At 42.6% G+C, this 1140551-nt stretch overlaps 3 protein-coding genes across 13 annotated transcripts; 2 read left to right on the forward strand and 1 right to left on the reverse strand.

The window, feature by feature from the left end:
* The first annotated feature begins 2073 nt into the window (after nucleotides 1-2073).
* On the forward strand, nucleotides 2074-107910 carry larp4b (La ribonucleoprotein 4B). The gene is made up of 17 exons (XM_068007836.1): nucleotides 2074-2460; nucleotides 30949-31082; nucleotides 51320-51455; nucleotides 52975-53139; nucleotides 55141-55222; nucleotides 56401-56537; nucleotides 56617-56720; nucleotides 57899-58009; nucleotides 61671-61724; nucleotides 61822-62028; nucleotides 69574-69683; nucleotides 72879-73130; nucleotides 73560-73605; nucleotides 85945-86124; nucleotides 88385-88518; nucleotides 94231-94342; nucleotides 104374-107910. The coding sequence occupies exons 2-17, from the start codon at nucleotides 31002-31004 to the stop codon at nucleotides 104665-104667; spliced, it is 2205 nt and encodes a 734-aa protein (XP_067863937.1). The 5' UTR covers nucleotides 2074-2460; nucleotides 30949-31001; the 3' UTR covers nucleotides 104668-107910.
* A 100650-nt stretch (nucleotides 107911-208560) lies between these two features.
* LOC137344713 (disco-interacting protein 2 homolog C) lies at nucleotides 208561-723683 on the forward strand. 4 transcript variants are annotated; one of them, XM_068007846.1, is made up of 39 exons: nucleotides 208561-208788; nucleotides 509592-509663; nucleotides 519992-520102; nucleotides 531614-531739; nucleotides 549598-549810; nucleotides 557404-557535; nucleotides 565831-565950; nucleotides 567739-567936; nucleotides 574038-574129; nucleotides 576101-576211; nucleotides 584989-585063; nucleotides 601483-601606; nucleotides 603465-603574; nucleotides 605507-605609; nucleotides 608702-608766; nucleotides 611070-611163; nucleotides 611410-611529; nucleotides 614879-614993; nucleotides 615855-615994; nucleotides 625005-625141; nucleotides 631850-632058; nucleotides 633587-633701; nucleotides 634894-635095; nucleotides 635438-635547; nucleotides 637753-637833; nucleotides 641260-641383; nucleotides 641693-641814; nucleotides 656823-656934; nucleotides 659102-659211; nucleotides 665053-665151; nucleotides 666618-666748; nucleotides 670635-670803; nucleotides 672630-672800; nucleotides 696586-696647; nucleotides 705560-705617; nucleotides 711882-711956; nucleotides 714136-714310; nucleotides 714534-714657; nucleotides 718614-723683. In XM_068007846.1, exons 1-39 carry the CDS (start codon nucleotides 208704-208706, stop codon nucleotides 718864-718866), a joined length of 4845 nt encoding a protein of 1614 aa, XP_067863947.1. In that variant the 5' UTR covers nucleotides 208561-208703; the 3' UTR covers nucleotides 718867-723683. The 4 variants fall into 4 exon arrangements, with proteins under 4 accessions (XP_067863947.1, XP_067863961.1, XP_067863955.1 ...); XM_068007860.1 differs by lacking the exon at nucleotides 665053-665151; XM_068007854.1 differs by lacking the exon at nucleotides 584989-585063.
* Nucleotides 723684-736141: 12458 nt separating this feature from the next.
* On the reverse strand, nucleotides 736142-905893 carry zmynd11 (zinc finger, MYND-type containing 11). 8 transcript variants are annotated; one of them, XM_068007880.1, is made up of 16 exons: nucleotides 905680-905699; nucleotides 866099-866156; nucleotides 825741-825876; nucleotides 816769-816928; nucleotides 814166-814327; nucleotides 798127-798204; nucleotides 783768-783860; nucleotides 783275-783362; nucleotides 780767-780822; nucleotides 778874-778951; nucleotides 775924-776042; nucleotides 764240-764447; nucleotides 760010-760078; nucleotides 752935-753207; nucleotides 750053-750238; nucleotides 736142-737611 (listed from the first exon to the last, which is right to left on the reverse strand). In XM_068007880.1, the coding sequence occupies exons 3-16, from the start codon at nucleotides 825854-825856 to the stop codon at nucleotides 737489-737491; spliced, it is 1809 nt and encodes a 602-aa protein (XP_067863981.1). In that variant the 5' UTR covers nucleotides 825857-825876; nucleotides 866099-866156; nucleotides 905680-905699; the 3' UTR covers nucleotides 736142-737488. The 8 variants fall into 8 exon arrangements, with proteins under 8 accessions (XP_067863981.1, XP_067864000.1, XP_067863974.1 ...); XM_068007899.1 differs by lacking the exon at nucleotides 866099-866156 and having other exon boundaries at nucleotides 760010-760075; nucleotides 905680-905893; XM_068007873.1 differs by lacking the exon at nucleotides 866099-866156 and having other exon boundaries at nucleotides 905680-905893.
* Between the last annotated feature and the right edge of the window lie 234658 nt (nucleotides 905894-1140551).

The raw sequence follows: 1140551 nt of genomic DNA on the forward strand, positions 1-1140551 counted from the left end.
TCCTTAAAACCTAACTCTTTGACCAAGCTTTTGGTCACCTGTCCTAATATCCCCTTATTTGGCTCTGTGTCAAATTTTGTTTGATCCTGTGAAGCACCTTGGGACGTTTTACTACATTAAAGGCACTATATAAATGCAAGTTGTTGTTTCTATCTTGAAACCTCAGATAATTGAATTGTAAAGGCAAAACACATTGACACATATTGGTGGCAAACTAAGAATCATTTGTTGTAATTTTAAATGAATACGACATGTGTGTTTATGGATATATTCATATTGTCCCCATGTTGGCATTTAAAAAAATTAATTCTCAGGATGTGGGCGTCATTGGCAAAACCAGTATTTATTGTTCATCGCTAGTTGCCCTTGAGAAGGTGGTGGTGGGCCTTCTTCTTGAACCGCTGCAGTCCATGTGCTGAATGTACTCCCACAATGCTGTTGGGTAGGGAGTTCCAGGAGTTTGACCGAGCGACGATGAAGGAACAGCGATACATGTCCTAGTTTCGATGGTGTGAGACTTGGAGGTAAACCTGGACGTGATGGTGTTTCCATGCACCTGCTGTCCTTTTCAACAAACATGACATATATATAGCCATAGTGAGATCTGCCTTTGCAAGAGCACTTAGTTTCTCTTTCTCTCAATGCCTTTCTCTGCCCGTTTATAATTGAAGTCATGCATTCTCAGATCTTTGTTCAGTAGTGGTCCTTTTTTGCTGCCAGAAATGTGGTGTGTATTTATAGATTCAAATCACCAAAACAGATTCCTAGATTTTTGATCCCTATGAAATTGAGTCCACGGCATTACTCAAAGAGCAGGGGACTTCTCCCAGCGTCCCCGCCAATATTTATCCCTCCATCAACACCACCATAAAGAACACGTTAACCTCATTGCCGCAGATGGGAATTGCTATAAAGCACTTCGTAACATAAAACAGCACCATATAGATTCAACTTTATTTTTCTATTCTACTGATGGACTGTCAACAATCGTCTCCTCACATGTTTTAAAGCTCACTGTAGTCCAAATTTCAACTGTCTAGCATTTGGGTATAGCGTGGGAGACCACCACACGAGCATCAGTGTTTAGGATTTGTGCTGAGCTACCTATGTGGGGGACAAGGTTTGCAGTGCTCCTCCTGCCACCTGAAGGGATGCAATCTGATGTGTAGGGACAAGTGATGCGCGCGTGCACACACGCCATGTCCATGACGCGTTCCGCGTCGTCCCGCTTCTTGCATTCATTCGTACTTTGGTGGATTGGCAATGGGTCAAACACCCAGGAGGAATGCAGCCTCATGCAATGATGTCTGAGCCGAAGTGGCTTCATTTCCAGGTGCATTCAAGCGTCATTTACGCACTGCGGCACACGGGAAGAAGGCGGGAAACTGTGTGTGTGTGTAAAGAAAAGCAAAACCTGGAGCCATCTATTACGTCATTATGTCCAGAGAAACTCGGCACCCGTGGGTCTGACCAGAAAATGAAACCGAATTCATTGCTTCGGGTTTTCCTTTTTAAATTCCCCAATAAAAACGGCTGGTTTTTGCACTTGCATTATTTTATAATTTAACGCTCAGGTGTTTTGTTTCTCCGACGAGTTGGAAAAGAGGGGCAGAAAAAAAATGAAACACTTGCACGAGCGTGCCATATGGCCAGAGCATGCGTACAACCACAACACCCCCCCCCCACACACACACACACACAACAGTTCGCAAAACCAACCTTTATTTTATTGTCGTGTTTAATACAAAAATAAAATCAATGCAAACACAGCGTTCAAATGCAACAGGAAGAATACTTATAGCAATGATTATCTTTTTAAAAAAAAAACACAGGTCCAAAGCGCGTAATAAACAGCAGCGCGGCGACAATCAAACTCGCTAGTTCTCATTAATTAAAAGGGCGGGGGATCGGGATGATTGACAGCTGGGACGAACAATCGAAATCCGTGGTCTGTGGGCGGGTCAATGGCGCCGTCTAGAGGCAGCGAGGGGCGGGACTTCCGGCGCTAAGTTTGGTTGCTCCCTCCCCTCCCCAAGAAGCTGCCCACCCCCCCCCCCCCCCCCTTCCGAGAGAGAGAGAGCGGACGACGAGTGCTTTAACCGGAGCTGATTGGGATTAAACCGCAAACGAGGCGCCAAGGCCCCATCCACGTCGTCAAGGCCTTAATAAAAAAAAAAATAACAAACAAACAAACGCATCCCCTTAACTTAACAACCCTCCTCCTTCCCCCCCCCCCCCCCCCCCAAAAAAAAATCCCTTCGGGGCACAGAAGGAGGGAAGTAAGAGTTGGTTTGTGTGTGTGTGAGCTACCCCGGGGCCGTGTCCTCATCCTCCTCCTCTTGCTGCTGCTGCTGCTGCTGCTTCTTGTTGTTGTTTCCCCGCCGTCGGTAGGAGGGAAGAGCGAGAGCGGATCGGATCGGGTCGGCGGCCGGAGGAAGTGGAGGCGAGACCGGCGGGCAGGTGAGCGGCTCTTTAGGAATGGAGAAGAAAGAAGGAAGGGAAAGGGGGGCGGGGGGGGGGGGGAAGAGAGTGCGTTTATATTCAGGCCTGGGCCCGGGCCCGGCCCGGTGCGGGCAGCGGGAGACATGGTGGCCGCCATGTTTTTGCTGGCCCATGGAGATGGGGGGGTGGTGAGCTGGGCTGGGTGCCTTGGCCTGATTCTTCTCTTTTTATTTAGGCCGTATCGCGTTAGGGGGGGCCGCGTTGCAGCCTGAATCTGAAATCGAGGGGTGCTGGTTAGAAAAAAAACCCCAGAGGGGGGAGGTAAGGGGGTAATAAAAGGGCCGTCGGAGCACTGTCTTTGGAGGCCTCGAGCCTCGTTGTAGTTGTTCTATGTTTAATCTGGCGGGTTAATTAATGTCTGCGCGCCGCAGCCTGGTGGGTGGTTTGAAGGGGGGGGGGGGGGCGAAGAGAAGCAGGCGGATTGTTGTTTGTGGACTGAGACCGGTGAAGAGCATGTGCTTCCCTCCAATGAATGGCGAACGCTGAACCCCCTCCTCCTCCTCTTCCCCCCCCAACCCCGGAAAAAAAAGGAAACGAATCCGCGGGAATGTTTTCTGAATTTTATTTTTGAAGATTGCACTTTCCGGAGGAGCAGTATGTGTGAGTGACGCATGTATCTTCGCGTGTGTGTGTGTGTGTGTGTTTGGGATGAGGTTTCTACGGTCCTTCATTATAATGTATTTTATTCCGAGTTTATCAATCATGTGCAGGGTGTATTATTCTTTCGAATTCAATCTTTAGTGTCGATTGTAACCTCTCAGCCATTTGTTCCCAGATTAGGGTTTTTGGGCAGCAGTCATTTGCCACTTTTCTTCCTTCCTAATTGGAAATGGGGAAGAGGGAGAAACGCAGGCAGTGATGCCTTTTGATCGCAAACTCATGGAGGATTGCGAGTCTTGGGCAATATGATTTAACAATTGTTTAACGTGCATATAAAGGGCGGTTGTTAACTGAAGTTTATATAACTTGCCCCCTCCCCACACAAAAAAATGTCAGCGGGATTCGTGGCTGTGTCAGCTAACTACCAGACCGCACTGCGTCTGTTACTGCTAGAGATTTGCTGCAAAAAAGTTTCCAGGGATGCTTCCAGGCTTCTGGCCTACTAGAGCTTTTACACTTTTCCCCCTCCCTTTTAAAAAAAAATTGTTCAACTGTTTGTAACTTGTCGAAAAAAAACCTTCAGCTTTCTGACAAATATGTAATGTAGAAACTTAGGCCTTTTAAAACTTTTGATCGTCTTCAATCTGCATTTTAAATATAGTAGGCCTCGGAAATGGATTTATCACCACCAAGCAAACCCACGTAAAGAATGCTTTCTGAATTGTACTGATATTGCTCTGTAATAAATATGTATAATGCCAGAACAATTCAAATTGCAATTTTTTTCACTTTGCAATCTTGTGGGATTTGATTACACTATTCAGGAAGCTCTACTTTTTTGGCTTAAAAGGGCTGTTTAAATTTGGACTTAAATGAACTTTGCGCAATTGTGATTAATACTGAAGATTTATAATTAAAAGTAATTCAAACAATTCTTTATCAATGTACAGCAAACTCGGCAGTTACTCCCTTAACCACAACAGTTCCCTTGTGCAGAACTAGGTGGTATTTGGCAAGCAGTTTGCATACTGGCAGCTATTATTGGCACAAAATTGATCCAGTCCAGGATAAATCTCCTTATGAAACTGGTATTATGTATTGTTTTTTTTGAATAAAGAAAAAATGTCATGTTTACAAGATAGTAATCCAATCTCAATGTTCAAATGTATAAAGATACTACATATTTTGTGTATTCTACAGAAATATTGTAGTATCAGTCACATGATGGTTTGTACCTTCTCATCTGGTGTCACGTGCATTACCCAATCACTTGTGTTCATGAACTTTGTTCACAATGGCTGAGAACATAATGTGGAACTCCTGGTTTGATTGTGCTTTCCTAAGAATTACAAGCTCTATTAATGGCCTTTAAGTGGAATTAAAACATTGAAGGACCAAAGTTTATAGTGCAGGATACCACCAAGTCTGAAAAGGAAAAGACTTCCTGAGTGAATCCGGAAGTACTGGTTAGATAATTTTTGATATTAAAAACCTGAAGATTATAGGAGGAATGAATGACTGAGGGAGCTAAGGATGTTCAGTTATGTAGCCCTATGAATCTTTGAGCAAGAGGCTGTGGCAGAGCTTAATTTCAACATAGTGAAGATGTAGGGAGGATGGAAAAGGACACAGGTCAGTTCAGAGAAGCACAAACCATAATGACATGAATTTTTATCTTGTCTTTAACATAGAAAAACATCCCAAAGTGCTTTAGAGGTGTAAGGAAAACAGCTTGCATTTATATAGCACCTTTAACGTAGTAAAACGTCCCACTGTGCTTCTCAGGAGCGATTATCAAACAAAATTTGACACCGAGCCACATGAGTTGATATTAGGACAAATAACCAAAAGCTTGGTCAGAGGTAGGTTTTAAGGAGCATTTTAAAGGAGGAGTGTGAGGTAGAGGCCCGGAGGGAATTCCAGAGCTTAGGGCTAGGGCAGCTGAAGGCACGGCTGCCAAGGGAGATCTGGTGCAGAGATCTTGGAGGGTTGGAGGACTGAAGGAGGTTATGTAGATAGGGAGGGGCGATCTAGGCCAAAGGGGGGATTGGGAGGCACGTCCAAAAACTTGGTTAAAGAGATGGTTTTTTTTGGGGTGGAGCTTAAAGGAAATGAGAGGTTAGGCAGGGAATACCAGAGTGTGGGACCTAGGTGGCTGAAAACCCCGCTGCTAATGGTGGGATGATGCATAAGAGTCAGAGGAATGGACAGTTTTGTGAGGGGATGTACGGCTGAAGGAGGTTAGAGATAGGAGGAGTGAGACCATGGAGTGATTTAAACACAAGGATGAGAATTTTAATTGAGATATTGTGGGCTTAGGGGCCAATATAGATCAGCTAGGACAAGTGTGATGGGTGAGCCTGACTTGGTGTGGGATAGAGTGCAAGCAGCAGTGTTTTGAATGAGCTGAAGTGTATGGAGGGTGGGGGACAGGAAGCTGACAAGGAGGGCATTGGAGTAATCAAGTCTGGAAGTGACAAAGGCACAACTAAAATTGATAGGGAGAGATCAGAATAGATGGGTTTGACAAGCCAGACATTAAATATATGGAGAGGTTGGAGGTTACAGGTGGGAGAGCTTGCTTGTAAATTGAGGTATTCCTTGTATCCTGTCCAGCTGTGAGAGAAATGCTAAGTACTTCAAAGGTAAGAACTGGTATGTTAGATTTGAAGCATGTTGGTCATTCCTTACTTGCATATGAATGCCCTCTTCCATGGTCAGCATTTACATGGACATCCACTGCTGACACAAAAAACCTGACCCATAAACAATAAAGAAAAACTTATTTAAAAAAAAAAGTAACTATGTATTTAAAAACTGATCCATGATTTCAAGATAGTAATCTACTTGGAGGTTCAGATGTATGAAGATTTATGGGCTAGAGAGTTCAAGGCACCACTGTCATAGGGTCAAGGCCAGAAAGTTCCAGGCTCAGTTCCTGTTCCAAGATGAATTAATTCATCTCAGCCAAGGGGCAATATGGGACATTGCAATTGGTTTCAGTATCCTTGGACTAGCCAGGGGAGAAAAAAACAGCTCGCATTTCATTCCTGGTCCTACACGTGTGTGTATGGATATCAAAGGCGAAGGGATTAGGCTTGGTTGTGATGCTTGCTGACTGGCTCTTTGAAGAACACTGGTTCCTTGGATGAAGTATGAAAGGGCTGCTAGTCCTTATGGACTATGTACTAATAAGATTCTGCGTCTTCGAGAGGGTGGGATGGGGATCGGAGGAGAAGTAGTAATGCGAAAACTACAAGGTATATTGAGGTACTCTTATGTTGAGAGAATTTAGTCATATTCGGTGCATTGTACTTGTTAGTCTTTTAATATAAAGGATCTAACTGTCCAGTGGCTTTGAGGACCCACTTTTTTTGTGGGAGCTGTAATTAGATTCAAAGGCACCCTGCATGGAGCTAGTTTCATGCCTCTCACAACTGATTTTTCACCAGAATCTCAGATGCAATGTGCTGGTCTCAAAGATCTGCAATGATCGTTGCTATCAGACTGCAGCTAAAATCAGAAAAAGCGGCTGGATGGGCTTTGCTTTTTTTTGAATGCTGCTTTCCTGAGAGCTGAACAATAATGTTATGTAAAGTTTTTAATAAAAATAACCACAGATGCAAATAGTAATTGCGTTGATGGGGAGGGGTGGCTTCTGTTTTACTCCAGGGATCTCTAGGTTGGCTTCAGTAAGGGAATTGTGATTTGAACAGAATTTTGCCAGTGATACTTGGATTTATTTGACTGCGTGCTACAGGATTGAAAAAGCTTGCAGGTGTTTGTGTCTTGCTGCTGTTCCTATAATCCAAATATGTAATCACTACAAGGGGAGGGGTGGTTCTAATGAGGTAGAAGACTACTAAAACCTTGCATCTTGATGTCAGGACTTTTACATTTTGGAAGTTAGTTTCCAGTGTTGTGGGTGGTGCTTATCATGGGGTTGATGTCACAGTAATGGCTTATCATTAGTAACCCTGGGATGTTACTTCCTTAAAATGGATCTCATGGTGCTTCAATACATTAAAATGTAGAACAACTTTAATTTTCGGCTTCTGTTTTACTCCAGGGATCTCTAGGTTGGCTTCAGTAAGGGAATTGTGATTTGAACAGAATTTTGCCAGTGATACTAGGATTTATTTGACTGCGTGCTACAGGATTGAAAAAGCTTGCAGGTGTTTGTATCTTGCTGCTGTTCCTATAATCCAAATATGTAATCACTACAAGATGAGAACAGTAGATACTCCATTGCAGATGCCTTCTAATTTAACTGTCATGCTTGGTATATTGTACCAGACTTGGCCTTAATTCTAAGTGCTTAGCCATGTTAATATAATCCCATTGAAAGCGAGTGTGAACCCCTCGAGATGGGTGAGTGGCATAGACTTTCTATCCCATATGCTTTTAATTGAATTTTTATTTGGAAGATGGCTGTTAAATTCCCTTCTTAGAGATTAAATACTCCTCACTGGGAAAAATATTATACTTGGACCTATACTTGTGTATGAAATCGTGTTTTGTTTTGGGAGGGGGGGGGAGGAGGAGAGAATGTCTTGATTACATTTAGAATCAGAGTTTTACAGCACTCAAGGAGGCCATTCAGCCCACTGCACTTTTGCTGACTCAAAGATCTATCCATTTAGCATGACTCCCCTGCCCGTAACCAATGATTTATTGTTTTACTTTTTCAGCAGCTTTTATGTCTTCTGCTTTTACCACTTTCTGCCAGGATGTTCCAAGTCCCAAAGGCCCTCTGGTGTTTAAATTTATTTTTAAACCTTTCCTTTCAATCTTTTGGTGGTGATATATTTATCCCTTTTTAGTTACTGATTTAACAACCAGTGAAAATCAGATTTTGACATAACTTGTCAAAACCCATCCTCACACAAAATGATCAGTGCTTGGAATGGTGACTAGGGTGGTGGGGACGTAAATTCTGGAGTCATTCAAGGGGCAGTTAGATGCTGCGATGGGAAACTCATTTCCTATTGAAAGATGAGCTATATATGTCTACCATTTGGCCTCCAGCACCTGTAGTCGTATTTGTGAATTTATTTATCTGAACAAGCAGTTTTATATTGTGTTTGGGAAATTGGAGTGCATGTCCATTTTTAAAATATTTTAATTTTTTTGATTCCTTAGGCAGTTTTTCCTTGAATGGTATGCAACTCTCATTTTCCCATGCACATCTTGATGGTTGCAACTTGTTCATTGTACGATTACAGGGGAAATGGCTGCAGCCATTAATACACTGCTTAAATGGCCATTCTTCACTTAGCCTGGATAGAAAGCGCTGATGGGTGTTTCATCTGTGGGGGGCAATCGCAGTTGAAGCAACAAAAATCTTTTTTCTCACTACCTAACTTTTTTAGTACCCTGATTGCTTTATTAGGTGAATTTAGCAAGTACTAACTTGTTCTGTGCCACAATTTCAGGAAAAATAGTTGCAGGCCTGTTGTGGGGGAAGGCTGAAGGGATGTGCAAGAGGCCAGAGTTGGAGGAACACAGAATTCTGGGGGGGTTATAAGGCTGGAGGAAGTTTCACTGATAGGGAGGGGCAACACAATGAAGGAATTTAAACACAAGGATGATAATTTTAAATTGGTGGTCTGGGGTGATGGGTGTACAGGATGGTAGGATATGGGCAGAGTTTTGGATGAGCTCATGTTTAGGGAGGGTGGAGGATGGCAGGCAGACCAGGAGAGCTTTGGAATAGTAGTGTCTGGAGGTGATAATGGTATGGTTGAGGGTTTCAGCAACAAATGGGCTAAGGCAGGAGTGGAGGTGTGCAATGTTAGAGGTGGAAGTGGACACTCTGACAGAGGACATGGAGTTGGAAGTTCAGCTTGGGGACAAATAGGATGCCAAAGTTATGAATAGTCTGGTTCAACCTGAAGGAGGGTGATGAATTCAGTGGCTTGAGTATGGAATTTGTGGTGGGAGTTGAAAACAATGGCTTTCGTCTTCCCAGTGTTTAACTGGAGGAAATTGTTGCTCTCGCAAGACTGGGTGGCGGATTAGCAGTGTGACAACACTGGTAGTGTAGGAGTAGAGAAAAGTGGTCGAGAGGTAGAACTGGGTGTCATCAATCAAAATCATGAAGGGTCTAGACAGAGTAGATAGAGAGAAACTGTTCCCATTGGCGGAAGGGTCAAGAACCAGAGGACATAGATTTAAGGTGATTGGCAAAAGAACCAAAGGTGACATGAGGAAAATTTTTTTTTTTTAAACAGTGAATAGTTAGGATCTGGAATGCACTGCCCGAGGGGCTGGTGGAGGCAGATTCAATCATGGCCTTCAAACGGGAGCTGGATGAGTACTTGAAAGGAAACAATTTGCAGAGATAGGGCGAGGGAGTGGGACTAGCTGGATTGCTCTTGCATAGAGCCAGTGTGGACTCAATGGGCTGAATGGCCACCTTCGGTGCTGTAACCTTTCTATGATTCCATCAGTGTATATGTGGAAGTTGACCCCATCTCTTGCATAATGGTGCCCAGGAGCAGCATGTTCATGAAGAGGAGGAGAGGGCTAAGGATAGGTCCTTTGAAGCCTCCTGATGTAATGGTGTGGGGATGGGAAGCAAAGCTACTGCTGGAGTTGGGACTCCAGCTTCAACATGTGTCTGCACCTAGTTCAGAGCAGCAGCCATAATTGCACCATTGTTTTTTTTCCCCCACTGCCCAGACAACCATCATAGTGGTATGTTGAAGTCACTGATTACTTACAAACTGCTACATGTGTTAAAATTAATTTTTATTAAATACAACACAAGAAGCTGCAGGATTGGAGAGCTTATGGTGAAGTTTGTTTTTGAAATAGCTGTTGCTTGCTGTCTCAGCACTTCAAATTTGCTAGCATAGAGTGATGAGACAATATTCACAAAATACGAAAGGCAACTTACGGGTGAAACTGTAGCAAAGCTGGCCAAACCTGGAGTTGTAAATACTCAATGCAATGGCCTTAAGATCCATGGATTGCATCCATGGGATAGTTCCTTCTGGGGGGGGGGGGAAAGTGGTAGGAAAATGTCATTTCTAAAAAGTAGCTGTTTAATTGGTGTGCTACTGTAAAATAACATGATATTGCATTTTACTGTGAATTGCATTATATTGCTTCTGTTCATATTCTTGGCATCTTTTATCGTACACCTTTTCTTGAACTTTCTTACTTCATAGCTTCCAGCTATCGTTGTCAGGACAGCAAGGCAGCTAGATAATGAGCATTGCTGGCCTGCTGTAAAAACATGAAGATAGTCAATAAACCATATAGGTGTGATCTCGTCAGAATTATGCAAGTGAAACTGAGAACGGGGAAGATGTATGTTTTTAAAATATGTATAATTATGCCAAGTAAAATATATCTTGTATGAAAATGCATGTTGTATGCAAATATATTTTGTTTCCTTAATCTTTTACGTATGCATTAATGTGAACAACTTTAATGCTGGGGAACGTGCCAATTTTGACACCTTGTTGCATCAAGTACTTTCTGGACAAGTATAGCACAGTTAGCTGCAGAGCAATGTCCATTTTACTCTGCTTCAACATGTGTCTGCACCGAGTTCAGAGCAGCAGCCATAATTGCACCATTGTGTTTTTTTTTCCCCACTGCCCAGACAACCATCTTAGTGGTATGTTGAAGTCACTGATTACTTACAAACTGCTACATGTGTTAAAATTAATTTTTATTAAATACAACACAAGAAGCTGCAGGATTGGAGAGCTTATGGTGGAATGGGTTGAAGAGCTACAGTGTTAGCACAAAGGAGTAATATTTAATTCCAGAATTCTGAGCCTGTGGAGTTCTACAGTATTCACCAGGTTCAAGGAAAGCCCATCTTCCAGCTGACCATTTTTTGATAAGCAGTGATCCTGTGTGCAAACATTTCCTGCCAAACATTACATTATAAATTTCTATGTCCACATTTACAATGGAATCTGCTTACATAAACATGTCACTCTGTAATTACATTTTCTTGTTCTTAACCCTTGTTGCTTCCTCTTTCTCTCTCGTCCCCCAGCCCCAAAAGTAGCAGCACCGCCTTTCGTTTAAAGGTTTTTTTTTGTCTCCAGGCAGCAAAACACTTACTTTTCAGATGATTGATATGATGTGCTACTGACATGTAAACTTGTTGGCAGTCTGATGGTGCTTGGATGAGTAAACTTGTCTGAATGTTTGAAAGTTTAAAACTGACCAGTGAAGAAATAAATGAGCAATGGTATACCTGGAAGCCTAACTGAACTAGCTGTTGCATGTAGAAGCCAGTTGGCTGTTGGGAGACACACACAGACAAGACAGCCATGCCTGAAAGTCTGCATACTTTGTGTCAGTGGTAGCATGAGGCATGCTGGATTGTGAGTGTTTAGTGATTGAACAATTATACCTTCAATAATCTTGTGCAATTCATAAATAATTGCAGGAAAACCACAAATTGCATCTATCAGGAATTTAATCAATCCTCCACAAGACTCAGATTTCTACTGGATTCAGCCCTTCATTGATGGAGTTCCTTGGTTTTGGCACTGATGCGTGTGGCATAACATTGTGCAAGCAGAGCCCAGGAATGTGATTTGAATTATATTATTTTCTGTTGGAAGTACAGCTAACTGTTAAGGTAAAATATTAATGTTTTGTGCCCCAGAAAGTGCTGTCCATCGTGTATAATCTAAGGTAATATTTTAATAGTCCTTGTGTTATGATTGGTGAATTTACATGTCTGTTTTCTTCCACAGTGGTTGTTTATCTTTTTTAATTGGTTACCTTCTATTTTTGTTCACCACTTAAATTGTATAAGACCTTTTTTGCCCAAACGTGCTACAGCAAAATAATTGCCCTCCCACTTGCTCCCTCTTTTGATTCTCCGTGGTACTGCAGCTCTGGTCCTGGGATTGTCTGGAGAGTTATGTTTCTGATTTAAATATTTTTGAGTGACATTTTGACAACCTTCATTCCAGCTAGCACAGAATGGAGTGAAATAACTGGAAATACCAGATAGGTGGCTCAGAGTAGAGTGACATCTTTTACATTTATGTGCACTGATCAGAAGATAGACGAGTTGAGCGATCATTGGCGAATAAGACAGCAAATAGCAGAGATTGCTGGAGTAACAGAAAGGAGCAATGATTGTGTAATAAAGGGGAGGAGAAATGGACATGGAAAAAAATAAATATGGATAATGTGAAGGATACACTGGAAGAAAGTGAGGACTTCAGTCCATGGTAAAAGTAACAGAGGCTGTGAATAGTGTACCAGGCATTTGGGGGTGCAGGAAGATCGAGAGGGAGAAAAGCGATGACTACAGAACAGCCCTTCAGGGCCACCAGTTGTGATGTGACTTGCTTACTTGGCACCTTTTTAAATACACAGGCATAGAAGTGGTGAAGTCTTCATACCGTTTAAATGCTTGCTATCCAGAAAGTACAAAGTGCTTCATAAGCAGCATAAGTGGATCCTATTCTGATCTGAGGCTCTCACTACCCTGACAGAAATGAAGCCCTCGCAGAAACCTTTTATTTAAAAAAAAAATCAGCTCAGTACAGATAATTTTCCTCACCCAAGTATATATGCAGTACAGATAATTTATACAGAACATCAACATATATAGATGTTGATATATGCAAAAAAATCCTGTGTACTTAAATATTTAATTAGCCCTCGTAATAACCTTTGTAGTTGAGTGGGAAAAGAATGACTTTGTTCCCTTCAGTTTACAATTGCTTCAGTTTGTTACTGTTTAAAAAAATATGTATTTTCTGTTTGTAGTCAGCCTGTATCAAGCTGGCAATTAGATTTAGACAGCAGAGGTTTATGGTGTGCTGTATGACTTGGTTCTAAGCTACAAACTGCTGCGGTACAGAGGGATCTGCGTGTCCTCGTTCATGAAACACAAAAAGTTAACATACAGGTACAGCAGGTAATCCGGAAGGCAAATGGAATATTGGGCTTTATTTCTAGGGGGAGGGAGGGAGTATACAAGCAGGGAAGTCATGGTACAACTGAACAGGGTGCTGATGAGACCACACCTGGAGTACTGCTGTTCTGGTGCCCTTATTTAAGGAAGGACATACTTGCATTGGAGGCAGTTCAGAGAAGGTTCACTAGGTTGATTCTGGGCATGGAAGGGTTGTCTTATGAGGAAAGATTGAACAGGTTGGGTCTATACTCATTGGAGTTTAGAACAATGAGAGGGGATCTTATTGAAACGTTCAAGATTCTGAGGGGACTCGATGGGGTAGATGCTGAGAGGATGTTACCCCTCATGGGGGAATCTAAAACTCGGGGGCATAGTCTCAGAATAAGGGGTCGCCCGTTTACGACGGAAGTGAGGAGGAATTTCTTCTCCCAGAGGGTCATGAATCTTTGGAATTCTTTACCTCAAAAAGCTGTGGATGCTGAGTCATTGAATACATTCAAGGCTGAATTAGACAAATTTTTGATCAGCAAGGGAGTCAAAGGATATGGGGAAAAAGTGGGAAAGTGGAATTAAGGTAAAAATCAGATCAGCCATGATCTCATTAAATGGCAGAGCAGGCTCGAGGGGCCGAATGGCCTACTCCTGCTCCTATCTCTTATGGTCTTATTTCTACTGGAGCATTACTGATCTGATGTATCCAGGTTAACTGAAGATGACCCCACGGCTACCTCCAATCACACATCGGTGTCCCTTCCTGACCCAATTCCAATTTTCAGTGTCCAGTTTGCAGGAACTGTGTCTCCGAGATGGGCAACGTGACCAAAAAGGGTGCCTGGTGGTGGCAATTAATGGTAACTTGAATCGTCTCAAGTCCGGTTCTTGTTACATCTGTGTTGCGGATGACGTCAAACCGTCTAATTGCCACCAGTCTCTTGATGTCTTGCTTAAGCAGCATCTGTCTGATTTGTGCTTACATGGGTTTTTTCACCTATTAACTCCAGACTCTGTGCAGGTTTTTCATTGCTGTATGGCTGACTTGATACACCTATCTGACAACAGATTGCTACCTGGAAAGATAGTCGTCACTGCTTCCATGTTTTATCCATCAAATTGAATGTCTTGTATTGCAGCGTTGCGCAAAAATCCCATAGCCCAAAATTGGCTACTTCGTACTCTCAAATACATCGGCGATCACTCACATCCTGACCAAAGTGGGCGACATCATCCACTTTTTCAGATTGGAAAAGGAGGTCTGATTGATGGTATTTGCAGAGATATGGTCGAGGATCCAGCCCTTTCACATGACAAAACAGGTTTGGAGCCAGGGTGCATACCTGCCTTACTGGTGTGGAACCTCTCAGACTTGTGGTTCCCCAGTCGGACCTGTACTTTTGGGTCATTAGAGTAGATCTTGAATTAGCCCTCGGAGGATGTCAAAGATGCCAATGCCTTTTAGAGCCTTCTAAAGGGCATTTCTGTTGACAGTTAAATGCTGATTAATCATTTTTCATCGCTGGGCGATCAACAATGGATGCCATGTTTGCTCTGCCTATTGGCTGAGATTCATGGCAAATTCAACTGCTCTTTAGCAGTCGTATATGTAGATTTCAAGGCAACTTTTGAGTCTGAGATCTTAATTGAATTACTTCTAGTGGCCATCTGATTTACTCAAGCACTTCCACTGCAAATACTCCCAGAAAGTCTGCAGTGGCCATTCATATGCAGTATGCTGTTCTGTCATGGGTCAATATGAATTGTGTTTTGCACAGTTCTTTTTTCTTAATAGTTGAAATTAATGACTGTCTCTTCCTCCTGTTCTTTTGCGCCAGGCATATCTTTATGGCGGACCTCCTCTCATGCCTGTACCATTCTGAGGCAGCTACCGACATAATATTTTCCTCTTCTTTTCTCTTTGCCCTCCCCCCCCCCCCCCCCCCCCCCCCCCAAATAAGACGAAGATGACCCTGGTTTCCATTTAATACCTCTTTGCAGCTGATATTTGATATGGTGCTGCAAGGGACAAAGCTAATCATGTTGCATACTGCATGTTATGGTTCCAGTAGATACACTGCCTTCAGGTGTCATTCAATTATCAGCTTATTGGTTTTATTGAATAGTGAGACCTGCCAGTGGTGGTTATTATACCTGTGCTATTTTGAAATGGAGTGCTAACCTAGTGAATCAGTGTGTGGCCCCAATCTCATAGGCCAGTGTTCATTCCAAAGCCTTTGTTTCCTTTCCTCTCAGTACTCTCCAATTGATGCAGTTTGAACAATATATCCAAATGGTAAAAGTATATATCTGGATGTTTTTCTGTTGGCAGTTTGTATACTTCAACCAGGACAGTAGTGCGGAATCTTTTTGAACATGAAAATCAAATGTGGAGGTTTGTGGCAGTCTGTTTTAGGTTAGTAACTGAGGGCTAATGCACAAAAATCAGCACAAAAATCAATAGCAAGATAACATGCTATAGAGAGAATTGAAGGCTGCAATTCGGTCTTGGGGTACTTCTATTTTTTGTTACTTGGTCAAGATGAGCTTTTATTTGGAGACAGCGTAAGCTACCTTTTTAAGTTGCTATCTTTTAATTGAGTCTGTGATCCTGTATTAAACTTTGTACCAATTTTACTTAATAGTCAATACTTTAAAAAACACTTGGAACAATTTTTAATTCTGATTAAAAGCCGACTCAATGGGAGTGTGCATGCACATGTGAAAGAGTGGTCGTGTCAGGATGCACTGGGTAGGATGATTGATATCTTGCTTTTATTCCTTTGTCAACCAGATCATCTTTACTGTGTATACCTTTTTGTTAAAAAGATTTAAGTTCTGGAGTTTGACCAATTCAGTTGAATTCCTTGAGGAAATTACTGAGTGTATAGGGAATGGGAGTTGGATGGGATGTATTTGGACTTTCCAAAAGGTGTTGGAGATTACGGTGCATAATAAAGGTGAAGTGTGCCATGGGCAGAGAGATGGCTGAAGGATAGGAAATGGAGAGGACTAAACGGTGGATGTTTCTAGATTGGCAAGTGGCATCCCCAGGGACATGCTGAGATGGTTCTCCATGTACATATTGATTTCCACATAACGAGAGGAAATGATATCAAAATTTGGCAGTGTCAAATTGAGCATGCTAACTGAAGGCTGTAGTCGCTAAGGGAGGATATTAGTTAGAGGAGTGGGAAAGTATGTGGTAAACTTAATTCAATGTAGATGAGTGAACTGGTAAATTTTGAGAGAATGGAAATATATTGTTAACAATTCTCAATGGAGTGGAGGAACAGCAAGATTTAAGAGTGTAGCTACACATCTTTTAGAAGTAGGATTGAAAGTGGGAACGGCATAACAGTAAATGGATTCTGATTTTTAGGCATAGGGATATTGAATATAAAAACAAGGAAGTAATGAATCAAAGAAACTAGTTAGATCAGTTAGATGGAATACTTTGAAATTCTGGGCATCCAATTCAAAGAATATTGGAGCTATAAAAAGGTGCATCATGACTGCACGAGGCTAATACCAAGGATGAGAGGTTCAAGTTATGAGATTTAAGGAAATGGCTATGTTCAGTGGAGCATAGAAGGTTAAGGAAGGCACTAATAGTAAGTGAACAGTTTGACCGGATAGTGAGATTATTTCTGCTGATCATGGAGTTGTTTTTCTGTGTACAGAGTTTAGACTATGGAATTCATTACTATAAGCAGCTGTTGGAGCTGATCAATTACAATAAGAGGTAATTAGATAAATAAGAACTTAAACATAAGAAATAGGAACAGGCCATAGGGCCCCTCGAGCTTGCTCTGCCATTCAATAAGATCCTGGCTGATCGACCTCAACTCCACTTTCCCGCTCGATCCCCATATCCCTTGATTCCCTTAGAGTCCAAAAACAATCAATCTCAGTCTTGAATATTCTTAACAACCGAACATCCATAGCGCTCTCGGGTAGAGAATTCCAAAGATTCACAACCCTCAGTGAAGAAATTTCTCCTCATCTCAGTCTTAAATGGCTGACCCCAAGTTCTAGACTCTCCAGCCAGGGGAAACAGCCTCTCAATATCTACCGTGTCAAGCCCTAGAAGAATCTTATACGTTTCAATGAGATCACCTCGCCGCCTTCTAAACTCGAGAGAATATAGGCCCATTCTACTCTATCTTTCCTCAGAGGACAACCCTCTCATCCTAGGAATCAATCCAGTGAACGTTTGTTGCGCCCCCCGCCCCCCAGGCAAGAATATCCTTCTGTAGGTAAGGAGATCAAAACTATACACAGTATAGGTGTGGCCTCACCAGAGCCCTATATTGCAGCAAGACTTTTTTACTCTTAGCCTTTATTGCAAGGGGTTTGAAGTATAACGTACCATTTGCCTCTGAATACCAACATTTCATAGCCTCTCTCCTTTTTTAAAAAAAAATTCTGCTTTTCTATTCCTACCAAAGTGGATAATTTCACACTTCCCCACATTATACTCCATCTTGCCTAATCTGTATACTGTTGCAGACTCTTTGCATCCTCCTCACAGCTTACTTTCCCACCTAGCTTTGTATCGTCGGCAAACTTGGATACATTACGCTCAGTCCCCTCATCTAAGTCATTGATATATATGTATTGTAAACAGCTGAAGCCCGAGCACTGATCCTTGTGGCACCCCACTAGTTACAACCTGCCAACCCGAAAATGACCCATTTATTCCTACTGTTTTCTGTTCGTTAACCAATTCTCAATCCGTGCTAATATATTACCCCAAATCGCATGAGCCCTAATCTTGTGTATCAACCTCTTGTGTGGCACCTTATCGAATGCCTTTTGAAAATCCCAATATACTACATCCACTGGTTTCCCCCTTATCTACCCTGCTAGTTACACTCAAAATTCTAATAGATTTGTCAAACACTGTTTCCCTTTCATAAAACCATGTTGACTCTGCCTAATCATATGATTTTCTAAGTGTCCTGTTACAACGTCCTTAATAGATTACCACCTACTGTCCTCCCTCAGCTGATGAATCAGTCCTCCTCCATGTTGAGCACCACTTGGAGGAAGCACTGAGGGTAGCAAGGGCACAAAATGTACTCTGGGTGGGGGACTTCAATGTCCATCACCAAGAATGGCTCGGTAGCACCACTACTGACAGAGCTGGCCGAGTCCTGAAGGACATAGCTGCTATAGACAGAGCTAAGCGATTCCACAACCAACGGATCAGATCAAAGCTCTGCAGTCCTGCCACATCCAGTCGTGAATGGTGGTGGACAATTAAACAACTAACGGGAGGAGGAGGCTCTGCAAACATCCCCATCCTCAATGATGGCGGAGTCCAACACGTGAGTGCAAAAGACAAGGCTGAAGCGTTTGCAACCATCTTCAGCCAGAAGTGCCGAGTGGATGATCCATCTCGGCCTCCTCCCGATATCCCCACCATCACAGAAGCCAGTCTTCGGCCAATTCGATTCACTCCACGTGATATCAAGAAACGGCTGAGTGCACTGGATACAGCAAAGGCTATGGGCCCCGACAACATCCCAGCTGTAGTGCTGAAGACTTGTGCTCCAGAACTAGCTGCGCCTCTAGCCAAGCTGTCCCAGTACAGCTACAACACTGGCATCTACCCGACAATGTGGAAAATTGCCCAGATATGTCCTGTCCACAAAAAGCAGGACAAATCCAATCCGGCCAATTACCGCCCCATCAGTCTATTCTCAATCATCAGCAAAGTGATGGAAGGTGTCGTCGACAGTGCTATCAAGCGGCACTTACTCACCAATAACCTGCTCACCGATGCTCAGTTTGGGTTCCGCCAGGACCACTCGGCTCCAGACCTCATTACAGCGTTGGTCCAAACATGGATAAAAGAGCTGAATTCCAGAGGTGAGGTGGAGTGACTGCCCTTGACATCAAGGCAGCATTTGACCGAGTGTGGCACCAAGGAGCCCTAGTAAAATTGAAGTCAATGGGAATCGGGGAAAACTCTCCAGTGGCTGGAGTCATACCTAGCACAAAGGAAGATGGTAGTGGTTGTTGGAGGCCAATCATCTCAGCCCCAGGACATTGCTGCAGGAGTTCCTCAGGGCAGTGTCCTAGGACCAACCATCTTCAGCTGCTTCATCAATGACCTTCCCTCCATCATAAGGTCTGAAATGGGGATGTTCGCTGATGACTGCACAGTGTTCAGTTCCATTCGCAACCCCTCAAATAATGAAGCAGTCCGAGCCCGCATGCAGCAAGACCTGGACAACATCCAGGCTTGGGCTCATAAGTGGCAAGTAACATTTGCGCCAGATAAGTGCCAGGCAATGACCATCTCCAACAAGAGAGAGTCTAACCACCTCCCACTGACATTCAACGGCATTACCATCACCGAATCCCCCAACATCAACATCCTGGGGGTCACCATTGACCAGAAACTTAACTGGACCAGCCATATAAATACTGTGGCTGCAAGAGCAGGTCAGAGGCTGGGTATTCTGCGGCGAGTGACTCGCCTCCTGACTCCCCAAAGCCTTTCCACCATCTACAAGGCACAAGTCAGGAGTGTGATGGAGTACTCTCCACTTGCTTGGATGAGTGCAGCTCCAACAACACTCAAGAAGCTCAACACCATCCAAGATAAAGCAGCCCGCTTGATTGGCACCCCACCCACTACACTAAACTTTCACTCCCTTCACCGGCGCACTGTGGCTGCAGTGTGTACCATCCACAGGATGCACTGCAGCAACTCGCCAAGGCTTCTTCGACAGCACCTCCCAAACCCGCGACCTCTACCACCTAGAAGGACAAGAGCAGCAGGCACATGGGAACACCACCACCTGCACGTTCCCCTCCAAGTCACACACCATCCCGACTTGGAAATATATCGCCGTTCCTTCATTGTCGCTGGGTCAAAATCCTGGAACTCCCTTCCTAACAGCACTGTGGGAGAACCGTCACCACACGGACTGCAGCAGTTGAAGAAGGCGGCTCACCACCACCTTCTCGAGGGCAATTAGGGATGGGCAATAAATGCTGGCCTTGCCAGCGACGCCCACATCCTGTGAACGAATAAAAAAAAAATAGATTCTAGCATTTTCCCAATTACTGATGTCAGGCTAACTGGCCTATATTTCTCTGTTTTCTTTCCCTCCTTTCTGGAATAGTGGGGTTACATTTGCTATCTTCCAATCCACAGGGACCGTTCTAGAATCTGTGGAATTCTGGAAGATCAAAGCCAATGCACCCACTATCTCTGCCGCCATCTCTTTTTAAAAACCCTAGGATATTTGAAGAAAAGTATTGAAGGGTACAGGGAAATTATATCAGAGCTCTATATGGAACTCGCACTTGCACACTGTCCCCTTTCTTTGCCAAAATTCTTGGTTTATAAACAACTCTTCCTCTGAGAGCCATGTGGAACGCACTATCCCAGAATCTCTTCGATGCAAAATCAGTTGAGAGGTTTAAAAAGGCGAAGGGATATTTTCTTGGGAAGTAAGGGATATGGAGAAAAGGCAGGAATTGGGATTAAAGCAGATATAACTGCCGTGGTTAACAAAAATGGCAGAACAGGCTCAATGGGCTAAATTGCCTACTTCTGTTTCTATATATAGGAAAGATCTCATTTATCCACCCTCCATTAAGCATTGGAAGCTGTCGCTGTGTAGATCAAAATGAGATTGTGCCAGTGTACTCTGTTGTGGGCCCTAAGACTACAGTGTAAGCATTTTTAAATGCAGTAGCTGTTCCGCATAATCTGGGTGGTCAGCTAATACTCTGTTCCCATATTCATTTTTCAGAATTCAGCTTTCCCCAACTTCAGTGCTGTTTTAATGCACGTGTTTTTCTAAATGTATATTCTGAAATGCAATTATAGAGCAGCTGTGAAACATGGCAACTTTCTAAATGGATAATTTATGCAAAGTATCATCACTTTATTTAACAAGACTTGAATTTTTTTCTGAACTGATGTTGCAGTTGAACAGTACAGTAGTGTAGCCTCAACTTATGTAGCCTGTGCAATGGCCTAGGGTCGTTTACGATGTAATACTGAGTCCATTGTGTCTGATGTGCTATGGAAGATGGAGTTAAATACAATGGAGCTGGGAACATGCTGTTCTCAACTCCTTATATTCAATTTTGTAGGTGGTTGAGTTGCTGTGTGAGCAATTCTGGACTTAAATATTTTTGGCGTAGGAAATGGCTGCTTTTTCTCAGTGGTTGTTGGAGCTTTCACTACCCTGTCCTGAATCCCAGAGCCAGAATTTGAACAAACCTCGGGAACAAAACGGAATGACCAAATTCTAAACTGGTATTTTTGCTAACTAATAGAATCCTGAGACTTTGTAAATAGGTCGCTTAGGTATTGAAAGTCCTCTGTGTCTGTTGAGTGAGTCTGGACAGTAAATGCAGTTTGGCTATTTGACTGTTGAGGGCACTACAGCTAAACCTGATCATGTTGTCATCCATTTTCCACATATGCACAAAATAGCTGAAAGGTGTGTATACCAAAGTCCCACAAGCGTCATTGAGATGAAACCAGTTAATCTATTTGTTGTGGTTGAGGGAACAATGTTGACCAGGACCCTGAGAGAACTCCTGCTTCTCTTCAAAAAGTGCCATATGATCCTTACTATCAACCTGAGTAGAAAGACGCAACTTCTATTTTAATGTCTTGTTCAAAGGACCGCATTTCCAACAATACAGCGCTCCTTCTGTAGTACACTGGCTGCCTACCTTTTTATGTGCTGAAGTACAATTTGAACCTGAAAACTTCTGCTTTGTCCCTAAATTGTTGACTGTTTCTGGCATTATTTTCGGAGTGACTGTTAATTTTAAAGGTATGGGGGAAAACTGGTAATTGAAACTTCATAATGGTATCATGCATTTAATTGGAATAAACCTAGAGTTTGAAATTTGAAGTGAATTGACCTTCACTAGCGATGAAGGGGATAAACGTGACTGCATACTCTAAGAGTATCTCATTGAATGGTGGAGCAGGCTCGAAGGGCCAAATAGCCGACTCCTCCTATCTCGCGTTCTAAAGGATGCAGATACTTAGATTACCGTCCAAGCTTTGATCTTAATATATTGTTCAGACTTTGGTTTGAAGTCATAGGAGAAATAGCAATGATTTTGCACATTGCACTGTCCAGTTGCAATAGTAAAGTGTTAGTTTGGTTCACTTTTTAGCACTGATGTCTCGAGTTGGAAAATCACGGTCAAGTCCCGCTGAGAATTTGAGCATGTAATCTAGTTTGACATTGCAGTGTAATCCTGAGCAAATGCGTTTTTGGAGGTGCCGCCTGTGTGACGACATTAAACGGGCCAAATAAGATCCATGGCACTCAAGTGCAGGGAATTCTCTCTAGTATTCTGGCTGACATGCCTCTTTCAAGCAGCACGACAAAACTAAAGCAGATTATCTGGTTGGTCATTTATTTGTGTGTGTGGGACCTTGCTGTGCTCAGAGTGGCTGCCATGTTTGCTTACATAAGTGTGGCTACACTTCAAAAATAAATCACTGTTTTCAAAATGCTTTGGGACGTTCTGAGGACAAAGGCACCGTGCAAGTTCATTTGTTCTTGTATTCGGTTTTAAATGTGTGCAAATTATTCTACCCCTAAATCTCTAGTTTTGCTGCGGTTAATTAAATATAATTTCCAGACAGTTCAAACTGAGAATTTTTATACCCTAGGAGCAAATTGACAATTCCCACTGAAAATTACAGTAGTTCTTAAAGCTATTTGTATTTGATCTGGCTAGTATAGTGCAGAGTCTAAATGTATTTGGCTTGAAACCATCTTAAAATCTATGATTGTTTCATTTAGCCATAGAACACATTCTTTCAGGGCTGGTACTGCAGTTAAGGGAATAATGGGCAACCATTAAATGCAAATTTTAGTTCTTTTAATCATAGAATCATAGAAGTTTACAACATGGAAACAGGCCCTTCAGCCCAACATGTCCATGTCGCCCAGTTTATACCACTAAGCTAGTCCCAATTGCCTGCACTTGGCCCATATCCCTCTATACCCATCTTACCCATGTAACTGTCCAAATGCTTTTTAAAAGACAAAATTGTACCCGCCTCTACTACTGCCTCTGGCAGCTCGTTCCAGACACTCACCACCCTTTGAGTGAAAAAATTGCCCCTCTGGACCCTTTTGTATCTCTCCCCTCACCTTAAATCTATGCCCCCTCGTTATAGACTCCCCTACCTTTGGGAAAAGATTTTGACTATCGACCTTATCTATGCCCCTCATTATTTTATAGACTTCTATAAGATCACCCCTTAACCTCCTACTCTCCAGGGAAAAAAGTCTGTCTATCCAACCTCTCCCTATAAGTCAAACCATCAAGTCCCGGTAGCATCCTAGTAAATCTTTTCTGCACTCTTTCTAATGTTGATAATACAGTATTCATGTAGATTTCAGTACAGCAGGAATTTCTCAGATCCACGATAACTGAATTGATTACTTTTGGTAGAAAGAATAAGGAGGCCACATATTGCTTGGATAAGAGTCGAAATGGGATGGAGGAGCAAAGGGGTCTCGGGGTACAGATACACAAATCACTTAGTGATGCAGGTTAATAAGGCCATATAAAAGACAAACCAAGCACTGGGGTTCATAGAATTGAAAAGCAGAGAAGTTATAGTAAACTTATATAGAACCTTAGACTACTGGAGTACTGTGCAGAGTTCTGGTCTCCAGATTATTAAAAGATTTAGATTTTGTTACGCAAGTTTAAATTTTATCTGCCATGTGTCTGCCCATTTCACCAGTCTATGTCCTCCTAAAGTCTGGTTAGACTACACTTGGAGTACTGTACACAGTTCTGATCATCTTGTTATAAAAAGGCTATAGAGACGTTGAAAAAGGTGCAGAAAAGATTGACGAGGATGATGCCAGATTTGAGGATATACTTATCAGGAAAGGCTGAACAGGCTGGGGCTCATGTCTCTAGAAAATAGAAGGCTGAGGGGAGACCTGATAGAGGTCTTTAAGGTAATGAAAGGGTTTGATAGGGTGAGGAGTCCAACACTGGAGGTCGTCAATATAAGATAGTCCCTACTAAATCCAATAGGGAATTCAGGAGAAATTTCTTTGCCCAAAGCGTGGTAAGAATGTGGATTGCGCTACCACAGAGTGTTGAGGCAAATAGCATAAATGCATTTAAGAGGAAGCTAGATATGTACATGAGGGAGAAAGGAATAGAAGGATATGCTGATAGGGTAAGATGAAGTAGAGAGGGAGGAGGCTTGTGTGGAACATAAATGCTAGTATAGACTAGTTGGGCCGAATGACCTGTTTCTGTGCCGTAGACTCTATGTAATCTTTCAGCTGGGCCCATTACTTCCTGGCTCAAGTGAGAATGCTGACATGGCTCAAGAATGGCATGGAAGTGAAGCAACAGGTTACAGATAACTAAACCGGTTGAGAGAAATCTGGCGATATAATTGACTAATTTTTCCAAGTCACTTGGATTAGTTTCCATATACAAAGCTTATAAAGAATGTTATGGCTCATGGAATGAGTGGTAGATCGGTTGGTTGGATTTGAATGGTGCTTGTTCGAGAAAGCTGAAGAAGTAAATGGGGAAAACAGGAACCAGGATATTTAGATCTGCTCTGGTGACCCGTTGTTCATATGATTCAGTAATTTTATAATGCATGAAAACATCAAGCAGTACAGTGAAATTGGCAATTAAAAAAGACAACCTTTAGAAAAATCTGGATCAATTTGAGGGGGTGAATTAAGGATTGGCAGATGAATTTTAGTGGTAAATGTACTATTTTGCACATTGCTAATGGCCAGATTCCTGTTCCAAAGTGGAAAAGGATTCCAGGTTGTTTTTGCTATTCAAGAAGGGAGATGCCAGGTGCTGCTCTCCTTTTGAATATTGTGTACCTTCCTTCGAAAGAGCTATGATACATTGGGGTGGGAAGGGGGGAGTGAGGGAGAATGTGCGAGAAGAAATGAGGATAATACAAACTTTCACAACTTGAACCTATTTTAATTGGAGAAAAGACCAAGTAGGACATGATCCAGGTTTTTAAAATGCTGAGGGGAATGGATGTGTGAATGGATTGTTTTATGATCTCTCCATGAGAGGACAATTATTGACACTATTGGCAAACCTAAAGCCAAACTAGAAGGGATTTTTCTTGCCTGCTTATTAATGGATATAGACTTTGAGCTAAAGCAGTTAATGTGCTAATTTAACCCTTTTAAAATATAAACTGGAATGATTAGAAAGCATGATTCAAGGTCGCAACAAATTAACTGCTTGTGGAGCAGAATAGTTATTGAGCTCTGGGAACCATCAAATTGCTGCACTGAATGTGGCAGTTGATCAGGATATACAAGAGGGTGTAAGGTGGGTTTTCTAGTGAGTCCACCAATTGGGAGCAAAGTTGCTATCCCCCAAATTTTGATTTACAGTATTTAAAGGTAACAAAGTAATATACATAAGCCAGTCTTGCTACACTAACTTTGCTGAATCGAGCTGCTGAGAAACTGGGTCATGTATTTTTGTGTTCAAGGAGTGAGAAGGATGGAGAGTGAGTAATAAACCATAGTTTGGACTGTGCAAGATTATAAACAGTACATTTGAAGAGATTCAAGTGTTGGAATTAAATGGGGTGAGAGTGTAATAATCTGCTCCTAGATGCAGTTTTTAAACCATGTTAAAATAATGTGGTACAGGATTTCCCAAATGTGTTTGCAGTTAACTCTAGTGTATAAATACTTCGGGATGTTTGAGACATAAGGCAGTACTGTCTTTTTTTCTAAACAGGCTGGTGAATTTGGATAGATTTTATTCTTTCTGTTGTATCAATTAAATATCAACAGTCCACTGGTGAATTGTGAACATGGCTAGATTTGACATTTGCTAGAATCTAAAAAAGACTGACTGACTTGCATTTATATAGCGACTTTCATGACCTCAGGACGTCCCAAAATGCTTTACAGCCAATGAAGTACTTTTGAGTAGTCATTGATAGCACTTTCAACAATGCAGCACTCTCAATTTTGGACTGATGTGCCAGCCTCGTGCTCAACTCCTGGAGGAGGGCTCGAATCCGCTACATTCTGACTGAGTCCGCACTACCACTGAGCCAAGCTTTCTCTAGTCCTTTTCCAGAGCTGTATAGAAAAGGACTTTTATTATGTCTCATTTATTTTTTGCCTCTGAATTCACTTAAATATATTGGATTTCATCCACTCTGGTTCTACCCACTTGCAAATTTTGTTCTGTTGCTGCTTCATCTACCTAAACTCCTCCCCTATTTTAATATCACCTGTGAATTTAATCAATCTCCATTATTGCTTCAATCCGTTATTTGCGTAGTATAGAAACAATAAGGGTTCCAGGGGTGATTTCTGGGGCACTCCACTTAGTACATCTGTCCAGGCTGCCATAACACCCCCCCCCCCCCCCCACCCCCTACCCCGTAACTAGTGTTTCCTCTTCAAGCCAATTGTGTATTCATCTCTCTGATGGGCAGGGTGGTGTTTTCAAGAAAGTACTATACTTTCTCTTTGGGGATTTTCTGTTTACAAAAAAAATTTTCATGTCACCCATATGTGGAAAAAAAACCCTGTGCCCAAGATGGGTGCACTTCCAGCACTCCCCAAATCAGGATAACTGCATTCCAAGGTATACTAGGTGAAAGGTGTCCGCGAACAATGGTGCACATTCAGCCTGCTGTCAAACTGAAGAGGTTCCATATTCTTGGGAAAAACTGCAAATCTGAAACAAAAACTGAAAATGGTGAAAACACTCAGCAAGTCAGTCAGCATCTGTGGAGAGAGCAGACAAATTAATGTTTCAGGTGTAGACCCTTTGTCAGAATGAGAAGTTGTTAGAGATGGATGTACAGCATTTTAACAGAACAAAGGGGATGGGACAATGCACACAGAAATAGAATGACCCAAGTTCTTCTCCCTCCTGACTCCAAAATACTGAGATACTTATCGCATTTCCTGCCAAAGAGAAAGTGGAGGCAATTGTTAAGGTCTGAAAGCCAATATTAAGGCCAGAGTAAAGTGCCTAATTGGTGACTGCTTTGTAAAACGATTATATTCCCTGAGTGCCTCTTTGCTTGCCACTTCAATTTCCTAACCTTTCTGTCTCTGGCTTACTACACTGTTCCACTGAAGTTCCAAGATCATCACCGTCCTTATGTAGTAAGGCCCCTTTGTCAGAGCAGTGTGCTGGCAGGATGATCTGCACCCTCGGTGTCAACTATTTTCCTTCTCGGAACATGAAACACAGAACAGTTCTTCCTGCTTCTATTTCCGCTTGCCACCCCCTCCATTACTGCAGCTATTCAAGTATTCTCTGACTCCTATGTCTTCAATTTCTCTCATTATGTCTCCTATTGTCTCATGTTAGTATCAGTTCAGTCATTTAACTGTCTCCAGTTTTCCGTTTAAGCGCTTTAGCAGTCATTCTGTTTCTCTTTTTTTGTTTAATTTGTTTAATTTAATTTGTTTAATTTCCCCTTGTTTTCTTTTTAAATGCTGTTCTTTAATTCCTTGTTGATAAGGGGTCTAAAACATTAACTTATCTGTCTTCACAGATATTGACCACTGCATTTTCTGTATGTTGTACTTCATTGTTGTGCTTAATAAAATAATTTCAATTGACAACGAAGGGTCATTGACTTGAAACGTTAACTCCTTCTTTCTCCACAGATGCTGCCTGACTTGCTGAGTATTTCCAACATTTTCTGTTTTTATTTGTGATGATCTTAAGGTGGGAGTGCAGTTTGCTACCCTAATCGCTTTTATTTCATAGGCAGGGTTGAGCGTATTAGGTCTACATTTGCTCAAGACAAAGCTATTGAAGTATCCAAAGGATCATTTTGAGGTAATGTGAACAGATTTCCAGCAATACCATAAATCCTGAAAATACAAAAATGCTTCCCCCCTCATGAGGAAAAATTTTGCTATCCTAGCCTTGCCATTGCACCCAGTCTGTTCCTATCCTGTTTCTTGGTCATATTACTTGTCGTGGAACTGTCTAATGCATTTTGGAAACATGTGATCTGTTGGACATGAAGACCCTGATGGAAACTTATCCCAGTATAGTCAGAGAATTTCTTACTCTTGTTACCTTGGCTTCAGCTGAACTTCCTGGTGGCTCCTACATTAACATTCAAGGAAAATGAAGGGAGGGTATCAACCTACTTTGTTTTTTTCTTAGAAGAAATTATATCGTGTTTTTCATGACGTCAGGAGGTCCCAAAGCACTTTACAGCCAATGAAGTATTTTTGATGTATAGGCACGGCATGGTCCCACTAACAACAATGAGATAAATGACCAGATAATCTGTTTTATTGGGTGTTGGTTGAGAGAGAAATGTAGGCCAGGCCACTGGTCCTCAAACAATACCATGGGATCTTTTACGTCCACTTGAGAATGTAGACTGAGTGTTTGTTTAATGTCTCATCCAAAAGGCAGCACTTCTGACCATGCAGAACTCCCTCAGTACTGCACTGGCATGTCATCTTAGATTATGTACTCGAGCCTGGAGTGAGGCTTGAATCTGCAACCTTCCGATTCAAGTGGAAGTACCAAATGGCGGCCTCCTGTGCTGTAAGATTCTATGATACTGCCACTGAACCAAGGGAGTGCTTCGCTCCCCCTTATTCTGTGAATGCCAAAAATAAGAAAAAATGTTGGGTAAAATTTTTGTGTAGATTTTTAGTGATAGTTTGAAGTGGTAAAGGAGCAAAATCTCTTGGGCAAATTATTTTTTGCAGTAATAGCAGTTTTGTAGCGACTGTTGTTTGGGGAGGATCCATTCATATCATGTAGTTTTAAAGACTTCAGTTGTCCAAATGAACATGAAAGTCCTTAGTATTATATAGAAAGAGAAGAGGCTTAATGTCCTATACTGATGTATGTAATCTAATTTGAAAGAGGATTCAGCATGTCGCACTGAGTGCAGCATTGTAGACCCTATCAAGCACAGGATTTTTTTCCACCTTGAGGGGGACTTAATCCAGTCTGCTTTACTAAGTATGACATTGGAGTATTGCAACTTTAAGTACTCTTAGTAAGAAACAGTATTGTCAGTATCTAATAATTAGGACACTTTCATGCAGTGGGCATCAGAATTCCACAGGTTATGGCTTTCCTTGGAAAATATGGAATTTTCATGCCCCCAACTTTGAGGACTTCTTCCTCTTATCTGTACTTGCATTTGCAGTTGGCGATTTCATAATGGCATAATGAAGGGTACTAAATCTATCTTGCCTCAAACATGACTCTCCTCTGGGTTTAGGTGAAGCCCTCTACTTGCTGACTGCAGTTGCGGTACCGTGGTTAAGACTTTGTCGCAAAATTGGAGGTACTGTGTTCAACCTTGACCCAGAGCACATTTACTTGTGCACAATAATTTTCTAGTGCTTTTCACTGCAGCCAGATGAGGATAAAGTTTTTCTTGGCTGAATGGGATGGGGAAAAGTCAGTTGAATTTATTTCTGCATGGAGATAAATGAAGGAACATTTATCTGCTGCCTACACACCTCTAGCAATCTTTCATCTGGCCTATGCTTTCTTTACAACTTAAGTGGCATATTTTTGTTTTTCCACAGTAGGCAGTTCTTGAGGGGTGAAAGAATGTAACTGTAAATGGTTGTTAGTAATACAAACTGAAAAAAGCAAGCCCTGCTCATACATAGGCATGCCACTCTGCTATGTCTCATTTTCCTTATTGTCTGTACATTTATCTTGACCAGAAACAAATTTCCAACATCAGCTATTAGTGTTTGGTCTATCTACACTATTATTAACATATCTGAAGTATTGGGTGTGGTGGGAGAAATAACCACAGTAGTAGTTTAAAGTGCACTATTGTAACTGAAGAATTGTTTTCCTTGTAGAATTGCTAAATGAATATTAATATAAATGAATATATTTTTCTGCAGGGCAACTGGGATGGACAATAAATGCTGGCCTTGCTAGCAACACCCAAATCCCAAGAATGAATTTCAAAAAAATGTTGAGGGTACTAGGCAGGTCTCAATGTTGTATTTCAGATTATTTGGATCCTCTATGTAGAGGGAACTTTATTCTGCAAGTTTAAAAAAAATGGGATAATTTGTCACTTTTTATGACTGCTATGCATGATCCTACTAACCCTTTTAGTCCTAAAACTGAAGTAGTTGCTTCATCCCTCAATCTAAAACTGATCACAGTGAGAGGATTTAGTGGGTGTGCTCTGAGCAGATTATTTTGTCCTGTTAGCCCTGAATGTGTACTTTATAGATTAGTAGTTAAAATGGAGTTTTTATAGGGATTTATGGAGCAGAGGGGTTGTTAAGTATTGTCAGGCAGGAGTAAGTACAGCACCAGAAATGGTTTAAGTTCCCCTTTAACCATTTGTTTTGTAACAGTGCTGTTTGGAGAATCATAAATTGTTACAGCATAACATTTGGCCTATTAAGCCTGTCAGCACCTTTCTCCAAGATATAGCCACTCCGCTCACTTCCAACATCCTTATTTTTCAAGCAACTATTTGATTCCCTTAAGAAATAAATTATGGACTCTGCAACAGTTCGTGGCAGAGAAATCCACATTACAACATATTTTTCTGATGTCCCTTTTTAAATTTTGAATATTTTAAATTTGTGACAGTTACTCGCTGACCAGTGGAAACAACCCATCACTCTTTACCATAACCCCATATAATCTTGAAGATTTCAATCATGTCACCCCTTAGTGTTCTCTACTAGTGAAAAAAGCCCCAATTTCAGTCTTCATACCAGCAGTTCCTTATCACTGACAAGATCCTAGTGAATCTACACTGCCCCATCTCTCTTGGTTTTATGTAAAAGTGAGAATATGTAGGAAGAAATCTGACTACTAAAATTCAAGATTGCATCTTGTTTCAAATGTATTTGTCAATTTGACACATAATTGCTCATGTATATTTTGGTTCACAGATACTTTGCTGACTAGCAAAATTCTCTCTACGGAGCCAGAAAGCAGACGGCTCATGACTTCTGACCAGGACACTAAAGTTGTGGCTGAACCGCAGGTGCAGCAAGTGCAAGAAGTTGTAGACAGTTCACCTCTGGTAAGTTGCTAGAAGTATATGTCAATAATTATGCCATTGAAGAAGATAATGGCTGATCTTCAACCTCAACTCCACTTTCCTGCCCGATCCCGCATATCCCTTGATTCCCCTAGAGTCCAGAAATCTATATCTCAGCCTTGCATATACTCAAGGACTAAGCATCCACAGCCCTCTGGGGTAGAGAATTCCAAAGATTCACAACCCTCTGAGTGAAGAAATTCTTCATCTCTGTCCTAAATGGCCGACCCCTTACCCTGAGACTATACCCCCCCCCCTATTTTTAGATTCACCAGCCAAGGAAGAACAGCCTCTCAGCATCTACCCTGTCAAGCCCCCTCAATCTTATGTTTCAATGAGAGAGATCACCTCTCATTCTTCTAAACTCCAGAGAATATAGGCCCATTTTTAAAAAATTTGTTGATGGGATGTGGGCATCGCTGGCAAGGCCAGCATTTATTGCCCATCCCTAATTGCCCTTGAGAAGGTGGTGGTGAGCTGCCGCCTTGAACTGCTGCAGTCTGTGTGGTGAAGGTTCTCGGACAGTGCTGTTAGGTAGGGAGTTCCAGGATTTTGACCCAGCGATGATGAAGGAACGGCAATATATTTCCAAGTCGGGATGGTGTGTGACTTGAAGGGGAACATGCAGGTGGTCCCATGTGCTCGCTGCCCTTGTCCTTCTAGGTGGTAGAGGTCGTGGGTTTGGGAGATGGTGTCGAAATCTCTCCTCATAGGACAACCCTCTCACCCCAGGAATCAACCTAGTGAACCTTCGTTGCACAATTTCTAAAGCAAGTATCACCTCCCTTAGGTGAGGAGACCAAAACTGTACACAGTACTCCAGGTGTGGTCTCACCAAAGCCCTGTACAATTGCAGCAAGACTTCCTTATTCTTGTACTCCAACTCGCTTGCAATAAAGGCCAGTGTACCATTTGCATCACTAAGATCAGCATGATTCTTCGTTTATGGTAGAAACTGAAATAGCGCTAAATACCAGAAGTGCAGAGCAGGTCCATCTGGACAAAAGGTGGGTTAATGTTTCGGGGTTGCATTTCTTGGGTCATCAAAAATTTCCAGCCTCGCTCAAATAACTCCCTGATTTAAGTAAAAACAAAGTGGAAGCTTTTGTCCTATTGCTATGTGCTTTAATTCAATTAATCACTTGCTGAAAATCAATATGCTGGTGAAGATAACTATGCAGCTGACCTAGGAATATTTTTCTTTCCATTTTTGACCCAGTATTCTAATGCATTGAGCATTCAGGTATGGCATGCAATGAGTTAGATGGAAGGTGAAGCTTGTACGTTATGTGCCATAATCAGGAGTTCATTGCACTTTATAGTGCATTAAAACAAAAGATTTCCCAGACCAGTTATCCTTTATGGTTCTGCTTGGCCAATTAATGATGAATAGTTGTTGCACTTTTTGCTGTAGACTTGTCAATTAGAAATATAGCTTTTGTGAAGATGGCTATGTTGGAAAGTTGCTTGGAAAAAGCTGGGTGGTGCAATGAGTTAGAACACTGTACCTTCAGAACCTGGATATAAATCCAGCCCAAAAAAAAGACACAACTGGTTGAAACTAGGGTCCTTATCAGCTCTGAGGGGCCATTACGACAGGTGTTTCTCCTAGGTTTAAGTTCAGGTTTTGAAGGTGCGATGTCTGTGTTGTAACGCGCTGCAAATCGTGTCTTTTCTAGGAAACATTCCAACATGGTCATCTTCACAAAAGGTACATATTCTTTCAGATGAGACATTAAACCGAGGCCACGTCTGTCATCTCAGGTGGACGTAAATGATCCCAAGGCACTATTTTGAAGAGGAGCAGGGGTGTTATCCCTGGTGTCCTGGCCAACATTCATCCCTCAACTAACACCACTAAAACACATTATCTGGTCATTCACATTGCTGTTTGTGGGAGCTTGTGTGAAAATTGGCTGCTGCGTTTCCTAAATTACAACAGTGACTACATTTCAAAACATACTTTGCCTGTAATACACTTAGGGATGTCCTGAGCTTGTGATAAATGCTTTATAAATGCAAGTCTTTTTTTCTTTAGATACTTGTGCCCTGGATGCTAAATTCATCCTATTGCAATGTAGTTCATCCATAAGTACAGATAGACTGCCTACCTGCTTCAGAGTCTTGAAATAGCACTTAACATAGAAACTTGCATGTCCTTGTAATGCCTCAAAAGCTTCATGACCAAGGAATCATATTTGAAGTGTAGTCCCTGTTATGTCGGCAAATGTGGCAGCCAATTTATGTACACCAAGACCAAAAAACAGCAATGAGCTAAATGGCCATTGATTTGGTTTTGATTGTGGGACAAATGTTGGCCAAGGCACAGGGAGAATTCCCATGCTCTTTGAATAGTGCCATGGGTTCTTTTATGCCCACACAGAACAAACAGGTGGCTCTTCAATGTAATGTCTCATCCGAAAGATAGCAATACAGCACTCTGACAGTACAGCACCCCCTCAGTGCTGCCTTGAAATGTGAGCCTAGATTAGTGCCTAGAATGGGCTTGAACACATGACCCCCTCACTCAGGTGAGAGTGCTACCATTGCACTAACCTAATACTTGGTTCAAATAATATGTATCCTCAGTGCACACCATAGGTTTCCTCAGAACCTTTGAGCTGGATTAATAGGTTCTGGGGAAACCGCATACTGCGCATGGCTGGGGAAAATGTTATGACATACATGGGTTGTGCCACGCATGGCACCTACTCCTTGGTCTGAAAGCCCAGAACCTGTGCCATTGTGCCAGATTTTTTGACCTGAAGTTGAATGGAAATTATTTAACACGAACACTTCCCCTGCCCCTGCAATCACCCCAAAACTACACCTGCAGACATTGGTGGCCTGTACCTCATAGTATGTTACAGCATAGAAGGAGGCCATTTGGCCCATCATGCATGTGCCAGCTCTCTAACAGCTGTCCAATTAGTTACACTCCCCTGATCTTGGCTATGGCCCTGTAAATTTATTACCTTCAAGTATTTATCCAATTCCCTGTTGGAAGCAGATTCAACAGTAACTTTCATCATCCTTTCAGACAGTGCATTCCAGGTTTTAACAACTGATTTCTTTTTCAAAAATGTTTCCTCATGTAGCCTCTGGTTCTTTTGTCAGTCACCTTTAAATCTGTGTGTTCTGGTTACTGACCTTTCTGCCACTGGAAACAGTTTCTCCTTATTTAGACTATCAAAGCTGTTCACAATTTTGAACACCTCGATCAAATCTCCTCTTAACCTTCTCTGCTTTAAGGAGAACAAACCCAGCCTCTCCACGTATGTTAAATTTCATCTGCCATGTGTCCTCCTGAAGTCTGTTACTATCCTCCACATTGTTTACTACATTTGAGTTTTTCGTTATCTGCAAACTTTGAAATTATACCCTGTATACCCAAGTCCAGGTCATTAATATATATCAAAAAGAGCAATGGTCATAATAATGATCCCTGGGGAACACCACTGTATACTTCCCTTCAGTCTGAAAAACAACTGTCCACTGCTCTGCTTTCTATCCCTTAGCCAATTTTGTATCCACTCTGCCACTGCCCCTTTAATCCCATGGGCTTTAATTTTGCTTACAAGTCTGTTATGCAGTACTTCATCAAATGCCTTTTTGAAAGTCCATGTACATGTCAACCAGACTAGCCTCATCAACCCTCTCCGTTATTTCATCAAAGAACTCAATCAAGTTAGTCAAACACAATTTTCCTTTAACAAATCCGTGCTGACTTTCATTTATTAGCCCATACTTTTTGGAGTGCCAATTAATTTTGGCATGGATTATTGTTTCTAAAGGTTTCCCCACCATTGAGGTTAGGCTGACTGGCCTGTAATTACCGGGTATATCCCTCTCCCCTTTTTTGAACAGGAGTGTAACATTTGCAATTCTCCAGTCTTCCGGCACCACCCCCATATCTAAAGGAAGATTGGAAGTATGTGGCCAGAGCCTCTGCAAGTACTATCCTTCCTTCCCTCAGTAACCTAGGATGTATCCCATCTGGACAGGTAACTTTTCTACTTTGAATAGAATCATAGAAAATTTATGGCACAGAAGGAGGCTATTTGGCCCATCGTGACCACACTGGCCAAAAATGAGCCACCCAGCCTAACCCCACTTTCCAGCACTTGGTCTGTAGTCTTGTAGGTCACTGCACTTCAGGTGCACATCAAGGTGGTACTTAAATGAGTGCCTCTAAAGATTAATTTCTTGGACACTTCTGTGAGCAACCCAGAAGGAGAAAAGATGTTTCTGTGAACACTTTTATTTATTAGTTGTATGAACTTTCAGGCAGTGAGTTCCAGATCCCCACCACCCTCTGGGTGAAAAAAAATTTCCTCAGCTCCCCTCTAATCCTTCTACCAATCGCTTTAAATCTGTGACCCCTGGTTATTGACCCCTTTGCTAAGGGAAATAGGTCCTTCCTATCCACTCTATCTGGCCCCTCATGACACCCCAATTAAATAACCCCTCAGCCTCCTCTGTTCCAAAAAGAAAAACCCCAACCTATCCAATCTTTCCTCATAGCTAAAATTCTCCAGTCCTGCAACACCCTCGTAAATCTCCTATGTACCCTCCTAGTGCAATTACATCCTTCCTGTAATGTGATGACCAGAACTGTACACAGTACTCAAGCTGTGGCCGAACCAGTGTTTTATACAGTTCCAGCATAACCACCCTGCTCTTATATTCTGTGCCTTGACTAATAAAGGAAAGTATTCCATATGCCTTCTTAACCACCTTATCTACCTATCCTACCCTCAGGGATCTGTGGACATGCACTCCAAGGTCCCTCACTTCCTCTACGCCTCTCAGTATCCTCCCATTTATTGTGTACTTCCTTGCTGTGTTTGCCCTCCCACAATGCATTACCTCACACTTCTCTGCATTGAATTCCATTTGCCACTTTTCTGCCCACCTGACCAGTCCATTGATATCTTCCTGCAGTCTACAGCTTTCCTCCTCACTATCAACCAAACAGTCAATTTTTGTATCATCTGCTTCTTAAACTTCTTAATCAGTACTGCCAACCTTTTAAGTACCACCTCTTTATTTTTATCCTATCCAATAACACTGCTATCTCCTCTTTGGTTCGAGTCCCACTCCGGAGACTTGAGCACAAAATCTAGGCTGACACTCCAGTGAACTGTCGGAGATGCCGTCTTTCGGATGAGGCGATAAACTGAGGCCCTGTCTGCCCCCTCAGGTGGATATAGGCCGATCCCATGGCACATTTTGAAGAAGAGCAGGGGAGATCTCCCGGTATTTTGGCCGATATTTATTTGTCAAAGAACATCACTTAAAAAAACAGATTATCTGGTTATTATCACATGGCTGTTTGTGGGAGTTGGCTGTGCGCAAATTGGCTGTCACGTTTCCTACATTACAAGTACTTCATTGGCTGTAAAGCACTTTGGGACATCCTGAGGTAGTGAATGGCGCGATATAAATGCAAGAAGTCCTTTTACTGCTACATTGGCAGTATCTCTTCAGTGAATGAGCTAAATGACCGTTCTTCCAAAAGATATTTTTTGTTTGATCAGTAATATTGTGCAAATTATTTGTTTAAGTAAACTGCCTCAACTTCTTGCAGCCATAGTTTTAATCCTAGCATGTACCTGGAATATACATGTAGACATTGTAGGTTGTAGCACAGCAAATCCTTCACTTTGTTTATATTAAAAAGTTTAAAAGAAACTTTTTCAGAAGTTTTTGCTATGTAATCGGAGATATAGACTCCACTCACTTAAATCAGTTTCCTTTATTTAGATGACAAAACTTGCATGAATAGATTGTATATCAGATTTTAATTATGGTGCAATATTTTCATGGACAGTGAGAGTTGAAAACTTACCAGTTGGCCAAGGGCGATATGAATTTCCCTGAAAATAAGTCCAAGAATGTAGACTGATAACCATTACAGCTACTAGGGCAATAACAGTGGCAATTGCCACAAGAATTGACTTCATATTCGGTAAAGCAGTTTGCCTATATTAAAGGATATACACTTTGTGCTTGTGAAGTTCAAGTATTCATTATCCATACTATCTTTTAGGAGCAATAGATATTTTGAATTACACTAGAATACCATGATGTGATGCTGAGATTTGAGTGGTAGAGGTTTTAAGGTGCAATGACTGATCTCTCTAAGTTCCAGAAATTTATCCAAAAAGGGCAGAAATGTTAAAGGGTGACTACCCAGCAACTCGGTGAATAGTGTCGCTGGGCTGTTGACAGTGAGCAAGGTTATAGAAAATTGTATGTAATAACTGCTGCTTGGGACTTTTATATCTGAGTATTTTTCTCAGTTTTGGGGTGGTGAGGATGTATAAAATGCTTAGAGACTCTGAACTTGCTGCTTTTACTTTGTGATTTATGGAGTTAACCAGTCCTCTGCAATTTATTTCAATATTTTGCTATGGCAGGGTATTTGCCATTTGAGCTAGTGGTAGGTGGACTCATGAAAATGGAATCTGGAATGTCGGTTTAATTTATTTGGCACTAATGTTTGGGACCAAGTAAATGTCTCTGGTTTATGCTGCTAACAATCTGGAATGATCATTTGGATGGGGAGTGTGCAGCTCCCTGCCCAAGTATTGCCCTGGTTGAATGTGTCCCTTCTCCCTACAAGTATTCATTTTCCTTTTATTTTTAATCTTCCATGAGAATGAGGACCACTTAAGTGCCCTAAATGCTAGGTTGAGCTGATCCTTTACAGCCACGACTCATGCTTGGGACCTTTCCTATTGTAAACTCCAACCCTTGCTCCCTGAGCACTCTTAGCAACAACAGGCCCGAGTGTGCCTCTTGAGGATTAAGCGAAGGACAATTTTAAGACTGCTGCTACAATTCCCTGTCTTGGTAATGCTGCTGTTAATCATTTAAGATTTACTTTGGGTATTTGACTGTTACAAGCTTGTGCTTTTAAGTTTATTGCTGCCATATTGCTGTCCTAAGGTAATGACTTATTTTCCTTTATACATTTTTGCTTTAAGAAAAAATCATTGGTGTTTGCTTAGAGAAGAAAAGCAATATGAAATATTTTGATTCTGGTTTAAACTGAAATCACACAGGCTGAAAATTGAGGTTTTTGTCAAATACTAGAGTGAAAATAAACTTTTGACAACACATTACATACTAAGATATTTTCAATTTCCTCTATACTTTAGCAGTCATTGTGTTGGCCTTGCCACGTAGTCTCAGTAATGGATCTACAGCCTTTTTATATTTACATAGAATTACATTGAAGCGACATAGAAACAGGCCATTTGGCCTATGCCTCCGTTTATGCTCCACACGAACCTCCTCCCTTCCTTCTTCATCTAACCCTATCAGGATATCCTTCTAGAATTAAAAAAGTAAACTTAATTTTAACATTTTAGACAAACAGGTGTTAGGTTCAATTTTTTTCTACCAATTCTTGGTTCAGCTTTCAAAGTCAAAATTCAGGGTTGTGGGGGGGGTCAAGTTAAAATCTGGAATCTCAGTATTTTGCTTAAGATTGCAATTAGTTGCTGAATGCAGGCTTGATGAGGAATATAGGTTTATTGTAACACTTGAAAATCAAAACATCTCCATTGCAAATTCTGATAGCATAAGTGGAAATTTGGTGTAGCGATATCATTGATTTTGGAATGAGTTAACCCAGCTGTGGTGTAAAGATTTGAGTGGCAGTAGCATATGAATTTTTAACTGCCATAAAGGTGCTATTTTTAGTACGTGGGTGTTGGCTAGCCTGTACTCAGTTAGAAGTTTGTTTCATAGCACTCTTAAGCTTTAGTGTGCAGGGTTGTTGCAGTAACTGCTTAGCATGGGTTGCTGCTTCAGTAAAGAGAGAAGTCCTTTGCAGGCTAGCAATGTCAATGAAAAAACAAGTTTGTTAAGGAGCGCAAGAAGTGAAACAAATACTGAAAACTGGATCCAGAACCCAGGGTCAATACTTAAAGAAGTGACTGAAAATGGGAACTTAGATGACCAGGCTCAGGAATGTGGCAAGCTGAAGGCTGCACATAGTGCAAATGCAAGCATGGATACTAACCAAGGATGGCTGAAGAACAGCAGGCGCATAATCTGGTTCTTGCTAACAAAAAAACCCTTTTATCATGAAATGTGCCTGCAGCAAACTGAGAATCCTGCAAGTAATGTTAGTGAAGACTTCCTGACAAACGATCCTGCATTGTCAAATGTACAAACAGGCAGCCTGTGGGAGACGATTCGTCTATCAAAGAAAAAAGTCTTGGATGTTAAAGGAAAGGAAGATCTGAAAAGGAAACCTGGAAAGCCATGGAATCCTGTTAAAATGGATGAAAAATCTCTTAAGAGGCAGAGAACTGAAAATTTTGTTGATGCACCGTCTGTATTGAACACTAATCATCCTGAGGATAAGATTGTGCTCTCACACCCCGAGGAAGAAGCTTTCTTAAATAGCGAACGTTTGGCAAGTTGCCAGATGATCGAGAATTCACATTCGCAGCAGCAAGAACTTGAGTGTCACTCACGAATGGTGGAGCTTTATGTTGAAACTGATGGTAAAAATAGCAAGACTGATGGAGTTCAATGTACTCCAACATGGCATAATATACAAGAACATTTCTTGGATACCAGTAACTTGTCTTCTGAAATCGATATTAAATCTAGAACTAATGATTTTTATAGTATCTGTACAATAGATGTAGAGGACGTAGAAAATGATGAAGGGCCACCTGTTTTCCCTCATCAAATTGCTTCAGATCTATATTGTTCAGCTGTTGCAGCTGAGAGAAAGCAAAGCCTAACATGGTCTGTTAATACGGCTGTGGATTTTTCAAGACAATGTCCTTTAAGTAGAGCAGCTGTGTCTGAGCAACAGGAAGTATTTCAAGTAGCACAATCGATGGCAGTAGAAGTAGACATTGTGACGCAGCATGGTTTTTCCACTGAAGTATACCCTGATGCAGCACAAGCTGCTATATTACTGATGCCAGAATCAAATGTGGCACTTTTACCTGCAGAAATTACCAAAAATGACACAGAAAGTCTTGATACTCAACCTAAATGTGTAAAGAAACACAGCCTTATAAAGTCTTCTCTTTCTGAGAACTTGACTGTGGTAAATGACTTCATTAGTTCAGACACTTGTGCTTCAAAATATGTAAATGTTTACAGCCAAGCCAAATGCTACCAACTGTGTGAGGCAAAGCAAATAGAGACTGTGTCCCCTGCAAAATATAGCACTAATATTGAAGGCACAGGAATAAATGAAAATCAGCAATGCAAACTCAATATGTTGGAATCCAAAAGTATGATATATCCAAACACAACTGTAAAGCAGCATGATGGGCTAACAAATGGCAAAAATATTATCTGCCATGACCCTGTAACAAGGCAAGCAGTGCCACCAAAGTTGAATCAATTATGGCCTGTTAATTCCTTGTTAGAAAAAATACCTAATTCTAAATCAATGTCAGGCTGTTGTAATGGATGTCTTGAAGGTGAGCTAATTCTTAGCCATGTAGTCAGTGTGCCATCTAATTCGCTGGAAGCAGAGTTTGCCAATCAGATGAGTGAGACTGGTGTATTGCAACAAGATCAAGCTACTAGGATAAATAATGTAAATGTGTATGTAGAACCTCTGAAAGATACATACTTGGATGTAAATTTGTTAGAATCCTTATCGGTACCTTCCGTTGGAGAACCATTTGAGCATACGAAAGCTGAAAGGAAGAGTGCTGTAGCTTATATCAGTAATTCTATCATTGAGGAGCAGATACTTAATCAAAGAGGCAGAGGTGACCAAAGTGGCGGAAAACTTGCATCACTGTGCATTGATGACATTTTGCAAGCTGACCTCAGATTGACTATACCCTATGCATCTGAAGAAATTATATTGGAAAATTCAAGACTTCACCTTTCAGCTGAACAAGATGCAGTCGTCAAAGTGTATGATAATACATACATGTCTGAGCCGTTTGACATTGGCTGCAGTGTCAGCGTTGCTTTAACAGAGTTGGATGAAACCAGAAGCATTTTACCTACTAACGATGATATCTGGGATTCTGTTCAGAAAAGACAAGCTACAGAAACAAATATGGAAAACCAACAAGATAAAGATTTGAAGTATAGTGAACAAAACCAAAATTCTGCAGTTGTATTTCTAGCAGTCAATACAGAAGTAAGCAGTGAAGCTGCTTTTACCTCCCATAATCGCTCTGATACTGTAGAAAACAAAGCCGGCATCTGTTCAAAACAATATGCTGGCAGTCTGAAAGACAATGAAGAAAATTTATTGAATGGAATAACTGAACAGATCCTTAAGATTCAAAATAATCTTTCTACACCTGGCCAAGGTTCATCTGCTCCAAATGCAGCACTTGGTGGTTCAGAGACTCTGCAAAATATCCATCCCCAGATAGAGAACAGAACTAGCTTTGTAAATGGGCATCTCTCAGAATGTTGTAATGAAAAGACTGATGAAGACTTGAAACAAACATTTGATGCTGACTGGATTACAAATGAGTTCAACAATTCCGTTTTGTGCTTTGTGCAAAATGAAGTTCCGCAAGTCATGCTCGACACAAGCTATGAAACCATACAGTTATTGGATAAGTCTAAGAGTCCACCCACCTTTGAAATTGAGACAAAGGAGAAGTGTTCACAAGCTAATACCCTAGCACTGGAAAAGAGTGCTCCTTTTACTAGTGCTTCAAAAGATGCGGAGGCTGTTAAATTGTGTACATCAACAGAATCATGTGGAAGTGTTGTTAACAGTCTTGTAGATCCTAGTCAGATAGATCGATATGCATCAACTCCTTCATATGAAATACCTCATGTCTTAGCTGGAATCTTCAGCAATGGTGAAAAAGCAAATTGCTCATCTGATGTGCTGTGCAGAAGCAATGAGAGATGTGTGGATGTGATGGCAGTCATTTTGAGGGAGTCTGGAGATGAACCTAAAATAGATCACAATTTAGAAAGTGACATAGGGCCACCATGGACTATAAATCCAGAAATTGACGCAATGTTTGAAGATGCAGCTGAGCATTTATTTTCTGAACAGCTGAAGATAAATGCAGACAGCAATATGGGTTACTTATGGAACACCAGCTTCTCCGGAATTGTCAAAGAGGTCGGTTTACAACAAAATGATGTTGCCCAATCAGTTCTATCAAAGATTGTTGGTACCCCCAAAAGCCTTAAGGGGATGTATCCATACCACCTTTCTGTGTCCGAAGCCATTGATTCTTGGGGTTGGCTCAACAAGTATGATCAGACTGTGAGTATCTCTCAAATGATAGCTATTTAATCCCACCTTTTTGGCTTAATTAAAATTGTAACATTTGCACATGTCAGCAACTTTGCCTATGTTAATTTTTGAATTTTAATTTGTTCTTAGTTATGTAGGTGATACTGACATCATCGTATTTATTGCCCATCCCAAGTTGCCCAGAGAGCATTAAGAGTCAACCACATAGTGTGGGACTGGAGTCACATATAGACCAGATGAGGCAGCTTTCATGGGTATTTTTCTGGTGCCAGCCCCAGATTTATTGAATTCAGTGGTGGGATTTGAATTTATGACCTGAGTTGATAGTCCTATACCATAACCGCTTGGCTACCATACTGTACAAATTAAACATAGCTCGTTCAGTTTAAGTTCAGAAGCAATTAGAATGGTATTTTATTTTCCATCTTGAGTGCTATGTCTACAAAACTGTCATTTCCTTTCAATTAAATAACAATCCAACATTCTCAATTTTTCAACTTGTTATCCACTCCTAAAAATATTTAAATATTTTGGACTTTAATTCTTTAATTGAAATGATCTGCAGATACTTTATATACAGTAGCATTTAAACAGATTTAAGTATTGCCTGTGGATCTGGACTTAAAAGAATTATGATGTTTAATGAAGGGTGCGCACCCAAAAGTCAATCAGTGTTTCATGTTTATAGGTGCTGACTGACCTGTGTATTTTCCATATTTTCTGTTTTTTAATTTCAGAATTCCAGCCTTTATAGTTTTTTTGTGTATTAATTTTTTAAAATTTGGAGCTATGCTTTTCTATATTCCTTTTCAGTCTCAAAGCACAGCCAACCCTTTGAAAAACATTGTTTATTGGATTTTTGGCTCTGTATACTCCAAGTTTTGAGTTGAGATTTCATCACTGCAATTTTATTTGCTTTCTCAGACTTGGGACAGTCTTGGATTTCATCTCTGGTTTGTACTGAGTTATTAATATTGGTTCGTGAAGCAGTGAATTGCTGAACTTGGCCTTTATGCCCAGGAACTAGGAAAGGCAAAGAAAATCAACCAAGATGTCCACTTGCAACTATGGAGTTACAGCCCATATTTCATTTCTTAGCAACTTCAGCTCCAACCCATTAACTGGAATCCTCCAAAAATTGCTCTTATAATTTTATGTATTTCCAGCACAGTTGTATACATCAACACTCAATCTACATTTGTACCTGTTTTGGTCCTTGGCTTCATGCTATCCTTCATCCGCTCCTTTTAGAAACTTTGGTTTTCTTCATTTTCCTGCCCAATCATCATCTGACCTCGCTTCTTCTCGTTTGCCAACTTTTAACAGTTTCAGGTTCTTTGGCCCCAATAATTCTCTTCACCTTGATGCCTGTTTCAAGTTTTGGGTCTGTCTTGAAATTGTCTAATATATGGTGGTGCTGCTTACTCTGCTAAGTAATCTCTAACAGTAGCTACACTGTAGAGCAAAATATAAATCAGGAAATAAGGGGGGGGCTAGTTTAAAAAAAATGATGCCATAGTCATGGGCGATTTTAACTTTCACATAGATTGGACATATCAAATGGACAAAAGTAGCCCGGAGGAGGAGTTCATGAAGTGTATTCAGGACTGTTTCTTAGACCAATACGTCAGGGAACCAACCAGGGAACAGGCCATTTTGGATCTGGTAATGGGTAACTAAACAGGATTAATTAATCTGAGTAAAGGATTCCTTGGGAAGCAGTGAACATAACATGATAGAATTTAACATTCTGTTTGAGAGTGAGGATCTTGGGTCTGAAACTACTGTATTAAACTTAAATAAGGGCAATTACAAAGGAATGAGGGTGGAATTGGCTGAAGTGGACTGGGTAAACAGATTAGATGGTATGATGGTGGATAAGCAGTGGCAAACATTTAAAAAGATATTTTATGACTCGCAATGAAAATATATCCATGTGAGGAAGAAAGACTCCACAAAAAGGGTGAACCAACGATGGCTAACTAAGGAAGTAAAGGATGGTATCAGGTTAAAAGAAAAAGCATACAACATGGCAAAGATTACTGGTTACTGGTAAGCCCGAAGATTGGGAAAACGTTAAAAACCAGCAAAGGATGACTAAGAATAATCGAGGGAGAAAATAGATTGAGAGTAAACTAGCAAGAAATATTAAAAACTGACAGTAAAAGCTTCTACAAGTATATAAAAAGGAAAAGGCAGCTGAAGTAAACATTGGTCCCTTAGAGGATGAGACTGGGGAAATAATAATGGAAAACAAGGAAATGGCAGAGGAATTGAACAAATATTTTGTATCTGTCTTCACAGTAGAGGACACTAATAATATACCAATAATAGTAGGAAATCAAGGGGCAAAGGGGAGAGAGGAACAAAAACAATCACTCAAAGAAAAAGTACTAGGTAAACTAATGGGTCCAAAAGCTGACAAGTCCCCTGGACCTGATGGTTTGCATCTGAGGGCCTTGAAGGAAGTGGCTACAGAGATAGTGGATGCATTGGTTGTCATCTTCCAGAATTCACTAGATTCTGGAAAGGTCCCAGTGGATTGGAAAACACGAACGTAACACCCCTATTCAAGAAGGGAGTTAGACAGATGCTAGACTAACTGGTCTGTAGTTACCTGCTTTCTGTCATTGGGACAATGCTAGAATCCATTATTAAGGAAGTAGTAGCAGGATATTTGGAGACTCATAAAACTATGTTGACTCTCCTTGATTATAATGAAGGGGAAATCGTGTCTGACAAATTTATTAGAGTTCTTCGAGGAAGTAATGGGCGGGGTGGATAAAGGGGAACCAATGGATGCAGTATGTTTGGATTTCCAAAAGGCATTTGATAAGGTGCCACATAAAAGGTTACTACACAAGATAAGAGCTCATGGTTTTGGGGGTAATATACTGGCATGAATAGAGGATTGGCTAACAGAAAACAAAGAGTTGGGATAAAAGGGTCATTTTCAAAATGGCAATCTGTAACTAGTGGGGTGCTGCAGGGATCAGTGCTGGGGCCTCCAACTATTTACAATATATATCAATGACTTGGATGAAGGAACAGAATATTTTGGCCAAATTTGCTGATACCAAGATAGGTGGAAAAGCAAGTTGTGATGAGGACACAAAGTGTCTGCAAAGGGATATTGACAGGTTAAGCGAATGGGCAAAAATTTGGCAGATGGAATATAATGTGGGAAAATGTGAAGTCACCCACTTTGGGAGGAAAAATAATAAAGCAAAATATTACTTGAATGGAGAAATACTGCATAATGCTGCGGGACAGAGGGATCTGGGTGTCCTTGTACATGAAACACAAAAAGTTAGCTTACAGGTGCAGCAGGGGGATGGAGTATAAAAGCAGGGAAGTCATGCTGCAACTGTAGAAGATGCTGGTGAATCCACACCTGGAGTACTGTGTACTGTTCTGGTGCCCTTATTTAAGGAAGGATATACTTGCATTGGAGGCAGTTCAGAGAAGGTTCACTAGGTTGATTCCAGGTATGGAAGGGTTGTCTTATGAGAAAAGATTGAACAGGTTTGATATATACTCATTGGAGTTTAGAAGAATGAGAGGAGATCTTATTCAAACATATAAGATTCTGAAGGGACTCGATAGGGTATATGCTGAGTGGATGTTACCCCTCATGGGGGAATCTAAAACTAGGGGGCGTAGTCTCAGAATAAGGGGTCGCCCGTTTAAGACGGAAATGAGGAATTTCTTCTCCCGGGGGTCGTGAATCTTTGGAATTCTTCACCCCAAAAAGCTGTGGATGCTGAGTCATTGAATACATTCAAGGTTGAGTTCGACAAATTTTTGATTAGCAAGGGAGTCGAAGGATATGGGGGAAAAGGTGGGAAAGTGGAGCCATCTCTTACGGTCTTATGGAGTGTTTTGCAATGATCATATTATGTCATGTAACAATAGGATTCCCTTGTGATCTAACTGGATGTAGTGTATTTTGCATGTGCCCCCATGTGCACTTCTTCAATCTCTGAAGACGGACTGAGAAGCACTTGGTGAGCTGAGGCCAGATTCGAATCATTGAGCTACTTGATTTCGCAGACAGCAAGTGAACATAGAGTAACAGTCAAAGCACGTTTCACTTAACACAATCTCTCTCCTCTCCTAGAATCTTTGGCGGGGGCGGGAGGGGAAAGAGGATAGGGGAGATATTAAAGCACAACTTGTTTGTCTCTTGACATGGCCTTTCTTTGTAGACAACTTCTATCTGCAAAAACTGAACTCTTTTGCTTCCAGTGCTGGGCTTACACTTTGCAGTCTGTTTGAAACCTGTCTAACCATGCTTCCATTCCTCTGTTCCTAGCCAGTGGGAGGGCTGACACCGATGTCCTCATTAATGATTTGGCTATCCTCCACCCCCATTCCTCTTTGGGTGGTGTTTTAAGGCGAGCATCTTCTGTTCTCAAAATAAATGGGGGCCTTTCTGGCTAATGGGCCTGGGATATAAGAATTGATCCTCACTATCAGTTTGAAATAGATGGATAACATTCTATGATCTGGCCCATTCGAGTTCAATACGCATCTTGCCTGTGCCCTTTTTAAGCCTGTGCAAATTTACTTGGTTTTAAAACGCAACACTTAAACATAACAAATCCCAAACCATAATGGTGTGCATTTCATCTATACTTGCATTCCTCACTTGTTCTTTGATCTGTTTCTGCCTTGGGCAGTGCCTCAATCCATTTTCCATCTGTCATACCCTCCTCTGCCTGCCTCACTAACCTTTTTTTAACCCTATACATTTTCTCCAAATCAAGTGTGTTCTGGAATATATGCAGATTCTAGCTGTGTTTGCCTTTTCATAGCTGTCTTGCCTGTTGCATACAGTGGCATTTTATGGACACAATCTGTAACTAGAGCACTATCGGATACATAGAAAGCAGTTCAGAATAATTCCCTGAAAGTGCAGGCATAGAGTACAAGTGAAGAAGTAATGATAAACCTGTACAAAACGTTATCACAGTAGTATGTGCAAGTTTGGGCACTTAATTACAGAAAGGACATGCAAGTCATAATGTAGATTCACCAGAATGATGCCGGGGATGATGAGCTGTAGTTATGAGGAGAGACATGAGATCCTGAGACCGTTTCCACTGGAACAGAGAAAGCCAGGGGATTTGAGATTTTAAAATCACCAAGTGTTTTATAGGGTGAATCAGGAAAGATTATTTCTGTTTGGGATTCAGTTATGAGGGGTCATCAATTTAAAGTTGTCACTGAGTGCGGAGGGGTTAGGAGAAATTTCTTTACGCAGTGGGTTGCTGGAGCATGGAATACTTGACCAAAGGGAGTGGTTGAAGGCAAGACCATTTAAAGGAGCATTGGATAAATGAAGCAGAAAAATGAGCGTGGCAGAGATTAGTTTGAATGTTCCAGCAAAGAGTGTAAAGTATAGTGAGATGTATTTATAAATCAACTTCAAGTTAGATACCTCTTGAGTAGAAGAGCTGAGCAGTGAAGGGTGTGGGGATATGGTTAGAGATTTTGAAGACAGTGAGGTACACTTTCATGAGCTCTGAAAGAAGGGATACTAGGTGATAAGGTTTTATTAACATTTCCCCAGAAGTATAGTAATGTCGTGGTTGACAAGTTGGCCTCTAATGGAGAAGAAGTTGGCAACGTAGGAACAGGAGTGAACCATTCAATTCCTCAAGAAAGTTCAACCATTCAGTTAAACCATGGCTGGTCACCTCAAATCTGTACCATCATTGCAAATACCTCGATTAGATTAGCCCATAACCTTCTAAACATCAGAGGAATACAAGTCAAGTTTATACAACCTGTCCTCATAGTTCAACGCTTTAAGCCCTGTTATTCTGGTGACTGTGCAGTACCCCTTCCAAGGCCAGTATATATTTCTTGAGGTTTGGTGCCCAAAACAATACAGTACTCCAGGTGGGATCTGACCGATGCTCGGTACATCTGAAGCATCACTTCCTCACTGTTGAATTCCAATCCCCTTGAGATAAATGCCAACATTCCATTAGCCTTTTTGATTACTTTTTGTGCCTATGTACTAGCTTTGTGATTTGTGTGCATGGACATCTAAATCCTGTTACTCCTCTTAGCTCCTAGATGAGCAGTAATTCAGAGTCAGTGCAGTGGAGGATAAATTGAGCAAACTAGTACAGAATAATGGAGAAATGTCCAACTTTGTAAAATAGCCTTTGTAAATAAAGTGGATATGGTGCTGAACTGGCATCTTAGAATCTTACAGCGCATAAGGTGTCTGTGCTGGCTCTTTAAAAGAGCTGAACAATTTAGTTGCATAACCCAAGAAATTAGTCCTTTTCAACTACTTGGTACTGTAAGCATTATGCTGAACCACACAGTTTTTGCGAAAGTCTTCACAAATGTACTGTTGCTTCCTTTCAAATGCATGGCACAGCGGAATAGGATATGGAGGTTTAGGCCTCAGTATGACAGTGAAAACTATTGTGCATCAAAAGTTCTTGAAGGAGATCCCAGCCCTTGTGCTTCGGCTAGGTTTTTGGTTTTCTGCCCTGCTGCCATTGATCCTTATGGTTTCTGTGCTTAGTGAACTGGAAGTTTTGCGCATGTTTTGCACATATATTGTCTATCAGGCACTGGGCAGAAACAAGTTTGAAACTTTACATATCTCTGGCTGTGAACCATTTAGTTCAACTTTGTGAATGGAAAATTTATTATCCTTAAGTGTGTGGTTGGAATTTTTTTTGATGCTTCTGTTGCTGTAACAAAAACAAATGCTGGGACATTGCAACTTGAATTTGTCAGCACATCTAATGCCTAGAATTGCTAAAGGCTGTAGATTAATTGTGAAGTCAGAATTCAGTTACATGTTTTTAAATGTCTTGGCTTACAGTAACAGCAAATTGTTTGTATTGGCTAAAAAAGTTAGAATGACCAGGTATTGCTGCATACTTGCATTCCAAACTGGGGCAGGAGGTGCTCATCTGAAGCTTAGCTGAGCTTGAAATGAACATAACATCAAAGTGCAGGATAAAATGAGCAATCTTAAATGCACAAGATCTAATATTAGGAAGAAAGCTGACGAGTGCCCAGTCTTCAACCAATTTGGAATTGAACTATTGACAAGCCATAAAGGCTGAAATGTAAGAATATTTAAATTAATCTGAACAGTGTTGGCTGCTTTTGCCCTCTGCCTGGGGGGACGGGATTTTTTTCCCCCCTTCCCCTACCAATTTCCTTCACTGACTTCCTCTCAAACTACCAATTCTTCCTCCTCCTAGCCTTCCATCCATCACAACTGCCTTTGCCCTCACTCCACTTTTTTCCCACCCCGACTATTGCCACCTTTGCACCCTAAAGTCTGAGGGTTGTGCATCTGGTGTGCAACTAGTTTCCTTATCAACCACTGGACCTGGGTTGACCATGTTGAGCATTACTGTTTTGCTCCCTCCCTGCTCCACCATCACCCCCATTTGAAGGTAAAAGACTACAATTTTTTTCCCCTCTACATGAGAGACCACCACCACAAACCCCCTTGCTCCACCCGTCCATCTTCATTTGAAGTGCAAGGTGCAATGGATTTCTTTGCATCCAAGATTTGAGGCTCTGCTGCCACCTCCCTTCTTTATTCCCCTGGTCACACCTCTCAATGGGTATTTCTCGGATAAGAGAAGAGTTGCAAGTGGTGTACTCTGGGATTAGTGCTGAGCCTGAGAAACAAAGTATGGACGATTTGGGCATCGGGTGTGCTGCATAGAATTTTACAGCATAGCAACAGGCCCATGCCGGTGTTCATGCTCCACACGAGCCTCCTCCCACCTTATTTCATCTCACCCTATCAACATATTCCTTTCTCCCTCATGTACTTAACTAACTTTCCCTTAAATGCATCTAAGCTAATTGCCTCAACCATTCCATGTGGTAGCAAGTTCCACGTTCGCATCAATTTGAGTAAAGAAGTTTCTCCTGAATTCCTTATTGGATTTGTTAGTGACTATTAGTGCTATTTTAGATGCTCCATTGTAGAAAATAAATTTAAAGCCTTGGAAAAGCTTACAATGTGTTCTATCCATGATAATACTAGGGTGAAGAAACTAAAGTTAAGAAATGAGACTTGAGATATTGGGACTATTTCCACTGGAATGGAGAAAGCTTAGAGGTGATTTGAGGTTTTTAAAACTGAAGGGTTTTGATGGGAAAGCCTATTCCTTCTAGTTGGGGAGTGGGTGATGAGTATCCAGTGAGGAGAGAAGTTAGAAAATTTCATTACTTAAGTTTGAGTGTGGAGTACTTTGCCAAAGGAGGGGTTGAGGCATTACTGGTTGAGGTGAATTGACACCATACATGTTTTAAGGGAAGATTAGATAAAATTTGAAGTAGAGGGAAATACAAGCTAAGAGCAGTGCAGTAGGATTAGATTTGGATGACTCTAGCAAAAAGTAGGCAGACAAAGGGTGGACCAGTTGGCCGTATCTGCTGTGAAGCTCGGGTTCATTTGGCAGACCCTTAAAGCTATATCAGCCCTACCTTGTGGCGCTCCTTCCTTAGACTCCCCTTTCTTTCTCTCTCCTCCTCCTCCTCCTCCTCCTCCTCCTCCTCCTCCTCCTCCTCCTCCTCCTCCTCCTCCTCCTCCTCTCTTCTCCCTCCCCCCCCCCCCCCCCCCCCCAACCCTTGTCTTCTGAAAACCTATCTCTTCAACCAAGCTTTTGGTCACCTCTCACTAAGGCTTAGACAAGTCTGTTACTTTCTTCTCTGTGAAGTGCCTTGCAGCACTTTTTTCTGCTCTAAGGTACAAAATACAATTGCAAGTTGTGATGTTCTTAAGTTCTAATATTTTCATGTCAAATGAATAATTATTCAAAAGCTCATTCTCTTTTTGTGCATTGTTTTTTAGTCACACTTGCTCTGACATTTAAATCACTGTTTCTGGAACAAATTTTACTTCTGAAAATGCTTTTTTAAAAACAAATCTGCATATAATGAGTGTTTAAGTGGTAACTTTTCTTTGTTTCGGTAGGAGTCGGCCAAGGTTTCAGATCTGAATCCTAATGCTAAAGTATGGGCAAATCATGTGCTAAATCTGGATGCTGCTGCGAGCAATGCCTGTGAAACTTGGGAAGAGCCATTGGGGGCTCCTGAAACTTGCCCAGAAGGTATGGAATTCTCTAGTTTTTTTTCTTGATTCCTTTAGAATAAAAGATAAATTCTCATTCAGACCTATTGACTAACATGGCCAGCTGGTATCTTTAGAAGTGACCAAAACAATTAAGCTTGTCATGTAACAGTGACTTTGAGTAGGGCTGTTTCAGTGCTGTGGCTAAGGTGGAAATCTGATTGGAGAGGTTCAAACATGAAGCTGCAAGAAAGGTGTGCACGGATTTGGGAAGCGACAGTATATTCAAGGACTTGGGAGAGGTTGGAGATGGGGCAGTAGATTGCAAGGACAGGGGTGTTTTTTTTTGTGGGGGGGGTAATGACTGCAGATTTGAAAGGGAGGGGATTGTGTCTTTGAACGATTCCACCTCCAGTGTTGGCTAGCATGGGAGCCGGGAAGGGAAGTTGGGTTGTCAGCAGTTTAGTGGGAATGGGGTCAAGGGAGCAAGAGGTGGATATCATGGACATGATGAGCTTGGAGAGGGCATGAGGGGTGATGGAGAAACTTGAGAAAGTTGTGGGTTCAGGGCTAGTGCCGGGGAGGGTGGAAGGTTGGGCAACGGGGAGGGAGGGTTGTGGTGGATGCACCTGAATGGGTGGTCTCCATCTTAGTGACAAAGAAATCCATGAGCTCCTTGCATTTCTTAGAGGGGAGAATGTGGAGAGACTTTTGTAGGGACAGGGGGGAGATGTTTGGTAGTGGAGAACAAATACCGAGGGTTATCTTTTGCATTCCAGGATGATCCTGGAGTAGGGAGCAGTTTAGGCAGGAGAGCAGGACCCAATAGTGCTTGATATGGTCCAACCAGATCTGGCAATGAATGACTAAACCAAGTCTGCGTGCATTAGACATAATGTATGAACACTCAAGTTATCAAAGTTTACAACATAGAAAATAAAATGAGTCTGACAGAATTAGTGGGTCCAGTAGACTAACTCCCATATTATATTGGATCAAATGTGGAGACACTGGAGAAGCAGGAATTATTCTCTTCCGAGCAGAGAAGATTAAGAAGAGATTTAGGAGGTGTTGAAAATTATGAGGGGTTTTGGTAAGAGTAGATAGGGAGAACCTGTTTCCACTGGCAAGAGGGTCAGTAATCAGAGGACACAGATTTAAGATAATTGGCAAAAAATCCAGAGGGGAGATGAGAAATTTCTTCATGGCATGAGGTTTTATGATCTTGAATGCACTGCCTGAAAGAGTGGTGGAAGCAGATTCAATAGTAAATTTCAAAAGGGAATTGGATATATACTTGAAGAAATTTACAGGGCTATGGGGAAAGAGCAGGAGGGTGGGATTAATTGGATAGCTCTTCAGAGCTGGCACCAACATGATGGGCCCAATGGCCGCCTCCTGTGCTGTCTGATTATGAAATTTGAGGTATTTGGAAGATGGAGGGAAAGAGGAGTCAGAATTGTAAAAATTGAAATTCTTGCGCTTTCAATTTGAGATAGGTGATGCAAATAAGATTAGCTTACTGTAAATACAAAATTAATACTGCTATGTGTTTGCAGGATTTCAGACCAATGGTGATGCTGGCAAGTCATTTCAGAGTCCATCACAGGAGTCCTCTCTGACAGTTCCTTCCTCTGAACAACCAGAACTGGACACTGTAACACTCCAGTGTCCTGACTCTTTCTATTCAGAGTATGAGACGATGCACGGAACCAGACAGACAGGTTAAAAAAAAGCACTGCAGTTTAATTATCAAATTGATTCCCTTAAGTTCATTTCACAAAAGCATGCATCATACTACATTGTTTGTGTTTCTCATAATTCACATGACCAGTTGGAATAACTCTGCCATCTGTCTTCAATTGTGATTTTTGGCAATTTTAATGGGCAGTGGATTTCTATGATTTGCTAGCATGTCTGTTTGTTCACTTTGAACCAAAACGAACAGAATAAGGAATGCATGGAACACATTTGCTTCAATGGCTTCCTTGGTAACTTACTCCATATGTCAATTATTTGCACAAAGTAGTTATGCTTAAATTTCTTATTTATTCCTGCCAGGTTACAGTCTAAGTTGACCTTTGAAAAGAGAACTGTTTTGGTCCTGGAAATAGTGTATTATTGTGTCTGTGTGCATGGATGTGTTGGTGCATTTCAGATGTTGAACAATTTTTGGAATTATTTACACAAATTCTTCTTGAAGTCTTTGGTACTTCAGTTTAGGACCCAAAGTGATCGTATATTAACCCGGGATAAAAATTGTCAGTGGGCACTGTTCTAATGAATACCGCATATAGCTTAAATATAGAATGATATAGCATGGAAGGAGGCCATTTGGCCCATCGTGCTTGTACCGGCTCTTTGAAAGAATTATCCAATTAGTCCCACTCCTCTGCTCTTTCCCCATAGCCCTGCAAATTTTTGAGTATGTATCCGATTCCTTTTTGAAAATTAGTATTGAACCTGCTTTCACCACCCTTTCAAGCAGTAAAGTTCTCATGTCGCCTCTGGTTCTTCTGCCAATTACCTTAAATCTGTGTCCTCTGGTTACCGGCCCTTCTGCCACTGGAGACGCTTTCTCCTTATTTACCCTTTCATGATTTTGAACACCTATTAAATCTCCCCATAACCACCTCTGCTCTTCTAGTCTCCCCATGTAACTGAAGTCCAATATCCCTGGTACCACATTAGTAAATCTCCTCTGCACCCTCTAAGGCCTTGACATCCTGAAGTGTGGTGCCCAGAATTGTGCACAATACTCCAGCTGAGACTAACTGGTGATTTATAAAGGTGTAGCATAACTTCCTTACTGTTTATAAAGCCATGGATCATTTTTTTTAACACCCAAGAAGCTCGACACCATCTTGGACAAAGCAGCCTGCTTGATTGGAACCCCATCCATCACCTTAAACATTCACTCCATTCACCACCAGCGCACCGTGGCTGCAGTGTGCGCCATCTACAAGATGCACTGCAGCAACTCGCCAAGGCGGCTTCAACAGCACCTCCCAAACCCACGACCTCTACCACCTAGAAGGACAAGGGCAGCAGGCGCATGGGAACACCACCACCTGCACGTTCCCCTCCAAGTCACACACCATCCTGACTTGGAAATATATCGCCGTTCCTTCATCGTCACTGGGTCAAAATCCTGGAACTCCCTTCCTAACAGCACTGTGGGAGAACCTTCACCACACGGACTGCAGCGGTTCAAGTAGGCAGCTCACCACCACCTTCTCAAGGGCAATTAAGGATGGGCAATAAATGCTGGCCTCGCCAGTGACTCCCTCATCCCATGAAGGAATTTTAAAAAAAACTCTTAGGTTAGGTATGAGGCAAAATTTGCTCATTCTAACCCATCTTATAACTATGATTTTCACATCGTTCACCTGACGAAGGAGGAAGCCTCCGAAAGCTTGTGAATTTAAAATAAAATTGCTGGACTATAACTTGGTGTTGTAAAGTTGTTTACAATCATCTTATAACTGACAGACCTACACAAATTGCTGTATTGGGTTTCTTCTGGTAGGATTTAAATTTGCAAATTAACTTTGTAAAATTGGCTGCTACATTATAATTTACCTGTCAGCCAAACAATGAAAGATTCTGCTGTGAAATCTGGATGAAAGAAGTTAATAAATTGCAGTGTATTCGATCGATTTGAAGTCTGGTAATGTGCGAGTGCATTTTGCCTGGAGAAACTATAGTTTTCCTTTGGTTTGTAGGAGGAGGCGATCAGGCTTTATTGGAACAGCAAGAAGACCTTAGAGAGTTGCTGAAAAAGACACTGGAGTTCTGTTTGTCTCGGTGAGTACTCAACCGTTTTTCTAAATTTTTTGTTGATTTATACACAAAGATGAATTTTATTTCACCTCTGCTATTTTAGATTTAAGAGCTTTCCAATGTAATTTAACCATTTGGGCTTTGTGATGTTTAATGCCTGAGACAATACACATCGGTCAAAAAACTTCAAACTAACAGTTTTCTTAACAAATTGAGAATGAATATAAGAATCTCACTTTTTCCCTGAGCTTCCAAAAACAAAACATGCTTTCAGTATCTCAAAGCACTGTATAAATTCTGTATACAAAGCTTTAATGAAACATTCTGAACTGCGAAACATCAACTTACTGTTAGGTACCTGCATGTCTTGGGCATCCAGCATTGATTGTGGACAATCCAATGGTGATTGAGGACAAATACAGGAGTTGGTATACCTGTGCCAAATGAGTCATCTCTAAAAAGGAACCCTGCACCCTTAAGTTTTTTTTTCCTCCCAGAAGGTGCTGGAAGCTTGTAGATCTTGGAAAAACTATCAAAGAAATGGGACCCAGATGTTAATGCAAGAATGGTGGGGGGGGGAGAGTGGGTGGAGTGCAATGACTGGCTAGCAGATCTTGCAAAGTTCTTATAAGATCGATCTTCAGGACTGCAGAACATTGGCAAACATTTGCAACACAGCCAAGCATGGGAAGCATGATATGAATCAAGATCCAACTCCTTGGTACACAGGTCCATAATGCTGACCATGGGCATTGGTAAATTCTTTGTTGCAAAACATCACAGCCAAACCCAATCCACTTGAGACCTGAATTCCACATGCACATGTTCCATCATGGGCCACTGGACAGTGATTAGAAACATTTGCTTATGTTCTTCATCCTGCTTGAGACACTGAGGCTAATTGTGCTCCAATTTCTACCTTGGTTCAGATGAACTAACCAGGAATTGATTCTGCAACTTCTGTGTGGCTGAATACTATATCGAATGGGAACTTTATCCACTATCCAGTCAGTTGAACTATGGTTTTTTCTCTAATTTAAAAAGTCAATGTGTTGGCTCATTGGTACACATAATCAACATTTAGGCATACAAAACTTGAACACTTGCTCAAAATGTGCATACTTCATTAATATTGAACTTGGAAATGGGTGGCAATCTAATTGAAATTGTGTTTGTTCACATTGAATATAATTGTTTCGCAGAGAAAATCTGGCCAGTGATATGTACCTGGTCTCGCAAATGGATAGTGACCAGTACGTGCCAATACTGACTGTAGCGAACCTCGACCATGTGAAGAAACTGAGCACAGATGTGGACCTGATTATTGATGTTTTGAGATGTAAGTATGTGTTGCATAAAATGTGAAAAGCAGAATTTGGAGAAGAATTGTTGCTGAAGATATCCTTTAATTTATTTAGCACTGCCTTTGGTCCAAGTGGATGAGAAGGGAGAGAAAGTCAGGCCAAATCAAAACCGCTGCATTGTAATTCTACGAGAAGTACCAGAGTCTACACCCATTGAGGTAAGAATTGAGCCAAAACAGACACTAATTTAAAATAATAGTTGGATTTTAAAAAATTTCACCAAATGATACATGGAAGCTTATGAATGAATCTTCAAGAACTATCAGACTAATGGGATCTAGAAGTCAGTGCAAGGTAGGGGTACAATGACTGACAAGCAGGTCCAGCATTGTTCATGTAAGAAAGACCTTCAGGAATATCAGCACCATAGCACAGGAAACATAGCTGATGCACTGGATCAAGATCCACCTCAGTACACAGGCCCCATAGTGCTAACCTCTTGCTACGAGATCTGTGAGGAATCCAGGATCATTGTTAAATTTGGACAGTTACTGCAGTACAAATGTACATAAGGTTTATTTTTTTTTAAATCAATTGTATCTGGGCCAATTTTTCCTGCTGGAGAGAATAAATGGTGCCTTTTAGACTGGTGAATATTCCGAAACATTTTAGTCAAAGTGGAAAGGGGCATTTCTACTTAAGGGATGAATACATTGACCGATTTAGCTTGTTCCAGATGTTATAATAGTACTGCAGCCAACCCCAGTAGATAATATGTTGAAGCTTTAATTTGAACAAAACTCTTTGCTAATCTGCAGAGTAAAATTCTTGTGTGGGAGATTTAGAGGTTGCTCCCTTTTCAGGTTAAGATAGTTTTTCCCCTTAATTTGAAAGGCATATTTCCCTCTTGGATAAGTCACTACTATCTAAAACCACAGAAGAATCCCTTAGACCAGAGCTGAATTCTTTGTCTCAAACAATTTGGACTTTAGGGCCTATCAAGTTTTGGAACTAGTTGACCAAAAGGAAAAGTTAACAGTACAGTTGTTTTGCTTGTCATTAGAACTACTGCTGTGAAAACCTGTCAACTCCCCTATTCTTTGTAACCATGTAAAATGTTTACTACTGGGGCAACTTACATTATATGATAGAAAGACTCTGATCTCAGCAGTGATGTGCGGCGGTGCTAAGTGCTTCTCCACAGATTTGTGTGGTTGGGATTTAAGGGAGTTGCAAATTTCAAGAGTAATTTGCACAGAAATTGTCTTGTACTTGGATGCTAGAATTGACTTTTGGGAAGAAAAGATTTGAAGTCACCAGAAATGAGCACAAGTAAGTAGAACCTGCTCACATGGAATATGTATATAGTATATCAGCCAGCTAACTCTTTTTACAGGAGGTAGAAGCCCTCTTCAAAGGAGAAAATTTCCCGAAGTTCATGAGTTGTGAGTTTGCCTACAACGACAACTGGTTTATTACCTTTGAATCAGAGGCTGATGCACAACAGGTAAAGCCAATAATTCTTCGAAAGATTTTGGAAATTGTCACAATGTACACAGGATATCTTTTTAGCAGTTTAGATGCTTTGATACTCAGTTGTACTTCTGCGTATGCTTTCAGTACAGCACTAAGTTCTGGTAGTTATCTTACAAGATTCATTTAAACTGGGTGGTGCTGTGTGTTAGACACAGCCTTTCACTTCTGGGACCTGGGTTTAAGTTGAGCCCAGATTGATGGCATGAAAGTCATCTGTCGTTTGTAAGGATTGTATGTGGAAAACAAATTAGTAGCACAACTGCTAATTCAGAAGCCATGCAATGGCTTATGTGAAATTGGGATGTGGTAATATTACACTGGTGCAGTAGAGGGTGATCTTGGGGCTGAGGCACTGACAGAGTGAAGGACACGTTGCTCTGTGTCTAGCTGCACTGTCTGACCTAGGAGTGTTTGAAATGGAAAGTGTTCAATTTCCTGGGACTAACGCCTTTAACCTTGAATGCAGAAAATTACAAAATAAATACATGTCCTCCTTTGTCCTAAAAGCTGTAGCAATTTTAAAGCATTTTGCACTCCTTGTTTGAATCCCTCCAATCAGTTTCTGCCCCTGCCTCAGTACTGAAACAGCCCTTTTCAAAGTCACAAATGATATCCTATGTGACTGACCATAGTAAACTATCCCTACTCATCCTTCTTGACCTGTCTGCAGCCTTTGACACGGTTGACCACACCATCCTCCTCACCTCCGTTGTCCAGCAGGATGGGATGGCACTTGCCTGGTTCCATTCTTATCTACCCAATCGTAGCCAAAGAATCACCTGCAATGGCTTCTCTTCCCACTCACACACGGTTACCTCGAGTCCCGCAAGGATCTATCCTTGGCCCCCTCCTATTTCTCATTTACATGCTGCCCCATGGCAACATCATCCGAAAACACAAAGTCAGATTCCACATGTACGCTGATGACACCCAGCTCTACCTCGCATCTCTCGACCCCTCCACTGCCTCGAATTTGTCACACTGCTTGTAGTGGGTGAGCAAAAATTTCCTCCATCTAAATATTGGGAAGACCGAAGCCATTGTCTTTGATCCCCACCGCAAACTCCGTTCCCTCTGCCTGGCCACTGTCTGAAGCTGAAATGGACCCTTCGTAACTTGGGTGTCCTATTTGACCCTGAGATGAGCTTCCGACCACATCTGCTCCATCAAGATTGCCTACTTCCACCTCCACAACATTTCCCATCCCTGCCCCTGCCTCAGCTCATCTGCTGCTGAAACTGCATTCATGTCTTTGTTACCTCTAGACTCAAGTATTCCAACCCTCTCCTGGCCGGCTTCCCATCTTCCACCCTCCATAAACTTGAGCTCATACAAAACTCTGCTGCCTGTGTCCTAACTCTCCAAGTCCCGTTCACCCATCACCCCTGTGCTCTCTGGCCTACATTAGCTCCTGGTCCTGCAACGCCTCAATTTTAAAATTCTCATCCATTTTCAAATCCCTCCATGGCCTTGCCCCTCCCTGTCTTTGTAACCTCCTCCTGCCCTACAACCCATTGAGATCTCTAAGCTCCTCCATTTCTTGCCTCTTGCACATCCCTGAATTTAATTGCTCCACCATTGGTGGCTGTGCTTTCAGCTGCCTGGGCCCTAAGGTCTGGAATTCTCTCCACAAACCTCTCTACCCCTCCTTTTTAAGACGCTCCTTAAAACCTACCTTGTCGACCAAGCTTTTGGTCACCTGTCATATCTCTTTATGTGGCCCAGTGTCAAATTTTGTTTGATAATGCTCCTGTGAAGTGCCTTGGGATATTTTACTACGTTAAAGGTGATAATAAATGCAAGTTATTGTTCCTTAAATTAAAGCCTGTGGGATTAAAGGGACAGTGGTAGCGTGCATACAAAATTGGTTAAGGGACAGAAAGCAGAGAGTAGCGGTGAACGGTTGTTTTGCAGACTGGAGGGAAGTATACAGTGGCGTTCTGCACGGGTTGGTATTAGTACCGCTACTCTTTTGATATATTGATGACCTGGGTATACAGGGCATAATTTCAAAGTTTGCAGAAAACTCGGAAATGTGGTCAACAATGTGGAGGATAGTGACCGACTTCGAGAATATAGAAACAGATGAAATGGGCATAAAAAATGGCAGATAAAATTTAACGCAGTAGTGTGAAATGATACATTTTGGTACAAAGAATGGGGAAAGGGAATGTAAATTAAATGGTACAATTCTAAAGGGGATGCAGGAACAGAGACCTAGGAGTGTATGTATTCAAATCTTTTGAGTTGGCAGGCTGTTAAACCAAATGGAATCCTTAACTTTATAAATAGAGGCATACAATATAAGAGCAAGTAAGTTATGCTAAACCTTTATTTAACACTAGTTAGGCCTCAGCTGGAGTATTGTGTTCAATTCTGGGCACCACACTTGAGGAAGGCTGTCAAGGCCTTAGAGAGGGTACAGAAAAGATTTACTGGAATGGCACCATGGGTGAGGGACTTCAGTTATGTGGAGCGACTGGAGAAGCTGGGATTATTCTCAGAGCAGAGAAGGTTAAGGGGAGATTTGATAGAGGTGTTCAAAATCATGAAGGGTTTTGATAGAGTAAATAAAGAGAAACTGTTTCCAGTGGCAGAAGGGTGGGTAACCAGGGGACACAGATTTACAGTGATTGGCAAAAGAACCAGAGGTGAAGTGAGGTATCTTTTTTTATGCAGCAAGTTATGATTGGGAATGCACTGCCTGAAAAGGTGGTGGAAACGGGTTCAGTAACTTTCAAAATGGAGTTGGATAAATACTTGAAGGGAACAAATTTGCATGGCTCTGGGGAAAGAGCAGGGTGGTGTGACTAATTAGATTACTTTTGCAAAGAGTAATACACGATGGGCCGAATGGCGGCCTCCTGTGCTGTACCATACCATGATACGACGAAATGTGTGTTAAAAAAATTGTGGTTAATCTTTAGGAATAAGCTGCCTGAAAATGTAGTTTTTAAATCTGAGCATTTCCATCTGTACCCTTTTATAAGGGGTTTTCCAAGAATTAACTGGTCATACTTGGTTTTATTTTCTCCAGTTTCAATTTTGAATATTTATATGTAAATATTCAAGTTGGAGTATTCGGGTTCAATGACTTTTTTAGTAGCTTAGACTGAGCTTGGTTCTATTGTGAATCCATCTCGGTAACTTCGAGCCAACTTTGCCTTTAGTTATAAGTTTGATTTAATTTTTTCTTGGAAGTAATGAAACTTTCATGAAAAGTATAGCTGATGGCAAAACTTTTAAAAGAAATGGATTTTTTGTTATAGGATGTAATCTGGGCTGAATGTATTTGAAGGGCTGAGGTGCTGCGTATGGCCTTTTATCGACTGAACAGTTTTTTAAAAAAAAACACTTCATAGCAGAGGTGTTTTCCTATGCACAAAAAAGCTACTTCCATTAAGAGTGGCTTTGTGGCTGTATTGCCAACTTTTTGTAGTTCGAATCAACAATCTGCTGACTTTAAACTTCCGAATTCAAGTGGAGTAGCATTCCTACAACCACACCAGAGCTGGCATTTTAACTGAACACTAGTGTGCATTTCTGTAGCTTATCTTGACCGTGCACCACATATGTAGTGCTGTAACATGACTGGCCAGTTTGTGTTCTAACATGTCACTTATTTTGGTCAGGCATACAGATACCTTCGAGAAGAAGTAAAAACCTTCCAGGGGAAGCCTATAAAGGTAAAAGTTGCATAATATTTAACACTGATGTAGTTCCTGGATTCTTTTTGTTCAGTGCAGTGCCAAGTATTAACTTGAACCTGGGACTTCTTTGCAGGCAAGGATAAAAGCAAAGCCAATGGCGATCAACACTTTTCTACCAAAGAATGGTTACAGACCTCTCGATATGAACCTATACACTCAGCAGAGGTACACATCATTTTATGTGCCTCCAATATACAGCCCCCAACAGCAGTTTCCACTTTATAGCCTTCTTACTCCTCAGTCTTGGTCTACAACCCATAGCTACCTGGATCCTACATTGGTAAGTGTGGTGCACTTGGAATTTTTTTCAAACTATTGACCATTTCTTCATTTAAAGTTGATCACGGTGTATTCATGGTATGCAAATTGTATAATTACTGACCTTTTAGTATTCTCTAACTTATTGTGCCTTTTTAATTGGGCAACTAAAATTTTTAAAACCCTCTTACGGAATCACTTCTTGCAAAATATGACCTCCAATTTCTGCTTTTATAAACGTATCTCATTGCTTCATACTAAATATTGAGGAACTTTAGAGAGCACTACTTGGACTCTTGCCTCGTCTAAAAGTTCCATAGGAAGGTAGAACATCTGAGTAATTGTGTGTGTTTTGATTGACTTAGTACAGAACTGATCAGTCACTCAGAGGATATTGTATCACTTTTATGACTTCCAGCCTTTATATTTGGGAGAAAGTTGTTTCCTCCTCCTTTGATTTCACATTTTGCCCTATTTATTCATCAGCTGAAGGGGCAGGCAGGTAACTGGCTTGTGGGTCTCTGCCAGTGCTGGTCTGTAAACAAAGATTTTTAATGTCCTAAATTGTTTAACTCACCCATTCTATGCAGCATTTCCTGACTAACGGGGTGTTGGCCTCCATCCAAAAGTCTAGCAATTCATCCCTGAACCAGACACTAGCAAGTACCAGGGTGACTCATCCTGGGGGATGGGTGAAATCACATACTGAGTCTTTCCATTAGTAACCTTTGTAAACAATTTTACAACACCAAGTTATAGTCCAGCAATTTTATTTTAAATTCACAAGCTTTCGGAGGCTTCCTCCTTCCTCAGGTGAACGAAATGAAATCGTTCACCTGAGGAAGGAGGAAGCCTCCGAAAGCTTGTGAATTTAAAATAAAATTGCTGGACTATAACCTGGTGTTGTAAAATTGTTTACAATTGTCAACCCCAGTCCATCACCGGCATCTCCACATCATTAGTAACCTGACTGAGCTGAGGAACCAGTTATGTAGGGAAGTGAATAAACACTTGGATTGCACCACTCAATAGCAGTAAATTAGTACACAAAAACATTGGGCTATGCTTGGGATTTGGGGGTTTCTTGCTATTTACAGTGTAAATGTAACACATTCATCTTGCTAGTCATGACAGTAAGATTTTTGATGAGCCAAGAATGAACTATGGTGTAGGCATATGCACTTTTTTAAAGAAAAAAATCTCATGAGCTGCTGCCAGGTTTAATTTTTTCTCTTAAGTTTGTATTGTGTTCTTGCATCAAGTGTTGGATGCATTGGGTTTGGGGAGTGAAGGGCGGGAGGGGGGTGGTATGAGTTAGAAAGTAGCTGGGGTTTTAGCAGTTTTTGGCCAGGTATGTTATATTTGCTGTCTGGGTGGAAAAGATTCTCGTTCCAAATTTCACATCGTTGATACCAATGTTAACCAAGCAGCTTCCTGCACATAAGGGAGATCTAAAATAGTCTCTCTGCACAAGTTGAGAATGATTTAAAATTTGGATTGTCTTCAAGTTGACATCACTTATTAATTTGGGAAATGTATGCCTGAAATAGACCTCCTGCAATTCTTTATCTTCAGGACTTGACCGCCAAGAAACTTTGCTTGATATGCAATCTCTTTGCTCTGGCTATAAGGCCATAGAATTGGGTTTCCAAACCAAGTCTATCTATCCAATAGCGATCATAACATGATCGAGTTCAATGTAGTGTTTGAAAGGGAAAAAAGTGAATCACCTGCTAAGATTCTAGACTTGGGTACGGCTGACTTCAATGGGATGAGACCGAGACTGTCCACAGTAAACTGGGCAAATCTGTTAATGGGTAAAACGACTGATCAGTGGGAAATGTTTAAAGAAACATTTAACGAGATACAGAACTGGTTTATACCCCTGAGGGGCAAGAGCTCTACTTGCCAAAAAAAAACAGCCATGGACAACTAAAGAGGTAAGGGACAGTATAAGACGTAAGGAAAGGGCATACAAAACGGCAAAAAATGGCACAGATCCTGGCGAATGGGAAAGATACAAAGATCAACAAAGGGTCACAAAACAGATAGTAAGAGCTACAAAAAGAGAGTATGAAAAGAAACTTGCAAGGGGTATCAAAACCAATACGAAGAACTTTTATAGTTATATTAGGAAAAAGAGGGTGGTCAGGAGCAGTGTTGGCCCCTTAAAAACTGAAAGTGGGGATATTGTCATTGACAATGGGGAAATGGCGGACATGTTGAACAATTACTTTGCGTCAGTATTTACAGTAGAAAAAGAGGATATCATGCGGGAAATCCCAAGAAAACTAATATTGAAGTCGGCCTTACCCAAGTCTAGAATCTTAGCAGGTGATTCACTTTTTTCCCCTTTCAAACACTACATTGAACTCGATCATGTTATGATCGCCATTGGATAGATAGACTTGGTTTGGAAACCCAATTCTATGGCCTTATAGGCAGAGCAAAGAGATTGCATATCAAGCGAAGTTTCTTGGCGGTCAAGTCCTGAAGATAAAGAATTGCAGGAGGTCTATTTCAGGCATACATTTCCCAAATTCAATAAAATTAACACAAGTAAAGCAACAGTAATGAAGAAAATAATAGCACTAAAAAGTGACAAATCCCCAGGACCAGATGGTTTCCATCCCAGGGTTTTAAAGGAAGTAGGTGAGCACATTGCAGATGCCCTAACTATAATCTTTCAAAGTTCTCTTGATTCAGGAACTGCCCCTCTAGATTGGAAAATTGCACATGTCACTCTGCTTTTTAAGAAAGGAGAGAGGGAAACCAGGGAATTATAGACCAGTTAGCCTAACATCTGTTGTGGGGAAATTGCTGGAATCTATAATTAAGGATAGGGTGACTGAACACCTTGAGAATCAGAGAGCCAGCATGGATTTATGAAAGGTAGGTCGTGCCTGACAAACCTGATTGAATTTTTTGAAGAGGTGACTAAAGTAGTGGACAGGGGAATGTCAATGGATGTTATTTATATGGACTTCCAGAAGGCATTTGATACGGTCACACATAAGAGACTGTTTGCTAAGATCGAAGCCCATGGAATCGAGGGAAAAGTACGGACTTGGTTAGGAAATTGGCTGAGCGAAAGGCGACAGAGAGTAGGGATAATGGGTAAGTATTCACATTGGCAGGATGTGACTAGTGGAGTCCCGCAGGGATCTGTCTTGGGGCCTTAATTATTCACTATTAATGACTTAGATGAAGGCATAGAAAGTCTCATCTAAGTTTGCTAATGACACAAAAATTGGTGGCATTGTAAGCAGTGTAGATGAAAACATAAAATTACAAAGGGATATTGATTAGGTGAATGGGCAAAACTGTGGCAAATGGAATTCAATGTAGACAAATGTGAGGTCATCCACTTTGGATCAAAAAAGGATAGAACAGGGTACTTTCTAAATGGTAAAAAGTTAAAAACAGTGGATGTCCAAAGGGACTTGGGGTTCAGGTACATAGATCATTGAAGTGTCATGAACAGGTGCAGAAAATAATCAAGAAGGCTAATGGAATGCTGGCCTTTATATCTAGAGGACTGGAGTACAAGGGGGCAGAAGTTATGCTGCAGCTATACAAAACCCTGGTTAGACCGCACCTAGAGTACTGTGAGCAGTTCTGGGCACTGCACCTTCGGAAGGACATATTGGCCTTGGAGGAAGTGCAGCGTAGGTTTACTAGAATGATACCTGGACTTCAAGGGTTAAGTTACGAGGAGAGATTACACAAATTGGGGTTGTATTCTCTGGAGTTTCGAAGGTTAAGGGGTGACCTGATCGAAGTTTATAAGATGTTAAGGGGAACGGATAGGGTGGATAGAGATAAACTATTTCCGCTGGTTGGGGATTCTCGGAGCAGGGGACACCGTCTAAAAATTAGAGCCAGACCTTTCAGGAGCGAGATTAGAAAACATTTCTGCACACAAAGGGTGGTAGAAGTTTGGAACACTCTTCTGCAAACGGCAGTTGATACTAGCTCAATTGCTAAATTTAAATGTGAGATAGCTAGCTTTTTGGCAACCAAAGGTATTAAGGGATATGGGCCAAAGGCAGGTATATCGAGCTAGATCACAGATCAGCCATGATCTTATCAAATGGCGGAGCAGGCACAAGGGGCCGAATGGCCTACTCCTGTTCCTATGTTCCCAAGTCTCATTGTGCCAGAGTACAGGAATTTGTGTAGCACAAGGACATTGTTGTAAGTCTTTCGATAGTTAGTTGCACCCAATGGTCTGCACCGCAAGTGAAATTTACTGCTATCCACCCTTGATTAATCAGTGGTGTGTTGAGCCGTTTGGCAGAGTTGCAATAAATCATAGATGATCAGTCATGACTGCAGTTTATGCGGTTTACAGGAATTGGGTAAGGATACCGAACAGAAGCACGTTGTTATTGACGGTCAGTGTTAAATATTTGTGGTGCTGAGTGGAAGAGCTCCTGTAGTGTACACTCAGTATGTCAACCTTTCTCAACTTTAGATACTAAACCCAAGCTTAATCTCGTCTTACTCCGTGAATGCATCTTCTCACTCCGCTGATAATGCGCAAACAGAATCCTATATATCCATACACCGGTAAGGTATGCTATTGAGCCAACATCATGAAAAGTTGCAATCAGCACTGCTAGAATGAGGGGCAGATACTGACTTTGCTCAGTTGTTTATGTCCACAGCTGCAAAAGTTGGCAGATGCACATCATGCTGGATACTGAAAATATAAAAGCCCAACCAGAATGCATTAATTTCTATTGTATGGTTTGAAGGGAGACTCGATAGGTCACACTCCTGCTTTCCTGAGAAATATGACTGCTTATCTATATGCTTCAGAACCTTATTTAGTTTTTGTTATCAAATTCCTATTCAATGCATGACCACAGATAATTGACTGACTCACCAGCAGAAATCTCGGTTGGCAGCCCTGAGTGGCCATGTGGCAGCTGCTAGATGACCGCACAGATGAATATCCAGATAATAAGTAATTATTACTGCACTTCTATCTGCTTTATTTCAAGGTAGAACTGCTGTTGGTTTGCTGGTAGGCTGATGTTGAGTACTAAGCTAAGATGGATGTTGCACTATTAATGAAAACTACTTTAGATAGAAATACTGAGATGGGAAGAGTTTTCTTAGATAAAGATGCAAACATTGAAGCTCCTCTGGTACCACCTTCAAGCAATGGAACTCACCTTTGTGTAATACGAAGGCAGCTAACTCAACTATTTAGAGGTTCTTGACTTAAAGGATCAAGGAAATTTAGAATTTTATTTATTTTATCTCTGGTTATATTTCTTGGGGAACTTAAGTTGCATTGTCCACGATCCAGTGATTGTGCTGTATTGTAAGGGGTGGGCTCAGTGAGCCATTTATCCTTTTGTTTTGTCTTTGATCTTGGTCAAACCCAGTGTGTATTCTTTACTTCACTGATATCAAGATATTCTGAAGTCTCAAGAATAGTCGTCTGAGCTAAGCTTAAAGTTCTATTTTTTTTTTCCTGCATCAGTGTGCTGATTCTTAAGCATTCTGAATTTCACTTCTTAGGTGCTCTGTATTCCTAGGATAACCACTTCCATTTTTTTGGCCCTGCATCATTGTAGATAATCTTGAGTTTCAATGATCACCGAGGGAAAGAGGTTTGATTCCCACTCTTTGCCCAGGTGCAATCCAACCAGCACACTGAGTCGCAATATTACCTTGCATGCTAGCCACGGCAAGAGACATTAGTGTCCGATTAAATTGTCTCACCGTTCATCTTCCTGGGTGGAAGATCCAATTAGTTCAACCCATTTCTAGGGGTTGTGTATATCTGAAGATAAATCTGTTTACCCTTCTGAATGGCAGCTCCTGTCAGGTCATGTCAACCTTGAAGCAATGTGGTGTCTCCTTTTCTTGGGCACAAAGGTTTATATCTGCATTTCCTCCATTTATCCCTAATACCAGAAATAGTTCAAAAGATGCAAGCAGACAAAGCAAACATTATACTGCTAATTCCTTATTAGCCCTTCAACCATGTTTCTTGAGCATCACAACAGTAAGTAAATGGAGGATCCTGCTGCATCCATGAGTGATCCATTCTTAACTGTTGGAAAGTAAAATATCACACCCGTCTACCCAATTATTGAAGACAACTATTCAGCCAGGGTTTCCCATTTCAGGAGATACCTTGATTGGTTCCCACAGAGCATCTATTAAATGAAGCTTAACACAAAATGGAAAAGGCTTGTACAGTGGTCGTCTAGGTCAATCCTATTCATGTGATCTGCGTATTGTGGAGCATCGCCAGCATCTGTTCAACACTGGCTTAAAATCTATTTTTACTGGCAATTGCATCCAAGAAAACATTGACCGTTCTCTGACCCCCAATATAGTTGAGTGAAATTCCAGAATACAGATCGAATAGTACAGTCTACTTGAATCAGCCACTATACCAATGAAATGTCCATAATCCCCAACAGGAGCCGTTGTGATGTTTGGAAGATTTTGCCATTTTTAATTCCTTGGCCTTAAAATCTTCGACGTGATGTGGGACTTCTTTTAAGGAGTTCAGTATTGGTGGCATGAATGGCGTTTACTGGGACCCTATTCCACAGACATCTGTTCTGGAGCAGGGGTTCTAATTTCTCAAGGCTTGTGAACTTGTTACTTGTCTTGGAGTTCTGCAGTTAGTCTGAGTGCAGTATCTTTCCAAGAAATGTGCAAATTGTTTTCAAGACTTGGATCATATCCCCTTAATTTTATTGCAATGTAAGTGTGTGTTCTGAGAATCTTTCATCCTAACTTGGAGCCCTGGAGTTAGCTTAGTTGCTTTTTGAGCTATGTCCCAGAGCATGTCTGTAAAGTTGGATACCCAAAATGATACATTCCTTTTGTTAATGGGCACCTACCCATTGTATGCACCTGTTTCCTCTCCTATCTGACGTCAATATTACTTAATTCCTTGGCTTTTCCAGATCTTTTTGAATGCGCAGTGTCATTAGTTATCTGGTCGTGTAGTTTCGTTTGCAGGAAATTTTGTAATAGACATAATAGTGTAAACAGTATGCAGCAGATTCCTGTGGAATACTGCTAATCACTCTCAACATAACTTCACATTTATTACCATAAGCTCTGTTCACTGGATTGCTTATGTCTGCTGACTTATTTGCCCCTCAAGATTTGTGCAACATGCCCCATGTTATCAAAACCGCACCAATTTTTCTTTTGGCTTCTGTGTTTGATGAAAATAGGAAGTATTCCATTGAAAGTGCCACAGCTGTTTCCCTCCTGCAGATTCATAATTCCTGCCTTTTTTGAGCATCAAGAATAGAGTGCAATCTTTATTTCATGAATGGAATGACCAGGAACTTAAGTTGACCTAAATTAAGTAACTTGTTCAGGGTTCCACTCGTGATCATGCAGAGTTTTTGTTAAAATGGAAAAATGAACACAGTACTATGTAACTGAAACATTCCTTCTGGTCTTCATAAATGTGGAATAAACATTGCACCATTGAGTTTTCATATTTTTCTACACATAGGATGTCTGTTTTATGTGGAGAGAATTGAATTATTACTCTTATCCTATTTTGTTGTAGGTATCTCCATTCCCAAATGCTGGCTTCATAAATGGATTTACTGCAGCTCCAAACTTCAAATCTGCTACAGCCCCTTTGACCTCACTCAGACAATATAATCCTAGAAACAGGTAAGATCTCTTTGAATGTTTAAAAAAAAAATCTGGGTTGGCAGCAGGGTATGACCTTCCCAGTGTCTGGAAAGAAGAGCACAAAGGAAATGGGCTGTTCCATCGAAATGGAGGAAAGTTCTGAGCTATTTGTGTACCTTCAATTACCCAAATCATTGCTGTAGGCTTGGAGTATGTTTCCTTCCATTGGAGGGATGAGTTAAGATCAGTACAGCAATATGCATTAATTTAAATACATATTGTCGAGCAAATCTTGCCTTAAACTCAGCTCTTTATATTTGGGAACTTTCTTCCAATACATTTACATTTTTTGTGGTCTATTCAGAAATGAACACAATGCTCCAAGTGTGATTTGACCAGTGCATTGTGAAGCAACATTTCTGCAGATGGGATTTGCTGCTACTCTGGCTGTTTTGCCTAACATTTTATCAACTTTTTTAAATCTTGCCACACTGTCTAGGCATTGAAAATAAGTCTGCTATTACTCAGATACTTAAAGTCTAAATTCTATTTGTTTCACTCATTCCTTAACTATGATGCAAAGTTTTCTGACCAGAGTGCACTATTTCAAATGTCTGAAGTGTTAAATTTCATTTTCCCAAATGGCTAACCAGTGTAAACCATTCTGCAAAGCTTTTAGCTGCCATTTCTACTGCCCTCCCTATTTGTTGCCAGTGTATTTGATATCCAAGTCATTTATGTAGATAAACGAAAGGGTCAGAGTGCTGACCCCGTTTGGAGCTTTATTCAAAACCTTCCCTGTTATACCTCCTGAAAACAGTTTCCTATATTTTTAAAATCAACTTAACAGTTCCATGTTCTATTTTTTGAATTACTGCAGTTTTTAGATTAATTGGGAATCTTCTGTAGGAACTTTGTAAAAAGCTTTCCAGATTAAAGATCTTTGTGGCCCTTTTGTGTGGGGTATGTAAGCCTACGCAACAATAGTGACCATGGTGTGTTCATTTGGTTATTCAGTGAAGTAATAGGTATGTAAAATGTTCATACTACGGCTGTTTAATCTGGGGAAAACTCCCATGTAAAATTTTGTTTTGTTCTTCCACATTTGGATTGCATCTGGAGAAGAATTTTAAGTATGTAATGCAGTTTTGGTGGTAGAAGCAGCTTGAAGCAATAAATGCAAGTAGCAAATCGTACCTCAAACCTTGGGTTTTTAGGTTTAGGTTCATTTTTTTGTAGTATATTGGTACCAATATGGTAAATGAGCCTAACACGTTTTATTTGATGTCTAATTGTATCATTGCTTTGACTTGAAAAATGGCAGAACTGCCAGTATAGGTAGGAAAGAAAATGGCCATGGGATACATGACGAGGTGAAACATAATGCACATCTGTTGCAGCATTAATGAATAAATGAAGTTGCAGAATGTACCAGAGTAATTGCAAGAGGATGCAGTGTCCATTCTATGTCGGATTCATCTATAAACATAGAAGAAATCAAGCAATGGTAGCATACTTGTGTTTGCAAAATATTTCAACAGTTCACTTTTCAGATCTGAGCAGCTTTTTCCCACAAGTAGTAATTGACATTAACTGTAAAAATGTTTGTCTTGCAATTGTTTTAAGATCTAGCTCTGACTTCAGTTGCATTTTTAGCTTTGTGCAGTGTAATTTTTCCCTGCAAGGTGCACAAGCAAAAACTTGGAACATATCTTGACACTGCTGTGGTCAATATGGTGGCGTTGTACAGGTAGCTTCCAATTTACAGTGCCACAGAATTGTAGGCTGCAAATTTGTCCCTAGGATTCTTCATTTGAGTTTTTAGTTTTAGTAAGCAGCGGTGGGAGCTAGTCACTCACAGAGCAAACATCAGCAAAATGCTGCAGGAATGAGGAAGGGAATTCAGATGAGAAGAGGGAGAAAGACATTTGTAACCTTGAAAAACCATATCTGCTCAAAGTATTTAACCTTCCAACAAGTCAAACATTTGACCAGATGATCCAATGAAATCAATCTAATGGATCCTTTCTGACCCCTTTCCAGCACTCCTCCCCCTCCCAAAACTCATTGGTGCTACTGTATCCTGGGTGGCAGGACAGTCAGCTGGGAGGTACTGTAGTAGGAGGTATAACTTGAGCAGGAACTGATTTAGTCTGCAGATATCTTTCTGAAAGGGAATGAATGCATCTCCTTTCAGCATTTATCGCATGGGCTGGAACTGAGCTACCTCAGGGAAGCAAGTTGGAAAGACGGGCAGCCTTGCAACTCGCGGCCATCAGATCAGCAACTGGGTGGACCTGCCATTTGACCTACTGGGATGCCCCGAACTGACGTATTTAATGCATATATTGCTGTTTTTTTTAACCAAAGTGCACCTTATTGAGCATGCTAACTCTGAAGTGCCTAAAAACTAAAAACAGATTACAATCTGCTTGACTGTAGTATCTTCAGTATGAGGTGTCCAAAGGGTGGGATAATCTTGCACTTTTGCTGTATTTACAGGAATATACACGTACAATAAATCTGTGCATAATTATGCATACTGATCTGGGGACTCAGGATAGCTAGAGTGCCACAATAGCTACCCTACCTTGTTTGGTAAGGCGTTAGGTGCTGAGCGTGTGCCAACAGCAGATGGTGCACTCTGATTTCCCTTCTTGGACTGGGCTGTTCCTCTGCAGACATGTCTAGTACATCTGGTGAAGGGAGGTGTTTTTTATATAGCTCTGCAGGGAAGGGGTCAAATTGCTGGACCCTTACCCAGTTTTGGGTGGAGGCTTATACATCAATCTCAATTGGCTGTCATCCCACGGATGCTTAATTGAGATGTTTATTGCGGGGGACGAGACTTTGTTACAGCAGGGGGTTGTTTCATCCTGCTGCAAGTGAGTTAGTGTGGATCATCACTACGCTAGTTATGGCCTTGATAGCCAGACTCATCTCCGGGATGGTTTCTTGGGATCAGGACCGGAAGTTGTGCAGGACTCTGCTAGTATAGTTTTCTGTAGCAAATCCTCTTTGTTCTCCAATCTTGCACTGCCTATCACGCATTAATTTTTTGCAGTATTTCCAAAAACTCATTTATTTTAGCACAAAAATTCTATGCCCTAGGGATTTCAAAGTTGAATTTTATTTTACACATTTTTTTTACTTTCTTGTTACCGTTTGTTGTCTTAATCTGTTGTATTAAACGATTCATCTTGCTCAGTATAATTAATTTGCATTTTTGATTAGGACCCACAGCAAATCTCATCTACGCCCCATGTTGCCGAACACCGATCGTGGACCAGGACTTCTGGAGAGCCCAACGATATTTAATTTTTCCACGGATCGTCTGTTGAATGGTGTTCGAAGTCCTCAGATGCGACCGGCTGGGCCCAACAGGACAAGGATCCATAGCAATGCAGGTTATAATAAGAGAGATGCTGGGATTGGAAGGTCAGAGCAAATCAGTGCTGATTCATCACCCAGCATGGGTCGAGGAAGGTGAGTCTGAATAACCAAAATAAGGAAGTAATATCGATAATTGACTCCTTTCAGATGTGATCTGTCACCTAAAGGATGTTTAGTTAAATAAAATGTAATTGTTGCTAAACAAGGGAAAATCAGAATGTCTTGCCATCGAGCCTTTTTTCATTGGTTTTATTTTCTCCCCCTTCGTTACCCTTGCTGCTGGTATGTAGTTTATCACGTGATGTAGATTGCAATAATCTGTAATCATACCCATATAAAATGACCAGAAATATGAGTGATTTAAGTTGCTGAACTACAGGGACAGATCAAGGAATCTAGAAACAAAGCTAGTCTTACTGACCTTTCTATGATCTGGTGTGTAGAAAATGTGAGAAACCTGTAGCAGAAACTTTTTTCCCCTGAAATATTAAAGTCTTTATAGAATTTTTAATTTTTTTCCAGGAAGAATTCATATGGATACAGGAAGAAAAGGGAAGACAAGTTTACGGTATGAAGTTTTTAATATCGATACTAAGTTGTTGGGTGTGGTGACGCCCCAGTACATAGTGCCACTGAACAGAAAGATGCTGACTTGAGCTTGCAGCTCTCTGGAGTAGCTCGCCTATCCCATCAGTCACCAAAAATGTGTGGCTCAACCTGAGGGGAGAAAGTGGTTTATACACATCAATATATAATCATAGAAGCTTACAGCACGGAAGGAGACCATTCGGCCCATCGAGTCCGCGCCGGCTCTATACATGAGCAATCCAGCTAGTCCCACTGCCCTGCCCTATCCCCATAGCCCTGCACATTTTTTCGTTTCAAGTACTTATCCAGTTCCCTTTTTAAGGCCATGATTGAATCTGCCTCCACCACTCCATCGGGCAGTGCATTCCGAACCACTCACTGTATAAAAGAAGTTTTTCCTCGTATCATCTTTGGTCAATCACCTTAAATCTATGCCCTCTGGTTCTTGACCCTTCCGCCAACGGGAACAGTTTCTTTCTATCTATTCTGTCCAGACCCTCCTCTCAACCTTCCCTGTTCCAAGGAGAACAATCTCAGCTTCTCCAGTCTATCCACTTAATGCAAGTCGCTCATCCCTGGAATCATTCTAGTAAATCTCTTCTGCACCCTCTCTAAGGCCGTCACATCCTTCCTAAAGTGCCGTACCCAGAACGGGACACAGTACTCCAGCTGTGGCCGAACCAGTGTTTTATAAAGGTTCATCAAGACTTCCTTGCTTTTGTACCCTATGCTTCTATTTATAAAGCCCAGGACCCTGTGTGCTTTTTTTTTTAACCGCTTTCTCAACCTGCCTTGCCACCTTCAACGATTTGTGCACGTATACCCCAAGATCCCTCTGTTCCTCTACCCCTTTTAGAATTGTGCCCTCTAGTTTATATTTTTCCTACCGAAATGCATCACCTCACATTTTCCCACATTAAACTTCATCTACCACATAACCGGCCACGCCACCCGTGTGTCTATAATCCTCTTGAAGTCTATCACCATCCTCCTCACTGTTCACTACCCTTCCAAGTTTTATCATCTGCAAATTTTGAAATTGTGCCCTGTACGCCCAAGTCTAAGTCATTAATATCTATCAAGAAAAACAGTGGTCCCAGCATCGACCTCTGGGGACACCACTGCACGCCTCCCTCCAGTCTGAAAAACAACACTTCACCACTACTGTTTCCTGTCATTTAGCCAATTCTTTATCCATGTTGCTATTGCCCCCTTTAGTCCATGGGCCTCAATTTTAATAGCAAGCCTAACATGCTGCACTTTATCAAACGCTTTTTGAAAATCCATATACACCACATCAACTGCATTGCCCTCATCTACCCTCTGTTACCTCATCAAAAAACTCTATCAATTTAGTTAAACACGATTTGTCTTTAACAAATCCGTGCTGGCTTTCCCTAATCAATCCACACTTGTCCAAGTGACACTTTATTTATTTATTTATTTATTTATTTATTAATTCTGTCTCGGATTATCGTCTCAAAGTTTCCCCACTACAGAGGTTAAACTGACTGGCATGTAGTTGCTGGGTTTATCTTTACACCCTTTTTTGAACAAGGGTGTAACATTTGAAATTCTCCAGTCCTCTGGCACCACTCCTATATCTAAGGATGTCTGGAAGATTATGGACAGTACCTCTGCAATTTTTCCCCCTTCCCTCAGCATCCTAGGGTGCATCCCATCTGGATCAGGTGACTTATCTACTTTAAATACAGCTAGCCTTTCTAGTACTTCTTTCTCAATTTTTAGCCCATCCAGTATCTCAACTATACCTTCCTTTACTGAGACTGGCCGCACCTTCTTCCTTTGTAAAGATCTATGCAAAGTACTCATTTAGTACCTCAGCCATGCCCACTGCCTCCATGAGTAGATCTCCTTTATGGTCCCTAATCGGCCCCACCCCTCCTTACTACCCGTTTACTGTTTACATGTCTGTAGGAGACTTTTGGATTCGCTTTTATGTTGGCCGCTAGTCTATTCTCATACTCTCTTTGCCCCTCTTATTTCCTTTTTCACTTCCCCTCTGAACTTTGGAGATTCTGCCTGGTTCTCACTTATCATCCTGACCCCTGTCATATGCCGCTTTTTTCCGCCCATTCCTCCCATCCTTTGCCCCTTAACGTTATCCCAGTCTATATTAGGATAGTTGAAGTCCCCTGTTATCACTACTCTACGGCTTTTGCACCTCCTGTAATTTCCCTGCAAATTTGCTCATCTATATCCTTCCCACTATTTGATGGCCTATAGAATACACCCAGTAGTGTAATGGCACCTCTCTTGTTCCTTAACTCTAACCAAATAGATTCTGTCCTTGACCCCCTCCAGGACATCCTCTCTAGCACTGCAATATTCTCCTTAATCAATACTGCCACCTCTCTCCTCTTTCCCCCACCTCCTTTCTTTCCTTCCCTATCTTTCCTGAACACCTATGATTTAGGCTTCAATGCGGCATGCAAGATATTTGCACCGCAGTTCCCAACCTTCATTCCAAACTGAGCTTTACGATCACGCGGCATTGAGCGGAGTCAAATATGGAAGAATGTTAAACTACTTTCAGGCAAGTTGTACAGCAACATGGGTAGACTCCTTGGAGTTGAATACTTCTTAGTACTTTGACCTAACTTGTGGGTTTGGCCCAGAGAGAGAACAACTTTAATATTTGTTTATTGGTTTCTCTGTAACTGTGTATGATTTGAGATTATCAAGTTTGCATCTGAAACTTTTTATTTGATGTTGGGATGTGGCAAAACTGGCCACACTTATTGCCCATTCCTAGTTGCCCTGATAACTGGCTTGTCAGGCCACTTAAGAGGGCATTGAACCGACAATGTTGGACTGGAATCACATGGCCATACAGATAGGAGTGAAGGACCTTAATGAACTAGTTTGGTTTTACAAGTCTGGCTGCTTTTATGGATGTATTTTCTGGTACTGGCCCAGAAATTGCCAGATTAATTTAAACTTTTTCGTAAGTTGCCATGGTAGGATTTGAATAAATTGTTTCTGCCTTACAAGTCTCGTACCATAACACTATCATGGCCAGATGCTGCGTCCACTTCAGAGCAAAGTATGATGCTTGTTATTTTGACCATTTTACAATCTCTTGTGCATTCCTCTCCCGTTGTCCCACCATTAGCAGCCTTCAAATATCTAGGCCCTACACTATGGAATTCCTGCTCTAAGCCTCCCCCTCCCTATAATCTTTCAAGATCCACCTTAAAATCGAACTTTTTGCTTAAACTTTTGGTCACCCCTTTTAATGTATCCTTGCTGAAATCCATTTTTGTCTAATTACATTTGTGTGAAGTGCCTTGGGTACTTTTCTACATTAAAGTTGCTATATAAATGCCAATTGTTGATTAAATGAGCATCCTTCTACTCAATCTTTCTCTTATGTAAAGATATTATGGGGGAAAAAAATCTAAGAACAGTTAAGACATTTTATTCAACTCATGTATTCAGCTAATACATGAATCATACCCTCTTGGTGTACCTTGATCCTTTCCCTTTAAATGTTATTTTGACCACTTTCCAATCCTCTGGAATTCAATGTCGGCTAAAATGTCACAAATTTCAATATGCAACTCCTTTAAGGATCATGAATGCATATTTGAATGATGTTACATGCTCTTAAAAGAAAAAAATACCTTTTTATTTAGTCACTTGCATAAAGTCTATCACCTGTGCTATTAATAGCAGCCTGATTTCTAACTTGGTAGCTCTGTCTTGGGTTTCCTGTTTCCCACCATTTCAAACTGAACCAATACCCTTTATCTCCAATAAAATGTAAACATTCTCAGAAGTCCTTGTTCCTCTTGACTTCTAATTTTTGAACCTGTATTTGCTTGTCTGTAACTTAACCTCTGTTAAATCGTTTCTGCCTATTCCTAATATACATATTACATCCCCATGTAAACATATTACCCTTCATTGACTTGTAATTTGTTTTGACTTGGTGTAGACTACATTCCTTAAATACTTCACACTTTTCTACCATGAACCTTTTTTTAATATTAATTTCCTTCAGGGTCTGCTTGAAATTCTGTAGTATGCCTGTCTCCAATATTCTCAGAGCATTTCAATTTTAATGAAATTAATCACTGCTGCCAGATGTTTCACAATCCCTAACCTTATTTATTACCATACCTGTGTCATACAAATAAACAGATCCTCCGATTTTGTTGCCTGTTGCACACCTATGAGCAGTTTTCAGTGTTGAATTCAAGTACTGAGAGTAGCACACCAATCCACTGTTACAGATGTAGCAGTTTTTTTTCCAAGTAAAGTCTTACCTCATTTTAAAATTGGACCAGTTGAATTGTTTTTGTTTGAGATTGGGGATTTTTGTTGCTTGAGAATGGAGCACTACATCTGTTTTGGGCATCATGTCAACGTCAAACAATCCCAGATTAGATCTAGTGTAGGCCAGATCAGAGTGAAGTACTTGTACTGTACAGAAATTTAATCTCTGAATAGAGCCCATACTGACTCTTCCTCATTGAATACATTTTTTTAATTTTTGCATTTTATAGCCTCAAGTGGATTTGCCAGCTTATACACACTTCTATTTGGGTCCATACCATTTGAAAGTGGGTTGAGATCCTCAAACTTGTGTAACACCCTGCAACTGGCAGAAGAAATTTTCATTTCATCTCATTGACTGAATTCAAATCCATGTACTAGAGCAGCAAGCTTAGACCATCAAAGCTCTCCCATTTTTTACTTTTTGTCCATGTACCATGAAATTTTATGAATTTACAGAACTTCCTTCAGAATAGAATTGTGATGAGGTTCTGAGCATTTTTAAAATTTTGGAATGCACTTTTATTTGAACTCAATTGTTCCACAGAGCAATGAATGTTTACAGCATAGAAACATACAAAATTTATGGCACAGAAGGAGGCCATTCGGCCCATTGTGTCTGTGCTGATCGAAATAGAGCCCCCAGCCTAATCCCACTTTCCAGCACTTGGTCTGTAGCCCTGTAGGTTACGGCACTTCGAGTGCACATCCAAGTACCTTTTAAATGCAATGAGGGTTTCTGCCTCTACCACCCTTTCAGGTAGTGAGTTCCAGACGCCTGCTAACCACTGGGTGAAATTTTTTTTCCTGAGCTCTCTCCTAATCCTTCTACCAGTTACTTCAAATCTATACCCCCTGGTTATCGACCTCTCTAAGGGAAATAGGTCCTTTCTGTCCACTCTAACTGGGCCCCTCATAATTTTATACACCTCAAATAAATCACCCCTCAGCCTCCTCTGTTCCAAAGAAAACAACCCCAGCCTATCCAATCTTTCCTCATAGCTAAAATTCTCCAGTCCTGGCAACATCCTTGTAAATCTCCTCTGTACACTCTCTAGTGTTATCACATCTTTCCTGTAACGTGGTGACCAGAACTGTACGCAATACTCAAGCTGTGGCTTCACTAGTGTTTTATACAGTTCTCGCATAACCTCCCTGTTTGTATATTCTATGCCTCGGCTAATAAAGGAAAGTAACCCGTATGCCGCCTTTTAACCACCTTGTCGACCTGTCCTGCTACCTTCGGGATCTGTGGACATGTATTCCAAGGCCCCTCTCTTCCTCCACACCTCTCGGTATCCTCCCATTTACTGTTTGCCCTCCTCAAATGCATTACCTCACATTTCTCCAGATTTTTTTTTATTCATTTGTGGGATGTGGGCATCGCTGGCAAGGCCAGCATTTATTGCCCTTGAGAAGGTGGTGGTGAGCCCCCTTCTTGAACCGCAACTGAGTGGCTTGCTAGGCCATTTCAGAAGGCGATTAAGAATCAACCACATTGCTGTGGGTTTCGGGTCGCATATAGGCCAGACTGGGTAAGGACGGCAGATTTCTTTCTCTAAAGGGCATTAGTGAACCAGATGGGTTTTTATGACAATCCGGTAGGTTCATGGCCACCATTACTGATAGTAGTTTTTTTTATTCCAGATTTTATTTAATTCACTGAATTTAAATTCCCCAGTGGTGGGATTTGAACTCGTGACTCTGGATTATTTGTCCAGTAACATAACCACTATGCGACCGTACCCTTCTGGAATTCCATTTGCTACTTTTCTGACAACCTGACCAGCCCATTGATTGCTTCCTGCAGTCTACAGCTTTCCTCCTCACTGTCAACCACATAGCCAATTTTTGTATCATCTGCAAACTTCTTAATCATGCCCCCTACATTTAAGTCTAAATCATTAATATACACCACAAAAAGCAAGGGACCTCGTACTGAGCCCTACAGAACCCCACTGGAAACAGCCTTCTGATTGCAAAAACACCAGTCAACCATTGCAAAAACACCAGTCAACCATTACTCTTTGCTTCCTGCCACTGAGCCAATTTTGGATCCAATTTGTCACTTCCCCATGGATCCTATGGGTATTACTTTTTTGACCAGTCTGCCATGTGGGATCTTGCCAAAAGCCTTGCTAAAATCCATGTAGACTACATCAAACGCACTACCCTCATCAACTCTCCTTGTTAGCTCCTCAAAAAATTCAATCAAGTTAGTCAGACATGACCTTCCCTTAACAAATCTATGTTGACCGTCCTTGAGTAATCCGTGCCTTTCCAAATGACTAAATTATACTGTCCCTCAGAATTGATTCCAATTATTTGCCCACCACCAATGTTAGACTGACTGGCCTGTAATTACTCAGTCTATTCCTTGCTCCCTTTTTAAACAACAGTACAATGTTAGCAGTACTCCAATCCTCGAGCACCATCCTTGCAGCCAGGGATGATTGGAAAATGATGGTCAGAGCCTCCACTATTTTCTCCCTGCCTTCTCTTAACAGCCTGGGATACATTTCATCTGGGCCTAGCAATTTATCTACTTTCAAAGATGCTCAACCCCTTCATACTTCCTCTCTCAATGTTTATCCCAACAAATTTTTCACACTCCTCCTCCTTAATTACAATGTCTGCATTGTCCCCCTCTTTTGTGAAGACAGACGCAAAGTATTCATTAAGATCTATGCCCACGTCTTCCGCCTCCACACCTAGGTTACCTTTTTGGTCTCCAATAAGCCCTACTCTTTCCTTAGTTATCCTCTTGCTCTTTGTATTTATAAAACATTTTGGCTTTTCCTTACTTTTACTTGCCAGTATTTTTTCATGTCCTCTCTTTGCTTTCCTAATTTCCTTTTTAATTTTACTCCTGCACTTTCTATACTCCTCTAGTCTTTCTGCAGTATTGAGCTCTTGGTGTCTGACATAGGCTTCCCTTTTTTGCTTTATCTTACCCTGTATACTGTGTTATCCAGGGAGCTCTAGATTTGGCAACCCCACCCTTTTTCTTTGTGGGAACACGTTTACTCTGAACCTCTTGAATCTCCCCCTTGAATGCCTCCCACTGTTCTGACACTGATTTACCTTCAAGTAGCTGTTTCCAGTCCACTTTTGCTAAATCACTTCACTGCCTAGTAAAATTGGCCTTTCCCCAATTTAGAACTTTTACTCCTGTTCTATCTGTGTTCTTGTCCATAACTGTGCTAAATGTAACTGAATTATGATCACTACCACCAAAATATTCTCCCACTGATAGTCTCCTCCCCGCCCCCCCCCACCCCCCAAACATATTTGCTCTTCTATCACCCTCTGACTGGGGATCTATGGTACACTCCCAGCAGTGTGACTGCCCCTTTTTGTTCTTTAGCTCAACCCATATGGCTCCATTTGATGATCCTTCTAACATATCATCTCTCTCCTCACAGCTGTAATTGTTTCTTTAACCAATATTGCCACCCCCACTCCTTTTTTTTATCCCCTTCTCTATCTCGTCTGAAAACCCTGCAACCAGGAATGTTAGGTGCTATTCTTGCCCCTGTTTAAGCCATGCTTCAGTAACAGCTAAGATACCATACTTCCACGTGTCTATCTGTGCCCTTAGCTCATCTGCCTTATTCGCTATTCTCCTTGCATTGAGGTATATAACATTAAGCACTGCCAAACTACTTTGTTGTCTAGTTTCTAACCTTTGGTTCATCTGCCTTCCAAAATCACTTAATTTTCTGCCTTCCATTTCCAGCTCTGCTTCTTTCCCTTCTGAATCTATACTCAGGTTCCAACCCCCACCCTCCACACAGCACTAGCGAACCTCCCCGTGAAGACATTGGTCCTGGCTCTGTTGAGGTGCAACCAGTCTGATCTTTACAGGTCCCACCTCCCCCAGAACTGGTCCCAATGCCTCAGAAATCTAAAGCCCTCCCTCCTGCACCATCTCTTCAGCCACACATTCATCTTCTCTATCCTCCTATTTCTATACTTGCTAGCGCATGGCACCGGGAGTAATCCGGAGGTTACTACTTTTTGAGGCCTTGCTTATTAATCTTTTTCCTAATTCCTTAAATTCTGCCTGCAGGATCTCATCCCTCTTTCTGCCTATGTCATTGGTCCTGATATGGACTGCGACCTCTGGCTCTCTAACCTCCCCCTCCAGAATGCTCTGCAGCCACTCAGTGACATCCTTGACCCTGGCTCCAGAGAGGCAACGTACCATGCTGGAATCTAGTCTACGGCCGCAGAAACGCCTGTCTGTTCCCCTATCTATAGAATCTCCTATCACTATTGCTTTCCTGACCTTCGTCCTCCTTTCTCCCCCCCCCCCCCCCCTGTACAGCTGAGCCACCCATAGTGCTGTGGACTTGGCTCTGGCTGCACTCCTCAAAGGAACCCTCTTCCTCCATCAGTACTGGTTAGAGAGCAAGATGCCCTCAGGGAACTCCTGCCTGGTCCTCCTTGTCTGTCTGGCGGTCACCCAATCCAGAAAGAGGTCATTCAGCCCATCACTTTTGTGCTGGAGCGAAACAGAACAAATTCCATTGCCCTGCTCTCTCTAACGCTAAGTTTTCTTTGCTTAAGAATTTATCCACATTTCCGTTAAAGATACAATGGCCTCTGCCTTGCTTACTCCCTCTGGCAATGCATTCTGTGTTCTGGAAACTGCATAAACACACTTAAACCTGAATGGCTCTGATCTATGTTCATGAGTAATCACGATAGCATATTAAAAGCAGTTTTTTAAAAATGTCAATTTCTTGCTTTAACCTTTTTTCTCCAAGGAAAAAAGCTGGCGTTTTACATGCCGCTGCCAATAGAGCATCAGTAACCATTCCTTTTTGTCTCGAGGATGGATACTATTTTTAGACCCTTGGGGCAATGCCATTTTTTTTATTCATTCATGGGATGTGGGCGTCGCTGGCGAGGCCGGCATTTATTGCCCATCCCTAATTGCCCTTGAGAAGGTGGTGGTGAGCCACCGCTGCAGTCGGTGTGGTGAAGGTTCTCCCACAGTGCTGTTAGGAAGGGAGTTCCAGGATTTTGACCCAGCAACGATGAAGGAACGGCGATATATTTCCAAGTCAGGATGGTGTGTGACTTGGAGGGGAACATGCAGGTGGTGTTCCCATGTGCCTGCTGCTCTTGTCCTTCTAGGTGGTAGAGGTCGCGGGTTTTGGAGGTGCTGTCGAAGAAGCCTTGGCGAGTTGCTGCAGTGCATCCTGTGGATGGCACACACCGCAGCCACTGTGCGCTGGTGAAGGGAGTGAATGTTTAGGGTGGTGGATGGGGTGCCAATCAAGCTGGCTGCTTTATCTTGGGTGGTGTCGAGCTTCTTGAGTGTTGTTGGAGCTGCACTCATCCAAGCAAGTGGAGAGTATTCCATCACACTCCTGACTTGTGCCTTGTAGATGGTGGAAAGGCTTTGGGGAGTCAGGAGGTGAGTCACTCACCACAGAATACCCAGCCTCTGACCTGCTCTCGTAGCCACAGTATTTATGTGGCTGGTCCAGTTCTGTTTCTGGTCAATGGTGACCCCCAGGATGTTGGGAGATTCGGCGATGGTAATGCTGTTGAATGTCAAGGGGAGGTGGTTAGATTCTCTCTTGTTGGAGATGGTCATTGCCTGGCACTTATCTGGTGCGAATGTTACTTGCCACTTATCAGCCCAAGCCTGGATGTTGTCCAGGTTTTGCTGCATGCGGGCTTGGACTGCTTCATTATTTGAGGGGTTGCAAATGGAAATGAGTACTGTGCAATCATCAGCGACATCCCCATTTCTGACCTTATGATGGAGGGAAGGTCATTGATGAAGCAGCTGAAGATGGTTGGGCCAAGGACACCGCCCTGAGCAATGTCCTGGGGCTGAGATGATTGGCCTCCAACAACCACTACCATCTTCCTTTGTGCTGGGTATGACTCCAGCCACTGGAGAGTTTTCCCCCTGATTCCCATTGACTTCAACTTTACTCTGGCTCCTTGATGCCACACTCGGTCAAATGCTGCCTTGATGTCAAGGGCAGTCACTCTCACCTCACCTCTGGAATTCAACTCTTTTGTCCATGTTTGGACCAAGGCTGTAATGAGGTCTGGAGCCGAGTGGTCCTGGCGGAACCCAAATTGAGCATTGATGAATAAGTGCCGCTTGATAGCACTGTCGACGACACCTTCCATCACTTCAGGCTGAAGATTGTTGCAAAAGCTTCAGCCTTGTCTTTTGCACTCACGTGCTGGACTCCACCATCATTGAGGATGGGGATGTTTGCAGAGCCTCCTCCTCCTGTTAGTTGTTTAATTGTCCACCCCCATTCACGACTGGATGTGGCCGGACTGCAGCGCTTTGATCTGATCCGTTGGTTGTGGAATAGTTTAGCTCCATCTATAGCAATTAACATAATTAACCTCAAGATATGCCTTTTTCCAGTACTCTTTCTGCTCTCCTTCATCCACCTTCTCCAAATTACCCATTCACCAATATTGAGTAAGAAAAAGGTTCGATTTTTTTTTCCTCTGGTACAGTTTAGACGCTTGAGAGTTAAAAGAATAGGCTCGGTGAAATACAGCTCCATCTTGGGGCAACTTTGCTTAGGTCAGCCCTTTATGCCAATCAGGAATGACTATCAACACATTAACACTGATTTACATAATGCACATTGCATAGAACCCCCATCATATAACAGCATATCACCTGACATACCATCAAAGCTGTACAAAATCCACTTTTTTATTCAAAAACTAAGCAAACCATTGAGGATGTAAACTGTAAAATATTTTGACACAGTTAAGCCAAACTGGCTGAATAAATCATTATGAAAATATTTATGTAATGTGTACTGCCAAATGTCCTCATTGCGGAAGGGGAGGTAGAGCAGAGGCTAGGTATTTACCCACCAGGAGAAAGGAAATTGGAAGACGGGACCAGCAACTCAGCATTCAGCTCACCCACACCATTAATAGTGTCGTGTGCTATAATGTTCCCTTGCAAATTTTTGGAGCATCGATGATTACAATACGCAGAAAATTTGTGGCAGAACAAAACATTTAAAAGGATTCAAAAATTCTTTGCGCCTTCATTGTATTTAATTGGTCTGAGTCTCACTCGGGAGGTAGCTAAGTGTACCTATTGCAAAAAGTGCTTATTTATAGCTGGGAGGCCTCCTTTAGGGTTGCAAGCTGCCCGTCTTCACTCTGGATGGGCATGTTGCATCAGGACATCAAAATCCCCTGAGCCCTTTTAAAACATTTCTCGTGTCTTTGCCCCACCCCCTTTTGTATCTGGTTAATTCTGTTTTTTACTCTGAGCCTTGTACACCACCAAACATCCAACGTGCTTCAAAATGCTAGCTATTGAAACTTCCTTCTAAGATGAATGTAATTGATGCACGGCCACATTCCTTCTTTAAGCTAGAAGGAAGGGGGGAGGGGGAAAATTATGCAATAAAACAGATTTTGAGCTATTATCGAGTTGAAGTTTAAACTTGACTTTCTCAAGGATACATCACTAAAACTGATTATCTGGTCATTATCACATTGATGTTTGTGGGACCTTGCTGTGTGCAAATTGGCTGCCGCGTTTCCAACGTTACAACAGTGACTACTTTTCAATAGTAATTCATTGGCTGTAAAGTGCTCTGGGACATCCTGAGGTTGTAAAAGGCAAGCCTATCTTTCTTTTTCATGTTGTCCTAGGTGGCATTCCACCAAATTTGATTTCTTTGCTCTTAATTTTACAACATTAGCTACAAAACTTGTAGCTATTGCCAACATCAGGTTTGGCTGTAAGCAATCTTTTGTAAGTACGCTACTCTGAGGGAAGTCTCTAGAGACATAAGTGACCTACCTTATTTTTAAGGCTAATAATAGCCATTTGCAACATTCAATCTTTTTTTTGTCCCTGTCTGATAATATGGGTTGGTGCTTTCTTGGACAACAATTTAATTGGGATAAATTTTATTTTGAGTGCCTTTTGATAATTTTTGGGAGGAGGGAACTGTATCTTTTTAAACTATTTAAAACATTTTTTTGGCAGAGATCCCAAACACAGTCCCCTCCTCCACCAAAGCCACCATCACCCAACTTTGAACTAGGATTGTCCAACTTTCCTCCTTTGCCTGGAGCTGCAGGCAATTTGAAGACCGAAGAGGTTCTTGAGAACAGACTGTCTAATGTGGTCAAAGGGATTCCGAAAGAGAAGGCACAGATATTACAGGTATTGTGGTAATTGATTCTGCTTTTAAGAACACCGTATATAGATAGAATCATACAATAGTTGATTATAAGCTCAAGTATTGTTTTGAAAAAAAAAAGTAAAGCTCCCATAGAAACATGAAGTACAACACTTGCCTGTCTTAAATATGATCTGGATTCTAGCCAGATGATAAATCAGTCAGGCCTGAACAAGGATGGTTACATAATTCAGTTCAGATAAACAGTGATTTCAGCCCAAGAATTCTGAGCAAACCTGGATTGGGAGGTACACGTTGAAAGCTTTGCCCCATTACCGAAGAGCCTTTACACCGTGTAGAATGGAATAACAACAAGGCGAATAAAGGAATGATGTACATGTCTGCCAAGCAGGTTGTTGTGGAGTCCCAGAACTAATCATCATTGGAAGTATTTTTCTTCATTCAACTTTTTGCCTAATGTGTCAGTGTACTCTGTCTTGGACCATTTGACAACTTAAACTGATTGCGTGGCAAATTCTTCCAGTGAGGAGAGGTAGTATCTCTAAAAGTTATCTGAAAGGTGAAGGCTAGCTTTGGAGCCAAGACAACTGTTGAGCTTTCCAGGCAGAATGTATCTTTGTTTTTCTTTGAAAACCGCAAGCTATTTAATTCAGTTGCAGGGAACTTACCCTGAAACATCACTTAATTTATATTTCTGTATTCACATACAGGAGGACATCTTCAGTATTTACTTTACATTGAGAAATTATAGATACTGAACCGAAGGGCAGAAAATGCCACCAGTGCAGGGTCGTAGTGGAGATTGAAGGCAGTCAAAGAAAAGGGTTTTGAGGCTTTTGGAGGGAGGTGGCAAGGCAGAGGAAACCAAGCAGGGAGTTCCAAAAGGCGCAGTGACTAAATGGGTCTACCAATAATGGAGCCGTGCACAAGGCACAACCTGGTATTAAAGGAGAAACAGGTGCGTAACGTTAGAGGACATCGTTAAGATAGGTGGGAAGAAAGCCATGGGGGGATTGGAAAACAAGGATGGGACTTGTGAAATCAACTCATTGGGTATTGAGAGCTTGGTGAGGATTGGGTAATGGAAGTGCTGGACATTGTGTGGTGGGACCATGGCCTGCAGTATTTTGAAAGAGTTGTAACTTGTGCAAGGTTGAGTTGGGAAGGCCAACTGATATTAGATCAGTGAGTCTCAAGTTGAGAGCATTGCCGAAGTCTTCCAGTGGAGGTGGAAGAAATCATCTTAGTAATGGAGAGGGTATGGGTGAGGAAGCAGAGTTCAGGATCAGGTACTACACAGAAGTTCTGCACCTCTTGACTCCCAACAAATTCCATCTAGCACCGAAGGAGTGCTGTGCTGTCGGAGGTGGAGTCTTTAAATGAGATATTAAACCAAGGCCCCACCTGCCTTTTCAAGTGAACGAATAGTGCCGTTTTACGAAGAAAACAGGAGTTCTCCTGGTGTCCTGGTCAATATTTATCCCTCAACCAATATGATTAAAACAGTTTATTTGGTGATGCGTCTCATTGTTTGAGAGCTCTGGCTGTGTGCAAATTAGCTGCCACATTTCCCTACATCACAACAGTAACTGCACTTCTAAAGTACCTCATTGGCACTAGAGTATTTTGAGAGGTCCTGAGGTTGTGGAAGGTGCTATACTAATGCAAGCCTTTTTCTTTGCTGATGAAACATATTTATACTGTGAGGCTACTAATTTAACATGCTCTGTGCAGTTTGTGCTTAAATATTACTTTTTCTGGTTCCTAAGAACGTAGACGATGAACACCTGTTAGTACTTAAAACCATGTTTCTGGATGGAATGGAACAGATCATGTAATGACACTGTTGGTGTATATTAACAAATGTCAAAATGTATATAATTAGCCCAGCTATCCATTCTCTACATAGAAAATAGTTCACGTTTCATATTTTGTGGTCCAGGTCACTAGGCTGGGCGCTTCCATGTCTGAGCAAGCCATTTGGTGATTTGACATCAGTATTTTGCAATCTTAGCAGAAAGAAATTTGAGTACAGATTTATTCTCAAGTTCTCAGTGCTGTATTTTGTGCAAGAATCTGAAGTGCAGTTATGAGTTGAAAGAGAATTGTATTCGAGATGTGGTTAATTCTTGTAAGTAAATTGTAAGATGACTGCTAAGACTCTAGATCCAAATTGCACCTTTAAACATTGCTTGCCTATTAAGTCAGCTTGCTATATATTTCTGCTGTAAGATCTCTGGACTAGAGTAAATAGTTTTACAATACTGATCATTTTTATTTTAGAGTATAAATGTTGATGCAAGCACTAACACTATACCTTCGGGAATACCACGGGAGACATTGCCATCCATATCTCCAACTGCACTGCCAGTGAGTTTTGAGGGCTCCCCTTCACCACCTCGTTCTCCAGAAATCAAGTATGTTATTTAAATTCTGCCAGTTGGTACTGATCCTTTTGTAAGAGAGCTTTTTTTGTGTATCTATCTGTTGATGGACTTGTTTTAATTAAACATAATTTAGTAAACTTGCACCAACAGAAAATAATTGGGAACGTGCAAGGATCTCTTGTATGATATGCATGTATGCAACAATAACTGCTTGGACATTATACAATCAAATGAAGTATATTAGTAACCGCCACAGAAGCCATTTCTTTTTTACAAGGTCTCTAACCAATTGTCTTTGCTCACCTTGGTGAATTGCTAGTTTGACTACTTTCAACATAAACAATCTTGGTATTTTTCTGTGGCGAATGATTCTCAAACTCAATCAGGCTGCACCGACCACTGGGTATGCCTAGAGTGTCCAACTTGTGTGCATTTTCCAACAATTTTGGAGTAGAATAGACTTTCATATTTTGTATGTGTATGTATATTTGTGTGTATATATACTTCAAATGACTTAGCTCAGTATTGAAGGTTGTAATAGTGAATCATGTATGCATAATCTGTTTCTTATTGACTTGTTCCTTGCTGATCTCTTCCTCCATATTTTTCTCCCACTTGAACCTAATTTGCTTTATTTATCAATTAGTCTCCTCACTCCCTACCCCCTCCCCCCTTAAACAAAACTGAACAATGTTGTAATTACTTTACATGCAGAATTGCCCTTTTATTTACTCTAATTGTGTGGCAATCAGGATTAATATATGCAGAAGCTTTTTTAAAAATCCATATAGGAGGATACCAGACACTATTTGGGCTTTTAAATCCAGTTTCTTTTTCTTCTTCCCTCCCAACTCACCTTTCTCCATATCCTGCATTTAATTATCAAATTCAATAGTGCTTCAGTCTTCGAGCAGGTAGATACTCATGGGTTCCTTCATGATATCACCATGTATATGAAGCTTTGTAGATTGCTAATCAGACAGGCAGGAAGCAACGTGTGTCAGGTATGAGGAAGCAACCATCAAGAGAGTTAGCAGGAGTTGGGTTGGATGGAAGGGAGCAATCGATCAGGAATTGGCGAACTTTTTCATGCCGCTCACTGCACCTTGATATTTGTGGGCCAATGCTGTGAGTAATGCCCGTTTATCATATTAAAAATGAGCATTCCCTTCACTTAAAGCTCGCTTTAACCAGAATGAGACAACTTGCTGTGCTTTAGGCATTTCTAATCATTGACTCCACTTCATGATGATAAGGGATGAAAGCTTGGGTTCTGCTATTTTTCTCCCCAAGGTGGCATTCCTGTCAAGACTCTCCCAACCAGACATGAATGTTGACTTGGCCAGTAATCTGAGAACTGCATCTTTCAAGCTTATATTAGGACTTCTGATATCAGCTGGAACAGCTAGTACACATCTGCCAACCTTTTTGGAGGAACAACTTGGGATTTAGTAATAAAATATTTTTAGGTGTTTCCTGACTTGTTGGAAGAATTTAGATTTTTAACTGCATTCTCAGTGTTGAGTGTCTCAAATGTCCATCAGCCACTCAGCTGACATCAGCTATCGTCCAGCAAGCAGCCCAGTAGAGTCTGGATAAAAAGCAAAATACTGTAGTGGCTGGAATTCAAAACAAGAACTATGCTGGAAATACTTAGCAGCTCCGACAGCATTTGTGGAGAGAGCAGACAAATTGACATTTTGGGTTTGGACCTTTTACAAACGGAAAGATATTACAGATTAGCATTTAAAATGAAACAGAAGAAAAGGAAAGGGGGAGAACACACACATCTTGTCCCAACTCCCACAGGAAATGAAATAGAATGATCTGTAAATTGATTAATTGGAAAACAGGAGATGATTAAATGGCTGAAGTGATCTTGGCATGAGACAATAGGTGGCATAATAAGAGAAATTGAAGAATTAAATGACAAGTGAAACACGACGTGCGAATAGCTTAAAGAAGTGGGGGATAATCAGGGAGTAAGGTAAGTATGAAAAACTAGCAAGCAGAGTGGGCTCAAGCGACTTAGCAGCCTGCTAGTAGGAGAGGTTGATGCCCAAGTCACATCACCTTGCCAGCATTGAGTTCTGACAGAGGTTCCCAATCCCAAGCACCAAACTGCTCATCTTTCCTTCTCTCCTCTCTTCACCCCCCACCCACCGCCCCCCCCCGCAAAGCCAACAACCCTGCTAACAGTAGCAAACACGACACTAGCACTTCCTGCTGAAGAGGAAGTGGTGGGGGAGGCTATAATTCAGGTACGAAGGAATTAAAAGCCAGTAATATCTTCCAAATTTGACAGTTGCAAACCTGGAACTGTTCTGTCTGCAGATGCTGCCTGATCTGAGTGTTTCCAGTATTCTGTTTTTGTTCCTGTAAAGTCTAACTTAGTTTGACATGCCTTTCTGATCTTGGATATTGGAAAGGAAAACTCGTCCCTATCGGACCACCAGTGGGTCCATTAATGCGGAACGGTCACTTTTACTCCAGTATGGGCAGTGTGTTGATCACCACATAGTGATTTCAGCATCTTCACTGGAAAGCTATGAGGAGGTGAGGTGCAACGTCAAGGCACTTCTCCACAGGAAAGAAAAGCAAATTGTTCCATTTTGTTCCTGCACATCTTTTAAAGGTTGTTTACCACTGTAGCAATGTTACAGGCTGAGGGCATGTGCCTCAGCTGTAGAAGATGTTTGGCTTTGGGAGACTACAGGAGGGGAAAATAGGGGACATGTTATTCAAAAAGATGGTGTTGACTTTGAGTCTGTTTTCCAATTTTTGTTTTTTTTATAGCCGCTTTTGCATTGTTCTGTTGTCCTCTATCCCTATATAAATTAGTCAGTCCAGCTTGATGCTCTCTCCTTGTATTAAATTAAATTTCCAGCAGGTGGTGCCCACTACCTGTTTCTTTTGTTGGCTTCTTCCTTCCCAAAATCATTCACTGTGTTCAGTGCACCAGTTAAATTTAATTAAGGTTTCACTGGCTCTGTTATGGACAAATTAATTATTTGTGCACTATTTACAGTAAAAATAGTTTGCAAAATTAAATGCCATGAAGCTGTTACTCAAACTTATTCCTTGCAGCCATTCAGTGTAATAAGATGTTAACTACTGTTTGTCTTTATTAACTTTAAACCTCATCCATGTCAGTGTTGTGTATTAGCTTTTTAAACACAAAGGAATAATCTAACTGATTCTCTTCCTACAACTTTCAGCACATGTTGACGATTTGTCTTTTTCTTCAGTTATGAAGATGCTTGCAGTCCCGTCTAGTTCCCAGTTTTAAAACCTGTCCTCAGTGCTGTGCATACTTTTCACGAACAGATTCTCACGGGTATCTTCCATCCACGTACAATTTGCAGCATGAAATTTAGGACAAAGTTTAATGTGATGGATTCCTTTGCTGAAAGGTGACCTTCTGATCCCAGTTCAACATAGAACCACTCATTCGCTCCAGAGGTCGCACTAGGGAATGTTCTTGAACCTTCCCATTAGGATGCACCTGGTGAGCCAGAGTCAAAGTGTGTGCATATGACTGAGGTGGTTTGAATTCCAGGACATGAGTCACAACAAGCTCTCCCTTTGGGATCAGCCACCTGCCTGTCTATTCCAGTTTTGTGATCAGAGCTTCTAGGTAACCAATTGATAGTCAGCTTATTCATTGCTGCCCTCAGCAGTCAGAGCAGCCATCTTAGTTCTGGAATCAGCCTTTTATTAGAGACCCTGCAACAAGTGGCTCACCCTTGAGCGGAGATTTGATAGAGGTGTTCAAAATAATGAGTTTTGATAGAGTAAATAAGGATAAACTGTTTCCAGCGGCAGAAGGGTCCGTAACCAGAGGACACAGATTTAAGGTGATTGGCAAAAGAACCAAAGGTGACATGGGGAAATGTTTTTTTTTTAACGCAGTATGTTACTATCTGGAATGCATTGCCTGAAAGGGTGGTGGAAGCAAACACAATAACAACTTTCAAAAAGGAATTGGATAAATACTTGAAGGGAAATAAATTAGAGCTATGGGGAAAGTGCAGGGGAGTGGGTCTGATTGGATAGCTTTCCAAGAGCTAGCACAAGCACGATGGGCTGAATGGCCTACTTCTGTGCAGTAATATACTATCATAGCAGAATTGACCCATTGATAAATTTATCATGTGAAAGTAGAAAGCTGGTCAAGTAGCCACCCCAGGGACTCAGTAAAGGATAACTTCCAGTTTTTCCAGTTATGAAAGCTTATCACAGGCTGTGGCCAGGTTTGTCAAAATATCAGCTTTGATTAACCCAAGCAGGGCCATCCTATAGAGCCTCAAACCTGTTACAGCGATGGACCTCAGCGACTTTGGTGTTGCCAGAAGTGAGTGCTGTTTCAGCCAAGTGTCCAAAGTAACTAATTTTGCAAAAATACAGACTTGCATTTTCTGAGAGGTAGAATGATGATATAGGCAAGATCTGTTGTGCATCTGTGACACTAATGTTTGTAAGCAAAAGGACCATAAGACCTTTTGTTGAGGAAAGCTGTAGAATATACTCAAGATACTATCCATATCCCTGAAGGCCATGTTGCTTGTAGTACATCAGGTGGTTGAGCTCAATACTGAACAAAGCAAAGGTTAAAATAACAAGGAAGGAAGGAAGTACAGGATTTGGACTTTCAATTGGAGGAACCAATTATTGAGTTGGGATCTGTCCAGGATGTGATTTGGCAGCTACTTTAGTTTACTGGTGTTTGTTTCTGAGCACAGGGAGCAACCAAGCTATTTATTGGCATTTGCTCTGAGGAAGCAACAAGGGAGTTAGGCCAACCTAGCTGGTTTATATGATCCTTTGATAATTTGTTTAATCTTGCCTCAGGTGTTTGGCTCTTACAAACCAATGCTTCATAGGAACAAGAGTAGGCCATTCAGTTCATTAAGCCCGCCTTGCCATTCAATTAGACCACTGCTGATCTGTACCTCAACTCCATTTACCTGACTTTGTTCCATGTCCCTTGATGTCCTTACCTAAGGTCTATTAATCTCAGTCTTGAAACTTTCAATTGACCTAGCATCCATAGCCTTTTGGAGGGGGACAAGAAGCAGATTCTTTGTGTGAAGTGGTTCCTGATTTCTTTCCTAAATAGCCTAGCTCTAATTCTGATTATGCCCCCTTGTTCTGGATTCCCCCACCAGAGGAAATGGTTTGCTGTATCTACGCAATCAAATCCCTTTATCATTTTAAATACTTCAATTAGAACACCCTTCAACCTTCTAAACTCAAGGAATACAAGCCAAGTTTATGTAACACGCCCTCATAATTTAACCCTTTAAACCTTGTTGAATCTGCATTGTACCCCTTCCAAGGCCAAGGTTCTGAGGTTCTGTGCCCAAAACTGAACACAGTTTGTGATTCACTATTCTGTATATAATGTGATGTTGACCTATTTTCACTTCTGGGAGGAAAGAGGTTACTCACATTACTATGTAACGTATAAATTTGAAAAATAAAATTGGGGATTGGGGGCATAATATTAGGACCCCTTTGTAATCTGAATTTGATATCTTGTGTACTTCACCTTGCTGAGATCAAAAAATTTGTCCTCCTTCTGTAGTTTAAGGGAGGGTAGCTGTCTGCACTGGCGTCACCTAGTGGCCTGGAATTTAGCCTTTATGCACAGCAACAGGATTTTTTTTTAATAAGAATCTTCATAGTCATTGTTGGGCTGTGTACATAAAAATGAGTTACATTTGTGGTTTATTTTTATAGTGAAACAAAGAGCCAAGAAACCAAGCAAAGAGAAACACAGACTCCCTTGGAAAGACTGACCACACCTCTTTCTACTGCAAGTAAATCAGTACAAGTCAATGGCGCAGCCACAGTAAGTGTTTTCTGGGAGGGAGGAAATTGATTTCATTGGTATGTAATGATGTAACAAAATAACAACTTGTGATCCAATTGATTCTTGCCAAATTTTGCATCCAGGCATTCCCTACTTTCAACTTCATTTGACTACTTCCAAATCTTTTCTACGGTCCAAGTTAAAATTTGCCAACTTACTTTGACCTAGACGGTTTCTATCTGCTAGTGAGTTGGTGTTGCAGTTTTAAATCAGCAAAGTGAAACAAAGGAATTGACGTAGCATTGCCTGGCTGAAGCTTTGGTTTATCTGTTGGGACTGAAAACTAATCAATTCTTATTATTGAAGCACAAAAGCAGTAGTGTACTAATGAACAACATTGAGTGGTAGAACGGGGGGTGTCCCACATGTTCTTAATCTCTTCCTTAAAGTGAAGTATCTCAGCTTTTAGTACATTTTGGCTTAAAATGTCCTTGAAAACAGGTTATACTGTTAATTTTAATTTTAAAATTAAGTTTTAACTAATTCTTGAATGTTGGGTCTCCCTTAAATATTTTGGGTACTCCTTAACCCAGGGGCGTAACTGTAGGATCCCTTTGTGATCTGAACTGGATATCGTATTTACATACTCTTGTGCACTCCTGATTTTGTTTCCAAAGGCAGACCGAGAAACACTTCAGGGAGACTAGGCTTGATGCAAATTGTTAAGCTGCTTTATCTTATAGACAGAAAAGGAATGTACACAGTGACTGTTTTTAAATCACACTCAACTAACTACAGAAACCTCAGTGAGAACAAGAAAAATAATAAGTTGTACCGTCTCTGGTCGATCTTCTGACTCTGGGCTTGAATTGAACAAGTTTCCCTTGCTGGACCAGGCTTCTTCCCTAACCTAGCTGGTTGCCTGGCTCTCTGTGTCATAGGAACAGGAGACCCACGTGCCTGTTTTGCTATTCGGTTAGATCATAGCTGGTCTGTACCTCGACTCCATCATCTTCGTTCCATATCCCTTGATCCTTACCGAACAAAAATCGATCAGTCTTAATCTTAAAAAATTTTAATTGACCCAGCATCCATAGCCTTTTGGGGGAGTGAGTTCTTGATTTCTATTACCCTTTGTGTGAAGAAGTGCTTCCTAATTTCACTCCTAAATGGCCTAGCTCCACCATGCTAGCAACCTCTTTTTAAAAAAAAACTAAATAAATTCAACTAGATCAGTCAAACATGACCTACCTGTTACAAATCTATGTTGATTCTCTATGATCAGTTCATACATGTCCAAGTGCTCAGCCACTCTTAACTGATAGATTCCAGTAACTTCCCCACAATTGATAAACGGACAGATCTGTGGTTACCTGATATATCTTACTGCCTCCTATCCTAAATAATGAAGTGACATTTGCAATTTTCCAGTTCAAAGGTGCAATTCCTGAATCTAGAGAGCTTTAGAAAATTATGGCTAACACATCTGCAGTGTGCAGATGTACCTATTTCTTTTAATACCCTGGGGTGGAAATTAGCAGGACCTGGATATTTGTCGTCATAAGTCCCATTATTTTCTCCATTACCATTTTAAAAAAAAAACTTGTGTTGAATCCACCAAGTTCCTCTCCTTGACTTATTTTTAGGTTCCGTTGTACTGCTGGCATTTTGTTGTCTTTCACTGTGAAAAATGACTTTTGTACCAGTTAACAAGTCTGCCATTTTCTTATTCATTATAGTCTTACCTACATCTATCTGTAATAGGCCACATTCCCCTTTACCATTTTCTCAATATATTTCTAAAAGCTTTTGCTGTTAGCTTTGATATCCCTTGCAATTTTTTTTTCTATTTCCTTTATCCCCCAAAATTCCCAAGACTGCGGCCTGTGTCTTCTATATTAAAATACCACCCATAAATATAATGCGCTCCCAAATCCTTTGAGTTTGAACAAACCTAACTACCCCTTTGTGATCCCTTCTCATGATATTTCATATAAGTTCTGTTCAGTTTTGTGTTGGGACTATTTCCTCCTTTCATGACCTATTCACACTTGGTTTGATAGAATGTTTGATATTGAGATTGATGCTCAGTTTTGGAAATATGTCCAGTTAGGTCCCTATTGGGACCTTATTTTAGTACTTGACCTTAACGTACCATTGCTCAAACTTCATCCAATGCATCAGTTTCTTTATTGCGTGGAAAGCTGCACGGCAGTGTTAATGAACTGCCAGCCTTTTATGTAAATCAATTGTATTTGATTTGGCACTCAAGACAGTCCTTTGGACTTGTATGTAACCTTTTTAAATCTGCTTCCCAGTTTCATTTGGATAAAGATGTTGTCTCATTATTGTATCCACATTGTCAGAACTGTGACCTCATTTCCGCTGTGTAGATGCTCACAAAGTCCCAAGTTGCGTCTCATACAGAGCAATGTAGGAAGTCTGAAAGATTTGTTTTCTATAGTGCGAAGCCCCATGGCAAACCACTGATTAAGTAGTGGATGGCTGAATGCATTTTAACTACAATGTTGCAGAGAGAATGCTTGGGTGAGGGGTGGATGAAGGTTATTCCACCTGTTCTATGCTTGCTTTCTGGGCATTGCTGAAATCATGCTTCAGTTAATAGCATATATGAGGCTGGCACATGAAGCATTCCTTTCCTTTACTGGACATTACTATCTAGATTTAATTGCAGAGCACAATAATTCCTTTGGCAGATGAGTCCTGACAGCTGACATTATGACTCCTACATATGGTCTCCCTCTCCTAACTCTACTATGGTATGCTGTTGTTATGGGAGCTAGATTATCAACATGGTAGCTCAGTTTTTGAATAATACATCCATCATAAGCTACAGTTGCCCACAGACCCTCGGGCATGTTGTGTTTTTTGGGTGTCATTCTGTTGAGTGGTTTGCTTCTCATAAAAACAATATGGCATGGTGATGGGCCTGGTACTTTACACAAACACAGGAGCAGGAAACAATATGCAATGCTGCATGCTTGCAATATCAGTGACACTTTCATGTGCATACTCAGCACATGGTTTCCCGTGACTGAGCTAAGCTACAGTATGTGGAGGATGCATATCATTCAAAGAATGAAGATTGCCCTATCGGGTAGGTAATCTATCTACTGAGTGCTTTTCAGTTGAAGTTGTAGTTATGGTAGGGAAACTGTAGGTATGTTAAGCCCCAAAAACTGCTTTCTACCCCATATATTTACAACAATTCAAACTTTATCACTGGCGGCTGCCCACATTTTTAGTTTTTTTTTAAACCCGAGGAGACTTGAGCCAGCAGATTTGGGTAGAATGGTGTTCAGGTGACTTAAGGAAAAACGTTTGGTGAAGCCTCATGCATATTTTTGTATTAACTAATGCATTAGGTAAACCTTATGTTTTTTTTAATCTCTAAATGGTTGCTTAATGTGTCTAGATGCTTGTTACCATTATGTACTATTACCAGATGCAAAGAGGCTCCAATGTGATTTAGACAAGTTGGGTGAGTGGGCAAGAACATGGCAGATGCAGTATAGGAACAGGAGTAGGCCAATCAGCCCCTCGTGCCTGCTCCGCCATTTGATAAGATCATGGCTGATCTGTGATCTAACTCCATATTCCCGCCTTTGGCCCATATCCCTTAATACCTTTGGTTGCCAAAAAGCTATCTCAGATTTAAATTTTAGCAATTGAGCTAGTATCAATTGCCATTTGCAGAAGAGTGTTCCAAACTTCTACCACCCTTTGTAGAAATGTTTTCTAATTTCGCTCCTTAAGGCCTGGCTCTAACATGGTATAATGTGGATAAATGTGAGGTTATCCACTTTGGTTGTAAAACAGGCAGATTATTATCTGAATGGTGATGGGGAGAAGGGGAGGTACAACGAGACCTGGGTGTCCTTGTACACCAGTCGCTGAAAGCGAGCATTCAGGTGCAGCAAGCAGTTAGGAAGGCAAATGGTATGTTGGCCTTCCTTACAAGAGGATTTGATTACAGGAACAGGGATGTCTTACTGCAGTGATATAGAGCCTTGGTGAGACCACATCTGGAGTATTGTGTGCAGTTTTGGTCTCCTTATCTGAGGAAGGATGTCCTTGCCATGGAGGGAGTGCAACACAGGATTACCAGACTGATTCCTGGGATGGCAGGACTGACGTATGAGGAGAGATTGGGTCGACTAGGCCTATATTCACTGGAGTTTAGAAGAATGAGAGGTAATCTCATCGAAACATATATAAAATTCTAACCGGACTAGACAGACTAGATGCAGGGAGGATGTTCTTGATGGCTGGAGAGTCCAGAACCAGGGGCCACAGTCTCAGGATACGGGGTATGCCATTTAGAACCGAGATGAGGCAGTCGAGGCCATGTCATTAGATGTATTCAGGAAGGAGTTAGATATATTTCTTAACGCTAAACGGATCAAGGGATATGGGGAAAAAGCGGGAACAGGGTACTGAGTTAGACCATCAGCCATGATCACTTTGAATGGCGGAGCAGGCCCAAAGGGCCGATTGGCCTAGTCTTGCTCCTATTTTCTATGTTTCTATGAGCATTCTACACTAAATTTCAGAGTGTGATGGTGCATGAAGATGTCAGCAGTGCGTATTGAGCAGGTCTAGCGAATTGGATTACTTTGTCAATTAGTGACTTGGAATATGTGTTTTAAAGTGAGCATTGATATTTACTAACATTTTTTGAAGTTTTTAGGACGTAATTGCATTGTGGGAGACTACGTGGAATTGTCACTTTTTGAATTGAGCAGTGGCGGTGCCACTTAAGGCTGGCTAGAGTGGCTATAGTGAAGTGGTGGAAAATGGGTCGAAAGGGAGACCAGTTTTATTTTATCATGTAGGCAATTGTACTGAGGACTGGGACTTGGATGGAGCAAGTTCAGCAGACAGAGAGTATGAGAATAGATTAGCGGCTGTCAGCTGTGGCTCAGTTGGTACCACTGAGTCAGAAGATTGTGGGTTCAAGTCCCACTCCAGATACTTGAGCACAAAATCTAGGCTGACACTCCAGTGCAGTACTGAGGGAGTGCTGCATTGTTGGTGCCATCTTTCAGATGAGACATTACACCGAGGCCTAGTCTGCCCCCTCAGGTGGATGTAAAAGGTCCCACGGCACTATTTTGAAGTGCAGGGGAGTTATCCCTAGTGTCTTAGCCAATATTTATCCCTAAACCAGCATCACTAAAACAGATTATCTGGTCATTATCAATTTTTTTTTGTGGGAGCTTGCTGTGCACAAATTGGCTGCTGCATTTCCTGCATTACAACAGTGACTACACTTAAAGTACTCCATTGGCAGCAAAGCGCGTTGGGATGGCCTGAGGTCGTGAAAAGCGCTTTATAAATGCAAGTCTGTCTTTCTTCCTACTAACATAAAAGGAACCCTAAAGTCTTTTATAAACATATAAATAGTAAAAGGGTAATCAATGGAAGCGTGGGACCGATTAGGGTCAAAAAAGGAGACCTTGTGGAGTCAGAGGGCATGGCTGAGGCACTAAATGAATACTTCACATCTGTCTTCACTACAGAAGAGGATGCTGCCATTGTAGCAGTAAAGGAGGAGGTAGTAGTAATATTGGATAGATGAAGAGGTGTTACTTACAAGATCGGCAGTACTCAAAGTAGAGAAGTCACCTGGTCCAGATGACTCTTCTGGACCAGGTGACACTGTCCCTGGGTTATTGAGGGAAATAAAGATGGAAATTGCAGAGGCTCTGGCCACAATCTTCCTTTCCTCCTTAGATATGGTGCTGGAGGATTGCAAATTTTACACCTGTTCAAAAAAAGGGAGAGGGATAATCTGGCAATTACAGGCCAGTCAGCCTAGCGTCTGTGGTGGGGAAACTTGCAAGCAATAATCTGGGACAAAATTAATTGGCACTTGGAAAAGTATGGGCTAATAAATGAAAGTCAGCATGGATTTGTTTAAGGAAAATAATGTTTCACTAACTTGATTGTGTTCTTTGAAGTAATGGAGAGGGTTGATGAGGTTAGTGCGGTTGATGTCGTATATATGGACTTTCAAAAGACATTTGATGAAGTACCACCTAATAGACTTGTTAGCAAATTTAAAGCCCATGGGATTAAAGGGACAGTGGCAGCATGGATACAGAATTGGCTAGGACAGAAAGCAAAGTAGTGGTAAATGGCTTTTCAGACTGGAGGGAAGTATACAGTATACTAGGGGTCAGTATTAGGACCACTGCTGTTTTTGATATATATTAATGATTTGGACTTGGGTATAGAGGGTATAATTTCAAAGTTTGCAAATGACACAAAACTTAGAAATGTATGCAATGTGGAGAATAGTAACAGACTTCAGGAGGACATAGAGACTGGTGAAATGGGCAGACACATGGTAGATGAAATTTAACACGAGTGTGAAGTTCTGCCTCCTTATCCCACCAAAATGCAATATAAACTAAATGGTACAATTTTAAAGGGGTACAGGAACAGAGACCTGAGGGTGCACATACACAAATCTTTGAAGGTGGCAGGACAAGTTGAGAAGGCTTTATTAGTAGAGGCATATGAGTACAAAAGCAAAGAAGTTATGCTAAACCTTTATAAAACACTGGTTAGGCCTTAGCTGGAGTATTGTTCAATTCTGGGCACCACACTTTAGGAAGGATGTCAAGGCCGTAGAGAAGGTGCAGAAGAGATTTATTGGAATGATGCCAGGGATGAGAGCCTTCAGTTATGTAGAGAGACTGGAGAAGCTGGGGTTCTCCTTAGAGAGAAGGATAAAGGGAGATTTGATAGGTGTTCAAAATCATGAAGGGTTTTGATAGAGTAAATAAGGAGAAACTGTTTCCAGTGGCAGAAGGGTCAGTAACCAGAGGACACAGATTTAAGGTAATCGGCAAAAGAGCCAGAGGCGACATGAGGAAACGTTCTTTATGCAGCGAGTTGTAATGATCTGGAATGCACTGCCTGGGAGCACCGGTGGAAGCAGATTCAATAGTAACTTTCAAAAGGATAGATATTTGAAGGGAAAAAATTTACAGGGCTGCAGGGCAAGAGGGGAATGGGACGAAATGGATAGCTCTTTCAAAGAGGCCAAATGGCCGCCTCCTGTGCTGTTCCTACTATACTATGAATGTGTGAAGTAGAGACTATTTAAAGGCCTGTCGGCCATAATAAAAGACCCTTCATTATGTCACCATGTGCAATTCTCCTATCTTCTGGAAGACAGACTGATACTATAATGAGGCCAGCCAATTTGGTTTATTTTACATGGAAGTACATGAATGTTCATATTTTCATGAGCCTGAGCCATAGCCATTTCCTATCAGTCTTTGTAGCATCAAAAATGATAAATTATGCAAACTTTGTTCTTGATGTGGCCTACCTCACTTTACCAGTCCGTATTGCGGACTGACTGGCACTCAACTAGGAAGAGCTATATGACTCTCGCCAACTTCTCAAGTCAAAACTGGTGCATAGTATTTATTTTCTCCACACACACAGCTGAAAGCTTATCCATTGCACCTGCATTATCTGTATAGCTAAGGCCCTGTGCTGTGCTCAATGAATGGAAACCATTCAAAAATTACAGATGAGAACATCTGGTGGCAGTAGGCAGTTCCCATTATCTGAAACTAATATGCAGAAAATACAATTCTGTTAACTTCATTGGTGTTCTAGCTAAAAGTCAAAATCCACATCCTGAATAATATGTGTTGTTGGGAGTTAATGTCAAGTGATAGAGCAACAACATAAAATTAAACAAAAAGCCTCTTCCCCGGACAAAGTTTTAAAAAATCTCAGTGACCAAGTACAAAAAACCAAGTTACGGCTTATAGTAGTGTAGTGGTTGTTACTGGACTAGTAATCCAGAGCACTGGACTAATAATCCAGAGAACGTAAGCTCAAATCCACCATGGCAGTTTGAGAATTTGAAATCAGTTTTTAAAATCAAGATTTTTAAAAAGTCAGTCGAAGTGACCTTGAATTTGTCGGATTGTTGTAAAAACCCAACTAGTTCACTAATATCCTTTTGGGAAGAAAACCTGCCGTCCTTACCCTGGTCTGGGCCGTGTGACCCACACCAATATGGTTAACTTTTAACTGGCCTCTGAGGTGGCCTAACAAACCCCATTAGTTGTATCAGGGCAACTAATGGTAGGCAATAAATGTTGCATTTGCCAGTGATACCCACGTCCTGGAGAATTTTTAAAAAATTATCCATATTGGGCACGTGAGATGTGATTTCTACCTGACTGACACAATTTTTAATAGGTATAAAACTTAGTAAGCGACTGCTTTAGGTAGGAGAGCATGCCATTGGTGTTTACTGGGAGTGCAGAAAGTAAATTAATATAATAAAAGTACAACTCAGCCATATCTTTTGCTAATGAACGAGGAGATGCTGGGGTACGGCTCAAAAACAATTCTTAGCTTTCCCTAGAGTTTTTTTTTATTTAGACACCTGCTTCACTAGATTTTGAGCAGTAAATTCTAAACTAAGTAATTAGAAGTAGGCACAGTACCTTGCATGTAGCTGTTTTTGCTGAGTTTAAACTGTGATTTTAAAATAGCAGAAGCCAGCAGGAGTGGATTAGTGCCTGCAGTGTGTGTAGCACTCACTGGAAAGTGCAGTGCATTGAAAATCTGGTAATGACTTATTAAAAGACCTGGTTGCACTTGTGACCTTTTTAGTCATTGTTGGGAGTTCACACTGTGCCATATTGATTTGGGAATATTCTACCCACGCATCATTGAAATTAGAAAAATGGTGGGAGAATGGGATGGGAGAAAGGAATTAACTTCAGAGGCCCTAAAAAAAAAAGTTACCCAGGTGATGAATCATTCAAGACACAACTGGTGCTTTAAAATTCCTCCTTGAGACTGCAATGTTGCTTGCTGCAAGCTCTCATAATGTCTTGAACTGGTAGCCAATAGTTCCTTGCAGGATGGAGAGCAACTCCAGGAATGCTGATACCACAAGCTTGGTATATTAGTGTAGTGCATAAGAAATGCACACTTATTTCTGCAAGGAAGCAGTGCAGGTTGAGCACTCGTGTCCCCAAGAGATCACTGCTCTTTCTGTAGAATGTCTTGCAAAGTTACAGAATGTTATGTGTATACATTAGCTGGACAAACTGATCCTTTGTGCATAACTGTTCCATATAGATGAAATTTGTTGCAGATTTTAAGTCAGATTTGGGATCAGCTCTATCCAAGCCTCCATTTGATAGCTTGGCTGTTGAGATAGCGGCCAATTTAAATAGGTGTAGGTTCCTTTTGAAAGAATATGACTATTAATCCAGGAAGATACTATTTGCGATTTAACATTATATAGTTTCTGCAAATGTAGCCAAACTTCATTACAATTAACTTAATGTTGAAGTTTGACAAGCTAACCTTTTTCAATTTTGTAAAAAGAATTGTGACTACTCTGTGCGTCAGCCTTGGCTCAGAGGTAACACTCTCATCTGAGTTAAAAGGTCATAAGTTCAAGCCTTACTCCTGAACTTGAGCACATAATCTCAGCTGACACTCCAGTGCAGTACTGAGGGAGGACTGCAGTGTCTGAGGTGCCTTTTTCCAGATGAGGCATTAAACAGAGGTCACATCTGCTCTCAGGTGGATGTAAAAGATCCCTTGGCACTAGCCGAAGAGCAGCAGGGGCGTTCTCGGTGTCCTGACCAATATTGACCCCTAAACCAATTAGTCATTTATTTCATTGGTGATTGTGAGACCTTGCTGTACACGCATTAGCTGCCGTGTTTTCCTACATTACAGTAGTGACTGCAGTTCAAAAGTAATTAATTGGCTCCAAAGTGCCTTGGGATGTCTGGAGGTCATGAAAGGCGATATATGAATGCAAGTTCTTTCCTTACTTGAATTGTAGGGTGTTGAGAACGCTGTCCCACATCTTCCCAGTGGAAGGAAGAAGCTTGGGTCACTTTAATGGACTAAATTGGAGATGGGGAATACTTTAAAGAAAGCATGCTAATTACTAATGTGTTTAAACCCTACTAAAGGTCTTGCATGAATAATGCAAATGATTCTTCACGAGCCATTGATTCACTTTGCTTACAATTCCACAGGAACTTCGAAAACCTAGTTATGCAGAGATTTGCCAGAGAAGTGCTAAAGAATCTCTAACACTACAGCCACAGAAGGAGCAAAAACCCAACACTGCAGTCAGCAACAAAGATGACAAAAAAGCTCCAGAAAACCCAGTCGACAAAGAATCTAAAAATAAAGACCTACCTGTTGGAAAGGGAAACCCAGGGAAGCCTAGAGACCAGCGAAGACAATCGGGTCGCAGAACACCCCCTCAGGGCATCAACAAGCGTACAAATAAAGAGCAACACACCCCCCCAAAATCACCCAACTGAAGGTGCAGCAATTGTGGCATTGATTCAAGGGTCTGGTCTGTTCAAGTGTAATCCCCCCCAAGTCTCCAATCAGAGCACAGAGGTTGTTGAAATAATGGGTTGCTGGAAAAGGGCTTGAAGGCAACAAAAAGCACTTTTTGTATTGGGAGTGAGAGTGTAATACTACTTGCCTTAGGCTACCACTTTTCAGTATTTGGTGAAATGTTGTGTAATGTCTACTGTAACTTAATCTCTTGCTCAGTTATGGATTGGGAAAAGATTCTTTGCCCATTTGAAGGTGGGGGGAATAAATGGAACCATGATCAGCAAACTGGCATGAGCGTTATGCTGTGGGCCAGAATTTGGTCTTTTATGTTAACAGTGTGATTTGTTTGCTGTAATTACACAAGGATAAAATGGGGAGCAGTAGACATTGGATCTACTTTCATGGTGTTAAGCAGTGTTGCAGGTGGTTTTCTGTTCCACAGATCTATTTAGCACAGAATATGATCAGTGTGTGAATGCTGACATAGAAAAAATATTATTTTGTTCCTTTTATAGAGGCTAGTGGCTTGAAGTACAACAAATCTCAAACCCATTAGGTGTTAGTGGGACGTGATTGGAGTAATAACCTGAATGGTAGATTTAACAGAAAAAAGCTGTGTAGTTTCTTTCCTTTCTGTTATGGGTAGGTTTCCATTGGTCTTGATGCTTCAGAGTTTACTTTTGCACTGTTAATAGTAAGCGGCCAGTTGATCTTTGGATAAGGGTAGGGCTACTGTCTAATGTGTAACACATAGTGATTATGAATCACTGCAAAAGACTGGATTATGTACCTCTGTGCTCTAAAGTAGGTGGTGACAGTTGTTTATTTTTAATGCTCTGTTCCAAGTGCTTTTTTCTTTTTTTTTTAAAAGAGAAACTCCCAGTCAATACACTGGCACCTTTCTGTAATTTGGTACGTTGTAGAGTACTTGAAATGGGGTGAGAATTTAAGTTTGGAGTGGAATTCCCCCGAATTTTCATAATGGTTTTGTCTGCCAGTTTTTTTTCTATAGCGAGCGATTCATCACTGCTGTGTGTAAAATGTTAGATTAGTTGCTGAGTTTTTTTTTAAATATATAATTTTGAAGGACAAGAGTGCACTGAGTCTGCTACCATCATCTTAACATTGCAGGTGATATGTGGATGCTTCTTGTTTTGTTACACAGGAAGAAAGTATTGGCTTTTTAAAAATTCCTATGGCTAGTTGTCATAGTAACCCAGACTAAATTAGCTGCTTTAAAAAAAAGAAAGCAGTACAGCACTAGACACAAACGTGCTGGTCATAGGAGAAAATGGGTAAGTTATTCCATAAAGGGTATTATTATTTCAACAACTGTGTTCTTTTCATGCTATAAATTAATTTCCATCCAGTGTCAAAATGAGAAACTTGAATTTCATTTTAAACTTGAAAATGACTTTGCCTTAACTTTTGTACGAGACAGATTTAGATGTTGCTATAACTGACCCCAGAAGGTTGGGATGGGCAAGATAAGGTTACTCAGTTACATCTACTGTCACTAGTCTTACTGGGTAAATCAGACGTGTGCAAACTAGCAGTAAATAGCATTTTTTTGTAATATAATTTATGAAAGATCTTAAAAGTTGAATCCTTTTTTCAGATTGTTAAAAACCCTGTAAATGCAAAGATAGTCAATACTGTATTAAACTTGTGCACTTGGAAGTGTGTGCTTTGCTTGTACAGTTGTAAATAATCAGAACATATAAAAGGTACCTTTAAAAAAAAACTGATATAAAAATATTGATATTGTTGGCATATCCTCAATGTTGCTGTTGAGCTGGATGTAGCAAAAAAAATTAAGTGTTGTAGTCTGAATATTTTTTCTTCTGGTGTGCTGAACTGATCCTGCCCTCACTGCAAAAGGGGAAATTGGGGAAATCTCTTTAATTTTGAGTAGCAGTATGATAAATGGCCTTTTTCCATTAATTCTCCCTTTTCTCTCTTTTGCCTCCACCACACCCCCCACACCACCCCCCCCCCCCCCCAACTTCCAAAAAAAAACCTGGTTACTAATAAACAGGTTCTGAAACTTTGTGTAAGCCTGTTGATTTGCATCATTATTTTTAAATCTTAATTAACATCTCAGGTAACTGTTCAAAAATGCACAAGTCAAACAGGATGGAATTATGTATGAATTTAAAATATATAATTGAATGGTAGAGAATAACGAAAGCAGTTGTGCCATTGCATTCTTCTTTACTAAGCGCTCTCTTTTCCCCTGGTGCCAGTGTGTGCAGCAGTTTGACAACTTGTATTGGGTTAAAGTCAACTGTGGGTTAATTTGCTTGGCTGCTGAAAGTATGGTGATCAACAGCTGCATCCGGTGAGAATTGCTGATCACACAACCAATTCATTATCTTGTAGCCAACTGGTACATTTTTATTGTGATGTTCAGCATCCCGCTATAAGTGTGAGTGCACTGTTAATTATTTGCTGTTTTTTTTAGTGAAGGGCACACAATTACTTGATTTCTGTTATTGGAGCAGGGAACTTTGGTCATATCTGATCAGGGGGTTGAAGTGGGTACTGTTATTTCCATGACAGGAGCTGAATATGAAATTGCATTGTTTAACTGTCACGTCTGCGAAAGCTTGCTGTGTCAAAGCACGCTGTCATAAACCTGATCTAGGCAGGACAATTGAAACAGTGGACAAAGCACTAAAAATGAGTAAATCCGCCAACATAAAAGAACTACCTGTTTTTATGTTGCTCCTCAGTAAAGTTACGTAAGGATATGAAACTACACGATGTATTGTGAATGCCACAACAGCACTGTTCAATTGATATGCCACTGAGCTGTTAACATGAATCTGTTGCAGCCAATCATAATGACCCCTTTTGTCTGTCTGCGTGTAGTGCAGTTTATAAACGCAGGAGATGGCCATGACGACGCCTATTGCTGTATTTACTTCAGCTTGTTGCAATTTTATTTGTGTACTGTAACCAATTACACTAACAGTGGACAATTGAGGATTTTATGGGGAGGTAATGGCAGAACCTGCTTTGGAGTAGAAATCTATTGGAAGCATTGAGGGTTTTTTGTTTTGTTGTCTTAAAATGCTGCGATACAAACTGGAATCAAGCTTACATGTAAACTATTGGTAATTTAATTTTTTCTTTTTGTGTCATACAATGCAAAACTGTCTCATTTGAAAATGTAGCTTATGAAAAATAAATTGAGTTAGCAATTGTAAAGTCAATTTGCTGTGGTAGTTTTCTCTACAATATGAATAATACCCCTAAAGCACAATCCTTCTATTTCATCTTGTCACCTTACCACAATATAAATGAGTTGTGAAGCACATGCATTTTTAGATATTTCTGCTACTTATATTAGTATCTACTAGGTCCATAGTGGAACGGACTGTCTAAGAATTCAACACCCAAGGAGCACTGAGTTATGAGACAACTTCTTCAGCTTTGAAATGAAGTGATTGAATGGGACCTCTTCTATATTTGATTGCAAATGGTACAGAAAAGGTAAATCTGGAACATTACCTCATAATAAACAGTGACTAGGACAAAGACACTGATTCAAACTGGTAAAAGGCAAATTAACATTTCCCCATCTGCATCGACACAAAGGATGGTTATGTGTAACGTAGTGCCTCCATTCCAATGTCAAACTAAAACTAAATGTTTTCTTATGTGGTTTGCATTGAATATTTTTCTCTTGGAATTGGGTTGACACTTTTGGTCAGACTAAATTTGATGCACTTAGTGCAATATATGAGCCAGCCTCTGTGTAATTAAACATTTAATATATAACTGAAGTGCTTTTATTCACCCTCCTACTTACTGACTCTGAATGTTACCAGGGATCACTACCAGGACCTGCTTTTATGGTTAAGTCAAATTCAGCCTTGGATACTTTGCATCATATTTTTGAATCAGTGATTTTGGGAATCGTATTCTGTAACTCCATTTTCCCCATGAAAATGAAAACTGGCGAACTTGCCTATATATAATTTTGGGGCCACTGATTTTTCCATGAATTAATAAGTTTTGCTTTTTATTGCATGAGATTTTGGGATTTTAATGGTGGCTTGGCAATCATAAACTGAATCATCCTAGTTTTTTTTCATGAAGACCAGTCGCCTTTTAAGATGGTGATGCCTAACCTTTTGAGTTGGGGGCTCAACTGACTCAGCCACATGATCATGCAGCAATGCAAGATTGATGCACTGAAAATTCAAATACCCTCATACAGAAAAAGTGGGAGCCCACAGAAAGAAATAAGCACACGTGTGCAAACCTTTCAGGAACACAAAACCAGAATCCCGTTCTCTGGCACACAACCCACAACATCCACACACAAATTCAAAGCCCCTATCCTTCCCAGTACCCTCATCCTAGCATCTTCAATGCTCTCCCTCCCTCTCCTCCTCATGACACTCCTCCCTTTTCAACCCCAGCCCACACCCTGGAACAGTAAGAAGTTTCTGCCTCAATTATAAACTTTCCACACTGTAGGGCTATTTGCTTGACAAAAGCTGATTCCTTATTAAATGGGACCGCTAGTCAGGGAGCAAACCCTTTTAGTTTGCAAGGGACTGAGAATTAAATGGCTGCAGCAAAGCTGATCATTTCCCCAGGCCTCTTTGTGCAGAAAACTGATTCTCTGCTGCAAATACTTCAACTCCCAACATCCCCATCCTCAACGATGGCGGAGTCCAGCACGTGAGTGCAAAAGACCAGGCTGAAGCATCTGCAACTATCTTCAGCCAGAAGTGCCGAGTGGATGATCCATTTCGGCCGCCTCTCGATATCCCCACCATCACAGAAGCCAGTCTTCAGCCAATTTGATTCACTCCACGCGATATCAAGAAAGGGCCGAGTGCACTGGATACAGCAAAGGCTATGGGCCCCGACAACATCCCGGCTGTAGTGATGAAGACTTCTGCTCCAGAACTAGCTGCGCCTCCAGCCAAGCTGTTCCAGTACAGCTACAACACTGGCATCTACCCGACAATGTGGAAAATTGCTCAGGTGTGTCCTGTCCACAAAAAGCAGGACAAATCCAATCTGGCCAATTACCGGCCAATTACCACCCCATCAATCTACTCAATCATCAGCAAAGTGATGAAAGGTGTCGTCGACAGTGCTATCAAGCAGCACTAACCTGTTCACCGATGCTCAGTTTGGGTTCCGCCAGGACCACTCTGCTCCAGACCTCATTACAGCCTTGGTCCAAACATGGACAAAAGAGCTGAATTCCAGAGGCGAGGTGAGAGTGACTGCCCTTGACATCAAGGCAGCATTTGACCGAGTGTGGCACCAAGGAGCCCTAGTAAAATTGAAGTCAATGGGAATCTGGGGGCAAACTCTCCGGCAGCTGGAGCTGTACCTACCACAAAGGAAGATGATAATGGTTGTTGGAGGCCAATCATCTCAGCCCCAGGACATTGCTGCAGGAGTTCCTCAAGACAGTATCCTAGGCCCAACCATCTTCAGCTGCTTCATCAATGACCTTCCCTCCATCATAAGGTCTGAAATGGGGATGCTCGCTGATGATTGCTGTGTTCAGTTCCATTCGCAACCCCTCAGATAATGAAGCAGTCCGAGCCCGCATGCAGCAAGACCTGGACAACATCCAGGCTTGGGCTCATAAGTGACAAGTAACATTAGTGCCAGGCAATGACCATCTCCAACAAGAGAGTGTCTAACTACCTCCCCTTGACATTGAACGGCATTACCATCGCCGCATCCTGGGGCTCACCATTGACCAGAAACTTAACTGGACCAGCCATATAAATACTGTGGCTAAAAGAGCAGGTCAGAGGCTGGGTATTCTGCGACGAGTGACTCACCTCCTGACTCCCCAAAGCCTTTCCACCATCTACAAGGCACAAGTCAGGAGTGTGATGGAATACTCTCCACTTGCCTGGATGAGTGCAGCTCCAACAACACTCAAGAAGCTCGACATCATCCAGGACAAAGCAGCCCACTTGATTGGCATCCCATCCACCACCCTAAACATTCACTCCCTTCACCGGCGCAACCGGGGCTGCAGTGTGTACCATCCACAGGATGCACTGCAGCAACTTGCCCAGGCTTCTTCGACAGCACCTCCCAAACCCGTGACCTCTACCACCTAGAAGAACAAGAGCAGCAGGTACATGGGAACAACACAACCTGCACGTTCCCCTCCAAGTCACACACAATCCCGACTTGGAAATATATCACCGTTCCTTATCGTCGCTGGATCAAAATCCTGGAACTCCCTTCCTAACAGCACTATGGGAGAACCGTCACCACACGGACTGCAGCGGTTCAAGAAGGCGGCTCACCACCACCTTCTCGAGGGCAATTAGGGATGGACAATAAATGCCGGCCTCGCCCACGACACCCACATCCCATGAATGAATGAAAAAGAAAGAAAGCAACCAAAGTTGAAATGGTGTGAAGAAGCATGGGCCGATGAGAAGTGCTTTTGGCGGGGATGAGCTGCACTGTCAGGCTCCCCAGTCAATGCCACTTTTAACAGGCCCCACCTCTCTCCTTATCTCCTGGAACTCTGGATTGGACTCTGGCTCTGACTGAGGCTCCCAGTTCACAGTTGTCACCTCCACACAGAACCGATCTGTACTTGGACTTCAGATGTCAAAACTGGCTGGCGCAGGGCTGGAGGCTTCTCTGCGTTGGCATTGGGGGGGAGGGGGACGCTGATGTGACATGCAATTTAACTTCTCCCACATTGTTAACTGCAGTGCTCGGGAGATTTATGCCCCATTCTGGAAGACGTCCAGTTAATCCGGGAGGATTGGCAACCCTATCTGCACCCCTGGTGTCACTTGTCTTTTTCTTTCACCATACACCTGAAGCCTTCTCCACACTGCAAGATTTTCTGTGCTTCCCTCCCCTGCTGTTACTTTGCTCGAACCACTTGCACATGCTTCTGGTCTCTGATTCATCTTTTATTTCTCTCATTATTGCCTCCTTTTGTCATACCATCACTTTTGACATATCATTTCCTGTCCTACATCAAATCATAGCCCATTGTTCATGTTTTTCCCTCCTTGGCTCTGTTCCTGCTGACAAAGAGATCTGTAACATCTCCCGGGTCATCGACTCAAAACCTTAATCCTAGCTTCCTCTCTCCACGGGTGCTGCCTGACCGGCCGAGGCTTCCAGCATTTTCTGCCTTTATTTTCAGATTTGCTCATCTTGCTGTCACATCACTTCAAATTAGAATTTTTGCAGGATGCTTATTTTTAGCCACTAGGTTTTGTGCACACGTGAGCTCTTGGAAAGTCCTATTAAGGTGGGGGTTTTTTTTTGAAGCTTTGAAGTGGGCATTCTCATTACGTAGCCACTGTTTGCCTGTGCTGGTGCATTCAATGTATTTAACTTTTACTATTTTTTTGGTATTGTGATGGATTGCTGTGTGATATGTTTCATAATTGCTTTCAGGTTCTGCGCCATTTCAGATCATTCCCAAATGATGATTCTAGCTAAAACTGCACTCTAACTCTGTTCCCTCCTGGAATTTTGACTTCCTTGGTGAGCCAGCAGGGGGTGCTCAGAACTTACTTGACAGGAAAGTCCCTATGCTTGTATTTAAAGTTAACTAGAAGCACTCGGACAATAATCATTATTTTATTGCATCTTAGTTCGAAGGAATATTTTTACCCATATTTTCACAACATAAGGGCATAAATTGCATCTCACTGTTCAGCAAACTTCTCACCCCTTCCCACTTTCATGTTTGCCAAATAGTTTTTTTTCAATTCTACTCTGGATGCCTTTATATGTACTGAAATAAAAGTTCCACAGAACTAAGTCATCTATTATTTCTTCCTGGTGCCCATTCTTCATGTAGGACCCTCAACATTGAGTGTTGGCAGGTTTTTTTTGGAATGGAGGGGGTGGGGAGGAGCGGGGAGAAAAGACATTATAGCTGATGCCAAGTTTGGTCCTGCGCATATGACATCCGTATGTTTGGACTTGGCAGTAGAGGTCCTTGGATAGTGATCAGGAGTAGGTTTTTCCCCAACCCAAGGCCACTGAGGACAATTGTAGCACCCCCACTGTTGCCATAGCTGAGAGCAGCTTCTTCGGTGTCAATCAGAAACCTAACCTAGGACCATTCTGGCCTTTATGATTTCAGTGACTACAATTATCCACTGGGCCATTAGGTGTCATCTCAAACACATGTTTTCAAACTTCCCTTGGCTGCACAACAGGTGGACTGACTACTCGGCCAACGTTGTCTACCTCATACGTTGCAGGAAAGGATGCCCCAGAGCATGGTACATTGGCGAGACCATGCAGACACTGCGACAACGGATGAACGGACACCGCGCAACAATCGCCAGACAGGAGGATTCCCTTCGAGTTGGGGCACACTTTAGCAGTCAAGGACATTCAGCCACCGATCTTCGGGTCAGCGTTCTCCAAGGCGGCCTTCGAGACACACGACAACGCAAGATCGTCGAGCAGAAATTGATAGCCAAGTTCCGCACCCATGAGGACGGCCTCAACCGGGATCTTGGGTTCATGTCACGCTACACGTTACCCCACCAGCAAAAAGGGGAAAAAAAAGTTGTGTTTTAATATTCTCTCTCTCTCTCTGCCATTTGGGTCTCTTTCTGTCTGTGTAATTGACACAATGTATATCCAGTGTACTGGGACGTGCTGTTCTCCGTGACTGGCCTGTTTGAACAACAATGACACCTTTTGATTGGTGTGATGCTGTCCCAGCCTAATATAAGATATGCGATTTGAGAACCTTTCACTCATTCACCTGACGAAGGGGATAATCTCCGAAAGCTTGTGATTTTAAAATAAAATTGTTGGACTATAACCTGGTGTTGTAAGATTCCTTACATTTATCTGCTCTCAAGCCTGTGCATGTATTGAACCATGTGGATGTATAAGAAAGCAACATTGTGGCGACTATCTGCTACAGCCAAACAATTATCAGCAATAGTCGAGTGGCAGACTTGAAGTATAACTCTGCCACTGGCATTCTATGCGCTAGGATTCCAACTTGATGAACGCTAATGTTCACACCTTAAAGCTGGAGTTTTGTCTTGAAGTAGCTAATTCAGATTTTTTAATAATGTGTATAGATTAATGTTTTATTAGAGAACTTAGTGCACTCCCATCCCTGGGATGTAAACCTGAAAGTTAACATCCCCTCAGCTGTGCTACTGTATGGAGAAGCAGAGGTATGGCACTGTCCTGATAGGTAAGGAAAATCTGAAGTGTTGAGTTGGAAAATATTCCACTCCCATATCAGCTGGTTTTAGACTAGTCAGAATTTGAGGCATGGGAATGATCCATGGAATGCAAAGCCTACAGAGAGGAAAACTATACCTCCCCAACCCCACTCAACAAAAATTTTGTGACTAAACTCCTTTTCAGAATAAAAGGATTTAAAAAAAAACTAGGAACTGGATTGTCTGTGCTCATCTCACTTCCTTGTACTTTTATCCCGTTAGTCTGGGCTGGGTTAGAACCCAGGTGGTCCTCACTGACTTTCCCCATAAATTTAATCTCTCTCACCCTTGTCTCAGGGCAGTGTGCTTAACCCATTGCATCATCATCCTACCCTCCCCTGTGGTCTTCAACTACAGAACTGACCCACAAAAGCAGCTTGCATTTGCAAGTGTTAACCTTGGCTCAGTGGTAGTACTCTTGCCTGTGAGTCAGAAAGTTGGTTCAAGTCACACTCCAGAGACTTGAGCATATAATCTAGGATAGCATTTCATTGCAGTACTGAGGGAGTGCTGCACTTTTGGAGGTGCCGTCTTTAAGATAAGACATTAAACGGAGGCCCCCTCAGTTGGACTTAAAACATTCCGTGGCACTTATCGAAGAAGAGCGGGGAGTTCTCTTGGTGCTCTGGCCAATATTTATCTCTCATACAACACCTAAAACATTAATTTGGTCATTTATCTCAATGCTGTTTGTGGGACCTTGCTGTGTGCAAATTGGTTACCATGTTGCCCCACATTACAATAGTGACTACACTGTAAAACAGTTAATCGGCTGTAAAGTGCATTGGGATATCCTGAGGTCGTGAAAGGTGCTATGTAAAGGCAAGTCTTATTTGTTTATCACAATGTAGAATACATCCTATGATGCTTTGCTGTCTAAAATAAATACAATGGGTAGAGGAACAGATGCTGAGACGTAGTGGGAGATTTAGAAGAGGTGACAAGTTTTATTTAAAAAGATTGTTTTTGATCACTTTCCTCTCCACCTATAAAATATTGAGGGATTTAGGGAGGAAGTCATAGAGTTAAGGCAACAGAAGGCTTTGCCACTAATGATGAGGTGATGGGACACGAAGATGCAAAAAAGACCAGAGTCGGCTGACTGAAGGTAGTGAGAAGGGATATAAGGCCTGAGGATGTTGCAAAGATAAAATGGGATGAGGTTGCGAGAGTTGAGCGCATGGATTATAAATTTTAATGCCTTGGGAGATGGCCATTGTAGGTCAGTGAGGATGGCTGATGAGCTAAGGTGGATATTGGAGACGTTGAGCCTAGAGCTAACAAAATCAAGGATAAGGACTTAGTGGTGGGGCTGAAACAGGTAATGTTGGAGGTGTGAAAATAAGCAGTTTTGGTGATGGGTCGGGTGTGGGTTTGACAGGATGATAAGGTTTTGCCCAGTCTGGTTCAGCTTGATTAAGTGGTTGGAGTGGTAAAGTAGGGAGTTAAAACAATGGCTGTAGTCTCCTTTACATTCCAAGTGGAAGAAATTTTGATTCATTTCAGTACTTGATGTGGGCAGTCTGACAACAAAGGTGGTTGAGGGGTGTGATAGGGAGGTGAAGCTGGGTATTATCAGTGTACATATGGAAACTGATCCTGTGCTTGCCACAATGGGGCAGCATGAGAGGAGGTGATGATGACTGGGGGTAATTCAGAAGTCATTGCGAACAATGTGCTGTCTATGTTCAGACAGGTAGAGGTGACCGTGTGTGAAGGGATAATGGACTACAGATAGTGATGGAGGATATAATTCGTGACTTTAAACAGGGCAGTCGCAGTGCTGAGCCGGGCAAAAGCCAGACTAAAAGTTTGGAACAGGGAGAAGATCTGTGGGGAAGGGAGGTTACGGGTGGGGCAGTAGCTGAAGAGAATGGATGGGTTGAACGTGGGCTTTCAGAGGAAGGAGTGACGGCAGTTTTTGAAAGGAAAAAGGGCTGTACCTGAGCAAAAGGAGCCAATAACAATATCGGCAACTATGGGGCCAAGAGAGCTAGTCAGTGGTCAGCTAAGTGAAGAGGGATTTGAGAGTGCAGGAAGTGGGTCTCAAAGGTGTGCTTTGAGGGTTGGGGAGAGATTGGAGTTGAAGTGGATAAGAAATTGGGGGCAGGGCGGGGAAAAGGAGGGAATAGCAGGAGGTGCTGCATGGAAGACATCTTGGAGTCAAAGCAATTGCATGTATTGGGGTGTGGAAAAAAGTTTGGTTCTTCATGGAGAAAGGAGCATCAAGTTGTCCTGCCTTCCAGGATTAGTAGAAGGATTTAGCTGAGGGGAGAGTGTGAGGCACATGGAGACGAATCTGGCAATGATTAGTTGTGCATCGGGTGCACTTGAATTTATGGTCCTCTGATTTTAGGGAGCAAAACTGGAGATTGCAGCAGGGGTAGAAGACAGTGATTTGGTTGGAACAAGGCCATTGAAGGTAGAGATAGGAAAACAGCTGAGCAGGTCAGTAGTACAGGTGCTCTGATGGGTGGAGGGCTAGAGAGGGAGTTTGAGGGTGGATTAATGAAAGTTTACATAAATGGTGTAACTGAGGATAGTGGTCAGAGAAGTCTGAGGAGAAAGAGGCTGGGAACTTTTAAGTGTAAGTTGAAATGCCAGGTTGAGGAGTTGCTTGGTGCTGACGCTAAGGGATAGGGTGTGTGAGATTTCTGATATTGGTGCAGTGCTTAGGATGGCAGTGCAGGATGAGAATTCTAAGAGGTGCGAGAGATGGAAGAGGGTGAGGTGTTAGGAGAAAGTGTGAGGAGGGAGGGAGGCGGGGGTGGGGGTTGGTGGGGGAGAAGAGGGAGGGGGGGAGGGAGAGGGAGGGTAAGGTAGAATGATAAGTTACACCAACTGTGGGGCAAGTGATGGAATGTGTAGCCAGGCAGTGAAGCTTCAGTGAGAGGAAATGAAAGTCAAGTTGGGTTTCTGTCGGTGCCAGAATGTTGATAGATGGCGAGGTCCGTTAATGTACCTCTGGCCTCAGTAGTATTTTTATCGCAGTAAATCTGATGTAATTGTCTGCAAATACAAAATTGAAATACTTATCACCGCTTGACCCCCCCAGCTATAAATGAAACCAAACAACATTAGCAGTGGAACAATGTGTAAATTAGGTCAATAAAGATCCAGGGTACCTGAGTTTATTCATTAGTGAGTATCAAATTCACTGTAAAACCCTGCAGATGTTTTTATGACTTCTAAGTATAAAGAAATTTAATAAGTGTGACTTGAAAGGTTTAGATTTGAAGATTTTCTTAAGATTTTGTACTGAGGAACAATGAGTCTTTTTCCACTTTTGGTATCCAGTGTCAGCACTGAGCACTGTCATCACTTTTAGTTTGTGCAGGGTAAAGCTGCTTTTACTTTTTCAACTTTGTACTCTTAATGAGACCTGCAAGTTCTGGCATCTGAGTTCTAAGCGCAGTGGGACATTTTACTACATTAAAGGCACTATGTAAATGCAAGTTGCTGTTGCATTATTTAGAGTCTTGAAATTTGGTTGTGTGGTGCTTTCACCTGACTCTACAGATGGCATCCAGAGTGGTCTGCAGAGTTTTTCCTTTCTTAGTACGCCATCAGATGTCCCAATTTATTAATTATTTAGTGTCAGTGTGACGGCTTGCATTCAGGTCTGCTCTCTTCTCCCACCCTGATGGAATTCCTGGTCTGCCCACAGTCCTTTGTCTGCTGATACAGATGGCCTGGTGCTCCCTGATGAACCTGTTTTGAACCTTCTGGTAAGTTTTTTTTTTGAACTTTTGTAAGTCATTCAGATTAAAGTTTTTTTATTTCATAAATTAAAATTAGAAAACAATCTTTGCAGAACCATAAAAAGATACAAACTGAACCTTTTCTCACATTTTCTTTAGTTTTCACCAGAATTTAACTTTTTTAAGTGAACATTTCTTTAAAATAATTGAAAGAGCGCTTGCTGTATAATGTGTGAAGTAAAGGACTGTATGTGGCATTTTTTTATTTTAAAAAAACTAGTCTATTTAAGCTGAATGTCAGACAAACATAAGTGTTACCAGGATCTGATGTGCCTCATACACTCCATCTGTGACGCTGCCTTGTGTTAACTCCAAGCTTTTCCCACCACTTCTATCCTGTCTGTTTTCAAGTGCAAGTCATCAATTTACACACTTTTGAGGATAATCTGCAATGCCTGCCATAAATTTACAGAAGTATAGTTTCAGTAAATTTTGGCTTCAATGCTCCTTCACTCTGAAATTAAAAGGAACCTGCTTACTTCCATAAATAGGTACAGAGGCATTGCTCAATTGATGACTTTTCCTTAGTTGTAGCCTTTAGGCTTGATTTAAGTTGTGCTATGAATTAAATAATTTAGACGATGAAGTGCATGTCACAGCAGTTCTGTATCAGATTGGGTGAGCCAGAAAGAGGCAAACGCCAACCGAACAAATTGCATATCTCGTGGTCACAAGTGCCTTAGCAGTGAGATCAAGCTAGCACAATATGATATCTATGGTTATGTAGTTCATAGGAAGTGAGATCACTTGCTCATAATTGGGAAGATAAGTCTAAGATGTTTCCACAGTGTTTGTCCATGTTCTCTCAAACATGTCCTTGCACTTGTGTGGCACCTTGCAACAAGCTTCCCTATTTTGGAAATACTATTAATCTAAGTTATGCCTTACAGTATAGCCAATAGTCGTGGGCAAAGAGAGAGGCAATAAATGGATGCAAAGTTTTCAAGTGTGTACTTGATGCTCGAAAGAGCTCCTTCCTATTGCATGCCTCTCTGGAATAACAAACAAAGGTTTTTCTTTGTTCTCTGGATGTGGGTGACACTGGCAAGACTGCATTTATAGCCCATCCCTAGTTTCCGTGAGAATGTGATGGCGGGCTTCTTCTCGTACAACCATAGTCCAAGTGATGGTGTTCTCACAGTGGTGTTAGGTGATGAATTCCAGAATATTGACCCAGTGATGGTGGAAGAGCAGTGATATTTGTCCAAATCAGGATAGTGCGTGTCTTGAAGCTGATGGTGTTCCCATGACGTGTCTCTATAAAAAGATCTGTATTATGAATGAGAGCAGCAATAGTTCTTTTGATATCACATTAGTGGCACCAATGTCTATACATTTTGAGCTGAACCAAACCATATAGGTGGGTGGAGCTGGTTTCAGTCGGGACAACAGAAAGGGGGCTATTGTTATAGTCAGCATTACTGGCTAGAGTTTCCCCTCATTTGCTACCCAGTTATCCTTGCAGGGGAGTCTGTGCATGGCTGTTTAGTGAAGACAGGAAAGTTTGTGCATTAGTGTAGATTTGGATCTGTTGGGAAATACTTAATTTTAGGCTGGCAACTTTGTTATTTCAATGAAATAGTTCACAACTAGATTTATATTTTATTCATTAAAGAAAAAGATCTTTGTGGGACAATGCTACTGCAACCATCTTTATAAATGCACACAAATGCATATAAATTGCCACAATGCAGTTTGAACGCTGTGCAACTGTTTGGTCTAATACCTTAATGGAATTATGTTTGGATGGATGCAGTTCAGTCAAACCTCCCTTTCCTCAAGTCTTTGAACGTGTTATCACCTCCCAAATCTGTGCCCATCTTTCCTGCAACTGCTTGTTTAAATCCCTCGAATTAGATTTCCGCCCCTGCCACGGTACTGAAACGGCCCTTATCAAAGTCACAAATTACATCCTACATGACTGGTAAACGATCCCCCCTCATCCTTCTCGAACTGTCTGCAACCTTTGACACAGTTGACCCCACCATCCTCCTCCAATGCCTCTCCTCCGTCGTATGGCTGATTGAGACTGTACTCGCTTGGTTCCATTCTTATCTATCCAGTTGTAGCCAGAGAATCACCTGCAATGGCTTCTTTTCCCACTCCCCCACCGTTACCTCGAGTTCCCCCAAGGATCTCACCTATATGCTGCCCCTCGGTGACATCATCCGAAAACACGTCAGATTCCACATGTACGCTGACGCCACCCAGCTCTACCTCACCACCACCACCTCTCTCGACCCCTCCGCTGTCTCTCATTTGTCGCACTGCTTGTCTGACATCCAGTACTGGATGAGCAAAAATTTCCCCCAACTAAATATTGGGAAGACTCAAGCCATTAAACTTTAAAATGGAGATTGACACCCAGCCGTCTAAGTTGGAGGTTGGCTCTTTGAGCTTTCGGTTGGCTCGGATGCAGGCCTTGGTTCTAAATGAGTATGGGCAATGAGTATTATAATTGCAGATTCCAATTCAGGCTAATCGGACATTGAAATGTTTTCAATTGCTGGCAAGTATCAAAGTACGAGAGCTTGCCGGTGAATGCATTACATCTTAGTGTGCACCCTAAAGGGGCTTTCCTTTAGAAGTTCAAAATATATTTTTGTTTAAAGCATCAGCAAGTCTTGGACAATAGCTGATTTGCTTGTTGTGGAAATGAAAACAGCTTCAACTATTATATCTGAAGTTGATAATTATTCAGAGGCCTTTTTGGTGTATAATTTGAATATATACTACAGACTTAAATATTATTAGTTCTCTTCTTTTTCTTTTTGGAATGGATACTTGGACTCCATAGGTTGGCATGGCAAGCATGTTACCCACACATAGCATTCTGTCATGAAAGTCTACAGAAGACTGTTCCAACCCAAAAGCATGATTGTGTAACAAATTATGTAAGACTGATGGACTCGTGGACTGAGTACAAATACATAGACAATAATAGTCAGTATCTTACTGTTTTACTGCTATCTTTCTTCGAAATAAATCCGACTTTTAACCTGAACATAATGGTCTGACTGGTGTATACTCTGCCTTCTGGAATGAACAGGACATTTAAGGGGAAGCAAGATAAACACATGAGGGAGAAAGGAATAGAAGGATATGCTAATAAGGTTAGATGAAATAGGGAGGGAGGAGGAGGTTCATGTGGAACATAAACACCGGCATGGATCTGTTGGGCCAAATTATTTTTATAACTTCATAATTTTAAAGACCTCTATTAGGTCACCCCTCAGCCTTTTTGGAGAAAAAAGCCCCAGCCTGTTCCATCTTTCCTGATGGTGACAACTTCTCAGTTCTGGTATCATCCTTGTGAATCTTTTTTGCATCTTCTCCAGTGCCTCTATATCCTTTGTAATATGGAGGCCAAAACTGTGCACAGTACTCCAAGTGTGGTCTAACCAAGGTTCGATACAAGTTCAACATATCTTCCCTGCTTTTCAATTCTATCCCGCGAGAAATGAACCCCAGTGCTTTGTTTGCATTTTTTATGGCATTGTTAACTTGCATTGCTGCTTATTATGATTTGTGAATGTGTACCCCTAGGCCCCTTTGCTCCTCTAGCCCATTTTTGAAGGAGTATGTGGCCTCCTTATTCCTCTTACCAAAATACACTACCTCACACTGCACTATATTGAAATTCATTTGCCCTTTACACGCCCATTCTGCAAGTTTATTAACATCTTCCTGCATTTTGTTGCAATTTTCCTCAGTGTTAACGATGCCCTCTACCAATTTGGTGTCATCCGCAAATTTTGAAATTGTACTTCCAATTTCCGAGTCCAAATTGTTGATGTAAATAGTGAACAGTGGTTCCAGCACTGATCCCTGTGGAACACCACTTCCCACCTTCCGCCAGTCTGAATAAAAACCTTTAACTCCTCCTCTCTGTTTTGTAGGCAGCTTGCTATCTATTCTGTTACTTATCCCCTGACTTGACATGCTCTGACCTTAGTCATGAGTCTACTATGCAGTACCTTATCGAAGGCCTTTTAAAAATTCAAATATATTACATCTACTATATTAACCTTATCTACTGTTACTCCTTCAAATAATTCAATAAGGTTGGTCAAGCATGACATTCCCTTTTGAAATAGTGCTGACTACTCTATTTTTGGTTTCTAGATGTTTTTCTATTACATCCTTGAGTAAAGATTCCATTATCTTTCCTTCCACCAACATTAAGCTAACTAGTCTATAGTTCCCTGGACTTGTTCAATCACCCTTTTTAAATATAGGAATAACATTAGCTGCCTGTCAGTCCTCTGGCGCTAGTCTCTTTTCTAATGAATGTTTAATATACAGAATTCTTGGGAAATTCTGATCATCTCATAGACTCCAGATTGAAAACCTTTGTTATACAGTAATGTTACAATTCCTACATTACAACGGTGACTACACTTCAAAAGTATTTCATTGACTGTAAAGAGCTTTGGGACTTTGAGGTCACGAAAGGTGCTATATAAATGAAAGTCTTTACAACTGCTTTAGATTTATACTATATCCGTTTACTAATGCAACCAACTACTTAATTTACCTTTTTTACTACAACTAAGGACTTTGAGGGTTTCATAGATTAATTCTCAATAACTCTAGATCACACTTGCTGATTATACTTTCATGGTACGTCATGACTGTCACCAGCATTCCTAATGGCCCAGAATGTCTGACTCAAATTGGGGTTTGAGCTGATAATTTAGGCTGATACTTCACTGCAGTACTGAAGTAGTAATGCACAGTTTGAGGTGCGGTCCTTTGAATGGGACATTAAACTTGAGTTTCTTCAGCTTGTTTTAGTGGACATTAAAAATCCTAAGGATGGAATTCTCCTAGTGCTGTGTTCAACATTCTCCTTCAACTAATACCATCAAAACTAGATTAACCTGGTGAGTTATCTCATTGCTCTTCATGGGACATCGCAGAACTTCTAACATTTGCCTATGTTGGTCACTGCATTCCCAAAATAATTTGTCTGAAGCACTTTCAGATGTTTAAGTAGACACAGTGTCACCAAAAGTAATGCTCCAATACAATATCAAGTGGAAAGATGCACTTGTGATTTCCCATGTGAGGAGTTCCCTGTCTTATCTGTGTCCTCTTGAGAACAGTCAGGTACTTTTTGGCTCTTCTCAGATAAAATTGAAGGAAACATTCACTCTAGGCCACCCCAGGTGATCTCAAAAGAAGTATAGGTTTCGATGTAGGCCACTTTTGTTATCTTGGGTACCAAAGCTCTTTACAGTCAATGAAATACTTTTGAAGTGTACTCACTGTTATAATGGTGTACTTGGGACCTTGCTGTGCGCAAATTGGCTGCTGCGTTTCCTACATTACAACATTGACTATACTTCAAAAGTACTTAATTGGCTGTAAAGCGCTTTGGGACGTCCCGAGGTAATGAAAGGCACTATATAAATGCAAGTCTTTCTATGGTCCAGAGTGCGTGCAGGGAGGTTTCACGTCCTCTCTATTGGTCATGGATAAATAGAAAAAGCTGGAGAAACTCAGCAAGTCAGGCAGCATCTGTGGAGAAATGGATAAATAGGATGGGCAACAGAAGGAGGAGAAAATGGCACAGCAAAACCTTAAGAAAACATCTTTGCCTTAAAAAGAAAATTCACTGTTGTTTGTGAACAATTTATATTTGTATGTAGACTTCAACATGTGCATTATTTTTTTTTCAAAACTTCCTTCACCATTAAATACTTCATGAATGATTCCATGGTGAGAGAGGACAATCTGTCCTCGGCCTTTCGCAGTGTTGCTATGTCATGAGTTACAATGAGAGTTGCATGCTTGACTCGCTACTTTCCTTTCTCTCTCTTCCACCCACCACATTTACTATTTAGGAAACAACTCTGCTTGCTAGCAGCTAAAAAGAACGAACGATTTGCATTTATATAGCACCTTTAATGACCACGGGATGTTTTGAATAATGAACTTCTGAATATTACGTTTATTTTGTAGTGCTCTTTTGGCACAGTGCATTGGTGTATCAAAGTGCTCTTGGCAGTATGATCGGGTTGGAAACAAACCTGTGTCCAATTGAGAATACTCTTTGTGCCAACCTGTTAAAGAGGCACAACACCAAGCAGAGGAAGGGAGGCGTCTTATCACAGCTGAAGGAGAAATCAGAGAATGAGTCCATTTTGTTGCTCTTGACCGCCTCCTACAGGGTAACAACGGAAGAGGCTCATCTGATTCTGTTAAACTACTAAATCTGCTCTTTGAACCTGCCCTAGTTACCCTCCTTTGTATATTGTTCAAAAGGAATTACTTATTAACTTTCTGAAATCGCTTGTACTGTTAGAACTTCATTTTAGTTTCAGTGAGTCGGTTCATTTCACTTCTGGGTATTGGTCCACTCCCACCAACATTGCAATTGCTCCCAGAACACTGAGTTGCTTAAACAGTTTGTTCATGTTGGGCTGGCAGTCAATGGCACTTACCAATTATTCTTTTGTTGTCCTTACCATTACTATTTTCCACCCACATTGCTTCTGCCATCTCCTTTGTTATATCCACCCGATCAATGGCTATTAGATCATCTGCCATTGATATCTTTCTGCGTAGCTTAATAGGATTAACTTTGTGAAACATTCTATATTCTCAGTTCTCTCTAGTTATGTTCACAGATGTGTTTCTGTGATCCCAGTAATGTCCACTTTTTTTTTTCTTGCTTTGTGAGCATCTAATTTTAATAGTTTATTCCTTTCATCAAATATATAGACATTTTGTTTCTCCTTTGGCAAATTTTTATTGCTGGACCAGCACAGAAGAGGGTGAAAGTGTTGATTTTTGCATAGTGTGTTTGCATCATTTGCATAAGTCACTGAGTAAAAGATGAGCACAGGTCAGTGTAGTGTTCCTTCTGTGCTAAATCCTCAATTATCCATTACTAGTTTGTTTCTCCATTCATCTCTCCACCTACCAATAAAAATGAAGGGAAGGAAAGGCTAGTTGTCATTGGAAACTGTGACTCTTTAAATTAGAACCTTAATAACATAAGAGATGAAGTGTAAAATCATTCCTATGATCTGCATGTTGTATCTTTGAGAGCTGTGGAGGTCAGACAGGATTTTTAATGCAAGCACTGTCTGCTAATTAAGACATTTCCACATTAGACAGCACAGTTGATATGTGCAGACATATCAGTGACGTGAGTAGTTCATTGACGTTTGACTCAGTAGGTGAGATAGATGAGGATGTGAACCAGCTAAGCGAGAAGCATGAAATGTCTGTTAGGAAAACATTAGGAGAATGAGGTAGTCAGTGAGGCAGTGAGTGGTTAAAAGTAAGAAGTGGTAAGAGCAATGGGAAGATCGGTGAAAGAATATAGGGAATAGAAACAGGTTCCTGGTACTAGATAATATCGAAGAGTAAATTATTGGAGACAGTACAGATTAGGTAAATAAGGGAGAAAACTGTGGTACAGGAACGATTGTAAGGGAATTGATGTGATATGCGGACAGACCTTTCTGCCATTTAATACAAGATTAATACATCTGCCTATTTAAGACATTATATCTGTTTTACCAAGTTATGTGGAACATGTAATCTGTAATATGGCTGAGTTACTGCAGTCTTGTGGAACTTGAAGCAAAGAACTTGAGCTAAGAGCCTTTTGAATGATTTTTGTTTTTGAGCTGTTGAGAAGGAGAGAAGACCCAAACATGATTTGATGCTACTGGGGCTTGTGCTTGAGTATTTACTGTCAGTAGTACCTAATGGTAGATTCAACTATGCTTCTCAGGATGGGCTTGATTAAAATGTTCCTGATCTTTATATTAGTATGTTAAAATCATAAAATGTATTGCTTTCTGATACATTAAATGTGGTTTATTTTTGACTGTATAACCACTCGAGGGTGAGCCTCCAAGAAAAATGAAAAATTTTGCAATCAAAGAAGCCAAATGTATAGTGAGAGCCAGTAGATGAGTGCATACTCTGAGGTGTTCACAGGGATTTGAGTCAACATTTTTTTTTAAAAGAAAATAATGTTCGCTCTGCTTGTACTGTCAGCTTGGCCTCTGGGTCAGATGGTTATGGATTCAGGCCCCATGATAACTATTTGAGTGCATAGTCTAGGTGGATACTCCACTGCAATACTAACTGATTACTGCAAAACTTCAGCAGAAATGCTGCTACACCTTGGAAAGAAGAGCATTGTATGAGTGTCGATTTTTGTGCCTGTATTATCAGAGAGCAAGAGGCCTAAAATATGGTGGAAAGCTAGGGTGATAGCCAAACCAAAGCCAAGGAAGAACAACTCCCTCCCAGCGAGCAACCATCCTGTATCACTTCTGAACTGTGCTTACAAACTTCTAGAGTGGCTAATTCTGCAGAGTTGTGCCACAGGGTAAAGCAGGCTCTGAAGGGTGACCAGGTAGACTTTGGACCGAATAGGAGTACTTGTGACCAAGTTCTTGTCCTTGCCACCTATATAGAAAATGGTTTCCAACACATGGAGAAGACAGGGTGTGCATTTCTTGACCTGACAGCATTTGATACCGTCTAGTACACTGGCGTTCTGGTCAAGGTGTCAAAGACGTTACCCCGATGAGTTGTTAAGGCTACGGAGATGAAGTTTCAAGACAGACAATTCCAGATGATTCTAGGCTATAAGCTCAGCACATAGGAGATCCAGAAGAAAGGACTCCCCCAGGGATCTGTTCTTTCTCCAACTCTTTAACATATTTACAAATGATGTGCCTCCAACCCTCTCCAGGCAATTGAAGTATGCAGGTGACATCTGCCTGGCTTAAAGAGAGGGAGACTTCAGAAAGATGTAAGACAACTTGAATCAAGACATGGCAGCCATCAGTGATTATTGCATAAAATGGAGACTTAAGCCTCTGTGTGTTGCAGACCATGTCATCATGCATCCATCTCAATCGTGTCCTTTAAGTTTCAGCTTTGCGACCGTACTCCCCCCGGAACCCAATCTTGGATGGAGATTGGCTGGCACGTGACCTGAAGCCACGATATCTGGGAGTAACTCACCAAGCTATATCAGATCATGAGCAGAAATGGCCTGCTAAATAATCTTGCAGGTTCGATTTGGGGAGTTAATATGCAGCTAGGCGCTAGCTCTACTCAGTTGAGAATATTGTGCTTAATTAAATCAAACAATGAGAATAACAGGGACCATGAGACCAACAAACACAGCTATAAATTCTCAAATATATGGCTTCCTAACATCAGGTGTCGTATTGCAGCAAAGAATCTCCTTGAGAAAATCCAGGTGATGCCATAACTGCACATTTTCAAAAATATACGGGAGGCTCTTCATCAGAAAGTGAGTCCCAGACCCCCACCACCCTCTAGGTGAAAAAAAATTCTCCTCCATTCCCCTCCAATCCTTCTACCAATTACTTGAACTCTATGCCCCCTGGTTTTTGACCTCTCTGCTAATGGAAATGGGTCCTCCCTATCCACTTTTTCTAGGCCCTTGATAATTTTATACACCTCAATTAAATCTCCCCTCAGCCTCCTCTGTTCCAAAGAAAACAGCCCCAGCCTATCCAATCTTTCCTCACAGCTAAAATTCTCCAGTCCTGGAGAAGACCATTCTGAATAATGCTACCAGCCATCTTCACGGTGAATGTCACCTCACCATAGTGAACAGAATGGGGATGAGTTGCTCACTCTAAGAAACTCCTTCCTCATCACCCAGCCTGATGAAATACTACCAAGCTTCAAGCTGCCATTCATCTCTGGTGCAAGCTCAATCGTCTTTAGATGACAGGTGGTAAGGTGTGCGGCAAATGACCATGCCTGAGGACTCTGGAACAGCCCTCTGTGTAGCTGTAGTGCAGTTGAGAATGCAGCACATCTACAGCATGGCTGCTCATTTCGTGTTTGTCTACCATGAGGACTTTTCAGTCTCCAGAATGCTGATGCTGAGGCTATTGAATGGCTAAAGCATGTATGATGTCTACTTAAGCCCCTTGACGCTTGACTTACAGTTTATCACCCTCCTTTATAGTTTGTAATTTTAATATTTTTTTCTAATCTTTATTGTACCACTTGTGCATTTGCAAATACTTCTGACATGGCAGTAATAATAACATAATTTGGATGAGATGTTAAACTGAGGTCCTGTTGAGGTGGATGTTAAAAGTTGTAATGGAAAGAAAATGAGGTTGGCATTCTGGTGGAATGAGGACAAATGGGCTGAAGAGTCTTTATCTGAACCCATCTTGTGAAGACTGGGTAGTGACCATTCTCCAGCTTTCTGAGTGAATCCACTGGCATCATATAGAAAGCTGAGCCCTTTTAGTAGGCCTTAAAAACCAATCTTAAAATACTGCAACTGCGACAAGGGAAACACAATGCAACCAATTTTCCTTTTTGGAACTGACCTTTATACCTACTGCTCAGAGCTGATATCCAAGCTCTCAAACAGCCAGCTTTTGTCTTAGTATTTGCTTTATTTCTTTTGAGGTTTTTCCATTCCCACTGTGACGCAAAAATTGTTTTTTCAACTGTAAATCATGCTGTATGAATTTGCCACTTAGAGTTTTGAAATGTACAATTGAGATACTGATTAAGAACTATGTATTCATAATCCTACTTGATGTCTCCTTGCTGACAGCTTATGACCATGTTATGAAATTTACCTGTAACATACTGTATTAAAAAATAGAATTTGATCAAAGAAACTCGATGGAATTGTTACTAGTAAGCAATTTTCTTCAAATATTCTAATAAGAAATTTATGGAAGAATAGGTTCCTCGCAACACAAGCCAAGAGCAGTCAAAGAATTATGCATTTTATCTTCTGGAAAAACTGCAACCCATATTAAAGTAGAAAACAAAATAAGAAATTTCCTTACCTCAAGTAAGCTTCCATCTCTGAATCTGAAAACAAGTCACGAGCTGGCAAAGTCTTTCATGGACTCACCGATATCTTACCAAAATATTTTCTTTTGCTGATGGAAGAGAGTAAAACCTTTTAAACACCAGAAAACTTATCACCAGTAATAGAGGAGCCTGAAAAGAAGGAAACATTTGGTGATATATTTTAAAGGCATATGAAGTAACATATAAATCATTGCCAAGAGCTGAACATTTCTTAGTATTGTGTACAATGGGGTTGCATATTGGAGCACCCATGTAAACATCTGAGTGGAAGCACATGGGTTCGAGGGTAATGTCAAAAAGATAAATTTGTTAATATTGGACCTTTAATCAACTAAAATAGTATTATCAGTTCGATTGCCATGAAAGGGAAAGTGATAAACCAGGCAAGTGTAGGCCTGAGAAACTTTGGTTGTGGGCAAATTTCGAGAGTCCATTATATGTGATGAAATTAGTGAACATTTAGAAAACCCTGGGCTAATCTGGGGCAGTCAGCATTCACTTAGTTCAATGGATACAACTTGTCTTTACTCAACACAAAATAAAGAACATGCCATGCTGCTCTACATCAGTGGCTCGTCTTATTTCATACTATCATAGAATCATAAAAATTTATGGCATAGAAGGACGCCATTCGGCCCATGTCTGTATCGCCCAAAAAAGAACCAGCCAGCTAATTCCACTTTCCAGCTCTTGGTCCGTAGCCCTGTAGGTTACGGCACTTTAGGTGTACATCCAGGTACTTTTTAAATAAGTTGAGGGTTACTGCCTCTACCACCCTTTCAGGCAGTGAGTTCCAGACCCCCACCACCCTCTGGGTAAAAAAAATTCTCCTCGGCTCCCCTTTAATTCTTCTAACAATTACTTTAAATCTATGTCCCCCCAGTCACTGACCCCTCTGCTAAGGGAAATAGGCCCTTCATAATTTTATACACCTCAATTAAATCTCCCCTCAGACTCCTCTGTCCAAAGAAAACAGCCCCAGCCTGTCAATCTTTCCTCATAGCTAAAATTCTCCAGGCCTGGTAACATTGAGTCCTGGCAAGTTGAGTGAGTGGGTAAATACACGGCAGATGCAGAATAATGTGGATAAATGTGAAGTTATCCACTTTGGAAGGAAAAACAGAAAGGCAGAGTATTATTTAAATGGTGAGAGATTGGAGATGTACAAAGGGACCTGGGTGTCCTTGTACACCAGTCACTGAAAGCAAACATGCAGGTGCAGCAAGCAGTTAGGAAGGCAAATGGTATGTTGGCCTTCATTGCAAGAGGATTTGAGGATAGGGGCAAGGATGTCTTACTGCAGATATACAGGGCCTTGGTGAGACCACACCTGGAGTATTGTGTACAGTTTTGGTCTCCTTACCTAAGAGAGGATATACTTGCCATAGAGGGAGTGCAGCGAAGGTTCACCAGACTGATCCCTGGGATGGCAGGACTGTCGTGTGAGGAGAGATTGGGTCGACTCGGCCTGTATTCACTCGAGTTCAGAGGAATGAGAGGGGATCTCATTGAAATGTATAAAATTCTGACAGGGCTAGACAGACTGGATTCAGGGAGGATGTTTCCCCTGGCTCGGGGATCCAGAACGAGGGGTCACAGTCTCAGAATATGGGGTAGGACATTTACGACTGAGATGAGGAGACATTTCTTCACTCAAAGGATGGTGAACCTGTGGAATTCTCGACCACAGAAGGCTGTGGAGGCCAAGTCAGTGAATATATTTAAGAAGGAGCTAGATAGATTTCTAGACACAAAAGGCATCAAGGGGTATGTGGAGAGAGCGGGAATATGGTTTTGAGATAGAGGATCAGCCATGATCATATTGAATGGCGGAGCAGGCTCGAAGGGCCGAATGGCCTACATCTGCTTTTTTTTAATGTTTCTATGTTTAACATCCTTGTAAATCTCCTCTGTACCCTCTAGTGAAATCACATCTTTCCTGTAATGTGGTGACCAGAACTGGATGCAGGACTCTAGCTGTTGCCTAACCAATGTTTTATACAGTTCTAGCATAACCTCCCTGCTCTTATATTCTCTGCCTTGGCTAATAAAGGAACGTGTCCCATATGCCTTCTTAACCACCTTATCTACCTGTCCTGCTACCTTCAGGGATCTGTGGACAGGCACTCCAAGGTTCCTCTGGTCTTCTGCACCTCTCAGTATCTTACCATTTATTGTGTATTCCCTTCCCATATTTGTCTCATTATCTCATACTTCTCCAGCTTGAATTCCAATTGCCACTTTTCTGCCCACCTGACCAGTCCATTGATATCTTCCTGCAGTCTACAACTTTCCTCCTCACTATCAACCACATGGCCAACTTTTGTATCATCTGCAAACTTCTTAATCAAGCACCCCACATTCAAGTCCAAATCGTTGATATATACCACAAAAAGCAATGGACCTAGTACTGAGCTTTGCGGAACACCACTGGAAACAGCCTTCCAGTCACACAAACACCTGTTGACTATTACCCTTTGCTTGCCACTGAGCCAATTTTGGATCCAACTAGCCACTTTCCCTTGGATCCCATGTTGCTTTTACTTTTCTGATCAGTCTGCCATGTGGGACCTTGTCAAAAGCCTTGCTAAAATCCATGTAGACTACATCAAATGCACTGCCCTCATCGACCCTCCTTGTTACCACCTCAAAAAGTTCAATCATGTTAGTCAGACACGATCTTCTCTTAACAAATCCATGCTGACTGTCCTTGATTAATCCGTGCCTTTCTGAATGATTAATACTGTCTCTCAGAATTGGTTTCCAATAATTTGACCTCCACCGAGGTTAGGCTGACTGGCCTGTAATTACTCTGTCTATCCTTTTCTCCCTTTATAAACAACGGTATAATGTTATCAGTCCTCTAGTCCTCCGGCACCACGCCTGTAGCCAGGGAGGATTGGAAAATGATGGTCAGAGCCTCCACTATTTCCTCCCTTGCTTCTCTTAACAGCCTGGGATACATTTCATCTGGGCCTGGTGATTTATCTACTTTCAAAGATGCTAAACCCCTTAATACTTCCCCTCTCACTATATTTATCCCATCCAATATTTCACACTCCTCCTCCTTAACTACAATCTCTGCATCATCCCCCTCTTTTGTGAAGACAGACGTAAAGTATTCATTAAGAACCATACCCACATCTTCCGCCTCCACTCATAGGTTACCTTTTTGGTCTCTAATAAGCCCTACTCTTTCCTTAATTATCTTCTTGCTCTTTTTGTATTTATAAAACATCTTTGGGTTTTCCTTGATTTTACTTATCAATATTTTTTCATGCCCTCTCTTTGCTTTCCTAATTTCCTTTTTAATTTCCCCCCTGCACTTTCTATACCACGAGGGGGCATAGATTTAAGGTGAGGGGGGAGAGATACAAATGGGTCCAGAGGGGCAATTTTTTCACTCAAAGGGTGGTGAGTGTCTGGAACGAGCTGCCAGAGGCAGTAGTAGAGGCGGGTACAATTTTGTCTTTTAAAAAGCATTTGGACAGTTACATGGGTAAGATGGGTATAGAGGGATATGGGCCAAGTGCAGGCAATTGGGACTAGCTTAGTGGTATAAACTGGGCGACATGGACATGTTGGGCCGAAGGGCCTGTTTCCATGTTGTAACTTCTATGATTCTATACTCCTCTAGGCTTTCTGCAGTATTGAGCGATATCTGACATAAGCTTCCCTTTCTTGTCTTATCCTGCCCTGTATGCTCCTTGTCATCCAGGGGGCTTCTAGATTTGGGAGTACCACCCTTGTTCTGTGCAGGAACATATTTGCCCTGAACCTTCACTATCTCCTCCTTGAATGCTGATTTACCTTCATAGTAGGTAGAGCTCAGGAGAACATGACCATTCGGCCCAATATGTCTTTGCCGGCTCTTTGACAGAGCTGTCCAATTAGTCCCACTCCTCTGCTCTTTCCCCATAGCCCTGTAAATTTTTTCCTTTCAAGTATTTATCCACTTCCCTTTTGAAAGTTTCTTTTGAATCTGTTTGCACCACCCTTTCAGGCAGTGCATTCCAGATCACCATAACTCGCTGTGCTTAAAAAAAAATGTTTCCTCATGTTGCCTCTGGCTCCTTTGCTGATCACTTTAAATCTGTATCCTCTGGTTACCGACCCTTCGATCACTGGAGACGGTTTCTGTCAAAACTGTTCATGATTTTGAACACCTCTATCAAATCTCCCCTTTAACTTCTGTTCTAAGCAGAACAACCCCAGTCTCTCCACATAACTGAAGTCCCTCATACCTGCCACCATTCCAGTAAATCTCTTCTGCACCCTCTCTAAGGCCTTGACATCCTTCTAAAGTGTGGTGCCCAGAATTGAACACAATACTCCAGCTGAAGCCGAACCAATGTTTTATAAAGGTTTAGAAGAACTTCCTTGCTTTTATACTCTATGTCTACTCTATTAAAAAGCATATGGGATCCCAGGCTTTATTAACAGCTGCCTTAATTTGTCCTGCCACCTTCAAAGATTTGTGTATGTGCACCCCCAGATTTCTCTGTTCCTGCACTCCCTTTAAAGTTGTACTATTCAGTTTACAGTGCCTCTCATTCTTGTTGTGGCACTACCACCGTGCTAAATGCGATAGATTCAGAATAGATCTTGCAGCTCAAAACTGGGCATCCATGAGGCGCTGTGGGCCATCAGCAGCAGCAGACTTGTGTTCCAGCACAATCTGTAACCTCATGGCCTGGTATATTCCTCACTCGACCATTACCAACAAGCCAGGGGATCAACCCTGGTTCAATGAGGAGTGTAGAAGAGCATGCCAGGATCAGTGCCAGGCGTACCTAAAAATGAGGTGCCAACCTGGTGAAGCTACAACAGCGGAAGCAATGTGCGATACACAGAGCTAAGTGATTTCACTACCAACGGATCACATCAAAGCTCTGCCGTCCTGCCCCATCTGGTCATGAGTACTAAAGGAAGTGGCCCTGGAAAGAGTGGATGCATTGGTGATTATCTTCCAAAATTCTATAGACTCTGGAACAGTTCCTACAGATTAGAGGGTGGCAAATGTAACCCCACTATTTAAAAAAGGAGGGAGAGAATAAACAGGGAATTACAGACCAGTTAGCCTAACATCAGTAGTGGGGAAAATGCTAGAATCTATTATAAAAGATGTCATAACAGAACACTTGGAGGGCATTAACGGGATTGGACAAAGTCAGCGTGGGTTTATGAAAGGGAAATCATGCTTAACAAATCTACTGGAGTTTTTTGAGGATTTAACTGGGGGAGAACCAGTGGATGTGGTGTATTTGGATTTTCAGAAGGCTTTTGATAAGGTCCCACACAAGAGGTTAGTGTGCAAAATTAAAGCACATGGGATTGGGGGGAATATACTGGCATGGATTGAGAATTGGTTGACAGACAGCAAACAGAGTGTAGGAATAAATGGGTCTTTTTCCGGGTGGCAGGCAGTGACTAGCTGGGGTACTGCAGGGATCAGTGCTTGGGCCCCAGCTATTCACAATATATATCAATGATTTGGATGAGGGAACTAAATGTAAATTTCCAAGTTTGCAGATGACACAAAGCTGGGGTGGAATGTGAGCTGTGAGGAGGATGCAAAGAGGCTCCAATGTGATTTAGACAAGTTGGGTAAGTGAGAAAGAACATAGCAGATGCAGTATAATGTGGATAAATGTGAGGTTATCCACTTTGGTTGTAAAAACAGAAAGGCAGATTATTATCTGAATGGTGATAGATTGGGAAAAGGGGAGGTGCAACGAGACCTGGGTGTCCTTGTACACCAGTCGCTGAAAGCGAGCATTCAGGTGCAGCAAGCAATTAGGAGGCAAATGGTATGTTAGCCTTCATTCCAAGAGTATTTGAGTACAGGAGCAGGGATGTCTTACTGCAGTTGTACAGGGCCTTGGTGAGACCACATCTGGAGTATTGTGTGCAGTTTTGGTCTCCTTATCTGAGGAAGGATGTCCTTGCAACGAAGGTTTACCAGACTGATTCCTGGGATGGCAGGACTGATGTATGAGGAGAGATTAGGTCGACCAGGCCTATATTCACTAGAGTTTAGAAGAATGAGTGGTGATCTCATCGTAACATATAAAATTCTAACAGGACTAGACAGACGAGATGGAGGGGGATGTTCCTGACGGCTGGGGAGTCCAGAACCAGGGGTCACAGTCTCAGGATACGGGGTATGCCATTTAGAACCGAGATGAGGAGAAATTTCTTCACTCAGAGGGTGGTGAACCTGTGGAATTCTCTACCACATAAGGCTGTGGAGGCCAAGTCATTAGATGTATTCAAGAAGGAGATAGATATATTTCTTAATGCTAAAGGGATCAAGGGATATGGGGAAAAAGCAGGAACAGGGTACTGCGTTAGACGATCAGCCATGATCATTTTGAATGGCGGAGCAGGCCCAAAGGGCCGAATGGCCTACTCTTGCTCCTATTTTCTATGTTTCTATGAATGGTGGTGGACAATTAAACAACTAACAGGAGGAGGAGACTCTGTAAACATCCCCATCCTCAATGATGTCAGCGTCCAGCATGTGAGTGCAAAATACAAAGCTGAAGCATTTGCAACCATCTTCAGCCAGAAGTGCCAAGTAGATGATCCATCTTGGCCTCCTCCCGATATCCCTACCATCGCAGAAGCCAGTCTTCAGCCAATTCGATTCACTCCACATGATATCAAGAAACGGCTGAGTGCACTGGATACAGCAAAGGCTACGGGCCCCGACAACATCCCGGCTGTAGTGCTGAAGACTTGTGCTCCAGAACTAGCCGCGCCTCTAGCCAAACTCTTCCAGTACAGCTACGTCACTGGCATCTACCCGACAATGTGGAAAATTGCCCAGGTGTGCCTGTCCACAAAAAGCAGGACAAATCCAATCCGGCCAATTGCCGCCCCATCAGTCTACTCTCGATCATCAGCAAAGTGATGGAAGGTGTTGTCGACGGTGCTATCAAGCGGCACTTACTCACCAATAACCTGCTCACCGATGCTCAGTTTGGGTTCCGCCAGGACCACTCAGCTCCAGACCTCATTACAGCCTTGGTCCAAACATGGACAAAAGAGCTGAATTCCAGAGGTGAGGTGAGAGTGACTGCCCTTGACATCAAGGCAGCATTTGACCGAGTGTGGCACCAAGGAGCCCTAGTAAAATAGAAGTCAATGGGAATCAGGGGAAAACTCTCCAGTGGCTGGAGTCATACCTAGCACAAAGGAAGATGGCAGTGATTGTTGGAGGCCAATCATCTCAGCCGCAGGACATTGCTGCAAGAGTTCCCCAGGACAGTGTCCTAGGCCCAACCATCTTCAGCTGCTTCATCAATGACCTTCCCTCCATCATAAGATCAGAAATGGGGATGTTCACTGTGGATTACACAGTGTTCAGTTCCATTCGCAACCCCTCAGATAATGAAGCAGTCCATGCCCGCATGCAGCAAGACCTGGACAATATCCAGGCTTGGGCTGATAAGTGGCAAGTAACATTCGCACCAGACAAGTGCCAGGCAATGACCATCTCCAATAAGAGGGAATCCAACCACCTCCCCTTGACATTCCACGGCATTACCATTGCCGAATCCCCCACCATCAACATGCCTGGGTCAACACTGATCAAAAACTTAACTGGACCAGCCACATAAATACTGTGGCTACAAGAGCAGGACAGAGGCTGGGTATTCTGTGGTAAGTGACTCACCTCCTGACTCCCCAAAGCCTTTCCACCATCTACAAGGCACGAGTCAGGAGTGTGATGGAATACTCTCCACTTGCCTGGATGAGTGCAGCTCCAACAACACTGAAGAAGCTCGACACCATCCAGGACAAAACAGCCCGCTTGATTGGCACCCCATCCACCACCCTAAACATTCACTCCCTTCACCACCAGCAAACCGTGGCTGCAATGTGTACCATCCACAGGATGCACTGCAGCAACTCGCCAAGGCTTCTTTGACAGCACCTCCCAATCCCGCGACCTCTATGATCTAGAAGGACAAGAGCAGCAGGCACATGGGAATAACACCACCTGCACGTTCCCCTCTAAGTCACACACCACCCCGACTTGGAAATATATCGCCGTTCCTTCATCGTCGTTGAGTTAAAATCCTGGAACTCCCTACCTAACAGCACTTTGTGAGAACCGTCACCACACGGACTGCAGCAGTTCAAGAAGGCGGCTCACCACCACCTTCTCAAGGGTAATTAGGGATGGGCAATAAATGCTAGCCTTGCCATCAACGCTCACACCCATGAACGATTTAAGGAAAAAAATTCTTCTCACCAAAATGCATCACTTCAAACTTCTCTGCGTTAAATTTCATCTGCCATTTCTCTGCCTATTTCAACAGTCTGTCTTATGTCCACCTGAAGTCTGTTACTATCCTCCACATTGTTTACTACATTTCTGAGATTCGTGTCATCTCCAAACTTTGAAATTATACCCTCTATACCCAAGTCCAGGTCATTAATATATATATATCAAAAAGAGCAATGGCCCTAATACTGACCCCTGGAGAACACCACTGTAAACTTCCCTCCAGTCTGAAAAACAACTGTTCACCATTACTATCTGCTTTCTGTCCCTTAGCCAATTTTGTATCCACGCTGCCACTGTCCCTTCAATCCCATGGGCTGCAATTTTGCTAACAAGTCTATTATGTGGTACTTTATCAAATGCCTTTTGAAAGTCCATATACACAACATCAAACATGTTACCCTCATCAACCCTCTCCATTACTTCATCAAAGAACTCAATCAAGTTAGTCAAACATGATTTTCCTTTAACAAATCCATGCTGACTTATGAGCCCATACTTTTCCAAGTGCCAATTAATTTTGTCCTGGATTATTGCCCTTAAAAGTTTCCCCACCACCGATGTTAGGCTGACTGGCTTGTAATTGCCGGGTTTATCCATCTCTCCTTTTTTGAACAGGGGTCTAACATGTGCAGTCCTCCGGCACCATCCCCATATCTATGGATTGTAGCCAGAGCCTCCGCAATTTCCATCCTTACCTCCCTCAGTAACCTCGGATGCATTCTATCTGGACCGGGTGACTTTTTTACTTTGAGTAACTGCCAATCTTTAAAGCACCTTCTCTTTATCTATTTTTGTCCTATCCTATATCTCTACTATCTCATCCTTTACTGCTATAAGGGCTGCATCCTCTTTATTGAAGACAGATCGAAATATTCATTTAGTACCTCAGCCATGCCCTCTGCCTCCATAAGAAGATCTCCTTTTTTGTCCCTAATCGGTCCCACCCTTCCTTGGACGAGATGACTTTTAACTGTTTCTCCAGTTTTGGCAAAAGCCACTGTAGTTTTTTCTTTAGAAATCTGACTGCCTGCACAGCATTCTGTTTCAAAAAATTCTCCCTGCCAGCCTATGTCCCACTCTCTATCCTATAATTGCCCTGTTCACAGTCAACAAATGGGATCGAAGACTTACATATAGAATGGGTGCGAGGTGTTTTTCAATTTGAGAGCTGCTAATGAATTGCTTTTTTATAGTCTTTGGGAAAACAATATCAAAACTCATTGGCATCTTAATTACCTATTATCCCAGCCTCTTTTTTTAGGATGTCTAAAACACATTATGCTTTTAAAAACCCCAAATTAAAAGTAACACCCCCCCCCACCCCCCAATCCATTCTGTGGAAAATGGTCAAAACATGACAGTGCCAAACAAGAGACTTGTTGCAAAAATTAAAGCACACGGTATTAAAGGGGATGGAGCCAAATGGATAGAGAGCTGGGTGCTAGATAGAATGCAAAAAATTGGGGTAAATGGATTTTTTTTTTGGATTGGTTGGATATGAATAGATCTCTTCTGTTTTCCATTTGTGCAAATGGTTTGGATCTAGGTACAAGGTGTGTAGTAACATGTGCTGATAATTCTAAATTAGGGGGTATGGCCTCTGGATTATCACTGGAAGAACAAAAGTGGAAGTTATAAGTAATTAATTTAATGCAGTGTTATTGGAAAATGGCTATTTGGGCAGAAACTATAACATCAGTTAAAAGGTCATTAGATAAATATTTGAAAAGGACACTCCACTGATGAAGGGAACCTTTGTGGAATGGGAGTCATTCCTGGAGATGGACTCCACTGAAAAACTTTGAAGTGACAGATTTGAGATGGATTAAATTTATCAATAGAGTAACCAAGTTCAAATGACAGTCATGGTAGCCATATGATTCTGGGCTATCTGAATAGTAGATAGGTGTACAGTGTTCTGCAGCTCAAGTTACTGGACCACCTGCGTATATTTAATCTTTGAATATAGTCATGATCATCAGTTGCTATGGCAATATTCACAGCACCATGTCTCATAGCACTGAGCTATCAGACACTGTGACATTTACACTACAGCTTTAGCACTGATGCTAAGAAAATGTAACATAAATCCAAAATCAGGTCTGATTTGACCCTGGATTTACTCTACTTTAGCGTTGATGTGAAGTGAAACCACTTTGCACTGACCTTGCAGTTGAAATGCAAATGCTTGCCTTTGCTTGCTGACCCAGACCACGCCACTGTGGAAAAACATGAAGTATAAATGATTAAAGATGCATTTCTATTTGCATCTATTTGTAGTCCCTGCAGGAAGTGCTTCTCCCCATGACACAGTTAATTTACCATGCGGGAAGTCACAGGGGTCAAACTGGTGGACACTCATCTTTAATCATATACAATCCATGTTTGTCACGTTATAATTAAATAGAATTGAAAGGCAGCAGCTAAACATGTATATTAAACAATACTAGGGGTGTGCATCTATTTTAGGCAGATAGTTCTACTGCATCCTGGTATTTCAAATTCCCTGATCTCCAGTCTGTGCTGAATAAGCAAATTTACAGTCAGATACTATAATTAGCCTCAGCTCCCCTAAGCTACAAAGGGGAAAATCAGCTATAGGTCCCTACCTGCTTGCTATCCTGTGACCCCTGCTGGAAAGTGTAGGATTGGGCTTTGCCATGATGAGCAGTGTAACAACCATGGTATTAACAGCCTGCCAACATAGAATCATACAGCACAGAAGGAGGCCATTCGATCCAATGTGCCTGTGCTGGCTCTTTGAAAGAGCTATCCAATTAGTTTCACACCCCTGCTCTTTCCGCATAGTCCTGAAAATCTTTCTTTTTCAAGTATATATCCAATTCCCTTTAGAAAGTTACTGTTGAATCTGCATCCACCACCCCTTCAGGCAGTGCATTCCAGATCACAACAACTCATTTTTTTAAAAATTCTTCTCATCTCCCCTCTGGTTCTTTTGCCAATTACCTTAAATCTGTGTCCTCTGGTTACCGACCCTTCTGCCAATAGAAACAATGTCTCCTTATTTACTCTCTCAAAACCCTTCAGAATTTTGAACACTCACTACTGGAGTTCATACATGAAGAATGACAACTTGGCTGAGATAGCGAAGGGCAGCTGGTGTCTGTGGAATGGTGCCTCAGCACCTTCAGTACACAAAGTGAGAAAATTGGTAAAAAGAGCAGACTGGATGGAAGTGAGTTGAATTAACTTTATTAATCTTCTGCTTCACATATATGTCTCCGTAAAGTATATTTGTCTTAAATTTGTTCCTACTTTAGTAGCCTGCTGCTGTTATTTTTTCTTCATATTTACGTATGATAAATGTTTCACGAGTCCGTTACATTCACATCTATGGATGTTTCAGTCGTTAGTTACATGTACATTGATTTACTGGAAAAAAATCACAGTTAACATTTTTAATTAAAGGTGACCCGGAGGCATTAATACATTGTACTAATCTGTCATACGGCACAGCGGACAGTTCATAGCTACAACTTTGCCACACAGTGCATTTCCAATATCAGCCTTACCATTTAGGGTAAGCATCAATTGGAAACGCCCTAGGGAGAGATGGGAAATGAAGTCAGCTTATACTTATGGCACATGTCTAACTGGGCAGTGATAGAGTAGCTTTGGTGAAATTCTGGGAAAAGTTTATCTGTTTGTTCTTAGATGTGTAATATTGTAAGGCAAAGGGGCCCACCAGATTGGAGAAAATAACATACAAAATAAAGGGAAAAATACTTAACAAAAATGACATTGTAAAAGTTGCTGCACACATTAAACATAATTTGACAATTATATCAAGAACTTGCATTTATATTGCACCTTTCATGACCTCAGGATGTCTGTCCCAAAATGCTTCACAGCCAATTAAATATTTATGAAGTATATTCACTGTTGTAATGTGGAGAAATGCAACTGTCAATTTGTGTACTGCAAGGTCCCACAAGCAGAAATGAAATAAATTACCAGATAATCAGTTCTAGTGAAATAAAAAGCAAAATATTGCAGATGCTAGAAATCTGAAATAAAAACAGAAAATGCTGGAAACACTCAGCAGGTCAGGCAGCATCTGTGGCGAGAGGAAGGTAGGGTTAATGATTCAGGTTTTTACGACCCTTTGTCAGAACCCAAGGGCCATAGACCTGAAATGTTAACCCTATCTTCCTCTCCACAGATACTGCCTGATTTGCTGAGTTAGTCAGTTTTAGTGATGTTAGTAGAGGGATAAAAACAGAAAATGCTGAGAAAGCTCAGCAAGTGAGGCAGTATCTGTGGAGAAAGAAACAAAGAGTTAATGTTTCAGGCTGAAGACCTTTCGTCAGAACTTAGTTGAGGGATAAATGTTGGCAACTACTCTGGAAGAATTCCCTTGCTCTTGCTCAAATAGTGTCACGGGACCGTTTACGTCCACCTGAGACAAGGCTTTATCCGAAAGATTGCACTTTCAACAGTGCAGCACTCCCTTTGAAGTGTCTGTCTGGATTATGTGTTCAAGTTTCTGGAGTGGGCCTTGAACTTGCAACCGGCTTACTCAGAGGCTGGCATGCTCCCATTGAGCCAAGCCGGCACCTATAATACTTTATCAATAAAATCACTAATTGGACACTGTAATGCCTTACAGCACCTGCAGTGATGATGTAGGTTTTGACCCTTTAAGTTAAGGACATCTTGAAGTGGTGAACCTGCAACTTGTCACATTAGCCTTGAATTCTTCCCCCTTGCCCACGTACACATACACAATGTGACCAGGCTACAGACCGAGGCTCAGTTTCCTGGACCTCTCTGAGCAGCAGTGCACATGGAGGCTCAGAGTCACTCGACATGTAGTCGTGGACATCTGCAGCCTCCTTCATGCCGAGCTGCTCCCTGCTGGCCCGAGCACCATCTTCTTACCTGTCGCTCTCAAAGTCACCACTGCCCTCGACAACTTCTCCTCCGCATCCTTTCAGGGTGCCACCGGGGACATCGCCGGCGTCTCTCAGTCGTCTGCACAAAAGAGCCCTGCAAATACACAATGGGTGGCATTAGTTGTGGGTCTTCGTGGTGATCCTCAGGAAAGGGCATTATTGCACAAACCAGACAAGATTTGCAAAGATGTGGCAGTAGTGGTGACAATATAATCTGAGTTGATCAGAAATCAAATATAAGTAAAAACCATGACAAACCCTCAAACACCCTTGTACATTCCCTTCATGCTCACGACACGTTTGCCTTACACTTCCTACTACACATATGTGATGCATGCCCTGTGGCTGCAGCACAGGTAGTGGCAGGTTGGGTGAGGCTGACCGTGAAAGAGATGCATCAGATGGTTAGTATGAGATAGAGCTACGAGATTGTGTGAGGATTGGGTTGAGTGGTAGTGGTGGGATGAGTACTGGCAAGGTGAGTAAGTGCAGATCAGACGAGGATGAGCTTTGAGTGGGTGTGAGGAGTGATGTGATAGAGTAGTGTTGGCATTACAGAAGGAGATGTGGGGTGGGGGCAGTGATGTGGCAGATGGAGTGTAGTGGAATGAGTAAGTGTTCGCACTTCGGCTGAACTACTTAGGTCATTGAAGTGCCTCCTGCACTGTATGCAGGTGCGTGATATGTTGGTGGTGCTGGTGACCTCCTTTGCCACTTCGAGCCAGGCCTTCGTGGTGGCAGAGGCAGGCCACTTCCTCCCATAAGCCGGGGAGAAGATCTCTGTCCTCCCCCTCCTCCTCACCCCATCCAGTAGGACCTGGAGTGAGGCATCATTAAATCTGGGAGCAGCCTTCCCCTGGGCTGCTCCATGCTGTAATTTTGCCTATTTTCTGCAGCATCAGTCAGTGGAGGACTGCCCCTTTAAATAGGGCTCCTCCAGCTGACAGCCTATGATGTGGGTGCGCAGTCCGCCCACTGCGCAGCTTTCCAGTGCGAGACCCGGAAGCCAAGGTAGGTGCCTTTAATTAGGCTGCGATCGCATGCAGAGCACCCTGAATTCACTGGGCGCGTTGACCCGCCCCCCGCTGCCAACCTGCCTCCCTCCTAATATCGAGCCCAAAATGTGTATTGAGTACATAGACTAGGAAATTCCAGGTTATGTCCCTTATCTGTGCTGAGGTAGCTGCTTTTATCTGGAGCAATGAATAAGGCACTTGAATTAGTTTCAGCTCGGGAAGGAAAATGTAATGATAACTCTTGTTTTTGACCTTTATTCAGTGACCCTAGATTGGCCACCTGGAAGACTGTTGCTGCTGCACCCCAATATGAATCACCACTTATAGTAAGGGTCTGTTAGAAAGGCAGTGCAATAAACCATAAGGGTATACATAAACTTTAACATTTCTACTGTAGGGGTAGATTAAGTGAGATGCAATTTTGTGACTGAGAACATATCATGGTTGTAAAGGCATTGCACCTGAGCTGTACCCTGTTGTATAACTTGTCTCGCTGTTTTGGAAAGGTAATTGGTTTGTGATTATTTTTGTGTTCCTTCAGTGGGTTGTATTTTTTTGTATATTTGGCCAAGCACACTCTTCATTTCAGGTGTTTAATCACAGATATGTGGATATTTTCCACTATTGAAAATAATGGAACTGATAGATCACTGTGCTTGCAATAGCCATCCCCAGGAAAGGACAATAACTTTCCTGCCCTTACGTTCTGATTTTTGTTTACCACTCGGAGGGTGTGTCGAGATGTGTTATAAAGTAGTGGCTCAGTGGGTTTATCCAGGGAGTAGCAGGGCCATGCAAACCAGGAAGGTGCCAGTTTGAATCCTCAATCTGTGCTGTTATGTGATCTCAACTAGGATGATGGTAGGAGTACTAAATAGGTTCTTGGCACCCTCAGGTTCGGGAGGGGAAAATTCAGGCACTGTGTCCGATCCTATCTAGCAATGCCTACTGTAAGTGCACGTGTGGACACCCAGACAGGGCTTGGATGAAGCTTGACTGTGTTGCCAGTTGCGTAGCTTGCTATTACTCACTGCCAAGGCTTGCACATGAATAATGACCATTTGGGTGAGGTACCAGAGGGCATCCGGCAGCTGTGGAGCCAGCAAGGAGTCGAGTGGTTAGTTATTGATCTGACGCAGAACCTTGGCTCATTTTTTTTTTTCCCTCCCTATCTCATGGATGTTGAATCCAAATGCAATGCCTTTATGGCCACTCTGCTGAGATCAGCTAACTCAGCATAGAGCAGCGATTGACCAAGGAAACACTGTCGTTTTGTATGGCTCAGCTACTCACTGGCCTGGATTCTAACTGCCAAACCGTGCTGGCAAGTTAATTTCCTGCCTGCCCATGGCAGAATGAGGCCTGGCCAATTTAAATGGCCGGACTCGTTTAATTCCGCTCTGGCCGATTTCTCACCCGGAAGGAGAGCAGGTTAAAATCGGGGTGGGGTGGGGGTATCCTGGTGGCTCTAGGACAGGTAACTAACTCTGGGTATTTTAACTGCTAACCCGCTCGGTTTCCTCCGGCAGGTAGAGTTAAAAATCGTCCCCACTGACTTAACCAGCTGAGCCATTGGGAAGCCTACAGTTTTATTCTCATGTATATCAACATTGCAATCTTTCGCTGAACAGCATTTTTAAAGTATTGACTGGGGAATTCATAGGGAATATATTAAGCCACTATTTTACCTTGTTGTCTTTGCCCCAATAATGGGGTTTAACTCCAACTTCACGAGACTGCCATGTAATTTTGTATATGAGCCAGTCATATGGAGCCTTTGAGTGAGAGTGTCATTTCAGTGCCAATTAGTGTAAATTCTTATTTAGATATTCAAATAATGGCATAGAACACTACGGTTCATTGCGGAAAAAATGCAATTTTTGTGCCTTTCTGAGAAAATTACCATTAAAGCCACATTAGTCCTGACGTGAATAGTGATTATAAATTATGCCCATTTGAATCATGACCTCCTCAGGTCATTAGCTGAGTCAAGTTATTATAACTGGTACAGTCAATCAGAATCACTGTCATCAGCTCTCCCTGAACATATTTAGGGTCTAACAACAGCAAGTGATAGAATCAGAATGCTTCTCCTTTAATAGCTAATTATATAGATCAACGATTTCCCACAGAAGAATAGTGACAAAAGTATTCTTATCCAGCCCCTTCCCTCTGTATTGATAAATTAATTCTAAAAAAGGAAAAAAAACAGCGAATGCTGGAAAACTGAAATGAAAACAGAACATGCTGGAAATACACAGCAACAGTTAACATCTGAAAAGATGTGTTAACATTTTGGGTATCAGATCCTTTATCAGAACTTGGTTTCAGCCACGTACACTGAAATTTATAGATACAATCCCAGTGGTCACAAGCTCCAACAACAAATTATTCAAATGTATTTAGAAGAGTGGCTTTCATATCCTGATTGAGGATAAGTCTCAGGAGACAGTCTCTCTTTTTTGCTCATTAAATACTAATAAATCCAATTTAGTCTACCACGTGAATTTCACTATAGGACAGTAAACATGAGTAAAATGTTTACAGAATGTTTGTACAATTACATCAACTCCTATGAAATAAAAATAATTCCCATTTATAAATAAATGTTAGCTTAAGGGTAAAAATAGATCAAGAATTAAGGTTTTGTAAACTAAATAATTGTCATCAAATACATTTCACATGCTGGAGAGGTTAGAGAAGGGCGACAGAAATGATTTTAGCACATGGAGCTCTAAGTTATGAAGGGACTCACTGAACTGAACTGATTTCGTTTTTATTGGCAAAAGGATTCCTAAACCAAATTTTTGAAATCCTAAGAGGAATGAACAGTGTGCATGCAGGCAATGCAATCTGAGTTGGACGGTGAGTACAGAAGTAGAGTATGAGCCTAAGACTGACAGGCCCCAAGCAAGACTTGATAGCATAATAAAAGAAAGTCGGCCCATCAGGCCCTCTACATCCAGAATCAAATTATGATTGTTCTTTCACTGACTTTAAGGAACATGAAGTTCTTGCCCTGCCCTTCCTGAAAATGCAGCAGTGCTGTTATCTGTAACTTTCAATCTCCCTTCTCAACAGATATTGATCCAATTCCCTCTTAAAGGTCTCAATTGATGCTCAATCAATTGTCTACTCTGAGAGTCTTTTCCACATATCCTCTATCCTGTGGGGGAAAAAAAAGTTTTTTCTAGTCTCTAAGCTTGCTTGAGGCTTGTAAAAGTTTGTTCTCTAGACCTCTGGTCCTATGCGCAGTGTCCAAGTTACATAACTTGCTAAATGTAATATTTACACCTTTCATTATTTTAAAGCCCTGCATTAGGTCTCTGCTCAGTTTTCTTTTCTCCAGCAAAATTAAGTTCAGTCACTCAAGCCTTTCTTCATTGATTATTTTCAGGGTATGGTAGCCAAAAACAGCTCACCATACCACAGAACTGGTCTCACGTTGATCTGTACAATGGTCAGTATAACTTATTCCGACTTGTAACCCAATGCTCTCCAGATAAAGCCCAGTACCAAATCTCCCTATTATCAACTACTTCACACTGCCAGATGTTTTCAGGTTAGGATCAATGATCATTCCCAAAAATGTTTCCTTTTAAGCCACTTTCATGTTATATGTGTTTACTACTACCTGTTCCTAAATGCATTGTCCTATCAATTATGCATGATAAAATCCATCTGTATATTTTAATCCATCTGCATAATTCGTCTCGGTTTCTCAGAGATAATCATTCTCCTTTCTACTCATTACCTGCCCACAGATTTTGTGCCATATTACCATCGAGATCCTGTTCTGTATTATTAGCGGATCCTTTAGAACACCACTGCTTACTTCTTCCCAAAGAGAACATTTTTCATTCATTACCATTCATTGTTTTATGTTGTTAAGTCAGTTCTCAATCCATTCAGATGATTTGTCATCTGCCCCATGAGCCTTAACCTTCCCAACAAGCCTGACAAGAGAAATTATGTTAAATGCCTTCTGAAAATCCAAGTAAGCTATTATTTATTGGATTACCCTCATTTACCAGGTAATTTACTTCCTCAAAGAATTGCAGTAGATTTTTAAGGCATTATCTATTACTTCTAAAACCATGCTGACTGCTCCTTATGATAACTGTGCATTTTAGATGTTCATTTATAGCATCTTGTAGAATGCCCTCAAGCATTTGCTTCACGATGGATGTCAAGCTATGTGGTCTATGACTAGCAGATTCATGCCTTACTTCTTGTTTGAATATTGGAACTATATGTTGTCTTTCAGTCTTCAGACACTATAACACATTTATGGAGTTCTGAAAAATATCAATTTTTAATTTCCTTTTTTTGATTGTTTGGGATTTATAGGATACTCAGAGTGGTGAGAACATGGCACTCACTGCCACATGGAGTAGTTGAGGTGAATAGCATAGATACATTTAAGGGGAAGCTGGATAAGTACATGAGAGAGCAAGGAACAGAATATGTCGATAGGGTAAGATAAAGTAGATATAGTGGGAAGAGGCTTGTGTGGAGCATAAACTTCTGCATAGACCGGTTGGGCCGAATGGCCTGTTTCTGTGCTGTAAATTGTATGTAATTCTATGTAATATCGCATTTGACCCTGCAACCTTTTTGTGAATTTTTAATCCTTCAAGTTCCTGCATAAATATATTCCTTCCATTTCTTTTGTTTTATAGATCATAGTCCCATTTGCTATGACTGGAATTTGTTTTCAGTCCTCCTTTGTGAAAATGTGGAAAATCCATTCAATAATACCCTGCTTATCTGTGGATTTACTCAGTTTATCGTTGAATAGACCCACCTGTTTTTTTCTTTACTTTCCTTCTAGTAAGATTTGTTTGGGTTCCCCTTGGTGTCCTTTGCAATTTGTCTTTCTATTTCTCTTAACTTTTTGCAATACTTTATTTAGCTGTCAATAGTTATCTATTGTTTGGTTTCTTTATATCTTTCTGCTTGTTTCTTAGGTTCCTTTCAACTATCATATTAAACCGTTGTGGCCTAGATCTTGCTATGTTTCTCTTTTTTTAAAACAGTATTAGCCCCTTGGCTCAGTGGTAGTATTGTTGGCTCTGAGCCAGAAAGTTATGGATCCAAGCTCCACTCCAGGACTCGAACACATCATCTAGATTGACACTGGAGTGCAGTACTGAGGCAGTACTGCATTGTTGGAGGTGCCATCATTTGGATGAGGCCCTGCCTGCCTGCTCAGGTGGACATAAAAGACCCCACAGTACAATTCGAAAAACAGCAGCAGAATTCTCCCAGTGTCCTGGCCAATGTTTATCCCTCAACCAACACCAACAATAACAGATTAGCTGGTCATTCATCTCATTGCTGTTTGTGAGACCTCACTGTGTACAAATTGGCTGCTGTGTTTAACAAATGGTTACATGGATGAGTACAGACAAGTAATGTAGCTGCATGGATAGAGCTGTGGCGAGGGGATGGAAAAAGTACAGATAAATGGATGTATTTTCAGATTGATGGGATGTGGGTAGTGTTCTGCCGCAGGGATCTGTGCTGGGACCTCTTTTGCTTTCCATTTATATAAATGATTTAAGCATAGGCACAAAAGACATTTGCTGATCATACTGAATTAGAGGTCGCGGCAAACTGTGAAGAATGTAAGATATTACAGAAAAACAAAGACAGATTGGCAGAGTGGACAGATAGATGGTAGATGCAATATAGTGCAAAGATATGTTCAGTAGTGAGAAAAATAACAGTGAATGGAAATATAAAGAAAGGAAAGAAAAAGAAGAACTTGCATTTATATAGCACCTTTCAAGATCTCAGAACATCCCAAAGTGCTATACATTAGTGTATTCAAATTGCACACAGCAATGTCTCACAAGCAGCAATGAAATAATGACCAGATAATCTTTTTTATGTTGGTCAGGACACCGGGAAGAACTCCCCTGCTATTCTTCAAATAATGCCGTGGGATCTTTTACATCCATCTGTGAGGGTGGACGGGGCCTCGGTTTAATGTCTCATCTGAAAGACAACACCTCATACAGTGCAGCACTTACTTGTATTGAACTGAAGTGTCAGTCTGAATTATGTGCTCAAGTCTCTGGATTGGGGCTTGAACCCATGACCTATCTGACTCAGAGGCAAGAGTGCTACCAACTGAGCCCAGGCTGATACCTAAATTAAGATCCTTAACAGTATGATATGCCCTAAATTAAGATTCCTAACAGTGTGAAGAATGGATAGATTGAGAGATGCTGACACGTGGATCTTTAAAGGTGAGAGTATAGGCAGAAAAGTACAAAAAAGACAAATAAGATTATTGGTTTTATTTTATTCAATATAAAAGCAAGGAATTAATTTTGAATTTGTGTAAGACATTGGTTAGGTCTCAGATGGAGTATTGCATGCAGTGCTGGGCATCCAGTTATAGGAAGGATCGTAGAAATGGAAAGCAAAGAGGAAGGATTCATTAGAATGATATGAGGAATGGGGTTTTCCCAGTTCTGATGAAAGGTCATCCACCTGAAACGTTAACTCTGTTTCTCTCTCCACAGATGCTGCCTGATTTGCTGAGTGTTTCCAGCATTTTCTATTTTTATTTCAAAAGATTGGGGTTTTTCTCACTAGAACAGAGATGGTTAAAGGAGGACCTAATAGAGGTTTTCAAAATTATGAAAGATTGTTCCCATGGGCTGGTGAATCTGTTACAAGTGGAGATAGACTCAGGATTATCACTGGAGAAATTAAGAGGGAAGTTAGAAGAATTTTTTTTTGCACACAGAGGGTTGTTAGAACATAGAATGCTTTACCATAATTGCTGTTGAGGCAGAGATTATGCTAACATTTCAAAAGAAACAGCATAGGTATTTGAAAAGGAAGAATATAAAAGGTTATGAGGTGGGCAATGAGATTACAGTAGATAGTTCCAGTTGATGTGCTGGTACTAGCACAGATGTAATGGATTGAATGGCCACCTTCTGTGCTGTGATTTTTATGGTTCTATGAAGCTTAGCGAAGAATAGAGAATAAAGGCTTTAAAGGCCATTAATAATTTTGACACCTCAGTCAGTGGGAAGAGAAGAATATTTTTTTTGCATGAAAATAGTTTTTATATAACATTGGATGATATTTTGCTATATTCACTTAAACCACAGAAGATTCTTGTATATTATATACTGACTTGCTAAGTACACAGCTAGCTCTGAAATTTACACCTATGTATAAAATCGTACCACAAAGCATTAAAAATATAAAAAAGCCTTTCCACTAATAAATACTTTTAAATTACCTATTGCTAAATGGTGTAGGAAGCACAATAACCTATAAAACAATGGATGGGATGGGTGCATTTTGTAAGTTCATAGAGTTCTTAGTTGGTTTGATTGTTACTCATAAACACACAAGACCAAATGCCATGGGGTTAAATTATGAGGACGGGTTACATAAACTGGGCTTGTATTTCTCTCACTTTAGAGGACTGAGGGGTGATCTAATTGGGGTGTTTAAAATGATAACGGGAATCGATAGAGTAGAGACAGAAAAACTATTTCCTCTGGTGGGAGAATCCAGAACAAGAGGGCATAATCTTAAAATTAGGCCATTTAGGAATGAAATCAGGAAACACTTTTTCACAAAAAGAGTAGTGGAAAAGTGGAATTCTCTCCCCTAAAAGGCTGTGGATGCTGGGTCGACTGAGATTTTCAGGACTGAGATCAATAGATTTTTATTAGGTAAGGGCATCAAGGGATAAGGATCAAAAGGGGGGTGAATGGGGTTGAGAAACAGATCAGCTATGATCTGACTGAATGGTGGAACAGGTTCGAGGGACTGAATGGCCTACTGCTGTTCCTATGTTCCGCAGGTCCACATGTGAAACTCATACTCTGATCATCCAATATTTTGTGCACTATGCACAAGAAACTATTTTACTTTCACTAGCAGATATCCTCTGGCATTACTCATGGTAAGTCAGAGGTTTAATAAGAATAGGGGTATTAAAAGTAGTACTACCAGGATACTGACATCAGAATTGGGGATGGTCGTGGAACCCAGGAGCACTAGGAGGAAAGCCTGTGATCTAGCAAAATTGGGATAGGATCTGAAAGTCTAGCAGTATTTTGAGGGGATTTGCAGGATCTGGGAATACTGGAAGGGGTCTTCCATGCTACTGGGAATACTGGGGCAGGTCCTGAGATCATAGAGAAAGAAGTCCTGTGAGCTGGTAGCATTATAGAGGGAGGTCTCAGGATCTGGGAGCACTGGGAGGATTTGCCGGTATCAGGACATTAGGGTGAAGTCTGGGGATAGGATTTTGAGGTCCAGTCAGGCTCAGGAAAAGGCGTTGGAGTATTGGAGGGACAGAATCTTCTACTCCCCTCTTTCCCCTTGCCCACCAAGCCAAACCTAGCCCCAGGCTCTTCCCCTGACCTGGACCTGAATCTGCATCTCTCTCTAGTTTCTCTCCCAGATCTCCTCACTCCCTTATCAACTCATCTTATCCATAAGTGGGTAACTGGTCCCTTGACCCCATTCCCACTAAACTGCTGACCACCGAAATTCCTTTCTTTGCCCCAATGCTAACTGACATTTAAAATAATTCTTTCTCCTCAGGTTCCCCCTCCCTTTCAAAACTACTGTCATCACTCCCTCCTCAAAAAATCTATCTTCAACCCCTCTTTGCAAATATCAGCTCCAGCTCCAACCTCCCTTTCCTCCTCCAGGTCTTTGAACGTGTTGTCCCCTACAAATCTGTGCCCATCTTTCCCGCAGCTCCCTGTTTGAATCTCACCAACCAGATTTTCACTCCTGCCAAAGCACTGAAATGGCCCTAACCAAAATCACAAATGACATGGTCTGAGATGGTGACCATGATGGTCACCTATCCCTCCTAGTAATACTTGATCCTCCTGCAACCTTTCACTTGCTCAACCACACCATCCTTCTCCAATGCCTCTCCACCGTTGTTCAGCTCAGTTGGACTGCCCATTCTTGGTTCCACTCTTACGTAATAAATCGTACCCAGAATATCTCCCAGAATGGCTTCTCTTGCTATTACCTCTGGAGAGTCCCAAGTATCTATCCTGGTCTCCTCTTCCTCATCTAAATGATGCTCCTTGGCAACATCATGCATAGACATGGGTTCACCTTCCACATGTATGCTAATGACATCCATTTCTATCGCTCCACCACCACTCTTGACCCCTCCACTGCCTCCGTGTTGTCAGACTGCGCCTCCAATATCCAATCTTGGATGAGCCACACTTTCCTCCAGTTAAATATTGGGAAAACCAAAGCCCTCGTTTTCAGACCCCAGCAAAAACTCTGTACCCTTGCCACTGATTCCATCCTCCTTCCTGGCCACTGTCTCAGGTTGAACCAGACTATACACAACATTGGCTTTCTATTTGACCCTGAGCTGAGCTTCTAACCCAATATACTTCCTTTAAAACCTAAGTCCAAGGATGAGGATGAGAATTTTAAATTGGACCAGGATCCAATGTAGATCAGTGAGGATAGTGGTAGTAAGACTGTACAGGACAGGTTATAGGCAGCAGAGTTTTGGATGAGCTGATCTTTATGAAGCATGGAGGATTGGAGCCGGCCAGGAGAGCATTGGAATAGTTGAGTCTGGAGGGGACGAAGGAATGGTTGAGGGTTTCAGTAGATGGACTGAGGCGGGTGATGTTAGGAGATAAAAATAAGCAGGTATATGGGGCATCATTTTAGCACCCGCTATCGGGTGCGTTCCTGGCAGGGGGGGCTCCGAAAATCGGGGAATCCCGGAGCGGGTCCGTAGCCCGGTTCCAACCCGCCCACTTCCGGGTTCCCCACTGACGCGCCGGCGTGCGCGCGCAGCCCCCGCAGGTGGGAATCCCGCAGGCAATTAAAGCCAGCGGGATGCCACTTGAAAGTATTTATGTTGCTTGTTCAGGTCATTTACAGACCTGATTGAACTGTTTTATTAGGAGGGGTGGGATTTTACACTGAACTGAGACTGTTTCCCATACTGGGGGAAACACTCCCAGTTCAAACGGAGGTGTTGCAGCCAGCAGCCTGTGGCAGCTGCAAAGGTGCATTTGACAGGAGGCCACTCCGTCACATTGGACAAAGTTTGGCCTCCACCACCCTCCTCCTAACAAGAAAATTTACCGACCTGGAACCGCAACCCCGGTGTGAGGACACACTTACCTACTTTGCGGACCCCCTCAGATATACATCTTCCGGATGGGGGCTGCAGTCATGACCTCCTCGGAGGGCGAACAGCATCCCCAGCCTCGCCGGCCACACCCTCCACCTCTGACACGTGGAGCTCCATAAAACAGTGCTGTGACACATCCACCTGTACAGCAGGAGGGAGGGCAACTGCAGAGAGAGATGCGTCGCAGAGGACACTACCCTCGCCACAGGGTCCACAGACCGAGGCTCAGCTTCCTGGACCTCTCTGAGCAGCAGTGCACACGGAGGCTCAGAGTCACTCGACATGTAGTCGTGGACATCTGCAGCCTCCTTCATGCCGAGCTGCTCCCGGCTGGCCCGAGCACCATCTTCTTACCTGTCGCTCTCAAAGTCACCACTGCCCTCAACAACTTCTCCTCCGCATCCTTCCAGGGTGCCACCGGGGACATTGCCGACGTCTCTCAGTCGTTTGCACAAAAGAGCCCTGCAAATACACCTACACCCACTCTGCAGTAACACAATGGGTGGCATCAGTCGTGGGTCTCCATAGTGATCCTCTGGAAAGGTCATTATTGCACAAACCAGACAAGAGTCACAAAGACGTGGCAGTGGTGGTGCCAATATAATATGCAATGTGAGTTGGTCAGAAATTCAATATAAGTAAAAACCATGACAAACCCTCAAACACCCTTTGGCATCCCCTTCATGCTCACGACACGTCTGCCTTACGCTTCCTACTGCACATATGTAATGCATGCCCTGTGGCAGGTTGAGTGAGGCTGACTGTGAAAGAGATGCATGAGAGGTTGAGTATGAGATAGAGCCATGAGATTGTATGAGGATTGGGTTGAGTGGTAGTGGCGGGATGAGTACTGGCGAAGTGAGTAAGTGCAGGTAAGATGAGGATGAGCTTTGAGTGGGTATGAGGGGTGATGTGACAGAGTAGTGTAGGCAGTGCAGAAGGAGATGTGGGGTGGGGGCGGTGATGTGGCAGATGGAGTGTAGGGGAATGAGTAAGTGTACTCACTTTGGCTGACCTACTGAGGTCATTGGAGCACCTCCTGCACTGTATGCAGGTGGGCGATATGTTGGTGGTGCTGGTGACCTCCTCTGCCACCGCCGGGGGGAAGATCTCTGTCCTCCCCCTCCTCCTCCTCACCCCATCTAATGATACCTGGAGTGAGGCATCATTAAACTGGGAGCAGCCTTCCCCCTGGGCTGCTCCATGCTGTAATTTTTTCTGTTTGTTGCAGCATCTGTCAGTGGAGGACTGCCCCTTTAAATAGAGCTCCTCCAGCTGACAGAGCTTACTGCGCATGCGCAGCCCGCCCGACGCGCAGATCAGCAGTGGGGAACCTGGAAGACAAGGTAAGTCGATCCAATTGGGCTACGATCGCGCGGGGGGCAGACTAATTTCACGCGCCCAATAGCCCCCCCGCCATGAACCCGCAGCCCTGGTAACATCGAGCCCATGGAGTTAGATCACAGTTCAGCCATGATCCTATCAAATGGCGGAGCAGGCACAAGGGGCTGAATGGCCTACTCCTGTTCCTATGTTCATATTTAATTCTCTTCATGACCTCACCCCTCCCTATCTCTGTAACCTCCTCTAGCCCTACAACCCCAGAACTCTGCGTCCCTTCGAATCTGGCCTCCCGTGCATTCCCCCTCCCTTCACTCCACAATTGGTGGCTGTTCCTTCAGCCATTTAGGCCCTGCACTCTGGAATTCCGTCCCTAAATGTCTCTGCCTCTCCACCTCCTCTGCCTTAAACCCCATCTCTTTGACTCCTCCTAATCTTCCTTTCCTGTTTGGATGCTTTTTCGTTTTAATCTATGAAAAATAAACACAGTATCTTTTTTTTCTCTTAAACCATCATTTGTCAAATTAAAATGAAATTCTGTGGAATACAGCAAGGACAAAAGTATGCACACATGGAACAAGTCTGTATAATCTGAGGAAAATTAGCAACTCTACCCTTGTAGGGTAATTTTCACGTTGGATACAGGGCAGAGATCTATCAGTTGCGATCGACCACACGTTATGCAGCCCCCTGATCTTTTCCGTTGACTACAATAGAAAGGATAATTGGGTGGGGTGTAAAACGGGCAAATGATCAGCAACGGACAGTTTTCCGCCCCTGCTCAAAGTGAAAATTACCCCCCTTGAGTTTGGAATTGGGGCAAACCATGAATCCAGTTCCTAAAGTATTAAATCCTTACACTAATTAAAACCCAAGGGTTTTGCCAACATGTCGGACATACGTTGTATCCTATGAAAATCATTCTAAAACTATTCAGCCTTGGAAATTGTATTATTTTGGTGAGGCCTACAGACAAGTGTTTACTATAACAATCCTCTCAGTGTCCTTTGTCCTGTTTATGTCATTGTGTCAAAAGTGCCCAAACTATCGGCCGACAAGAAATTAATCCTCATGCCACATTACCTGACTAAAATCATGTTTCACCTTGTATATTGATTTTTTTTCTCCCCCCAGATGAATCATTTCATGCTGAAACGAGTTAAGAAAATATTTCTGTAGACAAATGCAAACAACTACCACGGTGGAAAAAAGTACAGGTGAGAAACAAAAGGACTAGAGGTTTGCATAATCACTTAAGGCAAGCCTTACTGATGTCTGGAGCACAAAAGCAGCAAAACATAAACACTGTCTTGATGTCCTCATGATGTGGAGATGCCGGTGATGGACTGGGGTTGACAATTGTAAACAATTTTACAACACCAAGTTATAGTCCAGCAATTTTATTTTAAATTCACAAGCTTTCGGAGGCTTCCTCCTTCGTCCTCAGCCTCTGCTTCTAATCCTGACCCTGCGGCTTTTCATTTTCTCCTTCCCATATCCATAACTTTTGATTCAATTTTTCTGTCTTCAGCCTCTGATTAGGTTCCTTTTCCTAGGGGGAATTTAAATGAAACTAATAGAGACAATAAAAAGTGTTATTGAAAGTAACTTGGTATCCGCTGCAGTGCTGTGGTGGATGTAGAGCACTTTCTGTAGCGTTTAGGTATTTGGGTAAAGTCTGCCACCTGGAGTGATTGTGGACTTCTCCTGTCCATGAGAGAAGGAAGCGAATCTGACACTTTGGACTGATGGAATAGGAGAGCAATGATCGAAGGCAGTGGGTTACGAAGACCTAAGCAGAAACCTGGACCTGAAATCCTAAACTCAATAGGCAATCTGCCAAGAAAAAAAATGGGGTTAGCAATCTGGATATAATCCATGGTCTGATTTTTGGGAGAGTTTTGCCATGTGTGTAATCCATGCCATATACTATAAACATAAACATATAGCAAGAAACTATATAGCACTTAATGCTAACATTATGTATAGAAGAAGCTTTGATCTCCCAGCAGTCACCTTGATGAACATAAAGCTGACGCCATTAAAAAAAATGATGAAATTATGAATAACTTGAATCCTTTTTTTCTGTCAGCATTGATTTATTTGGATTGCAAATGTTAGCATAATCATGAAATTTCCCTGGGCAAGTTATTGAACCAAATAAAATTCAAATGGTAGATTGCTGGCACCAAATTAGCTCTCATATAATTGGATTTGATATCTTCTCCAAGCCAATTCTCCCAAAAACTGTTTAAAACAATATGAAAACACAACAAAAACAAAATTAAACAACAAAAAAGTAACATTGTTAATTATAATTATTTTGAAATCTTCAACTTCTAAAATATGTACTGAAGCTTATAAACAAATTATCACTGAAACAATGTGTAGAAGAGAAAATATGTATTAATGCTGAATTTCTATTTATCCTGGTCTGTGACCGATAGCTGTGTGTGGCTTCACTTCTAATCATCAGTTTACAATTCTCTCAAGATTTAGGATTGTGAGAACTCAGCTGTCTGGTAACTGGAGCCAATCCCCTTCCATGAACGAACTCTCATTTATCTCCAGCTTACAAGATATTTTTCCACTCCCAATCATAAAGATCAGCTCCTCAAACCCAATGTTTTGAAACATTTCCATCAACTCAGTTTACTTGGACTGGGGCGTTTTGAAAATGCAAAGGATAAATAACAAGAGTAACACCACCTAAAAGGACAAGGGCACACCATCATCTCCAAGTTCTCCACCAAGTCACAGACCATCATCTCCAAGTTCTCCACCAAGTCACACACCATCATCTCCAAGTTCTCCACCAAGTCACACACCATCCTGACATGGACATATATCTCCATTCCTTCATTGTTGCTGGGCCAAAATCCTGGAAATCCCTACCTAACAGCATTGTGGGAGCGCCTTCACCACACGGACTGCAAGACCACATGGTTCAAGGAGACGGCTCACCACCACCTTCTCAAGGGCAAATAGTGATGGACAATAAATGCTAGCCTTGAATTGCAGCGTCCACATCCCAAGAATGAATTTTTTAAAAGTCAAAGCAAATTCCACTCAACTCAATCTCATTTCAGACCTTAAAAAAAATGGGAAAAAGTAGTCCCTTTTGTAGGCTGACTCACTTGTTTTTGCCATTGCTTTTCTCTCAGACTACTTTTAACTGCAAAAAACTGCATTTTAGCTTTGACTTCTGGGACCCAGGCTTATAACGTGCAGTCCCTTGTTTAAAACCCTGACTGCCCCTATGCCACTTTATCTTTTTCTCTTGTTTCCAGCCAGGTGGAGGGCTGTGACACTAATTTCTTCCCTGGTCAGTGATTTGCCAGTAGGCCTGTCAATAAAACTGTATTGATGGTGTTAGCTTTGGCACAGTTGATATCACTCTCACCGCTGTCAGAAGTTTGTGGGTTTAAGTCCCACTCCAGAGACTTGAGCACGTAATGTAGGCTGATGCCTCAGTGCAGTACTGAGGGAGTGCTCAACTGTTGGAGTCTTTTGGGCCTTTCATTAAATTGAGGCTCAGTCTGCCTTCTCAGGTGAATGTAAAAGATCCAATAAGACCATTCAAAGTAGACAAGGGAGTTCTCCTGACGAGCATTTATCCCTCAACTAAATCAGATTATTTAGTCATTTATCACATTGCTGTCTGAGGGACATTGATGCACTAATTGGCTGCATGTTTCCCTACATTACAACAGTGACTACATTTCAAAAGTAATTAATTAACTGTGAAGCACTTTAGGATGTCCTGTCATAAAATGTGCTCTATAAAGCAAATTCTTTCTTTCTTAATTCTTTTAACTCTCCCAACACCACCACCCCTTAGAGGTGGTTTTAAAGAGAATGGGAATGAATTTCCATGGGGTTTTCCCACTTGCCCACTGTTTTCCCAGTTTTCTCAGTTATTTTAGGGATTCCAGGGCTCTTCTGCCAGATGAGTTATGGCAGATGAGCAGGAGAACCCCTTTGGAATTTTATCCCCAATATCTCTTGTTCTTAAAATGAATGGGGCTATCCTGGTTAATGGGCCAGGTTTGAGACAATTGGCTGTCATTGTACCAGTTCAGAATTGACTGTGAGTTGTGACATTCCATAAACTGGCCTGTCTGGTTTTAATCCACATCTTCAATGCCTGAAGTCTGTGGCTTTTTTTAAAAAAACAGGGCGAATTCACTTTGTTTTAAAACTTAAACATAACTCAATCGCAAAATCCTGAAATTTGACAAGTACAAAGGAACACTTGATTTGAAAGAATGGGACAGTCGTTGCTGGGTTGAGATAAGGGTAGACTTTTTTTTTAGATGAACGCGACAGCTTATTTCTAGAATGGTATTCCCATTCTTTAAATCTGCTCGAGATCATAATAATTCTGTTGAGTTTAGTAATCTGGATCATCTGAGTCCTTCTACGTGATCAAACCCAACCATGTTTGAATCACAATATCATAGAATCAAAGCACGTTACAGCACAGAAGGAGGCCATTCAGCCCATCATGTCCGTGCTGGCCGAAAAAGAGCTATCCAGCTTAATCCCACTTTCCAGCACTTGGTCTGTAGCCCTGTAGGTTACGGCACTTCAAGTGCACATCCAAGTACTTTTTAAATGAGTTGAGTGTTTCTACCTCTACCACCCATTCAGGCAGTGAGTTCCAGACCCCCACCACCCTCTGGGTGAAAAAAATTATCCTCAATTCCCTTCTAATCCTTCTACCAATTACTTTAAATCTATGCCCCCTTTTCACTTACCCCTCTGCTAAGGGAAATAGATCCTCTCTATCCACTCTATCTAGTCCTGTCATAATTTTATATACCTCAATTAAATCTCCCCTCAGCCTCCTTTGTTCCAAAGAAAACAACCCCAACGAATCCAATCTTTTCTCATAGCTAAAATTCTCCAGCCCTGGCAACATCCTCGTAAATCTCCTTTGTACCCTCTCTAGTGCAATCACATCTTTCCTGTAATGTGGTGACCAGAACTGTACGCAGTACAGATAATGAAGCAGTCCGTGCCTGCATGCACCAAGACCTGGACAACATCCAGGCTTGGGCTGATAAGTGGCAGTAACATTCACGCCAGACAAGTGCCAGGCAATGACCATCTCCAACAAGACAGAATCTAACCACCTCCCTTTGACATTCAACGGCATTACCATCGCCGAATCCCCTACCATCAACATCCTGGGGGTCACCATTGACCAGAAACTTAACTGGACCAGCCACATAAATACTGTGGCTACAAGAGCAGGTCAGAGGCTGGGTATTCTGCGGCGAGTGACTCACCTCTTGACTCCCCAAAGCCTTTCCACCATCTACAAGGCACAAGTCAGGAGTGTGATGGAATACTCTCCACTTGCCTGGATGAGTGCCGCTCCACAACACTCAAGAAGCTCGACACCATCCAGGACAAAGCAACCCGCTTGATTGGCACCCCATCCACCACCTTAAACATTCACTCCCTCCAACACTGGCACACAGTGGCTGCAGTGTGTACCATCCACAGGATGCACTGCAGCAGCTCGCCAAGGCTTCTTCGACAGCACCTCCCAAACCCACGACCTCCACCACCTAGATGGACAAGGGCAGCAGGCACATGGGAACAACACCACCTGCACGTTCCCCTCCAAGTCACATACCATCCCAACTTGGAAATATATCGCCGTTCCTTCATCGTCGTTGGGTCAAAATCCTGGAACTCCCTGCCTAATAGCACTGTGGAAGAACCGTCACCACACAGACTGCAGCGGTTCAAGAAGGCGGCTCACCACCACCTTCTCAAGGGCAATTAGGGATGGGCAATAAATGCTGGCCTTGCCAGCGACGCCCACATCCCATGAACTAATCAAAAAAATATACTCAAGCTGTGGCCTAACCATTGTTTTATACAGTTCTAGCATGACCTCCCTGCTCTTATATTCTGTGTCTCAGCTAATAAAGGAAAGTATCCTCTTTGCCTTTTTAACCATCTAATCCACCTGTCCTGCTACCTTCAGGAATCTGTGGACATGCACTCCAAGTTCCCTTTATTCCTCGACATCTCTCAGTATCCTCCCATTTATTGTGTACTCCCTTGCCTTGTTTGCCCTCCCCAAATGCATTACCTCACACTTCTCTGGATTGATTTCCATTTGCCACTTTTCTGCCCACCTGACCATTGATATCTTCCTGCAGTCTACAGCTTTCCTCCTCACTATCAACCACACGGCCAATTTTTGTATCATCTGCAAACTTCTTGATCAAGCTGCCCACGTTCAAGTCCAAAACATTAATATATATGACAAAAAACATGTACAGGTACATAGATCATTGAAGTGTCATGAACAGGTGCAGAAAATAATCAAGAAGGCTAATGGAATGCTGGCCTTTATATCTAGAGGACTAGAGTACAAGGGGGCAGAAGTTATGCTGCAGCTATACAAAACCCTGGTTAGACCGCACCTGGAGTACTGTGAGCAGTTCTGGGCACCGCACCTTCGGAAGGACATATTGGCCTTGGAGGGAGTGCAGCGTAGGTTTACTAGAATGATACCCGGACTTCAAGGGTTAAGTTACGAGGAGAGATTACACAAATTGGGGTTGTATTCTCTGGAGTTTCAAAGGTTAAGGGGTGATCTGATCGAAGTTTATAAGATATTAAGGGGAACAGATAGGTGGATAGAGAGAAACTATTTCCGCTGGTTGGGGATTCTAGGAGTAGGGGGCACAGTCTAAAAATTAGAGCCAGACCTTTCAGGAGCGAGATTAGAAAACATTTCTACTCGCAAAGGGTTGCAGAAGTTTGGAACACTCTTCTACAAACGGCAATTGATACTAGCTCAATTGCTAAATTTAAATGTGAGATGGATAGCTTTTTGGCAACCAAAGGTATTAAGGGATATGGGCCAAAGGCGGGTATATGGAGTTAGATCACAGATCAGCCATGATCTTATCTAATGGCGGAGCAGGCACGAGGGGCTGAATGGCCTACTCCTGTTCCTATGTTCCTATAAAACAAGGGACCTAATACGAACTTTGCGGGACCCCACTGGAAACAGCCTTCCAGTCGCAATAACACCCATCAACCATTACCCTTTGCTTCCTGCCAGTGAGCCAATTTTGGATTCAAATAGCCACTTTCCCTTGGATCCCATGTTGCTTTTACTTTTTTGACTAGTTTGCCATGTGGGACCTTGTCAAAAGCCTTGCTAAAATCCATGTACACTACATCAAAAGCATTACCGTCATCGACCCTCCTTGTCACCTGCTCAAAAAATTCAATCAAGTTAGTCGGGTGCCCCCTTCCCTTAATAAATCCATGCTGACTGTCCTTGATTAACCCGTGCTTTTCTAAATGACGATTTATGCCGTCCCTCGGAATCAATTCCAATAATTTGCCCACCACTGAGGTTAGATTGATTGGCCTATAATTACTCGGTCTATCTCTTTTTCCCTTTTTAAACAACAGTACAACATTAGCAGTCCTCCAATCCTCCAGCACCACGCCTGTAGCCAGGGAGGATTGGAAAATGATGGTCAGAGCCTCCGCTATTTCTTCCCTTGCTTCTCTTAACAGCCTGGGATACATTTCATCCGGGCCTGGCGATTTATCTATTTTCAAAGATGCTAATCCCCTTAATACTTCCTCTCTCACTATGTTTATCCCATCCAATATTTCACACTCCTCCTTAACTACAATCTCTGCATCGTCCCCCTCTTTTGTGAAGACAGATGCAAAGTATTCATTAAGAACCATACCCACATCTTCCGCCTCCACACATAGATTACCTTTTTGGTCTCTAATAGGTCCTACTCTTTCCTCTTGCTCTTTATGTATTTATAAAACATTTTTGGGTTTTCCTTAATTTTACTTGCCAATATTTTTTCATGCCCTCTCTTTGCTTTCCTAATTTCCTTTTTAATTTCCCCCCTGCACTTTCTATACTCCTCTAGGCTTTCTGCAGTATTGAGTACCTGGTGTCTGACATAAGCTTCCCTTTTTTTGTTTTATCTTACCGTGTATGCTCCTTGAACCAGAATTCTAAGTAGTCCTGGCAGCCAAGTGGACTTTTGCCCATTGGTCCTTTTCCTGAGAATTCTGCCTCATGCTGGGGTACAAGTCTATCGGCCTCACACAAGCCAACATTTTTCACGTGTGAGTCATAGCATTGACGGTTGGCAGGCTATTCACAATGGAAGGTATCACAGCTGAGCCTAATCCTGTTCTCACCCAATCTGCACCTATCTCTATTCCAGCAGGGATTACTGGATAGTGACCCATCAGCAGTCCTTGCCAAGGCTGAAGGAAAGAACTTACATTTAGCATCTTTCACAACCTCAGGACGTCCCAATGCTTTGCAGCTAATGAAGTACTTCTGTAGTCCAATGAAATGTAGTCACTGTTGTAACGTAGCAGCCAATTTGAGCAGAGCAAGGTCCCATAAACAGCAATGAAATAAATGACCAGATCATCTGTTTTAGGTGTTGGTTGAGGGATAAATGTTGCCCAGGATGATGGGATAACTCTCCTGCTCTTCTTTGAATAGTGCCGTGGGATCTTTTATGTCCACCTGAGTGAGCAGAAAGGATCTCGGGTTTGACGTCTCAACTGAATTACGGCACCTCCAACTATGCAACACTCCCTCGGCACTATGCTAAAGTGTCAGTCTAGATAATCACAGTCGAACCAAAACTTATTCAGCTATTCGCACTTCCAGCAGGGAACAGTGGGAAGCAAAGAAGAGCAGGAATGCTGACCAATTTTCCGCTCAATAACCTAGGGCTGTTGGGCCAGTTGTAACACCCCTACTTATATTGAGAATACTTGGCTTTTGCATTTACAGTGACACATGAAAATCCCAAGAGATGATATTGATTTGTAGATGTATACATCGGTTCTAAAAGTTGATCTTTGGTTCTGAAAACAACTGGTGTTAAATTGAAAAACCAAGGTACCACCTTCTCAGGTTACGCTTACTGGCTTCTGAATGATTTGAAACTTTACTGGGTCCTCACTGATAGGGGTTGTGATAAATAAAGCACTGGGACTGTTGATTTGATCCTGGGATTGAAGGCTAACTACTCCAAGGGTCAACACCAATGTAAAAGCTAACCAAAGCAAAATGAAGCACTTACTATTTTCTTGGTTAAGACTCTTTCCTCCAACATGGTTCCATTTTCCATTATAGTGAAAAATGTAATGACGGATAGAAAGCGAACAGGGAGGAATTTGAAAGGTATTCAGATCTGTTTTGTATATATCGACTGACCAACATTTCTACAGCATCTTGGAAAAACTATACATCATGTCATTTTGGGTGAAATTCTATTCTTCTGGCCCATTGGGTGGGAACTGGGCCAGCAAAAGAAAGCAGAACATGATGATAAATAGAAAAAAAAAGCTCATGGACATCTGCAGGGATCTGTTCTAGATCCTTTGTTAGTCACACAATTCATAAATGATACAGAGAAGGTCATGTCTTGTAATGTGAGATTTATTGATAACACCAAACTTTATGGCAGTTAAGTATAAAAAGACTGACAGAATTCAAAAGAATCAGGGCCAATCAAGCATATAGATTTTAGTGTAACAATGAATCTAACTTCCGCCCATTGGAATAGGAAACATTAATCAGGTTAAAGCTAATTTGGTAGGGGGAGGGGCACCAGGATGAAGCATTAGAGAGGAGATACAAGGTGCACAGAAGTCTGGGAGAGACAAACAGCATTAGAGTAAAGAGTAGTTCAGAAATAGGAGGGATCAGACGGGGGAAATGCGAAACAGACTAAGATGGTTTTAGAGGGCATGTGCGTAAATGCACAGAGCATGATAAATAAGCTTGGTCAACTGCAGGCACAAGTAGCCACATGGGATTATGATATAGTGGCAATAAGGGATTGGCCACTTAATATTCCTGGCTACAATGTAGTCAGGAAAGGTAGGGGAGAAAAAAAAGTGGGGGGGAGGCGGTGGCAGTATTGATCAAAGATACTGTTACAGCACTAGAAAGGGATGATGTACTTGAGGGACTAAAGACAGAATCTATTCGTTTAGAATTAAGGAATGATGGAGCAGCTATTACGCTACTGGGTGTATACTATAGGCCACCAAATAGTGGGAAGGAAATAGAGGAGCAAATTTTTAGGCAAATTGCAGAAAGATGCAAGAACTATAGAGTAATAATAATGGGGGACTTCAATTATCCCAATATAGACTGGGACAGTAACAGTGTAAAGGGCAAAGAGGGGGAGGAATTCCTGAAATGCATACAAGAGAACTTTCTTGATCAGTATGTTTCCAGCCCAATGAGGAAGGAAGCAGTACTGGATCTAGTTCTGGGGAATGAAGTGGGGAAATGGAGCATGTTTCAGTGGGGGAGCATTTAGGAATCAGTGATCACAATATCATTAGGTTTAGAGCAGTTATGGAAAAGGACAAGGAAAAATCAAATGTGAAAATACCCAACTGGAGGAGGACTAATTTCAGTGAGTTGAAAAGAGATCTGGCCCTGGTGGATTGGAATCAAAGATTAACAGGTAAAACAGTAAATGAGCAATGGGAAGCCTTGATAGAGGAGATAGTTTGGGTACAGACTAGATACATTCCTACAAGGGGGAAAGGAAGGGCATCCAAAGCTAGAGCTCCATGAATGACTAAAGATATAGAGATTAAAATTAAACAGAGAAAGGAGGCTTATGCTGAATGTTCGGGTTCATAATTCAGGAGAGAACCAAGCCAAATACAAAAAGTACAGAGGAAAACTGAAATAGGAAATAAGAGGGGCAAAGACAATATGAGAAAAAATTAGCAGGTAACATAAAATGGAACCCAAAAGTCTTTTACAAACATACAAATAGTAAATGGTTAGTCAAAGAAAGGGTGGGGCCGATTAGGGACCATAAAGGAGATCTTCTTGTGGAGGTAGAGGGCATGACTGAGGTACTAAATGAATACTTTGCATCTGTCTTTACTAAACAAGAGGATGCTGCCAATGTCACAGTAAAGGAGAAGGTAGTAGAGAAATTGAATAGGATAAAAATAGAGAGGAGGTACTTAAAAGGTTGGCAGTTCTCAAAATAGAAAAGTTACCTGGTACAGATGGGATGCATCCGAGGTTGCTGAGGGAAGTAATGGTGGAAATTGTGGAGGCTCTGGCCACAATCTTCCAATCCTCCTTAGATATGGGGATGGTGCCAGAGGACTGGAAGGTTGTAAATGTTACATCCCTGTTCAAAAAAGGGGAGAGGGATAAATCCGGCAACTACAGACCAATCAGCTGAATGTCGATGGTGGGGAAACGTTTAGAGATGTTAATCCGGGACAAAATTAATTGGCACTTGGAAAAATATGGATTAATAAATGAAAGCCAAGAATGATTTGTTAAAGGCAAATCATGTTTGACGAACTTAATTGAGTTCTTTGATGAAGTACCGGAGAGGGTTGAAGAGAGTATTGTGGTTGATGTTGTGCATTTGGACTTTCAAAAGGCGTTTGATATATTACCACATAATAGACTTGTCAGCAAAATTGAAGCCCATAGGATTAAAGGGGCAGTGGCAACATGGATAAGAAATTGGCTAAGGGACAGAAAGCAGAGAGTAGTGGTGAACAGTTGTTTATCATACTGGAGAGAAGTGTGCAGTGGTGTCCCCCAGGAGTTGGTGTTGCGACCATTGCTCTTTATATGTATTAATGACCTGGACTTGGGTATACAGGGTATAATTTCAAAGTTTGCAGATGACACGAAACTCGGAGATGTAGTAAACAGTGAAGAAGATAGTAACAGACTTCAGGAGGACGTAGACAGACTGGAGAAATGGGCAGATACATGGCAGATGAAATTTAATGTGGAGAAGTGTGAAGTGATTCATTTTGGTAGGAAGAATGAGGAAAGGCAATATAAACTAAATGGTACAATTTTAAAGGGGATGCAGGAACAGAAAGACCTGAGAGTTTATGTACAGAAATCTTTGAAGGTGGCAGGACAAGTTGAGAAGGCTTTTAAAAAACCATACAACTTCCTTGGCTTTATAGATAGAGGTATAGAATACAAAAGCAAGGCAGTTAAGCTAAACCTTCATAAAACATTGATTAGGCCTCAGCTGGAGTATCGTGTCCAATTCTGGGCACCACACTTTAAGAAGGATGTCAAGGCCTTAGAGAGGGTGCAGAGGAGATTTACTAGAATGGTACCAGGGATGAAAGACTTCAGTTATGTGGAGAGACTGGAGAAGCTGGGGTTGTTCTCCTTAGAGCAGAGAAGGTTAAGGGGAGATTTGATAGAGGTGTTCAAAATCATGAAGGGTTTTGATAGAGTAAATAAGGAGAAACTGTTTCCAGTGGCAGAAGGGTCAGTAACCAGAGGACACAGATTTAAGATAATTGGCAAAAGAACCAGAGGCAACATGAGGAAAAAAAAATTATGCAGCAAGTTGTTGTGATCTGGAATGCACTGCCTGAAAGGGTGGTGGAAGCAGATTCAATAATAACTTTCAAAAGTATATTTCCACACCGCCTGAGGAAGGGGGAAGCCCCCGAAAGCTTGTGGGATTAAAAATAAAATTGTTGGACTATAACTTGGTGTTGTAAAATTGTTTACAACTTTCAAAAGGGAATTGGATAAATACTTGAAGTGGAAAAATTTACAGGGCTATGGGGAAAGAGAGGGGAGTAGGACTAATTGGGAGAGCCTTCTGTGCTGTATCATCCTATGATACTATGTGTACATAATGAAGAGATCTCCACAGGAAAAAGATTTGGGGAAATTATTCACCATTCATTGAAAGCAAAAATCAATGTATTGGGTTGGAACTCAAGTGTATTTAACAATAAATAGAAACAAGTAATTCTGATCTTACACAGATTGTCAGTGAGGATGCACTTGGAATGTTTTCTGCATTATTGGGCATCCTATCTTCAAAAGGATTTTGATAAATTGGTGAGGGTTTATAAAAGAGTGACAGATGAATCCAGGACTTGTGGCTGTAATCTCCAAAGAGAGGCTCATAGAAATTGACAATTCTTATTCAGGAAAAAAAAACTGAAAAGAGACATGATCCAGGTTTTTCAAATGGTCAGAGGGATGCAGTGTGTAAATGTGGAAGCAGTGGCCATGATTACAAAATTGACAAGCTTTTAAGACTTGAGATTAGAAAGAATGTCTGTGTAAACCACCAAGTCTGTAAAGACAACTCTGAAACACAATCAAACTATGCAGTAATCGTGAGGAGAAACTCAACCAGCAAGGAAATTGAGAATTTACGCGCCCAATTTAAAACGACAGGGCTTTTGACTCTGAGTGGGAAATGCAGTCAATTGGTACTTCCTGCCGAAATTAACATTTTTACAGCGAGCAAGTTTGGGAGTCTCCGGGTCGAAATGAAAGTTTTCCACAGGCCATCCATTTGACACCCCTGCCCCAGAAATTGTCCCCTGCTGTTTCTGAAACAAATGGGACCTTGCAGACATAACGGAGCAGAAATCCATTTAGACCCGAAATTTAGCCTCGGGCCTCATTTTAATAATAGAGTTGAGCCATTGGCACCTGTCGTGCCTCCAGAGGCAGCTCGCCTGATGTCGGGAGGGAGGGAGGAGGAAAACGCGGGGAGGTAGGGGCCAAGCATGGGCTAGCAGCAGCCCACAGTAATGTTGTGGAGCCAGGAGGAGCACATCTGTTCCTCCCGGCTACGCAGGAGTGGAAGTAAAAAAAACTTTCCCTACCATTTCTTCGGTGGCCTCCAGTGGTCCCTTTAAGGAACGCTGGTTAAACTGCGATAGAACTGGAAAAACTTACTGGAGCTCACACAGCACATGGTCCGCCGAGCTTTTCACAAATTTTGCAGCAAGGTGCTGAAACTGAGGCAGGGCCCTTCTTTGCATTTTTAAATTGATCCAATGCTGCTTCCAGGGAGCAACCAGGGCCATCTAAAAATAGCATGGACCAATATGGCAGTTCCGATGGCGTAGGACCTCAGGCCCAGAAACTGGTATACGTTCCAACTGTCTTATGCCCACAAAACAGGTGAAACACATGCCAATTTCTAACTCAATGAGTCTGGATGGCTCACAGATAAGAGGCCATTTCGGCATAACCGCCCAATCTCTTACTGGGATGAGATAATGACTCTTGGTGTCTCAGCTGCATAGTATGCAAGTAGCCCCACTCCACATTTGGTTCGTATAGCTTTAAATGCACATCTCCCAGCCCTTCTGTTCACAACATTTAATCCTTTGGGCGATCATTTTAACTTAAAAGTAATATATTAATGTAAATCATGACAAGATACTCCTGTAGCAAAATGGTCAGAAATTCTGAAATGCAACAGCCCTAATCAGAGTGGATAATGTTCTCTCTTTGGTTACTTCAGGTACTTCATACAGATTTGGGTTCCCATCTGCCTTATTGTGAACATCATCCAACTCCTAATCTTAACATGGCAGCGGGAAGTCAGCAGGTGGGTGAGTAGTCGCGAGGGAAACCCAGAAAACCTTTCTCGCGTGGGCTCGAGCGATCGTGACTAGATTGAAGGCCCTTAATGTTACTTCTGGGTTTCCCACCTCCAAGCTGCGCAGCAGGCGAACTGCGCACCCAAATGACTTGCTGGTAACTGGAGTATTTAAAGGGCCATTGCAACCATGAATTTTGAAGGAGAAAGGAGGAAACTTCAGAAACGTAGCATCACAGGTCGAAGGCAGCACCCAGTTTTAGCGACTCCTCTCTTGAGTTGTTACTGGCTGATGTCAGGAGCAGGAGGGAGATAATATACCCGGCTGACCAGAGGAAGCACCTTGGCTTCTGCTACCAAGAAGGTGTGGCTGGAGGTAGTAGAGGAGCTGAGCAGCAGGAACTCGGTGGCAAGGTTGTGGGAACAATGCAGGAAGTGCTTTAATGACCTAACCAGGTCAGGGAAAGTAAGTACAGTTACTGATTCACCTACATCCTATGATATACATTACCCCCTCTCACTCTGTCTCGCCCTATCACTCCTCACACCCACTTAAGGCTCAGTATCAACTTACCTTCAGTTTCTGTGCACTTTCTCACCTCCCCATTTCTGAACCCACCACTCCCACTCACCCCAATCCTGATGCAATGTGATGAATCAGTCTGATACCATCTGAGGCATCTGTTTCATCACCTCACCCAAAGCATTGCATCCATCGGATGAACACGTCTGTTCTTTCTCCCCTTGTAGGAGAAGAGAGCGCAAAATGCACGGGAGAGGAGTAGGACTGGAGAGGGGCCACTACAAATAATGGAGGAGGAGTGTTATAATTGGATAGCCAGGTGGTGAAGGATAGAATACTAGAGTTTGGTCTTTAGTTGTTTCCAAGCCTTTATTCACAGAGATTCACCTTAAACACACACCACACCCTAGATAAGCTCTCCTATAAAAAGGATACAAGAGAGTCCCCAATTGATACCCACCACCTGAATACAATTAACACTCATTGATATAAATCATACAATTAACACGGAGGACGAGGCGTTGGATTTGAGACACACGGTTGAATGCCTGGCTGTCGGAGATGCCGAGACTGACAACCCGCAAACGGCTGGTGACAGAACTTTAACATCCTTCACACACATCATGAATTGATGCTATCAATTGACCTGTTGCACACCTCAGTATTCTCATTGCAAACTAACTTCTGCAATGATTGTTAATATTGCTTTATGTTCTCTTTCAGGCCCTTCAAGGACTGATGATGAGGCACGCTCCATGGAAGAAGGCAGTTCCTCAGAGGAGCTCAATTCCTCTGTGGGCGCACCGTCACATCACATCCAGCCATACACCAGCGCAGATTCTGGCACTTCGGTGGATCCTGTTAGGCAGATAGTTGAGTTGTCACCTGGTGATTCATCACTCACAAGTCTGCATGAGCACACACTGGTGGCAGGGAGGGCGCGTCGGGGTGGGGGCGAACTCGTCTCCAAGCTCTGCTTAGCTGGACGCTGATGATGAACCCCGGGGACATCGTTGAGAGTGAGAATGATTGAGGTACAGCTCCATCTTTGTGAGGTAATGGAAAATGTATCATGCGCACTCTATATGATAGTGGATAGGATGGAGGAGTCCAACTCCATCGCTAGTGGATTAGTGGTGCAGGTAAGTGCGGGAATGTCTGCAATGGAGAGAGAGGCAGCCTCCATTGAGCTTCAGGCACGGCTCTCTAATGAGTTCACGTGGGCCATGACAACAGCCGTGCGGATTCTGGATGTCAACATGTCTTCTGCCTTAAACAGGCAGACAGAAACTTCATCCATGGCCTGAGAAAGTGCCACATCTCCTTAGCAGCCTGCTGTCCAGCAGAGTGGTGGGAGTTTTGCCAGCCCGGGAGAGGGCTGATGGCAAAAGGGGACATGGCATTGTGGACTCCATTCAAACTGCTCCCACATCTCACCTGTTGCCCCCACTCCCCCAACCAGTACCTGCAATGCTGCCTCTGCTCCCAATGTCTGAGTCAGCCCATGCACAGGCGCAGGTGGAACAGTCTTTGACGGGGCCTCACGGGCTCCAAAACCCAGAGGTCATAGGCCAAAAGCATAGAAGCAGTCAGGACATGAATCTGAGCAACCTGCCACTACCTCTGCTGAAGCCACAGGGGATGCTTCACATAGAAGTGCAGGGAAGAGGAAGGTTAAGGTTTTGTAATCACCAAGGGTTTGCACAAGGATGTCTGACGGAATTTCATGTTTTTCATTTATATTTGTTTTTTGTTAACTGCACGTTAAGTGTTATAATTGTCACCACCACTGCCACGTCTTGCCCATTCTTGAGTCCCTTTTGTGAAAGCGCTATTTCATGTGGTTCATCATGAACCGCCAAGACTTGATGCCAGCCATTGGGCGGGTTTACAATGGGTGTATGTGTGGTTGAAGGACTGTTTTGTGCAAATGGAGGGGCGGTGCTGGTGTTGGTGGAGGTGGTTGTTCCAGGCGGTCTGAATAGTTCACTATCTTCACTTTGCAGATTTCATTATGAGAACCTGTTAGATATGAATGAATCCCTGGCATCACGAGCAGCCATGCGCAACGCTGCTCTGCCGATGGATTGCCCATCTTCGCCCTCCTCCTCCTCAATGTTGCCGGCAGATGAGGATGCTTCATGAGCGCATTCGAGCTCCTCAACCTGTAACCCTCTCTGCCGAGCGATGTTGTGCAGGATGCAACGCACGACTATTATTCTGCTCACCCTCGCTGGTGAGTACTGAAGGGCTCCCCCAGATCCATCCAGGCACCTGAAGCGTATCTTCATGATTCCTATGGCTTGTTCAATGACAGACCTGGTGGTGATGTGACTGTTGTTGTACCGCTGCTGTGCTTCGTTGGTGGGGTTTCTCACAGGTGTCATGAACCACGTCTGCAGGGGGTATCCCTTGTCTCCAAGGAGCCAGCCCTTAAGTCTGTCTTGTGCGTGGAAGAGGGCCGGGATGTTGGACTAGCGCAAAATGAAGGAATCATGGCAGCTACCTGGGAATCTGACACACACCTGCAGAAACCTCCTCCTGTGGTCGCAAACCAGCTGTTCATTGTTGGAGTGATATCCCTTTCGGTTGAACAGTCCTCGCTCAGTCCTGGAGGTCCTCGGATTGCAATCAATTGCGCCCTACACCCATTGGAAGCCACCCAGAGAGTTGAAACCCACTGCCTTCTCAGTTGGGCTGATGTTGTTGCAGGGGAAGTTGACATTGTCGGATGCCCTGGCAACAAACCATCCATCACCTGTCGTATACACTTCTGTGCAGATGACCGAGAAACACTGGAGATGTCACCGGTGGCGCTTTGGGAGGATCTGGAGGTGAAGAAATTGAGGGTGGTGGTTACTTTGAGTGCGACAGGCAATGTGTGGCCACCAGGTCCAGCCAGGAGCAGCTCTGCATGCAGGAGCGTGCAGATGTCTCCACCCACTTGGTGACTCGATCTGAGCCTGTGTAGGCACTGCTCCTCAGAGAGGTCCGGGAAGCTCAGCATTTACCTGTATACCTTCTCACGTGGGTAGTCCCTCCCATGACTTTGGCCCTTCCGTTGGTCCCCTCTCTGCTCTTCTGCAGGTCATTGTAGCACATCTCTGCCTTGTGCACATGCAACTCCCAGACCAGCACGTCTAGCCTGCTGCGAATGGTGATGTGCCTCCTCCTCAGATGTACTGTTGAATAAATCCATTGCACCCACCATCCTGATGTTGTCAGTTTGAGGGGGTCCAAAATGTAGGTAAATATGTCTGAACACAAGAACTCTCAATGTGAACAGAAATCTCAGTCTAAACACAAAGAACTCCCAGCCAAAGGTTTGTCTGAGAGAACTGATTGCTCTGCTGCAAAAACTCACCTTTTATTCACGTGTCAATCATTGGTTTAAAGGTCCAAATGATGGTCGGCTGCAACTCCCCTCCATTTCCATGGCCTGTTTCAGAAGCCATGGGAGACACGTTCAGGAGAAGTTAAAATGGTTTGTGTAACTTAATACACAAAAAGTCAATCCTCTTAAGTGGTTAATTGGTCCTTTAAATATCGGACCGCCGGCACTTAAAGCCGGTGGGACGTCCCATTGTAAGAAGTATGCGTGCATCCAAACACGTCTGGGTCAAACCTGGAAGTGGGCACGTTGGAGCCGGGATGCAGTTCCGCTCCGAATTCTTAGAATTTTCACTGCCCACCTGCCCCCAACCCACCCATTCTTGGGGGTTAAAATTATCCCCATGGTGTCTCCATATTGTTAACTGGGGCTTTCTGGGTTGGACCAGAGTTCTGTATTTCTTCTCGTGGGCAAACCCTTTCCCAGTATGCTTGCTTTTGTGGGTTCCTTTTTCTTTTCTTGTGTCAGCCGTGGCTCAGTGGTAGCATAATCTAGGCTGACACTTCAGTGCAGTACTGAGAGAGTGCTGCACTGTCGGAGGTGCCGTCTTTTGGATGAGACCTTAAACTCTCAAGTGGATGTAAACGACCCCACGGCACTATTTCAAAGAAGAGCAGGGGAGTTCTCACCTGTGGCCTGGCCAATATTTATCCCCCAACTACCATAATTAAAAAATAGATGATCTGGTCATTTATCATATTGCTGTTTGTGGGACCTCGATGTGTGCAAATTGGCTGCCGAGCTTCCTACATTACAACGGTGACTGCACTTCAAAAGTTCTTCATTGGCTGTAAAGCATTTTGGGATGTCCAGAGGTCGTGAAAGGCGTTATATAAATCCAAATCTTCCTTTCTTTTTTACCTCTCCTGCACACTTCATTTTGCAGTAGAGTTTGGGATCTTGTTGTATTGGGGACGGGCTCCTTTCCAGCACCACCTCTGAGGCTCCAGGCTATATCTATTTGATATGTCTTTTCCGATGCCTGGAGTTGCAGGAATTATTAGCTCTTTTGGATTGCTATCCAAAACCTCTACTGGAAGTGCATGGATCTTAATTTCCCCATCATTGCTGCATGCTTTTGGTTGAGACAATTTTTTCTTTCACTGCAAAATTCAACAAAAACAATAGAAGTTATGTTTAATCCACCCTTCTGGTGTAACTTACATTTTTTCTTGCCTAAGTTCCAATTGAACTGCCTTCCAAAAAGTAGATAGAAACCTAAACTAAATGACTAAGCTTATGCTGAAGGTTATTAGATGTCTGCCATACAGTCTGTGAGATATATATTTCATCTGTATCAATCAGCACCATAGTTTGTTTTGTTCCCTTTTTATAATCGCTCCTGTAAGAAAATATGGAGACCCAGGCACATTAAATTCAACTCTTTAACTGAACACTAAGAGTTGTGTATTAGGTGGAGTCAGTGTTTGATTCTCACTCCTGGGGGAAAGCTGTCTTATCTTTTGTCATCAGCACAATGGCACATCAGGATTGGAAACTTCTTTTGTAGAGAACTGTTGGGCACAAGTATCAATATACCACTCCATGGTACAGAGGCAGTATTCTGCTCACTTACACTTTCTATCACGATATTAATGCTGAGACCTCTAAATTAAGTGACAGCTTTAAGAGACTGCACGACACATGCCTTTTGTTACCTTTGGAATCAGGCAAAATATATGGAATTTCTTTAGATTTTTTTTTCAGACAGGGAATGAGTATGTTAAAATAAAAACGCCCAATGTCTGCAAAATTGCCAGGAAGCCTGCTGTAATTGAAGCATTTCTAAGACTTCAACAGAACAGGAAGAGTTTTAAAATAGAGGAGAAATAAAAGGGGACTCTTACAATGCAAACTTTCACTAGAGCTCAGAGAGCAACAATGAATCTAAGTTCAAAGTATACAGTCCCGCAGCAGTTTCAAAGTCAAGTTAAAATGAATGATTGGGGGTTGCTTTTAAAGCACCCCCCCCCCCCCGATACTGGATTTCATGGTTGCAGTGGTACAAGATAAAAGAAGGCATGCCAGAGAGATAGGCAGGGACCAGAAAAGGACTGTCCACATCTGACATTATGCCACCAACTATATCTGCAACTCCTGGCTCACTTACCTGGCAATGATCTAAAACAACTGCCTTTGCAAGCTTGAGGTTCACAGGGAGCCAGTTGCAGAGCTGTGCCATCTGTTACAATGAGACCTGTAGCCAATCTGCACTATTGCCAGTGGCAGTCAAGCTCACCACTACTCTCAACTTTTCTGTCTCCACCTCCTTCCAGGTTAGCAAAGGGATCATCTGCAGCATCAGCCAATTCCTGTCCATACATAAAGAAAGAAAGAACTTGCATTTACATAACGGCTTTCATGACCTCAGGCTCTTCCACAGCGCTTTACAGTCAATGAAGTACTTTTGAAGTGTAGTCACTGTTGTAATGTAGGAAACGTGACAGCCAATTTGCACACAGCAAGGTCCCACAAACAGCAATATGATAATGACCAGATAATCTGTAATTTTTGGTAATGTTAGTTGAGGGATAAATATTGGACAGGCTACCGGGAAGAACTACCCCACTCTTCTTCGAAATAATGCCATGGGATCTTTTATATCCACCTGAGAGGGCAGATGGGACCTCAGTTTAACATCTTCCTAGCTCTGTAACTCCCTCCGGACCAACAACCCTCCGAGTTCTCCGTGGGCCTCCAATTCTCGCCTCTAGCGCATCCTCAATTTTAATCACCCTGCCATTGGCGGCAGTGCCTTCAGCTGCCTACGCCCTGAGCTCTGGAATTCCCTCCCTAAACCTCTCTGCCTCTTTAGTTCTCTTTCCTCCTTTAAGACGCTCCTTAAAACCTACCTCTTTGACCAAGCTTTTGGTCACCTGTCCTAATATCTCCTCATGTGGCTCGGTCTCAAATTTTGTTTGATAACGCTCCTGTGAAGCGCCTTGGGATGTTTTACTGTGTTAAAGGCGCTATATAAATGCAAGTTGTTGTTGCTGTCTCATCCAAAAGAGGGCACTTCCCACAGTGCAGCACTCCCTTAGTACTGCACTGGAGTGCCAGCCTAGATTTTATGCTCAAGTCTGTGGAGTTGTAAGATACCCTATTCTTATATGCATATATATGTAGGATTAGGATTTGGTTTAATCTCATATGATTGAGATTTTTGCTTTCTTTTCACTTTGAAACACTTTGTGGACTTGTATTGTAGCTGGAAATAATAAAATGGTCAAGTTGCTCATTCCCAGAATTCTTCAGGGTATTTAGGAAGAAAAAGCTTTGTCAACAAGGAGAGGACTTTTGTTAGCAAGGAAAGCTGAATAAGGGGTCAGTGGTCTCCCAGATAAGAGGGTGGCCTTTATCACAGAGAAACAAGACAAAGATCAACTGATCAGTTAGGAAACTGAAAAACAACTCCCTTTAAAGGATGGCTGTGCATGATTAGAGCCTTATAAAGATCTTAAGCTTTCTGTCACAATTCGTAGAGAGAGACAAGAATGAAAGAATCGATGCAGGTTACAGTCTCTATGCAGAGCGAAAGCGGGTAATATGGTTATTTCTCTGTATGACTATTGCTTGAGACATTGAAAGCGTCAAGACTCTGTTGAACTCAATAAAGATGATTTGCAACCAAATTGGTGTCAAGTCCAAGAACTTTACAAAGTGGCCACCATGAAGGGACTTGACAAGCAATAATCTGACTTGAGGGAGATTGAGTGCCTACGACGGACAAGGAGCTAAACCCAATCCATAAAGGCAGGAAACAGTTTTGGCGGGTGCGTGGGGTTATCTCTCCAGTAGTACAAGTAACCATGGCGACTGTCAAGGAAGCTCTTCAAAAGAAGCTAACTGATGTAGTGTAAGACAAATTCGGGCCTTACACGAATCGGTTACGGTGATTGTTCTTTTATTTTGAGCACAAGCAAGGATTAATACATACAAGTATATAAGCAGTAATTTTATAGAGAATAAGGAATTATATTACCCAGTTGTCCTCTGGGTAGGGATCGTAACTTGATTGTTGCTTTGAGCTCTTGGCTTGTTCCTCTACCAATTAATTTGGAGACACCTTCTCTAATTTCCTCTTGAATGCCTCGTTCATGTCCCGATGACTATCATATTACTGGCGGTCTTTGTTATAAGTCCCGCACTCCCAACAAGTCAGTTTCCTCCCTTAACAACAGGGTTGTACCAGCCCAGCCTGTTCTAGGGACCCGCTTATGTTTCAAACTACTGAACCGTTGTTTCGTCACTCCTATCTGGCTGGTCAATTGTAAGAATTCAGAAGTGACACTAAAATTGGCACAACGGTTCTTTACTTTAAATACACATGAGTTCTAATACATTTCAACATTTAAGCAGTAATTTATAGAGAAGCAAAACAATATTACCCCGTTCTTCCTCTGGGTAGAACGTGTAGTCCAGCTGACTCCTTTCGGTGCAGCATTTCAACCTCTTCACCTAGATTTTGCTTTATGCTGTGTTTATATACACTGTTTTGGTCTTAGTAAACAACCCCAATTGATTTATTATAGCGTGAGAGGAGTTGTTGTTCACAAGACCCCCAGAAATGAGGCAGTTCTTCACAGAGCTCCAGATGGACAGCCTGTTTAACGTTAATGATATAATTAATCATATCGCCGTCCCGCCATTGTTCTGCTCCTATCACTATCATAGGCCCATTGTTTCATCATTGATGAAAGGATATTATTAAACTAGAAAGAGTGCAGAAAAGATTTACTAGGATGCTACCGGGACTTGATGGTTTGACTTATAGGGAGAGGTTAGATAGACTGGGACTTTTTTCCCTGGAGAGTAGGAGGTTAAGGGGTGATCTTATAGAAGTCTATAAAATAATGAGGGGCATAGATAAGGTAGATAGTCAAAATCTTTTCCCAAAGGTAGGGGAGTCTATAACGAGGGGACATAGATTTAAGGTGAGAGGGGAGAGATACAAAAGGGTCCAGAGGGGCAATTTTTTCACTCAAAGGGTGGTGAGTGTCTGGAACGAGCTGCCAGAGGCAGTAGTAGAGGCGGGTACAATTTTATCTTTTAAAAAGCATTTGGACAGTTACATGGGTAAGATGGGTATAGAGGGATATGGGCCAAGTGCAGGCAATTGGGACTAGCTTAGTGGTATAAACTGGGCGACATGGACATGTTGGGCCGAAGGGCCTATTTCCATGTTGTAACTTCTATGATTCTATGATTCTATGAATATGGTAACAAGTTAGTACATTTTGCATTTCATCAGAATAAGCAGCACAGTCAGTTAGGTTGTGCACTTGGTATATTAACGCACAAGCTTTAACTTAGACATTAAGCACATCATATACCCTTATTACCCTATACCATCAATAAGACCCCTTTACAGTAGTGAGGTGTTGGTCACTGTAATGGCCAAAACAGACGAGTCGTATGCGACAGCAATGACCCCCATAGAGGGGTTGGTGAATGAGAAAAAGATGAAATTAAAAACAGCAAAGCATTTGTTAATATACGTGGCTCATTTTGTGTGCAGATAAGTGTAAATAGAGTAAGCGCAGAGTGAGGCGACACTTCAACAACGATTGGATGATGCTTCAGTCATGCTGGCTCAGTCACAACTGGCAGCTACCACCACTACAGCCCAAGGGTCAGGGAGTCAGCAGGCAATACAGGAACGGGATCTTTTACAGAGAACAGGAGATTGAAGCAGGAGTTAGAAAATGCTAGAGGAGCCTTGCGTGTCCTTATGTCCCAGCCAATGAAATTGCTGGATCACACGCAATGTAAGTTAAAAATTTATGAATTACAGGGAAAGTTAAATAGACAGGGAGCTCTGGTCTCTGCTGTCACTTGTGGCGCGGGTCTATGGACGGAAAAGATGGGTACAATGACAATGATGAAAATTGGGATGATTTGGAACGAAAGGCTGCATGCTGCCGTAATGCCGATTGTAATGAGGGGGGACCTGAGAAAGCGTTACCAGTGTCCTATATTGTTACCACCACTCGACGTAATGTGAACGGACAAGTCACTCGTACCTTCTCGGATGATAAACCCTTGGCGCAAGACATCGATGCGCTGGTACGCGAGATGAGGGTGACCCGGTTGATCTATTGCGGCGTGGTGTGGCCCCTTTCAGAGGGTGCATGGGGAATTGAGTGGTGAGGAATATAAGGTACTTAGGGCTGCTTGTGAGCCAGGGCTGCGTCCCACCCTCAATCCTAGCATCCACCTTCCAGCCACTACACCGGCAGAAGCCGTAACAGACATTGTGCAGTATGGATCAGTTAAATATAATGCATCAATGTGGACAGACTACTTAAGGTCCAGAAGAGCATCCCCGTGCATTTGCAAACTGACTGTTCGATTTGTATGAATTGGCTCAGCCTACCAAGGCTCCTCCCCAGGGCTCAAGGGACAATGCCCTGTTTAAATTGATGTTTTTGTCCAAACAGCACTTGCTCGTGAAGACAGCCATAGGGATCTCAATTAATAAACGTACCCCCTGGATTAATACTATTGAAACTGCCTCAGGCATGGGGCTCTGTGAAGGACCACATCGGTCACCCCAGCCCTAATAAAAAGCCTGTAATGGCTGTTGAGGGGCCTCCCCGTAATAATCCAGGGACCCAACCTAAATTTGGAAACAACTCTCGTAACGGTCGGTGCTACCGGTGCCAAAAATTTGGACAACCGCGATCAGGGGAGTAAAAATGTACCTACTCTAACGGAATCACCCAAAGTCAGCCCCATAGAGTAACAATTGGGACAGCCAATTGTTCCAATGACAGCTCAACAGCTAAGCAACAATGGTAAAACTGTGGCCAGTGTACAGTCATCCGCTCCTCCTGATTGCAAGGAAGGGACGGACGCCAGGCAATGACGAAGCCAATGGTGGGGTTCTGGCGTGATTGTAGTAACTGTCCCATAGTCTCTGTCATCATTAATACAGGCCAACGACAGAATATGTTAATAGATACTGGATCAGCTGCTACGATCATTCATACCCCATACCCTGAACGCCATGCTGCGACGAAAGGGAAGCTTATTTCTTTAACTGCTTTTGAGGGGTCTGTTAGCCAGGGGCATGAAATTAAGGAGGCACACTCTGACTTCGGCCAAATACAGGTCATCTTTGACTATCCTGTAGTGGTGAGAATGATGAACTGTGAAGGTATCTTAGAGCATGATTTTCTCGAGCCTTGTGGTATGATTGTCGAGTATATGAACAATGAATTATGGTTTCACCAAGGGGCCCCCTCCGACCAGGTTGTGTCAGACGTGCACGCAGTGTTTATGATTAGGAGACCCAAGTTATATCCCTTACCCTGACACCCAGATCCAGATACACAGGCACTATTAACATAGTATAGAGCAATGCTTGCCATGCACAAGCATAACTGTGGGCGTCTGAAGAGCGAGGAAGTAGTTAACGGGCTGACACATCTTAAAGTTAAGCAGTACCCTATTCCACCTAAGAGCTGTCCTGCATTGCAGACTACGTTTGAGGCACTGTTACAGCAAGGTGTTATACAGCAGGGCACTTTCATGACCAATTCATAGAATCATAGAATCATAGAAAGTTACGGAACAGAAGGAGGCCATTTGGCCCATTGTGGCTTGCCCGCCAAAAAAGAGCTTTCCAGCACTTGGTCCATAGCCATGTAGGTTACGGCACTTCAAGTGCTCATCCAAGTACTTTTTAAATGAGTTGAGAGTTTCTGCCTCTACCACCCTTTCAGGCAGTGAGTTCCAGACCTCCACCACCTTCTGAGTAAAAAGATTTCTCCTCAGCTCCCCTCTAATCCTTCTACCAATTACTTTAAATCTATGCCGCCTGGTCAGTGACCACTCTGCTAAGGGAAATAGGTCCTCCCTATCCACTCTATCTGTCCTGTCATAATTTTATACACCTCAATTAAATCACCACTCAGTCTCTTTTGTTCCAAGGAAAACAACCCCAGCCTATCCAATCTTTTCACATAGCTAAAATTCTCCAGCCCTGGCAACATCCACCTAAATCTCCTTTGTACCCCCTCTAGTCAATCACATCTTTCCTGTAATGTGGTGACCAGAACTATATTCAGTACTCAAGCTGTGGCCTAACCAATTTTTTATACAGTTCTAGCACAACCCCCCTGCTCTTATATTCTATGCCTTGGCTAATAAAGGAAAGTATCCCGTATGCCTTTTTAACCACTTTATCAACCTGTCCTGCTACCTTCAGGGATCTGTGGACATGCACTCCAAGGTCCCTTTGTTCCTCTACACCTCTCAGTATTCTCCCATTTATTGTGAACTCCCTTGCCTTGTTTGCCCTCCCCAAATGTATTATCTCACACTTCTCTGGATTGAATTCCATTTGCCACTTTTCTGCCCACCTGACCAGTCCATTGATATCTTCCTGCAGTCTACAGCTTTCCTCCTCACTGTCAACCACACGGCCAATTTTTGTATCATCTACAAACTTCTTGATCAAGCCCCCCACATTCAAGTCCAAATCATTAATATATACCACAAAAAGCAAAGTACCCAGTACTGAGCCTTGCAGGACCCCACTGGAAACAGCCTTCCAGTCGCAAAAACACCCCGTCAACCAATACCCTTTGCTTCCTGCCACTGAGCCAACTTTGGATCCAACTAGCCATTATCCCTTGGATCTCATGGGCTTTTACTTTTTTGACCAGTCTGCCATGTGGGACCTTGTCAAAAGCCTTGCTAAAATCCATGTAGACTACATCAAACGCGTTACTCTCATCGACCCTCCTTGTTACCTGCTCAAAAAATTCAATCAAGTTAGTCAGACATAACCTTCCTTTAACAAACCCATGCTGACTGTCCTTGATTAACCCGTGCTTTTCTAAATGACGATTTATGCTGTCCCTCAGAATCGATTCCAATAATTTGCCCACCACTGAGGTTAGACTGACTGGCCTATAATTATTCGGTCTATCTCTTTCTCCCTTTTTAAACAACGGTACAACGTTAGCAGTCCTCCAATCCTCCGGCACAACGCCTGTAGCCAGGGAGGATTGGAAAATGATGGTCAGAGCCTCCATTATTTCCTCTCTTGCTTCTCTTAACAGCCTGGGATACATTTTATCCGGGCCTGGCGATTTATCTACTTTCAAAGATGCTAATCCCCTTAATATTTCCTCTCTCTCTATGTTTATCCCATCCAATATTTCACACTCCTCCTCCTTAACTGCAATCTCTGCATCAACCCCCTCTTTTGTGAAGACAGACGCAAAGTATTCATTAAGAACCAGACCCACATCTTCTACCTGCACACTTGCGTTACCTTTTTGGTCTCTAATAGGCCCTACTCTTTCCTTAGTTATCCTCTTGCTCTTTATGTATTTATAAATCATTTTTGGGTTTTCCTTAATTTTACTTGCCAGTATTTTTTCATGCCCTCTCTTTGCTTTCCTAATTTCCTTTTTATTTGGCCTCTTAAGAAACCGGATGGGAGCTGGAATCTCACAATCGATTATTGGTGACCCAAGCCTGCTCCCTGTGGTGAGAGAGACCCCTACGTTATTATCCCAGATACCAAGGAAAGCCAAGTGGTTCTCGATGATCGATAGCTCCAACAGGCTCCGAAGTATTCCTGTAAGGAGGGAGGACCAATATAAATTTGCTTTTACTTTTGGGTATCAATAGTATACCTGGACTTGCCTGTTACAGGGATTTCATAATTCTCCCACTATTTTTCATAAGAGGATGGCTGCAGCGGTCTGCAACTTTTCATGTCCAGGTTGTTTGTTACAGTGTGTCGATGGTCTGCTTCTTGCCATCAAAACCCTTGACGAACATACACAACTGCTTCAGGGACTGCTGCAGCTGCTGACAGATGTTGGTCTTAAAATTAATCCTTGAAAGGCAAACTTCCTGTAACCTGAAGTTACTTTCCTCGGCATTAACATCTCGGATGAAGGATGCAGCCCCGATCAGCATAAAGTAGATGTGATCCAGAGAGAACCCCTGCCAGCTTCTATGGCAGGTTTGCGGTGTTTTTTTGGGGGGTTGGTGAGCTACCAGCGATCGTTTATTCCACAATTTGCCGAGCTTGCCAGACAACTGTATGACCTGCTGAAGCTCCAGGATAAAGAACTTGAAGCCAACTGGACAGAAACACACACTAAGGCAATCGAACAGTTTAAAGCTGCAGTGATGGAAGCTACTTGCCTTATCTCACTCGATCCAGGTAAAGCATTCTACCTCGAACTCACTACTACTGATCAAAGCTTGGCTGCAGTTTTATGCCAAGATGTTCAGAAAAAACTACTTTCCATTGCATTTACCTCACAGATTCTCACCGGGGTGCAGAAGACATATAATGTCTGTAAGAGACATTTACTAGCCACGTTTTGGGCAGTTCAACATTTTACCTTTACTACTGGTCTGCAGTTGCTGATTCTCCACTCCCCTCATACACCCTTGAATCTCCTGATGCGACAGGGCGACACTCTGGTTTCCTCTGGTAGGCTGAACCATTGGACTTTGTTACTAATGGAACGTGATTTGGACATCACCCCAAAGAAAACTACCTTGCAACCGCAACTTTTACTTTATCGAGGGGAACCTCACCAGTGTCCGCTGCCCCTGTTGGAGTTCGAAACACACCCTGTGCTGAAGGAACCACAGACAGATGGTGAAAATGTGTATATCGATGAGTCTTCCTTTCACCAAGATGGAACACCTATGACTGGATTGGCTGTTTGTACTCCGCACGACATCAGCCAGTACAAGTGTACTCCTCATTCAGCTCAGTGTGCCGAATGAGCTGCTCTGCTGATGGCTGTGAAGGACATCTCCCAACAGCCTGTCACTATCTGGTCAGAAAGTGCCTTACATGTTAACACCATGCTGTCCCTCCTGCTATACCGTAAAAATGATTTTAAAATGTCCGACGGGAAAACTTTAATACATGCATCATTAGTGATTTCCTTCTGGCATGCGCTCAAATCCAGACAGGCCCCGTGCCACATTGGTAAAGTAAAGGCACGTACTAAGACAGGTAGTAAACAGTCACAGGGAAACTCACTGGCTGATAGGGCAGCTAAAGAGACAGCTCGAATAGGCCAGCCTTGGGAACCTCCACAGGTCAGCATTCTCGCTTTTGCTAAGACAGCACCACAGGAGTTGGATTTAGTATCCTTGCAGGATACATTTGAACTTTATCAATCGGTCAACGGGTGGCACGCCTCTGGCAAACCGCTGCCTCAGCCTACTCAGTGGGTTAAGGATACTGAGATGCGAGGGACAGATCAGCCCCTATTAGTCCATACACTGCCTGATTGTCCAATGTTTACTGTATGTGTGCCCCCGCAGCTTGCCGAGGATTTCTGTCACATGTTTCATTCTCATCCTACAGGGGGCCATTATTCGGCCGAGGTAACTTATCAAGAAGTGAGTACGGTTGCCTGGTGGCCTGATATGAAACAGGATATACTGCGACACATCAGGGAGGGGGAAAAATACCTGGACATTCGGTTCCAGGAGGCAGTCACACCCCTTAGGATAAGGCTGTCTAAATTGTCGGGGACAGGAGGGTGTGAGTGCGAGTGAGGCAGATAAGGGGATCGAGAAGGTAGAAGTGGAGGAGGCTCAGCCTTTGCAATTGTCCAACAGGTTTGAGGTTCTTGCAGCCTATATTGACGAAAGCGGGGGCTGCAGGGTGGATGAACCAACTGACCGTGGCACCATGGTACAGGAAGCCATTCAAGCAGGGGGAGTTAGTAGGAATGTAGTGGTAGTAGGGGACAGTATAGTCAGGGGATAGACACAGTTCTCTGCAGCCGAGAATGAGAGTCCAGAAGATTGTGTTGCCTGCCTGGTGCCAGGGTTCACAACAGCTCTGGGCTGGAGAGGAACTTGCAGTGGTGTAGGGTGGGGATCCAGTTGTCGTGGTCCACGTAGGTACCAACGACATTGGTAGGACAAGGGAAGAGGTTCTACTTAGGGAGTATGAGCAGCTGGGGGCTAAATTAAAAAGCAGAACCTCAAAGGTAATAATCTCTGGATTATTACCTGAGCCACGAGCAAATTGGCATAGGGTAAATAAGATTAGAGAGTTAAATTTGTGGCTCAAAGATTGGTGTGAGAGAAATGAGTTTCGATTCATGGAGCACTGGCACCAGTACTGGGGAAAGTGGGAGCTGTACTGTTGGGACGGCCTTCATCTGAATCGTGCTGGGGCTGGTGTTCTGACGAATTGTATAACTGGGGCGGTAGAGAGGGTTTTAAACTAAATAGTGGGGGTGAGGGATCAAGTAAGGGAAGATGTGATAAATTAAAGAAAGAAGACAAGGCAAGAGAGCAAGGTAGCAATAAGGGAAATGATAATCAGAGAGTGGCAGGAAGGGACACAGCATGCAAACTTAAGATAAGGCTAGATGTTGCAAAAATAGTAAAAAGACTAAAGGCTTTGTATCTGAATGCGCGTAGCATTCGTAACAAAATGGATGAATTGACAGCTCAAATAGAAATAAATATGTACGATCTGATAGCCATTACAGAAACATGGGTGCAAGATGACAAAAGCTGGAACCTGAATATTCAAGGGTACTTGACATTTCGGAAGGTCAGGAAGCTAGGAATATACCTGAGTATAATAGAGAGAAATGACCTTAGTTCTAAAGACCAAGATGTCGAATCAGTTTGGGTAGAGATAAGAAATAATAAAGGCAAGAAATCATTTGTGGGAGTAGTTTATAGGCCTCCTAACAGTAACCACACTGTAGGACAGGTATACAGGAAGAAGTAATGGGGGCTTGTGAGAAAGGAACAGTGATAATCATAGGTGATTTTAATCTACATATAGTTTGGAAGAATCTGATTGGCAAAGGTAGCCTGGAAGATGAGTTCATAGAGTGCTTTTGGGGAATGGGAGGACCCTAGGCAAGACAGAGGGTCAGAGGGATCTTGGTGTGCAAGTTCACAGATCCCTGAAGGCGGCGGAACAGGTAGATAAGGTGGTAAAGAAGGCATATGGGATACTTGCCTTTATTAGCCGAGGCATAGAATATAAGAGCAAGGAGGTTATGATGGAGCTGTATAAAACACTGGTTAGGCCACAGCTGGAGTACTGTGTGCAGTTCTGGTCGCCACACTACAGGAAGGATGTGATCGCTTTGGAGAGGGTGCAGAGGAGATTCACCAGGATGTTACCAGGGCTGGAGCGCTTCAGCTATGAAGAGAGACTGGGAAGATTGGGTTTGTTTTCCTTGGAGCAGAGGAGGCTGAGGGGGGACATGATTGAGGTGTACAAAATTATGAGGGGCACAGATAGGATGGATACTAAGGAGCTTTTTCCCTTCGTTGAGGGTTCTATAACAAGGGGACATAGATTCAAGGTAAAAGGCGGGAGGTTTAGAGGGGATTTGAGAAAGAACTTTTTCACCCAGAGGGTGGTTGGAGTCTGGAACTCACTGCCTGAAAGGGTTGTGGAGGCAGGAACCCTCACAACATTCAAGAAGCATTTGGATGAGCACTTGAAATGCTATAGCATACAAGGCTACGGACCAAATGCTGGAATATGGGATTAGAGTAGACAGGGCTTGATGGCCGGCGCGGACACGATGGGCCGAAGGGCCTATATCCGTGCTGTATAACTCTCTCTATGACAGTTTCTTAGAGCAGCACGTTCTAGAGCCAACCAGAGAGCAGGGTATTCTAGATCTGTTAATGTGTAATGAGACAGGATTAATTAATGACCTCATTGTAAAGGAGCCTCGAGGTAGCAGAGATCACAATATGATTGAATTTCGCATTCAGTTTGAGGGAGAGAAGAGTAGGTCTCTAAGACTAGTGTTTTAAACTTAAATAAGGGCAATGATGAGGGCATGAAGACAGAGCTGGCTAAAGTGAACCTGGAACTTAGATTAAGGGATATGTCAGTGGAGATGCAGTGGCAGATATTTAATGAGATATATCATAACACTCAGCAAAGACAGATTCCAGTGAGAAAGAAAGAGTCTAGGGGAAGGATGTTCCATCTGTGACTAATTAAGGAAGTTAAAGATAGTATCAAATTGAAAGAAAAAGCATACAATTCCGCAAAGATTAGTGACAGGTCAGAAATAATAGTGAATCAAGAGGTGAAAGGGAGCGAGGAACATAAAACATTTACAATCACCAGGGAAAGGATTCTGAAAAAATGAGTAGAACTAAAAGCTGACAAGTCCCGACGTCCTGACAGACTTCATCCAAGGGTCTTAAAAGAAGTGGCTGCAAAGATAATAGATGCATTGGTATTAATTTTCCAAAATTCCCTAGATTCTGGAAGGGTCCCATCAGATTTGAAAATAGCAAATGTAACTCCTCTATTCAAGAAAGGAAGGAGAGAGAAAGCAGGAAACTACAGGCCAGTCAGCTTAACATCAGTCATAGGGAAAATGCTGGAATCTATTATTAAGGAAGTTATAGCAGGGTACTTAGAAAATCTCAATGCAGTCAGGCAGAGTCAACACGGCTTTGTGATAGGCTGTGTGGTTGATAGTGAAGAGGAAAGCTGTAGACTGCAGGAAGATATCAATGGACTGGTCGGATGGGCAGAAAAGTGACAAATGGAGTTCAATCCTGAGAATTGTGAGGTAATGCATTTGGGGAGAGCAAACATGGCAAGGGAATACACAATAAATGGGAGGATACTGAGAGGTGAGTTGCTGCAGTGCATCCTGTGGATGGTACACACTGCAGCCACTGTGCACTGGTTGTGAAGGGAGTGAATGTTTAGGGTGGTGGATGGGGTGCCAATCAAGCGGGCTGCTTTGTCCTGGATGGTGTCAAGCTTTTTGAGTGTTGTTGGAGCTGCACTCATCCAGGCAAGTGGAGAGTATTCCATCACACTCCTGACTTGTGCCTTGTAGATGGTGGAAAGGCTTTGGGGAGTCAGGAGGTGAGTCACTCGCCACAGAATACCCAGCCTCTGACCTTCTCTTGTAGCCACAGTATTTATATGGCTGGTCCAGTTAAATTTCTGGTCAATGATGACCTCCAGGATGTTGATGGTGGGGGATTCGGCGATGGTAATGCCGTTGAATGTCAAGGGGAGGTGGTTAGACTCTCTCTTGTTGGAGATGGTCATTGCCTGGTACTTGTCTGGCGCGAATGTTACTTGCCACTAATAGCCCAAGCCTGGATGTTGTCCAGATCTTGCTGCATGCGGGCTTGGACTGCTTCATTATTTGAGGGGTTGCGAATGGAACTGAGCACTGTGCAATCATCAGCGAACATCCCCATTTCTGACCTTATGATGGAGGGAAGGTCATTGATGAAGCAGCTGAAGATGGTTGGGCCTAGAACACTGGCCTGAGGAACTCATGCAGCAATGCCCTGGGGCTGAGATGATTGGCCTCCAACAACCAACTGCCATCTTCCTTTGTACTAGGCATGACTCCAGCCACTGGAGAGTTTTCCCCCTGATTCCCATTGACTTCAATTTTACGAGGGCTCCTTGGTGCCACACTCGGTCAAATGCTGCCTTGATGTCAAGGGCAGTCACTCTCACCTCACCTCTGGAATTCAGCTCTTTTGTCCATGTTTGGACCAAGGCTGTAATGAGGTCTGGAGCTGAATGGTCCTGGCAGAACCCAAACTGAGCATCGGTGAGCAGGTTATTGGTGAGTAAGTGCCGCTTGATAGCACTGTCGACAACACCTTCCATCTTCCATCACTTTGTTGAAGATTGAGAGTAGACTGATGAGGTGGTAATTGGCCGGATTGGATTTGTCCTGCTTTTTGTGGACAGGGCATACCTGGGCAATTTTCCACATTGTCCGGGTAGATGCCAGTGTTGTAGCTGTACTGGAACAGCTTGGCTAGAGGTGCAGCTAGTTCTGGAGCACAAGTCTTCAGCACTACAGCTGGGATGTTGTCGGGGCCCATAGCCTTTGCTGTATCCAGTGCACTCAGCCGTTTCTTGATATCACGTGGAGTGAATCGAATTGGCTGAAGACTGGCTTCTGTGATGGTGGGGATATCGGGAGGAGGCCGAGATGGATCATCCACTCGGCACTTCTGGCTGAAGATGGTTGCAAACGCTTCAGCCTTGTCTTTTGCACTCACATGCTGGACTCCGCCATCATTGAGGATGGGAATGTTTGCAGAGCCTCCTCCTCCCGTTAGTTGTTTAATTGTCCACCACCATTCACGACTGGTTGTGGCAGGACTGCAGAGCTTTGATCTGATCCGTTGGTTGTGGAATCGCTTCGCTCTGTCTATAGCATGTTGCTTCCACTGTTTAGCATGCATGTAGTCCTGAGTTGTAGCTTCACCAGGTTGGCACCTCATTTTTAGGTACGCATGGTGCTTCTCCTGGCATGCTCTTCTACACTCCTCATTGAACCAGGGTTGATCCCCTGGCTTGTTGGTAATGGTAGAGTGAGGAATATGCCGGGCCATGAGGTTACAGATTGTGCTGGAATACAATTCTGCTGCTGCTGATGGCCCACAGCACCTCATGGATGCCCAGTTTTGAGCTGCTAGATCTGTTCTGAATCTATCCCATTTAGCACAGTGGTAGTGCCACACAACACGTTGGATGGTGTCCTCAGTGCGAAGACGGGACTTCGTCTCCACGAGGACTGTGCGGTGGTCACTCCTACCAATACTGTCATGGACAGATGCATTTGCGACAGGTAGATTGGTGAGGACGAGGTCAAGTAGGTTTTTCCCTTGTGTTGGTTCGCTCACCACCTGCCGCAGGCCCAGTCTGGCAGCTATGTCCTTCAGGACTCGGCCAGCTCGGTCAGTAGTGGTGCTACCGAGCCACTCTTGGTGATGGACATTGAAGTCCCCCACCCAGAGTACATTCTGTTCCCTTGCTACCCTCAGTGCTTCCTCCAAGTGGTGTTCAACATGGAGGAGGACTGATTCATCAGCTGAGGGAGGGCGATAGGTGGTAATCAGCAGGAGGTTTCCTTGCCCATGTTTGACCTGATGCCATGAGATTTCATGGGGTCCAGAGTCAATGTTGAGGACTCCCAGGGCCACTCCCTCCTTACTGTATATAACTGTACCGCCACCTCTGGGGGGTCTGCCCTGCCGGTGGGACAGGACATACCCAGGGATGGTGATGGAAGAGTCTGGGACGTTGGCTGAAAGGTATGATTCTGTGAGTATGGCTATGTTAGGCTGTTGCTTGACTAGTCTGTGGGACAGCTCTCCCAATTTTGGCACAAATCCCCAGATGTTAGTGAGGAGGACTTTGCAGGGTCGTCTGGGCTTGGTTTGCCTTTCTCGTGTCCGGTGCCTAGTGGTCCGATGCCGGCTGGTCCATCCGGTTTTATTCTTATTATGTCTTTTTTTAGCGAGATTTTACAACTGAGTGGCTGGCTAGGCCATTTCTGAGGGCAATTAAGAATCAACCACATTGCTGTGGTTGCTACTAGCAGCAACACCATTTTTGCAGGGAACAATTGGAGACACATGGTTGGTAAATATGATTGACCATGTCCAGGCCATCAATCAACATATGGCCCAAACAATTGGGAAATCGAAAATTCAAATGAAGTGTTTCGATAAAAAGGTTAGACCGTTTGAATATGAAGTCGGTGACACTGTCATGGTGTTAGACTGTGGAAAAAACGATCATGTGTTTGCACCTAAATTGCGAGGACCTTTTCCAATTGTGAATAAGGCAAATCCAGCTGTGTACAATATACAATACACAGATAAAAAGAAATGTAAAAGTACTGGGTGGCATCACATTAACCAGTTGAAGACTATAACATAGGAACATCGAAACAGCAGTAAGCCATTAAGCCCCTCGTGCCTGCTCCGCCATTTGATAAGATCATGGCTGATCTGTGATCTAGCTCCATGGGCCTTTGGCCCATATCCCTTAATACCTTTGGTTGCCAAAAAGCTGTCTATCTCACATTTAAATTTAGCAATTGAGCTAGTATCAATTGCAGTTTGCGGAAGAGAGTTCCAAACTTCTACAACCCTTTGTGTGTAGAAATGTTTTCTAATCTCGCTCCTGAAAGGTCTGGCTCTAATTTTTAGACTGTGCCCCCTACTCCTAATATCCCCAACCAGCGGAAATAGTTTCTCTCTATCCACCCTATCCGTTCCCCTTAATATCTTATAAACTTCGATCAGATCACCCCTTAACCTTCGAAACTCTAGAGAATACAATCCCAATTTGTGTAACCTCTCCTCGTAACTTAACCCTTGAAGTCCGGGTATCATTCTAGTAAACCTATGCTGCACTCCCTCCAAGGCCAATATGTCCTTCCGAAGGTGCGGTGCCCAGAACTGCTCACAGTACTCCAGGTGGGGTCTAACAGTTGAGGGTGGTCAGAAATTGGTCTGATAAGTAATTTGATACAGCGTTTGATTTACAGATGTAAAGTAATTTGATACAGCGTTTGATTTACAGATGTAAAGACCATCATGATGATGATACTAACAATTACTGATTGCGTGTGTAACATTTGGACTTATAAGTGGAAATTATGAGGATGAGCGAGTTCGGGCATGATATCGCATCTCTGCTAATGGAGCAATAACCAAACTGTGATTGTACAAGTTGGCTCATCATTGATTCTAGAATGCAGAATACAACTGCCAGTCAACAGTACATGGTTGCCAACGGAGATGCCTAGTCCAAGTATGGGCTGGGGACATTTGGTAGGGCATGGTTGAAGATGACGGCTACTTTCCATCAGAAGCTTCAATAAATGCCATTGCATTGAGGGGGTTAAGAAGGTTGGACAAATCACGTACAGGGCATCCTCCCCAGGGATACCTTATGTTATTGTCATGCCAGTCGAGCCACTGTGGCAATTACATTTCCCTTACGTTTACAAAAGACTTGAGGGCAAGTACGAGTGCATGGCAGCAACCAAGTGCTGGAATCGGCTTACGTATACTCACAATGTTTGTCACCCAGGATGGGCACGTGAGTCAATATCTGTCCAGGTCCTACAAGGTCCACAAACCCAAGACCCTCAAGCCCAGGAAATGGTGTGTGATGGGGCCTAATTTACCAAGGGACCCAATAACAGACTGATGGCTCAGGTCACACATCAGGTGGTGTACCCGAATGTGCGGTATGAAACTGTACCGGTTGTAATTGATTTAACAAGTATGACATTACTTCAGGGGCTGTGTGATGATCATCATGTAGACTGGGCACAAGTAGTGCTTAAACAAGGGTGGGATTGGTTCCATAAACGTACTGCCGGGAGACATTAGGAGGCAAAAAGAGAGTATAATGCTTCAGCACAGTCCCACTAAAGAAGGCCCATTATGGATTGGGTGGCAGGAGGAGCTGCTACTGGGGCAGTGTGGAACTGGTTAGATCAAGAAAATCATTGGCCCAGAAATTGCTTTAAAAAGCTTGGTGAGCTCACCAGCACTCATCTTTGTTAGTGGCAAAATTGAGGAGCAAGTTCCTGATTTCGCATGTGCGCAGTCAAACATGAATATCCAGAACTTGCTCCTCCTGTTTCATCGGCGATATGACAGCTTCGCATTAAAGGGATATCATCGGCTGCAATCAACAAAATCAATGGACCAGCGCCAACTTGCTCTTCTGCCCAGCTGGAAAGTAACTAATATCGCCACAAAACAGGTACACTTAAAAATACCAGGTTTAAACTAAGTTTTAACTTAGGGCTAAGCTTTAATGACTGCCAAACAACTAAAAATTAACTTTTAAGAATGTGGAGTCTCATTACTCCTTATTTTAATAGATTTTGGTCATTAAAAAAAACTAGAACTTCACAGAATGATACTTGAACCCACAACCTTCTGATTCAGAGACAAGAGTGTGACCACTGAGCCACAGCTAACACAAATGTATCAAATCAGTGTGGCCCAGAATTTCATCTCATTGAGTTCTTTGATGAAGTATCAGAGAGGGTTGATGAGGGTAGTGTAGTAGATGTTGTATATATGGACTTTCAGAAAGCATTTGATAAAGTACCACATCACAGACTTATTTGGAAAATAGAAACACTTGGGATTAAAGGGACGGTGGTAACTTGGGTACGTAATTGGCTAAAGGATAGGAGACAGAGAGTAGTGGCAAATGGATGCTTTTCTGACTGGAAAGAAGTATGTGGTGGGGTTCCCCAGATTATTAGGGCCATTGCTTTTCTTGTTCTATATAAATGACCTGAACTTGGATATAGGGAGTATAATTTTAGAGGTTTGTGGATGATACAAAACTTGGCAATGTAGTAAATAGTGAGGAGCATAATAGCAGACTTCAGGATGACATAAACAGACTGGTGAGATGGGCAGATGCAATTTAATGGAGATAAGTGTGAAGTGATGCACTTTAGGAGGAACAACATGCAGAGGCAGTATAATCTAAATGGTACTATTTTGAGGGGAGCGCAAGAGCAACGGGAACAGGGTATTCATAGAACTTTGAAGGTGGCAGGGCAAGTTGATAAGATGGTTAAGAAAGCGTGTGGAATACTTGGCTTTGTAAATAGGGGCACTGAATACAAAAACAAGGAAGTCATGCGAAACCTTTACAAATCACTGGTTAGGCCTCAGCTTGAGTATTGTGTTCGAGGCACCACACTCTAGGAAGGATGTTAAGGCCTTGGACAGGGTACAGAGAAGGTTTTTCGGGATGATACCAGGGATGAGGGACTTCAGTTATAAGGAGAGACTGGAGAATCTGGGATTGTTCTCATTAGAATAGAGAAGGTTAACAGGAGGCCTAGTAGAAGTATTCAAAATAATGAGGGGTTTTGATAGAGCAAATAGGGAGAAACTGTTTCCACTGGCAAGTGGGTCGGTAACCAGAGGTCATAGATTTAAAATAATTGGCAAAAGAACTACAGGGGAAATGAGGAGAAATTTTTTCACACAGAAAATTGTTAAGATCTGGAACGTACTACCTGAAAGCAGCAGCTGAGGCAGCAGAGCAGACGAGAGGGAACGGCCCATAAAAAGGGGGGAGTCGGAGCGCTAGAGCAGCTGAGGTAGTGGAGCAGAGGAGAGGGAGTGGCCCATAAAAAGGCGGGAGTCATATAGGAACATAGGAACAGGAGTAGGCCATTCAGCCCCTCGTGCCTGCTCCGCCATTTGATAAGATCATGGCTGATCTGTGATCTAACTCCATATACCTGCCTTTGGCCCATATCCCTTAATACCTTTGGTTGCCAAAAAGCTAACTATCTTACATTTAAATTTAGCAATTGAGCTAGTATCAATTGCCGTTTGCGGAAGAGAGTTCCAAACTTCTACCACCCTTTGTGTGTAGAAATGTTTTCTAATCTCACTTCTGAAAGATCTGGCTCTAATTTTTAGACTACGCCCCCTCCTCCTAGAATCCCCAACCAGCGGAAATAGTTTCTCTCTATCCACCCTATCCGTTCCCCTTAATATCTTATAAACTTCGATCAGATCACCCCTTAACCTTCGAAACTCTAGAGAATACAACCCCAATTTGTGTAATCTCTCCTCGTAACTTAACCCTTGAAGTCCGGGTATCATTCTAGTAAACCTACGCTGCACTCCCTCCAAGGCCAATATGTCCTTCTGAAGGTGCGGTGCCCAGAGCTGCTCACAATACTCCAGGTGTGGTCTAACCAGGGTTTTGTATAGCTGCAGCATAACTTCTGCTCCCTTGTACTCCAGTCCTTCAGATATGAAGGCCAGCATTCCATTAGCCTTCTTGATTATTTTCTGCACCTGTTCTTGACACTTCAATGATCTATTTACCTGAACCCCAAGTCCCTTTGGACATCCACTGTTTTTAACTTTTTACCATTTAGAAAGTACCCTGTTCTATCCTTATTTGATCCAAAGTGGATGACCTCACATTTGCCTACATTGAATTCCATTTGCCACAATTTTGCCCATTCACCTAATCTATCAATATCCCTTTGTAATTTTATGTTTTCATCTACACTGCTTACAATGCCACCAATCTTTGTGTCATCGGCAAACTTAGATATGAGACTTTCTATGCCTTCATCTAAGTCGTTAATAAATATTGTGAATAATTGAGGCCCCAAGACAGATCCCTGCGGGACTCCACTAGTCACATCCTGCCAATGTGAGTACCTACCCATTATCCCGACTCTCTGTCGCCTTTCGCTCAGCCAACTTCCTAACCAAGTCCATACTTTTCCCTCGATTCCATGGGCTTCTATCTTAGCTAACAGTCTCTTATGTGGGACCTTATCAAATGCCTTCTGGAAGTCCATATAAATAACATCCATTGACATTCCCCTGTCCACTACTTTAGTCACCTCTTCAAAAAATTCAATCAGGTTTGTCAGGCATGACCTACCTTTCACAAATCCATGCTGGCTCTCCCTGATTAACTGAAAATTCTCGAGGTGTTCAGTCACCCTATCCTTAATTATAGACACCAGCATTTTCCCCGCAACAGATGTTAGGCTAACTGGTCTATAATTCCCCGGTTTCCCTCTCTCTCCTTTCTTAAAAAGCGGAGTGACATGTGCAATTTTCCAATCTAGAGGGACAGTTCCTGAATCTAGAGAACTTTGAAAGATTATAGTTAGGGCATCTGCAATCTGCTCACCTACTTCCTTTAAAACCCTGGGATGGAAACCATCTGGTCCTGGGGATTTGTCACTCTTTAGTGCTATTATTTTCTTCATTACTGTTGCTTTACTTATGTTAATTTTATCGAGTCCCTGTCCCCGATTCAATATTAATTTTCTTGGGATTTCCAGCATGCTATCCTCTTTTTCTACTGTAAATACTGAGGCAAAGTAATTATTCAACATGTCCGCCATTTCCCCATTGTCAATGACAATATTCCCACTTTCAGTTTTTAAGGGGCCAACACTGCTCCCGACCACTCTCTTTTTCCTAATATAACTATAAAAGTTCTTCGCATTGGTTTTGATATCCCTTGCAAGTTTCTTTTCATACTCTCTTTTTGTAGCTCTTACTATCTGCTTTGTGACCCTTTGTTGATCTTTGTATCTTTCCCATTCACCAGGATCTGTGCCATTTTTTGCCTTTTTGTATGCCCTTTCCTTATGTCTTATACTGTCCCTTACCTCTTTAGTTGTCCATGGCTGTTTTTTTTGGCAAGTAGAGCTCTTGCTCCTCAGGGGTACAAATCGGTTCTGTATCTCGTTAAATGTTTCCTTAAACATTTCCCACTGATCATCACTCGTTTTACCCATTAACAAATTTGCCCAGTTTACTGTGGACAGTCTCTGTCTCATCCCATTGAAGTCGGCCATACCCAAGTCTAGAATCTTAGCAGCTGATTCACTTTTTTCCCTTTCAAACACTACATTGAACTCGATCATGTTATGATCGCTATTGGACAGATGCTCACGCACAGTTAAGCTGTTAACTAAATCTGGTTCATTACTCATTACTAAATCTAGTATGGCTTGCCCCCTTGTTGCCTCTAGGACATACTGCTGTAGAAAACTATCCCGGACACACTCAAGAAATTCACTACCTTTCTGACAGTTGCTAGTCTGCTTTTCCCAATCTATGTGAAGGTTAAAGTCCCCCATTAAGACCACTTTGCCTTTGTTACACGCTTGTCTAATCTCTGCATTTATACAATCTAGCACTTCAGAGCTGCTGCCAGGGGTCCTAAACACAACTCCCACTATAGTCTTAGATCCTTTCCTATTTCTCAATTCAACCCATTAGGTCTCTGTTGGCTGCTTACCTCTCGTTATATCCTCCTTTATCATTGAAGTGATTTCATCTCTAATCACTAAGGCTACTCCTCCCCCTCTTCCATTTTCCCTATCTCTCCTGTAGACCTTATAACCCGGTATATTTAGTTCCCAATCCTGACCATCCCGCAGCCATGTCTCAGTAATAGCTATCATGTCATACCCTCCAATTTGAATTTGAACCAGTAGTTCATTTAATTTATTCCTTGTACTCCGTGTATTTGTATATAGAACTCTTAGTTGGGCCACACACCCTAGCCTGTCCTTCAGCTTTGATGTTGGGTTAATCGCCTTACGCCTTCTAGTTTTCACTTTATCTGTAGTGTCTAAAGTACACTTACTTTCTGCTGCTCTACGCTTTTCCCTTTCACTCATTCTTGAACAACTGTTTGTACTATTTGTATTGTAAATTTCCCCTGGGTCTTCCCCTCTCTTGCTGCTCTCAACTTTACTCCCTTTTGACTCCCCGCTAAGGTTCCCATCCCCCTGCCACTCTAGTTTAAACCTTCCCCAACAGCACTAGCAAACACCCCCGCGAGGACATTGGCCCTGGTCCTGCTCGGGTGTAACCCGTCTCGCTTGTACAGGTCCCACCTTCCCCAGAACCGGTCCCAATGTCCCAGGCATCTAAATCCCTCCCTCCTACACCATCCCTGCAGCCACGCATTCATCCTGTCTATTCTCCTGTTCCTATACTCACTAGCACGTGGCACTGGTAGTAATCCTGAGATCACTACCTTTGAGGTCCTGCTTTTTAATTTATCTCCTAACTCCTTGAATTCACCTTGCAGGACCTCATCCCTTTTTTTTACCTATGTCGTTGGTACCGATATGGACCACGACTACTGGCAGTTCACCCTCCCCCTCCAGAATGCCCTGCAGCCGTTCCGTGACATCCTTGACCCTAGCACCATGGAGGCAACATAGCATCCTGGAGTCACGTTTACGGCCACAGAAACGCCTATCTGTTCCCCTTACGATTGAATCCCCTATCTCTATAGCCCTGCCACTCTTCTTCCTCCCCTCCTGTGTAGCAGAGCCACCCATGGTGCCATGAACTTGGCTCTTGCTGCTTTCCCCTAATAAGCCATCTCCCGCAACAGTATCCAAAGCAGAATATCTGTTTGAGAGGGAGATGGCCCCAGGGGACTCCTGCTCTACCTGCCTAGTCCTTTTACTCTGCCTGGCGGTCACCAATTTCCTTTCTGCCTGCGTAATCTTTACCTGCGGTGTGACCACCTCACCGAACGTGCTATCTACGATAGTCTCAGCATCGTGGATGCTCCACAGTGAATCCACCCGCAGCTCCAGCTCCGAAATGCGGTTAGTCAGTAGCTGCAGCTGGACACACTTCCTGCACACATGGTCACCAGGGACACTGTCAGTGTCCATGACTTCCCACACAGTGCAGGAGGAGCATATCACAGGTTCGAGATCTGCTGCCATGACTTGCCTTAGAGTTACACTGCGTTCACCTCTCAGACCCTCCTCCCGCTCTCGGTCTCTCCTTTTATACTGTGCTCACCTCTCGGACTCTCCTGCCTCACCTGCGACTTCGCACAGTAGTTGTCTCTTGTTGCAGGTCTGCTGCTGCTTCTATCCCCACTCTCAGTCTTCTGCTGCTCAGGTCCGCCGCCGCTCTGTGGAAAAAGCTAGGAAAAGCAAGGCAAAGCAGCACCTCCTTCCCCCACTTCACCGAACTCCCACACTTACCAAACTCTGAGTTGTTCACTCTGTGCTCCGGGAGTCGGAGCGCGAGCGTCAGGGAGAGAGAGGATAAACCGAAAGTGATGTCAGTGCAAATAGCTGATTGGTGAGTAGCTGGTGAGTGTTTTTTTAAGTCTTTAGTTTATATTCAGTTAAGTTTAGTTAATAATATAATAAATTAAGGCATGGCAGGGCAGCTCACTCCCGTGGAAAGCATATCTTGTGCCATGTGGGAATTCCAGGATGCTTTCCGTGTCCTGGATGGCCACAGGTGCAGGAAGTGTCGTCAGCTGGAGGAAATTTCAAAAGGCAATTGGACATGTATTTGAAGAGTATTAATTCACAGGGTTATGGGGAAAAAGCTGGGGAGTGTGACTAAATTGGACGGCTCTTTCAAAGAGCCAGCACGATGGGCTGAAAGGCCTCCTTCTGTGCAGTAAAATTCAATGATTCTATGATTCTTTCCCACTGAATAGCATAGCTCCTGTATGCAAGGATGTCCACTGTGGCCTTTTCCAAAAGAGTCAAGCAGTTTGATAAGACAATTTTCAAACAGAATGCTTCAGTGTCAAAGAAGAAGACATCCTAATAATCCAGGGACCATCTCCAATCTTCTATTTGTCTCGCCTACATGCAGGGGCAAAGGGAGCTTTGTGGAAGATTAATCTAATGTATGCACCATCAAAGACCATATATTTCTAAGAACTTGTTGATAGAGCTGTAAAAATTATAGCCACTTTTTAAACAGTCAACTCAGTTTGTATTACGGTAAATGTGATTATTTTACTGTTAGTGTATTAATGTATTATTGTTATCCATAAATAAATCTGGACAAGTAATTTTAGGCTGTACACAGTGGTCTATTGGTTTATTAATTTTCTGTCTAAGGTGATGGGAAAATGTGGTGGGCACTCTTCATATTCACCAGGATTCATATTCAGGATTTATTGTTGGACTGGGCTACATCAACCTATGCAGAGTAGAGATTAAAGACAGTTTCTGGTTCATAAGAGAATCAGTCTATTTATGGGAATTGTAGTCTAGCCATGAACCTGAGAAAGATGATGGGAAAAGGGGCCACACTGTAACATACCCCATTCTGGTATGATCACTCCTTGCATGAAAAGGTGCTTCCTGGCATCAGCCCTGATCTTTGATTAATTTTCATCTATGTTCCTTTGTATAGCAGTAATGGTTCAACTAAAACTGTCGCTCCCATTTAGCTTTTCTGCTCCACATAGTATCATATAGCTCTGTAAGATATTCTCATTCACCTTTTTTCAAGGCTGAAGAGTCCAAATTTTTCTGGCCTTTCCTTATAACTCAGTCCTGTTGCATTAAGGATCAGACTTGTGCCCCTGTAATGCCTCCAGGGCTTCATTGTTTCCCTTGTGCTTTGGTGATCAGAACTGAATGGAGCACTCAAAATATAGGCTGACTAGGGCACTTCACAGTTGCAACATGACAGCCTCAGAATTGTATTTAATAGATTTGGAAACACAGTTCTGTGTTTTCTTAGCATTATCGATCACTGCTCTTCATTGGACGTGCAAATGTTCATTTTACTACCACTCCTAAATCTCCATTAGCCTTTCCTCCATTTATTTTTCTGTTCTCCTTTCTTTACTTATAGCAGATCCAATCCATCTTTTTTACATGCCATTTATTATTGCATACAGCACTTGAGCTCATAATCTAGGTTGATACTGAGGGAGCACTTGTATGGGACATTAAACTGAGACCCTGTTTGCCTATTCAGCTGGACACCAAAGATCCCATGGCATTATTCAAAAAAGAACTTGGAGTTCTTCTGGTGTCCTGGCCAACATTTTTCCCTCAATCACCGCCCATTGCTCTCTCTCCAACAAAAAAACCACACATTAATTGGCAATTTCCCTCATTGCTGTTTCTAGGACTTCATTGTGTGCAAAAGGCCCCTGTGTTTGATCTTCTATACTATATATCTTGCCTGAATGGTCAAAATAGAAGAAGCTTTGTTTCAACATCCCAGTGAAGTACTCTATAGTAATGCTAGTTGAGGCACGTGCAATTGCATTTAAAATAACGGTGAGCCTAACTAGCTCATTGTTATTAGTGGCAAAATCGAAAAGCAAGTTCCAGCGGCTGCACATGTGCAGTCAAACACGGAAATCCAGAACTTGCTCTTCCTGGTTCACCGGCGATCTGACAGCTTCACGTTAAAAGGATATCGCCGGCTGCAGTCAATGAAATCAATGGACCAGCGCCAACTTGCTCTCCTGCCCAGCTGGAAACTAACCGATCTCGCCACAAAACAGATACACTCAATTATATCAGGTCCAAACTAACTTCTAACGATGTGGTAAGTCTTAATGACTGCCAAACAACTAGAAATTAACTTTCAAAGATGTGGAGTCTCATTACTCCTGATTTTAATAGTTTTTGGACATTTAAAAAAACATTTTTTTAGATTTAAAAAATGTAATTTTTTTTAACTGTTTCTTTCCGTCTCTTTTGCTCAGTCTTTTAATCTTACCTTCTCTTTATTTCGCTTTCTCTATGTCATTTAAAAATACAATTACTAACCTTATCGGGCATTTCCTGGTTGTTAGATTACACTGTTCGTCAATGAGCTGCACTTCCTGGTTCTCACAGCGTGGTTTGCTTCAGGCTGATTGGTCGAGGGGCCTTAGCGATCCTTTCACCACTCACACGGCCCGGGAAAGAACGCTGAAGCTTTTTGAACTTGCAGTTGAAGGAAGTTGCTGCCAAAAAGAACGCGCTAACTTAGCGAGTGACTTTAAATCTAATGAGCGGTGAGCGCTGCTGGTTCACCACTTAGAGCAATTTCTGGCCCAATGTATTTATGTTCTGCTTCCGTTTAGGGGCTTCTCACAAGGGTCATCAACTACAGCTGCAGATGATAGCCCTGATCTCCCAACAGTCATCTGTTCAGACTCTGTGAACTTCCAAATAATGAGGAAAACATGGACTGTCACAGAGTAAAGGGATCATGGATACTTCCTGGATAACAGACATTATTACATTTCTGTTGGTCAGACACCACTTGAGCATTAATTGAATGGAAGCCCTTTCTGTTCATGTAGACAATGGGGTTGATGTGAGGAGCCCTGAAACCATGTGGATGTGTCATCTCCTGTGCCCTGCCCAGGGAAAATGATGAAGCTATTCTCCTTTGCAAATATAGTGTTTGTCATTTCCTTGATGCACCCGTGGACTGCTGATCTTGCAGGTGTCCTCTATGGTGGCTTGGAAGGATCTGGTAGCATAAAAGCTTAATGCTATAGTAACATTCATAGCTATGTGAAGAGCCATGCCTGTGGTAGAAATTCCTTCTCTAGTGAAGCAGAGGGAATGGAGACTGGTCTCCACTGACATACCCAGTTAGGGGTATTGGCATCTGTAAATACAGGCTGTTAGGAGACATGGAGAGAAAAAGGGCTAATATGTATTTTTAAAAAACAACAGAATCCCATGCATCTGCCTTCTCTATTGGAATGTTAAAGCTAGCCTCCCAGGACAGGTCGGCACCTGCATACTTATCATACACCAGACTATAAAAGAACCCATCCATGATACAGTGTGCTACTGTGTGAGGCTAAATGAAGTGGGTATGGTGACCTTGAATAAGGGAGATAAGCGGTATGGGAAAGTGAAGGGAAATAGCAAAATACGATGAAGTCATCTCACCCATGTCAATCAATAGTATAACTTTACCCATTGATCATATGTATACATTTTGTAGATTAGAGAGGTAGTTGCATGCCTTATAAGGACATTTACATTAGTAATTTGTAGTCAAGAAAGGTATATAAACCAATGAATTGTAACGGGAATTTTTAGATTCGACCCAGGAAGTTGGAGCTCGGCCACCATTGGTGGCCGAGCCTTCAGCTGCCTAGACCCTAAGCTCTGGAATTCCCTTCCTAAACCACTCTGCCTCTCTACCTCTCTCTCCTCTTTTAAGACGTTCCTTAAAACCTACCTTTTTGACCAAGCTTTTGGTCACCTGTCCTAGTATCTCCTTAAATAAAAACAGAAAGTGCTGGAAATACTCAGCAAGTCAGGCAGCATCTGTGGAGAAAGAAACAGAATTAACTTTTCAGGTCAATGACTTCTCATCAGAACTGGAAGAAGTTAGAGATTTAACAGTTTATAAGCAAGTACAGAGCCAGGCGGGGGTGGTGGGGGGGAGGGGAGGAAAGAACAAAAAGGAAGGTCTGTGATAGGATGGAGGGCAGGACTGATTAAATGACAAACGGAATGATGGTGCAAGGCAAAAGGGGGTGGTAATGGGACACGTAAAGAAACAAAAGATGGGTCTCGAGGAGCTGTAAATGGCAACATCAGAACCATTACCAACACCTGCTGATCGAAAAAATGGGACCAGTGGTTATGATCTAAAGTTATTGAAATCAGTGTTGAGTTCAGAAGGTTGTAAAGTGCCTAATCGAAAGATGAGGTGCTGTTCCTCGAGTTTCCATTGAGCTTCATTGGAACAGTTTAGGGGGCCGAAGACAGAGAGGTCAGAGTGGGAGTGGCAGCACACTTCACTTCACCTCCTTCTGCTCCTAATGCCACAATCTGCACCTCTTACTCTCCTCACTATTACACTTCAGCTTCTCACACTTCTGCCACCCTTCATACACCAGCACCACTATTCTACCATCAAATGCACATCCTTAAAGCATCTCACTAGGCTATCACTAACACTCTGCCTTCTTTCTTGCAGGGCGAGCTCGTGAGCAATAGTAGATAGGGTACCAAGACAGGAGGTGGGAGAGCTCTCATTTAGGTCCTCTCCCCTCTCAACGAGGAAGTCATGCAGATTGTGTGGCTGGGTCACGTCAGGGGCTTGGGCGAGTGGTGAGGCTAGAGGTTGCTTTCTGTAGGGTTCTTAGCCATCTTAAACTCTCTCCCTTCTCACTGAAATCTCACCCTCAAACACTCTGCTTTCAGCAGCCACTCATCTAAAACTGCTTACCCTTGACACTAAATGCTAATGCTTGGTCCTCCCTTCCCTTTCAGATGAAGAAAACGTAGAGCACCTAAAGGCTGAGGATCTGGAAGAGAGCAGCTCTCATGATGACACAGCGTCACTCGACCTTAGCAAGCACCAGCTCAGAGATTAGCACTACACGTACTTTACAAGATAGGCTAGAGGGGTCTGCACTGGGAGACTCACCGAGCACTAATGCACAGGCGGGGGATGGGAAGGCCCAGGAAGCAGCTTGTCGGAGGGAGAGCATATATTTTAGCCCTGCTAAGAGGTGGGTTTGTCGGTGTGCTGGGGGGGTGGGGGGATAAGGTTTGCTTAAGAGAATCTCTGCTAAATAATTTATTGCCTTACAGCTCTGGCATCGCTTAGCCTTGGTCTTTCCCATCATCCTCTTCTCCCTTGTCTCCTTCTTCATCTTCCTCCTTTTTTTTGTTCGTTCATGGGATGTGGGCATCACTGGCAAGGCTAGCATTTATTGCCCATCCCTAATTGCCCATCCTTCACTTCGTCCTCCTGTGGTGGCTGCTAGGTTTGGCCCCTCTGAATTGCATAATTGTGAAGCATGCAGCAAATCTCAATAAATCTAGAGACAAGCAGTTAAATATTGCAGGATATAATGTATTTAGAAAGGATAGGGAAGGAAGAATGGGGGTGGGGTAGCTGTACTAATTAGAGACAACATAATGGCAGTCGAAAAAAGGGACATAACTAATATTAAGATAGAAACAGAATCCATATGGATTGTGACAAAGGATTAGAGGGATTGATAATTCTACAGTGGTCTAATAGTGGAAGGGAAGTAGAGGAAGAAATATGTAGGCAAATTTATGAAATGAGCAAAAGACATTGAATAATAATCAGGGGAGATTTCAACTATCCTCAAATAACTGGCAAGAAGAGGTAGGGAAAGGGATTAGAGTTTTTGAGTGTGCTCTGGACTCCTTTCTTATGCAGAAGTCCGAGAGAGGAATCACTGCTGGATCTAGTAATGGAAAATGAACCAGAGCAGATAAGAGAAGTAAGCATAGGGGAACATCTAGGCAATAGCGATCATAACATAGTAAAGTTTAAAATAATAACTGAGAAAGACATAAGCAAGACAAAGTTACATCAAGTCTACAGCACATAAACAGGCTATTTGGCCCAACTGGTCCATGTCATTTATACGCCTCATGAGCCTTCTCCCTCCCTACTTCATCTAACCCTATCAGCATACCCTTCTATTCCTTTCTCCTTTGCTTGCTTATCTAGCTTCCCCTTAAATGCATCCATGCTATTTTCCTCAACTACTCCTTATGGTAGCGTGTTCCACATTCTTACCACTCTTTGGGTAAAGAAGTTTCTCCTGAATTCCCTATTTGATTTATTAGTGACTATCTTATTTCTCTGGCCTCTAGTTTTAGATTCCCCCACATTTTCTCTACGTCTACCCCATCAAACCTTTCATTATCTTAAAGACCCTTATCAGGTCACCCATCAGCCTTCTTTTTTCAAGAGAAAAGAGCCCCAGCCTGTAGCGGAATGGATAGCAAACTGACTACAGAGCAGAAAACAGAAACATAGAGTAGGGGTTAAGGGTAGCTGCTAACACTGGCAAAAGGTGGGAAAGTGGTGTTCCACAGTGATCAGTGCTGGGACCACAATTTACATCAACAATTTGGACTCAGGAATTGGAAGTACAATTTCAAAATTTGCGACCAACACCAAATTGGGGGGTGCAGTTAACACAAAGGAAGAATGCGACAAAATGCAATAAGTCATTAATAAACTTGCAGAATGGGCGCGTAATTGGCAAATGAATTTCAATATAGATAAGTGTGAGGTAGTGCATTTTGGTAGGAAGAGTAAGGAGGGCACATACTGCTTGGATAATAAGAGTCTAAATGAGGTAGAGGAGCAGAGGGATCTGGGGGTACAGATACACAAATCACTAAAAGTAGTGAATCAGGTTAATAAGGCCATAAAATATGCAAACCAAGCAATGGGGTTCATTTCTAGAGGATAGAATTGAAAAACAGAGAAGTTATGTTAAACTTGTATAGAACCTTGGTTCGGTCACACGGAGTTCTGTGCACGGTTCTGGTCTTCACCTTATAAAAAGGCAATAGAGGCATTGGAGGCGGTGCAAAAAAGATACACAAGTATGATACCAGAACTGAGAGAATATACTTATCAGGAAAGGTTGAACAGGTTGGGGCTCATTTCTTTAGAAAAGAGAAGGCTGAGGGGTGACCTGATAGAGGTTTTAAGATAATGAAAGGGTTTGATAGGGTAGATGTAGAGAAGATGTTTCCACTTGTGGGAGAGTCCAAAACTAGAGGTCATCAATTTAAGATAGTCATGAATAAATCCAATAGGGAATTCAGGAGAAAATACTTTACCCAAAGAGTAGTAAGAATGTGGAACTTGCTACCATAAGGAGTAGTTGAGGCAAATAGTACAGATGCATTTAAGGGGAAGCTAGAGAAGCATATGAGGGAGAAAGGAAGAGAAGGATATGCTGATAGGGTTAGATGAAGGGGGCGGGAGGAGGCTCATGTGGATCATAAATGGTGGCATAGACCAGTTGGGCGGAATGGCCTGTTTCTGCGCTGTAGACTTGATGTATCTTCATATCGGTGAGGTGAGAGTGACTGCCCTTGACATCAAGGCAGCACTTGATGGAGTGTGGCACCAAGGAGCCCGAGTAAAATTGAAGTCAATGGGAATCAGGGGGAAAACTCTCCAGTGGCTGGAGTCATACCTAGCACAAAGGAAGATGGTAGTGGTTGTTGGAGGCCAATCATCTCAACCCCAGGACATCACTACTGGTGTTCCTCAGGGCAGTGTCCTAGATCCAACCATCTTCAGCTGCTTCATCAATGACCTTCTCTCCATCATAAGATCAGAAGTGGGGATGTTTGCTGATGATTGCACAGTGTTCAGTGCCATTCGCAACCTATCAGATAATGAAGCAGTCTGTGCCCACATGCAGCAAGACCTGGACAACATTCAGGCTTGGGCTGATAAGTGGCAAGTAACATTCGCGCCAGACAAGTGCCAGGCAATGACCATCTCCAACAAGAGAGAGCCTAGCCACCTCCCCTTGACATTCAGCTGCATTACCATCACCAAATCCCCCACCATCAACATCCTGGGGGTCACCATTGACCAGAAACTTAACTGGACCAGCCACATAAATACTGTGGCTAAAAGAGCAGGTCAGAGGCTGGATATTCTGAAGCAAGTGACACACCTCCTGACTCCCCAAATCCTTTCCACTATCTACAACACTCAGGAAGCTCGACACCATCCAGGACAAAGCAGCCCGTTTGATTGGCATCCCATCCACCACCCTAAACATTCACTCCCTTCATCACCGGTGCACCGTGGCTGCAGTGTGTACCATCCACAGGATGCACTGCTGCAACTCGCCAAGGCTTCTTCGACAGCACTTCCCAAACCCGCGACCTCCACCACCTAGAAGGACAAGGACAGCAGGCACATGGGAACAACATCACCTGCACTTTCTCCTCCAAGTCATACACCATCCTGACTTGGAAATATATTGCCGTTCCTTCATTGTCGCTGGGTCAAAATCCTGGAACTCCCTACCTAACAGCACTGTGGGAGAACCTTCACCACATGGATTGCAGCAGTTCAAGAAGCTGCTCACCACCACCTTCTCAAGGGGCAATTAGGGGTGGGAAATAAATGCTGGCCTTGCCAGCGACGCCCACATCCCATGAATGAATAAAAAAAATAGCTACTTCAGCCTATTTCCTGAGTGTTTGCACCAAGTTTTTCTGGGTGGGCTTAAGAATGAGTGAATCAAATGCTTCCGTGCATCAATTTCCCAAAAGGGTCGTAATACAAGTGCAGGACACATATTTAAATATTTGAATGAGCCCAGTGTTCATTTCAGGCAGTCACCAGTGATGCCTAAGGAACACCTTAACCAATATGGCGGCTGCCTAATTTTGTGTGCACATATGGTGAAATTTGTTAATGAAATGCTGATTTTGTGCCCAAAAGCTTGATGAAATGCAATTGAATTTTTACCCAATTGTTCCCCTCTAACTTTCACACAGCTGTATTGTTTCTTTTTTCCTCCATCACATATTGTTTTCTCTCTCTTACATAGATTTCTCTGAGACATACTGTTTTTCTTTGTCTTCTTATGCACATCCTATTTTTACATTTTTTTTCCTCACAGACATACTGTATCTTTCTCCATACTATATATTGCTTAGTTCTATTTTACAGAAATTGTATCTTTCTCTGTCTCATATGTATTTCTTTCTGTCTCACACACATTCAAAGCTTTCTCAGATGTAATGTTTCACTTTGTCTCACATGAACATCTTGCATCTTTATCTCTGATTATTTCTGTCTCACAGAGAAATTATACCTACAACAGAGAAATTATTTTCTCTGTTGTAGGTATATTGCATTTTTCTCTTTCTAAGATGCATTGTTTCTCTCCCAAAGTTGTATCTTTCTTGCTTTCTCAGAATCATGATGTCTGTTTCTCATAAACTTGTCTCTTTCTCAGATATATTGCTTTTCTGTATTATGCAGAAACATTGTATATTTCTCTAATTGTTTCTGTCTCAGACATATTGTTTCTTTCTGGCTTGTCTGTTTCTCAAAACATTCTGTTGCACATATATATTTTATTCTGAAATGACCCTATGGGATATTAGTGCATAAACACTTAACACATTGGGTTGAAAGTCCTGCATCTGGACGTGGTGGCATTAACTTGTTTAAAATAATAGGTTAACACATAATGGAGAGATAATTTCAAACAAATGTATTAAGCCTTTGTATGCTTGTAATTTCTGGGCCACTGTACCTTTCTTTGTCTCAAATGAATTGTTTCTTTGTCGACATACACATTTGCCTCTTTTCTCTCACACAGTCACATTATCTCTTACTCTTAGACACATTTTTTCCCCTCAAACATCTATTTTCTCTGTTTCATACTGTGGTTCTTCCTCTTTCTCAGGTATATTGATTATTTTGCCCCTCTCTCACAAGCACACATAATTACATTTTGTTTCTCTCAAAGTATTTTCTCTGATACATTGTTTCTTTCTCTCACACAGATACATTCTGTCTTTCTCAGATAAATGTTATCTTTCCTCTCACACATAGATACATTGTATCATTCCCTAACATACATTGTAGCATTCTCTCAGACAGACACATGGTATCACTCTCTCACACAGATACATTGTATCATTCTCTCACACAGAATACATTGTATCTTTCTTCCACACATTTACAGTATCTCTTTTTTTCTCTCTCTCTCCCGGACATATTGTTTCTTTATGCTTCACAGATTGTATTTTTCACTCTCTCTCTCTTCTTTCTCACTCCTCGCTCGCTCCGCTCGCTCGCACCCTCTAGCGGCGACCCCAGCGGACTCGCTCCCTGCGCACCACGTGAGCGCGCCCCGCTCCGGTCCCGTGCTGTGTTGTGCTGCCTTGGAGAGCGCGCGCGCGCGCGCCCGTGCTGTTGTGAGCGCGCCCTCCCTTCTCTTTTCTCTCTTCCACACAGGCAGAGCAGACGGAGACATGGCGGTGGAGTGAAGCGGTGGAGATACCCCCCCCCCCTCCCCTCACACACTTTCTGTATAATATCATGCATCTCCTTTACCCCCGTGCAAAGTGGTGAAGTGTGGTCTCGTCACTCGGACACAAAGAGAGAGAATGGCGGACCGCAGCATTGATAGTCTGGCTCTTCCTCTCGAGGTGAGGGCGAAGCTGGCCGAGCTGGATTTGGAATTATCCGAAGGTAAAAGCGGATTTTTTTTTTTTGCCTCCCTCTGTCTCCTTTCATTCTGGGTTTCTTTCCTTTTCTATCTCTGTGTTTTCTGTCCAATTCCTTCCCTCTTATCTTTTTTTTTTGCAATGCTCAGTTTAAAAAAAAACCTTCACTGATTTTTTTTGTTGCTTTGCTATATATTAATGATACAGTGTTGCCTTTCAGCTGACACTTCATTTAACGATGAAGGCGAAGGAGGTGGAAAAATAATATTAGGGCTGGGCTTTGCTTTGCTCTTCCTCGGTTAACGGTTTTACAGGAAGGTTTCTTTCCTTTAATTTGTTGTTGAAGCTATTACTTCGTTATGATTTCTCCTTCCGATTTGAAACGGGAAGGGCAGGACAAAATTGACATTTATATTTATTCATGCAATCGTGGCGTCAATTCATAACGTTTTCCCTTGGTGTAATTTATTTGTAACGATTTATGAGCATCAATTTATTTGCCAAACTTAAGATTGCAGCGTAAAAAAAACCATTTGAGTAGAGAGGCGTGTTAATCAAGTGTGTGTACATGTGTAAACACATATACAACAAAGAGATGTTCGGTTTAGGAATAGATCTCACTAGTGCATTGATGGCAGACGGTATAATTTGAATGTATAGGCAGGAGACGGCATACTCTAGTACTTAATCTTGACATGACGGAAAGCTGAAAGTGGGGAGATACTAATTAGTGTCACTGTTCTTTAAGGTCGATGTGGCATTGTGTTGGATTTAATGCTGGCATTTGCAGTGCTACCTTTTAACACCGACATATACTGGAAATAACGAATAAGTTTTTGATTTTCAAATAAAAGGGGGGGGGGTTTACAAAAATCTCTCGTATTGCAGTCTGCTTTCTTACTAATACTTCTGTCTGGATGGGGATATACGTAACGTGACGCTTGTTTTATCCTGTACCTTGGGGGGGGGGAAGCCGTTTTCCCCCTTTTTAAAATAATTTTGATACGGTTCAGTGTCCTCAGTTTAAAATCGACGGATGCAGGAGTGTCAAGCTCATTAACTTGTAGATTGTGAGTTTTTTCCCTTTCCCCCTGTGGCGCTTTGAAAGTACTTGGTTCCAGATACGCAATTCACTGGATGCCAGTTCATCTTTTAGAAAGAGGCAGATATTTACCATGTTCCTCCCTCAATAGCTTTGTGTGTTATCCGAAAACTGGAATTAATAGAAGCCAGCAGCCTGACAGCAGAGGAGCTTTGGGTGAATTGCTAGAGATCAAGCCAACGGCTGCGGAGTGACCGATCAATTTAACCCTTTGTGCCGATTCTTTCCATTAATATAGATGTGTAGCGTTCATTAGGTACTGCCACATATTCAAATTTTATTAACCCTTCGCTGTTAATTTTCACTCATTTCGAGTGAATCTCTCGTTTTCGTTTAAAAATGTGCTTTGTTTGATATGACTTTTTTTTTTAAAAAGGCTCCATGTGTTTGTTAACGAGATTTGTGATCAAGAATGAGATTCTAAGCTGCCCAATGTTGACGCTTTTGCGGCACAAACACAGGGGATTTTTTTTGTTGAAATCCGATCCGTTTAATGGCATGTAGTTCATATCCAGGTGCAAAACTGTAATCGCTCCTTGAAACTTTTTGTTCACATACGTTTGTGTGCATCTACCATGTTACTTTTGGTAACTTTGGACAAGAAATGTTTCTGAGCAGCAATAGTTTGCTCCAACCCTTTTATGGGCTGCGTGGTTTTGACATCGTATTGGTTGGAATAGTCCCAACCCTTGCAAATGAAATACTTAACGGTTGGATTGGGCGCAAGTAGGAAGTGAAGGAATACCAAATGCAGTATTTTTTTTGTAAACACACAGAACGCAGTGATCTCATAACATATAGCCGTTATTAATGACGTTCATTCTGCAGTTTGATTAGCTGGCAGTTTGAAATTGTCCATATGTGACCTCCACACTTCGTCTCTCCTCTCCCCTCCCCTCCCCCACTGTTTGAGCATATTTAGAATTTTATAGCAGTTTGCGAGTTTGTTGCCGCGGTATTTCTGCACAGGAGGCTGATCACTTGAGTTTCCAGCACAATCTAGCTAATGGGTATTAATATTGATTTACCGCCTTTTCAGATTTTGCTTTCTAAAGTTATTTTCTTGCAAATATCCATTTGAAGAAAATTAGCTCGCCATAATTTGTGTATAAAAAAAGATGCTGCATGATGGCTTGCAACCAACAATGCACTTGTGCTAAAGATTAATTTTGTGGGTGTTCACATCTTAAACAGGGAAATTTTGAGTTTCTAAAGAAACAGATAAGGACAGGATGATCAAGTAAGCAGCTGTACCTGAAAATAAAATTAGGCATAATGTGTTTGAACCTTTCTGAAACCAGTAGAGTTGCTATTCACTATTTGGGAATGAAGAAATTATCAAAATGAATGCTTTGGGGTTCAAAGGTGGCAGGTGAATTTGCACCAATGCTAAACTGGTGGTGTAATTTTGAAGTCGGGAATACATCTGACTCCAGAATGAAGAGAAAAGAGTCTTCCTGGAGGGACCAGTTTCACACTGCTTTGGTTTGACACTGCATGGAGAGTAAATCCAGTGCAATATCAAGCCTGACTTGTAAAAAGCTCAGTGTCCATTGGGTCACCTGGATATTTTGTAAACCTACCTGGTCTTAATTTCTCCTCTTTCTGTAACAAAATTTTAAATTATAACTTTTAGGAGACACCTCTGCCTATGCATGTATGCAGAGAACTCTTAAATTGGGCAGTTAAAAAAGCAAGCCAGGCAGGAGCCAAGCAATGTAAAGATGGTTCTGCCTGGCTGAAACCTGAACTGCAGCTACCAGTTTCACACCCTTAGATGTGAAGTGCAACTCTTGTGTTGCTCAACAAAGACTGAAACACTGTGTAATTATATTCAAATACTGTACCTCATAACATTGCTGCTGTCTTTCCTGTGTTCTGGCTCATGTTCGGTCTCTCCCCCACATATTCCAGTCATGATTAATCAACACCAAAAACAATGCCATGAAGACTACAACAAAGACATTTTCCTTGAGTAGATAAATTAATGTTCTGTTCATAATGTCCTTTGGGAACCAATAATGCTTCTAATTTGCAGTGCAGCCTGATTTAAGAACATAAGAAATAGGAGCAGGAGTAGGCCATATGGCCCCTTGAGCCTGCACCGCCATTCAATAAGATCATGGCTGATCTTCAACCTCAACTCCACTTTCCTGCCCGATCCCCATATCCCTTGATTCCCCAAGAGTCCAAAAATCTATCCATCTCAGCCTTGAATATACTCAATGACTCAGCATCCACAGCCCTCTGGGGTAGAGAATTCCAAAGATTCACAACCCTCTGAGTGAAGAAATTCCTCCTTATCTCAGTCTTGAATGGCCGACCCCATATCCTGTGACTATGCCCCCTAGTTTTAGACACTCTAGCTAGGGGAAACAATCTCTCAGCATCTACCTTGTCAAACCCCCTCATAATCTTATATGTTTCAATGAGATCACTTCTCATTCTTCTAAACTCTGGAGAGAATAGGCCCATTCTACTCAACCTCTCCTCATAGGACAACCCTCTGATCCCAGGAATTAATCTAGTGAACCTTTGTTGTACCGCCTCCAAGGCAAGCATCCTTCCTTAAATAAGGAGACCAAAACTGTATGCAGTACTCCAGGTGAGGTCCCTCTAAAGCCCTGTACAACTGTAGTAATACTTCCTTACTCTTGTACTCCAGTCCCCTTGCAATAAAGACCAACATGCCATTTGCTTTTCTAATTGCTTGCTATATCTGCACACTAACTTTTTGTGTTACTTGTACGAGGACACCCAAGATTCTCTGAACACCAACATTTAATAGTTTCTCACCATTTAAAAAATATTCTGTTTTCTATTCTTGCTACCAAAGTGAATAACATCACATTTCCCTACATTTTACTCCCTCTGCCATCTTCTTGCCCACTCACTTAATCTGTCCATATCCCTTTGCAGACTCTTTGTGTCCTCCTCACAGCGTACTTTCCCACCTAGCTTTGTATTTGATACATTACGCTCGGTCCCTTCATCTAAGTCATTAATATAGATTGTAAATAGCTGAGGCCCAAGCACTGATCCTTGCGGCACCCCACTAGTTACAGCCTGCCAACTTGAGAATGACCCGTTTATCCCTACTCTCTGTTTTCTGTCCTTTAACCAATCCTCTATCCATGCTAATATATTACCCCCAACCCCATGAGCCCTTACCTTGTGTAACAACCTTTTATGTGGCACCTTATCGAATGCCTTTTGAAAATCCAAATATACTACATCCACTGGTTCCCCTTTATCTGCCCTGCTAGTTACAACCTCAAAAAACTCTTAGGGAAATCATGTTTGACAAATTTATTTTCATAAAACCATATTCACTCTGCCTCATCATATTATGATTTTCTAAGTGCCCTGTTACCACTTCCTTAACAATGGATTCCAGCATTTTCCCGATGACCGATGTCAGGCTAACTGGCCTGTAGTTCCCTGTTTTCTCTCTCCCTCCTTTCTTGAATAGCAGGGTAACATTTGCTACCTTCCAGTCCACTGGCACTGTTCCAGAATCTAAATAACCAGTAAAATGCTGTGAAACTTTACATTGACAGTGTTGCACCAGTCTCAGGAACTCTGACTGCCTCGGGCAGTACTGGGACCCAATTTTTCTTGGCTCCCAAGAGCAGAGTTCAGCGATTTTGAGGGGGGGGGAAACAAACAGCTGTTTTTATTGGCCCTTCAATGAGGACTGGTGAGAAACAGATGGAGTAAAAAGGGCAACAATATAAAAGTGCCTAATCGAAGTGGATCCTACAGACCTGTGATAGACGGAGAGCTGTAGAATATGCCTAAGTTGTAACCAATACAGAACAGGACACTTCCCAGGTTCACGTGCACTGAAAGGTGGTATAGACAGACATATGGTTTCTGAAACTTAGCAGAATGATTGATATAACACTTTCTCCTTTAATTAGAAGATCTTATCAAAATAGTATCAAATGAAAACCCTATTTTGTTTGAGACCAGTTGTAAATGTGCAGTACCTACTTCAGAATTTGGGAGGAGTCTAAGGAGAGGGGTTTACAGGCCTTACAATAGATTTTCTTATAAAATTATATTTTTGTCAACAGTTGGCTTTTACACCAGTGGAAAACCGATTTGATTTTCTGAATATAAAGCATCTTCATTGTAATGTGTTAAATGTTTAATGTATTCTATCAGTGAACTTCAATAAAAGGCATGGAAAATTGCACTGAAATGACTCCTTTTTCTGTGGGTTCATTTGCAGTGTAATTTTAAAGTGCCAGATTTGCTGATTTCTCATGTTTGTTGATCAGATAATGTGAACAATGTGCAGATCACTCACAGAAACTGCACATTTGACTGGACTTTTCATAAAACAATAGCTTATTTTGGAATTGTGCTTTAAGAATGAGTTACAGTTTAATTTACATGAATATATTCACTCAGTACACCATTTAATAATAGCAACCAATTCAACTGGTCTATCACTAACTTTATTTCAGCAGCCAATTAGTGTAAAAATAGAAATGTATAAACGTATATGAATGAAGCAGGCGTATTGTTTAAAAAGCTCACTGTCGTGAAATTCTGAATAACTTCTCAGTAAAAAGAAGCAATTGACACATAGGTTCTTTTCCAATCTACTTTTTCTTATCAAAGAAAGAATTTGCATTTATTTAGCGCCTTTCAGGATGTTCCAAAGTGCTTCACTGCCAATTAAATACTTTTTTGAAGCGTAATTGTTGTAATATAGGAAATGCGGAATCAATTTGTAAATGTGATAATCTGTTTTAGCGATGTTGGTTGAAGGATAAATGTTGGCCAGATCACCAGGAGAACTTCCTTGCTCTTTTTTGAAAAATGCCATGGGATTTTTTTTACATCCACCTGAGATGGCAGATGGGTCCTCGGTTTAATGTCTTATCCAAAAGACGGCACCTCCAACAGTGCAGCACTCCCTCAGTTATTGCACTGGAGTGTCAGCCTAGATTTTGTGCTCAAATCTCTGGAGTGGGGCTTGAACCCATGACCTTCTGATTCAGAGGTGAAATTACTACCACTGAGCCATGGCTGACACCTTTATTAGTTCTAAATGGATATGGAAATTGAGCCAGTTTTATAAAAGCTTTTTATTTATAACTTCAATTTTTTTTCATTGTCATTACTGCAATGTAGAAATGGAAAAATATAGGTAATTTAAAGATCTGTCTAGGTAACAGGTAATCTGTTGTCAGTGGCGGGGGTGGGGGGAGCCCTGCACATAAACTGTTGACTAAACATGGAGAAATTCAGCTCACAAAATAACCACCTTCTAAATAAAGGAGACATCATTGTAGGGAGCCTGAAAAGAATTAGCAATGTAAACTAAAAATGATTTGATGTATGCCAGGGTTAAGAAGCCAAGGTTTAAAAATGAACATTTAAAAGGATTGTTGAGTGATAGCCTATAAAAATCATATTTGGAAGCCTTAGCTGAGTAATTGGTCCTCCTGTGATTTTAGTATTAATACAGTAGCTATTATGTGTATTTGCCTTCCCATCTCTTTTCATAGAATTACAGTGATTTGAAAATGAACTGCAATAAGAGTGCTGGATACTGAATCCCTACTCCCTGTTTTTCAGTGCTGGGGAAAAAAAAATTACAATAATGTACAGTTTCTCAACCTGAGGGTCTGAAAACCATCTATTGTTTGAATAGTCCTGCTTCCAGAAGCTGGGAGGAGCATGGACGTCACTTGCTATGCAATTCTGCACAAATCCAAAGCCCATTTAGATACTAAAGTGGTATCAAACCAGCTGTGAATATAAAAATGATTGTTTTGATCTCTTGGCCTTTGTTCAGATGTTTGGGCCTTTGAAATGGAGGAAACACAAAATCCTTTTGGGGAAATTCTCCTTCGATTTTACATGTGTTTTTAAAATTACTTTTTGTAGATTGAATATCAAAATGTGTATTTACCTTCACTGTAATCTCTTTTCTAGGAGGTCACAGGAGCCCTTTTGTCCTTTGTATGAATTTATTGAAAATCTCCAGCAATCTTTGGGTGTTTTTTTAAAAAAAAGTGTATTGTTTTGATGTTTTGTTTTTGGTGTGCTCCTGCAAACAATTGGATAGTTTTTCATTGGTGGAAAGGATTAAAATAAGAAATAGGAGCAGGAGTAGGCCACACGGCCTCTCGAGCCTGCTCTGCCATTCAGTAAGATCATGGCTGATCTTTTACCTCAACTCCACTTTACCGCCCTATCCCCATATCCCTTAGTATCCAAAAATCTGTCGATCTCTGTTTTGAATGTACTCAATGACTGAGCATCCACAGCCCTCTAGGGTAGAGAATTACAAAGATTCACAACCCTCTGAGTGAAGAAATTTTCCTCATCTCAGTCCGAAATGACTGGCCCCTTTTCTTGAGACTATGACCCCTAGCCTAGACTCTCCAGCCAGGGGAAACAGCCTCTCAGCATTTATCCTATCAAGCCCTCTCAGAATTTTATTTTTCAATGAGATCACTTCTCATTCTTCTAAACTCCCGACAACATAGCCCCATTCTACTCAATCTCTCCTTATTGGATAACCCTCTCATCCCAGGAATCAATCTAGTGAATCTTCATTGCACCGCCTCGAAGGCAAGTATATCCTTCCTTAGGTAAGGTGACCAAAACTACACAGTCCTCCAGGTGTGGTCTCACCGGAGCCCTATATAATTGCAGCAAGACTTCCTTACTCTTATACTCCAACCCTCTTGGAATAAGGGCTAGATACATAGAAGGTTAATTACCTTCCTAACTGCATGCTGTACATGTATGTTAACTTTCTGTGATTCGTGTATAAGGACATCTAAGTCCCTCTGACTACCAACATTTTAGTCTTTCACCTTTAAAAAATATTCTGCTTTTCTATTCTTCCTACCAAAGTGAATAAGCTCATATTTCCCCACGTTATACTCCATTTGCCACCTTCTCGCCCACTCACTTAACCTGTCTATATTCCTTTGCTTCCTCCTCACAGCTTACTTTCCCTCTTAGCTTTGTACTATCAGCAAACCTGGATACATTACACTCAGTCCCTTCATCTAAGTCATTAATATATATTGTAAACAGCTATTGCCCAAGCAGTATCCCACTAGTCACAACCTGCCAACCCGAAAATGATCTGTTTATTCCTACTCTCTGTTTTCTGTCCAGTAACCAATCCTCAATCCATACTAATATATTACCCCCAATCCCATGAGTCCTAATCTCTTCTGTGGCACCTTATCGAATGCCTTTTGAAAATCCAAATATACTACATCCACTGGTTCCCCCTTCTCTACCCTGCTAGTTACACCCCCAAAAAAAATTCTAATAGGCTGGTCAAACACAATTTCCCTTTCATAATACTGTGTTGACTCTGCATAATCATATTATGATTTTCTAAGTGTCCTGTTACTACGTCCTTATTATATTCTAGCATTTTCCCTACTACTGATGTCAGGCTAACTGGCCTATAGTTCCCTGTTTTCTCTCTCCCTCCTTTCTTGAATAGCAGGGTTACATTCGCTGCCTTCCAATCCACGGGGACCGTTCTAGAATCTAGGGAATTCTGGAAGATCAAAACCAATGCACCCAGTATCTCTGCAGCCAGGATGTAGGCCTCCAGTGGATTTGTCAGCTTTTAGTCCCAGTAATTCCTCCAGTACTTTTTCTTTACTAATCTTAATTACTTTAAGTTACTCACTTAGACCCTTGGTTCCCCACTATTTTTGGTATGTTTTTAATCTTCAGATGTCTAAATGCATTCATAAGTGTTAACCATAAAATAATATATAATCTTGATCCTTCTTCCCCTTCACTTCCCTTTGACCCTATCCCTCCCTCCAATCTCACCCTTTGTTGTGTTTTCACTATCCCCTCTGACCTTTCCCCTCTCTGACCCTGAACGATCAGTCCTCAGCAAAGGCCTTTACTTCCTCCCCTTACAACTCCACCTCAATAAATTTTGAGCTTGACATGATGCTGAGCTCTTCTTCCATCGCCATTGCCTTTGCCTCCGCGTCCACTTCTTTGGCCAGGAGTCTTTTTTCCCCCCCACCCCCCCCCCCCCCCAACACACAGCGGACCCTTTCTCCCGTCTTCACAATTCCCGTTCCACCTGAAACCCTCCCTCTGACCTCTTACCCTCTCTTGATCTTTTCATTGCGAACTGCCGGTGTGACATCGGCCATCTCAATTTCTCTATTCCCCTCACTCATTGTAACCTACCTTCTTCTGAACTCGCAGCACTCCGTTCCCTCAGGTCCAACCCTGACATTGTCATTAAACCTGCTGACAAGGGCAGCGCTGTTGCTGTGTGGCGAACAGACCTCTACCTTGCGGAGGCTGACCGCCAACTCTCCGACACCTCCTTCTACCTCCCCCTGACCCCACCGCCGAACATCAAGCCATAGTTTCCCAGACAGTCACTGACCGCATCTTCTCTGGAGATCTTCCCTCCACGGCCTCCAACCTCATAGACCCCAACCTCGCACAGCCCGCTTCTATCTTCTTCCCAAGATCCATAAACAGGACTGTGCTGGGAGACCCATCGTTTCAGCCTGTTCTTGCCCCACGGAACTTATTTCCTCCTATCTTGACTTTTTTTCTCCGCTTGTCTAGTCTCTCCTACCTACATCCACGACTCTTCTGACGCCCTCTGCCACTTTAACAGTTTCCAGTTTCCTGACCCTAACCGTCTCCTTTTCACCATGGACGTCCAGTCCCTCTACACCTCCATCCCCCAGCAGGATGGCCTGCAAGCCCTCCGCTTCTTCCATGAACGGAGGCCCAACCAGTCCCCCATCCACCACTACCCTCCTCTGCCTGGCTGAACTTGTTCTTACATTGAATAATTTCTCCTTTGACTCCACTCAAATCCTCCAAATAAAAGGTGTCACTATGGGAACCCGTATGGGTCCCAGCTATGCCTGCCTTTTTGTGGGATTCATGAAACATTCCTTGTTCCAGTCCAACTCAGGTCCCCTCCCTCACCTCTTTTTCCAGTACATTGATGACTGTATCGGTGCCGTTTCCTGCTCTCGCCCCGAACTGGAAAATTTAATCAACTTTGCTTCCAATTTCCACCCGTCCCTCGCCTTCACATGGTCCACCTCCGACTCTTCACTTCCCTTCCTCGACTTCTCTATCTCCATTTCTGGGGATAGGCTGTCAACCAATATCTATTATAAGCCCACCGACTCCCACAGCTGCCTTGATTACTCTTCCTCCCACCCCACTTCCTGTAAGGACTCTATTCCCTTCTCCCAGTTTCTCCTTCTCCGTCTCTGTCGCATCTGTTCTGATGATACCACCTTCCGCACCAGTGCTTCTGATATGTCTTCCTTTTTCCTCAACCGAGGATTCCCCTCCACTGTAGTTGACAGGGCCCTCGACCGTGTCCGTCCTATTTCCCACACTTCTGCCCTCACCCCTTCCCTTCTCTCCCAGAACCATGGTAGGGTCCCTTTTGTCCTCACCTTCCACCTCATCAGCCTCCACATTCAACATATCATCCTGTGCCATTTCCGTCACCTCCAGTGTGATGCCACCACCAAACGCATCTTTCCCTCTCTTTCCCCCTTCCCCCCCCTTCAGCATTCCGAAGGGACCGCTCCCTCCGCGCAACCTAGTCCACTCTTCCGTTACCCCCAACACCCGCTCTCCTCCCCATGGCACTTTCCCGTGCGAGCGCAGGAGATGCAACACCTGCCATTTCACCTCCTCCCTTCCCACCGTCCAGGATCCCAAACACTCCTTCCAGGTGAAACAGCGATTTACTTGTACTTCTTTCACTTTAGTATACTGTATCCGCTGCTCACAATGCGGTCTCCTCTACATTGGGGAGACCAAACGCAGACTGGGTGATCGCTTTGCTGAACACCTCCACTCAGTCCGCAAGTGTGACCCTGACCTGCCGGTCGCTTGCCACTTTAATCCCCTGTCCCACTCCTACTCTGACCTCTCTGTCCTCGGCCTCCTACACTGTTCCAAGAAGCTCGACATAAGCTTGAGGAACCTCACCTCATCTTTCGATTAGGCACTTTACAACCTTCCAGACTCAAAATTGATTTCACTAATTTCAGATCATAACCAATGCTCCCATTTTTTTCGGTCCGCTAGTGCTGGTAATGGTTCTGCTGCTGACGTTTACGGCTACTCCCGATCAATCTTTTTTTTTAACTTGTCCCATTACCACCTTCTTTGCCTTGCACCATCATCCCTATTGTCATTTAATCATTCGTGCCCTCTACCCTATCACAGTCCTTCCCTTTTGTTCTTTCCTCCCCTCTCCTCCCTCCACACCCCCCCCCCCCAACTTTCCCTGGCTCTGTATTTGCTCAAAAACTTTAACTCTTTTAACATCCCCCAGTTCTGACGAAGGGCCGTCGATCTGAAATATTAACTCTGTTTCTTTCTCCACAGATGCTGCCTGACTTGCTGAGCTTCTCCAGCATTTTCTGTTTTTATTATTTATTATTTTTAATGTTTTTCTGGTAATTAGTTGTTGATTATCGCTTAATCCACTGCAGTGATTGCATTGGAGTTACTAATCCTTCAGTTCAGACCACTTCACATATTAACTGAATGGACTATCCTGGTTGTACACAACTGCCAAATGATAATCATTGACCCCTCACCCCCACTAATCTCCAAATTGCTCGTACGTGTGTTAAAAATTAGTTTCAGGCTTCCTTGATACCTCAGTGGATAGATGCAGCATCCTACTGAATCGTAATGATTAGGAAAGTCACGGATTCAATCACTAGTTTGTGCTGAACTGGTGATCTTTTGTCATAGTGATGGTGGGCAGGGGAGCTACAGCTTGTCTCGCAATCTTTGGGCAAGGGAAGAAAAAAAAATTAGTGAGGGTTTCTGCTCCTGGCAAATATATGTTCTTGGTAACATTGCCTGTCTCCACCCATGCCTCAGCCCATTTGCTGCCAGCGCTCATCCATGCCTTTGTCATTGCCATATTCAGCTGCACCAATGTTCTTCTGGTCAGCCTTCTAACCTGCATCATCCAAAACTTTGCCCATTTCCTAACCTGCGCGAAACTTCCACTCGCACAGTACCCCCTGTGGTCGCTGATCGACATTGGCTCCTATTCCCCACAATGTCTGCAATTTAAAATTCTCGTCCTTGTGTTCAAATCCATCCATGGCCTATCTCTGTAACTCCCTCCAGTCCTACTACCCTCTGAGAACTCTGCGTTCCTCCAACTCTGGCCTCGTGCATTCCAAAAAGCACTCGCCCCACAATTGGTGGCTGTGCCTTCAGCCATCTAGGCCCTAAGCTCTGGTGTTCTCTCTCTAAACCTCTCTGCCTCTCCACCTTTATTCTTTTAAGACCCTCCTTAAAAACTACCTCTGATCAAGATTTAGTCCCCTCCCCTGATGTCTGCTTCTTTGGCTTGGTGTCAATTTTTGTCTGATTTAAGCTTCTGTAGAGTCTTGGGAAACATTTCTATGTTAAAGCCACCATATAAATTCAAGTTGTTGTTCGTGGATATTATGATGTGGAGATGTCGGTGATGGACTGGGGTTGACAATTGTAAACAATTTTACAACACCAAGTTATAGTCCAGCAATTTTATTTGAAATTCACAAGCTTTCGGAGGCTTCCTCCTTCCTCAGGTGAATGCTGTTCACCTGAGCATTCACCTGAGTAAGGAGGAAGCCTCCGAAAGCTTGTGAATTTCAAATAAAATTGCTGGACTATAACTTGGTGTTGTAAAATTGTTTACAATTTGTGGATATTGAATATGGATAAAATCATGGTTTGCTCCCACTGTCAAATAACCTGTCTATACTCCCTATCCAGGCTCTCATGGGAGAATGGCCACTTGTGCAAGATGCCAAAGGGTTGACAACAATTGTTGAATCATACCCCTGCATTAGCCACTGCTTTCAGGAGAGGAGAGAAGAATATTGACAGAACAAAATATATTCAAGGGAATGATCTCCAAGCAGTGATTTCACGTTGGGGTTCAGACTATGGTTATAAACCGTGCAGTGATTGCTCTAGCCATTTATGTCGTCATATAAAGCCTTTACTAAAATTACTGCCTCATATTCATTATTCTTTATGTATTGATATTTATGTAATTTTTTTAAATATTGAATCTGTGAATAGATTTGCTTTTACTGTACATATCTTTATGGAGATTCATACCTTTATGATGTACCAATAACTAATTATTAGCTGGATAATTGTGACCATGCATCATGGATTCCACGCAATACTTTTGGTTTGGGGAATTGATATAAAATTGATTTTTAAAAAAACTATTAATTCAGCCAAGATGTGTGCTGGACAAAACAATTCAGATCAGTCATTTTGACAGTGATATAATTGCAATTTAAAGTTAATTAGTACAGCACAATCAATGCAAATCAGTTCATCTGGATAGGGATTTAAATTTAATTAAACAACATTCTTGAGTTATAGTGTGCACACTTGCACTTCAGGTCAGTCATTTTAACATTGCAAGAAGAATCCCTTTTGACCTTGTTGTACAGCTCAAGTTAAAAGAAGAAAATGGCAGCATTGACAAAGTGATTTTTACATATTAATAAATCAGTGTAATAATTCCATAAAACATCAGAAGCAAATGCAGTTGTGCAAATAATGTTGTGTGATAGATGAATTTTGCATTGGATTCATGTGAATTGTTCAAGCCACTAAAATTTGCAAACTGTTTTTCACAAGCAATATTAAAACCTGTAATAGCTCATTCGGCAAATGAATGTGTGGTGCTATGGAGTCATTTAGACTTGATCCCAATTTTGGTTATTTCAGCACAGTCCTGGAATTAATCTCAACTGAGGTGGTATAGTTTACCCAGGGTGGGGAGGAGTTAAAAAAAAATCAGGTTTGCTACTTCTGTTATCCATTGACCACCTTTCTGCAAAGTATACATGGGTGGATGTTCGGTGGGAACAGGGTAAGGCTGAGCTGCCTTCGCAAGTGAACGGTTTGCCAGCACTCACTGTCTCAGTTCACAAGAATAATGGCCGCTTGGGGTGAGGGACCATAGTACTATCGGCACTTTGGAACTGCACCCCAGCACGAGTTGCTACTTTCAGGAGAGGAGAGGGAAAAGGAATTGATTGGAGGAAAAATAAGTGTTTCATATATTTGTTGTTGATCTCTGCGCCTGCACCCTAAGGATTCCTATTGGCATGAAACTTGACCACCTTGGCTTTTATAAGCCCAAAGGGAACCCACTTGCTAATGCCTGACGAGCTGCAGGCATTAATAGTTGGCTGACCGAGTTTGCATTGTTGAGGTGTTCAGATAAAGTCAAACCGATGACGATCATTTTATTAGAACTAAAGGTTGTCAGTAAAATTCTGAAGTAGGGTCTGCACCTGAAACATAATCTTGTCTGTCCTCTTCACAGATGCTGACCAACTTGTGTGTTTCCAGCATTTTCTGTTCTTTGTTCTCTGCAAGTTGTCATTTTTAAGATTGGATGCGTTGTCTGTCATAGCAGTAAGATTTCATTAACATTTTTTTCAGTAGGTGTAGAATAGTTTGAATGAGAATTAAGCTCCCACTTCATTTGCTTTTTTAAATATAAATAAAATATGGAAGGGAAAATATTGTATTCTTAGTAAATGGTTTACAGTTCTGTGTACTCATGTAAAAGGAACTTTGGAGATGAAATTTTTACTTATTTGCATAATCCATATGTTCAGGTAGGATTTAGATTTCTTCTAAACCCAGGCCGACTGCAGATGGACAGAAAGTCAGATTCTTGGGTGGCAGCACAAGTGCTAAAATGATATCTAATCCCACACTAATGATTAGAAATGTAATATGCTAACCATATATTTAGATTAAAGAAGATCCTTTTGTCATGGGTTTGGCTTTCCTTTTTATTACACATTGACCTTTGTGCTTTGCATTTTTGGCGGAGTTTTGATTGATAGAGATTTATGACACTTTTATGTGAGTAGAATTAAATTTCCATACAGATTTAAAAAAAAATGCTGTCCTTTCTTTCCTTCCTTGCATTTCAGTGATGCTATTTCTGTTCATTCAGTTGTCTCTAAACAAAATATGTTGCAACAATAATGGACGTAAAATCTGAATCTTTACTTGAGTTGACATTCATCTGAACTGCCTCGATCTGTAATAAACTTTACCTGCTAAATAACTTAATTATTCCATCTAGCACTCTGAATATCCATTCACAAACATCCTAGATGTACTTTAGCCCTATATATAGTATCTCTTAAGTTACTCACAAATGTGTGTGTGTGTATACACGTACTTTTTGGTTCAGGATTTTGGTAGCATTATCAGAAATAACATACTCCTACCTTTTGTAAAAAAACTGCTTAAAATTTGCAAATAACTTACTACTTTTAACCAGAGAGTGCATAATTTCTTTCTTGCACCCCTGCTTTCCCCCCCCCCCCCCCCACCCCAACTACCCAATTTCAACCTTCTCCCTTATGTGAATCCATTGACCCATGCTGGGATATGGTGCCCTGGGTGCAGGTTGCCCACTGATACCTCACTTGAGGGTCATTCTTCGTACATCAGCCTAGGTAGTTAATTTACTTCTGGGCCTGTGAAGTAATAGTCATAGCCAGTGAAGGAAAATTAACACATGGAATTAGGGTTGACATTTTTCCTGGCTGGAAACAGGAGGTTACAGTACATTGGGACATTAGTTGATGGAGGGAGGTTCATTGAATGAAGCTTCAAAACCGAGAAAGGGACATTAGTCCCATGCGCTTGACAAAAGTTTTAGCATGACGCTCTGCGTGACTTGCTGCACTGATTTTTGTAGTTACTTTCGTTCCTGACTCAGCAGTTGGATATAAACATAGACTCATGTATAGGGTAGTACAACATCAAAATTGAATTTGTTGGAATAGTTTGGAGTAAAGCAGTAAAAGTACCTTGTTTCATTTGCTAGAGGATTACATGCTCTACTTCCAGGATTGGATGACACTCCCAGTTGAGCTGTGACAATTGGGATGAATTTAATCAGTTCTTAGTTGGATACTTGGTAGTAATGGAGGTGCATTTTCTTTTGAGGCAAACTGCCTTGAGTTGTACCTGTTACATAGCGCACATCCTGATTATGAACAGCGGTAGTTTGCAGGAATAGGGATGTCTTTGTCTCAAATCACGCCGCTTTCCTAGGTAACTGATGCTAGATAAAGTTTGCGTCGGTGACTAATCTTGTGAGATGAAAACATCATAGAAATTTCTGTATTCATACTGAAGATTTTGTATATCAGCTGTTCGGAGTCTCACGTTCTGAAGGTAACTCCTTATTAGTCCACTTATTGTAGTGAAAAGTGTTACTTTAGCACAACTCCTTATCAAGGCAGCATTTCAAACACTCTTTTAGAATCATAGAATGTTACGGCACAGAAGGAGGCCAATCAGCTCATCGTGTCTGTGCCGGCTGAAAAAGAGCTATCCAGCTTAATCCCACTTTCCAGCACTTGGTCCATAGCCCTGTAGATTAAGGCACTTCAAGTGCACATCCAAGTACTTTGAGGGTTTCTGCCTCTACCACCCTTTCAGGCAGTGAGTTCCAGACCCCCACCACCCTCTGCGTGAAAACATTCTCCTCCGCTCCCCTCTAACCCTTCTAGCAATTACTTTAAATCTATTTACCCAGTCACTGACCCCTCTGCTAAGAGAAATAGGTCCTCCCTATCTACTCTTTCTGGACCCGTCATAATTTTATATACCTCAATTAAACCTCCCCTCAGCCTCCTTTGTTCCAAAGAAAACAACCCCAGCCTATCCAATCTTTTCTCATAGCTAACATTTTCAAGCCCTGACAACATCCTTGTAAATCTCCTCTGTATCCTCTCTAGTGCAGTCACGTCTTTCCTGCAATGTGGTGACCACATCAAAATCCTGGAACTCCCTAACAGCACTGTGGGAGAACCTTCACCACACGGACTGCAGCGATTCAAGAAGGCGGCTCACCACCTTCTCGAGGGCAATTAGGGATGGGCAATAAATGCTGGCCTCGCCAGCGACGCCCACATCCCATGAACGAATAAAAAAAAACTGGTCTTATGTCTTGGCTAATAAAGGAAAGTATCCCGTATGCCTTTTTAACCATTTTATCTACCTGTCCTGCTACCTTCAGGGATCTGTAGCCATGCACTCCAAGGTCCTTTTTTTTCATTACATCTCTCAGTATTCTCCCATTTATTGTGTACTTGTTTGCCCTCCCCAAATACATTACCTCACACTTCTCTGGATTGAATTCCATTTTCTACTTTTCTGCCCACCTGACCAGTCCATTGATATCTTCCTGCAGTCTACAGCTTTCCTCCTCACTGTCAACCACACGGCCAATTTCTGTATCATCTGCAAACTCCTTGATCAAGCCCCCCACATTCAAGTCCAAATCATTAATATATACCACAAAAAACAAGGGACCTAATACTAAGCCTTGCGGACCCCCGCTGGAAACAGCCTTCCAGTCGCAAAAACACCCATCAACCATTGCCCTTTGCTTCCTGTCACTGAGCCAATTTTAGATCCAACTAGCCACTTTCCCTTGGGCTTTTACTTTTTTGATTTCAGATCTAGTATAGTGCACTGAGAAAGGGTTAATTAATAACCTTGTTGTAAAGGAGCCCTTAGGGAAGAGTGAACATAATATGATAGAATTCTTCATTAAGTTTGAAAGTGATGTAGTTCAAGCCGAAACTAGGGTCTTAAATCTAAACATAGGAAACTATGAAGGTATGAGGCGCAAATTGGCTGTGGTTGATTGGGGAACGACATTAAAAGGTATGACAGTAGACAGGCAATGGCTAGCATTTAAAGAATTAATACATAATTTGCAACAAATATATATTCCTTTAAGGCACAAAAACCCAAAAGGAAAAGTGGTCCAACCGTGGCTAACAAGAGAAATTAAAGATAGTATTAAATCAAAGAAAAAGGCATATAAAGTTACCAGAAAAAGGAATAAGCCTGAGGATTGGGAGCATTTTAGAATTCAGAAAGGAGGACCAAGAAATTGATAAAGAAAGAGAAAATAGAATATGAGAGTAAACTAGCGAGAAACATAAAAACGGACTGTAAAAGCTTCGATAGGTATGTAAAAAGGAAAAGACTGGCGAAGGCAGATGTGGGTCCCTTACAGACAGAGATGGGAGAATTTATAATGGGGAATAAGGAAATGGCAGAGAAATTAAAAAAAATACTTTGTGCCTGTCTTCACGGAAGAAGAAACAAAAAACCTCCCAGAAAAACTAGAGAGCCAAGGGTCTGGCAAGAATGAAGGACTGAAAGAAATTAGTATTAGTAAAAAAAAAAGTACTCGAGAAATTAATGGGCCTGAAAGTCGATAAATCCCAAGGACCTGATGATCTACATCCCAGGGTTTTGAAAGAGGTGGTTATAGAGATAATGGATGCATTGGTTGTCATCTTCCAGAATCTATAGAATTTTGGAACAGCTCCTGCAGATTGGAGGGTAGCAAATGTAACCCCACTATTTAAGAAAGGAGGAAGATAGAAAACAGGGAACTTACAGACCTGTTAGCCTGACATCAGTAGTAGGGAAAATGCTAGACTCTATTATAAAGGACGTCATAACAGGACACTTAGAAAATAATAATAGGATTTGGCAGAGTCACATGGGTTTATGAAAGAGAAATCATGTTTGACAAACCTATTGGAGATCTTTGAGGATGTAACTAGTAGAATAGATAAGGGGGAACCAGTGGATGTGGTGTGTTTGGATTTTCAGAAGGCTTTTGATAAGGTCCCACACAGGAGGTTGGTGAACAAAATTTTACAGCACATGGAATTGGGGATAATGTACTGGCATGGATTGAGAATTGGTTAACAGACAGAAAACAACTTTATATGCCTCTTTCTTTGATTTAATACTACCTTTAATTTCTCTTGTTAACCACGGTTGGACCACTTTTTCTATTGGGTTTTTATGACTTAAAGGAATATATATTTGTTGCAAATTATGTATTAATTCTTTAAACAGAGAGTAGGAATAAACGTGTCTTTTTCAGGTTGGCAGACTGTGACTAGTGGGGTACCGCAGGGATCGGTGCTTGGGCCCCAGCTATTCAATGATTGAGTGAGGGGACCAAATGTAATATTTCCAAGTTTGCCGATGACACAAAACTAGGTGGGAATGTGAGTTGTGAGGAGGATACAAAGAGGCTTCAAGAGGGTATAGACAGGCTAAGTGAATGGGCAAGAAGATGGCAGATGGAATATAAGGTGGAAAGATGTGAAGTTATCCACTTCAGTAAGAAAAACAGAAATGCAGAATATTTTTTAAATGGTGAGAGATTGGGAAATGTTGATGTTCAAAGGGACCTGGGTGTCCTTGTACATGAGTCACTGAAAGCTAACATGGAGGTGCAGCAAGCAATTAGGAAGGCAAATGGTATGTTGGCCCTTATTACAAGAGGATTTGAGTACAGGAGTAAAGATGTCTTACTGCAATTATATAGGGCCTTGGTGAGACTGCACCTGGAGTATTGTGTACAGTGTTGGCCTCCTTACCTAAGAAAGGATATACTTGCCATAGAGGGAGTGTAACAAAGGTTCACCAGACTGATTCCTGGGATGAGGAGAGATTGAGTAGACTAGGCCTGTATTCTCTAGAGTTTAGAAGAATGAGAGGTGATCTCATTGAAACATATTAACTTCTTACAGGGCTCGACAGGGTAGATGCAAGGAGGATGTTTCCCCTGGCTGGGGAGTCTAGAACCAGGGGTCACAGTCTCAGAATAAGGGGTAGGCCATTTAGGATTGAGATGAGGAGAAATTTCTTCACTCAGAGGGTGCTGAATCTTTGGAATTCTCTACCTCCAGAGGGCTGTGGAAGTCATTGAGTACATTCCAAACAGAGATCGATAGATTTCTAGATACTAAAGGTATCAAGGGATATGGGGATAGTGCAGGAAAATGGCGTTGAGGTAGAAGATCAGCCACGATCTTATTGAATGGCAGAGCAGGCTTGAGAGGCCAGATGGCCTACTCCTGCTCCTATTTCTTATGTTTTTATTGACCAGTCTGCCATGTGGGACCTTGTCAAAAGCCTTGCTAAAATCCATGTACACGACATCAAAAGGGTTACCCTCATCGACCCTCCTTGTTACCTGCTCAAAAAATTCAATCAAGTTAGTCAGACATGACCTTCCCTTAACAAATCCATGCTGACTGTCCTTGATTAACCCATTGTAAACAATTTTACAACACCAAGTTATAGTCCAACAATTTTTATTTGAAATCTACAAGCTTTCGGAGGCTTCCTCCTTCCTCAGGTAAATGTTCAGGAGCTCTTCGAAGCCTACGCATTTATACATCATAGAACAATACATGGTGTTTACAGACTGCCCCTGCAACTGCCCGTTGCCAAGGCAATCACCGTGTTCAGACAGAGAGGTGTCACCTACAGAACCCCCGAATATACATTCAACAAAAAAACAAACAGGAAAAAAAAAACAGAGAGAGGCAGAAACATCTGGAAGGCAGAGAAAGCCAGCAAATGACCCATTATATTAAAAACAGATAGCTTTTGTTCACTGGTGGGGTAACGTGTAGCGTGACATGAACCCAAGATCCCGGTTGAGACCGTCCTCATGGGTGCGGAACTTGGCTATCAATTTCTGCTCGACGATTTTGCGTTGTCGTGTGTCTCGAAGGCCACCTTGGAGAACGCTTACCCGAAGATCGGTGGCTGAATGTCCCTGACTGCTGAAGTGTTCCCCGACTGGGAGGGAACCCTCCTGTCTGGCGATTGTTGCGCGGTGTCCGTTCATCCATTGTCGCAGTGTCTGCATGGTCTCGCCAATGTACCATGCTCCGGGGCATCCTTTCCTGCAACTTATGAGGGAGACAACATTGGCCGAGTCACAGGAGTATGAACCATGCACCTGGTGGGTGGTGTCCTCTCGTGTGATGGTGGTATCTGTGTCGATGATCTGGCATGTCTTGCAGCGGTTACCGTGGCAGGGTTGTGTGGTGTCGTGGACGCTGTTCTCCTGAAAGCTGGGTAATTTGCTGCGAACGATAGTCTGTTTGAGGTTGGGTGGCTGTTTAAAGGCGAGTAGTGGAGGTGTGGGGAAGGCCATAGTGAGGTGTTCGTCGTCATTGATGACATGTTGAAGGCTGCGGAGAACATGGCGTAGTTTCTCCGCTCCGGGGAAGTACTGGACGACGAAGGGTACTTTGTTGGTTGCGTCCCGTGTTAGTCTTCTGAGGAGGTCTATGCGATATTTCGTTGTGGCCCGTCGGAACTGTCGATCGATGAGTCGAGCGTCATATCCCGTTCTTACCAGGGCGTCTTTCAGAGTCTGTAGGTGTCCATCCCGTTCCTCCTCGTCTGAGCAGACCCTGTGTATTCGCAGGGCCTGTCCACAGGGGATGGCCTCTTTGACGTGGTTCGGGTGGAAGCTGGAAAAGTGGAGCATTGTGAAATTGTCCGTGGGCTTGCGGTAGAGTGAGGTGCTGAGGTGCCCGTCTTTGATGGAGATTCGTGTGTCCAAGAAAGAAACTGATTCTGAGGAGTAGTCCATGGTGAGCTTGATGGTGGGATGGAACTTGTTGATGTTATCGTGTAGTCTCTTTAGTGATTCTTCGCCGTGGGTCCATAGAAAGAAAATGTCGTCGATGTATCTGGTGTATAGTGTTGGTTGGAGGTCCTGTGCAGTGAAGAAGTCCTGCTCGAAGTCGGGGAGCACTTCAGCAGTCAAGGACATTCAGCCACCGATCTTCGGGTAAGCGTTCTCCAAGGCGGCCTTCGAGACACACGACAACGCAAAATCGTCGAGCAGAAATTGATAGCCAAGTTCCGCACCCATGAGGACGGCCTCAACCGGGATCTTGGGTTCATGTCACGCTACACGTTACCCCACCAGTGAACAAAAGCTATCTGTTTTTAATATAATGGGTCATTTGCTGGCTTTCTCTGCCTTCCGGATGTTTCTGCCTCTTTTTTCCTGTTTGTTTTTTTGTTGAATGTATATTCGGGGGTTCTGTAGGTGACACCTCTCTGTCTGAACACGGTGTATTGTTCTATATGTATAAATGCGTAGGCTTCGAGGAGCTCCTGAACATTTACCTGAGGAAGGAGGAAGCCTCCGAAAGCTTGTAGATTTCAAATAAAAATTGTTGGACTATAACTTGGTGTTGTAAAATTGTTTACAATTGTCAACCCAAGTCCATCACCGGCATCTCCACATCTTGATTAACCCATGCCTTTCTAAATGTTATCGTGCTTCTTAAAAAAAAAATCTATTCATAATGAGCAGTACTGCTAGAAACTGTAGCCTTCTTCTGGGTAAAGGAATCACAAGAACATACTTTTTACATACAGATAAATTGCAGAAGTTAATTTTTTTTAAAAACTTCCTCTGGCAACTTGTGACAAAGGGTTAACTCCAATGTGAATTACTTTCTGATTAACTGACCTATGTGTCATAGGAGCTGCCTCTGTGCTTTTTGTTGTAAATCTTTGAGTACACAGCTAAATCTATACAAATCTGTCATGGTTAACTTTCAATGTTTCTATTTTACTTCAAATGGAGGTCTTCCTTAGTTTCAGCTGTTGCCAGGGTTCCCGGACTTTCAGTTCTAATGGCTAAGCAATTTGTTGTGATAGAATCTCTGAAAACAATGAGTATTGAATTTTCCTTGGAGTCTGCAGCTGTTGACTTGCCTTGCAAAATGGAATATTTTTAAATGATTTTCCTCTCAGTTCACAATACAGATGAATTTGGATAAAGTTCAGTACTGGAATTCTCTTAAGTAATCTGCAAACCAGTATATATTTTGCTGGTAGGAGATGGATGAAAAGGTCACATGTTGTTTGTGTTCCATATGGCTATCTTGCTTATCATGCATATTAGTCATTGTGTCTGAAAGGCCTGCTGTGTGTAAGTGGTTGACAACATCTGCTAAAATTGTGGGGCATCAGCCTACATGGTTCTCCCTATGAGGAAATAGACAGGGATTTGTGGATTTTTAAAAAAATTTAGCGGAGGAAGAAAATGCCATTCTGTGCTCTTTTTTTAATTTAGTTTTGATTTGAATGCTGCTCAGTGTAGTGCTGAGAAAAATGAATTGTGTAACAGTTAGATGTGCACAATTTCCTAGGTATTCGTGCTTCTCCGGAATGCCTGGTGGAATTGCGGTTTGAAATGTAAAGTCTCGACTGGGCAGCTCCTTGGGCTTAATTTGGACAGGGAGAACTCTGGAGTCACACCTTAATCTGCCAGTAGACATGTGAAGGTGGCTACTGAAGTCAAATGAAGTAAAGCTGAATATTTAGCTATCTAATGAAATGGTTCAAATCCAAACTGCAGGTTTCCTCCCTTAGTTTGGTTAACATTTTATGTGGCTGAAGTGATGCTGCTGGTTCAAGTGTCCATGATAGGGGCGTACTTTTTATGGACAAAGTATGTGATTAAATAGCTGCTCTCCTATACTGACTGACGCTGCTTTCCTTTGAGCCACTGGACGGAGCTAAATTGTTATGCACTTGCTGTCACCTGCACTGAATACTTAAAAGCTGTAGAATAGCAATTATCTCCTGTTGCCTACATAACAGCAGCCACTGCACTTCAGAAGTAATTCATCGTACATAAACAACATTGAAATGTTTGAGATGCGTTGTGCTGCTTCACAATTGTTTTTTCTCTCGTTTTCATTTTCTTTTTCTCATTGTCTCACTGTCTCTCATTCTCTCGTTCCTTCTCTTTCTCCCTCACACCCCCTTGTCCTCTCTTTCCTGCGCTCTTGCACTTTTTGTCGACAATTACTTCCAAGCATTCTAAGGCGTCCGTGAACAGAATTTTTAAAAAAAATGCCTATACTCTGGTTGGAAGAGGTAAGGTACGTCCCTTGTGCATGTCGTCTAAGTTATCTGGGGCGTGTTGCTAATGTGCCAGGCATCGGCACGTTGCCATTAATGGCCACCAAATTTTAGAAAATTTGGTTCAGCCACTGTTTTCTTGGACTTGGCTATTTTCCATAGAGTCTTAATCTATATTGACTGAGAGGATTCATCTCAGTGACATGCTCCAATGGGCAAAACAAATTCCTGGACATACTAATGCTTAAAGCTGTAGAGGCACAGTCAAAACTCATAGGACAAGGACTCAGCATACTCTGACACTACCATTTTCCCCAGAATCAGTCCCAGGGTCATTCTATCAAGTATACTGTACCTTGTATACTGTGAAGATGACCGTGTAATCAAGGAAAAACTGCACCACAAAAAAGAAGTCCGAATGCTTGCAAACCACCTAAATAAAATGGAATCAAAACAAACCTTCCACGAAGGCAATATCCTTGCAACCTGCGCACACTCCACTGCTTGCTCTTTTGAGCAAACAGCAGCTGATGACGATTGCCTTGAGCATTCTAACATTTTACTTCATATAATGCGCAAAAATGAAATGCAGCACCATACTGGACCGAAATGTTTAGCAAACAATTGCAGTTGCGTTCTAATTTTGAATTGCAGATCACCAAGGTCGAACAATTATCAATCAGGTTGTTGAACGAAACATGCTTTCCATGAGTGAAGGAGTTCGGTACAATTTTTGTGAGCTCTGTTGGTCTCTCTTACTCTGTGCCTCCATATGCCATGTCATGTGACTTTAAAAACAATTGACTAATGGTTAACTTTCACCTTTGCAGACTTTTTTTGGGCAGTAATATTGGCCCTGGTTAGCAGGCAGGTCATAGTAATTCCATACGTGTTGACTGTAAGTAATCATTAAATGTGTTTTTGGTGATCCAGGTGATGGGACTGATCATTTTGATTCTACACTATTGAGTGTGTTGCTAGTATCAATGTTATTTTTTCGTCATGCCCATGACATTTCTTTTAGAAATTGAAACTTAATTATGGAGAAAAGATGGAGCTTTTTTTAATCTGTTAATGAAAGCCTATTCTCAGAAATCTCACATTTCAAAGCTGCGTGTTCTCCATGATTTCATTCGTGAGTCATTAATTATGGAGTAAAACAGGCATTCTCCCATTTTTCATTAAAAAGAATTTCAACTCTCGTATCATTTGGTTGCGCACAATCTGTTACCCTTCCAAAGAGCTGAGAGACTATTTAAGTGCATTGCAGAGGTTAAATGTGAAAATGCCATGCTGTTGATTAGGTAGAAAGCATTGTTTTGTGTTTTTTTTCCCCCTCTTTACTCATTTCTGTGCTCTGAACTTCAAAAAAAAGATTGAATTAAAGATTTACTGATGGTGTTGTTAAATGAAGACTGTGTGTAATGTAAGGTAAAAATTTACTAAAAGTGGATTGGAAAACTACACATTCAGAAATGTATAATTAGAAATTGCTCCTTCAATTTCATTTTAATCATGTCACTATGCAAAGTAGAGGTATTGCACAAGTTGACTAATATGTTTGTTTTATGACTTTGCAAATCACATTGTAAAGCATTGCCAGCTCAAGAGTAAATAAACCATGCACAGAATTGAAGAAAAGCTAAATCACATAGAGAGAGAAATTGTCTATTTTGTTGAAGAATGCAATTTAAATGTAGATACCACCAGGAAGAGATTGTCCGAAAGTGGGGCATTTTACTTTTAGAAACTATTCCTGACTGTTAGAGTGCAGTTGGAGGGAACCTGCCCTTTTGGGAATTCACTCTGCAGATAGACTGGGCAGGCAACAACCAGTCTGTTATCCTTCAGTAATTTGAAAAAAAAACACATTGAAAAGCAACACCGTATGTATGTCAAGTATCATCCACATCTGCAGAATTTTAACAACACTACAAAACTGGAAGCTTGGTACAGAGAATTCACCACTGGTGTAGTTGATTGTACGTAAATTATATGTTGTTTCAACTAATATTGCTGAGGGGAGTGAGGATCCAGTAGAATCAACTTAATAAAAGCGATGATGTTGGGGTGGAAAGGTGAATTTTTTTTTGCTAAATGCATATTTGTGCCACTAGCGTGTAATGTTGTGACAGCAACAGTTTTCTCACCTTCCCTTGGCTGTTTTGGGCTAAATGCAAGTTCCTACATTTTTTTTAAAACTTCAAATATTTTCCACTAACCCACCAATGTGTTTAATATTTTGATTTATGCATCGTAGCAAGCATCACAATGTTTGTTTCTAGTGATTCATATTCCAAATGGCTGCTTTTGGAGCAGAACTTTTTGTGCTTATGTTTGAGGTATTTTCCGTTGCTAATTAAATGCTGTGGTTGTTTTCATTTTAAGGGATCTGAAAGCAGAGTTGGTGCTCCAAAGTTGTTGTACAGCTTTTAATATAGGCTGAATCAAAATAGCCTGCTGTTTCTAACCTGCTGTGATTGGGACATCCTTTGGCGTATAATTTTAAAACTAGTTCTACTATTTTGATGTGCTATTTTTACCTATGTTAAATTTTGACAATCCCTTTGGTGAAAAAAACTGATTGTTGCTACAGTATTGTGATTACAGTGACTCCTAATAAATATTCCCTCTGGGTCTGAAGCTTTTTAAAATAATTTGCAATTCTGACTTATTTCACCCCTAAAAACTCGACCACTTCATGTTTTTAAAAATCTTCATCTGAGAAATTAAATGGTAAAATTGTGAGAAAGCTGTAATTTTGTTCATCAAGTTGATGACCGTGAGTTGACACTGAGAAGGCAGGTATTTCGATCTGTTGAGGGAAAGACAGAAAACAAGTTGAGCTCAAGGCAAACTTTACAACTTAATTTACCAGAATTAAGAATGGAAGCTTTTTCTTTACGAACAGGGGATAAGGTTTCTTTACACCTATTAATACTGTTCTGTATACAGCCAACTGGTATGTGCTTCTGATAGGTGAAACTGGTCCCTAACTGAGCAGTCCCATATGACATGATGTTTGCGATCTTAGCCTTGCTTTGAATGTAAGTGGAGGTTGAGATTCAAACTCCATGAGCCTTTGAAAATAAAATCCTAGAGCCACCATGGTTTGTCTTGGGGTATGGAGACTAAATTTTGTTGGTGTTTGCCTACATAGTAGTGACTGCACCTCAAAAATAATTTGTTGACTGTGAAGTGCTCTTGGATGCCAGAGGATGTGAAAGGTGCTATATAAATGCAAGTTTCCTTTCATTCTTTGCACGTGCCATTTTAATCTAACTTTCATTTGTATTTAATTATGTTGCCACCTCCCCATAATTTTTTGTCCCATATCCCCAATCACTTATCAACCTGCTCCAGTAAAAATAAAACCTAATGGGCTGTTAGCAGTAGAAAGTCTTTTGTTTTGTATTCCCCTTTAAAAAGTGCACTGAGCCATATCACCCTGATTGGTAAGGGAGGTGGGGTGAGTTGTGATGAGATTTTTTGTTATACAATACAGAGAATTATTAAGTTGAAAAACATAATCCACCATATAACTTGATAAATTATCTTCACTTAAGCATTCTCAAACTTTCTGTTTACAAAGTAAATTATTCTCATTAAGATCCAAAAGTCTTGAAATCAAATTCTTTCTCCTTCTTATGCCACCATAAATTATGTGAATGAATAGAGGCTTCGTTGCTAAAAATCCAACCGTAAACACTTCTGATTGCTTAACATTAGGAAACAAAATATTGACTGTTTGGCTAATGGCTAGGTTAGTGAAGGTGATAAATATCTAGACATAAACATCTTAAGGTCCATTTCTATTACAGGCGACTTCTATTTCTCATCATATGTGCTGGCTCCATTGGTACCAAATTACCCCATTTATCCTAAAAGGTGAATATGACAATAACAGAACTGCAAGAAGAGACTCGATTTGTACATACAAGTTACTCAAAAGTCACATTTTATGACTTTTTCGTTGTGGCTATGTACCTTTCTCAATGTTGGGGTAAGGTTTATACAGGACAGCAATACTAAGTCTGAGAGCTTACACCTCCCAATGGTGGACCTGATGCAAATGCTTCAGTGGACACCCAATTTATTTTTATCACTGGTGACGCTTCGCTATTAGCAGGGCAAAGTGAAAAAAATCCCTTCAGTAAGGTCTGGTGCATTTAACCGTACTGGTGCTTTGTTGTCAACAGTGGGAATGCATTCTTTCTGTCAGAGGCAAACGAAAGGGGGAAATTGGGGCCGCAATGATTTTTCAAAATTTGTACAGTATTTTTGAATCCTATATATTGCAGAATAACTGCAATTTTCCAATAACATCTTTCATTCTTGTTGGTGTAGAAAACATGCTTTTTTGATTTGTACATGTTCAGTTGATTTGAAGTCCATTTTGTGATCTCTTCTTCCTTGATAATGGGGGAGAATGTATGCAGAAACATACAAACAGAAGAACAATGTAAAAATGACATTGTTACCTGACATTGGCCTCCCTGCAGTCAGAATAAAATGATGACGCTGCCATTTTCAGAAGGCAGCAACGTTATATAAATGGGGTACAGAGCAACATATGAATGTACAAGATAGGAAAAGACACCTGTTCCATCAAAAGGAAAAGACACCTGTTCCATCAAAAGGAAAAGACACCTGTTCCATCAAAAGGAAAAGACACCTGTTCCATCAAAAGGAAAAGACACCTGTTCCATCAAAAGGAAAAGACACCTGTTCCATCAAAAGGAAAAGACACCTGTTCCATCAAAAGGAAAAGACACCTGTTCCATCAAAAGGAAAAGACACCTGTTCCATCAAAAGGAAAAGACACCTGTTCCATCAAAAGGAAAAGACACCTGTTCCATCAAAAGGAAAAGACACCTGTTCCATCAAAAGGAAAAGACACCTGTTCCATCAAAAGGAAAAGACACCTGTTCCATCAAAAGGAAAAGACACCTGTTCCATCAAAAGGAAAAGACACCTGTTCCATCAAAAGGAAAAGACACCTGTTCCATCAAAAGGAAAAGACACCTGTTCCATCAAAAGGAAAAGACACCTGTTCCATCAAAAGGAAAAGACACCTGTTCCATCAAAAGGAAAAGACACCTGTTCCATCAAAAGGAAAAGACACCTGTTCCATCAAAAGGAAAAGACACCTGTTCCATCAAAAGGAAAAGACACCTGTTCCATCAAAAGGAAAAGACACCTGTTCCATCAAAAGGAAAAGACACCTGTTCCATCAAAAGGAAAAGACACCTGTTCCATCAAAAGGAAAAGACACCTGTTCCATCAAAAGGAAAAGACACCTGTTCCATCAAAAGGAAAAGACACCTGTTCCATCAAAAGGAAAAGACACCTGTTCCATCAAAAGGAAAAGACACCTGTTCCATCAAAAGGAAAAGACACCTGTTCCATCAAAAGGAAAAGACACCTGTTCCATCAAAAGGAAAAGACACCTGTTCCATCAAAAGGAAAAGACACCTGTTCCATCAAAAGGAAAAGACACCTGTTCCATCAAAAGGAAAAGACACCTGTTCCATCAAAAGGAAAAGACACCTGTTCCATCAAAAGGAAAAGACACCTGCTCCATCAAAAGGAAAAGACACCTGCTCCATCAAAAGGAAAAGACACCTGCTCCATCAAGCCTCCCTAATCCAGACATTGTACAATATCGCACTCTGTCCACTTCACAGGCCTGTCCCTTAGTCACGCAGTCTCCTGGGAGAGGTGTAAAAAAAAATGTGGTCAATTTAGGGGGGCAAAAAAACTCTGGGAAATTGTTCTGACTCCTTAAAACTAACAAGCAAGGTCCAGCAGACTACAGCAACTCTCTTCTTCCTAATTTCAGCAACCCATCAATCTACCTTTTGTAATGTAACATGTCTTTCCCTCTCGGAGAAATTGCCAATCTTGCTTTTGAAGGAATACGGGCAATTTATACTCAGCGCACGCATCATGAATCTGTTTGATGTCTCTCTGTGAAAAGAAATACTCCCTAGTCTCTAACGTAACTCTTTGCTTACATATTTTGTAATCATGCTCTTAATTCCACCATCTCTCTCCATCTCAAATAACCTATCCAAGTGAATAGAATCTAATACTTGCGTTATTTTAAAAACTTCAATAATAACTCCTCTAAGCCTGCATTCTCTAATGAAAATTGCCCGAACTCCTGCAGCTTATCTTGTTAGCCAAGAACCCCAAGACTGGGTATCGTTTTGGCCTTCTCTGTACTTTCTCCAGTTACTTGATATCCCTTTCCCGTATGTGGGGACCAAAACAGGCTAGAGTGTTCTAGTTACAGCTGTAATGGAGCCTTCTACAGTCTTGGGTATGATGTTAGTTTTATACTGTAGTGACCTGGCGATATAACCCAAAACCCGATTTGCCTTCCGAGTGGCCTCATTGTGGATCTTGTGTGATTTATCCGCCATGACTTGCAGATCCCTCTCTTGCTCAGTTAACTATACCATATCCTGTATTAAGAACATAAGAAGATAAGAAATAGGAGCAGGAGTAGGCCAATCGGCCCCTTGAGCCTGCTCTGCCATTCATTAAGATCATGGCTGATCTGATCCTAACCTCAAATCTAAATTCATGTCTAATTCCCTTTACTTCTAGGAAACTGTTGATTTCTGTTTTAAATTTATTTAATGATGTATACACGTGCCTTGAGTTTCCCAGTCTCGAATTATACCGTTGCATTTATCCACATTGAAAGATATCTGCTATATGCTGTACGTGTGGCCGTGTAAGCTTCTGCATGCATGGTTCTTTTAGAGGTACATATGGTGATTTATTGATGGACCAGCCTCAGTGGTTGGAGAAGATATATGCAGGGTAGGAACAGCAAAACCCTTTGCTGTCCTGACTGGGGGAACACGTGGACTTCGGTGCTCAGTCTGGCAGGACTGCAATGAGCAGCTTTATGCTATTGTTGGAGGCAGTGCCTTGTTTTCTTTGCAACTAGCGGTGTAATTGTGTTGTGAGTGAGCTAAGTACATCAACTAAGGAGTACAAACTTGAAACTTACTATTCACCCTAAGAGTGCCCTGTACTGTATCTCTGACTGGTACAATATCTTCATTTATTTGGAATGTATTTGTATATTTTTTGCTTCATTTATGAATAAAGTTTATTTTTGAAATTAAAAAAAATTTGTAAGCGTTGATCTTCATTTCCATAAAAGCAAGGAAACCTGATCAAATTCCACAACTACTTATTCAGCAATTAATCTTAAGGGCTGAAATAATTACATTCTATATATAATATTCACAAAGACACCACCTCCCAAACCCGTGAGCTTCACCATCTAGAAGGACAAGGCAGCAGGTACATGGGAACACCACCACTTCCCATCCAAGTCACACACCATCCCGACTTGGACATATATCGCCGTTCCTTTGTTGCTGGATCAAAATCCTGGAACTCCCCACCTAACAGCACTGTGGGAGTACCCTCACCACACGGACTGCAGCAGTTCAAGAAGTAGGCCCAGCACCACCTTCTCAAGGGCAATTCGGGATGGGCAATAAACACTGGCCTTGCTAGGGATGCGAATATCCCGAGAACGCATTTCTAAAAAAAAATACAAGCATGCTGGGTCATACAACCCAATTGTCCTGCTTTAATTCGGACATCCTGGCATTACTCAGCCCCACTGTGAAATGTAGCAATAGTAGTACTTGAGCCTCCCGGGACGGCAGAATCTTCTGATTTGTCTGTTCAACAGAAAACTGTGCTCCAACCTCGAGTGCCAAGCTAAATTCAACACATTGTCGGCTGACGATACGGGAACGTACTGGACAAGTAACCCAGATGACCTGCAAGTTATGAAATTGAATTCAACAAATTTAATAATTTGTGTCTGGAACCAAAAAATGTTTTACCATAGAAGCTGCCAGATTGTCAGGGAATCAGTCAGACCTACATGTGACTCCAGCCCCACATTTCATGGTTGATTCCTAGTAACATAGTAACAGTTTCAGGCAGAAGGCCACCGTCGGTTGGTCCCTTTAGCCCATCCTTGGTATTCCCATGGTGCATTTAGTGCCCTCTAAAGTGGCCTAGTAGGGATTGATATTGCTAGCATAGCCCACAATTTTTTTTTAAAGAAGTATGGCTGGGCAGGTTTTTTTTGTTGTCTTAACCAAGTAGATCCAGCCAATGCACGGGTGGGTAATTTATCTTTGCATGTGAACTGACTTGGCATAGTCCTGGCTGTAAACCCTGGAGCGAAGTAGTATTTGTTTCGGCTCATCTTGATCTAAATCGAGTGTGATGTCAATGGATGAACAAAGAATAAGCAGTTTTGTCAAACTGAGAAGGTTTATGAATGTAGTTGGTCTACTTGGCTTCAAATTATGATTTCCCTTCATGCAATTATGGAACCAGTTATCTTCTTATCGAATTGCTATTTTACAATAGTAACTGTTGGTGGTTTGTGTTTTTATACTTAAAATTTGGCTCCACCAACAAGTATTTAATATGAATTAAAGGAGCAGTCGCCATGCGTTTTTGGAAAAGCTTTTTAAAAATATTTTTAAATACCCTATTACAAAAAAGTCGGTGAACATTATATATGACATAGAATATTTTACTGCATGGCTTTTTGAATTGCTCTTCTTGCAGTGTCAGTTATAAGCTTTCAGGAACCTCTGCTGGTTTGCTTTTTTTGTCTCCAGAGTTATCTGTCTTTAAATTGCTCTTTCACTGCTTGCTTAAATTGATGAATCATGCTTGCATAAACTGCAAGATGTCTTGGTTCTTTGCAGAGAAATTGTGGATATATATTGATACTCTTTGTTGCTGAATCTGATTGTAAAGTTATTTGATTCAATTGTGAAATGTTTTAAAATTCCAGTTTCGGCTGGCACCCTTCTCTCTCCTCATGTCCAGTTAAGACAAATTTCTCTCCCCTCTCTCAGTTCATGCTAGCATTCCTCTTCAGCTCTCTTTCCACCCCCCCCCCCCCTGACCTGCCACTTCCCTGATTCATCCCTCACTCCCACATCTGGCTCCCACCTAATTTTGCTGTTATTCTGAAGGCTTGAACTGTATTGCTGCCTAATATGGATGAGGAAACTTTTGATCTTAAAATATTTTGATGAGATCAGGAATTGCTGACCACATTAGTGAGCAGCGCACATTGCCCAGAAGACCAGCACAGGTAGGAGCTAAGAAGGATGGCGAGGGGCAAGTCTGGGAGTCAAGCAGGATAATTTTCACGGGGCAGTGCAGTTTTTTCAGGAAATACAAAGTTTTAGGGATAGGAAAAGGCAATCAGGTCCAACATTTCCACACCCTTCTTATGAGTCTCAACTGCTCCACCACCCCCCCCCCCTGCCTCCCCACCCTTACCTTATGACCAAATGCACCAATCTTTCCTTTCCAGAAGTGGACCTGGATGCTTCTTGACTCATTTAATACTTTCCTCTTCAGTGGCTTTCCATGGTTATTCCACAGATCAGTGGTTTATTTCAATTGCCACTTATGTGTATGCAACCTGTCTATGTAGAGGTCTATGGAACAACGACACATAGGCAGCATGGACCTAAAGTCACCACTGCCAGTTACACTATGCAAGTATTCTTCCCTGAAGTCTGATTGTTAAAATTAGATGAAATTCATCCAAGGTAGAAAAACAAAGCTGGACTGCACCATGTTGTATTCCTATTTTAAAATAGAACTTTAGGTTCAGTAATGGTATGCTGTCATCGACTCCAACTGGAACATAGGTCTCCGCCATCCTGTGAATCTTGTTTCCCTGGAGATACCTAACTTGAAAACCACATACGTTTTGAATTGCATTCTATCCTTAAATTAGAAACTCTCCAAGACCAGCTGCAAAGTTGTTTGTAAAAAATAGTATGATCTCAGCCATGGCTGAGCCCTCACTGAGTAGCTTAAGAATGTATAAAGGGTTGAAGGACATTGCTCAAAGTTTTCACAAGGAATAGTGTTGGTGCCATTTGAGGCTTCGCCAGAGCAGGTGAAAATACTGAATGATGAATAAAGCAATTGTTTGACAATGCTGCAAATGTGAAGAACAAGAGATTATGCTATTGTTGGTATTACATAGTTCATTTATCGACAAACTCTGGATCCTGATGATGTATTTCCCATTAAATTGGTAATACTCATTCCACTTACAGCTGGGTTAGTGTATTCTGTAAATTCATAAAGATGCAAATTTTTGTGGCCGTGTCGAGTTTTTAAACATTGCTTGCGGAATTATTTCCAAGCAACTGACTGCACAATGACACAAAAGCCACAAGCATATGTGACTGGTCATTTCTAGTACCATAAGAGGAAGTAGAACTGCTTTACCAGTCATGAAAACTAATTCAATAAATACAGAACACTGAACAATCTTGTGATGTCAGTCACCTTAATTCAATTAATTAAAAAAGCAAAGTAACCAGGATTAGCAAATTTATCCTGTTAAATTGTCCTCTTTTATTTTGCATTTGTTACTCTTTATAAATGCATTTGTGTGTTAAAGTGGTAGTAATGCTAATGTTTAAACCAAAATAAACAATAACGTGAACTTCTCTTAGACCCATACTGGACAGTTTTGAATCTTGACTAGCAAACAAAACCGTACATATTGGGAATCGCATTCCGATGCTAGCTAATTTTAATTGGTAGGCGATTGTATTAGAGTGAAGTCAGTTTAAGGTCTGGTTCTACAAGTTTTGACTCCCTTAACTGGATGGATTAAGCAGAATGATCCTCTGTACTGAGAATGTTCAAAATAAACTCTTTCTAAGGCAGACCTTAAATCTAGTGTCTTGGCGGATATCCACTGTCAACAGCTGTTAACGCACATGGGCAGAAATCTGCTTAACCTGGAACTCTTGATGACTGAGTTTATCCAGTGAGTCACTGATCCATATCGTACAGGAAGGTCCCAAGTTACATCCTGTCTGTGCTGACTTTGTTTGATCTCAGAATGGTAATGATGCTATTATTGATTTCATTCTGTAGGTTAGGAGGGAAAAATCGGTAATGGTTCCCAAACTTGGTTAGTATCCAGCAACCTCTGCTGGAATGGATGTTGGATGTGGCCTGCTTGTTTGTGTCCCAAGTGGTCAAAAAAGCCTGCTGAAATTCCTTGTTGGTGCTTACATAAGACTATAATGGTTGTTGAGAGGGTGTGTGGCACATGTGGAACTGTATCGCAGCTAGGCCTTAATGTTTATAGGAGAGGAAGACGGGGAATAAAATGAGTGCTACAGGGTAGGAAAGAAACTTCCTTAATTCAAACACTTGGCAGGCTAATGCACCTCCACTGACACAACCCAAGGACATTTCTCCTGGAGGTTTCAACAGTCAGCAGGTTGGGAGAGGGCAGGGACGCCCTCGATTGGTTGGACAGGAAATTATCCAGGAATGTGAACTCCCCTTCACAACTGGAGTAGGTGTGTCTTCTGAGTACTTTGGAAGCAGCAGGCTATGTGGTCAGATTATATCAGATATCCTTATATCAGATAGCAGTAGGGAAGTGAGATGCTGGCTTTTGTGTCCTGATTTTGGGCTGGGAAGGGGTGGACGTTGTACAATTTGTTCTGGACTCAGCTTGTATGCATGCAGGGGGAAAAATATGCATTGGTTTTTAAGGCTATGTGGGAAGAAGTAAAGCGGGGAATCAGTGTTTTGTCTCTGAGCTCCTTTCTCAATCTTGATAGGATGTTACATCTCATTGCATAATACACTTACTGATTTCCTTGAATTGAATCTTGTTCCCTAAAACCACCCAAAAAATGACTGACTATTTTAACAGATGGAGCTGTTTGTTTTGATTCTGATAACGATGATGATTCCCTGAACTGGCGATTGCCTTAAATTGGTTTCATCGTTACTTTTTTGGATGCATTTAATTCACTTTTGTTTATAGGAGAGGAAGACGGGGAATAAAATGAGTGCTACAGGGTAGGAAAGAAACTTCCTTAATCCAAACACTTGGCAGGCTAATGCACTTCCACTGACACAACCCAAGGAATTATTAGGTTGAGTCACACGTTGTGTGAAGCATGAAACAAGATGGAGATATTCAGGCTATCAAGCCCATTCTTTTCAGAATGTGTGGAATTTGTTTAATCTCCTGACCAAAATCTTTGCAAAGTTTCTTCTTGCTCTCTAGTAAAACTTTAAATGTCTGTCTAATCGTACGCCTCATCCTTAATAAATTGCCTTCCTTGGCTTGGCATTTCTGTATTGCCAGCAGTTCAAAAACCATCATATTTTATGTAGCATTTACTTATCTGTGTCTGTACTTATCCTTGTAATCCTCAATCCAATTCCTAACCATGTATTAATCTAGCTCTTTTTAAGGAAACACTATTAACTGCTGTTGCTGTAAATCTGTTCCACAGCTTGGAAAAATCCTCCTTATATCAAAGTTTTCCTCATTTTATATTTGCCTTAACATTTGGTAGTGCTGTCTCTATAGCTCGTCACCCGATATCATAGAATGGTTACAGCACAGAAGCAGGCCATTTGGCCCATTGAGCCAATGTTGGCTCTCTGCAAGAGCAACCCAGCTAGTCCCACTCCTCTGCCCTTTCCTTGTAGCCCTGCAAATTTTTTCCCTTCAAGTACTTATCCAATTCCCTTTTGAAAGCCACGATTGAATCTGTCTCCACCGCCCTTTCAGACAATGCATTCCAGATCATAACCATTCGCCGTGTTTAAAAAAAAAAGTTTTTCCTCATGTTGCCTTTGGTTCTTTTGACAATCACCTTAAATCTATGTCCTCTGGTTCTTGACCCTTCCGCCAATGGGAACAGTTTCTCTCTATCTACTCTTTCTAGACCTCTCATGATGTTGAACACCTCTATCAAATCTCCTCGCAACCTTCTCTGTTCCAAGGAGAACAACCCCAGCTTCTCCAGTCTGTCCACGTAACTGAAATCCCTCACCTCGGGAACCATTCTAGTAAATCTTTTCTGCACCCTCTCTAAAGCCTTCACATTCTTCCTAAAGTGCGGTGTCCAGAATTGAACACAATATTCCAGTTGTGGCCGAACCAGTGTTTTATAAAGATTCATCATAACCTCCTTGCTTTTGCACTCTATGCCTCTATAAAGCCCAGGATCCCGTATGCTTTTTTAACCACTTTCTCAACCTGCCCTGCCACCTTCAACAACCTGTGCACATATATCCCCAGGTCTCTCTGTTCCTGCACCCCCTTTAGAATTGTACCCTTTATTTTATATTGCCTTTCCTTGTTCTTCCTACCAAAAGTATCACTTCGCAGCATTAAATTTCATCTGCCATGTGTCCGCCCATTCCACCAGCCTGTCTATGTCCTCTTGAAGTCTATCACTATCCTCCTCACTGTTCACGACACTTCCAAGTTTTGTGTCATCTGCAAATGTTGAAATTGTGCCCTGTACACCCAAGTCCAAGTCATTAATATATATCAAGAAAAGCAGTGGTCCTAGTACCGACCCCTGGGGAACACCACTGTATACCTTCCTCCAACCCGAAAAACAACTGTTCACCACTACTCTCTGTTTCCTGTCACTTAGCCAATTTTGTATCAATGCTGCCCCTGACCCTTTTATTCCATGGGCTTCAATTTTGCTGACAAGCCTATTATGTGGTACTTTATCAAACACCTTTCGAAAGTCCGTATACACCACATTAACTCCATTGTCCTCATCAACCCTCTCCGGTACCTCATCAAAAATCTCTATCAAGTTAGTTAAACATGATTTGCCTTTAACAAATCCATGCTGGCTTTCCTTAATTAATCCACACTTGTCCAAGTGACTATTAACTATGTTCCGGATATCGTTTCTAAAAGTTTCCCCACCACCGAGGTTAAACTGACTGGTCTATAGTTGGGTTTATCCTAACACCCTTTTTTGAACAAGGGTGTAACATTTGCGATTCTCCAGTCCTCTGGCACCACCCTCGTACCTAAGGATGATTGCAAGATTATGGCCAGTACCTCCACAATTTCCACGATTTACAAGATATGATTTACTTGAAGCAAAAGTCAATGAAATTAAGAATGCTTTACAGTATTTCATTTCAATCTTTACTAGTTTCAAAATGTACGACTTTAATTGAGTTGCATTTGTAAATAAATGGTGAGGTTAACAAATTCACAAGATAATTACACTCCATTTTAACGCATCTATCCATCCATTAAGTCCTTCCAATTCTCCCCTTTTCAGTATCTAATTGTTACTTAAATGGTCCCACACCCAAGTCAGCTCCTGCTCTCTCCGCTCCCTCTTTGTGTATGGGCCGCTTGCCTCTCACACCCAGGTCCGCTCCTGCTCTCTCTGCTCCTACCTTATGTGTGGGCCGCTCGCTTCACACACCCAAGTGCGAGGGAGCGAAAAGGAATGTGGTGGTGTTAGGGGATGTATTGTCGGGGGGATAGGTACTATTCTGTACAGCCGCGACTGGAAGTCCCGAAGACTGCATTACCTGCCCGGTGCAAAGGTTAAGGATATGTTCACGCCGCTGGAGAAGAACTTGAAGCAGGAGGAGGAGGATCCAGTTGTCGTGCTCCATGTAGGAATCAACAACCTAGGTAGAACTAGGAATGAAGTTCTGAGGGAGTTTGAGGAGCTAGGGTCCAAATTAAAAAGCAGAACCTCAAAGGTAATAATCTCTGGATTACTACCTGAGCCACGCGCAAATTGGCAAAGGGACAAACAGATTAGATGGTTAAATGCGTGGCTGAAAGAATGGTGTGGGAGACAGGGATTTCGATTCATGGGGCACTGGCACGAGTACTGGGGAAAGAACTGTACCGTTGGGACAGGCTCCACTTAAACTGGGCTGGGATCAGTGTCCTGGCGAATTGAGTAACTAGGGCAGCAGATAGGGCTTTAAATTAAAACGGGGGGAGGGTTCAGGTAAAGGTAAATTTATAAGTCTAAAGAGAAAAGCCAAGGCTGTAGAGCAGAATAGTGATTTTGGATAAAAACAAACAGTGTGTGACAGGAAGGGACAGAGCTAAAACAAAGGTAATGGGACTCGAGGCGGATAAATCCCCTGGACCTGATGGCTTCCATCCTAGGGTCTTGAGGGAAGTGGCAGTCGGGATTGTGGATGCTTTGGTAATAATTTTCCAAAATTCTCTGGACTCAGCAATGGTCCTGGCAGATTGGAAAACTGCTAATGTAACACCCTTATTTAAAAAGGATAGTAGGCAGAAGGCTGGAAATTATAGACCAGTTAGCCGAACATCTGTGGTGGGTAAAATTTTGGAGTCTATTATTAAGGAGACAGTTGCGGAACATTTGGATAAACATAATTTAATAGGACAAAGTCAGCATGGCTTTATGAAGGGGAAGTCATGTCTGACAAATTTGCATGAGTTCTTCGAGGATATAACGTACAGGGTGGATAAAGGGGAACCAGTGGACGTAGTGTATTTCGACTTCCAGAAGGCATTCAACAAGGTGCCACATAAAAGATATTGCTCAAGATGAAGAATCACTGGATTGGGGGTAATATTCTGGCATGGGTGGAGGATTGGTTATCTAACAGGAAGCAGAGAGTTGGGATAAATGGTTCATTCTCGGACTGGCAACCAGTAGCCAGTGGTGTTCCGCAGGGGTCGGTGTTGGGTCCCCAACTCTTTACAATCTATATTAACGATTTGGAGGAGGGGACCGAGTGTAACATATCAAAGTTTGCAGATACAAAGGTGGGAGGGAAAGTAGAGAGTGAGGAGGACATAAAAAACCTGCAAGGGGATATAGACAGGCTGGGTGAGTGGGCGGAGATTTGGCAGATGCAATACAATATTGGAAAATGTGAGGTTACGCACTTTGGCAGGAAAAATCGGAGAGCAAGTTATTATCTTAATGGCAAGAAACTGGAAAGTACTGCAGTACAAAGGGATCTGGGGGTCCTAATGCAAGAAAATCAAAAAGTTAGTATGCAGGTGCAGCAGGTGATCAAGAAGGCCAACAGAATGTTGGCTTTTATTGCTAGGGGGATAGAATATAAAAACAGGGAGGTATTGCTGCAGTTATATAAGGTATTGGTGAGACCGCACCTGGAATACTGCATACAGTTTTGGTGTCCATACTTAAGAAAAGACATACTTGCTCTCGAGGCAGTACAAAGAAGGTTCACTCGGTTAATCCTGGGGATGAGGGGGTGGACATATGAGGAGAGGTTGAGTAGATTGGGACTCTACTCATTGGAGTTCAGAAGAATGAGAGGCGATCTTATTGAAACATATAAGATTGTGAAGGGGCTTGATCGGGTGGATGCGGTAAGGATGTTCCCAAGGATGGGTGAAACTAGAACTAGGGGGCATAATCTTAGAATAAGGGACTGCTCTTTCAAAACTGAGATGAGGAGAAACTTCTTCACTCAGCGGGTAGTAAGTCTGTGGAATTTGCTGCCCCAGGAAGCTGTGGAAGCTACGTCATTAAATAAATTTAAAACAGAAATAGACAGTTTCCGAGAAGTAAAGGGAATTAGGGGTTATGGGGAGCGGGCAGGAAATTGGACATGAAGCTGAGCTCGGATCGGTCCTGTGAGTGGCGGAGCGGGCCCAGGGGCTGAGTGGCCGGGTCCTGCTCCTACTTGTGTTCTTTAGATTTGAGGTTAGGATCAGATCAGCCATGATCTTATTGAATGGCGGAGCAGGCTCGAGGGGCCGATTGGCCTACTCCTGTTCTTTTTTCTTATGTTCTCATGTAATAGGGCATTGTGACAAAGGGCACATCAGAGAAAAATAGTAAAAAGTGAAATTTAAAGCTGCTATATCTGAATGCACGAATCATTCGTAACAAGATAGATGAATTAATGGCACAAATAGAGATAAATGGGTTTGACCTCGTAGCCATTACTGAGACATGGATGCAAGATGACCAAGGTTGGGAACTAAATATTCCAGGGTACTTGACTTTTAGAAAAGATAGGCAAAATGAAAAGGAGGGGGAGGTAGCCCTGATAAAGGATGAGATAACGGCAGTAATGAGAAAGGATCTTAGCTCAGAAAATCAGGATGTAGAATCAGTATGGATGGAGCTAAGAAATAACAAGGGGCAGAAAACACTGGTGGGAGTAGTTTATAAGCCTCCTAACAGTAGTTATAGTGTTGGGCTGTGTATAAATCAGGAAATTAGAGGGGCATGTAACTAGGGTAATGCAATAATCGTGGGGTACTTAAATCTTCATATAGGCTGGGCAAACCAAATTGGCAAAAGTAGTTTGGAGGACGAGTTCATGGAATGCATTCGAGACAGTTTTCTAGAACAATATTTCGAGGAACCAACTAGGGAACAGGCTATTTTAGATCTAGTGTAACGAGATAGGATTAATTAGTAATCTTATAGTTAAGGATCCTCTGGGGAGGAGTGATCATAATGTGATAAAATTTCATATTGAGTTTGAGAGTGATGTAGTTAAGTCTGAAACTAGGATCTTAAGTTTAATTCCATTAAATTCTTACACATCATCTGCCTCTTCAACAGTCCATTTCACATATTCACAACTCTTAGTGTAAAGCAGTTAAATCTAAACTGCCTGTTTACCTTCCCTCCTGTAAACATGGGCCTATGTCCCCGCAACACCTTACTTCCTGAGTAAGTATTTATCTCCCCTTTAAACATCTCAGTTTAGTTCGTATCAATGGCCAATACCTTCCCCACATTCTTGCAATCCTCTGTGTGATAAAGTTCTCCTGAATTCACTTCAACTGACTAAACTTGAATTCAAAGATAATCTCTTGTTCTGGATGTACAGGATGGACTGTGAATACATTTGGTCATCCTTATTTAGTCTGCTGGTTTTGCAACTTTTGGGCTGTATTGAATCCAAGAGTAATGGTTAGAGATTCTTACCGCAACCTACAAAACAATTCCATTCCATGGAACCATTCTATTTTTGTAGCTTTAGACTTTGTAAAACTCTGAAATTGCCTTCAGTTGAAATATGTTGATACTTCTTGAGAGTCCTCTATTCTCCATAAAGTTCAGCTCGTCCAAAACTTTGCTGCCTATGCCCTGTCTTGCTCCAATTCTGCTCACCCATTACGTCTGTCCTTGTTGACTTACATTGGCTCCTGGTCCTCTCAAAACCTCCAATTTAAAATTCTCATCTTTATGTTCAAATCCCTTCATGGCATTTCCCCCCCCCCACCCCCCACCTAATTTCCACCCTAAACCTCCCCACCTCTGCACTTCTCTCTTGCTTTAAGACCCTTTTAAATATGTGCCTTTTTGACCAAGCTTTTGGTCACCCCACCTAATTCCTCCTTTTTTGGCTTGACATTCATTTTTATCTGATTATGCTTCTGTGATGTGCCTTGAGCCATTTTTCTATGATAAAGACACTATATAAATGCTAAATGTTCTGTCATTAGTGAATCCGGAATGCAAGCCAAGGAGTTGAATTTAATTGAAGACTATGGTGGGCTGGTAACATGTTAGTCAGGGATTTTGGTTGCTTACGGGCAATAAATGACTGGTTAATCTGTTTTTGATGGTTTTGATTGAGAGCTTAGGGCATTGGGAGTTGTCTCTGTTTTTTCTACTTCCAGGGATCTTTAATGTCCATCTGATTCACCGAAACATTGCAAACAGGACCTCGGTTTAATGTTTCATCTGAAGAATGATACCTCTAACAATGCAGCACTATTTTAATACTGTGCAGGACTGTCAACCTAGGTGATGTGTCCAAATTCTGGAGATGGGCTGGAACCTCCAACTTTCTGACTCGGGTGTAAGTATTAATCAACTGAGTCAAGCTGACACTAAACCATTTCTTGGCTCACTGTCCACTTCTTGTTAGTGATTGGTGATCATTAAGATGGGGAGTTAACTGTTCTCTAGAGGGTGATAGAATCAGCAAAATGAACCTCTCTTTTCATGCCAACAACTTGCATTTATATAGCGCCTTTAACATTGTAAAACTCCCCAAGGCGCTTCACAGGAGCATAATCAGATAAAAATTGACACCGAACCAAAGAAGGAGATATTAGGATAGGTGACCGAAAGGTTGGTCAAAGAATTACGTTTTAAGGAGGGTATTAAAGGCATGCAGCAGAGTCTGAATGAAGATAAGGAATCAAGTGGACCGAGCTTGATTCTCCATGTAGAAAGCCGCAAAAGTAATTTCATTTTATTGACCGAATTATGGAATAAAAAGCTGTACAAACAAATCATCAGGGAGCTCCAATTGCTTTTGAAATGCTAAGTGTACTCATCTTTGTTAGACAGTAGGTGGTTTTGGTTATCCTGTGCTTCTGGGAAACGCTGCCATTAATTCATTATATTTTAGTTTAACAAGGTAGTATTTGAATTTAGTAGATTAAATGCAAATGATCAGTCCGGCCAGTTGAGTGGCTATTTATTTGTGTCAAAAGTCCTTATTCTTAGAGCAAATCTAGATGATCAAAAGCAGTGTCAAGGGAGCTTGTTTTTTTTCCTACGTGACTGCTAATGAATGTTTCATTATGTTTTATGCTGGACTGGGGACCCCAAGCTATTTATAGCATGAGGTACACTGGCCTCCTATTTCAGCATAGGAAGCACTTTAGTGTTCATTATAACCACATTAAACTAATTTGTCATTTCATTTTTATAGCTAAAATTGCTGACACAAACGTTGCAATGAAAGCCACTTTATTAAGTAGAAGCAACATTTCTTCATTGATGTTCCCCAAACTGTGTTTATATTGCTAAGTTTACTCAATGGACATATTGTAGTTGCTGCAATGCAGTCTTTTCAGTATTCTATATAATAATTTCAGTATTATCTTTAATGTTTATTGAAAAATATTTAAAGTATAAAAAGTCATTTAAAAAAAATTCCTTTATATTATGAATAAAGGTCTTGGATAAGGATTCTTGTGGTGCATTATCAGGCTGAAGACTGTTTGAGGAACAGCTGGACTCATAATCTAATTCAGTTTACACAAACTAGCCAAATAGGATCTTCCACAAGTATTTATTTACATGTTGAGGTTTTAATTTAGTTGGAAAACAGATTACATCTTCGACTGAGGTATACTTTCAAAAGCATATTAACTAGGTCACCTCAGCATGTAATGACTTAATGATAAATAAATCACGTTCGGCAGTTTGATAGATGTAGATTGTAGTTGTTTTATCTTTTTTTCGTTCATGGGATGTGGGTATCGCTGGCAAGGCCTCTGGTTCATTGTTTATTTCTGTGTATTAATCCTGAACACTACTTTGAGTTAAATTGCAAGTGCAAGGCAAGGCGAGGCCATGTTTGTATAAACTGGTAAAAGGCAAGCTCTGGACTGATGTCAGAAAACCCCACGCAAAAGTGATTAATACCTGGAATGGTCTTCGTGGTGGAGTGGTGGTGGTTTTAAAAAAAACCACTCTGCTTATTCAGGAGACATTTGGATGCTGATGGGAGACCATGGATTTTTAAGGAAGGATGAGCTGGATAGGCTGATTGGCCTAACTTGTCTGTACTTCTGTGACGTTTTTGAATACTTACAAATATTCTAATCCATTTTAAATGATTTAATAATTTAAGTGGGATTAAGCTGGATAGTTCTTTTTCGTCCGGCACGGACACGATGGGCCGAATGGCCGCCTCCTGTGCTGTAACTTTCTACGATTCTATGGTTTTGTGTGTATTGACCTTGGTGACCAGTTTTCTCAGAGTAAAAAAGCAAAATGTAATTGGAAAAAATCAGTTTTCTACAAGCACAATAGAAATAATGGTTAGAACACACTCTAAGGTTTATTCAGTGTCTTACATTAAGGTACCTTGCCAGTTAATTGAAAAACCAAGTAGGCATTGCTAACACCAGGACATTCAATTAGTTGAGTCATAGCTATGTTTTTGAAATGGGTTTAAAGATTCACTGTCTTCACAAAAAAAGTATTTGGCAAAGCTTTCTTCCTTCCACAAACGCAGTATGATGTAAATCATGTCAAATGCATCATTGTCATTTGTGTGTTGCATTGTCATGATGAAAATGATGCATTGCTTCTCTGGTTCTTTTCCCTTTCCCTCTCTAAGCAAAGGGGACTTGGCAAATGGTTTGAAGACAGTGACCTTTTTAAACAATGCTAAACACTTTCCTTTTTGTTTGAATGTTTAACTTTTTTACTTCTCTCCTATAATTTTTCCTTTGATTTTTCTTCCTTTTTACTCCTCTCTGGGGAGGTGACCCATGGTTTCTTAGGTGTTGGCAGCTTTCTGGTGCCTCACCCAAATAAATCTTTCTTAATGTGTGAGCTTGGGCAGTGAGTGTTGAAAGGCTGTATAATCTTAGTGGGGGGGGGAGGTACAGGGACATTGCAGTTGAAGCTAATTTTGCCCTCGCCCAATGTCCACATGGATTTCAGCAGGATCACTAACAGGATCTTGAACTCTAGCTTGTTCTCTTGAGCACATGATCTAAGCTTTAGGAATTGCTCCCCTCCCCTTTCCCGCAGAGGGATGTAGAAACCAATTGTAGTCTGGGTGTTCATGGCACAGCATCATACCATGTGGTGTGTTTAGTCCACTGAGACATTAGGGGAGCATATGAATGTTTCAACTTAGTTATATCAGTATTTTCTAGGGTATCTTGTGTTACCTGCAGAATAAATTCTTTAATATTCAAAGTAAAATATTAAAACTTTCTCAAATTTAAAATGAAGCTATTGTCACTGAACTCAATATCCACCCCCGCCGCCACTGGCAATCTGTGCGTAGTGTGTCTGATCTACAGGATGCACTACAGCATCTCAGCACGGTTACCTCGATAGCAAGTCCTTCCGCCGCAACATTTATCGCCGAGAAGGACGAGCAGCAATGTCATGGGAATGCCATCACCTCTAAGTTCTCCTCCAACTCGTGCACCATCCTGACTTGGACATGTATCAGCATTCCTTCATTGTTGGGTCAGTATTTTGGAATTCCCTACCTAATACCAGTATAGTAACACTACCATCACAAGGACTGAAATGGTTCAAGGAGGAGGCTCACCACCACCTCAGGGCAGCTAGGAATGGGGAATGAATGTGGCCTCGCCAACTTAGTCCACACTCGGAGAACATATACTAAAAAACATTTTCTACCTAATTCTGCAAGTGTAACTGCATTGCTTTAACATGTAGAGTCCATATCTTGCGTTGGTCTGCAGACAACTCTAATGATGTGTATACACCTTTTGTAACAGCAGATATATATCCATTTTGTTATCTGGAGGCAAATGTACATTCTCAACACTAGAAATTCAGACAATTGCAGAACTGGGTGTAGAATAAATTGCAGTAACTCCAAGTTTGGCATAAATTCAGTTAACTCGCAATTTAATTGAACTGAAAACATCAGATCCCTTATTTTTTAGGGTCGGGTTGGAGGAAGAGAATTATGTTCTACATGATAATTCTGTGATTTTTTTTTCACGAACACACAATGAACAAAAATACCTTTTGTGATAGTTAATCCCTAGATGGAAGGGAGAATTGAAGTTGAGATTTCACTAACATTTTTGACTAGTTCAATTATGTCGTGTTGTTTCCAAAATTTGTAGATTTGGTTGATTCCTGGACATCTAAAAACCCCCATGTAGCCAATTTTGTGTTCAGTCAGTGGGAGTAAATAATTGTGTTTTCCATCTGTAGTCTTGGAAACACAAACACTAAATGTCACATTTTAGTGCTATGCTTGTGGATAATTACCACTTTTGTGTGCATCAAAGGTAGCACGTTGGTCAATTGTCAAGTTAAAAAGTACTGCTTAATTAATGTCGACTGTACAATGGAGTTTGATTAAAGAGACTACACCGTTCCCCTGAACAAGAAGTGTTTTAATTGTTTACAGGTGCTATCGAGGTAGAATCCAAGGTCTTTAACAATAAAATGTAACTATTACTGTCCCTTTTATTTAGATATAATATAAAATCTTTAAAAAAAAATTATAATAGTTACAGGAGCTGCATGTGTTAATTTGAAATAATTGTTGATGGAGCTGCTAATATTGTGATTAACAGCGCTAGCGATCTCTCAAATAAAACTGTATAACATAAAACACGCAATTAATGCCCCACCAGAACTGTCATTTTTCATGTGGCTGTGCTGGGAAAATTGCAGCTGCGAGTTCTTGTCCACCTACAACCTCACCTGCTTTTCCCAGAATAGTATATATTACTGCGAGAAATGCAGTATGCTCAGCTGTCTGAGCGGCTGAGTTGGGACGGTGGCACTGACGGCTTTATAGGATCAATTTTTACATGTAAAGGCTGAGGGTAATAGTAAAATTAATTTGGAACAAAAACTTAAATGAGTGAATATGTATATATAAGATTGCTTTCTTTGCCTATTAAAAAAAAAAATCTGAGCCTTTAATGCATCGTTCCTTGCTGTACAGATTTACAAATGGCTTCTGGTTAAAATATTGTCCGAACTGTTGTATTTGATATGTTTTGTCCTTTTCATTTTGTGTGGCAAACTGAAGGATGTGGACTTAGGGGAAAATTTGAAATTCTGGGGAGTAATTGGAGACCTACAACTTCTAGTTTCTATTATCGGATTTCTCTCAATATTTTTAATATAAGTAAAGCCGAGTGGGGTGCTGCAAGTGATGTACTTGACTTTTCTAAGCAACTCTAAAGTGGAACAAGTGTATCCTTTTAAGTTCTTTTGATAATTTTAACTTAACCCATCTGGTGCGAAACTGACTGGATCAGATCGGCCATCTGTTTTATTGGTCGCCCGATTTTACTTCAAGTCAATGGAAAGTAAGATCTGGCAGTGTATAAAACGGGCGGCCGATCTGATCGTCAGTTTCCCAATGGGTAAGTTAGGTTAAAATTACCCCAAATTTTTGTTTTGTTTTAGTTTGTAGGTGTACATGCAACTATTTTTTGCCATCTGTAATTATGTTGGTGAATTTATTGTGTGTAAAAGTAAATATTTGAATAATCCCACACATGTCCCTCTCACCCCAGAAGTGTTCAACGGGACAAGTGGGAAAACCCTTGATAGGACTGTCTTGCTGGAGTTCCACAGAGAAATAGGAAATAAATCAGGGAAAGAAAAGATCAGAATGGAGGCGAACAGGAAAGAGAATCTAAGATATATTATCACAACATCCAAAGATAACTCCATGATTGTTTAACTGCACTTAAAAAAAAAGAAATGATGTAGTACAAGGGAGAAGGGAATGGAGGGATACAGGGGCAGGGTGGGAAGAGGTAATTAAAGTGAAAAGAGGCTTGTGTGGAGTATAAATACTGGCATAGACCAGTTGGACCAAACGGCCTGTTTCTGTGCTGTAGATTCTATGTAATTTTATGTGAGAAGTTTACACATGCAGTTCATTGTTTGCTATGGAGTATGTATTAAAAATAATTGCAGTACATATGTTGAAAGGTATAAATAGTAATACAGTTCAGTATATTGGAGTGGGAGTACTAGGTGACGGAGCCTGGTATGTTCCTAGTTGGAAAACTGGGGCTCGTGGGAGGACAAGGTAGTGAGAAGTTGCATTGGGTTGAGCCAGCGGGCAGGTACCTGTAGGAATTTAGCAGGATACTGGGCCTGTCTCTCCAGCAGTTGTCCCTTGGGCCTCCCCAGCTGTGTGGACTTTGGATGGATGGTGATCCTCCTAGGAAGGGGGCACATATCTCGGTATTCTTCCAACTCTGTGTGCAGACCATACATTACTTGTTCTGATTGGCAAACACCCCAGTTATGCTTCTTCCACATCTGGTGGGGGATTGGGCTGAACCACAAAAAAAGGAATGCTGCATCTTCTTGATACCAAGAATTAAATCTGTACGAGCCCGTGATTAATGGACAGTTCCTCACCTTGCCAGCAGCAAGCTGTAAATGAATGTAATTGGATATGGGGTATAGTATTTCCAGTTATAGTTCCAGTGCCCTCCTGGACCCCTTTCCAAAGTGTTGAAGGCCACGGTGAAGCAGTTTGCTTATCCCGGTGATGCCTTTCTTATGCCATTCCTTGAAGCTGCTGTCATGGAGCTTCAAAGGTCATCTCGGCGGCATGTAGGGATTGATTTAAAAAAATATATATTTGTACTTCAGAATTATTCATAAAATTCAAATTATCAGAATTTTGTTTTGCAGCTGGTGCTTTATGACTTGAACACTGAAGAACAGAATTTAAAAAGAGATTCAAAGGCTGCTAAAACCAAGTACATAAAATGAGCAAGCTTCATGTTTTTGCTTTCTGTAGCAATAAATCTATGGTTTTATTGCTTAAATGTATCGTGCAAATGATCTGCAATAATTTTTCATTGGGAGGTGATGCTTGCCATAACTTACTTTTGAAAGAATAACTAACTCTCACTCCTTTTATTTTATGTAAGAGTTGATTGTTTACAAATATTTTTCTTTTGCAGCCTCGAACTATGATTCTGTATGGTTGGACAGCTAAATATTGTATGCATCTTGAGGCAAGCCAAGGGATACCAATCGTTGAATTTGAGTTTTATTTGAAATGTTCTACATGTCAGTCCTTGCTCAATACGTGCAGGACATGTGGGCAGGTCAAGCGGTGTAGCCACAGGGCAATGCACAATTCACAATAAAATCTGTGACAGGGTCTCATTAGTAGAGCACAGTTTGCGCTTTGTCTAAGCCTGGTGGCAAACGTGCCATCTGCTAGCGCAAAATTTCAGGATAAGCCCGGCAGCAATCCAGGCACGCTCTAAAATATGTAATTTCTTCTTAAAAAATAAATAAAACCTTTGGGCATAGATGCTTAGAAGGCTGGTGCTCTTAGTGTAAGTGACTAACTGAAACATTGAAAAACAAAGTAGATGATCACATGCTGGACATGAATATTAAGGGTGCCATGATTGCGGAGAATTTGATTTGTATACCTTAAGTCCACTATCCTAAGGGTAATATTTCATTGTAGAGAAGCAGATGAGTGCACATCTTTTGGTCTTTTGGACTTTGTGATTAGTAGAGTTCTTCATTTCACTTGCCAGGAAAGCTGTATAAACAAAAGGGGAGGATATTCACTTTAAGTAGATAAATATGCAACACTTAGAATTATGTGAAAATATTGGAAACAGCAAAAAATTATTTTTTCTTTGGCCATTTTTAATCATACCCCTGTGGTACGAATTACTATATTACCTTAACGGGAGAATTAAAACATTGCTCTTATCTAGAGTTAGGTTTGCTTTATTTCTATAAAACTATAGGTCCATAATTGATTGTCTCCTACTTAGTCACTAAATAGTTGTATGGCCATTTTCTTCTATTTTTTTTTAACACTTATGGTAAAATATATTATGTAGTGATTGTGGTGCCCATGGTATAATGGATGGATTATTTGAGCTGCACAAATTTTTGAACATGGAAGAAGCAATAATAAATGTTATAATGAAGACTTGAAGGCCATGTGTGGTGTACAATTTCTTGATCCTGGCTTGCTTGAAACCTCTTGCGATTCCTTTTCTCATTGGTTATATGTGTTTTTAAACAATGTATAATTTTTCCTCCCAGAGGGTATTAATGTATCCTACGTTCATGTTAATGAAATGAATGTTAGTAGTTGTCCCATGTATCATGAGTACCGGCAAGCCGATAAACTCCACAAGGGAATACTTGTTTGGATGTTTGCCACTTTATTAGCATATATGCTTGCTTTCCTGTTTTCATTTGCACTTGCATCTCACAAGGAAAGGATGGAAGAAGCAGAGGTGGTTGCAGCCGGCAAACTTTCCCCAAGTTATTTGTTTCCCTTTACTGCTTTCAGACATTATGACAGTTCTTCACCCGATCTAGTGCTCAGATCTTGTCTGGGTGGGGTAAGAGAGAAAAATGGATCCATCGCACTAATTTACCCTTATTGAAAGGGGGGGAGCATTTGTGTAACACCTCATCTGATCTCAGAAACCTCTCATCTGTTTCACGTATACTGAATTACTTTGAATTGCATTAACTGCTGTTTGTAGGCAAATGCGACAGCTAATTTGCGCACACAAGGTCCCCACCAACAGCAGTTAATCTGCTTTTAGTGCTGTTGGTTGAGGGAGGAATGTTGGCTACATTTTTCACATAGATAATACTTTGGGTTAGGGTATTACTCTCTCTGAGGCTTATGGATTAATGGGACGCTTCAACCAAGAAATTTATGGATGTTGCTCAAACTGGAGAAGGGTTTGAAGTGTTGTACCCCGGGGGTCAGTGCTGGGCCCACTATTGTTCTCTGTGTGTATATATAGATGGTTTGGACACGATCATGGGGAGTGCAATCTTGAAATTTGCTGATGACATAAAAGTAGGGGATTTGGCAAACAGCGAGGCAGACTGTAAAAGACCAGGAATAAGGCACTGGAATGAGCAGACAGGTAGCAGATGCAATTTAATGCAGAAAAATGTCAGGTAATACTTTTTAAGTTGAGAAAAAAAAAGGAATGGAAGTATACACTGAATGGAAAGATGCTGAAGGGTAAGGATGACAGACATGTAGAGGATCAGCTGCATAATTCCTTGAAAGTGTGAATGCAGATAGATAAACCCATAAAAGAAAGGCTAGTAGCTGTTTAGATTTTATAAATGGGGACAGAGAGTACAAAAGCAAAGAGCTAATGATAATTGTGTATAAGGAAATGGTTAGGCTGTGCACAGTTTTGGGTACCCACTATAGAAAGAATATTAAAGCCTTAGAGAGTGTGCAGTTTATCTATTAGGAATAAGAAATTATATTTATGAAGAGACACTTGAGATACTGGAGAGACTATTTCCACTGGAACTCTCACCCGAAACCCCACCACCTTTTCCCCTCCTTCCTTCACCAATGAATGCCTTCCCAAGCGCCATCTTTTCAACAAAGTTTTCAGATGCTTCTCGTCTCTCACTCATTGAATTGGCATCCATGCCTTTACCTTTCCTGTTTTATTTTTCTTCCCCTTTAGAGCACTTTGGGATGCTTTCTATAAGACCCTATATAAGTGCATGTATTCCGCTGCCATTAGGGCTGCTCATCATGGACGTGGAAGAGGTGGACTTTACATGGTTGTGATGAAACATGGTCGTTTTTTTTATTGAAAAGTACTTTTTCTACTGAAAAGTACTTCTGACTACTTCGTAGAGGACTAACACTTATATAACATTCCTATTTTGTCAGTAAGATGAAGATGTCATCAAAATCTGAAAATTGCAATTCAGCATTAATGCATAATCACTTCAAATTGTTCTTGTCTAGATTAACGTTTAACATTCTTTAAAATGCATTCTGTTGGCAAAAACACATGCTAAAATTTTGTTCAAAAGTGAGGGATTTTACTTTTTGCAAGGTATCTACTGGTGACCCTTAAAATACAATTGTGGGTAATCTAATCAAATAGGGACAATGACTCTGCCTTCTCCAGAGTTTTAGAATTGAGATAGGATGTAGAGCAATGAGTTTCAATGTTTTAACTCTCTGCTTTACTTGTCTTTTCATGGTTGATGGTGTTTTAGATTGCAGTGTAAAAGTTATTTCTATTTAAAATGATTTTGTGGGAATGTCGCAGTGGTTCATTTGAATTATTGTTAATACCCATAAAGTTTTAGTTTAGTGTATTAGGGAATCATTTTATATTAAGATTTTCCTAACTGATCATTTTTAACAGTAGCTCCACTAAGTGGTATTTTGCCATACAAGGTAAGACGTTACTGGGTTTGATCCCAGGTCTGTACTGAATTAGTTGATTTCAGCTGAAGCAGTAGTGGGAGTAATATAGTTGGTCTGCACATTGGGGCTGGAGAGGGGAAAGAATGCAGTGATCCTGTGTGGGTGGGATTGAGGACGTGATCAGGGTCAGCTGTGATGCTGCCCATATTCAACTGGCCTGCTGATGCTCTCTGGGGTTACACGAAGAGCCGCTTTGTTGAGCTGCCAGAGAGCCGACAGAACCTATGGAACTGTACCCTAGCATAAGTCATCACCTCCTTCGGGGTAGGGGATTGGGGGAGTAGTGGGTGGAGAGGAATGTAGTAGAAAATAGAATGAAATTATTCTTTTGTTGTCAAGCTCATGGACCTGGGTGTAGTGCAGTACTGTACACTCATTTGCTGTGATCATTCAGATCTGATAAAGTATAGAAGACTGCTGACATCACCACACATGCTCACATCTATTTTCAGCCTGGCATTTTTAGGCCTACAGCTAACATATATATTTACTAAAAAACATAAGCTCGATGAGCTAATATTCAGTGTGATGTGACTATTCAAAAAAAACCTGGAGGCACATTTAACAAGGGAACTGTGCCATTTTTCATAATGACAGCATATTCTAAGATTTGTTTTTAAATAAAAACATTTATTTTTTATTTGGTAATAAATTCAAACCTTGTATGTGGACAGATGGTAGGTTTCAGTTTTTTGCCTGGATACCCGCTTTGATTGCCACGCATCTCAAAGATAGTGATTTACATGGTGATTTTCAAACCGTCCTTTTAAAAACCAATAGAGTACATGATAGTAGCTTCATTTGGATAGCAATCATCTTTCCTGTCTGCATTACTTTTCAGCCATCAATTTTGATAACTGCCACTGTATTTTGTTTTGTATTTGATATACATCAGATTGATGTCTGTGCTACACATAATGGACTCGTGGACAATGATGTTCACATGTTTAAACATAAGCACAGCTTTGTACTGCATTGGTGGCCTATTCTCAGATGAGTGAATCACGCAGAGCAGAGATTGGAACTTTGAGTAATCCTTCCTCTTTATCAATGAAATGACCCCAACAACTCTCTCAAATTCAGCAATCATGTTCTTTGTCACTGATATTTTATGCAACAATTGGCCCTCTTTTCAAATACATTCTTAAGAACAATGTGCCCAGTTTGTGTTTGCGACTTGGCAAGCATGGTTGAGGGCTTTCTGAAAAGCCTTTTTATTCTTGAGTGATGGCATGTGCTCATTTAAAAAAAAAAAAGTTTTTAAACTGCTTGCAGTACGCATCATCTTCATGCACATTCACGAACTTGATAATCTAAAGAGAGTATAGATTCCGTGGTTTGTGCTGTGAGATGAAGCTCTCAAGTTCTGTGCATTCAGATTGAAATTCAGGTTGTATATAATTTTAAATTCTTCGTTTTTTTTGATGCCTCCATTGGTTCAAAAGTATCAGGGACTGATTTCCGCCACTGTTAAATGGAAACATTGATGGATATGCATGTGAAAACTAGTAGATAATTTGAAACTGGCAGTTTTGAAGGTTTTGGTACTATTTCTAGATTCTCCTCCTTTTTAAAAAGACTGAAATATTTACATTTTTTGAAGAAATGTATTTGTAAGTCAATTAAGGCTTCATCAATTACTTGGCAATGAAAACCTGTGCTGTTTTCTATTGGTGTTTAGGAAAACAACCATGGAGCATTGAGTTTGCCTGCTGAGCTGGAGTTATTTAAACCAATGAGTAACTAAAGTACCTGTTGAAAAATGGAGTGTGTTGGATTCCAATATTACTAGTTTTCTGATGGAGGGCTGCCGTTTGGCACTGTCTCCACTGCACAATAACGATTACCCTACCTCAGATAAGTTATTAGGGGCTGAAGGAGGACCAATGCAAAATCAGGCTTAGACTGCCCTAGGAGGCCGTCACTGACTTAGGTCACCTCATCAGGCTGACCTGGAGGGACCATCAAGAGTGAGCACTCTGCTTCCTATGGAATTGGAGGTGACTACCCTTCTGAAGTTTTGTGTCACAGGGAGCTTCCAGGTGACAACCATCGGTGTTATTGCAGTAAGTCAGTCTGCAGTGCACACCTGAATGCAGCAGATAAATGACGTACTATTTCTGAAGACTCATCGCTGTCATATTGTCTTCACCTGCAGCATCAGGATGAGAAGTGGTAGCAATTCTTCCGTATGGCATGATTCACTTAGGTGTAGGGAACAGTAGACGACACTTGTGGCACATAACAGCATACTCTATAAATGTAATTCAGTAGATAAACAGAGAGGGTGCAGATAGTCTGTGATTGTAAGCTCTGATTTATGCACTTAAATGCACAATTTCCCTCTTTATATTTATTCTCGGGATGTAGGCATTACTAGCAAGGCTGGAATTCATTGTCCATCCCTAGTTGCCCTTGAGACAATGGTGGGCTGCCGCCTTGAACTGCTGCAGTATGTCTGGTGAAGGCACTCCCACAAGCTATTAGGTCGGGAGTTCCAGGATTCTGATCCAGTGACAATGAAGAATAGAGTTGTATGTCCAAGTCAGGATGGTGTGTGATTTGAAGGGGAACTTGAAGATGATGGTGTTCCAATGCACCTGCTGCCATTGTCTTTCTAGATGGTGGAGGTCACAGGTTTGGGAGGTGCTACTGAAGAAGCCTTGGTAACTAGATGGGTGCTTCAGTGAATCATCACATTTTGAGGCAGTTCATCATCCGGCATCTATTTGAGTGTCAGTGGCGGACTGCTGCAGGACAAGGGGTATGCATTACAAACCTGGCTCATGACCCTCTCCACTGCCCCAGAACAAGGGCACAGTTACAAAATGGTGAGACACCTGGGAAAGCTGTGGTCCTCAATGAGCAACCCATTGACATGTTGAAGCAGTGCTTCCGGTGCCTGAATTGTTCAGGGGGATCTATGGGGCATGCCCCTGAAAAAATGAGTAAAGTAATCATTGTGCTGCACAGCATTGCCACAGAGGCAAAAATGTGGAGTGGATGGTTTACCAGGAACAAGTTGAAGATTCTGGGAGCAAGACTATCTTGTATCTGATGAATAACTGCTGTTGACTGGCAAGGAGGAAGAAGCAGTTAATAGGTTGCATCTTCACCCAGTTCTAATAATGTTGATATATTTTGTGTGAAGGGATATATGCCCTATAAATATAAACACAGTAATACTCATCCCACAGTCTCACACCACAGATCTTTATTTCCCAGGCACCTAAACTGTGCAACTCCCTACTGGTTATGTAAGCTTCGGTTTTCTTGAAAAGAACCTGTCCATCACTTGATCAAAACTTCTGGATATACCTCTATTTACATAGAATTACATAGAATTTACAGTACAGAAACAGGCCATTCGGCTCGACTGGTCTATGCCAGTGTTTATGCTCCAAATGAGCCGCCTCCCACTCTACTTTGTCCATCCGTATCAGCATATCTTTCGATTCCTTTCTCCCTCGTGTATTTATCTAGCTTCTGCTTAAATGCATCTATGATGCATCTTAGGTCAAATTCCTGGAACTCCCTACCCAACAGCATTGTGGGAGTACCTTCACCTCACAGACAGCAGAGGTTCAAGTAGGCGGCTCATCACCATCCTCTCGAGGGCAACTATAAATACATTTATAAGATGCACATTACAATTTTGCTATTGTCTTACGTGATCATCTTCACCCTTTCAGTGTACACAACAAATATTAAGCGAAATAGATGTGTGTTGTTGGAGACCTGCTATTTAGTGGTGGTTGTTGCAGTTCATCAGACATGAATGCCAAACAATGCATTTGCTCACTGAACATCATTCGCATGGAACTGCTTGTATGAATATTTGTTATTTACCCAAACTACCTCAGTCTCAATATCTGTATGTGGGACATTACATGAATCTGCTGTGTGCAAAAGGTAAATATGTGGTTACAAGTAATTGTGTGCCACCAAATGAATGTGCCCTAAATGTTTATAATGTTTACCTATCTTGCCTTGGTCTTCACATTCATGCACTTCGCCATCTTCCTTTTATGGTCCATCTCTTTGTGGTCCTCTTATCGAGGTTGTAGCTAAGTTCTTCTTTCTGTTACCAACTACAATTCAGCAGAATTGTTTCCAATACTCAGATGTTGTGGCAATGAAAATATTTTTTATTTGAGGAGTGATCCATTGTTACTTGTGTTGGATTTTGTGGTCCCTCTGAGCGGCCATTGATTTGCACCCCAGTGACATTTGGAGTGACAGCACACGTGCCCCTGCAAGAGGGTATATGCTTACATTGTGCAATGATTCAATGATCAGCGACTGATGCACTGTGATGAACTTCGTAAATCCCTCCCTCAGGTTTGCTTGTGTCCTACTGAGTCCAAGCCAGCCTTAGCTTCTGGGATTCAGATTCCCAAAACATCCACAGAAACATTGCACTGATCCATGAGTGGATCACCAATTGTGCTAGTAGTCTGCATAAATGAGACTACAACTGCAAATACCGCAGTTTCATGGTAGTCTGCAGGCAAGGTGACCTTTCCTGCAATTCAGTAGCTGTCTGGTGCAGTCCTGCAAACCAACATACTATTTGCTGTTGACTGACACTGAGCCAAGTGAGATGTTAATCCCCTCCACATATTGTGCACCCTGCTTTCAAAAATCGGCTGCGAGGAGGTCTGCATCACACGAGTGAGTTGCTAATAAGCATGTTTGGCTTCTGCTGCAACCCAATTGATCTCCAGTATCTTCCCCCACTGCCGATTCAGCACCAGTGTTAGAGGTTACACCTGGAGAATGCTGCTGTACTTTATTAACTCTGTGTGATGATGTGTACATATATGCAGAGAGCTGGATTGTGAAGGTGATTGTAATGATGGCTGCTCACGTGTAGCATGGTGCATCTCAGATGCTTGTTATGTTTGATGAAAATGTGAGCTTATTTGTTTATGTACTTAATAGATGCTAAGTTTCTCATTGTGCCATATTTCTTTATTTGAATATGGTTTCCCTTAATTTACGTCCTGTGATCATGGCAGCAGGATGCCTACAGTAAAAGATATGTAACATAAATGAGTTTTCCCTTATATTCTTGTAAGGTTAATCGCTGCAGTCTTATTGTTGTACTTCGGTTGCTTTCTTGAGGTCATGCAGCTTCTTTCTCTCCATTTTCCATATGTATGAGATAACGGAGACTGCAGTGATCTTGGTCTGCCACCTTTGGCAATGGGCCATGGTAGTAATGACCCCGACAGAGCCAAAAAGCTACGCTTTCATTTCCAGGAATGCATCCACCAGCTGCTCCTTAGTCCTGTCTGTAAAACAGGCTTTGCCAATATTTCTTGCAATCATCTTGAATGCTCCTAATTTCTGAAGTGCTCAGCTGCCTGCACAACCGGGAGTTAGGAGTTAACAGCTACGTGAGTGGTGTGAAATTTACATTGTTCCAGGTGCTTTAGGATTGGCCATTCTGGCTAAAATAGACAAAAATTCCTCTTTCACAAACTCCATGGAAATTCTCTTTCATTACTGCCCATTTAAAATCAAAAAATGAGGGAATTAGCTGTGATCGCCAACTTGCATACTTGCATGATGGATTATCTAAAGATGCTTTTTACATTTTCTAGTTGCTTCTCTCCTGTCTATGAGGCGCTCCATGAATTACTCTTCACCCTTTTACTTTTACAGTCTAGTGTTGGTTGCACTGACTTGGCCGTGGAATGCCGGGACCCAATTCCTGAATCAGTGGGAACACGGGGCTTTAGTTTACTGAAACCAGCTCCCTGAATCTGAAGGTATTTTCATGGGTCTATTATGGCGTCTGTTTCCAAACATTGGGGTGCTCAGCCAACGAAGGGAGATTTGCAGTCTCTCCTGTCGTGCTTTCAGTGTGAACCGAGTTCTATTTAAATCATGTTTGTCCCAAATATTGGCTGATTTACATGTTCACTTGAAGCAGGTCAATACTGGGAGGTGGATTTACTTAGAGTATGAACTCTGTTGAAGTACTTCAATTTGCAACTCCATCCAAAAGATCTGCGCAAGATTTATAAAATAAATTAAAACTCCTACCATGTAAGAGGAGATATTTTAGTTTGCTTTCCTCTTTCGTTTGACGACCAAGGTGTCCACACAGTCAGGAGCCACCGAATTGAAGTCAGCTATGAGACCTGTCATTTAAGGGTTGAGTAGGGGGAATATATAAGTTTAATTTTGACAGTAAACAGATTTGATATTGGAATTCAGTAACAAGTTGAAGATTACATTTCTGTTTAAAACAAACTTGAATGATGAAATTGCTTTTGAATTGTTCGAATCGTGGGAAAACAGTTGTGATGATTGTAAATATTTCGCTCTTCACGCTACACAGAATAATCTTACAATTGAAGAGGTACTGGGTTAGGCTGATGTTGGCCAGAAACCCGTTGATTGTGAATTGTTGCATAATAACATAAGAAATATGAGCAAGAGTAACCCATACGGCCCCTCGAGCTTGCTTCGCCATTCAATAAGATCATGGCTGATCTTGCACGTCAGTTCCACTTTGCCGCCCTATCCCCATATCACTTGATTCCCTTAGTGTCCAAAAATCTATTGATCTCAGTCTTTAATATACTCAATGACTGAGCATCTGCAGCCCTCTGGGGTAAAGAATTCCAAAGATTCACAACCCTCTGAATGAATAAATTTTTCCTCATCTCGGTCCTGAATGGCTAACCCCTTATCTTTGAGACTATGACCCCCAGTTCTAGACTCTCCAGCCAGGGGAAACAGCCTCTCACCATCTACCCTGTCAAGCCCTCTCAGAATTTTATACGTTTCAATGAGATCACCACTCATTCTTCTAAACTTCAGAGAATAAAGGCCGACTCTACTCAATCTCTCCTCATTGAACAACCCTCTCAACCTAGGAATCAATCTAGCGAACCTTCGTTGCACCCCCTCTAAGGCAAGTGTATTCTTCCTTGGGTAAGGAGACCAAACTGTACTCAGTACTCCAGGTGTGGCCTCACCAGAGCCCTATATAATTGCCGCAAGACCTCCTTACTCTTATGCTCCAACCCCCTTGCAATAAAGGCTATCATACCATTTGCCTTCCTAATTGCTTGCTGTACTTGCATGTTAACTTTTTGTGCTTCGTGTACAAGGACCCCCAAATCCCTCTGACTATCAACATTTCTTAGTCTCTCATCTTTAAAAAACTATTCTGCTTTTCTATTCTTCCTACCAAAGTTGATAATTTCACATTTCCCCACATTGTGCTCTGTCTGCCACCTTCTCGCCTAGTCACTTAACCTGCCTATATCCCTTTGCAGCCTCTTTGCATCCTCCTCATAACTTACTTTCCAACCTAGCTTTGTATCATCAGCAAACTTGGATACATTACACTCGGTCCCCTCACGTAAGTCATTGATATATATTGTAAACAGCTGAGGCCCAAGTATTGATCTCTGCGGCACCCCACTAGGTACAACCCGTGAACCCGAAAATGACCTGTTTATTCCTACTCTCTTTTCTGTCCGTGACCCAATCATTAATCCATGCTAATATATTACCCGCAATCTCATGAGCCCTAATCTTATGTAACAACCTCTTGTGTGCCATCTTATTGAATGCCTTTTGAAAATCCAGTATACCACATCTACTGGTTCCCCTTTATCTACCCCGCTAGTTATATCCTCAAAAAACTCTAATAAATTTGTCAAACATGATTTCCTTTTCATAAAACTGTGTTGACTTTGCCTAATCATGTTATGATTTTCTAAGTGCTCTGTTAGTACGTCATTGATAATAGATTCTAGCATTTTCCCTACTACTGATGTCAGGCTAACTGGCCTATAGTTCCCTGTTTTCTCTCTCCCTCCTTTCTTGGATAGCAGGGTTATATTTGCTACCTTCCAATCCATGGGGACCTTTCTAGAATCTAGGTAATTCTGAAAGATCAAAACCAATGCATCCACTATCTCTGCAGCCACCTCTTTTAAAATCCTAGGATGTAGGCCATCAGGTGCAGGGGATTTGTTAGCTTTTAGTCCCATTAATTTCTCCAGTACTTTTTCTTGACTAATCTTAATTACTTTAAGTTCCTCCCTTTCATTAGACCCTTGGTTCCACACTATTTCTGGTATAATTTGATCCTCCTGTTTAATTGAAAATTCTGGTTTATGTGTGTGTAATTTTTGCTTGGATAGCTCCTGACCAGCATTCGTAATGAGAACGGGTGACTGTCATTTTGGTTTGCTATGGAATTGCTTGCTGTGATGGGGGCTGTGTCCTGAGTGTGGAGATCCAAAATGATTGAGTTCACATTGGGAAGAAAAAAATCATCTAAAAATTAAAATATTATCCACAATCCAGGAGGAATTTGAAGGTTTTTTTTTGCCTTTGGTGTACAAACACTACATAATATAAGCACCCCCTACTCTAACTTAGCTTTTAAGTTTTTTTTTTAAGGTTGAGACAATTTAATAGCCTTCATTTCTGAGGATTTGCCATTTTGGAAGACTGCATTGTGCTCTGTGATAGAATTGTGAGCTCATTGTGTGAGGCTGGCTTAAAATAGCAGTCGGTAGGTATTTTTCAATCATATAACAGCAGTAAAATTCAAACAATGGAGATTGCAACAAAGAAATAATAGTATTTGGTAGAAAGTTGACGAGTAGACAGTTTAAAAAGCATTGGTGCATGATTTGATGTGCAAATTTTTTTTTAGCTCTCAAGTGCTGGTTTCAGAATCTGCCACGCACAAATGATTAATGTTCAGTCCATAAGACTCAAACTTTATATTTCACATGTGCATTTTGGTCTTTTTAAAAAAAAAACTGCTGACATTATAAGTCACTCCACCACAGTTCAGGGAACACGAGGTCAAAGGTGTCACTTCTATAGCATATTGATTATTTTTGGCAAGTAATTTTTTAAGTCTCTTTCCTCTTTGATCGCTCGTGCAGCATCACTAGCAAAGATGGCCAAAGGGCCTAATCCCAAGCTCCTGCCAATGTTGCTGTCGAAAAGGCCAATAAGAGATGCATGTGAGGGGCCCAGGGTGACTTACACCACTTTTCTGACATAAAACAAAATTAATACAATACCACTCTGCCAATGCAAAAGTGCCTCCCAAAAATGGCATAACATGAAATGAGGAATATACCATGTGGGGAATTTAAAAAAAATTCATTGTTGGGATGTGGGCATCGTTGGTAACGCCAGCATTTGTTGCCCTTGAGATGGTGTTGATGAGCCGCTGCAGTCCATGTCGTGAAGCTACTCCCAGTGCTGTTAGGTTGGGAGTTCCAGCATTTTGACCCAGTGGTGATGAAGATTACACCGTAGCCACTTCTTTCACAGTGCTGTGCAATTGCATCGCTCTCAATACAGTTCTGTTAAGTTTACTTGGTTTGCCACATTGCCGAAAACATCAAACAAAAGTGATTTCCAGGAATAAAAATGAGTGGTTTCTAGGATATTTCAGTCGTCGTCTTCAGTAAGAATAAGATGAGTCGTGAATCTTAAGCCAAAATGAGACCAGTGTTTCGAAATCAGCAGTGTCACTGGATAGCCTAGTGTGCCTTTTATTTACTTGTTTTATTTAGAGTTATGGAATCTCTCTGTTTCTCCACCGGTCATGCATCAACTTCAATTGAGAGGCTAAGTGACCTGTAGCAAGGGCTTCATTAGTGATCCTCTGTGGCAGCTGATAGAAGGCATGTCGGCTCAGCCCAAGGGCAGTATTACCTCTAATTTTCTCTCCTTTTAGGGAAGTGCCTGACCTTCATGCAATGAATTTAATGGTGGAGGAAGGAGAAGAGAGAGAGCAGAGGCTAATCTTGTTTTTTTTGTTGCACTTAACAGTGATCAGCAGATGAGCCCAGGTTCAATTCCTTGTCTGTGTGGAGTTAGTTGGGAGTACTCCAATTAGCCTCGATGCCCCTGGAGTTGGGAGAGGGGGCTGGGGGGAGGGGCGCAGCGGGCGGTAAGCAACCTGGATTTCAACTCTTAATAGCTATCCAGTGACCCTGCTGGAAAATATGCATATATAACTGAGGTGAAGACTGGTTCAGGCTTCGCTCTGATACCCTTTACAGTTAAATAGCCCACCAATGCTTGTTGTGCAAGAAAATACTTTAAGGATGGCCACTTAGCTGAGACATCGGAGGGCTTCTGGCACTGAGATGAGGAGAAATGTCTTACTCAGAGGGTGGCGAACCTGTGGAATTCTCTACCACAGAAGGCTGTGGAGGCCAAGTCACTGAATATGTTTAAGATGGAGCTAGATAGATTTCTAGACACAAAAAGGCGTCAAGGGGTATGGGGAGAGAGCGGGAATATGGTATTGAGATAGAGGATCAGCCATGATTATATTGAATGGCGGAACAGGCTCGAAGGGCCGGATGTCCTGCTCCTATTTTCTATGTTTCTATGTTTTTTACTTGTTGTGGAACTATACATCAGTGTCAAGTCGTGGTCTGCATTGGTGCAGAAGAAAAAATTGAAATAGAGATTTCTTTGCACCTCTGGAAATTAAATAGAATGGCATATGGTTAACTCAAGGTGATCGCAATCTTTTTGTTTTCCTTCTACTTGGTATAACTTGGAAGAACCCACTGGACACTTAAGGAATCCTCTTGGAAAGGGATGTCAGTCCAGCAGTGAAATGGGGCTCAGCTAATCCAGCAGTTTTGTCAGCAATATTATGATTGAGCATTGCTTAACACGTGTGGTCCAGAATATGACTGCCTACCTCTTACACAGCATATCTCTTACACTGCCTATAAAAGCAAACTAAATTCTACCCCAGAATCATCAGTCATGTTTTTCTTTGGCCTTGAGAAAATAGTTGAAATGATGGGAGTGATTTCTGTTTTGTCACTAACTGCAGTACTCAAGAATTATTTTAGTGGAACTATTGTTATCTGGAGTGTAGCTTGCACAGGTGTCAATGTACAAGGGTGCGCATCATAATGTGATGTTTGTTAGACCTGTTAACAGCAGTAATGCTTATTTATTTATTGGGCAGGAAGAATAGCCACCACGCTGCAAACCTAATGCAACGAAATCCTTCAAATGCCAACTGGATATATAAAATACACATTCCAAGGAGCCAGAATACCATACCTTTGTTATGCTTTAAGATAAGCGAAATGATATCAGACACTAAATGTATTTAAATGAAACCAAGAAGTATCCATCTTACAAACAGTATTATTTCCCTTTAGTACCTGGATCACGAGTTCCGAAGTGCTGTTTTCACTCTATTTGTCACTATCCAAGCATTTGAAGCTTGGACCAGGGTTAGCTACTGAAGTTAGTGTTTCATGATTCTAGGTAGGAGCATAAAGTGTCTCGCTCTGGGAGAAGATCGTTTCCCATAAGTTTCAAGGATGATTGCCAGTGTTGGATTCTGCTGCAAAAGCTGAATGTTGGATTTATGTGCTTACATAAGTATTGATTTTTAAAGAATTGTCTCCACTGCCCCCCCCCACCCCATCACCAAAAACACTTGCGCTTATTGTGTTTCTCGTCATATTCTAGTATTTTCTCTTTCTTACAAACATACATTATTCCCTGGCCAAGTGACCGGGAAGACACAGTGTTACTCAGCCCTCAAGTCAGAAGAGAGTGCATAAGAACAGTACAAGTCTTCAAATTTTATTTCCCATTCTGGGAAAATGCCTCTGTCACTTTTCCTAACTGATGCTGTGAACTTGCTGTGTGAGGCACTGCACAACAGGGCTGTCAAAGGAAAGCCTCCTTAGCTTCTGTTGACACATGAAACTCTCTTTAAAACCTAAACTTCAACATTTGTAATATGGCGTGCAAAGTTTATTTATAGTAATCCGTTTCTGAACAAAAACATGTCATAACCGTACTAGTCAAATGACATGATAATTCTTCAAGTTCTAAGTTACGTTTTTACCCTGTCACTGATCTGACAGTGCTACATATAATGGTAAGAAAAGTTGAAAGCCATATTATATGTGCAATAGAGCATAGCTGCAATAAGGCAGTCTGTTCAATTTAATCTCGGGGGGGGTTATTTTGAGCATCAAATGCTCTAGTTTAATTGCTATTGATTTATGATGTCATCAGATTCAAACATATTAATGTGTGCAACTCACTGTTACCTTGCACGCATGTGTCTTCTGGTATGATTTCTGAGAATTTATATGTGTTCTTTGCTCATCACGAGAAGACTTTTTAATACTGTTGCCAGTCACAGCTTTTTCACACTACAAATGCCTTGTAACATACCTGTCAACAACAAGTTCATACACATTAATCAAACTGTAGACCAGTCTCATGGCTGTGCTGTGGTATTCCCTTACAATAATTCAGACTAAGCAATTGGTTTATTCTTTGAAAAAGAGGGATTTAAATTAGCCTTTCTATAACATCTGTAGTACAGAGAATTATCTAAAGTAAATATGCTGAATCAGCTAAGGGTAAATCAAAGTAATTGGGGAAAAAAGTAGATGAAGGTATATTGCTATAAAACTGGGTGTATATTAAATTATACATTTTCTATTGATTTCAGATTTAAATGTTTAATTGGGTTATTTTTTGTGATGCTTTGATAACTAAAGCACCAATATTGACTAAATTTGGCATCACCTCACCATCGGTCCGAGATTTACCTTTTCTTCTTTCCTGTCCATTTGCGCCTTAGTGTTGCACTGTAATATGGATCTTGGCCCTCCAGCTAAATTTCTTAACAAAATCCAAGATGGAAGATTGGCTGAAATTTATAACAAAGTCTTCAATACTATAAATCTGTATAATTGTCTCAACATGCAAGCTGAAGTAAAATTTGAATGTTCCTTCTGACTTGATAAGTACACAGAATTCATGAGCCAATTCTCTTTGTTTTGATGTGCTCCATTCTTGCAGTTTGTGCTGTTGATATAGTAGTCATTATCTGTTTCATGAGATAGCTGAAGCTCTAATTGAGTTATAAATTTTGCACTTTTGCACCCTTGATATTTAGAACAGACTAATTCAAGGCTTTTCCCTCATAAAACAAAATATTCTTCATATGTGTAATTCATGTCTTGTATATGATGCACCACAAGTTAAATTGTCTTTTACATATTATTGGATAGGTGGCACATTAGACCAAGCTTTTCTAATTGGCTTGAATAACTATAATCTGTTAACAATACTGATTTGCTGGAATGCAGACCAGGGTTAGGAGTGAGAATCCTGCACAAAACTAGTCAATTCAATCATTCATGATTTTTTCTAGTAACAGTAAGTGCCTTAGAAAGAAAGAAGAGCTCACATTTATATAGTGCATTGCACATCCTCGGATTGTCCCAATGCATTTCACAGGCAATGATTAATTTTTGAAGTGTAGTTACTGCTATTATGCTGGCAAAACATGACTGCCAATTTATGCACAGCAAGGTCCAACAAACAGCGGTGAGATAAATGGCCAGTTATGTTTTTTGTAGATAGTTATGAATGAGGGATAAATGTTGGCCAGGATACCATGAGAACTCCCTTAATCATCTTTGAATACTGCCATGTGATCTTTTATGCTCACCTCCACAGGCAGATAGGGACTTGATTTAACATCTCATCTCAAAGATGGATAATGAACTAATTGAATGACCCAATTCATTTTTTTCAAACTTGTTTGAGCCGCCATCTTGAATGCTGATCCCACTGACTATAATGTCACATATAAATAACACAAATACATAAAGAAATTAATTGGTTCTGGTAAAAAATACTGAAATTACTAATAAAATTAGCCATTGTATGTTAGAAGTATTTCCAAAAAGTTTTTCCAAACAGGCTTGACTGTCTCCACCCTTGGGCTTCAGTCCTGCCGCATTCTCAGGTTCCATTGTGTACGTGGGCTTTTCAGAGCACAGAAACTCATCAATTAGTGGACACCTAGAATGCAGCAAAGTTGATGTATGCCACTCTGATAGAGAGAGAAAGCTCCCAGATGCAAGTTAAGTCTGCCACTTCTCTGTCTCGTATAGTATGGGACAGGAATGGTGTGGCTCATAGGACACTCTGGGAATGGCCAATCTTGCTTTCATTAAACAAAATATCATTATGATGCTTTTAAAGGCGCAGCCAGATTTTCTGATTGGGACAATGAAAATGTTTTCTCCTACAATACAGCCTTCTGGTTAGAAATCAGTTACCATAACAGTTCATTGTGTCCCTACCATGTCCACTGGAGGTACAGTTTTAATTTTAAAATTCTGTACCCTGTTCCTCTTCCCCCGCCTCCCCCACACAAACCTCTGTCAGCGGTACTCTGCACCCTGCATCTCCCTTTACCCAACTATTCTCCACTCTGGCTTAGAGAAGGACCAGCGTACCAGAGAATGCTGAACTGTCTGTGTATTCCTTTGTGCGTACCTGTGAGTGCTGTATGTGTATCCTGATGTAATCCCCAGATCACAATAAAAATGAAAAAAATGTTATTATCTATAGTGGGCACCCGGCATGAGCTCGATGGGCCGAATGGCCTCCTTCCGTGCTGTAACCTTTCTGATTCTATAAAGCCATTTTTGTAAGCATACATATTGATAATCATACATAATAAAGAATCAGCAGGTTATCTCTGGTAATAGGGCACATGTAATATCACGCATGTAATAATATTTGTTACGTTGTAAATAGCCCAATAATTTTGTTTCCAGCTGTAACATTTCTGTATTTTACCCTCCAGTGTATCATAGGACAGTAGTGTTCTGCAAATGTCATCTCTTGTAGTCTTCAATCAATATAATTTCAGCACCATTAGCTGTCATTATCTTTTTTGAGAGCATAATGTATTTTTTTTTTAAAAACAGGGTGAGCAAAAGGCCACAATTCTAATTTTTGTTTAGATGACCTTCTTCAACCACTAAAGCTTCTTTTATAGTTTGTTGTGTTAGAAACCAGACATTTAAATTATAGATATATTACTCACTCACTCACCGCCATTCCTCACTCTGGATGATTTTGCCACCGTTGCAAATTAATGACGCTAAATTACTGTTAATCTCAATTGGTAGTCCTCTAAATTAACTCGTGAATTTTGTATTATTACTGCAGTTGAATACAATCTGATTTGTAAAATATAGTTCTCTTTTAATTCAGTGAACCTATTCTGCTAACCCTCAGAAATTACCATTTTTTCCCTAGATGTCTGTTCTCCCTCTTTTGACATATCTTTGCCCTGTTTGCGTGCGCTCTTATTATTTTTGCCTCCTTCCTTCCTTTCGTCAATGGGAGGTGTGGGCATCAGTTGGTGGGAGGTCAAACCAGGGCCGTAAGCAGGTTTCGCATGGTGGGGTGGGGAGGTGGTTGGGAAGGGATCTGCCCAACTTTGGGGTGATGGGTGGTGACTCAGAGGGCTGGGAAAGCAACACATCAGTGCCATTCACTGCTGCAGCTGAAATGCCTTGCTTTGTCTTCACCGTTTGCCAACATACTCTTGGTGTTATTGCCTCCCCATCTTTTTCCCCCAGCCTCTTGCTTCCAATGACTGTCGTACCCCTTCAACCTTGCAACGCAGCCTCATGTTGTTTTCTTTGTCAAGTCCTCTCACTGTCACTCCTATCCTCTCCTCTCTTCCCCAGCTGCTTCCCATGCAACCTGATGCTTTCATCTGCGACCTATCCCCAAGTATGTTCCTCTTGCTCATTCTTGAATCCTCCTGCCTCCTTGTTCACTCTCAAATTTATCTTCCTCTGCTACTTTACCCTTGTATCCCCCATTCCCAGTATCCTTCATCTCCCTTTCCCTATTCCTCCCCACCATAATGTTCCACTGATGGGCTAGGACTTGATATTTGCCTCCTTGGGCCTGTCCATTGTCTTTCCAGTGCTGCCAATAATCTTTCACCACTCCCCTTCTCCCCATCCCAAGTCTCAGCTGTCACCTTCACTAGTAAACTGGCAATTTAGTTCTCAACATGCAATGAGTGCTTATAATACATTATAAGTGGTTATAGTACTTTGTGAACTGAGGTGCCGTGAAGGTTTATAGGTGAGGCTTGGGGGCGGTGTGGAATTGTGAGTGGCACTGAGAAGGCAGCAGGCCCTGACCGAATGCTGGAGGAGCATAGTTGGGCCAGAGCTGCTTATGGGAGGGGGAAGCCTGGAAGCAGAGCGTGGAGAGTTACTGTATGGGCAACAGGGGAAAGAATATCTATTTTGGTAGGGGGGTTAATACATTTTTTGTTTTAAAAAATTATATAACGTTTTAAAAAAAAAATGAAGTCTCAGATAAATTGCAGGAAGTTAAAATGATGGTTGGACCTGGGTGACTCTCGCTACAGCATCATTATTGGTGGGAGGCATGCAACTGCACAGTGACAGCCAACTCTTTACATTGGAATTCCCATTATAAATGTTTACAGAGCAATTTTACATTCTAAATAGGAAGTAAGATTTGTAGATAGGAAGTGCACACTATAAGCAACACACTTATGTGTATGAAAGAACATAAGAACATAAGAAATAGGAGCAGGAGTAGGCCAATCGGCCCCTCGAGCCTGCTCCGCCATTCAATAAGATCATGGCTGATCTGATCCTAACCTCAAATCTAAATTCATGTCCAATTTCCTGCCCGCTCCCCATAACCCCTAATTCCCTTTACTTCTAGGAAACTGTCTATTTCTGTTTTAAATTTATTTAATGATGTAGCTTCCACAGCTTCCTGGGGCAGCAAATTCTACAGACCTACTACCCTCCTGAGTGAAGAAATTTCTCCTCATCTCAGTTTTGAAAGAGCAGTCCCTTATTCTAAGATTATGCCCCCCAGTTTTAGTTTCACCCATCCTTGGGAGCATCCTTACCTCATCCACTCGATCAAGACCCTTCACAATCTTATATGTTTCAATAAGATCGCCTCTCATTCTTCTGAACTCCAATGAGAAGAGTCCCAATCTACTCAACCTCTCCTTATGTCCGCCCCCTCAACCCCGGGATTAACCGAGTGAACCTTCTTTGTACTGCCTCGAGAGCAAGTATGTCTTTTCTTAAGTATGGACACCAAAACTGTATGCAGTATTCCAGGTGGGGTCTCACCAATACCTTATATAACTGCAGCAATACCTCCCTGTTTTTATATTTTATCCCCCCAACATTCCGTTGGCCTTCTTGATCACCTGCTGCACCTGCAAACTAACTTTTTGATTTTCTTGCACGAGGACCCCCAGATCCCTTTGTACTGCAGTACTTTCCAGTTTCTTGCCATTAAGATAATAACTTGCTCTCTGATTTTTCCTGCCAAAGTGCGTAACCTCACATTTTCCAATATTGTATTGCATCTGCCAAATCTCCGCCCACTTACCCAGCCTGTTTATATCCCCTTGCAGGTTTTTTATGTCCTCCTCACTCTCTACTTTCCCTCCCATCTTTGTATCATCTGCAAACTTTGATATGTTACATTCGGTCCCCTCCTCCAAATCGTTAATATAGATTGTAAAGAGTTGGGGACCCAGCACTGACCCCTGCGGAACACCACTGGTTACAGGTTGCCAGTCCGAGAATGAACCGTTTATCCCAACTCTCTGCTTCCTGTTGGATAACCAATCCTCCACCCATGCCAGAATATTACCCCCAATCCAGTGATTCTTTATCTTGAGCAATAATCTTTTATGTGGCACCTTGTCGAATGCCTTCTGGAAGTCGAAATACACTACGTCCACTGGTTCCCCTTTATCCACCCTGTACGTTATGTCCTCAAAGAACTCAAGCAAATTTATCAGACATGACTTCCCCTTCGTAAAGCCATGCTGACTTTGTCCTATTAAATTATGTTTATCCAAATGTTCTGTTACTGTCTCCTTAATAATTTTACCCACCACAGATGTTCGGCTAACTGGTCTATAATTTCCAGCCTTCTGCCTACTACCCTTTTTAAATAAGGGTGTTACATTAGCAGTTTTCCAATCTGCTGGGACCTTTGCCGAGTCCAGAGAATTTTGGAAAATTATTACCAAAGCATCCACAATCCCTACTGCCACTTCCCTCAAGACCCTAGGATGTAAGCCATTAGGTCCAGGGGATTTATCTGCCTTGAGTCCCGTTAATTTACTGAGTACCAATTCCTTAGTGATTTTAATCGTATTTAGCTCGTATGCATGAAAGAAAAAAAACTTGCATTTATATAGTGCCTATCACAACCTTGACGACCCAAAGTGCTTTACAGCCAGTGAAGAACTTTATGAAGTGCAGTCACTGCTATAATGTAGGAAATACAGCAGCCTATTTGCGCACAACAATGTCCCACAAACAGCATTGTGATAATGACCAGATAACCTGTCTCAGTGATGGTGGTTGAGGGATAAATATTGGCCAGGGCACCTGGTAGAACTCCCCTGCTCTTCGAAATAGTGCGATGGGATCTCTTGTGTCCAACTGAGGGGCAGATGGGGCCTCGGTTTAATGTCTCATCCAACAGTGCATCGCTCCCTCTGTACTGCTCTGGGATGTCAGCCTAGATTTTGTGCTTAAGACTCTGGAGTGAGAGGGCGCCCCAACCGAAGAGTTTCTCACCAAATGCTCAACAACAGAGCAAGCGTGTGCTGTGGAGCAGGAATTCCCATACACTTTATTTTTTTTAAAAAAGTGGTGTGTGACTTGGCAAAAATAGCATCGATCGGTGGTGCCAGAAAAATGTTTAAATTAGTCCTGATTTTGATTGATTAAATAGACTGGCTTGTGATATCAGTGGGTCATTAATCTCTGTGTATTGTCCTTCATCTTGGGAGCGTGAGTGAGTGAACTCTGACACTTAATCGTGCTCCATGGTCAGCTGCAAATAGCTGAAGACGGAGTGTCCAGCCACCTTGAAGTCCCAGCTTGAGAGATGACTGAAATTTGCAGTTGTTTTAATCACTCTCTACTTCCCATTTTTTAAAAATTATGCGTACATGGTTCACCAGAACATGCAAGTAAGTAGCTCTCTGAGCAAAGGCATATTGAGTCATTGTTTGAAAATACATTAAGTAATCTACTTTTAGGTGAAGGATTCAAGTGTATTTTGAGCCGAGTGCAGCTCAATGCCACTACCAGCAATTAAATAAAAACTGCTAAATGTTCACTTTTGAACCATTAACAATTTCTACTGCTTGTCACGTAAAGGAATGTCTGAGCAGTTTATAAGGAACAGAAGTGTACACTGTGTAGGAAGTAAAAGAATTTTGACGGGGGGAGGTGGGTTGGTGGAAGGTTGAAACTGGAGGCGTGGCCCAAGAGAAAAGAAGCAGCGACGGCCCACCCAATGATCCGAAGCACTGTCTCCTCTAGGGGGGTGAGGATGTGTAAGTGTCCCCGTCCACCCTCAGGTCCCTCCTGCTGCCGGTTGTTATGCGCCACCTTCTCCTGCAAGTCAGAGGACAGTGTGTCAATGAGTATCCTGCAAGGTGTGTGGGTGATGTGCCTGTTGTTGTCGAATAGCTACCAGTGATTGTGACCTGTGAGTGGCGGTTGTGTGGCCTGCAAGTGCGGTACTATATGCAGGTGAGATGCAGCATGCCAAGTGCAGCATTGCATATAGATGGGCAGTGTTTGTTGGTGGGTGGTGACGGGGAATGTGGAGAAGTGGTGCAGTTGGTAGGATGTGCCACTTGACACTTGCATTCATTCACCTTGACCACTCGTGTCAAACCATTGAACTTCTTTCAGCACTGCACCCACGTGCGTGGTGCTGTGCTCCTGGCGTTCACTTCCTGCACCATAGCCTGTCAATGCCTGCAGAGCTGCAGCCTGGAGGGTCTTCTGCCACCCTGCGGGTACATGTTGGCCCTCCTTTCTTCCACCAGGGCCTCCAGTGCATCATTGGAGAAGCGTGGGGCTCACTCTCGCACCGGTCCTGCCAACCTTGCGGCCATCTTTCTCTCCTCGTAGTGAACTGTGCACGCCCCATTTCCGACTTAATTCTCCATGCAGCCTCTCAGCAGCGCAGGTAGCGCTGGCTGCACAGAGATATGGTAAGTAGCAGGCAGCTCTACATTCATGTGCTGCCGGCGCTGTGTAATAGCGTATCGCGCTACCTGCGCCCGAAAATGGCGCTTATCGAATTTTTCCCCCCATTGTCAAGTTAGAAAGTTCCTTCGGTAATGTTACTAGTCACTCCCATAAGCAGCACTTGCATCTCCTATGTCCTAGAGTGTACTTTTTTCTGCCCAATATCAAGGTATCGTATTGGAAAACCCCTACTCCGTGCACCAGCTACTGGAATAATGGAATATGTCAGGTCCCGTCATGTGATTCTCCTCTCTTTGGAAATAAACTGATTATACAATCTACCAGGCTCTTAAACCAACAGAAAGCTTATTTAAGTAGAACAGGTAAATGAACAGTATACCATATAAAACAGTGAATTACACTTTACTATTCTCGATACATGAAATAATAAAAAATGCCATTCATTTTCTCTTTATATAGATTTCAAATAGAAGCTCACGATGCAGTTTCAAAACTACCCTAGCTTCTCTGACCCCTGGGTCAATCTTAAACACAGAACTTTTCTCTGACTGGAGAGTTGAAACTAGCTGCCTCTCAGGACAATAGGCTTCCCACAGAAACACAATCCAAGCCATTGGTATTAAATGTATAACCAATCTTTGACAATGGCATATGATGTTTGCCATGCAGTGTGAAATCTGTGGTCAACCATCACCTTTCGACTTGCTATTGTGTTTTCCTTACCACTTTGCACCTGGTGTACCCTACCACCGCCAGCCGATCTGGTCTCTGGACTTGAGGCTTTTCCTTTTAGAAATAACCCGTATGACCCTGTATTTGAACCTGTCACATGCTATATTTAGTAATACAGTTTTAAAAAGTATTTATTCTTGGGCTGTGGATGACATTGGCAAGGTAGTATTTATTACCCATCCCCAGTTTCCCTGAAGGCATTAAGAGTCAGCCATATAATGTGGGACTAGAGTCATTAGTGAGCCAGTTGGGGTTTTGCAACAGTCTGGCAGCTTACATTTTTCTGGTGCCAAATGATCAGATTTAGTGTATTCAATTTCATAACGTGCCATGGTGGGATTTGATCTCATGACCACTGGTTTGCTAGTCCTGTACTATAACCACTAGACCATCGTATCCTACATTTAAAAAAAAAATCCAATTTTTGTCACACTTTGATTTTGTGGTATGTTACTGCCTTGGAGCATAATGTAACATACTGCAGTCAACATCAATCCTATATATAACCGTTGGTCCCTCAGTTACAGAAAATTCATCCAGCTTCAATTTTTTTTCTATAAAGAAGTTAGAGGGTATAATTTACCAATTGTTCATTGGCGTCTCTACCACATATCTGCTATTTAAAGAACACACACACTGCATTTTTTTAAATCTCTAGAGTTGCTTACCCTTTTTTTTTAACTCCATGTTCTCTGTTGCTGAGACAACAGTTGAAGTTGAACAACTTGATTATAGTTATGCCCCTCGGTGTAGGGACCTGAATTGTATTTTTTTTTCTAATGGGAAAAGTATGAATAACATCAGCTTGTCTATCCATCTGACTAGTTTCAGTCATGGGATCATCCTTGTTCTTCCGTAAACACTGCCACCCAGAAGAATATTAGTGGTATGGAAGATGCTGTTTTTTTTAAAGTATTCGTGGTGCCCTCCTTGTGCCAGCCTACTTAACGTCGGACCCATTCATTATACGTTCATTTTATTAAATGTTTTCTGTGCTGCTAAAATGTCAAAATCTTGGATTTTTTTTCACTTTAAATTTCATCTGTTCTTTAGCTGATCATAATTTATCCTGACCTCTTTTGATTACCAACAATCTACTCTGGCGTGTTGGCTACATATAGTCAGTCACCCAGCAAATTTGATAACCTTATTTCTGGACGTGTTCTCCTTCAAGTTTATGAATAATACACACAACAGGGACCCCAAACTAACCTGTGCGGAACTCCACTAGTCACTGCTCCCCATATAACATTTTCCATCCTTGATGCAGGTGTTCTTAAAGCCTTTGTGTGACAAAACGCAGCCTTCTTTAAATGTATGCTCAGTGTCTTCCACCAGAGTGTGATTTTACCACCCTGGATGAATTAGTTCAGATTGCATTTTAATGCTATTTGCTCAGTTAAAAGACTAATAACTGTTTTGAGTTTTTATTTTGCTGTTTAAACAATGTTATTGTTCTTGTGTACAACAGAATTCAGTGAGCAGGTGAAAGGTGTGCGCAGCACTTTTCCCATGCTGCCTGAATTGATTGAGCCAGTTGATTAAAACTGTTAATGGAAGATGTTATAGTCGACGTACAACCCTAAAAAATATGAATCTTTATTTCACTTGGACATGAAAATGTTCAAAGCAGCATAAAAAAAATTTACCATGTGGTGAGAGACTAATCATTCTTTCAGGCCATAAGGCACCTTTATTGTTTTACCCAGCGGCCATGAATTGATCGCTAACTAGTGAATCAAAAAGCAATCCATATCCTACAAGTAGTGTTTAACCCAGCACTAAATTTAAATTTAAATGATTTGGCCATTTTTAAAAGAAAAGAAGTGTTCTAGGGGCTGGTGACTTAGTGGATTAGAACATTGTCCTTTCACCAAGGGATGTGTGTTTGGATGAAAATCTGATAGCTGCGTGAGATCCTAATGGAACTGATTTTGGGCAGCCTTAACTTAGTCCACAGTGTGATATACATCAAAAAAAGTACTGAATTTATTGTCCCGTTCAGAGGTCTGCAGGATCATTTATGTAACAGGTGGAAGTATCACTCTGATGTAGGTTATGTGTGTTCTTCCAGAATTGGGGTTGAAATGTATTGTTCGGACAGATTAGAGAAGAACCATAGCTCTAGCTATATCTGGCCTCGAAGTACTTGATACTGAAAATGTCCGGGGATAGGGGAGTTGTCTTCCCCCACCTTGATGGGGGGAAAAAAGTTACTTCAAACAGTTTTTGAATATGCTTCATCCCTCTGACTTGAAACAAAGTATTGGACAACAGTCCAACAATTCTTCCATCACACGTAATGTGATTATTTTCCTTTTCTCTCATCTTGATAAATCTATATATGAGTAGAAGAGAATGGAATTAGAGCCAATCTTTGTAGTGTAAAATAAATGTCAGGGTGTTAAATGCTACACTAAAGTGGACAATTGAGTCTAGCATGAGATAAAATGAAAAACTGCAAATGTTAAATATCTCAAACAGAAAATGCTAGAAATACACAGCAAGCCAGAGAACATGAGAAAGAGAGAGAGATATTAATGTTTTAGGTGGGACCAGTGTTCAAATTAAGGATTCTTCCCATCAGTCTTTGTCAGACATTGACTAACCTTCTGTATGCAATTCCAGCATTTTCTGATTTTATTTTAATCTGGCATGAATTATTTCCCTCCCCCCCCCCCCCCCCCCCACCAAGCCTATTGTGTAATGCCTAATATTGCACAAGAAGGATTTATATTCACATGAAAACATCAATCTGGTGTGGTTTTGTTACTTCTCTTCAGTGAAATTGAATGGGGGAAAATGACATGGTTTACACTTGCAAGAACCCTTTCTGACCCAAACTGTAATACTAAGAGCTTATTATTTAACACACTGGTACAGGAAAATCTGTTCATGGTACATCATAGAGTCATAGAGCACGGATAGAGGCCCTTCGGCCCATCGTGTCTGCGCCGGCCATCAAGCCCTGTCTACTCTAATCCCATATTCCAGCATTTGGTCCGTAGCCTTGTATGCTATGGCATTTCAAGTGCTCATCCAAATGCTTCTTGAATGTTGAGGGTTCCTGCCTCCACAACCCTTTCAGGCAGTGAGTTCCAGACTCCAACCACCCTCTGGGTGAAAAAGTTCTTTCTCAAATCCCCTCTAAACCTCCCGCCTTTTACCTTGAATCTATGTCCCCTTGTTATAGAACCCTCAACGAAGGGAAAAAGCTCCTTAGTATCCATCCTATCTGTGCCCCTCATAATTTTATACACCTCAATCATGTCCCCCCTCAGCCTCCTCTGCTCCAAGGAAAACAAACCCAATCTTCCCAGTCTCTCTTCATAGCTGAAGCGCTCCAGCCCTGGTAACATCCTGGTGAATCTCCTCTGCACCCTCTCCAAAGCGATCACATCCTTCCTGTAGTGTGGCGACCAGAACTGCACACAGTACTCCAGCTGTGGCCTAACCAGTGTTTTATACAGTTCCATCATAACCTCCTTGCTCTTATATTCTATGCCTCGGCTAATAAAGGCAAGTATCCCATATGCCGCCTTTACCACCTTATCTACCTGTTCCGCCGCCTTCAGGGATCTGTGAACTTGCACACCAAGATCCCTCTGACCCTCTGTCTTGCCTAGGGTCCTCCCATTCATTGTGTATTCCCTTGCCTTGTTAGTCCCTCCAAAGTGCATCACCTCGCACTTTTCCGGGTTAAATTCCATTTGCCACTGTTCTGCCCATCTGACCAACCCATCTATATCGTCCTGCAGACTGAGGCTATCCTCCTCGCTATTTACCACCCTACCAATTTTTGTATCATCAGCGAACTTACTGATCATACCTTTTACATTCATATCCAAGTCATTAATGTAGACCACAAACAGCAAGGGACCCAGCACCGATCCCTGTGGTACCCCACTGGCCACAGGCTTCAAGTCACAAAAACAACCTTCGACCATCACCCTCTGCCTTCTGCCACTAATGTGGAGATGCCGGTGATGGACTGGGGTTGACAATTGTAAACAATTTTACAACACCAAGTTATAGTCCAGCAATTTTATTTTAAATTCACAAGCTTTCGGAGACTTCCTCCTTCCTCAGGTAAATGTTCAGGATCTCCTTGAAGCCTACGCATTTATACATATAGAACAATACATGGTGTTTACAGACTGCCCCTGCAACTGCCCGTTGCCAAGGCAATCACCGTGTTCAGACAGAGAGGTGTCACCTGCAGAACCCCCGAATACACATTCAACAAAAAAACAAACAGGGAAAAAAAACAGAGAAGAAAAACAGAGAGGCAGAAACATCCGGAAGGCAGAGAGAGCCAGCAAATGACCCATTATATTAAAAACAGATAACATTTGTTCGCTGGTGGGGTAACGTGTAGCGTGACATGAACCCAAGATCCCGGTTGAGGCCGTCCTCATGGGTGCGGAATTTGGCTATCAATTTCTGCTCGACGATTTTGCGTTGTCGTGTGTCTCGAAGGCCGCCTTGGAGTACGCTTACCCGAAGGTCGGTGGATGAATGTCCATGACTGCTGAAGTGTTCCCCGGCTGGGAGGGAACCCTCCTGTTTGGCGATTGTTGCGCGGTGTCCGTTCATCCGTTGTCGCAGCGTCTGCATGGTCTTGCCAATGTACCATGCTCTGGGGCATCCTTTCCTGCAACGTATGAGGTAGACAACGTTGGCCGAGTCACAGGAGTATGAACCATGCACCTGGTGGGTGGTGTCCTCTCGTGTGATGGTGGTATCTGTGTCGATGATCTGGCATGTCTTGCAGAGGTTACCGTGGCAGGGTTGTGTGGCGTCGTGGACGCTGTTCTCTTGAAAGCTAGTAAGCCAGTTTTGTATCCAAAGCCACTAAGCCAGTTTTGTATCCAAAGTGACAAGGCACCCTGGATTCCATAGGCTCGTACCTTCTTGACCAGTCTCCTGTGGGGGACTTTATCGAAGGCCTTACTGAAATCCATGTATACCACATCCACTGCGTTACCCTCATCCATACGCCTAGTCACCCCCTCAAAAAATTCAATCAAATTGGTCAGACATGATCTTCCCTTGACAAAGCCATGTTGACTATCCCTGATTAATCCTTGCTTCTCCAAGTGGAGACTAATTTTGTCCTTCAGAATTTTTTCCAATAATTTTCCTACCACTGATGTTAGGCTCACTGGCCTGTAGTTCCCTGGTTTTTCCCTACTCCCCTTCTTGAATAATGGTACTACATTAGCGGTTCTCCAGTCCTCTGGCACATCCCCTGTGGCCAGAGAGGTTCTGAATATATGTGTTAGAGCCCCCGCAATCTCCTCCTTTGCCTCACACAGTAGCCTGGGATACATTTCGTCCGGGCCTGGGGATTTATCCATTTTTAGGCCTGCTAAAACCGCCAATACCTCCTCCCGCTCGATGTTAATATGTTCGAGTATATCACAGTCCCCCTGCCGTATTTCTATGTCGACATCGTCCTTCTCCATAGTGAAAACAGATGCAAAAAATTCATTTAGAACCCCATCTACATCTGCCGGCTCCACACACAGATTGCCATTTTTGTCCCTAATGGGCCCTATTTTTTCCCTCGTCATCCTCTTACCCTTAATATACTTATAAAACATCTGAGGATTTTCCTTTATTTTGCTCGCCAGTGTTATTTCATGGCCCCTCCTTGATCTCCTAATTTCTTTTTTAAGTATCCCCCTGCACTTTTTGTACTCCTCTCGGGCTTCCTCCGTCTTTAGCCTTTTGTATCTGCCAAAAGCCCTCCTTTTTTTCCTAATCCATTCTCGTATATCCCCTGACATCCAAGGTTCCCTGGAGTTCTTGGAACCACCCTTGACCTTTACGGGAACATGTTGCCATTGTATGGTCTCAATCTCCCTTCTGAAAGACTCCCATTGCTCCGATGCGGATTTTCCTACAAGCAGCTGATCCCAGTCCATTTTGGCCAGATCCTGCCTTATCCTATTAAAATCGGCCTTCCCCCAATTTAGAACCTTTATTTCCGGCCCCTCCCTGTCCTTTTCCATGACCACCTTAAATCTCACCGAATTATGGTCACTGTCACCAAAGTGCTCACCTACTAGCACTTCTTCCACTTGGCCGGCCACATTCCCTAGAATTAGGTCCAGTACCGCCCCCTCTCTTGTAGGACTTTCTACATGCTGGCTCAAAAAGCTCTCCTGGGTGATGTATTTGGGTGATAAATGGGTGATATATTTGGCAGTAAGTTGCTGTTTGAGGGTGAAACATGAGGTAAAGTTATTGTCACTTAACTATTGATGGCAAACCATACGCTTAACTCCTGTTTAAAACTTTTTTTGCCTAACTCAGACTGGGTTTAGTGTGCTCAATGTGATGCATAATAATCATAATTTAAAAAAATATACTTTTCTAAACGACATTTTATATATATATATATATATATATATGTGTAGAATCAGAATTGTCTGCATAGTCCGATTGAGATATTGCTGCCTGGTGTACAAATATTTGCCATTTTAGCAGTGTTACAAATGGTTTGTGCTTAAATGCATTTACTTTATGTCTACATGCATGGCTATATATAAATTCAGCTGTTAGGAATGGCTCTTCATGCCAATCACATTGCTAACATTCATGTTTCCGGCCAAGTGAAATAGTATTTACTGTACAAAAGAATTTAGTTTATTGCTACAACAGCTGTAAACTGCTCTGCATAGTTACAGGAATAGATAATTGCAGTCCAAGTTAAAATTTACTCTTGAAAAGCATGCTAAAATATTAACTATTACTGAGCAATCTCGTGCTCATTCTACTTGGCTTTGATTTGGACTAAAGCTGTGGTGTTGATTTCCTGTTCATTTTTTCAAGAAAGTAATGATACATCTAAGTTTTGCTTGAAGCAGTATTGAGCAGCAGTTCTCTGTTTACCTGTTGAGAATAGCAGACAGGTGGATTTTATTTTAAAACTGCAATCATTGTTGCTTATGTTTTCTAGGCACTCTTGTATTTATTCAATTAATTCATTGTATGTGAAGCATTTTGGAAGATGTGATCACATGCTATGTCAATGAAAGTACTTTCAGCTTTGATTCATCAAAACAAGATTAAAATTTCATAATTTTCGGAAAATTTGGCAAAATTTGTTCATCAATTTAGTCTTCTCTCCTTCACCATCTTCATTTTTAAAAAATAAAAGTTCTTTCTGAACTGTATTGGACATCGATGTATTGTCAGTTGGCTAGTTTGGTTGAAGGATGAGAATGTCATGCTTTGTGATGTGGAAAATAGTCTTCATTTTTCAGATTGTTAGTCAGCAATAATTTCTGGGAGTTCCTGTTTCCCAGACGTCTCTTTGTCAATTCATTAAAAAAAATTGATTAATTGGCCCATCGTCCACACAAAGGTTTCTTAAAATGTCACTGCATCTCCTTTTTGTGTAGAATTTACTTCTGGCATGTGATTCCGATTGCCTAAGGAGTCCTTTTATTATCAGTAGCATTCAAGTAAACTATTTAAAAAGACTGGGATGTATTGGTTAAAATTAAAAACTTCAAACTGTAATGTTGCTTTTACTATGTTGATGGTAGGGCACTGGGAGATTTGCTCTCAACTGGAGACCTGTAATCTACGAATGTCACTCTAACCCTGCCTTTTTTGCTGCAGTACAATATGCAATGAAGACCTGCATATTGTACTGCCTTTAATGGCATCTCTTGGAACCTGTGAAAATTCAGGTCCAGGATACTGTTACACGCATGGCGTTTATGTCCTCTAACCTAATCTAAAATAAACAGGTTAAGATAGCAGATAGCAGATTTCAGATTTCAGTTAAGATAGCAGATTTCATACAAACACATTAAGCATTTGTATGAAATTTGAATAATCTACTCTTTTTTAATGGCAACATTAACCACTTTACATTTAGGACGTTAGAAGCTAGATTGCCGCAGTGGGGACACTGGCGCGCAGTTTAAGGACTAAAACTGATTGGTAATGTATCTGAAATCCAAGGAGCTAGCCTGAGCTGAAGAGATGTTCACACGCTGTAGTTAGCTGAAGAAATATGCATCCTTTGGCATTGTGTATGCTTGCCAGATGTTCAGGATTGCTCGTGACCAAGGGCTCTGATTTTCAATTTTCATGGAAAAATGGATAATACCACTGAATAAGATCCCCAGAACACTGGTTAAAAGTCTTGGAATCTCCAGTAATAAAAACAAAACATGAGAAGCATAAATCAATGGCTCTACTTATGATCAAATGTTCAGTTTAAAAGTGTTTATAACTCTATTTATCCGATGTATAGTGAATAAACTACAACACTTAATTATTATTAAAAAAAAATTCTATTTGGCAGTCTTGAATGTTGATAAATGCTTTGTTTGGTCTGGTTTGGCACTGTGACTTAGCAGAAAGAATTCAGTGACGGAAGTAATTTTCTCCTCAACCTCTGATTACATATTGGCTCCAGCAGCCTGCAGTTTTGAATTGTTGGCTAAGAGAGATAAGACAATTGCAGACCTTTTTTGGCATCCATTCGAGAGCCCTTGGCACACAAGCTTTATCGCATTATTTCTTCATCTCCACTTTCAATGTATCATGCGCTTCCAGGTAGTAGGAACATGAATTAAAAATCACAATAAAGATTGTTACTGTGTCAAGAATTTTGTGTGACCCAAGTGTTTCATGAACATAGCTAAGTGTGCTACTTTTCTTCTATATTTGATATAATAATTATATTAAGTAAACAGAAATGCTACTTTTTCCTCCTTGAGTTTGTCTAGACTTTTTAAAATTTTATCCCTGCTGAAGGTGGGAATTTGTGCTGCTGTACAGTGCCATGGGTGGAGGTGGCTATATTGTGCCTTGCCCAAGTGGCTATTCTGCATGGAGCCTAGACAGTGAGGGGGAATGGTGGGGGTGGGGGGCCGGAGAAACATTTAATTTGCTGCCAAGTCTGATCCTATATCAATTTAGTAGCCACTTGCGTCGCAGTCTTTCATCACAGGTTACTGGCTTTCCGCTCTGATGAACAATGAGGCCAATTACACATTCCACTGCCAGCCAAACAGAGATTGGGTAACAAAGCACAGTCTCGAGATTGAAGCAGGGACTTCTTTGGTTGTCTGGCACATTACATGGTGCACGTCCTATTATAGCCATTGGAGGGCTCTGCAAATTTTATTTTTTTATTTTCTGTAATTTTTGTTTGTAACTCAGCCTGAGATTGCCAAATTGATGAACTGAATTTTCTTTTTTAATACATGTGTGAGGGTATTTATCCTCCAAGAAAGTACATAAAGGAAAGGACTTGCAGTGATATAGCACCTTTCACAACCTCAGAACATCCCAAGACACTTTACAGCCAATTAAATACTTGGAAGTGTAGTCACTGTTGTGATGTAGAGAAACATGTACCCTTGGACTTTCTTCCTCTTTTTCATCTATTAGGACCAGTTTCTTGCCAGCATTCTCTGACTTTTTCAAATCCCTTTTTTGACTGGAGGTATGCAACAGTGGCTTCAGGAGGATACATGCATCTATGTTTTCCTCCCATTGCCCATGGTCTCTTGCTGGGAGGCAACACAGCCTCTGTCCAGCATCTCCCTAAGTTGTAAACATTAATCCCTTCAGTTTTAGCCCTCGTGCTGCACCATTCTACCCACTGTGGGCATCATACTTCTAATGTTTTGGATATTAAGTGGCATGACTGAAAGTTTGAGCCTGGACTTATTGAGCTACTGTAAATTTTGCCTTTTAATGAAAGCTTGCATATCTTTGTTTTTGGCCATGGCCTTTGCTACAACAGCAAGACTGTGTGGACTGTGACCATTGGAGCTCTTCTTCACCAGCTGTGTGGTTACTCACTGTGGATTGCTGGATAACTAATTTAGGATAGCTTCAGAATGGAGTATAGAAGTCAAAATAACCTAAAAGATGATTATTTTAAAAGCATACAAGGAAGCAATCAAGTATTAATCACTAATAGTCATACAAAAGTCAGTTGAGGATAACTGAAATAAGAAAAGAAGGAAAATGACAGTAGAAATTTGAATTGTAAAAAGCAGCAAGGGAGACTTGAATACATTTTTAAGCTGTGTAAAAATAGACCATGCTAATGACCAGACAGGTACTTCAAAGGAAGGACTAGGTTAGAGATGTTCGAGAATCAAGCTTGTTCAATGCTTTATCTAAATCTATAGTAATTGATCGTAGACAAGTTACATCGTATGGTACAGCACGGAAGGAGGCCATTCAGCACATTGTGCTTGTGCTGGCTCTTTGAAAGAGAAATCCATTCATTTTGGCTCGGGAATCTGAGACACATGTAGAGGTCCATAAAGCACATGTTAGTGAAGAAACTCAAGGAATTGAAATGCCTTTAGGGCACCTGGGCCTTATGGAATTTTTTTCTTACTCATTCTCAGGACATGGGTTGGGCCAGCATTTATCCCACGTCCCTAGTTGCCCTTAAGAAAGTGGTGGTAAGCCGCTTTCTTGAACCGCTGCAGTCCATGAGGTGAAGGGGCTCCCACAATGCTGTTGGGTCGGGAATTACAGGATTTTGACCCAACGACGATGAAGGAACGCGATATATGCCCAAGTAGGGATGTTGTGTGACTTGGAGGGGAAATTGGAGGTGATGGTGTTCACATGCAGCTGCTGCCCATATCATTCTAGGTAGAGGAGGTCGCTGGTTAGGGAGGTGCTTATGGTTTACAAGATCAGCCATGATCTGATTGAATGGCGGAGCAGGCTCGAGGGGCCGTATGGCCTACTCCTGCTCCTAATTCTTCTGAGCTTATATGAGAGAGGAAATAGGTAAGAATTTGGTTAGTATTCTTAGGAGTTGTGCCCAGGGACTGAAGTATAGTGAATGTTCCCAATATTAAGAAAAAAGGGCTAAGATATAAATTATAAAACAGGAATTATATAATAACTAGTTTATTCAAACTTTGGTAAAGGAGAAAATTCTTAAGCGCATTTTACTAGATACTATATATATGTTAATGTAAAGATTACAGAAGCCATAAATTGTAGGCAGCATGGATTTGCTTTACAAATCTACTGGAATTTGTTTGGGGAGGTAACTAAATTAATAGATTTACTTGGATTTTGAGAAGGCATTTGATAAAATTCCATTTTCATGAGACTTACTAAGATTGAGCCTTATGGAACTAATGACAAGTTACCGAATTACATCGAAACCAGTTTAGAAATAGAGTATATATTGAAAAGGTTCTATCTATGGTTCAGTGAATTGTGGAGTTCTGCAGAAATGTGTTTTGGATCCTCTGGCTTGTTACATTATTTATAAATGATATGGAGGTTTCTTGCAATACTATATTGTAAAATTTGCTGTTGACACCAAACACTGTGGCCAGGTGATACGTACAACAGAGATTGATAGCATTCAAAAGAATTTGAACTATGCACATTGAAACATGAACCTTGATTACATTATGAAAGTATGTCCGTTGGCAAAGGTGGAAGACATAAAGGATTTGGGATGATTACCGACTATTTGCTGAAATATTCTATCAGTGAAGCTATTATGCCTAATCAAGCACTAGCATGTATCTCAAGGGTATTTGATTATAAACCTAAACAAAGCTATTGGCATACTTTTGGACACCCTGGCTGGGCTTCTCCCCTTCTGTGCTCGCCAGTGTGCAATTTTCCTCCCATTCACTATAATGAGCAGAAAACTGTAAGCTGGCAAATGAAGAAATGGGAAAGCCTGCTCCCAACCTTCAAAAGGACATTGATGATATGTTGCAGAAGGTCCAAAAAAGACAGCAGCATGATTTAGGAATTTGAGTCATGGAGAGATCTGTAGAGCTGAACTTGAGGAGGAAAGATAATGGAGATGTAAGCAAGCTACTTCAGACATCATAACATTCAAAATAAAAGTTACTTTTTCTGTGCAGAAAGTATAAGAGGAGAGAATGGTCAAGTCTGATTCTGTTTTTTTTAAATGGTGGATATTTTAAATCATTTTAACAGTCAGTATTGAGATTTTAGAGAATTATGTGTGTGCTTCTCAAGGATTAAATCCATAATTTTTTTAAAGTACGTTTTCATTTGTCACTTTTGTAATTAAAATATGAAATGTCCAGGTTTGTGACCAATCATTATTTCATAATTAAACACAACAGAAATTCAGCTAGATTTAGACACATTAATTTTGATTCACATTTTATTTATATGATCAGCTTTTTGCACCTTATCACATCTGTCAAACACCCCAAAGCACTATACATTTGTGAAGAGCAGGTACCATTATGAAAGGTGAACAAGAGTTAAATAAGTGTTTCAAAATAAGTGAGTTCTTCATATAAAGAGATCTTCAGTTTACATTTTTCTGTGTTAATGAAAATTAAAAGATCTGTTAAATTAAAAGATCTGTTAAAGTAACTTGTCACACTGAAAAATCTTAAATGTTTCACACAAATGCAGTGACTATGATTTAGGCAAACACAGCCATTCTGTGATAGCAGTGTCCTGTATAACAGCAATGGTATGACCAATTTTATATCATCTTTAGTGATGTTGGTCGAGGGAAGAATGTTGGCCAAGACACCGAGAACTCACAGCTCTTCTGTTAGTGGCATTGGATCTTTTAATGTCCACCTGCACCAAAACTAGATAGGTATTGGTTTAACGCCTCACCTGAAGGACGGCATCTCTGACAATGTGGCACTCCATCAGTGCTGCACTGCCATGTCAGCCTAGATTAAGTGGGGCTTAAACTCACAGCCTTCTGGTCCAGAGGCAAGAATGCTACCAATTGAGCCAAATTGAGACGCATGTAATTTTGAAATTGGGCCCAGTATGATATAAAAATGTTTGTCCTTTGACACATTCTGAGCAGTTACCATTGTTATGACTTGACATTTAAATGTAAGTTGATACATTAATTTCTAAGTAATCGTAATTACCATTATTATGCACCATGTGCTAATGCCTGCAGAGATGTTGTGTATCAGAGGAATGTTTTTTTTTCACAGTTCAACCTTTAGACATATTTAACTAGTTTGATAGAAATTTTGTGATTGTGTCAGGGTTTCCATACATGGCTGATAAAAGTAGTGATTATGTCAGTACATTTGATCCTTTCTAATGCAACTGAATGCAAATTCAAACTGTTCATGTTGTGGTTAAACTTCACTAGATAGCGTTTGCCTGTCGCTTCTGTGCAGAATATGTAGGCTTCAAGCTCCCTCACTCACTAGCAGTCTTGATAATGAAAATCCAGCACACAATATGCAGTATTTCCTATGGGCATTATCATAATGGCACTTGTGACAGTGATTCTATACGTGCTCATAAACCTCAATTCGAAGATCCTGAGCTTTGGCTGTGCTGTACCTACTATGATAAAGTAACAACAAAAGTTAAATTCACAAATGAAATTATCTATGTATAAGCTACAGAGTTTCTTAATTGGGATCATTTAAAAAGTAATTGCTAAACCAATGTATTCTCCAAATAAGAACGAACGAACTTACTTTCATATAGCGGCTTTCATGATGTTCCAAAGTGCTTCAGCGTCAAAGAATTACTTTTCAAGTGTCGTCACTGTTGTTCTGTAGCCAAATGTGGTGGCTGATTTGAGCACAAGGTCCCATAAACAGAAAATGAGAAGGCTGAGCAGATAATCTGATTTGGTGGTGTTGGTTGAGATATGAATGTTCTCCAGGACGCTGTTGAAGCATAGATATTTGGAACCCTATCCTATTGTCTCTAAGAATACTAGCAGATGTCCTGTGGCTTTGCTCATTGATAGTCCAGGGTTTGGAGCAGTTGTGCTGCCAACCTGTCATGTCCCATTAAGGCCTCTGTTCTTAATAAGCAATCTAGTTACAGTCCTCACTGCTTATAGCGGGCGCATTGGTGTTAATGTGATTTGCCCGCTATAAGCGGTGGGCGGTAAAACCAAAAAGGTAAGTAACCAACATATTTTTAAAAAACAGGAAAATCCCTACTTAGCAACTGCCTCTCCTAATTGTTAGCAGTTGCATCCAGAATCTTATTAATTAAGCATTCTCGCTTCAATAAGGTGCAAACAGCTGATTGAAACTGCTAGAAGACCCGACTTTGGCTAATATCAGCTGAGCCTTTCAAATTGATCAGGACAGGGTAAGTACTTACTGAACTGCCCGAAATAGTCGGCATAAGTTATAAATGGTACCTTTGTAATTGACTCCTATGGTAATGGTAAATGGTTCGCGCCATTTGCCCACTACAGGTGGCTGCCCATGCTATGCGTGGATGGTGTAAGTGGTGGGGACTGTCATTGTAGCTACTTATAAATTACTGAGGTGAATTACATACCAGTGAAATAGTTTGTATATTTCAGGACCAGGCCAATGGCTTACTTTCTCTCTCTCTCTCTCTCTCTCTCTCACTTTCAGAGATGAGTTCATATGGAAATTTTTCTGTAGTTAAGCATGAAATTTTTCTGTAGTTAAGCATGACATAGAAATGTGACATAGGAAGAGTGATGTGACGGACAGGATATGTAGCGATACATAATGTACATTTGTGTTGGTAGGAATTTTTATTACTGCCTATAACAAAATATTTCATGAATTTTTGAGTGATTTTTTTTAAAAAGAGGGCCCTAATTGAACACACTTCAGGTTCCACAGCTATGCTAATTGGTTTTACCAATTGATTTACCTGCAACCTGGTGATGCATGGTGGCATGATTAATGGAATTCTTGGAAGAAGGCTGTAAACCTGTGCTAGCTAAATTTTCAATTCATTAAACTGTGCAGGGTTTCATCACAGTTGCCTGTCTATCTATATGAAAGCCAGCGCCTGCAATACTGCAGACATCACACTTCTAAATGTCAAAGGAATATTTGAAAAGCCAGTCAGTTCACGCTGAGGTTAATTACGAGTTATTTTTGTTGATTGGGAAAGTTTACAGATTCACCTGGAAATTTACAAGCACTTGGCAATCTTCAAACCCCCGTTGCTAATGACAATTAGCCTGTAATTGACCTCAGGACCTATTTGGACCACTTCCGCACATGGAGCAGTTCAGCAGTGGCCTTAAAGCAACAGGCCATATTAGCAGCTAAGCATATCAACTGTGCTCCAGATCTCAGATTATCCATGAGCAATGCCACAGGAAATCAGCCAGTGGAAATATAATTGTAACTAGGAACCAAGTTACGTAGGCCCTTCACCTATTAATACGGGAAGAATATTTCACACACAAACTAGTAATGAAGGTTAATTTAGAGATCCCTGCAGATTTTTGGTACAAAACAGAGATTTTCTGATTAGCTCTGGTGAGTACAAGTTACAAAAGACCTTTACAATAAATTGCTGTGTACTTTGGTTCTGATGGATTAACTTTGCTATTGTAACAAAGATCCAAATCCTGCCAGCAACTTGAAGGCCCACTCTAAACCTACGACATTGTTGGTTGGCAGAAAACTGTGAAAGATCCTTTTGCACTGTTGCATAGTTGCAACCCCAGGTTAAAGTGTAATTTATATGCTTGATTTAAGGTATTAAGGATGACTATAATCATGTGGAATTAATTTGGAGATTTGATTATTGTTTGCAATATTATGCTATCTAACAGTGAAAAAGCAGTGTAGCCAGAGGTAGGTGAAGCCGACAGATGTCTCTTAAAATGGTTGGTGCTGTTGTGCTCAGCGCGCAAAGGTAAACACACAGAATTTTGCTGGGATGCCACGGAACTAGCTGGGACACATTGCAGGCCTTAATAATTAATCTGAACCTGCACCTGGATTACAACAATTTCTGGTACCAGAACTGTCTGGGAAGGAGTTCTGGGAGAAGTCGGAGGTGCTGTATAATGCTTCAGGACCTGTATTCTGTGCTTTTTTTTAAGATTAACAATAATGTTCAGGTGTGGTACAACTTGTGTTCCAAACAAAAATGTGTAAATAACAATAATTCTTGTGGCGATTTGGTCACGACCTCTGGTCACAACTCCACTATATTGCAGAAGAGGGCTTCTAGTAGGTCATCTTCATACAGTTCAAAACCCTCAATGGCTTAGGACTATATAGAGTTAAGGAGCAAGAGAGAATTTTTCCCTCCACTCTGCCAAACAGGGTGTAGTGCTTATAGTATTTGTGGTTATCAGGAATTTAAGTTATGAGGAAAGGTTAGCTTGTTTTCTTGAAAAAAGAGGAAACTTAGAATTGAAGTTTTCAAGATTATGAAGGGAATCGCCAGAATTGATCTGGTCAAATACTTTGTATTGGTGATTGTCGTAAATGCATTTTTTTTTGTTCGTTCATGGGATGTGGGCGTCACTGGCGAGGCCAGCATTAATTGCCCATTCCTAATTGCCCTTGAGAAGGTGGTGGTGAGCCGCCGCCTTGAACCGCTGCAGTCCGTGTGGTGAAGGTTCTCCTACAGTGCTATTAGGAAGGGAGTTCCACGATTTTGAGCAGCGACCATGAAGGAACAGCGATATATTTCCAAGTCGGGATGATGTGTGACTTGGAGGGGAACGTGCAGGTGGCACTGTTCCCATGTGCTTGCTGTCCTTGTCCTTCCAGGTGCAGCGTAGGTTTACGAGAATGATACCTGGACTTCAAGAGTTAAGTTACGAGGCGAGATTACACAAATTGGTGTTGTATTGTCTGGAGTTTCGAAGGTTAAGGGGTGATCTGATCGAAGTTTATAAGATATTAAGGGGAACGGATAGGGTGGATAGAGAGAAACTATTTCCGCTGGTTGAGGATTCTAGGAGTAGGGGACACAGTCTAAAAATTAGAGCCAGACCTTTCAGGAGCGAGATTAGAAAACATTTCGACACATAAAGGGTGGTAGAAGTTTGGAACTCTCTTCCGCAAATGGCAATTGATATTAGCTCAATTGCTAAATTTAAATCTGAGATAGATAGCTTTTTGGCAATCAAAGGTATTAAGGGATCTGGGCCAAAGGCGGGTATATGGAGTTAGATCACAGATCAGCCATGATCTTATCAAATGGCGGAGCAGGCACGAGGGGCTGAATGGCCTACTCCTGTTCCTATGTTCCTATGACACTCTCTTGTTGGAGATGGTCATTGTCTGGTGTGAATGTTACTTGCCACATATCAGCCCAAGCCTGGATGTTGTCCAGGTCTTGCTGCATGCGGGCATGGACTGCTTCATTATCTGAGAGGTTGCGAATGGAACTGAACACTGTGCAATCATCAGCGAACATCCCCATTTCTGACCTTGTGATGGAGGGAAGGTCACTGATGAAGCAGCTGAAGATGGTTGGGCCTAGGACACTGTCCTGAGGAACTCCTGCAGCAATGTCCTGGGGCTGAGATGATTGGCCTCCAACAACCACTACCATCTTCCTTTGTACTAGATATGACTCCAGCCACTGGAGAGTTTTCCCCCTGATTCCCATTGACTTCAATTGGAAGGGCTCCTTGGTGCCTCACTCGGTCAAATGCTGCCTTGATGTCAAGGGCAGTCACTCTCACCTCACTTCTGGAATTCAGCTCTTTTGTCCATGTTTGGACCAAGGCTGTAATGAGGTTTGGAGCCATGTGGTCCTGGCGGAACCCAAACTGAGCATCAGTGAGCAGGTTATTGGTGAGTAAGTGCCACTTGATGGCACTGTCGACGATACCTTCCATCACTTTGCTGATGATTGAGAGCAGACTGATGGGGTGGTAATCGGCTGGATTGGATTTGTCCTGCTTTTTGTGGACAGTACGTACCTGGGCAATTTTCCACATTGTTGGGTAGATGCCAGTGCTGTAGCTGTACTGGAACAGTTTGGCTAGAGGCACGGCTGGTTCTGGAGCACAAGACTTCAGCACTACAGCTGGGATGTTGTCGGGGCCCATAGCCTTTGCTGTATCCAGTGCACTCAGCCGTTTCTTGATATCACGTGGAGTGAATTGAATTGGCTGAAGACTGGCTTCTGTGATGGTGGGGATATCAGGAGGAGGCCGAGATGGATCATCCACTCGGCACGTCTGGCTGAAGATGATTGCAAACGCTTCAGCTTTTTCTTTTGCAGTCACGTGCTGGACGCCATCATTGAGGATGGGGATGTTTACACAGCTGCCTCCTCCCATTAGTTGTTTAATTATCCACCACCATTCACGACTGCATGTGGCAGGACTGCAGAGCTTTGATCTGATCCGTTGGTTGTGGAATCGCTTAGCTCTGGGCATAAATTATGAATTATGAGGTTTGGAGTAAAAAGGTAAGTCAACAGCAGTTTTTCACTCAGGATAATTGTGTTGTGGGATAAGTTAGCAGTCAAGACCACTGAAGTGGACAGTTTGAGACAGTTGGTGACATGATGAGAAGATGGATTGATGTTTGGCAAAAGGACTGATTTGTTAGGTTTAATCTTTTTCTGTTTCTAAAAGTTCATTTGTTCAAAACATGCACTTGAATTTATGCTTGTTGAGTTAAAGCTATATTCTAATCATTACGTGGAAGGGTACCTAGCGAGATTAAGGGGGTGATTTTAAACCCCAAAAACGGGTGGGTTGGAGGCAGGTGGGAGTTGAAAACAGTTATTTTTTGGATTGCGACCGCAACCTGGCTTTGTTTCCGGGTTTAACGTCGGTGCGGAAAAGTACAGGCTTTGCATTAGGAATGCAAAGTCTGAAAATTTTGCGGTTGTGATCCAAAAAAACAACTATTTTCAACTCGCACCCACCCCCCAACCCACCCATTCTTGGGGTTTAAAATCACCCCCTAAGTCTTACTTTAATATGTGATGTTGCCAGATAGTGTCCTGATCTTTCTTGGAATTAAACTATAAAATACCATCAATTCTCCTCCCCTATCTCCCATCAACCCACCCACCCCCCCCCTTAAAAATAATTAGACCTAATACAAGTTTTATAAGACTTCAACTACCATGGTGGTCAAGTTACAAATTGTAAAGTTAGCATTAATACTATTGTGATGTTTAGCATGATACATGGCACCCATGTAGTTTCCTTTTACATTCCTCCTTCATTGATTTACTTTTCTGTCTTTGGGCTTGGATAGTGTTATGTTGTACTTTTCCAGTTATCAGAACTACTCCAGAGATGAGATTTATTGTAGATAAATGAGAATCTAAATAACCACAATCAGTAGTATTGGAGTGAAATTGATCAGGGTGAGAAGATTTGGTGGTTCAGATTACTGGAAGTCAGATAATTGGAAGTGTTAGCTTATTTAACTACCATTGATTTGTGTACTCAGGCAGATGTTGGGACTTCACCCATCAGCGAACACCTTACTGAAATAAAATTTTAAAAATAGCCACAGAAGGAAAATAAGACACCTGATTTAAAATCTAAATAGCTGAATAACTTATTGCAAATTTTCAGTAGTCGAATTATTGATTTTGTTTGTCTCTTGGTCTCTTTTGGTTTGCAAATCTTTCACTGCATGCTTCTAAATTTTCTTGGATAATTATACCTCCTCTCCGCACCCCCCTCCCCCCCCCCCCCCTCCCCCACCCTTCCCGGTCAAATTTTAAACTTAAAGTGTTTAAGAATTTGTGTTAACATGGCAGTCAAGTTACAAATTGCAAAATTAGGATGGAACAAAGTTAATTTAAACATTCATATTTCAAAATCATATTTGGACATTTTAAAAATAAAGTTGTAAAAATATTTCTGATGTTCGAGAGTCATGATGAGTAAGCAGTTTGTTTTAAATATGTTAGCTGAACCTATACTTGCCATTTTTGTTTGTTTATATTAAAAAAGCACACATATATAAAAAGAATAGCCTTTAAAATAATCAAGAGAAAATTTGACTAGTGCAAACCACAAATTTACTTTTAGTGGAAATTTGACTAGTGCAAACCACAAAGGGATAATGAATGGATGGCTGAAAGGAATTCAAGTTCCAGACTAACCGACAATCACTCTTTTTAAAAATAAACACGCTTCAGTGAGTTAAAGTGCTTTTTTTTTCTTTTGCAGCAAGCACGGAGTTCATATTATTTCATCGATCTTCTGTTCATTGAGAGGAAATAACTTTAGCTGGCAATTATGGGGGTTGGTGGGGGGGGTCCAACTGCAGGTGGGGTGATGAAAGGAAGTCAAGATGCAGTGTAATTCACCTGCTTACATCATCTTAATTTGCCACTAAAAGTATCTCATTTCATCTCAGTAGTGGTGAACAGTTTTTTGGACTGGAGGGAGGCGTACAGTGGTGTTCCCCAGGGGTCGGTGCTGGGATCACTGCTTTTCTTGGATATATATTAATGACTTGGACTTGGGTACAGGGCACAATTTCCAAATTTGCAGATGACACAAAACTTGGGAGAGTAGTGAACGGTGAGGAGGATAGTGATAAACTTGAAAAGAATATCGACAGGCTGGTGGCATGGGCAGACATGTAGCAGATTGTTGACCGGAGGTCACCAGTTACGGTTATTGGCTTAGTACAAAGAGGACAATTCTCTCTTAACTCTCAATTCGCTTTATTCACGCCGTTAGATCATATACATATAGCTTATACGTCTGGTTAGATATATGTGAGGAGTCGCACAACACCAGGTTATAGTCCAACAGCTTTATTTGAAATCACAAGCTTTCGGAGCTTTGCTCCTTCGTCAGGTGAAGTGAAGAGATGCATATCGGCACAGCATATATAGTCAGAGAACAATGCCTGGTGATTACAGATAATCTTTCTAACTGCCCTTTATCACACCTCGGCTGAGAGATAATCACAGCAATCAAAGGAGTGAATGGTGTTCAAACAGGTTAGTCAGGGAAATATTACATCCAAGAATACTGAGGTGGGGTCAAATGTAGCAGATGCTGGGGTTTGTATTAAAAACAGAGAACTTTTTTTTGCTGGAAATCACAGCAGGTCCGGCCGCATCTGTGAATGGAGAACAGGCCAACTACGACTTGAGTCTGGATGACTCTACGTCAGGTGGGATTACATGTAGCGTGACATGAACCCAAGATCCCGGTTGAGGCCGTCCTCATGGGTGCGGAACTTGGCTATCAATTTCTGCTCGACGATTTTGCGTTGTCGTGTGTCTCAAAGGCCGCCTTGGAGAACGCTTACCTGAAGATCGGAGGCTGAATGTCCATGACTGCTGAAGTGTTCCCCGACTGGGAGGGAACCCTCCTGCCTGGCGATTGTTGCGCGGTGTCCGTTCATCCGTTGTCGCAGTGTCTGCATGGTCTCGCCAATGTACCAAGCTCCGGGGCATCCTTTCCTGCAACGTATGAGGTAGACAACGTTGGCCGAGTCACAAGAGTATGAACCATGTACCTGGTGTTCCCAGTCGGGGAACACTTCAGCAGTCAAGGACATTCAGCCTCCGATCTTCAGGTAAGCGTTCTCCAAGGCGGCCTTTGAGACACACGACAACGCAAAATCGTCGAGCAGAAATTGATAGCCAAGTTCCGCACCCATGAGGACGGCCTCAACCGGGATCTTGGGTTCATGTCACGCTACATGTAACCCCACCTGACGTAGAGTCATCCAGACTCAAGTCGTAGTTGGCCTGTTCTCCATTCACAGATGCGGCCGGACCTGCTGCGATTTCCAGCAAAAAAAAAGTTATCTGTTTTTAATACAAGCCCCAGCATCTGCTACATTTGACCCCTTGTGACCCCACCTCAGTATTCTTGGATGTAATGTTTCCCTGACCAACCTGTTTGAACACCATTCACTCCTTTGATTGCTGTGATTATCTTTCTGCTGAGGTGTGATAAAGGGCAGTTAGAAAGATTATCTGTAATCACCAGGCATTGTTCTCTGACTATATATGCTGTGCCAATATGCATCTCTTCACCACCTGACGAAGGAGCAAAGCTCCGAAAGCTTGTGATTTCAAATAAAGCTGTTGGACTATAACCTGGTGTTGTGCGACTCTTCACATTTGTCCACCCCAGTCCATCACCGGCATCTCCACATCATGGTTAGATATAGACACGCATTTTGCACCAGGTTATACAGTTTTATACCTAAACTAGGATCTAAACACACACCCACTAGGTTTCTCTGACACTCCCTGTGGTCACAGAATATAAAGGATAATACCCGAAAAGGAGAGCTGACGCTGGACAGGCGTTCCATTCGCTCTCGCTCTTGCTCTTGCTCTCTCTCGCTCTCTCGACGTCGTCTCTACGTCCCTGACGTAGGTTCTTCCACTTCCGCGATGGTTGGTCTCCGGAGTCTTCGCTCTGGCTCCACGCCCCAGATTCTTCATTCTTATTCCGAATCTTATCGCTTCAAGCTGTGCTGTCTCTCTCTCCTGTTGGTTTAGGCTTGCTCGCCTAGTCTGTGTCTTCTCCTCATTGGCTCTGTCCCAAGGACTTAGGTAGCATTACCTCATTACTCCTTTTCTAAATAAGGACTTGTATCTTATCACATCTTCTTTGTCTTTCACAAAACTTAGCTAATTCAAACCAGTTCCAGCCAGCTCAGGCCAGCGACTGAACTCAGGTTACTTCAGTTCAAAAGTTGCTTTTGCCTGTGTGTCAGCAGCTGATGTCTCAGGTTACTGCAGCCCCTGGCCAACAAGATGAAATTTAACACAGAAAAATGCGAGGTACAGAAAAGATTTACTAGAATGATTCCAGGGATGAGGGACTTTAGTTACGTGGATAGACTGGAGAATCTAGGGTTGTTCTCCTTTGAACTGAGAAGATTTTGAGGAGATTTGATCGAGGTATTCAAAATCACGAAGGGTCCAGACAGAGTAGATAGAGAGAAACTGTTCCCATTGGCAGAAGGGTCAAGAACCAGAGGACATAGATTTAAGGTGATTGGCAAAAGACCTGAAGGTGATATGAGAAAAAACTTTTTTACACAGCGAGTGGTTAGGATCTGGAATGCACTGCCAGAAAGGGTGGTGGAGGTAGATTCAATCATTGCCTTCAAAAGGGAACTGGATAAGTACTTGAAAGGAAAAAATTGCAGGGCTACGGGGATAGGGCGGGGGAGTGGGAAGCTGGATTGTTCTTGCATAGAGCCGGTGCGGACTCAATGGGCCAAATGGCCTTCTTCCCTGCTGTAACCTTTCTCTGATTCTATTTGCAACAGATCACCTGAGGAATCTCTTACCAACACTTATTCGCTGTATGTGACAGCATAAAAGACTTATTCCCTAATGCAGGTGCCCGACAAGAGGGTCTAGCTTCTGAAAGTTCCAATTTCAATTGCACGTCTTTGAGATGATAAAATGCATCCATAGTTGCCTTGTGCTTTAATCAAGTCTTGGTTTGCTATACCAACACACTCCATAGTTAACAATAAGCAGATGTAAAGAAAGGATATCTGAAGTATTCAAGAAAGTTTGTTGAGATAATGGAAGGAAATACTCTAACTTGGATTGAAGTAGAAAAATATTGTACTTTGGGAATATACGATGGAAATATATGAAAGAGTCTCTCCATCAATACATTTGTTTTCAAGAAACAAACCTCAATTTAAAAAAAAAGTTATTTTTTAAAAAAACTCTTTACAAAAGGCTGCTGATATTTTTGTGTTGTTCTGACCATTGATGTTCGTTGTCTATATTGCTCTAACTACTTGCTCTCCATCATCTGAGGAACCAACTCGAAGGAATGTGAAAGAAAACAAATTTAATATTTGCAAATTAAGTTCTACAACTCAAGTGCAGCAAGTTAATGACCATGTCTTGGCTAATAATTCAGTTCCCTTGTATTGTCTGATTTTAGTAATGGTCACAAGTTAGTTTCCCTGTGCTGTTGGTAGGCAGTGTTTAACTAATTATATATACCCCCCAAAAGAATTAATAGAATTAGGATGGGAAAAATACTCAATTGAAACTGATTTTAAAATGGAGCGCTTGTTGTGAGACTCCCTTATTAATCTGTATTAACTTGTGGCGTAACTGAGTGCCTTTGTATAGGGTTTGGGTTAGATGAACTTATTTTGTTTAAAATATTTGAATCAGACCGTGAAACTGCTCTATTTATACCATTTAGTCATCCACCAGATTTTGGATGAAAATGACCACCACCACTTTCAACCTTGCATAGACAATTTGTCCTGTGTGCCGGTTCTGTCCGTTACCTTTCCTCCTACCTCCTCCTCCAAAATATAAACTGGGTGCTGTCCAGGGACCAGTTCAAAAAAATGAGCAATTTGGGGGGAAAAAATACAGAAGAAAATTACAGTATAGTTACAGTATTTATAGCAATTATGGCCACTGTTTGAGGTGCTCATGTTTTGAGTATTGTTTTTTGCAATTTTGAATGGGTCCAGCTGAGTGTTAAGTCTGGATCAATTCAGAAAAGGTGTTCAGAGAGATTGTGTTCAGTGTGCAGAGCACTCCTGAATTTATGAAGCATATGTCTGTTCTGTCTGATAGAGGTTGTCAGTTTCTTAACCTGCTGAAGGAAAGTGACAATTTTCAAAAATTTATTGCACAATATAGAAGCTTTTCAATTGGCTGACCCACACTTCAATAGTTGATGTTCTTTACACTTTTTGAGCAGCTCCCTGACACTGCAAATTCTGCCTCCAGATTTTTTATGTTAGTGGAACATTTTATGGAATAATCGTTCTGTCAAAGATAGATGGAGAAATGATGTACAACAAAAGCAAACTACTGCAGATGCTGGAAATCTGAAATAAAAACAGAAAAATGTTGAAAGCACTTTGGAATCCTTTCATGAAGAGTCATCGACCTGAAACGTTAACTCTGTTTATCTCTCCACAGATGCAACCTAACCTACTGAGTGTTACCAGCATTTTTTGGACAAGTACTGTGATAGGTTATTAAAATTTAATAGATTATGCAATATCCATAAAACTGGATTTGCAGTGATTTTAGACTAGTTTTTTAAAAATGCAAGCTAGTTAAAACTTGGTGTTTAAATTAATAAGAGATTTTTGAACCCTTCGAATTTAGTACCCTTAGTACAATACTCCAGCATGATCTTGCTTTAAATATTCAGTTCCTGATGTTTTGTATTCTTTGATTCTGGGGTGCGGTAGCTGTGAGTGTTTCTTTTTGGTTTGGTTGGTTAACAACATCAGCCAATTCAAGTGTCACTGAAAGTTATAAAAGATTTGTATTGCTGAACCTGATCCCATTCTCTGACTTCAACACACGCGTGTACTCCCCAAGAGGCACTGGGTAGTGATTGGGAACAGGATCCCTGACTGATTTTTATTTTTCCCTGCTCCCTGCCCAGGACCACTGAGACCAGTCATTACTGCTACACTGAATGAAATTGGCTAACTTGGCTGAGATCTAGGCTTGCCAACTTTGGGTTGTCGTATTCCTGGAGGTTTATTCACACGACCGCCTGTCTCCAAGCGCCCCACGCTCCGACCATTGGTTGCCCGACGCGTTCATCCTTACAATGCACCGCTTCTACAAGCCAATTGGAAGGCAAACACTCTTCGCTACATGATTGGATGATTCTTGACTGTCAGTCAACCACCCTTTTTTCCCATCTCCAATATTTTTATAACTAACAAATAAAATTGATCAAAGAAAATGAAAAAAACACACTTTTTTTTAACACCTCTATGATTTTTTCCCCTGGGTTGCTCGCATCCATGTCCTGGAAATTAATCTTTAATTCCTGGAGACTCCAGAATAATCCTGGAGGGTTGGCAACCCTACTGAGATCGGGGAACGAACCTGACACTTTCTGCTTTCTGTGTGACAAGATAACAGCATGTGAGCCATCATGTTTATTTCCTGAATTATGGAGATATCCATATTTAAGTGTTGCATGTTACTAGATTTTCCACACCGTTCACCTGACGAAGGAGGAAGCTTCCGAAAGCTTGTGGAATTTACAATAAATTTGTTGGACTATAACTTGGTGTTGTAAAATTGTTTACAATTGTCAGCCCCAGTCCATCACCGGCATCTCCACATCGTGTTACTATGGTTGAGGAAGGGAAGAAACAAAAAGTTGACCAAATAGAGTGAATGCATATTTCAAGACTACAGTGAAAATATATTCTGTTATCTCCTTTCCATTTTTTTCCTTTTTCCTTGAACTTTGTATTGTTGGTCTTCAGTAATTAGCTCCTTAAATATAGTAAAAATATACATTTTAGTATTTGCTTTCAATTAAAGATTCCCTGACTAAGCAAGCAAATTCAGCAAATGGTGCTTAGAAAGGAAACCATAGATGAAGGTAGCCAACATTACTCAATGGAAGATAAAGATTAATAATGTGCCATTTTTGCAGTCACGTCTCTGACCTCTAGTCTTCACCCACAGGGTGACTGCCAATTAGTGAGCTAGAACACAGAAATGAGCGAAGGCCAACAGTGAGCACATGAACACTGCATTACTAATCTCCATCTTAACTGTGCAATGTTACCCAGGAGGGCCGTTGCTTGGAGCACATTTTTTTAACGAATTGCATTCCTTTTTAATTTCTCTCCTCTCCTCTTGAAGGTGCCGACTCTTTTGGGGATATGGTTTTACGGGCTCAACCAAAGCTTAACAACCTTGTTTGAGTGGCAATTCTTCATGTATGAGTCGAGACAATGAATGCTGTCAGGCTGTCTTACAGTGGAGAGCATCACAGCGAAGAACATTTGTGTCGTCATCTGACTTTTAGACCTTCTCAAAGAGTTTACGATAACAGAAACAGTGGTTTCTTTCCTAGCCTTGGGCATTGAAGTAAACTGCTGCTCTGGCTAACATGAGCGAACTCCCCCTAAACCAAGGCTCTTCTGGTCTGTATGGTTTAGAATTACACAACACAGTATATTTATTGACTAAGCCATTGGGCTTGTCCCAAATTGGCTTTCTTCATCTATTTCAACATATAATATTCTTGTCAAGTGGCTTTTCTTACTACCTCCTACCTGTGTTTTGGACAAATAATTTGTGTCACACTAAGAGAATACCACACCTTTAAAATGATTGTGAAGCTTAATTGGTCACAGGCGATTATCAAATTGCTTGTTCCGGACAGGGTGGACTGCTGCTTTGCCGGTGCAGTCAGATGTTATTTATTTTATACAATGGAAATTTGAACCATGTGAGAACTCATTATAGATCCAGCTATACTTCAAATTGTCTGCAGTGCTGAGATGATTGACAGCAACAAACCATGCAAGATTTTTTTTATATATATATATACAGGTTTCATTATCTCAGTGAACTTATCAGCACAATATGTGGTTTTGGTCTTGTGATTCTAAGAGCTCGCTGTCGATTTACCATTCAGACATGCTTTACCTGTCAAATAATATGGACTGGAGTTTATCCTGATTTGGCTTTCTAAATTTCAAACTTAAATGCTGCATTTTGTGTGGCTGCAATGAACTATCCAGATGCTCTTCGGATACTCTGAAATTTTGGATTCTGAAAAGTGCGAGATTGACTGTGATTAATGCTAAGCATTCAACATCTGTCCCTTCATAAGGAATCGTTCAGAGTTATAGTAAGTTAAGAGCCTACATACACGCTCCTTTGTAAAACAATTTAAAAATAAACTTAAATTCCATTAAAGGTGTCTGTTTTGAAAAGAATGAGGCTTGAACCAAGATATTTGTGAAGATTGCAGAAATGTATGACATGCAAATCTTTCTGAAATCTTGCCATCCTATAATGAATGTGTAGAATGGAAATAAGTTTTTCTAATAATTTTTAAAATTATTCACAATTTAAGCCAACCCAAAAGGAAGGTTTTGCGTCTGAGTACATCATTATAGGTATAGGAAGCGTGTCTGCCCCAACCTTTCTTGGCCTAGGGAATTTGGCATGGTACATTGTGCATGATGCATGGGAAACTTGCTGAGTTATTCTGCACGTTTGTTGTTGCACTATCTCTTGCATTGTTCAGTGACAAACATGCAATATTACGCTATCAATTTCACAGAAATCACAATATTAGCAATGATAGAGAAACCATTTTGAAGAGGCAGTCTCACTGTTGGTGTTGTGCGTCAGCTGTAATTAGTGCAGCTAGGTTTTCAAACTCCGTAAAGAACTTGGATGGTCTACTCAACTGCCTTTAAATTTCTAGAAAAGTTTTGCTAACATGAGAGTGACGTGATATGATGACTGCTACTGGATTACTCTCAAATACACCTGATGCTGCGCCATATGTTCAGCAACATTGAGGCCATGAAAGGGAGGGGGTGGTGGGAGGAGACAAAACAACTAAAAGGCCCTGCTCCTTGCCTCTAATTAGAGACATGCAGAACACAAAATCACGACTGCTTGTTTAGTGGATTGTGAACTACATTATTGAGGGAGCCTCACGTTGCCTTGAATTAAAATCCAAATACAATTTAATTTAGTTATAACTGATCTGAGCACGGTGCTTTTGATCACTACATCTAGTTGATCATTACATGACTTTGAGTTCTATGCACTTGAGCATCATGCTAATGCAACACCAGAACGGCATTGATTTTACAGTTATTACTTGCAGGAGAACAATTGTATAAACAGCATTAAATACATTAATCAAGAGTGCTTAAAGTGTTAGCAGTATACAACTAGTTTATAACTTTCCTCTGCTGTTCAGTTGATTCCAGAGAATGGAGAGCCAAGCTGCCTAAGTGATAAAAATGCATGCTGGTAATAAAATGCCTAAGTGATAAAATGCATTCCAAAAAGGAATGCCAGTAAGCATCCTGATTCACTGTCGTCTTCATTTCCAAGATGCAGCATAGATGGGCACATCTCCATTTCTTACTGTGTTGGCATGACAAGTGCTTCCTCTTTGTTTCCCTCAATTTCGTTGTTGTTTTCATTGTTATGGCTTTCTGATTGAATTTCAGTTGTGTTCCAGTCTGAATTCACCACCAGTCTGTGTGCTCCAGGTTTGCCAACATTCAGCAAGTGCTATTTCAATTGGTGGTTAGATGCAATCGTCCACTAGAGATGCAGAAGAACTGATTTTATAAGTGCTTGGGCATTCAGGGTTGTGAACCCGCATTTATGAAAGCAGTTCATGACGCATATCCGTAAGACTGTCCCCAGGCAATAACAATCATGTACTGCATCCAGTAGCTTAACACGTCTAGCAACTTCCAGCACAGTAACTGTCACCAGAATTGATGAATTCAATTATTTTCTGCAAAGGGAGTGAAAGCAGTGCTTCTTGAATGATTGTGTGATCTCCAGCCCAATGGTTGTGCTAAGCTTGTGTTTGTGGGTAGTAACGTCACTTTTGTATTGCTGTGGTTCAGCTGTGTTTATGGCCTGTAGAATTGTATATAACAAAAGGCAATTTTTCTGTGATGATAACCACCTTCATGGTCCACTTTTATCAAAATTGATCCTGACAACCAAATGCCAGTTGATTAAGTGCATGTAAATGGGAAATGGTTGGAAAGCAAGACTAATCCTGTAAAGCCAATAATTGTTGAAGGCAGATTCCACTATACTACATTTGAAAAAAAAATTGTGGCGTTTCATATGTGAAAATATTTCCTTTTTGCTTTTCTAGGAGTTTTTGCTCCTTGTAATCTTATATTGTAGTCTTTGTCAAATTGGAATATGTTATAAAAATTCTTGTGATGTTATCAGTGTTGTCACTGGTATTTTAGTAAAGCATAATAGTGATTGTGTTAAATTTTCAGAGCCCCCTGAATGACAAGGAGCATACAGGGTAAAATAAGGCAAAAAAGGGAAGCTTATGTCAGACACCGAGTTCAATACTGCAGAAAGCCTAGAGGAGTATAGAAAGTGCAGGGGTGAAATTCAAAAGGAAATTAGGAAAGCAAAGAGAGGGCATGAAAAAATACTGGCAAGTAAAATTAAGGAAAACCCAAAAATGTTTTATGAATACATAAAGAGCAAGAGGATAACTAAGGAAGTAGTAGGACCTATTAAAGGCCAAAGAGGTAACCGATGTGGGGAGGCGGAAGATGTGGGTATGGTTCTGAATGAATACTTTGCGTCTGTCTGCTCAAAAGAGGGGGACGATGCAGAGATTGTAGTTCAGGAGGTGTGTGAAATATTGGATGGGATAAACATAGTGAGAGAGAAAGTATTAAGGGAACAAGCATCTTTGAAAGTAGATAAATCGCCAGGCTTGGATGAAATATATCCCAGGCTGTTAATAGAAGCAAGGGAGGAAATAATGGAGGCTCTGACCATCATTTTCCAATCCTCCCTGGTACAGGCATGGTGCCGAAGGATTGGAGGACTGCTAACGTTGTACCATTCTTTAAAAAGAGAGAAAGAGATAGACCGAATAATTATAGGCCAATCAGTCTGACTTCGGTGGTGCGCAAATTATTGGAATCTATTCTGAGGGACAGCAGAATTAGTCATTTAGAAAGGCATGGGTTAATCAAGGACAGTCAGCATGGATTTGTTAAGGGAAGGTCGTGTCTGACTAACTTGAGTGAATTTTTTGAGGAGGTATCAAGGAGGGTCAATGAGGGTAACATGTTTGATGTAGCGTACATGGATTTTAGCAAGGCTTTTGACAAGGTCCCACATGGCAGACTGGTCAAAAAAGTAAAAGCCCATGGGATCCAAGGGAAAGTGGTTAGTTGGATCCAAAATTGGCTCAGTGGCAGGAAGCAAAGGGTAATGGTTGACGGGGTGTTTTTGTGACTGGAAGGCTGTTCCGCAAGGCTCAGTACTAGGTCCTTTGCTTTTTGTGGTATATATTAATGATTTGGACTTGAATGTGGAGGGCTTGATCAAGAAGTTTGCAGGTGATGCAAAAATTGGCTGTGGTGGTTGACAATGAGGAGAAAAGCTGTAGACTGCAGGAAGATATCAATGGATTGGTCAGGTGGGCAGAAAAGTGGCAAATGGAATTCAATCCAGAGACGTGTGAGGTAATGCATTTGGGGAGGGCAAATAAGACAAGGGAGTACACAACAAATGGGAGGATACTGAGGTGTAGAGGAACAAAGGGACCTTGGAGTGCATGTCCACAGATCCCTGAAGGTAGCAGTACAGGTAGATAAGGTGGTTAAAAAGGCATACAGGATACTTTCCTTTATTTGCCGAGGCATAGAATATAAGAGCAGAGGTTATGCTAGAACTGTATAAAACATTGGTTAGGCCACGGATTGAGTACTGAGTACAGTTCTGGTCACCACATTACAGGAAAGATGTGATTGCACTGTAGAGGGTACAGAGGAGATTTACGAGGATGTTGCCAGGGCTGGAGAATTGTGGCTATGAGAAAAGATTGGATAGGCTGGAGTTGTTTTCTTTGGAACAAAAGAGGCTGAGGGGAGATTTAATTAAGGTATATAAAATTATGACTGGACTAGATAGAGTGGATAGGGAGGACCCATTTCCCTTAGCAGGGGGGTCGGTGACCAGGGGGCATAGATTTAAAGTAATTGGTAGAGTGACTGGAGGGGAGCTGAGGAGAAATTTTTCACCCAGAGGGTGGTGGTCTGGAACTCACTGCCTGAAAGGGTGATAGAGGCAGAAACCCTCAACTCATTTAAAAAGTATTTGGATAAGCACTTGAAGTGCCGTAACCTACAAGGCTACAGACCAAGTGCTGGAAAGTGGGATTACGCTGGACAGCTCTTTTTCGGCTGGCATGGACACAATGGGCCAAATGGCCTCCTTCTGTGCCGTAACTGTCTGATTCTATGATTCAGTAAGCCGCACTATGAATAGCCTGTATTCGCTACCAAGTAAAATTTTTATATTGTCTTCATAAACTGTGAAAAACATTCAATAACAGAAGTAATTGAAAAAATTTGTCCATGTCAATATCTTTAGGGAATCATTTGAGACAACAGAAGTGTATGCGGATTTAAAAAGTAGCTAACATGAGATCAATAAAAAAATTTTAAGTGTCTTGGGGACTACAGGTCAGTGAGCCTAATGTCTGTTGTGGTTGAAGTAATAAAATATATCCTGAAATAAGGGATAGCATAATACTAGATTGACATGGTGTGATAAGAAGGAGTTGGCATGGATTGATGGGAGGGAGATCAGCCTATGAGCATTGGATTGATTGGGGGTGGCGGCGGGAGGAGGTCCTACCTAACAAATTCATTGAAGTTCTTTGAGGAAATGGCAAATCTTACTGACAGTGGAAAGTCTGTGGCTGAGAGATTTTCATTTCAGCAAGGATTTTGTTATCCTGTCTCACAAATTAGAAAGGCATGGAGTAGGAGGCAAGCCCTGGGGTGGATTGAAATGTGGCTAAGTGACAGGAAACGAGGCCTGCTGGTGAATGGAACATTGTTGACATGACAAGAGGTCACTAATAAGGAGCCACAGGGATCAGTGCTCAGGCCATTGCTGTTTACAGTGTATATAAATGTTTTGGAGTTGGAGACACAAACAAAGCTGGTTAAGTTGCAGATGGCCCCGAATTGGGAAAGGTTTCAAACAACAGGGAACAGGAAACCAAATGCAAAAAGACCTGGATAGGTTGGGAAGGTGGGTTAGCGAGTGAGAAATGGAATTTAATGTGAACAAGTACAAGGCAATGAGACTATGCAAGGGAAAGAAACAGTGGGAATGTCAACCAATTGCACGCAACACAGGATCTGGGGGTACTGGTGGACAGATCACTGCATCAAACTGTGTGGTGTGCAGCAGTAATGAGTAACGAGCAAGCAAACTGATGCCTAGCTTAAGGCAACTGAGCCTGGGGGGAGGTTGAAAAGCTTGGGATTGTTGACTCTAGAGAAGAGAAGGCTCAGGGAAGAAAGATATTCAAGTATTGAAGATTTTTCAGAAATAGATACATTGAACGTTCAAAATTGCCACAAACCCTAGACCCAGGGTCACAGGTTCAAGTTTAGAAAGGAGAAAGAACTTTCACTTATAATACTGTCTTTCACATCCTTAGGACATCCCAAAGTGCTGCACAGCCAATGTATCACCTTTGAAGCGCAGATACTAGTGTTATGTAAGCAAATGCAGCAGCGAATTTTTACACAGCAAGATCCCACAAATAGCAATGAGATAACTGACCAGATGATTTGTTTTGGTGGGGATCGGTGAGGGATAAATGTTGGCCAGAACACCAGGAGAACATCCTTGCTCCATTTTTGAATCGTGCCATGGAATCTTTTCACCTGAGCAGGCAATTGGGTCTTTAGTTTAACGTCTTATCTGAAATTTGGTATCTCTGACAATGCAGTGCTCCCTCAGTACTGCACTGAAGTGTCAGCCTAGATCTCATAGAAAATTTATAGCACTCAAGGAGGCCATTCAGCCCATCGTGTCCGCGCTGGCTGAAAATGAGTCGCCCAGCCTAATCCCGCTTTCCATCACTTGGTCCAGAGCCTTGTAGGTTACAATACTGCAGGTGCACATCCGGGTACTGTTTAAATGAGTTGAGGGTTTCTGCCTCTACCATCCTTTCAGGCAGTGAGTTCCAGACCCCCACCACCCACTGGGTGAAAAAAATTTCCTCATTTCCGCTCTAATCCTGCTACCAATCGCTATAAACCTATGCCTCCTGGTTATTGACCCCTCTGCTAAGAGAAATAGGTCCTTCCTATCCACTCTATCTTGGCCCCTCATAATTTTGTACACCTCAATTAAATCACCCCTCAGCCTTCTCTGTTCCAGAGAGAACAGCTCCAGCCAATCCAATCTTTCCTTATAGCTTAAAATTTTCCAGCCCTGGCAACATCCTCGTAAATCTCCTCCATACCCTCTCTCGTACAATTACATCCTTCCTGTAATGTGGTGACCAGAACTGTACGCAGTACTCAAGCTGTGGCCTAACCAGTGTTTTATATAGTTCCAGCATAACCTCGCTGAGTTCCAGCATAACCTTCCTCGATTATGTACTCAAGTCCTGAAGTGGGACTTTTAAGTCACAATCTTCTGACTTTTAGAGGTAAGAGTGCTATCTCTGAGCTAAGCTGACACTTTAGAGTGAAGGTGCACAGAAAGTTTAGATTAATCGGATCCTGATGTCCACACATGCCTACTCCACCACCTAGAAAGACCAGGGCAGCAGGTGCATGGGTACACTATCACCTCCAAGTTCCTCTCCCAGTCACACATCATCTCGACTTGGACATATGTTGCCGTTCCTTCATCGGCGCTGGGTAAAAATCCTGGAACTCCCTATTTAACAGCACTGTGGGAGTCCCTTCACCACATGGACTGCAGCGGTTCAAGAAAGCGACTCACTGCCACCTTCTCAAGGGCAAGTAGGGACGGACAATAAACGCCGGCCTTGCTAGCAATGCCCACATCCAGAGAAAGTTTCCAACGGGGCCCACCGGATAGATATTGGGAGTGGGCTTTGTGGATCATCTTCCTAGTCTTGGGGCATTGAGGTCAACGGAAGCCCCCTTCCGTGGCCACTTTATATGAGATCAACAGGCATTGGCATTGAACCTGTTACTTTGCTGGTTCGTATGGCCCAGTTTCAAACTGGGCTTGTATTTAACTATTGAACCATTGGGGCAGCCTTTTCTGTTGGTATAAATGGTTGTTTTATTTAATCAACTATAACATACAAAGTTGTTATTGAACTTTGAGTAATCGGCTGTTAGTATTGATAAGATAGTAAAGGTCAGGTTTATTTTCAGGATATTGCGGGTTGTGCAGGGCTGAGAATGTCTCGAGTGGTGCCGGAAACTTATCGCGTTGACTCTTCTGTGATCTGGTGGGCCTATTGAGATGGTGCAGTATTGTTTGGTCTTAAACATGTCATTGTTGAAGTTACTTAGAGCAACTTGCCTTAGTTAATTTATGCAGCTTGCAACAATTTATTTTACTTGAACACATAGTGACAGCTTGCAATATGAAATGTTTGTAAAACGCTTGTGGTCCAGGTAATGAACACTTGAATGGTTTAAATCTTAAAAACACAATTCCATTTTAGTAACTGGTAAAATGAAGATTAAATTGCTGCTCAAGGGAAAAGGCTAAATTTGTTCATGAATTGCAAATTACTATTGAAAAGCCTCAGAATTCAATTTTTTTCTTGCATGGTTATAAATGCACCATTTTTGTAGCTAGGGAAGATTTCCACTGACCTCAAACCCATAATGTGGCATTTTCACATACATTTTTGTTTCTCAAATTTATGTTTTCAGCCGCTTTCAGATGCCCCTCCACCGTATATCGTCCCATTGTTTAGAGGAGAATCAGGTTGACTTGACTTGATGTTTCTAATAAGGATAATCACCTTTTACAAAATCCAAAATTGAACACTGGGGTGAGGGGCAGGTATGTGGCTTGAGTTCTAAAGGTTTCTTCAAGGCTGATTGACATTAATTGAAAACCTTAGTAACTAATGCCTCATTATCAAAGGACACACAAATAAATGGGGAAAAACACTGGATTTTTATCCTGAAAGCTGGACTCTTGTGCGATTTATATGTTTGAAATTTCTGGACATGCAGTAGAAGAAACACTGTCCGGTCCAAAACCAGACAGGTGGCAGCTCTATCGCTACCAATGCTGCCCTTGACTCAGCTCCTAACAACTGTGCGAGATTGATCTGGAAGGATTTGTCAGGTTTGGTTTCCTCAATTTTTGGTTGGTACAGAATTTACGAATAATGAATTAGATGTTTGGTGAAAGTTAGAAAACAAACAGGTCACCATACAAATATATTTCTGTAGATTTTATTTATCTAATTTTTATTTCCTGATTTACCTGGTGATCTCTGCTACTCTTAACCTTGGTGGTATCTACACTATGCCTGTAGGTTTCTCAATTTGAAAAAAGCCACATCTTCAATACTAATTTGCAAGTAACTTTTCCGTAGTCTGTATGGACTTCAAATTCTCAAGTTCTCATGCTTGAATAGTGAAGAAAAATAGAAGTGATGAAGATTCCTTGCTCAGTCATAGCATTCTTGCCTCTGAGTCAGAAGGTTGTCAGTTCAAACTTTGCTTGAGCACCTAATATAGGCTGACCCTTCACTGCAATATTGAGAAAGTATTGTATTGTCAGAGGTGCTGTCTTTCAGATTAGATGTTAAACTTGAAAAGGATCCCTTGGCACTTGTTCCAAGAAGAGCAGGGAGTTGTCCCAGTGTCTAACACAATGAAAACAGATAACAGCAACAACAACTTGCATTCATATAACTTACAGAAACATCCTGAGATGATCACAGAGGTGAAAGGAAAATAAATGGATGTTAATCCAAGGGGAGGCTGAAGTTAGTGGAACAGAGAGTTCTTTTGTGGGGAGGGGATGTTGTGCTGCAGGAGGTCAGAAGTAGGGTGAGGTGATGCCAGGGAGGAATTTAAACATAAGGATGAAAATTTAAATAGACATTGGGAGACTAGGAGACAATGTAGGTTAGTGAGGACAGGGGTGAATGGCAAAAAGGACTTGGTTCGGGGTGGTATATGGGCAGCAGAGTTTTGGATGAGTTGAAGTTTATGGAAGGAGGAGGCCAGCTAGGAGAACAATCAAGTCTCAAGGTTATAAAAGGATGGATAAGGGTTTCAATGACATGGGCTGAGGGTAAGGGTGGGTGCGGGTGATTTTACGGAGCTGAAAGTAGGCAGTGTTTGTGATTGAGAGGATATGGAGTCGAATAGAATCCTAAGGTTTAGCCTGAGACAGTGGCTGGGATGGAGAATGGAGTCAATGACTAAGGTACAGAGTTTGTGATGGGAGCCAAAGGGATGCTATGTTCTTCCCAATGTTTAACTGGAGGAAATTATGGCTCATCCAAGCCTGGATGTCAGACAAGTATCTGACAGCACAGGGGCAGTGGAGGGTCGAGAGAGAAATGGTGAAGAGCAAGAGCCATCAGCATACATGCGAGAACTGACCATATGTCTGTACATGATGTAGATGAAGAAGAGGAAGGGGCCAAGGATGGATCATCAGGTCTCCGGAGGTACTGGTGCCAAGGTGGAAAGGGAAGCTATTGGTAGAGATGATCTGGCTAAGATTGAATAGGTAAGAGTGGAGCCAAGCGAGGGTAGTTCCATTGATCTGGACAATGGAGGAGAGTGTTGGCGTCCATCCAGGGCAGAGCAGTTTGCTCGATTGATGCCCCTGCCACTGGATTTAATAACCATCCCCTCCATCATTGTTTGGAGTATGCATGATCAACAGGATTTATTGCAGCAACTCACCAATCTTTCTTCAACTGTACCTCCCTCCCCTGTGATCTCTATCACTAAGAAGCACCAGAGCAGCAATATCATGGGATCACCATTGCATCCAAGTCTCATTATCCTAACTTGGACATATATCGCTGTTCTTTCATTGTCATCGAGTCAGTATCCTGGAATTCCCTTGGCTAACACCATTGTGGGAGCACCATCAGATCAATGGTTCAATGAGAAGGCTCAATACCTTCTCAGGGCAACTAGGGGTGAGCAATATATGCAGCCTGGTCAGCGTTACCCACATCCTGAGAACAAATATTTTTTAAAAAAAACTTAAGACCTCCCTGTAATATTCTTAGTGCTTTTATATTCTTACTACCATGGAGTGCCCATAATTGCACTCAGGAGCCTAACTAAGGTCTTGTACAAAAATAACATTGCTTCCTTGTTTTTGTATTCAGTGCCTCAAGTGCATTTAGGATGTGCTGTGTCTATCCAGCGCCCAGGCAGAAGGAAACAAGAAAAGTGGCTTCAAATGATGAAACCATAAATAAACAACGTGATGATATCTGGCCTGCCCATGCCCTTCCTGCGTATGACGCTGGCACAATATCCATGTAGCACTGTATGCGACAGATGCTTTTTAATAGTATAAAAAAGCCCCAAGTAGCCTACTGAATGAGACAGAACCTTACAGGTTGTAGCGAATCTCATTTCTATTTTGTCAGTATTGCTATTAGCATTCTTGAGTCATGATCAGCACACTGACATATTGAAGGATGAGTTTTTAAACCTACGCTGTCTTTATATTGGCAATGATCTTTTATAACCTGAAACAAATGGATGAAAGGTGACAACCAGTGATTTAGTGCTGTGCAGCCGGCAGCAAATGCTAACATGTCCTGCATGATTGTAATGGCCAGTTAATAATTATTTCTTTTGGCCATCAGCTTTCTTATTGAATTTTTATCGCAAGTTGAACTGCCAAAAGGCAATGACCTGCAACTGAACAGCTCACTCCAACACCTTTTTTTAAAAAAAACCAAAAATGTTTTAATATTTTTTCTTTGCCAATTTTCCTGTCTCCCTTACTTTCCTGAAGGCATTGTCTCCTTGCTGGGGTGTCATTTCACAGGCACTGTTTGCTCTCCTGCACCATGTTGAAGTGTCCATTATTCATGTATGCGCTTTAATTCTGAGTGTTGGAAGGTTAATTTGACGGCAGGTAGGTGTCACATCTGAGGCCGGCCTTGTCCTCACTGACATCCTTACATGTGTACTGATTTACCTTTCCTCAACTCACTGGGTGCTGAGGCCCAAGGTAATACCCAGTACCTTGGCTGAGATTAGATGATTTGGCACAACTGTGGTGGGTATCACAGTTGAGTCCAATTCTATTCACACCTGAGGTTTCCATTAGAAGTGACTGGATAGCAATCGGGAGTGGTGCTACTGGCTGATTTTTATTTTTACTTCCACAGTCCAAGGCACTGAGGCCAATTGTAGTGATCATGTTGCCACCCTGGCTAAGATGAGTTAACGCAACAAAAATCAGGATTGAACGTGGGACCTTCCTGATCCTTATAGCTTAGTTCCACTCTGGGTGGCACATTTATCAGCTGAGTATCTAGAGACGTGACCACTCAATAATATTTATCTTGAAATGAAAACCCAGTGGTTCACTAGTGTATCCTTGTCTTTTTTTTTGTTGAGATTTGTCTGCTGGGATAATTGCCATTGCTTTTGGTCTGAATCTGAAATTGTCATTGCAATTCATCCACAGGCATAAACCTATTTGAAACCATTTCTTACTGCGGCACTTGGCTGTGTGTGTGTGCGCACGTGCTTTTGGTAAAGAATTAACGAACACCTGCTGCATTTTTCTGAATCGTAGAGGAACAAATGTCCTTTGTACATGCTGGCAGGTGTGTGTCTTTTCTGAGCAGTGTAAAAACAATAGGGCAGTAATAGTAGGGGATTTCAACTACCCTAATATTAACTGGGCTAGAATCAGTGCAAAAGGTATAGGGGGGGGGAATTCCTAAAATGCCTTCAGGAGAACTTTTTTAGCCCATGCGTAGCAAGCCCAACAAGAGAGGGGAAGTTCTGGACCTACCCTTCTGGGCAGGTGGATGGGGTATCAGTGGGAGAACATTTTGGTGGTAGTGATCATAATTCAGTTCGATTTAGCGTAGTTATGGAAAAGGACAAAGATAGACCAGGAATAAAAGTTCTCAATTGAGGAAAAGGCCAATTTTACTAAGCTGAGATGTGATTTAGCAAAAGTGGACTGGAAACAGCTACTTCAAGGTAAATCAGTGTCAGAGCAGTGGGAGTCATTCAAGAAGGAGATAATGAGGGTTCAGAGCAAATACGTTCGCACAAAGAAAAAGGGTGGGACTCACAAATCTAGAAGCCCCTGGATGCATACAGGGTCAGATAAGGGAAGCTTATGCCAGATACCGAGAGCTCAATACTGCAGAAAGCCTAGAGGAGTATAGAAAGTGCAGGGGGGAAATTAAAAAGGAAATAAGGAAAGCGATGAGAGGGCACGATAAAATATCGGCAAGTAAAATCAAGGAAAATCCAAATATGTTTTATAAATACGTCAAGAGCAAGAGGATAACTAAGGAAAGAGTAGGGCCTATTAGAGACCAAAGAGGTAACCTACGTGTGCAGGCAGAAGAATACCAATGAATATTTTGCGTCTGTCTTCACAAAAGAGGAGGATGATGGAGACATTGTAGTTAAGGAGGAGGAGTGTGAAATATTGGATGGGATAAACAGTGAGAGAGGAAGTATGAAGGGATTTAGCATCTTTGAAAGTAGATAAAATCACCAGGCCCGGATGAAATCTATCCCAGGCTGTTAATTGAAGCAAGGGGAAAATAGTGGAGGCTCTGACCATCATTTTCCAAACCTTTCTGGCTGCAGGTGTGGTGCCAGAGGACTACTAACCTTGTACCATTGTTTAAAAAGGGAGAAAGGGCTAGACCGAGTAATTACAGGCCAGTCAATCTAACCTCGGTGGTGGGCAAATTATTGGAAACAATTCTGAGGGACAGTATTAATAGTCATTTAGAAAGGACAGTCTGCATGGATTTGTTAAGGAAGGTTGTGTCTGACTAACCTGATTGAATTTTTTGAGGAGGTAACAAGGAGGATCTATGAAGGTAGCGGGTTTGATGTAGTCTACATGGATTTTAGGAAGGCTTCTGACAAGGTCCCACATGGCAGACTGGTCAGAAAATTAATAGCCCAGGGATCCAAAGGAACGTGGCTAGTTGGATTCAGAATTGGCTCAATGGCAGGAAGCAAAGGGTAATGTTCGACGTGTGTTTTTGTGATTGGAAGGCTGCTTCCAGTGGGGTTCCGCAGGTCTCAGTACTAGGTCCATTGCTGTTTGTAATAAATATCAATGATTTAAATGTAGGGTGCACAATTACGAAATTTGCAGATGATACAAAAGTTGGCCGTGAGGTTGATAGTGAGGAAGAAAGCTGTAGACTGCAGGAAGATATCAATGGATACTTAAAAAAGAAATTAGGAGATCAAGGAGGGGCCATGAAATAACACTGGCGAGCAAAATAAAGGAAAATCCTAAGATGTTTTATAAGTATATTAAGGGTAAGAGGATGACTAGGGAAAAAATAGGGCCCATTAGGGACAAAAATGGCAATCTGTGTGTGGAGCCGGCAGATGTAGGAGGGGTTCTAAATGAATTTTTTGCATCTGTTTTCACTATGGAGAAGGACGATGTAGACATAGAAATACGGCTGGGGGACTGTGATATACTCGAACATATTAACATCGAGCGGGAGGAGGTATTGGCGGTTTTAGCAGGCCTAAAAATGGATAAATCCCCAGGCCCGGACGAAATGTATCCCAGGCTACTGTGTGAGGCAAAGGAGGAGATTGCGGGGGCTCTGACACATATATTCAGAACCTCTCTGGCCACTGGGGATGTGCCAGAGGACTGGAGAACCGCTAATGTAATACCATTATTCAAGAAGGGGAGTAGGGAAAAAACGGGGAACTACAGGCCAGTGAGCCTAACATCAGTGGTAGGAAAATTATTGGAAAAAATTCTGAAGGACAAAATTAGTCTCCACTTGGAGAAGCAAGGATTAATCAGGGATAGTCAACATGGCTTTGTCAAGGGAAGATCATGTCTGACTAATTTGATTGAATTTTTTGAGGGGGTGACTAGGCGTGTGGATGAGGGTAACGCAGTGGATGTGGTATACATGGATTTCAGTAAGGCCTTCGATAAAGTCCCCCACAGGAGACTGGTCAAGAAGGTACGAGCCCATGGAATCCAGGGTGCCTTGGCACTTTGGATACAAAACTGGCTTAGTGGCAGAAGGCAGAGGGTGATGGTCGAAGGTTGTTTTTGTGACTGGAAGCCTGTGGCCAGTGGGGTACCACAGGGATCGGTGCTGGGTCCCTTGCTGTTTGTGGTCTACATTAATGACTTGGATATGAATGTAAAAGGTATGATCAGTAAGTTCGCTGATGATACAAAGATTGGTAGGGTGGTAAATAGCGAGGAGGATAGCCTCAGTCTGCAGGACGATATAGATGGGTTGGTCAGATGGGCGGAACAGTGGCAAATGGAATTTAACCCGGAAAAGTGCGAGGTGATGCACTTTGGAGGGACTAACAAGGCAAGGGAATACACAATGAATGGGAGGACCCTAGGCAAGACAGAGGGTCAGAGGGATCTTGGTGTGCAAGTTCACAGATCCCTGAAGGCGGCGGAACAGGTAGATAAGGTGGTAAAGAAGGCATATGGGATACTTGCCTTTATTAGCCGAGGCATAGAATATAAGAGCAAGGAGGTTATGATGGAGCTGTATAAAACACTGGTTAGGCCACAGCTGGAGTACTGTGTGCAGTTCTGGTCGCCACACTACAGGAAGGATGTGATCGCTTTGGAGAGGGTGCAGAGGAGATTCACCAGGATGTTACCAGGGCTGGAGCGCTTCAGCTATGAAGAGAGATTGGGTTTGTTTTCCTTGGAGCAGAGGAGGCTGAGGGGGGACATGATTGAGGTGTACAAAATTATGAGGGGCACAGATAGGATGGATACTAAGGAGCTTTTTCCCTTCGTTGAGGGTTCTATAACAAGGGGACATAGATTCAAGGTAAAAGGCGGGAGGTTTAGAGGGGATTTGAGAAAGAACTTTTTCACCCAGAGGGTGGTTGGAGTCTGGAACTCACTGTCTGAAAGGGTTGTGGAGGCAGGAACCCTCACAACATTCAAGAAGCATTTGGATGAGCACTTGAAATGCCATAGCATACAAGGCTACGGACCAAATGCTGGAATATGGGATTAGAGTCGACAGGGCTGATGGCCGGCGCGGACACGATGGGCCAAAGGGCCTCTATCCATGCTGTATAACTCTATGACTCTATGACTGGTCAGTTGGGCAGAAAAGTGGCAAATGGAATTCAATCCGGAGACGTGTGAGGTTACGCATTTGGGGAGGGCAAACAAGGCAAGGGAATACACAATAAATGGTAGGATACTTGAGTGTAGAGGAACAGAGGGACCTTGGAGTACATGTCCACAGATCCCTGAAGGTCGGACAGGTAGATAAGGTGGTTAAGGCGGCATATGGGATACTTTCCTTTATTAGCCGAGGCATAGAATATAAGAGCAAGGAGGTTATGCTCGAACTGTACAAAACACTAGTTAGGCCACAGCTAGAGTCCTGCATCCAGTTCTGGACACCACATTACAGAAAAGGTTTGATTGCACTAGAAAAGGTACAGAGGAGATTTACAAGGATGTTGCCAGGACTGGAGAATTTTCGCTGTGAGGAAAGATTGGATAGGCTGGGGTTATTTTCTTTGGAACAGAGAAGGCGGAGGGAAAATTTAATTGCGGCGTATAAAATTATGAGTGGCCTAGATAGAGTGGATAGAAAGGACCTATTTCCCTTAGCAGAGAGGTCAATAACCAGGGGGCATAGATTTAAAGTAATTGGTAGAAGGATTAGAGGGGAGCGGAGGAGAAATTTATTTCACCCAGAGGGTGGTGGGGGTCTGGATCTTACTGCCTGAAAAGGGTGGTAGAAGCAGAAACCCTCATCACATTTAAAAAGTACTTGGATATGCAGTTAAAGTGCCGCAATCTACAAGGCTGCAGACCAACAGCTGGAAAGTGGGATAAAGCTGGATGATTCTTTTTTGGTCAGCACAGACATGATGGGCCAAATGGCCTCCTTCTGTGCCATAAATTTCTATGATTCTAAGACTCTATAGTTGGCGTTCAGCCTCCGCAAGGTATAGGTCTGTTCGCCACACAACAACAGCGCCGCCCTTGTCGGCAGGTTTAATGACAATGTCAGGGTCGGACCTGAGAGAACGGAGTGTTGAAAATTCAGAGGGAGGTAGGTTAGAGTGAGTGAGGGGAGTAGAGAAATTGAGATGGCCGATGTCACACCGACAGTTCCCAATGAAAAGATCAAGAGAGGGTAAGAGGCCAGAGAGAGGGGTCCAGGTGGAATGAGAATTCTGAAGGTGGGAGAAAGGATCCGCTGTGTGTGTGGGGGGGGGGGGGGAAGACTCCTGGTCAAAGAAGTGGGCGCGGAGGCCGTTCTGATGAAGGATCATCAACCTGAAACGTTGACACTGTTTCTTTCTCCACAGATGCTGTCTGACTTGCTGAATATTTCCAGCATTTTCTGTTTTCACTTCTAATTTTTAATATTTTCTTCTCCAAAAGACATAAATCTCTCCTTTTTTCTCCTCAATGTTTCCTGGTTTCCCCAAGTCATGCACCATTTGCAACCAAGAGCGCAAGTAAATGACTTACCCCATACCATTGTACAATTAAGTTGATTAATCTTTGCCACTGAGATTGACAAGTATCCCTTGTCCAGCATTACCAACGCAACATGCATTGGTCTTCCTAAAATGCATGGCAACTAGTTACTGATGGTTGAGGATGTTTTGAAGTTAATGGCTTCCAGCCCTAACTACAATAGAATCATACGTTACATTAGAGAAACAGGCCATCCAGCCCACTGAGTCTGTGCTGATGTTTGTTCCGTATAAGCCACCTAGTCCAGTCCCACTCTCCTACCTACCCCCCATAGCCTTTAATATGTCTTATTCAAGCAGCTATCTAATACCCTAAAATAATTTATGGACTGGTCTTCAGCAATGATTGGTTGCAAAGAAATCCACAATCTAAACACCTCTGCTTGAAGATATTTCCAAAACTCCTTTTTAATCCTTTTTGTAATCACCTTAAATTTATGCCCTCTCGTTATATCAACCAACTAATCACTATTTGTCATAACCCTTCATAATCTTGACCTCCTCCATTCAAGTTAAAAAGCCCAAACTTCTCAACTAGAGATCCAAATCTGAAGTCATTATATAGCAATATCACCAGTTCTCCAAATTATTCAGCAAACATAACTAATATTATAATTAAACCCAGTGTGATACAATGTCTCGTAAGTCTGGGAACTATGATGCAACACATCAAAAATTTAGGAAGTTAGGAGCAAAAAAGGGAAGTCAAGCAGAATTCTTCTTTTACACAGGGGTTAATAAATTTGAAGTATATTAACCATTGTGTAACCAGGAAACACCACTTAAATCAATATCATAAATGGGCTCAAGAGGCAACCACAAGAATTTCTGGAAAGAATAAAGTATATGAGAAAAAGCCAGATGGATATGGTTGAGATCAATCAGAACGGATGGGTCTGTTCAGCCAAATGGCTTTTTCCTGTTCCTAAAAATTCATATGCTTTTAACTTAGCATTTCCGTCACTTCCAGCGCGATCCCACCACCAAACACATCCTTCCCTCCCCTTTCAGCATTCCAAAGAGACAGTTCCCTCCGTCATATCCTGGTCAACTCTTCCATCACTCCCAACATCTGCTCCGCTACTCCCAACATCTGCTCCGCTTCCCCCAGCACCTTCCCATGCAATTACAGGAGATTTAACGCCTGCCTTTTCAGCTCCTCCTTCCCAACGTCCAGGGCCCCAAACACTCCTTCTGGGTGAAACAGTGATTTACTTGTACTTCTTCCAACATAGTATACTGTATACACTGCTCACGATGCAGTGTTCTCAACATTTGGGGATACCAAATGCCAAAATTGGGAGAGCTGTCCCACAGACTAGTCAAGCAACAGCCTGACATAGCCATACTCTCAGAATCATATCTTTCAGCCAACGTCCCAGACTCTTCCATCACCATCCCTGGGTATGTCCTGTCCCATCGGCAGGACAGACCCACCAGAGGTGGCGGTACAGTGATATACAGTCAGGAGGGAGTGGCCCTGGGAGTCCTCAACATTGACTCTGGACCCCATGAAATCTCATGGCATCAGGTCAAACATGGGCAAGGAAACCTCCTGCTGATTACCACCTACCGTCCTCCCTCAGCTGATGAATCAGTCCTCCTGCATGTTGAACACCACTTGGAGGAAGCACTGAGGGTAGCAAGGGCACAAAATGTACTCTGGGTGGGGGACTTCAATGTCCATCACCAAGAGTGGCTCGGTAGCACCACTACTGACCGAGCTGGCCGAGTCCTGAAGGACATAGCTGCCAGACTGGGCCTGCGGCAGGTGGTGAGCGAACCAACACGAGGGAAAAACTTACTTGACCTCGTCCTCACCAATCTACCTGTCGCAAATGCATCTGTCCATGACAGTATTGGTAGGAGTGACCACCGCACAGTCCTCGTGGAGATGAAATCCCGTCTTCGCACTGAGGACACCATCCAACGTGTTGTGTGGCACTACCACCGTGCTAAATGGGATAGATTCAGAACAGATCCAGCAGCTCAAAACTGGGCATCCATGAGGCGCTGTGGGCCATCAGCAGCAGCAGAATTGTATTCCAGCACAATCTGTAACCTCATGGCCTGGCATATTCCTCACTCTACCATTAACAACAAGCCAGGGGATCAACCCTGGTTCAATGAGGAGTGTAGAAGAGCATGCCAGGAGCAGCACCAGGCGTACCTAAAAATGAGGTGCCAACCTGGTGAAGCTACAACTCAGGACTACATGCATGCTAAACAGCGGAAGCAACATGCTATAGACAGAGCTAAGCGATTCCACAACCAACGGATCAGATCAAAGCTCTGCAGTCCTGCCACATCCAGTCGTGAATGGTGGTGGACAATTAAACAACTAACGGGAGGAGGAGGCTCTGCAAACATCCCCATTCTCAATGATGGCGGAGTCCAGCACGTGAGTGCAAAAGACAAGGCTGAAGCGTTTGCAACCATCTTCAGCCAGAAGTGCCGAGTGGATAATCCATCTCGGCCTCCTCCCGATATCCCCACCATCACGGAAGCCAGTCTTCGGCCAATTCGATTCACTCCACGTGATATCAAGAAACGGCTGAGTGCACTGGATACAGCAAAGGCTATGGGCCCCGACAACATCCCAGCTGTAGTGCTGAAGACTTGTGCTCCAGAACTAGCTGCGCCTCTAGCCAAGCTGTTCCAGTACAGCTACAACACTGGCATCCACCCGACAATGTGGAAAATTGCCCAGGTATGTCCTGTCCACAAAAAGCAGGACAAATCCAATCCGGCCAATTACTGCCCCATCAGTCTACTCTCAATCATCAGCAAAGTGATGGAAGGTGTCGTCGACAGTGCTATCAAGCGGCACTTACTCACCAATAACCTGCTCACCGATGCTCAGTTTGGGTTCCGCCAGGACCACTCGGCTCCAGACCTCATTACAGCCTTGGTCCAAACATGGACAAAAGAGCTGAATTCCAGAGGTGAGGTGAGAGTGACTGCCCTTGACATCAAGGCAGCATTTGACCGAGTGTGGCACCAAGGAGCCCTAGTAAAATTGAAGTCAATGGGAATCGGGGAAAACTCTCCAGTGGCTGGAGTCATTCCTGGCACAAAGGAAGATGGTAGTCGTTGTTGGAGGCCAATCATCTCAGCCCCAGGACATTGCTGCAGGAGTTCCTCAGGGCAGTGTCCTAGGCCCAACCATCTTCAGCTGCTTCATCAATGACCTTCCCTCCATCATAAGGTCAGAAATGGGGATGTTCGCTGATGACTGCACAGTGTTCAGTTCCATTCGCAACCCCTCAGATAATGAAGCAGTCCGAGCCTGCATACAGCAAGACCTGGACAACATCCAGGCTTGGGCTAATAAGTGGCAAGTAACATTCGCGCCAGATAAGTGCCAGGCAATGACCATCTCCAACAAGAGAGAGTCTAACCACCTCCCCTTGACATTCAACGGCATTACCATTGCCAAATCCCCCACCATCAACATCCTGGGGGTCACCATTGACCAGAAACTTAACTGGACCAGCCATATAAATACTGTGGCTACGAGAGCAGGTCAGAGGCTGGGTATTCTGCGGCGAGTGACTCACCTCCTGACTCCCCAAAGCCTTTCCACCATCTACAAGGCACAAGTCAGGAGTGTGATGGAATACTCTCCGCTTGCCTGGATGAGTGCAGCTCCAACAACACTCAAGAAGCTCGACACCATCCAAGATAAAGCAGCCCGCTTGATTGGCACCCCATCCACCACCCTAAATATTCACTCCCTGCACCACGGGCGCACTGTGGCTGCAGTGTGCACCATCCACAGGATGCACTGCAGCAACTCGCCAAGGCTTCTTCGACAGCACCTCCTAAACCCGTGACCTCTACCACCTAGAAGGACAAGGGCAGCAGGCGCATGGGAACAACACCACCTGCACGTTCCCCTCCAAGTCACACACCATCCTGACTTGGAAATATATCGCCGTTCCTTCATTGTCGCTGGGTCAAAATCCTGGAACTCCCTTCCTAACAGCACTGTGGGAGAACCGTCACCACACGGACTGCAGCGGTTCAAGAAGGCGGCTCACCACCACTTTCTCGAGGGCAATTAGGGATGGGCAATAAATGCCGGCCTTGCCAGCGACGCCCACATCCCGTGAACGAATATAAAAAATAAAAAAAACTGGGTGACCTCTTTGCTGAACACCTCCATTCAATCCACAAGCATGACCCTGAACTTATAATCATGAATCTTACAGAAGGAGGTCATTCGGCCCATCGTGCCTGTGATGGCTCTTTGAAAGCACTGTCCACTTTAGTCCCACATCCCAGCTTTTTCCCCGTAACCCTGCAAATTAGTCCTCTTAAAGTACATGTCCAATTGCCTTTTAAAAGTTCCTATTGAATCTGATTCCACCACCCTTTAGGTAGTGCGTTCCAGATCTTAACAACCCTCTGTGTGAAGAAAATTCTCCGTTTCCTCACCAGTTCATTTGCCAATTATTTTAAATCTATGATCCCTGGTTACCACTTGCCAGACAAAACAGTTTCTCCTTAGTTGCTGTATCAAAACCCCTCATAATTTTGAATACTTCCATTAGATCTCCCCTTAACCTTCTCTGCTTGGAAAACAATCTCAGTTTACATTGAGTTACATCGAATCTACAGCACAGAAACAGGCCATTCAACCCAAATGATCTACACTGGCATTTATACTCCACATGAGCCTTCTCCTTCCCTACTTCATCTAACCCTATCAGCGTATCCTTCTATTCCTTTCTTCCTCATGTGGTTATCGAGCTTCCCCTTAAATGCATCTATACCATTTGCCTCAACTAGTCCTTGTGGTAGTACGTTCCACATTCTTACCACTCTTTGGGTAAAGAAGTTTCGCCTGAATTCCCTATTGGATTTATTTATTAACTACTATTTCATATTTATGACCTCTAGTTTTGGACTCCCCCACAAGTGGAAACATTTTCTCTACGTCTACCTTATCAACCCTTATTATCTTAAAGGCCTCTATCAGGTCACCCCTCAGCCTTCTCTTTTCTCGAGCAAAGAGTCCCAGCCTGTTCAGCCTTTCCTAATAAATACATCCCCTCAGTTCTGGTATCATCCCCCACCATCACATCCTGGGGGTCACCACTGACCAGACACTTAGCTGGACCAGCCACATAAATACTCTGGCTACAAGAGCAGGTCAGAGGCTGGGTATTCTGCGGCGAGTGACTCACCTCCTGACTCCCCAAAGCCTTTCCACCATCTACAAGGCACAAGTCAGGAGTGTGATGGAATACTCTCCACTTGCCTGGATGAGTGCAGCTCCAACACCACCATCCAGGACAAAGCAGCCCGCTTGATTGGTACCCCATCCACCACCCTAAACATTCATTCCCTTCACCACTGACGCACCGTGGCTGCAGTGTGTACCATCTACAGGATGCAATGCAGCAACTCGACAAGGCTTCTTCGACAGCACTTCACAAACCCGCAACCTCTATCACCTAGAAGGACAAGGGCAGCAGGCACACGGGAACAACACCACCACCTGCACATTCCCCTCCGAGTCACACACCATCCCGACTTGGAAATATGTCGCTGGGTCAAAATCCTGGAACACCCTAACAGCACTGTGGGAGAACCTTCACCACACGGACTGCAGCGGTTCAAGAAGGCCACTCAGCACCTTCTCAAGAGAATTAGGGATGGGCAATAAATGCTGGCCTTGCCAGCAATGCCCACATCCCATAAACGAATAAAAAATATCATCCTTGTGAATCTTTTTTGCACATTCTCCAGTGCCTCTATATCCGTTTTATAATATGGAGACCAGAACATGCACATAAAAACTGTGGCTACAAGAGCAGGTCAGAGGCTGGGTATTCTGCGGCGAGTGACTCACCTCCTGACTCCCCAAAGCCTTCCCACCATCTACAAGGCACAAGTCAGGAGTGTGATGGAATACTCTCCACTTGCCTGGATGAGTGCAGTTCCAACACTCAAGAAGCTCGACACCATCCAAGATAAAGCAGCCTGCTTGATTGGCACCCCATCCACCACCCTAAACATTCACTCCCTTCACCACCAGCCCACGACCTCTACCACCTAGAAGGACAAGAGTAGCAGGTACATGGGAACAACACCACCTGCACGTACCCCTCCAAGTCACCATCCCGACTTGGAAATATATCGCCATTCCTTCATCGTCGCTGGGTCAAAATCCTGGAACTTCCTTCACCATACAGACTGCAGCGGTTCAAGGTGGCGGCTCACCACCACCTTCTCAAGGGCAATTAGGGATGGGCAATAAATGCTGGCCTCGCCACCGACGCCCACATCCCATGAACGAATATAAAAAAAAGTACTCCAAGTGTGGTCTAACCACGATTTTATACAAGTTTAACCTAAATTCTCTGCTTTTCAATTCTATCCCTCCACAAATGAACCCCAGTGCTTGGTTTGCCTTTTTATGGCCTTATTAACAGATTTTTGTATCTGTACCTCGACATTCCTTTGCTCCTCTACCCCATTTAGACTTATTATCCAAGCAGTATGTGGACCCCTTACTCTTCCTACCAAAATGCACCACCTCACACTTATCTATACTGAAATTCATTTGCAATTACACGCCCAGTCTGCAAGTTTATTAATGTCTCCTTGCATTTTGACGCATTCTTCCCTTGTATTAACTAACATTAACATGTTAGTGAATTGCACTGGGATGTTTTTCCACATTAAAGGAACTGTATAAATAGAAGTTGTTCACTAATTCATTAGCTATGAAGCACTTTGGGACGTTCTTAGCTTGCTTATACGATTTTCTTTATTCTTCAAATGAGCATGTTCTGCATACCACTCGGCAGGACACCAGCACCAGGCAATATTTGCTGGCAAAAGTCACATAAGTGACAACTTCCCTTTGAGTATTTTTGCTACATGATAATATTTGAGGCATTCCCATAGCACTGACCAGCATAAAGGGAGCTGCATGCACTTGAATGGGTACACGATTGCTATGGGTTGGAATTTCTGCAGGCATTCTCCCGATCTCATGCTGTCCTTCAGCGGAAACCTCCTAGAAACAGCGTAAGTGGGCGTTTATGCCCCTTCTCCGGAGTTGCTGCCATTCTTCTGTTAAAGTCACAATGAGAAATTGAGAGAATGCTCCTAACCCTCTTTTTCCTTCTCCAACATGGGTCATCAATGGATGGTACCAAGACGACAGATGGGGTTAGCAAACAGTCACCTGCTACAGATATATATGAGCTTGTTAGAATTGGCACATGGAGAAGGAACACCGTTCAGTGCCAATCAGCGCTGAAGGTGTGTCCAACAGTACATAGCCCTTGGTACTCGGTAAGCGAGTTGCCTCAAACGTATTGGTTGGGGAGGACACAGTGTGGAATTCTACACCAACCTGTGCAGCCAGGCAAGTAGAGGCCATTTACTTCTGGTTGCTTTTATAAAACTTTTCAAGAATGACTCTCCAACGTTGCCTCATAACTGGAGTCTCTCATCCCTGGTATTGTCCTGGCAAACCTCTTCAGTACCATCCCAAGGCCTTGACATCCTTCCTGAAGTGTGGTGCCCAGGATTGTACATAATACTCCAACTGAGGCCTATCCAGTGATTTGTAAAGGTTTTGCATAACTTCCTTGTTTTTGTATTCAATGCCCCTATTTAAATGCTCCTGGTCGCAAGCCACTTAAATTCTCCATCCCACTCCCACTCTGACCTCAGTCCTTGTCCTCCTACACTGTTCCAATGAAGCTCAACACAAGCTCGAGGAACAGGACCTCATCTTTCTACTGTGTACTTTACAGCCTTAACATTGAGTTTACCAACTTTAGACTGCTCCCATTTTCTCTTGGAGAGCAGTTGGTAATGAAGGATGGCTGCACCAAACGCACTGGAAGTGGAGGAGGTGTGGGCCAGTGCTTGGGGTGGGGATCCCCTATCGGTACACGGCCGGTGGGGTGGTCTGCATCTCTCGGGTCTACCTGCTTTTCATCCGCCACATTCCTGTGCCACGGGAGCCTTCCCTTTGCCAGATTTTTCATGCTTATCTTCCCTTCTGCTATAACCACTTACACCTCCTCTGGACCCATCTTTTGTTTTTATACTTGTTTCATTGTCACCTCATGTTGCCATTATCACTTTTGTCACTGAATCACTCCTGCCCTCCACCCAATCACAGATCTTTCCCGTTTGTTCTTTCCCTGCCCCTGTATTTGCTTAAAAGCTGTTCATGTCTACCATCTTCCAGTTCAGATGAAAGGTTATCGGCCTGAAACGTTATCTCTGTTTCTCTCCACACAGATGCTGCCTGACCTGCTGAGTGTTTTCAGCATTTTCTGTTTCTTTTCAGATTTCCCAGCATCCGCAGTATTTTGCTTCTGTTTTTTTTAAATGAGAAAAACTATGTTGATTTGACCCTGACTACTGGACTGCGTTGGGTACAAATCAACTTCTGTGGGGAAAAAAATACAATTTACAACAACTAAAATGATGTAGTTTATGGGTAGCAGTGTGATTATTATTTGCCCTCCCACAACTCGTGATCTGGATTGGTACATGCTTGTGTGTTAATTAGTTGGGTTACCATTGTAAAAAAAAATCATCCATGTTATTAGATATCTGCAACAACTCAGCTGGGGTAATCATATTTTAGATAAAACAACTTGAAATCTTGTAATGTTTTACTGAACACATTGAAAAGATGATGCATCAAAATAAGTATCACAAAGCAATATCATCAATTAAGGTGTTTCAGGTTAATTTCATGCCTACAACTTCACAAATAAAGATATGAGTGTGAGTGTGAGACACACACACACTATTGCGGAGTGGTACAGTAGGGAAAGTCTGCCTCAATTTAATAGACATGGTGTTTGGCTGGAATATCAAGAAAGAACAGGAGGAAGCAAGGAGAGAGGTAGGTTGACGATAAGGTGGGGGGGGCGCAGGGAGAGGGAGGAAGAAACGTTTAGGCCATTTGGGAATCTCAGTAAAATCTGGCAACCATCAAAATTAAAAGGAAACACACCATTCTAAGTAGAAGAAAACAAGAATTATATATTAATTGGTGAAAATTAACAAGGTTCTTTATAATGTATATACATTATTTTCTCATAAAACAGTAAAGTAGCCAAGCTGTCTTAAGAATTACCCATTTTACCATCTGTTGGCCTTGTAGCTTGAGGTTTAATCATCACGTTAAATCAGATTAATTGGAGCACGTATTAGGATATAGGGGAGCTCGGGGGTTGCCCCTTACACCCCAAAACAAATGTGTCTTTTGTGCAACCTCACCAATGGTCCATATCATCAGAAATCTATCATTTTTGGAGTTGCCTCTAGTTGCAGCCAATTGTACCACCTACTATACAACAAAACTCACGGCAGGGAGAGAAATCTAGGACCATCTAGAAATTCAAGCAACACAATTTCCCCCTTAATACAATATGCAAGTTTTCATTTTCCAATGGGCACAGCAATTACCTCTCAATGTTTTTAATTGGAGCTTTTGATAGGGATCCAGCAAACCTTTATTACTTTAATAATTAATAATCTTAGAATTAACATCCTGGAATTCTGTACCAAACATCACTGTGGGAGCATGACCACAAAGACTGCAGCAGTTCAAGGTGGTGGTCCATCACCGCCTTCTCAGGCCAACTAAGGATGCGCAATAAACGCGGCCTTGTCACCATTACCCACTTTCCGAGAACAAATAAAAAAGCCATGATGTGGGGATGCCGGTGATGGACTGGGGTTGACAAATGTAAGGAATCTTACAACACCAGGTTATAGTCCAACTGTTTTATTTGAAAATCACAAGCTTTCGGAGGCTTTCTCCTTCGTCAGGTGAGGAATCCCACACCCACCTGACGAAGGAGGAAGCCTCCGAAAGCTTGTGATTTTCAAATAAAACAGTTGGACTATAACCTGGTGTTGTAAGATTCCTTACAAATAAAAAAGCAGCAATGGATCCTTTTCATGTCACTAAGTATTACCCCAATGTCTCTACTGTACCCTTACCAGTAAACTCATTCAGCCCACTGTGATAATCACTTGGCTCACAAAAGGCATTAAAAAGTTTCCATGAAAATACTACGCTTTTAAATTTTAGGTCAACAAAAATAGAAAATGCTGGAAATACACAGAATAGGAAGCACTAAAATGCCTGTTTATCTTTCAATTTTCAGTTCTGAGTAAGGGTTACATATAAAATGTTAATCAGTCTTTTCTCTTTATAAATGCTGATTGACCAGCACTTCATGTTCTTCTTCCAGAATACCAGCATTTGGTGTTTGTCTTAGTTTTAGGTATTGGGTTAGCCGATTGTCATTTTACCTCTTGGACCTGATTTTGAATCCATCCCAAACTGAAAGTTTCCTCTCTCGGCTAGCTGTGAGGTTCAATTAAATAGGCATTTCTGAGGGGACATGGGTCCACACATAATTCAGCATTAATTGGCAACCTCAAAGAGGCCATAGAAATGAGAAAAGGAAGGAAAATTTCACTGCTGTAAATAGGAAATGTTACAACAAAAAAAAATGTATAAAAAGATAAATGCAGTCACAAAAATAAGTTTCGAGAGGGGGGCCCTCCTCTCTGTTTTGCTAACCAGAGTATCAGCATTACTTCTCTAACACTCTAACAGACTTCGAGCAACTTTGTCCAACCTATAGAGATGGTCTGCATGGAGTGATGAGCCTGCATCAATTCTAAGTTATACATTCTTCCATCTCATGAAATAAAAGTTGATAAGTGTACCAGGCAGTGAGGAATTGAGACATAAGTCCCAAATTCAATCCCTAGTCCATTCCAAGTTAGCTGATCTCATTCGGGGTGGCAGTTGAGGCATTAAAATTGGGCTTAGACCCCTGCATGAGGGAGGGAAAAGTTAGTCACAAGTCCCACTTCTGATCACTTTCCATTGACTGTGTGTGGATCTTGGGTGAGGGCAGGGCTTGGCTCAGTTGCGATGCCCGCAACAGTTTACCATCCTGCCAACACTCAACGTCTAGGCTCACACATGAAGAATAGCCTCTTGGGCAGGATAATGGAAAATGACTCACGTTAATACAGCCTTACGCCAGCATGTTCATCTCCTTTAGAAGAGGAAAGGCTTAAATGGAAAACTCTATAATCTTAAATTTGTTTGATTATGGTGAATTAGATCAATACTACTGTTACTTTTTCTTCAATTCTTCATTTTGGGCTATTGTCAAAGAACTTATTGCACAAGAACTTATTGCACAACAGTTTACAACTGCAACCTCATCTTATCACAAATTAGTCTGTTTCCATTTGTTATCTGTGTGCATAGCTAAATAAATTGTGAAAAGTCAATAAAGCAGTTTGAAAATAGCTTTCCAATAGGGTCTGATAAGCCATCCAAGCATTGGTAATAAGAAACCAGTAGCAATAATTTTGCAACCACTTAGACCAAATATATTCCAATTTTACAAGTCAACGCACATGATTCATTATTCTTCCTACTTCAAGGAATACCAACAGATCCGTTATTGAAACAATTAAATACAATAGTGCACACTTTGTCAATTTGAAAGTTATGTATCCTGCTCTGCAACTTTAAAGAATTAATTTGAGATGTTGACATGAACATCGAGACAGAGCTTTCTGGTGTGCAAAATGGTTAACCCATTCTTGGAGCAAAAACACCATCTCCATGAGAACCGTGTCACAGCTGTAGCTTTAGCTGAGAATATTTTTATCAGAAATTGGCCTACGTATTTCCTTTCCGACATCTCCTTCTACCTCCCCTGGAACACCACCACCTGCACGTTCCCCTCCAAGTCACACACCATCCTGACTTGGAAATATATCACCGTTCCTTCATCGCTGGGTCAAAATCCTGGAACTTCCTACCGAACAGCACTGTGGGAGAACCTCTACCACACGGACTGCAGCGGTTCAAGAAGGCCGCTCACCACCACCTTCTCCAGGGCAATTAGGGATGGGCAATAAATGCTGGTCTTGCCAGCGACACCCACATCCCATGAACGAATAATAAAAAAAATTTTGCTGTTCTATCTCCCTCTGACTGTTCGGGTATATATATTACACTCCCAGCAGTGTGATTGGCCCTTTTTTGTTCTTCAGTTCAACCCATATGGCCTCATTTCATGATCCTTCGAACATATCACCCTTCCTCACAGTTGTAATTGTTTCTTCAACCAATATTGCGACCCTCCCCCCTCCTTTTTTATCCCCCTCTCTATCGTGTCTGAAAACCCTGTAACCAGGAATATTGAGCTGCCACGTTTCAGTAAAAGCTATGATATCGTATGTCCACATACCTAAATGTGTCCTCAGCTCTCCGACACCTCCTCCTACTTTCCCTGGACCGTGACCCCACTGCTGAATATTAAGCCATAATTTCCCAGACCGTCACTGACCTCAACTCCTCTGGAGATCCCCCCCCCCCACCCCCACGGCCTCCAACCCATAGTCCCCCAAACCTGCACAGCCTGCTTCTAGCTCCTTCCCAAGATTCACAAACAGGACTGCCCCAGTCGACCCATCGTTTCAGCCTGTTCTTGTCCCACGGAACTTATTTCTTCCTATCTCAACTCTTTTTTCCCCTTGTCCAATCTCTTCCGACCTACATCCACGACTCTTCCGACGCCCACTTCTGATGAAGGGTCATCAACCTGAAACGTTAACTCTGTTTCTTTCTCCACGGATGCTGCCTGACTTGCTGAGTATTTCCAGCAATTTTCTGTGTTTATTTCAGATTTCCAGCGTCTGTAGTATTTTGCTTTAAATATTAAAAGCTTTGGTTCTGTTGACTGTACACGTCAAAGTTTATGTCTTGTCAATTTCTCTCCTCCTCCTCTCCTGAACGAGTTTACTCCTTGCTGGGTTACAGTTCCATGGGCTTGTAATCCTCTTGTATCTTGCTCAAGTGGCCATAATTTGTATACGCCAGCATTCATCTATCAATCTAGACAGTCAGCGTCGGCACCCTATTCCACTGAGGGGGACGTTGTAGCCAAGCCTAATCCTGTCCTTGCCCAACATTTACACATGCAATTCCAACTGATCAGGATCACTGGCCAATTTTCCCCTCGTTTACCCAGGAGTGCTAACCAATTACTGACCTGGCTGAGGTCAGATAACGAGAGATTGAACCTGCGACTTTTCTGGTCTGCTCGGCTTAACCACTCGCTGGATTAAATTGCTGATCCATCGGGATGTGTGAAGTTGCAATTTGAGCATTTATCATTTCTGCAAGGTAGTCTTAAATTTTGTTTACTTAGCTTCTCGTGCTTAAGATTTCAAAATACATTTTTCCAATTAGGTTTGAAATACTATTTTTTGATGTAGAATTTTGCTTATGCTGGATTGTTGCACATATATTTTGTTCAATGTATGGATAATAGAAATTGAGATGTGTTAAATTAATGTAATTTTTTTTTAAACATGTTATCATAGCATGTTACAGCACAGAAGGAGGCCATTTGGTCCATCGTGCTTGTGCTGGCTCTTTGAAAGAGCTATCCAATTATTTCCACTCCCCTGCTCTTTCCCCATAGCCCTGTTTAAAAAAAAAATTCCCTTCAAGTATTTACCCTTTTGAAAGTTATTATTGAGTCTGTTTCCACCACCCTTTCAGGCACTGCATTCCAGATCATTACAACTCGCTGTGTTAAGAAGAAAATGTTTCTTCACATGCCTCTAGTTCTTTTGCCTGTGTCCTCTGGTTACTGACCCTTCTGCCACTGGAAACAGTTTTTCCTTATTTACTCTATCAAAACCATTCATGATTTTGAAAACCTCTTTCAAATCTCCTCTTAACCTTCTCTGCTCTAAGGAGAACAACCCCAGCTTCTCCGGTCTATCCATGTAACCAAAGTCCCTCATCCCCGGTACCATTCTAGTAAATCTCTTCTTCACCCTCTCGAAGGCTTTCACCTCCTTCCTAAAGTTTGGTGCCCAGAATTGAACACAATACTCCAGCTGAGGCTGAACCAGTGTTTTATAAAGGTTTAGCATAATGTCCTTGCTTTTGTACTCTCTGCTTCTATTAATGAGGTTCAGAATCCCATATGCTTTTTGAACAGTAATGTTGGAGGGAAAGCGATGGAAAGGCCATGTAGGCTTTTTAGCACAAAAACACTTGCTGTCATGAGTCTAATGTGTCTAGGATTTGGCATGTAAACTACATTGAAACAGAGTGATGTTGCTGTCACTGCAAAACAGCATGGATAGTGTCATTTGTGATAAATGTAACCAGTTATTTCTGTGTTAGTAGGGAAATTAATGCAATCCAAATCTGAAACAAAGATTCTGACAAAAGCAATTATAGTACTGACATTTAACTTCAGAGAGAAGTATGTTATTAGTAGCTGCAGTACTGTATGTTCAGTAGTGATGGTCGCTAAGGTACCAATTCCCAGACTGGGGCTATAATTATAGTATAGGGAGAGACTGCATCAGAATGGTTACCAAGTTGATCCCATGAAGGATGTATGGTGATAATTCAGTGACTCGCTTTTGATTATGGAAAGCTAAAAAGACCCTTTAACAAATGCAATGTTAAAAGGACCCCCTAACAAGTGCAATGAACATGGCTGTATGTATAAATACAGTTTTGTATTTGTGACTATTACTTGCCATCTTTAAAAATAGATATATAAAAGACTATGTTGGTTTATATTGTAGCTGGGTTGTACTTTTGCTGCCTTTTTTTCCAATATTTTGGAAGAAAAAAAACAATCTTTGCCTCTTCTAAAGCTTGTAATATTTATATCAAAATGCCATGATTTTTTGAGTGTATCTTATTCGCTGATTATTGTAGGTTTGTTTTTGGAGAGTTTTGGAAGAATGTTGTGCATGATGCAGGGGTGGAAAACATTAAAAGATAAAGGAAATTGTGAAACGAACAAGTTCCCTATTTTGACACTACCTGGATAAACAAAGTCCACTTGCAATGAATATAAGTAGTTCCTTTGGTACAAGCTGATTCTCCTGTATGCAAAGCTGTCTGCCATCCCTTCGGCTGTTATTTTCTCAGTAGCTGGTTTTGAATGAGAATGTTTGACACAGAATTATGTTCATGCAAACTGTTGCAAATTGGAGATATCTCAAACAGGGTAAAAACTTTAATCTTGGAAACTATTGAAATCTTGTGCCTTTTTAAATAGGGAGGGAACAACATTCTGGTCCAAATGTTCCATTCGGGCTGAACCTCCAACTGATTGATAATATGTCCTTTGCAGATCACACTGGCTATATCTACAAATCCGGTTTATTAAGAAGTAAAATTAGTAGAAGCAAATGTCAAATAACAGCAATTGGATAAATCATAGTGCTTCATTTACCTTGTAATGTCTAATAATCGTCAAGAAACTTTTAGCAGTTCTCTGTGGTGCTTTAAAGAACTAGCATTCTCGATGAAAAGCTTTTGTGTGAAAAAGGCAAACTCATTGTGTCCTCAGTTTGCTTCTGTTCATACTAGAGTACAGTGGAAAGGGAAATAAAGAATGTGTTACATAGAATGTACTGCACAGAAACACACCGTTCACCCCAACAGGTCCATGCTGGTGTTTTATGTTCCACACAAGCCTCCTACCTCCCTACTTCATCTCACCCTATCAACATATCCTTCTATTCCTTTCTCCCTCATGTGTTTATCTAGCTTCCCCTTAAATGCATCTTGACTGAGTTACATTTCTCCCTTTCCTTCGAAGTCTGAGTGGAGACAAAGGAAGATCAAAATGTATCTTTCATAATTTTAAATAAAGTTATCAATCACAAATAGGTTTCAAAGACAGATAAATTGCTGACAGGTTTTCCAGATAATGTTTACACTTGCAAAATGGAGCAATTCTCATACAAAGGCTAAATGTAAGGAATCTTACAACACCAGGTTATAGTCCAACAGTTTTATTTGAAAATCACAAGCTTTCGGAGATTATCTCCTTCGTCAGGTGAGTGAGTGAAAGGTTCTCAAATCGCATACTTTATATTGGGCTGGGACACGATCACACCAATCAAAGGTGTCGTTGGTGTTCAGACAGGTTAGCCACGGAAAACAGTACATCCCAGTATCGTGAATACACAAGGGTCAGATTACAAAGCCAGAGAAAGAGACCCGAAAGGCAGAGAGAGAGAGAATGTCCAGTTGTATTAAAAACAGATAACTTTTTTTCCTGCTGGTGGGGTTACGTAACCAGTTTACGTACTGTTTTCCGTGGCTAACCTGTCTGAACACCAACGACACCTTTGATTGGTGTGATCGTGTCCCAGCCTAATATAAGATATGCGATTTGAGAACCTTTCACTCACTCACCTGACGAGGGAGATAATCTCCGAAAGCTTGTGTTTTTCAAATAAAACTGGTGGACTATAACCTGGTGTTGTAAGATTCCTTACATTTGTCCACCCCAGTCCATCACCGGCATCTCCACATCATACAAAGGCTGATTGCTTTCCTTCCATGCACGGAAATAACTAATTAATGGCCCACTTGTCAATATTCATGCTTTCTAACATCTAAGTGAACTTTATGTCTAACACTCATTCAACAGTTGATGACTCACCCACCTTTTGAAGTGTTGTCTATACATGAAGCAAGAAAGACAAATTTCATATACAAACATTCAAGCTATTCTCAGCAAGTAATAACCAATTTGAAGTAGCTAGCAAACTAACTAGCTACAAATTCTAATTAAAGTTGAAATAGTCTTTTGTGATTTGAAACGAGATAGATCATCAACCAGTAAGCCACAGTCCTGACAATTAGAGACTCACAGACCAATTATACTATGTACTTCCTTTTGCAAGAGCATCACACATCCACCAGAACCAACTGAATAAACATCACCTAAGCAGGGGTAAGGCTATTTCAGGGTTTAGAAATGATAGAATCATAGAATGGTTACAGCACAGAAGGAGGCCATTCAACCCATCGAGTCTGTGCCAGCTCTTTGTAAGAGCAATCCAGTTAGTCCCATTCCCCCGCTTTTTCCCTGTAGCCCTGCAAATTTTTTCACTTCGAGTATTTATCCAATTCCTTTTTGAAAGTTACTATTCAATCTGCTTCCACCACCCTTTCAGGCAGTGCATTCCAGATCACAACTACTTGCTGCGTAAAAAAGGTTTTCCTCATGTCATTTTTGGTTCTTTTGCCAATCACCTTAAATCTATGCCCTCTGGGTCTTGACCCTTCCACCAATGGGAACAGTTTCTCTTTATTTACTTTATCTAAACCCTTCACGATTTTGAACATTTCCATCAAATCTCCTCTTAACCTTCTCTGCCCTAAGGAGAACAACCCCAGCTTCTCCAGTCTATCCACGTAACTGAACTCCTTCATCCCTGGAACCATTCTAGTAAATCTTTTCTGCACCCCCTCTAAGGCCTTCACATCCTTCCTAAAGTGTGGTGCCCAGAATTGAACACAATACTCCAGTTGTGGCCGAACCAGGATTTTATAAAAGTTCAACATAACTTCCTTGCTTTTGTACTCTATACCTCTATTTATAAAGCCCAGGATCCCATATGCTTTTTAACTGCTCTCTCAACCCATTCTGCCACCTTCAAAGATTTGTGCACATATGCCCCCAGGTCTCTCTTTTCCTGCACCTACTTTGGAATTGTACCATTTGCAAATTTTGAAATTGTGCCTTGTACACCCAAGTCCAAGTCATGAATATATATCAAAAAAAGCAGTGGTCCTAGTACTGACCCCTGGGGAACATCACTGTATACCTTCCTCCAAATGTAAGGAGTCTTACAACACCAGGTTATAGTCCAACAGCCTTATTTGAAATCACAAGCTTTCGGAGCTTTGCTCCTTTGTCAGGTGACGAAGTGACACTCACCTGACGAAGGAGGAAAGCTCCGAAAGCTTGTGATTTCAAATAAGGCTGTTGGACTATAACCTGGTGTTGGAAGACTCCTTACATTTGTCCACCCCAGTCCATCACCGGCATCTCCACATCATACCTTCCTCCAGTTTGAAATACACCACTACTCTGTTTCCTGTCACTTAGCCAATTTTGTATCCATGCTGCCACTGTCCCTTTTATTTCATGGGGTTAGTGTTAAGAAAAGCAATTACTGCTTGCCTCAAGTGCTTCCTGAACTTTTCAAATAGTTTGATGTGAAAATAAAATTCTTCAGGTTTCTTTCGATCCTGACTGTCCTGCGTTTTCTTAAGTCGATGGAATGGAAATGCTCCAGGAATGTCCACAAAAGAATCCCTTTTGGAGCTTATCCACTTCATAAAAATACTAAATGTTCAGCAGAGGCTGCTAATATTTTTGCTTGAAAATGAACTAAGTGTTCATACAACAATAGTAGAAAGCAGATGTGTTCAGCAGAAAGGGTCTGCTTAGATGTTTCATTCAGTGAATGGAGAACTAGCAATAGCAGGGTGTGATGGAGGAATCCTGTAAAATCATTTTAAAAAAAAAAACGAAATTGTTTGAAAAATTAGTATTTGAAGCATTATGTTCACCCCCAAGAATTACTTTCTCCTTTCTAAATAAATGTATGTACAGAACATGAATTTTTAGGTGTCTGGGTATCTTATTTCTGTAGTATACATACTCTTTATTCCAAACTGCAGTGGATATGGCAACAGTACAGAAAGGAAATGCAATGACTACATCTTCAGGCGCCAAGATGACTTTTGAGGATGTTTGTGTACCACTGTGTTAACTAATACAAACCATGTGCTCATACGCACAGCAGTTCACTCACCTAACTACTATAATAAAAGAGTAAACCACAGAATAGTATCTATCTTACTGTAGTGCGGTATTATACATTGTCAGTTCTATAATTTTTGTGAGTTATGTTTTGTGTAGTTAAGTTAACTTGTATAAATATGACCGCAAGGTGGCAGGTTCCCTTCCCTGAAGCACTTTAGTAAGGCAGTTGGGTTTTTACAAAAATCCAGCAGCTTTCATGGTCATTTGTGGAATAGAATGACAAGTGCTATAGAGTATCAACGAATTTAAGTAACCTTCACCTATTTAATGGCACAGAACATTTGTTCTAAATCTCTATTATTAAAAATTTAATTCAAGAATATATAAGGGCAGTGCACAGGGATGTTTAAAATGGACTTTGTCCAGCGATTCCCAATGGGAAGCTATGCCTGTAGATTGGAATGCAAAGTTGGGTCATCTCATAACTTCACAATGGATGTTTCATTTTGGGAATTTGCATCAGACAGGTGTCAAAGGATGCAAGCTAGCAGAGGTGAGCTAACTGCTTATGATTACTGTCCGATTAAAAGGACTTCAGCTAGGTCAGGAATCCAGTATCTTTGATGGCTCATTGAGTCTTTAAAGCTTTGACTGACATTTTTGATCAATTGTAGGAGATATCTTTTTATCATCCATTGACCAGTTTGGAAAATAAAAGGAAAGAGAGAGGTATGAGTGGGCTGGTGCACCCTGTTCTTTAGTTTTATACTTTGCTGTATGAGTTGGGGCTTACAGGAGCACTGTGGGGTTCATTTCTCATATAAAGCTTTTCATTGCAGACTCATGATTAAAAGTTAATGAGAATTGCTAAGTATTTGGACTTTTATATTTTGGAACAGATAATGTAAGGTTAAGTGAAGTATTGTATTCTACCTGATCAAGTTTTCTTTGGCTCTAAATTTACTTGAAAGTAAATTGATACTTTTTAGTCTGAGGTACATGGTCTGTCAATGTGGTATTTTTCTTTGGGTCAGGGAGAGCTGGAGCACCTGGTGGGTAAGTCATTTTAACTCCAGTGCATACCCCAATGACAGGAGGGTTTGTTGTTTGCCCTGTGGCAATGCTAACCCAAATATTTTGTGTATACGGCCAAGTTTCGAGTTGCAGAAAGGTCTGGCTTGCTTTTGGAAGTTGACTTTTGCATTATGTACAAGTAAGAAGTTTTGGTAGGAAGCACAATTGTAAGAGCAGCCATTAATTGCTTTGCAGTTGGCAGATTTTTGTGACCAAAGGACAATCACATTGCGAACTGCTAAAGTTGCTTCTTTTGAAGACATTTGTTATTTTCTATAAACAATCTAAAGCTCCATTTACACTAGAACTATAACATCTGTACGACTTCACTGCACTGATGCTAAGGAGCTGTAGTGTATATTTGGAGCTAGGATTGAGCAATGTTGATTGAGACTTGCTGCTCCAGGAAGCTTCACTCTACTTTATTACAAAATCAGTTTTGGCCTTGACATGGGGTTCACACCACAACTGTAGAATAGGTGCAGAGCAAAACCGCTTTGAAACCAAAACTGAAGTTGGAGCATAAATGCAGCCCCACCCCCTCCACCACCGGCATACTGTGGCTGCAATGTGACTGTATGTACTATCTACAGGATGCATTGCAATAACTTGCCAAGGCTTCTATGGCAGCAGCTCAAACCCATGACCTTCACCACCTAGAAGGACATGGGCAGCAGGTGCATGGGAACACCATCACCTCCAAGCCACACGCCATCTTGACTTGGACATATATTGTCACTGGATCAAAATCCTGGAACTCCCTACCTAACAGCACTCTGGGAGGATGTTCACCACACAGACTGCAACGGTTCAAGATGAAGATCCACTACCACTTTCTCAAGGGAAACTAGGGATGGGCAGTAAATGCAAGCCTTGCCAGCGACGCCCACATCCTGAGCATGAATAAAAAAATGGAAAGCCATTAAAGCTGGCTCATTGCACAACTTTGCTTTTAATAAAATGAGTTCCGGAAAAAGAATCTTCAAAAGATGGTGTATTTTTGAAATTATCTAAACATTTTTTGTAACAGTTTATTTGTAGATCAATTAATTGCGTTCATCCTGCCTGTCATTTTATTTTTATTCGTTCATGGGATGTGGGCGTTGCTGGCGAGGCCAGCATTTATTGCCCATCCCTAATTGCCCTTGAGAAGGTGGTGGTGAGCAGCTGCCTTGAACCGCTGCAGTCCGTGTGGTGAAGGTTCTCCCACAGTGCTGTTAGGAAGGGAGTTCCAGGATTTTGACCCAGCGATGAAGGAACGGCGATATATTTCCAAGTCGGGATGGTGTGTGACTTGGAGGGGAATGTGCAGGTGGTGGTGTTCCCATGAACCTACTGCTCTTGTCCTTCTAGGTGGTAGAGGTCGCGGGTTTGAGAGGTGCTGTCGAAGAAGTCTTGGTGAGTTGCTGCAGTGCATCCTGTGGATGGTGCACACTGCAGCCACTGTGCACTGGTGGTGAAGGGAGTGAATGTTTAGGGTGGTGGATGGGGTACCAATCAAGCGGGCTGCTTTATCTTGGATGGTGTCGAGCTTCTTGAGTGTTGTTGGAGCTGCACTCATCCAGGCAAGTGGAGAGTATTCCATCACACTTCTGACTTGTGCCTTGTAGATGGTGGAAAGGCTTTGGGGAGTCAGGAGGTGAGTCACTCGCCACAGAATACCCAGCCTCTGACCTGCTCTTGTAGCCACAGTATTTATGTGGCTGGTCCAGTTAAGTTTCTGGTCATGGTGACCCCCAGGATGTTGATGGTGGGGGACTTGGCGATGGTAATGCCATTGAATGTCAAGGGGAGGTGGTTAGACTCTCTCTTGTTGGAGATGGTCATTGCCTGGCACTTATCTGGCGCAAATATTACTTGCCACTTATGAGCCCAAGCCTGGATATTGTCCAGTTCTTGCTGCATGCGGGCTCGGACGGCTTCATTATTTGAGGGGTTGCGAATGGAACTGAACACTGTGCAATCATCAGCGAACATCCTCATTTCTGACCTTATGATGGAGGGAAGGTCATTGATGAAGCAGCTGAAGATGGTTGGGCCTAGGACACTGCCCTGAGGAACTCCTGCAGCAATGTCCTGGGTCTGAGATGATTGGCCGCCAACAACCACTACCATCTTCCTTTGTGCTAGGTATGACTCCAGCCACTGGAGAGTTTTCCTCCTGATTCCCATTGACTTCTATTTTACTAGGGCTCCTTGGTGCAACACTCGATCAAATTTTAATCAGCCTTAGCTGTGTGTCTTTGTTTTTGTTCCAAATGCCAACCTTTTTAAAAAAAAAATGTTTAAAATACAACATTGGATCTTGTATAGTGCTTTCTAGTTGGTGACGAGAGAAAAAAAGAATCATTTGTGCCTGCTAGAATTTTAAACCTTGTCATTTTCCTTTTGAAGTACAGATTGAATGCTTCATAACAGTTGAATCATTGTAAAAATCTGAAATTGGAGCCTGCTCCTTTCTCTTTCCCTTAGGAGTGCTGATCATCTCTGGGCTTGTTTTCTAGTGACTAACGTCATCAATTCTTGAGTTCTGTAACATTTATCACCATTCACCATGTACAATAGATGGACTGGGATTGCTCTTTGTAGTAAGTGTAACTACATGCCTTCATACTAATATTTATTGCATTAGATACACAATAAATGTGTGCCTAGATTATTTTACTGTGTAAAATAGGAGGTAAACCAGCATTTCCATTTATGTCTTTATATTTATACTAGCATTTATACCACATCTGTTTAGAGTTCTTTTTTGAAAAACAAATCCCAAGCAATAGCTTGAATTAAAAGATTGACCAAGTACAATGTGCTTAGCATATGCTTTTACATTATAAAGATTATTTGCAGAGCAAAATGAAACACGAGCAATTGTCATAGTGGCCTGTCTCACTAAAACAAAATCAGGAACAGATTACAACGTTAAATTTGACTGCCAGGGGAGAGGTGCATAGGGTCCATGCCTACTGGACAAACATATAACCAAGACCAATGTTCTCTAGTGTGTGGAATGGGTACAGCAATTGCCATGTTGAAGGCTTTCCTAGGATCCAGTGAGAAGGCCAAAGCAATATGTGTAACATGCTAGAAAGTAAAGGGGTTAGTTCCTAAGGCTATCTGATGAAAATCATTGGTTCACAAAGTTTATACTGGTCAGTGTGAATATGTAGATGAGCTGGAATTGGCGTTCAGCAATGTGATTGCCCTGTAACTCTCACAATGTAGTGCCCTTTTTTTTTGTTGCTTGTACTAATATTAGCATGATGCTAAATTACTGCCTCCTCCTCTGCAATGAAGGGAACTTACAGCCATATCCCCATATTTTGGAAGAAACCATTCCAAATATTGACAGTTTGTCATCTAATTTCACCTTTGCTGCAAATCTTAATTTGGTCCATTCTGGGGTTTCCCCTCCTTTCTCCTCTTCTCTTCCCACACCCCCTCTCTCCTCCAGTCCCAATGAGTGCAATCGAGGGATAACTCCATCAATTTTCCTCCTGTGGCAGTGCTGCTGAGATCAGAAATTCATCTCACTGGGGTGAATCAAATTTACTTTTGACAAACATGTTGGTGTTGTAATATGATCCACTTTACCACCCTTAAAAGAATTTGTAATACTCTATTACGTTCCCTGGAGACTGCAAGCTGAATAGTGTGTGATGGAACGAATGGATTTCATTAATTGTGCTCCAGTTTCCCTTGCTTTCTTCATCTCGCCTTCCCTCAGTATAACGGCTAATAATGATTGAAACTTCTAAAGCTTTTTCACAAAAACCTATCTAGCTCCACCACCTTTGTCGGCATCTGTCTCTTGTAGCTTAATGATCGCACCATTCATACCATAGAATCATAGAAAGGTTACAGCACGGAAGGAGGCCTTTCGGCCCATCGAGTCCGCGCCAGCTCTATGCAAGAGCAATCCAGCTAGTCCCCACACCCCCTTCCTATCCCCGAAGCCCTGCAAATTTTTTCCTTTCAAGTACTTATCCAGTTCCCTTTTGAAGGCCATGATTGAATCTGCCTCCACCACCCCCTTGGGCAGTGCACTCCAGATCCTAACCCCTTGTGTGAAAAGGCTTTTCCTCATATCACCTTTGGTTCTTTTGCCAATCACCTTATATCTATGTCCTCTAGTCCTTGACCCTTCAGTCAGTGGGAACAGTTTCTCTCTATCTACTCTCTGTCTAGACACTTCGTGATTTTGAATACTTCTATCAAATCTCCTCGCAACCTTCTCTGTTCCAAGGAGAACAACCCCAGCTTCTCCAGTCTATCCACGTAACTAAAGTCCCTCATCCCTGGAATCATTCCAGTAAATCTCTTCTGCACCCACTCTAAGGCCTTCACATCTTTCCTAAAGTACAATGCCCAGTACTGGACACTATACTCCAATTGTGGCTGAACCAGTGTTTTATAAAGGTTCATCATGACTTCCAAACTTTTGTACTCTATCCCTCTATTTATAAAGCCCAGGATCTCGTAGGCTTTTTTAACCACTTTCTCAATCTGTCCTGCCACCTTCAATGATTTGTGCACATATACCCCCAGATCTCTCTGTTCCTGTACCCCTTTTAAAGTTGTGCCCTTTAGTTTATATTGCCTCTCCTCATTCTTCCTACCAAAATGTATCACTTCGCATTTTTCTGTGTTAAATTTCATCTGCCACATGTCCATCCAGGCCACCAGCCTGTCTATATCCTCTTGAAGTCTATCACTATCTTCCTCATTGTTACTACCCTTCCAAGTTTTGTGTCATCTGCAAATTTTGAAATTGTGCCCTGTACACCCAAGTCCAAGTCATTAATATATATCAAGAAAAGCAGTGGTCCCAGCACCGACCCCTGGGGAACACCACAGTACACCTTCCTCCAATCCGAAAAACAACCGTTCACCACTACTCTTTGTTTCCTGTCACTTAGCCAATTCTGTATCCATGTTGCTACTGCCCCTTTTATTCCATGGGCCCCAATTTTGATAAGCCTACCGTGCGGCACTTTATCAAACGCCTTTTGAAAGTCCACATACACTATATTAACTGTATTGCCCTCATCTACCCTCTCTTATATCTCAGCAAAAAACTCTATCAGGTTAATTAAACACTATTTGCCTTTAACAAATCCATGCTGGCTTTCCCTAATCAATCCAAACTCGTCCAAGTGACCGATTCTGTCCCGGATTATCGTTTCTAAAAGTTTCCCCACCACTGAAATTAAAGTGACTGGCCTATAATTGCTTGGTTTATCCTTGCACCCTCTTTTGAACAAGGGTGTAACATTTGCAATTCTCCAGTCCTCTGGCACCACCCCCGTACCTAAGGATATTTGGAAGATTATGACCAGTACCTCTACGATTTCCACCCTTACTTCCCTCAGCAACTTAGGATGTATCCCATTCAGACCGGGTGACTTATCTACTTTAAGTACAGCTAGCCTTTCTAGTACCTCTTCTTCATCAATTTTTAGCCCATCCAGTATCTCAACTATATCTTCCTTTTACGGAGACTCTGGCAGCATCTTCCGGCTGCAACAATACCCAGCTTCTACTGGGTTGGGGTGGTTATTTTTTCATTTCTGACCTGTAGTAGGTGCTCATTTTTGTTAACTTTCACACTGCCCTCTCCTTTTGCACCCCCCATCCCCACTTCCATAAAACCACAAATTATGCGACCCCAAGATAGCACCTGTCCCTATTCTACTTTCCTTTGATTCTTGTCTAGTCTCAGAGCTTTTCCCTCACCTTTTCTCTGCTATCTACCCCCTGTACGCACAGCCGCTAGTTAAACAAAGACCTTGCATTAATATTTTCATGCCCACAGGATGCCACAAAGCACTTCACGACCAATGAAGTTTGAAATGCAGCGACTGTTGTGATGTGGGCAAACACTCCAATAATTTGTGCACAGCAAGGTTCCACATGTAGCACTGAGATAAATGACGAAATAATCTGCTTTAGGTGGTGTTGGTTGAGGGATAAATGTTGGCCAGGACATCGGGAGAACTACCCACCATCTATTTGAATAGTGCCATATGATCTTTCATGTCCACCTGAGAGGGCAGATGGGGCCTCGGTTTAACATCTCATCCAAAAAATGGCCCCTCCAACAATGCAGCATTGCCTTGGTACTGCACCAAAGTGTCAGCCTAGATTATGTGGTCAGGTTTCTGGAGTAAGACTTGAACCCACAACCTGCGGACTCAATGGCGAGAGTTCTACTAACTGAGTCAAGACTGTCACTTCAGTTAGGTACTGTACTGGGATTTACAACCCTGCCTTCCAAGCCTGATCCACAATGTCTCAAGTAATTATTTCTGGCATGATGACTTTATAAATTGTAACCAATCTGTTCTCATGTAATGAAAAAAGGTGACCTCCTCAATTATAATGAAACAAGGGCAGAGTGTGTACATCATAGCTTCAGTGTAGTCACTGTTTCTGCTTGGCTCTGATTTTCCACCTATATTCACATTCTTTTGCCCTCCTTAAGTACCCATGTCTCAACAGACAGTTAAATTTGAAGATTATAATCTTGCAGTACCTCCTAATATTCTATATATCCTAATATACTTCAGTTTTTCAAACAGAATTCAACTACCCGTTTCTCCTATTCATCACCTGCATGCTTGGCAATGTCAACCTCCACATTTATGCCAGTGTCAACCACCTCTACCTCCTCGCCGCCATCATTAACTTTAGGGTTATTGCATTACGATCCAATAATTTGCTGGATGAAGCAAAATTTTGCAGATTTCTATGCTGACTAAGCTAAAGCCATCCGTTTTGGCTCTCAACTACATGCTTCTGACTCCAACTCTTAGCAACCTCCTTGGTTGTCTGCTAAGCCTGTTCTGATGTTACATGCCATCAAATCAGGCAACCAAGGAGGTTGCTAAGAATTGGAGCCCAAGTCAAGCCTATGCATTTTGGGAGAGCCTGAGGATAATTTGGTGCAGTTTCGGTATTGTTAATTTCAACGACAAATAAATGAATATGAGTCAGAATATTCTCAAAGAAATTCAGTTAAATCTTCTATTTACTCAATGCACTCACCATCCAGTTTTATAAATGAAGCCCTCATAGAGTAATTATAAATGGTCAAAATTAATGTCTGAATCTGAGGTAACATGCATACAGACAAACTGTAATCAAGTTAATGAACCACATCAAAGCATGTATGTAAATGTTTAGTTAATGCAAAAAGCCCACCAGCTATTTGCTCCGATACTTAGGTGAAATATTTATGATGTACATAAACAACAAACTGCATTTATATGGCGCCTTTAACGTAGTCACGTGACAGGTGTATTATCAAACAAAACTTTACACTGAGCCACATGAGATATTAGGACAGGTGACCAAAAGCTTAGTCAAAGAGGTAGGTTTTAAGGAGCATCTTAAAGGAGGAGAGAGAGGTGGGGATGCGGAGAAGTTTAGGGAGGGAATTCCAGAGCTTAGGGCCGAGGCAGCTGAAGGCACGGCTGCCAATGGCGGAGTGATGAAAATTGGGGATGCGCAAGAGACCAGAATTGGAGGAGCACAGAGACCTCTGAGGGTTGTAGGGTTGGAAGAGGTTACAGAGATAGGGAGGGGCGAGGCCACAAAGAGATTTGAAAACAAATATGACAATTTTAAAATCGAGGCGTTGGAGGACTGGGAGCTAGTGTAGGTCAGCAAGCACGGGTGATGGGTGAACGGGACTCGGTGTGAATTAGCATACGGGCAAGCAGAGGCTGTGGACAGGGTTGGCCCATGAGCCTTCGCCTGCCCAGTCTTGTTTTCCGTCCTTGTGGGGAATTGCTTACTCTATTTTTGCCATGTAAGGATTTGTTGGCATGGATCCATCAGTCTGTGTAAATGTTTTAGTGCACTAATGGATCAGTAGAAGTCTAATCATGTTTTTCTTAAAATATTTTTAAGTGCTTTTTGTTTTGGATTTGCTTATTAAAATTCTAAATAGTTTTTAACTGGTTTGCGTTCCGTAAATTGGCAGCTTTTACCTGCAGTTTATATATAAGAAAATACAGATTTAATCAAAAAAACTTGGCCAACTAGAAGTGCTTATGGAGATTGAAGGAGTACTGGAGTAAGATAGTTAACTAGCTTCCTCGTTTGGAATATTTGAGAATTTTTTCATAAAATTTCAGTAGAGGGTCAAAATCATATTTACAATTTTAAAGCTTTTTTTAAACTTATTTTCCTGACTTTTTATAGCTACATTAAGTAAATGCTGTGTTTAGAAATCATAGTGTGAAGATTTTTCATTACTGCATATTTTTTATTTCATCCTTCAGATGAGCTCAGTATCCTCAGTAACCTTTCTATGCTTACCATGGGTGCAATTATTGCTAGTTTTATTTGGTTGGATGAACACTTGGAGAAAGAAGAGCAGCAGCAGCTTGGCCTCTCAGAGGTCAATGGGTGACAGGAGCTGCTCATAGGAGGCCATACCCAGTGCACAGAGTGAACAGACCAATAGTGACTTTCCTGGATCTATCTGAATAGAGTGTCTATTGACACCACTGTATCGGCCAATGAGTTGGAGGTGGGGCGGGGCAAGGCAAGACAAGACGGGACTAAGAACATAAGAAATAGGAGCAGCAGTAGGCCATACAGCCCCTTGAACCTGCTCCGCCATTCAGTAAGATCATGGTTGATCTTCAACCTCAACTTCACTTCCCTGCCCGATCCCCATATCCCCTGATTTCCCCTTGAGTCCAAAAATCTATCTACTTACGGCAGGACTCACAGCAGACAGTCTATTTTACAGCAAACAAAATCTATTTACTCAGCAGACAGTCTATTTAAACAGTGCATTACAGCAAATAATCTACAGAGTCTATTTAAAGAGTCTCTACGAGTTACAGCAAACAGAACTTATGACTAAAACTGCAGCAACGTCTCCCGATGAAAGCATGGTGATTTCTCCAGCAAACTGCAATGAGTGGAGGATAGTTACAATCAATTTATGTGCGTAAAATCAATCCCAGTCACTTACAGCAGTGCGGTCTCCAGGCGTGATTGATAGGGGAATTACTCAATTATTTCCATTCTGGCTGGGAATAGTGGTAAGAAATATGCAGCCCTATCTGAAGAGCAGTGCCTCAGGAGGCTGCACTTCTCCATGCAGCCTACTGCAGACCTCTTCAGACTCTTGAAATAGGACCTGCTACCTGCTGGACCTGGCTGTGAAAGTCACCATAGCCCTTACCTACTTTGCCATTTGGCTCCGTTCAGTGTGCAACGGGGACATCAGCCGCATCTCCCATGTCGGCAGCAAATCACTGCGTTAAGCAGGTCACGAAGAAGCTCTTCGCCAGAGTGCAGCAGCATCATTATCTCCTTCCCTATTGACCTCAACAGTCAACATGAGAGCGCTTGAGGATTTCGAGCAGTGGCTGGCTTCCCTCGCATCAAGGGTGTCATGGACTGCACACATTTATTTTTATTCATTCATGGGATGTGGGTGTCGCTGGCAAGGCCAGCATTTATTGCCCTTGAGAAGGTGGTGGTGAGCCGCCTTCTTGAACCGCTGCAGTCCATGTGATGAAGGTTCTCCCACAGTGCTGTTAGGGAGGGAGTTCCAGGATTTTGACCCAGCGATGATGAAGGAACGGCGATATATTTCCAAGTCAGGATGGTGTGTGACTTGGAGGGGAACGTGCAGGTGTTGTTCCCATGCGCCTGCTGCCCTTGTCCTTCTAGGTGGTAGAGGCCGCGGGTTTGGGAGGTGCTGTTGAAGAAGCCTTGGCGAGTTGCTGCAGTGCATCCTGTGGATGATGCACACTGCTGCCACGGTGCGCTGGTGGTGAAGAGAGTGAATGTTTAGGGTGGTGGATGGGGTGCCAATCAAGCGGGCTGCTTTGTCCTGGATGGTGTCAAGCTTCTTAAGTGTTGTTGGAGCTGCACTCATCCAGGCAAGTGCAGAGTATTCCATCACACTCCTGACTTGTGCCTTGTAGATGGTGGAAAGGCTTTGGGGAGTCAGGAGGTGAGTCACTCGCCACAGAATACCCAGCCTCTGACCTGCTCTTGAAGCCACAGTATTTATATGGCTGGACAAGTTAAGTTTCTGGTCAATGGTGACCCCCAGGATGTTGATGGTGGGGGATTCGGCAATGGTAATGCCGTTGAATGTCAAGGGGAGGTGGTTAGACTCTCTCTTGTTGGAGATGGTCGTTGCATGGCACTTGTCTGGCGCAAATGTTACTTGCCACTTATGAGCCCAAGCCTGGATGTTGTCCAGGTCTTGCTGCATGCGGGCACGGACTGCTTCATTATCTGAGGGGTTGCGAATGGAACTGAACACTGCAATCATCAACGAACATCCCCATTTCTGATCTTATGATGGAGGGAAGGTCATTGATGAAGCAGCTGAAGATGGTTGGGCCTAGGACACTGCCCTGAAGAACTCTTGCAGCAATGTCCTGGGGCTGAGATGAATGGCCTCCAACAACCATTACCATCTTCCTTTGTGCTAGGTATGACTCCAGCCACTGGAGAGTTTTCCCCCTGATTCCCAGTGACTTCAATTTTACTAGGGCTCCTTGGTGCCACACTCGGTCAAATGCTGCCATCATAGCACTGGGATGCAAACCCCACGGAGAGCCTCCTGCTTTGCAGTGTACAGCACAATCTCCCAAATAGAGAGGCTTGCATTTGGAGGAGGCACAGAAGCAAAAGACAAGGGGGAGGGTAAAGAAGTGGCAGAAGAAGGAGGACCACCTCAATGCCTTGCAGCAAGAGTTCTGAGGGATCAGCTAATTGTTCCCCTGCCCTGATAACTTGCATAAAGCAACTCTGCTTAAGTCCTTGTTACATCCTTCACCACTCCCTTCATCAAAGACCATTCAGACAATTTCTATATCAATGACCCAGAAGCTGCTACTAAACCATGCTGCAGATCAAAGTGACAAATGTGATAGAGGTGATAAATTTAACGGCAAACATAATAATTGCCTTCCATTCAATCCTCACACAAGTGATAAACTCATGCTGCTTTTTTAAAAGAAGGTTTACTTACGCTACTACTCCTATGTGGTGCTCCCCTGGTGGCTTCAGCAAAGCAGGTGGAAAGCTGTTGTTTTCCATGTTGGGATGCTGGTGGCCAGTGACTTCTGGGTGCTTGAGCCTGCGAGGGTATGGCTGCAGACTGCTACACCTTGCCTGCTGCCGGGACAGTCTGGCCCAGCTGACTTCCTGACCCAATGGCAAGTGTTGGTTAAGGAAATGGTGAAGGAGCAGACCTGCTGACATACTGAGAAAAGACAAAACAAATCGCTCCCAATCGCACCAATGCCGCTTCTGTGGGGCTGGGGCTCATCACTTCCACTGATCTGCGGGAGAGCAGACTGCAGAAGATGAGTGACTGCTTGACAGCTCCTATCTGTTTGGTCCAACAATCTGTCCAAGGTGGATGCATGCCTCTCCAAAGCGGAGCAGAGGCTTGAGCCCAGAGTCTGTTGGCATGATGACCATTTGAGCTTCCACTAAAGCTGCAAAGGCTGGTGACACTGACTTCCTTTGTGGGGGACCAGTTGCATCGTCCCTGGAGGTGACCACACGCTCTAGGGTAGACTGCAGTGGCTGATGCCATATGAGATGACATCACACAGCTGGAAGCAGACTCCTTCATACTTTCGGCAATAGTGTTGAAACTCCTTTGCAGGCTTTCCAATACCTGGTATAACTGCCTGTGTGAGGCCAGCAGTTTTCTTTTCATAACTGGGCCCCTGAAGTCCTCATCTGTGTCCTGCTCAGCAGATAAAGGAGGGGACCTTGCCCTCTGGCGTGCTGCCTCCTGGGCTATGCCTGCCATCACTACTTGCCGCTGCTCACTGGTGCTGGGTGTTGCACCACATGCAGACCCCTCTGCCTCGCTATCTAACCCGCACTGGGTGCCAGTAAGTGAGGTGGTACATAAGAACATATTACAGAGAGGGAGGTGCTGGAAGTCTTAACGCGCATCAAGGTAGATAAATCTCCGGGACCTGATGAAATGTATCCCAGGACGTTATGGGAGGTCAGGGAGGAAATTGCGGGTCCCCTAGCAGAGATATTTGAATCATCGACAGCTACAGGTGAGGTGCCTGAAGATTGGAGGGTAGCAAATGTTGTGCCTTTGTTTAAGAAGGGTGGCAGGGAAAAGCCTGGGAACTACAGACCGGTGAGCCTGACATCTGTAGTGGGTAAGTTGTTAGAGGTTATTCTGAGAGACAGGATCTACAGGCATTTGGAGAGGCAGGGACTGATTAGGAACAGTCAACATGGTTTTGTGAGTGGAAAATCATGTCTCACGAATTTGATTGAGTTTTTTGAAGGGGTAACCAGGAAGATAGATGAGGGCTGTGCAGTAGACGTGGTCTACATGGACTTCAGCAAAGCCTTTGACAAGGTACCGCATGGTAGGTTGTTACATAAGGTTAAATCTCACGGGATCCAAGGTGAGGTAGCCAATTGGATACAAAATTGGCTTGACGACAGAAGACAGAGGGTGGTTGTAGAGGGTTGTGTTTCAAACTGGAGGCCTGTGACCAGCAGTGTGCCTCAGGGATCGGTGCTGGGTCCGCTGTTGTTTGTTATTTGTATTAATGATTTGGATGAGAATTTAGGAGGCATGGTTAGTAAGTTTGCAGATGACACCAAGATTGGTGGCATTGTGGACAGTGAAGAAGGTTATCTAGGATTGCAACGGGATCTTGATAAATTGGGCCAGTGGGCCGATGAATGGCAGATGGAGTTTAATTTAGATAAATGTGAGGTGATGCATTTTGGTAGATCGAATCGGGCCAGGACCTACTCCGTTAATGGTAGGGCATTGGGGAGAGTTATCGAACAAAGAGATCTAGGAGTACAGGTTCATAGCTCCTTGAAAGTGGAGTCACAGGTGGATAGGGTGGTGAAGAAGGCATTCAGCATGCTTGGTTTCATTGGTCAGAACATTGAATACAGGAGTTGGGATGTCTTATTGAAGTTGTACAAGACATTAGTAAGGCCACACTTGGAATACTGTGTACAGTTCTGGTCACCCTATTATAGAAAGGATATTATTAAACTAGAAAGAGTGCAGAAAAGATTTACTAGGATGCTACCGGGACTTGATGGTTTGACTTATAGGGAGAGGTTGGATAGACTGAGACTTTTTTCCCTGGAGAGTAGGAGGTTTAGGGGTGATCTTTTAGAAGCCTATAAAATAATGAGGGGCATAGATAAGGTAGATAGTCAAAATCTTTTCCCAAAGGTAGGGGAGTCTATAACGAGGGGGCATAGATTTAAGGTGAGAGGGGAGAGATACAAAAGGGTCCAGAGGGGCAATTTTTTCACTCAAAGGGTGGTGAGTGTCTGGAACGAGCTGCCAGAGGCAGTAGTAGAGGCGGGTACAATTTTGTCTTTTAAAAAGCATTTGGACAGTTACATGGGTAAGATGGGTATAGAGGGATATGGGCCAAGTGCAGGCAATTGGGACTAGCTTAGTGGTATAAACTGGGCGACATGGACATGTTGGGCCGAAGGGCCTGTTTCCATGTTGTAAACGTCTATGATTCTATGATTCTAACGCAAGAACATAAGAAATAGGAGTGGGGCATCCGGCCCCTCGAGCTTGCTCCGCCTTTCGACAAGATCATGGGTAATCTTCCACCTCAACGCCATTTTCCTGCACCATCCCCATATCCGTTGATGCCTTTAATATCTAGAAATGTATCGATCTCTGTTTTGAATGTACTCAATGACTGAGCCTCCACAGCCCTCTGGGGTGGAGAATTCCAAAGATTCACCGTCCTGAGTGAAGAGATTTCTCCTCATCTCAGTCCGAAATGGCCTACCCTTTATTCTGAGACCATGACCCCTGGTTCTAGATTCCCCAGCCAGGGGAACCTCCTCCTTGCATCTACCCTGTCGAGCCCTGTAAGAATTTTGTATGTTTCAATGAGATCACCTCTCATTCTTCAATACTCTAGAGAATACAGGCCTAGTCTACTCAATCTCTCCTCATGACAATCCCGCCGTCCCAGTCATCAGTCTGGTGAACCTTCGTTGCACTCCCTCTATGGCAAGTATATCCTTTCTTAGGTAAGGAGACCAAAATTGTACATAATACTCCAGGTGCAGTCTTATCAATGCCCTGTATAATTGCAGTAAGACATCTTTACTCCTGTAGTCAAATCCTCTTGTAATAAAGGCCAACATACCGTTTGCCTTCCTAATTGCTTGCTGCACCTGCGTGTTAGCTTTCAGTGACTCATGTACAAGGACACCCAGGTCCCTTTGAACATCAACATTTCCCAATCCATTTAAAAAATACTCTTGCATTTCTGTTTTTCCTCCCAAAGTGGATAACTTCACATTTTTCCACATTATATTCCATCTGCCATGTTCTTGCCTGCTCACTTAGCCTGTCTATATTCCCTTGAAGCCTCTTTGCATCCTCCTTATAACTTACATTCCCACCTAGTTTTGTGTCATCAGCAAACTTGGAAATATTACAATTGGTCCTCTCATCCAAATCATTGATATAGATTGTGAATAGCTGGGGCCCAAGCACCGATCCCTGTGGTACCCCACTAGTGCCAACTCGAAAAAGACCCGTTTATTCCAACTCTCTGTTTTCTGTCTGTTAACCAATTCTCAATCCATGGCACCAGGGAGGCAACATACCATCCTGGAATCACGTTTGCGGCCGCAGAAATGCCTGTCTGCTCCCCTAACTATGGAATCCCCTATCACTATTGCTCTTCTGACCTTTCTCCTCCCCCTCACCCATACAGCTGAACCACCCATGGTGCTGTGGACTTGGCTCTGGCTGCACTCCCCAGGGGAACCCTCTCCCCCACCAGTATTCAGAACTGAATACTAGTTGGAGAGTGAGATGCCCTCAGGTGATTCCTGCTCTACCTGCCTGGTCCTTCTTGTCTGTCTGGCGATCTTAAGCTGCGGGTGACCACCTCCTGAAACGTGCTCACCTCACGGATACACTGTAGTGACGCCAGCTGTTGCTCAAGCTCCGAAATTGGGAGCTGGTGCTCCTCCAGCTGATGACACTTCCTCTACCTGTGGTTGACCAGGACACTGGTGTGTGGGAGCAATGGAGTATCTTCAGGAGGATTCTCCTCCTCCTCCAAAGTGTCTTCTGTAGTAACCTGTTGCTGCTGAGAAGGACCTAGCAGAAAAAGAAAAGTTGAAATTAGACTCTTGTTCTGTGCCTCCAAGACTGTCTTATCGATTCTGCATCATCGGGTCATTTAATCTCACATTTACTTTTTAGTATAATTATTTGTGAAAATTGAATCAACTATCTAGATTCACATATTCACGGCCTCCTTCCGTGCTGTAACCTTCTATGATTCCATGTCACCATGTGATTGTTATCTGACTATATCTACATTATCTTTAACACTTTAAAAGTGCTATTGTATTTGCTAATAATTTGATGAGTCATGGTGTTGCTGTTTTTAACACTTCATACTTTTGATGAATATTGTTGGGGAATAGAATATGTTTTTAGTTTTAATGCTCAGTGTTAGCCTCACACACTCTTAGATGAGGGTGGACCTGATACAGAATGGAATTCTCAATGTTTTGTCCTAATAATGTTTCTCAACAATTTAACCTCAAAAGTGCTCCTGACTGTATCAATGTTTTTATTTTACTTTGACCACCAGCATTATGACTTTTACTGAATGAGGCTGCCAGCTAATAGCTAATGTGGGTAGTTGTTTTCTGCGTAGTTGCGGCCACCAGGAATTGGGTTAGAACAGCTCCAACTCTCTCCACGTGGGCCCCTAATAGCTAGCAGAGAAAGGAAACCCCACATCCCATCACTCAGGACTGGACTGACACTGTGGCTCCAGATGGAAAATGACTATACATCAACTCAATATACCACCTACTCCCTTCTGTTCTTCACAAATTTAGAAATATTTACATTCCTCAAAAATATTGAAGATACATCACAGTTGTAAAATATATTGAGGCTCAATATTGTGAATAAATCCAATAGAGTGAAGTAAGAAGTAATCAGACAACATTGTTGACAGTATTATTGAAATGCTATCCATTAAAATGTGCAAATTTTTTTTTACGAGTTGACCGTTGAATTTTTTTAACACGGTGAGCTTTGAGAGGCTCTGTTCCACAGGGCTTTAAAGCTGAAAATTAAGATTTGAAACTTTGTGTGCCAACTATAAGCTTGATCTAATTTTTTATTAATTCTGATTACATCCTGTTACGAACGATATTGCTTTCCCTGATGGCCATAATTTTTTTAAACCAAAATGGCAACTAGAGCATTCATGGTTTAGCTGTCCTGCAAGAACTGGTCTTCACAAATTTTAAATGCTTGTATTTTGTTATTCCTAATGAGTGAATATTATTGTTGACATAGTTTGGCATTTATGGTGTTAGTATTTTAAAAACTGGTACTGTAACTTTTTTCTTAGTAGGAATTAAATAAATAACTTTTAAAGTTAGCAACTTATGTCTTTAAAGATTGATAACATCTATCTATTGAAAGGACAACTCTATCTAAATAATAGCTGTGGATAAAGTGAAACATTGCTTACATTATATAGAGTATTCATTTTCTTTTTGTTTATGTACAACTGAGCAAAGCTGGAAGTGTCCAAAATTACAGTTGGTTCACCTCGGTTTTTGGACACCAGGGTGATGGCATTGTGCCATTGGTATTGAGAGCTGTGCCCAGGAAGTTCCTTTGCATCACTTCCTTTTTTGGGACTAGCAAATCAAACTTGGATTAAAAAATATTTGAAACTGTTACTACTTTGTTCATTTGTGATTGAATACATTTACTATTAAAACAATAATTGGAAGAAATGGTTGCAACAGAACTTTATGTCTACCACAGGAAGTGATGCAAAGGAACTTCCTAGGCACAGCTGTGAAGAAGAAAGGCAAAATGGCATCGCCCTTGTATCCAAACATCCAAGTGAGCTGCACGCAATTACTGACAGCACCTTTGTTCAACTAGACACAAAATCTAACTATAATGGTGAGTAACCTTTCAGCATATCCACAATTATAAGTAGGGTGGAGTTGTCCTTCAGTGCTGTACTTGTGTTCTTGATTTGATTTTTGTTTGTTTTTGTGATTTGCTAGAATATGCTTGAAGTATACCACATCATTGATGTTGTCTTTTGCTCCTTGTAACAGTCTCTGTGTAATACTAGCATTAAAATCCATAATGAGGGACCATCCATCGTCATCATCATCTCAAGCGTACAAAGTACTTCATTTCCAAAATGCATGCTCTATTTTTATTTTGATGTATGTGTTGATAATATGGAGTAAACCCACCCTAAACAACTCTTTGTGCTGTTGTGAAAACGAGGGCAATTATGGATGGAATTAACAAGGCTTAGCAACAGCTTATTACTGTTGTCCAATTGTTTAACTGGTTCAAACAATTGTTGCTCCCTTCATATCGTTAGTGAGATGTATGATATTATGATTCCAATGGCTAAATACTGCAATGGACATGTTTCAAATTTATGTGATGATTTGTCGGTTTCATACCAGGCAAGCTTTGTATTACAGTTATTGTTACAAATATACTTGAGGATCTGTGTTTCCGTTACGACATACTTACTTTAAAAAAAAGTTAATAATTTGCATTTTTTTTTGAAGAGCAGGAGGAGGGAGAGTTCTCCCTACTCCTTCTTTGCAGTCTGGTCTTTATCATTCGAGTCCATTTGGGATGGCAGATTGGCTTGAGCTACCAAGTTATCTCTGATGTTTATCAATGCCATTCCATAAATGGCTGCAGGGTGAATGAAGAGATGTGTTGTCACATCTTGCCTTGGCTTAGATAAAATGCTTTTCCTTCTATTTGGTGTTCCATCAAACAGTGAGAAGAGGGGGAAAAAGAAGCTGAAGTGGCAAGTTCAAGTGTCAGGCAGCAGTGACATTAAGCTTGTGACCTGGTTAAGAGTCTACTGCTGAGGTGCTCAACTATATGAACTAATTCTCCATCACTTCAATTTTTTAACTGGCATTTAGCTATACAAAACCCTGGTTAGACTGCACCTGGAGTACTGTGAGCAGTTCTGGGCACCGCACCTTCGGAAGGACATACTGGCCTTGGAGGGAGTGCAGCGTAGGTTTACTAGAATGATACCCGGACTTCAAGGGTTAAATTACGAGGAGAGATTACACAAATTGGGGTTGTATTCTCTAGAGTTTCGAAGGTTAAGGGGTGATCTGATCGAAGTTTATAAGATATTAAGGGGAACAGATAGGGTGGAATGAGAGAAACTATTTCTGCTGGTTGGGGATTCTAGGAGTAGGGGACACAGTCTAAAAATCAGAGCCAGATCTTTCAGGAGCGAGATTAGAAAACATTTCTAGACACAAAGGGTGGTAGAAGTTTGGAACTCTCTTCCGCAAACGGCAATTGATACTATCTCAATTGCTAAATTTAAATCTGAGATAGATAGCTTTTTGGCAACCAAAGGTATTAAGGGATATGGGCCAAAGGCAGGTATATGGAGCTAGATCACAGATCAGCCATGATCTTATCAAATGGCGGAGCAGGCACGAGGGGCTGCATGGCCTACTCCTGTTCCTATGTTCCTATAGCTAACCTTATGGTAATTTAACCAAAGACTGTAGTATTGATGTACTAGAGGATTGGTTTGATGTGAGCGGTGATTCAATGCATTTTAAAACAAATTGCCTTAAACTGAACGTTCACAGTAGGTACAGTTGAAGTCACTAATTTTGATTTATTTTTCCAAACCATTATTTATTGCTGAGTTAGCAATTCATTAGTTATAGAAAACCCATCATCTTGTATAAGATAATTTTGGATTATATATTTTGTTTAAATTTCACATGCTTTTAGAGAGCAAAAATGTAGAAGTTAAGGGGAAACTGAGTTTACTACTGCCAGCTCAGAAGTAATATGTCCCACAACTGATCCATTGAATTTTTAAAAATTTGTTCTCAGGATATAGACAACACTGGCAAGGCCATATTTATTACCTATCCCCAGTTTCACTCCCCTGCTCTTTCCCCATAACCCTGCAGATCTTTCCCCTTCAAGTATTTTATCGAGTTCCCTACTATTGAATCTGCTTCCACCACCCCTTCAGGCAGTGCGTTCCAGATGACAACAACTTGCTGCGTAAAAAAATGTTTCCTCATGTTACTCTGGTTCTTTTGCCAACCTTAAATCTGTGTCCTCTGGTTTCCGACCCTTCTGCCACTGGAAACAGTTTCGCTTTATCTACTCTTATCAAAACCGTTCATGATTTTGAAGACCGTTATCAAATCTCCTCTTAACCTTCTCTGTTCTAAGGAGAACAACCCCAGCTTCTGCAGTGTCTCCACATAACTGAAGTCCCTCATCCCTGGGACCATTCTAGTAAATTTCTTCTGCACCTTCTCTCAGGCCTTGATATCCTTCCTCAAGTGTGGTGTCCAGAATTGGACATGAAACTCAAGCTGAGGCCTAACCAGTGTTTTATAAAGGTTTAGCATAACTTCCCTGCTTTTGTACTCTGTCTCTATTAATAAAGCCCACAATCCCATACGCTTTTTTAACAGCCTTCTCAACTTGTCCTGCCACCTTCAAAGATTTGTGTATGTGCACCCCCAGGTCTCTCTGTTCCTGCATCTCTTTTAAAATTGTACCATTTAGTTCATAGTGCCTCTCTTCATTCTTCCTACCAAAATGTATCACTTCACACTTACTGCGTTAAATTTCATCTGCCATGTGTCCGCACATTTCACCAGTCTGCCTATGTCCTTCTGAAGTCTGTTACTATCCTCCTCGTTGTTTACTACGTCGCCGAGTTTCATGTCATCTGTAGACTTTGAAATTATGCCCTGTATACCCAAGTCCAGATCATTAATTGCTTCATCAAAGAACTCAATCAAGTTGGTCAAACAAGATTTTCCTTTAATAAATCCGTGCTGACTTGTATTTATTAGTCCATACTTTTCCAAGTGCCAATTAATTTTGTCCCTGATTATATTATCTCAAAATCTCCCCACCACAGACATTAGGCTGACTGGTCTGTAGTTGCCAGGTTTATCCCTCTCCCCTTTTTTGAACAGGGTGTAACATTAGCAATCCTCCAGTCCCCTGGCACCACCCCCATATCTTAGGAGGATTGGAAGATTGTGGCCAGAGCTTCCACAAGCTCTGTGGAACATCCTTGGTTACTTCCCTCAGTAACCTAGGATGCATCCCATCCGGGCTGGGTGACTTTTCTACTTTGAGTACTGCCAACCTTTTAAGTACCTCCTCTTTAGCTATTTTTATCCTATCCAATATCGCTACTAACTTCTTTACTGTGATATTGGCAGCATCCTCTTCTCCAACGAAGACAGATGCAAAGTATTCATTTAGTACCTCAGCCATGTCCTCTGCCTCCACAAGAATATCTCCTTTTTGGTCCCTGATTGGTTCCACCCTTCCTTTGACTGATGTTTTACTATTGATATGTTTACAAAAGACTTTTGGGTTCCCTTTTATGTTAGCTGCTCCTACTCCCTCTTTGCCCCTCTTATTCCCTTTTTTAGATCTGCTTTGTACTTTCTGTATTCAGCTTCATTCTCTATTGCATTATGAACCTTACATTTGCTGTAAGCCTCCCTTTTTTGTTTCATTTTAATCTCTATATGTTTAGTCATCCAGGAAGCTCTAGCTTTGAATGCCCTTCTTTTCTCCCTCTTAGGAATGTGTCTGCTCTGTACCCAAACCATATCCTCTTTGAAGGCCTCCCATTGTTCAATTACTGTTTTGCCTAGCAATTTTTGATTCCAATCCACCTGGGCCCAGTTCCCTTTTCAACTCACTGAAATTAGCCCTCCACTAGTTAAGTATTTTTTTTGCTTGATTGTTCCTTGTCCTTGATTATATGTAACATAATAGCTCCTCTATTGCTCCTTAATTCTAACCAAATAGATTCTGTCTTTGCCTCCTCAACTACACCATCCCTTTCCGGTGCTGTAATAGTTTATTTGATCAGTACTGCCACCCTCTCCCACAGCACTAGTCAACTTCCCCACAAGGACATTTGTCCCAGTTATGTTGAGGTGCAACCTGTCCATCTTTAACAGGTCCCTCCTGCCCCAGAACTGGTCCCAATGCCCCAGAAATCTGATGCTCTCCCTCCACACCATTTCTCCAGTGACGCATTAACCTGTCTTATCTTACTGCTCCTACATTCACTAGCGCATGGCACTGGGAGTAATCCAGAGATTACTACCTTTTGAGGTCCTGCTTTTTACCTTTCTCCCTGAAACACTGACTGCAGGACCTCAACCCTTTTCCTTCCAATATCATTGGTTTCCACATGGACCGCAACTTCTGGCTGTTCCCTTTCCCCCCCCTCAAAATGTTCTGCACCCTCTCAGTGATATTCTTTACCCTGGCACCACGGAGGCAATACACAATGCGGGACTCACATTGATGGTTGCAGAAATGCCTGTCTGTCCCCCTGATTATTGAATCCCCTGTAACTTTGCAATATATCCAAATATATTTTGCTCTTGCATTTAAATCAAAGACAGCAGTTATGCAAAACCTAATGCACAGACAGCGGGAAGTTATGCATTGTCTTATTAAAGGTTATTGATGGTTACTGGAGAAGGTGATTGTGAGCATACTAAAAAGAAAAGCAGCTTTTATGTCGTCAGCTTTGGTGTTGATGTTTAGATTTATTTTCAGTCCATGAAATGACACTTCAGCTGCACTGTGCTTGTAATTACCTTGGAACATGAATTGAACTGCTCATCAACTCCACCTGATAACATACATTATTTTAATATCCGTCCATATTGTTGCTGTTCAAATTTTCTGCTTCCCTGCTTGTTTTTTTTTTTCCTTCCACTTTTAGATAACCTTTCCCCAGAATGTCTCACATCATTCCCAGACCTTGTAAACAGGCAGGTAACACTGCTTTGTAACTGGCCATTTACAGTTGTGGGGAAACTATCGCTGATGTACTTTACCTTATCCCAGCTTCTTTCCCTCCACATAAAGCACCACATAAGAAACTTACAGCAAAGGTAATGTCATATGTGGCCACACGGATAGAGATGGTTGTAAGGCAGAAAGCAGATGGTAGGGGTAAAAGGAAGTTTCTTGGAGTGAAAAGATATGGTGAGTGGTGGTCTCCAGGGGTCTGTGTTGGGGCTGCTTTTACTTAATATATAGACATGTTCTGGACTGAGGAATTGAGGGAACTATACCAAAATCTGATGACACCAAGTTGCAGGGAATGGCAAATTGTGACCAGAATTGTGAAAGACTGGCAGGAGAGCACATGAAGGGTAGATGGGGTTCAGTGTAGAAAAATATGAAGCATAAGTGGGGAAAAAATCATTTTAAATGGTAAGATTTTAAATGGCGCAGAGGAGTAGAAGAAGGTTAATATGCAGATACATGTCATTATAGGTGGCAGTGTAAGTAGATAAGGCCATTAAAAAAAAATGGAATCCTTGGTTTTGTATCTCGAGGCATCGAATAAAAAAAGTAAGGAGGTAATCTTGACGCTATACAAATTCTTGGGTTGCAGTTGGTGCATTGTGTACAGTTTAGGCACCCCATTAAAAGAAGGATATAAAAGCAATTGACAAGGTCCAACACAGATTAACTTGTTACCGGGGGTTGAGGGGTTTTGGTTATGAATAGAGACTGTAGAAAATAAGGCTATTTTCACTAGAGCTGATAAGGTTAAGGGAGTGACCTGATAAAGATTATAAAAGGTTCGTGATGAGGCAAATAGTGATAAATTGTTTCCACTGCTCAGCGAGACAGCCATGTGAGAGCATGCAGTTGACCAAATCACAAAAGAATTAAAGGGAAAGTTTTTAAAAAAATCTTTATAGAAAGGGTGTTCAGAATGTGGAATTCTCTTTTACAAACCTTTGTTGAAGCAGCACCCATAAAATATTTTAAAAGGGAATTGGATAATTGGTTAAAAAAGGGTTTGGGAAGCGAGCAGGGGAGTGGAATTACAATATGTGGCTTATGGAGAGAAACAGTGGTTGAATAACTTACTTCTGTGCTGCAGCATTCTGTGAAATAATTTCTGGGCTCTGCAAAGTGTTAAAAATGCATTTTATTTTTGATATATATTTAATTACAGGTTTCAAATGAGGACCTCCTTCAATATGTTGGTTTAAAGGTTCAGGAAACCTATTGAAGGGGCACATCTGGCAGTAACTGTTTTTATATCAATTTTAATGTTCATTTTTGAGCAAATAGTACCGGTTAAGACATTTTCACGTTAATAAGTTAGTAACTGCAGTGTGGAATAATTCATTAGCTGTATTGTAAGGTCATCTGTAAAGCTTTATTCTTCGTAGGCGCCCATCATTGTGCATCACATCAATTGGCGTGTTTGGATAAAGCGAGGTTGATTTTGCTGTTTGCTGCACCCTGCCAGAATCATTGACAAGCATTTGTTTAATGGAAAAGTTCATGTAGCTTTGTTTTTTATGTTGCGTTTTTTAAAATTCTTTTAAGGAGTAGGAAATGATAAATTTACACAAAATATTGGTGAGACCACAGTTAGAGAACTGTATATAGTTTTGGGTGCCCCATTATAGAAAGGATATTGAAGTCATCGAGGTTAGGTGAAATTTTTTTGCACAAAGGATTGTTGGAGGATGAATGCTTTGCCACAGTGTGTGGTTGAAGCAAAGATCATTGCATCTTTTAAAGGAAAACTGGATAAATATTTGAAGCATATATTACAGCGCTAAGAAGTGAAAGTAGTGCAGTGAGATTAGTTTTGGATTGCTATAGCATAGAGTCGCTCATGGATGGCTTGATGGGCCGAATGTCCATTCTCTGCACTGTGAATGTCTGTGCTCTTTAGGTAAGATCCTGGTCGCATTGGTCTTTTCAGCAATAATGTGAAAAGGAAGTTGCTTGTGGTGTAGAACTTATTTCCACCGGTAATGATTTGAGCGATTCACCATCTTTTCTCAAATCATTCTTTTAAAAATTTTGTATCTATAGGAGAAATAATTCATTGATTGCTTTGGCCACACATACTGGTTTGAAGCTCATCAAACAGATTGTGGAGCATAAGAATGAAGAAAGACTCTTCAGTCCAATCACCTCACCGTGCTAAGGCCCGTTTCAAGACTTACATATTCCATTTTTGTCTCGCTCCTCTCTTGGCTCTAAGCCTTCATCTCTCTAATCACTGAATCAGAAATCTTCAATTTCCTGTTCTTATTTGAGTGTTAAGAACCAAATCCACATCCCATTGCATGAATTGTTTATAAAATTAACATCTGAAGTGTAGTCACTCAGTTATGTTTATCTTTTGGCTTTCATGGTTTGTAATTGATACCTAGGAATATGTTATAAAGCTGTAATCATTAATTCAGATTATCAAGATCCACTTCATAACCATTGCCTGAACCAGTTAGTTATCATAGAACCATAAACTCATTGGTATGTGCCATTTTTCTTGTTAAAATTACATATTGTTTGCAGTATTTTGTTTCCTGTCTTGGGCATTAATGATGCTTTGTAACTATATAAGAGATTCTAGATGCCAGTTATCAGGGTTTACCATACCTAGTGTAAACTATACATAGGATAATGGGCAAGTTGGAGTATACTGCAAGGCAATAAATCATTTAAGGGTTGAGGTTTAACTGCAAATGCAAAGCTGAAGTGTTTTTTTTAATGTCTTCTTAACCCTGAGTTGTGATCTTGCCTTGCAATTAATATATAAATGATTCCTTACCAAACTGTACTGTCTTTTAAGTATAAATGTTATTTGGCCTCCCTAAAATAGACTCATTTCTTTGAGTATTGCTTATTTTTATTACGTTTTCCTCCCCACTTCTCCTTAGGTACTGTACTGTCTTGCTGTTTTGATACCTCGCCCAAATGACCAAATGTGTGAGCCCAGACAGTGAGTGTATTTGATTGTATGATGCACCATAGCTGAGACTTCCTCTCTTCTTCAAACGTCCCCACCTATGCATTTGCTAGCTCAGTCGTTGGATAATCATCCAGCTGATTTCCCCCCGACCCACTTCCACCCTCCCCCCACCCCAAATTCAGGGTTACTGTGGCCAGTTATATTATTCCAGCTTGTAACATTCACCATCCTATATGTGAACTAGGTATATCCCATGTCCTTTGTTGTTTTTGCAGCCATGGTAAATAGTTTCTGGGTTCAACTTGTTGCTATTTTTAAGGATCTTGAATATTTCAATCAAATCCATTCTCAATCTTCTGATCCCCTCTTTTGCTAGCTTGGCTCAGTGATAGCACTCCTACGTCTGAGTTAAAAGGTTGTGGGTTCAAGCTACACGTTAGACTTGAGCATGTAATCTAGGCTGACACTTCAGTGCAGTAATGAAGGAATATTGTATTGTAGACAGTGCCGCTTTTGGATGAGATGTAAAACCGAGGCCCTGTTTCCTTGTTTAGGTGGACATTCAGAAAAATTCACAGGACATTTTTGAAGAAAAACCGAGAGCTATCCAGTTTTCTGATCAACGATTGTCCCTCAACTGACACCACCAAGATAGATTAACTGATGATTCATCTCTTTGCTTTTTGTGGAACCTGTGTGAAAATTGGCTCTTGAATTTGCCGACAAAATAACAGTGATTACATTTTTGAAGTAATTCATTGCCTGTGAAGCACTTTCGGCCATCCTGTCGATGTGAAAATCTCCCTATAAATTCAAGTTTGTTCTTTCTCTTCTAGGGACATACTTGGATAACCTTAATCCAGAGAGTTTAGGCCACGATGGCAGAGCCAAGGCTTAGGGAGCCACAAGTGTGCACTCAAATTTAACCACATAAAACCATACAGCTTACCGGAACACTAGTAAGCTTCCCACCATGTCCAACCAATGTTACTCTACCCTAATGCATTGAGGTGTAGGGATATGTGCAGCCAAGTGGGAAAACATTCTGTCCCCAGTGATAGGTCTATTCTTTCATTAGTGTGACAGGCTGGTCCATCATCAGTCAAGGCCTAATGTATGTGCCTGACTCGAGTTTCAGATCCCTGAGTCTGCCACAGAGTGTTTACTTGGTTATGAGCTTGTATTGACAGATGTGTCATCTTTTTGCCACCTCTATTCCAAAGAGACAACATGTACTTCCCCTAAGGAGGACAGTCACTAATTGGTAATTAACATAAAATTGACGCATGCAGGATTGTACCCTTGCTAGGCATAGAGTAGGTGCCAGGAACAGCATGATGAGCAACACAACTCACCATGAAATATGAGAATGCATTTCCATCATCTCCTTAATCACAGTGATGGACACATGTCATACATTGTTGAACAGTGCTCACCAGTTGGGGGAAGCCCTTGCATTCATTTCAAAATTGGTGGTATGGATGTGTTTAGAAAGAAAGAACAAACTTGCATTCATATAGTGCCCTTCATGTTCCCAGAGCATCCCAAAGTACTTCACAGCCAATAAATTACTTTTAAAGTGTAGTCACTGTTATAATGCAGGCAAATGTGGCAGTCAATTTGCACATCAAGATCTCTCAAACAGCAATGAGATAAATGACCAGATAATCTGTTTTAAAAATGTTGGTTGAGAGATAAATGTTAGTCAGGACACTGGGAGTATTCCCCTGCTCATTGATTTGTGCCAGGGAATCTTTTATGTCCATGTGATTTTCATATAGTCTTTTTAAAAGGCTTTCTGGAAGTCCAGATGCAGTACTGTGTAAGACTTCACAATATCCACTTGCAATATCCCTTCTTCAAAAAAAAAGTCACGGTTGTTGAGGTGGGACCTGATCCTTCTGAAACAGGTACTAGCTTATTTTCACAAAGGTAGTCCTCAGTTTTTTTTTTAGTTACCAATGCAAGACTAATGGGTATATAGTTGAGTTTCTTTTGTCCCTTTTGTTTTTAAAATAGGGGGCCTCCCTTGCATTCATTGCCTTTCTTATTTTACTGTTTCAGAAGGAGAGGGCGAGTGGAATTTCCATAATGTTTTGAAGGATAGTTAGATGTTCAGTGTTCACAAGAATATAAGGTGGGGATGAATTTTTTTTTTTACAGCAAGTTATGACCTGGAATGCATTACCTGAGGGTGGTGGAAGCAGACTCAAATGTAAATTTCAAAAAGGAATTGGATAAATACTTGAAAATGGAAGATTTGCAGGGCTATAGGGAAAAAGCGGGTGAGTGGGACTAATTAGATAGCTTTTTCAGAGCCAGCACAGGCATGATGAGCCAAATGGCCTCCTTCTATGCAGTCTGATTTTATGCCGACCTGCTGTTTATAACTCTGCTGTTGATCATGGTTCTTAGTTCTAGAATCAAAGGAAGAAATTTTGACCAGAAGGAATGCTCTCGTTACTCATGAACTCTTCGTTGCTGCCATGGCTGTGGTATTCCCCAAAGGTGTTAGTAACTTTGCAAATAATCTTTTCCTGTTCCCGAAACTCAGGATCATCATAAAATTCGATTTACAGTACTGGGCAAGCTTGCTGCTTTGATTGAATTGTGCATTCACCACAGTCCTTGCCAGGAAAGCTGTTCTTCCTGTGCTGCAGCTGTAACATTATATGTATGTACTTGTCAGATTGGATTGCTGTTCATTCCTCAAATTTATGAAAGTGCAGAATAAGGAAAAGCCTTTATTTTACTTTATAGGTCAGGGCAGATGGCTGCTCATGCAACTGACAAGCCAATTGCTGCCAGTGAAATAGATGTAAGATGTTTGACGCCAGTAGAAACTGATTTAATTTTTAATGGCCATGATTCTTCAGGGTTTCCTGTGAGCAGTCGGAAGAACAAACAATACAAAGCTAGGTGGGAAAGTAAGCTGTGAGGAGGACGCAAAGAGTCTGCAAAGGGATATAGACGAGTTAAGTGAGTGGACAAGAAGGTGGCAGATGGAATATAATGTGGGGAAATGAGGTTATTCACTTTGGTAGGAAGAATAGAAAAACAGAATATTTTTTAAATGGTGAGAAACTATTAAATGTTGGTGTCCAGAAAGAATTAGGTGTCCTGATACAAGAAACTCAAAAAGTTAATATGCAGGTACAACAAGCAATTAGGAAGGCAAATGGCAATGTTGGCCTTTATTGCAAGGGGGTTGGAGTACAAGAGTAAATAAGTCTTACTACAGTTGTACAGGGTATTGGTGAGACTTCACCTGGAGTACTGCGTACAGTTTTGGTCTCCTTGCTTATTAAGGAAGGATATACTTGCCTTGGAGGCGGTGCAACGAAGGTTCACTTGATTAATTCCTGGGATGAGAGGGTTGTCCTATGAAGACAGGTTGAGTAGAATGGGCCTATACTCTCTGGAGTTTAGGATTATGAGAGGTGATCTATTTGAAACATATAAGATTCTGAGGGGGCTTGACAGGATGGATGCTGAGAGATTGTTTCCCCTGGCTGGAGAGTCTAGAGCTAGAGGGCATAGATGTAGGATAAGGGGTCGGCCATTCAAGACTGAGATGAGGAGGAATTTCTTCATTCAGAGCATTGTGAATCTTTGGAATTCTCTACCCCAGAGGGCTGTGGATGCTGAGTCATTGAGCATATTCAAGGCTGAGATGGATAGATTTTTGGACTCTAGGGGAATCAAGGGATATGGGGATCGGGCAGGAAAGTGGAGTTGAGGTCGACGATCAGTCATGATCTGATTGAATGGCAAAGCAGGCTCGAGGGGCCATATGGCCTCCTCCTGCTCCTATTTCTTATGTTCTTAACACTGGATCAACCTTGATGTTTGTTTTCAGTCAGTATTTCATATGCAGTGGGTTTTTTTATGAGACTGTATACATTCAATTATCTCCATTCTGAAAATAAGTTGCGCAAATTGCTATTTTACCCAAGTTATTTTGCCATGCAGGAATTAATGCAGTGGGGTTGGGGGAAATCAAGGGTACAGTGGTAGGGTTTCACTGACTAAGGGTAGGGCAGACTTGCCAATTGACCTAAGTAGGTCACTTCTTTGTGTCATATGACTTTGACACCTTGTTACAACTGACTGTTCACAAAGGCCTCTTTTTTCAAGCTTTTAGGAGGTGTAAAGGAGGAAAATCTGATTTCTTTCTTTCATTGAGCTCAAATATTTGACCTGATATGTCACAAATAAAGGTTATATAAGGAAGAAATCAAGTGCCAAATAATACCTGAAACTGCCCTTTTGCAGTATTTCTAAACTGAGTCATTTTCAGTGAACTGGCCAATCTGCTGTAAGAGCTCATATTTCACATCTGACTAATTTATTCAGTGAATGCAGGGATACTTTGTGTGTGATCTTAAATCTTGACTGTTTTTGGAGCCATTTTACAAAGAAGTTTTAGAAATGTCTACAAATTACTGCCAATGTGCAAGAATAAGAACAATTATATTACTTAAAAGTAGCCTTGTGGTCATCACAAAGCATTTGGTACAGTGATTTTCAAATGTTTGTGTGTGGGAGACTTGCAACAAAAATTGATACTACTTGTCCTAACTTCAAAAAGGTAGTGTTGCTTCTCCAAAGGAAAACAGTGCTATTAATTGCCGAAAATAAATTTATTCATAAATAACAAAAAGTAGTGTTTAAGTTGAATATTTTCAGAAAAATACAGAATTCTTGAAATCTTAATTAATGCCTGGCCCCAGACAGACATGCAGAAATCTGAAACTTGGGGGCCCAGTTTGAAAACATGTTCTGGTGTGACAGCGCATAATTTCTGTTTTGTATTAGTTGGTGGCTGAGGCGTATTTAAAAAATCTTGTTTTATAGCACACGTATTAGCCTGTAGAAAAATAGGTACCACCACCTGGACAGTGCACTGTGGTACAGCCTTAACTCAATGTCACACAAAAAAAAATCTTATTCATGCAACTAGTAGTTTTCGTGACATTATTATTCATGACTAGGGGAGGAAAAGCTAAAGAATGAAGGCAAATAGCAAATGTATTTTTTAAAAATTATGATACAACAACGACGTGCATTTATATACCGTCTTTAATGTAGTAAAATGCCCCAACGCGCTTCACAGGAGCATTATGAAACAAAATTTGACACTGAGCCACATGAGATATTAGGACAGGTGACCAAAAGCTTGGACAAAGAGGTACATTTTAAGAAGTGTCTTAAAGGAGGAGAGAGAGAGAGAGAGAGATACGGAGAGGTTTAGGGAGAGAATTCCAGAGCTTAGGACAAGGCAGCTGAATGCATGGCCGCTAGTGATGGAGAAATAAAAATTGGGGATGCGCAAGAGACCAGAATTGGAGGAGCACTGAGATCTTGGAGGGTTGTAGGGCTGGAGGAGGTTACAGAGATAGATAAACAAGTTAAACAAATATGAATTGTAGACACTGTGCATTTAAGCAGCATGCTCTGCATTGCAAAGAGCTGGACACATAATGCTGTCTAGCATGACTTGTTCATCTCATTCCCTCTGAGGCAGCCCCTTGGCTTTAGGAATTTGTTGTGCGGGCTACCGTATGTTGTGTCACTCTACAGTGCGGTATGTTGTTGCACCATCATCACCGCGGTGCACGTTTTATAGTTAAGCAAAACCACCATTTGCTTTATTCCTTTAACTTTTTCCTCCACTTCACATGTATCAAAGAAAAAAAAATCATGACATCTAAAACAGACTAATCAGGTGAACATAGAATGCAGCAACCAGATGAATCTAAAGGAACATTACAATAGTTGGAAAAAATAATGAATGATGTGATAAAGAATGACTTTGCCACAATGGTTGTACCTTCACCTGGGATTGTTTTCTCCAGTGATAATTGATATCCATTGTGTTAAAGTCAATACCGATAGATTTCGCTTAACAAGGGGTGATGTGATTAATGGGATGGTTTCATTTTTACTGGGGTATGCAAAACAAGCAGGCTTTGACTATATCATAGAATCATAGAAAGGTTACAGCACAGAAGGAGGCCATTCGGCCCATCGAGTCCAGATCTATGCAATCCAGTTAGTCCCACTCCCCCTCCCTAATCCCGTAGCCCTGCAAATTTTTTCCTTTCAAGTGCTTATCCAGTTCCCTTTTGAAGGCCATGATTGAATCTGCCTCCACCACCCCCTCGGGCAGTGCATTCCAGATCCAAACCACTCACTCTGTTTTTAAAAAAAAAAGTTTTTTCTCATAACACCTTTGGTTCTTTTGCCAATCACCTTAAATCTATGCCCTCTGGTCCTTGAACCTTCCGCCAATGGGAACAGTTTCCCTCTATCTATTCTGTCTAGACCCTTCATGATTTTTCATACCTCTATCAAATCTCCTCACAACCGTCTCTGTTACAAGGAGAACACCCCCAGCTTCTCCAGTCTATCCACGCAACCAAAGTCCCTCATCCCTGGAATCATTCTAGTAAATCTCGCCTGCTCCCTTTCTAAGGCCTTCACATCTTTCCTAAATTGCGGTGCCCAGAACTGGACACAATACTCCAGTTATGGCCAAACCAGTGTTTTGTGTTTTGTAAAGATTCATCATGACTTCCATACTTTTGTACTCTATGCCTCTATTTATAAAGCCCAGGATCCTGTATGCTTTTTTAACCACTTTCTCAACCTACCCTGCCACCTTCAAGGATTTGAGCACATATACCCCCAGATCTCTCTGTTCATGTACCCCTATTAGAGTTGTGCCCTCTACTTTATATTGCCTCTCCTCGTTCTTCCTACGAAATGTATCACTTTACATTTTTCTGCATTAAATTTCATCTGCCACCAGCCTGTCTATATCCCCTTGAAGTCTATCACTATCCTCCTCACTGTTTATTACCCTTCCAAGTTTAGTATCATCTGTAAATTTTGAAATTGTGCCCTGTACATCCAAGTCCAAGTCATTAATATATATCAAGAAAAGCAGGAATGGAGGAACATAGGAACCAGGAGTAGGACATTGATGCCTTGAATTAACAAAAATATATTGATCTCAGTCTTGAAAATTTCAGTTGATTCAGCATCCTCAGTCTTTGGGGGAAGAGAGTTCCAGATTTTCACTGCCCTTTGTGTAGAAAAAATGCTTCCTGATTTCATTCCTAAAAATCTTAGCTCTAATTTTAAGGTAATGCCCTCTTGTTCCGGATTCCTCCACCAGAGGAAATAGTTTCTCTGTATCCACCCTATTGTTTCCTTTTATCATTTTAACAACCTTGATTCGATTGCCCCTCAATCATCTAAACTGGAGAGGTGGAAGTAAGCGATCTTTGTCGTGGACAATATGATGTGGAGATGCCGGTGATGGACTGGGGTTGACAATTGTAAACAATTTTACAACACCAAGTTATAGTCCAGCAATTTTATTTTAAATTCACAAGCTTTCGGAGGCTTCCTCCTTCGTCAGGTAAATGTTCAGGAGCTCCTTGAAGCCTACGCATTTATACATATAGAACAATACATGGTGTTTACAGACTGCCCCTGCAACTGCCCGTTGCCAAGGCAGTCACCGTGTTCAGACAGAGAGGTGTCACCTGCAGAACCCCCGAATACACATTCAACAGCCTTCCGGATGTCTCTGCCTCTCTCTGTTTTTTTTTTCCTGTTTGTTTTTTTGTTGAATGTGTATTCGGAGAGGGAACCATTTATAATGTCAGCTAGCAAGGAGGTCAGGAAGGGAAGTTGGGTAGGTGGTCGGCAGTTATTCTGGGTCCGGGAGCAGGCCGTGGGTCCAAAGCACAAAATGAGTTTGGAGAGGGCATGATGGTGGAGAAACCTGAGATGCTACTGTTCAAAAGAATCTGATTAATATTTGACCTGTTTGATACCTACCACTGCTTTTAGCTAGTGGTGGTGCAGTCAGATGACTAGAAAGAGAATAAGAATATAGGTGGGCAGCAAGGGGATATGGTGACCGGTGGGAACATAATCTGTCAGGTACACGGCACAGCATGGGTATGAGCCAGCGGTTAATAGTGTAATGAAGATGTGGAGGAAGATGTACAGAATAATTCAACTCAGATCAAATGTCTGCTGCAATTTTTATATTAATAAAATTGGTTGCAGCTTTCAAAATTTGTAAAAGTACAGGAGAAGTACACCATCACTGAGAAAACCTTGAATGCTAATCCAATGGTAAGCTTCGAATCCAGACAATTGATATGTCAAGGTTGAGTACTATACTTAGTGTACCCCTTAAGTAATAGCGTGGCATAATGCCTGAAAAACAAACGCTGTGGGTCCAGTAGTAGGATCCAATGTCATGTAACTCGTTAACCTGCCTGCAGGGAACTTCCATTTTCATATTCAAAAGATTTTATCAAATCACAGTTGAATTTTCAGTTCGAACTGTTTGATTGTAAACAATTCAGTCAGTTGCTACTTGCATTTACATAGCATCAAAGTGTTTCAAAACACTTCCACACGATGAATTACTGTTGAAGTGCAGGAGTTGTTAATTTAAACAAACGTAACAGCTGTTCTGCATCAACTACACCCCACAAATAGCGATGAGGTAAATGATCAGAAGCAGTTGAGGGTGGATTTTTTGAGGAGGAGATGATGACAGTGGTATTAAAACCATTTACAATGTCAGCTAGCAAGGAGGTCAGGAAGGGAAGTTGGATGGATGGTCAGCAGTTAATCTGCTTTTTGCTGGTACTGGTTGAGGACTGTGACACTAGGAATACTGCCTGCCTGTCACCAAATTTCACACCTCTCCGAACCACTGAAGCAGACAGAGACCGTAGTTTAATGCCTGATCAGAAAGATGTGGAGATGCCGGTGATGGACTGGGGTGGACAAATGTAAGGAATCTTACAACACCAGGTTATAGTCCAACAGTTTTATTTGAAAATCACAAGCTTTCGGAGGCTTTCTCCTTCGTCAGGGCAGTTGGAAAGATTATCTGTAATCACCAGGCATTGTTCTCTGACTATATACGCGGTAACTTTCAAGGAATCCCACACACACCTGACGAAGGAGAAAGCCTCCGAAAGCTTGTGATTTTCAAATAAAACTGTTGGACTATAACCTGGTGTTGTAAGATTCCTTACATTTGATCAGAAAGAGGGGACCGAACAGTTCCTCAGAACTGCACTGTCGCCAGCCTAGATTAGAGTCCAAGCCGGTGTGGAGCTTCAACCCACAACCCAGAATTGAGTCAAATTGATGGCATATTTGTAAAATAAAAATAGAAAATGCTGGAAATAAACAGGTCAGTCACCATCTGTAAAGAGAAAAGACAAGTTATGATATTTCAAATATGTATCTTTCATCAGCATATTTGTGAAGGTCTTTTTGTTCTTATAGAGTGCAGAATGGCATTGGGCCAAATTTTGCTGTGGCAGGGCATCTAACGGTGCCTGCCATTAGTTAGACGTGCCCTTGCACATTTAGGTTTTAAAAATTTTTGCATGGCACGGCAAGTTGCTGAAAGTGTGAGCTGATAACGTCGCAGTGAGGGAAACAGGGCATCTGGGACCTGAGTGAACAGGGCAACCAACTGTGCATCTCCTTAATCAGATTGAAGAATTGTGAAATTAGCAGTGCAAGGACTGAGAAGGAAGTGTAAATTAGAGTGGGTGAATTCATAGAATGGTTCGTACAGAAGGAGGCCATTTGGCCCATTGAGCCTGTGCCGGCTCTTTTAAGAGCAATCCAGTTAGTCCGATTCCCCCGCTCTTTCCTCGTAGCCCTGCAAATCTTTTCTATTCAAATATTTATCCAATTCCTTTTTGAAAGCCACGATTGAATCTGGATCCACCACCCTTTCAGGCAGCGCTTTCCAGATCACAACAACTCACTGCGTAAAAAAAAATGTTTTTCCTCACATCTCCTTTGGTTCTTTTGCCAATCACCAAAAATCTGTGTCTTTTGGTTCGCGATCCTTCCACCAGTTTCTCTTTATTTGCTTTATCTAAACCTGTCGTGATTTTAAACACTTCCATCAAACCTTCTCTGTTCCAAGGAGAACAACCCCAGCTTCTCCAGTCTATCCATGTAACTGAAAGTCCTCCTCTCTGGAACCATTCTGGTAAATCTTTTCTGCACCCTCTCTAAGGCCTTCATATCCTTCCTAAAGTGTGGTGCCCAGAATTGGACACAATACTCCAGTTGTGGCCGAACCAGTGTTTTATAAAGGTTCAACATAACTTCCTTGCTTTTGTACTCTTTGCCTCTATTTATAAAGCCCAAGGTCCTGTGTGATTTTTTTTTAAACCACTTTCTCAACCTGTCCTGCCACCTTCAAAGATTTGTGCACCTATACCCCCAGGTCTCTCTGTTCCTGCATCTCCTTTAGAATTTTACCATTTAGTTTACGTTGCCTCTCCCTGTTCTTCCTGCCAAAATGTATCACTTTGCACTTCTCTGCATTAAATTCAATGTCAAATCAGATACTGAAAGAGAAAGAAAGATTTGATTGAGAGTGAAAAAAGAGACAAAGGAAATGTTTTTTAAAAATGTTAAACTTCAAATTTTACATTTTTAAAATCTCCAGCAACAAATAGTACTTGAAGGAATGAGACTCCACACTTGAGAGAGTTAATTTTCGGTGCCAAAGAGGTTGATTGGCTGTAATTAACACTTATCACATCATTAAAAGGGTACTTCGACTGGAATGGACAAGACTTAACTTTGTGGCGAGTTTAGTTCGTATCTACCTTGCAAGCACAGCAACTTCACCCCATTCAATGCATTTCAGTGGTGAGGCAGTAGCGAGATGCCGTTTTTGTGATGCTAACGGCGGAGCGGTGCAACTTGGACAGCATCTTTTGGATATCCGTGTTTAACCGCGCATCTGCCCCTCGCCTGAAGTTGCTGTACCATTTGCGCATAAATAACAGTGAGCGCCATTTACAAAGATATTGCCAGGACTGGAGAATTTTAGCTATGAGAAAAGATTGGATAGGCTGGGGTTATTTTCTTTGGAACGGAGAGGGCTGAGGGGTGATTTAATTGAGATGTACAAAATTGTGGGGTCTAGATAGAGTGGATAGGAAGGACCTATTTCCCTTAGCAGAGAGGTCAATAACCAGAGGGCATAGATTGGTAGAAGGATTAGAGGGGAGCTGAGGAAAAATTTTTTGGTGAGGGTCTGGAACTCACTGCCAGAAAGGTTGATAGAGGCAGAAACCCTCATCACATTTAAAAAGTACTTGAACATGCACTTGAAGTGCCGTAACCTACATGGCTATGGACCAAGTGCTGGAAAGTGGGATTAGGCTGAGTGGCTCATTTTCGGCCGGCACGGACACGATGGGCAGACTGGCCTCCTTCTGTGCCGTAAATTTTCTATGATTGGTGCACCATGTCTTTATGACCTTATTTAAAAGTAGACTTGTTTTTGCTGTGCTGTTTTTCTTGCCTAGTTAGTTACCATTAAATCAGGTACTATTCATCAACAACTAAATTCAATACAGGATCTTTTTGAAGGTGGGAAGTGCAAATAGTTGAAACTTTTGTTTTATTATTAACGGAATTGAATCTTGATTTCCCTTCAATTTTCTGCCAAAACCTATGCTTTGCTGATTTTCCCCACCATGAACTGACAACTTTATATTGTTGTTTTTGTGTATTTTCTGGGGAAAACAAATGTGCTGAATTGATCCGATTTATACTTAAAAATGTTACTGAAGTTTTTCTTTTAATAAAATTTATGCATCTTTTAAAATTGTCATTTTATCTTTACAATTAGAAAGGAACTATTTTAAAACAATCACTTGAAAAATCTTCCTTTTTTTGGGAAGCTGGCAAAAATAAATATAAAAAGCAAGTATTGTTTGCTTTATCTGAAGTAAAAGTAGCTATATGGTTTCCTCATTCACAATAATTAACTGGGAACTTGCTTCCTGTTTAAGCAACATCCATGGAAACAGGAATAGAGAGTGTTTTGTCTGCAGTAGTGGAAGTACTTAATCATTTAGAATTATCTGTTTTTGCCAATCCAAAAATAAACTTTCTCTTCAATTCTGTTGGCAAGCTAGCAGCTTTTTGAAAGAGGGACTATCTCTTGGCCGTGTTTTTCTTTTTCTTCCTTCTCAAAAAAAAGTATACACGCAAAATAGCTAATGGTGTCATTTTTTATATTGTTGAGCAGATGGCCTCCAGTTTGAGACGGTGAATTAATGTTTGTGTGCCTGCACACACACACACACACACACACACACACACACACATATCCACACACCCTTAATGGTACAATGGTACACCAGCATGTGCTCTATACAATGGTGGGAGGTAGCTTTACTTTCTCCCACGTGCTTTATGCTGTGGAGCAAGTGTACTTATTAGAGGCTTGATGCTTCCTCGGTGGAAGAAAGGATAATTGAGGGGCGAGTTATTCCCAAGCTGCTTTTGCTTATGAAAGAAACAAAAACAGAAAATACACAACAGGTTAGTTAACATTTTAGGTGTAGACGTTATGTCAGAACCCGTTCTGATAAGAGTCTACACTCAAAATGTTAAACCATCTTTTTCATTTACAGTTTTTAAATCTCTACCGTTGCCATTTATCGTTGAGCTAGTTCAAAGTGCCTTAACTACAATCTAACAATTTTATAGCTATCATTTTTTCCTATGGTTTCTGAATTTTGATAACCAAGCTTAGCGTGCTAAGAAAATCATGCATACATGTATAGAATAGTAGATTCTTGCAAACTTGTTAGTAGCTTTGAAAAACACCCCAATATATTTTGGTAATTTAAGACGACCCTTGGGGATCTGATGAATATTTTTCTGAGGGTAAAATGGCAGAGGAGTTAATGAGAGAGGAGAATGGACTGTAGAAGGAACAAAGATTGTAGCTTGCTTGGGAGTTAATTTGCCTGTCAGTGCACTGTGAAGGTCCGTATTTCGTGTAACTCAGACTAAGATGTGAACAATTGCTTGGTTCTGTAATCTTAGCATTTATGGTCTGGAAATTTAAAATTGAATGAATGGCTCAACTTGGGTCAAAAGTCAGGTCAAGAAGTTTGCTTTTGTTTTACTGAAATTTTGAAAGCATGTTGACATTTGAGAGGGGTATCTGGTGGTTTAGTTGTCAGAAAGCCAGTGCAGCCTCTCCATAACCTGCCCCAGAACCATATTGGCCAGTTGAAGGATTGCACATCAGCAACTATTGCGATGTGAACTATCGGGATCTTCTTTATGTTAACTTTTTAAATTTTACATCAAGTTGAACATTTTGAGTTGTAAACCTGATGGATGACTGAGGATATTGTGTCTTTTTGTTTATAGATGTGATTTTAACAGGATAACAAAGCTCCAATTCGAATAATATATCATCTACACCATGAGTAAGAATCAGTTGTTTTGTATTGCAGTTCACAGACTTCAAAAAGAACCTAGAATTGCATTCTGTTTGAGAGAACCTGAAATTTGGACAGAGTGCACACCAAAGTGTTCAATGTTCATCCCTTGTAAGTTAAAAATGTGAAGATAATTGATTTATGATTTGATATTAAACAAAACATTGGGGCTTTCCACTATATTTATTTACATAGAATGACATAGAAATTACAGCACAGAAACAGACCATTCGGCCTGGTGTTTATGCTCCACACAAATCTCCTCCCACCCTACTTCATCTATCTCCATCGGCATAACCTTTTATTCCTTTATCCCTCATGTACTTATCTAGCTTCGCCTTAAATGCATCTGTGCTATTCGCCTCAACTACGCCATGTGGAATAATTACATATTCTAACCACTCTCTGGGTAAAGAAGTTTCTCCTGAATTCCTTATTGGATTTATTCATGATTATCATATATGACCCCTAGTTTTGAACTCTCCCACAAGTGGCAACATTTAAATCTTTGTGGTGAATTCTATTCCTAGCTGTTAATGTTATGAATTAAAAATTAACCATTCTTATTTTTCGTATGTTCAGGATACAGTCAGTTCACTGCAATAAGAGCTGACTATTGTTCCCCTGTATGAACAGAAACATCATATGGCAAGTGCACCAACTGCCATGAATACCATTTAACCATTTTTTTTTAGGAAAGTACTTCCCTGAACAAAATTGCAAGTAGGCCTCCACGAATACAGCTATTTAGACGGCCGCTAAGAGTCGTGCAATAAGAGCCTGGAAAGAATCTTCCCCAGCTTCACCACAATGATATTGCTGAGATCATCAGGAACTCTTACTGCGTGGGGAATCCCGGGCTGACTCCATTTGTCAGCATTCTATGGGCTGATCATTTGTAATGCAGCACAGCGACTATAGGCCAGTCAGTTCAACCTCAGTGGTGGGGAAACTTTTAGAAACGATAATCCGGGACAGAATCAACAGTCACTTGGACGAGGGTGGATTGATTAGGGAAAGCCAGCACGGATTTGTTAAAGGCAAAATATGTTTAACTAACCTGATGGAGTTTTTTGATGAGGTAACACAGAGGGTACATGAGGTCAATGCAGTTGATGTGGTGTATATGGACTTTCAAAAGGCATTTGATAAAGTGCCGCACGGTAGACTTATCAAGATTCTGGCCCATGGAATAAAAGGGGCAGTAGCAACACGGAGACAGAATTGGCTACGGGACAGGAAACAGAGTGTAGTGGTGAATGGTTGTTTTTCGGACTGGAGGGAAGTGTACAGCGGTGTTCTCCAGGGTCAGTGCTGGGACCACTGCTTTTCTTGATGTATGTTAATGACTTGGACTTGGGTGTACAGGGCACAATTTCAGAATTTGCAGATGACACAAAACTTGGAAGGGTAGTAAACAGTAAGGAGGATAGTGATAGACTACAAGAGGACATAGACAGGCTGGTGGCATGGGCGGACACGTGGCAGATGAAATTTAACGCAGAAAAATACAAAGTGATGCACTTCAGTAGGAAGAATGAGGAGAGGCAATATAAACTAGAGGGCACAACTCGAAAAGGGGTAGAGGAACAGAGAGATCCGAGGGTGTATGTGCACAAATTGTCGAAGGTGGCAGGGCAGGTTGAGAAAGCGGTTAAAAAAGCATACGGGATCCTGGGCTTTATAAATAGAGGCATAGAGTACAAAGGTATGGAAGTTATGATGAACCTTTATAAATCACTGGTTTGGCCACAACTGGAGTATTGTGTCCAGTTCTGGGCATTGTACTTTAGGAAAGATGTGAAGTCCTTAGAGAGGGTGCAGAAGAGATTTACCAGAATGATTCCAGAGATAAGGGATTTTAGTTACGTGGATAGATTGCAGAAGCTGGGGTTGTTCTCCTTGGAACAGAGAAGGTTGCGAGGAGATTTGATCGAGTTATTCAAAATCATGAAGGGTCTAGACGGAGTAGATAGAGAGAAACTGTTCCCATTGGCGGAAGGGTCAAGAACCAGAGGGCATAGATTTAAGGTGATTGGCAAAAGACCGGAAGGTGAGATGAGGAAAAACTTTTTTACACAGTGAGTGGTTATGATCTGGAATGCACTGCCAGAGAGGGCGTTGGAGGCAGATTCAATCATGGCTTTCAAAAGGGAACTGGATAAATACTTGAAGGGAAAACAATTGCAGGGTTACGGGGAAAGGGCGGGGGGAGTGGGATTAGCTGGATTGCTCTTGCATAGAGCCAGCGCGGACTCGATTGGCCAAATGGCCTCCTTCCCTGCTGTAACCTTTCTATGATTCTATCAAGCAGTCATAATTTGTCACGTCAATATAGTGAGTAAGATTCATGTGCACAAGAATGTTGCAGAAATTAAATCATCTAATTTTGATTTAAATCTAATCAAATTGAACATCTATGCTTCTCTCATTATTATTTTTGACTCTTGTCATTGGTGTACTTTTAGTATACCAGCTTTACATTCCTTAAACATAAAAACATAGGAACATAAGAAATAGGAGCAGGAGTAGGCCATATGACCCCTTGAGCCTGCTCCGCCATTCATAAGATCATGGCTGATGAACTACCTCAACTTCACTTTTCCAGCCGATCCCTATATCCCTTGATTGCCTTAGAATCCAAGGGGGTGATTTTGAGCCCCAAGAATGGGTGGGTTGGGGGCGGGTGGGAGTTGAAAATAGTTGTTTTTTGGGTCGCGACCGCCACCCGGCTTTATTTCTGTGTTTAACGTTGGCGTAGAACAGTACAGGCTTCCCACTGGGAATGCCGAGTCCAAAGATTTTGTGGTTGCGACCCAAAAAAACAACTATTTTCAACTCCCACCTGCCCCCAACCCATCCGTTTTTGGGGTTTAAAATCACCCCCAAAAATCTATCGATCTCAGTCTTGAATATTCTCAACAACTGAACATCCACAGCCCTCTGGGGTGGAGAATTCCAAAGATTCACCACCCTCTGAATAAAGAAATTTCTCCTCATATCAGTCCTAAATCACCCACCCCTTATCTTGAGATTATGGCCTCTAGTTCTAGATTCTTCAGCCGGGGAAACAGCCTCTCAGCATTTACTCTGTTAAGCTCTCTAAGAATTTTATACGTTTCAATGACATCACCTCTTATTGTTCTAAATTCCAGAGAATGTAGGCCCATTCTTCTCAATCTCTTCTCATAGGACAACTCTCTCATCCCAGGAGTCAATTTAGTGAACCTTCATTGCACCACCTCCAAGGCAAGTATATCCTTCCTTTGGTAAGGAGACCAAAACTGTACACAGTACTCCAGGTGAGGTCTCACCAATGCTCTGTACAACTGTGGTAAGACCTATTTACTCTTGTACTCCAACCCCCTTGCAATAAAGGCCAACATGCCATTTGCCTTCCAAATTGCTTGTTATACCTGCATATTAACTTTTTGTGTTTCTTGTACCAGGACACTTAATTCTTTCTGGACACCAACATTTAATAGTTTCTCACCATTTAAAAAATATTCTGTTTTTCTATTCTTCCTACCAAACTGAATAACCTCACATTTCCCCACATTATACTCCATCTGCCACCTTCTTGTCCACTCACTTAACTCGTCTATATCCCTTTGCAGACTCATTGCGTCCTCCTCACAGCTTATTTTCCCACCTAGCTTTGTATCGTTTGTTCTTTCAACTGCTCACAGGAAACCCTGAAGAATCATGGCCATTAAAAATTAAATCAGTTTCTTCTGGTGTCAAACATCTTACATCTATTTCACTGGCAGCCCATTGTTCTCAATCTCTCCTCATAGGACAACCCTCTCATCCCAGGAGTCAATCTAGTGAACCTTCGTTGCACCGCCTCTAAGGCAAGTATATCCTTCCTTAGGTAAGGAAACCAAAACTGTACACAGTACTCCAGGTGTGGTCTCACTAAAGCCCTGTACCATTGCAGCAAGACTTCCTTACTCTTGTACTCCAATGCCCTTGCAATAAAGGCCAACATACCATTTGCGTTCCTAATTGCTTGCAGTGTCTACATGGTAACTTTTTGTGTTTCGTGGACAAGGACACCTAAATCTCTCTGAACACCAACATTTAATAGTTTCTCACCCTTTTAAAAAAATATATATTTTGTTCTTCTATTCTTCCTACCAAAGTGAATCACATTTCCCACATTATACTCCATCTGCCACCTTCTTGCCCACTTACTTAATCAGTCTATCCCTTTGCAGACTCTGTGTCCTCCTCACAGCTTACTTTCCCACTTAGCTTTGTATCATCAGCAAACTTGGATACATTACACTCGTTGCCTTCATCTAAGTCATTAAGATAGATTGTAAATAGCCGAGGCCCAAGCACTGATCCTTGCGGCACCCCACTAGTTATAGCCTGCGAACCTGAAAATGACCCTTTTATTCCTACTCTCTGTTTTCAGTCTGTTAACCAATCCTCTGTCCATGCTAATATATTACCCCCAATCCCATGAGCCCTTATGTTGTGTAACAACCTTTTGTGTGGCACCTTATCAAATGCCTTTTGAAAATCCAAGTATCCCACATCCACTGATTTCCCCTTTATCTATCCTGCTAGTTAAATAGTTGCCAGGATTCAGCTCTTCAGGGCAAAGTTCTGGTGGGGCAGGACGGGACTTCTGCCTGGCTCTCTGGATCCATCCCAACCCCGACCTATTTTCCTGGGTTGGGATTCGTTCCATATACATAACTATAATCTAGTTAGACTGTTAGTTCTATTTTCCTCCTCTTCCTCTAGTTTGCTGCCTCCCTTTTTCTAGTGCCATGCACAATTCCCCATCTGAAAGGAAATGCAAGGGACCTGATTACTCTATTGCCTGCTCTTGACCCAGCCTTCAGTCCATACTGCCTCCGATTAAGGATTGTATATGTTGGGGGGGGGGGGGGGGGGGGGGGAGTAATCTAAATCTTGCACGTACTACTAGATCACTGTGCCGCCATTAAATTCTAGAATTCTAAATGAAAAAACGAATTCACATCTCGTCAGAAGGGAAAGAGCAGTGTCTTAAACCATAACATTTTCTATTGTGAAAATGTAAACCTAGATGTTGGATGCGCATAAATAAATGTGTGCACAGCAAAAATCCAAACGTAGTTTAGAGATGCTGATGTAAAATATTACTAAACAATTTTGTTTTGAGGAACTCATCGAGGTGTGCATTCTCAAACATACAGTTAATAGTAAGCTGACATTTATGTCGGCAGTCGCTTTTCAACTTTTTACCATAAATAGTGATGCACCTGCTGCCGTTACTAGGCTACAACGTGCAGGTCAACAAAAAAGAATCGATGTAATACTGCTGCCAACAATTGATTTCAGTTTTTGATGTGGCAGATGGTTTTTGATGACCAAAATTAAAAATTTATCATCTCATTATTTTATCTGTCCTTTTCTTATTAAAAGGTAGCATAAGCTTTTGCAGTAATATGAATTCATTTATTTTTCTTTGAAGCTACTAACAGTCAATTGTCTTGGGGGGTTGGGGGGAATTAAAATCTGAAAAGTGATTGATGGAGATGCAGTCCAGATGGCCATTTTGTTGTCAAAAAAAATACTTTGGTACAATATGAGGTGAGCAGGCATTTTGATTCATTATTTACAATTGCATTCCTATCTTTGAAAGATGCTGGGCAAATGACAAATAGATAACAATAACTATTTTCTAAAGCTTTATCAGAGTTTATAACAAAGTCAGGACATGTTCTGTCACGTCAAAACCAATAGTTCAGATAAATAAAATGAAGAGCAAGAGGATAACTAAGGAAAGAGTAGGGTCTATTAGAGACCAAAAAGGTAACCTATGTGTGGAGGCGGATGATGTGGGTATGGTTCTTAATGAATACTTTGCGTCTGTCTTCACAAAGGGGGACGATGCAGAGATTGTAGTTGTGGAGGAGGATTGTGAAATATTGGCTGGGATAAACATGGTGAGAGAGGAACTATTAAGGGGATTAGCATCTTTGAAAGTTGATAAATCGCCAGGCCCGGATGAAATGTATCCCAGATTGCTAAGAGAAGCAAGAGAGGAAATAGTGGAGGCTCTGACCATCATTTTCCAATCCTCCCTGGCTACAGACTTGGTACCGGAGGATTGGAGGACTGCTAACGTTGAACCGTTGTTTAAAAAGGGAGAAAGAGATAGACCGAGTAATTATAGGCCAGTCAGTCTAACGTCGGTGGTGGGCAAATTATTGGAATCGATTCTGAGAGACAGCATAACTCATTATTTTGAAAGGCACGATTTAATCAAGGACAGTCAGCATGGATTTGTTAAGGGAAGGTCATGTCTGACTAACTTGATTGAATTTTTTGAGCAGGTAACAGAGTGTCGATGATCGTAATGCATTTGATGTAGCGTACATGGATTTTAGCAAGGCTTTTGACAAGGTCCCACATGGCAGACTGGTCAAAAAAGTAAAAGCCCATGGGATCCAAGGGAAAGTGGTTAGTTGGATCCAAAATTGGCTCAGTGGCAGGAAGCAAAGGGTAATGGTTGACGGGGTGTTTTTGTGACTGGAAGGCTGTTCCGCAAGGCTCAGTACTAGGTCCTTTGCTTTTTGTGGTATATATTAATGATTTGGACTTGAATGTGGAGGGCTTGATCAAGAAGTTTGCAGATGGTTGATAGTGAGGCGGAAAGCTGTAGACTGCAGGAAGATATCAATGGATTGGTCAGGTGGACAGAAAAGTGGCAAATGGAATTCAATCCAGAGAAGTGTGAGGTAATGCGTATGGCGAGGGCAAATAAGGCAAGGGGGTACACAATAAATGGGAGGATGCTGAGCGGTGTAGAGGAAATGAGGGACCTTGGAGTGCATCTCCACAGATTCCTGAAGGTAGCAGGACAGATAGATAAGGTGGTTAAAAAGGCATCTGGGATACTTTCCTTTATTAGCCGAGGCATAGAATACAGGAGCGGGGAGGTTATGCTAGAACTTTATAAAACATTGGTTAGGCCACAGCTTGAGTACTGCGTATAGTTCTGGTCACCACATTACAGGAAAGATGTGATTGCACTAGTGAGGGTACAGACTAGATTTACAAGGATGTTGCCAGGGCTGGAGAATTTTAGCAATGATAAAAGATTGGATAGGCTGGGGTTGTTTTCTTTGGAACAAAGGAGGCTGAGGGGAGATTTAATTGAGGTATATAAAATTATGACGGGACTAGATAGAGTGGATAGGAAGGACCTATTTCCCTTAGCAGAGGGGTCAGTGACCAGGGGACATAGATTTAAAGTAATTGGTGGAAGGATTAGAGGGGAGCTGAGGAGGAATTTTTTTCACCCAGAGGGTGGTGGGGGTCTGGACCTCACTGCGTGAAAGGGTGGTAGAGGCAGAAACCCTCAACTCATTTTAAAACGTACTTGGATGTGCACTTGAAATGCTGTAACCTACAGGGCTACGGACCAACTGCTGGAAAGTGGGATAAAAGCTGGATAGCTCTTTTTTGGCTGGCCAAATGGCCTCCTCCTGTGCTGTAATTTTCTATGATTCTATGAAGTATTTGGAAAAAAAAAATTAAAAGATATGCTAAAAGGGCAGTGGAATGGAATTAAGTGGATAGCTCTTTCAAAGAGCTGGCATAGGCACATTGGGCCGAATGGCTGCCTTCTGTGCTGTATGATTCTATGATCTTGTGAATAGGATTAAGTGGATAGCTCTTTCAAAGAGTCAGCACTGGTGCAGTGGACCTTCTTTGCTTTAAAAATCTGTGATTCCATTCCATAATGGAGAATCCGTTTAACCTCCCCCAACGGATGATTCTCCAACCATGCAGCAGTCCTTCAGTCGTGCATTGAAGTGTCAGACTGAAGCCCTGGAGTGTGGCGTGAACCCACAAACTACTGGCTCAGAGGCAGATGTTCTACCACTGAGACCATAGAATGCTTGACAGCATGCTGTTGAATGCAGAATTTATCCAATGTATAGGAGATTCATGGATTCCGCACTCCGCACATGTTTGGTAAATCTAATGGTTGTGCTTGGCTTATGCTCGAAGTCAGGTATGGAATATCATATGTTTTCATTATTTTAGTTTGATTTTAATACATTGGGAGAACGAAGCTCTGAGAGTTTTTCCCACAGACCAATATTTCATGACAACACCGTAAACTTAAGAAAAATATATTTTTTTAATCGTGCAGTCAAGAGGAATTTGCTACCAACTGCCTGCACCGATGATGTTTTAATAGGTCCAGTACCTTTTTCAAATGGGTGGGAAAGGGGAATGCAGCACGGAAGCATCAGTGTTCCTAATACATTATAGCAGCGCCACTGTGTGAAAATCTGTTGTAACTTTCAGAGACCCAGTGCGTCATTGAAGTAGAAGTTTAAACTGGTTCTGTGACAAATGGTATTTTTGGAGCCACCACTGGGAACAGATTAAGGAATGAACAGGAATTTAGTCTTTACAATTGAATAAATTATGAAGATTAAACCACTGAATAACAAAACACAGTCTGTACCAGCACGTAAGTGGTTTTAAGTATACTCATTATATTTAACCAGTTCTGTTAAATTCCACTTGATGTGCAGGAATTGAATGTATTTAGACAAATGTGTTTTGCGTTAATAACTGAGAAATACTTGAGCAGATTTTAATCAAACTTCGCTATTTAGTTAATTTTATCAGATATTGGTTCAAGTTCGGAACCTGACGTATTTGCTACTCCCTAGAACTAACCTTGTTACTACACACCCTCTAATGTACAAGAAATGTTCCTGCAGGGGAAATACTTTCAATGTAAAGTGCTTAAACCCTTTGTGTATCCCACAGCCTTGGATTATAAACAGAGCTGTACTTATTACAGATAATCCATTCATTGAAGGGTTTTTCTGTGAAATACAGTGGGCTGTCATTTCATGAAAGTGGAGACACTCCACTGATGTTAAGCTTCCTCTTGGATCATGTATGCTCCATTGATTTTTGTGTGCGCTATCTGAACATCAACAAATGTTGAATTATTTAAATAGTTGGTCTTGCTGTGAGTTTTGTTTAGTTGGTTATTTGGTTGAATAAGAAAAGTTATAAGTATCAAAGGATTAGATACCTAAGCTGGTAAAGAAAGAACTTGCATTTGTATAGCATCTTTCACGACCTCAGGATGTCCCAAATTGCTTCACTGCCAGCGAAGTACTTTTGAAGTGCCATCGCTGTTATAACGTAGACAAATGTGGCAGCCAATTTACACACAATAAGGACTCATAAACATCAATGAGCTGCGAGATCAGATACAGTGAAACCTGTATAAGTACTCCCAAAACATGGACACTTATTGATAGGCCCAAATAACTAAAAGGTGAATTATACAGGAGGCACTCTGAAACCACGGACACTCGCAAGTTCCCAACTATGGACCTGCTTTCAATACACCAAGCCCTTTTACAACTTAAAACACTCGCAGATAGGCGCAAGGCGGTTTTGTGAAAGAAATGGCTTTTGGAATCGGGGGCGGGGGGCTGCGGAGGAAGAGATCGGTGGTGGGGGGGGGGCGGAGGAAGAGATCGGTGGTGGGGGGGGGGGCGGAGGAAGAGATCGGTGGTGGGGGGGGCGGAGGAAGCGATCGGGGGGGGGCGGAGGAAGAGATCGTGGGGGGGGGGGCGGAGGAAGAGATCGTGGGGGGGGGGGGCGGAGGAAGAGATCGGTGGGGGGGGGCGGGGCGGAGGAAGAGATCGGTGGGGGTGGGGTGGGGCGGAGGAAGAGGTTGAAGAGCTGGAGGTGGGGCGGGGGGGTCTACCATCGGGGTGGAGTCGGCCAATCGCGGGGGTCATGTTACATCAGGTGAGCTTGTTGGGCCTGGATGAAGCATTCCTGCTCCCCCGGGCCCACAAGCAGTGCAATAAAGACCCTCACCTCCTGGATCCAGCCCTTCCCACCTGCTTTCACCTGATGTGAATGAGAAGCGATGGGAAACCCGAACAAGTATGGTTAAATTTGTTTTATTAATCCAATACACAAAATATTAAGTACCTCAAATATCTCCATGAGGTACGTTGCCCTTTTAAGTATCAGTCCGTTGGCTTTAAGTGCGGGGTGGGACTGCTCTCTGCACACCGACAAGCCTGCCTGGGTTAGATCCAGAAGCAGGCGTGTTGGAGCCGGGATGCGGTCCCACTCTGAAAACTGAGTATTTTTACTCCTCACCCGCCCCCAACCAACCAGTTCTTGGGGGTTAAAATTTACCCCCTAATCTCAGGGAACTGTGTTGGAAATATTTGACTAGGAGGGAGTGAACAGTAAAAATATTAATTACATTCTTCACAATCCTTTGGTCTAAGGTTTCAAGCCATAGTGGCAGCAGACATCCCAAACGACTGTCTCCATGTATGCAAAATTATATCAACGTTAAGCTAGGCTGCTGGGTAGCATTCCATTATGGAGAAGTAGTGTCAATTTAGATGTGTGCCTCCCAACAGTTGGCGCCAAGAGCTCTGTTATTACAGAGGTGAGCAGTTTTGGAAAAATTGAAAAACAAAAACATGAAAAATACCTCAGTGTTGACTATCTGAGTTTGTATGTTCTTTTGCCTGTTCTATTTTGGGCAAGGGAGGGGGGAGTTCTTTCATGATATTATTGAAATCATAGTTTCAAAGGTACTGCACAGAAGGAGGCCATTCGGCCTATCATGCCTATGCCGGTTCTTTGAAAGAGCTATCCAATTAGTCCCATTGCCCTGCTCTTTCCCCATAGCCCTATAATTTTTTTCTCCAAGTATTTATCCAATTCCCTTTTGAAATTTACTGTTGAATCTGCTTCCACCACCCTGTCAGGCAGTGCATTCCGGATCATTACAACTCACTTTGTAAAACAATGTTTCCTCATGTCGCCTCTGGTGTCCTCTGGTTACCAACCCTTCTGCCATTGGAAACAGTTTCTCCTAATTTACTCTATCAAAACCGTTCACGATTTTGAGCACCTCTTTCAAATCTCCCCTTAACGTTCTGTTCTCAGGAGAACAACCTCAGCTTCTCCAGTCTCTCTACGCAACTGAAGTCCCTCAAGCCCTGGTGCCATTCTAATAAATCTCTTCTGCACCCCCTTTAAGGCCTTGACATCTTTCCAAAAATGTGGTACCCAGAAATAATACAATAAGACTTCAAATAGTGAAATACAATTAGCAAATAAGTTATGAATCTGATGCACATCAGTCATTTCTTTTTCTGACTGGAGAAAATCACTTGATTTGAAGCAATGACTCTCGTTTAAAGTCAAACAAGATTTATTTCGATCATAGAAGCATAGAATTGTAGAATGGTTGCAGCACAGAAGGAGGCCATTCGGCCCATTGAGCTTGTGCCGGCTCTTTGTAAGAGCAATCCAGTTAGTCCCACCCGTTCCCCCCCCCCCCTTGCTCTTTCCCCGTAGCCCTTCAATTTTTTCCCCTTCGAGTATTTATCCAATTCCCTTTTGAAAGCCATGATTGAATCTGCTTCCACCACCCTTTCAGGCAGCGCATTCCAGATCAGAACTACTTGCTGCATAAAAAAGTGTTTCCTCATGTCACCTTGGTTCTTTTGCCAATCAGCTTAAATCTGTGTCCTCTGGTTCTCGACCCTTTTGCCAATGGGAACAGTTTCTCTTTATTTACTTTATCTAAACCCTTCATGATTTTGAGCACTTTTCAAATCTCCTCTCAACCTTCTCTGCTCTAAGGAGAACAACCCCAGTCTATCCACTTAACTGAAGTCCCTCATCCCTGGAACTATTCAAGTAAATTTTTTCTGCACCCTCTTTAAGGCCTTCACATCCTTCCTAAAGTGCGGTGCCCAGAATTGGACACAATACGCCAGTTGTGGCTGATCCAGTGTTTTATAAAGGTTCAACATAACTTCCTTGCTTTTGTACTCTATGACTCTGTTTATAAAGCCAAGGATCCTGTATGCTTTTTTAACCATTTTCTCAACCTGTCCTGCCACCTTCAAAGATTTATGCACATATGCCCCCAGGTCTCTCTGTTCCTGCACCCCCATGCATGCATGTTTAACCATGCCTTCGTTAAATACTGCCGAGCTGATTCTGAGAATTTATGGTGTGCCATTTCTTGAACTCATAAAGATAACTGCACCATATCTGGAGTGTATCAAAGATTGCCAGCTTTTTGTTTATTTTTGTTGCTTTGATATTGTGCAAATCCTGTTTTAAGTTTTATTGCAAAAAGGCATGACGAATACTGTAAGTGAAAGTTGAATATTCTGCACCAACTGTGGGAATGAGTGCATAAGAACATGATTTTTAGCAACGGAAGACCATTAAACCAGCAACTTTTTGATAGATCTCAACCCCAATCTACCTGCCTTCTTTACCACCACCCCCGCCCCCCCCCCCAAGAAATTCATGGAATTATCTCTTGAATCCATTTATACTATCTACATCATCGGTTTCTTGGTAACTTCTTCCACAAGTCTATTGCCCTTTGTGAATACACAAGCCTTGTCTGATTTCCTAATATTTAACGTGTTCCCAAATAATTGAATTAAGTATATACAGTAGCTGTTATCACAGAGAATCCCATGCTGAATTGTATTTTTCCTAATACTGCAGCTATCTTTAGGATTCCAATTGTGTAATGTTCCAGGGGGCTGAAATGTAGGTCTTGACATGCCCTTGTTCAATTATATAATTTTAATAGCCTACAGCAGTACTGCCTCCATTTGATTTGCTAAGGCACAAGAAGGTGCACTGCCACATTGTGGAAAGTCTCGCAAGTCACATGAGTCATGCCCCATGCATCTGTCTGAGGTCTGTTGACTATACTGTATACTGTAAATGGTGTTTGCACACTATCTCTTCACAGACTCCAGTAAGATTTCTGTACCAAAAGCAAAGATTTACTTATAGTTTATTTCCATGATATGTAAATTTAGGCAGCTGGTTCAGTTCTGTATAATATTTCGAAACACAGCAGAAAATTGTTTCCTTTTATTCCCACATTTACTTGTGTTCCTTTTATTTTCATTTGCCTCCACTTTGCACATTAAATCGGACAAGAAAGTGAAGAAAAAATGGGATGTTGGAAGGCCACAAAAGGACAAATTGCAAAACTAAGGGAAGTCAAACTAATATGTGTGTGTATCAATGCACAGAGTATAACCAACAAAACTGGGGAGCTAGAATCATTGATTTAAATAGAGAATTTTTACATAATAGCAGTAATTGCGAAAAGGCTGCAGCTAGGTCAGAATTGGCAATTAAATATTCTGGGGCATAAAATGTTCAAGAAGAATAGGAAAAAAATGTTTGTGGTGAGAAAGGAAAGGCTTTTGCAGTGTGTTCAGGACTGTTTTCTCAATCAGTGTTTCTGCTCTAAAGGAAGAATGCATTACTTGACCTGGTTCTGGCTAATGAGGCATACTCCACAACAATGCCTCATCTCTGCCCCTATCTGAACCCTTTTGCCACTGAAACCCTAATTCTTGCATTTGCCACCTCCAGACTCGACAACTGCAATGCTCACTTTGTTGGTCTCCCATCTTCCATCCTCCATAACTATAACTTGTCCAAAATTCTTTCACACAAAGTCTTGCTTACGCATTGCCATATAGCTGCTGACCTACATTGGCTTCCCATCCCCAAATGCTTCGTATTTAAAGTTTTCGTCTTTAAATTCCTCCTTGGCCTTGCTGCATCCTGGCCAATATTTATCCCTCAACCAACATCATTTCAAAAAAAGCAGATTATCTGGTGGTCATCTCATTGCTGTTTGTGGGACCTTGCTGTGCGCAAATTGGCTGCTGCGTTTCCTACATTACAACAGTGACTACACTTCAAAAGTACTTCATTGGCTGTAAAGTGCTTTGGGACATCCTGAGGGTGTGAAGGGTGCAATATAAATGCAAGTCTTTCTTTATCCTATCTCTGCAGTCTCCTTCAGTCCTAAATTACCCCCTAATCTCTGTTCCCCTGACTCCAGTATTTTGTATGTCCTCCACTCATCATTCGCAACAGAACATTCATACGTCTGGGTCCTATTGTCTGGAATTCCATTCCTAAATGCATCTGTCTCTCCAGCTCTTTCCTTTAAAAGCTTCCTCAAATTATAACTCTTAACAAATTTTTGGTCATCCTTTCTTTTCTTTCTTGCCTTAGTGTATATTTTCCATATGTCAATTTGTGAAGCATCTTGGGATTTTTTTATGTTAAAGGCAAGTTGCTGTTGAAAGGTATAAAAGAAGACTAGAAAGGCTAAAATGGAGCACAAGAGAAAATTAGCAATAACATTAAGGTCACTGAAAGGGCGCTCGCATGATAAATAAGAACAACTTAGCAAAACTTTTGCCAGCCAAAAATTCCCTTCCTTTAAATGGTACTGCAGCCTTTCAAGTGGCTGCAGCAGTGTCAGATGTCCCACTTCTGTGGATTGTATTGAATACGTAACTATGATTAACTGCAGAAGAATTGTCGGGATTGACCGTGAACTACTCAGGGCCACAAATCCCACACCACAACATTTCCACTGCATCAGCACATGTCATGAAGAATCCTCCCCAAGGTGGTGCATTCTCAAAAAGTGATGATGCAGTTTTGTCTTGCAAGTTCTGCAAGGACCCTGCCTTTGAGAGGAATTTCATTGAATATAAATGACCATGGAACTGTAGCATGCTAAAATGTTGTTAGTGCAGCATTAAGTAACTTGCCCTTTTTGTGAACAAAATCTGAAAGACTGAAAGTCACGCCAGAGCCTTAGTTTAATCGAAGAGTCTTGCTTACAGCTGCTAATGGTTGGACTCTGCTGACTTTGATTGTGAAGGTTAGATTGAACTTCATGTCATTGGCTTAGCTATGCAAGTATTGGTGTATCATTTTTTATTCCTGTACTGTTACTTTACATCAAGTGATGCCATGTCAATAAAATTTGTGTTATACAGGTGACCCTGCAGGTTCTATTAAGTGGGTTAGTGTTGTAAGAATGCAATGATATAGTTAGCACTTATTCTTGTCTGAAGTAAATGACTTTGACATCTGCAATGAATTCTGGGTAGCAATGTCAATTTAGTCACTGTGAAATTCCCATTTCATCATTTACGTAAGCGAAATTAGTTTTGTAATTTCTAAGTGGGAGGTAATAAACTTCAATGCCAGAACTATCAAATAATGTATGGCATTGCCAGAATTCAGCCAATGAAGTCCATTTGGGGTTACTGAGATAAATACTGTCCAAAGGAGGAAAGAAGGTTTTACACAAGTGTCTTGCATTAATTATTATGCATTTTATACATAATACATAAATATATAAAGTACAGTTTGCTGATGTAGTGCCAAATGAAGGCCAGTTTTCTCACTAGGAAGGAGGAAAGAGGCTGAGATCCACTCGTAGTGGCATTTAACAGGATAAGAATAGACAGGAACCAGAAAGCAGGCTGCCTACTCAGCCTCATGGAGAATATTGAAAGGCATGGAAGTGTTTTAAAAGAAAATGAATGAATAGCCTTTTAACACTGATGATAATGTGCTCAGTACTTGGTCTTTTTTCTATTTTTCTTTCTACCCCATTCCATCTTGCTTGGACAGATATCACCTGCAGTTGATGGGGCAGCTGGGTGATCTGTTCACAGGACTCTACCAAAGCCATTCTGAGCCAGCTTCCATTAAGTATAGATAGAAGTTTGATAGACGTGTTCAAAATCATGAAGGGTTTTATAGAGTAAATAAGGCGAAACTGCCTCCACTGACAGAAGGGTTTAAGGTAATTGGCAAAAGAACCAGAGGCGACATGAGGAAAAATAAATTTATGCAGCAAGTTGTTGTGATCTGGAATGCACTGCCTGAAAGGGTGGTGGAAGCAGATTCAATAATAACTTTCAAAAGGGAATTGGATAAATACTTGAAGGGAAAAATTTGCAGGGCTATGGGGAAAGAGCAGGGGAGTGGGATTAATGGGATAGCTCTTTCGAAGAGTCAGCACAGGCTTGATGGGCTAAATGGCCTCATTCTATGCTGTATCATTCTATGCTGTATCATTCTATGATTGTATGATAAGTATTTTAGAGTAGCTTGGGGATCAGTGCCTACCATATGGTTTTCTTACATGTAAGGTACTGGCCTTTGCTTGAAAATTTCCCACAGTAACATAACTTGGAATGTGAACATATTGTTATGGGTTGCTGAAACTATCTCACCATTATGTAGTATATAGATGTTCCAGTTGCATTTTTATGTTTCGTTGCAACTAGCCTGCCAGCTGATCAAACGTAGCAGTAGCTTTTTTGATTTTGTTGCAAAGGTTATATTTCTAAAACCATGTTTGTGTGATGAAAACATTACACATTTCAGCTTGTTTTTAGTATTTTGGAAATTTCAGTTTTATTGGCATGAGAATAGTTGTTTTAAAAAAAAAACTTCTCCAATCTCTATAGAGATGGTTCTGACATTCAATTTCTGGTCCTATTCAACATAGAAGAAAATGGGTGCCCCACTGCACAGCTGGATTCCTAACTTCTGAAACATCATAACAGGATTAATTTTGGTTAACAGCTTTAAATCAAAAAAAAATAAGCAATTGGGCGAAGCAGATCCTGTTCCGAAGCATGATCTTTTCAAATTAAAATTGGATGAAACTTGTTTTCTCTTTCTGAAGATGGGTTAAGTCCACCAATAGATGAATTGTAGGATTTATATATTGCCCAGTGGACATGATTTAACAACTAGCACTGGCATGTGGTACTTCAGTGTTGCTAGCTTGACTATAGCTTGCAAAACGCCTTTAGGCTGATAATGGCAACTGCAGCCAAGTATATGTTTCACAGCGCCCATAATTCATCCAATCATGGGTTTGGCTGACTTCGATGCTATGAGTCTGGCATTTGCATTCCTGACATGGAGGCAATATCAAATGCACATCAGTCTGCAATTAGTTTCACATTTTGTGAGGCTGGAGTTCATTAATGACACAAAACTAAATTGAGCACTTTGTTCAGCAACTTCTCTTCGAAACATCACTATAAATGCTGATGTAGCTTGAGGTTCATTGTTAGGACTGCTAAGCGATCCCACAGTTAAGTTATAACTCACTGGGAATGTTTTTTGTCACTTGTTTCTAGGTACAAAATAGGGAAATATTGACCTCATTATGAGGAAGGCCATTCTTGTTGTTTATTTGAAATTCGGAATGTTGTTAGTTAAAAATCTTAGGATTTTTTCACTGCCGTACAAAATACTGCAAATGTTTTATAAAACTATGTTCACAATTTTGCATATTGGGGGGGGGGGGGTCAGGGGGGGAGAAGAGCAAACAAAATATTTGCTTGTGCTAAAATTATTTAGCACACTGAGAAATGATAGTGTTTCACTACTCAAAGGTTGGTTGACTTGATGGTAACTGATCCTTCCACACTCCGAACTTAAGCAAATTACATATTACAGAGAGGGAGGTGCTGGAAGTCTTAACGTGCATCAAGGTAGATAAATCTCCGGGACCTGATGAAATGTATCCCAGGACGTTATGGGAGGTTAGGGAGGAAATTGCGGGTCCCCTAGCAGAGATATTTGAATCATCCACCGCGACAGGTGAGGTGCCTGAAGATTGGAGGGTAGCAAATGTTGTGCCTTTGTTTAAGAAGGGCGGCAGGGAAAAGCCTGGGAACTACAGACCGGTGAGCCTGACATCTGTAGTGGGTAAGTTGTTAGAGGGTATTCTGAGGGACAGGATCTACAGGCATTTGGAGAGGCAGGGACTGATTAGGAACAGTCAGCATGGTTTTGTGAGAGGAAAATCATGTCTCACGAATTTGATTGAGTTTTTTGAAGGGGTAACCAAGAAGATAGATGAGGGCTGTGCAGTAGACGTGGTCTACATGGACTTTAGCAAAGCCTTTGACAAGGTACCGCATGGTAGGTTGTTACATAAGGTTAAATCTCATGGGATCCAAGGTGAGGTAGCCAATTGGATACAAAATTGGATTGACGACAGAAGACAGAGGGTGGTTCTGGAGGGTTGTTTTTCAAACTGGATGCCTGTGTCCAGCGGTGTGCCTCAGGGATCGGTGCTGGGTCCGCTGTTATTTGTTATTTATATTAAATGATTTGGATGAGAATTTAGGAGGCATGGTTAGTAAGTTTGCAGATGACACCAAGATTGGTGGCATTGTGGACAGTGAAGAAGGTTATCTAGGATTGCAACGGGATCTTGATAAATTGGGCCAGTGGGCTGATGAATGGCAGATGGAGTTTAATTTTGATAAATGTGAGGTGATGCATTTTGGAAGATCGAATCGGGCCAGGACCTACTCCGTTAATGGTAGGGCGTTGGGGAGAGTTATAGAACAAAGAGATCTGGGAGTACAGGTTCATAGCTCCTTGAAAGTGGAGTCACAGGTGGATAGGGTGGTGAAGAAGGCATTCAGCATGGTTGGTTTCATTGGTCAGAACGTTGAATACAGGAGTTGGGATGTCTTGTTGAAGTTGTACAAGACATTAGTAAGGCCACACTTGGAATACTGTGTACAGTTCTGGTCACCCTATTATAGAAAGGATATTATTAAACTAGAAAGAGTGCAAAAAAGATTTACTCGGATGCTACCGGGACTTGATGGTTTGACTTACAGGGAGAGCTTAGACAGACTGGGACTTTTTTCCCTGGAGAGTAGGAGGTTAAGGGGTGATCTTATAGAAGTCTATAAAATAATGAGGGGCATAGATAAGGTAGATAGTCAAAATCTTTTCCCAAAGGTAGGGGAGTCTATAACGAGGGGGCATAGATTTAAGGTGAGAGGGGAGAGATACAAAAGGGTCCAGAGGGGCAATTTTTTCACTCAAAGGGTGGTGAGTGTCTGGAACGAGCTGCCAGAGGCAGTAGTAGAGGCGGGTACAATTTTGTCTTTTAAAAAGCATTTGGACAGTTACATGGGTAAGATGGATATAGAGGGATATGGGCCAAGTGCAGGCAATTGGGACTAGCTTAGTGGTATAAACTGGGCGACATGGACATGTTGGGCCGAAGGGCCTGTTTCCATGTAGTAACTTCTATGATTCGATGAAATGAAAGTTGCCATTTGGCACTAAGAATTCTTTTCAGTCTGGGTTGAAAATAAGGTTGCAGCATTTGGGTTGTATTGAATCTTTGAACATAAAATATTCTGCAGTTGATGATTTGAGAGATTTAGTGCTCAAAGCTGAATGAGAAAACTAGACTGCAGAAGCATAATCTGAACCAAGGGATAGTAATCTGGCATGAAGCTTTGAACATTCAAGTTGTGTTGAATAAAGCTTCATAACACTGAAGCATTCGTGAAGCCATAGTTAAAAGCTGATTTAAAATGGAACACATTTTTAGCCACTGTATACAAACTACAGATTAGCTCAGCCATAAACACTATCTTATTTTGTGAACATCTGCCATGTTCCTTTTCCTATGTCAATTCTTGTTCATACAAGTAATTCTGTAAATTTTTCTTAGTAATTTGTGAGCTATTCAGCCATGAAGCCTAAATTCATGGTTTATTGTAACATCTGATTGTTTCTGTAATTTATTGGCAGGAGTACTGTTTGATGGTGTTCATTGCGTAGAACTGTCATAACATTTAAATTTATGATGTAAAAATGTTATTTCTATGCAGGATTATGGTATAAGAAGAATTTTAACAGCTTGGACAGAACGTTGGGTAATGGACAGGAAACAAAGGTGGAAGTGTGTGGCTTGGATTGGAAGAGGTGTAGCCAAGGATCAGTGCTGGGGCCACTTTTGTTAGAAAAAAAATTGTGATTTGAAGTTGGGCATAAAGAGCATCAAAATTGGCTGATGAGACAGAAGCAAGGTGTTGGCAAATAGCCAGTAGAATTATTAAACAGCTCAGAAGGGCATATTCAGGATAGCTGAATCGGCGCATAATTGGCAGGTATAATTTAATGTGGAGAAGTGTGAGTTGATACATTTTGTGAGGAAAAACCACAGTGGAAAGCGTGGAGGAACAGACACACTTGGGACTGCATATACAGAATTCCTTGAAAGTGCTCATAGATTTAAAAACTATATAAATGAGATATGGGGGTGATTTTAGGAGGCAATTACGGGTGTATTGGGGCTCCGGAAATCCCGTTCGGGTTTGGAAGCCGGCTCCAACCCGCCGACTTTCGAGTTTCCCAGTGACCCACCTGTGTGCCAGCGACCCAAAAACGGAAGTTCCACCGGCAATTGAAGCCGGCAGGATGACAGTTAAAGAGCCAAATGTACCTCATTGAGATACTTAAGGCACTTTACCTGTGACAGAGGAAGGGATTAGAAAGATTTTTTTTAAAACTTACCTGGGCGGCTTGCCCACCGCTTCAGATTCACGCCTGGTGAAACCAGACATGAAGAGCCAGATCAGGGAGAAAGAAACTAAATAAATTAAAGGAAGGAAGTGAAAACACAAAATGAATCTAACTTTGAAATCTGCTCTGATGTCCCCCTCTTCACCCCCAAACCCCCACCCCCGGATGTCCTCTTGGTCTTCCTGTCCAGCGCTGGATCTTCCGTTCTCCTCCCCCCAGACCCCCCCCGGTCTCCCGTTTCAGCGCCAGATGACGTCTCGCTCACACACCCCCCCCCCCCCCCCCCCCCCCCCCGACATTGCAGCTCCTGACAGCAGCCAGCCTGTCAATCAAGCCAGCTGCCGGGCGCGAAACCCGGAGAGGACATTAATCACCATCAATCAAACGTGCGATCGCGTTGGAAATGGTAAGTTTTGTTCATGCGGGTTTGCCACGCACACCTTCACCTCCTCCCCCCCCCCCCCCCCCCCCCGCCCCCTGCAGCTGCCGCCATCCTGCCATCATTGTAAAATCAAGCACATGGAGTACAAGAGCTAACAGCGAGTGATAAATTTGTGTAAAACATTGGTTAGGCCACAAAAGGAGTGCATGTGCACTTTTGGGCACCTGATTATACAAAGGACATTAAAGCCATAGAGAGCATATAGCATAGATTCACCAGGGTGATGTCAGGGATGTGAAACTATATTTGAGGATTATTTCTACTGGAACAGAGAAAGCTAAGAGATTTAATGGAGGATTTTAAAATGATGAATGATTTTAATAAAGGAAGACTATTTCTCTGGTCAGTGGGTAGGTGGGTGAGAAGACATCAATTAAAATCTTCACTAAGAGCAAGAGAAGAAAGGTTCGGAAAAATTTGGTAAGAGTCGTTGGAGCATGGAATCCTGTGCCACAGGGAGTAATTGAGGCTGCAATCTCTGCATCCTTTAGAGGAAGAATGGATAAATACTTGAATCAGAGGAAGATACAGGACTATGGGGGAAGCAAGTAGTGGTGTTAGTTTTGGATTGCTCTAGCAAAGGGATGGTGAACAGACAATGGGCCGAATGGCCGCCTCCTGTTGTAAACTGCTATGATTTGATTGTACGTGTGAAGTAACAGTGCATTGATTCCATTTGGAAACTTAGTTGCTGCAAGAGAATTGAACATGCATGTTTGCATCTGCTGCGTGGATTTTTTAAAAATGTTACTTTGCAACAAGATATTTCAGGGATAACTTCAATATAGCATAAGATGCTAAAGTTGAGAGTTTTAAACAATTATTATGTAAAATTTGAATTATATAAAATTTGAGACTCTATTTTCAGTTTTGTCATTTTATTTTAAATGCTGTCTTCCTCTCTCTAGTCTAGCCCTTTATCTCCCTCAGTGTGACTGAGATGACCTGTTACCATTCAGTTCCCATTTGTTGTCTAAGTAGCTTCTCAGAGGTACACGAGAGGAACCCATAATGGCATGTTCTATGCCTTCTTTCGCTTTCTGCCTCTGGGAAATGTTTAGCCTCTAGCTGTCCCTGATGTTATGGCTGAGAAGAGATGTGCTTAGAGGGCAGAGGGCCAGATAGAAGAGAATTTGGGGTTGTGGGGGGGTAGGGGGGGGAGGGTGGTGGCTGGTGTTGAGAAGGAGGTGGCACCTCAGGCAGTTACCCAGATGGTTAGAAACTTTGAGACCAAGAAGTCTATGAGCTCCTTGCACTTGGTGTTGGCGGTCCCATTGAATGGGGTAAGGAATGGGGAACTTGAAGAGGTGTTTTTTTTAAAGAGAAGATGAGCTGTGGATTTTTCTTGCCCTTCAGAATGATCCTGGAGTAGCAGGAGGGTGGCCTCACCATCTCTTCTGATCTCTAATAGAACTAGAAGGAAAAACCAAATCTATACTCCAGGCAGGGCTTTTTTAATTAAAACAAGAAAAAGGGAAAAAAAAACACCCACACACTGCAACTTGCTTATGTAGCTGCCAAGTTCGATCCACAGTGATTTCACTGTCAAGGCTCCCAGCTACACTCACTACCACTCTGCCTACATACCTAAGTGCACTGGGATTTATATAGCCTTGAGTAAAAACTTTCCAGTACTTAGTCACGTGTGCAACCACCAGGGAAGGGACATTTCATTATTCACATCTACAAACCAGAGTATTGCAGAAGCAATTACACTGAGGAAGCCCTTGTTGTTCCCCTGTTTTATTGGAGCCCATGGCTATAGCTAACTAAATCATTCTATAATTAATGAGAATGATCACCGTCTCTCATAAAACAGTTATTAATGTTTTCTCCAGCTGTAATAATGCCTCCTAATGGCTATAATAATTTTTTAAAATGTTTTGTTGTGTGCATAACTATTAAATATCAGGCCTTTCTGCAGTTGATAGCGCTATGATTTTATAACTGACCAATAAAATAAGCATCCGGTGATAAAATTGGTTAGCACAATTGCACTACAAGGTGAAGTACTTAACACTCAGCCTCAGATTGGGAAGATGCAAGTACAGTTTCAAGTATGGGTAGTTCCTGAGTTGAAGACATTCTCCCTGCTACCACCTTTTGCGTGTCGAAGTGTTTTCTAATTTTACTCCTGATAGTCCTGGCTCTAATTTTTAGGCTGTGTTCCCTAGTCCTAGACTTCCCAACTAGCGGAAATAGTTTCTCTCTATCTACCCTATCAGTTCCCCTTACTATCTTGAAAACTTTGATCAAATCACCCATTAATCTTCTAAATTACCAGGGCATACAAACCAGGTTTGTGTAATCTCTCCTTGTAATTTAACCCTTGGAGTCCAAGTATCATTCCAGTAAATCCACGCAGCATTCCCTCCAAGGCCAATGTAACCTTCCTAAGGTGCAGTGCCCAGAACTGAACACAGTACTCCAGGTGTGGTCTAGCCAGGGCTTTGTATCGCCTTGCATAACTTCTACCCCATGTATTCTCCTCCTCTAGATATAAAGGCCAGCATTCCATTAGCCTTTTTGATTATTTTCTGTCCATGACATTTTAATGATCTATGTACATGGACCCCTAATTCTCTTTGGACTTCCTGTTGGTCCCTTAGCCAATTTTGTATCCACACTGCCACTGTCCCTTTAATCCCATAGGCTTTAATTTTGCTGTTATGTGGTACTTTATCAAATGCCTTTTGAAAGTCTAAATGCACAACATCAACCATGCTACTCTTATCGACCCTCTCCATTACTTCATCAAAGAACTCAATCAAGTTAATGAAACACGATTTTCCTTTAACAAAGCTGTGCTGACTTTCATTTATTCGCCCATGCTTTTCCAAGTGCCAATTGATTGTGTCCCGGATTATGGTGTCTCAAAGTTTCACCACCACTGACGTTGGGCTGACTGGCTTGTAATTACTGGATTTATCCCTCTCCCCTTTTTTGAACAGGGGTGTGACATTTGCAATCCTCCGGCACCGGCACCGTCCCCATATCTAAGGAGGATTAGAAGATTGTGGCCAGAGCCTCTGCAATTTCCACCCTTCCTTCCCTCAGTAACCTTGGATGCATCCCATTTGGACTGGGTGACTTTTCTACTTTGAGTACTGCCGATCTTTTAAGTACCTCCTTTTTATCTATGTTTATCCTATCCAATATCGCTACTACCTCCTCCTTTGCTGCTGCATTGGCAGCATCCTCTTCTCATCCTATTCTCTTCCTCTTCACAGAAATACTTCTGTGAAGTATTTATTTAGTACCTCAGCCATGTCCTCTGCCTCCACAAGAAGATCTCCCTTTTTGTTCCTAATCAGTCCCACCCTTCTTTTGACAACCCTTTTACTATTTATATGTTTATAAAATACTTTTTGGTTTCCCTTTTATGTTAGCTGCTAATCTATTCTCATAATTTCTCTTTGTCCCTCTTATTTCCTTTTTTAGATCTCCTCTGAACTTTCTGTATTCAGCATGGTTCTCTACAATATTATCAACCTTACATTTGTCGTAAGCCTCTTTTTTTCTGTTTAATTTTAATCTCTATATCTTTCGTGATCCAGTGAGTTGTAACTTTGGATGCCCTTCCTTTCCCCTTCTTAGGAATGTGTCTACTCTGCACCCGATCCATCTCCTCCTTGAAGGCCTCCCATTTTTCAATTATTGTTTTGCCTACGAAATTTTGATTCCCTTTTAACTCACTGAAATTAACCCTCCTCCAGTTAAGTATTTTCACATTTGATTGTTACTTTTCCTTTTCCATAACTACGCTGAGCCTAATATTATGATCACTGTTTTTGAAATTCTTCCCCACTGAAACATGCTCCACTTGTCCCACTTCATTCCCCAGAATTAGATCCACCACTGTTTCCTTCATCGTTGGGCTGGAATCACACTGTTCAAGAAAGTTCTCTTGTACACATTTCAGGAATTCCTCCCCCTCTTTGCCCTTTACATTGTTACTGTCCCAGTCTATATTGGCATAATTGAAGTTTCCCATTATCATTGCTCTATAGTTCTTGCATCTTTCTGTAATTTGCCTGCAAATGTGCTCCTCTGTCTCCTTCCCACTATTTGGTGGCCTATAGTATACACCCTGTAGCATAATAGCTCCTCTACTGTTCCTTAATTCGAACCAAATAAATTCTGTTTTTTGCCCCCTCAACTACATCATCCCTTTTCAGTGCTATAATAGTTTCTTTGATCAATACTGCCACCCCCTTTCTTTCCTTCCCTATCTTTCCTGAATACCTTGTAGCCAGGAATGTTAAGTACCCAACCCTCCCCTCCTTTAACCAGGTCTCTGTTATTGCCACTATATCATAATCCCATGTGGTGACGAGCCTGTAGCTCACCACGCTACCATGTTTACCACATTACGTGCTTTTACGCATGTGCGCTCCAAACCCGCCTTAGATTGCCCCGCATTTACCTCCTGTCTGAATTCTCCTATAACTGAACTCTTTTCTCTAGTGTGTTTTGTCTCCCCCAGTCCTCTGCAGCTTGTTTCTCCTCGCTAATATTTCATCCTGGTGCCCATTCCCCTGCCAAATTAGTTTAAACCCTCACCTACAGCACCAGTTAACCTCCCCACAAGGACATTGGTCCCAGCTCTGATTAAGAATTAAATACAAATAAGCTTTTTTAAAAAAATGCTGATATTGATATATAAAACACCCAGATGATCCCTGGAATAAATAACTGTTAAGCAACTCCCCAACAGTCATGTCTTCCCTTAGCGTGCCTGAGAAGATTGCAGGAGGTTCTGAAGGCCATTAGATTTCATTTCTTTTGGGTATTTGTTGATTACTATAATGTTCTTTCTGTTATTGTATCCCAAAAAAAAACATTTTCTGAAATCACAGTACTGTTCTCCTTTGTGGAGCTGAAGCTGCTGTTTGCAAGTTAGAATGTTTGGTCCCTGGAACGTGCCAGATATCTGCAGGGGGTCCCTGAGAGTGTGTCAGCAGTCACAGGGGTCCCTCATGCAGAAAACATTGTAAACCACTGATCTAAAGAAATATTGTTTTGGGATCTGGTTCAAAAATGGATCATGCTGTGATTCCATTGCATCATCAGCAACAAATTTTGGAACGTTTGTGTGGTTTTTTTTAAATGGTGGTGTGAAAATTTATGGTGCGGTGCAGTTTTTCCCAGTTGGCATTGTAATGGAGTTTGAGTGGAATTTTCATATTGGGCTGTTTCAGGAACCTAGTGTGGCACAGAACTCCCAATACAATAACAACTCTTGACAGAGTACCCAAATAAAAGGAAATAATCTTCACACACACAGTTCCTATGTTTACCCTTGTGGAATAATTTTAGCAGTGTTACTGATTATTTGTTTAATGTACGTCAGTTTCGCAAAAAAACAGACCTATATCAAATGCAGCCTCTGCATCCTGTTAGATTTCACCTGAATCTCAATTTTCCAGTCCCACTCATTTAGTTACCTCCCTGCATAAAGCCAGTGCTGCACATCGAACTATGAATAATTGTGCTACTGAGTTACCCATAAAAAATTGGGTTCATTCAGTGCGCTGCATGTCTGGTCAACTCTGTACTCGTTATTAGCCAGCCTTGACTAAACACACTTGGTACCAGAAAAGACTCTAAAGCCCCTATTTTAACCCTTCCTGCCTGACAGCAGCGGTGTGTGTGGGGGTTAAAATCGGGTTTGAGAATTTACCGCACCAACCATTTACTCGGGTCGCCATTTTAACTGGCGATTTTTCTTTTTTTTTTGCTTCATGACAGGCACCCGCCTCAGGCAAGTGGGGTCCCAATTGCAATGACAAGGTCAAGCTCTGATGATATCATCCGGACATGCATGCCATTTTAACTGCAGATCGACGAAGGCCCGCCCAGTCCTGGACCCGTCAGTAAAACCTGGAGTGCTACTCCAGGCCACACAAGGAAACCTTGGGCCGTCACCCCCTTCCTCAATCACGAAAGCCTCAGGGTTCCCTCGTCCTGCCCGATTGACATACCCGAGTGCCAGAGACCGTTCCATCCAGTCCTCAGTGGTGGCCTCCTGCCGCCCGAAATTCTGCTCCCGCTGGCTGGTCTCCATGTCATTCCCGCCGGCTTTGCGTGGGAGTTGCATTTAAATTATTTAAATGTGGCTGGAAGTTAAAATATCCCAGGCTTTAGGCTCGCATTGACCTCCACACACTGCACTCCTGTCCCAAATTAAAATTGGGGTTCACGTGATTGTGGGGTTGATGAAATACCAATTGATGCAAAACCAATGCCAGTTGCATCTCCCACCCATTGACTGATATTTTGCCTCTCGATGGTGCAGAGCCTGATAACCTGAGATCTACCTAAATCGGCATCTGAAGATGTGGGATGAGCCCAAAGGCAGTTTCTCTTCCGTTTCTCACATTCCCCCCCCCCCCACCACCAACATGTGTACTCTGAGCTTCTCTAGAAATGTAAACAAAGAATCATTTATAATTGTTCAACAAAAAGCTATAGTTCATGTCAATAATAGGTACTTAAATTATTGTAAATGTACATCTCTGCATGCTAATTTGACTCCATGTAAATGGGTTTTGTCTCCAGTGTAATTGGCACAAACTTAGCTAATTAATTGTAATATGATGCTGAAAACAATTTGTCTGGAGGCTGGAATAATAATTTGTTCCACGTGATTGCACTTGCACAGCTCACCTCTCCATCTTACTGACACAACTGATAATGATTCAAAAGTCTGATAGACTGAATAAGTTTGGCGGTTATTCCAAAAGAGTTTCAATAACTACACATATTGGAACCAATTGGTTAGTGCTGAGCTTTGGATTTTGTACTGCAGAACCATATCACATAACCAGAACATGTAGGCAAATGCCCAGGCAAGTTTCCTGCAGAGGTATTACTTCTAAATGACTATTTTTAAGTTACAGTGCAAGTAATTTCTCCTTGTTTTTCCCACAGTGGCTTCTCCTATAGTGGTTTCTCCTTGTGAACCTCTTTGGAAGCCAATATTCTTGCTGGAAAAACAGTGAAATCACAAACCTGTATAGATTTATGATTCTGCTCAGTCTGTAATTGGTTTTTATTGCCACAAAATATTTTCAAACATTATTTTGTACTTGTTCAGATGTTTTAAGTAACCCCCAGCCAGAGCAATGGTCTGGCAGAACCGTTCATGTTTAAAGAAAATTTGGCTGTCACTCAGACTTTGCAGAATGACTAATATATTTCCCCTTCATGTTTAAACAGTTGAAGCAAAAGTACTGAACTGTTTATTTTGAAATATTTTAGTACTTTGAAAACCATTGATAATCTTTCCGTTATATTTGCTTTTATTATGAGATTTAATTTGTAAAAGTAAGTGTATAATTTGTTAAGAAAAGCTGCCCAGTAGCGAACGACAAGGTTCCCCGTAGTATGGTGAGCTCCTGATGGCAGGCGGACAATCTGGCAAGTTGAGTTCAAAGGATATGGTGTTTTCACTCAACCGTGCGCCTTCACACACTTCCTAGTTGTGAGTTAGAAAGGGCCTTGGAAACACTTAAACAGCCTCCCCCCACTATCAACAACAATAATTAATAAAAATCCAAACAGGATTAATCTTATGATTCATTGGTTCTTCAGTTGACAGTGAGCTCTAAGTGCTGTAATGAGCTATTTTGAATACAACCTTTATAGATTGTCCAAAAAACATTAGTTTAAATTTATTTAAAGAAAGAGAAAACTTGCATTTGTTTAAGGCCTATCATGTCCTCGGGCCGCCCCAAAGCGCTTTACAAGCAATGGGTTAATTTTTTTTTGTAAGTGTAGCAGTTGTTGGGTAGACAAATGTGGCAGCAATATTCCACAAACAGCAATGAGGGAAATGGCCAGTTAATCTATTTTGGTTGAGGGAGGAATGTTGGCCAAGACACTGAGAGAATGCCCCTTCTTGTGGAGAACTCCCTTTGTTGTTCAAATAGTGCCATAGTATCTTTGACATCCACCTGAACACAGAGAAAACACAGTCTCATCTAAAAGATGGCACCTTTGACAATTTAGCATTTCCTTAATACTGCACTAAAATTTCAGCCTACATTATGGGCTCAAGACCTATAATAACCTTCTGACTCGGAGGTAAGAGGGCTACAGTGAGCTAACTTGACACCTATAGGTGCAAATGTTAGCTCCACTACAGCATTAGTTAGTTTTGTTCAGTTTCCTTCAGGAATGTCGATACATTGCCACCTATAAATGATGAAGTGAGCACATATAAAGATTATATGTCTCAATTTATTTCTGTGTGCAGATATGAATTGACAAGTTCTGCTTATGAAAAAAATATCATTTCAAACCTCTCGCAGACTTCCCGATATTAATCCATGTAGCAAAAAATTGAACCTCAGTAACCCATGATCTGTCTGTTGGCCTCAGCTTTTCACCCAACTTCTTCATTATGTAATTGCCAAAAACCTGGAGAAAGAGTAGAGCTCGTGCATAAAGAACATGTTACTGATTTAAGGATGAAAAGAACAACCACAAATGCTGGAAGCCTAAAATAAATCAGCAAATCACCTGAAAGAGAAAAATTAGAGTCCTGATTTATATCTTTAAAAACATTAAACTGGAAGATGTATCTTCCCACCATTTTGGCTTCCGTAGGCCAGCCCGAATAATGGAGAAATAATTTTGGAGCAATGCAGCGATAAATAATTGTTTAAAATTTGGCCAGACTAGAAGCACTATCTTGGAATTCAGATAACAAAAACTGCTGCTCCAGGAAGTCCTCATTCTGTCTTTAGTTTATATGGAGCAAACAAAGTTTGTAATACATGGAAATAGAGTAATAAATAACTTTTGTAAATAAGTATTTTTAGGACTTGCACTAGTGTGCCATTGCCCATCTGAGGAGGTGGGCAAGTGTCCTATTCCCAGGCTTGTGTCAGTGCCACTGTTGATTTGGGTGTAGGCTGAGGTGGTGCGCCAATTTTTATCTTTTTTTAAAAAAAATGTTTTTTTCACTTTCTATCCTCCTTGTAAGTAATCACATCATATCTGCTCTGCATCTCCTTTGTTGACATGATTGCAATTGTAAATTCTCAGTATGGGGAAATTGTAGGAGGAAATTTGTACTCTATCACTTTCTGACAAGGGTGCCTTGGACTGTCACAGTGCCGCAAATAGCTTTTGGATCCAGTTGAATCCAGTAGATTTAAACATTTTATTTCACTGCTGATGGCTGCCTAATAGGGAAAAAACCAAAACATGACAACTGGTGTGTTCATCAAAGAGACTTTCTGATCTTTTTCGAAAATAGGTAAATGATGCTTAATATGCTGTGTGCTCTATGATTCATCCTGCATGTTCCGATGCAAAAGTTTCTCTTGGATTACAGCTGTTTTAAACAAACCATTAAACTGACTTTTAAGACAAATGCAATGCTGTAGGAATAAATGGGGATCCTCTTTGTAGGGATTATCAAAAGCAAAATACTGCACATGCTGGGAATCTGAAATAAAAACAGAAAATGCTGGAAATACTCAGCAAGTCTGGCAGCATCTGTGGAGAAGGAATCAGTGTTAATGTTTCAGGTCGATGACCTGACGTTAACTCTGTTTCTTTCTCCACAGATGCTGCCTGACTTGCTGAGTATTTCCAGCATTTTCTGTTTTTATTGTAGGGATTATATTTGGATTTAAGCAAGAGATTGTTCTGAAGTGAAATCATCTCCAGCATTTTTATATATTTCTACTTTATGGCAGTTTTGTCATATATTAGTACATTTATATTAATTGACTTCCCTTCATCTGTCACTGTCATGTGAGTGATAGATGAGTTGTAATGATCTAGAATGCACTTTTAGAAAGGGTGGTAGAAGCAGATTCAATAGCAACTTTCAAAGGTGTGGAGATGCCGGTGGTGGACTGGGGTTGGCAAATGTAAAGAATCTTACAACACCAGGTTATAGTCCAACAAATTTATTTGAAAATCACAAGCTTTCGGAGGCTTTCTCCTTCGTCAGGTGAATGTGACGAAGGAGAAAGCCTCCGAAAGCTTGTGATTTTCAAATAAATTTGTTGGACTATAACCTGGTGTTGTAAGATTCTTTACATTTACTAAACTTTCAAAGGGAAATTGGATAAATACTTGAAGGGAAAACATTTATAGGGCAATGGGGAAAGAGCAGGGGAATGGGACTAATTGGATAGCTCTTTCAAAACTCTTTCAAAGAGCTAGCACAGGCATGATGGGCTGAATGGCTTCCTCCTGTGCTGTGCCTACTATGATGTTGAGAGTTTGGAAGAAGATTAGCATCCTATTCTGGATCTGTAATATCAGCTGCAATTTTTTTTACTGGGATGTAATTCTGCTGAAGGCTTAGAAATCCAATACTTAACAAGATGGTAAAGTAAGGATTAGCGAGCACTAGTGATAGACTTCAGTTAATTGAGAACTTTTTTTAAAAAAAACATTCTAGTCGCTTTTATGTGAAGTAAAATTGCAACAGGTTGAATACTGACTTGACTGTCAGTATATTAAACACTCTGGATTCATAAATGATGTGAAGAAATTGCATATGTCATGCAAGTCTGTTTCAGCTTTATCAAGTGTATCCATTTGTGATCACGCTATCTTCAAAATCATATAGAGCATTTCCCATCTATATTTATGGTTGCTTTGATTATATAACCCTCGGCAAAAAAATAATACGTGCCTGGTTTTCAATTTGATGGAATGAGGTGAGGCGAGGGTGAGAAGAGGTATCTATGCACTGGTGCTGACTCTGTAAATACTTAACATAGAAATCCACAGTCCTATGGGATAGAGAATTCCAAAGATTTACAACCCTCTGTGTGAAGAAATTCCTCCTCATCTCATTCTTAAACGCCTGACCCCATATCCTGAGATTATGCCCCCCCCCCCCCCCTAGTCCTAGACTCTCCAGCCAGGGGAAACAACCTCTCAGCATCTATCCTGTCGAGCCCCCTCAGAATCTTATATGTTTCAATGCGATCGCCTCTCATTCTTTTGCAAGTATTGACACACTCCCGGAGACCCCCTGCAGGTATTGACACACTCCCGGAGACCCCCTGCAGGTATTGACACACTCCCGGGGACCCCTGTCCCCATTTCCCATAGGCAGTTTGTGCTCCGAAAGCAGTACTATTGTTGGTGAGGAGGACTGCAACAAAATACAGGAAGACATTAATAAATTTGCAGAATAGATGTGTAATTGGCAAATGAGTTTCAATATAGATAAGTGTGATGTATTACATTTTGGTAGGAAGAATAAGAGGGCCTCATACTGCTTGGATAATAAGAGTCTAAATGGGGTAGAGGAGCAGAGGGATCTGGGGGTACCGATACACAAATCACAAAGTAGCAACGGAGGTTAATAAGGCCATAAAAAAGCAAACCAAGCACTGGGGTTTATTTCTAGAGCGATAAAAATGAAAAGCAGAGAAGTTATGTTAAACTTGTTTAGAACCCCGTTTGGACCACACATGGAGTACTGTGAACAGTTCTAGTCTCCATATTATAAAATGAATATAGAGGCACCGGAGAAGATGCAAAAAAGATTTATTAGGCATAACCTCTCAGTTCGGGTATCATCCTATCAGGAAAGATTGAGCAGACTTGGGGCTCTTTTCTCTAGAAAAGAGAAGACTGAGGGTTGACCTGATAAACGTTTTTAAGATTATGAAAGGGTTTGATAGGGTAGATGTAGAGAAGATGTTTCCACTTGCAGGGGAGACCAGAACTAGAGGCCATAATTATAAGATAGTCACAAATAAATCCAACAGGAGAAACTTCTTCACCCAGAGAGTGGTTAGGATGTGGAACTCACTTCCACAAGGAGTAGTTAACCACATTTACCCGCCTGGTTCCTGCATCTCTTCAACCTCTTTTCCTTCATTCACCCATCCAATCTAATCTGGCCTCAGCCATTAACCCTGGAAGTGAGCTGGAGTACTGTGTGCAGTTCTGGTCGCCACACTACAGGAAGGATGTGATCACTTTGGAGAGGGTGCAGAGGAGATTCACCAGGATGTTACCAGGGCTGGAGCGCTTCAGCTATGAAGAGAGACTGGGAAGATTGGGTTTGTTTTCCTTGGAGCAGAGGAGGCTGAGGGGGGACATGATTGAGGTGTACAAAATTATGAGGGGCACAGATAGGATGGATACTAAGGAGCTTTTTCCCTTCGTTGAGGGTTCTATAACAAGGGGACATAGATTCAAGGTAAAAGGCGGGAGGTTTAGAGGGGATTTGAGAAAGAACTTTTTCACCCAGAGGGTGGTTGGAGTCTGGAACTCACTGCCTGAAAGGGTTGTGGAGGCAGGAACCCTCACAACATTCAAGAAGCATTTGGATGAGCACTTGAAATGCCATAGCATACAAGGCTACGGACCAAATGCTGGAATATGGGATTAGAGTAGACAGGGCTGATGGCCGGCGCGGACACGATGGGCCGAAGGGCCTCTATCCGTGCTGTATGACTCTATGACTCTATGACTCTATGACTAGCATAGATGTATTTAAGGGGAAGCAAGATAAACACATGAGGGAAAAAGGAATCGAAGGAGATGCTGATCAGGTTAGAGGAAGTAGGGAGGGAGGAGGCTCGTATGGAGCATATACACTGGCATGGACCTGTTGGGTTAATGGCCTGTTTCTGTGTTGTACATTCTAAACAATTCTATATACAATTCTATACATAGAAGCTCGTAGAATCATACAGCGCTGAAGGAGGCCATACAGCCCATTGTGCATGTGCCGGCTTCTTGAAAGAGCTATCCAATTAATCCCACTCCCCTGCTCTTTCCCCATAGCCTTGCAATTTTTTCCTTTTCAAGTGTGTATCCTATTCCCTTTTGAAAGTTGCTTTTGAATCTGCTTCCACTGTGTTCCAGGCAGTGCATTCCCAGATCATCGTAACTCGTTGCGTAAAAAAAAAATTCTTCTCATCTCCTCTCTCACAGATTTAAAGTAATTAATTCTTTTATTAATTACTTTAAATCTGTGTCCTCTGGTTACTGACCCTCCTGCCAGTGGAAATAGTTCCTCATTTACTCAATCAAAACCCTTCATAATTTGAACACCTCTATTAAATCAGTGCTCTCAGGAGAATATCCCCAGTTTCTCTCATTTCTCCACATAACTGAAGCCTCTCATCCCATGTTAAAACATGGGAACAGGCCAGTTCACCCCAACCAGTCCATGTTGGTGTTTACCTTCCAGGTGAGCAAATAGTTCTAACCACATTTACCCGCCTGGTTCCTGCATCTCTTCAACCTCTTTTCCTTCATTCACCCATCCAATCTAATCTGGCCTCAGCCATTAACCCTGGAAGTGAATCCCACATCCTCACAGCTCTGTGTATAAAAAATGCTTCTCTTGTCCTCTGTTCTAAATCTCTTTTTTTGTTTAATTTTGTATCTATGGCCCGTCATTCTTGACCTACCAACTACCGGAAACGGTCTGCTTCTATCTACCCTACCCCCTCCTTTCATAATTTTAAACACTTCTATCGTATTGCCCCGTAATCTGCATTGTTCTTATGAAAATAAAATCGCTTGTCTTACACTCGCAATTTAATTGAACATATTTTTGGAATTACCTTTTCCATTCCCTTGTATTCCTCTATACATATATCTCTCAGATCCCTCTTTTCTAGGCTGAAAAGCCCAAGTTTCTCCAGGCTTTCCTCATCACTCAGATACTATGGATCAGCCTCATGGTTCTTCCCTGCATTATCTCCAGTGCTTCAATGTCTCCCAAAACAAGATACTGTGCTCAAGTAGTGATCTGACCTGAGTACTGTAAAGTTTATTACCAGTTTCCCAGACTTGCATTCTATTGTTTCGGCTATGCATTTCAACATTCTATTGGCTTTGCTAATTACTGCCCTGCAGTTGGTTGGGCATGTTGACTGTCATGTCTCCTAAGACTCTTGGATCTCTTTAATCTTCTTTCTTAGCTATGTCAACACCATTCATGGAGTAGATGTGTCATTTATTTTACTTCCTTTGTGCAGTGGCTTTCATTTGTTTGCATTAAATTTCATCTGTCAATGCTTTGCCCACTTAGATCCAAGTCATTGTGATTTCTGAGCTGCCTATTCCCATTCAACTGTCCCTCCTAGTGTGGTATCATCTGCAAATTTGACCTCTTTGCATTAAGTTTCTGAATTAATTTACATAAATTAGAACCAATAGTCCAACACAGAGCCCTGCCCTACATCAACATAAGTCTTGAATACTTTGAGCTTTAAGTTTAACTAACAGCCCTTTGTGTGGAACTTTGTCAAATGGCATGTGGAAGTCTAAGTATACCATGCTGTAGGACTTTCCACAGGCCACTAGGATTATCACTTCCTCAAAAAAGCCAAGGTGGTTAGTCAGGCAGGATCTTCCATTCCGAATCCATGTTGACTGCTATTTACTAGGTTAATAATGTATCAATAATCCTCAAGTTTGATCTTGATAATTGATTCCATTATTTTGCATGGAATGGAAGCAAGACTATTTGGTCTGTAGTTACCTTTGTCTATTCCCCTTTTCGAGTATGGACATCATGTTACCCTGCTTATAATTCCTGCTTATAATTTACTGGTGCTTCTCCAGTGTCCTTGACTCGCATATAATTGTCCAATCTTCTCCCTAGTCTCAGCACTTTGGGATAAACATCATCTATTTCTGCAGATTTATTTGTTTTGTATTCTGTTTCTAAATGATTTGCAGGATCCTAAAATTATATTAAATTAAAACTTTGAATTTTTTTTAGATAAACTCAATGTGACAGCTTGGTTCAGTCAGTAGCACATTCACTTTTGGGCCAAAGTTGTGAATTCGAGCTTCATGCTAGCCCATAAGCACATAATGTACTTACACTCCATTATAGTGCTGAGTGATTGCTGCATTGGATGAGACCTTAAACCAAGGCCTCATCTGCTAGTTCCGGGGAACTTTTTGTGTCATGGCCGACAATTTTCTTTCAACAAAATAGCACCAAAAACAGATCAACTAGTTATTGATCGTATTGATGTTTATGGGATTTTTAAAAATTCGTTCGTGGGATGTGGACGTCGCTGGCAAGGCGAGCATTTATTGCCCATCCCTAATTGCCCTTACGAAGTGGGTGGTGAACCGCCTTCTTGAACCGCTGCAGTCAGTGTGGTGAAGGTTCTCCCACAGTGCTGTTGGTAGGGCGTTCCAGGATTTTGACCCAGCAACAATGAAGGAACGGCGATATATTTCCAAGTCAGGATGGTGTGTGACTTGGAGGGGAACGTGCAGGTGGTGGTGTTTCCATGTGTCTGCTGCCCTTGTCCTTCTAGGTGATAGAGGTTGTGTGTTTGGGAGGTGCTGTCGAAGAAGCCTTGGCGAGTTGCTGCAGTGCATCCTGTAGTTGGTACACGCTGCAGCCACGGTGTGCCGGTGGTGGATGGGGTGCCAATCAAGTGGGCTGCTTTGTCCTGGATGGTGTCGAGCTTCTTGAGTTGTTGGAGCTGCACTCATCCAGGCAAGTGGAGAGTATTCCATCACACTCCTGACTTGTGCCTTGTAGATGGTGGAAAGGCTCTGGGGAGTCAGGAGGTGAGTCACTCGCCGCAGAATACCCAGCCTCTGAGCTGCTCTTGTAGCCACAGTATTTATGTGGCTGGTCCAGTTAAGTTTCTGGTCAATGGTGACCCCCAGGATGTTGATGGTGGGGGATTCGGCGATGGTAATGCAGTTGAATGTCAAGGGGAGGTGGTTAGACTCTCTCTTGTTGGAGATGGTCATTGCCTGGCGTGATCTTGCTGCATACAAAAGGGGTGATGTATTTTCCTACATAAGTCACTGCACTTCAAGCACATGTATAGTTAGAATTGCGATTAGAAATAAAATATGAAGTTCACAGTGAGAAAACACCATTTGGTCTATCAAGCTCTTGCCCATTGCAATTTCACTGTTTAATTTAGCAGCAATCATTCTTCTTTTCACTCTGATCCCCAACCCCAAATAAAAAGAGAGCCTGCGTTGAATGATATGGAGAGCCTGTGTTTTAGTAATAGCTGGTTGAATGTAACTGACCATTTCTACCATCCCATATGTTCCATTGCTGATATAACTTAAATGCATATCTGGCTTTCCCTGGAGTTGGTGGGGGGGGTTTTCTTGGGTCTTTGTCCAAGTGGATTCGATTCCTAGCAGCAGCAAATGTCGAAGGAAAATCCATCGGGTTGCTCTACAGGCAAGCACTCCGACCCTCCCGATTTCCTGATATTTGCTGCGCCCAGGTGATCCAGTGACCCGAGGAAAATCTCCCCACTATGTTGCTTTTAAGATATTTCCATTTTTATTTGTGTGTGTGTGTGTGTGTGTGTGTGTGTGTGTGTGTGTGTGGTGGGTGAAGGAGATGATTTTTTTTCAATCAGGAATTGTATGCTTGTGTGTTTGGAGTGCTAATTTGTTTTGACAAACTTTTTTGTTCACACATTGCATATTTCTAATTAAAAATTCTATAAATTGCATATTTTCTAGTGGCAACCTGATGGTCCCTTTAAATTAAACAAAAAACATGTTGATTCCAGATTTTCAGCGTCTCCATCAGCCACAAGGACAGACCGTTCAATTTGTGATTTGCTGACAATAGGTGGGATTATAGTGGAATCATAATGAGGTGCTCCATCTTGCAGTCCAGCTGACCACAAGCAAGACTACCTCTCCGAGGCAACCTATAACTATTAATGGTGGATAGCGTTGGGACTTGAACCCAGTAACTTTTGCTAGGAGTGCAGTGCAGCAATGTAAGTGGGCTTCCCTACTAGCGCACCATTAAGGAAGTTTACATTTGATCCATTCAGGGCTTTAACTTCTGCAAAATTATCATAAAATTTTTTTCGGAAGTTGCCTTTTGCCTTAATTTCAGACAGGTAATCAATGGCTTCAGCTGCAAATTTTAAAAAATAATATACTTTTTACTGTCCAAATATTGCTGTAGCATTTCCAAGCACTATCCTAAACAGTTTTTACATCTGTGATTCCCTGATAGCAAATCATTTCAGAAGTTTACATTTAACCCATTTTAACTTTTGAGAAAGTATGTACTGTAATCTTTTAAAATTTACAGCTGAAACCATTGATGGCAGTGCTTACTTAACTGAAGTGGAGTGAGGTAGATGTGTTTGTTTTTAAAAAATATTTCTTTACCCCGCCTCTTCTCTTTCTCACTTTCCTTGCTACTAACAGGTGTTCCACCAAGTGGTATGGCCAAGAAATAATAAAAATCAACACAATTACTGCTGGCAGATTTGAGTGACGGGCAGCCCTGGGATTTGAACCATTGACCTTTTTGGAGTATGAACTGTGAGCGCTCTTGTTTCTTAATGCGGTGCTACGAAACCACAAGAAATGCTTCTCTGTGCTGAAGGAAACAACATTAAGTTCCAAGTTTTTTCACTGTAGTCAGTCAGTATTGCATCTGCCACCTGATAATCCAGAACATGAGGCAAGTTGGCTCACAGTTTTTCACACAACATACTCTCTTTTATTCCTCTCAACACCAGGATTATTGAAATAAAGAGCATTTGTTTATTGTTTAATAAACTGTATTGAGATTAATTCTCTCTACATCAATTAACCTTAAAGTCTACTTCATTAAAAGGTAAGTTATCTTTTAATATAGAGATGAAGACTTATGGAACAACAGAACACTTCAAGGTATATTTGCTCTTGATCTTGGGGGGGGGAGAAAGATCGAGAATGGAATGTATTAAAATTCCCTTGGTAATATGGCCAATTAATCAATAAATTATTTAATGTTTGCCCTGTCAATGGACTAATGAAACCTCCCCATCTCATTTTGACACTTCATTGTGAAATTATTGTACCAATGATGATAAGTTAACAATTAACAAACTGCAAGAAAGTACATACGTGCCTTGAGATTTAATAGGACACTTTGCGTCCATAAGTAGAAATGAGAGCTTTTAAAAAGTTTTACAGTTTAGTTTTATCACTCATATAAAATTATCTTTCACATTTATGGGATGCTGCAGAATAATTTCACACTAATATTATACAATTAAAATACACAATCTAAGCTGTCTACCTGTCCTGTTACAAGTGTTGATGTAGAAATCTAGGACATGTATAGTGTTCCCAATTAGAGCAGTGCTTTGGCTGGATGATGGGCTGGATCACCTGATCGAAATGGAAACTTCACTTCTGCCTCAACCCTCTGCTCCTCCTCATGTCTCATGCCCTTTGACTCTTTTCCCCTGGACCTTGTCTACCACATGACCCCACTGTCTCCATCCAAGTGACTGTTTGTTTTCTGCATTCCAGTTGTGTCTGCATTTCTGTCTTTGTCTTGCTTTAGTGCCCTCTTATTTGTGACACTCTTATGAGCCGTTTTGAGAACTCTGACTCTCGTGCTCTCTGTTTCTCTCTGGTGACACACTCATCTTCTGTTGATGAAACTTATTTTCTCCTTCTTCTTCCTCCTCCTTCGAATTTTCCTGGGTCATGCATATGGATATGGTTGAGATGAAAGATGTTAAAAATCTATTTTACTATTTAAATTACAAAATCTAGTTTCTCTTAGCTGAAATGCAAAACAGGCTCATTAATAGTTGAAGATGCCTCCTGCAAGACCATAGACTGGTGATCAATGATGGAATGATGACACCAGGCTATAAATTTCCCTCGTCAGCTTCTCTGATGCACTTATCTGTATGAAAGTATAAACTGTTTCATTTCAATGTTTTTGAAGCCCACATTGTATCCTTTGTCTCAGCTTTTGCTAAAGTGCTCATATAAAAATGATATATTAGATCTTTTGTGCAGTTAATAAATGTCCAAGTACTGATTTTAAAATTGCTGTTACTTATATTGTATATAGAGGATTGCATATAGCACTTTCAAAAAGAAAAGTAATCTGCTTTTGGATGTCTTTTCTAAAAGTAGGAGGACTACAGTGACATCTATGCACATTTTACAACCATTCATTTCAAACAAAAATAAACTCTTTCCAGGCCTGATGAACACACTGCAGTGGGGAGGCATTGACCAGAGGAGGGAAGAGAAGAAAGTGGCATCTCCAAAATATTTTCAAGCACCTCCCAGTGGGAACCCAATGACAATAGGCCTGGGAGAAGGTAGCTCATCCTTTCTGTTGCAGAAGGTACCTGGCCCAAGGGTGAAAGAAAGAGAGGTGAACATAACATTAAAAGTTTGCAATGTAAACCTGGTCTGAGCACCAGACATGTTCAGATCTTGAAGTAAAGTATACAGGTCCAATGATCATTGCATGGCTGCAATGCTGGACTTCTGCCACCACATGAATTTGGGTCCAAGAATATTTAAATGTAAGAGCTCCCTCCAATGGTATAAAACATATTCTTTAGTACTACAGTTTGCTTAATATGTTTGGCCTTTACATCAGCATTTTTGCAGGTCCACATCCAAACCCAAATATAGCATTGAGTGGAGTGGAACACAAACTTTGTATCTTTGAAATTATTCAATTATTTCTAACTTCGTATTTAAGAACATAAGAACATAAGAAATTGGAGCAGGAGTAGGCCAATCGGCCCCTCGAGCCTGCTCCGCCATTCAATAAGATCATGGCTGATCTGATCCCAACCACAAATCTAAAGAACACAAGAAGTCGGAGCAGGACCCGGCCACATAGCCCCTGGGCCCTCTCCGCCACCCACAGGGCATTGACCGATCCGAACTCAGCTTCATGTCCAATTTCCTGCCCGCTCCCCATAACCCCTAATTCCCTTTACTTCTATAAGAACATATAATGCATCGCCAGGGAACTGCCTGATCTGTAGTTTTGGTGGAAAAAAAGACGTGCATTCATATAGCGCCTTTCACAACCTCAAGAAGGCCCAAAACACCTCAAGTGTTTTGGGCCTCAAGAAGGCCCAAAACACTTTACAGTAAATGAAGTACTTTTGAATGTAGGAAACGTGGCAGCCAATTTGCACACAGCAAGTTTCCACAAACAGCAATGTGATAATGACCAGATTTATTAGTGATGTTGGCTGAGGGATAAATATTGGCCAGGACACTGGGGAGAACTCCTCTGTTCTTCAAAATAGCAGCATGTGCATCTATTTATCATCTCCCTTGAAAGTGCTATTTGCAGTCAGAAAAGATTTACTAGGATGCTACCGGGACTTGATGGTTTGACTTATAGGGAGAGGTTGGATCGACTGAGACTTTTTTCCCTGGAGAGTAGGAGGTTTAGGGGTGATCTTTTAGAAGTCTATAAAATAATGAGGGGCATAGATAAGGTCGATAGTCAAAATCTTTTCCCAAAGGTAGGAGAGTCTATAACGAGGGGGCATAGATTTAAGGTGAGAGGGGAGAGATACAAAAGGGTCCAGAGGGGCAATTTTTTCACTCAAAGGGTGGTGAGTGTCTGGAATGAACTGCCAGAGGCAGTAGTAGAGGCAGGTACAATTTTGTCTTTTCAAAAGCATTTGGACAGTTACATGGGTAAGATGGGTATAGAGGGATATGGGCCAAGTGCAGGCAATTGGGACTAGCTTAGTGGTATAAACTGGGCGACATGGACATGTTGGGCCGAAGGGCCTGTTTCCATGTTGTAAACTTCTATGATTCTAAGTAAACCAGCAGTTAGGAAACCTTCAAATATATATGTGTATATATATATATATATAATGACAAAGTAGTTCCTTTGGCAAATGCATTAGCTCCTAATTGAGGTGTTATTGAAGGAAATTGTAGTCCAGACCTATGAGTAGCTATACATCAAAATAGGTAAGTCTCTTATCTGTCGAATGGGATTAAGACATTATGCAAAACGTATGCTGAGGACTGTTTGTTGCATAAACTTTTGGAATGGTCTTGTTTAACATTCCATTATTTCCATAATTTGTTCTGCTGCAAAAGCAGAATTAATTTGCTACTTTCTTGCTGGTCTCTCAGTTGCTGCACTTTCTACTGTCTGAAACATTATATTTTCATCAGCAATCTAGATTAAATCTGTGATCTATTGTGATTCTATTTTTAAAAAAAATTAAGACTTGGTAAGATAACATCACAGCCTTACTAGTAATGGAGATATACTCCCTATTTCAGTTTTCCATTTACTAAAAAAGGGAAAACAAACCAAGGTAGAATGGAAGTGTGATATCACAGTTGCTTTCTGGTAAGTCTGAGCAAATTATAATATCTGGACTATAGTTACCACTAATTTTTAAGTGCTGTTCCTGATAAAGGATCACCATAGAATTGTTATAGGTGGGGGGGGGGGGGTACTTAAAGTTATGGAGGAATATTACACTTTCCCTATTGCAATAATTCCCACTAAGGTTTAGTAACTTTTCTCCTAATCATTCTGTATAAACAGTGCTTCTTATTTGGGTATGAATATGGTAATTTCACACATGAGTGAGGTACTTGTACATTTTGTTTTCTATATAATTTCATATGAAATTTTGGTTGCTTAACTTACTCCCTCTTCGCATGAAAAAAAATACCCAAATTAGATTTTTATGATGATTAAAGTTTTTTTTTTATTCGTTCACGGGATGTGGGCGTCGCTGGTGAGGCCAGCATTTATTGCCCACCCCTAATTGCCCTTACTTATCTTTTAGAGTGAAAGTCTAATATCCAGCCAACCATATATAACGTCAGCATCACAGAATGGAGCAAATGTTCCAATACATTTGAACTGTATTTCTGCGTTCCCTTGTTCAAATAGCCACTAAACAGAAAAAGAAACAAAAACAAAAAACTGACCGAAATGTACCACATTGACAGACATACAAGAGTAATAATACAAAACTCACAAACTTAATTGTAGTTGTTGGTGAGAGTCCAGAGAGACCTGTAGTCTTTGGTGCTGGGGTACCAGTGGGTAATTATAGATTTTCTGCAACAGCAGTGAGTGGCTCAACAACTGATGGGACTTCTGCCTATGAAGGACAAATGCCGACATTGTCTAGGAGGGAGTTCCACGAGCATGCTAAATGGTATGCATAGCTTTACTGCTTGTATTTCAAATGAATATTTTAGATTGATGCAGAATGTTGAGGTGCAGCTGCAGTAGCTGTTGTGCCCCTCACACAAACACTGAGGACTGTGCTAGAGTGGTAATGATTCTTGTGGTGTGCTTGAAGTCATGACCTTGTACAGAATTGGCAGCCTTGCCACAACTCTACTGTGGATGCTGTGCAATTTACTGTCCTTGTGAAGTGTTTGAAAGGCAGTTTGAGCAGATCTGAGAGCAGTGTTCTTGCATCTGGTCATGTATCTCCGTTCAGTTACTTTCTTTGTGTTTCTTTGGTTGGGAATAACTTTACTTACAATTTTATTTTTGCTGCCTAGGATCTCAGTATTGTTTTGTCCTGAATATATTTTGGCTTTGATATTTATCGCTGCCAGTGTGTGTGAAATCGGTTGCTTCTTGTGACAAGGCAAGAGTATTTTTCTGTTCTGAAATGGCTGTAAATTCTATTAGGTCAGATGCATTGTGTATTAATTTCTTATTAAATGGAAATGTTTGTAAATGTCATACGGCATTAGGTTTCTGCACACGTTAACAGTACTGTATTAGCTAAGCCTTTCTGTCATACCGAAGAAGGCCAATAATTTTGCTTGAAAGGTACCTTTTGTTCATAGAGCACTTAGGAAAATTGAAATTTGTTGATAATAGGCATACTTTGTATTCTGGGGTTTGTGTCTTGGAGTTGCATAGACATTCTTCTGGGAACTGCATCGTGTAGTTTTTGTATTTTATATTCTTCAACACAAGGCAGAGAACTACTAATTGAACTAATTAGTTGGCACATAGCTCAAATTTTAATTACATTTTGAGCTATGTACCAACTAATTAGTCCCACTCCAGGTACTTGGGCACATAATCTCAGGTGACAATCCAGTGCAGTGCTGAGGGAGCGCTGCACTATTGGAGGTGCCATCTTTGGGACAAGATGTTAAACAGAGTCTTTCCTCTCAGGTGGACATATAAGATCCCATGGCACTAGTTCAAAAAGGAACAGAGGAGTTCTCCCCAGCATCCTGGCCAGTATTTATTCTTCAATCACTTCAAAAAAAACTCCTAGATTATCTTGTCATTTTCGTATTGCTGTTTGTTGGAGCTTGCTGTGCGCAAATTGGTTGCCGTTTTTCCTACATTACAATAATGACTATACTTCCAAAAAGTATTCATTGGCTGTAAAGCGCTTTGGGACGTCCTGAGGTCATGAAAGGAGCTATATAAATCCAAGTTCTTCCTTTTTGTTCTTTCATTCATGGTTTTGAAAAACAAAAGTGAAAAGACATAACATGTTTGTTTTGAAAGGAAAGTTGATGCAGTATATTGGAGCTCTGCAGTGGGCCATGGCATGATGATATGAGTACAGTAGATGCTTACAATTCTTTCCTCGCACACGTAAACGTTGAATTTTGTGTATCAATTGGTGCCATTAGAGGTGCACGATGAACACCAGTGTCTTTCCTCGAGAGAAGAAAATCAGGTGACGAGCCACTTAATGACTACCAACTAGCAATTGAGCAGAGCTGGTTCAGGAATGACATGCAGTGTGGGAAAACTTAAAGGGGATGGGAGATAAAATGTTTGAGACAAAATAGATGTCACATGACACCAAAACAGATTTATTTTGTTGAATTGGCAGCATCTTGGAGAATTGCCTGGTGCATTGGAGTAAAAATATCAAGGTGGCTTCCTAATTGAGGTGGTGTTTTCTCGCCCAGCCTGTAAATGTGAAAGCTGAGAATGTGCCAGTATTGCAGAGATTGCTCTGAATGTTCCCTTGTTCTACAGCTGGTGTACTCACTAGTTTCTGGTCACAAGCCACATCCCCGGCCAATATCTTGCTTGAGGACCACTGCTCTGAATGTTGCAGCACTGCACCATAGAGTTGTAGGATGCAGATCCGTGTCTGCGATTCTCAACACAGTGGGAAGATTTCTTATGTACGCTATGTGTACCAAAATCTTTATAAACTGGTTTATGATTTTGTGGTACATAGCTCATCATAAAAAAAATAATTTCTCCACAGTACGCTTCTAACTTCAATCATGCTATTGTGGGCAGTTGAGGCCCTGTAATTGCCCACAGGAAGTGGGGTGGAAACCTTAGGACCATAATTGTATGAAATATTTAGATTTTAATAGGGTCCATACATTTGCTGTATAAAAACTGGATGATCTTTTGCTGGAGTGTAAGAAAAGGAGATGGAAAACTGTTGAATTCCAACTGAAAATGTCCTGGAACCAGGGAGCAATGAACAGAGTAGAAAAAATATGTGAACCAGTGATTCTTCCAGGATCTATAGTGAGGACAGGCAGGCTGCAAATGCACCCGGGCCTATTTGAGTATTATAGCTCTGCAGGTATCACCTCAAATGATTTGGTTTGTAACTGGGTCCTTATAGCGAAATCTACTCATAACCTTTGTAATCCAACCATTTACAAAAGAACTATGAGTAGCTTTAAAATTCAATTTTCTTTATATGAAAGATATTGCTGACATCAGGGGAGCAAGTTTGGAGGACTTAGTGAACCTGATTGTGTGAGTAAACTGAATTAACATACATAGTTTGATGGACAGCATTCTTTACCCACCCTCCCTATCTCCCACTGTAACCTTTTCTCTCCTCCTCTTCTGAAAACATTGAGCATGATATTGGAGTATGATTTCACAGCTACTGGCAGCCCCTGGTATCTCACCCAGATGACCATTTATCATTAGTAAGTCTAGACAGTGAGTGTTGGCAGGTTATTTTCACATGGCAGGGAGTGGGTGAGTCAAGTCTGATCCTATCCACACACAACTATCATGGGTGGGGATTCCTTGCAAATTTATTTCTTTCCTAACCCGAGGGACTGAAACCAATTGTAATGCCCTCATCCCTTGGCCCCCTCCACCTCTCCCTCCAACAGTCCTGACTGAAATCAGTTATCAAAGACCAATGTTCCTGATATGTGACCTCCCTAGTCACTACCACACCATGTGGCTGAGTCAAAAATGGTTGAATTTGTCCTTTTCACTAGGTTAATCATTTTTGTCTACTAATAATTCAGCTTCTTCAGAGTCAGGCAAGGGAAAAGGCATCAAAGCTTATCTCCACAGTACCCTAACTCAACTATTGTAGAATTAAACTGTATTTTGAATGATCTGAATCTTTTTGTGTCTACTATCTTGCCTGTTAGATTATTCCAAATGTTTATCACTCCTTTCAGTAAAGAAGTACTTCCTTATAATGTGAAAAAGTAAATTTGAAATTATTATGTCTAAGTTGCATAGAATTACAAAGTACAGAACAGAAAAAGGCCGTTCATACCGGTGTTTAAGCTCCACACGAGCCTCCTCCCACCCCACTTCATCTAACCCTTGTTACTTCTCAAGGTCACTTTACCGCACAAATGAAGAAATGGCACAGAAGAAAAATAGGACATTGAAGTTACTCATAGTTCTCTACAAAAGTTAAAAGGGGGTACTAATGATGAATTTCCCTCTTTGAGGATAAACTCAGTGATCCCTGGTGTTGCTCATGAGAGCCTTTAACAGTGGTGTGCGACCCAGAGCTCCTGCCTGACCTTCACTAGCCTGCTACTCCATGCAGCTTACGACTCTGCAGCTTGCTGCGATGACGACCTTTCACAATCTATTCTGGGCCACAGGGGCATAAAGACATTGTTGCAGCAATGCAGTAATTTGCTGCAAGCGATGCCCAGGATAATTTACGTATTGGTTAGTGAATCAGTGTTTATTAACATCTAAAGCAAAAGCGAAATGCTGTGCATGCTGGAAATCTGAAATAAAACCAGAAAATGCTGGATACACTCAGCAGTGTCAGGTAGCCTCTGCGGCGAGAGGTGTAGGGTCATCAGCTTAAAATTTAACTCTTTTTCTCTCTTCACAGATGCAGTGACCTGACCTGAGCGTTTCCAGCATTTTCTGTTTTTTAAATGAAAGTCTAGTTGTTTATTGGAAAGTTAGTATTGGATTACAGTTTGCTGCTGCTGCAATTCCAACATGGTACAAGAGTTTCATTCATGTGTGTCTGACTAGGGAGGTCACATATTAAGATCATTGGTCTTTGATAACTGATTTCACCCATAAAAAGGCAAAGCTGTATTTTTGAGTGTCTTCGGTCAGTGTACGGTTGTACTCTAGTGCTTTCCTGGTAGATCTGCGTACACCCATTACAGTCTGTACCTATGTTACAGGTATATATTGAATTCTTCCAACAACCTAAATTTTAAAATTGTAGTGGTACTAGAATCTAGTAAATTTGCCTTGGAAAAAAAACAATATAAATGTCTGGGTCAACATAGGAAATGATTGTTCTTCGAGTGTTTGCTTTATCCAAACCTCTTTTGATAATGAAGTGATAGATTTCAAATCCAAGTGTATAATTATGTCTCTTTTCATATGACATAATCATGACTGAAGACTCAGCTGTTCAGGTCTGATCCCTTCCCAAGCATATAAAGGAAGTGGCCTTTAAAAATGCCTTACATCAAAGCAGAAGCTATGATTTTGAAACATATCACAGCTATTGCACAACATTTCAGACTTGTACACTAAATAGCTCATTTATTGATAACCTTTGAGAAACTAACTCAGTATGAAAGTACCTGTCAAATACCCCAACATTTCCTATCACTATCTGTTTTATTACCCTTTAACTTATGTCACAATACCTTGTTGTTTGTCTGCTATGTAAAAGAACTTGCATTGATATAGTGCGTTTCATATCCTCAGTATGTACCAAATATATTCACAGCAAATGAGGCATTTTGAAGTTTAGTCATTCATGTAATGTCGGCAATTTTCACACGGCAAGGTCTGACAAACAGCAATGAGATAAATGATCAGATAATCCGTTTTTAGTAATGTTGGTTGAGGAATATTGGGAGAAGTCGCCTGCTGTTCTTCAAATAGTGCAGTGGGTTCTTTTATGTCCACCTGAACAGGCAGACTTGGTTTAATGTCTCATCCAAAAGCTAGGACATCTCCCCTGTTCGCCTTTGAACCTTTGAAAAGTTCTATTCCATCCACCTGAATAGACAGACAGGGCCTTGGTTTAGCCTTTCATCTGAAAGACACACATTCAGGCATGCAGCATTTCCTTAGTATTACACTGAAGTATTAGGTTCACAAGTCTCTCGAGTGGGACTTGCACCCACACCCTTCTGAGTCAGCTGAGAGTGGTTCCACAGAGTCAAGGCTGACACGTAGGAAAAAATATTTTTAAAATACATATTCTTTTAATGATCAACATCAACAGAATGAGTTAATAGTTTATGCTGTAAACAGAACTGCTTGATTATGAAAGGGTTTGACAGGGTAGACATGGAAAAGATGTTTCCACTTGCGGGGGAGACCAGAACGAGGGGCCACAAATATAAGATAGTCATTAATAAATCCAATAGGGAATTCAGGAGAAACTTTACCCAAAGAGTGGTTGGAATGTGGAACTCGCTACCACATGGAATAGTTGAGGCAACTAGCATAAATACATTTAAGGGGAAGCTAGATAAACAGATGAGGGAGAAAGGAATAGAAGGATATGGTTAGATGAAGTAGGGAGGGAGGAGGCTCATGTGGAGCATAAACACCGGCATGGACCTGTTGGGCTGAATGGCCTGTTCTTGTGCTGTGCGTTCTATGTAATTCTATGAATTATGGTCCCGTAACTCACCAAAAGCTATCCTGATCTGTGTATATCTCTGTCCATCATTTAAGATTGGACTTAACCAGAATGTATTCTTTCAGAATGATATTATGTTCCAAGATGGTGTTTGTTGGCTGCCCTCAATTTTTTTTTAAACAATGTCCTGTGTGAAGAAAGAGTGCAGAACTTGACGTGACTTTCAAAAATGCAACAAGAGCTAGGAATTTGAAGATCCAGTTTGTCTCTTACTAATAAGCTGTATTCCTGCTGGGCACTTCACACCAGGATATAGGTGTGAATATTACAGCCCACTCACTCAAGGAGGGGGAGAAAGTAATTAAACATTGTGTTCTAGGCAAACACATCAAGCAAAACAAATGATTAATATTGAACCTACTAAAAAAAAAGCACTTAGATACAGTGGATGAGCATATATTCACCGAAGTCTAATACCACAGGTAATATTAAACCCACATGCACAATTTTAATATTAAGCCCACATACTTTTTATGATCAGACACTCCCCTTCCTCCCAACTGTTGCAGTACAGATTTCAAGTGAGAATCACATCTAAAATAGATTCTTGGATTAAAAATTCATGTATTTAATGCCCTTGCTATTAAAGCAAAAACACAACCCCCATGAAAGGTAAAGTGCTTTCAGTTTATAATGTTCAGTTTCTCAATATTCCCCCCCTCCCCCCACCAACACCTTTCCTCTGCTGAACACATTGACTCCTTGTTGGTATACAGTTCTGTAGGTGCTGATTGCCTTCTAATGCGTCTCTCAGGTGGCCATCGTTCATGAGTGAGGCTTGACGTTGATTTCAGCAGGCTATTATGCCACAGGGAGATCACAGCCGAGTCCAAACTTGTGCTCACCTGACACCCGCATCTCAAATCAACTTTCAGCAGGAGTCACAGGAGTGGGAATCGTGACCAGTTTCCCTCCCCTCCCTAATCAAGGGGAACTGAAGTGATTTATCGTACCCCTACCAAGGCTGTAATATCTCAGCAGAGAATGGGAATTAAACCTTGAGTCTTCCTCATATGTATGAGCTTAGCTACTCAACTGGGCAAACCTGCTAAACCATTGGGGAAGCCATTCCTAACATTTTAAGATCTTTTAGCTTGCATTTAGAATGTACTCTGTGGTCATAAAAATCATTGGGTAACATTTTCCAGTATTGGGAACACTTGCAATTTCCTTGTACTATCCTGCATTTTCAGTCATGATTTAACAAAGTATGCAGTCATTTTTCTACCTTTTTTTTGACTCCTTTCGCCCAGAGCCAGAGTCGACGTGTCTGAACCTCATTAAATATGCCAAGAAGCAAGTTTTTGCCCTTTGTCGAGTAACTGGGGACAGATTTTGAAGGTGCTTTGGTTTGATTTTTTTTCTCTTCCCTTCTGTACACCAGAGCAGGTACGCTTTCAAAATAAATCTTAGAAATAATGCAGATGAACTTCAGACCCGGTAGTGATGGGACCTCAAACTATGAAGTCTTTTCCAATTAAAAGTAATTGTTGGTTATAACCAGTGACGTTATTTTATGGTGACTGAATGCATCAAATTCCATTTTTATTACACGGGATTCCATGACTTTTACCAGTATTTAGAGGTTTGCATACCAAGGTTCTATTCATTTATAACTTGGTCCACTGGTTTATAGTCACTGAATTAATCGCATTGCATTTTTATTACATGAGATTTTCTGGGATTTTTACTGGTGCTTTGGGGATCATATTCTGCAATTCCATTACTTTTTCCATGAGTGCTACAAAGCAGCATCCTTGGTTATAACTTTTAAAATGAAGTAAGTAGCAGATACTCCTTGACATGATGTGATGTTCTCCATAGTGAATGTACAACAAAACAGAGGCCAAAATATGTTTTTTAAAAAAGTTCAAATAGTTAGATTGTTTAAAGATGATATATTAGGTCTCCACTCGTACCTGGAATGGTTCCAATAATGCAAGATCTAATGTGCAGCCTGGAGTAACTAAAGCGAATAGTCCAGAAGTCAAACTGAAGCCATCCGTGCCAGGAAAAGCTGGTTATGGGCTAGGCGATACAGCATGGTGCCTCCGGATTAGCTAGTCTGCATGAAAATGTTCCAGTAAATCCAAAATAAGGACTCTGTGCCAATACACATTTTTTGGGATGAACAAGTGGAAATTGACCTGTGCTTTTTTTAAAAAGTTTAAAATATTTGATTTTGGTATTCAACGGAGGGCAGCATGACGGTGGGTGTGCTATCAATATAAAGAACTTTCTCATTCTACAATCTCAGATAAATCATCGTAGACATATCTGCCTTCATGTCAGTTTTGCCACCTGGTTAGTCACTGGAGTTGCTCTGATGACTTGGTTTACAGGTGCGTACTGGAGCTAATCCATACAGGCCAGCTAATCTGAAAGCATCCGTGCTACGTTTCCCAGCCCATAACTAACTTTTCCTCGCTTGGATGACTTCAGATTGACTTCTGGGTTAATCGTTCTTCTCACACAATTCCAGGTATGAGAAGATACATAATATATCCAGCCTCCATTGGGATGAGATGGAATTATAGGATAAGTATATTACACTCAATTGCCACATAATGTGGTAAAAGGGTAATATCTGTACTCTTACTGATCATCTGTGTTACAGTATTTCACGCTTTGGAACTGTTGGTGATAAGTAACCTGGAGGAGATTATGGATGAGAAGCTTGATCATTTCTTCTCTCCCTCCCCTGTGCTTAGGATACTGAGGCCAATTATGGTGCCCCCTAACTGCTGTGTCTGAGATCACCTAATTCAACACAGAATAGGGACTAAATCCAAGATCCTTTTGGCATATGCAGCTGCATTTACCTGTTATGTCATAAAGGAGATCTTATCGTCCATGACTTTTGTGTAGATGGAATGAGTATTTTGTTTGGCTGTTCCCCCTCTTAAACATAAATACAGTGAGATTAAAATTTGTGCTTTGTAAATGCACAGACATAGTTTCCAGATGTTCAGTTGTCATGGACAACAGTGAGATAAATACTCCTGCAGATGAGACTGACTTGGCAATTTACAAGTGAGCTATGCTTACCTCACAAGTGGGAATCTAAGTAGAATAATGTCATGGCAAGCCATGCAATATGATGAATAACGCTATTAGGTTTTCAACCAAAGATGATTATTTTCACTAAGTCTATTTGTAGCCCAAGACAATCATTTCCAATAGCACTTAGTCATGCTGATGTAATAACTATGGAAACATTCATTTTTCACTGGTATATCCCAAATAGCTTTAGTACAAAATTTCATGATAATTATTGAAAACCTCACACAAAATAAGAGCATAAGAAATAGGAGCAGGAGTAGGCTTTTTTTTATTCGTTCATGGGATGTGGGCATCGCTGGTAAGGCCAGCATTTATTGCCCATCCCTAATTGCCCTTGAGAAGGTGGTGGTGAGCCGCCACCTTGAACTGCTGGATTCCGTGTGGTGAAGGTTCTCCCACAGTGCTGTTAGGTAGGGAGTTCCAGGATTTTGACCCAGCGAAGATGAAGGAACGGCAGTATATTTCCAAGTTGGGATGGTGTGTGACTTGGAGGGGAACGTGCAGGTGGTGGTGTTCCCATGTGCCTGCTGCTCTTGTCCTTCTAGGTGGTAGAGGTCGTGTGTTTGGGAGATGCTGCCGAAGAAGCCTTGGCGAGTTGCTGCAGTGCATCCTGTGGATGGTGCACACTGCGCCGGTGGTGAAGGGAGTGAATGTTTAGGGTGGTGGATGTGATGCCAATCAAGCGGGCTGCTTTGTCCTGGATGGTGTTGAGCTTCTTGAGTGTTGTTGGAGCTGCACTCATCCAGGCAAGTGGAGAGTATTCCATCACACTCCTGACTTGTGCCTTGTAGATGGTGGAAAGGCTTTGGGGAGTCATTAGGTGAATCACTCGCCGCAGAATACCCAGCCTCTGAGCTGTTCTTGTAGCCACAGTATTTATATGGCTGGTCCAGTTAAGTTTCTGGTCAGTGGTGACCCCCAGGATGTAGATGGTGGGGGATTCGGCGATGGTAATGCTGTTGAATGTCAAGGGGAGGTGGTTAGACTCTCTCTTGTTGGAGATGGTCATTGTCTGGTGCGAATGTTACTTGTTGTATGGCACTACCACTGTGCTAAATGGGATAGATTCAGAACAGATCTCCCAGTTCAAAACTGGGCATCCATGAGGCGCTGTGGGCAATCAGCAGCAGCAGAATTGTATTCCAGCACAATCTGTAACCTCATGGTCCGGTATATTCCTCACTCGACCATTACCAACAAGCCAGGGGATCAACCCTGGTTCACTGAGGAGTCATAGAAGTTACAACATGGAAACAGGCCCTTCGGCCCAACATGTCCATGTCGCCCAGTTTATACCACTAAGCTAGTCCCAATTGCCTGCACTTGGCCCATATCCCTCTATACCCATCTTACCCATGTAACTGTCCAAATGCTTTTTAAAAGACAAAATTGTACCCGCCTCTACTACTGCCTCTGGCAGCTCGTTCCAGACACTCACCACCCTTTGAGTGAAAAAATTGCCCCTCTAGACCCTTTTGTATCTCTCCCCTCTCACCTTAAATCGATGCCCCCTCGTTATAGACTCCCCTACCTTTGGGAAAAGATTTTGACTATCGACCTTATCTATGCCCCTCATTATTTTATAGACTTCTATAAGATCACCCCTTAACCTCCTACTCTCCAGGGAAAAAAGTCCCAGTCTGTCTAACCTCTCCCTGTAAGTCAAACCATCAAGTCCCGGTAGCATCCTAGTAAATCTTTTCTGCACTCTTTCTAGTTTAATAATATCCTTTCTGTAATAGGGTGACCAGAACTGTACACAGTACTCCAAGTGTGGCCTCACCAATGCCCTGTACAACTTCAACAAGACATCCCAACTCCTGCATTCAATGTTCTGACCAATGAAACCAAGCATGCCGAATGCCTTCTTCACCACCCTATCCACCTGTGACTCCACTTTCAAGGAGCTATGAATCTGTACTCCCAGATCTCTTTGTTCTATAACTCTCCCCAACGCCCTACCATTAACGGAGTAGGTCCTGGCCCGATTTGATCTACCAAAATGCATCACCTCACATTTATCTAAATTAAACTCCATCTGCCATTCATCGGCCCACTGGCCCAATTGATCAAGATCCCGTTGCAATCCTAGATAACCTTCTTCACTGTCCACAATGCCACCAATCTTGGTGTCATCTGCAAACTTACTAACCATGCCTCCTAAATTCTCATCCAAATCATTAATATAAATAACAAATAACAGCGGACCCAGCACCGATCCCTGAGGCACACCGCTGGACACAGGCATCCAGTTTGAAAAATAACCCTCTACAACCACCCTCTGCCATCTGTCGTCAAGCCAATTTTGTATCCAATTGGCTACCTCACCTTGGATCCCATGAGATTTAACCTGATGTAACAACCTACCATGCGGTACCTTGTCAAATGCTTTGCTGAAGTCCATGTAGACCACGTCTACTGCACAGCCCTCATCTATCTTCTTGGTTACCCCTTCAAAAAACTCAATCAAATTCGTGAGACATGATTTTCCTCTCACAAAACCATGCTGACTGTTCCTAATTAGTCCCTGCCTCTCCAAATGCCTGTAGATCCTGTCCCTCAGAATACCCTCTAACAACTTACCCACTACAGATGTCAGGCTCACTGGTCTGTAGTTCCCAGGCTTTTCCCTGCCGCCCTTCTTAAACAAAGGCACAACATTTGCTACCCTCCAATCTTCAGGCACCTCACCTGTCGCGGTGGATGATTCAAATATCTCTGCTAGGGGACCCGCAATTTCCTCCCTAACCTCCCATAACGTCCTGGGATACATTTCATCAGGTCCCGGAGATTTATCTACCTTGATGCGCGTTAAGACTTCCAGCACCTCCCTCTCTGTAATATGTACACTCCTCAAGACATCACTATTTATTTCCCCAAGTTCCCTAACATCCATGCCTTTCTCAACCGTAAATACCGATGTGAAATATTCATTCAGGATCTCACCCATTTCTTGTGGTTCCGCACATAGATGACCTTGTTGATCCTTAAGAGGCCCTACTCTCTCCCTAGTTACCCTTTTGCCCTTTATGTATTTGTAGAAGCTCTTTGGATTCACCTTTGCCTGATCTGCCAAAGCAATCTCATATCCCCTTTTTGCCCTCCTGATTTCTCTCTTAACTCTACTCCGGCAATCTCTATACTCTTCAAGGGATCCACTTGATCCCAGCTGCCGATGCATGTCATATGCCTCCTTCTTCTTTTTGACTAGTGCCTCAATCTCCCGAGTCATCCAAGGTTCCCTACTTCTACCAGCCTTGCCCTTCACTTTATAAGGAATGTGCTTACCCTGAACCCTGGTTAACACACTATTGAAAGCCTCCCACTTACCAGACGTCCCTTTGCCTGCCAACAGACTCTCCCAATCAACTTCTGAAAGTTCCTGTCTAATACCATCAAAATTGGCCTTTCCCCAATTTAGAATTTTAACTATTGGGCCAGACCTATCCTTCTCCATAGCTATCTTAAAACTAATGGAATTATGATCACTGGTCCCAAAGTGATCCCTCACTAACACTTCTGTCACCTGCCCTTCCTTATTTCCCAAGAGGAGGTCAAGTTTTGCCCCCTCTCTAGTCGGGCCATCCACATACTGAATGAGAAATTCCTCCTGAATACACTCAACAAATTTCTCTCCATCCAAGCCCCTAATGCTATGGCTGTCCCAGTCAATGTTGGGAAAGTTAAAGTCCCCTACTATTACCACCCTATTTTTCTTGCAGCTGTCTGTAATCTCCTTACATATTTGCTCCTCAATTTCCCGTTGACTATTTGGGGGTCTGTAGTACAATCCTATCAAAGTGATCTCTCCCATCTTATTTTTCAGTTCTACCCATATAGACTCAGTGGGCGAACCCTCGGATATATCCCCTCTCACTACTGCCGTGATGTTCTCCCTAATCAAGAACGCAACTCCCCCTCCTCTCTTACCTCCTGCTCTATCTTTCCTATAGCATCTGTACCCTGGAACATTGAGCTGCCAGTCCTGCCCCTCCCTTATCCATGTTTCAGTAATAGCTATAACATCCCAGTCCCATGTACCCATCCATGCCCTGAGTTCATCTGCCTTGCCCATCAGACTTCTTGCATTGAAATAAATGCAGTTTAATCTAGACTTCCCTTGGTCTTTGCCCTGCTTTCTCAGACCATCTGTCCGGTCATGTTCTGTACACTCTCCCTTACTGCCTTTTGTTTCTGTCACCACTTTATTTCCCACTGACTTCCTGCATCGGTTCCCATCCCCCTGCCACATTAGTTTAAACCCTCCCCAACAGCACTGGCAAACACTCCCCCTAGGACATTGGTTCCAGTCCTGCCCAGACCGTCCAATTTGTACTGGTCCCACCTCCCCCAGAACCGGTTCCAATGGCCCAGGAATTTGAATCCCTCCCTCTTGCACCATCTCTCAAGCCACGTATTCATCTTAGCTATCCTGTCATTCCTACTCTGACTAACCCGTGGCACTGGTAGCAATCCTGAGATTACTACCTTTGAGGTCCTACTCTTTAGTTTAACTCCTAACTCCCTAAATTCAGCTTGTAGGACCTCATCCTGTTTTTTACCTATATCGTTGGTGCCTATATGCACCACGACAACTGGCTGTTCACCCTCCCCCTCCAGAATGTCCTGCAGCCGCTCCGAGACATCCTTGACCCTTGCACCAGGGAGGCAACATACCATCCTGGAGTCTCGGTTGCGTCCGCAGAAACGCCTGTCTATTCCCCTTACAATCGAGTCCCCTATCACTATAGCTCTGCCACTCTTTTTCCTGCCCTCCTGTGCAGCAGAGCCAGCCACGGTGCCATGAACCTGGCCACTGCCACCTTCCCCTGGTGAGCCATCTCCCTCAACAGTATCCAAAACGGTATACCTGTTTTGGAGGGAGATGACCGCAGGGGACCCCTGCACTGCCTTCCTACTCTTCCTCTGTCTGTTGGTCACCCATTCACTATCTCCCTCAGTAATTTTTATCTGTGGTGTGACCAACTCACTGAACGTGCTATCCACGACTTTTTCAGCATCGCGGATGCTCCAAAGTGAGTCCATCCGCAGCTCCAGAGCCGTCAAGCGGTCAAACAATAGCTGCAGCTGGACACACTTCCCGCAGGTGAAGGAATCAGGGATACAGGAAGGAGCCCTGAATTCCCACATCTCAGAAGAGGAACATGACACGGCTCTGGGATCTCCTGCCATGACTTAACCCTTAAGTTAGCTTAACAACAACTGCAATGTCAAGAGAAAAAAAAGGAAAGAGAAACTACTTCCCACTCCTTTTAAGGAGTTTACTCCTTTAAATTGTTCTCAATTTAGAGAATGTTAACTACACTAGGGACCTTGATTCACTAAAAAATAAACGCTACTTCCGATAAGACCTGCAGACCTTCCCTTTCCTTTTACTTCAGTTACTGTTGATAAGTAGAAATACTCACCTGAACCTACTCCCCAATCAGGTGCCTCCCCTGTGTCGCGTCCCGATCTGATTCCTGACGTCACTTCGAACTCGGTCGCAGCTCCGCTCGGCTCGGCTCCTCTCAGCGCTCTGAAATCCCGCCTTTTATCGGACGCTCCCTCCGCTCGGCTCGGCTCCTCTCAGCGCTCTGAAATCCCGCCTTTTATCGGACGCTCCCTCCGCTCCGCTCGGCTCCTCTCAGCTGAACAAGGAGTGTAGAAGAGCATGCCAGGAGCAGCACCAGGCGTACTGAAAATGAGATGCCAACCTGGTGAAGCTACAACACAAGACTACATGCATGCTAAACAGCGGAAGCAACATGCTATAGACAGAGCTAAGCGATTCCACAACCAACGGATCAGATCAAAGCTCTGCAGTCCTGCCACATCCAGTCGTGAATGGTGGTGGACAATTAAACAACTAACGGGAGGAGGAGGCTCTGTAAACATCCCCATTCTCAATCATGGCGGAGTCCAGCATGTGAGTGCAAAAGACAAGGCTGAAGTGTTTGCAACCATCTTCAGCCAGAAGTGCCGAGTGGACGATCCATCTCAGCCTCCTCCCGATATCCCCACCATCACAGAAGCCAGTCTTCGGCCAATTCGATTCACTCCACGTGATATCAAGAAACGGCTGAGTGCACTGGATGCAGCAAAGGCTATGGGCCCCGACAACATCCCGGCTGTAGTGCTGAAGGCTTGTGCTCCAGAACTAGCTGCGCCTCTAGCCAAGCTGTTCCAGTACAGCTACAACACTGGCATCTTCCCGACAATGTGGAAAATTGCCCAGGTATGTCCTGTCCACAAAAAGCAGGACAAATCCAATCCGGCCAATTACTGCCCCATCAGTCTACTCTCAATCATCAGCAAATGATGGAACGTGTCGTCAACAGTGCTATCAATCGGCACTTGCTCACCAATAATCTGCTCGCCGATGCTCAGTTTGGGTTCCGCCAGGACCACTCGACTCCAGACCTCATTACAGCCTTGGTCCAAACATGGACAAAAGAGCTGAATTCCAGAGGTGAGGTGAGAGTGACTGCCCTTGACATCAAGGCAGCATTTGACCGAGTGTGGCACCAAGGTGCCCTAGTAAAATTGAAGTCAATGGGAATCAAGGGGAAAACTCTCCAGTGGCTGGAGTCATACCTAGCACAAAGGAAGATGGTAGTGGTTGTTGCAGGCCAATCATCTCAGCCCCAGGGCATTGCTGCAGGAGTTCCTCAGGGCAGTGTCCTAGGCCCAACCATCTTCAGCTGCTTCATCAATGACCTTCCCTCCATCATAAGGTCAGAAATGGGGATGTTCGCTGATGATTGCACAGTGTTCAGTTCCATTCACAACCCCTCAAATAATGATGCAGTCCAAGCCCGCATGCAGCAAGACCTGGACAACATCCAGGCTTGGGCTGATAAGTGGCAAGTAACATTCGCGCCAGATAAGTGCCAGGCAATGACGATCTCCAACAAGAGAGAGTCTAACCACCTCCCCTTAACATTCAACGGCATTACCATTGCCGAATCCCCCACCTTCAACATCCTTGGGGTCACCATTGACTAGAAACTTAATTGGACCAGCCATATAAATACTGTGGCTACGAGAGCAGGTCAGAGGCTGGGTATTCTGCAGCGAGTGACTCACCTCCTGACTCCCCAAAGCCTTTACACCATCTACAAGGCACAAGTCAGGAGTGTGATGGAATGCTCTCCACTTGCCTGGATGAGTGCAGCTCCAACAACACTCAAGCTTGACACCATCCAGGACAAAGCAGCCCGCTTGATTGGCATCCCATCCACCACCCTAAACATTCACTCCCTTCACCACCAGCGCACATTGGCTGCAGTGTGTACCATCCACAGGATGCACTGCAGCAACTCACCAAGGCTTCTTCGACAGCACCTCCGACGCCCGCGACTGCTACCACCTAGAAGGACAAGAGCAGCAGGTACATGGGAACAACACCACCTGCACGTTCCCCTCCATGTCACACACCATCCCGACTTGGAAATATATCGCCGTTCCTTCATCATCGCTGGGTCAAAATCCTGGAACTCCCTCCCTAATAGCACTGTGGGAGAACCTTCACCACATGGACTGCAACGGTTCAAGAAGGCGGCTCACCACCACCTTCTCGATGGCAATTAGGGATGGGCAATAAATGCCGGCCTCGCCAGTGACGCCCACATCCCATGAACGAATAAAAAAAAATGTTACTTGCCACTTATTAGCCCAAGCCTGGATGTTGTCCAGATCTTGCTGCATGCAGGCATGGACTGCTTCATTATCTGAGGGGTTGCGAATGGAACTGAACACTGTGCAGTCATCAGCGAACATTCCCATTTCTGACCTTATGATGGAGGGAAGGCCATTCTTGAAGCAGCTGAAGATGGTTGGGCCTAGGACACTGCCCTGAGGAACTCCTGCAGCAATGTCCTGGGTCTGAGATGATTGGCCTCCAACAACCACTACCATCTTCCTTTGTGCTAGGTATGACTCCAGCCACTGGAGAGTTTTCCCCCTGATTCCCATTGACTTCAATTTTACTAGGGCTCCTTGGTGCCACACTCGGTCAAATGCTGCCTTGATGTCAAGGGCAGTTACTCACATCTCACCTCCGGAATTCAGCTCTTTTGTCCATGTTTGGTCCAGGGCTGTAATGAGGTCTGGAGTCGAGTGGTCCTGGTGGAACCCGAACTGAGCATCGGTGAGCAGGTTATTGGTGAGTAAGTGCCGCTTGATAGCACTGTCGACGACGCCTTCCATCACTCTGGTGTTGATTGAGAGTAGACTGATGGGGCGATAATTGGCCGGATTGGATTTGTCCTGCTTTTTGTGGACAGGACATACTTGGGGCAATTTTCCACATTGTTGGGTAGATGCCAATGTTGTAGCTGTACTGGTTATACGGCCCCTTGATCCTGCTCCGCCATTCAATAAGATCACGGCTGATCTTTGACCTCAACTCCACTTTCCTGCCTGATCCCCATATCCCTTGATACATGATTCATGAATATAACTTAGCTATGGAAGTTCCATAATAAGTGTCTGAGGAGTACCTTTGGGAAATACCTTGTTAAGAACTCTGAAGATGCATTCATTAAACCATTTGTTAGAAGTTAATTTTTTCTGTTGATTATGAGATGTTTCCACTTTATTAATTAACCACGGTGAGTTGATCAAAGAAATGATGGCTTTTGAATATTTCATATGACTGCATGTTTGTTGAAATTCAGTTGTTATTTTTAGAATGGAAAAAAGTTAGCTTTATTAATAATGGATTATCATCTCAACATTCAGAAAACTCTAATTACAGTCGGACATCTTGTGTTGTGATTAATTTAGCTGATGAATTGCACACATCGTTATTTCTGAATAGAAATTCTCTTGCAATACTCAGTGATTTATGTGTAATGTGGGACCGGCCAATAGTAAATCTGCAATTCTGGCTTAATTATAATCAATATTAGCTTTGATTTGCAGTTTTCAATTAATTTAAATCAATTTCTTTTTAAATATCCTCCTTCCCCTCGTCCCTTCTGCCCCTCCTGCCCCTCCTCCCCCAAAATCACAACTGCCAAGATCAGAAAGGCACGGGATGGAGAACTTGATGTAATTGTGACACCTAAAACTTACTTGTTTAATGTACTGCATGTATCTCCTTCATGTCTTTACTTTTCTCATTTCTTCACTTTTGGATTACGGTCTCTCCATCAAGTTTCAGATTTACGAAGATACAAAATTAATGGGCAGGAAAAGACCAGCTGGTCCATCAAGCCTGTCCCACACCATGGTGGCTGGAGCATCATGACTAAACACTTCCTTACCTCTTTCCGCCCCCCCCCCCCCCCCCCCCCCCAACAGCCATGTAAAAATCCTGGGAGAGGCAAAAAACAGAAATAGCCCAGGGCCAACAAGGGAGAAAATACACTGGAAAATTCCTCTCCATTCCCCTCAGGCGATCGAAACCAGTCCAGGAGATCACATGGGCCAAGTGTTATTGATAAAGGCGCTTGACTGGGGCAGAGATCACATCATTTAGAAGGCGATCTCTGCCCCTGTCAAAAACCAGTCCAGCTCCCTCTTGAAGGCATGGAGAGGATTAGCACCCACTGCACCAGCCTGGCAATGTAATCTAGAGGCTCACTGCGCTCTGGGAAAAGAACAACTGTCTAATATCCAGTCTATTATTACTCTTACGTAGTTTAAACTAATGTCCCCTGTTGCTCCCCAATCTGTTAAACTGGAATAATCTATCAATAGGCACGCTGTCCAGCCCTTCAATTATTTCATAGACATCTATCTGGTCACCTCTAAGTCTACACTGCTAAGTAAATGGACCAAGGTCCCTTGAGCCTATCTGAGTAGCTGAGGTTCTTTAAGCTAGAAATCATTCTTGTAGCTCTCTTCTCGTTGTTTTCCAAGGCCACTCTATCACCCACCATGTGGGGGGACCAAAACTTGGCAGAGTGCTCTAGATGCAGTCTGACCAGCGACCTATAGAGTGACAAAATGGTGTCCTTTGATTTGTACTGAATGGTTTTATTGATACAACCCAATGCCCTGTTAGTCGACGTGTAGTAAGCCATTCAGCCCATTCGCATGTCGTTCTCAAACAGTATTTAGACCATTGTAAACAATTTTACAACACCAAGTTATAGTCCAACAAATTTATTTTTAATTCCACAAGCTTTCGGAGGCTTCCTCCTTCGTCAGGTGAACGGTATGGAAATGACATTTTCGAATCCTTCGCATTTTAAAATCACAGAACAATGCCTGGTGATTACTGCCCGTTGCCAAGGCAATCACAGTGAGCAGACAGAAAGGTGTCACCTAAAAAGGCCACCGAATATACAAACCCCCCAAAAAAAAGAGAGAGAAGGAAGACAGTCAATGACCCGTTATATTAAAAACAGATAACATTTGTTCACTGGTGGGGTTACGTGTAGTGTGACATGAACCCAAGATCGCGGTTGAGGCCGTCCTCATGGGTGCGGAACTTGGCTATCAATTTCTGCTCGACAATTTTGCGTTGTCGTGTGTCTCGAAGGCCGCCTTGGAGTATGCTTACCCGAAGGTCAGTGGCTGAATGTCCATGACTGCTGAAGTGTTCCCCGACAGGGAGAGAACCCTCCTGTTTGTCGATTGTTGCGCGGTGTCCGTTCATCCGTTGTCGCAGCGTCTGCATGGTCTCGCCAATGTACCATGCTCTGGGGCATCCTTTCCTGCAACGTATGAGGTAGACAACTTTGGCCGAGTCACAGGAGTATGAACCGTGCACCTGGTGGGTGGTGTCCTCTCGTGTGATGGTGGTATCTGTGTCGATGATCTGGCATGTCTTGCAGAGGTTACCGTGGCAGGGTTGTGTGGTGTCGTGGACGCTGTTCTCATGAAGGCTGGGTAATTTGCTGCGAACGATGGTTTGATTGACCATATTTAGACCATACAGTGTGTGTTTCTATTTTCCAACTTGATTATTCCTGGAATGATTTCCCTGTTGTGCAAGTACTTGCCCACCATTTATAGTTCAGTTGAAGTTAACTCAGAACAGGTGAGCTTCAGTTTGGATGAAATGGATGAACCATGCTGTTCAGAATTTATCATGGAGCTGGTCAGGCTAGTACTTTGCAGTTGTTTGAGTGCCATATCAAGTTTCGGTGAAACGTCTGGAGGTCAGATTATTGCATTAGTTATTATCAACCACAGAATTTCATCCCTGGCCCAAAACTTTGAAGATTTGATGCCTTTAATTACTCTTGAAAAACACTAAGATATTAAATATATCCTGATTGTGTCTATATTTGATAACCAAAAAGTTAATAAATTGGAAAATCTTGAAATCTGTCCCATGATTTGCCGCGCAATATTGTGAGATGAGTTTATTTTCATGCAATTAAATTTTTTGCAATAAGATGCTTTGCCCTCTGGGTGTTTCACTTCAACTCTTCTATTAAAAATATGATTTGCAGTCTGTGCGTTTGTTCAATACAAGCCTTCGAAATCCTGAGTATCAGTTTGGAAGCTTCAATAGATGATTTGCCCTTTCTCTATTATTGATGAATTGTGCGGAACATTTCCTCACTTTGTTGTGTTGGTATGTTATTCAAGTGCATAATGATGAATTGTGCAACATAACATTTGTATAAAGAAGCTTTCCCAATTGTTGAATATCTTCATAGGACTCTTTTTTTTCAAGAATCCATTTTGGTCAATGCCGAAGTGTCAATCTGTAGCTCCAGGCATTCAAAGGCATTTTGTGTCTCTTGTATAAAATTCTGCAAAAAAACATGAATGTAAAATCGTAACGCCATTCTTTAACATGCTGCTGACAGCATTAGTTCCTGTTTCTAATTTTTTTTTTGTTGCTATATTTCGAACAATTTAGTTTTTTTTCTTTGACATCTATTTGATATGTCCCTTTGTTAGTTCTGTCAGACATGTTTTATGATGTGGTTGAGATTTTCTCATAGCGCATGCCAATACTTCTCAACTGTCCCTTTTTAATTGGGACAGGCAAACATGAAACATTGCCACTGAGAAAATATGCACCAAATTCTGCGAGACCCCTCAGTAGAATATCACCAAAACCTTGAATGATGGCTGAGCTCAATCTTGATTCTAATTCCAGTTTTATGCTGTTAGTTACTGAAAGTCTTGACATTGATCGAATGATTGACGAGTGCAGCTGGTTGCAAATAGATTGTGCACTGCTGAATCTGAAGGATAATATGCTTTGCAGATAACAACTGTAGAGAACTGAATGAACCATGTGCCTATGAATAATTTGATAAAAAACATACTTTGATTTTAAACATGAGACACTCCAGTCTTAAACTAAATCAGCTTTAAGAAGGAAAAATGCATTCAATGGTGATAAACTCTTAATTAGCTTTATTTCAATATATTCATTAAATGGAAGGTTTAACTTTTAAATCTGAAAAACTCGGCCTTTTAAAGGTGTTTGAGTTTTTTTTAATTCGTTCATGGGATGTGGGCGCGCTGGCAAGGCCAGTATTTATTGCCCATCCCTAATTGCCCTTGAGAAGGTGGTGGTGAGCCGTCGCCTTGAACCGCTGCAGTCCATGTGGTGAAGGTTCTCCCACAGTGCTGTTAGGTAGGGAGTTCCAGGATTTTGACCCAGCGACGATGAAGGAACGGCGATATATTTCCAAGTCGGGATGGTGTGTGACTTGGAGGGGAACATGCAGGTGTTGTTCCCATGTACCTGCTGCCCTTGTCCTTCTCGGTGGTAGAGGTCACGGGTTAGGGAAGTGCTGTCAAAGAAGCCTTGGCAAGTTGCTGCATTGCATCCTGTGGATGGTACACACTGCAGCCATGGTGCGCCGGTAGCGAAGGGAGTGAATGTTTAGGGTGGTGGATGGGGTGCCAATCAAGCGGGCTGCTTTGTCCTGGATGGTGTCGAGCTTCTTGAGTGTTGTTGGAGCTGCACTCATCCATGCAAGTGGAGAGTATTCCATCACACTCTTGACTTGTGTCTTGTAGATGGTGGAAAGGCTTTGGAGAGTTGGGGTGAGTCACTCGCCACAGAATACCCAGCCTCTGACCTGCTCTTGTAGCCACAGTATTTATGTGGCTGGTCCAGTTAAGTTTCTGGTCAATGGTGACCCCCAGGATGTTGATGGTGGGGGATTCGGTGATGGTAATGCAGTTGAATGTCAAGGGGAGGTGGATAGACTCTCTCTTGTTGGAGATGGTCATTGCCTGGCACTTGTCTGTTGCGAATGTTACTTGCCACTTATCAGCCCAAGCCTGGATATTGTCCAGGTCTGGCTGCCGCAGGCATTGCTTTATTATCTGAGGGGTTGCGAATGGAACTGAACACTGTGTAATCGTCAGCGAATATCCCCATTTCTGACCTTACGATGGAGGGAAGGTCATTGATGAATCAGATGAAGTTGGTTGGGCCTAGGACACTGCCCTGCGGAACTCCTGCACCTCACCTCTGGAATTCAGCTCTTTTGTCCATGTTTGGACCAAGGCTGTAATGAGGTCTGGATCTTCATCTATCGCATGCTGTATGAGCTCCACTTGCCTTTTGAACTTCAACTTTTTGCAATACATTCCACTTCGCATTTAGAATCGTATCGCTCAGAAGTAAGCCATTCAGCCTATTGTGCTTGTGGCAGCTCCTTGCTAGAGTAATCCCGAACTAATCCCCCACTGCCTTGCAGCCTCCCCCACAGCTTTGTATCTTCCTCCACTTCAAATACATATCCACCTTTTCCTTAAACGGGGCAATGATCTCTTTCTTAACTACACTCTGTAGCAAAGTATTACATGCTCTAACAATTCTCTCTATTAAGACATTTTTTCTGACCCCTCTCCTTATTCTCAGCAACCATTGGACAAAAGAGCTGAATTCCAGAGGTGAGGTGAGAGTGACTGCCCTTGACATCAAGGCAGCATTTGACCCAAGTGTGGCACCAAGGAGCCCTAGTAAAATTGAAGTCAATGAGAATCAGGGGGAAAACTCTCCAGTGGCTGGAGTCATACCTAGCACAAAGGAAGATGGTAGTGGTTGTTGGAGGCCAATGACCATCGTCACTGATTCCCCAATCAGAGGAAATAGCATTTCCCTATTTACCCTATCAAAACTCTTCACAATTTAAAAACACCTCTATTAAATCTCCTCAGCCCTCTCTGCTCCAGTGGAAATAGTCCCAGTACCTCAAGTGTCCCTTCATATCTAGTTTTTCATTCGTAGTATAATTCTGTATATTGTACTTTCCCCAGTACAATATATCTCTCCAGTTCTGAAGTTTACAGCCTTAAGTATTCTAATATTTGCTAGATAGGCAACATTTTCTATGATTGCAACTGCATGATTATTTGAGAGTGGCTAATTCTGCATGAGACTTAGTTTCAAAATATCTGTGTAACTTAGCTATTCATTTACACCATTAAGACAGTAAGGCAGTAATGTGTGAATGAAAATATTTTATCAAGTAGAGGATTGAATACTAATTAAAACAAAGATACAACCGAAGTGCCTCAGTCTTTTCCATTTAAGAATACATGGGGTTGTTCTCCTTAGAAGAGAGAAGGTTAAGGGGAGATTTGATTGAGGTGTTCAAAATCATGAATAGTTTTGATAAACAATGAGAAAATGTTTCCAGTGGCAGATGGGTCAGTAACCAGAGGACACAGATTTAAAGGTGATCAACAGAAGAGCCAGAAGCGACATGAGGAAACTTTTTTTTAATGCAGCGAGTTGTAATGGTCTGGAATGCACTGCCTGAAGGAGATTCAAAAGGGAATTGGATAAATGCTTGAAAGGAAAAAAATTACAGGGCTGTGGGAAAAGAGCAGGGGAATGGGACTAATTGGATAGCTCTTTCAAAGAGCCGGCACAGGCATGATGGGCCGAATGGCTGCCTCCTGTGCTGTACTTACTATGATACTATGAATACACATTTTTACAAACTGCAGGACGTGCCCATCAATCAGTTGTTCTTTAAGAACGCATACAGAATCACTTATAAAATGTATTATAAAAACAGAAAATGCTGGAAATACTCAGCAAGTGAGGCAGCATCTGTGGAGGAAGAAACAGAGTTAACGTTTCAGGTCAATGACCTTTTGTCAGAACTGGAAGAAGTGATAGATTTAACAGTTTTTAAGCAAATACAGAGCCAGGCAAAGGGGAGGGCCGGGTGTGTGTGTTGGGGTGGGGGGGGGGGGCGCAAAGGGAAGGTCTGTGATAGGGTGGAGGGTAGGAGTGATTAAATGACAAAAGGGATGATGGTGCAAGGCAAGGAGAGTGATAATGGGACAAGTGAAGAAACAAAAGAGGAGCTGTAAATGGAAAATTTCATCAACTTCGCTTCTAATTTCCACCCTTCCCTTAACTTCACATGGTCCATCTCTGGCTCTTCCCTTCCCTTCCATGACTTCTTTATCTCCATTGCTGGGGATAGGCTGTCGAGCAATATCTACTATAAGCCCACCGACTCCCAAAGCTACCTTGATTACACTTCCTCCCACCCCACTTTCTATATTCCATTCTCCCAGTTTCTCCGTCTCCGTAACATCGGTTCTGACGATACCACCTTCCACGCCAGTGTGTCCGATATGTCTTCCTTTTTCCTCAAATGAGGATTCCCCTCCACTGTAGTTAACAGGGCCCTCAACTGAGTCCGTCCCTTCTTCCACACTTCTGCCCTCACCCCCTCCCCTCCTTCCCAGAACCGCAATAGGGCCCCCCCTTGTCCTCACCTTCCATCCCACCAGCCTCCACATTCAGTGTATCATTTTCCGCCTCCTCGAGCGCAATGCCACCTTCCCCTACCTTTTCAGCATTCCAAAGGGACCAATCCCTCCGCGGCACCCTGGTCCACTCTTCCATCACCCCCAACACCTGCTCTCCTTCCCACAGCACCTTCGCGTGCAAGCACAGGAGATGCAACGCCTGCCTATTCACCTCATCCCTTCCTGCCGTCCAGGGCCCCAGACACTCCTTCCAGGTGAAACAGCGATTTACTTGTAATTCATTCAATTTAGTATACTGTGTTCGCTGCTCACGATGCGGTCTCCTCTAATTTGGGGAGACCAAACACAGACTGGGTGATCGCTTTGCTGATCACCTTCGCTTAGTCCGCAAGTGTGACCCTGCCCTTCCAGTCGCTTGCCATTTAAATTCCCCGTCCCACTCCCACTCTGACCTGTCTGTCCTCGGCCTCCTACACTGTTCCAATGAAGCTCAATGGAAGTTTGAGGAACAGCACCTCATCTTTCGATTAGGCACTTTACAACCTTCCGGACTCAACATTGATTTCAATAACTTCAGATCATAACCACTGCTCCCATTTTTTTCAGACAGCAGGTGCTGGTAATAGTTCTGCTGTTGCCATTTACAGATCCTCTCGACCCATCTTTTTGTTTCTTGTCCCATTACCACTCTTCTTGCCTTGGATCATCAACCCCATTGTCATTTAATCATTCCTGCCCTCCACCCGATCAGAGACCTTCACTTTTGTTCTTTCCAACCCCCTTGCCTTCCCCTTCGCCTGGCTCTGTATTTGCTTAAAAACTGTTAAATCTTTCACTACTTCCAGTTCTGACAAAAGATCATCGATCTGAAACGTTAACTTTGTTTCTTTCTCCACAGATGCTGCCTCACTTGCTGAGTATTTCAAGCATTTTCTGTTTTTATTTCAGATTTCCAGCATTCACAGTATTTTGCTTTTCACTTATGAAATGTAAAATGATTGAACCGCTCAATCCAAGAAATTAGCTACCTGTCTACCATCCATATTTTAATTAAGTTTAAAATTCTGTCAGGCAACTTTGTGTGGAAAATACTTGACAGAATTGCAGTTTTTATAACATTTTCACTACAGTATTACAGTTGTTGGTAATTCATTAAATTTGCTCTTTTTGCATCTATCTCTTCTAAATACCTACATTTTATTTTTAGAAATAAAAATTAAGGTACCATACAAATTTTTGCTACTACTTATTGACAGTTCCTTGTGGAAAGGTTAGATTGCACATCCATAGTTTCCTGAACTTGTTCATGAGCTCGCTGAGTCATAACACTGGAAATCAAAGCTGTAAACCTGGTGAAGTATCATTAATCTTTTTCTCTGGGGATGATGACTAATACACTTCCTTTGCTGATGTCACCACCGCAGTGCCACCCCCAGATTCTTTCATATTACAGCCCTTGGTGATAAATACAATTTTTTCCCCTTGACTATAGATAATGCCTTAAGTTGTACTACAGCAATATCTCTTCGACTCAATGGTTACAGTCGTGACCAAGAGTGCAACAACATTGAAGTCTGAGGACTTTGTTGCACAAAGGTCAGTTCTACAACTAAATAACCAACCGTTGGCCACAGTATTGAGATTCTAAGGTAAAGTCTTGTTACATTTTTGCACTGAGATTTATTACAAAAACTGGAAAACTTTTCACTTGTTTTAAGCGATCTGCATTTATCTCACAATGTTGCTTGTGAGCCAAAGAGCAAAGACCTGGGATGAAGCGAAATGGTGGGAAGTGAATGGGAGCCAAGGGCTAAGGCCCATAAATCAACATCAATGCGAGTCAACTGGAGAAAACTGACCAGCAGGCCTGGGACAACAGAGAAATGCCCGTTCCTATCTTTATGCTAGTAAACAGGCACACAGGAGGCCCAAGAGGGGAAATATCAGGGCTTGAGGGGTCAGATGTCTCAAGGCCTTCAAAGGCATCCAGTCGAGGGGAGTAGGTGGGTGGGTGGAGGGCGATTCCAAGGTGGAAGATTGGTGGGCATGCGGGAACATGTAGGCAGTGGCCTGAGGCCAGATTTGTGAGTCAGGCGTGTAGCTAAAGCCTGAGAAGGGGCCCCTGGGAACCAGCAAGAATAAAATGTTGAAAAATTGAACATGTCCAATGAAATGGCTCAAACTGGTCCCCACAGTGCCACCTGGGCTGGAGACTGACTTGGGCGGTCTTGAAGGTAAATAGACAATAGTGGCAACTACCTGGGAGACCAATTATGCAGGACTCGTTGCAGGCGTACGGGTACGGTAGCATAGTGGTTATGTTACTTGACTAATAATCCGGCGACATGAGTTCCAATCCCGCCACGGCAGCTGGAGAATTTAAATTCAGTTAATTAAATAAAATCTGGAATAAAAAGCTAGCATAAGTAATGGTGACCATGAAACCACCGGATTGTCGTTAAAAACCCTTCTGCTTCGCTCAAAGGTATTAAGGGATATGGGCCTAAGGCAGGTATATGGAGTTAGATCACAGATCAGCCATGATCTTATCAAATGGCGGAGCAGGCACGAGGGGCTGAATGGCCCACTCCTGTTCCTGTGTTCCTATGCTCATGTCCTTTAGTGAAGGAAACTTGCTGTCCTTAACCAGTATGGCCTGTATGTGATTCCAGTCCCACAGCAATTTGGTTGATTCTTAACTGCTCTCTGTAATGGGCTAGCAAGCCACTTAGTCATCAGTGGTTCAAAAAGGCGGCTCACCACCACCTTCTCAAGGGCAATTAGGGATGGGCAATAAATGATGGCCTTGCCTGCAATGCCCACATCCAATGAATAAAAAAAAGTAAGAGTTATGCAACAGGAAGTGCATGAAGATGCAAAACTTAAAAAAAAATTGTTCTTTGGATGTGGGTGGTGCTGGCAAGGATGCATTCCTTGCCTATTCCTAGTTGCCTGGAGGAAGTAGTCATGCAACTTGTCCTTGAACCACTTTTTTTCCTCATTTCCGCTCTAACCCTTCTACCAAACACTTGAAATATATGCCCCCTGGTTATTGACCCCTCCGCTAAGGGAAATATGTCCTTCCTATCCACTCAAACCAGGCCCCTCATAATTTTGTATACCTCAATCAAATCACCCCTCAGCCTCCTCTGTTCCAAGGAAAACAACCCCAGCCTATCCCATCTGTCATCATAGCTAAAATTCTCCAGTCCTGACAATATCCTCGTAAATCTCCTCTGTACCCTTTCTAGTGTAATTACCTCACACTTCTCCGGATTGAACTCCATTTGCCACTTTTATGCCAGTCCATTGATATCTTCCTGCAGTCTACAGCTTTCCTCCTCACTATCAACCACAAGGCCTATCTTTGTGTCATCTGCAAATTTCTTAATCATGCCTCCTACGTTTAAGTCCAAATGTATACCACAAAAAGCAAAGAACCTGGTACCAAGCCCTGTGGCACCCCACTGGAAACAGCCTTCCAGTTGCAAAAACACCCGTCGACCATTACCCTTTGCTTCCTGCCACTGAGCCAATTTTAGATCCAATTTGCCACATTCCTTTGGATCCCATGGGCCATATAGGGAATTCCAGGATATTGAACCAGTGATGATGAAGAAGCAGCAATATATACCCAAGTCAGAATGATGTGTGACTTGGGGATAATGGTGTTCCTATGATATTGCTTTTCTTGTCCTTAATTGCAGGGGAGTGAGGTACTGTTGAAGTAACATTGGTGAGTTTAATATATAAGGATATATAATTAAGTTCTGCACCCAGCATGCATTTTGTTTGTTGCACTTTTTAATGTGTAAATTTTATAATGGAATTCTCTCCACTTGCTGGATGGGTGCAGCTGTAACAACACTCAAGAAGCTCGACACCATCGAGGACACAGCCGTCTGCTTGATCGGCACCCATCCACTGGCTTAAATATCCACTCACTCCACCACCGGTGTACCGTGGCAGCAGTGCGTCCTATCCACAGGATGTACTGCAGCAAGTCACCAAGGCTTCTTCGGCAGCATCTCCCAAACCCGCGACTTCCACCATCTAAAAGGACAGAGCCATCATCTCTAAGTTCCCCGCCAAGTACACGCCATCCCGACTTGGACATATATCGCTTTTCCTTCATTGTCGCGCGGTTAAAATTGTGGTCAAAACTCCCTATCCAACAGCACTATGAGAGTACCTTCACCACAAGGACTGCAGCAGTTCAAGGAGGCGGCCCACCACCACCTTCTCAAGGGCAACTTGGGATGGGCAATAATTGCCGTTTTTGCCAGCGATGTCCATGTCCTGAGCATGTATTTGAAAAAAAACAACGTAACCTCTAGTCACCATGCATGACACTACAGGGGATCTGTTAGTCTATCAAAATTATAGCTGAATTGATAAATGGGTGTTGTATATCTATTGAAAGTATAACCATATTATTTTAAACCAAAATCACATGCAGAGATGCATTGATTTTGCAAGGACAGTTGAATGTCAAATTTAAAGATTCGTTGAGATGTTTTTTTACACTCTTACCGTGTCAACTTCTGAATGGCACACTTATTATCAGTCATAATGACATGAGGGAAGCCAAGGTAACATGTTCATATCTATTGGTTACCATTGAGCAATGTTTTTATTCAGACCTTTCAATGAAGTGCTGTATGTATATTGTTTTATGTTTCATATCTTAATTTTATGTTAATAGTTCATGTTAGAATTGGATGCTTCCCAGTATGTGGGATGCTAATACATATTAAAATCTGACCTCTAAGGGAAGCATCACTTTCATGCAAATAAAGCTGTCACAAAAGGCTGCTCAGAGACTCTTTGGTGTGAATAAGGTCCTGAGACTTCAATGTTGTTGCACTCTTAGTCACGACCACAACCTTTGTGTCAAAAGGATATTGCTTCGGTACAAATTAAGGAATGAGAAGCAGTGCAGATACAGCTAAATCACTTCCAATTCTGTTCATACAGCTTTGGGGAGATGGCAAAAGGTTTTACAATTAAGGTAAATATAAGACAAAACAAATCTTGCCTGGAAAGAAGATATCAATAATGAGAACCTTTTGAGTTAATAAACTTACCAAGCACATAGCTTCTGGATGAAGGTTTTACAATGGGAAATAAATCTTATTATAGAATTCACACAAGAAAAATTTCAACTCTGCACCAGATTTACCCGGAATAAATTTTCTGGTATAGAAATGGGCGTAAACTAAGGATGAACTTTAATTTGTTTAAACAAATGTCAGGACTAAACAAAAAAAAATTTCAATAATGTGCTGCCATATTGTGAAAAAAATCCAGTTTATTTCTTCACCTTCACTTGGAGTTGGACAAAGGGAAGGAGAAAGTAATTGACAACTGCTGTTTCCCATAATAAATACAAGCATACAAAAAAGGATGAGAAAAGACCAATTACCAAGCCTGTCTCATCCTGACATGGTGCTTCCTGTACACTCCTGCCCATGAGATTTTATGGGAAAGACAAAGGAGCAAAGGCTGATCTTGAAAAATTCTGGGAAATTCATTTTTGACCACCATAGGTAATCAAACAAGCGTCACTAGGCTGAGTTAACCCACCTACTTCCTTCCTGAGGTCAATGACTGCAAAAAGCACTAAGCATGGGACCTAACCTAACTTATGCTTTTGCAACTTGTGCTGATGCCCCCTAGTCCTCATTTGCCTATCCACCTCAAATAATTGGTCCACTTGGACAGGATCTAATCCTTTCATACTTTTAATCATCAAAACTTAATTCTCCAATCTTCAAATCTGCTTTTCTAGAGTAGCAAAATAAACAATTTCCTAAGTCTCTTCTGATAATTAAAGGCCCTAAACGAGGTATCAATCGAGTGACCCCCTGCTAGAGTTTTTGCAGGACTTAATATTCCCTGCCAAGTGAGGAGGTCAAAACTGGGCACAGTATTGTAGATGTGGCCTAACTAAGGGTTCGCATAAGGTAAGGATTGTTTTTTTTTATTCGTTCATGGGATGTGGGCGTCGCTGGCGAGGCCGGCATTTATTGCCCATCCCTACGTGCTCTTGAGAAGGTGGTGGTGAGCCGCCTTCTTGAAACGCTGCAGTCCGTGTGGTGAAGGTTCTCCCACAGTGCTGTTAGGAAGGGAGTTCCAGGATTTTGACCCAGCGACGATGAAGGAATTGTACTTCTAGTTTAATGTTTAATTGTCCGCGTGATATACCCTAACATCCTGTGTTAACCTCACAACACTAGTTATGAACCTTTAATGTTTTGCGAACTAAATTTCCCAGATCCTGCTCCTGCTCAGCAGCCTCGAGTGGGTAGGCCCATCTGCATGGTGTATACATTGCTGGAATTAGCCCAGCCCAAATGGATTACGGTGTACTTGTCTACAACTGACATACACATGTCCATTCCACCAGTGTGTTCCTTATTTAGTCTCCTGTCCTAACTCCGACAAATTTCTTCGTCATCAGCAAACTTGTGAACTGTTCCCCCTATTCCTTCACCTAGAACATGAATAAAGAATGCTTAAAAGTAGTAACTTAGCCGCCTATCTGCTCCCTCACAGAGACCGCTTACTTCCACCTTCACAATATCGCCCATCTCTGCCCCTGCCTCAGCTCATCTGCTGCTGAAACCCTCATCCATGCCTTTGTTACCTCTGGACTTGAGTATTCCAATGCTCTCCTGGCCGGCTTCCCATTGTCCACCTTCCGTAAACTTGAGCTCATCCAAAACTCTGCTGCCCTTTCCTAACTCACACCAAGTCCTGTTCACTCATCACCCCTGTGCTTGCTGATCTATTTGGCTTTTGGTCCGGGAACGCCTCGATTTTAAAATTCTCATCCTTGTTTTCCAATCCCTCCGTGGCCTTGCCCCTCCCTATCTCTGTAACCTCCTCCAACCCTACAACTCTCTGAGGTCTCTGCGCATTCCCGATTTTAATCGCTCCACCATTGGCGGCCATACTTTTAGCTGCCTGGGCCCTAGGCTCTGGAATTCCTTCCCACAACCTCTCCGCCTCTCTACCTCTCTCTCCTCCTTTAAGACGCTGCTTAAAAGCTACCTTTTTGACCAAGCTTTTGGTCACCTGTCATAATATCTCCTATGTGACTCGGTATCAAATTTTGTTTGAAAATCGCTCCTGTGAAGCATCTTGGGACATTTTACTATGTTAAACGTGCTATATAAATGCAAGTTGTTGTTGTTTACAGTATATATCTAATCTAAAGAGGACATAATCTATGATTGGAAAATTCTGGCAATAGTGTTGCTGGTTGATGGCATGCATTGTAGGAACAACTACTTAAAATGTGTGTATCTTATTGGAATTGATGTATGACGTAGTTAGTGGTGCTCTTACCTGGACTTTTAATGTTTGTTCAAACACTTGAAGCTTAGACTTTTTTGCTACTGTGACTGATGTGTGTGCATTTTCATGGTTACATATTGAGTTCAATGCACTTTCTTTGTGCATTAAACTGTTTTTCTGTGTCGATTTTTAAAAACTTTCTATTTTCTTGGACATTTTCCCATTGTTGTGCATTGTTTTTTCATTTACATTGCTATCTTTGGTTTGTCTTGTGACACGGAAAAGTGGACATCCATCTGTTGGATAATTCTTTGTTATCCTGCCACTGTTATCGTGTTAGTGCTTTTTATTGGCATGAAATTGAGTAGAATAGATTTCTTGCTGTTGTTTATCTGAGTGAACCCATTTGTAGAATACATAATGGCCCACATATGCAAGGTTATTAAGAAAATTCGATTTTCCTTTGTTAAAACCTGAAGTTTTTAAGTTCTGGTGACTATTTTTCTTTGGTGGCAACCATTTCACTTTTAGGGAATGAGGAAAATTCATTTAAAAGCTTTATGATGAGGATTCAGTTTCTTCTCTCAAGACTTGACTCAAGGCTCTTGAATGTGATATTTGTGAAGTAGAAACTGAAGATGCACAAATCCTCTTCATCCATCAAGGAATCCCAGCTCACTTTTTGCCTTTACACTAAAAGTGATTGAAGTAGACGTGCACTCTTACAACAATAGGCCGACTAGAATTGCTATGGAAAATGGATCCATTTCGCCCTTGGCACCAGCAAGGATAAGGTTTAGAGCAGTGGTCAGCATGAGTGACTTTAGACATCATTCTTCCCCTCCCAAATAAGTTATTTTGGCAAATGGTTGTACTTGAAGGTTGTAAAGACTTTTTTTTCATTGGCACATATTTCAATGAAATCCAAGTAGACAGGTGAAACATATTTTCCTGCTATAATTTTACTATAACTGTGACAATATAACAGGAAATCTTGTATATTCAGGCTGACTTTTGAAACAAAATTATCCATCGGAGAAATTTCACCTCATGATTCTTTTGTGAAGATGCACTTATTTTTTCCATAATATATCATCTGTTATGTCTGTACCCTGCCTTGACCTTGAGATACCAAGCTACGAGTTCATACTAGGCATAGCAGATATACCAAGACTGTTAAGTCTTTATGTTTATGCATTTGTACTGATGCTACTATCATAGATTTATAAAGAACCTTGATTTTTAAATTAACATCCATTTAATAAACTTTTTGCAGCTTATTTTACATTTTTGATTGTGCCTCTGAAATACTGTGGAAAAATTTTCTATGTTGAAGGTGCTATATAAATGCAATTTGTTGTAAATTGTGAATCATTAAGGGCCAACTAACCTTTTTGTCCCTGACTGAACTATTTTTCACGAAATATCTTGTGATTCCGATATTAGGCATTGATTGGCTGTTGCACATTTTTTTTGTGTTGCAGAAATTTATGAATTAGTTCAAAATGACTAGAATTAAATGTTTGACTGCCAGTGCAGAAATTAGAATGTGTGGTTTATGTAAAAGCGGTGATCTATCCTGCACGGTAGTTGCTAGCAGTAAGTTTTTCCAATATAGCAATTCTGGTGTTAATAACATAAAATACAGCTGTAAAAAAAATGAAAGGGTTGGTGTTGTCAAAAAACAAATTAGTCAAAACGTGCAAATTGAGTTGCTGCAGCTTTGCTAACAGACTTATAAATTATTAGAGCTGAAACCAGTTTAAAGAGCTGCACATACAAGTTTCTACTTGCCCTGCCCCCTGGCTCCATTTTCCTGAGATGTGTGGTGCTGGAACACCATGATGTTTACTACGACATATGTCATTGTATCTGAATCAGCCACAAGCAAGACTTTAACTAGTTGTTACATCTAATAAATTTTGTAATTTAGTATCCTTTTTGGTGGCTTTCAGGTACTGAAAGACAGATTAAACCACATAGGATGTTTTAAATCAAATTTCAGCTTTAGGTGTCACAACCAGTGGTTAAGTAAATTCAGAAATGAGCTGCCTTAATATAGATTTCTGTTAGTATTTTTGTGTCTTAATGCTTTCAGAGCTGATCTTAAAAATTAAAGGTTAGCTTGTATGCTAGTCTTAACTGAATTGTTTGACTAACCATGGAATTCGGTCTGACTCATTATAAACAGACGTCAATATTGTATTTCAGTTTCCACCCACAGTCCTCTGTGAAGACCTGATAGAGTATTCAGATGTATTGCTAGGATGATCCAATAAAGAACAAAAAACAGTCCTATTGTCTTGGAATAAGATCTTGGTTAGGCCTCGTGGTGTTTTGGACCCCTCACATAGTGGGTAATATGGAGGACCTGAAAAAGGTCCAGAGGAGATGCCACTAGACATACTTACTTTGAAGGTCCTTAGTTACCATGACCAGCTTAGAGAGCTGGGTCTTTTTATTTTAGAATAGCATAGACTTCAAAGAAATTTGATTGAGGTCTTTAATGTAACGAAGAGATTAAACTCTCCATGTGGATGGACAATTCGAGTTAGGGATAATCAGGATGCATGCTTATAAATTATGTAAACATAGAAATGGGTTAGATGTCAGGAAATTTTTCTTTTTGCAGAAGGTCATCGACCTCTGGAACAAGTTGTTGGCTTGTGCATTGAGTATTGTTTCGCTGCAAGTGTGCAAAAGGGAGCAGGACGCGTTCCAGGCTGTGGCTGATATCACAGAGTACAAAAGTTAGATTGGGCCTTGGGCAGTGTGTCTGATCACTGGTCTCTTGGAACTTTGCTTTATTTGGCAGTTTTGAGGTGTTTTTTTCTGTCATAGCTATGTTGATTATAACACAGCATAAGATCTCGTGATTAAAGTTATTGACTTTTCTGTTACTGATCGGTTTGCAGTTTCTTTACCCATTGTGACTGCAGAATTTTCATATGTGTGACCATTGTTTTCATTTTTCCTTCTCATCCTTTTCGCACTGAATTTCTCCCTTTTCCTCACTGGGTTCTGATTGTCCTCTGGTATCTTATCTAGATGGTCATTCTTCATGTGTTAGCCAAAATAGTAATTATTGGCTGGCTATTTGAGGAGGAGGGAGTCAGAGCTGAGCTCATTAGTTTGGAAGAAATTAGAACTTTTATCATTCTTGCCTGTCCTAATTGAAATTCTGAATAGTCTTCAAAGCACTTGACATTGAATTGTCAATCACTTCATAATGTATTAAACTGGAGATCATGAAATATCAAGTTCCTTTATGTTGATGATCACCTATTAACGCACACTTTTCTTGCTTTTTTAAAAACATTTTTGTTTTGTTTCAATTGTTCAAAAAACTAAAGTAAGAGACGAATGGTACATAGTAGGTGGGCTGGAGGTGTTACAACAAATAGCTGTGTTAATGATAACACACAACTGTAGCAACACACCACTGATATGTTTTGATGAAATATTTTATGCAGTTAAAATCACATTCAACTGAAATAACATTCAACAACAACTTGCATTTACAGAACATAGAAAAATCTCTGAAGTTGCTTCACAGAGGTGTAATGAGACAATGTGGAAAATTGCCCAGGTATGTACTGTCCACAAAAAACAGGACAAATCCAATCCAGCCAATTACCGCCCCATCAGTCCACTCTCAATCGTCAGCAAAGTGATGGACAGTGCTATCAAGCAGCACTTACTCACCAATAACCTGCTCACCAATGCCCAGTTTGGGTTCCGCCAGGACCACTCGGCTCCAGATCTCATTACAGCCTTGGTCCAAACATGGACAAAAGAGCTGAATCCCAGAGGTGAGGTGAGAGCGACTGCCCTTGACATCAAGGCAGCATTTGACCGAGTGTGGCTCCAAGGAGCCCTAGTAAAATTGAAGTCAATGGGAACCAGGGGGAAAATTCTCCAGTGGCTGGAGTCATACCTAGCACAAAAGAAGATGGCAGTGGTTGTTGGAGGCCAATCATCTCAGTCCCAGGACATTGCTGCAGGAGCTCCTCAGGGCAGTGGCCTAGGCCCAACCATCTTCCGCTGCTTCATCAATGACCTTCCCATGGATTGGATTTGTCCTGTTTTTTGTGGACAGTACATACCTGGGCAATTTTCCACATTGTCTCATTACACCTCTGTGAAGCAACTTCAGAGATTTTTCTATGTTCTGTAAATGCAAGTTGTTGTTGAATGTTATTTCAGTTGAATGTGATTTTAAGGTCAGAAATGGGGATGTTCGCTGATGATTGCACAGTGTTCAGTTCCATTCGCAACCCCTCAGATAATGAAGCAGTCCGTGCCCACATGCAACAAGACCTGGACAACATCCAGGCTTGGGCTCATAAGTGGCAAGTAACATTTGTGCCAGACAAGTGCCAGGCAATGACCATCTCCAACAAGAGAGAGTCTAACCACCTCCCCCTGACATTCAACGCCATTACCATCGCCGAATCCCCTACCATCAATATCCTGGGGGTCACCATTGACCAGAAACTTAACTAGACCAGCCATATAAATACTGTGGCTACAAGAACGGGACAGAGGCTGGGTATTCAGCGGCGAGTGACTCACCTCCTGACTCCCCAAAGCCTTTCCACCATCTACAAGGCACAAGTCAGGAGTGTGATGGAATACTCTCCACTTGCCTGGTTGAGTGCAGCTCCAACAACACTCAAGAAGCTCGACACCATCCAGGACAAAGCAGCCCGCTTGATTGGCACCCCATCCACCACCCTAAACATTTACTCCCTTCACCACCGGCGCACCGTGGCTGCAGTGTGCACCATCCACAGGATGCACTGCAGCAACTCACCAAGGCTTCTTCGACAGCACCTCCCAAACCCGTGACCTCTACCACCTAGAAGGACAAGGGCAGCAGGCACATGGGAACAACACCACCTGCACCTTCTCCTCCAAGTCACACACCATCCCGACTTGGAAATATATCGCAGTTCCTCCATCGTCGCTGGGCCAAAATCCTGGAACTCCTTACCTAGCAGCACTGTGGGAGAACCTTCACCACACGGACTGCAGCAGTTCAAGAAGGCTGCTCATCACCACCTTCTCAAGGGCAATTAAGAATAGGCAGTAAATGCTGGCCTTGCCAGTGATGCCCACATCCCATGAACGAATAAAATGGGTGCTGAGACAAGGACGGAAGTATTAGGAGGGATGACCAAAAGCTTGGGTGGGGAAGTGGGGTGGGGGCTGTCGGACTGGAGGTGGTTTGAGATAGGGAGGAGTGAGGTCATGAAGGGATTTATGAGAATGAGAATTTTTAATTGGTTGCCTTGTGGTCATACAGTGCTATGTAGGTCAACAAGACCATGGGGTGATGGGTGAGTGGGACTTGGTGTGGGATAGGATATGGGTAACAGATTTTTAGATGAGCGAAAGTTTATGGAGGGTGCTGGATAGGAGGCCGGCCAGGAGAGCATTGGAATAGTCGAGTTTGGAGTTGACAAAGGAATGGATGAGGGTTTTAGCTGCAGATGGGTTGAGGCAGGGAGGTGGAAGTAGGTGGTCTTTGTGATGGAGAATAAAAGGGGTTTAGGGCGCTGCGATTACCTGAGACAATGACCGGGATGGGTGTGGTTGCAATCGGTGGCGAATGTATGGAGTTTGTGGCTAAAGCCAAAGACAACAACTTCAGTCTTCCTAGTGTTTAATTGAATGAAATTGTGGCTCATCCATTGGATATTGGACAAGTAGTCTGCCAACACAGAGGCAGTGGATGGGTTGAGAGTGGTGGTGGAGAAGTAGCGCTGGATGTTGTCAGCGCGCATGTGGAAGCTGACCCTACGTATGTGGTGGATGTCACCAAACAGCAGCATATAGTTGATGATCAGGAGGGGGCCAAGAACAGATCCTTGCAGGACTTTGAGGTAATGATGCGGGGGTGGAAAGAGAAGCTATTGCTGGATATGCTATGACGACAATCAGCTAGGTAAGAGTGAAGGCATTTCGACTGAGCTGGACAATGGAGGAAAGGGGTTGGAGGAGAATGGTGTGATCGACCATATCAAAGGCTGCAGTGAAGATGCAGAGGGCTAATGCACTGCTGTCAGTCATTTTGTGAAGTTTTAAATTCTTTGAAACCATTTTGCAGCAGGGATTGTGATCCCAACCTGTAGCTGTTTATAAATAGTACTGCTCGTTTCTTGTGTCTGATTTGTCAGCGATTAGTACTGCAAGGCAGGGATCAGAACAATTTGAGAACAAAGCCTTAAGCTCACAATCTTCACTACAAAAGTGTTCCGATCTCCTGAAATGAATGAATTTGAAAGGATGTTTTCGTTTGAGGATAAGTTATTTTAACAGACTTTATATAGCATTGCAGCTTTTCAGAACTATCAGTTTATTTGGTTACATCAGTTTAAAAATCCTTGGGACCTTCCAAATACATTCATATCAATTAAAAGGAAACCTACGTAAAGGTATTCTTGTTATTGGGAGCCAGGTGTTGCGTCAGAAGACACCCTTCTACTGATCTTTGTCGCCTGAATCAATGAATGGAAATTTGTTTTGCAAAGGCCTGGGATGTGTCATGTGCTGCAGTGGGGGGAAGCAGGTGGGGGGGGTGGGCGGGCGGGCGGTGGTGGTGCAATCTCCACCTTAAAATGTCATTTAGTTTGAAGATGGCATTTGTGTTTAGTCATGTTCAGTCAGAATTTTAGACTTTATGTTTTGGGGAATAATTATCATGTTTAATCACATTAAATCCTAAAGTTACAAGGAATAACGATAGCAAAATAACATAAACAGATGTTCCTGACAATTTGCAGAACTTGGTTCCTAATTTTTCAGTTTTCCCTTTCTTCGGCCCTTGCTCTTTCAAAGCACTTTTCAAGAAGGGCACAAAACACATTTTTGTAAATGAGGCCATGTAGAAATATAACTCTGATGATGAGCATGAGACTAGAGGACATAAGTGCAAAATGAATGAGACTTGAGCAAAGTTGGAGAATAGTAAAGAATTTTCTCCCTACAGGATAATGGATATGTGAAACAAACTGGTAAGCTGCTTGATTATTGATCACCTTGACCTATAAGAGGAAGCTGAATCCACTTTCTATATCTGTTAAGAAGTGGATTTAAGGGTTAAAGAGACAACAACAACACAACAACTTGCCTTTATACAATACCTTTAACATAGTAAAAATGGCCCAAGACCCTTCACAGAAGCGATTATCAAACAAAATTTGACACTGAGACAAATAAGGAAATATTAGATCAGGTGACCAAATGCTTGGCCAAAGAGAGAGGTTTTAAGGAGCAATTTAAAGGAGAAGAGAGAGGCGAAGAGGTTTATGCAGGGAATTCCAGAGCTCAGGCCCTAGGTAATTGAACGTACGCCCACAATGGTGGAGCGATGAGAATCGATGATGCGCAAGAGGCCAGAATTGGAGAAGCGCAGAGTTCTCGGAGGATTGTAGGGCTGGAGGAGGTTACATCGATAGGGAGGGGTGAGGCTATGGAGGGATTTGAAAACAAGGATGTGAATTTTAAAATTGAGGTGTTGCTGGACCAGGTGCCAATGTAGGTCAGTGTGAATGGGACTTGGTGTGAGTTAGCAGCAGAGTTTTGGATGAGCTCAAGTTTATGGAGGTTGGAAGATGGGAGGCTGGCCAGGAGAGTATTAGAATAGTCAAGTCTGGAGGTAACACATGCGATGGAGCAGATATATGATCGGAAGCTACAAAAAGAGAGTATGAAAAGAAACTTGCAAGGGATATCAAAACCAATACAAAGAACTTCTATGGTTACGTTAGGAAAAAGAGGGTGGTCAGGAGCAGTGTTGGCCCCTTAAAAACTGAAAGTGGGGATATTGTCGTTGACAATGGGGAAATGGCGGACATGTTGAACGATTACTTTGCGTCAGTATTTACAGTAGAAAAAGAGGATAGCATGCCGGAAATCCCAAGAAAACTAATATTGAATCGGGGACAGGGACTCGATAAAATTAACATAAGTAAAGCAACAGTAATGAAGAAAATAATAGCACTAAAGAGTGACAAATCCCCAGGACCAGATGGTTTCCATCCCAGGGTTTTAAAGGAAGTAGGTGAGCAGATTGCAGATGCCCTAACTATAATCTTTCAAAGTTCTCCAGATTCAGGAACTGTCCCTCCAGATTGGAAAATTGCACGTCACTCCGCTTTTTAAGAAAGGAGAGGGAAACCAAGGAATTATAGATCAGTTAGCCTAACATCTGTTGTGGGGAAATTGCTGGAGTCTATAATTAAGGATAGGGTGACTGAACACCTCGAGAATTTTCAGTTGATGAGAAAGAGCTAGCATAGATTTGTGAAAGGTAGGTCGTGCCTGACAAACTTGATTGAATATTTTGAAGAGGTGACTAAAGTAGTGGACAGGGGAATGTCAATGGATGTTATTTATATGGACTTCCAGAAGGCATTTGATAAGGTCCCACATAAGAGACTGTTAGCTAAGATAGAAGCCCATGGAATCGAGAGAAAAGTACAGACTTGGTTAGGAAGTTGGCTGAGCGAAAGGCGACAGAGAGTAGGGATAATGGGTAGGTACTCACATTGGCAGGATGTTTCTAGTGGAGTCCCGCAGGGATCTGTCTTGGGGCCTAAATTATTCACAATATTTATTAACGACTTAGATGAAGGCATAGAAAGTCTTATATCTAAGTTTGCCGATGACACAAAGATTGGTGGCATTGTAAGCAGTGTCGATGAATACATAAAATTACGAAGTGATATTGATAGATTAGGTGAATGGGCAAAACTTTGGCAAATGGAATTCAATGTGGACAAATGTGAGGTCATCCACTTTGGATCAAAAAAGGATAGAACAGGGTACTTTCTAAATGGTAAAAAGTTAAAAACAGTGGATGTCCAAAGGGACTGAGGGGTTCAAGTACATGGATCATTGAAGTGTCATGAACAGGTGCAGAAAATAATCAAGAAGGCTCATGGAATGCTGGCCTTTATATCTAGAGTACAAGGGGACAGAAGTTATGCTGCAGCTATACAAAACCCTGGTTAGACCGCACCTGGAGTACTGTGAGCAGTTCTGGGCACCGCACCTTCGGAAGGACATATTGGCCTTGGAGGGAGTGCAGTGTCGGTTTACTAGAATGATACCCGGACTTCAAGGGTTAAGTTACGAGGAGAGATTACACAAATTGGGGTTGTATTCTCTGGAGTGTCGAAGGTTAAGGGGTGATCTGATCGAAGTTTATAAGATATTAAGGGGAACGGATAGGGTGGATAGAGAGAAACTATTTCCGCTGGTTGGGGATTTTAGGAGTAGGGGGCACAGTCTAAAAATTAGAGCCAGACCTTCCAGGAGCGCGATTAGAAAGGATTTCTACACACAAAAGGTGGTAGAAGTTTGGAACTCTCTTCCGCAAACAGCAATTGATACTAGCTCAATTGCTAAATTTAAATCTAAGATAGCTAGCTTTTTGGCAATCAAAGGTATTAAGGGATATGGGCCAAAGGCGGATATATGGAGTTAGATCACAGATCAGCCATGATCTTATCAAATGGCGGAGCAGGCACGAGGGACTGAATGGCCTACTCCTGTTCCTATGTTCCTAAGCTCGCCTCGGCTCGGCTCAGCTCAGGGTCGAATAGGGTGCCGCGGTTGCGAACTGTTTGGTTCAGCTTCAGACAGGGAGTGGGATGGAGTCTGTGGCTGGGGAACGGAGTTTTTGACGGGGATCAAAGACAATGGCTTCCGTCTTCTCGTTATTTAGTTGGAGGAAATTCTGCTTATCCAGTACTGGATACCGAACAAGCAGTGTGACAAATCAGAGGCAGTGGAGGGGTCGAGAGAGGTGGTGGTGAGGTAGAGCTTGATATCGGCAGTGTCCATGTGGAATCTGACGTTTTATTTTTGAATGATGTCACCGAGGTGCAGCATGTATATGAGAAATAGGAGAGGGCCAAGGATAGATCCTGGTGGCACTGCTTTACATTTTTGGTGGGAGGAAGGGGAAGGGACTTGGTGCTTCTTAATGAAGGGGATCTACAGAATTGTGATGGTAATGGTGGGGAGGCCATAATAGATTGATCAAACGTGGCACCTCGTGGGAGTTGGCTTGATAGGTCAAAGAGCCTTCTCTTGCTTTGGATTTTGTTTTTATATATTTTGCACTGTCTATATGAAAGGGAGGATCACTTGCAATTGGTCTAGTCTACACGAAGATGGAAAGTAGAAATTTAATTTAGATCGATTTTACAGCAATGTGATGCTGATTCTGGTGTTCTATTGACATTACTCAATGCATGAGCACCAATAGTAACCAGTTTAGCTCGTTAATTTTGTGCACTGTTAGTTCAACAGTGATATGATTTCAAATGAATGGTACCTGGTAAGTGATTCAACTTGGCAATTAGAATGCCCAAATCCTTGTTTCTCCTGTGTGGGTGTTCTTCTGGAGGACTGGAAGACTGTATTTTGGCTTCAGGGATTCCATGGTAACATCATCTTCATTGGGGATGGAAAGCATTTTTGGCATAGTGTTGTAACCCAGTAGCTGAGACTTTATATCTGGGCCACTAATTTCCCATCTCTGGTGAGTTATTTCATCCTATGAGCTACCAAACTGTCAATGAACAAAGGGAGATGCCCACTACAGATTGCAATAAAATAGGAGAATGAGGAGTAGCTTGGACTATGATTTAGAACTTCCAGGAGAGCAAATAACCATCAGCAGAATATGCAGACAGTGTAGATTTTTTTTTAAAATGGTGCTCTTGGGAATTAAATGGTAAGAAGAAGGTATTTCCACTCGCAGCTGGATTTATAATGCAGATTTTATTTGTATTTTACATCTTGTAACATAGCTAAAAGACCAAAGAGGTTGGTAGATGCTTATTTGAGCAGCAGACCATTCACTAATCCCATGGAGTTGCTGTATAATGGATGGTTGACTTTTTAAGCTTTTCTGCAGTATGGGGGTGGGTTTTATAATGAGGCAGACAATTTCATTATCCTGTGTTAGAAGAGTTACTTGTCAGGCAGCCAGTTGAATTATCAATTCATATCAACATGTAAACAAATGCTAATTATAAAATAATGATTAGGTTACAGAAGAGCATTTATATAACCACAGAATCATAGAAAGTTACGGCACAGAAGGAGGCCATTTGGCCCATCGTGTCCGTGCCAACTGAAAAAGAGCTATCCAGCTTAATCCCACTTTCCACCACTTGGTCTATGGCCCTGTAGGTTACAGCAGTTCAATTGCTCATCCAAATACTTTTTAAATGAGTTGAGGGTTTCTGCCCCTACCACCCTTTCAGGCAGTGAGTTCCAGACCCTCACCACCCTCTGGGTGAAAAATTTCTCCTCAGCTCCCCTCTAATCCTTCTACCAATTACTTTAAATCTATGCCCCCTGGTAATTGACCGCTCTGCTAAGGGAAATAGGTCCTCCCTATCCACTCTATCTAGTCCCATCATAATTTTATACACCTCAATTAAATCACCCCTCAGCCTCCTCTGTTCCAAAGAAAACAACCCCAGCCTATCCAATCTTTTCTCATATCTAAAATTCTCCAGCCCTGGCAACATCCTCATAAATCTCCTCTGTACCCTCTCTTGTGCAATCACATCTTTCCTGTAATGAGGCGACCAGAACTGTACGCAATACTCAAACTGTGGCCTAACCAATGTTTTATACAGTTCTAGCATAGCCTCTCTGCTCTTATATTCTATGCCTTGGCTAATAAAGGAAAGTATCCTGTATGCCGCCTTAACCACCTTATCTACCTGTCCTGCTACCTTCAGGGATCTGTGGACATGCACTCCAAGGTCCCTTTGTTCCTCTACACTTCTCAGTATCCTCCCATTTATTATGTACTCCCTTGCCTTGTTTGCCCTCCCCAAATGCATTACCTCACACTTCTCTGGATTGAATTCCATTTGCCACTTTTCTGCCCACCTGACCAGTCCATTGATATCTTCCTGCAGTCTACAGCTTTCCTCCTCACTATCAACCACATGGCCAATTTTTGTATCATTTGCAAACTTCTTGATCAAGCCCCCCAAATTCAAGTCCAAATCATTAATATGTACCACAAAAAGCAAGGGACCTAGTACTGAGCCTTTCAGGACCCCACTGGAAACAGCCTTCCAGTTGCAGAAGCATCTGTCAACCATCACCCTTCCTGCCACTGAGCCAATTTTGGATCCAACTAGCCACTTTACCTTGGATCCCATAGGCTTTCACTTTTTTGACCAGTCTGCCGTGTGGGACCTTGTCAAAAGCCTTGCTAAAATCCATGTACACTACATCAAATGTAGTACCCTCATCGACCCTCCTTGTTACCTGCTCAAAAACTTCAATCAAGTTAGTCAGACACGACTAATCCCTTGACAAATCCATGCTGACTATCCGGTGGAATGTCTGGTTTTGGTGTTGTGCAGTATGTTCTGAAACAATAGATTTAGCACCAAAAGTTGACCAAAATAGAAAAGTCAATTTAATGGATGAAAGGCAGTTTGACTTCAGTGCTCAGGAAATTTTGTTTGCATTTGCAGTTCGAAAATATCCACTGAACATAGCTCTCTGTATTTTATACGTCATTTTTAAACACTGTTGTTCAAATAATTCAGTTTCAACCAATTTCTATAAATGTCTTTTTATCCGGCACTGCCTTACTTGCTGTGGGAGTGGGGTGGGGGTGGGGGTGGGTGGGGGGGAGGATAGGAGACAATTTACTTCTCACTGAAAGTTATGATTGCCAAATTGCGAGGAACCATAAAACCATAGAAGTGTACACAATTCGGCTAATGGTGTCTGTGCCAGCAATTTCCTAGTGCAATCCAAAATTAATCCCATTGGTCTGCTCTCTGCCCATAGCCCTGAATCTTGGTCTGTTTCAAATTTTTAAACATGCTTCAAATATTTATCCATTATAGAAGGTTTTGAATTATAGAACCATATTCCGAAGGGAACTGGGTTTAGTCTACCAAAATTAATTGTTAATGCAACTCTTAAAGCTGGCAGAAAGGGCAAACTTTCATCTCATCAGCCTGAGAGATAAAATGATTGGTTTCAGATAATTTGCTCCGTTCAGTCTCAAAGTCAGAAGAAGTCTTTACTATGGTGGGAATTTTGAGTTTGTACCGTATGGTTAGTAATTTTCAAACGTGGTGCTAAATTTATGATATACCAGAAATACTCAAAAATACTTCGCAATAGCACAGAGCATGTACTTAAAAACTGGTTCAGCAAGTTCCTTTAATGGCTCAGTCGATAAATATGCTTGCTTTTGTACTAAGACGTACAGACCAGGGAAGGCTGAAGTTCTGAGCTCTGCTGTGTTATTTGATTTTAGCCAGAGCCGGAGTTGGTACGTTACAAATAGCCTCAGCAACGATTGGAAGGGTCCTTTATCTGAACGTTATCACTGGACCCTTTTGGAATTGTGCATGTGCACACACAGTAGATTCCCCATGGTCAAATAGCTACCCAAACTAATTCAGTTTTTTTTGAGAAGTTTGTATATTTGTTTCTAATAAAATTCTGCAAATAAATTTACATCAGAAGATGTGATATATGATGACAGCACTTGATTAATATGGTCAGGCCTGTGCAATTTAATTCATGCCAGGATGACCCAAGGTCAATCAGCCCTGGCAAGTTTATATTAATAGCTTTCCTCAACTATATCTACTTGGTAAGATGTAATAAGTCACCTGACTCTTCTAGCCATAGGTTTCCAAAGGCACAGTCCTATCCAAGGCTCTCTCCTCAGCCTATTAGTATCAGCTTGAAGTGAATTCCTTGAATTTGCAGTCCACACAAAGGGAAAAAGATCAGTGTTTTTACTTCAGTGTTTTTCTGGATAAATAATTTCTGACCATTTCTTTATAGGTCCATCAAGTAAATTTGCAAGAAATGGGAATTATCAGCTGTAGCATTTATGAGACTGCCGTGTTCCCAAACTAGGCAGCAGGCAACACAATATTTCTTTGAAGTTAATGCGCTTAGCGGGATCATATTTTATATCTCCATGAGCTATCTTTTTCCACAAAGGAAGCACTTTGTCATTGTTAATACTGGAAGATATTCACTGCCTGTGATTAGTGTGAAAGCACAGCATCAGAAACATTTTTATTTGACTGATGACTGATCATGAAAATCAAGTTTTGTGGTAGAAATTCATTATTTCTCACTGTGCCACCTGTGGAACTGTGGAATATGCAAGTCTGCGTTTTTCTCCTCCCATGAAAATTTTAATGGTATTGCTTTGGTCAGCAGAATATACTTTCATTTAGATCTGGCGAGACATACATTTTGTAGCGCTGCCTTTAGGAATCCAGCAGTGGTACGTGGGAATCTCAACCCAGGCACTCATGAGCTTAGATTCCAAGCATACAGAAACACATATTTGATTGCCTTCATTTGGTGATGTGTGAGGCTGTTGAATGAACTGCTGTATGACAGAATGTTGATTTTTTTTTTGGAGTATCATTTTGCCATAAGGTGCAAAATTTGAATAGCGTAATTACAGAAATGATGTGAATGAAAAGCACATGCATTTCTGCTGTGTGCCAGACTGGTGATGGAAATAAAGAGCATGGACATTGTTTGACTTGACTTGGTCCAAACTCTCAACCGTGTGCACTGAATGCTCACTGACTTCAAATTATTCAAATGCTTCAAATGCACGAGCAACAAGCACACACACTGCATGCTTGCTTGAATTCCCTGACAGCATATTGTTACCATTTATAGCAAAGATGCAAGACAAATTACCTGCTATGTTTCAACGACATTAGCAGCTACAAAAAAAAACAGAATATCAAAAGTTCATGGCCATTTACTTATAGTGTGATTCATTCTAGGGCCTTGAATTGCAAAAAGATTTTTATTGAGACTTTTAAATTAAACTTGTGCAGAGTACAAAATGTCCTTTTAAAGAATAATTTAGTTGACTGTTTTTGGACCCTTGTAGTATTGGAATTTCTTCACTCTAGCCAAGCTATACCTTTTTTCAGAGTATTCCAGTATGTAACATGCAACAAATTATCCTCAGTTTTCTGAAGTCAAATGTCAACTGGAATTAAGTAACTATATTCTTGATTTACATCATTCTCAACAAAAAAAATTGGAAATTTCAAACCATCTCCTGGAAGAGACAATGGATCTAACTAGGAAGGGAAATAAGCCAAGAACACTAACCCAGTAGCCAGGCAAAAACAGTGACCTCTACTAACAGGATCACTAGTGAATGTTGAATCCTAGGAGTCAAAATCAAAAATAGTGATTTACTTCTGATATTGCCGCCCCCAGGGTTTGCACAGTCATGACAACATGTCCAATGTACCTTTCTGCAAGCCCAGTGAATCTGTGAGTGCTGTGGTATAAAGGGTATGGTACTAGACTAAAAAAAAACAATAGTTGTTAGTTCAAATCCCACCATGGTGAATCATAACATTGAATTCAGTAAACCTGAATCGTGTAGCACTGTGACACCGTATTGGTTAACTGGCCAGCCTAGACCATCGGCATTTGTGAAAGCTGGTGAGGATAGGATCAATGTCTGCTGTAATAGCTCACATGTCAACCAATCCACTGAGGCTCACTGTCCAGCTCACACATGACTAAATAGGTACTTGGTCAGGTGCTAAAGGGCAGCTCATATCTTTGGTACTGTATAACAGCGTGACGCACAACTTTTAGAAGCCCAAGAGGATTTGTGAGCCATATTACACAAGCTCTTAATTGCAAAACAAATTGCAGAGCAAAGAGTAGGCATCAATATTTAGAAATCATCAGTCGAAATAATTAGACTAATTCTAGTCTTTGAGTGAAAAAAATTTGCATGAAATTGTACTGAAGGATTCTAGATTACAGAACTGAAAATCACTCAAATTCACTGTGGTGGCATTTTAAGAGTTTTCTGTGAACTGTTGTAACTTAAAGTTCAAACTGTTGCCATGGTCAAAATCGGTGAGAATTGCTAATGAGGATGGTGTTCTGATATATATTAATTAAATGTTTTTGAGACGCTTAGCATTAGTTTTAGCAGTAGTATTTTTAAATGAAGACAAATGGCTTTGCAGAAGCTTCCTGAGAGAAGAGTTATGCTGTTTGAGGATAGAAAGAGAAATGTAATGATTTTGAAGAGCAGACAAAAATGTTTTGTTTCAGAAGGATGTAGAAATGCATAGCCACTTGAGTTAACACAGCACTTTGCGAATCCCTGAGGGATAAAAGGGCAGTGGTAACTACTTTAGGAGCCTTACTCTACTGTGTTGTAAAGAGCGCTGTTGCATTTAATTATTTCAGTCCTTGTGTAATGGCCATCGGATGTTAATATGGCAGGAGTTTTAAAAATCTCAATAGGACATAGTGGATGTATTTTTACTTAAAAATTGTATTAATTGTATATACTACCTACTAATAATAAATAAAAAGTTGGTTTAAAGTGAGCTTGCTTTTTTATGAAGCTAGAGTCAGGGTAAATGGGCAAGAATGATTTTAAAATAATACCATGGTTTTGTAGAGAAAGAATCATGTATTAGCATATTTGAAGTGAATTAAACTACATTTTAATACAATATATATGGTAAAATAAATTCAAAGGGAGGTTATGTGATGATGAGAAAGAAAATAAACACACAGGAATCCTAAGTGAATATCTGGCCATATGCCAGTTTTAAGGTGATTCCTACACTTAGCAGTAAGCCACTGGAATGTCCTGAGCTTTACAGTTTTACATTTTACTGAGTTGTAGCTGATTTTGGCACTTTATAGGCTTCTGTATAAGTCAGCTGTTGCTGATTGGTAGTACTCTCACCTCTGAGTCAGAAGATTGTGAGTTCATGTCCCACTCTAGAGACTTGAGTAAATAAACTAGGTTGACACTTCAGTGTAGTACTGAGGGAGTGTTGCACTGTTGGAGGTGCCATCTTTCGAATGAGACATTCAACCGAGGTCCCACCTGCTCTTTCAGGTGGAAGTAAAAGATCCCATAGCATTATTTTGAAGAAGAGCAGGGGAGTTCTGACCGGTGTCCTGGCCAATATTTATCCCTCAACCAACATAAGAACATAGAAATAGGAGCAGGAGTAGGCCAATCGGCCCCTCGAGCCTGCTCCGCCATTCAATAAGATCATGGCTGATCTGATCCTAACCTCAAATCTAAATTCATGTCCAATTTCCTGCCCACTCCCTGTAACCCCTAATTCCCTTTACTTCTCGGAAACTGTCTATTTCTGTTTTAAATTTATTTAATGATGTAGCTTCCACAGCTTCCTGCGGCAGCAAATTCCACAGACCTACTACCCTCTGAGTGAAGAAGTTTCTCCTCATCTCAGTTTTGAAAGAGCAGCCCCTTATTCTAAGATTATGCCCCCTAGTTCTAGTTTCACCCATCCTTGGGAACATCCTTACCGCATCCACCCGATCAAGCCCCTTCACAATCTTATATGTTTCAATAAGATCGCCTCTCATTCTTCTGAACTCCAATGAGTAGAGTCCCAATCTACTCAACCTCTCCTCATATGTCCGCCCCCTCATCCCCGGGATTAACCGAGTGAACCTTCTTTGTACTGCCTCGAGAGCAAGTATGTCTTTTCTTAAGTATGGACACCAAAACTGTATGCAGTATTCCAGGTGGGGTCTCACCAATACCTTATATAACTGCAGCAATACCTCCCTGTTTTTATATTCTATCCCCCTAGCAATAAAAGCCAACATTCCGTTGGCCTTCTTGATCACCTGCTGCACCTGCATACTAACTTTTTGATTTTCTTGCAATAGGACCCCCAGATCCCTTTGTACTGCAGTACTTTCCAGTTTCTCGCCATTAAAATAATAACTTGCTCTATGATTTTTCCTGCCATCACCAAAACAGATTATCAAATTGTTATTACATTGCTGTTTGTGGTACTTTGCTGAGTGCAAATTGGCTATCATGTTTTCTACATTACGACAGTGACTACACTTCAAAAAGTACTTCATTGGCTGTAAAGTGCTTTGGGATGTCCTGAGGTCGTGAAAGGCGCTATATAAATGCAAGTCAATTGTTTTCTGATACTCTGTGAAAGGGAAGCATCTACATGTGATCGTCTGTCCTTGTGCATAAATTGTGACTGTTTCCCCCTCCGGCTTTGTGTCCCCCAGCCCCACAAAAACTAACACCATCACTAGAAACACCTATGGTGTACAATTCTATAAGAGTCTCAGTTCGTCGTTGCACCTTGCGAGGTGGGTGAAACAAAATGCCAGTTCAAATCCTGAGCAGCTAAACCATGACAAATATATAACTAGCTGGCAAGGATATGTTGCGCTTGGATCAGGATTTGTTTGGATTAGGATTGCTCCTTAATGAAGGTGAATAGTAGTAGTGCACTTGGTGATTCTGTGTCTGGTCCAGCCATATCTCTCTAGTGTGTACAGGTAACTTTGTGGTGAAGTAGACTTTATTTTACAATTAAGAACTAGCTATTGTAACATTCATCTATCGGCTGAAGATTTGTGGAGCTTGATCCTTTCCAAGGCACTGCTGTACTTCCGTACCAAAAAGTAAGCATTAATTTTGCAAGGCTATCATAAAAAAGGAAATTCAATCAATATTTCAACACAAATGTCTCTGAGGGTGCAATATTTTTTTGTTGCGCATTGTATATTTTGAAAAGTGAGACTGTTCAGAACACAAAAGGTTAAATTGCAAAGCCAAGATCAATGCATATCTATTGTAGAACAATCCTTTCCCGGCCATTAAAATGTTTTAGAATTGTATAAATTAGCAAGTCAATAGTAATTGTTGGTTATACCATCTGTAGAACATGGTTTTACAGTATGATATACTTCATAAAAATGTACTGAAATATCTACTTTACAAAAAATTCTTATTATTGCAATAATTAATTTAGTATTTAATTAATTGAGGCCAAATAACCCTTTTGGTGCTGGATTGTAATAACTTCTATCTTGTCAGGAAATGATCTGGATCTGTGGGAGAAGTGATAAATGCAATCCCTTTGATAATGTATTATTGGGAAAGCTGTTTGTACTTCAGGAATGACTAAGAGTTCTGGACTCTGCAGCCAAGGGAAACAGCCTCTCAGCATTTACCCTGTCAAGCCCCCTTAGAACCTCATATGTTTCAATGAGATCACCCCTCATTTTTCTAAACTCCAGAGAGTAGAGGCCCATTCTACTCAATCTGTCCTCATAGGACAACCCTCTCATCCCAGGAATCAATCTAATGAACATTCATTGCACCTCAGATAGGGAGACCAAAACTGTACACAGTACTGCAGGTGTGTTCTCACCAAAGCCCTGTACATTTGTAGTAAGACTTCCTTACTCTTGTACTCCAGCCCCCTTGCAACAAAGGCCAGCATACCATTTGCCTTCCTAATTGCTTGCTGTACCTGCATGCTAACTTTTTGTGTTTCTCGTACAAGGACACCCAAATCTCTCTGAACACCAACATTTAATAGTTTCGCACCATTTAAAAAGTATTCTGTTTTTCTATTCTTCCTACCAAAGTGAATAACCTCACATTTCCCCACATTATACTCCATCTGCCACCTTCTTGCCCGCTCACTTAACTTGACTCTATCCCTTTGCAGACTCCTTGTGTCCTCCTCACAGCTTACTTTCCCAGCTAGCTTTGTATCGCCAGCAAACTTGGACACGTTACACTCGCTCCCTTCATCTGAGTCATTAATATAGATTGTAAATAGCTGAAGCCCAGCACTGATCCTTGCGGCATCCCACTAGTTACAACCTGCCAACCTGAGAATGACTCCTTTATCCCTACTCTTTTTTTCTTTCTGTTAACTAGTCTTCTATCCATGCTAATATATTACCCCCAAACCCATGAGCCCTTATCTTGCATAACAACCTTTTATGTGACACCTTATCGAGTGCCTTTTGAAAATCCAAATATACTACATCCAGTGACTTCCCTTTATGTACCCTGCTAGTTACATACTCAAAAAAAATCTAATGAATTTGTCAAACACAATTTCCCTTTCATAAAACCATGTTCACTCTGCCTAATCATATTATGATTTTCTAAGTGCCCTGTTACCACTTCCTTAACAATGGATTCCAGCATTTTCCCAATGACTGATGTCAGGCTAACTGGCCTGCAGTTCCCTGTTTTCTCTCTCCCTCCTTAGATTTTTCTCTTCACTGCATCTGGGAAATTGGCAATCCCCAAGTGGAGTGAAGAGGAAAAATGGCGGAGACCCATTGCAACAAGTCTCCTTTCCCCCCCCCCCCCCCCCCTTTTCTTCCCAGTAGGATTTCCATGGACTTTGCCTGATAATGTTAATGGACCTCAGTTGGCACTAGGTACAGGTCCAGTGTTAGAATTATAATTATAATAAGGTGGGAAGTGATGCTCCCGGCATTGCATCCGTTTCCTTCCACACGACCGTTGGGCATCCATCGTAGGGACACTTGAAGGAACCTGGGACAAAGGTCCGCCCCTGGGTCACCACGGAGCAGAGGTCAACTAAAGATGAAGGAAGCAAATGTAAAATCTTTTATTCTTCCTTGCCGCCTCCTCCTCCTCCTCCTCCTCCCCCCCTCCCCCCCCCCCACCCCGGACGGGCTAAAGATCCCAGTGGCAGCAGCCAGGAGCACATTGTTCAGGCCCAAGGCACTGCCAGGAAGCAGGCCTATGGCCTGGGGCAGGAAAATCGAGAGATCCTCTCTAGTGAGAGGCAAAGCATACCTTGGGAGCCATTGCGGAAAGTTTGGCCCAATTGGAAAAATAGTCAAAAAGAAAAATAAAATGAATGCAATCATCAACTTTGCTGTGTGATGTATAACTAGTTAATTTAATTCCCACATAACCTAAACTGGATATGAAAAGGTTTAAGTGTGTGTGTTTCTAAATACAGGTTGCTGTGTCCTCAGTTAATTTAGTTCCACTATAACCCAAAAGAGTGGCTAAATCATATACAATAAATGGAACATTGTTTGGAAATCTATTATAATTAGATTTTACAGATTTATCCTTCAAATTGGTTTCTGTATTATGGAATAATATGTGATTTAGAACTGAACTGTAACATTTTTAATAGCTACTAAAATATAATTGCTTGCACAGTATCTAGCTTCAAAAGTTTTTATTTTTTGTTCATTTTTTCCAAAATGGATAATAACTGAGTGGGATGGAAGTTGTTAAACCAGAAATCGCAAGCAGTCTATTCTGTATTGGACTGTGGCAGTGTTTGGACCATTAGGTGTAATGCATGCAGTAAGGGTTGTAATACTTAATATGTGCTTATTCCATTCAAACCCTGTGAAATTACCCAGTACAAGTGGTAGATGTGCAAATCGTCACATTTTCACATCTGTAATAGTGTACCACAATTTTAAAAAATTCTCTATGATACTGTATCACAATTATCACAGATCACCACTCATAATGCTTATGGGAACCTCTAAATGTTTATTTGCACTTGAAATTCAAGCCATATGGATTTCATCAGTTCAAGAAGGCGGCTCACCACCACCTTCTCGAGGGCAATTAAGGATGGGCAATGAATACTGGCCTCGCCAGTGACGCCCACATCCCATGAATGAATTTTTTAAAAATTGCAAATGATTTTTACATTATGTAAGTTTGTTTTTGACCTGAATAAGAGGGCTGGTGTGGACATGATACTCAGCAAGACCTGTAAAACCATGACTTGTCTTTTTATTAAAACAAAGGTTGGTGACTCATTATTCCTGTGCGATGGTCTTCCTAGTTCTAATTGAACTATAACTGGCATTAACTGCCCAATGTATATTTTTTTAAAACATGTTCATTTTATTTTATCACCATGAGCCACTCCATTTGAGAGGGCTGGCAAACAGTCACTGACATTTCTCGGGCCTCCCCAGTGTCCTTTTGTGGACAGCTGATAACTGGGATGGATCTTTTGTTCCCTTCTGTTGGTTAGCACCTTGCCTTTGCTTAGTCATGTGCCAGATAAAGCTGGCTAAGATTTGCTTAACTTACTTGTCTTGGAGAATTTGAAATGTATAGTGGTGGACTGGCCCATCCCTGTTCATAACAGTTGTACAATAGGTTTAGAGTTTCCGTTTACAATTCCAAAAGGAATTCTTTGGGATTCGAATGGGGAAGGGGGGGTGGGGGTTGCGATAATATAACACCATGGAACCATTCATGGGGGCACTCGGGAAATCTCCCGACTTCTCATATGGTCAGTCTGTTCCTGTATATAAATACCTGACAGTTTGGTTTTGACATATAATGTGGGAATGGTGGCCTATTTTCTGCTCTTGAGATCTTACCAACTTAGGCTGCTTTGTAGGTATGCGTTTCTAACTAAATGGTCCTCTGCACTTTAAAAAATTATAAATCACTAACAAAATCAAATTTCAACAGCTGCATAATTTACAGCATATTTGATTACAGGTAGGGATGAAGAAAGGTGTTGTTTGATTTGTAGTCAACTATTTTTAAAACAATAATGCAGTTTCCTTCAGCTGCAAGACTTATGCATTATTTATTGTTGTGAATGGCATTAGCTGTAGTTCTCGAGCAAGGGAACCTGGGTAGAATTTTAATCTCAAGTAACCTACTAACTTGTAGTCCATATTGAGCAAATCTCACTATTTTGACCAAGCTGTATGTTCTATTGCTTGAAGATACTCGAGTGCAAGATTGGGGTGTAATATTTGGTGCTGGGGTTGGGGTGAACCTCTCCTGTCTCATAAAGCACCTAATGTGTATGAGGTGATAATGAATATGTCTTGAACCATGCCTTCTTTGATTTGAGGTACACATTAAAAACAGACAAAACGTAAGAAGACAAAAAGATTATATTAAAAAGAAACTTTAAAAAATCGGTGTATTTAAGGCTTGGAGATATCTCAGTGATGTGTTTTTCTCGGTCTTGTGGAACTGGTATTCATAAGAACATAAGAAATAGGAGCAGGAGTAGGCCAATCGGCTCCTCGAGCCTGCTCCGCCATTCAATAAGATCATGGCTGATCTGATCCTAACCTCAAATCTAAATTCATGTCCAATGTCCAATTTCCTGCCCGCTCCCCGTAACCCCTAATTCCCTTTACTTCTAGGAAACTGTCTATTTCTGTTTTAAATTTATTTAATGATGTAGCTTCCACAGCTTCCTGGGGCAGCAAATTCCACAGACCTACTACCCTCTGAGTGAAGAAGTTTCTCCTCATCTCAGTTTTGAAAGAGCAGCCCCTTATTCTAAGATTATGCCCCCTAGTTCTAGTTTCACCCATCCTTGGGAACATCCTTACCGCATCCACCCGATCAAGCCCCTTCACAATCTTATATGTTTCAATAAGATCGCCTCTCATTCTTCTGAACTCCAATGAGTAGAGTCCCAATCTACTCAACCTCTCCTCATATGTCCACCCCCTTATCCCCAGGATTAACCGAGTGAACCTTCTTTGTACTGCCTCGAGAGCAAGTATGTCTTTTCTTAAGTATGGACACCAAAACTGTATGCAGTATTCCAGGTGGGGTCTCACCAATACCTTATATAACTGCAGCAATACCTCCCTGTTTTTATATTCTATCCCCCTAGCAATAAAAGCCAACATTCCGTTGGCCTTCTTGATCAGCTGCTGCACCTGCATACTAACTTTTTGATTTTCTTGCATTAGGACCCCCAGATCCCTTTGCACTGCAGTACTTTCCAGTTTCTCGCCATTAAGATAATAACTTGTTCTCTGATTTTTTTTTTCCTGCCAAAGTGCATAACCTCACATTTTCCAATATTGTATTGCATCTGCCAAATCTCCGCCCACTCACCCAGCCTGTCTATATCCCCTTCTAGGTTTTTAATGTCCTCCTCACTCTCCACTTTCCCTCCCATCTTTGTATCATCTGCAAACTTTGATATGTTACACTCGGTCCCCTCCTCCAAATCGTTAATATAGATTGTAAAGAGTTGGGGACCCAACACCGACCCCTGCGGAACACCACTGGCTACTGGTTGCCAGTCCGAGAATGAACCATTTATCCCAACTCTCTGCTTCCTGTTAGATAACCAATCCTCCACCCATGCCAGAATATTACCCCCAATCCCGTGATTCTTTATCTTGAGCAATAATCTTTTATGTGGCACCTTGTCGAATGCCTTCTGGAAGTCGAAATACACTACGTCCACTGGTTCCCCTTTATCCACCCTGTACGTTATGTCCTCAAAGAAATCAAGTAAATTTATCAGACATGACTTCCCCTTCGTAAAGCCATGCTGACTTTGTCCTATTAAATTATGTTTATCCAAATGTTCCGCTACTGTCTCCCTAATAATAGACTCCAAAATTTTACCCACCACAGATGTTAGGCTAACTGGTCTATAATTTCCAGCCTTCTGCCCACTACCCTTTTTAAATAAGGGTGTTACATTGGCAGTTTTCCAATCTGCCGGGACCTTTGCTGAGTCCAGAGAATTTTGGAAAATTATTACCAAAGCATCCACAATCCCTACTGCCACTTCCCTCAAGACCCTTGGATGTAAGCCATCAGGTCCAGGGGATTTATCCGCCTTGAGTCCCATTAATTTACTGAGTACCAATTCCTTAGTGATTTTAATCGTATTTAGCTCCTCCCCCCCCCCTAGAACCTCCTGTTTGTCCAGTGTTGGGATATTCTTAGTGTCCTCTACCGTAAAGACTGAAACAAAATATTTGTTCAGCATTTTTGCCATCTCCATGTTTCCCACCATTAATTTCCCGGTCTCATCCTCTAAGGGACCTACGTTTGCCTTAGCCACCCTTTTTCTTTTTATATAACTGTAGAAACTCTTGCTATCTGTTTTTATATTTTTTGCTAATTTATTTTCATAATCTATCTTCCCTTTCTTAATCAATCCTTTCGTTACTTTTTGCTGTCTTTTGAAGACTTCCCAATCTTCTATCCTCCCACTAAGTTTGGCTACCTTATATGTCCTTGTTTTTAGTCAGATACTATCCTTAATTTCTTTACTTAGCCACGGATGGCTGTCATTTCTTTTACACCCTTTTTTCCTCAGTGGAATATATATTTTTTTGAAAGTTGTAAAATAACTCCTTAAATGAACACCACTGCTCATGTACCGTGTTACCCTTTAATCTATTTTCCCAGTCCACTTTAATCAATTCTGCTCTCATACCATCATAGTCTCCTTTATTCAAGCTCAGTACGCTTGTTTGAGAACCAACCTTCTCACCCTCTAATTGGATATGGAATGTAACCATGTTATGGTCACTCATTCCAAGGGGATCCTTAACTAGGACATTATTAATTAATCCTGGCTCATTACACAGGACCAGGTCCAAGGTTGCTTGCCCCCTTGTAGGATCAGTTATATACTGCTCAAGAAATCCATCCCTAATACACTCAATAAACTCTTCCTCATGGCTGCCCTGCCCAATTTGATTTGTCAAGTTAATATGATAGTTAAAATCCCCCATAATTATAGCTGTTCCCTTATTACATGCCCCGACTATCTCCTGATTAATACTTCTTCCAGCAGAGTTGCAACTATTAGGAGGCCTATATACTACGCCCACTAGTGTTTTTTTCCCCTTATTATTCCTTATCTCTACCCAAACTGTTTCATTATCTTGATGCTTTGTCCCAATATCATTTCTCTGTATTACAGTGATTCCTTCCTTTATTAACATAGCCACCCCACCTCCCCTTCCTTCCTGCCGGTCCTTCCTGATTGTTAAATACCCTGGCATATTTAATTCCTAATCGTTGTCACCCTGCATCCATGTTTCTGTAATGGCCATAAGATCATACCCATATGTAGTTATTTGTGCCGTTAACTCGTCCATTTTGTTACGAATGCTACGTGCATTCAGATAAAGAACTTTCAAATATGTTTTGTGACACTTAGTTCCTGCTTTTTCCTTTTTTAACACTTTACCTTTTACTCCATACCTTCTGTCCCTTCCTGACACGCTTTCCTCTGTCTCCCTGCTCAGGTTCCCAACCCCCTGCCACAGCTTTGATGCTGGGTTAATCGCCTTACGCCTTCTATTTTCTATTTTATCTGTCGTGCCTAAAGTACACTTTCTTTCCGCTGCTCTACGCTTTTCCCTTTCACTTGTTCTTGAACAACTGTTTGTACTATTTGTATTGTAGATTTCCCCTGGGTCTTCCTCTCTCTTGCTGCTCTCAACTTTATTCCCTTCTGACTCCCCGCTCAGGTTCCCATCCGCCTGCCACTCTAGTTTAAACCTTCCCCAACAGCACTAGCAAACACACCCGTGAGGACATTGGTCCCGGTCCTGCTCGGGTGCAACCCGTCCCGCTTGTACAGGTCCCACCTTCCCCAGAACCGGTCCCAATGTCCCAGGAATCTAAATCCCTCCCTCCTACACCATCCCTGCAGCCACGCATTCATCCTGTCTATTCTCCTGTTCCTATACTCACTAGCACGTGGCACCGGTAGTAATTCTGAGCTCACTACCTTTGAAGTCCTGCTTAGTACTTGGGCATACCTTGTGCAAAATCATTTTTGTTGGATAGAACATCCATAATTAATGTGCCAATTTAATTTTGATGCTAATTTTTGATTCTATATAAAATATGCACAGTTTTATCATTGCTTCATTTTAGTTCATATACTTATTTAACTTTATTCTTATGGTTTATTTATAAAGTACGTTACATGGTTCCTGTCAATATTGCGTGTGTCTGTAAGGGGAAAGAAAGAAAGACTTGCATTTATGTAGCGCCTTTCATAACCTCAGGACGTTCCAAAGCACTTTACAGTTAATGAAATACTTTTGAAGTGTAGTCACTGTTGTAATGTAGCAAACGTGGCAGCCAATTTGTGCACAGCAAGGTCCCCCAAACATGAGTGTGATAATGACCAGATAATCTGTTGTAGTGACGTTGATTGAGGGATAAATATTGGCCAGGGTACAGTGGGCAACTTCCCTGCTCTTCTTTGTAATAGTCTATAACTATGTTAACCAACAAATGACAATGTTAGGCCGCACTTTTTTTTTCCAATCAATTTGGTCTTTGCAAGCTTACATTTGAGCTCTTTATACCTAAACATCTCAATTGACTAGTTTAATGCAATTTTGATTCATTGATTTTTGATTTGACTTGTTTGCCTACTTTAGCAATCTGTTCTTTTTCTGCGTTTGCTGCAGCTAATTTTTAACATGTTCCACAAACTATATTGCAAAGTGTCAACAGAGCTTTGGGGAGCTGAAACTTTGTGGTCCAGATTAACTGTCTTTTCTTTTCTATATCTTTTCTGAGCTTTCTGGATTTTTTCCTTTTCACTTCTCCCTTGCTTCACTTTTCTTTTTTAATTTGCTTTTTACAGGTTTCAAAGGAAGACCTGTACTTTGGACTAAAGGCAAATTCTTTGAGCTCTTGCAATTAGTTCCATTCCATTGCTGTCGCACTGAAATCTTGCAGAGGTGGTGCTCTGAAACCTCAATACTGAAAAGTCATCGTTGATTATTCCAACCACTGGGTGGTGCTCTGCAGAAACTGAGCAGTTTCGTCTTGATTTCTGTATAGCTCCATCAGTGCCTGAGATTGGGTACTTTAGCAATATATTATAGTCTACAAGGTTATGACAGTGCCAGTTGATTATAATAATTGGGTACAAGACTAGTTGGCTTCAAAGGAAGATTTCCTACTGGTCTGGACCAAAAAATGCCAATATTGGATCAATAGGATTTTAACCGCGCTTTCAGTGTGTATATATATAGTATATGTTTCTGTTCTCTTCTGGATTTTCTAATTTAGAAGACTATCATTTCAATTTAATTTCATATTTTTCTTTGCCAGCTGGCTTATGGTGGATTCCTAGGCCGTTGTTGGTATTGCTTTTGAGCTTGCTGTTTGTAAGCACACAAGAACAGCCTAATGTGATTTGCCCTCCAGTTTTTTCCTACGTAAAAGTGCCTATATCCTCCTTGACGTCTCCTGCTATCAGCTTGTGTGATATCAAGAAAGCACAATGTTTAATAGTGATGCATCAATGATTTGAACCCCTTTTACTTTTCTTCATTCCCTCTGCAGTCTTCCAGTTCATTTCTCAGGAGCCTGCTTTACTTTTTTTCTTTCTTCTGGCTATGTTTCATTTGTGTCTTTGTAACTCGACATGTAGGCATTTTGTTTGCTTCATTAGTCTTCGCTGTACATCAAATTTCTCATCCCCAATTCCTAGGATATGCACTTTTTAAAATAAAGCACTAGCCGGAGATCTGTTTCTAGATGTAGTTCACTTTGCCCTCAAGATTTCCTTGGGGAGCATCACCAACAGAGAGAGCACAGTTAGTGAAGTGCCATTGCATTTATATGCCGCCTTTAATATAAAAAAAATGTCCCAAGGAACTTCACAAGATAATTACAGGTGATAAAGGACATTCAACCGATCTTAGTTCTTCCTTCTAGAAATATCCCCCACTTAACATTGTTGTAAAGAAAATGGATGCCGAACCACGCTGGTAGAGTTTAGGAATGATGACTGAAAACTTGTTTGAAGAGGTGTATTTTGAGAAGGTTTTTTTTAAAAGGCAGAGAAGTTTAGGGAGGGAATTACAGATATTAGGACCCAGACAGCTGAAAACTCTGCCACCAATTGTGAGGCAAAGGGAGGGGGATACACAAAGGCAGAGGAATATGATGTTGGGAAGGGGGGGTGCTGGGGGGAGATAAAGGGCTGGAGGAGGTGGTGGGGATAGGATGGGACAAGGTCATGGAAAGACTTGAAGGCCTGAGAGGATTTCACCTGTTGGGGGATGGCGAATCAGTACCATTGATTCATTGTCATGTCAAGGATCGTTGCGGACAGGGTGATTAAGTCACACTCTCCCATCACCCTGTCCTCAATGACCCATGACCTGCGTGGGAAAGGATGCACGGGGGAGTTTTGGACGAGTTGGAGTTTTTGGATAGTGAAAGGATGGGAATCCAACAAGGAGATCTTTGTAGAAATCAAGTCTGGAGATGACAGGGGCATGTATAAGGGTTTCAGCAACAAAGGGACTTAGGTAGGGATGGGGTTGGCAATGTTGCAGACGTGAATGTATGTGGTCTTTGTGATTTAAAAAAAAGATGTGTGGTCTGGAGCTCAGCTCGGTGTCCAACAGGATGCCAAGGCTGCACAAAGTCTGGTTCAGATTGAGACAGTGGTGGGGAGAAGCTGAAATCAATGGCAAGGGAATGGAGTTTATGGTGGGGGCCGAAGACAACTTTTCCAACGTTGAGCTGAAGGAAATTGTGACTCATCCAAGAATGGATTTTGGACAAGTAGTCTGACAGCACAGAGGTGATTTGAGAGAGGTGGAGTACAAATACAGCTAAGTGTCTTGGCATGCAGAGAAAAGCTGACCCTGTGCCTGCAGATGATGTCACTGAGGAAGAGCATGTAAATGAGCAAGAAGATGGGGCTAAAGATCTATCCTTTGAGACTCCATTGATGACACTGCTGGGGATGGAGGATAAGTCATTGGTGGAGCTGTGCTGGCCACGTTCAGAGGGAGGGGAATTAAACTATATGAGGTCTGGATGACAGAAGAGAGGTGTCAGAGGAAAATAGCATGATTAACTTTGTTGAATCTGTAGAGAGATGCGGAAGGTGTTGACAAAGATGCGGAGAGTTGAATGCACCACTATCTGAGTCATAGATGATATCTACTGTTTATGACTATGGATAGAGCTATTTCAGAGAATGATGGAAGCTGGATCAGAAGCTTTCAAACGAGGAGTTTTGAGAGAAGGGCACAGAACTGAGAGGTGACAACCCCTTTGAGGACTTGAGAGAGGAATGGTAAGTTGGAGATTGGGCCACATTTGGCATAGACATTTCTTGACTTCATTTTGTGCACTTTGTTAGTAATCAAACAATCTCTTCAATGGTGTCAATCTCATTATTTATTGTTCTGCCGATGAATTGTATATGTTGATCACTGCCACAGGTAGATGTTAACATTTTAATGCTACTTTGTTTTGAAGATCAGAAAGTTCTCCTGGTGTCCTGGTCAACATTAATCCCTCAACCAGCATTCCCAAAACAGAACAGCTGGTTGTTCAGCTCATTGTTGTATTGTGGGACCTTGCTGTGTGCAAATTGGCTGGTGCCTTTGCCTACATAATAACAGTGACAACACTTGAAAAAGTCATTAATTGTGAAGTGCTTTAGGATACCCTGAGGAAGTGAAAGGCACCATATACATTTTTTCTTTCTTGCACATCTACTTCAAAATGCCAAATAGTTATTGCTATAGTTGTCTGCTCTGCTAAAATAAATGGAGATCTTTGAGGGAGTTTCTTCATGTGTCTTATTGATGAGATTCAAAGTCTTTTTTGGCAGCCATCAGTCTCAAAAGACAATGGTGTAATCAGCAAAGCAGTTCAGTTACTTTGCCGTGTTGCAACATTGTGAGTGGCTGAAGAATCCAATTCTTGAGTGACAGTCCTTGTCACAGATGGTGCAAGCATAAATCACAGGGTCAGATGATGAAGCCTGTGGCGCATTATGTTATGAATATTGTTTTGTGCTGTGATGCCTTCTAGTAACTTGTTTTTCATCTCGAACACTATTTGTATGTCGTGATTGTCCTAAAATAGCCTGTTTGTTCTTGGGCACTGTGCCATTAACATTTCTCAGTAGTAATTGACAAATTTTGGGATGTAGTTTAGGATTCCTTGGTATTGTATGGATGTTTCATGCTGCAGATTTGTACTGGCCATTTTGGAATTGAGCAGAAGTCTTGATTGTTGTCTGTCTATCACTGATGGGATTTGTTGCACTACATCAAGTTTTTTCTGCAAGTGGCTGTGATCGTGAGGTTTCCTGCCGCCTTCAATGAAAAGGCACTCTTTTTACAATTCTTCATCTCACTTTTTTTTATTATGCTTAGGTGACTCATTTCCAGTATGCCTGGGTGACTCATTTACAAGTCTTGCACCAGCCAAACCAGCTTTGTTTGGTTTCCTTTCTGGGCTAAACGTTTTGTGTTCCAATATGGTATTAATTTGGTTGTATAAAATCTGGTGATCAGATCGTTGGCTTTGATGATCATTGAGATGTCACTCATTCCTGTGACTAGTTTGCTCTTAAAGTTAGGATTTGAATTGCTTGGTGTTTCTGTATTCATGGTGTAATCCACCAGAGAAGGGACTTGCCTACCATGGCTTTTCCTGATCTGTTTATCAATAATACTCCAAGATCCAATTCGTACACCAATTCATATACCCTAATGGGCACTGCTCCATGATATTTGATGTCACCATGTTGGTGTTACTGGAATGCAGATGTACGGTTTAATTGCTATAATTGCAAATATCATGGTGCTGTCTTAAATTTACATATAATGTGTGATCTGTTTTCCCTCTATCATGATATAACAGTTGAGAAAAAAATCTGACTGCATTGGATGAAAAAAAATCAAATTTGAAAAAAATTGAATATGAAATTTATTATGTATATTTGTAATAAAAAAAGTAACTTGCTGCTGCAATCTGTCAACGGTTAGCTGAACATTTTTGAAAATCCATTTTTTTAGTTTATGCTAATGTACTGCTGACATTTTGACTGCTTTTGAAAGATTTTATCAACATTGTTCACAGTAGGGAATTTTGTCAACGTTGCTCTCACTTATTTTGAGCGTAATGCCACATTCGAGATGCTGAGGGAAGACCTTGTTTTGCTCTCGTCATGTATAAGTGGAGATGCAACTCGCTGTGGAGCTTTAGAGGCACTTTCTGGAATTTTGTTCTCTTCTCTTCCTCCCCCCCGAAGAATTGTTCAGTTTCCATTACTGTGATTCTCTGCACCCGCGTGGGTTATATTTTAAAATTTCCTCTCACTAATCTATATTGATGGTTATGTTAATGGATGTCTTTGCTGGTGTCTGTCTGTCCTGGTTACTTTTACCACCTCAGTAATAAGATTTTTTAACCAGTGACAGCTGCTCATCATATTTTCAGTTCCATTTGAAAATGAGTATGCTGTGAATTGACTGTGTGCCTTGCTCTCATGGCTGTGAGGCCTGATCTATCAACTCAAAAGAATTGACTGTTCAATGAGATTTTCATCAGACCTGAAATGATTTTCTTTCGTCTTTCACTGGGTTCTTTTCAGAATACAAGAATATTAGTCTGTAAATGTCCTGTGCTTGAACTCCAACTTATCACTTCAATAATTAATTTTTATTTAGTACATTTCACCAAACTTGGTGAGGGTCTTGTTTTCTTCATGCAGATGGTTCCTTTCGATGTTAATTGAGCTGGAAACTGTGCCTGCATATATTAATGCAAGCAACTGTAAGAATTAACTTGTGACCCAAGTTAGGCATAAACATAATTTTTTTTAACCAAACTTAGTAATGATATTTAGCTAATTGAGTTGAAAATGCATAATGGGAATTTTATGTCTGCATGAATTAAACAGTGTACTATTCAAAAAAAAAAGCTGCAAATGTTGGAATTCTGAAATTAAAACAGAAAATACCCAGCAGGGTAACCTTTGTAAAAAAAAAATTAGTGGTTTCAAGCAGGGCCTGCTTCATGCTGAACACCTAAAAAGGGCATGATTCCGTGGATTACCAGAATTGTTTCCGTGTGTAGCATTGCAGGACTTCTTAAAATAAACCACTGCAACTGTCGTTATTTTGATTGATTTTATGGAGCATGAAAACTGTTTGTAAAAATCTCACTTAAAAAGAGAGAATTATTTACATTCAGTAGATAGGACGTTTTTTCTAAACCTAGTGGTACGTAGTGCAGTTTTCTCCCTCTCAAAGTCTAGTTAGGCAATAACTCCACAGGGAAAACTGATTAACCGGAAGCTGTAAGAAATGTTTTTTAGTGGTGCTCTGTTTCTCTCTGTAATTCTCAATTGCTACGATATTCAGTTCTGCAATTAGCGTGATAAAAAAAATTGTCTGACCTATTAAATGAAGCCCATTCAGTTTTATTAAAAGATAAAGCAGTACAGCAGGTCTAAATAAATTGTAACTGAATGAGCTCATGCCAGAAACTCTTACTGAGAAGCAGTAAAAGCATATAGAGCATATACATTATCTGTCAAGAGTTGACCTAGTGGTGATAAATTTCAATTTCTGGGGATCAAAATGAGTGGTAGCAGATCAGCTGCCTGTTATACACCCCGCCCAATTTTAATCAAGTGGGGTGCATGAATGGGGGGTCAATCAGCTACCGCCACTACCAAAATTGAATTTTACTCCCAGTAAATTGGAACTAAGCTAAACTGCCGACGTGAAACAAAGTTAACGGAATTTTCTGTGGTGTTTATACAATGTACTCAACGCTGAGCTTAGAATGCAATATTTATCCAGTTCACGGAGACTATGGGAAGTTTTGATTAGACCTCCTTCACCTGTAGGGTAAATACTATGTTCTATTCCTTGGTGATAAGTATTCCAATTATACCACAACTTATTTGTCAGTGATTTGTTTTTTCATTTTTACTTTTTTGAATGTTTCGGCCGAAGAATAGGAAACGAGGAGAGATTCTGTCTATTAGACCTCTTTAATGTGGGGTATGTATACAACATATTAATGTTGCAAAAATAAAACAATTACTGAACATTTTGATAACATAACTGTAAAATTGTCATTCTCACTTTTTAAAAAAAAATTGCTCTCTCATGGTTCAAAATACTCAGGAGATTCAGGTTGATGTCGGTTAGGCGGTTAGTTCACAGACAAAGAAGGATATGCTGATAGGGTGAGATGAAGTAGGGAGGGAGGAGGCTCATAGAATCATAGAAGTTTACAACATGGAAACAGGCCCTTCGGCCCAACATGTCCATGTCGCCCAGTTTAAACCACTAAGCTAGTCCCAATTGCCTGCACTTGGCCCATATCCCTCTATACCCATCTTACCCATGTAACTGTCCAAATGCTTTTGAAAAGACAAAATTGTACCCGCCTCTACTACTGCCTCTGGCAGCTCGTTCCAGACACTCACCACCCTTTGAGTGAAAAAATTGCCCCTCTGGACCCTTTTGTATCTCTCCCCTCTCACCTTAAATCTATGCCCCCTCGTTATAGACTCCCCTACCTTTGGGAAAAGATTTTGACTATCGACCTTATCTATGCCCCTCATTATTTTATAGACTTCTATAAGATCACCCCTAAACCTCCTACTCTCCAGGGAAAAAAGTCTCAGTCTATCCAACCTCTCCCTATAAGTCAAACCATCAAGTCCCGGTAGCATCCTAGTAAATCTTTTCTGCACTCTTTCTAGTTTAATAATATCCTTTCTATAATAGGGTGACCAGAACTGTACACAGTATTCCAAGTGTGGCCTTACTAATGTCTTGTACAACTTCAACAAGACATCCCAACTCCTGTATTCAATGTTCTGACCAATGAAACCAAGCATGCTGAATGCCTTCTTCACCACCCTATCCACCTGTGACTCCACTTTCAAGGAGCTATGAACCTGTACTCCTAGATCTCTTTGTTCTATAACTCTCCCCAATGGCCTACCATTAACGGAGTAGGTCCTGGCCCGATTCGATCTACCAAAATGCATCACCTCACATTTATCAAAATTAAACTCCATCTGCCATTCATCGGCCCACTGGCCCAATTTATCAAGATCCCGTTGCAATCCTAGATAACCTTCTTCACTGTCCACAATGCCACCAATCTTGGTGTCATCTGCAAACTTACTAACCATGCCTCCTAAATTCTCATCCAAATCATTAATATAAATAACAAATAACAGCGGACCCAGCACCGATCCCTGAGGCACACCGCTGGTCACAGGCATCCAGTTTGAAAAACAACCGTCTACAACCACCCTCTGTCTTCTGTCGTCAATCCAATTGGCTACCTCACCTTGGATCCCGTGAGATTTAACCTTATGTAACAACCTACAATGCGGTACCTTGTCAAAGGCTTTGCTGAAGTCCATGTAGACCACGTCTACTGCACAGCCCTCATCTATCTTCTTGGTTACCCCTTCAAAAAACTCAATCAAATTCGTGAGACATGATTTTCCTCTCACAAAACCATGCTGACTGTTCCTAATCAGTCCCTGCCTCTCCAAATGCCTGTAGATCCTGTCTCTCAGAATACCCTCTAACAACTTACCCACTACAGATGTCAGGCTCACCGGTCTGTAGTTCCCAGGCTTTTCCCTGGCGCCCTTCTTAAACAAGGGCACAACATTTGCTACCCTCCAATCTTCAGGCACCTCACCTGTAGCTGTCGATGATTCAAATCTCTCTGCTAGGGGACCCGCAATTTCCTCCCTAACCTCCCATAACGTCCTGGGATACATTTCATCAGGTCCCGGAGATTTATCTACCTTGATGCGCGTTAAGACTTCCAGCACCTCCCTCTCTGTAATATGTACACTCCTCAAGACATCACGATTTATTTCCCCAAGTTCCCTAACATCCATGCCTTTCTCAACCGTAAATACCGATGCGAAATATTCATTCAGGATCTCACCCATCTCTTGTGGTTCCGCACATAGATGACCTTGTTGATCCTTAAGAGGCCCTACTCTCTCCCTAGTTACTCTTTTGCCCTTTATGTATTTGTAGAAGCTCTTTGGATTCTCCTTTGCCTGATCTGCCAAAGCAATCTCATGTCCCCTTTTTGCCCTCCTGATTTCTCTCTTAACTCTACTCCGGCAATCTCTATACTCTTCAAGGGATCCACTTGATCCCAGCTGCCTATGCATGTCATATGCCGCCTCCTTCTTTTTGACTAGGGCCTCAATCTCCCGAGTTATCCAAGGTTCCCTACTTCTACCAGCCTTGCCCTTCACTTTATAAGGAATGTGCTGACCCTGAACCCTGGTTAACACACTTTTGAAAGCCTCCCACTTACCAGACATCCCTTTGCCTGCCAACAGACTCTCCTAATCAACTTCTGAAAGTTCCTGTCTAATACCATCAAAATTGGCCTTTCCCCAATTTAGAATTTTAACTTTTGGGCCAGACCTATCATTCTCCATAGCTATCTTAAAACTAATGGAATTATGATCACTGGTCCCAAAGTGATCCCTCACTAACACTTCTGTCACCTGCCCTTCCTTATTTCCCAAGAGGAGGTCAAGTTTTGCCCCCTCTCTAGTCGGGCTATCCACATACTGAATGAGAAATTCCTCCTGAATGCACTCAACAAATTTCTCCCCATCCAAGCCCCTAATGCTATGGCTGTCCCAGTCAATGTTGGGAAAGTTAAAGTCCCCTACTATTACCACCCTATTTTTCTTGCAGCTGTCTGTAATCTCCTTACATATTTGCTCCTCAATTTCCCGTTGACTATTTGGAGGTCTGTAGTACAATCCTATCAAAGTGATCTCTCCCATCTTATTTTTCAGTTCTACCCATATAGACTCAGTGGGCGAACCCTCGGATATATCCCCTCTCACTACTGCCGTGATGTTCTCCCTAATCAAGAACGCAACTCCCCCTCCTCTCTTACCTCCTGCTCTATCTTTCCTATAGCATCTGTACCCTGGAACATTGAGCTGCCAGTCCTGCCCCTCCCTTAGCCATGTTTCAGTAATAGCTATAACATCCCAGTCCCATGTGCCCATCCATGCCCTGAGTTCATCTGCCTTGCCCATCAGACTTCTTGCATTGAAATAAATGCAGTTAAATCTAGACTTCCCTTGGTCTTTGCCCTGCTTTCTCAGACCATCTGTCCGGTCATGTTTTGTACACTCTCCCTTACTGCCTTTTGTTTCTTTACTTCCCACTGACTTCCTGCATCGGTTCCCATCCCCCTGCCACATTAGTTTTAAACCCTCCCCAACAGCACTGGCAAACACTCCCCCTAGGACATTGGTTCCAGTCCTGCCCAGATGCAGACCGTCCAATTTGTACTGGTCCCACCTCCCCCAGAACCGGTTCCAATGGCCCAGGAATTTGAATCCCTCCCTCTTGCACCATCTCTCAAGCCACGTATTCATCCTAGCTATCCTGTCATTCCTACTCTGACTAGCCCGTGGCACTGGTAGCAATCCTGAGATTACTACCTTTGAGGTCCTACTTTTTAGTTTAACTCCTAACTCCCTAAATTCAGCTTGTAGGACCTCATCCCGTTTTTTACCTATATCGTTGGTACCTATATGTACCACGACAACTGGCTGTTCACCTTCCCCCTCCAGAATGTCCTGCAGCCGCTCCGAGACATCCCTGACCCTTGCCCAAGGAAGCCAAAATACCATCCTGGAGTCTCGGTTGCGTCCGCAGAAACGCCTGTCTATTCCCCTTACAATCGAGTCCCCTATCACTATAGCTCTGCCACTCGTTTTCCTGCCCTCCTGTGCAGCAGAGCCAGCCACGGTGCCATGAACCTGGCCGCTGCCACCTTCCCCTGGGCCGCTCCTCTGCTCCGCCGCCTCAGCTGATCCTGTGCTCCTGACTCCCGCCTTTTTATGGGCCGCTCCTCTGCTCCGCCGCCTCAGCTGATCCTGTGCTCCTGACTCCCGCCTTTTTATGGGCCGCTCCTCTGCTCCGCCGCCTCAGCTGATCCATGTGGAGCATAAACACTGGCGTAGACCAGTTGGGCCGAATGGCCTGTTTCTGTGCTGTAAATTCTATGTAATTCTATGTACATTGCAGGTACAACTGAAATGCACTTTTTCTGGAGTGTCATGTGCTACTGATTGCTGTTATCTTTTACATGTATGAAGTAGCGCTACTGTGGCAGTGCAGTTACAAATGGACTCAATTAATATTGAAAAACCCGTAGGCACTGTTGACATAGGACTTTTGAATGGAAAGAATACAGCACTAAACATTTCAATTAAGGCAATTTTTAAAATAAAAACCTACGTGATTTCTTGATGGGCTGAGCTAGAAAAAGAAAAATAAGATTTGTTTAGGAACTTAGCAGAAGTATTGGTGCTGAGCAATGTTGGAAGTTCTGCAGCTTCATCTGCTGTATTGCTTGAAGCCGCAGGTGTGACTGTCGGACAGCTGGTAGCTGCTCACTTAAATAGTGGGAAATCCTATCGAGGTACCACATAGAAATGGTGACACACGAAAAAAGGAGTGCTGCTGTAGGTAGTAAATATTATATATTGCATATAATATGGTATCTTTGCTTGAGGCAAATAATTAAGGAAAGTGGAACTACCTGTACAAGATGGAATAAGTGCCTGAATGCAATGCATTGCCTGAAAGGGTGGTGGAAGCAGATTCAATAGTAACTTTTAAAAGTGAATTGGATAAATGCTTGAAGGGAAAAAAATTACATGGCTATGGGAAAAGAGCAGGGGAGTGGGCCTAATTGGAAAGCTCTTTCAAAGAACCGGCATGGGCTGAATGGCCTCCTTCTATGCTACAACATACTTGATACTAAGAAACGTATTGGTGTTTCAACAATACAAGAGCAGAGCATTTTACTGTATGTATGTTCACCAATGCAATGTTCTAGGAAAAATTTTCACGTGTGTGATCATGTTTGGCTGGCAACAGGAATATCTAATTGAGCCTATGGTAGTCGTACATTTTATGTACAGTTTAAGTTGTGGTCAGTTAACTTTAATCAAGCCTGAGCTGGAAATATGGATTAGAGCACAATCTCTGGACAAAATATTATATCCTACAAACACTAAAATGTTCCAGTTGTGGCGGAGAACTTTGTTTTGAACAATGTATGTGATGATAGGCTATCCAGCTGACGCACTGTAAAACGCTGCAGAGAACCCACTGGCCCTGCCAGCATCGTCTAACAGGTGTCTTTTCTGCAATTCATTTGACAAGACAGGGTTGTGAATGGTCTACTGAACCAAGAACCACATGGGACCTGATGAAAAATGTTCCTGAAGGGCAATGCCAAAAATATTGGATATACTGTCTGCAGCAAGCGAAGCCTTGTGATTTTATCAGAGTACTGTATCTGGGAATGGCTGAATCACACTATTTTCCTGAAAGGGTTTTATTCTTTTTAAGCCATCTGTCAACTAAGTAATATTGAATTTGGTACTCGAGATGAAGGAACAATAATCTGTTGGAGATGGCTGGTAGCTGAAAGCAGTCTTTGTGGTGAGCGAGGGATCCCTTGGGATGAAGGCAGAATGATAAAAGGGCTGCAGTAGAAAGTGACTCAGTGTATTCCAAGAAGCCAGAAGTAACATGACATGAGGTCGTTATTGTCTGTTGTCTGAATGAATAATCACGTCATTACTGGCCAAATTTCAGCTCTTGAATTTGTTTACTTTCAATGACAAAACTATTTTTAAAAAAAATAAACTTGTAATATTTATCAAAGTTTTTCTGCTAATACTCTTTGGTGAACATTACAAAATTAGAAATTAATTGCCAGCAAGAGTTGAACAGAAATGTTTGGTGTGAGCTTTAAATCTGTGTAAGCAATACCTGCAGAATATCATACTATATACAAGTATAAAATAAAGAATTTTGCCACAGATTGATAGTACTATTCAGCTTTATTCATTTCCCCAATCAAAGATTGCTTTTTAAGCATTGGTCAGTGTTCTGTAGCTTGGAGCTGTTTTAATCAAAGTCTAAAGAGCACATGTTTTATAATGAAGTTTTTATTAGGTTAGGCTTTTAAAACCAGGGGCATATAACACCCAGGAAGAATCTTCATGCTCTTTCATCAGGTAAAGTAAATGTCCAGTAATAGAGACTTAGTTTTTATCTTTGTGTTTGTTTTGATGAATATCAATGAGTTGGGTGAATGAATTTTACCTGATGTGGAGATGCCGGTGATGGACTGGGGTTGACAATTGTAAACAATTTTACAACACCAAGTTATAGTCCAGCAATTTTATTTTAAATTCACATTTAAAATAAAATTGCTGAATTTTACCTGGACAGAGTTGTATTTTTTACCACTCTGTTTAACAGCTTACCAGTCTGTTGTGATGTACTTGTATTACAGTTGGAAGACTAAGAGCAACACATTTAGGCTGTAATGAGTTGTAATAAACAAAAAATTGAATTTCATTAACTGTAAATCATTACTTAATTAATGAACTGTAACTTTGGAGATCACTGTTGTGATGCTGTTATTTTTTGATCAGATTGCAGGTCCTGCCAGACGTTGAGAAGTACTAACTGATCACATGATTCGGTTACCAAAATCTACCCAAAACTTTGTGTCTGTAAAGGGAAAGTGTGGTCTGCTGAATTGCCCCATAATCCTAAATATTAACGAGGGAGATAGTGGTATACTTACTTGAAGCAATTTATGTTTTGGCCCTACCAGCCAGAGAAATAGCCATTTTGTGTCGAACTCACTCTCTCCTGTGATTGATGTGAAGTTCCACTCTAGTTTTGTGAATGATATCACTGTCCAAAGCATTCCCACCCACCCAATTCATTGAGCAGAATTTCACAATGTTTACACAAGGTGAGTGGCCTGAGTAACCTAGGGACGGATCCCAGTTTACTCCACGTGATGGTGTCATCAACAAATTATTTTGGGGTTTATGGATTGAGAACAGACAGCAGGTGTACAAGAGAAAGTTTCACAGTGGTGTCACTAAACCCACTTTGCAATCTGCATCCATTTAAGTTTTCATTTAAAATTTACATCTGACTTGCATCATTTTAATTTTAAGTGCTTCCACTTTATGCATTCTGTTTGCAGCAGACTTTATGATAAACTGTGGGACATGACTCGTAATTGAAGTCAGCCCATTTGTGGGATATAAACTGTATCCCATGGCTCTTTATAGCTTGTATTTCTTCGGCATTATGTGGTACGTTAAGTGGAATAAGCTTTATGTTGTATGTGTCTCAATCTGACTTGGGTGATCACAGAATGGGCTGCATTGGGAAACCTCACTAATTTATATGAAGAACACAATCAAATCGCAGTAAGATTGAATATGAAGTGGAAGGTATGTGGATGCTTTTTCTCTCCATATTCTTTCCCAATTCCACCCGCCCCCCAAACCCTGTCAATGGAATACAGTTCCATAAATCTTAGAATCATAGAATGGTTACAGCACAGAAGGAGGCCACTTGGCCCATCGAGTCTGTGCTGGCTCTCTGCAAGAGCAATCCAGCTAGTCCCAATCCCCCATCCTTTCCCCATAGCCCAATAAATTTTTTCCCTTCAAGTACTTATCCAATTCCCTTTTGAATGCCACGATTGAATCTGTCTCCACCACCCACTTCAGGGAGTGCATTCCAGATCTTAACCACTCGCTGTGCAAAAAAAAGTTTTTCCTCATGTCGCCTTTGGTTCTTTTGCCAATCACCTTAAATCTATGTCCTCTGGTTCTTGACCCTTCCGCCAATGGGAACAGTTTCTCTCTATCTACTCTGTCTAGACCCTACATGATTTTGAATACCTCTATCAAATCTCCTTTCAACCTTCTCTGTTCCAAGGAGAACCATTCCAGCTTCTCCAGTCTATCCACATAACTGAAGTCCTTCATCCCTGGAACCATTCTCGTAAATCTCTTCTGCACCCTCTCCAGGGCCTGCCTATCTTCTCTTGAAGTCTATCACTATCCTCCTCACTGTTCACTACACTTCCAAGTTTTGTGTCATCTGCACATTTTGAATGCTGATAGGTCATAGCTATCATGCCATTGTTTATGCCTGAGCCTGGATTGTGATTGCCAGCAGGCTGTTTGACTGTGAGGTGAGAGTGGGGAGAATTGCAACACTAACGTGACCTTTCCTATCATCAGATGCTAGTGGAAGTCATGAGATAGCTAACAGGATCGTGAACCCCAGCAGATTTTTTTTCCCTTCCCTGGCCCAGGACACTGAGTCCAATTCTGGCATTCACCACTGCTAGTTTGACTGAGATTAGCTAACTCAACAGAGACTGAAGATCAAACGTGGAACCTTTCTAGTTTATAGTGTTGGAAATGATAGACTGGTGTAGTCTCATTATTATCATTTAATAAAGATTGATTAATAGGGTATATTCGCTGTCTTCATTTTTAAACCAGACAGGTAGAAATTTTTTAAAACTACACACTAGTCAGCCTGGGCACTGTAGTGAAATTCTGATCTCTTGGGTCTTATGGGTTTCTAATAGTGACATCCCACAGAGAGATGTCCACATGAGACTGACACTGCAGGCAATATACTGTACAGAAATGTAAGCAAAGACTCTCAGTCTGTACCTGATCACTAGGGATTGTCTGTCTGCAAATGGTGACATGCTGCATGTGAAACAATCCAAGCAGAGAAAGATCCTATGCGTAGAAGTAAGTAAAAACATGGCCCAATCAGGGGATGCGACTTTTCTCTCGGAAAGTGCCATTTATCTCTGGTGGCTGGACAAATGAGTGCCGTCCTGTCTGTAACTGGATGTCATTGCATCTGTATTGAAGGCAGCATACTTAAATACCATTTAGAATTGTAAACAATTTTACAACACCAAGTTATAGTCCAACAATTTTATTTGAAATTCACAAGCTTTCGGAGGCTTCCTCCTTCCTCAGGTGAATGTTGTGGAAATGAAATCCTCGAACCCTTCGCATTTATAAATCACAGAACAATACCTGGTGATTACAGACAGTAGTCTTTCCAACTGCCCGTTGCCAAGGCAATCACAGTGTGCAGACAGAGAGGTGTTACCTAAAAGGCCACCGAATATACAAACCACCAAAAAAAAGAGAGGCAGAAACATAGAAAAGACAGCAAATGACCCGTTATATTAAAAACAGATAACATTTGTTCGCTGGTGGGGTTACGTGTAGCGTGACATGAACCCAAGATCCCGGTTGAGGCCGTCCTCATGGGTGCGGAACTTGGCTATCAATTTCTGCTCGACGATTTTGCGTTGTCGTGTGTCTTGAAGGCCGCCTTGGAGTATGCTTACCCGAAGGTCGGTGGCTGAATGTCCTTGACTGCTGAAGTGTTCCCCGACTGGGAGGGAACCCTCCTGTCTGGCGATTGTTGCGCGGTGTCCGTTCATCCGTTGTCGCAGCGTCTGCATGGTCTCGCCAATGTACCATGCTCTGGGGCATCCTTTTCCTGCAACGTATGAGGTTGACAACGTTGGCCGAGTCACAGGAGTATGAACCATGCACCTGGTGGGTGGTGTCCTCTCGTGTGATGGTGGTATCTGTATCGATGATCTGGCATGTCTTGCAGAGGTTACCGTGGCAGGGTTGTGTGGTGTCGTGGACGTTGTTCTCCTGAAAGCTGGGTAATTTGCTGTGAACGATGGTCTGTTTGAGGTTGGGTGGCTGTTTAAAGGCGAGTAGTGGAGGTGTGGGGATGGCCATAGCGAGGTGTTCGTCGTCATTGATGACATGTTGAAGGCTGCGGAGAACATGGCGTAGTTTCTCCGCTCCGGGGAAGTACTGGACGACAGCAACAGCCAATCTCCAGACGCCATCCTACAACTCATCTGCTTCATCCTGGATCACAATGTCTTCACCTTCGATAACCAGTTCTTTACCCAAACACACGGAACAGCCATGGGGACCAAATTCGCACCCCAATACGCCAACATTTTCATGCACAAGTTCGAGCAGGACTTCTTCACTGCACAGGACCTCCAACCAACACGATACACCAGATACATCGACGACATTTTCTTTCTATGGACCCACGGCGAGGAATCACTAAAGAGACTACACGATAACATCAACAAGTTCCATCCCACCATCAAGCTCACCATGGACTACTCCTCAGAATCAGTTTCTTTCTTGGACACACGAATCTCCATCAAAGACGGGCACCTCAGCACCTCACTCTACCGCAAGCCCACGGACAGCCTCACGATGCTCCACTTTTCCAGCTTCCACCCTAACCACGTCAAAGAGGCCATCCCCTATGGACAGGCCCTGCGAATACACAGGGTCTGCTCAGACGAGGAGGAACGCGATGGACACCTACAGATGCTGAAAGACGCCCTAGTAAGAACGGGATATGACGCTCGACTCATCGATCGACAGTTCTGACGTGCCACAGCGAAAAATCGCATAGACCTCCTCAGAAGACAAACACGGGACGCAACCAACAGAGTACCCTTCGTTGTCCAGTACTTCCCCGGAGCGGAGAAACTACGCCATGTTCTCCGCAGCCTTCAACATGTCATCAATGACGACGAACACCTCGCTATGGCCATCCCCACACCTCCACTACTCGCCTTTAAACAGCCACCCAACCTCAAACAGACCATCGTTCGCAGCAAGTTACCCAGCTTTCAGGAGAACAACGTCCACGACACCACACAACCCTGCCACGGAAACCTCTGCAAGACATGCCAGATCATCGATACAGATACCACCATCACACGAGAGGACACCACCCACCAGGTGCATGGTTCATACTCCTGTGACTCGGCCAACGTTGTCTACCTCATACGTTGCAGGAAAAGGATGCCCCAGAGCATGGTACATTGGCGAGACCATGCAGACGCTGCGACAACGGATGAACGGACACCGCGCAACAATCGCCAGACAGGAGGGTTCCCTCCCAGTCGGGGAACACTTCAGCAGTCAAGGACATTCAGCCACCGACCTTCGGGTAAGCATACTCCAAGGCGGCCTTCAAGACACACGACAACGCAAAATCGTCGAGCAGAAATTGATAGCCAAGTTCCGCACCCATGAGGACGGCCTCAACCGGGATCTTGGGTTCATGTCACGCTACACGTAACCCCACCAGCGAACAAATGCTATCTGTTTTTAATATAACGGGTCATTTGCTATCTTTTCTATGTTTCTGCCTCTTTTTTTTGGTGGTTTGTATATTCGGTGGCCTTTTAGGTAACACCTCTCTGTCTGCACACTGTGATTGCCTTGGCAACGGGCAGTTGGAAAGACTACTGTCTGTAATCACCAGGTATTGTTCTGTGATTTATAAATGCGAAGGGTTCGAGGATTTCATTTCCACAACATTCACCTGAGGAAGGAGGAAGCCTCCGAAAGCTTGTGAATTTCAAATAAAATTGTTGGACTATAACTTGGTGTTGTAAAATTGTTTACAATTGTCAACCCCAGTCCATCACCGGCATCTCCACATCATGGCTACCATTTAGAATCACACAGAACCAAGTCTTTTAACCCTGTGCTGGTGTTAGCACTTCAACTGAAGTTACCTACTCTAATTCCATTTACTTGCCCTTTTCAAATACTCTTTTATATTCTTTTTCAACTATATAACTAGTTCCCCTTTAGATGATCTACTATCTACTTCAATAGGCACTTGTAATACAGTAATCCATTTCTAATAAACCTCTACCGAAAAAAAAATCTTGTTTTTTCCTTGGTTCTCCTGTTCTTTTGTTATCAAAATAGTGAAAGCAATTTCTCACCATTTACCCTCTCAAAATCTTTCATAATCTTGAAAACCTGTGTTAATACCTTCTTAATCTTCTCTATTCTAGTAAAAAAAAAAGCCCTAGTTTTTCAAGATTATATCAAGACAATCTCTCGTTTCTGGTATTCTCGTGAATCTTTGCTGTACCCTTTTCATGGCTGTTATTTCTTTTCTGTAATGGAGTGCTGCAAGCAAAATTCCTACCTGACTTAACCAATCTCTTGTATTAATTCAACATCAATCCCTTGCTTTTATGTTCAATGCTTTTCTATGTAAACCTCTTTTTATGGCCTTTTCTACCTGTTCTACCTTTAAGGATCTATCAATGTGTATCAGTAGATCTCTCAATTCCTTCATTCTGTTAAGAATTTTGCTATTTAAGGTATACTTTTTTCCTCATTGTATTACTTCACATTCCTTTACATTCAACTGCATCTGCCACCTAAATGCTCTCTACTAATCTATCTTCTCCTGCAATTCTCCTCACTGTTGGCCATGCTCCCTAATTTGGTATCATCAGCGAACTTCAAAATCATTCCTCTTGCACCTACAAGCAGGCAGGGGAAAAATGGATGACATTGAAAGGGGGTGGATGGTAATGAAGGGGAGGGAAAGGGATGGATGTTGATGGAAGTGGAGGCAGATGGGTGGTAATGAAATGAAGAAGAGAGGGGCAGAAGCTGGTAACAGTGCATGGGGAGGGAGCGAGGGGAGAAGCTTTGTGGTGGGTTAGGAAGGAATGTGCCCTTTTGAACACCAACTTAACTGAGTTGGAGAGGAAGAAAAGTGTGCCATGTTGACTTGAGGGGGTAGGAGATGAAGAAAGCCAGTATGGACATAGAGGGTTGGAGGAAAAGGGTACGTCTTTATGAACCAGCTCCACAAGAGGGCAGAGTGCCTTTGTGAAAAGGAGTAGTGAGCAGTTGGATGTGGTGTATTGACTGTTGAGGTAACTTTTGGCTAAGCGATGGTCTGGTTGGTCTGTTGAAAATCCAAACTTCTTTGTCCTACATCTCTTTCATTTAATCTTATGCCCATGTTTCCTCAATCTGGACCCCTTAACCAGAGGAAACCCAGTACCATCCCTTCATAATTTTAAACACATCTATTAAATCACCCCCATCAACTCTTCTGAAGCAAACATCCCCAATTTTTTTATATTCCATTTCTTTTCCTTTAAAAGCTTGCAAAATTGCTTTTAGTTGGGAGGAGGGTGGTTAGGTTCAGCCTTCAGGCAAATAGAAGGTATTGCTGCTTGCTCAGCAATGATGAGGGAAGGGGAGACGTGCTTCAGCAGTGCTGAGAGTGATTTGACAGTCCTCTTCCTGCTCTTGCGCTGGTCTGGATAAATCTGATGGAACTTGTTCTCTAGGGAAAATGCTAAATATGAATTTTCATCTGAGTTGGCCAATGCTTTGAAAAGCAACAGAGTTGGTCCACTAATTGCATGTTGAGGAAGATAGCAATGATGTTTTAAGTGAAATATATTTATTTATTTATGTATGTCTATGTATGTATGTCTGTGTGTGTGTGTATGTGTGTATATATATATATATATATATATATATATATATATAGTTAGTTGTTTGATGTTTACATTCTAAATTGTGCAAAGATAATAAACAAGATTAAAAACAAAACTTGTATGAAATATTTAAGGTACTGCCACTCTAGTTCATTTGATCTTTACAAGTTCTTGTGCAGTAAAGTGCCCTTTCACCTAATTTAATATAAATAGATTTCCTGAGATATCTGAAACCCAGATGTAATTTATAGCAAAAATGACACAGCAGAGCTAAATGAGTGGTTCCTTCAAAATACTCGCGCCGTACAATGTTCTTTATTTAATTCCCCCAGTGGTAGCGTACATTGGCATTCCTTTCAGAGCTTGAAGTATAATGGTTAGAAGAAATGTTTTAATGCAAAATGTTGTTAGAATATGGACTGAATTACCACAATTGCTACTGAAGCTGAGTTAATCACAGAGTTTGAGAGAATTAGGTACAACACTGGAAGAAAATTCTGTAAGGGTATTGGGAAAGAACAGGCAAATGGGATTAAATGTAAAGCCAACACTGGCATAATGAGCTGAATGGCCTGCCTCTGCACTGAAATTACATGTGATACAATGGAATGGGAAATGATCACCTGATGAAAAAGGAATAGATTTTTAAAATGACAGTGTATTTAGGTGTTTCCCTTCCCTCCCTTGAGATGACAAATTATGATTTTGAATTTAGGAAGACTGTACCTACAGTAATTTAATAATATAAAAAGATACATAATCTGACAGAAATGTGTGAATTTATATCTAGTTTTTGACCATTCTGGACCATCTCAGATGATGCATTTTGTTTGGCATAGATTTTCAGCAATTTTTCCATCAATGAAAAATACAAAACTTAACATTTTTGTGCATATGTTGCATATTTTAAGAAAGTAAAGTCCAAGATTCAGGGTCAGTTCATATAGTCAAAGGAAGGGTGGGATTGATTTGGGACATAAAAGAAGATCCTCTTGTGAAGGCAGAGGGCATGGCTGAGGTACTAAATGAATACTTTGCATCTGTCTTCACTGGAGAAGAGGATGCTGCCGTTGTAGCAGTAAAGGAGGAAGTAGTAGTGATACTGGATAGGATAAAAATAGATAAAGAGGGGGGTACTTAAAAGATTGGCAGTACTCAAAGTAGAAAAGTCACCCAGTCCAGATGGGATGCATCCTCGGTCACTGAGGGAAGTAGGGTGGAAATGGCGGAGGTTCTGGCCACAATCTTTTAATCCTCCTTAGATATGGAGATGGTGCCAGAGGATTGGAGGAATGCAAATGTTACACCACTGTTCAAAAAAGGGGAGAGGGTCAAACCCGGCAATTACAGGCCAATCAGCCTAACACCGGCGGTGGGGAAACTTTAAGACAATAATCTGGGACAAAATTAATTGGCACTTGGAAAAGTATGGGCTAATCAATGAAAGTCAGTACAGATTTGTTGAAAGAAAGCCATGTTTGACTAACTTGATTGCGTTCTTTGATGAAGTAACAGAGAGGGTTGATGAGGGTAGTGCAGTTGATGTGTATATGGACTTTCAAAGGCATTTGATAAAATACCACATAATAGACTTGTTAGCAAAATTAAAGCTCATGGGATTAAAGGGACAGTGGCAGTGTGGATGCAAAATTGGCTAAGGGACAGAAAGCAGAGAGTACTGGTGAACGATTGTTTTTCAGACTGGAGGGAAGCTTACAGTGGCTCTTTTTGATATATATTGATGACCTGGACATGGGTATAGGGGGTATAATTTTGAAGTTTGCAGACGACTTGAAACTTGGAAATGTAGTAAACAATGTGGAGGATAATAGACTTCAGAGGGGCATAGACAGACTGGTGAAATGGGCAGACACATGGCGGATGAAATTTAACACAGAAGTGTGAAGTGATACATTTTGTCAGGAAGAATGAGGAGAGGCAATATAAACTAAATGGTATTTAAAGGGGGTGCAGGAGCAGAGACACCTGAGGGTGCACATACACAAATCTTTGAAGGTGGCAAGACAAATTGAGAAGGCTGTTAAAAAGCATATGGGATTCTGGGCTTTATTAATAGAGGTATAGAGTACAAAAACAAGGAAGTTATGCTCAACCTTTATAAAACCTGGATAGACTTCAGCTGGTGTATTGTGTTCAGTTCCAGGCACCACACATAAAGAAGGATGTCAAGGCCTTAGAAAGGGTGCAGAAGAGATTTACTAGAACAGCACCAGGGGTGAGGAACTTCAGTTATGTGGAGAGATTGGAGAAACTGGGGTTGTTCTCCTTTGAACGGAAAAGGTTAAGGGGAGATTTGATAGATGTGTTCAAAATCATGAACGTTTTTGATAGAGTAAGTAAGGAGAAACTGTTTCCAGTGGCAGAAGGGTCAGTAAGCAGAGGACACAGATTTAAGATGATTGGCAAAAGAGCCAGAGGCGACATGAGGAAACATTTCTTTATGCAGTGAGTTGTAATGATCTGGAATGCACTGCTTGAAAGGGTGGTGGAGCAGATTCAATAGTAACTTGCAAAAGGGAATTAGATAAATACTTGAAGGGAAAAAATTTACAAGGCTACGGGGAAAGTGCAGGGGAATAGGACTAATTGGATAGACCTTTTGAAGAGCCGGCACGGGCACGATGGGCTGAATGGCTGCCTCCTGTGCTGTACCTACTATGATATGCATGAATTTATATCTTGGAACATTTTGTAATACGAATTGTTTTTAATCTAGTCGTCATGTATTAACTTGGTTTAGCTCTCCTTGAAAAAGATGACTACTTTATACTTTAAATTAATAATTATGCTAAGTAGCCTATCATTTAGTAATTTTTTATGATCTGTATGTCTTTGAAAGCAGCTTCATACTTATATTGATCTAGATTCTTAAGAGATTTTTATATTAAACTACTACATCTTTGGAAAGGATTTAAGAAAATGTAATGTTCTTTGGAAAGGGTTTAAGAAAATGTATTGTATTAGATTCCACTTTTCATAGTTATGGTCAAAAGTTTACATTTTAAAAAATCATCAGCCAGAAATTCCAGTACAACTTTTTTTCAAAATGATTATGGATACATTTTGACAAAAATTGGCAGGCTAGTTTCTCCTTCAGAATTCAGGATCTAGAAAAACAATTGTTGTGCTTTGCTTTTGTCTAAGATAGTAAACATCAAAACCATAGTGCCTCCATTTATTGTGTGAACCGTGAGAAACTTCTAGCTTATAGCTGTGTATAATTTAATTGGAAATCATATTAAGAGACTTTATCCTGACTGACGTATCTGGGGGAGGTTAATTTAGGGACTCATGCTGGAGTTCTGACGCGTCTGACATTTTCCACTGAGGAGTGAGAAGTATACATAACTAATCATATTCCACAGCAGGATTCTTACTGATTTTATTTGGGGAGGGAGAGGGGAAATAGCAGAAATTGGGTTAAAGGTGTACAGTAGAAAACACATCCAGAAAGGTTGGTGCTTATGAAAATCTTGTAGATAAATGTTAAACTGAAATATATGTGTGCAGATGTGGATTTGGAGAAGACGTAGAGGACAAGCTGCACTGGATGACTTTAAAGTAAACTCCTTGGGGTAACGGGCTGTGATCATTATTTTCATATTACTCTGATTGTAGAAGTGCTAGTAGTTTTCTGATACATTGGGTGTAATTTAGGTTATGATAATCACAAAAGGGACAGGATCCAACAGGCTGCTGTCCATACAAGCCCTTCTTTAGAATACTGCCGCTTCACAAGCTGCAGTGCAAGCTACTTAGGCACACAACAAAACATCTTCGTTCACCTGATGTAACTTTTTCTTTTTGAAAGCAGGTTAGGGTCTACCAGGAATTTCTGGCTTATGCGAGATTTTTAAAATTTGAGTTAAATTTAACAGCAATGTTAGGTTCCATGGAGGGGAAAAATATAATCCCGACCCAAAGGATTGAAATGGTCCTCAGTAAAAATTAACATGAAAGCAATCACTACAGAAAATTTTCAGGGTTATGTTTGAATGAAATGCATTTAAGGAGAAGCTAGATATGTACATGAGGGAAAAAGGATTAGAAGGTTATGCTGATAGGGTTAGATGAAGTAGGGTGGGAGGAGGCTCGTGTGGAGCACAAACAGCGGCATAGACCAGTTGGGCCGCATGGCCTGTTCCTGTACTGTAAAATTCTATGTAATATAATTAACAACTAATTAAATAGAATTTTTTTTTTAATTTGGATGTTGGAAACTGAAATGAAAACACAAAATGTTGGAAACACATAGCAGGTTAGGGGAATAGATAAGTTAGCATTTTGATCAGATATCCTTTGTGAGACCTGGTCTGACAAAAGGTCTTTACCCAAAATGTTAACCTATCTTTTTTTTTTACTTTACTGATGCTGATGGACATGCTGTCTATTTCCAGAACTTTCTGCCTTTATTAAATAGAAATGATTGGACCTGGCAGAAAATTCATTTTGACAGCGATTGCAAGCCTGTAGCTAATGCATAATTCATTGTTGATTGCTTTAATGAAAGTACCTGTGTTATTCTGGAAAGCTGCTGATGACTAGGCAGCGAGGATTTAAAGCGCAAGTGCCTGCCCAGTCCTACTGAAACAAATTACAATAGGTTTCATTTAGCAAAATGATCACTGTGTGGATAAGGATTTCTGAAGACCATGACCCAGCTTGGCCTGGTTTGATGAGAAGTGTCAAAGCGGCTGTTGTGATGGAAACATAACAGACCTCAGTGCGGTAATATATACTGCGTGCTTTCATTTAATAATACTTGATTTCTTTCATTTGCAGGGGACATCACACAGAAAGGGTACGAAAAGAAGAAATCCAAACTGCTTGGGGCTTACCTACCACAACCTCCAGGTATGTTAAGTCATTTGTAGAAAAAGGGTAACCATTTAACAGCATGAACATTATTTAATATCTGAGATCAAAATGATATGTGATGCAGATAATAAGCCACCGAATTCTCAAAGAATGGATTTGCAAAAAAGATTTCAGCTCATATGAATGTGTACGTCGTAATTTTAAAAGTAGATTTAGTGTTTCCCCACAATATAAACTGTGTTTAAATGACTTGATATTATGTTATCTATATCAGTGCTCTGCAACCAATTGAGAGTTGTAAAATAACAGGGAATGTTGAATAGTGAGCAGCCGGTGGCATACTCCCAGTTTATTTAATATCTGAATACTATATTCATATTTTTGAGAATACTGGGGTTTCAGCAGACTTGTGTGATTGGTCATGGATGGAGTCACGGTGAAGGCAAAGGATTTGATATTTCATTTAGCAGGATCACACTTCTTCAAACAGTCCAAACCTTCCCTGGAACAATAATGTAGTTCTAGTATTTTGTAGAATTTTTATTAGGATTTTAAAATAGCAGAAATAGTAACTCTCTTTCCAGTTCTAATGTTTTTACCACAACTCATCTGATAATGAAGCAGTACATGCCAGCCTATAACAGGACCTGGATAACATCCAGATTTGGGTTGACAAGTGGCAAGTAACATTTGTGCTACAGAAGTGCCAGGTAATGACCATCACAAACAAGAGAAAGTCTAGTACTTTCCTCTTGATATTCAAAGGCACCACCATCGCCAAGTGCCCCACCTTGTGGGTCACCATTGACAAAAAGCTGAAGTGGACCAGCCACTGTGGCTACAAGAGCAGACATAAGCCGGGCACTGCGATGAGTGGCTCACTTCCTGACCCCTCACTGCCTATCCAGCATGGACAAGGTTCAAGTCTGGAGTGTGATGGAATACCCACCACTTGCCTGAATGGGTGCATCTGCACAATACTCAAGAGGTTCGACACCATCCAGGACAGTGTAGTCTGCTTGATTGGTACCCTTGCCACTGGACTCACCATCCTCCCGCTCCACCACCTGCACACTGTGGCTGCAGTATGTACAATCTACAATCCACCGGATGCACTGCGGGAACTCACCAAGGTTACTTTCACAGCACCTCCCTCCCCGCGATCTCTACCACCGAGAAGGACAAGAGCAGCAATGTTGCGAAAACACCATCGTTTCCAAGTTCTACTCCAAGTAGCACACCACCCTATATCGCTGTTCGTTCATCTTGCTGGATAAGAATCCTGGAATTCCCCACCAAGCCCCATGGTGGGATCACCATCACCACAAGGACTAAAGTTCAAAGAGAAGGCCCACCCACCAACTGATCAGGACAACTAGGGATGGGCAATACATGTAGCATAGTCAGTGTGGGCCACATCCCAGGAACAAATATTAAAAAAAAGAATTGGCTGAATTTGCAGGTTACTTTTTTTCTCCTTTTGATTCTGATTTGTAGAGATTGTCCTTTTTAGGGCGAAGCCTTACAGATCGGTTCTGATCTTAAGACAACAGCCTGCTCGGCCAAGACACGTACACTTTATAGAACAGAGTCCGCTCCAGCAGGTGCTCTATAGCACTGCAGTGTGATCTTTTCACCATCTGTTTTATATCGGAGATTTAGAGCTGCTGTGGTCCAGAATCCTATTGATTTTGTGTGCACGTGTCAGCTACAATAGCTTAATAATGAAAACCTTTCTTTCTGAATTTCATCGGTTTTTAAAGACACTGAATCTCTTTTGACAGTGATCGATCTTAGTGACATGGTGTGTGTATACTGACACTGTTAACCTTTAATCTGCACACTTGGGATCATTGGGTCTTGGGCAGAGACTCGGGACAAGGAGCAGAGGGCAGCAGGATCAGATGTTACTAATGATCAGCAAGAAAATTTCATTATCTTTAGAGCCTCATTTGGAAATAAATGTATTCACTGTTGGGCACCTTTAGCCCATCCTATAGATACAGCTAATTTTTTTGACTGACTGCAGATTTTTCTCTGCAGATCTTTTAAACTGTTGCAATGTACACAATCGGTGCTCAGATTTCATAATGCAAATGATTGTTAGCATATTGTATTGGAAACACTCTTTCAGAATGATAGCTTGTTAACCCTCAGACTTTTGGAAGGTTCCTGATAATAGAGTATTACTGTAATTAACTTGCTCTAATATAACAGTACTTTATTATTAACCCAAGCCTTTAACTTAAACACCTGAAATAAAGTTCATTTTAAAATTTAAATCTTTTATCTGTGCTCACCCTGTCATTGTTTTTTAACTACCTACTCTCTTCATTTCTCAATTCTCTTTTTTATTTTCTTCAATATTACTCTTGGATATCTAGTTTAATACCTACTTCCCCATAGTTTAAAAGTTTTAAACTATTTCCTTGCCTTTATTCTCCTTCCTTCGTCTCTCAACACATTTTAGAACTTTTTTTTAAAAAAAGGTTTTTGTTGGATGAAAGTAGATTTTCCAGCCAGTCACATTCAAACCGTGAAGTATTGGTGCTGATCAGGAAACATCAAGTAACTTCGGTTCAGTCTGAATTATTAAGCCAGGCAGTAGCTAGTGAAAACTATTTGCAGCCTTCCCATTAAACCTGAATATTGTTTTTTTACTTAGTTATTTATTTATTTTTTTATTCGTTCATGGGATGTGGGTGTCGCTGGCGAGGCCGGCATTTATTGCCCATCCCTAATTGCCCTTGAGAAGGTGGTGCTGAGCTGCCTTCTTGAACCGCTGCAGTCCGTGTGGTGAGGTTTCTCCCACAGTGCTGTTAGGTAGGGAGTTCCAGGATTTTGACCCAGCGACAATGAAGGAACAGTGATATATTTCCAAGTCAGGATGGTGTGTGACTTGGAGGGGAACGTGCAGGTGGTGTTGTTCCCATGTACCTGATGCCCTTGTCCTTCTAGTTGGTAGGGGTCGCGGGTTTGGGAGGTGCTGCCGAAGAAGCCTTGGCGAGTTGCTGCAGTGCATCCTGTAGATGGTTCACACTGCAGCCACGGTGCGTTGGTGGTGAAGGGAGTGAATGTTTAGGGTGGTGGATGGGGTGCCAATCAAGCGGGCTGCCTCATCCTGGATGGTGTCGAGCTTCTTGAATGTTGTTGGAGCTGCACTTATCCAAGCAAGTGAAGAATATGCCATCACACTCTGACTTGTGCCTTGTCGATGGTGGAAAGGCTTTGGGGAGTCAGGAGGTGAGTCACTCGCTGCAGAATACCCAACCTCTGACCTGCTCTTGTAGCCACACTATTTATGTGGCTGATCCAGTTAAGTTTCTGGTCAATGGTGACACCCAGCATGTTGATGGTGGGACATGCGGTGCTGGTAATGCTGTTGAATGTCAAGGGGAGGTGGTCATTACCTGGCACTTGTCTGGCGCGAATGTTACTTGCCACTTATGAGCCCAAGCCCAGATGTTGTCCAGGTCTTGCTGCATGTGGGCATGGACTGCTTCATTATCATTGTTGATGTAATGTGGGTGAAAGAGATAGCAAATTGAAAGTGGCTGAGTAGATAAATAGAATCATGGAAAGCTTACAGCAGAGGAAGAGGCTATTTGGCCCATCGAATCCATGCCGGCACCATGCAAGAGCAATCCAGCTAGCCATGCCCTATCCCCGTAGCCCTGCAAATTTTTTCCTTTCAAATACTTATCCAGTTCCCTTTTGAAGGCCATAATTGAATCTGCCTCTACTCTGCCAATCTGGCAGTGCATTCCAGATCCTAACCACTTGCTGTGTAAAAAAAAAGTTTTTCCTCATTTCACCTTTGGTTCTTTTGCCAGTCACCTTAAATCTATGTCCTCTGGTTCTTGACCCTTCCACCAATGGGAACAGTTTCTCTCTATCTACTCTGTCTAGACCCTTCATGATTTTGGATACCTCTATCAAATCTCCTGTCAGCATTCTTCGTTCCAAGAAGAACAACCCCAGCTTCTCCAGTCTATCAATATAACTAAAGTCCCTCATCCCTGGAATCATTCCAGTAAATCTCTTCTGCACCCTCTCTAAGGCCTTCACATCTTTCATAAAGTGTGGTGCCCAGAACTGGACACAATACTCCAGTTGTGGCCAAACCAGTGTTTTATAAAGGTTCATCGTGACTTCCTTGCTTTTGCATTCCATGCCTCTATTTATAAAGCCCAGGATCCCGTATGCTTTTTTAACCACTTTCTCAACCTTCCCTACCACCTTTAACGATTTATGCACATATACCCCCAGATCTCTCTGTTCCTGTACCCCTTTCAGAATTGTGCCCTTCAGTTTGTATTGCCTGTCCTTATTTCTCTTACCGAAATGTATCACCTCGCATTTTTCTGCGTTAAATTTCATCTGTCACGTGTCCGCCCATGCCACCAGCCTGTCGATATCCCCTTGAAGTCTATCACTATCCTCCTCACTATTCACTACACTTCCAAGTTTTGTGTCATCTGCAAATTTGGAAATTGTGCCCTGTGCACCCAAGTCCAAGTCATTAATATATATCAAGAAAAGCAGTGGTCCCAGCACCGACCTCTGGGGAACACCACTGTACACCTCGCTCCATTCTGAAAAACAACCGTTTACCACACTCTCCGCTTCCTGTTACTTAGCCAATTCTGTATCCATGCTGCTGCTGCCCCTTTTATTCCATGGTCTTCAATCTTGATGATAAGCCGATTATGTGGCACTTTATCAAACGCCTTTTGAATGTCCATATGCACCACATCAACTGCATTGCCCTCATCTACCCTCTCTGTTACCTCATCAAAAAACTCTATCAAGTTTTAGCTCCGCTCCGTGGCTAAGTAAAGAAATTAAGGATAGTATCCGACTAAAAACAAGGACATATAAGGTAGCCAAACTTAGTGGGAGGATAGAAGATTGGGAAGTCTTCAAAAGACAGCAAAAAGTAACGAAAGGATTGATTAAGAAAGGGAAGATAGATTATGAAAATATAAAAACAGATAGCAAGAGTTTCTACAGTTATATAAAAAGAAAAAGGGTGGCTAAGGCAAACATAGGTCCTTTAGAGGATGAGACCGGGAAATTAATGGTGGGAAACATGGAGATGGCAAAAATGCTGAACAAATATTTTGTTTCAGTCTTTACGGTAGAGGACACTAAGAATATTCCAACACTGGACAAACAGGGGGCTCTGGGGGGGGGGAGGAGCTAAATACGATTAAAATCACTAAGGAATTGGTACTCAGTAAATTAATGGGACTTACTCAAGGCAGATAAATCCCCTGGACCTGATGGCTTGCATCCTAGGGTCTTGAGGGAAGTGGCAGTAGGGATTGTGGATGCTTTGGTAATAATTTTCCAAAATTCTCTGGACTCGGCAAAGGTCCCGGCAGACTGGAAAACTGCTAATGTAACACCCTTATTTAAAAAGGGTAGTAGGCAGAAGGCTGGAAATTATAGACCAGTTAGCCGAACATCTGTGGTGGTTAAAATTTTGGAGTCTATTATTAAGGAGACAGTAACGGAACATTTGGATAAACATAATTTAATAGGACAAAGTCAGCATGGTTTTATGAAGGGGAAGTCATGTCTGACAAATTTGCGTGAGTTCTTTGAGGACATAACGTACAGGGTGGATAAAGGGGAACCAGTGGACGTAGTGCATTTGGACTTCCAGAAGGCATTCGACAAGGTGCCACATAAAAGATTATTGCTCAAGATAAAGAATCACGGGATTGGGGGTAATATTCTGGCATGGGTGGAGGATTGGTTATCTAACAGGAAGCAGAGAGTTGGGATAAATGGTTCATTCTCGGACTGGCAACCAGTAGCCAGTGGTGTTCCGCAGGGGTCGGTGCTGGGTCCCCAACTCTTTACAATCTATATTAACGATTTGGAGGAGGGGACCGAGTGTAACATATCAAAGTTTGCAGATGATACAAAGATGGGAGGGAAAGTAGAGAGTGAGGAGGACATTAAAAACCTACAAGGGGATATAGACAGGCTGGATGAGTGGGCGGAGATTTGGCAGATGCAATACAATATTGGAAAATGTGAGGTTATGCACTTTGGCAGGAAAAATCAGAGAGCGATTTATTATCTTAATGGCGAGAAACTGGAAAGTACTGCAGTGCAAGAAAATCAAAAAGTTAGTACGCTGGTGCAGCAGGTGATCAAGAAGGCCAACGGAATGTTGGCTTTTATTGCTAGGGGGATAGAATATAAAAACAGGGAGGTATTGCTGCAGTTATATAAGGTATTGGTGAGACCGCACCTGGAATACTGCATACAGTTTTGGTGTCCATACTTAAGAAAAGACATACTTGCTCTCGAGGCAGTACAAAGAAGGTTCACTCGGCTAATCCCGGGGATGAGGGGGTGGACATATGAGGAGAGGTTGAGTAGATTGGGACTCTACTCATTGGAGTTCAGAAGAATGAGAGGCGATCTTATTGGAACGTATAAGATTGTGAAGGGGCTTGATCGGGTGGATGCGGTAAGGATGTTCCCAAGGATGGGTGAAACTAGAACTAGGGGGCATAATCTTAGAATAAGGGGCTGCTCTTTCAAAACTGAGATGAGGAGAAACTTCTTCACTCAGAGAGTAGTAGGTCTGTGGAATTTGCTGCCCCAGGAAGCTGTGGAAGCTACATCATTAAATAAATTTAAAACAGAAATAGACAGTTTTCTCGAAGTAAATGGAATTGGGGTTCCGGGGAGCGAGCAGGAAATTGGACATGAAGCTGAGTTCGGATCGGTCAAGGCCCTATGGGTGGTGGAGAGGGCCCAGGGGCTGAGTGGCCGGGTCCTGCATCTCCTACTTGTGTTCTTTAGATTTGAGGTTAAGATCAGATCAGCCATGATTTTATTGAATGGCGGAGCAGGCTTGAGGGGCCGATTGGCCTACTCCTGCTCCTATTTCTTATGTTCTTATGTAAGTTAGTTAAAAACGATTTGCCTTTAACAAATCCGTGCAGGCTTTCCCTAATCAATTCACACTTGTCCAAGTGACTGTTAATTCTGTCCCGGATTATTGTTTCTAAAAGTTTCCCCACCACCGAGGTTAAACTGACTGGCCAATAGTTGTTGGTTTTATGCTTACACCCTTTTTTGAACAAGGGTGTAACATTTGCAATTCTCCAGTCCTCTGGTACCACCCCCATATCTAAGGATGTTTGGAAGATTATGGCCAGTACCTCCGCAATTTCCCCCCTTACTTCCCTCAGCAGCCTAGGATGCATCCCATCCGGACCGGATGACTTATCCAGTTTAAGTACCGCTAGCCTTTCTAGTACCTCCTTTATCAATTATTAGCCCATCCAGTATCTCAACTACATCTTCCTTTACTGAGACTCTGGCAGCATCATCTTTCTTGGTAAAGACAGATGCAAAGTACTCATTTAGTTTCTCAGCCATGCCCTCTGCCTTCATGAGTAGATCTCCTTTATGGTCCCTAATCGGCCCCACCCCTCCTCTCAGTACCCATTTACTGTTTACATGCCTGTGGAAGACTTTTGGATTCCCTTTTATGTTGGCCACCAGTCTATTCTCATACTCTCTCTTTGCCCCTCTTATTTCCATTTTCACTTCCCCTCTGAACTTTTTAAGCAAACTCTGAAGCAAAAGGGACCAGCAGTTTCATTAGGTCACTAAAATCAAGTTGGTTAAGTTTTTATTTTGGTTGGTTAGTAATTGATCTGGGTCCTAAAGGTTGACTTTATTTAGTGCAGGACGCATTCAAAAGAATGAAGTATAATGGCTTCTCATTATAATACCTATAATATGTGAACATTTGGTGTCTTGCTATTAAATCCCATATGACGATCCTTGACTATGACAGTCTGTTTGTCTTACTCCCAAAATTATATTACATAGATGATCTATTGCATTTTTGCCCAAACAAAAATCTCAAAATATGCATTTTATTTGTTAAAGGATTAGAGTTGGTTATGTGAAGAATCATGTAAATATTTTGCAGTGGTTATGCAAGGCAACATTTTGTATTTGCTGCACTCTTTAAGTTAATTCTCAATCTTGTTTCTACTTATGTTTCTCTTTATTATCTGCGGCTCAAAATGCGTTTTTTCCTTGTGATCACATGAATCCCAGACACTTTCATGCATATTAATTGATTTTATTGTTAACTAAAGGAACAAATAAACAGCACGCATTATTTTACTATTATGATGAAGGGCCATGACTGCAAAATTATTTAATGGATAATAATAAACCAGCAGGTGATGTTGGATCAAGTAACCCATGAATCCAAAGAGGAAATGTGTTGTGTTGTTCTGATGTCATAAAGCTGTTTACTATAAAACAGTGTCTCAGAAGCTGTGGTTCACACATTGTTTGTTTGTGGAGAACGTTAATTGTTTTGATGGGAGAAGAAACTGATAAACCGGCTTCTATTTTTCCACAAGTTTAATCTTGAGCTACATTTGAAACTTGTGAATATTCTTCCTGCTTGAAGTGTTGATTTAAACTTTTATCTTTATAGAGAACATCATGGTTTGGCAATTTAGTTTTCGAATGCGCTTTGTTATGGTAATAGTAAGACTTGGTTCCTTCAGGTGCATTTACGCTGCAGTTCCAGCGTCAGTGCAAAGCAGTTTTGCTTCAAACTGATGCTAAAGTTTTGTCGTGCAATTTTTAAGTTAGGATTTGGCCATGCATCGCTAGATGTCAGCTTTTGCTTAGTGGTAGCACTCTCGCCTCTGAGTCAGAAAGTCACGGGTTTAAGCCCCACTCCAGAGATTTGAGCTCATAATGCAGGCTGATACTTCACTCCAGTACTGAGGGAGTGCTGCACTGTTGGATGTGCCATCTTTCAGATGAGACGGTAAACCGAAGCCCAGTGCGCGCGCTCAGGTGAATGTAAAAGATCCCTTGGCACTATTCTAAGATGAGCCGGGCGGTTCCCTCGGTTTCCTGGCCAATATTCATTCCTGAACCAACTAAAACAGATTATCTGGTCGTGTATCTCATTGCTGTCTGTGGGAAGTTGCTGCATGCAAATTGGCTGCCACGTTTCCCGACATTGCAACAGTGACTACATCTCGAAAGTACTTCATTCGCTATTTTGGGACGTCCTGATGTTGTGAAAGATACTATATAAATGCAAGTCCTTTCTTTTTCTATAGATAGTGAAGTGGAGAAAGACTCCCTTTTCCTCTGCTTTGTACCAACGTGCTTCTTCTGGCAGAAGTGTATTCTTAGTTTTCCAAAATGAGGAAGCACAGAGTGTAGGCCACCTGCAGGGAGGGATGGGAAATGCCAACCTGGTTTGTTCTCATGTCCTGATAGGAAGGCTTGGCATGGGAAAACCGAGACACGGGAAGAGTACATTTTAAAAATAAGAACATAAGAACTACATTAAGTACTGATAGCATTAGTAGTGCCAATGGTGCAGTGTTCATTTTATGGTCAAGAGGGAAACAGTTATTAAACTTGAGGTCAATGTATGCATAAAGCTACAATAGGATTGAATCATTTATACTTGAGAGCTGTAATTTGGTTTTGCTATTTCCATGAAGGTACAAATGTGCTCCGTTGATTAAATATTGAACAAGCATTGTGGTGTGATCCGTATTGGACAAATATAAAATGAAATTATTTCTCACACTATTGTAGAGAGCATAAAAACAGCACTGTTTTGTTTGACTAGGCAAAACTATTATCTGCTTTCCTTTTCTATATATAAAAAAATCAATACCAAATTCTGGCATTTCAAAGAAAAAGCATTGGTTAACAATTACCTGAGTGAGTGAAATACATGTAAAAAAAATATTTTCTAGCTTTATTTTTTTAAAATCAACCGAATGACATAGTATGCTTCAATATTTCTACCATTTAGATAGATTTTTTTTATCGAGAGGGCCTAGTGAAGATCAGGCTTCGTACTGCAGGACACCACACTAAGAAGAGTAGAAGAGGAGACTGGATAAATCAAAAGTAATGCTTTGGTGAAGCCAAGCCTTTGTTTGAAAATGCTTTAGGGGAAAACTTAGGGAAGTCCAATGATCCACAGTTTTGAAGTCCTGAATGAGGTAGATTGGCTAATAGTCCAGTGAGTCTTGTTTTCAAAATTATGAGAATGCAAGGAGCAAGAGCTTTTTTTTTTAAAAAAGTATCGTTATTAAATAAAAATACAGAAAATATAGGTTGACAAAGCAGCATGTGAATTCATATCTAACTGGTCTCCGTGAAGGGCAGTCAGTCAACTGAAGTACTTTAACATCTCGAAAGACAGAAATAGTACTCTTTCACTAAAGTTTATTAGAAACGGAATCATCATCATAACATATAGCGCATGTTTTGAAGTGTTTTAATGAGCTATAGTGAGCATTGTTTCTCCGACTTTGATACAGGAGTGGAGCCTTCACTGCCACAAGAGCGTCGAACACCAGTTACACCATCCTCCTCTTCTAGATACCACCGTCGCCGGTCGTCAGGGTCACGAGATGAACGTTACAGATCAGGTACGATAACACATCAACTTTCACTCTTTCTGTATCAGTGACTTAGTTTGTATTTGAGTATTTCGATAGGGAGTTATGGAGCCAACCAAATCATTTGGGACTGCTTCATGCTATAGTGATGATGTTACACCGATAGAAATTATTCCACTCCTTTTTCTTCCTCCACCTTGCCCAAGAAGTCCCGCCTCAAATATTTGTGTTTGCAGCAGTGATTGGTATGAGCACTGTTGCTGTGGCGATAACCCTCTTTATGTGTGTATTTTTAAATAACGTCAGGTGCTGTCACATATCTGATCTTTCTCTTGCGTTTGTGAAATTATTTACTTGTTAGAACAAAAGGTCTAGTTCAAGCTTCAGAAAATTCTGACAGCAGTAATAATCAAAGTAAAAATTAAAACTGTACCTGAATCGCAAGTATAACAAATTGGTGGATTGAAGATACAATTTATGATGATCCATCTGTTATCTGCTTAACAATACGCTTCCTTCCAATTATGGTACAGGACCATGATTCTGGAAGTCTCCTCTCTTCCAAACGCGCACACGCACACACAAATACCTTGACCCCCCCCCTTTCAATGTCCTTACTTTCCTCTTCTCTCCACACCCCCAACTGTGATCATGAATCACGCGCTCTTACCTGTGCATTTCTTCTCTGAGTGAAGTTGCTAGGTGAACAAATTGTAGTTCTCTTCCCCCAAGGTAATTCTTCTATCTTCAGGGAGAAGATAGGTGATGGGATGTTGCCATGGTTTATTATTTCTTCATTTAATAAAATATCACTAGTGTTACTCTTAACTGTTAACAACAATGGTTGTTTATGAGTGATGGCTTCACAGAAACTTTGGAACTAAAGATACTTTATGCATGTTTCATAAATAGGATTTGTGATTTAGAAGCCATTTTATAATTGTACTCTTGCAATAATTAATGCTTTAAACAAGCTGTTTCAGCGTTAACTAAATGACGTTTTCCATTTGGCAGTCCCATGAGATAGGAAAATATTCTAATGTATAATTCAGTGCAGAACATCATTGTAAATGTAAGAAATAAGAACAAAACAATTTCCAGTTAGTACAGATCTGAGTTTGTGCTCTACAATTTTCATTAATTGGTACTAAAATAATTAAAAATTGTCTGATGAAATTCTGATTACGATGTATACATTTTTATATTTGCCATCAGTGACATAAATTTTTGTTATCTATGCTGTTGGTAATGTGCATGTTTTTCTGCAGTTTAGATCACTACTTAAAAACTGAATGTTAGTTCATTACACAATTTGTTCTAAAATTCCAAAAAAAAAGCTGTTCAGTTGAGTGGAAATATTTTGGAGAATCAGGAAAGGGGAGATGTTTGTGAAGTTTGGAAGTTGCTTTCATTTGGTGGAATGAATGAGAGCTCTGTGATTTGCAGCTCCCAGGGAAGGTTCTTCATGACAGCCTTTGCAACGAAAGACCATCTTTATATAAAACATGTAGAGGTCAGTAAAGCATGTGTTTGTAAACCTGGATTTTCCATGGGAAATATGGTGGAGCCGGACTTCTGTCTGCCCAACCATCTAAGTGCTCACCCCACTAATTTCTGGGGTCATTGCAATTTTCATAATTTGGATTAGTAGGAACTGCAAATATTTGGGAACTCACTGATTTGGGGCAGGAAATAGCCAGCTGCTACAGGATTTGAAGGCCTGCAGCAGGTAAAAGGGGCTACCATACAAATCTTTGATTTGCATTTAGGTAACCAATTTCTTCATCTGTAAGTGTCAGATAGGATTGATGAAGGGCATAAGCATTTAGAAAGTGGGGAAGGTTTATGTTCAACAGCTGCTTCCAGGGGGGTGGGGGTCAAGCTTAGGAGGCAGTCCTCTTTAAAACAGGATCAAAAGGAGGGGACCCTATGAAAAGCTGAAACAGATAAGTGGAAAGCAGTCAGTGTCAATTCAAAATTTGGGCGCATAGACACTCAATGCTGAAAAATAGTTAATGACCTTGCCAGGCAAGGTAAGAGGAGCCAATCACTGTACTAAGCATGTCTATTACTTACAATGACCTCCCCCCCCCCCCCCACCCCCCCTCTCTCCTCCCCCTGCCCCCCCACCTATTACTCTGTTGAAGTGGTTCAATAGCTTACTATCAGTGTTCTGGCAGTAATGTGGCCTTCACCTGGAAGTGTCCACCCGTGTCATTATATGCACTGACCACCCAAGCGCATCAAGTGGAATGCAATTGGTTGTTGAATATAACTGTTATCACACACGTTATGAGCTGCTTGCTGTCATCTGAGTTTTACTTTGATTTTTCCGTTCTTCTCATTGAAGAAAAGGCACCCGTAATAGCCAGAGAATTCAGTGACAAGCGAATTTCCCCCCAAATCTACAACCTCTTGGATCTTATGAAGAGAAAGCCAGGCAGGTCCTGAGTAGAGAGGCTATAGTGGGCTGTGGGAGATAGCGCAGTAGAAGGCCACGTGCTAACTGAGCGTAAATCGCAGCATTCTGCTTCTTTATCTTCTCCTCTTGCTTTAATTGTCAGTGAACCAGATCATTAAACCCTCATTTATTCCTCATATTGAAAGTAAAATTTGAGCTTTGTTCCTGAGGAAACTGTTCTAACTTCTTGTCCTCTCGATGTGCCTGGGAGAGATGTGCTAGGTCCAAGTATATCAGGACCTGCCAGCGCTTCAGAGCACGAGTTGTCACTCAAACTCATGCTCTCAAGCAGCAGCTGCCCAGACATTCAGCCGGGGGAATTCAAGAGTGAGCAAGAGCTGCTGTGAATAGAATATGTAAATGTTGTTGACTTGAGGATCAGGATATGATGCCCCTTGGCTCAAGAGCCTAGGGATCCAGATCTCCTGAGTCTTGTTTCTAAAAGAAGAATGTCAAATTATGTACAGGCAAAGGGAAAGGTGTCTGACATTGCAGCAGAAGGCAGGTCAATTGGAGGTGTTCATTACTGCGTCTCTGTTACCCTTATGGATGACTTGCAGCACTGGCATGTTGCAACGCCAGAGACATCTGCTGTGAAGACCCCACAGCAGAGGCCCGAATGGCAGAATGTGCTTCCATTATAGATGCTGAGACTATCCTCTGGTATTGGGCTACCAGCAGAGAGATGGATGTTCTGCATCTCTGGTGCAGCCTCACCAGCTTGGCCTCACTCTGCTGATTCTTCTTTTCCAGAAAGCAAAGGTAGAGAGAATCCCCAGTGGGACATCCATAATTCCCTTTATGAATGAGGGGTGGGGGGGAATTTGCAGCATTACAGCAAGTGGCAAAAAGGCACATAGTAAAGTAGTTGGCAGAACCAAAGGAACAAAACCAAAATCCGGAAATTAGTTGAGGAACTTGGATTGTGCAAAATTTTGAAATATCTGTGCTTGGGTCTCGAAATTTACTTCCACTTTACTGCAGTACCTAACAACCATGGATGCCCATTTTCTGTGTATGTAATTACCACTGAGCCCAAATGAGGGAAAATGAGATGACATCATGACATTGTTACTGCTTCATTTGAATGGGTGGAAATGATCATAGAATCATAGAATCATAGAATCATAGAAGTTACAACATGGAAACAGGCCCTTCGGCCCAACATGTCCATGTCGCCCAGTTTATACCACTAAGCTAGTCCCAATTGCCTGCACTTGGCCCATATCCCTCGATACCCATCTTCCCCATGTAACTGTCCAAATGCTTTTTAAAAGACAAAATTGTACCCGCCTCTACGACTGCCTCTGGCAGCTCGTTCCAGACACTCACCACCCTTTGAGTGAAAAAATTGCCCCTCTGGATCCTTTTGTATCTCTCCCCTCTCACCTTAAATCTGTGCCCCCTCGTTATAGACTCCCCTACCTTTGGGAAAAGATTTTGACTATCGACCTTATCTATGCCCCTCATTATTTTATAGACTTCTATAAGATCACCCCTAAACTTCCTACTCTCCAGGGAAAAAAGTCCCAGTCTATCCAACCTCTCCCTATAAGTCAAACCATCAAGTCCCGGTATCATCCTAGTAAATCTTTTCTGCACTCTTTCTAGTTTAATAATATCCTTTCTATAATAGGGTGACCAGAACTGTACACAGTATTCCAAGTGTGGCCTTACTAATGTCTTGTACAACTTCAACAAGACATCCCAACTCCTGTATTCAATGTTCTGACCAATGAAACCAAGCATGCTGAATGCCTTCTTCACCACCCTATCCTCCTGTGACTCCACTTTCAAGGAGCTATGAACCTGGACTCCGAGATCTCTTTGTTCCATAACTCTCCCCAACGCCCTACCATTAACGGAGTAGGTCCTGGCCTGATTCGATCTACCAAAATGCATCACCTCACATTTATCAAAATTAAACTCCATCTGCCATTCATCGGCCCACTGGCCCAATTTATCAAGATCCCGTTGCAATCCTAGATAACCTCCTTCACTGTCCACAATGCCACCAATCTTGGTGTCATCTGCAAACTTACTAACCATGCCTCCTAAATTCTCATCCAAATCATTAATATAAATAACAAATAACAGCGGACCCAGCACCGATCCCTGAGGCACACCGCTGGTCACAGGCCTCCAGTTTGAAAAACAACCCTCTAGAACCACCCTCTGTCTTCTGTCGTCAATCCAATTTTGTATCCAATTGGCTACCTCGCCTTGGATCCCGTGAGATTTAACCTTATGTAACAACCTACCATGCGGTAACTTGTCAAAGGCTTTGCTAAAGTCCATGTAGACCATGTCTACTGCACAGCCCTCATCTATCTTCTTGGTTACCCCTTCAAAAAACTCAATCAAATTCGTGAGACATGATTTTCCACTCTCAAAACCATGCTGACTGTTCCTAATCAGTCCCTGCCTCTCCAAATGCCTGTAGATCCTGTCTCTCAGAAAACCCTCTAACAACTTACCCACTACAGATGTCAGGCTCACCGGTCTGTAGTTCCCAGGCTTTTCCCTGCCGCCCTTAAACAAAGGCACAACATTTGCTATCCTCCAATCTTCAGGCACCTCACCCATCTATCTCACTTTTAAATTTAGCAATTGAGCAAGTATCAATTGCCGTTTGCGGAAGAGAGTTCCAAACTTCTACCACCCTTTGTGTGTAGAAATGTTTTCTAATCTCACTCCTGAAAGGTCTGGCTCTAATTTTTCGACTGTGCCCCCTACTCCTAGAATCTCCAACCAGTGGAAATAGTTTCTCTCTATCCACCCTATCCGTTCCCCTTACTATCTTATAAACTTCGATCAGATCACCCCTTAACCTTCGAAACTCCAGAGAATACAACCCCAATTTGTGTAATCTCTCCTCGTAACATAATCCTTGAAGTCCGGGTATCATTCTAGTAAACACACGCTGCACTCCCTCCAAGGACCATATGTCCTTCCGAAGGTGTGGTGCCCAGAACTGCTCTCAGTACTCCAGGTGCGGTCGAACCAGGGTTTTGTATAGCTGCAGCATAACTTCTGCCCCCTTGTACTCCAGTCCTCGTGATATAAAGGCCAGCATTCCATTAGCCTTATTGATTATTTTCTGCACCTGTTCATGACACTTCAATGATCTATGTACCTGAACCCGTAAGTCCCTTTGGACATCCACAGTTTTTAACTTTTTGCCATTTAGAAAGTACCCTGTTCTATCCTTTTTTTGATCCAAAGTGGATGACCTCACATTTGTCTACATTGAATTCCATCTGCCACAGTTTTGCCCATTTACCTAATCTATCAATATCCCTTTGTAATTTTATGTTTCCATCTACACTGCTTACAATGCCACCAATCTTTGTGTCATCGGCAAACTTAGATATGAGACTTTCTATGCCTTCATCTAAGTCATTAATAAATATTGTGAATAATTGAGGCCCCAAGACACATCCCTGCGGGACTCCACTAGTCACATCCTGCCAATGTGAATACCTACCCATTATCCCTACTCTCTGTCGCCTTTCGCTCAGCCAACTTCCTAACCAAGTCCGTACTTTTTCCTTGATTCCATGGGCTTCTATCTTAGCTAACAGTCTCTTACGTGGGACCTTATCAAATGCCTTCTGGAAGTCCATATAAATAACATCCATTGACATTCCCCTGTCCACTACTTTAGTCATCTCTTCAAAATATTCAATCAGGTTTGTCAGGCCCGACCTACCTTTCACAAATCCATGCTGGCTCTCCCTGATTAACTGAAAATTCTCGAGGTGTTCAATCACCCTATCCTTAATTATAGACTCCAGTATTTTCCCCACAACAGATGTTAGGCTAACTGGTCTATAATTCCCTGGTTTCCCTCTCTCTCCTTTCTTAAAAAGCAGAGTGACATGTGCAATTTTCCAATCTAGAGAGCTTTGAAAGATTATAGTTAGGGCATCCGCAATGTGCTCACCTACTTCCTTTAAAACCCTGGGATGGAAACCATCTGGTCCTGGGGATTTGTCACTCTTTAGTGCTATTATTTTCTTCATTACTGTTGCTTTACCTATGTTAATTTTATCGAGTCCCTGTCCCCGATTCAATATTAGTTTTCTATCCTCTTTTTCTACTGTAAATACTGATGCAAAGTAATTATTCAACATGTCTGCCATTTCCCCATTGTCAATGACAATATCCCCACTTTCAGTTTTTAAGGGGCCAACACTGCTCCTGACCACCCTCTTTTTCCTAATATAACTATAAAAGTTCTTTGTATTGGTTTTGATATCCCTTGCAAGTTTCTTTTCATACTCTCTTTTTGTAGCTCTTACTATCTGTTTTGTGACCCTTTGTATCTTTCCCATTCGCCAGGATATGTGCCTTTTTGTATGCCCTTTCCTTATGTCTTTTACTGTCCCTTACCTCTTTAGTTGCCCATGGCTGGTTTTTTTGGGAAGTCGAGTTCTTGCCGCTCACGGGTTTAAACTGGTTCTGTATCTCATTAAATGTTTCTGTAAACATTTCCCACTGATCATCAGTCGTTTTACCCATTAACAGACTTGCCCAGTTTACTGTGGACCGTCTCTGTCTCATCCCCATTGAAGTCGGCCTTGCCCAAGTCGAGAATCTTAGCAGCTGATTCACTATTTTCCCTTTCAAACATTACATTGAACTCGATCGTGTTATGATCGCTATTGGATAGATGTTCACACACAGTTAAGCTGTTAACTAAATCTGGTTCATTACTCATTACTAAATCTAGTATGGCTTGCCCCCTTGTTGCCTCTTGGACATACTGCTGTAGAAAACTATCCTGGACACACTCAAGAAATTCACTACCTTTCTGACAGTTGCTAGTCTGCTTTTCCCAATCTATGTGAAGGTTAAAGTCCCCCATTAAGACCACTATGCCTTTCTTACACGCTTGTCTAATCTCTGCATTTATACAATCTAGCACTTCAGAGCTGCTGCCAGGAGTCCTATACACAACTCCCACTATAGTCTTAGATCCTTTCCTATTTCTCAATTCAACCCATAAGGTCTCTGTTGGCTGCTTACCTCTCGTTATATCCTCCTTTATCATTGAATTGATTTCATCTCTAATCACTAAGGCTACTCCTCCCCCTCTTCCATTTTCCCTATCTCTCCTGTAGACCTTATAACCCGGTATATTTAGTTCCCAATCCTGACCATCCTGCAGCCATGTCTCAGTAATAGCTATCATGTCATACCCTCCAATTTGAATTTGAACCTGTAGTTCATTTAATTTATTCCTTATACTCTGTGCATTTGTATACAGAACTCTTAGTTGGGCCACACACCCTAGCCTGACCTTCAGCTTAGATGCTGGGTTAATCGCCTTACGCCTTCTAGTTTTCACTTTATCTGTAGTGTCTAAAGTACACTTTCTTTCTGCTGCTCTACGCTTTTCCCTTCCACTTGTTCTTGAACAACTGTTTGTACTATTTGTATTGTAAATTTCCCCTGGGTCTTCCCCTCTCTTGTTGCTCTCAACTTTACTCCCTTCTGACTCCCCGCTAAGGATCCCATCCCCCTGGCACTCTAGTTTAAACCTTCCACAACAGCACTAGCAAACACCCCCGCGAGGACATTTGTCCCGGTCCTGCTCGGGTGTAACCCATCTCGCTTGTACAGGTCCCACCTTCCCCAGAACCGGTCCCAATGTCCCAGGCATCTAAATCCCTCCCTCCTACACCATCCCTGCAGCCACGCATTCATCCGGTCTATTCTCCTGTTCCTATACTCACTAGCACGTGGCACTGGTAGTAATACCTTTGAGGTCCTGCTTTTTAATTTATCTCCTAACTCCTTGAATTCACCTTGCAGGACCTCGTCCCTTTTTTTTACCTATGTCGTTTGTACCGATATGGACCACGACTACTGGCTGTTCACCCTCTCCCTCCAGCCGTTCCGTGACATCCTTGATCCTCAGAGAGTTGGGGAGGTGACCGAACACTTGGTCAAAAAGATAGGTTGTTTAGAGCTTTTATCGGTGGAGAGAGGAGAGGCAGAGGATGTTCGGATGGGCATTCCCAAGAGTGGGGTCAAGGCACCTGAGGTTTCGGAGAAGACTCTGGCAACAGTGGTGGTACAAAAGGTGAGGGTGCACAGAAGACTGGAATCAGAAGAACAAAAGTTGTGGGAGGGGGTGTAAAGCTGGAGGATTTTGCAGAAATAGTGTGGGATGAGTCCATGAAGGTATTTAAGATGAGGATGAAGATTTTAAATTGAATGTATTGAGGGATAGGGAGACAGTGTGGATCATCCAGGTTGGGGTGATGGCTGAGCTATACTTAGTGTGGCACAGGATATGGGCAGCTGATTTTTGAATGAATTGGCGTTTATAGAGGGTGATCGGTGGTGAAGAAGACACTGGAGAAATTGAGTCTCAAAGTCACAAGCGTGGATAAGGGTTTCAGCAGTGGTGGGGATAAAGTGGATCAGAGGTTGCAATGTTGTGGAGGTGCAAGTTGGAAGTCGTGCTGATTGATGGGATGTTGGGTTTAAAACTCAATTGCTAAATTTAAATCTGAGATAGATAGCTTTTTGGCAACCAAAGGTGTTAAGGGATATGGGCCAAAGGCAGGTATATAGGGTTAGATCACAGATCAGCCATGATCTTATCTAATGGCGGAGCAGGCACGAGGGGCTGAATGGCCTACTCCTGTTCCGATGTTCCTAACTGAGTAGAACCCAAAGTTTCATAGAGCCTGATTTAGGCTGTGCCAGTGGTTAGAGATAGGGTTGGAATCACTGGCAAGGGAGCAGAATAGTACAGGAAGGGTATATGCCTCGCAGTGAATGCTGCTATCCTTCACTGATAATGTACTGGATGCTAGCTGCACAACAGCCATTTAGAAGGCCAAAGCTGAAATGCAGAATTTTGTATGGGAAGACATAAATGGAACAGTTATGATGGACAGATAACAGTCAGAGTTGGTAATGTGAAAAGCACAATGGCAAAGCCATTTATGGCTTGTCTGGTTATCATCTTCAACTGACTTTTTATATATTCTTGTACAAGTTTCAGTGAAACTGAAGATCAGAAGATTCATCCATCAAATATTAGACAATGTGAATAGCCAAGCCACGTCAAAAATAGTTATTTCTATAGGTTGATTGAGTCCTGAAAACATCTGATCCTTTCCATAAGCCACTGGAAAAAAAATAGATGTGGAAGTGATCAAAAGTTATCGGGTAAAGTATAGGCATTGATAATTGTACATTGTATGAAATATTGTAGCTGGGAAGAATTTGCATTGATGTGGTGTCTTTCATGTCCTCGGGCTGCCTCCAATGTGCTTCATAGCCAGTAAATTACTTTTCAAGTTTAGTTACTGTTGTTGCATAGGCAAATACAGCCTTAATTCTAATCCTGCTACTCTTTGAAAAAGTGTCCTTTGACCCCCTTGTTAATCAGGAATCTATCTAACTCAACCTTAAAAAATATTCAATGACCCTGCCTCCCCGCTCTCTGGAGAAGGGAGTTCCACGGACTCACGACCATCAGAGAAAACATTTCTCCTCATCTCTGTCTTAAATGGGAGACCCCTTATTTTTAAACTGTGTCCCCTAGTTCTTGTCTCTCCCTCAATGGGAAACATCCTCTCAGCATCTACCCCTTCTAGTCCCCTCAGGATCTTATATGTTTCAATAAGATCACCTCTCATTCTTCTAAACTCCAGTGTGTACAGGCCCAACTTGTCCAACCTTTCCTAAGATAACCCCCTCATCCCAGGAATCAGTTGAGTGAACCTTCTCTGAACTGCCTGCAAAGCAATTATGTCCTTTCTTAAATAAGGAGACCAAAACTGCACACACTATTCCAGATGTGGTCTCACCAATGCCCTGTGCAACTGTAGCAAAACGTCTCACTGACCCAATCTGACAAACCAGAGTCCTCTTGGAAACGTGGAAATAAAGGCTATTGGTCAGAGTTTTTAAAAATGTGGTTTGCAGCACCTTATTGATATCCATGAGTTGTTGCTAAGTTGTCTTTGTGAATCAGGATGTGGAGATGCCGGTGATGGACTGGGGTTGACAATTGTAAACAATTTTACAACACCAAGTTATAGTCCAGCAATTTTATTTTAAATTCACAAGCTTTCGGAGGCTTCCTCCTTCCTCAGGTAAATGTTCAGGAGCTCCTCGAAGCCTACGCATTTATAGATATAGAACTACGCATTTCTATATCTATAAATGCGTAGGCTTCGAGGAGCTCCTGAACATTTACCTGAGGAAGGAGGAAGCCTCCGAAAGCTTGTGAATTTAAAATAAAATTGCTGGACTATAACTTGGTGTTGTAAAATTGTTTACAATTTGTGAATCAGGACAAAATGTCAGAGTTGTTGCACTTGAACATTTCACCTTTTCTGTTTAATTCCCTTTGGGGAATATGAACTGTTGATGGTTCATTGGAGGGAGCGTTGATGGGCTGTGAGGCCTTTTATCATTCAATGTGTCTTATCATTGAATCTGTGGTGAATTTTATAGCTTCAGATTATTGCATGAGCTGGAGGAGGGTGCTTTGACTTCGCGAGCACTATTAACAATGAAGATTACAATTCCCTTTTCAATCAAGATAACCTGTTGAAGGTGAAGACCATAACCAGACCTTCATATCTGTGCTCAGAAATAGTTTAAAAATAGGACTACATCCTACAACACTTGCAACCCCTCTATTAGTGCTTGCAGGGTCATTAACAAATGTGATCGGTCGAGTAAAATGGAGAAACAATTAGAATTAATGAAAGAAAGGTAAGGTTTAGTGCACTTCAGCTTTCTGCTTGTATCAGGAGTCCTTTGAGCTGCTTAATCTTCTTGGAAAAAAATAACGTTAAATTATTTCCTGTAATGTAACCATTGTTTAAACACCATGTGTACACCACAGCCTGTCCGAATGTAGACTCTACATGATTAAATGATGGTCAGGGTCTGTTGCATAAGTAGTCATTAATAATTTATAAGCAAACTGTATGCCTTTAACAAGTATATTTCTTATGCGATTTCTTCGTGATATGGGTTCAAAAGTGGATATTTCTGTGGATTTCTTTTTCTGTAATAGTTGTGCTCTTTCCCTTTTTCAGATGTACATACAGAGGCTGTACAAGCTGCCCTTGCCAAACATAAAGAGAGAAAGATGGCAGTTCCTATGCCATCTAAACGACGCTCTCTGGTGGTGCAAACCTCAATGGATGCCTATACACCTCCAGGTAAATTGAAGCAATTCTATTCCAATGAATTATGAACACATATTGAACTGTTTGTGCTGTGTCCTCCTGTGGCAAATTTATCAATATGCAGTCCACAAAAAATAAATCAAGTTTTAAAAGTAACAATCACAGAACTAAGCAAATTTTAAATTCTCTGGTGCTGATGACTGCCGAAAATTTTTCAGGATGCAGCTCATTCCTGGCATTTATGACTTTCTTAAAAATCCCATGTATTTCAAATGAAGATAATTGAAAATGCTCGAAATATCCGTAGAGTGTGCTGGAGAATTTCCTACACTATGGGCCGTAATTTGCTGTGGCACGACATCTAAAGGCGTCTGCCGTTAATTCGACTTGCCCTTGCCCGTTTAGGCTTTTACATTTTTTTAAGTGGTAATTTGCTGAATGTGTGAGCTGATAACATTGCAGTGAGGGAAACGGGGCATCTGGGACCTGAGTGAACAGGGCAAGCAACTGTGTATCTCCTTAACCAATCAGATTGAAGGATTGTGAAATTAACAGTGCAAGGGCTGAGAAGTAAGTGTAAATTAAAGTGGGTGAATTCAAATGTCAAATCAGGCACAGAAAGATAAATAAAGAGAGGAAAAAATATTGGATTAAGAGAGACGAAAGGAAAACTAAAAAAAAGATTTAAAATGTTAAATTTTACATTTTAAAAATCTCCAACAATTAAAACCTGAAGGAATGAGACTCCATACTTGTAATAGTTAATTTTCAGTGCCAGAGAGGCTGACTGGCAGTCATTAACACTTATCACGTCATTAAAAGGGTACTTAGACTGAAATGGATAAGAGTTTAGTTCGTATCTACCGCACAAATACAGCAGCTTCATGCCGTTGAATGCATTTCAATGGTGAGGCAGATAGCGAGATGCCGTTTTTGCAAAGCTAATGGTGGAGTGGCACAAATTGGACAGTAACTTTTGGATATTTGCGTTTAACTGTGCATCTGCCCTTCACCTGAAGTTGCTGTAGCATTTGTGCATAAATAACGGCGAGCACCATTCGCCTCACCATTATTTTGACAGCAAATTTTTTTTTTTATTCGTTCATGGGATGTGGGCGTCGCTGACGAGGCCAGCATTTATTGCCCATCCCTAATTGCCCTCGAGAAGGTGGTGGTGAGCCGCCTTCTTGAACTGCTGCAGTCCGTGTGGTGACCGTTCTCCCACAGTGCTGTTAGGAAGGGAGTTCCAGGATTTTGACCCAGCGACGATGAAGGAACGGCGATATATTTCCAAGTCGGGATGATGTGTGACTTGGAGGGGAACGTGCAGGTGGTGTTGTTCCCATGCGCCTGCTGCTCTTGTCCTTCTAGGTGGTAGAGGTCGCGGGTTTGGGAGGTGCTGTCGAAGAAGCCTTGGCGAGTTGCTGCAGTGCATCCTGTGGATGGTGCACACTGCAGCCACAGTGCGCCGGTGGTGAAGGGAGTGAATGTTTAGGGTGGTGGATGGGGTGCCAATCAAGCGGGCTGCTTTATCTTGGATGGTGTCGAGCTTCTTGAGTGTTGTTGGAGCTGCACTCATCCAGGCAAGTGGAGAGTATTCCATCACACTCCTGACTTGTGCCTTGTAGATGGTGGAAAGGCTTTGGGGAGTCAGGAGGTGAGTCACTCGCCGCAGAATACCCAGCCTCTGACCTGCTCTCGTAGCCACAGTATTTATATGGCTGGTCCAGTTCAGCTTCTGGTCAATGGTGACCCCCAGGGTGTTGATGGTTTGTGGATTCGGTGATGGTAATGCCGTTGAATGTCAAGGGGAGGTGGTTAGACTCTCTCTTGTTGGAGATGGTCATTGCCTGGCACTTATCTGGCGCGAATGTTACTTGCCACTTATGAGCCCAAGCCTGGATGTTGTCCAGGTCTTGCTGCATGCGGGCTCGGACTGCTTCAATTCTGGCTCAATATTGTCATATGTCACCTCTGCACAATAAATAATGCCTGTAAGATTATAAGGGAAATCTCTTGAATTGCAACACATGAAAAATTAATTTGAATTAAATTAAACATAAAAATGGATTTCTGCAACTATTTCTTACTGTTGACAGCTTTTTCAGGAATGCTTTCGTGCTATTACCTGCCGAAGAAACACAGAGGAGTTGAAATCCTTTATAGTGGAAATATTCTAATTTATTGTGCAGAGGTGACATATGACAATATTGAGCCAGAATTTGCTGTCAAAATAATGGTGAGGCGAATGGTGCTCGCCGTTATTTATGCACAAATGCTACAGCAACTTCAGGTGAAGGGCAGATGCACAGTTAAACGCAAATATCCAAAAGTTACTGTCCAAGTTGTGCCACTCCACCATTAGCTTTGCAAAAATGGCATCTCGCTATCTGCCTCACCATTGAAATGCATTCAACGGCATGAAGCTGCTGTATTTGTGCGGTAGATACGAACTAAACTCTTATCCATTTCAGTCTAAGTACCCTTTTAATGACGTGATAAGTGTTAATGACTGCCAGTCAGCCTCTCTGGCACTGAAAATTAACTATTACAAGTATGGAGTCTCATTCCTTCAGGTTTTAATTGTTGGAGATTTTTAAAATGTAAAATTTAACATTTTAAATCTTTTTTTTAGTTTTCCTTTCATCTCTCTTAATCCAATATTTTTTCCTCTCTTTATTTGTCTTTCTGTGCCTGATTTGACATTTGAATTCACCCACTTTAATTTACATTTACTTCTCAGCCCTTGCACTGTTAATTTCACAATCCTTCAATCTGATTGGTTAAGGAGATACACATCCCCATCCCACCACGTGCAATGAAACAGTGTGATTGAGATGTAACACCTTTTTCAATGAATGATTGATTATTTCTTTTCTTTTGTTTAAAACCTGTTTCTTCTCTCATTATATATCTTTTCTCCCCTGCCCCTACCCTCTTCACAGCACACCATATCTCGTTCAAAGCCCCTATAATACTGTTTTTAGTTGGGTTGGTTTGCTCTTTGAATTGTTGTTGTTCTCCCCTTTTGAAGGAGTACTGGTTCTGCTTTTATCTCCTGTGGATAGCTTGGCATTGTTTAGGAACTAATCGTGTGCATGATGAAGAATGTGAACTTGCATCCTATTATTTTATGGCAGAATGCACTTCTTATTACAGCAGTATGACATTTTTCCATTTTCTACAGCAGCTGTCTTTGTGGTGTATCTGTGTAAGACTGGCAGTTTAGTGCCGTCTTGTAGGCAGTTTTGATTGGATTGATGTGCATTAAAAGTCATATTGAGATCTACTGAACCAAATTTTTCTTGAGATCCTTATTGCTGTCAGAGAGGATCTGGGCTAAATTTAAACTGGAGACGGATATTTGTACCATCTATTTCCTGTAAGTAAGACTTGTAAATAAAAATGGTTCAGGCCAGATTAGCCGTTTGTTCACGAATTGTAAGTTCCCAGTACATTTATAGATATTAAAAAAAAAAGCTAAAATAATTTTGATGGATTCAGTCGAAATCAAACTCAAATTTATTAGCAGGTCAAAAATGAACCTTTTCAGTTCCTTTATTGAAGTTAAAATAACTTGCTTCCAAATGTGTAGAGTGATATTCACCTGAGATTTGATTGTGCAAATCGTTCATTTCATCACTGCTGCTTCTGGTAAATCCAAATGACAGTATAATACTGGCAGAACAATTTAAGAAGCACAGCTAATGGACTATACCATGGCTTGTTGCAGCAGGGAGATGTGATCATCTCCAACATTAACTGTGAGGAGCTCTCAATTTTTTTTCCTCTCAAAGATTGAGACTCTTGACCATACAACTACCTCTCTTTGGTCTGTTGTTTGCTGACATTGTTAATGCTTCCCTTTTCTTGGGTACCCTAGCCCTTCAAAATTGCCATCACATCCTTTCCAAATACTGCCCCAATTCTAACCTCCCTTTCTCTCCAAGATCCTTGAATGCCTTTGCCACCCAGCTGTCCCACCTGTCTGGTTTTGGTCCAGTTCACATCACTGATGATGGCATTCTTGGTGACTATAACTGTGGTACATTATCCCTCCTTGCATTCCTTGACATCACCATCACTTTCCCTTCATCCCTTTACTTTCCTCTGACCCCATCCCTCCCGCCAAACTCACCCTTTGTCATGTTTTCACTATCACCTCTGACCTTCCCCTCTCTGACCCCGAACGATCAGTCCTCAGCAAAGGCCTTAGCTTCGTCCCCTTACAACCCTACCTCCATGAATTTCGAGCTTGTCACGACGCTGAGCTCTTTGTTCATCGCCTTCACCTCTGAGCCCACTTCTTCGGTCAGGAGTCTTCTCCCCCCACCCCGCACAGCGGACTCTTTCTCCCGTTTTCAGAATTCTCGTTTCGACTGGACCCCTCCCTCTGGCCTCTTACCCTCTCTTGATCTTTTTGTTGCGAACTGTCGGCATGTCATCGGCCACCTCAATTTCTCTACTCCCCTCACCCACTCTAACTTACCTCCCTCTGAACTTGAAGTCTCCACATTCAATGTATCATCCTCTGCCATTTCCGCCACCTCCAGTGCGATGCCACCACCAAACACATCTTCCCCTCTCTTCCCCCCCCCCCCCCCCCCACCCCCAAGCATTCTGAAGGGACCGTTCCCTCCACGACACCCTGGTCCACTCTTCCATCACGCCCAACACCCGCTCTCCTCCACCATGGCACCTTCCCGTGTGAGCGCAGGAGATGCAACACCTGCCCCTTTCACCTTCTCCCTCCACACTGTCAATGGCCCCAAACACTCCTTCCAGGTAAAACAGCGATTTACTTGTACTTCTTTCAATTTAGTATACTGTATTAGCTGCTCACAATGCGGTCTCCTCTACATTGGGGAGACCAAATGCAGACTGGGTGATCGCTTTGCTGAACATCTCCACTCAGTCCGCAAGCATGACCCTGACCTGCCGGTCGCTTGCCATTTTAATTCCCCGTCCCACTCCCACTCTGACCTCTCTGTCCTTGGTCTCTTCCACCGTTTCAATGAAGCTCAACAGAAGCTTGAGGAATAGCACCTCATCTTTCGATTAGGCACTTTACAAACTTCTGGACTCAGCATTGTTTTCAGTAACTTCAGATCATAACCACCGCTCTCTATTTCTGACAGCGAATGCTGCGAATGGTTCTGATGTTGCTATTTACAGCTCCTCTGGATCCATCTTTTGTTTCTTAACCTGTCCCATTACCACCCTCCTTGCCTTGCACCATTATCCCTTTTGTCATTTAATCACTCCTGTCCTCCACCCTGTCAGAGACCTTCCTTTCGTTCTTTCCAACCCTCCCCTTTCTCTTTCCCCCCCACCCCCCTACCCCCACCCAACCTTTCCCTGGCTCTGTACTTGCTTAAAAACTGTTTAATCTTCACCTTTTTCCAGTTCTGATGAAGGATCATCGACCTGAAACGTTTACTCTGTTCCTTTCTCCACAGATACTGCCTGACTTGCTGAGTATTTCCAGCATTTTATGTTTTTATTCCATTCCTTTTGATGTGGTTGATCACTTCTCCTATTTCACCCTCATTTGGTTTGACTTCTACTTGCCCTAATCTGACTTGGTTTCATCTTAGCAGCAGAATAATGCATTCTGTATTGCATGGTATAACACTTGGTCCTTATAAAACTGAGTTTCATCCAATTTAGCATGAACAATGGCACAGGAGATCCTGAAAACATGAAAGGTGTTACATAAATACAAGTTCTTTCTTATATATACAAGTTTTGAGATGTGTCTGTCACACTTCAAGCATCAGACATTACACTTGAAAGAAACAGTAATTAAGAAAAGATAGAAAGCCATTAAAATTCTGGTTGTTTCTTCAGACCTTGGAGTTTTATCGGGGGATTTGCATGCTGCCAATCTATAGATTAATGATTAACCTCGTACTGACCTCAGGATCTGCATTAGAACAGCTAGTCTCTCGAATCATAGAAAATTTCTGGCACAGAAAGAGGCCATTCAGCCCATCGTGTCCACACCGGCTGAGAAACGAGCCACCCAGCCTAATCCCTCTTTCCCGCATTTGGTCCGTAGCCCTGCAGGTCTCAGTTCTTCAGGTGCACATCCAGGCACTTTTTAAATGAGTTGAGGGTTTCTGCCTCTACCACCCTCTCAGGCAATGAGTTCCAGAACCCCACCACCGTCTGGGTGAAAATTTTTTTCCTAATTTCCGCTCTAATCTTTCTACCAATCACATTAAGTCTATGCCCCTGGTTATTGACCACTCGCTAAGGGAAATAGGTCCTTCCTATCCACTCTATCTAGGCCCTTCATAATTTTCTAGACTACAATCAAATCACCCCTCAGCCTCCTCCACTCTAAGGAAAACAACCCCAGCCTATCCAATCTGTCATCACAGCTAAAATTCTCCAGTCCTGGCAACATCCTCGTAAATCTCCTCTGCACCCTCTCTAGTGCAATTACATCCTTCCTATAATGTGGTGACCAGAACTATGCGCAGTACTCAAGCTGTGGCCTAACTAGTGTTCTATGCAGTTCCAGCATAACATCCCTGCTTTTATATTCTATGCCTCGGCTAATAAAGGAAAGCATTCTATATGCCGCCTTAACAACCTTATCTACCTGCCCTCCTACCTTCAGGGATCTGAGGACATGCACTTCAAGGTTCCTCACTTCCTCTACACCTCTCAGTATCCTCCCATTTATTGTGTACTCCCTTGCCTTGTTTGCTCTCCCCAAATGCATTACCTCACACTTCTCTGGATTGAACTCCATTTGCCACTTTTCTGCCCATCTGACCAGTCCATTGATATCTTCCTGCAGTCTACAGCTTTCCTCCTCACTATCAACCACATGGCCTATCTTTGAGTCATCCGCAGATTTCTTAATCATGTCCCCTACGTTTTTAAGTCCAAATCATTAATGCATACCACAAAAAGTGAAGGACCTAGTACCGAGCCCTGCGGCACCCCACTGGAAACAGCCTTCCAGTCGCAAAAACACCCGTCAACCATTACCTTTTGCTTCCTGCCACTGAGCCAATTTTGGATCCAATTTGCCACATTCCCTTGGATCCCATGGCCATTTACTTTTTTGACCAATCTGCCATGTGGGACCTTGCCAAAAGCCTTGCTAAAATCCACGTAGACTACATCAATTACTCTACCCTCATCGATCCTCCTGGTCATCTCCTCGAAAAATTCAATCAAATTAGTCAGACACGACCTCCCCTTAACAAATCCGTGCTGACAATCCTTGATTAGTCCGTGCCTTTCTTAGTGACAGTTTATCCTGTCCCTCAGAATTGATTCCAATAATTTGCCCACCACCGAGGTTAGGCTGACTGGCCTGTAATTACTCGGTCTATCCTTCGCTCCCTTTTTAAACAACGGTACAACGTTAGCAGTCCTCCAATCCTCTGGCACTACGCCTGTATCCAGTGAAGTTTGGAAAATGATTGTTAAAGCCTCCGCTATTTCCTCCCTGGCTTCTTTTAACAGCCTGGGATGCATTTTATCCGGCCCTGGTGATTTATCCACTTTCAAAGATGCTAATCCCTTTAATTCTTCCTGTTTCTCTGTTTATCTCATCCAATATTTCACACTCCTCCTCCTTAACTTCAATCCCTGTATCATCCCTTTCCTTTGTGAATTGTAAACAATTTTACAACACCAAGTTATAGTCCAGCAATTTTATTTTAAATTCACAAGCTTTCGGAGGCTACCTCCTTCCTCAGGTGAACGATGTTTTTTTTTCCACATCGTTCACCTGAGGAAGGAGGTAGCCTCCGAAAGCTTGTGAATTTAAAATAAAATTGCTGGACTATAACTTGGTGTTGTAAAATTGTTTACAATTGTCAACCCCAGTCCATCACCGGCATCTCCACATCATTCCTTTGTGAAGAGAGATGCAAAGTATTCATTAAGAACCATATCCACATCTTCCGCCTCCACGCATAGTTTACCTTTTTGGTCTCTAATAAGCCCTACTCTTTCCTTAGTTATCCTCTTGCTCTTAATGTATTTATAAAAAAATCTTTGGGTTTTCTTTGATTTTACCTGCTAGTATTTTTTTATGCCCTCTCTTTGCTTTCTTAATTTCCTTTTTAACTTCACCCCTGCACTTTGTATACTCCTCTAAGCTTTCTGTAGTATTGAGTTCCCGGTGTCTATCATAGACTTTCTTTTTCTGCCTTATTTTACCCTTAATGCTTCTTGACATCCAGGGGGCTCTAGATTGGCAGCCCCTCCATTTTTCTTTGTGGGAACATGTTTACCCTGAACCCCTTGAATCACCCCTTTGAATGTCTCCCACTGCTCTGACACTGATTACTTTCAAGTAGTTGTTTCCAGTTTACTTCTGCTAATTCACTTCTCAATTTAGTAAAATTGGTCCTTCCCCAAATGAAAACTTTAACTCCTGCTCTGTCTTTGTCCTTTTCCATAACTATGCTAAAAAATAAACTGTATTATGATCACTACCACCAAAATACTCTCCCACTGCTACTTCTTTCACCTGCCCCTCTTCATTTCCTAGAACTAAATCCAGAACTGCCCCCCCCCTCTCTTGTTGGGCTTGCTATATACTGGCTAAAAAAATTCTCCTGTATGCAATTTAAGAATTCTGCGCCTTCTATACCATTCACACTGTTTGTATCGCAGTTAATATTCGGGTAGTTGAAATCCCCTACTATTACTGCTCTATTGTTTTTGCACTTCTCAGAAATTTGCCTACATATTTGCTTCTCGATCTCCCTCTGACTGTTTGGGGGTCTATAGTACACTCCCAGTGGTGTGGCTGCCCCTTTTTTGTTCTTTCGCTCAACCCATTAGGCCTCATTTGATGCTCTTTGTAAACTATCATCCCTCCTCACAACTGTAATTGTTTCCTAAACAAAATTGCCACCCCCCCCCTCCTTTTTTATCCCCTTCTCAATCGCGTCTGAAAACCCTGTAACCAGGGCCGTTGAGCTGCCAGTCCTGCCCCTCTTTAAGCCATATTTCTGTAATAGTTAAGATATCATACTGCCACGTGTTTATTTGTGCCCTCAGCTCATCTGCCTTATTTCCTATACTCCTTCATTGAGGTAAATACATGTAAGGACTGCCAAACTCCTCTGTTATTTATTTTCTAACCTTCGTTGCCTCTGCCTTCCAGACTCACTAATTTTCTGCCTTCCATTTCCAGTTCCAACTTTATCCCATCTGAATCCACACTCAGGTTCCCATCCCCCTGCCAAGCTAGTTTAAACCCTCCCCGTCAGCATTAGTAAATCTCCCCACAAGGATATTAGTCTTGACCCTGTTGAGTTGCAACCCGTCCGGCTTGTACAGATCCCACCACCTCCAGAACCGATCCCAATGCCCCAGGAATTTAAAGCCATCCCCCTTGCACCAACTTTGCAGCCACGCATTCATCTGCTCTATCCTCCTATTTCTATTCTTACTAGCGCATGGCACTGGGAGTAATCCGGAGATTATAACCTGCTTTTTAATCTTTTTCCTAACTCCTTAACCTCTGCCTGCATCCCCCTCTCTACCTATGACGTTGGTCCCGATATGGACCACGACCTCTGGCTGTTCACCCTTACCCTCCCTCCCTAAAGAATGTTCTGCAGGCGCTCAGTGTCATCCATGACCCTGGCACCAGGGAGGCAACATTTCATCCTGGAATCATGCCTGTGGCCGCAGAAACGCCTGTCTGCTCCCCTAACGATGGAATCTCCTACCACTATTGCTCTCCCAACCTGTCTCCTCTTACCCCTGTACAGCTGAGCCACCCATGGTGCTCTGGTCTGTGATCTGGCTGCACTTCCCTGGGGAACCCTCTCCCCCACCAGTATTCAGAACTGAATACTGGTTGGAGAATGAGATTTCCTCAGGGGACTCCTGAACTACCTGCCTGGTCCTCCTTGTCTGTCTGGCGGTCACCCAGCCCCTCTCTGCCTGCACTCCCTTAAGCTGCGGGGCGACCACCTCCTGAAACGTGTTATCCACAAGACTCTCAGCCTCGCGGATGCACTACAGTGAAGCCAGCTGCTGCTCAAGGTCCGAAACCCGGAGCTCGAGCTCCTCCAGCTGATGACACTTCCTGCACATGTGGTTGTCCAGGACACAGGAAGCGTCCTGGAGTTCCCACATGGCACGGGATGCGCATCCCAAGGGTCTCAGCTGCCCTGCCATGCCTCAATTTCTAGATTATTAATTAAACTAAAGCAAATCAAGCCTTAAAACTGGTTATTTATAGTTTAATACTCTAGTTAATAAACTAGTTTAAGTTTTGTTTTTAGGTTCCCAGCTTTTACTTTAATTTGACCCAATTTCCTAACTCAGAGGGAAAAAAAAGCAGCTGTAACACTTACCAGCCAATCACCTCCCTGCTCTCCTGTGACTGCTGGGTCTGCTCCCGCCTCCTGCTGCGCTCTGAGTGAGTGTCAGGCCTCGAGCCTCGACCTTTATTTGCGCTCCGAATGCCGATCCCTGTGCTCCCGTGGGTCCGCTCCCACCTCCTGCTGCGCTCCGAGTTATCCCCGCTCTCTGTCTGCTGCTGCTCAGGTCCGTCGCCGCTCTGCAGAGAAAGTTAGGAAAAGCATGGCAAAGCAAAGGAGCACCTCCTTCCCCCACTTCACCGAACTCCCACACTTACCAAACTCTCAAGTTGCTCACTCTGTGCCCGCTGCATTCAGTCTCTATTTGACTTCCGGCTGCATCTTTACAGCAGTTAGATATTGTCGCCTTAAAGATCTTCCAGAAATCACTGAATACTGGGGAGGTGCCTGGGGACTGGAGAACGACAGACATTTCCCCTATTTTTATGAAAGGCAGCAGAAGTGACCCAGGAAACTGCAGACCAGTGAGTTTGACATCCATTGTAGGTAAAGTTATGGAAACCCTTATTAAAGTTAGAATCATGGAGCATCTGGATAGAAATTAAATCATAAAAGATTGCCAATATAGGTCCACGAAGGGGAGATCTTGTTGATCTAACTTACTGGTTTTCTTAGAGGGTGTTCACATCGTTCACCTGACGAAGGAGGAAGCCTCCGAAAGCTTGTGAATTTAAAATAAAATTGCTGGACTATAACTTGGTGTTGTAAAATTGTTTACAATTGATAGGGGTAAGGCAGTGAATATGGTGTACTTGGATTTCAGTAAGGCCTTTGATACAGTTCCTCTGGCAAGGCTGGTACTGAAAATAAAGAAAGCGGGAATCAGTAGAAATATTTCACAATGGATGCATAATTGGTTGACCGAACCCAGAGGGTAGTGGTATAGGGACTGCCATCAGTCTCGGAGAATGTTACCAGTGGGATCCCACAGGGATCTGTTTTGCAACCCCTTTTGTATACTACCTTTATAAATAATCTGGAACCAAAAGTCACAAGTGCAGTGGCAAAACTGGGAGATGATGCAAAGCTAATGAAGGTGGTGGACTCCAAAGCTGAACAGGATAAGCTACAGGAGGATTTGAATATATTTGGGAATTGGGCAGACAGATGGCAGATCAAATTCAATGTCAATTGGGCATGTTCTCACTGGAAAAGAGAAGGTTGAGAGGTGACTCGATTACTGTTTTTGGATTCTAAAGGGACTAGACCATGACACGCTATTTCACCTCCTCCAGAAGAGGAGGACAAGGTCTACACTTGAAGCGGGGTGGGGTAAATTCAAAACTAATCTGCTGAAACAATATTTTAGTGAGCGAGTGGTCAATCTATGGAACAAGCTCCCTAAAAAGATGGTGGAAGCAGTTAGTATTGATTCATTCAAATGCAAATTAGATAGATCTCTTTCAGAAAATAACATTTTGGGATACAATATATGAGTAATTTGAAACATGACATATGATAAGTGTAGCATGAATGGGAGGAACAGGTGACTTTGGACCTATGGTTCCCAAAGCTCTCCTCCACTGGGGTTTTCCTCACGTCCTCTCTGGGTCTGTTATAGACTAATTGATAGAGATTGATTGCTGTGATTAGTCAACAACTCCATTATCATTGTATCATGTGACTACCAGGATGATGGTGATCTTGGTCTTTTTTCGTCTAGCAATTCCTATGTTCCTAAAGGGACACACCAGTTATACGTAGCTCCATCACAGCAGCAGAATAGTATAATATGCTTCAATGGTATAATATTCCTCTTATAAAATAGCATATCCTGTGACTTACCATAAGCAAAGTCATGGGAGATCCCTTAATTAAATATAAAAGTTCTGAGAGCATCCATCACACTGCAAAAGTGTGTTTTAAAAAAAAAAGGAAAAAAGGCAATTATTTCATGCTGAGGCCAATTACATATTATTAGCTGTTGAAATTAAAGTTTGCAGATTGGCCTGGAGCTCGAAAGTTACAGCAATTAGAATTCATAGCCTCAAAGGGTCAGTTTAAATGCAGCTCAATCTTAGCATGGTGTAATACTCCTTTCAGTCATTAATAGAAGCATAACATCCAACTTTCTGCAAGCAACACTAAGTGTGATGTGCTGTATAATATACAGTTGTCTTCATTTGCTAATTTTCAAGTAGAGGCAATGGCCCGAAAATTCGCTGCAGTGACGATTTTGGTGATGAATGCCATAAGTTAGGCCAATGTGCGCGCCGATATTCCAGTGGCGAACTCACGCCACAATTTGCTGGATGTATAATTAGAATAGGCTACAGCAAGCGTAGTGGCTGATCAGGAGCGATGCGGTCAATATCCGATGCACATCCAAGATACTGGGGTTCGACACAGAACAGAGCAACAGATTTTTAATGTTTCTACATAAGGAAAAGAGCTTAACAATTTGTGCAGGTTTCCCATTTTCAAATTTTAAAAATTTGTTCTCTGATGCGAATATGGACTATGAGTTCCAATGCTGCTAAGAAGTAATTTTCTACTGCAACATTAGATAGAGAATTGTTCGAATGCAGGGTGTAAATTTTTTTAAATTCATTCATGGGATGTGGGCATTGCTGGCAAGGCTGGCATTTATTGCCCATCCCTAATTGCCCTTGAGAAGGTATTGGTGAGCCGCCGCCTTGAACCGCTGCAGTCCATATGGTGAAGGTTCTCCCACAGTGCTGTTAGGTGGGGAGTTCCAGGATTTTGACTCTTTGTATATGAATATGGTCTGTGGCAGGAGTAACAGTCAGGTGACCACCTGTGTTTTCACTGGGGCCCAAACTGTCATCTTGACTAGCATACCCCATGGCACTATTTGAAGAAGAGCAGAGAGTTCTCCTCATGTCCTGACCAACATTGTTTTACCTCACTCTACCGCAAGCCCATGGACAACCTCACGATGCTCCACTTTTCCAGCTTCCACCCTAACTACGTCAAAGAGGCCATACCCTATGGACAGGCCCTGCGAATACACAGGATCTGCTCAGACGAGGAGGAACGGGATGGACACCTACAGACTCTGAAAGACTCTGTGGTAAGAACGGGATATGACGCTCGACTCATCGATCGACAGTTCCGACGGGCCACAGCGAAAAATCGCATAGACCTCCTCAGAAGACTAACACGGGACGCAACCAACAGAGTACCCTTCGTCGTCCAGTACTTCCCCGGAGCGGAGAAACTACGCCATGTTCTCCGCAGCCTTCAACATGTCATCAATGATGGCGAACACCTCGCTATGGCCTTCCCCACACCTCCACAGAGGTTACCGTGGCAGGGTTGTGTGGTGTCGTGGACGCTGTTCTCCTGAAAGCTGGGTAATTTGCTGCGAACGATAGTCTGTTTGAGGTTGGGTAGCTGCCTTTAAACAACTACCCAGTCGGGAAACACTTCAGCAGTCAAGGACATTCAGCCACCGATCTTCGGGTAAGCGTTCTCCAAGGCAGCCTTCCAGACACACGACAACGCAAAATCGTCGAGCAGAAATTGATAGCCAAGTTCTGCACCCATGAGGACGGCCTCAACCGGGATCTTGGGTTCATGTCACGCTACACGTTACCCCACCAGCGAACAAAAGCTATCTGTTTTTAATATAATGGGTCATTTGCTGGCTTTCTCTGCCTTCCGGATGTTTCTGCCTCTCTCTTTTTTTTCCTGTTTGTTTTTTTGTTGAATGTGTATTCGGGGGTTCTGTAGGTGACACCTCTCTGTCTGAACACGGTGATTGCCTTGGCAACGGGCAGTTGCAGGGGCAGTCTGTAAACACCACGTATTGTTCTATGATGTATAAATGCGTAGGCTTCAAGGAGCTCCTGACATTTACCTGAGGAAGGAGGAAGCCTCCGAAAGCTTGTAGATTTCAAATAAAAATCGTTGGACTATAACTTGGTGTTGTAAAATTGTTTACAAACATTGTTTTACGCATTGAATTGTTATGATTTAGAATGCACTGCCTGAAAGGGTGGTGCTTACAGATTCAGTAGTAACTTTCAAAAGGGAATTGGATAAATACTTGAAGGGAAAAAAATTACAAGGCTATGTGGAAAGAGCAGGGGGTGGAACTAATTGGATAGCTCTTTCAAAGAGTTGGCACAGGCACGATCGGCCAAATGGCTTTACCATACTATGAACATTTATCCCTCAACCAACACCATGAAAGACAGATTATCTAGTAATCTATCTGATTACTGTTTGTGGGACCATGCTATGCATAAATTGGCTGTTGTTTTTGTCTACATTACAACAGTGACTAGATTTCAAAAGTAATTTGTTGACTGTGAAGTGCTTTGGGATATCCTGAGGATGTGAAATGTGCTATATAAATGCAAGTTCTTCTTTCCTTTCTTTCTTTATAACACCATAAACAGTTGATAGTGCTGTGAGTGCTTTAAAAATAAATGATTGGTTCCCAGCTTAGTTCACATCTCCAGTTTTGACATATTTTGATAGAACTCTGTGCAAGGAAAGTGAGTAACAAAAGTATTGTTTCTCGTCATTCCTTGAATGTAGTCCAATCTCCATCTCTTCTATTTGGCCTGCTCCTCAGTCCTCTGGTTGATCTGGTGATGCTGGAGCCATTTGCACAAAAATATCTGTGTTTTATTGCTGATCTGGTGCATTTGTGGTCTCATTGCTGCCTCTGAAGAAATTGAGGTTGGTAACTGCTGAGTTAGAGAGGGTCGCTACTTGCACGTATTCTTAAATGGACTATATCTCCAGATGATTCTCTCCACTCTCCCCCATGAAGATGGCAGATTAGTCCTTTCTTTATTGGAGATTGGACCTCATTTGAAGAATGGAGAAGATTGTCACAACAGTAGGTAACTTAGCATTTTCATGACATTGATTTCATCTAATGACTGTTGGTCTGTGATGAGGATAATTTGATTCATCTTTGTGATACCATTAATAAAAATTACATGACACAAGATTATCAGAGACATATTTGTTTTACTGTAGCATACTGACTATTATAAACTTGCATTTGGCATCTTAATTGAGATTGAAAATTTCATAGTGACATCATGAAAATCACTCTCTCATCCATGCATCTAGTTTCAAGCTTTTATCACTTTAATGATAACTCACCTAAAATGGTATTTGCAGAAGACATGGAATATAATTTGTATCCCACTCTTAGTACTGACCATAATTCAATTGTAAATTTACTCACGAGTTATTTAGCTAGCCCGCTTATGTGATATAAAAAGTATGCCATAGCTCCTCATTCTGCATCCTCTCAGTTTTATTGTGCGTATTCAATAGGCCACAAAAGCGGTGAAACAGAGTACAAAAATAAGAAACAACTGAATGGCAGTGGCACAATGCAAATGAGAATGAATGCAAATACGGATGCCAGCAGGTGGGGGAGGAGAGTTGGTGACCATATTGTCCCTGAAAAGAGGCAGTGCTCGTTTTACAAAGGAGACATACTGCAATTGATTTTCTTTGTTAATCAAGTTGAATGTAGTATATCTGCTTTTCAGTTGAGACACCAAATTTTAATCCTGAGCCAGGAAGAGGGCTGGGTGTTGGGGGTGGGGGGTAGTTTCCTGACGGGAAATCAGGCTGACTGTCAGTCGGACTGGAGAAGAGCCAGGGAGCGGATGCGAGTGGGTAAGTCTTAGATGGGGTGGGGGAGGTTGGGGTCAGAGAGGGTGGGGGGTCGGGAGTCATTGGAGTTGGTCATCTGGGGGTTGGAGATCGTTGAGGGGTAGCGGCGGTCGGCGATCGTCGTGGCTTGTTGAACCTGGGGGAAGCACTCTTGCTCCTCCAGGCCCGCAAACAGTGCGATTAAGGCGCTTACCTGCTGTTTCGGGCCTTCTCACTTCCTCTCACATGGCGTGAAGCAGAAGGCCCGGGAATTCCAGCCCCCAGGAGTTAAAAAAAAAATTAAAAATCTGTAAAAATGGAGGCCGGCAGCCTCCTTGAAAGCTTTCAATGGCCGACCCGCCTCCTAAGAGCGGGTTGGTCGCCCGTCCCTCGTCCTGCCTCCGTTAAAACCAGAAGTGGGCGGTTTGGAGGCGAGTTTGGGTCAGGTTTTATTTTTTTTACAATTTTTACCTTCCCACCCACTCCCCAACCCACCCATTCGTGGGGTTAAAATTTAGGCTTAATTCTCTGAAACAACATAAGTTTAAGTGGACAGATTTAAGGATTTAACTGGTCAAGCATATTCTGTCCTGCATTAACACTTTGAGGACTACAGTAGCATTTCTGCATTAAATTCAAAAATCCTGCAATGCATTTTAACATTACTCTTGAAGGAGCAGTCTTGCATGTAACAGCAGAGCTATTATGGTATTATGCTTGCACTGCAAGTGCCAACCTTAATCTCCATATTATTCTAACTATGTAATTACATTAGCAAATTGCCTGAAGGAAAATTGAGTTCCTCACCTTGGTATGACCAGGTGAGTCAGTTTCAACACACTGAGGAAACAACTGTTTGTGTGACATTATGCCTGATCCACTGTTGAGACTAAACTCAGAATTTTTCAGCTACTACATCAATTCCAGTTCATATTACGATAAGAAAGGACTGCAAATAAGCTGATGAATTCATGCATTGATTGCCCTAATGTATGATTTAAAAAAAATTTTTAACAAAAAGATAAGTACAGATCTTCCTTCCTGGGTTCTTGAGGGCCTTGTAACTAAGGAATATCAAGATATTTTACATTAGTTTGTTTTTATTAGAGCCGGGAAAAAACTCTGTTTAAGAATGTTAACATTTAAATATGCTAATTTCTCTAATTCTGTTGAAAATTTATCAAATATTTGAAAACCTTAATGATAAGATTTACGAGGATGTTGACAGGGCTGGAGAATGTTAGTTATGAGAAAAGATTGGATAGGCTGGGGTTATTTTCTTTGGAACAAAGGAGGCTGAGGGGAGATTTAATTGAGGTATATAAAATTATGAATGGACGAGATAGAGTGGATAGGAAGGACCTATTTCCCTTAGCAGAGGGGTCAGAGACCAGGGGGCATAGATTCAAAGTATTTGGTAGAAGGGGAGCTGAGGTGAAATTTTTTCACCTAGAAGGGTGGTGGGGGTCTGGACCTCACTGCCTGAAAGGGTGGTAGAGGCAGAAGCCCTCCACTCATTTGTAAAGTACTTGGATGTGTGCTTGAAGTGCTGTAACCTACAGGGCTACGGACCAAGTGCTGGAAAGTGGGATTAAACTGGATACCTCTTTTTTGGCTGTCACTGACACGATGGGCCAAATGGCCTCTTACTGTGCTGTGACTTTCTATGATTCTATATTCTAATGGGGTGTGAAAGAAAAGATGTGCAGTTTAAAAGCTGAAAAGGTTTTTCAGTACTTGGTAGGGTTACGGTGACTGTTTCTTATTTGTATTTTACTGCAGTGATGCAGTGCCCTCAAGGAGTAACTAAAGCAACAAGACTACTAAATGACAGTTGATCTTTGAACTGTTAATACAAGTAGTAAACACCTTTAAAGAGGAACTACTGAACCTGATGTTTTGATGTTTTTCTTCTTCCTCTAGATACCTCTTCTGGGTCAGAGGATGAGGGATCAGGTCAAGGTGATTCCCAAGGAACCCCTTCCTCCAGCCAAGGCAGTCTGAACATGGAACACTGGATAAGTCGCGCAATCCACGGCTCCACCACATCTTCCACCAACTCTTCCTCTTCCACACAGAGCGGAGGAAGTGGCGCTGCTAATGCACTGGCTGACGTCATGACACAAACGCACATTGGTTGGTACAACATCTGTGGTCACTGATATTTGTTTGTCATTGTCACCTATTAGAACAATGTTTATAGATGAATCCTTTGTATTTTGTCTTTTTAAAAATCACTCAGGTAAGCAGCAGTTGATTCAAATCCACTGCTTTTATGCACTTTATGTTGTCCTTTTGATAAGGAAGACACCCAGAAGTTTATTTTCCTACGTTATCGTTTCAATTTTCCAAAGTATCAGGGATGTCTTGGTATGGCTGCAGTTAAAACTTTTGAGTACTGAATTTCCATTGCAACTTTCAAATCGGTACAAATTCTGCTGTATGCAAGTATATAATAAATGTCTGAATTTCAATATTATTTATAAAAGGCACAGTGAAATACAGAGCTGAAGAACAATTCTTTGAGTTGTTTTCTGCAAATAAATGTAAAAGCTGTGAAGCTTTTTCTTAAACTTCAGTTAATGTCAACTAACGTAATGCTGAGTGATTAATTTGAGCGTAAAGATTTCTATGTTTAACTTGAGGAAAACTGAGTAAGTTCAATTGGCTTATAGATTTTTAGTGTCGTGTTTGTGTTGTATTGGCTGTCAGTAACAGAAAAAGTAATGAAGAAAATAGATTTTCCTGGCTCGGTGTCGTAAAAATGTTCCTAATTTATACCATTATTTTCTGCTTCAGTACTAAACCTTTGCAACAGTTGAAGTTTAATTTCTGGCACTTTCAGTAAATGGTCTCGTATTTACCTCCTGCCAAATCATAGAATCATACAGCACAGAAGGAGTACATTTGGCCCATCATGCCTATGCCAGCTCTTTGAAAGAGTTATCCAATTAGCCCCACTCCCCTTTCCTTTCCCCATAGCCCTGCAAATTTTTCCCTTTCAAAGACCAAATATTGGATTAAGTTAATTTCCCAAACCTGAGTAGACAGTCGGTTTTGGATGAAATGAGACAAAGCCATCTTTTAATTCAATTTTTTGTTTTGAGTAAGTTTATCAATGTTCTCAAACTCAGTATTCTTCTGGAAATTAAAAATGTTCAGGAACTAGTTAACTCTCCTTTGAAACTGAAAATAATACTGTAACATGGTTAGGTTTGTAACACAAGACCATGCTGAATATTTTGCATATCAGTTTTGGTTTTGGCTATCGATGTAGCGTTAAAAGAATAATAGAACATTGAGGGAAGGGAACGGCATTAAAATTAGTTGCAAAGTGGCATCAGGCAGCAGTGTGCCTCGCAGATTGGTGTTCAAGCTCACTGCACTTTGAAGGGCTTGGACCCGGGGCTCATGCCAGTAATTACCCGTGTGCCAAGCTCTCAATCTCAGCTTCATTGACAAGGAGCAGAAGAAAAAAGAGTGGAAGCTGGGGAGTTTCTGATGAGGACAGAAAGAAAACCAGTGAACAAGCTGCATCAGTGGCTGGTTCAAGATCGGTTCAGTTTCAGCCTGACAATGCTCAATGTCAGGATATTCTTATCTTTGTGTTCAAATCCCTCAATGGCCTCACCCCTCCCTATCTCTGTAACCTCCTCCAGCCCTACAACCCTCCAGTTCTGGCCTCTTGTGCATCCCCGATTTCCTTCACCCCACCTTTGGCAGCCGCGCCCTTCAGCTGTCTCGGCCCTAAGCTCCAGAATTCCTTTCCTAAACATCTCTGCCTCTTCACCTCTCCACCTTTAAGACATCCAATAAAAACTACTTCTTTAACCAAGCTTTTGGTCACCTGTCCTAATATCTCCTTCTGTGGCTCGGTGACAATTTTTGTCTGATAACAGTCCTGTGAAGTGCCTTGGGACATCTTACTATGTTAAAAGAGTTATGTAATTCAAGTTGTTGTTGTGATAGACAGTATTTATCCTTGAGTGCTGAGAGGCCCAAAAGGAGATTTGTGAGGCATTGAGAATTATTGAGCAGGTCACTGGAGACTGGAGAGGTCCCAGTAGATTGGAAATGGACTATTGTGTTACCCATTTTCAAAAAGGGTGACAAAACAGACAAAGACAACTACAGGCCCATTAATTAATCTTAAATTCCGTGTAAAATAATTGAATCAATTTCAGGGGAAAACTGAGGGATTATTTATATCACAGTTAACCTAGTAAACCTCAGTCAGTATGGATTCAGAAGGGGAAGATCCTACATGACCGATTTCCTTGACTTCTTCGTGGAAGTGACGATCCAAATGGGCTATAGTTAACTCTATGACTTGGTGTGCCTCGATCTCCAGGAGGCGTTTAACAAAGTTCCATATGTAAAGCTATTAGTTAAGATCAAAGCTGTGGGGATTAAGGGTAAACCTTGTGAATAAGAAATCGGCTGAAGGGTAGGAAACAAGAGTTACTTGTTGAAGGAATTTTTTGGGGAATGGGGAGTGGAAGTATTGAGGGATACCACTGGGCTTGGTGTTGGTCCACTTCTATTTATTTCTAATTTACAGCAATAACTTGGATTCAGAAACTCAAAACAAATTGGTGAAATTTACAGATGAGTATTGCACGTAGGTGTGGAAAATAGGTGTCAAACCTATTCCATGAATAGTGTTGAAATAGGTGAGGAACAAGTTGAAAACTTGTCCAACCACTGCAGAGCAGCAGTCAACAAAGCCCATTAAAACAGTGGATAAAAGTCAGGAAAGTTGTGGCCAAACCACACAGAGCTCTGTGGTCAGACCACACATGGAATACCCTGTTCATTTCTGGTCGACAAGGGAGACATTCAGACATGGGAAGCAGTGCAGAGAGGAGTCCCAAGGCTGCTCCCCATTGTATGGTGTTTGAGTTATGAAGAAAGATTGCAGAAATTTGGGCTTTTCAAGCTGGAAAGGAGGTAGCTGACAGGTGATGTTCGCGAATTATGTAAGGTACTTGAGGAACTGGAAAAGGTAAATCTGAAATAGACTTCCAGATCAAGTAATGTAGACAAAACCCTAGAAACATTGAAGAAACAATTAGATGCTGCACCGGGGCCTCTGTAGGATATTTATGGATAGGTGAATGAAAATACACCAAATGGCTTTCCTCATCTTGTGATTTTGCATCTAACATTGTTCCACAATTGTGTTTCTGACCAGGTTCTCCAGCGTATGAGAAGAAATGATATTGCAGGCAATCTGTAATTATATGGATAATTGAAAGATTGTGTGTAAAAAAAATAATTAAAATAAGTATTACTTTTGGGGAGGAAAAAAGGTTGCATCTTGCGAGCATTAGTACATACTAATTTGAATATTTTGTGAAAGGAAACACAATTTGAATTCTTGTTTGTGAAGAATACATAATGATATTTTCAAGTATTTCTATTGGACAGAGCTATATGTTTGTTTGAAAAAGTTGATCAGTGAGAAGAGATAATAACCAGCGCCAGCTTTTAAAGCACGAGCATGCAGAGCTGTTAGTATCAGATTTGGAATTCTGGCTGAGTTGAGGTTGTAGAGGTTATCCTTTGATATAACACTCTATTAACCAAGGAGTGAGATTAATGTTGTCCATGGCAATGTTTTTGTGGGCTTGACAGACAGCCAACCATTTGATCTAGACTTGTGATTACAAGCAAAGCTTGCAACAGCAGTATTATAGTTTGCTGTGCGAGGCCAGAAAAGCATTGAGGTGACTACTCCGCTGCCACCTTAATCAATTGCATTTAATATATTTGTCTAAATAATCCTAGAGAGTGAAATTGAGTGAGAAAAGCATTTTAATGTGACCATTTTTTTAAAAAAAAGCCAAACACTGAAGATGATCGATTTGCTTAGGTTTTGGCACTATCGAAAAAAATCTGGAGCTCCTTATTGATGGAAAATGAACAGATGGTAATAGTTTAGTATTTTTTTTGAACATTGCATTCTGCTGAAAGAATAGATACTCTGATTTGCTAATTCAAGCGACAGAGAAGTTTATTCGTTTTCAAACAAAATAGGGCTGTCAAACGATTTTTTAAAAATTAATTGCGATTAAAAATTTGAATGTGTTAACCTTGGTTTTAATTGTGTATTTAATTGATACAATAACTGCATCCATCTCTTTAAAGTTTGTTTTATACACATTTTTAAAAGTTAGACCAGAACCACTTTTAATTCATGCGGTATTATTACAACATTTGTAAGTGGGTCGCATTGAAAAATGCTGCATAAACATTTTGTAATGCAAACATTTCCTATACTGATTCCCATGTTAAAATGTTCACTCTTGCTTGTTACAGGTGGTGATCTCATAGGCGTTTCACTGTTAATTTTGTGACTGCATATCACAGAAACCATTCACATTGCTTTCTGAAAAATAAATTGGCCACCATTTTTTTCCACAGTAACTAATGTACAAAATAAGGGTCTAAACAAAATTCTAAAAATATATTTTACAATAATGATTACATTTATCTGGAGATAGTAAATAAATACAAATGAAGGTGGAAGTGAGAATATAGGCACCCTAGAGGAGGATGTGGAACAATTCTTAGAGATAATTGTAGAAAAGAAATTGGTTATGAAGAAATGAGCAGAACTCAAGGTGAATATGTCACTGAGCCCTGAAGGCAGGCAGCTTAGGCCGTTGAAATATGTCAGGGAAGGGATAGTAGACGATCTGGCAACAATCTTTCAATCCTCAAATATGTAAATTATGCTGTTGGACTGGAGACTAGCCAGTGTAATACCCTTGTTCAAGAGGGGCAAGAAGGATGATCTGGGTCCCTATCGACCAGTTAGTCTAATGTCATTTGTGAGCAAACTCTTAAAATCAAGATAAAATTAGTGAGTATTTAGGAATGCAAGGGTTAATCAAAGACAGCCAGCACAGATTTGGCAAAAGCAAATCATGTTTGACATGATTAACAATTTTTTTGAACGTTTGGACAGGTGAAGGGAATGCAATAAATGTAGTGTACATGGATTTTTAGAAGGCATTTTAGAAGATGTCTCACAAACAGCTTGTTAGGAGAATTCAGGCTTATGGAATGAGGAAATGTAGCAGTTTGGATTTCATGTTTTTTGACTGATAGAAAAGAAAAAGTTAGGGTAAATGGGTGTTGCCTATATTGGAGAAGAGTTTGAAGTGATGTACTCCAAAGGTCAAAATCACATTCCAGAATCACTCAAGTGATTCAAGACAAATGTTAAATGTGCTAATTTTTGTTGTATGCAAATTAAGCTACAAGTTTAAAGTAAAATTGTAGGCAAAATTTCTGGCATGAAAGGCGTATACTGACCAGCTAAAATAAAAGTTGACTGCTAGTGGATATTATTTTTAATTAATTTTATTTTTGAAGAGCTTGTCATGTGCAAAGTTAAAGTATTGATTTTAAGTATTGTAAGTTTTATATTCACCAATCACTGCACAAATGTTTCAAAATAGCTTATATTTCAGTAGCATTTGTAACATACAGAGAGATGTCTCGAGCATTTTTACAGGGCAATGAAGAACAAGTAAGGATGGAGAAAGAGGTTAGGAGGCATTTGAAAGTGAGGAGGGAGGTCACAAGATAGAGATACTGAGTGATGGCATTCCAGAGGTTGTGGTGACTGAAGGAGCAGTTGCTGATCGAGCAGAAAATGAGAGGTAGGCTGGTATTGGAGGAGGGAAGAGTGAGTGCTGGGACATACACTGGATTGCAGAGGTAGGGCATGGTAAGGCCTCTGATGTATGTGAAGGAGAGGGCGAGAATCTTCATTCTTGAGGGCATTGGGGAGCCAGTGGAGCTTGGCAACGACAGGGTAATGGGGGTGCAGCCCTTAGTGTGAGTGAGTGTGCAGAACATGAGGTTCTGGATGACTTTTTAAAGGTTGTGGTACATTGGATAGGTATAACTGTTTGAGCTGTTAGAAAATATTACCAATATTTCTCCCCTAATTTTGCCAAAATTACTAACTGGAGACCTACTCCCCAATCGCTGCTCTGTAATTGGCAGCTGAAAACAGTGCCACTACCTTATTTTTAAATTTAAAAAGAAGCCTTTTACCCTCTTGAAGGTGACACCTCTTTGATTGGATCATTCTATGACATGATAGCTGAGGTTGGTAATGTATGGAGAATTGTTTTGACAAAAGGTAAATTCCACCAGCTAGTGACACGGTGGGGTACCAAAGTAATTGCTTACCATCCCATCCTACTTAATGGAATGATAATTCTTCACTACATTTTAAAACAGATGTTTTGTCTTCACAGAATCAATTTGCACCATAGACTTAAAATATATTGTACCAAAAGACTGATGATTGGGAATACTAGAACCCATTGGCAAGCTTGATTGACAATATACTAACTGAAGTTAAGCAAATTGCACTTAATAGTTCTTCCCTATTTATTCATCCTCCAGATACAGTAAAATATTTCATCATGCAGTGGCAGGAGAAAGACCCAAGTAAAGATGATACGTACATGGCAGCAGTCAATGTTTCACTTAGTCGGTCACCCTTTTATGTGCCCAGTGAATGTGTCAGCATTTGCCGATTTAAAAACTCAGTGTGGACCAAGGCCCCCCTCCCCTCACTCCTGCTCCTACCCACGTCCTATCGCTAGTGGAAATGATACTGACCGCTGCATTACAGTAGGCAAGAATCTCGTGCGAACAGTAGTAGCTGCCCACATCACCCCTTCTATTAGCAGCAGGTTGGGTAAGAGCAGTGCGGAGAGGAGAGGGCAATGAAGGTGAGAAGTAGAAATTCCAAGGGGAAGGTGAGAAGGAAAGTGCCAGCATTATCTTAGAGAGTAGCACTAACTGGGAGAGGAAGATAATTGTCAGAATGAACTGGTGTGTTTGGAGGGGAGAAGAGTGCCTCCCTAAATGGCCGAGGGGGAGGGATTCAATGTGGAAGTGTGAATATTGAGGTAACCCTTGGGGAAGTGATAGCCCAGTTGGTCTTTTGAAAATACAAATGACACTTTCCTTTTTTGTTTAGTTTAAAAGTCTATCAATTGTGAAGCATTACAGTGCTTAAAGTTAACCAGAATGCATCATTTTAAAATTAAAAATTAAAACATTTCTGTACTTTTGTTTTTTCATCCAAAACAAATGAAGAAATGTTGTGTATACTTACATTCAGGAAGTTGCAAAGCCCAGTAACTACTTATTTTTGCATCTCAAGGGCCTGTAATCAGGAACGGTTTTGAGTTGTCTTTTTGTGCTCAGCATTTTTGAAACTGGTCAGCTTTTTTAGTTTACTAGCTTGGCATATATGATGACAAATATTTCTAGCACAACTTCACGCAGTACTTGTTCAGAAAAAGAGTCAAATGACAAATGGGGAAGGGGATTTTTTTGTTGAGTGTGTTGAACTATATTCCAAGAATGAGCTAATTTAATATTCCTAGTTGTTGGCATGGTAACTTGTCAATAAACTGGTGTCATCAAACTTGAAAGACTTATTTTGGACAATGACTAAGATAAGAGAGCAAAGTAAATCTGCAGCTATTGGTTATTTGTTACTGTATTGGTTTTGCTGAACAGATGGTGGCTTTATACATTTTAATTTTTGACATCAAAATCCTGTTGATATACTTCAAATGTTTTTTAAGGAATCATAAAAAAACAAAATTGCATTTAAGGCAGTGAATTAAAAATATTAAATGATTTTTTCTGCACTTTGATACTTAATGTATGACCTTTTTCTATTAGAAAACCACTCTGCACCTCCAGATGTCACCACTTATACAACAGAGCACTCAATACAAGTTGAACGCCCACAAGGATCAACGCCAAGAGCAGTCCCAAAGTATGGCAATGCTGAACTAATGGAAACTGGTGATGGTAAGTTTTACACTGATGACTTGTTTCATTCCATACACTATCTATTACTCAATGTTTAACAAGTGTTAATATTCCCAAAATTGATTCTGAAATTCAAGTAAAATATGAATTAAGGTTTATGATAAATTTATATATGACTGATGATGTTATGGGCAGTTTCATAAATAGAATCTCCTACTTAATGGGCATCCATCAGTAGAAGTTTGCATTGCATAAGTGAAATATAGAGTCCTGAAAAACACTTATTGATGTAATGCCTAAGTGTTGCTTATTGGCCTATAGTTTATGTAGGTCCATTTAGAAATGATATGCACGGGCAGCACAGTGAAGTACATCATGCAACACTGTTGAGAGATGAGCGTTCGCACCTGCAATCCCTGAATTACTGATCTCAGCTCTGCTCCTATGAAGGAATTCTTATTAATAGGGCCAGAGGGATAGTCTGCTGCTCCCACCTGCCTGTGACCAATTTCAGAATCACATTGATGAAGTCTCATGAACTGCCATCTTGGATGTCCACGATGCATGATGAGGGAAAATTAAAGGGGATGGAGAGAATATACCTTTTTTATATTCATTCTGGGGATATGGGTATCACTGGCAACACCGACATTTATTGGCCATCCCTATTTACCCTGAGAAGATGGTGCTGAGCCGCCCTCTTCATCCGCTTTTATTCTTTTGGTAAAGGTACTCCCACAATGCTGTTAGGTAGGGCGCTCCAGGATTTTGACCCAGCGGTGATGAAGGAACAGCAATATGTGTCCAAATCAAGATGGTGTGTGATTTTGAGGGGAACATGGAGGAGGTGATGTTCCCATGCACCTGCTGTCCTTTTGCTTCTAGGTAGTCAAGATCATGAGTTTTTAAACAAGAGATAAAGATCAATCTGCTTTATTTTGATAATTATATCTTAGTGGTTAGATTTTATTTCAGCATAGTTATGTAGGGCTGGAATTTCCTGTGTGGATGTAATCGTGAAGTTAAGCCCGAAATTATGCCCATTCGTGTGCCTATTTTGCTGATGTCAATTTATGCCTAAGTTTCCTGCCAATCTCATTAATATACTCCAAATCATAAAAATCTGCATAAACAATTGGGGCACGAGGAAAGCGCCGAACTCACACCATATATTCCTCCTTTTAATATGAAAAAAAAGTTTTAAGCCACCTAACCATCATTCATGCACATTAGTCTCAGCCTGTTTAAGAACATGCAATTGGGGAAGCTTTTCAATTTTTAATGTGATACTGATGCCATAAAAATGCATTCAAAGAAACAAAGCACAGTGCAAGTCTCAGTGAGGATAAATAATTTTTAAAAATTGCTTTAAAAATCGCAATAAAACACCAGAAAGATGACATTTTCCTGCTGTGCCTAAAATTCTGGGTGTAATTTTACACCCATTTTGAATCAGTGTAATTGCAGGAAATCCGCGTGTATGGCTCCTTAGCCTGGGGGTGGAGCCATTATAATGAGCTGAGATGCCTTCAGGCAGAGGGATCGCTAGACGGGTGTAAATGATCAAGAAAAGTCGAGGATAGCATAATTACGTACGTAACACAGTTGCATCCGAGTTTCCTGGATCATTTACGTCGGGTATTTGCTTTACGTCCCGATTACACATGTCTCTGGATGCAAGTGCACAAGAAATCCCACCTCATACTGTCAAGTCTTTTATTCTAACACAAACAGATCTGTTCCCAACTACTAGCTTTCAATTGACTGATGTTTGTTGCTCTGGGCAATAACAGCGCATTCAATCCTGTGTGTTAAGAACCAGCCACTTTGACCAAGATTGCTGCTTTAATAGCATGTTTCTTTCTGTGAAATGACAGGGCAATTGTTGGCATCCGTGAAGTGATCTGAAGTATTTTGCATGACAGTTAAAGATTGATGATGATGGGATGAGTTCTAGGGCAGAAAAAATAAACAAGAAAAATAGGAATTTTGCTGAATTTATTTCACATTTCAATAAATCTAAATTTGCAGCCTGTGTGGATGCCCTGTTTCTGAAATTTTCAGCACCTGATACCAAATCAGTAGATAATGAGTTCAAGTTCCAGGGCTGTCAGTCACTCAAACACGCTGGGCACATTCTAGTATGTGAGTCTTCTGTTTTTGTTCTGCTCTGTTGATTGACCTTCATTTAAAAACTAAGCATTTCATTTTGGACAGGGGAGGCAGGGAACATGGTTAGAAGCCCAGCTCTCATTACTTGAACTGTGTCTTGTTAAGCAGTTATAATGACATTGAGGAAAAGAGAAAATTTTGGTTAAAAGGTGCCAGGTTGTAAAGCCCAGATAAAGATTAAAAAACTGCGGATTAACAATTGAAAGGTCTATCTTGGAGGTTTGTGTGGTTGAAATGTCTAAAATGTTGGGTCTGACAAATAATTGATTCAGTTTGTGGTGTGAAACACTTGATGGAAGAAACCAATTTTCCTTAATGTTAGCTGACTTTAACTTGATCTCTTGAGGAACTAATAGAGCTCTCACTGCTTCTCTGAATTGCACTACAATCAATAAGGGACAGAAACGTGTTCTGTATAACAGCGATCTGTAGCAAACAATTCCACTGTACATTCTTAGGGCTCAGAGTTTATTCTACAACTACCAAAAACTGTGCAAGAACTCTTTGCTGTATTACCATTGTTACTTAGATAATGTCCAAACTAATGTAACCATATTACGGCCCATTGAGAGTGGGTGTTTAATGAACCAAAACATAATCCATCGGTACCTTACATAATTATTGGTGTACATTTTTCCAGTAAGTTTTAGAATACTGTTTTTGCAGGGGAGAGGTGTGGAAGAAGAAGGTGGCAGTTGCTACATTGATTAGGAAAATGAGTCAAAATTGAAATGAAAAAATACTACCCAAAATGGAATAAAAACAGGAAATGCTGGAAACATTTCCATAGGGATATGGAACCAAGGCGGGTAGATGGAATATAAGATATGGATTAGCCATATGAATATACGAACATGATCTAATTGAATGGTGAAACAGGCCCGATGGGCTGAATGGCCTAGTCCTATTCCTATGTCCCATTCAGCAAGATGAGCTGCTTCTGTAAAATAGAAGAATGTTAACATTTCAGGCATAAGAGTGTTTCCAGCATTTGGAGTAATTCATTTTTTAAGTAAACAAAATGACCCTACAAAGATAATGAGTCGCTATGTTTCAGCATCGACCATTTGAGAGATTAAGTAGTTGGAAAAACCATCATGCATGATGATTTAAAAAGTTAGTAGGATACAGAATGTGCTGCAGAGTAAATCGTACAAATTTTGGGGAACAGGAAAAGGCCCTTCAGCTCAACCAACGCATTCTTTTTTAAATATAATCTTCATACCCATCTCACATTTTACTAGCTACATTTGTATTAGTCTCATAAGGGTTTCCTTTGCACAATAGCAGTAAAGCTATCTTTTATAATTGTAACTAAAATGTTTAAGGCAAATTTTTTTTATATTTCAAAAAATGTTTAATGCAAATCAGAAAGGGTGAAGTCACAACGTTGCTGTTGTTCCATAATAGCTTAGCCTGAAATTCATATTAAGATAGCAAAACAGTATTCATTGACTTCATTGTGGGTAGAAGTTGCGTCTTGTGCTGGTCGTTAGTATGAACAAATGTTCCAGGAAATGGTGTTCTCTTTGTTTCCCAAAACAAAGAAGTCAGTGATGAGACTTCTTTTATCCTGCCCCCAGGAGTATGAATGTTTTGCATAATAAAGTAATTGGTATGCACAGAAGGACAGTGAGATCACTAGTAAATCATCAACGGTACAAACTGAGTTAGCATTTGTATCGACATTGTCCACTTCTATATGAATCATTCAGTTCCCCAAGGTTTTACATCAGAGTTTAAAAACCGTTTGGTACTAATGCCTGATATTTGTCACAGTTGCCAGCTGTGTTTAATTTCAGTGTAATACCAATACAGTCAGCACCTCCCTGGCAATATTTTTTGTTACGCTGAAACAACAATGATTTTGTTTTCTAAAGTGCAGAGAAAATAATGTTTTGTTTCATTGTTTTTCTTTCGACACAAGCAGTTTCAAAAATGCCTTCACATGGGGGAAAAATTACAGGAAAGGGTAGATTTCTTTTTTTTAATTTGTTCATGGGATATGGGCGTTGCTGGTAAGGCCAGCATTTATTGCCCATCCCTAATTGCCCTCGAGAAGGTGGTGGTGAGTAGCCTTCTTGCACCGCTGCAGTCCGTGTGGTGAAGGTTCTCCCACAGTGCTGTTAGGTAGGGAGTTCCAGGATTTTGACCCAGCGACGATAAAGGAACGGCGATATATTTCCAAGTCGGGATGGTGTGTGACTTGGAGGGGAATGTGCAGATGGTGTTGTTCCCATGTGCTTGCAGCCCTTCTCCTTCTAGGTAGTAGAGGTCGCGGGCTTAGAAGGTGCTGTCGAATAAGCCTTGGCAAGTTGCTGCAGTGCATCCTGTAGACGGTACACACTGCAGCCACTGTGCGCCGGTGGTGAAGGGAGTGAATGTTTAGGGTGGTGGATGGGGTGCCAATCAAGCAGGTTGCTTTGTCCTGGATGGTGTCGAGCTTCTTGAATGTTGTTGGAGCTGTACTTATCCAGGCAAGTGGAGAGTATTCCATCACAATCCTGACTTATGCCTTGTAGATGGTGGAAAGGCTTTGGGGAGTCAGGAGGTGAGTCACTTGCCGCAGAACACCCAGCCTCTGACCTACTCTTGTAACCACAGTATTTATGTGGCTGGTCCAGTTAAGTTTCTGGTCAATGGTGACCCCCAGGATGTTGATGGGGGATTCAGCGATGGTAATGCCGTTGAATGTCAAGGGGAAGTTATTATCACTTCGGTATAACAGAAAGCAGATATTGCAAGGTGTAATCCACTTTACAGTTCCTATTGTTACATTTGCCATCTTTTGCCAGGTACCAACTTTAATCAGTAAAAAATAATTTGAAACTCAGATTGATGCTGATATTTGTTGTTCACCCCCAATGGATCTTAGTGATTTAAGTATGAACATATTTAAATACAAGTGTTAGCGATGGTTAATTGTTTGCTGCTGCTTCATTTCTGCCCTTGAGAGATCCTCCTGCCCATGGACGTTTTTTAAAATGGGCACAGTAATTATTCGTGCACTGGAGATGATCAACTGCAGCACACATTTTCCCTCCTTTCTCCCCGTAGGGAAGCAGCTGGCATCCCACGAGCACCTTGTCTGAAATAGGAAACTCAATATATGGGAATTGTAGATCCTGTTGCTCCTTGATGTTGATATACCACCATTAATAAGTGTGGTTATTCTAGGTGAGGTGCAGAAGTCTGGTTCTCCCACCATCGGTTGCATTCCTATGTATAAGTGGCCAGACATTCAGGGAAGCATGGCATTATTGGCCTATGAAAATATAGGTTTAGAAATCTGTGGATTGGGCCCTTTTGTTCCAGAAAAACTAAAGGAGGGAAGCCAATCTGACTGTTTACACTCTGTACAGCAGTTAAGCCTCTGAATTTTACATTAGCATCCAGCAATGTAAAAGAGACTGGCACTCAATACCAATGCTTTCATGCATCCAGCCACTTATATTTAGCAGCATGGAAGTTGTTGCCCAAGGCAAACAATTTTTTATGATAAAACAAAAGTATCTTGAGTCACATCTGGGATTTTATCAATAGAAGCATAGAATGCAAGGGTGAAGAGGTTATGATGAATTTGTACAGTATATGCACTTTTGGGTCCTCCATTATAGAAAGACAGTCAATTCACTAGCATGATACCAGAGATAAGAAACTATAGTTATGAATAGAGACTTGAGATAGTGGGCCTATTTACAGCAGAGCAGAAAAGACAGATTTATTATATTTTAAAATTATTAATGGTTTAGCTATGGTATATAACCACCTTGGGATGTTTTACTACATTAAAGACGTTCTATAAATGCAAATTGTTGTTGGTAAGTAGAGAAAAATTGTTTCATTTGGTTGAGAATTCAGTGACAAGGTATCATCAGTTTCAAGAAGGTGAGGAGAGTTGGAGAAATGTCTTTATGCAGAGAGTTGTTAGAGCAGGGAATGTTGTCACAGTGAATGGTTGAGGCAGAGACTATTGAATCATTTAAGGATATTGTAGATAAATATTTGAAGCAGAGGAAGATATTGGGCTATGGGGTTAGATTTGAATTGCTTTAGCAAAGAGCCAGCACAGAAATGATGGACCAAATGGCCACCTTTGGTGTTGCAAACTTCTACAGTTCTATTATATAGAGCTAGAAATATGCTAAAGATGAACTTTGAGAGAAAGACATAATTGCATTTATGTAGCTCCTTATCATGTCTCAAACATTTCAAAGCGTTCATGGGCAATTAACTACTTTGAAGTATAGTGACTTGTTATATAGGCAAACCTGACAATTTTGCACACAGCAAGATTCTGGAAAATGCAATGAGATGAATGAGCAGCTGATGTGTTTTTTTAGGTAATGTTGATTTGAGGCAGGAATGTTGGCCAGGATATTAGGAGAACTTCCTGTTGTTCCAAATAGTGTAATTGAATCTTTAATGTTTACCTGAATCAGGTAGATGGGGTTTTGGTTTAGCATCACTTCTGAAGGACAACACCTCTGACATTCCAGCTGTCCCTTACTACTACTCTGCATTATCAGCCAAGATTATATGCTCAAGACCTGGATTGGGCATTGAACCTGTAACCTTATGTCTACATTAAACAGTGATTATTCATAGCATTATGCTTACAATTCCCTGTGTTGCCTTTCTGATGGTGGGCAGTAGGGTGGATTTTCACAGGGAGAAAGGGAGCAAAACATGAACTGCAATCACTTCTGGTGGTTGGTTAAAGAGTGGGATTTGTGTCTTCCCTGATAGTTCAGTAAGTTTACACAGTGAATAGTTTAGCCATACAGACCAGGAAAATTCCAGGTTTAGTTCCCAGATTACCGTCATGATAGTGAAAGGGAAAATGGATTGAGTACTCTTGGGTTAGAAAGGGAGAGATTGGCCAGGATTCTTGTTTCTGATCACTACCCACTGCTGCTAGAAGTGTGCTAGTATAAATGTTAGATGACAACACTTTAGGCTCTGCTATGATGACCCATGCAGTTGAATAGCCTGCCAACACGCACTGTGAAGGCTCACACATGAATAATTGAGGGGAGACAGGAGGGCACCTATGAACCATGCTTCGGCAAGTGGTCAATGTCTTCAGGAGATAAGGTGAAGGTAGAAAAGTAACAAGGAAAAGCAAGTAGCATTCCTACATGCCCACAGTTTCTGATCTCAATCTTGTTGTTTCAGGGTGTCATTGAGCAACCTGAGGTGACTAACACTCATTTCCCCTTTACTGTATGAAAGGCCACGACCCTTGTTCTGCATCTTCTCACAATTGCAGGATTGAGATCAAAGATTGTGGCTGTGGTGTCACGAAACAGCTCCGTTTCTAAGGAATTGAAAGGCTTTGCTCCTTCCGACCCTCATTAGTATACGTGGTGCGTACTGCTCTTATTATGTCTGGATGGTGCCAAGTATGGCCGTTCAGGGGTGGTGTCAAGAAGCATATCTCCACACAAGGAGTATTGGAAATCTGGCACTCTCCTCCCCAAAAAGCTGTTGAGGCTGGGGGTCAATTGAAAATTTCAAAATTGAGATTGATAGATTTTTGTTAGGCAAGGCTATTAAGGTTACGGAACCAAGGTGAGCAGATGGAGTTAAGATAAAGATTATCCATGTTCTAATTGCATGGTCTGCGGAACAGGCTCAAGGGCCTGAATGACGTACTCCTGTTCCTATGTTCCTCTGGTTGATGCAAGTTTTAACAATCAGTAGGTCTAACCTTTTTCACAACAGTTTAATATGTACTGTTAGGTGCTTCATTTGTAATACAAATTTCTGTTGGCAAATGCTATTCTGCAAGCCAAGTGAATTGTAAAGGTAGCATTGAGAATGTTCCCAGTTGCCCAGAGCTGCTGATAGACATCAAGATGTGATTAACTGTGTGATTTTAGTGTGGTATATGTTTTCTTGGGGCACTAAAGCCAGTTTTCTTCAGTAAGGGCAACTTTAGGTATGAATGCAAACTGTTTAAATATTGGAACTGCCAAACATTTTGATCCAGGGAGAGAACAAGTGCTCGATTTGAAGACGTTTGGAATATAGATTCTGGCCAGAACAGTAAAGCAAGCTGGAACAGCTGTACCAGCTCTAGCAACTGTGTCCGTTTTCTGACAGCAGAAGACCGTGTTCTTCAGTTACCCGATGAATTTATCGATTCCTTTCACGTAGGAGTGCCGGTAAGCAGCAGAGTATCCGCAAAGATCCAGCAGCTTGTAAACACCCTGAAACGGCCGAAGCGTCCACCGTTACGAGAATTCTTTGTTGACGATTTTGAAGAATTATTGGAAGGTAAGAGTAGACTAATTATTACTTGGGTTTTATTTTAAACTGGTCGTATTGTACATACATATGTGCCTAAAACGTTGATGTTTTTGTATTTCATGTGCATGATTGAAAATCTTAGTGAGGTTTGCACATATTGGAAGGAGCCGCCTTGCAATCTGATTCCATACCAGGCCCCGTTCACCTATCACCCCTGTCGTTGCTGACCTACTTTGGCTCAGTCCCCCAACGCCTCAAATTTTTATCCTCATATTTGGATCCCTTCATGGCCTCACCTCATCCTATCTATGTAACCTCCTTTAGGCCTACAACCCCTCCCACGCCTCTCTCTTCTCTTGCCCCACCTCCCAAAACTCTCCATTCCTCTGACTCTGGCCTTTTGGGTAACCCCCCCCCCCACTCTTTTCACTACACCATTGGCAACCATGACTTCAACCATCCAGAAACAGGCTCTGGAATTCCCTCCTTTCCACCTCACCATCTCCCTCTACTCCTTTACAACCCTCCTTAAAACCTACCTCTTTGACTAAGCTTTTGGTCACCTGTCCTAACATCTCCACCTTTGGCTTGGTGTTAGTTTCTTCTGAGTATGCTTCTGTAAAGCATCTACATTAAAGGCACTACATAAATGCAGGTCATCGTTGTTGCTGGCTGCTGTGCTGATACTGTTTCCCAGCTGTAGGTTATCAGTTCACACAGTATCCAGTACTGATCAGTCGTCTTGATTTAAATTTTGCTAGTTTAGTTTTGAGGGTTAACAAGCCTTAGAATCCAAACTTTGAGTAGAAAATAATGCAGCTGAAACAATTATACTTTGCTATAGTAGCTCAGTGGATAAATGCACTGCCCAGTGTGGTATTGAACTTTACAGGCAGGTTAGGGTCTTCTAATCTTTGTTTAGACCAAGTACAGCATTCAGTTTTGACACCAAGCCTCAGGAAAGATATATTGGCCTAGGAGGAGGTACAGCACCGATTCACCAGAATGATATCAGGGCTCACAGTCAAATTATGAGGACAGGTTATATAAAATTGGCTTGTATTGCCTTGAGTTTAGAAGGTTATGAGATGATCTAATCAAGGTGTTTAAGATGATAAAGGGATTTGATAGGGTAGATACAGAGAAACTATTTCCCCTGGTGGGGGAATCCAGAACAAGAGGGTATAATCTTAAAATTAGACCTCGGCCATTTGAGCGAAATCAGAACGCACTTTTCACGTGAAAGGTAGTGGAAATCTGAAACATTCTCTCCCAAAAGGCTGTGGTTTCTGATTCAGTTGAAATTTTCAAGATTGCGAACGATAGATTGTTGTTGGGTAAGGGTTTCAAGAGATATGGATCAAAAGCTGGTAAATGGAGTTGTGATACAGATCAGCCATGATCTAATTGTATGGTGGAACAGGCTCGATGGGCTGAATGGCTTACTCCTGTTCATATGTCCTTTCCTATGTTCCTGAGTTAGCTGAGCTCAGTCAAGGTGACAGAAGGCTCACTACATTTGGTCTTAACCCCCCCCTCCCCCATTGAGATATAGGGTGGGGGAAATCAACTCTGGTTCCTGCATCCTGCAGGATTACTACCCATCAGCTGATCCTGAAACTTTCCTTTTCTATATGGTTTGAGTCCACAACAGGTAATCTATTTACCCACTGAACCATCAGGAAACTCTTGTAGCTATTGCATATTTTACTGACAATAGCATTGTGAAGTTAATATAATCAGTGTTTTAGAAACATGCAAACAGGAATTATGATTTCATAGGAGGAAAAACTGACGCTCTAAATTCTGTTGTAGTTCAACAGCCTGACCCTAACCAGCCGAGACCAGAGGGAGCACAGATGTTGGCCATCAGGGGAGAGCTGCTTGGTGTAGTAACTAACTGGCCACCGTCCTTGGAAGCAGCACTTCAGCGCTGGGGTACCATCTCTCCAAAAGCACCTTGCCTGACTACCATGGATACGAATGGAAAACCACTTTACATCCTTACATATGGTACTTAGATGCTTTTTGTCCAGTTCTTTTTGTTGTGTGCCTCATTACCTAGAGTAATGTGATCAGACCGAAAATCAGATTTGCTGAAGTCTGCTTTCTCTTCAAAGACACGAATCATCGGTTTTCGCTGATCCATCACTGTGGCAATGCAATAACATTGAAAAGTTTAAACTTCTAGAAATGTAACTGAAAGATTTCTGTAGTAACCCTTTAGACAAGGTGACTGGCAGTCTGCTCAAAGTGTAAATTTTAATTTTTTCTATGCTGGGTGATTATATACTGAGATTACTTTACATGTGAGGTGAGGCCTTACTGTTGAATTCTTAATAGCGAGGCGACCCCTTATACAAGCCACACAATGTTTGATATAATGAAGTAGAGGTTGCATCAGATTTTTGCATGTAGTTCAGGTTCCATTTAAAATTGAAACTGACAGTGTTAGGAATCTGGCCATTTTTGAGATTAGTTGTGAGAATTCCACACAGTACTAATAATGTTTGAAGTCTATACTTTTTAAAGACACATGCGATTGCATTTAATCTGTTGTTTTTAAATTAGCACCAATCTTATGTGGGTCTATATCTTCTCCCATTCCATTGATGAAATTGCACTGACAGAATCCGTGATGAACATTGTTGTATCACGGTGTTCCATATATCCAGCCCAAGGGCTCAATAGAGATAGCAATTGCTGAGTTTCCCTCCCTATAATTATCTCAGATGATTACTTGAGGGTTAGTTTTCATAAAAGCAGCCTCAGATTCCAGGAAGATATGAAATGTTTGTGTCCTACTCATGATGTTTCACATTCTCTCCCAATACTTCTCTCAAACCCTTTCCTATTTTAAAACTGGATGAGGTCTTATGGATTCATTCAATGCATAGGAGCAACAAAAGTTGGTTTACAAAATATAATACAATAACGATGATGCAATCTATCCAGCCGCATCAAGATGAATGCCAGATTGCTCTCGGCAAGGGGAAGGCTCAGGCTCAAACTCGTACAACATTGTTGTCCAGTGGAGCATGTTGTGACTCTAGCTGTGTCTCCAGCAGTGTAGCCATTGAGATCCTATCTGCATAGTAGTGTGAATGAGTGTTCCACTGGAGGCTGCCATTCAATCATCAGTCAGCTACATGTGATATGTTTCACTGGTTATTGTCTTGGTGGAATTCCTTGTTGGGGTAGAGCATTGTACCTTGAGTGGGCAGGGACGGAGAGACAAATAGTCAGTTTGCTAATTTTTTCCCCACAGCAGGCGTGCCTTCCGTGGGCTGAGGAAGCAGCAAGCTTGATAGCACAGTTTATGAAAATTCCTGCCACCTGTTGGCCAACAAACTGAAAGATATGTGTAAAAGCTCACAACTGTGATGGAGTTTGAAGGAAAAGAGAAAGGAACAATACTGAATTGGGGAAAAATATAGTTGTGGTTACAGTCAGATTGAACAACTTGTAAGCTCGGTGTTAAAATATAAAAATAGGTGAGAGTTAGGGTCTGAATTTGCTGCTATGTACCACGTGACCTGGATCTCTGACACCAAAGCATACCTAACCATGTCCTGGAATGTAATCTATTTATTTTAAAGTTCATTGCAGGTTAAATTAATTGTAGTGCCTTTAATCACATACAGATATTTTTTCTTAATTTGATTAAGTATATATACTGCTAAACAAGAATCCTGACACCTTAGCCTGTTGTTTTTTTGTTGTAGTTAAATGATCACAATTTATAGTTAATTGCAAATAAACGTGTTAAATTCAACTCCATTTGTAGTGGTTGAGATTGGTATTTAAAGGTAAGGTCATGCAGATAATGGTAATAAGACACTTTTATCATAGATTAATATTTATTTAACCCTAGAAAATCGTTAGTTGCATTTTGACATCAACTGAGAAGATGAGGTTTTGGGTGTCAATGAAACCTTTTGTTCTTCTTTCTAATACTCAACTCTAGTGCGTAGAATATGGGTAATTATGACATCTTCTTTGGTGTACAATTAACATCAAATTGTTTGCAGCTATTTCTAGACTTCCTTGCGGATGAAGCAATCACTATGTCATGGTAAGGGAATATCAACAGGAGTGTGCAGAGCTGATTTGAGGTTGCCAGATTTAAATTAGTCATGGTCCTGTTTTTGTGACATTGATTTCCTGAGTGATCTGTCTTCCTTTCTGAATCTTCTTCCAGAACCTTTCCCATATTTTATCAAATAAATATTTTGAAATATGCTAAGAGTCAATCAAAATTACTGTAAAGCTATTCGTAAGTGCAGGGTTTTTCTACTGATGTGTGAAATTTAATAATTTCAATTTGAGGCCTTATTTCTATTATTAGAAATTGTGTTCAAATTTGTTGGCAGATTATTGAGGTGAACTTTAAAAAAAATACAAACTTGTTTCGTTGTTGTGTAACTGAGAACCTTATATTGGGGGAAAAACAAAATAAATTCAAATATATGTTGCTTATCCCCTCTTAGAAATTTCAGACTTTACTTCAATTCGATGAAATCCGATTTTAAGGTTTGAATGCTGGATTTAGTGAGTGTTTGGGTATTAGAAAAACATGCTCAAAAATTATTGTTGTTTTGTGAATCAGCACATGGAGCTAATTGTATGACATTAGTTTGTTAATGTCACTAAGTGACACATAGTAATTGACTTGCATTTTGAGAGTTTAATGTGATGTATTACGAGCAATGTGATTCATTGCAATCTCCTATACAAATCTAACTTTGCAAATAACAAACTTGCTTTAGTGACAAACATGTCAGGCAAAGCCCTCTTATAAAGATCCTGCTATGGAACCTTTCCAGATTTCTTGTAAAATCATAGCATTAACCTGCCTTCCGGTGACGGAAGATGGTATAATCAGACATGTAGTTATTACAGCAACTAGCAGCTCATTTCAGGATGGCAAAAGGTAAAACTTTCAATTGAACTGAAAGCTTGATATGGAACACAAGAATTTAAAATTCTTTAGAATTAAAGGCTATTTACAGGCCTGTTCTACTGCAATTAATGGTTTGACACTAGTACTTGCTTTGGAGTGGGCAAATCAGTAGTATGCTACACTGCCAACTCCACAGCATTCTCTGGGCAGGCAAAGTGGAGCTCCACTCATAGATGTTTACAGCACCTACTGAACTCTACTCACTAATATTCATTGAAGTCCCTAACTGGAGTATTGTGTCCAAGTCTGGGCACCACACTTTAGGAAGGATATCAAGGCCTTAAAGAGGGTGCAGAGGAGATTTACTAGAATGGTCCCAGGGATGCGGGACTTCAGTTATGTGGAGAAACCGGAGAAGCTGGGTTTGTTCTCATTAGAGCAGAGAGGTTAAGGGGAGATTTAATAGAGGTGTTCAAAATAATGAAGGGTTTTGATAGCGTAAATAAGGAGAAACTGTTTCCAGTGGCGGAAGGGTCGGTTACCAGAGGACACAGATTTAAGGTAATTGGCGAAAGAACCAGAGGCAAAATGAGGAGAATTTTTTTAATGCAGTTGTTATGACCTGAGATGCACTGCCTGAAAGGATGGTGGAAACAGATTCAATGATAACTTTCAAAAGGTAATTAGATAAATACTTGAAGGGGAAATATTTGCAGGGCTATGGGAAAATGGCAGGAGAATGGATAGTTCTTTCAAAGAGACGGCACAGGCACAGTGGGCCAAATGGCCACCTTCTCTGTTGTACCATTCTATGATTCTAAGTCCCATTTTTATAGCTGGTTTGCTGGGCTCTTGCAGTGGTCATTCGGTTCAGTGAGCGAATAGGTGAGCCACACAGACAATCATGGCTCCCAGCTTGCTGAGTGAGCTAATCTCGGCTAGTTTGGCATTAGGTATGTTAGAATTGCCAGAGAGTTCCTGATTAGGAGGGGGAAATTGTTTAAGGTTTCTGCTTCAGGTCACCAAACCAGAAGCTCTTCCTAGCGGTGGAAATCAGGTGAAGACAGGACTGGACTTTGCAATAATATTCCACCGTGCCCCCCGCAACATAGTTGATTAGCCAGCTTCATGCATGAATAATGACTACTTGTGCAAGGTATTTGTGGGACTCAAAGAGCAGTCAATGCCTTCAGTGCAGGAGAAAATTGACTGGGGGGGGGGGGGGTGTTAAAAAAATAATTGAAGTTCAGTGGAGCTGTTGTGAAGCCAAAGTGTTAGGACACTGTTTCCTCCAGATGGAAGAACTCCACTGATCTGTCTGCACATCAAATTAAAAAACAATACTTCCTTGAATTCAATGCACAGGCAAACTAGTGACTTTATTCCACAGTAAAACCGCAATTTTGCATTAATGGGGAGTGTGAAACCTGCATATAGCTAATCCATGCCTGATAAAACTTGAATTTTTGTGAATAATCAACCATACCTGACCAAAACATGCCATGATATGTTTCACCAAACACTCGCTTTTTTTTGCTATTAATCTTCTAATCGCATAGGTGGAATTTGATTGTCATCAGGGAGTCGCAACTAGATAGGAGAGCTGTACTTTTTTCATTTGAAAGCCATTCGGAGTGAAGTGTAGAATAGGGGGAAAAGATTTTTTTAATTTTTATTGCTTTGAAAACTCACCTTTACTTTAATAATTTCCAGGCTCATATACTATTGACTAGCTACTGAGGGATTGAATGATTGTTCATTTTTTTTCTTTATGGGTTGCAACGAAAGCTGCTTAACAAATGATTTAACTGTTTTTAAGTACTTGAGCTGATAAAAGTCAACATTAACTCTCATACTGCAAGCCTGCCGAGGAAACAAAAGAAGCAATCGTTATCTCTAAACTGAAACCAAGAGGCATATGAACAGATATAATGGCACTGGTGAGCCCAGAGTAGCTGTTGGCTTCACAGAATTGCTGAAGAATGGGGTATTACACAGTTACAAAAGACAGGTTTACTCCTCAGCCACTGGAAGCCCTCCTAAAAAGGGAGAAGCGCAACACATTTTTTAATGGACCGATGACAACCTATCAGAAACTCATGATACAGCAAGCAGGGAGATGGTAGAAAGCAGGCAGAACCAGTCAGCCACTGCAATACCAGGTATGTTTGGCTCAGATGCAAGTCCCTCAAAGTGTACAGCCTGAGAAAGTCTAGGGCCACCACAACCTTGCCAGGCTACAGCCAACCCCTGATTTACTCCTTGCAAAAGGGAATCATTTTGGAGCAATAGGTCGGATAGATTATTGAGGATAGGTTTAGAGGAAATATCAGTTATGTTGGATGCTCAGGAAGTGTTGCTTTTAATAGAGAGTCGTCACCTTTTTGGAACCTAGACATGTGGCTTTTAAAAGGGAGCTTGTCAAGCTCCTGAGTGAAGAAGACACTTCCAGTTATAGAGAGTAATTTGTTAGCTGCAATTATGAGGAGTTATGGGTTAGGTGTTCTTCTGCAGCTTTGCTTGATTGCGTTAGAGAGTCGCAGAGGATTTTTCATAAGATTTGTTTTTTTTTGCCTCCGAGGAGATTGCATGGTTAAGCAATGGGCCGGTAGTGTATATGGTCGCACTGGGATGTGTTGTGTAGGGCCTGATGATGTTTACTTGCCTTATTCAATTCCATTTTAAGTGATAGTAAATGATAAGTATTTGAAAAGGAAAAATGTAAAGGACACAAGGAGAGGCAATTAGACTATATAGCTCTAGTTGAAGAGATTGCTCCTACACAATGGAGCAAATGGCCCGCTACTGTGCTATAATTTCTATTTGTTAGATAGAACCTGGCATTAAATAAAAATGTTGTGTAGATTTAAAGTAGTACATACGTATTGAGAGGACAAGATATTCTCTTCCAGTGGGGGGGGGGGGGGGAAACCTGCTTTTTCATGTGCATAACTTTTTAAATGTAAAAATGGGAAGCCCTGTTTCTTCTCTCTACTTTTGTTAACTTATTGCATGGTCTGCCAGTGTTCGTGCTTGGGTTTAGTGTTTGAGTTTTTGATATGGACTGTGAATGTATCTTCCAATTTTCTGTGTAGCACCGCATTGATTTGGTCTCTACATGTTAAGTTGGTTTAAAAAAAATAAACACAGGGTTTATTTTTGGCTTTTCCTTTGAATAATCAGAGGTATTGGCATTGCTTCTTACCAACAGGGAAGCTGTGGACAAGGAGCATGAAAGTGGCCTATAACATCCTACATAAACTGGGCACCAAGCAGGAACCAATGGTCAGGCCTGGAGACAGGGTGAGCATGGAGCACTGAGAATTGAAATTACTCTCTCGGGGTTGAATGTGTCATGTATCTAATTGTTTCAATTGTTTTTTGATTCTATATTTTTGAATCCAGCAATGGAACATATTACTGAAGTATTTAAGATCCTATTGGGTAGAATGATGCCAGTATATTCAGCATTGTCACAGATTATACAAGAGGGCATAGCCTTAAACTTGGAAGAGGGAGGTTGTAGAGAGAGTTTAGATTTAACTACTTCGCGCAAAGCGTGGGGAGTGTATGGAATGGACTGCCAAGGGAGGCAGTCAGAGTTGATTGTATCAGCAAATTCAAGGGATAAGCACCTGACATAGAAGATTAATAGAGGGCTGGCTATATGAAGAACTGTGGAATATGATATTTCCTAGACATCTGTAATTTGAAGTTGCTTCATTTGAATATGATGATTTTTTTTGAGGACTAAGTTCTTACTTCGCTGTGATAGTTATGTTGCTTAATTCAAATTAGTGGATAATTCAAAGGTGCTGTTATTCAGGTCGGCTGTGGTTGTTTCAGGCCAATCATTTCAGCCCCAGGACATCGCTGCAGAAGTTCCTCAGGGCAGAGTCCTAGGCCCAACTATCTTCAGCTGCTTCATCAATGACCTTTCCTCCATCATAAGGTCAGAAGTGGGGCTGTTCGCTGATGACTGCAGTGTTCAGATCCATTCACAATTACTCAGATAATGAAGCAGTCCATGCCGCAATGCAGCAAGATCTGGACAACATCCAGACTTGTGCTGATAAGTGGCAAGTAACATTCACTCCACACAGTGGCAGCAATAACCATCTCCAACGAGAGAGTCCAACCACCTCCTGTTGACATTCGTTGACATTACCATTGCTGAAACCTACACCATCAATATCTTGGGGGTTGCCATTGACCAGAAACTCAACTGGACTAGCCACATAAATAACATGGCTACTAGAACAGGTCAGAGTCTGGGTGTTCTTTGGTGAGTGGCTCACCTACTGACTCCCCAAAGCTTCTCCACCAGCTACAAGGCACAAGTCAGCAGTGTGATGGAATACTCTCCACTTACCTGGATGGGTGCAGCTGCAACAACATTCAAGAAACTTGACACCATCAGCCTGACTAGCAGCCCATCCACCACCTTAAACATCCAGTCCTCTGTCACCGGCGCAGCATGGCTGCAGTGTGTGCTATCTATAGGATGCACTGCAGTAACTCGCCAAAGCTTCTTCGACAACACCTCCCAAACTTGTGACCTCTACCACCTAGAAGGACAAGGGCAGCAGGTGCATGAGAACATCATCATCTCCATGTTGCAAACCATCCTGACTTGGACATATATCGCCCTTCCTTCAATGTCACTGGGTCAAAATCCTGGAACACTCTACCTGTCAGCACTGTGGGAGTATCTTCAACACATGGACTGCAGCAGTTCAAGACGAAAGCTCACCACCACCTTCTCCAGAGCAATTAGGGATGGGCAATAAATGTTGACCTTGCCAGCGATGCCCATATCCTGAGAATGAATTTTTTTAAAAGATGAGATGTTAAACTGAGGCCCCATCTGCCCTCTTAGGTGGATATAAAAGATCCTATGGCACTATTCGAAGAATAACAGAGGAGTTATCTAGTGTCCAAGCCAACATTTACCTTTCAACCAACACTACCAAAAACAGATTATCTGGTCGTTTATCATTTTCCTGCATTGCAACAGTGGTTACACTTCAAAAGTACTTCATTTCGGCTGTGAATATTTTGCAACGTCCTGAGGATGTGAAAAGTGCTATATAAATGCAAGCTGCTTTATTATTTCTCAATTCAAATTTGTTTAAGCACATTTCGATTAAGCGCATTCTAAATTATCAGGGGTAGACTGATAATCTGCTGAGATGATTTCAGAGCAGGTGTTTTTTAATACAAGAACTTTCTGTTGTAGCAGTATTTTAAGCCGTCTTTTTCATTTGCCTTTAGGTAGCACTTGTTTTTCCAAACAATGATCCTGCTGCTTTTATGGTTGCATTTTACGGTTGTCTGTTGGCAGAGGTAGTCCCTGTTCCTATTGAAGTGCCCCTTACAAGAAAGGTAAGACCTGGTTTTTTTGTAAAGCACAACAATTCTGCTTTGTTCTTGAGTCATAATAGTAGCAGTGCAGATAAAAATCATCTTAAAATGGGCAGAAATGAATTATCCAAGTCACATTTACCAGCAGTTGGAGGTCACAGCCAGTCAATGATCTTATCTGGGCCAGATCATCTTTAACATTCTTATTTTCCCTATTCCAGTTATTAACTAACCAAAGGCACCAGTTTGTGAGTGGCAGAAACAGGAAATGCAGCTCTGTCAGCATTTGAAAGGAGAAAAGACTGCTTAACATTTTGAGGGTAGACTCTTTGCTTCATTTTTCCATTTCCAGTTCTGACAAACTATTTAATGGAACTCAAGAAAGTAAAAGGGGGAGAAAAGGTGAAAGAATGGAAGAGTTATGGGAGGATATCTAAAGAGGTTCTGTTAAAAGCTTAGCAGTGATGAAAAATGATGGAAGATTTGTGAAAATCAGCAAGGCATGAAAAGATGTTAAATACGGAACATGGCTAATGAGGAAAAACTATAAATGCAGGAAACCTGCAATGTAATAAGACAGTGCTGAAAACTAACAGCTTGCCACCAGCAGACAAAATGAGAAAAGGCAGGCCTCAACATCCTGAGTGCAGACTCCTTCCACTAGTCCAAATAATGTTGGTATGTCTTATCCTACTTTGTTAGTCTTCCCCTATTTCCTTCTCTGCATTATTACTACACTTCATCTATTGTGACCTGTTGCAGCTCTTTCCTACACCTCTGACAAGTTTACCATCCATTCCAAAAGTTAATTTTATTAATTTTTAGGATTTTTTCCCCCTCTGGTTAATATTCAAGTGACGAATAATGCATTGTTCCAGCTCAGTACCAGCAAAAAACTGCAGTTGCTGGAAGTCCAAAGCAATGAGAGAAAATGCCTGAAACAGTCAGCAGATCAGTCAGTATTTGTGGAGAGAACAGACAGGTTAACGTCTCAGGTGTGGACCCTTCGACGGACCAAGGGTCCACACCTGAAAAATTAACTCATCTATTCTCTGTACATGTGCTGACTGACCTGGATAAATCATGGAAAGGTTACAGCATGGAAGGAGGCCATTCAGCCCATCGAGTCCATGCCGGCTCTATGCAGGAACAATCCAGCCAGCCCCACTCCCCTTCCCTATCCCCGTAGCCCTGCAAACATTTTCCTTTCAAGTACTTATCCAGTTCCCTTTTGAAGGCCAATTGACTCTGCCTCCACCACCCCTTTGGGCAGTGCATTCCAGATCCTAACCACTCGCTGTGTAAACAAGTTTTTCCTCATGCCACCTTTGTTTCTTTTGCCAATCACCATAAATCTATGTTCTCTGGTTCTTGACCATTCCGCCAATGGGAACAGTTTCTCTCTACCTACTCTGTCTAGACCCTTCATGATTTTGAATACCTCTATCAAATCTCCTCGCAACCGTCTCTTCCAAGGAGAACAACCCCAGCTTCTCCAGTCTATCTACATAATTAAAATCCCTCATCCCTGGAATCATTCTAGTAAATCTCTTCTGCATCCTCTCTAAGGCCTTCACATCTTTCCTAAAGTGCGGTGCCCAGAACTGGACACAATACTCCAGTTAAGGCCGAACCAGTATCTTATAAAGGTTGATCACGACTTCCATATTTTTGTACTCTGTTCCTCTATTTATAAAGCCCAGGATCCCGTATGCTTTTTTAACCGCTTTTTCAGCCTGCCCTGCCACCCTCAACGATTTGTGCACATATACCCCCAGATCTCTCTGTTCCTGTGCCCTTTTTAGAGTTGTGCCCTCTACTTTATATTGCCTGTCCTCGTTCTTCCGACTGAAATGTATCACTTCGCATAAATTTGAATTTAGCAGGGGATGAGTAGAATGTTGCGTGTTGACTATTATTGGATGGAAGTATGAATATATTCAAATGCATTAAATTAATATCTTTGGTGTTCAGTTTTACAGAATAGCTTTACAAAAGAAGTATCCGCTAATTTCACATTACCTTCTTAAATTTTCTTTAATCTTTGCATTTCTTTAGTTTTTTGGGATTATCTGACATTTTAGTGTTGTATTGAAACATATTTTTAAAAAGTTCTCTCAGTTTAGGATATTTTAGTATTTTATGAACTTTTTGATTGAAAAACAAAACAACATACTTATAGGGCCCGATGTTACCAGGGCTGCGGGTTCTCGGCGGGGGGGCTATCGGGTGCGTGGGTAATGCGCCCGGTGAAATCAGTCAGCTCCCCGCGCGATCGTAGCCCAATTGGGTCCACTTACCTTGTCCTCCGGGTTCCCCACTGCTGATCTGCGCGTCGGGCGGGCTGCGCATGCGCAGTAAGATCTGTCAGCTGGAGGAGCTCTATTTAAAGGGGCAGTCCTCCACTGACAGATGCTGCAACAAATAGAAAAAATTACAGTATGGAGCAGCCCAGGGGGAAGGCTGCTCCCAGTTTAATGATGCCTCACTCCAGGTATCAATACATGGGGTGAGGAGGAGGGGGAGACAGAGATCTTCCCCCCGGCGGGCGGGAGGAAGCGGCCTGCCTCTGCCACCAGGAAGGCCTGGCTCGAGGTGGCAGAGGAGGTCACCTGCACCACCAACATATTGCCCACTGGCATACAGTGCAGGAGGCACTCCAATGACCGCAGTAGGTCAGCCGAAGTGAGTACACTTACTCTTTCCCCTACACTCCGTCTGCCACATCACCGCCCCCACCCCACATCTCCTTCTGCACTGCCAACACTACTCTGTCACATCACCCCTCATACCCACTCAAAGCTCATCCTCATCTTACCTGCACCTACTCACCTCGCCAGTACTCATCCCGCCACTACCACTCAACCCAATCCTCATACAATCTCATGGCTCTATCTCATACTCACCCTCTCGTGCATCTCTTTCACGGTCAGCCTCACTCAACCTGCCACTACCTGTGCCGCAGCCACAGGGCATGCATCACAGATGTGTGGTAGGCAGCATAAGGCAAACGTGTCGTGAGCATGAAGGGGATGCATGAGGGTGTTTGAGGGTTTGTCATGGTTGTTACTTATATTGAATTTCTGACCAACTCACATTACATATTATATTGGCACCACTACTGCCATGTCTTCACGAATCTTGTCTGGTTTGTGCAATAATGCCCTTTCCTGAGGATCACAATGAAGACCCACAACTGATGCCACCCATTGTGTCACTGCAGAGTGGGTGTAGGTGTATTTGCAGGGCTCTTTTGTGCAGACGGCTGAGACGTCGGCGATGTCCCCGGTGGCACCCTGGAAGGATGCGGAGGAGAAGTTGTTGAGGGCAGTGGTGACTTTGACAGCGACAGGTAAGAAGATGGTGCTCGGGCCAGCCAGGAGCAGCTTGGCATGAAGGAGGCTGCAGATGTCCATGACTACATGTCGAGTGACTCTGAGCCTCCGTGTGCACTGCTGCTCAGAGAGGTCCAGGAAGTTGAGCCTCGGTCTGTGGACCCTGTGGCGAGGGTAGTGCCCTCTGCGACGCATCTCTCTCTGCAGTAGCCCTCCCTCCTGCTGTGCAGGTGGATGTGTCTCAGCACTCTGTTGTGGAGCTCCACGTGTCAGAGGTGGATGGCAAGGCTGGTGATGCTGTTCGCCCTCCGAGGAGGTCATGACTGCAGCTACGGTGGCCCCCATCCAGAAGATGTACATCTGAGGGGGTCCGCAAGGTAGATACATGTCTCTGGACCCCGGGGTAAGTGTGCAGGTTGGTGACTTCGATTGTCAGGAGGAGGGTGGTGGAGGCCAAACTTTGTCCCAAGTGACAGAGTGGCCTCCTGCAATGAGTGAGGGTCCACCCCCCCAACCTGTCAAATGGACCTTTGCAGCTGCCACAGGCTGATAGCTGCAACACGTCCATTTGAACTGGGAGTGTTTCCCCCAGTGTGGGAAATAGTCCCAGTTTGCTTTAAAATCCCACCCCTCCTCACATAATCCCTTGAACAGGTCAGTTAATGACCTGAACAAGCAAAGTAAATAGCTTCAAGTGGCATCCCGCTGGCTTTAATTGCCTGCGGGATTCCCACCAGCGGGGGCTGCGCGCGCACGCCGGCGCGTCAGTGGGGAACCCGGAAGTGGGCAGGTTGGAGTCGGGCTCCCGACCCACTCTGGAATTCTCCAATTTTCGGAGCCCCCCTGCCAGGAACGCACCCGATAGCGGGTGCCAAAATGACGCCCATAGTTACTTCTGTTTAGTAAAGGCTTGCCAAGAATTCCTTTGTTCATATGTTATGACATCTAAAGTATGTGTGGACAATAAGTTGGGAAAATGCTGTTTGTTTACAGTAGAACTATTAAAGGTCACGAGTTGAAGTGTGATATTTGCTCCATCTAGACTTATTTAACAGACAAATTATTATAAGATTAATTTTTGTAGTAGTGTGAACAGGTGCATGGATGACTAAACTATATATATATATAAATAAAATATAATATAATAAACCAGCTGTGCACATAATAGAAATTAGATTCTACAGAAATTAATAAAAGGGTAATTCTGAATTTAGGATAACTCTACTCTTCCAACAGGGGGTATGCACTTCAGAGGAGTGAATTGTAGTCTAATGAAGTTCTGCATATTATAAAACATAATATGTTGACCTATGGAACTTAGATTAATGCACTGCTAATAGTTGAAATCCTGCTGCCCTCTTAATTTGTTTACCATTAATAGTTACAACTGCAAAAACTATTTGTTCAATATTTACTCCAGAGCATGATTTGTTTTAAAGTTATAAAACTTGGTCTTACATTTGGCAAAAAGCAGCCAAGTGTACATTCTTATTGTGTGAGCCCAGTGAATGTTGAAAGGCTGTTCTACGGTGAGCTGCATCACAGCTGAGGCCGACCCTGTGGCACTAAACCTGTGCACTTTCTAGCAGGAATCACTGAATAGGTACTTATTGGGAGTCATATCTGCTGCTCTTGTGGGGGTGGGGAAAAACTTTACTAATTTCTTGCATCACTTGAGGCTTGCGTGAAACTTCCTTCCCTGCACATCATGATCTTGGCTCTGTGATTAACAGGAATGAGGGGGTGTTTAAGAGGGACCAAGGACATTAGTCTATAAACTCTGTAGTGATTGACAGGAACATAGGGGCGATCAAGGACACTTGTCTTGAAACCCAGAATTTTTCCAGGCTGATCCATGCTGGAAGAAATTGTTATATCTTAAAAATAGATGTAGTTTAAATCAAGATACTTCCTTAGGCAAGATTTTCTAGTTTGTAGCCAAGCATAAAAATTTTTAGATTGTGGGATACTGCAATTTTAAATGCAGGTTTTATTTTTGTACTTTTTTTGGATCAACGCTGCTATATTTGAAAGCAACTTACTCATTGCATGAGCATTGTTTTGCATTCTAGGCAGACACTTGGTTTCCTGTTTTCAGGCAATTTAACTGAGGTGGATGACAGTAGTTAGCCCTGGCTTACCCTTGCTCTGAAGATGTAATATGCCTACTGCAGTATCAGGCTCTTGCTTTGTCGCATAATTACTGCATTTGGTTGCTGTTTGTGAAAAATGAATCCCTCGACATCAAAAACGACTGATTTGGAGAGGGTCCAGTAAAGTACAATAAGACTCAATCCCAAGTATAAAAGGGATGGGCTAGCAGATAAGACTTGAGAATCTCAAGAATTACATTCTATAAGTAAGATGGTTTGTTGAGGGGGAAAAGAGAGAAAGAACCACATCGTGGGTGCATTAAATGGTATGTACATAAGGTAAATACAGAATATTTATGTAAATTAGGACCAGAGGATATAACAATTGAAACAACGAAAAGTCAAAATAAAACAGATATTAGGATTTTTTTTTGCTCAGTGTGATAAATGTTTGGAATAATCTACCTGTCAGAGAAGTAGAGGCAGAAACATTTCTTCAAAATGCAGCAAATGTGATGAGAGTTAAGAAGCTTGTGGGATAAGCTTTTCTCATTCTTGTCTGTTTTTAGGTTCTTGCACAGAACCAGGATAAGAGAACTAGAATACATGATTATAAACTGAGGAAGCCACAAACTAATCTTAATTTGTGGAATTACGTCTTCAAACTTGCATAAGTTATGGAATTCACTGTCACTCGCTGATTCAGGGAAGAGTAGAGAGAATTAGGTTTAGGGTAAGAAAAAGATGAAAAATTGACTTTTGATCAAGACCTGGATGACTGAACAATCTGAAGTGGTTGAATGGCCTTTACTAATTCCAATATTCATGTTGTTTTCTTCTGTATCAATGTAATAACCTTTTCCAGGTAACCAAGACTCTTGCATGAGTTCAGAACTGCACTCACTGGTTCTTGTGTGCCCAAATAAAGCCTATTAAATTTGATGCGAAATTCATTATTGATGATACATATTCGAATTCATAGAATTTTACAACACAGAAACAGGTTGTTTGGCCTATCAAGTCTGCACAGGTGTTTTTCTCCACACGAGCCACCCAAACCCAGTTTCCTACTTGCCCTCCATATCTTCTAATATTCCTTTTTCAACCAACTACTGTACCTATATCCTTTTTGGCAACTATCTAATCCCCTTTTTATCCACAAAGGTCTTGATTAATCTTGACTCTGTTGGTGGGGGGTAAGGGAAGAGAAGGTGTAGGAATGCTGAGTGTGACGAAAGGAGATCGGAGAGGGGAGGCTTGACAGCCCATGAGGGAATTGGAGGCTTTAGACACATTGGAGTATAAAATCATCTTGGAAAGGGTGTGGGGGGGGGCGGGTGGGGTAGAGCAAAACGGGCAATAGTGAATTGGCAGCCCTTTTTACACTAAGCCCAATTTTCTTTTCCATTGACGTTTTAGACCACCTGGGAAAATAGTCACTCAGGTATGTAGCCTCCTCTTCTCTGTCATGAAAACAGACACTATAAATGCAGAGCTGCTCAGTCCTCATTACCAGTATGATGAACACTTTGGATCCATAAACACTGTATCATGGATACCAGATTGATTGGAGATATATCTGCCCCCATAGCATTATCTCATATCGAAGACGAACGATGACTGAATCGCTGTAGGCAGATGATCTATATTATCGCCATCAAGTAAATAACTTAACTTGTGATGGTGCCGATCTACTTTGTCACCCTTAGCTCTGTTACAAGCTATCAGCTCACTTACTTGCTAACCGCATGGAAACTGATAAGTTGTGATGTTTGTCCATCTTGTCACCTTTAGCACACTTGCTAATAGCACTGGATGTATGCCAGAGCATATAGGTGCTAAACACGGTAAAAGACTGGGAAACCTCAAAAAAAAATCTAGGGCCCAGTTATCATAATGATGAACATTTATTTCCTTTCAGTAAAGGAACCCTATTTGGCAGGATGCAGAGAAGACCCTTGGTTATGAACTCTATAATCCAAAGCAGATAGATGGAGATGGGTTAGTGCTTCCATAAAATAGCCATCAAGGCCACTGATTCAAATATTAACTCACTTCCTGGTCATGCTGGGAGTCCAGCTTTCTCAGTGGGATGGGATGCAGGGAACACAAGATTTCCAAAATGGCTTTTTTAGCATTGAGGTGGGGAAATCTGTATTAGTTAAAATCCATACTGAGCTGTATTTATTTTAAGTAACAGACTTCCCCAGTTCACTGCTGCAACTGCCCTTTTCTAAGCTTCCTGCTCACACTCCCTGAGCATTCGTACCTTTCCTCTATCCCCACTTGCCCCTCCTACTCAGAGAACTCTCATATTCTTCCCACATCAGTTTCCTAGACCCTCATACTCATGATCTCTGCTCCCAATGCTCTTAGACCATGATCCCCTCAACTCCCAGATCCCAACATCATACCAATACCCAAACCCCCATCCCAGCCCTGCCATACTCCAATATAATGTTCCCAGACCTCAGAATACTTCTCCCACTACTCTCATTCCCCCATCACCATTCCTGGACACGCACCACCTTGTCACACCTTAGCACTTCTCTCCTAGTGTTCCCACTCCTGCCAGTGGTTTTACATCCCAACACTACCCTCCATTTCTACCAAAGTCTAGTATTTCAACACTGTCCAACATTAGCACAACCCTGCCCAAGTCTCCCAGATGCTTGCACTCCACTGTCCAATTCTCTAATCCCCTACTCCCAAAATTCCCACTTTCTGGCCTTCTCACTGCTACCAAACTGTGCTTTCCCCACATTCCCCAGATCTCAACATCACAGTCCAGCATTACCTTTCTGGCACTGACACAAACCAGAACCCTTATCCTACCATATCTTGACACAACACTGCACTACTTCTGCATTTTGGATTTGAGAGTCTGCTACTCCCAGATGTCCCTGCTTCTGCGACACCCCTCCACCCAGAAAGACCCTCCCAACTCAATCAAATCATATGCTTCCTGCACCCCCCTGCAATTTCCACCACCACATCCCTCTGTTCCTACCTGACCCCATCCCACTCTCCCAGTGCTCCCAGATGTCAGGACTATCATCTCAACGCTATCAAGCCACATAGCCCCAACTCCCCAAACACGGCATAGGCAACATGGATCATCTTCCCTACTACCTTCCTCTGTATCCTGGGATTTTTTTTTAAAAAGGTAAGAGGCAAATGTAAATAGATATGAACATGTCATCGAGGACACTGATTTATACTTTTTGCACATATAATCATGGAATTTGACCCAAAAATACACATACTCCAAAAATACACATACTCCCACAATACTGTGTAATAAAAAACACAATTTGACTTATTCAGTCACCATCAGTCAGTGGCCCTGATAATGTATTGTACGTTACAGGAGATAAAACAACGTTTCCTCCGACTCACCGTGAGCAACGCCATGGGAGATCTGCTAGCTTTAATAATAAAAATGGTATGTGTGTGCGCATTTCTTGTCTGTCAAGTCACACTTTCTGTGTCACGATTATCGGCAAATTGTTCTAGTCAAATTTCGCATATCCATATGTTCAAAAAAAAGCCAGAAAATTCCCCCACCAACAGAAACTATTTTAGTAATTCAGGTGTTAGAATGTCTATGCTTTACAATTTTAAGATATGACATTAGCAATCTCACTTTTTTTCTTTTTAAAACAAGAAAGGAAAATCAGATATTTTATCGTATGTTCTCATTTGCAAACTGAAGAGCAATTAAACTCTGACTTTACCCTGCCAAGTTCCCTCACCAAACCATTAAACTCTGGTTGAACTGAGACTCTGTTTTGGAACTGATTGTAAAAGAAAAATAGTAGAACTCTAGGTGGATAAACCTTGATGGCTGTAGAAAGCAGTCAGAGAGAAAGTGACAGGACAGGTCCTGGGCACAATTTTTCATTCTTCCAGTATGCAAATTCTGCTGTTGGATTGGAGAGTAGCTAATGTAACATCTTTGTTAAAGAAGGGAGCGAAGGATAAACTGAATAACTTTAGACCAGTCTAACTCAAATTTTTAGAATCCATAATTCAAGGGAATGAGGGACTTCAGTTACATGGAGAGATTAGAGAGGATGGGATTGTTCTTCTTAGAGCAGAGAAGGGATAAGGGGAGATTTAATAGAGGCATTCAAAATCATGAAGGGTTTTGGTAGAGTAAATAAGGAACAGCTGTTTCCACAGGCAGAAGGGCCGGTAACCAAAGGACACAGATTTAAGGTGATTGGTAAAAGAGCCAGAGGTGAGATGAGACTTTTTTTTACACGGTGAGTTGTTATGATCTGGAATGCACTGTGTGAAAGGGTGGTGGAAGCAGATTCAGTAGTAACTTTCAAAAGGGAATTGGAGGGGAGAAAATTGCAGGGCTATGGGGAAAGAACAGGGGACTGCGACTAATTGGATAGCTCTTTCAAGGAGCCACAGGCACAATGGGCCAAATGGCGCCCTCCTGTGCTGTGAGATTCTATGATGCTATGAAGATATAATTAATGAGCAAATCCGGTTTTTATATGGAGTAACCAAGGACAGCCAGCATGGATTTGTTCAAGCCCAATATTGTTTGACACATGTAGAAGTTTTTTTTTGAAGAGGTGACAGATTGGATAGAGAAAGGAACTGCAGTTGATGTAGTATATATGCATTTTCAGAAGATTCGCTGAAGTGTCTCGAGTCTTGATAGAAAGAAATGAGGAAATGTAGCGGCAAAGATAGAAAGTTTACTGACAGTCATAAAACAAAGAGGATACATGTGTGGATTGTAGAATGGGTGAAGGTGCTGCACCCCAAGCCTCAGTGCTATGTCCACTTTTGTTCTCGGTGTATAAAGGTAATTTGGAGTTCAACATAGGGAGCACAATCTCAAAACTTGCTGATGACACAAAAGTAGGGGTTCGGCAAACAGTGAAAAGGACTATAAGAGACTTCAGTAAGATGTAGGTTAGCAGAATGGGGAGACAGGTGGAGAATGTAATATAATGTGGATAAGTGTTAGCTAATACATTTTGGGAGGAAACACAAGGAATTGGAGTATGGAAAAGACACTGAAGGGTGCGGATGAACCAAGAGACCAAGGGTTCGAATACATAATTCCCTGAAAGTGAGAGTGCAGGTGGATAAAACCATAAAAAAACAGAGCCAGTAGCATTTTGGGTTTTATAAATAGTAGAATAAAGTGCAAAAGTACAGAATTACTTAGAAATTACATCACAAAAACAAGTCATTCAGTTCAACCAGTCCGTGTTGGTGTTTATCCTCCACACGAGCAGTAGCCCTAATCCCACCTGCCCAACTTTTTCCCATATCCCTTTATTCATCTTTCCTTCAACCACCTATTTAATCTATCCTTAAATGTTAACATGGGGGTTGAAATTTAACTTCAGTGGGGGTACATTGACTTCAATGGAAAGGTATAACAGGCGGCTGATCTGCCCCCGCCAAAATTGAATTTCACCCTCATGGCCACTACTTCAGTCACTAACTCTAGTAGTGCATTCTAAAGCCTCACAATCCTCTGTGTTTAAAAAAAAATGTTTCTCTTCTCTGTCCTAAATCTTGTGCATTTAATCTTGTATCAATGACCCTTGTTCTAAACCCCTCAATCACTGGAAAGTTTGTCCCATCCCTTTTTATAAATGTGAACACCGCTATCAATTCACTTTGTTATCTCCACTGCTCTAATAGAGAGCAGCCCCAATTTTTCCAAGTCTTTTTTTGTATTTGTAATTTCTCATACCAGGTAGCATCCTAGTGAATCTGCATGATACCCTCTCTATTGCCTCAACATCCTTACTATAGTGTGGCGACCAAAACTGCACATAATACTCCAACCTTATTAAGGTTTTATATAGATTCACAATTGCACCTTAACTTTTATATTCTATACTTTTTGCCATAACACTTGCTTTTAATGTCTTGTGAATCTGACCCCCCAAATCTCTCTGCTTTTCCTCATCACCCAGTTTTACCCCGTTTAAAGAAGTAAGCATAAACTTGTACAAACCATTGTTTAGAGTGTTGTAACAAATCGGAATTGCGTGCAGTTTTGGACCCCCCATATTGAAGGGACATAAAAGCACTAGAGCATAGATTCATCAAGATGATGGCAGGGATGGGAAACTATAGTTGAGGAGAGACTTGAGATGTTAGAACTATTTCCACTGGTGCAGAAAAAGCTGAGAAATTTAATCAAGGGTATGAGAAATTTCTTTATTCAGAGTGTTGTTGGAACATGAATACTTTACCACAAGGATTAGTTGGAGCAGAGACCATTGCATCTTAAGGGAAAATTGGATAAATATTTGGATTCGGGGAAGATAAAGGGCTGTGGGCATAGGAAGGCAGTAGAACTCGTTTTGAATTTCTCTAGAAAAGAGCAGGCACAGACACAGTGCCCTCTTGTGCTGTTAGCTTGTTTGGTTCAACAACAGTTAGAATGACTTTGTAGTATTAAAGAAATATGGAATCATCTTAGCAACAAAATAATGTGCATAGGAACAGGAGTTGGCCATTCATAAGGACATAAGAAATAGGAGCAGGAGTAAGCCATTCAGACCCTTGAGCCTGTTCCGCCATTCAATCAGATCATGCTGATCTGTACCTCAACTCCATTTACCCACCTTGGATCTATAGCCCATGATGTCCTTGCTTAACAAAAATCTATTGTCCTCAGTATTGAAAATTTCAATTAATCTAGCATCCACAGTCTTTTGGGGGAGAGAGTTCCAGATTTCTGCTACCCTTTGTGTGAAAAAGTGCTTCCTGATTTCACTCCTGAATGGCTTAGCTCTACATTTAAGAGCGTACCCCCTTGTTCTGGATTCCCCCCACCAGAGGAAATAGTATCTACCCCATCGAATCGTTTTGACACTCCTCAACTGTCTAAATTCAAGGGAATACATCTCAAGTTTATGCAACCTGTCCTCATAAGTTAACCCTTTTTGTCCCTGTGTTATTTTGGTGAAGCTGCCCTCCAAGTCCAGTATATCCTTCCTGAAGTGTGGTGCCCAAAACCGTGCGCAATACTCCAGATGGGGTCTGACCAAAGCTCTCTATAACAGAAGCATCACTTCCTCACCTTTGTATTCCAACCCTCTTGAGATAAAGGCCAATATTCCAATAGCCTTTTGGATTGTTTTTGTATCTCTCCAATAGCTTGTAGTGATTTGCGTACATGGACACCCAAATCTCTTAGTTCCTCCACAATTCCTAATTTCTCACCATTAAAAAAAAATTCCAAATTGTCTGTCTTGGGTCCAAAGTGGATAATCTCATACTTCCCCATATTGAACTCCATTTGCCACGGTTTTGCCCACTCACTTAATCTGTCCATGTCCCTTTGTAACTTCCTGCTCCCATCTGCACAACTTACTGTGCATCCTAACTTTGTGTCATCTGCAAACTTTGACATACAACTGTCTATTCCTTCATCCAAGTCATTGATATATATGGTGAAAGGCTGAGGCCCCAGTACACATCCCTGGGAAACTCTACTTGTCACATCCCACCAGAGGACATTCCCTTTATCCCTACTCTCTGTCTCCTGCCCATCAACCTCTCTACATTTCCTGGTATGTCATTCCTTTCCTTATAAAGCGACATATTATCAAACTTGCCATGAACAATACCATGGGTGATCCACTAATACACGTGATGTCTTGTGCCGAGTGTATCAGTCACATTGTAAATTATCACACATGTCAAGTTTGTCATGCTTGAACTGGTTGGCTTAAATATACTCACAGAGCAGCAGCAATTCACAATTTAACAAGCAGGGCATGTACAATGAACAAGTAGCATCTTTTTAAAAAAAAAAGGGAAAAGAAATAATATGCTTCGATTGACATCTCTGTGCTTCACAATTTGTCTGTAATTGGCCTCAGAATGTGCTTATTCACAGCAGTTAGACCTTGTGGTTTCAAAGGGACAGGCCACTTTAAGCACAGGTCCACATTAGTAGCAGAATAATAAATTGTGTGTTACATGAACACTTTTGTCCCTATAAAGCATCATATGCTTTGACTTACCATGAGCACTGGCATGAGTGATCTGCTCTTGAATCAAAAAATGTTTAATGAAGAGATTGAATGCATCGGGACAATTCATTGGTATGCCAATCTGTTCAGTCATGCAGTTATGTTGGTGGATTCAGTTTTTTTCCACATAAGGAATTCCTATTCTTGGATGAAAATAATAATAGGTAAGAAATGTTTAGCCTAATGGAAACTTTCTTATAGGTTCACAGTCCACTTAATGTTCATTTGTGTGAGCCTAGTAAACCAGAAATAACTATGCAGTTACCCGAAAGTTTGATAACATTTATTTTTTGCTTTGACACAGTCATTGGGCTGACTTTTCCTCCAAATTACTACTCATTTTGGGAAGGTATATAAAATAAAATGGGTTCCAAATCCGCTGCTAAAAAGCTGCATCCGAATTATCTTCCAAAAGAAAGCGCTAGTGCCCTCTTAAGGTCTCTTGTAAATGGGGTCAAGGAATGTGGCTAACCCCTCTACCCATGTCCCAAGTTCCACCTCAAATAATAATTGCTACTATATAAATGTTATCTGCTTTAGCCAACTCTGCTCAAAGTACTGATTTTCCCTGAGGACATGGAATCCCTCTATTCTCGTGCTATAAAAAGGAGGAGGATAATAAGCATTGGCAGAGCTAAGTTTGGCCAACTGGGAGGCAGCAGGGTGGGTGGGGGGGTGTCGAATTCAAGATTTGGCCAAGTTGGTGGGAAGGGGACCGAACTGGGGAATGCCGATATACCTAGTCCGAAGGTTGAGTTGGGAACCGCACAGAGTTGCAGTCCAAATCTGGAGGCCAAAGATGGGTGATGGATATTCTTGGGAGCGGAATGGAGGGGGTTCTCCAAAGCTGCGTTGGCTGACCTCAAAATGATTGTGGGAGGCGGGGCATGACCCCCCCCCTGCACTGGCTCCTCCACTCACAATGAGTACATGGAAGAGGCTAGGTTGGAGCGCTTTGAGGGAGGTATCACAGAAGAAGTCTCTTCCCTACACACACCTACACTCTTCAGGGTCTACAGATCAATATTTTCTGATGGCTAGTGACTCAGTAGGCTTCGCTTTCTCTGACGCTGTTTGGGAAATAAGCCAACTGCTGGCTAAAGAACTTCAGCTCACTTCAACCACGAAAGCAACATTGTGTGTACCCATCAAGATCACCACTGACCTAAATTTCTTTGCAACTGGATCCTTCCAAATAACATTAGGTGTTCTTTGCCACATTAATCAGGAGATACTTACCCTTACATCAAGAAGGTCACGGATTCTCTATTCGGAAGGGGTGTGCAATTCACATCCTTCCCAATGGGAACAGACAAACAAAAAGAGAGAACAATCCAGTTCAACAGACAAAGGTTCCCACAGGTACAAGAACAATTGACAGACACATGTCACACTCAAAGCTCCATATGACAGCTCCCTCAACTTTAAGACTAGGAAAGGTTTTCATTTTATTAATGTGCAGCTGGCGTATGATGAAAAGTCACCTTATCCTGCATGCCAATGAAGATACCCAGGAAGCTGCCATGACACTTTCATCATGTGACAATCCACAACGCCAGGACTGTTGTCATGACTGATGACTCCAGTAAGGCTTCCACAGACAGAGGGGACAACAGATGCAATGAGGCCCATCCAACAACAAGAAGTGTCATAGAACAGAGTATAAGAATTCTGAAATCCCATTTTAGGTGCCCGAATGAATCTGATGGTACCCTGCAATACAGGTCAGAGAGTCTTGAGAATCATTGTAGCTTGCTGCATTCTGCATAATATTGTAATCAAGTGAGGTTTACTGCCACCAGAAGCAGAAGGTAAAGGTATTGAAGAGAAGATGGAAGGACCACCCTTCCCATAGCATGATGAGGATACAGGAACATAAGAAGTAGAAGCAGGAGTAGGCCATATAGCCCCTTGAGCCTGCTCCACCATTCAATAAGATCATGGATGATCTTCGACCTCAACTCCACTTTTTCACCCGATCCCTATATCTCTTGATTCCCTTAGAGTCCAAAAATCTTCGATCTAAGCCTTGAATGTACTCAATGACTGAGCATCCACAGCCCTGTGGGGTAGAGAATTCCAAAGATTCACCCTCTGAGTGAAGAAATTCCTCCTCATCTCTGTCCTAAATGGCCAACCTCTTATCCTGAGATTATTCCCCCTTGTTCTAGGCTCTCCAGCTAGGGGAAACAGCCTCTCAGCATCTACCCTGTCAGGCCCTCTCAAAATCTTGTGTTTCAATGAGATCACCTCTCATTCTTCTAAACTCCAAAGAGTATAGGCCCATTTTACTCAATCTCTCTTCATTGGACAACCCTCATATCCCAGGAATCAATCTAGTGAACCTTCATTGCACTGCCTCTAAAGCAAGTATATCCTTCCTTAGGTAATGAGACCAAAACTGTGCACAGTACTCCAGGTGTGGTCTCACCAAAGCCCTGTACAATTGCAGCAAGACTTCCTTACTCTTGTACTCCAAACCCCTTGCAATAAAGGCTAACATACCATTTGCCTTCCTAATTGTTTGCCGTACCTGCATGTTAACTTTCTGCGTTTCATGTACAAGGACACCCAAATCCCTCTGAACACCAACATTTAATAGTTTCTCACCATTTAAAAATTTCTGTTTTTTTATTCTTCCTACCAAAGTGAATAACTTCCCATTTCTCCACATTTCACTTCATCTGCTATCTTCTTGTCTAGTCACTTAACCTGTCTATATCCCTTTGCAGACTCTGTGTCCTCCTCACAGCTTACTTTCCCACCTAGCTTTGTTTCGTCAGCAAACTTGGATACATTACACTCAGTACCTTCATCTAAGTCAATAATATAGATTGTAAATAGCTGAAGCCCCATTACTGATCCTGGCGGCACCCCACTAGTTACAGCCTGCCAACCTGAGAATGACCCGTTCATTCCTACTCTCTGTTTTCTGCCTGTTAACCAATTCTCTATCCATGCTAATATATTGCCCCCAACCCCCAAGCCCTTATCTTGTGTAACTCCTTATCAGATGCCTTTTGAAAATCCAAATATGTTATGTCCTTTATGTACCCTGCTAGTTACATCCTCAAAAAACTCTTCGATTTGTCAAACATTATTTACCTTTCATAAAACTATGTTGATTCTGCCTAATCGTATTATGATTTTCTAAGTGCCCTGTTACCTCATCCTTCATAATAGATTCCAGCATTTTCCTGCTGACTGATGTCAGGCTAACTGGCCTGAAGTTTCCTGTTTTCTCTCTCCTTTCTTGAATAGCGATGTTACATTTGCTACCTTCCAATCCACAGGGAACATTCTAAACTCTAGGGAATTTTGAAAGATCATTTTAGAAGGAAAGGATGTGTCATAGTATGGTAGAGCACAGGAGGAGGCCATTCAGCCCATCGTGCCCATGCTGGCTCTTCAAAAGAGGTATTCAATTAGTCCCACTCCCCTGCTCTTTCCCCATAGCCCTGTAATTTTTTCCCTTATCTAATTCCCTTTTGAAAGTTACTATTGAATCTACTTCCACCATCCTTTCAGGCAGTCCATTCCAGATCATTACAATTCGCTGCGTAAAAAAATGGTTCCTCATGTCACCTCTGGCTCTTTTATCAATCACCTTAAATCTGTGTCCTCTTGTTGCCGATCCTTCTGCCACTGGAAACATTTTCTCCTTCTTTACTCCAACAAAACCGTTCATGATTTTGAACACCTCTATCATGTCTCCTTTTAACCTTCTCTGCTCTAAGGAGAACAGCCCCAGCTTCTCCAATCTCTCACTTAACTGAAGTCCCTCATCCCTGGTACCATTCTGATAAATCCCTTCTGCACCCTCTCTTAAGGCCTTGACATCCTTCCTAAAGTGTGGTGCCCAGAATTGAACACGGTACTCCAGGTGAGGCCTAACCAGTGTTTTATAAAAGGTTTAGCATAACATCCTTGCTTTTGTTCTCTAAGCCTCTATTAATAAAGCCCAGGATCCCATATGCTTTTTTAACAGCCTTCTCAACTTGTCCTGCCACCTTCAAGGATTTGTGTACCTGCACTCCCTTTAAAATTCTACCATTTAGATTATATTGCCTCTCCTCATTCTCTTCACACTAATCTGCGTTAAGAACGTAAATAGGAGCAGGAGTAGGCCATCCGGCCCCTCGAGCCTGCTCTGCCATTCAACGAGATCATGGCTGATCTTCCACCTCAACGCCATTTTCCTGCACTATCCCCATATCCCTTGATGCCTTCAATATCTAGAAATCTATCTATCTCTGTTCTGAATATACTCAATGACTGAGCCTTCTCAGCCCTCTGGGGTAGAGAATTCCAAAGATTCACCATCCTCTGAGTGAAGAAATTTCTCCTCATCTCAGTCCTAAATCGCCTACCCTTCATTCTGAGACAGTGACCCCTGGTTCTAGATCCCCCAGCCAGGGGAAACATCCTCCTTGCATCTACCCTGTCGAGCCTTGTAAGAATTTTGTATGTTTCAATGAGATCACCTCTCATTCTTCTAAACTCCAGAGAGTACAGGCCTAGTCTACTCAATCTCTCTTCATACGACAATCCCGCCATCTCAGGAATCAGTCTAGTGAACCTTTGTTGCACTCCCTCTATGGCAAATATATCCTTTCTTCGGTAAGGAGACCAAAATTGTACACAATACTCCAGGTGTGATCTCACCAAGGCCCTATATAATTGCAGTACGACATCTTTACTCCTGTACTCAAACCCTCTTGTAATAAAGACCAACATACCATTTGCCGTCCTAATTGCTAGCTGCACCTGCATGTTAACTTTCAGTGACTCGTGTACAAGGACACCCAGGTCCCTTTGAACATCAACATTTCCCAATATCTTACCATTTAAAAAATACTCTGCATTTCTGTTTTTCCTACCAAAAAGGGATAACTTCACATTTTTCCACATTATATTCCATCTGCCATGTCCGAGCCCACTCACTTAGCCTGTCTATATCAGCACGAATCCTCTTTGCATCCTCCTCACAACTCACATTCCCACCCAGTTTTGTGTCATCAGCAAACTTGGAAATATTACATTTGGTCCCCTCATCCAAATCATTGATATAGATTGTGAATAGCTGGGGCTCAAGCACTGATCACTGCGGTACCCCACTAGTCACAGTCTGCCAACTGAAAAAGACACATTTATTCCTACTCTCTGTTTTCTGTCTGTTAACCAATTCTCAACCTATGCCAATATATTACCCCCAATTCCAAGTGCTCTAACTTTGTTCACCAACCTGTGTGGGACCTTATCGAAAGCCTTCTGAAAATCCAAATACACCACATCCACTGGTTCCCCCTTATCTATTCTACCAGTTACATCCTCAAAGAACTCCAATATGTTTGTCAAACATGATTTCCCTTTCATAAATCCATGTTGACTCTGCCAAATCCTATTACTATTTTCTAAGTGTCCTGTTATCACATCCTTTATAATAGATTCTAGCATTTTCCCTACTATTGATGTCATGCTAACATGTCTGTAGTTCCCTGTTTTCTCTCTACCTCCTTTCTTAAATAGTGGGGTTACATTTGCCACCTTCCAATCTGCAGGAACCGTTCCAGAACCTATAGAATTTTGGAAGATGACAGCCAATGCATCCACTATCTCTATAACCACCTCTTTCAAAACCCTGGGATGTAGATCATCAGGTCCTTGAGATTTATCGACTTTCAGTCCCATTAATTTCTCTAATACTATTTTTTTACTGATACTAATTTCCTTCAGTTCCTCGTTCTCGCCAGACTCTTGGCTCTCTAGTATTTCTGGGAGGTTTTTGTGTCGTCTTCCATGAAGACAGACACAAAGTATTTTTTTAATTTCTCTGCCATTTCCTTATTCCCCATTATAAATTCTCACGCCTCTGTCTGTAAGAGACCCACATTTGCCTTTGCCACTCTTTTCCTTTTCACATACCTATAGAAGCTTTTACAGTCCGTTTTTATGTTTCTCGTTGGTTTACTCTCATATTCCATTTTCCCTTTCTTTATTAATTTCTTGGTCGTCCTTTGCTCATTTCTAAAATGCTCCCAATCCTCAGGCTTATTCCTTTTTCTGGCGACTTTATATGCCTCTTTCTTTGATTTAATACTATCTTTAATTTCTCTTGTTCGCCACTGTTGGACCACTTTTCCTGTTGGGTTTTTATGCCTTAAAGGAATATATATTTGTTGCAAATTATATATGAATTCTTTAAATGCTAGCCATTGTCTGTCTACCATCATACCTTTTAATGTAGTTCCCCAATCAACCACAGCCAACTTGCGCCTCATACCTTCGTAGTTTCCTTTTGTTTAGATTTAAGACCCTAGTTTCGGATTGAACTACATCACTTTCAAACTTAATGAAGAATTCTATCATATTATGGTCACTCTTCCCTAAGGGCTCCTTTACAACAAGATTATTAATTAACCCTTTCTCATTGCACAATACTAGATTTAAAATAGCCTGTCCTCTAGTTGATTCCTCAACGTACTGATCAAGAAAACCATCTCGTATACATTCCAGGAATTCGTCCTCCTAATTTAGTTTGCCCAATCTATATGTAGATTAAAATCCCCCATGATTACTCTATTACCCTTGTTACATGCGCTTCTAATTTCCTGCTTTATACCATGCCCTACATTACCACTATTGTTTGGTGGCCTATAAACAACTCCCACCAATGTTTTCTGCCCCTTGCTGTTTCTTAGCTCCACCCAAACTGATTCTACATTTTGATCTTCTGAGCCAAGATCCTTTCTCACTATTGTACTGATCTCATCCTTTATTAACAGCACTACCCCACCTCCTTTTCCTTTTTGCCTGTCCTTCCTAAATGTCGAATATCCTTGAATATTCAGTTCCCAGCGTTGGTCACCCTGCAGCCACGTCTCTAATGGCAATTAGGTCGTGCCCATTTACTTCTATTTGTGCCGTCAAATCATCTACCTTGTTGCGAATGCTGCGTGAATTCAGATAAAGTGCCTTTAATTTTACCTTTTTAACATTTTTTCCTATTTTCACCTTATTTGCTGCTGGGCTTTGTTTCTGCTGCCTTCCAATTTCACATTACTTTTCTGCCTTCCACTTCCAGTTTTGTTACGCTCCCTTCTGAATCTCCTCTCAGGTTCCCATCCCCCTGCCAAGTTAGTTTAAACCCTCCCCAACAGCACTAGCAAACCTCCCCGTAAGGATATTGGTCCCGGCCCTGTTGAGGTGCAACCCGTCCGGCTTGTAAAGGTCCCACCTCCCCCAGAACCGATCCCAATGCCCCAGAAATCTAAAGCCCTCCCTCCTGCACTATCTCTCCAGCCATGCATTCATCTGCACTATCCTCCTATTTCTCTACTCACAAGCACATGGCACTGGGAGTAATCCGGAGATTACTAGCCTTGAGGTTCTGCTTGTTAATCTCTTTCCCAACTCCTTAAACTCTGCCTGCAGGACCTCATCCCTCTTTCTACCTATGTCGTTGGTGCCGATATGGACCATGACCTCTGGCTGTTCACCCTGCCCCCCCACCCCAGAATGTTCTGTACCCACTCAATGACATCCATTACACTGGCATTAGGGAGGCAACATACCATCCTGGAATTATGTTTTCCGCCGCAGAAACGCCCATCAGCTCCCCTAACTATGGAATCCCCGATCACTATTGCTCTCCTGACCTTTCTTCCCCACTCCACCCCCCCCCCCCCCCCCCCCCAGTATGGCTGAGCCACCCATGGTTAAATTTCATCTGCCATGTGTCTGCCCATTTCACCAGTCCATGTCCTCCTGAAGTCTGTTACTATCCTCCACATTGTTCACTACATTTCCGAGTTTTGTGTCATCTTCAAACTTTGAAATTATACTCTCTGTACCCAAATCCAGGTCATTAATATATATCAAAAAGAGCAGTGGTCCTAATACTGACACCTGGGGAACACCACTGTATACTTCCCTCCAGTCTGAAAAACAACCGTTCACTACTCTCTGTTTTCTGTCCCCGAGCCAATTTTGTATCCACGCTGCCGCTGTCCCTTTAATCTCATGGGCTTTAATTTTGCAAAGAAGTGTTCTCAATCAAATGCCTTTTGAATGGCCGTATATACATCAACTATGCTACCCTCATCAACCCTTTCCATTACTTCATCAAAGAACTCAATCAGGTTAGCCAAACACTATTTTCCATGCTGACTTTCATTTATTAGCCCATACTTCTCCAAGTGCCAATTAATTTTGTCCCGGATTATTATCTCTCAAAGTTTCCAAACCACCAACATTAGGCTGACTGGCCTGTAATTGCCGGATTTGTCCTTTTTTGAATAGGGGTGAAACATTTGCAATCCTCCAGTCCTCTGGCACCGTCCCCATATCTAAGGAGGAATGGAAGATTGTGGCCAGAGCTTCCGCAATTTCCACCCATCTGGACCCGGGTGACTTTTCTACTTTGAGTACTGCCAATCTTTTAAGTACCTCCTCTTTATCTACTTCTGTCCTATCTAATATCACTACTACCTCCTCCTTTACTGCTATAATGGCAGCATCCTTTTCTCTAGTGAAGACGGATACAATGTATTAATTTAATACCTCAGCCATGCCCTCTGCCTCCACAAGAAGATCTCCATTTTTTGTCCCTAATCAGTCCCACCCTTCTTTTGATTACCCTTTCACTATTTATATATTTATTAAAAAATTTTGTTTTCCCTTTTATGTTAGCCGCTAATCTAGTCTCATACTCTCTTTTTGCCCCTCATTCCCTTTTTTTGATCTCCTCTGTACTTTCTGTATTCAGCCTAGTTCTCTACTGTATTATGAACCTGACATTCATCATAACCCTACTTTTTCTGTTTCATTTTAATCTCTATATCTTTAGTCATCCAGGGAGCTCTAGCTTTGGCTGTCCTCCCTTTCACCCTTTTAGGAATGTGTCTACTTTGTACCCGAACCATCTCCATGAAGGCCTCCTATTGTTCAATTACTGTTTTTCCTACCAATTTTTGATTCCAATCCACCTGGCCAAAATCCCTTTTTAACTCATTGAAATTAGCCCTCCTCCTATTTTCACATTTGATTATTCCTTGTCCTTTTCCATAACTATTCTAAACCTAATGATATTATGATCACTGTTCCCCAAATGCTCCCCCACTGTAACATGCTCCATCGGCCCCACTTTGTTCTCCAGGACTGGATCCAGCACTGCTTCCTTCCTGTTTGGACTGGAAACTCACTGTTCCAGTTCCAGACAGTTCTCTTGTACACATTTCAGGAATTCCTCCCTCTCTTTGCCATTTAAACTGTTACTGTCCCAGTCTATATTGGGATAATTGAAGTCCTCCATTATCATTACTCTATAGTTCTTGCATCTCTATAATTTGCCTGCAAACTTGTTCCTCTATTTCCTTCATACTATTTGGTGGCCTATAGTATACACCCAGTAGCGTAATAGCTCCTCTATTGATCCTTAATTTGAACCAAATAATTTCTGTTTTTGACCCCTCAACTACATCATCTCTTTCCAGTGCTATAATAGTTTATTTGATCAATATTGTCACCCCCACTCCTTTCTTTCTTTCCTTGTCTTTCCTGAATACATTGTAGCCAGGAATATGAGGTATCCAATCCCCCCCTTCTTTAAGCCATGTCTCTGCTATTTACGCACGTGCACTCCAAACGCGTCTTAGACTGCCTCGTATTTACCCCGTCTGAATCCTCCTATTAATAAACTCTTCTTTACTCTAGTGCTAGTTGCCCTGCCCAGTCCTCTGTCCATCTTCAATTTCCTCTCTAATGTTTCATCCTGAGGCCCATCCCCGTGCCAAATTAGTTTAAACCCTCCCCCACAGTACTAGTTATTCTCCCCGCAAGTACATTTGTCGCATCTGCATTGAGGTGCAACCCGTCCATCTTGAACAGATCCCTGTTGCCGCAGAAATCTGAAGCCCTCCCTCCCGCACCATTTCTCCAGCAACGCATTAACCTGTCTTACCTAGGAAGATGATGGTGGTTGTTGGAGGCCAATCATCTCAGCCCCAGGACATTGCTGCAGGAGTTCCTCAGGGCAGTGTCCTAGACCCAACCATCTTCAGCTGCTTCATCAATGCCCTTCCCTCCATCATAAGGTCAGAAATGTGGATGTTCACTGATGATTGCACAGTGTTCAGTTCCATTCACAACCCCTCAGATATTGAAGCAGTCCGTGCACGCTGCAGCAAGATCTGGACAACAACCAGGCTTGGGCTGTTAAGTGGCAAGTAACATTTGCGCCAGACAAGTGCAGGCAATGACCATCTCCAACAAAGGAGTGTCTAACCACCTCCCCTTGACATTCAACGGCATTACCATCGTCGAATCCCCCACCATCAACATCCTGGGGATCACCATTGACCAGAAACTTAACTGGACCAGCCATATAAATAGTGTGGCTGCAAGAGCAGGTCAGAGGCTGGGTATTCTGCGGCAAGTAACTCACTTCCTGACTCCCCAAAGCCTTTCCACCATCTACAAGGCACAAGTCAGGAGTGTGATGGAATACTTTCCCCTTGCCTGGATGAGTGCAGCTCCAACAACACTCAAGAAGCTCAACACCATCCAGAACAAAGCGGTCCACTTGATTGGCACCCCATCCACCACCCGAAACATTCACTCCCTTCACCACTGGCGCACCGTGGCTGCAGTGTGTACCATCCACAGGATGCACTGCAGCAACTCGCCAAGGCTTCTTCAACAGGACCCTCCCAAACCCGTGACCTCTACCACCTAGAAGGACAAGGGCAGCAGGCACATGGGAACAACACCACCTGCACGTTCCCCTCCAAGTCATACACTATCCTGACTTGGAAATATATTGCCTTTCCTTCATCATCGCTGGGTCAAAATCTGGAACTCCCTACCTAACACCACTTTGGGAGAACCTTCACCGCACGGACTGCAGTGGTTCAAGAAGGCGGCTCACCACCACCTTCTCAAGGGCAATTAGGGATGGGCAATAAATGCTGACCTTGCCAGCGATGCCCACACCCCATGAATGAATAAAAAAATAATTGTTTTAAGTAATGAAAGTGCCTGAGTGTTTCCAGGGGTTCCACTTTGCAGAAGTGCGTTCTCCTGACACTTGATGTTGATAAAGAAAAAGCAAGATAGGTAAGGTGCTGAGTGAAGGCTTTGAATGGTGGTGGATATGTGTTGGCAAAATGTCCTTGCCACCCTTGTGAGGTCATTGAACCATTTCCTGCAGTGTGTGGCAGTTCTTGGGGTTGTGGAGGTTGCACTGACTATCTCTGCTAGCTACTTGCACTTATCCATCACCCTCATGGGTTTCCAGCCCTCAGCAGACTACCTCATCTGCCCTGAATTCAGCCAGCAACAGCTCCGGAGATTTATCTGGGAATCTGGGGGCCCTTTTAGCAGTAAAGTAGCAACAAACTCATCTGGAGCACTCGTACTGCTCCAAATCTGCCCTGCATAGCAAACAAGGACCAGGGAGGACATTTCAGTGGATTTGTTGTGGATTCACGTGATGGTATTCCTGTTCTGCTGTTAACCTGCCAACAGGAAGAGAATTCAGCCCAAAGATTTAATCATTTGATGCCTATCAATGTACGTGTGTGAGTTAAAACATGTAGAACGTTGAAGAGTTCATGACTTTAATTTGTGTATATATAATAATTATATGCATTCAATATTTTAATTGAACGAGCCAAACTCCAGTGCTTCTAGTTTTAAAAATGCTTTTTCTTCCCATCTCCCCATATAAATCATATTCTTCCCCCTCCTATTTCAACCCTACCCCTACCTTCAATTTTGATTTTGAAATTTTAAAACCAACAAAAGATGATAGACTTGTTTTTTCCCACCAGGATGCCGGAAGCCAACAAATTGGTTTTCTTTTGGGAAGTTGTGGTGTTACTGTAGCGTTAACCAGCGATGCTTGTCACAAAGGTTTGCCCAAAAGCCCAACGGGGGAGATTCTACAGTTTAAAGGTAATTGGTTTCATGTCTTTCAACTTACTATTTTGATGTCGCTTGCATTTTATTGTGATTAACTACTTGGGCAAATCTAGTTTCAGTTACTCCCATCTAATACTGTACTGATTGTAACATGAATAGTGAATTAGACTTTTTTCAATGCCCAAAGGCATTTTTCCCATAATTTAACATGATCCAGTTCCTCACTAAGCCATAGCTCTTAGTTTTAATAACCACTATTAAAAATTATAAGCTGATTCTTAAATTAAATTTGAAATTCAACAATCATTATTATGCACAAATTTGTTAAAGTTTGAACATTCAGTCTAGAATTTGCATTGCTATATTGTATGAGCACTTCATGCATTTGCATCAAATTCTTTTGTTCACTTTTTTTTAACAGGGGTCTTACCCCATTTAAAACAAACATTTTAATGCCATCATTAAAGTAGTGGATAGATGAATCTCATATGAAGATATTGAGTGTTTAGATAACATTGTGTAAATTTCAGGCCGATACATTTGGGATTGAGGTAGTGGAGTGGATTAGAACACTGTCCCTTCACCTCTGGGGTCAAGCTTCAAATCCATCCTAAGCTAATAGGATCAAAGTCTCTTCTTTGGCTGGAAGAGTTCTTAGTAAGATTAACATTGGCATTCTCAGTCCAGTTGTTTGCTGGGCACACGTCCAAACACGCATCTGTCCATAATTCAACAGTAATTGACAGCCTTATTTGGAAGTCACGAGGATTTGCTAATGTGGGAAATTAGAATTTTACTTGGGTGTGTAAGGTTATGCTGCCTGTAATTGGATCTAATACTCATTGTTGGGACAGAGTAGAGGAAGCTTTATTCTGCATCTAACCCATGATAAACCTGAGTTCCAAATGCTCAGTGCTTTACAGCTGGAGATAGTCCCTTGTATTGACATCCCTCTTGTTGAAGATTGCGAAAGTTCACCTCAAAATTTGTGCGTGTGTGTAAAGTGCATTTGTATGCGTGTCTTTCTGATGATTGTATCTTAGACATTACAATTAAGAAATCTTTGTAGGAAGTCTGCTCTGGTTCAATTATTTTATTTCAATGAACTGTACAGGCTATGAATATTCTGTAGTTATTAAATGGAAAAAGTTGAGGTCAAAGTATGATTGAACTGCATTGATCTGGTGAATAAGCTATTACAATATATTGCATGAATTATATATTATTTTTTAGAACATAATATATTTTATAATTTGTAATCTTTCAGACTCCCATAAATGGCTGTTGTGATAGCCAGTCAGGCGACTATTAAGTAAAAATTGAACTCCAAGTGAGATTGAAAATGAGTTCATTATTGAGATATTAATCCAAATGTTTTGAAATAGTTTTTTGAGGTTCTGTGCATTCAAAATTTGCTTTTGAAAAGATTGGATGGAGGAAAATGTGTATTAATTAAAATTCAAAAAGAAATTAATTAGAAAAAAAGTTGCCACATTAAACACTTCAACATTTTATCATTTATATGGACTCAGCTTTCGTAAAAATAAAGCCTGTGCCTTAAAGTTTAGATAAATTTATAGTTCTACTTCAAACAAGACTTTTTAATAGATTAATCTAATTTGCTGAATGACTAAGATCTAGATAAATATATTAATAAAATAATTGGATTGAAACTCATCCTGCAAGTCCTGCAAATAAACTTCTTGCGGTTTAACGAAAATAAGAGAATACTGGCTGAATCTGAACCAAAGCTTCTTAAGGTCAAGGGAGCATGTGACTTAAATCTCTGTAAAGGCTTATGTTGCTGAGACAGTTGCTAGCTCATTTCAATTGGGATAGCTCACTTCATCCTACGATGAGCTGATTTTACTTTTTGTCATTTTTTTTTTAGGTTGGCCACGGTTGCTGTGGTTTGTAACAGAATCTAAGCACCTGTCTAAGCCTCCTCGGGATTGGTTCCCTCACATCAAGGATGCAAACAATGACACTGCATACATTGAGGTGAGAGGAACTGAAATCTAGAAACAAAAAAAGCTTCATAAATAATTGATTAACAAATGTAATTCATAACTTGTTATTTGTATGTGCTTAAAATGGAGTAAGGGTTGGTATCTTTATGACATTTCAAAGATACTTATAAAAGTAACTTAATTTACTGCAGTTTATCCACTTATAGTGATGTATAATTATCTATATTAGATTTTGAATCGATGCATATAATGATTGGGCTAAATTTACGAGATGTAGACTTAACGGTTGGTTGGTTGAGCCAGTATTGTCTTACATTTTAGTTCTATAACCACAGGCTCTAAAATGCTTACCAATATCAATTAATTCAGAGTTTGAAATCAGTATGTCAATCACTTTTTGTTTATGGTAAACGTATAGAGGTCTCAACTTGTTGGATCAGTAAAGCCAGGAGCATCGACTTCCATAGTGGGGCCCTCCTTCAGCTGGGGTGAATTTTGGGATATTAAATTTAGCACTTTCCACACTGCAGTATAAAACAGTCATCAGATCATACAACAGCCCAGTGAAATAAGGGAGCCTGTTATAAAATATGATATGTACTCATAATGGGACTCTCAGTGTGCAATATGTAGGGTGAATTTCCTCGGGGCTTCTCCCACTCTGCTGCTGTAACTTCAGTGGAAATCCCATTTGCGCATGTGAGTAGTGGTGGCAGAGCGGGAGAAACCCCAAGGAAATTCACTCCCAAATTGCAGCATCAAAATACTGGTATTTGCCCTTGGGCTTAAGGAGGAGGAAGGGAGGGAAAACTGAGTTTCCCTTGGCTTGCTGCTGTGCCGACTAAACAGTGGAATTTGCAAACTACATGGATGTGTTTACAGGCTGGACATTCATTCTTGTCTGCTGTCCAGTGATGACAGCATTGGTTTGGGGAGGGAAAAGATAAAAACTCCAGAAACATTAGCACATCTGTCAAAAAGAAACATGCAGACTCACTTAGACGGTTCATGTTGCAATAATTAGTGTAGCCTATTTCAAGGCCTGAAATATCTTTGCAACCAAAAGAGTGAAATTGCATCAGTGAAATAAGGCTCCAGTACTGAATGTTATCACAGTGGAAAGACTGTGAAATGCTATTAAACAGAAAATTAGAGGTGATAATAATTAATTTAACAATTGAAATCTCAAGCTTTGAGGGTGGTAATTTTTATTTTTATTTTCAGTTAGAGGGAAATAGCCAAGCCATTGTAACATCAGAGGGATTGTCTTTTATATTATTGCAGCTTTGTAAGTATAAAATGGTTTGGTGCATTCAGTGAAGCTGGGGTTGATTATTTTGAGTTGAGTTTTAAAAAAAACATTGCTGCATTTTATTGTAGTGGCACTTACTACTTCTACAACAACAACTTGCATCTTTAACGCAGCAAAACATCCCAAGTTGCTTCAGAGGTGCAAGAAAAATAGACGCTCAGCCAAAAGATTAGGAGGTTACTTTTTCTATTGCCCATCTGCTTATGGAAATGACTGATATTGAATTATAAATATGTAAGAATTCAGGATGGAGTATTCTAGTGCAATTCATGTTGTGGTGTAGAGGGGAATTATAAAGAATTATATTCAATGTTCTTGGGGCATTTCAGACACTGTTGACCATGATTTGTACAGAAAAGTAAATTTAAACCAAATATTACTAATAACTTGCTTACACAAAGAAAGATCAATTTTTGGAATAATATGCCAAGGAGCATATTAGAGACAAAAGAAATACAGGCAATACGCAGTTGAAGACTGTAATGGAAGAGTTGGGGTACTGGAACGATGAGTTTCAATAGCTTGTAATGGCCATTTCTTGTTCCTAACTCTTCCTACATTGTTAAATGATAGGAAAAATATCTGATAAAATACAGTGCACTATCTGAGCACCACCATTCCTTCAACTTTGTTGGTCTGTTTTATTACTAGTACAAGACGTGTAAAGATGGCAGCGTGCTAGGTGTGACTGTGACAAGAATTGCACTCCTGACCCACTGTCAGGCTCTGACTCAGGCCTGTGCATATACAGAAGGTAAGGGTTCCTTTCCCTTTTTATACTTCTTACAGTAAGTGATATATTGGCTGCCATGTAACTCTACCTTCTGTAAGTGATGAGGCACTGACGTCCTTGCAATGAAATGGTGGAACTTTATGTTTTAGCTGTTTCAATATTCTGTAGCAGATTTTAATTTTAACTAATTTTAACTATATTGACAAACTGAGAAAAAAAATGACCAGAAATTGTGCAGATCATTTGTCTGGGTAAGGTAGTTTTACTGATTTTGACCACCACATGTTATGCTTTTGTAATGCTCCTCCTCTTCCCTTCCTCCTCTTTCCTTTCCCACCCCTTCCCATCACTTTCTACTTCTGTTTCCATCTCATTGTGTACATTCCTATATTTTTAAATTTTGATTTCATATGTGTATGCATACAATCTCTAGTAGAGGAGATACATAGAAACAGTAAGAAACTGCAAATTTGGGCACTTCAGTTGGCTTCAGTCTGTTAGGTTAAGGAGGGGAATATTATTTTGGGTTCCCATTCCTGATCGCCTCTGGTGACACTTGCTGGAAAGCACACGTGTTGATATTGGCTGAGGACAGGATCAGGCTCAGCTGTGATGTCCTTACTCTCGAATACCCTGTCAACACTCGCTGTCTTAACTCACTTAAAGAATGGCCATTTGGGCAGGATACCAGAGGACAACTAGTGTCGTGAAACTGTAGGTCAGCACAAGTGGTAAGAGAGGAATTGAGGGAGGAGGGGGAGAAAATTGGCAAAATAAGAAACACCAAGAAAAGCCTATCCTTGATTCTGGGGACAACAGAAGATCTCGATCCGATTAAATTGCAGGCTAGTAACAAATGCATTGATGACTCTATTGACTCGCTCATCTGCTGTTCTCATTTGTGACTGAATCAGAAGAAATTGCTAAAATGGCTTGCTAACTGAAAGTGGAGAAATGTGGAAATTATTTTATTAAATGTTGCCATTCCTCAATGTGTGATGGTAATTTTAGAATGATATAGGATGCTAATATTATGCAAATATCAATTGTGTAGTTTCTAGGTCCTGCAAAATAAGCTACCTTTTAACTACAGTTTTAAAAGTCAGTTTTTTGTAGTTGTAATGTGACATTTCTTGGTACCTGTTCAGGGTTGACTTTAAATCAATAACGAATAGGAGATTCAAGTGACATGCCCTTCCCTGGGAGCTCAACAGTCCCTATCTAATTGAAAATAGTAGGAGCTTGCAATGTGACTCCTTTGAAAAATTGCATAGCACGATCTAAATGACATGTATTCTTCCTTGTAGTCTTCATTAGTTCTGTTTTGTGTCTGTTTTGACTCAATATTATTTTTGTAGTCCCTATTGTTATTAAACTGAATAAAATATTTACAGCAATCTGGTGCCACAGTGTTTTCGTGAAAAATGACATGCTGAGGTGTCAAAATAATGTTTACTAATTAATCAACAATAAAATTGGCACAGTTATTTTATGTTTGGTGGTTTATACTTCTATGAATGACCACTGGAACTTCATGATGCATTAGCATCATGTGCTAATGCACAAATCCCCCAAATGAATCAAAAGCCTATCTGTAGTTCGCCAAATTTTGGTGATTAAGCCAAGAATATCTTCATAATTGTTGTATAAATAAAATACACATTAGGAATAGTGGCTTACAAAAAATGAACATCTCTGATTTCTAAAAACTGCCAATCCCAATGCATATGCTCTAAGCATTGGCCTTATTATGAAGTCTTCTTTAAAATCATTACCCTCCAAAACAAATTTAAATCATCCCTAATACTTCAAAATGAATGAGAACAATCTTGCTGAAGTATATATGACTATTAAAAATAAATAGTCTTTAAAAATTATTATAGGGCTCAGCAAGTTTAACCAGAAGGCCCCAAGTTCATCTCTGGCCTGTGCAGAGTAGGTGAACTCGGAAGGGCAACTCAACAATTTTCCTTGGTGTAGCTGGATTAGGGAGAGTAAAATAGAACAGGACTGCTGCTCATGACTGCTACTCAGTGACCCCTGCTGGATATGCACGTTTAAGACGACAAGGGAAGGCACAAGCTGCCCTCTGGTAGATTGAGCTGCCGACAGTCACCGGCGAGATTTGTACATGAATAATGACCACTTGGGTGAGGTATTGGAGGATGCCTAGCACCTTACCCCAACAAGGAGTTAACACTTTTACAAATCATTGCTCTCAACTCTCTTACCAGAAAGGCTGTTTTGAAATTCTGTGTCTTGACTGTGTCTAGTGTTGGAGGGATAGTGTCTAGTGATGGAGGGATAGTCACGCAAACTGTTGAATGGTGGGGAAGTTGGAAATCTCTGGCGACATCATCAAATCTTGTCTGATATGTGAGAAATGGCATCTCCAATCAGGAGGCAGGGCACAATATTTATTCTTGTTTTAATTGTAGAGCTATGTTTTTGATACATAGACTTTAGAGCCTTATCCTGGAACATTCTAGCAAAAGACAGATAGATAATGGGGAAAATTCTTATGAAAGCTTCTGTTTTAAAATATTATCTCCCAAGTAACCTGAACCAAAATACATAGAAGCAGTCCTCCCTGGTGGCTGATGTGTAAAAGTATCATGTGCTGGTACTGCGCCAGTTCAATCCTTGTTTTGTGCTGAGTTAGCCAGTCTTAATTGGTGAGGCAAGGGAGCCACTACATTCGTTCCTCATTGTTCCCAGGCAAAAAAAAGAAAAATGTTTTGTGGCTGCTGCTAATGATCATTCTGTGACTTTCCCTGCTTTAAGTATCTGTCAATGGGTGCAGACAAGAAACAGTGAAACAAGAACTGGGTTACCCTTGGCTGTAACAAAACCATAGTTGAATCATACCCGTGGGCATACAGTATCCAGCCTCACACAAACAACGACCATTGAACTAAGATACCAAGGAGCTGCCAGTCTCATTGCATAACCCTCTTCAGGAGAGGATGGATATGGAGAGAAAATTGGAGGGAAAAGCAAATAGGTGGCATTTAGATTTGAAATGAAAATTTATAGGAATATACCCTCTGCCTTTCTTTTTCCCCTTTTAAAAGCTTTATTTTAACTGAGAAAGTCTTGTCTGTCTTAAACAGCGGAAACCATTGTGAATGTATTGGATTTTAAGAAAGATGTTGGCTTGTGGCATGGTATTCTTACGGTAAGATCTTTTTTTTAATATATAAATAGCAAATCTAAGATGTAAAACTATATGTAGGTGCATTTGTTGGAAGGCTTCTGTCAGCAGATTGTGGGTTTTATCTGACTGAGAGAATTGATCTCGCATCATGGGAACATAAGAATTTTCAAGAGCAGGAAAAGGCCATTAGGCCCAACAAGACTTTTTTCAGATATCAACACTCCCTTACTGGCTTTCTCACCACAGCCTTCAATCTCATCTCTTTTCAGAAATACTAATGCTAACACCTCAGTGAAGTTTTGGAGATGAAGAGTGGTGTCCTTTGGATCAGTGATTGTAATAAGGCATTAATAAGTGGCCCTAAGAAATTATTGTCTCCTTAACCAGTGGGAGGAGGTCCATGTGGACTATAAACACCAGCGTTAGACCATTTGGGCCGAATGGCCTGTTCTTGTGCTGTAGATTGTATGCAATTCTATGTAACTGTGGTTTCCAGAGCCTAGCTGCAAAAGGAGATATGCCATTTGGTATCTAAATTCAGATTAGTGCCAAGCTATTAAAATATATGGCCTGTAGATTTCAAACCTGAATACGAAGCTAAATTCTCAAAGTAAAACTAATTGCTTCATGACATTACTTAATTTTTGCCCTCTCCATTTTGTAGGTGAAGAGTACTGAGCAGCGTCACGTGTCTGTCAGCTCCTCACATTGAAGCCACCTTTATACATTTTCAGTTCTGTCACCTTTTTCTGTCGGTGGTTTTCTCCTTACAGGAATGTTATTTATACACAGAGTTAGCTCTCAGGTACAATAAACACTGAAGTTTTCATTTTCAGGCAATAGGTGTCACCGTTAAACTTACAATAAGCAACTTTTACTAATAAAAATGGCAGAGCAGACTCGATGGGCCAAATGTCCTCTTCCTGTGCTCTTATGTTCCTGTGACCTTGAATGATCATAGGTTTTGTTTTGCCATTATAAAACAGTGGCAGTCACTTTTCTAACCCTCCAGTCATTACTTTAACTCAACTGCAGTTATTATTTGTGCATTATAAGTTATAAACAGCTTTCATTATCATTGTGTTTAGATTTTCATGATCATCAATATTCAATTGCTTCATTAAATTTGATCTTTGGATTTTAGTTGAGTTGTAGGCTGCAACACTTTCAATCACATGTCAAAATGGCATGATTGGAATGAAAACTGAAGAGAAGTCAGAGTGGGTGCTTTACACAAGAAGCGGGTGTCCTCCACACTGGAGATGGCATGGTTTTTTTTTTAAAAAGAGAAAGGCGGGAAGATATAAAATATTGCATCGCACAGACATGTCAAGTTTCCCTGCACTCCAGAAGTGATGCATTGTGCGTAAAGCACTTTGCAACATTTGTGTTGCATCATTTTGACGTGATAAAAGCGTGTATAAATGCAATTATTCACCAGTTTTAAGAAAAAGAGCAGCAAGTAAGCTTATGGAAAAACTCAAAGAACAACAGATCTTAGGTGATCTATATTGTGGTATTTTCTATCATTATAATGCATGTATTTACATAGTACCTTGAAGCATTTCAAAGCACTGCACACAATGAACAACTATTGAAGTGTAATGACTGTTGTTATGCGCCAAACACGTTAAGTGCTATCAGGTTCATTACTGCCCACACTTGTACCTTTTTCACATTTTGTGTGCCCAAATTGTGTATAGAATTGGGAGTAGCTTTATTGGAGAATTTAGGAAAGGCAATAACTAACTTATTCTTTTGTAGTGGATTACCTTTTTCTGCTTCAGTCTTTCTCTTGTCATCTTTACATATGCTGCACTTTGGAAAATAATTAGCTTAATTGCAATAGTGCAGCTCCCATTCAAAAATCCAATTGATGAGAGATTTTCACTATTTGGAGATTAGCTACTAGGATACTAAAATAACTCTCTTAATTTTCAAGTAAAAGTGGATTGAAATAATTGTATTTAATGATGCGATAAGCCCGGAATAACACAGGATGTTTAGTGGCCTCAGCTTGTGATCCGGGGCCATGACATGTTTTGGCAAGTTGCCTTATTTGGAAAACATGCATGTCAAATGGCTATGAACAAAATAGATCCATTTCTATTACTGTGTTTTATTACATTGGATTGCACTGGTTAAACATTCTTAATGATTATAATGCTGGTGACAATTTGAAAGCACTTAGCATTTGTGCAGAGAATGGTGATTATGATGAAATGTATTATGAATCTGAAATGCATATTTATGAAACAAAAAAAGATCTTCTATTTCTAAGTAAATACTATATTTTCTTACCATGTTTTACTTTCCCCCCTCAGAGCGTTATGAACATGATGCATGTTATCAGTATTCCATATTCATTAATGAAGGTGAACCCCCTTTCATGGATACAAAAAGTCTATGCATATAAGGGTAAGTACTGATAATTCCATAAAAGGCATTGTTTCAAGAGCATATATGTTTGAGTGTTATTCTCTTATTTTCATTGCTAGAATATGAGAGCCTATTCTAGTTTTGATTGTTGATGTAATAAGATTGCATTCTGATCAAATCTGTGCAAAAGAATGTTAAGATTTGGGATTTATTTTAAAATTAAGAGCAAGTTCGGAGAAAATGAAGTTTGGAGAGAATGATGCATTTCATTCTATGTGATTCCAGCTAAAGTGGCTTGTGTGAAGTCTAGGGATATGCACTGGGCCTTGGTGGCACACAGAGACCAGCGAGACATTAACCTCACCTCACTACGGATGCTAATTGTAGCAGATGGAGCCAACCCTTGTAAGTAGCTACCTCCTTTATTATTCCTATTGCTTTAAAACAGAATGTAACGCTAATTATTTGGTATGTAGTCTGCAACAGTTTAACCCCAATGTAACATTTAAAGTGGTGTAAAGGATACGCTCAAGAGCACTTCAAAATAAGGGAATAGCACCTGTGATTTCCAGTACTATCACCTTGTGTGAGAATAGAAAGTGCCAACGAAATACTGCACTTAACTGTAGAAATCTCTGAATTTGCAAAATACTGCATCAACTAGGATTATTTTATACATAATCTCAAACTATGGGTTTTTGATAATGTGGGTTTTATTCTGATTATGAGCTATTTTTAATACACTCGTTAACTTTTTTTGCATAATCTTCTTTCTGTTTTAAATTAGTACAATTTGGCATGTATGGGAAAATGTTAGTGGTTGAATTAAAAATCTATTACAGTAGCTTGAGGGGGCGATGGGGTAGTGGGGGAGGATGGTGGTAAGGTGGTGCAGGTAGTGGTCCTTGGCTCTGGGCCCTGGGTTAGACTTACGCCCAAACTGATGGGGTGAAAGTCTTCACTCCCTGACTGCTGCAAGGATCCCAGATGTCAAGTGGATTTGGGCAGTTTCATCAGTGCAATGCCACCCATAGTTTGGTCCAATTGACACTCAGATGAAGATCTCATTAAGAGGGGCCACCAGGATAGTGGGGGGAATAGGGGAGGATTGACACTGGGGTCGCTTTCCTAAGTTTGAGGCATAACACGTTATGGGGGATTCTTTCTGCATTTAGAAACCGGGGTATTGATGTAGAAATTTTTAGTTTATTTCACTGGCAGTGAGTAGAAATACTAATTACTTCGGTTTTTGACTTTTGTGAATTTTTTATCTGGGTTTCTGCTGGTAAGGCCAACAAAATCTACTTGTGTAGATTTTAGTGAAAATTGTATTCAAATTAGTTTACTATTGTACTTGTAATGATTTAATTTCAACATTCAAACCTTGGTATTTTCACTTTCCCACAAGGAGGAATGAAATAAACAACTGAGCATTACTTCAGAGCTTTTTAATAGTTTATTGCTCCGGTGCTTCTCAGCAAGTTATGGGTGAGCAGCGCAGTTTTAAAGCTTAATATTAGTTGGTGGGGTGGGTTTTTATTCTCTGGTGGAACTTGTGCTCCAGTCACCTCTGACCAACGGCAACATCGAACCAGTTGATAAACCAATTGCACCAAAATCCACGTTGCAAAAAAAATTCTTTCAAACAGTTTAGCTGCCCCATTCTTGAATTAACTCCAGCTCAGTGTAACATTACCGTACCATTCTCTGAAAGCTCATTAACGAGGAATTAACAGCCATAAGCAGCAATGGCAGACATTTTCAAAATAAATCTCACCAATTTTACTCTAATTTTTTGGGATGAAGCAATGGAAAGTAGGGAGTGATGCAGAGATTTTAAAAAAAACTGGGAATTACAACTCCCTATTTTCCACCAGCTTTTAATGGTGATTTTTGCCATTTTTGTCATTAAACCGAGCCGGAAACATCCCCTAATGAGGTTTAACTTCCTCTGGTAATTTGTAAAAATCCTTTGCTTGCTATTTTAATGTGGTTGTTAATCTGTTTATAGTATCATATTAACCAGTCTGCTTTCATGGAAATTGTTGGGACAGCATACAGGGAACATTACTCTGCATTGGTCAACTGAAAATGCTTGATGCCAAAAGTGCCTTATTCCACATCACATCCTTCACATTGACAACATAAATAAATTACTTTCTCTTTGTCTGTCTCTCTGAAATTTTACAGTACAAAATGCACTGTCCATCATGTGAAAGAACACAAAGATTCCACTTTTTCTATTTAAAGGAATATTATATAAATGCACATATATTGTAAGTCATTGTAAAGTTTGCACATTTGTGGAAAGTTACATTTGATACATTGGTACCTTGGCATTGCAACTTTGACCATGCATGAGTTAGCATGGCTCACTTATTGGCATTCTTGCCTGAGTCATGAGAATTATGGGTTCAATTCCCACTACTGATTTGAGTACATAATGTAGACTGAGTTCTGTGAAGTACTGAGGGAATGCTGCATTGTTAGAGGTGCCAACTTTTCGATGAGACATTGAACCGGGGTCCTGTCTGCCTGCTCAGATGGGTGTAAAAATCCCATAGTGTTAATCAAAAGAGCCAGGAGTCCTCCTAGTGTCCTGGACAGCATTCTTAACTCGAATAATACTACCAAAAATGGATTTGTTTGTGAGACATAGAAACTGGCGTAGTCTGTTCAACCCCTTGAGCCTGTTCCGACATTGAATGAGATCATGAATGATCTGTATCTCAACTCCATTTACCCGCCTTTTCTCCATTTCTATATTGATACCCTTACCTAACAAAAATCTGTCCATCTCAGTCTTGAAAATTTTGATTGACCCAGCATCCACAGCCCTTTGGAGGGGAAAGAGTTCCAGATTTCCACTGTTCTTTGTATGGAAAAGTGATTCCGGATTTCACTCCTAAATGGCCTAGCTCTAATTTTAAGATTACGTCCCTTGTTTTGGATCCCTCCACCAGAGGAGATAATTTCTCTGTATCTATCCTCTTGAATCCCTTAATCATTTTTAATACCTTGATTATATCAACGCTCAACCTTCTATGAATATACTGGAATACAAACCAAGTTTATGCATCTTGTTCTCATAATTTAACCCTTTTAAGATGTGCATTCTTTGCCTTGGGAGTGGTTAAGATAAGGGGTTTGTTTTTTTGTTAGATATTCAGGAAAGGCCCCTGACCACGTAGGACTTTCCCAGCAGTGGGTGAAAGTCATAAATCACAAGTTCTGACTGACGTGTGCCATGGCTATTTTACTTGGTTGTGGGGCAGGGGTGGGGGGGTTCTGTCAGGGTAGAGGGATTCATTTGCAATATGCTAATATGGGAAAGCCTCTTTTCAAGTGAGTAGACCTATTGGGTGTGGAGTTGGCTCTGCAAGAAATATAAAGCAAGTTGTGGTCATGGTGGCCTCTGGGACTATTGTCTAAATTTCAACCTCTTCAGATAACCTACTCGTTGTTAAAGTAAGTTCTATACAATTACCTAGCGTTTAGTTCTCACTTGGCAAAAAGAAAAGGACATGAATAGGACTTGCACTAACGAAAGGTCATCGACCTGAAACGTTACCTCTGTTTCTCTCTCCACAGATGCTGCCTGACCCGTTGAGTATTTCCAGCATATTCTGTTTTTATTTCAGACTTAGGAAATCTGCAGTATTTTGCTTTAGTTTGAGAAAGTTGTATTCTGTTTTAAATTGATCCCCAAATTCAAAAAAAGTTTGATGAATTTTATGAATGTTTTGTTTATTAGGGTCCATTTCTTCCTGTGACGCATTCCTTAATGTCTTCCAAAGCAAAGGATTGCGTCCTGAAGTAATCTGTCCTTGTGCCAGTTCACCAGAGGCTCTTACAGTAGCTATCCGCAGGTACGGCATTAAGATGCTTGACATACAAAGTAGTAAGTAATGAATGAGGAAGTAGGTTTTTATCTGTTTTAGTGCCACAGGAAGTGTTTTGATGAGAATCCAATGCAAGATGAACATGCATCTGTCAATTGGCAAGAAAATTTAGATATTAACTACATTGTAATTCATTGCTCGTCCTCTTAATACCCCCCACTTTCATCCTGCTTGGCCCCACACTGTCTTTCTAGCCTGGGGGTCTGACTGCAGATGCCTTCACAGCTGCCATCAATACTGTTCTGTATCAGGCAGAAGAAGACATATTGTCAATATTACTTGAAGAAAAATCATTATGCAGTTTGGTAAAGCGGAGTGAAGAGGTCAGTCCTGTTTCCTAAAAGGCCAGTAAGGGACAATATTTTTCTTTCTTCTTGTGATAAGAAGGATAAAAACTTGGAATCTGTACTGCTCTATTCAGTATTCCAGACATCAAAATAAAAATTGGAATCATCCCAATCAAATAAATAGAATTGAGCGATTATTCATTTTTCTAGGAACATTGATTTTTCTTCCTCCTGAGATGGAGCACTGAACACTTCAAGTGCATTCAATCTAGAGGCTGAAACTAACTGATGGCAGAGCTGGGTAATTAAGAATGTCCTTTGGGACTCAGATTTAAACTCGAGATTTCTAAATTAGGTGACTAAGTGCTTACCAAGTAACTAGTTTTGTTTTGGAATGGGGGAATTTGACACACTTGAACAATCACTGTGCTACTGTCTGATTATCAGTTTTCACGTTAACAACATTCTTCTATAAATCTTTCTTTTAAAAATGTACTTGAGATTCTCTTCATGAAGTTTTAAATGTGTGAATATATTTTAGGCCAACTGATGATACCAACCAGCCTCCTGGCCGAGGTGTCCTCTCTATGCACGGCCTGAGCTACGGGGTGATAAGAGTGGACTCTGAAGAGAAACTGTCTGTCCTGACTGTGCAAGATGTTGGAATGGTGATGCCTGGAGGTATGGATTGATGGAATAAATTTATCTTGCTTCCTGTTTTATCAAATCAACATGGAGATTAAGTTAATCAGTGCTTATCTTTTCTCATTCTTTCTAAAAAAAAAGAATTGTGAATTATTAAAAAATCTCTGAATTATTAAATTCTTTAAAATGTGGTGTACATATATCAAATGTAGCAACAGTTTCCTTGCTCTTAGAGGCGCATAAGAACAGGAGTGTAGGCCATTCAGCCCCTCGAGCCTGGACCGCCATTAAGTGAAATCATGGCTGATCTGTATCCTAACTCCATCCACCCGAATTGGCTCCGTATTCCTTAATACCCTTGGCTAGCAAAGATCTATCTCAGATTTAAAGTTATTAATTGAGCTACTTGGTTACTTACTCAAAAAATTCAATTAGGTTTGTTGGGAATGATCTACCCTTTACAAATCCATGTAGGCTCTCTCTAATCAGATCAAATTTCTCGAAGTTCTCAGTCACTCTGACCTTAATTATAGATTCCAATAACGACCCCACAACAGATGTTAGACCAGTAGGTCCATAAATTTCTGTTTTTTCTCTCTCACCTTTCTTAAATAATGGAATTACATTTGCAATTTTTTAATTCCTGAATTGAGAGAGCTTTGGAAGATTATGGCTAAAGCATCTGCAATTTCCTCACCTACTTCCTTTAAAACCCTGGGGCGGAAACCATCAGGTCCTGAGGATTTGTCAGTCTTTAGCACCATTATTTTTTCTCATACTATTTTCTTGCTTACATTAACTTTAGTGAGTTCCAGTCCTTGATTCATTATTAGTTTCCCTGGAATGTCAGGGATATTATCCTCTTCCTCTACTGTGAAGACTGACACACAGTAATTATTCAACAAATCTGCCATCTCCTTATTTTCATTTGCAATATTACCCACATCTGTTTTTAAAGGGCCCACATTACCCTTGACTACCCTTTTCCTTCTAATATAATTGTAAAAACCTTTTGTGTTAATCTTGATCTCCCTCACAAGTTTCTTTTCGTATTCCTTTTTACAGCTCTTGTTATCTTTTTGTCTTTTGCTGTTCTTTATATTTCTCCCAGTCGTCTGGGTTTACACTATTCTTTGCACTTATAGGAGAGTGATGCTTCTTGAATACAGTTTGATGTTAATTAAGTTTGGAGGTTGGATTTTTCACTTTATTTAGCAGAGAAGCCTTTTATATAAATAACTTCATTCAAGTTTTGTTATGCTAGTGTGACATTAACTTGATAATGATGTGATACTTAATCGGCTTCCATTTAGAAAATTGAAAACTGCATTTCTTCGTTTACATTGGTGCAAAGGTAAAGGATTTCTCGGAGTAACTGGAGAGGAACTTGGAAAGGGAGGGGGATGAATTCAGTTGTCATGGTCCATGTTGGGGCCAGTGACATAGCGAAGAAAAGGAAGACGATCCTGCAAAGGGAAAATCGGAAGTTAGGAACTAACAGACCAAGGAAAGGAGTATGGGTAATATAAACGGTCGGGGAACAAATACAGTTATATAATATGAGTATAAAATGACTGTTAAAAATAAAGGACAATTAATAAAAATAAAATAAATTACCTGTACAGCAATGTGCACAGCATCTGAAACAAAACGGGGGAACTCGAAGCAATAATTCGTAGTGAGGAGCCAGATGTAGTAGAGATAACTGAAATATGGCTACATAAAGAACAGGACTGGCAGTTAAATATTACAGGATATAACATTTGGAAAGGATAGGGAAGGAAAAAGGGGGGTGGGGTAGCTGTACTAATTAAAGACAACATAATGGCAGTAGAAGAAAGGGACATAACTAACAGAAGGATAGAAACAGAATCCATATGGATTGAGACAAAGGATAAGAAGGGATTGATCATGTTAATAGGTATGTTCTACAGACCACCTAATAGTGGAAAGGAAGTGGAGGAAGAAATATGTCGACAAATACTCCGTTAATGGTAGGGCGTTGGGGAGAGTTATAGAACAAAGAGATCTAGGAGTACAGGTTCATAGCTCATTGAAAGTGGAGTCACAGGTGGATAGGGTGGTGAAGAAGGCATTCAGCATGCTTGGTTTCATTGGTCAGAACATTGAATACAGGAGTTGGGATGTCTTGTTGAAGTTGTGCAAGACATTAGTTAGGCCACACTTGGAATACTGTGTACAGTTCTGGTCACCCTATTATAGAAAGGATATTATTAAACTAGAAAGAGTGCAGAAAAGATTTACTAGGATGCTACCGGGACTTGATGGTTTGACTTATAGGGAGAGGTTGGATAGACTGGGACTTTTTTCCCTGGAGAGTAGAAGGTTTAGGGGTGATCTTATAGAAGTCTATAAAATAATGAGGGGCATAGATAAGGTCGATAGTCAAAATCTTTTCCCAAAGGTAGGGGAGTCTATAACGAGGGGGCATAGATTTAAGGTGAGAGGGGAGAGATACAAAAGGGCCCAGAGGGGCAATTTTTTCACTCAAAGGGTGGTGAGTGTCTGGAACGAGCTGCCAGAGGCAGTAGTAGAGGCGGGTACAATTTTGTCTTTTAAAAAGCATTTGGACAGTTACATGGGTAAGATGGGTATAGAGGGATATGGGCCAAGTGCAGGCAATTGGGACTAGCTTAGTGGTATAAACTGGGCGACATGGACATGTTGGGCCGAAGGGCCTGTTTCCATGTTGTAAACTTCTATGATTCTAAATATATGAATTGAGTAAAAGACGTTGAATAATAATCATGGGAAATTTCAACTACCCCCAAATAAACTGGCAAGAAGAGGTAGGGTGTGCACAGGACTCCTTTCTTATCCAATACGTAAGAAGCCCAACCAGAGAGGAATCACTGCTGGATCTAATAATGGGAAATGAGCCACAGCAGATAAGAGAAGTAAGGGGAACATCAAGTCAATAGTGATCATAACATAATAAAGTTTAAAATAATGATTGAAAAAGACCTGGTAAGACAAAGGTCAATGATTGGGGAAAAAAAGCTAATTTTGAGGGGATGAAAATGGAACTAGGTAAGGTGAACTGGAAAAAAATTGACAGACAAAGAGAAAGAACAGCAGTGGGAAATATTTAAAAAGGTGATCAATAGAATCCTCTAAAAAGCAAGAACAAACTAGCCAATAGTGAAACACCATGGATGAATAAAGAGATATGAGTAAAATAGAAACTGAAAAAGGCATACTCTAAGTACGTAGACAATAAAGGCGAGAATAACACAACGGAACATGAAGAGGTTAGGAACAAAATAAAAAAAACAATTAGGAAAGCAAAGAAGAACTACGAAATTAAGTTATCAAGGAATATAAAAAGAAATAGTAAAGTATTCTACTGACACATAAATAATGAAAGAAAAATCAGGATGGGGATAGGACCACTAAGGGATGCACAAGATAAACTCACTTCACCTGACGAAGGAGCAAAGCTCCGAAAGCTTGTGATTTCAAATAAAGCTGTTTTGCGATTCCTTACACAAGATAAACTCACAGGTAATGATAGGGAAATGGCCAAAATATTGAATAGTTACTTTGCCTCAGTATTTAACCAGGAGGCTAACAAGCTGGGCATGATATTAGAAGAAGAGATCAAAAATGATATAAAGATATTTAAGATAGAAAGGGGGGAGATAATTGATAAACTGATCAAACTTAGAGAGGATAAAACCCCTGGTCTGGATGGATTGCATCCACGCATACTAAAAGAAATTAGGGAAGAGATAGCAGAGACACTATTACATATATATAAAAATTCATAGAAAAGGGAATAGTGCTGGAGGACTGGCGGACAGCTAACGTGATTCCTATATATAAAAAGGGAGATGGAACATGTCCAGGGAACTATGGACCAGTTAGCTTAATGTCGGTGGTAGGAAAGATAATGGAATCTTTACTCAAAAATGTAATTGAAAAACATCTAGAAACCGAAAATATAATAGGGTAGTCAGCACAGATTTCAGAAGGGAAGGTCATGCTTGACCAACCTTACTGAATTATCTGAAGAAGTAACAGAAAGAGTAGACAAGGGTAATTTAGTAGATATAATATATTTGGATTTTCAAAAGGCCTACGATAAGATACTGCATGGTAGACTCATGACTAAGGTCAGAGCATGTGGAGTCAGGGGACAAGTAGCAGAATGGATAGCAAGCTGGCTACAAAACAGGAAACAGAGGGTATGGGTTAAGGGTAGTTACTCAGACTGGCGAAAGGTGGGAAGTGGTGTTCCACAGGGATCGATGCCGGGACCACTGTTGTTCACATTAACTATTTGGATTCTGGAATCGTAAGTACAATTTCAAAATTTGCAGATGACACCAAATTGGGGGGTGTGGTTAACACAAAGGAAGACTGCATCAAAATGCAAGAGGACATCAATAAACTTGCAGAATGGGTATGTAATTGACAAATGAATTTCAGTATAGATAAGTGTGAGGTGGTGCATTTTGATAGGAAGAATAAAGAGGCCACATACAGCTTGGATAATAAGAGTTTAAATGGGGTGGAGGAGTAGAAGGATCTGGGGGTACAGATACACAAATCACTAAAAGTAGCAACGCAGGTTATTAAGGCTATTAAAATTTTAAAAAAAGCAAACCTGGCACTGGGGTTCATTTCTAGAGGGATGGAATTGAAAAGTAGAGACGTTATGTTAAATTTGTGTGGAACCTTGGTTAGACCACACTTGGAATACTGTGAACAGTTCTGGTCTCCATATTATAAAAAGGATATAGAGGCAGTGGAGAAGGTGCAAAAAAGATTCACAAGGAAGATACCAAAACTGAGAGGATATACTTATCAGGAAAGGCTGAACAGGCTGAGGTTCTTTTCTCTAGAAAAGAGAAGGCTGGGGGTGACCTGATAGAGTTCTTTTAAGATAATGAAAGTTTTGATAGTGTAGACGTAGAGACAGTGTTTCCATTTGTGGGGGAGTCCAAAACTAGAGGTCATCAATATAAAATAGTCACTAATAAATCCAGTAGGGAATTCAGGAGAAACTTCTTTACCCAGAGAGTGGTAAGAATGTGGAACTCGCTACCACAAGGAGTAGCTGGGGCAAATAGCATAGATGCATTTAAGGGGAAACTAGATAAGCAAATGCGGGAGAAAGGACTAGAAGGATATGCTGATAGGGTTAGATGAAGAGGGGTGGGAGGAAGCTCACATGGAGGATAAACTCCTGCATGGACCAGTTAGGCCGAATGGCCTGTTTCTGTGCTGTGGACTCGATGTAACTCGATGTTTATTTTATAAATGTCCGAGTGAACATACTACAAAAGTTTAAATACAGGCTTTGTTCAAACTAATTTTTTTCATAATATACAACTGCGGATTTTTTTTTTTGTTTGCTTTAGAATATCCTCACACTGACTGAAAGTAAAGTAGCAATATCTCATCTGACACGACAGAGAATTACATAGAAATTACAATATAGAAACCAGCCATTTGGCCTAAACCAGTCCATGTTGCTGTTCATCCTCCATGATGCGTACCTATTGTATTAAACAAAACAACCTTGTGGCCTCTCTAGTCCCATTGTCTCAATCACCATATGGTGGAGGATCTAATTCAAAGATTTTTGGTTAGTTGATTCCTGCTACAGTTCATAGGCAAATATGTTATTGCTATTCAATTATATCTGCAATTGAATGAACTCCAGGACACTTATCCAATTGTATAGCTCATGCTATTCAGCTTCGAGCAGTTCTACTTCATAGATGGCTCAGCCATGGTCCCAGCAACACATAAGTCAACATGTTCCAAAGAATTTGATCATTTCCGTCTTTCCTTATCTTTATAATCTTCGGTGCCATTCTTAAACTGATACTTATCCACCTGGTTTTAAGAGTAAATTGAGTAAGCTGGCTGCTTTTGTTGGGATCTATTCCACATATCCATCAACACTTTGGGACTTTTTTTTTCTGATCTTTAATTTTAATTGAGACACATTAATTTTATTCTGTGGTCACAATCGTTTAAATAACCTCACTGTATCTATATTGTCCATGGCCATTAATTCAAATACTTGAAACATGTCTTCTCTGACTTTCTTCAATGAAAACAGTTCAGTTCGATGACTTTTATTGTAACGTAAGAAATAAAGAAAGTACTTGCATTTATATAGTGCCTTTCATATCCTCGGGCTATTCAAAGGTGCTTCACGTCCAAAAAGTTACTTTTTTTAAAAAAGTAGTCGCTATTATAATGTAGGCAAATTGCGGCAGCCAGTTTCCACACAGCAAGATTCCACAGACAGTTGTAAGATAATTGACTCGTTAATTTTTTTTGTCAGTGTTATTTAAAGGCTAAGTGTTGGCCAAAACACTGGGAGAACTTCCCTGCTCTTCAAATAGAGCAGGGGCCCTTTTTTCCCACCTAAGCATGCAAATGCGGCCTCTGTTCAATAACTGGTCCAAAAAGAGAACACCTCCGACCATGCGGCATATCCTAAATACTGCACCGAGGTGTGCTCAGATCCTGGAGTATGGCTTAGACCTATAAGTCTTGGAATCTTTGGATGTTCTCCAGTTCATCTGTGTCCATTTGAAGATATGGTGTGCGAATAGCTCTCAGTTTTCTATCTGTGTCCCTACCAATGAGTTATAAAGTATTAAAATAACCTGTTTTGACTTGGAATGAAAGGGTCTCAAGTTGCAGCGGAGTATTCGATTAGCCTCATTTCTAGTAATAGCAGCTTCACGTTGGCGGGATGATAATCGCTCTCCGTTCCTTTTACCTTTCCCATCAGTATACCTTTGTTTCATGTTTCATATATCAATGTTCATTACCCTCACATTTGTCTATATTTAAAATCAATTATGTAGCTCATTCGCTTAATTCATTCATGTCCTTTTCAAGCCTAGTGATCTCAGTTACACCAACCATTTAGTCATATAGCTTGGTGTCATTAGAATTGTATTATTTTATTTTAGAGGAACATCCTCATCCACATACTTAAGAATGGTGGAGACAGCAGGGTGCTCATTAGATGCTGCCTCCATTCCAGACCAAGCTTTTTTCTATTAATTCGCTGTTAATTCCATAAGCTTTAATCCTCTTTAACAGTGTCAAGCGGGCGTTCCTTCTGAATGCTTTCTGAAAATGAAGTTAGTTACATCCACTGGACGGCCCTCATACGCTCATTTAATTACCCCCTCAAAGAATTTTAGAAGATTTGGCTTTTATTTTTATAAAACCATATTAGCTATTACTTACAACCCATATAATGTTCCCAAGCATATTTTTTGCTATAAGATGGACTACCTGATCTATAATTCACATGTCCCTCCTGTTTTGAACATCCCTGAGGAGTCTGGTGAAATTTCCTGTGGAGATTTCAAGAGTATATTTTCCATTCCCATGCACTGGAAGCACAGATAATCAGGGGAGAGATCAAGGCCCACAAAATCGATGATAGTGTGTCACTGGGTAATTTCCAACTGAGCATGATAGTGACACACTATCATCTGGGGATGCAAGAGCGTTGTACTGCACCGGTGCACGAACCTCATTGGTATAAATAGTGTGGCAGACTTCCCAGCCTAGGATTTTCTGTTTGGTAACGCCTACAGCACAACGTCATTGATGTGCGTAAGTAAAAACAGCTACACCAAGAGCGCACAGGCAGGAGAAGTTAGTTCCTGGCCATCTTAGAGTTGTATGTCCAGTGACTTGGTGCCTTTTTTTGCTCGCTTGCCTCTTAAGGGTACACATCCCAAAATTTGGATCGGCTGCTCCGATTTTCCACTTCACCCATTAGATTCGCCTCCCGCACAAAACCACAGATGCAATCATATCTATGAATAATTATTCAAATGAACTGGCCAACATGGCTCCAGCATCGTGGCACAAAAAACTTTAATTGTGCTGGTAGCAGAAAATCAATCCTTTAATTCTGTGAGGCCCTTCATAACCCATGGTTTGCTGACTTCTAAGAAAAAATGTGGAATTATGTACCACCTTATTGGCTGGAATTTCCTGCAACGGCGTAACCAGCAAATTACACCAAAATTTATGCCGAAATTTGCACTGATCTTGCCGTCAGTAACTTACGTTGAAATTTCTTGAGACTCTCATTAGCACACATTAAAAACTGGCGCTAATGCAGGAAACTCACGTTCTTTTGCATACGGGTTGGCTTCAAACTATGTTAATGAGCGATAGAGGGTTCCGGCAGGAGTTTCGCTGAATTGACGCAAAAAACAAGGAAACTTGGGCGTAGCAGAAACACCCAAATTTTCTCAATCCTTTGCGCTGAAAATTGGCGTTATACAATGCTTAGACCATTGCTGCACTGAAAATTATGTGGACATTCAGGGCCAGCATGTTCTGAAGACGTCACTTCACAAGCTGTGAATCACTCCATTTCCTCCTTCCCCCTCACCCCAACTGATAAGGTAAGAGTAGAGTTTCAACTTAATTTCCCAGCTGAGAATCCTGTATTCGAACAGACTATAAAAATATTTAGTCCACTATATAAAAAAAATGCACTCTTTATAGTATAACCTGGTGGAATTTCCCTAAACTGATTTATGATGGACATTAATTGAAGATGCCTCATTCTTGTGCTGCCTCAATTTCTATTAATTGCTTGCTTCACATAAAAATGCACGTATCAGGGAAACTGTGTGGATTTAATTGTCATTATTTTAATAATATGATTTGAATGTACAGTAATTTCATAATACCATACATTGGTTTAATGAAAAGAATGATCACAAAAGTATTTTAAAACTTTCGGTAATCTGAAATTGTAGTTTTAGACTTGGACTTTACGTATTCTCTGTAGTAATGGTCCTGAACCGTATCAAACAGGATCAAAAGTGAAAGAATATAATGGCTCTGCGTAAGTCGTCATCTCTGCACATTCAAAATGAGAGTCCCTGCTAGCTTTCGATTTACAAATTAAATGTAATTACCCAGTGCCACATTTCTTATTTGACAGAACTGATATTAGCCACGCACTCAACGCAGGTGTTGAATTAAGATAGTCATGTCTTGTGTATTTCTGCAGGTGTGATGTGTGTTGTAAGACCAGAAGGAATCCCGTTACTCTGTAGAACTGATGAAATAGGCGAGCTCTGTGTATGCTCCATTGCTGCGGGTACATCCTACTATGGTCTATCGGGGATGACCAAGAACACTTTTGAGGTACGAAACGTCAAGCCTCTTTATATTTTGTCAACAAGATGCATGTTCTAGTTATAAAAAGGAAAAGTTCAACATTTTTGTTGCCAAAAGTATCTCGCTCAGTGCTGGTGATGATAATTCAGCAATTTTGATTTTAAATGGCCAAAAAAATAGTTGGGAAATTTGAAATGTCACCCAGATGCAGTAGGACGATTCGACAAAGGCTGAGGGCGTTGATAGTAAATTGTAAAGAGCTACGTTGCAACTGCTCATGTCTAATGTGAGGACCGAGTTTACAAGGCCCTGCTGGCAGTGTGGAGTCTTGCTGGTCAGGTTTTGATCAGATGAGGAGGCCAGAGAGGAATTTTCCAGAGTATTTTTTCCCTGATTAGCCCTGGGTTTTTTCTCTTTTTTTGCCTCTCCCATGAGATTGCTGCAGGGATGGGGGATGGGTGGGAGGGAAGAAGTGTTTATTCATGATGCTCCAGCTATCATGGTGTGGAGGAGGCTCAATGGACCAGCTGGTCTTTTGCTGCCTGTCAATTTCGTAGGTTTGAACGCAGGCTGTGTAATCAGGCTGGTGTGCCCGATTCACTGCTGGTCGCATTTTGGGGTGAAAAATATCTTTTTTTAGACTGTACTGATGGCCAGCGCAGGCCTATTAAGCATTGGAAAAAAAACCGAGCAATGCGTCCAGTTTTACAGCTTTCTTACCACGTTCTCATTGCTATCCCATTTGAAAATGATGCTGCAGTATGTGGGTGTCCTTGGCTGCAGTAGTAGACTTCTTAAAGGCAAGGTATTACTTTTTGGCTACTGTTTTATTGTCATTATATTGCATTTTAGATGGTGCAGTCATTTTTATGGCTGTTTGGTTCTGCTATTTTTGTATTGCAAGACTTACATTTCCAAATTCTTTTCTTACTATTGTCTCGCTTCCAGCTGCTACCTCATTTGCAGCAACCACAGTGACCAGCATGGGCATGTCTCTGGGCGTTACAATGGCATTCCTAGATTTATAAGAGGAAGAGGAGTTCTTGAGAGGTCAGGGAGGCAGGTGCAACTGTACCTCGCATGTTACGTATGCACCTATCTGTATCTCAGGAACCACATTTACTGACCCAGATGGTCCCTGCTGGGCATATCTTCAGCACCTCGGCTTCACAAAGAAGTTGCCACACAGCTATGCCATCTCTTGGAGACTGGCCTTCAGACAACTTGCACAACAGGGATAGCTCTTCCTTTGGTGGTGCATTAAACCTTTACGTCACAGATGCATCAAATGAGCGACTGAGGCCTTGTTTGCAAGGGGCAACTTGTTCGTTACTTACCTTGTGGAAAAGAGGATCACCTCAACAGGGCACAGAACATTTCCCAATTTTGTGTGTCCACATTCAGTTCCTTCTATATTGCTTCTTTCAACCTCCTCCCCACCATTCCAAACCTTGAAAAAGGAAGACAAATATTGAAAATATTTTGAAGCTTTATAAATATATACTTAAAAAGGAAACATTCTCTTGGCTATGAGGAAAGAGCAGGGGAGTGGGACTAATTGGTAGCTCTTTTCAGAGAGCCAGCACAGGTATGATGGAACTAATGGCCTCCTTCTGTGCTGTATGATTGTATGACAAAGGCATAAGAAATAGAAACAGGAGTAGGCCATATGGCCTCTCGAGCCTGCTCCACCATTCAATACGATTATGGCTAATCTTCGACCTCAACTCCACTTTCCTGCCCAATCCTCATATCCCTTGATTCCCTTAGAGTCCAAAAATCTATCTCAGCCTTGAATATACTAAACGACTCAGCATCCACAACCCTCTGAGGTAGAGAATTCCAAAGATTCACAATCCTCTGAGTGAAGAAATTTCTCCTCATCTCAGTCTTAAATGGCCGACCCCACATCCTGCGACTGTGCCCTCTGGTTCTAGACTCTCCAGCCAGGGGAAACAACCTCTCAGCATCTATCCTGTCAAGCCCCTTCAGAATCGTATATGTTTCAATGAGCTCACCTCTCATTCTTCTAAACTCCAGAGAGTATAGGTCCATTCTACTCAACCTCTCCTCATAGAACAACCCTCTCATCCCAAGAATTAATCTGGTGAACCTTTGTTACACCGCCTCTAAGGCAAGTATATCCTTTTTTAGAAAAGGAGTCCAAAACTGTAGTACTTCACGTGAGGTCTCACCAAAGCCTTGTACAATTGCAGTAAGAAATAGTATTTGCACCCATACACTGCCACATACCTTTAAGCTCATACATCTCTTTAAATTTGAGCTGCTGCCCAGGTTTTGTACATTCCCCATTGAGCTAACTGCTGGCTGAAGGCTAAAACTGTGCTTGGAGCTGATGCTTAATATTCAAATCAACTGACCCTGCTAAATTGGGTGCAGTCACCCTTCGAATGCACAGCCTGTGCTATGTGGGAACTCCAGGACGCTTCCCGTGTCCTGGACGACCACAGGTGCAGGAAGTGTCGTCAGCTGGAGGAGCTCGAGCTCCAGATTTTGGAGCTTGAGCAGCAGCTGACATCACTGCAGTGCACCTGCGAGGCTGAGAGCTACGTGGATAGCACGTTTCAGGAGGTGGTCACCCCCCAGCTTAAGAGAGTGCAGGCAAAGAGGGACTGGGTGACCGCCAGACAGACAAGGAGGACCAGGCAGGTAGTGAAGGAGTCCCTTGAGTGCATCCTGATCTCCAACCAGTATTCAGTTCTGAATACTGGTGAGGGGGAGGGTTCCTCTGCAGAGTGCAGCCAGAGCCAAATCCACAGAACTATGGATGGCTCAGCTGTACAGGAGGGGAGGAGAAAGGTCAGGACAGCGATCGTTATAGGGGATTCTATAGTTAGGGGAGCAGATAGGCATTTCTGCGGTCGCAAATGTGATTCCAGAATGGTATGTTGCCTCCCTGGTGCCAGGGTCAAGGATGTCATTGAGCGGCTGCAGAACATTCTGTGGGGGGTGGGGCGGGGGTGAATAGCCAGAGGTCGTGGTCCATATCGGTACCAACGACATAGGTAGAAAGAGGGATGAGGTCCTGCAGGCAGATTTTAAGCAGTTAGGAAAGAGAGTAAGAAGCAGGACCTCAAAGGTAGTAATCTCCGGATTACTCCCGGTGCCACGCGCTAGTGAGTATAGAAATAGGAGGATAGAGCAGATGAATGCGTGGCTGGAGAGATGGTGCAGGAGGGAGGGCTTTAGATTCCTGAGGCATTGGGACCAGTTCTGGGAAAGGTGGGACCCGTACAGGCTGGACAGGTTGCACCTCAACGGAGCTGGGACCAATGTCCTCGCAGGGAGGTTCGTTAGTGCTGTGGGGTGGAGGGGGGGGTTAAACTAATTTGGCTGGGGGATGGGCACCAGGATGTAGCATTGGAAAGGAGAAACAAGGGGCAAAAGGATCAAGGGGAAAAGATAGCACCAGAACAAGTAATAGTACAGTATTAGTTGGGATCAGACTAAAAGAGAGTACAAGAAAGTCTAAGGCTGGTTTGCAGTTCATGTGTGTAAACACACGAAGCGTGTTAAACAAGGTTGGTGAGCTGCAGGCACAAATAGCCACATGGGAATATGATGTTGTGGCGATAACGGAGACCTGGCTCAAAAAAGGGCAGGATTGCGTACTAAATATTCCTGGATACAAGGTTTTCAGGAAGGATAGGGAAGGAAAGAAAGGAGGGTGGGTGGCAGTATTGATTAAAGAGAAATTTGCAGTGCTGGAGAGAGAGGATGTCCTGGAGAGGTCAAGGACAGAATCTATTTGTTTAGAGTTAAGAAATAAAAGAGGTGCCATTACACTACTGGGTGTATTTTATAGGCCACCAACTAGTGGGAAGGATATAGAGGAGCAAATTTGCAGGGAAATTACAGAGAGATGCAAAAGCTTAAGTGTAGTGATAAAGGGGAACTTCAACTATCCTAATATAGACTGGGATAACAATAATAATATAAGGGGCACAGAGGGGGAGGAATTTTTGAAACGTGTTCAGGATAACTTTCTTGACCAGTATGTTTCTGACCCAACGAGGAAGGAGGCATTGCTGGACTTCATTCTAGGGAATGAGGTGGGCCAAGTGGAGCAAGTGTCAGTGGGGGATCATTTAGCGAGCAGTGATCATAGTATCATGAGGTTTAGAATAGCTATGGAAAAAGACGTGGACAGCTCGAAAGTAAAAATACTCAATTGGAGGAGGGCCAATTTCAATGGGATGAGAACAGATCTGGCCCAGGTGAATTGGAATCAAAGATTGGCAGGCAAAATTGTATTTGAACACTGGGCGGCCTTTAAAGAGGAGATGGTTCGGGTACAGTCTAAGCACATTCCCACAAGGCAGAAAGGAGGGGCAACTAAAGCCAGAGCTCCCTGGATGACAAAAGAGATCGTGAGTAAGATGAAACAGAAAAAAGGGGTGTGTGACGGATGTCAGGTTGATAACACAAATGAGAACCAGGCAGAATATAGAAAGTTCAGCAGGGAAGTGAAAAAGGAAACAAGTGGGGCAAAGACAGAGTATGAGAACAGACTGGCACCAACATAAAAGGGAATCCAAAAGTCTTCTACAGGCATGTAAACAGTAAAAGGATAGTAAGACGAGGGGTGGGGCCAATTCGAGACCATAAAGGAGATCTTCTCATGGAGGCAGAGGGGATGGCTGAGGTACTAAATGAGTACGTTGCATCTGTCTTTACCAAGGAAGAAGATGCTGCCAGAGTTTCAATAAAGGAAGATGTAGTTGAGATACTGGATGTACTTAAAGTAGAAAAGTCACCTGGTCTGGATGGGATGCATCCTAAGTTGCTGAGGGAAGTAAGGGTGGAAATTGCGGAGGTACTGGCCATGACCTTCCAATCATCCTTCGATACGGGGGTGGTGCTAGAGGACTGGAGAATTGCAAATGTTACACCCTTGTTCAAAAAAAGGGTGTAAGGATAAACTCAGCAACTACTGGCCAGTCAGTTTAACCTCGGTGGTGGGGAAACTTTTAGAAACGATAATCTGGGTCAGAATTAGCAGTCACTTGGACAAGTGTGGATTGATTAGAGAAAGCCAGCCCGGATTTGTTAAAGGCAAATCATGTTTAACCAACTTGATATAGTTTTTTGATGAGTTAACAGAGAGGGTAGATGAGGGCAATGCAGTTGATGTGGTGTATATGGACTTTCAAAAGGCGTTTGATAAAGTGCAGCATGTTAGGCTTATCATCAAGATTGCGGCCCATGGAATAAAGGGGGCAGTAGCAACATGGATACAGAATTGGCTAAGTGACAGGAAACAGAGAGTCGTGGTGAACGGTTGTTTTTCGGACTGGAGGGAGGTGTGCAGTGGTGTTCCCCAGGAGTCGGTGCTGGGACCACTGCTTTTCTTCATATATATATATATATTAATGACTCGGACTTGAGTGTACAGGGCACAATTTCAAAATTTGCAGTTGACACAAAACTTGAAAGTGCAGTGCACAGTGAGGAGGATAGTGATAGACTCGAAGAGGACATAGATAGGCTGGTGGACTGGGCGGACACGTGACAGATGAAATTTAACGCAGAAAAGTGCGAAGTAATACATTTTGGTAGGAAGAACGAGGAGAGGCAATATAAACTAGAGGGCACAACTCTAAAAGGGGTACAGGAACAGAGAGATTTGGGCGTATATGTACACAAATCTTTGAAGGTGGCAGGGCAGGTTGAGAAAGTGGTTTTAAAAAAAACACATGGGATCCTGGGCTTTATAATTAGAAGCATAGAGTACAAAAGCAAGGACGTTATGATGAACCTTTATAAAACGCTGGTTCGGCCACAGCTGGAGTATTGTGTCCAGTTCTGGGCTCTGCACTTTAGGAAAGATGTGAAGGCCTTAGAGTGGGTGCAGAAGAGATTTACTAGAATGATTCCAGGGACGGGGGACTTTAGTTACGTGGATAGACTGGAGAAGCTGGGGTTGTTCACCTTGGAGCAGAGATGGTTGTGAGGAGATTTGATAGAACTATTCAAAATCATGAATGGTCTAGACAGAGTAGATAGAGAGAAATTGTTCCCATTGGCGGAAGGGTCAAGAACCAGAGGGCATAGATTTAAGGTGATTGGCAAAAGGACCAAAGATGACGTGAGGGAAAAACTTTTTTACACAGCGAGTGGTTAGGATCTGGAATGCACTGCCCGAGGGGGTGGTGGAGGCAGATTCAATCATGGCCTTCAAAAGGAAACTGGATAAGTACTTGAAAGGAAAAAATTTGCAGGGCAACGGGGACAGGGCGGGGGAGTGGGACTCGTTCTGATTGCCCTTGCATGGAGCAGGCGGGACTCAACAGGCCGAATGGCCTTCTTCCGTGCTGTAACCTTGCTGTGAATCACTTCAGTACGCTGTGAGACAGCTCAAACCAACCATTCCCAGCATCGATTTTACTCGTCTCTCAGAATCGGTGCTATAATCCTGAGGTGCTCAATGTTGTTCAGACATGGAAAGTAAAAATCCCCAATCCTGCCCAGAGCCATGGTGGCCAAATTTGCATTGAAATTGCAGTGTTTGAGATCAATTAATAAAATAGACTAGATCCGTAGTAAATATTCTTTCAACTGTTACCAACGTTTCTTGTTTGTATTTTATGATAAATGCCCATTCTTAAAGACAAATTTCTCATTGTTTAATTTTCTTTATTATTTTAGAGACTAAATATTTATGTGCATTATTGAATTCCCCCCCCCCCCCCCCCCATTTATCTCCCCCTTAAGATGTTCCCTATGATGAGTTCAGGAGCTCCTGTCAGTGAATATCCGTTCGTCAGGACTGGTCTCTTAGGCTTTGTTGGTCCTGGTGGAATGGTCTTTGTTGTGGGGAAAATGGATGGCCTAATGGTTGTCAGTGGGCGGCGGCACAATGCAGACGACATCGTGGCAACAGCACTTGCAGTGGAGCCAATGAAATTTGTCTACAGAGGAAGGTCTGTGTCTCTCCTTGGCTTGTATAAACATAACGCTCCAGAATCGATCGTACAAAATATTTTGTGTTGAACCTGAATTCTAATTTGAAGCATAAATTGTGTAATTCAGATTGGTCAAAGTAAACATATTGATGATAGTGGGTATTTGATGGAAAACTGATTTTGAACGACAATTTTTAAATTTAAGTGTTGCAATTCAATCACAGATGTTAAAAAGGTACAATCATCAACTATAAACATTTTGTTTTATTTCAGGCTGTGAAACATCAAATTGTTTAACCTAAATTGCTACATGAAATTTTCAAAAATTGGCTGCCAAAATTTGGATTATTCCCCCTCCACCTTTACGTTTTTTTTATATAAATCTTGCATTTTAATGCATCCATCACACTCCAGGTATCACACTTCAAAGCACGCACTTTGTTACAGATGCAAAATGTTCTTCAACACATAGAAAGCCAGCCATTAACCTGGAGCCTGAAATTTCCTGACCTCAAATTTAGCTCAGCTGCAATTACTAGTAGATACAGTTACTTTTATTCCCGTGGGGGAGTTCTTCAAGAGTGGCCTGAAAGGTTTGGAGCTAGGCATCACAGCAGATGCTCCAGAATACCTGTCAGCAATGCCACAGGAGATCTGATAGTTTGTAATAATGGTACTCCTTTGAAGAGAGCATAACTTCATTCCATTGGTACTGTTTACTTTGACCTACTTTTGTTGAAAAAATATCTAGGACATGTTATTTTGACTGCTAAGTGTTTCTCATCGTTGTTAATCCCTTAGTGTGGAAGTCATTACATGCCAACTTTATGCTTCACTCTCATGGTTCAATGTCAATTCAGCCCCTTTGATCGGACTAATTGTGCTTGTCACTCACTCCCAGGCATTCATTATTCTCCATATTGTCTGCTACACACATCTGATCAAAATATTGCTTTCACATCAATGTGAAAGAACAAAATCTTGAATGAGAAAATGAAATGAATAAAATTCTGATTGAATTGTATATGTGAGCTTTAATGCATCACAAATATGTCATTTGGAAAATGGACATATCCTGCACATATAAAACATTTTGGCATTAAGCAAGCTTATACTACCAACTGAAAAGGTTCAAAATATAATATTAAAAACATAGAAAAGAGAAAAAAAATAGTCATAATGAGCTAAGATAAAGAGACAATGACAATTAAAAATAACTGTGAAGCAATTAATTAATTTAATTGTCAGGACTATTCACATGAGGTTTTATATCGAGACAATTCACACTCAGGCCAAGTGTGAAAAACTTCAGGTCTGCATATTAATTCATGCAAAGTTAAGTTAACTTTGGCCAGCCAAGGTGTTTTAACCTTGAAAAATGAGGGTATTATTACAATATAAGATAGGACTGGTAAAATGAATAGGAACTCGCTTAGAGTTTTGAAGTTCAGTAATTTTGTTGTTGGATTACAGAATGTAAAGTAACTGTAATGTGTGATCTCTCAGAGCTTATAGTTTAATTTCATTCTGATCTCTCTGTTAACAGAATAGCTGTGTTTTCTATTAATGTTTTGCATGATGAGAGGATCGTAATCATTGCTGAACAGAGACCAGATTCTACTGAGGAAGATAGCTTTCAGTGGATGAGTAGAGTCCTTCAGGTAAAGATGAATGATCAGCAGAAGTGCATTTGATTTAAATATGGCAAAAAGGTCATTGACATTTTGGCATCCAGTTGAGAGCCCAGTTATTGGCCGGAGATTGTGTGTGTGGTATAAAAATATGCTTTCTATTAATCACGTCCAGTGAGCTTTGCTGGAAGTGTGCCTGTCGGACATTGGGTGAGAACAGGATTGGGCTTGATTGTGATGACCTTATCAATGAATTGCCCACTGACACTCACTAACCACACTCATGATTCAAGAATGCCCTCATTTAGGCTAAGTGCTTCAGCATTGCTGGTGCTTTTGGAATTATACTCCAATATAAATTATTGCCTTCAGATAAAGAGAGGTAAGGAGAGAAAATTAAAGGCAAAGAATTATGCTTTCACATAAACACATATCCTCTTTTCACAGTTATATTTTGCCAGTGTTGCTCATCTGTTGGATCATGTGCTGAGTGGAATCCATTTGCAATACGCTGGTGAAACTTTCACGTTGTTAACCATCAGGAATTCTTTTTAAAATTAGACTTGGCTTCAGAAGGATATTTTCTCCTTGGACTTGTGCTGACAAAAACTTCATTAACAATATGTTAATGTCTTTGTTTTCATAAGTGTCACTTCTGCTTGGGGGAGAAAAGATAATTTAGAAAATGCTACCTAATATATTCAGTAATGCACACGAATCGGCCACTGCTTATCTAAGAAACCATGCCATTCACCAAATATATAGGATCATATTTCTAATATTCTTGACCACTATGCTTGATATGTTAACGTGTAGTTATGATAGCTTTAATTCTAACTTGTTGAAGTTGGTTCTTTGAGGCTGCTGATCCAGAGGCCTTGTGTCATATGCACTTCCTGTTTAATGGAGTTCTTAAGCATAACTTTATAATGCCAATCTCTGATTAAAGAAATGCTCATGTACAAATAAACCAAGATAGAAACAATTTTAAAAATGATTTTGTATGAAAATACAATCGTATGTCAGATACATTCTCTTCTTCACCCTTTTTATGTACGGAATTCATTCAATGTTGGCTATGCATTTATATTATATTTATACATATTTACAAATACTTTCCTCACTTTGAAAATACTTAGTATAGCAATAGGAGGTGTGATTGTGTAAGTGATAGTTGTGTGAATAAATATGTAACTTTTTTTAACAATATGTTTTTCTAAAGGCAATCGACGGTATTCATCAAGTAGGGGTTTACTGTTTGGCTCTAGTACCAGCTAATACTCTTCCAAAAACTCCTCTGGGTGGTATACACCTCTCTGAAACCAAGCAGTGCTTCTTAGAAGGTTCCCTCCACCCATGCAATGTGTTAATGTGTCCACACACTTGCGTAATAAACCTGCCCAAGCCAAGACAGAAACAGCCAGGTACAGTTTTTTCTTACAGAAGCTCAATGTTGAGTTATATGCTATATAAATGTTTGAAGGGATAGCCAACATTACTTTCTGCTTCCTTGTCATTTATTTTTGTTTGAGTTTGAGAATTACTTTGTATCTTTTGAAATAGCAAGTAAATATAAGTGAAATATTTTGAAGAATTGTATTTTTTTTAATGCTATTGTACATCAAGTGTGCTGACAAAAAAAGGATACTGCCGTAGTAGCTTATGTTCACAATTAAAGAAAGGAAGAGCGCAGTTTATGAACTGATTGTCGTTTGATGGTTACAATTTACTGAAATGTATTTTTTGGAATTTCCTGCTCCCTGCAGAGATCGGCCCTGCTTCTGTTATGGTCGGAAATCTGGTATCAGGAAAGAGGATAGCCCAGGCCAGTGGAAGAGATTTAGGACAGATTGAAGACAATGACCAAGGTAGAAAGGTGAGCAGTATTGAGTTTCTGTACTGAATGGACTATCCTGTGGTAAGCTATGACTCAAACTTCTGTAAAATTGAAATTGACAGAATTACAGATTTTTACATTGCTAAAATAAAGTGTCGAAAAAACAATTTCCGGATAAAAATGTTCAGCCTTTCCAGCAGACTCCCGCTGAGGGAGGGGGGGTCCAGGAATCTAGCCAGGGCCTGGAAATTGGCCGGCTGCTGGTGGAATTGAGGGGATTTGGCTTCAAGGTCGTAAACATTTTTGATCAAATTTCAGTTCCCTTATTAAGGATTTATGGGAATATTTAGAACAACTTTCTGGGGTAGCAGAACTCTGCCAGTCAGGATTTCTGGCATCCCCTGATTGGCAGATGTTGATTGCACCCCTACTGGCCCCATTGCCCATCATTGGTATTTTAACACCATGACCTTCCCTTGACCCCCACAAACTTTTAAGGTCAGTGTTGGCTGCATCCTGGCACTTAGGCTGGGATGTTAGGCCTCTGGACTTTTGGCTCCTATAAGTGCAATTACTGGTTTAAAAGTTTATTTTATCTTTTTGTGTTATTTATGGTTGGTTTTGAAAATTATTACATTTAAATTAAATTTGACTTATTCTGAAAAGTAACTCTGCTGGGTGTGCTACTTTTGACATCCATCTTTGTTTTTAAAATAATAATAATCTTAAAGTAATAATAATAATCTTTGCAGTTACAGAGCATGTAAACATTTATGAATGGCAATTTTATGAGTGCACACATAGAAGAAAGAAGTATTCAAATGTTTAATATGCGTCAAGGCCACAGATGTATTTACTTGTCTAGAAGGAGGGGAGCTCGTAATGACACATGGAAAAGTTCGGGAGGTCAACAAAAGTATGGGATTTAAAGGAAGAGATGATCATGTATGATAACTGGCCTAAGGAGGACACTAACTCAAGTTGCAGAGTGAAGAAATGTTTCATTGTCACCTCTAATTTTTGTTTCTATTACTTACCTCTCCCTCTAATTTCTTCTTTTTATTTTGGGGTTTGTGCTTCCTTGCTATAGCGATGCCTCTGGTTGGTCCAAGAACTGGACTGTGGAGAAAGAGATTTCTAAACTTTACTCTTTCGCTAGATCTCTTTTGGTAGATGTAGAGAAGATGTTTCCACTTGTGGGGGAGTCAAAAACTAGGGGTCATAAATATAAATATAAATATAAGATAGTCACTAACAAATCCCCAGTAAGGAATTCAGGAGAAATGTCTTTACTCAGAGTGGTGAGATTGCAGAACTTGCTACCGCAAGGAGTAGTTGAGGCGAATAGCATAGATGCATTTAAGGGGAAGCTAGGTTAGTACATGAGGGAGAAAGGAATAGAATGAAATGCTGATAGGGTTAGATGAATTAGGGTGGGAGGAGCCTCGTGTGGAGCGTAAACACAGGCATAGATCAGTTGGGCCGAATGGCCTGTTTCTGGGCTGTTAATTCTATGTAATCTCACTGATCAAAGACATTACTGAGGCACAGATGTCTAATCTTTCTTAAATTGTAATTTTCATTCATGGTCTGGGAACTGAGAGTTTAAACCTACTAATTAGTGTCAGCCTAAACTAAATGTTGTGCCAATGTTGGGAGTTTTTCGGTTTCCTACAGCTATCTGTATGACTGCTTTGATTGAGATTGGTAACTTATTGACATTTTATGCTGAATTACAAAGAGGTTTGCTTTATGGATCTGTGCTGACATCTGAATTAAATTGCACAATCTCATTTTACATAGGACTACTACACTCAGCACATAGCAGAATTTGTACCCCACTAGTCTAGACAGGATTCAAAACCAGGATCCAGAGATAAAAGGGTCATGTGCTAGGCCCCTGCATCATCCAGTTCTTCATTTTTCTCTGAAAAATGCTACCTGCCATGTTAATCTGGTGTTACGCTGACTTTTTTTAGTTACATATATTTAAATTTTCCCCTACCTGTATTTCCTCTGCTACCCCGATCACATTTCTGCCACCAGCTATGATCTTTGTAAATCCCATTCGGGAACACCTTGTTACACCTATGTTGGGAAGTGGGACAAACACGGCTTGTGACCTGTTCTTCCTATTCCCATCCAAAATTCTCAAAGGTTAATAAGATATACAATATCACACACTGTCGGTATCTCACAGGATTGCATTTTTTTAAGCCTGTAATTGCTATGCTTTTGTTTCAGTTTATGTTTCTAGCTGAAGTTCTACAATGGCGTGCACAAACTACTCCTGACCACATACTTTTCACACTACTGAACTCTAGGGTAAGTCTTGCATTAGCCTAAAGTTGATTAAAGCGATTGACCTATCTCCTGAGGTTTCTGTGGGCAATTGTGCATACTATTGCACATAAGCTATCATTTGATGCCTCATTATTTTGTTATTGAGTTAAATTCTATTGAGCTAGATAATGTTGAACCTTGTACCACTGATTATGCTGCTCTGACTGCTCTTTTGACGATACTTTTGGATCATCCTACTAATAATCGGGGCTGTGTCAGATGGTGGCCAAATAGATACAGTGCTTAAGAGTATTGAACTGCCAAATAAGTTTGAATGCTGGGCTTGGTTGATGCTTGCAATTTGGTTCACCTGGCTTGAATGCATAACTGGGGGAAGGAGTTCTGGGGAGAAGAGAAAGCTAATTGCTTCATTCACTGCTAACTGTCTTTTGGCCAACCATGGGTTGCCATTGATAATATCAGTGGTGATGGCCACAATTTCTGATCTTGTCCTTCCTCCCAATTGAAGATAATTAAGTGGAGAAAATTACAAAAATAAGGAACTAAGGAGATTATGAGGAAGGATAGTACAAAATGGGTGATTGCGATTGGAAATAAAATTAGGCGGAATGTAAAGCGGGCAGTCGATTCACTATCTCCCATTTTGCTCGACTGCCCAAGACGAATTTCACCCCCGTTATTTGTTCAGGTCAGTCCATTATTCATATAACCCGGAAGGAACACACTGGATTAAAAAAGTGGCTATATCACTGACTACTTCTGTAGTCGTTCAGCCTTTTAATCTCCTGGTAATTTACTTTGGTGTTTAGGGAGATTAACAGTGGCACAGTCAACTTGTAAAGTAAATGAAACAGCTAAAGCTTTAGGCTGGTGCTCTGACGATGAATTCAATCTAATTTCAGTGAATTTCATCTGCATTCCTACATTCCAGTCACATAATTCACTTCTTGAAAAAAAAAGTTAATTACCAGAAGAATTTGGGTTGTGTTTACATTGTTCTACAATTTTAATTAAGTTTGTTGTTTGGTTTGTGATGATCGCTCATATAATTTATCTTGGAATACTTGACCACAAGAAGGCTATGATGTACTTAAAAGGTAAAAGACTTGTCACGGTAGCGCTGGTACTTTTCCATTTACAAACACATTTTCAAATCCAGGGGAAAAAAACTTATTTTCTTTGATAGAATATAGTGTGCATGTGCAGATGTATTAATGGCAGCTCATTTTAAGCAGTACATGCTGGGAATGTAAATCCTGCACAGTTATACACCTTGTTGGAATCTATTTTAAGTTTTCAGTTGTGACAGTAAAACCATTAACTGAAAATTGGTTTCCTGTTGTTTCTGCACTTCTGCATTAAATTGAAATGTCATTCATGGTATTTGGCTTTAAAATGGGATTGGTGAAATCTGTGAGAAGTGATAATTTCTGTCAAGGTTGGGCCGTGCATTTAAAGAAATAATCAAAATTGGAGGGTCCAGTCCAAGAACTCAAAAAGCCCGTTACCACCACCTTCTCGGCGCACCTAGGGATGGGCAATAAATATGGCTTTGCCACTGTCGCCCACATCCTGAGAACAAATCTGAAAAAGAAATATGTTATTAATGATGAGTTTGGTAAATTTTGCAGACGTTATCTTTTCTCTCTTCTGCTTAAAGAAGGTTTTCTGACATTTGTTTACAGTTTTCAGTTCTACACCTTGCAATCTCTTCTCACATCTCTGATTGGCAGAGAAGTGATTGCAAAGCCACGACAAGCCATCAGATGACTCTTTGGAGTGCTGTATTTCAGGAGAACCATATTTTTTGATGGTACCCACCATACACAACACCTCTGAAATCAGTTTGTTTTAGCAGAAAAGAAGAAAGTAAATCAATGGGCAACTTGTAGACTTGTTACCATTATCAAATATCCAGTTTAATTCGATGGAATCTCTACCCTCGTGTGTAAATTTCAGGAAAATTTCCTCAAATGTGCAGCCTTATTGATTTGTGAGATGCCATTTTATAAAATTCACTTTACTGCTTCATTTAATAACATTTCTTCTGATAACTAATTAAACCATTTATTGCAAAAATGTTATTTTAGGTTATCTTTTGCAGGTAAAAGTATAGACCAATAAGTTTATTATGGGAACATTTTAGGAGGGGCAACTGGTATAATCAACATTTAGTCATCTTTACAGGATGATGAAACGAAAGATTCTAAATATTGATTTAGAATTGCAGAATGTTACAGCATAGAAACATGCCATTCGACCCATCGTATCTGCAAAAGTGTTTTTCTCCATGAGTCACCTAGTCAAATCCCACTTTTCTGTTCGATCCCCATACCCTTCAATATTTCTCTCTTTCAAGCAACTATCTAATTCCCTTTTGAAAGAATTTTAGGACTCTGCGTCAAGAATTTTTCTAATCTCCCCTTTAATTCCTTTGTGGTCATCTTGAATTTATTTTCCCTATTCTTACTTGCAAAATATTACTTGACATTTTTATGTATTCAACTGCATTTGCCACCTCTCTGCCCACCCTGCTAACCTATCTATGTTTTCTTGCAGACTTTCACAATCCTTGACACCACATTCAGGGTTATGGTAAATTGTGACATCTTGCAAATTTCAATATTGTTTTCCCAATTCCGAAGTCCAGATCGTTTGTGTGTAGTAAATAAGAGTGGCCCCAACACAGACCCCTGTGGAACATGACTCTTCACATCTTTCTAGTTTGATATATTTTCATTCACCCTTATCCTTTGCTTTCTGCCCTCTCAATCCATATGCCCATATTCCCCTTAATTACATGTGCAATTATCTCTGCCATAAGTTTCTTATGTGACTTTGTCAACTGCTTTTGGATAATCCTTATAAATCACATCCACTGCATTTCTTTACCCTCTCTTAGTTTTTCGAGAATTCTGTCAATCATAGCCTGTATTTTAGAAACCTGTGCTGACTTGCTCTGATCAACTTGTTTTGTGTTTCTCCCATTGCTTAGTAATTTAATTTGTATTATAAACTCTAATGGTAGTTTCATTCTTCAGTATTTTGACATTTGTGCAGGAGAGTATGCATATAAAATATGATGTGACATTGGGTAATTAATGTAGAATAATTCTCAAGGCACAGGAGAGAGGGTGCTTCACTTTTGAAAACTTTTTAAATGTATTTTATATTTTGTGATATTTATTGGTATTTCTGAAAATAAAAGTTAGTGATCTGGTATTTTTCCTGCAATACAAAGTATGAAGGCTCTTGTTGAAGAACAAACCACTTTGAGTGGTTTAGCAATTGTGATTTTAACTATTGGGAGTTAATATCCAACATGTATTCTGATGCTGAGTGTGAATCCTCTTTCTAATTCTTCAGTCCCTCCTAACTTTCCAGTGAGATAATAATTTGAGCCACTATAGAAGCAATCACATTTCACCTTTTATCTTTGTTTACCAGGGAACAATAGCCAATTCTTTAACATGCCTTCAGCTACATAAACGAGCAGAGAAAATAGCAGTTATGCTGATGGAGAGGGGGCACCTACAGGATGGAGATCATGTGGCTTTGGTCTATCCACCAGGTATGCTCATGGTGTAATTTTTTTAACCCTTTAATTCCCTCTTCTCTCTCTTCAGCTTATCATGTGCCAAATGCAACGTCCATTTAAAATTTATTGTCTGATTAAAAGGAATTCCTACATTTCATCAGCTGAAAAGATGAGGGTTTGAGTAACTGAACATCATTAATCTAAGCTTGGCATTTTAGATGGTTTAATTGCCCTTTAACAAAAACCTGATGACATTGTTGTAAAGCTTATGCTGCAGTAACATGGGGCTCTGTAATTTAAAGTGCAGATACTAAGATGAAAAATGTTTTGTCCTTCATGCAGGAATAGACTTAATTGCAGCATTTTATGGATGCCTGTACGCAGGTTGTGTGCCAATAACTGTTCGTCCTCCACACCCACAGAATATTGCTACTACGTTACCCACAGTGAAGATGATTGTGGAGGTAGGTCTGGATTTAATATTTATGGTGTATTCTGTGTTTGAATTTTCACACAATTATTTTTTTTAAAAAGATTTAATGGGCCAGATTTTGCTGTCAAAATAAGGGTGAGGCTAATTATTTAGGTTCACCGTTATTTATGTGTAAATGGTACAGCAACTTCCAGTGAGGAGTAGATGTGCATTTAAAAGCCAGTATCGAAAAGTTGTTGGCCAATTTGCGCCACTCCACCGTTAGCTTTGTGAAAATGGCATTTTGCTTTCTGCCTACTATTGAAATGCATTGAATGGCATGAAGTTGCTGTATTTGCACGGTAAATATGAACTAAACTCCCTGCAAAGTTATGTCTTGTTATTTCAAGCGTAAGTACCCTTTTAACGATGTGATGATTGTTAATTACTGCCAATAAACCTCTCTGGCACTAAAAGTTAATTATTACAAGTGTGGAGTCTCATTCCTTAATTGTTATTGGAGACTTTTAAAATATCAAATTTAAAATTGTTATTTTAAAAAAACTTTTCTGATTCTTTTCTCACTCTCTCTCTTAATCCAATCTTTCTTTCCCTCTCTTTATTTCTCTTTCTGTACCTGATTTAACTTTGAATTCACCCACTCTAATTTACACTTCTTCTCAGTCCTTGCACTGTTTACTTCTCAATCCTTCAATCTGATTAGTTAAGGAGACACACAGTTGCTTGCCCTGTTCACTCAGGTCCCAGATGCCCTGTTTCCTTCGCTGCGATGTTATCAGCTCACACTTTCAGCAACTTGCCACACAAAAAATTTATAAACCTAAATGTGCAAGAGCAAGTGTAACTAATGGCAGATGCTGTTAGATGCCCTGCTACAGCAAAATCTGAGCCAACATTAATCTTATTCCTGGTTAGTTTTTTCTGAGTCACGAGACTCTTTAGAAGACTTCTATTTATTGGTACTTCATATTTTCTACTGTCATAATGCTTGGTATTTTGAAATGATAAGATCTTAAAAAATAAAGATTAAATTGGCTAAAATCAAATGTGACTTTTTAATTCAACTCTGAAACCCAAATTAATTCTAATCCAGTTCATCAATTTCTACCTGAACTCAGTGGCAAATGTTTTTGTTGATGGTGGTGCTGATATAGTCTGAGACTGCATCTGTAATATAACAGCAGCCAAAAATATCAGAATTGTTTGAGAGACTTAGCTCGGGTATTCTGTTGGTTATTATATAGGAGTGTCTCTTAATAAGCTTACATTATCAGCAAGTCACTGAATTTTCTTTGTCCGTTTGTATTTTTCCCTCTCTATTAAAACATAACACAAAAAAGTACTGCAGCACTTCATTTTTTTAAATTTATTTTTGGGATGTGAGCCACACTGACATGGCATCATTTATTGTTGAACCATATCATCTGGGACTGGAGTCACATGTTGGGTGGACTGGGTATGGGTGGCAGGTTTCAGAGAATGTATTCCTTGAAGGACATCAGTGAACCAGTTGGGTTTATTGTTATTTTCTGGTGCTAGCCCACAAATTACCAGATTTATTGAATTCACTTTCACAATGTTAGGATTTGAACTCATTACATCTGGGTTGCTAGTCCAGTGCCATAACCATTAGGCTACCATACCCATTCATATGAGTTTGCCTACTAAGCAATATTTAGTTCATAGATCAGTAGGAGCTGGTAAAATAGTTACAAATCTGAAGAGTAGCCTTCATTTTTGAGTAAGTGATCAAACTAGGAAGTAGTTGCTTATCTCCAAACTTGGGAAATCTGTTCTACAAGTTGCTGGGGAGCTGTAGGACTCTGCTCGCCTGTTCAGAATACAGATCCTGATGACTTAATAGGAGACTGTTTTAATTGCTGAAAAATGGATGCAGTCATTTGGATGAATAATAATTATGATCATGGTTTGTTCAGTGATTTGAAAATGTGACTGGAAATCTTCCACTTAATTGACCATGCCTATATTTTTCATTTGTGAAATTTTCTCATTATGTATCTCTGACCTTCAGCTTATGTGGGAATATTAATTCCTGTCAGTCAGAGGGCCTATGCTTATTGAACAGTGCTTTGGTACCTATGACAATGCAGTACTCTCTCGATGCTTCAAGGCTCTATTTTATGGCCCATTTACATTACAGCACTGCTGTCAATGGTAGCTTGGTGGCAATGGTGGTCACCCTCTAATGTAATGGAGGTCACCCTCTAATGTAATGGAGGTCACCCTCTAATGTAATGGAGGTCACCCTCTAATGTAATGGAGGTCACCCTCTAATGTAATGGAGGTCACCCTCTAATGTAATGGAGGTCACCCTCTAATGTAATGGAGGTCGTGCTGCTGGTTCTGGAGGAGTAGAGGACAATCTTGGGAAGTAGTTTTCATCAGGTATTGTAGCGGAGCAGTGCCACCATGGCGAGTATGCAGTCTGCCACCGCCATTTAAAGAAAGAAAGATTTGCATTTATAAAGCGCCTTTCATGACCTCAGGATGTCCCAAAGTGCTTTACAGCCAATAAAGTACTTTTGAAGTGCAGTCACTGTTGTAATGTAGGAAATGTGGCAGCTAATTTGCACACAGCAATGTCCTATAGACCGCAATGTGATGATGACCGGGTAATCTGTTTTAGTGATGTTGGTTGAGGGATAAATATTGGCCAAGGACTGGGAAGAACTCCCCTGCTCTTCTTCGAAATAGTGCCATGGGATCTTTTACGTCCACCTGAGAGTGCAGACGGGGCCTCGGTTTAACGTCTCATCCAAAAGAGGGCACCTCCGACAGTGCAGCACTCCCTCAGTACTAAACCGACATGTCAGCCTAGATTTTGTACGCGAGTCTCTGGAGTGGGACTCGAACCCACAACCTTCTGTCTCAGAGACGAGAATGCTACCACTGAGTCACGGCTAACACAGCAATCTTCTACTGTGTTAGCCGTGACTCAGTGGCACATGCCACATTTATCAATATTATAATTTTACAATGCCAAATTTATCAATTTGTCTGGCTGGGAAAAACAATAATACCAGTCAGTGGGTGTTGAGAGCGCTGCTTATGGATACAAGCCAGCATGCACTTTTCTGTTTGCTGATCTCCGTGGCCCTTTCCCAGCCACTGGCAAACTCCTGCAGCATGAAATTGAAGCCAGTATTTGGGACTTTGAAATAACTGCATATGCACGGGATTGCATTTGCTCAGGATATATGTGGCAATGTAAATGGAATGGATTTCACAGCATGGGAGCTCCAACAGCAGGTCGTCTGCTGTTAGAATAAAAGGGGTATGAGGTGGTCTCTCAAGGTACTGTTTCAAACTGACAGATAAATAATAATGACACTTTCAATTATTTTAACCTTGGCAAACCAGAATTCATTGTCCTGGAATGTATCATGGGTGCAGAGGTCATCATCCATCAGAGATGACAAAGGACTGCGCTTTTTTTTTCTCCAAAGAAAATAGCAAGACATTGAAGTCTTATTGACAAAGGATTAAGTGTAAGGTTTTACTTATTTTTTTGTTATCTGATATGCTCTGATATAACTCCAATCCTTAGTAGAGTATTGTGCAGCAGAATGTGGGTATGACAATTATACTGCCTTAGAAACAACTAAATTGTGCTGTAGTGTTTTGTGTGCATTTTAATACAGCATCTCCTTAGGAGCCCACAAAAAGAAATAACCTGCAGAAAGTTGGGAGGGGAACTCGGGGGTTGCATCAATGCACATTTGTATTGTGAAATTCAGAGCTAATATGTTTTTTCCATGGCACATATTGACCCAATAGCACTCTGCTAGCCAGATAATTCCTAGCTTTTGTTTCTCCTGTAATGGTGCATTGCTGTATTGCACATTACACACATGGAAATTACTTAAACTCAAATCCTTAGATTAATCAGACTTTAGAATTGACAGTGTAATGATTTGGAACAGATTTTCAGCATCATTTAACACCATTGTATTTTTCCTGTAGCACCTGGGATATTGGTCAGAAAATAAAAATAAACATCAAAATACTTCCATATCTTAGATTGACAGTTTTGCAGTTCTCAATACAGAAGTCTAGGGTGGAAGCTTGCCTGATGTTATTGCTGTTAACACGTTGCTGAAGATTGTATTTCAGCTGCCTTGTCCCTTCGGTTTTGCAAAGGAAGTGGGAGAAGACTCACAGAATGGCTTGTTCATAAATTAACCCATAATATGTTATAACTTTCCACGGTATAACATTTTAATGAAGTGTAGCTCTTCATTCAGAACCCTTTACAAAGACTGGTACACAATGGAATATTTTGCAGTTGATTGTTTAGTACATTTTAATTCAGGTCAGGTGGGCAGAAAAGTGGCAAATGGAATTCAATCCTGAGAAGTGTGAGGTAATGTATTTGGGGAGGGCAAACAAGGCATGGGAGTACACAATAAATGGGAGGATACTGAAAGGTGTAGAGCAAGTGAGGGACCTTGGAGTGTTTGAAAGGGAAAAAAGTGAATCAGCTGCTAAGATTCTAGACTTGGGCAAGGCCGACTTCAATGGGATGAGACAGAGACTGTCCACAGTAAACTGGGCAAGTCTGTTAATGGGTAAAACGACTGATGATCAATGGGAAATGTTTAAAGAAACATTTAACGTGATACAGAATCGGTTTATACCCCTGAGGGGCAAGAACTCTACTTGCCAAAAAAAACAGCCATGGACAACTAAAGAGGTATGGGACAGTATAAAACATAAGGAAAGGGCATACAAAAAGGCAAAAAATGGCACAGATCTTGGCGAATGGGAAAGATACAAAGATCAACAAAGGGTCACAAAACAGATAGTAAGAGCTACAAAAAGAGAGTATGAAAAGAAACTCGCAAGGGATATCAAAACCAATGCGAAGAACTTTTATAGTTATATTAGGAAGAAGAGGGTGGTCAGGAGCAGTGTTGGCCCCTTAAAAACTGAAAGTGGGGATATTTTTTTTTATTCATTCACGGGATGTGGGCGTCGCTGGCGAGGCCAGCATTTATTGCACATCCCTAATTGCCCTTGAGAAGGTGGTGGTGAGCCGCCTTCTTGAACCGCTGCAGTCCGTGCAGTGCTGTTAGGAAGGGAGTTCCAGGATTTTGACCCAGCGACAATGAAGGAACGGCGATATATTTCCAAGTCGGGATGGTGTGTGACTTGGAGGGGAACGTGCAGGTGGTGTTGTTCCCATGTACCTGCTGCTCTTGTCCTTCTAGGTGGTAGAGGTCGCGGGATTGGGAGGTGCTGTCGAAGAAGCCTTGGCGAGTTGCTGCAGTGCATCCTGTGGATGGTGCACACTGCAGCCACAGTGCGCCGGTGGTGAAGGGAGTGAATGTTTAGGGTGGTGGATGGGGTGCCAATCAAGCAGGCTGCTTTATCTTGGATGGTGTCGAGCTTCTTGAGTGTTGTTGGAGCTGCACTCATCCAGGCAAGTGGAGAGTATTCCATCACACTCCTGACTTGTGCCTTGTAGATGGTGGAAAGGCTTTGGGGAGTCAGGAGGTGAGTCACTCGCCGCAGAATACCCAGCCTCTGACCTGCTCTAGTAGCCACAGTATTTATATGGCTGGTCCAGTTAAGTTTCTGGTCAATGGTGACCCCCAGGATGTTGATGGTGGGGGATTCGGTGATGGTAATGCCGTTGAATGTCAAGGGGAGGTGGTTAGACTCTCTCTTGTTGGAGATGGTCATTGCCTGGCACTTATCTGGCGTGAATGTTACTTGCCACTTATGAGCCCAAGCCTGGATGTTGTCCAGGTCTTGCTGCATGCGGGCTCGGACTGCTTCATTATTTGAGGGGTTGCGAATGGAACTGAACACTGTGCAGTCATCAGCGAACATCCCCATTTCTGACCTTATGATGGAGGGAAGGTCATTGATGAAGCAGCTGAAGATGGTTGGGCCTAGGACACTGCCCTGAGGAACTCCTGCAGCAATGTCCTGGGGCTGAGATGATTGGCCTCCAACAACCACTACCATCTTCCTTTGTGCAAGGTATGACTCCAGCCACTGGAGAGTTTTCCCCCTGATTCCCATTGACTTCAATTTTACTAGGGCTCCTTGGTGCCACACTCGGTCAAATGCTGCCTTGATGTCAAGGGCAGTCACTCTCACCTCACCTCTGGAATTCAGCTCTTTTGTCCATGTTTGGACCAGGGCTGCAATGAGGTCTGGTGCCAAGTGGTCCTGGCGGAACCCAAACTGAGCATCGGTGAGCAGGTTATTGGTGAGTAAGTGCCGCTTGATAGCACAGTCGATGACACCTTCCATCACTTTGCTGATGATTGAGAGTAGACTGATGGGGCGGTAATTGGCCGGATTGGATTTGTCCTGCTTTTTGTGGACAGGACATACCTGGGCAATTTTCCACATTGTTGGGTAGATGCCAGTGTTGTAGCTGTACTGGAACAGCTTGGCTAGAGGCGCAGCTAGTTCTGGAGCACAAGTCTTCAGCACTACAGCTGGGATGTTGTCGGGGCCCATAGCCTTTGCTGTATCCAGTGCACTCAGCTGTTTCTTGATATCACGTGGAGTGAATCGAATTGGCTGAAGACTGGCTTCCGTGATGGTGGGGATATCGGGAGGAGGCTGAGATGGATCATCCACTCGGCACTTCTGGCTGAAGATGGTTGCAAATGCTTCAGCCTTGTCTTTTGCACTCACGTGCTGGACTCCGCCATCATTGAGGATGGGGATGTTTGCAGAGCCTCCTCCTCCCGTTAGTTGTTTAATTGTCCACCACCATTCACGACTGGATGTGGCAGGACTGCAGAGCTTTGATCTGATCCGTTGGTTGTGGAATCGCTTAGCTCTGTTGATAGCATGTTGCTTCCGGTGTTCAGCATGCATGTAGTCCTGAGTTGTAGCTTCACCAGGTTGGCACCTCAATTTTAGGTACGCCTGGTGCTGCTCCTGGCATGCTCTTCTACACTCCTCATTGAACCAGGGTTGATCCCCTGGCTTGTTGGTAATGGTAGAGTGAGGAATATGCCGGGCCATGAGGTTACAGATTGTGCTGGAATACAATTCTGCTGCTGCTGATGGCCCACAGCGCCTCATGGATGCCCAGTTTTGAGCTGCAAGATCTGTTTTGAATCTATCCCATTTAGCACGGTGGTAGTGCCACACAACATGTTGGATGGTGTCCTCAGTGCGAAGACGGGACTTCATCTCCACGAGGACTGTGCGGTGGTCACTCCTACCAATACTGTCATGGACAGATGCATTTGCGACAGGTAGATTGGTGAGGACGAGGTCAAGTAAGTTTTTCCCTCATGTTGGTTCGCTCACCACCTGCCGCAGGCCCAGTCTCGCAGCTATGTCCTTCAGGACTCGGCCAGCTCGGTCAGTGGTGGTGCTACCGAGCCACTCTTGGTGATGGACATTGAAGTCCCCCACCCAGAGTACATTTTGTGCCCTTGTACCCAGTGTCATTGACAATGGGGAAATGGCGGACACGTTGAACAATTACTTTGCGTCAGTATTTACAGTTGAAAAAGAGGATAGCATGCCGGAAATCCCAAGAAAACTAATATTGAATCGGGGACAGGGACTCGATAAAATTAACATAAGTAAAGCAACAGTAATGAAGAAAATAATAGCACTAAAGAGTGACAAATCCCCAGGACCAGATGGTTTCCATCCCAGGGTTTTAAAGGAAGTAGGTGAGCACATTGCGGATGCCCTAACTATAATCTTTCGAAGTTCTCTAGATTCAGGAACTGTCCCTCTAGATTGGAAAATTGCACATGTCACTCCGCTTTTTAAGAAAGGAGAGAGAGGGAAACCAAGGAATCATAGACCAGTTAGCCTAACATTTGTTGTGGGGAAAATGCTGGAGTCTATAATTAAGGATAGGGTGACTGAACACCTCGAGAATTTTCAGTTAATCAGAGAGAGCCAGCATGGATTTGTGAAAGGTAGGTCGTGCCTGACAAACCTGATTGAATATTTTGAAGAGGTGACTAAAGTAGTGGACAGGGGAATGTCAATGGATGTTATTTATATGGACTTCCAGAAGGCATTTGATAAGGTCCCACATAAGAGACTGTTAGCTAAGATAGAAGCCCATGGAATCTAGGGAAAAGTACAGACTTGGTTAGGAAATTGGCTGAGCGAAAGGCGACAGAGAGTAGGGATAATGGGTAGGTACTCACATTGGCAGGATGTGACAAGTGGAGTCCCGCAGGGATCTGTCTTGGGGCCTCAATTATTCACAATATTTATTCACAACTTAGATGAAGGCATAGAAAGTCTCATATCTAAGTTTGCCGATGACGCAAAGATTGGTGGCATTGTAAGCAGTGTAGATGAAAACATAAAATTACAAAGGGATATTGATAGATTAGGTGAATGGGCAAAACTGTGGCAAATGGAATTCAATGTAGACAAATGTGAGGTCATCCACTTTGGATCAAAAAAGGATAGAACAGGGTACTTTCTAAATGGTAAAAAGTTAAAAACAGTGGATGTCCAAAGGGACTTAGGGGTTCAGGTACATAGGTCATTGAAGTGTCATGAACAGGTGCAGAAAATAATCAATAAGGCTAATGGAATGCTGGCCTTTATATCACGAGGACGAGAGTACAAGGGGACAGAAGTTATGCTGCAGCTATATAAAACCCTGGTTAGACCGCACCTGGAGTACTGTGAGCAGATCTGGGCACCGCACCTTCGGAAGGACATATTGGCCTTGGAGGGAGTGCAGCGTAGGTTTACTAGAATGATACCCGGACTTCAAGGGTTAAGTTACGAGGAGAGATTGCACAAATTGGGGTTGTATTCTCTGGAGTTTCGAAGGTTAAGGGGTGATCTGATCGAAGTTTATAAGATATTAAGGGGAACAGATAGGGTGGGTGGAGAGAAACTGGTTGGGGATTCTAGGAATAGGGTGCACACTCTAAAAATTAGAGCCAGACCTTTCAGGAGCGAGATTAGAAAACATTTCTACACACAAACGGTGGTAGAAGTTTGGAACTCTCTTCCGCAAACGGCAATTGATACTAGCTCAATTGCTAAATTTAAATGTGAGATAGATAGCTTTTTGGCAACCAAAGGTATTAAGGGATATGGGCCAAAGGCAGGTATATGGAGTTAGATCACAGATCAGCCATGATCTTATCAAATGGCGGAGCAGGCACGAGGGGCTGAATGGCCTCCTCCTGTTCCTGTGTTCCTATGCATGTCTACAGTTCCCTGAAGGTAGCAGGACAGGTTGATAAGGTGTTTAAGAAGGCATATGGAATTTTTAAATTTTTTTTATTCGTTCACGGGATGTGGGCGTCGCTGGCAAGGCCGGCATTTATTGCCCATCCCTAATTGCCCTTGAGAACGTGGTGGTGAGCCGCCTTCTTGAACCGCTGCAGTCCGTGTGGTGACGGTTCTCCCACAGTGCTGTTAGGAAGGGAGTTCCAGGATTTTGACCCAGCGACAATGAAGGAACGGCGATATATTTCCAAGTCGGGATGGTGTGTGACTTGGAGGGGAACGTGCAGGTGGTGTTGTTCCCATGCGCCTGCTGCCCTTGTCCTTCTAGGTGGTAGAGGTCGCGGGTTTGGGAGGTGCTGTCGAAGAAGCCTTGGCGAGTTGCTGCAGTGCATCCTGTGGATGGTGCACACTGCAGCCACAGTGCGCCGGTGGTGAAGGGAGTGAATGTTTAGGGTGGTGGATGGGGTGCCAATCAAGCGGGCTGCTTTATCTTGGATGGTGTCGAGCTTCTTGAGTGTTGTTGGAGCTGCACTCATCCAAGCAAGCGGAGAGTATTCCATCACACTCCTGACTTGTGCCTTGTAGATGCTGGAAAGGCTTTGGGGAGTCAGGAGGTGAGTCACTCGCCGCAGAATACCCAGCCTCTGACCTGCTCTCGTAGCCACAGTATTTATATGGCTGGTCCAGTTAAGTTTCTGGTCAATGGTGACCCCCAGGATGTTGATGGTGGGGGATTCGGCGATGGTAATGCCGTTGAATGTCAAGGGGAGGTGGTTAGACTCTCTCTTGTTGGAGATGGTCATTGCCTGGCACTTATCTGGCGCGAATGTTACTTGCCACTTATTAGCCCAAGCCTGGATGTTGTCCAGGTCTTGCTGTATGCAGGCTCGGACTGCTTCATTATCTGAGGGGTTGCGAATGGAACTGAACACTGTGCAGTCATCAGCGAACATCCCCATTTCTGACCTTATGATGGAGGGAAGGTCATTGATGAAGCAGCTGAAGATGGTTGGGCCGAGGACACTGCCCTGAGGAACTCCTGCAGCAATGCCCTGGGGCTGAGATGATTGGCCTCCAACAACCACTGCCATCTTCCTTTGTGCTCGGTATGACTCCAGCCACTGGAGAGTTTTCCCCCTGATTCCCATTGACTTCAATTTTACTCGGGCTCCTTGGTGCCACACTCGGTCAAATGCTGCCTTGATGTCAAGGGCAGTCACTCTCACCTCACCTCTGGAATTCAGCTCTTTTGTCCATGTTTGGACCAAGGCTGTAATGAGGTCTGGAGCCGAGTGGTCCTGGCGGAACCCAAACTGAGCATCGGTGAGCAGGTTATTGGTGAGTAAGTGCCGCTTGATAGCACTGTCGACGACACCTTCCATCACTTTGCTGATGATTGAGAGTAGACTGATGGGGCGGTAATAGGCCGGATTGGATTTGTCCTGCTTTTTGTGGACAGGACATACCTGGGCAATTTTCCACATTGTCGGGTGGATGCCAGTGTTGTAGCTGTACTGGAACAGCTTGGCTAGAGGCGCAGCTAGTTCTGGAGCACAAGTCTTCAGCACTACAGCTGGGATGTTGTCAGGGCCCATAGCCTTTGCTGTATCCAGTGCACTCAGCCGTTTCTTGATATCACGTGGAGTGAATCGAATTGGCCGAAGACTGGCTTCTGTGATGGTGGGGATATCGGGAGGAGGCTGAGATGGATTATCCACTCGGCACTTCTGGCTGAAGATGGTTGCAAACGCTTCAGCCTTGTCTTTTGCACTCACGTGCTGGACTCCGCCATCATTGAGAATGGGGATGTTTGCAGAGCCTCCTCCTCCCGTTAGTTGTTTAATTGTCCACCACCATTCACGACTGGATGTGGCAGGACTGCAGAGCTTTGATCTGATCCGTTGGTTGTGGAATCGCTTAGCTCTGTCGATAGCATGTTGCTTCCGCTGTTTAGCATGCATGTAGTCCTGAGTTGTAGCTTCACCAGGTTGGCACCTCATTTTTAGGTACGCCTGGTGCTGCTCCTGGCCATGCTCTTCTACACTCCTCATTGAACCAGGGTTGATCCCCTGGCTTGTTGGTAATGGTAGAGTGAGGAATATGCCGGTCCATGAGGTTACAGATTGTGCTGGAATACAATTCTGCTGCTGCTGATGGCCCACAGCGCCTCATGGATGCCCAGTTTTGAGCTGCTAGATCTGTTCTGAATCTATCCCATTTAGCACGGTGGTAGTGCCACACAACACGTTGGATGGTGTCCTCAGTGCGAAGACGGGATTTCATCTCCACGAGGACTGTGCGGTGGTCACTCCTACCAATACTGTCATGGACAGATGCATTTGCGACAGGTTGATTGGTGAGGACGAGGTCAAGTAAGTTTTTCCCTCGTGTTGGTTCGCTCACCACCTGCCGCAGGCCCAGTCTAGCAGCTATGTCCTTCAGGACTCGGCCAGCTCGGTCAGTAGTGGTGCTACCGAGCCACTCTTGGTGATGGACATTGAAGTCCCCCACCCAGAGTACATTTTGTGCCCTTGCTACCCTCAGTGCTTCCTCCAAGTGGTGTTCAACATGGAGGAGGACTGATTCATCAGCTGAGGGAGGACGGTAGGTGGTAATCAGCAGGAAGTTTCCTTGCCCATGTTTGACCTGATGCCATGAGATTTCATGGGGTCCAGAGTCAATGTTGAGGACTCCCAGGGCCACTCCCCATCACTGTACCGCCACCTCTGGTGGGTCTGTCCTGCCGGTGGGACAGGACATACCCAGGGATGGTGATGGAAGAGTCTGGGACGTTGGCTGAAAAATATGATTCTGTGAGTATGGCTATGTCAGGCTGTTGCTTGACTGGTCTGTGGGACAGCTCTCCCAAGGAGGACCTTGCAGGGTCGACTGGGCTTGGTGTTTTGCCGTTGTCGTGTCCGGTGCCTCGTGGTCCGTCCGGTTTTATTTTTATTATGACTTTTCGTAGCGAGATTTTACAACTGAGTGGCTTGCTAGGCCATTTCAGAGGGCAATTAAGAATCAACCACATTGCTGTGGGTCTGGAGTCACGTATAGGCCAGACCGGGTAAGGGCGGCAGGCTTCCTTCCCCAAAGGACATTCGTGAACCAGATGGGTTTTTACGACAATCCGGTAGTTTCATGGCCATCATTACTGATACTAGTGTTTTAATTCCAGATTTTTATTTAATTAATTGAATTTAAATTCGCCAGCTGCCGTGGCGGGATTTGAACTCATGGCTCTGGATTTTAGTCCAGGCCTCTGGATTACTAGCCCAGTAACATAACCACTATGCTACCGTACCGAATGCTTTCCTTTATTAGCTGAGGCATAGAGTATAAGAGCAGGGAGGTTATGCTGGAACTGTAGAAAACACTGGTTCGGCCACAGCTGCTGCATACAGTTCTGGTCACATTACAGGAAGGATATTATTGCATTAAAGAGAGTACGGAGGAGATTTACGAGGATGTTGCCAGGACTGGAGAATTTTAGCTATGAGGATAGATTGGATAAGCTGGGGTTGTTCCCTTTGGAACAGAGGGATGATTTAATTGAGGTGTACAAAATTATGAGGAGCCTAGATAGAGTGGATGGGAAGGACCTATTTCCCTTAGCAGAGAGGTCAATAACCAGGGGGCATAGATTTAAAGAAATTGGTAGAAGGATTAGAGGGGAGTTGAGGAAAAAGTTTTTTCACCCTGAGGGTGGTGGGGGTCTGGAATTCACTGCCTAAGAGGGTGGTCGAGGCAGAAACCCTCAACTCATTTAAAAAGTACTTGGATGTGCACCTGAAGTGCCGTAACCTACAGGGCTACGGACCAAGTGCTGGAAAGTGGGATTAGGCTGGGTGGCTCATTTTTAGCCGGCACGGACACGACGGCCGAAAATTCTCTGATTCTGTGAAAGAAGGGAAGGATTCTTTTAAACATCCTTGTCCTATTAAATGCTTCATTGATCAGCTAAATTATTTTGTAATTGCATAATATAATCCCTAACTATAGAAGATACCGTGTAGTTTCAACCTTAGATTTGTGACAGTGTATCTAATGATAATTGGAGGAAAAATTATCACTGGTTACCTAATGCTGAGAAATATATTTGCCAGTCAGTGGAAGCTCAATATTACAAGAGGGGAAATAGAGAAAAATGAAGGAAAAGCTGCAAAATATGTTCAACCGATTGTTTTTCTAGATGGGAGAGTTAACCGTTTGAGGATAATTTTAACCTAACCCGTCCGTTGAGAAACTGACCGGATTGGGTGCAACGCTGGTTTTACACCCCGTGTGATTTTACACTCCGTTTAAATTAATAGTGTTATATTGAGCGGGGGGTATAAAATCAGTGTTCCAACCGATCCTGCCAGTTTCCCAACAAATGGGTTAGGTTAAAATTACCACCTATGTATTTGGTAGACAATTTATGGGAAATGGTTGAATATAATTTTCTGCAGAGATTTTAACACATTTTCTTATCCATTACAATTGGTAGTAAAACTTCTAAGGTTGAGAGAAAAAGGAGCAGGAGTTGATGTAAGAACATAGGAAATCTGGGTTCAGAAACTAACAACTTCTTGCTTATATGTAGCGCCTTTAACATAGTCAAACATCCCAAGGCGTTTCATAGGAGCGTTATCAAACAAAATTTGACATCAAGCCACATGAGATATTAGGACAGGTGACCAAAAGCTTGGTCAACGAGGTAGGTTTTAAAGAGCATCTTAAAGGAGGAGAGGGAGGCGGAGAGGGTTAGGGAAGGAATTCCAGAGCTGAGGGCCTTGGCAGCTGAAGGCACTGCAGCCAATGGTGGAGCGATTACAATCAGGGATGCGCAAGAGGTGAGAATTGGAGGAACACAGAGGTCTCAGGCGGGTTGTCGGGCTGAATGGCCTGTATCTCTGCTGTGCATTATCTGTAATTCTATGTAATAGTACTGGGTCAGGTTTGCATCAGGATTCCAGATACAAATAAAATTACTTCCTTCTAAAAGACATTTAATTTCCTTTTCGCAACTCCAGAGAACATGGTGTGAAAAAGTTACACTTTTCCCTGCATCAATAGTATTTATTTGGTTAACAAATCCACTGTAGCTATCTTGCGTGTAGTAAAAGTATATATATTTTTATATTGCATAAGATATCAAGGTTCACTGGTAAATTCACTAATTATCTCATATGGAATAAAATATATTTTTCATATTGCAATCATTGTTTAGTTATAGCACATCGTCATACATTTTATATATATATATATATATATATAATACATACATACATACAGAAGGGGGGTGATAATGCAGTGGCAGGCTGCAATGTGCCCACCCACTACATTATTGGGTATAGGGTGATAATTCCATAGTGGTTTGTAGACTCATTATGAGGAATGATAGCTGTCATGGGTTTTTATTTCTGTATATATCAGCTAAAGTGACAATGAAGCTATTGGATTGTCCTTAAAAGCCCAAATGGTTCACTAATGTGCTTTAGGAAAGGAAACCTGTCGTATATGTGACTCCAGTCCCACACAAATGCGGTTGACTCTTAACTGCCCTCTGAAACCAATTCATTGTATCAAACCGCTACAATTAGGGCAACTCGGGATGGGCAATAAATGCCACCCTTGCGAACAAAGCCCACATCCTGAGAATGAATTTTTAAAAATATATTACTACATATCTTTTTATAAAGTTTTATATTCAGATGCCCTCTTCTACATTTCTTCATTGTAAATTAATGCACCATCATAAGGCCAAATTAATTTTGGTATTTCAAAAGGCCCCTGATTGTACATTGCTTACTTAACAGATCCATTATCTTGCAGGTCAGCAGATCAGCGTGCATAATGACATCGCAATTGGTAGTAAAACTTTTAAGATCAAGAGAAGCAGGAGCAGCAGTTGATGTAAGAACGTGGCCTCCTGTTTTAGACACAGGTAGGAAATGTGGGTTCAGAAACTAAGTGCAAAAGGCAATATTGCACTCTGTTCCATGTTTGGTAGGTCACTTTCAAATTAAAATTGATTTTATAAGTTTTCATCATGAGAAGCCCAACTAATGTTGCATAAGCATTTAGTGATGCATTTTAAACATCTCTCGGTAAAATGCAAAGGCTGCATAGTCGGGCATTAGTTTAAATCATGAGGAACTTGGGTTATGGAAGCCTAATGAGTAGGAGTGCATACGTTCAATACATTATTCTTAATTGTGTAATCTACTCATGTTGCTGTTAAGCACGTGTACAAATAAATTCTTAGTCAGTCTAATGCTTTACCTTTTAATTATGTGGAACTGTTCATTGCTGAAAATGTTATGTTGTCCTGTGAAGGCATTAAAACACCTGAGAAGACATTAGGGCAGTGTAATGAAATTATGTACAAGGTATAAACAACCTCACATTATGTTGCAACACTTTGGTTCAGGCAATATCATGTGATATTGTTGTATTTTGTATTTGAGAAACAAAAGTGAAGGCCGAGGCCTATACTTTCAACATACCACCAAGGTTGAAAAGAATGAAAGAAAAGATGAGGTAAATTCAGAACTAGTGATTAGGTGATACCAGGTTTTGGTTTTTATGGTTTTTGGTGATTATCGCAGAAAGGGGAGACTCAGGAGCATAAGGAGTTCTACAGTTATGCTGGGATGACTCACGTTTTGACTTTTTCATTGCTTATTGAATGGAAACAGATTGCCTACTGTACTCTGTGAGGCAGCATATTGATACGCCAATGCACTGTGCACAAGACTACCCAGTTCCTATTTCTTTACATTGTAAGTTTGTTGTTGACTCAATAGTCCAGATGTTCTGATCAGCATTATTCAAACCCAGTGGTTTCCCTATGTAAACTAAATGGGTTATGTTAAAACTGAATAACCCACTTAAAATACATGGGTTACTGCCAGTGTTAAAATAGTGTTGATTGGAAAATATAAGCCAATGTCTTTTTTTTGTCAGTTCCATTTTGTAGCAGCAGGTAAAAATGAAACTACAAAAATATTTTTTTATTACTTCAACTTAAAAAATGAACAACTTTGCACAGTACTGCTGTGTGCACTTTTTTTAAAAAAAAGCAAATTGACAATCGCTTGCCCTACTTTATCACAACTGGTTTTAACTGAAACTCCTTGCAGTCTAATATATATAGTGAATAGTTGTCACTGATATTGAATGTGGCCATCTACCTAGAAATATCAAGATATTTAACACCAAGATAGACATTTTATTTGTTACCAAAGGTTGCTGAGGTTAAAAGGGGAATGAAACTCTTTAGTAGCCTGAAGATGTTATTTCAAGGTTCATTGTGTAAAGCGTTTAAAGGCATTGAAGGAATATTGGATGAATAGATGGGTTGTAACGTGTTTATATTTATAACCTTTAGATTTTGGTATTCATAGCAACTATAGTGATACAGGCGAGAATAAAGATTACTTATCTCTAACATCTCGACTGGAGAAGGGAGCTGCATGTCAAGGTTAAAATGCTGCAGTTACTTAGTCACTGGGATTTACCCGGTTCAGTGTTTTTAAATTTGTATGCCAAACTTTTAATTTTGACACTTTTGTAATTTGTTTTTATTAAGGTTAATGAAATGGCAAGAGTATAAGGTTTATTTGTAATTTTCTGCACTTGCTGAGAAATTGCAAAGTCTGCCAGCCACGGTTATTAAGAGAATTTCATCAGGAATTGCATTGATAATCCATAGGCTACTCAAACCCACTTTGTTATGTCACTTATTAATTTCCTAATATTTGGTGCAAATGCACAGAGAGATTTTGACATTACACTGGTTTTCCCAATGCAGAATGAAAACGCCACAAATTATTCATTGATTCTTCATTGCCTGTGGTGACCCAGGATCTATTGTATTGTTGTGTAGAGCATTGACAAGATAGTCTCTGATTACATTTTAGAAACCTTGTATTAGCACTTGTATTAATTTGTATAATTACTGATTTTGATGGATAGCTTGAAGGAAAACAGTTATGCTTATTGCGGCATTCTCAAATTTTATATTTGTGCTTTGCATTGTGGCAAGCTTACCCATGATCTGCATATATATACAGCAGCTCAGTTCCTTAAGTGCATTAATTTCCTTTCAGATGATTTGCCAAAGAGACGGCCCGCCCAAATTTACAAACCCTCAAACCCCGACACTTTGGCCTACCTTGATTTTAGTGTATCTACAACAGGAATGCTAGCAGGGGTGAAGGTAAGATAACACAGATGCTTTTGTCTCCTGTCTCATGAGTCTTTGTCTTAATGAAAAGTCACTTGCTTTTGTATCACACATCTTGTCTCCATATCAAAACAAATGTTCAGAATTATGATTGAAATTAACAAAGTAAACATAAGCTGAAAGGGATATAGACCTAGTGAAACTTCAAAACTTTTGGTTACTTAAATCCAATATAGGGCAATTATCTGGACTTAACATGCTTATATTTAGGTGGCACAGCATATTGAACATAACATGCTGAACTGTGGAGCAGTAGGCCACAGGATTGCACCACACACTGAGTTCCCTATCTGGGCTGGGCTGGGCTGCCTTGGCGGGAGGAGTTGCCAAGTGGAGGTCCACTCTCGCAAATTCTCTGTTGTTTCAGAGTGACATTGGTGGACGCCTGGCAGCAGATCTCCTTTTTGACCACAGCTGGTTTGTGATGTAGGGATACTGAATAAAGATGAAGGGGAGAAAATACTTATGCTTAGTATTTCCCTTTATTCCCCGATATGTGCCCTGACATGGATTTGAGTAGCTAAGTAATACTGTATTTGTGAGATACAATTTTTAATTTTGTCTGTTTGTATGAATGAAATTAACTTACTGTCTACCATTTTGTATTATTCATCAGCCACTTTATAACATACATAAAAAAGATTCATTATTTTTTGAAGTCAACGTGATTGCCTTTATATTACTGAGGACTGATAAACCATTTGGATTAGTCATGCCACTTTCAGGGCGTTGTCATTGTCAATTATCATTGGATCATTTTAATTTTTTTATGCCTTTTTAGTTACTAGTTTGATTTATTTTACTAGAAGTAGCACTTATTGAGGAACAAGTCCTATCAGAATGGTTTGCTCATCCTTAATCACTACATCTCTGTGAAGGACATTTTTAGGATTGCCACCTTTTTACTAAAACCAGACAGGTTGCAATGTCGAGGCAGGGCAGGGGTTGGGATTGTGACACAAGTTCTGAAGTCTGTTTTGCTGATAATGAAAAGTAATTGAAAACTTTAAACTTAGTAAAGTTGAGTTTTAGATCCGAATGCCTCCGCACCGTAAGACGCAAAAGTAAATGGCAAAACTGGTCTGTATTTTAAAAATCGGGCTTTCACAGTTTAGAATCCACTCAAAAACAGTATTGTTCATTCTAAACTGGGACAGGTGGCAATCCTAGCATTTTTCTATTAACCCAACAATGTTAGGAATTTTTTTTAAAAACCTTACTTCACACGCACTTTGATTCAGGCTGTTAACTGATCTATGCTAATAACAATATTACCAACCCATGCAGTGATGTACTGACCTTGATAATCTGAAGAGATGATTAGATTATGAAATGCATTTTTCATAGACTGTATTGATGTATAATAGGATTGCAAAAAAAGGCTCATTTTTATGTGACCAGAAAACTGGCATTTCTGCAATCTCTACGTGAAACTATGGTGTAAGAAACATATGATGCATCTGTCAAATGTACATGATTTCTGAAATTAAATGTTCAGCTTTGAGAGGTTTAACTTGATCTATTGCAAGCTTGCTGAAGGAGTTTTTTTATGAATAAAGCGTTTAGTCTTGAAATGTTGCCAGAGTTGATTTTAGGCTTAAAAAATCCACTGGTCATGACTCTTTTGTTCCAAATTTACTTATTCGTATAGGCAGACACAATTGTTGTCGCCTTGTTGATTTGCACTGTATTTCCACAAAGTTTTTGTTGTCATTTTTTAATGTTTGTGGTAAAGTTATTCATAAGCATATTTGTAACATTTAAATGTTTGCATCTATTAAAATAGAATTAATGATTATTTTAAATCTTACAAAATGTAATGTTCCTCTGATGGTTCAGTGGGTAAATTCACTGCATGGTGTGGTTCTAAATCACACAGACCAGGAATGTTTCAGAATCTGATCCCTGTTCTGTGCCGAGTTAGCTGACCTCACCCAGGACAGCAGTAGGGCCAAAACAATTGGCCTCTGTATCCATGGGTTGTCAAGGCAACAAAAAAAATTAACTTCGGTTCCTGATGCTGATAACTATCCAGTGACTTCTGCTGGAAAGTTTGTGGTTTACACAGGTGATTGCATGATGTGGCTCAGTTGGAATACACCCACAGTTGAATAATGTTAATAATTAATATCTAGGCTCATTTTTTTTAAAAAAGCTGCTTCAATGATGTATTTGCACAAGTGAAACATTACCCCAACATCAGCTGGCTCCTTTGGTAAGAGAGAAGGAATGGTTGGTGGGGAGGGCGGGGGTTGGCAGGAGAAATATATTTTCATTTGTCCCTGCTACTTGCTTCGTCCTGCAGGATGGGGTAGTATGAAACTAGAACAATGTCACAGCTTCCCTCTATTACTGAGTAATCAACCTAGCTTAAAAACCAGCAAAACATGTCAAATTAAGTTTGAATGTTTATCAGAACTAGGAATCTGACTCACGAGTCCACTGCTGTGCTGCCCATAGTTTTCAGACCACTGTGACATTGCTCTTGCGACAAAATACTGGAAAAAATATTGCGATTTGGTTTTTGTATTCTTTAAATGGCCTTTGAATTGCTGCTGTTGCTACCTCTGTTTAGATATCTTCAAGCTGCTTATTGGAAAAAGATATTTCTCACCTGCATGTTTAATCTTGTGTCATTGATTTTGTGTTTTTGCCTGTGTAACAGGACAGTGAATAGAATAAAGAAGTAATGGGGATGCAAACTTTCCACATATTCATTAATAACATAAGAAAAATTCCTCCCATTATAGAACTTGAAAGATGCTTTTATTACATGTGTACAAATAAGTCATTTTTATTAATTTTACCTAATTTGTATGTGTAAATTGTTCATTGTATACTGTATTTCAAATGTTCTAAAAGGCTGGCACAGTAGTTCTTTCACCTCTCTGATTTTGGCTCAAATCCAGCCCAGGCTGATGAAATGAAAGTCTCTTCTGGTTATAGGTTTCCTGTCTGAAATACAATTTGGGTAGTCTCGATGTCGTTCCTAGTGGGCGTGGGCTTACAGCACAATTTGGTGCTAAATTGGCAATCTCACTTGGAGAGGGTGCAGAATGGCTGGTTTGAGAAATGTCACAGTGGTGCAGTATGGAGGTGCTTTCCTGAGGTTTGAACTGAGGCATATTGTTGAGGCAGAGCACAGGGTGCATTATCCAAGCAAAAGTGTTTGGTGCTGACACTGACTGGCCAGAATGAAAGACGCTCCTTCCCTCAGCAAGAGCATTCCTCATCTAGATGAGCACAAAAAATTCAAATACTCTCACCAAAAAAACCACTCAAATATCCCTTTACACATAATTTGTACAATATAATCTTGTATACTTGCATATGCACATTTTCCTGAGTAAATTAAGCTATTGACAAAATAGACTTTTTTTAAAAACTAAGCCCCATTTTTAGAATTGTACAGTTTATCATCTTTCTGTATAATAGTTATGTTAATTGTCCATGATTACATGCATAGCTTTTTTTTTGCAAAATAATCTTTCCTCTCTAACTGGAGTGCTGTACGTTCATGTAATCCAGGAAATGTGCCATGGTATTAGGTTTTTGTGCTGCTTACTGCCTTAAAACCAACTAAAAGCTTCTTTGGCTGAACAATGGCATTTTCATGAGTTGGCTTGCTTAACGTTGTAACAAAAAATTATTTAAGGTTTTTAAGTTATGCGTTATGAATATTTGAACACTGGAATAGTATTAATTTCCTCCTTCATTATTGCTTTCTTTATATGCCAGAATCTTTCCTAATCAAACTTTAGATTTTGGCAAATTTTACTCAAATTCCCAGTGAACCTGAAACAAATGCTGTCAGGCCAAAACATAATCACTTTATTTATAATTTTTAATTGTGCATGTATAAGAAATTATTCTTTTTTTGCATTAAATATGGTGATGATCCTTGAAAAGGTATATATAGTGAAAGGAGGAGCTTGCTTGCAGTTCTGATTACTGATTCTTATCAATAGCCTTGCAATTCATGTTATTTGAGTGCGAGAACAGGCAGTGACAGTAGGGCTTCCAAGTCTTTGTCGTATTCCTCTGGATTTGATCATGTGATGTTTGATCATATGACATTGCTCAGTTACTGCTTAATCACGTGACATTTGCCCACTGTTTTCAAATGTTATTGCATTTTCCTCAGTTGAGTGTCTCAGCATCACCAAGTCCCAAATAAAATATTTGACTTTTTGTTTTGTAGTGAGATGAATAACATAATTTGTAAATCAAAGAAAGGACACAAAAGAATAGAAAGATTTAAGGATAAGTAACGTTTAAATAAAAACTACTTCTGTGATGTTTCTACAGTATCGACTGCAATGAGAAACACCAAGTAAATTCCACTGATTCAACAAAAACATCATCGTTAAAAGTAACTTCTAACTAAGGTTTTCGTACAGTTTTATGACTTTTTACAATACACAGCAAGTTATAAAAACAATAAATAAAACCAAATCTAATTCAATTCACTGACTCAATGCAGCCCAGCTTCAGGGAGGTGAGGCTCAGTCCTCAGGGAGAAGCACCAAAGCTGCCTGACTACCGCAATAAAACATATTATACAACAGCACACATGAACTCTCCCTCCCCCAGTTTGTGTTTCCCTCCCTCCCCCAGTTTGTTTCTCTTCCAATTTGTGTTGCGCTCTTTCCCTCTGTCCCTTCTCCCTCCCTCCCCAGTTTGTGTTTCTCTCTCTCTCTCGCCCCCCCCCCCCCCCCCAGGCGATTTTCTTTGGCCCTGAAGCCGCCATCCTCAGAACCGGTAACAAAGCTGTGCGTTCCAAATAGCGGGGTGACCAACAGGGCACAGGCAACACAGATTGGCTGCAAGCTATGAAAGCCAGGATACCGCACATGCACGAACCACGCACGCAAGAACTGTTTCTCCCGGGTCGCCAGCAGCAGCGCTTGGGAGACCGATTGCCCATTCCGGTAGACTCCCGCCCAAAGCAGGAGGGTTGGCAACCCTAAGTGACAGAGGTTGGAAGACTCTGTTTATTAACATGTAGTAGCAGCACTAAGCACTCTATAGTCAGGAACACATCCATTTTCCAATTGTTTGCCTTTTGCACACTGAGATTGGACCAAGACTGCCACAACTCGATTCTCTAGTGACCCTTAGTCATCACTGTGCACGTGACTTTCATTACTCATCACTGGGCTGGGATCAGACTCAAGCTTGCTGAGTGAGAGGCTTTGTGTTTGTCTTTGACTGCTGTTTTATATGACTAGTATGGATTCTGGCACAATTCATATTTAATATCGTGTTTATTTTAATTAACTGTAAAAATCCACAAGATACTCATCAGTGTGAGGCAACAATTTTCTTTCTATAATACCCCCCCCCCCAATTAGCTCATATGTAGAAACTACTGGGGGAAGATAACTATTTTTACTTGAGAAGGAGAGTGGAAGTAATTCCATTGTCTTTATTTCCTTCCATGTTTTTCTTTTTTTTCCAGCCTGTTCTCGAATGAGAGAATGGAATAATTTGGCCCATGTACATCTCTGCAGACAGCATCAATATCATGCGTTGGTCACTCTGCATGGAGTCTCACTTGAAAGAGTGGAAATATGGGAAAGAGGCCCCCCTCAATCACCAAAAAAAAGTGACCTCACTAAACTTAACACTACTTTCTCTCCTAGGGGAAACCAGAGTGTGAATGTTGATGAAGAAACTTGGGATTGAAATTGGTTTGTCCCACTTGAGAATCTTAACACTTTTGCATTGCAGCTGAAACAATTCCATTGTGTAAAATGTAATGGCTTTCTTATGTGCAAACTACTAAGAATTCTTAGTTTGAATTAAATGTAGAAAAACTACTGCTGGGAGGTTGAAGACTCTTACACAGGAGCACCTGGCATATATACACAAGCCTTGCCCTCTATTTCCATCAATCAATTCACTCATAATGTGAGTCCTTTGATAGACTATTGCTATTTTTATTCATGAAAGCCATCTCTCCTGCTATATGAATGTTAGTCAAGCACCCAAAGACCTCATTGAGTCATCTAATACTGTTCTCAGATGCTTTATGATTTCATATTATTTGGATTTTGTGAATTTAGTGGATTTTCTATTAACATTAAAATAATTTAAAAATGAATGAATGTTTTTTCTATGAGCTGGTTGTTAAACTGCTTTAGATGTTTTCAATTATGTGTAGTTGATCATTTTCCCCAGTTGTTTCAGTGCTAATTATAGATCCTAAGATATTAACAGACTTTAGACAAATCAGAACTGGAAGAATGAATTAATTGAGAGACCTGGGTCTCTGACCTATCTGTGAAATATCACTTAATTAACAGGCTGAGCCATTTTAAAAGTAAGAAGTCATGATTTTTGAACCTAAGGTTTTCATTTTATCACTTCAGAGGTTTACTTCTAAATATGAATAATTTCTAGTATAACCTAGCAAATTCTAATTTTGTACTACACAGATTATGATCATTATATAGTACAAATAATTTAAATATAGCAAGAGTTCCTTTCTGTGTACGTTTTGTTACTATATCATCTCTCTTCTGGACGCCTACACCTGCTATTTATTGACTTGTACATAGTGTACTTTTAAATTTCTTTCCTTAGATGAAAAGTGCAGATACTTTTTTTGTGATGATGGAGGAGAGTTTATGAGACCAAATAGCCATTTGCAAATTGTTAGTTTATAAATGGATGGGTGGGGGATGGGGGTGGAAGAGGCAAAACTGCATGTTTTCATTAAGATCTTAAGTTAATTTAATGGAATGGTTTACTTCACAAAGGAGCTTTAAAGCCCAAAATGCTAAATTTTTTCCATGAGTGCATGTGCTAAATCTGGGAGCAACCCCATCTGGAATTGCCATCCATATTGGGAAGCTATCGGAGTGGGTAGCCGTATGGATAATGTCATTCAACAGTGGGATTGATTGGCACTTCTGACCTCCCACCATGCATATTCAATCTTATATTGCATGATAATTGATAAAATCAATTTAAAAAAAAAATTCACAGATATCTTAAGAATAATCATTTTTTTAAAAATCGGCAGATGAGGCTAGGTTTTAGATAGTTTCAATCTGTTTGTGACTTTTTAAAAATACATTTTTGAAAATCAGTCAGTCCCGCGACCTACACCAATTTTACAATAATCAAAAAATAATTTTCTCAAATACTAAAATATTTCTTACTGACAATTTTTTTTCTGAGAAAATGTCTTTATAAGTGCATTGGTCCATTACTTTTTAAAAAAAAATTTACCCCACGGCACCATAGTGCCTGCCTTTGTACCGATGCCATTGTGAGGGAAAGTCTAGATCAAATTGATTAGTTGTGGAGGAAAAACTTCAGTTTTGTGCAGACGTTAGAGTTTCTAATGAGACACTTCCTTTGTCCTGCAGATGTCCCATGCAGCAACAAGTGCCTTGTGTCGTTCGATAAAGCTGCAGTGTGAGCTTTACCCATCCCGAGAAGTAGCAATCTGCTTGGATCCATACTGCGGACTCGGATTTGTTCTTTGGTGCCTCTGCAGGTGAGGAACTGACATACAAGCTGCTTTGTTATGAGTATCTTTTATCCATTCTTTCGTAAAGCTCCCAATTAGCCACCATGGTAAAAGTAATAGAAAAGTAAGCAATCAAGCCCATCTATTTGTCTCCATTGCTGACCAGAGAATGAAACTTTTGGGGGAATACTTTCTGTTCAAAGTATTCCCCACCTCACCACCATCCCCCCAATCAGTGTTTGAAAAAGATATAGTCATAAATGTATCATTTGCCTGGTAGAAAATATTGTTACTTTTCTATTCTTTCTGACTTCTTTAAGAATCCAGAGTGAAATATGTTTGACCAACCTCAATTAGATTGCTAAGCACAAACTACCCATGATTTGGCATGTAATTGGCAGTGTTTCAGGATCATTACTAAATGCCAGTCTTTGCTAGCTGACTAGCTGGCATGTCTACACCTGTCACATTGCACTCTTGGGAAGTAAAATAATGATCCTAGAAAATCCCAATTGGAACCTTTCAGGAAGTAATGTTTATAGTGGCTGGATTTCAGACACTGTTGATCCTACTGTCTTTCAGTCCAGGTCTAATCCTTTATATATACACACATGGGCCTGTTGACAGCAATTATCTTTGTAGTTCCAATGCCAGATCTTTCATGCTATCCTTACAATTTCTTCTTGAAGATGTATTGCTTCGGAGAATTATGGGGGTTAATGACAGTTTGATTCAGTTGGTAGCACTCTTGCCTCTGAGTCAGAAAGTTGTGGGTTCAATCTTCACCCCAGAACTTGAGCACATAATATAGGCTGACACTGCAGTACAGCACTGAGGGAATGCCAGCTTTTAGATGAGAAAGTACGCCAAAGCCCCATTTGCCTGTTCAGATGGATGTAAAAGGAGTTCTCCAAGCCAACATTCTCCCCTCAACGAACTCCATCAAGAACAATTTAATTGGTCGTACATCCTGTTGTTTGTGGGACCTTGCTGAGCACAATTTTGGCCGCTGCATTTGTCTGGATAACGACAGTGACTGCACCTCCAAAAAGTTTTGCGATATCCTGACGATGTGTTATGGTGCTATATAAATGCAATCTTTTTCTGCTGAGGAATGACAGCGATTTTTGCATTTAGATATTGCGTGCAGCGTGCTTGCCACCCTGTTCGCGCCTGTAAACGGGCGTGAACCAATTTATCCCCCTATAATTATTAAGTATTTAACTAGCAACATTCACTCTTTTTTTCAATTACAAATATCAGACCGTGCATTTATGATTGTCTGGGTTCTTATTGAAAATGATGCCCTTCCCCACTGCCCTAAAGTAGGAATCTCTGTTGTAACACTCATTTATTGGACCAAGACTTCAGAATTTTTTTCAGTTTCCTTTTCTTGCTGTGTTGGTGTTCAACATAGCAAGTGCCTTATTGTAAATATAAAATATTTTGCTTTTGAGGTCATTGCTTCATGCAGTTAAAATGTACAGTACTTAAAGCCATGATTAGTGTTCTGTATTGTGTTGTTTGACCTAACAATATCTCAGCTGTAAAGCATTTCAATAACTGAAAAAAACAAAATGTCTACAATAATCATCTTTTCGGTGACTTTTAAATTCAGCAGACCAAAAAGACAGACCCAAAGGAGTGTTATATTTAATATACCATTAATCTCGAGAGACTATTATTTACTGACTTTTTCAGACAGATTGGAAATGCATATAGAGTAACAGATGGCTGGGTTACATTAAGAAGGTGAAAGCTGTCTCAAGTTAGTTTTAGGCACACCGCTCATTCAAGCACCAGCCCAAAACCAATGAGAGTCGTCTTACATTTTATTGATTCATCCACCAACTATCTGTGATTCCACAAAAATTATATATATATATATATATATTCTAGCTTTGACATTTTAATAATAGACTTATATATATAATATTGATTTATTTGCTTAGTTGGAATTTTAATTAAAAAATTGATAAAATTGCTGTTCTGGACTGTTTTATATGTAACCACTTTGTCAACTGGTATGTGGCATCGAATTCTATTCACAAATATCGAACTAACTCAATTTGCAACTTTTCGGTTTCTGATGTATATGTGAACCCAAGAAATCTAATGCTTTCCTGAACCAAATTCTGATTAATTTAAGGATCATGTTTATGATTTTCTTGCCTTATAAACGCAAGCAGCCATTTTCTGCTGGCAAATCTGAATAAGAATCTAACAGCAAATTCCTCAATCTTGCTATTAAGTAAGTAGCAAATAAATTGCCCTTAACTGGACTTCCAATAATCCAGTGATCCAGTGGACAAGTTAAAAACAGAAGTAGTAGTCAACAGCAAAGTCAATGCATGATAACATTATGGAAATTGCGGCAGGAAGTAAACTACCTCAATTGCCAAGCAGCTGCCATCAGAGGTTGGAAAAATATTGGGGAGTTCAATGTCCTCCATTAGAAGTGAAAGCGTTTTCTTTAAAAAAAAGATTTTAGTTCTCTTGATAATTTCAAGTTTTTTTCCTGCTAATATGAAGATGAAAACGGTTCTTGTGAGCAGAGTACATCTAGTCACAGATTTGTTTCTAAGTTAGGTATAACAGCGTAAAAATAGTTAATGAGGGAATAATGTATTTAAGCATTATTTAATCATCATGGTCATAAACAATTTTTTGAGCAAAGTACTATAAAACTTTTCGTTGCAAGTATTCAGGTGACAAATCGTAGAATTTTCAGCACAGATGGGGCTGTTTGGCTCCTGGTGCTGTGGCTAGTCTTCTAAAGTTTTACTTGATTTGTGGCTTAAGCTATCTGGGGGGAACTAAAATCTAATTGGTTAAGGAAACATTAGCATTTCTAATGGAAGGCATTAAATTCACCAATATTTCTCAAACTCTGATGGTGATGTGTAGCAATTAACTCCAATCCCATTTCTTCATATCCTTCCTTTTCAAATACTTATCCATTTCCTTTTTAAATTATGATATAGTCTCTGCCTCAACTTGTGGTAAAATGTTGCATGTTCTTAAAACCCTGCGTGTGTAAAAAAAAAATCTTCTAACTTTCTTGCCTGCTTGTTCAATCAAACACTGGAAACAACCTTTCACTATTTACTCTCTGAAAACTTCTCATAATTTGAACATTTTTCTTAGATCCCCCGTTAATATCTCTGTTCTAGTGGGAAAACAAAGTCCTGTTCCTAGTGTGATTCTGGTGAATCTTTGCTGTACCCATTCCATGGTGCTAATATACTTCATGTAATGGGTGTTCAGAACTGCACATATACTCCAACTATGGCCTAACCAGTATCTGCTACAAATTCAGCATCAATTTCTAGCTTTTATATTCAGTGCTTCTATGTAAAACCCAAACTTCATTTGTCTTTTTATGGCCTTTTTTACTTGCCTTTCCATGTTAAAAAATCTATTTATCTGTCCCATTAGATCTCTCTCCTTCCACTCTACTATGTCTTACATTTAGTGTATACTTCCTGTTATTTTTTCAGTGTTAAACAGCTAATCTGTCTATGTCCTCCTGTTGTTCCTCTCAGTTTGCCATAATTTGGTAATCAACAAACTTTGATGTAATTCCCATGTCCAAATCAATTACATAAATGGAAAATAAAAGAGGTGCCAGCACAGAACCCTGGGGCAGACTACTACCCACATCTGTCAATCTGAAAAGCAGCTGCTCTCTGCTTTCTGCCTCCAGCCCATTTCTCCAATACCATGTGCCATAATTTTCAAAACAAGTGGCAATTTATCAAATGTATTCTAAAAATCCATACATACAATGTCCATCTCTTTATACACTCTGATTTCCTTAAACATTAAATTAAATTAGTCAAGCATGACCTACCCTGCATATGCTTTAGTGTATATTTCTGCCTATGTTAATGTCTTCTTTCTTTCTTTGCAGTGTTTACTCAGGGCACCAGTCCATTCTCATCCCTCCTTCAGAGCTGGAGATAAATCCCTCGTTGTGGCTCCTTGCTGTCAGTCAGTATAAGGTCCGAGACACCTTCTGCTCATACTCCGTCATGGAACTCTGCACAAGGGGGCTCGGCTCACAAACTGAATCACTCAAGGTTAATGATTACTATTTTTATGACTGCTAATCTTCAATGCTATGGTTTAATCTGCAGATTCATTCAAATATTGGTGACCTACTTCTAATCTTTGCCTAATTGTGTACTGTTGTGGATTATTTCTTGAAATGCAGTTACTATAGCTGGTAGCTATGTAGTAATGGACTTAATAGCCATCAAAGTCTAGAAATGTTTATAAATTAAGTAACAGTTGAGAAACTGAGTGAACCAACTTCACATGTCAACATTAAACTGAGAAATGACTCCTCCTTAAAGTACCTAAGATTTTCCAACTGTTTTCTAAGTAAATACAACTTACTGACGAAAAGTCATCGACCTGAAAAGTTAACTCTGTTTCTTTCTCCACAGATGCTGCCTGACTTGTTGAGTATTTCCAGCATTTTCTGTTTTTATTTCAAATCCTATATATTGTTGTAGCACAATAATTTGAAACACCTGCCTCAAACATGGCTATAGATGTCAAGTGGGGAGAGGGAAGAACTCCAAATGTTGAAGTTTCTATGCCATGGATTTTCACTGGGACCCAGAGTAGCAGCCAACCCAGCCATGCACATGGTGAGGAGCACCTGGAAGTCCAGGTCAGGATGGTAGGCTAGACACCGCCCCCCCCCTCCCCCACCCCGTCAAGATTTGTTACCACATGTTAAAATTATTTTTTAAAGCAGCCCCACCTGACCCTACATCATCTTTCTGGGGGCTCCCCGAATATTGCTGCCAATCCAGGCACTGGAGCTCGGCTTTCTGGCTTTGGTTATATGGTGGGTGTCCTAGATACTAAAAGTTCACCAGAGTCAGTTATTTACTTAGAAAACAGTTGGAAAATGGTTGGTACATTAAGGAGAAGTCATTTCTCAGTTTAACATTTACATAAGAAGCTGGTTCAGTTCCACAACCCCCCACTTACGCCAGCAGAGCAGAGCCCCAAAGATTACAGGGCTAATTTTATGTTTGAAAATTTTCTACCAATGTGCGAGTTCTGCAAATCAGAATTTTTGGTTTCTGTTGGCCATGGTATATAAATGCGCTTGAGGAACTGTGCATGATAAATGTTTTATTCGTGAGCAAGACTCACCTGTTTTGAAAATCAGTTTTTTTGAAACAGAATTAAAATTAGCTTTTTGGAATACACTTGTTTAATGGTGAACACTGATAAAACAATTTGGGGAAGGAAAGAGACAGAAATGTATTTAAAGGAATTACTGGATTAGACAGTATGAGAAAGCAAAAAGGAACATTTCAATTATTTCATCGTTTCAAACAACAAATTGACAATTTCGAGCTCTGTATCTTCTGCATCAAAATCACCCTTTGAAAACAGTCCAAAAACCAGTTAGGCAAAAAGCACACCAAGTTAATCATTCCTTTAAATATATATATTTTAAGTGGTATTTATGGTGAAACTTCCTCTATAAAAATGTTCCAACTAGGATTAAAGTAAATTTCTGTTTTGTATGGCAAAGTTATTTGAATCTTCCTTTTTTACTTATGGAATGAATGACCCACAAGCCATCCTGGAAACTTTTGTGCTAGGCTGGGACGTGGCCGAGTTTCTTGCCATTCTGGTATATTCCCACTAAAGTTATGGCAGGAGTATGTTGGGACAGCTGTGGATTTTAGGCCCCATAGATAGGCGTTTAATTTAGATTTTCCATGGCCATGCTGTTTGAAATGGCAAAATTGCCAAATTCAGAAGAATATGATGAAACACTAATGGTAGATTTTGTACCCTGACCTTTAACATTTTGTCACAGTTAGATGATTTTCTGACTATCTTTTGCTTATTTGCTGTGTCTTTCTGTGTTTAGACTAGGGGATTGGATCTATCTCGTGTGCGGACCTGTGTTGTTGTTGCAGAAGAGCGCCCTCGAATAGCGCTTACCCAGTCTTTTTCTAAGTTATTTAAGGACCTGAACCTTAACCCAAGAGCAGTTAGTACATCATTTGGCTGCAGAGTGAATCTTGCTATTTGCCTTCAGGTAGGAATTTACTTACAGTTGTGAATACATTTATCCTTATTACAGTTGTTACTTCAGCTTACTTTCTTTTTCTGTCTGTTACCATTTGGCTGGCTTTTTAGATCTTTTAAACTTTCTTCTGTTCTGCATTTATTTATTTCTTTGAATGACATACAGCAATCGCATGCTTTATGCTTTGCTGTGAAAGTGCAAATTTTTTTAAAAGCCTGAAATTTATAATCCTGCACATTCATGATTTCATAGCACCATTGCAGCCCCTCCCTGGCATTTTCATTGGATTCAGATATAGCAGTTTGTACGCATTTGGTGGATAGAGGTTGGCAGAGAGTCTTTTTCTAATGTACTAAAGACAGATAATTAGCACGGTGGATCTGTATAATGGAGGTAAAGGACCGTGGATCAGATGTCAGTCTGCAACTCTCTTGTTTACAGCTAACAAGTACTTACAAATATTTCTAATCACTTGCCTGTTGTAATTTAGATCCAGTTAAGGATTTGCCCTCAATGCCTTTGCACCATATCAGACAATGAATAGAAGTAGTAAATTATACCATGATGTGGAAAGGGTAGAAATGCTATGAGTTGGCAATAACCAGAGCTGACCAATCAATGTAATTGAAATAGCAAATTAATCTAGGATTGAGGTGGAAATGTATTTTCTGCTTTTTTTGGAGGAACTAGTTTCTCCCCTGGTATGGCAGCAAAATTGTACGCAATTGGTCACAATGTGTTGGGCAGGGGCAGGGGTGTAAATGTTTTGTATTTCCAACGAATTTGAATCCAGGATGAACCATAGTTGGTCAAGTACCAATAAATGACTACATGGCATCAATGACAAGACTGTACAGAATTGTTTCACGTAAGGGAACAATTATGAGTTTTGTGGTAGTTTGATTTGAAGGCAGGAATATGGTAAGCTGGTTTCCTGTGGTCGTATGATACAGGAACAGTCATTGCTCAGCAATTCTACAGCATACGACTAGAATTTCAGTCAATGGCAAAATTTCCTTTCTACACTATGTATAACCCAATTGTAAATCTATTTATAACAAACGTGTTTACAATTTTGTTACACATAGCACACAAAGGAAATCTTCTCTGTTAGGAATTAAAAATAATCTAGTTATTTTTGCAAGTACATTTTTGTTCACCTATTGGTGCTCTTTACTGAAGGAGGCTGTATGACAAGCGGTCAGTTTAACAGCATTTTAATTGAAGGGTTTGCTGGAATGCTTATCTTTAGCTCTTTCCAATGGCAGGGTATATTTTTCAGCAGCTTTCATGATGTATTTTTTTTAGAAAGTTACAGCACACTGCCAACTATGTGTTGCTAAGCTGTTTTAAGACCTGATTCCAAAATATTTGGGAGCTTTTAGGTCAATAAACAGATTATGTAGATGAAGTTAAAACATAGATTGGTTGGGCAAGGAGGAGCCATCCAACTACTATAGTTTTATCTTTTTTAGTTCCAGGATGCAGATCCTTACAACCTATAAGGTTTATACCTTGTCTCGTATTTTATAAACTTGGATTGATTTTTGCTTCGTGAAAGGAAATTGAATATTTTTTTTTCTGTCTTCTGGATTCTTTCTTCAAAAGTTATCCATCTTTCAGTGTTGTGCTTTGTCTCCTAATAGGGCTTGAATATTTATAGATCAAGAATTAATTTGGAATTTTGTAACGCTGATCTAAATTAACACTAGACCTGTGGAGAAGAGTTTTAAAATATTTATTGTGGATGTAGCCTCAATGGATGAGGACGCTGTTCACCAATGGCGTCCTCTCTCTCCGCCGGCGAAGACAGGGAGCAAGTTCGCGAGTGCGCACTAAAACCAGGAAATCAAGAACTTGCTCCTATTGGTTCGCCAGAGGTTTGACAGGCCCGAATTAAAGGGCCACCTACGCTACGGTCAATGAAGTCATTAAACATTCATAAACTTACCCAGCTGGAACGAAGATACTTACGCCACCAAAAAGTACGCTGGAAAATACCAGCCCTACACTACTTTTTAAAAGCGTGATGACTGTTAATAATTGCGAAACAACAAAAACTTAAATTTTAAAAATGTGGAATGTCAAATTACTCCTAATATTTTTTGATGGTTAAAAAAAAATCCTTTAATTTCTGTAAGTTTCATCACATTAAATCATTTGCTTAGCTTTTTATAAGATATGTTAAATTTTTATTTAAACTAACATACAGAAGTTAACTGTGAAGGAATGATTTCTAGTTGCTTGCTTGTGTGCGTGACAGATTCTGTGGGCGTGGCTTTCATTCTCACAGTCTGTGTCGGTTCCGAATGAATCTGCACTGCAACCACAGCGCTGAACTTAAAAAAAAAAATTGAAAAGGTAACAATTGGACGTCAGAGACCATGAGGTAAGTATTTTCGTAGGGTTTGCCCGCAGGATGTGCAGACAGCCTTGCCACGCCGGTCGGAGCAACTTCTGGCCCATTAAGTGATACACCGGAATGATTAAGACGTTTATCTAACATGGACTGAGAATATTCTGTGGATCAGTAACTGCAAAGCAAAGCTTAGCAGGGTTTGGTCTGCAGCATAAGCTATGATGATGCAATTCCTTTTAAACATTTCTCTGAATTGACAAATTGAAAAAAAAAACTCAGTAAATTGAAACAATTTAATTTTATGCTGAGGAAAGTAATTAAAAATATGTATATGCTGTGCAACTTTGTTTAAACTTGATTGAACAATGCCAGATGAAGTTGTCTTATCAGCCTGAGTAATTATAAGATCAATTGCTGAGACTCTGGGAATAATATTTGTATTTGATATTGTACTAGCACACCCTTTTGCCCTCATTTTATAGCCAAGGCATCAGTGTAATTGAATCCATAGCCGAAGAGAGAGTGTTTACTTATGTGCCTTTGTGCTGTTATAGGGGGTATCTGAAGACAACTAAACCACAAGATAAGTACATCATATCTTGTGCATTATTAACTTAACCAGGAGACCAGCTGATATCGTGCACTGCTTGAGTAATTAAGACTAGCCATGTTTATAATTTAGCGTCTTGCAAAGTTTATATGAAAGAAAGACAGACTTGCATTTATAATTTATATAGCGCCTTTCACGACCTCAGGACGCCCCAAAGTGCAGTGTAGTCACTGTTGTAATGAAGGATATAAATAATACGGATGTTCCGCTTTCGTACTAGTTCACTTTTTGAAATATGGGTGGTGGTGAAACAACTCTCGATATCATATCGAGAAAAATAGAAATGTGTTAGATTGTCTTTCACTCTTCCCCACCCTCCATAGATTCCTTTGTGGACAGCATTGTTTACTAATGAGGGAGAAAGGAATAGAAGGATATGTTGATAGGGTGAGATGAAGTGAGGTGGGATAAGGTTCGTGTGGAGCATAAACACCAGTAGACCAGTGGGTAGAATGACCTGCTCCTGTGCTGTAAATACTATGCAATACTACTTACATATGTAGTACTATGTTTTAAAATTCTCATCCTTGTTTTCAAATCTCTCCGTGGCCTCGCCCCTCCCTATCTCTGTAACCTCCACCAGCCCTACAACTCTCCGAGATCTCTGCACTCCTCGAATTCTGGCTAATTGTGCGATTTTAATCGCTCCATCATTGATGGCCGTGACTTCAGCTGCCTAGGCCCTAAACTCTGGAATTCTCTCCCTTAGCCTCTCTGCGCTTCTATCTCTCTCTCTCTCTCTCTCTCTCTCTCTCGTCCTTTTAAGACGCTCCTTAAAACCTTTTGGTCTCCTGTCCTAATATCTCCTCATGTGGCTCGGTGTCAAATTTTGTTTGATAACACTCCTGTGAAGGGCCTTGGGATATTTTTACCATGTTAAAGGTGCTATATAAATGCAAGTTGTTGTTATACTATATCATTTTGTATCACCGTGCAAGTTGTTATCCTTTCCCTGCCCTTTCTATTCTTCCAGCAGCACTGCAGCAGATAATAACTTAAATGGTCTTGATTCTTGCTTTAGCGTAATTCTCTCTTTCACAGTCTGAGAATCTTCCTGTGCTACACTTCCCAATTTCCTATCTTTTCTTGTTGCTGGATGATACCAATCAGTTTTTTATAGTTTGCATGTATCACTATGTGCTCCTACTCCTCCCCCCTCCCAGTGTAGATCATTATCTTTTGACACCTACCTTACCCTTTTGATATAGCTATGTTTATGTGCTGAATATACATTCTCAGCTACGTTACTATTACATTCCCCTAGTTTCCTATAGTCTTTAACATGTGTATGGGGGGGAAGGTGATTTTGTTAGCTTTGGTGATGTAGATGAATGTCAATTCAAGAGAAAAATATTGTTAGTTTACCTATTGAATCCACATATTTCTGTTGCCATGGAGAACATTACCAGAGGGATATACAGAATATGTTGTCAGTTCCACTTCATTAAGATAACCCAACATTCTGGTCTGGAAATGGTTGGCATGGCTAGGCTAGTTATCTGGATCGTAACCTCTTGCAATGGGATATAATAATGCAAAGATTTGGGTAGTTCAAGCTTTTTTTTTAAGCTTTACAGAAGTATTTTTTTCCTTTTTATGCTTAATTTAGTCTCATTGCATTGGAGGGACATCTGTAATTTACACACTATTACGATTCTCAGAATTGAATATTTTGAACTGAATCAAGTGCAGAAGTCATCCAGCAATATGTTTTCCATTTGTTATCTTTGGAGATACAAGAGGTGCGAACTAACTGAGGGAACTGCTGAGCTTAATTCTCTGAAGATTGTAGTAGCCTTTCTGCAACAATTGAAATACATTTCCAATAAATTCAAATACTGTAAATTGCAGAAGTTCAGTTCTGTACTTTTCTCCATCTCTTTTATAATGCCATCCACAATAACGAGCATATTACATTTTCTTTCTTCGTCAACTATGGCAAATATCCTAAAACGCAGCATACATCAGCGAGCAGAAGGGTCAGGTATGGCAGTCTAGTAGACTTTTGTACCAAAAAGTTTTACCTTAATGATGGTGGGACTGTTCCAAAGATGAGCAGGTGGGTTCTCCCCAGTATCTGGGCCAATATTTATCCCTTAACAACACCACTAAAAACAGATTATCTGGTCATTATCACATTGCTGTTTGTGGGACCTTGCTGTGCACAAATTGGCTGTCATGTTTCCTACAGTACAACAGTGACTACACTTTAGAAGTGCTTAACTGGCTGTGAAGCACTTTGGGACATCCTGAGGTCGTGAAAGGCACTATATAAATGCATGTCTTTTTTGGTGTACATTCAGTGTTAGAAAGGTATAAACAAATTAATATTGTTGATTATGTAGGATAGAAAGTGTGCATGTATTTTGAAAGTTATGGCAGGCATTTAGTACTCCATGGTTAAAAGGCTTCATTGAGATTGGGAATTCATAATATTGGTAGTGTCAGCAATTAGACAAAACAAAATGTACTTTGTGTTTTATTAGTAGACGACATTTTGTTTATAATTTCCCCCCCATTTTTGCCCCATTTATTATTCCTTATTTATGAATAATGCAACAGTGGGTCTGCAACTGGCACTTGACCATATTAAGTTAAAATGACAATGGGATGAGTGAGAGTGGCAGGTTAAACAACTGCCTCCATGCTTATACATCATAAGTACATCATGAACTTATAGAAGCAATGCTTTGAGTGGTTTACTAATATTGCCTCAATGCTGAGGTGAGTTACTGCCTTTGAACACACCAAAGCATATAATACGCAAACATACCACTTGCCATTTTCCAATGTCAATAAATGGAAAGTAAAGCTGTTACAGGTGGACGATAGCCAATCTTCTCACATATAGTGTAATTGGAAGGTCTTGTCATATTTCAGTGCAACAACCATTCCAAATGGCCTGTATGTGTGCCGTGCTGCTGTATGACCATGCACATTAAACACTGAAAGGGGGCATGAGAGCTTTGGAGGGTGAGCAGTATAAGAGTAATCAGTTCTAAGGATATACTTTGGGATAGGTATTTACTGAAGGAATCTGCTGGGTAGCATTACCTTGGCACCATTCTTCAGATCTGCCATCTTCCACAGTTGCAGTCTGGTCCTCTTGGCACTGCAGAGAGCAATCATCCTGTCTGCTGTCTCCTGCCAGGCATTTTTGGACAGCTCTCTCCTGGCAGGGTGCTTTTGACTGCCAACCAGAGCAATCCTCCTTTCTCATTGCATGCATCAGCACCAGTGAATCATGTAAAAGTCACCTAATATGCTTTCAAAAACTGTCCATTAGTGTGAAACTCTAAATCCTTTCCTTTCAGTTCATATGAAATGGAAATTAAGTATTTTGCTGCATCACTGATTTTGCAACCTGCTGAGGTTGCTTTTGAAGGAAATCTCACTCTCATGCACATTACCGGTCTTTACAGATTCAGCTTTTCTGTGCGAAAAGCAAATAGATGAGTTCAAATAAACGTAAGGTGTTGATCATTCAGCATTATTACAATGAAAAATGCCTTATTTCACACTGTTTTTGCACATTCATGCAGGTAAACATTTTCTTCATTGTGCACTCTTTATGCAGCTAAATAGATTTTCCCCATCCTCTTATATCTAGGACAGCAATTGTTGATAGGATTAACATTTTTTGCAATATAAATTCTCCCCTGCACTGCACATTCATCCCAGTGAGTCAGTAATGCTCAGTCCCCTGTCAATCAGGTAATGATATTATAAAAGCATATAATAACAGGACCAATTTACTTGCATTTCTGCATAAAAATCTATTTCTGTTCCTTAGCATTACGTTTCGTCGTCGTTTTAATCCTACATATTGCTCTTTAAGTAATGCGTAGAATTAGCCCTTCAAGAACTTGCAACAGCACAAGTAATCCCACCTCCCATTGTGCACGCCTCTTGCAGTTACCCAGTGCATGGGCAGGAGCTTGCCTGGAATAGATAATGAGCCCTGACCCCAGACATTTCACAGAATAGCCATATGGAAGCATTCGGGCAGATGGTTCACTGCACACGGTTCCCAACCCACAAGTGCAGGTACAGTACCAGAAAATCACTCTTAGAACTCCTTAGTATTTCCAATTTGTGTAGGAGTTAAAGGAATACTCCTGACATAGACTTGCCTTAATATAAAATTATCCCTGTAATCAGATCTTGCTAATTTTAAATGTTGCACTTTTGAAATCTATTTTCACTTTGCTTATGTCCAGCTTCCTGATGCATCAGGGCTATTATCTCATCAGTTACTTGCTTCAGAGCAGGAAAAGGTACTTTGACGTGATAAATGACGCAGATTGGTAGGCCAGATATATGCAATGTGAAAATGAAAGTTTATTTTTATATGTAATAATTAAAATGTGTAAGATTTGATTGTGGTGATAGCTTAGCATTAACATAAGGTAATTGTATTACAGACGTTCTCATGAATGATAGAACAGCACTTTATTATTCCGCTCAATGCCCATAGTGTTGGTAAAATTAGAATCATTTAAATTTTTTGATACTTTTTAATGGAATTGTTCAGACTTACATGTTGTACAGAGACTGTGATGCGTTACGTTCTGCTCCATATATTTTAACAGCAGTTGATGTATTACATGGTGGGATTGAATTTTTTTTTTAAAGGGGAATGAAGCTTAAGGTAATAAGCGATTTACATTGTTGTGAATTGTTAGAATTAAAATCGTAGTTGGAAACGTTCGACTGATTCTATTCTGTAGCACCTTAAGCAGCAAACTGAACGTAAAACAAATAGTTACACAGCAGGTATCTTCAGCTATTTTCTTTTTCAAAAGCATTAAGGTAAGGTTTCACTTTCGCATTGTTATTGATGCCATTCGCCTCAGCATCAGCCCACTTGAGGCCTACTCATTTCAAACTGTAAGAAAACATGGAATGAAAAAAAGGTCATTCAGGTTATCAAATTCACTCCATCCATTTCCTCCATACAATCCACCTTTGTCATGAACTGTATCCCACCAATTAACCTAGGGGAATTGACATATTAACTGATTCCCTGTGGCATTGTACACATTGGGGGTAATTTTAACCCCCAATTGGGGGCGGGTGGGTAGTTAAAATGATTGATTTTTGGAGCGCGACTGCCAACCGGCTCCAACGCACCCACGTCCGGGTTTAACTCAGGTGCGTTTGGATGTGTGCGGGTAACCTACTCACCAAAGGTGGGACCTTAATTAATTCAGGCAGGTAGGTCTTTATATCATTGAGTAACGTCCTTGTGAGATGTTAAGGAGCTCCTTTTAAATTGAATTTGACTTAACTCTAAATTTAATGCCTCCAGCGCGGGTTTCCCAGGGCTCATAAATCTCGCCAATGAAGGGGAGGTAAGAAGGGCCGGACCATGTGGTAAGTGCCTTTATTGCACAGCTTGTGGGCCAGGAGGAGCAGGAGCGGTTCCTCCAGGCTTAACAAGCTCACCTGCCACAATCGGACCCCTGCGATCGGCCAACAACCCCCCCCCCCCCATTGCCCCTAATGTCCTCCACGCACCCCCCCCCCATGTCCTCCATTCCCCCCCCCACATTGCCCTTCATGGACCCCAATCTCTCCCCCCTCCCCAATCCCAGGCTGTGGCCTACTATCGCAGGCTTTCCCGCCCGACAGCCAGCCAGCCTGTCAATCAGCCTAGCTGTTGGACACGTAACCCGGAAGTAATATTTTTGTCCTTCAATTAAATTGCGATTGCACATTCTGACCCACTCAATTCACTTCCAGGTTTTGCATCTGAGAAACTCCACCCCACTCCCCCTGCCGCTCTCTTCCCTGCTCCAAGTTAAAATCCAGGCCAGTAAGTCAGAAATTGTGGTCACTCTCTTAGCTGTCTTTCATGTCTTGGTATTGCTGTTTGTCTCTATCTCTGCTTTGCTGCTTCTCTCCAGAACTCTTCTTTTGGATTCCCTCTTTTTTTCTTTCCCTTTGGGTGGGTAGTATGACAGGAAAAGGAGCCACCAACAGCTTCAGGCTCCTATCGGGATGAGGATTGTGGGGAAAATGTGACTCTTAGTGCTCTTGCTTCTCCCACCTTCCCAGCCCTGCATCCTACCCATACTCCTATCATTAGCCCTACCTGTTCTCCTTAGAACTACCCACTCAACACCTTTGCTCGGCTGTCACTTCACCCCTAGGCCTCCATCTACCCTTCCCCTTTCCCACTCACCCCCACTAAGGATAGATGCTGAGAGACCAGAGGACCTCTCACTCTCAATCAATTTCCCTCCTTTCCTGCCCCTTCTACCCCTCTCAGACATTGTTTGCTTTGAAAATTCAACATTTTTAAAAAAAAGAAATGAAATTAGAATGAAGAAAGAAACTGCCTGTCTGCTTTCTCTCTCTTTATGTCTTTCTCTCTCCCCCTCCCCACCCCGCCCCCAACTCCTATGTGTTAGAAAATAGAATTCCTGTATATAATTAACATTGATATTTATTGTCAAAAAACACAGGTGAAGTAATTATTTCACTTCAAAATTCAACTGCTATTTCTGTTTTGAAAATTGGAGTAACATTAAGTGGGGAAAGCCGCTCACTCTCTCAGCTTTTTTTTTTAAAAGAAGCTCCTCTGCAGGTGCTTACAATAAAATCTCATACTGAATTTAATATATGATAGATATTCATTGATTCCCAATAGTAATGAAGCAGAACTCTAGAACATCTATCTATCCACATATTGCCAATATTCAGCCATGGCTTGAATTATGATGTCCCATGTAGTATTTTGATTGACCCTTATAGCAATAAGCTGCAATCCAATTAATCAATGCAGCATTAATTGATTTTCCTGGGAGTTTGTTGAGCAAATTTCATACCCTGCAGAGTGGGAGAGAATTCTTCTAATCCCTTGTCTTCCTTGGAGCTTGCTAATTTTGAATCCGTATACTTTGGTTCTATGCTCAGAATCCAAGTAAAATAGGCCGCTTAGACCAATAGTTTTTAATAGTTTAAAGATATTCATCATGTCCTGCCCTCAGTCTTCTTTTCTCAAATTGAAAACAAGTTCAAGTCTCTTATCATAACTTAGAGCCCTAACTATCAGAATCACTTTTGCCACTGTTCTGTGAATCTTTTACCAGATGATTTTTTTGAAGATGAGCTGAACAGGACCATGCTCGATGCTCTTAATCAACTCATCTTTCATGTCTGATCAGTGCTAGTTCCCAGTTCTAAAATTTGTGTCCAATGTCATGGATTTTTTGTAGTGACCAAAACATTCAACAAGTTGCGTGATTTTCGGAATGGGGAGGCCTGCTTCAAATTCCACCTGACCATTTTGTTAAGAAATCTATCCTGATGGAGAGGATGTCCAGCTTTATTCCTTTAAGCACAGAGGGAGTCTTGGATCTTTTATAGACTCTGCTTCTGCTAAGGAGAATAACCTCAGTGCCAGGTGAGACAGGAAGTTGAGCAGAGAGCATTTGCCACAACTATCCTTTGGCTACTCACAAGGCTAGTGAAAAGGTGGCACAATCCTCCACCGCCAGTTACATATCTACTCCGGTAGTTGGGCTGGTGACACACTCATGACCATGAAGGATAAAATGTGAATTAAAAAAGATGAAACCGTTGAATTTTGTGGGACTGAGTTAAATGTGGGGGAGGTTTGGTCATTTTCTATACATAAGTTATTTTAAAGTTTTAAATATATATTTTATCTCCTTGATTCCACTAACGCTGTCTAGCTGCTCTCAGATGGTGCACATAACCTTTTATAACCACCCTGCTGATAGCTGCTTTGCTAATCACCATAATAGGTGCAAATTTGTTGAGTTTGTGTCCTAAAATTGTTGAAGTGATAGATGTAACATCCTTTCCACTAACCCAAAGCAGGATGTAATGGAATAAGTGAGTTGAGATGAATGGCCTTTTCTCATGTTTATATTTTTGTGTTCTTGCTGATGAGATCTTTGTAACATTTTCTTGGGCTTGTTAGAATATGGTCATGAAGTTCCCACAAAAAACGGTCAAATATAACAGAAGAAACAAAAGAAGCAATCATTTATAGATTAAGAGTATCAACTTTTTGTCAATCATGTATCCACTGCTACTAATTCTTAAAGTTGAATTAAAACTACCACAAATGAAAATATTAAAGATCATCAAGCAGGTGAATTTATCCCGGTAACTTTTGACTTGAATTTTTAAAGCTGGGTATTTGAGAAACTAGGCTGGTTTGAAAACTTTGCAATTTAACGAAAGCTGCCCCTTAAGGTGGTGTTGAAAATGTTGACTAAATTATATTTAGTGGCACAACATTAGGGAACAACAATATGATACACCGCAATCTGGTAGGAGGTGGCTTTGGACTAGTGATTTCCCACATGGTGAGTTGGTGATCTCAACTGTGCCATCATGGAGAGGTACTCTGTTGAGGTCAGGTGCTTCTCCGCAGGAAACGAAGGGAAATTCGAGGAGACAGAGAGTCACCTGGGCCACTCCTTCACAGGCACCAGTTACTGGCAAAGCTTGGGAGCAGGTTCCCCACCCACCTCTTGACACAAGGAAACCTATAAAACGCAGAAAAAGAAATACCTTATATTTTATAGAGGTTTTAGTTTTAAAATCATCTCATTTTTAAAGAAAAGGTCTTTGCAGATCCGACAAAGGATGTTGCATTTTTTCTAAACTTTTGAATTGAAACGTTCAAAAGATTTTTTCCAGAATTATAACTAGCAACTTCATCTTTAATATCCTGAAATCACCTGACTCTGTGTTTTAAGGTTAGCGGTCTCCTTAAATCTAACTTTGATTTATCGTACTATAATGTTAATGTGTTATTTTTACATTTTTGTTTTTTATAAGCATGTATTGGTAAAATTATAGTTAACCTTTTTGAAAGGTTTCTGTATTTTGAGATTGTTTTTCCCCCCTCTTTTATCCCATGCATAATATATTTGTTTTCTTAATTCCCAACACCCCCCCCCCCTCAATCTATTTTGTCTGCTCTTCTCCTTACCCTGCAATTCCTGCTGCTATAGCCTCACAGGCTGGGGAAGATGGTCGAGCAGGTAGGGAATTTTCATGTTCCCTATTTACCCACCAATCAACTTCCAACAGCAGGTCAGACTAGAACTAAGTCTGGGGATCTGAGATGTTAGGTCTGTGTCAGTTAAAGCCCTTCCCATCTCTCCAGTTCATTGCTCACGAACAATGTCAGGATTTCATTAATAAATGAGTTTTAAAAAGCGCTGCTTGATTTAGAATCTTTCATTTTAATATTTTTAATTCAGCATAGAAATGCTGAGGTAGAAAAAGGACTGGTTGAGCCGTGGTAAGTTTGTTTGTAGTTTATTGTTGGAATGTCCAACTTTGAGTTTTTTGTCCAGTTCGTTTTCTCATTCTGAAGTTGAGTCATAAACCCAGATGACAGTGGAGGAAAGGTTAACTGAATGATCTCCTCGCTCAGCACTAGTCTGTTACACTGCTGAATTTTTCACAAAAGTTAAACAGGAGAAAAAAACCACTAACCTCTGATAAGGATGATAAATTCTGTATTGTGCGTGTAATTGTGAACCTTTTTTGTTAGACTGGGACTGACCCGCATGTCCAAGTCCTTACTGGTGTTTTGTGGCAGGCTGAAAATACTGGCTGACTTCAGATAAAGGGAGTTTGGAACCACAATACTGTGGAGGTCCAATCGGTCAACAGAAAAGTACAATTGTGGGTGAAATTTGATCTCAATTATCAATGGATAGCATGATGTCACCATGTACTGCCAAAAATCAAACAAAGACAACCATTCATATGAAAAAATCCATCAGGAGGGAATTTCATGTGAACCTAAATGTGACATTTATGAGAGATTTCATTTTTCTTAATGTTTCTTTTTCTCCACTTAGTCACTTTTTTTTGCCATGTGCTCCTTGCTCTTGAACTAAGAGGAACAGGAGGTGATCACCAATGTAATAGAGCTTCTTTCACTGGCCCTCTGTAGGAAAGGGTATTGATAGTATCAGAGTAGGTACAGCACAGGAGGAGGCTACTCAGCCCATCGTGCCTGTGTCAGCTCTTTGAAAGAGCTATCCAATTAGTCCCATTTCCCTGCTCTTTCCCCATAGCCCTGTAATTTTTTTCCCTTCAAGTATTTATCTAATTCCCTTTGAAAGTTACTATTGAATCTGCTTCCACCGCCCTTTCAGGCAGTGCATTCCAGATCATTACAACTCGCTGCAAAAAAAAATGCTTCCTCATGTCGCCTCTGACTCTTTCGCCGATCACCTTAAATCTGTGTCCTCTGGTTACTGACTCATCTGCCACTGGAAACAGTTTCTCCTTATTTACTCTGTCAAAACTGTTCATGATTTTGAACACCTCTATCAAATCTGCCCATTTCACCATTCTGTCTATGTCCTCCTGGAGCCTGTTACTATCCTCCACACTGTTAACTGCATTTCCAAGTTTTGTGTCATCTGCAAACTTTGAAATTGTACCCTCTATACCCAAGTCCAGGTCATTAATATACATCAAAAAGTGCAGTGGTCCTAATACTGACCCCTGGGGAACACCACTGTAAACTTCCCTCCAGTCTGAAAAACAACCGTTCACCACTACTCTCCGCTTTCTGTCCCTTAGCCAATTTTGTATCCATGCTGCCACTGCCCCTTTAATCCCATCGGTTTTAATTTTGTTAACAATTCTATTATGTTGTACTTTATCAAATGCCTTTTGAAACTCCGTATATACTGAAAGTGTAATCTCTGGCTATTCTGTTGGTCGTTCATCACAGCTCCAGGTACTACCTAGGCGAGGGCAGCAGTTGCTTTCAAGCAAAAGACTGAATGTGAATGTCAGTCAAGACAGGGATTTGAACCATGATTTCCAAATCCATGGTGCAGCACACTGTGGTTTTTGGTACTGGTCTGACTCTCTTGGCTGATTTCCACTTTTTTTTTTATCGTGGGAAGGATATTAATGCTGGGGATTGGAAAAACTTTTTTCTTTTGCATTCACTGAGCCTGCATCAAGCATTTCTAGATCAGTTGTGCTGTAGCCAGCTGTAGAGTAAAACTACGTCTACCATACCTCAACACAGCACCTTAGCCCTAAACTTTGGTGACCACTCCCTTTGTGTGTGAATTTTCCCATTTCCTACACCAGTTTTCCTTGTAATCATTTTGAATGTAAATGCTAATTAGTGCTGAAGTAGGGGCAGATTTTGCTGCCCGTTATAAAATGCATTGAAACTGTGTGAAATCTTTTCACATACAATCCCTGACCCATGTAGTAAACGGAAAGATTTTAATTTGGTCAGTCTAGGCCAGATTTGAGCCACGTTTCCAGAGGTAAAAATGTGCTAACCCCTACTCGGTCCCACTGGCCAACCTTAATATGTTCAGTAACAACTTCTTTCTTTGAACTAGCCCATTTTAAAAAAAATATAAAGTATGGGACTTTTGAAATGTACACCTTGCAGAAATATGGCACAGCAGCATAATTGAAGCTTTATTGTGCATCCTGAGACAGTAGAGTGCCTGCTAGTTAATACACTATAAATTCTGAATTTGAATGTAACTCCTAGGGCCCGATTTTAGCACCCGCTACCGGGTGCGTTCTCGGCGGGGGGGCCCCAAAAATCGCGAAATCCAGGTGCGGGACCGGATCGCGCCTCGATCCCGCCCACTTCCGGGTTCCCCGATGACGCGCGGGCGTGCGCGCGCAGCCCCCGCTGGTGGGAATCCCGCAGGCAATTAAAGCCAGCGGGATGCCACTTGAGAGTATTTACTTTGCTTGTTCAGATCATTAACTGACCTGATTAAGGGACTGTGTGTGATTTTGGATAAACATGGGACTGTTTCACACACTGGGGGAAACAGTCCCAGTTGAAATGGACGTGTTGCAGCTGTCAGCCTGTGGCAGCTGCAAAGGTCCATTTGACAGGTGGGGGTTGGGGGGGAACCCTCAGCCATTGCAGGAGGCCGCTCTGTCATTTGGGACAAAGTTTGGCCTCCACCACCCTCCTCCTGATGGTCGAAGTCACCAACCTGCACATTTACCCCGGGGTCCGGAGACATGTACCTACCTTGCGGACCCCCTCAGATGTACATCTTGTGGATGGGGGCCACCGTAGCTGCAGTCATGACCTCCTCGGAGGGCGAACAGCATCACCAGCCTCGCCATCCACCTCTGACACGTGGAGCTCCACAACAGAGTGCTGTGACACATCCACCTGTACAGCAGGAGGGAGGGCTGCCGCAGAGAGAGATGCGTCGCAGAGGGCACTACCCTCGCCACACGTTCCACAGACCGAGGCTCAGCCTCGTAGACCTCTCTGAGCAGCAGTGCACACGGAAGCTCAGTCACTCGACATGTAGCCGTGGACATCTGCAGCCTCTTTCATGCCGAGCTGCTCCTGGCTGGCCCGTGCACCATCTTCCTACCTGTCGCTGTCAAAGTCACCACTGCCCTCCCGAACTTCTGCTCCACAGCCTTCCAGGCTGCAACCGGGGACATCCCCGATGTCTCTCAGTCGTCTGCGCAGAAGAGCCCTGCAAATATACCTACACCCACTCTGCAGTGACACACTGGGTGGCATCAGTGGTGGGTCCTCATAGGGATACCCAGGAGCGGGCATTATTGCACAAACCGGACAGGATTCGCGAAGACATGGCAGTAGTGGTGACCATATAATGTGTGATGTGAGTTGTTCTTTAATTCAATAGAAGTAAGAACCATGAGAAACCCTCAAACACCCTTGTGCATCCCCTTCATGCTCACGACACGTTTGCCTTACGCTGCCTACTGCACATATGTGATGCATGCCCTGTGGCTGCAGCACAGGTGGTGGCAGGTTGAGTGAGGCTGGCCGTGAGAGAGATGCACGAGAGGGTGAGTATGGGATAGAGCCATGAGATTGTATGAGGATTGGGTTGCGTCGTAGTGGCGGGGTGAGTACTCGCGAGGTGAGTCGGTGCAGGTAAGATGAGGAGGTTTGAGTGGGTATGAGGGGTGATGTGACAGAGTAGTGTTGGCAGTGCCGAAGGAGATGTGGGGTGGGGGCAGTGTTGTGGCAGACGGAGTGTAGGGGAAAGACTACGTGTTCTCACTGTGGCTGGCCTACTGAGGTCATTGGAGCGCCTCCTGCACTGTATGCAGGTGGGCGATATGTTGGTGGCGCTGGTGACCTCCTCTGCCACCTCGAGCCAGGCCTTCTTGGTGGCAGAGGCAGGCCGCTTCCTCCCGCCCGCTGGGTGGAAGATCTCTGTCCTCCCCCTCCTCCTCACCCCATCTAATGATACCTGGGGTGAGGCATCATTAAACTGGGAGCAGCCTTCCCCCTAGGCTGCTCCATGCTGTAATTTTTGATGTTTGTGGCAGCATCTGTCAGTGGAGGACTGCCCCTTTAAATAGAGCGCCTCCAGCTGACAGATCTTACTGCGCATGCGCAGCCCGACCGACGCGCAGATCAGCAGCGGGGAACCCGGAGGAGCAGGTAAGTGAATCCAATAAGTGTGTTGCCTGCTACGATCGCGCGGGCAACCCACTAACGCGCCCGCTGGCCCACCCGCCGAGAACCCGCACCCCTGGTAAAATCGGGCCCCTAGTTTATGATTAAATGTACAAATAACCCTGTGAGCAGATCACAACAGTACGGTAGTAGCTGTTGGGATGAAAGTTTGTGACTTTAATACCATTATTATGCTGCACGTCTGGGAGCATCACTTGTTCTCGTGATCTTGAGTTACACTGCACCAAGTGGTACATCAACTGCATTTTAACAGAAAATCAAACAGGACTTGTGGTTATAATGTCTGCTCATGTCACTGCTGAAGGGGTGAAGGCAGAGCTCTGTGAGCTCTGTGTGGGTTTATTCAGATGTTTGCGTGGAGTGCTGTTTATTGCCAGTGAGATTGCTGATGACAGAAAAGGGCTGAGGGGATTGTCAGCTCTTTTGAAACAGAAATTGAATGAGGGTACCACAGGCCACCTGAGGGTAAGGTAAACAAGAACAGGCTAAGATATCAAACATGACTTGCAGCAATTAAGAGAAACTCTGTAGCATTATTGGGGTGCAGTTAGCCTCAAAGAATTTTATTTGAGAGGACAAAATTACAACTGATGCACCTTTGAAAGTTAAGCTGGACTCCACAGTATTTTGGATTTTACCTTTCCCAAATTGTTCCTATTTAAGTGATGAGCAGAAATTAACATTTTAAAATCTCCTTGAATGTTGGAACTTTTGTTTCTTACAATATCGGTGTACCTGGAAGTGGCAGTATTTTAACTAAAAATAGAGAACTTATTAAAAAAGTCATAGCATTGCTTGTGAAAACTGCCCCCAACAAATTGAAAAATTGTTTTTGCAAATGGCTTACACACACTCGCTCTTGCATACGCACACATGTACGTACATAAAGGGTTTATCAAAACACAAATCCTCTGCTCAGTTGATATTTGACCATTTTGATCACTTAGTTTGTTAGTTTCCCGAATGAACCAGATGTTGACGCCAGCTGGCGTGGAACAAATTTTTCTTACAACCTTTGTGCTAATTTGCACGGAATTATTACGGTATACATTGAACAGTTTATTGAAGGGTATTCCTTACATTTGGTTGGACTTCAGTTCAATCCTGTGATGAAATCAAATAAAGTGTTCGAGAATCAGTTTTAAAACTTTAGAAAACAATTGGAAAATATATATTTTTTAAACTCTCAAAAGAACATCGAACCAAATAAAAACACCTTGGGGGAAAAATTCATTAAGGGCCGTTTTTGGGCAGGGGTAGCGTGATGCGCTAGTACCTCGAGCCTGATGGCCCCTGCGCAGGCAGCACGTGAACTTTTTACTGCCTGCTACTTACCATGATATCTCCGTGCAGCCAGCGCTACCCGCACTGCTGAGAGGCTGCACGGAGAATGAGGAAGTTGTCAATGGGGCGTGAACAGCGCACGTCATCAGCAGCCTGCACCTGTTAAAGGTACAGGTGCACATTTCAAATGGCAGGTACACAGCTTATTAGGAGAAGGGAAATATGGCCACGAGGATTGCAGGACTGGTACGAGAGAGGGCTCCACGCTCATCCAATGATGCACTGGCGGCCCCGGTGGAAGGGGTGGACGAAAGGAAGGCCAATATGTACCCGGAGGGTGGCAGGAGACCTTCCAGACTGCAGCTCCGCAGGCATTGGCAGACTGTGGTGCAGGAATCAACGCCAGGAGCATTGCACCACGCATGTGGGTGCAGTGCCGAAAGAAGTTCAATGGTTTGACATGAGTGGTCAAGGTGAGTGAATGCAAGTGTCAAGTGGTACATCCTACCAACTGCACCACTGCTCTACGCGTCATACTCCCCGTCACCCACCCACCAACAAACATTGCCCATCCATACGCAATGCTGTACTCGGCATGCTGCATCTCACCTGCACATAGTACCACACTTGCAGGCCACACAACCACCACTCACAAGTCACACAAACTGGCAGATATTTGACCACAACAGGCACCACCCACACACCTTGCAGGATACACACTGACACATTGTCCTCTGTCTTGCAGGAGAAGGTGGCACATAACAGCCGGCAGCAGGAGGGACCTGAGGGTGGATGGGCACGTCTACACATCCTCAGCTCCCTAGAGGAGACAGTGCTTCGGATCATTGGGCCGGCCGTCGCTGCAGCCGTGACAACATGCCATGCTGGAGGTCCCGACGAAGGGGGTCTCTGCATATCTAATGTTCCCTTCCCCCACCTCCCTTCTCCCATAATCTTTTCTGACTCATGTGCTGCCGATGCTGTCAGCACGCACATCTTACTTGCTCCTCTCCCCACTCCACAACTCAACCTGTTTCCCTTTGTCATTGCAGATACCCAAAAACACGTGGCGGCACGATCCGAGGAGGACACTGAAGCCACACGTCACTCGATCTGACACTTGCTTCCACCAGCTCAGAGACTAACACTGCGCATCCTTTAGAGGCTAGGTTAGAGGAGGGATCTGCGCATGGTGAGACACCGAGCACAAGTGCGCAGGAGCTGGGGCGGGGGGGAACGGATACCACAGGTGCCAGCTCGCCAGAGGGCGAGGTCGCTCACTAGTTCTGCTGCAGAGGAGTAAGATGAGGACTTCGATGGGCCAGGCTACAGAAAACATCTGATGAGGGTACACCACCAAACGCTTGGGGCACTGGAAAACCTGCCAGAAAGCCTGCGCACAATGAGAAGGGGCATGGAGGAGTCCAGCTATAACTTGGCGCAGGGCTTTGTGCAGAGCTTGGAGCCCATCCTTTACGACATGGAACTGGTGGTCACCTCCATCGGCGCACCCGTGGAACCCACCATGATGCAGCCTCTGATAACTGATGTCACAGCTTCCATTGCAGCATAACATCTGCCATCCAAGGTCTGACTGCTGCATTTGGAGCTCAGACTGTTGCCTTGGAAGCTCAGACTGCTGCTATCGTGGGTCTGGGAACCACTGTGGAATGGGGCTTCCAGGACGTCACTGCACTCCAGCAATCCGTTCTCCAGCCACTCACAAGGGTTGCTGAGGCGCTGCCCCATGCGAGTGGCAGTGGCGCCAAGACAGTCGGACCTGCTGTCCCCTCTCAGGATGACAGCCTTCCTGCTCCCACCCCTGCCACACCGCCAGTGCCCCTGTTGTTGCCTAACGACCAGCCAGGCCAGACTGCTGCAGCCCATGCTGAGATGGTGCAGTCTGAAGCCGGGCTCTCCTGGCCCAGAGCTACTCGAGGTCATCCTCCAAGGCCTTCTGCACGCACCTCAATTGAAGGCCAGCAGCCTCCCACCACCCATGCTCCAGCCACTGAGGAAGCACCTCATAGGTGCACTAGGATAGGTAAAGGCACTAAGGGAATGCACAAGGGTGAATAATTCTGTTATGTTTGAATAATTTCATTTATTCATTGATAAATGAGACTTTGATTTTGCATTTGATGGTGGTTTTTATTTATGCAATGAGTTGAGAAGGTGTAATCAGATGGAGAGCGATTTGATTGTCTTGTGGGAGCGGAAGGGTGGGGACTGCAGTACTGTTGGTGAGTTGGAGGATGTAGTTCACATTATTGATAGCGGGCATGGATCAGGCGAGCACGCAGAGCCCTTGTAGACAAGGCGTGTGGTTCACGTTGCACCTTTGCGTCTGCCTCCACTTCCTCTTCCGGCTCCGACTCCTCCTCCTCCTCCTCCTCCACTTCTGGCTCAGGGTCTTCTCCAATCATTGGTGGCAAAGGCTGGTCCCTCCTGATGGCGAGGTTATGCAGCATGCAGCAGACCACCAAGAATCTGCCCACCCGCTCAGGGGAGTACTGCAGGGGCTTCTTCAGACCGGTCTAGGCAGTGGAAGCCTTGTTTGAGGAGGCCTATGATGTGCTCCATGTGGTTGCGTGTGGCAACATGGCTCTCATTATAGTCCTGCTGTGCACATGTGCGTGGGTTCCTGACGGGCATCATGAGCCACGGCGTGAGGGGATAGCCCTTGTTGCCCAGTAGCCAGCCTTTGACTTGCCGAGTTGGATGAAAGATAGCTGGCACGTTGGACTGCCGCATGACAAAGGCGTCGTGACTGCTCCCAGGGTAGCGGGCATCGACCTCCATGATCCGATGCATGTGGTCGCACACCAACTGCACGTTGAGGGAGGGGAAGCCCTTTCGGTTGACAAAGACAGCCGAGTTGATGTGCAGGGCACGCAGGGCAATATGTGTGTAGTCAATGGCACCCTGCACCATGGGGAATCCAGCAATGGGAGCGAACCCCCGTGTTCACTCGTTCTGCTCCTCTCTGTGGAGAGGGAAGGTGATGAACCTGTTCCTCTTCTGGTACGGTGCGTCTGTGACCTCCCTTATGCAGCAGCGTACTGCATACTGCGAGATGTCGCACATGTCACTAGCAGAGTCCTGGAATGCTCCTGAGCTGTAGAAATTCAGCGCCATGGTGACCTTCACAGCCACAGGCAATGCTGTCCTTGCCCTGCTCTAAGGCTGCAGTTGTGGCCGCACCAGTTGACAGATCTCGGTCACGGCTTCCTTGGTGAACCTCGGGCCATCGGATGCAATCCTCCTCGGTCATCATGACGTAAGAGAATTGATCCCGGAAGGCCCTCATTGGGAGGGCCTTCTGCTCAGTGTCCTGCGCCTCCTTGTCCTCCATCTCCTCGCAGCTTGACCTGCTGTGCGTGGCCTTTCTGCATGCTCCCAGTCATGCTCAATGCCCAGCGGGAGCCCTAGCAGACCGCCCATGGTTGCGAAGAATGTTGTTCAACCACGGTTGTAATTTTCCAAACCGTAAGGCAATACCTGCCAAAACACTCTCAAATGTACTCTAGCAACCCTCAGTAAGAATAGGGAGCTTCAAAAAACACTTCCTATTCCAGCAGTAGCCAGAAGCAATAATCCAGCAACTAACATGTAAATCCTGTATGGCCCCTTTAAATAGTGCTGATGGGGGGTCCTCCAGGCACTGTAAGACACGTTTAGATGATCGGGGTTAAGACTGTGTGTTCAGTTGAGCTGAGCGTTAAGGTCCAAAATGGTGTCTATCACTTTAAATCGGCGTTGCAAACTGATTGCATGCATTTTCTCCCTACTTTACATGCTTCCGCCATTCAGTATTTGCACATGCGCTAACTCCTATACCAAGATGGCAACTGGCACACGTCACACAGGAAACGTGCATGCGCATCCAAAATGCCGCCTTGGATGTCGGAGAGGCCGTGTAGTGCCGAAACAATGGGCGCTACACGGCCCAATTTAGTGCCCCTTTTTTTTGACAAAAAAGGGTTAATTTACTGGTGAACATAGGCTTTCTGTTGGTAGACAGATTCTTAAAGACCCCATTGTAACAGTAACTTGCTCCCATCCTAATATAGGCTTTAGGGTTTTTTTTATTCGTTCATGGGATGTGGGTGTCGCTGGCGAGGCCAGCATTTATTGCCCATCCCTAATTGCCCTTGAGAAGGTGGTGGTGAGCCGCCTTCTTGAAATGTTGCAATCCATGTGGTGAAGGTTCTCCCACAGTGCTGTTAGGAAGGGAGTTCCAGAATTTCGACCCAGCGACCATGAAGGAACGGCGATATATTTCCAAGTCGGGATGATATGTGATTTGGAGGGGAACGTGCAGGTGGTGGTGTTCCCATGTGCCTGCTGCCTTTGTCCTTCTAGGTGGTAGAGGTCGCGGGTTTGGGGGGTGCTGGTGAAGAAGCCTTGGTGAGTAGCTGCAGTGCATCCTGTGGATGGTACACACTGCAGCCACCATGCACCGGTGGTGAAGGGAGTGAATGTTTAGGGTGGTGGATGGAGTGCCAATCAAGTGGGCTGCTTTGTCCTGGATGGTGTCGAGCTTCTTGAGTGTTGTTGGGGCTGCACTCATCCAGGCAAATGGAGAGTATTCCATCACATTCCTGACTTGTGCCTTGTAGATGGTGGAAAGGCTTTGGGGAGTCAGGAGGTGAGGCACTCGCCGCAGAATACCCAACCTCTGACCTGCTCTTGTAGCCACAGTATTTATGTGGCTGGTCCAGTTAAGTTTCTGGTCAATGGTGACCCCCAGGATGTTGAGGGTGAAGGATTCGGCGATGGTAATGCCGTAGAATGTTAAGGGCAGATGGTTAGACTCTCTCTTGTTGGAGATGGTCATTGCCTGGCACTTGTCTGGTGCGAATGTTACTTGCCACTTATCAGCTCAAGCCTGGATGTTGTCCAGGTCTTGCTGCATGCGGGCACGGACTGCTTCATTATCTGAGGGGTTGCGAATGGATCTGAACACTGTGCAATCATCAGTGAACATCCCCATTTCTGACCTTATGATGGAGGGAAGGTCATTGATGAAGCAGTTGAAGATGGTTGGGCCTAGGACATTGCCCTGAGGAACTCCTGCAGCAATGTCCTGGGGCTGAGATGATTGGCCTCCAACAACCACTACCATCTTTGTGCTATGTATGACTCCAGCCACTGGAGAGTTTTCCCCCTGATTCCCATTGACTTCAATTTTACTCGGGCTCCTTGGTGCCACACTCGTTCAAATGCTGCCTTGATGTCAAGGGCAGTCACTCTCACCTCACCTCTGGAATTCAGCTCTTTTGTCCATGTTTGGACCAAGGCAGTAATGAGGTCTGGAGCCGAGTGTTCCTGGCGGAACCCAAACTGAGCATCGGCGAGCAGGTTATTGGTGAGTAAGTGCTGCTTGATAGCATTGTTGACGACACCTTCCATCACTTTGATGATTGAGAGTCGGCTGATGGGGCGGTAATTGGCCGGATTGGATATCATAAAGAGTAAGGAATATTTATCCTTTGTCATACCCTAACACTGTTTCAATGCTATTGTAATTTGAGCTTCAAAGGACGCATTGTTCATTCCTGCTATTGCATGTTAAGCAAGTCCTCAGTGGATCACGCTACTGTACTGATCTTGGCTGCTGCTTGTGACAAAATTGCTACATTTTCTTCAACTGTGTTGAAATGTATACTACATCATTTTCTTGCATGAATTTGGTTAATTGCTTTAGTTAGGGGTGTAGTTTTAGATTTGTTTGCATATTTGTGTTATCATTTATGCAAATAAAATTAAAAAAGGTGAAGGGAGCCATAATAAGTACTACTTACTTTGTAAATTGTATTTTAACAGAGGATACGTTAAAATATTAAATGTGCATTTAAACCTGTAAGACTAAATTATTGGGAATTGTGCAGTTGTTACTGTCATTTTAATTGAATTAATAGAATCCCTTCATGTGTTAATACTGCAGTACAGAAAGTTTCAGCTAATAATTTGAGACACACTAGCTTAATTCTGAAGAGGCATACTGTTCTTTTTCAATGCTTATTTCCTAACCACTTGCTGTTGATTGCAGGGGACATCAGGACCTGATCCCACAACTGTATATGTGGATATGAGAGCACTGAGGCATGACAGGTAATTGAAACAGTCACAACTACATTCTTTTTTCAAATTTTGATGGAGCAGTAAAGTTGCCATATTGGGATACATATCACAACTGAAGTAATCAGTAGGATTGAAAACTATTGCTCCATGTGTATTTATGTATGACTGCCAGAGCAATGGCATGATCGGACAGTTGAGTGTTATGTCTACTCCATAATGGTATTTTCCAGCCTAGTGTAACAATGCAAAGTGAGTTAATTTGGGGTGCAAGTTTTACCACCTTCTAACCTTTCTTGTATATCTTGCAGAGGAATTTAAAGAAGTAAAATAAGAGTCCCACTAACATTTCTTTCCTTTAAAACATTACATTTCTGATAACCTTTGGGGAATGGATGGTCACTTGTATCATAGAATCATAGAATCATAGAAGTTACAACATGGAAACAGGCCCTTCGGCCCAACATGTCCATGTCGCCCAGTTTATACCACTAAGCTAGTCCCAATTGCCTGCACTTGGCCCATATCCCTCTATACCCACCTTACCCATGTAACTGTCCAAATGCTTTTTAAAAGACAAAATTGTACCCGCCTCTACTACTGCCTCTGGCAGCTCGTTCCAGACACTCACCACCCTTTGAATGAAAAAATTGCCCCTCTGGACCCTTTTGTATCTCTCCCCTCTCACCTTAAATCTATGCCCCCTCGTTATGGACTCCCCTACCTTTGGGAAAAGATTTTGACTATCGACCTTATCAATGCCCCTCATTATTTATAGACTTCTATAAGATCACCCCTTAACCTCCTACTCTCCAGGGAAAAAAGTCCCAGTCTGTCTAACCTCTCCCTGTAAGTCAAACCATCAAGTCCCGGTAGCATCCTAGTAAATCTTTTCTGCACTCTTTCTAGTTTAATAATATCCTTTCTATAATAGGGTGACCAGAACTGTACACAGTACTCCAAGTGTGGCCTCACCAATGCCCTGTACAACTTCAACAAGACATCCCAACTCCTGCATTCAATGTTCTGACCAATGAAACCAAGCATGCCGAATGCCTTCTTCACCACCCTATCCACCTGTGACTCCACTTTCAAGGAGCTATGAATCTGTACTCCTAGATCTCTTTGTTCTATAACTCTCCCCAACGCCCTACCATTAACGGAGTAGGTCCTGGCCCGATTCGATCTACCAAAATGCATCACCTCACATTTATCTAAATTAAACTCCATCTGCCATTCATCGGCCCACTGGCCCAATTGATCAAGATCCCGTTGCAATCCTAGATAACCTTCTTCACTGTCCACAATGCCACCAATCTTGGTGTCATCTGCAAACTTACTAACCATGCCTCCTAAATTCTCATCCAAATCATTAATATAAATAACAAATAACAGCGGACCCAGCACCGATCCCTGAGGCACACCGCTGGACACAGGCATCCAGTTTGAAAAATTGATCCAACCAAGCTACAGGATGCATCTTGATGCATCCTGTAGCTTGGTTGATCCTTCCAGATAGGCAGAATACTAGTGTTGCCAGTATCTTAATTTTATATTTATTCTCGAGATATGGGTGAGGTAGGCAAGACTACATTTATTGCCCATCCCTAGTTGCCCTTGTTAATTGCCTGATTGTCCACCACTTTTCTCAAATGGATATGGTAAGGCTGCAGATCTTTGCTTTGATCTTTTGGTTGTGAGACCGCTTAGGCCTGTATATTGCCTGCTGCTTATGGTATTTAGCGAGCAAGTAGCCCATTGTTTACTACGCACAACATCCACGTCCAATTTGGTTTCAGTGCAAGCCGTTATTGGACGTAAGTTAGCACTAGCATCACAAAAGGTGAAAGTCATAACCCTACATGTATGTTTAAGTACATCTTTGGTGTTTCTCACCGCTAATGTAGTTGTAAAACCACATATATTGTGTAGGAATTCTTCAGTGTGGTACTGAGGGATTGCTGCATTCTCTGAGGTGCCTTCTTTTCAATGAGACATTAAACTGAGGCCCCATCTGCCATTCTCGGGTGAATGTGAATGATTCCATAACATTATTCAAAGAAATGGCAACAATTCTCCCTCAACTAACACCGCCAAAAACATTATCTGGCCATTCATTCATTTGCTGTTTGTGGGACTTTGCAGTGCGTAAATTGGTTGCGACATTAGCCGGCATACTATAGGATCGGGAGAAGGCCATTCGGCCTTTGAGCTTGTTCGTTGTGCTATTTCAACGTGGCTAATCTGTACCTCAATGCCTTTCTCTATATCCCTTGATAGCCTTACCTAACAATCTATCAATCTCAGTCTTGAAAATTTAAATTGACCCAGGATCCACAGCCTTTGGGGGACAGAATTCCAGATTTCCATTACCCTTTGTGTGGAAAAATTGCTAATTGAGCTAGCTCTAATTTTAAGAATATGCCCTCTCATTTTGTATTTCCCCACCAGAGGATATTGTTTCTCTGTATCTACCCTACCAAATCCCTTTATTGTTTTATATACCTTGATTAGATCACCCTTCAACGTTCTAAACTTAAGGGAGTTAAACTAAGTTTATGCAACTGGTCCACATAATTTAACCCTTTATGCCTCAATCATTGTGGTGAATCTGCACTGTGTCCCTTCCAAGGCCAGATTGGATCTAACCAAGGCTCTGTATAACTGAAGCATCATTTCCTCACTTCTATATTCCAACACCCTTGAGATAAAGGCCAATAGCCTTACTGATTTTTTTAAAAATCTGTGCACTAGCTTTTATTGATTTGTGGACACCTGAATCACTTTGCTCCTCCACAGCTCCTAGTCTCTCACCATTAAGAAAATATTCCAATTTGTCTTTCTCAGATCCAAAGTATCCACACTTATCCGCATTGAACTCCATTTGCCGCTGTTTTGCCCACTCACTTAATCTGTCTATGTCCCTTTGTAACTTCCTGCTCCCATCTACACAATTTACTGTGCCTCTTAATTTAGTGTCATCTACAAACTTGGATATAACAAGAGTGACTAAACTTCATTGATTGTAAAGTGCTTTGGAACGTCCTGAGGGCATGGAAGGCGCTTTATAAATGCATGTTCATTCACTCGTTCATTCATAAAGCATTAGAAATAAAACAATTAAATTCTGAGGTTTAAAAAAATTAGAGGACAAATATTGGGCTCCATCATGACATAACTCTTCCAAGTGAGTGAGAGCTGAAAATGATGTTGAAACAGCAGTGTATAGGAGGATGCCTAAGTGAAAAGTCTAGTACTCAAAATTGTATGTATTTGCAAAGAGGGTCACCTCAAGAAACGATCACCCGTGTAATCTATTTCTAATAAGTGCTTTTGACAAGAAAGGTCTGTCAAAGCATTCCCCTCTATGGGATGCTTAAATGCTTCTGCTGCCATCATGGAAGGTATTCTCACATGGAATGTCAGATCTTCATTATTGATTTGGGAAAATGACTAATGAAACTGCAGTGCTGTATGGAAGAAATTGCTTAAGTACAGAATATGGCCTACAGATTAGATTAGCACTGATGTTATCATTTGTAATATTGATTCAGTCACACATAAACTCTTAAGTCTGGCTGGCAGAAGAGAGCTGTAAAATTTCAATTGAAATTTGGTGGAAATTGAGATTTCTTTGATATGTTGTGATATTACTTTTAAACAGACCAGATGGCTATGTATAAGTGTAATCGATACATACTGTACATGTGGGGTGGGGGGGAATACAATGATTTATGACTTGAATATCAACTTATTTACCGACTTTAATCTGGACAAATTGTTTGCTATAGTGAAGATGAAACGACACAAGTTACAAATGAGGAAGTTAGGAGTAAGAACGCAAGGGAACCGCCTTGATTAAGGATGGTTTGCTGAAGCAAAATGACCCTGTTATAAATCATTTTAGAAAACCACAAGTTTTAAATATTAAGTATTGGGAATTCAGGAAGGAGGTTGCACAGAAAATCAGGCAGAACTTTTTCACCCAAAGGGGGATTGATTTGTGGAACAAGGTACCAAGGAAGATCTTTGAAGTGTTCAGGGAATTAGATACATTTCTGGAGAGGAAAGGGATTGAAAGATGTGGTGAGAAAGTTGTAGGTGAGGTTAATCTATGAAATAGAAATGAGCTTGTTAGGCCAAATGACCACTTGCAGCTTGCAAGATTGTTGCATTCTTTCTACATTTGGTATAAGTGGAATCTTCAATCTAATTCCTCATTTATGTACCTTATGCTGAATTTCACAAGTCAGTCCTTACACATTATCTAATATTTGAAAACATAAAGAGCAGATTGCCATGATGTAATTATTCTTTGGGTTAGTCATACAAATATCTTATAGAAGCCTATAAAATAATGAGGGGCATAGATAAGGTAGATAGTCAAAATCTTTTCCCAAAGGTAGGGGAGTCTATAACGAGGGGACATAGATTTAAGGTGAGAGGGGAGAGATACAAAAGGGCCCAGAGGGGCAATTTTTTCACTCAAAGGGTGGTGAGTGTCTGGAACGAGCTGCCAGAGGCAGTAGTAGAGGCGGGTACAATTTTGTCTTTTAAAAAGCATTTGGACAGTTACATGGGTAAGATGGGTATAGAGGGATATGGGCCAAGTGCAGGCAATTGGGACTAGCTTAGTGGTATAAACTGGGCGACATGGACATGTTGGGCCGAAGGGCCTGTTTCCATGTTGTAACTTCTATATAGAAGTATCAACATCATTCTGTCCCACTGCTTGTATATTTTCATAAATAACTGGTAGATATGCCCTTGCTCAATATTTGAGGGGATTGAAGTTTTAAATTTGGTTAGTTGTATTTAAAATGCGGTTGTGGACTTAAACTCTTCATGGTACATAAGAACATAAGAAATAGGAGCAGCAGTAGGCCATACGGCCCCTCGAGCCTGCTCCACCATTCAATCTGATCATGGCTGATCTTCGACCTCAACTCCATTTTCCCGCCCGATCCCCATATCCCTTGATTCCCCTAGAGTCTAAAAATCTATCCATCTCAGCCTTGAATATATTCAATGACTCAGCATCCATAGTCCTCTAGGGTAGAGAATTTCAAAGATTCATAACCCTATGCGTGAAGAAATTCCTCCTCATCTCAGTCTTGAATGGCCGACCCCTTATCCTACATCTATGCCCTCTAGTTCCAGGCTCTCTAGCCAGGCGAAACAATCTCTTGGCATCTACCCTGTCAAGCCCCCTCATCATCTTATCTGTTTCAATGAGATCATTTCTCATTCTTCTAAACTCCAGAGAGTATAGGCCCATTCTACTGAACCTATCTTCATGGGACAACCCTCTCATCCCAGGAATTAATCTAGTGAACCTTCGTTGTACCGCCTCCAAGGCAAGTCTATCCTTCCTTAAATAAGGAGACCAAAACTGTACGCAGTACTTTTGCTACTCTCTTCATTTTTACGTACTTGTAGCAGCTCTTGCAGTCCGTTTCTATATGTCTTGCTAGTTTCTCCCTTTTTATCAATTTTTTGGTCGTCCTTTGCTGGTTTCTAAAACTCTCCCAATCCCCAGGCTTACTACGCTTCTTGGCAACATCATAGACCTCGTCTTTTAATCTAATACTATCCCTAACTTCTTTAGGTTGCCATGGGAGGATCACTTTACCCGTGGAGTTTTTATTTCCCAATGGAATATATATTTGTTGAGAATATTGAAATATTTCTTAAAATATTTGCCATTGCTTTTCAGCCATCACAGCCTTTAATTTAATTTCCCAATCTACCTTAGCCAACTCACCCCTCATAGCTATGTAATTGGCTTTATTTAAGTTTAAGACTCTAGTTTCAGACTTAAGTACGTCACACTCAAACTCAATGTGAAATTCTATCATATTATGATCACTCTTCCCCAGAGGATCCTTTACGATGAGTTTACTAATTAACCTTGTCTCATTGCACAATACAAGATCTAAAATTTTAGGTATTTTATAAAAATATACTTAGGCGCTGCTTCTCTCAGTAGTAGTTAGTATTTGTTGCAGTGAAGATCAACATTCGCTGTACATCCAGGAAATGGAAAAAATTAAATTCTTGAAATTGTTCAAGCTAAAAATAAAATGAATTTTCTCATGAACAGCAGCACCTGTCGATTTGGCAGTGAGTGACAGAAATTATCCTCCTTCTACATTGATTTTTATCTATGAACATTATGACCTACTGACATTTAATAGCTTGCAGTAATCTTGCAGCTGTATATTTGGCATTACGTTTTCAAGCAGTCACTTTTTTTTTATAACATGCCTGATATATTTGGAGTCAGCATCAGGCATAACAGATTTTCTTTTCTTAAATAGGACAAGACCCTGCCTTAATGAACAGAAGTCTAAAGTAATAAATATTCAAATAAAACACAAAGCAGCCACCATAGCTGAGTTTTGGCTTTTTCTATCATCATAATTTGCTGTGCAGTCACAACAATACTATGTCTACATGATGGTCTGTTCGTGCATTTGTGTGAATACATCATTGATCTCACTTTTTAAAAAAAAGTACATCAATGAAAGGAGTAAGAAAACACAGTACACAGTTGCTGGAAGTCAGTACCCAACAAGCCTAATGTTTAATCTTAGATCTAATGCGGAGGTGGCAAAGGAAGAAGGGATAGCTGTTCCTTCTCAAATATTGTTATTTAGTTTATATAATTTATCCCTGTTCTTTTCTATTACTGCTTATATCTTATGTTTTTATTTGTTGCTCCATATCCTTTTATTTCAGGCTTGCATGATCCTTTCCACTTTTTTTTCATATACTTCACTCCTTTCTGTAGTTTTATCTATTTTTTGGTTTGGTGTTGCATATTTTACTGCTTCGGTTTTGAAAATATTTCTGAAATATGTACACATTCTGAAGTGAATCACTTTGGGTAGAGGTAAATAGTGATTCACTGAAGCAAAACAATTGCCTTATTAGTAATTTTGGAGAGCCACAGGTTTTAATTGTGGTGGTAAATCTTGGGAATTCAAGAAGGAGATTGCACAGAAAAGTTGGAATGGGCAGCACAACAATACCATTGAGCTGGGGAATGGGCTGCAGTGAAACACGAGAGATCCAGGTAGTGGGCTGCACAAAAAACATTGGGGAGCCAGGGGTTGGGATGCAGAGAAACATTGGGGAGCCAGAGAATGGAATGCAGAGAAATTGGAGAGCCAGGGAATGGGATGCAGAGAAACATTGGAGAGCCAGAGAATGGGATGCAGAGAACATTGAGGAGTTAGGGAGTGGCTGCAAAGAAAAGTGAGCATTGTGGAGCGAGTTGTTCAGAAACATGGGGAAACTGGAAAGTAATTTTGCAAAGCAACATCGGGGAGCATGCTTCAGAGAAACATAAACATCATTGAATAGATTAGACTGAAACATCAGGGAACCAGGTAATGGGCTGCAAAGAAACATCAGAAACCTGGTAAGAGGCTACAGAGAACCATCAAGAAGAGGAGTAGGCTGCGGGAAAATATGACTGTTATACAGTGGGCTGCACAGAAACATTGGGAGGGTTTGGGGAGAAAGAGTAGATTTTAATATTGTTACATGGGTAGAGGTGAGTGTGGTCTGACCACCACTTAGAAATATGAAAGTGAATAAAACTATGGTCCTTATTTGATCAATTTTAACCAGACTATAGACTGCACTTTAAAGATCAATACCAAAAAAAACCAGACAGGCAAGCTGTTGGAAAAGTCTATCCTAGTGGAACAAATCAATTAACTGAACCATGCAGCATGGGAAGCAAGGTTTTAAATGATTTCTGCTATTTAAAATGCATAGATCACTGAAAAACAAAGCGCTGTTATTGATGAATGTAGCTACGCAGATGCTGATTGAAGTGTATTTATGAAAATCCTACGTCAATTGACTGTAGCTTAATGCTTATTGAAGGCCTACAATTGCATGGTACATTTGACAAACGGCATAAATGTGATTTTAAATGTACTCTGAGAATTATTGCTTCACCACTAAAGGTGGCTGCATTCAAGTTTTAGGCTCGAGTAGCCCGAATCATTTAAGGTGTGAAAATCTGAGTTGTAATTAAGTGCATGGTCTATAAAAGTAAGATGGTACAGTCTATTAAAAATAAAAATGTGTACAGTCAAATAGGAAATTGGTCTCTGTGAGGACTTTCAAATTACTCCCAACATTTGATAAATTATGTAGTATTTAAATCCTTGTGGTTTTTTTTCAATTATTATCAGAGTACGGGATAGATAAATAGTCAGCTATGGATTATGGCTGGCAGAAGATATGAAAATTGATAGTTATCTTGAAAAGAATTATTGATTCTAAAGCAGTTTGAAAAGAATGTATCTCCCTATGATTGAGTACCAAAGCATTAGAAAAGTAAATGAGAAACCTAATATGATAAAGGGTGTCCTGGAGGTAGGTAAATAACTGTAGAGCTGTAGTTGTTCCTTTTTTCCTTGTTTAGTTGATTTTCCTATTGATTTCACAGCAGATTATCTAAACATACATTTTGAGAAATCTTGTGAAATGGTTGTTTGTGGCAGTTTAGTGTTGTACAACATGTTCAGCATGTTCAAAATCATGAAGGGATTTGATAGAAACTGCTTCCACTGGCAGAAGGGTCAGTAACCAAAGGACACAGATTTAAGGTAATTGGTGCGAGATGAGAGGAGAATTTTTTTTACTCAGCGAGTTATGATCTGGAATGCACTGCGTGAAAGGTTGGTGGAAGCAGATTCAATAATAACTTTCAAAATGGAATTGGATAAATACTTGATGGGAGAAAATTGCAGGGCTATGGGGAAAGAGCGGAGGCGTGGGACTAATTGGATAGCTCTTTCAAAGGGCTGGCACAGGCACAATGGGCCGATTGGCCTCCTTCTGTGCTGTAAGATTCTATGATTCTATATGCATAGCTATAAGCAGAAGCAATTAAGACATTTTTAACCCTTTGTTGCTTACAGGGTTCGTTTAGTGGAAAGAGGATCACCTCACAGCCTGCCGCTAATGGAGTCTGGAAAAGTGAGTAACAGATTCTACTTTGCAATGTCTGATTTAGAAACAAAAAGTCAAATGTTCAAATGTTTGCTTTCAGATGTGTTTTTAAAAAAAAATATTTGTATTAGGTTTTGTGCTCATCAATGTGAAGGAAATAAAACATTTTATCACTTTTGGCCATCAGTATTGGCTTTAAGCTGTCCTGGGTCAAATATTGTAAACAATTTTACAACACCAAGTTATAGTCCAAAAATTGTTGGACTATAACTTGGTGTTGTAAAATTGTTTACAATTGTCAACCCCAGTCCATCACCGGCATCTCCACATCTGGGTCAAATATAGTAGAGAGAAGAAACTGTACCCTTGCCTGAACCTCAGATAATCACCACTGCACCGCTTTAACATTGTGAATAGCAGCCATCTTTTTGCCTGATTGAGCGATATTTCCAATTTAGTTTGTTTTGTGCTGTTTATTCTTGTCCTTGAGGACCTGAATTGGAACAACCCCAAATTAATATCATGTGAGACTCATGCAGCTGGTAGGGAGATCTTCAATTTATCAATCTTGGTTCAGCTCCAGAGCTGAAACAACAGTGTTTTGGCAACTTCTGCCAACCAGTCTTTTAATGTCCTCAGTGTTTAATAAAAGCAGCCTGACTTTATTATTTATTTACTTTGAAGGCGAGACTTCTTCCTTTTAATTTATTTTCTCCCCTTAGAGCAGTGCTGTAGTGTATTGAAGTGCACACCTGCCATAGTAATATGGGGGAATGCAGTGATCTCAAATGTGAGAGGGAAACCAGCAGCTATCTTGCACGGGGAGGGAAAAATGGAAAGCTAGTCATTCCTGGGCCCCACTCTCCACTCCTAGCAGCTGACTGGGGGCAGAATTGGTGGAGGATTGGATAAAATTCATCCATCTTCTTGGCAGCAGTGAAAGTATGGGTTGGAGGGGGAACCTCGTTTAGAATTTTAACTGAAACGTATGGGCCTTGATATTAAAACCCCCACGACAGATTGTGGGGGGGGGGGGGGTTTAAATTTTTTTTTTAACAAGGAACGTGCCCTCAACCCGTTGCGAATGTGCCAGTTGCCATTTTTACAGCACTGGATATCATGCCGTGCGAGTGTCCCACCCTCGATAGGCAGGACACTTCATTGACATATTTAAATCAGGGTCCCACAGTGCAATTAGGAGCCTGATTTTAAATTTAACAGTTGCCGGCCGGGTTTCCCTGGGCTCGGGAAACCTGGCCACGAAATGGAGGCGGGAGCTGCTGGTGTCTTTTACACCACTCCTTATGTATCAGGAGTGTCCCCCCCACTCCCAGCCCCTCAAGGATGCCTTCGGCCTTCCCCTTGCCAATCACTGCCTCGCTCCCCCCGTCGCGATCGGTGACCTCCCCCGCTCCGCCGACCGCCACAAGCCCTGATCTGTAGCTCCTGATTGCCAGGGACTGTCCCCAAGGAAGCAGCAAGTAGTTATGATCTGGAATGCACTGCCTGAAAGGGTGGTGGAAGCAGATTCAATCGTGCCTTTCAAAAAGGAATTGGATAAATACTTGAAGGGAAAAAGTTTGCAGGGCTGCGGGGAATGGGACTAATTGGATTGCTCTTACAAAGAGCCAGCAAGGGCTCGATGGGCCGAATGGCCTCCTTCTGTGCTATGATCATTCTGTGATTCGAAGGTTCTCCGGCTGCAGCCTCCTGCCGCTGGTTTTCCCATCCAGCAGCTGGCCAGCCTGTAAATTTAGCCGGCTACCGGGCGGGAAACGGAGGAAAAAAATTATAATGAGTTCCTGCAGTTAAATTCATGCTTCCCAGCCTCCTTGTAAATACCGGGCCCGTAGACTCCAATACACCTCCTACCCCAGGTGCTGAGCAGGTATAGTTTGACTGAGTACACTGTACCTGCTAAGGCCTCAGAGCACCCGAGTTTTGTGGACTGACCGGGCCAGTTTGCATGACCTGGTCACCCACCCCATGGAAAACTCACCATCTGGCAGGGCCTTGCACCTGGGAATGGGGACCTGAAACATGGAGATGCTGCTGCAGTCCTGAGAATCCTACAGTTGCAAGATTGACCACCAGCTTCGGGAACTTCCGGCTGTAGTTGGAGAGCAACAGCCAGGAGGCTACCAGGCCTGATAATCCATGGGGAAGCTGCCAATGAAAGTAGAGCATGACTTCCTTTGCCTTGTTACCTGACTGCCTCAGGCCTATTTATCTGAGGGGGTTCCAGCTACAAAGCCTAATGCCAGATTCTGTGGGTATCCCTTAAAATTGTTGCCCTTCTGTCATGTCCGAAGGAAACTGAGTCCGGAGGGCCAGGATTGCCCTCTCTTACCTTGCTTCCGTGGCAATATCTTGCCCTGTGCCCATTGGTGTAATGCCGAGGCCACCTGTCCGGCAAAGCCCTGAAAATCGCAGGGCAGCGTAAAGCGGGCAGAGACCTGAAATAACTCCTCTCTGCCCCTTTTTTCCTCTCCATAATTCCTAGGAACTTGAGTCTGCGCCAAGTACTATAGAGAATAATATTGGGGCCATAGTGAGTATCTAACTTATTCATTGAAATAAGTAGTTTGCTTTTCCATTATAATGAAAATTAGACCTGATACAGGTCTTTAAGATTATGAACAGTTTTGATAGGGTAATAATAGACTGGTAATATTAGTAAGAGGAGACAAATTTAAGATAAATACAGGAAGAATTGAAGAGGAAGTTCGAAAATCTCACTAACATGGCCTTAATGAGCAATATTAGATGTTTCAAAAAATGTTACCGGTTTGGCTCCCCCTTTTATTTTGGGCAGAAAACAGGAAATAGCAAAGAAAAGGTCAAAACCAGTGATTTAAGTTTATCTCCTGGTTTTCTGCTAGTTTTAATTCCAGCCTTTGACTTTGTTGCCATTAAAACAACAGTGGAAAACACTCCCTTGCTGTCCGAACCTTCTCTCAAAGCCTCGTATGAAGGAATTCAATGAAGTAGCTTCTTGTATCAACTCAACTGCCCTCAGGTACAATGTTAATGACCTCCTAAACAAATCCAGTAGATCTGTGAGACATGCCCTATTCAGTCCACGTTGACTACTCTTTATAACCTGTGCACTCTTTGAACAAATGCCAATAACAAAATGGTATAAATGCTCCTGAGCCTGAGCATTTTCACAATTATGGATTTTGGCCAACATCTCTAATTCTCAGGTTCCTGCTTCACTCCTTTTTTGAACATCAGAATAACATTCACTATCCTCCAGTCATCAGGTTCAGCTCCTGTAATTACAGAGCTCTTGTAATCGGAGCTTGCGTATTCCCTCACACATTTCCTTGAGGATTGCAGGGTGCATTCCATCTATTCCAGGTATTTTGTATGCATTTAATTCCTTAAATCTATTCATCCACGTGCTTTATTGACCTTTGGGACGTACTGAGCAACTGAAACTATTCTGCTGTGCTATATAAATGTAAGTTCTCTCTTGCGTGCTCTCTATCTCATAATTCGTTTGCCAAAATGATGTTCAATCTTGACTTGTGAAGCAGAAGGGAAGCAGTACAAACTATTTTTTTCAGACTTAGCGATATCGGCATCTTTCGTTAGAGGCATGAGAAGCTAAGAGCTTTTCGGTGGAATTAGTTGCAAAAAGTGAGAACTTTTGAATTAGATATTTATTTCCTTATTGTTAAGGATGACATGTTTGCAGAAGTGAGCCGTAAAGAAACAGTTTAAAAAATATAAAAGAGAAATAAAATATATTTTTGCTTCAGAGCTTCAGGGTTTTGTTCTAACAAAATGAAGTATGCCCACCTCTGCCAGTGAACACGCACTGTGCACCTTTTCCGTTGTTTTTTATCCTTTTAATGGAGTGCCCAAGAACTACATACAATATTCCTGTGGGCCAGGGTCCTCTCCAAGTTCAACATTACCTCCTTGCTTTTATAATCTATGCCTTTAGTCAATTTTAATATTTTTGTGTATCTGTATATAGAGACATGGGGGGTGATTTTAAACTCCAAGAACGGGTGGGAGTTGAAAATAGTTGTTTTTTGGGTTGCAACTGCAACCTGGTTTTATTTCCGGGTTTAACGTTGGCGCGGATAAGTACAGGCTTCCCACTGGGAATGCAAAGTCCGAAAATTTTGCGGTTGCGACCCCAAAAAAACAACTATTTTCAACTCCCACCCTCCCCCAACCCACCCATTCTTGGGGTTTAAAATCAACCCCTTGGAATTTACAGCACAAAAGATGACTATTTGCCCCATTGTGTTTGTGCCAGTGCTAGCTCTTTAACTAGAGCTATCTCCTCTAATCACATTTCCCTGTATTCTTTTATATTCTTCCTTTTCAAAAACTAATCCAGTTCCCTATTGAATGATGTTATATTCTCTGTCTCACTACCCATATGTGAAAAAGTATATAATGTTTTAATAACCTTCAGTGCAAAAGCATTTTTTCTAATACCTCCTCCATTCTTGATGATCTTGAGTCTATGCCCATTTGTTACCAATTCACCAACCCATGGAAACAATCTTTCACTATTTACCCGTACAAAACATTTCATAATTTTGAAAATGTCTAATAAATCCCACCCATTAACTACCTCTGTTCCAGTGAAAACAGCCCCAATATTTTGAGCCTGTCTTCAAAACTACTTGTCTAGTTTACTTGGCTGTTAAGCCATGTAGAGTCATAGAGTCATAGAGTTATACAGCACGGATAGAGGCCCTTCGGCCCATCGTGTCCGCGCCGGCCATCAAGCCCTGTCTACTCTAATCCCATATTCCAGCATTTGGTCCGTAGCCTTGTATGCTATGGCATTTCAAGTGCTCATCCAAATGCTTCTTGAATGTTGTGAGGGTTCCTGCCTCCACAACCCTTTCAGGCAGTGAGTTCCAGACTCCAACCACCCTCTGGGTGAAAAAGTTCTTTCTCAAATCCCCTCTAAACCTCCCGCCTTTTACCTTGAATCTATGTCCCCTTGTTATAGAACCCTCAACGAAGGGAAAAAGCTCCTTAGTATCCATCCTATCTGTGCCCCTCATAATTTTGTACACCTCAATCATGTCCCCCCTCAGCCTCCTCTGCTCCAAGGAAAACAAACCCAATCTTCCCAGTCTCTCTTCATAGCTGAAGCACTCCAGCCCTGGTAACATCCTGGTGAATCTCCTCTGCACCCTCTCCAAAGCGATCACATCCTTCCTGTAGTGTGGCGACCAGAACTGCACACAGTACTCCAGCTGTGGCCTAACCAGTGTTTTATACAGCTCCATCATAACCTCCTTGCTCTTATATTCTATGCCTCGGCTAATAAAGGCAAGTATCCCATATGCCTTCTTTACCACCTTATCTACCTGTTCCGCCGCCTTCAGGGATCTGTGAACTTGCACACCAAGATCCCTCTGACCCTCTGTCTTGCCTAGGGTCCTCCCATTCATTGTGTATTCCCTTGCCTTGTTAGTCCCTCCAAAGTGCATCACCTCGCACTTTTCCGGGTTAAATTCCATTTGCCACTGTTCCGCCCATCTGACCAACCCATCTATATCGTCCTGCAGACTGAGGCTATCCTCCTCGCTATTTACCACCCTACCAATTTTTGTATCATCAGCGAACTTACTGATCATACCTTTTACATTCATATCCAAGTCATTAATGTGGACCACAAACAGCAAGGGACCCCACTGGCCACAGGCTTCCAGTCACAAAAACAACCTTCGACCATCACCCTCTGCCTTCTGCCACTAAGCCAGTTTTGTATCCAAAGTGCCAAGGCACCCTGGATTCCATGGGCTCGTACCTTCTTGACCAGTCTCCTGTGGGGGACTTTATCGAAGGCCTTACTGAAATCCATGTATACCACATCCACTGCGTTACCCTCATCCACACGCCTAGTCACTCCCTCAAAAAATTTAGTCAAATTAGTCAGACCGAGCACAAAATTGATATTATTGCAGGTGAATATTGATTGGCCTGGTTTCACCAATAAGGCTAACAAAATCCTATAGAGCAAACTCATCCAGGGAGAAAAAAACCCAGAAGTAATTAGCATTTTTATTCATTGCCATTAAAATAAAAAATTATGACATTAACGTCCAGGTTTTTAAAAGCAGAGAAACATCCTCTATAGAGTTGATGGCTAGTTGTACAAGATGGATTCAAGAGGCTGCCCTCATAATCAAGCATCTATGAAATATACAATCGTACCCACTGTGAATTCATGCTTTAAAAATATCTTGTACTACACTTGTTAATATTGATCCTTGTTAATATTGATCCTTGTAAACTGCCTTACAGATACTACCTGGAGTAAGGATAATCATTGCCAACCCTGAAACAAAAGGACCACTGGGAGACTCGCACCTTGGAGAGGTGAAATGTGAACAATGTTTTTTCAGTAAAAACAATTTTCTTTGAGATGTAATTTTATTCATATTATAAACGTATGATTCACTGGGCAGTGTGACAGCACAGGGAATTCGAGGTCCAACGTGCATCTGCTCTGAATGAGTTAATGTACTATGGCTATACCAATACAATTTCTGAAAAAGTTGGGTCACCAGCTGTGTTGGATTAGGCATGTTTCTGTGGATTTCATTTGCATGACATCATTCTTCTGTCCTCTTTCCACTTTCCATATGTTATCTACCATCTCAGAGCAATAAGTGTTCCAAGCCAGCCTGAAGAACATTACAAATGTCAGGGACAGGCCATTCGGTCATCAAAGTTCATCTGTCACAGCAGCTAATTGTATTTGAAATTACCCCAGTGGTTTTGACTCTATTAACTATCTTGCTAGATTATTAAAAAGATTTCACACTCTTGGATGAAAGAAGTTTCCCTGATATCTGTTCCAAATTTGCTTTTCACTGTCCTTCAGTTAGATTTTCTGTTCCCACATCCAGTTTAGATCCACAAAACGTCTGCCTCTGGTTTCTTCATTACTTTGATAAACTTCTGTTTGTGAATGAGGTTGGACAAATGAGAAAGTTAAATCATGAGTTGTCAGTGTAATTTTATTTATTCTTTGATTGAAGTTCTATCTTCCCACATACACCTGCTACCTGAAATATCTCTGGCTTTTTTTCACTTGGAGCAGCTTATTTTCTTTGTATCTTTTATGGCTCTTAACGTATTTTAGAGGTCTCAGTGCTGCCTCCTTTTGTCAAAGTACTAAGATAGCTGTACATAAGAACATAAGAACATAAGAAATTGGAGCAGGAGTAGGCCAATCGGCCCCTCGAGCCTGCTCCGCCATTCAATAAGATCATGGCTGATCTGATCCCAACCACAAATCTAAAGAACACAAGAAGTCGGAGCAGGACCCGGCCACATAGCCCCTGGGCCCTCTCCGCCACCCACAGGGCATTGACCGATCCGAACTCAGCTTCATGTCCAATTTCCTGCCCGCTCCCCATAACCCCTAATTCCCTTTACTTCTAGGAAACTGTCTATTTCTGTTTTAAATTTATCTAATGATGTAGCTTCCACAGCTTCCTGGGGCAGCAAATTCCACAGACCTACCACCCTCTGAGTGAAGAAGTTTCTCCTCATCTCAGTTTTGAAAGAGCAGCCCCTTATTCTAAGATTATGCCCCCTAGTTCTAGTTTCACCCATCTTTGGGAACATCCTTACTGCATCCACCCGATCAAGACCCTTCACAATCTTATATGTTTCAATAAGATCGCCTCTCATTCTTCTGAACTCCAATGAGTAGAGTCCCAATCTACTCAACCTCTCCTCATATGTCCGCCCCTGTAAATAAGGCCTTTTATTTTCTACAGTGAGGAAAATCACCTGGACAAAATGGATTGTGTTTCATTGTGCAAAATTCTTAAAAGAATAGTGAACCCAGGGATTTACCCCTTCCCGTAGAAATTTCTACTCAAATGTGAATACCCAACTTCATTTGAAGACCAAGGAAGACCATATCTAGCAATCTTTATTTTTCTTCAAATATGCGTCCTTATTTTTCTTACTTTATTTGTGTTTTATTTTCTCCTTCAATTCTTTCATTGCCATTTCTCCCACACCTCGTACAGTTTTGTTTTGTAAACATTAATGTGTATTTTGATTATGGTATCAATGATCAAAGCTAGAGTTCATTACTTAATACACAAATGGCATATATTGAATATAACAGTGATTCCTTTGGCCTCTGAAATATATTTTAAATGTCCTATCTTTCATTATAATCAAGCTCTCTTCCATGAAGTTGCTTTTATTGAACTGTAAAATATTAACATTTGATAGTAGATTCCCCATGGTGTTGCTCATGGGTGATCTGGACCAATTTATGATGGCTGCAGTGGATGGATACTGTTGCTGCTCCTTGACTTCCTGCAAGTTTGTTCTTTTATTCTTTCTTTCTCTGTCCCTCTCCATTCATATCGACTTGCATTTATAATAATGCCATTAATATAGAAAAATGTCCCAAGGCACTTCACAACAAGTTGTTAAATTCAGTACAGAGATTGAGTGACAAATGGCAAAAAAAAATCTCTTTGGATTGTGACAAAGCAGTGATTCACATTTTTTCTCAAATGAACAGATATGGGTTCACAGTGCTCATAACGCTAGTGGATATTTCACCATTTATGGAGATGAATCACTTCAGTCAGATCACTTTAACTCACGTCTGAGTTTTGGAGACACACAAACTGTATGGGCTCGAACAGGTTACTTGGGATTTCTTAGACGGACTGATCTTACTGATGCAAATGGAGGTAAGGACTAGAATGCAGTGATACATGTCCAAATTTTCAGAGTAATGCATCATCGTTTTTTTTTGTTGGGCTTCATGGACCAACTTTTCATGTTCTTACTTCATTTCCTGATCTAGAATTGTATTCAGGAACTTCGGACACATTAGTGTGTATATACCAGAAAATTGTCTTCATTTAAGTTTCAAAATGGTTTTGATGAAGTTCACAATTTGTGTTTTGCCAGAGCGACATGATGCATTGTATGTTGTGGGTGCCTTGGATGAAGCAATGGAGCTACGAGGAATGAGATATCATCCCATTGATATCGAAACATCTGTGATTCGTGCCCACAAGAGCATCACTGAGTGGTAGGTGTTTCTAAGCCTGGCAAACATTTTATACACAATGAGAAGTTTTTTTTGTTTTGAACAGTAAAGGATGTTTCCTTAAGTGATGAAGTTGGTTCCTTCATTAATTAACTGAAACTATTCTGCTGTGATGTTAACTATCATTTTTGTATTAATTTTAATTCTGTGATCAGATCATTCTGTAATGATTGTTTAGTCGTCTTAGATTGCAATGACATCCATCTTCCTGCTAAAAAGGGGTGTATAATTCAAGGCAAGTCTGCACCACCTCCTCTTTCTCTTGCTTCCAAAAAAACAAAAATCGAACTCTTATCCAAAGAATAAGAATGATATTACACCTGAAGATAGCATGAATTTATATACATTATTTTCAGGAAAAAGTGCCGTGGGACCCTGGAGGTTTAAATGTGAGATTACAAAACGTGTGGGCCAATAAGTAACAAGAGGGCAAAGTTCATAGTGGCAAAAGAAACAAGAAATGCAATGATGTGAGCTAGTGCTGCTATTGGAGGGAAGGATCACCTTTAAGGAGTATTGATGAGTTACCTGCACCTTTTAATAAAGTTTATTTATGCTGTGCTGGGATGTTTGGGCTGCAGAATACTGATGCAATATGAAATGTTATGCTAGGGGGAATGGCTGAGGCAGAGACTATTGTATCTTTTATGGGAAAATTAGATAAATATTTGAAGCAGACGCAGATACGAGACTATAGGGACACAGCGGGACAAGTTTTGAATTGCTCCAGTAATGAGTTGACACAGACATGTACATTTGAGACTTGGATCTGAGAGAATGTAAACCCTTGCCAAGTTTATCACTTTTTCTAATCTCATATTCTAATTGATACATTTCCAATAGGAAAAGTGCATTGGTATTTAATTCTTTGTCAAACTAATTCTGCTGAGAAATACCGCCTATTGGTTAGGAATTAGACGTCTTGGTACCAATTGTTTTTGTCAGCTTTCTACTGGACTTTCCAAAGTAGTTTGTGCATTTACAGTAGCTACTTTGATTTATATAGCACAGTTAATGTAACAAGGTGCCCCAAGGCTCTTTACAATTCCACATTAGAACTGAAGAGGAGGAAAATACGTGGAGATGACCAATGGCAAGGTCAAAGAGATGGATTTTATGGAGTGTTCTGTAGGTGGGGAGAGATGTAGCAAGGAGGAGCAGTTCATGGAGAGAGTTCCAGAGTATGGGGAGTGGATGGCTGAAAGCTGTGCTGCAGGTGGAGTAGGCGGAGATGAGTGCAGTATTTGAAATGAGACATAGGGCTGGAGGAGATTGAAGATAAAGGACTATGGGGAGAGCGTTAAATGGGATTAGTTCTGAATTTCTCAAGAGAAAAGGCCGGTGCAGATACGATGGACCAAATGGCCTCGTTCTGTGCTGTAACCTTCCTTAGTTCCAAGTAGGGTGGAAGGATTTGAAGATAAGGACAGGGATTTTGAATTAAATGTGCCGAGGGATAGGATCCATTAGCGGATAGACGAGCGGGATTTTGTACAGGCAGTTTAAGGAATATGTAGATTGGCAGGTCGGTGAGGAGGGATTGGAAAAATGGAGTCTGGAGGCATGAATGAAGGTTTTAGTGGCAGTAGGGGTGAGGTGAGGGCAGAAATGGATGATATTTTGGAGGTGGAAGTAGGTAATGGTGATGGAATGGACTTGAAAAGGAGTTTGGAATTACCTCGAGGATAATTTGACCATAGATCGGGAGGAGTGGTGATGTTTTCAGGTGGTCGAGACAGATTTGACAATAGACAACCAGGCCAAACATGTTCCACATGCATGCGAACTTGCGGCCCTCGGATTTGAGGAAATGAAGGCGGTGTTATACCAAGCGAGGCGATGAGGATGGGAGATTGAGAGTGATCTGGTGAGGACGAAGATGGTGAAAGGAAGTAAGGGAGCTGTTGAGTAGGACAAAGGAGGCAACAACATCATTGCAGATGCAGGCAGAAGAGAGGGAATTGGAGAAGGTGCTAGAGAAGGATCCGGGAGGTAGATTTTCCAGGGATGATGGGTGATTGTGCAGAGGTTGGGGCAAAAATGGAGATGTGGCTAGCAAGTGAGACAAGGAAGTGGTCAGTCATAGCATGTTAGTGAAGAAACCTTACATTGAGGAGGTGGTCTTGCGTATAGATTGAGGGGATTGACATGTAGGGTCCGATTAAGTGAGGGAAGAAAAGCAGAGAAGTCAGATGAGGTGGCAAGGAGAATTTAGATGTAGGTGAAATCATTGGGGATGAGGAGTAAAGATGCAAAAGACTGAGTGAGAAAAGTGAAGGGGAGATTTCAGTGAGGAAGTCACCAAGGGCTTTGGATAATGGTAGGCAATGAGGACCTTGAAAGAGAGGTGGGAAGATGAGGTAAAGGTTGAGCTGCTTGGAAACAAAAGACGTAGAATAGTAAGGGGACAGATTGAAGTGAGATTCTTGTAATAAGAACTACGTTGGTTATGGTGGCGAATGTGGTCGAACGTGTAGCTAGGCAAGGTGACCTCGATGAGGGAAAATAGCAACCCAGGTTTTGATCTGATCCAGAATGAGGTCATAAATGGGGACATCTTTTCGGGTAGTCCATAGTGGAATGGTAGTGGACAAACAGTAATTTATCATCAAGATTGAAGCCCATGGAATAAAGATGGCTGTAGCAACATGGATACAGAATTGGCTAAGGGAAAGGAAACAGAGTAGTGGTGAGCGGTTGTTTTTCAGACTAGAGGGAGGTTTACAGTGGTGTTCCCCAGGGGTCAGTGCTGGGATCACTGCTTTTCTTGATATATATTAATGACTTGGGTGTACAGGGCACAATTTCCAAATTTGCAGATGACACAAAACTTGAAAGGGTAGTAAACAGTGAGGAAGATGGTGATAGACTTCAAGATAGGCTTGTGGCATGGGCAGACACATGGCAAGATGAAATATAACGCAGAAAAATGCGAAGTGATACATTTCAGTAGGAGGAATAAGGAGAGGCAATATAAACTAGAGGGCACAACTCTAAAAGGGGTACAGGAACAGGGAGATCTGGGGTAGATGTGCACAAAATCGTTGGAAGGTGGCAGGACAGGATGAGAAAGTGGTTAAAAAAGCATACGGGATCCTGGGCTTTATAAATCGAGGCATAGTGTACAAAAGCAAGGAAGTCATGATGAACCTTTATAAAACTCTGGTTCGGCCACAACTGGAGTATTGTGTCCAGTTCTGGGCACCGCACTTTAGGAAAGATGTGAAGGCCTTAGAGAGGGTGCAGAAGAGATTTACCAGAATGATTCCAGGGATGAGGGACTTTAGTTACGTGGATAGACTGGAGAAGCTGGGGTTGTTCTCCTTGGAACTGAGACAGTTACGAGGAGATTTGATAGATGTATTCAAAGAGTCTAGACAGAGTAGATAGAGAGAAACTGTTCGCATTGGCAGAAGGGTCAAGGATCGGAGGACATAGATTTAAGGTGATTGACAAAAGAACCAAAGGTGACATGAGGAAAAACTTTTACACAGCGAGTGGTTAGGATCTGGAATGCACTGCCTGAGGGGGTGGTGGAGGCAGATTCAATCATGGCCTTCAAAAAGGAACTGGATAAGTACTTGAAAGGAAAAAAACTTGCAGGGCTACGGGATAGAGTCGGGGAGTGGGACTAGTTGGATTGCTTTTGCAAAGCACAGGCGGCGGACTCGATGGGCCGAATGGCCTCCTTCTGTGCTGTAACCTTTTTATGATATTTATTGTGATGAACAAACAATTGCATGACACTTCTGGTGAACCAAGGTAGTGAATAAAGAAATGAGGGATGCTAAAGAGGAAGAAATATCTGTTGACCAGTGTAAAATTCACCCATTTCTTTATAGCTTGGATCTAATGTATAATATATTTTGCTTTGTTCCAAATAAAACATTGGATTACTGCTTCCTTCTTATTAGTCTTTCTTTTTTATTTTCCTTCAGTGCTGTGTTTACCTGGACTAATCTTTTGGTAGTGGTGGTGGAGCTGGACGGATCAGAACAAGAGGCTTTGGACCTTGTTCCTTTGGTCACTAATGTGGTTCTGGAGGAACACTACCTAATTGTAGGAGTGGTTGTTGTGGTAGATGTCGGAGTGATCCCGATAAACTCTCGTGGAGAAAAGCAACGCATGCATCTAAGGGATGGGTTTTTGGCAGACCAACTAGATCCTATCTATGTGGCCTACAACATGTAGCCTCGTGTTCTAAGGCTTCCATTAACTATGTGTATGTATATATGTAAAAAGAACTCTTGGTGTTCACCACAAAATGTGCAGAAACCGAAAGACGACACTTGCTCCACAGAGGGACTTTCTGCACTTGCAAGCACTAGTGACTCGCCACAAAGATGTGAAACTATTCCTTTGTACCACAGATGTTTAATAGGCAAGGACAATGATAAGTACACAACCCTTTGAAGGTCAAAAGCCCAATATGGAGCCTATTTCTTGCTTGTTGGTTGATTAACTGCTTTTAAAGTAAGTGTACTATCTGCGCTCTGTATTTTTAAGTTATATCAGCTGAAGTTGCTTACGTTTTTTAATCTGCCCTCTAAGGGGGTGCTTTTTATGTATTCACATACTGTGGCAAAAGCAAGTATTTTAGGTTGTTGATTCTTGAGATTTGGTCAAAAATTGTCAAAAGTTGCAAACAAGGAACCTTCTACCTAGAAATGACTGATTTAGGATATTTTGCCCCTCCTTTTTTCTTATGTCTGGTATTTGATATTAAGAGGTACGAGAGTAACATCCACCCTGTCAGCACCTTAACAGTTGCACCTAAATCATAGGCTCCCTCTGAAAGCAGGGCTTGGAAAACCTGAAAAAGGAGGTGTCTGCTACCTAACAATATGGGTGTAGATTGTTGGTGCAGCCAGTAAAAGGGTATCAGTTATGTTTTCACTTGTGTGATGATATCATTGTACTACAAAAAGGAGAAAAAATACTGAGTAACTTCATATCGTGTAATTATGTACAAAACAGTTTTAATTTATTTTGTTCTCTTTAGAAGTATATTAAGAGAAAGACATCTGAGAATGTTTTACTCTTTTAAATGTTTGCTAATAAGAGGCAAAGTGTTGCATTATTTTATGTGGATAGCTTCACATCAGCACACTATATTCGAGGTAACTCATCAGATCTATGGTTTTACCAATGGAAGAAACATTGAAAATGCAGTAATTCTTACTTGCATGGTGTCCCTGTTTTTAAATGAACAAAAGTCAAGTTATTCACTCGGTCCACCTCAGAGGTGCAGTATCTCGGCGCGTGAAGTGACATGCAAGCACCTTCCATCAGAAGATACCAGCTTGTGAAAAGATCTATGGACATCTTTATGCTTGTGAATTCACTGAGGTTTAAAGTGCACTAAAAAAATTTGAAAAAAAATCAATAAAAAAAATTGTATTGTGCCAGATTGGCTGGTGTTCATTGATAACTTTGTGTTGGCATGTGCACACATACACTGTTGTTAGACTCTCCACATGTGGCAGGTTAAACAGAGTAGATTGTGTGGTTTTTAAGATGTGTACATGCTTAATACCCCAGTGTGACTTCAGATTCCAAACTGACAGCTATTTATGATAGTTTCAAACTTTTTACTGCTGCTAATTGTGTTTATAGTAAAGCTTTTTCTTAACTTGTTATGGGTTTGTAAGAATTGAAAAAAATCATAAAATAACTAGCTGCAAAAGAGCCGTTTTGCCAGTAAACACACACTTTGAAATATTAATTTAAAATGTAGGAAATAAGAAACTAATGTACAAGAATAAGTGTTAATTTTTTACAGTTAAAATTTTTGCAACAATATATTTTACATTAAAATGTCAGGTTTTTAAATTGTTTTTCTTATAGGGTGCAGTGTACACAAAAAATTGGTGGCTGACAACTTTTTCTTTCCTCCACATTTGTTATAACTCCATCCCCATCCCTTTTTGTAGGTTATTTGCCATTTGTCAAGCAAGACCTTCTTCCATCTGCTTCGAGTTGGGAGGCTGAGAGAGTGGTCCACAGTTAATTTCTCTCAGCTCTTGGAAATATTGCTTTGTAGGAGGTGCAAGTTAAGCAGAGACAGATCAACAACATCTCATTTTTCTATTCCCCTGAGATGAAACCGTTCAATCCTATATTGTGCTATGACAGCAGCATTGCTGAGGATTAACAGAGCACTCGCCAGTTTAGAGTGACAGGCAGCCCTGGAGCTGTCTGGTTGGGTGTAAAACACTCAACGTTAGGCTGCGTTAATGAGTAACTGAACTCTTGGATGTTGAATATCCTCCAGCGTATGAAAATAGTGTTTGTCATGAATGAGGGAGTAGAATATATAGCAGTGGCAGTAATGTTGCTTTTTTTTTTCTCAGACCCAAATCCATGCTTTTAAACTAACATATTAGGTAACATTACCACTGTAAGGTTTATATAATATTTTCAAAGCCAGGTTTGTTGTGTCCTCTGCTACCTGCCATTTGTAAAGAGAGTCTAACATTTACTATTTGTAGTAAAGTAGGTTTCTTGTTTCGTTGTGAGAGTGGAAGAAGCAACCATCCAGAGTCCTACTAGACTCAGCAATAAAGAAGGCTTGTCCTGTATTAGAAAACTTACTATAGATAAACCATGCATTAGAATGTATAAAAACTGTTTGTCTTGTGACCTAGTGCTTTGAAGTAAAACAAAACCATGTAATCAAACTCGATGCACATGCACAAAATGGAAGGTACATGAAGATCATATAATGTCAAAACTAATCAAAAAACAGGATCAGATTCCTCATGGTGCTTGTTATTATTATTAATCCTGCTTGACACTTTACCCAAGGGAAGACTGTCCCTTTATCAGTTGAATGTTAGCAGCGTTGAGTCATATAGTCTGGTGACTGGTAGAGAATTTCATGTACTCAACCAATCACGATGGATTTTACTGTGCAAAGGACAGCAATCTTTCTTGTATGTTAAACCACCAGTACGCTTTGTACATCTGTGATAACGCCTGTTTTATATTCAAATGAACAAATAAAAGCTTTTATTTTTGTTGCTCTGAAAACACCTCATCTGCTGTCTTCATTCAACGGTTTAAATATTTCCCTAATAATGCCCTAATGAGCTAACACTCCTGTAGCATTCAATTTGCATCCTCTTTAAGATCAGACAAGATTCTTTTTCCAAAGGTTCAAACTAGTTCCTGATTTGACTCTATGTAAGTAACAAGAGAATGATGGTTCTTGGGTGTATAACACCAAAAAAAGGGTTGGCATAATATTATACAAACAGCCTAGTACATGCGACATAAGATTGAAAAAGACTGTAGCCCATCTGACTGGTCCTAAAAGCTAATACCTCCCAATCCCTCAAATGTCTGTCCAATTCTCCATTTACTTTATTTCACACTATCTGCCTCCCTGGTAGTTTATTCACATGTTCACCACCCTCTGCATAAATGTAGTTAAAGTTAAACTCTGCATCTTCCTTTTCCAAGCTTGTTTCTGGCCCCTGCTTCTAGAGTTTGTGGCAATATTGAATATATTATCGGGGTTCCATTTCTCTGTTTTCTTAAGAATCTTGAATACTTGAAATTATCTCCTTTTCTCTAGACAAAACAATTCCAGAGTCTTCAATCTCTCCTCATTGCTTAGATGCCTTAAGATAGCTTTGAATTTGGTTGCCCTTTACAGCACTGCCTCCAATGCCTAGATGCTGTAGTATATTCACTACTCACCTAACGAAGGAGATAATCTCTGAAAGCTTGTGATTTTAAAATAAAATTGTTGGACTATAACCTGGTGTTGTAAGATTCCTTACAGCTGTAGTATAGTGAGCAGAATTGTACACACTACTCAGGTGTGGCCTGCCAGTGCCTTGTATGATTCCTGGCACTTGTGCTTTATCCCTCTAGCTGTATATCTCACTGTCTGTTGATGCACACTTTGTCGATTTCAGTGAGCTATCCCCACTTTCAGGATACTTTCCGATTCTCTACCCACCATAGAGATTAGGCCTGGCCTGTAGTTTCCTGGATTGTTCCTACGCCCTTTTTAAAGATTGTTGCTCGGTCAGCTAGTTTCCAATCCTCGGGCACCATTGCTGATTGCTAATGATTCACTTCAGATAGTGACAAGGACGTGATTGATTTTGATAGCCAGTTCTTCAAGTACCCTCGTATGAAGTTAATCTGAGCCTAGTGCCTCGTTTCCTTGAACTTCCTCAGCCTATCAGTGACCACCTTACCTGAAATTTCTATTTCTTTTAGGACTTCCTCCACTTGAAATTCAACTTCAGTGCTGGGGAGAGTACTGCCCATGTTCTCCCTGAACACAAGATCTCATTTAGTAAATTTGCAGTTCTTTCAATACTTGATATCATGGCACCTTTAGGATCTTTCTATAGACCATCATTTCCTTTCTTACCTGCTTTCTGCAGATATATTTATAGATATATCTTGACATTTCTTTCAATATTTCCTGCTATCCTAACCTCGTTTCCTATCTTCGCTCTCCTGAGCAGTTTTTTAACCTCTGCAAATAACTACAATTAACATTAAGTATATTTTTCAAAACATCAGTGATCCAACTTTGAGAAGTAAACTGTTTTGACCTGAGGTTCACAAAAAAAACTCAACTTGCTAGTTTCCTCAATAATTTAAAGTAGTTATTACGTAGGTTTTTAAATTTAGAGTTAGGCAACACTGGCAACGTTGTATTTATTGCCCTGAGAAGGTGGTGATGTTGGGCGCATCAGCGAGCATTAAGAGTCATGTACTATGGGCTAGTCATGTGTAAGCCAAACTGGTGAAAGGTTCTCATCCCTGAAGGACAGTGAGTCAGTTGGGTTTTTAATGAAATAACAGCTTGTGGTTAACATTTTTGTGTGCCAGCCCAGAAATGGCCATTTCATAACTTGTCGTTCATTTGAACACTCAATCTCTGGATTGCTAGTCTAGTACCACAATCATTATACTATTGTATTGTGTAGTTATAAGCAACACTTATCAAGTAAAGCCAGATTATTTTGCATTTGTAAATAATCTTTTTGGAAATGACTTGTACAATAACATTTTTAAAATGCAGTAAAATTGTTTTTTTAAAATAAAATCAACTATTGATAAATATCAGAGCCGCTTGTTACCTTGATTACCTCCCTACTCAACTCCTAACCACTCACCCACCTCTCCTCGCTCTTCTGCTAGCTCACATCATCATGGCTCCTTTTCCTCAAGCGCCAACCCACTCCCTTCCAATACCACCATCATCACCCTACTCAAAAAAAAATCCTACCCAACCACTACTTCTCCAACTACTGACTCCACTCTAAACTCCCTTTTTTCTCAACCTCAAGCATGTCATTGCCTCCCAGATCCACCTGTTTCCCTTCAGTGTGGCTTCTGCCCTAGACTTCGAATCAAAACTACCCTAGGTAAATGATGAATGACATCCTCTGCGACCATAGTGTGGTATCCCTCATTGTCCAATACAACCTCTCCGCAGCACTTGATATAGATGACGATGCCATCATCCTCCATCACCTTTCCTCTGTTGTCCAGCTGTGTGTGACTACCTGTGTGTTTCCGTCCCTACCTGCCCAATTGCAGCAAATACATCTCCAGCATAACTGTTCTTCCCACCCATCACCACCTCCAGAGTCCCCCAAGGTCCCCTCTTTCTTTGTCTACATGCTGCCCCTTGTGGAAACTTGTGAATAATGCCATCATGTACACTAACACCGAACTCTACCTGTCCACTACCTCCCTTCATCCTATGACCACCTGATATGCTGTCAGACCTCCTGTCCAACATTTTTCCTCCCTTTGAACACGGGAAAGACCAAACCCATTGTTTTCGGTCCCCGCTATAAACTCCGCTCTCCTACCACCGAGTCCATCCCGTCTCCGGCCGTGCACTCAGGCTAGTCCTGACTGAGATTAGAGCTTCAAACCCCATATCCTATCCATCACCAAGATTGCCTAGTTCCTGCCTTCACAAGTATCTCATCTCTTCTGCCCTGAAACCTTTATGCATACTTTTTATAAACTTCAGGCTGTTTCTCCAGTGTCGTCTTACTGGCCTCCCATCTTCCACCCTCCAGCTTGTCCTAGTCACATATCCTGTCCCAAACAGAACCAAACACCCATCTTCCTCATTCTCGCTGACTTATATTCTCCCTGTTTCTCAAAACATTAAATTTAAGACGTTCTCGTCTTTAAATCCATTCACTGCCTCTCTCCAAACTATCTCTGTAACCTCCAGCCTTCTAGCTCTTCCTGCACCTGACAGTCCTCCAATTGTGGTTTTTTTAAATGCATTTCCTGGAGAGTAGGAGGTTTAGGGGTGATCTTATAGAAGTCTATAAAATAATGAGGGGCATAGATAAGGTAGATAGTCAAAATCTTTTCCCAAAGGTAGGGGAGTCTATAACGAGGGGGCATAGATTTAAGGTGAGAGGGGAGAGATACACTGTTCACCATTTACATAAATGATTTTGACTTGGGAATTGCAAGTACAATTTGGGAGGTATAGTTAATATCGAGGAGGACAGCAACAAAATACAGGAAGACATTAATAAACTTGCAGAATGGGTGTGTAATGGGCAAATGAATTTCAATATAGATAAGTGAGCTGGTGCATTTTGGTAGGAAGAATAAGGGGGCTACATACTGTTTGGATAATAAGAGTCTAAATGAGATAGAGGAGCAGAGGGATCTGAGGGTACAGATACACAAATCAGTAGAAGTAGCGACGCAGGTTAATAAGGCCATAAAAAAAGCAAACTAGCACGGGTTCATTTCTAGAAGGAAAGAATTGAAAAGTAGAGAAGTTATACTAAAGCTGTATAGAACATTGGTTAGACTACACTTGGGGTACTGTGAACAGTTCTAGTCTCCATATTATAAAAAGGATATAGAGAAGGTGCAAACAAGATTTACTAATATGATACCAGAACTGAGAGGTTATACCGATCAGGAAAGATTGAGCAGACTGGGGCTTTTTTCTCTAGAAAAGAGAAGACTGAAGGGTGACCTAATAGATGTCTTTAAGATTATGAAAGGGTTTGATAGAGTAGACATAGATAAGACATTTCCACTTGCAGGGGCCATAAATATAAGATAGTCACTAATAAATCCAATAAGGAATTCAGGACAAACTTCTTCACCCAGAGAGTGGTTAAAATGTGGACCTCACTACCACAAGAGGTAGTTGAGGCGACTAGCATAGCTGCATTTAAGGGGAAGCTAGATAAACACGAGGGAGAAGGGAATAGAAGGATATGTTGATAGAGTAAGATGAAGTAGGGAGGGAGGAGGTTCATGTGGAACATAAACACTGACATCTGGCCTGTTTCTGTGCAATCCTATGTAATATCCTATAGATAAGATTAACTAAGGAGGTTTAGATAATAAGGAAGAAGGGGCAGTCATAACCGTAGGTATCAAGTGCACTTTTCCGGAGATGAATTTGTTACAGTCTATTATTTACAACCGCACCAGTGTCCCGCACTATTCACCTTAACCCTTCATTTAGCTTCCTCACTGAAAGTTCCATTACGTCCCCGGATTGAGATGGTAACATCAGCAGCGACTGCCTGTATTCTTTGGCTGGAAAGTGAATCAGTGCCAGTAAACCTGACTCATGCCCAGAGATGGGTCAGCAGGAACAGAAAGTTGGCTTTATAGTAGGGCTATGATGAGGGTCAACAAAAGGTTAATTGGTCAAAACAGATGTGAGGATCGGAGTTTCTCAGACAACAAGGGCAAGGTATCCAGTATCTAATTTGCCTTCTACCATCCCGGATGTCGCATGATACGTTAATGGAGTTCTTGACTAATCATGGCAATCAAACTCTATGAGTTAATCTACAACAGACCCAGACATGACGTGAGGAAAACCCCCATGATGGAGATTCTGCAAACTATAGGTCCAGTTACCTGTTCCTCCCAAGCCTGCTACGCTTATGTCATGTGTCAAATTACTCATATACTGTGTCCCAAAACGTTAGTTGAATGTATCAATACCGTCCGCTACCAACGTCTCCCTAGGGAGCTTGTTCAACAGATTGACCACTCGCTTACTGAAATATCGTTCCACAGATTAATTTTGAATTTCCCCCCCTTCAAGCACAGGCCGTGTCCTCTGGTTCTACTGTTCTGGACGAGGTGAAATAGCTTTCATGGTCTATATTATCTAGTCCCTTTAGAATCCTAAAAACAGCAATCATATCACCTCTCAACCATCTCTTTTCCAGTGAGAACATGCCCAATTTACATAATCGCTCCTCATTATCTGATCCATCCATCTCCTCAATCATTCTGGTTGCTCTCTTCTGTATCCTTTCAATAGCTGCAATACCCTTTGAAAACTGCAGATAGACAGGAAAGGTTTTGTCACAGATGAGTTCAGGAAACATTCACGTTTTTCCATCTACGGTTGTATTTACCATACACGTTTGATGTTAGTGCGAAGCAGTTTGGACTTCCCACCAAAGCTAATCTCACGTGGTGTAAATTGGTTGAGGCCTGAACCGACTCCTCCAGGGAGCCTCACGGCATTCCTCTGTGGTGTCATGGTGGGTCCCGACCCTGGATTCAGGCTAAATTTACATTCTAACTGCACCATCAATGCAAAGCAAAATTATTTCACTTCATCACAAAACTGCTTTGCTCCAATGCTGCTGATGGAGTGTAAATGTAATTTTAAAATTAGAGCTGTGGAAGATTAATCTTAGAAAGGGAGGTCCAGTGATCAAAATGTCTGACAACACTGAAACCAGGGAACATTTGATTAGGACAGTGACATTTATTTTTTGACATCAAAATAAATGAACTTTATCTGAGGTAACCAAAAGGAAAACAACAGCTTGCATTTATATAGTACCATTAACACAGTAAAACGTCACAAGGAACTTCACAGGAGCGATTATCAAACAAAAATGTGACACCGAGCCACATAAGGGGCTATCAGGCCAGGTGACCAAAAGCTTGGTCAAAGAGGTAGGTTTTAAGAAGTGTCTTAAAGGAGGAGTGAGAGGTAGAGAGACGGAGAGGTTTAGGGAGGGAATTCCAGAGCTCAGTGCCTGGGCAGCTGAAGGCACGGCCACCAATGGTGAAGCGATGAAAATTGGGGATGCTCAAGAGGCCAGAGTTGGAGGACTGCAGAGATCTCGGAGGGTTGTAGGGCTGGAGGAGGTTACAGAGCTATGGAGGGGGCGAGACCATGGAGACCATTTGAAAACAAGGATGAGAATTTTAAAAATCGAGGTGTTCCCGGACCGGGAGCCAATGTTGGTCACCTAGCGCTGGGGTGATGGGTGAACATGACCTGATGCGAGTTAGGATACGGGCAGCAGAGTTTTGGATGAGTTCAAGTTTACGAAGGGTGGAAGATGGGAGGCCGGCCAGGAGAGCATTGAAATAGTCAAGTCTAGAGATAACAAAGGCATGGGTGAGGGTTTCAGCAGCAGATAAGCTAACGCAGGGGCCGAGACGGGTGATGTTATGGAGGTGGAAGTAGGCGGTCTCAGTGATGGAGCAGATATGTGGTCGGAAGCTCATCTCAGGGTCAAATAGGACGTCACGGTTGCGATTGGTCTGGTTCCACCTGAGACAGCGGCCAGGGAGAGGGATGGAGTCAGTGGAACAATGTAATTATGTTCAAGGATTCTTTAATTATGCAACTACAGCAGTTTCATAGAGACCATAAGACCATAAGAGATATGAGCAGGAGTAGGCCGTTCAGCCCCTCGAGCCTGCTCCGCCATTCAATGAGATCATGGCTGATCTGATTTTTTACCTCAACTCCACTTTCCTGCCTTTTTCCCATATCCTTTGACTTCCTTGCTGATCAAAAATTTGTCTAACTCAGCCTTGAATGTATTCAATGACTCAGCATCCACAGCTTTTTGGGGTGAAGAATTCCAAAGAATCATGACCCTCTGGGAGAAGAAATTCTTCCTCATTTCCATCTTAAATGGGCGACCCCTTATTCCGAGACAATGCCCTCTAGTTTTAGATTCCCCCATGAGGGGTAACATCCTCTCAGCATCTACCCTATCGAGTCCCCTCAAAATCTTGTATGTTTCAATAAGATCCCCTCGCATTCTTCTAAACTCTAATGAGTATAGACCCAACTTGTTCAATCTTTCCTCATAAGACAACCCTTCCATACCCAGAATCAACCTAGTGAACCTTCTCTGAACTGCCTCCAATGCAAGTATGTCCTTCCTTAAATAAGGGCACCAGAACTGTATGCAGTACTCCAGGTGTAGTCTCACCAGCACCCTGTACAGTTGTAGCATGACTTCCCTGCTTTTATACTCCATCTCCCTAGAAATAAAGGCCAATATTCCGTTTGCCTTCCGGATTACCTGCTACACCCGTATGTTGACTTTTTGTGTTTCATGTACGAGGACACCCAGATCCCTCTGTACCGCAGCATTTTGTAGTATTTCTCCATTCAAATAATATTTTGCTTTTTTATTTTTCCTCCCAAAGTGGATGACTTCACATTTTCCCACATTACATTCCATCTGCCAAATTTTTGCCCATTCGCTTAACCTGTCACTATCTCTTTGCAATATCCAAGTCATTGATGTATATTGTAAATAGTTGAGGCCCCAGCACTGAGCCCTGCGGCACCCCACTAGTTATAGATTGCCATTTTGAAAATGACCCTTTTATCCAGACTCTGTTTTCTGTTCGTTAGCCAATCCACTATCTATGCCAGTAGATTACCCCCAACACCATGAGCTTTTATCTTGTGCAGTAATCTCTTATGTGGCACCTTATCGAATGCCTTTTGGAAATCCAAATATACTGCATCCATTGATTCCCCTTTATCCACCCTGCCCATTACTTCCTCAAAGAACTCTAATAAATTTGTCAGACATGATTTCTCCTTCATAAAACCATGTTGACTCTCCTTGATTGTATTATGAGTCTCCAAATGTCCTGCTACTACTTCCTTAATAATGGATTCTAGCATTTTCCCAATGACAGATGTTAGGCTAACTGGTCTATAGTTACCTGCCTTCTGTCTCACTCCCTTCTTGAATAGGGGTGTTACGTTTGCAGTTTTCCAATCCGCTGGGACCCTTCCAGAATCTAGTGAATTCTGGAAGATTACAACCAATGCATCCACTATCTCTGTAGCCACTTCCTTTAAGACCCTCGGATGCAAGCCATCAGGTCCAGGGGACTTGTCAGCCTTTAGACCCATTAGTTTACCTAGTACTTTTTCTCTAGTGATAGTTTTTAGCTCCCCTTTGCCCCTGGATTTTCTACTATTATTAGTGTCTTCTACTGTGAAGACAGATACAAAATATCTGTTCAATTCCTCTGCCATTTCCTTGTTTTCCATTATTATTTCCCCAGTCTCATCCTCTAAGGGACCAATGTTTACTTTAGCTACCCTCTTCCTTTTTATATACTTGTAGAAGCTTTTACTGTCAGCTTTTATATTTTTTGCTAGTTTACTCTCATAATTTATTTTCTCCCTCTTTATTATTCTTTTAGTCATCCTTTGCTGGTTTTTAAAGTTTTCCCCATCTTCGGGCTTACTAGTAATCTTTGCTATGTTGCATGCTTTTTCTTTTAACCTGATACCATCCTTTACTTCCTTAGTTAGCCATGGTTGGTTCACCATTTTTGTTGAGTCTTTCCTGCTCACAGGGATACATTTTTGTTGCGAGTCATACAATATCTTTTTAAATGTTTGCCCACTGCTTATTCACCATCATACCATCTAATCTGTTTACCCAGTCCACTTTAGCCAATTCCGCCCTCATTCCTTCATAATTGCCCTTATTTAAGTTTTATACAGTAGTTTCAGACCCAAGATCCTCACTCTCAAACTGGATGTGAAATTCTATCATGTTATGATCACTGCTTCCCAAGGGATCCTTTACTTTGAGATCGTTAATTAATCCTGTTTCATTACCAGGTCCAAAATGGCCTGTTCCCTGGTTGGTTCCCCGACGTATTGGTCTAAGAAACAGTCCCTAATAGGCTCTATGAACTCCTCCTCAGGGCTATTTTTGCCAATTTGGTTTGTCCAATCTATGTGAAAGTTAAAATTGCCCATGATTATTGCATTACCTTTTTTACAAGTCCCCCACCAGTCTGTCTATATTCTCTTGAAGTCTATCACCATCATCCTCACTGTTCAATACACTTACAAGTTTTGTGTCAACTGCAAACTTGGAAATTGTGCCCTGTACACCCAAGTCCAAGTCATTAATATATATCAAGAAAAGCAGTGGTCCCAGCACCGACCCCTGGGGAACACCAATGTATACCTCCCGCCAGTCTGAAAAACAACCATTCACCACCACTTAGCCAATTTTGTATCCATGCTGTCACTGCCCCTTTTATTCCATGGGCTTCAACTATGAAGACAAGCCTATCATGTGGCGCTTTATCAAACGCCTTTTGAAAGTCCATATACACATCAACCGCAATGCCCTCATCGACCGTCTGTTACCTCATCAAAAAACTCAATCAAGTTAGTTAAACACGATTTGCCTTTAACAAATCCGTGCCGGCTTACCTTAATTAATCCACACTTGTCCACGTGACTATTAACTTTGTCCCGGATTATTGTTTCTAAAAGCTTCTCCACCACCGAGGTTTAACTGACTGGCCTATGGTTGCTGGGTTTATCCTTACTCCCTTTTTTGAACAAGGGTGTATCATTTGCAATTCTCCAGTCCTCTAGCACCACCCTCATATCTAAGGATAATTGGAAGATTATGGCAATTTCCACCCTTACTTCCCTCAGCAACCAAGGATGCGTATATGTTGAACTTTTTGAAATGTTGCTTACCTTATTTATCTATTTACTTGGATAAGCAAAGCACCATTTATTTCCCACAAACCTATTGTTTCATGCTCAAACTTCTTTTCAAATCCTTTCAGCAGCTGCATGCACCCCTCCCCCAAGTCCAGTAACTCCCTTCACCCCAGGGTAACTCCAACTTACCCTGAATGATGCCATGGGAGATCCACTAAATTCCAGTCTTACACCAGCGTGTGTTTTGTCCTTTCATACTTTGGCTGTCGCACCTGTAACCTTGCATCTGTTTGGCTCAAGCTCCATAATTCATGAGATAGCAGCAAATCACTCAGTTGTGATTTCACCTCCAGTGAAACAATATGAAGGACATCTGAAAACTGCAAAACAACAAAATACTCTCGTCTTGGTTTTCCACTAAGATGATCAATTTAATACTGGAAATAAGAGCTAGATTCTGCGTTGCTCTTCTCCAAGGTGTGCAAAGAGCTTGAGGGGAACATAGCATTTCCTACCGGGCTGCAGTTCATCATACGAACATAAGAAATAGGAGCAGGAGTAGGCCATCCGGCCCCTCGAGCCTGCTCTGCCATTCAACAAGCTCATGGCTGATCTTCTACCTTAACGCCATTTTCCTGCACCATCCCCATATCCCTTGATGCTTTTAATATCTAGAAATCCATCGATCTCTGTTTTGAATGTACTCAATGACTGAACCTCCACAGCCCTCTGGGGTAGAGAATTCCAAAGATTCACCATCCTCTGAGTGAAGTAATTTCTCCTCATCTCAGTTCTAAATGGCCCATCCCTTATTCTGAGATTGTGACCCCTGGTTCTAGACTCCCCAGCCAGGGGAAACATCCTCCCTGCATCTACCCTGTCGAGCCCTGTAAGAATTTTGTACGTTTCAATGAGATCACCTCTCATTCTTCTAAACTCTAGAGAATACAGGCCTTGTCTACTCAATCTCTCCTCATATGACAATCCCGCCATCCCAGGAATCAGTCTGGTGAACCTTTGTTGCACTGCCTCTATGGCAAGTATATCCTCTCTTAGGTAAGGAGACCAAAATTGTACACAATACTCCAAGTGCAGTCTCACCAAAGCCCTATATAATTGCAGCAAGACATCTTTACTCCTATACTCAAACCCTCTTGTAATAAAGGCCAACATATCATTTGCCTTCCTAATTGCTTGCTGCACCTACATGTTAAGTTTTCAGCGACTCATGTACAAGGACACCCAGGTCCCTTTGCACATCAACATTTCCCAATCTCTCCTCATTTCAAAAATACTCTGCATTTCTGTTTTTCCTACCAAAGTGGATAACTTCACATTTTTCCACATTATATTCCATCAGCCATGTTCTTGCCCACTCACTTAGCCTGTCTTCTGGTACATTGGGTGTGCTGGATTGCTTCCATCTGTTTCATGCCGCACACTCATTAAGGCCCCAGATTTGATGCAGTTGAACACCTCTGATAACTATGCAGGATTTGTTCCGCTTCCCTTGTTCAGCTACTTGCAACAGGAGCAAGGGAAGCGCGAAAGGTAGTGGAGCTCTTAATCACAAAAATATACGTATATAAAAATCCTGTGGCAATGTTTAATAGTGTCATTTTTATTACTCTATTTCCCTGGCTGACCTACATACTCTCGGTCTAGCAACACCTTGATTTTAAAATTCTCATCCTTGTTTGCAAACCCCTCCCTGGCCTCGCCGCTCCCTATCTCTGCAACCTCCTCCATCCCTACAACCCTCCAATTCTGGTCTTGTGTCCCTGATTTTAATCGCTCCACCACTGGCTGCTATGCCTTCAGCTGCCTAAACCCTAAGCTGACATTCTCTCCCTAAACCTCTCCACCTCTTTCTCCTCCTTTAACACACTCCTTAAAACTTACCTCTTTGACCAAGCTTTTGGGCGTCTGTCCTAATATCTCCTATGTGGCTTGGTGTCAAATTTTGTTTGATAACACTGCTGTGAAGTGCTTTGGGACATTTTACTACATTAATGGCACTATAAAAATGCAAATTATTGCTGTTCTTATGATTTTTTTTAATTTTGAGAATAATGCTTGGTGTCCAATTTCTTAGAGTGCTCCGGGAGTCTGCAGGGTGACAGTCACAGAGATTTGCCATCTCCAAAAAATTGCAATGTAGGTTTAACACTGACAGTTGCTAGCTAGATCACTACTGCCCTCAACTGTTGTGTCTTGGCACATTCCAGCTAGCACTGAAATATCAGCTGTTTTTAGAATGGTAACAAATGCTTCCCAGAACATTTTCCTTGCTCTTGTTTTCCAATTGCTATGTTGTCAGCAATATCTTGCCACCTACTTTTGATAAAGTACCACATAATAGACTTGTTAGTAAAATTATAGCCCATGGGATGAAAGACATTGGCAGAGAGTAGTGGTGAACGGTTGCTTTTGAGACTGGAGGGAAGTATACAGTGGTGTTCCCCAGGGGTCAGTATTAGGACCACTGCTCTTTTTGATATAAATGACCTGGACTTGGGTATAGAGGGTGTAATCTCAAAGTTTGCAGACGACACAAAACTCAAATGTAGTAAACAATGTGGAGGCTAGTAACGGACTTCAGGAGGACATACAGACTGGTGAATTGGGCAGACACGTGGCAGATGAAATTTAACACAGAGATGGGTGAAGTGATGCATTTTGGTAGGAAGAATGAGAGGCAATATAAATGAAATGGTACACTTTTAAAGGGGTTGCAGGAACAGAGAGACCTGAGGGTGCACACACAAATCTTTGAAGGTGGCAGGACAAATTGAGACGGCTGTTAAAAATACATATGAGATCCTGGGCTTTATTAATAGAGGCACAGAGTACAAAAGCAAGGAAGTTATGTGGATAGACTGGAGAAGTTGGGGTTGTTCTCCTTAGAGAAGATTAAGTGGAGATTTGATAGACGTGTTCAAAATCATGAAGGGTTTAGATAAAATAAATAAAGAGAAACTGTTCCCATTGGCGGAAGGGTCAAGAACCAGAGAACAGATTTAAGGTGATTGACAAAAGAGCCAGAGGTGACATGAGGAAACATTTCTTTATGCAGTGAGTTGTCATGATCTGGAATGCATTGCCTGAAAGGGTGGTGGAATCAGATTCAATCGTAACTTCCAAAAGTGAATTAGATAAATACTCGAAGGGAAAAAATTTACAAGACTACAGAGAAAGTGCAGGGGAGTGGGACTAATTGGATAGCTCTTTCAAAGAGCCGGCAGAGGCACGATGGACCGAATGGCCTCCTCCTAGGCTGTGCCTATGATACTTTCCCCATACCTCCAATTCCAAAACTAATGATTCTGCCCCCATCAAGTTAGTACTGTGTTTATATCTTCAGCTGCTGGATTGGTTGCAATGGGAAGACATGAAGATAAAGAGAATTATCTGTAGAAGATTTCACCTCGTTCTATTAACACTCACCCACTCCATACCTGATCTTCCTCTCAGCTTTTCATTCATTCTTGATTTCTTTTAGTTCTTAGTCTTTGGTTTCAGGAATGATAATTGTTCCCTACTTTTGCTTTCATTTCTATATGGTTAAGAAAAATGTGTGAAAATACATCTCATCATTCGGTCAACACTGATCTGCCAGCATATCAAGTGTGGCCCTGGAAATGTGCATTATACAGCCACGTATACCATGCCACAGAAATGGTAGGATGTGGCAGTGCAGCGGCGATGGTACAGGACTCGCAAATCAGAGGTCGCGAGTTCAACTGCCAGCATGGCAAGTTGTGGAATTCTATTCAATAAATCTGGTAATTTAATGATCGGTCCCAGAAATAATCATGAAAGCCGCCGGATTGTCAGATATAGCGATGGGAGCTCGTCAGCTTTACCTCGTCTGGCCTACTGGTGACTCCAGTCACATACTACAAAGGTTGACTTTTAATGCCCTAGTAAGTCACTAAACCGTACAAACAATTGCTATGAAACAGCCACCGACATCTCAGGGCAACTCCAGATGGGCAATAAACCCATCGTCCACATCTCAAGAACGGATTAAAAAAAAATAGGTAGACAGACCAACCCAGGCTGGTTTTTGCCACCTTTTATCAGACAGTTAGTGACACTGCTATAGGGCCAGAGATAGGGCTGAGTCAGACCTGCCCGATGTGGGGGACACAAGGAAGAAAGGACAAGGGGAGAGAAAGAGATGGTGTGTGTGGTTACAAGTGCCGGGGGGGGGGGAGGGGGGAGAAAAAGGAGGAGCACAAATGGTATAAAAATAACCAAAAAGTGGGTTTAAAAACAAAGGTGATACTGTACACTGTTTGATCCAGAATTCTACAGTACAGTACAATACAAATGGGGGCACCACTGAATTAAAAAGGGAGCCATCTCAGGTTGGGTTAGCACAACTAAAACAGATTTTAGTAAATTGTTTGGAACCAAAAGCTGTGACAAACAAAAAATCTTAGTGAAGAGAATTAAAAGTTAAAAATATAGATGGAGTCCTTCACACTCTGGGCAGTAGGGTTTACAGTAAAATATGGCTATTTACACTTGCAGCTGTTTGAATACTGTAATAGTGTATGATCAATATCTAAATAAGTCCCTCAATTATCAAATCGATCGAAGCCCACCTCTCCAGATGGGAAGACGACATTGCATCAGTCCTTGCCAATTATTTTTATTTTATATATTTATATATAAATAAACACCAAAAGTTAAACATTCAAGGTACATCTCTGAAATACATTTATTGCCCAATGTAAACACAGATGATTTAATATATTGCCAGTAAGAAAAACTTACAAAAAAGCCCAGAATTTGCCATGTCCTAATTGAACTGCCATGTGAAGCCACACTAAAATGAATAAATGTGCAGAGTGGCTAAGCCTTACATGATGGGAGTTACAAATGGCAACTGTATTTAGCTATGAATTGATTTTAATGCTTCATCTAAAACAATCCAGAGCAGGTTAATTTAGTGATAATTTAAAACAAAATCAGGCCACAGTCATGTTTAACAGAGTGTTTATACTGCATAACTTGAAGAAGGTGCAATGGTGTCACCAAGACATGAAAACAGAACAGTCAAAGTTACACGTGTCTTACTTTCATGCAGCTACTAGTAAAAGGTTTAAACAGCCTTTGGAATGATTCTATATTTAAATTATTTTCCATTTTCTGCAATACCACAAAACATTTACTGGTATGTGTTTTGTACCAGACACTCAGCAAGGTACAGACCCATCACAATCACAATGCCTTTTATAAATGGATTGACATGCAGTTACGTAATTCTGTCTAAGGTGACAAGGACTGTAAGCAAACAGGCAGCAATAGCTAATTACAATCCAAAACCTAACAGCTGCTGAGAAAACTAAGTGCTTCATTTTATTTTATACAATTCAACTGCAAGACAGATAACTGCACAGATATTCAGTGAACACTGGTGCAGAAAGCAAAATTCACTGTCATTTTTCTGTTCATACCTACTGGTACATAAAGGTAGTATTTGGCAATTTTACATGCGTGTGGACTCATTTGGGTTAGGAAAAAAGAAATGTGCAAATTACAAAACCAGAACTAAATGTTCATTCCATCTCTAAGGTCCAGCTCATTAGAAATCCCATTTCCCTGCTTTAATACATGATCAACATTCATTTTTTTTATTAATAAAAGTAGCATACGTAAGAAAAATATAAAAAAGCAGAGTTGGGAAATATTAACAGTTATTTTTTTTAAAGCAGGCTTATTACCTGCTATGTCAACCCTGTCCCGAAGTACTGATCACATGACCACTGATGTAAAAAGAATTTTAAAAACACACAAAAAAGGTATCTGGTTAAAATTAATACAGGCCGACTTGGTACGGCTAACTGATTATAGAGGGTGAGGGGGGGAAGGGCGGGGGGGGGGGGGGGGGGGGGGGGGAGAAACTAAGCTTTGTAGATTAAAATGCTGGTGCAAATGGGAAGCAAGATTCACAGAAATGTGGCTCTGAAATAAAACCAGCACGGTCTGTGAAAAGGAAGCTATCTGTTTCTTAGTATGGCTGTTGTGAGGAGGGAACTTTCATCTTTTCCGACGACAGGTCCGTTTGTGCTCGGCGTGCCAGTGCTCCTGCTGACATTTGATAGAGCAGTACGAGGTGTTCCAACAGCAGTGGTACATTGCTTCTTCCTCACAATTGTAGCACTAGAGAGAAAACAAGAAGATGCGTTACCCTGCCTGGTGAATTTACAGCACCGACTGCAGTTAAGCGGACACAGTTACAGGAGGTGGTTAAACTGTCCCTTCCAGCACATCTCACGGTGGATTGTGAATATACAAATTGCAATTCTGAACCGTTCTGTTTCTGATTTCTAGGTGATCACACTTAAGTGTACAGCGAACATTTCTGGTCTCCATATTACAAAAAGGATATAGATGCACTGGAGATGGTGCAAGAAAGATTTACAAGGATGATACCACACCTGAGAGGTTATAACTATCAGGAACGACTGAACAGGCTGCAGCTCTTTCCTTTAGAAAAAAGGCTGAGGAAAATTATGAAGAGGTTTGATAGGGTAGACGTAGAAAAGGTGTTTCCACTTGTGAGGGAGCCCAAAACTAGAAGACCTAAATATAAGATAGTCACTAATAAATCCAATAAGGAATTCAGGAGATAAAAACAGAAAATGCTGGAAATACTCAGCAAGTCAGGCAGCATCTGTGGGGAATGAAAGAGTGGTCTTTGACCTGAAAGATTAACTCTTTCTTTCTCCACAGATACTGTCTGACTTGCTGCGTATTTCCAGCATTTTCTGTTTTCATTTCAGATTTCCAGCAGCTGCAGTACTTTGCTTCTGAAGGAATGCAGGAGAAACTCCTTTACCCAAAGAGTGGTGAGAATGTGGAACTTGCTACCACAGAGTAGTTGAGGCGAATAGCACAGATGCACTTAAGGGATAGCTAGATAAGTACATGAGGGAGAAAGTATAGAAGGATATGCTCATAGGGTTAGATGAAGTAGGGAGGGAGGAGGCTCGGGTGGAACATAAACACCGACATAGACCAGTTGGGCTGAACGGCCTGTTTCTGTGCTGTAAATTCTATGATAATAATGAACGGTTTGCTCAATTTAACAGAATCCGATTTTATATCTGTATTGGCCACATTCCAGCAAGACATGACATCATGTGATCAGAATGAACATTCACAAATACATTTAAAAGAAAATTAAACAGAATTGAAATATGAGATAAAATAGCAGAAGTTCTAGACTATACTTCTGGATTTCTTCTGTGAATGGAGAGGGAACTAAGATTCAATAGAATAGCTGTTGAAAATGATGTCTTAAAAAATGTGTCAATATGCAAGCCAAGGCACCGCCACTAGAGGGCTCTGATGTATCAATTATAAGTGCACTGAAGATGCACAGTGGGAAAATATCAATACAGCTCAAACATTCCTTCTTAAATTAAAGCAAGTTTCTTGAGTCAGCCATTTTAAGTTGGCGAAGCAAAACTCCATTGCGTCTTTATATTTAAATTACCATCTTTAGTAACATTACATGTGCAGAACTAAAAACATTTGGCTATGTATGAAAATTGAGTTGGAATGGTAGTTCAGTAATTGGTTAGTTTTCCCTACTCCTACATAAATTCAAAATGGCAAAAAGTAACTGCCAATTACTTTTCTTGAATAAGATGAAGGACTATTTGTTAGATGAACTTTCCCAATTGGAACACAAAAGCTGATTCTGTGGGCTGTTTTCTGAAACTTACGCCTTTATTAAAGAAAGACTTACATTTATATAGCGTCTTTAATGTCCTCAGAGAAGGTTGAGAGGAGATTTGATAGAGGTATTCAAAATCATGAAGGGTCTAGACAGAATAGATGGAGATAAACTGTTCCCATTGGCGGAAGGGTCAAGAACCAGAGGATAAAGATTTAAGGTGATTGGCAAAAGAACCAAAAGTGACATGAGGAAAAACTTCTTTTTTTAAAACATAGCGAGTGGTTAGGATCTGGAATGCACTGCCCAAGGAAGTGGTGGAGGCAGATTCAATCATGGCCTTCAAAAAGGAACTGGATAAGTACTTGAAAGGAAAAAAATGCAGGGCTACAGGGAAAAGGCAGGGGAGTGGGACTAGCTGGATTGCTTGAGTATAGAGCCAGTGCGGACTCGATGGGCCGAATGGCCTCCTTCCACGCTGTAACCTATGATTCTAGAATGTCCCAAAGCTCTTCAAGGCCAATAAAGTACTTTTCAACTGCTGTTTTGTAGGCGAATGCAGCAAAGCCCAACAAACAGTAATGAAATAAACGATCAGTTCACCTGTTTTGGTGATGTTAGTTGAGGGATAAAAGTTGGTCTGCTCTTCAGATGGGATCTTTTACATCCACCTGAACAGGTAGATACTCAGTTTAACATCTCATTCTGAAGACAGCATCTCCCACAATGCAGCACAATCTCAAATCACTAACATTCAAACCTTCATTATGTGCTCAAATTCCTGGAGTGGGTCTTGAACCTAAAACATTCGATCACACTCCTGACGTGTCTTTCAGGTGGTGGAAGGGCTTTGGAGAGTCTGGGGATGACCACTTGCCGCAGAATATCCAGCCTCTGACCTGCTCCAGTAGCCATGGCATTTATACGGGTGGTCCTGTTAAGTTTCTGGTCAATGGTGACCCCCCAGAATGTTGACAGTGGAGGGCTCAGCGATAATAAAGCTATTGAATGTCATGGGGAGGTGGTTAGGCTGTCTCTCGTCGAAGATGGTCATTGCCTGGCACTTGTGTGGCGCGAACATTACTTATCAGCCCAAGCCTGGACATTGTCCAGGTTTTACTGCACGCAGGCATGGACTGCTTTTTTAAAAATATATTCTTGGGATGCGGGCAACGCTGACAAGGCCAGCGTTTAGTTGCCCATCCCTAGTTTCCCTGAGATGGTAGTAGTCGGCCTTCTAGCAGTTTGGTACAACTGAGTGGTTTGCTAGGCCACTTGAGGACAATCAAGAGTCAACCATGTTCGTGTGGGACTGGAGTTACACATAGGCCAGACTGGGTAATGACAGCAGGTTTCCTTCCCTCAACGACATTAGTGAACCAGTTGGGCTTTTACAACAATCTGACAACTTCATGGTCACTTTTACTGATACAAGCTTTTTATTTCCAGATTTTTAAAACTGAATTCAAATTCTCAAACTGCCATGGTGGGATTTAAATTCATATTCTACTAGACAATATGTTATGTTCCAGTAACATAACCACTATACTGCCCTACCCCATTATCTGAGAATTTGTAAATGGAGCTTAACACTGTCATCATCACAAACAGACCACTTCTAACCTTATGATGTAGGGAAGGATATTAATGAAGCAGCTGAAGATAGTTGCTCCTTGGACGCTGCCCTGAGGAACTGTTACAGCAGTGCCCTCAGGCTGAAATGACCCGCCTCCATCAATCACAACCATCTTCCTTTGCGCCAAGTATGACTCTAGCCACTGAAGAGCTCCCCCCCTCAACAATCCCCACTGACTTCTGATTTACTGGGGCTTCTTGGTGCCACACTTGGTCAAATGCTGCCTTGATGTCAAGGGTAGTCGCTCTCACCTTACCTCTGGAATTCAGCTTCTGTCCACGTTTGGACCAAAGCTGTAATGAGGTCTAGAGCCAGGTGTTTCTGGTGGAAGCTAAAGTGAGCATCTGAGATCAGATTATTGGTGAATAAGTGCCGCTTGATAGCACTGTCGACGACACCTTCCATCATTTTGCTGATGACAGAGTAGTCCGATAAGTTGGTAATTGGTCGAGTTGGACTTGAGGATATTAGAAGTTGAAACAAGTATAGATGATTGATCAGCCTATATTTGGAATACTGAAAGGAGTTTTGGGCATCCTATTTTCAAAAGGATATAAATACACTGGGCAGGTATCAAGGAGTGGTGTGGATTTCACAACTTAGGGCTGGCTCTTAAGTCATGCAAAGAGACTCGCAGAACTTAATTTATTTCCACTGAAAAGATTGAGGGGTAACATATTCCAGATCTGAAAACCTCCATAACAATTACTTGCCTTGCAATAAACTCTGCTGATATTCTGAACAAAGTGCTGTTTTTTTTAAAATTCGTTCATGGGATGTGGGCGTCGCTGGCAAGGCCAGCATTTATTGCCCATTCCTAATTGCCCTCGAGAAGGTGGTGGTGAGCCGCCGCCTTGAACCGCTGCAGTCCGTGGGTGAAAGTTCTCCCACAGTGCTGTTAGGGAGTTCCAGGATTTTGACCCAGCGACGATGAAGGAACAGCAATATATTTCCAAGTCGGGATGGTGTGAGACTTGAAGGGGAATGTGCAGGTGGTGTTATTCCCATGTGCCTGCTGCCCTTGTCCTTGTCCTTCTAGGTGGTAGAGGTCATGGGTTTGGGAGGTGCTGTCGAAGAAGCCTTGGCGAGTTGCTGCAGTGCATCCTGTGGATGGTACACACTGCAGCCACGGTGCGCCGGTGGTGAAGGGAGTGAATGTTTAGGGTGGTGGATGGGGTGCCAATCAAGTGGACTGCTTTGTCCTGGATGGTGTCGAACTTCTTGAGTGTTGTTGGAGCTGCACTCATCCAGGCAAGTGGAGAGTATTCCATCACACTCCTGACTTGTGCCTTGTAGATGGTGGAAAGGCTTTGGGGAGTCAGGAGGTGAGTCACTCACCACAGAATACCCAGCCTCTGACCTGCTCTTGTAGCCACAGTATTTATGTGGTTGGTCCAGTTAAGTTTCTGGTCAATGGTGACCCCCAGAGGGTGGTGGGGGATTCGGCGATGATAATGCCGTTGAATGTCAAGGGGAGGTGGTTAGATTTTCTCTTGTTTTTCTATGTATAACTCTTTCATCTAATCCTCCAAGTCTGGAAGTAGACTAAAACATCATAGAATCATAGAAAGGTTACAGCACGGAAGGAGGCAATTCAGCCCATCGAGTCCGCGCCGACTTTATGCAGCTAGTCCCACTCCCCCGCCCTATCCCCGTAGCCCTGCAAATTTTTTCCTTTCAAGTACTTATCCATTTCCTTTTTGAAGGCCATGATTGAATCTGCCTCCACCCCCTCCCCCGGCAGTGCATTCCAGAACCTAACCACTCGCTGTGTAAAAAAGTTTTTCCTCATGTCACCTTTGGTTCTTTTGCCAATCACCTTAAATCTGTATCCTCTGGTTACCGACCCTTCTGCCAATGGGAACAGTTTCTCTCTATCTACTCTGTCTGGACCCTTCATGATTTTGAATACCTCTATCAAATCTCCTCTCAACCTTCTCTGTTCCAAGGAGAACGACCCCAGCTTCTCCAGTTTATCCATGTAACTGAAGTCCCTCATCCCTGGAATCATTCTAGTAAATCTCTTCTGCACCTTCTCTAAGGCCTTCACATCTTTCCTAAAGTGCAGTGCTCAGAACAGGACACAAAACTCCAGTTGTGGTCAAACCAGTGTTTTATAAAGGTTCATCACAACATTCTTGCTTTTGTACTCTATCCCTCTATTTATAAAGCTCAGGATCCCGTATGTTTTTTTAAACCGCTTTCTCAACTTGCCCTACCACGTTCAACAATTTGTGCACTTAAACCCCCAGATCTCTCTGTTCCTGTACCCCTTTTAGAATTGTGCCCTCTAGTTTATAATGCCTCTCTTCGTTCTTCCTACCCAAAATGTATCAGTTCGCATCTTTCTGCGTTAAATTTCATCTGCCACGTGTTTGGCAATTCCACCAGCCTGTCTATATCCTCTTGAAGTCTATTACTATCCTCCTCACTGTTCACTACACTTCCAAGTTTTGTGTCATCTGCAAATTTGGAAATTGTGCCCTGCGCACATCATTAATGCATATCAAAAAAAGCAGTGGTCCTAGTACCAACCCATGGGGAACACCACTATACACCTCCCTCCAGTCCAAAAAAGAAACGTTCACCACTACTGTTTATTGTTACTTAGCCAATTCTGTATCCATGTTGCTACTGCCCCATTTATTCCATTGGGCTTCAATCTTGATGACAAGCCTATTATGCGGCACTTTATCAAACGCCTTTTGAAAGTCAATACACATATCAACCACATTGCCCTTATCTACTCACTCTGTTACCTCATCAAAAAAATCTATCAAGTTAGTTAAACACGATTTCCCTTTAACAAATCCGTGCTGGCTTTCCCTAATCAATCCACAAGTGACTGCTAATTCTGTCCCAGATTATTGTTTCTAAAAGTTTCCCCACCACCTAGTGCTGGGTTTATCCTTGCATCCTTTTTTGAACAAGGGTGTAAGATTTGCAATTCTCCAGTCCTCTGGCACGACCTCCGTATCTACGGATGTTTGAAAAATTATGGCCAGTACCTCCATAATTTCCACCCTTACTTCCCTCAGCAACCTAGGAAGCATCCCATCTGGACTGGTGACTTATCTACTTTATGTAGAGCCAGCCTTTCTAGTACCTCCACTTTCAATTTTTAGCTCATCCAGTACCTCAACTACATCTTCCTTTACTGAGACTCTGGCAGCATCATCTTCCTTGGTAAAGACAGATGCAAAGTACTCATTTAGTACCTCGGCCATGCCCTCTGCCTCCATGAGTAATCTCCTTTATGGTCCCTGATCGGCCCCACCCCTCCTTTTACTACACCTTTACTGTATACATGCCTGTAGAAGACTTTTGGACTCCCTTTTATGTGGGCCACCAGTCTATTCTCATACTCTCTCTTTGCCCCTTTTATTTCCTTTTCACTTCCCCTCTGATCTTTCTCTATTCAGCCTGCTTCTCACTTGTGTTATCAACCTGACATCTGTCATATGCCCCTTCTATCTGCTTCATCTTACTCTCTATCCCTTTTGTCATCTAGGGAGCTCAGGCTTTAATTACCCTACCTGTCTCCCTCGTGGGAATGTACCTAGACCGTACCTGAACCACCTCCTCCTTAAAGGCCACCCTTTGTTCAATTACAGTTTTACCTGCCAATTTGATTCCAATTTACCCAGGCCAGATCTGTTCTCATCCCATTGAAATTGGCCCTCCTCCAATTGAGTATTTTTAGAGTGATCCGTGTCCTTTTCCATAGCGATTCTAAACCTTATGATACTATGATCGCTGTTCCCTAAATGTTCCCCCACTGACACTTGCTCCACTTGGCCCACCTCATTCCCCAGAAATAAGTCCAGCAATACCTCCTTCCTCTTTGGGCCGGAAACATGCTGGTCAAGGAAGTTCTCCTAAATATACTTCAAAAATTCCTCCCCCTCTTTGCCCCTTGTAGGGTCATTTTCATTTTTCAAATGGATACACCCATCACAAACTACAGAAGGAAGCTTAGGTAACTAAAGTGGAAAATCATGAGAATGTTGTCCCTTTAACAGGTTTCGACATGAAGGAGATCACTGCATCACCCATGTGACCCTCCCTTGCTATGCTGGATAGATAGCAATTCTTTTATAATCAATATAATTGGTGGGGGGGGGGGGAAGAAGGCAATATAATTCTAATCATATAATATAACAATGGCTGTTTATAATATATTCCCAAGAAAGGGACAGCATGTGGCTGGGAATATTGGAAATTGATATGTGGAGAATGCTTCCATTCAACAAATGAAAATGGACCCAAAAAGTGACTCATCCTCTGCACACCAGAGGAGAAGGGGCAGTGAAATCAATTTATTCAGTTTACCCAAAATGTTACATCATCCTCAGCTGATTATCCTTAGTAAAAGTATGGCAGTTGCTTCAAATAGCATCTCTGGAGATGTCACCTATAGTGACATTGCAAACCATTCTGAAGTAAAAGTAGATTGAGTAGAATGACCGGTACCTGAAGATTCCCCACCTCGTGGCTGACAACAATACAGGATACATTCAAACATCCGTTTTTTAAAAAATGGTAGTCCCTCAGGATAGAAAAAGTTGGAAAACTTTGTAAAAAAAATCTTTTATTCCATTAATATAAAGTAGTATTTTAGCCAAATCTACCCTTATATTTCAACTGACTTTAGGGAAATAAGGGAAAAGAATTATAATTTCTTAGTGCAAATACATTTTGGGTGCCTTGTCAATTTTCACATCATATCAAATATTACTGTTTGATTGCAAGTGCCACAGACTCATCTAACTAAAACTAATGCCAGAGATGCTCTGAGCTTGCATCAGTCCTGGAGATGGGGGAAGGAGGGGAGCGTTTATCATAAGTTTAATATATACCAGATTTAAATCTCGAGGAGCTGGAATAAAGTCGGATTTGATTTCCAAGCCCATTTCATGAAATAAAAAGGGGATGCTCTCCAAGAGATCCGTTATAGCAAGATATACAGAGAGACTTGTATTAATTGCAACACTGACTCCCAAAAATAACTTGGCTTCAAGACTGCGGTCAATACTGCAGGCATTCTAAAATTTAAACTTTCATGCAAGTCTTCTGGCAGAACAGCAGGCAACAATTTTCTTCTATTCTGCATCATAAGTTTTATTAGTGGAGGGATTCTTGCAAACCACCATGTCCATCATAGCACACAGAGGCCTGCTGGGGCTAATAGCTCTTTCCTTTTAATAGCCAGACAGTCAGAAAGTTCCTGCTGTGAAACAGGGAGATGGGTGAGGCGCTACACTGCATTAGAATGTTTGAGGAACATGGCTTGATGAACCTTTATAAAACACCGTTTCGGCCACAACAGGAGTATTGTGTCCAGTTCTGGGCACTGCACTTTAGGAAAGATGTGAAGGCCTTAGAGAGGTTGCAGAAAAGATTTACTAGAATGATTCCAGGGATGAGGGACTTCAGTTACATGGGTAGACTGGAGAAGCTGGGGTTGTTCTCCTTGGAACAGAGACGGTTGCGAGATTTGATAGAGGTATTTAAAATCACGAAGGGTCTGGGCAGAGTATAGAATCATAGAAGTTACAACATGGAAACAGGCCCTTCGGCCCAACATGTCCATGTCGCCCAGTTTATACCACTAAGCTAGTCCCAATTGCCTGCACTTGGCCCATATCCCTCCATACCCATCTTACCCATGTAACTGTCCAAATGCTTTTTAAAAGACAAAATTGTACCCGCCTCTACTACTGCCTCTGGCAGCTCGTTCCAGACACTCACCACCCTTTGAGTGAAAAAATTGCCCCTCTGGACCCTTTTGTATCTCTCCCCTCTCACCTTAAATCTATGCCCCCTCGTTATAGACTCCCCTACCTTTGGGAAAAGATTTTGACTATCGACCTTATCTATGCCCCTCATTATTTTATAGACTTCCATAAGATCACCCCTTAACCTCCTACTCTCCAGGGAAAAAAGTCCCAGTCTGTCTAACCTCTCCCTGTAAGTCAAACCATCAAGTCCCGGTAGCATCCTAGTAAATCTTTTCTGCACTCTTTCTAGTTTAATAATATCCTTTCTATAATAGGGTGACCAGAACTGTACACAGTACTCCAAGTGTGGCCTCACCAATGCCCTGTACAACTTCAACAAGACATCCCAACTCCTGTATTCAATGTTCTGACCAATGAAACCAAGCATGCTGAATGCCTTCTTCACCACCCTATCCACCTGTGACTCCATTAACGGAGTAGGTCCTGGCCCGATTCGATCTACCAAAATGCATCACCTCACATTTATCTAAATTAAACTCCATCTGCCATTCATCGGCCCACTGGCCCAATTTATCAAGATCCCGTTGCAATCCTAGATAGAGAGAAACTGTCCCCATAGGCGGAAGGGTCAAGAACCAGAGGACATAGGTTTAAGGTGATTGGCAAAAGAACCAAAAAGGTGACAAAGAAAAACGTTTTTTTTTACAGCGAGTGGTTAGGGTCTGGTATGCACTGCTGAGGGGGTGGTGGAGGCAGATTCAATCATGGCCATCAAAAGGGAACTGGATAAGTACTTGAAAGGCAAAAAATGTGCAGGGCTAAGGGGATAGGGCGGGGGAGTAGGACTAGCTGGACTGCTCTTGCATAGAGCCAGCGCGGACTCGATGGGCCGAATGGCCTCCTTCCGTACTGTACCCTTTCTATGATTCTATGACACATTACAGCCTTGGTCCAAACATGGAGAAAAGAGCTGAATTCAAGATGTGAGGAGAGAGTGACTGCCCTTGACATCAAGGCAGCATTTGACCGAGTGTGGCACCAAGGAGCCCTAGTAAAATTGAAGTCAATGGGAATTAGGGGGAAAACTCTCCAGTGGCTGAAGTCATACCCAGCACAAAGGAAGATGGTAGTGGTTGTTGGAGGCCAACCATCTCAGCCCAGGACATTGCTGCAGGAGTTCCTCAGGGCAGTGTCCTAGGCCCAACCATTTTCAGCTGCTTCATCAATGACCTTCCCTCAATCATAAAGGTCAGAAATGGGGATGTTCGCTGATGACTGCACAGTGTTCAGATCCATACGCAACCCCTCAGATAATGAAGCAGTCCGTGCCCGCATGCAGCAAGACCTGGACAACATCCAGGCTTGGGCTGATAAGTGGCAAGTAACATTCGCGCCAGACAAGTGCCAGGCAATGACCATCTCCAACAAGAGAGAGTCTAACCACCTCCCCTTGACATTCAACGGCATTACCATCGCCGAATCCCCCATCAACATCCTGGGGATCACCACTGACCAGAAACTTAACCGGACCAGCCATATGAATACTGTGGCTACAAGAGCAGGTCAGAGGCTGGGTATTCTGCAGCGAGTGACTCACCTCCTGACTCCCCAAAGCCTTTCCACCATCTGCAAGGCACAAGTCAGGAGTGTGATTGAATGCTCTCCACTTGCCTGGACGGGTGCAGCTCCAACAATACTCAAGAAGCTTGACACCATCCAGGACAAAGCAGCCCACTTGATTGGCACCCCATCCACCACCAGCGCACTGTGGCGGCAGTGTGTACCATCCACAGGATGCATTGCAGCAACTCGCCAAGGCTTCTTCGACAGCACCTCCCAAACCCGCGACAGCACCTCCCAAACCCGCGACCTCTACCACCTAGAAGGACAAGAGCAGCAGACACATGGGAACACCACCACTTGCACGTTCCCCTCCAAGTCACACACTATCCTGAATTGGAAATATATCGCCGTTCCTTCATTGTCGCTGGGTCAAAATCCTGAAACTCCCTCCCTAACAGCACAGTGGGAGAACCTTCACCACATGGACTGCAGCGGTTCAAGGCGGCGGCTCACCACCACTTTCTCAAGGGTAATTAGGGATGGGCAATAAATGCTGGCTTTGCTTGCGATGCCCACATCCCATGAACGAGGACAAATTGCATTAGTCCAGAATTACCATGCTACCTTCTACAATATGATGGGATCCAAAGGGCTCTGATAGTTACCTCCATTCCAAGTCTAATCCCACAAGCATATCAAGCTGTTCAGCATCCAGACTGACCCAACATTAGTTCCCCAAGATTTGGATAAACATGGGAGTCAGCCCTATATAAACAGTCTATTCATATGGGTGCGTTATTGCCAACTCAGGTTGTGTTTTCACACTGTCCACATCAGCTAAAAAGGTTATAAAAGGTACTTTCTCGACTCTCATTAATCATTAATATAATGGAGCACTGTAGTGCTATCTGGAAACAATTTTACAACACCAAGTTATAGTCCAGCAATTTTATTTTAAATTCACAAGCTTTCGGAGGCTTCCTCCTTCCTCAACTTGGTGTTGTAAAATTGTTTACAATTGTCAACCCCAGTCCATCACCGGCATCTCCACATCAGTGCTATCTGGACAGAGACAAACCAATATGCCTTGGGTCCAATGGGGATGGAAGTTTGAGTTTGTTGATGGATCAACTGCATTCCCATGGAGAACCAGATCTGGATATGGTACTAACCACCACCCAAAAAAAAATCCAGTCAGGATGGTATCGGAGGCTGTTACCTGAGCCTGGAGAAACATTTTGATCACGGGTCCACCACTGGAGATCTAAAGCTGACAATCACAAATTGTGCTGCTCGATAATAATTCAGACACTGCAGTGCAAGGAGATTTAATTGGAGAAATCTCATGCATTATCTTGCAAAAGTACCTTGAAGTTGGCCAGTGTCGTCATACTGAGAACAAGTAGTGTTCAGCACCATCTATGCTTGCACTGGCAAAGGCAATGTTACATTTTTGATTTCATTTGACTTGAAACTTGACTAGAACGGAGTTGGATATAACTGACAGACTGGCAAATGGGAACCCAATCGGCAGCTTGTTTCACATGGGTTCAAATATGACTGAGCTAAGGAAATTTAAGATCTTGAAAAATTCTCTAGAGGGGGAAAAAACACACCCGAGTTTATCACAAGGGAACAAGAATGTTAATTTGTCAACAACGGGGAAGGAGAATTCATGCACCAACCTGGGATGGTGTCATTATTTGTGCACGAAGGTAGAGTTATACAAGTAGGGCGAGCAATTCACAGGGTACAAGATTTCAGCAGTCAAATCATTCCATACGAATTTCTGCACTTACCCCCTTAGCATGATATGATGCCCAAGGAACATCATTTTGCATAAAATGTCCTATTGGCAATGAAAATAACAGAACATCGGAATGATAAATTACTCAACCTACATATCACGACGGGTGACCTATTCCAACAGAGGTCAGTTCTTTCATCACCTTGATTTAGTTGATCATATTGTTACATACCCATTGCTTCTTTTTGGTCTGGGAGATGAACTGCTTGTGCTGTGTGGCCAATTTTTTGATCTCTTCCATGAATTCCTCTTTGCACTTTTCCTTCACTTGCTTACACTTTCTGTCCATCTCGGCCTGCATGTTGACAACAGCTTTGTTCACTGCCTGACGCTTTTCCTCCTCCATTTCAGTGCGCAGCTGCAGACATTTTAAGGAACAAAATTCAAGAAAGTTCAATATAAAATACTCAAATGTGTTAACCAGCCTTTTTATATACTAAGGAACATTTTACCAGACAAAGATTGACCAGGTCAATCCAAAGCCTCAAATTTTAATGTTCAACTTCCTATTTGGCTGGAAAACCATCCTTTAGAACTGGTTTTCAGCAAATCAGAAACCACATTTAAGAATACGGAACCCATCTCCCAAAAGGAAGTGCAGATTTCATGAAATAATAGTTAAAATAGATTACATAAGGGTGAAATAATATAAAAATGTTAAAATAGTGAATAAGAGAATAGGGAAAGAGACAAGAGACAGACATTTTAATACCTTTATTTAAAATATTTTTAAAAACGTGTATTATTTTAGTAGCAGAACATTAAATAGTAATAAAACTACTCCTGATATCTCAACATTGTGATTGTAATATTAGGCTGCTTTTTCATCACAATTGGCGAGCATTAATCTGAAAACAAATTCACGGATGACTTGAGTGCAGAATTCTTTGGAGCTGGTAACTTCATAATTTAAAAGGTCAACCTACTCCGGTTAAACATAACGGAATATTTATTAAAAATATGAATCTGGAAATTATGCCGTTATAGCTGCTAGATGTCACCCTTGATCAGCAAAAGAGAATTTCGCACTAAAATCAAAACTCCACCGTTCAATAAAATTATGCCACTCTACATATTGTTCAAGTCACCAATAAAAATATTTGCCTGGCAATAAAAGAAACATTTTAATGTACATTCTGACATTTATTAGTGCAAAAATGAGCTACAAGACTGCTAACTCATTAATGTGCAAAAAAAACATTTCCCAATCATCTCCACTAGAATAAGAGCATATGAAAAAAGTCAGGGATGAAAAAAATGCCTTTTGGCCCATCCAACTAGTTATTATGGCATGTAATTATATTTCCTCTATTTCCTAGTTTGCTTGATTATCCAATCATTTATCTTGCCAATGTTCTAAATTGAATTTTCAATAATATCCATTTAATATTTTATATACTTCCATGAGGACCCAGGCCCCATTAGCTGCTATCTCTGTATACAGTAAACCTCTCAAGATTAAACGAAAACCTGCAAAGGCTAGAAATCAAGTAAACAGAAAAGGCTGAAAATACACAGTGGGCCAGTCAGCATCTGTAAAGAGCAAAAAAGGGGCAACCATTTTGAGGGTACACCTTTAGTCAGAACTGAAACTGGAAGATAACCAGACTTTAGGCACCACGCTTTAGGAAGGATGTCAAGGTCTTATAGAGGGTGCAGAAGAGATTTACTAGAATGGTACTAGGGATGAGAGACTTCAGTTATGTGGAGAGACTGGAGAAGCTGGGGTTGTTCTCCTTAGAACAGAGAAGGTTAAGAGATTTGATAGAGGCATTCAAAAGCATGAACAGTTTTGATAGAGTAAATAAGGAGAAACTGTCTATGGTGACAGAAGGGTCAGTAATCAGAGGACACTGATTTAAGGGGGGGGGGGGGGGGGGGAGTGATCGACAAAAAAGCTAGAGGCGACATGAGGAAACATTTTTTTAATGCAGCGAGTTGTAATGATCTGGAATGCACTGCCTGAAACAGTGGTGGAAGCAGATTCAATAGTAACTTTCAAAAGGGAATTAGAGGAATACTTGAAGGGAAAACATTCACAGGGCTTTGAGGAAAGAACAGGGGAATAGGACTAATTGGATAGCTCTTTCAAAGAGCCGGTCTAGGCACGATGGGCCGAATGGCCTCCTCCTGTGCTGTACCTACTATGATACTATGAGAAGCAAGTCCCTTTATAGAGCTGAACAAAATAATGAGGGGGGGAAGCAAGGTCCATTTATTGCCTCTCTGTAACAGGAGTCAGCATACTTGGCTCTGAACTTCTTTCTTTTATCCAGTTCTATAAAAGGGCTTGCTTATCTTCCAGTTGCCAATGTTGATGAGGGCCTGTAACCAACAGGTACTGACAGACCTGCTGCGTATTTCCAGCATTGCCTGTTTTTAAATTTAAGCTTCTCTAATGCTTCTTCATAGTTCAGCCAGTTACATGGATAGAAAATTCAGGCACTGCAGGCCCACGATTTCCTGACCATAACTCCGTAAAAGTTGCTCCTCGCTGGGAACATCCAGCTGTGGAATGAGCGCCAATGTGACCTGCTATTCGTTACAAGTTTTGAGATATAACTGGAACTTGTTGGTACCTTGGAAAGTGGCACCTATATTTGGAGCAAAAGTGGTATAAGGTAGCATAGGTTATGATTAGACAGTTACTTTGCTATAATGGATCAAGAATGTCTAAAGGCATTTGTATTTAGAAAAAAGAAAGATGCAGCAAATTCAACACCCCCACCACCCCCCCAAAGTAAAGCTAACGAAAATTCAAATAAATTCAAGTTCTTTTGCTGTCCAGGAAAACGGGAATGGTCTGTGTTTGTTTTTTTTTTAAATATAAGAAAGTGCTATATATCTATATATACATACCTTTTTTTTTCCAAATGAAGCAGTAGTGTCACATATGACTTGTGATAATATAAACCAACTAAAGGTACAACTGATCCTGCATGTTATAAAAGCCTTAGTATTTCAGTTTACGTCACGCGTAACAAAATGTTAGGATTATTTCTATACGTTATTTTAATTCCTAAACTAAAGGTTTGAGCCAAAACTGGTCTGTACCTTTTCCAGTGCTTCTCTCACAACTCGTTCAGTCTCCCTTTTGTGCTCCGCTTTCATACGTTCCTTAAAATCATTAAATATTTTGGTGTACTTTTCATGGCACATGTTTTGACAGGGGATATCATTATTAGTCTGGGTGCTCCGATGTAACATTCTTGGTGAGGAGGCACTTGACTTCTTTGTCTGTGTTGCAACTGAAACCTTCTCGGGCTGGGGTGGCACTGTAGGTATTTCTTGGCTGGAACTGACAGCCTCAATTTCAGGTTCTGGCTCCTAAAAAAAGGGGAAAAAAACACAAACACTAACAAGATTTGAATATGCTTTCCCCTTCCCCTTCCATCCTTGCAGACAAAATTCTTAGCACACTCAACATGTACATGTCACGAGGAAAGTTACTGACTAGATTTAGATCTGTGGTCTAAGCAAGCTTGTTAACTCATTTTAAAGCCCAGTCAATCAATTTTGTTTATGGCAGACAACTTTTCTGGCTTAATGTAAATGTCAGATGGGATGAAATGTTTCTTCTTTGTGTTAGGCATTGGAAGCATAAGGATTCTGAGATCATTCCATTTCCCAGTTTCCACTATTTAAACCGCACGCACAATTCAAAATGCTAAGTAATAGCCTGTCACTGCGTTACCCAAATTCCAAATCTATCTAGTTGACCATTCTGACTAGTACTTTTTATGTTCTATAGTAACAAGCTTTTACAAACCAAATTCAGTTAACCACAATGAGCAGTATTTGAACAGTATGTAAAACTGTTCTAATCTTATATTAGACTTCACTATACTTAGGGGTCAATTTTCAGATGGCCGAGTGGGTGGTTTCTTGGTGGGGGTGGGGGGCTCCTAAAATTGGGGATTCCCAGAGCGGGTCCGGAGCCCGGCTCCAACCTGCCCACTTCCGGGTTCCCTAATGACGCGAACCTGTGCACACGCAGCCCCCGCATGCAGGACTCCCGCTGGTAATCAAAGCCAGTGGGATCCCACTTAAGATCATTATCTGGGTACTTGAGGTCGTTCACAGCCCTCATTAGTTGGAGATTTTAGGAGGATACGGATTTTGGACTACCCAGAGTGTGTTTCCCATGCTGGGGGAAACACTCCCTGTTTAAACAGATGTGTTGCGCCAGCAGGTAGTGGCAGCTGCAAAGGTCCATTTAACAGGTGCGGGGTAATCCATCATTCATTGCAGCAGATCACTCTGTCACCTCAGACAAAGTTTTGCCTGCCACACCATTGTCTCCACACTCCAAATTATTAAATCATACCCTAAACTCTGCCGTCCAAACACATTTACCTACTTTGTGGACCCCCTCACACTCTCACCGTCAGGATGGGGCAGCGGTCCCTTGCCGCATTCATCACTCCATTGGAGGATGAGCAACATCACCAGCCTCGCCAGGCATGCCATCCACCTGTGCCACGTGGAGCTACACAACACAGTGCTGCACAAAGTAGTCGTGCAACTACACATACACCCACTGTAGGGTGACCCAATGGATGGCATCAAGGGTGTTCATGGAGAACCTCATGAAAGGGCATTATTGCACAAGCCAGTCAAGAGTGGCCAAGACGTGGCAGTAGTGGTGACAATGTTATATGTAATACATGTTATATGTAACCATGACAAACCCTCAAACACCCTTGTGCATCCCCACAACACGTTTACCTTACGCTTCCTATTACACATATGTGATGCATACCCTGTAGCTGCAGCACAGGTAGGGGCAGGTTGAGTGAGGCTGACTGTGAAAGAGATGCATGAGAGGGTGAGTATGAGATAGAGCCATGAGATTGTATGAGGATTGGGTTGAGTGGTAGTGGCGGGATGAGTACTGGCGAGGTGAGCAAGTGCAGTTAAGATGAGGATGAGCTTTGAGTGGGTGTGAGGAGTGATGTGACAGTAGTGTTGGCAGTGCAGAAGGAGATGTGGGGTGGGGGCGGTGATGTGGCAGACGGAGTGTAGGGGAATGAGTAAGTGTACTCACTTCGGCTGACCTACTTAGGTCATTGAAGTGCCTCCTGCACTGTATGCATGATATGTTGGTGGTACCGGTGACCAAGCCTTCGTAGTGGCAGAGGCAGGCCACTTCCTCCCATCCGCCGGGAAGAAGATCTCTGTCCTCCCCCTCCTCCTCACCTCTTCCAGTAGGACCTGGAGTGAGGCATCATTAAACCTGGGAGCAGCCTTCTCCCTGGGCTGCTCCATGCTGTAATTTTGGCTCCTTTCTGCAGCAGTCAGTCAGTGGAGAGCAGCCCCTTTAAATAGGGCTCCTCGAACTGACCGCCTATGATGCGGGTGCGCAGTCCGCCCGCCGTGCAGCTTTCCAGCGCGAAACCCGGAAGCCAAGGTAAGTGGCTTCAATTTACTTACGACCGCGTGCCAGCCCCACCGATTTCACCGGGCGAGTTACCCATGCGCCCAGTGGACCCCCCGCTGGCAACCCGCCTCCCTCCTAATATCAGGCCCTTAGGAAATCCTTAAAATTCATACATACTAAATTACAAGCTGAGATCAGATGGAAAAAATTGGCAACACAGGACTATAGATCAACAATGGGATATTTTGAAAAAGGAAGTTGCAAAGTTGCAGTATATACCATCACAGAAGCCAGTCTTCAGCCAATTCAATTCACTCCATGTGATATCAAGAAACAGCTGAGTGCACTGGATACAGCAAAGCCTACGGGCCCCGACAACATCCCGGCTGTAGTGCTGAAGACTTATGCTCCAGAACTAGCTGCGCCTCTAGCCAAGCTGTTCCAGTACAGCTACAACACTGGCATCGACCCAACAATGTGGAAAATTGCCCGGGTATGTCCTGTCCACAAAAAAACAGGACAAATCCAATCCGGTCAATTACTGCCCCATCAGTCTATTCTCAATCAGCAGCAAAGTGATGGAAGGTGTAGTCAACAGTGCTATCAAGCGGCACTTACTCACCAATAACCTGCTCACCGATGCTCAGTTTCGGTTCCGCCAGGACCACTCAGCTCCAGCCCTCATTACAGCTTTGGAACAAAATGGACATAAGAGCTGAATTCCAGAGGTGAGGTGAGTGACCGCCCTTGACACCAAGGCATCATTTGACTGGAGTGTAGCACCAAGGAGCCCTAGTAAAATTGAGGTCAATGGGAATCAGGCGGAAAACTCTCCAGTGGCTGGAGTCATACCTAACACAAAGGAAGATGGTAGTGGCTGTTGGAGACCAATCATCTCAGCTCCAGGACATTGTTGCAGGAGTACCTCAGGGCAGTGTCCTTGGTCGAACCATCTTCAGCTGCTTCATCAATGACCTTCTCTCCATCATGAGGTCAGAAATGGGGACGTTTGCTGATGATTGCACAGTGTTCAGTTCCATTCGCAAACCCTCAGATAATGAAGCAGACCATGCCTGCATGCAGCAAGTTCGGGACAACATCCAGGCTTGGGCTCATAAGTGGCAAGTAACATTTGTGCCAGACAAGTGCCAGGCAATGACCCTCTCCAACAAGAGAGTCTAACCAGCTCCCCTTGACATTCAACAGCATTACCATCGCCGAATCGCCCACCATCAACATCCTGGGGGTCACCATTGACCAGACACTTAACTGGACCAGCCACATAAATACTGTGGCTACAAGAGCAGCTCAGAGGCTGGGTATTCTGCGGCGAGTGACTCACCTCCTGACTCCCCAAAGCCTTTCCACCATCTACAAGGCACAAGTCAGGAGTGTGATGGAATACTCTCCACTTGCCTGGATGAGTGCAGCTCCAACAACACAAGAAGCTTGACACCATCCAGGACAAAGCAGCTCGCTTGATTGGCACCCCATCCAACACCGTAAACATTCATTCCCTTCACCATCGGCGCACCGTGGCTGCTGTGTGTACCATCTACAGGATGCAGTGCAGCAACTCGTCAAGGCTTCTTCGGCAGCACCTCCCAAACCCGCGACCTCTACCACCCAGATGGACAAGGGCAGCTAGCACATGGGAACAACGCCACCTGCACATTCCCCTTCAAGTCACACACCATCCCGACTTGGAAACATATCGCCGTTCCTTCATTGTTGCTGGGTCAAAATCCTGGAACTCCCTACTTAACAGCACTGTGGAAGAATCTTCACCACACGGACTGCGACAGTGCAAGGCGGCGGCTCAACACCACCTTCTCAAGGGCAATTAGGGATGGGCAATAAATGCTGGCCTCGCCAACGACGCCCACATCCCATGAACGAATAAAAATAAAAGTACAAAGAGAATATCTCAAAATAAAATAATGTTAAGAGAACAGTAAAGTATTCTACAAATTATCAGAACAAAACATTAAGTGAACTGAGACCCCCTGAGAGGAAAGGAGAGCAAGTAGAGGATAAGTGGAAATTGGCAGGGATACTTGATACATGCACTTGGCATCAGTATTTGTGAAAGGGAAGGATATTTGGGAGATAATAAATAGTGAATTGTTTAAAAGCAAGATGAATAATGTTTTTATTTATAATAAATACCAGAGAAGTTAGTCACACAAAAGGAGGATAAAGCACCAGAGCCTGATAGGATAAATCCAAGGATCCTGAGGGGAATAGGGGAAGAAATAGCAAAAGCCCCAGATATTATACTTCAGGTTTCTATTGAGGGTGGATGTGTGCTGGAGGATTGGAGAGTGGACAATGTAATACCCATTTTCAAAAAGGGAGACAGAGCTAACCTGGCTATCACAGGTCAATTAGTTTAACATCTGTGGCAGAGAAAATTTTGGAATCGTGGACTAAAGAGGACATTACTAAATATTTAGATGAAGATAAAATAATTAGAAGCAGCCAACCTGGATTTCAGAAAGGGAGATTGTGCAGGACAAACCTGTCTTTGAGATGATGGATGGGGGAAAGGCAGTGGATGTGGTACACATGGACTTTCAGAAAGTCCTTGACAAGGAACCACACTGGAGATAATGACAGGAGATTAAGAGTTATAGACTATGAGAAATTCAATATCAGTCAATGTGTTGTTGTACATTTTGGTTAAAAAAGTAGTTGGAGGGGAAGTTGGAGAGCAGAGGATTTGGGGGTCAGAGTCACAAGATATCAAACGTAGCAACTAAAAGCTAACGGAATACTGGGTTTTATGGCAAGAGGTACAGAATATAGAAATCAATGTGTAATGGGGAATCTGCATAAGACCTTAGTTATACCATAGTTGGAGTATTGTATACAGTTTTAAACTCAATGCAATGGGAATGATATCGAGGCAATATAGAGGGTACTGTGCAGATTCACTAGGATGCTACCTGATATGTTAAAATATAAACACGAGGGAAGACTTGAAAACTGGGGCTGTTGTCTGAAAACAGATGCAATTAAGGGGTGATTTGATAGCGGTGTTTAAAATTATGAAGGGATGGGATAGAGTAGATATAAACAGACTGTTTCCAGTGATGAGAGGTCTAGAACAAGGGGGCACAGATACAAGATTAAATGCAAGAGATTTAGGACAGAGGGGGAGAGAAATGTTTTATTTGGTAGGTTGTGGAATGACTACTAGAGTTACTGATTGAAGCAGAGACCATGTCAACATTTAAGAATAGATTAAATAGGTGGTTGGAGGAAAGGGGAATAAAGGGATATAGGGGCACGGCAGGTAGACACATGGGCTTAAGACAACTGTTTGCATGGAGAATAACTACCAACAAGGATCAGTTAAGCCAAACAGCCTATTGGTGTTTAAATTCCATGTAATTCTATGTAACTAGTTTTCTCGACCTCCCAGTAAAAGACTTCATATGTCTGCACAGCACTTATTAGCAATGCACGTGACCTTCAAGTATTACCTGGTATGATTCTAGATAATAGGAACATGAGTAAGCCATTCAGCCCCTCGTGCCTGCTCCGCCATTTGATAAGATCATGGCTGATCTGTGATCTAACTCCATATACCTGCCTTTGGCCCATATCCCTTAATACCTTTGGTTGCCAAAAAGCTATCTATCTCACATTTAAATTTAGCAATTGAGCTAGTATCAATTGCCGTTTGCGGAAGAGAGTTCCAAACTTCTACCACCCTTTGTGTGTAGAAATGTTTTCTAATCTCGCTCCTGAAAGGTCTGGCTCTAATTTTTAGACTGTGCCCCCTACTCCTAGAATCCCCAACCAGCGGAAATAGTTTCTCTCTACCCACCCTATCTGTTCCCCTTAATATCTTTTAAACTTCGATCGGATCACCCCTTAACCTTCTAAACTCCAGAGAATACAACCCCAATTTGTGTAATCGCTCCTCGTAACTTAACCCTTGAAGTCCGGGTATCATTCTCGTAAACCTACGCTGCACTCCCTCCAAGGCCAATATGTCCTTCCGAAGGTGCGGTGCCCAGAACTGCTCACAGTACTCCAGGTGCGGTCTAACCAGGGTTTTGTATAGCTGCAGCATAACTTCTGCCCCCTTGTACTCCAGTCCTCTAGATATAAAGGCCAGCATTCCATTTGCCTTCTTGATTATTTTCTGCACCTGTTCATGACACTTCAATGATCTATGTACCTGAACCCCTAAGTCCCTTTGGACATCCACTGTTTTTAACTTTTTACCATTTAGAAAGTACCCTGTTCTATCCTTTTTTGATCCAAAGTGGATGACCTCACATTTGTCTACATTGAATTCAATTTGCCACAATTTTGCCCATTCACCTAATCTATCAATATCGCTTTGTAATTTTATGTTTTCATCTACACTGCTTACAATGCCACCAATCTATGTGTCATCGGCAAACTTAGACATGAGACTTTCTATGCCTTCATCTAAGTTGTTAATAAATAGTGAATAATTGAGGCCCCAAGACAGATCCCTGCAGGACTCCACTAGTCACATCCTGCCAATGTGAGTACCTTCCCATTATCCCTACTCTCTGTCGCCTTTCACTCAGCCAACTTCCTAACCAAGTTCGTACTTTTCCCTCGATTTCATTGGCTTCTATCTTAGCTAACAGTCTCTTATGTGGGACCTTATCAAATGCCTTCTGGAGGTCCATATAAATAATACATGGCATAATTACAGTTTTCCACTCCCCATTATATTTTTGATTAAGCTTTTATGCTTACTTCATCTTTGGCTTCTGAATGTTGATTCCGTCTAGATTTCTTGCTCTTGGGTTCTTGTGTGCTTTTCTGCTATAAAGTACAACATACATCATTTGAAGCTTATAGATGCTGCACTAAGATCGTCCGAAATGTCCATTCTTATTAGATCTGAAAAGAGAGTCCTGGTAATAAAAATATTTTGTAATATCCTTCTCGTTTCCACCCCACTTCACAGTGAAACTCTCAGAAAACAAACACTAGCTCTTATAATCAGACTGTAGCCTTCTTGTAGGCATATTATTCACTAATTTTGAGTTAACTACATGAAGTAAAATTTTACCTATATTTATGTTCAGCCAAGAAAAAGGGTCTTTTGCTAAAAATAGCATTAGAGATAATATGAATTTAAAGAATCAAATGCAATGTGTAGGTCATCACAGCTATATATAAAAATCACGCTGGCAAGGCCAAGGGTTAGTTAAATTATGATTCTGGATTCCTGTGCCAGTGGTGCAACTAGCCATTTTGATTTAAATATTCTGCATTTTTATTCCTCTGCTGGCAGTAACACAGAGGTTTGCTAGGGTATTTTATTATTTTTCTATGCTGGAAGCTTAAACATTTTTATAACAGCACTTGCAATTTTGACATTTCTGTGTGAGGAGAGCGGTCAGCTGATGTTTTCATAAAAGTACCAGGATTCTGAAGAATTTATGAGTACTGTGAGTAAAGGGTTGATTGCACAAACAGCAGCATTGTGGCTGCTGTGAGCTTAAGAAATGGAGGCAATATTAGGACTGCAATTGTATCAGTGACACTGGTAATAAATTATGTTATTGATGAGAAAGTGTGGAACTCAAAACAGGGCTGGAGAACTAAGCATGGATAGAATCATTAGGAGTATATTTAACTACAATTTTAGTCCACAAATCTGCTGTTCAGTAACCTATGGAATGTAACTTCCTATTTTCCTTAAGCAAGGCACCATGCTTAGCTTGGAGACTATCCTGGGTTCCCAATAACATGCAGTAGTTTAAAAACTGAAAACAAATGTTAACATTTTTAGCTATGAGGCTAGAAAATCTGTGTTACTCAAAAATCTCGTGACATGAAACAAAACAAAAAGTTTTTAAAAATGATTTAAACAAACAATAACGTTAAGTGCAAAAGATTATTTTTGTCTTCCCATTTTTGTCTCCACTGTCACCTTAAATGGCAGACCTATTTCTAGGCTTCTGCCAGCTACCAAAGGAGTGCTGCACTGTCGGAGGTTCGTCATTCGGATGAGATCTTAGCCGAGGCTCTGCCTGCTGCTTCAGGTGGATATCAAAGATCCCATGGCACTATTCGAAGAGGAGCAGAGAAATTCTCCTGGTGTCATGACCATCCCTCAACCAACACCATCAAAAACAGATTATCAGGTCATTTATCTCATTGCTATTTGTAAGATCTTGCTGTGCACATATTTTTTGTTGAATTTCCTTACATTACAACAGTGGCCAAACTTCAAATGTACAACACTGGTTGTGAAGTGTTTTGGGTTGTCCTGAGGTTACAAAAGGCAGTTTGTTCATTCTTTTACCAATCTGCATTACTTTACACTTCCCCGTATTAAACTCCACTTGCCATTCGTTAGTCTAATAATTTCTCCGGGTCCATTTAGATATTTTTTATGATGAGAACTTAAAAATGTGAAACAGGATTGTTAAGGGGGAAAATATTGAGAGAATGTGTACAAATTTCTTGACCCTTAAAATAATTGTTATATCTATTATATGATCTTGGTGTCTACAATTACATTTTTGAAAGTTTGATATATTAAACATTTAAAGCTAGACATTAAATTTGACCTAGTTCTATTCTAAGTAAAATTGATTACATGCAATTTAAAATGATCAAAATTACATAAATTAAGCATCATTTTCCAGTGGCTAGCTGTCACTTGATTTTTTGTTGGTCATTTTTTTAATCTGCCCTCTTGCAATTGCAAAATAACCTGAATATTGAATAAAACTGCTCTATCAACAGTATATTATACATTTTCAACATAAAAATACTTCGGAGTGGTTTCAACGCAGTGATATCATCTTGGATTTCAGACGATGGCTGGAAGCTTCTCTCTTGGGCTCTGTCACGTTATCCAAGGCCCTTGAAGAGATTTTATCTTGCAATCACTTGATATCAGTTATGCTGATTGCATTATTTCCTGGTAATTAAGTTGTAGCAATTACTTCACAACTATTAATTCTTCTCACAATTGGTCAGTCTGTCATGTGAAAACTAAGTCAAAAAAACTGACCACTGGGCGCATTCATTAATGACCAACAAAAAAAAGACCTAAAGTGAAATAAAGCTGTCCTACCAGCTCCACAATATATGTTACTACAAAGTGTAATGATTATATATAACTAGTAATTTTGTTGAGGGGTTGAGGGGTAGTTATAACTATGGCAGCTTTATTTATTTGATACATGGTGATCTCTAAACCCCTTGTGACATTTCTATCTTGTAATCACTCATCTGTATCGAATTTTTATAGCTAAATTTGTTTTATCCAGGAATGTGATTGTCCTAATTTTTACAGAACTTAATATTTTTTAAGCTGGTCAGGTCATTTCCAGATGTTTAATTTTTTTTAAAAAAAAGTTCTAACCATGAGCACAGGTCTGTAGGTTGCGAAATTTGTGCCCGTGATTTCTCCAGGTGCAAGTCTATGCTGACTAGGGGGTGTTGCTAAGCAGAAGCTAGGTGCTTCATCACCAGGAAGGAAAAAGGAGTAGAGACCAGTCATCCTTGCTGTCAGCTATCTTCTAGCAGCTGGCCAGCAGTTTATCCAAAACTCTGCTGCTCATTTCCTATCCCACTCACCGATTTTAAATTGGAGGTTTTGGGGGGCCTCCAATTTAAAATCGGTGAGTGGGATAGGAAATAATGGAGGGGGTATGGGGTCGGAAGCTCAAGGTAGAAAAGGACACAGAGATGGTGAACAGTCTGGTTCAGCCCGAGACCGTGACTGGGGAGGGGGGTGGAATCGGTGCAAGGGTAAGGAGTTTGTGGTGGAGACAAAGACAGTGGCTTCAATCTTCCCAAGGTTCAACTGGAGGAAATTGTAGCTTGTCGAAGACTGGATATCCAACAAGCAGTCTGACAGCATGGAGGCAGTGGAAGGATTGAGAGAGGTAGAGCTAGGTGTTGCCAACGTACATGTGACAGCTGACCCCACAATTTCGGATGATGTTGCCGAGCGGCAGCATGTCGATAAGGAGTAGGGGACAAAGGATAGATCCTTAAGACTTGAGGTAACGATGTGGGGTAGGAAGAGAAACCACTGCTGGCAAAGCTCTGGCTATAACTGGCAAGAGTGAATCCAAGCAAGGGCAATTCCACTGAGCTGGATAATGGAGGAGAGGCATTGGAGGATGGTAATACTGAATTTTAAGAGAAAAAAAAAGATTTCCCAGAGTCAGACTTGTTCATATTTATTATGAGGGAGCAATGATAATGGAGTGACAGAGAAGTATGGCCTTGTTATAGAATATAACAAAGCAGAAATTTAATTTAAACTTATTTCTACCAAAGAGGTTATCGTTAAAGCCAAGATAGACAAATACAGGAACACAAAAGCAATTGATTGATTAAGCTCTTATTGTAAGTGAACTAGTACAGTTAGAAGTTAGCAAATGCCTGAAGGACATCAGTGAACCAGTTGCGTTGATAATCGGGCAGGTTTTATGGTCTTTTTTTCTGGTTCCATACCAGATTTATTAAAGTTAGTTCTACAGCTTGCCAATGTTGGGATCTGAACTCACGACCTCTGGGTTCTAGTCTAGTACCATAACCACTACACTACTGTACCCTCATTTGTTTTCTTCTCTCTTGAAGGCCGTGACTTTCACTGGGGTACAGTTCTACAAGCATTAGCCCCATTGCACCCGAATGGTTACTCCTCATTAGTAAACTTGGACAACGAATACTAGCAAGCTATTCATTCCAGCCAGATCCTGAAATCACATGACATTACTATCCATTGACCCCTCTGTAACCACTGGACCAAAACCTCCTGCTTGCTCAGCACAGACTATGAATCAAACCTGGGTGCTTCCTTGGTCTGCACCACATCAAATAGTGCATTTACCCTGAGCCATCAAGGAACATTACTTGCATTTAAAAAGAGTAACTTAGACTGCAGAATACTTCCAAATAAAATTGTGTGTTTTTAAAAAAAAATTAACCCTTAAATGCAAAACCTACCTGCTCATTACTTGTGGAAGAGATGCTGGATTCTGCTTCTTCTTCCATTTTATCTTCTGCTTTACTCTTCCAGAACCTCCCTTCACGGACAAAGCGCTGGTGCAGTTCAAGCTCATCACAGGCTTTCTTCCAACCAAGACTTCGTTTTACTGCCAGCTGATGAACATTAACACCAATTTCCTGGATATTCTCTGATGGAATCCATGCCCTGTCACCAAACAGTCCATCTATCACAATTAATCTATAGAAGGTTAGCAATTTAACTAGTGTAGCATTAAACTAAACGATTAACTACATCAGGTGTTAGTTTATTTATAAACTATATTAAAATAAAGGAATTTTCATGCTGCAGCAAAATGGCTACAAATTGCACCAGTGGCTTCCCAAATGGCAGACATCCTTCTTAGGGAGCAGCCAACTGCTTCCACCACAGGGAGTTGTAAAGGTTGAAAATCAATCAAAATACACCCACAGCTGCTCTCATAGGCCTTTCAGCAGCTGATTAAAAAGTAGCAGAGGCCTTGAGCAGTTTGTCTGCATGGCCTCTGTGCAAGGGAATGATGGGAAATAAAGGGTTGGGACTGTGGAGGCAAAGACTTTGTTAAATTTAGATTACCACCAATACAATTTTAAACTGGACAATTCCGTTTTTGAATGGACTCATGTTCTAAAATACAATTTGGATGCTAAAAGTTTGATTTTTTAAAAAGAGGTCCTTTTTTCCCCCACTTACTCCTGTCTCATGTTATTTGGAAGTATTGTGATGAATTTATATCACCAAGTATTCAAACTCAAGCCATGATCCTAACCTTGTCTAGTTTTTGGACTTCACAAAAGGTAATGACCTAGATATGCTCCATGACAACACTGATTAGATTTTTTTTTAAATTGTGTAATTAAAGGTGATTTACAGAAAATGTAAGTTTGTACTTCAGGAAAGTACTGTAACACAGAATATTTCTAAGGAGGCAGGAAAGTTATATTTTGGGAAGGTAAAGCCAAAGAGGATGAGCTAGTTTGTGTCTAAATTTTATTCAATGGAAGATGCAGTCAAAATTGGATACAATCACATTAGTTATTTTAAACTTATCCTCTTTATTCTCACTCGCTTTGGTGTAACAGCGAAACAAAATTGATTATATTATAAAACACAATCACAATTTCATTCTACCTAAATTTTTTTCTTTTTCTAAATATAGATGGTATAGAATAGGGTGCAGCCAAAAGCAATTTTAATAACAGATTTCTCACAAAACCCAGCCTGGTTTCCGAGAGCACAGAAATACCGCACTAGTTTGTGACGAGGTACCACCTGGCAAGCCAATGTTTTCTCATGGCCCAACAACCCGGAATCAAAAAGGATAGTTAACTGTGTTTGAAGGTCTGCAGAAGAGGACTCTGGGTGAAGTGGTATTAGAGCTTCACAAGTGGGAGTGTCAAAAACTACGCAGACCTTCCTGATAAACACACAATGTTGTCATGCAGCTGTTCAAATATTATTAGGATTAACATACGGGTCTGCCTTGAACAGCACTAATTCTTGTAATACCGCTCCAGTTATGACCTCATGACAAAGTCCAACCTCATTTTATCCGGGCCACTGGGTTTGAGTTTAAGATAGCAATCTGCTAATCAGGATTACAACATCCATCACTAGGTCAATATGGACTTGGTAAAGCACTAAAGCTGCGTTAGGCAAGACTGAGCTTTCTGTGGAATTTCCTCTTCCTTCTGGATTTTCCATGCACTATTGCCAACTGTTTGTTTCAGTGTAGTTTAAATTGAATTAACAAACCGAGATGATGGAAATTAGTAATTGTAAAGAGCTTGGTACCCTTAGAAGGCAATCAATGGAAACACTACACTCAAGCTTGTTCAAGAGGAGTATTAATAGTCGTCTTAGTTCTGAAGATGTTTGTTTGCCAACTGTTGAGTTTTCCTCTGCCCCAGTGATTCAATCCCATCAGGTTTTCACTACATTGGAATAATCTTATGTTACAGATTACATTCTCACATATGCAACACAGTACAAGTTACATCCAAAGATGTTATATGGTTCTTCGTCGTGAGCGGCTAATGTAATGACCAACACAGGCACTTGGCATTGACTATGAATATGAATGCTGAAATTGAACTGGAGAATGCAAACTTTATAGCAGTCTAATCAATACATACACCAATTTGGATGCTATTATAATCAATGCTTGTCTGAGAAGTGTCATAATCGCTATGAAGTAGAAGTATCAGACAATCCAATGAGATGCATCTCCATAAGGTATTGCATCTAATGGCCAATGGTAAAAACTCATGAAATTGATCCCACGTGATTAATGACCTCAATAGTGACAGCTTTCAATTACTTTGGCGTGACGTAATTCTCAGTCGTTAGTAATGTCACAGGACAATCCTACACACAATAGAGGCATTGACATCAATTATTCGCACACGTGTGGATTCGTGTAAATGAAGACTTTGTTTAATATGGAGCCAAATGATGCAAGGCTCTGCAACATGTGGAAAGGAATGAGTCAGAGGAGCAGACAGTGCCAGCTAGGGAAGCCAGCCAGCCACCAGTGATCTCCATGAAGTTAATAGAGCTTCATATCCTTTGTCTGAGTAGATTTGATTAAATTACTTAAATAGTCGACTTAAGTAAGTATTTACAATGCTTCTGTTAGCTGCTGTACTAGAGTGGCTGAACACACAACATTTTTCAAAAAAATCATGACACAAGATTAGATTTAATTAAGTAACTTAAAATGCCTATATTATTGTGCATTAAAAATGTGCCTTGTTCCCATACTTAAGGGTCAGCTGAAGATAGATCACATGTATCTCATTTCTACAAGTGGTGACTAAAGTTTAGCATCAATGACTGAGATAAATCCTCAACTGCCACTACCAGACAAAATAACATGACCTGTTGAGTAAAATATTTCTCATTTTTAATTTTCCTAATACAATTTTTTTTGCACAGTTTCAATGCATGGAAGCAGTTTAAAATTTGATATACTGCAGTTATGTATAACACATTTGGGTTATATATTCGGTGGTTCAAGTCTCAACCAGCAGGAGTAGTTTGCTTCTTTTCATAAGCCACCTACTCTATTTGTGTCCTGTTCTTTTGGTCCAATTTCCAGTCTCTTCACATGAAGTCATTATGTGGATCACTTCCTGGTTACTCACTAAATCTGAGGCTTTCCCCAATTCTGTCCTCCCCCCCCCACCCCCCCCAAAAAAAATCAACTAAAAACTAATTGTACAAGTCAAATGTCCTTATAAACAGAATATACAGTGCAGATATAACTAACTTTGTTGGAGCTAAATTATTTATTTTCAGGCTTTGTGAGCATATGCTAAGTCTGTCTGTGATGGTAAACTACCAGATCTAATCTCTGTCCTTCTGTGGGGCTATAATTCTCTGCTCTCTCTATATTCATATATGTTGTGTGCATTTATGGTTCTCTCTCTGCCTCTATATCCCAGTGTGTATCTGTGGTTATCATCTCTAACCCTGCATAAGAACATAAGAAATGGGAGCAGGAGTAGGCCATACGGCCTCTCGAGCTTGCTCCGCCATTCAATAAGATCATGGCTGATCATCTACGTCAACCTCACTTTCCCGCCCTATCTACATATCCCTTAATTCCTTTAGTGTCCAAAAATCTTTATCGATCTCAGTCTTGAATATCCACAACGACTGAGCATCCACAGCCCTCTGGGGTAGAGAATTCCAAAGATTCACAATCCTGAATGAAGAAATTTCTCCTCATCACTGTCTTAAATGGCTGACCCCTTATCTTGCAACTATGGCCCCTAGTTCTATACTCTCCAGCCAAGGGAAACAGCCTCTCAGCATCTACCCTGTCAAGCCCTCTAAGAATTTTATGCGTTTCAATGAGATCACCTCTCATTCTGCTAAACTCCAGAGAATATAGGCCCATTCTACTCAATCTCTCCTCATAGCACAAGCCTCGCATCCCAGGAATCAATCTAGTGAACCTTCGTTGCACCCCCTCTAAGGCAAGTATATCCTTCCTTAGTTAAGGATACCAAAACTGTACACAGTACTCCAGTTGTGGTCTCACCAGAGCCCTATATAATTGCAGCAAGACCTCCTTACTCTTATACTCCAACCCCCTAGCAATAAAGGCTAACATACCATTTGCCGTCTTAATTGCTTGCTGTACCAGCATGCTAACTTTGTGATTCATGTACAAGAACACCCGAATCCCTCTGGCTACCAACATTTCTTAGTCTCTCAGCCTTTAAAAAATATTCTGCTTCTCTATTCTTCCTACCAAAGTGGATAATTTCACATTTCCCTTGTCTCTTTCTTTGTGGGTTTGAATTTCTCTCTCTAGTGCAATCATATGAAGTTGTGAACTATTTTAATCCATTTACTTTGTTTCCCCTCATCCATCCCAAAATCAGCTATAATTCCTAAACTACCATAAAGTGCAGACAAATATTTGTTAAGCAAAACTAAATCTTCCACAGCATTGCTTATATGTCATGTCTGTTTTGTACTGCTGAGGGTGTCTTCCTCTCTCCTCTACATGTTTTAGAGTAGTGGTGAACAGCTGTTTTGCAGACTGGAGGGAAGCATACAGTAGTGTTCCCAGGGGTCAGTATTAGGACCATTGCTCTTTTTGATATATATTAATGACTTGGATTTGGGTATACAAGGTATAATTTCAAAGTTTGCAGATGTCACGAAACTCAAATATGGTAAACAACGTGGAGGATAGCAACAGGCTTCAGAAGGATGTAGACAGACTGGTGAAATAGGCAGACACACTGCAGATGAAATTTAACACAAAAAAGTGTGAAATGTTACATTTTGGTAGAATGAGGAGAGGCAATATAAACTAAAATGGTACAATTTTAAAGGGGGTGCAGGAACAGAGACATCTGGGATTATATCTACACAAATCTTTGAAGGTGGCAGGATAGGTTGAGAAGGCTGTTAAAAAAGCATGTGTGATCCTGAGCTTTATTAATAGAGGCATACAATACAAAAGCAAGGAAGTTATGCTGAACCTTTATAAAGCACTGGTTAGGCCTCAGTTGGAGTATTGTGTTCAATTCTGGGCACCACACTTTAGGAAGGATATCAAGGCCTTTGACAGGGTGCAGAAGAGATTCACTAGAATGGTACCAGGGAGGAGGGACTGCAGTTATGTGCAAACTGGAAAAAGCTGGAGTTGTTCTCCTTAGAACAGAGAAGTTTAAGGGGAGATTTGAGAGAGGTGTTCAAAATCATGAACAGTTTTGAGTAAATAAGGAGAAACTGTTTCCAATGGCAGTAGGGTTGATTTAGGGTGATCGGCAAAAGGATCAGCGGCGACATGAGGAAACTTTTTTTTAAAACGCAGCGAGTTATGATGATCTGGAATGCACTGCCTGAAAGGATGGTGGAAGTAGATTCAATAATAACTTTCAAAAGGGAATTGGATAAATACTTGAAGGGAAAAAATTTACAGGGCTATGGGGAAAGAGCAGGGGTGTGGGACGAACTGGATAGTTCTTTCAAGGAGCCGGCAAAGACACAATGGGCTGAATGGCCACCTTCTGTGCTGTATCATACTATGAAACTATGTTTTCTCTATTTATCCCATATGCTCCAGTCTCCTTCACCCCCAGTGCAACCAGCTATCACATACTACCCTCCCCCATGTCGTGTCACTATGCTGTGTTCATCTGCTAACACCATTCACCGCTTCTGCTGTTCATTTCCTGGTGTGTATCTATTGGTGCTCCCTGTACCTCTCCAGTACTTCTCTGTCCTTTCCTATTTTTCTGTTTCCCCCAACCCTTCCTCTTTTCTTAACAGTTGTCTCTCCTCCCTTCAGCCTTTTCTATTCTTCTCTGTCTTGTCATCTTCTTCCTTCACTGTTGCCCTTTGCCATTTCCCTCTTCTCTCTTTCCCCCTTTATCTCTCAATCCTTCCACCATTTCCTCCTCCTCCTCTCCCTTTTATCTGCCCCTTCCTCACACTTCCCCCGAACCTTGCAGTCAACCATTCATTATCTTCATTCCCTCTCCCCATCACTGTGCCCCTTTATGTTTCCTCTGCTTTCTGACCATCTTTGTTACCTGCCACTTTGTGTTTGACCTCACGGTACAAACTTTATCTACAGTTCTGCTTGCGCCCTATCTTGCTCCCGTGCCTTCCCACTACATCCTTGCCCTTCCTTTTGCTATGCTATCCTTTACATCCCACTCCAGGCCTGCTAGCTGCTCTTTGCTGGTATGAAACTAAGCTTATAACATATTTGCCAAGTAAACAGCCAGTTGCTCCAACAGCAGGCAGCAAGCCCAGGAGCAGCCATGGACAGAGGCAGTCTGCATAAAGCACTATGTGCACTTTATAGTCAAAAGCTGATAAACCAGCAGAGAGCAGCAGCAGGCTCAGGAATGGCAGAGGAGAGACACAGGTGGCTCCAAGGATGCTGGGCTGTGCATAAGATGGGAGACTGCTGCTCTTCTCCCACTCAGTGAAATTCCACCCTGCTCTCCTGCAATATTGCTTCAACACAGACCTGCTACTGTCCCATTATGCCGGCGGCTGCTTACGCCTTGCTTCACCGGTTTTACCGTTTTGAATCATCATGGCCCGGAAATTGCTCTGAGCAGCAAATCAACAATGCGCGCCGCTCATTAGATTTAAGCTCACACACTAAGTATCCGCGGGCTTTTCTGTGGCAACTTCCTTCAAAAGGTGAGCTTAAACAAGACCAGGGTTCCTTCCTGGGCTTCTGAGCTCTCTGGATCTCTCTGCTGTCTCAACAAATCAGCTTGAAGCAAGTCACACTGTGAGAACCAGGAAGTGAAGCTCATTTAGAAAGTGCACAAACTAAGAACCAGGAAGTAGCAGATAAGATCAGTAAATGCACTATTAAATCAGATAACGTGAAATAAAGAGGGTATGATTAAAAGACTGAGATAAGAGAGACAAAGAAAAAATTTAAAAATTGAAAACTGAAAATAAATTTTTTTTTAAAAAAATGTCCAAAAGCCATTAAAATTGGAGTAATGAGACTCCACATTTTAAAAGTTAATTTTCAGTGCCAGAGAGGATGTTTGGTAGTCAATAATACTTACCACCTCATTAAACGTCAGTTTAGACCCGATATAACTCAGCGCAACCTTTTTCTGGCAGGATTAGTTAGTCTCCAGCTGGGCAGGAGAGCAAGTTCATGCGGGTCCACTGATTCCAGCCTGCGATCGCTCTAACACGAAGCTGTCAGATCAATGGTGAATCATGAAGAGCAAGTTCTGGATTTATGCCTTTGACTGTGCATGTTCAGTCGCCGGAACTTGCCCTTCGATTTGCTCATTAATAATGGTGAGCGCTGTTAGGCTCATCATTATTTTACGAGTAATTTCCGGCCCTTGGTTCTTGAGGTTCAGGATTATTCTCTACTTTGCTATTCGTCGATTAGGATTCATTATTCTAAAGCCACCAAACCTCAAGAACTGCAGAATCAAACAAGGTAGAGATGAAGTGTAGCTCAGGGAGGCTTCAATATATAATAAGAACATAAGAAATAGGAGCAGGAGTAGGCCAATCGGCCCCTCGAGCCTGCTCCGCCATTCAATAAGATAATGGCCGATCTGATCCTAACCTCAAATCTAAATTCATGTCCAATTTCCTGCCCGCTCCCCATAACCCCTAATTCCCTTTACTTCTAGGAAACTGTCTATTTCTGTTTTAAATTTATTTAATGATGTAGCTTCCACAGCTTCCTGGGGCAGCAAATTCCACAGACCTACCACCCTCTGAGTGAAGAAGTTTCTCCTCATCTCAGTTTTGAAAGAGCAGCCCCTTATTCTAAGATTATGCCCCCTAGTTCTAGTTTCACCCATCCTTGGGAACATCCTTACCGCATCCACCCGATCAAGCCCCGTCACAATCTTATACGTTTCAATAAGATCGCCTCTCATTCTTCTGAACTCCAATAAGTAGAGTCCCAATCTACTCAACCTCTCCTCATATGTCTGCCCCCTCATCCCCGGGATTAACCAAGTGAACCTTCTTTGTACTGCCTCGAGAGCAAGTATGTCTTTTCTTAAGTATGGACACCAAAACTGTATGCAGTATTCCAGGTGCGGTCTCACCAATACCTTATATAACTGCAGCAATACCTCCCTGTTTTTATATTCTATCCCCCGAGCAATAAAAGCCAACATTCCGTTGGCCTTCTTGATCACCTACTGCACCTGCGTACTAACTTTTTGATTTTCTTGCACTAGGACCCCCAGATCCCTTTGTACTGCAGTACTTTCCAGTTTCTCGCCATTGAGATAATAGTTATTGTTGCCATTGTTCCTGGACGAGGTAATGTCTCAGATCTTCCAAAGTGCTTTGGATGGATTAATCTGCTCCCAGCAAGAGAGCAAGTCATTCAGTTTAAATTCAAGTATCCTATGAATCTCTTTAAAGTTTAATTGGTAGCTCTATTTGAATTTGAGATATACGTTTTTAATTTCCTTTGTTCCATTGTTTCTTCAAAGGATTCTGAAAGTATCTCTCAGGCTTGGTTGGTTGGTCCAAATTGACATATTCTGAAGCCTTCAGAGATAGGGGTAGAACAGAGATTCCACAGTAAAATAGTGATGAAAGGCCTGCAACATTTAACAATGACCTTATTTTGAGTCCAGTATAACGACTAGTATTACTACAGAGTGATTTTCTATATATCAAGGAATGATTAGGAACAGGAGTAGGCCATTCAGCCTCTCGAGCCTGTTCCGCCATTCAATTAGACCATGGCTGATCTGTATCTTAACTCCATGTACCTGCCATGGTTCCGTAATCCTTTATACCTTTGCCTAACATAAATCAATCTCAGTTTTGAATTTTTTTAATTGCTGGAGTCTATAATTAAGGATAGGGTGACTGAACACCGAGAATTTTCAGTTAATCAGGGAGAGCCAGCATGGATTTGTGAAAGGTAGGTCATGCCTGACAAATCTGATTGAATTTTTTGAAGAGGTGACTAAAGTAGTGGACAGGGGAATGTCAATGGATGTTATTTATATGGACTTCCAGAAGGCATTTGATAAGATCCCACATAAGAGACTGTTAGTTAAGATAGAAGCCCATGAATCGAGGGAAAAATACAGACTTGGTTAGGAAGTTGGCTGAGCGAAAGGCGGCAGATAGTAGAGATAATGGTTAAGTATTCACATTGGCAGGATGTGACTAGTGGAGTCCCGCAGGGATCTGTCTTGGGGCCTCAATTATTCACAATATTTATTAATGACTTAGATGAAGGCATAGAAAGTCTCATATCTAAGTTTGCCGATGACACAAAGATTGGTGGCATTGTAAGCAGTGTAATGAAAACATAAAATTACAAAGGGATATTGATAGATTAGGAGAATAGGCAAAACTGTAGCAAATGGAATTCAATGTAGACAAATGTGAGGTCATCCACTTTGGATCAAAAAAGGATAGAACAGGGTACTTTCTAAATGGTAAAAAGTTAAAAACAGTGGATGTCCAAAGGGACTTCGGGGTTCAGGTACATCGATCATTGAAGTGTCATGAACAGGTGCAGAAAATAATCAAGAGGGCTAATGGAAAGCTGGCCTTTATATCTAGAGGACTGCAGTACAAGGGGCAGAAGTTATGCTGCAGCTATACAAAACCCTGGTTAGACCGCACCTGGAGTACTGTGAGCAGTTCTGGGCACAGCACCTTCGGAAGGACATATTGGCCTTGGAGGGAGTGCAGCGTAGGTTTACGAGAATGATACCCAGACTTCAAGGATTAAGTTACGAGGAGAGATTACACAAATTGGGGTTGTATTCTTTGGAGTTTAGAAGGTTAAGGGGTGATCTGATCTAAGTTTAAAAGATATTAAGGGGAACAGATAGGGTGGGTAGAGAGAAACTACTTCCGCTGGTTGGGGATTTTAGGAGTAGGGGACACGGTCTAAAAATTAGAGCCAGACCTTTCAGGAGCGAGATTAGAAAACATTTCTGCACACAAAGGGTGGTAGAAGTTTGGAACTCTCTTCCGCAAACGGCAATTGATACTAGCTCAATTGCTAAATTTAAATGTGAGATGGATAGCTTTTTGGCAACCAAAGGTATTAAGGGATATGGGCCAAAGGCAGGTATATGGAGCTAGATCACAGATCAGCCATGATCTTATCAAATGGCGGAGCAGGCACTAGGGGCTGAATGGCCTACTCCTGTTCCTATGATTTAGCCTCAACAGCTTTTATAATTAAGTCTATAATTACTGTAAATCTATTGCTTGCTCTTATCATATTTATGTATTTACTATTTAATAAATCGGTCCAGTAATTTAGAGCCTAAGCACGATCGGCTAGTGGTTGTTCTGACATTTTCTGAAGCAATTTTTCTGATATGCATTAATGACTTGGACTTGGGTGTACAGGGCACAATTTCAAAATTTGCAGATGACACAAAACTTGGAAGTGTGGTAAACAGTGAGGAAGATAGTAACAGACTTCAAGAAAACAGACAGGCTGGCAGAATGGGTGGACACATGGCAGATGAAATTTAATGCAGAGAAATGGTATATTATGGCAGGAAGAATGTGATGTGGCAATATAAACTAAATTGTACAATTCTAAAGGGGGTGCAGGAACAGAGAGACCTAGGGGTATATGTGCACAAATCTATGAAGGTGGCAGGACAGGTTGAGAAAGCAGTTAAAAAAGCATATGGGACCCTGGGATTTATAAACAGAGGCATAGAGTACAAAACCAAGGAAGTTATGTTGAACCTTTAATAAAACACTGGTTCAGCCATAACTGGAGTAGTGTCCAATTCTGGGCACCGCACTTTAGGAAGGATGTGAAGGCCTTAGAGTGGGTGCAGAAAAGATTTACTAGAATGGTTCCAGGGATGAGGGAGTTGTGTTACGAGGATAGACTGGAAAAGCTGGGGTTGTTCTTAAAGCAGAGAAGGTTAAGAGGAGATTTGATAGAAGTGTTCAAAATCATGACTGATTTAGATGAAGTAAATAAAGAGAAACTGTTCCCATTGGCAGAAGGGTCAAGAACCAGAGGACACAGATTTAAGGTGATTGGCAAAAGAAGCAAAGGAAACATGAGGAATGCGCTGCCTGAAAGGATGGTGGAAGCAGATTCAATCGAGGCTTTCAAAAAGGAATTGGATGAATACTTAAAGGGAAACAATTTGCAGGGCTGCAGGGAAAGTGTGTGGAAATTGGACTGCTCTTACAAAGAGCTGGCATGGGGTCGATGGGCTGAATGGCCCCCTTCTGTGCCATAACCATTCTATGATGCGAAGTCAAGGAAACCATGTGGTGGCATGTTATGTAAATATAGTGACATGGGTGTTCTGTTCAACACCTGGTCTCTACAATTAACTAGATATTGGGCAGCTAAAGACATACTTTAGTTCATGGGGAACGTGAATTCACTTATGGGAATGGTCTGCGATGTGAAACCCAGCAAAAATATCTAATATAGAAACACAATGTACGTTTTTCTTAAAGGCATCAGAGTGTGCTAAATACAAGGTGGCGACAGAATGCAATGGGGGTTAACCTTATTTAGGAAAAAAAAACTGTCACGACTATAGGTGAAATAAACATAAAACAAAATGATTATATGCATTTTCTTTTATTTTAAAACAACGCAAACACATGCAACAGTAACTAAAAAATACTGCACCTCTGATGATGATGTCCAAAGAAGCGTACATCCACTTGATTGTCTAGACGTTGCATGACTTTGGCAGGCCAAAACCCAAATCCTTTCATCCGGGCCCACACCAGCTCATGATTGGGAACCTAAAGGAAAAAAATAACGTCCCAAAAATGTAATACTCGCATTATACAAATAAATGAGCATCCAAAACTTTTGCAATGTCCAAATTCACTAACAGTCATGAACAGTTCAGATAATTTGCTTTTAACTACCTTGTTTAACAAAAAATAAGCCTGAATAGAGCATTTTATGTAATTTTGTATGGCCACATGTGTGATCCACAGCTCCAATTCTAATCAGACACCAAAGAACAGTTCTGTCAGAAGCCCAGCACTGATTCTAGTACAGCACACTTCCACCAATGATGTCATTTTCCACAGGTCTCCACATAACTGTGGATGACAAACCAGTTCTACCTCCCTGCCTCCTCTATCGATCTAAAAGGGCGCTGCCAGAATCTCAAATTGCCTGCCTGTTATCAAGATTTGGATGAGCCACAACTTCCTCCAGCTGAACGTCAGAAAAACTCTTTGGCTCCCATCAACGCCTTCAGGCGCCTGGCCTCGAGTCTATCAGCCTCCTTGGCTGCCACCTCGAGCAGGAAGTGCAGAACCTTGGCATCCTCCCCGAACCTGGATTCAGCTTCCTCCCCCACCTCCACTCAGTTAACAAAACTATTTATTATAGAAGTTTACAACATGGAAACAGGCCCTTCGGCCCAACATGTCCATGTCGCCCAGTTTATACCACTAAGCTAGTCCCAGTTGCCTGCACTTGGCCCATATCCCTCTATACCCATCTTACCCATGTAACTATTCTTACATCTTCTGTAAAACTACCCATCTTGCCACCGCAATTCTAGTCGTCTTCACTTCCGTAAGTTTTAAGGAACTTTATACAAATGCGATTTAAATTATTTTTCAAATAAAGTACACTATAATTCTGCTGCTTATTCTGTCCCCCTCCCCAGTAAAATAATGTTAAAACACTTTGCTTATCTTACTACTACTCCATCCCAAGTCCCACTTATAAAATGTAAGGCAGAAGCAACTTTTATTTTTAAAAATGGCCTTTTATTGGCTGAAAACTGGCTCCAAAGTAAGCTTTTTCATTCAAACGCCCAAATATTGGGGATTAACATCCTTGCATCATAGATATGGCCAGATCAATCTCTGATGTTTAAATACAACTCGAAACAAGGATTGCAACAAATTAGTATACTCATCATCATTTAACCCATGGTTAAAGGTCTTCCCTGCGTTGAAAAGTTTTATGGGTGCAGAAACACTATCCTCGGCATGTATCATGACTCTGAAGCTTAGGGAAATCATTAATTTAATAGAATCATTGACATCCAATGATAGACTTTTCAACAGAAGAAAGCTTCAGATAACCCAATGATTCTTCTGTGATTTGAAAATGTTTAAGAGCACCCAATACATTTGCATCCATGGTATACTCAATAGCATCAAATCTGGTCCAAATTGTCTCTCAGTATCCTCTTTGCCTCAAACATATACTTAAGTGGAAACCTTAAATCAAAGAAGATTTATTAACAGAAACATTTGCATTATAAAGCAATTCCATTAATCTGAACTGCTACATAGTCCCAAATGTTTCATCTGTTCAACTGCTGATAAGTGAGCACCGCGTTACAATGGACAAAAAAAGACTTCTCACACTCCCTCTATTAAAATTATTATAAAAGTATATAAACAATGGTTTCCAAATTGTTCTGCATGAGGGATCCCCCACCAATCCATTGCAAATACTGACCTAACTTCCAAAAGTCAATGTCAAATGTCAATAACCTAATGAAAAACAGTGTTATCATTGCAAAAGTTTTTTTTAAATTAGTACACAGTAATAGGAATTGTGTGCTAGTAAATCAATAAATGAAGAAAAATGAGGCAAGAGCTGCACAGAAATCTGATGACTTCCCAAACTCTAAACGATTTTCTCGAGGAACCTTAGACTCCCTAGGATCCAGCTACCTGTTTGAAAACCTATGGTAGGTGGATGAAAGATGACTAAGACATTAGCGAGTGCATTAGGCATATTCCTTTATAACATTTAGTATGTGACAATTCAATTAATATATTTGGCCTATTATGAATTTTTGGCAATTTGTGAAACAATTTTGAATACATGGGATCTTATTTTTAATTTCTATTGATGAAATGTAATTGGTAGCAGAGGGTGGCACAGTGGGTTAAGAACACTATCCTTCTGGAAGTTGGGTAGCAACCAGGCCCAGACAGATGAGATGAAAGGCTCCTTTTTCAAAATGAAATAAATTTGGGCATTTCCAGCAAGTTTCTAGTGGGTGCTAATCCACAGAACAAAACCACAAATAATTGACGCTCTAAAGCAGAGAAGCCACCAGAGGCATCTTATCTAGGGGGTGTGTCAAGCTTTGTCATTTTAATACACAAACTTCAGGACATGATGGTGCAGTGGGTTAGCGTATGGCCCCTTCATCACTGAAACTTGGGTCTGAATCCTGCCCATACGAACGGAAATAAAGACAACTCTGTGTTGGATACAAGGTTCGTACATGTAATTAACTTGGGCGGGTCCAACTTAGTTTCTAAACGTAGCTCATAGCATGAAAGTTCACAATTTTCAACAAATTGGTATTCACATTCAGAATAGCCTAGAGGGTGATTGGTATAAGAAACTGAAAATGCCACACTACTGGAGTAGCAAATGCTTTTTTGACTTTGGAAACAAGTCACATTTTGGGGCAGAGTAGAATGAGCTTTACTCAAAACTTAGTTTGTCTACCCCCACATGTCTCATTACAAACTCTAGAATACTGACAAAAGTAGAAAAATGATCCATTCTCCAACACTGATACCCCACACTGCAAGGAACACAAAATTCAAAAATAGGAATTCATTAACCCACTTACACAAGGGTAGCAGAACCAGTTCTCTGGTCGTGCATTTGATAAGTAGAAACAGTTCTTGCACAGTTGAAGTTCTGCCAACTGGAAAACAAAATGAATTATTAGCAGTGGGTAGCTAAAAGTTGCTTTAAATTTGACAGAGGATCAATTTAATTGTGGAGCTACTGAAATATGACATATCCTTGTCATGCTCTTAGAGTCTGAATAAACTGAATTGGCTGTTTATAAATGCTGTCCATTTTCCAAAGATACGAAAAAATGGTTATTTAGTCCCATCTTTTTTTCTTTCAGAACACAAATGGAAAAACTTTACAAAGGAGTAAGAAAGCTGCAAGAAAAATTATTAGTTGTGATTTTATCAATTTTTTGCAGCAAAGTACTCTTCTCTTCTGTAGCATACTGCCACCTTCCATAAAATCGTGTTTTGAACTTCCAAATTATTCTTTATGAACAATAAAGTTTCGCGGTAACCATTTAAAATGTTTCCAATATTCACTATTTTAATGCAAATATTAGGTACGATGCCCATTATTTCATACTGAGAATTTACTTGCTTTGAAATACTGGACAGAACACTACTAACCTTTAAATTTGTACAATGTGTAAAAACTTAAGAACTTTTACTGAAATGGTACATTTCAATACTCAGTCTAAGATACTGATCACCTTGGACGTAACAAAGACTACCTTCGTATTGGAAGCAGGAGGGAACTGAGAGGTGATTGGAAAATCACAACTATATTAAACATACAAAACTAGCTAGGGTAAATATCATGAAAAAGTCTGGTTGCACATGCAGAAAGTCTAGAAAACAGACTGTGCACACAAATCACAACACACACAATTTTGAGAACAAGGTAAATTTTTTTTAAATGGCTTTTTAGTGCAATTTAATAGGGTCTTTCTGAAAAGTACTCACACATGCTGGATAATTCAGAATTATTAAGTAAACAGAAAATCTGAGGACCGGTTATACCATCATGATAAACCTCCTAGGTGTTAAAATCCTAAAATGACTGCTTTTCCTATTTGATAACAAACTAGTTAAAATTTCAGCTTTTTTTGTAGGCTTAAATTGGGTGATTGGACAAACTCTGCCAGGTATGAATACACGATCACGAACTGGATTGCGCATGAGAATTTTGTCTGTTATAAGCGGTTGTCTGATTTAACTCAGTGATATTTATCGTGATTAAGTAAACTTGGGTGCCAGGATCAGCAGGATGATCAATTGTAACCATAGCGTGGTGAGAATTACAAACACCTTTAATAGCGGGCAAGCTTAAAATTAGAGTATCAGAGTATCTAGCTGTGATATGGCGTGCAGATTCCCGCACTGAGGTTTAAGTTGGTAACACTGAGCAATGCAGCCAGGACCTGCCTCTTTAAAAATACTCTTAACGGTGAGCAGAGCACGAATTTAACATTAGATGGTGTTATACCGACTACTGGCACAGGAGCCCATTTAATCAGGCAGCTGTTGGGTTTCACCGGGAGTGGAAGCTGCAGATTTTTCAATGGTTTTAAAACCAGGCAAGTTGGCAACATCCTGGAGATCAGCATTAGAGAAGCTGCCGACAGGGCCGCTCATTTAAGTCTATCTCCTCTTACTCTGTACTGCATACGACTTAAAATGTCTGTGTGATTAAAACTGTGCCCTTGGCTGCATTGAGAATGGACAATGGGGTGTAGATGAGCAGCTTGCCTGTTAAAAGATTCCAAAATCAGTTCTAAACTATAGTTTTTACATTATCACAATATGCACTGGTATTAATTCCTAGGTTTTGTGTGGCTGTACATTATAACCACCCCAGAAAGAAGTGGATCAAACTGTAGCTATTGCAGTAGGCCAGCAATTTATAGTATTATTAATTGGTTTCAGATTTTATTGCTTACCTCATGGCAAGTGTCTTTGAACAGAGCCCTGGCTACTTCTGCCTGGTCACTATCAGCTGCCAAAAAAAAAGTATGATGTAACTCAAAAAAATTACACTATCAACTACCGAAAGATAGAAATATGATACATTATTTCCTATAATGCACAGGTAATAAGAGGTAAAATAATTGAAAGTAGTTAATCAGGACAAGATAGCCGTAGCTCGATGGTAGCACACTCACCTCGAGTGAGAAAATCATGGGTTCAAGCCCCACTCCAGAGACTTGTGCACGTAATCTAGGATGACATTTCAGTACAGCACTGAGGGAGTGCTGCACTGTCAAGAGTCCTTGTCTGCTCTCGCAGGTGGACATAGCACATCCCTTGGCAGGATTTGAAGAGCAACATCACCAAAACCAGATTATCTGTGCACAAATTGCCCTACAACAGTGACTACACTTAAAAAAAAAAAGTACTTTATTGGCTGTAAAGCCAATGGGGCGTCCTGAAGTTGTGAAAGGCACTAAATAAATGCAAGTTCTTTCTTCCTTTAAAAAATTAATCAGAATGCGACAAGACAATATAAGGGGAAAAATTACAAAACCAAGGGAATCCAAATTAACATGCAAGTATATTAACCCACAGTGTAAAAGGAACAAAACTGGGGAACCAAAGTCACTGACTAAAATAGAAAATCATGATATAATCATGAACAAACATGGTTGCATATGGATTAGGATTGGCAATTAAATGCACCTGGTTCTAAAATTTCAGAATGGATAGGCAATTCTATCCAGAGAGAATAGCACTACTGAATGAGGATGTGATCCAAACATAATCCCCTTAGATTGAGTGCAGAAATAGCAACTGAACAGTCACCCGACAGAGTATACAGACCACTACACAATGGAAAGGAAATGGAGAAGGAAATTTGTAGACTAAGAGTTGAAATTGAGAGATCTAGAGGTTTTAGTAAACTTGATGCTAAATATGCCCGTGCAGAGCAGCAATCGATAGGATGTCAAGCTACATAGCCAAAACAGAAGAATACAAGTCAGGGGAGGTAATGATCAAGCCATTCAGTGCTCTGATCAGACCACACCTCACATAACATGTCCAGTTCTGGTCGCCAAGAAATAAGAGATGTCCAGAAGTTAAAAGCAGTGCAGAGAAGGGCCACATGGCTGAACACTATTGTCAGGGATTTGAATTAATGAGGAAAAACTGGAGAAATTTGATCTTTTCAGCCTATAAAGGAGGTGGTGAGCTTCTGGAGGCAAAGAACATTGAAAAAGTTAACCCAGAAAATTACTTTAAAATAAAACAAGGGCACAGGGTTCAAACCAGTTAAAAAAAAAAGCATTATTTAGACCAATATCAGAAAATTCTTGTTAATACGAAGCGTGGTCAACATGTGGAATAAACTTGCAGGTAGAGCACTGGAGGCAAAAATCTTGAAATCATTTAAGAAACAACTGGATGCTACAATTGGGGGATGCCAGCATCTTTCTGCATGAATGAATTAAGTTGGCTGAATGATCTTCCTCATCCATAATTATCGTGTGATCTTGTGTGCAGCTGAAAGTCTACTTTTGTCTAATACAAGTATTTCTGCTCCAAATCTGCTAACGGAGATCAAACATGCTACTATTCTCCTCATGAGGAAGGTCTAAATAACATCTCTCCTGGAAGCTTGCTGTTTAAGTGATCTATCAAACCTTTCTTTTGCTGGATTACTAAGTGTAGATTAATCCTGATTTAAGTCTCCCTCAAATTGGAAAAAAAACTCAAGGGACAATGAAACTACTTGTAGCTAAACTGGCAATTCCCATAGCTGCTGACATCTTCTTAAAAATTTTTTGACCTGATTCAAAGCAATAAGAGACTTCAGAGGCCACTTTTCAAGGGTACCTGATTAGGAGATTTGATGGGTCAAGACTTTTGAATCCCTGACAGTATCTGCTCTTTAACTGCAAGTAATTTACAAAAATATCTGGAAGAGAGCTCTCAACACTGGCTTCCTGAAGAAATAACTTCCTCGCAGAATATGATTAGTCAATTCCCCTTTGCATATCATGGTTTGAATGTTGTATATTGTACATCTGAATCTCATTTATTCTTTACAAAAATATAATTCACATATTAAAGCAAAATACATAATAAAGCATTATAAGGAACAAAGATAAAATGAACAAAAACAATGTGGGAAAAATGCAAATTAAAGAGACAAATAACTAACATGGCAGTAAAATCCCTTTCCTAAAATTTAAAAATATATTTTCTAGTCTTCACTTTTTTGGATCCCCCATGTGCCACACACCATTCCCAGTTGGGATGGCAGCTGTATTCCCAGTTGGGATGGCAGCCACGTGACTACTCCCAGGCTCTTCTGGTTTAACTCTTAAATAATCAGCTGGAATAACTATTCCATGGCAGAGCACACTTACCGCATGGTAAGTGACTGAATTGCCAGTCCAACAACTTATCTTTCCTCAAAGAAAACAGATTAAGTAATAAAAAATTCTCACCTCCATAGAAAAGTATAGTGTTGTGAAGAAGCAATTGGGCATCAGCTTTAAACTCATCAAAACATTTGTACTTATTTTCATTCAATTTCTGCAAAGGAAAATTGAACAATTTTATAGACATCATTGGAGCACTAAAAGCTCACCACAGAGTCACTGGTTTAACATGACTAAATAAGTCAAATTCTGTTTTTATTACAAGGGATTTTTTATTAGAGAGGATTTTGGAATTTTTACTGGCATTTTGGGAAAACACATTCCATCCTAAATTTCAACTTTTATAAGGTTGGGCATTCAGCTTTGTTGTCTATTATTACAACTTTAGAAGTTTTTAAAATGTATTTTACGCTGGCAGGCTGCTCTGAGCTCAGTGACAGCAAAGCCAGAATATTGGTGACAGCTGCTTAAGCTTATATTAATTTTTGACAATAGACGTGGACTTAAAATAAAAACTCAAGTACAACACATTCTTTAACTACATTGGCTCTTTACCTACCTCCTGTATGCTGGCAACATCTATAGGTGTGTGCACCAATCTCCTGTACATTGGGTGCTTGCTTTCTTTTCCCTTTTTACCAAGGTCTGTGGCCTGCAAAAATATTTCCCACATTAGTAACTAAAAAAACCCTCAAACTCACACACCCAGTTCCTGAGAGAGAATACTCGCGAATGAAGTATTGAGTTTTATGGCAGGAGGTATAGAATATAAAAGTCGAGATGCAACAGTGAATCTATATAAAATCTTAGTAAAACCACAGTTAGGAACATAGGAACCTAGGAACAGGAGTAGGCCATTCAGCCCCTCGAGAATGTTCCGCCATTCAAGGAAATCATGGCTGATCTGTATCCTAACTCCATCTACCCACCTTGGCTCCATATCCCTTAACACCTTGGCTAGCAAAAATCTATCAATCTCAGATTTAAAATAATTAATTGAACTAGCATCTACTGCATTTTGTGGGAGAGGGTGCCACACTTCAAGCACCCTTTGTGTGAAGAACTGTTCCCTAACTTCTCTCCTGAATGGCCTGGCTCTGATTTTAAGGTAATGTCCCCTTATCCTAGATGCCCCCATCAGCAGAAAAAGTTTCTCTCTATCTATCCTATCAATTCCTTTCAAAATCCTGAAAACCTAAATCACCCCTTAACCTTCTATATTCCAGCAAATGGAAGCCTAGTTTGTGTAATCTCTCCTCATAATCTAACCTTTGGAGCCTTGGTAACATGCTGATGAACCAGCGCTGCACTCCTTCCAAGGCCATTATATCCTAAGGAGAGGTGCCCAGAAATGTACACAGCACTCCAGAGGTGATCTAACCAGGGCTTTGTATAGCTATAACAAAACTTCCTCCCTTTTATATTCCAGCCCTCTAGTTATAAAAGCTAACATTCCATTAGCTTTTTAAATTATTTTTTGTACCTGACTATTACATTTAAGTGATCTGTGTACATGGACCCCTAAATCTCTTCAGACATTCACTGTTCCAAGCTTTTCACCATTTAATACTCGGATCTATCCTTTTTTGGTCCAAAATGGATGACCTCACACTTACCTGCATTGAAATCCATCTGCCACAGTTTTGGCCACTCACTTAATCTATCAATGCCTCTGTCATTTTAGTCTCCCATCTACACTACTTACTATGCCACCAATCTTTGCGTCATCAGCAAACTTGGATACAAGGCTCACTATTATTTATTAATGACTTAGATAACACAAGTTATTAATAAATAGTTGAGGCCCCAGCACAGATCCTGTGGGACACCTCTAGCCATTTCCTTCCAATTTGAGTACATACCCATTATCCCTTCTCTGTCTTCTACCACCTAAATCAATCTCCTAACCAGGTCAATTGTTTGCCTTGAATTCCATGTGCTTCAATTTTAGCTAACAGTCTCTTATATGGAACCTTAATGAATGCTTTCTGGAAGTCCATATAAACTACATCCATAGACATTCTCCTGTCTACTACTTTAGTTACTTCCTCAAAAAATTTAACTAAGTTCATTAGACATGACCTACCCGTTACAAGTCCATGTTGGCTCTCTCTAATCAGCTCAAATTTCTCTAAGTGCTCAGTCACACTGTCCTTACAGATTCAAATAACTTCCCAACAGATGTTAGTCTAACAGGCCTATAATTTCCTTGTTTCTCGCGCTCATCTTTCGTAAATAATGGAGTTACATTTGCAATTTTCCAATCTAAATGGGATAATTCCTGAATCAAGCACATTTTGGAAGATTATGGCTAAAGCATCTGCAATTTCCTCACCTATTTCCCTTAAAGCCCTGGGGTGGAAATCATCAGGTCCTTAGGATTTGTCAGTCTTTAGTGCCATTATTTTTTCTAATACTGCTTTCTTGCTTACGTTAACTTTAGTGAGTTCCAGTCCTTGATTCATTATTAGATTCCCTGGAACGTGAGGGATATTATCCTCTGCCTCACAGTAATTATTCAACAAGTATGCCATTTCCTTATTTTCATTTGCAATATTACCCACATGTGTTTTTAAAGGGCCCACATTACCCTTTTTCTTCTAATATAACTGTAAAAACCGTGTGCTAATCTTGATATCCCTCGCAAGTTCCTTTTCGTACTCCCTTTTTACAGCTCTTTTCTTTTTTGTCTTCCTTTGCTGTTCTTTATATGTCTCCCAGTCCTCTGGATCTACACCATTCTTTGCACTTTTGTATGCTCTTTTCTTTAGTTTTATCTCTTGCCCCTTAGGGATATATACTGGTCCTGTATTAAGCTAAATTCTTTTTTGAACACCTCAACTGTTCATCTGTAGTTTTACCCGATAACAGTTTTGACCAGTTTGCTGTCAGTTTCTGTTTCATTCAGTTATAAAGTTAGCCATACGAAAATCTAGAATCTCAGTAACTGTGTTAAGTTTGAAAAGAAGAAACTTGAAAGTGTAGTAAACAGTAAGGAGGATAGCGATAGACGGCAAGAGGATATAGACAGGCTGGTGAAATGGGCAGACACGTGGCAAATGAAATTAACACAGAAAAATGCGAAGTGATACATTTCAGTAGGAAGAACGAGGAGAGGCTATATAAACTAGAGGGCACAATTCTAAAAGGGGTTCAGGAACAGAGAGATCTGGGGTATACATGCACAAATGGTAGAAGGTGGCAGGGCAGGTTGAGAAAGCGGTTAAAGCACTGGTTCGGCCACAACGGTGAAGGAATTTGGGGACAAGGGGTACCTACTTTTAATAATCATTTGAAGACCTTTTACAACAAACTTAACATTTTTAAATAATCATTTGAAAATACTTTGGTGTTTTCAGCATTTGCTTACTGCGGTCAGCTAAATCATGGATGATCGATTTCATCAAGGGACCATACCTTTGAAAAGTAACTGATAAACCCTACACAATGGGACACAAATAAGCACATGATGAAGACAGCAGCTATGGTCAAGAGGGTCTACCATAGAGCATTCCTTACTAACCCTACACAATGGGACCCATAAGCAAAAAGCTGAAAACAGCAGCTGGCTCAAGGGCACCTACCTTTAACCAGTACTTGACATAACTCTTTACAATGAACACAGGCTGAAGAAAAACAGCCGTCAGCTAAAATGTAACTAGTTTTGATTAATATTAATAAGAATTGAAACCAAGTTAATAAACAAAGGCCTTGTGAACAAGAATGCTCACAGCCAAGATGAAGCAATCGGAAAAAATGGTAGAAATTCTGAGAGCTCAGCTCAAGTTTTTTTAGATTCACTTAAAAGGGCTGAAGCATCAGAGTATCAGACTATCAGAGTAAGGTGACTCTGTAGTCTTCTACTACTCGGGGGTTTAAGGTAAAGGTTACCTTGATAATTGATGGATATCCTGTCTAAATACTTTTAAGAATTATAAATTTTACCTTTTTAAGAAACCGTTAATGTTGCGATTAACCGGTCTCACCAGCTGTAGATTGCAAATTGTTTCATCAATAAACCTCTGTATAGTTTTTATATTGTCTCTCCATAGTCTTCTGTATCACTAACTCGTGAACCCCATCTCCGTACACTCTTTTGGTGAAGAGGTACATTAGAGGAGAAACCCCCAACGCTCACAATATCTGGGATATTACAATCTGTCTGGAACTTGCTAAAAACGCTATCTGGAGGATGGTAATATTCTTGGGTGATCCCTTTCCCGGGATAGATATAGACCAGACCTTCAGACCCAGTCAGAGTCTTTAGGATTTGGCTACCTCGACCTTAGGTTGAGAGTGAACGCCTCAAAAGTACGCCTGATCTGGGATAGTCCCAAAAGGGACGAGGATTGTAAAATCACCACACAACGGGAGTATTGTGTCCAGTTCTAGGCACCGCAACTTAGGAAAGATGTGAAGGCCTTGGAGAGGGTGCAGAAAAGATTACTAGAATGACTCCAAGGATGAGGGACTTTAGTTATATGGATAGACTGGAAAAGCTGGGGTTATTCTCCTTGGAGCAGAGACGATTGAGAGGAGATTTGATAGAGGTTCAAAATCATGAAGGGTCTAGACAGGTTAGATAGATAGAAACTGTTTCCATTGGCGGAAGGGTCAAGAACCAGAGGACATAGATTTAAGGTGATTGGCAAAAGAACCAAAGGTTACATGAGGAAAAACTTTTTTACGCAGCAAATGGTAATGATCTGGAATGCACTGCGGGGGCGGGTGGAAGCAGATTCAATCGTGGCTTTGAAAAGGGAAATGGATAAGTACTTGAAAGGAAAAAATGTGCAAGGCTACGGGGATAGGGCGGGGGAGTGGGACTAGCTGGATTGCTCTTAGGAGAGTCGGCATGGACTCGATGGGCCGAATGGCCTCCTTCCCTGCTGTAACCTTTCTATGATTAACATCGAATTCAATCATATTACGATCACTGTTGGATAAACGTTTCCTTACTGTTTAAGGGACACAGTAAATAGAAACAAACTATTTCCAATGATTAGTGTGTCTAGAACTAGGGCACATAGATAGGAGATTAAATGCAAGAGATTTAGGACAAGAGCAAGAGAAATGTTTTTACTCATAGGGTTGTGAAGCTGTGGAATGCACTACCAGAATTAGTGATTGAAGCAGAATCCATGTCAACGTTTAAGTATGTTAGATAGGTGGTTGAGGAATATGGGAACAGGGCAGGCATGTGATTATCCTCCATCCAAACAGTAGTCCTAAACACCAACATGGACTGGTTAGGTTAAACAGCCTGTTTCCCTGCTGTAATTTCTGTAATTAAACAGCCTGTTTCCCTCCTATGAGACTTGGGATCCAGTTTTCTGTCCATGCATCGATATTACTTTGGCTTCAAAGATGCTCCCCCCAAAAATTGTAGGATGGCTTCAAGCCACCCTCCTTCCCTCAACTTAAAAAAAAATCCTGAGCCAATGAAAAAGGTACAGGCACAAATGTTTTTCAAAACCCATTACTCAGAACACACACAAAATGTAATATCCTTGTAAACTGAAGCAGAAAGCCCCAAGCACCAATAAAATTTGAAATATTTAAAAGAACATTAAAGTTGAATTAAACTGGACACAAGTTTCCGGTGCAACATCAAACATGTGTAACATCTTGAATTTTTGACTTATACAAGATATATTGAAGTACTGCAAAACATGAAAATTTAAAGATACTTCCTAGAATTTTGACATCACTGGTCTAGTGAGTAAATGCATCTCTTTAAAACAGTGATATGACAGCACAGAAATGCTGGATTGCAAACACTTCATTTTGTGCCAAGAGTAGTAAACATTTGGTGCTATAGCAAGTTTATTCCATTATTTCAATGCAAGAATTCTGGTGAGGCTGTATTGAAAACAATGGCATCAACACTGACCTCTCATTTTCTCACTGACCCATAGAAGTTTACAGCACAACATGTCTTTACTAAGGCAATCTAAAACTAATCCCAATGCATCACCTCTGCTTCATTTGTTTAATTGCTTTTCCTTTAAAAAAGGCAATAATCTCTGCCTTAATTACTCCCTGTAGCAACAAATTCCACACTCTAACAACTCTGCATCAAGATATTTGTCCTAACCTCATACCTAGTTTTTGTAGTGACAATTTTAAATTGATGGCACCTAGTCAACAACTCCCCGAACTGAGGTAGTCATCTTACCCTATTCACCCCCATCAAACTCTTCAGAATTTTTTAAAAAACTCTAGGTAGACCAGTTAGCCTAACATCTGTGGACAGGAAATTACTAGAGTCTATAATTAAAGAAAGAGCGACTGAACACCTTGAAAATTTTCAGCTGATCAGAGAGTGCCAGCATAGATTTGTAAAAAGGTAGGTCATGCCTTACGAATCTGATTAGTCACCTCTTCGAAAAATTCAAAGTAGTGGACAGAGCAATGTCTATGGATGTTGTTTATCTGGACTTCCAGAAGGTATTCGATAAAGTCCCTCATAAGAGGCTGCTAGCTAAAGTTGAAGCTCATGGAATTGAGGGAAAAAATTATTGACCTGGTTAGGAAATTGGCTGAGCGGCAGGAGACAGAGTAGGGATAATGGGTAGGTACTCAAATTGTCAGGGTGTGACTAGTGGTGTCCCACAGGGATCTGTGTTGGAGCCTCAACTATTCACTGCATTTATTAACGACATAGATAACGGGATAGAGAGCCACATATCAAAGTTTGCCGAAAGCACAAAGATAGGCAGCATTGTAAGCAGTGTAGATGGAAGCATAAATTACAGAGAGATATTAATAGATTAAGTGAATGGGCAAAACTGTGGCAAATGGATTTCAATATAGACAAGTGTGAGGTCATCCACTTTAGACCTAAAAAAGGCTAGATCAGAGTACTTTCTAAATGGTGAAAAGCTTGAAACAATGGAGGTACAAAGAAACATAAGGGTCCATGTATATAAATTAAAATGTCATGCACAGGTACAGAAAATAACCAAAAAGGCTAATGGAATGCTGGCCTTTATATCTAGCGGACTAGAATACAAGGGGGTAGAAGTTATGCTACAGCTATACAAAGCCCTGGTTAGACCACACCTGGAGTACTGTGTTCAGTTCTGGGCATTGCACCTTAGGAAGGATACATTGGCCTCGAAGGGACTGTAGCATGGATTTAATAGATAACCTGGATCCAAGGGTTAAATTACGAGGAGAGATTATTATTGGCTAGTTTGTTCTAGTTTTTTTTATAAAAAGAATATATTTCTCCTGAACTCTATTGATCACCGTTTTAAATATTTACCACTGTCGTTCTGTCAATTTTTTTTTTTAAAACCAGTTTACCTTCCCTAGTTCCATTCGCATCCCCTAAAAATTAGCTTTTTTCCAAATCTATTACATTGGTCTTTGTGTTACTTACATCTTTTTCAAACATTATTTTAAACCTTATTATGTTATGATCGCTGCTGCCTAGATGTACCCCTAGGATTACTACTTCTGTGTATATGGACTTTCAAAAGATGTTTGATAAAGTGCCATGTCAGCGCTTATTAGCAAAATTGAAGCCCGTGGAATAAAAGGGGCAGTGGCAGCATGGATACGAAATTAGCTAAGTGACAGGAAACAGTAGTGAACGGTTATTTTTTGGACTGGAGGAATATATACAGTGGTGCTCCCCAGGGGTCGGTACTAGGACCACTTTTTTAAAAAAATATATTAACGATTTGGACTTGTGTACAGGGCACAATTTCAAAATTTGTAGATGCCACAAAACTTCGAAGTGTAGTAAACAGTGAGGAGAATAGTAATAGACTTCAAAAGGACAGACAGGCTGGTGGAATGGACAAACACATGGCAGACGAAATTTGACGGAGAAGTGCGAAGTGATACATTTTGGCAGGAAGAACGAGGAGACGCAATATAAACTAAATGGTACAATTCTAAAGGGGGTGCAGGAACAGAGAGACCTGGGGGTGTATGTGCACAAATCTTTGAAGGTGGCAGGGCAGGTTGAAAAACGGTTAAAAAGGCATTATGGGATCCTGGGCTTTATAAATAGATGCATAGAGTGCAAAAGCAAAGAAGTTACGTTGAACCTTTATAAAACACAGGTTCGGCCATAGCTGGGAGTATTGTGTCCAATTCTGGGCACCACACATTAGGAAGGATGGTTCCAGGGATGAGGGACTTCAGTTACGTGGATAGACTGGAGAAGCTGGGGCTGTTCTCCTGAGAGCAGAGAAGGTTCAGAGATTTGATAGAAGTGTTCAAAATCATGAAGGGTTTAGATAAAGTAAATAAAGAGAAACTGTTCCCATTGGCGAAAGGGTCGAGAACCAGAGGAGAGATTTAAGATAATTCGCAAAAGAACCAAAGGCGGCACGAGGAAAAACTTTTTTATGCAGCGAATAGTTATGAATCTGGGATGTGTTGCTTGAAAGGGTGGTGGAAGCAGATTCAATCGTGGCTTTCAAAAAGGAATTGGATAAATATTTGAAGGGAAAAAATTTGCAGGGCTACGGGGAAAGAGGTGAACTAACTAGATTGCTCTTACAAAAGGGCCGGCACAGGTTCAATGAGCCGAATGGCCTCCTTCTGCGCTGTAACCATTCTATATTTCTTCCTCGACTTACCTTCCACTATTAGGTGGTCAGTAGAATATACCAATTAACATGATCGATCCCTTAACCTTTGACTCAATCCATATGGATTCAGTTTCTTTCTGATTACTTATGTTCCTTTTTTCTATTACCATTATGTTGTCTCTAATTAGTACAGCTACCCCACCCCCTTCTTCCTTCCCTATCCTTTCTAAATACATTATATTGTGCAATATTTGACTGCTAGTCCTGTTCTTTATGTAGTCATGTTTCAGTTATCCCTAATACATTTGGCTCCTCGCTACGAATTATTGCCTCTAGTTCCTGTTTTGTTTCAGATGCTGCACACATTGATGTACAGGCAATGGAATTTATTTTTAATAATTGTTTCGCTCACTTTATTTTCTAACTATCATCTTATACTTATGTTCTATAACTTTATTTGTTCCCTGACTGTTTAGGTTACCATTATTCCTTGCCTTGGTCTAACCTTTACTCTCCTCTCCTATTTCTTTTATCTTCAGACATGTTATTTTCACCAGATCTCTGCACCCCACCACCCATCTTATCTCCATCTAGACCACGACCCCACTGCCGAACACCAAAATATTATTTTCCAGATTGTCACTAATCTATCATCTTCTGGAGTTCTTTGCCCCATAGCCTCCAATTTCATTATTCACGAACCTCCCACTACCCATTTTACCTCCTTCCCAGGATTAACCATTTTAGCTAGTTTGTCAGATTCATCATTTCAGATACTGTCCACTGGACTTGTCTCCTCCTACCTTGACTTCTCTCATCTTGCCAGTACCCCTCTACCTATTTCAGTGACTCTACTATTTGTCACTTAAAGGATTTCAGGTTCTCCAGCGCCATTCAAATAATTTGCTTCTTTCAATTCAAAGTTAATGGATGATGGCAGGAAATTACCTCATCAACATGTTTCAGGAAGTTCAGCTCTAAAAGTGACATTTGTATTTGACAGACAACACAAGCTGCTCTACATCAGGGAGATGAGTTACTGATCACATTGAACAAGTTATCTCCAACTTTCTGTACCTGTTCTTTTGCTTCTTGTTTAAGAGCATGCCTGTTACAAGTGAGAAAGGAGATGAACTATACACTAACATTCACATACTAAGCCTAGTACTTCATCAGACTAAAAGAAAGAACTTGCATTTATATACACCTTTCACAACCTCAGGTCCCAAAGCTCTTTACAGCCAGTGAAGTCGTTTTGAAGTGCCGTCATTGTTGTAAAGGCAAGAGGGCTACCAACTGAGCCAAAGCTATCAAATCTGTATTGCCAAATGTTCCTATGAATGTGTTTCAGGCAAACATGCATTTTACCATAAACACCTGATATTGTGGCAGAAAAGACCTATTTGAGAATGGACCAAAAGTTCTAAGGCGACTGGAAGAGAGAAGCTAGGTTGCATCTCCAATAGATCGATCATTATATCCCATGTTGTTGAAAGCCCAAACTTACGCTCAAACTAGTGTACGGGTGACTGACCTTTCAGTGCTCATGAGCTGGGGGGAAAATTCTATCTGGCGATGAGCTGCAAGTGTTCAGACTCTTATATTAATGCTTGGGTCCTGTGAGACCAAGTGGGTCTCACTGTCATTAGCTCTACAGAGATCAGGTTATTTATCTTCTGGAGTACCATGCACTCATTCTGTGGCACTCCATTGCAGTGACAATGTTTTGTAACTTCTATGTAGAAAATATTAGCGATATATACTACAATGTGAGAAAAAAATGAAGCATTTTTAGTATTAACATTGATTATTTATTAGACTTTTTCTTGCTGGTCATAGCAGTCAGTCTGGAGAATAGCAAAGTCTGCATTGCTTGTAAATCTGTATGTGTTCGATACTATTCATTTATCTGTTTTGATGATCAATAAATTTATCTAGTAATCGATAGCTTGCAGTCTGAGAACATATTCATCCACCTACCAAAGGTGAGATCACATCACATGGCAACACGCCATATATTCCAGCCAGGCATGGGAAGGGTTCTCTGTTCAACCCACTGGGTCTCACTATGTTTACATAGATATTGGCCAGGTAATGGCACACTCCCATTCCTAGGGATACGAGGTCCAGCAGTAATACTGAACTTAAGGATAATGTCTGGTGTAGAAAGCCAAAACTCCACTTTTTTTGTTGAGTAATTAACAAAATTTCCACCCATAATTCTAAATTTTTTTAAAATTGAAGGTCATTAGTTTCCAAATATTTCAGTAATCCCAGCAATAATTAAAATATATCATTTATGTTAATGTATATTGAAACACCCCTGGTACTAATAGTAATACCAGTATAGTCTGATAAATAAAACACTACTAGTAATATTAATATTTTCACTAACTACAACAACATGCTCACAAGATAGTCAGTGAAAGGAATCAATACAACTTTTAAAGTGCTTTGTTTCTCAATATTTTATGGAAATCCATTTTACTTGGTTCTGTGGGAATGTAGCAAATCTGCAATATAAGTTCCACTCAAAACAGATTTGTAATTTGATTTTACATACTGAAGAGGTTTAAAAAAAAGGCTGCACAGAAAATGGAACTAAACAGAAATCTGATGAAGGGCAATGGTCTTAAAGTATGGGTACTTCTTACATGGCAGTCTTTTAAGTTCAAGTATTCCCTCTGAGAACTGGTTTTAATCTGCCGACATTATTCATTTCTTCATTTACAACCAAGAAGTTTCTTCATTGGTAACCGGTGGATTCTTCAAACAATTTGCCTCAGCACTGAATGAGTCAACAAGAACATAACCAGAAGCCAGATTGACTCCAAACTGTTAAATCCTTGAACAAATCTTAGCTTGATAACCCAAAGATTGTGCAATGCTTGTAGCTCTGTGAACCATCTGTCATATTACCTATTTCATTAGCCGTAATTGTGGCTGAGAAGTATGCCGGTACACCTCTCAGCAACAAAGTCTGAAATAGTTCAAACTTGTTTAGAAAAGCAAATACACATTGCCCAGTTCAGTTAACACCTAACATCTTTCCTTGCAAGTCCAGATTTGATTTGTCCAGTTGTAGCAACAGGTCTGCTAGAAAAGGCCAAATCCAAATGCACAGAGGTCTGTTAATTCAGGGTATGCTTTGCATTTTTCTTCCATGAATACTTTCACAGGGTTGAACAAAAACCAAACAATCACTCTAGAAAGCATACTGTGCAGTGAAGCAGGAAGTCTAAAGGGAGATTTTCCTCACTGAATTTTCAATCACAGAATTTTGAATTGCTTGCGGTTCAATGCGTTGGTTTCAATGTAGTTCCCAATTTCCAAAACAATTTTTATGAAGTGCTTCAAACTGTGATACTTTGACTTCAGCTGCTCCAAAGAATGATGCAACAAAATGCCCAGAATTTAGGAAAGCTGTCACCAGTTTTACAAAGTTTCATTAACCCGCTTACTAATCCTAACACTATTGCAATAGCAGCAAGTTTCTGTGAAGGCAACCTTGCTTTCTGATCAATAAGACATCAAAGGCTTCCTTGGTATATACAACCCAGGTTTCATTTTTCAATGAGTGTCAAGCAATTCTTCCTTCACAGTGCAGTCATCCAACAAAATATGCACAAATCATTGTTGAGGTTTGCCCTCTACACAAGACTCAGTTAATTGGAGACTTAAATATACCATCTCTAGTGTGAATGCATTTGTGATTCAATACCACTACTTAGATCAGAGATCCGGTGCTCTGTAAAACGAAACAGCTGCAGATCTAAAATTTCCTTTTGCTATTGATTGTTATATTGGCAGAGGATATCTACAATGTCATTGATAAACATTTCTCCCAATCACCCCTGGGATAAGGCTTCCCCCCCCCCCCCCACCAGACAATATTCCACACAAAGTTAGTCACAGTCTCAGCTTGTTTAGTCTATTTTCTGACAACTACTTTTTGTTTTATTAGTTGATCTTTCAAGATCACTAAGTTTGAGAAACTGGTGTAAAATTCTTTTCAATGTGCTCATGATTAGTGCTGCAATGACAAAGATTTGAACAGAGATAGACTGTCATGACAAAGGCGCCCTCAGGCCCTCCCATTATGCTTCACAAAATAATGGGCAAGTTCCAAGTTCTTTTGCTCGTGATCCTGGTGCCCATACTGCTCCTCGAACCCACTCCCTTAAAATAGCACTTCATGCTTCATAACCACAGGACAAGTGCAATATGCATGACTGTGGCCAAGTCATGTTCCAAAAGTTACATTTAGGTGATCTCCTGAAAGCCAAACATTGAAAAGCTGATGGTGCCATTTTAGGAACCGATGAAACCAGTAATTCCATCCCCTGCTCGTACTTCTACCCCCTGTACATTAGAATAACTAACTTTTTCACCATCCTCTGCTCTGTGGCTTTGGGCATCTCCTGCTTATATGGTTTGGAAGATAGAGTTTCAAATTGCAACCACTACTAACCCCACAGAGGTAACAAGAAGTGAGTTGGAGCCAGCAGACCCTCCATCTCCAGCACTGCTTACCTCATTATAGATTCATTGCTACTGAAAGAATGTCACACTTGTATGGAACATGCACTACAAAATAACTTGTTATTTCATTCCTTCATTTCACTTGAATAAATAAGACCTACAGTGCCTGGGAAAAGCAGTGGCACTTGAAGAAATTAAACCTTTGATGCAGTTTAGCTTCTGCAACTTTCACAAAATAAAAAGTGGCAAAGCAGCAGAATGATTGCCGATTAAAAATTCATTTTTATATTGGGCCACAAAGAAAACCCTTTTCATGTCCAAATTAGGGAAAATAAGATTACAATGTACTCAAACAGAATGTTTTATTAATCTAATTAATGAAAAGTAAACTTAAAACATTTGAAAAAAAATATTCAAAAGGACAATAAACATTTGGAAAAATCCAGCAGGAAGAGAGTGGAATTAAAGACACTGGTAGCATTCAAAATACAATTGAATGCTAGACTGGGTGAGTAGGAGTATGAGACAGGCAGCTTCCATCAGCTGAGTGGCCTTTTCCTGTCCTCGATTTTTACATGAGTCCTTATTTTTTAAAAAAAATTTGTTCATGGGATGTGGGCGTCGTTGGCAAAGCCAGCATTTATTGACCATCCCTAATTGCCCTTGAGAAGGTGGTGGTGAGCTGTCTTCATGAATCGCTGCAGTCTGTGTGGTGAACGTTCTCCCACAGTGCTGAGGTAGGGAGCTCCAGGATTTTGACCCAGCGGCGATATATTTCCAAGTCAGGATGGTGTGTGACTTGGAGGGGAACATGCAGGTGGGTGTTGTTCCCATGTGCCTGCTGCCCTTGTCCTTCTGGTGGTAGAGGTCGCGGGTTTGGTAGGTGCTGTTGAAGAAGCCTTGGCGAGTTGCTGCAGTGCATCCTGTGGATGGTACACACTGCAGCCACTGTGCGCCGGTGGTGGAGGGAGTCAATGTTTAAGGTGGTGGATGGGGTGCCAATCAAGCGGGCTGCTTTGTCCTGGATGGTGTCGAGCTTCTTCAGTTTTGTTGGAGCTGCACTCATCCAGGCAAGTGGAGAGTATTCTATCACACTCCTGACTTGTGCCTTGTAGATGGTGGAAAGGCTTTGGGGAGTCAGGAGGCGAGTCACTCGCCGCAGAATACCCAGCCTCTGACCACTTCTTGTAGCCACAGTATTTATGTGCTGGTCCAGTTAAGTTTCTGGTGACCCCCAGGATGTTGATGGTGGGGGATTCGGCAATGGTAATGCCGTTGAATGTCAAGGGGAGGTGGTTAGATTCTCTCTTGTTGGAGATGGTCATTGCTTGGCACTTGTCTGGTGCAAATGTTACTTACCACTTATCAGCCTAAGCCTGGACGTTATCCAGGTCTTGCTGCATGCGGGCTCGGACTGCTTCGTTATCTAAGGGGTTGTGAATGGAACTGAACACTGTGCAATAGTCAACGAACATCCCCATTTCTGATGGAGGGAAGGCCATTGATGAAGCAGCTGAAGATGGTTAGGCCTAAGGCACTGCCCTGAGGAACTCCTGCAGCAATGTCCTGTGGCTGAGATAACTGGCCTCTAACAACCACTACCATCTTCCTTTTGTGCTAGGTATGACTCCGGCCACTGGAGAGTTTCCCCCCCCCCCCCACCACCGATTCCCATTGACTTCAATTTTACTAGGGCTCCTTGGTGCCACACTCGGTCAAATGCTGCCTTGATGTCAAGGGCAGTTATTCTTACCCCACTTTATAATGTCACTGATGGTATAAGATCAAAGGAAAAAAACACCGGTTGCACAAAGTAATGGACAGCTGATTCACTACAGTTTGGAGACCATGGAATTGCGTTTATTTCTTGAAACAGATACTTACCCTCTCCTTCATGCGAGAAACAATGTATCCCAAATATCTGCCCATAGCTTGCTTGTTTGTGTTCTTCTTTTTCATGCTCTATTATGAAGAAAAGTTAAATTAGTAAAGTTTTGCTCACTGCCCAACCTACTACAATAAGCAAAGTAACTCGAAGACATTCAATTTACATTAACTTGGGAGTCTCAAAGACATATGCAACTGATATCAGATACTAGATACTATTTGATTTATAAAGGCTCCACATAACAATTTTTCAAAGAGACTATGTAATGGAAACTGAAAAAATTTGTGCCAGAAACCGTATGTCTGATATTAAAAAAAACTTCTGGTTTACTGAACATAGAAAGCCAACTGGCCATCCACTAAGAAAGCAATCTATTTTTAGTTATTTTATCCATTTGAAGGCTCCCCTTAGCTTTGAAATGGGTTGCAAATATCTATAGGGTCAAAGAGATCAGCTGATGCCCACAAGATTATACAGATATTTTTTCGAAACCACGGCGTCCTATTTGACCCCAAGCTGAGTTTCCGACCCCACCTCCACATCATCGTCCATCTTTGCCTCTGCACATCTTCTACCGAAACCCTCATCCATACCTGCGTCATCTCCAGACTAGACTATTCCATTACTCTTCTGGCCAGTCTCCTAACCTCTGCCCTCCATAAGCTTCAGCTCATCCAAAACTCTGCTGTCTGTGTCCTATCTCTCGCCGTCTTATTCACTCATCGCCTCTGTGCTCTACTGATCTACGTTGGCTTCCAGTGCCCTAACACCTCCAATTTAAAAGTTGCATCCTTAGATTTAAATCCCATTGTGTCCTCACCCCTCCCTATAATCTTCTCCAGCCCTACAACTCTCCGAAGAACTCTGCATTCCTCCAACTCTAACATCCCCCACTCCCTTCGCCCACAGCCTTGCCATCAGCCATCTAGGCTCTGGAATTCTCTCCCTAAATCTCACTGCCACTTCACCTTACTCTCCTCCTTTAAAACCTTTCTTAAAAACCCTCTTTGACCAAGCTTTTAGTCACCCTTCTGATATCTCCTTCTTCAGCGCAGTGTTGATATTTGTTTGATTGTTTCTGTGAAGCAGCTAGTGACCTTTTTCTTCTACGTTTAAGGTGCTATGTAAGTGCAAGTTGTTGTTGAATATATTGGGATAGTGTTCCACTTCAAGGCCATAGGAAATAATAGTGGACAGCACTATAGTGTTCTCAGTTCTCATTTAAAAATTTGATAAAATTAATAGATCTCACATTACAATGGTCACACTGACTTGGCAAAAAGTGTTTTGTGACAGGAGTGTAATGTAATGCAACACGATATAATGATCTCGAACAAAAATAAAATGAACATAGGTTTTAAAGAATGGGGAAAACCACCAGTAAAAACCATAACGGTCACAAAAAAAAAATTGGCATGGATAGTAGGTGTGCAGTGACTCTGAAGACAACACTAGATATGGTACATTTCTCGCACTATTAAATGCCAAGTGTCCATTTACAAAAGCGAAAATAAAAAAAATAATTGAGAGAATTCAAACTTTACTGACACCTGAGCTTCTTGACCGTGTTGCTGAAGAGCGGTCAACATTTCAATGCCTTAGGAGCGATATTTACAAAATCAGTAAGAGTGGCATCTTAACTTTGCCTCCCCGTCTAGCGACAATGGGATGTTTAACCAAATCAATGGCTAACTGAACAGAAACAGCCTTTTGCCAATCATAGAACCACAGATAGACAGGAGAAGGTCATTCGGCCCAGGTGTCTGTGCTGGCTGTTTGGAAGAGCTTTCCAATTAGTCGCATTCCCCAGCTCTTTCCCCATTGCCATGCAAAATTTTCCCCTTCAAGTATTTATCCAATTCCCTTTTCAAAGTTGCGTAAACATTTTTTTTTCCATGTGTCGCCTCTGGTTCTTTTAGTTTAAATCGGTGTCCTCTGGTTACCGACCCTTCTGCCGCTGGAAACAGTTTCGCCTTATTTCCTGTGTCGAACCCCTTCATGATTTTCATAACACCTCTATCAAATCTCCCCTTAATCTTCTCTGTTCTAAGGAGAACAATCCCAGTTTCTCTAGTCTCTGAAGTAACTGAAGTCTTTCATCCCTGGCACCATTCTAGTAAATCTCTTCTGCACCCTCTCCTAAGGCCTTGACATATTTCCTAAAGTATGGTGCCTAGAATTGGCCACAATACTCCAGCTGGGGCCTATCCAGTGTTTTATAAAGGTTTAGCATAACTTCCTTGCTTTTGTACTCTATGCCTCTGTTAATAAAGCTCAGGATCCCGTATCCCTTCTCAACTTGTCCTGCCACCTCGTACAGGCACAGGTCGCGCTGCTCCTGCACCCCCTTTAAAATTGTATAATTTAGTTTATATTGCTTCTCCTCATTCTTCCTACCAAAATGAATCCCTTCAGACTTCTCTGCGTTAAATTTCATCTGCCATGTATCTGCCCATTTCACCAGTCTGCCTATGTCCTCCTGTTACTATCCTCCTCACTGTCTACTACAATCACAAAAGTATGGCGTACTAGCTAGATAATGACTATAAGTAGCCCTGTAGTTCTAGCAGTGGATTCCAACATGCAACATTTTTAGTTTGAATCCCAACCTTTGTAAATATGGTGATTCCCAATGGGTAACCTTTGCAGCAATGCAGAAGATCTGAGTCTCTCCAGCTAGCTTAAGGAAAATTAGTCTTTAGTCTGTCATAAAAGTATCAGTGCAATTATTCCATCATTACCACTGTATCCGGTAGCCCATTAAGCATAGTCTTGTAACTGTCAAAAAGATACATTATATTCCTTTTTAGAATTAATTTCCCTTCTGTTCAAAGCTAATCCAAGTTTTTCCCCCCAAACGGAAATCCATTCACCAATCAAAAAGTAACTTTCCAAAATCTATTGTTTATGGAATGGGTCCTTGGCCAGGCTACTAGGTTAAGTGTATCTCAGCACTCCACTTCAGGGTGAGACATGAGTGATCAAAATGATAAAAATCAGGAGGAAACAGCCCAGCTGATGGTCAATGTGGAGCAGCTAGCTTACTCCACTTTATTGGTTCAAGATGACTATTGAAGGTAGAGGGGGATTTTAAAAAGAATGCACTTTGCTGTCAAATTGAATACAAAAAAAGACTAATTTAAAACAAAAAATGAGCAGCTGTCAATAAACATCCATTTAAAGGGAACAGAAATTAACAGAACAGGGAATTCAGGAGAAACTTCTTTACCCAGAAAGTGGTCAGAATGTGGAACTCGCTACCACAAGTAGTTGAGGCGACTAGCATAGATGCATTTAAGGAGAAGCTAGATAAACACAAAGAAGAGCGAAGTAGAAGGATATGTTGATGGGGTTAGATGAAGGGTGGGAGGAGGCTCATGTGGAGCATAAACACCGGCATGGACTTCTTGGGCTGAATGGCCTGTTTCTGTGCTGTACATTCTATGTAATTTTATGTATGTAGAACAAAACCCTGAAATGTAATATGGTTTTGAAAAATACTTTAGGCTCAACATTTGTTTCTAATACTGTGACAATAACAGGCATAGGATAAATTTGAATCATAAGACCTAGACTTTCCAACTTAATGTCTTTTGCATTGGAATGTTGATATAAAAATACTTCAAAATAAGAGTTAATTTCTTTGATGAAGTATCAAAGAGGGTTAGAATGATAGAATGGCCTCCTTCCGTGCTGTAACGATTCAGCCCATCGAGTCCATGTCGGCTCTCTGCAAGGGCAATCCAGCAAGTCCCACTACCCCGCCCTTTCCCTGTAGCCCTGCAATTTTTTTCCCTTCAAGTACCTATCCAATTCCCTTTTGAAAGCCACAATTGAGTCTGCCTCCACTACCCCCTCAGGCAGTGTATTCCAGATCTTAACCACACACTGTAAAAAAAAAAGGTTTTTCCTCATGTCGCCTTTGGTTCTTTTGCCAATCACCTTAAATCCATGTCCTCTGGTTCTTGACCCTTCCACCAATGGGAACAGTTTCTCTCTATCTACTTTGTCTAGACCCTTCATGATTTTGAATACGTCTATCAAATCACCTCTTAACTTTCTTTGCTCTAAGGGGAGCAACCAGCTGCTCCAGTCTATCCACGTTACTGAAGTCATTCATCCCTGGGACCATTCTAGTAAATCTCTTCTGCACCCTCCCTAAGGCCTTCACATCCTTCCGAAAGTGCGGTGCCCAGAACTGGACACAATACTCCAGTTGTAGCCGAACCAGTGTTTTATAAAGGTTCATCATAACTTGCTTTTGTACTCTATGCCTCCAGTTATAAAGCCCAGGATCCGGTATGCTTTAACTGCTTTTTCAATCTGCCCTGCCACCTTCAAAGATTTGTGCACATAACAATTACGGTTGAAGAAGGTAATGCAGTAGATGTTGTATCAATGGACTTTCAAATGGCATTTTATAAAGTACCACATAACAGACTTATTCGGAAAATAGAAGCACATGGGATTAAAGGCTCGGTGGTAACTTGGGAATGTAATTGGCCAATGGATAGGTGGCACAGAGTAGCGGTGAACTGATGTTTTTCTGACTAGCGAAGTATGCAGTGGGGTCCCCCAGGGATCAGTATTAGGACCATTGCTTTTCCTGTTGTATATAAATGACCTGGACTTGGATATAGGGAGTACAATTTCAAAGTTTGCAGATGATACAAAACTTGGCAACGTAGTAAATAGCGAGGAAGATAGTAGCAGACTTCAGAAGGACATACACAGACTGGTGAGATGGGCAGACATATGGCAGATGCAATTTAATGCTGGTAAGTATGAAGTGATGCACAGAGGGGAACAACATGGAGAGGCAGTATAATCTAAATGGTACTATTTTGAGGGGGGATGCAAGAACAGGGGGTGCATATTCACAAATCTTTGAAGGTGCCAGGGTAAGTTGATAAGACGGTTAAGAAAGCCTATGTGATACTTGGCTTTGTAAATAGGAGCATTGAATAGAAAAACAAGGAAGTCATGCTAAATCTTTACAAATCTCTGGTTAGGCCTCAGCTGGAGTAGTGTACACAATTCTGGGCACCACACTTTAGGAAGGATGCCAAGGCCTTGGAGAGGATACAGAGGAGGTTTACCAGGATGATATCAGGGATGAGGGACTTCAGTTATGTTGAGAGATTGGAGAAGCTAGGATTGTCCTCCTTAGAGCAGGGATGACTTAATAGAGTTGATCAAAATAATGAGGGGTTTTGATAGAATAGGGAGAAAGTGTCTCCTCTGGCAAGTGGGTCGGTGGCCAGAGATCATAGATTTAAAATAATTGGCAAAATAACGAGGGGGAAAATGAGGAGAAATTTTTTCAGCAGGTTGTTAAGATCTGTAACGCACCTACCTGAAAGGGTAGTGGGGCAGATTCCATAGGAACTTTCAAACGGCGATTGGACATGTACTTGAAGAGGATTAAGTTGCAGGGTTATGGGAAAAAGCTGCAGTGTGCGACTAAATTGGACAGCTCTTTCAAAGAGCTGGCACTACTGGCCGAATGGCCGCCTTCTGTGCTGTAAGATTCTATGATTCTAAGTACTTCACACAAATTATTAAACAGTATCCAGTTTGCAGCTCGAATCATGATATTTGTACTTTAATGCAATTTTATACATTTAATCGCCCAATTGCCTCAGCACTTCGAATACATATATTTAAAAGGGGACAATGAAGAAATTAACTATTTTTACTCACTCCAAAGATCTGTATTGAAATTGAATTCTTCAGTATGTGGGAATTTTTAAAAAGACAGGAATATAATTGAAAGAACTAAAACTTAATTTGGAAAATATTCAAAGTGGTTTGCACACAAGCCTAGTTTCAAACCTCTAAAACCTCTCTCTGCTACCCTTAAAAAACTGCAACTATTAAAGCATTTCCAGAAACAAAGTTTGTATGGAAAGTAAAGTGACAGAACTAAAGAAATAGAAGGACAGATCAATAAATTTCTCAACTCAGTCTCCATCTTCTTTGCTAAAGTGGCTAATTTGTTATCTCTACCTTGGGAGTAATATTTTTCTAACCAAGATAGCATTCATTTATAAGAATGCAACCCCTACCAAACCCAAAATATCAATTTTCATACCTTCTCTCAAAGTGCTGAGCCTGTATCGCTTTGTTTTATAATTTTTTTAAAAATCAAAAAGGGAATGAGTTCTTTGATGAAGTAACGGAGAGGGTTGATACGGGTGGTGCAGTTGATGTTATGTAAATGGACTTTCAAAAGGCGTTTGATAAAGTGCCACATAATAGACTGGTTAGCAAAATTGATGCCCATGGGATTAAAGGGGCAGTGGCAGCGTGGATATGAAAGTGGCTAAGGGACAGAAAGCAAAGTAGTGGTGAATCGTTGTTTCTCACACTGGTGCTCTCCAGCTGTTGGTTATTAGCACCACTGCTCTTTTTGATATATATTAATGACCTGGACTTGGGTATAGAGGGCATAATTTCAAAGTTTACAGATAACATGAAATTTGGAAATGTAGTAAACAATGAGGATAGTAGGACTTCAGGAGGGCACAGACTGGTGAAATGGGAAGGCACATGGCAGATCAACTTTAACACACAGAAGTGTAAAATTATACATTTTGGTAGGATGAATGAGGCGAGGCAATATAAACTAAATAGTACAATTTTAAAGGAGGTGCAGGAACAGAGACTTGGGTGTTTACGTGCAGAAATCTTTGAAGGCAGGATAAGTTGAGACGGCTGTTAAAAAAGCAAATGGGATCCTTGGCTTTATAAATAGAGGCATAGAGTACAAAAGCAAGGAGGTGATGCTAAATCTTTATAAATCACAAGTTAGGCCTCAGCTGGAGTAGTTTCCCCAATTCTGGGCACCACACTTTAGGAAGGATGTCAAGGCCTTAGCGAGGATGCGTAAGAGATTTACTTGAATGGTACCAGGGATAAGGCACTTTGGTTATGTGGAGAGACTAGAGAGGCTGGGATTGCTCTTCTTAGAGCAGAAGGTTATGGGGCAATTTAATAGATGTGTTCAAAATTATATGGGGTTTTGTTAGAGTACATAGGGAAAAACTGATAAAGTACATAGGGTCAGTAACCAGAGGACACAGATTTAAGGTGTCCTTAAAAGGCAAAAGAACCGGGGGGAGATGGAGAATTTTTTTTTAAAAACACCGAGTTATGATCTGGAATGCACTGCCTAAAAGGATGGTGGAAGCAGATTCAATAGTAACTTTCAAAAGGGAATTGAATAAATACTTGAAAAGGAAAGAATTTGCTGGGCTTTGGGGGAAAAGAGCAGGGGAGTGGGACTAATTGGATACCTCTTCAAAGTTCAGGCACAAGCACGAAGGGCCGAATGGCCTCCTCCTGTGCAGTACAATTCTATAAAATCAAAATACGTTGAAACAGCTACTGATAGTGTCAATAAACTAGTTTACCATGGACAAAAACAAAATCACAGGCACCCAGCAAATTATTCACAGACTGAAAGAAACGCAATCAAATTAGTTAAACAGCAAATATTTCTTCACATCTCCACAAAGGCAGATCACAGCTAGTCCAGTGCTGCATTTATAGTGGCAACCTGTCTTTCAGCAACAGTACGGTTACGTAAATGAAGCAACGCCATCTCTGATGGTAACCATCTCTACAGGTGCGAGTATTAATATAACCAACTGGCCAATAGAATCATCCATGAGTTGATCTGCCCAAATGTGGGTTTTGCACTTAAACATTCCAAGTTCTATCCTTGATCTCAGCCAGGGCAGAGGTACTATAATGGCTTCAGCACCCTTGACTCAGACGGCTGACCCATCCTGGAAATGCATTTGCCATGTGAAGACAGAATCAGTTTGGCTGTGATGGCTGCCAACACACTCTCAAGGCTACCATACAGCACTTGGGTGAAATTCGGGAGGTTGACCAATATTCCAATCACAGCCTTCAGGGAAATGTGGGGGTAGGACAGACTACGAAGCATGAAAAGAAAAAAGAGAGAGAATGACCATGTAGCAGTGACCCCAGGGAATGTCAACATTGACTCCATACTTCCTTAAGGCTCACGGGTTTAGGTAAAACAAGGTCAAGGAAACCTCTTGATCACAACCAACCCCTCCCGCAATGACAAATCATTACTCCTCTATGTTGTATTGTATTGAGGTTATACCACAATCTGCAACTTCTTGGCCCTGCACGTCACTCGCTCACTGATCACCATCAAGACTGGTTCAATTGGAAGTGTCAAAGGGCATGCCTGGAGCAGCACCAGACATACCTCAGAATGAGGAACCAACCTAGTGAAGCTACTACACAGGGCTACCAAAAGCAGCAGGCTATAGATGGAGCTAAACGGTCCCACAACCAACAGATCAGAGCAAAGTGCTGTAAGCCCTACCACATCCAGTCAAGAGTCAACAACAAAGCAACTGACAAGAGGCAGCACCTTTAGGAACATCTCTATCCTCAACCACGGTATAGCCAAGTATGTGCGCATGCACAAGACAAGCTTGATGTGTTTGGAAGTATTTTCAGCCAAAAGTAACAAGAGGCCGACCCTACTTGGTGTCTGCCTGAGGTCCTCGTCAAGATAGATGTTGGTGTCAGATCAATTCAATTCACTCCACACGACATTAAGAACTGGCTGAGTGCACTCGCCACAGCAAAGGTTATGTCCCCGATAACTTGTCTGTAGTGCTGAAGACCTGTTTGCCAGAGCTATGCACTCCCCTCGCCAAGCTGCTGCAGCACAGCTATGACACCGGCATCTACTAAACAATGTGGAAGATTATCTTGGTATGTCCTAGCCAAAAAAACAACTACTTTGAATTTCTATAGCGCCTTTAATGTAGTAAAATGTCCCAAAGTGCTTCACAGGAGCGTTATCATACTAAATTTGACAATGAGCTACATAAGGAGATATTAGGACAGGTGACCAAAAGCTTTGTCAAAGAGGTAGGTTTTAAGGAGCATCTTAAAGGAGGAGAGCAAGGTAGAGAGGCTTAGGGAGGGATTGGTGGAAAATTTACGGCACAGGAGGCGGCCATTCAGCCCATCGTGTCCGCGCCAGCCGAAAATGAGCAAGGTAGCATAATCCCACTTTCCAGCACTTGGTCCATAGCCATGTAGGTTACGGCACTTCTGGTGCACATGCAGGTACTTTTTAAACGAGTTGAGGATTTCTGCGTCTACCATCCTTTCAGGCAGTGAGTTCCAGGCCCCCACCACCCTCTGGGTGAACAAATTTCTCCTCAGCTCCCCTCTAATCCTTCTACCAATCACTTTCAATCTACGTCCCTTGGTTATTGACCCCTCTGCTAAGGGAAATAGGTCCTCCCTATCCACTCTATCTAGGCTCCTCATAATTTTGTACACCTCAATCAAATCAACTCTCAGCCTCCTCTGTTCTAAAGGAAAACAACCCCAGCCAATCTTTCCTCATAGCTAAAATTCTCCAGTCCTGGCAAAATTCTCGTAAATCTCCTCAGTACCTTCTGGGGCAATCACATTTTCCTGTAATGTGGTGACCAGAACTGTACACAGTTCTCAAGCTGTGGCCTAACCAGTGTTTTATATAATTCCAGCATAACCTCCCTGCTCTTATACTCTATGCCTCGGCTAATAAAGGAAAGTATCTCGTATGCCTCCTTAACCACCTTATCTACTTGGCCTGAAACTTTCAGGGATCTGTGGACATGCGCTCCAAGGTCCCTCACTGCCTCTACACTTCTCCATATCCTCCCATTTATTGTGTATTCCCATGCCTTGTTTGCCCTCCCCAAATGCATTACCTCACATTTCTCTGGATTGAATTCCATTTGCCACTTTTCTGCCCACCTGACCAGTCCATTGATATCTTCCTGCAGTCCACAGCTTTCCTCCTCGCTATCAACCACACGGCCAATTTTTGTATCATCTGCAAACTTCTTAATGATGCACCCCACATTTAAGTCCAAATCATTAATATATATATTCAAAACAGCAAGGGACCTAGTATTGAGCCCTGCAGAACCCCACTGGAAACATTCTTCCAGACACAAAAACACCCGTCGACCACTACTCTTTGCTTCCTGCCACTGAGCCAATTTTGGATCCAATTTGCTACTTTCCCTTGGGTCCCATGGTTCTTGTACTTTTTGACCAGTCTGCCATGTGGGACCTTGTCAAAAGCAAGGAATTCCAGAGCTTAGGGCCTAGGTAGCTGAAGACATGGCCAGAATTGGAGGAGCACAGAGATCTGAGGGTTGAAGGAGGTTAGAGAGATATGAAGGGATTTGAAAACAAGGATGAGAATTTTAAAATCGAGGCGTTGCCAGACGGGGAGCCAATGTAGGTCAACGAACATGGGGGTGATGGATGAACGGGGCTTGGTGCGAATTAGGATACGGGCAGTAGAGTTTTGGATGAGCTCAAGTTTATGGAGGATAAATCTAACTCAACCACTTACCATCCTATCAGCTGCCTCCCAATCATCAGCAAACAATGGAAAGTGTCCTTAAAAATGCTACCAATGACCTACCCTCCATCATAAGGTATGGGGTGCACGGTTTGGTGATGATTCTTGTGCTCAGTTCCATTCAAAACTTCTCTGATATTGAATCAGCCCAAACTAGCCTACAGCAGCCATTAGACACCATTCAGGCTTGATCTGACAAGTGGTGGGTGACATTTGATTCATACAAGTGCTAAACAATGACCGTCTCAAAGAGAAAGCCCAGCCATCTCCCCCAACCTTCAACGGCACCACCACCGCCAAGTCCTCCACCATCAACATCTTTACAGTCACCTCTGACCGGAAGCTTAACTGGACCAGCCTTCTCAATATCATGGCTTAAAAGACAGGGTAGAAGCTCAGTACTCTGCAATGAGTGGCTCATCTCCTGACCCCTCCAAGCCTCATCACTATTTACAGGACTCAAGTCCAGAATGTGATGGAATAATCACTACTTACCTGGATGGATATATCCGCAACTCTCACGAAACTTGACACCACTCAGGTGAGAGCAGTTTGCTTGATCTGCACACCTTTGCCATTGCATTCAATATCCAACCCCTCGACATCATCATGGCTACAGAGAATACTATCTATAGGATACACGGAAGCAACTTGCCAAACTTACTTCGATAACACCATCCTCTGTGACCTCTACAATGAGACTGAGCAGAGCAGCAATATCGTGGTAATACCAGCTCCTCTGGGTTCCCCTCCAAGTCACACGCCATCCTGACTTTGATATACATCACTGTACCTTCATCATTGCTGGGTCAATATCCTGGAATTCCCTATTTAAAACCATCTTGGGAGCACCATAATAAGGACTGCAACAATTCAAAATGATGACCCACCACATCCTCAGGGCAATTATGATGGGCAATAAATGCAACTTTGCCAGTGTCACCCACATCCCATGAATAAATTTTTAAAATCTTTATCACTCATGCATTAACATAGTTACTTCCTACAAAGAATCCTGGTAGATTCACGAGGCATGGTCTATTGGTCCATACTATGTCAGCTTCTCCAAACAGCTTCTATGGTATTTGGATGAATACTGATAATGTCTTTCAAAATACTCTTGATCATTTGCCCCCTACTACTGACTGTTCCACAATTCACTGATTCTTATCTTGGACTCACAGGAGTCACTCTCCAGTCCTCAAATACAATCTCTGCACTTATGCAGTCTTTGAAAGTCACACCATAGGCTCTCCCCCAAGCAACTCACCATGTTCCACCCCTCTCAGGCCCATCTCCAAAGCCCCAGTCCGAGTTTCTCCCAGAGATAACCCCCCTTCTTTCCTCAGTCAGCCTCTACACCGAGTGGCGACTCTTTCCCAGTGATTACAATCTTCATTGCAAGCTCCACTTGCTCCCTCTCCTCCAAGTTCACTAGTATCCTGTCCTCCCTAAATCTCTCCCTTTGTATAAACTCTCCCATCCATATTAATGGCCATTCCTTCAACCTCCCTTGTATCCCACACCACCCACATCCTTCCACCTTCTTAGAAACCCACTTTGTTCTGCATCCACCCCTGACAAAAAAAAACCTCTTCCTTCAAGTTGCTAACAACTGCACTCAAACTCCCAACTGCCTATCCTTTGGCCTTCCATTTGTCACGATACCTCCCAAATCTGTGTCTACCTCACCTGCAACTGGCTGTTCAAATCTCTCCATTCAGGTTTCCACTCTTCCCACAGCACCAAAACAGCCTTAACCAAAGCCACAATGATATTATCCGTGACTGTGTTGTATTATTCCTCATAGACCACTCTACAGCCTTGAATGAGGTTGACCACACATTCTTGCTCAAACGATTCTCCTTCGCTATTCAACTCATTGGGACTGGCCTCGTAACGGGTCCATTCTTGCCCATCCTATGGTAGCCAGAAGATCTCTACTAATGGCTTCCCATTCCACACATTCACCTCAGGAGACCCAAAAGATCCATCCTTGGCACCCTCCTCTTCCACATCTACATGCAGCCTCTTGCAGACATTATCCAGAGACATGAGGTCAGCTTCCACATGTGCTGATGACTGCTTGTCTGACATCCAGTCTTGAATGAGTCATTATTTCCTCCAGCTGAACATTGGGAAGGCTAAAACCATTGCCTTTGGCCCTGCCACAAACTGTTGCTAACTCTGTCCTCCTCCCTGGCCACCGTCATCATGTCCTGTTCTAACCTGAGATGAGCTGCCCACCCCATATATCTTCATCACAATGATCGCCTACTTCCATCCCCAAAACATCACCCGCCTCTGCCCCTTCCTCAATTGAAACCCTCATCCATGTGTTGGTCACATTCAGACTCGACTATTTCAATGCTCTCCTATCCAGCCCTCCACAAGCTTTAGCTCATCCAAAACTCTGCTCGTATCCTATTATATGCCCTGCTCACCCATCACTCCTGTCCTTACTAACCTACAGTGGGTTTCAACCTCATCAAATTGAAAATCCCCATCCTAATGTTTAATTCTCTTCATGGGCACCCCTCCCCATCTATGAACCCTCCTCCAGCCGACAAAGCTCTTTCTTCTAACTCCAGTCCTTTGTACATTCCCCACCTTAATGGGACTCAAGGCGGATAAATCCCCTGGACCTGATGGCTTACATCCTAGGGTCTTGAGGGAAGTGGCAGTAGGGATTGTGGATGCTTTGGTAATAATTTTCCAAAATTCTCTGGACTCGGCAAAGGTCCCGGCAGATTGGAAAACTGCTAATGTAACACCCTTATTTAAAAAGGGTAGTAGGCAGAAGGCTGGAAATTATAGACCAGTTAGCTTAACATCTGTGGTGGGTAAAATTTTGGAATCTATCAAGGAGACAGTAGCGGAACATTTGGATAAACATAATTTAATAGGACAAAGTCAGCATGGCTTTATGAAGGGGAAGTCATGTCTGACAAATTTGCTTGAGTTCTTTGAGGACATAACGTGCAGGATGGATAAAGGGGAACCAGTGGACGTAGTGTATTTAGACTTCCAGAAGGCATTCGACAAGGTGCCACATAAAAGATTATTGCTCAAGATAATCACTGGATTGGGGGTAATATTCTGGCATGGGTAGAGGATTGGTTATCTAACAGGAAGCAGAGAGTTGGGATAAACGGTTCATTCTCGGACTGGCAACCAGTAGCCAGTGGTGTTCCGCAGGGGTCGGTGCTGGGTCCCCAACTCTTTACAATCTATATTAACGATTTGGAGGAGGGGACCAAGTGTAACATATCAAAGTTTGCAGATGATACAAAGATGGGAGGGAAAGTGGAGAGTGAGGAGGACATAAAAAACCTACAGGGGGATTATAGACAGGCTGGGTGAGTGGGCGGAGATTTGGCAGATGCAATACAATATTGGAAAATGTGAGGTTATGCACTTTGGCAGGAAAAATCAGAGAGCAAGTTATTATCTTAATGGCGAGAAACTGGAAAGTACTACAGTAGAAAGGGATCTGGGGGTCCTAGTGCAAGATCATCAAAAAGTTAGTATGCAGGTGATCAAGAAGGCCAACGGAATGTTGGCTTTTATTGCTCGGGGGATAGAATATAAAAACAGGGAGGTATTGCTGCAGTTATATAAGGTATTGGTGAGACCGCACCTGGAATACTGCATACAGTTTTGGTGTCCATACTTAAAAAAAAGACATACTTGCTCTCGAGGCAGTACAAAGAAGATTCACTCGGTTAATCCCGGGGATGAGGGGGCGGACATATGAGGAGAGGTTGAGTAGATTGGGACTCTACTTATTGGAGTTCAGAAGAATGAGAGGCGATCTTATTGAAACATATAAGATTGTGAAGGGGTTTGATCGGGTGGGTGCGGTAAGGATGTTCCCAAGGATGGGTGAAACTAGAACTAGGGGGCATAATCTTAGAATAAGGGGCTGCTCTTTCAAAACTGAGATGAGGAGAAACTTCTTCACTCAGAGGGTAGTAGGTCTGTGGAATTTGCTGCCCCAGGAAGCTGTGGAAGTTACATCATTAAATAAATTTAAAACGGAAATCAACAGTTTCCGAGAAGTAAAGGGAATTAGGGGTGACGGGGAGCGGGCAGGAAATTGGACATGAATTTAGATTTGAGGTTAGGATCAGATCAGCCATGATCTTATTGAATGGCGGAGCAGGCTCGAGGGGCCGATTGGCCTACTCCTGCTCCTATTTCTTATGTTCTTATCCCACCATTGGTGACTGTGCTTTCAACCACCTAGGCCCCATGCTGTGGAATTCCCTACCTATACTACTTTGCCTCAAAGGAGAAGAGGGAGATGGAGAGGTAGTCCTTAAAACCCCAATTGATCAAGTTTTTGGCCACCTCTAGGAATCATCTTTGGCCCAGGGTCCTTTTTACCCTCCTTTACGCCTGTGTGAAATGCCTCGAGATGTTTGTTTACATTGAAGGTGCTAGATAAATGCAAGTTGTTGAAACTTTGAATATTATATGAACAGATTAACTCCTGTTTCTGGAAGACATTCTCTTCACTGCTTCATAGGTCTGCTTGGCTTTGGATTGTAGAGCTCGGGAGCAAGAAATTCATTTTCATTGCCGCCTGCCAAACAATAAACCATCACTAGATGGAGACTGCCTCTGTACAACACAGAAACTGCCCACAGTAACGCTGAGTATTCTTTGGGATTCCTGTTTGCCTACAAAGATTACAAACTTTTTTTTATTGCATCCTGCCTAGGAGTGAGAAAGTGATTTTCAAATAACCTCCCCAGATATGGGAACAATAATCTAATCACGGTACCACAAGAGGTCAGATTGCCAATTACATCACAGCAATGAAATTTCCTATCAAGACAAAATGTTACACCTATTTTCCAAATTAAATTTCTTGTGCATATATTGTAATTAACTGCGTCAATTCAACGAGTCCATCATTTTGAATTCAAGGTACAGGCAATCTATTTTCTCCCCCCCAAGTTAATCCTTTGTATTTACTCTAGCTGTTTTGCTCTCTGGGGTCATCAATGCCACTCCTGAGTGCTTCCACCAGCAGGTGTACTAGGTGAGTCACTGCTCTCATTTTATAGCTACAAAGCAAAGCTATTTATTATGTAGAATTGATAATAAATACAATTGAAACATAAAAATGCATAACTTATATCTGCATAAATGTTGCATGATGACAAGACTGCATTTAGGATTGAAAAAAAAACTTAAAAGTGCATGGTTTGTAAATGCTTTACATTTTAAACATTTGCAATTTACATTGAATTAACAGTACAGAAACAGGCCATTCGGCCCAACTGGTGTGTGCCAGTGTTTATGCTGCACATGAGCCTCTTCCCACCCTACTTAATCTAACCCTACCTGCATATCCTTCCATTCCTTTCTCCCTCATGTACTTATCTAGCTTCCCCTTAAATGCATCTATGCTATTTACCTCAACTACTCCTTGTGGTAGCGAGTTCCACATTCTCACCACTCTGGGTAAAGAAGTTTTTCCTGAATTCTTTATTGGATTTATTAGTGACACTCTTATATTTATAGCCCCTAGTTTTGGACTCTCCCACAAGTAAAAACATTTTCTCTACATCTAGTTAAAGTACAATTGTACTTACCTTGCACACTTGGCACTGCCAAGGTGAACTGCTGTCTTGTTGCCTGAATTCATCAGGAATACATTTTGGGTGATACACACGGAAGCAAGAATCACAAGTTAGGACCTCTCCCGCCATGTGACATTCCATGCAATACCAGTCGTGGCTTTCTGCATTCCAATCCTACAACAGAAAGAAACAAATGTGTAATTTACAGTAACCAAGCTAAAGCCAACCCATTACAAAAAACATTTTTATATTTTAATAATGACTAGAGGCACATCTGGGGAATAGGGTGGAAGCCAGTGGTAAGGTGGTCAGGGGCAGCTTTAAAATGCTAAACATAACACTAGTTGCAAGGTGCCCCATTAAAAATAGCTTGCTATATGCAATAGCCTCCACACACCACTGGGAAGTAACATTTCATTTTGTCACTATGGATGTGTACAGATGCTGCAATTATAAACTGTTACCAAAATTAAGTTAACACTGAAACGATAATATGATTTCTTAGTTTGGACTGAAGTTCATCACTTCTTCAAAAATGCTTCCGTTTTGCCTAGGCTTTTATTGTATACATGCTGGGCAAGCTGGCAGTAAAATCCAACTCAGGAACAGTTTTGATTTCCACCACTAAATGGCAATAACAAAGTTACTGTAAAAGCAGCAAAATCTGGTTAGTGGACATTTAAAACCATTATTCTGAACACAAATTTTGCTAAAATGTGGTTTTCAAAGACTAGAAAGGCAAGGGATCAATTACATCACCAAGAACAAGTAGCATATGGCCGGCACATCCCAGCCATTTTCTGTCTGTTCACCAAGCTCTGTACATGTATGCTTCCGCACGTGCAAAACTTTACTCACTGGCTTCCAAATGTCACCTATATTAGGAGTCAGCTGCAGGACTATCAGCTCTCATCAATAAAAACGGAGGTTTACAAAATTACCAAAAAGGTTCAATGCAGGCAAGAGGAGCTTTTAAAACCTGGCTTTGTACCAAGCTGCAGTTATACTGCACCAAGTGGAAAATCCAAGCAGTGTGCACCTAATTCCCAGAGGTGGGCTCATATCTCTTGCCTTTAGTGCTGTTGTGAGCCAAATCAGCTGCAGGAAACTGCTTTATATTAAAGCAAAAGCACTGGTCTGCAAGACGAATGATGTTAACATTCAAACTTCTTCTGCAACTTTAAGCAAGGCGAGGAGGAAACAAACAAAAATAACTCACTCAAAAGAGTAACTAATATTCTTTCATGCAATTTTATTTTCATAAGAAATGGAAACATTTATACATTACCAGGCCAGGACCAGTAAAAATGTATACTATTTAGTCTGTCACCCTGTAGTGCAATAAAATTTGCACTGAAGTGGTCTGATTACTTTTGCGACATAATTTTCCCAATACGAGCTTTTAAAGATATGCTGCTGGCACAAAGATAAAATTTAAATATGCAACTATTTGCCAAGCAGGCATTTTCTTGGCCAGTGCTGGGAGCAATGACTGGAAATTCTACCCATGCTGCAAGTAGTTTGGTAACATAATAAATTTGGAATATTGTCCTACAAATTAAGAGGCTCGGGGCCATTATCCTGGCATTCTTGTCCCATCCAATTAGGGTATTTTCTTAAAGCAATCATGTAAAAGAATGAAAATTCTATCTGGTCTTGTCTCCAATAATTAAACAATTGGTATTGCCACCAACCATGTCAACAAGGCACGTTACCTTCCTAAAGCTGCAGGCATCTCACTGCAAGGCTCAAATCTCCCAGCAATGACGACCCGTTAAATATCAACCTAGGCTGGTACCAGTGGCCATACTACTCTATTACCTATCGAGACAAACATTATACCACAGATTCTTACAGTCCTTTTCCATATTACATTGTTTTAAAGCTGAAAGAAAATATCAGCAAAAAGCCAACAAAATGGACTTGGGAAGGCGCTGGTAAATGTCATGCAACCTATCAGTGTCAAACAACTTCTTATTTGGAGCGAACAGTAACTGGGGTTAAACAATATTTAAAGCTGCAGTATACTACAAGAAAGATTTTGGCAAAAGAAAAAGGTGTCTTTTTTTTTAATATAAATACACCAAGGAAGCATTTATTAAAAGTAAAAGTACTTTCACGTTTTGTTAAATAATAAAAATTGAATTTAGGCCAAATGTTCCTAAATGGTCAATTATTACATTATGCGTATTTTAGAAGTTGTCTTGAACACTGAAAACCGTGAGTTTCCAAGGATGTGCCTACAGCACTAGTGACCAATCTTGCAGGCTTACTTGGGTTGTAAAATCACATACGACTGCACAGGATGATGCACTTCAGATGACCTAAAGAGAGTAGGCACAGTCTAAGTAAACATTCAGAACTATTTCTCTGTTACTGTACTTGTCGATTTTACACCAGATCATGGTTTCATAAATCATGCTCCTCCAGAAAGAGGATTCTTAACCACACAGTTATACTGTAATATAATGCAGCTTTACTGTTCTATACACAATGATTTTACATCCTCGTAAGCAAGTGTGCTTTTCTCCCCCTTGGTAAATAATCATTTTCAGCTTCTAATGGCCACTAAACTGAATACATATGGCTCAGTCCTAAATAATCATAATGCTTACAATCTCATCCCCTGGTAGCCAATATCCTTCCTGCTCGATGCCTGCCTTTGAACCCTTGCAGCCCACAGTCAGTGTTTCAACAATCAGGCCGTCTTTTACCGCAAGGCCCAGCTGCCGATTGGCGTCCTTTGGGTGCATACTGTGAAGGCGGGACATGAACCTAAGAGAGAAACCACAGAGACCACCTCAATCAATCATCACTGCTAAATCGAAGAGTAATGTCTAATAAAAACATAACTAACTTAGATGAATTTCTATTAGCGATTTCAATCCTATTAGTTACTTGATATTCTGTGGATTAAATTTTCCATTGCCTACTCAGTAATAAGGCAGATAACAAATACACACATTAGCAAACTGCATGGCAAAATAGGATTGATTTTCAGACCTTTAATTTTAACTTAAACACTTTGCAAATGCCAAAGAGAGAAAACTAATTAAACAGGATACAATTAATTAATTGCCAACATTTCCCACATTGGTTGTAATAAGCAGTTTTGTTTATAGTATTGCTAAAATAAAGTTACTTATCCTAAAACGGGAATTATTCAGAGTTTATTAGTTGCTTGCACTTAGAATCAGGTTCTCAATCAACACTAGGATTATAATAATATTGGGGACAGTATAAAGTTGAAAGTGAAAACCAACTGTAACTAACTGAAATGAAAGTTGTACTTAACTACAGCACTTTAGACCTGACTTAAAAATACTTAAAGACTGGTATTGCACAAATATACAAAGTAAACATGGTTTAGCTTCGTACCCCAAACACATTATATCCAACATAAATACATTTTATGTCATAATGTACATACCATTACTCCATTTTCTTTTACTAAACTTTACTAAATTTTTACTCAATGGTGTCAGCCTTAGCTCAGTGGCAGCACTCTTGGCTGAGTCAGAAGGTCATGGGCTCAAGCCCTACTCCGGAGACTTAACAGAGGACATAATCCATGCTGACACTGGAGTACAGTTCGGCATTGTCAGAGGCACCATCTTTCAGAGGAGACGTTAAACCAAGGTCTGCCCTCTCAGATGGACGTGAAAGATCCCATGATACTATTCAAAGAGTGGGGGAGTTCTCCCCGATGTCCTGGCCAACATTTATCGCTCAACAAACACCTAAAACATATCTGGTCATTTATCTTACTGAGGTTTGTAGGAAATTTGCTGCCTTGTAGTGACTACACCTCAAAAATACTTCATTGTCTGCAAAGTGCTTTGGGGTGTCCTGAGGTCATGAATGGCACTAGATAAATGCAATTTCTTTTTTTTTGTTACTGGTATGAAATACAAGGACCGAAAGTGCTTTCTGTGAATTCTGCCATTAATGGAAAAGCAGAAATTACCCGAAGGGAAATATATTTCAGAAGATAGTGGAAAGTCCATAGGCAAATATAAAAATGGGGCATGGCTAACTAGTGCTTGTTTAAAGAGTACTTATTCCTTACTGCTGCCAACCCTCCCATATTCATTGGGCTATATTAGGAGACTTTATAGGAAAAATGGGAGAGCATAAAAATGTTCTTTGAAGAACTAATTGGAACTGGAAATGTAACCTGGCAGAGCTGACTGGACAAAAACCCAAAAATAACAACAGCTTTGTTGGAAAAGCAGATGGAAACCAGGGAACACAAATCATTTGATAAGCTAAGAATAGCAGAGTTCAGCCTTGGAAAAGGATTAGTCTAGTCTCGAGAAGCTGCCTTGAAACAGAAATATCCATGATTTTGGTTATGAAGAAATTAGGATCTGGGGGGGAAAAAATTTAGACTAGGCGAAAGACAGATTAGGATTCGCCAAAATGCAATGGTCTAGGAAGGCAATTCTAAGCATTTGTGGAAAGAAAGTTTAGGGGGAAATAAGAAATTATAAAGCATCAAGCAACATGAGTAGATAGTCAAACAATTTGAATCAGAGGCTTGGATGTGGTTCACATTCAGGGTTCCCACAAAAACCAGACATCAAGCTTGGGAGGTCCAGCACCAACAAGAGAGCTGCCTATCTGATGGGATGGAGGAGGAAGAGAGTGTCTGCTGGAATTCCCAATTTGGATCACATAACAGCCCTCCTTATCCGATGGGTGCAGTGATAATGGTGGAAACTGTAGAGTCACCTGGAGTCAACCGCCTCTCCTTTCATCTAGAGTCCAGATATATGGGAGAAAATGGAGGGCTGAAAATTTGTTTAATAATTGAACCCATTGCCACTGAAAATGATGTATGTAAATAGCCATTTGGAAGGAATCCTTTGCTTTTTAAAAAAAACCTAAACTGAGGCAGGTCTCACTTGCGCATTTTAGCAACACACTTTTTTTTCCAGAATCCAAGAGATTGGAAGAAGTCAGTTATTCTACCCGAAGTTTCCCCTCACCCCCTCCCCAACAGACCAGTTACATTAGTACTCTATTAGTTGCCAACCTCCTCAGAATGCAACCACACTAAAACAGGAGCATAAAACAATAGGATTTTAATTCACCAATATCGTGCCCATCAAGAAAAATCGTGACTGTACACACACTGGGAACATCTGACTCAATGTTTGATGATGTTTGTACAAATATGGAGAGTGGGGGGGGGGAAATCAGGTCTAGGGAGGCATACAAATGTCATAACAGATTATTTTAAGTGTGTATTTATGCACCTATTCTCAGAACAGACTAAGTACAGCATCAAGACAATCCCAAAGGATGAGTATTTTATGAGTTCATAGAATGATACAACACAGAAGCAGGCCATTCAGCCCATAGCTTGTGTACTATTATTTTGCAACAGGCCATGAAATTTTTAAAAACTCAATTATGAATCAGGTGCACCTAATGTACAGTCACTGTAAAATCAAATGACAATCATTGTAATCTGTTAACAAATATTGTTAACACAGGGTGGAGTTTATTTCAAGATAGCAACACATCATGGGGTTCAGTCAATAATAAATTTGCTCACTTCACTTATAGTTTCGAACATTACCAGAAATTTGAGTATTACTATCTAGCACATCCCCAACCAACGCAAAGGACCCTTTCTTAAAAATGTCAAATAATTTTATACAAGGTGGCACAGTGGAATATAAATAAAACTAGATACTCGAAGGATAGGTCCACGCACATGATTTCCCAGTTTGTGTCAATAATTTCTAATCATTACAATGCTGGGGGGGGGGGGGGGGGGGAGAAAGAGAAGAGAAAAAAAGAGGGGGAAAGAGAGGGAGGGTTGGGGACAGTTAGGAGTACAGGTTAGGTGTTCCACTGGGCCAGTACTGTGCACCTTAGAATAGTGAACTGAAATCAAGCATGGACAAAGGATATATTTGCAGTGACCTTAAAAAAGGGAGTAGAAAATAAATAAATAAAATTTTTGTAATAGTTTTAAAAAGTCAATTTTTGCCATAACAGGATACTTTAAAATCTAATGGAGAAGAGGTTCCCTTGATAAAAATTACTAATCACGTCCAAATGACCCAAACAATTTTTTTAAAAAGAAAGGTAACAACAAAGATTCTGAGTTCAAAACATTAACAGGTCTCTTTTTCCAGATGCTGCTGGGCCTGATATGCATTTGCAACATCGCCTATTTTTATTTCAGTTTGCCAGAATTTGCACACACTCATCTTTTCACCCCCCTTTTTATAAGACATATTCTACTAGCTGATGTCATAAATTGAACAGATCAAATAGGAGCATTCTGAGGGAGTGCCAGATTTGCTGTCTTTTGGATAAGACGTTAAACCAAGGTCCCGACTGCCCATTGAGCCGAACATAAAAAAAAAATCCTATGGCACCATTTGAAGAATGGAGGATTCTCTCAGTGTCCTGGCCAACATTTCTCCTTTGACCAACATTACTAAAAACAGATTGTCTGCTCGTTCATTCATTTGCTGTTTGTGGGACCTTGAGTGCACAAAATGGCCATTTCATTTACCTACACAACAGTAGCTGCACTTCAATAATAATCCAATGGTTGTGAAGTGCTTTAAGACACCATCAGAAGTGATAAAGCACAATGCAAGTGCATGTTTTTTTGTTTTTATACTAAACTTCAACCAATAAAAATCAATATTGAAAGCAGACAGTATCAAAAATCTGACATAATATTGAAGATATATTCAGGAATTTAAACATTATAAATTTTTTTTTTAAAAAAGAGTTTACAATAGCGTGCCATCGGTAATGGGCTATGAATTTTCATTAAATAAAGTGGAATTATAGTAATGTACAGCAAGCAACTCTGGATGCACAGTATTCTTGAAGGAAATTAAGAATTTAGTTCTTCCAATTTGGATTTTGTAGGAAATGCCCCTGTCACAGTAACATGTCAACACTGATTCAAGTCTTGAAATAAGCAGTTTTACAATACAAGTGTACAACTCAATGTATTCCTTTTTAGGATACAATCCTATTGCTATCTTTCATTCCAACTTGATTTACTATATTGCTGCTCCTGAGTGACAGTCCTAGTAAGGAGACAACTCAATAGCACTAGACCAGAGTTGTTTAAATCAAATTTCATCTTGATGGTCCCAATTGTCTTACTGCATTGTAAAGCATATTACTACTCAGTAGGAAAAATCAATGTTGCAAGAATTGCCAAATGCCAAACTATTTCACAATACCACATTTTATTGTACTATAACAGTCATGGTCAAAGAACCCTAAATAAGGCAAGTGATTACTGGTTGCAGCACAGGACAAAATGGAGAGTGGATCTAAACAGCAAATACTAGTGTTACCCAAGGGAAATATATATTTTTTAAAAAGTTACATAGAAAGACAATATCTGCCAAGTGTGGGAACTAAAGGGTTAAATCCATAAACTTGTGCTCCTAGCCACGCTTGAAAGGGCAACGGAGCAGAAACAGGGCTGCAACATTGTAGCGCCGATTCTCCGACCTAACTGGTTGCATGATTGTCCATTTATGGTTCAAGCAAAATGGCACCAAATTTTGCTGGACGATGTTTAACAATACAGCCTAATTGAGGCACCTACTTTACATTCATTAGGTTTTACAATATTTTGGCAAACAAAAAAGGAAATGATGTGAAACACTTGTATGGTACACTTATTCAGCAACTTCCTAAAATGCTCCAAAAGTTAATGGAATTCTGGATCTAAAATGTCATTGGTCTTTAACATCCTTCCATCTCAGGTCCCCAATATTCTTCATTCTGGTGATATCCAGCTTTACCTTCCCACCATCACCCTGAATCCACAACAGTTGCTGTGCTATCCAATTGCCTGTCCAGCAAGACTGAAGCCATCCTATACAGCTCCTACCAGAAAATTTGTACCTTAGCCCCAATTCAACCCTCTTCCTAGCTGCTTGCTCAGGCTGAACCCAACAGCGCATAGTTTAATCCTTGGCACCCAGTTTAATCCTGAGCAGGGCTTCAAACCCCACATCCGATCCATTAAGAATGGATACCTGCACTCAAACACTGCTTACATTAGTTCCTAACACATCCTATGGCTGCAAAAACCCTCTCCCACAGCTTCGTAACCTCCAGGCTAGACTTTTCCAACACTCTCCTCACTAGCCTCTTAGGCCGACTGCATCCTTTCACTTACTAAATTCCACTAACCAATGATCCCTGTCCTTGCCAACTTCTGTGGCTTCCCACTTCAAGCATATTGAATTCAAAATGCTATTCCTGATTTACAAACCCTTCCATGACCTTGTTCCACCCAACCTCTTCAATCTCCTCTACCCTTACTCCTAGCACTACCCTCTACTCTACCAGCTCCAGTCCTGCTTTCCCACCGTGGCACCATTGGGGACCAAGCTATCACCCATAGCTCTGTGGAACTCTCTTCCTAAACCCCTCTACATCCCACCTTTTCAGCCATGCCTTTATTTATCAATCCTAAATCTGCCCTGCATGATGCCCTCCCCTTTAACAAGTAACTGGAGATAATTTACAATGTTAATGGCACTGTGCAAAATTGTTATTTATGTTGCAACTCAGTGCAAACTACATATTGCAGTCATTTTAGTTTTCCCCCCCCCCCCCCAACTCTAATTACATTTCCCCCCAACCACAATCAATTTTGTAAGCTGGAGTAGATAGATAGTTCTCACTTGAGGTTAGACAGCTGGATTTGACAGGATGTCAGAAAACAAATTTAGTTTAATACATGAACACGCAATACAGCTGCATTTAAGTCTGAAGTCAAGGAACGTGCAGACAAGAATACAAAAAAATAATTGGCACTTACTGGCCTTTAATTTAGTTCCTAAATACTAAGGAGTAAAATATTTCCATTTATTATTACATATCAAACCATTAAGTGTCATTCTGAATTGTGACAGAGAGAACAGGGATCAAACCTATTTGCGAGTTACTGTTCCAGGACCTATACATAGCAAGAGTTGGCAGACCCCTGTTCTCAGCCAGTTACACCCTGGGAATCTGTAGGTCAGACCCCAAAATGTATAACTCTCATCCCTTAAAAATGATTCAGTTTCTTATTTTCCATTAACACCTCTATACTTAATCTCTCGCCCAAAACAAACTAAACATGCAAGGGTAGCTGTTGAATTTGAACCTTCCCAAAGCAATGGAAAAGGAGTTGTTTCAGCTGAGTGCTAACATCACCAGCTTCTGAGAGCCAGAAGACACCGACTTCTATAGAGTTTGACACGGTTTCAGAATCAGGTGACCTGTTCAATGTTATTACAAAATTCTAGTCTCAACTCTTTTTCCGGGCCTCTCATTTCTGAAGTTAATCCTTCCAGTTCTGACTAAGAAGCTCAAATAAATATTACACAATATCATGTTTGGATGACACACACACAGCCAGCAGCTATTGTTCAGTCTCAACAATTCAATGTGCTCTTCTGTTAAGAACACCAGCATTCTCACTGTACATCATTAGTTAATCCACATTCCAGCTTGCAAACAAGGCGTGCAAAGGATGGGCCCGGGGTGGGGGTGTGATGATATTGGGACATCGCCCATATGACCGATTTTAAATACATCCTAAAGGGAAATGGTCACTTATGATTTCTTTTATGAGCTGAACACTATGCTACATGAAGGCTGCAAGAATGGAGAGGAAACTTAGAAATTGATGTTAAATGTATTGACTAAAACTTTTTAAAAAAATACTACTGCCTGAAACAAATTGGTACTTAAGTGCCTAACAGAGCAACCCAGTTGGGAGCAATACACAGTGCCATATAACCTGGCCACCCTGTGAAAAGATAGTTGCCAAAGAATAACAGCAGGAAGATATCGTTTTGGATATTTCATATAAATTTTGCTCTTCCATGAATAGCACACAGCCATGTTAGGAAAACCACCTTGCTGGATCGATTTATTAATCAACATAATAGCAACAAGCAAAGAACAAAGTTTCGTAGAAGGATAGAATGATACAGCACAGAATGAGGCCATTCAACCCAACGGGCTTATGCCGGCTCTTTGAAAGAGTTATTCAATTAGTCTCTTTCCCCATAGCCCTGCAAATTTTCCCCCCTTCAAGTATTTATCCAATTCCCCATTGAAAGTTATTATTGAATCTGCTTCCACCACCCTTTTAGACTGCATTCCAGATCATAACTCGCTGCATAAAAAAAATGATTCATGTAGCTTCTGGTTCTTTTGTCAATTGCCTTAAATCTGTGTCCTCTGGTTACAGACCCTTCTGCCACTGGAAACAGGTTCTCCTTATTCAGTCTATTAAAACCCTTCATGATTTTGAACACCTCTATTAAATCTCCCCTTAACCTTCTCTGCTCTAAGGCTAACTACTCCAGCTTCTCTAGTCTTTCCACGTAACTGAAGTCCTGCATCTCTGGTACCATTCTAGTAAATCTCCTCTGCACCCTCTCTAAGGCCTTGGAATCCTTCCTAAAGTGTGGTGCCCAGAATTGAACACAATACTCCAGCTGAGGCCTAACCAGTATTTTATAAAGGTTTAGCATAACTTCCTTGCTTTTCTAACTCCAAGGATCCCGTATGTCTTTAACAGCCTTCTCAACTTGTCCTGCCACCTTCAAAGATTTGTGTACATACACCCCCAGCTCACTCTCTGTTCCTGCACCCCCTTTAAAATTGTACCATTTAGTTTATATTGCCTCTTCTCATTCTTCCTACCAAAATACATCACTTCACACTTCTAGACTACATGAAGATGATCACAAAAATAATTTGCAGAGAAACAAAGGAAGGAGCAAGCTTTTCCTCTTAACCTATTCATGGTATACATTGCATTTTCCCTCCCTTATCTCATTTTGCCCAGGAAATCAATAAGCTGAGCATTTTTATAAGATCTAGTGAAAAGAATGAGAGAGAAAAAATGAAGCATCCTTTGGGGGAGGGGGCAAAGTGTGCATTTTTAATCTTGTATGCACTACAGTAATGTACAGGTGGAGTCTGTCATTTACAGTTTCTGCAAATTAAATGTTGATTGCACCAATAATATCTTGTTACAATATTAAATTTCACCTGCAAGTTTCATATTTTGGACAAAAATGCCTAATCATTAGAATGCAGTAGGTTTAAAAGGCAGGCTCACAAATGTGAAATAAAGTAATGTAGAGTTTGGATCCAGAAATAGGACCTGCAAACAAGAATTAGTTATGTTGCTTTTATTTATTTATTTTTAAAAAAAAGTTATATTGACCCAGTCCAAAAGACCTGGAGATTTGTCCACCTAACATTTACTACACTCCAAAAGAAGCTGATTTTGTGCAGAAACACACAAGTTTGATAAAATGCTATATAAATGTTAAGTACTGTTATCTATAACCTTAGGTGCTTTTCACATTTACAAAACGGCAAAATTAAAATGATCAGCTATTTAGGTTCGTCCTTATTTACCAACAAGCTAGTAAGTATTCAGAGAGAATCTGGTTATATTATGCATTAAAATGCGGTTGAGTGCAATTTTTTTTTGAAGAAAAAGAACTCCACTCGGCAAATTCTCTATAAAACTATTTAAAAAGCCAGTTTTTAATTAAAGACATACTTTGTTATCCTGTCCAAGTTGGCAATTTGCTTCTGATTGCGGATGACTTCAATGGCATTCCAGAGTCGCTGGACCACTTGCGAGTCTGACAGCCTCCTTTTTGTTAGACGAGCCATGGTCTTATCTGGTCAGTGAGCTGCATCAAAAGAATAAAGACAACAGGGTTAGTCAAGAGTAGTACTACTGGTCTTAAACCCTGCTTATTTATTCAGTTGCAGAAGGCAAAGATTCAGATAATGACCTTTTTTTGGCATATTTCCTTCTTTAAATAAAGGTCAAACCACCAAAATTTTGGAAGTGAATTTTATGCAGACAATAATTGCATGTTTTGAGAAAGAAAGAAAAATGAGTAACTATTAAATAGATGGGATAAAGCAGAAAGAAACAAGGGGGCAATGAACAAAAGATATCTTTTTATACAGCAAGATTAGGCAAAAAAGGAAAACGAATGAGCAAATATGCAGAGTAACCAAGTAAAGTAATGAGATCAACTTTGAAACCTAAAGCACTGGAAGCCAATGATTTCTAAATTGTAACTTGTTATTTGGGTCCCTGAGAAGAATCCATTGCCCACAGCACAGTTTACAATGTTACATCCAGGATAATTAGTAGTCATTACTGGCACTTCCCGTTCCTCCAATTTCGTCGTCCCCTCATTTTCTCTCCCCATTAACCAATACTACTTTGATGTTGACCTACAAAAAGGTACATTTGAACAATGCCCAATTAGAGAGTTATGGATAATACCCATTTTTAAAAGCCTTTTGCTGTGATCCTGCATCAGTTCATGCTCACCAGTTAGAATGCTGGAGATGACGGTCTCTCTCCTCTTTCGTTGGCAGTGGAATGGTTAAATGATTCACTGACTTGTTTAACCAAGTATTCTAATCATTTTGATAATTACAATAAAGATAACTAATCTACCCTTTTCACACAACATAGATTAAGATTACACAGCAATCTTAAATAAAAACACCATTTGGACAGTGTCTCCTCCTGGGTCTCCCCATTCAGGACTTCCCTCTAAAACCTAACTCTAATTCTCACTATTGGGTGTCTGTAGTATACAAGTCACCCTTATAACAAATTGCATTTATATATCACCTGTATCATAGCATAATGTCCCAAAGCTCGGCACAGAGAAAGGGAAGAATGAACATCAAACCTTTGTGGGGGGAGTTGAGAGGTCACAGAATACTTGACTAAAGAGATTGGTCTTTCTTAAAAGCCTCCTGGAGACCAAACAAGAGGAGGCAGAGGGGTTTAGGAAGGGCGTTCCATAAAGCAGGGCCAAAGTTGCTGAAAGTTCTGCAATGATAATGGAGCGGAGAATGCACAGAAGACCAGAGCTGGGGACCTAGAGTACATGGGAGACACCTCAGGCTGGAGGAGGCAGAGGCAGGGTGAGGCAAGGACACAGAGGGGTTGAGCCAGCTCAACATGAATTTTAAATTCAATGCATTTAGGACATGGAGTCAGTGTAGATCAAAGGAAGTGTGGGTAGGTAAAGCAGGACTCGTGCAGGATAGAGTTTGGAATTTGCAGAGAATGGAGGTCCGGAGGTCAGTAGGTCAGTGAGTAGGTTACTGAAGAGATAGAGTCGACGAAAGACTAGATAAGGGTTTTCGTGACAGTGGGGAAACAGAAAAGATGAGTGATGTTGCAAAGATGGATAGGTTTATAGGATCTGAAACTTAACAGGACACCAATGTTTCTCACAGCCTGGTCAGCCTCAACCAGTCATGAAGGGATGGAGTCAGTGGCAAGGGAGCGGAATTCTCTAAATGGGTCCAAAACTGGTGGGTTAGGTCTTCCCTTAGTCATGTTCTGATATCCAAGGGCAGATCTGCAAATAGCAGATCAATAAACCACTTCAAAAGGAACCCAATAATATACTCCCTACCTGAAAAAGGTTACCAAAGAAAAACCATAACACTGAATCAAATAAAAATGTCACTTTGTAACTGTATATAGATACACTGTATATAGTACAGTTAAAATTACTGAGACACTAGTTTTAAATCATGAGCCAACTAACGCAGTAAAATCTTTAATAAATTAGCACCCAGTGGAAAGACTGCCATATGGAAATCATTAATTATTTTCTTAATTTCTCAGAATGTGGGTGAAACTGGCTAGGCTGTATTTATTTCCCCTCCTAGTTGCCCTCAGAACGTGGTGGTAGGCCTAATCTTCGAACCGTAGAACTGGGGCTAAAAGGGTTGAACTATCAGGAAAGGTTGCATAGACTAAGCTTGCATTCCCTTGAATATAGAAGATTAAGGGGTGATCTACTTGAACTGTTTAAGATGGTTAAAGGTGGGAGAGTCCAGAACAAGGGGGTGTAACCTTAAAATTAGAGCTAGGCCGTTTAGGGGTGATGTCAGAAAGCATTTCTTCACACAAAGGGTAGTGGAAATCTGGAACACTGTCCTGCAAAGGCTGGGTCAATTGAAAATTTCAAAACTGAGATAGATAGATTTTTTGTTAGGCAAGGGTATTAAGGGTTAAGGCTTACGGAACCAAGGCAGGTAGATGGAGTTAAGATACAGATCAGCCATGATCTAATTGAATGGCGGACCAGGCGCGATGAGCTGAATGGTCTACTCCTGTTCCTATGTTCCTCTTGCTAGTGCTTCTCCCATGATGGTGTTTGATAAGGAATTGGAAGATTTTGACCCAGTGAAAATTAGAAAGTGGTATATGACCTGGAGGTGATGGCGATCATGATCTTGCTGCTTTGGTCCTTTCTGGCGATAAAGGTTGTGGGGCTTGAAGGTGCTGTTGATGTAATCTTGGTGAACCGCTGCAGTACATTCTCTGGATAAAACACACTGTTGCCACAGTGTGCCGATGGTGGAGTTCATTTTGAGTTCTGTGGAGATCACCAACACTAAGGCTGGATTTATACTGCATGCTTTGAGAACTCAAGCCAGTATGAATTAACCTCTTAAGGAGGTTATCTCACTCATGGCTTTAGTGTGCTTGGTAGTCTTTAGAACTGAACTCATGCTTGTCTTGATGTGCATACAAAACCCCACTTTCTTTTGATGCAAAATAAACAGTATAAATGTGACATGACCAGTTGTAGCATCAGGGAAGGTAGAGATAAGTAGTGCTATCAACTGAAGGTTCTGAAGGAGGTTGTGTCTTCTATTACCTGGTTCCAAATCTAAAGCTGGTTTTCAAGGTTTTAGTTCATATCCCCTGTGGCAGGACTCAAATGCACTTTGGAAGCTAACTTTGTTTCAGGAGAGTTGGAGCAGCAATCTTGCTCCACTTTTAAGACCATCTAAAAAAGTAGATACCTGCATCATGATACACAGGTATAGATCAGCATAGCCTCAAACAAGCCAGCTGTCAAGATAAAAGCCTATGAACTCAGAGGATATCAGGCAAGGTATCTTTGGAGCAGGGATAAGGCTGAAGGGAATGAGACAAAAAAAAATGGTTAACATGTACTGCCACGTGACAGCAAAGAAACTTTCTGCTGTATTTTCTGGTGGTTATAAGAAAGCAGCCATTTGTGAGGTCAATGGCCATTAACCAGTCCCCGGGACTTCAAGCTTTCATAACAATCCTCAATATTTTCTTCTTGAAGTCAGGTGGCTGTGGACAAGAAATTAAAGTCTACAAAAGATAACTAGATCAAGTTTGAGTTATCTTAAACAGCAACAGATTCTGCACTGTTTGATCTTCAACTTAATGTCTGGCCCTTCTATGGAAATTATGAAGGTAGTTTTGTTTCCGAATCCTCACAAAGATCCTTGCATCTGGTACTATCAAGGTGGCTTCAATGAATCCCAGAACAATGTTTTGCAGAAGTGTACAAGCAATGGACATTACATCCTTTAACATTAGGAATGGGCTCCCTTGTAGGCAAATTATCCCAATATATGTTAGGGAATAGGCACGAATAAACAGATTCCTTGACATTGGCTGGGAACCAGACCTCGAAAGGCCACAGGTGCAACTAAACTGCTAATAATCACGGTCTCCCAACCCTGTCCATTGATGAGACAATCCTTTTTTTAAAAAAGGAAGCACAAAAGATGAAAGTGCAGAGAAGTATCTTGTAAAAAGTTAGATGGAAATAGCACATTGTTTCAGACATGCTTTAAGTCAACATGGAATGTTGTTCAGTCATTGTGTGTGTTGCAGATGAATTGCCATGTGAAAGTCGGCATCCTTGAGATTTATTGCAGCAGCCAATCTGTTGGCAAGACTGCCAAATGATTTAAGGCTAAGTGGCCATCTTAAACTTTGTTTTGAGGAGAGGGCAAGTATAAAGTAACAGAACATCTTTTCCTCTTCTGACCTCCTCTGTGTTATCCAAGTGAAGCAGGTTTTTACTTTGGCTATTTACGCATTTCCAAATGCAAGGTTTAACAAGTAATCCAACCAAGTAATTCTTATTAAAACTAGTAATTCTATTTCTGCACTGAGTAACTTCACTCGACGGTTTCCCCGATACAAGCATTTACCTGATACCTCTTCACTTAACAAGATAAAAGCATCCCTTCGTTTCCCTCCCTAATGCAATTGGTTTTTCCACACACCCTGATGATTCGATCCCTTCACAACTACAACTGAGTTTTCACTGCAGCCTTGAGATTTTTCATTAAAGCCAGCCAGGAAAGTTTTTAAAAAAAAATCAAGAGAGTTTGTCTAGATCACAAACAGCAAAAAATAAAAGGGCAAAAAAATGGGCATAAATATTGCTGCTACTTTCATGCTGTATTAAAGAATACAGTTAGGCTCCATTTCCACAATGATACAAGGAGTGACATTTCCATTGCCTACTCTGTTGTGAAGTTGGTGATAGCAGTGCATAAATATAGGTCACTCGACACCCTCCAACCATTCATTATTCAATGTTAAATGATGAAAATCAGCTCTCTAATTAGACCGTTACAAATCAATGAAATGGGAATGGAAATAACACTGGCCTGGAGAATTTATATTAACTTTTGTTATCTTTTGTCTGGCGCATCGCACCAATTGTTCTTGTACTACAGCCAATCCCCTTCTTCTCCAGTGTGAGACCAACTCTTCAAAATTAAGCAAAGACTGAAAGCACATCTTTCCAGAGTTATCAAAAGATGCAATTTAGCCACTCTTTACAATACGGAAGAAAATCATTGACTCAGAGGAGCTAGGTCAGCAGCACTAGGAGCTCAATCTCAGATTAAAGCCTCGGCAGACTATTAAACTTGCTGCTTTTAACCAGATTTATAGTTTTGGTGCCAGGTGACAACTCAGATACGTGACTGCCTAATGACTGAAAATCTCACACCTGGGATTTGCCTAGTGTTCAAATGTCAAGAGTGCCATATGCTCCTCGTTACAGTTACACCTATAAAAACATGGTTTTTGTTACATCTAAAAATTGATAACCATATCAGTCATGCAAGACGACTCAATTTTATAGTCTCTGGAAGAAAACCATGCCTAATGGCCAGCTGAGTTTTCCTATTAGAAACTAATGACATCAAATCTTTGTGCCCAATTTAAAAAGATTTTCTGCCATTAGTTTCTAATAGTAAAACTGTGCCCAATTTAAAAAGTCAGCTGAGCACATTAATTCAAATTCAAGATTTGTGGCTTGCAAGCATCTATCCATTCATGATTACCATTACTGAAAAATGGTTGAATCATTTTATGCATCTGGCACGTAATTTCAGCATCAAATACATCATACGGCAGATATTGCGTGAAGCTGTGTTTACTCTGCTTGAATAATATGCTACATCCTGCACCTCAGAAGGGTACTCTTATTACATCATTGCCCTCCTCCACCCCTACCGTGGCCCACCTTCTGCTGAAATCCTCATCCAGGCTTTTGTCACGTCCAGGCTCAAATATTTCATAGAAATATAGGAACAGGAGTAGGCCATTCAACTCTTCAAGCTTGGTGTATTAGATCATGGCTGATTTGTACCTCAGCTTCATTTACCCTTCTTTGTTCCATCTCCCTTGATACCCTAACCCAAAGAGGGGGGAAAAAAAAACAATCTCAGTCTTGAAAATTTAACTGACCCAACATCCACAGCCTTTAGGGGGAAAAGAGTGTTCCAGATTTCCACTACCCTTTGTGTGAACAAGTGCTTCATGATTTCACTTGTAAATGGCTTAGCTCTAATTTTAAGATTATGCGCTCTTGTTCTGGATTCCCCCACCAGAGCAAACAGTTTCTCTACACCTACCCTACTGAATAGCTTTACCATTTTAAACATCTCAATTATATTACCCCAGAAACTTAACTGGACCAGCCACATTAATACTGAGACTACAAGAGCAGGTCAGAGGCTGGGTATTCTGCGGCGAGTGTCTCACCTCCTGACTCCCCAAAGCCTTTCCACCATCTACAAGGCACAAGTCAGGAGTGTGATGGAATACTCTCCACTTGCCTAAATGAGTGCAGCTCCAACAACACAAGAAGCTCGACACCATCCAGGACAAAGCAGCCCGCTTGATTGGCACCCCACATCCACCACCCTAAACATTCACTCCCTTCACCATCGGCGCACCGTGGCTGCAGTGTGTACCATCCACAGGATGCACTGCAGCAACTCGCCAAGGCTTCTTCGACAGCATCTCCCAAAGCCACCACCTCGACCACCTAGAAGGACAAGGGCAGCGAGCACATGGGAACACCACCACCTGCACGTTCCCCTCCAAGTCACACACCATCCCGACTTGGAAATATATTGCCGTTCCTTCATCATTGCTGGGTCAAAATCCTGGAACTCCCTACCTAACAGCACTGTGGGAGAACCTTCACCACACGGACTGTAGCGGTTCAAGAAGGCGGCTCACCACCACCTTCTCAAGGGCAATTCAGGATGGGCAATAAATGCTGGCCTTGCCAGCTACGGCCACATCCCATGAACGAATATAAAAAAAGCCCTCAACCTTCTAAACTCAAGGGAATGCAAACCAAGTTTATGCAACCTGTCCTCATAATGTAACCCTTTAAGCTCTGGTATCATTCTACTTTACCCCCTTCAAAGCCAATATATCCATCCTGAGGTGCGGTTCCCATAACTGAACGCAGTATTCCAGATGGGGTCTGAACAAGGCTCTACACAACTACAGCATAACATCCTCTCTTTTGTATTCCAACCTCCTTGTGATATAGGCCAACTTTTTGTATCTGTACATACACACAAATCCCTTTGCTCCTCCACAGTTCCTAGTCTCTCAATATTTAGAAGATATTCTGATTTGTCTTTCTCAGATCCAAAGTGGATGACTTCACACTCACCCACGTTGAACTCCATCTGTGACAGTATTGCCCATTCACTAAGTCTATGTCCCTTTGTAACTTCCTACTCCCATGTACACAATTTACTGTATCTCCTAACTTAGTGCCATCTGCAAATGTGGATATACAACACTCTCTTCCTTCATCCAAGTCATTGACATCTGATTAAAAGCTGAGGCCCCAGTAGAGATCCCTGGGGAAAACCACTTGTCATATCCCACCAATCACAGAGTAATTAAATCCTTTAAGTACAGCAATTTTTAGATTTTTGTCTAATTAAAACTCAGTGTCTCTGAAAATTCATTACAATATATTGGGAAAAAAAAACAATGATCAGCAGCACACAGACCTACCTCAAGAAGTGGCTTCTCCCTGCACTAACAATAAGCAGTGACAAAGCTGCTGGATGCAATGGAGCAGAAATCGCTCCCGAAATAACGGAGAGCTCAACTGCGCTCTTCGTTGTTGGTGGCAAAATGAAGGAGCAAGTTCCGGCATTCGCACATGCGCAGTGAAACACGGAAATCTGGAACTCGATCCTACTGGTTTGCCGGCAAAATGACAGCTACAAATTAAAGGGACCTTGCACGCTGCAATCAGAGAAATCATTGAAAAGTGCAAACTTGCTTATCTACCCAGCTGGAAAGTAACTAACTACACCATCAAACAGGCACGCTTAAAAACACAGGTCTAAGCTAAGTTTTAACAGTGTGGTAAGTCTTAATGATTGGCAATCAACTAAAAATTAACTTTGAAAGATGTGAAGTCTCATTACTCCTTATTTTAATAGTTTTTGGTCATTACATTTGTTTCCTTCAATTATTTCTTACCCTCTTTTTTTTCCCCACTGTCCATAACTCTTTTTACATTGATTTAAAAAATGTTGTACCTTTCACTTCCTGGTTTAACACTACAAGCCCGCAGAGACAGTGAACGCAGCTGTCAAAGACACTGCGATCTGATTGGTCGAGGGGTGAGATCGATCCTCTTGCTTCTCCCAGGGTCCTGGTTTCGCCTGAACTGACGCTGAGCTCTTCTCCGCTTCCTATTCGAGGAAGAGGCCGAAGGCCGCGGTAAGTTTGTGGGCTAGTGTAAATCTATGGAGCAGCGAGCACCGTTGATTCGCTGCTCCGAGCAATTTCTACCCCTTTAATGCTGGTCACAAGGCTGATGTCTCAGCTCACCTATACAGCCCATCAACACTGTTTTTGTATGACAGGTCTGTACGGACCTTCCTCCAACATCCAAGATGGTCCACGATCTAGAAATAAAATTGCCATTGCACATGTGTGCAATTTTGCACATGCCCAGTTTTATTGGTGTTACTCTGAATTCCACCCCACATGAATGCAGCAATTTCAGACCACCGGTCACACACACACACGTTTTTTTTAAAAAGCCTTTAGCTTGTTGAAAAGGCATTTGAGCACAATAGAGATTATGGATCAAAGGGTTAAAGTGGTTACATTTTGTTACCAATGTAATGAATCAAAATTCTCTTCTGAATTCAGTTTGGCAAGCATTCAATGTGGATTACTTTCCAGGAATACATACAATTCTGGGACCCTCACACGGTTGGAAGTTGCACATAGTTAGTGCAAAAAAAGGTACAACACAGACTGCCAGTGTCCATTAATAACCAGCAGCTAAATTCTTCAAAATCCATCTGTCTCGCCTTCAAGTCACCACAGAGTTTATCACACACCGAACTTTCGACTTCAATAACTTTGCTCTTGATTATTCATGACAATTAAATAACCAGTGTCAAAATAGTCAGCCACAGTTTTGGAAAGTGATTTAGAGCATCTCTAATTGATTCATTTAATGAGTAATTTTTCCAAGTTTTATTTAACACATTTGGAAAATAAACAGCAAGTTCCTGTAACAGCTGGATACCAACCTCAAACTCAGATTTCAAAAGATCAGCTACAGTTTTTCCCACACAGTCTCGCAACGTAAACATGATAAAAAGCACAATACAACATTTAAGGAGGTGGTAGCAAGTTAGCCTAGCCACCTACTGTGATTTTTAAAAAAGCTAGTCACTTCCTGAATTGGATCTCACCCAACTTGCCTGCATGTCATGTTGGAATATTATTCCTTAATTCCATTGCTGATGGCAACACCACTACTGCCAGCAGTCTCCTACTTAAAAGTGTAGTGCACTGTATTCCAGCACAGGTACCACCTCCAAATGAGAAAAGCACTGAGCAGTAACCAGATTTAAAACAGAGGGCATGATGCATTCAAAACTTTATATACACATTCTTTTTAAAAAAAACTTCCACCCAAAATATTCAAGGGAACGTCCACGTCAAGAGAAAAGCACCTCAATACACCATTTTAACCTCAATCTGAGCCCATTTCCCAGCAGTACGAGACTGACAGACATGATAGCCTTGCTACAGCATTTGTCACTCCCACCGATTGCGCAGAAGGGCCTAATGGTTAGTCATGCCCCAGTGCAATTCTTTTTAAAATTGAAGGTGGATAAAAGTATGAAAACACCACTTTAAAACTAAGGCACACCACTATCCTGGTCAATATTTGATCGCTCAAACCAACATCACTAAAACAGACTATCAATATCACAATGCTATTTGTGGGACCTTGCTGTGCATAAATTGGCTGCCGCGTTTCCTACATTATAACAGTGACTACACTTGAAAAGTACTTAATTGGCTGTAAAGCACTTTGGGACGTCCAGAGGTCATGAAAGGCACTAGATAAATGCAAGCTTTTCTCTCTCTCTCTCTCACTATTTAAAAATTGTCTGCTAAGACTTGATTTATGCTTAATTTGAGTCATGATGTTCCTTTTCTTGCAAATTTTCTTTCTTCTCATCCTGAATGCATTGACTCCTTCTGCTATTGAGTTTCACGGGGACCAGATGCCCTCCAATACCTCACAAGTAACAATTATTCATTCATGAGTCTCAAGTGAATGTTGGCAGGCTATTCAAGAGGGGGCTCCCAACTGAGCCCAACAATGTTCTCACCGACGTGCATTTGTAACAGGAGGCGTGGATGAGGAGCAAGAATTCTGGCCAATTTTACCCTTTCTAATCCGGTAACCTTGAGGTCAATTGCTACATCCAAACCATTAACTTGACCAAGATCAGCCAACTCATCACAATCTGAGGAATCAAACCCGGGACCCCTTCCTGCTCTGTAGGACTCAGCTACTTGCCGAACCATTGAGCGGCTAAATGAGTATGTTTGAAACCAGCGGAAAGGATACAATAGCTACATGATGCACAGGAGAACAGCTGCATGAATTTATCCATATGTAACATGACATTATTTTAAAAAATGAACTGGGCTCATCAGTACAAGTGAACCCAACATAATAACCATTAGGTTCAGTGTGACAGACTGAAACCGCCAAATTGGATCCCAAAGAAAACCAAAATCAGGAAAGTGTTGCTCATCCTGAAAGTTCATAAATTTTCATAAACATCGTGCTAGAAGGAATAAAGTCAAATCCCTAACACTGATCAGATCAAAGCTTGCAGGTATCCCAGTGTACCAGAAGCTGGAGGAACATTTCAATCACAACAATCTGCCATCGGAAGCTAATTTGTCTTCAGAAAAAAAGGTCAATTTGCAATGCTGTTCTCAATATCATGACCTAAAATTATCGATCCCCAACACTGAATCTGCCTAGCAGCTATCAAAATTTATTGGTTTCGCTAGAGTACAGTATCCCCAACTCTACTGGCGTGTCTATTGAACTGCATGTGTAACTACCAGAGGATGCAAACATCAGGTCGTGATAAATGGCCACTCATCTTCCCATTTAAAAAAAAATTACAGAGAAATCGCTCAGGGAAACATGTTTGTGTTGCGTACTTTGTTATGCTGAAAGTCTCAGGCCTGTACACCCAATAATATGGAAATGCAGTTGCCTCATGCTGCATTATCAGCCCCAATATTGCTCCTCAGAAAAATTGCCCACCTACAGCTTGCAAATTTCCTTCAGCTCTCTGAAGTGTTACAAATCCTGGGCAAAAACAGGTAATGTTACGTAAATGTTTTTTGAATAAAGCTGGATAAAGCTCTTATTCGGATTGAAAGTTATATATGAGACCATGGAAATCTGGCATGGAATAATGTAGGCAGTTAGGTATCCCAAAATATTGCTTGAAAAGGAAAGGGGGGAAACTTTACTTAATTTCCAAAGAGATGGTTTTGCAAAGTGAGTCAAGACCACGAAAGGGCAAACTGCATGCAGCCTGTGGGAAGAACGCTTGATCAGCTGAAATGCTTGTTCTCATTTCATTATATAAATCACATCTGATCTACACAGGAGCAAATAAAACACGACTGGAAAGCTGGCAAAATGGGAATCCTCATGAAAGCTCACCCTACTTGAAACTTCTGCAATCTGGATAATGATGGAACATTGTAGCACTGCTTGACAAACTGTAGATAAATCCCTCTTCTGGACTCAATACTATCAAAGATCATGCAGACTAATGGACTCGAGGAGAGCCTACTCCATGCCAAACTCCACCCTTTGCGACATTGAAGTGGTTTGGCTGAAGATACAAGATTCAGACTGGAGCAGTGCCACAAAAGTTGCCTGGTATTAAGGCGAAGCATAAAAGCTGCTGCAGCTGTATTTCACAATTGTGAAACAATTCAAAATGTGAGATTACCAGCAACAAAGCTTCACACATTGCTCATCATGCCCGTGGAAAACTCCCCAGGACAACATCAGTGTCTGTATTTCGGACCCTTGTATAAAGTATTTCAAATGGAGAATTAACACTAACTTGCTAAATATGAATGCTGAAGCTTGTTTAGTTACTCCTCCCTCCTCCCCTACCCCTGCCCCCCCCCCCACCATTAGTATCCCAGTGTAATTTCCCCACGTCTTTCTGTGCAATCTGGAACCAAGGTCAAAACTTTGAGTCAACAGTCTTTGATGTGCTTTGTATCACCTATAATAACAAATGAAGCTTCACGCTTGCATTTTGATGTCACTTTGGATTACAACCTTGCGATCCATCCAGTATTCTCGATGTTCAGCAGTGGGAAGTATTGTGTCTCAGCATAAGCTTTCCCCATTAACCTGGTAGTCCAGCATCATCACAGTTCCCTATTATACAGAGCTAAATGACAAAACTGAGAGTAAACCACAATGACAGCAGATAGTGACAATATTATATGAAGCTATCCAAATGAAAAAAAGTGAAAGGTTAAGCTATTTTTTGTTTTAAATTAAATGTTTTAGCATCGTTTTCAAGGCTGCAAGTGCACTTCTGGAGTTCAGTGACTGCCAACCCATTTTAAAATGTCATTTGAACCCCTTGAATGTGTTACAAGCCCACCATTACTTTTTCCCAGTCTTGTGTATGATAATGAAATATCCTTTAAAATGCTACAAAAAAAAATCTTCCTGCATTAACAACCCACGACGAGAGAAGTCAATGAGGAATGCAAATTCATTCGCCTTTTCATGCAATCCTGATGTCACAACCCAAACGACAAAACATAATGGCATATGGAAATCCTGGGTAAGCATAGTTAGGAACTGGGTAACAAAAAAAAAATCAAAATTGAGCAGTGGAGTGGGGAAAAACCCTAAATGGCAAAACCTGGACCCAGTTACACTAGCTGTCACATTTTTAAAAATTATATACACAATCATTCTGTATCAGTATTCAAATAGTTAGCTGGGATTGAAAAGCCCAATGGTAGAACAGAATCCTAGTGGTGAAGGGAGATCAGCTTCTGCTTCAGTCCTATGGTTTATGATTTGATCTGAACCCAATATGCACACTAGCAGACAGATTTTCCTTGCTCAGTGAGTTGGGGGATATGCTGATTAATAACAATGGGAGTGTTATGCCATATATCACCCAATATATTATTATTTTTGACTGAATAAATCAAATTTTTTTTTTATTTGGTATAATGGAATTTTTATTAGTGTGTTGGGGATCTGTTCATGGAAAGTTAGAGCACGTGTTTGACAAGCTAAGGATTAAATGTTGAATGGAGGAGAATGAATTATTGCAGGGACTGGGAATTATATATTCAATACTGAGTTTGGCCACAAGATGGTGCTATGAAGAAATACAATTACTTAATAGAGAAAAAAAACTTAACAGTAGAAATAAAACATTTTTAAAAACTGAAAATGCCGTAAGTATTGTAATCCAGTCAGCATCTGTAAATAAAAAGGCCAGCTTAACGTTTAAGGTGTGAAGCCTTTGTCGGCAGTCTGACAGCAACCTCATGAGACGGTGATAAAAACATACAAAAGCAGAAAAAATGAAATAAAATCCAAAAATGGGTAATAAGCAAGACAGTGTAACTAAATGTGCTGAAACTTGTATGATACAATTAAATTAGCAGCTATCAATTAAACTCTGAAAACAGGGCAGATTTACTGCACACTCCTTCTACCCTAGTAATTTTCCAAATGGCATTAAACTTGCTGGGCCTCCTGATATTGACCATCAGTCATCCAGTGCATTCCTATTCAGACTAGGGTGGGTATTGCCCAGTTTTCTAAATTCCAACTCAATGGTTTGGCCATTACCTTCAAGCACTGTTTGAAAGCTATTTTAAACTTCTCAAAACTATTCAGCAGTCTGTCCTTTAGGATTATTATTTTTTTAAAGTTTACATTAAGTCTGTGCAGAAAAAAAAACTCACATCTAAATTTCTGCAACATAAAATATTGCCAATGTATTATCTCTTCAACTATCCAGAGTGACAGGTTATCTTCGCTAAAATTTGATCCCGCTTTGCTGTGTGTCTGTCTGTTGGAAGCCTCACTTGATTTCTGATTGAGCCAACATGGCCACACACTCTGCCACTCTCTCTAAACCCCTTGCTATCTCTTCTGCCCACTTCAAAAGCCTCCTCAAAACATTAGCTCTGTTCACTGCCTTCAGTCACCTTCCCTTACCCTTCTCCCTTTACTGCTCTGCATCTATTTTCATCTTTTGTGAAGCGATTTTGGATGTTTTATTACATTAAAGGCAATACATAAACTCAAGTAGCTGTTGAGCGAAACTTCCATTAAATTGTATCACGGTATACCAGTATATAAGTAGAAAACGTAGCACATTGGACAAGATTTTAAAATGCACTTCAATAAGACTGCTGTATTTGTACAGAAGCTAAGCTAATGGAACCCTGAGCCAGCCTCAACTGTCTAGTTCTGTTTTGTTATTAACAAAAGACTACGAGGCAAAGATCAGCCACAGGGGACTGGTGATTAGTTCAAAATTGTTACAAGATCAGAACAGCAGGTTGGGCCGTGCCTGAAGGGAAAGGGGCAATGCGACTGGAATGTAGCTTTGTCACTTATACAAATTCTCAACTTGGATGGCAAAGACATATGGACAAATGAACCATCTAGAATTTATATATAACCTCACATCCAGTTTCGAGAGTCAGTGAACATTTGTCTCCAGGTCTTCAATCTCAAATTAGAGTTAAATCAGCTCAATCTTTCGGATAATAGAAGTAAGCAAAGCCTCAACTGCCCGCCGCCACCTTCTCAATCCTCTCCACCAACTTACACCACCTACTGAAACAGGCATCAAAATGAAAAAGGAGGTAGGCTAACAAACCGTAAATCTTTTTGAATGCTGGTGTGGTTCATTTTAATTGGCCAGCTTGGCTGTCACACCCAGCAATATTTATTCTGAAAAACCCCAAAGAGGCCAACTGTTAGTTTTTGAGGATATGTTACAACCTCACATCCCACAGCCGCCCACAGGCTGCCGATTTTATTAGTGATCGGCACCCCGGGCTATGCACCTCCTGCCCGCTATTCTGCAGCACCCTGTAGCAGCAAAGCAGAGATCACAAGCTCAGCAGAGTGGGTAGCATCGTGTGCTGATGCTCCAATGTACCACAGTTGTATATGCCAATTTCATTTTGGATTGGCAAGTTAGTCTTCAAACAGCTTGTAATTGATAACCATGTGACCAATACTAGCACTTGACTGCTCTACCAAGTCTTGAGACGTCAGGCAGTATTAAAAATTTAGGGATGAAATTCAAGTGTAAAATTCTGTGAATGTAAGTTTCAAATTTTAAAAAGTTTTTAAAAAATCTTTTGTATTTGAAGGAATACATCAGTGCCAACATTTAGCATTCGCTACTTAAGTATCTCTACAGAAAGGATCAGACTTTTGCAACATCTGGAGTACGAGTCATTTCTTCTTTCATTTTTTTTATGTTCCCCAAATGCAGGAGAGCCACTTAAAGGTAACGGGTCTTGAATAAAATGGAAACCATAAAGCAGGGACTAATGTTTTCATAGTGCATACATGTACGTGTCTAGGGGAGCGAGCACTCTGCCTCTGGCAAAACAAATGTTTCCTTATTTGCAGCGTGCAGCGAGCCTGAGAAAAGCAGCAAAATAAGGACGCAAGGAGTGGGCTGGAGAGAAACAAGTTTCATACAAACACTTAAGAAAGTGGCCATTGTAAGGCTTTATCTAAGGCTGTGCCTTTGAAAGAAAAAAATCTCAATAAATAAAGCATAACCAGATATGCTGCAAGCATTCAAGAGTTTATGAACTTAAGCCGGTGAATTATTAAAACCAAAAAAAGTATTCAGGTGAAATTGATATTGGCGCAATGTCAAGTAAATAATTGGGTCTCCAAGTGCATTTTTGTTCATTTGCCTTTTACTACCTTCAAATCCAGTTGATTTTCCTACCAAAATAAGAGTTAGTGACAATTCATGATTTTAGTGCTTTTGTAACTTTTGGTGTTCAGTATTTCATTTCCCCTATAGCACTGGTGTGCTAATGATGCGAAGAGGGATGGTCAGTGTTTGGGAGGAGGGGCGAAGGTGGACATTTGGGTAGATGACCCTATGTCAGAGCACAATGCTGGTGGGGCAGAGTCAGCGTGGGTTTTCTCTAGGTCACAACTAACATCCACTGCATCTCACTTACATTTTGTTTTAATTTCAGATCTGCTGCATTATTTTGTTTGTACCTTTTCACCACCTCACTATTTGCACATTCCTTTGTCCTTTTTACACCTCTGCACCATCTCAATGATGATCTTTTACAGCAGCTATTTTCTATAAACCAATTTGTAGGTCATTTAACCCATCCCCTCTTAGTGAGTCTAGCCAACTGGAAAAAGCCAAAATTAAGACCTAAACCATCAGAACGGCATTAGGAATCTTAGCTTTGGATGCTCATCCCTATTATGGGCTCATTCTAAATAAATCCTAATTCAAAAAGGGGATTCCCTGAATCTAATAAAAAAAAGTGACCCATTATGAGGTCACAGCAGAAGATAAAATTATCTAATCCTCTACAGGAAATATTAATTTTTTTCTTCCAATTTTCTCCACATATCTGTTGTGAAGGTGCTGACTCCTGTTGGGACACATCTCCACAAACAATGAGGGCCCTCAAGTTCCTCACCCAAGTAGTCATTCTTCAAGAGCCCAGACAGTGGAGTAACAGATTATTTGATCATGGAAGACAGCGTGTCTAATCTTATCTTGATTTTACTCAGGGCAAATGTCACATTCATATGCACTTTGCAGCAGAGTTCATTGGATGGATGGTGACCAGGAATGGAAACCCTGGGTGATATTTTCCCCTCCTTAGCCCAGGGGTGGTGAGGCTAACTGTAGTGCCCTAGAGTTGCACCTTAGCTGAGATATGCTTGCTCAACACAGATTATGGATCAATTCCACAATCTATTTGATCTGTATAGTATTAAAGTGGGAGGTGTATTTAGCCACTGGGCCATCAGACGAATTTAGGTAGAATGTTTAGTAGAACCTTTCTAGAGACCCTGCGCAGCATGGGTAAAGATCAGAAATTGCAGAGTTTGATAAAACTGACATTAAGGATGCAGTGTGTTTTTGCTCACAATTCACATTAAAACAGTACAATCTGGTACATCACTAACAAAAATATCTTAAAGGGGAACTAAAACCTACTAAGAGTACTTTTTGTTCAAAAATCCCAGCTGATTTACACCCAAACATAAGCAATGACATGTTGCAATCGAACCAAGACTATTCAACAAAGTCCTATTACAACATAAAGCAAACTACAAGCTTGTGGAAAATTGTGAAATCCACATTATTTTATCATTCAATTAGCACAGTGAAATAATGAGCTAATAAACTGGCTCTAATATACTTCCTGCTACAAGAAAGGATAATTAAATAGGATAATAGGAATATGATCAGAGACACTGATTTATCATGACTGAAGTTCAATTGTTATTACATGGAATTTAGGGATTTTTACAGGCAATTTTGTCCTTTCTTCCATGAAAACTAAAAACCAGTGGCTTTGAATATGATACTCAACAAATGGTTGAGTAAGACAGATTTTTATTGTGTATAAAGTTGATGAAAAACTATTACTCTGTTCTCAGGCAGTGCTGAGGGGGGCCACAAGACTGATCCTGAATAGTCGCATTTTGAGTCATGAGGAAGAGGGGCAGAAGAAATGTGAGGTCAAAGATCAGCCATGATCTAATTGAATGACGGAGCAGGCTCAAGGGGCCTACTCCTATTTCTTATGCTCTTACCCTTGAAAGGAAAGCTACGGAGAGAGCACTTCATGGTGTTAGAACAACATACCAAACATGTAGTAAAAGTAAAATATAAATCGGAGCACTACTTTAAGGTGAACACAGTTGGACAAAAAGCATCTGTTCAGAATGACCAATGGAAAATTTAGAATTGATGTCAGGACGGTCTTCATGAACAAAAGAGTAATCAAAACTTCAGTATAGTATAGTCATAGTACAGCGAAGTCATTTGAGGGGCAGCTGGATATTATGATGGTGGTGGGAGGGGCACTGAAGGTTTTCTAGATAGATGAGACATGAACATGGGAATAGGAGGCAGCCATTTAGCCCCTCGAGTCTGTTCCACCAGTCAATGAAATCATGGCTGATCTGTGACCCAACTTTATATACCTGCCGTAGCCCCATATCCCTTAGATTTTTGTTAACCAAAGTTATTATCAATCTCAGATTTAAAATGAACAATTGAGCTAGCATCAACTGCCGCTTGTGGAAGAAAGTTCAAAACTACTACCACCCTTTGCATGTGGAAATGTTTCCTAACTTCACTTCTGAAAGTCCTGGCTCTAATTTTTAGGCTATATCCCCTAGTCCTAGACTCCCCAACCAGCAGAAATAGTTTCTATCTACCCTATCAATTCCCCATATTATCTTGAAAATTTCAATCAAATCATCCCTTAATCTTCTAAATTCCAGGAAATACAACCCTGGTTTGTGTAATCTCTCCTCGTAATTTAACCCTTGGAGTCCAGATATCATTCTAGTCAGTCAATCTACGGTGCACTCCCTCAAAGGCCAATATATTCTTCCTAAGCTGCGATGTCCAGTAATGAACACAGTAATCCAGTTGTGGTCTAACCAGGGCTTCGTACAGCAATGGCATAACTTCTAACCCCTTGTATTCTAGTCCTCTAGATATAAAGGCCAGCATTCCATTAGCCTTTTTGATTATTTTCTGTACCTGTCCATGACATTTTAATGATCCACTAACATGGGCCCCCAAGTGTCTTTGGACCACCATTGTTGCGAGCTTCTCACCATTTAGAAAGTACTCTGATCTATCCTTTTTAGGTCCAAAGTGGTTGGCCTCACACTTGCCTACATTGAAATCCATTTTCCACAGTTTTGCCCATTCACTTAATCTACTAATATCGCTCTGTAATTTTATGCTCCATCTCCACTGCTTACAATTTACGTGGATGTTGTCAGAACTGGAGAATTTTAGCTATGAGGAAAGATTGGATAAGCCTGGGCTGTTTTCTTTGGTACAGAGGAGGCCGAGGGGAGATTTAATTGAGGTGTATAAAATTATATGGGGCCTAGATAGAGTGGATAGTGAGGACCTATCTCCCTTAGCAGAAGGGTCAATAACCAGGGAGCATAGATTTAAAGTGATTGGTAGAAGGATTAGAGGGGAGGAGAGGAGAATTTTTTTCAGCCAAAGGGTGGTGGGGGGTCTGGAACTCAGTACCCGAAAGGGTGGTAGAGGAAGAAACCCTCATTGCATTTAAGAAGTACTTGGATGCTAATTTTTACATTTTTGTATGCTTTTTCTTTTAGTTTTATATTCCTTACCTCTTATCGTCCATAGCTTTTTTTTTTGACTTGTACAGCTCTTGCCCCTTAGGGGTATAAACTGGTTCTGTATCACATTAAATTCTTTTTTGAAACCTCCCACTGATCTTCTGTCGTTTTACCCATTAACAGATTTGCCCAGTTTACTGTGGACAATCTCGGTCTCATCCCGTTGAAGTCGGCCTTACCTAAATTTAGAATCTTAGTAGCGGTTACGGTTTCTCCCTTTTAAACACAACGTTGAACTCGATCATACTATTAGATAAACATTCAAGCACCGTTAGGCTGTTAACTAAATCTGGTTAATCACTCATCATTAAATCTAATATGGCCTGCCCCCCTGTTGGTTCTCAGACATATTGTTGCAGAAAGCTGTCCTGAACACAAGAAATTCACTACCTTTCTGATATGAGCTCGTCTGCTTATCCCAGTGTATATGAAAGTTAAAATACCCCATTAAAACCACTCTGCCTTCACTACATGCTTGTCTAATCTCTGCATTTGTACATTCTACCACTTCACAGCTGATACCAAGGGGCCTATACATTACTCCCACTGCAGTCTCAAATCCTTTTCTATTTCTTTATTCTACTGAAAGTCTCCACTGCCTGCTTATCTCTCGTTATATCCTCTCATCATTGAAGTAATTTCATCCTTAATCACTAAAGCTACTCCTCCCTCTCTACCAATTTCCCTATCCTTCCTGTAGACCTTATAACCTGGTATATTCAGTTTCCAGTCCTGACTGTCTTGCAGCCGTGTCGTACCGTCTAAGTTGAATTTGGGCCTGCAATTCATTCAGTTGCTTCCTTATACTCCGTGCATTTGTATAAAGAATGCTTATTTGGGCCACACCCCCTAATCTGTCCTTCTGCTCTCATGTTTTTTTCTCACATTTCTTATTTCTCTCTCCTGATTTAATTACTTTACATCTTTTAGTTTTCCCTTCACCTGCAGTGCCTAAAGCATAATTTCTGACTATTACTATACTCTCTTCCTTTTTGTTTGTTTTAGAATTATTTATAAAACCTTTTCCACCTGAACCCTCCTCCTCCACCTATTTATTAGTTTAAAGTACTTGTGACCCCCACCCCCCACCACCCTCTATTTATCCTTTCCACTAGGATCCTGGTCCCAGCCTGGTTCAGGTGAAGCTCGTCCCAACGGTACAGTTCCTGCCTGTCCCAGTACTGGTGCCAGTGTCCCATGAAATGGAATGCCTCTTTCCCACACCACTCCTTCAGCCGTGTGTTCACCTCCCTAATCTGCTTATCCCTATTCCAATTTGCACGTGGCTTGGGTAATAATCCAGACATTATAATCTTTGAGGTCCTGTTTTTTTTAAATTTAGTTCCTGGTACTCTCTGAACAGGACCTCTTGCCTACTCTTTCTTACGTTGTTGGTCCCAACATGGACCACAACCACTGAATCCTCCCCCCCCCCCCCCCCCAATATCCTTTCAAGCCGGTTCAAGATATCCCTCATCCTGGTACCAGGTTGGCAAACCTACCACTCTCGATCCTTCTTACAAACGATGCTATCTGTCCCCCTAATTATTGAATCCCCTACAACTACCATATCACACTTCTCCTCCCCCTCCTTCCCACCGTCTTTGGACAGCCTCCTGCTACAGGGTGCCATGGTCAGCAGTCTGGCTGTCCTTCCTACAGTCTTTATCCTTATCCTCGCAGCTAGCAAGTACATTGTATCTGTTGGATAGGATCAGTTTCTGCAGATCCTTGTTCTCTATCTCACCTCGGTTCCCCTTACTCAGTGTACACTAATCGGTCACACAAGAACATGAGCGATAGGAACAGGAGGAGGCCATTTGGCCCTTCGAGCCTGCTCCACCATTCAATGAGATCATGGCTGATCGGATTCTGGCCTCAACTCCACTTTCCCACCTGTTCCCCATAGCCTTTGACTCCCTTGCTGATCAAAAATTTGTCTAACTCAGCCTTGAATGTATTCAATGACTCAGCCTCCACCGCTCTTTGGGGCAAAGAATTCCAAAGGTTCACAACCCTCAGAAGAAATTTCTCCTCATTTCCATCTTAAATGGGCGACCCCTTATTCTGAGACTATGCCCCCTAATTCTAGATTCCCTCATGAGGGGAAACATCCTCTCAGCATCTACCCTATCAAGCCCCCTAAGAATCTTATATATTTCAATAAGATCGCCTCTCATTCTTCTAAAGTCCAGTGAGTATAGGCCCAACCTGCTCAATCTTTTCTCATAAGACAACCCTTCCATACCCGGAATCAACCTAGTGAACCTTCTCTGAACCGCCTCCAATGCAAGTATGTCCTCCCTTAAATAAGGGCACCAGAACTGTACACAGTACTCCAGGTGTGGTCTCACCAGCACCCTGTACGGTTGTAGCAAGACTTCCCTGCTTTTATACTCCACCCTCCTTGAAATAAAGGCCAATATTCCATTTGCCTCCCCAATTACCTGCTGTATGCTAACTTTGTGTTTCATGTACGAGGACACCCAAATCCCTCTGTGCTGCAGCATTCTGTAGTTTTTCTCCATTTATAATATTTTGCTTTTTTATTCTTCCTACCAAAGTGGATGACTTCACATTTTCCCACATTATACTCCATCTGCCAAATTTTTGCCCACTCGCTTAACCTGTCAATAACCCTTTGCAGACACTGTGTTCTCCTCACAACTTACTTTTCCACCCATCTTTGTATCAGCAGCAAATTTGGCCACAGTACACTCTCTTCCTTCATCCAAGTCATTGATATAGATTGTAAATAGTTGAGGCCCCAGCACTGATCCCTGCGGCACCCCACTAGTTACAGATGCCATCCTGAAAATGACCCCTTTATCTCGACTCTGTTTTCTGTTAGTTAGCCAATCCTCTATCCATACTAATATATTACCCCCAACACCATGAGCTCTTACGTTGTGCAGTAACCTAAGTGGCACCTTATCGAATGCCTTTTGGTAATCCAAATACGCTACATCTACTGGTTCCCCTGTATTCAACCTGCTCATTACTTCTTCAAAGAAGTCGAATAAATTTGTCAGGCACGATTTCCCTTTCATAAAACCACGATGACTCGCCTCGATTTTATTTTGCGTCTCAATATCCTGCTACTACTTCCTTAATAATGGATTCTAGCACTTTCCCAATGACAGATGTTAGGCTAATTGGCCTATAGATACCTGCCTTCTGTCTCCCTCCTTTCTTGAATAGGGGCGTTACATTTGCCAATCCGCTGGGACCTTTCCAGAATCTGGTGAATTTCGGAAGATTACAACCAATGCATCCACTATCTCTGTAGCCACTTCTTTTAAGACCCTCGGATGCAAGCCATCAGGTCCAGGGGACTTGTCAGTCTGCAGACCCATTAGTTTGCCTAGTACTTTTTCCCTCTAGTGAGAGAGATTGTTTTTAGATCCTCCCTCCCCTTTGCCCCTTGATTTTCTACTATTATTGGTGTCTTCTACTTTGAAGACAGATACAAAATATCTGTTCAACACCTCTGCCATTTCCTTGTTTTCCATTATTATTTCCCCAGTCTCATCCTCTAAGGGATCTATACTTGTAAAAGCTCTTACTGTCAGTTTTTATATTTCTTGCTAGTTTCCTCTCAATCTATTTTCTCCCTCTTATTTTTTTAGTCCTCCTTTGCTGGTTTCTAAAGTTTTCCCAATCTTCGGGCTTACCACTAATCTTTGCCAAGTTGTATGCTACACCAACCCCGTTCTGATCCTGTACCTCTCTATGAGGTGTGACTGAGGTCTGAAGCAAACTGTCCAGAACTCCTCCCCCTCCCTTATGTGTCGGAGTGTTTCCAACTTGCACTCCAGCTCAATAACTCTGAGCTGGAGAGATTCGAGGCGGAGGCATCTACTGCAGATGTGTTCACTCAGGACATTCTTGCTGTTCACAAACTCCCACATACTACAATCCAGACACAACCTGCTCTGCCATATCTTAGTCTATATTTATTTATAGATAATTACTTTAGTCTGTTTTTTTTTTGCTTTAAAAAAAAATTAGCACCTCCTTCCCCCTGTACACCTAATTCCCACACTCACCAAATTCTCAAGTTCCCACTCTGTTCACAATCCACAATGCGCTCTGTGCTTCAGGCCACATGGCCACCCTCATCTGCATTTATCCAGTGATCGTGTGCCTAACAACACCACATATTGGAGTAATTTTCTCATTATACTTGACTTCTTTTGAATTGAGGCATACAGAAACTCGCATACGATGATCCACGAGTTTTACTTCCAGACTGCAATGTGGTTCAGTATGATGTAGTATCAGTTAGCCACACTAGATGTGCCAAAAACACACTTGACAAGAATCCCAAAAAACAGTGAAATACAACTAGAATAAAAATAGCAAATTACTGGAGCACTGAATTGAATTACAGTACTATACTTCTACAAACTCTACTTCAACAAAAAAATTGATTTCAAAGCTCTATAACGTGAGGGTCCTCCTCCTCCTTTAAAATGTTCAGGGAGGTACCAAGATTAAAAGGGACACTGCATTAGAAGGCAAAAATCAAAAATGTTCCCTCACTGGTTCAGTGAGTTTATCCAGTGAATAGTTGAGCTAAACAAACCTATAAAGGTCCTAAATTCAGGGCCAAGTCTAAGACTTTCTCAATTGGAGCAGAAGTCGAGATTCTACAATTATCCTCAGCATCCCTGGATTAGAAAAAAGGGAAATCAGTAAAGGTACGCACCCCTAATCTCAATCTAGCACCTCCGTCTGGAAGTATGCGCATGTCGATACTGAGTACTGATTGGATTGGGTAGAGGAGAGGACAACCTTTAAGTGTGGAAAAACATCTCCAGGCTCTTCACAGCAGAGGAGAGATGACCAAAAACTTGGTTGCCGAGATGTGTGAACTGACGCTGAGCTCTTCTCCGCTTCCTATTCGAGGAACGCCCGAAGAAAAGACCGCGTGTGGGTTAGTATAAATCTATGGAGGGGCGAGTAGCGTTGGTTCACTGCAATTTCTACCCCATTATTCTGACCTAGGACTGAGGCTTGAAAAGAAAAAAAAACAATGAAGTCAAGAACTAAAGTGAATCTGAATACGAGAAAGCTGAAAGGAAAAAGCAGTTGGAGCTATCTAAAGTGATTAAGAGAAAGACAGAATATCAAAACAATCTGATGGGCACAAACAGATCAGAAAGAAAAGTAGCAGAGGGTGAAGAACAGACGGGGCTCCAAGTACGAGACTGGCAGGTTTGTCATAGGTCAGGGTACTGCATAATTGCTTCAGTGGATAATTTGCTGTGGTCTTCACACAAGGGACCATGGGATTATTGCTGATCCCACAGCGAGTGGTTAGGATCTGGAATGCACTGCCCGAGGGGGTGGTGGAGGCAGATTCAATCATGGCTTTCAAAAGGAAACAGGATAAGTACTTGAAAGGAAAAAATTTGCAGGGCTACAGGGATAGGGCAGGGGGGATTTAGGCTAGCTGGATTGCTCTTGCATAGATCCAGCGTGTACGCGATGGGCCGAATGGCCTCCTTCCGTGCTGTAACCTTTATGATTTCTAAGATGTCCAAGGCATCAGTGAATGTACAGCGACGGTGAGGATTAACAGAAGTAAAGCTGGTGACGAAGTAGTTAAATCATGCTTGGGTTACATTTTTTTGGTTGAAATAACAGTCCTCTCTTGTAGCTTACTTTATGAAACAATACTGCTGTCTGTCTTGTGGTCATCAACTGTTGTGCTTCAATTTCGAATTCAGAATTCAGTGTCGTGGGTCACCTTGCACTGCAAGATGTCAAATTGGTGTAATTGCATTTGGGCTTTAATAATCCCATATTTGATTGAGTGTTGGGACCCACTTCTTCCGTCAGTTCCTGGCAGAACACATTTTTTTCCTCCTGCCCCCCTTTTACTCACACCCCACAGTGAAGTTAACAAGTAATCTCCTCCCCAGTTTCTGCCACTCGGCACTCTAAGAAACCAGAAATGCCTTGTGGCGATTTTCCTTCCTTCTTTCCTACTGACAAATCCCGTACACACAGACACTTACAATGTGGGAAGAGGTAATTCAGTCCATCGTGTCCGTCCTGGCTCTTTGCTAGAGCTATCCAAAACTAATCTCACTGCCCTTCTCTCTTCCCCCATATCTTCCTTTTGCTTCAAAAGTTAATCTGCTTTTTCCCTTGAAAGATGCAGTGGTCTCTGCCTCAGCTACTTCCTGTGGCAAAGCATCCCAAGCTCTAAAAGATCTGCGTAAAGAAATTTCTTCTTAGTCTCAGAAACAATTTTAAATTGTTGAGCCGTCCTCACCACTTACCCCTCAACCAGAGAAAATAGTCTTTCCCCATGAAAACTCATTTTAACAATTTGTATTACATCTCCTCAGTCTCTCTACTCCAGTGGAAATGATCCCATTATCTCGTCATTCCACATAACTGTAGCTTTTCATCACTGACATCATCCAGTGAACCTGCGCTGTACAGTTTGTGGCCTTAATGTCCTATTATGGGGTGCCCAAAGCTGTACATAGTACATTAATTGTGGCCTAGAACCATAGAAAGGTTACAGCATGGAAGGAGGCCATTCAGCCCATCGAGACCACGCCAGCTCTATGCATGAGCAATCCAGCTAGTCCCACTCCCCTGCCCTGTCCCCATAGCACTACAATTTTTTTCCTTTCAAGAACTTATCCAGTTCCATCTGGAGTACATGACTGAATTTGCCTCCTTGGGCAGAGCATTCCAGATCCTAATCACTCGCTGCGTAAAAAAATTTTTCCTCATGTCACCTTTGGTTCTTTTGCCAATCACCTTAAATCTATGTCCTCTGGTTCTTGACCCTTCCATCAATGGGAACAGTCTCTCTCTATCTACTCTGTCTAGACCCTACATGATTTTAAATACCTCTATCAAATCTCCTCACAACCGTCTGTTCTAAGGAGAACAACCCCAGCTTCTCCAGTCTATCCATGTAACTGAAGTCCCTCATCCCTAGAATCATTTTAGTAAATCTCTTCTGCACACTCTCTAAGGCCTTCACATCTTTCCTAAAGTGCGGTGCCCAGAACTGGACACAAGACTCCAGTTGTGGTCGAACCAACGTTTTATAAAAGTTCATCATGACTTCCATACTTTTGTACTCTATGCCTCTATTTATAAAGCCCAGGATCTTGTATTATTTTTTAAACCACTTTCTCAACCTGCCCTGTACACAAATCGTTGAAGGTGGCAGGGCGAATTTTTTTCACCAAGAGGATGGTGGGGGTCCGGAACTCACTGCCTGAAAGGGTGGTAGAGGCAGAAACCTTCAACTTATTTAAGAAGTACTTGGATGTGCACTTGAAGTGCCGTAACCAAAAGGGCTACGGACCAAGTGCTGGAAAGTGGGATTAAGCTGGATAGTTCTTTTTCAGCCGGCATGGATACAATGAGCCAAATGGCCTCCTTATATGCTGTAACTTTCTTTGATACTGAGACTCTTGCAGCATCATCTTCCTTGGTAAAGACAGATGCAAAGTACGCATTTAGTACCTCGGCCATGCCCTCTGCCTCCATGAGTAGATCTCCTCCCCTTACTACCCGTTTACTGTTTACATGCCTGTAGAAGTCTTTTGGATTCCCTTTTATGTTGGCTGCCAGTCTATTATCATACTCTCTCTTTGCCACTCATTTCCTTTTTCACTTCCCCTCTGACCTTTCTATATTCTGCCTGGTTCTCACTTGTGTTATCAACCTGACATCTGTAATACATCCACTTCATCCTACTCTCTATCTCTTCTGTCATCGAGGGAGCTCTGGCTTTAGTTGCCCTACCTTTCTCCCTCGGAATGTACCTAGACTGTACCCGAACCACCTCCTCTTTAAAGGCCGCCCACTGTTCAATTACAGTTTTGCCTGCCAATCTTTGATTCCAATTTACCCGGGCCAGATCTATTCTCATCCCACTGAAATTGGCCCTCCTCCAATTGAGTACTAATACTTTGAGACCTTTTCCATTGCTATTCTAAACCTTATGTTACTATGATCGCTGCTCCCTAAATGCTCCCCCACTGACACTTGCTCCACTTGGACCAGCTCATTCCCTAGAACCAAGTCCAGCAATGCCTCCTTCCTCGTTGAGCAGGAAACATACTGGTCAAGAAAGTTATCGTGAACACGTTTCAAAAATTCCTCTCCCTCTTTGCCCCTTATATTATCCCAGTTTATATTAGGATAGTTGAAGTTCCCTGTTATCACTACTCTATAGCTTTTGCACCTTTCTGTAATTTCCCTGCAAATTTGCTCCTCTATATCCTTCCCACTAATTGATGGCATATAGAATACCCTCAGTAGTGTAATGGCACATCTATTGTTTCTTAGCTCTAACCAAATAGATTCTGTCCTTGACCCCGCCAGGACATCCTCTCTCTCCAGCAATGCAATATTCTCCTTAATCAATACTACCACCCACCCCTCCTTTCTTTCCTTCCCTATCTTTCCTGAACACCTTGTATCCAGGAATAAATAGTACGCAATCCTGCCCTGTTTTTAGCCAGGTCACCGTTATCGCCATGACATCATATTCCCATGTGGCTATTTGCGCCTGCAGCTCACCAACCTTGTTTACCATGCTTTGTGCATTTACACACATGCACTGCAAACCAGTCTTAGACTTTCTTGTATTCTCTCTCTTGGTCTGATCCCACCTAATACCGTATTATTTTTTGCTCTAGTGCTATCTTTCTCTCCCAATCTTTTGTGCCCCTTGTTTCTACCTTCTAATGCTACATCCTGGTATCCATCCCCCTGCCAAATTAGTTTAAACCGCCCACCCCCCACAGCACTAGCGAACCTCCCCTTCAGGGCATTGGTCCTTGCTCCACTGAGGTGCAACCCGTCTGGCCTGTACAGGTCCCACCTCCCCCAGAACTGGTCCCAATGCCCCAGGAATCTAAAGCCCTCCCTTCAGCACCATCTCTCCAGCCACACATTCATCTGCTCTATCCTCCTATTTCTATATTCGCTAGCGCGTGGCACCGGGAGTAATCCGGAGATTACTACCTTTGAGGTCCTGCTTGTTAATCTCTAACTCCTTAAAATTTGCCTGCAGGACCTCTTTCTACCTATGTCGTTGGTACCAATATGGACCACAACCTCTGGCTGTTCACCCTCCCCTCCAGAATGTTCTGCAGCCGCTCAGTGACATCCTTGACCCTGGCACCAGGGAGGCAACATGCAATCCTGGAATCACGTCTGCAGCTGCAGAAACGCCCGTCTGCTCCCCTAACTATAGAATCCCTTGTCACTATTGCTCTCCTGACCTTTCTCCTCCCACCCCCCCCCGTACAGCTGAGCCACCCATGGTGCTGTGGTCTTGGCCCTGGCTGCACTCCACAGAGGAACCCTCTCCCTCACCAGTATTTAGAACTATACGCAGTCTTGCAGATATCTTCATCTGAAGATACAGGGTCAGCTTCTACATGTACGCTGACATTTGTACAGGCAAACGGAACATTGATATCAAGGCAGCATTTGACAGGTTGCCTTAGCAAAGTTTTGATGAGCTGAAGTTTAACAGAGGGTGAAAGGTCAGCCAGGAGCACTGAAATAGTCATGTCTGGAGGCAACAAAAGCATGGATGAGGGTTCAACAGCAGATGGGCTGAGGTAGGACGGTGTTTGAGGTGGAAAACGCTGTCTTTATATGGAGAGGATATTTGATTGAAAACTCAGCTCATGGTTAAATAGATGTCAAGGATGCAAACAGTCTGCTTCAGCCTAAGACTGCAGCTGGGGTCGGAGGTGGTGGGGGGGGAATGGAATCAGTGGCAAGGGTACAGAGTTTATGGCAGGACTTCAGTCTTCCCGAAGTTTAAATTAAACTGGAGGAAATTGCGGCTCATCCAAGTCTGGATGCCAGACAAGCGGTTTGACAACAGAGGCGTTGAGAGAGATTGTGGATGCAAGAGCAGGACACAGACTGGGTACACATACAAAATCAACAATGGGTGGCTCACCTCCTGACCCCTGAAAGCCTCTCCACCATTTATAAAGTTCAAGTCAGGAGTGTGATGGAATAATCAACACTCGCCTGGATGAGTGCAGAAGCTCGACACCATCCAGTTTTGCTTGACTGGTGCCCCTGGCCTCAATATCAACCCCCTCCATTGCCAGTGCACTGTAGCTGCAGTATGTACAATGTATAGGATGCACTACAGCAATTCATCAGGGATACTTCAACAGAACCTCCTTCCCCTGCAATCACTACCACCAAGCAGAAGTTATGTCGTGGAAACACCATCACCTCCAAGTTCCCCCTTCTAGTCACATACCATCCTGATTTGGACACGCATCGCCATTCCATCATTGTTACTGGGTCAATATCTCGGAATTCCCCACCTACCGTCATCGTGGGAGAACCATCACTGCAACAGTTTAAGGCGGCCCTTCTCAGGAAAACTTGGGCAATAACTGCTGGACTCGCCCACATCCCAAGAACAAAAAAAACCCAAACGTAACTTTGCACATTTAGACAGACCATACAGTCAAAGAAACTTCACATTCTATTTTGCAAACACCAACCTCCTTATCCCATCAACTCTTTTACACATTTTTTTTTAGTTATTTTAGGCTTCCTATCAGACACTGCAACCGTAATTTATTCCCATTCTGTTTGGACTTGAAGCTAGGGCTCTGAAGTAAAAATTCAGTTTACTAACCACTACACCAGGCAATGACAACATCTGGAAACCAACAATACAAAGTCAACAGTCAGTTCTTTAGAGTTTTGTGGTCTGGGATTCAATCAGAATTCTACTGCAGTATTCTAATCAGATTTTGGGAGTTGGGAAAGAGGGCTGTGTTTGAGTACCATAATGACTGGCCAACCCATGTCCCATTTAGCAGTTTCGAAATGCAGTATTGTCCGTTGCACGCGAAGTGTAAAAAGTAGTCTGACAGCCTGCAGTATCACCTTTATAGTTCTAACATTAGAAATGTCACCGGAAGTGGAAGGCTGTGAGCAAACTAGCGTGCATGCTTCAAATGCATGTTTGTGGAGCTCTGCTTTCCTAACTAACGATGTGGAGATGCCGGTGATGGACTGGGGTTGACAATTGTAAACAATTTTACAACACCAAGTTATAGTCCAGCAATTTTATTTTAAATTCACAAGCTTTCGGAGGCTTCCCCCTTTTTTTCACATCGTTCACCTGACGAAGGGGGAAGCCTCCGAAAGCTTGTGAATTTAAAATAAAATTGCTGGACTATAACTTGGTGTTGTAAAATTGTTTACAATTCCTAACTAACAGCAGTACAAAGCAATAGCAGAATCATATTGCCCACTTGCAGTTTTCAGAAATGCACCTGATACAACATTAAGTGCTATCATGTAAATAGGATGTCAGAGGCTTGTACTAGAATAGACAGTTCTGCGGTTAGTTTCACACCACTGGGTGGAGAAACGCTACATACTTGTTTGTCTGGATTAGTTGCAATGACAGGAAGAGAAGAGCAGTCTCTTTTTACTGCTACTGCACTTCTGATTTTACATCATCGTTCAGCACTTGTGCCCATTACCTTTTGGAAAAAAATTTTTTGGTTTGGTCTCAACAGAAATAAAAGCAAGGTAAAAACTGACCTCTGTGCCGCCGGAATGTTTCTTTCTAGGTTTAGAAAGTCATACAGGTAGTTTCCTCGCAGTTCAGAGTTCCACCTATGGACGATGTGAATGATGCAACAGCAGCCGAGTGGAACTGCCACCTGCTGCACTCTATGTTCTCTTTGACTTTGCAGCGTGAAAATGGTTTGCTGTGACCTGGAACTTTCGATTTTCTGCAACTAGCCGATAGAGGAAGAGGTGTTGCTGGCATAAAGATGTAATGTAGCGTTATTTATTTGCCAAAACTACGGGCAATTCCAGCAAATGCTGCTCAACAGCAATCAGACATGAAACCTTGACTGCTTTTCCCCCTCCCTAAGCCAGCAGCATGAAGGCCAATTATAGCAACCTGGTTGAGATTAGCTAATTCAGTGCAGATTAGAAGGTTCCAGGTTCGATTCTTGGCCTGTCCAGAGTCAGCAGATGGGATACTACACACACAGACAGACAGACAGAAACAGGGAACAAGATCAGGCTCAGCTGTGATGCCATGCTTGACTGAATAGCATCTCAAAGTTGACTGTTTAAGTTCACACTTGAAAAATAGCCACTTGGTAGATACTGAAGAGCTGCCAGTGCCCATGGAACCATATTCAAACAAGAGGCAGCAACTTAAGAGGAGAAAGAGGACAATATTGGCAAACAGAACTATTGTTCTTACTGAGTTCTATAAAACTATTAATTCTTTAAATACTGATTTTTTTTTCCAGCTTAGAGCATATAAACATCTCAAAATGGATTTTTTTTGTGCATTTCAAAAGGAAATTATAAAGCAGAATTAATAAAGAAATCTATTCTCTAATAGAAAATGATAAACTCTAATCTAGTCACCTTCCACTTTAAACCCCAGAGGGTGCATTTGACAGAAGGGTTACACACCACTTTTCGCTGTAGTTAATCTAAGCACAAAGTGCAATGTTTCCTCATTCAGCGGTGTGAAACAGACCACAAAACCATCTATTCTTGTAGTAGTTTGAGTCAGTCTGCCATTTCATTCCTAACCAAGAAGAGATCCTAATCAAGGGACTTGAAAAACTTTTCCACCACCCTTCTTATAAAATTTAATGTCACCTTAAACACACACATTATCTCTCCATGAGCAGATTTCAGCCGACTTACAACTCCTAAAATTTTAATCTAATGCAGTACAATTATTTTATAGTCTGCAAAAGCCTCATAATAATTGGCCACTAACTGCTAAAACTATAGTTTGAAAAATACTCAAATCCAAGCTTATCAATGAACTATTTTGCATTATTGAAAGGGCAAAATATAAATTAAAACTCTTTCATGCCCTACTTATAATTTGGTTTCCAACACATCAAAATCTCAAACTTATGGACAGATTTAAATTGAAAGAGAAAGAATTATGGAGCAAGTGCCGATGCCTGTATCTCAAATGCATAAACACCAAGTTTAATACCCAGTATATTTTTTTGGGCCTGTTACTGTATAAACTAGATCCCTTTATGCTGAATTCGCCCTGTGGGCTTTGGCAAGAGTCAAGATTTGCATACACACAGCTGCTCAAAATGAGAGCCCAACCCACGCCGATCGTGGGATAATCAAAATGGCAGATTCAGCGCTCATTTATCTTTTTCCACAAACAGTATTTTGCCTCCGCAAGTAGACCGAACCTGCCCCACAAGGAAGGATTTAGCATCTTCAAAGTCGCAACCATGTTGGAGACAACTGTCAGTCATATGTAAATACAGGCAGTGCACGTGATGGTGATGAGGCAGTTCGGAGAATGAGTTTCAGTGTCTCGAGTTAAGTGGTCAAAATCCTGGAACTCCCTTAACAGCACTGTGGGAGAACCTTCACCACACTGACTGCAGCGGTTCAAGGCGGTGGCTCACCACCACCTTCTCAAGGGCAATTAGGGATGGGGCAATAAATGCTGGCCCTGCCAGCAATGCCCACATCCCATGAACAAATAAAAAAAAAATAATCAGCCCAGAAAGCATATGTAGATTTTTCCATTCTGTTGCTCATGGTTTGGTAAAGAACTAGCTAGTCAGCACCTCCAGGGACTAATCAAGTAGCATACCTAAGGTAGTTGATCAGTTCACTGGGGTTGCCGATAATGGATCAGCATTAGTCCATTAATGGCTGCGGCATCTGATGCGGTGTTGCCAGTTGGCACACAGCAGGCATACAGACATCGAAAATTGAAGGTTAATGAACGTCGTAACTTGGACTCTGGTTAGGGCCCAGCTATGATGCCAGTAGTAGAACAATGCAAAAGATTCAAAACTTTGCAGACAGCCCATCCGTTCCATTCTGCCACAGATGCTGTTGAAGACTGGACAAGACAAACACAGCAAGACCAATTGTTCTTTTCACTTCAATGGTAATTTGTCACTTCACTTCCATGGTAAATGTGTCTTGGTGGGCAGTGCTACAAAAGTAAATGAACTGCTCAATATAGCCAATTGTATTACAGTACTTTCAACTTGGTGGCAAGCAGCTGATGGAGACAGTTGACAAATGCATTCCTTTCATCTTAAGCCAAATGATTCTGATTTCCAAACTTGGTAGTTTCTTTGGATAAATGGCTCCAAGTCTCCGACAGATATGGCTTTTTTTAATATAAAAAAGGAAGAACGAACATATCTTCAGGGCAGCACAAATCGCTGATCTGAACTCCAGCCAATGACCCAGCACTGTTACTGCCCCATTTCCATCCACAGCTGCATTTAAAAGTTTTATGACTGTCATATATCCTTGGTGCCAGCTGAATGCAATGGTCGTTTGGGCTCCAATGCAAATAAAATTACTGGCATCACTATACAACAAACACTCTCAGATCCTTTAACCAAAGGCAACGAGCAGCAGCCACAAGACCTTGCGGTTCAAATCAAAGGCCTTTTTGAGACAAAGGCAGCATAAAATTATCTGTTCAGTCATTGAAATTACATCACAGGAGGCATTCAATCTATCTTCAACTGAATCTATTTACTCTAAACCCATTTTCCTGCACTTTCCCTGTATCCTCATTCTTTTCCAAAATTTCTTGTTAGCAAAATTAAAGCCCATGGGATTAAAGGGACAGTGGCAATGTGGATACAAAATTGGCTGAGGGACAGAAAACAGAGAGTAGTGGTGAACATTTGTTTTTCCAGATTGGACGGAAGTAAACAGTGGTGTTCCCAGAAGTCGGTATTAGGACCACTGCTCTTTTTGATTATATATTAATGACCTGGACTTAGGTATACAGAGCATAATTTCAAAGTTTGCAAATGACATGAAACTCGGAAATGTAGTAAACAATGAGGACGATAGTAACAGACTTCAGGAGGACACAGACAGGCTCGTGAAATGGACAGACATCTGGCAAATTAAATGACACATTTTGATAGGAAGAAAGAAGAGAGGCAATATAAACTAAATGGTATAATTTTAAAGGGGGTGCAGGAACAGACACCTGGGGTGTACGTACACAAATCTTTGAAGGTGGCAGGACAAGTTGAGAAGGCTGTTAAAAAAGCATATGGGATCATAGGCTTTATTAACAGAGGTATAAAGTACAAAAGCAAGGAAGTTATGCTAAACCTTTATAAAACACTGGTAAGGCCTCAGCTGGAGCAGTGTATTCAATTCTTTAGGAAGGATGTCATGGCCTTAGAGAGGGCGCAAATGAGATTTACTAGAATGGTACCAGGAATGCGGGACTTCATTTATGTGGAGAGACTGGAGAAGCTGGGGTTGTTCTCCTTAGAGCTGAGAAGATTAAGGGGAGATGTGATAGAGGTGTTCAAAAATCATAAAGGGTTTTGATAGAGTAAATTAGAAACTGTTTTCAGTGCCAGAAGGTTTGGTAATCAGAGGACACAGATTTAAAGTGACTGGCAAAAGAACTACAGGCAACATGTGGGAAAATTTTTTACGCAGCTAGTTGTGATCTGGAATGCACTGCCTGAAAGGGTGGTGGAAGCAGATTCAATAGTAACTGTCTCCATGAAAAAACATTTGGCAAACAATTTTGTTTGCTTACAAACACATGATGAGTGAAAATATTGCAGTGTTACTGGTACATGATGCCATCTAATGGAAATGGTACTTGTCACTCAAATATTTTTAAGATGACATGATGCTATACCATGATTTGAATCATGATTTCTGTGCACTCAAGACACATGCATATGATGTAGAAGATTTAAAAAATGGAAATACTAAGAGTATTTTTTCACGCAGCAAGTTGTTATGATCTGGAATGCAATGCCTGAAAGGGTGGTGGAAGCAGATTCAGTAGTAACTTTCAAAAGAGAATTGGATAAATACTTGAAGGGAAACAATTTGCAGAGCTATGGGGAAAGAGCAGGAGAGTGGGACTAATTGGATAGCTCTTTCAAAAGAGCCGGCGCAGGCACAATGGGCCAAATGGCCCCCTTCTGTGCTGTATCATTTTATGATTCCATGATTCTAAATACTTATCTAATTCCCTTTTAAATGATTTTATAGTCTGTTCATTGTTGAACTCCTTATTCTTCTGCTTATAATCAGATTACAAAAATTGGGTTCATTAGTATGCACCTGGGCATGAAGCTGAACTGTCACTGAACATAGTGTATTTGTAATGATCGGGACTACTGAGAAGAAGCAGCAACTTACATTTATATAGCGCCTTTCGCAAACTCATTATGTCCCAAAGTGCTTTACCGCCAATACTTTTGAAGAGTAATTACTGTTGTAATGTAGGAAATGCGGCAGCAAACAGCAATGTGATAACGACAAGATAATCTGTATTTAGGTATTGGTTGAGGGATACATTTTGGCCAGGACATCAGGTAAACTTCCTTGCTCTTTTTTTCTTTGAAATAGTGCCATGGGATCTTTTACATCCACTTGAGAAAGCAGATGGGTCCTCGGTTTAACATCTCATCCGAAAGACTGCATTTCCAACAGTGCAGCACTCCCTCAGTACTGCATTGAAGTGGCAGCTTAGATTTTGTGCTCAAGTCCCTGGAGTGGGACTTGAACCCACAACCTTCTGACTCAAAGAGAGTGCTACCATTGAGCCATGGCTGACACCGTGCTTTGCTGGGGAGAGAGAGTAGGGAAATCCCATGACGCACAGACAATGGCACATGAAGCAACTCTCGAGCTATTGAGCAAAAAACTTGAAGGTTGTTTACATATACGCTTACAGACTTCTTGTGAGTATAATCACTTAGGATATTTAGACTTAAACAGACTTGAACTTCAAGCAGTCTGGCTATGATCACAGAGCAGTATGCTGGTCCCGGTCCTCTGCAGAATGGGAAAGAGAGAGGGAGAGACTGTCGTTAGCACAATAGATGAGGTTGGGGAACACAGACACAGTCCAAAGCTATTCATCACAAGACCATCATCTTGGACGTTTCTTGAACAATGCAATTTCTTGGGGTAAAGGTTTAGAGATCAATGCACAAGATGAATCAACCTAACTTAAGAAACTTAACTGGACCAGCCATATAATTACTGTGGCTACACGAGCAGGCCAGAGGCTGGGTATTCTGCGGCGAGTGACTCACCTCCTGACTCCCCAAAGCCTTTCCACCATCTACAAGGCACAAGTCAGGAGTGCGATGGAATACTCTCCACTTGCCTGGATGAGTGCAGCTCCATCAACACTCAAGAAGCTCGACACCATCCAGGACAAAGCAGCCCGCTTGATTGGCACCCCATCCACCACCCTAAACATTCATTCCCTTCACCACCGGCGCACTGTGGCTGCAGTGTGTACCATCCACAGGATGCACTGCAGCAACTCGCCAAGGCTTCTTCGACAACACCTCCCAAACCCGTGACCTCTACCACCTAGAAGGACAAGGGCAGCAGGCACATGGGAACACCACCACCTGCACGTTCCCCTCCAAGTCACACACCATCCTGACTTGGAAATATATCGCCGTTCCTTCATCGTCGCTGGGTCAAAATCCTGGAACTCCCTTCCTAACAGCACTGTGGGAGAACCTTCACCACAAGGACTGCAGCGGTTCAAGAAGGCGGCTTACCACCACTTTCTCAAGGGCAATTAGGGATGGGCAATAAATGCCGGCCTCGCCAGCGACGCCCACATCCCATGAACGAATAATAAAAAAAACTTGAAGGATTTTACAATGGTAACCATATCAAACGCCCCATGATTCAAAAAAAGTGGCCTGGATACCAGCAGGAGTAAGTATCTAGCTGAATCCTCGATCTGTCCAACAACAGCAAAACTATATCACTTCTAGCCTGGAGGGATCTCCTGTGAATGTGCCTTGCCCTGGCTGCAGCTCTGATTTTCACAGTTGATCAGAGTTCATTTTTAAAGGACGGCATTGCTATCCATTTAGGGTTAAACATATAGCTTCTGCCTTTGCAGAAATACTGCCACCATTGACAGGCATATGATGAATGTGCTGGATGTTAACATGAGGCCAAATGCCAGTACTTTAGCTCACTTGCTCAGGATCAGTGTTGGGTAGCACTAAGCTGACTGCCAAATCCAAAGGTTGGACAGGTCCGTGGAAAATGCTGAAGGAGGTTACGAGAGTCCTGGAGTACCATGATGCCATCTTTCTGACCATACAAATGGGGCCTCTTTCTAGAAACATTCCTAGGAGTTCTCCATGTTAATATTCAATTTCATATCTGGCCAGCAGCTGAGCATGCGCTTCTTTACAGAAGCGAAACCCAAGCTGTTTCCGCACCCAAAAGTCATTGAGTTTTTTTTTAAATTTGTTCATGGGATGTGGGCGTCGCTGGCAAGGCCAGCATTTATTGCCCATCCCTAATTGCCCTCGAGAAGGTGATGGTGAGCTGCCTTCTTGAACCGCTATCGGTTGTTTGGACATCGTTGTTACAAGGGTATTAAAATAAATTTGGTACATTAACTTACTTCGAATCACATGCACAGAAGGAGGCCATTCGGCCCATCGTGCCTGTGCTGGTTCTCTGAAAGAGCTACCAATTTGGCACACTCCCCTGCCCTTTCCCCACAGTCCTGCAATTTTTTCCTTTTTAAGTAGGGATCCAGTTCCCTTTTGAAAGTTACCACTGGGCTTCCACCACCCTTTCAGGCAATGTATTCCAGATCATAAGAACTCACTTCTATATAAGTTTAGTGAGAAACACTCAAATTTGGTTGGCAAAAGAAGCAGTCCAACTGGGCGAGTGAACATGCAGGCTAGCAAGCAAACAGATAGGCTAAAAAGCACTCTAGGTGAGCCAGCGACCACTACAGACTGTCCTGCTTGAAGTCTTTCACTCCCTCAACCCAAGTGCCACTTATACTAACAGAAGAACAAAACTGCAATGGATAAACATTTTGTTGTGGGAAAATGAATCGCAATGCAGATTCTTGTTTTGACAAAATGTCACGAATGGCAAAAACCAAGGCGGGGGGTTGGGGGAAGAGAGAATGAGGAGAATTCTAAAAAAAACGCTGCAAGTTGTTATGATCAAGATGCAATGCCTGAAAGGGCGGTAGCAGCAAATTCAATAGTAACTTTCAAAAGGGAATTGGATATATACTTGAAACAGAGATTTGCAGGGCTATAGGGAAAGAGCAGGGGAGTGGGAGTAATTGGATAGCTCTTTCAAACAGCCAGCACAGGCACGATGGGCCAAATGGCCTCCTCTGTGCTGTATGATTCTAATGTAATGAGATTAGACACACGTAGAAGGTGTTCAGTATATCAAAGAATAAAACTTGAGAAATGAGGATTCAAGTGTAAAACAAAAGTCATGCAAGATGTTAAACATAAAAACATCTGGGAAAACTAGAGCTCAACTTTTACTCTAAAATCAGAACAAACTATAAAATCCTTATAAATAAATAAAAAAGATAAAAGAATAAAAGTTTGGAAATAGCATTAGATTCTGCAGTTTTATTATTCATTTCGCCACAGGACCTTTATAGAAGTCATTTTGAAAATGTACTGCTCCTGCATACAAGTGACTTGAAAGTTGTACACAGCACAGATGGTGCCTGCTATTGGTAAAACTGATGTATCTACTATATTAGGCATTAGAAGGCTGTTTTACCCTTTGTATATTGTTAGAGAAAAGGGCCATACTTGTTTTGAAAGAAATTAGTCTTCTATGCAGCTTAATTGGCAGAAAATTAAACTGTCTGGAAAGGGACATGAGGAATTACTGCACAAAGAGTTTTTGACGATACACCAGGGAGAGAAAAATGTCACATTAATAGTTTAAAAAGTCATGCCAAAATTCTTTAAAAGCAAGGCATGTACCACATGTGCTTCAAAATAGCAACTTTTTTGATGAACTGGAATCAAAACTGGATTTAAAGGTTTATACTCAGTGTGTGGTACCCAATATTCCAGTGCCGACAAGATCCCTCATTATCTAATGCTCCAATCTAAACGGGCATTAGAAATTGTTTAATTCAGACTGATCAGTAAGTATTGCTGGAAAAGGTTCCCATCAATACTTAGCAAGATTTAAGCCAGAACACTATTCCAAGAGACTATGGATAACATTTGCTGATACACTATATAACACTGCTGTCATAAAAGTGTAACACAATGGGTTAAAAGAAATCTCCCCCATAACTGTATCACTACTTCCCACTATTCATTCTGTCTTCGTCTTCCACCTTTTTTCTCTCTCTCCGTTTGTCATTCTTTCTGAAACTTTCTCCTCCCTTCTACCTCCTTTCTCTTTTATACATCTTCAATGTCCGTGTGTGACCCTTATATGTGCACCTTTACTGATGTACTCAATATCTATCCATTACCTTTTTGTTTTAAGGCCTAGGATTTGCACAAAGATGGGAGGAAACATGCCCTGGGTTGGGAGAGGTTGCAACAGATAGATTGCAATGGTTAAGAGACACGGTGGGCTGAGGTGCAGGCTTTGAAGCCACAGTCAGAAGAAAACAAGAGATGGGGTTTGTAATGTGGGAGGAAGCTGCAGCCTGGGAGAGATTGAGAGGAGGCCTAATCTGGAAACAACTGTGGAAGGTTTGGTATGGGATACTGAGATTTTGGGCTGGAGTACTCTGGTTCAATCAGGTGGACCAAGTAAAAGGGACAGGTGATCAGGCGAGCCAGGAAACACTAGGATTGTTGGGCGAAGAAACACAAACTGAGTGAGCAAGCACACAGGTCAGCAAGTACTCTGGGTGGGCAAACAAAGTGAAAAAATTTGAATCAAATGCAGATGTGATGCAAAATTTGCATACAGAAAAATGCAATAGACAAACCTGTATGATTTAGTTATGATGAAAACAATTGATTCATAACATCTAGAGCACTCAAAAGTTGTTATTCAGCATTTAGTCTGGCCATGGCATATAATTTTTTTAATCCTTCATGTTCTTTCATGCAATCTTCAAACAGTATCAGGAACTTACTGTTAATGTCTTCACACACATCCCAAGAGGGTTGAGGCTACGTTGAAAGTATCTCCAGCTGAAAAAGTAATTGAAATTACAGTCTTTCCTTGGGCTAGTGAATTATGACAAAGGTAATTCCAAATTTGTCAACCACAGCTAGTCCCATTGTAACTTCCTACTCCCATCCGCACACCTTATTGTGCCTAAGTTTCATCTGCAAACTTGGATATATAACTTTTTTTTCCTTCAACCAAGTCATTCATAAATATGGAGGATAGTAACAGACTTCAGGAGGACATGGACAGACTGGTGAAATGGGCAGACAGGTGGTAGGTGAAATTTAACAGAGAGAAGTGTGAAGTGATACATTCTGGTAGGAAGAATGAGGAGAGGCAATGTAAACAATTTTAACGGGGGTGCAGGAACAGAGCGACCTGGGTTTTTAAAAATTCATTCATGGGATGTGGGCGCCGCTGGCAAAGCATTTATTGCCCAACCCTAATTGCCCTCGAGAAGGTGGTGGTGAGCCGCCTTCTTGAACCGCTGCAGTCAGTGAGATGAAGCTTCTCCCACAGTGCTGTTAGGAAGGGAGTTCCAGGACTTTGACCCAGCGACGATGAAGGAACGGCGATACATTTCCAAGTCGGGATGGTGTGTGACTTGGAGGGGAATGTGCAGGTGGTGTTGTTCCCATGTGCCTGGGTTTGGCAGGTGCTGTCGAAGAAGCCTTGGCAAGTTGCTGCACTGCATCCTGTGGATGGTGCACAATGAAGGCATGGTGCGCCAGTGGTGGAGGGAGTGCACGGGGTGCCAAACAAGCAGGCTGCTTTGTCCTGGATGGTGTCGAGCTTCTTATAGGAACAGGAGTAGGCCATTCAGCCCCTCGTGCCTGCTCCGCCATTTGATAAGATCATGGCTGATCTGTGATCTAACTCCATATACCTGCCTTTGGCCCATATCCCTTAATACCTTTGGTTGCCAAAAAGCTATCCATCTCACATTTAAATTTAGCAATTGAGCTAGTATCAATTGCCGTTTGCGGAAGAGAGTTCCAAACTTCTACCACCCTTTGTGTGTAGAAATGTTTTCTAATCTCGCTCCTGAAAGGTCTGGCTCTAATTTTAAGACTGTGTCCCCTACTCCTAGAATCCCCAACCAGCAGAAATAGTTTCTCTCTATCCACCCTATCTGTTCCCTTTAATATCTTATAAATTTTGATCAGATCACCCCTTAACCTTTGAAACTCCAGAGAATACAACCCCAATTTGTGTAATCTCTCCTCGTAACTTAACCCTTGAAGTCCGGGTATCATTCTAGTAAACCTACGCTGAACTCCCTCCAAGGCCAATATGTCCTTCCGAAGGTGCGGTGCCCAGAACTGCTCACAGTACTCCAGGTGTGGTCTAACCAGGGTTTTGTATAGCTGCAGCATAACTTCTGCCCCCTTGTACTCTAGTCCTCGACATATAAAGGCCAGCATTCCATTTGCCTTCTTGATTATTTTCTGCACCTGTTCATGACACTTCAATGATCTATGTACCTGAACCCCCAAGTCCCTTTGGACATCCACTGTTCTTAACTTTTTACCATTTAGAAAGTACCCTGTTCTATCCTTTTTTGATCCAAAGTGGATGACCTCACATTTGTCTACATTGAATTCCATTTGCCACACAGAGTACAAAAGCAAGACAGTTAAGCGGTGGGAAGGCTGTTTCCAGTGGGGTGCCGCAGGGCTCAGTACTAGGTCCCTTGCTTTTTGTGGTGTATATCAATGATTTAGAATTAAAAGTAGGGGGCACGATCAAGAAGTTTGCAGATGATACAAAAATGTGTGGTTGATAGCGAGAAGGGAAGCTGTAGACTGCAGGAAGATATCAATGGGCTGGTCAGGTGGGTAGAAAGGTAGCAAATGGAATTGAATCCGGAGAAGTGTGAGGTAACGCATTTGGGGAGGGCAAAAATGGCAAGGGAAACACAATAGTGGGAGGATACTGAGAGGTGCAGAGGAACAGTCCACAGATCCCTGAAGGTGGCAGGGTGGGTAGATACAGTGGTTAAAAAGGCACACGGGATGCTTTCCTTTTAGCCGAAGCACAGAATAAGAGCTATGAGATTATGCTAGAACTGTATAAAACATTGGTTAAAACAGCTTGAATACTGCGTACAAATCTGGTCACATTACAGGAAAGACGTGATCACACTAGAGGGTACAGAGGAGATTTACGAGGATGTTGCCAGGACTGGAGAATTTTAGGTACGAGGAAAGATTGGATAGGCTGGGGTTGTTTTCTTGGAACAGAGGAGGCTGAGGGGAGATTTAATTGAGGTGCATAAAATTAGAGTGGATAGGAAGGAGCTATTCCCTTTAGCAGAGGGGTCAATAACCAGGGGCATAGATTTCAAGTAATTGCTAGAAGGATAGAGGGGAGCTGAGGAAATATTTTTTCACCCAGGGGTGGTAGGGGTCTGGAACTCACTGCCTGAAAGAGTGGTAGAAGCAGAAACTCTCAAATCGCATTTTTAAAAAAAAGGTACTTGGATGTGCACTTGAACTGTTGGTCCATAGCCTTGTAGGTTACAAGTGCTGGAAAGTGGGATTGGGCTGTAAAGCTCTTTTTCGGCCGTACGGACAGGATGGGCCAAATGGCCTCCTTCTGTGCTGTAAATTTTTTATGATTCTATTAAGCTAAACCTTTATAAAACACTGGTTAGGCCTCTTCTGGAGTATTGTGTTCAATTCTGAGTACCACACTTTAGGAAGGATGTCAAGGCCTTACAGAGGATGCAGAAGAGATTTACTAGAATGGTACCAGGGATGAAGGACTTCAGTTACATAGAGAGACCGGAGAAGCTGGGGTTGTTCTCCTTCGAGCAAAGAAGGTTAAGCAGACATTTGATTGAGGTGTTCAAAATCATAAAAGGGTTTTGATAGAATAAATGAGAAACAGTTTCCAGCGGCAGAAGGGTCAGCAAGCAGAGGACACAGATTTAAGGTGATTGGCAAAAGAACCAGAGGCAACATGAGGAAAAAATTTTACACAACGAATTGTGGTGATCTCGAATACACTGCCCAAAAGGGTGGTAAAAGCAGTATCAACAGTAATTTTCAAAAGGGAATTAATAAATATATAAATGGAAAAAATTGTGCGAAGAGCAGGGGAGTGGGACTAATTGAATAGCTCTACCAAAGAGCCGGCACTGACACAATGGGCCAAATAGCCTCTTTCTGTACTGTATCACTGTATCATTCTATATGGTGAAACGCTGAGGCCCTAATACAGATCCCTGGAGACCACCACTTGTTACATTCTGCCAGAGAACAACCTTTATCCCTACTCTGTCTCCTACATCCCAACCAATTACCAAACCATGTCACAAGGTTACCTCCAATTCCGAGCGCTCTCATTTTTGCTAGTAATCTCTTATGTGAACCCGTATCACCTTATCTGTGCATTTCACTTCTCCCTTTGCCCTGGCAGTGATCACAGAGCCTTCAGCTGACTTGGCTAAACTCTACAATTCCCTCAACGCCTCCCGCCCCCATGTTTCCATGTCTCTCTATACCTTCCAAGACCCTCTTGAAAACCCAATTTAATTGACCAAACTTTTGGTTACTTCTCCTAACTCTCCCACTTTAGTTCAGTGTCCATTCCTTTATCTATGTTGTTTCTTTCTCTAAAGCATGTTGGGATGTTTTCTATATTGAAGGCTCTATGGAAGTACAAGTAGTTGTTAAATGAAAAGTCTGAATAGGAAGCACGTTTAGTGGCCAAGTTTGGATTCGAATATTGACCATATGGTATAAGAGTGTCCATTTTATCAGGACAATCAACATAAATCTGCTACGTCCAGAAAAATCCCTGGATTTGTCATCAAGAGCACAGCAACAGGTGCAAGTTAAGTTTGCTGGTCTGCTTACAAATAGGAATATTCTTATTGCATTGAATGATAAATGTATGTGGCCTGAAGTTACACCTATGCCATTTTTCACCATCAGTGCTGGCATTAACACGCAGCAATTTTTTTTTCAGTCTCATGGTTTACCAGAAGAATTGATGTGGAAAAGAGTCTTTAGTTTACATCCAAGGAGTTTGCAAAATTTGTGAAACATAATGGGATGTGACATAGCTCATCCTCAGTTTATCATCCCAGGTCAATTGGAGAAGTAGAAATCTAGCAAGACTTACAAATGAATAATAGCCACTTGGGCAAAGTAGTAAAGAGAACCCACGGAACTGTACACCAGCAAGGAATCAATTCCTTCAGGAGGGGAGATAACTGGCGAGTAAAGAAAAGAAATTAGATTTCTACTGGCTTCAAGTTGGTGATTTGGGAGAGGGGGGGGGGGGGGGGGCGGGGGAAGGAAAGAGAAAGGTGAATCCAGAAGAAACTTCTTCACAATCGTGCCAATGTACATTCCCAGACTGCTCTACACAAATATTAGCTAAAACTGATTTCTGAAGTCTGTAATAGTCGAAAACAAGACAAAGTAGAATGGACAAAGGGTTAAATTGAAAAAAGGAGACAGAATGAAAGAAAAAAATATTAGGCGCAATATACTGACAGTGAAAACTTAGAAAACAAAAAGGAACTGCTAATTTTCATGGTCACAAGCTAAAGAAATAGAATATTTTGATAATTTCTTCAAATTATTAAAGCTTGGTAATTGAATCTCTGGCATCGTAGATCTTAATATTCAGCAGTTTCTGAATATCCACAGTCAGAATAAGACAAAAGGCTAGTTTTTGCAACAAAAGCACATACTTTCTAAATGGCCTAACCATAATTAGCAGGGTCCGAGTCACAAATATTGTATATCATTTTAATGTTTGTATTATATTATATTCACTCAAAGGGCTAGGATATTGGCTCTTAAGGTTCTGTATCTCAATATCTCTGCTTCTCTACAGCCAGATACTGTAAATATAAGAAAAGACAGAACATTTTTATTGCAATAATGTTCGACTGCAATAGCCTACTCTAAATAGCATTACTAAACATTTTTATATATATATTTGTCGTGCTCATCCCCATGTAGTAATGCTTCCTTTCTACTACTGATTCTGCACTTTGCTTCCTTTCTTACTTTATGCACATAGAATTAAGGAGCCAATTCAGTTTCTTTACTGCATTGCAAATATCCTACCAACAAGGAAATGCTCAGTAAATTATTTGGTAATTCAGAGGCTTCTAACTGACATTAAAACCAATTACAATATATTTAGGAAAGATCATTCACAATCAACTCACTGGCTATTGTGAAAGCTCATTTATCTGCGCACATGGAGACATTTTCACAACTGAAAATACAGTAAACACAATTTTACCATCAATATAAAAGCAGCACATCATTCAAGTGCTTAGAGCAAAAGAGATGCTAACATATTTAACAGTAGTACATTCCAGAGTGATCCAATAATTCTTAAGTAACAAAGGCTTATGCTATTAAATGAAAATAAATCCTGCCATTAAAATTGATGTTGTTTCGACCTAATAAACTACTTTGTTCGATTATACATACTAGTCAGTCTTGATATTCTTAGTGCTCTACTTTTATGCATTTAATCTAAGGCCTGGACCATGGCGAATGGCCACCTGTTTAATCCAAACAAATAAAAGCTCCAAAAGAAGGAAGAGATTTTAAAAGATACTAATAGATCTCCCATGGCGTTGCTCACAGTAATATGGGACTTGGGAGTGCGGTCGCTGATGTTTACTGTTGCCTTGCTGCAGCCTAAAAGGTGACAAGTGATCTGCCTGTTGCTGCGAGGTACACTGAACCTAACACCGCACTTTGGGGTGTGACAAATTTGAAAGATGTAACACAATGTGCTAGATACAACTTACTTGACCTCGTCCTCACCAATCTACCTGTCGCAAATGCATCTGTCCATGACAATATTGGTAGGAGTGACCACCGCACAGTCCCTGTGGAGATGAAGTCCCGTCTTCGCACTGAGGACACCATCCAACGTGTTGTGTGGCACTACCACCGTGCTAAATCGGATAGATTCAGAACAGATCTAGCAGCTCAAAACTGGGCAACCATGAGGCATTGTAGGCCATCAGCAGCAGCAGAATTGCATTCAAGCACAATCTGTAACCTCATGGCCCAGCATATTCCTCACTCTACCATTACCAACAAGCCAGGGGATCAACCCTGGTTCAATGAGGAGTGTAGAAGAGCATGCCAGGTGTACCTAAAAATGAGGTGCCAAACTGGTGAAGCTACAACTCAGGACTACATGCGTGCTAAACAGCGGAAGCAACATGCTATAGACAGAGCTAAGCGATTCCACAACCAACTGATCAGATCAAAGCATTGCAGTCCTGCCACATCCAGTCGTGAATGGTGGTGGACAATTAAACAACTAACAGGAGGAGGAGGCTCTGCAAACATCCCCATCCTCAATGATGGCGGAGTCCAGCATGTGAGTGCAAAAGACAAGGCTGAAGCGTTTGCAACCATCTTCAGCCAGAAGTGCCGAGTGGATGATCCATCTCGGCCTCCTCCCGTTATCCCCACCATCACAGAAGCCAGTCTTCAGCCAATTCGATTCACTCCACGTGATATCAAGAAACGGCTGAGTGCATTGGATACAGCAAAGGCTATGGGCCCCGACAACATCCCAGCTGTAGTGCTGAAGATTGGTGCTCCAGAACTAGCTGCGCCTCTAGCCAAGCTGTTCCAGTAAAGCTACAACACTGGCATCCACCCGACAATGTGGAAAATTGCCCAGGTATGTCCTGTCCACAAAAAGTAGGACAAATCCAACCCGGCCAATTACCGCCCCATCAGTCTACTCTCAATCATCAGCAAAGTGATGGAAGGTGTCGTCGACAGTGCTATCAAGCGGCACTTACTCACCAATAACCTGCTCACCGATGCTCAGTTTGGGTTCCGCCAGGACCACTCGGCTCCAGACCTCATTACAGCCTTGGTCCAAGCATGGACAAAAGAGCTGAATTCCAGAGGTGAGGTGAGAGTGACTGCCCTTGACATCAAGGCAGCATTTGACCGAGTGTGGCACCAAGGAGCCCGAGTAAAATTGAAGTCAATGGGTATCAGGGGGAAAACTCTCCAGTGGCTGGAGTCATACCTAGCGCAAAGGAAGATGGTAGTGGTTGTTGGAGGCCAATCATCTCAGCCCCAGGTCATTGCTGCAGGAGTTCCTCAAGGCAGTGTCCTAGGCCCAACCATCTTCAGCTGCTTCATCAATGACCTTCCCTCCATCATAAGGTCAGAAATGGGGATGTTCGCTGATGATTGCACAGTGTTCAGTTCCATTCGCAACCCCTCAAATAATGAAGCAGTCCGAGCCTGCATGCAGCAAGACCTGGACAACATCCAGGCATGGGCTCATAAGTGGCAAGTAACATTCGCGCCAGATAAGTGCCAGGCAATGACCATCTCCAACAAGAGAGAGTCTAACCACCTCCCCTTGACATTCAATGGCATCACCATCGCCGAATCCCCCACCATCAACATCCTGGGGGTCACCAGTGACCAGAAGCTTAACTGGACCAGCCATATAAATACTGTGGCTACGAGAGCAGGTCAGAGGCTGGGTATTCTGCGGCGAGTGACTCACATCTTGACTCCCCAAAGCCTTTGCACCATCTACAAGGCACAAGTCAGGAGTGTGATGGAATACTCTCCACTTGCTTGGATGAGTGCAGCTCCAACAACACTCAAGAAGCTCGACACCATCCAAGATAAAGCAGCCCGCTTGATTGGCACCCCATCCACCACCGGCGCACTGTGGCTGCAGTGTGTACCATCCACCGGATGCACTGCAGCAACTCGCCAAGGCTTCTTCGACAGCACCTCCCAAACCCACGATCTCTACCACCTAGAAGGACAAGAACAGCAGGCACATGGGAACACCACCACCTGCACGTCCCCCTCCAAGTCACACACCATCCCGACTTGGAAATATATCGCCGTTCCTTCATCGTCGCTGGGTCAAAATCCTGGAACTCCCTTCCTAACAGCACTGTGGGAGAACCGTCACCACACGGACTGCAGCGGTTCAAGGCGGCGGCTCACCACCACCTTCTCAAGGGCAATTAGGAATGGGCAATAAATGCCGGCCTCGCCAGCGACGCCCACATCCCATGAACGAATAAAAAAAAATACAAGACTTTTAATCATATAAAATTTATGAATGTTGAGTGGTGCGGTCTGTTAGGACATCATCTTTTCATCTAAAGGAGTCCCGAATCTATTTGGGCCAGTGACACTCCTTTTATATCATGGCACCACTTTCAATTGATATGGTTCCATAACGGTGTCACTTCCTTTAGTTGTCGTTTATACTGAGGGCGGATTTGACAACAGAGCAACAATTATACATGTACTAAATGCTCAACTCTTGCATACATTTCAAAGCCACTTTTGAAGGAAAACTTGTACAGGTCAGGAATGATAAAATTGTATTGCTGGCCTGTACGGAAGAGCTTCTGAGCTCAGCGAGCCTGTGGCCAAAAACAAGGTGACAGATCCACTGCAATTAGTACCAGTGGCACCCTGGAAATCTGCAGTCCAAGGAGGATTTCAGTGCCTCCATTGGCACTGGCTGGGTCACCTATCCCATAAAGTTGCCTTCAATAGCACTCTTGCCATCAGAAGCAACCCTAGGTCAACAGTGTTAGCTGTGGCTCAGTTGGTAGCACTCAAGCCTCCGAGTCAGAGGGTCGTGGGTTCAAGTACCACTCCAGAGACTTGAGCACAAATCTAAGCTGATACTCCAGTGCAGTACTGTTGGAGGTGCAGTCTTTCAGATGAGATGTTAATTCAAGGCCCCGTCTGACCTCTCAAGTGGACGTAAAAAATCCCATGGCACGATGCGAAGAGGAGCAGGGGCGTTCTCTCCAGTGTCCTGGCCAACATTTATTCCTCGACCAACATCACCAAAACAGATTATCTGGTCATTATCACACTGCTGATTGTTGGACCTTGCTGTGCACAAATTGGCTGCCGTATTTCCTACATTACAAAAGTGATTATACTTCAAAAGAACTTCATTGGTGGCAAATCGCTTTGGGATGTCCCGAGGTCGTGAAAGATGCTATACAAATGCAAGTTCGTTCTCTTTCTTTCTATGGAATAAATCATTAAGCAGTGACCAAGAGCTCAGACCACCCCACAGAACTGCCCAGAAATCCAAATTAACTAGCACTAAATCAGAAGTCTAAACATCTCTCTCCCTGAGATACTGGCTTCCAGTACCATTTACAACGGAAATGGATTTTATAATTCTGACCAGTTAGCTTTACCAATTTTTGAAAAATTGGATGGTTAATATATCAAAAGTATTAAAGCGTGTACTAGTGGAAAATAAACAATTCTGTGCTCATTGGTTAACAAGGCTTCTTCAACAGCACCTCCCAAATCCATGACCCCCACCACCTAGAAGGACAAACGGTGCAAGGGAACATCACCACCTCTAAGTTTCCCTTTGGCACATAACAACCCAATGTGGACACATACAGCCGCACAGGTGCAACATGTGCTGTTCCTTCATTATCGCTCGGTGAAAATCCTGCAACTCCCTACCTTATAGCACTGTGGCAGCACCTTCACCACACGGACTGCAGTGGTTCAAAAAAGGTGGCTAACCATCATCTTCTCAAGAGCAAGTAAGGCTGGAGGAGGTTACAGATCTAGGGAGGGGCAAGGCCATGGAGGGATTTGAAAACAAGGATGAGAATTTTAAAATCGTGGTGTTGCCGGATCGGGAGATAATGTATGTCAGTGAGCACTGGGGTGATGGATGCAAGGGACTTGGTGCAAGTTAGGATACGGGCAGCAGTTTTGAATGAGCTCAAGTTTATGGAAGGTCCAGGAGAGCATTGGAATAGTCAAGTCTAGAGGTAGCAAAGGGCATGGATGGGGGGTGGGGGGGTGGGGGGGTGGGGGGGGGGGGGAGGACGGCGGGGCGGTGGAAGTAGGCGGTCTTGGTGATGGAGCGGATATGGGGTCTGATTATCATCTCCAGGTCAAATAGGATGCCAAGGTTGCGCACTGTCTGATTCAGCCTCAAAACGGTGGCCAGGGAGGGGAACGGAGTTTGCGGCGGGGACCGAAGACAATGGCTTCGGTCTTCCCAATATTTAGTTGGAAGAAATTTCTGCTCATTCTGTACTGGATGTCGGACAAGCAGCAAGACAAATCAAAGGCAGCAGAGGGATCAAGAGAGGAGGTGGTGAGGTAGAGCTGGGCGTCACCTGCGTACATGTGGAACCTGTTTTCGGATGATGTCGACGAGGGGCAGCATGTAAATGAGAAATAGGAGGGGGTCAAGGATAGATCCTTGGGGGATTCCAGAGGTAACTATGCAGGAACAGGAAGAGAAGCCATTGCAGGTTACAGCAAGGAAAGAAGCAGTGATGTGGTGTTCTGTGTGATGGAAGCAGTAATAGCCCCTTGTCTGTATTATAGTGCTGCCACCAATGCAGCTATATATTATGACTGGTTAACTCTTCAGTTAGCTAAACTCTAGGTCATCCTCACTGAGTGGAAAACAAATCAACATTATTCCAAATACAAACAAAATCTTGATAAATTCATGATTACAGATTACACTGATATCATAAATCAACAAAATCTCCAGTTCTGCAGGCTTAAGATGCATGCATCGATCAGATAAAATTGAACTATACAATTACCACTCAGGAAGTTTTACTGATTGTGCTTAGATAAACATATTACTTTGCAACCTCTGTTTAAAAAAAGAAAAAGTATTTGAAAAATATTCAGACTTCAGGAAAGTCTTTTGATCTAGTAAAATACCAAGAGGACTAAATTCCTTAATTTAAAAAAAAAATTTCTATGTACTTTGAAATGGTCTTATGCAACAAAATAAATTTATTGAACTGCATACTGCACTAAAGTGCCATTCAAGTTTTAAAAATGGTAGCGGACTCAATCAATTTCACAACTATGACAATAGGACAGATACAGTTGGAGTGCAATACTTCGGTTTCTGTATAGATACTGTCAATTTTGGCAGTTACTAGAAATACAGAAAAGCTGAACATGAAAAACATGCAGGAAATGGCAATCACCTCGGTTTGAGATGGCCAGCAAGGAAACAGATTCACTGCCTCAATTAAAATCTATACCTAGAAAAATTAGAACATATACCAAAGGCTATTTAGCATTGATTAAAAGACCTACTCGGACCATTTTCGTTACTCACATAACTAAGTACAAAACCCACGAAAAGCAAATGTTCTTCAGTCTTACAGACTTCAAAACACTACCATATTGGTTAACAAGCAAATGCACTAACCAACTGTGCTAAAGTCTTGAAAACTGAAAGACTTAACATATTCCATCTGAAAAGAATATGCAGTTTTAAGTCACAGTAAGTTACAGTCTTTTCATTCTACCCTTCAACTACAACATAACTTTTGAGTACAAGTACACTGAAGCACCAAAAAGCTACAACTTTGGGTGATAAGCTATGTGTACCTACCTGTATCAGCACACTAACATACCACGCCATAAATAGTAAACTGGTAGTAAGAGGAAGGGTGGGACCAATTAGGGACCAAAAAGGAGACCTACACATGGAGGCAGAGGGCATGGCTGAGGTACTAAATGAGTTCTTTGCATCTGTCTTTACCAAGGAAGAAGATGCTGCCAAAATCACTAAGTGAAGAGGTAGTGAAGATACTGGATGGGCTAAAAATTGATAACGAAAAGGTACTAGAAAAGCTAGCTGTACTTAAAGTAGATAAGTCACCCTGTCCGGATGGGATGCATCCTAGGTTGCTGAGGGAAGCAAGGGCAGAAATTGCAGAGGCACTGGCCATAATCTTCCAATCATCCTTAGATACAGGGGGTGGTGCCAGAGGACTGGAGAATTGCAAATGTTACACCCTTGTTCAAAAAAAAGGGTGTAAGGATAAACCCAGCAACGACAGGCCAGTTTAACCTCGGTAGTGGGGAAACTTTTAGAAACAGTAATCTGGGACAAAATTAACAGTCACTTGGATTAAATCATGGAAAGCCAGAACGGATTTGTTAAAGACAAATCATGTTTAACCAACTTGACAGTTTTTTGATGAGGTAACAGAGAGGGTTGATGAGGGCATTGCGGTCGATGTGGTGTAGATGGATTTCCAAAAGGCGTTTGATAAAGTGCCACATAATAGGCTTGTCATCAAAGTTGAAGCCCATGGAATAAAGGGGGCAGTGGCAGCATGTATACGAAAATGGCTAAGTAATAGGAAACAGTGGTGAAAGATTGTTTTTTGGATTGGAGGTAGGTATACAATGGTGTTCCCCAGGGGTCAGTAGTGGGACCACTGCTTTTTTTGATCTATATTAATGACTTGGGTGTACAGGGCACAATTTCAAAATTTGCAGTTAACACAAAACTTGTAAGGGTAGTGAACGGTGAGGAAGATAGTGATAGACTTCAACAGGACACAGACAGGCTGGTGGAATGGGCAGACATATGGCAGATGAAATTCAACACAGAAAAGTGTGAAGTGATATATTTCAGTAGGAAGAACGAGGAGAGGCAATATAAACTAAAGGGTACAATTCTAAAAGGGGTGCAGGATCAGAGAGATCTGGGGGTAATATGTGCACAAATCTTTGAAGGCGGCAGGGCAGCTTGAGAAAGCGGTTAAGAAAGCATGCGGGATCCTGGGTTTTATAAATAGAGGCATAGAGTACAAAAGCAAGGAAGTTATAATGAACCTTTATAAAACACTGGTTCGGCCACAACTGGAGTATTGTGTCCAGTTCTGGACACTGCACTTTAGAAAGGATGTGAAGGCCTTAGAGAGGGTGCAGAAGAGATTTACTAGAATGAATCCAGGAATGAGGGACATGCAGTCAGTTATGTGCATAGACTGGAGAAGCTGGGGTTGTTCTCCTTAAAGCAGAGAAGGTGGAGAGGAGATTTGATAAGGAGGTATTCAAAATCATGAAGGGTCTGGAGGGAGTAGAGAGAGAGAGAGAGAGAGAGAGAGAGAGAGACAAACTGTTCCCACTGGCGGAGGGGTTAAGAACCAGAGGACATAGATTTAAGGTGAATGGAAAAAGAATCAAAGGCGACATGAGGAAAAACTTTTTTTTAAAAAACACAGCGAGTGGTTGGGATCTGGAATGTACTGCCTGAGGAGAGGTGGTGGAGGCAGATTCAATCATGGCTTTCAAGAGGGAATTGGATAAGTATTTGAAGGGGAAAAATTTGCAGGGCTAAGGGGAAAGGGCGAAGGAGTGGAACTAGCTGGATTGCTCTTGCAGAGAGCCGGCACGGTCTCGACAGGCCGAATGGCCTCCTTCCATGCTGTGACCATTCTATGATTCTAACGACATTGCACATATTAATTCCCTAAAACAAATTCTCAATCTCAGCTAGGCCATCTGGCAGAAATTATATATGAAGGGAGTGGGGTGGGGGGGGGGGGGGGGCGGGGAACGCAACTCAAATTGATCTTGTGCATTGTCTGGCAAATGGTAAAGTCATATTGCTAGTCATCTAGAAACATGGTTCCCCCTTCCCTTCATGGTCAGTGAATGATGCTACAAAAAAGGAGAAAGCAAGAACTATTGTATGGTCAAATGCTTTAGTAAACCTGGTGTGTACAGCAAAACTTATTGACTGCATAATGTAATACATACAGTACTTTTATTTCTTGCATTTGTTACTGATCTAGTTTGTAAAATTTAGCATACTATATTTTCTATTTTATACCCACACATTGCCAATGCTAATATACCTACTTTAAAGCATTTTCTTTCAGCCCAACTTATCTCCAACAGGGCAAAAGGAAAAATCTGAAATCTGCATATGCACCAATCAACACAGGCAATATTGCATGTTTGCACAGATGCAACTCCACCTCACCTCCCCTCCCCATTGCTCTATAAGCAAAATTGTCCCATTAAAACTAGCGGAAGAATGGCCAGAACTGGTGCAAAAGGGAGGAAACAGACAAGGGCCATGTTAATTTACCACCAGAAATTCAAAGTATGGAACTTCCCTGCCTCCATACTGGTGGCAACTGCACATTTACAAACAAAATCCAGTGCCTAACAATATCACTTTGTAACTGGGTAACTTCTTTACCAGGTGAGAATGTAGCACTCGCTACCACATGGAGTGGTTGAGGCGATTAACATAGATGCATTTAAGGGGAAGCCAGATAAATACATGAGGGAGAAAGGAATAGAGGGATATGTTGATAGGGTGAGATGAAGTAAGGTGAGAGGAGTCTGTTTCTGTGCTGTATTCTATGTAAAATCCATTAAAAAAAATGGCCCCAAGTTGTAACTGTTTAGTGGAAAACTGAAACCAAGTCACAATTTTTGCTGTATTTTGGGTCCTATGTGCTGCTATTTATTATATGCAGTATTGAAAAAAGTGAGGTCTCAACAATTTAAAGGCATTTGCACCTGTAGGCGGGGTTGTGTAAGCGTAATATAATTTTATATAAACAGGGCCACCAAATCAAAAAATATATAATACCCTTAAAATTACCAGAAAACAAGAAGAGGTTCTGAAAAAAAGTCAACTCCTTTAACTCAAGAAATAAATGGAAAGGTCAGTAAAATAGCCAGACAAAAAAAAATCACCCCTTGGCTGGCCGCAGCTGAATGAGGCTGGCATTAACAAGGCTTAGGGCAGTCAAACAGTCTCCTCACGTTGACAGGACTGGAAGTCGAAGTTGACAAATGTGGTAAGTAAAAGCACCACCCACAGGCAATCGGAAAGCGTTGAGACCAGACACCTCCAACATGGAAAGCTTCTCCTCACCCTCCCCACTTAGGTAAACATCACTCTCCAGCACCCCCACTCCCATTGGATGAAAATTGAGTGAACCTTCTCTGCTGAAGCAAAGATAGTCAACAGCATCCCCCAACCCCAAGGCAAAGAACGATTCCCAGCCAACAACTCCCTTCACTGACAACCATTCTGAGGCAAATGTTGACCCCTGCCCCCCACCTCTCCCCTCCCCTTTGATTCCCTAGTCCTCTCCCATATCCGTCCCTCTCTCAAACTCTCCCTTCCCATCTCCCCACAGTGCAAATGAGAAAGATTCAGCAGTAAGGTAAAACGGCAGTTCTATGATATAAACAGTCTGCAACATCAGCCCATCAGTGTGGCTGCATTTGAATGCAACTCTGAGGTCAAACAGAATCATAGAATGATACATCACAGGAGGCCATTTGGCCCATCGTGTCTGTGTCAGCTCTTTGGAACAGCTATCCAATTAAACTCACTCCCCTGCTCTTTCCCCATAACCCTGTAATATTTTTCCCCTCAAACAGCATCTTTTTAAATTATAGCACTAATTTCCTCCCCGCTTCCAACCAAAGACTTTTCCCAATCTTTGATGTATTATGCACCTTTATTACTGTAGGGTGATGGCAAAGTTGCCCTTTTTTCTTTTTAAAAAAAGGGATGATGCTCTCCTCTGTGAGAATGTGTACAGTGTTTTTTCTCAAACTAAATTTTGGTTTTGTCCAGTTCCTATCAAAATTTAGCAAATTTGAGTGCCCTCAAATTAACCCCAGATGGCCCTATTTTAAAGTCACATTGACTAGCAACCTCTATCAGCTAATTTTATACCTTTTAGCGATCAATACGCAAGTTAAAAATGCTATTAGGATCCCATGATACTCTTCTGATAAAAAAATACACCTTCGGATGTTGGACTTTTAAAGACCAGAGAGTGAAGGCAACTTTGTTGTAAATTAACTTTTAAACAGTTACGAATTTGTAATCAAATACAAGTGGTTTGGCCCACTTGGTGCCCTCTCACCTCTGACACGGAGGTTCTGTGATCAAGTCCCACCCCAGAATTTAAGCATATAATCTAGGCTAAAAGTGGGGTGCAGGATTGGAGATGCCATCCTTGGATGAGATGTTAAACCGAGGCCCTGTCTGCCTGTTCCAGTGGAATCTAACAATCTCCTGGCACTATTTCAAGAAACAGTAGGAGTTCTCAGTGTTCTGGTCAACATTTGTCAACCAACACAGTCAAACAGATTAACTAGTCATTCATCTCACTGCTGTATCCAGCTGCCACATTTACCTATTCAAATTCATTTTATGTGAAGGGCTTTGGGATGTGATAATAATCTATACAAACACCTTTCTAAAAAATCCTACAATGAAGAATAAATCTAATATTTCCAATTTATGGTCTAAATTAAGCTACTTAATTTGCTGTGGAAATAAAGGAGATGAAATTCTTCTTAATAAAAAACACTTGGTTTTTCTCCATAGTGACTCACTAACAAGATCTCAGGAATGCAGGAGTTTGAACAACAAGAAGGCGGTTTTCTTAGCAAATCACTAACTAATGAGAAAAATAGGCATTCTCCCATTTTTCACCGAGGAATTTCACCCCCAGAGAACACACACTGTACTACTTGTGCACAAACCGAACTTTACTAAAGACCACTGACAGGATGCAAGGTGAGAAAAACTATAGGGGAAATACTGTTACTGTAAAAAGTACTTAGCTGACATGTCCCTCATCTTTTCATTTCGAACAGACTACTAATAAGTACTTCAAGGGCTTCTCCTCAAAGCCGGGCAGACCAAAGTTTCATGCAACCCACTAATGAAAGGCAGAGAAATGGTTACAAGGGAGATGCGCAGCCCTAAATGGTGGTTAGGAGATGCACCGAGTTAAGAGACCTGCACATTAACTGACATGTAAAGTCAGGTCACCATGGAGCAGCCCCTGAACTTAAAATTATATAATGGTAAAACCTGTTCAAAATAAAATGCTGCAGAAAGCGCAAGGGCTCTACAATGAGTATTTCCACCAATGGTAATGGTTCCCCTTTAATGAAGATAATCCCTCCACAAACGTGTTAAAAAGACTTCATGTATATTCACGGCCTCAGGATATCTCAAGTAAGCAGTTAAGTACTTTTGAAATGTAGTCCCTGTTGTAATATAGGAAATGCTGCAGCCAATTTGCACACAGCAAGGTCCCACAAACAGCAATGAAAGAATGACCAGATAATCTGTTTTAGTAATGTTGGTTGAGGGATAAATATTGACTTGGGAAGAACTCCCCTGCTCTTTTTCGAAAGACTGCCGTGGGATCTTTCACGTTCACCTGAGGGGGCAGACGGGGCCTCGGTTTAATGTCTCATCCGACAGACAGCACCACCGACAGTGCAGCACTCACCCAGTACTTCACTGGAGTGTCAGCCTAAATATTAGCTTAGCGTTTTCTTAGCTTAGTCAGTCTAGTGTTACTATAGTAACCACGAAAGTTGACAGGATGACAGAACTGGTGTCTTGTCACCTGGTGTGTCTAGTCAGTATGAACTGCCATAAAAGCAAAGCGAAGCTCACAGGGAGTTGAAATTTCATGCTAGTGTCAGCTTCACGTGGGAAGGCTTCAACACCTGAGTGGAAGTCATAATGAGTTCAACTTGGTAACATTTGGTATGTAATGAGCATCTTATTCAGCAACAGCGAGTTACAGCTGTAACATGCTACGTAAAGAGCTGCACCTTGCAGCACTCATTGGCACAAGCAGCTTTAGAGCAGTCTTCAGCACAACAGTGTGCCTCAGGCACTGCTTGCTATTTCCGGTTTATTCTATAGCCTCGACTCCAGTGGAAACTTAAGTTACTAACAGTACATGGCTTTATAGAATTAATTTAAAAACATGCTTAAGTGAGATGTGTATGCGAGAGTTCTCATTTGGGGTTTCCATGTGTGAAAGAGCTATTCTGTAGGTATTAAAATATAATTCAGGGCCACAGAATAAAAAAAGTACAAAACCACACAACCCCATTAATTTCTTTCCATTACATTTACTATTATTATTGATTCAAAATGGGGGCAAAACCAACTTGGATTTTATATTATTTCACTGGTAGATCATAATCCTGCAGATAATAATTGGATCTGATAAGATCACATTAACTGTACATTAATTTCCCATGTTACCAGGTTAATTTTCACTAGTCAATGACCTTACAACTTTCACAGAACAGTAGAAAATAAAAGCAATAAAGCTGTCAATCACAAGGTCATTTGCAAGTATAGCTGTGTCTCGGAATAGCCTCCCGCTGGTTTGGTGACACTGTGAACTCTGGAAAAAATTGTTTTTCTAGCCCCTATATATTTTTCTCGTCAGTGTGAAGAACCAGCTGTGGAGGGAAGTGGACCTTTTTTTTGTAAGCAGCACGTTTAATTTCCAATCTCAAGAGCACTTGTTAGATTTTAAATCGATTGCACGCAGCAGAGCAACAAATGTTCGGATCCAGAAAACTGCTAGTTAACGGAAGTGGGCTACACTTTTGTACTTTGGAAGATCTGGTTTTGGAAATATATATTCCTTATAAAATGTTTTCAGTTACACACAGCAACATTTGAAGAAATCTTTGAAATATAATGTGCCTGGAGTCCTCCCTTCCCCTACAATCCATAGGCTTCTAAAGCCCAAGCTTGACACCACCTTTTGCACAGTTTGCAAACTTAAACCTTTCTAAACATCATTACCAGAATATTACCTTTAAACTTCACTACTACTTGATTTACTCATCTTATTTCCTACTCTTTTCAATCTTGGTGGTGTCCTGTATTATAGGCCTTTGCCCTTCACCGTCAAGAAGGACGTTAAACAAATATTTTGTATCTGTCTTCACAGTAGAAGGCACAAAAGACAAGGGTCTAATGAGAGTGAGGAACTTAAAGTAATTATCAGTAGTAAAGCAAAAGTACTGGATAAATTAATGGGATTAAAAGCTGACAAATCCCCTGGACCTGATGACCTACATGCTAGGGTTCGAAAAGAGGTGGCTGCAGAGATAGTGGATGCATTGGTTGTGATCTTCCAACTTTCCCTAGATTCTAGTACGGTCCCAGTGGATTGGAAGGTAGCAAATGTAACACCGCTATTCAAGAAAAGGAGGGAGAGAGAAAACAGGGAACTACAGACCAGTTAGCCTGACATCAGTAGTCAGGAAAATGCTGGAATCCATTATTAAGGATGGGGTAACAGGGCACTTAGAAATCATAATATGATTAGGCAGAGTCAACATGGTTTTATGAAAGGGAAATTGTGTTTGACAAATTTATTAAAGTGTTTTTGAGGATGTAACTAGCAGGGTAGATAAAGGGGAACCAGTGGATGTACTATATTTGGATTTTCAAAAGGCATTTGACAAGGTGCCACACAAAAGGTTGTTACACAAGATGGGGTTGGGGCTAACATATTAGCATGGATAGAGGATTGATTAACAGACAGAAAAGAGAGTAGGGATAAATGGGTCATTTTCAGGTTGGCAGGCTGTAACGAGTGGGGTGCCGCAAGGATCAGTGCTGGGGCCGCAGCTATTTATAATCTATATTAATGGGGCAGGAGTTGCTCCCGAAATAACGGAGGAGCTCAACTGTGCTCTCCGTTTTTAATGGCGAATTGAAGGAGCAAGTCCCTACGTGTGCACATACGCGCTAAAACGCAGAAATCGTGAACTCGGTCCTATTGGTTCGCTGGCGATTTGACAGCTGCGAATTAAAGGGCCATCGCACGCTACAATCACAAAAAAAACAAATCGCAAATTTGCTCATCTACCCAGCTGGAACGTAATTATGCTGCCAAAAGGTACACTTAAAAATACCAGGTCTAAACTAAGTTTTAAAAGCATGATAACTCTTACTGACTGCCAAACAACTAAAAATTAAATTTTAAAAATGTGGAGTCTCATATTACTCCTTATTTTAATAGCTTTGTCATTTAAAAAATTTTTTTTTTTAAAAGTTAAAATTTTGTTTTTACTTTTCCCTTCCATCTCTAATTTAATTATTTTGTTGGCTTTTTATAAACAAATTAAAATTTTTGTTTACAATGACTTCTAGAATACTAACTTTAAAATGAATGAAGTCTGCATGTGGGCGTGACAGATGTTGTGGGTGTCTTCCATTCCCACAGACTGTACCATGTGAATCATCTTACGTTGCTGAGAGGTTGAATTGATAGCGCACTATTTCACAAAACTTCAAAATCAAGCAAGTCAACGCCACAAAGCCTGCAGAAAAGTACATTCGTTGCTTTAATTCACAGGAGCTGCGGAGAGCCTTGCCATACCGCTCAGCGTGATTTCTGGCTCAATGACACAGATGAAGGGACCACGTGCAATGTATCCAAGTTTGCTGACGATACAAAACTAGGTGGGAAAGTAAGCTGTGAGGAGGACACAGACTCTGCGATGGGATATAGACAGGATAAGTGAGTGGGCAAGAAGGTGACAGATGGAGTATAATGTGGGGAAATGTGAGGTTATTCACTTTGGTAGGAAGAATTGAAAAACAGAATATTTTTTAAAATGGTGAGAAACTATTAAATGTGGGTGTCCTTGCAGAAAGTTAACATGAGAGTACAGCAAGCAATTAGGAAGGCAAATGGTATGTTGGAGTACAAGAGTAAGGAAGTCTTGCTGTAATTGTACAGGGCTTTGGTGAAACTACACCTGGAGTATTGTGTACAGTTTTGGTTTCCTTACCTAAGGAAGGATATACTTGCCTTGGAGGTGGTGCAACAAAGGTTCACTAGATTGATTCCTGGGATGAGAGGGTTGTCCTATGAGGAGAGATCGAGTAGAATGGGCCTATACTCTCTGGAGTTTAGAAGAATGAGAGGTGATCTCATTGAAACATAAGATTCTGAGAGGGTTTGAAAGGGTGGGTATTGAGAGGCTGTTTCTCCTGGCTGGACAGTCTAGAACTAGTGGGTATAGTCTCAGGATAAGTGGTCGGCCATTTAGGACTGAGATGAGGAGAAATTTCTTCACTCAGAGGTTTGTGAATCTTTGGAGTTCTCTATTCCAGAGGGCTGTACATGCTCAGTCGTTAACTGTATTCATAAAGAGTCATACAGCATGGATAGAGGCCCTTCGGCCCATCGTGTCCGCGCCGGCCATCAAGCCCTGTCTACTCTAATCCCATATTCCAGCATTTGGTCCGTAGCCTTGTATGCTATGGCATTTCAAGTGCTCATCCAAATGCTTCTTGAATGTTGTGAGGGTTCCTGCCTCCACAACCCTTTCAGGCAGTGAGTTCCAGACCCCAACCACCCTCTGGGTGAAAAAGTTCTTTCTCAAATCCCCTCTAAACCTCCCGCCTTTTACCTTGAATCTATGTCCCCTTGTTATAGAACCCTCAACGAAGGGAAAAAGCTCCTTAGTATCCATCCTATCTGTGCCCCTCATAATTTTGTACACCTCAATCATGTCCCCCCTCAGCCTCCTCTGCTCCAAGGAAAACAAACCCAATCTTCCCAGTCTCTCTTCATAGCTGAAGCGCTCCAGCCCTGGTAACATCCTGGTGAATCTCCTCTGCACCCTCTCCAAAGCGATCACATCCTTCCTGTAGTGTGGCGACCAGAACTGCACACAGTACTCCAGCTGTGGCCTAACCAGTGTTTTATACAGCTCAATCATAACCTCTTTGCTCTTATATTCTATGCCTCGGCTAATAAAGGCAAGTATCCCATATGCCTTCTTTACCACCTTATCTACCTGTTCCGCCGCCTTCAGGGATCTGTGAACTTGCACACCAAGATCCCTCTGACCCTCTGTCTTGCCTAGGGCCCTCCAAAGTGCATCACCTCGCACTTTTCCGGGTTAAATTCCATTTGCCACTGTTCCGCCCATCTGACCAACCCATCTATATCGTCCTGCAGACCGAGGCTATCCTCCTCGCTATTTACCACCCTACCAATTTTTGTATCATCAGCGAACTTACTGATCATACCTTTTACATTCATATCCAAGTCATTAATGTGGACCACAAACAGCAAGGGACCCAGCACCGATCCCTGTGGTACCCCACTGGCCACAGGCTTCCAGTCACAAAAACAACCTTCGACCATCACCCTCTGCCTTCTGCCACTAAGCCAGTTTTGTATCCAAAGTGCCAAGGCACCCTGGATTCCATGGGCTCGTACCTTCTTGACCAGTCTCCTGTGGGGGACTTTATCGAAGGCCTTACTGAAATCCATGTATACCAAGGCTGAGATGGTAGGGTATACCATGTATATCAAGGCTGAGATGGATAGATTTTTGGCCACCAGGGAAATCAAGGGATATGGGGATCAGGTGGGAAACTGGAGTTGAGGTCGAAGATCAGCCATGGTCTTATTGAATGGCGGAGCAGGCTCAAGGGGCCGTATGGCCTACTCCTGCTCCTATTTCTTATGCAAGAGTTTAAATATACAAATGAACACACCACATGCTAATTTCAATAGATTTTCCAATAAAACAAATAAACTGTTCTTGCTGTTTGGCACCGAAGCAGTTTTGCTATTCAGCAACAAGGATGCTTAGAACAGTGTGGAGGTTGTTAACCACACAAGACCACCCAAATTTCAAAAGCCATCATTCCACTCTTTCCATACTATACAATGATTTTAAAAATCAACCAGTGTAATGCCTGCAAAGCTTTGCAGACATCCACCAAATGACTAAAGTATATGAACATCTTATTAAAGGGGATCGTACGATCCCCGTGCAGCCTCAAGGACACCAAGTCTCTCAATTTGACAGCATGACACACAATTGTCTTCACTGTTCACATATTTCTAAAATACAACCAAGATGTATTAAAAAGATGGTCAAACAGGTTTTTATCAATTGAGAGAAAAACAAGCTGCCCCAGAAGCTGCTTGCGCACGCAATGAATCTGAATCCTAACCATGAAATGAATGTGAAGGCCTTGAATTTTCTCCGTATTTACGCCCAGAGCCACGTGTAACCTGGGCACAAACCAATCACGTGGCTTAAAAGATCGTGGAATTTTGGGCATTAGTAACTACAAAACACCCAAATCTCCTCGATCTTTTACAGTCGTCTATGATCAAATTTCCTGTAATTGCACTTGTTCAGAGGCTCTCAAAATTACAACCAGATTTTCAGGCGCAGTAGGAAAGTCAGTTTTCTGGTATTTTATTACAATTGTTTGAGCATTTTTGTTTTTATTTATCCTCAGGGACCTGCACTGTATTTTCTGTTTCTTTTAATGCATGTTATGGCATAAGTATAAGTCACATCAAAAATTGAAAAGCTTTCCCCATCGCTTTTAGAAACGATAATCTGCGACAAATTAACAGTCACTTGGACAAGTGTAGATTAATGAAGAAAAGCCAGCATGGATTTGTTAAAGGCAAATCATATTTAACGTGATTTGAGTTTTTTTGATGAGGAAACAGAGAGGGTTGATGAGGGCAATGCGGTTGATGTGTATATGGACTTTCAAAGTCATTTAATAAAGTGCCACATGATAGGCTTGTCAGCAAAATTGAATCCAACGGGATAAAAGGGGCATTGATACGAAATTGGCTAAGTGACAGGAAACAGAGAGTAGTGGTGAACGGTTGTGTTTCGGACTGGAGGGAGGTGTACAGTGGTGCTCCTCGGATCATGGGCTTTATAAATAGAGGCATAGTGTACTAAAGCATGGAAGTTATGTTGAACTTTTATAAAAACGCTGGTTCGGCCACAGCTGGAGTATTTTTTTATATTCGTTCATGGGATGTGGGCGTAGCTGGCAAGGCCGGCATTTATTGCCCATCCCGAATTGCCCTCGAGAAGGTGGTGGTGAGCCGCCTTCTTGAACCACTGCAGTCCGTGTGGTGGAAGGTTCTCCCAGTGCGGTTAGGTAGGGAGTTCCAGGATTTTGACCCAGCAACGATGAAGGAGTGGGAATATATTTCCAAGTCGAGACAGTGTGTGACTTGGAGGGGAGTGTGCAAGTGGTGTTGTTCCCATGTGCCTGCTGCCCTTGTCCTTCTAGGTGGTAGAGGTCGCGGGTTTGGGAGGTGCTGTCGAAGAAGCCTTGGCAAGTTGCTGCAGCGCATCCTGTAGTTGGTACACACTGCAGCCACAGTGCGCCAGTGGTGAAGGGAATGAATGTTTAAGGTTGTGGATGGGGTGCCAATCAAGCTGGTTGCTTTGTCCTGGATGGTGTCGAGCTTCTTCAGTATTGTTGGAGCTGCACTCATCCAGGCAAGTGGAGAGTATTCCATCACACTCCTGACTTGTGCCTTGTAGATGGTGGAAAGGCTTTGGGGAGTCAGGAGGTGAGTCACTCGCCGCAGAATACCCAGCCTCTGACCTGCTCTTGTAGCCACAATATTTATGTGGCTGGTCCAGTTAAGTTTCTGGTCAATGGTGACCGCCCCTAGGATGTTGATGGTAGGGGATTCGGCGATGGTAATGCCGTTGAATGTCAAGTGGAGGTGGTTAGATTCTCTCTTATTGGAGATGGTCATTGCCTGGCACTTAAGTGGCAAGTAACATTCATGCCAGATATCAGCCCAAGCCTGGATGTTGTCCAGGTCTTGCTGCATGCAGGCACGGGCTGCTTCATTATCTGAGGGGTTGCGAAATGAGGGGTTGCGAATGGAACTGAACACTGTGCAATCATCAGCGAACATCCCCATTTCTGACCTTATGATGGAGGGAAGGTCATCGATGAAGCAGCTGAAGATGGTTGGGCCTAGGACACTGCCCTGAGGAACTCCTGCAGCAATGTCCTGGGGCTGAGATGATTGGCCTCCAACAACCACTACCATCTTCCTTTGTGCTAGAAATGACTCCAGCCACTGGAGAGCTTTCCCCCTGATTCCCATTGACTTCAATTTTACTAGGGCTCCTTGGTGCCACACTCGGTCAAATGCTGCCTTGATGTCAAAGGCAGTCACTCTCACCTCACCTCTGGAATTCAGCTCTTTTGTCCATGTTTGGACCAAGGCTGTAATGAGGTCTGGAGCCAAGTGGTCCTGGCAGAACCCAAACTTAGCATCAGTGAGCAGGTTATTGGTGAGTAAGTGTCGCTTGATAGAATGACACCTTCCATCACTTGGGTGATGATTGAGAGTAGACTGATGGGGCGGTAATTGGCCGGATTGGATTTGTCCTGCTTCTTGTGGACAGGACATACCTGGGCAATTTTCCATTGTCGGGTAGATGCCAGTGTTGTAGCTGTACTGGAACAGCTTGGCTAGAGGCACAGCTAGTTCTGTAGCACAAAGTCTTCAGCACTACAGCCCGGATGTTGTTGGGACCCATAGCCTTTGCTGTATCCAATGCACTCAGCCGTTTCTTAATATCACGTGGAGTGAATCGAATTGGCTGAAGACTGGCTTCTGTGATGGCAGGGATATCGGGGGGGAGGCCAAGATAGATCATCCACTCGGCAGTTCTGGCTGAAGATGGTTGCAAACGCTTAAGCCTTGTCTTTTGCACTCACGTGCTGGACTCTGCCATCATTGCAGATGGGGATGTTCACAGAGCCTCCTCCTCCCGTTAGTTGTTTAATTGTCCACCACCATTCACGACTGGATGTGGCAGGACTGAAGAGCTTTGATCTGATCAGTTGGTTGTGGAATCACCTAGCTCTGTCTATAGCATGCTGCTTCTGCTGATTAGCATGCATGTAGTCCTAAGTTGTAGCTTCACCAGGTTGGCACCTCATTTTTAGGTACGCCTGGTGCTGCTCCTGGCATGCTCTTCTACACTCCTCATTGAACCAGGGTTGATCCCCTGGCTTGTTGGTAATGGTAGAGTGAGGAATATGCTGGGCCATGAGGTTACAGATTGTGCTGGAATACAATTCCGAGTCCAGTTCTGGGCACCACACGTTAGGAGGGATGTAAAGCCTTAGAGAGGGTGCAGAATAGATTTCCTAGAATGGTTCCAGGGATGAGGGACTTCAGTTACTGGAGTTGTTCTCCTTAGAGCAGAGGAGGTTAAGAGGAAATTTGGTAGAAGTGTTCAAAACCATGATTGGTTTAGACAAAGTAAATAAGAGACACTGTTGCCATTGGCAGAAGGGTCGAGAACCAGAAGACACATTTAAGGTGATTGACAAAAGAACCAAGGGAGACACGAGGAAAAACTTTTTTTTTTTTACACACAGCGAGTAGTTACGATCTGGAATGCACTGCCTGAAAGGGTGGTGGAAGCATATTCAATCATGGCTTTCAAAAAGAAATTGTATAAATATTTGAAGGGAAAAAATGTGTAGGGCTACGGGGAAGAGAATGGGGATTGGGACTAATTGGATTCCTCTTGCAGAGAGCCGGCACAAGCTTGATGGGCCGAACGATCTCCTTTGTGCCGTAACCATTCTATGATTCATTGCAGGTTCTTGAACATGTGTGCCAAATGTGCTTGAATGAGATGAAATTTTAATTTTCATACGAGTGTGAAGCTTTCCTCAGACCCCGAACGCATACACGGATTAATACCTATTTTTACGTTCGGGTGTATTCTAATGAGATTGGCAGGAAATTTGAACGTATCACCAGTATGGGAGCATTTTCGGGTCTAATTTCCAGGCTGCACCCACAGAAAAGGTTCCAGGCCGTGATGTTAAGGAAATTCCTTACTCTGCACATCAAAATCACTTAACTTGCACAAAAGAAATATATGTACTCCAGGACGGCTGACAATGACCACAGAATGATAAGTGCCAGCCGTGGCTCCCCGTCGTAGCACCCTTGCTTCGGAGTCAGAAGGTCGTGGGTTCAAGTTCCATTCCAGGGACTTGAGCACAAAATCTAGGCTAACACTCCAGTGCAGTAATGAGGGAGTACTGCACTGTCGGAGGTGCCGTCTTTCCGATAGGACGTTAAACTGAGGCCCCATCTGCTCTCTCAGGTGGACGCAAGAGGTCCAATGGCACTATTTCAAAAGGAGGAGTGTGCTCCCCGGTTTCATGGCCCCCCTCCTCTTCTTCCATATAGTGTCATGGGATCTTTTACATCCGCCCGAGACGGCAGACGGGGCCTCGGTTTAACATCTCATCCGAAAGATGGCACCTCCGACAGTGCAGCACTCCACTGAAGAGTTAGCCTAGATTCTTTGCTATATAAATGCAAGTTCTTTCTTTTTTCCCTTACACTAGTGGGGAACAAAGAAGAGAAAAGGTTTGAACATATGTAATACAGACCAGGAAAATAATACAATCTATCTGGCCGTTCCCAAAACCTAATACCTCTCACTTACCCACTCCCTCAAATCTACCCTTAAAATTTTCCCAACCTATTTGCCTCCCTAAGCAGTCCACCCACAGGTTCATCAACCTCTGAAGTATTTAAATCTAAACGTGCACCCAGTTCTAGAGTTTGTGGCAATCTCAAACATATGAAAATTAATTTATCTATTCCCTTAATATCTATTCCCTTAACCTTAGTTTCCTCTTTTCCAGAGGAAACAACCACAGGTTCTTCAACCTTTCCTCATAGCTGAGATGCCTTAAGCTAAATTATCAGTTTGTTTTCGCTTTTCTGCACTGCCTTCAGTGCCTAGATACCCTGATAGGTAGTACAGCAAGCAGAACCGTACAAAGCACTCTAGGTATGGTTCTGCCAGTGGAGACTCCACCACCTCCTGGGATCTGCGCTCTTTCCCTCTGGCACACATCCCAAGATCTGGTTCGCTTTCCTTACTGCTACCGCACACCGTACCGCTACTTTCAGTAAGCTGTCCACCAATAGCCCCAGATGCGTCTCCTGTCCTGTAGCCTAGGCCCACTTAGTTCCTTCCATTGGCTCTTTACTTTTTATTTGTCCACATTAAATACTATTTGCCATCATCCCACCTATCCAGACAGCTTTGTATTTGCTTTGCCTCTTCCCTTTTTTTTTTGGAACGCCCACACCCCCCAACTTGGTGTCATTTGCAAACTTAGCTTTGTTTCTGTCCGCAGCTCCATTTATATGCACTGTAAATAGCAATGGATCCAGTACTGATCACTGTGGCACCAGCTACCAACCCCTTACCATGTCAACACAGCTCTGTCACAACCACTCTTGCTTTTTAAATCCACTTCAGAAGCTTGCCTTCTATTCCATGCCTTCCAACTTTGTGGACTCATTGCTTGAGTGGCACGGCATCAAAAGTTTGCTGAAATCTAAATATATCATATCCACAGAATTTCCATTGTCAGGGTGCCATAATTTCTTCAAAAGAATTCCAGAAAATCTATTAGGCAAGATCTCCCTCCCATCTATCCATGTTGACTCCCTTTTACCATACTTACCATTTCTAGAGGGATCGAATTGAAAAGCAGAGAAGTTATGTTAAACTTGTATAGAAGCTTGGTTAGATCACATTTAAGAGTGCTATAAAAACAGTTATGGTCTCCATATTAGAAAAATATAGAGGCATTGGAGAATGTGCAAAAAAGATTTACAAGGATGATACCAGAACTGAGAGGTTATACCCATCAGAAAAGACTGAACAGGCTGGGGCTCTTTTCTCTAGAAAAGTAAAGACAGAGGTGACCTGATAAAGGCCTTTAAGATAAATGAGATGGTTTGATAGGGTAGACATAGAGAAGATGTTTCCACTTGCAGGGGAGACCAGAACTAGGGGCCATAAATATAAGATTGTCACTAATAGATCCAATAGGGAATTCAGGAGAAACTTCTTTACCCAAAGAGTGGTTAGAATGTGGAACTTGCTACCACAAGGAGTAGCTGAGGCAAATAGATGAAGAGGGGTGGGAGGAGGCTCGTGCAGAGCATAAACACTAGCACGGACCAGTTTGGCTGAATCGCCTGTTTCTGTGCTGTACATTTTTTGTCATCTCATCTGCTGCTGAAACCCTTTGTTAACTCTACACTCAACTATTCCAAAGCTGTCCTAGCCAGCTTCCCAACTTGCACCCTCCATAAACTTCAGCTTATCGAAAACTCTGCTGCACATAGCCTAACTTGCACCAAGTCCCGTTCACCCCTGTGCTCGCTGACCTACATTGGCTCCCGGTCCCCCAATGCCTCGATTTTAAAATTCTCATCCTTGTTTTCAAATCCCTCCATGGTCTCCACCCTCCCTATCTCTAACCTCCTCCAGCCCTACAACCCTCCGAGATCTCTGCGCTCCTCCAATTCTGGCCTCTCGCGCAGCCCCGATTTTCTTTGCTCCACCATTGGCGGCTGTGCTTTCAGCTGCCTAGGCCTCAAGCTGTGGAATTCCCTCTCTAAACCTTCCCCCCCCCCCCCCCTCCCTCCCTCCTTTAAGATGCTCCTTAAAACCTACCTCTTTGACCAAGCCTTGGGTCACCTGTCCTAATATCCCCTTATGTGGCTCGGTTTCAGATTTTGTTTGATAATCGCTCATGAAGCACAGTTGGACGTTTTACGAAGTTAAAGGCGCTATATAAATGCAAGCTCTTGCTGTAATTCTATGTAATATTATCTAGGTGTTTCATTACCCTCATTTAGGGTGTATTGTAATAACATATCCACAACAGGTGTTTGGCTCACTGGCCTATAGTTCCCTGGGCTATCCCTACACCCCTTTCTAAAGACTGGTGTTACATTAACTACTTTCCAATCCTCAGGTACTACTCTCCTTTCAAATAATTTCCTAAAGATAGTGGCAAGGATATGACTGATTTTACTAGATACTTCTGTAAGTACCATTGTATGAAGGGCACTTGTTTATCTGTGACTACCTTATCTGAAATCTTATTGTTTAGTACTTCTTCCACCCTCAGAAATTCAACCTCTTTGTTGAAGAGACTGCTCAATGTCTCCTCAGTGGAAGCAGAGAAAACCCCATTCAGTATATATTTGCTATCCTTTGGTCATAGTGTGAGTGCCATGATGTGGAGATGTCGGTGTCTGCTTTCTTGCAGCTCTGTAAAAACTTGATGTCTGTGTCTAAATGCGCGATCTTCTTGGATATCCTTTCCACTGTGAGCCAGCAGTTTGTGGTGTCGATGGTAGCCATGATGTGGAGATGCCGGTGTGAGAACAGTGAAGAAGAAGGAGGCATGCTGCAAAATATGGTGGAAAAGAAATTTTTCTTAAATTCATAGAAAAAAGATTTTTGAAAATAGTTGCTAAGTGGTCTCTGTTTCATAGAGAAACATTTAATGAGAATGTTTTTATTGAAATAAGATTTACGATAAATATGCTACTTTGTCAAGTCAATAAAGGTTGTAAACTTTAGAACTTGCTTGAATTATTATTTAACTTCATTCAATCAGTCTGCTTTGTCTCATCACACAATTTCACCCCATTTCACTTTGTTTTAAATGCACCTTCACACAGCTTTTCTTTGCACTTTGGCAGCCCTGTAGTCTTGTTTACAGTGGAAACTTTATCCCAGGGTGAACACAGACTGGGTAATAAAACCTCCAGTGTAAACCACTGTTGTCCTTAGAAGCTGGGAGCCAGAGATTTTCCACTCCCTGCTGTGCTGTAAATCAGTACCTATTTAAGGGCCTCCTTTTAATTATGTGCATGTGATCCAAGTCTCACATTTGCATTGCTGAATAAAATAAATCTTACTCCTGTCCCATGGTCTTTCATGGCAGTCAATCTTAGCTGTCCTCACTGCAACCATTATAACTCTTATCATTTCATGTGCATCCCCCAACTTTCACCTGCTAACACTGATTTTGAATAAATAGGCGTCCTTTTTTCTTCAAGCTAACATTAAATATTTCAACAGTCAGAAGTCTCCAATCCACGGCAGCAAAAGTTGCAGCTCATCAGATGCCCAGACTACAAGTCAGACGTGGAAGGAAAAGTTTTGCTTTAGATGTCTCGGACTTCAGTGAGTCAAGGGCAGAGAGAAAAGGACAACAGAAGAAAAGAAACAGATGATTAGTGAGAGTGTGAAAAAGCAAATAATGACAATGACTTGGTAAACAAAGAAATTCAGGAGAAAATTAATTTTAAAGTTATATGGTATCATTTCAGCAAATGACATGCATTTCTGCTTTATCACCCTTTTCTCTCTGGTTTAAGTCAGAAGATCGCCCCAATTTCCTCCCTCCCATGTGCACATTTCTATTTTCCACCAAATAGAAAAAAATGTTACGGCCTTTAAGAGAGTTTGCCAGTTCAGGGACAGCTTCAAGGGTCCCATTGTACGTGGGCAATTATAGGCTCAATTTTAGAAGCTACAATGCAGGTGATGCCGAGCACATCATCGGAGTTGGAGGGGAGGTTGGGGGGTGTCACTAATTGCAGAATCAAGAAGTGCAAAGCCCAACCACTATTAATATGGGGGTGGGGGGGGGGGGAAGACATCCACAACGCAAATTTGGCAGTCGGAATTGGGTCAGGCAGGTAGGCTTGGACAGAAGGCTAGAGGCCAGTGCACTACTACTGAGGAAGAAGGGCATTGGCCTGAAGTCAGTTTCAGGCAGCCACAAACAGATCAGGTGGATCGGGCGGCTTGCTGCCCCGAAAACTGGCAAAAGATCGGCTGCAAAGAGGCTGAAAATTCAGGTTAAAACAAAATGGCAGTTCAACCTGGGCAGTTCACACAAGGGCTCTGTAATTATAAACTGACAGGCAAATATTGACATGGGTTTTTCCTATTATAAAATGTTGCCATAAAAAGCATGACTCAAAAATTGTGACACAGGAAATGAAGTTAATGTGGCCAGGCAGTGAAATTTGTATACACAAGACTTCGTAAGTAAACTGCCAATGGCATGGCCCACAGTCAGTTGATTAATGTACTTTTTTTTTCCAATATACACAAGATGAAGGCAGAGTTGGGAGAGAAACTCGCTCCACAGAACCAGGACAGTTGACGTAAGTGCTAGCACAAAAATGTGACCAAAAATAGTGACAATAGGAAGAAAGATCTGTGGACATAACATGAGCAGCAATAGATATACCAGCAGATTTCTTGTAGAATTGCTCAGTGAGCCAGAGGATATATTGTTTTATCCTATTTAAATGTACAAATCAGAGCCATTAATTTACACTAAGTTATTACAGCATTATGAGTATTGTGGAAATGTTAGTGGCATTTCCAGGCTCAAATTCTATAATGTATGCAATTGTACGTAATGTGTTGTTTGATGAGAGAATTATATAGTGAAATGGAGAATGTATTATTGTGCAGTTTTCTTGTTCAGAATGAAAGCAATGTTGGTTAAAATAAAGTTAATGGAAAGCAGAATAAATGGCAGAAAATTATAAAAATTCAAATGAAATTGAATTAAAAAGATGAATCGTGGGATTTAGTGGTGGAGGGGGTTTGTCAATGTGGAGGTGTTGGGGACAAGATTGTGAGAAGTGGTAGTACTCATGGGTGGGAGTACTGGGGACTGTGGAGCATACATATAGTGGAAAGAGGGGAATGGGTCATGGCAGTATTGGCTAGGAGTCTCAGGTTATAGAAGTGGGCACACTAGGAATTTCATAGTAGTGGGAGGGGACCACGGCCTGTGTCCTACTAGCTTCTAGTCCCACATTCAACATCCTTCAACTTTGCATCGTCCCAGTCAGTGTTTCCGCTCATGTCCCCTTCCAGTGCTCACACAACTCAATCCTTTCTCTAATATAACTAACCCCAGTACCTTCATATTGCAGCCCACCTCCTCCCAAGAGTTCCCAGTTCCTTCGAAGGCTCAATGTCCTTAACCCCTCCAGAGTGCCCAAGATTTCCTGAGTCAACTCAGTTTCCAGACTTTCCTCAGATGGGCCAGGAAGCACGTACAGCTTCTGGGATGTATATGGGCTACGCAGGTAAACAATCAGGCAGCCTGACTACAACAACAACCACCTGCATTTATATAACATTTTTAACATAGTAAAACGTCCCAAGACGCTTCACAGAAGTGTTATCAAACAAACCTAGCATTAGGGCGGGCAGGCAATTAAGCAGTGAAGCATCCAGTGGATGGTGCAAAGAAAAGAAACAGAAAGCAGATAATCACATAGGGCAGGAAAACAAAGAGTGGGAGCAGAATCACCATTCCAGCCTGTGTCTCCACCTCCACACACCACCAAATCTGGTTTTATCCTCTGCATGTGGTTCTTCCACTTGGCACGTTTTACTACATTAAAGGCACTAAATAAATGCCAATTGTTGTTGCTTCAGGCCAGGTTGGAAAGGCCTCAAAGTAAGTAGGACAGCAGCAAGTTATGAGTCCAGTCAAGGAGGGACATACCATTCTTTAAAAAAAGCAGTGAAGCTCCTGTGGTGTTGCTCAGGGATGCAACAGGGTCCGAGAAATGCACACCAGCAGCAGCCTTGGAGACAAGTTCTATCCCTAGGCCCCGGCAGAAGTTAGGCCTCAGGGAACCAAACTTAACATGCATTTCTAATAGGTGTTGGGTAATTTTATGATTAAGTGGAAATATTTTTTGCAAATTATTTTTATACCTGTGTGCAGTCAGCTTCATGACTGCACACAGGTATAAAATACTTTTAGCAGTAACTAACTTTAATTTGTGGCTGTTTTTTGACACCCATTTTTGATTCATAGTCTTTTAAACTTTGAGCAGTGGTATTTACCTCCACTTGTTATTTGATATGTTCCTTGTTTAACTGTGATTGTGAAACACCAATCAATCAGGTGCCAGAGTAACAGAAATTTGCAGGTGGTCCACTAAAGTATGACAAAAAAATATGCTCTAAATGCAAAATTACATATCCATAAATATATTTAATTCTGGAGATCACCTGACCCCTCCCACACTTACTTGGGAGTGCCAAATGCAAGAAAAAAAAGTGACAATGTTTCAATTCTTCAGCACTGACTTCTTGTACACACACACAAAAAAAAAATCACTATTTTAAAAAGCAGATAGACAATAGTCATGAGCATGCAATGAGGTTGTAACACACACGGGGGATTCAGGTGATGTCACCAACTGTGACAGCAAAGTTGAATACGCCCCGTGGGTTCCAGCTTTGAATATGGTACCAGTGTTTCTGCAACTTTCCGGTTTTAAGTATCAGAATTTGTGTCCTCCATAACTGCTATCGTCGCGGCCACTGAGCTTTGAGACTCTGCATCACATGATAGGAAGAAGGAGGTTGTTTCTCACGATAAGGATCGTCTAGTTTTCAAACTGGGTTGGCTAGCAGGAAGAGGTTTTACTGAGAAATAACACACTGCTTTATACAGAAGTATACATGCATGCTAAATATTAATGTTTCAATAAAACAAAAAATGTTAAAAGTATTATATTGATTGAAGACAGATCACCACTACAGAATTCAAAAGGAAACTATGAGAGATATGTTTTGCAGGGAAAAAGAAAAATTAAAGATTGCAGTATTGTACATTATATTTGACAGAGTTAAAAGTCAACATGACCCAGTGCATTCTGTACAAAACCTCATCAGCACTGCCACATCAACCCTAAGCTGATGTCCAAGTTTTTTCCTAAGGTTCTACACTTAGTTGCCCTGGCCAACATTTATCTCTCACTCAATCAACATCACTAAAAACAACAGATCACTGGGTCATTTATCTCATTGCTGTTTGTAGGACCCTGTTGTGCACAAATTGGCTGCTGCTTTTCTCTACATTACAACAGTGGCTGTAAAGCCCTTTGGGACATCCTGAGGTCGTGAAAGGCACTATATAAAACGCAAGTTCTGTTTTTCTCAATTCCTTCTAATCAACATCATCTATATGCTATCCCTCTGAGATCATTCACAAACACAGATCAGTAACAAATGTATGCCAATGACATCCATCTCTCCCTCTCTGCCACCACCATTGACTCCAGGCTGCAACTGTACAATCTGACTGCTAATCTGACATCAAGTCATGGATAAGTTGAAACTGACTGTCGTTCAACATTGGCAAACTTGAAACCATTCTGTTTGCCAACACCTCCATACCTCTGAATCCGCCAACCTCCTTGGCTACCCACTCAGGCGAAACCTGGTGTTGTGCAACTTCAATGTTCTGTTTGACCCTTGGCTGAGCTCTCAGCCACATCTGATCTTTCAGCAAGTCCAGCTTCAGAACATCAACCCCTCTGCTACCTTTTATGTACACCTTCATCACCTGACGGATCGATTTCATAAAAGCTCCTCGCCGGCCTCTCCATGTCTGCTCTTCACAAACTTCAGATAATAAAGAACACTGCAGCCCAAGTTCTCTCTCACACATATGCAGTCCTACACAAACATCCTTGCCCAACTTTACTGACTCCCTTTTGCCCAGTGAATTAATTTCAAGGTAGCCTTCAAATTCCTCCATATTTGGGAAGTCTTCAGCCACATGTCCCAATCCACAACTTAAATCTTTTAATTTCTACAGTGTGTCTACCTCTCTGACTTTATGTGCAAATGCTATAATAAAATGTACATTGTTGTTTGAAACCCAGTATTTCTAAGCTTACCACCATGTAATTCTACCAAATAAAGTTTCAGTTTTTAAACACTAGTGCAATTTACAGCTGTGCCTTATGTGACTTGCACAACACTGCTGGAACACACATGACTGCCCCACCTTCCTGCCACTCACCCACAGTGGAGCTACATACTTTCCAGCTTGATCCTCTCCTTTCTAATCTTCACTAAGCATTTTTTTAAAAAAAAGAAACAAGAAAGTGGTGAATTATGGAAAATAAATTTTGTGTCCCTGATGATTGAATAACTCAATCACAATACACTTTATGTACTTACACACACCCATTATGCAAAACTAGTGCAAATACTTATCCCAGAAATTATGGGTACAAAACAAGTTTTACATGAGAAAATTAATATGCTAAATGTAGTTCAAATAAGTCATTCAAGAAGCCTTTATTGTTTTCAGACAACAGACAGGCGTCTTATCCTGAGCACACTTTACCACTGGATTTGACGCTTTCAACATCTCACTGCTTAAGCATACAACACCCAAACAACCAGAACAGAATTCCGTTTCTTACACTAGTGCCCAGTATATATGCACAATCTGCACCAACGAATCACACAGGGCAATACCTAGTAAAGACAAACTACTTAAGCAAAAATTCTAAAAACTGCCAATTATACAGCACACTCAGTCAAGGTTTCAAGTTTAAAAATTATTTTAAAATTTAATGAACACAAAGATGCTTACATACCAAGTCCAGGACAGCTTACGTAAAACTGTGATCTTAGCCATCACATCAACACCATTTTTGTATGCTAATACATTAAGAATATGCTTAGAAATTACCAGAGAACTTCAAAATCTTTTTTGATCTCATCCATTGCATTTTACTTCAATATACATTTTTCCTTAAAAATTAAAGATCACCACTCCTTTGCTTGAACACACCTGCCTTTTGTCTGTACTATTGCTATGATTTTATAGATTGATGAAAATTAATTACATAATGTACTTTGCCCTTGGTAAAACACATGATTCTCAAGCAACGGCATTCTTTTCCATCTTTTCAAAAAATCAATAGCAATGTACGGACCAAAAATTATACATTTATCCAGTGGGGTTAGGAGTCAAAATACCCCAGAAATATTTGACCCAAAATAATTTGACATGACATGGGGTAAGTGTAGCATGCTTGGGAGGAACAGGTGACTTTGGAACTATGATTCCCAAAGCTCTTCACCACTAGGATTTTCCTTGCCTAATGTCTAGGCCTGTTGTAGACTAATTGAGAGAGATTGATTGCTATCCTTAGTCAATAAGTAAGCAGATTCAATAGTAACTTTCAAAAGGGAAATAGATAAATACTTGAAGGGGAGAAAATTTCAGGGCTATAAGGAAAGAGCAGGGGAATGAGACTAATGAGATAGCTCTTTCAAAGAGCTGGCACAGACACGATGGGTCGCATGGTCTCCTTTTGTGCTGCAAGATTCTATGATTCTAAATGTGAGTCCTTAGTTATAGTGATTTCAGGTGCTGTTTCTCATACCGAATGTATGCTACATGAGAAGATGGATTTGTGACACCACCTGTTACACTAGATGCTCTCAGCAGGGCTGCCCCTCACAGATAAAGGCTTATCTACGCATGTCTGCATGGATAAATCTGCTAAATTCTAGTGTGAGAATGCCAGATGGCAGTGCACAACACAAGGTGAGAGTTGCAATGGGCAAAACAGAGACATTTGGTATATAGACCTCTGCCAGCATATAACACGCTCGAATTGGTGCCAGCATAAAACTACCTGAGCTGGATCTAGTTTACAGCGTTAAGTGCAATATAAATGGATTATATTGTACTCAGATCAGGCAGTGGCTGATTTCAAAGCCCACCCACAACAACTTGCATTTAAATAGCACCTTGAATTTAGGAAAACATCCCAAAGCACATCACAGGTGTGCAATCAGACAAAAATTGACACCAAGCCAAAGAAGGAGATATTAGCTTGCGCAAAGAGGTAGGTTTTAAAGAGAATCTTTAGGAGAGAGAGGTAGACAGACAGAGTCTTAGGGAGGAAATTCCAGAGCTTAGGGTCTAGACGGCTGAAGGCACAGCCGCCAATGGTGGGATGAAAGGAGTGAGGAATGCACAAGAGTCCAGAGTTAGAGGAATGCAGAGTTCTTGGAGGGTTGTAGAACTGAAGGAGGTTACAAAGATAGGGAGGGGCGAGCTCTGAAGGGACTTTAACACAAGGATGAGAATTTTAAAATTGAGGCGTTGGTGGACCAGGAGCCAGTGTAGGTCAGTGAGCATAGGTGTCATGGGTGAACAAGACTTGGTGCGGGTTAGAATACAGGCAACAGAGTTTTAGGTGAGTGCAAATTTATGGAGGGTGGAAGATGGGAGGTCAGCCAGGAATAGCTGAGCCTGGGAGGTGACAAAAGCGCGGATGAGAATTTTAGCAGCAGATAAGCAGAGGTGGGGCGGAGACAGGCGATGTCACAGAGGTGGAAGTAGAGGGTCTTTCTGATGGAGGATTTTATTCGTTCATGGGATGTGGGCGTCGCTGGCGAGGCCGGCATTTATTGCCCATCCCTAATTGCCCTTGAGAAGGTGGTGGTGAGCCGCCTTCTTGAACCGCTGCAGTCTGATGTGGGGTTGGAAGCTCAACTCAGGGTCAAATAGAATACCACTTTTGCATATAGTCTGCTTCAGCCTGAGACAGTGGCCAGGGAGGAGGATGGCATCAGTGGTGAATCACAGAATCATAGAAGTTTACAACATGGAAACAGGCCCTTCAGCCCAACATGTCCATGTCGCCCAGTTTATACCACTAAGCTAGTCCCAATTGCCTGCACTTGGCCCATATCCCTCTATACCCATCTTACCCATGTAACTGTCCAAATGCTTTTGAAAAGACAAAATTGTACCCGCCTCTGGCAGCTCGTTCCAGACACTCACCACCCTTTGAGTGAAAAGATTTCCCCTCTGGACCCCTCAGGAACAGAGTATGTGGCAGGGGCCAAACTGGTTTTGGTCTTCCCAATGTTTAATTAGGAGGAATGATGTGGAGATGTAAGGAATCTTACAACACCAGGTTATAGTCCAACAGTTTTATTTGAAAATCACAAGCTTTCGGAGGCTTTCTCCTTCGTCAGGTGAGTGAAGAAGGAGAAAGCCTCCGAAAGCTTGTGATTTTCAAATAAAACTGTTGGACTATAACCTGGTGTTGTAAGATTCCTTACAATTAGGAGGAACTTGCAGCTCATCCAGGACTGGATATTGGACAAGCAATCTGACAGCAGAGGCAGCGGAGGGGGTCGAGATTGGTGCTGGTGAGGTATAGCTAGGTGTCGTCTGCACACATGTGGAACCTGACGTTGTGTGTTCAGATGACGTCAGCAAGGAGCAGCATTTAGATGGGAAATAGGAGGGGGCCAAGGATAGATGTAACTTCTGTATAACAGTACAACCAAGGCACAAAAGTCCAAAACAATGGAGTTAGGATAGATATTAGCAACAAGTGAAACAGTAGCCTAAACTTCAAAGCTGCAGGCTAGATGTATTCCATTTAATTTATAGGGCCATGACTCCCAGCAGAAACTGAAGGCTATATTTTAATTCTGGAATACTATGCACACCTGACAAGACTATTAAATGCCATGGCACATACAGCACATGTGAAGTATTATATATGTAAAATTATCCACCCTGTCCCTCTGTAAAACTCCCAGCTCAGATGGGTTACAAAATCCAAAGCACCAGAAACTTGCCTTAAATCAAAACTATAATCTTTACCATTACTTTTGGTGTTTTTAATCAAGATTGCATACAGGATTGACACCCCCAAACAGCCATACTTGTTAAAACAAGTGCAGTAAAGGTATTTTAGTGTAGGTAATTAAAAATGCAATACATTGTCTACCTACCACACACATACAACACAGAGGGTAAACTGTTGATTTAAAGCGGGCCGTCTTCATCAAACTATCTATTCTTCATCATCACGGTGCAGGCACCCAGCAATTAATCAATCCTTTTAATGATAACATCTCCCTGGCGTTACCCCCACCCCCTTCAAAAAAAAAAGGACGGCGCACGGCCATCGACCCCCCCCCTCCAAATAATTTCCCGTCAAGTTGGGCTTCGCAGAAAGAAAAGTGTGAGGAGAAAGGAAAAAATAATAATCACTCCCCCCCCCCACCCCCCAAAAAAAAAACCCACAGCGACTAAAGTGAAATAAATAAAACAAAGAGAGAGACTGTCGGGCCGGGGCGGCCTAACCGCTGACAGGAGCCTCTCTCTCTCTCTCTCCCTCCCTCCCTCCCTCCCCACCGGCGGCTCCTCTTACATCGGCGCTGGGAGTGACCCCGAGAGAGGAGGCCGCAGTACTGGGAGGAGGGAGCCGCCATGTTCCTGTCTCTTCTTCCCCGCTTCTCCCCCCACCACCACCACCCGAACAGGGCCCGGCCCGGCCCGGCCCGGCTCGGCCTCCAGTCCCGCCGCGCTTACCTTCAGCACTCGCGGCTCCCACTCTCCCCAGATGCGCCGCCCATCCGTCAGCGAGCCTGGTGTTGGACCGCCGACTGACCTTCTCCCCAGAGTTGTTTGATTATTATTCCGGGGGAGGAGGCGGTTGCTGCAGGTCCGTCAGCTCTTTGCTGAAGTCCGTCTCACCTTCTCTCTCTCGGACTCGGCATCAGGCTCCACATAAACACTTAGCAACAGGAAAGAGGCAGCTGGCGCCCTCCACAGGCGACGTGTCTTCCTGCAAACTCCCCCACCTCCTCCAATTCCAATTCCTCTTCCTCCTCCCTCTCCCTCTCTCTGCAGTTCCTCCAATTCCTCCCCCCTCTCTAATCCCTCCTCCTCCCCTCTCTCCTTCCAGTCCCCCTTCCCTTCTTCCTCCCTTCCTGTCCCCATTCCCCTCTTCCTCCCCCTCCAATTCTTCCCTCTCCAATTCCTCTAATCCCTCCTCCTCCCCCCCTCTCTCCTTCCAGTCCCACTTCCCCTCTTCCTCCCCTTCTGTCCCCATTCCCCTCTTCCTCCTCTCCTCCCTCTCCAATTCTTCCCTCTCCAATTCCTCCCCCTCTCTGCAGTTCCTCCAATTCCTCCGCCTTCTGCAGTTCCTCCAATCCCTCTCTCCCTCCCTCCAGTCCCCCTTCCCCTCTTCCTCCCCTCCTCCCTCTTCAATTCCTCCCCCTCTCTGCAGTTCCTCCAATTCCTCCTTCTCCCCTTCCTGCCCACCCCCTTCTCCTCCAATCCCTCCTCCACCTTCAATCCTTTCACTTCCTCTCCTCTCCTCCTCCTCCCCTTCCTGATGCAGGTATTCAAAATTATGAGGGGTTTTGATAGAGCAAATAGTGAGAAACTGTTTCCTCTGGCAAGTGGGTCAGTAACCAACGGTCAAAGATTTAAAATAATTGGCAAAAGAACTAGAAGGGGAAATGAGAAGAAATTGTTTCACACAGAGGGTTGTTAAGATCTGGAACACACTGCCTTAAAGGGTGGTGGAAGCAGATTCCATAGGAACATTGGAAAGGCAATTGGTCATGTACTTGAAGAGGACTAATTTGCAGGGTTATGGGGAAAAAACTCGGGTGAGGGAATTGGACAGCTCTTTCAAAGAGCCGGAACAAGCACAATGGGCCAAATGGCCTCCTTCTGTGCTGTATGATTCTATGAGGCATTCCAATGTTCTGTGCTGCTATGCTTCACAGCTTCAGCTGATTAAACTCCAATAGTTACCCTGCATAATCCTACATAAACCTTAGCTCATGCTAGACTGCACCTTAACTCTCCAGATTTAGGTAATTAATTAGGTAATGTCCCCATAGTGTGCACTCCATATCAGGCAAACAGAAACTTTATCTGAGGACTTCATAGAATCATAGAATGATATAGCACAGAAGGAGACCATTCGGCCCATCGTACCTGTGTTGGCTCTTTGAAAGAGCTAGCCAATTAGTCCTACTCCCCTGATCTTTCCCCATAGCCCTGCAAATGTTTCCCCTTCAAGTATTTTTCAATTCCTTTTTGAAAGTTACTATTGAATCTACTTCCACCACCCTTTCAGGCAGTGCATTCCAGATCATCACAACTTGCCGTGTAAAAAATGTTTTTCCTCATGTCGCCTCTGGTTCTTTAGCCAATTACCTTAAATCTGTGTCCTCTGGTTACCGACCCTTCTGCCACTGGAAACAGTTTCTCTTTATTTACTCTATCATGATTTTGAACACCTCTATCAAATCTCCCCTTAACCTTCTCTGCTCTAAGGAGAATAATCCCAGCTTCTGTAGTCTCTCCACATAACTAAAGTCCAGTATCCCTGGTATTCTAGTAAATTCTAGTAAATCTCCTCTGCACCCTCTCCAAGGCCTTGACATCCTTCCTAAAGTATGGTGCCCAGAATTGGCCACAATACTCCACCTGGGGCCTAATCAGTGTTTTATAAAGGTTTAGCATAACATCCTTGCTTTTTACTCTATGCCTCTATTTATAAGAGGCTATTTGTTGAGAGGATATGTCCCCTGGCTGGAGAGTCTAGAACCAGTCTCAAAATAAGAGGTTGGCCATTTAGGACCGAGATGAGGAAAAATTTCTTCACTCAGAGGGTTGTGAATCTTTGGAATTCTCTACCCCAGAGGGCTGTGGATGCTCATATATTCGTTGAATACATTCAAGATTGAGATTGATAGATTTTTGGACACAAAGGGAATCAAGGGATATGGGGATAGGGCAGGAAAGTGGTGTTGAGGTAGAAGATCAGCCATAATCTTATTGAATGGCGGAGCAGACTTGAGGGGTCATATGGCCTACTCCTGCTCCTATTTCTTATGTTCTTATAAAGCCAAGGATCCCATATGCCTTTTCAACAGCCTTCTCAACTTGTCCTGCCACCTTCAAAGTTTTGTGTATGTGTACCCCCAGATCTCTCTGTTCCTGCACCTTTAAAATTGTACCATTTAGTTTATATTGCCTCTCCTCATTCTTCCTACCAAATGAATCACTTCACACTTCTCTGCATTAAATTTTATCTCCATGTGTCTGCCCATTTCATCAGTCTGTCTGTGTCCTTCTCACTGTTTTGTACATTTCTAAATTTCATGTCATCTGCAAACTTTGAAATTGATATTAATATATATCAAAAAGAGCAGTGGCCCTAATGCTGACCCCTGGGGACACTGTAAACTTCCCTCCAGTGTGAAAGACAACCTTTCACCACTACTCTCTCAGCTTTCTGTTCGTTAGTCAACTTAGTATCCATGTAGCCACTGCCCCTTTAACCCCACGGGCTTCAATTTTGCTAACAAGTTTCTTTACGTGGTACTTTATCAAATGCCTTTTGAAAGTCCAGATACACGGTATCATCCGCACTACCTTCACCAACCCTCTTCGTTACTTATCAGTAGCTGGGTTTGTAGACTCTTAGGTATGGTTACAGCATGTCAGACACTCAGCTGTATGCACCAAGCTTTTAACAACTATAGAGAAATTTGTCTTTTTTCACATATATCAAATTGAGGGTTTATGGTGTGACCCCCTGGCTGGGGCTTATTACTAGGGGGCAACCCCATACCTTTGCTCCAGGCTATTCCTTTCTCCTACTTTGCTTCCTTCAACTCCAATCTTGGAAGATGTTTAATCTGTTATCAAACTCATCTACTGAGATCATGCATTTTAAACTTTGACCTATTGTTCTTTGTTACTGACCAACCCTTTCTCTTTGAGTGTATGTAATCATTTACTCATTGTAGTTCTGTTGCTTCGTGTTGGCCTGTTGTTCTTTCCTTCTGTTTTGTTTTTGAAGGCATTTTTCTGTGTTCCCATTTGTTTTTCTCCCCCCCCCCCCCCAACAAAAGCAGGAAGGGTACTGGAAATGGAGCACTTCAGGCATCCACTGTCTGGATCAAACATTCTTAGGTTACCGTCCAACAAATTTATTTTAAATTCCACAAGCTTTCAGAGGCTTCCTCCTTCGTCAGGTGAACGGTACCGTTCACCTGACGAAGGAGGAAGCCTCCGAAAGCTTGTGGAATTTAAAATAAATTTGTTGGACTATAACTTGGTGTTGTAAAATTGTTTACAATTGTCAACCCCAGTCCATCACTGGCATCTCCACATCATTCTTAGGTTAGGTATTGCACAGCTAGCCACAGAGTAAAGTTCCCTTTCCTCTTTCTAACATTGTACCTTAGTCCCAATTTTGCCCCCTACTGCATTAGTGTGATTTATTTTCTACTTCTCACACAGCAACATAGGAATTGCTCGATGAAAAAAGAACAAGGTCCACCTAGTTCGCCTTCTACTATCCTAGTAATCATAATAACCATCCCTCTGACCTCAAGTGATATTGCCAACTTGGAGCAAAAATAGGGCATCATTCCTTTTAGGGATTGGGTCAATACCATCCAAACTAATTTCAAGTAGGACCCTGCAGGATACAGATGACACTTTCATCCCATCAATCTGGGCTGGATTTAAATCCAGCTCCCAAAAGGAAATGAATAGAGTATTTCCCAGTTGGCTCCTTAGATCTACAGCTGTTCTCCCATACATCCACCCTAACTTCAGTGGGAATTTGCAGCAATATCTAGAAACTAGGCCGGGACCCCGTTAGATCAAGTCCCAGCTTTACGTCAGAGATTCCTCTATGATCTAATGAGGGTGGAGGCTTAGCTCACCCTAAACTTGGCTATTGTCATGCTGCAGGGGAGGGGGGGAAGGGCTGGAGGCAGGGAACCTCCTCCTGTCCCCAGAAGGATCACCAGAGGTTACCAGTGGGAGCATATCGACTCTTAATGTTGAGATGTGCTCCGTCATGGATTTTTGGGGCCCATAAAAATAAGCAATTCATTAGACATTACAATTTGTTGATTTAGAAATGTTCCGATTTATCAAGTCTTGCTGATTTGGAGCTGCACTAATGGGTCAGTTGATAAATGTACTGTCTAACATGAAACTCAGCCATATTGACCAGGCAGGTTCCAGGTTTGATCTCTGGTCTGTTCTGATTTTTCTGATCTCAGCCAGTGGTAGTAGGGGTGCTAAAATTGGCCTCAGCGACCCTGGATTAGGGAGGGAAAAAATCAGCCAGAGTAATAGCTCCTGATTGGTATTCAATGAAGTCTGCAGGAAAGTGCAAGTGTGTCAATGTTGGGTGAGGAAAGATCAGGCTGGTTGTTATGCTTTCTATGGTCAAATTGCTTGACAATACTCACTTATACATGAGTAATAGTGACTTTGACATGGTACTGGAGGGCAATTATAATTGGCAAATTTTTAAAATAAAAAAGCCTCAATGATTTGCACTGAGACTTGCTCATTTTAGTTTAAAAATTGAATATTTTAATATATCTAATTCTGAGAAACACAGCACTAGGCCTATATTTTCCTCATGGAATGAAGTGTAACAAAATAAAGGAAGTGAGAATTGCTTTCTATCACTCAACTGTTCCTGTGCCTCTGGACGAATGGCAGTGCTGAAAGTCATCCTTTCGGGGTGCCCATTGTGCACATCTACAAGGTTCTTGAACCCTTCTCTTATATTAAGGGTAACTGTGGTGGCCACTACAGTTTTGGGCTCTCAACAATAGCAGACTGTTGAATTCTCCCCTCCTTTCAAGTACCAAATGAATGGAGTCAAGGGACTTCCCCACATCGTATATTGAATAAGCCTCAGTGGAAATGAAAATGCAGATATACAAGGCAATCCAGGCCAAGGTTCCTCATCCAGCATATTCAGCATGCCAGGCCTTTCTGTTGCTTCTGCTGGCAATTTGTGAGCCACCGACTGAGGCTTGGGGAACTGGTGGAGCTTGGAGAGGACAGGAGTGAGGGGAGCGCAGGACTCTGTGTGAGCAATGACGTGGGCCGCAGCTGTTTGGATGAGTTGCAATCTGTGGATGGCTGAGGTGGGAAGCCAACTTGGAAAGAAAAGTTGAGCCTCAAAGTGATAAGGACTCGAATTAGAGTTTTGGCAGGAGGAGGGAAGAGATAAGATAGGTGAGCAGTCTTGCTGAGGTGGAAAAGATGGTTTCTGAAATGGAGTGAATGTGGGGGAGAAAGTTCAGCTCAGGATCAAGCTGTACATTGAGATGATTCAGCTGAGGCAATGGTCAGGTCGGTTGTTGGAATAAAGGCTAAAGGTGCTTAGGAACTGGCAGGATCTAAAAAAAAAATTTGTTTGGTTTTACCAAAATTAAGCTCGAGGAAAGTTTTGGCTCATAATACGGAACAGGCAGTTGGAAACAACCTTTGGATTGATGAAGGAAGTAGAGGGCAGAGCTGGGGGTCATCAGCGTGTATGTGGAAGTTGTCACCTGACTTCTATATGAGATTGCAAAGTGAAGAGGTGGGTGCCAATGCTGGAGTCCTGGGGGTGCATCATACATGACTCTAGAGACAGAGTTGTAGAAGCCACTGGAGTCAATGTAATGACTGCATTGCAAAAGTATGAGTGTAATCAGGAGAGAGCAGTGTCAAGAAGGTGGAATGCAGAGGAAAGATGTTAGTGGAGAATGGAGTGGTCAATAGTCTCAAGGGTGGTGGAGAGCCCAAGGAGATTGAGGAAAGACAGAGAGGTACTGTCACAGTCACACAGGATGTCAACTTTGACCAGTGCAGTCTCAGTGTTCCGGGTAAGGTGGAAGCCTGATTGGAGGGGCTTAAACAAGGAGTTTCGGCAGTTGCAAGAGTGCAATTGCCAATCAATGATATATTCCAGGACTTTAGAAAGAAAGAGAAGAATGAGATTGGGTGACAGTTGAAGAGAGGTGAGAACAGTGCCATGAAGATAGAGATAGGTTGATAATGTTGTAAGCATGGCCTGAGGAAGCGAAGTTGGGTGGTCAGGAGTTGGGACAGGAGAGGATCGAGAAGAGTAGGCTGAAGACTGAGGGTGAAATGGGGGAGAAACTGGAGAGCACATGGCGGGTGAGGCTTGGTTGGGAGAAGGCCAGGAAAGAGAGTTGGGACTTGAGTATGGTGAAGGAGTTGAGGAGCAATCAGAGGAAGCAGCAGCAACTATGCAGATAGCCTCAATTTTGGATACAAAAAGTCCATGAACTTCTCACATTTTGAGTCCAAGGTGAGGCTGAGGTTGTGGAGGAGGGAGGATTGAGGGAAGAATTTGTGGTGAAAATAAGTTTGGAATTGTTCCTGCTCCCAGGATGATTCTGTGTGGTGAGCAGCAAGAACTGTAAAGAGTCACTTATTTTCGGAAAGATTCACTAGTTTTTTTTGTTGTGTTCCTTTATTTTTGGAAGGACACATGATGGCCTCAACTTAGCGTCTTTTGTTTGTTGCCACTGATTTTGAAAGTTTGAGTACTCACAACGAACAGCTGTCTGCAGCTGTTCATTTTGCGGATTAATGGCCACAGTAAAGAGCTCTGTGACGCTACAATTTAAGAAAATCTGTCTTGCACATCAATCAGTTTTCCATTTCTGGCTCCTCCATCTGCTCTTACAATTTATTTATTGCTAGGGTTCTGTGAACCAGCTCAGGTTGAATTTTGGATCTGGCCTGGTCTGATCCCAAACTGCCTCAAAACCTGGTAAAATTGGCACAATCAACAAAACATTTTTCAAGCATAGTCAATCCCCATCACTGACACCACTAAAATTATTCTCCGAAACCGAACCCACTACCACTTAGCCTACGATTTTTAAAAGCCCTTCGTATTTGGCTTTCCTTCCAACTGAGAGCTCCTCTATGTTCCCCAAGCTTGCTCAGACAAAGAAACAAGATTCCTCAGAGATCATACCTAAAGATTTCCCCGAACGGCATGCCCAAAGCATGGTTTGAATGGAACTATGTTGCGTGCCCCTTGCAGAACTGTGTCCAGCTCCCTCCCTCCTCTTTGAGCTCTTGAGGCTTGCACTGCATCACTGTTGGCAGGGGTGGGGGAGGGGGGTAGGTAGAGGAAATCTAATGTAGAGATCTGGAGCTACTGTTATTTTATTATAAATATTAGAAAGTGGGTTAGCATTGGCCATTTCACTGTGCTTTACAGCAGTCAGGAGCTTAATAAGTGACGCATAGCAATAAGTTAGTGCTTTTTATTCGGGGGGGATTAGGGCACCTCAATTAACTTAGTATAATTTTGTTTTTTGGGGCGGGGTTCTTTGGTTCTATAGGCTTGGGGAGGAAACAATCTCAGTGAATAAGCTAGGGATATAAAGGTGTTTCTTCCTTGTGCCCTGATGCAAGAAAGAATTTGCATTCATATATAACAGAGGTCTTTAAAATTATGAAGGGGTTTGATATGGTAGACGTAAAGATGATGTTTCCACTTGTAGGCGAGTCCAAAACTAGGGGTCATAAATATAAGATAGTCATTAATAAATCCAATAAAGAATTCAGGAGAAACTTCTTTACCCAGAGAGTGATTAGAATGTAGAACTTGCTACCACATGGAATAGTTGAGGCAAATAGCATAGATGCCTTTAAGGGAAAGCTAGATAAGTACATGAGGGAGAAAGGAATAGAAGGATATGCAGATAGGGTTAGATGAAGTAGGATGGGAGGAGGCTCGTGTGGAGCATAAACACCAGCATAGAACAGTTGGGCCGAATGGCCTGTTTCTGTGCTGTAAAACTGAGATCGATAGGTTTTTGGATACTAAGGGAATCAAGGGATATGAGGATAGGATGGGTAAGTGGAGTTGAGGTAGAAGATCAGCCATGATCTCATTGAATGACAGAGCAGGCTTGAGGGGCCTTATGGCCTACTCCTGCTCCTATTTCTTATGTTCTTAAATTCTATGAAATAGGGGGCTGCATAGCGCCCATTGTGTAGGCGCTACATGGACTCCTAAGGACCCAAAATAACGTCCGGAATGTGCGTGCACACTTCTAGCGTGATGTGCGCTAGACGCCATATTGGTAAAGGCATTTGCATACGTGCTCTTAACGAACGCTGGCAGCATGTAAAGTAGGGAGAATATGTAGTAAATCATTGTGCTTCGCTGATTTATAGGGACAGATACGATTTTGGAACTCAACGCTTCAGCCAACGCATTGTCTTAACCTTGCACAGCTGAACAGGTCTTAAACCTCCAAAAACAGGTACAAATGCATCAGCAGCCAGAAGCAATAATACAGCAATTAACCTGTAACTCCTGCATGATCCCTTTAAGTAGCACTGGTGGGGGTCTTCGATGCTGTTTAAGACCTGTTCAGCCATGCAAGGTTAAGACAATGCATTGGCTGAAGCGTTGAGTTCCAAAATCTTCCTATGTTCCTATAATAAAGTTTCAATACTCTACAGCGAGTGGGCTGGCTATCTGACAGGAAACAGGAAGGGCACTGGTGGAGTGACAGCGGTGGGACAGGAATGCTGTCATCCTGAGAGAGGACAGCAGGTTCATGTTCCATGGAGCCACTGCCATTTGCTGCCTCCTGTTATTCGCCACCTTCTCCTGCAAGTGTCGGTGAGCGTCCTGCAAGATGTTTGGGTGATGTGCCTGTCATGGTTGAATAGCTGCCAGTGTGTGTAACCTGTGAGTTGTGGGTGTGCAGCTTGCAACAGGAGTAATGTGTGAAGGTGAGAGGAAGCATCTGATTGGAAGAGTTAAGTACTGATTGAAAGGGTTTGTTGGTGTGTGGGTGATGGGGGGTGTAGTGCGTGGAGCAGTGGATACGGCTAGTGTTGCAGTTGATAGAAGATGCCACTTGACAGTTGACCTTACTCACCTTGACCACTTGTGTCAAAGCATTGAACTTCTTCCTGCACTGCATCCATGTTTTTGGTGCTATGCGCCTGGCACTGACTTCGTTCCCTACTGCCTCCCACTGCCTCGGGAGCATATGTCTGGAGGGCCTCTTGCCCCCGCTGCGGATTTAGGATGCCCCTCCTTCTGTCCACCTTTTGCACCAAGGCCTCTTGTGCATCATCAGAGAACTTTGGGGGTGTATGCTCTCTCGCAGGCCTGGTACAAACTCAGATCAGCACATTGGTGGGGTCTGACGTGCAAATTGGAGGATGTGGGATTTAGTAGTGTGCAACCTTTATTCAATGTTTTAAAATAACTCAATAGTCTGTAAACATAGGGACGGGACCTGCATCTGTGTTTTACATGCATGATGTCTGATCTCCGTTCAGGCTGTGTGGACCCGTATCTTATATTTTGCAAATATCAGAATCCCGCAAATGTTGAGCAGCCCAGTTGTTGCTCAACAAAAGTTCCAAAGGTCCTATCATCACCATGCTGCACTATTTTGCAGCACAGATGCACTTCCCAATTGACTTCCACCACTTCCTGCAGCCACAGTGCACCTTCCCCTTAAAAGGTTCAGGCTGCCTTTAAGTAGTGCTAGCCACTCGCAATATCTGGGCCACGTGCTGCCTGCATCTCAACGACTGGGTGCAAGTTAATTGCGCACCGCAACCCCCGCACCCGGATTCAGGGGTTATCCAATATAACCCCCATAGTACCTTATCACATCTCTCAGGAACATAGCAAAGCACTTCACATACAATTAATTGCTTCGAAAATGCAGTTACCATTGTTATGTAAGCAAAATATAATTTCAACACACAGGCTGACCTGTCAGCCAGCTGATATTTCCATCACCTCACTGAGGTGATCTTTTACATCATTTAACAGTTTTCTATTAAGTAGTACGTAAGTCATTGAACCCATTAACTTCCTGTCTGTGATTGAAATATCTGCTGTCTTTTCCCTCCCCAATCTATATGTTTTCCAGCCCTACAAAGGGGATGGCTTACCTTTCAGTTTTCAGTTCTGATGAAGAGCTAAACCCAGAGAATGAACTTCTCTTTCCTCTTTACAGATGCTGACTGACCTGCTATGCATTTTCAGCATTGTCTGTTGCGGGTATTTCATTCCTGTTAGAAAGAAAGAAAGATTTTCATTTATATAGTGCCTTTCATGACCTCAGGATGTCCCAAAGCGCTTTATAGCCATTGAAGTACATTTTGAAGCGTAGTCAGTATTGTAATGTGGGATATGCGGCAACCGATTTGCACACAGCAAGGTCCCACAAACGGCAATGTGATAATGACCAGATAATCTTTTTAGTGATGTTGGTTGAGGGATAAATATTGGCCAGGACACAGGGGAGAAATCATTATGCCATTACTATTTATTCAGCGCCGCAAGCAATGTTTTGTGTCACTGAATAAAATAGCTCTTTCACAGCAGTAGGTGAGCAATGAGTCATATGGGCTCAGCTGTACAAAAAAAAATACAAATAAATTGTGGCCACCAACAGTTTTATGGGGGAAAGTAAAAAGCCCAAACAGATATAGATATGATGCTGTCACACCCAGGTAACGCTATGACATCTGTGTTGCACTATTGTGTGTTTTTGATGTAAATGACATTATGGGGTTGAGCGTTTTGCAAACAAACAAAAAGGTTTTGCCAAAAACTACTTGATAAGTATAGTGTCCCTTTATGGCTAACTATGATGATCAGTCAAGGATTTCCAGATAACAACTCAAGAGTTCTCTGAGCAATGATTCAGTCTCTCCCTCAATGACTGTTCAAGCTCCCTTGATTGCTGAAGTTATTCTAGTCTTTATGTGTCAGAAGTTACAACACAGAGACAGGCCATTCGACCCAACCAGTCCGTGTTGGTGTTTGCTCTCCACGCAAGCAAAAGGTTCCAATCATATTTGCCCATCCTGTTGCCATATCTGTTCAACCTCTTTTCCTTCATCCGCCTATCCAATGTAATTTTGACTGCTGACATAGTTTCTGCCTCATTCTGGAGGTGAATTCCACATCCTCACAACTCTGAGTAAAGAAATTACTCCTGCATTCAATGCTAAATCTCTTACATTTAATCTTGTACCTATGGCCCCTTGTTTTTGATCTCTCAACAACTGGAAACAATCTAATTTTATTTACCCTGTTCTATCCTTTTATAATTTTAAATACTTCTATCATATAGTCCCATAATTTGCATTGTTCGAACAAAAAAGACACATTTCTTCAAGCCTTTCTTCGTATGAGTATTTCCTCACGGAATATGTTTCTGTTTGATTCCTATTCATGTATTTGTATTGTAATTCTGGTTCTTTCAGGCTCACTTCAATCAGGCTTCGTGCTACTGATGTAAATTTTTAGGTTTGAAAATACAACATCATAATTTATATTTTTAAGACACTAATTTCTTCCCTTCTCCTTCACAGTCTCCAGGTGGCACAACATCCTTGGATAACTGGATAGACAGACAATCTACTTCCTGGGTCCTAGATAAAATTACTTTTCATCTGAATTGACCTGTTGAATATAATTGTATGGTTTTGTATATTTTATGCCAAAATAATGGATTTCAAAGTATGAGGTGTAGTAATCTTCAGGTCCCGTCTTCCACATAGAATCATTGAATCATAGAAATTTACAGCACAGAAGGAGGCCATTCGGACTACCATGTCCGTGCTGGCCGAAAAAGAGCTATCAAGCCTAATCCCACTTTCCAGCACTTGGTCCGTAGCCCTGTAGGTTACGGCACTTCAAGTTCATATCCAAGTACTTTTTAATGCGATGAGGGTTTCTGCCTCTACCATCATTTCAGGCAGTGAGTTCCAGACCCCCACCGCCCTCTGGGTGAAAAAAATTCTCCTCAACTCCCTTCTAATCCTTCTACCAATTACTGTAAATCTATGCCCCTGGTTATTGACCTCTCTGTTAAGGGAAATACGTCCTTGCTATGCACTCTATCTAGGCCCCTCATAACTTTATATACCTCAATTAAATCTTCACTGAGCCTCCTGTGTTCCAAAGAAAACAACCCCAGCCTATCCAAGCTTTTCTCATAGCTAAAATTCTCCAATTCTGGCAACATTCTTGTAAATCTCTTCTGTACCCTCTCTCTTGCAATCACATCTTTCCTGTAATGTGGAGACCAGAACTGTACGCAGTACGCAAGCTGTGGCCTAACTAGTGTTTTAGACAGTTCTAGCATAGAACTGCTCTTGTATTCAAAAGTGTTTTATAAATACATATAGAGCAAGAGGATAACTAAGGAAAAAGTAGGGCCTATTAGAGACAAAAGGTAACCTATGAGTGGAGGTGGAAGATGTGGGTATGGTTCTTAATGAATACTTTGCTTCTGTCTTCACAAAAGAGGAGGACAATGCAGAGATTGTAGTTAAGGAGGAGTGTGAAATTTTGGATGGGATAAACATAGTGAACGAGGAATGTTTAAGGAGTTTAGCATCTTTGAAAGTAGATAAATCGCCAGGCCCAGATGATATGTATCCCAGGCTGTTAAGAGAAGCAAGGGAGGAAATAGCAGAGGCTCTGACCATCATTTTCCAATCCTCCCTAGCTATAAGGCGTGGTGCCGGAGGATTGGAGGACTGCTAACGTTGTACTGTTGTTTAAAAAGGGAGAAAGAGATAAACCAAGTAATTATAGGCCAGTCAGTCTAACCTTGGTGGTGGGCAAATTATTGGAATCGATTCTGAGGGACGGCATAAATCGTCATTTAGAAAGGCCCGGGTGAATCACGGACAGTCAGCATGGATTCGTTAAGGGAAGGTCGTGTCCGACTAACTTGATTGAATTTTTTGAGGAGGTAACAAGGAGGGTAATGTGTTTGATATAATGTACATGGATTTTAGCAAGGCTTTTGACAAGATCCCACATGGCAGACTGGTCAAAAAAGTAAAAGCCCATGGGATCCAAGGTAAAATGGCTAGTTGGATCCAAAATTGGCTCAGTGGCAGGAAGCAAAGGCTAATGATTGACGGGTGTTTTTGCGACTGGAAGGCTGTTTCCAGTGGGGTCCTGCAAGGCTCAGTACTAGGTTCCTTGCTTTTTGCAGTATATATTAATGATTTGGACTTGAATGTCAGGGGCTTGATCAAGAATTTTGCGGATGATACAAAAATTGGCCATGTGGTTGATAGTGAGGAGGAAAGCTGAGGACTGCAGGAAGATATCAATGGACTGGTCAGGTGGGCAGTAAAATGGCAAATGGAATTCAATCCAGAGAAGTGTGAGGTAATGCATTTGGGGAGGGCAAACAAGGCAAGGGTATACACAATAAATGGGAGGATACTGAGAAGTGTAGAGGAACAAAGGGACCTTGAAGTGCATGCCCACAGATCCCTGAAGGTAGCAGGGCAGGTAGATAAGGTGGTTAAAAAGGCATACGAGATACTTTCCTTTATTAGCCGAGGCATAGAATATAAGTCATGATGTGGAGATGCTGGTGATGAACAGGGAGGTTATGCTGGAACTGTATAAAACATTGGTTAGGCCACAGCTTGAGTACTGCGTACAGTTCTGGTCACCACATTACAGGAAGGATGTAATTGCACTAGAGAGGGTACAGAGGAGATTTACGAGGATGTTGCCAGGGCTGGAGAATTTTAGCTATGAGAAAAGATTGGATAGGCTGGGGTTGTTTTCTTTGGAACAAAGGAGGCTGAGGGGAGATTTAATTGAGGTATGTAAAATTATGACGGGACTAGATAGAGTGGATAGGGAGGACCTATTTCTCTTAGCAGAGAGGTCAATAACCAGGAGGCATAAATTTAAAGTGATTGGTAGAAGGATTAGAGGGGAGCTGAGCAGAAATGTTTTCACCCAGAGGGTGGTGGGGGTCTGGAACTCAGTGCCTGAAAGGGTGGTAGGGGCAAAAACCCTCAACTCATTTAAAAAGTACTTGGATGTGCAATTGAAGTGCCATAACCTACAGGGCTACGGACCAGGGCTGAAAAGTGGGATTAAGCTAGATAGCTCTTTTTTGGCTCCTTCTGTGCCATAACTTCCTATGATTCTATGATTCTATACTCCATGCCTCGGCTAATAAAGGAAAGTGTCCTATATGCCTTCTTAACCACCTTATCTACCTGTCCTGCTACCTTCAGGAATCTGTGGACATGCACTCGAAGGTCTCTCTGTTCCTCTACACTTCTCAGTAACCTCCCATTTATTGTGTACTCCCTTGCCCTGTTTGCCCTCCCCAAATGTATTACCTCACACTTCTCTGGATTGAATTCCATTTGCCACTTTTCTGCCCACCTGACCTGTCCATTGATATCTTCCTGCAGTCTACAGCTTTCCTCCTCACTATCAACCACATGGCCAATTTTTGTATTATGTGCAAACTTCCTAATCATGCCCCTACACTTAAGTCTAAATCATTGATATATACCACAAAAAGCAAGGGACCTAGTACTGAGCCCTGCGGAACCCCACTGGAAACCGCCTTCCAGTCACAAAAACACCCGTCGACCATTACCATTTGTTTCCTGCCACTGAACTAATTTTGGATCCAACTTGCCGCTTTCCCTTGGATCTCATGGGCTTTTACTTACACTCTAGGACATAATAACTACTGATACGTAGGTCACACTGAAGCCCAAGTAAATAGTAATGTTTCAATATATTACATTTGGTCTAGAGATTCAGGTCTTTACGACATAGTTCCACATCCACTCTCTTAGCCAACTGAATAACTTAACAATAATGCACTTAGGCATGATGGTTAACATCAGCTCTGTCAAATTAAAACCTAGATAAAATCAACATTTTAAATGGCAGTTTTAAATGGTGGTGATTAGAGATAAAATATTCTGCTCTTTCCCCAAACTACAATAAATCATAGCAATGAAATCCCTGTTCATTATTGTGCAACAGAAATATCATGGGTGTCACAGCACCATCAAGGTGAAAATGATTCATATCAGTTCGGGCTTTTCTCTTTCCTGGTGACAAACTTGGTGGCCACAATTAATTGTAACTCTTTTTATTGATGTCAGCAAATGAAGGCCCTGAAATTTAAGTATAGTGGGACATTGACGTACAAACACTTAACTCATTCATGTGAAATTCCTCTCCCTGGTATTTTAGCAAATCACAGAATCATAGAAAATCATAGAAAATTTACGGCACACAAGGAGGCCATTCGGCCCATCATGTCCGTGCTGGCTGAGAAACGAGCCACCCAGCCTCATCCCACTTTCCAGCGTTTGGTCCGTAGCCCTGCAGGTCACGGCTCTTCAGGTGCACATCTAAGTATTTTTTAAATGAGTTAAGGGTTTCTGCCTCTACCACCCTCTCAGGCAGTGAGGTCCAGACCCCCACCACCCTCTGGGTGAAAATCTTTTTCCTCATTTCTGCTCTAATCCTTCTACCAATCACTTTAAATCTATGCCCCCTGGTTATTGACCCCTCCGTTAAGGGAAATAGGTCCCCCTTATCCACTCTATCTAGACCCCTCATAATTTTGTACACCTCAATCAAATCACCCCTCAGCCTCTTCTGTTCCAAGGAAAACAGCCTATCCAATCTGTCATCATAGCTAAAATTCTCCAGTTCTGGCAACATCCTTGTAAATCTCCTCTGCATCCTCTCTAGTGCAATTACATCCTTCCTGTAATGTGGTGACCAGAACTGTGCGCAGTCCTCAAGCTGTGGCCTAACTAGTGTTTTCTACAGTTCCAGCATAACATCCCTGCTTTTATATTCTATGCCTTGGCTAATAAAGGAACGTATTCCATATGCCTTTTTAACCAATTTATCTACCTGTCCTGCTACCTTCAGGGATCTGTGGACGTGCACTCCAAGGTCCCTCATTTCCTCTACTCCTCTCAGTATCCTCCTATTTATAGTGTATTCCCATGCCCTGTTTCTTCTCCCCAAATGCATTACCTCACACTTCTCTGGATTGAACTCCATTTGCCACTTTTCTGCCCACCTGACCAGTCCATTGATATCTTCCTGCGGTCTACACCTTTCCTCCTCATTATCAACCACACGTCCTATCTTTGCGTCATCTGCAAATTTCTTAATCATGCCCCCTACATTTAAATCCAAATCGTTAATGTATACCATAAAAAGCAAAGGACCTAGTACCGAGCCCTGCGGCACCCCACTGGAAACAGCCTTCCAGTTGCAAAAACACCCATCAACCATTACCCTTTGCTTCCTGCCACTGAGCCAATTTTGGATCCAATTTGCCACATTCCCTTGGATCCCATGGGCCTTTACTTTTTTGACCAATCTGCCATGTGGGACCTTGGCAAAAGCCTTGCTAAAATCCATGTACGCTACATCAATTACATTACCCTCATCGATCGTCCTTGTCACTTCCTCAAAAAATTCAATCACGTTAGTCGGACACGACCTCCCCTTAACAAACCCGTGCTGACTGTCCTTGCTAAAGGGATCAAGGGATATGGGGAAAAAGCGGGAACAGGGTACTGAGTTAGACGATCAGCCATGATCATTTTGAATGGCGAAGCAGGCCCGAAGGGCCGAATGGCCTACTTTTGCTCCTGTTTTCTATGTTTCTATGTTTCTATATATTAATCCATGCCTTTCTAAGTGACAGTTTATCCTGTCCCTCAGAATTGATTGCAATTCTGAGAGACAGGATAAATGCATTAATCTATTTTTTAAAAATGAGTTAAAACCTCTGCTAGTTGTCAGCTTTGGCTCAGTGGTAGAACTCTTGTCTCTGAGTCAGAAGGTCATGGGTTCAAGCCATAGATTAAGCAACATGATATAGGCTGATACTCCAATGCAGTAGTGTGGGAGAGCTGCATTTTTGGGGGTACTGTCTTTCAGATGGGACATTTACCCGAGGCCCAGTCTGGCCTGGTGGATGTAAGAAATCCCATGGCATTATTTGAAGAAGAGCAGGGGTGACCAATGTGTAGTTCCACGTACATATGGTGTTCAAAGAATATTTGCTTCCCAGTAGCAGGAGGGGAAATCTGCTCCATATTTTATATGTTAATACGTGCAGAAGCTGTATTTCTTGCCAAAGAGTGTCATGTGAAGCAGTGGTGTGTGAAAAGGACATCAAGGTGCTAGCTGAGCTGTGCTTACTAAGCATCAATGTGAGAGATGGCAAGGAGTACAGTTTTCATACATATTAATATGTTATAAATCATACAAATAATATATTTTGCTGTCTTTGCTGTGGGTATTTTGAGCTGCTTTCCTCTTCTAGTAGCAATATATAAAATCTTATTTCATAGAAATGACATTGAACTCTCCATTTATGGCCCTTGCTTTGTCTTCCACCTATTAGTATAAGCTAAGGTTGGGTTACACAATTAGCCTTTTGAGGTAGAGGCTGGAGGATCCATGGCCATTAAATAAAATGGCCCAGAAATTGCTGCAGCAGGGCAACGAATGGTATCCGCCGTTAGTTAGACTTGCCCTTGTTCGTTTAATCGCGATGATATTTTGCATTGCAAATTGCTGAAAGTGTGAGCTGATAACAGCACGGTGAGGGAAATCAGGCATCTGGGATCTGAGTGAACAAGGTAAGTAACTGTTTATCTTCTTAACCAATCAGATTAAAGGATTATGAAATTAACAGTGCAAGGGCTGAGAAGGAAGTGGAAATTAGAATGGGTGAATTCAATGTCAAATCAGGTACAGAAAGAGAAATAAAGAGAGGGAAAGAAAAAATGGATTAAGAGAGAGAGAGAGAAAAGACAGAAAGGAAAAGTAAAAAAAAATGATAATTTAAACATTTTAAAAAAATCTCCAACAATTCAAACCCAAAGGAATGAGACTCCACACTTATAATAGTTAATTTTCAGTGCCAGTGAGGTCGACTGGCAGTAATTAAGACTTATCACGCCATTAAAAGGGTACTTAGACTTGAAATGACTTGATTTAACTTTCTGTGGTGAGTTTAGTTCGTGTCTACTGCGCAAATACAGGAACTTGTATAAACCCTTAGTTAGAACATACTTGGAGTATTGTGCACAGTTCTGTTCTCCATATTATAGAAAGGATTTAGAAGCATTGGAGAGGGTGCAAAAAAGATTCACAAGGATGATACCAGAGCTGAGAGGATATCCTTATCAGGAAAGGCTGAACAGGCTGGGGCTCTTTTCTCTAGAAAAGAGAAGGCTGAGGGGTGACCTGATAGAGGTCTTTAAGATAATGATAGGGATTGATAGGGTAGATGTAGAGAAAATGTTTCCACTTATGGGAGAGTCCAAAACTAGAGGTCATCAATATAAGATAGTCACTAATAAATCCAATAGGGAATTCAGGAGGAACTTCTTTACCCAAAGAGTGGTAAGAATGTGGAACGCGCTAACACAGGGAATAGTTGAGGCGAATAACATAGATGCATTTAAGGGGAACCTAGATAAGCACATGAAGGAGAAAGGAATAGCAGGATATGCTGATAGGGTGAGATGAAGTAGGGAGGGAGGAGGCTTGTGTGGAGTACAAACGCCGGCATAGACCAGTTGGGCCGAATGGCCTTTTTCTGTACTGTAGTTTCGATGTAACTCGATAAAACTTCACGTCGTTCAGTGCATTTCAATGGTGAGGCAGGTAGCGAGATGCCTTTTTCATGAAGCTAGTGGTGGAGCGACGCATCTCGGTCAGCAACTTTTGGATTTCTGTGTTTAACCACACATCTGCTCTTGCCTGAAGTTGCTGTAGCATTTGCACATAAATAACAGCAAAAACCATTAGCCTCACTGTTATTTTGACAGCAAATTCTGGGCTAATGTCATATAATTTTTTTGTTACAGACTCTGGCTCAGGGATAGTATGATTAACAGAGTCTGTATTTTAAAAACTATACTGTATATATGTTTATGAGATGTGGCTGGTCACTTTAAATTTTGTTTACTACAACAGGCAGTTGAGCTGAGGTGCAAAATTCATCACCAGATGATATCAATGGAATTTCATAATCATTCGAGATGCAAGGCATTGTTTATACGCAAAATCTGTCGATTGCAAACAATAACATACGAATATATAGCACCTTTAACATAGAAAATGTCCCAAGATGTTTCACAAGGGCATAATCATGGCCTTTTGTGCATTCCCTTCTACCTAAAAATGGACGGCAAATCAAAGAAGCAGTTATTAGGAGGCATAACTAAAAGCTTGGACAAACACCTGGGTTTTAAGGCGGGTTTTAAAGGAGGAGAGGGAGATAGAGAGCTTTTGTAGGGAATCAGAGAACATTAGACCTATATGTCTGATGGGATGGCTGCCAATGTTGAAGCAAAAGTAGAGGGGGGATGGACAAGAGGCCAGAGTCAGAGGAATGCTGAGTTCTGGGAAGGTTGTAGGACTAGACGAGTTTACAGAGATTGGGGGTGTTGGGGGGGTGGGGCAGGCAGGCGGGGGGCGGGTGGGGGGTATTGGGGAGGGTGAGGCGATGAAGGGATTTAAATACGTGGATGAGGCATTGGGTGACCCGGATCCAATGTAGGCCAGCAAGGACAGGGATGATTGCTGTGTGGGACATGATGCGGGAAAGGATACCGGCAGGAGGGATTTCAGATAAGTTGAAGTTCATGGAGGGTGGAGGAAGGGAGGCTGGCCAGAAGAGTATTGGAATAGTCAAATATGGAGGTGAGAAAGGCCTGGTTTCAACCGTGGATGGGCTGCACTAGAGGCAGAAGCGGATGGTTATGGAGGTGGAAGTATGTGGACTTTGTGATGGAGAGGATACGGGGTTGGAAGTTCAGCTCAGGGCTCATTGGGATGCCAAGGTAGCGAACAGTCTGGTGCAGCCTGAGGCAACGGCTGAGGAAGGGGATGGAAGCAATGGCAAGGGCACAGAGTTTATGGTGGGCTGAAGACAATTGCTTCAGCCCGCCCAATGCTTAGCTGGAGGAAATTGCAGCTCATGAAAATGATGACAATTGTGAAGGTTCTTAAATAGAAGTGAATGTACCCCTTTGAAAGGATCAGTTTCAGCAGTCTCATATTCATCTCATATTCAGAAATTTTCTGTATCTAATCCAATCAATCTGAAGAGCAATGAGGGAAGTTTTAATAAAGATGAAAGATACTTGGGATTAGTATCAAACAGAACAACATTTAAGGTACCTAAAATGTAGGTGCATGATGATGGTGGATATCCCCACCATCACAGAAGCCAGTCTTCAGCCAATTCGATTCACTCCACATGATATCAAGAAACAGCTGAGTGCACTGGATACAGCAAAGGCTATGGGCCCCGAAAACATCCAGGCTGTAGTGCTGAAGTCTTGTGCTCCAGAATTAGCCGCACCTCTAGCCAAGCTGTTCCAGTACAGCTACAACACTGGCATCTACCCAACAATGTGGAAAATTGCCCAGGTATGTCCTGTCAACAAAAAGCAGGACAAATCCAATCCAGCCAATTACCGCTACATCAGTCTACTCTCAATCATCAGCAAAGTGATGGAAGGTGTCGTCGACAGTGCTATCAAGTGGCACTTACTGACCAATAACCTGCTCACCAATGCTCAGTTTGGGTTCTGGCAGGACCACTTGGCTCCAGACCTCATTACAGCCTTGGTCCAAACATGGACAAAAGAGCTGAATTCCAGAGGTGAGGTGAGAGTGACTGCCCTTGACATCAAGGCAGCATTTGACCAAGTGTGGCACCAAGGAGACCCAGTAAAATTGAAGTCAATGGTAATCAGGGGGAAAACTCTCCAGTGGCTGGAGTCATACCTAGCACAAAGGAAGATGGCAGTGGTTGTTGGAGGCCAATCATCTCAGCCCCAGTACATTGCTGCAGGAGTTCCTCAGGGCAGTGTCCTCGGCCCAACCATCTTCAGCTGCTTCATCAATGAACTTCCCTCCATCATAAGGTCAGAAATGGGGATGTTCGCTGATGATTGCACAGCATTCTGTTCCATTTGCAACCCCTCAAATAATGAAGCAGTCTGTGTCCGCATGCAGCAAGACCTGGACAACATCCAGGCTTGGGCTGATAAGTGGCAAATAACATACGCGCCAGACAAGCGCCAGGCAATGACCATCTCCAACAAGAGAGAGTCTAACCACCTCCCCTTGACATTCCACGGCATTACCATCGTTGAATCCCCCACCATCACCATTGACCAGAAACTTAACTGGACCAGCCATATAAATACCGTGGCTACAAGAGCAGGTCAGAGGCTGGGTATTCTGCGGCGAGTGACTCACCTCCTGACTCCCCAAAGCCTTTCCACCAACTACAAGGCACAAGTCAGGAGTGTGATTGAATACTCTTCACTTGCTTGGATGAGTGCAGCTCCAACAACACTTAAGAAGCTCGACAACATCCAGGACAAAGCAGCCCGCTTGATTGGCACCCCATCCACCACCCGAAACATTCACTCCCTTCACCACCGGCGCACCATGGCTGCAGTGTGAACCATTCACAGGATGCACTGCAGCAATTCGCCAAGGCTTCTTCGACAGCACCTCCCAAACCCGCGGCCTCTACCACCAAGAAGGACAAGGGCAGAAGGTGCATGGGAACAACACCACCTGCACGTTCCCCTCCAAGTCACACACGATCCCGACTTGGAAATATATCTCCGATCCTTCGTCGTCGCTGGGTCAAAATCCTGGAACTCCCTTCCTAACAGCACTGTGGGAGAACCGTCACCACACGGACTGCAGCGGTTCAAGAAGGCGGCTCACCACCACCTTCTCAAGGGCAATTAGGGATGGGCAATAAATGCTCGCCTTGCCAGCGACGCCCACATCCCACGAACGAATAAAAAAAATTGTAGTATTAGCCCCATCCATTAAAGTACAGGAAAAAAATTCAGTAAAACCCGTTAATTGCTCCACACATGGTAGACAACAGTTTATCCTACAAATCGAGGAAAACATGCGCCTCGAGCCAAACTGTTCCAGTACAGCTACAACACTGGCATCTACCCGACAATGTGGAAAATTGCCCAGGTATGTCCTGTCTGCAAAAAGCAGGACAAATCCAATCCGGCCAATTACTGCCCCATCAGTCTACTCTCAATCATCAGCAAAGTGATGGAAGGTGTTGTCGACAGTGCTATCAAGCAGCACTTACTCACCAATAACCTGCTCACCGATGCTCAGTTTGGGTTCCGCCAGGACCACTCGGCTCCAGACCTCATTACAGCCTTGGTCCAAACATGGACAAAAGAGCTGAATTCCAGAGGTGAGGTGAGAGTGAGTGCCCTTGACATTAAGGCAGCATTTGACCGAGTGTAGCACCAAGGAGTTCCAGTAAAATTGAAATCAATGGGAATCAGGGGGAGAACTCTCCAGTGGCTGGAGTCATACATAGCACAAAGAAAGATGGTAGTCGTTGTTGGAGGCCAATCATCTCAGCCCCAGGACATTGCTGCAGGAGTTCCTCAGGGCAGTGTCCTCGGCCCAACCATCTTCAGCTGCTTCAACAATGACCTTCCCTCCATCATGAGGTCAGAAATAGGGATGTTCACTGATGATTGCACAGTGTTCAGTTCCATTCGCAACCCCTCAGATAATGAAGCAGTCCAAGCCCGCATGCAGCAAGACCTGGACAACATCCAGGCTTGGGCTGATAAGTGGCAAGTAACATTCACGCCAGATAAGTGCCAGGCAATGACCATCTCCAACAAGAGAGAGTCTAACCACCTCCCCTTGACATTCAACGGCATTACCATCACCGAATCACCCACCATCAACATACTGGGGGTCACCATTGACCAGAAACTTAACTGGACCAGCCATATAAATAATGTGGCTACAAGAGCAGGTCAGAGGCTGGGTATTCTGCGGCGAGTGACTCACCTCCTGACACCTCAAAGCCTTTCCACCATCTACAAGGCACAAGACAGGAGTGTGATGGAATACTCTCCACTTGCTTGGATGAGTGCAGCTCCAACAACACTCAAGAAGCTCGACACCATCCAGGACAAAGCAGCCCACTTGATTGGCACCCCATCCACCACCCTAAACATTCACTCCCTTCACCACCGGCGCACAGTGACTGCAGTGTGTACCATCCACAGGATGCACTGCAGCAACTCGCCAAGGCTTCTTCGACAGCTCCTCCCAAACCCGCAACCTCTATCCCTTGAAGGACAAGAGCAGCAGGCACATGGGAACAACATCACCTGCACGTTCCCCTCCAAGTCACACACCATCCCGACTTGGAAATATATCGCTGTTCCTTCATCGTCGCTGGGTCAAAATCCTTGAACTCCCTTCCTAACAGCACTGTGGGAGAACCGTCACCACACGGACTGCAGCGGTTCAAGAAAGCGGCTCACCACCACCTTCTCAAGGGCAATTAGGGATGGGCAATAAATGCCGGCCTCGCCAGCGATGCCCACATCCCATGAACGAATAAAAAAAAACATTGACTCACAAAAGTTATGAATAGCAAAACCCAAATTAATACTGACTGGCAAAAATTTGTACACCATCTTGTATAAACCATTTTACACAACTTTTTTTTATTCATTCATGGGATGTGGGCATCATTGGCAAGTCCAGCATTTATTGCCCACCACTAATTGCCCTTGAGAAGGTGGTGATGAGCCGCCTTCTTGAACTGCTGCAGTCCGTGTGTTGAAGATTCTCCCACAGTGCTGTTAGGAAGGGAGTTCCAGAATTTTGACCCAACGACGGTGAACGAACGGCGATATATTTCCAAGTTGGGATGGTGTGTGACTTGGAGGGGAACGTGCAGGTGGTGTTGTTCCCATGCGCCTGCTGTCCTTGTCTTTCCAGGTGGTAGAGGTCGAGAGTTTGGGACGTGCTGTCTAAGAAGCCTTGGCGAGTTGCTGCAGTGCATCCTGTAGATGGTACACACTGCAGCCATGGTGGAGGGAGCAAATGTTCGGGGTCCAATCAAGGAGGATGTTGTCCTGGATGGTGTCGAGCTTCTTGAGTGTTGTTGGAGCTGCACTCATCCAAGCAAGTGGAGAGTATTCCATCACACTCATGACTTGTGCCTTGTAGATGGTGGAAAGGCTTTGGGGAGTCAGGAGGTGAGTCACTCGCCGTAGAATACCCAGCCTCTGACCTGCTCTTGTGGCTGGTCCAGTTAAGTGTCTGGTCAGTGGTGACCCCCAGGATGTCGATGGTGGGGTTTCGGTGATGGTAATGCCATTGAATGTCAAAGGCAAGGTGGTTACACTCTCCCTCATTGGAGATGGTCATTGCCTTGCACTTGTCTGGCACGAATGTTACTTGCCATTTATCAGCCCAAGCCTGGATGTTGTTCAGTTCTTGTTGCACGTGGGCACGGACTGCTTTATTATCTGAGAGGTTGCGAATGGAACTGAACACTGTGCAATCATCAGTGAACATCCCCATTTCTGACCTTGTGATGGGGGAAGGTCATTGATACGAACATACGAATTAAGGGCAGGTGTAGGCCATTTGGCCCCTCGAGCCTGCTCTGCCATTTGATAAGAGCATGGCTGATCTGATTGTGACCTCAACCCTACTTTCCCATCTACCTACTATAACCTTTGACTCCCTTGTTAATCAGGAATCTATCTAACTCAGCCTAAAAAATATTCAATGACCCTGCCTTCACCGCTTTCTGGGAAAGCGAGTTCCACAGACTCACGACCCTCTGAGAGAAAAAATCTTAAATGAGAGACCCCCTATTTTTAAACTGTGGCCCGTAGTTCTAGACTGTCCCATAAGGGGAAACATCCTCTCAGCACCTACCCCTTCTAGTTCCCTCATGATTTTATATGTTCCAACAAAATTACCTCTCTTTCTTCTAAACTCCAGTGTACACAGGCCCAACTTGTCCAACCTTTCCTCATAAGATAACCCCCTCATCCCAGGAATCAGTCGAGTGAACCTTCTCTGAACCGCCTCCAAAGCAATTATGTCCTTTCTTAAATAAGGAGACCAAAACTGCACACAGTATTCTAGATGTGGTCTCACCAATGCCCTGTACAACTGTAGCAAAACATCTCTACTTTTATATTCCATTCCCCTTGCAATAAATGACAACATTCCATTTACCTTCCTAAGCACTTGCTGTACCTGCATACTAACTTTTTGTGATTCATATACTAGGACATCCAGATCCCTCTGCACCTCAGAGTTATGCAATCCCTCTCCATTTAAATAATATACTGCTTTTCTATTCCTCCTGCCAAAGTGGACAAGTTTACATTTTCCCACATTATACTCCATCTGCTAAATTTTTGCCCACTCATTTGACTTATCTACATCCCTTGTTAGACTCCTTGGGCTCGATTTTCGCACCTGCGATCGGGTGCATTCGTGGCGGGGGGGCTGCGGAAATTGGGGATTCCCGGGGCGGGTCGGGAGCCCGGCTCGAACCCGCCCACTTCCGGGTTTCCTACTGACGCGCTCACATGCGAGCGCAGCCCCCGCATGTGGGAATCCCGTAGGCAATTAAAGCCGGCGGGGTGCCACTTAAAGTACTTGAACAGGTACTTCAGGTTATTTACAGACCTGATTGACCTGTTATTTTAGCAGGGATCGGATTTTGCAATCGACTGAGACTTTTCCCCGTACTGGGGGAAACACTCCCAGTTCAAATGGACGTGTTGCAGCCATCAGCCTGTGGCAGCTGCACAGGTCCATTTGACAGGTGTGGGGGGGAGACCCTCACTCATTGCAGGAGGCCACTCTGTCACTTTGGACAAAGTTTGGCCTCCACCACCCTCCCCCTCGCCACAGGGACCACAGACTGAGGCTCAGCTTCCTGGACCTCTCTGAGCAGCAGTGCACACGGAGCCTCAGAGTCACTCGACATGTAGTCGTGGACATCTACAGCCTCCTTTATGCCGAGCTGCTCCCGGCTGGCCCGAGCACCATCTTCTTACCTGTCGCTCTCAAAGTCACCACTGCCCTCAACAACTTCACCTCCGCATCCTTCCAGGGTGCCACCGGGGACATCGCCAACGTCTCTCAGTTGTCTGCACAAAAGAGCCCTGCAAATACACCTACACCCACTCTGCAGTGACACAATGGGTGGCATCAGTTGTGGGTCTTCATTGTGATCCTCAGGCAAGGGCATTATTGCACAAACCAGACAAGATTCGCAAAGACGTGGCAGTAGTATGTAATGTGAGTTGATCAGAAATTATATATAAGTAAAAACCAAGACAAACCCTCAAACACCCTTGTGCATCCCCTTCATGCTCACGACACGTTTGCCTTACACTTCCTATTGCACATATGTGATGCATGCCCTGTGGCTGCAGCACAGGTAGTGGCAGGTTGAGTGAGGCTGACTGTGAAAGAGATGCATGAGAGGGTGAGTATGAGACAGAGCCATGAGATTGTATGAGGATTGGGTTGAGTGGTAGTGGCGGGCTGAGTACTGGCGAGGTGAGTAAGTGCAGGTAAGATGAGGATGAGGTTTGAGTGGGTGTGAGGGGTGATGTGACAGAGTAGTGTTGGCTGTGCAGAAGGAGATGTGGGGTGGGGGCGGTGATGTGGCAGATGGAGTGTAGGGGAATGAGTAAGTGTACTCACTTTGGCTGACCCAGTTAGGTCATTGCAGCGCCTCCTGCACTGTATGCAGGTGGGCGATATGTTGGTGGTGCAGGTGACCTCCTCTGCCACCTCGAGCCAGGCTTTCTTGGTGGCAAAGGCAGGCCGCTTCCTCCCGCCCGCCGGGGGGAAGATCTCTGTCCTCCCCCTCCTCCTCACCCCATCCAATAAGAGCTGGAGTGAGGCATCATTAAACCTGGGGAGCAGCCTTCCCCCTGGGCTGCTCCATGCTTTAATTTTTCCTATTTCTTGCAGCATCAGTCAGTGGAGGACTGCCCCTTTAAATAGAGCTCCTCCAACTGACAGACCTTACTGCGCATGCGCAGTCTGCCCACCGCTCAGCAGCGGGGAACCCAGAAGAACAGGTAAGTGGATCCAATCAGTCTGCGATTGCGTGCGGAGCAGACTGATTTCACCAGGTGCGTTACCCACGCGCCCAATTTACCCCCCGCCGCGAACCCGCCGCCCTGGTAATATCGGGCCCCTTATGTCCTCTTCGCAACTTACTTTCCTACCTACTTTTGTGTCATCGGCAAATTTAGCAACCATACAGTCGGTCCCTCCATCCAAGTAATTGATATAGATTGTAAAGAGTTGAGGCCCAAGCACTGATCCCTGTGGCACTCCACTCGTTACATCTTGCCAACCTGAAAATGACCTGATGAAGCAGCTGAAGATGGTTGAGCCTAGGACACTGCCCTGAGGAACTCCTGCAGCGATGTCCTGGGGCTGAGATGATTGGCCTCCAACAACCACTGCCATCTTCCTTTGTGCTAGGTATGACTCCATCCACTGAAGAGTTTTCTCCCTGATTCCCTTTGACTTCAATTTTACTAGATGCCACACTTGGTCAAATGCTGCCTTGATGTCAAGGGCAGTCACTCTCACCTCACCTGTGGAATTCAGCTCTTTTGTCCAAGATTGGACCAAGGCTGTAATGAGGTCTGGAGCTGAGTGGCCCTGGTGAAACCCAAACTGAGCGTCGGTGAGCAGGTTATTGGGGAGTAAGTGCAGGTTGATAGCATTGTTGACGACACCTTCCATCACTTTGCTGATGATTGAGAGTAGACAAGCAAATTGGCATAGGGTAAATAAGATCAGAGAGTTAAATTTGTGGCTCAAAGATTGGTGTGGGAGAAATGGGTTTCGATTCATGGGGCACTGGCACCAGTACTGGGGAAAGTGAAAGCTGTACCATTGGGACGGCCTTCATCTGAACCATGCTGGGGCCAGTGTTCTGGTGAATTGTATAACTAGGGCGTTAGAGAAGGCTTTAAACTAAATAATGTGGATGAGGGATCAAGATCGGGAAGATGTGATAAATTATAGAAAGAAGACAACACAAGAGAGCAAGGTAGCAATAAGAGAAATGATAATCAGAGAGTGGCAGGAAGGGACAGAGCATGCAAACTTAAGAGTGCGCCAGCAGATAAGCCTAGCGGTTGCAAAAATAATAAAAAGACAGCACTAAAGTCTTTATATTTGAATGCGCGTAGCATTCGTAACAAAATGGATGAATTGACAGCTCAAATAGAAATAAATATGTACGATCTGATAGCCATTACAGAGACATGGCTGCAAGATAACAAAGGCTGGAACCTGAATATTTAAGGGTACTTGACATTTCGGAAGGTCAGGAAGCTAGGAAAAGGTGGAGGGGTAGCTCTGTTAATTAAGGATGACCTGAGTATAATAGAGAGAAATGACCTTAGTTCTAAAGACCAAGATGTAGAATCAGTTTGGGTAGAGATAAGAAATAGTAATGGCAAGAAGTCACTCGTTGGAGTAATTTATAGGTCCCCTAACAGGAACCACACTGTAGGACAGGATATATAGGAAGAAGTAATGGGGGCTTGTGAGAAAGGAACAGTGATAATCATAGGTGATTTTAATCTACATATAGAGTGGAAGAATCTGATTGGCAAAGGTAGCCTGGAAGATGAGTTCATAGAGTGCTTTTGGGACAGTTTCTTAGAGCAGCATGTTCTAGAGACAACCAGAGAGCAGGGTATTCTAGATCTGGTAATGTGTAATGAGACAGGATTAATTAATGACCTCATTGTAAGGGAGCCTCTAGGTAGCAGTGATCACAATGTGATTGAATTTTGCATTCAGTTTGAGGGAGAGAAGATTAAGTCTAAGACTAGTGTTTCAAATTTAAATAAGGGCAATGATGAGGGCATGAAGACAGAGCTGGCTAAAGTGAACTGGGAAATTAGGTTAAGGGATATGTCAGTGGAGATGCAGTGGCAGACATTTAATGAGATATTTCATAACACTCAGCAAAGATACATTCCAGTGAGAAAGAAAGACTCTAGGGGAAGGACGTACCATCCGTGGCTAACGAAGGAAGTTAAAGGTAGTATCAAATTGAAAGAAAAAGTATACAATTCTGCGAAGATTAGTGGCAGGTCAGAAGATTGGTCAGAATATAAAAAACAGCAAAGAATGACTAAAAGAATAATGAGAGAGAAATTGGAGTACGAGAGAAAGCTAGCTAGAAATATAAAAACAGATGGTAAGAGTTTCTACAGGTATTTAAAAAGGAAAAGAGTAAGTAAAGTGAGGGTTGGTCCTCTAGAGAGTGAGTCTGGGGAATTAATAATGGAGAACAAGGAAATGGTGGATGAATTGAACAGATATTTTGCATCCATCTTTACTGTAGAGGATACAAATAACATGCCAGAAATGATTGTAGATCAAGAGGTGAAAGAGAGGGAGGAACTTAAAACATTTAGTCACCAGGGAAAGAGTTTTGAAAAAATTACTAGAACTAAAACTGACAAGTCCCCAGGTCCTGACAGACTTCATCCTAGGGTCTTAAAAGAAGTGGCTGCAGAGATGGTAGATGCATTGGTATTAATTTTCCAAAATTTCCTCAATTCTGGAAGGGTCCCATCAGATTGGAAAACAGAAAATTTAACTCCTCTATTCAAGAAAGGAGGGAGACAGAAAGCAGGAAACTACAGGCCAGTTAGCTTAACATCTGTCATAGAGAAAATGCTAGAATCTATTATTAAGGAGGTTATAGCAGGGCACATAAAAAAATCTCAATGCAATCAGGCAGAGTCAACACGGCTTTGTGAAAGGGAAATCGTGTTTGACTAATTTATTAGAGTTCTTTGAGGCAGTAACAAGCAACATGCATAAAGGGTATCCTGTGGATGTGGTGTACTTGGACTTCCAGAAGGCTTTTGACAAGGTGCCACATCAAAGGGTACTACACAAAATAGGAGCTTGGTGTAGGGGGTAACATATTAGCCTGGATAAAGGATTGGTTAGCTGACAGGAAACAGAGAGTAGGCATTTTCAGTTTAGCAAGATGTAATGAGTGGAGTGCCACAGGGATCAGTGCTGGGGCCTCAACTACTTACAATCTGTATCAATGACTTGGATGAAGGGACCGAATGTATGGTTGCTAAATTTGCTGATGATACAAAGGTAGGTAGGAAAGTAAGTTGTGAAGAGGACATAAGGAATCTGCAAAGGGATGTAGATAGGTTAAGTGAGTGGGCAAAAATTTAGCAGATGGAGTATAATGTGGGAAAATGTGAACTTGTCCACATTTGCAGGAGGAATAGAAAAAGCAGTATATTATTTAAATGGAGAGAGATTGCAGAACTCTGAGGTACAGAGGGATCTGGGTGTCCTAGTACATGAATCACAAAAAGTTAGTATGCAGGTACAGCAAGTAATTAGGAAGGCAAATGGAATGTTGTCATTTATTGCAAGGGGAATGGAATATAAAAGTAGAGATGTTTTGCTACAGTTGTACAGGGCACTGGTGAGACCACATCTAGAATACTGTGTGCAGTTTTGGTCTCCTTATTTAAGAAAGGACATAATTGCTTTGGAGGCGGTTCAGAGAAGGTTCACTCGACTGATTCCTGGGATGAGGGGGTTATCTTATGAGGAAACATTGGACAAGTTGGGCCTGTATACACCGGAGTTTAGAAGAATGAGAGGTGATGTTATTGAAATATATAAGATCCTGAGGGGACTAGAAGGGCCAGATGCTGAGAGGATGTTTCCCCTTGTGGGAGAGACTAGAACTACGGGCCACAGTTTAAAAATAAGGGGTCTCCCATTTAAGATGGAGACGAGGAGAAATTTTTTCTCTCAGAGTGTCATGAGTTAAGAACATAAGAACATAAGAAATTGGAGCAGGAGTAGGCCAATCGGCCCCTCGAGCCTGCTCCGCCATTCAATAAGATCATGGCTGATCTGATCCCAACCACAAATCTAAAGAACACAAGAAGTCGGAGCAGGACCCGGCCACATAGCCCCTGGGCTCTCTCCGCCACCCACAGGGCATTGACCGATCCGAACTCAGCTTCATGTCCAATTTCCTGCCCGCTCCCCATAACCCCTAATTCCCTTTACTTCTAGGAAACTGTCTATTTCTGTTTTAAATTTATCTAATGATGTAGCTTCCACAGCTTCCTGGGGCAGCAAATTCCACAGACCTACCACCCTCTGAGTGAAGAAGTTTCTCCTCATCTCAGTTTTGAAAGAGCAGCCCCTTATTCTAAGATTATGCCCCCTAGTTCTAGTTTCACCCATCTTTGGGAACATCCTTACTGCATCCACCCGATCAAGCCCCTTCACAATCTTATATGTTTCAATAAGATCGCCTCTCATTCTTCTGAACTCCAATGAGTAGAGTCCTAATCTACTCAACCTCTCCTCATATGTCCGCCCCCTCATCCCCGGGATTAACCGAGTGAACCTTCTTTGTACTGCCTCGAGAGCAAGTATGTCTTTTCTTAAGTATGGAGACCAAAACTGTATGCAGTATTCCAGGTGCGGTCTCACCAATACCTTATATAACTGCAGCAATACCTCCTTGTTTTTATATTCTATCCCCCTAGCAATAAAAGCCAACATTCCGTTGGCTTTCTTGATCACCTGCTGCACCTGCATACCAACTTTTTGATTTTCTTGCACTAGGACCCCCAGATCCCTTTGTACTGCAGTACTTTCCAGTCTCGCCATTAAGAAAATAACTTGCTCTCTGATTTTTCCTGCCAAAGTGCATAACCTCACATTTTCCAATATTATATTGCATCTGCCAAATCTCCGCCCACTCACCCAGCCTGTCTATATCCCCTTGCAGGTTTTTTATGTCCTCCTCACTCTCTACTTTCCCTCCCATCTTTGTATCATCTGCAAATTTTGATATGTTGCACTCGGTCCCCTCCTCCAAATCGTTAATATAGATTGTAAAGAGTTGGGGACCCAGCACCGACCCCTGTGGAACACCACTGGTTACTGGTTGCCAGTCCGAAAATGAACCATTTATCCCAACTCTCTGCTTCCTGTTTGATAACCAATCCTCCACCCATGCCAGAATATTACCCCCAATCCCGTGATTTTTTATCTTAAGTAATAATCTTTTATGTGGCACCTTGTCGAATGCCTTCTGGAAGTCTAAATACACTACGTCCACTGGTTCCCCTTTATCCACCCTATACGTTATATCCTCGAAGAACTCAAGCAAATTTGTCAGACATGACTTCCCCTTCATAAAGCCATGCTGACTTTGTCCTATTAAATTATGCTTATCTAAATGTTCCGTTACTGTCTCCTTAATAATAGACTCCAAAATTTTACCCACCACAGATGTTAAGCTAACTGGCCTATAATTTCCAGCCTTCTGCCTACTACCCTTTTTAAATAACGGTGTTACATTAGCAGTTTTCCAATCTGCCGGGACCTCTCCTGAGTCCAGGGAATTTTGGAAAACTATCACCAAAGCATCCACAATCCCTACTGCCACTTCCCTCAAGACCCTAGGATGGAAGCCATCAGGTCCAGGGGATTTATCCGCCTTGAGTCCCATTATTTTACTGAGTACCATCTCTTGAGTGATTTTAATCGTATTTAGCTCCTCCCCCCCAAGAGTCCCCTGTTTGTCCAGTGTTGGGATATTCTTAGTGTCCTCTACTGTAAAGACTGAAACAAAATATTTGTTCAGCATTTTTGCCATCTCCATGTTTCCCACCATTAATTTCCCGGTCTCATCCTCTAAGGGACCTATGTTTGCCTTAGCCACCCTTTTTCTTTTTATATAACTATAGAAACTCTTGCTATCTGTTTTTATATTTTTTGCTAATTTCTTTTCATAATCTAACTTCCCTTTCTTAATCAATCCTTTAGTTACTTTTTGCTGTCTTTTGAAGAATTCCCAATCTTCTATCCTCCCACTAAGTTTGGCTACCTTATATGTCCTTGTTTTTAGTCGGATACTATCCTTGATTTCTTTACTTAGCCACGGGTGGCTGTCATTTCTTTTACACCCTTTTTTCCTCAGTGGAATATATTTATTTTGAAAGTTGTAAAATAACTCCCTAAATGAACACCACTGCTCATGTACCGTCTTACCCTTTAATCTATTTTCCCAGTCCACTTTAATCAATTCCGCTCTCATACCATCATAGTCTCCTTTATTCAAGCTCAGTACGCTTGTTTGAGAATCAACCTTCTCACCCTCTAATTGGATATGGAATTCAACCATGTTGTGGTCGCTCGTTCCAAGGGGATCCTTAACTAGGACATTATTAATTAATCCTGACTCATTACACAGGACCAGGTCCAAGGTTGCCTGCCCCCTTGTAGGATCAGTTACATACTGCTCAAGAAATCCATCCCTGATGCACTCAATGAACTCGTCCTCAAGGCTGCTCTGCCCAATTTGATTTGTCCAGTTAATATGATAATTAAAATCCCCCATAATTATGGCTGTTCCCTTATTACATGCCCCGACTATCTCCTGATTAATACTTCTTCCAGCAGAGTTGCAACTATTAGGAGGCCTATATACTACGCCCACTAATGTTTTTTTCCCCTTATTATTCCTTATCTCCACCCAAACTGTTTCATTATCTTGATGCTTTGTCCCAATATCATTTCTCTGTATTACAGTGATTCCTTCCTTTATTAACATAGCCACCCCACCTCCCCTTCCTTCCTGCCTGTCCTTCCTGATTGTTAAATACCCTGGCATATTTAATTCCCAGTCATTGTCACCCTGCAGCCATGTTTCTGTAATGGCCACAAGATCATACCCATACGTAGTTATTTGTGCCGTTAACTCGTCCATTTTATTACGAATGCTACGTGCATTCAGATAAAGAACTTTCAAATCTGTTTTGTGACGCTTAGTTCCTGCTTTTTCCTTTTTTAACACTTTACCTATTACTCCATACCTTCTGTCCCTTCCTGTTACGCTTTCCTCTCTCTCCCTGCTCAGGTTCCCAACCCCCTGCCACTTTAGTTTAAACCCTCCCCAACAGCACTAGCAAACACTCCTCCTAGGACAGCGGTCCCGGCCCTGCCCAGGTGCAGACCGTCCGGTTTGTACTGGTCCCACCTCCCCCAGAACCGTTTCCAGTGTCCCAGGAATTTGAATCCCTCCCCCTTGCACCATTCCTCTAGCCACGTATTCATTTGAAATATCCTCCTATTTCTACTCTGACTAGCACGTGGCACTGGCAGCAATCCTGAGATTACTACCTTTGAGGTCCTATTTTTTAATTTACCTCCTAACTCCCTATATTCTGCTTTTAGGACCTCATCCCCTTTTTTACCTATATCGTTGGTGCCTATGTGCACCACGACAGCTGGCTGTTCGCCCTCCCCCTCCAAAATGTTCTGTAGCCGCTCCGAGACATCCTTGATCCTTGCACCAGGGAGGCAACACACCATCCTGGAGTCTCGGTTGCGGCCGCAGAAACGCCTGTCTATTCCCCTTACAATTGAGTCCCCTATCACTATAGCTCTGCCACTCTTTTTCCTCCCAGCCTGTGCAGCAGAGCTACCCGTGGTGCCAGGAAGTTGGCTGCTGCTGCCTTCCCCTGATAAGTCATCCCCCCCAACAGCATCCAAAGTGGCATATCTGTTTGAGAGGGGGATGGACACAGGGGACCCCTGCACTACCTGCCTGCATCTCTTACTCTTCCTGGTGGTCACCCATTCACTTCCTGCCTGTATACCCTTTACCTGCGGTGTGACCAACTCGCTAAACGTGCTATCCACGAGTTTCTCTGCATCGCGGATGCTCCACAGTGAGTCCACCCGCAGCTCCAGCTCCGAGATACGATCGGTCAGTAGCAGCAGGTGGACACACTTCCCGCACACATGGTCGGCAGGGACACTGGTAGTGTCCATGACTTCCCACATCTTGCAGGAGGAGCATATCACGGGTGCGAGGTCTGCTGCCATGACTTGCCTTAGCTGAGTTACCCCTTTTAAATTACGTTGAAATTAGAAAATGTTAACTATACTAGGGACCTAGGTTCACTAAAAAAAAATACTATCTGCTATAAAACCTGCAGATCTTCCCTTTCTTATTACTTTACTTACAGTAAAATGGTAGAAATACTCACCTGAACCTACTCACCAATCAGCTGCCTCCCCTGTGCCGCGTCACTTTCTGACTGGTGACGTCACCCCGAACTGCCGCTGGTCTCAGAGTCTCGCTCTCAGAGTAAGCTCTGGTCTCGCTCTCTCCGCGCTGTTTATATCTCCGCTCTGGTCTCGCTCTCTCCCGCCGCTCACCGACTGGACTCTCGCTCTCTCCGCGCTGTTTATATCTCCGCTCTGGTCTCGCTCTCTCCGTGCTGTTTTTATCCCCGCTCTGGTCTCGCTCTCTCCCGCCGCTCACCGCTCTCAGGTCCACTACCGCTCTGCAGGAAAAGCAAGGCAAAGCAGCACCTCCTTCCCCCACTTCACCTAACTCCCACACGTACCGAACTCTCAGCACACTGTGTAATATCCGCACACCGTGCAGTCCGCACTGACAGGCCCCTGTATTTCTACAGTTGAGACTCAGATGAGTCAGGCCTGCCCCACCTTCAGGGACCAATTGAATCTAGCTAACCAATTAACTTGCTACAGCAGCTCTCTGCTGAAGCCTGACAGAAACTTAGAAATTTAAACTTTTAAATTGACCTTAAACAGTTGAAGCAATATGCACTAGTCTGTGGAACTCGCTTTCCCAGAGAGCGGTGGAAGCAGGGTCACTGAATATTTTTACGGATGAGTTAGATAGATTCCTGATTAACAAGGGAGTCAAAGGTTATAGTAGGTAGATGGGAAAGTAGGGTTGAGGTCACAATCAGATCAGCCATGTTCTTATCAAATAGCAGAGCAGGCTCGAGGGACCGAATGGCCTACTCCTGCTCTTAATTCGTATGTTCGTAGATTAATACTTCCATTTAAATAGCAGACAAAGCAATTTCATACATCTATTTCAATGTGTTCTGTATGCTAATATTGTAGATGATTCAATTTCACCCCTTATGTTTCATTGAGCCACAGAGTCTCAGCAATACACATTGCAACAATATCCATACTCCATGAATGGAATCATTCTGGTATTCCTCTGTCTCCACAAATGTGAGCAATTACACTCCAACAAAAAATTGCAAAACATTATATATTGATAAAATATACAATAGAAATGCAAAGATTTTTCAGGAATGCATGACAGAAATGTTGATACATAGGAGGCGATTTTAACTCTACCCATTGGGCGGCAACCGGGCAGTTAGGCAGTTAAAATTGCCCAGATTACTTACCCACCCTGGAGTCGCCAGGAGCTGACTGTTTGTGATTTTAACCTGCTGAAATAAACAAACGGAGAGGACACCCATCAAAAGCCAGCAGGGTTCTTTCGAATGTATGCATGTCTGGTCCCGATAATGTAATCAGGACCCTATTACAATTTTAATTTGGCAGCCTGAGCGGGAATCCACAGTGGGCCTGAATTTGTTGCAAACTTGTGCCTTAGTAATGACGTATCGACAGCATGCGCCATTGTTAATATGTAAAGGTTTTAGGGAAATAATGAAGTGAGTTAGCCTCACCAAAGCCGATAAAAGTCCGTTCTCACCACTCAGCTCTCTGTTATAGTCAATGGCAATTGTCAACTTGCTGGATATATGCATTATTCGCACCGCAGCCAGTTGAACTAAAAAATAATGGCATGTGTGACCTAGTTAAATTGTGACTCATGGACAACAAAGCTCTCTGTCTGCGAGGCCAACAAAGGGACCATTAAAGTCTGTGGAGCCTCACCCCAGCAGTCTGGAAATTGTTCTAAAAGTATTTTGTTCCTAAACCTCTCATTTTGGCAGTTTATTTTTGCCAGCTTTGCCATCTAGAGTGCTCTTAGTGTCTGAAGGCAATTACTTTCAGGGTCCCCACTTATTTCTATGTGTAAGGAAGGTGAAAGTGTTGTAATGGCCTATCCACTGGACAGTCCCCTGTTCCTGATTTTTATGGACGACCTGGGGAAGGTGCAGAGGGAGCAGGCACGTCACCTGTGGCGAAGAACCCAGCAAGGCCGATCTTAACGGCAGGGCCTCATTTAAATAATTCTGTACAGACTCGCGCCCGACAGCCAGCCAGATTGACTGCCTGGCTGGTGGGCGGGAGCGCAAAATTAGTGGCAGGAGGCTGCACCTGGGGATCCGTGGGAAAGGTCTCTGGCAAACAGTGTGCAAACAGGCCGCGATCAGGATGGGGGGGCAAAGGATCCCGATTGGGAGGGGGGAGAGGCTGCTGATGGCAGAAATCGGGAAGGGGGGAGGTCAGGGCTGGGGAGGCCAAAAGCTTTCTTGTGAGGCCTGGGGGGAAAGCTCTCCTGCTCCTCCTGGCCCACAAGGAGCTCAAAAACAGGCAAAGTTCTAAAACTTACCTGGGCCTCTTCTGGCCAGTCAGCACCTCCGGCGAACAACTGAGTTAGGGTTAAAAATAAATCGAGGCACCGATGACATCATCAGGCCGTGACTTTTGCGTGTTAAGTAGGCCCCCACCTGCTTTTAGCGGGAGCCTCGTCCAGGGCCTGAATCGCCGCTGGGTTGGGGTCGGGTTGCTCGATTCCGATATTTTAACCCCCCCCTCCCTGACTCTCTCCCACCCGTTGGGGGGTGGGGGGGGTGGGAGGCGGAGCTGTGGTTAAAATTGAGGCCCATAGCATCTGTTCTCAGCTGCTTATAGTGCCATGTGGTTGGTCTGCGGGGTTAGCCATTGGCTGCACTGCCTATGAGGGACGCAGCACGCAACTATGGTACGACCCACTTTGAGCATATTGCAGGGAGCCCCCGGACCGATCATGGCACCAGCACTTTAGCTTCAAGATGCCAAAAATGTGTTCAAGAATATTCCTGGTGGTCTCACCGTAGCAGTGCTGCTCAGGCATGGTGGGGTTACGGAGGGCTGTCGTCAGTCAGGTGCGGCGAGGGTTTCCCATGGCAGCAACCCCCTGACATTCCTGGAAGGGTGGAATAGTGGGGGGATGGATGAGTGTCTCAGGATGAAAACATCGTGGCAGGCGGGTGGGGTTAAAATTGCGGCCACATACACATACGCAGTGCTCACGCGCACACATGCATGCAGACACACACACACATGCAGACACACACACACACACACACACATGACAAAACAGAATGACCTATAAAGTGAATGAATGAAAAACAAGAGATGGTTAAATGGCTGAAGTGATATTAAAATGAGACCAAAAGGAAGGAGCATAATGAAAGTAACTGAAGACATTTAAGGGACACAGAGAACGTGTGAATAGCTGAGGCAGTGGAGAGTAAGGCAGATCTGAAATGCTGTTTGTGGGGGAGATGGCTCAGCGTTTGGTGTCGCAACACTCCATCAGAACTCTGTGCTGGTGGGACAGTCTGCTCTCGGCTTTTTCCTCTCTCGGCTGCTGGATCCTGTTCTGCTTTGCCAGTTTCTTCTGTATCCCACTTCAGCTATTCACACATTCTCTGTGTCTCTTAAATGTCTTTAATTTCTTTCATTAAGTTCCTTTTTATTGCCTCATGTAAATAACATGTCAGCCATTCAACCATCTCCTTCTTTCCATTCAAACACTTTACAGGTCATTCAACTTCCTCTTTCATATATGTGTGTGTGTGTGTGTGTGTGTGTGTATCTCATGCAAGCTATACAAAACCATGGTTAGACCGCACCTGGAGTACTGTGAGCAGTTCTGGGCACCGCACCTGCGGAAGGACATATTGGCCTTGGAGGGAGTGCAGCGTAGGTTTACTAGAATGATACCCGGACTTCAAGGGTTAAGTTACGAGGAGCGATTACACAAATTGGGGTTGTATTCTCTGGAGTTTCGAAGGTTAAGGGGTGATCTGATCGAAGTTTAAAAGATATTAAGGGGAACGGATAGGGTGGATAGAGAGAAACTATTTCCGCTGGTTGTGGATTCTAGGAGTAGGGGGCACAGTCTAAAAATTAGAGTCAGACCTTTCAGGAGCGAGATTAGAAAACATTTCTACACACAAAGGGTGGTAGAAGTTTGGAACTCTCTTCTGCAAACGGCAATTGATACTAGCTCAATTGCTAAATTTAAATGTGAGATAGATAGCTTTATGGCAACCAAAGGTATTAAGGGATATGGGCCAAAAGCAGGTATATGGAGTTAGATCACAGATCAGCCATGATCTTATCAAATGGTGGAGCAGGCACGAGGGGCTGAATGGCCTACTCCTGTTCCTATATTCCTATGTTCCTATGTGTGCTTTTTCCCTTCCCTTTCCTTTGTTCTGTTCCTTTTTAAACATTATTCATCTATAATTCTTTCCAGCTCTGATGAAGGGTCTACATCCAAAACATTAACTTATCCAACTCTCCTCAGATGCTGCCTGACCTGCTGAGTGTTTCCAGTATTCTCTGGTTTTGTTTCAGGTTTTCAGCATCAGCAGTCCAGCTTTTTACTTATGTTACTCCATTGGTTGTGAATTACTTTGAGACACCCTGAGGACGTGATAAGATGTCATATTAATGCAAATTCTTTCTTCTTTCTTTAAATTTGAATTTACTAGAGTGATTATCTGAGTGATTATTAAATAGTTAAAGTATTTAATTTTCAACAAAAACTTGCATTTATATAGCGCCTTCAACATAGAAAAATGTTGCAAGGTGCTTCATAGAGGTTTACGGAAAATGGACACTGAGCTAAAGAAGGAGAAATTAGGAGGGGTGACCAAAATCTCTGTCAAAGAGGCATCTTTTAAAGAAGGTATGAAGAGAACTGAGGTAGAGAGGTGAAGTGGTTTAGGGAGGGAATTCTAGAGAGTGGAACTAGGTGGCTGAAAGCAGGGCAGCCAATGTTGGGACAAAGGGAGGGGAAAGCACAGCAGGCCGGAGTCAGACCAACAGAGATTTTTGGGATAGGGAGTTGTAGGGCTGGAGGAGCTAACAGAGATAGGAAGGGACAAAGCCATGGAGGGATTTAAACACAAGGATGAAAATTTTTAATTTGAGATGTTGGGGGACGAGAAGCCAATATAGGTCAAGGGCTATAGGGAGGATGGGCAAACTGACCACGGCACCGTGGTACAGGAGGCCATTCAAGTGATGGGAGTAAAAAGGAATGTGGTAGTGGTAGGGGATAGTATGATCAGGGGGATAGATACTGTTCTCTGCAGCCGAGACCTTAAGTCCCGAAGGCTGTGTTGCCTGCCCGGTGCCAGGGTTAAGGACATCTCCTCGCAGCTGGAAAAGAACTTGAAGCATGAGGGGAAGGATCTAGTTGTCGTGATCCACGTAGGAAGCAACAACATAGGTAGAACTAAAAATGAGGTTCTGCAGAGGGAGTTTGAAGAGCTAGGGTCTAAATTAACAAGCAAAACCTCAAAGGTAATAATCTCTGGATTACTGCCTAAGCCATGCACAAATTGGCATGGGGTCAAGCAGATCAGAGAGTTAAATGCATGGCTCAAAGAGTGGTGTGGGAGACAGGGGTTTTGATTCCTGAGGCACTGGCACCAGTACTGAGGAAAGAGGGAGCAAGAGATGTGATGGAGCGATAGAGCTGGATGTTTTTGGCACAATGTTCAAGATGATCCCATAGCATTGAATGATTTTGCCACAAGGCAGTATGTAGATGAGGAAGAGGAATGAGTGAAGAATGGATCTTGGGGGATTCTGAAGGTAATGGTGGGACGGTCATTGCTATTTCTAGAAGAGCCACTTCCAGAGATGCTCTGGCTACAATCAGAACCAAGCGAGGGCAACCCATTGATGTGGACAACAGAGGAGAGGTGTTGGGGGAGGATCATGTGATTGGTTGCGTCAAAGTCTGCAGAGAGATCAAGGAGGATAAAGAGGGATAATGCACCAAGGTCACAGTAGCAGAGAATGTTATTCATGACTTTGGTTAAAGCTGCTTTGGTGTTGTTGGAGGGGGAGAAATCTGATTGGAGAGATACAAATAGGGAGTTGTGGGACAGGTGGGAGGAGACTACACATTCAAAGACTTTGGAAAGGTAAGGGAGGATGGAAATCGGGCAGCAGTTAGCGAGGACAGAGGGGTCGAGGGTGAGTTTTATGAGGGGTGTGGGTGATGACAGCAATTTTGAAAGGGGAACAGAGCCTAAGGAGAGGGAACCATTTACAATATTAGCTAAAATGGAGGCTAGGAAGGAAGTTAAGTAATCAGTTTAGCGCGAATAAAGTCAAGGGCTAGGAAGTAGGACTCGTGGATGAGATGATCTTAGAGAGGGTAAATGGTAAGTTGGGGGAGAAACTTGAGAGAGACAATAATGATTATATTGTTAGGGTAATTTACCTTTCTGCTTGTCAAAGTCAGTGATGGAGAATTGAAAACTTTACCACTTATTCTGACCCAATGTCTGCATCAAGGATTCCCAGACCAAATGAAGCACCAGTCAGATAGAAATTAAGGCTCTATATACCTGCCAAATTAATGGTAATTTTTGACAATCTGTGGACAGTTTTGTGCTGTGGATCTGTAGCCACTAAGTATTGAGTTGAACTGTTGGCAAAGAGAGGACACTTTCATTCCAATAGTCTGGGCTGAATGCAACACCCAAGTTGCCAAAGAAAAGTATAGGCATTTTTATAGGCTGTGAAGCACTTTGGGACATGCTGAGAATGTGAGAGGCACTATATAAATGCAAGTTATTTCTTTTATATAGTGCCAGGTTGGCATAGGGTTGCCAACTCCGGTTGGACATATTCCTGAAAGTTTCATCACATGACCTCCTGCCTCCAACCGCCCCACCCAGTCAACCAGCCGTTTTTCCCCCATCTCCAATATTTGTAGAACTAATTAAGAAAAGCGTTCAAAGAAAATGGAAAAAACACACACCTTTTTTAATAGGAACAGGAGTAGGCCATTTAGTCCCTCGAGTCATGGCTGATCTGTGACCTAACTCCATATACCCACCTTAGCCCATATCTCTTAATATCTTTGGTTAACAAAAATCTATCAATCTCAGATTTAAAATTAACAATTGAGCTAGCATCAACTGCCGTTTGCAGAAGAGAGTTCCACCCTTATGATTTTTCTCCTGGGTTGCTCGCAGTGGTGTCCAGGAGATTAATCTTTAATTTCTGGAGACTCCAGGACAATCCTGGAGGGTTGGCAACCCTACTTACGCAGCCAGCTGAAAGCCAAATGTAAAACTGCTGGGACTTGCTAAAATTGGCTGCTGGGGAGACTTGTTTTTAGTGGGTCTTTCTGGCCGCTGGTCTTAGCAAGTCTCCACAGTTTTACATTTGGCTTTTAGCCAGCCGCATGAGACCCGCACTTGGTCAACACAGTGGCAATGGTGCAATATAAAAGTGCCCTGAGTCAATCAACTTCATTGCCCAAGGTATGGTAGTAGAAGATATATTAATAATTCTTGAGGTAACGTTCAATACAGTGTCTTTGCTCAATCGTCCTTTTATCTACAGATAAGGTCTCAGTCTTAGTTCTCTCGTGGCTGATGTATAATTGGCAATTCCCTTGTTCTTGTGCCCGGTGCGTGTGAATTCCAAACCCTTTTTCTAATTATTCTCACAAAGTATTCATTTTCTCTGTAACTGTGTACTAACTGGTGTAACAAAGTTTCATAGTTAAACATGGACTACAGATAAAAAATGAAGCAGAATGTTGTTGCCCAACACGAATAACAGTTACACAGAAAGGTATTTTACAAGATACACTCAGGCATTTTGAGGTTGGGGTAGGACACATTTTCCTGCCTTGGGAGGGCTTGATGTTCACACTGCATGCCTGAAGTGAAAAGCATTCTATTCCACCTCACAGCACAAAACAAAGTACAAAATATGCAGCTATACAAGGTCACCATAGTATATGCACTGCATATGACTGATTGTGTTACCTTGAATCCCATAATTCTCCTAATAAAGTATGTAGTGACAGGAAAGTTCTAGGCCTGTATGCAAAAAGATATTTCATATAGCTTCGGCAATGCAATCTGTTATGTTTAATGCTTGGTTTCCTATAATGAGTAAAATATTGATGCTGCACATCTAACTTTGCTGCACAAACATAGAGACAGCACTTGCAGTCAATAAGGAACATAATATATAATTTGCAATATACAGACTTAGCAATTTCTAGATTTTTAGGTTAGTATGTTTAAATCATACCCAGAGGCCAATTAGGAGTCTCAGGAATGCATCCTATATTACTATCACTGGTGCAAAAGTATACAAGAAGTTACAACATGATTTACTTTCAAAACCAAAAGCAACTTTTTTTGATTAGAATATATTTTTTAACTCCTTTTTTGCACACAAAATGTAATTTATTCCAATACAGTCATGTAACTAGGGCGCCAATCAGAGATGAATCAGACATAATAACATAATTTACCATTTTTAAAGCAGAGGTTTAACCTCGTTGAGTGATTTTCCAATTATAGGAACCACTCTAAAGACGTACATTAATTAAGGTAACTTAAGACGTTGAATAATTATGAGAATGTTTTTCATTTTGCTTTGTTAGTACTGTGTTTTTACTGAGTTCGGGTCTCCTTTTAAAGAGACTGAGCTGCAGTAAGTGAACTTATGGATGAGTGAAACTGGCCCATTTATACTGTTAGCTGTCAATGCAGCAGTTCGATGAACAGAAAAGTTTCTGTAGTGTCTGCACGCTCAGGCAACACTGCTTATATATACACGGATCAGTTACTGCTTGTATACACATCACCAGGCATGGGGTACATGTATAGATCTGATGCTGCATGCGTACCCATGCACACACAAAAATTGTTTTTATTTATTAAAGGTACTTCATGCCTTCAATTATTTTTAACTATAAATTCTGCATCCACTTTTTCTCATGGAAGTGGCGATTCAGAAAGAAAAACTTTTCTTCTGCATTTTTTGGAACTAATCCTGCTGGTCCTGCTTCTCTCCATCCTGTCTCCAGGTCAGCTGGAGTGACAGATGTGAAAGTGAGCTCATCATGTCTACCACTGTACCACATATGTTGCCTGAAAAACAGCGTCAGGTATCAAGTGGGTATGAATAGACAGCTGCAGTCTGCTCAACACACCCACCTCAATAATGGGGACCCTGGCAGAGACACAAGAGTGCCACTTTGGATGTAATTATTTGTTAGTAGTAAGAATTACAACTTTAATCACCCTACCACTGACAATGCCTAATTAAGCTATACAGTACAAGATGGACAGAACGGAAGCAGATCTGCTGGATCAACGTCAGATTGAGATTTCATTTTACATTCAACTGCTTCCAAATTGGTTCTAGCACTAAAAGTCCCCTAGAGGGTTATTACTTTACTTACTGTAATTATTTACTTTATTATGCCTGGTCAATTCTGAGTCGAGTTTGGCAAGCTTCTACCAGCAATTGGAGGTCAGATTTAGATGGATGATAGCTTACTTCAACCTTTGGTTGCTCGAGTAGGTAAGTTATTGGAATTGCACGTTGTTAATGTAATCCATTTTATTCAAAATTAATTTCTTGGATACAGCATATCACACCATAGCCTGGGAATTACTGTTGGCAATATTAGCGGATAGATTCTTCAAGCATTCATAGGACATTCCTCTGTTCACTATTTTAGTGGAGATGTTAATCCATTTAAAGTAAATGCTTTAATCTTGTGAGCAAACAAAAGTCATATATGTTAAGCGCCCATCCCCTAATATCACCAGTGGTAATTTCTAGGTTCATTCATATTCTTTAGACATACTTTCAGTACCACCTATCTTTTTTCTAACTCAGCTTTGATTCAGTGCTTTAAATTCACTTAAAGGGTATCTAAAATCGAAAGAATTTGCACTTATATAGTGCTTTCCACAACCTCAGAACGTCCCAAAGTGCTTTACAGCCAATTAAGTACTTTTGAAGGCTAGTCACTGTTGTAATGTAGGAAACATTATTTATCCTTCATAATATGAGTCAACTTCTTTTATAAGCTAGTTTTCTTATTGTGAGGTGATTCAGCAAGGGGATTGCTTCATAATAATGTTTATAGAATCATAGAATCATAGAAGTTACAACATGGAAACAGGCCCTTCAGCCCAACATGTCCATGTCGCCCAGTTTATACCACTAAGCTAGTCCCAATTGCCTGCACTTGGCCCATATCCCTCTATACCCATCTTACCCATGTAACTGTCCAAATGCTTTTTAAAAGACAAAATTGTTCCCGCCTCTACTACTGCCTCTGGCAGCTCGTTCCAGACACTCACCACCTTTACTGATGTAATTTGAAAACAAAAGTGGTGTTACATTACAAGAGATACTTGGTTAACATTGTCCAGAGACGATGGGGGAAAAATTGGATAAGGGTCCGTTCTGAGCGATGGTAGCTCGAACCACCCCGCGCCCAACGGACCCTACTCAGGCAGCATGTGAACTTCGTGCTGCCTGCTACTTACCATGAAATCTCTGTGCAACAAGCGCAGCCCTCGCTACTGAGAGGCTGCACGGAGAATGAGGAAGTTGGAAATGGGGCGTGCACAGCGCACGTCATCAGCAGCCTGCACTACTTAAGGGTGCAGGCACATTTCCAATGGCAGGTACACAGCCAACTAGGAGAAGGGAGAATGGCATTGCGAGTAGCTGCATCGGCAAGAGAGCGGGCTCCACAATTCCCGGACGATGCTCTGGAGGCCCTGGTGGAAGGCGTGGACCAAAGGAGGACAAGCATGTACCCGCAGGGTGACCGGAGACCCTCCAGACTGCAGCTGCAGGCATTGGCAGGCTGTGGCACAGGAGGTGAATGCCAGCAGCATTACACCATGCACGTGGGTGCAGTGCCGGAAGAAGTTTAATGATTTGGCACGAGTGGTCAAGGTGAGTGAATACAAGTGTCAAGTGGCACATCCTACCAACTACACCAATACTCCATGCACGACACCTCCCGTCACCCACCCACCCACCAACAAACACTGCCCATCCATACGCAATGCTGCATCTCACCCGCACATAGTACCACATTTGCAGGCCACACAACCACCACGCACAAGTCACACAAACTGGCAGCTATTTGACCATGTCAGGCACATCACCCACACACCTTGCAGGACACTCACTGACACACAGTCCTCTGTCTTGCAGGAGAAGGTGGTGTATAACACCTAGCAGCAGGAGGGACCTGAGGCTGGACGGGCACATCTGCACATCCACACCCCCCTAGAGGAGACTGTGCTGCAGATCATTGGGCGGGCCGTTGCTGCAGCCATCACAACGTGCCACGCTGGAGGTCCCGGTGAACGGGGGTCTCTGCATATCTAATGCTCCTTCTCCTTTTCCACATCTCCCTCCTCCCATAATCTTTTCTGACTCAAGTGCTGCACAAGCTGTCAGCACACACCTCTTACTTGCTCATCTCCTCACTCCACAACTCAACCTGTTTCCCTTTGTCATTGCAGATACCCAAGAACACGTGATGACACCTGAGGAGGAGGAGGACACTGAAGCCACACCGTCATTCGATCTGACACTTGCTTCCACCAGTTCAGAGACTGACACTGCGTGTCTTTTAGAGTCTAGGTTAGAGGAGAGATCTGCACATGTGCTCAGGAGCTGGGGTGGGGGGAACGGATACCACAGGTGCCAGCTTGTCGGAGGGCGAGGTCGCTCACTAGTTCTGCTGCAGAGGAGTCAGATGAGGACTTTGATGGGTCAGGCTACAGAAGACAGCTGATGGGCGTACACCTACAAATGCTTGGGGCACTGGAAAGCCTGCCAGAAAGCCTGCACACAATGAGAAGGTGCATGCAGGGGTCCAGCTTCAACTTGGCGTAGGGCTTTGTGCAGAGCTTGGAGCCCATCCTTTCCAACCTGGAACAGGTGGTCACCTCCATCAGCGCACCTGTGGAACCCACCAAGATGCAGCGTCTGATGGCCATCCATTGCAGCACAAACATCTGCCATCCAAGGACTGACTGCTGCATTGGAAGCTCATACTGCTGCTATCGTGGCTAAGGGGACCGCTGTGGACCGGGGCTTCCAGGGCATCACAGCACTCCAGCAATCCGTTATCTAGTTGATCTCCAGGATTGCTGAGGCGCCACCCCAGGAGAGTGGCAGTGGTGCCATGGCAGTCGGACCTCCTGTCCTCTCTCAGGGTGACAGCATTCCTGCTCCCACCCCAGCCACTCCGCCAGTGCCCCTGTTGTTGCCTCTCGGCCAGACTGCTGCAGCCCATGCTGAGATGGTGCAGTCTGAAGCCGGGCCCTCCTGGCCCAGAGCTACTCGAGGTCATCCTCCAAGGCCATCTGGACGTTCCTCCATTGAAGGCCAGCAGCCTTCTACCACCCATGCTCCAGCCACTGGGGAAGCACCTCATAGGAGCACTAGGATAGGTAAAGGCACACGAACAACAGGCACTAAGGGAATGTACAAGGGTGAATGGTTCTGTTATGTTTGCATAATTTCATTTATTCATCCATAAATGAGAGTTTGATATTGCATTTTTTTGGTGTTTTTTATTTATACAATAAGCTGAGAGGGACACCAATGTGTAATCAGATGGAGGGCGATTTGATTGTCTTGTGGGAGGGGAAAGGTGGGGAATGTAGGACTGTTGGTGAGTTGGGGGATGTAGTTCCAATTATTGATAGCAGGCACGGATCAGGCGAGCACGCACAGCCCTTGCAGACAAGGCGTATGGTTCCTGCTGCACCCTTGCGTCTTCCTCCACTTCCTCTTCCGGCTGCACCTCATCCTCCTGCTCCTCCTCAGCCTCTTCCTCTTCCTGCTCCTCCGCCTCTTCTTCCTCAGCATCCTCCTCCTCCAAGGTTGTGCAGCATGCAGCAGACCACCACAAATCTGACCTCCCACTCAGGGGAGTACTGCAGGGCTCCTCCAGACCCGTCTAGGCAGCGGAAGCGTTGTTTGAGGAGGCCTATGGTGCGCTGCACGATGTTGCGTGTGGCAGTATGGCTCTCATTAAAGGCCTGCAGTGCACGTGCGCGTGGATTCCTGACCGGTGTCATGAGCCATGTCGTGAGGGGATAGCCCTTGTTACCCAGTAGCCAGCCTTTGACTTGCCGAGTCGGATGAAAGATAGCTGGCACGTTGGACTACCGCATGACAAAGGCGTTGTGACTACTCCCAGGGTAGCGGGCATCGACTGCCATGACTCGATGCGTGTGGTCGCACACCAACTGCACATTGAGGGAGTGGAAGCCCTTTCGGTTGACGAAGACGGCTGAATTGATATGCAGGGCACGCAGGGCAATATGTGTGCAGTCTATGGCACCCTGCACCATGGGGAAGCCAGCAATGTGGGCGAACCCCCATGCTCACTCGTTCTGATTGTCTCTGTTGAGAGGGAAGGTGATGAACCTGTTCCTCATGTGGTTCAGTGCATCTGTGATCTCCCTTATGCAGCATTGCACTGCATACTGCGAGATGCTGCACATGTCACCAGCAGAGGCCTGAAATGATCCTGAGCCATAGAAATTCAGTGCCATGGTGACCTTCACAGTCACAGGCAATGCTGTCCTTGCCCTGCTCTGAGGCTGCAGTTGTGACCGCACCAGTTGACAGATCTCAGTGACGGCTTCCTTGGTGAACCTCAGTCCATCGGTTGCAATCCTCCTCGGTCATGTTGAGGTAAGAGAATTGATCCCGGAAGGCCGTCAATGGGTAAGGCCTCCTGTTCAGTGTCCTGCACCTCCTCGTCCTCTGCCTCCTCGCACCTTGACCTGCTGTGTGTGGCCTCTCTGCATGCTCCCAGTCATGCTCAATGCCCAGCAGGAGCCCTAGCAGACCACCCAGGAATGTTGTTCCACCAGGGTTGTAACTTTCCGACCCGTAAGGCAATACCTGCCAAAGTACTCTCAAAGGTGGTGTGGGAACTCTCAATAAGAATAGGGAGCTTCAAAAAACACTTCCTACTCCTCCAGCAGCCAGAAGCAATAATCCAGCAACTAACCTGCAACACCTGCATGGCCTCTTTAAATAGCGCTGGTGGGGGGTCCTTCAGGCACTGTAAGAAACGTTTAGATGGTTGGGGATAAGACTGTGCGTTGAGTTGAGCGTTAAGGTCGAAAATGGTGTGTATCACTTTAAATCAGCATTGCACACTGATTGCAGCCATTTTCTCCCTACTTTACATGCTTCCAGCGTCCGGTATTAGCGCATACGCTAACTCCTATACCAAGATGGCGTCTGGCGCACGTCAAGCAATTTAGCACCCGTTGTATCTATAATAAAAACAGAAAATGCTGGAAAAGCTCAGCAAGTGAGGCAGCATCTGTGGAGAAAGAAACAGAGTTAACGCTTCAGATCGAAGAACTCTTGTTAGAACTGAGAACTGTGTTCTGACGAAAGGTCATTGACCTGAAATGTTAACTCTGTTTCTTTCTCCACAGATGCTGCCTCACTTGCTGAGCTTTTCCAGCATTTTCTGTTTTTATTTCAGATTTCCAGCAACCGCTGTATTTTTCTTTTGCATCTATAATGTTGGATTGATTTCATTCATTCAGTACTGCAAGAGGCCTAGCAAAACAGGCAATGTAGTTGCCATGGTTCCCAAACCAAACGGTTTCTTATTAAGCTTTAGGTTCCTTTCTCTCTGAATGGAAAAAAATCAGACTGCAGCAGATTTTGATTTTGGAAGCGTGAAAGAGGCAGAGAAGTCTTGCATTCTAAGTTAGTGCCAGTCAGTCAGTGATACGGACTTGTAAAGCAAGGTAGGCCCATATCAAGGGCAAAGTTTGCCTAATTTTTAATTTTCGCTGTTACGAGGAGTGATCGCAAATGTGTTCAAATCACTACAGCACTGACCTTTTATGCTACCAATGCATTTCGAACCACCACTAAAGATATTTACTATTTTAGACAGTCTTCTGAACACCGATGGATCAAGCTAGTCATCGCCAGGGACAACGTGTTTGTTACTTTCCAATGGAAAGGAGGGAACAGCTCAATAGGCCGCAGCATTTCTCCGGAGTGGCTGGGTTCCCAAAAGTGCAGAGTCTCATTAGTGACACCCGTGTAGCCATCTGGAAACCAAACAACCATCCCTGGAGTATATGAAATATAAAAGATTTCATTCAATCAATGTGTAAGTAGTCTCAGACCACCCCAGCAGAATCCTGACTGATGTCAAATGATTTAAATTATCCAACCCAGCAGAATCCGATGGGGTCTTTTGAACCGATCGTGGAATTGGCCCCAATAATAACAGGAAAAGAGTCAGTTAAATTGTACAGATATATTCTTATTTCAGACTGTTCGATGTGAAGGATTTTGACTTTAGTCAGTGATAGCATCATGTTCAAAACATATTTTAATCCAGATAGGACACCAGTTGACAGTGACAGTTAAAGAGATGAACCAGGGAGCAGCTGATTCCTTCAATAGGACTTTGAGAATATGAACAGCTTTGAACCAGCAGTAAGCCAAGGTTTAAAAGGAATATTTAACTTTCTTGTGCTTCATTTGATTAGGTTGCCTCACTTTAGTGGAGATTTTAATACCAGGCATTAGATTTCAGATGCCTTTGCAGTTTTATACTGTTCAATTCTTTCTCATCCATGGAGATGCGAAACTGTCCTTCTTAAGATGAGGAATAGTGGGATTCAGCCAATGCATTTCTGTCCTTTTAGTTGCCTGATCTTCTCTAACAAGCAAAATATTTCCTATAGTTCCTCACAACTATCCGGAAAGACTGAACAGGCTAGGGGCTATTTTCTCTAGAAAAGAGAAGACTGAGAAGTGACTTGATAGAGGTCTTTAAAATTATGAAGGGGTTTGATAGGATAGACATAGAGAGGATGTTTCCACTTGTGGGGGAGTCCAAAACTAGGGGCCATAAATATTGACAAGATAGTCACTAACAAATCAGGAGAATCAAGAATTCAGGTGAAACTTCTTTACTCAGAAAGTGGTGAGAATGCGAAACTTGCTACCACATGGAGTGGTTGAGGCGATTAGCAAAGATGCATTTAAGGAGAAGCTAGATAAACATGTGAGGCAAAAAGGAATAGAAGGATATGTTGTTAGGGTGAGATGAAGTAAGGTGGGAGGAGGCTCGTGTGGAGAATAAATACCGGCAGAGACCATTTGGACCGAATGGCCTGTTCCTGTGCTGTAAAATTCTATGTAAATTTCCAATTTTTGATGAATGTTGAAACAATTCTTTCATGCCAATTTGTAGCGGATTAAATGGGATGTTGTGCTTGCTCGGTCTGAGCGGAGATAAAATGTGGTTCTTTTGATGGTGAATGGATGTCAGCCTAAGTTAGCAGCTTCCTGCTTCAGGCAGCTCCAAGCAGCTTTGTCATTTAGCCAAACCTCATGCTTAATGGTCCCTTCAAGTTGTAAACAAAAAGCCATTTGGATGGAGACCAAGTGGTGTTCAGGTCAAATATGTCATCTGGTGTTTTGCTGAGTGGTTTCAGATAGGCAGGTGATTTGGCCAAAGCTAATTGGTTTGTCCCCATTAATAGTAGAAAAACATCTATGTTCCAAACAGTGGGTATCAACAGGCTATTTCACTGTGGTAGTCATCACAGTCAAGCCTAATCCTCTCCAAAGCTGCCATTTGCACCTGCACTTTCCACAACGATCAACAGATTAGTGTGGAGTCGGAACCCAGGCTGATTTTTCCTTGCTGAATATATCATCCTTACACCCACCCTGGCTGAATCACATCTGTGGGGTGGTGAGGGGACAGGGCCGAAGTGGATGGCGAACCATCTGGCCTTCCGCAGGGTGAGGCCCAGGAGATTTTAACTCGAGGCCTCATCTGCGTAGGCCCCATCAGTCTGCCGTCTGAAGCAGGCAGAAGCGGTAGCTGGCTGGTGCGCGGGAGCGGGAATTTGGGCAGCAGGAGGCCAAAGGAACAATCCGTGGCACTCAGCTAAGTGGTTGGGAAGGGGGGTCAGGAGGGCATTGCGGTCAGGGAGGGGGGGTGGGAGGCCCAGTGCAGGGGAGGTCCAAGGTTTCCTGGTGGGGCCCAGAGGAGTATTCCTGATCCTCCTGGCCTACAAAGAAACCAAAAAAAAATTAAAACCACATACCTATCTTAGCCTCTTCTGGCCCTGGCTCCTTTTGCCACGAGGCTGGCCTGGTGAGGAAGCCACAAACCCTTCCCTGCGCAGGCCTCTAGTTCAAATTGCAGTCGGGCCCCGATGATGTCATCATATAATCTACATATTCAAAGAAGGTCCTTGCTGCCTTCCTCTCACCTGCTCAGATGGGCAGGCAGCAGGATCGGTGCCTGTAAGTCAGACCAACCATTTTAACTGGTTTCCGCCGGGCGGGCAGGGTTGAAATTGGCCCTTATGTATTTTAGTTTGGTTTAGTTAGTGGCCATCCCTTTAAATTCAGTCATTTTATATAGGCAGTTTAAAAAAAAACAACGGCCGTTCAGATCCTTGTACCAAGCCCTTTAGACGCACCTGACGGTTCAAACTGGCCTTCCAAGCTGTGGGCTTGGGGGGAGGAACTAAACTAAAATACAGATGATGTGATTTGTTCTGTTTAATTCATGAAAACCAATGATTTCGAGTTCAAAAACATAAGGTAAGGCTGAGAGCTACATGGATAACACGCACCTGGAGGTGGTCACCCCACAGCTTAGGCGTGTGCAGGTGGAGAGGGACTGGGTGACCGTCAGACAGACAAGGAGGACCAGGCAGATAGTACAGGAGTCCCCAGAGTGCATCTCGCTCTCTAGCCGATGGTGCGGGAGAGGGTTTCCTCTGCGGAGTGCAGCCAGAGTCAAGTCCACAGCACCATGGAAGGCTCAGCTGTACAGGTTGTCGGGGGGAGGGGTTTGCGCGTGGTGGAGAAAGGTCAGGAGAGCAATAGTGAAGGGGATTCCATAGTTAGGGAAACAGACAGGCGTTTCTGCGGCCGCAGACATGAATCCAGGATGTGTCAAGGGTCAAGGATATCACTGAGCCGCTGTAGAACATTCTGAGGGGGGAGGGTGAACAGCCAGAGGTTGTGGTTCATATCAGTATCAATGACATAGGTAGGAAGAGTGATGAGGTCCTCCAGGCAGATTTTAAAGAGCTAAGAAAGAGATTAATAAGCGGGACCTCAAAGGTAATAATCTCCAGATTACTCCCAGTGCTATGCGCTAGTGAGTATAGAAATAGGAGGATAGTGCAGACGAATGTGTGGCTGGAGAGATGGTGCAGGAGGGAGGGCTTTAGATTCCTGGGGCATTGGGACCAGTTCTGGGGGAGGTGAGACCTGTACAAACCGGACGGGTTGCATCTCAATAGGGCTGGGGCCAATATCTTCACAGGGAGGTTTGCTAGTGCTGTTGGGGAGGGTTTAAACTAGCTTGGCAGGAGGATGAGAACCTGAGTGTAGATTCAGAAGGGAGAGAAGCAGAGCTGGAAATGGAAGGCAGAAAATTAGTAAGTGAGTTTGGAAGGCAGAGGAAACAAAGGTTAGAAAATAGACAACAAAGGAGTTTGACAGTGCTTAACGGTATATACCTCAATGCAAGGAGTAGAGTGAATAAGGCAGATGAGCTGAGGGCACAGATAGACACGTGGAAGTATGATATCTTAGCTATTACTGAAACATGGCTTAAACAGGGGCAAGGATAACACCTCAAAGTTCCTGGTTACAGTGTTTTCAGACGAGGTGGAGAGGGGGTAGCAATATTGGTAAAGGAAATCACCAGGGCCGGATGAAATGTATCCCAGGCTGTTAAAAGAAGCAAGGGAGGAAATAGCGGAGGCTCTGACCATCATTTTCCAATCCTCACTGGATACAGGCATGGTGCTGGAGGATTGGAGGACTGCTAACGTTGTACTGTTGTTTAAAAAGGGAGCGAGGAATAGACCGAGTAATTACAGGCCAGTCAGTCTAAGATTGGTGGTGGGCAAATTATTGGAATCAATTCTGAGGGACAGGATAAACCATCACTTAGAAAGGCACAGAGTAATCAAGGACATGGTTTGTTAAGGGAAGGTCGCGTCTGACTAACTTGATTGAATTTATTGAGGTAACAAGGAGGGTCGATGAGGACAGCGCATTTGATGCAGTCTACATGGATTTTAGCAAGGCTTTTGACAAGGTCCTACATGGCAATGTAGGCAAAAAGGAACGTGCCTTTACCCTATGTTACAATGTTTGTGACTCTGGGAATTACAGATACTTATGCACAATGTCGGATTAACCATTTATTTGTCTAACTCGAGTTAGATTAACACAATTTTAGCACAATGCACACAGAGTAAATACCTTAAGGATTCCAGTTTATGCTACCCAGACTCAAGTGCTCTTCAGGCTTACCTTGCCCTGGAAGCCTCAACTTGGTGACCAAACCAAGGACTCGTTCTTAACTGCACTGCCCAGATCTCTCACTACCCTTATATTTATGTCCTGAATTATCGTAAGGAATCTTACAACACCAGGTTATAGTCCAACAGTTTTATTTGAAAATCACAAGCTTTCGGAGCTTACCTCCTTCGTCAGGTGAGTGAGTGAAGGGTTTTAAAATCGCATATCATATATTAGGCTGGGAGACAATCACAGCAATCAAAGGTGTCGTTGGTGTTCAGACAGGTTAGCCACGGAAAACATTACATTCCAGTATACTGAATACACAGTGGGTCAGATTACACAGACAGAGAGAGAATGAGACCCTAAAGGCAGAGAGAGAGAGAGAGACTGTCCAGTTGTATTAAAAACAGATAACTTTTTTTTCCCGCTGGTGGGGTTACGTGTAGCGTGACGAACCCAAGATCCCGGTTGAGGCCGTCCTCATGGGTGCGAAACTTGGCTATCAATTTCTGCTCGACGATTTTGCGTTGTCGTGTGTCTCGAAGGCCGCCTTGGAGAACGCTTACCCGAAGGTCGGTGGCTGAATGTCCTTGACTGCTGAAGTGTTCCCCGACTGGGAGGGAACCCTCCTGTCTGGCAATTGTTGCGCGGTGTCCGTTCATCCGTTGTCTCAGTGTCTGCATGGTCTCGCCAATGTACCATGCTCCGGGGCACCCTTTCCTGCAACGTATGAGGTAGACAACGTTGGCCGAGTCACAGGAGTATGAACCATGTACCTGGTGGGTGGTGTCCTCTCGTGTGATGGTGGTATCTGTGTCGATGATCTGGCATGTCTTGCAGAGGTTGCCGTGGCAGGGTTGTGTGGTGTCGTGGACGCTGTTCTCCTGAAAGCTGGGTAATTTGCTGCGAACGATGGTCTGTTTGAGGTTGGGTGGCTGTTTGAAGGCAAGTAGTGGAGGCGTGGGGATGGCCTTAGCGAGGTGTTCGTCGTCATCGATGACATGTTGAAGGCTGCGGAGAACATGGCGTAGATTCTCTGCTCCGGGGAAGTACTGGACAACGAAGGGTACTCTGTTGGTTGCGTCCCGTGCTTGTCTTCTGAGGAGGTCTATGCGATTCTTCGCTGTGGCCCGTCGGAACTGTCGATCGACGAGTCGAGCGTCATATCCCGTTCTTACGAGGGCGTCTTTCAGCGTCTGTAGGTGTCCATCGCGTTCCTCCTCGTCTGAGCAGATCCTGTGTATTCGTAGGGCCTGTCCATAGGGGATGGCCTCTTTGACGTGGTTAGGGTGGAAGCTGGAAAAGTGGAGCATCGTGAGGTTGTCCGTGGGCTTGCGGTAGAGTGAGGTGCTGAGGTGCCCGTCTTTGATGGAGATTCGTGTGTCCAAGAAAGAAACCGATTCTGAGGAGTAGTTAATGGTGAGTTTGATGGTGGGATGGAACTTGTTGATGTTATCGTGTAGTCTCTTCAGTGATTCTTTGCCGTGGGTCCATAGGAAGAAAATGTCGTCGATGTATCTGGTGTATAGTGTTGGTTGGAGGTCCTGTGCAGTGAAGAAGTTGTGCTCGAACTTGTGCATGAAAATGTTGGCATATTGGGGTGCGAATTTGGTCTCCAAAGCTGTTCCGTGTGTTTGGGTAAAGAACTGGTTATCGAAGGTGAAGACATTGTGATCCAGGATGAAGCAAATGAGTTGTAGGATGGTGTCTGGAGATTGGCTGTTGTTGGTGTTGAGTACTGAGGCTGTTGCAGTGATGCCGTCATCGTGGGGGATACTGGTGTAGAGTGCCGAGACGTTCATCGTGGTGAGAAGTGTTCCTGGTTCAACTGGTCCGTGGGTGCTGAGTTTTTGTAGGAAGTCTGTTGTGTCCGTGGCTAACCTGTCTGAACACCAACGACACCTTTGATTGCTGTGATTGTCTCCCAGCCTAATATATGATATGCGATTTTAAAACCCTTCACTCACTCACCTGACGAAGGAGGTGAGCTCCGAAAGCTTGTGATTTTCAAATAAAACTGTTGGACTATAACCTGGTGTAAGATTCCTTACATTTGTCCACCCCAGTCCATCACCGGCATCTCCACATCCTGAATTATCGTGGCTGCAACATGATGATCAATTGTGTGCTAATCTCACTTGATCAGTTTAGTCAGTGGGCCTCATGACCCCTCTTCTCATTAACAGTCAGCCTATCAACAGTTTCCCAATTTAATATAGTGGCCATTCCACGTGTCAATCCAACACAGTGGCCATCTTACTGGCTCTGTCTCTGAAAGTCAGAGAAGGCATGTTCATTGGCAACTGGGCAGCACAAATAAATTCCCCTCTCGTGTTACAATTTATTTTCTCTTGCACAGTATAGTAATTGCACCATCTCCATCCGGCCCTGGGTAGCCTGCAGGCTCCTCACCAGGTACCGAACGTAACAGCATTATAAGGACAAAACAAGACTGTACAAATAGCAATATCACTGATGTTAGATGTAGCCAGGGATTTTGGGACAGGTTGTATGTTGTCTCATACCAGGTTCCCACTCCTAGTTCCTCACCCATCTGACTGGCTCTTTCCTTAACCCTCTGTTGCATGGTTGCCAGATGTTTCTGGGAGGTCGCGGTGCTTTGCAAGATTTGCTTCAGATTTAGGGAGAGTGGAGGAATCGGGTGCCCGAAGACGTGCGCTGCCTCAGTGGCTGCAGCGATTCCTTTGTTTTTTACTGGGAGGGTGGTGGAATTGTGTTGGTGTGTCGGATAATACTGATCCTCCCCAATTATGGTTTTCTCAGTGGGGTGGAAGCAGAAGTTAGAGGTTGTGAACGCGCATGTCTTTAGTCCACTTTATACATTTTTCGATTGGTTACTCCACAGATCATGCCATTGGGGGCATATACCACCCTATGATTCGGGTGGCCCCATTTCTCAACGCTCATGGAACGGACCGGGGGATCGTCCTCGTTTAAGGTGAATCCGTATCCCGGATCCCTTGGTTCGGGTACATCACAGAAGCAAACTAATGCTCCTCCAATCGGGTGGCAACATTCAGTGTTTGGTGCCTTCCAAGTTACGTCTCTCCTTATCAAGGTTAGAGCCGGTTTAATATATTCCGAATGTACCTCACCCTCTAATACTCCCATCGAGGACACCGTAAATAATTCCCATTCCTGTGACTTCTCCAATTTGGGCAACTGGACGGCTGCCCCAAGGAAGAGTCCGGGACTGTTATCTGTGTGATTACTACCAGGGCACGGTCCTCAGACCACCATCGCCCCCCCCCCCCCACCCCGTATCTACGGATCTTACACTGAGGAGGGGAGTCAATTCCAGGGTACATTGGAGAGACCCACCCGCGGACTTGGTCATCAGCCCAGAGAGGGATCCTCCCCTTTCCTAGGTCTTGTAGTCCCTCCTCTACTTGTGTCGGAAGGATTTTCTCGTACACCATGCACGTTACCGCTTTTGCAGCTTGGCTATCTGATTCCTCATTTTCCGAAATAATGTGGTTAACCTTTTCCTGAGTTTTTCCAAGTTCCGTCACGACCTCAATAATTAATTGGAGCGTTATGGTGTGCTCACTTAGAGACTGCTTTTGTTCCTCATTCATATCTTTCAGCAAGCCGTGCAGCCTGATGCTCCTCCCAAAAATCCTCTATGTCCCAAGAATTCATAGCTGCGGTTCCCAGGGCTCCTCCTATCCCCATCCATTCCATAAAGTCTCTCTTTCTACGCATCCCCCTCATTGATACAGTTATATTCCCCTTGCTGGATCTATTCTGCCCCTCCTGTTCAGGCACCTCTACCCATTCTTCCTCTCCTGGTGGCCACTAATCTCCCCGCTCTCTTCCTGCAGTGCGTTCATAAAAGTTCTCAATTGTTTGGTCTAACAGCGTCTGGAATGGTCGTCGCTACCTCTGCTCACATAATTGTTCTGGAATGTTTAGAGCCGAGATCTCAAAAAGCACAGCAACATTCTCCCATACAACGTCAATCGCCACTGCGGAGTAGGGATATTGCTTTTGTGGCTTCGACATTGGCTGTCCGTCGATGCAAACTTCTACCCCGGTCATTCTCCCACAGTCATTCTTATGACGTGCAAAAGCGTTCTGATATTTCTTAACCACTTCCCTCAATGTCTCGGGCATTAGCACTCAGCTGTTCCAGGTCGTATACAGTGGACGGGTGTAACGCGCACACCTGTCCCCATTCAGGGGGAATGATCATGACGGTGTCCGGACTCCCTGCACCTCCTGCCCCTGCCCAAACACAATTATTTTTTAAATCTATAATCGCCTGATGGTGAAGCATCCAGTCAGACCCGAGTACCCCACTGCCCCCATGCTCCCATCTCATTAATATACAGGGCCAATCCATTTGGAATGGACCGATTGCGACTGTTAAAGGTTCGGATACCACCCCAGTCCTTTTCTGGCCCGTGAACCCTGAGAGATTATAAGGTTCCCCCGATGAGTGGGGTGAAATAAGAGGGTCGCTATCGTGGAAACTGTCCGGGAGGCCCCGGTGTCTACCAAATAATCTCCCTCCCTGCCGTCGACCTTTAATTTCACCCAGGGGTGACCCCACCCATTACAGGTGAACGGGGTCACATACTCGGGCTGGGTGTGGCCACATCATTGCGGGGCAGACCCTGGGGGTCCGCTTATCATTCCTATTGCTGCGTGTACGGGGGTCGCTGGGTTTGAGATTCTGCAGGGCGCGCATCAGTTGAAGCAGCGTGGCCTGCAGCTCATCTTTGTTTGAGGACTGGCCTTTAGAATCCTGCGGGCACCGCCGCGGTTTCCTGCATTCCTTTGCAAAATGTCCTCTCCTCCCACAATTAGAGCACAGACCTGTCTGCGGTTTGGAGGGGGTTTTCCCATCTTGTCTCCATTGCTTATTTGGGGTCTGAAACTGAGACTGATCAGTCTCTCCTCCTGGCTGATTCTCGAACAGCTTGCCTGACGTGGGTTCTGGTGCTCGTCGGTATAATGGAGGGGGGTGAGTCTCTGTAGGATCTCTGCCTCGGTGTTATTCTCATTGTCTGGGTCAAACCAATTAAGTGCCTTGACTTGGATCGAGGGAAGGCACTAACTGATCAGTGTCCGGAGCCAGTGGTTTAGAGGGCAGTCCTGTGGCTGGAAAGTGGGATCAAGCTGGATAGCTCTTTTTCGGCTGGCACGGACACGATGGGCCGAATGGCCTCCTTCTGTATCGCAACTTACTATGATTCTATGTAACATACACCAAGGAGGGATAAGAATTAAAAAAAGCAGGTCAGTCAGCACCTGTAAAGAGAAAAGACAGGTTATTCACATTTTGGTGTGTAAACATTTATCAAAACTTAAGGCTGTAAGATAAACAGGCTGCAGTTAAATTGGAAAAACTAGACAAAAGATGGAGGGGAAAGATAATCAATCAATACAACAATGAGAGAGAGAGTACATGGGATGAATGAACTGTAAACTTCTTAATGCGAAGACTGATAGATGATAGAAAAGATTAGTGAAATGATGTAGAGACATAAAAAAGAGCGAATGAATTGTCAAATAGGGGAGAATGAAAAGACTTGGGAGTGGCTTACACAAACATAAAGCTGAGAAAATTGGAAGAAATAAACAAAGAGAGGGGAAAAAAGGCAAGCTGCAAATACAGCAACAATACAAGCAAAACACAATGGTTACAGAAATGGCCCTCTCCTTTCCTTCCACTCACAGGTCCTAATTCTCACTCGTGCTCAGTGCTTCACCCTTTCTGACTGACTAAGTAATTCCACTTCAGTGAATGCCTCTGAGCTGTTGTTTGCACACGTAAGATGCCATTGCAGAGTTAGTAAGGAAGTGACAGGAATGTTAGATCCAGGAGTGGAAATGGCTGTTTCTATGGAAGACCATGGTTAGTCATCAGACTGTCCAGCTTCTTACTGTAAGGCATCCCCTATGAAGTGAAAGACCAAGAAGCTTGATTTGCTTTGCAGACAATGACAGTGTCCCTTTACAGACAGTGTCATTGTCCCTTTAGACAGTGTCATTGTCCCTTTACAGACAGTGACATTGTTCCTTTGCAGACAGTGACATTGTTCCTTTGCAGACAGTGACATTGTTCCTTTGCAGAGAGTGACATTCCCCCTTTTGCAGACAGTGACATTCCCCCTTTTGCAGACAGAGACATTGCCCTTTTGTAGACAGCGACATTGTTCCTTTGCAGACAGTGACATTGTCCCTTTGCAGACAGTGACATTGTCCCTTTGCAGACAGTGACATTGTCCCTTTGCAGACAGTGACATTGTCCCTTTGCAGACAGTGACATTGTTCCTTTGCAGACAGTGACATTGTTCCTTTGCAGACAGTGACATTCCCCCTTTTGCAGACAGTGACATTCCCCCCATTTGCAGACAGTGACATTCCCACTTTGCAGACAGAGACATTGTCCTTTTGCAGACAGCGACATTGTTCCTTTGCAGACAGCGACATTGTTCCTTTGCAGACAGCGACATTGTTCCTTTGCAGACAGTGACATTGTCCCTTTTGCAGTCAGTGACATTCCTGACTTACAGACAGTGACTTTGTTCCTTTACAGACAGTGACATTGTCCCTTTGCAGACAGTGACATTGTTCCTTTTGCAGACAGTGACATTCCCGCTTTGCAGACAGCGATATTGTTCCTTTGCAGACAGTGACATTGTTCCTTTTGCAGACAGTGACATTGTCCCTTTACAGACAGTGACATTGTTCCTTTACAGACAGCGACATTGTCCCTTTGCAGAGAGTGACATTCCCCCCTTTGCAGACAGTGACATTGTTCCTTTGCAGAGAGTGACATTGTTCCTTTGCAGAGAGTGACATTCCCCCCTTTGCAGACAGTGACATTGTTCCTTTGCAGACAGTGACATTGTTCCTTTGCAGAGAGTGACATTCCCCCTTTGCAGACAGTGACATTGTTCCTTTGCAGAGAGTGACATTCCCCCCTTTGCAGAGAGTGACATTCCCCCCTTTGCAGACAGTGACATTGTTCCTTTGCAGAGAGTGACATTCCCCCCTTTGCAGACAGTGACATTGTTCCTTTGCAGAGAGTGACATTCCCCCCTTTGCAGACAGTGACATTGTTCCTTTGCAGACAGTGACATTCCCCCCTTTGTAGACAGTGACATTGTTACTTTGCAGACAGTGACATTCCCCTCTTTGTAGACAGTGACATTGTTCCTTTGCAGAGAGTGACATTCCCCCCTTTGCAGACAGTGACATTGTTCCTTTGCAGACAGTGACATTCCCCCCTTTGCAGACAGTGACATTCCCCTCTTTGCAGACAGTGACATTGTTCCTTTGCAGACAGTGACATTCCCCTCTTTGCAGACAGTGACATTGTTCCTTTGCAGAGAGTGACATTCTCCCCTTTGCAGACAGCGACATTGTTCCTTTGCAGACAGTGACATTCCCCCCTTTGTAGACAGTGACATTGTTCCTTTGCAGAAAGTGACATTGTTCCTTTGCAGACAGTGAAATTGTTCCTTTGCAGACAGTGACATTCCCTTAACAAACACTGATGGATAAAGGTAGAAATGTTTTGCTACAGTTGTACAGGGCATTAGTGAGACCACGTCTCGAATACTGTGTGCAGTTTTGGTCTCCTTATTTAAGAAAGGACATAATTGCTTTAGAGGCGGTTCAGAGAAGGTTCACTTGACTGATTCCTGGGATGAGGGGTTATCTTATGAGGAAAGGTTGGACAAGTTGGGCCTGTATACACTGGAGTTTAGAAGAATGAGAGGTGATCTTATTGAAACATATAAGTTCCTGAGGGCACTAGAAGGTGGAGGCAGGGTCATTGAATATTTTTAAGGCTGAGTTAGATAGATTCCTGATTAACAAGGGAGTCAAAGGTTATAGTAGGTAGATGGGAAAGTAGGGTTGAGGTCACAATCAGATCAGCCATGATCTTATCAAATGGCAGAGCAGGCTCGAGGGGCTGATGGCCGACTACTGCTCCTAATTCGTATGATATTGTCCCTTTACAGATAATGACATTCTCCTTTTGCAGACAGTGACATTGTCCCTTTACGGACAGTGACATTGTCTCTTTACGGACAGTGACATTGTCCCTTTACGGACAGTGACATTGCCCTTTACGGACAGTGACATTGTCCCTTTACGGACAGTGACATTGTCCCTTTACAGACAGTGACATTGTCCCTTTACAGACAGTGATATTCCCCCTTTACAGACATTGACTTTTCACATTTGCAGACAGTGACATTTCCCCTTTACAGACAGTGACTTTTCCCCTTTACAGACAGTGACATTGGCTCAGAAATTGTGCTGAGCAGCAAACAAATGTTGCCCGCCGCTCATTAGTTATAAACTCACCCACAAACCATCTGCAGGCTTCTGGGCGCCAACTTGCTTCAGTGGTGAGCTGCAAAACGTGCAGTGGTCTTTCCCGGACCTCTGTGAGCTGTGAGAGCGGGGAAAGGATCTCTCTCTCCCCATAACCAATCAGCTTGAATCATCCTTGACAAGCCAGGCAGACTAGGAACCAGGAAGTGGCAGATAGATTAATAAATTCACTATAATATCTGTTAGAGAAAGCAAAATAAAGAGAGGGTATTATTAAAAGACGGAGATAAGAGAAGCAGAAAGAATAAGTAAAAAAATAAAAAATTTAAATTAAATAATGGATTTTTTAAATGTCCAACGACAATTAATATCAGGATGGATGAGACTCCACATTTTTAAAAGTCAATTTTCAATGCCGGAGAGGTTATTTGGCAGTCGTTAATACTTACCACGCCATTAAAAGTACCCTTTTTCTGGAGAGATTAGTTAGTTTCCAGCTGGGCAGTGCAGCAGGTTCATGCTGGTCCATTCATTCAGCGGGCGAGTATTCCTTCCCAAACAGCTTTCAAATGAACAGGGCAAAAGATGGAGCAATTTCCACAGATATCTGTGTTTGACTGAACATGACACTGGCCGGAATTTGCTCTTCCATTTGTCCTGAAATAAAGATGAGCCCTGCTAGCCTCGCTGCTATTTCATGAGCAAATTCTGGGCCAAAATCTTTGCAGACAGTAACATTCCCCCCTTTGGAGACAGTGACATTCTCCCCTTTGCAGACAGTGACATTCCCCCCTTTGCAGACAGTGACATTCTCCCCTTTGCAGACAGTGACATTCCCCCCTTTGCAGACAGTGACATTCTCCCCTTTGCAGACAGTGACATTCCCCCTCTTTGCAGACAGTGACATTCCCCCCTTTGCAGACAGTAACATTCCCCCCTTTGCAGACAGTGACACTCCCCCTTTACAGACAGTGTGATTGTCCCTGTGCAGACAATGACATTCCTCCTTTACAGACATTGACGTTTCCCCTTTACAGACAGTGACATTGTCCCTTTACAGACAGTGACATTGTCCCTTTACAGGCAGTGACATTGTCCCTTTACAGGCAGTGACATTGTCCCTTTACAGACAGTGACATTGCCCTTTACAGACAGTGTCATTGTCCCTTTACAGGCAGTGACATTGTCCCTTTGCAGACAGCGACATTGTCCCTTTACAGACAGTGACATTGCCCTTTACAGACAGTGTCATTGTCCCTTTACAGGCAGTGACATTGTCCCTTTACAGACAGTGACATTGCCCTTTACAGACAGTGTCATTGTCCCTTTACAGGCAGTGACATTGTCCCTTTGCAGACAGCGACATTGTCCCTTTACAGACAGTGACATTGCCCTTTACAGACAGTGTCATTGTCCCTTTACAGGCAGTGACATTGTCCCTTTACAGACAGTGACATTGCCCTTTACAGACAGTGTCATTGTCCCTTTACAGGCAGTGACATTGTCCCTTTGCAGACAGCGACATTGTCCCTTTACAGACAGTGACATTGCCCTTTACAGACAGTGTCATTGTCCCTTTGCAGACAGTGACATTACCCTTTCCAGACAGTGACATTGTCCTTTGAAGTACTAGTTGCTGAGTGTAAGGGCATAAAACACTTTTAGAAAGCTTTTGAAACTGGGAAGAGTTCCCATAAGCTTTGTCCTTTCTTCATCAACCTACTGCTGCCAATGTGCCTCCAACCTCAGCCTATCCTACAGACTCCCCTGTGCATCTGCCCAGAAGTTTGAGAGCTTCTTTATCCTGCAGACGTAGGATCTTCCATTGTGGTGGTTCTCCTCTGTGATATTTCTCTGGTTGTAGGTTGTAGGCCAGCTTTTACTCTGGCGGGGGAGAAGACATATATTTTGGACACTTTCTCCTATATAAGCACATGCATCCAATGGTTATGAATATTGGACCTGCCTTGTCCCTTTAAATTAATGGACGATGTCCGTTCTAAGAAACAATACAAATAACTTATTCGCAAGGGCAGCTGGTATTTAACATATAAACACCATTATTATCATAAAAACATCAATTCAGATGACCCGGAGGACAATTAATTCACTTTGTATGACTTCCTGCTGACAATCAACATAGTTAACGTTGTGAATTGAGTGTAGTAAAATCCTGTGTAAATACCGCTCACTGATCAGTTTATAATGAGCTGATTAATAATGATGGAGGTGGTGACCTTAGCAGGAAAAGAAAATGTGTAAAGCTTGAGAGCTTCATGAAGCTTGATGTTGGTGACTGGTAATGGCATAAGAAAAATAATCTGATGCCTATCAGACATAATGTAAAATACGGTATAAAGTACGTTGAAACTTAGGGATGGGCAATAAATGCCGGCCTTGCCAGCGACGCCCACATCCCGTGAACGAATAAAAAAAAACAAAAAAACTGCAATGCTGTTTCTTCTTATTTTTGAATAACATTGTGTGATTGGCGCAACTGTTATTAATATAAAAATTTGCATATATGTACTGTCTTTCACATTGAAATGGCTCAAAGGGCTTCACACAATGAATTCCTTTTGTAGGTACAATGACTGTTGCTGCATAGACAAATGTTGTTGCCACATACAATGAACAAGATATCCCAGTGCTCACAAACACCTGTTTAGCACAATTTTTTAGCATGGCAAGATAGTACCCACTATATGCAGAGTTGACTGTAATAAAATGACTTGCTGCATTAAATAAGGGTGACAACTTATTAGATAGAATTAGATCTGTCCTCTGTAAATATTTTGAAATGATATATATATATATATATATATGATGTGTTATCACACCTCTGCATGGATGGTGTTCAGACAGGGGAACATTACACCCAAGACCACTGAATACGCAAGCGGTCAGATTACAAAGACAGGGAGAGAGAGAGAGAGAGAGAGACAAAGAATGACCAGTTTTACTAGGATGCTACTGGGACTTGATGGTTTGACTTATAGGGAGAGGTTAGACAGACTGGGACTTTTTTCCCTGGAGAGTAGGAGGTTAAGGGGTGATCTTATAGAAGTCTACAAAATAATGAGGGGCATAGATAAGGTAGATAGTCAAAATCTTTTCCCAAAGGTAGGGGAGTCTATAATGAGGGGGCATAGATTTAAGGTGAGAGGGGAGAGATACAAAAGGGTCCAGAGGGGCAATTTTTTCACTCAAAGGGTGGTGAGTGTCTGGAACGAGCTGCCAGAGGCAGTAGTAGAGGCGGGTACAATTTTGTCTTTTAAAAAGCATTTGGACAGTTACATGGGTAAGATGGGTATGGAGGGATATGGGCCAAGTGCAGGCAATTGGGATTAGCTTAGTGGTATAAACTGGGCGACATGGACATGTTGGGCCGAAGGGCCTGTTTCCATGTTGTAAACTTCTATGATTCTATGTGGAGATGCCGGTGATGGACTGGGGTGGACAAATGTAAGGAATCTTACAACACCAGGTTATAGTCCAACAGTTTTATTTGAAAATCACAAGCTTTCGGAGCTTTCCTCCTTCGTCAGGTGTGTGAAGGTTTCCATAAAAGCTCCGCATATATAGTCACAGAACAATGCCTAGTGATTACAGATAATCTTTCCAACTGCCTGTTATCACACCTCTGCATGGATGGTGTTCAGACAGGGGAACATTACACCCAAGACCACTGAATACGCAAGCGGTCAGATTACAAAGATAGGGAGAGAGAGAGAGAGAGAGACAAAGAATGGCCAGTTTTAACACAACTGGCCATTCTTTGTCTCTCTCTCTCTCTCTCCCAACCCCAACCCACCTCCAACCTGCCCACTTCCGGTTTTAATGGAGGCGGGATGAGGGGCGGGCGACCAACCCACTCTTAGGAGGTGGGTCGGTCACTGAAAGCTTTCAAGGAGGCTGCGGGCCTCCATTTTTAAGATTTTTTATTTTTAACTCCTGGGGGCCGGGATTCCCGGGCCTTCTGTTTCATGCCATGTGAGAGGAGGCGAGAAGGCCCGGATCAGCAGGTAGGTGCCTTTATCGCACTGCTTGTGGGCCCGGAGGAGCAGGAATGCTTCCCCCAGGCCCAACAAGCTTACCTGCAGCGACCCACCCCCACGATCTCTGACCCACCCCCACCACGATCTCTGATCCCCCCCACAATCTCTGACCCCCCCCTGCACGATCTCCGACCCCCCACACGATCACCAACCCCACCCCCGCCACCGTGACTCCGGAATCCCCCCGAAGACCCCCGATGATTCCCAACCCCGCGACCACCGATGACTCCCGACCCCCAACCCCCAACCCCGACCCCCCAATGATCCCCAACCCACCCCCGCCCCAATCTAAGACTTATCTTCTCGCATCCATTTCCTGCCTCTTCTTCCGTCCGACTGACAGCCAGCCTGTCATACTTCCGGGTTTCCCGTTAGGAATTCACCCTCCACCACTGCCCCCCCGCCCCCCCCGCCCCACCCCACTGCCATTGTCCCAGCTCAGTGATAAATTTAGGCCTCTATGTTGACAAGCTTTATGCTCATATTCACATTGGCAGGATGTGACTAGTGGAGTCCCGCAGGGATCTGTCTTGGGGCCTCAATTATTCACAATATTTATTCACAACTTAGATGAAGGCATAGAAAGTCTCATATCTATGTTTGCTGATGACACAAAGATTGGTGGCATTGTAAGCAGTGTAGATGGAAACATAAAATTACAACGGGATATTGATAGATTAGGTGAATGGGCAAAATTGTGGCAAATGGAATTCAATGTGGACAAATGTGAGGTCATCCACTTTGGATCAAAAAAGGATAGAACAGGGTACTTTCTAAATGGTAAAAAGTTAAAAACTGTGGATGTCCAAAGGGACTTAGGGGTTCAGGTACATAGATCATTGAAGTGTCATGAACAGGTGCAGAAAATAATCAAGAAGGCAAATGGAATGCTGGCCTTTATATCTAGAGGACTAGAGTACAAGGGGGCAGAAGTTATGCTGCAGCGATACAAAACCCTGGTTAGACTGCACCTGGAGTACTGTGAGCAGTTCTGGGCACCGCACCTTCGGAAGGACATATTGGCCTTGGAGGGAGTGCAGTGTAGGTTTACTAGAATGATACCCGGACTTCAAGGGTTAAGTTACGAGGAGAGATTACACAAATTGGGGTTGTATTCTCTAGAGTTTAGAAAGTTAAGGGGTGATCTGATCGAAGTTTATAAGATATTAAGGGGAACAGATAGGGTGGATAGAGAGAAACTATTTCTGCTGGTTGGGGATTCTAGGAGTAGGGGGCACAGTCTAAAAATTAGAGCCAGACCTTTCAGGAGCAAGATTAGAAAACATTTCTACACACAAAGGGTGGTAGAAGTTTGGAACTCTCTTCCGCAAACGGCAATTGATATTAGCTCAATTGCTAAATTTAAATGTGAGATGGATAGCTTTTTGGCAACCAAAGGTATTAAGGGATATGGGCCAAAGGCAGGTATATGGAGCTAGATCACAGATCAGCCATGGTCTTATCAAATGGCGGAGCAGGCACGAGGGGCTGAATGGCCTACTCCTGTTCCTATGTTCCCTATGTTCCTATGTTCCACGCTCCAGGATCTCTAAGCCTTTGCTCTGGCAACCGAAGCCTAAGCGCTTTGCACTTAGGTAAGTGGGGTATGTGCCTATTAGAAGAGAGAGTGCACTCAATATTGGGCACACAGAAACTCTATCTGCGTGGATTTCCCAGTAGCTTGTTTGCAGACTCTTAAACAGCGATGGGTTTCTGACCAAAAAAACAAAAAATAGAGATTCCCGTTTCAGGTCTGCTTCTCTCCAGAGTTGCTCTGGTGATGTCACTGATGGCGAGCAGCCACCTGTGTCCAAAGTGGCTTCATTCATTTTGGTGAACAGTGCCTCAAATTTAAAATTCTCTTTCTTGTTTTCAAGTCCCTCCATGCCCTTGTCCCTCCCTATCTCTGTAACTTCCTCCAGCCCTACACCCTTCGAGATCTCTGCGCTCCTCCAACTCTGGCCTCTTGCACATTCCCGATTTTAATCGCTCCACATTGCCGGCCGTGCCTTCAGCTGCCTCGGCCCAAAGCTCTGGAATTCCATCCCTAGACCTCTCCACCTCTCTCTCCTCCTTTAAGATGGAATAAGGTGCAATTAAAGGTGCAATTAAACAACTAACGGGAGAAGGAGGCTCTGTAAACATCCCCATCCTCAATGATGGCGGAGTCCAGCATGTGAGTACAAAAGACAAGGCTGAAGTGTTTGCAACCATCTTCAGCCAGAACATAAGAACATAAGAAATAGGAGCAGGAGTAGGCCAATCGGCCCCTCGAGCCTGCTCCGCCATTCAATAAGATCATGGCTGATCTGATCCTAACCTCAAATCTAAATTCATGTCCAATTTCCTGCCCGCTCCCCGTAACCCCTAATTCCCTTTACTTCTAGGAAACTGTCTATTTCTGTTTTAAATTTATTTAATGATGTAGCTTCCACAGCTTCCTGGGGCAGCAAATTCCACAGACCTACTACCCTCTGAGTGAAGAAGTTTCTCCTCATCTCAGTTTTGAAAGAGCAGCCCCTTATTCTAAGATTATGCCCCCTCGTTCTAGTTTCACCCATCCTTGGGAACATCCTTACCGCACCCACCCGATCAAGCCCCTTCACAATCTTATATGTTTCAATAAGATCGCCTCTCATTCTTCTGAACTCCAATGAGTAGAGTCCCAATCTACTCAACCTCTCCTCATATGTCCACCACCTCATCCCCGGGATTAACCGAGTGAACCTGCTTTGTACTGCCTCGAGAGCAAGTATGTCTTTTCTTAAGTATGGAGACCAAAACTGTATGCAGTATTCCAGGTGCGGTCTGACCAATACCTTATATAACTGCAGCAATACCTCCCTGTTTTTATATTCTATCCCCCTAGCAATAAAAGCCAACATTCCGTTGGCCTTCTTAATCACCTGCTGCACCTGCGTACTAACTTTTTGATTTTCTTGCACTAGGACCCCCAGATCCCTTTGTACTGCAGTACTTTCCAGTTTCTTGCCATTAAGATAATAACTTGCTCTCCGATTTTTCCTGCCAAAGTGCATAACCTCACATTTTCCAATATTGTATTGCATCTGCCAAATCTCCGCCCACTCACCCAGCCTGTCTATATCCCCTTGTAGGTTTTTTATGTCCTCCTCACTCTCTACTTTCCCTCCCATCTTTGTATCATCTGCAAACTTTGATATGTTACACTCGGTCCCCTCCTCCAAATCATTAATATAGATTGTAAAGAGTTGGGGACCCAGCACCGACCCCTGCGGAACACCACTGGCTACAGGTTGCCAGTCCGAGAATGTACCATTTATCCCAACTCTCTGCTTCCTGTTAGATAACCAATCCTCCACCCATGCCAGAATATTACCCCCAATCCAGTGATTCTTTATCTTGAGCAATAATCTTTTATGTGGCACCTTGTCGAATGCCTTCTGGAAGTCCAAATACACTACGTCCGCTGGTTCCCCTTTATCCACCCTGTACGTTATATCCTCAAAGAACTCAAGCAAATTTGTCAGACATGACTTCCCCTTTGTAAAGCCATGCTGACTTTGTCCTATTAAATTTTGTTTATCCAAATGTTCTGCTACTGTCTCCTTAATAATAGACTCCAAAATTTTACCCACCACAGATGTTAAGCTAACTGGTCTATAATTTCCAGCCTTCTGCCTACTACCCTTTTTAAATAAGGGTGTTACATTGGCAGTTTTCCAATCTGCCAGGACCTTTGCCGAGTCCAGAGAATTTTGGAAAATTATTAACAAAGCATCCACAATCCCTACTGCCACTTCCCTCAAGACCCTCGGATGTAAGCCATCAGGTCCAGGGGATTTATCCGCCTTGAGTCCCATTAATTTACTGAGTACCAATTCCTTAGTGATTTTAATCGTATTTAGCTCCTCCCCCACTAGAGCCCCCTGTTTGTCCAGTGTTGGGATATTCTTAGTGTCCTCTACCGTAAAGACTGAAACAAAATATTTGTTCAGCATTTTTGCCATCTCCATGTTTCCCATCATTAATTTCCCGGTCTCATCCTCTAAAGGACCTACGTTTGCCTTAGCCACCCTTTTTCTTTTTATATAACTGTAGAAACTCTTGCTATCTGTTTTTATATTTTTTGCTAATTTATTTTCATAATCTATCTTCCCTTTCTTAATCAATCCTTTCGTTACTTTTTGCTGTCTTTTGAAGACTTCCCAATCTTCTATCCTCCCACTAAGTTTGGCTACCTTATATGTCTTTGTTTTGAGTCGGATACTATCCTTAATTTCTTTACTTAGCCATGGATGGCTGTCATTTCTTTTACACCCTTTTTTGCTCAGTGGAATATATATTTTTTGAAAGTTGTAAAATAACTCCTTAAATGAACACCACTGCTCATGTACCGTCTTACCCTTTAATCTATTTTCCCAGTCCACTTTAATCAATTCCGCTCTCATACCATCATAGTCTCCTTTATTCAAGCTCAGTACGCTTGTTTGAGAACCAACCTTCTCACCCTCCTATTGGATATGGAATGTAACCATGTTATGGTCACTCATTCCAAGGGGATCCTTAACTAGGACATTATTAATTAATCCTGGCTCATTACACAGGACCAGTTCCAAGGTTGCTTGCCCCCTTGTAGGTGCAGTTACATACTGCTCAAGAAATCCATCCCTAATACACTCAATAAACTCTTCCTCAAGGCTACCCTGCCCAATTTGATTTGTCCAGTTAATATGATAGTTAAAATCCCTCATAATTATAGCTGTTCCCTTATTACATGCCCCGACTATTTCCTGATTAATACTTCTTCCAGCAGAGTTGCAACTATTAGGAGGCCTATATACTACGCCCACGAGTGTTTTTTGCCCCTTATTATTCCTTATCTCTACCCAAACTGTTTCATTACCCTGATCCTTTGGCCAATATCTTTTCTCTGTATTACAATGATTCCTTCCCTTATTAACATAGCCACCCCACCTCCCCTTCCTTCCTGTCTGTCCTTCCTGATTGTTAAATATCCTGGCATATTTAATTCCCAGTCGTTGTCACCCTGCAGCCATGTTTCTGTAATGGCCACAAGATCATACCCATACGTCGTTATTTGTGCCGTTAACTCGTCCATTTTGTTACGAATGCTACGTGCATTCAGATAAAGAACTTTCAAATATGTTTTGTGACACTTAGTTCCTGCTTTTTCCTTTTTTAACACTTTACCTTTTACTCCATACCTTCTGTCCCTTCCTGATACGCTTTCCTCTGTCTCCCTGCTCAGGTTCCCAACCCCCTGCCACAGCTTTGATGCTGGGTTAATCGCCTTACGCCTTCTAGTTTTCATTTTATCTGTCGTGCCTAAAGTACCTAAAGTGCCTAGAGTACACTTTCTTTCCGCTGCTCTATGCTTTTCCCTTTCACTTGTTCTTGAACAACTGTTTGTACTATTTGTATTGTAGATTTCCCCGAAGTGCCGAGTGGATGATCCATCTCGGCCTCCTCCCGATATCCCCACCATAACAGAGGCCAGTCTTCAGCCAATTCGATTCACTCCACGTGATATCAAGAAACGGCTGAGTACACTGCATACAGAAAAGGCTATGGGCCCCGACAACATCCCGGCTGTAGTGATGAAAACCGGTGCTCCAGAACTACCTGCGCCTCTAGCCAAGCTGTTCCAGTACAGCAACAACACTGGCATCTACCCGACAATGTGGAAAATTGCCCAGGTATATCCTGTCCACAAAAAGCAGGACAAATCCAATTCGGCCAATTACCGCCCCATCAGTCTACTCTCAATCATCAGCAAAGTGATGGAAGGTGTCGTCGACAGTGCTATCAAGCGGCACTTACTCATCTATAACCTGCTCACCGATGCTCAGTTTGGTTTCCGCCAGGATCACTCGGCTCCAGACCTCATTACAGCCTTGGTCCAAACATGGACAAAAGAGCTGAATTCCAGAAGTGAGGTGAGAGTGTCTAACCTTGACATCAAGGCAGCATTTGACCGGGTGTGGCACCAAGGAGCCCTAGTAAAACTGAAGCCAATGGGAATAAGGGGGAAAACTCTCCAGTGGCTGGAGTCATACCTAACACAAAGGAAGATGGTAGTGCTTGTTGGAGGCCAATCATCTCAGCCCCAGGACATTGCTGCAGGAGTTCCTCGGGGCAGTGTCCTAGGCTCAACCATCTTCAGCTGCTTCATCAATGACCTTTCCTCCATCATCAGGTCAGAAATGGGGATGTTCGCTGATGATTGCAGTGTTCAGTTCCATTCGCAACCCCATAAATAATGAAGCAGTCCGAGCCCGCATGCAGCAAGACCTGAACAACATCCAGGCTTGGGCTGATAAGTGGCAAGTAACATTCACGCCAGACAAGTGCCAGGCAATGACCATCTCCAACAAGAGAGAGTCTAACCACCTCCCCTTGACATTCAACGGCATTACTATCGCCAAATCCCCCACCATCAACATCCTGGGAGTCACCATTGACCAGAAACTTAACTGGACCAGCCACATAAATACTGTGGCTACAAGAGCAGGTCAGAGGCTGGGTATTCTGCGGCGAGTGACTCACCTCCTGACTCCCCAAAGCCTTTCCACCATCTACAAGGCACAAGTCAGGAGTGTGATGGAATACTCTCCGCTTGCCTGGATGAGTGCAGCTCCAACAACACTCAAGAAGCTCGACACCATCCAAGATAAAGCAGCCCGCTTGATTGGCACCCCATCCACCACCCTAAACATTCACTCCCTTCACCACCGGCGCACTGTGGCTGCAGTGTGCACCATCCACAGGATGCACTGCAGCAACTCGCCAAGGCTTCTTCGACAGCACCTCCCAAACCTGCTACCTCTACCACCTAGAAGAACAAGAGCAGCAGGCACAAGGGAACAACACCACCTGCACGTTCCCCTCCATGTCACATACCATCCTGAATTGGAAATATATCGCCGTTCCTTCATCGTCGCTGGATCAAAATCCTGGAACTCCCTTCCTAACAGCACTGTGGGAGAACCTTCACCACACGGACTGCAGCGGTTCAAGAAGGCGGCTCACCACCACCTTCTCAAGGGCAATTAGGGATGGGCAATAAATACCGGCCTTGCCAGCGACGCCCACATCCCATGAACGAATAAAAAAATATATAAATACAAATTGTTGTTGGTAGCTGCAACCTTGGACTTAAGTGGCAGCTGATCCGGAGTCAACAAACATACCACTGGTGGAACGAATAGAACTTTAAGGGAGGCAGGTGACTCTGCTCAGTGATGGTGAAATCAGTGGATTGTATGCAGAGGGAAGGAGATTTGAAACGGCAAATCTCCTTTGGAGCACTTTTTGAAGATAACCGATTTATCTTTATACATGGTATAATGTTTCTTTTCACACAGACATCGGGAAAACTTTGAAGCGAAAATATTCCTCCTTCCACTTTAAGCTGCATTCCAATAATATGGTTACATTTATTGCCTGAAAAGTTAATATTTTACCAGCCTCCTTTTTTCAGCACTATAAAGCAGTAGCATTAATTGAAATAATCAATTGTGTTTTGTGATCCGTGAAATAGAGGAGATATTCACATGGTGAGCGATGGCAGTATATGTTGTAAAACTGAAAAGTGCCTGTTCACTAATTAACAGACTGAAGGAGTTTGCTTCACAATTTCTATGGTTGTCGCTCCCTAGTGGATTGGGTCACCACCTTAAGGCCTAAGTGTTGTTGAGTTACCACAGAGAGAGAAAAAAATCTGAGAACAGGAGAAATGGCATGAAATTCTACGTGGACAGTACACAAATTGGCCGTTCTTCTGATATCTGAGCCTAATCGTATAAAAACCTCAATTCCTCCCATCAGGTATAAGTAAAATGATTAACTCTCAAAGTATTTTTTTTTCTAAGCACTCTTTTTTTGATAAAGGGACAGAGAAACATGTTTACAGACTGTATGGAAACCCGGAAACAAAATGAGGTAGTTGAAGCTTTCGAAGCCTCTCGGCTTAGATATTCATTGACGCTGTGCCCGTCTTACAGGCATGAAACAGGCGCCTCAGTGTCCAAAAGGATGGGCGAGACATTCCAGACTGGGAGTGTGTCGCCGCCATACTGGTAAAGGCTGAAGTATAGACAAACTGGGCCCGTGCCTGAAACAGACATTAGACTCTTTGCATATGCAAATAAGGGGCAAATAGGAGTTAAAAATAACACTGCACAGTCATAAACCAAGAATATATGATTACATAGGATACAACTAGTCTTATCTTAATTGAAAGATACGGTACAAGTTCAGTTGCATTGCTCATAATAAGTCCCTGTGTAGCCCTGATCTTTGTGTCTCTCTTATTCTGTTGCTGTGAATTATTTCTTTCTTTCTTTGATGCCTGCATGTCTCTCTTTCTATTTCCATTGATTTGTCTCTCTTTGGCCCTGATTTTTGGTTTTGTCCCTTGATCTATCTATACGATACTTCCTTTTGGTGGATATTGATGTTTGTCTCTGTTGCTCATCTCTCTCTTTCTGTGTCATGATCTGCCTCTTGGTGTATGTGTCAGGGTGAAATTGGTCTTTGCAAAACCAGCAATATCGAATGGTATGTTGGTCAAGTATCTCAGCTAGTACAGAACTGACTTCATTTTCAGTTCTAATCGCTGATCAGTAAAATTTGTATTCAGGTACAGCAGCATAACTATACAAGGAAACATGCATTCATGTACATTATCACATAGTGCTGCATGCGACATACTACATCATCTTCAGAAAACTCAATTAAAAATATCTCCATAAAATCAAAAATTTGAAGCTGTAATCATAAAGGATGTAGACGTAGCAGTTTCATGCTGCCGTATGTTTCACAGGAAGGCATTTCCAAGCTTACAAAAAAAATCAGAAGTGAACCTATGTGAAAGTGTCATGTGGTGTGGCCCTGAGCCAGGTGACCCCTGGTTCAGGGGCATGGACAGCAAATCTAAAATTACACATGTTCCTTCCAAATGGAACTGCAGAACTCGTGTTCCTGATAGATTCCAGGGGCATACCATCCCTGGGAAACTTCGCATTTTACAGTAAAAAGGATGTATTCTGCTGTTGAAAATCCATGAGGCAAACACAAGTTCCACATTTGCTGATTTCTTTCTCCTAAAGTCTGAGAGACGAGGTTCAAATTCCAGCTTGGCCAGTCAGCAGTCTCCGCACAATAAATCAAATGTGGCCAATCTTTCAACGCTCTAAAGCCAGAAACAGGAAATTGTGTATTGTCAAAAAGCCGCAGGGTGAAATTGTTGGACACCGGTTGTGGAAGACGGGCTCGTAGCAAACTGGCAGCCCATTTTACACAGTGCCCGATAAATCCGTTGCCCGTTCAACAATTTCACGCCCCACATGTTTTAAATAAAGTACGTTATGCTCACTGACATTCTCCGCCCCTGTTTCAGCTCATCTGCTGCTGATACTCCTATCCATGCCTTTGTTAGCTCCAGGCTCTCCTGGCCTGCCTCCCATCTTCCAAACTTCAGCTCATCCAAAACTCTGCAAATCCGTATCCTAACTCGCATCAAGTCCCGTTCACCCTTCACCTCTGTGCTCGCTGACCTACATTGGCTCTTGGACCGGCAACGCCTTGATTTTCAAATTCTCATCCTTGTGTTCAAATCCCTCCATGGCCTCGCCCCTCCCTATCTCTGTAACCTCCTTCGGCCCTACAACCCTCCGAGATCTCTGCGCTCCTCCAATTCCGGTCTCTTGCGCATCCCCAATTTTTATCCCTCCACTATTGGCGACCGTGCCTTCAGCTGCCTTGGCCCTAAGCTCTGGAATTCGCTCCCTAAAACTCTCTGCCACTCTATCTCTCTCTCCTCTTTTACGTCGTTCCTTAAAATCTATCTCTTTGACCAAGCTTTTGGTCATCTGTCCTAATATCTTTTTTGTGGCTCAGTGTCAAATTTTGTCTGATAACGCTCCTGTGAAGCGTTTCGGGATGGTTTTATTATGTTAAAGGTGCTACAAAAATGCAAGTTGTTGTTGTTGACTGTAACTACAACTAGTGCAAGTATACAGTGCAAGAAATGTGAAAACCTAGGCCATCTATGATACTTTTGACACACTTTTGTTTTACTCTCTCTCACCCACTCTGATTTCCTCTATTTATCTCATCCTCCTTCATCTTTGATTCCCTCTCTTTCATTCCATTCATATATTTTCACTCTCTCATCTCCCTCTTTCTTTCTTTCTCTCCTCATATATTCCCTCCACTCTCCCTGCTCTACTGTCATTCCTCTGGAGTACTGCATTCAGTTTTTGGGCACTGAACCTCAGGAAAGAAATATTAGCATTAGAAGGGGTACAGTGCAGATTCATCAGAATTACACCATGACTTAAAGGGTTAAATTATGGGGCCGGGTTGGATAAACTTGCTTGTATTCCTTTGAGTTTAGAAAGTTGAGAGGTGATCTAATCGTGATATTTAAAACGATAAGAGATTCAATAGGGTAGATACAGATGAACTATTTCATCTACTGGGGGAATCCAGAACAAGGGGGCATAATCTTAAAATTAAAATTAGGCCATTTAGGAGTGAAATCAGAAAGCACTTTTTCATACAAAAGGCAATGGAAATATAGAACTCTCTCTCCCCCAAAAGGCTACAATTGCCGGGTCAATTGAAATGGCACAAAAGTGGGTAAATTGAGCTAAGATACAGATCAGCCATGATCTAATTGAATGGCGGAACAGGCTCGAGGGGCTGGATGGCCTACTCCTGTTCCAATGTTCTTATTTTCCTTTATGGAAAGAAGATTGCCTGTTTTATTCTGTTTGATCTCGTACTCTGTTGTTCAGCCTCCGTCACGACATGATTGAATGTATGGGTATTTGGAAAGAGTCACAGTTCAGTGATAAAAGATCTGTACGTAGATCGAGAGATTTTGATTGTCCATCCACCTCTCTCTGCATATTCAGTCCATATCATAGTTTGTATTTAGTTTCAGGTTTTATGGAGGAATACTAGGATCAAATTTTTAAAAAAGTATTAAAACTCCAACTATTCAACGAAGTACATCGTCCACTCACCACAGGGACTATCATCCATTTGTACATCAATCCAATCTTTAACTGCAGACCACATGAACCATAAATTCAGTGAGTCAGACAATAGCACAATCTTGTTTGTGTTTGTTTTAAAGCAGTGCTGTATCTTTCCAAGACATTCTCAAATGTTTTAAGCTTTTCAAAGACTAATTAAATATTTCAAGATATCGGCCAGAAATTGGGCCCGCCATATTGGGTAAGGACAGACAAGAGATGTCCTTTACCCATGCCTGAAGCCGGTGTTAGGCCCATTTCCACGCTCACCCCCCTCCCCTGGCCCTCCGGTCCCTGCGATCTCCCTCCCCCCGGCCCCTCCTCCTGATTTCCCACCGATTGGCCCCAAGCCCTGATCTCCCTTCCCTCTGATCTCTCCCCCGCCACCCATTCCCAACTGGACTCATTTACCTGCGATGATAGAAGTGGCCTGATTTCTTACCAGTCCTCTCCACTCTTCACTGGCGGGCTGTAGCGTCACGTGGGTCCTTTTCACTGAAGTCCATGAGATGCGGGTTATGATATAACTTACATGGTATGGAGGTATGACTGATGGGCATGTAGTTGCCTGTGTCAGTTTTAGTCCATTTTTTGAAGATGGGAAGCAGATCGGCCTGTTTCCACTCGACTGGCATCTCCCCAGCGTCTCTTATAGTGCTAGTCAATGCCACACAAATCTCCTCTCTAGTCTCTTTCTCAGATTAATATCATCTATCCCTGGTGACTCGTTTGTTTTGAGCCCTTTTAGCCTGTCGATTCCCTCTATTAAATTTATATCAAAGACATTAATTTTACTTTGATTATCGCTTTGGGCAGGACATGTTGCTCCAATCTTCCTCGACTCAAAGCTAAGCATGCCCATCAAATGCAGAACAGTAATCAACAAAGCCATTAGAATGTTGAAATATACAGACAAAAAAGGTGAATGTTAGTCAAAGGAGGTAATAATCAAACTGAACAATGCTCTGGTCTGACTACACTTTGAATACTGCTTCTAGTCCTGGTCACCGAGACACAAGGGAGACTATTCCAATGCTCCCCTGGCCGGTCTGCCACCTTGCGCCCTCTGTAAACTTGTGCTCATCTAAAACTCTGCTGCCCGTATCCTAACTCACAACAAATCCCGTTCAACCATCATCCCTGTGCTCGTTGATTTACATTGGCTCCAAGTCCGGCAACGCATCGATATTAAAATTCTCATCCTTGTTTTCAAATCCCTCCATGGCCTGGCCCTTCCCTATCTCTGTAACCTTCTCTAGCCCTGCAATGCTCCTAAATCTCTGCGCTCCTCCAATTTTTGCCTCTTGCGCATCCCTGATTTTAATTGCTCAACCATTGTCGGCCGTGCCTTCAGCTGCCTCGGCCCTAAGTTCAGGAATTCTCTCCCCAAACCTCTCTGCCTGTCTACCTCTTTTTCCTCCGATAAGATGCTCCTTAAAACTTACTTCTTTGACCAAGCTTTTGGTCACCTGTCCTAGTATCTCCTTATGTAGCTCGGTGTCAAATTTTGTTTGATTGCTCCTGTGAAGCTCCTTGGGGACGTTTCACTACGCTAAAGGCGCTATATAAATACAAGTCGTTGTTGTTGTTGAATCACTGGAGGCAGTGCAGAGAAGAGCCACAAAGCTGATCCCTAGGGCTCGATTTTCGCACCTGCGATCGGGTGTGTTTGTGGCGGGGGGGCTGCGAAAATCGGGGATTCCCGGGGCGGGTCTGGAGCCCGGCTCCAACCCTCCCACTTCTGGGTTCCCCAGTGACACGCACAGACCCCGCATGTGGGACTTCTGCTGGCAATTAAAGCCGGCGGGATGCCACTTAAAGTACTTAAACAGGTACTTCAGGTCGTTTACAGACCTGATTGACCTGATATTTTAGGAGGGGTGGGATTTTGAAATGAACTGAGACTGTTTCCTGTACTGGGGGAAACACTCCCAGTTCAAATGGACGTGTTGCAGCCATCAGCCTGTGGCAGCTGCAAAGGTCCATTTGACAGATGGTGGGGAGACCCTCACTCATTGCAGGAGGCCACTCTGTCACTTTGGACAAAGTTGGCCTCCAACACCCTCCTCCTAACAATAAAATTCACAAACTTGCACACTTACCCCGGTGTCCAGACACATTTACCTACCTTGCGGACCCCCTCAAACCTCCGGATGGGGGCCGCCATAGCTGCAGTCATGACCTCCTCGGAGGGCGAACAGCATCACCAGCCTCGCCGGCCACACCGTCCACCTCTGACACGTGGAGCTCCACAACAGAGTGCTGTGACACATCCAACTGTACAGCAGGAGGGAGGGCTACCGCAGAGAGAGATGCGTCGCAGAGGGCACTACCCTCGCCACAGGGTCCACAGACCGAGGCTCAGCTTCCTGGACCTCTCTAAGCAGCAGTGCACACGGAGGCTCAGAGTCACTCGACATGTAGTCGTGGACATCTGCAGCCTCCTTCATGCCGAGCTGCTCCCGGCTGGCCCAAGCACCATCTTCTTACCTGTCGCTGTCAAAGTCACCACTGCCCTCAACAACTTCTCCTCCGCATCCTTCCAGGGTGCCACTGGGGACATCGCCGACGTCTCTCAGTCGTCTGCACAAAAGAGCCCTGCAAATACACCTACACCCACTCTGCAGTGACACAATGGGTGGCATCAAGTGTGCGTGTTCATGGTGAGCCCCATGAAAGGGACCTATGCCACAAGCCAGTCAAGAATGGGCAAGACGTGGCAGTAGTGGTGATAATAATAATATTTATTGTGCATGTGAAACAAAACAAATATAAATAAAAAACATGACAAATCGTCAGACACCCTTGTGCATTCCCTTTGTGCTCACAAAACCTTCGCCTTGCGTTTCTGGGAACTCCTACGTGGTGCTACCCCTGTGGCTTCAGCAGAGGTAGTGGCAGGTTGCTCTTGTCCATGCCCTGACCGATGAGATGCTTTGGGCCGATGCCTCTGGGTTTCAGTGCCTGTGAGGGCCCCTCCAAAGACTGCTCCACCTGCACCTGTGCAGGGGCAGACTCGGCCACCTGGAGAGGGGGCAGCATTGCGGATACTGGTTGAGAGGGCGGCAACCGGTGAGATGTGGGAGCGCTTTGAGTGGCGTCCCCACTTCCATGTCCCCTTTCACCATCATCCCTCTCGTGGCCCAGGCCCACATCACTCCTTCCACCCTGCTGGACGGAAGCTTGGAGGACTTGTGTGAGGCCTTGGACGGCCACTTGTAAAGTATCTGTCAGCCTGTTCAAGGTGGCAGAATGTTGCTCACCCTGAATCTGAACAGCCATTGTCAGGGCCTGAATGGACTCATTGTTGAGCCGTGCTTGACGCTCGATGTAGGCTAGCCTTTCCTCCACCGCAGACATTCCCAAACCTACCCGCGACACTATCTCAGAGATGCCTTCACATCCCTGCGACACTATCTCGGAGATACCCTCCTGTACCTGTGCCACCATTCCCCTCATGCAGGAGTTGGACTCCTCCATCCTCTATGCGATTGTGGAGAGTGCGCGTGGCACCTGTTCCAGCGCCTCGGCAATGTGCTGCTGCCCCTCGACGACTCTTCTTTTCATGGCTGGCCCCCAGGGTTCAGCATCTGGGTCCAGCTGAGCAGAGCCTGGAGAAGAGTGCTCCCACCGACGTGGACTCTCCACGGCTGCCCCTGCCACCAGGGTCTGCTCGTGCTCACATGTGCGTGGTGACTCACCAAGTGCAAACCCAACTAAGTGAGGACGGGGACCCACCAAGGTGTATGTATCTGTGCAGGTGGATGAATGGCTCAGATGTGACGATGGACCCTCAGAGGCCGGCAGGTCCTCTGGGGAATCGCCCTCCACGGTCACGGCGCTCGCAGATGGCCCTGCAAGAGAACAGAAAGCAATATTAAGCATGTGGACAGATGTTGAGGTGCTGCAGATGCCAAGTGATGCTAAAATCATTCGCTATCATGAGTGCTGAGTGTTAGCTTTCAGTCACCAGCCGCTTGTGCAATCCCAGTCTCGGCGTCCGCCACGGACAGGCACTCCAGCGTGCGGCTGATCTCCAATGCCTGCTGCTCCGCGTCTGTTAGTGCCACCTGGTGTGGCGGGCCCCCTCTGGTCCGTGCCCTCTCCCGGGCGTTCTGGCATCTCTTCTCCTATCAAGGCAAAACACAGAGGCGTGATTGAGTGATGGTTGCATGGTGAGCCGCTGCATGCATTGGTGTGGGTGGGGTTGAGCGTGAGGGAGATGCATGGTAGGGTAGCCATGATATTGTATGAGGATTGGGTTGCGTGGTAGTGTTCGAATGGGGACAGGGGAGGTGAGTATGTGCAGGCAAAGTGAGGATGATAGTTGAGTGGATGTGAGGAGTGATGCGAGAGCGTTGTGGTGGCAGTGCAGAAGGGGTTGTGTGGTGGTGGAGGTGATGTGGAAGACGGAGTGTGGGAGAATGCGTAAGTGTACTCACTTTGGCTGACCTGGTTAGGTCATTAAATCTCTTCCTGCACTGGACCCAGGTTTGTGGCACATTGCCGCAGCTGGTGACCTCCTCGGCCACCTCCAACCAGGCCTTCTTCGTGGTGGAGGGAGGGCACTTCCTCCCATCAGACGGGAAAAGGATTTCCCTCCTCCTCCTCACCCCATCGAGCAGCAGCTGGAGTGAGGAATCCGAAAATCTTGGGGCAGCCTTCCCTCTGGCCTGCTCCATGGTTCAGCATTGGTTGTTTGCTGCAGGAGGAGCATTGGTGGACTGCCCCTTTAAATAGGGCTCCTCCAGCTGACAGACCTTACTGTGCATGCGCAGTCCGCCCGCCGCGCAGCTCACCAGCGGGAAACCCGGAAGCACTGGTAAGTGGCTCCAATTAGCCTGCGATTGTGAGCGGAGCACACTGATTTCACCGGGCGAGTTACCCACGTGCCCAGTTGACCCCCCGCTGAGAACCCGCCGCCCTGCTAATATCGAGCTCCTAGTGTCAAAGTTCTGAGCTATGAGGAAAGACTGAAGAGTCTTATGCTGGGAATTGCACACCGATCGTCCACCAAAGTTACAGTGGCTGATTAGGAGAAATCCCTGAGGAAATTACCAGTGTTGGGACGTTTTAGACAGGAAAGGAGGCATCTGAGATGTTATTTTCTAGAGGTGTACGAGGTAATACAAGATACTCTACCACTACCATCAAGCCAGGGATCAACCCTGGTTCAATGAGGAGTGTAGAAGAGCATGCCAGGAGCAGCACCAGGCGTACCTAAAAATGAAGTGCCAATTTGGTGAAGCTACAACACATGACTACATGCATGTTAAACAGAGGAAGCAACATGCTACAGACAGCTAAGCGATTCCACATCCAACGGATCAGATCAAAGCTCTGCAGTCCTGTCACACCCAGTCGCGAATGGTGGCGGACAATTAAACAACTAACGGGAAGAGGAGACTCTGTAAACATCCCCATCCTCAATGATGGCGGAGTCCAGCACGTGAGTGCAAAAGACAAGGCTGAAGTGTTTGCAACCATCTTCAGCCAGAAGTGCCGAGTGAATGATTCATCTCGGCCTCCTCCTGATATCCCCACCATCACGGAAGCCAGTCTTCAGCCAATTCGATTCACTCCACGTGATATTAAGAAACGGCTGAGTGCACTGGATACAGCAAAGGCTACGGGCCCCGACAACATCCCAGCTGTAGTGCTGAAGACTTGTGCTCCAGAACTAGCTGTGCCTCTAGCCAAGCTGTTCCAGTACAGCTACAACACTGGCATCTACCCAACAATGTGGAAAATTGCCCAGGTATGTCCTGGCCAAAAAAAGCAGGACAAATCCAATCCGACCAATTACCGCCCCATCAGTCTACTCTCAATCATCAGCAAAGTGATGGAAGGTGTCGTCGACAGTGCTATCAAGCAGCATTTACTCACCAATAACCTGCTCACCGATGCTCAGTTTGGGTTCCGCCAGGACCACTCGGCTCCAGACCTCATTACAGCCTTGGTCCAAACATGGACAAAAGAGCTGAATTCCAGAGGTGAGGTGAGAGTGACTGCCCTTGACATCAAGGCAGCATTTGACCAAGTGTGGCACCAAGGAGCCCTAGTAAAATTGAAATCAATGGGAATCAGGGGTAGACTCTCCAATGGCTGGAGTCATACCTAGTACAAAGGAAGATGGTAGTGGTTGTTGGAGGCCAATCATCTCAGCCCCAAGACATCGTTGCAGGAGTTCCTTAGGGCAGTAACTTAAGCCCAACCATCTTCAGCTGCTTCATCAATGACCTTCCCTCCATCATAAGGTCAGAAATGGGGATGTTTGCTGACGATTGCACAGTGTTCAGTTCCATTCGCAACCCCTCAGATAATGAAGCAGTCCGTGCCCGCATGCAGCAAGACCTGGACAACACCCAGGCTTGGGCTGATAACTGGCAAGTAACATTCACGCCAGATAAGTGCCAGGCAATGACCATCTCCATGTTGTAAACTTCTATGATTCTATGATTCTATGATTCTATCTCCAACAAGCACCTCCCCTTGACATTCAACAGCATTACCATTTCCGAATCTGAATCCCCCACCATCAACATCCTGGGGGTCACCATTGACCAGAAACTTAACTGGACCAGCCACATAAATACTGTGGCTACAAGAGCAGGTCAGAGGCTGGGTATTCTGTGGCGAGTGACTCACCTCTTGACTCCCCAAAGCCTTTCCACCAACTACAAGGCACAAGTCAGGAGTGTGATGGAATACTCTCCACTTGCCTGGATGAGTGCCGCTCCACAACACTCAAGAAGCTCGACACCATCCAGGACAAAGCAGCCCGCTTGATTGGCACCCCATCCACCACCCTAAACATTCACTCCCTTCACCACTGGCGCATCGTGGCTGCAGTGTGTACCATCCACAGGATGCACTGCAGCAACTCGCCAAGGCTTCTTCGACAGCACCTCCCAAACCCGCGACCTCTACCACCTAGAAGGACATGTGCAGCAGGTTCATGGGAACACCACCACCTGCACGTTCCCCTCCAAGTCACACACCATCCTGACTTGGAAATATATCGCCGTTCCTTCATCGTCGCTGGGTCAAAATCCTGGAACTCCCTTCCTAACAGCACTGTGGGAGAACCTTCACCACATGGACTGCAGTGGTTCAAGAAGGTGGCTCACCACCACCTTCTCAAGGGCAATTAGGGATGGGCAATAAATGCTGGCCTCACCAGTGACACCCACGTCCCATGAATGAATTTTTAAAAAGTCAATTGTATGGAAAATGTAAACCCAGAACATTACTTTAAATTGAGTAGGTCAAAGGGACACAGATTTATACCAGTAAAAGGTAACTTTAGGACTGATATCAGGAAGTACTTCATCATGCAGGGAGCGATTAAGATTTTGAATGGATTTCTGGGCAGAGTGGCTGAGGCAAGAACCCTTGATGCATTTAGGAAACAATTAAATTCTGCAACAGGGGTACTGTAGTGTGATTCAGGATGGATTAACTCCTCATCCCTAATTATCTTGTGATTTGTGATCCCTAGGGATGTCATTACACGTAGAGACACACACACACACACACACACACACACACAAGGCTCTTGGATGTAAATGATTGCAAAGGATATGCCCTTGTGCAGCCTACTCCTACAAAAAAAAGATCAATTATCCAATAATTCAAATTAAGCAATGTAAATAACGACAAAGTGGGAATTTAACGCTTAAAAAATTGGATCATCAGTTGAATTAAGCAACTTTTAATTACGAGTAGTCTGTATACAGCTGCATAAGTGTACATGCCTGCCGATGCCCTGGTGTTAGTTTGATTCCTAGCTTGTACTGAAGTAACTAATTTTAGTCAGATGACAGTGTGACACTACAATTAGTGTCAGCGACACCAAGCATAAAAAGGGGGGAAAAAACTGCCTGGGTCTTCTGCTTGCCCCTAACTGATATCCAGTGACCCCTGCTTGAAGTGTTGGGTTTCCTTCCTGCTTCCAGTCCTCCAATATGGACTGCTACACAATTGTGCTTTGAGTGGTCCATCCCATCATCACTTCCACTCTCTCACAACAGTAACTGCAGATTAATCAAAAGCATTACCTGAAACCTTACCCCAGGCCTCTTCTCCTGCTCCCCTTACTTGCATAGCTACTTGTCTCCCGCCCACCCCCCCTCAAAACTGTTTTCAATCTCAGGCCCATTCCTCTCCCCACTGATATTGTGTGCTGCCTTGGTCCCCTCCACCTTCCCATCCTCCTCCCTCAGCAACCCTCTGCAGAGTTAGATTTCTGGCCTTGTCCCTCCAGTACTGAGGCTTTTTAAGCCGTTTAAACCCCTGCCTTGGAGAGTTCTCGGGTCCTGCTCCCCCTTCCCTGCTGAGTTTGTCTGCCCTCCCGCTGAGTAAGATTACTGACCATGCTCCCCCACACCCTTCTGATTTAGTTTACTGACCTCCTCCCACCCCCACATAGAGATCACCTTTCCACTGAAATTATTTGCAGTCCCCAGCCCATTCCCCCAGCTGAGACCGTTTTCCAACCCTGAGGCCTCTCTCCCTTCTCCCTTGGCCCCATCTCCCTTATCCCATAATCCTCCTCTCCCCACTTCCTCCTTGTCCTCCTTCCGCGTACCCCTGCTTTCCTCTCTTCCCTAACTATCTCCGCCCCTCCCCACGGGTCTCTTCTCCCCTCCCCTCCTGTTCACTCCCCCCCTCATCCTGTCCTCCTCTTATCCTCCCCCCCTATTTGCCCATTGTGCAGTCTTTCATGGTCCTCGTTACTGTTTGCCATATCCCCAATTTGGTGTCGTTAGCAAATTTTGATAGTGTTCTCTTAATTCCTAAATTTGGATCAAAATGATGCTCTAAATATTGAAATAATTATTTTTATAGTTGCCAATTCTTACGAATTGCGGCCAACATTACAACAACAACTTGCATTTATAAAACGCCTTTAACTTAGTAAAATGTCCCAAGGCGCCGCACAGGCGTGTTATCAAACAAAATTTTGACACCAAGCCAATTTAGGACAGATGACCAAAAGCTTGGTCAAAGAGGTCGGTTACTGCTATAAATGCTGCGAACTAGTATAACTAAAATGTGAAGTGCTATAACTTTGAGTGTCAGCTTGGCTCAGCTGGTTGTACCCTTTCCTTTGTCTCAGAAGGTTGTGGGTTCAAATCCCATTTCAGGACTTAAGCATATAATTTAGGCTGGCACATCAGTACAATCCTGAGGGATTGTTGGAGGTGTTGTCTTTTGGATGCTAAACCAAGGCTCACCTATTCAGGAGGACATAAAAGACCTCACGACCTAATTCAGAGAAGAGTAGGGAGTTGTCCTCGGCACATTCTTCTTTCAGCCAATACCATCAAAAACAGATTAACAGGTCATTGATCTCATGTACGGTCTGTGGGACCTTGCTGTGCTCAAATTGGCTGCCACGTTTGTCTACATAACAACAGGGTGCACTTGGAAAAAGTAATTTTTTGGTTTTTGCAGTGCTGTGGGATGTCCTGGGGACCTGATAAGGTGCTATATTAATGCAAGTTCTTTCTTTTCTTTATAGGAATGATGCAAAGATGTTTGGTGTTCTACATAAAATATGACTAAACAGAAAGCTGAAACCAAACTGGGCCGGATTAGGTTTTCGCAGCAGTTCCACCACTAATGGAAACTTAGATAAGTCGGCTTTTGAATAAAATAGTGAAAGAGTGATTGTGTTTACTTGGTTTTGCAACTTCTTTTTGCATCTTGTTTGCAATGAAAATGAGTTATCAGCAGCACATCACATTCAGTTGAGGCAACAGATGATGTTGGCGAAATTTGAATGCACTACCTTTCTGCTATTGTCTGCCTTTGATATTAAATTACACCCCGATAGTGAGAACCCGTTTTCAATGAACATTAAAATAAAATATTATAATTAAATGGACATGGTTGTCAGCAATTTCAGGATTACATTAAATTACACAAAGGCAGAAAAGCTTATTCATTGTAGAAGGCATTTTAAAGCCATAGAGAGTGTTTAGCGTAGATTCACCAGGGTGATACCATGGGTGATTAACTATAGTTAGGAGGATAGATTTGAGGTACTGGGAATATCTACATTTGAGCTAAAAGATTTAGAGAGGTTTTTTTTTAAATTGTGAAGGACTTTGGTGGGGTGAATAGCGAAAGACTATGGTTTTGGTTGGTAGGGGGGTCAGTGAAGACAATTTAAATTTGTTATGAAAAGAATAACGAGAGGTTAGGTTAATTTTTTTTACGCAAAGAATGCGTTGTCACAGGGAGTGGTTGAGGCAGAATCCATTTCAATTTGAAGGGAAAAGAGGATAAATATTTGAAGCACGAGAAGATATCAGACTGGAGGGAGGTGTACAGTGGTGTTCCCCAGGGGTTGGTGCTGGGACCACTGCTTTTCTTGATATATATTAATGACTTGGACTTGGGTGTACAGGGCACAATTTCAAAATTTGCAGATGACACAAAACTTGGAAGGGTAGTAAACAGTGAGGAGGATAGTAACGGTCTTCAAGAGGATATAGACAGGCTGGTGTCATGGGTAGACACATGGCAGATGAAATTTAACGCAGAAAAATGTGAAGTGATACATTTCGGTAGGAAGAATGAGAAGAAGCAATATAAACTAGGGGGCACAACTCTAAAAGGGGTACAGGAACAGAGAGATCTGGGGGTATATGTGCACAAATTGTTGAAGGTGGCAGGGCAGGTTGAGAAAGTGGTTAAAAAATCATAGGGGTTCCTGGGCTTTATAAGTAGAGGCATAGAGTACAAAAGTACGGAAGTCATGATGAACCTTTATAAAACATTTGTTCGGCCACAACTGGAGTATTGTGTCCAGTTCTGGGCACCGCACTTTAGGAAAGATGTGAAGGCCTTAGAAAGGGTGCAGATGAGATTTACCAGAATGATTCCAGGGATGAGGGGCTTTAGTTACATTGATAAACTGGAGAAGCTAGGGTTGTTCTCTTTGGAACAGAGACGATTGCGAGGACATTTGATAGAGATATTCAAAATCATGAAGGGTCTAGACAGAATAGAGAGAAACTGTTCCCATTGGCGGAAGGGTCAAGAACCAGAGGACATAGATTTAAGGTGATTGGCAAAAGAACCAAAGGTGACATGAGGAAAAACTTTTTTACACAGCGAGTGGTTGTGATCTGGAATTCCTGCCCAAGGGGGTGGTAGAGGCAGATTCTATCATGGCCTTCAAAAGGGAACTGGATAAGTACTTAAAAGGAAAAAATTTGCACGGCTACGGGGATAGGGCGGAGAAGTGGGACTAGCTGGATTGATCTTGCATAGAGCCGGAGCGGACTCGTTGGGCCGAATGGCCTCCTTCCATGCTGTAACCTTTCTCTGATTCTATGATTCTAAGACTATGGAGAGAGAGCAGGGCTGTGGGATTAGTTTAGGATTGCTGTAGCAAAGATTTAGCATCGAAAAAATGGGCCAAATGGCTTCCTTCTGTGCTGTGACCTTCAATGCTTCAGTGGTCTTATGGTTCACCAAAGCTTGTGATGACCATATGATTTCTGTGTAATTAATACACTGATGGTATTTTTCAACATTGTGAAATGTTTTTCTCATGTTGCATTTTAAAAATAAAGTTCACACCTTTGAAACATTTTTTAAAACATTTTTGTAAAACTTTTTGCAAGCGTATAACCCTGCCAATTTTTTTGGTACTTCAGATCTGGAGTTGCTTGTGTGCATGCAAGCCAGAAATTCCTGTTGACAATTTTAATTACATTAAAACATCCTGTAATGTGTCACAGATGGTGCAAGTTTTTTTCTTGCTCTGTTCGCTTATTTTTAATCTCCCTCTCCTGTGCCTTTGATACTTATGGGGAGAGTTGGACAGTGTCCTGGTGTGCTGTTGAAGTGTAGTTAAGCCCCTTCCCTCTGCCACTTGTCCTGGCATCTTGTTTGGTCTTTGATTATGTGCCAAATAACCTGGCTCTGATCCATGAATAGACAGGAGAGGAGGAGGGGCAGCATTATGTATATACAGGAATATCTGGAAGTTGCAGCAGCTAATTTCATATCCCAGTGGAAGACAGAAAGTGAATTAGTCTGGCATGAGTTAATAAACAGGTGGAGGAACAATAGCTCGACTGCAGCACACCCCCTGGACAAAGGTGATGACAGCATATTATGAGCAAAACTTTCTGGGGCCCTGCACCACTGGCAAGGCCCCACAGGCAGCGGAAGGCTTGTCAGAAAATTACCAGTCAACGATGGAAATCCCTGGAGGGAGCATTCTGATACTTGTGTCAGGACGTGCCTCTCTCCCACGGATTTTCGTGTTTCCCCGCCCCCCCCCCCCCCCCCCCACAACAAGTCTCCAGAAGTTACCCTAAAGCCTGGTTGAGCTTAGAGTGCATTTGCACTACAGCTCTAGCAGGAGGAGTGAGTCTCATTTTGCTTTTGAGTCAGTTTGGCCTTAACACCTGATTTACATTAAAGTTTAGCGTCGGTGCAAAGTGGCTTTATCTTTGCACCAACACTAAACTTGTAGAATGTGAATGCACCATAAGGGAACTGTATTCAATTATAGAATCATAGAATGATACAGCACAGAAGGAGGGCATTCGGCCCATCGTGCCTGTGCCAGCTATTTGTAACAGCTATCCAATTAGTCCTACTCCCCTGTTCTTTCCCCATAGCTCTGCAAATTTTTCCACTTCAACCATTTATCCAATTCCCTTTTGAAAGTTATTATTGAATCTACTTCCACCACCCTTTCAGGCAGTGCAGTCCAGATCATAACTACTCACTGCGTAAAAAAGATTTTCCTCATGTCGCCTTTGGTTCTTTTGCCAATCACTTTAAATCTATGTCTTCTGGTTCTCGACCCTTCTGCCAATGGGAACAGTTTCTCTTTATTTACCTTATCTAAACCCGTCATGATTTTGAATACCTCTATCAAATCTCCTCTCAACCTTTTCTGCTCTAAGGAGAACAACCCCAGCTTCTCCAGTCTGTCCACGTAACTGAAGTCTTTCATCCTTGGCACCATTCCAGTAAATCTGCTCTGCACCCTCTCTAAGGCCTTGACATCCTCCCTAAAGAGCAGTGCCCAGAATTGGACACAATACTCCAGCTGGGGCCTAACCAGTGTTTTATAAAGATTTAGTATAACTTCCTTGCTTTTGTACTCCATGCCTCTGTTTCTAAAGCTCAGGATCCCAGATGCCTTTTTAACAGCCTTCTCAACTTGTCCCACCTCCTTCAAAGTCTTGTGTACATACACCCCCAGCTCTCACTGTTCCTGCATCCCCCCTTTAAAATTATACCATTTATTTTATATTGCCTCTCCTCATTCTTCCTACTAAAATGAATTATTTCACACTTCTGTGTTAAATTTCATCTGCCATGTGTCTGCCCATTTCACCAGTCTGTTCATGTCCTCCTGAAGTCTGTTACTATCCTCCTCACTGTTTATTACATTTCTGAGTTTCGTGTCTTCTGCAAACTGTATGCCCAAGTCCAGGTCCTTAATATATATCAAAAAATGCAGTGGTCCCAACACTGACCCCTGGGGAACACTACTGTATACTTCCCTCCAGTCTGATAAACAACCATTCACCACTACTCTCTGCTTTCTGTTCCTTAGCAAATTTCTGGCAGCTTTGTACATTGAAGTTCCTAAAATTTACCAACAGATGGCACTCAGGCTACAGAGTTTAAATACCAGGCTTTATTTGACAATCCCCCTGCCCTCCCACCACCCCAACTCCAGCCCCCCTACCCCCCAACACACACACACAACTACATTAAATTGCGGTTTATTATAAATGTCTTCCTTTCATTCGCAGTCATCTTCCCTTACATATCAGCAGCCATTTTTAACAAATCATAAAGTATATGCTTCAGAAAATAACAGATGAATGTGGAGGGATGGTTTTGGGGTTTCCCATACTCGCTCCAGGCCAACTCAGGATCATATGTCTGTCTGTAAATCACAGACTGCTCGTTACCTTCTATGTATTGTGACCTGACTAGAGTTGCATTTAAATCAATACACAATAGGTGAATATTGCTTTCAAAGGTAGGTTTAAAAACACTGAGGGGGGAGAAATTCAACCTCAGCGAGAGTGTAAAACATTCAGTAGTGAATCAATCGCCTGTCGTGCACATCACATGATTTTCCTTTCCATTGAAATCAATAGAAACAAAAGTCGGACGGGGTGTGTAACAGACTGCGATTCGCTACTGCGTGCTTTGTACTCTTGCCGAAGTTGAATTTCATCCCCCCCCTCACCCACCCCCCCACTCCGTGAGTATTAAAATTTGAGTGGTCACCAATATTAAAACACGTTGACCGTGAAATGACACTGCGGAACATAAGAACAGGAGTAGGCCATTCAGCCCCTCGAGCCTGTTCCGTCGTTTTAATTAGATCATGGCTGATCTGTACCTCAACTCCATTTAACCGCCTTTGATCCATACTCCTTGATACCCTTATCTCACAAAAATGTATCAATCTCAGTCTTGAAAATTTCAATTAACCCAGCATCCACGGTCTTTTGGGGTGGGGGAGAGAGTTCCATATTTCCACTACCCTTTGGGTGAAAAAGTGCATTCCTGTGGGATACAAACGTACAAGTTTAATATGTTCGTCTGAAATTCCTCTCTCTCTGCTCTTTTATTTTAAACAGGTTAGTAATACCCCCACTAAAATAGGGTAATTTTAAGCCATTATAACTGGATCACGTCAAGACCTCAGGAAATGCTCTCTTCTCACTCATTTGTGCCATCTGATTTTCGAAGTCAGCTTTAAGTTTTCCTACGGGAGTGAATGGTAACACGAAACTGACAATGGATTCACCGATTATTCCCTAGAGTATTCTCTAAATGGTTTGTAATCAAAATCTCGTCTTTTATTTTAATGTGATAGTTTTATATTTGCTAAAGAAGAGTCCAGGAATGTTTCTGCAGCAACTATGCTCACTTTTAACCAGAACTTCTTTAAAGGCAAGTTGTGATGTTCTCTCCAATTTATACCTTTGAGCTGGATTTTAACAAAAGTATGATGTATTTGATATTCGCTTCTTTAGTTTGATGTCCTCTACAATACAATGAGTACACAACATAAAAATCTTAAGTTACAGTAAACTTTCATTTTAACAACATTAACCTCCCCTTGAGTCTGACAGCAGCAGCAGAAGCTGGTCCAACGGTGATTTATAAGGATAGAAATTCCAATTGGTGAAATTCACACATGAACACTTAATGCACTTGTGTTACATTCCTGTACCCATTATTTTTATGTAGGTGTTAACCTGTTTGAAATAAACAGGCTAGTGCTCGTGTAAGAATAGCACACGGAGGAACATAATGCAGTACATCAAGCATTCACAAGTGAACTGCATCTGTCAGCATTTCTAGTGTTAACGGCTCAGTGGTAGCACTCCTACCTCGGAGAAGGTTGTGCTACCAAGCTTCCCTTGAAGAACTTGAGCACATAATGACAGTCTTCTCCCAACTTGTCTCCATGCATGGTTCATTTGGATAGGGGAATCAGGAATGAAAACCTGGGCTGATTCCTCCTTCCTATGCTGGACACGTTGGCCAATTGTAGAGTCCAGCTGCCACCCTAGCGAAATCAACCCAGACGGACTGAACATGGAACTATCCTGGTCAATACAGCTCAAGCTACTCACCGAATAAGGTCGCTGAGTCATATATTTGGAATAACTCATAATTTAGCAAACCTCTCCTCTCTTATTTCTAAGCTCCAAATACAGGCCTGGATTCTCCTCTGGGTGGTGGGTTTATGGCAATGTGATACTAATGCTCACCAATGTGAAACTACCGCTAACCTGCGCAATTCTGCCCAGAACCATTATTAGCCAAGAAGGGTGGTGTGGAGGCCAGTAAAACACCTGTCATTGGATTACCAACACCGGGACGGAGGGAAATACCATTCCAGTGCAACATATAAAGGGCTGCAGCCAGTTAAAGAGCAACATCGGCCGAGAAATTGGTATTGCACCAGAAACTGGTGCATAGTGGGTGGTGAGCCTAGAATGTGTGCCTGAAGATGTCGGCCCATTATTGATACAATGAGGCACATCCCTCCAATAGAACACTGATATAATGAGGCACTTCCCTCCCATAGCACATTGATATAATGAGGGACATCCCTCCAATAGAACATTGATATAATTAGGGACATCCCTCCCATGGATGACTGATACAATGAGGGACATCCCTCCAATAGAATATTGATATAATGAGGCACATCCCTCCCATAGAACATTGATATAATGAGGGACATCCCTCCAATAGAACATTGATATAATGAGGCAATTCCCTCCAATAGAATACTGATATAATGAGGGACATCCCTCAAATAGAACATTGATAAAATGAGGGACATCCCTCCAATAAAACATTGATATAATGAGGCAATTCCCTCCAATAGAATACTGATATAATGAGGGACATCCCTCAAATAGAACATTGATACAATGAGGGACATCCCTCCAATAGAACACTGATATAATGAGGCACATCCCTCAATAGAAAATTGATATAATGAGGGACATCCCTCAAATAGAACATTGATACAATGAGGGACATCACTCCAATGAAACATTGATATATGAGGCAATTCCCTCCAATAGAATACTGATACAATGAGGCACATCCCTCAATAGAACACTGATGCAATGAGGGACATCCCTCCAATAGAACATTGATATAATGAGGCACATCACTCCCATAGAACATTGATATAATGAGGCACATCACTCCCATAGAACATTGATATAATGAAGCACATCACTCCAATGGAACATTGATATATCAGGCAATTCCCTCCGATAGAATACTGATACAATGAGGGACATCACTCCAATAGAACACTGATATAATGAGGCACATTCCTCCAATAGAACATTGATATAATGAGGCACATCACTCCCATAGAACATTGATATAATGAGGCACATCCCTCACATAGAACACTGATATACTGGGGCACATCCCTGCACTACAGCACTGATATAATGAGGCACATCCCTCGAATGGAACACCGATACAATCAGGCACACCCCTCCAATAGAACACGGATATGATGAGGTACATCCCTCCAATAGAACATTGATATAATGAGGGACATCCCCCCAATAGAACATTGATATAATGAGGGACATCCCTCCCATGGAGGACTGATACAATGGGGGACATCCCTCAAATAGAACATTGCAATAATGAGGGACATTCCTCCAATAGAACATTGATATATTGAGGGACATCCCTCGAATAGAACATTGATATAATGAGGGACATCCCTCCAATAGAACACTAATACAATGAGGCACAGCCCTCCAATAGAACACTGATATAATGAGGGTCATCCCTCCAATGGAACATTGATACAATGAGGCGCAGCCCTCCAAAGAACATTGATATAATGAGGGACATCCCTCGAATAGAATATTGATACAATGGGGGATATACCTTGAATAGAACATTGATACAATGAGGGTTATATCTTGAATAGAACATTGATATAATGAGGGACATCCCTCCAATAGAACATTGGTATTATGAGGGACATTCCTCCAATAGAACATTGATACAATGAGGGACATCCCTCCAATCGAAGATTGATATAATGAGGCACATCCCTCCAAGTGATACAGAATCGGTTTATACCCCTGAGGGGCAAGAACTCTACTTGCCAAAAAAAACAGCCATGGACAACTAAAGAGGTAAGGGACAGTATAAGACATAAGGAAAGGGCATACAAAAAGGCAAAAAATGGCACAGATCCTGGCGAATGGGAAAGATACAAAGATCAACAAAGGATCACAAAACAGATAGTAAGAGCTACAAAAAGAGAGTATGAAAAGAAACTTGCAAGGGGTGTCAATAGGAAGAACTTTTATCATTACATTAGGAAAAAGAGGGTGGTCAGGAGCAGTGTTGGCCCCTTAAAAACTGAAAGTGGGGATATTGTCATTGACAGTGGGGAAATGGCGGACATGTTGAACGATTACTTTGGGTCAGTATTTACAGTAGAAAAAGAGGATAGCATGCCGGAAATCCCAAGAAAACTAATATTGAATCGGGGACAGGGACTCGATAAAATTAATATAAGTAAAGCAACAGTAATGAAGAAAATAATAGCACTAAAAAGTGACAAATCCCCAGGATCAGATGGTTTCCATCCCAGGGTTTAAAGGAAGTAGATGAGCACATTGGAAGTAGATGAGATTGGAAAATTGCACAAGTCACTCTGCTTTTTAAGAAAGGAGAGAGAGGGAAACCAGGGAATTATAGACCAGTTAGCCTAACATCTGTTGTGGGGAAAATGCTGGAGTCTATATTTAAGGATCGGGTGACTGAACACCTCGAGAATTTTCAGTTAATCAGAGAGAGCCAGCATGGATTGTGGAAGGTAAGTAGTGTGATGGAATACTCTCCACTTGCCTGGTTGAGTGCAGCTCCAACAACACTCAAGAAGCTCGACACCATCCAGGACAAAGCAGCCAGCTTGATTGGCACCCCATCCACCACCCTGAACATTCACTCCCTTCACCACCGGTGCACTGTGGCTGTAGTGTGTACCATCCACAGGATGCACAGCAGCAACTCGCCAAGGCTTCTTCGACAGCACCTTCCAAACCCACGACCTCTACCACCTAGAAGGACAAGGGCAGCAGGCACATGAGAACAACACCATCTGCACGTTCCCCTCCAAGTCACACACCATCCCGACTTGGAAATATATCGCCGTTCCTTCATCGTCGCTGGGTCAAAATCCTGGAACTCCCTTCCTAACAGCACTGTGGGAGAACCGTCACCACACGGACTGCAGCGGTTCAAGCTGGCGGCTCACCACCACCTTCTCAAGGGCAATTAGGGATGGGCAATAAATGCCGGCCTCGCCAGCGACGCCCACATCCCATGAACAAACAAAAAAAAAGGTGACCCTTAGCTCCGAAGAGAGCCATTCTCCTTTGCTGCACCTTGAGGACAAAATCTTGAAATGGAGTAGTCTTGCCTCCTCCATTGCTCAGGACCTGATTTTCTAGTTTGTTGCTCTTCTATGCAGCTTCCCTTTTAAGTCCGGGAAGCAGCAGCTGCAGACTCACCGTACAGTCAGCAGACTCCCTACACCTGGGGCAGCCTCGCAAGTGAACAGGTTAAAATTATGCTGATGAGGTGACAGTCTAAAATCACGCGAGGTCAGCTCTCCAGGGACATACGTGTACAGTGTATTATAATGATCTAAATCCCAGTGGTAGCGCATCGTGACTGTAATATACAAACATAGAAACATAGAAAATAGGAGCAAAAGTAGGCCATTTGGCCCTTTGAGCCTGCTCTGCCATTCAATATGATCATGGCTGATCCTCTATCTCAATACCATATTCCTGCTCTCTCCCCATACCCCTTGATACCTTTTGTGTCTAGAAATCTATCTCGCTCCTTCTTAAATATATTCAGTGACTTGGCCTCCACAGCTTTCTGTGGTAGAGAATTCCACAGGTTCACCACCCTCTGAGTGAAGACATTTCCCCTCATCTCAGTCCTAAATGTCCTACCCCATATCCTGAGACTCTGACCCCTCGTTCTGGACCCCCTAGCCAGGGGAAACATGCTCCCTGCATCTAGTCTGTCTAGCCCTGTCAGAATTTTATATGTTTCAATGAGATCCCCTCTCATTCTTCTAAACTCGAGTGAATACAGGCCGAGTCGTCCCAATTTCTCCTCATACGACAGTCTTGCCATCCCAGGAATCAGTCTAGTGAACCTTCGCTGCACTCCCTCTATGGAGAATATATCCTTTCTTAGGTAAGGTGGCCAAAACTGCATACAATACTCCAGGTCTCACCAAGGCCCTGTATAACTGCAGTAAGACATCCTTGCTCCTGTACTCAAATCCTCTTGCAATGAAGGCCAACATACCATTTGCCTTCCTAACTGTTCGCTGCACCTGCACGTTTGCTTTCAGTGACTGGTGTACAAGGACACCCAGGTCCCTTTGCACATCAACATTTCCCAATCTCTCACCATTTAAATAATACCCTGCCTTTCTGCTTTTCCGAAGTGGATAACTTCACATTTATCCACATTATACTGCATCTGCCATGTATTTGCCCACCCACTCAACTTGTCTGAATAGCTTTGAAGCCTCTTTGCATCCTCCTCACAACTCACGATCCCACCTAGTTCTGTGTCGTCAGCAAACTTGGAAATATTACATTTGGTTCCCTCATCCAAATCATTGATATATATTGTGAATAGCTGGGGCCCAAGTACTGATCCCTGCGGTACCCCACTAGTCACTGCCTGCCACCCCAAAAAAGACCCATTTACTCTGTTTCCTGTCTGTTAACCAATTTTCAATCCATCTAACCTTTAATGTATTTTACCTGAGAAATATAAGCACTCATTTGTATACCTGTCTGATATCTTGGAGCAGAATTCAAACAGTACATTCTTGTTAATTCTGCTGCTGCCCATTACTCAAAGTAGCTCAGACACATCTGGGTCGTTCTCTAAACTTACCTCAGGAGAAATGATTTGGAAGAAAAAGAGCATATTTCTAAAATTTAACTGGCTAAGCCTTTATATTTAACAGAGACATTTTCATAATGCTTGACATCAGCCATTCATACAGAAAAAAAAAATTGAATTCTATCCCTTTACAGCGGCTTGTTCTTTGAAAGCTCGAGCATTAGTTTCCATTTTTTTTCTTAAGTGGACAACATAATAATTTGCTTGGAGCAAGATCATCCAGACGTTCACCCTGTTGAATTTAGAGAGGTTGTTCCTTTAAGAAATGTGTTGTGAGTTACTGTAATTCTACTTAATATTCTTGGATTTGTGGCAGGAGCCCAACCCTCCTGCTCCTGGAGTCACTGAGTCTACATGAACTGCTGGAGTTTTGATGTCGTATGCTGGTGAATGAGTGCAACTTCCAACATTTTTTAATTTAAAAAAAACATGCAATAATTTTTCTCCCTTTAATACGCTGATGTAAATACTTGCTTATGTCATTTTCGATGAACAGCTCAGATGGTAGTTTGTAACCAAGAAGATATTTGATCCTAGGTTCAAAGTGTACCATTTCAACAATTTATTAAATGATTGATGGGAATCTCTTGTGACAGATGCTTGGCTGGAAATACGTAACAGAAGCTGCACAGACAGAAATGTGCTTAATATATTTTTTATTTTGGCCGGGAATTTCCTCGGGACTGATTCTGTTCCACTGCCGTAACTTTGCCGCAAGTGTGGCAGAAACTCCATTTAAACGTATGTAAACGGGACTTCCGCTGCACCTAAGGTGAAGTTATGGCGGATGAGCAGAGCAGCTCTGAGCAAATTCCTGGACTTTGTTTTTAATTTACTGAAGTGTACTATTTGGATGAAATTTATAATTGTTCTATGTTATACTGGGTCTGGATTTTCCTCCAAATTACTGCTTGTTTTCACAGGCTACTGCCGTGAAACTGAATTTTTTAAAAATCTGGTAATTTGTGGGCTATCTTCAGAAAAAAATCACCATGGAAGCTGCTGGATTGTTGTAAAATACTAGAACACTACTTTACAATCTCTAACACTAAACTTTTAACATTTTATATGAACAATTGTTTTTCCCTAAGGTGTCAGCCATGCCTCAGTGGCAGCACTCTTGCCTCTGAATCAGAAGATTCTGGGTTCAAGCCCCATTCCAGACTTGAGCACAAAATCCAGGCTGACACTCTGGTGCAGTACATCCCGAAGCACTTGACAATCAATGGAGTACTTTATGAAATGGATTCACTGTTATAATGTCGGAAACCCAGCAACTAATTTATACACAGCAAGGTCCTACAAACAGCAATGTGATAATGACCAGATAATCTGTTTTCGTGATGTTGGTTGAAGGATAAATACTGCCCAGGACACCGGGGTGGGGGTGGGGGGGGCGGGGGAACTCCCCTGGTCTTCTTCAAAATAGTGCTGTGGGATCTTTTACCTCCACCTGAAAAGGCAGACGGGGGCTTCAATTTAATGTCTCATCCAATAGACAGCACCTCTGAAGTACTGCACTGGAGTGTCAGCCTAGATTTTGTACTCATGGGCATCATTTTAGCACCCGCTATCGGGTGCGTTCCTGGTGGGGGGGCTCTGAAAATCGGAGAATCCCGGAGTGGGTCGGGAGCCCGGCTCCAACCCGCCCACTTCCGGGTTCCCCACTGACGCGCCGGCGTGCGCGCGCAGCCCCCGCTGGTGGGAATCACGACACGTTTGCCTTACGCTGCCTACTGCACATATGTGATGCATGCCCAGTGGCTGCAGCACAGGTAGTGGCAGGTTGAGTGAGGCTGAACGTGAAAGAGATGCATGAGAGGGTGAGTATGAGATAGAGCCATGAGATTGTATGAGGATTGGGTTGAGTGGTAGTGGCGGGATGAGTACTGGCGAGGTGAGTAAGTGCAGGTAAGATGAGGATGAGGTTTGAGTGGGTGTGAGGGGTGATGTGAGAGAGTAGTGTTGGCAGTACAGAAGGAGGTGTGGGGTGGGGGCGGTGATGTGGCAGATGGAGTGTAGGGGAATGAGTAAGTGTACTCACTTTGGCTGACCTACTGCGGTCATTGGAGCACCTCCTGCACTGTATGCAGGTGGGCGATATGTTGGTGGTGCAGGTGACTTCCTCTGCCACCTCGAGCCAGGCCTTCCTGGTGGCAGAGGCAGGCCGCTTCCTCCCGCCCACCGGGGGGAAGATCCCTGTCCTCCCCCTCCTCCTCACCCCATGTATTGATACCTGGAGTGAGGCATCATTAAACTGGGAGCAGCCTTCCCCCTGGGCTGCTCCATGCTGTAATTTTTTCTATTTGTTGCAGCATCTGTCAGTGGAGGACTGCCTCTTTAAATAGATCTCCTCCAGCTGACAGATCTTACTGCGCATGCGCAGCCCGCCCGATGCGCAGATCAGCAGTGGGGAACCCGGAAGACCAGGTAAGTGGATCCAATTGGGCTGCGATCGCGCGGGTGGCTGACTAATTTCACCAGGCGCGTTACCCATGCACCCGATAGCCCCCCCGCCGCGAACCCACAGCCCTGGTAACATCGAGCCCCATGACTCTGGAAGTGGGACTATGAACCCATGACCTTCTAACTCAGAAGGTGAGAGTGCTACCACCGAGCCATGGCTGACACAATGTACAATAGGAAGAGATCTATTAAGTACAATCTCAGTCAAACAGGGGTGAATCGTTCTCAAACTATTTCTTATGTTCTTATGCCCAGTTCCCCCCAATCACCTGTTTTTTTTCCCCTATTATGTTTACCATCTGATGGTTTGGGTTGATGAGTTCAACAGGTGTTATTATTTCTGCTCTATTTCAGATAATAGGAACATTTATTAGGACCTGTGTTCTGTCCTCTAGTCAAAGTGTTCTCATCTAGATGAAAACTCCCAAGACTTGCCCATTAAGGGAATTTCTGATTATCCAAGCCCAAAATTGAAAACAGCCCTGCTTGTTTAACAAAAAAAAACTTTGCATCGAGTTTATGCTGGAGAGGAAGTTGGATTTCAACTTAGTGATGATGCTTAAAAGTAATTAGAGTCATCATGTAATGGCAATTTACTGAGAGGAGGCTGTGATTCTTTTCAGTACTGTAAAATGAAGTTAATTTACTTTAATATTGAAAGAATAAATGACAATTTTTACATGCTGCTGTAATGCATTTGTGGTATAGAGATTTTGACAAGCTTTTAATTTCTAATTGCAGTTAAACAGTTTCAAATAATTGAAAAACGTTTTACACTTATATTAATTATCTATCACCATATGCACTGGCAAATGGCCTTTAAAGCTGAAATGACAAGTACATTCTGACAAAGAGTTTTTAATGGACAAAGTATTTAATCCTTTGAGACCTATAGTTGGAGCCTGCAATGAATAAATCTGACAATTAATGTATTACATTTTATTCAGTCAAACAGGACTGAATCGTTCTCAAATTTTTCTGGAGTTAAGTGGAATCATTTAAATGAAGGAAAAAGAAAATAAGATTGTTGCAGCTTTTCCGAACAACAATAAAACACAATTGCATCTAAAATATTCTATTCCAAAAGGTTGTGCAGAAATACATGTTCGGTATCAATGTATTTTATGATATTCAACTTTTGCGCACAAGCTATGCACAGTATCATTCAAATGAATGAGAAGTAAAAAATTATAAAAGCACTATACTGGCAAATAGCATTCCATCGTAATAACTAATACAAGAATCATTTACAATCTGCGGTATTTAATTAATTTGATGTTGATCTGTTTAATGATTGACGCTCACTGTGAACATTTATGCAGAAGGAAAGGCACTACTCTTTTTTCTTTAAATCCAGACACACCACGAAAATAATTCCAGACTCCAGAATCCAACTATACACTGGGGATCAAAGTTGATGTAGAAATAGCGAGATAAGGGGGTCAGCCATTTAGGACCGAGATGAGGAAAACCTTCTTCACCCAGAGGGTTGTGAATCTTTGGAATTCTCTACCCCAGAGGGCTGTGGATGCTCAGTCGTTGAGTATATTCAAGACTGAGATCGATAGATTTTTGGACACCAAGGGAATCAAGGGATATGGGGATAGAGCAGGAAAGTGGAGTTGAGGTCAAAGATCAGCTTTGATTTTATTGAATGGCGGAGCAGGCTCGAGGGGCCGTATGGCCTACTTCTGCTCCTATTTCTTATGTTCAAAACGACAAGATGGAAATTGAAGTGACTGCCTCTCAAGGTGTTCCTTTCACAGAAGATGGGACACCCACTGATCATGACAATGGTCCCACCCTCTGAGGAACTCACACACCCATCGCAACAATTTTGAGAGATAATTTCACGTTTGAACATGAACGAATCATTTCATTTCTGCACAACAGTACTGAGCTCAGTTCCAAATGTAACCAGAATCCAGTGACTCTATGTATCAGCAATAAACTTACTGTTAATACATCCGGCAAGACATCATGCAGCTACGAATGTGCTCGGGCCTGGTGGCCAGAACATCGGGGGGAAATGCAGTGAGGCAGTCAGCATGGGATATGCCGGGTAAATCTTTGTATGCTGCACTAGGGCAAGATTGCGTGGAGTAAATGGGACACCAGGAACTGGAGTACTCTCTGTAGCGGGGAAATGAGGGTCCTGAGTTAAACGTGAGGTGTAAGTCTCTGGTGGGCATTCCAAGATCATCTGGAGCTGAATAGAAAACTGAGATCGCACTGAAATCAGGAAGAACTGCAACTTCTTCAGGGGGAGGGGGATTTGGGAGCTGACTCTAGGGAGAGGGTGGAAGTGGGATCCTAAAGGTGTAAAGTTATAAAAAGGGTTGGATTCCTGAAGCATAGGAGAGGGACTTTTTATACAAGCCTTTATTCTGCACTGACACCCAGTGGATTTCTAATGGAGCTGCATGTCAACACATGCTGAGTTTAAGAGTGAGAATACAATTCGAGTGCTGGGTTTTGGGCTAAGATTATGTGACTGATCTTTTACCATTACAAATGCCAATCACAGCACCATCTACAGGCGTGACAGGTACTGCAGGTAAATATTGACACTTTTATGTTGCCAGAAAATGCTGAGTATTTCCAGCATTTTCTGGTTTTATTTCAGATTTCCAGCATCTGCAGTATTTTGCTTTTGATTGGAGTTCTCAATATACTTTGAGATGAAATACTGCGACAAATTCAGCATTTTTAATATATGATTGATATTACCACTACAAGTTTGCCCACTACTCCATGTTCGGCCGACTGGCCTACAGTTACCTGGTTTTCCCTTTCTTTTTGGAACAGAGGTGTTACTTTGACAACCCCTCTCTAGTTCCCTGGCACAACTTCTATATCCAAGGATGTTTGACAGAATGTAATCAGAGCCTCTGCTTTTTCTTCTCAGACTGCCCTCGACATTCTTGGATGCAGGTCATCAGAGCCCTCTGCCTTTTCCACTTTGAATTCTGTCAATTTTTTTCAAAACTACTTCCTTATCTATTGTTATCCTAAGATATATTTGTTAAGGACATTTACATTCAAACAGTGGAAGTTTTAACTGATGGTATCTACTACTGAGTTTTTCGGCTATAATTTCAATTAGTGATTTTTAAAGAAGTATTAAAGTAGGATGAAGAGCAGCCAGCTAACAATGTGGTTCCTCAGGATTGGCTTTCAGGCCAGTCTGAAATCATGATCCCTGATGCTTCCAATGGATCTGCCCTGGGAAGTTCAGGAACGTGTATTGGTGATGTGATGGAGCAACTTAGGGGGCCTCCCTACAGATGGGAAAATATTCATTTCTTAAATTAAAAAAAAATCAATTAATTTTTATCCATGTGTATTATTTTTCAGTATAAAATGGAGGAACTCTTAGAGCACAAAGTACTCCTCGGTTTAATAATGGAAGAATGGACAGAGTTGTGGATTTCAATCTCCAGATTACCAGGAAAAATCCCAGATTACCATTTCATTTCACTTATTTGGTCACTGTAAATCAGTGGCTCTGAGGTTTTCCCCTTCATGTTGTGAAATAGTAGATCCTCTGACTAACCATGAGAGATCTACCAGTAATCCTGAATATTATAAAGGGAGATACCTGTCTACTTATCGGGACCTCATTCGCTTTCTGTGGCCCTGATTTATACCTCAGGTGTCAGCCTTGGCTCAGTGGTTGCACTCTCACCTGAGTTAGAGGTCAAGGGTTCAAGTCCCACTCCGGAGTCTTGAGTACATAACCTAAGATGATACTCCAGTGCAGTACTAAGAGAGTGCTGCACTGCTGGAGGTGCTGTCTTTTTGATGAGATGTTAGAGCAGACAGGGTCTCAGCTTCTCATGTGGACATAAAAGATCCTAAGGCATGATTCGAAGAAGAGCAGGGGAGTTCTCCCCGGTGTCCTGACCAACATTTATCCCTCAACCAACATCACCAAAAAAGGTTATCAGGTGATTTATCTCATTGCCATTTATGGGACCTTGCTGTGTGTAAATTAGCTGTCATGTTTCCCTACATTATAACTGTGACTACACTCCAAAAGTCCTTCATTGACTGTGAAACACGTTAGGAGGTCCTGAGGAATCATCTCTTGCCTGTAATACTGAAAGTTATACTTTCAATTACTTCTGAGAAATAAAGATATCTGTCCTAACTTTTTAAGAGAATAATATTTATCATCTCTTAACTATGCTGACAAATGAAATCTTATCTTTATTACATTTTAAAGCATGCCATAAGTGATACTGGTACGCTTATACAGATTGTGTCACAGTGCAAACACAAATTAACTCATACATAGAGTAAATGAAATCTGAGCAGGAAAAAAAAAATCAAAATTTCTTTTAGAAATATTGCGCATTATTGAATGATAATGAGGGCCCCTGACTAATTTTACTTTCTCGTTCCTCCCATGTGATTAGGTAAATGATGAACCATATTTATAATGAACATTATCCAGCATTGAAATTAATGTGATTCAAAATGCAAATTGGACTCTTTTTTTGGCTCTCTGGAGATAGGATTTATCTAGATGCTAATTGCATAAATATTCATAAATTAAAGGTCTTGCATATTTTCACATATTGATGTTGTCTTTATTCCAGAGATCATCAGTTCAGGTAAAATTGAATATGTCAGACCCTAAACCTCTCTGATTACAAAACTCGGCAGTTTGTCAAAAGGGCAAAAACTAAGTGACACACCAAAGTCAAGTTTAATTACCGTCAATGAAAGATTTTTTTGATTCACAACTATATGAATTCGTAATATTTTGAAAGTATTAAAATAGTCACACTAATTAACCTGTAAACATCGACAGACTTTTGCCAACAAAAGGAAAGAAACAGCAACAATGACAAAGTTCGATAGCATTTGACCGAGTGTGGCACCAATGAGCCCGAGTAAAATTGAAGTCAATGAGAATCAGGGGGAAAACTCTCCAGTGGCGGGAGTCATACCTAGCACAAAGAAAGATGGTAGTCGTTGTTGGAGGCCAATCATCTCAGCCCCAGGACATTGCTGCAGGAGTTCCTCAGGGCAGTGTCCTAGGCCCAACTGCTGCTTCATCGATGACCTTCCCTCCATCATAAGGTCAGAAATGGGGATGTTCACTGACAATTGCACAGTGTTCAGTTCCATTCGCAATCCCTCAGATAATGAAGCAGCCCGTGCCCGCATGCAGCAAGACCTGGACAACATCCAGGCTTGAGCTGATAAGTAGCAAGTAACATTCGTGCCAGACAAGTGCCAGGCAATGATCATCTCCAACAAGAGAAAGTCTAACCACCTCCCCTCGAATCCCTCACCATCAACATCCTGGGGGTCACCATTGACCAGAAACTTAACTGGACCAGCCATATAAATACTGTGGCTACAAGAGCAGGTCAGAGGCTGAGTATTCCGTGGTGAGTGACTCACCTCCTGACTCCCCAAAGCCTTTCCACCATCTACAAGGCACAAGTCAGGAGTGTGATGGAATATTCTCCACTTGCCTGGATGAGTGCAGCCCCAACAACACTCAAAAAGCTCAACACCATCCAGGACAAAGCAGCCCGTTTGATTGGCACCCCATCCACCACCCTAAACATTCACTCCCTTCACCACCGGCGCACTGTGGCTGCAGTGCACAGGATGCACAGCAGCAACTCGCCGAGGCTTCTTCGACAGCATCTCCCAAACCCGCGACCTCTACCACCTAGAAGGAGAAGGGCAGCAGGCACAAGGGAACAACACCACCTGCACGTTCCCCTCCAAGTCACACACCATCCCGACTTGGAAATATATCGCCGTTCCTTCATCGTCGCTGGGTCAAAATACTGGAACTGCCTTCCTAACAGCACTATGGGAGAACCTTCACCACACAGACTGCAGCGGTTCAAGAAGGTGGCTCACCACCACCTTCTCGAGGGCAATTAGGGATGGGCAATAAATGCTGGCCTTGCCAGCGACGCCCACATCCCATGAACGAATAAAAAAAAAGCCTGAGTAATTTAACAGATACTATTACAAGTGCACATAAATATCACCAGTGGATTTGTGAAAACCTCATAAAAGCAAAAACCTCTTTAGTCAAAAAGATACAGTATCATTTTAGATGCCAGTTATAGCACAGTTTCTGTATGAACATACAAAATAGAGTGTAGCTGCAGTTTGAGGTCACTGATCAAAGTATGATCCACATTTTGGAAATAATTTTTTAAATTGCTGTATTTTTATTGTTAGTAAAGGGTCAGCAGGATAGTCAGCATTAAGGGTTAGAAATCCAGCCCCAGAACCGATGCTGCGCCGGCAGTAAAATTAATCAGGGGACCTCGTTATCATTAAATAGGCGGGCTGGCATTGCTATTCCCACTGTGATTGGCAGCTTGCCTAATCAGGGGCTTTTATATTCAGCATTCCTGGCTATACTTCAAGGCAGCCTGCACCTCTTAAAGGGGAGGTGCACTTTGGCTGCAGGCAACCAGAAAGGAAACACAGGGGGTGGCAGGACAAGCAGATGCTTCAAGGGTCCCTTGCTTTTTGGATAGTGCACTGGAGGTCCTGGTGAAAGAAGTCGGCAGGAGGTGGGACGTCCTCTTCCCACTGAGCGGCAGAACAATATCCCACTACGCTGCTTGGCTGCAGTGGGCACAGGTGGCAGAGGGCATCAGCGCCAGGAGCATCTTGCCCAGGGGCTGCCGGCAATGCAGGAAGAAGTTTAATGACCTGACCAGGGTTGCTAAGGTAAGACTCCTAACTCTTAACTCGCATAACTCCCTGCATAACTCTGTACTACCTGAAGGAACGCTGAGTTTTGGAGAAAATTTGGGGCAGGAGGAGATTACAAAGATAGGATGGGACAGGCCCATGGAGGCATTTATTGATGAAAATAAAGATTTTGAATTTAATGCATTGGGTGACCAGTAGCCAGTGTTAGTCATGAAGATAGGAATGATGGGCAATCAGGGTTTAATGTGAGCCAGGATATTTGCGGGAGAGTTTTGGATAAGTAGATATTACTTACTAATCTGTAGTTCCCTAGGATATCTCTATGCACCTTTTTAGTGGTAATGCAGGTGCTTTCTAATCCTTTGGCATTAATCCCATTTCTAATGATTCCATGAAGATAGTGCTAAGGACATGAATGATTTTGTTCGCCACTTCTTTAAATGCCCTTGTATGAACTCCATCTGGGCTTGGTGCCTTGTCTTCCTTTAACTTCCCCTGTCTATCAGTGATTGTACTTTTTGAAATTTCTATTTCTTTTAGCACTTCCTTTGTCCTCTCCATAAATTCAACTTCCACATTCGGCAGGCTGCCCATGGTCTCCTCCGTGAACATAGAGCAGAATAATTAATTTAGTATATTTGCTGTCCATCATTTGATATCATGCCACCGTCAACATCTTTCAATGACCCCATCATTTTCTTTATTACCTTCCTACTGTGAATATATTAACAGAAATGTTTGTCAATTCTTTTAATCTTCCCCACTGTCTTTATAGGTTAGCTTTGATTGTGCCGCTCTTTTCGTTTTTAGTTTAAATCTTCCCCTATGCTTTATTTATTCTCTTTGTAAGGATATTGGTATCAGGACAATTCGTGTGAAGCCCACCTAGTCAGTACAGCTTCCCCTGTCTCAAAACTTGCCCTAAAGTCCCACAAATTTGAAACAATCCTTTTTAACCTACATTTCCTGCCACACATTGGCTCCTCAAGCTCCCTCTGCAAGACTTCCATCTAACTCTTTCCTGTGCCATTTATCCTATGGGTACAGTAGCATAGTGGTAAGGGACTAGCAACCCACCATGAAAAGTTCTGAAACTCAATTTAATTTGTGAGCTAGTCATTAAGTAGCACTGGAAAAAATTGGACTGAATTCTGACTGGATTGTCAGAAAAACCCAACCAATGTTCTCCAGGGAAGGAGGCATGTTTCCCCCTCTCAACCGCACCCCACTCAGTCTGGCCTACATGTGACTCTAGTCCACATTATGTGGTTGACGCAACCAGGGACAGTCTCTTCCTCTGCTTCACTATTTCTCCCTATCTGTGGAGTCACCACCTTCTGGAATGTGAAGAAACGTTTTTTGTTTAATTCATTCATGGGATGTGGGCGTCGCTGGCAAGGCCAGCATTTATTGCCCATCCCTAATTACCCTTGAGAAGGTGGTGGTGAGCCGCCTTCTTGAACCGCTGCAGTCTGTGTGGTGAAGGTTCTCCCACAGTGCTGTTAGGTAGGGAGTTCCAGGATTTTGACCCAGCTGGTCCTCAAACCCAGCATTTCTGTGCTCGAGTAATACAATGTTGACACTTCACGCATGTGTATTCCTCCTGGGTATTTTGCAGGTTTAGGATATCCCATTTCATGCATGCCACACACATCATCATTCCAGCTCCTGGTCCTGCCACTATTATGCCTCTGATTGTCATGCTATTCTAGGCTTAATTAATTAGAACCAATTCTCAGTTATCTGCTAGGTCTTGTAGATTCAAGCCCATTATGTCTCAATACCAAATTTCTGTTCAGGCCAAGCTCACTTCTTTCTTTTTCCTCATTCAGCCAGTGTCTCATTTAGTTTCTCACAGCTCAACAAGCCTCTCACCATCACGACCTTTTATCCCTACAAGAATCTACTTGATGACTCGGTCAGGAATTCACGTGCAACTCTCTTCACCACTCCCTCAATACAAATTGCACAATTCAATTGCCTTAATTAAAATCGCAGTTAATCTGCTTAATTTAAAAGGAAAACGGCCCAATCAGCAAAACAGCCTCAGTTGCACCTTTACATTTAAAACACAGCAGCAACACGAACTCCCATTGTGGCCAACCTCACTGCCTTACCTTGGGAACCCCCCCACCCCACTCCAAAGGAATTCCTATTCTAGCAGTTTGCTGCAGCAACTTCAATTGTGGAAAAAAAATGTTTTTTGTGCAGAAATAGTGTGCTCCCCAACAACAGAAACTAATGCAGGGAGCAACTAAACTTCAACGATTGTTGAAAAAAAATTGCAACTTTAGTACGAACTTTTAATACAGAAACCTATCTTTAAGAATCCAACTTTAGCAGGCCAGCCCAATGGATTTGTCACATGCCCATTTCATGTGGGCGAGGTGATTGCCAAGGGTGGAGTTTGCCTGAAGAATGTGAAATTCAGCATAGGCCCCAATGAATAAAATGAACTAGCACAGACTACCTCTGTCTGCCATTTCTCTTCACCGCAAAATGTAGCATGCTGCGAATTGGACGCACCTGATTTCACCCGCGCTCCAGCTAAGCTCTGCTAGTGGACAGACCCTCACAAAATTAGGGCTCATAACTCATTGGAGCTGCTGTCAAATTATACCTTTGGTACTTTGGCAGCACATATAATTTGAATTATTTCAACATTTGTATGACTAAGTGTTTGTTTGAGAAAGACGCCGTCATAATGGAAATGGAATAATTTTGCCTTTACATAGAAAAATTCCCAGAAACTGATCCACTGTTCAAGATCAAAACTGAACATTTACTGTCTAACTTTTTATAATAGCATATTTGGTATGAAGCTAGTTATGGAAACCTATGTAAATATAGCACTAGCACCTGCTGCAGGAAAGAGACCCATTTAGAAATTAATTTATCATTATTGATGCACTATTTGACAGGAGTCTTGTCTTTCCAAATATTTAATATTTCTAGATTATTTGCCTGCTGTCCTTCTGCACACTGTTGCACAGTGAAATTCCCAATTACAAGGCTAGAAAACGGACTACAATCAATAATAATTCTCATCAGCAACCCATTACCATAGTACAAAAAGCCTTTCTCTTACAGCACTTAGTCCTGGCTGTTTCAAGTTATCTGTTATGTGTGTGTTACCTTATGAAATGTTTTAAGGTTAAATTTGTATTGATGCCATGTGTCAGTTCATTAAAAGTTCAGAGCTTCCTGTAATAGACTATTTACTCATATTATCCAGGATCCCTTTTTGCAACGTTATAAAGGAATTAATAGCAAGTCAGAATTAAATAGTCTAATTATTATTCTGATGTCAGCAAGTTTATGAGATCTCACTGAAGTTTTAATTGTATATATATATTCTGCATTATGTAGTATATGTACAGCACACTATCCACATCAGAACAAAGTTATACTTTATAAAGATGCAAACTGTAGCCATTAGTTTTCACTATTTTGTGTGAAAGTGAAACTTATTAATTCTGGTGGTGATGTAGAATTTTTCTCCTTGCTTCATTGTATTTAACACTGAAAAAAAATCTCTGGTTAAGAGTTTGACTGTCAGCACCTTTATACCCAGAGACACCAGAGGGAGATAAAAAGGAAGTTTAGAAGGTCTTAAAGGGAATATAAAAAAGGCTAGTAGATAATATTAAAAGGAAATAGTAGGAGTTTTTGTAAACATTTAAGTATGGTTAAAGACAGGGTATGACTATTTGGGGGTGAAGGAGAGAGTTTAATTATGGAGGATGAAGATATATCAGAAGTTTTACAAATTATGATGTAAATGAGAGTGTAGGTATACTGGAGAAAGATACTGAACGAGGGAAAATTCATTTTACATTCTCATTAAGAGAGTGAGGAGAGAGTTTAGGAGAAATTTCTTTATGCAACAGATTGTTGGAACATGGAATACTTCGTCACAAGGAATGGATTGAGACAGACCGTTGAACCTTTTAAGGACAAATTGGAGAAAGATCTGAAGCAGAGTAAGATATAGGGTTATGGACGAACACAAGGCAGTTGGATTAGTTCTAGAGTGCAAGGAGTTGGCACAGTCACAATGGGCTGAATGGTCTTCTTTGCTGTAAACTTCTATGATTCTTTGGGATGCCTGTTTTTTTAGTAAATTAGTGCTGAATCTAAAGTGTTCTCATTGTTCTTTAACAATGAGAATTTACATAGAATTTGCAATTTGTTCAACCCCTGTGTTATTGAGATAAAGGTATTCCAACTCCTGAGGTTTATTAATCGGAGCGCCTGAGGTAAGGAGCGGACTTGTTCAGAGTCGGGGGCGGTGTGTGGGAGTCGGGGGCGGTGAGTCGGAGTCGGGGGCGGTGAGTCGGAGTCGGGGGCGGTGTGTGGGAGTCGGGGGCGGTGAGTCGGAGTCGGGGGCAGTGTGTGGGAGTCGGGGGCGGTGAGTCGGAGTCGGGGGCGGTGAGTCGGGGGCGGTGAGTCGGAGTCGGGGGCAGTGTGTGGGAGTCGGGGGCGGTGAGTCGGGGGCGGTGAGTCGGAGTCGGGGGCGGTGAGTCGGAGTCGGGGGCGGTGTGTCGGAGTCGGGGGCGGTGTGTCGGAGTCGGGGGCGGTGTGTCGGAGACGGGGGCGGTGAGTCGGAGTCGGGGGCGGTGAGTCGGAGTCGGGGGCGGTGAGTCGGAGTCGGGGGCGGTGTGTCGGAGTCGGGGGCGGTGTGTCGGAGTCGGGGGCGGTGAGTCGGAGTCGGGGGCGGTGAGTCGGAGTCGGGGGCGGTGAGTCGGAGTCGGGGGCGGTGAGTCGGAGTCGGGGGCGGTGAGTCGGAGTCGGGGGCAGTGAGTCGGGGGCGGTGAGTCGGAGTCGGGGGCGGTGAGTCGGAGTCGGGGGCGGTGTGTCGGAGTCGGGGGCGGTGTGTCGGAGTCGGGGGCGGTGAGTCGGAGTCGGGGGCGGTGAGTCGGAGTCGGGGGCGGTGAGTCGGAGTCGGGGGCGGTGAGTCGGAGTCGGGGGCGGTGAGTCGGAGTCGGGGGCGGTGAGTCGGAGTCGGGGGCAGTGAGTCGGGGGCGGTGAGTCGGAGTCGGGGGCGGTGAGTCGGAGTCGGGGGCGGTGAGTCGGAGTCGGGGGCGGTGAGTCGGAGTCGGGGGCGGTGAGTCGGAGTCGGGGGCGGTGAGTCGGAGTCGGGGGCGGTGAGTCGGAGTCGGAGTCGGGGGCGGTGAGTCGGAGTCGGGGGCGGTGAGTCGGAGTCGGGGGCGGTGAGTCGGAGTCGGGGGCGGTGAGTCGGAGTCGAGGGCGGTGAGTCGGAGTCGGGGGCAGTGAGTCGGGGGCGGTGTGTCGGAGTCGGGGGCGGTGTGTCGGAGTCGGGGGCGGTGTGTCGGAGTCGGGGGCGGTGAGTCGGAGTCGGGGGCGGTGAGTCGGAGTCGGGGGCGGTGAGTCGGAGTCGGGGGCGGTGAGTCGGAGTCGGGGGCGGTGAGTCGGAGTCGGGGGCGGTGAGTCGGAGTCGGGGGCGGTGAGTCGGAGTCGGGGGCGGTGAGTCGGAGTCGGGGGCGGTGAGTCGGAGTCGGGGGCGGTGAGTCGGAGTCGGGGGCGGTGAGTCGGAGTCGGGGGCGGTGAGTCGGAGTCGGGGGCGGTGAGTCGGAGTCGGGGGCGGTGAGTCGGAGTCGGGGGCGGTGAGTCGGAGTCGGGGGCGGTGAGTCGGAGTCGGGGGCGGTGAGTCGGAGTCGGGGGCGGTGAGTCGGAGTCGGGGGCGGTGAGTCGGAGTCGGGGGCGGTGAGTCGGAGTCGGGGGCGGTGAGTCGGAGTCGGGGGCGGTGAGTCGGAGTCGGGGGCGGTGAGTCGGGGGCAGTGTGTGGGAGTCGGGGGCGGTGAGTCGGAGTCGGGGGCGGTGAGTCGGGGGCGGTGAGTCGGAGTCGGGGGCGGTGAGTCGGAGTCGGGGGCAGTGTGTGGGAGTCGGGGGCGGTGAGTCGGGGGCGGGGGCGGTGTGTCGGAGTCGGGGGCGGTGTGTCGGAGTCGGGGGCGGTGAGTCGGAGTCGGGGGCGGTGTGTCGGAGTCGGGGGCGGTGTGTCGGAGTCGGGGGCGGTGAGTCGGAGTCGGGGGCGGTGAGTCGGAGTCGGGGGCGGTGAGTCGGAGTCGGGGGCAGTGTGTCGGAGTCGGGGGCGGTGAGTCGGAGTCGGGGGCGGTGAGTCGGAGTCGGGGGCGGTGAGTCGGGGGCGGTGAGTCGGAGTCGGGGGCGGTGAGTCGGAGTCGGGGGCGGTGTGTCGGAGTCGGGGGCGGTGTGTCGGAGTCGGGGGCGGTGTGTCGGAGTCGGGGGCGGTGTGTCGGAGTCGGGGGCGGTGAGTCGGAGTCGGGGGCGGTGAGTCGGAGTCGGGGGCGGTGAGTCGGAGTCGGGGGCGGTGAGTCGGAGTCGGGGGCGGTGAGTCGGAGTCGGGGGCGGTGAGTCGGAGTCGGGGGCGGTGAGTCGGAGTCGGGGGCAGTGAGTCGGGGGCGGTGAGTCGGAGTCGGGGACGGTGAGTCGGAGTCGGGGGCGGTGTGTCGGAGTCGGGGGCGGTGTGTCGGAGTCGGGGGCGGTGAGTCGGAGTCGGGGGCGGTGAGTCGGAGTCGGGGGCGGTGAGTCGGAGTCGGGGGCGGTGAGTCGGAGTCGGGGGCGGTGAGTCGGAGTCGAGGGCGGTGAGTCGGAGTCGAGGGCGGTGAGTCGGAGTCGGGGGCAGTGAGTCGGGGGCGGTGTGTCGGAGTCGGGGGCGGTGTGTCGGAGTCGGGGGCGGTGAGTCGGAGTCGGGGGCGGTGAGTCGGAGTCGGGGGCGGTGAGTCGGAGTCGGGGGCGGTGAGTCGGAGTCGGGGGCGGTGAGTCGGAGTCGGGGGCGGTGAGTCGGGGGCGGTGTGTCGGAGTCGGGGGCGGTGTGTCGGAGTCGGGGGCGGTGTGTCGGAGTCGGGGGCGGTGAGTCGGAGTCGGGGGCGGTGAGTCGGAGTCGGGGGCGGTGAGTCGGAGTCGGGGGCGGTGTGTCGGAGTCGGGGGCGGTGTGTCGGAGTCGGGGGCGGTGAGTCGGAGTCGGGGGCGGTGAGTCGGAGTCGGGGGCGGTGAGTCGGAGTCGGGGGCGGTGAGTCGGAGTCGGGGGCGGTGAGTCGGAGTCGGGGGCGGTGAGTCGGAGTCGGGGGCGGTGAGCCGGAGTCGGGGGCGGTGAGCCGGAGTCGGGGGCGGTGAGCCGGAGTCGGGGGCGGTGAGCCGGAGTCGGGGGCGGTGAGCCGGAGTCGGGGGCGGTGAGCCGGAGTCGGGGGCGGTGAGCCGGAGTCGGGGGCGGTGAGCCGGAGTCGGGGGCGGTGAGCCGGAGTCGGGGGCGGTGAGCCGGAGTCGGGGGCGGTGAGCCGGAGTCGGGGGCGGTGAGCCGGAGTCGGGGGCGGTGAGCCGGAGTCGGGGGCGGTGAGCCGGAGTCGGGGGCGGTGAGCCGGAGTCGGGGGCGGTGAGCCGGAGTCGGGGGCGGTGAGCCGGAGTCGGGGGCGGTGTGTCGGAGTCGGGGGCGGTGTGTCGGAGTCGGGGGCGGTGAGTCGGAGTCGGGGGCGGTGTGTCGGAGTCGGGGGCGGTGAGTCGGAGTCGGAGTCGGGGGCGGTGAGTCGGAGTCGGGGGCGGTGAGTCGGAGTCGGGGGCAGTGAGTCGGAGTCGGGGGCAGTGAGTCGGAGTCGGGGGCCGTGCGCCGGGGACGGTGAGTCGGAGTCGGGGGCCGTGCGCCGGGGACGGTGAGTCGGAGTCGGGGGCCGTGCGCCGGATCAGCGATAAAGAGTTCGGGGCTTCAAGGAGCGAGGTAAGACTATCAAAAGTGACGTCAGCATAAGGGGAGGAGCTGATTGGCTGCTGGCGAGTGAGGGTTTCTTTTACCGTCTTTTTTTAAGTCTTTAGTTTATTTCAGCTGCTGGAGGCACGAAGTCACAGCCAACAGGTAAGTGATTGGCTGGTGACTGGTAAGTAGCTTTTCTTTCCTTTTTTTTTCTTGACATTGTTGTTGTTGTTAAGCTAACTTCAGGGTTAAGTCATGGCAGGAGATCCCAGAGCCGTGCCATGTTCCTCTTGAGATGTGGGAACTCAGGGATCCTTCCAGTGTCCCTGGTTCCTTCACCTGCGGGAAGTGTGTCCAGCTCCAGCTACTGTTTGACCGCTTGACGGCTCTGGAGCTGCGGATGGACTCACTTTGGAGCATCTGCGATGCTGAGGAAGTCGTGGATAGCACGTTCAGTGAGTTGGTCGCACCGCAGATAAAAATTACTGAGGGAGATAGGATGGATACGAAGGAGCTTTTTCCCTTCGTTGAGGGTTCTATAACAAGGGGACATAGATTCAAGGTAAAAGGCGGGAGGTTTAGAGGGGATTTGAGAAAGAACTTTTTCACCCAGAGGGTGGTTGGAGTCTGGAACTCACTGCCTGAAAAGGTTGTGGAGGCAGGAACCCTCACAACATTCAAGAAGCATTTGGATGAGCACTTGAAATGCCATAGCATACAAGGCTACGGACCAAATGCTGGAATATGGGATTAGAGTAGACAGGGCTTGATGGCCGGCGCGGACACGATGGGCCGAAGGGCCTCTATCCATGCTGTATAACTCTATGACTCTATGAGATAGTGAATGGGTGACCAACAGACAGAGGAAGAGTAGGAAGGCAGTGCAGGGGTCCCCTGCGGTCATCTCCCTCCAAAACAGGTATACCGTTTTGGATACTGTTGGGGGAGATGGCTCACCAGGGGAAGGTGACAGCGGCCAGGTTCATGGCACCGTGGCTGGCTCTGCTGCACAGGAGGGCAGGAAAAAGAGTGGCAGAGCTATAGTGATAGGGGACTCGATTGTAAGGGGAATAGACAGGCGTTTCTGCGGACGCAACCGAGACTCGAGGATGGTAAGTTGCCTCCCTGGTGCAAGGGTCAGGGATGTCTCGGAGCGGCTGCAGGACATTCTGGAGGGGGAGGGTGAACAGCCAGTTGTCGTGGTACATATAGGTACCAACGATATTGGTAAAAAACGGGATGAGGTCCTACAAGCTGAATTTAGGGAGTTAGGAGTTAAACTAAAAAGAAGGACCTCAAAGGTAGTAATCTCAGGATTGCTACCAGTGCCACGGGCTAGTCAGAGTAGGAATGACAGGATAGCTAAGATGAATACGTGGCTTGAGAGATGTTGCAAGAGGGAGGGATTCAAATTCCTGGGCCATTGGAACCGGTTCTGGGGGAGGTGGGACCAGTACAAATTGGACGGTCTGCATCTGGGCAGGACTGGAACCAATGTCCTAGGGGGAGTGTTTGCCAGTGCTGTTGGGGAGGGTTTAAACTAATGTGGCAGGGGGATGGGAACCGATGCAGAATGTCAGTGGGAAGTAAAATGGTGACAGAAACAAAAGGCAGTAAGGGAGAGTGTACAGAACATGACCGGACAGATGGTCTGAGAAAGCAGGGCAAAGACCAAGGGAAGTCTAGATTAAACTGCATTTATTTCAATGCAAGAAGTCTGATGGGCAAGGCAGATGAACTCAGGGCATGGATGGGTACATGGGACTGGGATGTTATAGCTATTACTGAAACATGGCTAAGGGAGGGGCAGGACTGGCAGCTCAATGTTCCAGGGTACAGATGCTATAGGAAAGATAGAGCAGGAGGTAAGAGAGGAGGGGGAGTTGCGTTCTTGATTAGGGAGAACATCACGGCAGTAGTGAGAGGGGATATATCCGAGGGTTCGCCCACTGAGTCTATATGGGTAGAACTGAAAAATAAGAAGGGAGAGATCACTTTGATAGGATTGTACTACAGACCCCCAAATAGTCAACGGGAAATTGAGGAGCAAATATGTAAGGAGATTACAGACAGCTGCAAGAAAAATAGGGTGGTAATAGTAGGGGACTTTAACTTTCCCAACATTGACTGGGACAGCCATAGCATTAGGGGCTTGGATGGAGAGAAATTTGTTGAGTGTATTCAGGAGGAATTTCTCATTCAGTATGTGGATGGCCCGACTAGAGAGGGGGCAAAACTTGACCTCCTCTTGGGAAATAAGGAAGGGCAGGTGACAGAAGTGTTAGTGAGGGATCACTTTGGGACCAGTGATCATAATTCCATTAGTTTTAAGATAGCTATGGAGAAGGATAGGTCTGGCCCAAAAGTTAAAATTCTAAATTGGGGAAAGGCCAATTTTGATGGTATTAGACAGGAACTTTCAGAAGTTGATTGGGAGAGTCTGTTGGCAGGCAAAGGGACGTCTGGTAAGTGGGAGGCTTTCAAAAGTGTGTAAACCAGGGTTCAGGGTAAGCACATTCCTTATAAAGTGAAGGGCAAGGCTGGTAGAAGTAGGGAACCTTGGATGACTCGGGAGATTGAGGCCCTAGTCAAAAAGAAGAAGGAGGCATATGACATGCATAGGCAGCTGGGATCATGTGGATCCCTTGAAGAGTATAGTGATTGCCGGAGTAGAGTTAAGAGAGAAATCAGGAGGGCAAAAAGGGGACATGAGATTGCTTTGGCAGATAAGGCAAAGGAGAATCCAAAGAGCTTCTACAAATACATAAAGGGCAAAAGAGTAACTAGGGAGAGAGTAGGGCCTCTTAAGGATCAACAAGGTCATCTATGTGCAGAACCACAAGAGATGGGTGAGATCCTAAATGAATATTTCACATCGGTATTTACGGTTGAGAAAGGCATGGATGTTAGGGAACTTGGGGAAATAAATAGTGATGTCTTGAGGAGTGTACATATTACAGAGAGGGACGTGCTGGAAGTCTTAACGCGCATCAAGGTAGATAAATCTCCAGGACCTGATGAAATGTATCCCAGGACGTTATGGGAGGTTAGGGAGGAAATTGCGGGTCCCCTAGCGGAGATATTTGAATCATCGACAGCTACAGGTGAGGTGCCTGAAGATTGGAGGGTAGCAAATGTTGTGCCTTTGTTTAAGAAGAGCGGCAGGGAAAAGCCTGGGAACTACAGACCGGTGAGCCTGACATCTGTAGTGGGTAAGTTGTTAGAGGGTATTCTGAGAGACAGGATCTACAGGCATTTGGAGAGGCAGGGACTGATTAGGAACAGTCAGCATGGTTTTGTGAGAGGAAAATCATGTCTCACGAATTTGATTGAGTTTTTTGAAGGGGTAACCAAGAAGATAGATGAGGGCTGTGCAGTAGACGTGGTCTACATGGACTTCAGCAAAGCCTTTGACAAGGTACCGCATGGTAGGTTGTTACATAAGGTTAAATCTCATGGGATCCAAGGTGAGGTAGCCAATTGGATACAAAATTGGCTTAACGACAGAAGACAGAGGGTGGTTGTAGAGGGTTGTTTTTCAAACTGGATGCCTGTGTCCAGCGGTGTGCCTCAGGGATCGGTGCTGGGTCCGCTGTTATTTGTTATTTATATTAATGATTTGGATGAGAATTTAGGAGGCATGGTTAGTAAGTTTGCAGATGACACCAAGATTGGTGGCATTGTGGACAGTGAAGAAGGTTATCTAGGATTGCAACGGGATCTTGATAAATTGGGCCAGTGGGCCGATGAATGGCAGATGGAGTTTAATTTAGATAAATGTGAGGTGATGCATTTTGGTAGATCGAATCGGGCCAGGACCTACTCCGTTAATGGTAGGGCGTTGGGGAGAGTTATAGAACAAAGAGATCTAGGAGTACAGGTTCATAGCTCCTTGAAAGTGGAGTCACAGGTGGATAGGGTGGTGAAGAAGGCATTCAGCATGCTTGGTTTCATTGGTCAGAACATTGAATACAGGAGTTGGGATGTCTTGTTGAAGTTGTACAAGACATTAGTAAGGCCACACTTGGAATACTGTGTACAGTTCTGGTCACCCTATTATAGAAAGAATATTATTAAACTAGAAAGAGTGCAGAAAAGATTTACTAGGATGCTACCGGGACTTGATGGTTTGACTTATAGGGAGAGGTTGGATCGACTGAGACTTTTTTCCCTGGAGAGTAGGAGGTTTAGGGGTGATCTTATAGAAGTCTATAAAATAATGAGGGGCATAGATAAGGTAGATAGTCAAAATCTTTTCCCAAAGGTAGGGGAGTCTATAACGAGGGGGCATAGATTTAAGGTGAGAGGGGAGAGATACAAAAGGGTCCAGAGGGGCAATTTTTTCACTCAAAGGGTGGTGAGTGTCTGGAACGAGCTGCCAGAGGCAATAGTCGAGGCGGGTACAATTTTGTCTTTTAAAAAGCATTTGGACAGTTACATGGGTAAGATGGGTATAGAGGGATATGGGCCAAGTGCAGGCAATTGGGACTAGCTTAGTGGTATAAACTGGGCGACATGGACATGTTGGGCCGAAGGGCCTGTTTCCATGTTGTAAATTTCTATGATTCTATCTTGTGCACTGATACATGAATACTGGTTTCTACATCACCAAAATAGCTCATTGAAACATATAAGATCCTGAGAGGGCTTGACAGGGTAGATGCTGAGAGCCTGTTTCCTATGGCTGGAAAGTCTAGAACGAGAGGACATAGTCTCAGAATAAGGGTCAGCCATTTAGGACTGAGAAGAGAAGAAATTTCTTCACTCAGAGGGTTGTGAATCTTTGGAATTCTCTATCTCAGAGTCATTGGGGTAAATTCAACGCTGAGATTGATAGATCTTTGGACTCTACGGGAATCAAGGGATATGGGGATAGGGCGGGAAAGTGGAGTCGAGGTCAGAGATCAGCCTGGAGGGCCGCACAGCCTACTCCTGCTCTTATTTCTTATGTACTTATACTGCGCTCTTAAATATTGACTCCTCTCCTATAGTAGCCATACAATATTCTCAGATCATTATATACTTGAACATGAACTATACTTGGGCCTTACAATACCAGACGTGAGTCCATTTTCTGCTTTTAGCCGATGTATAACAAGTGACATAAGTCAACCACGCTCCAAGTCAGCATTGATTTTTTTTTTTGGTTGGCTCTGTTGGAATCAGCAGTGTCTGTGTGAAGGCTGAAACAATACACTGTGAAATAATCCCATTAACCAATACTTCCATCACTTCAAAAAGTAACATAAAATAGTCAGAATGGAGAATGTCAGTCTCTATTCCTAGGAGTTTGTGAAGGATGTGTTTACCATGTGGTTAGTTGAACTGACATTTAGTCTTGGTAACGATAGAAAAGTTTTTAAGTTTGAATGTAACAAACGTGGCATAAATTGAGTGAATGATAGTCCAGTAACTACATATCATTCCCTAATCTTGAATATGGATGGAACTGTTTAACATCTGAAGGAGCAGACTGTTAATTTTTCCAGATGTTGACTAATTTGTCATTCATGCAATGACTTTAAGCTTGAAACTGCCAAGGCCAGAGAGGCAAAAGAGATTAACGTAAATTGGAACCTTTGGGTTTTACGTGTGTTTAACCACAGCAGGCTTGTTTTGGTCCACTAAAATAAGTGGAAATATTAAAGTGAAAGCGAGTGTCATACCAAGATGGATCTGCAACATGGGTGAGAATCACACAGAATTTTATAGCACAGAAACAGGCCATTCAGCCCGACAGCTTTATGCTGGTGTTTATGCTCCACACGAGCCTCCTCTGACCATACCTCATCTCACCCTATCGCCATATCCTTCTAAGAATATGTTGCTCTTCCAGCTCCTCGTGGCAAACTAGAAAAGATATAAGGGACAATTTTGCTTCCATTTTCAAACCCATTTCCGACATTGTAAAGGAACGACAATTCTTGTTTTCAGCAGGCGACTACCTCATGATGCAGTATTGTGCTGCTGTTACTGATTTCCGTTAGACTGCTGGAAATTGCTAACAGTCGGGAAATCATTTCCTTTATGCCACATTAGAGGATAACATTCTTTATCCATTCCCACTAATTATCCATTTTCGTTTAACCCCTTTACTCTGTTGTTACCCATTATAACTTCCTTGAGGCGTTATTGAATACGACAAACCATATCTGTAGAACGTTTTATTAATTTGCAGTACACACGGGATAATAAGGACTCGGAATCACAACATCTTGCATAAAATCATTTCTCAACAAAAAGCAGTTGGCTTCCAAAGATTTACCGCATCTAAACTTCAGATTCTAACCATAATTCATGCTGCTTCCACACTTGCAGTTTTACTCACTTTAACCCACTGCTACCCGAGTCTTTGCTTATTGCTGCTTTTTTGACGGATCTATTTTCATGTTTTTGAATGAACAGCCTATCAGCAACTTATGTCAGTAACGACACATTTACAAAGAAAAACAATGCGCTAATTCCAATTAACATTTACTGTGTTTTTTGTACAATTAAACTCCCATTTTGTAACATTGTATGTAACATATTATGACCTCAGCACGCACTAGACGGTTAATTCAAATGTTTCCTATATTTGGCAAGAAGGATTATCCCTAACAAGGGAGGCTGAGAAATAGATATCAAAATTACTCTAGAAAAATTAACAGCACGCAACTGTATTTTCCGTGTATTATATAATAAACTTTTAACACAAAAATGTGACACACTGAAACACTTAATAATTCACTCTGTCAAATCCTGGCTGGTACAAGTCAGTTGTTATGTCTGTTTTGAGAGAATGGAGCCATCTAGTGTAATATGTCAAAGATAATGCATTCTCTCTTTTCTCCATATGGGCTTGAACAGTCCTACTGAATACTAAAGTAGAGGGAAAACATCTGCTGTCCACATGGGGGTGATTTTAAAACAGAGCTGGGAAGGGGGCCATTAGTATGGGTTTCCAGGACGTCCTTATGATTTTGACGTAAGGATGCCTTTTATATTTTTTGTTGGTTTCCCGTCCGACTGACCGACTGAGTGACAGGCTGGTCTCAGTTGGACGGGAGAGCAGCCAGGAAGAGGACGTCTGCAGGTAAATCTTTGTTTGTATGGATGGGGGGGGGGGGGGGTGCATGGGCGGGCAAATGGCATGGGTGAGCAAGGGACATGGGTGGGTATAAGTGGGCACAGATGGGCATAGGTGGGCATGGGGTTGTGAGTCATGGGGGATGGGATCGAAGGTCAGTCACGGGTTTGGGGTTGTAGGGATCGGGGGTCATCACGGGGGTCTGCGATCATTGAGGGGGAGGATTGGGGTCGGGGGATCGGGGTCAGAGGGGGAGGATCGAGGGATCGGGGTCAGGGGTCAGTGGATTGGGGTCGGGGGTCGAGGGATTGAGGTCGGGGGTCGGGGGAATCAGGGGTTGGAGGGGGAGGATCGGGGTCGGGGAATCAGGATCGGGGTCGGAGGGGGAGGTTTGGGGTCGGGGGATCGGGGTCAGGTGGGTGTTCGCAATTGGTGGGAGGGTGTCCACGATCAGGGGTCAGGTGTCCACAATCGTTGGGGGGTCGGTGCAGATAGGCTTGTTGGGCCTGAGGGAAGCACTCCTGCTCCTCCGGGCCCACATGCTGTGCCTTTCTAGGCACCTACCTGTTAGTCTCAGGCCTCTCTCCTCCTTTCACGAGGCATAAAACAGAAGGCACGGGAACCCCGGCCCCCCGGGGTTGAAATTGGGCATTAGTGAAAAATGGAGGCCCGAAGCCACCTTCAAATATTTCAAGGCATGACCCGCCTCCTGGAAGTGGGTTGGTCGCCCGCCCCTCATCCTGTTTGGTGAAAAACGGAAATGGGCGGGTTGGAGGCGGGTTGGGGGCCGGTCTGAATTGGTGGCAATTTTCAATGCCCCCCCCGCTCCCAGCCCACCTGTTTTTCAGTTTGAAAATTGAGCCCCATTTGTCCACCTTTACCATTCAAAAGCATTAAGGTTTACTCTTGAAAAGTAGTGCACTAAAGATGTAGTAAAGGATGTATAGAAAGTTCCATACTTTGGCTATGAGCTACATACTGTTACAACAACAACTTGCATTTATATGGCACCTTTAACGTAGAAAAACATACCAAGGTGCTTTACAGAAACGCAATTAGGCAACAATTGACACTAAGCCAGAGAAGGCGATATCAGGAGGGGTGACTAAAAGCTTGTTCACTGAGGTAGGTTTTAAGGAAGCCCATAAAGGAGGAGAGGTGGAGAAGCAGAACGGTTTAGGGAAGGAGTTCCGGAACTTAGGACCTAGACAGCTGAAGACACGGCTGTCAATATGGGGTGAAGGGAGTGGGAGATGCACAAGAGGCCGGAGCTGGAGGAACACAGAGATCTTGGAGGGTTGTAGTGCTAGAGGAGGTTACAGATAATGTAGATTAGCAACCACAGTGGCGATGGGTGAGCGGGATCTGGTGTGGGTTAGGATACAGGCAGCAGAGTTTTGGATGAACTGAAGTTTATGGAGGCTGGAGGATGGGAGAGAGCATTGAAATAGTCGAGTCTGGAGGTGACAAAGGCATGGATGAGGGGTTTGGCAGCATGTAAGCTGAGGCAGGGGCAGATAGATGTTGTTGTGATGTGGATAACTAAAATAAAAATAAAATAGTTATTAAGACAATAAAAACTAGATTGTGTATAACGGTAAGAGCTGATCCATTTTTTTCCAGCTAAATGTGAAGAAGATGGTGTGATAAAGATTAGACAAAGTTCTTTAACGGATAAGTTGGGAAGAAATAATATGAGGTTTCTGAAATGGTAAATGTGTTTGTTGAATCCTTCGCATTAGTTGTCACAAATAAAGACTGCAGATAAATTCCAGAGACCATCAACCTGGCTTAGGGATCTGTAATATCTGAAGGGGTCAATAAAGGATATGTTGTGAAGAATGTCAGGGTAATATTTTTCCAGAAGGCACCCAGATCACACAGAATAACCCTTTTCATGTCAGCAGTGGCTCAGTGAAAGCATCCTTGCCTCTGAATCAGAAGGTTGTGGGTTCAAATCCCCCTTCAGAGACTTGAGCATAAAATTTAGGTTGACATTTCAGTGTAGCACTGAAGGAGTCTTTCAGGTGAGACGTTAAACCAGTCTGCCCTCTTAGGTTGGACGTAAAAGATCCCATAGCACTATCCAAAGAGTGGGGTAGTTCTCCCCGGTGTCCTGGCCAATATTTATCCCTTATCCAACATCACTATAACAGATTATCTGGTCATTATCACATTGCTGTTTGTGGAACCTTGCTGTGCAAGGTTCCACAAACAGCAATGTGATAATGACCAGATAATCTACATTAGAACAGCGACTACACTCCAAAAGCACTTCATTGGTTGTAAAGCGCTTTGGGACATCTGAGGTCCATGAAAGGTGCTATATAAATGTAAGTCTTTTTTTAAAGAAATAAAATGTGTTTAATATTTTTAGGAGCTTCACGATAAATGGGACGGGCAGATAATTAATGTAATCCCTCAATATTCCAGAAAAGGAGAGAATTATGAATCAGGGAATCACTTTAACACTGATAGTGAGAAAAAAGCCGAACAACATTTAACAGAACACTGTTATTGTTCACTTCAAGAGCATAAAGGTCTTCAGGGAAAGTCAACATGGCTTTAGAAACAATTGGGGCTAATATATCATGTCTTACAAACTGGAATGCTTCAAGAGTGCCACATAACAGACTTGTTAGCAAAATTGAAATTCATGGGGTTAAAGGAGCAGTGGCAGCACGAATACGAAATTGGTCAGGTGATAGAAAGCAGAGACTAGTGGTGAACGGCTGTTTTTCATTTTAACATTTAATCTGAAAGACAGTACCTCTGACAATGCAGCACTCCCTCAGTACTGTACTGTAACCTCAGCCTAGATTATGCGCTCAAGTCCTGGAGAAGAATTTTACCCTACCTGTAGAAAATTGTCCAGGTATGTCCTGTCCACGAAAAGCAGGACTAATCCAAGCCAGCCAATTATACCGTTCTATCAGCATACTCTCAATCAACAGCAAAGTGATGGAAGGAGTCGTCAACAGTGCTATCATGTAGCACTTACTCACCAATAACCTGCTCACTGATGCTCAGTTTGGGTTCTGCCAGGATCACTCAGCTCCAGGTCTCATTACAGCCTTGGTCTAAACATGGACATAATAGCTGAATTCCAGAGGTGAGGTGAGAGTCACTACCCTTGACATCAAGGCAGCATTTGACCGAGTGTGGCACCAAGGAGCCCTAGTAAAACTGAAGACAATGGGGATCAGGGGGCAAGTTCTCCAGCAGCTGGAGTTATACCTGGCACAAAGGGAAGATGATTGTGGTTGTTGGAGGCCAATTATTTCTGCCCCAGGACAATACCACAAGAGTTCCTCAGGGAAGTGCCCTAGGCCCAGTTGCTTCATCAATGACCTTCCCTCCATCATAAGGTCAGAAGTGGGGCTGTTTGCTGATGATTGCACAATGTTCAACTCCATTTGCAATTCCTCAGATAATAAAGCAGTCCACACCTGCGTGCAGCAAGACCTGGACAACATCCAGGTTTGAGCTGATAAATGGCAAGTAACATTTGTGCCGCATCAAATGCCAAGCAATGACCATCTCCAAGAGAGAGCCTAGCCACCTCCCCTTGACATTCAGTGTTATTACCATTACTGAGTCCTCCAACATCAACAATCTGGGAGTCACCATTGACCAGAATCTTAACTGGACCAGCCACATAAATGCTTTGGCTACTAGAGCAGGTCACGGGTGAAGGGATTCGCAAAATTTCACATGTTCCCCCCACCCCGAAGATTTATTGGAGTTATTAAAGAAACCCTGGTGTGACTGTTTTAAAAAATCCAAGGTCTCTCAAAATGGCTGCAGTCAGACACATGGCCGAGGACCGGCAGATTTGAAATTGCATTCTCAACAACTTGGCAGGTTTCGTGTCTCAGACAGGTTTCTTTGAACAATGCAGCTGCATTCTAGCCCTGAGGCAAGCTATCAACATGGCCGGCCAACACATCAAAATTCGAGCAGGAAGTGATCGCAGGACAAAAGGTGAACCATCAAGGTACATTCGGAACAATGGTAAAGCAGTTAGCGAACAGATCGATACAGGAAATGGCCATTAATGTAAATGGGCCAGAGATGGGGTCCTTTGTCTTACGTTTCGTGCTTAAATCAAACAATGAAGCAAGCTGATAAGGTATGAAAAAACCTGTTACCAAGAGGGTATAACTGAAGCTGCCCAGTATATTTCTGGCGAGTAGCTGCTCTCTTCGCCTCTTGGCCCTATCCTGTCTGTCTGCTAGCAACTAAGAAGGAAGCCATCCAGTAAACCTCGCAACCACATGTCGACGGCAGCAGCAGGCACAGGGGCCAGGCCTTTTCATCTGTTTTCACCGGTGAGCATTAATTTTCTGGCTGCCACAAGACAACCTAGCATAAGTGTAAGGTTGGGGGTTAAAGGGGATATTGCTAAACTTGTGATTTTAGAATTTTCCCTCGATATGTCCGTTTCTTTCAACCCGATAAGTGGAAGACTGTATTACATCCATAGCGATTTCTTTATCTTCTGTATAATACTGTTTACCTTGTAGTTTTAGTTTTCTTATTAATAAACATTGGTTTTCCTTGTACCAATCCACTGGTCTGTTTGTCTGTCTTTGTTACCACTCGATAAGTCCTCAGCTCAGAATCAGGAAGGGGTAAGCGATTCGCAACCGCACTGCGGGCAGGGCAGCTCAGGAAAAACATAACTGGCTGACCTATTATAAGCCCGAGAAACAGTAAAAAAAGAAACCCCTTACAGAAATGGCGAGCCAGCCAGGAGCTGAGACGAAAGTGTGTAACAAGACAGACAGTGGTGCGGAGGAGGAATCCGCAATGGAGATAAGGTTGTCTGCCTATGTGTGCGGCAAGGTAAATATCGCGAAAAAGTGGGTGGGCGATTTGTTAAAGGCCGAGCGTCCCATAGATGCAGCCATCCAGTGGACAGCAAGTAAACAGTATAAGAAAAGTATTGAGAAGGCGGTCTGGCTCTTGTGTTTTAAAAAGCAGGTCTTTGTACTAGACCATGCTGTAGCAGTACAAGCAGCCAAGATTAAACAGTTGACCCTAGAGCTGCAGGAAAAGACAGCAGCGGAAGAGAAAGGGGTAGCAGCGCTCCAGGCAATTAGCCAAGAAAGGGAGGGAAGTCCCACAGGCAGCTCCCAGAACGACACTGGTTAGGGAACCAGAGGCTTCACGGCCACCACCCATAGCCCCGAGTTTTCAGGAGGTCTGGCAGCAAGGCGGGGTGGAGGATGAAGCATTAGGGGAGACCCAGCAATTCCTGGTAGATAGACCAGGACCGGGACCAGTGTACCCCCTCCGACAACGGAGGTACGGCCCGCCCGCCGATGGCGAGGACCTAGGGGCCATCCAGAACCAGTTTGTAGTGCCGCATGGCACCCCACAGCTCAGGGCCATGGTTAGCCATATCCCTAAGCTTACAGTGGAGGGAGACCCCTCTCTACACTTCCGTGAGATAGAGCAGGCAGCGTGCGTTAATGACTGCGATGAAGCAGAACAAGCAAAAATGCTGCTGTTTTCTCTGGGGGGTGACCTCCTCCAAACCTTATCAGATGAGTGCAAAAGGGGGCAGAAAGATTACGAGGAGTTAAGGGATGAGATATTGGAGGTCATGGGACTAAATGATGGGAGTCCGTTCGCCCGGGTGGGAAGAACGGTACAGCTCCCTGGGGAGTCCCCACAGGCTTTCGCAGACAGGCTGTGGCCAGTCTACCGGAGCGCATGCCCGGGAATGCCAGGGCGGACACTCCTGAACAGAGATCAATTAGCCCACTGGCTCCGCTGTCTCATGACAAACTGCCTGCCCCAAATTCGAACACGAGCTGCGGCCTGGTTTGACCCCCGTAGCCCCCAGACCACCGAGGAAACGGTGATCCGCCAGCTCACGATAGCATTTAAAAATATCAGGGGTATCGAGACGCCCCAACCCAAGGGGAAAGTCCACGAGGTTAAATCAGGGGCCCAGCATAAAAGGGAATGGCACCAGGAAGGGAATCGTCCCGCCCAGGCTAAGTTAAACTGCTTTGGGTGCGGGAAGGATGGCCACTTGCGCAAAGATTGTAAAAACCCCTGGAAGGATACCAAGGGAAAGAATCCCACCGCCCCAGCCCAAAAGGCAGCGACGGGGGAGGTAGAGTCAGGAATTGCCCCCGCTGCCATGGAGTCGTTTTTTTGAGGCCATGCGATCTTTTATGGCCAGCCAGGGAAGAATAGCAGCCACTACTGGTGTGGTAGCTCCCTCAGCCCCCCCTGACGATGCCCCGCTATGACTAGAGAAGAAAGCGCAGATCGGTCAGCAGGAGGTGAAATTCCTGGGCCTGACCGTCCGCGCAGGGGAACGAGCCATAGACAAGGCTAGGAGGGAAGCGGTCCAAGAGCTACCAGTCCCCAGTACTGTGGAGGCGAAAAAGCAGGCAGCTGGGATCCAACCTGAGGTTAGAAATCCCCAGCTCCCAGCAGGTCACAGCTCACAGGCAGCACCTGCAGGGGCAGTCAGGGGAGGAGTCACCCAGACCCCTGTCCAAACCACTCCCCCTCTCTTCTGGGACTCAGGTGGGGAGGAGGAGGAGCCCGAGGCAGGTAGTCCCGCCCCCGACCCAGGTTTTGAACCTGGAGAGGAAGACTCTCAGCCTCCGGCAGCAGGCAGCAGGGGGTTGCCTGTCCCCAGCTCAGACTTGGGAAGGGAGGAGCCACAGGGGAAAAGCCCCCAGCCAGCGAGGGCTGCGACCCACAGCAAGGGTCCGCTCGCCAGGGTAGCCCCACCAACAGCACTTCCTAGGAGGTCCCCTCGGACACCCCAGCCTAGGAAGGCATGGTCGCCGGCTCCCCAGTTTAAAAGGGCTACCTCCCGTGCTAAAGTTAAGTCGAAAGACAAAGGTCCTCAGCCAGCAGTCGCGGGCTGTGAGGGACCGGAAGTAAAGGTCAGTACAGCCAAGCCGCAGGAAGCAGCCAGCAGCAGTCCTGACAGAATTTGAGCTGGCCGCTCGGAGACGGGCGGCAGATGTATATAACTTTAGTAGTTAAGTTTGTAGTTTCAAGTTAAGATGTATAGGTTTATTATAAGGTGTGGAACCGTAATGTAATTTTAAGATGGAACCGTTCCAGTGTTGTCAACGTGAGCCGAGGTCGAGGGACCCGCTCACACTTCACCCGAGCCAGGCAGCCTGTATGGGGCCCGGCCAGATGTTAAATTTTATCAGTTTGATTTTTCAGATGGTGACAGAACCAGACTAAACACCCACGAGCTTTTGGACGGGATTGGGAGACAAAGAAGGGGTGTTTTTAACGATGTCTTAACTGGTTTTAACACGGGGTCTTCTGTCATCAACAGCTTAGATGACATCGAGCTGCAGACCCAGATTAATGGTTTAAAAACGCAATTTAAGCCGGTGTACAGGGTGGAGAACATTGGTGTCATTCAGGGGGGTGCACACGTTCGTTTCACAGCGGTCCCGCCCTACGTCATAAAGTGGGAGCACGCTATGACGGGTACTGACCTCTCGGGGTGCCAGAGCCGGGGATCACACATAATCCTGTGTCCCCAGCACTTGAACGCCTATTCAAAACCGCAGTGCGGGTTCAGAGCTGCTGACGCGAAGCCTATAAACTGCACCATGGAAGCCATGGCACAAGGCCATGTTCCCCCACAGGTGGCGTATATAGGAGGTGGGACATATTGCATCACCACAGCAGCGTCTCACTACCAGCATGGTCAGCACAGCTGGTGTGCGGTGAGTGACAGCAGTTTCTGCTTTAAACCCGAGGCAGAAGTTCAAGTGGCACAGATACGAATTGTCCCCATCCTTGAACCATCCACTGTTCACCTCACTGTGAAAGAGAATTTCACCAACCTCCAAAAGTATGTAGCCCACTTTGGCTATCAGATCCCCCCTCTCCCAGAACACCTCGTTAAATTATTAAAAGCAGTAGGGGTGTCCCAAAAACACTTTTACACGCTGGAACAGAAGACTGTCCAGATAGGGGCCGATATTCTGAGTATTACGACCCCACCCTGGTGGGACATCTTTGAGAACATAGAGGTCCCCTCCTGGATTCGTCTGGCATCACACGTGCTAGTAATCTGTCAGCTCGGGATCGTCCTCTACCTGGTTTGCGTCCAGTGTAGGAATAGGGGTCTCGAGGTAGTAGTTAGAACACAAAGGGTATGGAAGGACCAGTATGCTCGGGTAGACGAAACACCCGTGTGAGTTCGGGGACGCATCCCTTGCGAGTGATGGCAGCCTGTTTCATTATTTTAATAAAGATGGTCCCTTCCGTGTTGTTTTCAATAAAGTAAGTTTACGTTTTGATGTTATTTTGAATAAAGATTGTTCATTGTTGTGTTGTATAGTATGCGAAATACTGTTTCATCCCAAGTGGTGCAGGGGTATTTGGACCCCTCCGTGCTGGGATTGTTGTAATTCAACCTTGTTTTCTATCCGAATGCCTGCCATACACTGGGGTTCTCTCCAAGTAAGGGAATGTATGTGTCGAGGGATTAGGGATAGGTAAATAAAGGGGAAGGTTGTTTGCGACAGTCAGAAATCTTTGCTCACCTTGCATGGACACTTCAAGCAAGTTTAAGTATCCACAGGGGGGAGTGAAGGGATTCGCAAAATTTCACATGTTCCCCCCACCCCGAAGATTTATTGGAGTTATTAAAGAAACCCTGGTGTGACTGTTTTAAAAAATCCAAGGTCTCTCAAAATGGCTGCAGTCAGACACATGGCCGAGGACCGGCAGATTTGAAATTGCATTCTCAACAACTTGGCAGGTTTCGTGTCTCAGACAGGTTTCTTTAAACAATGCAGCTGCATTCTAGCCCTGAGGCAAGCTATCAACATGGCCGGCCAACACATCAAAATTCGAGCAGGAAGTGATCGCAGGACAAAAGGTGAACCATCAAGGTACATTCGGAACAATGGTAAAGCAGTTAGCATACAGATCGATACAGGAAACGGCCATAATGTAAATGGGCCAGAGATGGGGTCCTTTGTCTTACGTTTCGTGCTTAAATCAAACAATGAAGCAAGCTGATAAGGTATGAAAAAACCTGTTACCAAGAGGGTATAACTGAAGCTGCCCAGTATATTTCTGGCGAGTAGCTGCTCTCTTCGCCTCTTGGCCCTATCCTGTCTGTCTGCTAGCAACTAAGAAGGAAGCCATCCAGTAAACCTCGCAACCACATGTCGACGGCAGCAGCAGGCACAGGGGCCAGGCCTTTTCATCTGTTTTCACCGGTGAGCATTAATTTTCTGGCTGCCACAAGACAACCTAGCATAAGTGTAAGGTTGGGGGTTAAAGGGGATATTGCTAAACTTGTGATTTTAGAATTTTCCCTCGATATGTCCGTTTCTTTCAACCCGATAAGTGTAAGACTGTATTACATCCATAGCGATTTCTTTATCTTCTGTATTATACTGTTTACCTTGTAGTTTTAGTTTTCTTATTAATAAACATTGGTTTTCCTTGTACCAATCCACTGGTCTGTTTGTCTGTCTTTGTTACCACTCGATAAGTCCTCAGCTCAGAATCAGGAAGGGGTAAGCGATTCGCAACCGCACTGCGGGCAGGGCAGCTCAGGAAAACATAACTGGCTGACCTATTATAAGCCCGAGAAACAGTAAAAAAAGAAATCCCTTACACCATCACAATCCTGACTTGTGCCTTGTAGATGGTGGAAAGGCTTTGGGGAGTCAGGAGGTGAGTCACTCGCTGCAGAATACCCAGCCTCTGGCCTGCTCTTGTAGCCACAGTATTTATATGGCTGGTCCAGTTAAATTGTCTTATAGACTTTCTTTTTCTTTTTTAAGTGTGATTTAGAAAGTTACTCAGGGTCTCTCCCAGCAATTATAAATTTAAATGTTTAGAGCATGCAAGGGGGGTGGGGGATTCTGTTGAATATATCCCCTGAGTACTTTGCAAACCAGATTTGACATAGCACTAGCCAAGGAGGTACCTAATCCAAGCAGCATAAGATGCCATCCCCTACGAAATCTCACTCTGTTTCACTACAGGTTCAGGTCAGATCCTGACTCCAGGTTTATGATGGGCAAGTATGTTAGAAATACTGTCTACTCCTCTTAATTCAAAGTTGTTTAATTCAAATTACCTAATAATTAATTTTTTTCAGCATTAAATTTCTACTTCCTGTATTATTTATGTTTCTTAATTCAAATTACTAAATAATTCACATTGTTTGAGTATGAAAGCCAAAATGGTAGCCTTGCGGTTGTGGTCATAGACTAGTAACCCAGAGGTTGAGAGTTCAAATCCCACTTGTAGGTGACATGGTTGAAAGGGGCTAAAATGTGGACTGCTGATTTCAGTATTCTAAAGAAGCAGTTCACAAATAAAGACAGAAAACTCAATTCTCTGTCTAAACCTCAGTCTGCACAGGAAGATTGCATCTGCACATTCTTTGGACCTGGGAAAGCATCTATATATGGTACTGCCTGTTACTAATCTCGTTAAGACTGAATTAAATAATAATCTGGACATCAGTGAAAGGAAAATTAGAGGAAACCTGCATATTTTAGCAAGTTGGAGAACTGATAACAGAATGATTGATGGTTGAGTCAGCTTCACCCAAATCTAACGACCATTCTGTCATGTACACTGTAGCTTACAAATGAAAAGTTGCACTTGAACCAGGTGTGCTTATGTCATACTGCCATGTTGGACATGCCATACAAGGTTATTTTGATAAGAAACTTGCAAGAAACTATGGTGTTCAAAGACAGCATATTGTAACTCAGATAATGAAGCAGTCCGTGCCCGCATGCAGCAAGACCTGGACAACATCCAGGCTTGGGCTGATAAGTGGTAAGTAACATTCGCACCAGACAAGTGCCAGGCAATGACCATCGCCAACAAGAGAGAGTCTAACCACCTCCCCCTGACATTCAACTGCATTACCATCGCCGAATCTCCCACCATCAACATCCTGGGGGTCACCACTGACCAGAAACTTAACTGGACCAGCCACATAAATATTGTGGCTACAACAGCAGGTCTGAGGTGGGTATTCTGTGGCAAGTGACTCACCTCCTGACTCCCCAAAGCCTTTCCACCATCTACAAGGCACAAGTCAGGAGTGTGATGGAATACTCTCCACTTGCCTGGATGAGGGCAGCTCCAACAACACTCAAGAAGCTTGATGTCATCCAAGACAAAGCAGCTCGTTTGATTGGCACCCCATCCACCACCCTAAACATTCACTCCCTTCACCACCGGCGCACCGTGGCTGCAGTGTGTACATCTACAGGATGCACTGCAGCAACTTGCCAAGGCTTCTTCAACAGCACCTCCCTAACCCGCGACCTCTACCACTTAGAAGGACAAGGGCAGCAGGCACATGGGAACAACACCACCTGCACATTCCCCTCCAAGTCACACACTTGGAAATATATCGCCATTCCTTCATCGTCGCTGGGTCAAAATCCTGGAACTGCCTTCCTAACAGCATTGTGGGAGAACCTTCACCACACAGACTGCAGTGGTTCAAGAAGGCGGCTCACCACCACCTTCTCAAGGGCAATCAGGGATCAGCAATGCTGGCCTTGCCAGCGACACCCACGAATTAAAAAAAATCACAAAAAGATTGAGCTCAAGAAATGTAACTCAAATGACATTGGTTTCCCAGCTAAGTTCACTTGGTTGTAAGTAATTAACTTTCTTTGCGGTATTAATGTTTTGATTAAATGAACATTGTTTGTGAGCGTATTGTCTTGCCGTCATTGATTGAACTTGCATAACTAAATTTACTAGGTAACACCACGATAACATGCTATGAATCTGAATTCAATAAATCTGGTGATTTGTGAGCTACTACCAGTAAACAAGACCATGAAAGTTTCTGGGTTATAAAAAGCCAGTTGGATAATTAATGTTCTTCAGGGAAGAGAGGCTGCCCTCCTACCTGGTCTGGACTACACATGACTCCAGTCCCACATTATGTGGTTGTGTCTTAGTGCCCTCGGGGCAACAATTTTTTTATTCATATGTGGAATGTGTGCATCGTTGGCAAGCTCAGCAATTATTGCCCATCCCTAGTTGCCTTGAGGAGGTGATTGTGAGCCTTCTTCTTGAACCGCTGCCCTCCGTGTGGTGAAGGTTTTCCCACAATGCTGATAGATGAAGGGATTCGCAAAATTTCACATGTTCCCCCCACCCCGAAGATTTATTGGAGTTATTAAAGAAACCCTGGTGTGATTGTTTTAAAAATCCAGGATCTCTCAAAATGGCTGCGGTCAGACTCATGGCCTAAAAGCCTGCAGCATTCTCTAACAACTTGGCAGGCTTCGTGTCTCAGACAGGTTTCCTTGCACAATGCAGTTGCATTCAAGCCCTGAGGCAAGCCATCAACATGGCCGGCCTACACATCAAAATTCGAGCAGGAAGTGATTGCAGGACAAAAGGTGAACCATCAAGGTACATTCGGAACAATGGTAAAGCTGTTAGCAAACAGATCGATACAGGAACCGGCCATTATGTAAATGGGCCAGAAATGAGGTCCTTTGTCTTAAAGCAGTTATGGAACTCAGAAATACAGGAACCGGCCATTAATGTAAATGGGCCAGAGATGGGGTCCTTTGTCTTACGTTTCGTGCTTAAATCAAACAATGAAGCAAGCTGATGAGGTATGAAAAAAACCTGTTACCAAGAGGGTATAACTGGGCTGCCCAGTATCTCTCTCTCTCTTTCTCTTCGCCTCCTGGCCCGGTGTCCTGTCTGTCTGCTAGCAGCTAAGAAGGAAGGCCATCCAGTAAACCTCGCAACCACATGTCGACGGCAACAGCATGCACAGGGGCCAGGCCTTTTCATCTGTTTTCACCGGTGAGCATTAATTTTCTAGCTGCCACAAGACAGCTTAGCATAGGTGTAAGGTTGGGGGTTAAAGGGGATATTGCTAAACTTGTGATTTTAGAATTTTCCCTCGATGTGTCCGTTTCTTCCACCCCCGATAAGTGTAAGACTGTATTACATCCATAGCGATTTCTTTCTTTTTATCTTCTGTATTATACTGTTTACCTTGTAGTTTTAGTTTTCTTATTAATAAACATTGGTTTTCCTTGTACCAATCCACTGGTCTGTTTGTCTGTCTTTGTTACCACTCGATAAGTCCTCAGCTCAGAATCAGGAAGGGGTAAACGATTCGCAACCGCACCGCGGGCAGGGCAGCTCAGGAAAACATAACTGGCTGACCTATTATAAGCCCGAGAAACAGTAAAAAAGAAACCCCTTACATAGAATAGATTCATAGAAAGTTATGGCACAGAAGGAGGCCGTTCAGCCCATCGTGTCCGTGCTGGCCAAAAAAGAGCTATCCAGCTTAATTCCACTTTCCAGCACTTGGTCCGTAGCCCTGTAGATTGCGGCACTTCAAGTGCACATCCAAGTACTTTTTAAATGAGTTGAGGGTTTCTGCCTCTACCACCCTTTCAGGCAGTGAGTTCCAGATCCCCACCACCCTCTGGGTGAAAAAATTTCTCCTCGGCTCCCGTCTAATCCTTTTACCAATTACTTTAAATTTATGCCCCCCGGTCACTGGCCACTCTGCTAAGTGAAATAGGTCCTCCCTATCCACTCTATCTAGTCCCGTCATAATTTTATATACCTCAATTAAATCTCCCCTCAGCCTCCTTTGTTCCAAAGAAAACAACCCCAGCCTATCCAATCTTTTCTCATAGCTAAAATTCTCTAGCTCTGGCAACAACTTCGTAAATCTCCTCTGTACCCTCTCTAGTGCAATCACATCCTTCCTGTAATGTGGTGACCAGAACTGTATGCAGCACTCAAGCTGTGGCCTAACCAATGTTTTATACAGTTCTAGCATTACCTCCCTGCTCTTATATTCTATGTCTCGGCTAATAAAGGAAAGTATCCCGTATGCCTTTTTAACCACCTTATCTACCTGTCCTGCTACCTTCAGGAATCTGTGGACATGGTCCAAGGTCACTCACTTCCTCTACACTTCTCAGTATCCTCCCATTTATTGTGTACTCCGTTGGCTTGTTTGCCCTCCCCAAATGCATTACCTCACACTTCTCTGGATTGAATTCCATTTGCCACTTTTCTGCCCTTCTGACCAGTCCATTGATATCTTCCTGCAGTCTACAGCTTTCCTCCTCACTATCAACCACACAGCCAATTTTTGTATCATCGGCAAACGTCTTGATCAAGCACCCCACATTCAAGTCCAAATCATTAATGTATACTACAAAAAGCAAGGGACCTAGTACTGAGCCTTGCGGGACCCCACTGGAAACCTCCTTACAGTCACAAAAACACCCGTCAACCATTACCCTTTGCTTCCTGCCACTGAGCCAATTTTGGATCCAACTAGCCACTTTCCCTTGGATCCCATGGGTCTTTACTTTTTTGACCAGTCTGCCATGTGGAACCTGTCAAAAGCCTTGCTAAAATCCACGTACACTACATCAAACGCGTTACCATCATCGACCCTCCTTGTTACCTGCTCAAAAAATTCAATCAAGTTAGTCAGACATGACCTTCCCTTAACAAATCCATGCTGACTGTCCTTGATTAACCCGTGCCCTTCTAAATGTCAATTTATGCTATCCCTCAGAATTGATTCCAATAATTTGCCCACCACCGAGGTTAGACTGACTGGCCTGTAATTACTCGGTCTATCTCTTTCTCCCTTTTTAAACAACAGTACAACATTAGCAGTCCTCCAATCCTCCAGCCCCATGTCTGTAGCCAGGGAGGATCGGAAAATGATGGTCAGAGCCTCCGCTATTTCCTCCCTTGCTTCTCTTAGTAGTCTGAGGTACATTTCATCCAGGCCTGGCGATTTATCTACTTTCAAAGATGCTAAACCCATTAATACTTCCTCTCTCTCTATATTTATCCCATTCAATATTTCACATTCTTCCTCCTTAACTACAATCTCTGCATCGTCCCCCTCTTTTGTGAAGCCATGATGTGGAGATGCAAAGTATTCATTAAGAATCATACCCACATCTTCCACCTCCACACATAGTGTAGCTTTTTGGTCTCGAATAGGCCCTACTCTTTCCTTAGTTATCCTCTTGCTCTTTATGTATTTATAAAACATTTTTGGGTTTTCCTTAATTTTACTTGCCAGTATTTTACTGCCTGAAAGGGTGGTAGAGGCAGAAACCCTCAACTAATTTTACTTGCCAGTATTTTTTCATGCCCTCTCTTTGCTTTCCTAATTTCCTTTTGAATTTCACCCCTGCACTTTCTATACTCCTCTAGGCTTTCTGCAGTGTTGAGCTCTCGGTGTCTGACATAAGCTTCCCTTTTTTGCCTTATCTCACCCTGTATGCTCCTTGTCATCCAGGGGGCTCTAGATTTCACAGTCCCACCCTTTTTCTTTGTGGGAACATGTTTATTCTAAACCTCTTGAATCTCACTGCTCTAACAGTGATTTACCTTCAAGTAGCTGTTTCCAGTCCACTTTTGCTAAATCACTTCTCAGCTTAGTAAAATTGGCCTTTCCCCATTTTAGAACTTTTACTCCTGTTCTATCTTTGTCCTTTTCCATAACTATGCTAAATCCAACTGAATTATGATCACTACCACCAAAATGCTCTCCCACCGATACTCCTTCCACCTGCCCAGCTTCATTCCCTAAAACTAAATCCAGAACTGCCCCCCCTCTTGCCAAGTACTGGCTAAAAGGTTCTCCTGAATGCAATTTAAGAATTCTGCGCCCTCTATACCTTTTACACTGATTGTATCCCAGTTAATATTAGGGTAGTTGAAATCCCCTACTATTACTGCCCTATTGTTTTTGCACTTCTCGGAAATTTCCCTACATATTTGCTGTTGTTAGGTGGGGGGAGAGTTCCACAATTCTGACTCAGCGACGATGAGGTAACAGGGATATATGTTAACTCACTGGGGCTGGGGAGTCCAGAACCAGGGGTCACAGTCTCAGGATACGGGGTATGTCATTTAGAACTGAGATGAAGAGAAATTTCTTCACTCAGAGGGTGGTGAACCTGTGGAATTCTCTACCACAGAAAGCAGTGGAGGCCAAGTCATTAGATGTATTCAAAAAGGAGATAGATATATTTCTTAATGCTAAAGGGATCAAAGGATATGCGGAAAAAGCGGGAATAGGGTACCGAGTTAGACAATCAGCCATGATCATCTTGAATGGTGAAGCAGGCCCGAAGGGCCGAATGGCCTACTCTTGCTCCTATTTTCTATGTTTAAGTCAGGTTGGTGTGTGACTTGGAAGTGATGGTGTTTACATGTACCTGCTGCCCTTGTTCTTCTTGGTGGTGGGAGGTTGGGGTTTTTAGGAGGTGCTGCTGAACAAGCCTTGGTGAGTTACTGCAGTGCCTCCTGTAGATAGTACACACTGCAGCCACAGTGCGCTAGTGGTGGAGGAGGGCAGATGTTTAGGCTAGTAGAGGAGGCACTGATCAAATGGACTGCTTTGTCCTGGATCGTGTCAAGCTTCTTAAGTTTTGTTGCACCTGCACCCAGACAGGCATGGGGGAATTATTCCATCACACTCCTGACTTGTGCCTTGTTGGTGGTGGAAAGGCTTTGAAGTGTCAGGAGTAGAATCACTCGCAACAGAATACCCAGCCCGTGAAGGGATTCGCAAAATTTCACATGTTCCCCCCACCCCGAAGATTTATTGGAGTTATTAAAGAAACCCTGGTGTGACTGTTTTAAAAAATCCAAGGTCTCTCAAAATGGCTGCAGTCAGACACATGGCCGAGGACCGGCAGATTTGAAATTGCATTCTCAACAACTTGGCAGGTTTCGTGTCTCAGACAGGTTTCTTTGAACAATGCAGCTGCATTCTAGCCCTGAGGCAAGCTATCAACATGGCCGGCCAACACATCAAAATTCGAGCAGGAAGTGATCGCAGGACAAAAGGTGAACCATCAAGGTACATTCGGAACAATGGTAAAGCAGTTAGCGAACAGATCGATACAGGAAATGGCCATTAATGTAAATGGGCCAGAGATGGGGTCCTTTGTCTTACGTTTCGTGCTTAAATCAAACAATGAAGCAAGCTGATAAGGTATGAAAAAACCTGTTACCAAGAGGGTATAACTGAAGCTGCCCAGTATATTTCTGGCGAGTAGCTGCTCTCTTCGCCTCTTGGCCCTATCCTGTCTGTCTGCTAGCAACTAAGAAGGAAGCCATCCAGTAAACCTCGCAACCACATGTCGACGGCAGCAGCAGGCACAGGGGCCAGGCCTTTTCATCTGTTTTCACCGGTGAGCATTAATTTTCTGGCTGCCACAAGACAACCTAGCATAAGTGTAAGGTTGGGGGTTAAAGGGGATATTGCTAAACTTGTGATTTTAGAATTTTCCCTCGATATGTCCGTTTCTTTCAACCCGATAAGTGTAAGACTGTATTACATCCATAGTGATTTCTTTATCTTCTGTATTATACTGTTTACCTTGTAGTTTTAGTTTTCTTATTAATAAACATTGGTTTTCCTTGTACCAATCCACTGGTCTGTTTGTCTGTCTTTGTTACCACTCGATAAGTCCTCAGCTCAGAATCAGGAAGGGGTAAGCGATTCGCAACCGCACTGCGGGCAGGGCAGCTCAGGAAAAACATAACTGGCTGACCTATTATAAGCCCGAGAAACAGTAAAAAAAGAAACCCCTTACAATGGAATACTCTCCACTTGCTTGGATGAGTGCAGCTCCAACAACACTCAAGAAGCTCGACACCATCCAAGATAAAGCAGCCCGCTTGATTGGCACCCCATCCACCACCCTAAACATTCACTCCCTTCACCACTGGGACACCGTGGCTGCAGTATGTACCATCCACAGGATGCACTGCAGCAACTCGCCAAGGCTTCTTCGACAGCACCTCCCAGACCCGCGACCTCTACCACCTAGAAGGACAAGAGCAGCAGGTACATGGGAACAACATCACCTGCACGTTCCCCTCCAAGTCACACACCATCCCGACTTGGAAATATATCGCCATTCCTTCATCGTTGCTGGATCAAAATCCTGGAACTCCCTTCCTAACAGCACTGTGGGAGAACCTTAACCACAAGGACTGCAGCGATTCAAGAAGGCGGCTCACCACCACCTTCTCAAGGGCAATTAGAGATGGGCAATAAATGCCGGCCTCGCCAGCGACGCCCACATCCCATGAACGAACAAAAAAAAAATTGGGAAATCCGAGCTAGTGATTGCATCAGAGAAAAAAAAATCCTTTCAATGGCTGTATCAATGTCATTTTATATATGACATGTAACTTTCAATAATTTAATCTCTTTCACTGACTTGCTAAGAATCTTATCCTGTTTGCAGTTTTCTGTGGCAGGTTATAATAATGTACACACACACATGTTTCTAAAGAGCTTAGTACTAACATTCCACTGAAGAGTTTCTTTCCAAATTCCTCAAGTGTCCCCATTGTTTATATTATGTTATTGATGAAAAATTAATCAGTTGCCATAAAATATTTTATACAAATAGAATATTACTTATCTTAAGCTTCATCTGCAAGCCACTGGTCAGCTGCCCGCCCGAAATGGGTGGGACGTGACAGCTGGCCGGGAGTGGAATTTTGTATCTCGGGAGCCCACTGGCCAGTGCCAAATGGCCGCTGGCAACAACAACAAATGTATTTATAAAGCACCTTTAACGTAGTGAAACGTCCCAAGGCGCTTCACAGGAGCGTTATCAGATAAAATTTGACACTGCGCCACATAAGGAGATATTAGGACAGGTGACCAAAAGCTTGGTCAAAGAGGTAGGTTTTAAGGAGTGTCTTCAAAGAGGGGAGAGAGAGGTAGAGAGGAGGAGAGCCTCAGGGAGGGAATTCCAGAGCTTAGCGCCTAGGCAGCTGAAGGCACGGCCACCAATGGTGGTGCGATTAAAATCGGGGCTGCGCAAGAGGACAGAAATGGATGAGCGCGGAGATCTCAGAGGGTTGTAGGGCTGGAGGAGGTTACAGAGATAGGGAGGGGCGAGGCCATGGTAGGGATTTGAAAACAAGGATGAGAATTTTAAAATCGAGGTGTTGCCGGACTGGGAGCCAATGTAGGTCAGCGAGCACAGGGGTGGTGGGTGAAAGGGACATGGTGCGAGTTAGGATACGGGCAGAGTTTTGGGTGAGCTCAAGTTAATGGACAGTACAAAGTAAGTCACGGGAAGGGGGTTTCAGGAGGGTCTTGGGGGAGTCCAGTTCAGGGGAGGCCTAAACTTTACTAGTGGGGCAACTTATTTGCTTTGGGCCCCTTCAAGTCCCGAATCCTTTTCCCCAACGCAGGCCACAGTTAAAATGATATTTGGGGCCTTGACATCATCAGATTTGCATATTTGAAGAAGGATCCCACTGGGTGTCCTTACCACCTGCTCAGAAGAGCAGATTAAAATAGAAGATGGTGGGATTGCTGCGGGACGTCGGTGGGTAAGTCACCCGGGCGATATTAACTGCCTGCCCGCCTGGCGGTCTCCACCGGCTGGGTAGGGTTAAATTCTAGACTGTCAAACTGCAACAAAATTAACCAATCATACAGTAATAAGGTTTTTAGAGCAGCTGGTGTTGAATAAACTTGTCCTTTTAAAGTTCCTTCCACCTTCAGGGTAGCGCCTGGCAACCCCGAACGTCAGTTTCAGACTGGGATTATTATGAATGAGCATAAATGTGGTAGAAATGATGATAAATGGGATATATGACATCATTACCACTTCAATTTCAAGGGCCTGTTGAGGATTAGTTGGAAATGATGGTGCAAAATTGGGCCCTGCTCACCCACCTACTGCTAAAATAAAATCCTGTGGTACTTGGTATTATGTTGCTAGGGTAATGGGTGAGATTGGGTTATCGCCGGGAACTGCCGCAAACTCGGCGATGCATTGAAAGCTCGCACCCAAAGATGCAAGTCCGAGGCTCACTCCAAATTGTAAGGAATCTTACAACCCCAGGTTATAGTCCAACAGTTTTATTTGAAAATCACAAGCTGTCGGAGATTATCTCCTTCGTCAGGTGAGTGAGTGAAAGGTTCTCAAATCGCCCCAGTCCATCACCGGCATCTCCAATTCATCACTCCAAATTGGGCCTCGAGGCCTCAACTCCATAATACCATGAGCTGCGGACACCGTAAATGGGAATATTGTAATCATTGACGACTACGTTCACAAGGCATAGGATTAACAATCCAAATTACATTAAAAAAAGTCACATTCAGATGATAGTTTAAGGCTAGGGACCGGCAACCTGCTCGCCCCCAGATATTAACACCCGTGAGGGCGCCATCATTGTTTCTTAATTTAAACATGTCATGACACCAAACATACTGAGGCTGCCAGTGCCATTCTGCAATGGTCCAAAAGGCAGCGAAAATCAGAGTGGAGTCAATTCAGCAAACTCGATCTTGCCATGCTAATTAGCTGTTCAACTTTCTCGGCGAGGAAAACGGTGGAGCAACGCAAAAGTCTTAGGAAATTATGGAGAGGCGTAGGTAATGGCTGTAGTTACACCACTCCATAATTTCCTGAGATTTTTGCACTGTAAGTCGGGCCCTGCGACCAAAATGTGTCATTTAATGGCTCAAATCTCTAGGAAATTCACAATATAACTACAGTTTCCACATAAACTCTCTTCCGTTCTTCCATTTCATTAACATTTGTATATTTAGATTCAAGTTCTGTGCTGTGCTGTGTGCTGCAGTGTGTGTTGCAGTAAAGAGCTTTCTTCTTTTGCTGTCACGAAGCAACACTAGAATTTTCCATCATACCGACTGTCAATTACATTTGAAAAAAAACAGACGTGACTGCATCTCAATGCATTAAAAGTACCAAGTTCAAAGCATTCTTTTACAGCTCGTAGAAACATTGCATCAAATCTAACACATACTTAACTTTCAAGTTAAAATTAGCCATTTGAAGTTCTTCACAATCATTGGCTGTTAAACAAAAATTATTCGTCAAGAACATTAGTTATCGTCCGTCACTGGGTTTTTAAAAAATTCTTTCATGGGATGTGGGCGTCGCTGGCGAGGCCGGCATTTATTGCCCATCCCTAATTGTCCTTGAGAAGGTGGTGGTGAGCCGCCTTCTTGAACCGCTGCAGCCCAGTTCTGCGGCTCTCCATTCTGCGTTTGTAATCCGGGATGGCTTCTGTACACTGAATTTGCTGCAGTGTTACTAGAATGGGGTCATGTTTAATTGGTAGTAATCCTTAATCACTATTACTTGCTTCCATCCATCTAAAAATGATTTTCTTCCCCTTTGTCCAAGCTATTTCATCACTTAAAGGGAAATCAGATGAGCTACTGCCAGGTCACAGTCAATCCTTGGGGACAATCTTCACTGTCTGATATTTTTATTGAAACTCTAAGGGGGTAATTTAATTCCCATGAATGGGTGGGTTGGAGGTTAAAGTAACAGCTTTTTGGAGTGGGACCGCATCCCCGCTCCAACTCGCCCACTTCCGGGTTTGACCCAGGTACATTTGGATGCACGCACACAACAGACACCCAGAAGTCCCACCCCCACTTAAAGCCGGCAGGCCGATACTTAAAGGGGCAATGTACCTCATTGAAATAGTTGAGGTACTTAATTTTTTTGTGTATTACAAAAGTAAAATGAATTTAACCTTATCTGTTCAGGTTTCCCATTGCTTCCGATTCAGATCAGGTGAAAGCAGGCGGGAAGGGCTGGATCCATGAGGTGAGTGCCTTAATTGCACTGCTTGTGGGCCTGGAGGAGCAGGAGTGCTTCATCCAGGCCCAACAAGCTCACCTGACTGACAGGACTCTGCAATCGTCCAACTCCCACCCTGACGCTGGACCCCTCCCCCCATTACCGATGCTGATCCTCCCCCCTTCCACCCCGATCCCGATGCTGGCTGAAATGCCCCCCACCCACCTTGATCCCCGATGCTGGCTGAACCGCACCCCAATCCCCGATGCTGGCTGAACTGCCCCCCCCACACCGATCCTCGATGCTGGCTGAACTGCCCCCCACCTCGATCCCCGATGCTGGCTGAACCGTCCCCCCAATCCCCGATGCTGGCTGAACCCCCCCCCTCCCGATCCCGATGCTGGCTGGACCCCCCCGATCCAAATGTCATCCAGGTCCCCCCACATCCCCCCCACCCCAATTTGTTCCAGGGCCTGCGATCTCTCTCTCCCTCCCCTCCCCCTCCCACCCCGATTTGCGGCTCCTTTCCCTCCCGACAGGCAGCCACCCTGTCAATCTGGCTGCCTGGCGAGTGGGAAACCCGGAAGCACAAATACTCACCTTCAATTGAGTTGCGATCACAGATTGTGACACTCATTTGCCTTCCGGGTTCCCCACCTGAATATCTAGGACGGGCTGGGATCCCAGCTCCAAGTTAAAATCATGCCCAAAATGTTTTTATAGAAGACTTGTTTTATTTTTCTACAAACAGCAAACAGGAAATCTGATCCTCGGGAGTAGTGACAAGAATATGATAAGGTTTAAGATCCAACTAGAAAGGAAAGAAGTCAGTATCAAAACTAGAACACCAAATTGGATGAGAACAGATTTTAGAAAGATGAGGAGCAAGCTGGCTGAGGTGAGGTGGATTGTAGATCAACAATGGCATGTTGTTCAAAGAGAGATTGCAAAAGTACACAAGTATTAGAAAAAGGAAACTACTAATAGTTTCAGGATGCCATGGATAAATAAAGAGATTCAAAACCAATTAAAATTGAAGAAGACGAAGTACAAGGACCATGAGAATAATGGAAAAAAAGAAGATAATGACAAAATAAGAAGAGAGATTAAGAGTGGGATAAGGAGTAAGGGAGGATGAGAAACATTTTTAAAAAAACATCAAATGGAACAGCCAGGTATTTTACAAGTATATCAGTAAAAAGAGAATTGTTAGAATGGAGGTGAGAGCCTTGAGAGGAGAAGATTGTCAATTTGTAAATGATCAAGAAATGGTGGAAGTATCTGATAAGTACTTTGCATCGATCTTTTCCAAAGAGAATGATTTCGGAGAGGAGGTAAATCCTGAAGTGGTTGAGAGTGAGATGAATGATATCACGATGGAGGTGAGGTGAGAGGGACTGCCCTTAAAATCAAGGCAGCATTCGGCCGAGTGTGGTACCAAGGAGCCCTGTGGAGACAATGGGAATCAGGGGGAAAACTCTCCAGTGGCTGGAGTCATACCTAGCACAAAGGAAGATGGTAGTGGTTGTTGGAGGCCAATCATCTCAGACCCAGGACATTGCTGCAGGAGTTCCTCAGGGCAGTATCTTAGTTCCAACCTTTTTCAGCTGTTTCATCAATGACCTTCCCTCCATCATAAGGTCAGAAGTGGGACTGTTTGCTGATGATTGCACAGTGTTCAGTTCCATTTGCAATTTCTCAGATAAAGCAGTCCATGCCCGCATGCAGAAACTTATCTGGACCAGCCACATTTTTTTTTAATGATGTGGGCGTCGCTGGCAAGGCTGGCATTTATTGCCCATCCCTAGTTGCCCTCAGAAGGTGGTGGTGTCATATGGCGAACCAATTGGGTTTTTACAACAATCCAACAGCTTCATGGTCACTTTGGTATCGATACCAGCTTTTTATTTCCAGATTTTTTAAAAATTGAATTCAAATTCTCAAAATGCCACAGTGGGATTTGAACTCACATTCTCTGGATTATTAGTCCAGGCCTCTGAATTACTAGTCCAGTAATATAATCACTATACTACTGTGCACCTTATGAAAATAAATGCTGTGGCTATTAGAGCAGGTCAGAGGCTAGGGCCTAAATTTTAACCCCACGAATGGATGGGTTAGGGGCGGGTGGGAAGGTAAAAATTGTAAAAAACTAAAACCAGCCCCCAATCGCCTCCAACCCGCCCACTTCCGGTTTTAACGGAGGGGGGGTCAAGGGGCGGGAGACCAACCGCTCTCAGGTGTGGGTCGGTCAGTGAAAGCTTTTAAGGAGGCTGCGGGCCTCCCTTTTGACAAGTTTTTTATTTTTAACTCCTGGGGGCTAGGATTCCCGGGCCTTCTGCTTCACGCCACGTGAGAGGAGGCGAGAAGGCCCGGATCAGCAGGTAAGTGCCTTTATTGCACAGCTTGTGGGCCCGGAGGAGCAGGAGTGCTTCCCCCAGGCCCAACAAGCCTAACCTGCCGTGATCCCACACACGCGATCGACCGACCCCACCCCCCCAACCCATGATCTCTGACCACCTCTCCACGATCTCCGATTACCCCCCATGATCTCCGATCCCCCCCATGACCCCGCCCCAGTGACCCCTGACCCTGATGACCAATCCTCCTGATGACCGACCCCCCCCCCACAAGTGACTCCCGGACCTCTGTTGACCCCCGATTCCCTCTGATGATCGACCCCCCCATGACCCTGACGCCCTAATGACTCCCCCGCTGACCCCCGACCCCCAACCCCCCATCTAAGACTTACCTGCTGGCATCCGCTTCCTGGCTCTTCTCCCATCTGACTGATGGCCAGACTGTCAATCAGGCCGGCCTGTCGGACGAGAAACCGACAAAAAAAAATAAAAGACTCCTTTACTTCAAAATCGTAAGGACGTCTGAGAAACTCGTAGTTCCGGGTTTCCCATCAGGAATTCCTCCCCCCCCCCCACCGATCTGCCCTCTTCCTAGCTCCGGGTTAAAATTTACCGCTAGGTATTCTGCGGCGAGTGGCTCACCTCCTGATTCCCCAAAGCCTCTCCACCACATACAAGGCACAAGTCAGTAATGTGATGGGAAACTCTCCACTTGCCTGGTTGGGTGCAGTAGCATCGACACTCAAGAAGCTCAATATCATCTGCTTGATCGGCAGGCCATCCGCCACCTTAAACATCCTGTCCACTGTCACCAGCGCACCGTGGCTGCAGTCTGTCCTTTGGGTGGTGGAGATAACGGGTTTGGGAGGTGCTGTTGAAGGAGCCTTGCCAAGTTGCCGCAGTGCATCCTGTAGATAGTGCACACTCCTGCCATAGTGCACCGGTGGCGGAGGGAGTGGATATTGAAGCTGATGATGTAGTGCTGATCAAGTGGACTGCTTTGTCCTGGGTGGTGTTGAGCTTCTTGATGCACCCATCCACGCAAGTGGTTGCAGATGTACCCGTCCACGCAAGTGGAGAGTATTCCATCACACTCCTGACTTGTGTCTAGTGGCTGGTGGAGAGGCTTTGGGAAGTCAGCAGGTGAGCCAATCACTGCAGAATACCCAGCCTCTGATTTGCTCTTGTCAATATTTATGTGGCTGGTCTAGTTGAGTTTCTGGTCAATGGTGTCCTCCAGGATATTGACCGCCTCCAAGACATGTATATCTTTCCCTAGAGAAGGAGACCTAAACTGTAGACAATATTTCAGGTGAGGTCTCACCAAAGCCCTGTACAACTGTAGTAAGATTTCCTTACTTTTGTACTCCAACCCCCTTGCAATAAAGGCCAACATACAATTTGCCTTTCTAATTGCTTGCTGTAGCTGCATGCTAAGTTTTTGTGTTTCTTGTGTGAGAACACCCAAAAACAAGAACACCAACATTTAATAGTTTCGCACCATTTAAAAAATATTCTGTTTTTCTATTCTTCCTACCAAAGTGAATAACCTCACATTTCCCCACATTATACTCCATCTACCACCTTCTTGCCCACTCACTTAACCTGTCTATATCCCTTTGCAGACTCTTTGGGGTTAATTTTAAAAGGGCAGCGGGATGGCAGTGGGGAGGGTGTCAATGGGTGCATGGCAAACCCAAACAATAAAAACTTACCGTTCCCTATGCGATCGTGACTTAATCGGTGGCCATCAATCTTGTTTCCGGGTTTGCCGTCCGAAAGCCATGCAGTGGGGGGACTGCACACCCGCATGACCTGCTGTCAGCTGGAGCGTCTGGATTGAAAGGGCCATTGCTCCAATGGATTTTGCTGGAGCAAAGAGCAAGAAGTCCCAATGGAGCAGCACGGGGCAAGGCTGCTCCAAGATTCAGTGATGCATCACTTCAGGTGCTACTGGCCGGGGTGAGGAGGAGGAGGAGGGAACTATTTTACCCGGCTGACAGGAGGAAGTGCCCTGCCTCTGCCTCTGCCACCAAGAAGGCCTGGCTCGAGGTGGCAGAGGAGGTCACCAGCAGCAGCAACATATCCCGCACCTGGGTCCAGTGCAGGAAGCGTTTCAATGACCTAACTAGGTGAGAAAAAGTGAGTACAGTTACTGATTCTCCTGCATTCTGTGGTGCAAATCATCCCCCCACCCAACTCATTCTGCACTGCCAAGACTACTCCATCATATCACTCCTCACACCCACTTAAGGCTCATCCTCAATTTACCTTCACTTCCTGAGCACTTCCTCACCTCCCCATTTGTGACCCCACCACTACCACTCACCCCAATCCTGATCCACTGTGATGTCTCTGTCTCATACTCACCCTCTGATGCACCTCTTTCAGGGTCAACCTCACCCAAACCAATGCATTCATCGGCTGACCACTTCACCCTCACTCACTCACACGTCTGTACTTTCGCCCCTTCTAGGAGAAGAGAGTGCAAAATGCACACGAGAGGGTGAGGACTGGAGGGGGGCCACAACAAATATTGGTCCTCACAGACATGGAGGAGGAGACCCTGGAGATCAGCCGCACCCTCGAGTGCCTGTCTGTCGGGGACACTGAGACTGGACTCCCGCAAACCCCTGGTGACACAGCTTTAACATTCATCACACACAACATGAATTGATATTAACAATGCTTGGCATGTTGAACACCTCAGTATGCTCATCGCAACGTGACACATCTGTGAAGATGCTTAATATTGCCTTCTGTTCTCTTACAGGCCCTTCAATGACCGCAGTGATGGGACAGGGCGATTCCTCAGAGGAGCTCCAGACCTCTGAGGGTGCACCGTCACATCTTAGTGAGCCATCCACCAGCGCAGATACTCACACCTCAGTGGTCAGTTAGTAGTCAGTTAGTTGGGTTGGCACCTAGTGACTCATCAGACACAAGTGAGCACGAGCAGGCACTGGGTGGCAGGGGCAGCTGTGGAGAGTCTGTGTCAGGTGCACACTCCTCTCCAGGCTCTGCTCAGCTGGATGCAGATGCTGAACCCTGGGTGCCATTCTTTAAAAGGAGAATGATCGAGGGACAGCAGCACATTTGTGAGGTACTGGAACAGGTGCCAAACACACTCTCCACAATAGCACAGAGGATGGAGGAGTCCAACTCCTGCATTAGTGGAATGGTGGCACAGGTACGAGAGGGAATCTCTGAGATAGTGCAACAGACACGTGACGGTATCTCTGAGACAGTGCAACAGACACTTGACGGAATCTCTGAGATAGTGTCACAGGGACGTGAGCAACTGTCTAAGATAGTGTCGGACGTAACTGCTAAAATGTCTGAGATAGTGTTGCAGGTAACGGCGGAAACGTCTAAGATAGTGTCGCAGGTAAGTGCGGGATTGTCTGCGATGGAGAGAAGGCTAGACTCCGTTGAGCTTCAAGCACGGCTCACAAATGAGTCCATTCAGGGCCTGAAAACGGCTGTTTGCATTCACGGTGAACAACATTCTGTGGCCTTAAACAGGCAGACAGATACTTTAGAAGTGGCCTTACAAGGCAGCAGAAATGTGCTCCAAACTGTTGTCCAGCAGGGTGGTAGGAGTGATGTGGGCCTAGTCCAGGAGAGGGATGATGGTGAAAGGGGACACGGAAGTGGTGACGCCACTCAAAACGCTCCCATGTCTCACCCATTGCCCCCCTCTCAACCAGTACTCGCAATGCTGTCTCCTCTCCAGGTGGCCGAGTCTGCCCCTGCACAGGAGCAACCTGCCACTACCTCTGCTGCAGCTACGGGGGATGCACCAGACAAGTGCCAAGCAATGACCATCTCCAACAAGAGAGTGTCTAACCACCTCCCCTTGACATTCAATGGCATTACCATCGCCAAATCCCCCACCACCAACATCCTGGGGGTCACCATTGAGCAGAAATTTAACTGGACCAGCCATATAAATACTGTGGCTACAAGAGCAGGTCAGAGGCTGGGTATTCTGCGGCGAGTGACTCACCTCCTGACTCCCCAAAGCCTTTCCACCATCTACAAGGCACAAGTCAGGAGTGTGATGGAATACTTTCCACTTGCCTGGATGAGTGCAGCTCCGACAACACTCAAGAAGCTTGACACCATCCAGGACAAAACAGCCCGCTTGATTGGCACCCAATCCACCACCCTAAACATTCACTCCCTTCACCACTGGCACACCGTGGCTGCAGTGTGTACCATCCACAGGATGCACTGCAGCAACTCGCCAAGGCTTCTTCGACAGCACCTCCCAAACCTGCGACCTCTACCACCTAGAAGGACAAGAGCAACAGGTACACGGGAACAACACCACCTGCACATTCCCCTCCAAGTCACACACCATCCCAACTTGGAAATATATCACTGTTCCTTCATCGTCGCTGGGTCAAAATCCTGGAGCTTCCTTCCTAACAGCCCTGTGGGAGAACCTTCACCAGATGGACTGCAGCGATTCAAGAAGGCAGCTCACCACCACCTTCTCAAGGGCAATTAGCGATGGGCAATAAATGCCAGCCTCGCCAGCGATGCCCACATCCCATGAACGAATAAAAAAAATGTGGAAGCGGTAGCAAGAGAAAGGCTAATGATTTGTGATCACGAAGGGTATGCACAAGGGTGTCTGACAGACTGTCATGTTTTTCATTTATATTTGTTTTTTGTTAAAGTCACATTAAATGTTATCATTCTCACCACTACTGACACATCTTGCCCATTCTTGACTGCCTTTTGTGATTGCGCCCTTTCATGTGCTTCATCATGAACGACGACACCTGATGTCACCCGGTGGGTCACTTTACAGTGGGGATATGTGTAGTTCCAGGTGTGGGGGGATTGCTGATGTTGGCGCTGGTCTTTCCAGGTGGTGTGAGCACTGGACTCTTCTCACTTTCTGATCTTACGAGAACCATTCACATATGAGTGACTCCCTGGCCTCATGAACAGCCAGGTGAGCCGCTGCTCTGCCCATGGGTTTGTCCTCCTCTTCCTCCTCCTGCTCCTTCTCCTCCTGCGCCTGCTCCTCCTCAGTGTGGATGGCAGATGTGGATGGTGGATGAGGGCATGGGGCCTCCTCAACCAGTACCCCTTTCTGTTGGCCCATGGTGTGCAGGACACAGCAGGCTACTTTAAATTGACCCACTCTCGCTGGTGCGTATTGAAATGTTCCCCCAGAACGATCCAGGCACCAAAATTGCATCTTGAGCAGCCCTATTGCATGCTCAATTATAGACCTGGTGGTGATGTAGCTGTCGTTATATCGATGCTCTTGCTCGCTGATGGGGTTCCTCAGAGGTGTCATGAGCCATGTGTGCAGGGGGTATCCCTTGTTCCCTAGAGGAGCCAGCCCTTCAGGGTGTTCGGAGCATGGAAGAGGCCCGGATGTTGGATTCCCTTAGAATCAACGAATCATGGTAGCTGCCAGGGAATCTGGCACACACGTGAAGAAATATTTTGCAGTGGTCACAAACGATCTGAGCGTTGATGGAGTGAAACCCCTTTCTGTTGATGAACAGTCCTGACTCGTGTGGAGGTGCTCGGATTGCTATATGTGTGTAATCGATTGCATCCTGTACACGTGGGCAGCCAGCCACAGAGTGGAATCCCACTGCCCTTTCCATCTGGCTGAGGTTGTCCATGGGGAAGTTGATGTATTGTGAGGCCCTGTGAAACAAGCCGTCTATGACCTGCCTTATGCACTTGTGTGCGGACGACTGAGAGACCCCGGCGATATCACCGTTGGCACCCTGGAATGATCTGGAGGTGAAGAAGTTGAGGGCCGTGGTGAGTGTAACTGCGACAGGTAATGAGATGCTGCCAGGCCCAGCCGGGAGCAGCTCGGCGTGAAGGAGGCTGCAGATGTCTGCGACCACCTGGCGACTCACTCTTAGCCTCCGTATGCACTGCTCCTCAGAGAGGTCGAGGAAGCTGAGCCTTGGTCTGTAGACCCTCTGATGAGGGTAGTACCTCCTCCGACGCGGTCCCTCTGTTGTTGCCCTCTGTGCTCTTGTGCAGGTGCCTGTGGTGCAGCACTGTGTTGTGGAGCTCCAAGTGGCGGAGGTGCACACTGTGCCTGGCGAGGATGGTGATGTTCCTCATCCTCGGATGTAATGGTGAATGCAGCCATCGCCCCCCATCCTAATGGTGTCCGAAAAGTTAGTAAATATGTGTAAACAGAACAATTCTGAGTGCAAACCAAGAATTTTCAGTCTAAACACAAAGATCTCCCAGCCAAAAGTTTGTCCGAGAGAACTGCTGCAATAACTCACTTTTTAACCCCATTTGTCAAACGGGCATTTAAATGTCCAAATGGCTGCTGCTGAAACCCGACTCCTTCACCGTGGCGTGTTTCACACAGACAGGAAACACGCTGAGGCAGCGTTGAAATCTCTTGGCTTCATTATAAATTGCATTTATTCATTTTTAAACTGCTTCAACTAGTTCTATTGCTGCTTTAAATATAAAGCCGGTGGGACCTCTGGGTTCGGGAACGGCAGGTGCACCCAGATGACTCTGGGTCGAGCGTGTTTTTCAGTGTGTTGGAGCCGGGATTTCTGCCCGATCCAAAAAAACACGATTTTCTTTGCCCCCCCTCCCGCCCCCAACACACCCGGACTTTGCTTTTAAAATTGAGCCCTTTGTGTCCTCCTCATAGCTTACTTTCCCACCTAGCTTTGTAGCGCCAGCAAACTTGGATAGATTACACTTGGTCCCTTCATCTAAGTCATTAGAATCATAGAATCATAGAAAGGGTATAGCATGGGGAGAGGCCATTCAGCCCATCGAGTCCGTGCTGGCTCTATGCAAGAGCGATCCTGCTAGTCTCAATCTGTCTCTACCACCCCCTCAGGCAGTGCATTCCAGATCCTAACCACTCGCTGCGTAATGAATTTTTTCCTCATGTCACCTTTGGTTCTTTTGCCAATCACCTTAAATACATGTCCTCTGGTTCTTGACCCTTTATTTTATTCGTTCATGGGATGTGGGCATCGCTGGCGAGGCAGGCATTTATTGCCCATCCCTAATTGCCCTTGAGAAGGTGGTGGGGAGCCGCTTTCTTGAACCGCTGCAATCCGTGTGGTGAAGGTTCTCCCACAGTGCTGTTCCGCCAATGGGAACAGTTCCTCTCTATCTACTCTGCCTTGATCCTTCATGATTTTGAATACCTCTATCAAATCTCCTCACAAACTTCCCTGTCCCAAGGAGAACAATCCTAGCTTCTCCAGTCTACCCATGTAACTGAAATCCCTCATCCCTGGAATCATTCTAGTAAATCTTTTCTGCACCCTCTCTAAGGCCTTCACATCTTTCCTAAAGTGCGGTGCCCAGAACTGGACACAATACTCCAGTTGTGGTCGAACCAGTGTTTTATAAAGGTTCATCATGACTTCCTTGCTTTTGTATTCCATGCCTCTATTTATAAAGCCCAGGATCCCGTATGCTTTTTTAACCGCTTTCTTAACCTGCCCTGCCACTTTCAATGATTTGTGCATGTACACCCCCAGATCTCTCTGATCATGTACCCCTTTTAGAAATGTGCCCTTTAGTTTACATTGCCTCTCCCCGTTCTTCCTACCGAATTGTAACACTTCGCATTTTTCTGCATTAAATTTCATCTGCCACCTGTCCGGCCATGCCACCAGCCTGACTATATCCTCTTGATCTAGTACTATTCTCCACACTGTTCACTAGACTTCCAAGTTTTGTGTCATCTGCAAATTTGGAAATTGGCACTCAATCAAACACGTTTTGAATGTCCATATACACAACATCAACCACATTGCCCTCATCGACCCTCTCTGTTACCTCATCAAAAAACTCTATCAAGTTCGTTAAACACGACTTGCCTTTAACAAATCCATGCTGGCTTTCCCTAATAATTCCACACTTGTCCAAGTGACTGCTAATTCTATCCCGGATTATTATTTCTAAAAGTTTCCCCACTGCCGAGGTTAAACTGACTGGCCTGTAGTTGCTGGGTTGATCCTTACACCCTTTTTTGAACAAGGGTGTAACATTTGCAATTCTCCAGTCCTCTGGCACCACTCCCATATTTAAGCATGTTTGGAAGATTATGGCCAGTACCTCCGCAATTTCCACCCTTACTTCCCTCAGCAACCTGGGATGCATCCCACCCGGACCGGGTGACTTATCTACTTTAAGTACAGCTAGCCTTTCTAGTACCTCCTCCTTATCAATTATTAGCCCGTCCAGTATCTCAACTGTATCTTCCTTTACGGAGACTCTGGCAGCATCGTCTTCCTTGGTAAAGACAGATGCAAAGTACTCATTTAGTACCTCGGCCATGCGCTCTGCCTCCATGAATAGATCTCCTTTTTGGTCCCTGATCGGCCCCACCCCTCCTCTTATTACCCGTTTACTGTTTACATTCCTATAGAAGACTTTTGGATTCCCTTTTATGTTAGCCGCCAGACTATTCTCATTCTCTCTCTTTGCCCCTCTTGTTTCCTTTTTCACTTCCCCTCTGAACTTTCCATATTCAGCCTGGTTCTCACTTTTATATATATATTGATTGTAAATAGTTGAGGCCCAAGCATTGATCATTGCAGCACTCCACTAGTTACAACCTGCCAATCTGACAATGACCCATTTATTCCTACTCTCTGTTTTCTGTCGTTTATCCAATTCTTTATCCATACTAATATATTATCCCCAACCCCATGAGCTCTTATCTTGCGTATCAACCTTTTATGTGCCACCTTATCGAATGCCTTTTGAAAATCCAAATATACTACATCCACTGGTTTCCCTTTATCTACCCTGCTAGTTGCATCCTCAAAAAACTTTAATAGATTTGTCAAACACGATTTCCCTTTGATAAAACTATGTTGACTCTGCCTAATCATATTATGATTTTCTAAGTGCCCTGTTACCACTTCCTTAATAATGGATTCCAGCATTTTCTCAATGACTGATGTCAGGCTAACTGGCCTGTAGTTCCCTGTTTTCTCTCTTCCTCCTTTCTTGAATAGCAGGGTTACATTTGCTACCTTCCAATCCACTGGGACCGTTCTAGAATCTAGGGAATTTTGGAAGATCATAACCAATGCATCCACTATCTCTGCAACCACCTCTTTTAGAACCCTAGGATGTAGGTCATCAGGTCCAGGGGATTTATTAGTTTTTAGTCCCAATAATTTCTCCAGTACTTTTTCTCTAATGATATTAATTACTTTAAATTCCTCCCTCTCATTAGTCCCTTAGTTCCCTATTGTTCCTGGTAAGCTTTTTGTGCCTTCTTCTGTGAAGTCAGATACAAAATATTTGTTTAACTCATCTGCCATTTCCTTATTCCCCATTATAATTTCTCCTGTCTCAGCCTCTAAGGGACCAATGTTTACTTTTGCTACTCTCTTCCTTTTCACATACTTGTAGAAGCTCTTACAATCCATTTTTATATTTCTTGCTAGTTTATTTTCATATTCTATTTTCTCCCTTTTTATTAACTTTTTGGTCATCCTATGCTGGTTTCTAAAACTCTCCCAATCCTTAGGCTTACTACTCTTCTTCACAACATTATAGGCCTTTTCTTTTAATCTAATACTATCCTTAACTCCTTTAGTTAGCCACGGATGAATTATTTTCCTGTGGAGTTTTATTTCCTCGATGGAATGTATATTTGTTGAGAATATTGAAATATTTCTTTAAATGTTTGCTGTTGCTTATCTACCTTCATAGCTTTTAATTTAATTTCCCAATTTACCTTAGCCAACTTGCCCCTCATACCTATGTAATTGGCTTTATTTAAGTTTAAGATTTAGGTTTTGTCCAGGTCTCGTTGCATGCGGGCATGGACTGCTTCATTATCTGAGGAATTGAAAATGGAGCTGAACAATCATCAGCAAAGAGCTCCACTTCTGACAGCCCCTCCACCAGCAGGTGCCCAAGATGAGCCAATACTGGCATGGATGCCTGCCTATTTAAGGTAAATAGCCTGATCCTAGAAACACCAGTAGGGTCAGACTCTCGTCCCACCAGCAGGGCACGGTTCCCACTCCGTCACAGTCAGGGCAGCCGAGCGGGATCAAAACCTCCGTACCTTTTTCGAAATCCACCCATTAAGTTTCTCCCCTAGAGGCCCGCCCTCTGTCAGAAACCTGGGCCTTGAACGGTGCCTCATTTCTGGGACTTGCTTTGTCCAACTCAGTGGTTTTTAGGTCACTGCACGTGAGACAGGTGAAATTGTGCCTCTGTTTAACATTTATATTTCTCTGATGTATTCTAAATGTTTAGAACAACTGCATTTGTGTCTGAAAGAGAAGTCACAAGCAAGCAGCAGAAAAAGAATTACAATAAGAGAAGCAAATCCTGGAAGGGTTGTATCATCATTCAACTTTGGAAGCAGCTGGAATAAGACTCCTGAATTTAACCATGCTTATTTTAGCAGAACCCTTTAATTACCCCTTATCGCTGTTGCGGATATATTTGGGAAAGAAGCAAAAATGGAAATTAATCATATATAATCTTAGACCTTAGAGAGGTCATTAAAATTATGAAGGGGTTTGATAGGGTAGATGTAGAGAAGATGTTTCCACTTGTGGTGGAGACCAGAACTAGAGGCCATAAATATAAGATACTTACCAATAAATCGAATAAAGAATTCAGGAGAAACTTCTTTACCCAGAGAGTGGTTAGAATATGGAACTTGCTACCGCATGAAGTAGTTGAGGCGAATAGCATAGATGCCTTTAAGGGGATGTTAGATAAGTACATGAGGGAGAAAGGAATAGAAGGTTATGCTGATAGAGTTTGATGAAGAGGGGTGGAAGGAGGCTAGTATGGACCAGTTGAGCCGAATGGCAGACTAATTTATGCCAACCCATAGAGAGAATTGTAATACAGTACGAAAGTGCTGCATTCCTGCTCTCATCTAAAAACTTCTGTAAAAAGACCTTTAATAGGCGAGCTATTGAGGTTTCTCCAATATGTCTGGAATACTTTTTATGCCAAAATACAAGGACCACAATCATGTGTACCTTTTCTAACTGACTTTCCATTATTCCAACTGTTACAGCCATTTTTTTTCTGCTGGCCTAAATATTCTCCTCCTGCCTTCATTAAATTGGCCTCCTTCTCAGGCTACATTTTGTGAGGTCACAGAGGCAGAGGTCACAAGATCAGGCACCCAACCCCGATTTTTTGAGGCACCTGATTTGCTACTCGCGATTTGTGGGTGAAAAATGAGGTCGGGTTACCGGTGTGTGGAACCTCATGTAAATAAGGAAATCCCACGTTAAACTGTCAGGGACTGAATTTTGTGAGTGCTCGTCTGCTGAAGCAGGCCACTTAAAGGGAAAGGGTAGGTTTGTAAACTTTTAATTTTCCCCAGTTTCATGTTCCCTTTCCTGCATCATTGCACTTTTCAAAGAAGAGCAGGGGAGTTCTCCTGGCCAATATTTATCCCTCAACCAACATCATTAAAAATAGATTATCGGATCATTATCACAATGCTGTTTGTGGGACCTTGCTGTGCGCAAATTGGCTGCCACATTTCCTACTTTACAACAGTGAGTACACTTCAAAAAAGTACTGCGCTAGCTGTTAAGTGCTTTGGGATGTCCTGAGGTCGTGAATGGCACTTAATAAATGCAAGTCTTTCTTTTTTCATTTTGCTTCAAGCATCAGTTGGTTTTGCTGGGTAGGCTCCATTTTTTTTCAGTCAGTATATTTCTTGATTATTCTTGGCTTTGACATCATGCCTTACGAAGAGGTGAGGGTTGTTATTCCTTTGAGAGCTCCGATCACCCTATGTTATTAAAATAAAGAAGAGGAAATAGTGAGGGACCAACTAATGCAGGTGCAATAACACATGAGCCATTTTAACTACACCATTACTACCCCGGGACCTACTCCTCTCTAGGTCAGAATATTGTCTTTACCCCCTCCGCTTCACAAGACAGGCTGACATTTTGAGTTTTGATTCAAAATTCCCATTCTGAATTTTGAGTACTGCCCCACATGTAGTGGTCTCAAATATAGTACCATTTGTTGATTCTCACCCACCCACAGACTTAAACACCCACCCTCCTCAAGCACACACACACAAGTTCAGGAATCAACAGATAGAAAATCAGGAGAAGAAAACTTTGCAGAAGCATATTAATACATTGATGCCAATTAGAATACCAAACAGCACAAACCCACCAAAAAACATACACACCATCACACTACTTCATTAGTCAAAAGACAAACACATATGGTAACACCTAATCACTTTATGATCTTTTAAAGTAGGCACATTCATTAATATGGGTAATCAAAGTACTGCATGCTATTTCTCACAATGTGAAGACAATTACAAGATTGTTAATCACTGCTAAGGGGATTAAACCTATGTAAATGGTTTAAAATGGAACCCCCCCCCACGATAAGTCTTATTTTCCTGGTCACCTATTGACTGTTATTATATTATATTGCAGGATACTATATTATAGGAAAGATGTGATCTCACTAGAGAGGGTACAGAGGAGATTTACGAGGATGTTGCCAGGACTGGAGAATTTTAGCTATGAGGCAAGATTGGATAGGCTGGAGTTGTTTTCTTTGGAACAGAGGAGGCTGAGGGGAGATTTAATTGAGGTGTATAAAATTATGAGGGACCTAGATAGAGTGGACAGGAAGGACCTATTTCCCTTAGCAGAGGCATTTCCCTCAGAAGACAGTCCAGAATGTCACCCGAGCACAACGCAACGCCATCAACGCTCTCAAGACCAACCGCAACATCGTCATCAAACCAGCGGACAAAGGAGGAGCCATAGTCATACAGAACAGAACAGACTATTGCAAAGAAGCATACCGACAACTGGACAACCAGGAACACTACAGACGGTTACCCGCAGATCCGACCAAAGAACACACCCACCAGCTCAACAAACTGATCAAGACCTTCGATCCAGACCTTCAAAGCATCCTACGCACTCTCATCCCACGTAATCCCCGCGTGGGAGACTTCTACTGCCTCCCAAAGATACACAAAGCCAACACACCCGGACGTCCCATCGTATCAGGCAACGGAACCCTGTGTGAGAACCTCTCTGGATACATCGAGGGCATCCTGAAACCCATCGTACAGGGAACCCCCAGCTTCTGTCGCGACACTACAGACTTCCTACAAAAACTCAGTACCCACGGACCAGTTGAACCAGGAACACTTCTCACCACGATGGACGTCTCGGCACTATACACCAGTATCCCCCACGATGACGGCATCGCTGCGACAGCATCAATACTCAACACCAACAACAGCCAATCTCCGGAAGCCATCCTACAACTCATCCGCTTCATCCTGGATCACAATGTCTTCACCTTCGATAACCAGTTCTTTACCCAAACACACGGAACAGCCATGGGGACCAAATTCGCACCCCAATACGCCAACATTTTCATGCACAAGTTCGAGCAGGACTTCTTCACTGCACAAGACCTCCAACCAACACTATACACCAGATACATCGACGACATTTTCTTTCTATGGACCCACGGCAAGGAATCACTAAAGAGACTACACGATAACATCAACAAGTTCCATCCCACCATCAAGCTCACCATGGACTACTCCTCAGAATCAGTTTCTTTCTTGGACACACGAATCTCCATCAAAGACGGGCACCTCAGCACCTCACTCTACCGCAAGCCCACGGACAACCTCACGATGCTCCACTTTTCCAGCTTCCACCCTAACCACGTCAAAGAGGCCATCCCCTATGGACAGGCCCTGCGAATACACAGGGTCTGCTCAGACGAGGAGGAACACGATGGACACCTACAGACGCTGAAAGACGCCCTAGTAAGAACGGGATATGACGCTCGACTCATCGATCGACAGTTCCGACGGGCCACAGCAAAAAATCGCATAGACCTCCTCAGGAGACTAACACGGGACGCAACCAACAGAGTACCCTTTGTCGTCCAGTACTTCCCCGGAGCGGAGAAACTACGCCATGTTCTCCGCAGCCTTCAACATGTCATCAATGAGGACAAACACCTCGCTATGGCCATCCCCACACCTCCACTACTCACCTTTAAACAGCCACCCAACCTCAAACAGACCATCGTTCGCAGCAAATTACCTAGCTTTCAAGAGAACAGCGTCCACGACGCCACACAACCCTGCCACGGTAACCTCTGCAAGACATGCCAGATCATCGACACAGATACCACCATCACACGAGAGGACACCACCCACCAGGTGCATGGTTCATACTCCTGTGACTCGGCCAACGTTGTCTACCTCATACGTTGCAGGAAAGGATGCCCCAGAGCATGGTACATTGGCGAGACCATGCAGACGCTGCGACAACGGATGAACGGACACCGCGCAACAATCGCCAAACAGGAGGGTTCCCTCCCAGTCGGGGAACACTTCAGCAGTCATGGACATTCATCCACCGACCTTCGGGTAAGCGTACTCCAAGGCGGCCTTCGAGACACACGACAACGCAAAATCGTCGAGCAGAAATTGATAGCCAAGTTCCGCACCCATGAGGACGGCCTCAACCGGGATCTTGGGTTCATGTCACGCTACACGTTACCCCACCAGCGAACAAATGTTATCTGTTTTTAATATAATGGGTCATTTGCTGGCTCTCTCTGCCTTCCGGATGTTTCTGCCTCTCTCTGTTTTTTTTCTCTGTTTTTTTTCCCTGTTTGTTTTTTTGTTGAATGTGTATTCGGGGGTTCTGCAGGTGACACCTCTCTGTCTGAACACGGTGATTGCCTTGGCAACGGGCAGTTGCAGGGGCAGTCTGTAAACACCATGTATTGTTCTATATGTATAAATGCGTAGGCTTCAAGGAGCTCCTGAAACATTTACCTGAGGAAGGAGGAAGTCTCCGAAAGCTTGTGAATTTAAAATAAAATTGCTGGACTATAACTTGGTGTTGTAAAATTGTTTACCCTTAGCAGAGAGGTCAATAACCAGGGGGTATAGATTTAAAGTAATTGGTAGAAGGATTAGAGGGGAGCTGAGGAAAAATTTGTTCACCCAGAGGGTGGTGGGGGCCTGGAACTCACTGCCTGAAAGGGTGGTAGAGGCAGAAATCCTCAACTCATTTAAAAAGTACTTGGATATGCTCTTGAAGCTACAGGACGACGGACCAAGTGCTGGAAAGTGGGATTAGGCAGGATGGCTCTTTTTCGACCAGCACAGACACGATGGGCCGAATGGCCTCCTTCTGTGCCATAATTTTTTCTATGTTTCTATGTTATACTCACAGTATCCAACAGAGGGAAGTCTTACATTACTAAATACATAATAGAAATTTCTACTATAACAATTCCCTCATATTGTTTTTACAAAATTGCCAATAAAGCATGGATCTTGTAATATAAATTATCTCCCTGACAAATTAATAAAATATATTGGTTCTGGCACTGTAGTTAAAATAATTTATATTTCTAAATTTTTGGCTGATTATTTCTTTACAATTAATAGGTTTCGTGATGTTTTTCAATTCTTTGAGGTGAATAGAATCTGTTTTGGGAGATTAGGGCATTTTAGCATCCAGTGCCAACATTAATCATTCTCAAATCAGGCATAAGATGGGCCAAGGGTACCATAAGCTTCCTGTGAACAAATTCTTGTCTTCACTGTGAGAATATCCTCATCGTGTGGTGTGGCACGACCACCCAGCTAAGTGAGACAGATGAAGGACAGATCTCGCAGCCCAGAACTGGGCATCCATGAGGTGGACCATCATTGACGCAGTTTTCAAGATGAGATGCAATTTTCAAGATACTAAGGGGAACTGATAGGGTAGATAGAGAGAAACTATTTCCGCTGGCTGGGGAATCTAGGACTAGGGGACATAGGCTAAAAATTAGAACCAGGACTTTCAGGAGTGAAGCTAGGAAACACTTACATGCAGAGGGTGGTAGAAGTTTGGAACTCTATTCCACAAATGGCAGTTGATGCTAGCTCAATTGTTAATTTTAAATCTGAGATTGACAGATTTTTGTTAACCAAAGGTATTAAGGGATATGGGGCTAAGGCAGTTAGGTCACAGATCAACCATGATCTCATTGAATGGTGGAACAGGCTTGAGGGGGTAAATGGCCGACTCCTGTTCCTATGTGCCTATCAGCAGCGGTAGATTTGTATTCCACCACAATCTGTAATGTCATGGACTGGCACATCCCTCCCTCCATTGACATGCCATCAAGCCAGGAGACCAACCCTGGTTCAATGTAGAGTGTAGAAGGGCGTACCAGGCACACCACAAGGCATACCTCACAATAAGGTATGAACCTAGTGAAGCTACTACACAAGAAACACCAAAAGCAACAAGCTATAGACAGAGTTTAATGGTCCAATGACCAACAGATCAGGCAAACTCAATAACGGTCGTGGACAACTAATAGGAGGAGGAGGCTCCATGAACATCCCCATTCTCAATCATGGTGGAGCCCAGCACATGAGTGCAAGAGACAAGACTGAAGTCGTTGGAACTCTGTTGGACTCTATTGGATAAATCGTCATTTAGAAAGGCAGGGGTTAATCAAGGACAGTCAGCATGGATTTGTTAAGGGAAGGGAATGACTGACTAACTTGATAGAATTTTTTGAGGAGGTAACGAGGAGGGTAATGCATTTGATGTAGTGTACATGGATTTTATCAAGGCCTTTGACAAGGTCCCACATAGGAGGCCTGGTCAAAAAAGTAAAAGCCCATGGGATCCAAGGGAAAGTGGCAAATTGGATTCAAAATTGGCTCAGTGGCAGGAAGCAAAGGGTAGTGGTTGACGGGTGTTTTTGCGACTGGAAGGCTGTTTCCAGTGGGGTTCCGCAAGGCTCAATACTAGGTCCCTTGCTTTTTGTGGTATATGTTAATGATTTGGACTTGAATCTGGGGGGCTTGATCAAGAAGTTTGCAGATCATACAAAAATTGGCTGTGGGGTTGATAGTGAGGAGGAACGCTGAAGACTGCAGGAAGATATCAATGGACTGGTCAGGTGGTCAGAAAAGTGGCAAATCGAATTCAATCCAGAGAAGTGTGAGGTAATAAATTTGGGGAAGGCAAACAAGGCAAGGGAGTACAAAATAAATGAGAGGATACTGAGAAGTGTAGAGGAACAAAGGGACCTTGGAGTGCATGACCACAAATCCCTGAAGATAGCAGGACATGTAGATAAGGTGGTTAAGAAGGCATACAGGATACCTTCCTTTATTAGCCAAGACATAGAATATAAGAGCAGGGAGGTAATGCTAGAACTGTACAAAATATTGGTTAGGCCACAGCACGAGTACTGCGTACAGTTCTGGTCACCACATTACAGGAAAGATGTGATTGCACTAGAGAGGGTACAGAGGAGATTTACGAGGATGTTGCCAGGACTGGAGAATTTTAGCTATGACAAAAGATTGGATAGGCTGGGGTTGTTTTCTTTGGAACAAAGGAGGCTGAATCATAGAATCATAGAAAGTTTACAGCATGGAAGGAGGCCATTCGGCCCATCGAGTCCGCGGCAGTTCTATGGAAGAGCAATCCAGCTAGTCCCACTCCCCCGCCCTATCCCCTTAGCCCTGCAAATTTTTTCCTTTCAAGTACTTATTGAGTTCCCTTTTGAAGGCCACGATTGAATCTGCCTCCACCACCCCCTCGGGCAGTGCATTCCAGATCCTAACCACTCGCTGTGTAAAAAAGTTTTTCCTCATATCACCTTTGGTTCTTTTACCACTCACCTTAAATCTATGCCCTCTGGTCCTTGACCCTTCCACTAATGGGAACAGTTTCTCTCTATCTACTCTGTCTAGACCCTACATGATTTTGAACACCTCTATCAAATCTCCTCGCAACCTTCTCTGTTCCAAGGAGAATAACCCCAGCTTCTCCAGTCTATCCACGTAAATAAAATCCCTCATCCCTGCGATAATTCTAGTAAATCTCTTCTGCATCCTCTCTAAGGCCTTCACATCTTTCCTAAAGTGCTGTGCCCAGAACTGGACACAATAGTTCAGTTGTGACCGAACCAGTGTTTTATAAAGGTTCATCATGACTCCCATACTTTTGTACTCTACGTCTCTATTTATAAAGCCCAGGATCCCGTATGCTTTTTTAACCCGGAAGTACGGGTTTCCCGGATGTCCTTACGGTTTTGACCTAAGGATGTCGTTTACTTTTTTTTGTCGGTTTGCCATCCGACTGACCGGTCTGATTGACAGGCTGGTCTCAGTTGGACGGGAGCAGAGCATCATACGAACATACGAATTAAGAGCAGGAGTAGGCCATTCAGCCCCTCGAGCCTGCTCTGCCATTTGATAAGATCATGGCTGATCTGATTGCGACCTCAACCCTATCTTCCCATCTACCTACTATAACCTTTGACTCCCTTGTTAATCAGGAATCTATCTAACTCAGCCTTAAAAATATTCAATGACCCTGCCTCCACCTTCTAGTGCCCTCAGGAACTTATATGTTTCAATAAGATCACCTCTCATTCTTCTAAACTCCAATGTATAGAGACTCAATTTGTCCAACCTTTCCTCTTAAGATAACCCCCTCATCCCAGGAATCAGTCGAGTGAACCTTCTCTGAACCGAAGGCAAGGAAAAGGATGTGAAAAGCTAAGTCTTGGGGGACATGGGGACATGGGTGGGCACTGGTGGGCATGGGGGCACTGGGGGACATGGGGGGACCGGGGGGCATAGGGGCACTGTGGGCATGGGGACCACAGGGGGACAATGGTGCATGGGTGGGCACGGGGGCACCGGGGGAGAGTCAGTCATCGGCAGGTGGGGAGATCAGTCAGCAGAGGTCAATTACCGGGGGATTCACTCATGGGGGGCTGGTGGATCAGGGGTCATGGAGGGGCGATCGGGTGTCAGGCACCGGGGGTGTCAGTCACCAAGGTAAGGGTTCGGGATCGGGGTCATCGCAGGGGTCCACGTTCATTGGGGGGGGGGTGGAGCCGTTATCATTGGGGGGGTCACGATCGTTGGGGGGGTGGGGTTGCGATCGTTAGAGGGGGGCATCGCTGCAGGTAGGCTTGTAGAGCTTGGGGGAAGCACTCCTGCTCCTTCGGGCCCACAAACTTTGCCAGAAAGGCACTTAGCTGCAGTTTCGGGCCTTCTTGCATCGTCTCACACAGCCTGAAGGAGAAGGCCCGGGAATCCCGGCCCCCAGAGGCTGAAATCGCAAAACCTTTCAAAATGGAGGCCCTCAGTCTCCTTGAAAGGTTTTAGTGACTAACTCACCTCTTGAGAGTGGGTTGGTCGCCCGCCCCTCTTCCCGCCCTGGTGAAAACCGGAAATGGGCGGGTTGGAGGTGGGTTGGGGGTGGGTCTGAAATTGCTACGATTTTCAAAACCCCCCTGCCCTCAACCCACCCGTTTTTCTCAGTTAAAATCCTGCCCAAAGAGATATCAGCAGCTGCCCTTGACATTAAGGCAGCATTCGTATGACACCAAGAAGCCCCAGCAAAACTGAAGTCGGGTGGGGGGGTGAGGGTCATTTAAAGGGAAAACCTTAAGTGGCTGGAGTTATACCTGACTCACAGGAAGATGGTTGTGGTTGCCCAGGATATCATTGAAAGAGATCCTCAGGGAAGCATCTTTGGCTTAACCACCTTCAGCTATTTCCTTAATTACCTTGCTGTTGTAATAAGATTGGGGATGGCGCTGTTCACAACTCCTCCGATGATGAACCAGCCCTTAACAGCCAACAGCAAGACCTGGATAACATCCAGACTTTGTCTGACAAGTGGCAGGTGACATTCACACCACTAAGTGCCAGGGAATGACCATCTCAAACAAGGCAAAGCCCAGTGGCCTCATATTGACCTTCAACAGCACCACTATCGCTGAGCCCCCGACAATCATCATTTTTGTGGTCACCATTGACCAGCAGCTGAACTGAACCAGTAATTTCAGCATTGCGGCCTCAAGAGCAGGACAAAGGCTGGGTATTCTCTCAAAGCCTTCCCACCATCAAGAAGGCTCAGGTCAGGAGTGCGATGGAATACTCACTCTACACCTGGATGGGTGCAGCCGCAGCAGCACTCAAGAAGCTCGACGTCATCCAGGACAAAACAATTTGCTTGATTGGTACTCCTGACACTGGACTCATTTCTGGCCCTTAATGGAACAATTTTGGGGTCTGCAAATCTGTGTGAGGATATGGCTAAAAGGAGCAATGTGGGCTAATCATCCCATTCAATAATGATGGAGGTCCTGCTACAATAAAGCAAAGCAAAGGAGGATGGTTTGTTTGGGGTCAGAAGACAACCTTCCTGTGAAGACAGAGGTACAAACTGTGCGGAGGGAGGTGACCGAAAGAGTGAATTCAGTCTCGCGAGTCCATTGTACCATGGAGCAAATGGAGAAAACGTTTTCTGGTATTCGGAGAAGTGCTGTGGACATTGTCGCCTCCTTCGCATACACGTTTGCTCTTCAATTTTGGAAGGTATGTCTCCAGTTGAAAGGTTTCTCTTCTGCACCCTCATGGGGAGAGCACGCAGAGATCATTGATTTTTTTTGCTGCACTGAGGCAGAGTAATACCTTGTGTAAAACGGTTCAAAGTTCCGCTGGTGTGAATGCTCCCCGTGGAAACACCATACTGGTTCATTTAGAAGGGAAGTGATTGGAGCACAAGGCTGCATTTTAGAGAGGTTGGGGAGGTTCTATCAGCTCTCTCCTTGTGTTCGGATTGCAGCAGCGAGAAACCAGTGCAGCACAAAGGGCCAGTTGAGTGTGGAGTTCAGCCCGAGAGGGAGTAATTGGGGCAAGTGCTGACATTTACTTATTTATTGTATTGTGGTTGACTTTAATGTACTTCATTTTAGTTGTTCGATATTAGAAGCTATCTGTGGGCTGATTTGAGCCGGTAATAGGTTAATGAATTGATTACATAAGTGGTGTGTTTAACAGTTCTCTCATTGATTATTTATTTTCCTGTGACAGTTCGGCTATTGAGTCAGTTAAGACAGTTTGCATTTGAGCTTATTAGGAAGGGAAATGGGTGACCCATCCATCAGGGTAAGAAAAGGAGACAAAGAGACAGGAGACCAGGAGACAGGAGACCAGGAGACAGGAGACAGGAGACCAGGAGACAGGAGACAAGGAGACAGGAGACCAGGAGACAGGAGACAAGGAGACAGGAGACAAAGAGACAAGGAGACAGTGAGAAAATAGAGTGATGCCCTAAGCATGTTGAATTGACAAACAGGTATTCAGTACTGAACACTTGTTACAATGACAGCAGCTCAAAAGAAGATAATTGTAAACAATTTTACAACACCAAGTTATAGTCCAACGATTTTATTTTTAATCCCACAAGCTTTCGGGGGCTTTCCCCTTCCTCAGGCAGTGTGGAAAAGACACCGCCTGAGGAAGGGGAAAGCCCCCGAAAGCTTGTGGGATTAAAAATAAAATCGTTGGACTATAACTTGGTGTTGTAAAATTGTTTACAATTGTTAACCCCAGTCCATCACCGGCATCTCCACATCAAAAGAAGATAACCAGTGCTCCTGCCAGGAACGGGATGGGAGCCTATTTAAAATTCTCAAATAAGAGTTTACCGACGTGGTCAGGACCCCATTGCAATTTTTGAGTCAGTCGGCGCAGCCACCCTTATTTCTTCAACCTGCCCACAAACTATGAGCAGTACAGGTCGGGAGGCAGACATTGCAGTGCTAGTTAAAGGGATCCTTAGCTGCAGTCAGTGAAAGCTGGAAGCAGGTTTGGCAGTCTTTTTTTTTGTTCAGTCTCTTGAGGGTTTTGAGCTTTAACAGTTTTCCATGAGTCCACCTCCTTGCTGCTGTGAGATCACAAATCATGCAACTGGCACTATTGTGCACTTGGGTACCCAGTTACACCATTCTATCATTGCTTGATTTAAACAGACTGGCTGATTGTTTAGAAACAGCAATGACAGTGTGCTTTACCCTCATCGGAGACACACTGCTCTCATGCAGCTAAATGGTCATCCAGCTGGGCTGCCCGGCCCAAGGGTATGGCAGGAAAAGGGTCTGATGAGGTGGATTCCTTTCACTCTATATATCCTCTCACTACGACCAGCCAGGCTCCTCAAAGGATCGAGGAAGTACCTGGGAGCAGGCAGGCGTTGGCAGGCACTGTGATACCAGTCAAGGCTTCAGCTGCTGCAGGGACATCACGTGACCTTGCACCATGCGTTCAAAGCCACACGCATCCCAACATATCCCGGTGGATGCCGATTCGCTGAATTCCTTCAAGCAAGAGCTGGACCGGTTTCTGGCTGGGGCGGAGATCACCTCGTACAAAAGGTAGATATCGTGTAGAATTATCAGGGCCAGAGTGATCTCCTGGACTAGTTTTGATCGTCTAGGGAGGGGGGGGGTGGTGGTCAGAGAGGAATTTCCCAGGTTTTTTGTCCCCAAATTGGCCTGGGTTTTAAGCTGGCTTTTTACTTCTCCCAGGAGAAGACATGGTTTTGGGTGGGGAGCGGAGTGTATATATTGTGATATATGAGGTATCACAGTTGTATGGGACAGGCTGGATGGACCAGAGGGTCTTTTCCTGTCTGTCATTGTTCATATATCCACACCACCTAACCTCAACCTGTGACTGCATTTGCTTCTCCCACTCAGGGAGCATTTAGACACAGCTTTAGGTTAAGAAGTAGGACCAGCACACCTTATAGAGACACCAAGAAGAAGCACAGAGGGCTTTGGGCTTAGACCACAATTCCTATCTAAATAGAACAAAACAAATATTGATTTTTCATTTCTCTTCATATGGGCAGCATTTGTTGGAGAGGACTGTGGAAAGGTAATACGTGCTGGGAAGGTGCTGAAAGATTGCAGTGGAGGGAAAGTGCAACATGTTCTTGGAGTGACAATGTGTGGGAACTCTTTGGGAAAACAGAGGGAGATGAGGGGTGGGAAAAAGAGGATGCAAGACGATAATGAAAGGGAGATGAGGAGGGAAGGGGAGAGGAAAAGGAAGGGAAGAGGAGGTGGAGGAGGAGGGATGAAGAGAGAGAACTTGATCAGCAGCTTATTTAACATTACTTAACAAGGTTATTAAAAGAAAAAGAGATAAATTATTCGTGCAGGTTTCCCATTTTCATCTTTTAAAAATCTTGCTATCTTTACCTGAGTTGATTAGCTATTCTTGTTTTAATTTCAGTCAAATCTGTTTATAATTGTGAAAGGGCACCAGTCTGCTACAACAAGGGCTGCTCATTAGTTGAAAGTACCTTTTAAAATCTGAAACTGATTGGGAAAATGGCCCGAAGATTGGAAAAATTACCCGGGCAAAATGTATTGATGTGCAAGTTAACACCACTGAAATCTGTAGGAATGGAACGGTGCTGTACCTTCCTAAAGCAAAGTTTAAATCAATTTTATGAAGCAGTTTTTCGATGACAAAGGGTAGTCAATAAAATCGAGATGCCGTTATTTGATTATCCAAAGATGTGCCAACATTGCCAGGCTTTATATTTTTGAAATAATTTTACCTATCTACTTTACATTGTCCACGTTGAACTCTTTGAGTGTTGGTTCCACTTTGGGCAATAATGTAAAACAGGTGATATTGATTCAGCCGCCTGTTATACCTCTCACCATTGAAATCAATGGAAATGAAAATCAGGAGAGATTTATAAATGGTGGGCTGGAGAGATTTATAAATGGTGGGCTGGAGAGATTTATAAATGGTGGGCTGAATCGATATTGCCCATTTTATCGCCCGATTTACACTATCCCAAAGTCAAAATGACCCCCATTGAACTTTAAATTGCTTCTCGGCGATCATACCATTGACGAAATGAGTCCGATTCTGTGTTATTGATGTTAAAGGTGTTGAAATTCCTCCTGGGCCTCACCCCTCCCTATCTCTGTAAACTTCTCCAGCCCTACAACTCTCTGAGGTCCCTGCGCTCCTCCAATTCTGGCCTCTTGCGCATCCCTGAGTTCATTCGCTCCATCATTGCCTTCAGCTGCCTAGGCCCTAAGCTCTGGAATTCCCTCCCTAAACCTCTCCGCCCTCTCTACCTCTCTCTCCACCTTTAAGTCGCTCCTTAAAACCTACCTCTTTAACCAACTTGTCCTAAAATCTGTTTATGTGACTCAATGTCAAATTTTGTTTGATAATGCTCCTGTGAAGCGCCTTGGGACGTTTTACTATGTTAAAGGCGCTATATAAATACAAGTTGTTGTTGCCAGCCTTATTTTGTGCACACACATATAATGGTGTACCGCACAATACATATAAATTTTAATTTAGTTGCAGGTTTGAAGCTCAGGCAAGGCAACTGCTCAGGCCAGTATGCCGTGAGTTTTATTTCCCGAATTTCCAGGCTGCTGCAGAGTGGAGCAGCCTCCTGTTTTTCAGCAGAAAATTATATTGACATTGGGGTAATGGGTTGCAACTGCACCAGTGGCCACTGCTGCTCTGGTTAATATATCTTTGGCATTGTCTCATTGCTGCCATGGTAACTGTTTTGTTAGTTATAGGATGGGGCTCAAATTCAGGTATTGGGCTACAGACATGACTGAATCTGGTGGGTTTATTTAAGAACATAAGAAATAGGAGCAGGAGTAGGCCAATCGGCTCCTCGAGCCTGCTCCGCCATTCAATAAGATCATGGCTGATCTGATCCTAACCTCAAATCTAAAGAACACAAGAAGTAGGAGCAGGACCCGGCCACTCAGCCCCTGGGCCCGCTCCGTCACCCACAGGGCCTTGACCGATCCGAACTCAGCTTCATGTCCAATTTCCTGCCCGCTCCCCGTAACCCCTAATTCCCTTTACTTCTAGGAAACTGTCTATTTCTGTTTTAAATTTATTTAATGACGTAGCTTCCACAGCTTCCTGGGGCAGCAAATTCCACAGACCTACTACCCTCTGAGTGAAGAAGTTTCTCCTCATCTCAGTTTTGAAAGAGCAGCCCCTTATTCCAAGGTTATGCCTCCTAGTTCTAGTTTCACCCATCCTTATAAGAACTATTTGCAGTCAGTGCAGCAAATTGAACATTGTGGTTGTTGCAGAAACTAATCTTAAACCCAGAACTGCGCGGTCCTTTTTTAATGGGCCAGAATTTGCTGGAGCAGAGCATCTCACAGCGTGCCCGGTTAGATAGACTTTTTCCTGCACCCTTCAGCTCAAAAATGCTTTGCCCTGTATGATGCTGGAAGTGCGAGCCGTTAACAGCGCGGTGAGGGCAATGGAACATCTGTGATCTTGGTGAACGATGGCTCAGTGTATCTCCTTAACCAAGGAGATGGAAGGATTAAGAAAGAAAGAGAGGAAGGAATGAGAAGGAGGTTGAATTAGAGTGGGTGAATTCAATGTCAAATCAGGTACAGAAAGAGAAATAAAGAGAGGGAAAGAAAGATTGGATTAAGAGAAAGATAAAAGAGACAGAAAGGAAAAGTAAGAAAAAAAATGTAAAAACTTAAAATTTAACATTTTTAAAATCTGCAACAAAAATTCACTGCCTGAAGGAATGAGACTCCACACTTTTTATTGTTCACTTTCTGGGCCAGAGAGTCATTAACAATTATCATGTCGTTAAAAGGGTACTTACACTATTAATTACTAGACTAAACTTTCTGTGGCGAGTTTAATGGGCAATTAATGTGCAAATGCAGCAACTTCCTGAAAATCACAGGAAGGTTAAGTGCATGGCGCCGTTTTCATGAAGCTGAAAGTGAATCGGCGCAAATCGTCCAGTAACTTGTGGCGATTCGCAATTCACAGGGCATCTCTTCCTCGCCACAAGTTGCCGGCCGATTTGCACATTAATAATGACGTATGTTGCTCACGCGCCATTATTTTTTCAGCACCTTCCGGCCCATCATGTACTTTTTCAATTCAGTTTTGTGGTCAGCAAGGTGAGAGACATCAGCAGTAGGTAACACTTCTGGCACCCACTAACCAGCATTGAGCACATCTAGGCTAGCTCTTAGCACATCTCAGTAAAGCTCACTTCACTTTGCCCAGGAAAGTACCCGAACTCCAATCCCAGAAAGGCACCACTGCACTAAGCTGAAGTTTTTCTCATTTCACTTTCACTTCCCACACCAGCCTTATGACCAGTATTTTCAGCATAACTAATAAATCATATGTGATCATCCATCTGAGTCAGTTGCCATTTTAGTGCCGGCTTGAAGTAAATTGTAAACAGTTTTGCCTTGAGCTCACTAGCAACTGAATTGAGATGTAAATGTCACATAGGATTTTTACAACCAAAAGAGAAAAACGACTCTGGCTGTATCAGATTGGGCTGGACTCAACTCCAGGTAAGGACATGTGCTGAACATAGAACATAGAAGTTTACAACATGGAAACAGGCCCTTCGGCCCAACATGTCCATGTCGCCCAGTTTATACCACTAAGCTAGTCCCGGTTGCCTGCACTTGGCCCATATCCCTCTATACCCATCTTACCCATGTAACTGGCCAAATGCTTTTTAAAAGACAAAATTGTACCCGCCTCTACTACTGCCTCTGGCAGCTCGTTCCAGACACTCACCACCCTTTGAGTGAAAAAATTGCCCCTCTAGACCCTTTTGTATCTCTCCCCTCTCACCTTAAATCTATGCCCCCTCGTTATAGACTCCCCTACCTTTGGGAAAAGATTTTGACTATCGACCTTATCTATGCCCCTCATTATTTTATAGACTTCTATAAGATCACCCCTTAACCTCCTACTCTCCAGGGAAAAAAGTCTCAGTCTATCCAACCTCTCCCTATAAGTCAAACCATCAAGTCCCGGTAGCATCCTAGTAAATCTTTTCTGCACCCTTTCTAGTTTAATAATATCCTTTCTATAATAGGGTGACCAGAACTGTACACAGTATTCCAAGTGTGGCCTTACTAATGTCTTGTACAACTTCAACAAGACATCCCAACTCCTGTATTCAATGTTCTGACCAATGAAACCAAGCATGCTGAATGCCTTCTTCACCACCCTATCCACCTGTGACTCCACTTTCAAGGAGCTATGAACCTGTACTCCTAGATCTCTTTGTTCTATAACTCTCCCCAACACCCTACCATTAACGGAGTAGGTCCTGGCCCGATTCAATCTACCAAAATGCATCACCTCACACTTATCTAAATTAAACTCCATCTGCCATTCATCGGCCCACTGGCCCAATTTATCAAGATCCCGTTGCAATCCTAGATAACCTTCTTCACTGTCCACAATGCCACCAATCTTGGTGTCATCTGCAAACTTACTAACCATGCCTCCTAAATTCTCATCCAAATCATTAATATAAATAACAAATAACAGCGGACCCAGCACCGATCCCTGAGGCACACCGCTGGTCACAGGCCTCCAGTTTGAAAAACAACCCTCTACAACCACCCTCTGTCTTCTGCCGTCAATCCAATTTTGTATCCAATTGGCTACCTCACCTTGGATCCTGTGAGATCTAACCTTATGTAACAACCTACCATGCGGTACCTTGTCAAAGGCTTTGCTAAAGTCCATGTAGACCACGTCTACTGCACAGCCCTCATCTATCTTCTTGGTTACCCCTTCAAAAAACTCAATCAAATTTGTGAGACATGATTTTCCTCTCACAAAACCATGCTGACTGTTCCTAATCAGTCCCTGCCTCTCCAAATGCCTGTAGATCCTGTCTCTCAGAATACCCTCTAACAACTTACCCACTACAGATGTCAGGCTCACCGGTCTGTAGTTCCCAGGCTTTTCCCTACCACCCTTCTTAAACAAAGGCACAACATTTGCTACCCTCCAATCTTCAGGCACCTCACCTGTAGCTGTCGATGATTCAAATATCTCTGCTAGGGGACCTGCAATTTCCTCCCTAACCTCCCATAACGTCCTGGGATACATTTCATCAGGTCCCGGGGATTTATCTACCTTGATGCGCGTTAAGACTTCCAGCACCTCCCTCTCTGTAATATGTACACTCCTCAAGACATCACGATTTATTTCCCCAAGTTCCCTAACATCCATGCCTTTCTCAACCGTAAATACCGATGCGAAATATTCATTTAGGATCTCACCCATCTCTTGTGGTTCCGCACATAGATGACCTTGTTGATCCTTAAGAGGACCTACTCTCTCCCTAGTTACTCTTTTGCCCTTTATGTATTTGTAGAAGCTCTTTGGATTCACCTTTGCCTTATCTGCCAAAGCAATCTCATGTCCCCTTTTTGCCCTCCTGATTTCTCTCTTAACTCTACTCCGGCAATCTCTATACTCTTCAAGGGATCCACTTGATCCCAGCTGCCTATGCATGTCATATGCCTCCTTCTTCTTTTTTACTAGTGCCTCAATCTCCCGAGTCATCCAAGGTTCCCTACTTCTACCAGCCTTGCCCTTCACTTTATAAGGAATGTGCTTACCCTGAACCCTGGTTAACACACTTTTGAAGGCCTCCCACTTACCAGACGTCCCTTTGCCTGCCAACAGACTCTCCCAATCAACTTCTGAAAGTTCCTGTCTAATACCATCAAAATTGGCCTTTCCGCAATTTGGAATTTTAACTTTTGGGCCAGACCTATCATTCTCCATAGCTATCTTAAAACTAATGGAATTATGATCACTGATCCCAAAGTGATCCCTCACTAACACTTCTGTCACCTGCCCTTCCTTATTTCCCAAGAGGAGGTCAAGTTTTGCCCCCCCTCTAGCTGATTCACTGTACCACCTACTCAGAGTTTTATGATGCAGATCGTATAGATTTGATTCCCTTGTGTGTTGTTTTATTCAACCTTTCAAGCATATTATGCACAAATTTAGAATCTAATCTCATCAAAACAACGTGTAACTCCTAGTATATAAAATGGGCAATATTAATAATCTCTTCAAATAGTACACTTTAAATTAACATGTTACAGAAGGAGGAAGCTGCAAAAACTCACTTATGATTTATTTGGGTCATAAGGGAAACACAGATATGGTCTCCCCTGTTCATGTTATTCTCTGCAATCTGCCCATGACTAAGGAACGAAAGAGATATTTCATTTTTCTGAAGTTACGCTTCTACAGAATGGACTTATTTACTGTGAATGAGACATAATACAGTGTAAAGGTGGATCAGGAAGCCACATTCATTGTGACTTCTTCCAGCATTTCTGTTTGTGCCATAGATAATAAAGACAGCTCGATTTTCTTTTGCTTGATTCTGATATTGCTTTTAATTGCACTGAGTGGAGGAGACACATACTTTTCTCAGCCTCATGCAACGGCGATGATGGCATGAGTGTTTACTTTGTTTTAAACACAATGGCCTGGCGTTTCCACTAGGGGCGCAATCAGCAAATTGTGCCCAAATTCCACCAGTTTTGCCGAAGTGAAATTGCGCCCAAGTTGCTACACAAACTCATTAGCATAAGCCCGCACATAAATCAAGCAGCGTAATCGATTTCTGCAGCATCAGGGCAGACCAGTGGCTTCACTTGACCCCTGGTCAGGTGATTATCGCTGGATTCATGTGTCCGAGAATCTGGGAACAGTGTGATGAATCCCTCCGCCCCCGGCAACGAACGAGCGCAATTGGTGGAAGCTCACCTTTGTGACCTGGGGGCGTGGCCAGTTTTGTGGGCGGGGACTGGTCTGTGCGAAGACTCTGTTAAACGAGCTTAATAGATCGCGGGTACGTGGGCGTAATGTAGTTATGAGCGCAATTAACTTACCCTTAAAATTCCACAACCTTTTGCACTATTCTGATTTTGATTCTGCCCCGATTAAGCTGTTATCTGGGCTGAATTCATACGCAAACTCCAGGCCAATATTTTCTTGTTGCCGGAGGAAGTTTGCAATCTCAAATTGCTCTTGCATTCACTTGTTGGAGCACAACGATTCTGTATGAATCTGCTAATGTTTCAGAGAAAAAAACACATCATTCAGTCTATTAAATCTACATTAAATTAGTACATTATTTTTGACAGTATACAACTCGCCATGTGTTTTTTTCCAATCTAAAGGACATGTTTCATATTTCTGTTTACACTGGTGTTGTTAAAGATGCAAATCTTCTTTACAACTTCCCAAAATTTTACATAATATATTTGCTATCAGCTATCAGGCTACTGTCGCATAATATTTTTGGCACTGTTATGGATCTTTTTATGCGAATGTTGAAATGTATTTGGATCAGTTAAGAAGGCATTGAGATGAATGGATTTGATGTAGTGGCCAATGTTTTATTACATTCCATTGTTTGTGTTTATCACAGAACTGTTCAACTGGGGTAATGCAGGGTATGGACAGTAGAGAGAAATACAAACTGCAGTATATTGGAAGGGGAGAAGAAGGTACTGCAATACATTGGAGGGAGAGTAAACAAGCACAAAGGAAGAAGAAAAGGGAGAACAATAAAATAGAGTGATAAAGCCAAGAAAAAAAAATGTTCTATAGAAACAGGGAAATTGGAGCTTTAAAATATACGGAGAAATAAAGGTGGAAAAACAATTAAACATAGAGTGCCTGTACAGTGAGTGGGGGTTTAAGGGTTATAAGGGAATCGGCATTTTAACTCACTAGCCTGCTTAATGAGGATGTATCCAGTATTTAGCCAGGCTGCATAAAGGAGCACTGCATGGCAATGAACTTCACCTTGAGGAGGCAGCAGTAGTGGTGATGGATTCTGAACTGGATTTTTACTAATCCAAATAGATCAGAATCGGGTTCAATGACCTACTCGCTGTCAATTGACACTCACTGTTAATGCTTGCAAATAACGGTCACATGAGTGAGGGATGGGGGAGGGGGGAACCTGCCCCCCCCCCCCCACTCCTCCACCTGTGAAGCTGCTCCCCAGCAAGAATACGATGGGCTCAATTTTAAAAGCCAAGTCTGGGTGCGTTGGGGGCAGGAGGGCATAGAAAATCGGAGAAATCCAGAGGGGGAACGAATCCCGGCTCCAACCCCCCGACTTCTACTTTTGACCCAGATGCATCTTCAGGAAGCCAGAAGCCCCAGCGGCAATTAAAGCCGGTGGGCTGATATTTAAACCAGTCATTAAGGGAGTTGAACTTGTTAAAGTACTTAATTTTATGTTGATTGAGGCATGGAAAGGATTTTAACTCTGCCTCAGCGAGTTTCCCGTGGCCTCTGAAACACGCCATGGTGAAGGAGTCTGGTTTCAGCGGCAGCCATTTGGCCATTTAAATGCCTGTTTGACAGATGGGGATAAAAGGTGAGTTATTGCAGCAGACAAACTTTTGACTGGGAGATCTTTGTGTTTAGACTGAAAATTCTTGGTTTCCACTCAGAATTGTTCTGTTTACACATATTTACCAACTTTTTGGGCCCCCTCAAACTGACACCATCAGGATGGGGGGCGCGATGGCTGCATTCACCATTACATCCGAGGATGAGGAACATCACCATCCTCGCCAGGCACAGTGTGCACCTCCGCCACTTGGAGCTCCACAACACAGTGCTGCACCACAGGCACCTGCACAAGAGCAGAGAGGGCAACAACAGAGGGACCGCGTCGGAGGAGGCACTACCCTCATCAGAGGGTCTGCAGACCAAGGCTCAGCTTCCTGGACCTCTCTGAGGAGCAGTGCATATGGAGGCTGAGAGTGAGTCACCAGGTGGTCACAGACATCTGCAGCCTCCTTCATGCCGAGCTGCTCCCGGCTGGGCCTGGCGGCATCTCATTGCCCGTCGCAGTTAAATTCACCACGGCCCTCAACTTCTTCGCCTCTGGATCATTCCAGGGTGCCACCGGTGACATCGCCGCGGTCTCTCAGTCGTCTGAACACAAATGTATAAGGCAGGTCACCGACGGTTTGTTTTGCAGACCCTCACAATACGTCAACTTCCTCATAGACGACCGCAGCCAGACGGAGAGGGCAGTGGGATTCCACCCTGTGGCTGGCTTCCCGTGGGTACAGGGTGCAATCGATTGTACCCATATAGCAATCCGAGCACCTCCATATGACCCAGGACTGTTCATCAACAGAAAGGGCTATCACTCCATCAACGCTCCGATTGTTTGTGACCACCGCAAAAGATTTCTTCACGTGTGCACCAGATTCCCTGGCAGCAGCCACGATTCGTTCATTCTGAGGGAATCCAATGTCCCGGGCCTCTTCCACGCACCGAACACCCTTAAGGGCTGGCTCCTCGGGGACAAGGGATACCCCCCACACACATGGCTCATGACACTTCTGAGGAACCCCATCAATGAGCAACAGCGTCGATACAATGAAAGGCATATCGTCACCAGGTCTATAATTGAACATGCGACAGGGCTGCTCAAGATGCGATTCCGGTGCCTCGATCGTTCTGGGGGAGCGCTTCAATACGCACCAGCGAGAGTGGATCACATTATAATAATGTGCTGTGCCCTGCACAACATGGCACAACAGAGAGGGGTACTGGTTAAGGAGGCCTCATCCCCTCATCCACCATCCATATCTGCCATCCACACTGAGGAGGAGCAGGAGCAGGAGGAAGAGGAGCAGGAGGAGGAGGAGGAAGATGAACCCATGGGTAGAGCCGCGGCTCACCTGGCTGCTCGTGAGGCCAGGGAGTCACTAATATGTGAACGGCTCTCATAAGATCAGAAAGAGAGAAGAGTCCAGTCCTCACACCACCTGGAAAGACCAGCGTCAACACCAGCAATCCCCCCACACCCCCACCCCGCAAGACAGTCCTACAACTACACATACACTCACTGTAAAGTGACCCACTGGGTGGCATCAAGTGTTGCCGTTCATGATGAAGCACATGAAAGGGCGCTATCACAAAAGCCAGTCAAGAATGGGCACGACGTGGCAGTAGTGGTGAGAATGATAACATTTAATGTGACTTTAACAAAAAACAAATATAAATGAAAAACATGACAATCTTTCACACATCCTTGTGCATACCCATCGTGATCACAAATCCTTAGCCTTTCTCTTCCTACAGCTTACATGTGGTGCATCCCCTGTGGCTGCAGCAGAGGTAGTAGCAGGTTGCTCACGTCCATGGCTAGACTGCTTAGATGCTTTCGGCCTATGTACTCTGGGTTTTGGAGCCCATGAGGGCCCCTCCAAAGACTGTTCCACCTGCACCTGTGCCAGTGCAGACTCGGCCACCTGGAGAGGAGGCAGTATTGCGAGTACTGGTTGAGAGGGGGGCAACGAGTGAGACGTGGGAGCGCTTTGAGTGGTCCCCACTTCCATATCCCCTTTCACCATCATCCCTCTCCTGGACCAGGCCCATATCACTCCTACCACCCTGCTGGACGACAGTTTGGAGGACATTTCTGATGCCTTGTATGGCCATTTCTAAAGTATCTGTCAGCCTGTTTAAGGCGGCAGAATGTTGTTCACTCTGAGTCCGAACGGCTGTTGTCAGGGCCTGAATGAACTTATTTGTGAGCTGTACTTGAAGCTCAATGGAATCTAGGCTTCTCTCCATCGCAGACAATCCCACACTTACCTGCGACACTATCTCTGACATTTTCGCAGTTACCTGCCACTCTATATCAGACATTTCAGCAGTTATGCGGGACACTACCTCAGACAGTTGCTCACGTCCCTGCGACACCATTTCAGAGATTCCCTCACGTCCCTGTGCCACCATTCCACTAATGCAGGAGTTGGACTCCTCCATCCTCTGCACTATTGTGGAGAGTGTGCATGGCACCTGTTCCAGTACCTCGAAAATGTGCTGCTGTTCCTCGATTATTCTCCTTTTAAAGGATGGCCCCCGGGGTTCAGCATCTGCGTCCAGCTGAGCAGAGCCTGGAGAGGAGTGTGCCCCTGACACAGGCTCTCCACATCTACCCCTGCCACCAGTGTCTGCTCGTGCTCACATGTGTGTGGTAACTCACCAGGTGCCAACCCAACTAATTGACCACTAGGACCCACCGAGGTGTGAGTATCTGCGCTGGTGGATGGCTCACTAAGATGTGACGGTGCACCCTCAGAGGCAAGGAGCTCCTCTGAGGAATCGCCCTCTGCCATCACTTTGGTCATTGAAGGGCCTGGAAGAGAACAGAAGGCAATATTAAGCATCTTCACAGATGTGTCATGTTGCGATGAGCATACTGAGGTGTTCAACATGCCAAGCATTGTTAATATCAATTCATGTTGTGTGTGATGAATGTTAAAGTTGTGTCACCAGACATTTGTGGGGTGCCAGTCTCGGTGTCCCCGACAGACAGGCACTCGAGGGTGCGGCTGATCTCCAGGGCCTCCTCCTCCGTGTCTGTGAGGACCATTATTTGTTGTGGCCCCCCTCCAGTCCTCACCCTCTCGTGTGCATTTTGCGTTCTCTTCTCCGAGAAGGGGAGAAAGTACAGACGTGTGAGTGAGTGACAGTGAAGTGGTCAGCCGATGAATGCATTGGTTTGAGTGGGGCTGACCGTGAAAGAGGTGCATCAGAGGGTGAGTATGAGACAGAGACATCACACTGGATCAGGATTGGGGTGAGTGGTAGTGGTGGGGTGACTAATGGGGAGGTGAGGAAATGCTCAGGAAGTGCAGGTAAGTTGAGGATGAGCCTTAAGTGGGTGTGAGGAGTGATATGATGGAGTAGTCTTGGCAGTGCAGAATGATGTGGGGTGGGGGGGTGGGTGCGATGATGTGGAACACGGAATGCAGGAGAATCAGTAAGTGTACTCAATTTTGCTGACCTAGTTAGGTCATTGAAACGCTTCCTGCACTGGACCCAGGTGCGGGATATGTTGCTGCTGCTGGTGACCTCCTCTGCCACCTCGAGCCAGGCCTTCTTGGTGGTGGAGACGGGGCACTTCCTCCTATTGGCTGGGCAAAATAGCTCCCTCCTCCTCCTCACCCCGCCCAGTAGAGCTGAAGTGAGGCATCGCTGAATCTTTGAGCAGCCTTGCCCCTGTGCTGCTTCATTGGGTCTCCTTGCTCTTTGCCCCAGCAAAATCCAATGGAGCAATGTCCCTTTAAATCCAGACGTTCTAGCTGACAGCAGGTCATAGAGTCATAGAGTCATAGAGTTATACAGCACGGATAGAGGCCCTTCGGCCCATCGTGTCCGCGCCGGCCATCAAGCCCTGTCTAATCTAATCCCATATACCAGCATTTGGTCCGTAGCCTTGTATGCTATGGCATTTCAAGTGCTCATCCAAATGCTTCTTGAATGTTGTGAGGGTTCCTGCCTCCACAACCCTTTCAGGCAGTGAGTTCCAGACTCCAACCACCCTCTGGGTGAAAAAGTTCTTTCTCAAATCCCCTCTAAACCTCCCGCCTTTTACCTTGAATCTATGTCCCCTTGTTATAGAACCCTCAACGAAGGGAAAAAGCTCCTTAGTATCCATCCTATCTGTGCCCCTCATAATTTTGTACACCTCAATCATGTCCCCCCTCAGCCTCCTCTGCTCCAAGGAAAACAAACCCAATCTTCCCAGTCTCTCATCATAGCTGAAGCGCTCCAGCCCTGGTAACATCCTGGTGAATCTCCTCTGCACCCTCTCCAAAGCGATCACATCCTTCCTGTAGTGTGGCGACCAGAACTGCACACAGTACTCCAGCTGTGGCCTAACCAGTGTTTTATACAGCTCCATCATAACCTCCTTGCTCTTATATTCTATGCCTTGGCTAATAAAGGCAAGTATCCCATATGCCTTCTTTACCACCTTATCTACCTGTTCCACCGCCTTCAGGGATCTGTGAACTTGCACACCAAGATCCCTCTGACCCTCTGTCTTGCCTAGGGTCCTCCCATTCATTGTGTATTCCCTTGCCTTGTTAGTCCCTCCAAAGTGCATCACCTCGCACTTTTCCGGGTTAAATTCCATTTGCCACTGTTCCGCCCATCTGACCAACCCATCTATATTGTCCTGCAGACTGAGGCTATCCTCCTCGCTATTTACCACCCTACCAATTTTTGTATCATCTGCGAACTTACTGATCATACCTTTTACATTCATATCCAAGTCATTAATGTAGACCACAAACAGCAAGGGACCCAGCACCGATCCCTGTGGTACCCCACTGGCCACAGGCTTCCAGTCACAAAAACAACCTTCGACCATCACCCTCTGCCTTCTGCCACTAAGCCAGTTTTGTATCCAAAGTGCCAAGGCACCCTGGATTCCATGGGCTCGTACCTTCTTGACCAGTCTCCTGTGCGGGACTTTATCGAAGGCCTTACTGAAATCCATGTATACCACATCCACTGCGTTACCCTCATCCACACGCCTAGTCACCCCCTCAAAAAATTCAATCAAATTAGTCAGACATGATCTTCCCTTGACAAAGCCATGTTGACTATCCTTGATTAATCCTTGCTTCTCCAAGTGGAGACTAATTTTGTCCTTCAGAATTTTTTCCAATAATTTTCCTACCACTGATGTTAGGCTCACTGGCCTGTAGTTCCCCGGTTTTTCCCTACTCCCCTTCTTGAATAATGGTACTACATTAGCGGTTCTCCAGTCCTCTGGCACATCCCCTGTGGCCAGAGAGGTTCTGAATATATGTGTCAGAGCCCCCGCAATCTCCTCCTTTGCCTCACACAGTAGCCTGGGATACATTTCGTCCGGGCCTGGGGATTTATCCATTTTTAGGCCTGCTAAAACCGCCAATACCTCCTCCCACTCGATGTTAATATGTTCGAGTATATCACAGTCCCCCTGCCGTATTTCTATGTCTACATCGTCCTTCTCCATAGTGAAAACAGATGCAAAAAATTCATTTAGAACCCCTCCTACGTCATGTGGGTGCACAGTCCGCCCACTGCACAGCTTTCGGACGGCAAACCCGGAAGCCACGTTAAGGGCCATCAATTAAGTTGTGATCACGTGGGGAAAGGTAAGTTTTTATTATCCAGGTTTGCCGCACGCCCATTGACCCCCCTCCCACCGCTGCCATCCTGCCACCATTTTAAAATTGAGCCCGACATCTTTGGAAGAAGGGAGAAAATTGGAAAGATAAATTAACAAAAACAAAACTATCTTTCCCTAATAATTGTTAATAATGGGCAAAAAAAAACTTTATTTACATTACATTTTTATAAATATATTTCAATGATTCTAACCATTTATACAACTTGCTAGATTCTTGACGAAAGTACTTTGGCTGAAAATAGCTGGAGATACAGAAAGCAGCGAGCTGTCTACAGCATTAGGCAAACTCAACAATAGTTGACATAAAAAAAAGTTGTCAGAACAGAATGTTTTGTTGCGAACTCACGTTATTTAAATAGTTGGATATTTAAGTGCACTTTATTTGCTGAAGGTTATTTTAGTTCCTCTGTTTCTATCAGGATGTTGTGGTTAATTAATGCTGATAAGCTCTATGAAGATAAGCTTTATGGTACCATCAATAAGAGATGAGCATGAAATGTGTGCAACCCCAAGAACACGTCCACTCCTTGTCTCGGCTTTAGGAACACAGAAACAGGAACCTAGGCCATTCAGCCCCTCGAGCTTGTTCCACCATTCAATTAGATCATGGCTGATCTGCATCTTAACTCCATCTACCCGCCTTGGTTCCATACCCTTGCCTAACCAAAATCTATCAATCTCAGTTTTTTAAATTTTCCATTGACCGATCCTCAACAGCTTTTTGGGAGAGAGAATTCCAGATTTCCACTACCATTTAGGGATGCCTCTGTTCCCACTCTCACCCTGGGAATATCTATAGTCTCAGTCTCAGCCCTAGCAATACCTCTATTCCAAATCTCGCCCCCAGAAATACCTCAATTTTCAATTTTAGCTGTAGGAATGCCTCTGCTCCCGTCCCCAACCCCAGGAGCAGTGTCAACCATAGGAATTCCTCCATCCACTTCCGACCGAGACTTCCCGCTCCCACTGGCAGGGTAATAATGGACCTTCTGCTCTTTTGAGCTCTGCTTCCCACTTCATCCAACTGCTCTGTTCCCTGGCTCCATGTTGCGTTCCCCGCCCAACTGCATGACTCCCCTCGATGTGCTCCGCTTCTCATCTGACTGCTCCACTGCTTGGCCTGGGTCTCAGACGACAGGGGCACGATGGGCCGAATGGCCTCCTTCTGTGCTGTATCATTCTATGACGCTATGACACACGATCATTAAAGATCACAGCCCTGAATTTCTCCAGGAGTGGGCCCATCTCCCGTCGAAGTTATGGCAGGAGATTGGGGAGAACCCTCGCAGAAATTCAGGGCCTGTTATTATAACTTTAGACCAATATGGGCCGCTCCACACTTAGAACATTTCCAGAGGAGAGAAGAGAATTCAGTCACTCTGTATTCTTTTTAGCTACCATACAGAATACAAATCAGTTTCTATGAAAGAATTAAAAAAAAGGTTTGCGGTTGGATATCCATAGCATAGATTGTGTACATGTACAAAATCAGGTTGCCTGTAATGTGAAATGGCAACTCACTTGTATCGAAATATAACATGGGAAACTCTGTTGGCTGAGTTAGCATGGCCTGTTTAAGATCAAATGAAATTGGACATTTCATCTGTTGTAAACTCAGTAATTCCCTACGTGGCATTGGATCTCATACTCAGTTTTTAATTAACTTGCTTCCTGAGGCCACTTTTTATATCGAATGACATAGATTTTACAAATGTAAGGAATCTTACAACACCAGGTTATAGTCCAACAGTTTTATTTGAAAATTTTCAAATAAAACTGTTGGACTATAACCTGGTGTTGTAAGATTCCTTACATTTGTCCACCCCAGTCCATCACCGGCATCTCCACATCATAGATTTTACAGCACAGGAACCGATCAACAGGTCTACGCAGGTGTTTATGCTCCACACCAGCCTTCTTCCTCCGTTCTTCATCACACCATATCAGCATGACCTTCTATTCATTTCTCCTTCATGTATTTATCTAGCTTCCACTTAAATGCATCTATGCTATTCACTTCAACTACTCCATGTGGTAGGGAGTTCCACATTCTAACCACTCTCTGGGTAAAGAAGTTTCTCCTGAATTCCTTATTGGATTTATTAGGGTCTATCTTATATTTATGACCTCTAGTTTTGGACTCTGCCACAAGTGGAAATATCTTCTCTATGTCTACCCTATCAAACCCTTTCACAATCTTAAAGACTTTGTCCAATAAAGTTTATATTCTTGCCCGGTGAGACGATGCTTCATGTTTGCTGGCAGACACGTTGTGTGCGAGTGTTGTGGAGAGAAAAGAGTAATTGTTTCATTTTGGATCATTAATGGCTGAGCGTTTTTATGTTGTGAAAGTACAAGCAAGTACTTGTGGGATATAAGTAACATTTGGAATATACGTAAAGCTACAGTCCAAGTCTTTTGGATGAGACATCCATCTTACAGATGAGCTGTTCAACCAAGGCCCAGTCTGCTTCCTCAGGGGGACATTAAAGATGCCATGATTTTATTAAAAGAAGAACATGGAGTTCTACCGATGTCCTGGCCAACCTTCTCCCCAATATAATCAAAAACAGATTGGTTTGTTTCCAATCATTCATTTATTTGCTGTTTCTGGGACCTTGCTGTGCGCAAATAGGTTGTCGTGTCAGCCTATATAACAACAGCGAGTGCACTTCAAAAGTAATCCATTGATTGTAAAGCACTTGGGATGTCCTGAGGATATAATAAAGCATTTTCTAAGTGTAAGTGCGATTTTATTTGTTCTGAAAGTGGAATTGCTAGTTCATGTGTGCAGCACTCACAATGTTGTGTCAGTATTGCCATAATTATGGTTAAGAGCTATATAAGATTATTAGTGTAAATGTGTAGGGGTTTCATTAGAAGAATTTTTTCAATTTGTTCCTGGGATGTGGGCAACATTGGTAAGGTCACATTTATGGCCCAAAATTGGCTCAGTGGCAGGAAGCAAAGGGTAATGGCTGACGGGTGTTTTTGTGACTGGAAGGCTGTTTCCAGTGGGGTTCCGCAAGGCTCAGTACTAGGTCCCTTGCTTTTTGTGGTATATATTAATGGTTTGGACATGAATCTGGGGAGCTTGATCAAGAAGTTTGCAGATGATACAAAAATTGGCCATGTGGTTGCTAGTGAGGAGGAAAGCTGTAGACTGCAGGAAGATATCAATGGACCGGTCAGGTGGGCAGAAAAGTGGCAAATGGAATTCAATCCAGAGAAGTATGAAGTAATACATTTGGGGAGGGCAAACAAGGTAAGGGAGTACATAATAAATGGGAGGATACTGAGAGGTGTAGCGGAAGTGAGGGACCTTGGAGTGCATGTCCACAGATCCCTGAAGGTAGCAGGACAGGTAGATAAGGTGGTTAAAAAGGCATACAGGATACTTTCCTTTATTAGCCGAGGCATAGAATATAAGATCAGGGAGGTAATGCTAGAACTGTATAAAACATTGGTTAGGCCACAACTTGAGTACTGAGTACAGTTCTGGTCACCACATTACAGGAAAGATGTGATTGCACTAGAGAGGGTATAGAGGAGATTTACAAGGATGTTGCCAGGGCTGGAGAACTTTAGCTATGAAAAAAGATTGGATAGGTTGGGGTTGTTTCTTTGTATCAAAGGAGGCTGAGGGGAGATTTAAATAAGGTATTTAAAATTATGACGGGACCAGATAGAGTGGATAGGGAGGACCTATTTCCCTTAGCAGAGAGGTCAGTGACCAGGGGGCATAAATTTAAAGTAATTGGTAGAAGGATTAGAGGGGAGCTGAGGAGAAATTTTTTCACCCAGAGGGTGGTGGGGGTCTGGAACTCACTGCCTGAAAGGGTGGTAGAGTAAGCTGAATAGCTCTTTTTCGGCCGGCACGGACACGATGGGCCGAATGGCCCTCTTCTGTGCCATAACTTTCTATGATTCTATTGAATATGTACCTCGTTGACTTGTGTAACCTCAGTCCTAGATTTTATGAAATGGTATTTCCCTCATTGTAAAAAGAACCTTCCTTATCCTTGAATGAAGTTCAGCCTTCACATACAAGTAGGAAGTCTCTCCACTTGCCTCAATCACTATCAGATAGGAGAAGGACGATTTTAACCGCCCAAGCCCGATGAGAACAGGACGTGCGGGTGGGGGGGAGGAGTTAGAATAGAGTCAGAGTCCTCCCCTCCGGGTTGGCGCCACGCTATGCCCAGAAATGTTTTGGTGTGTATTATCTTTTGAATTTTTGGCATATGCAGTATTTGCCAGTTATCGGTAATGGTCACACTATTTAAAGCAAAGCTGGGTTGTAAGGAACAAAATGAGACACAGATTCATCCCTTATGCATCCTAATAATAATGAGAGAGTATTCCAAATATTCTTCTTATTGAAAATAGGCATGGCGAAGGAATGCAACAGTTGGAGTGAGAGCTCTGTTAAGGAAATCTGCTACAAGACATGGCAGATACTGTTAAATCATGCGATTGCTCTGTACTTACAACAGCAACTTAAATTTACAAAGCGCCTTTAACATAGTAAAATGTCCCAAGACGCTTCACAGGAGCGATTATGAAACTAATTTGACACCGAGCCACGTAAGGAGATATCAGGACAGGTGACCAAAAGCTTGGTCAAAGAGGTAGGTGTTAAGGAGCGTCTTAAAGGAGGAGAGAGAGGTAGAGAGGTGGAGAGGTTTAGGGAGGGAATTACAGAGCTTAGGGTCCAGGTAGCTGAAATTGTAGCAAGCATAAGTAACCGAAAATTATCATTCACAATAGTGAACAACACAGTTTCTAATGTGTAGCTGGTTGTAGTCCTGTGTTACAGAGGGGTATTATAGGGGTTTACCAGGACTGTCTCATAAAAATTAGTAATGGAGGTTCTGAGGACAGGATGTGGTTGGGGAAGCAAAGAAGAAAAATGGAGAGTCCTGTTGGGGTAAGATTATAGTACATAGAATTACATAGAATGTACAGTGCAGAAACAGGCCATTTGGCCCAACAGGTCCATGCCAGCGTTTATGCTTCACACAAGCCTCCTACCTCCCTACGTCATCTAACCCTATCAGCATATCCTTCTATTCCTTTCTCCCGCATGTGTTTATCTATGCTAATCACCTCAACTACTCCTTGTGGTAACGGGTTCCACATTCTAGCCACTCTCTGGGTAAAGAAGTTTCTCCTGAATATCCTATTGGATTTATTAGTGACTATCTTATATCTATGGCCCATAGTTCTGGTCTCCCCCGCAAGTGGAAACAATCTTCACATCTATCCTATCAAACCTTTCACAAAGGGTATTTTGTTATGGCACATATTCCTTTTTTAATCACTGAGATCTGCTGATTTTGAATGAAGATTGGCATAAGAAATGAGTATGAGCATCGCACATACTAACGGAACTTCAAAACTCTTTGTGTTATTTTCCTTGAATGAGCATAGAAAGAATTGCAAGATAAGTATTGTGAATTCGTAAGGTAGGTATTGTGAATTCGTAAGGTAAGTATTATGAATTTGTAAGATAAGTATTGTGAATTCATAAGATAGGTATTGTGAATTTGTAAGGTAGATATTGTGAATTACTGCTAAGAGAAGGAAAGATTATGTTGGTAAAGAAATGACTTTATTTCTGCTTTATCCTGGGGTGAAGTCACATTCGGCTCCACTTGAGTTCAGGCCCAATAATTGCTTCTTGTGCTCAGCTAGGTGCTGAGACATCTGTTGTGCTGTGTGATGTTAGCAAAAAAAATTAATGTGCTCGTATGAAAGTATTCCATCCAATATATTCACAAAGCCATTAAACCATTTAGAAAACAGGTCAATACCTTTGTTAAAGTAGTAGACAGCGAAACTAAATTTAAATATGTTCATTTGTTACTACTATTTCACAGTATGATTTCCACTCAACTAGACACTGGGGGCTAAATTAGTTATGGTCTGGGAGGACTGAGGACTGTCCTAATTTGCTTGAGTTCTTCGAGGATATAACATATAGGGTGGATAAAGGGGAACCAGTGGACATAGTGTATTTAGACTTCCAGAAGGCATTCGACAAGGTGCCACATAAAAGATTATTACTTAAGATAAAAAATCACGGGATTGGGGGTAATATTCTGGCATGGGTGGAGGATTGGTTATCGAACAGGAAGCAGAGAGTTGGGATAAATGGTTCATTTTCGGACTGGCAACCAGTAACCAGTGGTGTTCCACAGGGGTCGGTGCTGGGTCCCCAACTCTTTACAATCTATATTAACGATTTGGAGGAGGGGACCGAGTGCAACATATCAAAATTTGCAGATGATACAAAGATGGGAGGGAAAGTAGAGAGTGAGGAGGACATAAAAAACCTGCAAGGGGATATAGACAGGCTGGGTGAGTGGGCGGAGATTTGGCAGATGCAATATAATATTGGAAAATGTGAGGTTATGCACTTTGGCAGGAAAAATCAGAGAGCAAGTTATTTTCTTAATGGCGAGAGACTGGAAAGTACTGCAGTACAAAGGGATCTGGGGGTCCTATTGCAAGAAAATCAAAAAGTTGGTATGCAGGTGCAGCAGGTGATCAAGAAAGCCAACGGAATGTTGGCTTTTATTGCTAGGGGGATAGAATATAAAAACAAGGAGGTATTGCTGCAGTTATATAAGGTATTGGTGAGACCGCACCTGGAATACTGCATACAGTTTTGGTCTCCATACTTAAGAAAAGACATACTTGCTCTCGAGGCAGTACAAAGAAGGTTCACTCGGTTAATCCCGGGGATGAGGGGGCGGACATATGAGGAGAGGTTGAGTAGATTGGGACTCTACTCATTGGAGTTCAGAAGAATGAGAGGCGATCTTATTGAAACATATAAGATTGTGAAGGGTCTTGATCGGGTGGATGCAGTAAGGATGTTCCCAAAGATGGGTGAAACTAGAACTAGGGGGCATAATCTTAGAATAAGGGGCTGCTCTTTCAAAACTGAGATGAGGAGAAACTTCTTCACTCAGAGGGTGGTAGGTCTGTGGAATTTGCTGCCCCAGGAAGCTGTGGAAGCTACATCATTAGATAAATTTAAAACAGAAATAGACAGTTTCCTAGAAGTAAAGGGAATTAGGGGTTACGGGGAGCGGGCAGGAAATTGGACATGAAGCTGAGTTCGGATCGGTCAATGCCCTGTGGGTGGCGGAGAGGGCCCAGGGGCTATGTGGCCGGGTCCTGCTCCGACTTCTTGTGTTCTTTAGATTTGTGGTTGGGATCAGATCAGCCATGATCTTATTGAATGGCGGAGCAGGCTCGAGGGGCCGATTGGCCTACTCCTGCTCCAATTTCTTATGTTCTTATGTTCTTATGTTCTGCCCTCATTGTAATCGTCGGGGCGAATCACCAGCACCTGTTCTGGCTCCAGAGGCAGCTCGGCCATGTGCCCAGATGGAAATCGGGCCGCTTGCCTCACTGGAAGCAGCCCTCAGCTAAGTCCAGGAAGTGGGTGGGGGTGGGGGGAAGAGAATGGAAGGGGGCCGACATGGGCCGGCAGTGGCTCTGCATCAAGGTAAGTATTAAAATAGTTAAGGACCGCTGGCTGGCTGCTTGTAGACCAGGTAATGCTGAGTGGAGCAGTCTTGTGGATAGATTCCTAAAATGGGTGCAGGAGCATCATTTCCATATTGAAATGAGGCCTGCGCTCATTTGGAGGCGATTGCCAGGACAACTTAACAAAAAAAAAGGCCCTGACAAATGTAGCAGTGGCCCAGGTGCATGCGCAAATCGGGCATGGGCATTCTCACTGCTAAATTCATCATGGCTCTGCCCGTTTTACACCTGTAAAACAGGAGCAACCATGCTACATTCCTACCCTACTGAGCCCTTACTGGTGATGCCCATTGACTTTCAATATTAGACTTTCAATATTAATCAACCCCTCATCTTGTCTACCTGACTGATGTTAACTAAAAGTGTGCATATTCCTAGTTTATTCAGAGTATAGTATTATTTTCTAATTCCGTTGATGATGAGGAAAGGTTTCCTTCTATGATTGATTAGATAAAAGAGCTGTGTATAGGGAATTAGATAGTCACTTTCTATTGATAAAACACGCGGCCTGCTGTACTAATGATTTTAAATTTGATTGAACAGTGCCTGAAAAGTGCCATCTAAATGGGCACTGTTTGTCTTTCTGCTCCATTATTTTTGTCCTCTTGACATCTTCAATGAATATCTCAATAGAAGAAATTGACTTTATTGAGGGAAAGGCTGTCGCTGACTAATGTTTATATTATCTTCTGGACTGCGAGGCCCTGCTGCATAGCACTACTTTGCTCAGAGTACACAGCTATCAGCAGTTTTATCCTTAATATGTTCTCTTGAATTGCAGCCAGAAAAGTGCTGGTCAAGTGTAGCAACTGTTTAAAATCAGCATATTGTGAAGTGCTCAGCGGCTTTCTTGCAAAATTATTTCTGTTAAATTTAATGAAGCAATAGTGATGCCCCCACAGCCCCCATTCCAACACGGATAAAGTAATGGCTCCCTCCCCCCTCTGCTATTCTGCTGTAACCATTTACACATCCTCTGCCCCCATCTTTTGTTTCTTTACTTGTCCCATTACCACCCCCTTTTGCCTTGCACCATCATCCCTTTTGACATTTAATCACTCCTGCCCTCCACCCTATCGCAGACCTTCTCCTTTATCCCCGCCCCCCCCCCCCCGCCTTTTTCCTTAGCTCTGTAGTTGCTTAAAAACTATTCATCTCGAACATCTTCCAGTTCTGATGAAAGGTCAACCTGTGTTTTTCTCTCTCCACAGATGCTGCCTGACCTGCTGAATGTTTCCAGCATTTTCTGTTTGTATTAAAGCCATTGTTTAAAGGCTGGGAATTCTTTGTGCATCGAAGAACCTTTACAATGTCCTCGTGCTGTAATACTTTTTCATTTGACAGCAACTGAATATTTTGCCAGAATTAATGCTTCAGTATAATAATAATTTGAAGAAAATGTAAAAAGGCTGCTGAGTGCAGTTGCATTGCACTGGGATTAAATACAATCGGCAGCTGTTACAGTTACTTGTCGGCCCTTGCAGCTCTTTTGGTTTAGTTAAACCAACTATGTTAATTCATTTAGCCTTGACTTTCCTTTCACAGAGCACACTATGGTTTCCATTCTCCTACAATACAAAAGGGAAAATGGTTTTATCAATACAGCTACTCTATTTTAGCAAAAACTTTGAGGAAATAAAATGGATAAATTATAAACTTTGGATGACAAAAGCAAAGTTTGAGTAGTTTACAGAACCATCTAAACCACAAAAGTGTATTATATCCTGAAATCAGTATTATTTCTTTTACATGTTGGAGTTTTACAATCATAATTCACATATTCCATTGTAGCTGCCATTAAGGTTGGTGAATTTTGCAGAATATCTCTGCTTTATGTCACAGAAACATAGAATGCTTTGCAACATTTAGACACTCTTAATAACGTGAGAAAGCACAGACTAGAAAAGGCCATTTTATTCAACATGGCCACTCCTTCCACTGTCCATCTACAACAAACTCTATCGACCTCACCTAAACTTCCTGAGGAAAGTTTCTCTCTGCCCCACAAAGATTAATCAAGTAAAACTCCTGACTGCATATCCCAACCGACACTATTCATCCTTAAACACTGACTTTCTTGGCCAGCATTATCTCAGCAATAATGGAATCATCATGTTCCACACAATATTTAATCGCCACTATTTCCATTTATCGTTATAATCTGGAGACAGGAAGAGAAGGCTGCACTGAGAAACTGTGCTCAGGATTAATTCATTTCCAGAATAAGTCATTTTAAACAAAAAAAAGTGAGGTGCACTTCTGTATTCAGTAAAAGAGCTTTTTGGTAAATATAACTAAGCCTTACATATGTTGAGTGAAAATTAATATTATCCAATTATGATTTGGATAGCTCAGTCATTTTCTCACCGTAAGAATGTTTGTTCAAATATGTTAATCCACGAGCAAAACTTTTATTGTAATGAGTTTAGCAGCAGATGAATCGCATTAAAAGTCTGTAAATCAACTATACTCTTCCACCATGTAGGTAGAACTCAGCCCTTAACTCCAGGTAGATGTAGGAGATTTGCTAAACTGATCTTCAAATACAGATCCATTCATAAATGAGGAAAGATGTTCAACCGTTATTGTCCAGAATAGTTCAGAGATATTTATGAAGTATTAAAAGTGTTAACTGTCATTAACAAAAGAGAAATTACAAAGCGGTCAGGACTCGGAACCAGACTCCATACATATGTTTGAGGGGTGCTACCCCTACTGATTTACTAGTGCAAGTATTGAACATTGGAATAAGGTTCCATTTGTAAAGGCATATACCAGAGGTATCTTTACCTGATCGTTTCTGTACCAAAACACAATCAAAAACGAACATGTCAGAGAACATCATTGTGACACGGTTCTCCGTGTGTGAAGGAGGACACAAGAACATCTCCTGGGTTAGATTTACTGGTGCACGAGGACATGCTGCACATTCTGTGATTGACATCACTAAGCAGCAGGGCTCAAGAACATGAGCATAAAAAATTGATGATTTCTTTGTAGACCTCCCCAGTGATATATGATGAGTTTGTTTTCTGCCTTGTCTTTATTACAATGTAAATATTTTACTCGCCTCCTCCTCCTTGTTTCAATAATACTGTACTGCCTGATCTGATTGTCTGCTGTTACATATTAACACTCCCATGTCACCTCTTCCTATATAAATACTAACTCTCAGTGGGAAACTATTAAAATAACTATTTTAGCCAGCACTACTGAATCACCAGTTTGAACAAATATGTGATGTTGCTGGGAACATGATAAATCAGTTGGATTTTATAACATTTGAGCTCAAAAATCTTGAGTTCAGATGACATCTATAAATGTCTATAAATTTACTTTTGTTGCTCATCTAAAGCCCTTTAATTGTCTTATTGGCTTGCTATCCGACCCTATCTATCCATTAATCAATATAACTTCACTTACACGGAAACTTATACAACCACTTCATCCTCTACAAACTTCTTTGTTGCCTAGGCAAAATGGATTTTATCAGATTAGAACAAGGCACCAATAGCCAGATGGAGATGTCATACTGGTCTGAGGCGAGGATACTAACCTTTACTTTCAGAATGATTTTAATCTCTTGCTAAATGGCGTTCCGCGAACCACTTGTTTAAGCTCAAACAACTAGACAGCAGACTTCCTGAGAGTACTGCAGACTGAGGTTATTTTTTTCCATTTTAAATCAGGATGTGCTCAGGCAGCTCTGGAACGAGTAAAAAGTAAATGAATTGCTGAATCCTAGAAATATAAGTAAATGAGCAGTGTCTGCGGGTTTATCAGCTCCAAAGAAAGGATTTTACTTCCAAGAAATGACAGGGATTTTACTTCCAACAACAAAGGGACCTTGGAGTACATGTCCACAGATCCCTGAAGGTAGCAGGACAGGTAGATAAGGTGGTTAACATGGGATACTTTCCTTTATTAGCCGAGGCATAGAGCAGGGAGGTTTTGCTAGAACTGTGTAAAACATTGGTTAGGCCACAGCTTGAGTGCTGCATACAGTTCTGGTCACCACATTACAGGAAAGATGTGATTGTACTAGAGAGGGTACAGAGGAGATTTACGAGGATGTTGCCAGGGCTGGAGAATTTTAGCTATCAGAAAAGATTGGATAGGCTGGGGTTGTTTTCTTTAGAACAAAGGAGGCTGAGGGGAGATTTAATTGAGGTATGTAAAATTATGATGGGACTAGATAGAGTGGATCGGGAGGACCTATTTCCCTTAGCAGAGGGGCCAGTGACCGGGGGGCATAGATTTAAAGGAATTGGTAGAAGTATTAGAGGGGAGCTGAGGAGCAATTTTTTCACTCAGAGGGTGGTGGGGGTCTGGAACTCACTGCCTGAAAGGGTGGTAGAGGCAGAAACCCTCAACTCATTTAAAAAGTACTTGGATGTGCACTTGAAGTGCCGCAATCTACAGGGCTACGGACCAAGTGCTGGAAAGTGGGATCAAGCTGGATAGCTCTTTTCCAGCCGGCACGGACGCAATGGGTCAAATGGCCTCCTTCAGTGCCGTAACTTTCTATGATTCTATGATTCTATGACCAAACAGCTTTTATTAAGGGTGGAAATTGCGGAGGTACTGGCCATAGCCTTCCAAACATCTGTAGATACGGGGGTGGTGCCAGAGGACTGGAGAATTGCAAATATTACACCCATGTTTAAAAAAGGGCGTAAGGATAAACCCAGCAACTACTGGCGAGTCAGTTTAACCTCGGCGGTGGGGAAGCTTTTAGAAATAATAATCCGGGATAGAATTAGCAGTCACTTGGACAAGTGTGGAATTATTAGGGAAAGCCAGCACGGATTTGTTAAAGGCAAGTCATGTTTAACTAACTTGATAGAGTTTTTTGATGAGGTAACAGAGAGGGTTGATGAGGGCAATGCGGTTGATGTTGTGTATATGGACATTCAAAATGTGTTTGATTGAGTGCCGCATAATAGGCTTGTGATCAAGATTGAAGCCCATAGAATAAAGGGGGCAATAGCAGCATAGATACAAATTGGTTAAGCAACAGGAAGCAGAGAGCAGTGGTGAACGGTTGTTTTTCAGATTGGAGGGAAGTGTACAGTGGTGTTCGCCAGGGGTCGGTGCTGGGACCACTGCTTTTCTTGATATATATTAATGACTTGGACTTGGGTGTACAGGGCACAATTTCCAAATTTGCAGATGACGCAAAACTTGGAAGTCTAGTGAACAGTGTGGAGAATAGTACTAGATCAAGAGGATATAGTCAGGCTGGTGGCATGGCCGGACAGGTGGCAGATGAAATTTAACGCAGAAAAATGCAAAGTGTTACAATTCGGTAGGAAGAACGGGGAGAGGCAATGTAAACTAAAGGGCACATTTCTAAAAGCGGTACAGGATCAGAGAGATCTGGGGGTGTACATGCACAAATCATTGAAAGTGGCAGGGCAGGTTGAGAAAGTGGTTAAAAAAGCATACGGGATCCTGGGCTTTATAAATAGAGGCATGGAATACAAAAGCAAGGAAGTCATGATGAACCTTTATAAAACACTGGTTCGACCACAACTGGAGTATTGTGTCCAGTTCTGGGCACCGCACTTTAGGAAAGATGTGAAGGCCTTAGAGAGGGTGCAGAAAAGATTTACTAGAATGATTCCAGGGATGAGGGACTTCAGTTACATGGGTAGACTGGAGAAGCTAGGATTGTTCTCCTTGGGACAGGGAAGTTTGCGAGGAGATTTGATAGAGGTATTCAAAATCATGAAGGATCAAGGCAGAGTAGATAGAGAGGAACTGTTCCCATTGGCGGAACAGCACTGTGGGAGAACCTTCACCACACGGATTGCAGCGGTTCAAGAAAGCGGCTCCCCACCACCTTCTCAAGGGCAATTAGGGATGGGCAATAAATGCCGGCCTCGCCAGCGATGCCCACATCCCATGAACGAATAAAATAAAGGGTCACGAACCAGAGGACATGTATTTAAGGTGATTGGCAAAAGAACCAAAGGTGACATGAGGAAAAAATTCATTACGCAGCGAATGGTTAGGATCTGGAATGCACTGCCTGAGGGGGTGGTAGAGACAGATTGAGACTAGCAGGATCGCTCTTGCATAGAGCCAGCACGGACTCGATGGGCTGAATGGCCTCTCCCCATGCTGTACCCTTTCTATGATTCTATGATTCTAATGACTTAGATGAAGGGACCAAGTGTAATCTATCCAAGTTTGCTGGCGCTACAAAGCTAGGTGGGAAAGTAAGCTATGAGGAGGACACAAAGGGTTCAATTTTAAAAGCAAAGTCCGGGTGTGTTGGGGGCGGGAGGGGGGGCAAAGAAAATCGTGTTTTTTTGGATCGGGCAGAAATCCCGGCTCCAACACACTGAAAAACGCGCTCGACCCAGAGTCATCTGGGTGCACCTGCCGTTCCCGAACCCAGAGGTCCCACCGGCTTTATATTTAAAGCAGCAATAGAACTAGTTGAAGTAGTTTAAAAATGAATAAATGCAATTTATAATGAAGCCAAGAGATTTCAACGCTGCCTCAGCGTGTTTCCTGTCTGTGTGAAACACGCCACGGTGAAGGAGTCGGGTTTCAGCAGCAGCCATTTGGACATTTAAATGAAGTTAAAAAGTGAGTTATTGCAGCAGTTCTCTCAGACAAACTTTTGGCTGGGAGATCTTTGTGTTTAGACTGAAAATTCTTGGTTTACACTCAGAATTGTTCTGTTTACACATATTTACTAACTTTTCGGACACCATTAGGATGGGGGGCGCGATGGCTGCATTCACCATTACATCCGAGGATGAGGAACATCACCATCCTCACCAGGCACAGTGTGCTCCTCCGCCACTTGGAGCTCCACAACACAGTGCTGCACCACAGGCACCTGCACAAGAGCACAGAGGGCAACAACAGAGGAAGCGACATCGCAGGAGGCACTACCCTCATCAGAGGGTCTACAGACCGAGTCACAGCTTCCTCGACCTCTCTGAGGAGCAGTGCATACGGAGGCTGAGAGTGAGTCGCCAGGTGGTTGCAGACATCTGCAGCCTCCTTCACGCCAAGCTGCTCCCGGCAGGGCCTGGCAGCATCTCATTACCTGTCGCAGTTACAGTCACCACGGCCCTCAACTTCTTCACCTCTGGATCATTCCAGGGTGCCAACGGTGATATCGCCGGGGTCTCTCAGTCGTCCGCACACAAGTGCATAAGGCAGGTCATAGACGGCTTGTTTCACAGGGCCTCACAATACATCAACTTCCCCATGGACAACCTCAGCCAGATGGAAAGGGCAGTGGGATTCCACTCTGTGGCTGGCTGCCCACGTGTACAGGATGCAATCGATTACACACATATAGCAATCCAAGCACCTCCTCACGAGTCAGGACTGTTCATCAACAGAAAGGGGTTTCACTCCATCAACGCTCAGATCGTTTGTGACCACTGCAAAATATTTCTTCACGTGTGTGCCAGATTCCCTGGCAGCTACCACGATTCGTTGATTCTAAGGGAATCCAACATCCGGGCCTCTTCCATGCTCCGAACACCCTGAAGGGCTGGCTCCTCTAGGGAACAAGGGATACCCCCTGCACACATGGCTCATGACACCTCTGAGGAACCCCATCAGCGAGCAAGAGCATCGATATAATGACAGCTACATCACCACCAGGTCTATAATTGAGCATGCAATAGGGCTGCTCAAGATGCAATTTTGGTGCCTGGATCGTTCTGGGGGAACATTTCAATACGCACCAGCGAGAGTGGGTCAATTTAAAGTAGCCTGCTGTGTCCTGCATAACATGGGCCAACAGAAAGGGGTACCGGTTGAGGAGGCCCCATGCCCTCATCCACCATCCACATCTGCCATCCACACTGAGGAGGAGCAGGCGCAGGAGGAGAAGGAGCAGGAGGAGGAAGAGGAGGACAAACCCATGGGCAGAGCAGCGGCTCGCCTGGCTGTTCATGAGGCCAGGGAGTCACTCATATGTGAATGGTTCTCGTAAGATCAGAAAGTGAGAAGAGTCCAGTGCTCACACCACCTGGAAAGACCAGCGCCAACATCAGCAATCCCCCCACACCTGGAACTACACATATCCCCACTGTAAAGTGACCCACCGGGTGGCATCAGGTGTCGTCGTTCATGATGAAGCACATGAAAGGGCGCAATCACAAAAGGCAGTCAAGAATGGGCAAGATGTGACAGTAGTGGTGAGAATGATAACATTTAATGTGACTTTAACAAAAAACAAATATAAATGAAAAACATGACAGTCTGTCAGACACCCTTGTGCATCCCCTTCATGATCACAAATCATTAGCCTTTCTCTTGCTACCGCTTCCACATTTTTTTTATTCGTTCATGGGATGTGGGCATCGCTGGCGAGGCTGGCATTTATTGCCCATCGCTAATTGCCCTTGAGAAGGTGGTGGTGAGCCGCCTTCTTGAATCGCTGCAGTCCATCTGGTGAAGGTTCTCCCTCAATGCTGTTAGGAAGGGAGCTCCAGGATTTTGACCTAGCGACGATGAAGGAACAGTGATATATTTCCAAGTTGGGATGGTGTGGGACTTGGAGGGGAACGTGCAGGTGGTGTTGTTCCCATGTACCTGCTGCTCTTGTCCTTCTAGGTGGTAGAGGTCGCAGGTTTGGGAGGTGCTGTCGAAGAAGCCTTGGCGAGTTGCTGCAGTGCATCCTGTGGATGGTACACACTGCAGCCACGGTGTGCCAGTGGTGAAGGGAGTGAATGTTTCGGGTGGTGGATGGGGTGCCAATCAAGCGGGCTGTTTTGTCCTGGATGGTGTCGAGCTTCTTGAGTGTTGTTGGAGCTGCACTCATCCAGGCAAGTGGAAAGTATTCCATCACACTCCTGACTTGTGCCTTGTAGTTGGTGGAAAGGCTTTGGGGAGTCAGGAGGTGAGTCACTCACCGCAGAATACCCAGCCTCTGACCTGCTCTTGTAGCCACAGTATTTATATGGCTGGTCCAGTTAAATTTCTGCTCAATGGTGACCCCCAGGATGTTGGTGGTGGGGGATTTGGCGATGGTAATGTCATTGAATGTCAAGGGGAGGTGGTTAGACACTCTCTTGTTGGAGATGGTCATTGCTTGGCACTTGTCTGGTGCATCCCCTGTAGCTGCAGCAGAGGTAGTGGCAGGTTGCTCCTGTGCAGGGGCAGACTCGGCCACCTGGAGAGGAGACAGCATTGAGAGTACTGGTTGAGAGGGGGGCAATGGGTGAGACATGGGAGCGTTTTGAGTGGCGTCACCACTTCTGTGTCCCCATTCACCATCATCCCTCTCCTGGACTAGGCCCACATCACTCCTACCACCCTGCTGGACAACAGTTTAGAGCACATTTCTGCTGCCTTGTAAGGCCACTTCTAAAGTATCTGTCTGCCTGTTTAAGGCCACAGAATGTTGTTCACCGTGAATGCAAACAGCCGTTTTCAGGCCCTGAATGGACTCATTTGTGAGCCGTGCTTGAAGCTCAACAGAGTCTAGCCTTCTCTCCATCGCAGACAATCCCGCACTTACCTCCAAAAACTATCTTAGACGTTTCCGCAGTTACCTGCAACACTATCTCAGACATTTTAGCAGTTACGTCTGACACTATTTTAGACAGTTGCTCACGTCCCTGTGACAGTATCTCAGAGATTCCCTCACGTACCTGTGCCACCATTCCACTAATGCAGGAGTTGGACTCCTCCATCCTCTGCGCTATTGTGGAGAGTGTGCTTGGCACCTGTTCCAGTACCTCACAAATGTGCTGCTGTCCCTCGATCATTCTCCTTTTAAAGGATGGCACCCAGGGTTCAGCATCTGCATCCAGCTGAGCAGAGCCTTGAGAGGAGTGTGGCCCTGACACAGACTCTTCACAGCTGCCCCTGCCACCAGTGCCTGCTCGTGCTCACTTGTGTCTGATGAGTCACCAGGTGCCAACCCTACTAACTGACTACTAGGACCCACCGAGGTGTGAGTATCTGTGCTGGTGGATGGCTCACTAAGATGTGACGGTGCGCCCTCTGAGGCCTGGAGCTCCTCTGAGGAATCGCCCTGTCCCATCACTGCGGTCGTTGAAGGGCCTCTAAGAGAACAGAAGGCAATATTAAGCATCATCACAGATGTGTCATGTTGCGATGAGCATACTGAGGTGTTCAACATGCCAAGCATTGTTAATATCAATTCATGTTGTGTGTGATGAATGTTAAAGCTGTGTCACCAGGGGTTTGCGGGAGTCCAGTCTCAGTGTCCCCGACAGACAGGCACTCGAGGGTGCGGCTGATCGCCAGGGCCTCCTCCTCCGTGTCTGTGAGGACCATTATTTGTTGTGGCCCCCCTCCAGTCCTCGCCCTCTCGTGTGCATTTTGCACTCTCTTCTCCTGGAAGGGGAGAAAGTACAGACGTGTGAGTGAGTGAGGGTGAAGTGGTCAGCCGATGAATGCATTGGTTTGGGTGAGGTTGACCCTGAAAGAGGTGCATCACAGGGTGAGTATGAGACAGAGACATCACACTGGATCAGGATTGGGGTGAGTGGTAGTGATGGGGTCACAAATGGGGAGGTGAGGAAGTGCTGAGGAAGTGCAGGTAAGTTAAGGATGAGCCTTAAGTGGGTGTGAGGAGTGATGTGATGGAGTAGTCTTGGCAGTGCAGAATGATGGGGGGTGATGTGGAACACGGAATGCAGGAGAATCAGTAACTGTACTCACTTTTGCTGACCTAGTCAGGTCATTGAAACGCTTCCTGCACTGGACCCAGGTGCGGATCTGTTGCTGCTGCTGGTGACCTTCTCTGCCATCTCAAGCCAGGCCTTCTTGGTGGTAGAGACGGGGCACTTCCTCCTATTGGCCGGGCAAAATAGTTCCCTCTTCTTCCTCACCCCGGCCAGTAGCACCTGAAGTGAATCTTGGAGCAGCCTTGCCCCTGTGCTGCTCCATTGGCTCTTCTGGCTCTTTGCTTCAGCAAAATCCATTGGAGCAATGGCCCTTTAAATCCAGACGCTCCAGCTGATGGCCTATCATGCGGGTGTGCAGTCCCCCCACTGCACAGCTTTCGGACGGCAAACCCGGAAACAAGATTAATGGCCACCAATTAAGTCACGATCGCATAGGGAACGGTAAGTTTTTATTGTTTGGGTTTGCCGTGCACCCATTGACACCCTCCCCACTGCCATCCCGCTGCCCTTTTAAAATTAACCCCAAAGAGTCTGCAAAGGGATATAGACAGGTTAAGTGAGTGGGCAAGAAGGTGGCAGATGGAGTATAATGGGCTTCAACTTTGATGAGCCTATTATGCGGCACTTTATCAAACACCTTTTGAAAGTCCAGATTTTGAAAGACCTTAGATACGGGGGTGGTGCCAGAGGACTGGAGAATTGCAAATGTTACACCCATGTTCAAAAAAGGGTGTAATGATAAACCCAGCAACTATTGGCCAGTCAGTTTAACCTCAGTGGTGGGGAAACTTTTAGAAACGATAATCCGGGACAGAATTAACAGTCACTTGGACAAGTGTGGATTGACTAGAGAAAGCCAGCACGGATTTGTTAAAGGCAAATCGCGTTTAACAAACCTGATAGAGTTTTTTGATGAGGTAACAGAGGGTAGACGAGGGCAATGCAGTTGATGTGGTGTATATGGACTTTCAAAAGGCGTTTGATAAAGTGCAGCACGGTAGGCTTATCATCAAGATTGCAGCCCATGGAATAAAGGGAGCAGTAGCAACATGGATACAGAATTGGCTGAGGGACAGGAAACAGAGAGTAGTGGTGAACGGTTGTTTTTTGGACTTGGGGGAGGTGCACGGTGTTGTTCCCCAGGAGTCAGTGCTGTGACCACTGCTTTTCTTGATATATATTAATGACTTGGACTTGGGTGTACAGGGCACAATTTCTAAATTTGCAGATGACACAAAACTTGGAAGGGTAGTAAAGAGTGAGGAGGATAGTGATAGACTTCAAGAGGACATAGACAGACTGGTGGCATGGGCAGACATGTGGCAGATGAAATTTAATACAGAAAAGTGCGAAGTGATACATTTCGGTAGGAAGGCAATATAAACCAGAATGCACAACTCTAAAAGGGGTACAGGAACAGAGAGATCTCGGGATTTTTGTGCACAAATCGTTGAAGGTGGCAGTGCAGGTTGAGAAAGTGGTTAAAAAAGCATACAGGATCCTGGGCTTTATAAACAGAGGCATAGAGTACAAAAGTATGGAAGTCATGATGAACCTTTATAAAACATTGTTTCGGCCCACAACTGGAGTATTGTGTCCAGTTCTGGGCACCACACTTTAGGAAAGATGTAAAGGCCTTAGAGAGGGTGGAGAAGAGATTTACTTGAATGATTCCAGGGTTGAGGGACTTTAGTTATGTGGATAGACTGGAGAAGCTGGGATTGTTCTCCTTGGAATAGAGACGGTTGCGAGTGGTTAGGATCTGGAGTGCACTACCCGAGGGGGTGATGGAGGCAGATTCAATCATGACCTTCAAAAGGGAACTGCATAAGTACTTGAAAAGAAAAAATTTTCAGGGCTACGCGGATAGAGCAGGGAAGTGGGACTCGCTGGATTGCTCGTGCATAGAGCCGGTGCGGACTCAATGGCCCGAATGGCCTCCTTCCGTGCTGTAACCTTTATATGAATCTATGATTCTATGAAGTCCCAACCCCTCCCAGTAATGTTCTCTTTATGAAGCTTCTTCCATCATAATTATAACTGAAGTGATAAATGAAATCTGCCCACTATGGAATAAGCAGTTTATATCTTTTGAGGCACTATTAGCTGAAGATGAAGTCAAATATTCTAATCAATTTGCACAATGCAGAAAACTCAGTATCAAAGCAGTGTTCCCACATTTCTTTACCACACAACACTGCACAATCTGTCACAGGCAAATGTTTTTAACTACTTAATTCATAATGGAAGGAACGTGCAGAGACTTTGCTTGAGGTAAACAGGCAATATATTTCTTTCATGTGAATATTTGTGTGTATATATAGTTATATATATATATATATATTCAATATTTACATTCAGCTCATATAGTCTTTTGACTTCAGTTACATCATACAATAGTCTTGCGATTTCAATTTTTGAAATCAGGTCTGATCTGTGCTAGACTTGACTATTCCAATGCTCTCCTGGCCGGCTTCCCATCTTCCACTCTCCATAAACTTCAGTTCATCCAAAACTCTGCTGTCCTTATCCTAACTCACACCAAGTCCCGTTCACTCATCACCCCTGTACTTACTGACCTACATTGGCTCCCAGTCCGGGAAGGCTTCGATTTTAAAATTCTCATCCTTGTTTTCATATCCCTTCATGGCCTCGTCTCTCCCTATCTCTGTGACCTCCTCCAGCTCTACAACCCTCCGAGATCTCTGAGCTCCTCCAATTCTTGCCTCTTGCGCATCCCCGATTTTAATCGCTTCAACATTGGTGCCCGTGCGTTTAGCTGTCAAGGCCCTAAGCTCTGGAATTCCCTCCCTAAATCTCTCCGCCTCTCTGCCCCTCTCTCCTCCTTTAAGACGCTCCTTAAAACCTGTCTCTGTGATGAAGCTTTTGGTCACCTGTCCTAATATCTCATGTGGCTCAGTGTCAAATTTTGTTTGATAATGCTCCTATGAAACGCCTCGGGACGTTTTACAATGTTAAAGGCACTATCGAAATGCAAGTTGTTGTTGTTGAGTTCAGCTGCAAGCTGATTACCTCTGGATCTTCCCTACAATTGTCTCGCTTTTTATCCTCAGCTAAAAGGTCATTACATCACTTCCTCCATGACTTCCCCTCTTGCTTTTACCCCTAGCTTACACCAATTCAGCATTCCAGAGAATGGACCTCGTAACAAATGCTGTCCTTACAAGTACAGAAAAAATACACATATAGCCGCCAAACAGGTAGATGTATCTATTAACGCAGCTCACCTGTCACCCTCTTACTACCAATGCTCCCCCTACGATGACCTCCGCAAACTCTACTGTCACACTGGCCAAGGTCCCCTGAAGATGAGCGCAACATGTTAAAATGTATCTAATTATTTTTATACCTCCAGGTCAGATTGCCAGAGTCTGGTGATGGAGATTCCGACTGCTCACACAGTCTGGGCTCTCCCTCCAGCAACTCTCCCACATAGCAACACGATCCACCCAACCCCCACCTCCCCAACTGAAGATAATGTGGTCACAGCAAAAAAAACGTCAGGGAACAGTTACAGAGCATAAACATTGAATATTTTGTCCAATTGCTGGTCGCTGAGATACAAGGGAGACATTCAAGCACTGGAGGCAGTGCAGAGAAGAGCCATGAGGTAGATCTCTGGGGGGCAATTTTAACCCCCAAAAACACGTGGGTTGGGTTTGGGTGGGAGGTAAAAGTTTCACCTTTTCACTTCTGGGCTTAATGTGGCCGCATTTGGATGTGCGAGCGGTCGATACGCGGAAATCGGGTCCCCAATTAATGCCAGCGGAGGATCGTTACCGGGGCAATCTACCTACTTGAAATACTTGAGGTAGGTAATTTTTTGTTGATTCTGAACTAATTTTACTTCACCTGCATGGGTTTCCCATGGCTTCTCAATCTCGTCAGGTGAAAGCAGACGAGAAGGACCGGATCCATGAGGGAAGTGCCTTTATTGCACCGCTTATGGGCCAGGAGGAGCAGGAGTGCTTCAACCAGGCCCAACAATCTTGCCTGCCGCGATTGGACTCTTGCAATCGGCCGACCCCCACCCCCCCCCACCCCGGATCGATGGGAGAACCCCCCCGATCGATGGGTGAACCCCCCCCCCCCCGATCAATGGGAGAACCCCCCCACCATCTTCAGCCAGAAGTGCCGAGTGGATGATCCATCTCAGCCTCCTCCCGATATCCCCACCATCACGGAAGCCAGTCTTCGGCCAATTCGTTTCACTCCACGGGATATCAAGAAACGGCTGAGTGCACTGGATACAGCAAAGACTATGGGCCCCGACAACATCCCAGCTGTAGTGCTGAAGACTTGTGCTCCAGAACTAGCCGTGCCTCTAGCCAAGCTTTTCCAGTACAGCTACAACACTGGCATCTACCCGACAAAGTGGAAAATTGCCCAGGTATGTCCTGTCCACAAAAAGCAGGACAAATCCAATCCGGCCAATTGCCGCCCCATCAGTCTACTCTCAATCATCAGCAAAGTGATGGAAGGTGTTGTCGACAGTGCTATCAAGCGGCACTTACTCACCAATAACCTGCTCACCGATGCTCAGTTTGGGTTCCGCCAGGACCACTCGGCTCCAGACTTCATTACAGCCTTGGTCGAAACATGGACAAAAGAGCTGAATTCCAGAGGTGAGGTGAGAGTGACTGCCCTTGACATCAAGGCAGCATTTGACCGAGTGTGGCACCAAGGAGCCCTAGTAAAATTGAAGTCAATGGGAATCAGGGGGAAATCTCTCCAGTGGCTGGAGTCATACCTAGCACAAAGGAAGATGGTAGTGGTTGTTGCAGGCCAATCATCTCAGCCCCAGGACATTGCTGCAGGAATTCCTCAGGGCAGTGTCCTAGGCCCAACCATCTTCAGCTGCTTCATCAATGACCTTCCCTCCATCATAAGGTCAGAAATGGGGATGTTCGCTGATGACTGCACAGTGTTCAGTTCCATTCGCAACCCCTCAAATAATGAAGCAGTCCGAGCCCGCATGCAGCAAGACCTGGACAACATCCAGGCTTGGGCTCATAAGTGGCAAGTAACATTCGCGCCAGATAAGTGCCAGGCAATGACCATCTCCAACAAGAGAGAGTCTAACCACCTCCCCTTGACATTCAACGGCATTACCATCGCCGAATCCCCCACCATCAACATCCTGGGAGTCACCATTGACCAGAAACTTAACTGGACCAGCCATATAAATACTGTGGCTACGAGAGCAGGTCAGAGGCTGGGTATTCTGCGGCAAGTGACTCACCTCCTGACTCCCCAAAACCTTTCCACCATGTACAAGGCACAAGTCAGGAGTGTGATGGAATACTCTCCACTTGCTTGGATGAGTGCAGCTCCAAAAACACTCAAGAAGCTCGACACCATCCAAGATAAAGCAGCCCGCTTGATTGGCACCCCATCCACCACCCTAAACATTCACTCCCTTCACCACCGGCGCACTGTGGCTGCAGTGTGCACCATCCACAGGATGCACTGCAGCAACTCGCCAAGGCTTCTTCGACAGCACCTCCCAAACCCGTGACCTCTAACATCTAGAAGGACAAGAGCAGCAGGCACATGGGAACAACACCACCTGCACGTTCCCCTCCAAGTCACACACCATCCCGACTTGGAAATATATCGCCGTTCCTTCATTGTCGCTGGGTCAAAATCCTGGAACTCCCTTCCTAACAGCACTGTGGGAGAACCGTCACCACAGGGACTGCAGCGGTTCAAGAAGGCGGCTCACCACCACCTTCTCGAGGGCAATTAGGGATGGGCAATAAAATGCTGGCCTCGCCAGCGACGCCCACATCCCGTGAACGAATTTTAAAAAACCCCGATCGATGGGAGACCTCCCGATGGAAACACCACCCCCGACGTCCGACCCCCCTTCCGACCTGCAATCTCCAACTGTTCTCTGATTTTCTCACCAACTCTTCCCCTGATGTATTAAATAGTATTAAACCTCTTATATTTTAAAACAAAATGACTGAACTGGGTATTGAATTAAAAAGTAAATTTTATTATTTTTGAGCATAGCAGTGCAAACTGCAATGTAAAATCCTTGATGTTGGGGGGAAATCCTTGATGTTGGGGGGAAATCCTTGATGTTGGGGGGAAATCCTTGATGTTGGGGCTTGATGTTGGGGTGAAATCCTTGATGTTGGGGGGAAATCCTTGATGTTGGGGCTTGATGTTGGGGTGAAATCCTTGATGTTGGGGGAGAAATCCTTGATGTTGGGGGGAAATCCTTGATGTTGGGGGGAAATCCTTGATGTTGGGGGGTAATCCTTGATGTTGGGGGGAAATCCTTGATGTTGGGGCTTGATGTTGGGGTGAAATCCTTGATGTTGGGGGAGAAATCCTTGATGTTGGGGGGAAATCCTTGATGTTGGGGGGAAATCCTTGATGTTGGGGCTTGATGTTGGGGTGAAATCCTTGATGTTGGGGGAGAAATCCTTGATGTTGGGGGGAAATCCTTGATGTTGGGGGGAAATCCTTGATGTTGGGGGGAAATCCTTGATGTTGGGGCTTGATGTTGGGGTGAAATCCTTGATGTTGGGGGAGAAATCCTTGATGTTGGGGGGAAATCCTTGATGTTGGGGGGAAATCCTTGATGTTGGGGGAGAAATCCTTGATGTTGGGGGGAAATCCTTGATGTTGGGGGAGAAATCCTTGATGTTGGGGGGAAATCCTTGATGTTGGGGGAGAAATCCTTGATGTTGGGGGGAAATCCTTGATGTTGGGGGGAAATCCTTGATGTTGGGGGAGAAATCCTTGATGTTGGGGGGAAATCCTTGATGTTGGGGGGAAATCCTTGATGTTGGGGAGAAATCCTTGATGTTGGGGGGAAATCCTTGATGTTGGGGAGAAATCCTTGATGTTGGGGGGAAATCCTTGATGTTGGGGGAGAAATCCTTGATGTTGGGGAGAAATCCTTGATGTTGGGGAGAAATCCTTGATGTTGGGGGGAAATCCTTGATGTTGGGGAGAAATCCTTGATGTTGGGGGGAAATCCTTGATGTTGGGGGGAAATCCTTGATGTTGGGGCTTGATGTTGGGGTGAAATCCTTGATGTTGGGGGAGAAATCCTTGATGTTGGGGGGAAATCCTTGATGTTGGGGGAGAAATCCTTGATGTTGGGGGGAAATCCTTGATGTTGGGGGAGAAATCCTTGATGTTGGGGGGAAATCCTTGATGTTGGGGGAGAAATCCTTGATGTTGGGGGGAAATCCTTGATGTTGGGGGGAAATCCTTGATGTTGGGGGGAAATCCTTGATGTTGGGGGGAAATCCTTGATGTTGGGGAGAAATCCTTGATGTTGGGGGGAAATCCTTGATGTTGGGGGAGAAATCCTTGATGTTGGGGAGAAATCCTTGATGTTGGGGGGAAATCCTTGATGTTGGGGAGAAATCCTTGATGTTGGGGGGAAATCCTTGATGTTGGGGAGAAATCCTTGATGTTGGGGAGAAATCCTTGATGTTGGGGGGAAATCCTTGATGTTGGGGGGAAATCCTTGATGTTGGGGAGAAATCCTTGATGTTGGGGGGAAATCCTTGATGTTGGGGGAGAAATCCTTGATGTTGGGGAGAAATCCTTGATGTTGGGGGGAAATCCTTGATGTTGGGGAGAAATCCTTGATGTTGGGGGGAAATCCTTGATGTTGGGGGGAAATCCTTGATGTTGGGGAGAAATCCTTGATGTTGGGGGAGAAATCCTAGATGTTGGGGGGAAATCCTAGATGTTGGGGAGAAATCCTTGATGTTGGGGGGAAATCCTTGATGTTGGGGGAATCCTTGATGTTGGGGGGAAATCCTTGATGTTGGGGGAATCCTTGATGTTGGGGGGAAATCCTTGATGTTGGGGGAGAAATCCTTGATGTTGGGGGGAAATCCTTGATGTTGGGGGAATCCTTGATGTTGGGGAGAAATCCTTGATGTTGGGGGAATCCTTGATGTTGGGGAGAAATCCTTGATGTTGGGGGAGAAATCCTTGATGTTGGGGGGAAATCCTTGATGTTGGGGGGAAATCCTTGATGTTGGGGGGAATCCTTGATGTTGGGAGGAAATCCTTGATGTTGGGGGAGAAATCCTTGATGTTGGGGGAATCCTTGATGATGGGGGGAAATCCTTGATGTTGGGGGGAAATCCTTGATGTTGGGGGGAAATTCTTGATGTTGGGGGAATCCTTGATGTTGGGGGAGAAATCCTTGATGTTGGGGAGAAATCCTTGATGTTGGGGGGAAATCCTTGATGTTGGGGGAGAAATCCTTGATGTTGGGGGAGAAATCCTTGATGTTGGGGGTAAATCCTTGATGTTGGGGAGAAATCCTTGATGTTGGGGGTAAATCCTTGATGTTGGGGAGAAATCCTTGATGTTGGGGGTAAATCCTTGATGTTGGGGAGAAATCCTTGATGTTGGGGGAGAAATCCTTGATGTTGGGGGGAAATCCTTGATGTTGGGGGGAAATCCTTGATGTTGGGGAGAAATCCTTGATGTTGGGGAGAAATCCTTGATGTTGGGGGGAAATCCTTGATGTTGGGGTTGGAAATCCTTGATGTTGGGGGGAAATCCTTGATGTTGGGGGGAAATCCTTGATGTTGGGGGGAAATCCTTGATGTTGGGGGGAAATCCTTGATGTTGGGGGGAAATCCTTGATGTTGGGGGGGAATCCTTGATGTTGGGGGTAAATCCTTGATGTTGGGGGTAAATCCTTGATGTTGGGGGGAAATCCTTGATGTTGGGGGGAAATCCTTGATGTTGGGGGAGAAATCCTTGATGTTGGGGGGAAATCCTTGATGTTCGGGTTGGAAATCCTTGATGTTGGGGGGAAATCCTTGATGTTGGGGGGTAAATCCTTGATGTTGGGGGTAAATCCTTGATGTTGGGGGGTAATCCTTGATGTTGGGGGAGAAATCCTTGATGTTGGGGGGAAATCCTTGATGTTGGGGGGAAATCCTTGATGTTGGGGGGAAATCCTTGATGTTGCGGTTGGAAATCCTTGATGTTGGGGGGAAATCCTTGATGTTGGGGGGAAATCCTCGATGTTGGGGGGACATCCTTGATGTTGGGGGGAAATCCTTGATGTTGGGGGGAAATCCTTTATGTTGGGGGTAAATCCTTGATGTTGGGGGTTAATCCTTGATGTTGGGGGGAAATCCTTGATGTTGGGGGGAAATCCTTCATGTTGGGGGGACATCCTTGATGTTGGGGGGAAATCCTTGATGTTGGGGGTAATCCTTGATGTTGGGGTAAATCATTGATGTTGGGGGGGACATCCTTGATGTTGGGGTAAATCCTTGATGTTGGGGGGACATCCTTGATGTTGGGGTAAATCCTTGTTGTTGGGGGAGAAATCCTTGATGTTGGGGGGACATCCTTGATGTTGGGGGGACATCCTTGATGTTGGGGGGGAAATCCTTGATGTTGGGGTAAATCCTTGATGTTGGGGTAAATCCTTGATGTTGGGGGGAAATCCTTGATGTTGGGGGGACATCCTTGATGTTGGGGTAAATCCTTGATGTTGGGGGGAAATCCTTGATGTTGGGGGAGAAATCCTTGATGTTGGGGGGAAATCCTTGATGTTGGGGGAGAAATCCTTGATGTTGGGGGGACATCCTTGATGTTGAGGGGAAATCCTTGATGTTGGGGGGAAATCCTTGATGTTGGGGGGGAAATAATTGATGTTGGGGTAAATCCTTGATGTTGGGGGGAAATCCTTGATGTTGGGGTTGGAAATCCTTGATGTTGGGGAGAAATCCTTGATGTTGGGGAGAAATCCTTGATGTTGGGGGGAAATCCTTGAAGTTGGGGAGAAATCCTTGATGTTGGGGAGAAATCCTTGATGTTGGGGTTGGAAATACTTGATGTTGGGGGGAAATCCTTGATGTTGGGGGGAAATCCTTGATGTTGGGGGGAAATCCTTGATGTTGGCGGGAAATCCTTGATGTTGGGGGGAAATCCTTGATGTTGGGGCATAATCCTTGATGTTGGGGCGTATTCCTTGATGTTGGGGGGAAATGCTTGATGTTGGGGGGAAATCCTTGATGTTGGGGGGAAATCCTTGATGTTGGGGTTGGAAATCCTTGATGTTGGGGGGAAATCCTTGATGTTGGGGCGTAATCCTTTATGTTGGGGGGAAATCCTTGATGTTGTGGGTAAATCCTTGATGTTGGGGGGAAATCCTTGATGTTGGGGGGAAATCCTTGATGTTGGGGAGAAATCCTTGATGTTGGGGGGAAATCCTTGATGTTGGGGGTAAATCCTTGATGTTGGGGGGAAATCCTTGATGTTGGGGGGAAATCCTTGATGTTGTGGGGAAATCCTTGATGTTTGGGGGAAATCCTTGATGTTGGGGGGAAATCCTTGATGTTGGGGCGTAATCCTTGATGTTGGGGCGTAATCCTTGATGTTGGGGGGAAATCCTTGATGTTGGGGGGAAATCCTTGATGTTGTGGGTAAATACTTGATGTTGGGGGGAAATCCTTGATGTTGGGGGGAAATCCTTCATGTTGCGGGGACGTCCTTGATGTTGGGGGGGAAATACCTTGATGTTGGGGGTAATCCTTGATGTTGGGGTAAATCCTTCATGTTGGGGGGACATCCTTGATGTTGGGGGGGAAATCCTTGATGTTGGGGGGAAATCCTTCATGTTGGGGGGACATCCTTGATGTTGGGGGGAAATCCTTGATGTTGGGGGGAAATCCTTGATGTTGGGGGGAAATCCTTGATGTTGGGGGGGAAATAATTGATGTTGGGGTAAATCCTTGATGTTGGGGGGAAATCCTTGATGTTGGGGTTGGAAATCCTTGATGTTGGGGGGAAATCCTTGATGTTGGGGGGAAATCCTTGATGTTGGGGCGTAATCCTTGATGTTGGGGCGTAATCCTTGATGTTGGGGGTAAATCCTTGATGTTGGGGGGAAATCCTTGATGTTGGGGAGAAATCCTTGATGTTGGGGGAGAAATCCTTGATGTTGGGGGGAAATCCTTGATGTTGGGGGGAAATCCTTGATGTTGGGGAGAAATCCTTGATGTTGCGGGGAAATCCTTGATGTTGGGGGGGAAATCCTTGATGTTGGAGTTGGAAATCCTTGATGTTGGGGGGACATCCTTGATGTTGGTGAGAAATCCTTGATGTTGGGGGAGAAATCCTTGATGTTGGCCAGAAATCCTTGATGTTGGGGGTAAATCCTTGATGTTGGGGGTAAATCCTTGATGTTGGAGTTGGAAATCCTTGATGTTGGGGGGTAATCCTTGATGTTGGGGGGACATCCTTGATGTTGGGGGGGACATCCTTGATGCTGGGGTAAATCCTTGATGTTGGGGGGAAATCCTTGATGTTGGGGGAGAAATCCTTGATGTTGGGGGGACATCCTTGATGTTGGGGTTGGAAATCCTTGATGTTGGGGGCAAATCCTTGATGTTGGAGTTGGAAATCCTTGATGTTGTGGGTAAATCCTTGATGTTGGGGGGAAATCCTTGATGTTGGGGGGAAATCCTTCATGTTGGGGGGACATCCTTGATGTTGGGGGGGAAATACCTTGATGTTGGGGGTAATCCTTGATGTTGGGGGTAAATCCTTCATGTTGGGGGGACATCCTTGATGTTGGGGGGCAAATCCTTGATGTTGGGGGGAAATCCTTCATGTTGGGGGGACATCCTTGATGTTGGGGGGGGAAATCCTTGATGTTGGGGGGAAATCCTTGATGTTGGGGGGGACATCCTTGATGTTGGGGTAAATCCTTGATGTTGGGGGGAAATCCTTGATGTTGGGGGAGAAAACCTTGATGTTGGGGGTCATCCTTGATGTTGGGGGGACATCCTTGATGTTGGGGTAAATCCTTGATGTTGGGGGGACATCCTTGATGTTGGGGGGGACATCCTTGATGTTGGGGTAAATCCTTGATGTTGGGGGGAAATCCTTGATGTTGGGGGAGAAATCCTTGATGTTGGGGAGAAATCCTTGATGTTGGGGGAAATCCTTGATGTTGGGGGGTAATCCTTGATGTTGGGGGGAAATCCTTGATGTTGGGGGAGAAATCCTTGATGTTGGGGGAGAAATCCTTGATGTTGGGGTAGGAAATCCTAGATGTTGGGGGGAAATCCTTGATGTTGAGGGGAAATCCTTGATGTTCGAGTTGGAAATCCTTGATGTTGGGGGGAAATCCTTGATGTTGGGGGGAAATCCTTGATGTTGGGGGGAAATCCTTGATTTTGGGGAGAAATCCTTGATGTTGGGGGGAAATCCTTGATGTTGGGAGAAATCCTTGATGTTGGGGGAGAAATCCTTGATGTTGGGGGAGAAATCCTTGATGTTGGGGGAGAAATCCTTGATGTTGGGGAGAAATCCTTGATGTTGGGGGGAAATCCTTGATGTTGGGGGGAAATCCTTGATGTTGCGGGGAAATCCTTGATGTTGGGGGGAAATCCTTGATGTTGGGGGTAATCCTTGATGTTGGGGTTAAATCCTCGATGTTGGGGAGAAATCCTTGATGTTGGGGGGAAATCCTTGATGTTGGGGGGACATCCTTGATGTTGGGGGAGAAATCCTTGATGTTGGGGGGAAATCCTTTATGTTGGGGGGAAATCCTTGATGTTGGGGGGGAAATCCTTGATGTTGGGGGGACATCCTTGATGTTGGGGGAGAAATCCTTGATGTTGGGGAGAAATCCTTGATGTTGGGGGTAAATCCTTGATGTTGGAGTTGGAAATCCTTGAAGTTGGGGAGACATCCTTGATGTTGGGGGTAATCCTTCATGTTGGGGGGACATCCTTGATGTTGGGGGTAATCCTTCATGTTGGGGGGACATCCTTGATGTTGGGAGGAAATCCTTGATGTTGGGGGGTAAATCCTTGATGTTGGGGGGAAATCCTTGATGTTGGGGGGAAATCCTTGATGTTGGGGTTGGAAATCCTTGATGTTGGGGGGAAATCCTTGATGTTGGGGGGAAATCCTCGATGTTGGGGGGAAATCCTCGATGTTGGGGGGAAATCCTCGATGTTGGGGGAGAAATCCTTGATGTTTGGGTGGAAATCCTTGATGTTGGGGGGAAATCCTTGATGTTGGGGGGAAATCCTTGATGTTGGGGGGAAATCCTTGATGTTGGGGGGAAATCCTTGATGTTGGGGGGAAATCCTTCATGTTGGGGGGACATCCTTGATGTTGGGGGGCAAATCCTTGATGTTGGGGATAATCCTTGATGTTGGGGTAAATCCTTGATGTTGGGGGGGGGACATCCTTGATGTTGGGGTAAATCCTTGATGTTGGGGGGACATCCTTGATGTTGGGGGGACATCCTTGATGTTGGGGGGGACATCCTTGATGTTGGGGTAAATCCTTGATGTTGGGGGGAAATCCTTGATGTTGGGGGAGAAATCCTTGATATTGGGGTAAATCCTTGATGTTGGGGGGAAATCCTTGATGTTGGGGGGACATCCTTGATGTTGGGGGGGACATCCTTGATGTTGGGATAAATCCTTGATGTTGGGGGGAAATCCTTGATGTTGGGGGAGAAATCCTTGATGTTGGGGGGACATCCTTGATGTTGGGGTTGGAAATCCTTGATGTTGTGGGTAAATCCTTGATGTTGGGGGGAAATCCTTGATGTTGGGGGGAAACCCTTGATGTTGGGGGGAAATCCTTGATGTTGGGGGGAAATCCTTCATGTTGGGGGGACATCCTTGATGTTGGGGGGGAAATCCTTGATGTTGGGGGTAAATCCTTGATGTTGGGGTGACATCCTTGATGTTGGCGGGGACATCCTTGATGTTGGGGGGGACATCCTTGATGTTGGGGTAAATCATTGATGTTGGGGGGAAATCCATGATGTTGGGGGAGAAATCCTTGATGTTGGGGGGAAATCCTTGATGTTGGGGTTGGAAATCCTTGATGTTGGGGGATAATCCTTGATGTTGGGGGGAAATCCTTGATGTTGGGGGGAAATCCTTAATGTTGGGGGAGAAATCCTTGATGTTGGGGTTGGAAATCCTTGATGTTGGGGGGAAATCCTTGATGTTGGGGGGAAATCCTTGATGTTGGGGCGTAATCCTTGATGTTGGGGGGAAATCCTTGATGTTGGGGGGAAATCCTTGATGTTGGGGGGTAATCCTTGATGTTGGGGGGTAAATCCTTGATGTTGGGGGGAAATCCTTGATGTTCGAGTTGGAAATCCTTGATGTTGGGGAGAAATCCTTGATGTTGGGGGGAAATCCTTGATGTTGGGGAGAAATCCTTGATGTTGGGGGAGAAATCCTTGATGTTGGGGGGAAATCCTTGATGTTGGGGAGAAATCCTTGATGTTGGGGGTAAATCCTTGATGTTGGGGAGAAATCCTTGATGTTGGGGGGGAAATCCTTGATGTTGGAGTTGGAAATCCTTGATGTTGGGGGGACATCCTTGATGTTGGGGAGAAATCCTTGATGTTGGGGAGAAATCCTTGATGTTGGGGGGACATCCTTGATGTTGGAGTTGGAAATCCTTGATGTTGGGGGGTAATCCTTGATGTTGGGGGGACATCCTTGATGTTGGCCAGAAATCCTTGATGTTGGGGGTAAATCCTTGATGTTGGGGGTAAATCCTTGATGTTGGAGTTGGAAATCCTTGATGTTGGGGGGTAATCCTTGATGTTGGGGGGACATCCTTGATGTTGGGGGGGACATCCTTGATGCTGGGGTAAATCCTTGATGTTGGGGGGAAATCCTTGATGTTGGGGGAGAAATCCTTGATGTTGGGGGGACATCCTTGATGTTGGGGTTGGAAATCCTTGATGTTGGGGGCAAATCCTTGATGTTGGAGTTGGAAATCCTTGATGTTGTGGGTAAATCCTTGATGTTGGGGGGAAATCCTTGATGTTGGGGGGAAATCCTTCATGTTGGGGGGACATCCTTGATGTTGGGGGGGAAATACCTTGATGTTGGGGGTAATCCTTGATGTTGGGGGTAAATCCTTCATGTTGGGGGGACATCCTTGATGTTGGGGGGCAAATCCTTGATGTTGGGGGGAAATCCTTCATGTTGGGGGGACATCCTTGATGTTGGGGGGGGAAATCCTTGATGTTGGGGGGAAATCCTTGATGTTGGGGGGGACATCCTTGATGTTGGGGTAAATCCTTGATGTTGGGGGGAAATCCTTGATGTTGGGGGAGAAATCCTTGATGTTGGGGGTCATCCTTGATGTTGGGGGGACATCCTTGATGTTGGGGTAAATCCTTGATGTTGGGGGGACATCCTTGATGTTGGGGGGGACATCCTTGATGTTGGGGTAAATCCTTGATGTTGGGGGGAAATCCTTGATGTTGGGGGAGAAATCCTTGATGTTGGGGAGAAATCCTTGATGTTGGGGGAAAATCCTTGATGTTGGGGGGTAATCCTTGATGTTGGGGGGAAATCCTTGATGTTGGGGGAGAAATCCTTGATGTTGGGGGAGAAATCCTTGATGTTGGGGTAGGAAATCCTAGATGTTGGGGGGAAATCCTTGATGTTGAGGGGAAATCCTTGATGTTCGAGTTGGAAATCCTTGATGTTGGGGGGAAATCCTTGATGTTGGGGGGAAATCCTTGATGTTGGGGGGAAATCCTTGATTTTGGGGAGAAATCCTTGATGTTGGGGGGAAATCCTTGATGTTGGGAGAAATCCTTGATGTTGGGGGAGAAATCCTTGATGTTGGGGGAGAAATCCTTGATGTTGGGGGAGAAATCCTTGATGTTGGGGAGAAATCCTTGATGTTGGGGGGAAATCCTTGATGTTGGGGGGAAATCCTTGATGTTGCGGGGAAATCCTTGATGTTGGGGGGAAATCCTTGATGTTGGGGGTAATCCTTGATGTTGGGGTTAAATCCTCGATGTTGGGGAGAAATCCTTGATGTTGGGGGGAAATCCTTGATGTTGGGGGGACATCCTTGATGTTGGGGGAGAAATCCTTGATGTTGGGGGGAAATCCTTTATGTTGGGGGAAATCCTTGATGTTGGGGGGGAAATCCTTGATGTTGGGGGGACATCCTTGATGTTGGGGGAGAAATCCTTGATGTTGGGGAGAAATCCTTGATGTTGGGGGTAAATCCTTGATGTTGGAGTTGGAAATCCTTGAAGTTGGGGAGACATCCTTGATGTTGGGGGTAATCCTTCATGTTGGGGGGACATCCTTGATGTTGGGGGTAATCCTTCATGTTGGGGGGACATCCTTGATGTTGGGAGGAAATCCTTGATGTTGGGGGGTAAATCCTTGATGTTGGGGGGAAATCCTTGATGTTGGGGGGAAATCCTTGATGTTGGGGTTGGAAATCCTGATGTTTGGGGGAAATCCTTGATGTTGGGGGGAAATCCTCGATGTTGGGGGGAAATCCTCGATGTTGGGGGGAAATCCTCGATGTTGGGGGAGAAATCCTTGATGTTTGGGTGGAAATCCTTGATGTTGGGGGGAAATCCTTGATGTTGGGGGGAAATCCTTGATGTTGGGTGGAAATCCTTGATGTTGGGGGGAAATCTTGATGTTGGGGGGAAATCCTTCATGTTGGGGGGACATCCTTGATGTTGGGGGGCAAATCCTTGATGTTGGGGATAATCCTTGATGTTGGGGTAAATCCTTGATGTTGGGGGGGGGACATCCTGATGTTGGGGTAAATCCTTGATGTTGGGGGGACATCCTTGATGTTGGGGGGACATCCTTGATGTTGGGGGGGACATCCTTGATGTTGGGGTAAATCCTTGATGTTGGGGGGAAATCCTTGATGTTGGGGGAGAAATCCTTGATATTGGGGTAAATCCTTGATGTTGGGGGGAAATCCTTGATGTTGGGGGGACATCCTTGATGTTGGGGGGGACATCCTTGATGTTGGGGTAAATCCTTGATGTTGGGGGGAAATCCTTGATGTTGGGGGAGAAATCCTTGATGTTGGGGGGACATCCTTGATGTTGGGGTTGGAAATCCTTGATGTTGTGGGTAAATCCTTGATGTTGGGGGGAAATCCTTGATGTTGGGGGGAAACCCTTGATGTTGGGGGGAAATCCTTGATGTTGGGGGGAAATCCTTCATGTTGGGGGGACATCCTTGATGTTGGGGGGGAAATCCTTGATGTTGGGGGTAAATCCTTGATGTTGGGGGGACATCCTTGATGTTGGCGGGGACATCCTTGATGTTGGGGGGGACATCCTTGATGTTGGGGTAAATCATTGATGTTGGGGGGAAATCCATGATGTTGGGGGAGAAATCCTTGATGTTGGGGGGAAATCCTTGATGTTGGGGTTGGAAATCCTTGATGTTGGGGGATAATCCTTGATGTTGGGGGGAAATCCTTGATGTTGGGGGGAAATCCTTAATGTTGGGGGAGAAATCCTTGATGTTGGGGTTGGAAATCCTTGATGTTGGGGGGAAATCCTTGATGTTGGGGGGAAATCCTTGATGTTGGGGCGTAATCCTTGATGTTGGGGGGAAATCCTTGATGTTGGGGGGAAATCCTTGATGTTGGGGGGTAATCCTTGATGTTGGGGGGTAAATCCTTGATGTTGGGGGGAAATCCTTGATGTTCGAGTTGGAAATCCTTGATGTTGGGGAGAAATCCTTGATGTTGGGGGGAAATCCTTGATGTTGGGGAGAAATCCTTGATGTTGGGGGAGAAATCCTTGATGTTGGGGGGAAATCCTTGATGTTGGGGAGAAATCCTTGATGTTGGGGGTAAATCCTTGATGTTGGGGAGAAATCCTTGATGTTGGGGGGGAAATCCTTGATGTTGGAGTTGGAAATCCTTGATGTTGGGGGGACATCCTTGATGTTGGGGAGAAATCCTTGATGTTGGGGAGAAATCCTTGATGTTGGGGGTACATCCTTGATGTTGGAGTTGGAAATCCTTGATGTTGGGGGGTAATCCTTGATGTTGGGGGGACATCCTTGATGTTGGGGGGGACATCCTTGATGTTGGGGTAAATCCTTGATGTTGGGGAGAAATCCTTGATGTTGGGGGGGAAATCCTTGATGTTGGAGTTGGAAATCCTTGATGTTGGGGGGACATCCTTGATGTTGGGGAGAAATCCTTGATGTTGGGGAGAAATCCTTGATGTTGGGGGGACATCCTTGATGTTGGGGGGTAAATCCTTGATGTTGGAGTTGGAAATCCTTGATGTTGGGGGGTAATCCTTGATGTTGGGGGGACATCCTTGATGTTGGGGGGTACATCCTTGATGTTGGGGTAAATCCTTGATATTGGGGGGAAATCCTTGATGTTAGGGGGAAATCCTTCATGTTGGGGGGACATCCTTGATGTTGGGGGGGAAATACCTTGATGTTGGGGGTAATCCTTGATGTTGGGGTAAATCCTTCATGTTGGGGGGACATCCTTGATGTTGGGGGGGAAATCCTTGATGTTGGGGGGAAATCCTTGATGTTGGGGGAAATCCTTAATGTTGGGGGGAAATCCTTGATGTTGGGGGGAAATCCTTCATGTTGGGGGGACATCGTTGATGTTGGGGGGGAAATCCTTGATGTTGGGGGGAAATCCTTGATGTTGGGGGGGACATCCTTGATGTTGGGGGTTAAATCCTTGATGTTGGGAGGAAATCCTTGATGTAGGGGGGTAATCCTTGATGTTGGGGGGAAATCCTTGATGTTGGGGGGAAATCCTTGATGTTGGGGGGTAATCCTTGAAGTTGGGGGGAAATCCTTAATGTTGGGGGAGAAATCCTTGATGTTGGGGTTGGAAATCCTTGATGTTGGGGGGAAATCCTTGATGTTGGGGGGAAATCCTTGATGTTGGGGGGAAATCCTTGATGTTGGGGGGGAAATCCTTGATGTTGGAGTTGGAAATCCTTGATGTTGGGGGGACATCCTTGATGTTGGGGGGGAAATCCTTGATGTTGGAGTTGGAAATCCTTGATGTTGGGGAGAAATCCTTGATGTTGGGGGAGAAATCCTTGATGTTGGGGAGAAATCCTTGATGTTGGAGTTGGAAATCCTTGATGTTGGGGGGTAATCCTTGATGTTGGGGGGACATCCTTGATGTTGGGTGGGACATCCTTGATGTTGGGGTCAATCCTTGATGATGGGGGAAATCCTTGATGTTGGGGGAGAAATCCTTGATGTTGGGGGGACATCCTTGATGTTGGGGTTGGAAATCCTTGATTTTGTGGGTAAATCCTTGATGTTGGGGGGTAATCCTTGATGTTGGGGGGATATCCTTCATGTTGGGGGGACATCCTTGATGTTGGGGGGGAAATACCTTGATGTTGGGGGTAATCCTTGATGTTGGGGTAAATCCTTGATGTTGGGGGGTAATCCTTGATGTTGGGGAGAAATCCTTGATGTTGGGGGGAAATCCTTCATGTTGGGGGGACATCCTTGATGTTGGGGGGGAAATCCTTGATGTTGGGGGGAAATCCTTCATGTTGGGGGGACATCCTTGATGTTGGGGGGGAAATCCTTGATGTTGGGGGGAAATCCTTGATGTTGGGGGGGGACATCCTTGATGTTGGGGTAAATCCTTGATGTTGGGGGGAAATCCTTGATGTTGGGGGAGAAATCCTTGATGTTGGGGGTCATCCTTGATGTTGGGGAGAAATCCTTGATGTTGGGGGGAAATCCTTGATGTTGGGGGAGAAATCCTTGATGTTGGGGGGAAATCCTTGATGTTGGGGGGAAATCCTTGATGTTGGGGGGAAATCCTTGATGTTGGGGGGTAATCCTTGATGTTGGGGGTAAATCCTTGATGTTGGGGAGAAATCCTTGATGTTGGGGGGAAATCCTTGATGTTGGGGGGGAAATCGTTGATGTTGGGGGGGAAATCCTTGATGTTGGGGGGACATCCTTGATGTTGGGGGGACATCCTTGATGTTGGGGAGAAATCCTTGATGTTGGGGGGACATCCTTGATGTTGGGGGTAAATCCTTGATGTTGGAGTTGGAAATCCTTGATGTTGGGGGGTAATCCTTGATGTTGGGGGGACATCCTTGATGTTGGGGGGGACATCCTTGATGTTGGGGTAAATCCTTGATGTTGGGGGGAAATCCTTGATGTTGGGGGAGAAATCCTTGATGTTGGGGGGACATCCTTGATGTTGGGGTTGGAAATCCTTGATGTTGGGGGGAAATCCTTCATGTTGGGGGGACATCCTTGATGTTGGGGGGGAAATACCTTGATGTTGGGGGTAATCCTTGATGTTGGGGTAAATCCTTCATGTTGGGGGGACATCCTTGATGTTGGGGGGGAAATCCTTGATGTTGGGGGGAAATCCTTCATGTTGGGGGGACATCGTTGATGTTGGGGGGGAAATCCTTGATGTTGGGGGGAAATCCTTGATGTTGGGGGGGACATCCTTGATGTTGGGGTAAATCCTTGATGTTGGTGGGAAATCCTTGATGTTGGGGGAGAAATCCTTGATGTTGGGGGTCATCCTTGATGTTGGGGGGGACATCCTTGATGTTGGGGGGAAATGCTTGATGTTGGGGGAGAAATCCTTGATGTTGGGGGGAAATCCTTGATGTTGGGGGGAAATCCTTGATGTTGGATTGATGTTGGGGTTGGAAATCCTTGATGTTGGGGGGAAATCCTTGATGTTGGGGGGTAATCCTTGATGTTGGGGGGAAATCCTTGATGTTGGGAGGAAATCCTTAATGTTGGGGGAGAAATCCTTGATGTTGCGGTTGGAAATCCTTGATGTTGGGGGGAAATCCTTGATGTTGGGGGGAAATCCTGGATGTTGGGGGGAAATCCTTGATGTTGGGGAGAAATCCTTGTTGTTGGGGGGTAAATCCTTGATGTTGGGGGGAAATCCTCGATGTTCGAGTTGGAAATCCTTGATGTTGGGGGGAAATCCTTGATGTTGGTGAGAAATCCTTGATGTTGGGGGGAAATCCTTGATGTTGGGGAGAAATCCTTGATGTTGGGGGAGAAATCCTTGATGTTGGGGGGAAATCCTTGATGTTGGGGGGAAATCCTTGATGTTGGGGGGAAATCCTTGATGTTGGGGGGTCATCCTTGATGTTGGAGTTGGAAATCCTTGATGTAGTGGGGAAATCCTTGATGTTGGGGGGAAATCCTTGATGTTGGGGGTAAATCCTTGATGTTGGGGAGAAATCCTTGATGTTGGGGGGAAATCCTTGATGTTGGGGGGAAATCCTTGATGTTGGGGGGAAATCCTTGATGTTGGGGAGAAATCCTTGATGTTGGGGGGTAAATCCTTGATGTTGGGGGGAAATCCTTGATGTTCAAGTTGGAAATCCTTGATGTTGGGGGGAAATCCTTGATGTTGGTGAGAAATCCTTGATGTTGGGGGAAATCCTTGATGTTGGGGAGAAATCCTTGATGTTGGGGAGAAATCCTTGATGTTGGGGGAGAAATCCTTGATGTTGGGGGGAAATCCTTGATGTTGGGGGGAAATCCTTGATGTTGGGGGAAATCCCTGATGTTGGGGGTAAATCCTTGATGTTGGGGGTAAATCCTTGATGTTGGTGGGAAATCCTTGATGCTGGGGGTAAATCCTTGATGTTGGGGGGAAATCCTTGATGCTGGGGTGGAAACCCTTGATGTTGGGGAGAAATCCTTGATGTTTGGGGGACATCCTTGATGTTGGGGGGTAAATCCTTGATGTTGGGTGTAAATCCTTGATGTTGGGGGTAAATCCTTGATGTTGGGGAGAAATCCTTGATGTTGGGGGTAAATTCTTGATGTTGGGGTTAATCCTTGATGTTGGGGTAAATCCTTGATGTTGGGGGAAATCCTTGATGTTGGGGTAAATCCTTGATGTTGGGGAGAAATCCTTGATGTTGGGGCGAAATCCTTGATGTTGGGGGGTAAAGCTTTGATGTTGGGGGTAAATCCTTGATGTTGGGGGTAATCCTTGAAGTTTGGGGGAAATCCTTGATGTTGGGGGTAAATCCTTGATGTTGGGGGGAAATCCTTGATGTTGGGGGGAAATCCTTGATGTTGGGGGGACATCATTGATGTTGGGGGAAATCCTTGATGTTGTGGAGAAATCCTTGATGTTGGGGGAAATCCTTGATGTTGGGGGGAAATCCTTGATGTTGTGGAGAAATCCTTGATGTTGGGGAGAAATCTTTGATGTTGGGGGGAAATCCTTGATGTTGGGGGAAATCCTTGATGTTGGGGGAGAAATCCTTGATGTTGGGGGAAATCCTTGATGTTGGGGGTAAATCCTTGATGTTGGGGGGAAATCCTCGATGTTGGGGGAGAAATCCTTGATGTTGGGGGAGAAATCCTTGATGTTGGGGGGAAATCCGTGATGTTGGGGGAGAAATCCTTGATGTTGGGGGGAAATCCTTGATGTTGGGGAGAAATCCTTGATGTTGGGGGAGAAATCCTTGATGTTGGGGGGAAATCCTCGATGTTGGGGGAGAATCCTTGATGTTGGGGTGAAATCCTTGATGCTGGGGGAGAAATCCTTGATGTTGGGGAAAATCCTTGATGTTGGGGGAGAAATCCTTGATGTTGGGGGTAATCCTTGATGTTGGGGGAGAAATCCTTGATGTTGGGGGAGAACCCTTGATGTTGGGGGGAAATCCTTGATGTTGGGGGAAATCCTTGATGTTGGGGGGAAATCCTTGATGTTGGGGAGAAATCCTTGATGTTGCGGGGAAATCCTTGATGTTGGGGGGAAATCCTTGATGTTGGGTGTAATCCTTGATGTTGGGGGTAAATCCTTGATGTTGGGGAGAAATCTTGATGTTGGGGGAGAAATCCTTGATGTTGGGGGAAATCCTTGATGTTGGGGAGAAATCCTTGATGTTGGGGGGGAAAATCCTTGATGTTGGAGTTGGAAATCCTTGATGTTGGGGGGACATCCTTGATGTTGGGGGGGAAATCCTTGATGTTGGGGGAAATCCTTGATGTTGGGGAGAAATCCTTGATGTTGGGGGGAAATCCTTGATGTTGGAGTTGGAAATCCTTGATGTTGGGGGAAATCCTTGATGTTGGGGAGAAATCCTTGATGTTGGGGGAGAAATCCTTGATGTTGGGGAGAAATCCTTGATGTTGGAGTTGGAAATCCTTGATGTTGGGGGGTAATCCTTGATGTTGGGGGGACATCCTTGATGTTGGGGGGGACATCCTTGATGTTGGGGTAAATCCTTGATGATGGGGGGAAATCCTTGATGTTGGGGGAGAAATCCTTGATGTTGGGGGGACATCCTTGATGTTGGGGTTGGAAATCCTTGATGTTGTGGGTAAATCCTTGATGTTGAGGGGTAATCCTTGATGTTGGGGGGAAATCCTTGATGTTGGGGGGAAATCCTTCATGTTGGGGGGACATCCTTGATGTTGGGGGGGAAATACCTTGATGTTGGGGGTAATCCTTGATGTTGGGGTAAATCCTTGATGTTGTGGGGTAATCCTTGATGTTGGGGCGAAATCCTTGATGTTGGGGGGAAATCCTTCATGTTGGGGGGACATCCTTGATGTTGGGGGGGAAATCCTTGATGTTGGGGGGAAATCCTTCATGTTGGGGGGACATCCTTGATGTTGGGGGGAAATCCTTGATGTTGGTGGGAAATCCTTGATGTTGGGGGGGACATCCTTGATGTTGGGGTAAATCCTTGATGTTGGGGGGAAATCCTTGATGTTGGGGGAGAAATCCTTGATGTTGGGGGTCATCCTTGATGTTGGGGGGACATCCTTGATGTTGGGGGGGACATCCTTGATGTTGGGGTAAATCCTTGATGTTGGGGGACATCCTTGATGTTGGGGGGGACATCCTTGATGTTGGGGTAAATCCTTGATGTTGGGGGGAAATCCTTGATGTTGGGGAGAAATCCTTGATGTTGGGGGGACATCCTTGATGTTGGGGTTGGAAATCCTTGATGTTGGGGGAAATCCTTGATGTTGGGTTTGGAAATCCTTGATGTTGGGGGAAATCCTTGATGTTGGGGGGAAATCCTTGATGTTGGGGGAGAAATCCTTGATGTTGGGGTAGGAAATCCTTGATGTTGGGGGGAAATCCTTCATGTTGGGGGGAAATCCTTGATGTTGGGGGGAAATCTTTGATGTTGGGGTTGGAAATCCTTGATGTTGGGGGGAAATCCTTGATGTTGGGGAGAAATCCTTGATGTTGGGGTAGGAAATCCTTGATGTTGGGGGGAAATCCTTGATGTTGGGGGGAAATCCTTGATGTTGGGGAGAAATCCTTGATGTTCGAGTTGGAAATTCTTGATGTTGGGGGGAAATCCTTGATGTTGGGGGAGAAATCCTTGATGTTGGGGGGAAATCCTTGATGTTGGGGGGAAATCCTTGATGTTGGGGGAGAAATCCTTGATGTTGGGGAGAAATCCTTGATGTTGCGGGGAAATCCTTGATGTTGGGGGGAAATCCTTGATGTTGGGGGGAAATCCTTGATGTTTGTGAGAAATCCTTGATGTTGGGGGGAAATCCTTGATGTTGGGGGTAAATCCTTGATGTTGGGGAGAAATCCTTGATGTTGGGGGGAAATCCTTGATGTTGGGGGGACATCCTTGATGTTGGGGGAGAAATCCTTGATGTTGGGGAAATCCTTGATGTTGGGGGGAAATCCTTGATGTTGGGGGGACATCCTTGATGTTGGGGAGAAATCCTTGATGTTGGGGGAGAAATCCTTGATGTTGGGGGTAAATCCTTGATGTTGGGGGAGAAATCCTTGATGTTGGGGGAGAAATCCTTGATGTTGGGGGTAGATCCTTGATGTTGGGGGTAATCCTTCATGTTGGGGGGACATCCTTGATGTTGGGGGTAATCCTTCATGTTGGGGGGACATCCTGATGTTGGGAGGAAATCCTTGATGTTGGGGGGTAAATCCTTGATGTTGGGGGGAAATCCTTGATGTTGGGGGGAAATCCTTGATGTTGGGGTTGGAAATCCTTGATGTTGGGGGGAAATCCTTGATGTTGGGGGGAAATCCTTGATGTTGGGGAGAAATCCTTGATGTTTGGGTGGAAATCCTTGATGTTGGGGGGAAATCCTTGATGTTGGGGGTAAATCCTTGATGTTGGGGGGAAATCCTTGATGTTGGGGGTAAATCCTTGATGTTGGGGAGAAATCCTTGATGTTGGGGGGAAATCCTTGATGTTGGGGGGACATCCTTGATGTTGGGGAGAAATCCTTGATGTTGGGGGAAATCCTTGATGTTGGGGGAAATCCTTGATGTTGGGGGACATCCTTGATGTTGGGGAGAAATCCTTGATGTTGGGGGAGAAATCCTTGATGTTGGGGGTAAATCCTTGATGTTGGGGAGAAATCCTTCATGTTGGGGGGACATCCTTGATGTTGGGGGTAATCCTTCATGTTGGGGGGACATCCTTGATGTTGGGAGGAAATCCTTGATGTTGGGGGGTAAATCCTTGATGTTGGGGGGAAATCCTTGATGTTGGGGTTGGAAATCCTTGATGTTGGGGGGAAATCCTTGATGTTGGGGGGAAATCCTTGATGTTGGGGAGAAATCCTTGATGTTTGGGTGGAAATCCTTGATGTTGGGGGGAAATCCTTGATGTTGGGGGTAAATCCTTGATGTTGGGGGGTAATCCTTGATGTTGGGGGGGAATCCTTGATGTTGGGGGGAAATCCTTCATGTTGGGGGGACATCCTTGATGTTGGGGGGCAAATCCTTGATGTTGGGGGTAATCCTTGATGTTGGGGTAAATCCTTGATGTTGGGGGGGACATCCTTGATGTTGGGGTAAATCCTTGATGTTGGGGGGACATCCTTGATGTTGGGGTAAATCCTTGATGTTGGGGTTGGAAATCCTTGATGTTGGGGGCAAATCCTTGATGTTGGGGTTGGAAATCCTTGATGTTGGGGGCAAATCCTTGATGTTGGGGTTGGAAATCCTTGATGTTGTGGGTAAATCCTTGATGTTGGGGGTAATCCTTGATGTTGGGGGGAAATCCTTGATGTTGGGGGAAATCCTTGATGTTGGGAGGACAACCTTGATGTTGGGGGGACATCCTTGATGTTGGGGGGGACATCTTGATGTTGGGGGGAAATCCTTGATGTTGGGGGAGAAATCCTTGATGTTGGGGGTAATCCTTGATGTTGGGGGGAAATCCTTGATGTTGGGGGGAAATCCTTAATGTTGGGGGAGAAATCCTTGATGTTGGGGTTGGAAATCCTTGATGTTGGGGGGAAATCCTTGATGTTGGGGGGAAATCCTTGATGTTGGGGCGTAATCCTTGATGTTGGGGGGAAATCGTTGATGTTGGGGAGAAATCCTTGATGTTGAGGGGTAATCCTTGATGTTGGGGGGTAAATCCTTGATGTTGGGGGGAAATCCTTGATGTTCGAGTTGGAAATCCTTGATGTTGGGGGGGACATCCTTGATGTTGGGGAGAAATCCTTGATGTTGGAGTTGGAAATCCTTGATGTTGGGGGGACATCCTTGATGTTGGGGTTGGAAATCCTTGATGTTGGGGGCAAATCCTTGATGTTGGAGTTGGAAATCCTTGATGTTGTGGGTAAATCCTTGATGTTGGGGGTAATCCTTGATGTTGGGGGAAATCATTGATGTTGGGGGGAAATCCTTCATGTTGGGGGGACATCCTTGATGTTGGGGGGGAAATACCTTGATGTTGGGGGTAATCCTTGATGTTGGGGTAAATACTTGATGTTGGGGGGAAATCCTTCATGTTGGGGGGACATCCTTGATGTTGGGGGGAAATCCTTGATGTTGGGGGGAAATCCTTGATGTTGCGGGGGACATCCTTGATGTTGCGGTAAATCCTTGATGTTGGGGGGAAATCCTTGATGTTGGGGGAGAAATCCTTGATGTTGGGGGACATCCTTGATGTTGGGGGGGACATCCTTGATGTTGGGGTAAATCCTTGATGTTGGGGGGACATCCTTGATGTTGGGGGGGACATCCTTGATGTTGGGGTAAATCCTTGATGTTGGGGGGAAATCCTTGATGTTGGGGGGTAATCCTTGATGTTGGGGGAAATCATTGATGTTGGGGGGAAATCCTTCATGTTGGGGGGACATCCTTGATGTTGGGGGGAAATACCTTGATGTTGGGGGTAATCCTTGATGTTGGGGTAAAACCTTGATGTTGGGGGGAAATCCTTCATGTTGGGGGGACATCCTTGATGTTGGGGGGAAATCCTTGATGTTGGGGGAAATCCTTGATGTTGCGGGGGACATCCTTGATGTTGCGGTAAATCCTTGATGTTGGGGGGAAATCCTTGATGTTGGGGGAGAAATCCTTGATGTTGGGGGGACATCCTTGATGTTGGGGGGGACATCCTTGATGTTGGGGTAAATCCTTGATGTTGGGGGGACATCCTTGATGTTGGGGGGACATCCTTGATGTTGGGGTAAATCCTTGATGTTGGGGGGAAATCCTTGATGTTGGGGGAGAAATCCTTGATGTTGGGAGGAAATCCTTGATGTTGGGGGGAAATCCTTGATGTTGGGGGAAATCCTTGATGTTCGAGTTGGAAATCCTTGATGTTGGGGGGACATCCTTGATGTTGGGGAGAAATCCTTGATGTTCGAGTTGGAAATCCTTGATGTTGGGGGGAAATCCTTGATGTTGGGGAGAAATCCTTGATGTTGGGGGAGAAATCCTTGATGTTGGGGAGAAATCCTTGACGTTGGGGAGAAATCCTTGATGTTGGGGGGAAATCCTTGATGTTGGGGGAGAAATCCTTGATGTTGGGGGGAAATCCTTTATGTTGGGGAGAAATCCTTGATGTTGCGGGAAATCCTTGATGTTGGGGGGAAATCCTTGATGTTGGGGGGTAATCCTTGATGTTGGGGGTAAATCCTTGATGTTGGGGGGAAATCCTTGATGTTGGGGGGACATCCTTGATGTTGGGGGAGAAATCCTTGATGTTGGGGGGAAATCCTTGATGTTGGGGGGAAATCCTTGATGTTGGGGGGACATCCTTGATGTTGGGGAGAAATCCTTGATGTTGGGGTAAATCCTTGATGTTGGGGAGAAATCCTTGATGTTGGGGGTAAATCCTTGATGTTGGGGTAAATCCTTGATGTTGGAGTTGGAAATCCTTGAAGTTGGGGAGACATCCTTGATGTTGGGGGTAATCCTTCATGTTGGGGGGACATCCTTGATGTTGGGGGTAATCCTTCATGTTGGGGGGACATCCTTGATGTTGGGGGGAAATCCTTGATGTTGGGGGGACATCCTTGATGTTGGGGGGAAATCCTTGATGTTGGGGAGGAAATCCTTGATGTTGGGGGGAAATCCTTGATGTTGGGGGAAATCCTTGATGTTGGGGGGAAATCCTTGATGTTGGGGGGAAATCCTTGATGTTGGGGAGAAATCCTTGATGTTGGGTAAATCCTTGATGTTGCGGGGGACATCCTTGATGTTGGGGTAAATCCTTGATGTTGGGGGGAAATCCTTGATGTTGGTGGAGAAATCCTTGATGTTGGGGGTCATCCTTGATGTTGGGGGGACATCCTTGATGTTGGGGGGGACATCCTTGATGTTGGGGTAAATCCTTGATGTTGGGGGGACATCCTTGATGTTGGGGGGGGACATCCTTGATGTTGGGGTAAATCCTTGATGTTGGGGGAAATCCTTGATGTTGGGGAGAAATCCTTGATGTTGGGGGGAAATCCTTGATGTTGGGGTTGGAAATCCTTGATGTTGGGGGGAAATCCTTGATGTTGGGGGGTAATCCTTGATGTTGGGGGGAAATCCTTGATGTTGGGGGGAAATCCTTGATGTTGGGGAGAAATCCTTGATGTTCGAGTTGGAAATCCTTGATGTTGGGGGTAAATCCTTGATGTTGGAGTTGGAAATCCTTGATGTTGGGGTAAATCCTTGATGTTGGGGGGAAATCCTTGATGTTGGGGGGAGAAATCCTTGATGTTGGGGGGACATCCTTGATGTTGGGGTTGGAAATCCTTGATGTTGGGGGCAAATCCTTGATGTTGGAGTTGGAAATCCTTGATGTTGTGGGTAAATCCTTGATGTTGGGGGGAAATCATTGATGTTGGGGGAAATCCTTCATGTTGGGGGGACATCCTTGATGTTGGGGGGGAAATACCTTGATGTTGGGGGTAATCCTTGATGTTGGGGTAAATCCTTCATGTTGGGGGGACATCCTTGATGTTGGGGGGGAAATCCTTGATGTTGGGGGGAAATCCTTCATGTTGGGGGGACATCCTTGATGTTGGGGGGAAATCCTTGATGTTGGGGGGGAAATCCTTGATGTTGCGGGGGGACATCGTTGATGTTGGGGTAAATCGTTGATGTTGGGGGGAAATCCTTGATGTTGGGGGAGAAATCCTTGATGTTGGGGGTCATCCTTGATGTTGGGGTGACATCCTTGATGTTGGGGGGGACATCCTTGAAGTTGGGGTAAATCCTTGATGTTGGGGGGTCATCCTTCATGTTGGGGGGGGACATCCTTGATGTTGCGGTAAATCCTTGATGTTGGGGGGAAATCCTTGATGTTGGGGGAGAAATCCTTGATGTTGGGGGGACATCCTTGATGTTGGGGTTGGAAATCCTTGATGTTGGGGGGAAATCCTTGATGTTGGGGGGAAATCCTTGATGTTGGGGGAGAAATCCTTGATGTTGGGGGGAAATCCTTGATGTTCGAGTTGGAAATCCTTGATGTTGGGGGGAAATCCTTGATGTTGGGGAGAAATCCTTGATGTTCGAGTTGGAAATCCTTGATGTTGGGGAGAAATCCTTGATGTTGGGGGGAAATCCTTGATGTTGGGGAGAAATCCTTGATGTTGGGGGGAAATCCTTGATGTTGGGGGAGAAATCCTTGATGTTGGGGGAGAAATCCTTGATGTTGGGGGAGAAATCCTTGATGTTGGGGGGAAATCCTTGATGTTGGGGAGAAATCCTTGATGTTGGGGGGAAATCCTTGATGTTGGGGGGGAATCCTTGATGTTGGGGGTAAATCCTTGATGTTGGGGAGAAATCCTTGATGTTGGGGGAGAAATCCTTGATGTTGGGGGGAAATCCTTGATGTTGGGGGGAAATCCTTGATGTTGGGGGGACATCCTTGATGTTGGGGAGAAATCCTTGATGTTGGGAGAGAAATCCTTGATGTTGGGGGTAAATCCTTGATGTTGGGGAGAAATCCTTGATGTTGGGGGTAAATCCTTGATGTTGCGGGTAATCCTTCATGTTGAGGGGACATCCTTGATGTTGGGGGTAATCCTTCATGTTGGGGGGAAAGCCGTGATGTTGGGGGGGACATCCTTGATGTTGGGGTAAATCCTTGATGTTGGGGGTAATCCTTCATGTTGGGGGGACATCCTTGATGTTGGGGGTAATCCTTGATGTTGGGGGGACATCCTTGATGTTGGGGGGAAATCCTTGATTTTGGGGGGACATCCTTGATGTTGGGGGGACATCCTTGATGTTGGGGTAAATCCTTGATGTTGGGGAGGAAATCCTTGATGTTGGGGGGAAATCCTTGATGTTGGGGCGACATCCTTGATGTTGGGGGAAATCCTTGATGTTGGGGAGGAAATCCTTGATCTTGGGGGGAAATCCTTGATGTTGGGGGGAAATCCTTGATGTTGGGTAAATCCTTGATGTTGCGGGGGACATCCTTGATGTTGTGGTAAATCCTTGATGTTGGGGGGAAATCCTTGATGTTGGGGGGACATCCTTGATGTTGGGGGGGACATCCTTGATGTTGCGGTAAATCCTTGATGTTGGGGGGACATCCTTGATGTTGGGGGGGACATCCTTGATGTTGGGGGAGAAATCCTTGATGTTGGGGGGAAATCCTTGATGTTGGGGTGGAAATCCTTGATGTTGGGGGGAAATCCTTGATGTTGGGGTTGGAAATCCTTGATGTTGGGGGGAAATCCTTGATGTTGGGGTTGGAAATCCTTGATGTTGGGGGGAAATCCTTGATGTTGGGGTTGGAAATCCTTGATGTTGGGGGGAAATCCTTGATGTTCGAGTTGGAAATCCTTGATGTTGGGGGGAAATCCTTGATGTTGGGGGGAAATCCTTGATGTTGGGGAGAAATCCTTGATGTTGGGGGGAAATCCTTGATGTTCGAGTTGGAAATCCTTGATGTTGGGGGGAAATCCTTGATGTTGGGGGGAAATCCTTGATGTTGGGGAGAAATCCTTGATGTTCGAGTTGGAAATCCTTGATGTTGGGGGGAAATCCTTGATGTTGGGGAGAAATCCTTGATGTTGGGGGAAAATCCTTGATGTTGGGGAGAAATCCTTGATGTTGGGGAGAAATCCTTGATGTTGGGGGAGAAATCCTTGATGTTGGGGAGAAATCCTTGATGTTGCGGGGAAATCCTTGATGTTGGGGGGAAATCCTTGATGTTGGGGGAGAAATCCTTGATGTTGGGGGAGAAATCCTTGATGTTGGGGGGAAATCCTTGATGTTGGGTAGAAATCCTTGATGTTGGGGGAGAAATCCTTGATGTTGGGGAGAAATCCTTGATGTTGGGGAGAAATCCTTGCTGTTGCGGGGAAATCCTTGATGTTGGGGGAAATCCTTGATGTTGTGGGGTAATCCTTGATGTTGGGGGTAAATCCTTGATGTTGGGGAGAAATCCTTGATGTTGGGGGGAAATCCTTGATGTTGGGGGACATCCTTGATGTTGGGGGAGAAATCCTTGATGTTGGGGGGAAATCCTTGATGTTGGGGGGAAATCCTTGATGTTGGGGGGACATCCTTGATGTTGGGGAGAAATCCTTGATGTTGGGGGAGAAATCCTTGATGTTGGGGGTAAATCCTTGATGTTGGGGAGAAATCCTTGATGTTGGGGGTAAATCCTTGATGTTGGAGTTGGAAATCCTTGAAGTTGGGGAGACATCCTTGATGTTGGGGGTAATCCTTCATGTTGGGGGGACATCCTTGATGTTGGGGGTAATCCTTCATGTTGGGGGGACATCCTTGATGTTGGGGGGGACATCCTTGATGTTGGGGGGACATCCTTGATGTTGGGGGAAATCCTTGATTTTGGGGGGACATCCTTGATGTTGGGGGGACATCCTTGATGTTGGGGTAAATCCTTGATGTTGGGGAGGAAATCCTTGATGTTGGGGGGAAATCCTTGATGTTGGGGCGACATCCTTGATGTTGGGGGGAAATCCTTGATGTTGGGGAGGAAATCCTTGATCTTGGGGGGAAATCCTTGATGTTGGGGGAAATCCTTGATGTTGGGTAAATCCTTGATGTTGCGGGGGACATCCTTGATGTTGTGGTAAATCCTTGATGTTGGGGGGAAATCCTTGATGTTGGGGGAGAAATCCTTGCTGTTGGGGGTCATCCTTGATGTTGGGGGGACATCCTTGATGTTGGGGGGGACATCCTTGATGATGCGGTAAATCCTTGATGTTGGGGGGACATCCTTGATGTTGGGGGGGACATCCTTGATGTTGGGGGAGAAATCCTTGATGTTGGGGGAAATCCTTGATGTTGGGGTTGGAAATCCTTGATGTTGGGGGAAATCCTTGATGTTGGGGTTGGAAATCCTTGATGTTGGGGGGAAATCCTTGATGTTGGGGTTGGAAATCCTTGATGTTGGGGGGAAATCCTTGATGTTGGGGTTGGAAATCCTTGATGTTGGGGGGAAATCCTTGATGTTCGAGTTGGAAATCCTTGATGTTGGGGGGAAATCCTTGATGTTGGGGGGAAATCCTTGATGTTGGGGGAGAAATCCTTGATGTTGGGGGGAAATCCTTGATGTTCGAGTTGGAAATCCTTGATGTTGGGGGAAATCCTTGATGTTGGGGGGAAATCCTTGATGTTGGGGGGAAATCCTTGATGTTGGGGGGAAATCCTTGATGTTGGGGGGAAATCCTTGATGTTGGGGAGAAATCCTTGATGTTCGAGTTGGAAATCCTTGATGTTGGGGAGAAATCCTTGATGTTGGGGGAAAATCCTTGATGTTGGGGAGAAATCCTTGATGTTGGGGAGAAATCCTTGATGTTGGGGGAGAAATCCTTGATGTTGGGGAGAAATCCTTGATGTTGCGGGGAAATCCTTGATGTTGGGGGGAAATCCTTGATATTGGGGGAGAAATCCTTGATGTTGGGGGAGAAAATCCTTGATATTGGGGGGAAATCCTTGATGTTGGGGAGAAATCCTTGATGTTGGGAGAGAAATCCTTGATGTTGGGGGGAAATCCTTGATGTTGGGGAGAAATCCTTGCTGTTGCGGGGAAATCCTTGATGTTGGGGGGAAATCCTTGATGTTGTGGGGTAATCCTTGATGTTGGGGGTAAATCCTTGATGTTGGGGAGAAATCCTTGATGTTGGGGGGAAATCCTTGATGTTGGGGGGGACATCCTTGATGTTGGGGGAGAAATCCTTGATGTTGGGGGGAAATCCTTGATGTTGGGGTGAAATCCTTGATGTTGGGGGGACATCCTTGATGTTGGGGAGAAATCCCTGATGTTGGGGGAGAAATCCTTGATGTTGGGGGTAAATCCTTGATGTTGGGGAGAAATCCTTGATGTTGGGGGTAAATCCTTGATGTTGGAGTTGGAAATCCTTGAAGTTGGGGAGACATCCTTGATGTTGGGGGTAATCCTTCATGTTGGGGGGACATCCTTGATGTTGGGGGTAATCCTTCATGTTGGGGGGACATCCTTGATGTTGGGGGGGACATCCTTGATGTTGGGGTAAATCCTTGATGTTGGGGGTAATCCTTCATGTTGGGGGGACATCCTTGATGTTGGGGGGTAATCCTTGATGTTGGGGGGTAATCCTTGATGTTGGGGGGACATCCTTGATGTTGGGGGGAAATCCTTGATGTTGGGGTGACATCCTTGATGTTGGGGGGACATCCTTGATGTTGGGGAGGAATCCTTA

This window comes from Heptranchias perlo, chromosome 2 (assembly GCF_035084215.1).
Source record: "Heptranchias perlo isolate sHepPer1 chromosome 2, sHepPer1.hap1, whole genome shotgun sequence".
Taxonomy (NCBI): Eukaryota; Metazoa; Chordata; class Chondrichthyes; order Hexanchiformes; family Hexanchidae; genus Heptranchias; species Heptranchias perlo.

Coding starts and splice junctions, on each gene's coding strand:
- larp4b (XM_068007836.1), top strand. CDS start 31,002: ATGACTTCTGACCAGGACACTAAAGTTGTGGCTGAACCGCAGGTGCAG. Junction 88,519..94,230: donor CCTCGTTCTCCAGAAATCAA/GTATGTTATTTA, acceptor TTATTTTTATAG/TGAAACAAAGAGCCAAGAAA. Junction 94,343..104,373: donor AAGTCAATGGCGCAGCCACA/GTAAGTGTTTTC, acceptor ACAATTCCACAG/GAACTTCGAAAACCTAGTTA.
- LOC137344713 (XM_068007846.1), top strand. CDS start 208,704: ATGGCGGACCGCAGCATTGATAGTCTGGCTCTTCCTCTCGAGGTGAGG. Junction 509,664..519,991: donor TTACCTACCACAACCTCCAG/GTATGTTAAGTC, acceptor ACTTTGATACAG/GAGTGGAGCCTTCACTGCCA. Junction 714,311..714,533: donor TCTTACTGATGCAAATGGAG/GTAAGGACTAGA, acceptor GTGTTTTGCCAG/AGCGACATGATGCATTGTAT.
- zmynd11 (XM_068007873.1), bottom strand. CDS start 825,856: ATGGCTCGTCTAACAAAAAGGAGGCTGTCAGACTCGCAAGTGGTCCAG. Junction 783,861..798,126: donor TTTCTCGCATGAAGGAGAGG/GTAAGTATCTGT, acceptor ATATTTTTGCAG/GCCACAGACCTTGGTAAAAA. Junction 764,448..775,923: donor TTTGGACATCATCATCAGAG/GTGCAGTATTTT, acceptor GTTTGGTGACAG/GGCATGGATTCCATCAGAGA.